At 41.7% G+C, this 1,111,673-nt stretch overlaps 2 protein-coding genes across 2 annotated transcripts; one reads left to right on the plus strand and one right to left on the minus strand.

The window, feature by feature from the left end:
• The first annotated feature begins 177,696 nt into the window (after positions 1 to 177,696).
• Positions 177,697 to 969,473, plus strand: CACNA2D3 (calcium voltage-gated channel auxiliary subunit alpha2delta 3). Its single transcript, XM_061195439.1, has 38 exons — positions 177,697 to 177,821; positions 178,485 to 178,566; positions 332,500 to 332,616; positions 399,026 to 399,085; positions 478,484 to 478,646; positions 526,792 to 526,923; positions 532,591 to 532,651; positions 532,742 to 532,892; positions 544,270 to 544,344; positions 570,317 to 570,406; positions 585,996 to 586,109; positions 674,348 to 674,426; positions 693,328 to 693,461; positions 733,219 to 733,236; positions 753,584 to 753,655; positions 755,116 to 755,196; positions 764,564 to 764,638; positions 789,693 to 789,776; positions 794,280 to 794,351; positions 794,609 to 794,670; positions 796,036 to 796,103; positions 800,099 to 800,144; positions 800,304 to 800,401; positions 801,968 to 802,061; positions 805,011 to 805,106; positions 808,427 to 808,548; positions 811,226 to 811,306; positions 874,880 to 874,941; positions 876,269 to 876,313; positions 882,625 to 882,687; positions 886,109 to 886,179; positions 898,382 to 898,457; positions 901,087 to 901,139; positions 902,658 to 902,713; positions 909,954 to 910,065; positions 964,448 to 964,560; positions 964,781 to 964,863; positions 969,381 to 969,473. The coding sequence occupies exons 1-38, from the start codon at positions 177,700 to 177,702 to the stop codon at positions 969,471 to 969,473; spliced, it is 3,276 nt and encodes a 1,091-aa protein (XP_061051422.1). The 5' UTR covers positions 177,697 to 177,699.
• On the minus strand, positions 826,051 to 857,630 carry LRTM1 (leucine rich repeats and transmembrane domains 1). The gene is made up of 3 exons (XM_061195642.1): positions 857,557 to 857,630; positions 832,073 to 832,689; positions 826,051 to 826,484 (listed from the first exon to the last, which is right to left on the minus strand). The coding sequence occupies exons 1-3, from the start codon at positions 857,628 to 857,630 to the stop codon at positions 826,051 to 826,053; spliced, it is 1,125 nt and encodes a 374-aa protein (XP_061051625.1).
• Positions 969,474 to 1,111,673: the final 142,200 nt, after the last annotated feature.

Below are 1,111,673 nucleotides of genomic sequence, written 5' to 3' on the forward strand. Positions count from 1 at the left end.
CGTCTAAAGTATATCACAAAGTTAATGATATTATTAGTTTCATTAGTGAGCCTGTGAGGTTCAATTTAAACAGTCTATCTTGTGCAGCATGCGGGAGCTTAGTTCCCCGACCAGGGATGGAACCTGCGCCCCCTCAGTGGAAGCACGGAGTCTTGACCACTGGACCGCCAGGGAAGTCCCTAAACAGTCTATCTTTAAATGAATAAGGAATATCTAGATTCTACCTGTGATTCTGTTACAGGAAGAGAAATACTGTTCCAATTATAATTTCTAACCTTTTAAACTCATGATATGATTTTAGTAAGGTGGTAACTGTAATGGAAACTGTTACAGTGGTAAATGGAAGGAAATACTTGTACAGATTTGTAAAGTAAAACCATCAGAGACTTAGGTGTTGGTTGCCTTCTATCCTAGGGGCATTAACTGATTATTAAAAACAAATTTTTATTATTTTTAGAATTATATTTTAGATTTATTTTAGATATATTTTAGAATTATATTCTATAGTACAAAACAAGTATATTGCTTTCCAAGCCTTATGTCTAGATTCCTAAAAGTGGAATAAAATATAACAGAAGTGTACATTCTAGCGCTGTGTTCATAAGTCTCAAGATAACATTGATTTTTATATTTGAAAAATTAGAATATAGATATATGCCTGTTGACTTTAAGAAACATATGATTTATTATTTTTATTCTCTAAATGGTTTGGAGCAGAGCATTTGATAGTCCTTAGATCTTTTCGTTTTGTTTTGTTTTAATGTGATACCTCTATATAATATAAAAGTCAAAAGATACAAATGAATATTCCATGAAGAACAAGTCTCCTGTCTTCCCCTGTAAGCCAGAATTCTAAACTTCCATCCCCTAGCTTAGAGAAGCTGTTAATAGCACTGCTTGGCAAATTCCTCTTGGGCAATAGTATCCTCAGTGACAGACTCACCTCTCTGAAGTTCCATCTTCTCTGGGATCTTGGCTAAGCAATTCTTCACTCACTTACTATCATCTTTACTGTTTTAGAAATGTTTTTCCCTCATTTTTTAATCCAGGTTTTTAAAGTTGTGCTCAGAAGAAGAGGTAGTACAGATTGCTTCATCCTTCATAGTGAAGTGGAAGGTGATGCATTTATCTAACCAAATCGACATGGCCATTCAGATTAGGTCTTAGATTAAGCACTATTTTGCCTTTGACTTTAAAAATTCTGCTATTTGTGTCTAAATAAAATTTCCAGAACAACTGCTATCTTTTCGAATATAGTCAAAACATTATTACTTATGAACAGAAAGGATTATTGTAAGCAGTAAATTAAAATGTGTGAGTGATTTAAAAATATATTTATTTTGCCAATAAACATTCCGCTTTTAATCCTTCCACAACCAAACAGATGAATAAAACCTTACTTTGGTTTGATAGTCTCGGTCTTTTAATTAAAGGCTCAATGAAAATAGATTCATTTTGTGGCCTCCTAGGGAAAAGTTCTTTATGGCCCAGTGATGACTGTTCCTTGGAAAGATTGTTAGCGAGGCTCCAAAGGATTCTGTTAGGGAGGTTGCTGCTGCCTCAACTAGGTGGTGAGGCGGGCTGTTGCTGATGCCTCAACATCACCTTATTTTTTTTTTCCATTTATTTATTTATTTATTTATTTTTAGCTGAGTTGGGTCTTTGTTGCTGCACGCGGCCGAGTGGGGGCTACTCTTCGTTGCAGTGCGCAGGCTTCTCATTGCTGTGGCTTCTCTTGTTGCGGAGCACGGGTTCCAGGCATGCAGGCTTCAGTAGATGTGCCTCGTGGGCTCTAGGTGCGCGGGCTTCACTAGTTGTGGCACGTGGGCTCAGTATTTGTGTCTTGCAGGCTCTAGAGTGCAGGCTCAGTACTTGCAGCACACGGGCTTAGTTGCTCCACAGCATGTGGGATCTTCACGGACCAGGGCTCGAACCCATGTCCCCTGCATTGGCAGGCGGATTCCTAACCACTGCACCACCAGGGAAGCCCCACTTTATTTTTTCTTACTAATTGTATAACACAAGCAGCTTGGTTAATATCACCCGAGGTCAAATATGGTTCTTAACTTCAAAGAAATCATCTTTCACAATTATCAGTAATCTGTCTCTTTTGCTGTGAAACTCTAACTTGGTTTTGATGAGAAGTATGAAGCAGAGACTCTGAAAATGGAATCTGGCAACTGCCAAAGTGTTGCTTGATGTTATTTTCTCATTTCATTTTGAATGTATTTAGCTACTCGTTAGTGGCCCCCAGTCTTTCACATTCAGACAGAGACATTTCACAAGTGTGTTGGAGACCATATGTGCAGAAAAGTGGAGAAGCAAGTGGAAATGGCTAGAGTCACCTTGGGTTGCTGACCTGTTTGGTCTCTCTCGTTCCTTGCCATAGTCAGCAGGCTGGCAAGGGAGGGGAGCAGGTGTGCTGGCACACGAGACAGGCTCAGGCTTACTGCTTGCAATGGTGGTGGCAGCGTAAACAGTTCACACCAGCATTTTATAAGCTAACCGGGTACTGGGGAGCTCAGCTTTGGGACCCTTCCTGCATGAGGAAGCCACCCAGAATATGACTCTAGCCATTTCAATTGAGTCACTGTTTTTAGAAATGTAAAATGTTTTTTAAAAATCCCACTAAAGTACATTTTCTATCATAAGCCTTGAAAATGTTCATATCCATAATCCAACATTTCTATTTCTAGAATTCATTCTAAAGAAACAATGAGAGATGTTGAAACAGATTTACAAGAATATTTACCCCAGTGTTATTTGAAATGGAAAGAAAAAATGAAAGCCATGTAACTGCAATAGTGGGAGATTAGCTAAATTTTGGAATACATAGCATAGTGTACATTAAAATAGTGGGAAATTATGATATGTTGAGTGAAAGGAGCATTTATGAAACAGTATGTAAAGTATGATATCAATGCAAAAAAATGTGTGTATCTGGAAATACACTAAAAATTATGGGAGCTGTAATTTTTTCTTTGTGTTTTTCTACAGTTGTCAAATTTTCTACAATAAACATGTATTCCTTTTCTAATTAGAAATAAACATCAATTTTTTAAATTGAAGTATAGTTGGTTTACAATGTTGTGTTAATTTCTGCTATACAGCAAAGTGACTCAGTTTCACCTATATGTACATTCTTTTTTATATTCTTTTCCATTATGGTTTATCGCAGGACACTGAATATAGTTCCCTGTGCTATACAGTAGGACCTTGTCCATCCATTCTATATGTAATAGTTTGCATCTACTAACCCCAAACTCCAGGTCCATCCCTCCCCCACCCTAAATATACATTTGTTAGAAACTGAGGGTTTATCTCTAGTCTCATTTTAATGGCTTGGGTAATTCTTAAAAATATTTTTTTTCTAGTAGAAGTGATAGAAAATTAATAACCAAAGAGTTTACTCAGGTAGTTGTTAACTTTCAGAGTACATTTTTTTAAAACTTTTTTATTTATTTATTTATTTTTTTTTTTTCAGGGTACATTTTAAAGTCATTTTATTTAATAGGTTGTCTTTGCTTTGCCTGACTGCTCTAGTACACACAGCATACACATGGGAACCCCACTCAAGTGAGTTAGTCAGTGCTTTTGGTTTTCTCTTAGGATGAATAGAGTCCAGTAAGAATCAAGTAAACAGTTTCAGATTCCTTGCTATTAGCTCAAAATAATTCTGACTGCTTATCAAAATGAAGACTTACGTGTTAATTTTGTGAATGGTTTATTGGCAAGGTTACTGAATAAAAACCTTCATTTTAAACGTGTACTTTTTCAGAGAGTTCTATCATACTGCTAAATAAAATCCTTTTAAAAAGAGTTCAAACGGGGATGTGGACCTTTATAGATCTTTAGACCTTCTTTTGGGCAGTTGACTGATTGTCGATAGATGGTAGAATCATCTTACCAGTATTTTGCCCATGCTGAAAATAAAAAAAGGCCCATGAAGCAAGAAAATTTATAGTATTTGATATGATGGCAAAAAAAAGTTGTCAAAATATACAAACAAAAACAAATCCATATATGTATAGCTGATTCACTTTGCTGTACAGCAGAAACTAACACAACATTGTAAAGCAATTATACTCCAATTAAAAAAAAATCCAAAAAGTTCCCATATGAGTGTTTCATCTAATGTGCCTTCCTTTAAAATAGAATTTAGCCTTAAGCAACTGAGCCTTATTTTCAGGGGATGAAATTAGAGTCCAACTCAATGACTTTTGCCTCCCTGCTGGAAGGCACTCTCTGGAAATAGCAAGCAGGGAATCAATGCTGAAAATAAGTAATTTCTTTTCAATATGGATATAGTGAAGTGTAAATTTGAGCTGCCTTCGATAACAGTGAGAAAGCCTGGTTTAAACCTAGGCTCTACAAGGGTCAGGGAAATTTGAGGGCCGAGCTGGGGGTCTGTCCATATAGGGCCCACAAGTATGCTCTGGACTGTTCTCTACGGGCAATTTGTTTCCTTTAGCGCTCACTCCCAAATAAGCAGGATCTCAGCTTTAGGGATAAAGAAATTATTTTTGAAATGTAAGACTAGTAGAGGAAATGACTTCCTTTGATCCTCTGGATGTTATAACACCTATTTAAGAGCTTGCCTGGTTTTTATGATATCAGCCCAGAAAAAAAAAAAAAAGACCTCTGGATGCTTTAGGGTATTCCCTTTTCTTTTTAATGAGCTGTGGATTTCAGGAGAGAGCTTCAGAAATGTTCTAGGCACTTTACTTTTTGCTCTGGACCTTAAAGATCCGATAAAATATGCAACAACCCCTTGAATACTTGAATTGAATTCAGTTTAACTTGATAAAGATTTATCAGGCTGTTACTGTGTACAAGATATCATGGTAGCAATGGCACAGATAGTAATAATAGCTAATATTTATTTAGTATTTTGTGCTTGGTACTGTTCTAAGCAGTTTCCATACGTAAACATTGTATTGAACAAGCAAAACTTATGGGTTGTGATCAATAATTTTATTTTTTTCTTCCATCACTCCTTTCTTTTTGTTCAGTGGGACTAGTTCTTCTATGTTCCCAAGTGAAAACTTAGGCAAGCCCTATGACTTCTCTGGTTTCTCATAGGTCATACGCTTGGTGTCAATTTAGTAATAAGAACGTCCAGTGCTAAGTAAAACTCCTGATCTTGATTGAAAATTAAGGTATTTTTTCCTTTCCCGTGTGAATGAAAAATGTTGCCAGCCATATCAGTAAACAAAGAATGTTGCAGCCATCAAGCCACTATAGCCACCCAGGACAGTGAGCCCTGGGGAGACTCAGGATGGGAAAGAACAGGATACTGGCCCTAGATAGCTAAGGTGCATATCAAAGGAATGATGTCAATAGGCCCAGACTCTTGCATCTTCCCATACAAAGAAAAGTGCTAAATTCATTAACTTGAGATATCTAATTTTCTTTAATTAACAGTAATTTTTTGATGTTCTGACTACCTGGTCTTTTTGCAAAACTCCTATATATCCTGGTTCCTCCCTTACCCCTTGGGAGCAGTCTTTTAGAGATAAGTGAGCGGCTGTTTCCCAGGCTTGAAGTCCTCAGAAAGTCCACCAAATAAAACATAATTCTTGACTTTCAGGTTGTGCATGTTTTTCAGTAGACAGTGCTTAGGGCCAATATGCTTCCTCTGTCAGAGACACAGGGGCCTGGCCATTAGCCATAGCTTTCCAGTTAGCTTGTTGAGCAGCAATGGATTTTATGAGTGTCTCTTGGGAAGAGCACACTGGGTTCATAACGGGACCGTAATGGATATCACAGGCGGATGAACAATTTAGGGGTAACATACCTGTCAGCGTGGAGGTGGCATGATCCATTACCTTATGACTTGGTCTTTCCATCCTTTTCTATCCATAAAACATACTCTTGTTCCATTTTTTAAGAATCATATAATCCACTTATTATCTTTAACATGTCTTCGATGTTACTAATATACTATCTTTTTAACCTCCATCCTATTCATTTTTCTTGTCTTCTATAACAGAATTGCATAGTCTTAAATAATATAATAAGTACATTACAGTCCTTCCAAAATTTAGGGATGCATAGTCATCTGTCCAGGTGGTTTCCTCATGACTTGAGATGAAAGTAGGGAGGGCATTCTCCGTAGAGTGGGTGACATTCACAGAATAGCTATCTCCACAGAAGTCTTCTTTTAAAACTTCTCCTCAATCTCTACTTTTGTATCCCCACATGAACAGCTTAAGAGTTAAGAAACTGGTTTCCAGATGGCTACTTTAAGAAAAGATACAGGTTGCTCTAGTTCCTGTTTTAAAATATCAGATCTATTTTATCCAGGTGCCTCAGTCAAGACTTCCATTTTAGCATCCTGATACACATGTATTATTCCATTGAACCCTCAAAACGACCCTAGGAAGTTGGTATGTTCTTGTCTCCATTTTATATATGAGGAAATTGAGGCTTAGAGACATTTAGTAACTTGTTCACTCTTAACAAATGGTAGAACTGGGATCATAACCCAGGCGGTCTGGCTGCAGAGTCCCTGCCATTAAAGAGTCCCTTTCATTCTCCACAAGAAGGAGGGGGGTTGATGAAAGCACAAATGACTAATATAAGCTTGAGAAAGGTCAAGTGCCCTAAGAGAATGCATAATATAAGATTGAGGAAGGTCAAGTGCCCTAAGAGAATTGCACGCTAAGTGCCCATGGGGTGAGGAGGAGGGAGAGCACGCATTACCTGGAGGGAATCAGAAAAGGATTCCTGAGAAGTGATGGTTGAAGTATATCCTGTGAGGTAAAGAGTATTTTGACAGGAGCAGTAAGGAGCTAGAAATGAAATGAAGGATGTATGATGAGATTGCATCTGTCATCCAGAAATCCTTTCACTTCAGCTGAGTCTCCAAATGATCACATACCTTAAACCTAGTAAGACTTATGATGGAATTAACTTGAATAGGCTGATGTTTTTTTAAGCATGCTGTTTCCATAGTTTATCTTATGAAAGACAATTGTTTTGTCATTGACTCAGATTTGTTGTCTACCTGTTAAAACCCAGCTGGTAGACTCACATTAGAAATGTTCTAACTGGCATCAAGTTGCATAGGATATTTCCCTGCCTCTTTTGAATGCTTTGTATACTGGCAACATATTATATCAAGTCATTTTTGTTCTTCAGAACCAAATGGATAGCTGCACTATACACTGACTAAACTCAAATAAACTTTTGGATTATTGTTCACTGTCACCTCCTATTACCAACAAGCCCTTGAAGCACAATACGGCAGGAGTGGCACACTTGGGTGGGAACTGTGGCAGACAGAGAGTACCTTTCCTTTCTAAAGGGGACAGAAAATTTTCAGCTCTAGCCACTTGTCACCATGTGGGATGGGGATCCATTGTAGCCAGAGCTTCTGATGATTTCAAGAGAAGCTTGAAATCTGGATGATTATCCAAAATGTCCCTGTTTTAAAATGTTAAAATATTAGTAACTAATTCATACTTTTTAAAAACACATGATACTGGGGGAGTTTCCTGTTGGCCTAGTGGTTAGGATTCTTGGCTTTCACTGCCGTGGCCTGGGTTCAGTCCCTGGTCAGGGAACTGAGATCTGGCAAGTCATGTGGCATGGAGAGAAAAAAAAAACACAAAAAACCCAAAATCAAACAAACAAACACACAAAAAAAACAAACAAAAACCCCCATGATACTAGCCAAACAAAACATGTCTATGGGCCGAATACAGCCCAAGAGTCACCTGTTTGAAACCTTTGCTTACAACATACCCACTAGAAATTGCTGAAATTCCTTACAGGCCCAGGCTTGAAGAAGCATACATTAAAAACAAAAACAAAAACACCAACCCTTTCGATCCCTGGTCCGGGAACTAAGATCCTGCATGCCACACAGTGCATCCAAAAAAAAAAAAAAGAGAGAGAGAGAGAGAACAAACCTGTGGTTGCCTAGGGGAGGGTTGGGGAGGGATGGGTTGGGAGTTTGGGATTGGTAGATGCAAGCTATTATATATAGAATGGATAAACAACAAGGTCCTACTGTATAGCACAGGGAACTACATTCAATATCCTATGATAAACCACAATGGAAAAGAATATGAAAAAGAATGTATATATATGTATAACTGAATCACTTTGCTGTACAGTAGAAATTAACACAACTTTGTAAATCAACTATACTTCAATAAAATAAATAATTAAAATTTAAAAAATAATTAAAAAAAAACACCAACCCTTTTATTATGGAAAATTTCAAACATTGAAAAGTAGAATAGTATAATGAACCCTTTTGTACCCTTTATGGAGTTTAGACAGTTAACAACTCATAGCTAGTCTTGTATCATCCATACTGCCCCCAACTTTCCCCCATTTCCACAGACTATTTTGAAGCAAATCCTAGACACATATAGTTTCATCTATAAATATTTTAGTATGCATCTTTAAAAGACAAAATCTCTCTTAAAATATATAATCTTAAAGCTACTTTCTCATCAATAAAAATTAACAATAATTCCTTAGTATCATTAAATGTCCAATGGTCAAAACTTTCCTCCTAATTGTCACAAAATATTTTTACAGCTTTTATTTTTCAAATCAAGATTGAAATATACTGCAGTTGGTTGATATGTCTTGATAAATCTCTTTTAATCTGTAGAGGAACACAACATTTTAATAAAAATAAAACTTTTGAATAAAGAAGAGAAAACCAACAAAATTTGTGTCCATGGGAGAAAAATCTACTGTTCTAGTGATGTGATGAATAATAATGTGATATATTTTCTGGTAACTAGGAAAGTACCAAATCATGTAAGTGAAGTACCTTCACCATCACCTTATTACCAGAGTACTTTAAAAAACATAATTTTTTTTTAGGTTAAAAAAATCATAAAAATAATACATTAGGAAAACATTAGCAGAAATGGTGGAGTAAGGATCTCCAAAAATTCTTTCCTCCAGAAAAGCAATAAGAATACTGACAAAAAATGTCAGAATCAACTTTTTCAAAACTGTGGAAATTAACCAAAAGCTTACAGCAATCTGGATAGCCTTTATTCAAAAATGGCTGAATATCAGTAAGAATAGCAATCTTTCTGGCATGTTAACTTGACCTACTCCCAGTCCCACCTCTCCAGTTCCACAGTAGCCTTGAGAGCCAACAGCCTAGCAGAATGGTGTTGGAGTACCTTTAAAGCCTCAGTCACAGAAAACTGTCATTATTTGACCTGTCTGGAGGTTCCCTAGAAGACACCATTTGCAAGGCTAGCAGAACTCACAAAGTGTGGAAAAGATTTTTCCCAGGGGCATTTGTTGAAAACAATTAAAAGCAATTGATTAACTTTTTGACTGCCTAAGACAGGGAATAACAGTTGGGGCCAACAATAGGGTAACCAAAAAACTTAAAAGGAAAAACTTGGCAATGAGCCCATAGGTACTTTGAAAAGCTCTGACAAGTTTCTGGGAATCTAGAAGGTCAACTGTAGGGGTTAGGGTTCTGCACATGCCTAAGGCTGTTTGCATGCTCAAGAAAGACCTTACAAGGCCCTAAGCTCTCAACCTTGAGAACCTGCACAAGCAGTGAGTGAAGAGTAAGAGAGAATTGCTAACTGCCTGAATGAACATTGAAGGTGTGCCCCAAGACATACAGGGTGCTTCAGCAAAGAGTCAGAAACGTATTGATTCCCGACATTTAAAGGAATCTCTGAGCTGACCACTAAGCTAACTGGGCAGAGACTTCAGGGGCTACAGTGGCCTTTACAGAATTAGTTTAGAAAAGTCATTCAACAAACAATAAACAGCAACAATAACAAACTGGAGGAGGAAGAAGAATCTTATTTGTGGAATTTCAACATTATATTCTTTAAAATGTCCAATTTTCAACAAAAAATTATAAGACATACAAAGAAACAAGAAAGTATGACCCATAGGGGAAAAAAAAACAAAAGAAAGAAACTGATCCTGACAAAACCCAAATGTTACACTTACTAGACAAAGACTTTAATTAACTATTTAAAATATGTTCAAAAAGCTAAAAGTAGCAATGTCAAAAGGACTAAAGGAAAGTATAATGTCTCAACAAATGGAAATATTAATAAAGACATAGAAATTATTTTTAAACAAGATAAAAACAAATCTAAAGGTGAAAATTATGGTCACTGAAATTAAAATTCACTAGAATGTGTGACTCAACAGCAGAGTTGAGCAGGCAGAAGAAAGAATCAATGATAGATTAGTTAAGATTATTCAATCTGAGGGACATAAAGAAAAGAGAATGAAGAACAGTGAACAGAGTTTCAGAGACCTGTGGGACACCATCAATCATACTAACTTATGCATAATGAGAGTTCCAGAAGGAGAGACGAGAGAGAAGCAGAAAGAACATTTGAAAAAAATAATGGCCCTTTAACACAACATTGTAAATCAACTATACATGAATAAAATAAAATTTTTAAACATTAAAAAAAATAGGGCATCATCAGAAAATCTACAAACAACAAATGCTGGAGAGGGTGTGGAGAAAAGGGAACCCTCTTGCACTGTTGGTGGGAATGTAAATTGATACAGCCACTATGGAGAACAGTAGGGAGGTTCCTTAAAAAACTAAAAATAAAATTACCATATGATCCAGCAATCCCACTACTGGGCATATACCCAGAGAAAAACATAATTCAAAAAGACACATGCACCCTAATGTTCATTGCAGCACTATTTACAATAGCCAGGTCATGGAAGCAACCTAAATGCCCATCGACAGACGAATGGATAAAGAAGATGTGGTACATATATACAATGGAATATTACTCAGCCATAAAAAGGAACAAAATTGGGTCATTTGTAGAAACGTGAATGGACCTAGAGACTGTCATACAGAGTGAAGTAAGTCAGAAAGCAAAAAACAAATGTCGTATATTAACGCATATATGTGGAATCTAGAAAGATGGTACAGATGAACCAGTTTGCAGGGCAGAAATAGAGACACAGATGTAGAGAACAAACATATGGACACCAAGGGGGGAAAGCGGGGACGGGGGTGGGGGTGGGGGTGGATGAATTGGGAGATTGGGATTGACATATATACACTAATATGTATAAAATAGATAACTAATAAGAACCTGCTGTATAAAAATAAATAAATAAAGTAAAATATATTTTTTTCAAAAACTTAAACAAAAATACAGCTGTTCAAGGGAAAAAAATGGCCCCAAACTCCCTAAATTTGATGAAAAATATTAATCTATATATCCAAGAACTAAAATAACTTCAAGTAAGATAAAATCAAAGAGATCCACACATAGATACATAATAATTAATCTGGGTGTCAAAATCCAAAGTGAAACAGAGAATCTTAAAACTAGCAAGAGATAAGTGACTTATGCATGAAGAATCCTCAATAAGATTAACACTTGGGTTCTCATTAGAAACCATGGGCGCAGAAGGTAATGGGATGATATATTCAACATGCTGAAAGAAAAGGATTGTGAACCAAGAGTTGTATATACAGCAAAACTATATTTCGAAAATGAAGGAGAAATTAAGATAATATTTTTAGATAAACAAAACTGAATTCATTGCTATAAAATCTGCCTGACAAGAAATAATGAACATTGCCATTTAGACTGAAGCAGGAGAACCATAGAGAGTAACTCAAATCCATATAAGGAAATAAAGAGCTCTGGTATATTAGTTCCTAGGGCTGCTGTAACAAATGACCACAAACTGGGTAGCTTAAAACAATAGAAATTTATTCTCTCACATTCTGAAGGCTAGAAAGCCAGAATCTGGAAGACCTTCACTTCAGAGATCCTAGGGTAGAACAATTCCTTGCCTCTTCCAGTTTCTGACAGTGTAAGGAAGCAAAACTTGCCACCCCAAAATGTCTCTTTGGCATGCAGATAGCTTTGCACTGAAAAAAATCAAAGTCTAAAAGACTCAGTAAGAAACTTTGACCTTTCCCACAGCTGCCTAAAGAATGTAGATAGAGAGCCTGTCCCAGGAAGGGAGCTATCACCATAGATAACTACAGTGTGAACTAGGTTTGTAAACAGGGCGGAGCCAGCAAAGTTAAAATTCCTCTCTGTGTCCCATTGTCTTTGCCTGTCGCAGCAAACATTTGTTTACCAAACATTTGCTTTTCCTTCTCCATGTCAATTGCCTTCCTCCCTTTTGAAATCCCAGACAGAGACCCCCAGTATCCTCTTTTGTCTTTAGCTGAGTATAGTATTTAAGGTGAGGGTTTCAGCCATTTTGGGAGTTAGGCAGTTTTCCTGGTTCTCTCCCAAGTATATATGTTATCAAGCATTTGATTTTCTCCTGTTAATTTGTCTCATGTCAATTTAATTCTTAGACCAGCCAGAGGAACCTAGAAGTGTAGAGGAAAACTTCTTCCTCCCTGACAGCTTGGTGTCACGATAATCTACATGCCAGAGAGACATTTTTGGGTAGCAAATTTTGCTCCCCTACAGTGGCTGCCCAGTGTTCTTGGGCTTGTAGCCATACCACTTCAATGTCTGCCTCTGTCTTCACATTGCCTTCTCCTCTTTGTCTTCTCTGTGTGCATCATATAAGGACACTTGTCATTAGATTTAGGGCCCACCTGGATAATCAAAGAGGATCACCTCTCCACAATTTAATAAAGGTAACCACATAGGTAAATATAAAAGACAGTATAAATGTATTTTTGTTTTTAATGAAACAGGAGGGAAGGGGGCAGGCGCAACCTTTGAAAGAATGACATAGTCCAAGGACTTGACATAAACTGATTAGAATCAAATGGGTCCAAGATGGTGGACAAGTCAACTTCCACTAGACCTTGAGCTTCAGTATACACTCCCTGTAACACATAAGCAAGCTAAATGACAAACCCACAGGCACCAAGACAGTTCCAAGGCCAACCAAAAGGATCAAAAAGTGGGCAGTGGCCCAGTTACTGGAAATCCCTGCCCCTTCCTAAAATAGCTGGAATACTCCTCCCACTCATTAGCCTATGAAATTACCCACCCCTATAAAAACTGACAATCCCATACCCTGGTGCCTTTCTCACCTTCGGAGATGGCCCACACTGTCTATGGAGTGCGTTTCTCTGTAAATAAATCCACTTCTTACCTATCACTTTGTCTCTCACTGAATTCTTTCTGTGATGAGACATCAAGAACCTGAGCTTCATTAAGTCCTGAAACCAGGTGTGTGATCTCAGTTGGAAGACGGTGGGTTTTGGCAGGATTTGAGTCCTGGCTGCCTGGGTTCGAGTCCCAATATGAGTTTTGGCTGGGTTCAAGTCCCGGCCATGGGGGTTCAAGTCCCAAGCAGGGTTAAGGCTGGGTTTGAGTCCCAGCACGTGGGTTTAAGTCCCAATCTGAGGTGTACAGTTTTAGCAACTCTTTTCTTTTTTTTCCCCCACTTATTTAAAAGACAACTGCATTAAGCAATAATTATAAAATCTGTATTGATGGACAAATAATGAATAAAGATGTAATTTATATGATAATAGCAGCCCAAAGGAAGAGAGGGAATGGATCTATATGAGAGCAAAGTTTTCATACACTACTGAAATTAAGATTGTATGAATTCAAACTAGATTGTTAAAAGTTAAGATATTGATCATAATCCCCATGCCAACCAATTAGAAAATAACTCAAAATATATGGTAAAAGAAGCAACAATGGAATTAAAATGGTATACCAGAAAGTATCTATTTAACACAAGAGAAGTTATTAATAGAGGAATAGGGAAAAAAAACAGGCATAAGACATAGAAAACAAATAATAGAAGTGTAAATCACATTAAGTGTAAATGGATTAAACACTCCAGTTCAAAGGCAAAGATTAGCAGAATGGGTTTTTTAAAAACTCATGATATATGCTATCTATAAAAGACATATTTAGATTTAAATATACAAATAAGTTGAAAGTAGAAGGATGAAAGAGATAAACCATGCAAACAGTAATCAAAAGATAGCTGGAGTGGCTATACTAATATTAGACACAACAGACTTTAAGACAAAATTTGTCACTAGAGAAAAAGGACATTTTATAATAATAGTGTCACTACAGCAAGAATATATAACGATTATAAGCATATATGCACCTGACAGAGTCCCAAAATATATTAAGCAAAAACTGGCAAAATGGAAGGAAGAAATAGACAACTCAACAATAATAGTAGGATACTTTAATATCCCAGTTTCAATACTGGCAAGAAGAACTGAACAATCTTCTTGAATTAGTAATAAAAAATATTCCTACAAATAAAAGCCCAGAACCAGGTGGCTTTTCTGGCGAATTCTACCAAACATTTAAAGAATTAATACCAATTCTTCACGACTCTTTCATAAAACAGAAGAGGGAGAAACACTTCCCAGCTCATACTATGAGATCAGTACTATCCTGATACCAAAATCAGATAAAGGCATCAAAAGAAAAGTACAGACCAATATGCCTGAGGAATAGATATTAAAAAATCCTGAGCAAATATATTAACAAACTGAACCAGCCACATATTAAAGGATTATACACTATGACAAATTGAAATTTATCCCAGGAATGCAACTTTGGTTTAACATCTAAAATTAATGTAATACACCATATTAATGGAATAAAGGCAGAAACCATATGTCATCTTAATAGTTGCAGAATATGCATTTGACAAAATCTAAACCTTTCATGATAAAAAGTCAATAAACGAGGAATAGATGTGAACTCCCTCAACCTGATAAAGGGCTCTACAAAACAAAACAGCACAGCCAAGATCACATTTAATGGGTGAAAGAATAAATGCTTTCCTCATAAGATCAGCAACAAGACAAAGATGTTCACTCTCACTATTTCTATTAACATTATATTAGAAGATCTAGCCAGGGCAATTAGGCAAGAAAAATAAGTAAAAGGCATTCTGATTGAAAAATAAGAAATAAAACTATCTTAATTTGCAAATGACCTGTTCTTGTATGTAGAAAATCCTAAGGAATACACACTCATGCACATGCATGTACACACACACACATACACACACACACTTACAGATAATAAATGAGTTCAGCTAGATTGCAAGATTCAAGATTAATATACAAAAATCCACTGTTTTTCTATACACTAGAAATGAATGATCCAAAAATGAAGTTATGAAAACAATTTCATTTATCATAGCATCAAAAATAATAAAATAGGAATAAACTTAACAAAAGAAGCGCAAGACTTGTACACTGACAACATTGCTGGAAGAAATGAAAGGAAACCTAAATAAGTGTAAAGTATCTCGTTCATGGATAGTAAGACTAAATATTAAGATGACAATACTTCCCAAATTGATCTATACATTCAACAAAACCTCTATAAAAATCCCAAATGGTTTTTTATAGAAATTGATGATTTAATCCCAAAATTCATATGGAAATTCAAGGGACCCAAAATAGCCTTTATTCTAGAAAAAGAACAAAGTTGGAGGACTCACACTTCCTGATTTCAAAATTTATTACAAAGCAACAGTAATCAAGATAATGCAGGACTGGCATAGAGATAAACATAGAGATCAATGGAACAGAATTCAGAGTCCAAAAATAAACCCATGTGTTTATGGTCAATTGATTTTGACAAGAGTGCCAAAACAATTCAATGCAGAGCAAGAATAGTCTTTCCAATAATGGTACTATATATTCACATGTAAAAGAATGTGTTGGACATATAACTTACACCATATACAAAAATTAACTCAAAATGAATCAAAGGTCTAAATATCTAAGAGCTAAAACTATAAACTCTTAGAAGAAAACATAGGTGTAAATCTTTGTGATTTTGGTTTTGGCAGTGATGTCTTTAGATATGACATCTCAGGAACAGGCAACCAAAGAAAAAACAGGTAAATTGGACTTCATTAAAATTAAAAGCATTTGTGTATCAAAGGACACTATCAAGAAAATGAAAAGACAGAGAATGGGGAAATTTTTTATAACTCATATATCTGATAAGAGCATCCAGAATATATAAAGAACTCAACAATAAAAAGACAAATAATTGAATTTAAAAATGGGCAAATGATCTGACTAGGCACTTCTTCAAAGAAGATATAAAAATGGCCAATAAGCACATGAAAAGATGTTCAACATCATTTAATAATCAGGGAAATGCAAACCAAAACCACATGAAATATCTCACATACTAGGTGAGTGATATCACACACTAGGATGGCTATAATAAAAAAAAAGAAAGATCGACAATAACAAGTGTTGATGAGGATGTGGAGAAATTGAAACATTTATCATTGCTGATGAGAATGTAGAATGGTGTAGCCACTCTGTAAAACACTTTCAGTTTCCCAAACAGTTAAACACAGATTAACCATATGACCCAGCAATTTCACTCCTAGGTATATACCCAAGAGAACTGAAAGCCTATGTCCATACAAAAAATTGTGCATAAATGTGTATAGCGGCATTATTCATAATAACCAAAAAGGTAAAACAACTCAAATGTCCATCCACTAATGAATGGATACACAAAATGTGGTATATACATACAGTGGAGTGAACACACTCAGATTTTGTTTATCTGAAAATGTCTTAGTTTCTCCCTCACTCTTGAAGAGCAGTTTTGCCAGATAATCCTGTATCTGAAGAATCCTGTCTTGGTTAACCGTTTTTCCTTCTAGCACTTTGAATATATGAGTCCACTGCCTTCTGGCCTCCAAATTTTCTTATGAGAAATCTGCTGATAATCTTTCTGAGGATTCCTTGTGCATGACAAGTCACTTCTCTTTTGCTGCTTTCCAAATTCTTTGTTTTTGCCTTTCAAACACTGGATTATGTTTCTTGGTGTGGTTCTCTTTAGTCACTCCAAGTAGTGTCCTACTTGGAGTTCTTTGAGCCTCTTAGATGCTTCTAGTCGTGTCTTTTATCAAGTTTGGGAGGCTTTTGGCCACTACAAAAACTTTCATGGCTCAGTTAATTAGTACCCTCCCCTTCTTCTCCCCTTCCCCCCGCCCCTTTCCTTTTTGATGATCAGAAACTCCTTTATGACCAATTGCAGATGCACTGCAATTTTATCGCAAGTTTTTGTTTCTTTTGGTAGACTCAACTTAAGTTTCATGGTTTAAGCGGCACCATGCATTTTCAGTGGCAATTAAAAGAACAAAATTTCTCTCTCATCTGGTCTCATTCAATTATCTTGGCAGAAAAAAATTTGGTGATTTATAGCCATATTTAACCGTAAAGCTCTACAGAATAAAGGTTCACAGGCCAATGCATTCAGATAATTTATGTTGTGTCTGAACAGCTGGAGATATAAAGTGTTTTGTAGTCACTTGGAACCTGCATGACTCCATGGGATCCAATCACTGTTTGGCAGATTCATTATTAAGGTTCTGATAGAATCAAATTCAAATCAGGACATTTATTGTACATCTACTATATGTGAGGCACTATTATCTAGCTTGAAACTGTGATTTTGCTGAATCTAATTATGTTTATAAATAGATTCCAAAGGAAAATTTGGAATGTCTTATCATATTCCATTATATTACTAAAGATGAAATGCATTATATCACTAAATGCTATATGCATTATATCACAAAGATAGTTTTAGAATTTTAAATTACTTGTTATGGGTTTAATTGTGTAGCCCCCTCAAATCCACATGTTTAAGTCCTAACCCTAGTATCTCAGAATGGGACCTTATTTGGAGATAGGGTCTTTACAGAGGTAATCAAGTTAAAGTGAGTCATTAGGGTACCTTAATCAAATATGACTGGTGTCTTTATAAAAAGGGAAATTTGGGTACAGAGATACACATAGAAGGAAGATGACATGAAGAGACATAGGAAGAAGACAGCCATCTACAAGTCCAGGAGGAAGGCATGGGACAGATCCTTCTCTCACAGCCCTCAGAAGGAACCAACCCTGCTGACACCTCGAATTTGGATTTTTAGCTTCCAGAACTGTGAGACGATAAACTTCTATTGTTTAAGCCACCCAGTTTGTGATACTTTGTTATGGTGGCCCCAGCAAATGAATACATTACCTGTATGATTTTTTTTGAAGACAACCAACTCTTTAAAAAAAACTATAGAAGGCTATAGAAATGCGAATATTTTGTGACTGTTTATGTTTTGTGATTTTTAAAGTTTGCAAGAATTTACAGATTATTTTTATGCATGCATTTTTTCTTAGTGGAGATCTAATTTCATGCAATGAGGAAATAAATAGTGCCCTGGTCTCATTTCTTCTCATTATTTAAAAAGAATCCTGTGATGTGATGCTGTCAGCTAAGTTTTCACTTTCATGTATCTTGCTCAAAGGGAAGCTCACTTTTGATGTTGTTCTCATCAAAGGTTTCAGAGGTTTCTGTACTTCCATGCTTCTCGGCAGGCAGAATCACCTGCAACATAGCCAAGGTCTGTTTTCCTCACAGTGCCTTGCAGACTGATTTGTAGGTTGCTGAATGGAGCTAAATTGGAAACTGCCCTATTTGAAAGGAAATGGATGTCGTCAATCCTTCCGGAATATCAAAAGCTACAGGACAGATAGTCCACAAAATATAATGACTGCCTAGAAAACCACCTGGAGAAGGGCAACAAGTGTAATGTGCTGCATTTTAATCATCTGCTTGGCATATTGGCTATGAAATCATTTAATTTTGAAAGCCTCATTCTACATTTCAGTGGCCTGTGTGGTAACTTGCATTGACAAAGAAAGAGAGGTCTCCCAGTCTTGAGGAATCCCTTTAGGACACTTTTTAAAAATTGTGGTCTACCTTTTACTAGATTCCTCAGAGCAGAACAGACAGACAGACAGCAGGCCTCAAGAAATTAACTGGTTCCAGCTGATTATATGACTCACCTGGTTGGCTATGGCAGTGAGCTTTCAAGTCTCCTGTATCCAGGCTCTTTGATGGAATTGGGCCTCCAAAATCTCTTGGTATATCTGAGTCTCCTGAATCCCTAAATTAATCCAGAGATATGTGTATTTGTGAGGATGGAGGTGGGTGGGTTTGTCAAATCCTTTCAAACGTATTGAGATGATTACCAAAGCTGTAGAGGAAACTTTATTGTGGGAGGACTTGTTGTTATGCAATGACTAAGACAACTAAGTCTTACATTGAAATGTCCACGATGAGGCCATGGATGTGAAAACCATTTCATAGTTAGTTGAATGACTGGAGGGATACAAATACAGGTTGACATCTTTTGGGAGGACATGGAACAGGAGTAGGAGGCAGTTAGGGGAACTTCCACATTTTATCTTACATGCTTCAATTTAGTTTGATTTTTTTGAAAATGAGAATATTTGTATTATGTATTCATTTTATCAAGGAAGATAAAAATATAAATCTTGAACTAAACTGAAAGCAAAACCCAAAATACTTGGGTAATTAACACCAAATGTTTTGGATGCTTTTTTGGAAAATGGTAAGTGGGAGTGGACTGATTAACAGAAACATAATTTTCTTGTTTTCTCCTTCCTGCCTCTCATGTTACACTTTTTAAAATGCTGTCCCCACATTCCATAAAAAATAACAGTAGCCTGCATTTCCTGAGCATTTACCTAATGTGTTGGGCTCTGTGTTAAGTGTATCACAAATGTCATCACCTTCAATCCTTACCAGAATCCTAGGGATGAAAAAGGGTGAATGTTAGAGTGTTAACCATGTAGGTATCATCTATAGCTACTGCATCAAGTGCATTATTCTCAGGAATACGTTGCAAATACCAAACTCCACAGGACATCATTTGGAGACACTGTCTTTTCATTGGATTTACTATCAATTTGATGAGTTGTTCAAGCAGAAATAAATATAAGTCTTTTTCTCTTTGAGTCATCCTGTTGCCACTAGAAAATAAATTTCTGATGGTCACATTGTGATGTCTATCAATATATCTATAGAGATAGCTGATGTTCTGGAGTTTTAGCCTGAAGATCATATCCCAGGCTAGAAGAAACAAAATGTCAAGATGTATCCAGAAGTGGGCTTCCCTGGTGGTGCAGTGGTTAAGAATCCACCTGCCAATGCAGGGGACACGGGTTCGAGCCCTGGTCCGGGAAGATCCCACATGCCACGGAGCAACTAGGCCCATGCGCCACAACTACTGAGCCTGCGCTCTAGAGCCCACAAGCCACAACAACTGAAGCCTGCGCGCCTAGAGCCCGTGCTCTGCAACAAGAGAAGCCACCTAATGAGAAGCCCACGCACCGCAACAAAGAGCAGCCCCTTCCTGCCGCAACTACAGAAAAGCCCGCACACAGCAACAAAGACCCAATGCAGCCAAAAATAAAAATAAATAAATTTATTTTTAAAAACAAGTTGTATCCAGAAGTGAATTTACTAATATATGATATTCTGAGATAGACTGAGCTATCCCACAGTAGTAAATTCTTCAGATAACTGATATACAAGCATCAGAGCTTTTAATGACTTATTCGTTCTTTCTTTTTTCTTTGTTTCATAACTGGTGTATTTTTTTTTTAATTTTTATTTGAGTATAGTTAATTTAGCTTGTGTTAGCTTCTGCTGCACAGCAAAGTGAATCAGTTACATATACATATATCCACTCCTTTCTATTTTTTTAAAATTAATTAATTTATTTATTTTTGGCTGCGTTGGGTCTTCCTTGCTGCACGCAGGCTTTCTCTAGTTGCGGCCAGCGGGGGCTACACTTCGTTGCGGTGTGTGGGCTTCTCATTGCGGTGGCTTCTCTTGTTGCGGAGCATGGGCTCTAGGCACATGGGCTTCAGTAGTTGTGGCACGCGGGCTCTAGACCACAGGCTCAGCAGTTGTGGTGCACAGGCTTAGTTGCTCCGTGGCATGTGGGATCTTCCTGGACCAGGGATCAAACCCGTGTCACCTGCATTGGCAGGCGGATTCTCAACCACTGAGTCACCAGGGAAGTCCCGGTTTTTCATACTCTTATTAGACTGAGAAAATTTCCTTCTATTCCCTATTTTCTGAAAGTTTCAAAAAAAATCATGAATTGGATTTTGCCAAGTGTTTTTCTACATATATTCAAATGACTGTATGGATTTTCTCCTTTATTATCTAAACATTGTGAATTTACATTCATTAATTTTTTAATGGTAAGACAACTTTGCATCTTGAGAAGCCACCCTTGATCATGATGTATTATTCTGTTCTATATTTTCTTATTGAAATGTGTCACATAATTCACAAGTCTATTCTTCAGATTCTGAGGGCAGATTTTTCTCTTTTTATAAAAAATTAAAAGGCTCAGTGGAGTAGTTTGGTCCTGGCAAAGTTTACTGAGGAAGGTTTTTTTTTTAAAAAAAACAAGAAAACAAAAAACTATCCTGGAGTGCTTAAAGTCAGAACCTTAGCAAGGTGTGAGGGTGTGTGATATAATAAAAAATAACCATTTGATCTTAGTCCCCAATTCCTGTCACACAGCTCCTAAAGCCCTGGGTACCTCAGGAATGATGAATGCCTTTTGTATGCTAATGAGATGGTTGGTGGCTGGGGGCTCCTAGGATGGACGCATAACCACAGTGGAGGGGCCAGGGCATGACTAGAGGGTTGGAGCTTTCAGCCTTACTCCTTACTCACCTGACCTCTGGGCAGGTGAGAGGGGCTGGAGATGGAGTTGAGTCAATAATGGCCAATGATTTAATCAATCATGCCTCTGTAATGCAACCTTCATAAGAATCCCTAAACGGTACAGTTCCGCAAGCCTCTGGATTGGTGAACACATCTACGTGCCAGGAGGGTGACCCACCCCAATTCCAGGAGACAGAAGCTCTTGTGCTCCTGACCCTTCCGGACCTCATGCTATGTACCTCTTCATCTGGCCGTTAATTTGTATCCTTTATAATATCATTTATAATAGCCTGGTAATAGTAAGTAAAGTGATAGTAAGTAAAGTGCTTTCTTGAGTCCTATAAAGCATTCTGGTGAATCATTCAAGTGGGGGTCGTGAGAACCTCCTGAATGTATAGCTGGTCAGTCAGAAGTGTCAGCCTAGGTCTTGGAACTGGCATATGAAGTAGGGGGCAGTCCTGTGGACTGAGCCCTTAATCTGTGGAATCTGATGCTAACTCCAGGTAGAAGGTGTTAGGATTAAAGTGAATTATAGAAAAATAAATAAATAAACGGAATTATAGGACACTTACCTGGTTTTGAAGAGTTGGAGAAGTGTTGGAAAAGACACCATGCATTTGGTGTGTAAAAAAACCCCAAAATTCAACCAAGTAAATTTGAAGGGCTAATTGGCTTGATTCACAAATCCCTGAATCAAGCAGCATCCTGTCCAGTAAATAGAAGGGTGGTCTGAGGGGGTTGTGCAAAATGGAAGATTTTTATAGGCAGAAGAAGGGTGGGGCAAGGAAGTTATTAGCAAAAGAAAAGAAAGGATTTTTTCAGGCCAGGTCACCTTATTTGGGGGGAATGCCTAGGGTCTATCATGCAGATTACCTCACTGATGTTGACCAGAAAATCCCAGGCTGGACGATTAAGATTACATTCCTGGGGAAGGTTAAAGCTGCAGTTAGCTCAGGTATTAAACCTAAGTTTGGAATCGTGCACTTTAACACAAGTGACCCCATTTTGGGCCTGTGGTTTTCCTCTTTATCAGGTGCCAGAAGTATCGTGAGTAAAAATGGTTTGGAGGTGACAAAACCATTGCAAGCTCCTCCTTCCTTTCCTCTCCATCCCATCTCTCCCTTCCTAGGCTCTATCCTTCTCCCCACAGCTGCGTCTGCTCCACTTTCATCAAGATCTAGATCCCAGCTAGTTGCCGTAACCATACAAGGAACTCTCAAGGTCATCTAGTTTGATCCAATATATAAATTCTCCTTCTCATACCTGTTACCGAACCAGGTCCCTTTGCCCAGCATGCAGCCAGCCAAAACGCTGAGACGCCGAGGTTTGCAGCCAAGTGAGGAGATGGGAGAACAAGCCTGGGGTCCATGTCCCTGAAGACAAGAGGGCTTGGGTACTTATGGATAAAGAGGCTGGGCGGTCTGAGGCATGGGGGTGTGGGGAAAGGTGATTGGAGATAAGAAAAAGGTGAGGTAATCATCGTTCTACGCAGGCATAACTAAGCTATAGGCTTCTTCCTGGGACGCGTGTTCAGAAAATGGTGGAGTCACATGTTCTGAGGGTGGCGTTTTTAGCCTTCTGATGTCAAAAGGTCACCGAGTGGACACTTGCACATGCCCAGCTGGAGGGTCAGCAGTCTTACCCAGTCTTAACCAGCTTGAGCTCCAACTAGACACAGCTGACTCCAAATTCTTGGAAAACAACTTGGGCAAACATCTGATTGTTTAGGCTCCCTGCTGCTGGGAGGACATGCAACTTTTTTTGTAGCAAAAATGAAAGCCAGCTGGATCAGTGAAGGAAGGTTACAGGTGTAATGGATCTAACTGGTGATTACCCATGGCTTCACTCCTTTAGTAAATAGTCAGTTGGTCCCATCTTTAATTTACCTTCCTTCTTCAGAATGTTAGCAAGGCTTAAACTATGACCCACGGCAGAGTTATTAGCTCTTACTATGTGTTATTAAGGGCTGCAGAAGGTTATCCAGCGCCAAAGGAATGAGCTACAAAGTGATGGAAACCCAGGTATTGATACAGGTGAGGAAGGAAGCATTTGGGAGGCAGAGAAGTCTTTTCAGCTTCCCTAACATCAGACTAACTAGGCTGTCTCCTAGTCTGTCCAAAAGCACAGCCGTGGGGCTACCTGCTTTAAGTGACATAGTTATTTCCAGTCTTTGGATGGCTTTCTTCAGGCTTCTCTCAGGCCTAAAACAAGAGTCATTTCTGTAGGAGAAGTGTTTTGGACAGCACAGTGTTTATTAACTTCTCACCTCTCTGCCTTATCAAGTCACAAAGGTTTTAAAAGGATATAAGGCTACACTTGTTATCAGCAATGGAGGAAACATGCAAGAGACTTTTAAGTTGGGCCCTGCCCACCCCAAGTTCTCTAACCTTCACGGAAATAGAGTCACTAAAAATACAATTTTTTTCCAGGCTCCTGCTTGGCCACTCCCCTTCTTTCTCCCACTAGATGTCACCACACTACACAGTAATGAAGGGAAATGACATAAGTGATAGGCTTCTAGACTTTAAAGAAATGGTTAGCAGCAAATTGGGCCTAATTAGGTTATTTAATAAACTGTATCTTTAAGATATAAAAATCACATATAGTCAGGCCAGAAAGTAAGTTACCTCGTTCATTCACTCTCTTAAAATGCTGTCAGTCCTGGAAACCCAAGCAGAGAGGAGCTTACAGTCACTCTATCGGTAAAAACCTGGCTGGATTAAATCAGTTGATGACCCTGCAAAGGCTGAGTGGATCTCACCCCTCAGGATATTAAATCTCTTTGTTGAGAGGTTGGATTACTGCTAGATCCCTTTATCACCCAAGCTGAGCTCCTACGGCTGCTGGGGATTAGACATGATCCTTCTCTATCCACAGCACTTTCACATCCTTCCTCCTCCCAGTGCCTCCTCTGTGGTCACTCTTCTGTGAAGGCGGAAGATAAGATGCCACAGATAAGGCGGGAGTGAACGTGGCAGCCTCTGCGGCATTTCATTCCCAACACCCCAGCTGACAAGCTGTCCCACTGCTAGTATAAAGATTCTCCCTAGTCCCCAACCTCTAACAGCCTCTGCAGGCCAGGCCCGTGATTTTCAGCTTGATCTCAGATCTAATTTAGTATATCAGGATGCTCGGTGGAAAGCAAAGCCCAGCTAATTCGAGGTATCTCCCAGGATGAGTGATAAACACTTGCGAATGTATCTAAATCTAATGACACTTGGCTCCATGAGGCTGACTCCTTCCATCTCCCAGACAGGTCTCCCTGTGTACCACCACCTAACTTCCATATGGATAGTAATTTAACAACCAGGAATCAGGAAGCTGGTGGGTCAGTGATTACTCTGTGTTCTGTTCTTTGACCAAGACAAGTTGCCACTGACATCTGGCCTTCCTTTTGATGCAAGGTTTAAAGTTTCATTTCAGCTAGGTCATCTGAGATTGCTATTAAAATGTCCTGGGAGTTCGCAAGCTCTCAGAAGGAAGATTGAGATTCAGCTGCAATCATTAACATCAAGCAGCATTTATAAACTATCTGTGTCAAACTTAGCATGGAGGGGGGGGGGTCTCAAATGTGTTTACCCGAAATAGAACACCTTCCCCTCCCCACTTCTCCTAAATGAAATAGGCAAAACCAGAGCCGCCACATACAGTTGTGCACAACTCTAGGGGGTGCCATTTGCGATGTTTTCTCTGTAACCATAGGTGGTGCCTGGGCAGCACCCCAAAATATAAAGCAAATAAAATCAGTATTTTATTGATATAAAAAATTGTATATTCTACTTTTGAATCTTTATTTAAAAGCCAATCAGTGGGAAATATCCTTTCGATGAAAATTAAGGTCCTAAATTGTGAGTTGTGGTTGAAAGTTGCCCTCAGGGGCATCTCAGATCATGCAGATAAGCAGTTGAAATCTCAGAAGCATTTTATTTTTTATTTTTTAACATCTTTATTGGAGTATAATTGCTTTACAGTGGTGTGTTAGTTTCTGCTTTATAACAAAGTGCATCAGCTATACATATACATATATCCCCATATCTCCTCCCTCTTGCGTCTCCCTCCCTCCCACCCTCCCTATCCCACCCCTCTAGGTGGTCACAAAGCACCGAGCTGATCTCCCTGTGCTATGTGGCTGCTTCTCACTAGCTATCTATTTTACATTTGGTAGTGTATATATGTCCATGCCACTCTCTCACTTCGTCCCAGCTTACCCTTCCCCCTCCCCGTGTCCTCAAGTCCATTCTCTACGTCTGCGTCTTTATTCCTGTCCTGCCCCTAGGTTCTTCAGAACCTTTTTTTTTTTTTTAGATTCCATATATATGTGTTAGCATACGGTATTTGTTTTTCTCTTTCTGACTTACTTCACTCTGTATGACAGTCTCTAGGTCCACCCACCTCACTACAAATAACTCAATTTCGTTTCTTTTTATGGCTGAGTAATATTCCATTGTATATATGTGCCACATCTTCTTTATCCATTCACTCAGAAGCATTTTAAATCAAACAGATCCAGACACTCATAAATAAGAGTGGCAGGAATCACAGATTTTGAAATTTAGGTAATCCCTGCGGAAGAGGAGAAGGGAGTATCTATCAAATGGAGGTACTGTTTAACCCAGCAATTCCACTTCTAGGATGTTATCAGATGTACTTTCAAATATGAAAAATGATCTGTAGACAAGAGTTATTCATTGCTACGTTGTTGGTAACAGCAAAAAACTGGAAAAAACCTAAATGTCTGACAGAGGACAAATCACACAATGGAACACTTGGCAGCTTTCACAAGGAATAAGGAAACTCTCTCTGTATAGATGGAATGGTCTGCAGATATAGGGTCCCAGGAAAACAGCAAGGTGCAGAAAAGCGTGAATAATATGTTACCTTGAGGGAGTGAGTGTGTGTGTGTTTATTTATCTGCTTTTATGTGCATAAGAAATTTCTGGAGAAATACCCAAGAAACTAATATCACTGTTTGCCTCCAGGGCAAGATACTGACTACATGGGCAGGGATAGAGGGCACTTGCACGATATCTTTTGTACCTTCTGAATTTTGAACTACATGAATGTATTACCTAATCTAATAACAAGAAAAATAGTAATATTAATAATAGCCAGATTCCCACTCCCCCCCAACCCCCTCCCAAAACATATGATAATCACTGTAGCAGTCTAAAATACAATATTCTCACAGCATAGCCTGACCCACTGCTAATTCACTTTGGTGGTGCAGCTTCACACCAGGATCAGCTCCACTACTGACAAGACAGCATAATTTAGTGCTGAGGTTTAAATCCTGCTTCTATTACTTATTAGTCGTGTGACCTACGGCAGGTCTACTTAGCTTCTCTGTGCCTCAGCTCCCTTTTAAATAAGTGATGGTAAATCCTACCTTGAAGGGTTATTGAGAGGACTGGACGAGTTGGTATCCGTTGTGTTCAATGAAATGTTTAAAAAGAACACAGTAGAATAAAGAACCCCACTGTGCCTGGCATCCATTACCGAGGTGTGCAGGGGCCGCAATGGTGTAACTGATAAGAGGGAGCGTATAAGTGTAGCCCTTGACACATAGTAGATGCTTAATAAACATTAATTCCCTCCTCATTCGTACTTAATTGGGCTGCCAGGGGCTTTATAGACTCTTTCTGAGCAGGCTGAGCAGTAATTTCCTACTGGACGTATTTGTGATCTCTCCATTTTAGTCTGCAGATGGACCCTTTGAGCTGTGTTAGACTGGGTTAGGGTGCTTTTAAAATGAAAACAACTATTTGGTTGTATTATTTCCATGTCAGTTTCTTGGGCTTATCTAAGTAAACATTTCCATATTTTTTTTGCCTAAGTTTTATATGGATTAAATTGTTGCAGTGGAAACGTGCCTTGCTGTAAAATGCAAAATCTGTGGCTCTGACTTCAAGCATAAATTGAAGAAAGGTACAAGGCAATTATATGAATAAATCTTAGAAAAGCAGAAATAAAAACAAAAGTAAATAGCCAACATTTTTAGAATATTAGGGGCTGTGCCCAGCACTCTACAAGCCTTATCCTTAACCCTTTGAGTTAGTTATTATGATCAGCCCCAGTTTAGACTTGAGGAAACTGAGGCAACTTATTCAGGGTTACAAGGTAGTAAATGGCAGAGATAGGATTTAAACTCATCTGGATAATTTCAGTTTCCAAATTTTGTGCATATACCTCTTCTTCTGAGGCAAATCATCATGAAACTAAATTTGTAAGCCTTAAACAGAAACTGCTGATTTTAGGATGTAGTTTTCTAAGTAAGGAAGGGATCATCATCTGTTTGATTTCAATGAATTCTTGGGTCCTTGTGTGCTGTGTCTTTTATGTTCTTACAGTCACCGTGTGAGTTAGGGATTGTTCTCATCTTTCAGGCAAGGAAACCAAGACTCAGAGATGTTAGGTAACTTGTCCAAGACAGCACAGCAAGTGGAGGAGAAAGCATTTAAACCGAGGTCTGTCTACTTCCACAGCACTCAGACTTACAGTTCTGAAGAACTTCTAGTCATCTTCAGTCTTGTCTTGTTTTTCCTCAAACCCCCTGCTGGTGCACAGGATCAAAGGAAATTCCATAGGGGGTCCTCAAAATTTGTCTCATGGAGTTGTTTCTCCTGGTCAAATACCTATGTGACTCAAAGTAAAAAACAAACTTTCACATTAAGATAAGTCTCTGTCTCTCTGGATCTAGATTCCATCTACCCTCTCTTTATCTAATGTAATATTTCTCATTAGAACATACATTTGTGACGTGGTTCTTGTAACAATGCAATAGTTTCTGCAATTCTTTAGAGTCTGAGCTGTCAGTGCCTTAAATTAGGTGGAACAGAATTCCTTTCAGACTATGAGTCTCTGACAGGGTTTGTTTGGATTCCCTTGACACAGCTGTTTACAGTCAGAGTTTCCGTGTCTGAGAGCCCAGAACCTGAGGGGACCGACAAGTGGTAACGGGGAGACCCTCACGCAAAGAATGCTCTGGGGAGAAGTCCCTGAAGGGAGGGAGAGAGGTTGGAACGGTGGCTGGAGCCCTGGGTCCCCCACAGCGCTTTGCCATTGCCACCTCTGGGATTCCGTATCTGTAGAAGGAGGTCGGGTCAGGTGGTCTCTTAAGTAGGTATGAAACCAGGAGCTGGATTATGACCTCTGGCAGAAGGTGGAGGTATTTTCCACGTATGAGAATTGAGTGCTTATCATGTGCCAAACAATATGCTGAGCACAGTTGAGGGATGATTTGATATCATCCTCACAACAGCCCTGTGAGGAGAGGTTCTGCTAGCACCCTTATTTCACAGATGAAAAATCAGACTCTGAGAGCTTCACTCATTTTACCTGAGGTTCCATAGGCAGTAAGTGGCAGAGCAGGGATTCAAACCCAGGCCGCCAGGCTCAGGAACTTGCCCCTTAACCACTTAGCTCTCCAGACCTGAAGCTAATAGAATTACCCCTCGTTCTGCTGCCCAGAAAGAGCTCATTCTCTGTGAAAATGTATTCACGTGCATATTGTAGTCAAAACTGGATCCTACTGCATGTACCGTCTGGTAATTTCTTTTTCTCTTAGCAATACACTTGAAAGTTTATCTTCATTTTTAAGATAATCCCTCACTTCCCTCTTGCAGGGGTCTCCCTGTAGAGCCAGGCAGACTGAGGGGTGTGGTGCTGAGAAGAGCACACGAGCAGTGTGGAAGCAATGCACTGTTAAAGGAACGAGCCAGGGCCTTTAAATGACCCCCAAAACAGCCAGATCCTATTCAGCAAAGGGGAAAAAAAAAAAAGAATTTTCTTGGCTGTGTTTTGTAGCTTCCATTACCTTAACTGTCATCAAGAACAATGCTGAGTCAGGGCTTGAATGATCTTCTTCTCTGCTTGGGTTCTTGTCTTTGGCTTGCTGCCATTCTTTGCGTGCTACAAGGCATGAAGACAGGTCTTCACCTCATCCATCTCTCAAGAAAGGTGGTAGATATTATACATATTTTAATAGGGAGCAACATAGCATGCGGGTTAGGAGGATGCATTCAATCCTGGCTCCAACCCTGTCGAGCTGTGTGTCCTTGAGCATGTGATTTAATTCAGAGCCTTGGTTTCTTCGTCTGCAAAGCACGGATTCCGAGACGGCCTCCCTCCTAGGGCTGTTGTCAGCTGGAATCTGATGGGCACGAGGATACTCTGCACGGTGCCAACACTCGGGGGGCAATTCCACTCTGTGCTCTTCACGGCCGCCTGGGATCATGTTGCTATTCCCAAGGCTCTTGGTGAGGCTACCTGGGACCTCTTTGACTCACCACTTAGGGTCTGGGGAACTCTGGGTCTTGCTACCGACCAGGCTTGCTGGGGACAAGGGCATAGCTCTCCCTTTTTCAAATGTCCAGATCTGTCCTCCTCTTCACCGGGAATTTGGCCCAGAGGGAATAGGTGCAGGGTACCTTCTCAGGGATGCATTAACATTATGATTTTCTTTTCTTTTCTTTTTTTGGCTTCCCTTCTTTCCCACTTGCTCCTTCCTACCAAGCAGAGGGAATTATGATCTATCCTGGGGCAGGGCAGGGGGAGTTGTTGGACAGCAAATCTGTCTTCTACCACACTCTCTTGCAAATCTTTTAACTAGTTTAAGGAGAGACTTTTAAAACCCAAAAGCCAAGCACTGACCCCTGTATTTGTTAAGTTCCCCTATTTCAGAACAGTGTCCTGCTGTGGTAGCATGGCTTTATTTTATGGAGGATGCTGAGCAACTCAATCTCTTTTGTTGCCTGGCTAATACCTGTACAGGTTGCTGTTTCAGGATTCTCGTGTGAGCACCACCAAGACACCACCAAGAGAAGCCTGTGAGCTTCTCAGTCTCTGGCACCCAGCACGGTGTCTGTCTGGTACACAGTAGGCGTTTCATACATGCCTATTGAATGACATCCTACCTTACCCAAGAGATATTCTGCTCCAAGTTGTTAAATGTGATTTTAAAGGTCCTCAATGGTAGTTTTCGTCCACAACAGAGTTTATTCATAAGTATGAATTTTTTTGACTTTTAAATTAGTCCTTGATTTATTAAAATTAAAAAATTTAAAAAGCCTTGCATTTCATAAGCTTTTAAGTTTAGATTACAAATCTTATTATTTTGTTGATAAGTCCAGCAAGCTCTAACAGTCACTTTTAAGGGGACTTTGATTAATGTTTCATCCCATTTACAAACTTGATTGAACTCCTTTTAAACTGCTTTTATAAATTTAATATATTCAATTTCCTTTTAAGTACTATAATAGTCTGACTTAACAACACCTTCCTGAATATTTAAGTAACTCCTGTAAATCTAATACATTAAACTTATAAATATGGTAAACCTTTAGTTCTATTACATTATTCAGGTCTGTAATATACTTATTAAGATTTGAACTTAAAAATCACAAGTCTAAATCAAGTACATATCTAAAATTAGAATCACAAAGATGACTCCTTGCTTCATAAGGCCAATTCTCTTAAACATCAGAGAAGCATATAAAGTCCATAAATGCCAAAAATGCACTGACTCCTTAACCTGAAAATATTAATACTACACATTTGAGATTCTTAAATATTTCTATACTTATTTTAAAATCATCCTAGTGGTAAAAGATACTGATGCACCAAGAAAATAACTGTGTCATCTCAAACAACCTTCCTTTTCTTTTCTTTTTCTCCTCTATACATTTGTTCCCCAACCAACCTGGCTACGTGTCAATGAAGGCCTTGCCATCAACTGCCTTGGAGATCTCGGCAAAAGCTATTGCTCTTATGGGGTTTCTGTTTCTCTACCCATAAGAAAATGCATGGGGTTGGGTTAGATGATCTCTAAGGTCTTAACCGTATAATTCTGGAATTCATATTTTTATGTTTATTCACAAGTATGGTTTTCCATTTAGGCTGACAGGAATGGACAAAATTACTAAATCGGAGCATCTACTGCTCATGGAAAGCTACCATCGCAGAGAATGCCCACCATTGCACATATTATGTTTGCAATCTGCTCCTACTCAGGGTCATCCATTTGGTTGCATGGACCCTAATGATTTTTAGGCTTTTGACTTCAGAGCACAAGCTGTCAAGAAGTCACATCTGGGGCCATCTAGGAGGAGTTTTAAAACTAGAAGGATTCATTTGCAAAGTATATGTTCCAGTTTATTTTGAAAATCATGCCCCTCATTGATGGCTCAGGTCATTGTTACTGCTTCTGAGTACAGTTTGGGGGCTTGAATTAGACATCCTTTTGTTTAAATCCCAGATCCACTCTTTAAAATCATGTGACTTTGCTGACCAATCTTATGCAAACAAACTTGATAATTTAAGATGAAATGAAAATATTCCTGGAAAGCTACAAATCACTGAAACTGATTGAAGAAGTAAAAAATCTAGATAGACTTTTAAGAAGTAAAGGAATAATACCAATACCGCACAAACTCTTCCAAAAAATAGAGGAGAATAAAGCATTCCCAACTCATCTGTGAAACCAGTATGACTCAGATGCTAAAGCCAGAAAAAGACATCATAAGAAAGGAAAACTAAAGACCAATAACCCCACATGAACATAGATGTGAAAATCCTCAACAAAACATTAGCAAACCTATCCAAATCAAACAATTTATCTAAAAGATTATACACCATGATCAAATAAAATTTATCCCAGGAATGCAAGGTTGGTTTAACACCCAGAATCAACTAATATAAAACACCAAAAACAACATGATCATCTCAATAGATACAGAAAAAGCATTTGCCAATATCCAACAACTCTTAACAAACTTTGAATAAAAAGGAACTCCCTCAGTCTGGTAAAGGGTGATATGAAAAGCCTACATTGAACATCATACCTAATGGTGAAAGACTAAATGCTTTTCTCCTAACATTAGGACCAAGGCAAGGATATCTGTTGTCACCTCTTTTATTCAACATTGTATGGGAGATTCTAGACAGTGAAATCAAGCAAGAAAAAGAAATAAAAGGCATAAAGACTAGAAAGGAAAAAGAAAAATTGTTTTTATTCACAGATGATATAATCCCTTATACAGAATATTCTAAGGCAGCGGTCCCCAAGCTTTTTGGCAGCAGGGATGAGTTTCATGGAAGACAATTTTTCCACGGACCGGTGGGGGGATGGTTCAGGCGGTAGTGCGAGCGATGGGGAGCCATGGGGAGCAGCAGATGAAGCTTCACTCCCTCACCCGCTGCTCACCTCCTGCTGTGCGGCCCGGTTCCTAACAGGCTGCAGACTGCTACAGGTCCGCGGCCCGGGGATTGGGGACCCCTGTTCTAAGGCATACACAACACACCCACACACACACACACACAAAACTGTTAGAACTAACATACAAGAGAATCTTCAAGATCATGAGTTAGGCAAAGATGCAAAAGAATCAAAATTCAAAACTTTGCATCTCAAAAGATACCATTAAGAAAATGAAAAGACAAGAAACAGACGGACAGATTTCCCTGGCAGCGCAGTGGTTAAGAATCTGCCTGCCAATGCAGGGGACACAGGTTCAAGCCCTGGTCCGGGAAGATCCCACATGCTGCAGAGCAACTAAGCCCGCATGCCACAACTACTGAGCCTGCACTCTAGACCCCACAAGCTACAACTACTGAGCCCGCGTGCCACAACTACTGAAGCCCGTGCACCTAGAGCCTGTGCTCTGCAACAAAGAGAAGCCATCGCGATGAGAAGCCTGCGCACCGCAACGAAGCATAGCCTCCGCTTGCGGCAACTGGAGAAACCCCACATGCAGCAACGAAGACCCAACGCAGCCAAAAATAAATAAATAAAATAAATACATTTCTAAAAAAAAAAAGAAAAGAAACAGATTGGGGGAAAATATTTGTAAAGCACACATCCAATCAAGGACTCATATTAAGAATTTACAAACATATAAGTACAACTGAATTATAAGACAAATAACCAAAACATGGGCAAAAGATATAAACAGACATTATACACACACACAAAGAGGCTGAGAGATACATGAAAAAATGCTCAGCATTATTAGTCATTAGGGAAATGCAAATTAAAACCATAATAAGATACCATTTCATACTCACTAGAATGGCTATAAGAAGTAAGACAGACAATAATAAATGTTGGTGAGAATTTGGAGAAATGGGAACTGCTGAGGGGAAAGTAAAATGGTGCAGTCATTTTGGAAACATTTTGGCAGTTTCTCAAAAAGATAAGCATAAATACTATATAATATGAAATTACATTCTTAGAGAGAAATGAAAGAAAATGAAAACATAAGTCTACCAAAAAATTTGTACACAAATGTTCATAACACTGTAATTCATAATAGCCCCAAACCAGAACAGCCTAAATATCCATCCACTGGTGAGTGGATAGACAAAATATGGTATATTTATACCATGGAGTACTATTCAATAACAAAAAAAGAATGAACTACTGACTCATGTTAATCATGAGTGAACCTCAGAAACATTATGCTAAGTGAAAGAAGCCGGACACGAGACACCACATATAGTGTGATTTCATTTATATGAAATGCTCAGGATATAGAGACAGAAGGTAGATTAGTGGTTGCCTGAAACTCATAATATGAACAGGGATTAACCTTAAATGGGCATGAGGAACCTTATTGGAGGGATGAAAATGTTCTGGAACTGACTTATGTTGATGGTTGTACTATTTGGTAAAGTTACTGAAAATTATTGAATCATACACTTGAATTGAGATGATTTTATGATATGTGAAATATACTTCAATAAAGTTGTTAAAGAAAATCATGTGACTTTGGGCAGGTGACTAACTTCTCTATGCTTTAGCTTTTCATCTGTAATATGGGGATAATGAAAATATTTACTTTATAGGGTCATTGGACAGATCAAGAGAGAAAACAAATATATAATGTTTAAAGTTAGACTGCCTATCACATGATAAACACTCAATGAAATACTAGTTTCTATGATTATTTTGAAATATCAGAAAAAAGGTCTGAAGGAATAAGAGGTTTGTTTCATTTATAAATGATACTGATATATTAAAAACCACTTGAAAAGACATGAATGCTTATTAAATGTATATTACTAAGTGAAAGAAGCCAATTTGAAAAGGCTACATACCATATGCTTCCAAGTATACGACATTCTGGAAAAGGCAAAACTGTGGAGACAGTAAAAAGATCAGTGGTTGTCAGGGGTTGGGTGTAGGGTGTGGGGTAAGATGAATAGGTGGAGCCCAGAGGATTTTTAGGATAGTAAAAATACTCTGAATGATACCACAACGATGGACACGTCATTATACATTTGTCCAAACGCATAAAAACGTAAAACACCAAGAGTGAACTATGGATCTTGGTTGATGTGTCAGTGTAGGTTCATCACTCGTAAAAAATGTACCGCTTTGATGGGGATGTTGATAATGCAGGAGGCTATGTATGTGTGAAGGCAAGGTGTGTATATGGGAACTCTCTATACCTTCCTCTCAATTTTGCTGTGAACTTAAATTATTCTAAAAAAGCAAAGTCTTAATAATAATTTTAAAAACCCACTTATCTCTTTTCCAACCCTAAATTTTCTATCTGTAGCATGGAAAAACTGGTAGGAAAGGGGAAAATAACTTGTGGGAAACAGAAAATTGGGCTTAACAGGTCAAATAGGCAAAAAATTCATTTTAAGGGATAATAAAACTAGAAATATTTGTCATTTCTTTTTATGAAATTCCAACTTGGTAGAAGTGAAAGATTTTGTTAGCCAAAGAAAACTTCAATCAAGACCCAGTAATGTTTTTCTTTTTTATTTAAGATGTTTAAGTATGTGAAACATTTTTACGGTTCCAAAGTCAAAATTACACTATAAAGTACATCAGGAAGTCTAGCTTCTGTACTCATTTCCTCTACCCTGTTCCTTCTTCCCTCTATAGGTAATCTTTTTTTGGGGGGGTGGGGGGGGGGTTGCAATTAACTCTCAAATTTTTTCTTTTTTTAAACTATAAAGAAATCCCCTTTCTTACCAAAAGATACCACAATATAAACCTTCTCCCCCTGCTTCTTGTTTTCACTTAACAATATATCCTCGTGATTATGCCATGTGGTAGACATTCCTCTGTTTCAGTGGCATAGTCCTCCACTGTGTAATGCACCATGGTTTACTCAGCCAGTTTCTTGGTGATGATCATTTAGATTGTTTTCAGTTTTTTACTATTATTCATAATGCTGCAATGCATAGCCTTGAAGTTGCTGTAAATTTAAGGTGCAAACTATGAACATTCCTTGGCATCTGAATGAGTTTGTCCTTCGGCAGACCAAGCTAGCTATGGCTTATGTAACTGATCCAATACTGTTTGTGATGAAATTCCATTTGGACTACCTGTTAGTTTAAATCACTTTGAAATTATTTATTTTTCTAAGCTAAAATGTTTTGGAAACAAATCCTTGATAGAGATGCCATTTGTTATTGACCATCCTGTCAATATGTAAATCCAATATGTAAATATTGGATTGCTTCCTGCATACAACCAAATTCTTTGACTATCTTTAATTAGTATTTCTGGGACTTTCCATTTCATTGTATCAACTCATTTCATTGTATTAACATTTTCATTATTAAAGTGGGGAAAGTTGGGGTCTAAAAAAATTTATCAAGTCAAATGTCAGATATCTGGAGTTTGATAGAGCCCTAGATATATTTGGCAAAGACTTTTTAAAAAAAAATATTTATTTATTTATTTATTTGGTAGCGCCAAGTCTTAGTTGCGGCTCGCCAGCTCCCTAGTTGTGGCATGCGAATTCCCAGCTGAGGCATGTGTGTGGGATCTAGTTCCCTGACCAGGGATCAAACCCGGGCCCCCTGCACTGGAAGCGCAGAGTCCTAACCACTGTGCCACCAGGGAAGTCCCTGCAAAGACTTTTAAATGTCTTGAGTCTTTACAAACATTTCTATTTTTTAAAATAAATTTATTTATTTATTTATTTATCTTTTTATTTTTGGCTGTGTTGGGTCTTCATTGCTGCGAATGAAATTTCTCTAGCTGTGGTGAGTGGGGGCTACTCTTCGTTGTGGTGCATGGGCTTCTCACTGCGGTGGCTTCTCTTGTTGCGGAGAACAGGTTCTAGGTGCGTGGGCTTCAGTAGTTGTGCTGTGCAGGCTTCAGTAGTTGTGGCTCTCGGGGTCTAGAGCACAGGCTCAGTAGTTGTGGCGCACGGGCTTAGTTGCTCCGTGGCATGTGGGATCTTCCTGGACCAGGGCTCGAACCCGTGTCCCCTGCATTGGCAGGCAGATTCTTAACCACTGCGCCACCAGGGAAATCCCCAAACATTTCTATTTTTAACTTTTGTTGATTTTTTTTTTAATACAAGTCACCTGTATTCACTGGAGAAAAATTAGGAAGTTTAGACAAGCAGAATGAACAAAGACTACCTAAAAACCCAACCCCTGGTGATAACCAATATTAGCATTTGTCTTTCTAGAATTTTTCAAGGAACATAACAGCTTCTCTACCCCAACACACATGTTTATGTAATTTTCCATCCCTTGTCCTATATGTAGTTTAAAGGAAATCTCATCTTTTCTATTTATTAGGTTTTTTCCTTTAACTTTGCTGTTTGCTTTGAGTACCATATAGATTTTATTTTTTCTGTTTCCCCATCGTTAGCTCTTTGTATTTCTCTCTATAGTGTTTACCTTGGAACTAGAAAATCAGGTTTTCTTTTTTTCTGGATAAATAAATTGAAAGCCCCCAATATTTGTTTCCCATGGTCTTCTAAGTCCTTGAACTGCCCTCTGTGTTTGCGCAAGGGCCATTCACTGATTACTAAAAGGAAATAAGTATATGAGACCCAGCGGAGACCTGTTCTTGGAGAGACTGGTTACACAGAAATGTAAGTCAAGCAGATTCTCCATGACCATTACTCTTCTATTCAAAAGATTCACTGGACAAGAGTTATTCCTGCAGATGCTTTCTGTGCTCATGATTGCCTATATCTTGTTCTAACTACTAAAACTGAATATGTAATTAAAACCTGAGAAGTTTTATTTACCAAAAATACTTCCCGATAATGAACTGAAGTTTAAATTTTTCTATATGGATGGATTTTGACATTTTGCACACTAGAGCTGTGTACCTAGGGCACAGGTGGGGCATTTTTCCCTGCCATGGGTCATTGGAATCAGGGGTCACATGAAAGTATTTTAATTACTGTGTTTTCTTACTTTCTTAAAAGGAAGAGATATATATGAATGATAAAACTACCTGATCATTTATTTAACAAGTGGGAACAGAAAACATTAAAAGTTAAATTTTTAAATATGTTTTTATGTCATTTTATAGTCAGTTAAACAGGATGGTAAAAACAATGGTGAGATATAAGTAGAGACAAGCAGAGAGTAGACCAGCAAAAGTGAAGAAGACAGATAAGAGGGGTAAAGGGTGGGGAGATGTAGACTAAATACCACCGCCCAAAGCAGGAGAGGAACACATGCAGAGAGAAAGAAGTTGGTTAAGAAAGTCACTTAGAGAGCAATTTGACAGTATCTATCAAATATTTACGTTCCTAACTCTTTAACCCAGCAGTAGTACTTCTGAGTATCTATATGACAGAAATATTCATGTAGGTATACAGGGATGTTTAGTGGAGCATGTTTATATCAGCAAAAAACTATGTACAATTTAAATGTTGAACAGTAAGAAAATGGTTAAATAGATAAAAGTACATTCATTCAGTGGAAATATAGGCAGTCATTGAAAAGAATAAGGTAGAGGGTATGTATACTGATGTGGAAAGATAGGCACATATGCAATAAAGTAAAAAAAGTATGTTGCCAAACATTATGTGTAGTACGATTCCAATTTTGTAAAAGCAAAAAGTGTGTATATATTATATGTGCATACCTCGAAAAATAGTCTAGGTTGATAAACTTAACTGTTGATAGTTTTGGATGGGAAAGTTTAAATTGTTACAATGGTATTTATTAGTCTTTGAGAAGATGAACATAAGAGAATAACTCATGTGTCTGAATGCATTGAGAAGAAATTTCACAACTGGGCTTGAGTTATTCTCTGAATTCTAGCAGGAGCCCAAACAAATTCAGTTTAGAGCTGAGCCAGGCCTGCAGCTCTTTCTCATTTCTAGTGTGCACCATTGAGTCCAAACCTATGTAATTCTGTTCTCAGACATTAATAGACAATTTTCATTACAATTGTGGGATTTTGGGGAAAGCCATTGAAGGAAAGGGGATTTTCTCATCTGTAATTTGGGGTAATAATAATCCTTGCCTTAAATAATTATTTTGAGTGTTAACTGTAGTAATATATATAAAATGCCTAGCTCAGTGCCTGGTACATGGTCAGGATTCATAATGCAAGCCACTATTGTTATTAATATTTTGGAGAGGTTCAGGATCAAATTCCCATTTTTCTAGGCCTTCATTTTTTAAATTTATGATTCCTTGTAGCATTGAAAGCAATTTGAAATGTGGAATTGGAAGTAGACAAAATTACCTAAGATTTTATTCTAGGCCATCACAGCTTATGCTCTATGCCTGTATGAGGAAGAATCTTTTGTTCATTTTGACTCCAATCTCATTACGACTCAATTATCTGATAATTTGTATTAGTCATTAAGGCAGTCTCCAAAAAGTATCTGTTCATTTCCTGAGTATAGACTTTTTAACTTTAATAATGTATATAATAACTTATATAATTTTGGACATTTTTATTATTTTTAAATGAAGCAACTTTCAACACATTAAATTTATTCCAAGAGATGACATTAGGCCGTGTTCTTATCTGCTTTCTTGAGTAGATTTAATGTACTTCCACATTCTTAAAATGTATTTATAATAGCTTCATAATTACAAGTGATGCTTTTTAAATGTGTTGTCTTCTCAGAAAACAGTGACTCTGACTTGTAGTTTTTATGAATTTTGCTATTTCCTTAATGCTTCAACTTCACCCGCTCATAGGAAGAAAAAGATCAAGTTACACAAACAGCCAGTTCAGATGTAGATGTTAGGAAAGCCAGGCAGCGCTGACTCATGGTTACCATGCATGGCGGGAAGGAGGCTGTTGTGTTCCTGGTCATATTTATTTAATAATTTAATATAATAATTGAGAAAACTATGTACTTAGAAAACAATCTGCCCTTTAGTGGAGACATGTAAATAAGACATTTGTATTTAAAAAAATTTTTTTTTATTTTTTAATTTTAATTAAAAAAAAAAATTTTGGCCACACTGTGCGGCACGCGGGATCTTAGTTCTCCGCCTGGGGGTTGAACCCACGCCCCCTGCAGTGGAAGCTTGGAGTCTTAACCACTGGACGGCCAGGGAAGTCCCAAGACATTTGCATTTTTGAAACAATTTTTTTTTTAATCAAAGGACCAAGGATTCCCTTAAGTGTAATAATAATTCAGTACCCTCTCTCTAATATACATTATCATGGTTCGATGCCCGTAACAGGGTAATATGACACCATATATGGTACAAGTGCTGCTCTTCATCCCCTCCAATCCCACTCCCACCCACTCTCTATCCCCTGCCCCCCCAGTCCTTCCCCATCCCCCCCACCACTGTGCCACACATCTGTGATGGGCATCACTAATCATTTAGCAAATGTTTTTCCATTGACCCTGCATGTGACCTCAGAATCCCTTGAAATACTGAGCCCCAGGTAACCACTTCCAGTTAACTGCTATAAAGGAGGAAACCTATCAAAATTCCAAGGTTTAGCAAATATTGACAATATATCTAGTAGTTTAGGCAAGTCAGCTCCCAAAGCAGTTAGTTCAATTTTTTCAAAAGCCAGCCACATTATTTTTGGACATACTGTAAATAAAAATAGTTAATTTTTGGCAGAGATTTTTACTTTTCAAACCACTGTTTCAACACAACACTGGTAAAGTTTGCACAACTAACTCTATAACTGTAATGTATAAGTAGCATTATGTGAAGAAAAGTTGATTGTGAAACAGCTGACACTTAGGCAGATTCTTATCAGCTAAGTGTGAATGTGCCCCAAACTTCTCCTGCTTTGAAACAGATTTCTCACTGAACTTCCTTCTTTGCTATCCTACCAGCATATAGTATAGATGTTGTTTTCTGCCCCATGAACATTCATCACCATATCCCCACATTGTGGCAGATGGAGAGATGCGTGGCCTGGCAATTTTTTGGAGATCTTCCCTGCCTATTCACTACTGCTGAATAGTTTTACGACTTGGGTTCATTTAGTATGGAAGGGGAAATAAATCTGACCTTCATACCATATAACAATCAGAGGCATAAAAAGACCTTTGATCGGTCTCTAACAGCACAGTCAAGGTAAATGGCACTTGGGAGCTGTGGAGGGTGTTTTCTCCTTTCCCCCTATACTCTGTTGACATTAGACAGGATTTGCAACGACTGGCAATCCCCTAGACTGAACAACCGAGGGATATAGGACCCCCTCTGTCTCCCCTTTGTTGTGCCTTTCTCAGTCTCCTTTGGTACCTACAGAAACTGAGCTGGGGAGAAGCAGGGGTGAGACTCTGTCCTCCCAAGCACAGTCTCTAAGACGTTAGGCTATGGGGAAAAGGCATGAGAGAAAAACAGTGTGAAATCAACACATGAAATGGAGAGAAGATGTTCAAAAAATGGTTCCATTTTTTAATGGAATCTTCCATTTTGGTAAGGTTTGCTGCCTTACAACCAAGGCCCTGTCCCTGTCGGACCCCATCCTGGGCTTAGTCACCTTAGTCTTAGCCCCTGGCTAGGCCTCAGATTGGCCTGTGTGTGTGAATGTTCCTGCCCTGCCCACTCGTGAACATGGGACAAGCTGCAGGTGTGGCCCAGAAGTGTGCATGGATGCACTCAGTATGCTGTCTGTGTTCTTCTGCAAGAGCTGCCAGCTCTTTCTCTCTTGTTCATTGCCCTCTAAGGTGACCCGGCAGCCTGAGGCTTAAAGCTGGTACCACAATTTGGAGTTTTCAGGACAGCTCAATTCCTCAGGCAATAAAGGTAATGTAATGACTAATTCATTCTCTTTTATTTTGAAAATTAGACAAGTTTTTATTAAAGTAAATTCCTTACAACAGGACTTTTGATCTGAACTGTCTCTTACAGTTGTGTCTGGTAAATAATTAATGGCTCACTGCTCACACTAGTCAATAATTACTAATGCCTCATTTGCACGTGAAACTAATATTCCATATGGTTGGTCCTATCATTTAAGCCTAAGCCAACAGGAGGAGGCATGTTGACTTGAGCAGAAGTTTGGGTTGCGATGGAATAAATGATTGGGTCGGTATCCGTACTTTGATACTCTCATGGCCAGTGCCGGAGGCAGGCAACGAGGGCACATTTTTCATTGTTTGGTGACACTTTTGTAAAGACAGGCTTGTCCTGAATCCCAGGTGCCATGAAGATCATTCTATCATGCCACAGATATTTGTTAGATTCCTACAGTGTATACACCACCATGCCCAGAGCACCTGTGTTAGGTGCTTCTAATGGTTGTTAGGGTTGCAGGAAAGAAAACAAAAACTTTGAACTCTGCTTTAATATGGAATTGGTTTCCAGATCCCAAGTGCAGACTATTGTCAATGCTTTGAAACCCCCTGGTTGCTTGACATTTGTCAGAATTTTTCTAACCAAGAGGTCTTTCCCCTGAACCTTTGGTTCATCATCAATTATGGTTATTAATTATGATTAAGTTCATCATCAATATTCTATTAATAAGCAAAGAATATTTTCTTATATAATGGGAGTACCAAAGCTGATTTCTGTCAACGCAAGAATATAAAGATTAATATTTTTTCCTTACCATATTGTAGTGGACTTTCATAAATACATCAAGAGCAGAATCTGATGGCTTAGGGAGTGCATCACATAAACTCCAGCTTGGGTGTTATGCCGGTGATGTCCTTAAATGATGTTCCCTTCTTTTGGCGGTGGTATTTAAGGAGGATACTTCTATTTCATAGATAGGCCATGTACCAATCAAGGTAGGCAATATTATGTTATTGTAAGGGAGAAGAAATAATTTTCCCTCCACTCTGGTGAGTTCTTGGCTTAGGCCCCTGTAATAAAAGACAAAGAGAAAAACAAACAGAAGTTTATAAATATGTACACCTCACATATACATGGGAGATACCCAGGGAAATTGAGGAACTCTGAGGTGGCTTAGAATTCAGGATAAAATGCCATCTTAATAAGGAAAGGGGAGGAGGAACGTAGGACTATTAAGGGAGAGTAAATTATTTTTAGGAAAGTTGAATGGGCCCTTAGAAGAACAGATGGGAGGTATGACAGTTTGTGACAAAGTTTGTCTGGGCGTACTGTTGACTTCTAGTCTTCTCTCCTGTGATAAGAGTCAGTCTTCCCTGGCAGGGGATTTATGACAATTGAGTTTGTTTTGGAGGATTTGTCTTTAGGTAGATAAGGAGATATCAGAGAAACATTCCAGGATGTGTCAATCTTATGCCACATCCATGCTGCTGACATGCTCTTTCGTGATCACTTTGTCAGGGAAACAGAGGACTGAAGAGTGGAGCAATGACCATTAAATGCTTCCACCAATAAAATGTAGCAGAGGAGATGTGTGCCGCTTCCAGGCTCATGGAAGGACTGCAAGGAAGTCACTTGGCCATGTTCATCTTTAAGGAAGTAAGCTCACCCTTCCATGACCTTGGAAGTAGAGGGTGTCTGAGCATGGATGAAAAGAATGCTTGCCTGTTGGCTGACTTCAGGCCATTAGAAAATCCAGAAGAACTTTTGTCTTTCCTTTGACTAGTGAACTCGAAAAACAAATAAATGTCCCTGAATGAAATTTTCTTTAGTGTGAGGGTGATGAAATAAATGTGGGAAATGCTTCCAGATTATTGAAGTGACTGTGTCACAAAAATTAGAAGTAACTATTAGTAATCTATATATGTTGGTATCTTCAGAAATATGAACTTATTATATTCCTTAAGGGAGATCATATTTGCACTTCTTCTTAGAGGACTCATGTACTGTGGTTGGCAGAATGATGGTGCCCTAAAAATGTTCACGTCCTAATCCCTGGAACCTATGAATACGCTGTGTTACAGGGCAAGGAGGAGTTAAGGTTGAAGACAAAATCTAATCAGCTGACTTTAAGATAAAGAGATTATCCAGGATTACTTGGCTGGGCCCAAAATACTCACTAGCATCCTTTAAAGTGGAAGAGGAAGGTGGAAGAGGAGGTCAGAACCAAGAGATGGCAGCACAGGAAAACTTGGGCTGATATTGCTAGCTCTGAAGATGGAGGAAGGGGACCATATGCCAAGACTGGGTAGGCTCTAGAAGCTGTAAAAGGCAAGGAAATGGATTCTCCCCTAGAGCTTCCAGAAGGAATGCAGCCCTGCTGACACCTTGATTTATCCTAATGAGACCCATTTCAGACTTCTCACTTCTAGAACTGTAAGATAATAAACTTGTCCTGTTTTAAGCCACTTAGTATAGGTAATGTGTTACAGCAACAGTAGGAAACTAACACATGTTCCATGCCTTCTCTAGAAGAAAGGTTAGGGCAGAACAAGTATTCAGAGGAGTGACTGATGGATGGCTTTGGAACAGGTGACGGCTAGGTTGATATGCTAGAGGATGACTTTGTGTATGATGCTTTATTTCGTTAAGAAAAAGAAGACTGGAATTATGGATAATGTGTACAACCAGACTACCTTGAATCTAGGGTGTAGTCAAGGTGAATAGCAAAGTTCCTCTTTTCCAAGGATTATTGTGCTGGCCGTTAAAAAACCTGTTTTTACATTAATGCATGACTCTACAGGCCCTCTATATAAACATATATATGTGAACATATACATACATATGAATATATACAGCATATATTTCGCTCCCTTGAAGAGATCCCCAAAGAACGTAAAATACAACAAAGTTGTAATTTAGAGTAACTGGCAGCTGGAACACATACAGAGAGACAAGAATTTGGCTCAGAATAAAAAACTGTTGAAGACTGTTCAATGAATGGCCCGAAAGATTACCAATGGTAGACACCCAACTAGACAGGTTGTTAACAATCATTATCTTTCACTAGATCCCCATAGATAAGCATCCTTTTCTATTTTGTTTGCTAAAATTCTGCACTGATCAGAATTAGAAGTACTCCTAAGCTCCTTTCTTTCTCTGCTAACCTATGCCACTTACCATTATTCTCCTCCCCACTTCCTCTCCTAATTACCAGGAGCCGTGTTCTACTGGAGAGTGTTATATTTCGGCCATTAGTAGCTGCTTTACAATAACGATGGCAAAAGATCGCTAATAGTTCTATTATTTATTTATTTCACTCCCACCTTGTTCTAAAAAGAATTTAAGGTGGGTTGCAAAAAGCCATGCAATACAGCAAGATGAAACAAAGATTAGTATAGCGAAGAAATTAAGGCAAAAGGAAGATAAAGGTGGGAAGAATAAGAAACTGGGAGTACAAAATATGCTCCGTGAGGCTCTGAGCCCTTGCCAGGCGTGGACCCCAATTTTGGCCCTGGCTTTCTAGCAGTCAACTCAAAAGGGGGAAAGTGGTCAGTGACATGAGTCACAAGTCAGTTAGTTGGTCAGAAGCAGCGCAATAATTCCTGCAATTTAGACAAGAGAGAAATGTCTCTCATAAGGCTCTGAAATGAGGACCTTTGTGGAATTCCCCACCTGGAAGAAACAACAAACTCCTCAGGGCTATGTCTTGGTACAGCCTTCAGTATCGGCCTGTGATGTCATCCCCCAGCAGAATTCATCACAAACTCCCTCCCGGGGATCAAAGGGACGTATTCCAGGTACTCTGTGCACTGCTGGTTTAACCAAGGCACAGATTAAGAGTGTCTAGAGGAAGAGGGTGAGCATCCTCCATAAACATTTCTTCTCAGCTGGACCCTGCTGGAGTTAAAAGTGTGTGTTCTTTCCTGTGCTTCAGTGAAAGGGTGAACAGTCAAAGCACTTGCAGAGAACTTCAAGGTTTGGGAAAGAGCTTCAGTCTCCCTTTTTTGTGTTTGGGAGATTTAAGAGGGGAACCCCTCAGGCCCAGCAGAGACACCAGGAGGAAGGAAGGGTGCGTGGCTATGTGTGACGTGTTACAAAGGATTGGAGGCGGAGTGGTGGTGGTGTTGGGTCTCAGGCTTCTCTGGGGTGTGGACAGTCCTCTCCCAGAAGCAGAAGCAGTTCAGCTCTGGGCCTTCCCTGGCGGTCCAGTGGTTAAGACTCCACGCTTCCACTGCAGGGGACACGGGTTCAATCCCTGGTCAGGGAACTAAGATCCCTCATACTGCGTGGCCGAAAAAAAAAAAGAAGCAGTTCAGCTCTTTATGCTGTTGCCTTCAAGGGTGCCTGGGTCCAGGAGTCACTGGGCAGAGCAAGCTCCCCTCCGTGTGCTGGGGACCCGTAGCCATCGGTGAGGATCTGTCTTCATCTCGGGCTCCCTCCCACATGCAGGCCTCCTCCGGGGCTCTGCGTGTTCATCTGGCACCCTGACATGTTGTGAACAAAGATCACTGATGCTGTCCCCCAGCAGCCCAGCACCTGCCTTTCAAAAACTCCTGAGGCCTCAGTGAGGTTTGGGAACCCCTCCAGGCTCCAGCAGTGGCCACTCACATTTTTCTAGCAGCATTGTCCTTGTACATTTTTGGCAGGAAGAGGAAATAATGAACATGTGTTCTTCCAAAAATACTCCAATTCATTCTTCACACTACAGTCCCCGTGATCCTTCTAAAACATAAATCTCATCATGTCACTTCCCTGATGAAAACCTGCGCATTCTTTCCATGCCCCTCAGGATAAAGCTGCAGGTTTGAGTACGGTCAGCCAGACTCTGTTATCTCTAGAGCCTCAACCCTCCCCATTTCTCCTCCTTTCCGCTTGTCACCACTGCTTCTCTACAGTTGTCCACACTTCCATCCTTTCAGCTGACTTACTCCTACTTCTATTTCAGGTGACAGCCCAGAAATTAATTCCTGCAGGGAGTGGTCCTGGAGGTGCCTCTGCTGGGTGCTCCAGGGGCATCCTTTGCTTTCTCCAACACAGCATTGTGTTAGGAAAATGCCAGCTGCAGAGACAAACCCCAACATTTCAGTGGCTTGATGCAATAGAATTTTATTTCTCCCTCATCTAACCATCCAATGCAGGTGCTCCTGGTTGTCAGGTGGTTCTCTCCAGGGTTATTCAAGGCTCCAAGCTCTTTCCATATTGTTGCTTTGCCATCTTCTAGGGCCTCTGAGTCTTCAGCATGCACCTGGGGCAGGAGAGACGGGGGCTGGAAGGCACACATGCACTTTACTGCTTCGATGTGAGGGCGTCCCTTGTCCCTTCCACGCCGATCCCATTGGCATGAACATGGTGTCATGTCGTTGCCAGGGGCAGCTACTGTCCACTGACAGTGCTATAATATGGAAGGAAGAGCACAAATTTTGGTGGGCACACAGGCTCCTCAAGAGCCTTATTTTAATCGCCCATGGCTCGACTAGACTCTGAACTCAGTGAGGGGAAAGAAGGTGACACTCACTGTTAGATCCCTTTGCCAGCACCGTCACTGGCACTTTGGGGCAGAGAGTGACTGATAAGTGCTTGGCTGGAGGAGGGAGTGGGTCATGTAGACAAGTCCTCCTCTTGAATACCCTCCCCCATACTGTGAGCGCTGGGGAGAGAGAGCCAGCAGGCAGACAGGTGCTGCTTGCTGCTGCTGCCAGGCAAGCCCCTCTAAAAAGAGCCAATTCCCTTCACAGAAAGGCATTCATTGTGAGCGGAGAGGTTCCGTAATCACAGGTTCCCTTTACGGGGCAGAGAGAAAATGTGCTGCTGTTGCTGTTGCTGTGATGCTGGAATTGCAGCTCCACAGCACATCTGGCACCTGCCTCTGAGTCCAAGGAGATGGGTGGCGAATGCTTTTTTTCTCCTCTTCTTTATAAGTCAGCTACATCTTTAAAGTGTCTCTTCACAAGCCATTTTTTTGCGTATGTTGTTATGAGCATATAATAGTAAGAAGGCAATCACCTATCATATTGTCTGGGTAGAAAAGAAGTAATCAATAGACATGATGTCTAATTGACTTATGAAATGGGAAAAATAGAATTCGCTAATCTCAAGCAGTGAGATTTTTCTGTTTCTGAAAATCCTCAGGTAGGACAGTAGTGCCTCAACTTGTGAAATTGGGACCTTCTGCTCTACAATTTGAGGCCCAAATAGTGACCCAAGGTTATGTCACAAATGAAAACACTGGAGGGTCCTATCCCCACAGTCCCATATGGGGAGGAAGTCTGGTACTCCGCTCTGCAAGGTTCCCTTCTTCTAAGTCAAGAAGCCCAGGGCTGACTCAGTCCAACGGGTTCAGTATTCATTGCCTTTGGTGTCGCTGCAGAAAGTCCAGTGGTCTTGGTGATATAGTTCAGCACATGCTACCCCAAATCTGATACATTGGCATATTGAATATTTCAAGCAGGAAGGTCACTCCGACCTTCTCCCCCCTTGCCCTTCTTCCCTGAAATAGATCATAAAACCTTCCTGTGAGAGGTCCCCTCCTTATACCTGGAGGAAAGGAGCATCCTTATCTCTGAAGACAAAGGGATGCCAAAAAGAACCTGAACAAACGAGCCTTGCTAAGTTTCCCCCAGTTTACTGCACTTATACTCCTTAAGTTATCCTATTCCTGCATGACTGTCCACTTGCCATCAAACCTAGCATAAAAATGCACAGGTCCAGCTGCTTTGGGGGGTTTTCATTTCACTGTGAAGGCTCCCGTGTAAAACTTACATTAGGTAAATATGTATGCTTTTCTCCTGTTAATCTGCCTTTGTCAGTTGACTTTTCAGGCCCAGCCAGGGACTCTAAAAGGATGGAGGGAAACTTTCTCTTCCCCCACACCGGGCAGCCCCCATCCAGTGGAGGGGGCATGGCGGAAGTCCAGCAGCATGTTGCTGTCTAGGGTCTTGCCAGTTTTCTCAGGGTTTGGGGGAAGGAGAAAGCCTCCTTTCCCCCTTGTCAGTGGTCCTCTCAGCTGTGGGCACTGCAGGCCAAAGGGGCAGTAGGGAGCCAGGTTACAGCTCTCCAGTGAGATGGTCCTGTTCAGGGCAGTGACGTCTCCATCTCCAGGACAGCCAGGGCAGAGCAGAATGGCCTCATTTGATGCCTCTCTGCTCATGGCCAAAGAGCCAGCCCCCTGGACTTGGTTCTGTAGACCCCGAGGGTCAAGCTGGCATGAATCTCACTGCCCCTCCCTAGCACTCAGTTTTGGCTACAGCCATTCCAGGCCTTAACAGGTGCCTGTGACTTTGAACCTCAGAGATGTTCTTGGTTCTTTTCCTCCAGGAAGGCCCAGGATATCTGACCCCTTCCAGGGACCATCCTTCTCCAAACAGTGAATTCCTATATCCCCTACCGCTAATAAAAATCACTAATATTTATGAGCACTTACTACGTGCAGGTATTGTTTTAAATCTTTTACACGGATTAGCTCATTTAATCTTCACACACACACACAAATTAAGTAGGCCTTAATTTCATCCTCATATTATGTAGAAGGAAATTAAGACGCAAAGAAAGTAATTGCCCCAAATTAGGCAGTGTCCAGTTTGAACCCACACTCCACAGGCCAGTTTCTTCATTTGCTCCCTGCTCCCTCATTTACACAACAAAAATCAATTTTTCTCAGAACAGAGATGGGCCCCAGGCCACTGGACTTTCCTGCTATTGTCACCAGCAAAGCTCACTGGGGTCCCCAGGAAAAATCAGATGGAATCTAGGTCATAACGTCTAACCTTTTGGGTTTAGTCTAGTTTCACTTGCCTACAGGGGGCTGTGTACAGAGGCCTTGCACCTAACACATCGGATTAGAGTTCCCAGCACAGAACCCATGCTCCCGGCACCCCAAGTTGGCTTACCACATGCAGAAGTGCTGCGCAGGATACCTCCATTCAAGATGGTGTCGTCGTCAGCAGAGACGCTGCCCCTGGCGCTGAGATCTGGAGCCGCGAGCAACGCGCCTGCGCCCAACCTGTGAGAACGCTGCCCCTTCCCCCGCGACCAGACTCTGTAACGCAGCCTTGCCCTCAGCTCGTTGGGCAGAGTGTGTGCTCTATAGTGGGAGCCAACACCTGGCCATTCTTTTATCAAAGACTAAAACTTGACTTTGTGTCTGAACCAAACTCAGTCTCATTCTGTTGGTGCAAGCAATACCAGGCAGGAGGACCCTTCTTGGGACCCGGACTTGAAAGAGTCAGAACATTAACATTATTAAAAATGTACACAATGAAGAAGTTTAAAAAATACAGAGTAAATCCCTCAACCCCCACTTAATCATCCCTCACCACAGGTGACGGCTTAGAACAGCTGGGTATGCGTCCTTCCAAAACTCCCAGCCTTTGAGAACATGCCCATGTGTTTCTACAAAACCGGAATCATTTCTACAAAGCAAAGAGTGGAATAGCTGGTGGTGTCTTTTGCAGAAAAGTATTTTGCAAGAAACTTCAATCTCTGGGCACTTTGCTGTGCTTATAATTCAGAGAGGTCTTCCTGACCACCTTAGTAAAAGTAGCACCAGTGATATAGATGGAATGCTTGTGTCCTTCCCAAATTCTTATGTAGAAACCTAATCCCCAAGGTGATGGTATTAGGAGTTGAGGCCTTTGGGAGACAATTCGGTCAGTAGGTATTAGGGTGAGCCCTCATGAATGAGATTAGTGTCCTTTTAAAAGAGAACCCAGAGAGCTGTCTAACCTCTTCCACCATGGGAGGTTACAGTGAGAAGATGTATGAACCAGGAAGCAGGTTCGCATCAGACAGCGAATCCACTAGTGCTTTGATCTTAGACTTCCCAGCCTCCAGAACTGTGAGGAATAAATGTTTGTTGTATAAGCCACCCAGTCTCTAGAGTTCTGTGATAACAGCCTGAACAGAACCAGGCACGGTACACACACAGAACTAGATTCCCCATGAGCCCCTGAGTTTATTGCATACTAGAGAAAGGATTTGCTTTGCTTCATGTCTTGTGCTCTGTATGCTAGTGGAATGAAGCACATGCTCCCTTAGGCGCTGCATCAGACCAGGATACTGGAGCCATTCTCTTCCCTTTGCCCAGTCTTTCCATCTGAAGTAGGGCAGCGCCTTCTCGCTTGCATGTGGCCAGTCATGCTTTCTCCTGTGAGATGCTCCAGCCAGACCTAAAATGCTTGAAGCCTGGAGACTAAGACCTTCTGCTTTCTGGACTTTAAGACCCTAGGAAGAGTTACCCCAACCTTGGTAGGCAGCTTTTTGGATTTCAGTTTTCCCTGGGAGGTGTAATGTGGGAGGTCCCGTGTGCTTTTGGAGCACATGGTGGCTGACAGTGTTCTTTCGCAGGCTTCCAGGTGTTCACCACAGCCTCTGGAGAGAGGGAGGGAGGGAGGGGTCACTGTCAGGAGTGACACACGTTTTGCTGAAGGTGACTCAATGAGGCGGGGTGGAGCTGGCACTAAGAGCCCTCAGACCCTGTACTGCCTCTCCCTCCTCACAGCCATTCAACTGCCTCTTCTAAGTGGTACTTTTAAATGCAGATAAGGGCTTACCTGGTGGTGCAGTGGTTAAGAATCCGCCTGCCAATACAGGGGACACGGGTTCAAGCCCTGGTTCGGGAAGATCCCACATGCCGTGGAGCAACTAAGCCTGTGCGCCACCAACTACTGAGCCCACGTGCTACAACTACTGAAGCCCACACACCTAGAGCCCATGCTCTGCAACGAGAAGCCACCGCAATGAGAAGCCCACACACCACAACAAAGAGTACCCCCGCTTGCCGCAACTAGAGAAAAACCATGTGCAGCAATGAAGACCCAATGCAGCCAAAAATAAATAAATAAAATAAATTAATAAATGCAGATAAGGAAGCTCCCAAGAGAAAATTCCTCCTCTTAAAGTTTATTGTCCACCCCCCACCCCACCCCCACCCCCGTCCCCAATTAATGGTCATTCTGGCTCCTTAGACTGTAATATAATTGTGATCTGCTTGGTGGAAAAAGATTATTCTATTTAATTGTCAAATTTGCAAAAGTATTAAATTAGGAATTGATTTTAAAAAAACTCACCAAAAGCTTTCTTTAAACAGAGAGGTACCTTGGAGGCATTTCACATTATTTGATTTACAAACACTTGATTGGCACACAAACTTTCATGGAAAATACACTGTGTAGAGAGGAAGGTAGACAAGTGTGATTTGCATGGGCACAACCTGTGTGCTGCTTCCAAACCTTGTACAGATCGTATGATTTGATCTATTGTACTCTATATGTCGTGATCACCTGTTTTCCTGTCTGTTATTGCCATTATAGCGTGAGTCCTTTGCTGGCAGGGAGCACATCTTAATCATCTGTGTATCTCCAATATACAGTAGGGTTGTTGACAGCTGAGTTCATGTCTTATTTTCTTTCTATCCTTGGCACCTGATTTGGAGACTGGCATTTGGGGGCACTCAGAAAATATTTATTGAATTGAAATAGCTAAATACAAGTTTCCCTCTTTGGAAGTAGTATGGATTTTTGCACTTGTAAAATTCCTCTCATTAGTATAGCCCATTAAAACAATTATTTCATGTTCCTGGCCATAGGCTATCTGCAGGAACTCTAGCTTCCCACTGATGAATTCATTTATAGAATGTCTATCATGTACCAGGCACTGAGCTAGTACGTAGGGATACAGTGAGCAAGGCACATGGGGTTTCTGCCCCTGTGGAGCTTATGGTCAAGGGGACAAGGCAGAGGGATGAGAAATAACAACAGCATGGTAAGTCCTGGTAAGAGCAAAGGGCAGGAATGGAAGTGATGTTTGCACTAAGACCAGAAGGACAGGGGGGAGTTAGGCAGGCAGTGCAGAAGGGAAAGGGGTCCTAGGTACAAGGAATTGAAATTTGGCAGGGCCAGAGGCTAGAGAGGAAGCCTCAGAGAGTGCAGAGACGGTGGGGAGGTTGGCCAGGGCGGGTTGGCAGAGGCTGCGTTACCTACATGCAAGACTTTGGAGTGGATACTGAGGAGGGGGAGGGGAAACATGAAAGGTGACTCTGGCTGCAGAATGGAGGATGAATCTGAGAGACCAATACTTGGATCAGTTTGGATTTTTAATGTCCAAGCGAGCATTTATTGTGGAGATAAATGAAGACCAGCCAAATGAGAATAAGCAAAGGTTATTTACTCTGAGCTTGCTGTACAAGGGAGTGAGCCACCATCACCTGCGTTTTGGTAGAGCCTTGAAGGCAGGTAGAGGAGTGGGAAGGCTTTATAGCTCGGAAAAGGGGAAAGCTTGAGTCTCCTATTATCAACAGGGAGAACTACAGTATTTACAGTTGCAGGTATTTAAATTAGAGTTGCAAATAAGAGCAATCACTTTCATTAATGTGTATTAAACTCCCCTAAATATTTATTCCTAATTATATAATTAGTCAATTAATTGTAATGGTCTAAGACACACTGAAACGGAGCAGGACCCTATGGTCACGTTGCCCCCCATGTCCTCCGCTTGCCTTTTGTCTGTGGAAAAACTTTAGCCAAAGAATAAGTTTAATCAGAGAAGTGAGAAAATGCAAAAACAAAGGAAAACAGTCCAACAAGATTAAATAATAATAGTTTAGTCATTAAGCATAATTCAGGACCTTTAGTTCCTCCTCAAGGGCTATAGATAATATTCTGACCCATATCCTGTGAGCTGTCTTGTAGATACTGAAACTCCGACCAGGTGGAAGAAGTCAACTACACAATGACCAGAGTGTAGCCATGACATAAGATGCCACAATTCCAAGAATTGGCCTCAAAGAAATGGTAACAAACCGACCCTGGAACTGAAGACTAACTGTACCTAAAACAATTAAGATGACACTGATCAGACCACCGATGACCAATTTCAAGATGACTGTCAGAGCTGACTGTGCTGTTTCTGCATGTAGCCCCTTCCCCCTCAGCCTGTAAAAGCTCTTGCCCACTGATTGTCAGTGGAGGGAGTCAGCCTTTGGACAGGCGTCTGCCCTGCGGCCCGCCACACCCCTACTGGTTGCTGGCATCCTAAATGAAGCAAACTCTCCTTTCCACCAACCTGGCCTCTTTCTTGGCTTTTGAGCAGCAAGCAGCCGGACCCCACTTTCGGTTACAACATTATACTATATTTATAGATTTATTTAATATATCTGACTTCTTTAAAGCATTCCACATGTCTGACTGGGAGGACTTACACCTTTAAAAACTTTTTAAAAATCCCACATCTGAAATAAATCACATAGATTCAGCAACATGCCTTATTAACTGTTCCTTTTTTTTTTTTTTTTTTTGGCTGTGCCCCGTGGCATGTGGGATCTTACTTCCCCATCCAGGGATCGAACCTGAGCCCCCTGCAGTGGAAGCACAGAGTCTTAACCAGGGAAGACTGGACTGCCAGGGAAGTCCCAACTGCTCCATTTTTAAATAACAAATGTACACAGGTTGTCCTAAAGATTACAAAACTTAGTTCTCTAATGACCAGTATTAAATTTAGGCTAAGGTACTTATCTGTAAACCATCTCAGTTTGTAAAGTCACTTATGCAAGTAAGAAGAGCAGTTTTGCCACCTCAGGCAGGCCAAGGGTACTAGGTAAAAAAAAAATGAGGACCGCAATATTGTTCCTCACCAACCATATTTGAGACTGTGACCTGGGACCTGATACTACATCCTCCTGGATAATTCCACCCATGCCACTGGAAGACATGCCAGGCCCTTGGTTAGCATCAGTTTCTGTCTTCCATTGTTGGCAGATGCCTCCTGGCCATTCCTTGCACTGGGATTTACTGCAGCTCAGTGCATTCTATTTCGCTGGGGAGTCTTTCAGCATCGCTGATGATTTCCCTTAATTTCCTTCAACTCTTGTCACCACTTGATTGGATTAATGTCTTTACCATCCCATTGGATTCCTTATATATTTTGCTTGACAACCTCTCCAGGGACTCAGTTTAAGAGGCTGTCCTGGTGAGAGGCAGAGGGGGTGGTGGCCTGAATGTAGGGATGGAGAAGATTTCAGAGCTACTTAGGGCAGAAGACAGGTAAGATTTAATGACTGATTAGATGTTGGGCAGAGGGTGTTGAGCGGAGAGGAAGGAGTCAGAGAGACTGCCCAGGTTTTTGGCTTGGACAAATCAGTAGAAATATGTTTTATGAAAAATCACTGACAGGTATAAAACATTAACTCCTTATGTGCGACAGATGTAGTTAGCCAAACATGGGTTGCTTTGTAAACAGGCAGATGCAGCATGCTAGGGGCAATGAGATGGGGCAAAGAGACCCAGGACTAGGAGTCAGGAAACCAGGTTCTTTTCCCAGCTCTGCCAATGACGTTCTACTTGCCCGCTGGACAGAGCCTGTCTCTTCCCCAGGCCTCCCTTCTCTTGTAAATAAAAACATACACTAAAAGTCTGAGTCCTATTAGCTCTAAAATACATAAATCTGCCAAATAAGAGGGTTGGATTAGACAAAGGTTCACAAGTTTCTCTGATAATCTGATGAACACCAAGTACCCTCTCCCCAGGAAAATGCATGAAACATTTACATACCCTTTCATGGGACTCCTCCTTCCTTCCACCCTCCATACTCACAGATTAGATGGTCTCTGAAGCTCTTTCATGCTCTTAAATTCTCTAATTTTATGATTCTTCGAACAAAGACATGCCCTCTTCAGCATTTTAAGTCACCTTATCTCTGCCAAAGAAACAAGGATAAAAATGGTGCTGACCTTCTTAGTTGCTGTGTTCTTTCTTTTCCCTTTAAATTCCCCGGGCCATCTTTTTTTTTTTTTTTTTTTTTGGCCATGCTGTGAGGCATGTGGGATCTCAGTTCCCCGACCAGGGATGGAATCTGTGCTCCCTGCATTGGAAGCGCGGAGTCTTATCCCTGGGCCATCTTTTTAGAGTGGACTCCCTGGGGCAAAGGCTGTCTCAGTCTTTGTATTATAATGCAGTTGGATGCTTAACAATGCCTAATTATGATAATATGGATTATGCTATAATGTCACCTGTAAAACTTGAGAAGTTTAGGACACATTCATAATATTTTAAAAATCTGTACCAAATAGATGGACAACATTTAAGTGAATATACAGTGGAACTTGTGCTTTCATGTTACAATAGAGGGTTAATTAAACATCCCCAGGAATTTATCTCTAAGAAGTCACGTTTCACAGAATATCAGAACATATATATATATAAAATATGTATATTCTATATATGTATTATGTGTAATATAACAGTCTTCTATATATACAACTGTTATATTATATGTAATATATATTTAATATATACATTATGTATATTCAAGAATTATTTGAACCCTTAATGATAATAATCATCTTTAGGCCTAGGTAATCTTATTATTTTTTTTAATAAATTTATTTTATTTTTGGCTGCGTTGGGTCTTCATTGCTGCGTGCAGGCTTCCTCTAGTTGCGGCGAGCGGGGGCTACTCTTCCTTGCGGTGCACGGGCTTCTCATTGCTGTGGCTTCTCTTGTTGTGGAGCGGGGGCTCTAGGTGCACCGGTTTCAGTAGTTGTGGCATGCGGGCTTAGTTGCTCCGCGGCATGTGGTATCTTCCCAGATCAGGGCTCGAACCCATGACCCCTGCATTAGCAGGCAGATTCTTAACCACTGCGCCACCAGGGAAGTCCTCTAGGGGATCTTATTGACTATTGAAGTATATGCAGAATTGTTTGCCCTTGGACTACAGAGTTTTGGTTTTATAGAGTTATATAGGCATGTAGTTCAAAGAGACAAGTTCTTCAAGTCTGATTAAGAAAAAGAGTAGTCCCCAGTCTGCCTTGCACCCTTTTTCCCTTCCCCAGAGGAAACCACATTTACATTTTTTAACTGACTTAAAAAATTTTCCTTCCATATCTATGAATAACATGGTCGGGTTGCTCCTTGTTTATTTTTCTCTTTTTGGCTTTATCTATTGACTTCCCACTACGGAAGATGAGGATTTAACTCTTGCTTCTTCCCGTCCCTATCACACATGGTCACTTTCCATACTCCTAAGTTAATTTATCATAATTTTAGTTAAATCAATGTTCAGTGTTTACATACTATGACCCGATATACTATTCAGAGCTCACCATGTAGAAAACAATCACTTTTCTTTTCCTGCACAATTTTGTTTTCTCTCAATAACTGTCTTAAAAAAAATTTTTTTTGCTTCAGTTTTCTGTGTATTTATTTCTGCTTCAACCCAGTAGTGCTTCTCAAGCTATCTGTGATGAAGGACTAGCTTTTTTTAAAAAAAATTTCTAATCTGTTTCAGGTAGATGCTTTTCTAAAATATAATAAAAATATATTTTTAGAACGGTTCATGGATAGCCCCAGGAAACCGATCGTATTTACTTCGTGTGGCACTGTCAGATTGCCTGTTAATACATCTAAACATATTGAGTATTCTGTCAGTTTTGTCTTCTTGAAGAAGGCTCCTTGGCACTTTCTGACATGCCACTATGAATTGGTTACCTTCTGTATACCAAGGTATACAGTTGTTTAAGGGGTCTGGATTCTCCTCCTTAAGCCTCAGGCTTCTCTTTGCCCTGCTTTTTTTCTGGTTCCCATGCCTGCCTCATTCTTGATTTACTCCCTTGTTTTTATGGAGCATATCCTGCAATAGCTTCCTGGAAAACGGTGTGCGGAACAGAAATTTTTTGAGACCCCAATGTCAAAAAATGAAAACGTTTTCGTGTCACTCTCTTGACTGCTTGTTTGGCTACGAATAGAATTCTCGGTTGGAACTCATTTCTGTTCAGAAAGCTTTCCTGTTTTCCAGCTTCCAGTGTTGTTGTTAAGAAGTGAAAGACTATTCTGGTGCCAGACCCTTTCTATGGGACCTGTTTTTATTTCTGGAAACTTGTAAGATGTTTTACATGTTGTGGATTGACTTTCATTCATTAGACTGGGCACTTGTGAGCCCTTTCAGTTCTAGGAAATGTTCTTGAATGACTTCTTTTATTCTCCCTCCTTTTCTTCTCTGCTTTTTCTTTCTGGAAACATTATTTGGACATTGGATCTGCTAGACAGGTCTTGCAGGTGAGGATTCTCCGTGTAAATGGACTTGGTTCTCTGCTTTCCTCTCTGTTGACTTAGGAATCAGCATTCTCTCGGCTACTAAGTTACTTGCCTCCTTTCTCCTTCTCCAGATCCTGGTAGTAATTTTTAAATAGTAAATTTAGTAGGGTCTCAGGAGAGAGCAAAAGTAGGTGTGTTCAGTCTGCCATCTTTACCCAGTGTCTGGTGTCTGCTTTCTAAATACTGCTGTCTGCTTTCCATTGTGTTCTGGCTTCCAGCTGTCTCTTCCCTTCTGCCGAGTAACGTATTCGGTGAGGATGTAGTTGTTGGTTTCCAAAAGCCTTGGTGCCAGCCCCATTGACATCATTTACCAGCCACGTGATCTTGGACAAATCACTTCTCCTCTCAGAAATTTAGTTTCTTCATCTGTCTAATGGAAGGAATAATAATACCTACCCCAAGTGATTGTGGAGAGGTAGCACTCAGTACACAAGGTCCCCATTCCATAAATGGCACCTTGTGTTGCTGCTACTGCTTAGGCTTGACCCTGCCCCCTTCCTCCTCTCTCTCACAGTCTGTGAACTAGAAAGTTGAACTGCCATGGATGCTAGGCTGAAGTAAGACTCCTAAGTGGGCTCTCCTAACGTTAAGGGGAAACGTTATTTCAGAGACTTGGTGGCATCAGGTTTGGCTGCCCAGAGATTCATCTATTGGTTTTAGCTATTCTCCCAGCTAAAAGAATCTCCCAGGATCCTCTCTCCCAAATGCAGATCTTATCACCGAATCTCTTGAGCCTTCATGATGCAGGCGTGGTCTTTGGACGATGTCCAGGTGTCCTCCTTCATGTCCAGCCACAGCGCCCCACTCACTTGTGGCTCCCAGACCCCACGCTCTTGCCTCCATCCTTGTCCCTCTAGTTCTGTTCTTTCAGCCCTGCAGACCCCAGAGCGAAGCCTGCTTTTCCTGCAGGAATTAGGTCAGTTTTCACCCTTTTCTGGAAGCTTTTCCTGACCTCCCCCACCCTGACCCCTGTCTCTCAGACCCCACTCTGGGTTAGTGTGCCTTATGTGTTTCATTATATCCTCTGGGTGCACACCTCTGTCACAGCACTTGTGACTCCACTGTAGCTGGTTACTTATCTTTCTCATCTGCAGAATTGTAAGTGCTCTGGGGATAGAGGATGTGACATTCTTATTATCTTATTCTTAGCATCCAATATGGTGCCTGGCGCATCTTAAGTGTGTACAATTTTTGAAGTAAAATAAAATTTTTGAGTGAATGAATGAAAAGGTCTCAAATAGTAGTTCGGTTTGTGCATACTTAAAGAATGAAATCCTTGAGTCAAGGAACTGAAAAATGCAATTCTCTTCGCAAATCTTCAAAGTTCAAAACCTTCCCCCAAATAACAATATTTACTTGGCTTTGCCCTACCAGTTTGAGTAGGGAGACTATGATTGAGGTGTTGTAAATGCTCTGATCCTCCTCTTCATGCTTGCCAGCTGCTCAAGGCATCAGCACAAGAGCAATCACTGTATTACAATTGTCCAAAGTACACATAGGCAGCTTTGTAACTTCTCTAATCAGCCCAGCAGTAATATGTCAGTCACATTTCTGGGTGCTCGTTGCCCTTCTTAAAATAAAAACTATCTGCATGGTGTTTCCAGCCAAATGAAGACAGGGCAAGCTTTACATGCCTAATGAAGGAACAGCTCAGAAGCTTAGGGGAAAAAAGGATTTCGGTCACATCAACATGCACTGCAGACATGTGAGGGCAGGGACTACTGTTCATCTACCAATAGGTTCTGTCAGCCTCAGCTTTTATCCTGGTCACTCCTGAAGGAATCTGGATTAACATAACGAGGGTTCTCGTGAACCAGCTCATTATCATTTTACAAAACTTCAGGGCCGAATAAAACACCAGACTTTATGCTCAAGCAGTAGTACTGACAGACATTTATTTAATGAACTATTTTCTGCTTACAGATGGAGGTTGAAGTTGTATTCACGAGCTCTAAATGTCAGCCTGCCTCTTTAGACTTAGAGAAGGGAAGAAAAGACAAAACATGAAGTGCTGAACCTTGTTATCCCAAACTTGGGCATCCAGCTTCTGGGGATAGTTTCATTCCTCTCTTGGCCTCACTGATGGCGGAGTAGCCAAGACAGGGATTCTGTATACAGAGGAAGTTACTGAAGCAATTCACCAATCAGTGTCTGATTAGTGCTATAGTTTCAAATATAAATAAACAGCCCTCTAGACTTCAGGTGAGAACTAGACTCTTCAAAGATGGTTTCTCTCTGTGGCTGTAATGAGTGAATTGGACACTCTTGAATTGCAGTCAATTTTATATACTAAGTATATTTTTCATCTCTCAATATGCAAACATGTTTTACCAACAGAAAGTGAAGACCCATCCATAGCAATCTTTTAGGAAAGTCAGAGGAAACTGACAAAGCAAGATCAAAGCTGCAAAACTGACATTGAGGAACAGTGATGGCATTAACAGCCTTATTACTATTAAACGGAATAAAAAGTCACTAAATGCATATGAACTCAAAACAAAATTGATCACAAGAGTTAATCACCCTCATCAAGTCACATTTCTGTACCTCTGGGTACAAGTTATCACTGCTCTTGGACACAGGCTGTTCATCCCTTCAAGGACAACAGACTCAGAGCTGGAAGCAGCCCTGGTTTTTGGTTGGGGCTGAGAGAGAGGAGAGAGAGGAGAATCCTTGACCACATGGATTCCATTTATGTTGCTCAAGACATCAGTGGTTCCACTGACTCCAATGAATTTGGACTCATAGATATATTAAAAAATAATCACTGTATTTAAAGAGCTTTCATCTCACCTGGGGAGATGTAACATGTCTTGTATTCCAGGTAAATTGGATTTAGTTGTTTAGTGCTTTGAGCCACATGTGGTCAAGGAGCTTTATTGAATAACTGAATTGATTGATTCACAATCACTTGGCTGTAAGAAAGGCACAAGAGAGAGCTAATAATGGCCAGCCAAGTGTGTCCATCCCACTCATGGCCTCCCTGGATAGGAACCAGTGGACCAGGGATCTCCTCGAGGCATCTAAAGTCCCCAGACTTGATCTGATGTGGCTTTGCTTTTGCTCATCACCTGTAAATTGGACCTAAAGAGGCACTACATTTTACACATAAAAAATACTGGCTGATTCTTCTGTTTCATAAAACGAAGGAAAACAGTAACTATTTATCCACTGCCCGTTCTGTCCAGGCACATGCTAGTCATTTTGCTCATTTGAAATCAAATCTTCACTTCCTCAAGATACATTTTATGATTCCCATTTTACAGATGAGGAAACTGAAGCTCAGAGAGGTGAAGTGACTTGCCCACGATCTAGTAAGTTGTACAGCCATGGTTTAAACCCAGGTCTATCTGATTCAAAGGGCATCTTCTTTCCACCCTGAATCAACAAAAGATTGTGTGTGAGTGATATATCAATATTTATCAATATATCTATATAAAATTGGTACCATAATCTATAACTGGAGGAAGTCTGGATTTCTAAAAAAAATTAAACATGAAATTACCATAAACCCAGCAATTCCAGTCCTATGTATATACTTAAATAATTGAAAACAATAACTCAGATATTGGTATACTAATGTTCATTGTAGCATTATGCACAGTGGCCAAAAGGTGAAAACAACCCAAGTGCACATTAACAGATGAATGGATAAACAAAATGTGAGATGTCTCTATCTCTGTCTCTATCACAGATATCATTCAGCCATAAAAAGGAATGAAGTTCTGACATATGCTACTACATGGATGAACCTTGAAGACACTATGCTAAGTGAAAGAAGCCAGTCGCAAAAGGACAAATATTGTATGATTCCAGTTATATGAGGTACCCAGACAGACAAATGTACAGAAACACAAAACTTACCAGGGCCTGGGGAAGGGGGAATGTGGAGTTACTGGGTTACGGAGTTTCTGTTTTGAGTAATGAAAAAAATTTGGAAATAGTTGTGGTGGTTATACAACATTGTGAATATACTTCCCCCCTCTTTTTTAAAAAAAATTTTGGCTGCACCTGCAGCACGTGGAGTCTTAGTTCCCTGACCAGGGATCAAACCCCTGCCCCCTGCCTTGGAAGGCAGAGTCTTAACCACAGGGCCGCTGGGGAAGTCCCTGTGAATATACTTAGTGACACGAAATGTACACTTAAAAGTGGTTAAAATGGTAAACTTCATTTATGTATATTTTACTATAATTTTTTTTTAAATTTATTTTATTTATTTATATTTGGCTGCATTGGGTCTTTGTTGCTGCGCGTGGGCTTTCTCTAGCTGTGGCGAGCTGGGGCTACTCTTCGTTGTGGTGCACGGACTTCTCATTGCAGTGGCTTCTCTTGTTGAGGAGCACGGACTCTAGGCGTGCGGGCTTCAGTAGTTGTAGCACGCAGGCTCAGTAGTTGTGGCTCGAGGGCTCTAGAGCGCAGGCTCAGTAGTTGTGGCTCGCGGGCTTAGTTGCTCCGCGGCATGTGGGATCTTCCCAGACCAGGGCTTGAACCTGTGTCCCCTGCACTGGCAGGCAGATTCTTAATCACTTCGCCACCAGGGAAGCCCCTATTTTACTATAATTAAAAAAAAAGTTTGGCATGATGAAAAGAGTCAGGCTGATGTAGGTGTGAATCCCAGATCTGCCTCCTTCCGGTGTGAACAGGGAGAATGACTTAAAGTCTCTGAATCTCCATTTTCTCTTCTTAAAAGTGAAGGTGATACTGCCTAACTCACTAGGTAGGTAGGATGTAAGTCATCGCGCCTGTACTTAGCACCACGTGTAAGCACTCAATAGATGTGGTGGTAACAGTGTGGTAGGAAGTTATTCCTCTTGTTGGCTCTGAAGTGCCCCACCAGAAACTTAAACACACGAAGAATATTTCTCACCACATACACTGAGGGACAGTTAAATGATAACTGAGATTTTGTTCTTGTTTTGGAAGAACTTTTTTTCAACAGAATGCCAATGAAGAACCAGGTGTTTGAAGAACGTGTCTGTGTTAAGTTAAATGAGCCTTTTTTGGACGGCAGATGGGAACATAAAGCTGTTTGAAACCCCACGGGTCTTTTCTGGTTGATTTTCATGTGACTGGAAAATTATTTGACCACAGGACAGAGGAGCTGCCCAAGTGTTCTTGTTACCAGTTCCTCGGCTGCCATTTAAAGAAAAAAGGAAGTGTTTTAGAGCAAAAACACGTAACCCTTGAAAATAGGAGGCTTGTGCCGGCAGCCTCTGAGGAGGCCTTTAATTACAGCGTTGCTGAGGTGACGTGCCTGTTACAGGGCTCCAGGACAATTCCCTTCAGCTAAGTGTCCTTGTCTGTTGTGTCATGTATGGAGAAATTGAGTTCCATGGTGAAAGCAGTGGAAGAAACCTACCAAGTTGGAAAAGACCTACAGAAAGCATTTAAACACATCTGCTAGACTGTTTGATTTCTGTCTTCCATAAAGTGGATGACCAATCCTTGCTCCCCATACACATGAAATCTGCTTTCAGTGCACGTTAACATTTGCTAGAATAAGTTTATGCCAAATTCTTATGGATACTGACTGTAGCTCCCTAATAAAACACAGCTATAGACCTGGAAACGTGTCCTTTGAACATTTGGAAGCAACTCTGCAGGCTCCTTTCTTTGCTTGAGACACATATGGCCACTGAAAAATAATGGGCCTTTGTATTTAACTCTTCGTCTTTCAAGGAACTCTTTAGTGGAGTTGAATTTAATTTATTTAGTGGTTCCCTAATGATCTGCAAGACTGAACACACTTCCTAACAGTCAACCTTAGCTCCCTCCATGTCCCCTGTACATGGTTTCTGGTCGCCTGGAAGTAAATAGATTTTCATGTGGTACTTAGTGTCTCATCCAGGGCTGATGCCTAATACCTGCCCCTTTTATGAAATTAATTAGATACTTTGTATAGAAACACAGACTAATCACCACAGTCCAACTGCTCATAAATAACTATCGTTACATTTAGGCATATAACTCACCAGACTTTTCCATACATGAACATCAATTTTTATCTTTTACAAAAATGAGATTATACTGTACATGCTTTTTAAAACTCTGCTTTGTCAAATACCAATATGTTGTGAACATCTATTCATACAGTGTTATTTTAAATGGCTGCTTAGCTTTCATCATGTGGATTCCATACATTTTATTTAACTAGACTTCAACAGTTGGATTTTTAGGTTACTAATTCTATGTATTAGGTAAAATTAGGTTCAGCTTTTTTACAGAAAACTCCAAAGAACCGTGGCTTAAATAAGATGGATGTTTATTTCTCCTTAATGTGAAATAACCCAGAGGTGGGCAGTCCAGGGCTGGTATAGCAGTCATCAAGGACTCAGGCTTCTTCTATCTTTTTGCTCCATCATTTTTCTGGATATCTTCCATTCTTAGGGTCACTTGTTGGCCCAAAATGGCTGCAGGAGCTCTGGACATCACATCAATGTTCTACACAGTGCACAACAAGGGCTTAATTTCCAAAATATACAAACAGCTCATACAACTCAACAACAAGAAAACAAACAACCCAATCAAAAAGTGGGCAGAAGACCTAAATAGACATTTCTCCAAAGAAGACATACAGATGGCCAATAGGCACATGAAAAGATGTTCAACATCACTAATTATTAGAGAAATGCAAATCAAAACTACAATGAGGTACCACCTCACACCAGTCAGAATGGCCATCATTAAAAAATCTACAAATAACAAATGCTGGAGAGGGTCTGGAGAAAAGGGAAGCCTCCTACACTGTTGGTGGGAATGTAAATATGTAAATTGGCACAGCCACTATGGAAAACAGTATGCAGGTTCCTTAAAAAACTAAAAATAGAGTTGCCATATGATCCAGCAATCCCATTCCTGGGCATATACTCAGACAAAACTATAATTCCAAAAGATACATGCACCCCTATGTTCATAGCAGCACTATTTTCAATAGCCAAGACATGGAAACAACCTAAATGTCCATCAAGAGATGAATGGATAAAGAAGATGTGCCATACATATATATATATATATATATATATATATACACATATATATATATATATATATATGTATATATATATATATATATAAAACTCAGGCATCAAAAAGAATGAAATAATGCCATTTGCAGCATTATCATAGTAAGCTAAGTAAGTCAGAAAGAGAAAGACAAATACCATATGATATCACTTATATGTGGAATCTAAAATATGATACAAATCAACATATCTACAAAACAAAAACAGACACAGATATAGAGAAGAGACTTGCAGTTGTCAAGAGGGAGGGGGTGTAGGGGAGGGAAGGAATGGGAGTTTGGGATTAGCAGAAGCAAACTATTATATATAGGATGGGTAAACAACAAGGTCCTACTGTATAGCACAGGGAACTATATTCCATATCCTGGGACAAGACAAACCATAATGGAAAAGAATATGAAAAAGAATACATATATATATGTATATATATAAAACTGAGTCACTGTTGTACAGAAGAAATTAACACAACATTGTAAATCAAATATACTTCAATAAAATTTAAAAAAACACCCCCCCTCAAAAAAAATCCCCAAAGTTCTAGATAATACAGAGGAGAAATGAAGAGTTCAAAAGGCTCCTCCCCAGCCAAATTAGCTGCCTTTAAATAGCCTCCCTGGAAGTCCTGTACAACACTTCTGCTTTCTTGTAGTTGGCCATACTCAGCTGCAAGGGAGGCTTTGAAGGGGACTTAAAAGAGTTCTATTGCTAAGAAAAGGGGGAAGAATGGCTATTGGGTAGCAACTAGTGGTTTCTGCCACACCGATTTTTGCCCTTATAATCAATGCTGTCATGTATCTCTTCTAGCTAAATACTTTTACACATCCATAATTGTCTCCTTAGAATTTATGTTGCAGAAATAATTGTGCCAGGCGAGCACATTTTAAAATATTATTACTATTTTTTGTTATTGCAAAAGAATGTATGTTTGTTAAAAAAAAATCCAAAATAGTAGAAATGTAAACTGTTTTAATACATATTGCCACTCTGAAATGCGCCAATCCACATTAATTAGCAGTGAACCAAGGGAGCAATTTCCCTATATTCTTACCAGTTCCCTCTGGCCCTGTTGTCTTATCAACTAATCTAATAAGTAAGAAATATATTAATTTGTACTTTGATTACTCACCAATTGCCTTTTGAGATCCTTTGCTTATTTTTCTAAAGGGGTGCTCATTAAAAATAACTTAAAAGGGCTCATATATTTAATAGTTACTTGATAATTACTATATGTTCTAATACTTTTTCAAGTTGTCACTTCCTTTTAAGTTGTTTCTGTCATGTCCTTTTCAGTGTTTTTGTCATGTAAAAAATTTAAAACTTTATACACTCAAATCTATCTTTTCCTTTAAGGCTTCCCCTTTGGCATAAGTGCTAACACTTAACAGAAATAAACTATTTTTTATTTTCTCAAATTAACAATTTCCGTGTTGCATTTGGAATTAAAGTCTAAGTGCTGAGAGCCAGCCGTTAAAATAGGCAGTCAGTGAAGAAGTAACCTCTTTTCTTTTCTCCTGGCACAGAGCCTTGCGCCAATTACCTAAGGGGAAAAATCTGAGTATGAACATCAACAATAAAGCAGCATAGGTGAATCTCACCTGCAGTGGTTATGTTTCTGATGACTGAAATGTAAATGACATATTTGTTTCACTAGAATCCTATTTTTCCTTTTACTTACATTATGCCTAATCTTAGGGAAATATTTCACAAACTAGACACCTAACTATTAATTCAAATGGAGCCTCCCTGTGTCTGAGAAACTATGGAATTGTGGGAAGAACATGAGCCTTGAAGTCAAACAACCTGAGCTGAAATCCTACCAACATTTATTACTTACGGAATTTTAGGCAGGTTACGTGACCTGGACGGGTCTCAGTGTATTGGGGCATTAAAAGGATTAGAGAAGATAATTAATGCGAAAGCACCTAGCACCATAACTAGTTCATGGTGATGAAGACCATCAACAGATGTTTCCCCAATCTGCCAAGAAGCTGAAGACTTTAAGTGTATCCGTGCTTGATATTGTCCTTGGTACTAAGAATTCCTTTACAAGGCAAATAATCACCTTCTACTTTTTCTGTTTGGTGGTTCCTATTTTCAAATATTAGGGTAGCCGAAAAATAACAGGACCTCTCTGACCCGCTGTGCTCCTACCCTTCTGCCTTGAACCCAGTCTTAGAATACCCTCCCTTCTTCCTTTGCCCTCAAATCTACTCCAGTTAATGGGAGGTTAGGGAGGGGTGGGGGAAATTGGTGAACAGGTGTTACCCAAGGCTGAAGAGCTAGCAGGTCAGTGAGCCAGCAATCAGCCCCACATCTGATTCCTTCTCTTGACTTTTAAGAATTCAAATTGTTCCGATCTCTTTTTTTTTTTTTTTTTTTTTTTTTGAGAGTTATGTTGTATTCGGAGGGAATTTTTAGGACTTCAACTCCGGAAGGTAGCACCTCAAGTAACCCTGAGAGAACTGCTCCAAGGAGGAGAGGTGTGGAGCTAGGATATATAGGAGTTCTGCAAAAAAGGGCAGATAGTCGGAACATCAAATTGTTCAGATCTCTTAGACCGAGTGGGATCTTAATATCCTTGAGGAGGGGAGGGCCAGGGGCTTTTGTTTATTCTCTGGCTGGACCTGAAGAAACTGAGGCCCAGAGAAAGAACAGACTTGTGTGAAATGCGCAGTCAGTAGTGGAGCTGAAACCAGGGCTGCAGCTTCCGCAGCTCCAGCCCATGCCCTCCCTCCGAGTCCTTCGGTGCTGATGACTGGACACGATGGGTCGCTCATAAGTTTGAGCGGCAGAGGTCAAGACGTCATTAGTTGCAGCCTGGAAAAGAGCCAGTTTGTATCCAAGGGGAATAATATGCCAGATGAATAGGAACATTAGTGATTTTCATTTGCTATGAGCTAATTTCTCTCAAGAAAGGTGAGTGGACTTTTTAAAGCCATATGCTGGCAGATTTCATTCTGTGCTATTTCTGAGGTCTTGGCAGCAGAGCTGACTCTCCATCCCAGATCTCTGAGAACTCCAAAGAATACAGTGCAGGGTGTTCCTGTGAATTCAGATTTTGAAGCGTCAACAGAATCTGGGTGCCATGGAGTGGAATGGGGATGCATGGTGAGCTGCTCAGGCCCCAAAGTCCACATCGGCTTCCAGCAGATGGGCTGATCGCCAGTCTGAGGACTCAGAAAAACCATTCATGGGCCTCTTACTGCTGAGATGGGTGAGGAGGGAGCGTGGAAGTGAGGTTTGCTGGGAGTGGGTGACCAACCATGTGCCAGCCAGATTCCCCCAGCTGTGGGGAATACTGTTCATAAACATCAATTATCAATTACCCATCTGGGCCTGGCAGGTTCCATGAGTTTACAAGCAAAATACCCATAATAATTTCATAGCTGGAATTCACTGATCTGGAGCTTTTGTTTACTCTCCAGGAAGTTCATATAATGCGCATTTGTGTGATAAGTGGGTGGGTTGTGGTGCATGCTGGGAAAATAGTTTGACTCACACATTTATTAATAAATTTAGAATTGAAAAAAATTACTCTGGCACTAGCCAAATATGCTCTGGCTCCTTTATCCTCGTGGAATGCTTAAGCAGTTTAATTGGTTCAATTCATCCTGGCTCTAATACCACCCCTCACCTCCACCATCCCTAGCCCCTACCTGGGGACACATAGGGTAAAAAGCTCTTGGTAACAGTCCGGAGTTCATGTTCACTCTCTGTGTTGCAGAAAGGGACCTTGGGGAACACTCTCCCCTTGCATCCCTGTCTTCCACATTTTATCAAAGTGCCTGGCTTCACAGTGATGGTTTTTAGCTAAGGAGCAGAAGTCCCAGGCTGGGCCTGTGGTTGGAATTCTGGTGGTTTAGGATGTGTCCGCTGAGTTAGGGGGGCAGGTGGCCAGCCTGTGTCTCTCTGCAAGAATGAATTTATATGGACAAGAGAGACTTGCTCAGAGAGGAAGTTGTATACCGGGGAAGAGATGGGAATATGGCAGACGGGAGAAGAGGATGTTGTATGTTTCATGCATGAGTTCTCCCACAGGGACCCCAGACCTCATCTGAGCCCTTTGGAGAGGGCTGCAGGCACAAGCCGAACAGTAGTTTTCATCGGGATGGTGGCTTGTGGCAGCACAGCTGAGGCACTTCAGGGCCTAGGAGACTCAGGACAGCGCAGAGCGGGACAGAGGAGTGCCTCAGAGAGTTGCTTTGATAGTGAAAACTTCAGTGAACCTGGCTCGGCCTTGGCACCCAGAGGGCTATCACTCTGGGACTGTCTTCAGACATGAGTGTTCCCATGGAAGGTGGCCAGCAGCAATTGGAGGGGTGAATCCAGCCCTCTCTTGGCTTTGTAGGGAGCTGACATCAACTAGGGGCTCAAGCAGAACACCAAAGGGATGTCTGTGACTCAAGGAAGATACCTCAGGTTCTCTCAGAAGTAACTAGATAGGACTTTGCGTGGGACAAGACCCAGTGAATTTGGGCTCTTAATGACTGGCACAGTGCCTGGGGAAGCTCAGGATGTTTTGAATTCTCTTCCTTCATCAAGAAGAAGAGTAACCATTACATTTAGAATGGATAAACATCAAGGTCCTAATGTATAGCACAGGGAACTATATTGAATATCCTGTGATAAACCATAATGGAAAAGAATATAAGAAAAGAATGTATATATGTGTGTAACTGAGTCACTTTGCTGTGCAGCAGAAATTAACACAGCATTGTAAATCAACTATACTTCAATGAAAAAAATTAAACAAAAAAAAAAGGAGAAGAGTAACCAAGGATTATGGGGTACGTAGCAATGATAACAGTCTTTGGTCTTGAGTTCCCATCCACTGTCCTTTCTGGAATCCAACACCCACTCTGGAATTCTCTTCCAGTTGTCATTAAAGTGTTTCACCTGCCCCTTCAGGGCTGCTCCCTCTTTCTCACTGTCTTCCTTCTTCCTTATACACTGGCTGTTTCACCTGATTGTTCTTTCCCTTTGCACTGACTCCAGTTTCTCACAGCCGTGTTGGTGCTTCTGCCACTGTAGACCCTGATGCCAAACCCATCCCTGCCAAGGTAGGGAGCCCTCTCTCCATCAGAGTTGAACTTTGATTTGGCTCTTCAAAATAGTATCTTTTGCTCCCTAATACTCTTATAGCCTCCCCATTCAATGAACTTAAGAACAAGTTACTGCCAAGCATGGTTGCAAGACATGTGAATTACAGATTGTCTCATGGAAAAGTTCTCTGTCCACTCATAGTCAAAGAGGGTCATCTCACATGACACCATAGAACTCCTAGAAGAGAACATAGGCAAAACATTCTCTGACATAAATTGTAGCAATATTTTCTTAGGTCAGTCACCCAAGGCAATAGAAATAAAAGCAAAAATAAACAAATGGGACCTAATCAAACCTACAAACCTTTGCACAGCAGAGGAAACCATAAACAAAATGAAAAAACTTACAGACTGGGAGAAAATATCTGCAAACGATGCAACTGCCAAGGGCTTAATTTCCAAAATACACAAATGGCGCATACAACTCAATAACAAAAAAACAAACAACCCAATCAAAAAATGGGCAGAAGACCTAAATAGACATTTCTCCAAAGAAGACATACAGATGGCCAATAGGCACATGAAAAGATGCTCAACATCGCTAATTATTAGAGAAATGCAAATCAAAACTACAATGAGGTACTACCTCACACCAGCCATCATCAAAAAAATCTAAAAATAATAAATGCTGGAGAGGGTGTGGAGAAAAGGGAACCCTCCTACACTGTTGGTAGGAATGTACACTGGTGCAGCCACTATGGAAAACAGTATGGAGGTTCCTTAAAAAACTAAAAATAGAGTTGCCATATGATCCTGCAATCTCAGTCCTGGGCATATATCTGGACAAAACTCTAATTCGAAAAGATACATGCACCCCTATGTTCATAGCAGCACTATTTTCAATAGCCAAGACATGGAAACAACCTAAATGTCCATCAACAGATGAACGGATAAAGAAGATGTGGCATATATATATATATAGATAGATATATATATATATCTATATATATATAAATAAAATGGAATATTACTTAGACATAAAAGAGAATGAAATAATACTATTTTCAGCAACATGGATGGAACTTAGATTATCATAATAAGTGAAATGTCAGACAGAGAAAGACAAATACCATGTGATATCACATATGTGGAATCTAAAAAAATGATACAAATGAACTTATTTACAAAACAGAAACAGACTCACAGACTTAGAGAATGAATTTATGGTTACCAGGGGGGAAGGGTGGGGGGAAGGGATAGTTAGGGAGTTGGGGATTGACATGTACACACTGCTATATTTTAAATGGATAACCATATACTACCAAATGTAAAATAGCTAGCTAGTGGGAAGCAGCCGCATAGCACAGGGAGATCAGCTCAGTGTTTTGTGACCACCTAGAGGGGTGGGATAGGGAGGGGGGGAGGGAGACTCAAGAGGAAGGGGATATGGGGATATACGTATATGTATAGCTGATTCACTTTGTTATAAAGCAGAAACTAACACACCATTGTGAAGCAATTATACTCCAATAAGGATGTTTAAAAATAAATAAATAAATAAATAAATAAATAAAATGGATAACCAACAAGGACCTATTGTCCTTGTTGGTTAGCACAGGGAACTCTGCTTAATATTATGTAACAACTAAACGGGAAAAGAATTTGAAAAAGAATAGATACATGTATAACTGAATCACTTTGCTGTACACCTGAAACTAACACAATATTGGTAATCAACTATATTCCAATATAAAGTAAAAAGTTAAAAAAAAAAAGAAAACAAATTTATGGTTACATAAAGGGAAAAGGGGTGGAGAAGAGATCAATTAGGAGTTTGGGATTAGCAGATACAAACTATTATATATAAAACAGATGGACAATAAGATCCGACTGTAAAGCACAGGGAACTATATTCAATATCTTACAGTAAAACATAATAGAAAAGAATATGAAAAAGAATATACATAGATAGATATAGATATATAGAGATAGATATAGATATATAGATAACTGAATCGCTTTGCTGTACACCAGAAACTAACACAACATTGTAAGTCTATACTTCAGTAAAAAAAAAAAACAACATCAAAGAGGGTCATCTCAAATATCCTCTGCTATAGGAGAATTCTCTTCTCCATACCCCTCTGCTCATCGATCATTTTCCACACATTTAAAAATTTTATTTTCCTCACTCTTCAGCATTTTTCCTTCTAGAATGGAATGCCATGAAACCATCTAATACTCTCTTTCAGAAGATTTTCTGTATGACATATCTGGCAGTTGCTTCTGTTTGTTTAAACTTAGAAAAATCAATGATTTCAAACTGCAAATTCAGTTAAAATTTACTTGGTGATAATGTTGTAGGATAATATTGCCAGAGTTTGGAAGCAGAAACAAATGAGGCAGGAAAACAAGATAATCAAGAGGATGATAGAACAGGATCTCTGATTAGTGAAGCACAATTACACGGAATAAATACAATATCGACTTTTGTGTAAAAATCACCCACAGAAGGGGAAAAAAAGGAGGGTGCTTTGTCATCTTTCCCTTTCGTTTCTATTTTTAAAGATATTTTCAAGTTCTCTGAACCGTATTAGTTGTTGCTGTTGTTGTTGTTTTTTAAATACAATTCTGACTTAGATGATTGATACTGCTTTAAACGCCTCTGGTATTCCCTCTTTGGAAGTGTTTCTTCTGAACCCCCATAGCTCTGTGTCAGGTCCACTCTTCGGTCATTCCTCATTTTCTACATGGTGTTATCAGTATTTGTGTCCATGTCTTCACTCCCTTGTTTCACTGTAAATTTATTGAGAGTAGACCCATACTTGTATATGCATTAACAGTGAATTTGCTGGTGGCATGAGTAGGTGGAGTTCTTATTTCAAGAATATGTTTTAAAAAATTTGAGTTATCAGGGGCTTCCCTGGTGGCGCAGTGGTTGAGAATCCGCCTGCCAATGCAGGGGACACGGGTTCGAGCCCTGGTCTGGGAAGATCCCACATGCCGCGGAGCAACTAGGCCCGTGAGCCACAACTACTGAGCCTGCGCGTCTGGAGCCTGTGCTCCACAACAAGAGAGGCCACGACAGTGAGAGGCCGCGCACTGCGATGAAGAGTGGCCCCCGCTCGCCACAACTAGAGAAAGCCCTCGCACAGAAACGAAGACCCAACACAGCCATAAATAAATAAATAAAATTAAAAAAAAATTTTTTGAGTTATCAAATATATTATAATGAGGATTTTCCACATGGAATGGATGTTTTGGTGGCCCTGAGATGGAGAATATGTTTATATCTCTAATAATTTGTAAGCAGAAAGGGTGTTTCAGCTGTAAACCATTTTTTTTTTCTTTTTTTGGTTACTTGTATTTGTTTATGGTTCCCAGGGCACATATAAAATGGAAAGACACACACATGTATGCACAAACCCTTGAAAGAAGTGGGGATCCCACGGTGCCCTTGTGGGAGGGGAACATGTATTCCCAACACCAGCACAGAGTAGAAGTTTTGATGTTCCCAGAGGGTTGGGGATCGCAGCTCTCAAGGGATGAATTTGGTGCCAGGGCCCTGCTGGTACTTAGAGGTACTTAGAGGGAGAAGGGAGGTCTGGCTGTGGCCCTGTTGATCAGTAAACCCTCCCAACTGCCCTTCTCCAAAGGAGAGCACAAGGGAATGCAGAGATGGTTCCTATTCCCTTTCTGTTTTTATTTATCTTTTGGTGTTTGATAAACTTGAATTTGTCTGAGGACTCTTTACCTGGTTTTTAGCTTAACCCTTTGGAACTCAAGGATTCTCTGGAAATTTTATTGTGCATGTGACCTTACAGAAAGGATCTTGGATAATCCTTTGGCACTTCATGGAAGACCACTGCTAGAGAAGTAATGCTGAATTGGACTTGCATACTCTATTTTGTGAACTTCTTAGTCAGCATGTAGAGCAGAGGTCAGGTGCTCGGGGCCTGGAGCCAGAACAACTTTGGATTTGGGCTCATCATGTACTAACTGTGCAGAGGCCAGTTTACCATGAAGCTGGTGACAATTAAATTTCAGATTCGCTTCCTTCCTAGAGGGACCCTAGCCACGTGACCAACATAGTCAATCAGTTAAGACTACTGTCTCTTTCCACTCTGATTTCCTCTTGGTCTCTGTTTACCTTGTGCAGAGTGGCACTGGAATGCCCAAGGGCATCTTGGGGATCTGAGTAAGGGGAAGATGAGTGGAGAATATGCCATTTCAACTACAATTTGGAGAGTCATTTTGGAATGTGTCAATAAAATAAGTGAGAAATTACAGACTCCTGATTTGAATATAAGTGAATGGTACTTTTTTTTGTGGCTATCTTTAAATTCACTAGAGAACTGAAAGAAAATTCATTTAAAGATAAAAACATGAAATAGAACTGACACAGATGAGCAATAAAATCAGTAGACACTGAGAAGCAAATTATAACAAAAATTTTCAGATTATATCCAATGCACTCAACAGAAAGAAAAAATTCATTCATTTAGCAAGAAAGAAATATTGACTAGAAATAATGAAGAAACACTTGTAGCTTTGATAATCCAATTAACAAAGGGGGGTGAATTATATGAGCACACTGGGAAAAGATTTAAATTACGTGCTAATTTGACTCAGAACAAAGATAACATGAAATTCGGAAGTCACTGTAGTGAAGATGTCTGTTGACAGCAAACAGGTTAATGAGTGTTGTCTAATGTGATGTTGATTCAAGATTAATCATTGACAAGAAAACTTGAAATGCCCTGAAGTCTCAGGGCTCAGATATGAAAGAAACTTTATAGAGCTTGTCCCACCTTTGACAACCCTAAGGATTTATCTGCTATCATCTCTATTGAGTGGTGAAGCTGAAAGATATTCCTTAACTAAAAATTTTGATCAAACACAATAAGGAAAGATAAGTTATTTTTCTGTTTTCTTTATAGAAAAAAAATGCAGCCAAAAAATATCAGAAAAAATATAATAGAGGTATGTCAGACAGATGATAAAAATTAGTTATTTTTCCAGATTTTATGATACTTGTAATACTTTTACATTTGTAATTTGTTGCATTTTCTTTCCTCATTCTAAATAAATATTTACTTACATACATAAATTTATATTTGGAGTTATGTATTCTTTTCCTTAAAGCAAGAATCCTCAAGTTTTATAAGTTTCGGGCTCCACAAAACTGGATCTACCCTAGAGCTAGGATGACCCTGAAGAGGTGAAGTGCATGTTCTGAGTCTCAGTTTCCTCACGACAGACTGGGGATTGTACAGATTCCTGGTGAATAGGTCAAGAGGCTTAAATGAGATCATGAGGATGAAGTATTTAGCACAGAATCTGGGACATGGTAAACACTCCTATGAGTATCATCCATCCATTCATTCAGTAGATGTGTATGAAGTAGATGTGTATGATCAGGCACTGCGGATTCAGCAGGGAACAGGATGGAAAAAAGTCTCTGTTCTTAAGAAGCTTATATTCTAGTTTATTCTAATTATTATTGTTATTTACTATTGTCATTATTGGGTCTCTTTCTACTCCTACTCCTCCTAAAAGGGTTGCCAGCTCCTTACCTTTTCAAATGAAATGAATTAAAGTACATTTGTTTTGAAAATTATGTGCCATCCTTTAGATATGTGGTTCCCCCTGTGATGGTGCAAAACCAGAGTTGGAAACTGATGACTTGACATCCATTCTAATCCTGAGGTGGGATGAGGTTGGCTTTTACAGCCTGCGACTTGGCATTCTGAGTGGTCAGTGATGGAGACGGCACAGCTCAGCGGAGCTCATCATAGTATCTTGAAAGAGGCCTGTCTAGAGGCTTTCACTCCTAACTTCCCTTGGAACCTCAGGGTAGAAGAGACCTCTTGGAACTAGGACACAGAGCTCACTCACTCCTTTCTGGAGCTACCTATTTTTGTAGGGTTTTCTGGGGTAACTCATAATTTTGGAAATACTGTTTTCTGCACTAATAGCTTCCCAAAACACAGATTTCTAAAGCTGGCGAGGGGTCAGGAAAGGAGGCAGCACATGTTTCTGAGGACCAGAGGGTTGGCTGTCTACTTGTACTCTTTGAGTTCAGGCATCTGCTGAAATTTATTTATAGGTTTACAGAAAGGGTCTTGGTTACTCTAAAGCAGAAGTCCAGGGTACTGGCTTTGGTCCAGTTTTGGCAAGCTGAAATGTTTAACTCTTTTTGTTTTATTTTAGGAGTGTGCTACACTGGTGGAATCAATTGAGGAAGCAGTGATTTGTGAGCACAATGCTTTTTTTTTAATATGAATGACTTGGTTAGAGGTCTGATAGTATTTGGTCACTTAGTGGCAGCTACAGTCAGTTATTAAGATTCCAGATCTAGAGAATCTACTTATTCTCTTCTTGCACTGTGAATCTGTTTTTGACACCTAAAATCCCACTAATAGTCCATGAGTTCTGGATGTCTCATTTTGAACAATCCCAGGTACAGACTGTGAGCTCCTTCAGGGCAGTAACCTCATCAGCTAAGTCCTAGGAATCAGGAGGGTATCTGGTACTTAGTAGGTGCTCAATAAATGTTTCTTGAATGAATGATGAATGAAGGACAACATAAGTTAACAGCATTTCCAAAATGGAGGAGGCCTCCACTACCAAAATAAGTTCATACGGTATTCATTTAAGGCATGCTAAGGAAGACTCTGTAAAATAAGTTTACTTCAAAAATAAATGTTGTGTTTTGAGAATCAACCAGTTCCTGTGTGGATACAGAATAAAGTGCTTTACAGCTGTAGATGCATTTCTGTAAACGGGAAACATTTAAATAGTGTTAAGGTAATTGAGCTGTTTGTTAAGAGTCAGGATAGGCCCATGACTTAGCCAATGGGATTTAAGTCAAAAAGCCTGGGATCTAAACCCTGCTGGGACACATACTGGTTCAGTGGTCTTGGCTAAGTTACCTAAGCTCTCTGAATTTTCCCATCTATATAATGGGAATAATAATAATGGATTTCACAGGGTTGTGAGGAAGATTGAATGAGACAATGCTTGGCACAAAGCAAATGCTCAGTAAAAATGTCTCCTCCTCCTCTTCCTTCTCCTCTTTATCCTCCTTTGCCCCCTGCTAACTAACCTGGGCATTGCTGATGTCTCCTGCTCACTTTCTCAGCTGAACTCCCCTGGAAACAAGTTAGAATCCAGGGAAAGTTTCTGGAAGCCACTGTTCAGCCCCACCTGGCAGTAATTTTGCATCACCTTTGAATATTCAGAGAGGAAACAACGATTTCTATCCCTAGATTTTATGAAAGAGTCCAGCACTCACATTTTTGCTCATTTAGTTACTGACTATTCCCCACCTACACCTACCCTCCCCCTAAGTTGGATTTCACAAGTATTCCAAATCTTCTGGGATTGCTCTGAGCTCCTTTTTTTTTTTTGGTTGTGCCAGCCATTCCCCAACCAGGGATTGAATCCAGGTCACCAGTGAAAGTGTGGAGTCCTAACCACTGGGCCACCAGGGAATTTCCTCTGAGCTCCTTTTTCTTCCTGGAATGCAAGCCTACTTTTATTTTCCTTTTCAGAGATTTCACTGGGTGAGAAACTGGCACTGAAGGCAGTTTCCTAAGGGCTTGGGCCTTGAAGGTGACTGACTTTTTAAAAGCTATTAGTGACGTAGAGAAGCCAAGCAAAGCTCGTCCTTCTGGAGGGAGCCCACACACGGCTCTCTAAAGCAACCCTTTCTCCTAACTCCTCCATGACTACCCAAGGTCAAGCTCATCCGTGCCAGTGGCTGGATTTTGCTCATTTTGTATATTATTTATATAACATGCGGGTTGTGAGGGAGTGTGGATGTAGATGATTCATAGGCACAAGCAGTTGGAAACAGATTGCAGAAGCCCAGCTCCGTTACTTGGGTGTCCCCCACGCCCCGCCCCCCAAGATGCTTCATATGCTCCTTCCTGCATGCCCTGCAGTGCTGTTCCAGCTAAATGCAGTCCTAGGTCCCCCACATCCCTATAGAGGAGGGGGCCCACGGACACGCCAGAGGCTCTAAATCTATAACAGATTCTGGAGACAAACCCACCTCCCAAAATGTAATTCTCATGAAAAAAACCTAAACCATAAAATAGCATAAGGAATTCTGAAAAAATTATGATGACTACTTCAATGCTTATTTTTTGAAATATCAAGTTCTTTAAAAAAAATTTTCTCATTTTTGTGTTGCTGCCCTGATTTTCTAGGCTCTGCCTGGCACCTGTGCTTAGCTTGCCTAGTGGGCAGCCCGGTGCCTGGTGGGCATGCCATCCTCACATGGCTGAATTGCAGAGGAACTGCTTCTCCACTTTTTAAAAGTTTTGTCCCACCCAAGAGACCTGCCTTCAGGTGACATCCATCACTGTGTGATGCACCGGGCAGAGTACAGACTGTGAAGGTAGACAGGCTTGGGCAGGTGACTCATGAGTTCTATGTATTAGTTATCTACTGTGAAAATAATTCAGTGGAACAAAACCCCCCAAAATCTCCATGGCCTACAAAGCATTTATTGCTCATGATTCAGGGTGATCACCTAGGCAACTTTGTTGGTCTTAATGAGCTTATTTACATATATGGGGGTTAGCTGACCACTAACCTAGGATGGCCTAGGCTGGGGTAATGGTGTCTCGACTCTGAGCCCCATATCTCCCATCCTCCAGCATGCTAGCCTGCACCTGCTCTCTTGGCAATGGCAGACCAAGAGTGAGAAAATCCCTAGTTTACGTTAATCTCATCCAAAACACACCCTCACAGAAACATCCAGAATAATGTTTGACCATATATCTGGGCACCAGGGCCCAGCCATGTTGACACGTAAAATTAACCATCACAGGTACCACAGGCATGGGTCTATAATTAATTATGACTTCAACAAATTCAACAAATATTTAATGAATGTTAAATACAGGGCCACTGTGTGCCTGGAACTATGTTTATCCATTGGAATACAGCAGTCAATAAGTCATTAACCCTGCCTTCAAAGAACTGACTATTTATTAAGTGTAATTAATCAGGTAAGAAAATCAAGCACAGCAAATGCCATGACTTAGCATTTGTGCAGTGTGGTTACATACTGAATGCAGGTTTTGCTTGTGCATTATCTCATTCAATCCCTGCAACAAACCTGGTAGGCAGGCATTGCTGTCTCTATTGTACAGATGAGGAAAATGAGGTTTGGAGAAATTACGTGAGCTGTGTGGAGGTCACAAAGCTAGCAAGTGCAGAGCTCAAATTGAGTTCATCTCTGCCCGGTGCCCAAGCCCAGGCCATTGGTGGCTTCACCGTCTCACTTACTTCCTCGTCCTATGACTTGCCGCAGACGAGAGCACAGAGGGGGAGTGGGACAGTGTGAGCCTGAGGTCAGCCTGGAAGGTTGTCGGGGGGGAGCTCTGCTGCCCTCTGAGACACACGTGCCCTCTCATCCCTGCTGGCTGGTTGGCGTTGCCACTTCCGGAGGCTCTGGGATGTAGGTGGCAAACAGGCCACCAGCGTTATCCTGGAGTCTGCAAGTCCATCCTGGGAAAAAGCCCTCTCAGTATCCTCATCCTTTAAAGGAACAAATGAGCGTGTGTCTGTGTGTAGGTAGAGGGATGGAAGATTTGAGCCCTTTCCAGGGAAGCCACCTCTCATCCATTCCGCTCAGGGACATGCTCTGGGTGAGCATGTGTACAGACATACATATGTAATATTTTCAGACTTTACTGCTCGCAGCAGGGGTGCAGATGGAACTATGCTAATGGACATTGGGGAAGCATGCTCCCCACATAGGGATTGCTCCTATGCATGTTTAGAGCAAGCTATCCGCTAAGGGGCTTCTCTCTCTAGCAATTAGCTCTGGGCTGTGCATGGCTATGCACACGTTAGCTGTTGGCCTGTTGTAGCTGGCCAAAAGCCTGACCTGGCCCACAGATGAAGAACCGGTGGAGGCGGGGGAGAAGGGGGCGCTTTATGTAAGTGGTTTTTAGACAGATGGAGGATTTATTTTCATTGCATAAGAAGCAGTCTTTCTTGAGTAGAGATGTAGGTCCTTTTGCAAACCTGTGTTAGACAAAATTTGCTGCTGCCACTGGTACTTTCTTAAATGCCCCTCTATTTCCCTGATAATTGCTCATCAGTGTGTCAAGTTGCATCTGAGCCATTTGCTGCTTATACAGACGCTCAGCAATTCTCAGTATATCCCCCACTCACTGCAAGTTTACTCCAGTCCTACTAATGCCACCTGTAGAGCCTTGAGCCAGGTTGTAGCTGATCCAATGGCTTTGAGAATGGACAAGTGGCTATTCACAACACGGGGCAGTGAGGAGACTGAACAAAGCAAGTTCAAGTTGTGCCCCATAGACGGTCCAGCTTCAGGGAAAACCCACTGATCTCCATATCTTTGCCCCGTTAGAGTTCACCCTTGAGAGAACCTCCAAGTTCTCCCAAAATAAGAACCCTCAAGACTTAGAGGAACCTGGCTTCCAGCATCTCCATCTTCAGAGCTCATGCTGGGAACCATGTTTAGTGGCCTTTCCCTTGGGAACCTGGAGGAAGGAGAGGCTGGCATCCTGGATATTCTTTGGGTTAAAGAATTCTGACTCTAACAAGGAAAACATCAGCTTGGATCATCTGGTTCCTATGCAGCTGTAATCAAGATGAAATCACTTATGCCAGCTGTTAATTTTATCAGTGACAAGCGAGTAAAACCTGATCTCTCCAGCAGGAAGCAGCTTTCTTGAGCTCACAGCTCTGTAGGATGAGATTTTCACAAGAAAGAACAAAGAGGTTTGAGGTGTTACATGCGGAGATCCTTTGTCCTAACTAGTTACGTGCTGGGCGGAAGGAAGTTCACCCCAGGTGTGGGTTTGTGTAGCCACTGTGTCAATTTTGCTAATCTCTGTAAAGCCAGCACCCTTCACTGAGAGGCACACAATACGTGTTTGTTAGATGGATGAGTATTGAGACCAGCCAGAATGGAGGCAGGCTCAACCAAAATAATCCTAACCAATTTGTAAACAGTACAGTGTGTGAAACCAAGTTCTTGTGCAGGTTGCTGGGGACAACATGGCAGGGGACAAGAAGGGGCACAGAGCTTCTCAGCCTCTGCCACTGGCCCCCCTCCACACTGCCAGTCACAGAAATTCCAAGAATTTCTTCTCTGGTCTGTCCACTCTCTGCATCTTGGAATGTTTGCCTTACTCCAAAGGAGCACATTGTTTTTCATCTCTGTGGCTTTGCATGTGTTGTCGCTTCTACCTGGAGTGCTTTCCCCACTTGCCTGGTAGCCTCTCTCCAGAACAAACCTGCTTGGATTTCTGTGCTGGGGTTACTTGTGACCTTGGCAACTTGCCCAAATCATCTAATAATTTTCATCTGGAGAACAGGAATGATAATAATAGTACCCAAATCAGAGGACTGCTATAAGGATTGAATTGGTGAGTACACACAAAGTACCCAGAACAGAGCCCGGAACATGGCACTTAGGACCCATCAGCCGCCATCTCTCTTGTGATTCCTTCCTCTTCTGCACCCCTGTCAGGGTTGTTTTCTTTTTTGTCTACCCGCACTACTCTATTCTCTTCTCTTTCCCACTCAGCACCTTGGCTGGCCCACTTCCTTATTCAACAACTCTCAGGGGCTTGCCAATTCCCACCCAATTACATTCAAAGCTCCTTAGCAGAATTCAAGGCTTTCCATTTTCCAGGCCAGCGATTTTGACAACATGTTTCCCCACTATTTCCTGATCCACACCTGATCTTCCTGCCTAAAGGTGCTCTATCTTTGTCCCCAAGCAAGTTCTGTGCCCTCTCACCTCCTCGCTCTGGCTGGCCCTGTCCTTCCCCACCTCTGCTTGCCCAGACTTCAGCGCATGCGGGAGGAAGAGCAGCAGCTTGCATGCCAGGGTTGGCCTTCCTTGATCTTCAGGCTTCAGATACTCTGGGCTTGGTTCTGGAGGTCAGATCCTGCACTCACATTCAGAAAGGCAGTACATCCTCAGATCTATTCCGAGGTACATTTGTACATTGTAGCCAACTGAAACCCATCAGCTTTCAAGCTTATAAAAGGTTAATGCTCTCTCCTCACCCAAAGTGCCCTGATCTGCTTGCCTCCTTGTGACATTTGTTTTATTACACTGAATTTGGTTACTTCAAGGGCCAGTATTGGTCATTCTGAGGGATTTTAATTTAGAAAATATGAAGCAGACCACTTGTGCCATAGACAGTCACTGCATCTTATTGTCCCTGAATACGTATGGCTTTTAAAATCACCATTTAATGATTCATATACGGCAGAAAGTGCTTATCATATAATGTTAGGTGAAAGAAATCAGAATACAAAATTGCATTTACAATATGATTATAATTATGTACGAATCATGTGGGTTAGGACTAGAAGAGGCCGGAGGCAAATGACAATAGCTTGATTTGTTGGGGTGATGGAATTAGACACAACTTTTTCTTCTTTTTTTACTATTGTGAAAATGCTTTGCCATTATGCAAAATAAAAATATCAATTAGTAATGTTAATAGGCACCATTTCTAATATTATATTCACAACGTACTAATAAACACATGCTCAGTCTGAACTGCTGAGCTCTGTATTGTCTCATTTAATCCTCCCCACACGTCTGTGAGGTGGGGATGTTTACCCCTGGTGCACGAGCGAGAGAGGAGGATTCTCCCCAAGTGGCACAGATGCTGAGGGGACAGCCGAGTGGCCTTCCGCACTGTGGCTCCTGTCACTTTAAACCTGTTCTCTTATCTACTGCTTCTTTCTTATCAAAACAAAACCAAACAACTTTTCATGAATCAATCATACAAGCTTATTATAGAACAATTAGAGAATATTAGAAAGAAAAAAACTTTTAAGATAAAAATTAGTCTGAATGACAAAACCTGGGAAATCCGTTGTCAATCTGTGGACATACCTTCCAGGTCATTTCCTTTCATGGCCGCCACTGTGATCCTCCTGCAAATGGCTCACTAGGACCTTTGGTATGTTTTCCCCATCTGGGAGGTAGAGAAGGAGGAGAAATATTTGTTCTTAAACCATAGTCTTTATTTATTTATTTTTTTGATGGCACTTTTTTATTGAAGTGTAGTTGATGTACAATATTATGTTACAGATGTACAGTATAGTGATTCACAATTTTTAAAGGTTATACTCCATTTATAGTTATTATAAAATATTGGCTATATTCCCCATGTTGTACAATATAACCTTGTAGCTTATTTTATACCTAATAATTTGTACCTCTTAATCTCTTATCCCTAGGTTGCCCCTTCCCCCTTCCCTCTCCCCACTGGTAACCACTAGTTTGTTCTTTATATCTATGAGTCTGCTTCTTTTTTGTTACATTACTATCTTGTTGTATTTTTTAGGTTCCACATATGAGTGATATCATACATATGTCTTTCTCTGTCTGACTTATTTCACTTAGCATAATGCCCTCCAAGTCCATCCAGGTTGTTGCAAATGGCAAAATTTCATTCTTTTTTATGGCTGAGTAGTATTCGATTGTATATATATGTACCACATCTTCTTTATCCATTCATCCATTGATGGACATTTAGGTTGCTTCCATATTTTGGCAATTGCAAATAATGCTGCTATAAACATTGGGGTGCACGTCTTAAGCCTTAGCCTTGGGGCTAGAGCCTAGAAAACTCATGAAACTACTACTGAGTGGCAAAATTTCCTCTCTTGAAATCTAAGATGGGATTGACTGAAGAAATGGAGTTTGGATGGACTGAATCTACCCCAATGACAGAATTAGGCAGGTGAAGAAAAATGCTATGCACGTGTGAGTGTTCTAACTCTCATACTTCCATGATCTGGGGAGTAGATAGATTCTAGGAACTCTTGCAAATCTTTAACTAAGTTTTGATCTTTAAACAACTTATGCATATCTGGAATGAAGAATGGAGACCACTTTATCCTAAAATCTCTGTAAAATTATAAAGCAATTAGATAGTGCCCAAAGCCTTATGGTTTTCCATTGTTAGTGCTATCAGAAGATAATCCAGAGTTTCCTAATATTTTCATTTGATTAAAATAGTTAATAACTTCCAGTTTAGGGTTTTTTAAAAAAAATTTCTTTATTAATTTAGCAATGATTTCAATCTTTGGCATTTAGTTCTATCGTACTGACAAAATTTATAAAGGCTATGTGGGATAAGAATGCAGATGAGCTGATTTATCTTTTATTCAATTATCTATTTACTTATTAATTAACCTAGTAAATATTTATTGAAAAACAACTATAGGAAAATCCTTCCTCATGCATTTGCTATAAAATTATAGTCAAGGGCATTGCCTATTATACATATTAATGTTCTATGTATGAAATCCACATGAAAAGCTTCTTCTAGAATTAAGTTCCAGAAAAATACTTTAGTTCATTTGAGTTATACCAAGCTTTCTCTTTTTTGATAATAGCCATTTATCATTGTGTTTCCCATTTTGCCCTGGCTGCCAGGAAATTCAGAGATACTCTTTTTTTTTTTTTTTTTGGCTGCGTTGGGTCTTCGTTGCTGCCTGCAGGCTTTCTCTAGTTGCGGCGAGCGGGGGCTACTCTTCATTGTGGTACGTGGGCTTCTTGTTGTGGTGGCTTCTCTTGTTGTGGAGCATGGGCTCTAGGCACACAGGCTTCAGTAGTTGCAGTACGTGGGCTCAGTAGTTGTGGCCCATGGGCTTAGTTGCTCCATGGCATGTGGGATCTTCCCAGACCAGGGATTGAACCCATATCCCCTGCATTGGCAGGCGGATTCCTAACCACTGTGCCACAAGGGAAGTCCCCAGAGATACTCTTGATAATCAATCACAAGCATCGTATTAACCTCATGGTTGGTATATTTATCCCTTTCTCCTTTTTATGGCCCTGATTTTCTGCTTTATTAACATTGTTATGTGTCTATTCCTTTGACAGCCCACCTCAATTCTTGTAGACATCCTCATCAGATGCCTATCAGTTGGAACTAGATAGAGGTGATGGTTGCACAACCTTGTGAAGGAACTAAATGCCACTTTAAAATGATTAATTTTGTTAGGTGAATTTTATCTCAATAAAAAAATTTTTTTTCTTAAGAAAACCATATCGGTGACCAAATGACTTTGATGATGATAATGGTGATGGTGATGACTAGGCTCTACTTGAAAACAGAGTGTTTCCCATGATGGCCAATGGGAACTGTGGGAAAGTCATCAGGGAACCTGCCTCATTGCTTTAGAAGAGCAATAATTAACACTGGCATGTGTTCAAGGCAGTCACACAGCTGGCTTTGAGAACGAGAACTCTCCCCTATCTCCATCCCTTCTCCAGCCAAATTTTAAAAATTAAACAATTACAAAACAACTTTGTTATTTAAATATTACAAAACAGAAATGTTTCTTGTGGGAAAAATCACAAGATAAGAGCTTCCCATACTTCCAACAGCCAGACAGAATCACTGTTAACATTTTGTGTGTATCTTCTAGACTTCTATATTGATTCATTAATGCATACATTCAATTATCCATCTATCCATCTTTCCAAAGCGTGGCTCTCAGGACACCAGTTTCATGATTAAATAAGTTTTAGAAAATGGCTCACATTAGCACCTCCTCTTGGAAATTCATGATGCTCATTGGCATATTCAAAAATTTGAGGAATTTAGTAGCAAAGCTCATTTCACTGTGGTTAATCTAGAGTTCTTCCAATCTACTTGGGCATGGAGTCCTTAATTTCTATAACTCAAGGAACTAATGCAAGTTTTCATGGAAGACAAGAAAGCTGAGGAATACGGAGCTTAAGTCCTAGACCATATTTAATCTATATAGTTGTACTAGAGAGACTGCCTGAATTGATTCTATGGTGTAAATATCCCCCCATGTCAGTTACACACTCTTAAACATAATTTTTAATGACTGCATAGAATTCTATTGAAAGAAGGTCCCAAGGCTTTCAGAATCAATATCTTATTGCTGGGGGTTTGGATTTTTCCCATTTTTGTCTCTCCTAATGAGCCAACGTTATTATTGCTAACTAAGGCCCATCCCCTAAAACATCCCATCACATGAAGGTCAGTTTTCCTAAAGAGTAATATCTGCACAGATTCTCCATGAGTGTTTTTTAACCTCTAGTAAAAGACCTGTTACTCAGGAACACTCCAGAAAAAGAGAAAGGATAAAAGGATGAACAGTAAGAGTAGACGGGTAGGAAGAAGGGATGGTTTTGCTGCTGAATTGGATTTTTAAAAATTAAAAAAAATTTATTTTACCTTGTGTATCTGTGGCCAGAATTCTGACCTAGCTCCTGGCCGCTCCAAGAGGAGCCTGGTGTTCTAGGATGGCTGAGCTTAAATTTTCTGCGGGTTATGGGTCAGGAGCCTCAGGCAAGGGTTAGGAAACTCATGGAATGTGGGAGCAATTTGTGAGTAGTGTGGAATCAACCTTTCTATGAGTATTTAACCTTATCCTTTTTTTTTTTTTTTGGCCGCATCGTGCGGCATGTGGGATCTTAGTTCCCCAATCTGGGATTGAACCTGTGCCCCGTGGAGTCTTAACCACTGCACCACCAGGGGAGTCTCTTAACCTCATCCTTAAATTGTGGGATAAGCCTCACTGGTATATGGAGAGATTCAAGATGGTGCAGGAGACGATTTTTAGGTGGGTTTCTATGGGCACAGATCACGTGATGAGAAAGACATTCCCTTTTCAATCCTTGTTCAGTCCTCCTCATGTTTTTTAAGGAGCCTTTCTCAGTCTGGGATACCCTCTAACTTCACCTGTTGACACGGAGAGAGACTTCAGGGTTAGATCAGGGTCAGAGCCTTGGCAGTGCCATTGTTTCATTTTCACTGTATTCATTTAAAAAACTATCTGTTGTAGTTATCTCCTGGTTATGGCAAGAGATCCTTATAAGATTTCTTTAAAAATAAATGTCAGTAAAGAAAGCAGAAAAAGCAAGTAGATAGCAAAGAAAATTATAAGTAAACAGTGATACTCAGATCTGGCAAAAAAATCATGACAAGTAACTGAAATTTGGGGAAAAAGTGAGTTAACCAAGGTCTCCTGGCCCCTGGCCAGTGTGAGCTCTTTTCAACTGTATCTTTGTATGATTATCATTCATGGACCCATTTTGGGTCTTCAGTCTGGTTTTCTTTCTTCCTTCTCATCTGCTTTCAACTGCCTGGAGGAGCCAGGAAAGACTTCACATGGTAAGGACATTTAGCTGGGTTTTAAAAGGTGTGAGCATTTGCCACATAATAGAGAGTGGGTATAGAGACGCCTCAAGGGGCCTGACTCTCCTCGTAGGTCACAGTCAGCTTTTCCTTTATTATAAGGGAAATTGCTTGTAATGGGAATAAATAACACTTGGGGCAGTAAATATAGAAGAATTCACTGAAAAACAGTTTGGCCAATAACAGCACTATCTGGGAATTGGAGAAATATTTCTCCTTTCCCCTTTGGTAGCTGGGAGAGCAAACAGCCTTAACAGAGACCAGCAAATAACAGTAATAAAAACTAAAGCCCATGCACAAGACTGAGCGGAGATGTGGGCTTTGAGCAGGGCAAGGGCTAGAAGTGGAGCAGAGCAAAGAAAGGCAGGTAGAAGCCTATGAGGCACAGGTGGGATTTTTTATATTAAGCAAGCAAAAGCTTACAGCAGGAACGAAGTCTGCCTTTATTTTTTATGACAGAATCAATAGAATCTAATCAAGTTTTGAATGCAATCAGCATTAAGATGAGACATACCAAGTAGGTCCTAGTAGGCAGTAACTAAACAATTGTGTCCAGAAGGGATTACCAGAGTGATGTTCCACATTTCTCTCCAAGCCCCTCGGGGAGGGACACTCTGAAATTGAGAGAGGGTGACACGGTGTGGGTTCACGTCCCCAGAGTTTTGATGCCCTGTTTTATGTTGATTTTTTTTCTTCTCTGTAGGAGCTCCTGTGAGACCAGGTTTTCAGCTGAGAAAGGAAATGAAAGAAAGCTGTTCTTCTGGAGGGCGATAGTGAGGGTTGTCACAGGTCACTTTCTAGGGCGCACAGACTCAGAAAAGAGGCTCGGCTGGAAAGCGCTGAGGACCGGGGGCTCCAAAGGTGGTGGGTGACGGTCAAGCGCCTTCGTAATCTTCATGCACACTCTGCCCAAGTCACCCCGAATACAAAAAACCCAAGCAAAACCAGAGTGCTTACCGTGCTGACGCAGCTTCAAGCTCCCCGGGTGGCCATGCTGGTGCAATCCACTTAAAACAAGAGCGCGGCTCATCACGTGGGCGGCTCAGCCCCCAGCCAGGTGCCCCTCATAAGCATCTCCCCAGAGAGTGCTCCTGGAGCCAACACTGAAAGGTGATTGTGAGTTGAATTCAGTGATTCTACGAGGTACACGAGAAAAAGAAAAACCACGTTACTGACACAGGCTCTAACATCTTTCATTGTACAGGATCTGGCTTACAATGATTGGGTGCCAGGCCCTGGGTAGACAGGGCTGGGTTGGAAGCCGATCCTTGCCCTTGAGGAGCCCTCTCCGTCTCAGTGGGTGACCCAGACACATAGTCAATAATGTAACCCCATCAAATTGGGCTGTGATGGGGGCCCCGGCATTCGGGTGGGGGGAAGAGACGCAAAGGTAACCGGTGATCATGATTTTGACGTTGATTTTAACCCTTAAGAGTGGTCTAAAGCCACACAAGCCCCTGGGGTGGGGGTGGGGGTGGGGCGGTATCATTCCTCAGGCACATAGTCAGCGTTCAAGAAGCATTTGTGAACATTTGGAGGAAGGAATAAACGAGTGTCTCCGGTGAAGAAACTGGGCCTCAGAAAAGAAAGAACGTGCCTGAGGTCACACAGCTGATACACAGCAAAGCTGGAAATCAGACCTAGGAACCTCAACCTCTTTCTTTCACACACACGCAGCATTTGCTGGATGGAGGAGTGGAAAGAGCTAGAAACCCAGACAGTCACAAGGAGAAAATGATAGGAACCAGCCGAGGTTGATTTTTAGAAGAGAGAGAATCAGCCCTTGCTTGTAGATGTCTGTTTCCTTCTCATTCCGACAAGATCACAGCAGCCAGAGAGCACGCTGCTAATCTGTAATCATATTTGTCTTTAAAAACACAAAATTAAAAGAAGCTGTGTTGCCCACTCTTCACTCTCTGATACCTTAAAGGGTAGCTCTAGAGCTGTGACCTCAATGAGCCCTCTAAGAACATTCCCTTTTCAGCCCACCTGGTTTGGATATTTGATTTAGAAACAACTGATGAAGTCCATTTGCCATATGGGTAAGGGAACTTTTTTTAAGTAGGTGTTCTGCATCCCTCCAGCTCCAGGAACTGTTGTCATAGCAACATTGCCCCCTTCGACTTGCAGAATGCACAGTCCATGGAACCAATGGCAATGTAGGTCACGAGTGAAAAGAGGTTTGTGGTGGCATCGCCTCGGTGCCCAGTTTGGCATAGCTGGGGGCTCAGAGTGTTCTCTAATAGGACTGACTGCAGAGGAGGGGGCGGGGGAAACAGGAGGTACGGAAACTGTGAGGGGAGGCTGGCAGGAGCTGGGCCCCTGCATGGAGATTCAGAACGTCCCAGAGCCCAGGGTGACCTGTCCGTGGTCACAGCTGAGGGAGGAGGAAGTGGAGCGTTGGCGGCTCATTGTCTCTGCTGCCTGGTGGGAACTGGAGCCCTTGCAGTTCAGAATCCCTTCCGAGTTGGTTCATGAAGGCCCACGTCAATTATCTATACAAAAAGTTTGCCTGCTGGAGACCTCAGTTTCGTATATAGCCTGGAAATGTATTCAAGGATACATTTTATATGCATCCTGCCTCTATCTATCTATCTATCCATCCACCCACCCACCTTTTGTCAAAAGGAAATTCAAAGAACTTTACTAGATACGGATATTTTATTGAATGAGAAATAAAATGTTCACAAACAAGATGTCAAAGCCGAAGATTGTAAGAAGCTCAGAGGCTCATTACAGAATGGTTTACAAAGTGAAAATGAGGATTGCTTAACCTTACAATGACTGGTTGTTTCAATGAGGTTTTCCAGATGGCAGGGGATTGGTTAAAAGTGATTATCTTATATCATTTTAGGAGGATGACAAGTTTTGTTTATGATTATCAGAGGCATTTACAGGAAATACACGAAGTTTTTCTTTATGTTCATGAAATAAGCTAGAATAAGTTTTGCTTGACTGGTTTCATCTACTTGGGGGATCCTCAAGCCTGGTCTCCATTTTATGATCTTTTAACACCATCCATCCCTCCATCCACCCATCCATCTAATCTATCTATTGTTTTATATTAAGTTGTAGACATGATATAATGCCCTTTTGCTGCTAAATACTGGAGTCTATTTCCTAAAAACAAGATAATTCTCTTATATCACCATAGTATATTTAACAAAATCAGGAAATTAACATTTACACATGATTATTGTCTATGTACAAATCTTATTCAGATTTTGCCCATTATCCCCATAATGTTCTTGATAACAAAATGACATTCTGTATCACATGTTGCATTCACTTGTCTTGTCTATACAATCTCCTATAATCTGGAATAGTTCCTAGTCTTTCTTCCTTGACATTGATAGTTTTAAAGAGAGCAGATCAGTTATATTTTAAAAATCAGGTGTATCGAGGTATAATCTTCGTACAGTAAAATTCACCCTTTTTAGATGTACAATTCTCAGGCCAATGATCTTTTTTTTTAAAAAATAAATTTATTTATTTATTTTTGGCTGCATTAAGTTTTCGTTGCTGTGCGTGGGCTTTCCCTAGTTGCAGCGAGCGGGGCTACTCTTCGTTGCAGTGCGTGGGCTTCTCATTGTGGTGACTTCTCTTGTTGTGGAGCACGGGCTCTAGGCGCCAGGCTTCAGTAGCTGCGGCATGTGGGCTCAGCAGTTGTGGCTTGAGGGCTCTAGAAGGCAGGCTCAGAAGTTGTGGTGCACGGGCTTAGTTGCTCTATGGCACGTGGGATCTTCCCCGACCAGAGATCGAACCTGTGTCCTCTGCATTGGCAGGCGGATTCTTAATCACTGCACCACCAGGGAAGTCCCAGGCCAGTGATGTTATGGAATGGCCCTTACTTTGGATCTGTCTGATGTTTCCCCATGATTAGATTCAGACTCTGATCCTTTAGCAGAAATACCACAGAAGGAATGTTGCATTCTTCTCAGTGCATCTTATCAGAAAAGCACATGGTATCAATTCCGCTCATTACTTGATGCTTTCGGAGACGGTGGAAATATTCTGTTACTCCCCAAACTTCCGCCCACTAACATTTTCATCAATGATGATTCTTTCCTGAAAGTTCTTAATATGGTGGTTGCCAAATGGTGATTTTCTAATTCCATCATGCCTTTTATATTTGTTTGTTGTCTTTCTTCTGTCAGGAGGACAACTTCTCCCCCAACTAATTAATCAATTAATTGGCTTATTATCAGCCCTTCCAGCTGGGCCATATTTTGACATGTCCCCCATCACTCTTTGGGCTCTTCTTTACTTTCTGTCACAACAAGATGTTCCAAATTCCTTTTGTATTTCTGTGCCCCAGATCTGGAGTCCACTGTTTCTTCAAAGAAGGGTGCAGTTTCCTGAAGGTGCACGTTTCCTGAAGTCATTTCAGTCTTGAGACTCTTTCCAAATTCATGTGGTAGAACCAGAAAGTGGAGACTTTCTAAGTAAAATTTATTCAGGATACGTATCTGGCTCTTTTCCCTCCTTAATTGAATTTGAAGCAACTTACCAAAAAATTTCATACAACAAAATGTATGAATTAGCAATTTTCAAATGGAAAAGTAGTGACTAAGAGGAGGAAAACAGATGTGCTACCCACAGAAGTTGCTGGGCTTGCCCAGAAAAACTTGGCATTCAACATTCTGGAAGCCAAATTGAAGGAGGAACTGCATGGGAAGAAGATGCCCAGAGCTCGCGGACACCTTCAGGGACTCTGTCCTGCTGACAAGGGCAGGTGTGGCAGCAAGGAGACGGGCTCACATTGCACTGTGGGAATAAAGAGGCTTTCTGGATGGCGTTCCAACCATGAAGATGTGGAATGAGCCACAGAGAGAAAGCAGCAGGGCCAGGATTTTTTTTTTCTTGAAAGCATTTGAGGTATGTTCTAGCTTTTGGACCAGCACTCAGTGCAACCCCACAGTTAGAAGACAACTGGTACTTAGGGTCCCATAATCACTCCTTCATTTCTCAGTCAGTGATGTTCTATTGAATATTTACTAAGAGATGTGCAGCTATCAAGCCCAGGGGAGGTAGAGACGACTAAGATTCCGACCCTTACCACTGGGTCCAATAGCAAAGGAGGCCTGTCCGTGAATAGTTGTACACGAGATTCAACACTAATTGTGCTCCGAGAGGTGCTATAGGAATTGAGAGGAAACTGCAAGGCATCTCTTCCAGCCAGAGGAGTGTTTCACGAAGGAGCTGCTATGTTGTGAAAACATGGAACTTCAGATCTGCAAAAGGGTCTTGAAGGGAATCCTGGCCAGTGGCCCAATTAGATGCTTGAATCTCTTCTACCAGTGGACCTTGTGGGTGAATTGTCATTTGATAGAAGTAGGGGTCAAGTAAAAAACTGCCAATGAAGGGAGTTGTCCATGTGTGACCAGGCCTCCTATAGTTCCTTCACTTATTAATTCACTTGATGACTATTTATTGAGGCCCTATTACATTCTTGGCACTGGGGTAGATGCTGGGTGTACAGTGGTGAGCAAAAATGCACTCAATTTCTGCCCTCACAGTGCTTGAGATCTAATAGCAAAGACAGACATTAATCAGATTAATTTAAAAATACATGTATTATTAAAAATTGCTCCAAGTGCTATACTGAAAGGTATCTAGCACTTCCAGAGCAGGAGATGGCTGTCTCGAGAAAATGACTGTTAAACCGGGTCACTAATGGGGCAGGACAAGGGCATTCCAGGCAGAAGAAATGGCGTGTATAAGCCTTGAAGGGATTAGAGAACATTTGAAGAGGGACAGACCCATGTGGCTGGAGGAGAGCAGGGGGGATGTGGGCAGCAAAGTATGAGGGGCCGAGTGTGCAGGTCCATGGCAAGGGGTCTTCCAGAGGAAGGGGGGAGAGGTGTGGGAGTGAGGAGAGCCAGGCTGATTGGATCACAAAGCAGGGAGTAGAGGAGTGAACCTAGAGAAACAGTTGTAAGAGATGAAGGAGGTAGGAGGCGAGCTGAGGACAGAATTATAAAATAATTGGCAAACAGGTAATAATAAAAAAATAGCATCTCCTATTAGTGAGTGCCCCATTTGACTAAGAGGAAACAAGTTTCTGAGACTTCAGTGATAGAAAACATGGTACAGGGAGGCAGGGTCTGTATCTATTAACACAGAGCTGAAAATAACCTAGGATTTAACAATTCCATTTCTCACTATCTACCCTATGGAAACACTCTCTCTTGCATGAGGAGATACATCCAAGGATGTTCACCGCAGCAATGATTGTAATCACAAAAGAACTGGAAACAACATAAATGCCCATCGTTGTGGGAATGGGTAGATAATCTATAGTAAACCCTTACCATGCTATGCTGTGCAGCAATGGAAGAACAGAATAAATCTCTGTGTGCTACGTGGAAACTCTCCAAGACATACAACTAGGAGAAAGCACAAGGCAGTACATTAAGTCACTGGTGTACATGGAAAAAAATACTATTCCTCCACCCTTGTGAGTATATATATAGTTCTAAATGCCCAGAAAAATGTATGGAAGGGTTCAGAGCAAACTGGAAACAGTGGTTATGTGAGGAGAATCCTAGGATTAGGGTTAGGACCCCTAGGTGGGGTCAGGGGGGATTTCAGCTTTATCTGTAATATTATAATTTTATTGTGGAAACTTTCAAACATATACAAAAATAGAAAACTATAATAAGCTCCCAAGTACCTGTCAACCACATATTCCCTCCTCCAGAATTACTTTAAAGCACACTCCAGACACTGTATTCCATTCATAAGTATTTCTAACAGATAAGAACCCTTTAAGAAAAACATAACCATAGTACCATGAACACACCTAAAAGTACTAGTAATGATTCCTTAGAATTTATCAAATACCCAACCAGTGTTCACATTTCCTTTTCTTGTTATTACAATTTGTTGTTCAAATCTGGACCGAAATGAGCCCCATACATTGCAATTGGTTGATATGTCTCTTATGTCTTTTTGTGTATTTTTGACAGCATATCTCCAGGATAGATAGCTAGAAGTGACTTTGTTGGGTCAAAGATCAAGGGCATGTGTAATTTTGCTAGGGTTGTAGTCATTTACATTCCCACTGGCAATGGGTGAGGGTGGCCATTTCCCACAGAGCCTCACCACCAGACTATTCTGTCAAACTTTTGGATTTTTGCCAATCTGATAGATGAGAAGTGGTATCTCATTGTACTTTTCATTCCCTTAAATTAGGTTTCAAAAGAAAATGAGCTCAGGGAGAATTCTAAGTCTGTAGAGGAAAGAAGCAATTTGCATAGAAATAATACTATTGCCAACTACCATTCAGCACATATATTATTTTATTGTACTCAATCCTCCCAACCCTACAAGGAAGGTGGAGTCCAGAAACAGGAACCTACCAAATTCAGACTTCTAAGTGAGCATCCTTCTGTCAAATACCTTTTGATTACTGAAATATTGCTTTGCACAATTCACTGTGAGAATAGACTATCTGGTTTTAGCCTTTCAACAAGACCCCAATGAGCAAGGATGGTCGCTCACATTCTAGTCACTCTCCAGAGGAGGAGACTGAGTGACAGGTCATCTCAGGGACTCTCCAAGGCTGTGGAAGAAGCCAGGACCAAGACTGCAGTTCCTTCAGGGAATGTTAGCCAGGATCCTCTACAAAATGGATTTTGGTCAGAGTTTGAACTTTAGGAAGAAAGGTCCTCACTTGCTTCCCTTAGCACCCTGAGGGCTGGGACCCAAATTTCTCCATCGTCTGTCCTCTTCACTCCTCAGCACCAGGCTGGGATTGGGGGATACAGTGGGGATTGATGTGCAGGGCCCTCAAGGAGCTGAGAGAGGAAGAGAGGCAGGCATACAATTAGGTGACTAAAAAAGAAAGTCACAAACCAGCACACACACATATTTACCCAGCACAGTTCAAAAACACTGGACTAGCCTCAGGAGGTGGGTTTGAGCTCTGGCGCTGTCACTTCATGGCTGGGTGGTTTGGGGCAAGTCACTTTCCCTCTTTAAGTCTCAGTCTCCCCCTCTGAAAAATGGGGATGATGAACCTTTTGTCAGGGAGATGCTGTGAAGATAAAGTGAAATGCATATAGCAGGGCCAGATGACATGGTTAAAGCAGTGCCTGGTGCGGAGTATATGTTCAGGAAACACTGATAGAATCTGATCCAGAAACTGGACAGCTACATGTAAAAGAATGAAATTAGAACACTCCCTAACACCATACACAAAAATAAACCCAAAATGGATTAAAGACCTAAATGTAAGGCCAGACACTATCAAACTCTTAGAGGAAAACATAGGCAGAACACTCTATGACATAAATCACAGCAAGATCCTTTTTGACCCACCTCCTAGAGAAATGGAAATAAAAACAAAAATAAACAAATGGGACCTAATGAAACTTAAAAACTTTTGCACAGCAAAGGAAACCATAAACAAGATGAAAAGACAACCCTCAGAATGGGAGAAAATATTTGCAAAGGAAGAAACTGACAAAGGATTAATCTCCAAAATTTACAAGAAGCTCATGCAGCTCAATATCAAAAAAACAAACAACCCAATCCAAAAATGGGCAGAAGACCTAAATAGACATTTCTCCAAAGAAGATATACAGATTGTCAACAGACACATGAAAGAATGCTCAACATCATTAATCATTAGAGAAATGCAAATCAAAACTACAATGAGATACCATGTCACATCAGTCAGAATGGCCATCATCAAAAAATCTACAAACAATAAATGCTGGAGAGGGTGTGGAGAAAAGGGAACCCTCTTGCACTGTTGGTGGGAATGTAAATTGATACAGCCACTATGAAGAACAGTATGGAGGTTCCTTAAAAAACTACAAATAGAACTACCATACTACCCAGCAATCCCACTACTGGACATATACCCTGAGAAAACCATAATTCAAAAAGAGTCATGAACCACAATGTTCATTGCAGCTCTATTTACAATAGCCAGGACATGGAAGCAACCTAAGTGTCCATAGACAGATGAATGGATGAAGAAGATGTGGCACATATATACAATGAAATATTACTCAGCCATAAAAAGAAACGAAATTGAGTTATTTGTGGTGAGGTGGATGGACCTAGAGTCTGTCATACAGAGTGAAGTAAGTCAGAAAGAGAAAAACAAATAGCGTATGCTAACACACATATATGGAATCTAAAAAAAAAAAAAAAGGTTCTGAAGAACCTAGGGGCAGGACAGGAATAAAGACGCAGACCTACTAGAGAATGGACTTGAGGACACAGGGAGGGGGAAGGGTAAGCTTGGACAAAGACAGAGTGTCATGGACATATATACACTACCAAATGTAAAACCGATAGCTAGTGGGAAGCAGTCACATAGCACAGGGAGATCAGCTTGATGCTTTGTGACCACCTAGAAGGGTGGGATAGGGAGGGTGGGAGGGAGGGAGACGCAAGAGGGAAGAGATATGGGGATATATGTATATGTATAGCTGATTCACTTTGTTATACAGCAGAAACTAACACACCATTGTAAAGCAATTATACTGCAATAAAGATGTTAAAAAAGAAAAAAAAAAAAAAAGAATCTGATCCAGTATGCCTCAGGACTGCTAGAAGTGAGAGGATCTTGGAGGGCCAGCATTCATTCTTCTCATTATCCTTGGGAGTTGCGGGTGGTAAGGAGCACTGTGCCTTGCCTTGCTCTGATTAGGGGCAAGGCGTGCCCTGGAACCCAGCCTTCTGACACCTGGTTCAGGCCCTCACTGCCACACTGGACCAGGCCAGCCCTGGATCCTTCAAGCACATGTGTGTTCGCAGTTCACTCCCATTTCCTTTCCACTAGTGCTTAAGCCCCCAGCCCCACCACACATACCTCTTAGAAAATGGAAGAAAGAGCTGCATCTGCGCCTTTGTCTTTGAAATAGGTTTTGAATCACTTGCTTTTCTTTACTGGGTGGATTTTTGGTGTTTTGTCCACCTCCCGCTTCCTATCAATCATGAGCGCCTGCAAAGATTCATTTCAGGGTTGTGAAGAGGGGAATCAGTTTAGTAGAAGATCCTCAACCCCTCCACGCACCTCCTGCCCCACAGAAACTCAAAAACAACAACGACCACCCTCCCTCCTTCCCCCAAATCTAAAGACATGGCCTCTTCCCCCTCCAAGGGCTCTGGGACAAAGAGCTGGAGAATTACTCTGGGCTCTGGCAGGACTTCAAATTCTTCTTTTTTCCCAGTAGAAGCTCAATAATTCTCAAGATCCAAATTTAGAAGCTTGTATGGAGAGCCCCGAGAAATCAGTAGTAAGACAGCCAGGCTTTCTAACTTTTTTTTTACCGCAAGAAATCTAATAAAGCTATTGCACAGTCATTTCCCAAGGTCAATTTTCAGCTTTTAATAGTTTTAATGAGCTGTTTAACTTGTGCTCATCCAAGCTTGCACATGTTTGGGAGCAGAGAGGAAAGGAAAGGAAGGAGGAAGGTGGGAAAGACGGGTTAGTCTTGCTAACTTGGGGACAGGAAGGGGACCAGCTCAAGGGTTAGCGGGTTAGCGCCCCTACAGGACGTCCCAGGGATGCTAACGGGACCACTGTTGCACCTTCACAGTCAGATCTAAATAATTCAGGGACCTGAAAGTCAGCCTCTTCTATCTCCAAGCAGGACCCATGAGCGCCCCCTAACCCTTGGCCATCTGCAGGGAGGTGGAGGAGGAAGCAGAGTTAGAGAGCGATCATAAAGGCAGTGGGAGAGATGAGAGAGAGGAGCCTCAAGTGTTTAATGAACATGTGAAGGGGCTGAGGAGGAGGAAGGAGAGAGAGAAGAAAAAGAGGGCGGAAGTTCATGGGGAGGGGTGCTCCAAACACAATTGGGGCCTGTGTATTAGGTGGTCTGACGCTAATAATCACAGTCATAATTGTGGTTCGGTAGCGACGCTCAGTACTGTTCACGCGCAGTTACCGTGTTCCAGGCTCGAGGCAAAGCACGCTGTAGGTCTTCACTCCTTCAATGCTCACAACTACTCGGGGAGTAGGTTCTACTGTTGTTCCCTTGATACTGTTGAGGAAAGCGGAGGGTCATGGAGGAAAAGTCACTGGTCAAAGGTCATCCAGTTAGTAAGGATGATTTGCATCCAGTTTGGCTCCAGAACCCAAGATTATAACCATGACTGTTAGTTTGTCCTGAGAGCAATATGAAAATTTCAGAAAAATCCAGATACCTATGTAAAGAAGAAGATAAAAATACGCCTAAGCCCACTTCACAGTCATAGTGATGAGAGCATTTTGGTGTTTGTGGCACATACTGTGGGCTGTCCACCAAAGCCCTTCTTTCTTTTTCCACAGGGATGGAATTATAGGCAGGCCTTGGCTGCTGAGCTGGACGGCCTTTCCCGGCCTCCCTGGCAGTTAGATGTGAACAGGTGATGTGGTTGTCATCGTGGAACGTGAGTGGAGCTGAAGTGGACCATCCACATGCCTGTGGTGACGATGGGGGCGAGTCCTCAGTGCTCTTTCTCCTTCCTGATGGCTGGAACCTGCCTGTGCAGCCACCCAGGGTCAACCTTGTGATGACAGTGGCAGGAGGTGGGGGGCACATAATGCAAGGAGAGGTGCCCCACTCTTGCACCACCCAGCTTGACACTGTTGTATGAGAAAGAAATACAACTCCTTGTTTTTCTGGTCACTGTGTTGTTGCACCTCTCTGTTACAGCAGCTTTCCCTGACTATTACAGTATGCTTCCTTTTAATTTTCCTCCCTATGAATATGTGTATGGTCATTTTTTACACCCTGGCCCTCTGAGGTGTTTGTTCTTTTCCTCACATTTCATGGTCCCCTCTCAGGATCAGCGAGTCCAGACTCTCCATCTAATTCCACAACAATATTTATTAAAAAGGATGACCCAAATACAAATCACCCATTCCCTACCTCTCCTGTGATTGGAGAAGACCTTCTGTCTCAGACACTCAGTGGGGCAAAATCCAGTTCCCAGAGTATCATCAAATATGTCCAAGGTTTTTAAGACTGTAGGGTAATGCAGCAATCTCTCTACTTTGTGTAAGCGTGAAAACTTATCCTTGTACCTTGTGCTATGACATGCAAAGCGCAAGCATCCTAGTTTCCTAATTTTGAGACTTTCATCAGCGCTATGTCTTAATTAGGGCCCGGGAGGTCTGTTTTATAGATTAAGACACTGCGGGTCAGAGAGAATCTGGTTTTCTGGACTGCAGCCCTGGTTAAGGATGGACTTTGAGGGCCAGAACATGTACTCAGCTCTTTTGATTTCAAAACTAGAAAATTAAAAAAAAATTTTGAAGGGACTTCCCTTATGGTCCAGTGGTAAAAAATCCACCTTCCAATTCTGGGTATGTGGGTTCGATCCCTGGTTGGAGAACTAAGATCCCACATGCTGCGGGGCAACTAAGCCCGCATGCCACAACTATTGAGCTCGCATGCCTCAACTAGAGAGGCTGTGTACCACAAACTACAGAGCCCATGTGCCCTGGAGCCCACGCGCCACAACTAGAGAAAACCCACACGCCACAACTAGAGAGAAACCTGAGCAGACCGCGTGCAATAACGAAAAGATCCCGCATGCCTCAACAAAGATCCCGTGTGCCACAACTAAGACCCAACACAGCCAAAAAATATAAGGAAAATAAATAAATAAAATAAATAAATATTTTTTTTTAAAAATTGAAAAATAAAAATTGTCAAAATTAAAAAAAAAATTTTTTTAATTTTCTTACATTTTCAAAAGTAATTTGTGTTCTTTGTACACACTATTTCAACAGTGGTCAGAATAAGCCTTTTATAACATAAGTCATAAAAAGACAAATAACCCCATTTTTTAAATGGGCAATGATTTGAGTAAACATTTCTTCAAAGATATACAAGTGGCAAGTAAGCATTTGAAAAGATGCTTAGCAGGGACTTCCCTTGTGGCGCAGTGGTTAAGAATCCACCTGCCAACTCAGGGCACATGGGTTCTAGCCCTGGTCTGGGAAGATCCCACGTGCCGCAGAGCAACTAAGCCTGTGCACCACAACTACTGAGCCTGCGCTCTAGAGCCTGCAAGCCACAACTACTGAGCCCATGTGCCACAACTACTGAAGCCCATGCGCCTAGAGCCCGGGCTCTGCAACAAGAGAAGCCACCACAATGAGAAGCTCATGCACCTCAATGAAGAGTAGCCCCCACTCGCCGCAACTAAAGAAAGCCCATGCACAGCAACGAAGACCCAATGCAGCCAAAAATAAATAAATTTAAATAAATTTTAAAAAAACAAAAAAAAGAAAAGATGCTTAGCAGCATTAGTAATTAGAGAAATGCAAATCAAAACCACAATGAAATGCCACTTTACACCTGCTAGGATGGCTATAATAAAAAAAAACAGGAAATAACAACATTGGCGAAGATATGAAGAAACTGGAACCCTCATATACTGCTGATGGGAATGTAAAATGGTGCAGCCGCCTTGGGAAAGAGTTTGGCAGTTCTTCAGAATGAATTGAAAACTTATGTCTACATAAAATCTTACAAATGTTCATAGTAGCATTATTCATAATAGCCCAAAAGTAGAAACAACCCAAATATACATCAACTAGTGAACAGATAAACAAAATGTGGTATATCCATAGAATGGAATATTATTTGACAACAAAAAGGAATGAAGAGACTTCCCTGGTGGCACAGTGGTTAAGAATCCACCGGCCAATGCAGAGGACACGGGTTCAAGCCCTGGTCCAGGAAGATCCCACATGCCATGGATCAACTAGGCCCATGCGCCACAACTACTGAGCCTGCGCTCTAGAGCCCACGAGCCACGACTACTGAAGCCCGCGCACCTAGAGCCCGTGCTCCGCAACAAGAGAAGCCACCGCAATGAGAAGCCTGCGCACTGCAACAAAGAGTAGCCCCTGCTTGCTGCAACTAGAGAAAGCCCGCGCACAGCAATGAAGACCCAGTGCAGCCAAAATTAAATTAATAAATTAATTTTTAAAAATTCTCTTAAAAAAAAAAGGCAAGTACTCATACTTGCTACAACATATATGAACCTTGGAAACACTATGCTAAATGAAAGAGGCTAGTCACAAAGGGCCACATATTGTATGATTCCAATTGTATGAAATGTCCAGAATAAGCAAATCAATAGAGACAGATTAGTGATTGCCTATGGTTGGAGGAAGGGTGGACTAGAGAGTGACTGCTCATGGGTCTGTGTTTTGGGGAGAAAGGTGCATGAAAATGTTCAGAAATTGGATAATGGCGATGGTTGCACAATCCTGTTAATATACTAAAAATCATTGAATTACATACTTTAAATGGGTGAATTATATTATATGTAAATTATATCTCAATAAAACCATCTAAAAATGCAAATTAAATTCTGTCACTTCTTTTCTCTGACCCTCCTTAGCTTAAGACCCACATACATCCTCATGACCCATGTCGCCCTGCAATGTCCCTGGTAACCTGGCCTTCAGTTTCTTTACTGACTGTACCTGCACTGTGCCCAAGATGTGCCAGGAACACACCTGCCACAGGGCCTTTGCCCGGGCTGTTCCCTCACCTGGAGAAGACCCTTCCCCATGTGGCCTCCTGAAGAGCTCCCATTTGTCTGTCGAATCACTTGTCCTGGAGGCTTTCTCTGGCCACTCTGTATAGAATTACAATCCTGCCCCGTCTGGCACTCTTTATGTTTCTGCTTTATCTAACATACTATATAATTTATAATTTTATCAATATTATATTTATTGCCTGGCTCTCTCCACTAGAATGTAAGCTCTGTGAGATCCAGGATTTTATCTGTGCTAATCACTGCTGTAGCCCATCACCCAGAACAATGCCTGTCACATAGCAGGTACTCAATAAATACTTGTTGAATAAATGACTGGGAATATATGGGGCAAACATTGCTGATTATTCCCAACTCCCTTCTTCCATACCCACCTCCTGTGATGGAGGTTGAAGGACCTAGGTCTTCACTTTCCCAGTTTACCTTCAGCTGTGGGCGCCCAGAGGACCAGGCTGCCAGGGAGTTTCTAAGTAAAACATTTATTCCTCAATTAAAGGAAAGAGGCCTCTTAGGAGAGGAAACCAGTGTCTTGTCTGCATCTACCCTCAGCTTCTCACCTTTAAATGTTGATGTAAGGGCATCTTTCCAGAATTTTTTTTCTTTTCATTTACACACTTTTTATAAAATTAAGAATAGGATTATCCTCTCTACACACCATTTGAAAATCTGCTTTTTCCCACTTACTGTGTCATGGACATCTTGACTTGTGTGTCATTCTGTCCCCCAGAGGGGAGCTCACTTTATCTGTGTTTATTCATCCACTCATCTAGCACTTACTTAGTGAGTACCTACTATAATGAGAGTTGGGCAGCACAGATCAAAAACAATGGCAAGTTTAGAGGGGCTGGGATGGAATGACGAAAGGCGGGACCTGGCATCGAGAAAGGCCAGGATCTGACAGGGGAATGCTGCAGGAAGGGATTCAGCGCCCAGCCCCAGGAAGGAAGGTGGCTCATCAGTAACCGTTGGTCATGAGTCTGCAGAGGCACAGGGGCCCTTTCTGATCAGACTCTCACTGCTTTGATTGCAGACACACTCTAGATGTGCCTCCACCGGGAGCTGTCTTGCTGGAAACAATACATATACCTCCGAATCTGGGAGGAGCAAGCCATGGGGTGGTCTCACTCCTGTGCTTTTTGCATAACGCAAATGTAATTAATCATGTCTACAATGGTTTATAGTTCAGCACTTTTTTCCATTTTGAACAGTCTAATTAAATTCATTTAAACATTATAAGTAGCTATTTTAGAATTTTACTTTGTACCCCCCACTGGTGCAGTGCCGAAAACTCACAATCAATATGTCTCAAGGTAGCTACTGCTGTTTTCAAAATGAATCTTAAAAGCTATTCAAGTGAAAAGTATTATTGGGCTACTACAACTTAAATTAGCCATAGAAACAACTGGAGAACTGTTTCTTGTTCCTTTACCTTAAAAATGACTGTGCTTTAAACAATTAGGACGGGAACTGTCATGAGTTGAGCAAGAGCCACCTGGCAAGGTCTGTACCCAGGATGGGTGGGGATGTGGAGGTTGTGTGTGCTTCTAGGACACAGCTCTGCAGGCAAAGCTCTCTGCTGCCTGATTTGGAAAAGAAACCACGTACATCTCTGTCTCTCAGACAAAAGCCCACTTCCTGATGTGTTGTGCAGAGCTCATTTTAATGGCGTAGTAATTAAGTTAGAAATACATGGTGCTTATCCCTTTTATGAATGCTCAACTCACCGAGTTTACAAATGCTCTGTGAAAGTCAGAGAAGAATTAGTTAAAATAAGGATTAAGAAAAAACTCTATTAATAATGAAAGAAATGCAAAGGAAGGCAACAACAAGATGCCATTTTTCTCCCACCAAATTGTCAAAGATTTATATCAATGATTAATATTCTGGAGTTGGCAGTGGTGCTGGCAGAAGTTTGCACAGGTACAATCTTTGTGGGAATAATTTTAACAGTTAGTAACAAGAATCTGCATTTTGGATAACTTTTTGTTTTTGAGGGCAGTCTTCATGTGAGTTTGAACTAGAAATCCTACCCCTCGGATCACATTTTAAGGCACTACAGAGTTTAAGCAGATATGCAGATAAGAGGATTTATATTCATACAGTCATTATTGTATACAGTTGGCCCTCCATATCCATGGATTCTGCATCTGCAGATTCAACCAAACCCAGATGGAAAAATTTTTTTTTTTTTAATTCCAGAAGATTCCTAAAAGCAGAAGTCACAGTTTAGGAAATGCAAAAGCAGTTATTCTGGTTATTTCTCCAGAATATATTTTTCTTTCCCTTGATTTTTTTCTTTTTTGTTTTTTTTCCTTCTCTTGTCCCCCACATTCTTGGTATTACAGATACCTGCTTTCATCTAGGAGTTTGTTTTACTTCAAATCTGCTTATTATGTCTAGAATAAAAAAATATATTATTAGGATAGCAGGCCATATATCTTTGCTTTGCTTTGTAAATCACGACTGTGTTCTCTTGTTATGGAACAAACACCTGTGTTCTATAAAATGCAGTCTTTTTAGAGCAAAGCTCTTAAATCTCTGGGACTTTTTTCAACTTGTGTTTTGTTGCACATGACCTAACAAGCTGCCATTGTAGGACATCCAGAATGGAGAGACTGATAACTGTCATAATAATGACCATGGAATCTGTTGACCTCCCATCACCATTCCTTCCTCAGCACTTTTAGTTCCTGTGGGATGAATCAAGCCTTCTCCTCCTTCTGCTATATTAATATACCAGAAAAAGTTCAATCCAAATGGGTATCAAGTTGGTGTATTTTTGGAGACACTGGTATGTCTGTTATTATCAGACCAACTGCTAGTATTGTGTTGCATTTAGTCTCTGGTTGCTGTCTTATTCAGTGGATTGTTTTTAGAGCTTTGTGGGTGAGCACATTGATGGCATGCTGATCAGATTTCCAGGCTGCCATGGCTCTGTGATGAGAGCTAATAAAATGGGTGAAAGAATAATGAGCCAAAGCAATGTTGACAGTCTGGAAAGCAACCTGGACCATCACAGAGACCAATGTAAAGTCGAACTCCTGAGTACAAGTGACAACTTGCAGGAGGACAGCAGGTGAGGGACTCAGCCTAAGCATCTGGGAAAGAGTCATGTGTTGTCGCAAACGGCAACCTCAAGGTGTGTGATGGCTGCCAAGAAAGTGAAATTGGGCATGTTAGGATGGAGAGGTAACAGCTCTGTCCTGGGCAGCTGTCACCGGGGGCTCGTGTTGAGTTTTCTTCCCCACACTTGACAAACAGGGATCATATTGAGGAGACAAGTTAGGATGGTAGGGCTGAGGTCGGGACTTGAAATGTCATAAGAATCTCCGCGGAGGGAGCCTGGAGACCTGAGGCTCTGGTGAGCCATTATTGGTTGAAAAATGTTCCCCTGCAACTTAGGGAAAGCTCAGCTAGCAGCGGTTAGGTGATAAAAATGTGATTATCTCACAGAACGAGACAACTGGAAGTTGTGGCTTAATGATAACCACCTGAGGGCCAGGCTCCTAGATTTATGTTTTGCGTCTCTGGCATGTTGGCTTCTTAAGTTTGTCGCCTTACGGTACCAAGATGATCACCATGACTCCAAGCGTCAGGCTTCACACCACCACATTCAAGGCAAAGGAGAAGTGGGCAGAGGCAGAGCCAGGGAGCTCTTCTCAAACATCTTACCCTTCCATCAGGAAGCAAAAACTTTTCCAGAAGTTCCTTAGCAGGCTTCCCTTATATCTCATTGGCCAGACTGTGTCACATTGCTGTCACTTTGGCTCTTTAGTTTCAAAGACTAACTAGACCTGGGGCTGGGGAAGAGATATCTTTCTTCGAGCATATTTCCGCCCATCTCATAGCCAAACAAAATAGGCATTCTTTTAGCTCAGAAGAAAGAGATGTGAGGAATGGTTGTTGGGTGGGCAACCAAGTGTATCTACCACTGGGTATAGCTTCCTTTTCAAATCGGAGAAGATATTTCTTCTTGGTATGCAGAGAACGGTTTATGAGTCTCCAAACACAAAAACTGGGCAAATGTTGTGTCAATTGGTAGAAGTTATAAGAAAGCCAATTTTTAGTTTTACTAGGGTCAAGATTTTCTGATAACTGTAGTTATCCAGAAATATTTAGAAGGTGCTGCTTCTATGGAGATATGAAGCAGAATTAGCATCTACCTGGTAGGGATGTGGTAAGGGGGATTCTTTTACCAGCTGAGGGTTGTGGAAGGTGGGGAGAGAGGGCGGGCATTTACACTGACCTGTGAGAGGGCGGGCATTTACAGAGAGCCTACGATTCTAGTAATTAGTTTTTCCCCTTTGAATGTTCATTAGATAATTATACTAATTGGAGATAATGTTTCTACTAAGTGAGGTATAATTTCAAGTTGAAAGGTATTCTTTATCTTTAGCATCATTTTGTGAGACACAGAGTTTGCCTTGGACTTACATCTGTACTTGGTTTGTAACTGTTACTTTTACAAGGACAGAGCAAGGAAGGACACATTCCCTTTGAGTTAGGTTATGGGTAACTTGCACCCTGGCCCACTAACTGGCATCGTAAGTACCAACTCCTGTGGTCCCACAAATATTGTTGGAGTTGCCACACTGAGGCAGAGTATCAATCAGGCAGAGCCACCCTCTTACACCTTTGATATTTTATGCCTGAGAGAGAAGCAGCAACCTCATATGGATCAGGGTATCAAGGAGAAAAGGGTGAATCCAACCAACTAAAAGAACTTACTAAATTTCTCTCCAAATGAGAGATTTCTAGTGGTTTCCCGTATTTGAGGCAAACACCATCTCTTGTCTAAGGAGATGACTGGTCATATAAACAGTGTGGGTCACCACCTCCTACCATGAAGAGAGACCACGTGGCCAAAGAGAGAGGCTGAGGCCTTGTCTGCTGTGGCCGGTCATGCTATCTGGCCCGGGTCCCACTTCCTCCAAGGCCCCTGGACATTTCTTAACCTCCTATTCTGTGCCACAATCCAGAGTCCATCCTGTAACTCCTTCTCCATTTCATTTAAGCTGGTTTGCATGGATTTTTGTTATTTAAAAGAACCTGAGGGGGCTTCCCTGGTGGTGCAGTGGTTGAGAATCTGCCTGCCAATGCAGGAGACACGGGTTCGATCCCTGGTCTGGGAAGATCCCACATGCCGCGGAGCAACTGGGCCCGTGAGCCACAATTACTGAGCCTGCGCGTCTGGAGCCTGTGCTCCACAACAGGAGAGGCCGCGATAGTGAGAGGCCCGTGCACCGCGATGAAGAGTGGCCCCCACTTGCCACAACTAGAGAGAAAACCCTCGCAAAGAAACGAAGGCCCAATACAGCCATAAATAAATAAATAAAATTTAAAAAAAAAAAAAAGAAAAGGAAGATAAGTAGAAAGAATTGTAACTGTTGCAAAGTATTGGCAATTCTTTAAAAAAAAAAAAAAAAAAAAAAAAAAGAACCTGAGAGAGATCCGATGCTTAGAAAGGCCTAACAGAAAGCTCATATGAAGTTTTAAAAGAATTTTTTTTCAAAATACAAAATTATAAATGTTCATTATAAAAAATATATATATAGAGAGAAAAACCTATGTCTCCAAATGTGAAAATTCCAATATTTCTCCTTAGAGATAACTGCTCTCAATAGTTTAGAGGCGAGGATATGACCAAGTACAAGCCAGCAAGTATTAACCTTTATTGGCTCTTACCGAACACATATTGTTTTAACTCATTGAGTCATTTCCACAAGGCCATGGGGTAGGATTACTTCTACCCTCATTCTAAAGATGAGGGAACTTAGACACAGAGAGGTTATGTGGGAAGGCAGGATTTGAACCCAGGCAGTCAAGCTCCAGACCCTGGTCCCTTAATGAAGTTGTTGGGCAGGGACTCCTCTGAGGCTTGACTGGGATGGGATCCACTTCCAAGCTCACAATATTGTGGGCGGGTCCTGTGGGCTCTTGGACTGAGGGCCTCAGATCCTTACTGGCTGTTGGCCAGAGGCCACCCTTCAGTTCCTCACCATGTGGGCCTCACCGTAGGACAGTTCTCAACAAGGTAGCTGGCTTCATCAAAGTCAGCACAGGAGAGAGTCTGCCAGAAAGATGGAGATTACTATCTGATGTAACCTAAACATCTCACCACTCTTGCCATAGTCTATTGGTTGGAAAAGTCCCCAAACTAGTCTACATCAAGGAGAGGGGATTACACAAGTGTGTGAATTCCAGGAGCCAGAGATCATTGAGGGTCATTCTTAGAGTCTGCCACATTACTCTTATTTTTAACTTTCACATTTTTGACAAACCTCTGGTAATGGCTGGATTGGAGCAGTTGGCTTAGGGTAAGGCCAAGAAGGCACCTTGAATTGGAGGCAGCAAGGTTCACAGCTCAGGGCAGGGATGGTCTCATCCCCACCAGAGAGGGAAGGCTGGATCTGCTCAGCTCTTCTTGCTTCTCTGCTGCTGAGTTCTCACCTGGGGACAGGAAGCCCAGGGAAGGGCCTGAGAGATGCCACGAGCACCTGCCACACCCAGAAGCAGGCAACTCAAGGCCTAGGAGGCCTTGAGTTCTTCCCCACTTCCCTGCCCTCTAGAAAACATGGCACAAGGGATGGCCCTCCTGGGGAGGCGTGAGTCAGGGATGGAGAAAGAGATGGGAGGTGTTGGCTGCAGGTCTCTTCCACTCATGTGCATAGCGGAGGGAAGCGGGAGAGGTAAGGTTCTCCCTAACCCGTGTCTTACAGAGAATTGCTTTTGTCACTAGACATGCATTTGGACGTCTTCCTGGGCCAGAACACAGGGATCCAACTCATCCTTTTTTCTGACTGCTTAGTATTCTACTGCATGGTTGGCCTGATAGAACTTGAGCTCTAGGTCTTTGGAGGCCATCCCATCTTTGTTTGAAGGACATCATTTGTGGAGGACCTTCGGGGTGGGCCCCTTGGGCTGTGCTGTCGTGGAAGTGTGTGCTCTAAATATAAGCCTCCTCAAAATAGTCTTTCCGAGTTTGATGTATGTGTATCCCCCAAGGACTCCAAATGGGGCTTCTGAGGCCTTCTATTAACAAGGATGGCTCCCAGCTGTCTTTGTGGAGGTCCTGGGGCCACTGAAGGAAATGCAGCCAAGCCCCTGCTGCTCCTCAGAGGAAGGAGGAACTCTCTGCATTAGAAGAGGCAGGTGTGTGAAACCCTGGTTGACATCCCTGTATTAGCTCATCTCCTACCAAATGAAAGGAGGTGTTATTTCCTTTCAAACAGCCTCACCTTTTGCCCCCACACTTGCTTCTGTTTCATGTTCAGCCGGCTCATTCTCTGTGCATGCTACAATTAGCGATGTCTGTTTCATGTGTGCCACACCAATAACAGGCTGCAGATATTCTTTCATTTCCCCTTCGCTTTATTTAGAGTTTTAATAAATAACCTTTTCCCTCATCCTTTTTTCCCCTACAAAATCCAAAATCATATGGTGTGATTTCTGTATACAGCTCAGTTCCCTTTCACGGCTGTCCTGTTTATTTCAAGAGGTTATAGTTTTAGCTTAATGATTAATAATAATAGCAGTTATTTACTGAGGTTTTTAGTGTGCACCAGGCCCTGTGCTCAATGCTTTGTAGGATAAAGTGCCTGGAAGCTTCATCACAGACAGCGCTATAAGATATTTTTGTCATCCTTGTTTTACAGAGGAGGAAACCCAGGCTGAGAGAGGGCCTCACTCAAGGTCACCTAGAAAGTGCCTGGATCTGAAGCCACCCGTGCTGAGAAATCCCAAACTCATGCAGAATTATTGCCCTAACTCCTCTGAAGGTTCACAATGGGTCCCGCTAAGAACAAGGTTATTCAACTTCTCAGGAGGACAAGGAGAAATTGGAGAGCCTCCAGGGAAGGTCCTGGAAAGTGATTAAGAGGATGAGAGTAAGACTGGTGAGAAGGCTCAGAGGAATAAGAGTAATTTAATCTGGAGAAATAAATTCTAGGGGCTAAATTAATGGCATACCACTGATGTCTTCATGAGAATCAATTAAAATATTTTAAAAACAGGAACCAGTCTGCTAGTTTTATTATGCAATATCAAAGGAAGGATTTAAATATTATTTTATTTAATGAATTCAACAAATATATAGTAAGCAGCTGCAATGGCCCAGATACAGAGGGAATAGGACCAGCAAGGGCCCTCCTCTGGTAGGATTCACATTTTGGTGGCAGGGATGGGGACAGAGGGACGAGGGACCAGCTGTGAACAAGGAAACCACACACATACAGAATCATTCTAGTCAATGATAAATGCTGTGAAGACACCAGGATAGGAGAATGGGAAAGCCAGTGTCTGCAAATGGGCTTCTCTGAGGAGGGAACCTTTGAACTGAGAACTTTAAGCCATGTGAAGCTCAGGGAACAGAGCGGAGGTGGTGGAGAATGATGGACCATCCACTGGGAGATCATGTTGGAGCCTCATCATGCTGGGCCACGGGAAGCAGGGAAACAGAGGAGTCACACGTGTGAAGGAGACCTCCCCGGTAGATGGTAGGGAATGGATTGTAGGAGGTCAGAGTGAGAGATGCTGTGGCAGCTCAGACCAGGATGGAGTTAGAGGAGTTGGAGAGAAGTGGACCTTTTGGATCCATCTTGCATTGTTAGCACTGATAGGAAATCATGGTGGATGAGATACAGGGAGGGGGCTGAGGTAAAAGGGAGAGAAGACTCAGGCATGACCATCAGGTTTTTGGAAAGAAGAACCAACTATTTATTTTGTTGTCATTTTACTAGGAGAGAGACCTTTTGAAGGTATCTTGCTTGGGAGTTTTCAGCTGATACTCTTGGGCCATCAATTCTAGGTACCATTTTGTATCTCTGTGTATTTTCTAGGGAGAAGATCCACACCTCTCATCTGTTTCTTGGAGGGGTGAACCTGGCCCTCCCCACCTTCCAACAACAAAAAGGTTGAGTCTGACCCAGGCCAAGCTCTCCCCACCCCCACCTCATTTTGCAAGCAGGGAATCTGAAGCTCAACGTTGTTTGTATGAAATCACACCTCATCTGGTCCTTGGCAGAGTCCGAGGTCTCCTGACTCCTCAGCCAGGGTTTTCTCCACTGTATGGGCTGACCCCAGGCACAGGGGTGCAGAGGTTTGAACAAGCAATGGTTCTAACCCTCCCATCCTGGACCAACACAAGGTCCTTGCTATTTAGAGGTCAGTTCTCAGAATTGGCTGCCTCAGCTCCAGCCATGTCAGTGCCTTCCCTCTGGCCAGCCTAACAGAAATTTAAGGAGGTCTGTTTCTAAGAAACGCCCCCAATATTCAAGTGTCTATGAAATGCATGTAAGATCCAGGTGTGACTGGAACATAAATAAGGCAGCAGTGAGGTACGTGCATCAGTCTATTTTGGGGTGCAAATCACTAAGGTTTTGGGCCCGTGGGAGGGTGTTAAGCTCCTGCAGGAAGTGTTCCCTAAATATTTTTTCAGTAAGTCCTGAATTATAGTCTATCAGATAGGATCTTGAACAGAAATCTCAGTCATAGTAATACCGCTACATACTTTTTAAAAGCAGGAGTTAAAGTATTAGAGTAACCAAGGTGAAATGGATTCATGTTTCTTCTCAGTTTTGACTTTCTGCAATTCAGGCACACTTTAGGGGTCAGTCTCTGAAGGTCAGCTAAAGGAAACAGAAGAGAAAAAAAGAAGTTCCTAAAAAAAAAAAAGACTTGTATTAGGAAGACAAAACCATGATGTTTCTAAAAGTGTGGATTGATAAAATGGAGACTTCCTCCGGGAGATTTTCAAATGAAATTTAAAAAATCTTTATAATGACCCTTTCTGTAACCTGGAGAGCAAATGCACAAAATAATGAAAGTATTACAATTATAATGCTCCTTACCCAGAAGCTTAATGCAATGTGGTGAGAATTTAGACAGTGTCCACAGCCACGTTTCTTATGGAATCGTAACTGCCTCAAGACCTTTGGTCAAGTTTTATGGTATGGTCAACTTTTAACCAAAACTGATAAGAATTTCTAGGACAGAGAAATGTCTTCTCAACGAAACTTACTCCACTAGAATATTTAGATGTACTTTTTGTGTTGAGGCAGGTAGTTTGTCTCAAAGAGGCCTCTGCTTAAAGGAATATATGTTATTTGGGAAATGCTCTCACGGTTAACCATGAATTACATGATCAAGCTGGTTGGCTGACGAGTCGTTTTGGCAAAGATCTGGGGGAATGAAACATACGACAAATAAATTTTGACAAGTTAAGGAAGGGAACAAAAATCCTGAGGTTGGGGGGCTGCCTGGGGTGGGGAAGCTCTGCAGTGAGGAACACCGGAGTGGCTATTTGGGGTACTGAAAACCAAGCTAGTCTCCAGGTCTGGCCCTACTGGGACTCGTCAAACTTTTTTTGCCAACAGCTTAGTTTCCTTTGAAAGTACATAGAAGCTTGAAGTTAGTTTGCTTTAAGCTTCAGGCATGATGTTTATGACCCAAGGAGTGTGAGTTAAGCTCTTACTGTTCAAATGGCAAAGTTTGGGTCTCCAGATAGGTGGCATTCTACCCTGCAGGGGCTTGCATAGCACCTAGAATTCAGTCACCTCCGAAAATGGAGCCACTTCCTCCCAGGAAGTGATGTTATCCTCATTCGAGTCCTGGAGACGAGCTAGTCTATCTCCATTTCTGCACTTTTATCTTAGCTAGCCAAGTTGTAGAACTGTGATCATTAAATCAGCAAAGCACATCCTGGGAGTAAAATGTTTACGACATGAAAGTAAATTCACCTCTAAAAATTTAGGGATAGTTTCTCTAGCTCTTAGAGTTTGTACAGTTTCCCTGGATGTATATTTAGTTTTAGTGCCCTACCCACAAAACTTTGGGAAAACACACTATACACTTGAAACCCTCAGATAATGCTTGTTGAGTATTAGTTTAAGCTGAACAGATGAGTAACCTGCTGCTCAGAGAGCTTAACTGCTTGTCTAAACTAGAAACAAATGAAACTAGGGTTTGAACTCAGGTCTATCTGGCTGTAAAACCAACCACATTTCTACTATCCCATGCTTGATAAGAGCAAACTTCAGTAAGTTGGTAGCTATGATGGGGGCAGGACAGGAAGATGTTTCTGGCATCTGGGGAGGGAGGAATTCCTTCTCATTCTTTTTTTGTCTCAAAAACCTGTGGTTCACTACATCAGTTTTGAGTGATCTGGGAAACACCCTTTCTATCTCACTGCCCCCATCTGTCTGAGTAGATGGTAGAACCAGATTACCTGTCAGGACCCTGCTGGCCCTGACTTAATGTTTGTTGTACCAGAGGAGAGCCAGTGGGCCATTCTGGCTGTGTGTTAGATACGGGTTGGGTTTGCCTTTGTATCACAGATTGGCCAGGTGGCCACCAAATCTGCTTTCTCTTCTTAGGCACACAGCTGAATTGTATTTCCCAGCCCCCTTGCATCTGTGTGGGGTCATATGACTAAGTTCTCACCAATGAATGCAAAGGCTGATTGATGTGTCATTCTGAGGCCAAGGCAGCTGAGAGCAGTTATGCCTTGTCTAGCTCCCCTTTCCCCTTCCACAACAAGCTTGGAGATGATGTGATGTGGGTAGCGGCATTCCCAAGATGGAAGAAGACTGGATTCCTGAGTCAGTGCTTGGTGGAGAGCTGCCAAGGGAGCTGCCCAACCAGGACATCTCTGCATTAGACTTTGTATGAGTGGAAAATACAACTTAATGTTAAGCCAAATACAACTTTAGATATCTTAATGTTAAGATATTTGGGATTGCTTGTCATAGCAGCTATTGTTAATCACTTTGACTAATACAGCCATCCAGTGTCCATTTCCCTTTCTGAGGAACATAGCATCATTTTCTGTCCATATGCTCCAGAGAATATGTAAGTAATACAGGCCTGGTCAATCGGAGCATTGCATACCCTAGCCAGAGTGATTGGTTTTAAAATGGGCATTTGAGCCAAGCAGAGCCTTTCTACTGGATCTGAAGCTATGATTAGAATGCAAGCTGCTGAGGGCTTCCACATGAGGAGAGAGTAGCCTTAGAAGACAGCAGAGTCAAGAGACAAGGAGAGTGAGATTGAGGTGACCTACTGGCACTGCCTAAGACCCTGGGTTCAATCACACTTGATCTGCCCAAGGTTATTTCAGTTGCCTAAACCAATAAATTTGATCCCTCTTTTGATTAAGTTATCTTGAGTTGGGTTTTTTGGTCACTTGTGACCAAGAGTATTGACTTATACAGGCAGTAAAGATGAGGAGGGTCAATTTTCTACATTTTCTATGTCATCCATCTTTATCCACTCAATTTCAGAACAAGTGAATGAATGAATGGCCCTAGAGGCTGGGGTCATGGGCAGAGTGAACTACGATTCAGCCAAAACACTAGGGCAGTTGGTAAAAGGTCTTAAAGTTACATCACTGAGTCATTTTCTATATAACATTTGAAAATGGGTTGTATTAGAGCAAATGATTATAACTTTAAGTTACATAATGCATATGTATTACAATACAGGATGTACAAATAAAGGCAAAACCTCTAAATTATTTGATGGCTTTCTTTGACAATCAGCAGTGGCCTAGCTTGAATTCTTTCTGAATGCTGAGGCTCGATTATCATTGCAGGAGTGATTGTACCATTATAGTTAGGTTCGGTTTGGAAGCTTTAGTAATTGTGAGAGAAGAAAAAATGGTCTTTATAAGGCAGAAAATAATACATATATTTCAGTAAGTATTTTCAGTATTGAGTTTTCCTTGGTCCATTTCAAATTCATATGATCTGTGATAGTTTCTTACTCAGCCAAATTCAGAATGAATGAATGAATAGCAAAATTGCAAAATTTAGGACTGAAAACTCAACTCAAATTGGTTACTAGGAGAGAGTAATAGCCCTACTAAACTGAGAAGTCCAGAAGACCAGATGTGAGGTCAGTATTGATCCAGATAGTAAGATGCAATCCTCCCGGGCCCATTTCTCCCAATTCCTCCAGTTTTTCTCACGGAGCAGCATCTGCAGGCTTCACTCAGCAGTCCTGGCAGGCCAGCTTTCTCTTGGGCAGCAGCAAGATGGCTAGAGAACACCTCACCAAAAAAGATACATAGATGGCCAATAAGCAGAAAGAAAGATGCTCCACATCATATGTCATCAGGGAAACACAAATTAAAATAACAATGATAGGACTTCCCTGGTGGCGCAGCGGTTAAGAATCCACCTGCCAATGCAGGGGACACAGGTTTGAGCCCTGGTCCAGGAAGAATCCACATGCCACGGAGCAACTAAGCCCGTGCGTCACAACTACTGAGCCTGCGCTAGAACCTGTGAGCCACAGCTACTGAAGCCTGCGCGCCTAGAGCCCGTGCCCCGCAACAAGAGAAGCCACCACAATGAGAAGCCCACGCACTGCAACCAAGAGTAGACCCCGCTCGCCACAACTAGAGAAAGCCTGCGTGCAGCAACGAAGACCCAATGCAGCCAAAAATAAATAAATAAATACATTTATTAAAAAACAAAACAAAACAAAACAATGATATACCACTACACACCTATTAGACTTGCCAAAATCTGGAACACTGACAACACCAAATGCTGCCCAGGATGCAGTAAAACTACTCTGTATGACACTATAACAGTAGATATTTGTCATTGTACATTTGTCCAAACCCGTAGAATGTACACCACCAAGAGTGAACCCTCATGTCAACTGTGGACTTTGTGTGATGATGATGTATCAATGTGGGTTCACTGATTGTAATAAATGTACTACTCTGGTGTGGGATGTTGATGGCGAGGGCAACTGTGCATGTATGGGGCAATATGAGAAATCTGTTTCTTCCTCTCAGTTTTGCTGTGAATTGAAAACTGTTCTGAAAAAAAATAATCTTTTTTTAATAAATTTATTTATTTTACTTATTTATTTTTGGTTGCATTGGGTCTTTGTTGCTGCACGTGGGCTTTCTCTAGTTGTGATGAGCAGGGGCTACTCTTTGTTGCAGTGCACGGGCTTCTCATTGCAGTGGCTTCTTTTGCTGTGGAGCACTGGCTCTAGGTGCGCGGGCTTCAGTAGTTGTGGCGTGCAGGCTCAGTAGTTGTGACGTATGGGCTTAGTTGCTCCGTGGCATGTGGGACCTTCCCAGCCCAGGGCTCGAACCTGTGTCCCCTGCATTGGCAGGCGGATTCTTAACCACTGCGCCACCAGGGAAGTCCTGAAAAAAATAATCTTAAAAAAAAGATAGCTACAGAGTTCCAGACTTTAACATCATTGCAATGTACTCTCAAGGCTGAGAGAGAGGGTCTCTTGGACCAGCTTTTGCAGAAGAAGAGAAATCTCTTCTTTGCTGGAAAGACTCAGAGATTCCTCCTCACTCCCTTGTGTTTCACTGGCTAAGTGCTGTCGGCAGAGGGTCAGGAGTACTTGTTGGCCTAAGCCAATCTGGGGTTTCAGCATCACCTAAATCACATGGCTGGGCAGGAAGGAGGATGGTTTCCCAGGAAGAGGGTGAATGAGTGATGGGTAGTAGATAACAGATGTTCTCTGTAAAGGGAAAGTTTATTTTCTTCCCTGAACCTGAATATCCCCATTTCTCAAAGTTCTGTAGCATTTCTCTGAAGAGCCATTTAATTTTGGTCCACTGAACTTGTCCCTAAGGGACACAGAGACTCCACAATAAATATTACTGAAAGAAAGACCATTGGTAAAAGTAACACTAGTTGTAATGGTAAGTCCCCATATTTCAGCGGCTGAACACATCAGAAGTTAGTTTTTGCTCCTCTAAAGGGGCTGGATTGGCAGGTGGTTTATCACACTCTGCTTTAGAGATCCAGGTTTCTTCTGTCTTGTGCCTCAGCCAAAGACCTAGAATTCTTCACTTGCAGATAATAGATGGGAAAAAGAGTGGAGCATTGCCTATAGGAGGTTTTTCTATATATCACTTCTCACATTCTGTTGGGCAGAACTCAGTTTCAAGGCTATGCCTTAACTGCGAAGGGAGACTGGGAAATGTAGTCGAGCAGAGTGTCCAGGAAAAAAAAAGCCATAAAAAAGGAAAGGAAGGGGCTTCCCTGGTGGCGCAGTGGTTGAGAATCTGCCTGCTAGTGCAGGGGACACGGGTTCGAGCCCTGGTCTGGGAAGATCCCACATGCCGCGGAGCAACTGGGCCCGTGAGCCACAACTACTGAGCCTGCACGTCTGGAGCCTGTGCTCCGCAACAAGAGAGGCCGCGATAGTGAGAGGCCCGCGCACCGCGATGAAGAGTGGCCCCCGCTTGTCACAACTAGAGAAAGCCCTCACACAGAAACGAAGACCCAACACAGCCAAAAATAAAAATAAATAAATAAAACTGATGTTAGAAAGAATAAAGCTTGATTGTTAAAAAAAAAAAAGGAAAGGAAGGAAGACAAGAAATTCCATTCACCTAGTGCATTTGCTGATAAAGAAAATCTTCATCTAAATTAAAATGTATTACTAAAACAATAGGTGAGGATAGCTGCAGATTACATGCTAACATTATTTAAAATTTGTTAAAAGTTGATCCAAAAATAGATAATAAGGACCTACTGTATAACAGGGAACTCTACTCAATACTCTGTAATGGCCTATATGGGAAAAGAATCTAAAAAAGAGTGGATATATGTATATGTATAACTGATTCACTTTGCTGTACACCTGAAACTAACACAACATCATAAATCAACTATACTCCAATAAAAATTTTAAAAATAAAAAAATATTAAAAAAATTAAAGTTGATCCATATGGAGTTGACCTGCATAAATTGCAATTTCACATAGTTCAACTTAATGACAATTCAACATGAAATCTAGGAAATGGTGACGTTGAAAACATATTGGGAGTAACTTCCATTGAGTATTCGGGGATCTTTATTTCTGAAACAACTTTTCGGAGGTATAATTTACACATGATAAAATGCTGGTAATTCAGGTGTATAGTTTGATGGGTTTTAACAACCTTATTACATTTTTTGATGAGGAAAGTGTCCAGGAAAGTAGGTCTATACTACCACTATACCAAGGAGAGTGTTGAGGGAATGTCTGGAAACTTCTGTAAAACAATTTCTCTTTCTTTGAGTTTATTAATAGTGAAGAAGGAATTTTGTCCAAAACCGTTAGATTAATGCTTCAGTTTGCTTAACTAGAACAGATGTGACTTTAGCCTGAGTAGCAAGAGTACTTCCAGGCTCCGGGATGAGCATAAGTACCACATTCCTGGTAAACCACATACACCATGGTTAAGAGCTTAGGCTTTGGCATCAAATAGATCTGGGGTTGAATTCTGGCTCTGCCATTTTCAATCCATGTTAACGTTGGGTATTCTGAGCCTCAGTTTTCCCTTCTGCAAAGTGGGACTAATAACAGCACCTACTTGTTAGAGTTAGTATGAACTTTAAAAGATATAATGCATGAAAGCACTTAGTACAATGACCAGCACCTAGTAAGTGCTTAATTTCCATTAGCTGCTATTATTAGTTATTTATCGTCCATTAGCAAAATACCCATTCTTGGAGAATAACTGGTTTTATACACTATATGCCACTGAAAGGCCCCTGAAGAAATCATGCTCAACTTGACTCCTGCAGCCTTTTTTATTCACCGTCCCATTATTTTTTATAAGATATTTTGAATTCCCTGTGGAAGCAAGAACCATAGTAACAAGCTTTCAGCTTCATTTGCTTCTGAGATGATCATTAATGGAGTTATTTTGATACTTTTTTTTTTTTTACGAGACAGCCTTAAGCTGTAACTACAAATGCTTTTTCAAAATTCCCTGATTTATTTTTCTGTTCAGCTGAACTTTTGTGTCTTTGTCTTTATATGTTTTTGATGAATGGATGATGTTGTCTTTAGATGTTCTCAACCATCCTGGGCACATTAAAATCCACCCGATGGCTTTCATCAAATGGAGTGCAAGAAGGGGAAATCCAAGAAGGGCTCTGTTTCCTGAGACACATGTGCACCTGCTAAGGGACTGGTGTTAGGGAAATTTACAAAGTCAGCCTCTGATTATAAAGATTCTTCCTTAAGGAGAAAGGAGAAAAAAAAAAAAAGCTAAAGAGAAACACACATTTACTTCAAAGAACTCCTGTCTGAGTGAAGGAAAAGTAGCCTCATTGCTTTGATGCTTTCACTGAGAGAAACAACATGAAAAGAAAAGAGAAAACAAGACTCAAAATATGGGCTTTTGTTGAGAGCATCATTAGGAGTGTTTATTGGCTGCAGCAAACACACATTGTAGCTCTGGAGCATTCAGTGAGGCCTTGCCAGCTTCTGCCTGGAAGGCCAGGCCATTGATTCTGTGCTGCACTCTTTTTTCTAAGTGAGAGAGCAGGTCTCAAATCTTCTTGACCTCTGGTGAGTTCAGAATTTAGAAATAAACTTGGGTTTTTTTTTTCAAGACTTTGGTTTGTTTACCTTTGGTAAACACTGTCTGATTCTTTTTTCCCCTTGAAAAGAAAAGCTCTTCAAAAAGCTGATGAAAAGCCTTTTTGCACATCGGCTTCTTCAAAACAACATTGTGATGAGTTAAGTGCAAACAAATCAGGATCAGATGAATTACATTTTCCCTTTAAAATACAGACTTGAAGAGATTTAAGGGGGTGGGGAAGTGTTTTGTAAAAGTGTTCTTCAGATCCAGAGTCCTGAGTGGCAGTCAATATGGACAGAATTTGCCTCTCTATGCTTCTAGGACAGTATTTCTCAACTGGTGTGCATGGCCTCAATTCCTTCTAGGTAAACCTTCAAATTTTGATGAATGTGTAAGGTTAATCTGTCCTGCAATGAGGAAATTCCCAACACAGTGACACTGAAGAGACAGAATAGGAAGCTGATTGCACAGCTACTGCTTGCTGCAAGGAGGTACCAGGTACAATTTAACAGGAAACTGGCACCAAAGGAAGACTGAGTAATTTGGGGACTGTGTGAGATTTTTGCTTCGTGAGCATATAAGAGAGTGTGGTCAGGGCAAGACACAGCTCTCCTCAAAGAACCCTGCTGTAATTTCCATGAAGGTTGAAGCTCCAGGGTTCCTCTAGAACTGGGTGCCCATTGCCAGCATGGAGTTAGCCCAATGACAAATCATTAACGGTCACATGAAAGAAAGATTGACTAAACCAGTCATACAGCAGCCAAGGGTGATCACATTAGGCAGGGTCCTCCAGAGAAGCAGAACCAATAGGATATATATTTATATACAAAATATATATTCTATTATACATAATATTATAAAAGAAGATTTATTATGATGAATTGGCCAGGCAATTATGGAGGCAGAGAAGTCCCATCATCTGCCTTCTGCAAGGTGAAGACCCAGGAAAGCTGGTGGCATAATTCAGTGTGAGACTGAAGGCTTGAGAACCAGGGGAGCTGATGGCATAAGTTCCAGTTCAAGGGCAGGAGATTAGATGAGGTGCCCCATTTCAAGCAGTGAGGCAGAAAAAAAGGGCGGGGGGGGGGGAAATTCCTCTTTGCTCTGCCTTTTTTTCTATTTAGGTCCTCAACAGGTTACATGATGCCCACCCACACTGGGGAGGGTGATCTACTTACTGAGTCAAATGCTAATCTCATCCAGAAACACCCTCACAGACACACTCAGGTATAGTGTTTAATCCAGACACTCCATGGCCAGTCAAGTTGAAACATAAAATTAACCATCACAGTGACCAAGAGACTAAGCTCTGTCAAGAGGCCTACTTTCAAATTAGGACAGAAAACCAAAAGGCTAAGAACCTTTGCTTTGAGCAAGATCAATCCCCGTCTTTTCTACGGTCTTCTCCTAAAATGTATGTATTTTCTTGCTTTACCTCCTCTCCTGGCCTGGAAGATTGTTGGGGCAGAGTACATGTCTAACTTGGGTTTTTCCTCCCCTAGAGTGACTGGTGCATGGCATGTGACACTAAATGATTCTGAACCCATGAAAGAATCTAGGCCATCATCGTCTTCGTTACGTTCATCATCACCATTTTTTCTCCTTTATTGCTTTCATTTATGTCAAGATAGTGTCGTTCCAATATCTAAGTACAGTCATGGGCATGATCCCATTGGAGGTACATGTTTGTGCTCTCCATCTGCTGTGGTTAGAATTTACAGAGTGGTCTGCATTGACCCTTCTTTTCTTGCCACTCTTCAGTTCTTGCCAACAGCTCTGTTGGTGCTCCAGGCACATCTTCAGGCATGGGCAGCTTTAGATGTAGCTAGGTGACATGTCTCAGGAAACAAAAGCTAGTATTTATTAGTTAAGTCACTTAGCAAAAGTAAATAATTCAAACAAAAGCCAATTTTTAAAAAAGGGACTAAACTTACATTGTATTTGGTTGGAATACTGTGCATCGACCCTGTTGTGGTCAATGTTTACAGTGCAGAAATGCCCCAATTGTTAAATGTCATATTCATCCCTTATTGCTCTTAACATGGTAACAAAGAACTGATGGTGAAAGCAACCTTCCCATCCCACTGAGGTCAGGGCAAAGAAAGATATATTTTGTTGCAACAGGTCTTGCCTTTGGAAAGAGCCACAGATGCCTTCATTTCATCATTTCTGACTCTTTCCTGGTTTTCAAAGGTCTTAACTCTCTTCTTTCTCTTTGGCTTCTTCCATCAAAAGTATAAAGTAGAGGTTCATGTAGTCCTAGAGCTAGCTCTTTTGTCTTCAGATAACTCATTTGGGTAAACTTGGGTGAGTAAATTCAAATAACTCCTACTCAAAGGAAACTCCTACTCAAAGGAAGAGAGCTGCTTTGAGCCTGTTCTGAAATGAACAATGTTTGTGGCCTTTTTCTTTTAAATATTGAAAAATTATTTTTAAATTTAACTTTTAAATTTCTATTGTTTTTCTTTATGGGGACTTTTAAAGGAAAAATGATCCAAGAACCACACTCTTACCACCACCAAAGTGTGGAGTTTTACTATTTGTATTACAATATTACCTAAAAGTATATTGCGGAAAAATAGATATAAATTTATGTTTGTAGTTTTTATAAACAATAAAAGAAAAAACAAATTTACAGGTTAAAAACCAATCAATCAAGTGAATAAAACTCAAACTAACAACATTAATGTGAAAGATGATATAGTTTTTCTGGAACTAAATCACTGCTCAAAACAAGATGCTGACCACCTTGGCTTTTTGGGAGCTTTTTTGGCACAAATGCAGCCCTTCAGTGTTATGTCCAACTTGGTTCTTTACTGCCTAGCCCTTGACAAAGTAGTACTATTGGGTACCAAGATAAATGTAACCACAAATGCAAATTTGGGCTTTGGCATTGCCTTGTATATGTTGGCCATCCAGGTAATACAGAATATGTTAGTATTAATATTTTTTATCATCAACCTGAAAACCCCAAATTAAAAACTCCCCTTTAGAAAGTTCATAGGTACCTATAAATTCATTCCAGTAACCCAGTAAATATAGGTGTAGAGTTAAACTATTTAACTCAAGCTTAGAATGAAAAGGTTTTGATTATAACACAATGAACATTTTTAGGATGATTTTGTACTTGTATAAGGACTTCATTCAGCTTACTTATCATTTACCAAACGGGGAATGAGTGTTTCAACAGGAGCATAAAAGGTCTTTGAAGGAATTCAAGCTCTCTTTTCCTTTTTTTCCCTTCTATACAATCAGTATAGGCTTGGTTATGCTGCACTAACAAAAAACCCCCAAAAGGCAGTGGCTTAACTTAACAAAATGCATTTCTCCAGTGCTGGTTGGAAGTGGGCCTCTGCTCATTGTTGGTCCCTTAAGGATTCAGGCTGATGGAGGTTTGACCTTGAAATGTGCTTCCACCATCTCCCTGGCTAGGGGCTGGGGTGTAATGACTCATGCTTGGTTCTCTAAATTTCAACCTAGAAGTGACACAATTACTTGTATCCGTAAACCATTGGCCACAGAAAGTTACATGGCCATCCTAATTTCAAAGAAGTAGTGTAGTCCTACCACGTGCTCACAGAGGGGAGAACTAGAATGTTTGTGGCCAACCCTAGTGCCCACTACCTCTTCCTTTATCATCTCTCACTCATTACAGAGGCAGGACCTGCAGGAGGAGGTATTGCCTCTGATGTATCTGTTAGGCTGTCTGGCTTTGTTATCCAAAAATGCCCCTGCCATCTTAGAAAGTAAATAGTTAGTGTGAAAATAACAAGGTCTATTTATTACTTTTGAAAAAAAAGGAAGAAGTACACAGTTGAGGAAAGGTTGAACAAAAATGCAAATTTTATATTTAAAGGGAATTAATAAACATGATACGATCTTCCCTCCTACAATAGAGCTTATCTCAAATGACTCTGGTAGTAGGACGGTAAGCTTTGGAATTTGAATCCTGTAGTAGATACTGGTCAAAAAACAGGGCTCCAAAATCCTTTGAGGTACATGGATCATTCAGGGGTGCTTGGTAATTATTAATTTTTTGGTAACTACAGTTATAGAGGGAAAAAAACCTCCATGAGTATTTAGTATTTTCAGTTTTGTATTTTATTTTTAAGTGGCAGTGGGGATCAAGGATAATTATGCATGTAGTTTGTATTTAAATAAGGCATGTGAGTGGAAATATTTAATTTTCCTCTCAGAAATCAGTTTCAATCGCAATGTTGAAATGTGCCATTAAGAGTACCTCATGCTATGATAATTAAATATTATGTTTTCCAAAGATGCTAAATGATATCTCCTGAGGGTCTCAAAATTTGCAAGTGTCTCTCTTTTATATAATGGGACTTTGAAATGAGAAAGCATAACTATTTTATAAATTGAGGATTTAAAATGAAAATTGGACATACTCATGCTCTCAAGATATTTTATTCTATTATAAGACCAATGATAAATCCTTAACTGTCTGGATACAGTACATAAAGAGTAGAAATGTTTCTCTTTTCCAATAGACTATGTTAGATATGCTACTTTTTAGTTTTATTTTGGCCATTATATTTTAAAAAATGAAATTAGCCTCTTTTGTGATAGGTGGTGTAAATTTAGGTGGAAAACATTGTTCTACTGCCTTTGATGTCTAATTATAAAGTAAAGAATATTCATTGCAGAAAAATCAGGAAGTACTGAAGAACATAAGAGCCCAGCCGAACAGAATTAAAAACCTAGTAGTAATCTCCCTACCCAGGAGCAAGCATTTAACATAGTATTTTTCTTACCAGTCTTTCCTTTAGTGTGTGTGTTTGTATGTGTGTGTTTGTGCGCTCATAGGCCCTTAACTCTATTGGGATCATGTGTGAGGAGTTCTATTTTCTACGTTTTTCATTTAACATTAGAATATTTTGGGTGGTGGTGGTAGTGCGGAATGTATCAGGTTCTGTTCCAAAAACTTTTTCTCAGAATTATGCACTCTGCACCCAAATTTCAGAACACTGTTCTTCTTGGGATAAAGGCAACAATCCTTATGCACAAGGATGTATACAGCATGCTGCTTTTGGGAGCAAGCGTTAGAAAACCTGGCTGAAATTGGCTTGAACAACAAGAATATTTATTATCTTGCATTATAAGAAGTCTAGAGGTAATTCAGCCTTCAGTGTTGCTTGATTTAGCGACACAGCATGGTCAAGGACCAAGGTTCTTCCCATCTCTCCTCTTCGCTGTCCACCCAATTGGCTTTATCCCATGGCTGACAACAGCAATTAGGTCAACAGGCTTCCTGCTTTATGCCTAGAGGGAGAGAGAAAGGCCTCTTCCCCATCAAGGAATGAAATCCTGGGCTTCCCTGGTGGCGCAGTGGTTAAGAATCTGCTTGCCAATGCAGGGGACACGGGTTCGATCCCTGGTCTGGGAAGATCCCACATGCCGTGGAGCAACTAAGTCTGTGTGCTACAACTACTGAGCCTGTGAGCCACAACTACTGAAGCCTGCATGCCTAGAGCCCGTGCTCCACAACAAGAGAAGCCACCACAATGAGAAGCCCACAAACCGCAACGAAGAGTAGCCCCCACTCACTGCAACTAGAGAAAGCCCATGTGCAGCAACAAAGACCTAACACGGCCAAAAATAAAAATTAATTAATTTTTTTAAAAAGGAATGAAATCCCTCCCATAATTTGGGGGTCCAGTTGGTCCAGTTTAGGTTACCTGGTACCATTAGCAGTTGTCTCATGCAGGGCTTAAACCTGGGATAGGGAAGGATTGACTTAGATCTGCTGGAACCCATCCTTGGAGCTGAGGATGCATCATTGAAGCTGTATGGAGGAGGTCGAATACCTAAAGAAATTTGAATCCTACTGGGAAAGGTAGGATAGATGCTGGATAGGCATCTGATATTGTTCAGTGAAAAGGCCCCTTATAATGTCTCCCTACCCTAGTCATGTTCTAGTCTTACTTTGCACTATGTTCTCCCACCTCTTTCTTGATTCCAGTTTCTAATGAGGTGGTCATCTTCTCTACCTCAGGGCCTTTGCACATGCTATTTCCTCTTCCTGGGCTGCTCTTCACTTCTCTTTTTTCTTAGTTACTCCTACTCATTCTTCAAGGGTCAGCTCAGCGCTCACCCTGACTAGGTCAAACCCTTTATTCTTCTCCTTTCTAGCACTTGTTAGTGTTTAGTCTTTAGTGAATAGTGTGGTTTTTTTTTTTTAGGCTAGTATTTATTTTAGGCTAGTATTTATTTTTTCCCACTAACATTAGGGAAGAGGTGAATGTACCATTTTATTTCCTGGCCCTAACATAGTGCCTGAAATGTGTAAGGTGTTCAATATATAATTTCTAAATAAAAAATGAGCAACCGAAGCTAATTTTAAATAGAGGTTAGATGCCACTATATCAAGATGAAATTTAATGTTCAAAACACCAAGTAAGTGCTTATTCATTTTTTATTTTTTTTATTTTTGGCTGTGTTGGGTCTTCGTTTCTGTGCGAGGGCTTTCTCCAGCTGCGGCAAGTGGGGGTCACTCTTCATCGCGGTGCGCGGGCCTCTCACTATCGCGGCCTCTCTTGTTGCGGAGCACAGGCTCCAGACACACAGGCTCCAGACGTGCAGGCTCAGTAATTGTGGCTCACGGGCCTAGTTGCTCCGCGGCATGTGGGATCCTCCCAGACCAGGGCTCGAACCCGCGTCCCCTGCATTGGCAGGCAGACTCTCAACCACTGCGCCACCAGGGAAGCCCCATTCATTTTTATTTCAAGTGTTCTCTTACAGAGTAACGGAGATAGTACAATAGGAGGTGTTCAGGATGTGGAGGTTGGGGGTTAGAGAGGATGTACCAACTGTTTGCAATACCAGGTGATTAAATGAAAACTGAACACATTATTGTGGCAGATCTCATGGGATTGCTTAGGACAAAAGATAGTGCCATATCCCCTTTTCCCTTGGTTACTTTGTCACCTGAGGAATCTCCTTTTTTCAATGAGAAAAGAGATAACCATGGATATAGATTATGATGAGAAATAATACAGTCATGATATGGAGTTTCTTGTGGGTAGTATTTTTCTGTTTCATCTAATGAAAAAAATATAGGTGTTGTGTTAAGAAATTAAAGAGTTTGTTTCAAACCTTTAATATTCATGAAGAATACTGTTTACTAGAATGCTAATAACTCACTAGGTTTCAAAGAATTAATATCAAACGTCTATCAATAAAAATACTAACACAAATGGTCATAGAGGGAATATATAGAAGAAATCCATTTTGTACAGAAAAACCATTGGTTAGTATTTTCCTATATATTTAAACACTTTGTTTATATTATTTTAATGACTGCCTACTCTCTCATGTCTGAACATATCACATCTAACCTTAAGTTAAGACATTTCATTTTCCCCCCATCTCTTGCTTTGTAAGTAATTCTCAGATGACCATCTCAGCATAAATCCACATTCCAGGTTATGTCCTCCAGACAGATCCTCAGAAATAGCAATACTGGGATCTCTCCTTTTAATGTCCAGCTTTGAAAGCCTTCTGTGAATTCAGTGTTCTAAAAGTGAGTTGGCTTACCACCGGTCTGAAATCGGAGAAGAATAAGCAGGGGAGGTGAGGTGTCTAGCTCAGGACATTGCACTGATTCACTGGCGACATTCAATAAAGGAGGACGCTGCAATTATGCCTGGGTTGGGGACATTGGGATCTGCCCAGATATGTCAATTGTCAGAGAGATGGCTGTGTCCGAAAAAACAAGGAAATCTCCTGCCCAGGCCCCAGTGTGTGAGAACCCTGAGGGAAACTCAGGTGAAGTCCATGTCAGCATCTTACCTTTAAATATTGGACTTGGAATGTGATCAATCAGCAAGCCACAAGGGAGGAAGTACAAATAAAACATGTCCCTTGCAAAGAGGGCAAAGCTGCAATTTGCCAAGTGCACTGTAATTGTTTCTGGTTAATTATCTCAGTGGTGAGCTGGGAGCACCAAAGGCACACATTTACATCCATATTGTGGATAAAAATAATGCCACTACTTGGATGATCCTGATTTTGTTGTTGAGATGCGGACAATGCATTCCCATTTCCCTTGGATGGTAAGTGATGGATGGTGACCTCATACAGCTCCACTTTTTAGGTAGTCTTTTTTTTTTTTTTTGGCTGCATTGGGTCTTCGTTGCTGTGCGCGGGCTTTCTCTAGTTGCGGCGAGCGGGGGCTACTCTTCCTTGCGGTGCGCGGGCTTCTCAGGGCTTCTCATTGCGGTGGCTTCTCTTGCTGCGGAGCACGGGCTCTAGGCGCGCGGGCTTCAGTAGTTGTGGCTCACAGGCTCTAGAGCACAGGCTCTGTAGTTGTGGCGCATGGGCTTAGCTGCTCCGCGGCATGTGGGATCTTCCCAGACCAGGGCTCGAACCCGTGTCTCCTGCATTGGCAGGCGAATTCTTAACCACTGCACCACCAGGGAAGTCAATTTTTATCATCACTGTAAGTACTTACAATAATTATGTTACTATAATTATTATATATTTAACATATAATAATTATATTGCTATAATCAATAATAAGTACTAATAATTACAATAATACTAAATGCAGTCACTGGACTAAGTACTTTACACATGCATTAGCTCACTGAATGCTCAAAACAACCCTAAGAGGGAAGATTTTTTTCCCTAATTTTCAGATTTGGCACCTGAAGCTTAGAGAGGTTCAGTGACTTGCTCAAGGTCACACAGCTCACACTGAATCCCATTTGTTATGCTGGGATCCAGAGAATTTTCTCTTAAGGACTGTAGCAGACACCTTGGTGCCCCACCTAGATCTCCTGGGACCCTTTTTACCATTCACTGCACCCATTCCCCGATTGCTGGAGGTGCTTTTGTTAATAGGGCACACCTGATGCCTTTTTGGGAGCATTTCCCTTCAGAGACAAGAGCCAATTTTCCTGGAAGTACCTGAAAATAACGGCCCCCACATTGGACCAACCCATAGCTAATAACTAGCTGATGTAGAAGTATAAAAGCCCAGCAACCTTGTATTGAGGTGGTTCAAGTTCTGTAATGCAGTTTGTGGTCTAGAGCTCTCCGCAGGATCAAGCTATGATTAGAGGTCACCTGAAACTACAGTCTTGCTTAATTTCTTCTCCTTCCCTATCCTTCTTCCTTCCTTCCCATACAGGTTCTTTGGAGATCACTCCCTTAATAAATGCCTTTTACACAAACCCCTTCTCAGGCTCTGCTTCTAGGAAGCCCGACAAAAGACAGCCACTACACAAGGTTGGCTCCTGGTAAGTCTGCTGATTTGCTGAAGGCATCCTTCCCACTGAAGCAGTATCACCTTGTCTGTATGACCTTGGGTAAGTCCCTTACATCTCAGGGCCTCGTGTCCCTTCTCTGAAAGATGAGAGGAATAAATTGGATGGTCCCCAGAGCCTCTTCTAGTCCTGAGCACCACTGACGTTTCCACTTTCTAAAACTCCATTTGTCTGTAGATAGCTTTATGGCTGTGCCCAAAGAGGGACATTGGTTTGGCAGCTTGCGCCTGGTGGGAAGGCTCCCAGAGAGTGTGAACTTTTTTTTCCCACTGTCTCCATCTCCACCACAGGGGACTCCTGAAGAGACTGGAGCCTACTAGCTGCTTCTGTGTGTGACCCTATGGGCAGGAGTATCCAGTTCTGGAACATCTTTAGGAAGAAATGGTATTCCTAGGTTAGGCAAGAAGGGTGGCATCCCCCAGGGCAGGCAAGTTACTGTTTGGGCTAGGGGTGCTGAGGGGGAATATTCCATGCTTGGAATTGTAAGATGAGCATAGGGAATAGATCATGGGATTTATCAAGATGCAGGTCACCAGTGACTTTGACAAGAGTAGATTCAATGCAATTCACTCTGACTGAAGTGGGTTAGAAAATAATAGGAGGTGAGGAAGTGGAATGAGGGGGACAGGCCATCCCTGGAAGGAGGAGGGCAGTGCACATGGTCCAGCTAACAAGGTTGGTGGACTAGATATAAGAATGACAGGGTCCCGCTCTTCCAAGTGTCCTTCTAAACAATCATGAGCTGAGAAGGAGAAAGGGTAGAAAATGGGATGATTTAAAGGAAAAGGAGAAGTTCTGAAAATGTTGTCTAGGGCTGGGAAGCAGATTTCCTAGTGAAACTGCCAGGCAGTGTGAAGATACAGAGTTATGTAGTTGTAGTGAAACCTGTTAACATGGAATATTTCCCTACAGCCAAATTCAGCTGCTCATGTGCAGAGTTGGGGTGGTTTGGATTTAGCTAGAATTGGGGTTTTGCTAAAGTGATTTGATAAAAGTGATAGTGAGGTAGGAATCTGAGGACAGAGTGAAGAAATTAATGTAGTGATGGGCTGTGGTACCTAAGCAGAGAAGTAAGTACAGAAAGGATATGATGAATAATAAAACAGCAAAAAGGTAAATGGACTTCAGCTTCTGGTGGGTTCAGAGAATGTGGGTATCACTGAGTAAGTGAGGTGGAAACACAAGAAGTGATGTTTAGCAAGTAGGATATTAGGATGTTCAGCAGCTGAGATGTTGAGGCAGTCCAGATATTGGAAATGACAAGGTCTAGGGTGTGTTGAGAGATGGTGTCTGAGGTGGGGTGGAGGAAAAGATCATTGGAAGGAAAGATCAAAGAACAGTGCTAGGGTGCTACATGATCACCTGTGTAGGTGCTGAAGTCGAAAAGAATGGTGAAAAGAGTAGAGGTAGAGACGAAGACAGTGAACAAGATGCTAAAATCTTTAATGAAGAGTCATAATGGTCTAAACTTACTGTTTTAGACAAACAATTCTAAAAAAAAAAAGTGTCTAAAAATGGAGGGAGAGGGTGGTCTGGGCACCACAGGAGTCGGGATTTTTGAGAGACAAAGGAGGAGTGGTCTGGATGTGGCAATGAGAAGCAAAGAGGACACCTACCCCACCTTTGGGACATAAAGCAGTTTCCACCTGAGAGACTTTCAGGAAATCTGTGCTCTCAGTGACAGCCAGCTTTCAGAAGCAGGCAGTACTCAGAGATTCCTTAAGATCCCAGACCAGGCAGTACAGTCACCAGGGGAAGAGCAAGTGAACAGGGAGCCATGCCACAAGATTTCCACCAGGAGATCATTTGTCAGGCTGTTGTGAAAATGGAAGATTGGTGCTTGACATCAATTCTGACCTCCTTCCAAAGTGCCTTCCTGTCCTGCAAAGGCTGAAATGGGGAAGATGGAATTTCCCAGACTCCTTTGCAGCTAGGTTTCCAGATGTGCTCCAACTTCAGCCAAACATATGTGCTCAGGAGGGAGTCAGGAGACAGAGATGAGACAGAGGCCATGTTTCTACAGCTTCTGCTGACACTAACAGTGATGGGGCTGTGGTTGGAGGTGCTGGGGGGGAAGCAGTGTATAGGGCACCCATTTGGTGGAACAGATTGTAGCAGGCAGTGAGGTTGTGGAGTTGGCAGCAATAGTGGAGATTTCCTGACTTTGGTGGCTCTCTGACCATGGTAGTAATTGCACAGGGCCAACAGTTGTAATAGAAGTTTCTGGATCAGACAGCTCTTCCTTGTCATAGAAGAGGCAGGAGTCTTTTGGGAGGTCCAATTCTGCCAGTCTAGAAAACTTAAGCTAGGGTCATTTTCTTCAAGTCTCTAATGATTCTGTAAGCCACATAATACTTTAAAATAAATTCTTTCTGCTTATATTTACTAGAGTATACTCTACGTTCTACAACCAAACCCTGATGGGTATATGGGCCTAAGTTACACAGTAGAAGTGAAGATGCCCTAAAAACATAAAGTACATAGTGCCCTCAATATAAACCACTGGTTCACTAGGGAATAAGAATGTACCCAGAGCAGCTCTTCTTAAGAACCTGCTCTGCGCAGGCCATCACCTTGAGTCCTCTTATAGCCCTGCAGAGCAGATGTGATCATCCCATTGTGTAAATGAGAGACTTACAGCACAGAGAAGCTGTTTCTTTTCTAAGGTTACACAACCGGGAGGCAGCAGAGCCAGGTTTGCTAAACAGTCAGTACACCATGCTGCCTCACTGGGTAGGGACTGGACCGCTCTATCTCAGACACAAGGACCTGGCAAAGTTCTTAAGTACAGAAAAGTGATTTTTGTGCTAAGACATATCTCTGGGGATATTTTCCCTCTTAAAAACTTTAGTAAAGTTGGAGTAACTATTTTATGCAAGACTAGACACGCTTCTGTTTTGGTCATCATACTAACGGACAAAGATTCCTAAATGGTAAGGATTTGAAGACGAGATAAGAAGGGCTGTTGGAATCCTGTGCTCCCAATGATAGGGAGAGAAAGAGAGGGTCATTGTAGCAAAAGAAAGAAGGGCCTGGGAGCTGCCATCAAAGGTGTTGAACCTGGCTATACGGAGGGGCGACGAGATGGATGCTCAAATTAGGACTTAAGTTCCAACCAGAAGACAAAGGAGTCCCGGGTTGAGCAAAGAAGTGAGAGATGGAAGGGGAAAAGAGCCAACCTCCCTAGAAGGTGCTCTGTGCAAGAGGCCACCATCCCAGCTCAGAACTGAGGAGAGTCCAGCAGTGTTGGGAGAAGGGCAGGAGAGAAGCCAACAGAGGAAGGAAGGTAGGAAAGTAAAATAATCAAGAAAAAAAGCATGCAAGATGTGGCCGAGCTTTAACTGGCTCCTCGGCTTTTTTTCTGTCAGAGAGCGATGCGATTCTGACCCGTCTGGTTTGACGGCACAGCCTCCTGCTCCCCAGCCATCCCTTGATCTGCCTGTCATTAACCTAATCTGAACACAGCCTCCAGGGCCCCGTGCTTTCCTTGAAGGTAGCACTTCCACGTCGTCCAGCTCTTGCTTTTCCATTTCTTGAGCTGTTAATACTGCAGGGGCTTGGACCCAGGCTAGGTTAGGCTGGACCAGCCGTGCAACGTTGGGAGGGTTACCCAGTCTCTCTGAACCTCGGTTTTCCCGTCAGTAAAATGAGAATGATAATCACGCTTGTTGTATAGCTTAAATGAGATGATACATGAGAAAGGTCCAACCAAGGGCTTGGCACTCAGGAAGTTCTCAATAAATGCAAACTTTTGTTATCTTTATCTAGCCTCCTGTACTTTCTCTCTATACTCTTAGCTGGTATTGGGCTGCACCCTGCAGGCCTGCAAGCCCTGTACTTGCCCAGCTTCAAGACCAAAGAAAGAGCCCAGAGTCAGAGACATCAATGGTTTAATGGATGGGGAGATCTTACATGTCTGAAGCAAAGTCCTGCAGCGACACCCCACCATGTGCGGCAGACGGTGGGCAGGACACGGTGGCAGTCTTTGCTCCTGGGGGAGGGGGAAGTTAGCAGTTATAGGGAGAATTGATGTCAGGTTGGCTCTTCAGTTACCAGGGAAACCAGCAGAGGGGCACACCCCTCATGGGCCCTTTGATAAGCTATCTCAGTGGAGATGTTCTGATCTAAAGCTAGAACAATCACCAGCTGGGGCAGAGGCAAGTATGTAGGAAGGTCAGTCACGTGAATAGGATGTAGGTGAAGCAGGCACTGGTGGAACAGGGGATGTACAGAGAGCAAGAGAACAGCCATCCTGAGTGGCCTGACCGTACACTTCACCCCTACATATCCTGCACGACCCTTAGAATCTTTGTTTGCCCCTCTTCTGCCGTACCCCTGGGGTTAGGTACGTAGAGGGGCATAGCAACCAGAAACCACAAATACAGTATAGACAGCAGCAGCCAGAGAGCATCAAGAGACACCTGGTATGCTCAGAACAGTCATTCGCCAGGATGTGGGCAAATTTTGGAGCCAAGCACTTACCAGGTCAATGGAGGGGGAGTCAATGGCAGCAGCGTCCTGTCCAGTTATAAGGAAGGTAAGGCCATCCCTAGTTTTCACAAACCCAGAGCCCCTCGATGAGGTGGGGGAAGGCCCCAGCTCTAAAGGAAACATTCTGGTGGCTGGCCTAGCCAGGAGTCAGAAGTCACAGTACAGGTCTGCCACCCCATGTTACATTGAGTGCCATTAGTGGTGGACCCATTAGGTCTTTCCAAACAAAACCCAGTTAATCCCACTAGTTGGACTCATGTGTCCAAAAGTCAGCCTATTCCATTCCACACAGCACAGCCCAGGGGTGCTCATGGGCAGTCAGCTGTACAGCAATGTTTACCAACAGGGGTCCTTTTGATGTACTGGCATGTGGGACAGGAAGATGGTGAGAGTCTTTTTCCCCCATTGTCAGTCATCCCCACATGGTTGCATTAGTTGGGTCTATTTTTCTTGGAAGCCTAGAGGAGGATGACAACGGCATCTCACTGTAGGCCCAGCAATTAGACTCATTTCACAGTGAGGCCATTGTTGCTTCCCACTCCTCAAATAGATTTCCTTCACTCAGGCTAGAGGTGAAATGTAAGACATCTAACAAGCACAACACAGGGAAGATCATGACCATTAAGCAAAATACAAGCAGTAGCCACATTCTGGGATAACATCACCCCTGCCTGTGGTTTTTTGTCGGGTCTGCAATACAGTTCCATTAACTCAAGTTTTCAGTAATACAGGACTGTGTCTAAAATCACATCTACAATGGCCACCTAGTTTTACCTTGGATGTCTGAACCACAGCTACTCCATTTTGACTTTCAAATGCATTCCCCTCCTCAGTGGCCAAAGCAGATGTACAATGCATGTTCAATGGGCCACAAAACAGGTGACTCTGTCACATGGTTTAAATTAAACCATTTATAAGCCAGAATTACTTCCCCATACCTCCAAATGTGAAGATTTTTCCATCATTTCCTCTTTTGATTGCAAATCTTTCAATAGGCCAAAATATTTGTCCCTCAAAGCCAGGGTCCTGCCTTGGGTCTGGTTTGTGTCCCTCCATGCTAGGCCTTCTTTATATTGGCCTAGTTATCTACATTGGGGGAAAACTGATCAGATAAGCTCAGAAGTATGTCAACAGGGAAATATTTTAGAGACTATATATTTTATCAATTATACTGAATTTTTACAAAAACGTTGTATCAATACATGTGCTGTTAGCAATAGACTTAACGCAAGTAGTGTTACAGATCATGAGTAGTTACACTCTGTGACTAGAGAATTTTCCTTTCCTCCTGAATATCAGGGCAAAAGTGTGGCCTACACAATAAATTTCATAAGCCTAGACCTCAATTAACAGGACTAGAATTTAATATCCACTGAAACATAATCTTTTTCTCTCTAAAGTTATCCTCATCTCTACCAAACACAGTCAAATCAAGACTAACTTGTCTGCAAAATAAGTCTGGTCAATTGGCCACATAGGCTTCTCCAAACTGGTTGTGGTGGAACTCCTCAGAAGGAATCTCAGACTGAATTTCCGAAAAGTCTCCGAAGGCCAGGAAACCATGCCAAAGGCCTGCCATCAAGCTCTGCCTCAGTAGATTTCTCTCTTCCAGAGGTCCCCAAAATATCGAGATTTCTGCACATGCCAGGAGACAGTCTTTCCCATTCATCTCACAAGGATGCTCAGAACCCAAGCGTCTCCAATTTCTGGAGGGACCAGGCAGCGAGAAAAGAAAAATATTTCAATTTTACCCACAGGTAAAGTTTACCAAATTGCTGTAAGTCATAACTAACTTAAGGGGAAGGGCTTCCCTATATCTGGAAAACACAAACCAAAACACAAATCAAACCCAGTAATATCCCAGACAAAATCCATAAAAATTATAACCATATTCACCAGTTCACTCAGTAACCAATCCTTTTGTTAACTTTTTATGAAGTCAACAGATTTTCCATTAGGACTCTTTAATTTCTTACCCAGTTCAGCAGTATGATCTGAAATTTATCAGAGACCTGTATTTGTCAAAAGTTCTTCCTATGAATCTTCTTGAAGATGAGGAACTTTTGCAAAAGCATCAGAGTATAACAATAACTGTCTATAAATGACAAAGGACTTAAACTGACATGTTAAACACCTGATTACAATGTAATCAATAAAGAAACTTGGTTACAATAACTAGAATTATGACTGATTATAATCTCAACCCTTAAAAACCTTAATCTCTGGCAAAAACCAAGAAGCAAGTAATTGTGCACTGTTTGTCATACCAGCATCTCCTGATTGGAAAACTTATGCTTTAGTCTTCCTCCCCTAAGAAGGCACAGGTAGGTAAGCTTAGATCTGCCCAGCAATTAATGTTCCAATATTTTATCCTATTTGAAATGACCCAAATAGTCAGTTAATTCTCCCCATTTAACATAGTTTAGTTTCAAAATCTGGAGAGACTATTTTAGATAGACATTCCCAAAATGTAATTATTCCTATAGAGTTTACCTAAAAGCTCTTACCTTACTTACATTTACTTAAAGTTCCATGCTATCGAGTTATTTTCCTTGCTTACAAATTTGCAACAGATATAATGAGGTCTTATTTGATCTCTAGTAAACCTATGTACAACAGCAATATTATACTTAACACTGATGACTCTAAAGACATGTCTACATTAATCAAACCAACAAGCTTAAGCTAGCTTCAATACCAGATATCGATTCAGTACTGAATATTTTCTAGATCATGTGAACCTGAACTTCATTCTGGCCAGTTTCTTTTATATTTCTGAGAATTCACATAAGCAGGTAATTTCCTTTATGCTAATTAAACAGAGCTCATCCACAAATGAATCTTGGCAATGCCATTTGGAGGCAGAGACACCTCATATTTATAAGGTACACATAGACATACATATATCTATATAGACACAGAGACCTCACAGTTTTCCTGCTAGAGTTTAAAAGCCCGCTTTTTTTTTTCTTCACTTTCAGGGATTAAAGATCCTGAGATCCCAGGTAGATCATTTATATCATATCTCAAAGGCACAGGAAGAGAAATACCAATTCTGTCCAGAAAGCTAACTTCCTCTAATGGCATATGCAAAAAACAGTTTAAGAATGTCAAAAAAATTCCGATCTTGGCCATTTTCAGGAGTTTATTTCAGTTTCTAAATAGCAATTCATTTTAAACAAATAATAGTAATAGACAATAATACATATCATTCACTCATATGAACATGCCTCCCTTTCAGAGGAACGTGAATCAACATTCAACTTAACTTTCACCGCAGCAGTCAGCTCAGCCTCTGTGGCCTTTCTTAATATAAAAAGCAATGGTTCAATATCAAAAAATCAAACAACCCAATCAAAAAATGGGCAGAAGACCTAAGTAGATATTTCTCCAAAGAAGATGTACAGATGGTCAACAGGCACATGAAAAGATGCTCAAAATTGCTAATTATTAGAGAAATGCAAATCAAAACCACAATGAGGTACCACCTCACACTGGTCAGAATGGCCATCATCAAAAAGTCTACAAATTATAAATGCTGGAGAGGGTGTGGAGAAAAGGGAACCCTCCCACACTATTGGTGGGAATGTAAATTGGTGCAGGCCCTATGGAAAACAGTATGGAGGCTCCTTAAAAAACTAAAAATAGAGTTACCATATGATCCAGCAATCCCACTCCTGGGCATATATCCAGAGAAAACTCTAATTCGAAAATATACATGCACCCCAATGTTCATAGCACCATTATTTACAATAGTCAAGACATGGAAGCAACCTAAATGTCCATTGATAGATAAATGGATAAAGAAGATGTGGTATAATACACAACTCAGCCATAAAAAGTAACGAAATAATGCCATTTGCAGCAACATGGATAGACCTTGAAATGATCATACTAAGTGAAGTAAGTCAAACAGAGAAAGACAAATATCATATGATATCACTTATATGTGGAATCTAATATATGATACAAACGAACTTATTTACAAAAGAGAAACAGACTCACACACAGAAAACAAACTCGTGGTTACCGAAGGGGAAAGGGGGTGGGGGAGGGATAAATTAGGAGTTTGGGATTAGCAGATAAAAACTACCATATATAAAATTGATAAACAACAAGGTCCTACTATATAGCACAGGGAACTATATTCAATATCTTATAATAACCTATAATGGAAAAGAATATGAAAAAGAATACATACATATGTGTGTGTGTGTGTATGTGTGTGTGTATATATATATATATATATATATATATATATATATATATATATATATATATATATATATATATATATATATATAACTGAATCACTTTTCTCTATACCTGAAACATTTACAAATCAACTATATTTCAATTTGAAAAAATGTTTGAAAAATTCTGAAGAAAAGATCTGTTTAAGAATACTCTCAAATTTAAGAAAAAGGGAAAAATAGACAAGATATTAATAAAATTGTTGCATTTTTATTTTCTGCTTTAAAAAGAAAAAAAAAAAAGCAATGGCCAGCCCACAGCTGCCTTATTGTCTAACTTCTTTTTTCCCATTGTAATTGAGGCCAATATCTCCACAACAGCCTTAGGGGTGTCTATGAGTTTCCCGTACTCTTTTGGCGGTCCCCATTCATCAGGGACAGCCACCACAGGGCTCTCCACCCTAGTGGACAGCCACCCCAGGATTTCCCCACCACCTTAGGGATCACCCTCGCAACTTTTGGGCCACACATGCTAGTGGATGGCCCCCATAACTTCCCCATCCTTATTTCCCAACATCTCGGTGCTCTCTTGGGAGTCTCCTCTGTCTCCTGGCTGCTCCGCCAACTGTTTGGCTGCACCAGGCAGGCCTACAAGCCCTGTAGTTGCCCAGCTTCAAGACTGAAGAAACAGCCCGGAGTCGGTGACAGAGACATCAATGGTTTAATGGATGGGGGAGCTTACTTGTGTGAAGCAATGTCCTGGAGCGACACCCCACTGTGAGCGATGGACGGCGGGCAGGACATGGCGGCAGTCTTCACTCTGGGGGAAAGGGGAGGTTACCAGTTAAAGGCAAAATTGATGTCAGGCTGGCTCATTGGTTGCCAGGGAAACCAGCAGAGGAGCACACCCCCATGGGCCCATTTGATAAGCTATCATGGTGCAGGTGTTTTGATTTAAAGGTTAGAACAATCACCAGCTGAGGCAGGGGCAAATATGTAGGAAGGTCAGTCCTATGAGTAGGGTGTAGGTGAAGCAGGGGATTTAAAGAGAGCAAGAGAACACCCATCTTGAGTCGCCTGACCACACAGCTGGTGAGATAGAAAATAATAAGGCTTAAAGAATCTGGATTCCTACTTGGCTCTACCACCTACTGTGTGATTTGGGGAAGTCTCTAGACCCTCTGGGCCTCAGTTTTTCCATCTATGAAATGGTGGCACAGATGAAAAATTTCAAATGAATGAGATCTTTGACATAATCATATAATTTATATTCTGGCAGAGATACTCTTGGAAAGTCAGAGTTAATTCTTCCCATCTTTGGGGGTTGAAGCAGTCTTTATCTTGGACTGTGCACTGATCCAGTGCTGTCACACAAACCATTCACTGAGGACTTCTTTACGCTAAACCCCCATCGCTAGGATAATCCACGTCTGACTCTTCCTTGAAATCTCTACAACTCAAATACAACTGCCTTTCCTCACCTGTTGGTGGGGTGCTAGGCTGGCTCATACTGCCTTGCCAGAGCTGATTTGTTACATTTTGGGGAATTCTATGAGTCGCTTATTAAGCACAGCCATTATAAAACTTTAAATTATATGTACTTGCAATTAAATAAGTTATATTAAAAACAAAGATAATAAATACTCAAAACGCATCACTTCCTAGTTATACATTTTACCCATGGTCAAGCTCTTGAGGTTATTTGCATCTATTTTAGCTGTATACTGGTGTGCACAGCTCTTCCCAACTCTATGTTCAGTGACTTCATCTTGGTAGCTTGAAATTAGGCATGGCGGGAGTATTCATACCTCGGAAATCAGCAGATGTTACAAATCAAGGCTTCCCCCCCTCCAAGAGCTGGTTGTTAAATATTTGACAGCACCCCACTGCCTTTAGGCACCGGGAGAAGACGGGCTTCCCCAAGATGCGTTATTGGCGAACGTGTAAGCCATACTCAGTTCCACCAGCAAGTCAGTGTGGCCTGCAGGCTGGAAGCTATTCTGTATTTGTCACCCATTTATTAATATAATTTCCTCCCAGCAAAGGTTTCCCAGCCTGTCCCTAAGAGGCAGATACACTTGATTCACCCACAGGTCTATTATCATTACTGCATTCCTGTTTGACTCTTTACAATTTAATTAATATGGAGCAGCCAAGATGCTCCTTTTCTTTCTCTCCTCGCTCGCCTGAGGCACTGTCTAAGCAAAAACTAGAGAAGTCCTCAGTGCTTGGCCCACTTGCTGCTAAGGGCAGATGGCATGCGGACAAACTGGGCTTCATGGGAAAACAATTCCACACTTCCTCTCACCCCTACCAAGAAGACAGCACTGAGACCCTGTCTCTGCCCTGCCAACCGTGAACTGGAGGGATGCCAGGCATTCCACCTGCTGGCCCCTCTACCCAGAGGGATAGGATGGAATTAGTTGCGATATCCTGGAGAATATTAATCAGCTGGCCTATTCCTATCTCCCACATCCATATCTGGGCTGCCAGAGTGGGTAGAGATAGCAAAGTGGGAGGCAGCTTTAAAATAAGACCCCAGTTATCATTGCAGACCAATATCTTCCCTGGAGCAGTGGACAGGGAAGCCTCTGAATGTTGCTGTGTGTCCCCTAACTGGCTGACGTGGGCTGAGGAAAGGCACAGACATGGCTTGTAGTAAGGAGCTGGGAGTGGCGGGAGATATTTTTCTGGTGCATTGGGAAGAAATTAGCTTTAATATCTGAAATAAACCCACAGAAGCCAAGTGAGTTTGAGGCTTGGGGGTACCATTGGCAAACAGAATGTGCAGTGGAGAAGTCCTGGCTCAAGTGGGAGGGGCCTCAGTGTGCAGACAAGGTCGAGGGGATGGGCTTTGGAGGCCAACATTTAGGTTTGGCATCCTGGTCTGTCCTTACCATCTAAACCTCCATTTCATCATTTTAAACGGAGATAAGAATAATACATTTGCCACTTAGAGTTGTTTTGAGGATTAAATGGAGAATTTAAAAAGCTTAGCAGAGGGCCTGGCACCTTGCAAGGACTAGATAAATACTGGGGCTGGGGCCAGGGATGGGAGAAGGACATTTCACACTAAGATCTTTTGGACTGGTTCCATTTTTTAAGATTGTATGTTTATAGTACCTATTTTTTAAGGTGAAAAAAATAATGCTACATAAGCAGAGTTTTACTGGATTGGGAAAAGGATGAGAAAGGTCCACAAATCTCCCTCTTCTCTAAGTATCATTTTACCTCATCTGTAAAATGGGGTAATAATGGCACTGACATCACAAGGTGATGTGAGGGGATGAGGGCTCAGCCCCGTGCCTGGCATGTGGTTGTTGCTCTGTAAATGTGCATCCCCACCTCCCATTAGTGAAAAGCCTATGGCCTGAGACCCTGCATACAGCCTGCTCTTCCAGTCCAACGTCTGCCATCCTCATAGGCAGCACTGAGGGTGGTCTCTAAGGAAGAGAACCCCTGCAGCTAGTTCCGGCAGGAACCTCAGGGCTCAGTGCTGAGTCTGAGCCTCTTCTGCAGGATGGCTAAATTCCAGTGTCACCAGTGTTCCTGGAAGGTGGTCAGCAGGCAGGGTCCAGACGTGCTGCTGGCTTGTCCTGACTCTGGTTACCTGCAGGCAAGGATGCAGGATTTTGGAAGACAAAGGGGGCTCTGGCAGCTTTTTGTTTGGCAGGAATGAGAGGTTTGGTGGGAAAGTTAGGAGTCACAGACTAAAAGTAGGAGGGAAGATTGAACAGGTGAAAAGCTTTCCATTGCAAGTTATAGGAAACCCACCACAACCTGCCTGAGGTAACTGAAAAATCCAGGGGCACATCAGTTTCAGGCTCCCTTCCATGCAGGGGTTCAAACAATGTTACCATCTCTCAGTTCTGTTCTCCCTATTGGCTTCCTCTGAGACAAGCTGACTGCCCATGGCTCGGGGTCTGAACCCTGGTGGGTTCCAGCCCAGTGGGAAAGCAGAGCCCACTTCTCTCTCAGTCACCACCGAAGTCCCACCACATCTCTCTGACTTGATCAGGTCCCAAGCCCACTCCTGAACCAACGATTCCTGACAGGGTAATTTGATCACAGACTGATTGAACTCTATGCAAAACACATGGGCTGCATGTGGGAGTGAGGCGAGTTCACCAGAAGGAAATTGAGGCACCATTCACAGAGGAAGGATAAAGTGGCCAGGACACAGCAGCATCCACTACACTTGCCAGCTCAGAGAGTGGGGAGTTAATGGTGGGTCATCCCAAATCAAGTCCCAGAGCCTCCTGGGCTTTCCCTCTGTGGGGCTCTTTGATCAGTGGCTTTGGCCTGGCTTCTAACTTCAGGGTTGACCCCAGCCCAGAAGCACCACCCTCCTCCACCAGGCCAAGGCAGCTGGGAAGCTCACCCACCCTCCAGCCTTCCAGGAACGGTGTCCTCACTATCGGCCCTAATGTGTCAGCGGGAAGCTTGTGCCTGACTCCCTGGGGGACATGTGAGATGACAGAGCTGCAGAGGGACACGGCTGCATGGTGGTCCTGGAAGACTGGACTCCCCCAGCCCCACGCACTGTGACTGGACCCCTGGATTGGACACAGGAGCAGAAGAGTCTCTGCCTTCACTGACCATATGCTGCCCTGGCCCTGAGCAGCAGCAGTGACCACAGTGACCGAAGACCAGAGGTCTTCCTGAATGTTCCAGACCCGACATGACCTGAACCTTCAAACAGCACTGGTGGGAAGAGATGGGTGCTGGGAGGAGGACTCATCCTGATGAGTGGGAAATTGGAGTGAGATTTAATTTGATTGAGAAAGATAAAGTAGCCTGATATTTACTTCAGATTCAGCCCTCCCTGACCAGTATTGATCCAACCCCTCCATTATGCCCAGCACTGGGTCGGATGCTTTTACATAAAGGATCCTATGTAAGGGTCTTCCATCCTTTACACTCCCTGTAGTTGGGGGTCTGTAAGGCTTATGTAGTTGAGGGCCTTGGACCCCTCTAGGCCTTGAGCTCCTTGGGGGCCCGGCCTCATGCCCTGCTGATCCCGGGGCCCACACCAAGCATCCGTCCGTGTTTGTGGGATGAGCAAACAGGTGTAGTCTGTAACGCTGAGGTGGTGTCCAAGAGCATTTTTAAGCTGGTTTTCTTGCAGGGGAGAGTGCTCTGAAGTATTCGTCTCAGTCTCCTGTCTGTGTAGAAATTAACAAAATGACTACATGTGCGCTCAGCTGTCTGGGCGGCACGTCCTCTTTGAGCAGAAACTCCTTTCATGTATAATCTGCCACAAAAGCCTTCCCTACTTTGTCCCCCACCACCATCTGAGACACGTTCCCCCACTATGGCTCTCTTGCCAATAATGCCGCCAAAGCTATAACTGAAAATCAAAGAACATTTTTAATGAAAAAAGTCCCTTTACATCCCTCTTGCTGCAAATCCACTGCAATAATTTTGAGACCGTTAGTGACATTTAAACCCTTCTAGATACTCCTATGCTAGAGGGAAGCTGTTCTTGTAACACAGTCTCAAATAGTAAAAAAATCTCTTTACATTTCACCTGTGACCTTTCCTTTCATAAAATGTCAACAATATATACAATAAATGTTTGAAATTTCCAAGATAGATTTTGGTGTTTGGGTAAGCCAGCATTCTTGTCATTATTCACATTCATTATTCAGAAAGTATCTTTGGAGTATCTCTTTTATAAGGTTAATTTGCATATGCATGTCTCTTTTGTACTTCATGCTATCTGAGCATGGCACACACTCACTTTTCAAAAAAAAAAATCCTTTCACGTTCTGATACTATGAAGAGGGATTTCTTAAATTAAGCATCCTGACAAACTGATCTTCCTTGGTGAGGCAAAGAATGAGTGGCTGGCATTTGAAAAACAAGTTAGTTGGGAACAAAGCAAGGTTTGCTTCTGCATGGATGAGTAATAGATGCTCCTTGGCAATCTTGTTTGGAACCTACATCTAAGAATTTTTGAGCACGTATTAGTGTCAGAACTTTTCTGCCTTATCTTATTTAATCCTCATAGCATCTCTGTAAACTAGGGGTTATCATTCTGTTAAAAAAAAAAGTCAGGTCCAAAATGGAGTCACTTGTGCTAAGCACCACAACAGCAAACCAAGACTTAACACCTAACCTAACTGAAGTTACATGCTCCCCTAGGAATGTAGTCTTAACCCTCAGTCTGGAATTTTCTGGTCAGCACTAATGAGGTAATCTGCCACATAGCCCCCTTCTGTCCCCCATAGGGTAGGTTCCCTAAGCCCAAAACAATCCGCTCTTTTCCTCCTTCTACCTATAAAAGCTTTTCATTTTGTACAACTCCTCTGAGTGTCTTTTTACTTGCTAGACGGGATGCTGCCCAATTCATGAATCACTCAATAAAGGCAATTAGATCTTTAAAATTTACTTGGTTGAAAAAATTTTTAGCAGTTTCCATTTTACAGATAAGGAAAGTGAGGCTCAGAGAGATGGGTTAACTTGTCCACTTATGACTTGGGTCATAGGTGGCAGGGCAGGGTCCTGTTCTCCGAGCTGTCTGAATGCAAACCCCAGGCTGTCTCTCCTTGGTTGCTCTACAGTTCACAGGGGAGATGGTGATTGATTGACATCAAGAGCCCCACCCAGTCCACCTGAATCAGAATTGGGGTGGGGGGCACACCCAGGCATCTGCAAAGCCCTCCTCATCCTGGGTGATCCCATGCGCTGCTGGGGTTGGTGGAGAATGACCACCCTGGGAGATGCAAACTCAAATCCAAGGGCAGCACCTGGCTAAAGCAAGGAGGCTTAGTTTGAAACAGTTCTGTCTTCCCTGCATAGACTTGGGTATAGTTCTGCTGCTTAGGCAGGGAGAAAAAACAAAGATGTTAATGCTGAAAAGGGAATGGCTTGATTTGGGCTCAAGAAACAGGTAAGATGTGCTTTCTGCTGGGAGGGGAGGATTACATATTTTTTTGTTCCCCTAATTCCCCCTCCCTTCTTCTGGTAACAGTGCAGTGTTTGGGGGAGACAGCCACCCCCACCCCTCACTATGGTGCATGAGCTGCTGCAGACAGACACGTGACCCAGGCCTGGCAATCAAGACATGATATCCCCCAGCTCAGGGATTGGTCTAGGAAGGAAACATGACCCAAGCCAACCAGTCAAGTTCCATCACCTAATCTGGAGATTTTTGCCTGGGTTTCAAAAGAGATGCACTCTTTCTTTTTTCCTCTTAGACTTGAATCTGTGAGAGCCTGGAGCTGCTAGGAGCCATCTTGGTTTCACAAGGGAAGAGTTTATCTGAGAATGGCGCCAACAAGGAAAAGACAGGGCTGAGAAGTAGAGGGAGACCAAGTCTTTGAGCTTTGGACCCAGCAGAAGCTATGCTTAGAAACTTCATAGTTATAGGAGACAATAAATCCCCATTTTTGCTTAAGATGATTTGGATTGCATTTTTTTTGTCACTTACATCTGAGAAGAGTTCTAAGTGACCCAGGATATCAGACATCAGACTCACATAAATCTAAATAAAGGAAATATACTTTTCTGGTAGTAATTATATCTAGTCTTTCATTCCATAAACATTTATTGAGCTTCTGCTATGTGCCATTCAATCTCCTACGTGCTGCAGGAGATTCAGAAGCAGCCCTCAAGGGACAGATGGCCTGATTGAAAGAGGATTTGAAGCAGAAGACAAGGATAAAACAAGGTGGGAAGGGAAGATGCCCCAAGAGATGCAGATCATATGGTAGAGGGAGCCAGGGGGGAATGCTCACAGTGAGGAAAGGCTTCTCTTCTAATCACGGGACTATATCTTCCTGTCTTCTGAATCCCAGATGCTCAGCTCAGCTCCTGGCACAGGATGAGCGCTCAGTAAATCCTTGAAGGATGAATGGCTTTGTGGAGGGTGTAGCACTGAGAAATAGGGTAGCTGAACCCTTGAGCCAGGCCTCAAGGCAGAAATCACAGACTCCTGCCCATAATTCATGCTGGCTGTATGGTCTGGTGGAAGAGGGAATGCTTTACTGTTTAAGAGCAGAGGTGTGAACTCTGTTCAAACTGCATGTTCAGCAGCCAACTGATTTCTATCCTTTAGGTTGTATGGGAACTTCCTAGATTGGTCTTTGTCCTTAGGTTTCTTGATAAATAGTTCTTTATAAAGAAATAAAATCATTATTGATTCTTTTCCTGATTATAATTTTTCTGTGCTTACAAAATTTATATGGGATACATAAACATATAAAGAAGAAGCAAACTCTCATAATCCTACCACTAAGAAATAATCACCGCTAACACACACACACACACAGAACCATACTGAATTAACTCACCTTAACATTGTGTCTTATCTTTCCTTGCCAACAAATAGAGCTGTACATTATTGTTTTAATGGCTGCTGAGTATTCCGTTGCAGAGACGAACGAAAATTAATTGAACTAATTTTCTGTTGTTGGATATTTAGGTTGATTTGAGTTTTACGCTATTACAAAAACACTGAGTGAATGAACATCCTTATAGTTAAAATACTGCACACTTGAAGTCATTTCCTTCGGGTAAATTCCTAGAAGTGGAATTGCTGGGTCCAAAGAAATGCATGCTTTTAAAGCTCTGTGACACACATTGCCAGTCTGACTTCTGGTATTTACCCCCTTAAGAGCCCAGCCCTCTGCCCCATCTCCAATACTGAGTGTCATCATTTTTCCTTCTCTTTTGCCCATCTGAAGGGCAGGGAGGTGTAGCCTTGGCAACAGTGTGGGGCAAGGGGCCATGTTCGTCTCTCCTGTCCTTTTGCATAAAGCTCCCTGACAAGGACACTTTTCTCCTGGACATGGGTCTGACCAGAACAGCAAGTTCTCTTTAGGAACCTGGCTCCTAGGATTAGAGAGGCCGGCAACCTCATTTTTCCAGTCTCAGATTCCGGGAGAATTACCTCCTTCTCCCCTTAGTCCCAGGCCAGTGCTCCTCTGACCACTTAGGATGCTGGGTTCCTGGCACAGTGTGGAGACAGAGGGAGTGTGAAAGGGTAGGTCCTGTTAGCAGACTGCAGAGAACTGGGCATTCCCATGTCTCTCAGTGGCAGCTCGGGCTTTCATCATACCACCGTCCAACCCGCCTTCAAAAGATCCAAGGAAATCAGGGATGATTACAGCATGAGTTTTGTTGGAAAAAAGCCTAGTTTATTCTTGCCACAATTACTATTTTTCCCTCTTTCTCCCCATGAAAATTTAATGCATCTTAACTGATGGGCACTCCCGCCACTGTACCACTTCAGGGGAAGCCAAATGATAACCAAGAAAAGACCCAGCCCCCTTAACCAGGAGCTGTGCTCCTGGGAGTCTCTGCAGACTGAATCCAGAACCAGTCTCCCTCCTTCATTTGACAACTAATTACTGAAGACCTGCTCTGAGGCACACCCCGGGCTAGCTCAGAGCTAGTTCAGGAAGATCATTGCTCATGGTCTTCGAAGGGATTCTTCTCTAACTCCTGAAGCTCAGTCAGACTGAATCCCTATGGTGTAGTAAAAAAAAATCACAGGCTTTGGAGTCATGGGGACCTGGGCTCCATGCTTGTTTGAGTGCTGCTGACAGCCGTCATTTCTCCTCTCCAAGCCTCAGTTTCCTCATCCATGAAATGGGGATAGTAATGAGCCCAACTTCGTAGAGCTGTGAAGATTCAGCAAGGTGATCCGTACAAAGTGCTTAGCATAGAGCTGGAAGCATAGCGGGCACTCAATAAATCTTAGCTCCATTATGATTATCATCTGTAAAATGGAGAGAATGCGCCAATCATATAGGGCCATTATAAAGATGAAATTGAATAAGACTTGTTAAGTAGCTGGTACCTAGAAAGTTCTCATAACATAGTCTTAGGGCCATTTCTCTATATTAGAAATATCATTCTCAACGGGTAAGAGATGTGTAGGGGCAGGAAGATTCAGGTCTAATGGAGCCGTTGAATTTTGAAACAGCAGTTGTAGGTTTTGACTTTTAAAGGCAGACTCCTCTTCTTGAAGGGTCTCCAGTAAACATACAACGGGGAGGAAATAATTGCTATCTGAAAAGATAAAATATCTCTAGTTGCTTTTGGAATGGTAGGGTAATAGTGGAATTCATCTGGAGAAAAAGAGAGGGAGAAAAGTTCTTGGGAGATGAGAGAAAAGGGACCAGTGACCCAAGGCCCAAAGAGACTACAACAAGTAAAAGACAGTCTTGGCCAGGGGACAGTGGGTGGATTTTTGGGAACTATCCATGCCCAGTGTTCAGCCCCTGCTCTGTGCTGTAATTACCTTCTGTTGACTCCAGATTTTATACGGGTCAGTTACACACAGAGCCTTGATTGGTGGCACTTGGGAAATGAAAGGGAGGTGGCTTTGCTCGTGCTTGAGCAGAAGGGGCTGGAGGTGTGAGCTCTAAGCAGGAACTCAAGAGCAAGAGGGGACAGGAACGTGTGTCCTTCAGCTATTGGGGAAGCTTTTGGACATGTGAACAACAGTGGGATGACAATGTAAGTTGTCTTTGTTGGGTATTAAAGCCAAGGGTGACTGTCCCAGAAGGCTGAGGAACTCAAATAAACAAATTCAAATAAAACTTCAGGATGAGTTGCTTATTAAGTAGGTTTCCAGGAAGGTCTCCTGGAATCCAAAGTACTTGAAAACAAAACAAAACAAAATGCAACATATGCATGAGTGTCTGGAGAGTATGTTGTGCCAATTTTTTTGAGAAGCCAAGGTTACTGGCGATTTCTGCTACAGTAGAGAGATGAGCTTTGACAGCTCAAACCTGTGTGTACAGCAGCCTTGAACATGGTTTCCGAAGTGCTTTTCCAGTCCCAGAGGGACCAATTTGGCACTCGGGGCACACAACATTCTCCATGTGCCACCTCAAGCCTTGGCATGGAAATCAAGGAAGAGGAGCTTAATGATGAATTACAACATTCCCTTTGGGTATAAATTACGTGTCGCTTAAAGCCCAAACTAGGAAGTCCTCCTTATTTTGCCAGTTGGTTGTATAAATATACACTAGCCCTGCCCAGATTTGAGCCACCCTTGGAGTGAATGGATGTCTGTTTAAGAGGCAAGAGTGTCCTAGATTTTTTCCCCTTTGTAATCTAGCTGGATGATTTCCCCCTTCTGTTTGGCACTGCAAGGAATTGTTAAATACATTATACAACAGAATGAGAAGAAAGAAGAAGGAAGAATATGGAAGGTAGAATCCATGACCTTCAAATCAGGAAGAGGAAAATGGGAGAAACAGGAGCAACATTTAGTTTGAAAGGAGGGAAGGAAATTAGAAAGGGGGATGAGTAGGCATGAGGATTTGTGACAATAATGTAGAAATAGATGCTGTCTTATGAGAACCTACTATGTGCTAGCCCTGGGCTAGCAAGTATGGCAAGCAAAAGCAGACTTGGTCCCTGTTCTCATGGCTCTCACCCTCTGTGGTCTACAGCACTGGGGAAGAATCCCTGGCACAGGTCATGTCCAATAATAGGCTAGGACCTCTCCAATGTCACCTGGCACCACTCTCTTCCTTATCTTTCCCCTTCAGTCATTCTGGAATCCTCTGTTTTTCCATCCCACCAGGCTCTCCTGTCTTCTGCTCCTCGCACACGGTCTCCATGACTTGGAGTGCTCTTTGCCTGGCTCTCTCCGTTTCAACTCAGCGGAGATTCTTCCTTCTTGGGGAAACTTTCCTGACCCCAGATTAGATTTGATTCTCCTGCTATATGTTCCCATATTCCCCTGGATGGTTTAATTAGTAACTATTGGCCTCAGGTCTGTCTGCCCCACTATTATGTGAGTCTATGAAGGCTAGGACTGAGTCTATTTTGTTTTTGGTGCTTAGCCGTGGGCTTGGCGCATGATGGATACTCCATAGAGAGGGGGAGGTGAGAGCTTTATTTCTCACAGCCTAGAAGGTATGGCTCTTAATTTAATTTTTAAACCTTAGGTTGTTGGTTCTTTTTTGTCCTGCTTCTATGACATCTAGGTATTTATTAGTACATTTAGTTTTTGCCCACATCATTAAGGCAAAACAAAAAAAAAAGAGAGAGAGAAATGCAGCTGAAGAAATAGGTGCATTTTCTTCTGACATAATAAGCAGGTCTTAAGAGAATGAAAATTTTTCTTCAAGGGGAAAACGGAATTGGTAAAGATGTTGCTCTAAATCTTGAACTTGGACAGACACTATTTTAAACTCTATAGTATTAATCTATGATTATGGCTTTTCTCATTTCTCACACGTGAAAAGGAAATACATATTGTCATTGTGACTTAAGATTACAATGCTTTATGAAGGCTTTAAGCCCAAGGACACTGAAAAAGAGAAAAGTCTGCACCAGAAAATGTAAGCAAGGAAATATGCTTTCTTGATGCTAAACCTTCTGTGATTCTGATATTAGTGTGGGCAGATGCATTTTTATGTAAAGTGCACACACGTGAGTGCCAGATTGCACTTAGATTTACTAGCCTGCAGGAAAACTGACAAGTGCCATACCCTCTACTGCCTAGTCAACTAAATAAAATACAGTCTTCTTTGACGTGGACTTCCAGAAGCTGCAACTGCCTGCAAGTGGTCTACAAAGAGTTAACACAGCCACAACTGAAAATGACAGTCACTCTGTTTATAGCTGATTTTATTATCTTGAGTGGTGGCTAAAATCGCTGATAACCAGTGAGAATCGTATGGGGCATGAGAAGAGGTTCGAGAGCATTTGAAGAACCACAGACCAGGATTCCTGACCTAAATCCACAGCTTACAAAGGAGGGCACCTTGGGCAAGTCAATCATGCCCAAGCCTCACCTTCCTCTCTGTAAAATGGGTTTAATAACAACCCCTAGGCTTTAGGATGCCCAGCCAGACCTGGGCCTAGTAAATGCTCAGCAGGAGGAAGCTGGTTTGCCTCTTCCTTCCCTTTGTGCCGGGTTTTGAGGGCCACAGGTACCAGGCCTGCGGGCACAGTTATAAGCCAGACGGTCCAAGCCGGGCCCTCTAATTGAGTCTCAGTTTTAAAGACTATTAACAGGGTCGGAAGACTGTTTTCTTCCACTTCAGAGGTTTGGCTTATTAGAAGCAGGGCCCTGAGGGGATTCCTAGTGCCATTAGGAAGTTCCAATACTGTCCTGGGTACAATGCAAAGAGACTTCTAGGGGTTAATTTTCCTTCAACTAAAGGCACTTGAGAGAACGTTAGGGCAGGGGTAAAGAAGACTACAACGAGAAAAACAATGAAAAGAAAGGGGGAGAAAAGCAGTATGCCAGGCTGACTAGCTCTTACAAAAAAAAAAAAAAAAAAAAAGCCGGATCCCCAGCGGCTTTGCCCGCTCACGCCAGGGGGCTTAGAGATGAAGCGCGTCCACACCGCGGCTCCGAGTCCATCGGGGCGCGCGGGGGTTCCGGGATGACCGGGTGTGCGCCGAGGGGTGTCCCGGCACAGCCTTTAGATGCCCCCTCGGGTGATCCCTCAGGGCTGCTCAAGCAGGGCTAGTTGACCTGCTGTTTTCTTTATTTCCTTGCTAATAGCTTTTCTTCCCCACACCATCTGGGACCCCAGGAGGAGCGTCCCGTTTCCTCCCTGCAAGGCACGTTCCGACTCTATCCGCCTCTTTCGCATTCGGCCCGAGACCTGGCTTCTAGGACCCGTCCCTACCGTCCCAACCCGCGGAGCAGCGGCTACCGTGTAGGCCGGCCGTAGGACCCCAGAGACGGGGTGCACAGGGCGCCCCCTGATGGCAGCAGCGAGTCTTCCTGGGAGCGCCCCTGGCCCCGCCCCTCGCCCCCGAGTCTGGGGCTCCCGCAGCGTGTGTGTGTATGAAGTCCCCCAGCAGTTCCAGAAGATTTGAAGCACTATCCCTGGTTTTATTAGAAGGAAGCAGAGCTGTCAACATCCCATAAAGTGCAGAGACAGGCAGAAAGGCGACTTCCGCCAGCGTTGGACTATTCCTGCGTTCTCTGATGGATGGAACGCGTTCTTCCGGAGCACTTAATGGGCGACAGGCTCTGACCAGCTCCGAATTGCTGAGCTATCACTCTTTCTTGGCCATGGGAGTGTGACTTGCCTGTGTCCTCCCCACAGTCCTCCAGGGTGGGTGCATCACACCCTGGGATCAGAGCGAAATGGCTCAGGGAGGTCAGGAGTAGCTCCAGGCTTCCCCGGAGACCATTCCTCGGATTTTTCTCTCTGGGAATTCGCTTCCCTTACTCCCAGCAGGTTTGCATGGGGGTGACCGCGTCCTGACGAGAGGGTGGGGGGACTCAGTTGATCTAAATCCATCAGTACATCCCACCCCTGGCCATAGGGATTGCGTCAAGTTAGGCGTGTGAGCAGCATAGGCCAATCAGGGCCGGGTCCAGGGTAATGGCCGCACCGTCCGAGGAGAAAAGGTTCCTTTGACTCAAGGAGAGGTGATAAGGAAATATTGAGACTGGAGGCTGAGGGAAGTGGGGAGAAAGCCAGCCCCGGGTGACAGACTCAAGGTTTAATAATTTTATTTAAAGCTACACACTTTTTTAAATGAAGGGAAACTTAATATCCTTATCATAAATGACAAAATGGTATTGTTTGACATAAATGAGTATATTGAAAGTAAAGCCATATTATTAAATTCTGGTTTGATCCTGTTTCTTGCTACAGCTGTTGAGCCTAAGGCTCCTTCTCTCTTCCTTAAAATCAGATTCTAGCAAGTTATTAGGGAGATGTCAAATGAGCCTTTCTCCCAAAGTAATATGAAGAATTAAAAGACAATCGATTTAATAACATGTCCACCTTCCACTAAAATCACCTCACAGGCTGCCCTTGGTATGTTTCCCACATGTGAAGCAATGTTATCTGTACTCAGTAGAGGTGATAGAAACACATTAAACCTGGGAGGTTCTAGAAATATTGCTTTATGAAGGATCTATTCAAGGTAAGAATTTTCCTACGTAAGGCTCAGAGACGTTAAGTGACTTGTTCAAGGCCACAGAGCTAGTGCAGAAGCAGGAACAGAATCATGATCCTTAATGCTCTTTTCATTAAACTCTCTCCTCCTGGGAAAAAGAGAGACTCATTGGAATAACAATTGAGTGCCTGGCACTGTGCCTGATATTTAGGGGCATTCGATAAATATTTGAATATACAGTTACTGAGTTTTTTAATATATGCCTGGCACTATTCTAAGTCCTAGTGCACAAAACAGATAGGCCTTACCTTGCTGGCACTTAGAGTTTATTGGGAAAGTAATATTAATCAAATATTATATAAATATTAAAAGTAATAAAAATATACATATTTGACAATATTGTATACAATCTAATTAGATAGATCTTTGTATATAATCTAAACTTATTTTTTTCATTCATTAAATCTTTAGTAATGTCTGCCAGATGCTAGACATAAATATAGCCCTACCATTAACTTTTTTAGGAAAGTGATTTAGCCCCTTTGTCATAGATTCCTCTTCTGTATATTATAAATTACCGACTAGCAGCCTATGCTAAACATTGGGCTTTATGGGGAAACTTTGTCCAAACCTGTATCTTATATATTTTTGGTGCTCAAAAGTAAATAAGTAATTCTGTAAAATGGGAATGTGCATTTGCACAAAGACCAATTACACTTGCATTTTAGGTGAATGAACCCATAATCCCACCATGCCCATATGGTGGATATGGAAAGCTAGACAAAAATGGGATGACTAACCTTCCTAGGATCTCTCAGCTGGTTGGCTGTGCAGGGGGCTTGGGTGGTCTCACTGTCAAGGGCTCTGCTCTGTCCCCTGGCTGGGGCAGGGGTAGGTGGAGAGAATAAAGGGTGACAGATAGGGAGATGTGCAGCCTAGGACAAATCACTTCTCTTTGGGTTTAGAGTCTTTCATTCAAGGACAAGACACTGAAGGACAGTTCATTCTTCTGAAGTGCAGTTGGCCAAAGGGGTCTGTGTGCAGGCTAAGAGCACACAATTCTTGAATGATGCTGACTTCCCTGCGCTGCTGCTGGCTGGGTAAGGAATGAACCCTTCAGGACCTCTGCTTCTTCCTCTAACAATACTTGTCTCTACCCAACAGAGTTGTCCCCAGGACTTGGTGAAGTCATCCATAGGAAGCAGGCAGCCCAGTGGCCAGCACGATGCAGTAAGTGTTCAGTGGACATTAGCTATTACTATTGTTTTTCTAAAACTCATTTTCTCTTGAATAAAAGTAGACTTTTGTGCATGGTACTTTGGAGGCTGGAAGCATGGGTCCTTCAGAACACCCACCTGACAGGTGCAGAAGGACACAGCAGACTGTGCACTGTTGTTCTGTACTCTGCATAATTAAGCAACTGGTTGCTGTGTGGTGAAATCCTCTCAGGCTTTCCTTAGTTTTGGCCTTTTAATTGTGGATGATGATTGCATGGTGACTGTTGGGATGAACTGAGCTCATTGAACCTGCTTTACTCTAGCTAAGGACTGCTGAAGATTTTGTATAAATCTCTCCAGGAGCTGGTAGGGATTCAGCCCTTGGTTGGTTGCTCGGTCTTTCAGCATAAGAACTGTTATTGGCTGCCCCGCCAGACCCAGCTCCCTGGGGAGCTGTACTGGGTTGTTCCCCATCCCTAGTTGGGCCAGTCTAGCAGTTCAAGAGTCCAGCCTGGCTTCCATTGCCCCAGTCTATCAGTGTTCCCACTCAGGCGCACAGGGTAAAGGGTTGGCTCTGGAATACAGAGCAAACTCCCTTGGCCTCCTGGGAAGAGGGCTGTGTGAATGGGGAGTGGGGGAGCTCTTGGTGAGAACATGCACCTTGCTGTGGGTGTAGTGTGGTTAGAACTTTCAAATACGTAAACATTTAGTATATGGACTTCCATTTGTACTCTTGGTTCACACCCATACATTTAGAGCCAGGCTGCCTACCACTGCCCCCTTATCCCCTGCCCCCAATAAAATCTATTAGGCCTCTTGAACTGCCAGGGGGATACAATCCTAAGGTAGAAGAGACAAAGAGGTGGCATTTCCATTGTGTATCTAATGTGATCTCTACCATGGCCTCCCTCTACCCCAGCTCCTGGATTTATCACCATGGTACCAACTGCCTAGACAGTTGACTGGATTAGCATATATATTTTACATGGAGACCGTATCATCTGAAACAATTGTGAGTCACCTGCTGGCTGAGCCCCGCATTTCAATATGAATGTGTCCATGGGAGAGATGCTCTGCCATGCATGAATTTATTAGTGCATCAGTTATCTATTGCTGTGTAATAAATTACTCCAAAATTAGTGACTTAAAAAAACAACACTTATCGTCTCATCTCGTTGTTTCTGTAGGTCAAGAATCTGGGCACAGCTTAGGTCTCTCACAGGCTGCAATCAAAGTACTGGCTGGGGCTGTGGTCATCTTAAGGCTTGGCTTCAGAAGGACCCGCTTCCCAAACTCTCTCGCATGGTGGTTAGGAGGATTCAGTTTCTTGTGGGCTACTGGATGGAGTCTCAGTTCCTCCCTGACCATCAGCTGGAGGACATCCTTAGTTTCTTGCTGTGTGGGCCTCTTCATAGGGCAGCTCAAAACAGCTTGTTTTATCAGAGTATCGACTGAAAAAAATGCACAATCTAAAAGTCGTTTCATTTGGCGGACAAAATTGAGAACTTAAGCCCAGAAGACAGCCTCTCAGATAGCTCTGAGGAACTGCCCTGAAGAGGTAAGGGAGGAGCCAGGATATAGGAGTTTTGCAACAAAAAACAGGTAGTCAGAACATCAGAAGATTACTGTTAATTAAAGAAAACCAGACATCTCAAGTTAATGAATTTAGCGCTTTTCTATGTATGGGAAGATGTCAGAGTCTGGGTTCATTGAATTCCTTTGATATGCACCTTAACTGTGTAGGGCCAGTATCCTGCTTTTATCCATCCTGAATCCCCTCAGGGTGCACTGTTGGGGGTGGCGACGGCGGGGGGTGGGGGGGTAGGGGGGTGGCTGCTGGTTTGATGGCTGCAACATCCTTTGTTTACTGATATGGCAGGCAACATTCTTACTCCACAAGACAGAGAGAGAAGTATGAGCAAAATAGAAGTTGTAGTCTTTTGCAAGCTAGCTGGTCTTGGCAGTGACATACCATCACTTTTACTGCATTCTATGCCTTAGAAGTAAGTCACTAGGTCCAGCCCATATCCAAGGGGAGGAGATTACATAAGAGTATGAATTCCAGAAAGCAGAGATCTCTGGAAACGATATGAGGAAACCATATGCTGCCCATCACAGTTAGTTCTTCTGTCCATTCACTCATTCACCCTAGAGCTTTCTAGGCACTGGGCATTGGCCTTCTTCATAACTAATAACACTAAACTAGTTAATCTCAGTTACTCAGAACAAAATTTTATGTTACATGAGGAATTTTTAAGGATTAGAAATTCAGATTAGTATTATTGCCACTTTCACAACTTATAAATTCCCACTCTGAGGGAAGTCACATTAATTAATTTTCATTTTCATGTATGTAGAAAATTCTCTTCCTGATTAAAAGCAAAAAATGTTTCTGATTCACTCTGTGAAGCTAAGACGTTTACTAAAGGAATAAAAAACATAGCTATATACACAACAGGCGAAGAAGGAGAGAAATCTTTAAATAAATAAGATGACGTAGGTTTATTCACCTAAATAACCAAATTACGGTTATTTCATTAACTCTTCAATCGAATTCTAAATCCTCATTCTATTTGCCGAAGTAAATTTGTTTAACATGAAGCCTTGACATCCTTTAAAATAATTATGCTTCTAAATGAAAGTTTAATTTTTAATCATTTGCTTTGCTAAAATAGAAGCAAATGAGAGGATAATATGACAATTTAAAGGATTTGCAATAGATCCCTTGGAGCTGGAAGAGACATGAATTTTTCCTGAGTGCTGCTGATTAGCAGAGGAATTTTAAATAATAGAACTACTTCCTCACAATGTTTGCTTCTGTGATGGAAGTAAAACCAGAGGGAATTAGAAGCCAGCAGAGGTGAGGGAGGTCCATGCTCCCTGATCGATCTCTGACCTTAATTGGCATTGCCTTCTCTTCACTATGGCAGGTCCTCCCCTCCAGTGGACCTCCACATTCAAGATTCAGGGCTCTGCAGTGCAAGTCCCATTATGAAAGAGAGCCAATCCCTAGCAAAACAGAACAAAAACCAATTTCATCTTAGGAGGAAAGAGGTAGGTGAGACTGTGTATTTGCAAATAATGAAGTCTATACAATAGGTGCGGCAGGTTAGTTTGTCTTAACTTTTGGCTAAATGGCATGATTTGGGGTTTGTTTGCTTTTTAAATCACTGGCCAGCAGTTGAATAGAAGGCCTGCCCAGTTCACGTTAGGAATGCAAATTCATTTAAGAGGTGTTTTTAACCAGAATTCCTAACAGATAAATGAAAAACAAACCATCTCTTAATAACTCTCTAGATGATGGGTCTTTTGTAACACAGTTTTGCAAAGAAACAAGTTTTTTTCTCTCTCTCCAGGAATTGTGAACTGTACTGATTCTCTTTACCTCCTCACATTCCTCATTGCTTCTCGTGGCAGAGGACACAATTTTCAATACCACATGTGCTTTTTTTTTTTTCCTTGAAATAAAATGAAAAAGGGATAGAAAGGAAATGTACTTGTATTTCCACGTTGTCGGGCTGCTTCAAGGCATTGAGCTCAGAGGTGAGGGCTCATTTTGCAATGGTCCTGACTTGTAATCTATATTTTCTTTGTTTGATTAACTGTCTCTGGTCCTTTTAAAACCAGTGAGAGTGCAGTGACATTCACGGTAGTCAGAGTCGTTAGGAGTTCATGTATGATTTTTTTAAAAAGCTATCATTATTTATTGCACAAACAATCTTATAGCACTGTTCATATAAATCAAAATGAAAGAAAAAGCAAACCTATTCAAAATTTTTTTCATTTTCCAAGTTCCCCCCCAAATCCTGGTTATGCCCAGAAGTATTTTTCCACAGAGTTATAATAGTAGGATAGATAAGGCTTTGTATTTTACTTTTAAACTTAAGGTGTCATATACATTTTATACACATTTTATTTTACTCTTCACAATTAAAATGCTAATATCTGCATAATATTCCTTTGAATATCGTGAGACCACAATTCACCTAATCATTTTTCAATTCTGAACATTTAGATAAAATATACTATAGTTTATAGATATTGCTACAAAGTGTATTTTTATTGCATAATTTAAAAAATTCTTTTGGATTATTTCCTTGGTATAAAGTCCCCAAAGTGAGGTCAAAGGGTATGAATATTTTTATCCTTTATAGTATAGTCCAAATTTGTGTTCTTAATGAGTTGTACTCATTTACACTGCAATTTTAGACCATATATCAGTTTTACCAGTTAGCACCGGGAATTCTCATTCAAATCTTTTCCTTCTTGAATGGGTGGAAAGTGGGTGCATTTTGATATCATTATATCATTCTTTGTCAATAGATACATGGAAGTCTTTGCTCTCTGGGGAAAGAAGCAACCCAAGGAAACATTATTTAGACAGCATAATTTAATTTTTCATGTTCCCTCACTTTCTCTTGTCCAGTGTTAGCTGGGGTGTTGGAAGTAGAGGAGGCCACAGCTGGGACTGAAGTGGGTTTCAGTGTTGCTGTTCCCCAGTTACTTGGTGCCTGTAATTCCTGTGTCTCTGCTTATGCTCTTCATGTAGTCTGGAATGTTCTTTCCTTCTGTCCCCACTTTAATGACTGTGGTAAGAAGAATTCTAAAAATGGCTCCCAAGATTCCACTGCTCTAATCCCTGGAACCCACTGACATGGTGAGATTTCACTCCCATGACTGTGCTTTGTTACCTGGCACCATTGACTTTGGTAGGCTATTAGGATGGGCCTGGTCTAATTACATGAGCTCTTTGAAAAGCAGAGAGTTTTCTCTTCTGTAACAGAAGGGGAAGTCATAGATTTGCAGCACAAGGGGAGTTGGACACACCATTCCTGGCCTGAAGCTGGAGGAGGCCACATGCCAAGGAATGTGGACAGCCTGTAGTTGCCAAGCATAGTCCCCAGCTGAGAGCCAGCAAGGAAATGGGGACTTCAGACCTACAATGGCCAGGAACTGCATCTGGTCAACAACCGGAATGAGTGTGGAAGTGGATTCTTCCCTAGAGCTTCCAGATCATAGCCCAGCTGGCCAACACTTGGATTTTGGCTTTGTGAGATCCTAAGCAGAGAACCCAGTTTAGCCCACCTGAACTTCTGACCTATAGAACTGTGGGATAAATGAGGGTGTTGTTTTACGCTGATAAATTAGTGGTGATTGTTATAGCAACAATAGAAAACTAGTACAGGGACATAGAAACAGGGTTGTCAGACAGACTAGAAATTACTTTTAACCAACTTGCTGGGCTGGTTACTTAAAAGATTCCAATTTGTAAGAATTGCTGAATAAAACCTACGACAGCCTGAACTTGAAAGTACTCCTGTCCTCTTCTGCTGGTTGAGTCATTTGCTCTCAAACCTGCTGATGGTTAGTTGTGTTGGCTACTATAATTACATATTTATATATGTTTAAAAGCATTATGTCAACTGGGGATGTAAGAGAGTGAACATGAAGAGGGTCCACCTTTCTATGAAGATAGCATTGAATGCTTTGGAATGATAAACAGTAGTCACTAGGTCCTTCCCTGGCAGTCCAGTGGTTAAGATTCTGCACTCCCACTGCAGGGGGGTGCAGGTTCGATCCCTGGTCGGGGAACTAGGATGCCACATGGCTTGGCCAAAAGAAAATAAATAATAAAGTTAGATAAACAGTAGTCGCTAACAAATGCTATGGAATTAGGTGGATGAAGCAACTAGAAGCCCAGAAAAGAACTGTAAATGTCTAGAAGGTTTTTTCAATGAGCTTGCTCTGCAAGTATCTCTAAATTATTCCTCCATGGGAAAGAGTTTGGAATTAGAAATTGTACGTAATGCATTAGGAGGACAACTTACATAAGAATGCTGACATGGCGCTGCCCTCGCAGGGTCACACCCTTGGCCCTGCATCAGGGAGTGGTGAATGAAGGCACATGACTGTTTTAAGTTAAAATAAGACATTTCAGGCATTGGTCTTTATTTATATTTGATGATTCCTCTCATTAATTGATTTTTTTAAACTGACCAACTATCTAGTACTTCTGGTTATGTCAGATAAGAGAAATTCTGCTGTAATATTACAATACATACACACGTGCACACACATGCACACATGGCAGGTTAAGCAAGTTACAAATCAAATCATGATGTATGATCACATTTTTGTGAAAAACACATATTCCTAGGGGGAAAAATGGGGATACCAATGATAGTTATATTTGAGTGGTAGAATTATGGGGCTTCTGCTTATGTGTATTTTCTACAATAAAAATATATTACTTATGAAATAAGGCAATAAAATAAAATAAAATAATAAATAATAACTTGTAGCTAACCTTCAAAGTCAAGATCCAAAATATCCCCTCCCTGAAGTTTTTCTGGATTCATATGAAGCTTCATAAATCACTTCTTTCTTTATGCTCCCGTAGATCCTTACTTGTATATCTGGTTTCCCACTTAATTAGTTCTGATATTTAGCATGGCCAATTGTGCCTTTCCCTCTCCTTTGAGAGCAGGGACCATGACTTATGAATATCCATATTCCATAACACTAAGCACAGTTCCCACCATTGAGGAGGTACTCATTAAATGAGTGAATTAATGAATTGTGTGCTGGTGTAGTCACAAATATATCAGAAACAAACAAACAAACAAAAAAGGCTCTCTCTCTTAGTGTCCTTTGGTAAGCAGTTTTAAAATCATACTCTGGCCTACATGATCCAGATCATCTGTTTTAGCATCTTATATAATCTGAAAGCAAAGGCCATATACCCAGGCCTCGAGCAGAAACTTTCCGGGCAAAATGAGAACAGTTTGATGAAAAACCCGGCACTGGGTGTTTAGGCAGCACACAAATGCTAGCCAGGCTCTGGAAGAATCCACCTATATAGGATGTTCCCTTGACTTTCCCTTCCTGTCCGGCATCTAGGCTACCCGTGAGAAAGGCCTCTGTGTGTGTAGGGGAACATTTGTCAAGCGTTCTTGAGTTTGCATCTCCTGCAAGCAGAACGACCTCTGTCCTGATTTTGTTAGTGCGATTACTGAAAATGGAGTGGTCTATTAAAAAGTAATGGTCGCCACCACCTGACGGATCTGCTTCTTGCAACATTAGTGTCACGGTGATGTATTGGCAGAATCTCCAAAGTGGAAAGGCATGTTTCCACAAATATGTTGTGTAAACATAAATTCACTTGCAAACATTACTCATTTTCCTTTTATTTTTTATTTGTTATCCTTTAATATTTGCCATTCACCTTTCAGCACACATGTGGCCCTCACTGGAAGGCTCTGATAAGCGACTCTGGGAAAGAGCCAGAGGAACCTTGGTGTTGTCTTATGCATGTTTAGAGTTTTCCCTCTGCTGTTGAGCTGCTTGCAGGAGGGGAAGAGAAAAAAGAAAAAACCTACAAGGCAGGATTGAGCAAACCTCACTGGGCTAGGAAAGCTCTAAGGGGGATCTCTTTTTACTAGAAAGGTAAGTCTGTGTAGTGATTTGAAAACTTCCTGCCATTGGGGAATTGGGGTAGGGGAGGTAGGAGAGATGAATAGGTAGAACACAGAGAATTTTTAGAGCAGTGAAAATACTCTGTATGACAGTATAATGATGGATATACATCACTATGCTTTTGTTCAAACGCATAGAATATACACACCAAGAGTGAACCCCAAGGTAAACTATGGACTTTGGGTTATTATGATATTTCAATGTAAACATCATTCTTGGTAAAAAAAAAAAAAAAGTATCATTCTAGTGAGTGATGTTGATAATGGAGGAGACTATGCATGTGTCGGTACAGGGGTTACAGGGGAAATCTCTGTACCTTCCTCTCAATTTTGTAGTAAAACTAAAACTGTTCTTTTTTTTTTTTTTTAATTAATTTATTTATTTATTTATTTTTGGCTGTGTTGGGTCTTCGTTTCTGTGCGAGGGCTTTCTTTAGTTGCGGCGAGCGGGGGCCACTCTTCATTGCAGTGCGCGGGCCTCTCACTGTCGCGGCCTCTCTTGTTGCAGAGCACAGGCTCCAGACGCGCAGGCTCAGTAGTTGTGGCTCACAGGCCCAGTTGCTCCGCGGCATGTGGGATCTTCCCAGACCAGGGCTTGAACCCGTGTCCCCTGCATTGGCAGGCAGATTCTCAACCACTGTGCCACCAGGGAAGCCCTAAAACTGTTCTTAAAAGCAAAGTTTTTACAAAAAAAAAAAACACAAAAACAAACAAGACCTCTGCCTTCATTTAATCTTTCACTGAAAAATTGAATGACTGTTTCTTTTGTTACCCCCCAACATCTAGAAGAACCAAATCGAGAAATGAATGATTTCTCCCACTAAGGCTGGACTCAGAAGCCTAGATAGCTAGCTGGACTATGATGTGTGTCCAGGGATTGGGACCAAAACACTCTTTCCCTTAAGGCCATTCCATTAAGGACTTTATAAAATGCATTTAGCTGGAGATGAGGTCTGCCTGGGAGAGGAGATTAGCAAGCTTGCCCAATAGGCCAACAAGCCTGGTGGACCCAGAGTCCTAAGAGAATGGGATGCCATTGGGAGAAGGGCCAAGGCTGGTTAGTTCAGAAGTATCAGGGACCTGGGCATTCGAATGGAAAGAGGGAACACACACCAGTGAGGACCCCTTCTCTATGTTTGTTGAGCCCTGTTTTCATTTAGTCCTGGGTCTATGGATGCCCATCTGTTGGTTTTGCCTTCCAGGGATCCATTCCATCTTCTGCTGATAGCCGCTGTCTGATTTTCCTTGTGGGAAGCTCTGTTCACCACTCTCAGATTTAGGTTTGGATGAAGTTGACTTCGCCTCTGACCTCAGGTCTGTTTGTGACCCAGACATGGCAAGGAAAGCAGTACACTCTTCCAGGCCAGTATAGAGATGGCTGCATGACCCAGTCAGCAGATGTTCAATTACTATATTTTGGATGAATTAAGAATTCTTCCTTCTATACATGGAGGACTTTCTTGGTTGAATCATGTAAAAATCTCCCTAGCAACAACATTTCTTTCATTATGCTTAATATTTGTCTCTTTTGTTGTTCTTTTCAATATTAGAGAATTTGTAATGCAGTTGAATTAACACACACAATACTGTAGCAGCCTGGGGGGTTAAAGATAGTTAAACAGCTGGGAGAAGAATTCGTCGTCTAGCTTAGTATTCGGAGAAATGTGAAGGCAGGGTACTTTTGGTGGTTGAGCATTCTAAGATAAATGAACCTTACAAGAAATGAGACTTGTAGATTGGTGTCCAATGGATTGCTTCAACCAAATCTGGTTAGCTGTAAACATCATTAGCTTAAAATGTTTTCTCTTATCCCTGTTGTCTGTGATAAGATGGGCCTCCTGAAAGGGCAAGTGCTGTTCTTTTACATTTTATCACCTTCTGGGGGTGTTAAAGCTAGCTGAATTCAGGCTTCCTGCAAGCTACATTAAGCTTGTGTTCCTCCAGGCCAGAAGGGAAATTGTAATGTCTCTTCTGGCTTTAGAGGTTCCAATGGCAAAGCAGCTTTCTTCCTAAAATCAGAGTTTAATAAAAAAAAATAAGATCTAGATCAATCAACTTGTACGCTAGTTTTAAGGCATTTTTTTCTAATATTCCCTCTCCCACTTCCCTCCTCAAAGAGCGCATTACGCTCTTGATGTCCAAGATCAAGATCTGCAAAATTTAGACGTTAAAATATGAATCTGATGTTGTGTTTAGAGATGACAATTTTTGCAACCAGTTCTTTGGTGGTTTTCTCAAATCTTTCTTTAAATTGCCAAAAAACACTTTTATGGAATAGCTGACCAAGTTTCTTTAAGCAATGACATTATTTTAACAAAGAAAATAGTGGTGGTGATGATGGAAACTGTTCTGGATTTAAAGAAGACTAGATTTTAGAAAAGAAATGGTTGGTTGGACCTTATGTGGGTCCTAGTTCAAACAAATATCTGCAAAAATACATTTTGGGGATCAATAGGTGAAATTTGAATATGGTCTAAATATTTGGGACTTCCCTGGTGGTGCAGTAGTTAAGAATCCGCCTGCCAATGCAGGGGACACGGGTTCGAGCCCTGGTCCGGGAGGATCCCACATGCCGCGGAGCAACTAAGCCTATGCACCACAACTACTGAGCCTGCACTCTAGAGCCCACGAACCACAACTACTGAGCCCAAATGCCACAACTACTGAAGGCCACGCACCTAAAGCCTATGCTCCACAGCAGGAGAAACCACTGCAATGAGAGGCCTGCGCACTGCAGTGAAGAGTAGCCCCCGCTCGCCGCAGCTAGAGAAAGCCCGTGCGCAGCAGTGAGGACCCAGCGCAGCTAACGACAAATAAATAAATAAATAAGTTAAAAAAAAATATTAGATGATATAAGAAATTATAGTTAATTTTGTTAGATGTGAAAATGGTTTTGTGGTTATGTAGGATGTCTTTATTTTTTAGAAATGCTTGCTGAGGTATTTAGGGATGAAATGTCACAATGTCTAATTTATTTTTAAAAAGATGAAGCAAATATGACAAAGATATTTGTTCAATCTAGGTTATGGTTATACAAGGCTCACTAATTAATTCTCTATTTTTTATGCATGTTTGAAATATAATACAAAGGCTTTTTTAAAGGACAAATAACTTGTCAGCAGATTCCTTTCCTACATCTATTTTAAGAAACCAATATGGGCACCATCCCTGATGGAAACTGTAGAAGAAAACTCCAAATATAAGTTAGGTAGATTTAAATGAGCTTTAAAAAATATTCTCTGCTGTTGGAATATAAAGTTATGCAGCATTTATAAGTAAAAGTTCATGAAGCTCTCTTAATTCATCTATATTCTGTGGGTAGGTGGGGATAAATGAATAATAAAAGCACTGCCTGTTGAAGGAAGAAAATTTCAACTCATAAATTGAGCTCCATGAAAATTATTTAAAGTACTTGTAAGTATAATAGGTTCACCAGAAATAGTTCTCATTTGCAAGATAACATTTCCTATAAATGAACAGAAAGTAATATATGGTCATTGTAAAAAACACAGATAATCCACAAGAAGAAAAAATCTCCAGTAGTTTCACTGCCTGTTATTAACATTTTGATATATGTCTCTAGTATATTTTCCAAGCATAGGTATGTATCTATCTTCCATCCTTCCCTCCCATCCTTCCTCCTCTCTTGCTGATCTCTTTCTCACTCCTTCCCTCCCCTTTTCCAAACTACCATTAGACATGGAAGTAAAACCAGAAACAGGAAAAGTGGCTACACCCAAGTGTGGAATCTACTTGTGATGAAAGCACTTCACTCCTAGAATAAAGCCATCTTTACTTGGGCAACTTACAGTATTTTTAAAATAAGTTTTTAAGAATTCTTGTATATAAGGGTGATTAGCCCTTTATCCGAGAGATGAGTTGCAAATACTTCCCTCTGCCAGTTGTCATTTTTAAGTGTTTCATAACTTTATTATTGCAATTGATCATATTTATGAAGATTTCATAAAGTTACAAATAGTTGTAATACAAAAAGGCAGTTATCACAATGCACGGTAGTCCATCAGCATCTTTTGATAACAACAGTATAATTGCTGGGCAACAATATTGCACAGAGAAATCTAATAACCATAAGTTTTTTTTTTAATTGAGGCATAATTTACAAACAATAAAATGCACAGATCTTAAGTGCTCAGTTTTATGAGTTTTGGCGATAGTATTCACCTGTGCAAACACCACCCAAAACAAAATGTGGATCATTTGCTTCACCCCAGAAAGTGTCTTTGTGCCCTTTCTAGAGAGTTACCCAGTGCCTCCCAGCTGGGCAAGCATTTTCTTTTCTTTTTTTTAACATCTTTATTGGAGTATAATTGCTTTACAATGGTGTGTTAGCTTCTGCTTTATAACAAAGTGAATCAGCTATACATATACATATATCCCCATATCTCCTTCCTCTTGCGTCTCCCTCCCGCCCTCCCTATTCCACCCCTCTAGGTGGTCACAAAGCACCGAGCTGATCTCCCTGTGCTATGCAACTGCTTCCCACTAGCTATCTATTTTACATTTGGTAGTGTATGTCCATGCCACTCTCTCACTTTGTCCCAGCTTACCCTTCCCCCTCCCCTTGTCCTCAAGTCCATTCTCTACGCCTGCGTTTTTATTCCTGTCCTGCCCCTAGGTTCTTCAGAACCATTTTTTTTTTTTAAGATTACATATATATGTGTTAGCATACGGTATTTGTTTTTCTCTTTCTGACTTACTTCACTCTGTATGACAGACTCTAGGTCCATCCACCTCATTACAAATAACTCAATTTCATTTCTTTTTATGGCTGAGTAATATTCCATTGTATATATGTGCCACATCTTCTTTATCCATTCATCTGTCGATGGACATTTAGGTTGCTTCCATGTCCTGGCTATTGTAAATAGAGCTGCAATGAACATTGTGGTACATGACTCTTTCTGAATTATGGTTTTCTCAGGGTATATGCCCAGTAGTGGGATTGCTGGGTCGTATGGTAGTTCTATTTTTAGTTTTTTAAGGAACCTCCATACTGTTCTCCATAGTGGCTGTATCAATTTACATTCTCACCAACAGTGCAAGAGGGTTCCCTTTTCTCCACACCCTCTCCAGCATTTATTGTTTGTAGATTTTTTGATGATGGCCATTCTGACTGGTGTGAGGTGATACCTCATTGTAGTTTTGATTTGCATTTCTCTAATGATTAGTGATGTTGAGCATCCTTTCATGTGTTTGTTGGCAATCTGTATATCTTCTTTGGAGAAATGTCTCTTTAGGTCGTCTGGGCAAGCATTTTCTGATTTGTCACGGTAGATTAGTTTTTGTTTGTTTTTTCCATATTTTATTTTGGAATTATTATAGTATACACTTTTTTTGTATACTATACAAGCATAATGCTTTTGAGGTTCATTCATGTTGTTTGTTGCATGTATTAGTAATTCATTTTTAGTGCTGAGTAGCATTCCATTATATGAATAATCTATTTGTTTACTCACTGACCTGTTAATGGACACTTGGGTTGCTTTCACTTTGGGGCTTAGGAGCATTTGTGTATAATTTGTAGCCATGTGTTTTCATTTTTCTTGAGTAAATACCTAGGAATTTCTGGGTAACAGGGAAGGTCTGTGTGTATAAAAAAAAGCCAAGCTTCCCAAAATGATTGTATTCTTTTATATTCCCTCCTATCAGTAATATATGAGAGTTCCAGTTGTTCCACAGCCTCATCAACACTTAGTATTATCTTGCCTTTAAATTTTAATGATTCTAGTGGGTGTGTAGTGGTATCTCATTGTGGATTTAAATTTGCATTACCTTTTTGATAATGATGATGAGCATCATTTCAGGTTTTTTTTTTTTTTTTTTTTGCTGTCCACAAATCTTCACTTGTGAAGTGTCTGTTCAACTCTTCTGTCCATTTATAAATTGTGTATCTTCTTAATATTGAGTTGTAGAAATTCCTTATATATTCTAGATATGTCTTCTTTTCAATATTGTCTTTGCATTTTTTTAAGGTTTCTTTCAAAGAGCATGTGTTTTTAATTTTGATGAAGTCCAAGCTGTCATTTTCTTCTTTTTTGGTTTAGTGTTTATTGTGAGCATAAAGTAATCTTTGACTATACCAGGGTAATAAATGTTCTTCTCTTATATTTTCTTCTAGAAATTTTATAGTTTTAGCTTTTAGGCTCATATCTATAATCCATTTGAGTTAATTTTTGTGTACAGTGGATGCAGGGGCTGAGGTTCATGTTTTTCCATATGGATTCCAATTATACAAAACACTATTCTTTCCCCCATTGAATTAACTTGGAACCTTTGTTGAAAATCAATTGACCTTATAAGTATGGGTCTGTGTCTGGGCTCACTATTCATTCTATTTATCTTTATGTCTATACCTACATCGATACAATATTGTCTTAATACTGTACCTTTATAAGTTTCAAAGTTGGTTTGTGTAAGTCTTCCAACTTTGCTTTTCTTTTTCAAGATCATTTTGTCTATTCTAGGTGCTTTTTATTTGCATTTTTAGAATTAGTGTTTCAACTTTTATAAAAATGTCTTCTGGGATTTTTATTGTGTCTATGTTGAATTAAGAGATCAGTTTTGGGAAAATGGACATCTTAATAATATTAATGGTTTAACTCTATTAAGCCTTCTTTAATTTCTCACAAGAATGTTTTGTTGTTTTTGATATAAAAGTTTTACATATCTTTTCTTAGACTTGTTCCTATGTGCCTGTGTTATTTTTTAAATTTCATTTTGTTTGTTACTAATATATATAAATGCAGTTGATTTTTATATATTGACTTTGTGACCTTGCTACATTTATTTATTAGTTTTATTAGTTTTTATTTTTTAGTATGTTTTTAAAAATAGATTCTATGGGGTCTTTTTTGTATACAACCATGTCATATGAAAATCATGAAAATTTTACTTCTTCCTTTCCAATATTTTTCTTTCCTTATTGCACTGTTAAAAATTACAGTACGATATTAAATAGAAGTGGTAAAAGTAGACCTCTTGCCGTATTTCAATTATAGGGGGAAAATGTAGCCCCTGCTACCTTCACAGGGGGAAAGAGTAGCCCCCGCTCGCTGAAACTAGAGAAAGCCCACGTGCAGCAACGAAGACCCAGTGCAGCCAAAAATAAATAAATAAAATAAATAAATAATAAATAAATAAATAAATGAGCTGAGGATCTAGAGTCCTCTTTTCCCAACAGGAAGTTATGTTCAGTGCTTACTGCCAACTCTAGTCCATTCTGAGAGAGAGAGAGACAGAGAGAGACAGAGAACTATTGACAACGAGCACTTAAAACAGTGGCTAATCTCATCCACACTTACATCTGCCTTTGGAATATATGTGTTTAAATAGATCACGTACTAACCTAAATGAGTTTTACGTATCTTATTTAAAAGTTAGTTTATTTTCCAAAGTGTAGCCTTATTGAATAGTGTAAGGGGTTACTGACTGGCACTGGAGAAGCTGACCTGCAATGAGATGTTGAGGGTGGATCTTCCAAAAACTGGCTTCAAATAGAGGGTTTACCATTTATATTTGAAACCTGATTATTTCATGCAAAATTTTGAATATTATATTTATATTTATTATAAAAGTAATATAGCAGAAAATCTACTTTTTGATTATTGATATTCCTCGAGTTTACATACCTTTTGTCCCCCAGACACGGTCATGAAAACAAATGTTTTAATGTATGATAGGTATTTGCACAACTGCAATTCAACATTTCAAAAAACAGTTGTCATCAGTGAAAACAACTCAATGAGGGGAAAGCCACAAATGCATGCACTATAAGGAGGTCAGGGGCCACTATCCAGGCTACATTGCCATCTGGTCCTGCTGACGTGGTCATTTTCTCAACTCAGAAAACATGTATCGGTTCCTTCTGATTTGAAATCCACTCCAGCTCTGAGGAGTGACCTCCCTCCCCGACCTGTCCCCACCAGCCGCTCATTCATTACCACTGATGGACCTTCCTTTCCTACTGTATCATGATTTTGAAAAGAGGTGATGACACATACATCATATTTTTGGAACATCTGTGTTGTTCGGATGTTGCCTTGCTAATACCTCCAGACATACTCCACTTAACTGTCTGTACTCTCCAACTCATACTTTTACTCTCCATGCTTTTTGTAAGGATTCAAACAATGCCAAAATGCTGAAAGTAAAAAGTGAAATGTTTCACTTCAACTTCCCAACCATTTCTTCTAGAGGTACCGTACCAGCATTGATAGTTTAGCATGTGACTCTCTGGTTTGTTCCATGCTTACACACTCAGAAGATATATAGTATGATACAGCCATACCTATACTTACACCTATACCTATACCTATAGCTACATTTTAAAAAAAACAGAAATGGGTTTATACTACACATATTGTTCTACAACCTGTTGTTTTTTTCCAGTTAACACTTTCACTTGGCACGTGGGCATGTCAGTACACAGAAGTCACCTTATCCTTTTTTAATGGCTTTATGAAATTCCATTATGTGATAAACTGTGATTAATTTAACCAGTTCTCTTTGATGGACACTTAGAAATCTTGTTTTTAAGATTTTCCCAAAGAAATGAATTCAATTCTGGAAAGACATTTTCTTACATCTCTAACCTCCAGAAGGCAGTCTGCTCTCTACGAAAACAGGCAACTTTAGATTCAGATAACTAGAAGGTGTGCTATGTGTGAACACTTTCTTCTCTTTCTCCACTTGGCTTGATGTTTTGAATGTAAAACAAAACCAGAATAGTAGGCTTGGCATATGTTGCAACTGTTCATTTAAGGGCTTCTCGTTTCACATGAGCATTCTTCTCTTGCCTGGAGAGTGGTTGCTGGGAAGCTGTGTCACCGAGTGTGTGAGTGTGGGTGTGAGGCCACTGTTCTCCAAGGACCAAGGTAGAGCTGGTTTAAAGGAATCTCCTCAACTGAGTGCCAGACCTGCCTTGCCCTAGGACTGATTGCTTTTTGCAGACCAGATAACTGCGATGTTATGATTACTCACAGGCACACATACACACAGTCACAGACATGCACAAAACATCACATCTATATACTCACATATACAATCACATACGCGTGCAGGCACTCACACAGTCACATACACAGACTCGCACACCCGCCCACACACACTCATACAGTCATATCGCGATATTCTGCACACATATACATACACATGTGTGGGTACGTGTATAATATACATATGTGTATATATATATATATGGTCATAATGTATAATGTATATATATGTATATATGTGCAGAACGTCTCAATATGAGTGTATAATTATATATATATTTACAATATATATAATGTATACTCACATAGACACATAGAGAATCACGTATTCGGTAAAAAGTTGTGGGGTAACGCAACACTGTAAATCAACTATACTTCAATTAAAAAATCACTGAATCTAGTGGGAAGCAGCCGCATAGCACAGGGAGATCAGCTCAGTGCTTTGTGACCATCTAGAGGGGTGGGATAGGGAGGGTGGGAGGGAGACGCAAGAGGGAAGAGATATGGGGATATATGTGTATGTATAGCTGATTCACTTTGTTATACAGCAGACACTAACACACCATTGTAAAGCAATTATACTCCAATAAAGATGTAAAAAAAAAAGTGAAAAAAAAATCACTGAATCATTTAAATACACATTTACCCTGCTTTCCATGAAAAAAAGTTGTGGGGGTTCCCAGCGTGGGTTTGGGGGTGGACAGGGGAGGGCTGGGGGAGCGCACAGCCTGGCACACTCAGTCCGCACGCCTGAGTAGTAGGGGGCCAGCCGCCTCTAACATCTCTAGGCTTGGATGAGCTGCTCCAGGGCCAGCTGCTCCTTCCGGTTCCTTCTTCTCGGATAGGCCTGTGCCACTCACCAAGGACAACCTTCCCAGAGGTGGGGACAGCTCTTAGATAGAGAGGACACATCTAGCCCACCCACATGCCCACATGTGGTGGGTAAAGTACCCACATGCCCACCCATTGCCTTTTCCTGTGTTGGGAATTCAAGAGCTCTTTTCAGTCCAGTGGAAGATTCAGAAATGTTTGAAAGGGTCATCTAGTTTGGTGCAATTCAGCTGAAGCTGCCTTAATGCCTGCTGCATGCAAGGAGGTTGGGCACAGTGAACCTGACACTGTCTTCAGGGCTATCTTTTCCAAGGGCTGCATTTCAGACATCTCCAAAGACCAGAATATATCTTCTAAGAGTGGAACACTTCTGGCTCACAGTGGTCTCCTTGGCACAAGTCTGCACCCTGAACACCACTGCGGGCCTGGAAATAATGTCACCATTGTACAATAAATAGAATTCTGAAGATGACAAGTAAATTTCTTTCCTCTGATAGCTTAAAAAACTGCATTCAGGGTTTCCCTGGTGGCGCAGTGGTTAAGAATCCGCCTGCCAATGCAGGGGATATGGCTTCGAGCCCTGGTCCGGGAAGATCCCACATGCCGCGGAGCAACTAAGCCAGTGTGCCACAACTACTGAGCCTGCGCTCTAGAGCCCAAGTGCCTAGAATCCGTGCTCTGCAACAAGAGAAGCCACCGCAATGAGAAGCCCACGCACCGCAACGAAGAGTAGCCCCTGCTCACCGCAACTAGAGAAAGTCCACGTGCAGCAACAAAGACCCAACGTAGCCAAAAAAAAACCCCAGCATTCAGTGAGCCATTCTCATCGTGTTTTTAAACTTTTGAGAAGTCTTCCTTGTCTCTCTTTCTTTTCTTCTTCCAACCAGCATCCTCCCACAGAGATGTGACTGAGCATTTCTCCCCAGAAGAACAGTTTCCCTGATTCTCTCCTTCTTGGCAAATCTAGTGCTTTTTAAAAAGCTCTGTCTTGTGTGAGATGGATGCTAGAGCCTGAGGAAGACGGAAACAGGCAGGAACTTGGGAGAAAGGAATTTCAAGCTGACACCTGTTCTAGCCATTTAGTTGATGTTTATCGACCCCCCCCCCCCACCCAATATCAAAGGCCTTGCTGAAGTCATTATAGTCTCAATGATGAAGATGGGCGCATCCCATCCAATGGGGGAGACACGGTGTAAACAAGTAAATCACTCTATCAGTAGTGATAACTGCTAGGAAGAAAACTGAAGCAAGATAAGAGCACAGAGGTGTATGAGTGTGTGAGTATGGGAGTATGTGTGTGGATGGGTGTGTGTGTATGTGTTTCTCCCTTACTGGGGTTTGGGGGTGGGTCAGGGAAGTTCTCCCCACGAAGGAAACATTTGAGCAGGGACCTGAATACAGTGAGAAACAGTCATCCAGGCAGAGGGCACAGCATATGCAAAGGCCCAAATGTGGGAAGGAGCTCAGCGTTTGCTGGGAACTCCAAGGAGACTGGCTGGAGCACAGTGAGCAAAGGGGAGGGAGATGGAAATGAGGCTGCGGCGGGGCGGGGGGCGGGGGGCGGGACTCAAGGGCCTTGGGTGCCTTGGTAAGGAGCCTGTATTTTAATTGGAAACAGAAACCCACTGGAGGATTTTGAGCAGGGGAATGACTATGGTCTGATTTTTGTCTTTGAAAAGATGGCTCTAGCTACCACAGGAAGAAAAAGGAATGTATTTGAGAGGGGCGAGGGGAAGGGATGTCTTTATGGAGGATGGGGTAGAGCAGTGTGGGCTGGGCAGTGTGGTGGGGATGGAGAGGTGGGTTCTGTGCGTGTGTGTGTATGTGTGTGCATGGTGATGGTGAAGCAGGAAGCTTTGGCACTCCAAGGCAAAGTGAGCCAGGGCAATAGCCCAGGTGTGGAAATCTTGCTGTATTTGCAGAATGGAAGCAGTAATGAACATTTGTTGAATTATTAGCTGCATCGTCCCATTGCACCCTCTTTATGTCTGTGTGATATCTGCTCTCTGGTGCTGTTGTTATGCATCTTTTGTGGTTGAAAAAGTGTGGCTCAGAAAGGTTGGGTAACTTGCCCAATTCTCACGGCTGATGTGAGGGTGAGCCATGACTTGAATGTATGTTTGTTTGTACCCAAAGTCCATAATGCCACCAGGCTTTACACTACATTTCATGTAAAAGAAACTGCATGCTTGCCAATAGTGGTTCATGGCCACCAGCATCAGAATCCTCTGAGGGGCTTATTAGAAACACAGATGCCCCTCCATCTCCTGACCCAACTTGAACCTACTGAATCAGAACCTCTGAGGGCTTGAGAACCACCTCTGTAGGGGATCTAGGACTCTAAGTGTCTCACACATTTCATCCCAATGACCACTCCCTTCACTCCAGCTCTGGCCCCAGTGTCTGAACTGTTCCAAGAGCTATGAACATTTACCTTCTTATTGTTTTGAATAAGTAATAGGTTAACAAGGCTCAAAAATCAAAATGATTTAAAATGATAGATATTGTGAAGTGTCACTCTGAATCCCATCTCCATCTACTCTGTTCCTCCTAATCTCCCAACAGGGAGTAACTATTAGTAGTTTTCTGTGTATCTTCCATTGTTTTCTTAAGCAAATAAAAATATGTAATCTTATTTTCCCCCTTTCTTACAGAAAGGCAATGTGGGGCTTCCCTGGTGGCACAGTGGTTAAGAATCTGCCTGCCAATGCAGGGGACACAGGTTCTATCCCTGGTCCGGGAAGATCCCACATGCCATGGAGCAACTAAGCCCGTGCGCCACAACTACTGAGCCTGCGCTCTAGAGTCTGCGAGCCACAACTACTGAGCCCACGTGCCACAACTACTGAAGCCTGTGCGCCTAGAGCCCGTGCTCCACAACAAGAGAAGTCACTGCAATGAGAAGCCAGTGCACCGCAATGCAGAGTAGACCCCGCTCACTGCAACTAGAGAAAGCCCGCGCGCAGCAATGAAGACCCAATGCAGCCAAAAATAAATAAATAAATTAATTAATTAAAAAAAAAAGGCAACGTGCCATATACCCTGCTATGTACTGTGCTTTAAAAAATTTTTTAAAAAATATACTCTAGGGATCTTTTTTATTTTATTTTAATCAATTAATTTTATTTTTGGCTGCGTTGGGTCTTCCTTGCAGTGCGCGGGCTTTCTCTAGTTGCGGCGAGTGGGGGCTACTCTTCGTTACGGTACATGGGCTTCTCATTGTGGTGGCTTCTCTTGTTGTGGAGCACGGGCTCTAGGCGCGCGGGCTTTAGAGCAGTGGCTCAGTAGTTGTGGCACACGGGCTTAGTTGCTCCGCGGCATGTGAGATCTTCCTGGACCAGGGATCGAACCCGTGTCCCCTGCATTGGCAGGCGGATTCTTAACCAGTGTGCCACCAGGGAAGTCCCTCTAGAGATCTTTTCACATCCATATATAGAAATCATCCTCATTTTTTAAATAGCTGCATAATATTCCATTGTGTGGATGCACCAGTTTCTTTAACCAATTATGTACTGATAGTCAGTTGGGTTGCTTCCGGTCTTCTGCTCTTAGAGATAATGCGGTAATGAATAACTGCACATGTACATCATTTAGCAACTGTAAGATAAATTTCCAGAAGAGGGATTGCTGGGTCAAAGGTTAAAGTATTTGTCATTTTGCTCCTTCAGAGTGAACCATTTTTTATCCCCACCAGCAACATCACAGCCTTTCACTGGTGTTTCTAATATAGAGCAATAGATCTTCACCCCCCATTACCATTCTGATATGAAATTCTGAGACAATATAACCTACTCAAAGTCAGAATTAAAACCAAAAAATCAATATGATGCTTCATCTGGTAATATCAAAGATAAATAAAAGTAATTTATAATAAAATAAGAAGAATTTCACTATGTGAAGTGCTTGTGTACTTGTGCCTGTAAGCAGACAAACTAGGAATGCCACACCCCCAAATGCAGACTGATACAGAGGTGCTCTATTGGTGACTCAGGATCCATGAGCACAGCTGCAGTTGGAGAAGTGATTTTCCAAAACGGTAAAACACCAAACAAACAAGCAAACAAAACCTTTTTGGTAAGGTTCTGAACAAAACAGAAGACAACTTTCTCTTTATTTACACTGCAGTTGCATTCCTGGAAAATTCAGTGTTTATTAAAACCATGCCAAAACTCCTTTGTACTTATATATAAAATGGGTTTAAGTTCTAGGTTCAGGTGATTATAAGCAGATTTTTCTCCTACCTGAATGTCCAGTGGGTCCTTTGAAAGTCCAGTGGGACACAGGATGATTCTCCTTTGTGTGGGACTGTCCTGCTCCCATCCATGAAAAGCCAGTAGGATTCCAAGTCGTTGTGTCAAATAGAGAAGTCCCAATGATTCATTTTGCCCCCAGGGGCAATGCCCTCTCCTGCTCTGAGAATGGCTGCTTTGGGGTCTCCTCTAGAACCCATTCCTTAGACCAGGACCAGGTGAGCATTTCTAAAACACTCACCTCTGTTTCATCATATTTTACTTCTGCTCAAACCCCTCCAGCAGCTCATTGTTGTGGCAGAACAAGTGCAATATCCTCAGCTGATGGGACAGAGTCTGCAGGTCTGCCAATGAAATGTTCATTGGCTGGATTCAATGCTTCATTGAGAGCTGGATGTTGAAATATAGGCTTTTGGGTGAAAATGGCAAGCAGGACCAGATGCCTGGGGCTGCACTTGGCAAATCGAAGGCTTTCTTGGTCCCTTGTCCTGATGTGGCTGTACGAACCCCCTGCTTTGGTTTGGAGACCCTCCTTTAAGTGGTTGGGTGTCTTCGGACAACTGGCTAAACCTTTCTGAGCCCCTTCTGTTAAAAAAGAGTATGGCACTAGAAAGCTGAGAGTTCCCTTTCAGCACTGATTTTTGTGATTCTGGAAAGGATGATAGAGTTAGTAACCGATAGGACTTCAAATCTGTGACACTTTGAGCTCTGATTTTATTAATATCAGATAGTTAAAATATTTTTTATTTTTGAGAGAGTAGGAAGTGTTTAGTGGGATCTTTCTTAAATGTGTTGTGCATAATGCTCTGTTTAAGATGGTCCATGTATAAGTTATAAATGCTCAAGGTGCTGTGATTTTCTGGGGCTGTGATTCCCTGTGCCAGGGCTCCTCTCCCGGTTCCTCTCCAGTTGCCCCAAAATGCCTGTGATGTTCACCTGCATAAGGCTGGCAGAGAATAATGACTTCATCATAAAATGTCATCATGACCTTGATGCCCAAGTGGCCCTCAATATAGTCCAGCAGTCAAGTGGTTGTTTTATATATGACTAAGCTGTATTATTTTGCTGTGCCTCAATTTTCTCATCAGTTAATAGGCATAACAATAATATGGACATTACAGGTACTTTTTCTTCATGCATACTATAGTTGACCTCTTGTCAAAGTTTATAATTATGCATTTATCATTATGGCTTTTGGAGTAAAGCCTGTCTCCCTTGATAGTGTATAAACTCCTTGAGGGCAGGTGTCTGATTTGTTCACCAGTGTGTCTCCCGCACACCCTACGGTCCTGTCACAGAGATGCTCGACAGTTATTCACTGGATGAAGGAGGGAACGCATGAAGGCCATTATCATATAGATATTACATTGGGGGTGGATTGTAGGCTTACAGATAAGGACTAGTGTGCTTTCACTCACTCACACACTTATTCATTCATTTAGAAAGAAGGCTCCTGGGGTCTGACAGGAAAATTATTTTTCTCCCAGCCCCCAATTTGAGCGGCAAAGCCATCCGGACCCTTTGCCCTGGGGTCAGGCCGCGCTTGTCTCCGTTTGGAACAGCTAGCACACTTCCATAGATGGAAGGTGTGCACAGAAGCGGAGAATTCATTATAACCGGTTAGTCATCCATGGAGATTGTAGATGCTGCCCGTGGGCGGGAAGCACCTGGCGCTTCCCGGGTGGGGCCTGTTTCCAGAGCTGCGCCCCGAGGTGGGAACACGACCCGCCCACTGGAGCCCGGGCTCTCCCCGCACTCAGCAAAATCACCAAGGGCCCCTGGGCGGTCCTTCTCCCCGCTCAGGCAACTCTGAGATCCAGCCCCACATCTGCTGGGGTAACTTTTTGCAGGGATGCTGGGCAGGAGAGCCGGCCTAGATTCTCGCCCGAAAGCACCAGAAGGAAACTGGAGCCCACCCTTGCTCTCTCCCCTGAAAGCTGAGGGCGTTGAGGCAGAAGGCTGGTGACGGGGAAGGTCCCAAAGCCCTTGTAGGGGAGTCATACAAACCAGGCGAACCCAGGCGGCGGACGCCCCGGGAGACCCCGCGGCATCAGGAGCGCGCGGCTTGCCGGGGGTCAGGCGAGTTGCGCTCGGCGGGTCAAGGATGACTCAGCCTTGCCCGGGTCGGTCTTTACTGCCGGTCGGCGCGAGGGCCCCACAAAGTTCCCAGTCACACCCAGACCTCTCGCAGAGGCCGGGGCTCCGAAGCCGGGTCCCGGGCTGAGGACGGCGGCGAGAGAGGCTGCGGCGAAGCCTGGTTCCCCGGACGCCCAGGGCTTCCCCGACTTCCTTCTTCTTCGCCCCCGCCTAGGCTAGCCGCTCGACCGCGCCTCCTGCCCAGCGGGTGGGGGTCCGAGTGGGGAGCGGGTGAGCCCCCGAGCCTCAGAGGACTCTCTTACTCCCGAAATCCAGGGAGTCCGCCAGTCAGGATAGACTTGGAGCAGCAGTCCTTCCCCTCCAGACCCCGCAACTCGCCGCAGTCGCGCGGACCCCGGGCCCTAGCGGGCCAGAGCGCGAGCTGCTCGGCAGCCCGGCCCGGGTTCAGGCGCGCCAGGGAGGCCCCGCTGCGGCCCGAAACCAGGAGCCCCGCGCTCGTGCGCCAGCGCCGCGCCGGCAGCGCCGTCCTCCGCGCCTTCCCTGGTCGGCGCTGCGGCCGGAGGAGCAGCCGCGGGCGGCCACGCAGAGCGCCCGCGCCAGACAGCCGAGCCACGCTCTCATCCCCACCGCACTCCGCCCCACCCGACCCAGTCCGCCGCCGCGAGCCCCGGCCCCTTCCTCAGACTTTGGCCTCTTCCCTGCACCCCTTGCCCTCCGGGAAACTGCGCGGCGGGGCCGGGGGTCGCGCCACCTCTGTCTCCGCAGGACCCGACCCGCCGCCGCCTGTTACCCGGCCGGGCCCTAGCCTCCCGCCTGCGCCCCGCCCCCCAACCAGCTCGGGGCGGGGGTTTGCGGGGTCCAGCCCGGGGCCAGCACGAGAGTGGCGCCCGCGGCGGCGGACTGCGGAGTTGTAAAGAACTCGGCGGCCGCAGTGGGCCGGGCGGGGCAGGGCGCGCTCAGCCGCGGCCAAGGACACTGGAGTTTGCAAGTCCCCGCCCGCGCGGCGCCTCCCGCCCTCCCGCCGCGGCCGGCCGGACTCCTTGAGCAGCCGAGGCGGGGCCGGGCGGCCGCCGCTGCGAAAGGCGCGTCTCCCTGCTTCCTGCCCCGCCTGCCTCCCTCTCCACCTCTCTCCCCTCCCTCCTCCTCTCCGCCCTCCCCGCCCCGCTCCTTTTTCTGCTCCCCAAGTGCGCCCGGCGCGCGAGAGGCAGGCGGGGCGGCGTGGAGCAGGCAGCCCAGCGCGCTCGCCCACCGCCCGCTCGGCGCAGCTCCCCGCGGCCGCTCTCGTCGCCGCCGCCGGCGCGTCGGAGGGAGCCTAGCATGGCCGGGCCGGGCTCGCAGCGGCGCGCGTCCCGGGGGGCCTCGGCGCTCCTGACCGCCGCGCTTCTCTATGCCGCGCTGGGGGACGCGGTGCGCTCGGAGCAGCAGATCCCGCTCTCCGTGTAAGTGCCAGGTCCTGCGCCGCCCGGGGAGGGTACCCTGCCGCCCGCGACTCTCTGTGTCCAAGTTTGGGCTCCTGCAGGTGCGGCCGGCAGGACCTGCCGCGGGCGTCGGCCTCGCCTCTAGCACCTGCCGGCGGGGACCCGCGTGGGGCGGCGAGACTGGGGTGGGATCCCCTCGCCCCCTCCCCGGGCTGCGAGTGAGACCTGGAGAGGCTCACCGCCGGCGACAGCACCAACTTTGAAGCCTGTTTACCGCATGCAACTTCCATGGGCCGTTTATTTAACCCTTCTTTGCTATCTTGCCATCTCACTTCTTTTTGGGGAGGGGGGGATGGGTGGATTTCTTTCGACTAATCTTTGCCAGGTGATGCTCAGTTTGGGTGGTCAAGTTCTCAGGCAATTATTCAAATAAAATTCAATGATCTTTCCGGAGAGCCTGGGACACTTTGCGCGTTTTGAACTATGTGACCCCCTCAGGCCCCCTCCCGCGCTGCGCTCTGCAGTTTGGTGCTGGCAGTTTCTACCAAGGCGCTTTTTCTGTCTTTTTTTTTTCTCCAATGTTATACCGCCTGGCTCCTTCAGCCACAGCCCCGTGTGTGCGTATGCGTGCGTGTTGACTGTGACACGGTGTTACATTTGTTCCTGTGCCCTTTCTCCCTGTAGGGTGAAGCTCTGGGCCTCTGCTTTTGGGGGAGAGATAAAATCTATTGCCGCTAAGTACTCCGGCTCCCAGCTTCTGCAGAAGGTAAGGTTTCTGTGGTGGCAGGAAGCGATGATTTTTCCAGCACAGAAAATGGAGGCAGATTTAGTTTTCCAAACAAACGTGAACCCCGAGCAGCATCAGTTATCAGAGGTGTCTCTGATCCTCCGTTTCTTGGCAATGTACTGTGCAGTGACTTCTCCCTACCAACCGGTTATTTTTAGATGACACTTGATTCTAAACACAAAGAAAAGCAGGATACTCACTGGCACTGTCCTGGCTGGGGCTCGGAAACTGAGTGTTTTTGCATGGCTCTCTTCTCAGTGTCGGTATTGCTGTTTCAGTGTGAGAGCAGATGCTCCTCTGGCCAAAAAACGCTAACTTCATCCAAGGGGCAGAATCAGTGCCTGTTATGATGTCTTTCACCTTGCCTGCGTTGGAGGCTGGGGTTCAGTATATCAGAGAAAGATGCTGCACTATTGTTTGTCATCCCCGCAGTTGTACAATCCCATTATTCCCCAATCATCTAGACTCAGGGCTGGGATGCATTACATCATTACAGATAAGGAGAATGAATGTGGTTATCTTTCCACTCAGCTGCACTTCTGGGTAATAACCTATGAGAGTAGTCCACAAACTTAAGAAATTGGTATGCATCCATATATTCTGGAGAGTAATGAGAATGCAGAATTGATTATTAGGCTTTTATCAGAAGCTGCATCAATTTTAATTCAAACAGGCAGCATTATGCTTAAAATTACATTGTGAGATATATGGTCTTTCGCCCTCCCCTCCAAGAAAAAAAGGGGAAAAAATGGGCTGGGGAGGAGAGATTAGAGGCGTTAAAAGAACTTCAAGTTAACAAATCAACAGGATTAATCCAAGAATTCTCTCAAAGATAGAAAATAAAATTGGCCTTTAGGGGATAATTCTCTGAAAATGGGTACAAAAAGCTTAAATTGTTAAGTTAACTTTTAAGTATTTTAAAATGTGCTTTTTGGGCCAATGTAACATATGTGTCATGCATGCTGCCTGGTAACCAAGTACGTATTTTATTTATGGCATTCTGCTTTAGAGAGTAGTGTTTTTGGGGACATCATATGAAACAGTTTGTCACATGAAATCCAAATATCGTAATGAAGCATCAGCCCACAATGGAATGACAGAGGTTAACCTGGCTTAAAAATTGCCAATAGCCATATGCTCTGAAACCATGGAAAGATTGTTATCACAACTCTGTTATTTGGGGACGGAGTTCATTGAATTGTAGGCAGTTGATAAAAACTTGAGGTTATGATGTGCCTTTATGGTCAGTGATAATTTACATACCTGTGACCTGCCTCTCAGTTTATAGGAGTTGCCTTTTTTGCTAGTGTTCTTTTAATCTGGACCAGTCTGTACTCAGCTTTGGCATTTTGCCTGCGTGTCAGATGTTTTATGTGAAGAGTTCTGGCCTATTGCATTGCCTGTGTATTTTGCTTATGCTTTTAAAGAAGAGGACATTTTGTATAACTTTAAAGAAATATTTTTCATCTGCACGTTGTAGTTTAGTTGTTAGCAACTCTGAAAGTAACCCTTCAGAGCCTGTGTACGTTTTTTTTGCGGGGGGTGCTGTGCTTACATATCTCGTATCTCACATTTTGTAGGAGCACGTGAAATATATTTTTTCCTTCTCTCCGAAGTTAACACACAACACACACACACACACTGCACAAAATCCCATCAACCATATTATTGGCTACTCTATAATAGCAAATTGGAAAAAGCTAAAATGCTTCTCTTACCTTATCAGCATCCTTTCTGATACTGTATTCACAAGCCTCGCTTTGCTTTTGTCATGTTTGCAGCTTGACAATTGGGTAATTATTTCCAGCTGTTTGTGGCTTTGTTGTCATTTCTTGCTGTTGCCTGGCATTTTGTAATCTGATGCATGGGGAAGGTGAGGTGTTGGTGGGCGTTAGGTTCTGGGGTGGGCATTTGCTCATGCATTTGGATTGCAGTCACTTGGCCATGGAGTCCTGCGATACCCATGGCTTTGGCTTGCTAGGCAAGGACTTCCATGAATGATGGGGCAGGGCATGTTAGACAACTTGGGGAGGTACCTTTTGGCTGTCTTGGTCCATTGCCCCCAAATATGATTGTATTTTTATAATCAGCAAAGAAAATTGATTTCGAGAGCTCAGAGTATGAATGAGAAAGGATGTGAGGTGCTCAGAGTGGGGGGAGGCATAACATGATTTGGAAAAGCAAGGAGACAGTTGCCTTTCTCTTGCTTATTTTCAAGTTTCTGGCCATTTGCATGAGGAATTACTCCTCTGAGTCAAAACTCTATGCACCCTTCCATCACATCACTGCATCTTTGACAATTAAGATACTCTCGAAATGAGTTAGAAAACTTGGTTGATAAATGCATTAACACTGTAGTAAGGGGACTCAAAGGTGTTGCGTAAGAGTCTGTAATCATACTTTTAAGGCATGGACATTTAAACTTGATTTTAAGTTAAGTAAGGTATATTGTATACCACTGTACAAGTTTATGTACTCTATGTAGTTTTTCTAATTGACACTTTATGTTGTGAATTGATTCGGGATGTTCATTTTTAGAATGGAAGTTTAGTAATTTTTGCACTAAGGCAAAAACTTTACAAAATAGTAATTGTTAATATAAGTTAAATAGTAATTGGCCACCAATTTTAAAGTGTTTGGAGACTGGGAAAACTGCCATTTTGGTAACAGGTTTTTATTAGGTAATATAATGCGAGGTAGCAGTATTATCACTGATTTCCTCAATGTAAATATAGCTATTTAACAATGTACCTCACTGCCATGGCTTTAGAAGGGAGAAGATTTCATCAGTTGTTTCTTTGTTTAATACCATGGCTTTCATTACTTTAGCTTATGATAATATATTTGGTATCCAGTGCCAGACTTTTCCTATTTTTTCTATTTTTTTTCTTTGCTGAGCACAGGAATAGCAATCTGTTTGTTCCTTATAAAGAGGATATTTTTGATTGTATAAAATGCTGTAGTCCACATTTTGGCAAAGTTTTGTGTTTCCAGTACAAAATGGAAGAACGTAGGACTTGTATATTGGAGTTGGAGTCGATCTAGAGAGGCTTTAGTTGTTATAGGACAGCGGGCCCCTGAAAGCGAAGCACTGGAGTGTGGCTGTGTGCCTGTGTCCTGCCTTCTTAGCTGGCAGATACTGCAGGGGCTTCCATTCACTTCAACTTTTAATTAACTTTCCTATTTGACATATTCATGCCAGTATTCAGCTGCCTCTATCTTGCTTCATTTTCCCCAAAGAATGCGCTTTGTGTGGCTTCTTTTGGGGAGGCATAGTTTCATTACCTCTCTATTTTGGGATTCAGTGAGAAGCATTCTAGTAGGTCCAGTAACCTAGGCTGTTAAACTCATGTTAGGGGCTCCACACCCCTAACATTCACAATAAAAGGTATTAAACTGGCATGATTCTCATTTCATCCTTCTTAGGGAGAATTTGGTAGGAGCTGGGTTTGTCATTCTGTTTAGTTCTGCATTCAGGGAATCCATGTTCATGGGAATGAAGGGTTCCAATTATATTTTCCAGAATCGTGATGATAAATACACAGCGGAAATACAGGTACTGTGTGTCTCTGCCATTAATGCTAGAAAAGAATTGACATTTACTTTGGATGCCTCATGCAGCACTTATCATACGTGCTCTCCTTGGAATGCATAACCAGGTTTTTGCGTTATCAACTATTTATTGAGAGAGCGGCTTTAATACATGAATGTGATGTCTCTTTCCACAGGACAGAGTCAGCAAAGTAAAAGGTTGGTTCTTTTAAGCCATTTTGATAATTATGACTTTTTATCAATGTGGAAATTGATAGTCTTTTAAATAATTAAATAGGAGTATTCATTTATCAGGAATTGGGTAGCAGTGCTGTGCTGCCTGTAGGAAGCCTGACACTCTATGGATTGCTTTTATTGGGGAGGTGCTACTAGGCTGAACATTTCTGTTGAATAAACACAGTTATTTGTCATCCCACGAGATTAGTGCATTCAACCCGTGCTGCCAGTGTTTTAATTCACGGCACCGCTTCAATTACTGTACTTTTCCCTGGCAGATTATTTTTCAAAGTCTTGAAATCTCGGAAATGACAGTTTTCAATCTTTCTGGGCAGTTTATTGGTCTCATTAGCCCAATCACCAGGACATCAGCAGAGCAGGATAAACCAGTTAGAATTCATTTCGCGCATCTTACCCACACATATATATCTTATTGCATTTGTACACTCATGCTTGGTCACTTGAGGACCAGATAAAGTTCTTTTTGTATGGCTTTGCTAAGTTTTTGTCTGAGCCTCTTTTGTTCATTTTTTTCTTTCCTTCTTTTTCTCAAAGTTTCTTTTCTGACAGAAATGTTTCTGCTTTGCTTTTTCTCTCATTAGGAACTGCTGCATCCTGAGTTGCTCCGATTTACAAATGCTAGTCAAAATTAAGGGAGATGAAAACATAGGCATGGTTTTCTTGTTGGAGGCAAATTTCAGACTTTTAATTCCAATGTGGTTATTAATTTTGATCAATTACTCAGGTGATCTCAGGCGGGTTTTATTTTACTTTATCTTATATATTCTAATACCAGTGTGCATTTAGGCAAACACATGAGTACCAAACCACCTAATAATTATAAAGTCTGTCAGGCAAGGGCAAGCACAAATAACGTTTCTAGTTGTGATGAAGACATAGCCGTGTATCATGATGAACAAAAGTGAAAGAAATGTGAAACCATTACCCCAAGTACCTGTGGCCCTACAAGATGTCCCATTGTCCTGCAGTTTGGATCACATATTTGTGGAAGTCAGGTTTGGGGTTTTAGGCTTTTCAGTCTTTGATCGATCCTCGCCTAGGTGTTTAGTGCTCCCACATACGTGGAGCAATAAATGACTTGGTATATTGGGCTTATCAAAAGAGGCGTACATTCTCACAAGGATCCTTTGTTTCCGGTCTGTCATTAATCCAGATCTGTCATTACAGATACCAACAAATAGGCTTTTTCTTTATCCAAATACATATCCTCTGTTGGAAGTGAGTGGCATTTATATTGGGGGTCCCCCCGTCTTTTGCAGTCACAGTGCTTGTTGAGACCCACAGCGTCTTCTAGACAGAGACTTTTCGCAGATTGCGTGTTCCCTGGGACACTCAGATTGGACTTAGAGGTTTGCTGTGGCTGAGACTGAGAAAAAAGGAAATAGATGTTATAAATGCCAGCCTATGAATTAGTATATGAGATTCTCCCTCCCCCGACCCTGACTCCTCTTTTAATGTAATTTTTATACAAGAGACATAATGGCCTATGCTTCATCTTCAGTGGCTGCAGTGATGCTTTTGTGTATCATGGAACAAGAGGAGAAGTTCCTCATGTCAGGCTCCTGGCAACATCGATAGAATCTTCATCAGCCCTCTTTGGTCCATTAAACAAAAGTGAGCTTCTCCTTCATGAGAAGAAAATGATGCAGAGGAAGAGGAAGATGCTTGATTTCCCTGAGTATTTACTGACCAGTAAACTGAGGTGATCGTTCCTGAAGTGCAAAGTCAGCCTCAGAGACCCCTCTCTGACACAGTCCAGCCTGGACCACAGCTCACCCTCAGCAGATGAGGCAGATCTGTACAGCTGATGTGTTTTAGGGGATTTCTCTTTGCATAGCCAGCATGTCTGCTTTTCAGAAGAAAGTTATTTTACAGGCACAACTTTGAAAAGGGTCCAGGATGTCTTCAATAAATGGTAAACATTTTAATTTCCATTTGCTTTGAACAACACTCGTTGTGTGCTCATTCCAAGGCTGTTTAAATAAGGCATTACATTTATAAGGTGTATTACGGTTATATGTTGCAGAGCTTCTCGGTTACCCCAGATCAAGATTATGGAAATAAACAACTCAAGAGTCAAACTATTAATGGGCATTTCAAGGCCATATTGGGAAGGAGAGCATTATCTCTTGACAAGAAATAGATGGCTCTTTTGTCACTTTGTGCACTGCCAAGTATTTATCTTGGCACCCGGTATTGGAAAACAATACTCTCCCAAGGTTAAAAGAGCTGTTATCCATGTAAACGATCTGGACAGACAAGTTGGGCAGAGCTGCAAATGGCTGTGGGTTCACAAACCAGACCTCTGGTTATCCATTTGAGGTGAAGCAACTGCCAGTCGGTATTTTGGGCTTGCACATGTCATTACCGTTATACTTATTAAGTTTGTGCGTGCGTGCGTATGCCAGTAGAAATGAATGCTGCTCATCACAGAATGCACCAGGTGCTGCCTGCTAACAGGGAAGGTTGTTCTTGTCCTCTTGTGCTGCTAGCGAGAGTGGCTTAAGGGAGTGAACCAGGGTGCTAGGACAGAGCCGAATGACCCAGTCCACCAAGCTCGGTTTGTCCAGCTTCTGAGATTTTATAGGCAGCTGCAGCGAAGGGTCTGCTGAGACCAGGAGCAGCTACATAATTTGTGGGGCCCAGTGCGAAAGCAAAACGGGGACCCTGTGTTAAAAAATTCTGAAGAATTTCAAGATGATGATAGCAGAGCATCACAGGGAGCACGGGGCCCGTTGGGCCTGGATGGAGTCCCCTGAAGGATGGGCCGTGCTCATTTCGGCTTTCTCTTTTCCCTGCTGGGTAGCTCATCCTCTCATTTTATTTTTTATTTTATTTTAATTTTTTTTTAACATCTTTATTGGAGTATAATTGCTTTCTCTCATTTTATTTCAATGTTCTGGCCACAGTCAGTTGGGGAGGCATGCTTTGCCCATCTTTCTTCATCATCATAATAGCTGCAGAGCTTGGAACATTTTCAGAGACACATCTTGGGAGATGCAGTGTTGTTAAAGCAAAGAAAAAGGTCACTGGCCTAGGAGCCTAGGAGCCCTGGTGTTTGTCTTCTTATCTTTTCTGTAGGCATTTCCCGAGTGGCCTTGGGCAAATGGTCTAATCTAATAGTAAAAACATGTAGCATTCACTCTGGAGTACCCATGTGCCAGGTACCATGATAAGTACTTTACATATATCATCCCACTGAATTCTCTCTACTACCTGATGAGTCAGGAACTACCATTCACCCCATTTTTCAGATTAGAAGTTGAGGATTACAGAAGTTAAGCAGCCTCCCCAAGGTGACCAACCTGGGCTTCTGGAGTCTGCTTGCCTGGTCCCTCATCTTTGTGTGACCTTTTTCCATCTCAGTTCTAGTTTGAAAACAATGTGAATAATAGCTGTGTTTCCCTACCTCACGGGTGTTTGGGAGGATTAAATGAGATAACATCTGGGGAATTACTTCGGAAACAATCAAAGCCTGGGAAAACAGCTGAGAGACAGGGTTTGGAGTCTGATGGACTTGGCATTGAGTCCCAGATCTGCGGTGTGACACTTCTGAACCTGCACCCTCCAGTGTGAGAGGAGACCAGTGCCTTCTACCTTACAGGTTGTGGTGAAGGTGAAATGAAATAAAATACGCAGAGCACTTAGCATAGTACCTGGCATGTAGAAGCTTCCTGCCATCGAGCTGTGGAGGTCATTATTGGTGGTGTGAGACAAAGACAAGCTCTTAAGATAACCTTAATTGAGCATCTGTGGGGCTGGCTCCATAGACATGAATGAGCAAGTGCGTGAACAGGGGAGTGGACCCGAGTGCTGGCAGGTAGGAAGGTGGTCCCACCTGGCACCTGACAGGGAGGAGCCTGGGGAATCAGGTACTTCGGAGCAGGAGGAGGCTGCAGTGGACCCAGCCTCTGCCTAGACCTTCACTCTTCTCCTAGAGGTCAGCTCCCTTCCCCCAAGAGTCAGGGTGATGCCCACATGAGGAATCGGGGTTGAAGAACCTCCTCAGGGTCTTCCTGTTACCCCCTCCTTGGCTCACCCTGCTGTGCAGGTGGTGGGTCAGCTGAGTAAGGGCCAAGGGTCCCCAGTGCTCGGAGTGAGGCCTGAAGCCGCAGGAGAGACAGCGGACCCAGCGATTCCCCCACTGTGGGAGTGCGTCCAGAAGCCAGCCGCGGACACCTGGTGCTCTCACGGCATTTCCTCCATGAGAATTCTTCCCGCTAGGTTTGGAGGACTCTAGACTTCTCCTAACAGCTTCCTGGGGGAGTGGTGCTGGAGACCAGACAGGGGATGAGGCACCTCACTGGCAGGGTGTCCTTTCCCCCAGTCAGGTGGCAAGGAGGTGCAGCAGCGCATGGGGACTGCCGTCGGCCACCAAGTCATGGGAGGCACTGAAGGGCATCCTGGGTTCCGTGGCCCTTCCTTCCGGCCCCGCCCACCTCCTCTTCAGAGCTTCCTTGGCACAGCCTGTTGTTGTGTTTTGGCCTTTGAGCATCTGCAGTCCTCTGTGATCTCCTTAAAGATGTTGAATGGGTGACACGTGCCGCCCCTCTTTGTGTAAACATTGGTACTGACTCTGGGGGAGATGATGCTATTGTAGTTGCATAACTTTTAACCATTGTTTATGCATAAACCATATAGTCAGCAGTGAAGGTCACTGAGACATCAGTTATGAAAGTCAATGTGCCAAAGCTTTGGTTGCTCCACTTGGGCCAAATAGTTCAGAAAATCACCAAGAACCGTTTGTACCTGGGACTGTTACGGAACTACAGGGTCTGCACTGGTGGCTTCTCAAAATCCACCAAGATCATAACCAGCTCAGGTGAACAGACTGTTCATTGGGACTGGACAGGCAGTGGACTTGTGGGGGGAGTGTTTAATGAGCCAAGCATTCTTCATATTAAAGTAGATAACGCAAGGCACCTGCTGTAGTCCTTAGTTGCACTGGGAGATGGCCCAGGTTATCTACCTCCTACAGGTGGGGCTGGCAGCTCAGGGAGGTGGTGTGCTTGCCATGTGGTAGGGCTGGACTCAGACTGGAGCATTTTGACCCCCAAGCTTTTGACTTTTCTCTGCAACGTGAGTCACCTGTGTGAGCTGCTCCCACCTGAGCACCAGCTTCAGTCAGGACCTCAGCAGGATGAGAAGGGCCGGGTGGGTGGGGTGCTAGCGCCGTCTCTGGTTTCTTTCCCCCAGGTGTGCTGTCCTCAGGTGGGGTTTCAAGAGGTGTTCTCTTGGCAGCGAAGGCTTTGTGGGTGTTTGGCCCCTATGAGGTGGGGAAGGACTTCCCCCCGCTCCAAGGGGGCTTGGAGCCATGATGGGACAGGAATGGTTCCTAAGGGAGATTGGGTGGGTTGACTGGAGGAACCCTGGCTGGCAGTGGAGAGGTGTGGGTGTCGGGTACCTTATACCTCTGCTCAGTCTGGAAGGCAGGGCTGCCAAGGAAGAGAACAACCTTGCGAAACTCCCGAGCAGGATTCAGTCTCGGCTTAGACAAGAGGACTCGGCTGATCTGCAAAAAGCAGGGAGCATTTCCCCTCACATTTTCCTCCGAAAGTCAAACCTGCTCTTCATCTGTTTGCTCAGGTCCCTAAGTTTGGCTCATGACGGTGTGCCTTTTACACTTGATGGTTTGATGCATTTTCTTGAGACTTTAGTGTTTTGCATTAAAATGGAATCAAAGGTATAATTGGCCCTTGGAATACCCCCAAGTCTAGAACCTCCCATGCTATAAACTTGACCCTGCATTTCCTCCTCCATAACTCTTGGCTCCCAGGAAAGAGCCTGTCTGTTTTAGAAGGATCTAGATTTCTATTACAGTGAGCCATGCACAGCTGAAAAGAGATTTTTAAAAAGAGCATGGGCTTTGGAGTTGAATTCCACTCTGCAAGTCACTAATTTTACCTACCTGGGCCGTGGTTTACTCATTCTATTAGTACAGAATAGAACTAATAATAAAAGCTCCTGTGTCATAGGGCTTTGGAGAGGGCTAAATGAGAGAACACAGATGAAGTAGTTCAGAACAATACGTGGCACACGGGAAGCCTTAGTTCTCTGGCTACTCTCTTGTTTATAGTGTCTGCTTCATTATTAATGAAGAGCAAGAGAAACTCCTGGAATTTTAGTCGCTTTGATCCCACAATGAGTTCATAAGGTTAAGGCAGTATATGTCACACACATTTAATGTGACAGGGGCACAATGGCAAACAGAAGCATTTATTATGTCCCCGTGAAGGTATTTTTTTTTTTTTTTTGCTTTCTTTCCCTAATTCTTCCCATCCTGTCCCTTGTACAGTACAGGTGGGGCAGTTGTGGGATTCACTTTTGTTCTTGCTATCATGCTGTACTGTAATTTGCAAAGCAAGGTGAGAGAAATACCAGGCAGGCGTTTGGCTCTTTGTACCTGCGCCATCCGAAATGCCTTTTCCATTGTGCCTTGTTGAGGCAGAGGCAGAAAAATAGTATAAAAAGAACAATAGGTGGGGGAAGCAGTAAATCCACTGGAGGTAGGTAGTCTTTGGCCACGAGTCATAACATATGGCTTTCCTCCTAGCCTCCTACGGGTTTCCATTATCAGTGAAATTTCTATTAACACGATATGCTGCATCATGTACAAACAGCTCAACGAGCATAGCTTTTTGCCCCACTGACATAAATGGTGATCGTTTGGCTTCTGGGATGGTAAAGCTCAAGTTTGAATGTTCTTTCTTCTCGGTTTTGGCCTGGGCCCCTGTCAGAAAGCTATGCTTTTGAGGGCACACCTTGAGGGAATCACTGTCAGGCAACCAGTAAAAGGTGTGTGTGTGTGTGTGTGTGTGTTTTGATATACACGGGCTGTTTCCCTTTGTTAAAAACTGGTAACTACTTTCAAATCCCAGGGTCTGTAGCCAAGTTCCAGTTTTTCAGAACATCAGGAGTCATCTGGTCACCCTGAAGTAAGATGTAATCCTCCCAGGAAAGGGCTCACAGCTCACTAATCTTATTATTATTATTTTTTAATTTATTTTTGGCTGCAATGGGTCTTCGTTGCTGTGCACGGGCTTTCTCTAGTTGTGGCGAGCGGGGGCTACTCTTCGTTGCGGTGCGCAGGCTTCTCATCGCGGTGGCTTCTCTTGTTGCAGAGCGCGGGCTCTAGGCGCGTGGGCTTCAGTAGTTGCGGCACGTGGGCTCAGTAGTTGTGGCTCGTGGGCTCTAGAGCGCAGGCTCAGTAGTTGTGGTGCACGGGCTTAGTTGCTCCGCGGCACGTGGGATCTTCCCAGACCAGGGCTCGAACCTGTGTCCCCTGCATTGGCAGGTGGATTCTTAACCACTGCGCCACCAGGGAAGTCCGACAGCTCACTAATCTTTTGAAAAAAGCCAACAATACACATTTTCCAGAACAGGAGTTTCAGAATTATGGAACTATAGCTAGACTTCCTACTTAAACAGCAAGATTTTCAGTTTTTTTTTATGAAACAAATGCACAAATGCCCTATGAGTGATATGAAAAATATATAAACTGAGAAAGAAATTAGAGGATTATTGGTTTTTAAAATTTTACTTTAAAAGGAGGCAGTTGGTCTTGGGAAGGTAGAACTGTGTAGAGGTAAGAGTCTGGATCTGAGACAGGCCTCTCCAGGGTAGAATCCAGTGCTACTGCTGACTAGTTTCATGACCCTGACAAGTCAGTTGCTGAACCTCAGTGTTCTTATCTGTCAAATGGGCACAATGGTACTAACTTCTAGAGTGGAGTTGAGGGATGCAAATGAGAAGATGCACACAGAATGCTTGGTAATAAGTGGCTCAGAGGAAGTGTTTAGAAAAGGTGGGCTGCTGCTGCTGTTGTGGTTGTTATTATTATTATTATTCCCCAGGAGCTCTCCCACATATCAGGGCAGGTTGGCTGCTGAAGACAGTAGTTTGTGCACGGGGGGAGAGAATATCAGGCCACCCGGAGGTCTTATTTACAGCCCTCCACTAGAGCTGCCCACCACTGAGCCCCAAAAGGTCTTCTTAGGAAGTAATCGTAATAATGATGCAGGTACTTTATTTGCATGTTGTGCCATGTGCTTTATTTGCATTGTTTCATTTAATTTCTCACAAACAATCCTGAGTTTGGTTCTGTCATCATCTCTATTTTAGAGATGCAGAAACAAAGACAGAGAATATGTCTTGGCCCAAGGCTACTCAGCTCCAAGTGACAAAGGCAGGCTTGGAACCTGGGTCTTGTGAATCCTGTTCAGCTGCCTGGGCTGGGGTGTGGTCTGAGGAGGGACATTTGGTTATTCCCAGGACCAGCATGTTCCCCATGCTTTGATCTTAGCCTGCTGTTGGCTTATCAGGTTGGTTGGTGGAAACTTCTCTGCCCTTAATCCTTTCCCCAGCGGAATTCTTAGCTTTTGGTGCATTGTCATTTGCTTTCATAATACAGAATTAAAAAGGAGCAAGAGCTGGAATGAGGGGGGGCGGGCCCTGTATGCCCTCTAGGTTTCAATAGTTTTCCCTTTTATTATAATAAAACGATGCTGCTTGTTTTTTGATTTCCTTTGAGGGTCAGCCAGGCCTCCCCTCATTAGGTCTGACTTTTAAGAAGCCTTTCTGAGAATCTCATTGAATTTGGCTAAATTTCCCTTTGTGTATTTCCCATCATGGTAATGGATGATTGTGTGAAAGAGCCAGCTTGGGCTCTGGGACCCTGGTACAAGACAGATCTGACTTTGAGATCCAGCTTGGCTCTAGTTAGTTTCACTTCCGGGCCTCAGGTTCCTTATCTGTGAAATGGGGTCATGGTGAGGATTAGCTTTGTCAACATGTGGTAACAGTCTTAGCACAGAACTGGATGTCTGGAAAGTGCCCAGTAAATTTTAGCTCCTCGTTTTTTGTTATCCCCACTCTTCGTCTGTCTTTCCTGGATATTTGTTGGTGCTTCCTTTTCTTTTTTTTCCCTCAGGGCAGCCACAGTTTGTTTTTCTGCATGATTGACAGCTAGCTTGAAGGCTATAGCCCTTGGACCCACAGGGTCAGTTTTATTTTGCATGGTATGAGTCTGGCAGATCTGTCCGTGCTCAGGCCATTCTGGGGAAGTGTGATATCCTGAGGACCCTTATCTCTTTCAGTGGGGGTGGTGGGTGTGGAGAAGGAGGCAGGTAAGCCAGAGCTGAAATTCCCCGAGGGCAGGCTTGTTCTTTCTGATGGGAGAGGGTCCTCCTTTGGCACTTAGCACAGAGCTACCTTTGGGGTGGGCTTCAAGGGCTGTTTGTGGAATGCATGAATGTATGGATAAACAAAGGAGCCTTTTCCTGGTGTTCACACACTGGTGATGGGAATAACACTCTTGTGCACAGGCCAAAACTAGGTCCTTCACATTCCTTTCCCCCTCTGCCCTCCAGTGCTGGGTTTTATGAGCCCCTATTATCAGGTATAGATGCTGCAAAAAGTCGGGGCCGCCTCCCAGCTTCAGCAGTCCAGCTCTGAAGCCCTGCGAGTGGGTCCTTTGCCCATAGCCTGCTTGGTGCCAGCAGGGACTGCCAGACATCCGAGCCAGCTGGTCCTCGTTTCTCCCAGCCCACGACCCCTCTCCTCGCCCTTGGGGAGCATCCCAGCCCATCTCATCAACACCCTGAAAACACGGCCGAGTCTCCCCACTCCGAAGCCTCCGAGCCTGGCAGAGGGGTCCCAGCGCCTCCGCAGCACCAAGCTGAGCAGCTGTGGCGGGAGCACCGCAGTGCCGGGCGGGTGTGCGAGGAGCACCAAGCGAGACTGATGGGGCCGCTGCAGCCGCCACCATCAACCTGGGGGCGGCAACTCGGCAAAGGCAATTAGGAAGCTGCTGCAGCTAATTCCATGAAGCGCTCGAACACCACATTCCCAGTGACATTAGGGAGAAACGTGAATTTTAATTTCTATCCCTTTCATCTTCACATGGGGTCATTACCTGGCCTTCTCGGAAGCCCTGCTGGCATCAAGATGCTGCACGGTGTTTGCTGGGCATGATGTCACCTTCTCTGTGCAGCTTCCTTTGATTTTACACTTGTTTGTTTATTTATTTTGTACATCCCTGGGACGGGGTTTCTGAGTCTGTGCATTGCAGGGGTTTGGGAGCCGCGTCTTCGTCTGCTGCAGCGTCCACGGAGCAGCGATACCCATTCCTGGGCAGCATCCCAGCTGCACCCTGCATCAGCTGTTTCCAGCACCTCCACACAGGAGGAAAACTTGTGAGAGGGCTTAAAGCAAGTTTGGGTGATTTGCATTTGTATCCTGCAAGTGCAATTGTCCTTTCTCTTCCCCCTGCCTGGCCCATGGGTATGCTGAAAGCCTGCACCAAGCACAGCCCCTCTGAGATAAGGGGGAGCAGCTGGCTGGGAAGTGGGAACTAAATTATATGGATTTAATGGGGGGCAGTTTTGCCAAAAGATGTTTAGCTCCAGCCCCTCCCCTCCTCCCAGTATCAGACCCGACAGAGTATGGCATTTTGAGGTTTTTGGAGAGTCTTGAGTCTGGCTCCTCCCTGGCATGTTATTCTATGGAGGCCGTGAAGCTTCCTGCGTGATTTTTGCTCTGTGGAGCACTCCGTGTCTTATCATATCCGGAATTTGCTGTGTGGTCCTACAGTCACCGGAATCTGGTGCCCACCTTCTACCTTCCTGCTGAGCCTGATGACTCACCTAGAAGGAAATGAGAAAATCTCTTATTTGGGGCAGATTTTGGGAACCAGCCCTTCCAGCTTGGGGGTGGGTGCTCGGGGTCTGATGGCACGCCCCAGGGGTCACAGGAATGGGCCATGCATGGAGCACTGGCGTTTCCCCTCCCAGCCCCCGGCTTGTGCGTTGATCAGGGCACTGAGGCCACAGAGGGGAGGAAGGCTCCACGTCCCTGAGCAGGCTTCTCCCAGGACAGAGGGAGGCAGCCTCTAGCCCCATGTCCCCCTCCTCCCTGCCCCATGCCTTTGAAATCTCCCCTGCTGCACTCCACAGGAAACCTTCTCTACTCTCCAGGCAAAAAGGCCTTTGCAACATTTCCTCCTATTAAATCGCATTTAAGCCTGAATTTCACCTAGAGAAAATGTTCCCCCAATGTCTCTCTTTTTTAACAGCCAAAATATTTTGTCCCAATGCGTTGTTGGGGAACATCCCCCTAGTAACATGATCTACATTAGTGAAGTGAGTAGGAGACAGAACAATTAGTCAAGTGTTTATTCATTACTAATAAACCCATCTGAAAACAGGAGGCCTCAACTTTCTCCTTTTCCACAATAGAGTTTCAAAGGACCAAAAGCTTCTTTTTGGGGGAGAATATCATGGTTTAAGAAAATTTTTAGCTGTCCTAACAGACTTACAAGAACACGTTGGCTTTTGACTAAATCTTGGAAATGTTTTCTTCCTTCCTTCCTTCCCTCTCTCCCTTCCTTCCTGCTTCAACAAACACTTGTTGAATACTCAATGAGGCGTGCAGAGCTGTGTTGGGTGCGAAAATCCCTTTGCTGCTGTGGCCACCTTTCGCATCCTCGCCCTGAGTGCTTCAGTGACAGCACACTGCTCAGTCCCAAACACATCAGGCTGTGTCACGCCTCTGTGCCTCGGCCGAGGCCATTCTGGCTGTCTACACTGCTGACCCTGTTGCCCTTGTCTGGCTGCTGAGCCCTGACTCTAGAGGATGTCAGACTTCAGCATGCAGAAATATCACCTGGGGAACTGGCTAAGATGCATGATTCCAGGGACCCAGCCCAAGAGATTTGGACTCAGTAAGCTTGACCCAGGGCCCAGAAATCTGCATTCTAACAAATGTCTTAGGTAATTCTGATGTGCTCCAGGGACCATGCTTTGAGAAATGCTATTATATGCCACCTCTGGGAAGGCTGCTGGCTTCCCCTAAAGAGACCCAGTCATTCCCTCTCTTTCCTTCTGGGAAGAAATGTGCACATCTTCCCACCATGGTTTGCTTTCATAACTGTGTTCGTGAAGTCTGTTCCATCATGGGCCAAGAGCAGTGGCTACTCAGCCTCTGAACCCAGCCTAAAGCTGGCACTGGTGCAGCCTTCCTCAGCGTGCGTGGCGTGACTGGAGATTTTCTCTGCAATAGAAATGGGGGCTTTGGAGCAAGTCAGGCATTTTATCTTTTAAGTCAGAAGGTACCCAGGAGCATGTCTGATTGTAGAAGCGGTTTATTTATAAATCACTGAGAAAGTTGAAATGGCCATTCTCCAATTTGTAAGATGGAGCGAAATTTGTTGACCTGTCGCCAATGGTTTTTCTTCTTACCAAATAGGTTACTGAGACCTGTGGTTACCAGCCCTTTAACAGAAAATTGTTTGGTGAACATCAATATGAAGGACGCCATCTGCTTCCCATAAAGGCTGCTCCTAATCTCCTGGTACAAGAATTGCTCCCCCAGGGGCCTGTTGGGCATAAAACTGCATTTTTTCCAAGTCAGTGGCTTTCAAACTTTTTCGACCATGGTCCACAGTGAGGAATACATGGTTCCTGAGTGAACCCATTCCACACAACTTCATGTGGGAAACACAAGTTTTATGAAACCACTTAGCTTTATTCCCTGCAATGCAATCTGGTCTATTTGATTCGACAGGACTCTGTCCTACTGTATTCTGTTCTATTCTATTCTATTTTATTCTATTCTCTTCTACCCTAACCTAGTCTACTGTAGCCTAACCTAACCTATTCTATTCTATTCTATTCATTTTAGAAGGCTGGCTGTGAACAATAAATTGATTTCACAACCTAATAAATGTGTTAAGAAAAAAAAAACAGTGCTCTAAATGTTACCAGGGTAAATTATTGGCTAGATTAATTTTATTCTGGAAGGTGTAGTGTTGATCTTTGAGATTAAAGTTGTGTTTTCTCCAATAAAAATGATAGATGGTGATAGTTAATGTCTTTCAGCCAGTTGCAATGCTAAGCTCTCTGTATAAATTTCATTTCACCTTCTCAATAACCCCATGTGTTAGATGCTCTGATAGCCCCATTTTCTCCATGGGGACACTTAGGTTCAGAGAGGGGAAGTGACTTGCCCAAGGTCACAAAGCTAATACAAGTGGTGGCATTGGTTCTTGAACTCAGGGCTGTCTGACTGTGACACCTGTATTCCTACCTGTGTTTGCGTTTGCCTCTTCCTATTGCCAGCAGCCGCCTTAATTGGTCCCAAGTGTTACCAATGGGCTGCTGTGTGGGAAACCCAGTTAGAGGCAATATGGGGGTGGCATGATGGGGGGCAACAGGGAGGAAATGTGAGGGAAAGGGAGGAGAGTGGGAGAGGGAAGTTTGGGAAGCACATGGGAAGTTTGAATGGTCTTCAAAACACCTGATATCTTGCTTAGCACTTAGAGAATTTACAAAGAGTTTTTGCATCTGTCTTATATTGGCCTCTTCCTCTTAGAGCATCCATTACACTGGTATTTGTCATTGTACCTGATGGTCAGTTATTTGTTTTCTCATCTCCTCTCTGACCAGGGGTCATTGTTCCGAGGCCAGGAATGATGCCTTGTCCTTCTTGGCATGCCTAGCACCTGGCCCAAGGAGATGCAGCTTGAGTGTTTGGTGAATGAGCAAGTGCATGAAGAGATCCTTTAATTTAATCCTCACAACTAGCCCTGAGTAATTTTCCATCCTCGTATTGCATTTGAGGAAACTGGGCCCAAGATCACAAAGCTAGTGCTGGAAGAGCCAGGTGGAAGACCCCCCCCCCCCACAAATTCAGAAGTGCCTGTTATATTCATATTTATCTATTTTTTGAAGATTAATTTGGTAATCCTACCTCCTCCCAAGAATTTATCTTCCTACCATCTCGATCTGGGTTTGCTGACTTTGTGTCCTATTTTTTCTGGTTGTTTGGGTACGATGTGGCTGGACCAGAGGGTCACAAGGCTAGAGAGGTCAGGGCTCTAGCTGGGAGTCTGAGGTCCAAGTTCTAGCTCTGGCTCTGACACTGCTGAGCTCTCAGACCTGGGTCAGCTCACTGCTTCTCCCTGAGCCTGCACTCCGTAGAGCTCCAAGGACCCTCGGTGCTGAGACTCAGCAGAGCTCCAAAGGATGGCAGATCCTACATTATTTCCCTTCGGCTCCACCATGAGATGGGTGGTACGCTTACCATTTTGCCAGTGTCCATCCATCCTACCGACATCTGTTGCCCTGCCTCTGTCCGAACCAGGCACCTGCTGGAGTAGATGGAGGTAGGGAGATGCTGCTGCCCGTACCTCCAGGTGCTTAGATTCTCTTAGGGGCAGTGACTCACACCAGTGCAACTCTTTAGAAGACAAGGCAGACTTAGCCAAATGGCCAGGAGAAGACAGAGTCGCATCCATGTTGGGGGAGGCAGAAAAGACATCCCATCTTGCTAAATTCTCCTCTACATTTTTGCTAACATTATTTCCTGGGAGTCTTTGTACCATAGACTTGTTCTTAGACTTGTGTCAGGGAATGGAGTCATCTTTGAATGTAAAAGGCAAAAATAAAAGGGACTAAAATATTTGACATATGATGAAGTTCTGTGATATTTTAGTCAGTGAGTAAATTGATATTTATATAACCTGGTATATTCATTTCCCCTGATCCACCCTCCCTTGAATGTTGACTTAATAACATGCCTGTCTAAATGACGTTAATTACTTTAAACTGCCAAATTAAAAAAAATAAGCCAGCGTTCATTCAACAAGTGTGCTGTGATCATTTCTGGCTGGAGCCAGGAAAGAAGAGCTGAAGTCTCTTGTGGGAGAGCAGGCTGAGATGTAACCTGACCAGCTCAGGAAAGGGACTTGTACATCCTGGGAACACCAGCTACTTGGGCCAGACATAAGCAGTGGAGCTTAGGGTTAAGTTTATGGCACTGGAAGCTGGCTGTGAGTTCGAATCCTGACTCCACCTATGACTAGTATATGGCCTTGAGAACTGCTTAGCTTCTTCTTCTTTTTTTTTTTTTTTTAATTTTATTATTTATTTTTGGCTGCGTTGGGTCTTTGTTGCTGCGCGCGGGCTTTCTCTAGTTGTGGCGAGCGGGGCTACTCTTCATTGCGGTGTGTGGGCTTCTCATTGTGGCGGCTTCTCTCGTTGCGGAGCATGGGCTCTAGGCACGCGGGCTTCAGTAGTTGTGGCACGCGGGCTCAGTAGTTGTGGCTCACGGGCTCTAGAGCGCAGGCTCAGTAGTTGTGGCGCACGGGCTTAGTTGCTCCGTGGCATGTGGGATCTTCCCAGACCAGGGCTCAAACCCGTATCCCCTGCATTGGCAGGCGGATTCTTAACCACTGCGCCACCAGGGAAGCCCTGCTTAGCTTCTTATTTTACATTTTCCTCTTCTTTAAGTGATCTCTGTCCCACTGGACTGTTGTGAAGATTACGTTAGATCATGAATCTAAAATTTAGCTCAGGGTCTGGCAGTCAAAGGAATCCAATGAATGGCAGCTACCATTATTTTAATTCTTACCATCTTGGAGTCATGCACCCACTCTCTGAGGTCACTGGCATTGCCGGATCCAGAGGCCATCAGCTCCCCAGAGCAAGACCTTTGGCTTGTTCATGTCTCTATTTTTGGTTCCCACAATAATCTTTATCAGTAAATATTTGTGGAGCAAATGAATGAGTGCGGAGAATGAACTTTACAGGCTGTAAAAACTGAGCCTCAGAGAGGCTGGCCAGATCATAAAGGACAGAACAGAGATTCCCACCAGGTCTGCTTTGTCCTCAGCCATGACCATCAGCTACTGGGGGCTTGATGGCTCCTCTGTTTAGTGCTAGCTAAATTCCTGGGAGCAATACCATTCGTCCCCTGCGATCTGAAGGTGAAGTGTGTGTGTGTGGGTGTGTGTGCGCACACGCACACTTTCCAGGATGGCATCCAAGAAGATAGGTCATATTAGATGTAGCCTCCTGGTTGTTTAGAAACTAATTGGTCACTTTTCATTCCGGGGCAAAATAGCAGACTGGTAACCCTGCTCTCTTTTGGGAAAAACTCTTATGTTCTGAAATACTGCAAAGTCCCACTAGGCTGTTGAAATCGTTCATACCCATCAAGGCCACATTTGAGGTGCTTTTTCTGGGTCTTGGTAAGGGAAAGCTTTTCCCTTTGAGCTCCATGTGTAGGTGTCATCTTTCTCTTGTATGTTGCAGTGGTGATTTTAAACCTCCCAGCTCACCCCCCAAGCCCCTAAGAGTCCCATTGCAATGGGCTATGAAGTTTCACTGTTTATCTTCTTTCTCAGATCCGTTTTGTGGGCAAGATTGCTAGGTTAAGAGAAGAAGAGAAGGAGAGACAGAGGGGCTGAAGTGTGAAGAGAAGTACTTGCTGTTCTTTTTAAGAAGTCCTTGAATTCAGCCCTTGAGTAGTGCAGTATAAGTTTGAGAGATGATGGCTGTTAATACTTTGCTTCTTGTGTAGCAGCATGTAGTCCAGGACGTCAAAATACATCAATAACACATTCCTTCTCCATTTCTCCATTTCATGTGTAGGGGGGGTGGTACAGAACATCTCCAGAGAGAACATTCCTGCCTTGGACCATGGCTGGTCCCTAGCAGGAGCAGGAGAAAATCTTAATTTGATGGTTTCTTTTGTTTATTCATTCATTCATCATTCATTCATTCATTTATTTATTCAACAAACGTTTTTACCTCTTGCTACTCTGTCCCAGGTATTGTGTTGGGCTTGGGGTAGAGGACAAGGGAAATAAGACACAGTCTGCCCCCTCATGGAGATTACCGTCTAGTGCGGGAATCAGGCATTACTCAAAGAATTAGTCTAATGTGTGCAAGTGTTCCTGCAGTGCTCTGGAAGCACACTGACAGCATGTGACCGGAGGACTTGCTCTGGTCCGTGTCAGAGGAGGCTTTGCTGAGGGGATGAGCTTCAGAAGAAACCTGAAGGGTGGCAGGAATTAATATGACAGAGAGATAGAAGAAGGGACCCTGGATCCTGGTCCAGCCTCACCACCTTGCCTGGGCTCATGCTTCAGCGCCTTGCATGGGTTCTTGGTCCCAAAGGTCATTCCCTACTTTCTTCTCAACCTTTGCTTCTTCTTGCTCCCACTGCCCTAAACTCCTGCCCTTGTCTCTAGAGCTTCCTGTTGAGTTTTCAGTCTTCACGGCCTCCTTCTTTAATTTAGCCAACAGCTGTTGAGCTCCTGCTCTGCCAGGGGCTCAGTCCTGGGCCCTCAGTTGCTACTGCCTTTGGGAAACCTTTTCCAATCTCTACCTTTTTTCCCTTTTATACCTCCGTGTGGTCATCAGAGTTGACCTTGGTTTCTGATTCCTGTTGTACCATCAGTAGGATCTTCCCCTCCTCTCCACAAGCTGTTTGAAGCCCTCTGTCTTTATCATCTTTGTTTTCCTTGTGGCTCCCTTGGACAAAGCCTTGTGATGATGATGATGATGATGACATACAGATATGTGTTGAACGTTTACCAAGAGAGGGACAGATTCAAAACACCTAATACACGTTAACTCATTTAATCCTCACAGCAACACTGAGAGCAAGTTACTCTATTATTATCCATATTTAACCAATGACAAAACCGAGGCACAGAGACTGTTAATGACTTTCACAGAGTCACTTGGCTAGGAAGTGATAGAGCCAGGATTCCAGCTCAGGCATTTTGACTCCCGAGTCTCTGTCTGTAACCACTGCACCACACTTCCTTCCTAGCACGGCCCGCATTAGTCAAGTAATACATGTGAAATGGTGACAGGTACAATATGTCCCTCTCCCAGAGTGTGCACAAGTACAGCAACCCTGAGTGATGAAGGAGTAACTAGCTAACGCTGGTCCTCCAGGTGCCAGGAGAGGCGGGGTCATGACTAGATTTCTGTGCTTTAGAATTTGTTCCCATTACAGGAAGTAGGGAGCAAGGTTTATGTGCACATTGGTCATGCCAGTATCCCTACTAGGCTCTGAGCAGATTCTTCTTCCCTAATTGCTTTTCTTCCCAGGATTGAAGCAGTCCCTAGAACAGTCCAAGTTGTTGTGTGAATAACTTCCCCTCAACAGAAATGCCAGTCCATTATTACAGGTACAGGTTTTCTGTGTGAACACATGGGCTTCAAATGGTGCTAGAGATAAGAATGTCCTTGCACTGCAGTATTGAAATGTAGATGTTTGTATGACCACCTGGGAAGAAATAATAGCTGTGAGGAAAGTATAGCTTTTTAAATTACAAAGTGTTGTCTATAACACTTTAGAAAATTTTGGAAATATAGAGAAATAAAAAGCAAATGAAGACAAACTGCTATCCCATTATCCTGGCCTGATTATTGTTAATATTTTGGTGTATTTCTTCTTTTGAATATGTGTATGTATATATACACATATGTATATTTATCTTACATAAATGGGATCATATTGTACAAACTATTTTATCATGGCAAGACATCTCAGAGTGGATCCTGGCAGGGTAGGGGTAATCCTTTTTCCTATGAAAAATACAATTCATCCTCTTCTTTGAAAAACTGGGAAGTGTTGAATGATATGATAAGAAAAAAATTACTCCTAGTCTTATGATGCAGGAATAACCACATCAAAATTTTGTAGCATTTCCTTTGGACTGCTTGAAATTGGAATCAGACAGTCGATATGAAGTTATTTTGTTTTTCCCCCAACTTTATCTCATGAACGTGTCCCCTTTTCATTTAGTATTCTTCAAAATGATTTGTTTTCTGGCTACAAAACATTTCACCCCGTGGGTGTGGCGTAACTTCTGTCACCTTTCTCCCGCTGTGGGACACGAAGGTTGAAGCCCAGGTTTTCCCCCAGTGTAAACAGTGCTTTGTTGAACATTCCTGTCTGTCTGTTCCATTTCTGATCATGCCCCTCAGAGACAGTCTTACAGGGGGAGTCCCAGTGCCAGAGGATGGGGGGCTTTGTAAGCACTCTTCTTTCTTGCTGCCGTTGCTGCTGCTGTCTGTGTGCGTGAGTGCGTGTGTGCACGTGTGCACGTGAGGTGTGCTCATTTGCCCTCCTTGTTTTTCCCATAGCATCCAGCTCTGTTCCATGGCTCAGGCTTACCTGGGAGACCAAAGAACATTGGTTGGACTAAACGGCCTTGACTTTTCCTTACATGTGCAAGACAATTGACGTGGAGCTCAAAACAAGCTTCTGGGGTTAGGTGTACCTGGGTTCCAACCCAGGCTCTGCTGCTTACTGGATATGCGGACTGGAGCAAATTATCCAACTTCCCTGAGTTTCAGTTGGCCAAGGGAAAAATAATATCCACTTATTGGGGTTATTAGAAGTATTAAATCAAATGGTATATGTCAAGTGCTTAGTACAGAATTGAACACATAGTAAGGGCTCAATAATGGCAAATGTTATTGTTATTATTTTTACTATTAATTCCAGCTTTCATCCCTTAGGGCTATAGGAATTTGATTCATTTTAAAAACTACTACTGTCCATACCAATAGAGCTTTAAAATATTCTAGAGATCAGTTGTGTGTGTGTGTTTTAGCTGCTCTCTGTGTAGTTTAGAGGGAGGTCTTAGGGTGTCAGACGTCTCTTTAAAAGAGTTTGAGATTTTGGATTGGCTCCTACTCTAGAAGACTGGCTTTAAAAAGAGACCAGGATCTGAGTGTTGGCTGGGGGAACACAAGCTGCCTCCTTAGTCTCCCCAGTGCAGTTGTTTTTGCAGTCAAATAAATTAAGGGTAACAGTAATAATAGGAATTACCAACGACTAATTATAAAGTGGGATGTGTTGCCAATTATGTGGCGGTACCTCAACCCCAGAGGAAATGGAGATATTTGCAGATACGACTTGTGCTGCATACAATTCCCAGGAGGCCAGGGGGTAGCATTTTGAAAATGACAGTGTCCAGGATGCGTGTACGTGGACTTCTGCAGCCTGGGTGCCAAACTAGACGCTGTTTACTGCTAGCTTGGAAAACTGGGTCTCTAGACACTGTTAAGAATTGTGTGTTTTCTTTTGGGGAAGTGTCCCCCTATCCGTTTAATATCGCTAAAATGTATAAGAAAGAAGAGGAACAATTCCAGGTGCTTTCTGAGTGTGGGTGGTCCTAAACAGCAGACCCTTGTCCTGCCACTGAATGTCCCTGTGTCTCATGGGACTCTCCAGGAAAGAGATTGACGTAATAAAGCAAGAGAATGTCGGTGGGAAGAGAGACTAGACTTCTCTGTGAAGAGGAGGGGGTGAGGCTGTGGGGAGAGGAAGAGTGGCTGGGTGTAGCCAGGTGATGATGGGGCCCCTTCACATTGTTCCTTTTCATGGTGAGCTCCGTGCACCACAGCGCCCTCCATGTATCCAGCAGGGCCCCAGGGAATGATAAACGATCCTGGAGGGTGGGGCCTATCTTTAGACAAGTCACTGAATCTCTCAGCCTTGTTACCTTGATCTCAGGGAGTAAGATGCTGCTTGTACCCGCCTGGAAGGGGGTTGCTACAAGGATGAAGCGACTCACAGTGGTGCTTTGTAAGATGCCCTGGGGGCTGAGACCTCAGTGGTGGTTGTGCAGATCTGCAGCCATGCTGTCTCTTAGGGACATGAGTGGCCCCACTGCCCTGGGGAGAGGCTCAGAGGTGGCCCCGGGCTCCCCAGAACATGCTCAGAGCCCTTGCCTTTCCTGCAAGCTGGACCTGGCAACACCCACTCTTCAGAGCGTGTGGCTAGTTTTCACGCCACTGCCATGGATTAAGCAGCAGAAACCAGGAGAGCAGGAGACCGACTGTGTAAAGCCAAACTGGGCCCTTTCTCTTTGGATTCCTGCCCCCCGAGTCCCTTCCAGGTGACTGATGCCCTTTGCTGCCTGGATCAGCTTTTGACTTGTCTCTCTTCCCACTGACGTTCTGCTGCTCTGTTATGTAAATCTTTCCTCTGGAAGGAAATCTGGCTAAGACAGTTTATCGCCTGGCAGGGAGACTGTTCTCATTTCTCCAGCTGAGGACAAATTGAGGACCCCGTTGTCAGCTTGGTGGGAGCCCCTTTGGAGCCGACATGAAGCTGGAGCCCCATTTTCTCCGCAGAGGAATTCTAGCCCAAGGCTCTCCTCCACCACCAGCAGGGGCTGCAGCTTGCGCCCCGATCCCTGGTCCCCTCTCCAGCACCCTGCATTTCAGAGGGGGCAGCATTCTCCATCAGAGGTAGCATTTATTGATCATTTTCTCTGGGCAGGGCAGTGTGCTCTACCCTGAACTTACACTGCTTAATTTAATCCTCACCACTTCCCTCTGAGAGAGCTGTGCTCCTGTTTTGCCGGTCGTATAGATGGGGAAACCGAGGCACGAGCAGCTAAGTAACTTGCTCGAGGTTCTACAGTCAGTAAGTAACTCTGGAGAGGTGGAGGCAAGAGGGTCATGTAATCGGCTTAACCTGGAGTGTGAGGATCTAAGGGAGATACAGGTAACAGCAAGGTAACAGCAAATGGTTTGGAGCCCATAACTGCTCACCACTGCATAGAAGGACCCACACTCTTCTCACGGAATCCTCCCGAGGACCCCAGGGAGCAGGTGTGATAATCCCCATCGTACAGACCAGGAGCTGTACTTAGGGAGGGCCGGCTCAGGTCTCACGGGGCGTGACCCACAGGAGGAGTTTGTACTCAGATCTGTCCAACTCCAAAGGCCGAACTTCAGCCCCTTGCTATTCTGTGTTGGGTCTGCACGCGAGATGTTTCCCTGACCCTGGGGGCTCTGGACTCCCTACTCTGGCTCCAAAGGAAACACAGTCTGATTCATCTCGCTGTGAAAAATAAGCTCACAACTCAGAGTATGTTTAAGAAAGAGTGTGGTAGGAGAACAGCCTCCAAAAAGCTGAGGGCCCCGCCTGAGGCATGTGCTCTGTGCCCACTACCTCCCCTGCAAGGGCGATGGCGGCCTTCTCGCTCCCCCGGAGGATGAAGACAGCAGGGTCCTGGTGTCTCCAAGGTCTCGGGCACAGTATCTGGCTGTGCACCCAGGAGCCTGCCCGGGAGCCTTGGGACATCACCCCTTGAGCCTGGGTGCCCCAGCAGAGGAGGTGAGGGCTTCCTTGGGGCCTGTCACCCTCTCATCTTCCTGGGTCCCCACACTGCGCTGGCCACGTGGCTTGTTCACCCATGGCTGGAATCTTCTTCTCTGGGGGCTGGGGACACGTTCCACCCACCAGTCTTTTTGAGCTGCCTGAGCCTCTGAATCTCTCAGGGGGCAAGCCCAGTGGATTCTCTCGGGGAATCAGTGTTGGGGGCCCCCCTCTCTCTTCAACCCGGCTGATGGGGCCCATGTTCCCTGCCTGTGATTGCAGCAGTTCGTCACAGGGTGGCAGCAAGAGTCAGACGCGAGGCTGCAGCTGGGCTCCGTTGTTGCCATGGACAGGGCCACTGGCCGTGGGCTCCTCCTCGCTTTGGGGATTCACCGTCCCAGCCACGGCCCAGCCATGGCCATGGACGAAGCTCGGCGTCACTCATGGCCTTTTCTTGCCTGCGTTGCAAGTTCAGCGAGGAATGAAAATTTCTCCTCTTTAGTGCATAATGCTAATAATATACTTTGATTTCTAGCTAGTTCTTTATGCATGCAGAACCCACACTTTTCCAGGAGAACCAGTGCATAGCTACCCAAAAAGATGAAAAATAAATGTCAGGGTAAGAGCTTGGGATGAGGGCGCAGCTGTGAATCCCCTCTGCATTGTTTACTGGCTCTGTTGCTTGGGCATGTGGCTTCACTCTTCAGGGGCACAGTGTTTCCATCTGTAAAATGGGGGAATGATAGCTTCAGCATCATGAGGCTGTTGTGAGGAGCAAGGAACTCATGCATTTAAGGCAATCACCATAGTGTGTGGCACAGAGGAACCATTAGCTCCTCTGATTCTTTAAAAACCAGTATTTGGTGTAGAGAGCATTAGCAGGTGAAAGGCATCAGGGAAGCCCTTGCTTGGAGAATTTCCTGCTAGGTTCTGGTAAAAGAGAGACCAAAACAGACCCTTCCTTCTTTATCCTTCTCTGCTACTGTCGGTGGTGTTATATAGAAGAAAAGACAACAGACTTTGGAGCCAAACTGGGTCAGATCCTGACTCTTCCATACTCTGTGTAATCTTGGGCAAATTACATAACCTCTCTGTGCCTCTGTTTCCTCATCTGTGAAGTGAAGATTATTGTAAGATTTTGGTGAGGACTACAGTGTTAAGACAGGTACCTCCTGGCACATGGTGAGCACTGTATTGATGTTTGCTTTTGTTGTCCTGCTTGACCGTCTGCTTGACTGAGGGCCAAGGTGAGCTTTTCCAAAGGTTTCACAGGAAGAGTTATGCTTAGACTGTTCTTATACGACTGACTTTTGTGATGCTTCACATATGCTCCTTGGGGTGACCCGGGGCTCTCAGCCTCAGATGTCTCCTCCATTCTCCCTGCCCCTCCGTGTGCTACGCACAGGGCTGGGATGCAGAGACCAAGCTAGGGGCTCACAGTGCAGCGGGACAGGTAGACACAGAACAAGACTTCAGACGGTCAGAAACCCCTCCTAGTACAGACTGCAGCCCCAGAGAGAGAGCAGCCACTTGGTTCAATCTCCTGGGCTGCAGAGGACCTCAGAAAAGGAGGGGACCGTTGAAAATCAACCAGGACCTGGCAGCTGGAACAGGCTTGTCAAGTAGAGGTTGTTTCCCAGGCTGAGGGGCAGCCTGGACAGCACCATGTTCAGGGGGGAGGGCAAGGAGTCTGCTGTGGTCTGAGCCCTGCGTACGGGTGCTCAGGAAGAGAAGGTGGAGCTGGTGAGGTGGGTAGGAGCCCAGGGACGGGTGGACTTGTTTCCATGCTAAGTAGGAGACTTTAACCATGAGGGGAGTGGAGGATGAGGGCAGGATCGGACCAGTTTTGTGTTTTAGGACAACTCAAACACCAACCGGTATAGGTCACAGGAAGGGATGGGGATCCTGGGTGGAGCTAGGAAGTCTAGTGATGAAGGTTTTATACCAGGGCAGTGAGAACCGGGAGGATGGACACCTGGGAGATGTTTCAGAGGCAGAATCCAGGCCTGTCCCTAACATTTGTGGGTTCAGGGAAGGAGCAAAATTGAGGCCCCCAGCCTGTGGCCCGACTCCTTTCTCTCCCCTCCCACCCCGGCTCTAACTGGGACTGTGCAGGGTCTTGAACACACATGTGGACAGTCCAGCCTGCACGTCTGTGCCACCTCCACACCCCCTTTCTGCACCCAGCCACCTCTAGGCTACCCTGGGCCTCGGCCTGCACACGCTGGCAGTGTTGTCTGCCCTCAGGGGGGACCACTGGGGAAGGGACCCACACAGGTCCTGGAAGCAGACTTGGGGCAGGCATTTGGGCAGGGAATTTCAGGATTCTAGGTGCTGGAGCAAAGTGTAGATGGGGAAGACTGTTGTTCGTGGGGTGGGGGGCATGTCCCCTTGTGCCTGTAGACCCTTTTCCCCTTTGGGAGGGACATGGCTGGAGGAAAGCCAGAGGGGGCCCTCTGATGCTTGGGGCCCAGGGCAGGGCCTTCAGTGATCAGATGGTTTCCAGAGTCAAGCAAGGGACATAAGAAGAGGACCAGTTTGTATGGTGAGGGTGACAAATATGGTTCCAGATATGCCTAGTTTCAGGTGCCCACAGGATATCCTAGTGTACCTGCTCATGGTCTGGGGTTTACCACAAGTCCATGTAAGGGGAAGATAGATTCGGTGCCTGGCTCTTGAATGGGTAATGCACTTCATATTATTTTAGTAACAGAGGGGCTCTCCTGAAGAAACTTCTGTCTGTCTGTCTGTCTGTCTGATGTGGAGACACATACAAACACATAAAGAATAGAAGCAGATTTGACCTTCCCTGGGAAAGTTCAGTTTTGAAGTCCTGCTTTCCTATGTGGAAAAAATAATATTTTGGTTTGTTCCTGGGGAGTAAAAACAAAAACACAAAAGTCCCTAAAATTCCAGTGAGTTAAGATGCAGCTTGCCTACTGGGAGCTGAATTTGTCATTTTCTAGTTTCCCCCTTTTAGTTTTTACTTTAGGTGTTAAAGGTATAAGGTTTGGGAAGTGCTCTGAGGATTTTTTCTTTTTTATTCTTTAGGACTTTTTTTTTTTTTAAATTTATTTTTGGCTGCGTTGGGTCTTTGTTGCTGCGCGCAGGCTTTCTCTAGTTGTGGCGAGCAGGGGCTACTCTTCGTTGCAGTGCGCGGGCTTCTCAGGGCTTCTCATTGTGGTGGCTTCTCTTGTTGCAGAGCACAGGCTCTAGGCGCGCGGGCTTCAGTAGTTGTGGCTCGCGGGCTCTAGAGGGCAGGCTCAGTAGTTGTGGCGCACGGGCTTAGTTGCTCCACGGCGTGTGGGATCTTCCCGGACCAGGGCTTGAACCAGTCTCTCCTGCATTGGCAGGCGGATTCTTAACCACTGCGCCACCGGGGAAGCCCTGCTCTGAGGATTTTAAAGGAAAAATATAATGAAAATGAAAGACAGATGGGATGGTCTTATTCCAGGGGCAGGAGGAGAATGGGAAAGAATGAAAGCCAGGCATCCCTCCCCAGCCCCCTTCCCTCTCATGAGAACATGGGCAGGGTCTGGACAGGCCTGAGCATCCCATTCTGGCCTTGCTTCTGTAACACAGTGTGCCCATGGTGTATAAGCTGGGGATGATTCTGGTGTCTCTGGGAGCCATTATGAGGGTTCATCAAATAATCTGGACATAGTAAATTCTCAATAAATGGTAACATCATTATTATTTCTATTATTATAGTTACTATAACTTAATTCTCTTATATGGTAGAGCTATTTCCCAGGGAGAGGCATGAGTCATCTATTAAAATAAAATCATTGTAGAGGAATAAACAAAGTGATAATTATAATTCAGCCAGGATTGGGGAGTATTCTGAGAGGAGATAGCTCTTGAAGTAGCTGCAGAATTAGCACTTAATACATGATGGATAGATGGATAAATAGATGGAGAGAGGAAGAGATAGAGGGATGGGTGACTGGATGGATGAATGAATCGTTTGGATGAGTGGATGGATGGATGGGTGAATGGATGGATGTAGGGATGAGTGAATGGATTGGATCAGTGGTTGGATGAATGGAGGGAGAGAGGAAGGAAGGGAGGGTTGGATAGAGGGATGGATGGTTGATTGGGTGAAGGACTAGATAGATGTTTGGGTAGATGGATGATTGGGTAGGTAGGTTGATGGATGGAGAAATGGGTGAATGGATGGGTGGTTGGGTGGATGAATGGATGGATTGTTGAATAGGTGATGAATGCATGGATGAATGGGTAAACGGAAGGATGGCTGTGGTTAATATTCCATACTTGAAGCAAATGATATTAAATGAAACATTCTCATCTCAGGAGAGTGGACATTGTTCTGAAGCTGAGTTTATACTAAATGCCACACCTGGGATGTTTTGGCCATTGAGCTGGTGCCTGTTTCTTTAAAAGCTGCATTTCTATTGACAGATCCTCTTATTTGGTAAGACTTTAAAATGGTGCTTATCCTTCCATCCACCCATCCATCCAATTGGTCATTTAATTAAAAAAAATAAAAATCCATGAGAGAGTTTGGCTTCTTTTCAAAACCTTCTCTGATTAAATGCATGCGAACCTAAGTCTCACACAGTCTAGCACATAGTAGGTACCTCAAATATCTTTTAAAGAATAAATACCTGTTCTCAGAAGTTGGTCATTTGTCCACACTGTGGCCCAAGGAACTGTGGGATGGGAGATGGACAAACTGAGAAAGAAGGGAATCACTCAAGGTCCCAGAAAGGGGAGAGGCAAAGGCAAAATAAAACCTCAGAATGTAATTGTTCCATCTTTCCTTCTGAATTTTTAATAGTGTTTACAGAACAAAAACACGTGGGTAAAATATTTTAAGGAGACATTTATAGATACTTTTAAGTGCAACCTGTGATTGATCTTTTTAATACTAGAAGAATTTTTATCTCAGTGTGGGGTTGTGGGACTCCATGCTTATTTATTGTGATCAGATTGCTGAGACAGCCCCTCCTGTTTTACACACTTGCTAGAGAAACAAAGAGGTCTTCTGGGAAGGAGCTTTATCTAAATTGGACCCGTATAGGTGTTACTAGTGATGTAGCCAGAAATTGAGGGTTGTGGGAGAGCTTCATCACACTCAGTTTCCAAATGAGCTCATTGTATTGTGTAAATGGGCCACAGGTCCACTGTGACCCCAGTCTCCTTTTGGAGGAGAAGGTAGGCAAGTTCCTTTGTACTGAGTAACCATAGACTGTGCAGGGCAAGGGGTATCAGGTTAAAGTGACACATGGTAGCTCTGTGACCTTGGGCAGGTTAAGACACTACTCTGGGCCTCAGTGTCCCCATTTGTAAAAAGAGGACATTGTTCTTTTGGGGAAGTTTGGTGTCATATATGTAAGCACTGGCCACTGACCACACTTGAGAGAGCAACCAGTCAATGCCAGCAGCCTACCTGAATCCCTTAGTTCAAGACAGTGAAAGGAAATAGGAAAGGAGATATGCACACATATATATTTTGGAGTCAAAATAAATATACTTACTGAGAAATCAGTGGACTCTAGGTTTGTGGGGCTTGTGGAATAACTTAAATCTCATTTATCCAATCAGCATTATTGAATATGTGCTGTTTGTCAGGCACTGTGCTCGTGTTATTGTTTGTGAACAATGAAGACAAACGCGGTCTCAAGGAATATGGTTGGGGGTTGCTGGTTGGATAGATGCTAAATAAAGGAGTAGATATAATGACTAATGAAGAGAAAACTTAAAGGGGCTATAGTCCATCTTTTGAACTTTTTAACATGACCGACAGTAAGAAATATATTTACGTGGCAAAGTGGTGTGTCTGTGCGTGTGTGTGTGTGTGTCAATTGTTTTTTCTTATGTGTGCATTGCACTGACCCTTTTTATTCTATTTATTTAAAAAATGGTAGTTCCAACCCACTAAATTAATGATATTACCTCTTACTACTGGGTTGCTACTTGCAGCCTGAAAAAGTTCTGTAGAACGATACTTAACTTTTTCTGTTGGGATCTGGCTGGTGCAAGTCCTCATGATAAAGTGAAATGTGATCTAACACCCTTTCAGATCTTCCATTTGGGGCAGCACGGGCATTCAGCCAACGAAGAACTAGAGGCTAAGTAATGTGGTAGAAGACAATCAAATACTGAATTCTAGACCTAGTCACAGCTTTTTAGCTGCAAACTATGGGGATTTGTATTAGGATATGATTGGAAGGGCATATATATATATATATATATATATATATTTAAATCTCCAGAATAGATGAACAAAATGGCTCTTTTAATCCAACTAGCTAATTTGAATGCTATTCCCCATACAAATCATTATTTTCTTTCATTCAAATTCAAACAATTTTACTAAGGATCTACTATGTACCATTTTTTAAAAAAAGACATAGGTAATACTTCTGTAGCATTTGTTGGGTACAAGGCACTAATCTAAGCACTTATGGGTAATAACTCATTTAATATTCTCAATAACCTGATTAGGGAGGTACTCTTATTATCCACATTTTACAAATAAGCACCAGAACCAGGGAGGTAAAGTAACTTGCCCAAGATCAAGCACTGGAGTCAGATTGGAATCCAGAGCTCTTGGGCTTAGGAATCTGTATTTTTAAACATTGTGCTATTTTGCTAGCACATTACAAATAGTATATTCTATGCCTCGAATGCCTCTTACTATTTCTTCCCCCCAATTATTATTGTTTTCCCAACTGCAACCAATATGCCTGTCTAATTTTTCTCTTCTAGGAAGCTGTCCCAACGTCAGCCATCAACCTCCAAGCACCTCTGCTTTGATCCTCCCTCTGTTCTTGTTTACCCAGCCTCTTTTGTTATGTCTGGCCAAATGAGGCTTTGTCCAACACGATTTTGAGGTAATGTGGTGTTATGTTGTACAGCCACATTTAAAAAAATCTATGATCTTGTTGCAGATGGACAGTCCAGTGCTGTCAACAAAAACACACGCCACTGTGGTTTCCTCTCCCTCTGTGAGGTCGATGCCGTGTTTCCTACATTTCAGTCATTTGGTTGTACTTTCATGGCTTTACTGTTTTTCTATAAACGGACTTATTTTTTTAAAAAGCTTCAATACAATTATTTAAATGGAAATCTTGTATCAGTACTATAAATAAATCACAAACCATTATCACCTGCCACAGTGGAAGTAACTGCTAAGAAAACAAAACAGTTATATTAAATTCTAGCTGGATAGTTTTGCCTTCTGAAGGCTCTTTGCTTGAAGCCTTAGAAAAAGACTTTGGGGAGGTGGTTTTATTGGTCAGGGCTGTGCTAGGCTATGTTGCACTAATAAATACGCCTTGGAATCTCTTGGCTTCCTTCAACAAAGGGACTTGCACAGAGCCTGCTGAGGGAGGACAACATTCTGGGGCAGTGTCTGTCCTGAATCACCACTCAGGGCTGCAGGCCACTTCCATTCTGGCTCCACCATCACATCACATGCCTGTAGGTTGCTGTGGAAATGGAAGAGAGGGTGAGGATGCACCCTGGCTCTATCTGCCTCGTCTTGGAAGGGACGCACATCACTTCTGCTCAACTCCATTGGCCAGAACCAGATCATGGCCTCAGTCTAGGGACAAGGGACATTGGGAAATAAAGAGGATCACGTTGGTTTTTTTTTTTTTTCGCTGGGTTGTGCAGCTTGTTGGGATCTTATTAGTTCCCCAACCAGGGATTGAACCCGGGCCCTCAGCAGTGAAAGCGCGGAGTCCTAACCCCTGGACCACCAGGGAATTCCTGTGGGTATTTTGTTAAAGATAACCTTGAACACAGCATTGGGTTTCTTTTTTTTTTTCTTAACATGATCAAAAGAATGAAAAGCAAGCTGTAGAGAGGAAAACTCCCTCACGATGTGGATGAATGCTATTTCATGCGGGGTATCCAGTCTGCAGAAAAACCTGTGTTAGCAGGTCCCAGCACCAGAACCATGACTGTAGGGCAAGTGAGGAAGGTCATTCAGGAGCAGGGCTGCTTCCTGGAGCAAATCTTCAACCTGAACACATTTTGTTTGTTTTGGAAATTGATAACTTCCAGAACTTTTATTTACTGTAGTTTAAAAATACATGGAGTGTCACTTTTATTGTTACCCCGCTAATCCTCTATTTTTCATGTGTTCTTGCCAACTGAAGTTTTGCCAAACATAGTATTTTCTTTAGGAACATAATTGCTGGTATTAGCTTATACCTTGTTTTTTGAGGCTATGAAGCCTGATTTATATGCATCTGTTGTGCCTCCCCAACTCAAAGAAAGCTCCATGAATACAGGAAACTTTTCATTGCCCTCCATGCCTTGGGTTGGGTCCCAGAGGCAGAACCTGAGTTAGTGATCTGAGTGCATATTGTTTATTTATAAGATGAACCCAGGAAACACCAGCTGGGGAGTGGGGAAGTGAGAAAGGGTGCTTTGTTAAGCCAGTCGCCACTGTGCAACTGGAGTGTAATTCATTGGGGGTTCCCACTCAAAGGGTGAGGGAGCTGGCACATTTACACACTGATGCACATCAGCCATTGATTCAGGGCTGCTCCTGGGAGGTGGCCAATCCTCAGAACTTCCTGCCCAGTTGGAAGTTGGGTGAATGTGGGTAAGGCATCAATTACATCTGCTACACCCATAGTGCCTAATGGTCAGTCTCTTTGACTCCCTGGCAGCCAGACTCCAAGATGGCTCCTGGTCTTCGTGTTCTTTTACAGTCCTCTCCTTCACTGAATCAGGGCTAGTCCTTCCTGGCAGAACTGATGATTCGTGACTTCCGAGGCTTGGTCTCTGCCCTGGTGTCTAGGATCCCTTGCTCTGGAGGAGCTAGTCACCATGCCATGCGGGGCCCACATGGACAGGAGCTAAGGCCCTTGGCCAACAGGCAACACTGACTTGCTAGCTAGGAGAGTGAGCCACTTTAAAAATGGATCCTCTAACCTGGTCTCATCTTCAGGTGACACCATCCCCAGCTGAGATCTGACTGCAATCAGTTGCGAGACATCTTATAGGAACCGCTCAGCTGAGCCTTTCCCCAATTCCTGTCCCACAGAAACCATGAGAAATAAGAAATGATCATTAATGTTTTAAGCAACTAGGTTTTGGCGGTGACTTGTTATATAGCGATAGGTAACTAACACACTCACCAAAGTCTTTGAGTGCTTTGCGAGTCAGCAGAGGCCCCCAGCCCCTTTGTTGGAGTGATTTCCTCTTCAAGTGAGGGATGATGGATGTGCTGAACAAAGATGATGACTTGAGTGGGAACAGTAAGAAGAAAGAGGAGAAATTCTCCGTGCAAAGGCTCTTTTCAGTTAGCAACTTCCTTGTAATCATTACATTCAGAAGTTCTTTGAGGTGGGGAGAAGCAACATATAATTTTAAAAGGAGCTGCGCTATTTCGGAAGGAAATTGCCAGCCAGGGTGGGAGGCGTACCAGCTCCATGGTGCTGCACCAAGACTGTCCCCTCTGCTGTGTTGTCTATAATCTCTGCTTCCTGCGGTCTGGCTACTTAGAGCTTTGTGATTCTTTGGCAGGGGGTGGGATGGTATCAGGAGACCCCTGGCTCGCTATTTCTGTGGGCTTTTATTTGGCTCTCTAGGGGGTTTATCTTCCAGTGGCAGCTATGAGGTCACCCTGGGTGCAGCTACAAAAATCCCCCTACCTGTTAATTTAGCTCCTTTTGTGAGCTATTTTATTTCAGATGCCTTCTGTGGAAATTTTGCTCCAGACCAACTTGAAAATGTTTTCAGTATCGATTCTGTCTTTGAACAATATACTGGAGTTCACCGCTTGCCAGGAAAAAAGGAGCCCATCGCTAGCTTCTAGAGCAGTGTGTGCTTGGCCTCCTGCATCGGACCCCTCCCAAGCAGAATCATGTGGTACGTCTTCTCTCCAGGATAAACTGACTTTTCCTTTTTACATCAAATCTTTTAAAAAATATACAATTTTAAAAGGTTACTTTCCATTTATAGTTACCACAAAATATTGGGCTCGATTCCCCGTGTTGTGCAATACATCCTTGAGCCTATCTTACACCCAGTAGTTTGTACCTCCCACTCCCCCACCCCTATCTTGCCCCTCCCTCCATCCCTCTCCCCACTGGTAACCAGTTCATTCTCTATATCTGTGAGTCTGCTTCTTTTTTATTATATGCACCAGTTTGTTTTATTTTTTAGATTCCACATATAAGTGATATCATATTTTTTTGTTTTTCTCTGTCTGACTTATTTCACTTAGCATATGCCCTCCAAGTCCATCCATGTTGCTGCAAATGGCAAAATTTTGTTCTTTTTTATGGCTGAGTAGTATTCCATTTTATATATATATATATATATATATATATATATATATATATATATATATATATATATACCACATCTTTTTTACCCATTCATCTTACATCAAATCTTGAATAACAAGAGTGTTGATGCAGAACTGGCTTCTCAGAATCAGATGGCCATGCTCAGTTTTCAAGGGTTGGTGGTGTTTTTTTCTGTCTTTCCTTTCGAGGATTTGATCTAGGTCCCACATGGTATCACCCACTGTGCTGCTTCTGTGTTGAGGTAGTAGAGACAGGGCAATTCCGCTTGGGGCAATGATTTTGATTTGTTCACCCAGCAAGCACTTCTGGAACTTGTGCTGCTTGGAGCTTTGGGTCAGACTCACTCATCTGCAGAAATGCAAAGGAAATTGGCTGTCTGGATCTTTCCCCCATGATGGTCGCTAGTGATGTTCACAGATATTTCCTTTGTCCTCCCTCAGGGTGCATGTTAAATCACACTTCCCATCCTGTTGAGGTGTGGTCATATAACTTGCTTTTGGCCGATGGAATATGAGTGAAGGTGATGTGTGTCACTTCTGGAAAGAAGCCTGTAAGAGTCATGTATCTGATCACCCTGCATAGCAACTGCAGTGTTTCAGAGGGTAAAATCTCTGTCAATCTCTCTGTTTTAAATCATCCCTCTTAAGGAAACACTCTGCAAATTACAACAATTTGCCTTTGTCATTTATTTCCTATTGGAGTCCTGGTTGATTCAGTCATCATTAAACTAGTACATGATCAATCATGAAATTTTGGAAAATGGGAACCTAGAGAAAGAAGAGAAAAAATAATCCATAATTTTATATGCAAGTATTACTACTATTAACATGTTGTCATTTTTTTCTTCCAGACTTTTTTCTTGCTCAGTGCAGATTTTTTAACTTGATTTCAGTGATTTGGGATGTACAGTTTTATGTCCTTTATCATTCTTGGTGTTAATACACACTCTTAATAAGAGTCCGTTTTAATGACTGTAATAGGGGATGCAGTTTAAATAAAAAACTTTTAAACTTCAAAATCATAAAAAATTATATTCTGCATAGCTGTAATATATCCAGTAGTCAAGGAGGGAATCAGTAAAACAAAAAAAAAATTAACAAATTTCTCACTAGTACCTCCCATGTACCCGGCTTGTGCTGAATATGGAGGCAAATATGACAGAATTATCAAATTCGTATGGGCCTGGTGCTGATGAATGTTGATTCTATATTTAATCATCTTGGATTTGTTACCCACCAAGTTCTTTGCCTTCCTTGGCTAATGGAATCTACCTATTTTGAAAAACAACACACACAAAATTTGCTCTTTTTTCCAGGGGAGAACTCAAGCTTATACAATTTGGGGAGTACACTTTATGAAACAGAACACAAAATTATGAATAGAAAAGAAATCACAACACGTTATTTAATTTAAAAGTTGTGTCATTTATGTAACAAACATACCACAAACATTGCAAAATCCAGAAAATAACATAAAGTTATCATTACTATTATTATTATTATTTTAATTGATAGCCTGACATGCTCCAAAATCTCCTTTTTTTCCCTACACTTTTTGGTTGAATATATATTGATCCACTCTTCATATGATGATGATTTTGTAATATCATTTTCTGTGGAGAAAATAGAAAGATGCATTCTTTTTTGGCAGTGGTTCTGCGCCCCGGATGCCCAGTAGAATAATCTGGGAACTATTAAGAATCCTGAAGCCCAGGATGCTCCCTAGACCAATTAAATCAGAATCGCTGGGACCCAGGCATTAGTCTTTTGTAAAAGCACTGGGTGAGAACCACAGCTCTGGAATGGATGATGGAAATTTGACTTTTATTACTGATGGTTTAGAAAACTTTCAGCTTCACTACTTGTTACTGGTATTGTCATATATATTTTTAGGCATGTCAAATTTGGGAAAACTCCTATGAAACTTCTTTCACTCATGAACTGTGAGACTTTAGGGCATTTCAAATTTTCTGTGCAGTGACTAATCTTAAATGTCCTTTGAATTGAAGACACTCATTAACCAGTTTGTCATTGGTGTCCTCATTTTCCATGCATTTTAATGAGATTTATGCTGGTTTTCATTAAGATCAGTATTTCGTGTCTAAGGTGTACGAAATTAAATGGCCTCAAGAAATGTGATTGGATGAGGCCATTTTAGACGAAGGAAGCATGTGAGCAAAGGCGCGGTCCAGCAGGCAAGGCCAGTGTGGATGGAGGTCAGTGGCAGGTGGGGCAGCCGTGGCGGAGGTGACTGGAAAGGGACCCTGGGTACAGGTGGGAGAGTGCCACCTACCGGCAAGTGCTGGAGGGTAGACGTCTGCTATTAAGATAGAGGGAACAGTAAGGATATGAAACACAATATCATTCGGTGTTGGGATTATTCCCTTCAGAGGCACGCAAAACTTTGTGTGAATCCCGAATACTACTAATTACTGAACAGCATTGACTATACAGGGAAATAAGACATACTCAGAGCCCTCTATACCCCAAGTGAATGGACCCCCCCCCCAATTCCTCTTCACTACATTCCCTACAAGCCCCCGGCCACACCATTGTCCCCCGATGGGGAGAGAAGTGTGACAGAGGGCATGCCGGAGTGAAGGAGACAATGGTCTTAATCAATTGAGGTTAAAATATTTCACTTTTGTTAATTTGACAAAAGCATATGCATGTGAACACAATGCTGGGTCCCCTGGGAGGGGCCCTGAAGCTTGGGTCTCTTTTGCTTCACAGTTCATCAACCTCTGCTTTAGCACAGGAATTAGTAACTGAATGTCATGTGTGCTGGTCAAATTGAAGCTTAAGAGGGAATAAAAGAGCTACTGATGACAAAGTTTCAGCCCCAGGACCTTAAAAAACAGTTCAAGCTTTTGTGCCTTTCCTTCTGTTTTCATTATGAGAAATGACTGTTTGAGGCAGCAGCCTCCCAGCCTTTAGGATATCATGATATGAAAATCATCATTCTTAGGCTGCCATTCTGTTTCCATTGTGTACCTTGACAAGAGAGAGGCTCCTTTAGGAAATACAATAAAGGCTGAACCAAAGCCAGCCGGTGAGGGTTTCTGGGTCTCATCATTCCCTGAGTTTAAGATAGTGACGATTGCTCCTTGGGGAGTAGCCACTTGTGTTTTTATAGCTTCCCAGCCATGGGCAGATGTTCATCGGCTCATAATCTGGGTTCACCTTTACGGTCATGGCCATTTCTGAGGTGTATGGACCCCCAGGAATCCTGGAGGGGCTCATGTCACAGACAGTGCCCTTCCCCAGGACTTGTTGGAGACAAGGCAAAAGATGGATTTTAGCCTCAAATTAAAGACAAGGACACTGAGCCAGAGCCAGTTTTTCACTCAGCATATTTACTGAGTGCCTGCTCTGTGCTGGGTTTGGGTCATGTGCTGGGTGGTCATAGAGACGTTTCAGTCACTGTTGCTGAGTAACAAAACACCCCAGTGCTTCATGGTGAAGAACAACCATTTTGTCCTATTCATGGATTCTGGGGTCTGGGATTTGAGCACAACAGGGTGACTTGTTTCTGCTAGGACGTCATCTAAGAAGACTTGGAACCTGGGATGACCTGGCAGCTGGGAGTTGAAATTGTCTGGAGGCAGCTTCACTCATGTGTATATACTGGGACCTCAGCTGGGCTATGGGCGGGGGCCCTCCATGTGGCCTCTCTGTATGGTCTCTGTAGCAGGATGGTTTGGACATCCTCCTAATGTGAGAGTTGAGTTCCAAGAGAACAAGGAAGAAGTGAATGGCACTTTGGGACCTAGTCTGAAAAGTCTTGACATCACTTGGCATCATTTCTGCCGCATTGGTTGAATCAGTTAAAGATCCATCCACATTCAAGATGAGGGAGTGGTAAGATGTTTAAAAGAACATGTAGGATGGGAAATGTTGTGGCCATCTTTGGAAAATACCGTCTGTCTCAGAGGGGCCCAGCTGCTGCCCCCATGGACCTTATAACCTAGTGGGTAAGGCAGTCAGGCGTTGAATTATTCAACAAGTATCTATTAAGTGCCTGCAGTGTGCCAGGTTCTGTTCTAAGCTCTGGGGATTCAGAGATAAATACGATGCATGTACTCTCTGACCACGGAGCTTACCTGCTGGTGGTAGAAACGGATGAGAATTAGTTAAAATTAGTATATAATATAATGTCATGTAGCGATAAATGACATAAAGAAAACTTAAGAGGGTAAAGGGATAAGGAACAAGGGAAGGCGCTGTTTTAGACAAGGCTGTTAAAGAAGGCCTCCCTGATTAGGTACATTCCAGGCAGAGGGGAGAGCAAGTGCCAGGTCTGGAGGCAGAAATTTTGTTGGCATGTTGAGAAATGGTCAGATGCTGGTTTGGCTGGAGCGGAACGAGTGAGGAGGAGAGTGCTTGACCGTGAGGTTGGAGAAGCAGTAAAGGGTCAGATGGTGTAGGCTCCAGGCTGTGGTGATGAGTTTGGATTTGATACTAAGTGCAATGGGAGCTTATAATAGTCAGCTTTTGCTGGGTTATGCTGCAGTAACAACCACATCTCAGTGACCTGCAACTGATTGTGATAAGTACTGTGAGGAAAAAATCTCAGGAAAGCCTTAAGGAATGGCTGCAGTCCACCTTTCAAACATGTAACCAAGACCCACATGGTTACTTGACCTTCATGGGTTGACTATGGCTCTGCTCCACATCCTCTGCATCCCAGGATCCAAGCTGAGGGAGACCCCTTGCTCTGGGAGAGTGCTGTCCTGGTGGCAGAGGGAGAGAGCAATGGTGGAATCCACGATAGCTCCTAAAGCTACTGCTTTGAAGTGGGCATGCCACTTCTCACATTTCACTGGCCAAAATAATCATACGGCCAAGTCTGATGTTAATGGGGTAGGAGTGAGAGTCCTCCCAGAGGAAGGGGTAGAACAGTTATAAACAAGAAACACACTCTACCTGAGAGTCACTGGAGGTTTTTGAGTGGGTAATGACATCTAGGTTGCTTTTTAGGAAGATCCCCTGGAGAAGCAAGCGTAATACTGCCAGTGAAATGAGACCTGGATAGGAGAGAGCTGTGGTAGTGTGGTCCCCAGAGTGATGGGTGGGCTGAGACTTGCAGGATGAGGAGGTGTCAATGCCTGTCTATATGCAGCATGACAGGCACGATGTCAGGTGCTGCAGGAGATGCTCAGCCCCTTCCTACACAGGCTGCATGATCTAGTTGAGGAAAAGACTAGTGAACACCCAATTTCAGTACCGTGTGGTTGATTCTTGGAGAGAGGTCAGCCCAGAGGGCTAGGGCAGCACCCAGTGGGGTGCCTAACCCAATCAGGAGGTCAGGAAGGAGACGACCCCTTGGTTGAGCCTCAGCATTAAGTTGGAGTTAGCCGGGTGAGGAGGAGATGCTGGGGAGACAGGAATAGGATGCTCCTGGAAAAGGCACCAGGATGAACAAAGGCCCTCAGGTGAGAAAGATGGCTTCGTGCCACCTTTTCTGTGTATTAGGAGAATGAGCTGAGACCCAGGTGTCCCCTGCCTTTCCTGTGGGACCTGCCCTCCCTCTTCCTTTGTCCTTCCGGGAGTTCCCGTGTCTATATGGTAGGCATGCTGATTCCACACGCATTCAACGTGCAAGTCCCAACCTTAGGAGTACTCCCTCCACTACCGAAGTTTGGAACAATCAGTTCCCTGTCATGGCAAGGGATTCACGCACCAAGCAAGCAGTTGGAGCTCACCTGAGACTGGGCTTTCTGCCCTCCTTCCCCTCCTCCTGGGGAATCGATTGGGATTACTTCTGTCATTCTGCTTTTTTGACTCCAAAGTTTCCTTTCAAATCCATGTATCTGGCCTTTCTGCAGACAGCTCCTAAGTGTTGGAAGGAACTTTTTCCTCTGGGATCAATTTTCCAGTCATTTGAAAGTTCTGGAAGGGGAGGTTTGGTAACCTAGTCCTTGATGCATCTCCCGAAGGCCTTAGGGGGCGGGCACTTTGTGACGAGGGGAGGAGTGGTTTGGTATATCCTCAGTCTCTGCCTGTCATTCCTTTGTGTGGTGTACACGGTAGTGCCCAGCTCTAAGCAGGACAGGCCTCTCAGTGAGGGCCATAGCCTGCCACTTCCAGGCTGTGTGGCCTCCAACAAGTTAGTTACCCTCTCTGAGACCTAGATTCCAATCAGGGTCCTTGTGCAGATTCCATGAAAGTGTGCAAAGCACTTAACCCAGGCCCGGGACCATGGTGAAGCCTCAGTAAACAATACCCATCACCTCTGTTCCTGCTGCTTCCACCTTTCCTTACGGTGGAATAGAGAGAAGAAGCCAGAAAGCCCAGGTTTTAGTCCTGGCTCTGCCTCTTTAACTAGCTGGGTGACCAAGTGCAGGATGCACCACTTCTCTGAATCTTATCTTTCTTTTCTGTCCAACAAGATGAATGAAGGAAATCAGTCTTTTTAAAAAGAAACTTCAATGGTGTTTGGGGAGGGATAGTTCCTTATCGTGTGGGACAGTTTCTGGTGTGTGTCCACAGTAAATGCCAAGTCCTTCCCCTAAATGTCCTTGGGAGTTGGTGATGGTGCTGCCCCTGCTTGAGAATCACTGAACCAGCTTATCCTGAACTTGGATCCCGTCTGACGTCCTGTGGGTGGCGGAGGGAGGATCCAGTGGGGCGGTTAGACAAGGAACAGTTCACTGGGTCCCTCTGCCCTGTGATTCTGAGATGGCTTCATTTCCGCTGATGCAGAAGCTTCTCGGCTCACCCTCCTGGGATGGTGGAGAGGTGGCCCTGTGATCACCAAAAATACATTCCACCTCCAGTGGTGTAACTTGAAGTCTGCTACCCAGAAAAAGGAGCCACAAAGAGAGGTTGCCTTGAGCGCCCTAAGAGAGGATCCCAGGCACGCAGTGACTGCAGCCCATTTCCTGAAATTCTTGTCTCCCTGTTTGCCAAGAACCATCCAGGTGGGCAGGGGCTTTGTTTAAACCCTTAAAATTTGCAGCGTGGATCCCTGTGGAGCTGGCTGCATTTCCTTTCAGACTGTCTCCACATTTCAGAGAGGAAGGCTGGAGATTTGACCCTGGTGGACTTGTCTTTTCCAGCTGGTGCTTTGTGGTCCTGGGGACCATTGGCAGCCTGAGTCCATCATGGCCCTTTGCCCATTTATTCTCCGGAGGTTGACAGCCCTAAATTATAATGCTCCTTGCTGAATACCATTAATCTTAAGCACGCAACTTACTGCAAGTTATTAGCTGCTCACCTTGAAATCCTGTGAATAGAGAAGAAAATTACCCTACTGTCCAAGAGCCCCTTATTAATTGAATATGTGGCAGAAGAATACAGTGCCATTAATTTAGAAATATGGGAGTTTGTTCCCCCCCCCATTTTATTTTTATTTTATCCCTGGATGTTCATCTAATTAAATTATTTTTTTTTAATTTTATTTATTTATTTATTTATATTTTTTTATTTTTGGCTGTGTTGGGTCTTCGTTTCTGTGCGAGGGCTTTCTCTAGTTGTGGCAAGCGGGGGCCACTCTTCATCGCGGTGCGCGGGCCTCTCGCTATCGCGGCCTCTCTTGTTGCGGAGCACAGGCTCCAGACGCGCAGGCTCAGTAGTTGTGGCTCACGGGCCCAGTTGCTCCGCGGCATGTGGGATCCTCCCAGACCAGGGCTCGAACCCGTGTCCCCTGCATTGACAGGCAGATTCTCAACCACTGCGCCACCAGGGAAGCCCCTAATTAAATTATTTAAATCTGGTAATTTGGGGGAAGGCTTTCCCTTCTTCTCCTGTACCTTCACTTGTAAGCATCTTAGTTAACAAGATGTTCGTGATGCTTCTCACTCTGTGGTGCTCAGTTTATAGAAGATGAATTTTGAAGAGTTTGTTGCCTTTATCAGATAATTTTATGATGCTTTTGGAACATTTTTAATGAGTTTTCATGAGACTTTCTGTGACAATATTCTGTGCATCTCTTTAGCACAGAGAGATGAAGATTGCTGACTTGATGGTCTGAAAAATTCTGACATCTCTATTTACATTTGACTGATGATAGATTTTAGGTCATTTCTCCTATCAAAGATATCCTGATGCAAGTTAACACTTTGGGGAAGATTTTAGGAGTTCTAATATTACCTGGATTGCAGTTTTCTTAAAGTTAAAAAAAAAAGTCTAGTGAGATTGTTTTGGGGAAAGGAATTGTGATACAGTCTTTGGGTCTTGGGGGGAGTTTCTTTCATTCCCTATGCATAGAATGAGAATTTCTACTGACACAGTGTGTGCCGGTTCCTGTTTTGCACTTAACTCCCTCTACCTTGTTTTCTTATTGAGTTATTCCATTGTCTCTTTGAGTTATTGGGACAGCTGTGTTCCCCTCTAGGTCATAAGCTCTCCATTGGGTGTTTAGATGTCTCCAAATGGGGCACATAGTTGGCACACAGTAGAATGTTTTTAGTAAAGGTTTGTCAAATGGAAAAATGTATGATTTCCTTAGCCCTGCAAAGGCACTGCTGTGCACCAGCCATCAGAGTGGACCTGATACCCTCCAGCTCTGATTATTCACCCCCAGCTTTCTGCTTTTCTCTCATTAAGACATAGCGTCTTCCAGTGGGTTCCTTACACCCCTGTACGATTTGTTGTTATACACACCAGCATCTGTGGAAATGTGCAATGACAGCTTAAGCATGGGAGAGAGTGAGTTCAAGACGGTTGGCTCCAGTAGTCTTGGTGAGGTTAAGGAGGACCACGTTCAAATCTGTGGGTTTTTGATTAAGTGAGGACCAACTTTTAGAACTAGAGAGTGTGGGAGGCAGGGGATGGGGCCTTGAGCTCATCTTGTACACCACCTTCATCTGATGCGGGGGAATGGATGCCCAGTGTAGTTAAGATGGACAGGGCTGCCTGGTGGGAGACTGAGCTTCCTTCACTAGAGAGGCTCAGGCAGAGAAGCCCATTTGGTTGGGACTGTTGGGGGAGCAGGGTTGGAGCAGAGGACCTTAAAGGGCTCCTTTTAGATTCTGAGCGATTTGCTCAAATCTTGCCTAATTAATGGATGAGTGCCGGGTTTATACATTCTTCATTGCTTTCACTTTTTTTCCTCCCTAAATGGCAGTCTCTTTCTGTCTTCCTTTTTTCCTAGGACCCTCTTCTTCAGTCCTCTCTCTCTCTTCTCATTTTTGCCCTAAGCCCTTTCCTTCACTCCTTTCTTCTTTATTTTTTATCTATGTTTCTCTTCCTTTCTCTCCTTTCCTGTATTTTGCTTGTTAGTGAGCCCTACAATAGAGCAAATGCAGGACTGCTGTATTTGACTTCTTATGATTGAAAAGAATAGACCTTGAGAAGTGGAAGAGTTAAAGCGAGTGGTGAAAATGAGGTCAGTGGGAGCCTCCTGCACAGAATCTGGGACACTGGAGGTTCTCCATAAATGCCTGTGGAATGAATGAGTTTGTAACTTTCATTCACTTGTGCTAGCCTTATTTCATATTTGCATAATGGTGAGTAAGTTTTGTTTTGTTAATTCATGCAAAAATATCCTTTGAATTTTCTCCCTGATTGAGGTGCTTATCTTTTAAAATGTAAAGATGAGCGAACAGCCTAATAAGTCAGGATGATTTTGGGGTGGGAGTTGTTTGCAATTTTAAATGGAGAGCCCAGGTTTGGAATGCAAGGATGCTCACCTCCCACGTTGCTGTGGGTGCTTCCAAAGCTGCCTTAGGAAACCTGGCTTAATTCTGTTTACAATCCAGATGAGATTCCGGGCGTATTTGCCAAGATCTGCAGCCTTCTCAGCACTCCTGTCCCTGTTACTGAGGCTGGCCCGGGAGCACCTGTTCCAGGCCTTACTTTAGAGCGTTATTGTTGACTCTCTGGAGTTCGCTTATGCAAATGAAAGCACGAATCGATGCAAATGAAAGGCGGAAGGAAGGCCCCTTCAGGTGGCCTGGCCCAGAGCTGCGAGAAGTCCAAAGGCTCAGGAGAGCACCCTCTGGGGCCTTACCTATTACACTTTACTCAGTGCCAGGTAATCTGATGTAAGTACTGCAGCCCAAGGCTTCCATTCTGAGCACTCACTGTCCTGCTAGGAGGTTCTTCTGTTCACTGGCCTGAAATTCCCTGCCAGTTTGGGTTTGCATTTCGTCGTGCCCAAGACTGTGAGATTGAAATGGACGTTTAAGGATGACCAGGAATGTGATCAGGAAAGGACTTCAAAACCAGCAGAGGGGGTGTTGCTTATTATAGGAAACTGGGAGCTGTCAGTGTGTTGTGGAAAGAGACACCCCGAGGGGGTCTCAAAAACATAAAACCGAAAAGCTGCAGAACAAAACAAACAAAAACACAGTTCTTCAAAATTCAGCCAGTGTGTCCAGGCTGAAAAATAATCGGTGTCCGAACCTGAACCTGTAAAGAAAATAGCAGTGCCCTCTGGGTGGCAAGGCCACACACACCCCGCTCAAGGAAAGGGTATTAATTTTTAGCATATAGAACTTTTTCCTGGACTCCAGATGTTACTGAACCAGGTCCATTTGCAAGACTGAGAATGATGCCTCATGGTCCCTGGAAAGGGATAGGGAACCGAGTTACATTTTGTTGAGTGGGCAGTGTGTCTCTATTAATCCCAAAGTCCTAATTTATTCCTCCCCCGCTTTCCCCTTTGGTAACCATAAGTTTGTTTTCTATATCTGTGAGTTTATTTCTGTTTTGTAAATATGTTTATTTGTATCATTTTTTAAGATTCCACATATAAGTGATATCATATATTTGTCTTTCTTTGTCTGACTTGCTTCACTTAGTATGATAATCTTCTAGGTCCATCTGTGTTGCTGCAAATGGCATTATTTCATTCTTTTTTATGGCTGAGTAGTATTCCATTGTGTGCATATGTATATACATATATATATATATATATATAATCTTCATTATGCATTCATCTGTTTATGGACATTTAGGTGTTTCCATATCTTGGCTATTGTAAATAGTGCTGCTATGAACATTGGGGTGCATGCATCTTTTCGAATTAGAGTTTTCTCCAGATATATGCCCAGGAGTGGGATTCATGGATCATATGGCAACTCTATTTTTAGTTTTTTAAGGAACATCCATACTGTTTTCCATAGTGGCTGCACCAATTTACATTCCCACCAACAGTGCAAGAGGGTTCCCTTTTCTCCACACCTTCTCCAGCATTTATTATTTGTAGACTTTTTGATGATGGCCATTCTGACCAGTGTGAGGTGGAACCTCTTTGTGGTTTTGATTTGCATTTCTCTAATAATTAGTGATATTGAGCATGGAAATATTTCTTATATAAGACAATGAAGGAAGACCTCTGTCTGAGGAGGTGACATTTCAGCCAAGAAGTGAATGATGAGAATGAGCTTTTCAGATAAAGAGTCCGGGGAGAAGGTGGCCTGGGAATAAGCCAACTCAGCAACAGGCTTTGCCAATAGACCCAGTGAGAAGGGGACGAGGACAATATTTCGTTTAGGTAGAGGTTTCCTCATCAGGCCCATTAGAAGCAGAAGTTTGCCGATTCCTAATACAAAATAGAGTAAAATTCAAAGTACAATTAAAAATTAAACAATGTATGTGATAAACATTCCTTATTCAGATAAGTCTTAATGGCCAGATTTTAGGACACTCTGAGGTGCAGTTTGGAATTTCAAAATATTGCTGTTGTGGACCTCTTCTGTATTGATAATTTTATCTGCGTAGAGTCAAGAAACATCCCTCCCTCCCTCCTTTCAGTTCAGCAATATTACCCAAAGGCAGATCAGTGAGTAAACCTTTCTTTATTGGAATCAGCTTTTTCAGTAAAAGCTTTCTATGTGAAATCTAGCAAGTCTACGTTTTAAAGTTTCTATTTAAGAAAGCAAATTTTTGTCAAACTTGAACTCAGCTGGAAAGATGAGTAAATTTTATTTTTGCCATGTCAATAGACTTCAGTCTTTCTATAGGCTTTGTCAGATATTTTAAACGAAAATTACAGGTGGAGTAATTTTTATAAAAAAAGATCTTTGAATAATAGGAGATCTTGTGTGTTGCTGGAAAGACTCTTCTACAGGTGATCTGACAGTGTGGTTGGGGGGAGGGGGCGGTGTGTGGACCAGAAGTTCCTAAAGGACCTTACAGTCTGGAACTTTGAGGCTTCTCTATTTTAGGCATGTTCGTGGAACAGTTTCATGAGCCTTTTTTTTTTTTTTTTTTAACTTTTTAGAGATTATAACCATTTCTTAGGAAAGTGATGTGATGAAGTTACTTGATGAGGGCTTTTCTGAATTCTGTAACTGTACTGTAACAAACACTTCGATGTTTCTCCTGAGATGTCAGTTTGTTTGCTGTGTGGAAATGATCTTTATGAGTTACTGTGAGAGGTGCCCAAGGAAGAGCTCTGGTGATTCTTAAACCGAAGGCTCTGAGGCTCTAGGGTACAATCTGGCAGGCCCTGAAATCTATTTGGTTGCAATTTCTTGGGGGTAGGGCTGACCCCTGGCGGTGGGACATTCATACCAAGATGCCTTCCAAGCCCTCAGAAGCCATTCTGACACATACACACATTGCTATCGGAGAGAAAGCAGATTGTTTACAAATCTCCACATTCCAGACATGAAATGTTTTGTGTCCTAAACTAATGTCTCTTGACATCTGAAGCACAAATGATTAGGGAAGGTGGGACTCAAATAGCTTGAAAGCTTAACCCATGCAAGCCACCAGCCAGTTTGAGGAGAGCCATTTCTCTCCAGTTCAGAGTGCTTAGCTGGCACGGCTAAGGACAGTTGGCTGTTGAAGAAATGGCATGTAACTCCCATGGGGTGTCTTTCCATTGAACTTTGAAGTATTCTAGGCTGAAACCCTTAGTCCTATCTCTCCCTCTGCATCTATCTGTCTGCTCCTCCTTCTCTTTTTCTGTCCATCTCCCTCTCTTCTGCTTTTCTTGCCTGCTTTCTTTAACATTCATTTCTGTCTGTCTTTAGTATCCTTCCTCCCTCAGCCGGAGTCCAAAGAAGATCACACTCTGTCCTTCCTCCTGTCCTGTATCCTCTTAATGGTCAACGAGAAAGCTCTCTCTCGCTTTCATGAATGGCCTCTTTTTCGAGAAAACACCATGGGTCCATCAAACATTCCCATTGCCCATGTGCCTTTGTACAGCAAAGTGATCCTGAAATTCTGCCTTCCGGTGTCTCTTTCCAGGCATCTGCTGCCTCCATTCTTCCCTTACAAACACAGCAATGCTGTTTACACTGGGCAGGCAGTGTAAGCCCACGCTGAAAGGTGTTCATTTGATCTGGCAAAAAACACTTTATTCATATTGAGTCGATGCAGCCCTGAGAGAAACATAATCCATGGAATGAGGACCGTCTCAGAGGGCGAGAGCGGCCCTGAGAGAGACACGCTCCACACAGTGTGTACTGTCTCTGAAGGCTAGAGCGGCCCCGAGAGAGGCACGCTCCACAGAGTGTGGACTGTGTCCGAAGGCTAGAGCGGCGCTGAGAGAAACGCGTTCCATAGAGTGTGGACTGTCTCAGAGGGCGAGAGCGGCCCCGAGGGAGACACACTCCACAGAGTGTGGACTGTCTCCGAAGGCTAGAGTGGCCCTGAGAGTTCCGTAGAGTGTGGACTGTCTCCAAAAGCTAGAGTGGCCCCGAGAGAGACAAGCTCCACAGAGTGTTGACGTCTCCGAAGGCTAGAGCGGCCCTGAGAGAGACACGCTGCACAGAGTGGGGACGTCTCCGAAGGCTGAAGCGGCCCTGAGAGAGACACGTTACATAGAGTGTGGACTGTCTCAGAGGGCGAGAGCGGCCCCGAGAGAGACACGCTCCACAGAGTGTGGACGTCTCCGAAGGCTAGAGCGCCCCCGAGAGAGAGAGAGAGAGAGAGACGCTCCACAGAGTGTGGACGTCTCCGAAGGCTGAAGCGGCCCTGAGAGAGAGAGGCGCTCCGCAGACTGTGGACGTCTCCGAAGGCTGAAGCGGCCCTGAGAGAGAGAGGCGCTCCGCAGACTGTGGACGTCTCCGAAGGCTAAAGCGGCCCCGAGAGAGAGACGCTCCACAGAGTGTGGACGTCTCCGAAGGCTAGAGCGGCCCCGAGAGAGACACGCTCCACAGAGTGTGGATGTCTCCGAAGGCGGAAGCGGCCCTGAGAGAGACACGTTACATAGAGTGTGGACTGTCTCAGAGGGCGAGAGTGGCCCTGAGAGAAACATGCTCCATAGAGTGTAGACCACCTCAGAAGGGGAGAGCGGCCTTGAGAGAAACACGTTTCTTAGACGGGGTGTGGACCGTCTCAGAGGGCGAGAGCGGCCTTGAGAGAGAGATGCTCCACAGAAGACTGCGGACCATGTCCGAAGGTGAAAGAAGCCCCAAGGTGTGGGGGGTGGTTAGTTTTCATGGGCTGGGTAATTTTATAAGCTAATGAGTGGGGGGATTTTTCCAACCATTTTGGGCACGGGGCAGGGATTTCCCGGAATTGGGTCACTGCCCACTTTTTGGCCTCTTATGGTCGGCCGCGGAACTGGCCTGGCGCCCGTGGGTGTGTCATTGAGCTAATGTATTACTGTGAGCGTATAATGAGGCTTGAGGTCTACTGGAAGTGGCTCTCCTGCCATCTTGGGCCTAGTTGGTTCTAACCAGTTTATGTGGTACCCCCTCAGGGGCTGTGTCATTCTTTTAAAGGTTGTGCCCTGCCCTCTTCCGTCCTATCTCAGGAGGTTGGTCTCACTGTCTGAATGGCCCTTTAAATGTCGGTTAAAGTGATGTAAACATACTTGGGCAAGGTTTTGGGTATCTAATGCTGACCAAGTGGAGAAGGTGGCTGCCAACTCTCTATATTTTGCATATGAAAACCTCATTTCTAGAATAAAAGTATGTAAATTAGATTGAAACATGAAACTCCCCATATATGACCATTTTTGACCTATAAAAATGGCAATTTCATAGTAGTATTGAATGAATAGGAGGAGTGGGCCTTGTTTAAAAGGACTTTCCGTTTTCTGTTTTATTAGTTCATTTATTCAAGACACACCTATGGAGCATTTTGATAGGTGCTGGGGTTACAAAGAGAAATTGAGTCCGTTCTCTGCCCTCTAGCCAGGAAGACAGCACTCAACCAACTCTAATACAAGTGTCAGGTGATCTAAGGAAAGTCAGTGTGCTGAGGGCACGGTGGGGTGACCGTTTGTCGTGGTTTGTCCCAGTTTTACCACTGAAAGTCCTGAGCAAACTGGGACCAGATTACTGTAGGGCACAGGTAGGGGGAGTCAGGAGTAGCAGTTATGGCTCTGTGGGAACAAAAAGAAAAAAGAAAGAAACTCTGTGACTAAAGAAGTTTAGGACTGGAAATGAAGCCCACCCCTTACTCCTGCGAGAGGCAAGAAGCACATTAGAAAAATAAAGGATCTTGGAAGTCTCAGCAGATAAAGCTGTTTAATTTGTGCAACCAGGATTTTTCTAATTTATTTGACCTGGGAACTCTTTGCACTTAACGTCCTGTGAACATCTTTGGGTTCGCCCCTCTTTGTCCTTTGGGGAAAAATTGCATCATTCTCTATCCTAAAATGCACATTATTACCTTATATTATTGGTCTTATCCATGATTCAGGCAATAATTAGTATCAAAATAGCCCTTCACAAGAAAATTTAGTAACAATGCAACCTTGGGATTAAAAGATTTTTCAGAAGCATTGTTAATGTGCGGTGGAGGGTTGCGAGTACCACAGGGCTATTTTTTCTGGCTGATGCACGCAGAACAAGGCTGGCCACTCACCTCTTTCTGCAAGTGCTTTTTTTTTTTTTTTTTGCATAGAAGGCTTAACCAAGTTGTTATGGAAACGGAAACGGTCTCCCCTGCCCGAGAACAGTGCCTTGGTAATAATTAGAGAGCATGGCTGAGTAAACTTCAGTGGTAACGATTAATCTTTGCAAAGCATAGGTAAGCCTAAAAGATTGAACAGGTGTTTTTTGGCCTTTGCACTTTCTAGCCCTAGAAAATTTTAATTTGGATAGAGCTGAACAGGCTCAGGCGTGGAGTCTTTCCTTACTTCAGAAGGGAAAGTCATCCTTTAATGTTATGGTAATTGGCTTTTTACATTTAAATGTTTAAAGACGCCTCTTAAGCCTACAGAGTTTCTGAGTGTGGTTTGTGACCCTCTTTGAGCTTGTTAAAATGCAGATTTCAGCCTCTCTACAGATCCCCTGAGACAGACTATCTTAGGCTGGTCTTGGAATTTGATTTGTAACAAGCACCCCAGCTGAGTTTGATGTTTGCTCACTGGAGTTAGCTTTGCTCTAGGACAGGGCAAACTTTTTAAAGGGCCAGGTAGTAAATAGTTCAGGCTGTTTGACTCTATCATAGTGTGAAAGCAGCCATAAGCAATACGTAAAAAAATGGCCATGGCTATGTTCCAGCAGACTCTCTTTACAGACAGGCAATGGTCAGATTTGCCCCTTGGGTTGTAATTTGCTGACCCCTGCCCTGGGATCTGCAAAGTGCTGCCCATTTAATGGAATTCCAGCTTTCAATGGTGTTTGTGCTAAAAGTCACCCATGCTTCTAATATCTCCTTCAGTCTGGCTTGAATATAGGCAAAAGGAGATTATGCCGTTGCTGGGAGCGGGGAGGGAGTGAGTTTTGAGTGCTTTAATGGTAAATGGTTCTCTTGACAACCATACTTGCTGACATGAGTTTTAAAGTGGGTTGGAATCTCCATCTTTGATTGTGGCTAAGGTGATTTCCTGGTTTGGGAGCTAGAACAGAACTGAATTGATGGACTTGAGACTGTTTTGAAGAAAAGCCTCAGGTTTTTCTTGAAGGAGGAGATGGAAGTTTGGTGGTGATGGGGGGTTGGTTTGAGAGGTGCCGTTTCCCCTCTTTTTTTCTGCCCCACGTGTTGTTTAGGCCCTTTTTGCAGAGTTCCTGCTCTGTCTGGCCTGGACTTTGGAGTCAGGCAAACCCACCTCTATCCTCAGCGCTGGATTTGCCTCTATGCCCTGACTTCGTAGAACACTGAACTCTTCTCTAGGAGTCCAAATAAGTTCAGCGACTTGAGTTTTTCTTGCCGTTTTCAAATGCCACATTCTGTGTTACATTCTTTGTAGCTAATTTTTTTCATTGCTTTTAAAAGGCTTTTGAAGTGAAAAGGAGCCCAGTTCTCTAAGTGTTGTTACTAAGCATTAGAGAATGTATGCTTCCATGCTTTGTTGTGTTACACTGGGTGTGGGGTTCGATCGTCCTAACTGCGTACATCCGACCAGATTATGAGCTTTTCTGCTTCCCTTGTTCCAATATTCTGTTTTTCCAAATGGTTTGCTCAGTTTGAAATTTTCTTTTTATGTGTAAGGAAGAAATAGTTCCTGTGGACCACAGCCATGAATGCACCGACTAACGCTGCTTTCAGATGCTTTCCACATCCTTGAAGCTTTTCTTCTTTGTGTCACAGCAATTCCTTGCTATTATCTTATTTTCGGATTTCTTTTGAAGGGATAATGATGGTGGCCAATTTGTGCATTTTATAATGTTTTAATTTAGTTACGCTCATACTGCAGCTTATGTTGCAAACATAATGGCACATACACCTGAGCTGTTCTCTTTGATTCAGCCTTAAAATCTGTTTCCCACATGGTTCATGTCTGTATATTGTGGTATCATTAGCTTGTGTAGCTTTGCAATGTCATTGTCATCTCACTGTTATCAAATACAAGAACATTTTCTTTTGACATATTTATATCCACTTCCAAAACTACTTTGCATTTATCACAAGGCAATTTACAGCCTTCTCTTGTTCATTGTTGTTTATTTTTTTAGAAGCCTTGGCTTTTATATATTTTTTAAATATGAAAACTTATGCTTTGCTTGTGTTGTATGTCATTTTCACTCTTGATTTTTCTTTTTTAATTTTTTCTTTCCAATGTATTTTTACCTTTCATCCAGAAAACATTTACCCAGTACTTTCTGTGGACAACAAATGTCCTTCCACACATTTACATGGACTTTGCTTATTAACCTGCTCCATAGAGATTGTATTTTCTCCTTTGGTTGGAGGTGTTTTCAGGGACCATTTCGGGCAGCCTAGTGAGGGCTTAGGGGGTAGGAGTTAGCAGGGCCTGGATATCCAGAGCAGCCCAGACTCCCTGGCTGGGTGACCCAGAGCCTAAGGCCCCTTCTCTGCAACATGGGGATGATAGTACCTCCCTGGGACGGGGTTGTATCCCATGCATGTAAAACGTCTTGCATATGCCTGCAGGAGAGCCAGTCCCCAAACTCAGGAGCTGTTACCATGATAACCAGAAGGTGGATGAATCTCCTCCACAGCGTGAATCCCTTCCCATCTACTTAAGGAGAAATACCATCTATCTGAATATGCCAGTTCCCATAAGCCCTACTTCCAACCTGAAATGCTGCGATTCATTATATTTTTCGTCCTGCAAATTCAGGTTCTTTATCTGTGGCTGGCTATTTTGGGTATTGGACCCACAGTTATTTCACAAGAAGGATTTGGCAGGATGTCTTCAGTTTCCTCAGTTTTACTCCTTGTAACAGAAATGGTAGGTGGAACAGTCAGTCACATTTCACGACCGGGTTGCTGCCCTGGTCACCTAGGAGGTGTTTTTTCAATTTTGTTGGACAGTGGAGGTTCCTTGTGCTTTTTTATGCAATAGTTAGCTTTGGAGAATTCTTGGTTTCAGAAAACAATCCTGTCCCTACACTTAATCCTTCTTGTTTTAAAGCTTCCATGAGTGTTTAGTTTTCAGGAAACATCTTTACTTAGTGAAAACAATTATCACATGGTGGTAATCCTATTATAGAAGTTGAGGAAGGGCCTGAGACAAAGCTTGTATGCCGGGTGTGGAATCTTCTACTTCAGGCTCTTGTGATTGCTGCCGAGACGATGTCATCTTAATTTCACTGGTTTCCTGTGTGGTTGGATTCTTGCTTGTTTGTCCCCAACATTTATCTGTAATCTCAAGAGAACGTTGCTGCTTTTGTAGCTCATGAGCAATGTACACTCAAATTTCAGCTCTGTGAAATTGGTGGAAAATTAGGTAAGGAGAATTTTTTTGAAAAAGGATTACCTTATTTAAAAATATTACCTTATTTCCACTGATCTGTCATCTGTTTCCATGGAAATAGAATTAGGAGGTAGTTTCTGATGAGCATTTTCAGGGCTGGCTCCTGATTCCCACTCCAGTTTCCATAGAGATGGAAGCACGCTGGTGAAGACAAGGTAAAAAGGATTCCATAAAGTAGTGAGCTGCCATGTGGACTGTGGTCCAGACTCTGATCTGGAGGTTACCTTGTGGTCAGATTGGTTATGAACTCTCTGTGATGCTAGTACTTACTGGAAGCTCAGAGGATAATACTCAGAAAATGACGTTGGCCCTACGATGGGAGGCTCTCTTGTTTCCACACTTAACTCTGTCTTCTAGAACCATCTTCAGAGACAGCATCAGCCCTCCTGGATACTTACCCCTGCCTCCTTCTTAGCATCGTCTCTAAAGCAGTTGAGACAATCAGGTATTGATTACCTGGCGATTTTGGTAGCCCTGGTCTCCCAAGGTGTGCAGGAAGAGAGAAGCCGGCTTTTGTCTGCCAGGAGTTCAGTCTCCCTGAGTCCATACACTGGCAGAAGCTTTCAGATTTTCTATCTGCTTTTAGTAAGCAGACACAGGAACAAAAAGGCAAGGTTGAGTGGCATTGTCACAAACCACGCTTTGCTATTTCTGAGGGCTGTCTTGGTTATTTGCCTGGAAATTATGAAATTGGCTTTCTGCTTTTACTTAAATCCAATCAGTCTGACCAACTTTTACCGGAAAAGTTGGTCGGGAGCCGACCCATACCATTAACAGAAATAATCTGTCAAAAAAAAAATGCTGTCTCTTGAAGAAAGCAGTTTTAAAATAAATGAGAATGAAATGGGATGTTTGAGTGGGTTTCTACGCTTTTGGATCCAGAGCTTTTGGTGCTGGGCTCTGGAAGGGCAGAGTGTGGGACTGAAAGGGTTGAGGCCACCTGGTGAGTGGTTGGTTTCCAGAATCTCCAGATTCCTCTGTTTGGAAGGTACTTTAAGTGCCGGTCTTGAAGCTTCATTGGAATAGCAAACATGTCTCTTTAACTTTAGCACCAGATTGCTTTGAGTTGGTGGCTGATGGTACCTGTAGAGGCTTGAAACTTTTCCCTTAGAGGCTGTATATAGCTCATCAAGAAGTCACTTGACCCTCCTCAGAGGTTCAGCACTTTTTTGATTTCAAAAGAATAAAAAAGGGAATGAGAAATAGCCACGGAGTTACTGAGGATTCCACTGTTTGGTCCAAAGTGGGAATGTGACGACTTGCATCTTCTGCCAGCATCTCAGTAGTTGGGTGTGGATTACCGATGTGTAGAAAGATCTGAAAGCCAGGCCTTCAGGCGGCCTTGCTCCCTGGGGTAGCCCCTTTTAGGGGCATCCTGCTGCTGCTCTTGGGGTACCTGCCCTCTGTTCTTCACCTCTGACCCAAGTTGCTCTTGACTCTTCAGGGTGCTTGGCTGAGCTGTCTGCATCTCCACACTTCCTGCCTGATGGTGGAGGCACCTCACCTTGGTGGAATTTTGCTGAGATCCTCCAAAATTCTTCAGCTGGGTGTGCAGGCTGGGCTTCTTTATGGCCCGGGCTATCTCTGTCTGTGCCTTGGATGTTCCTAGCTTTAGTTTCTGAAAGATATTTTTCCCAGTTCTATGTTTTTACTCATGTTCTTTTTGCTTTTTTTTGTTAAGCCATAACTGGGAAAGGAAAAGGAAAATCTTCCAGAAATGAGTGTAACATGAAGAACAGCCTTAGTTTGACATAGTAACTGCATTTCTGAGACTCTCACCCAACCATGTGGGGAGGTGGATGGAGTTCATGAGATTCTGAGTTTACCAGGTGGGACCACACACAGCCCATTTGCTGCACACTGGCTTTGTGCCTGGTGGGACACCAAGTGACCTTGCTTAGAGGCCATGACCCTGAGTGGGCTTGAGGCAAAGATCTGTCCTGTGAGTGAATAGTGCAGTTACCATCTGCATTTCATAGACAGGGAAACTGAGGCTCATGACTGGTGTCACCCCAGCGCTATAAACCTCAAAGCCCCACAGCCACTGAAATACTTGAACTCACTGCTGGGCTGGAGTCTTACCCGACTCTTACCTCAGTCCAGGGAGGCCTGGGCCACAGAACTGGGATTAGGAGCCAGGCCTTCTGAGCACCAGCTGCTGCTTCCTTTGTTAGTAGCTCTCTGTGTAGTTACTGTCTTGTCCTTGGAGGCCTAGTTTATGTGTTACTTCCTCTGTGCGTGCTTCCTCACAGAAGAACCATGTCTGCCCTCTTGCCTCAGTAGGCCTGGCTGCTCCCCTGCTGATGTTCTGGGATGTGCTTAGTCAGTGACCCAGAGCTGGGTGTATTACATGCACTAAGCCTGTACTGTGTGTCCAGCCTCCCAGCCTGGGGGGTCCTTGAGGGGAAGGGCTGCCTCTTCCACCCTAACATCCAGCAGGTGCTCAGTAGACGTTTGTGGAAGAAGGGTACCCTCTAGATGTTAACTCTGGGTAGATTCTGTGAGCTAGCAGACCATCTGGTTGACCCCGTAGTGATGAATAATAAAGGCTTCCTAGGATCCTAGAGGATGTATAGCTGGAATCCGCTCTCTTCTCTGTGACCAGTGGATGGTTCTAACTTGAGTGGAAACAACAGAACAGCTGACGCTTACAATATTAACTTTTCACTTACTGTGTAAAAGGGTTTGATTGTAGGGTTGTTAATCAAGCTGTCAGGTAAAACATGATGGTCTTATTTATTATATATATAAGGAAGTACTTTATAAAGAAATTGAGACTTGGTGATGAATAGATATTGGACACCAATTACGTTGCTGCTATTAATCAAGACGTTCATATTTAGCAGTAACGGCTACCATGAGGGATTGTAAAAGTAAATAAACTTTCCCAAGGATGAATTATACCATTTGATGATTAACTTCCCATTAAGAACACTGGCTATTTACAATTAGACTTTTTAAAAAGTTAGTAATAACCCTGCATTTAAACAGTAGTTATGGTTAGGCATACCAACAGAAGGAGACACTGCTAATTACTTTCAATTAATTCTAAATAAATTATTGGGTTTAAAATGTATGCTCCTATTAAAATCTGTCCTAATCTAGACCTCTATTAAATAAAGAATGCTTTATTTAATGATATCAGAGAGTCATGTCACTTGCTCCAGGGTCAACAGCTGTTGCGACAGGATTAGGATTTGAACCTATCACCTATACTTCAAAATGCTTTTCAAGTGTTTTGCTATGAATGGTCTCATTTACTATTTAGACAGTTCTTGTGAGCTGGGCCAAGTCCTACATGTGTTTTATTGAAGAGGAAAGGGGTTGTCTGTGGATACAAGTTTTGGAGTGGATTCCCTCTTCTGTCCCAGTGTTCTTGTGATAGGGGCCCCTCTTGGCATGATTGTTGGGGGGAAATGCAACCGTGGATGTCCTGGGTGCAGAGTCTGACACATACTACGCTAATATGTGGGCTATTTTTAAAATGGTATTTTTAGTGGTTTGAAGCAAATATCTAAATTTGGAAGCTGGTTTTGATACCTTAAATAATCTGGTGGGCTTGAAAGGTCGATAAATACACCCTTCTGGAAATGTGTTTACAGGCAATAATATTCATCAAAGTTAAGCTTTATTTTGCCCCAAAGCTATAGTTATAAAGTAAGTTTAATGCAAATACTTGTGTTTTCTATGCCAAGACTGAGGACAAATGAGGGTGTTTTGGGTAAGCCACTTAGCAGTGCTACCTTTTCCAGCACTCACCGAGGAGAACTCAGCAGAGTGGAAAAGTCTATTAGCTTTATATGAGATTTTGCTGGATTGCTATTTTTATTTGGAAAATCCACTTTTAGCTTTTTGTCTCACATGATAATGAGTTTTCTGATATTGTCACCCTTTATTAAAAGTCTATACGGTGACAAACAGCTTTCTGCAATGAGATGGTGTAATAAATAAAATCAGATTCTAGAAGTCTGCTTGTCATTGGCATAAACAAGAGCATCCCTTCTTATTGGACAGAGAGGAGGAGGATGTTGGTGGTAACTTTGGAGAAATTTGGTGCTGCCTTTGAAAATCCAGAGACTGAATTCTGAAATGAATGTTACTACCTTATTTGATTCAGAGTGGCTACGATTAGATAACTTTGACAATTAATTGTGGTTGGGTTTTACTGTGCTACAGCTGAGTGCTTTAGTCATACAGTGGATGATCATTGGGAAAGTGGGCCCTTGGCGATCACTTCCTCACTGTGGGTTTCTTTTGGGATGGCAGAATCTGCTTATCGTGGCACAGGACAGAAAATAAATCCTGGAAGCACCATATAGCTCAAATGACAATTTGAAAATAACAATCAGAGCAGTGACTAGAAGCTGAAACACAGATTCAGTTAACAAACAGAAGAACTCATCTGTCAGGCATTGGATGGAAAGCCCATTTCTGAGTTTATTTCACAGCATATTATGACAACATTTCTTTAAATTACAATTCATCTCCATTTAAAAGATATAATCTACATGTTCTCCTGGGAAATAATCAGAGACAAAGCTTGACTGTATTTTTCCCCCCCTGAAGTTGACCTTGTCTCCTCAAAGAACATTTTTCACACTGTGAAATGTAATTTACTTGACCCCAACAAAATTGGAATAAAACCCACTATAGTTACCAGTGAGCAAGAAAGTGAATTTGGGTTTGGGAGAATCAGGGATGAAAAATGAAACTTTTTTTTTTTTGCTATTCAAAGAATAAATATACTGAAGGAGATGATGGGGTACCCCATAATTTCATGGTAGTTTGCACCCATTTCTGTTTCACAGTGCAGTGTGTGTTCGAGAGCGGTGGGTGGTTGTGGGGTTTATGGTGGGCCCACCCCCTGGTTTGGCTGAGAGGAGCCTGGAGCCTGGGAGGGAGAGGCAAACTGTTGAGAGTCACAGAGCTGGTTGAGGGCGCCTTTGCAGGCGGGGTCTGCATCCTGGTCCGTGTACCTCAGGGGGCTATTTGCCAAGGTGCCCTTTGCCTCTCTAAAACTTTTCTTTCGTGAAGCCTGTAGATTTTTCTTTTTTATACCTCAGTGTACTGTTTTCTCAGTTTCTAGATTCATATTTGCTTAAGAGGAGCCACAAAATAACTCTCCAACAGAGACTTGAGCAGTGACTGATGGGAGCACTTCTCTCATGTTGAACTCACTTCCTTTCAATTGAGGGAATGTGGAATTGCCTCGACTGCCACCTGCATTTTCCAGGGCATCTGTCCATGTGTGTTTGTGATGGTCTTTTTAGATGAGACTGAGCTGTCAGAGGTCAAGTTCAAAGGCGGTATAGTTGTCATGAGAAGAAGAACATGTAGTTGTCAGTCTCTTTGAGTGCAGGAAACAAGTGCTCTTATGAAGCTGGGGAAATAAAACGATCAGAGATTTAGGCTGGTAGGGAAAAGCCAGGGCCTTAAAAGTTTCTGTCTGAACATTTGCTGCACACTTGACAAATCCTTGACATGTCAAATCCTTGTCGCTGCCTTGGTCTTTGCCGCGTCCCCAGGATATGATTGGCGTTCGTGACCTATTTGAGTGAATACCATCCACTTCTGTGATTGTTGTTTGTGCTAAGGCCTTATGACCTCCCTTCTCTGATTTTAGAGGCATAGAAATGAGGTCTAAGAGCATGTGTCACTTGCCCAAGATCACCAGCCTGGAGTCCCTAAGTCTGGCTTCCATCCTAGGCTCTGCCCAGCACCGGCAATAGGAGCACAGGACATTTGAGCCCCCTGGTGCAGCATCCCCATCCCCCTTCCCCCCTCCCCTGCCTCATCTTGGCTGATGAGCCATCACATGTGGAAGCCCTTTATGATTTACACAGGTTATTATTATACCTGATCAACTTGAACTCACTTTGGGAGATGGGCTCCTTTCCTGACCGTGCTGCATGTTCTCATCTCTTCTTGGCTCACATTTCTATTTTTCCTTTGATTCAGAGTAGTGAATGTGGGCAAAATGAAGGTTTTCTATGGAACTGGGATTCCGGAGTTTTCCAGAGCTAATAGCAGAAGGCTGCAGGGTTTGTCTCTGTCAGCAACATTCTGAGGCAAGAATCCCAACCATGACTGGTTCTGGTGAGGAGAATGACTTCTAAGTTACCGGTGATTGAGGCAGAGAAGCCCTAAATGGAGAGAACTCAGTGGCATTGTGTTATTACCCAAAGGGCCTGAGCAGAGGTCTGCGTGCCTTTGGAAGCAGGAGGGGTTTGTCTGCACTTCCCATAGATTCTATTCATAAATGTTGGAATTCTTCTTATGACAGAACCGTGATGAACCCATTGGTTTGGAAGGTGAAATCATGGAAAAACCTATTTCAGTACCACAAAGTTGGGATTCTTGTACTTTTCAGATTATAGTTCTAAATGGCTCAGAGTCCAGAGGTTTCCAAGCTCTGCTTTGTCCTAACCTTTTTAGGATACAAAAAGAAATACCTTAGCATTAAATGACTTTCTTGCAGAAGAGAGATTCCTCACAAAAAGAGTCTTTTGAACAAATAACTTTGGGAAACTCTGCTTTCTCAATTTTTCCCCCTCTTGGCAATTGTACATTTGCATATTAAAGGCTCTGAGAAGTCCTGAGAACGAAGCCTGTTTAATTTTACCAACCTTATTGGCATTTCCAAACCTTATTTAGCACACCGAGTTTTAATCTGCCTGAAGCACATTTCTAGAAATGGGGTTTTAGATACTTAGAGGTCAGTCACACAACATATAAAGGTTAAATTATATTTATTCATGAACAGTCTACAGATTCAAGGCCAGATCCTTTATACCAGGAATCAGTAAACTTTTTCTTTAAAAGGCTAGATAGTAGATATTTGGGGCTTTGCAGGCCATGAGGTCTCTGTTGCAACTACTGTACTCTGCCATTGTTGCGTGAAAGCAGAGGCGATACATAAACGAATGGACACAATTGGGTTCCAATAAAACTTTATTTATTGAAACAGATGGCAGGCTGGATTTGGCCTGTGGGTCGTAGTTTGCCCATCCTGTGTTAGATCCCTGGTCCCCAGATCACTCTGCTGCACATTCTGTGCTGTTGCCTCTGGCTGTAATGCATGTTTGATTCAACAACTCCTACTCAGCCTCCCTAGAGGCCTTCTTGGACTCCTGGGACAGCTTGAGCACCTGCTCCTATGTCCTCCCATAGCTCTTCTCCTCTATCATATCCGTAAGCAATGTGCTGTCATCAGTCACTTCCTTCCCTACCCCTAACCCCACTGTAAGCTCTGCGGGCAGAGACCTTATTACCACTGTGTATCTCCAGCTCTGATAATGAGGATGAACAGTGTACCAGACACACTGCAGGCACTCACTGGGAGCTTGTTGGATGAATATGATGAATTGATACAGTGTTTTATCGTGTTTTGTTTGGATGAACTTTTAGAGTTAATAGTAAATACAGCAGGAGGAAATGCTCTTTCCAAATGAAAATTTCAAACACCCCCAAAGACGCAGATCATTTGAATGAATCTGGGGATGAATTCTACATCCTCCCAGAATATATGCTTCTCGGGTAAAGGAAGAAATGAGGCTACTGTGAACTGTGGTAAATTATGCATGTGGAACAGAAAAGCCGAGTGAAAAATGATAATTTAGGGGGCAATGGGGGAGTATTTGAAAGATCTGAAGGCGTATTTTTCTCCTTCTTTCTCCATGTATTAGAGATTAAATGATATAGACCTTTTTCTCTTTTCACCCAGGCCTGTAAAATATTTTTTTCTGGTAATTTCTCTTCATTTTACATGACTGCTCTAATTACATCTCTAGTTTTAAGATAATAGAACTGCATTTTTAATGTGCTCTCTGCTCTATCTGGATTTATGATATCTCTTCTTCCTTACTCCTGAAAAAAATATAACTGAGTTAATACTAAAATAAAGAGGTGAATTAAAAGGGAATGACTCAGCCATTAAAAGAAACAAAATTGAGTTATTTGTAGTGAGGTGGACGGACCTAGAGTCTGTCATACGGAGTGAAGTAAGTCAGAAAGAGAAAAATAAATACCGTATGCTAACACATATATATGGAATCTAAAAAAAAATAAATGGTTATGAAGAACCTAGGGGCAGGACAGGAATAAAGACGTAGAGAATGGACTTGAGGACACGGGGAGGGGGAAGGGTAAGCTGGGACGAAGTGAGAGAGTGCATGGACTTACATATACTACCAAATGTAAAATAGCTAGTGGGAAGCAGCCGCATAGCACAGGGAGATCAGCTCGGTGCTTTGTGACCACCTAGAGGGGTGGGATGGGGGGGTGGGAGGGAGACGGAAGAAGGAGGAGATATGGGGATGTATGTATATGTATAGCTGATTCACTTTGTTATAAAGCAGAAACTAACACACCATTGTAAAGCAATTATACTCCAATAAAGATGTTAAAAAAAAAAAAGGGAATGAGACTTTAAAATCTCAGATCCAACCCAAATGCTCATTCAACAGCTGGGCTCCTCATCTCTGAAGCCAAGAGAGCCCTGTTCTCACCTACCTTTCCTGATGGGAAGCCTCACTCATCTCCAGGGGTGGCCATGTTCCTGAACTGGCCTGATGAGGATGAAAAGAAAGGCTGGCCTGCTGTTTCCTAGGGACTGAAGAAGACCCTAAAAGAGGGTCTTTTCATCTAGAAGAGACATTGTGACCGTCCCAGAGTCCACTGTTGGGCATCCGAGAATCTCTCAGCAATTTATCCCCCTCTGCTGCTGTGCTGGAGACTACCGCAGGATGTCGTGACTTTCAGAGTCTTGTCAGGCAGAGTAGTCCTATCTCAGTGCAATTGCTGATGAGTGGAGTGACGTTGGGAGTCACTTGACATCTTGGCCTTCTCCGGATGACTCCATCTGTATCTGATCGATTGGCCTCCTGGGTTGTCTTCAATGTTAGCAAATAAAACTCCATGTACCCAGTTGAATATTAAATACCACCATGCCTGTTTCTCATTTTAATCTTATAGGAACTGGGTAGAAGGAAATGACAGAGATTTCAAAGCCTTAACAATTGAAATAACTGTATACCACATTAGTGTTCCTAATTTTATTAAAACACAGGTCCTTTCTTCTAGGAACTCATATCTAAATAAGGGAAGTGGACACACAAACCCAGAACTGCAGGGTTGGGGGATAATGGCATGTGTAAGGCACTCTGGGGGTGTGGAGGAAGGCATCACTGGTTGTCTGGAGTGGGCACTAGGCAGTCAGGAAGAGTTTCCCAAATGGGGTCATGATCGACTTAGGTGTTTAAGCATGACCTGCTGTTCACCATATAGAGGGGCAGGGTGCTGGGCATTCCTCATAAAGAGAGCAGAACTCCCCGATAATTCTCAGGTCCACAGATATAGCATCAGGGGAATAACAGGGGGTTGTGTTTTTCCAGCCAGCTGCTCAGAACATTTACAGCTGTGGAATATATGTACATGGAACTCATGATGTAGATTGCTAAACATGGGTCATGGTTGTGCTTTTTCCATCTTTTCCATTGCTACACTTGCTTTTATCAAGTATAAAAGATGAACCAAGAAAAACTGTGAGTAGCAGGAGAAGCTGTGCAGGAATTACCCTGAACAGATGACGCCACTGAGGAGAGCAGTGATGATTCAGCACCAAGGACAGTGACAAGCAGCCTGCCCAGCTCTGGGGCCTGGTAATTCCTCTGTTGATGATTCACTGGTGTTGGATGTGGTAAGGAATGGCATTCTTTACAGAGAGTTTGTGTTCACTGTGCCCTTAGGACTGCACCCAAGCCGAGCTTGTCTGGCCATCGTAGGTTAGGCTGTGTTACCCTTCTGTTGGAGGCCAAGTGTCTGAGTCCACATTCCCTTGGTACAGACCCCTTGGAGTTGGGATTAGATCTCGAGGGTCCTGCTGCTGAAACAAGTGCAAGGCCATGCTTGCTGTGTTTTCTGCCAGACAGTTGGCCCAAGGTTATAGTTTTGCTCTCAGTTCCTTTATGCATGAGAAATTTCCATGCCTTTTCCAGGTCATAGGTTTTCTAATAGACCCACAGATCCCACATTTCCAGAATGGCTCGTTTTTCTGTTTATCAGTAGAGTGACATTAGTGGTGATATAAGCTGCGAATTATGTAGCATAGGGAGCGTCACTCATTTAGAACTTGGCAGGCCACTCCAATATCATTTGTGGTGTTTGTCCCACAACAACTCAGGATAGTGGATTTGGCCTTTGACTGACTTTAACAAGTTGATAGAATTTTCTCCACCCCTCCCCCAATACTCCAGCCTCAGCCAGAAGTGAAGCTGAGGTGTCTGAGCCTCCAGCGTGACTCTGCGTATTTTATTGGAAGCAATAGCTAAAATAACCCCTTTACCTTTACTTTGGAAATGATGGCTCAACTTTGTTGAAGGAATTCTTGGGTTTTGTGATCTTAACACTGTGATCTTAACTCCTGATTTTTCCACTCCCACTTAGCCAGGTTGTTGACTGAGAAGCCTTTGTGTGTGGACTTGGCTCCCTGAAGACATGCAGTGGAGAGTCATATTTGTTTGTATAGTCATAGCTAGAAGGATTAAGGAGAGGCTTTCCATGGAACCGGCGCACTGATCATGTGTGTGGTTTCTCTGGTCTGAAAGGGCTGGTGTCTTTTAAAAAAATTTTCATATGACTATTTCAAAACAAACTCACTAGAGTTAACTGTGCTCATGGACCTTTGTGGTTTGGCATAATCAGGGCCAGTGTCATGAGTGTGTGTCCTGTTCAGTCACACAGGGCTCTGCACTTAGAAGGCTCCGCATTTGGTTTCATGACCTGTTGCCACCCTCTTTATAATTTTTGAACAAAGGGCCCCACATTTTCATTTTGGACTCAGTTCCATAAATTATGTAGCTGGTCCTGGGCATAATCTAGTATGGAAAGAGAATAACAGCTAGAGTACAAGGACCTTGTAGAGACTTGAGGAGTTCTGAGTCCATAGAGGGTAGAAGGGACTTTAATAAATGTTCTATTCATTAATAAAGGTTGCATAACTGCCCTCCATGGTAGATAGTTTTAGCATAAGGCCAGTGAGGGACAGAACCAAAGTCAAAGACAAAGGCAGTAAGTGGCCTTGTGTCTCTCCAAGCAGTCTTATCCCTTACTCCCCCAGCACCCAACCTGTCCTTTGTGATTGAGAGTCCAGGAGGCAATGAGGAGGGGTCTTAGCCCTGCTGGGTGGTGCTAGATTAATGTCCCAGTGAGATGGAGCAGCTGGCAGGCTGTGCCTCTGGGCGTAGGATTGGCGAGTTATAGGGATGTGGGTTTATTCTTGCCCAGCTTCAGGAGGAAGTTTTCTGGAGCTGTGAGAGTTTGAAGAGATCTGCTGGAAGGCCTTTCTCACCCCCTTGGGCATGGAGGAGAGGCAGGGTTAGCCAGAGGCCTGGTGCCAGTAGCTGGACCCCACAGGCAGGCCTGTCTGCCCTATCAGCTGATTCTAGGCCCTCTGCGCCTTCACCTTAGATGATTTAAAAAGGAACTTTTAATTCTTATGTCATTAAGGTAAATGAATACACATAATTTTCTCCTTTTTAGTCTTCACATGTAACAGCCCATCCTCATAAATGCTTTCCCCATTATTCCTCGTTGGAATATGGGATTATGACAGAGTGTTAGCAGCGGGGAAGGGGAGGTACCCAGAAAGGGCAAATGTTTCTTAAAACCTCTTCCCTGAATAGAAGGCAAAGAGATAGTGGGAGAAAACAGGGTTTAGGCCCTACTGCTGATGGTTAAAAGATTATGTTCTAGGCGAGTGACACCTCTCCCTGCCCTGCCATCAGTGCATACACCACTTCCCCCTTCCTGAAATCTAGAGATTTAAAACCTCACATCCCTGTAACCTTTGATTTTTAGGTCCAGCTTAAATCTCTAAGCATGTCACTATCAGAGTTTCTGTCTAGAGAAACCTTTGAATGTGAACCTCAAAGCAATCCCCTGGCGTGCTTTCTCATCTTGTCTTTCACAATGATGACATTGGCAATAAGCCATTTTTCTTCCAGGGAAAGCAGATCTCTTTCTTCTGATTCACCTTGTAAGATTATATAGGATTTTAAGTACAACATTCTAGAAACATTTTCCAGCCATCCTGTTGCAGTTGTAGAGCTGTTAAGGTGTTGTGGACAGAACACAGGTTTGGGACCTGTAGAGCTGGATTTGAATCCTGACTCTGCCACTCAGTCGTCATATGATCTTGGACAAAACACTTAACCTCCTTGCACCTCAGTTTTCTCATCCGTAAAATGGGAATCTCTGTCTAAAACACAAAGCAGAAACAACCCTCCGAGGACTGTCACTCGGACCCTAAGGGGGTAAATATCAGAGCCTGGCATGGTGTCTGGTGTGGTTGCTGCTTGATCAATGTTGGTGGAAGCTGAAGAAAACCTTCCCTTTGTTGAGTTGGATTTATTTTAATTAATCCGGGTGAACTTACTCAAAGACAGTTGTGAAGAACTCATATGGAGCCAAAACACATCTGCTCTGGGGAAATGGAGGATAATCCTGAGGCTTAGATACAGCAGGCTTTTACATTTACCAGAAGAGAAGCAGAACTCAGGCAGCCTCAAGGAGCAGGGGCAGTGTCTGGGGACACACATGTAATCTTGAATGTCTTTTTGTAATAGGAGATCACATCAGATTAATGATTTTAAAATGAGCATTTTTCTGCCTTCTGGCTGTATTTAATGTTCTAATGCCTTTAAAAATAATCATCAACAGCATCATCATCATACTACTACTCAGTTTAGTATTTTTGGTTTTATAACCATGCTGAGCAGTCCAAACTGTTAAATGGACTTCGTAATCTGGTATCCAGGGAGCTCTTTGGAAGGGGACAGGCAGTTTTTTGTCTGTGTTTCCACATTAAGCTGACCGAGCACTTGGAACTTGGTGACACGCTCTCTGCTTCTGGGGTGGGTGGGTAGGTGGCGTGTTCACCCCCTCTGTGGGCAGTTTGCCTTGGAAGAGCTCAGCTTTGGTGTCAGGCAGAGCTGGGTTTGGGTGTCAGGGCCGTGTAGTTGGGGTAAGTTGTGTAACTTCTCTGGGCTTCCATTTTCTGATACTTGAGGATAATGGTGGATAATGATACCTACCTCTATAGGGCTGAAGATCGAGAATGTATGAAGAGCACAGAGCCGGCAGGTGAGGAAGGGCTCCATGAATGTTAGTTGCTGCTGTTGCTGATGCTATTATACAGTAATATCTAATCCTCCATTTCTGTCCTGAACTTGGAGGGTCCTAGGATGCATTGACATTGAGGGGTTTGTCTGGAGGAGGTTTGGATGTTTGGGATCTGCCAGCTGCCTTCTAGTGCATTCATGCTCTCCCTGAGAGTTTTCTTTAGAATGTCTTGTGCCATCTGTAATGACAGAACCTGGGCTGCAGTGTTTTTTTTGTATTCCCTGTCAGTCAGCAGTGCCAAGTGACTCAAGAGTGGGTGACCCTTCGTCCTCCCACTTCCAGAGAGTTCTTTTAAAGATTGCTTGGGGGTGGAGGGGAAGACTTTTCTTTTTAACACAAATGATGTGTTTTGACAAAAATATATCACTGTGGTGAGTTTATGCTAAAGGGGAAATGCTTGCTCTTACAAACAGTGCTTATTTTTCCTTCAGCAAACAGGGCATTGACACTTGAGTCCCTCATGCAACCTGTGGAGACAACTCCTGACTGAGGCAGGGCTGGTGTGATAGGTCCATTAATCTTTGGTAAACACATCGAAACCACAGCAATGCCCCAGCAGACTCCTGGGGCATTTAAAAACCAGAGACCTAAAGGAGGGTGCAGCAGCCCACAGAGAGCACATGCTTTTGATTGTCCGAACGTCAGGTCCCAGTGCTGCCACCACTGTGGGGTCTGGGGCAAATGATTCTTCTCCGAGTGTGTTTCTTCCCCAGTAAAGTCACACAAGAGACGTGAGGCCACCTTAGCTCCTCACACGCTTGTCCCCACACTCAAGGGCTGTGTGTGCGTGTGTGTGCACACACTGTGCTGGCTATAGATTGTTCTCTGGGGACCATTGATGCTGCCCTCCAGGTAACTCAGTGGGAGAAAAGGTGTGACAATGGATGCACACTGACGGCTCTGCAGCTGGTGCAAGGGAAAGCGACTTTTAATTGAGCAGGTATTATGGAGCCTCAGAGAAACTCAGAGACTCAGAGAGTCTGTCATTGTAGGAGAACCACAATGGGGAGGAGGGATCTAAGAATTATGGGTAGTGAAATAGTATTGGTTGTAGCCCTGTTGGACTGGGTAGATTGTCCTTCAAATGTCCTTTCTCCTGTTACTGTGCTGAGGAGGCTATTTGTGATTCTAGTTAACATTTATTCTGCACGTGACCTTGGCAGGCACTGTGCTAAATGATTCATGTTTAATCCTCACAACAACCCTCTGAGGAAGGGGCTGTTATTATGGAATCCATTTTTCAGGTGAGGGCATGAGGCTTGGAGAGGTGAAGTGACACTCCCTGTCATGAGGTAAGTTGGGGAGGCTGGTTCCAGCCCAGGTGGTAGGACTTTGTGATCCTTGCCTTTGACCTCCTGGCTTGAACTGTGGCTGTGGGACCAGTGAGGCTGCTCTGAATGAGTGTTGCCCTGTCCACAATCACACATCTGAAAAAACAGCGAGGAGGGCTCTTGCACACCTTCTTGCAAATTGCCTGTTGTAGGCAATGCCTTTTCCAAGGTCCAGTTTTTCTGGGATTAACTACGGCTTCTCCTCTGTCCCCGATGGTAGCATCAGATGACATAATGATAATAAACATCTGAACCCTAGTTTCTAGGTAAGAATTTTTCAAACATTGTCTCATTTGATCTATTAGACAGGTACTATGATTAGTCCCATTTTCCAGATGGGGAAACTGAGTCACTTGCCTGCCATCTTGGGACCAGCAGGTGACCATCTAACCTGCACAGCCTGTCTTTAGAGCTCCTACCCATAACCACTGGGCTGTGTGCTCTCGAGAGGGACCCCACAACCTGGAAGATTTTGTTGCAGAAAGAATGTTCCTCAGGGCTGATTTTAGGGTGTGTTTTTGGGAGCACCAGCTCCATGGCCTGAGAGACCTGGGTTCAAATTTGTGTTCCCTCACTTACAGACCATGTGGCCATGGGCAAGTCATTGTTTTCCTGTGCCTTATTCCTTTTATGTAAGACAGGAGAAGAGTACCTCACTGGGATGTTGAGAGCTCAGGGTCTGCCCCATAGTCAGCTCACAGTATTTGGGAGCTAGCATTAAATTCACAATTGAGAAGCAAGGATGTGAGGTGGGACCATCCCACAGTTGCTGAACCCAGAAACCCACACCAGTTCTCCCTCCTGCCTCTTCCACTTCCCCATCTTTCTGACAGTTTTCCTGCAATATTCCTCCTGGCTGTCCTTCCTCTCCACTTGATTACCCCATGATCTCCTTTGAGAGGGCTGCCTCCTGCCTGGCCTCCCAGTCTCCGGCTGTGCCTCTTCAGATCCATTTCCCAAATGGCCACCAGGTTGCTCTGCCAGCAAAGCACATCTGACCCGGTCACTTCCCTGCTAAAGAGTCCTGAGTGGTACCCGGTCACTTACAGTCAGCTCTTCTTGAATCCCACAGGGCATTAGAATCACTTGGGGAAGGCACCTAATATGCACATTCTGGGGTCCCATGCCCAAGAGGCCTAGTTCAGTGGGTCTAAGTTAGGCTCAGGAATATGCTGTCCGGCTGTTATGCCAGGCGATTCTGGCATGTGAGATCTGGACTGAAACACTGATCAGTGAGAATCAGTCCAAGTTCCTTTACCTGCCTCCTCAGTCTGGCTTATTTCTGCCGCTGTGTCTCTGCCAGGCTGCCCACTCTGTCCCCTGCTTCTGCTTCCCTTTTGACCTGGCTTCTGTGTTTTAAGATTTAGCTTTGAGAGGGACTGACATGAAGAAGCAATGGCAGAGATAATCATAATATCTAGTATTCACTGAAGGCTCATCATATGCTGGGGGAAGCTTTTACAAGTATTAAGCCTTTAACTCCTCATAGCCCTGTGAGGTCAATACTGATGTTGTCCCCACTTTGGTCGATGTGGAAAGTGAGGTGTGGGAAAGCGGGTATAATTTGCTGTGGAGCCGGTGGCCAGTGAGCAGGGGAGGAGCTCAGGTCTTGGGGGGGTGTGTGGGTGGGAGGCACCTTCCCTTGGACTTTTGTGGCACTGGTTTGGGTTGTCCCAACATCACAGTGATTGGAGGAAACTGCTGGTACTCAGTGTGCAGGGCTCAGGGGAGTCGGACCTGCTTTACTGTGTAGGTTAGCAGCAGATATTTTGCTGGGCTTTCCTGCAGGTAAAAAACCTGACCGTAATGATTTGAGCCTAGAATCTAATCTAAACACACGGTTTTAAAAATTTCATGGTTTTAATAAACACTGGATTTTCCTGGAGCATGACCACTGTAAATCATCAAGAGTTATTCAGTATTTTAGAGGAGTCACATCACCAAGGGCAATGTTAATAGCCATTAAGACATAACCTGTGTGGGGACTTCCCTGGTGGCGCAGTGGTTAAGAATCTGCCTGCCAGTGTGGGGGACATGTGTTCGATCCCTGGGCCGGGAAGATCCCACATGCTGCGAAGCAACTAAGCCTGTGCGCCACAACTACTGAGCCTGTGCTCTAGAGCCTGCAAGCCACAACTACTGAGCCTGCGTGCCACAACTACTGAAGCCCACATGCCTAGAGCCTGTGCTCCGCAACAAGAGAAGCCACCACAATGAGAAGCCCACGCACTGCAATGAAGAGTAGCTCCTGGTCGCCACAACTAGAGAAAGCCCGCATGCAGCAACGAAGACCCAAGGCAGCCAAAAATAAAATATAAATATTAAAAAAAAAAAAAAAAGACCTACCCGTGTGTATTTGTATTTGTAGCTGTTGAATTTTTGGTGATTCTACATCAAGGTACGAGCATCTGACTGTTTATGTTTTTAGTGTAGTTGTGCCTAAGTGTTTACCTACTGAAATACATATTACTTTATTATAAACCACCTGCCTTTGATTCTTTTTTATATTATAGGTCAGGCCTACTGGTTTTTTAAATGTTATATGTTGATATTATCTGCGTTTCATTTCAGGGTAATAAAGGAGACTTTGCAAAATGATTGCTTAAAAAGGAGTCTTTGGTCTCATCGATGAAGAACCACTGCTCTACAAAATCAAGCCTCTTAAGGGGTGGGAGGGCAGTGAGTTCTCAGGAGGGAAACCAAGTGGATGGATCTTCAAGGGAAAGTTGTTCAAAGGAAACTTGAGTCTGGAATGCCTTTGCTAGACCTCAGCTTGCCTCCTGCCCACACATCACAGCCCTCCCGGTTCTCTTTGAGATGTTAATTTGTTGCTAGGAAAATTATCTTGTCACTGACAAACGAAATCTGGAAGAATCAGCTCTTCTTATAAAGTGGTTCCTATGGTATCTGCAGGGCTTTGTCGGTTTGCAAGTTATGAATATTTATGTCTCAGGAAAAAAAATTCCTCATTTAAATTGCATTTTCAGTAATTTCCCACTTAATTTCCCACAGAAAATAATGACATTTCCAGCCTTTGCCTAGGTGAATGTCTTCAGAGACGGCAATTTTCGCACATGGACTCAAGGGGCATTGGAATTGACCTGATTCCAAACACAGAGGCAGGCTTACTGCCCTATGATTGCTTCCATATAAAATAACGCGTGTGCCCGATACATTATCGAATGAAGATAAAATGCCAGATGTGATTATGGTAAATTAGACCTTTTGAATTATTTATGAGAGCCAATGTAAACTGTGTTTCACTTTTCCCCACTCATGTTTACATAAAAGCCATTGTCGGACTTGTTAGTAAATAATTTTAAAATTTATTATACAAAGGGCCAAGTTTGAAAGGCAATTCTAGCCCAGGTTTCCTCATCTTTATCCATGAGCTCTTTAGGCAGAAAAGCAGATCTGTTCAAAATGTTATTGCACATGTGTCGCATGGGCCTGAGCAAAGTCCAGGAGAAGCTGAACTTGGGGATGGCAGGAAATGTCTTCTCTTTGACCCCACGTCTGCTAGTCCTGGCCATGGTTATTTGAGCATCTACGGGAAGGAGCTGCCATCTACAGTATGTCCTCATCCCTTCTCAGTTTTCAGGACAATATGTAATGCCTAACTCCAGTGTGGATCCACCTTCAGCATTTTCTCCTGATCAAAACTTATCAGAGGTGTTTTTGTTTGTTGGTTGGTTTTTTGTTGTTTGTTACCATTTTTTTCCTCCCTCTGGTCTTACACTGATCTCTTGAGGGAAGCAAGGAGGTGAGCCCACAGATAAAATTCCTTCCTTGAGATGTGTGTGTTGCTTTTTCGTGGCAGATCATAACGATAACATCTTACACTTGTTTGCGATCTTGCAGTTTCAGAACCGCTTCTGTGTGTGAGCATCTTTGATCCGCAGGCTGCAGGGAGGAGTTGACCTGTGGGTGGGTACAGGCCCTGGAGGGAACGGGGCTGAACAGGAGTGGGTCACTGAGCCATCCTTTCCATATTCATTCTTCCATTTCTAGCCATATTCTTTGATGAGCCCTGTCTGCAATTCCTCCTTCCCCATTTCCTCATTATCTCCAACCTGAAGTTAAAAGTTTCTAGCCTTTGGGTGTTAGAGATGCACTTGGGAACCGTGTTTTCTCTGAGGAGAGAAATCTTGGGCTTGGGCTTTGATTAGTGAAGTGATGCTGTGTGTATCTTTGGACACACTCACGATGAAAGAACAGCATGTGTGAAGTTCCAAGGAAAGAGAGATGTCAGAAGCTAAACTGATGCCTCTTTCTTATCAGACTTTTAATTTTTTAACCTAAAAGAGCTAAAAGGTTGGTTCTGTTCTTTACCTGTACATAACAAAGAAGAGGGCGAACTACTGTCTTTGTATTTCTTTGTGTCTTTGTCTTTGTAATGTCTAAAAGAGCCTCCATCATAATAGGCTCCTTGTGGCTCTGCCAGTCTGACACAAGAGGTCTGATGCAGTGAACCCACCATTGCCGGAAAGGCCTGACTTCTGTGTGCCGGCTCAGCCTCTCCAAGGGCATTTTAATGTGTCTTGAACTCTTCACGTGAACCACCTAGGGCTAGCAGCCTGGTGTGAGGCCAGAGCCTTTGGCTTCCCGTGGCCCAGGGTATTTCTGTAAACCAGCTGGAAATTGCTGGCCAGGCTCCCTCCATAGAGTATTGATGGACCAGATGCTCTGTGGGGCTCTATTTGCTAATTTATACGATTTGCCCACTTTTTATGCTTTAGTTCCAGTACATTTGGACAATGAAATCAAACTGGCCCATTTCTAGCACAGTGAATCGCTTTGTTCTCCTGCTTTGGCACTGAGCCTCATGTGGCATTGTGTAAAAGGAAGACTCTCAGCTTGGGAGCCCAGTAGAATTCAGGGTTTCAGGCCCTGGCTGGTGATGGGCTCTGTGGGTTTACCCGGTAGCATCATCTGCAGCCCCAGGCTTGGTGAGGCCTCCCTGCATCTGGACCCTGAGTGCATAGGTGTGGTTGGCACAGGTCGTTCACCAAAGCTTTTGTTCTTCAGCTGATTTTCCTGTGCTGAGTGATGGCTACTGCCATGAGCTTCTTTGTGCCTGGATCCTTACATTTGCTATGGAATAGAAAGCTATTGGCTTCATGAAATTTATTCCATTTCTTTTATTCCTGGTATCCTACTTTTCCCCCTCTCTTCTTCCCTATTAAGCCCTTATTTCTTATCTCCTCCTTATTTTCCTTCCTCACCCTGTTCTTGACCCCCTCCTTCTTAGGCTAAGGATTATATTCCCTAATTTGATATACTCTTTTTTAAAAAAAACTTTAAAAAATGGACATCTTTAAACATATTCAAAACACAGAATATTAAGATCATCCAGATTCTACAGTTACCAACTCTTGGCCAAATCTGGTTTCATCTGTACCTCCATTATTCTGCTCCACTGCCCCCTGGATTATTTTGAAGCAGTTCTTACGTATCATATCACCTTATCTCTCAGTATTTCACTGTGTGTCTCTAAGAGAAGGACTCTTTCTTGTTCTCGCTTTTATTTAGATGAAAGAATCTTAAAGGAGAACATCACAGAAACTTGGTTACTCAGAGGCTGTTAACGGTCATTGACAGCAGCATTTCTCAAAGTGCAGTATACATGGTGATAGAGACGGCATGTAATAGTTAAGAAAATTATTACATATTTGTTTTCCTGAATATACTCTGTTTTATGGCAAGTGATATTGTTACTCCATTTATTATACTAACATTAATAAAGCGAATCAATTTTAAAATAAAAGTATTAGTATAGGAAAGTGGTCAGAAAACTAAGACTTGAGGGCCAAATCTGGCCCACTGCCTGTTTTTTGTAAATAAAGTCTTATTGGACCACGGCCTTTCTCATTTGTTTACATATTATTTATGGCTGCTTTGACAATGGCCGAATTGAGTAGTTGTGACAGATACTGTCTGGCCTACAAAGTTGAAAACATTTACTATCTGGCCCTTCATGGGAACATGTTTGCTGACCCATGGAATAGGAAGTATGTGGATGGAGCATATATCATGACTTTGGCGCATGAATGGCTAAAGTTTGGGAAATGCCAGTCAGATCCAGCCTTGTGCTTTGTAGCTGATGGAGCTGAGACCCAGGGAGGGGAGGTTTGCCCTGGGCCACACAGGTGGGAGGTGGGAAATCCATCCTACAGCCAATTCTACTAGCTCCCATCCCTGGGCTTTTCCCTACCATAACACACTGCCCCAGGCCTTGTGCTAATGTCTGTAAGCATTTCACATTGGTTCCAGGCCTCACATTGGGCAGTTGTTCATTCCAGAGCAGAAATAATTTCTAGTTTTTAGTAATTTAGTACAAAATGCTTTGTATTAAGTTTCTGTTTCTGCGGCCCCTCAAACTATTAACTGACTAGGAGACAAATAATTTCAAAGACACAAGAAGGGTATTTTTGAAGTTGAGTAATTTACCACCAAATAAAATAGACTGAAGGTCTCCTAACATAGAATTCTGGACTGACTTTACTCAGGGATATCAATTTCATCGCTAGCTTTAGTGGCAAATATCTAGCTGGGAGGAAAGCATCAAGGTAAAATAAAATGTAAAAGAGATCTGTAGCAGATACTTGTGATTTTCTCATTTCAGGGTTGATTCCTGCCATAATTATCAGAGTCAGGGCAATTTGCAGGCACAAATGTTATTTTGTTTTGTATCATTCAGTTACTTAGGGTTGAATATCCATGAGACTATATCGACCCATAGGCTTTCCTGATGTTTCCCATTTTCCTGCATTTTAGGCAAGGGTTTAAGAAAATAGGAAGGTTTTTTTAGTTGAGATTTTAAGATTTTGAGGTGAAAATATTGTTCTTTACCTATTTTTTAAAAATTTATTTATTTAATTTGTTTATTTTTGGCTGCATTGGGTCTTCGTTGCTGCGCGCGGGCTTTCTCTAGTTGTGAGTGGGGGCTACTCTGTTGCGGTGCGCAGACTTCTCATTGCGGTGGCTTCTTTTGTTGCGGAGCACGGGCTCTAGGTGTGTGGGCTCGGTAGTTGTGGCGCACGGGCTTAGTTGCACCGCGGCATGTGGGATCTTCCCGGACCAGGGCTCGAACCCGTGTCCCCTGCATTGGCAGGCCAATTCTTAACCACTGCGCCACCAGGGAAACCCTGTTCTTTACTTATAATTCAAAATTAGTATTATTATATTCTGTGGTATAGACAACTTGCTAAAATGATTCTGTGGTTTACTTAGAACTTCTCTGTCCAGTTTGATAGCCATTGGGCCACATCTGGTTGTTGAATACTTGAAATATGGCTGGTATCACCGAAGATGCTGTGTTACTGTGAAATAAACACTGGATTTTGAAAATATAGTACAAGAAAAAGAATGTAAAACATCTCATCATTTAAAAGTATTGAAAACATGTTGAAATGATAATATTTTGGATATATTGGGTTAAGCCAACTATATTATTGAAGTTAATTTCACTTGTTTCTTTTTATGTTTCAATGTGGCTACCAGAACATTTAAAATTACACGTGTACTTATATGTTTATTTTGGAAAGTGCTGCATATTAGGATGAGAAAAAGGAAATTTTGAGCAATTAGAGCAATGATGGAGAAGCTTGATTTCTTTGATATTGGAGACTTGCTATAATGTTTGAAGCTACAGTAACAGAAGGAGCGAGCATTGGCTCAAGAATCATAGATTGATGGAACAAAACATCTAGCTTAGAGACCAACTCTAAGGTTTGTATTGAGTAAATGTAAAGGTGGCCTCAGATCTCTAGGGACATGTAAGATTATTTCATAAACAGTCTAGAACTCATTCACTATTTGGTAAAAGATTTGAGTTTGAGCCTTATGTTATATTATACCCCCCAAATAAATTCCAGATAGATTAAGAAAATAAATGTAGGAAATGAAACTATTGAAAAGAATTAGAACATCATCTAGTCAAATGTGAATTTGATTTCAGAATGAAAGCAGTAGAAGAAATTGTAAAGGAAGAGATTGACAACAGAGAAATCAGGTTTTATTCCTTAAAGAAGTCTGATAAAATTAAAAAGTTCAACAAGCCAGATGTAAAAAAAAAAAGGGAACTCTTCTAAACTTCTGATTCCCTGAAGATGCAGTGTTCAGAAGTTCACATTTAATGGACACTAGAGCTCTGTGAATTCAACTGGCCTTATCCCTGCCAGTTTTCTGTTCATTAATAGAATTGTCAGATTTAACAAATACAAATATGGAACATCCAGTTAAATTTGAATTTCAGATAAACAACAGATAATTTTTAGTATAATCATGTCCCAAACAATATTTGGAACTTACTTTTACTAAAATAAACTTGTTGTTTATCTGAATCCCAACCTCCAGTATGCAGAAGGAGAGGGAAGGAGTAGGAGTTAAGTAGTCACTTGGCTGGGCTTGGTGGAGAAGGAAACTGGGGTTCAACTGCCCTGCAAAAAGGATTTCAACCAATTGCCCCCTTTGAACCCTGCACCTCATCTCTGCCTCCCGGAATATGGGGCCCCTCTGTGTCCTAAGGCTTGCTCATGCTGCAGGCAGTTAACAGAGTGGAGGAATCCAACCCTAGGTCCCAGTTATGACACCTTCTTCATACCATCTTCTAAAATAAATGAATCTTGTTTCTATCATTAATAGAAAGGCAGCCTTAATCAGAACACATATTTTAATTATCCAGTTAATGGACAGATTTATTTTTGTTGAGAGAAAAATAATCTGTACACAGAGTTCTGATTCCTCGGTTCCTGGCAGGCAACCAGGAAGTTGGGGAAAATAGATGTAGGTAAGAAGACTGTATGTCCCAGGACAGTCCCAATTTATGCCTGATGTCTCAATAGTTATTAATATTTATTAATTGTCATTGTTAATAGCGTCCCTCTTCTCTCCCCAAACTTTATTCTCCAAAGGGTCTTTGTTCTGATAGGAAATTAGATGGTCAAGCTAGGCCTAGGGGAGGGTGGTTGTTACGTGCAGAGAGTGAGCACATAGGTAGGAGGTGGGAGAATTGTTCTTTGAAGAAAATGACTGGCTCTGGGGAAAACTGGCAGTGACACACACATAGAGGTTCTAGTCGGCTTTGTGAGCCCAGTCCTATAGGAACAGACACCCAAGGTTAACCAGACTTAAAGCAAGTCGCTAACATGAAAGAGAGAAGCCAACTAATCAGAAAAAAGGAACCCCAGGGAAATGCAGAAATGGAAGACAAGAAAACATTTAAGAAACCTACAGTATCTTCAAAGATAAAAGAATATATTGAAGATGAAAAAAAACAAGAGTAGGAAGCTATAAAAGCTATAAAGTATGGAAAAGAAGGAAAAAGTATCTGGAAAAGTCATAACCAAAATAAAAAATTCAATAGATGGTTTGGAAGATAAAATTACAGACATTCCCCATAAGTAGACTAATAACAAAGATATAGGATCAGGTAAGAGGAGAGAAAGCCAAGAGATTGATCTAGGTGGTCTGACATCTGACTAACCGCAGCCCCACAATGAAATGAATAGAAGAGAGGAAATCGTCAGAGATATAAAAGGCAGTTTTCCTGAACTGCAGACTGGAGTCTTAAGAAGGGAAACTCTCACGTATCCTAGAGGGGGATGGCAATAGATGGGGAGCCCGTACGTAGGAGTGAGGTTTGGAATACCAGGCACAAGACATTCCTAAAGCATTTAGAGAAAGAATGAGGAATCCAATTGGTGTCAAAGTTCTCAACAGTAATGGTGGCAGCCAGGAGACAATCTAGATGGAAATATAACTTCTGGTCTAGACTTTGGTACCCTGACAAACTCTCAGTCAAGAGCAAGGGTAGAGTGATGATGCTCAGAACTAACTGGAGCATGGGCTCCTCCTTTTTCTTCATCACCAAATGCAGGATACCCAGTGTAGGACACAGAAAATCCAGTGTGGACCCCAGGAAAGTCCCAGCATGACAGCTGGTTAGCAGGCTCCATTTTGACTGGAGCAGGAGAATGGAGGGAACCAGAGTGAGGTCTCCAAGAAAACGGAAATGGCACTGGTAGATCATCTGAGGTCATAGTAGTATAAACAGTCAGCAAATGAAAATATAGGGCAGCTCTTAACACTAGGTAAAACAATGCTCCACAAGAGAGGAAATGTGATAGTGGCATCCTTGGCTTAGCAGTGAACAGTGTGCTCATGGTCAGAGTTTACATCATTGATTGTTTTAAAAATTATGGTGACTCTACTGGGAAGATGGAGGGAGGGAGGGAAAGCAGAGGATTGTGGTGAGAGCTAAGTCTTTGTTTGCCACAACAGGGCATCAACTGATAATGTCTAAAATTGATAATATGCCTATATTGCTACTTCTTGATATTTAGCAACACAGAGGAAAATGCCAGAGTAAAAAACTAAAAGAGTCGAAAGTAGTTGTTTCTGGGGCTGGAATGGGGCTGCAGTGGGGCAGAGAATGGGACAGGAGACAGAAAGTGAGGTAAGGAGGATTGGGGTGGAGTATACCTTTTTTATTAAACAGGCAACATTGTAATGTTAGGGTTCCCAGATAAAATACAGGATGTTCAATTGAGTTTGAATTTCAGATAAACAATGAATATTTTTAAAGAATAAGTATGCGCATTTAATATTTGGGATGGGCTTATTCTAAAAATTTATTCATTGTTTATCTGAAATTCAAATGTGTCTAGACAACCTGTATTCTTTGTTGCTTAATCAAGCAACCCTAGGTTATGTGTATGTATTACCTTGATAAAAATAAACAGAATCTATAATTAAATATAGATTACAAAAGGTTCAAAGATGATGTATCTAACTTAGTTGTAGGTACCTCTAGGGTGTTTCATTGGGAAAGGGGAGTGATCTCAATTTCTTCTTTCGCATTTCCATATTTGAATTGTTTTACTGCAAGCATGTATTAATTTTGGGAGTAAAGAAGGAGTCATAGAAACTCAAGACAATGACAGTGCTGACCGGGGTGTACATGCCTTGAGCCATGTTCTTAGAGCTACAGGGCATGAGAAGGGGCGGCTCTGTGTATGCTGGGAGGTGAGGTCAAGGAGGTTTAAGCATGGGGAAAGTTTTAGCTCAGCTCAAGGTAAGGTCACCATGAGGAAGATGAAAACTGTATCTGTATTGAGGCTGTGTTTGGAGGAGCATTAGAGACTTTATGACCTGTGAGGAAGGTCTCATTCCTACTGGCGTTTCCAAATTGTGATGGCTCTCCTCTCTCTCATTCTTATTCTCCTGAGGTATATTGATTGGCCTTGAAAACAAAATAGTGAAACTCTGCCATTACCCAGCACAGAGAGAGTATAAAACTAATGCTGAGCTTTGCAGCAACCATGTTGGATGGCACTACACTGGTTAGGTATGGGGGTTTGGTTGATTCTGAAAAGCGAAGATCCATGTAGTAGCTGAATTAGGGCAGCTGAAACAAGTAACCCTGAAATTTCAGGACCTTAACATAAAACAAATTTATTTCTTATTCTTTACAGTCTGGTACAGTTCTCTTCTATGGAGTGACTGGGGGACCTGGGCTCCTCTCATCTGGAGGCTCCGCTGCTCCCTCAGTACTCAGAGAGCCCTTGGCAGGACTCACTCTGACAGCCACCTATGAGCAAAGAGTGACTGGATATAGGATAGGAGAGCATGTTTTAGGGGCCAGGCCAGATGTGATGTACATCACTTCTGCTTCCATTCACTGGCCAGAATCCTGTCATGTGACCCCAACGTCACTGCAAGAGAGGCTGGGAAATGTAGTCTTCTTGAGTTCCCAGGAAGAAGAATGGGCTTAGGTGAGCCTGAAGACAATGTCTGCCACAAAAGCTATTGTGTGCTGAACTCACTGTAAGGGTGTCAACATATTAAGCCATTCACATACACACACTGTCTCACAAATCCTGGGAAATGTGTTCTAAGGTCCTCATCTTCTTCACCAGGAAAGTGAAGTTCAGAGACATTGCCATTTGCCAAGGTCACTCAGCTGGCAAGTGGGAGAGTTGGGTTTGCCCATGATCTGGCACCACTGTATCCTGAATCATTTGCATTTTAATCATTTATTTAAAAAGAAGGAGCATCATGAGCAAATTTAAGATCATGTTTAAAATCTCTCTTGGATCCATTCTTAAGTTCTTTTCCATATTGTGTTTGAGACTTAGAGCTATGCATTTCTCTCCCTTGCACAAACCCACTGCTAACCTTCCTGGATGAATGGAAATTGGTGTAAGATTCCACGCTCTGTGCACATTGTGCCATATGGGGAGTGGGCCATGGACCATGGTCACTGGACACTGAGGAGAGTGCTGATGGCATAAGGGAAAGTGACAAATCTCACCTGTCTGTAACTTCATCATGGGAGCCTTGAGATGGAGCTGCTTGACAGAAAGCATTTCCACAAGATTACTTTCGATTAGCTTCCCTGGGTGCATCTGTTCTCACGACATTATCCATTATCCAGGAAAGTGATCTACAGCCCAGCTGGCCGAATGACTGCCTAGGTGTGAATGCTGCTTCTCATGTCCCCTGTCAGTCCAGTCCAGTGATTCACAGCCCCTTTTGAAGTTGGGGTAACTTACTGTTACTGACTTGATTTGGTGATGCATTTCCTCTACTTTTTTCTAAAACGTCTGAGAATTTAGTGTGTTCTGGATCTTTTTAATTGGTTGATCTTGTTTGCCAACTGCCCTTCAACATGTTGGTCTGCTCCAGGGGCCACCCGGGGAGAGCTGGGTCCCCAGCAAGCCCACTTACTGGCTTGAGAAGGCTCCCATTGTGTGGGGGGTGTTGGGCTTTGAGTGGCCTCTGCCTGGGTCCTGGGTAGCTTGCAGTCCTGCCCAGGGTCCTCGGTGCCACCTCCACCTCCCCTCGCCCCAACTCTCTCCAGGTTGGGAGTATCTGGTCCTAGTCCCAGTGTGGCCTTGTGGGTGCCAGGCCCCTGTCACTCACCAGTGTCTCTTCTCTTGGCAATTGGAGTCCCTCCAGTGAGCTCACTGCTTCTTTCATTTTGGACAGGGGTATCCAGTTCTGGCCTCTACAGGTTTCCTTTCCTTGATTTAGAGCATCACTGTGTGGGTGGCAATGAAAAAAATAGTTTTTTTTTTTCTAATTAGCCCAAGATTTGAACTAAGAGTTCACACAAATTTTAGAGGATTTCAAGATATGCACTGAAATAATTGGAGACCCCTGAGGATGTAACAAAATAAGATTAGGACATAATTTTGGCCCTTGGAAAAGCCCTTTCATAAGGTCAGTTGTCCATTATGCCTTGCCCTCCCGTCCCTTTGTTTGCACCTGGTGATCTTGCTGCAGACTAAAGCTCTGACTGGGGTTGTGACTCAAAGGATATGAGAGAACTTTCTACAGAACTTTTAGCTAATGAAAATAGAGGTCAAAAATAATTATTTCTGTATCCATTCTGTACTGAGTGAGGCTGAAAGGAGTTCACCCATTAAATTACATTTTCAGTGTTCTGTTCCAGTGTATGCTCCTTTACAACTTTATTTAAAGAAAGCATAATGTGAAAGGCTTTTAACTCTGATGGAAGAAAGACAGGAGCCTTAGTCAGTAATGGTAGAATCTCTCATCATCTGCTCTAAGAACAAAGATTTTTTAAAATTGGGACTCAAGCAGTCTCTTGGATTGTATTAATGGAACATAACCTTAATAGACCTCTCCAGAGGTTAATCTAAAGTGTATGTTAGTTCTCTCTAAGTATCTTTGATTTTAAACTTTTTATTATTTTGCTGTGTTTTCTGTGCTCTTGCCTGTATCACTTCACTGAATATCTAAGCAGTTTGTTTAAAAAAATCAAAATCCCTTTAGAGATGAATGTCGCATGTGTATCTCTTTTACTCTATGGGGATTTTTAATTACTGAATTTGAGATGTACTTAGGAAGTGTTTATTGAGCATCTACTATGCACCATGCACTTTCTAGACCCTTAGATCCATCAGTCAACAGAAGAAGATCCACGCCCTGGTGGGGCTTATATTCTAGTGAGGGGAAGACAGACAATTAAGATAAACATAATAAATAAGAAAAACACAAAGTTTGTTAGCAGATGATATGGAGAAAAAAAGCAGAGAGGTAAGGAAGATTAGGAGTACCTGGGTATGTAGGGGTGGTGGAGATAGAAATGTATGATCTAGAGGTGGCACCTGTGGCCCAGCTTGTCAGTCCTTGATTTTCTATCATGTAAAATTAGGATGTTGAGAACTGACTTCTAAGGTTTTTGAACAAGAGGTAGACTTTTTTTTTTTATTGTCCTGTAAGCTTAACTAAACAGCTGCTGTTTCTTAGGTAATAAGACTGTCTAGTGTATTTCTTTGTAGGAAAATTAACAAATATACCTTAAAAATCTATACACTATGCAAAAATATATATCTCATGGTATAAGAAAGCTCCTATTGGCTTTACAAAAAAGATCTGTGTTTTTTATATGACATTATATGTCAACTTGGTAAGGGCATTTGACTTCTATAGACTCAGTTTCCTCCTCTGTCAGACATGGATTGGGTGTTGGAGGAGTAAATGGACATGAAAAGACTTTGTGAAATGCGGTTCATCCTGTCCTGGAGTGAGTCCATGTGGGATTCACAGTAATTCACATCAGCCTCTGGGGGAGGACTTAGTGTATCCTTCAGGTTCCTGTCTCCAGGGCCTTCTCCTGTCCATTGTTCCCATCATGTGCCCTCCTCCCAGGCCTGCCTGCCCCCTGAAGCATCTCCCATCCAGATTTGCCCTGTTGTCTCCACCCTGTGCCGAGGCTATGAGGCAGGCAGAGGAGGGAGGTAGTCAATTCCACTAGTTCTTGATAGTGTGTAAATGACTGATAGGCTGCATCCTGAGAAAGGGGGCTGTGTACTAATGATTTAATGGAAGGATATGTTAATAGAATTAGGTAGATAACAATGGAGGGATCATTGAATATTATTTAATGTTTAAAATAGGCAACATATTTGTCTTAAGCATCATAAAAGGATTAAAAAAAACAGAAAAAAATTTCTCTCTCACCTCTATTTTCCATTTGCCCAATTCCCACTCCCTACCCAACAGGTAATAACTGGTGTTAGCTTATTTATCCTTCTAGATCTATGTTTATGCATATAAAAGTCACTCCAAATATATATTCTTGTTTCCCTCTTTTTTATATGTGATAGAATGTTATATATGTTTTTTTAATTGGTGTATAGTTGACTTACAATGTTGTGTTAGTTTCTGCTGTACAGCAAAGCGAGTCAGTTATACATATACATATATCCACTCTTTTTTAGGTTCTATTCTCATATAGGTCATTACAGAATATTGAATAGAGTTCCCCGTGCTATACAGTAGGTTCTTATTAGTTATCTATTTTATATACAGTAGTGTGTATATGTTAATCACAGTCTCCCAGTTTATCCCTCCCCCTATCCTTACCCCCTTGGTAACCGTAAGTTTGTTTTCTACATCTGTGATTCAGCTTCTGTTTTGTAAATAGGTTCATTTGTACCAGCATGTTATATATGTTGCTACAAGCCCTGCTTTTTTCCATTTAAAAGTACATTTTAGAAGTCTTCCCATATTAGAGCACAAACACTTCCTTGATTCCCTTTACAGCTGCACAGTAGGGAATTTTATGAATGGATCATTATAATTTTAACTAGTCCCTTTCAGAGACCATTCTTTTTACTGTTCTTCCCGCATGCCATCATAAAAACCTTGCACAGACGTCATTTCACATGTAGGCACCTTTCTTTGAGGATAAATCTCTAGAAGTGGAAATGTAGGGATAAAGGCTGTATGTGTTGGTAGTGTTGGTAGATGTTGCTAAATTAACCCTTAGAGTGGTTGTACCAATTTACACCCTCACCAGCCATGAATGATAATCCTATGTTTCCCCACAGTCTTGCCAGGATGGTGTGCTAGTGAACTTTTAGGCTTTTGCTCATCTGATAGATAAAAAGGGATGCAGTTTTGAGAAGGAGAGATTTCCTGAGTCCCCTTGTACCCCCTGGACTGCCAGCTCCTCTCTGTTCTGCATCCTCCCAGGAGAGCAGGTTACTACCACCTGGGAACCTCACCCCTGGACAGCACCATAATCTGCTCTTTACTTCATGTATTCCCTATCTTTGTATGTAAAACTCAGACCCATTTATATTTTTTTCAAACCAAATACTTCCCTCCCCCTGTCTAGGTGTTCTTAAGTGCTGTCTTAGTTGACAACGACTCAGTTCTTTAGTTTTAATTTTCCGTCATTGGCTTCCTTACCACAGTAGATAGTCATCTATGAATTAATGCCTAATTAATGAAAGAGAACCTGTTATTTAAAGATACTTACAAATTGTTTTCTAAAAACTATATTTAGAAGATGTAAATGATTTCATCTTTTATATTTTGTTACATTTTAGGTTTTTAGGTATTAGATTTGTTAAAAAAAAAAGTGGAAACTGAGGTATGCAATGAAGTAAAGGCACCATCGAAACCAAATGAATTTGTTTATCTAGGAAGGCTGAAGGGGATGCTATAGAAATCGTGACCCCATCCACCTCTGTCTTGCTAAGGCATCCCCCAGACACCTTTGAGGCCTTACTTTTCAAGGCTCAGGGAATGAAAAAAAGCCTCACCAGTAGTCATGAGATAGGCGAGCTTCGAGTGTCTGTTCTGTACTCAGACAGGTGTGGAGGGAAGGGAGCTCTTAGCCTCTGGCTCGAGGCTTCAGTTTCTTCACCTGTGAAATGGGCATGATGATACTACCCTCCTCACAGGATATTCCACTCAGATTAATGAGATGGTGCGTGATGTAGTGCATACAGCGCCTGGGCTCTGGAGGCCCTCCACGACTCCTTGTTACCCCTCCTTACATGTTGGCTCTTGTATTGTCATGGTTCCTCACAAACAGCCTTTAACCTGTGCACATAATTGGGGCTCCCACTTTGATGATCCAAGGTCAGAATATCCACTGTCAGCTGTTCCTTGTGGAGGCCTGCAGATCACCTGCTTCGGTGGCCGGGACAAGGGCCCAGAGATAACAAATGCTTCCATAAACTGCTCCTGGTCACTGAAACTAGATAACATTTCCTTCCTTTAGCAAAATGTTCAGGTTATTTGCTTCCTGAAAACCTTATTTTTCACCCTTTTGAAAGGTTGTTCATGGGATAGTTTAAATAGAAATAATAAAACCTCTTTTCTTCTGGTCCTGTCTGGCTGTATTAATTTGTATATTGCTATTATGTTAATGCAGCTATTTACCACTGTGGGTTTGAGCCATTAAAGGCCCCCCTCCTGCCCCAAGCCATGTTGATAATACAGGAACAATTGCCGCCTCAGTCTTTTTCCTGGGTCGTAGTTCATTCTTCTTTACTGGATGCCTCCATCAGAGTCTTCTTGAGGAAGATCACAGCACTCTGTCTCTCTTCTGTGGTCCTCACCCAAAGGATGGTTCATTTCCTTGCACTACTTAGAGGATGGAGGCTGAATTAAGGAATTCCTTTTGACTGCTGCTAACTCTAAGGGGTGGCCTGCTGCCTTCAGGCTGCTGAATGCAGGGATTGGATGCGGAACCCCCAGACTTGTTTTACACCACAAACAGAGTCAATAGCAGATAGAGTCAAATAGCATGTTTTCCTCTAATAATGGGGGCATGTGATAATGGCAGAAGACATTAGGATAGAAGTAAAAATGGTATCAAATTGGGAGATTTATTTATCTTGCTGTCCACTTGGGTTGGGGGGTTTGGATAGGGGTAGGAGGCAAAAGAAAGATTAAAGCTTTGATACCTCTGGCCTTGAATCCCTCTCCAGCACCTGCTATTGATAGAGCTTTTTCAGTACAAGAGTCAGATAAACACCTGGTCCACCACCGGTGCAACACTGCCACGCTGGGGATGCTCAGAGTCTTGGCATTTCAAATGGAAGTACTGGGATGAAGGCATTTGCTGAGATCCCTTGAACCCTGGAGTTCAAGCCTTGTTGGAATGGGGCCTTCATGATGACCCATAAAGACTCGAGATGCCTCTGGCGGGAACGAAACTGGCATTCATTAAGTCTCATATTCTCATATTCCAGAAGACTCTGGCTGAGTTAATTCGTTAGACCCATCACTCACCATGCCTCAAGCATCCAGTATTAACATCTTGTCTAGCAAGTATTTCCAAGTGCCACTGCATTAATATCTTCCAGGCCTTTCTTTTGATGATTAAACACCCAGAGGAGATCTAAAATTCACCTTTACATCACAGCAACTGAGAGAGACAAGTGGGAAGCCCTTCTTCCCCGGTCTCTAAGGGACCAAATCTGGAGCTGAGGGGCAGGGCTGGTCAGTGCCCATTGTGCTGCCACTAAAGGTGGGTTGGAGATGTGAATGGATTTACGTGCTGTGGCTGTGGTCATGGATGAGGCAGTGCTTCCATTTCAGGGCTTACGTTGAACTACGCAAGATGCCTGCATTAGAGTTGAAAGGTATGGTTGGCATTCTTGTTCTAAATAGTTCACGGTTCTGTGGCCATGAAGCATCCTAGGGTGTGGAGAGGCTGACCCAGCATAGTCAGGAAGAAGCAGCTCTGATGGATTCATGTCCCATGCCAGTGTCCAGAGGTGACAAGACCAGACCAAAATGGCAGCACTTGTGTTTTTGTGTTTCATAATACCTAAATATCAGAATCAATGACTGTGTGAGAAGTGGTCACCATGGTTCTCATCATGCGATACTCAGGTGCTGACATCAACGAGGGCTGGGGTGCAGGACCCAGATCCTCTGTCCTTTGGCTGGAGTCGTTCCAGCAAGTCTGATGGGAACATATCGTCCTGCATTAAACACAGTGCCCTGGAGGAGGGATCCTCAGATGTGATTTCTTGCCAAGGATCAGTCAGCTGAGACACAGCTGTGACCTCATCCTATCCCCTCAGGTCCCCTCCCAGGCATGCTGTATCCTCCCCCTTAGCTGAGGTCAGCTCCTCAGAGCAGCCATGGAGCTCAGAGGCCTTGGGTTGATGGGACAGCAAAAGGTTCTGCCCCACCTTATCTCCCTTCAGGTTTTCTTCCATCCATGTGAACTTGACCTTTTGATTTTAGAAGCTAAGATTTATCTTTGTTTGTTGGGTATGCCGTGCTTTGCCTGGGGGAACTTCCTCTTTTCCAAGTGAATAAAGCTGGTCAGGGTGAGAGGTGGGCCAACACATTCTTTTACTTTTCATCTGTCGTTTGACCTTTCCCATATAATTTCCAATCTTGGTTCCACAGCCCAGTGCCTGTGGGTGTTAAATTTATTTCTGCGGATCTCAGTCGACCAAAGAGAAAGAAGAATAATGCCAGGAGGTGTGCATACATGTAAACATATTCCATTCAAGGGCTGTGCTTTTTTATTCTGAGCTTGCGCTTCTTTTTTGATTTATTTATTTTATAAAATATTTATTTATTTATTTGGCTGTGCCGGGTCTTAGTTGCGGCACACGGGATCTTTGTTGCCGCGTGTGGGATCTTTAGTTGTGGCATGTGAACTCTTAGTTGAGGCATGAGGGATCTAGTTCCCCGACCAGGGATTGAACCCGTCCGCCTTCATTGGGAGCGTGGAGTTTTATCCACTGGACCACCAGGGAAGTCCCTTCTTTTTTGATTTAAAATATCCTTTATGAAATGACCACGGTAACAGATGGTGGTGTGTGTGTGTGTGCGTGCGTGTGTGCGCACATGTGGTTATTCCCTCTTTAATTTCCTTACTTTGTTAAATAAAAACCCGACAGTCTTGGGCCGGTCCCTCAAATTAGGTGGTCCTCTCCTTTTTTGGGTTATGGAGCCCTTTGGGAGATGCTCCCTCTGTTCCTAGGCTCCTACTTTGAGTTTCAGGGAGGTGAGGGTGTGGCACAATTTCAGAAGCCAACATCCACCCTTTGCAGAAGATATTTTACAACTGATGAAGCAGAGGCTTTGAAAGATGGAATCTTTGTATTCCAAACTAATAGGCTTTTTAATATCATCTTCTTGCAATAATACATTTCTTCACAATTCAGTAATTTTGAAAAATCTATGTTATGGAGATGTTTAAATATTTCAAATATGTATACTTTATATAATAAAAAACAAAAGCTAATATTCGTATAATTGTTGAAATATCCTTTAAAGTTTGCATGAACAGGTTGTTATCCAGGTTTTCCCCCAAGTGTGTGGGGGTGGGCTTGCAGCACCAAAGTGCTGGGCCTACAATTAAACTTCTGGATTACTATAAACATTTTAAACTAATTAGGTGAGGAAAAAGCATTTCAAAGAAAATATAATGGTTTCTTGCACTCCAGCTGGAAGGCAGAACAATATAATTGTCTGGTTAGAAAATTTTTTTAACATCAGTGATTTAACGGACCACATTTGAAGGCAACCCAGGAAAATGCATTAACTATTTTGTGTTTGTCAAAAATAAGTCCAGGTGGAAGACACCAGTGCCCAGCAGGACTTAAAATCATCCTTGGTGCGAAATGGGGCAAGCGTTCATTTAGCTTTGGTTTTTCCGAGCACCTGCCCAGTGGGCTTTGAGGATGCTGTGGGAATAAGTCCAACAAAGCTCCCTGCTTTCCTGGAGCTTCTGTTTGGTGGAGGGAGGTGGAGGAGAATGAAGCAGAATGAGATTAGTGATTCCAGGAAGTGACAAGGCCAGGAAAAAGGGAAGGTGAGCCAGTGATGGTGTTGGGTTAGGTGATGGAGAAGGCCTTTCCAAGGAGGTCCCATCTGGGCAGGGAGTGGGAGGAGCCTGCCCTGCTGGGGAGTCAGAGGGGGCTGACTGGCTGAAGGGAGTGGGGCACAGGGGGAGGGTGGCCCTGGAGTTTGAGAGGGAGGTGGGGTTTTATCTCTGGTGCGATGGGGAAGCAACCAGAGGGTTGTTCAGCGGGGCAGTGACTAAGAGGGCTGGTGGGGTCTCAGGGCATAAAGAGCGTGGCTTCTGAGTGTCCCCCACCACCTCGTCCCCGCAGGGCAGGGTCCCTTCTCCTTGCTCTGTCTCCGCCGCCCCAGACAGTGCCCTGGGCTAGGGAGGTTGGTGATGGACCCGGAAGTAGATTGAATATTGGCCACCCCAAGAGACCAAGTGCTAATCCCTGGAATTTGTAAACATCACCTTGTTGAGAAAAAGGGTCTTTTGCAAGAGTAGGGAAGGATTTCAAGATGAAGAGATTACCCTGGATTATTCGGCTGGGCCCTAAGTGCCATCACAAGTGTCCTTATCAAAGAGAGGCCAAGGGAGGTACAGACTCCCGGAGGAGAAGAGGAGGTGAAGACAGAGCCAAGGAACACAAAGGAATGCCAATGGCCACCAGAAACTGTAAGAGGCAAGGAATGGATTCTTCCTGAGAGCCATCTTGATTTCAGACTTCTGGCCTCTTGAACTATGACAGAATGAATTTCTGTTGTTTAAAGCCGCCAGTTTGTGGTAATTTGCTATGGCAGCCACAGGAAACTAGTACAGGCCCTAAGGAGAAAGGGAGGGATGGAGGGGTGTCAGTGCCTCTCTTCTTTGGACCTCCCAAACCCCCAGCATGGTGGGTGGTGATCGAAGGGGAAGAAGGGTGAGGGTGATGAGAGCCCACCCTCCCTCCCACTCTGTGAGACTGTGTGCTCACATCCCCTGTCTTTACACTACGACCAAGCTCAGTTTAGAGCAGGGGTTGTCCACTCTCATATGTCCAGCGGCCAGACTGTCTACACGTTGTGGATGAGGGTGGTGGCGGGGGAGCTTGGCAGCCCGGACTGGCACATGCCCGGGGCAGTAGCACAGCGCCTCAGCTGATGTTGCCCCATGGGATGTGTGCCAGTGGGGTCAGATGTCCTAGTTTCCCAGACAAACCTGAAAAAAATCTGAATTTTTAAAAAAAAAAACATGGAATTTTCTGATGTTGAGATCTGGCTCAAGCACTTTAGTCTGTAGGTCTGATTTGACTCTAGGGTGAGGTGCAGGGCTCTGTTTTGTAACCTTTGTCTTACAGTTTTTATTTGTCCCAGAAGTTAGCATTTTAACCTCCACCCTCATTTTTAAGGGTCTGATTTGGCTTTTAGTCTGTGTACATTGGTTTCTTATTGCTGCTATGACAAATGACCAAAAACCTAGTTGCTTAAGACAGTACCTATTATTTTATGGTTCTAGAGGTCAGAGTTCCAAAATAGACTTTTTAGGGCTAAAATCAAGGTGTTTGCAGAGCTGTGTTCCTGCTGGAGGCTCTAGGGGAGAACCTGTTCCATGCCCTTTCCAGCTTCTGGAGGCCGTCCTTGGCTCATGGCTCCTGTTCATGGCGTGTTCCTACCTCTGCTTCTGTCATTGTATCTCCTTCTCTGACTGTTATCTCTTCTCTCCCTTATAAGGACCCTTGTGACTACCAGATAATACAGGATAATCTCTCCATCTCAAGATCCTTAACCACATCTGTAAAGTCTCTTTTTCCATGTAAGGTAAGGCATTCACAAGTCCTGGGGATTAGGACGTGGGCATCCTTGAGGGGCCATTACAATGCCTTCCGTAGTCAGTCAGTAACAGTATTTACCTATAGATCTCCATGCCCTGCATATAAGAAACCCCCCTGGCTGCCTTGTCTCTCTCACCCATTCTAGTTTGTGATGGAGCTGACTGATACCAGCTCTCAAGAGCCAGTATCTCTTCCTGGTTTCATGAGCAGTGACTTTACCTAGGTAGCCTGGAATCGGTCAGGGTAGAGTTTACAAGATTACACTATGGAAATCAGCAATTGCTACAATTCAGGGCTTCCTACCCTCCTCCTCCTATTCTTTTTGCCTATTTCATTTGGGCTGAGATTCCTGTTTTCTAGGACACCCTCTCCATTGTTCTATGGATTGTCATTGTACGTTTGGGGAGATGGATGTGGATGAATAGGAAGAATTATGGAGATCTTGGTACGGAGACCATTATTAACACCTGTTTAAACTTTATAGGTTTGAATAATAAACGTGTGCCCTTTGGGTTTTCCTTCTTTCAAAGGAATCTGGGGTTGGTTTTTTTTTTTTCTCATTTCTAGCTGGCATTACAATTCTCCTTTTCTTGAACAAGGGAAATAATAAATAATTGTTGGCTTTAAACAGATGACCTCCTCCCTCCATAAGCACTTTGGGCTTATTTCCTGTGAATTCCACTGTTAGGGGACCGTATGTATCCCTCCCAGCGTTTTGACATTTGATGGATGTGTGCAGTCCCACTGAAAGCTTGGTGATTATGTTCCTTGGTAATCCCCAGACCCTGGTAGAATACGGCACATCTTGAAGCATGCTGACAAGGTGGTGGCAATTAATTAAGGAATTTGCTTAATGAGATATCTTTACTTACTAACTGAAATATTCTCATAGAGTAAATAGTCTAACAAATCCTCAAGACTGTTTTTGCACTTGGCATTTTATCATGTTAAATGTGTCTTTTGAATCTCTGAAATTGTGTTTGCTTATTCTCTTTTCTAATGGAATTTCAAGCAGCTTTTTGATCAACAACTTCCATACAACGAGCTATCCAAACTATTAAAAAATTACAGTGTTCCCCTTTGATGTCCACATTTAGTTAATTGTTTCCTGGTGACTGCTATGAATGTTTCCTCCAACTTTGTTTTCAGTCAGCCTGCTCTGATAGGAATAGTATTTTCTTCACACAGATTGCAAGCATGTTTTGGGACATAATTGCTCTTATCAGTTAGGTTTTCAGTAAAGCCTCATTAATTAAGCATGTGATTATTGTCTAATATTCCCTTTATAGAGGAAGTTTTAAAATAAGTTTTTTAAAAATGAAGATTGACCAAAATATTGCTAAATTTACAAAAGCTCTGATACTCTTGTAGCCTAAAAAGAATGGCTAATGATTAGCTTAGAAAATCAAGCCATTCTCAGATGTGACAACTGGTTCCAAAAGGGCTCTTTCAGTGGTTTGAGTCAATCCCATACACGCATTATTCAGGCTGGAGTTTTACATGGGGGCAAAGCAAAGCCAAACAATTCAGCTATTGCCCAGGACTCTTGGTTAACTCCCCTAGTCCCTTTCACCAATCTTGAGAGAAGTTGTTTTTCTGAACCAGAAGCTTGGACGAAGTGGAACTGACTTGAATGCTCTTGGTCCCACTTTGTTCCAGGAACTATTTGTGGGAGCTCTTTTATTTCAGTTTAAAATTTCTGTGATCAGAGGATGTCATGTGAACCAGACCTAATTTCTACTTTGTAGCTCAGACACCAGGGACAAATAGTGGACTTTCAGAATTTCCATGGTGCAAAGAGACTTGGCTTATTCTCCTAACTTTATAGATTAGAAAACTGAGACCTGTTCAAAAGTCTACATCTTGAGCCTTAATTGATCTTCAGTTTGGTTTCCTTAGCAGGTTGGAGTGGCAGAAACCTGGGTTCATAACCTAGCTCTGGCCCTTAACTGGGTGTGATCCTATGGAGAGATCTGACCTCTTTGAGTTTTGATTTCATCACCTGTACAATGGGAATAACATTTGCCTTACAGTGAGAATTAGACTTAATGTACATAAATCACCTAGCCCTGGATACCACTGAGTGTTGTTAAAACGGTTGAACTAATATTTGTTGACTTTGACCAGACTCCTTGGTGGGAGCATGGGCCCTGTCTTTGAGGAGGTGGCCACAGTCTAGCAGTGATCTCTTTAGCAAGTTCATAGGGACTCTAGTCTTTTATTTCAAGTCCTTTTATTTCGAAGTCAGAACCCTGAGAACAAGGACCTGTGACCTATTTTACCCGCAACTTTATTCTGCCCCCATTATTGCTCTCAGTAGGTCCCTACCAATCTTTATTAAGATGTTCACTGCGTTGACCAGATAATATCCTCACTGTCTGAATTGAGAGATGACAGAATCACTTTCACAGATAAGGGACGGAGGTGCCACATTATTGCCTATATTTTCATGAGTGGAGTTTGGGTTTTCAGTTTGGGTTTTCGTGTATGGGTTTCAGACATGCCAAGAGTGTGTTGTTTTAGGTACATGTGCTCTGATTCTGTTCTCTCCACTGGGAGCTCATGTTTGTTTTCATGGAAGACCCTTAGATCTTTCTGGAGGCCAGGTGCACCTGCAGACTTGTATGTCAGGGACACCTCCAAGGTGTTGCTCCCACTGTGTCAGAGCTTCCTTTGTGTTGTCTTGAAGCATCAGGAATGAATCAGACATTTCTTAAACTAGCAACATTGCTGACATCCAGTCTGGGAGACTTGATTCTGTCTTGTTTGGGGCTTTTGTTCTGTAACAGATGATTCTGTTTTATCTGATCTCTGTAAGGCCTGAAGGGCCAGTGATTTCTATTCAGGATTTGAAAATTAGTGATAAGTTAAGGAAGTTTGACGCCTTCATGGAGTTTGCTAGATTCATTTCTGCTTTTTTCTTTCTTTGCTCTGTTTTGCTCACGTGGCATTTACCCAGTTATAAAAATTCCTATTTTCCCCCTGAGTATCAGTTGCCTTGGCAAGCTTTTCATATAATGCACCAAATTTACTGTTCTGGGATCCATTTTCTTATATCTTATTCAGAGCACTTGTTTCAAGAGAGAGGGAAATTTTAATCTTTTGGATGGCTACAGATTACAGAGGCCTTGCTTCCCATGTCATTTTGATATAACTTCTTGTCATCTATTCTTTGCCACTTCAACTTACAATGCTTCTAAATAACCTGGGATAGAAGAAACATCAGTCATGACAAAGTATTATGCAAGTTGAAACTTTGCCAAAGGTAAGTTTAATTTTAAGCAAAAGAGTTAAAAAATAAATAAGTAAAGTCAGGCCTACTCACAGTGTTGACTATAAGAATTTTTAATTGTTTTGCCTTGTGGTTTAAAGTATTTTCAACTTATTAGTGTTTGTAGTTTCTGGTTCTAAAAACAGACATGAATTTAAAAGGTAATATAGTTTTATTGTAGGGAAAATATGCCAGATTTCATTTTTTTTTCTCCATTCTTCTCAGTGGAGTATTTTCTGGCCTCTTTGGCACCACAAAAGTTGAAGATCCAAGAGTTTATAAAATTCTCCTTTCTGACTGCTATGGCCTGAATTATGTGTTCCCTGGAAATTCATATGTCAAAGCCCTAAACCCCAATGTGATAGATCTTTGGGAGGTAATTAGGTTTAGATGAGGTCATGAGGGTGGAGACCTCGTGATGGGATCTGTGCACTTATATAAAGAGACCAGCTCTGTGGTGTCTCTCTCCCCCTTTCTCTCTCTTCCCTCCCCCACCCCCCTCTGCTGTGTGAGAATACAGCAAAAAAGTGCTGCCTGCAAACTAGAAAGAGGGCCCTTACCAGACACCGACTGTGTTGGCACTTTGATCTTGGACTCCCCAGCCTCCAGAACTGTCAGAAATAAATATCTGTTGTTTAAGCCACCCAGTTTATGCCAGATTTTATTATAGCAGCCCAAACTGACTGAGACTTACCATTCTCATATTCAAGAAAATGTTTCTCAAATCTCATAAGAATTACCTAAGCCAACACATGTTTAAATTAGTAAATTGTGAGGGTCATTAATTTCTGAAAAGGCATAATAATTTTTATAGATAATTCCAAAGAATATGTCCTATCATCTATGAATGAGCTCATCTTAGCTTGTAAATAGTCTCTGAGCCACAGTTAGACACAGGAGATTCTAGAGGCAAACTCTGCCGGACTCTGTGGGAGACGCTGCAAACGTTGAGCTTCATTAAACATGTTATACTTACAGCTCAAGAAATTCAATAAATTTGTATGAGAGATTATTCAGGCCACATGTCACTGCCACAGTATTATAAAATTCCTTCTATCTTGCCAAAGAATCTAGATTTGACATTTTTATTTGAACAATATTTTATATAGCTAGATATAGATAATAAATCTCTCTGCAAAAAGAAGAATTATAAATGCTAATTTGTTCAATTGAGCTGTAAACATTTTCTCTGCTGCTTAATAGGACAAAATACATAAAGATTAATTAAATGATCTAAAATTTCCAAGCTTCTTTTTAATTGTGTAAATTGAATCTGTTGCCAAAAGACATCCAGCTCTGGTAAACATGATAGATGGTGATGGGGACACATGGTGACTTGGATAGACTCCATCTCTGGGTTCTGCCTGAGTGTGTTGGCCACAGGCTGTGGTTTACAAAAAATATCCATTCTTCCAACATATAAGCCAGGGCTTAGTGGTCAGTGGTTTTGCGTGGTATCTTTAGGGTGCCACCACATTGAGATGACAGAGGGGAATGCTTAGTGGTTGGCGTTTTGGCTCTTTAGAAAATGGGTGGCTCAACTGTCATAGCTTCCAAATACCTGGGTTTCTGTTTGTTGAAATCCAATGTTGTACCTTGGTTGGGCAGACAAAGTTCTTAAGCGGGAAGTAGAAAGCCTACCTTCTGGTCCTTACTCTGACGGCTAACCACATGGAACTATAGATCCACCATCTGTAAGATAGGGGCTATATTACTCGTCTCTACCTTGCAGGATAAATATAGGGAGCCCTTAGAAGTGATGATTGTCAAGGTTTGAAAAATTGAAAGCAGTATATTAGTTAATATGTTAGTTGATTCATCAAATACTCTGTAAGCATCTGCTGGAGAACAGGCCCTGTCCTGTCCTGGGCCAACCTTGTGAGCAGGAGGCTTATATATTCATGTAACTAACATGTACTCATGTTGTAAGAATGCTTTTAGATGCTGCCAAATAAAGTACCTGGCATGTGCTGGTGGTTCCATAAAATTGGTTTAATGAATGAATGAATGGATAGTTTGCACAGGTGTTATAGTTAGTAGTACATGGTTTTGTCAAGGTCAAGATTATAGGTTTCACAGTTGTAGAGGCATATTTGCTGTATTCTATTCCACAGAGACAGGCAGCTGCCTAAAGTGAAGCAGCTGCGTGATGAATGGAAGGGATGGTCCTGAGGCAGGGTGGGAGGGGAGTTCATGAGAACTCAGGTAGTAGTGCCAAGGCTGTGCACTGGATGTGAACCCTTGCCCTTGGCACACCTGGGGTTGCTTGTACCCACGTGGCATGACTTGGTGCAGACCCCAGCTTTTGGGTCCACTGCTTCGTTATCCAAGCACAGGCATGTTTCACTGGAATGACCTCCTCTGTATTGTGGTGGGGGTGGCCTCCAGTGTGCAGACACATGTATGTGTGTGTATATACCAGATATACCAAGTGTGCTGTGTGTGTCTGTCTGACATGAAGAACTTAGCTATAGAGTCAAACAGTTCGACGGTTCCAATCCTGGGCCAGCCATTGGGTTTTCAGCTACAGGGAGGGTGTGATAGCACCTGGTTCAAAGGGTTACTGTGAGCAGTAAATGAGTTAGTGCCCACAAGCTTTTAGCGAATTGGGTGGTTGAATGTGCAAGAGAGTGAGTGTTGTTTGTTGCTGCTCTCATATCAATATCACTGACTGTGGGATTACTGGGAGCTGGGTCCTGGACTAAGACTCTTATGCACATAATCTTTCTTAATTTTCATAACAATACTGTGAGGTGGGTTTTTAAGACCAAAAGGAAACCTGTCACAAGTGGTGATTTGCATGAGGATTTGTGTTTCTTGGTTTTGACCAAAAGAACTTTCTTCTAAGAAATCTCATCTTAGACAATCTCTGACCCCCACCCCCATATTGTATATATTCTGCCTCCCCACCATGCTTTCAAGGTCTGTTCCTTTTACCTCTGTTGTTTGGATTTTTCCCTGCGTGGCTCTTCATAAGTCTTTTCCTAATACTGAATAGCTATTCCTCAAAATGCAGATGTAGAACACATGGGCACTTTGATTTATGATAGCACAAGAGGCAGACTTCAAATTATGTAATTAGGGTACAAAGCCATGTTGCAATCCATGCCCCTGTTGTTTGCAGGATCTCATGACAATCAGTTGCCTTGGAGTTTGATGGATCCTGTCTGGCTGCTGGCTCTCTGTAAAATGCTGTACTGATGAGGAAAACCTAACCCATCCCTGCTCTCAAGGAGTTATCAGTCTATTGGGGGAGACAGACAGACAGACAAATAGTTATATTCAATGTAGTGAATGATCTGATAGTGCTAGAAAGACGTATATAGTGGCTAAGGAGGGGGAGAGTGGTAGTGGCGTGCTCAGGAAGATCCCTCTGATAAGGTGGCATTTACATAGAGACTAGGTGTCCACTTCCTTATTCACTCCACTTTTCTTCTCAGCACTTGCCACCGTCTGACATTTTTCTGTCCCCCTTGCACTCCCCTGGAATATCTACTCTGTAGAACAGGGCCTTAGTCTTTCGGCATTCATTCTTGTATCCCAGGTCCTAGGGCCTGGACTAGTCTGGCACACCGTGGAATGGATGAATGATAGATGGAGCCTCAGAGCAATCATCCATAGCTGTGGATACTACATGAGAGGTTACTGGTTAGACAAGGGTGAGCCCCACACAGGGGCGAGGAGAGCTGTTGTCAGGCCATAGGAGCAGGTAATGCAAAGGCACAATGTCTCAGGATCCATAGATGGATGTATCCTGACTGTGTATTTTTAAAGAGACTACTACCTTGCCTTCTTGGCTTCTGTGGCCTTCTGTACCTTTGGAAACACATCCAGTGACACAGCACTGGTAAAGCAGGTCAGTGGCTCTTTGTGCTCCGTTTGGCTCTTCGTGCTCCGTTTTCCGAAGGAGTGTAGGAGCATTCATTTTTGGGACAAAATTCTTATAACATTGGGAAAATGAGCAATCTGGACACAATGAACTACTTGACAATCTAATCCGAGGAGGATTCGTCTGCCAGCAAGAGATCTGGACCCCTTCTCAGCTCAAAGGGAAGTTGGGAATCATTAGGCATGGAGGACTTAAATTCTCTGTTTGATCATCATACAGTTTGTTTTCAGTCGTCTTGTATGGCCACATTAGACAGGAATTGATTCTGTTTAAAAAGACTAAGGATGGGTTGACTGTTGGTAAAAACAGAACCAAGCAGGTTTTTATAAAACATACTTTTCCAGATCTTGGTTTCTAATACCATTTTCCAATGAAAGGAACCAAGGCTCCTTGGAGAAATGGCAGATTTTAGGACTGGGGCAGGAAATTTCTAAGATGAGCCTAGAGCATTTGTAGTGTCAGAAAATAATAAGGAAGTGCTCCAAAAACCAAACAATAAAAACAGAATGATGAGTATATGCCAAAGAAACGCAGGAATCAACTGGCTATTGGCTCCCAATGGCCAATCTGGAACAATTTGAATAACAAAATAAAGTAATATTGGATTGCAACCCAAAGTATAAAGTAAATATCCATGATATATGTAAACGGCAGCGGGTGGTAGGGGGGGAGTAGACAAATCTCCCATGCAGAAGAATTCCAAATAATGTATGTAGCTACTGTGCCCTAAAGGAGGTGGAGCGTAACTCCCACTGCTTAGCTGTGGGCTGTGGGCTGTGGGACTTCCTTCCAAAGAATACAGTATGGAAAGCGAGGAAAAAAAAAGAGTAACTTTACAGTGGGGAAGCTTGACAGTTATCACCTCAGCCAGGTGATCAAGGTTAGCGGCAACAGTGATTAAGTCATGTGATGTGATGAGAACGGCACTTCCTCCTCAAAACCCATAAATCCCACTCTAATCATGAGAAGATATCTGTTGTCAACACCTATATTTCCCCTCGGGAGAATTAAATGTGTTAAATAATTTGTGTTAAACATTACCATATCTCTTTCAAGCTGCTCATGTCCCTAGGAGGAATAACACATCTGGTGTGAAAGGGCTTACGAGGTTGGCCATGCAGGGGAAACAGAGCACACCAGAGCCTTGGAACCTTTGTGGCAAAGGTTTGGAGGGGGAGAAAAGTGTTCCTAGAGGAGGGTGAGGCCCCACTGCTTACTTCCCAAATCCACCTACATCTACCAAGGGATGGCCCTGTGCTGTTTATCGAGGAAGTTAGTATTTTATATCCCCTGCTAATCTAAGTATCCATGCAGTTTGGATTTATCTAAGTTGTACAAATGAAATGTAGGTCAAAAGCATTTTTACAGATTTTCAGGATACAGACTAATCTTTACCCAAGCAGCTAGGTCTCTGGAACTTGACTTTTATGAAGAGGAATGCTAGCTGACCTACCAAGACTTCATTTAATGGATTCAACTTTTTAATTCCTTTTTTTCCTGCCTCTCAGGAATTACTACCTCAACATCTTTTACACCGACTGAAAACCCCAGTGTTTCTGCAGTTGGCATGTGCTGCAGCAGAGCATGAGGGCTTTGGCTCAATCCCCCCTCCGCTGCATTTCCCAGTTTTTTTTCCTTTCCAGTGCAGGATTTCCCCAAAGCTATTTGAGTTCAGCTAGTTTTAATAGGTGTTAAGTGGGGAAAAAAAATGGCTTCATGCACAGATGGGTTTAGGAAATAAACCCTCGGTATCTGCGGCTTCCACATCTGCATATTCAACCAACCATGGATCGAAAATAATCAAAAAAAATTCAGAAAGTTTCGAAAAGCAAAACTTGAATTTGCTGCACACTGGCAACTATTTACATAGCATTTACATTGTATAAGGTATTATAAATAATCTAAAGATGATTTGAAGTATATGGGAGGATATGCTGTAGGTTATATGCAAATACTATGCCATTTTATGTCAGGGACTTGAGCATCTGTGGATTTTGATATCCGCACGTGTCCTGGAACCAATCCTCTGTGGGTACTGAGGGATAGCTGTACAGAGTTAAGCCAAGTTAAGCAAGTTTCTTTACTACAGGACTTTTCAGAGGCTTGACTTCCCTGATGTGCACTGTGAGTCTCTTAAGACTGTGTATGGTATGGCTCATCTCCAAACCTCCATGAAACCTGCCTCCTTGTAGTGTCTCTGGAGCCTGATGCTCAGGGATCAGTGCTTGGAGGTGCATACTTGAAAAACACTGTTTTACACTATTTTTTTTCAATTGCTTTGCCCTCATCAGGCTTGTCTTATGTCCATAAGTCATCTGTACCATAATTTACACACTATTAAATTTTTCCTCCATATGATTCCCCCCTCCCAATATATATGTTTGCAATTTTTTTTTAAAGTTTTATTTATTTATTTATTTATGGCTGTGTTGGGTCTTCGTTTCTGTGCGAGGGCTTTCTCTAGTTGCGGCAAGCGGGGGCCACTCTTCATCGCGGTGCGCGGGCCTCTCAGTGTCGCGGCCTCTCTTGTTGCGGAGCACAGGCTCCAGACGCGCAGGCTCAGTAGTTGTGGCTCACGGGCCTAGTTGCTCCGCGACATGTGGGATCTTCCCAGACCAGGGCTCGAACCCGTGTCCCCTGCATTAGCAGGCAGATTCTCAACCACTGCGCCACCAGGGAAGCCCTGTAAATTTTTAAATAGCATAGTTGAACCTCTGTAGAACTTTGGGTTTTATTTTAGTCACATCATCTCCTGTATTGGCATTGGTGAGTTGTCACTCTCCTATGCATATTAAGAGGCATAAGCAAATTGCTGCTGAATCCAGAGATAGAGCAAATCACCTCAAATGGTTATGCAAAAAATCCAATTTGGGTCTTACTTTTTTAAAAAAATATTTGTTTATTTATTTGGTTGCACCAGGTCTTAGTTGCGGCAGACAGGCTCCTTAGTTGCAGCACGCCGGCTCCTTAGTTGTGGCATGCGAACTTTTAGTTGCAGCATGCATGTGGGGTCCAGTTCCCCAGCGAGGGATCGAACCCAGGCCCCCTGTATTGGGATCGAGGAGTCCCATCCACTGCGCCACCAAGGAGGTCCCCTAATTTGGGTCTTATAATTGCTTTCGTGTGGCAGTCCCACTATGTGGACTTACTTTAATAGGAAAAAAAAAAAACCTTCAAAAGATTAATGCACTTGCAAGATATTTTCTTTCTATCATCATAGAGCTTCTTACTGTTGAGGAGAAAACAGTAAATTTCAAGTCACCTAGTTTTTATGGTGTCAGTTTTTATATGTAACAGTACCTGGTAGAGAAGTAGATACAATTAAGCAAAATATCCTGCTTCTCCTAAGAAGGAAAAACACTAGAGATCATTTCCAATTTAAGTCTAAATAATGTAAATAGAGGTTTTGCAAGAGCTGCTGAGAAGACCCTGAAACACATGGCAGTTACCTCTTTACTGTGGTCTAAACTGCCCATGATAGGGTCAACTGGGACATGGTACAAATCAATTCTCTTCCTGTGGTTCAAGGGTATTAATTTTCTTATGCCTTCAAAATGTTGTTTACCAAAAATATAAGCCACAGCACTAATAAACTCATTTGAGGTCTTTAGATTGTTTTGAATATTTTATTTATTAGCAACATAAACCAACAGATGTGTTTATTGTTGTAAAGTGTAAACATATTAGGGATGTGATGCTCATAAATGCATTATCAGTCATTCTTTCTAATGTTTGTCAAAATGTTATTATTTGTTATGCAAAAAGGAGTGGGTGTCTGGCCCTGTGGCTAAAGTATAGGACACAAGGCAGTATTGGACAATAATTATTAAGTCAGTTAAGTAAATAAAGTGTAAAATCCCCTTACACTTTGGCTCTGGGGGAGGGACTTGTCTTGGAGTGGGATCAAGACCTTTCAAAGACTTTTGAAGAACAGGAAAATGTAGGGATTGAATTTTTGAGATGCTTTGCTTTCAACCCTGTAAGCCAGAATGCAGTTACTGTATTAGTTAAATGTGGAAATAAATCAGTAGGTATTTATAGGGTAACCACTATGCCAAAGGACAGATGCAGAGCAATAAACCCAACTCTTCTAGTCTTCAGTGATTTTACAATTCATTTAGAGAGATGAGATGTAAACTCAGTGACAAAGTTCATTGCCAATGCTAGAATCAAAGACTGCTGAAGCACCCTGAGGTTTTCTTTCAGTAACTGCCTTTGAAAAGCATTATTGTTTCTGTTTTGATCCCAGTTGCCAAATCAGTAGTCCAAGCCAAAGGGCTGGGTCAGAAGAAGAAAGATCATGTGTGGAAGAGTTGTGGGGAGGACACATGTGATTCTACTAGCTGCCATAGTTTAGAATCATAACATTACTTCCTGAAAAAGCTGAAAATTTGAACCTTGCTCAGTATATCAGCATAGGAGGTAATAAAATATAGTGGGTAAATATCAGGCCTTCAAGTCTAACTTAGGTGGCATTTGGGGCAGGTTATTTGAGTCTCTGATCTTCACTTTATTCATCATTAAAATAGGGATAGTGAAAATATAACACAACTATAATAACTACCAACGGAGTTTCTCTAAGAATAAAATCAGATAACACTTTAAAACTAAGACCACTTTACACTATGCTAGTATGTACTTGGTAAAGTCTCACTAAACATCACCTGCTATAAGAATTACTGTAACAACACCTGTGGAATCTTATTTGGGGCCAGGAATAAAGTTTACAGAATAGGGAATAGAAGCATATAGTTAAAGGACCTAATTTCTAATTTTTAAATATGAAATATTCTTTTGGCATTTATGCTAACTATCCACAACTACCTAGAGTGTTCCAAGATGTTAGAGGAGCTCTCTAAGTAAGAGGGAATTTGGAATATTCAACGCATCAAGATATGAGAGAGGAATTAACTGGTGATGGTCTTATTAGGTGGCCCCAGACAGGGGCCACAAAGGGGACTGGCAGATCCTGTTGGTTGGTTGGTGCACGTCAGAAGCCCAGCAGCTTGGGTTGAAAGATCAGCGATGATAAGCAAGTCTGTTTTGTTCCAACCTACCCACAAGGACAGTCATTACCAGATATAATCATGCTTGTCAAAAGCAGTTACTGAAAACCCTCTGCTGCTTCAGCATAATCAGAACGACAGAAGTTGCCGGATGGTTTTCCTTGTGAGAGGCATCCATGCAGAATGCTAATTAGGTGAAGTAAAAGGAATATGGATCAACAGCTGAGAGATGCATTTCTTTCTAGTGAGCGAACATGAGAAAGGAAATAGGAAGAGGAAGAATGTGACTTACCTGTGTTATGGTTCATGATGTGATTCTCCATGTTGATTTCAGGCTTTTAGTTCTTCTCATCTGCTGGTTTTCTAAAGAGATGCTGGGAAGAACCACAGCAGAGAGAAAGCTGGGTTTTCCCTCTGAAATGTTAGAGGTGCTGTCATTTGGAAATATCTCAGTACAAAGAAAAAATGAACTTAGAACCCAGTGCCAGTTGTTATCATACAACTCCTGGAAAGAAAGCTATCTAAAAATAAAGTTTGGAGTCTTTATTTTTTTGCCCACTTCTGCTTTATTTTGGGTGACCTCAAATGGAACTTGAATCCAGTGGCAAATGGGCCCAACAACTAAGATCCAGCCTCCTTGGAGTCACTCTGTATCTTTGCTTTTATTTCCTTCCAAACATTCAGTTTGTAAGAGAAATCTCAACATTGATCCAGAAAATCTCACATGGCGGTTGTCTAGGTGACCATGACAGAGGGCTTCCTGCCTGTAAGGCACAAATGTAAACTCTTCACAAGCAGAGCTTCATATAATTCTCATAGCATGCTGAGAGGTCAGTCTTATTACTCTCATGAGTACCTATGTGAGAGATGAGAAAAAGTAGCACAGTGAGGCTGTGTGTGTGGCCCGAGGCCACACAGCTCCTAAGTGCTAGAGCCAGGTTTCAACCCTCGGTCATGGGTCTCCAGAGTCTATAGTCTAAGGAAGCATATTAACCACAAAGGGGCTTTGGGACAGCTTTGAGATGAAGACATGGCCTGCAGGACAAGGTCTGAGCCAACTGGGCATTATGGAGACCCAGCTGGCATGCCCGACTCTTAATTACTTGTGAGATACCGTAGGCTGATATACCACCTGTGTGCTGCTCGAGTGGCTGTTTTGGAGGTGGGAGGTGGATGGAGTGGATGGCAGGTGGCAATATCTAGAAAGCTCCTGTGTGGGCCAGTGGTTAAGAGGGTGGCCTCTGGAGACCATGCAGCCAGCTTCTAATGCTCAGTGTTGGTGGTGGTAGCTGGTCAGCAATTCCAACACTTGCTTCCAGTGTGACCTTGGGGAAGTTACGTCAACTTCCTAAGCCTCAGTTTCTCCACCTAAAATATGATGATGATAAGAATACCTATGAATGGGAATTCCCTGGCGGTCCAGTGGTTAGGAGTCCATGCTCTCACTGCCGAGGGCCCGGGTTCAATCCCTGGTCGGGGTACTAAAATACCAGAAGCTGTGTGGCGTCGCCAAAAAAAAAAAAAAAAAAAAAAACCCTATGAGATAGGGCTGCCGTGAGGATTAGCGAGAGAACAATAAGTAAAAGCTTTAACATAGGGCCTGGAACATGATAAGTTTGCAATCCATGGTGGAGGTGATTGCTTTTGTTTGGTTGTTGTTCCTGGGGCAAGGGGAGGAGTTCTGAAGATAACTGACAGTAAATAAAGCACCTTCCACCAACTGTCAAAATATGGAACTGCTCTGTGGAAAATATTTTTTCCTAACATCAGAGATACTGGAGGAGATTGGGGTCTGGGTGAATTGCAGTCAAAGTTAGTCTGAACCCCAATTTCAGATTGTAAACCAGGTGCCCTCTGTTTCCAAATCTTCCCCAAGATTGTGCCTTCTGCCTCCAGTTCCTCTGTTCTATAGCTCAGCAGTGCTTTTCCCCTTCATCCCATGCCCTTGTCGACACCTGGAAACCCAAGGCTGCTGAGAGCGTGGGTTCCCTACCTGGGAAGACTTGAGACCTAGGGAGCCGTCAGGTGCTTGACAAATGCCAGGTGATGCCAGAAGAATCTGGTCCAAAAATGGAATGGGTTCTCTTGATTATATTCAGTGTTTAGTCTTCTATTGTAAGTTCACATGGTTCTACCTTATTTTCAGCACTTTTTTTTTTTTTTTTTTGAGTCCTTGGTTTTTCACTGCTTTCTTGTTCCTAAAGCCAAGGTGTTGACCCATCTCCACAGCCTGGAAGCCATGTTTGGGTTAGAACAAAATGGAAGGCTTGGGGATTGTTCGTATTGCACAAGGAGCTTGTGTATGTCTTTTATGTTGCTGTGCAAATGATAGTATTTTCTTCACTACACTCATGCCTCAGGTCAGAGAAGCAATTGATAGTTCTCCCTAAAAATGATTAATAAATTAGAATCAAAAGGGGAAAAACAAACAAAACCAAAACAAAACATCTCCTCCCACACACATAAAGCACCCCTTGGGGAGGTGGGGCCTTAGAAGTTGTAGATTACCTGGCAGAAAGTTCTTGAGCTCTGACTCGGCTTTGCCACCTTTTAGCAGTGTGACTGTGGACAAGTCACTGATCCTTCTGAGCCGCATTTTCCTTAGCTCTAAGTATGGATCATAATGCCTGCCCAGCCTTCCTCACTGCATTCATAAAGAGACTGAAACAGGCATGTATCTGAAGGCATATATATATATATGATACTTTATGATTTCATATTTATACTTTCAATTAAAATATGGGACCATAGCGTTTTTAGCTTCTGATATATCATATCTGTATCTCTGTCTTTCATATCAAAAACTTAGTTCTAAGGACTTAGGGATGATAGAATTAGAATATCTCATAACTCATAATAAGTCATTTGCTTGGTCTCACATTATATATAAAACATTTCAGACTGATATTATCACCATGAGTATGATTATTCAAAATACTTAAAACACTTATTTTGCATTTGTTTTTCCCATTCTCTCTATTAAAGTTTTTTTTTATCATATCTACATTTGGAAGCATGTAGCCATTATATACTATTACTTTTAATCTTAATTTAGTCTTTTTTAAAAAATAAATAAATTAATTTATTTATTTATCTTTGGCTGTGTTGGGTCTTCGTTGCTGCACGCGGGCCATCTCTCTAGTTGCGGCGAGCCGGGTCTGCTCTTCGCTGTGGTGTGCGGGCTTCTCATTGCGGTGGCCTCTCCCATTGCGGAGCACGGGCTCTAGGCGCACGGGCCTCAGCAGTTGTGGCATGCGAGCTCAGTAGGCGCTCTAGGCGCATGGGCCTCAGTAGTTGTGGCTCACGGGCCCTAGAGCGCAGGCTCAGTAGTTGTGGCGCATGGGCCCAGTTGCTCTGCGGCATGTGGGATCTTCCCAGACCAGGGCTCGAACCCGTGTCCCCTACATTGGCAGGTGGGTTCTTAACCACTGCGCCACCAGGGAAGTCCCTGTATTTCTTAAATAATAAGATTTGAAAGTCAAAATTACTCCTTGGTTCATGGGCTGGATGTTGTATTAGCAGGCATGAAAACAACATTAATCTCAAGGCGGATTCCCAACCACTGCGCCACCAGGGAAGCCCTTAATTTAGTCTTAATTTCTCAAAAATCTGTTTAATCTTCACCACCAGTCCTGATCTCTGCTCAATAGCCATTTGATTGTCTGAAGCTTATTCTCTAGTATATTCCCCAGAAATGCCTCAAGGGAACCATATTCCCTGAGTTCCTATGTATTGCCTGGGTCCTTTATACTTGAAAATAATTTTGCTGAGTATAAAATCCTTTAGCTCATATTTTAGTTCTTTGAGTAGTTTAAATATGTTACTCTATTTTCTTTTGCAAAAATTGTTACTTTCAAAGTCTGATTATAATATTTTTTTCCCTTATAAGTCACTGGGTTTTGTTTCTCAGATGCTCAGAGAATTTTTGTTTTTTTTTTTCTCCTTAAGGTTTAGTGATAAAAGTGGATGCTGGGGTAGAAATAGAGCCAGAATATCTCAGAAAGCAACCGATATATTTTTAAACACTACATGAAAACAACAGAAGAGGGAGCTCTGAAGTTAGAAAAGCTATTGTGAACTATACTTTCCCCTAAAAGTTTAGGGGAAATTTAATTTCATATAAATATAAGACATAGAAAAGGATGGAGGTAAAATCCTGTACAGAGACAAAATAAGATAAAAAGAATAAGGAGCAGAATAACACCTCTACACACAACACACCAAATAGACATGCTCACAAAACAGATTAGAACTGTATTTTATTATTGTTAAAATGAACCAAAATGCATTAAGAAAGAGATAAAAGATATGAGAGAACAATGTAACCAAAATAGAAAAATCTATGAAAGGAAGTGACAGAAGTGAGGAAAGCATTGGAAATAAAAAAAGAATTGTATTAGAAGTAAAGATTAAACTAGAAGGAACACAAGAGCAAACACTCACGACTGATAATGCCTTAAAAGAAATAGAAGGTGAAAATTAGGAACATTTAAAACAGAAAAAATAGAAAAAAGAATTCAAGAGGAAGGGACAAGTATTAAAGAGAAGCAAAGGAGATCTAACATATAACTAATAGGAACCCCTGAAAAAACTAGAGCAAGGAACAGAACTAACACTAAATCTATAATTCAAGAAAAATTACCTGAAATGAGAAGGATTTGAAATTCCACATCGGGACCTCGTATCTGCTAAGAGTGGCCTGCTATGACCCAAGACAGACTCTGGTGTGTTGTTCGATCATTGCTTATATCTGCCATGCCCAGAACTATGCCTGGTGCGTAGTTGGTGCTCAAACTGTTGGCCAAATGCATTCATGTTTGGTGAATAAATAAAAGATTCTCTAAAATGCCTAGAAAATGTAATGATCTTATTTTCCTTAACTATTACTTGCTGAATATTACCCTGGATGAGACTGAGAATATTATCACAAGCTGTTACGCACTGAATTGTGTCCCCCCTCCAATCCACAGGTTGAACCCCTAAGCCTCAATGTGACTGTATTTTGAGGTAGGGCCTTTAAGGAGGTAATTAAGATTAAATGAGGGCATCAGTCCTAATCCAGTAGGACCGATATCCTTATAAGGAGAGGAAAAGACACCAGGGATGCACAGGCACAGAGAAAACGCCACGTGAGGACACAGTGAGAAGTGGCCATAAGTAAGCCAAAGAGAGAGCCTCACTAGAAACCCACTCTGCTGGCACCTTGATCTTGGACTTCCAGCCTCCAGAACTGTTAGAAAATAAATTCCTGTTGTTTAAGCCAGTCAGTCTGTGGTATTTTTTTTAGGACAACCCTAGCTGACTAATACAGATTTTAAGGTTTGTGTCTCCCCATCAAGTAAAGAAACACCACCAGCTAAGGTGTTTGCTGAAGGTGAAAGGGATACAGCATAGGTAGTGGAGGAAGGTAGTTATAAATACCAACTATGACCCTGTGACTGGTTACAGAAATGGGGACCATAATTGTCCTGAGAATTTCCTCCTTATTTTGTTATGAATGTGTGTGTGTATAGCAAATATCTTTGTTTTCTTCCCTCTGTTTTCCCCTTGTCATGTTGCGTAAGATGTATTGGCATTTATATCATAGTATTTTAGTATTGTTAACTGTACATCATGGTACAACTCTTCAATGCAAGTCAGTATTCTTGTATTTTGGAGTTAACAGATAACAAGTATATTTGCATAATCAACTTAATTTGAAACCATAGATTATTTAGGATGGAATAAGGTGACCAATCCAGGATTTTTTGTGGAAGCATTATTACTGCTATCTGCCACTGTTTATTTAGAATCTGTAGACCGTGGCATTCTCACTCACTAGTGAGAATGAGTGTAAATCTCAAATGTTAACCTATTTTGGTCCCCTCTACACTGATCCCATCTGGTCCAGCTCTGATGGCAATTTCAGAAATGGAGTAGCGATATTGCCTCTCTGAGCAATGTTTGACTTGCGTCTGCTCTGGCCCTTGAAATCTCTATCTTTCTCTTAAATCCAAGTGAATGCTATTTCTTTGCAACATAGGTATGGCACTGATATGGAGCAGAATTAGTATTAAGTGACCTGGCTCCAAGGAGCTAGTTAGATAAATATCAAAATGATATTGTCATAAAATAATTTCATTTATAAGGCAGAACAATAGTGTGAAATTTGAGGACCCACTGAGTTATAGCGAGGCCCTGGTGTTTTACTGTTCAAGCTCTCCTGTTGAACTCTGCTTGGTTCCAGTATTTATGTACTGTCTATTAGCAGCTTTTGAAATTTTTTATTCATGCAGTAATCTCTCCAGAGATTCTCCTTAATTGGGATCCCAAGATACATCTATGTAAAGTGCCTGGATCCCAGTATTTCGATTTCTGTTTTTGCAAAGCTGCCTTTTGGGCATGATCATTTCATTTCTTGAAAAGAATTCCCTTTTGCTAAAGGACAAGCAGATCCTTGCAGAAAAATCCTCTGCTTTTTTGCAGGATGGTCTGGTGATGAGATTGTCGGAAAACTAGCCCTGGATTTAGGTTGAGCCTCTGGTATTGGATGCCACACTAAAAATTATTTGAGAATAACTTAATCATAATATGGGTATACATAGACTTACTAGTAGATAACGTCAGCCCCACCTATTACAGAAATGTGATGGGAGCACGGGATCAGCTCTGTGGTCAAGGGCGGTGGTGGGCTGGTATCTTGGCTGTCTCATGTCTGCTAGGTTTTAATTTTACTCTTTCTTTCCTTTGTCTTAGAAGTGTTTTAGGGGCTTCTGTAAAGACTTACCTGGCTAGGCACTATGTCATTAGGACTTGGCTACAATTCCTTAAAGTTAAACATTTTTCTCTCTGGGAGTCCTGCACACTCTGCACCAGGAGTTTTATTGTCTCTCTACTCTTTCTGGTGTTTTCTGTGCAGGCTGCCCAGCGTGGGGCACAGAGCTGCCTTTCTCTGTTCTCTGCTCTGTTCTCATGGGACCAGGCATTTGCCACCTGTCCCCTGCTATATGTCAATGGCCCCCCAGGGCCAGGGATGCCAGGGATGTGAGTGACACTTCCTGTATCTCCCATCCTAGAGCCTGCTATTGACCAAGGGCTCCATGAGAGGGCTGTTGAGTTGGAGAAATCTGGGGGTAACCGGGAGAGCAGAGCCAACAGGAGGACTAGGACCTAAGAAAACACCGTGGATTAATTCCAGGCATCCTGGTTCTTATGTTAAATCCTTTCCTGGCCTCAGCAACCTGTCCACATTTCCTGAGACTTGGTTGGCCATTCTAGAGTCACACAACTTTTGCCTTTTCTATGAGCCTGTGTTTTCGCTGGTCTTTGAAGGTCAGGACTTGATTTAATACTCTCACTGAATCATTTTGTGCCCCTCTTGTTAATATGCGGCTCTGGTATCGGACCTTTAATATGAAAGATTCAAACTGCCCTGAGTTTGACCAGCTCTCTCAGGTACTCTTGTTCAGAGAATCTTCATGTTGGTATGACATTTTGAAATACAATAACTCTGTGTTCTTAAGGTGTTTCTTTGCTCCGCTCAACAAGCCTTGTGTATTCTTTAGAGAGTAAGAGGTTATGGCTGCGTTTCTTTATTCCTGTTATCCCATGTTTTGATTTGGAGGAAATATTTGTGAGTTTGTGTATGTGTGTGGCCTTTGAGAGGATTCCATGGGTAGCAAGATGGGGATAAGTTCAGTCTCTAATCCAGGGATTCTACATAAAATCACACAGAGATCTTGTTTAAATGTACTTTCTCATGCTTCCTCACAGTGAGTCACTGGGCTAGGTCTGGGCTGGGCTCAGAAATATGAATTTTTCCATTTTCCTAGACAATGCTGGTGGAGTCACTTGAGAAGTACTTCTCTGAGGAGGGGTCCTCTCCCATTAAATGACGGGTTTGGGTTTGCTAGGGATGTGTCCAATCTCTCGAGGGTCATTTTCCACTTCCAGATAGGAAACTGGGGTTAATGGCATCTCCATCTCAAAATTCACTTCTTCCTACCTACCCATTTCCCCTTCTAGGGGCTGACTTAGGGACCACTGAGAATTGTCAGTTAGCTTCTAATAAACTACTGTTGATTTTTGGAACAACACAGTATACTTATAGGAGTGTAATGATGTATCCACCAAATACAGTCTTCTAGTAGCTTCTTGGTGGTGATGTGTGCGTGTGCCTGTGTGTTAAAGGGGGAAGATAAGACTTGGGCAAATTACTTGACCTCTTTGACCCTCAGTTCCCCTCTGTCAAAATGGAGATGATAATGGTACCTACTGAACAGATTGTTATAAAGATTAAATGCTAAGAATAGAGCCTAGTATATGTAATAAGTACTACATAAGAGTTAGTTGCTGTTAGTATTATTGTTTTTGTTACTATCTTATTTGAATTAAAGTGAAAAATCTTCTTTGTCAGAAATTCATAGGTGTCAATAACAAAGATTTGGGAGAACGCTATACCTGCGGCTTGCGTGCTTTAAGGGAGTCAGTGCAACGTTTGGGATGATCGTGGTCCTTATCTGTAATGTGGAGGCTTTATCAATGCATCTACTATGGAGAGCATTACCAGGACATTTTCCTGTACTCCAGGCCCAGCTCAAAGGTGCTGCCAGTTGCAGATAAAAGCACCAGAGTGTCAGTGACTATTGTCTGCCTCTTTAATCTCATCATCAGGGAAATTAATATTTGGTTGCTGAAGGAAGACAAACATCTGTACCTTTTCCCTTCTAGAATAGCTCTTTGGTTTCTATTGCCCACATTTTTCTCTGAGGTTAAAAACTGTCTAAACTCGATGTTCCTCTTTAAAAAAGGAATCATGTTTGATTTAATGGTAGTGTTTATAGCGCTATGGAGAGTTAAGAGTCATTCTGGCGTTAAAACCTTCTAAGCCTTTAAATAAATATATTTTTGTTATCTTGAAACTTTCCAAACTGAACTCGGAATTCACTCAGGCATCTTATAGAGCTTTGATATATAAGAGAAGGACAAATAATGACTTTGTAAATTCCTAATAACGTTGTGGCCACTCTTGCAGCTTGCAAATAACACAACGAAACTCGGCGTAAGGATGTACGTCGGCAAATGTCCACGTGAGTATTAATCAACCTGCTGTTTGAAATAACGTCCCAATTACAGAAGACTTATTTGGGAAGAATTTGGTGTTTTGTCATCATCTTTCCTCTGAATGATTGCGGCAACCTCCTAAATGGGCTCCATGCTCCTTTTCCCTTTTTACTTCAGTTCATCTTGTACAATGATTCCTGGGATACCTTTTCTAAAATGGTGTTTCCATCAGCTCACTCCCTTGCTTAGAAGCCCAGGGTAGCTCCCACTGCCTCTAGCTAAAGCACAGTCCTTGGAGCTCTGTGTTCCATGCCCTTCCCTATCTGCTTTCCACCTTACTTGGCCATCTCTCTCCTAACACTCCTGTGCTATAAATAACACTGTATACCCCCTGTTCATCTCTCACAGCCTTTGCTGAAGTTGTTTACTCTGCCTGAGGATGCCTTCCCCACCTCCACTGCCAAGGACTCTGGCACTCGGGGAATCCCTCAGGTCCCCTCAAATGTCTTTCAGTAAAGCCTTTTCCAGTCACTCTACCCTCAGAATTAATCATTTCCTCCTCCTTTACTGGGTGATACATGGAAGCACAGAGAGGTTAAGTAACTTACCCAAGGTTACACATCTTTTAAGTGTCAGAGCTGGGGTGGGAAATGGACTACTTCCTGAAAAAAAAAATGGAAATGCAAAAGCAGAGTTGGGAGGAGAAGGTCAGTGTCAAATATAGGGACAAAAAATAGGATTTGTGAGACCTCATCAGTGGACTGTACGCTGAAAGAAGGTTGTATTCTCTGTATTCTCTGAGTCCTAGAAAGGGAAGTCCCTAAGCCTGAGGTTTGGTGTCACTAGTAGGTGTGCATTCCCTGCTGTTTGTGGTAGGAAGTGCTTTGCTGAGTCCTCAGGATTGAACAACCACCCTTTCTCTAATCAAGCGACCATCTGATGAGGCATGTGGCAGCTTCTGAGGTCTTCCTAGTCCATGTAGGGGCTGCCCTAAATATAGAGCCTGATTGTGAATCAATAGGCATTTAAGTGAGGGAAAAGAGAGTAGGTTTGTTAGGCTTATGTGCTATTGTGGGTCTTCCCAAGTTTCTGCTTCCCAGAGTCCAAATTTCCCCACATAAGCTAGAATATGGTGAATGACACATACATGAGAATTTCAAATTAATGACATTGTACTCTTTGTTACTGATGCCATCAACATTGAAATGCAGAATTTTCTTCTCATCAGGCATCCCTGTAAGAGCATCATCTATTAAATACGTTGTTTTCTTCTCAGTGCACTTTCTCACCCAGAAACTCTATTAAAAAAAAATAATAATGGGCTTCTCTGATTAACAGGACAGAATAAAATTATCAAAGGTAGTTGGGGTCCAGTTGGGGTCCTGTGGTCCAGTGGTTAAGACTGTGCACTCCCAGTGCAGGGGCACTGGTTGGATCCCTGGTTGGGGAACTAAGATCCTGCATGGTGCGGCCAAAAAAACAAAACAAAAAAAAAGCAAAAGGTAGCTTTCCACATTATTTATTCTACTCTTTTTGGCCTATGCTGGCACTTTATAAATCTGTGTTTGGCCCTTTCTTCATCCACTTGGACTGACTTTCAGGCTATACTAAGCAGGGTCTAGTTATGACCACTGAAGCAGAAATGCAGATTCAATGAGTAATTATTAAGAACTTTCCAGAATATTAGCTGTTTCAGTTGCTGCAGTGACTAGTGATGGAATAGTCCATTAGACATTTCTGTTCCCAGGAACTCCTGAGAACTGATTCTAATCTGAAGCAGCCAACCGCTTTGATCAATACCATAATTACTCTTACTGATGGATTGTTTTACAATGGTAGCCATCAAGGCAGTCCGTCAGTTCAGGAGGCACCAGAACTGTCCCCTGCAAGCTGTAATGTACCGCAAATATCTGATTCAAATCAACTTAGTATTGAGGCCAGGATGACAAGCGTGAAATTAATTGTTCCACTTCATGTAAGACCTGCATTCTTCTTTTGAGAGAGTAATTGGTTGCCGCATGTAGCATGAGAGCTGGGGGAGCCTTGCCTCTCTGCAATGTTTATGGACTTAGGTTTTTCCCCCACCAGCTACTTTTTTCCCCTACTCTTTTCGATGTCAGCAATGTTGTATAGCTACTGTTCCTGCCGTTGTTGTTTTTTAGTGGGTCTTGTCATGTCAGAGAGAATGGTTTCCTTCTAGAAAGGTTGATGGCATCTAGAGTAAATGTCTTATATGAAAAGTTTGTTTACATGGGCTTCCCTGGTGGCGCAGTGGTTGAGAATCTGCCTGCCAATGCAGGGGACACGGGTTCAAGCCCTGGTCTGGGAAGATCCCACATGCCGCGTAGCAACTGGGCCCGTGAGCCACAACTACTGAGCCTGCGCGTCTGGAGCCTGTGCTCCGCAACAAGAGAGGCCGCAATAGTGAGAGGCCTGCGCACAGCAATGAAGAGTGGCCCCCACTTGCCGCAACTAGAGAAAGCCCTAGCACAGAAACAAAGACCCAACACAGCTAAAAATAAATAAATAAATTAAAAAAAAAAAAAAGTTTGTTTACAAAAAGAGGGGCTTTGTTGGCCAACATGAAAGCAAGAAGACCTCAATAGCATTTCAATGACTGTATAAGAATAATTAGGCAAATGACAGTGGATCCCGTGTTCTTCCATGGTTGCAATAGGCTAATTAAAGCAGCAGGACCGTTTTGCTGAGATTCTTCTGAATACATTTGACTTCAAAAGCTTGTAACTGGAGAAATGACTAGAGCAATTCAGATAGGAGGTCAAGGACAACTGAGGAAATTAGAAGATGAGGATAGTCCCAACAGTGGCTGGTCATTGAGTCCTCATCAACCAGCTGACCAGTAGTTGGATAAAAGCAAGATCTCAGTGGAACTTGAGAGAAGTGTTATAAAATATTTTTATGAGAAAATCAAGTGCATACGTTTAAAACAGGTACAGGAAGGTAAAATGTCTGTAGAAACAGGAGCGTCAAAGCACAGTAAACTTCATGGCCTCAAGGGCTTTCTGAAACCCTGGTTAGTTGGATATCCTACTAGAGGTGGGAATCTCTTAGATTCTAGGGATAAATCAGAAGCTAATATTTCTAGGCAGGCAATGCTTTTTAATTTAAGAGTTGTTTATTGTAGCATTCCAATATGGATCCTATGGGAATTGATTACAGAAAAAGGGATTCTATAAACAACTAATCCTATAGCCGAACCATATATAGTGAGTGCTTGCAATATGTAAGCATTATTTAAGACTGGGATTACCCAAGTGCATGAAACCCTGGACCCCTGAAGCTTATACTGTCGTGGGAAGTTTGGGAAGACAGACAGTAATGTACACTCAAACATGTCAGGTAATGTTAGACAGTGTTTGAGATGGTGGATGACAGAAGGCAGCAACTCTGATGTTGGTTAACAAAGGTCAAGAAAGAGTAAGTAAGGTAGGTTTGACTCTAACCCAGCTCATGGCTTGAATCCTCTTTCACCATTAAACTTGGTTTGCCTTTGAGATAGTCTAGTAGCAGAGCTTTCCTTTTACACTTTGGATTTTATGCTGTCAGCATTCAGTGCAGGGGACAGAGCCAATATAAAATACCTGATTGAGAATGTTGAGGATGGCTCTAGAGGTAAGTGGTTCTGTTTCTGCTCAGTCATGTAAGGGTTTGAAAGTATTGATTGAAAACTTTCCTAACACCTGAAGGGACCAGGAGTGAGTAATAATAAATAATCTACAAAAGCAAAACTCAGAGAATTGCAAAGTTCCAGGCAAGGCTGGCTAGGGAGGAGGATTCCACAGTACTTAGTTGCATATGATTAGATACAGCATGTAACCTTGTTAACTCACATCTCCACCATAGTGGACTGAAGTGGCTAAAGTATTAATCTGATTATTATGCTTTTCTGCCTCCTAGTTTTGTGTTTCTTTGGGAATCATCTCCTTCCTTTTGATGCTGGAGCCCTATAAGCTCCAGCCACAAGGTGGGAAGAATGCCCAGGCTTGGTTTACCAAGGCCCTGGATCTCCCTGGACAGGAATTGCCTCAAAAAAGGGCTTGTGACTCAGACTAGGCCAATCAGAGCCTCCCCTGGATTTCTGTCCAGGAAACAGTGAGAAAGATGTTCTTTCTACCATGTGGCTAAGCTGATGGGGTAGAACTGGGATGGTAACATGGATCTAACAGGCCACTGGAATGCCTGCTTATCTGGAAGGAGGTCAGGCAGAGCTGAAAGCTATAATGGAGAGAGGAACAAACAGTATATGTAGACACAATCCATAGTTGTGAGTTCTTGATTCTTTAGGTTATCTTGTTTAAACCAGTATACGTATTTAATAGGGGAAAAAAATCACCTGAAAACAAAAAAAATTGAAATGTGCTTCCACTTAATTAAGCCACATCAGTGAGGTTTCATCTCTGCTGTATGGAGAGCTGGCTCTAAAAGTGCTTTTACTGTGCAGTGGGATTGCAAGACCTCCTCCAGGAGGGAACAGCTGAGCTGAAACCCTGCCGCTTGTTTTCAGGTCTTGTGAGGTCTGTGCCGTCGCCTCTGTGTCGTCTTTTACGGTGACTGCAAGAGTTCTCTCAAGTAACTTTTATAATGCCAGCATCATGAGTATATATCATAAAGGCTTTCTGTGGAGGAAACATACAAAATTATAAGTCCATTTAGTAAAACAGAAGCCTGCCAATACACTGATGTAGCTGGAAAATAGGGTCTTCTGAGAAAAGACAAAATTTGCAGCTGCTTAAGCAAAGTTCTACTTTCTAGCCACTCAGCTTTTGCAATGCTCAGGAATTTTCATTTGTGTTTATGGACCAGCTGCTCTGCTAAGATTCAGTAATATATGGGCAAAAGGGTCTTGAATAAATGTGTTTCCTCCTTCTCCTCCTTGGGGATCCTGGGTCTTTAGCCTTAACTTCTTCCAAGAATTGAATCCAGTAGTGTTTGATGTTTGTAAACGATGTGTTAGCTGTTAATTACTTGAGCCATTTCTTATATGGAATTGGCATGTGATAAACCTGTCTGTCTTGTAACGGAAACTATGTTTATTGTATCTCTGCTGAGATGTCACTCCTTGGAACCTCTCATATTGATATCTTTTTTCCTCTGGGGACCAGACCCCTAGAATTGAGTGCCTTAAATTCCTCCCTTGGTTTACAAAGCCCTCAGGACGTGTCTCTTTTCCCACTATGTCTCCTGCTCACTCTCCCCCTTGCTCAACAAGGCTTTGGCCACACTAGCCTTTTTGTTCCTTAAACATGTTAACCTCTTCCTGCTCAGGACCTTGACTCTCACATTCCCTCCGTCTTGAACACTCTTCTCCCCGACCTGGCTCATACTCAGGTCTTAGCTCATATGTCATCGCCGTAAAGGAGCTCACACTGACCGGGCAATCTAGTGTCCTTTGCCTAGTGACTAACTCTGTATCATACAACCCTGCCTCCTTTTCTTCATAGTAGCTTTATCTGAAATCTGAACTCATGTCCTGTGTGTTCTTTCTCGCCACTAGAATATAAGCATCATGAGAGTGAGGGCGTAATCCATTTTATCCTCCATGGCATTTTTGTCACCTATGTCCTGGCACATAGTAGATGCTCAATTCTATTTCTAGAAAGAATAAATGGCTGAGTAGTTTACCCATTCCCCTGAACAGTGAGCTCATTCAAGTAAGTTAAGCAATTTATTTCAGCATCTCTCTCCAGCTCTCTGATATAGAGGGGCGGGGGTAGAATGAGATATTCAAGTTTGAGACTCCACATTAAGCTGGATGCTTTAATGATTTCATTTAATTTTTACAGAAGTCTTAGGAACCAACAAGACTCAAGCTTATCTTCTTACCATTGCTGGAGTCTGGTTTCATTTTTTGGCACCTAGATTTCTTCCAGACACTTGCTACCATGGGGATTAGCTGAATTTTTAATTTTATGTATACTATCTTCTTCCCCTGCTGGAGCCTTAAGCCCATTCTAGGACTGCTGTGTTCGCTGCTGAATCCTCTGAGTCTTGCGGAGGTCTTGGCACATAGTGGACGCTCAAGGCACATAGTGGGGCTAATGATAGGAGTAGAGGAAAGTTCCTGGCTGAACCCCTTACTCTGCCTGGTCTGGACACAGGAGTTTTCAACCACAACTCCTTCTAAACAAATTCTGTTTCTTTATGGCTGAAAGAACATTTGAAAACTCCTTGTTCACCTGTTCTTCTGCAGGAGTTGAAAGAAATGTAAAGTCTTTCTCACCAGCACAGGCTGCCTGAGTTCAGAAAGCTCCGTGGTCTTGTGTGTTTAGTGATACTGGGTCTTAGATTCTACCCCACACTACCCTGGGTTTTAGAAGGGGGAAAGTTGGGTACATGGTCGAAAATGCACACATGTGCTTTAAGGGGCAACATGCTGGAATGTTTGAAATGTCCTGTTCTTACCCCATAGGCATTGCACAAATGCCTCATGGTGCTAGAATATGACCCACCCCAATAAGCCAGTTAAGGTGGGTGGCTCTTTGTAGCCCCACAGGGGTCTCCTTGGGGGCTGTGACCTTAGTCCAGGAGAGGGGGTTGGGGTAAGGGAGCAGGAGTTTCGATTTTTTGCTGCTGCTCTCTAAGGAATTCTTCTGTGTGTCACTTTAGCATGTTCCCAGAACCCGTGACAGCCTGTATAATTGCTGGACCGACATAAATCTATAGCAACGATGGGCAGATTTTGCTGACGTGTTTGCTTCAGCCTGCAAGACTCGGTTGACCATGTCTGCATATCATATCACCATCTCAGGCCTCAGTAGGAAGGAGGCGGGAAGGAAGGCTATTTATTGTGCCTCCAAGGTCACAGTGTGAGATGGGAGGGGTGCATAATAAAAGGAGCACTATTTTGGCAGGGAGCTTCCTAGATATCTGTGATTTAAATGCACTGGCTAAAACCCCGACTAATCAGAAGTCCTTCCTCAGAGTTTGAAAGTTAAATAATTAAAAGTGCTTACTGTCAAAAAAGATACCGAAAAATGAAAGACCTTATCAAATTGCTGAAAGGATTTTGGAATCTTTTTCTTAAACGCATTCATTCAGTCTGCAGATACATGCTGAGCACCTACTGTGTGCCTTGCTTTGTGATCAGTGCTGGGGACACAAGAATAATGACAAGGCAGGTGGATTCTTTGCCAGGTAGAGCCTGTGATCCAGCCAAGAAGAAGCCATTATCCAAGTAATTACAGCTCCCTCCTCCAGCAACCACATGGAGAGCTCCCTCATAGTGGTGTTGCCAGAGGAAACCATTTTTCTTTTTTTGTTTCATTTTTATTTTTGGTATACATTTTAAAAGTTTGTTTTAAATTTTTAATGATAATTTAAGAAAATAATTCAGGAATTCACTCGCTTTATACTTAGAATATTACAGATAAAGCTTAAGTTCCTTTAGACCTCCCCCACCCCAGTGACCACTGTGATAGATTTGACTTTGCAGACGTTTTCTCGTACTTCCATGTGTGTGTACCCCATGTGTATGTGCTACTACTGTTGTTCTGACGTGATTGCAGCACATGCTGTGCATATATCTTCATGCACCTTGCTTCTTTTATTCCATAGGCTATTTTTACATTAGTTCATGTTGATACCTGGAAATGTGGTTGGTTAATTTTAATTACTGAGAGTTGTGCTTCTTCTTGGAAGCTTGTATGTTGGTGACTGTCTACTGACCCAGAGTAGTAAAAGAAATAGAAATAGTTTGCATGTATTGAGTGCTTAATGTTTGCCAGACTGTTCTAAGTCTCTTGCATGGATTATCTCATTTATTCATGAGAGCAACTCAGTGGGCTAAGTGCTGTTTTTATCATCATTTCACAGGAGAGGGAAGGTGAGACATGGAGAGAGAAGGTAATTTGTCCACGGTCACACAGTTAGGAAGTGATGCCAAGATTTGAAGCCAGGTAGTGCAATGCCAGAGCCTGAGATTTCTTGGTTCTCTCGAGCACCTATGGTTTCTGGGACTTTAGATGCTAAATGCAACCTATGAAGCAGGTGTGACAGGATGGTGCATGACTCACTCGGGGGCTGAGTGGGTGGTTTTCACATTTATCAGTTCATAGATTGAGCAAACACCTGTTGAGTATTTCTATGCGAATCCCCAGCAACACAGCACAGAGAAGACACAGCGCTGCCCCGCGAAGCTCACAGAGATCTAGGATGATGCTGAGTGACCACCTGTGTAAGGCATGTATGATGTCTGTACCTGGTAGAGCAGGAATATTGTCCCCTCTGGGATTACATGGTCTGTGCCCTGTGTTTTGTTTAATTTTCTTCCATTTTAGATGGCGTTTGTTAAACTGTGCTATTAACGTGGATCCATTGGCGTACTTGGAGGAGACTAGCCTTTCTGTAGTGACATCACTGCCTTCCTTCTATGTTACGTCTGTGCAGTCAGAAGGAAAGGACCCAGCAGCATGTCTTGGTTGCTGGTGTTTCTTCCCCACTTGCTGCCCAGCCACAATATGACAGATTTGCTATTCATCCAGCTCAATCGTAATTAGCATAATCGGCTCTGGTGCCTACGCAGATGTGGTGGGTGGTGTCCTCAGCTGATTACAAAGATTGCAGCTCAGGCTTTTCGGGAAACTGGTCTTATTTCCTGTCCTCCTATCACTTCTGGGGGTAGCTTTTTTTTGTGCTTGTGTTGAAAAAAGAAGTAAGGGAAGGGTTCTCTTATATTTAACATGTCGTGTGTAATGATGAAAGATGATCACAGTGCCTGCGATTTTTTTCTTTGAAAATCAGGAGAACAGTTAAGGACAGAAGGAAGAGTAAGCCACTTGGCTTTGAACTCTAAGATGCATTAATTGTTCTGAAGGCTCAGATGAAGGGGGCATGCTCATCTTTTTCTCTTTATTTGGACCTAGAATTAATCTTTCAGTTTAGGAGTGGAAAAGGTTTAATGTCTCATCCTTTTCTTTTTCTTGATTTTTTTTTTTTTTCCTATCAACAGTGAAATGGAAGAGGAGCCCGTAGGTGATGTTGACCAGAGTTTTTATCCAGTATTTTCGTTTGTAATGGGCTCAATGTGCTAGTCGATTTATACCAGCTGCTGTGAGAGATATATGACTCTTATTTATATCTTTATTTATTTGGGAACACTTGGGAAAATTAAATTATGGCCTTCTACTTTTTAGTCTTTTGAAGCTTTCATTGCTTAAGGAGCACATTTTTTAAGAGCTGCGTCTTTCTCAATAACATCTTTCTCATTTTGATATGCATATGAGGGACAAATGGAAGAAATATATACGTAAGAGAAGAAAGCATAGTTTTTCTCTTCGGTTAGAACCCACTTGTACTTTGAGGGGGTTTAAATTTCAGACTGACCTAAAACCTTTTGAGGTTCAAGTTTGGTTTGTTCTTAGCAAAAAAGGCAGCTTCCTAGTTCAAAGAGAGGGGAAAATTTAAAGACTTATAAAGTACTCAAAAGCCTTCTTGGATATCAAATAGCTCTCAGAGAAAGCATTTGATGAATGAAGGACACAGGAATTAGAAAAATATGAGCCATTTTTTTCTTACATATAATCACGTTTAAAAGCAGTGGAAAAAGTTCTTAAGTCTAGAGAATTGGAGCTTAAATCAGTGACTCTTGGAAAATTTTGGTTGTTGCCAAATCCAGAAAATGGTTGGGTTTGGCCTGAGCCTTGTAGAAGTGGAAAGTTCTTTAGCCATTGCTGTGATATATGAAATGAATATGAGAGATGTTGGAACATGAGATCTCAGTAATACTTCTTATAATAGGAATTGGATAGCCTGCTAGCTGCTGTCAATAATGTATTTAATGATATTTTTCTGGCTGTTATTCCAGATAACTGAAATGGAAAATAAGATTGAGAGAGAGGAGATGGGACATCAAGGAGGCCTCTAACCTTTCCTAAGAACGCCAATTTCCTAAATTCACATGTTTTGGATTTTGGGGTTTAATGTTGCTTGAAGTTACTCTGCCTTCTGGCTAAAGGTGTTGGATTATAGTTGTGGAGAACAGAAGGCTCTGTTGTTGTATTGCCGGCTCAAAGTGGGCCGTCTCTTTAGGAACCCAAACACGAGGGCCCAGTGAAACATCTTACTCATGCACCTCACAGGGCTTTATGGCCAGTTCGTTTGCCATCAAGGTCTCCATTTTCACACAGAGGCCTTTTATGTAATAATGCTATTTGCTGAATGAGTGAGTGGGTGACTGCAGTAGTTCCTAGTCCATGTGTAAGGAGCAGAATCCAAGGCTGGAGGGAGTGACGTTGGCAGAGTCAGTGCATGCCCTTCTTACCTTAGATTCCAATTTGGGAAGGGCCACCACTGGCAAAAGGACAAGGTTGGTGACACAGGTGACATGCAGCCTGACCAGGCCTCCTGCTAGTTCTCAGTTACCATGGGTCTGTGCCTGGCTTGTTCCACTGTCATGTCAGTGGCCATTAGCACCAAGTGACCCAATCAGCAGACACTTGGGCACATTTCAATCGTTTACAAGAGCAGGCAGAGCAGCCCTTGTAAGAACAGCATGGAGGGGGTCCACAGCTTCATTTTCAGCGGCTCTGCCTGGTCCTTTTATACACTTCATCTCAGCCTTGCCCTGAGCGTGGACCACAGACAGCTTACATTTCAGTCGTTTGTATTTATGTTAATGTGAAATGGGGGGGAAACTGTAACTAACACAACCACGACATCATTGTCATTTGGGCCTAAGGGTAAGGCTAAAGTAGCCAGTAAGAAGAAAATGTGAGTTTATTAAAAAACAAACACCACAGGTGGTGTTCAGACATTTCAGTGGTGACAGTGCAACTCAAATAGTGGAAGTTGGGAAGCACTGTCTTTGCGTACTCACTCATAATCAATTGTGTATTTTTACCTCTCACAGCTCGGGTCTTGCAAAGTGATATTTTTGGTGCGGAATGTGTACTCAGCCTCCTTAAATAACCCTCCGTGAATACTCTTGAATGACAGTGACTTATTGGAGTTATAATGGAGGCAATGACAAGCCAGGACCTCCTGTTTTGGGTTACTCAGGCCAATTTAAATACGTGGTTTTAGGACTTCCCTGGCAGTCCAGTGGTTAAGACTCTGTGCTTCCACTGCAGGGGGCAAAGGTTCGATCCCTGGTTAGGGAACTAAGATCCCACATGCCACCCGGCCAAACAAAACAAAACAAAACAAAACCTGGTTTTAGGGTGTTCATAAGTCTCCATTGAAGGTGCAGGGTGGACCCTCTCCCCTAGTCACTGGGATGAGAACTTGTCAAGTTTCAGAAACATTGCTAGCATATAGGAGATACTCAATACTTTATTTTTTAAAAGAGAATTGAAAGAATCCTTTCTGAACCAGACAGAATTTAGTCACTGTTTTCAGGAGCTCAAAGTTGGATGTGAGTCTAAAATCATTTGATGCTTTTTACACTGAAGGCTGATGTTCAGGGAAAAGAACACCCAATATCTCACTGTTTCAAGCTTTTCTTAAACCTGAGAAAGTATATCCTAAATGAAATATAGAAGATGAGGTAACATGTAATGTTTTGGTGTCAATGGGGCAAGGTATTCTAAGTGATTATTCCAGAGCCCAGGGCTCTGAGTTATTTTTTCCATCCCAAACAGGTATGATTTTCAGGGGTTTGCAAGTCATTCATATAATGATTTTTTGGGCTTAAGCTAAGGGCACAAAAAGGTTTCAGCCTGGGAGAAGGATGTTTTGGGGATATTTTTATAATGTTTAAAATATAAATCTCTTTGCTTGCTCCAAGTTAGAAATAACATAAAAGGAAGGAAAAGGAAGGAAGTTAATGGTCTGAAACCTGGGGTTGGTATTAGTTTATATTCAGAATCAGAACAGGGTGATGGCTTTGGCAGTCAGGAACTATTAGTATTCTGATATTCTGAGTTGTGGCATGGGAATTTGGAAAAGAAGTTTAAAGAAAGAGCTCATAGGACAAATTTTTAGTAGGAAAGAAGCTGCTGCCCGTGGATAAGAAATATTGCTCGTCTGTTCTGAGTGGCACAGCCTTCATATAGCGGCCACTCAAGGGGTCATGCCACCTCAGCTGATGTCATGGCCAATGGCTGCCATTACTGAGCTGTGACCACCTGCTGGTTGCTGCACTGAGATGTGTGCCTGATCTCACTTTGCCCTCACAGTGGCCTCGTGAATGAGGGACAATTATTGTCAGTGTTTTAAAGATGAGAAAACTGAGGTTTGGAGAAGGAAAAAAGAACCTGTCTAAGGTCACTCAGCTGGTGAGCGTCAAAGCTAGGACTTGAACCCAGGCCTCTCTTTGTATTCTAACCATTACGTAATAGGATACAAGAAGCAAAGCACTTGGGAACGGTAACCTTGGAGGCACTGGTTTTGAAATCATTTTAGGTTTCATGAGTTTGATTGATGAAAGACACTTAAAACTATGTCAAATATTTAGGAAAGTGCCTGGCACGTGAGGAAGGACCTCAAACATGGTATCTGTTGCGTCTTTGTTTAGTAATTATAATATTAGTATTGATTAGATTTTGGTCCCAGGGAACAGACAAGTAAAAGCTTTCCTCGGCTTGTTATACCAGACCAGAAGCAGCTAGTCTGAGTTGGAGGGTTGGCAAAGTCATAGGTGGACACCATTTAATTCAGACCATGTGATCCTGAGCTTGCAAGCACCTTATTCTACCTGTATCTAGCATTCTCCTCAAGCATACTGCAGATTTAGTTTTTAAAGCAGCCTTTAGCAAACTTTCCCGTGCTGAATTTGCAAATATGAATGAGAAAAAGAATTTCTTTTCTCTGCCTTGTTTAGCCTCCACTTTGGAGGTGATTTTGTTTTCACTGTTGTTGTTACCATACAAACCATGTTTCATTTAAATATAAAATAGAAATATTGTATAGTGAGTGTCGCAGGAATTCATTGACCTGGTCCAGCCATTACCTTGATGCTTTTCTTGAGTTTATCATGTAAATCTCTTTCTACCATTGCCACCACAAGATGCTGACAGTCCTCATTCTTCAAATGTGGCCTTGCCAGTCATCCACAGGAGACACGTTTCAGCTGCCAACTCTGCTGGCTTTCTATTCCTGCATAACAATTTGCCCAAATCCTGGCAACTTAAACCACTTCCATTGATGACTGGACAGTTCATAGGTTGGCAGTCCAGATGTGTCTGTGAGTTCTATGCTCAGTGTTTCACTGACCGAAATCAAGGTGCCATCTTGGTTAGGCTGTGGTCTGGAGGCTTGGGGAAGAATACTCTTCTGTGCTCAATCAGGTTGTCCAGTAGACTCTGTTCCTCAGTGGTAGGACTGAGGTCTCTATTTCTTGGCTAGCTCTGAGTCATGGATGTTTTTCAGCACGTTAAGGCTGCTCATCTTCGAAGATAGCAGTAGTCCCTTGAGGCCCTCTCAAGTTACCAGTCTCTGACTTTCCCTTTTGTCACCAGTTGGAGAAAGTTCATCGCCTTTAAGAGGTTACTTAGTTTTATGTTTAACATCAGGAACAATGGGCTGCCAAGGGACATTGGAAAAAGGCAGGAGGGCTTCATCTCATTCGCATTTTTAGAAGCAACCTTTCTCAGCCACAGCTGGTGGTAATAGAATGACGATAAATAGGAATTGAGAGATGAGGATTCAAGTCTTGGTTCTGGGACCATGTGTCCAGAGAGTTTTGGGCCTTGATTTCCCATCTGTAAAATGAGATAGCTGGGCTCTTAGGGTCAGCTCAGTTTTCTTTTTCCTTTTTTTTTTGGCCTGCTCACATGCTCTCATTGTGCCTTCCTCTGGCAGCCCTCGCTAATCATCCACCCTTACTCTTCCCCACTGAGCCTGGACACAGTCCTAGAATCCTTTTGACATGGCCCTCCAGGAAGTCACCAGCAATCCACTGGAGCTGGCACTGGAGGTGAAACCTGTGTTTCATCCTAGCACTTGGAGGTCCCGTTTCATCCTGAAATGCTGCGATTCTCTGAAATGAGAAATGATCAACTCCCTTGGCCAAGTTGCAGACAGCCAGAGAAGAGCCAGTTGGCCTTGGCTTTGCTTGTCATACAGACATCTGGGGAGCGGGTTCAGTTTTCAAACCACAAATTGAGGTGTGCAGGAAAAGGCACTTTCTTTCCCTCTAATTGAACTTTATTTCTAGTTTGAGCCCCTGTTCTGCCAAGTTGTTGAAGCGAAATCTCAGTCAATTCGTGGTACTCCCTCTGGCTCTCCTTGGCATCGTGTCCAAGTTCCATGGACCCATGTAGGGCCCAGGCATGGAGGTGGAGGGCTGCTGGTACTTTGCTGTCACCTGTCTGTGATGGCATCTATGGAGACATCCTTGCTAATGGTTGTCTTTGATTTTGTTCAAGAGAGGCTGAGTTAACAAATAAACCTCCAAAGCTCAGCCACACATAAGTTATTTTCTGGTCAGGCAAAATCCTCCAGGACTTGGGCAATTATCCAGGACATCTTTCATCCATACAGTGGTCAAGGAACTAGCTGTTCCTGTCTTGTTTCAGTGTTAAGCTTCTAGTCACCCAGGCAGGGAGAAGAGAGCTGGAAGGTCATTGGGTGGCTCTTAAATGCATTGGTCAGGATGTGACCCATGCTTTTCCATATCCATTGGCCAGGGCTGGACACATGAACCCACCCAACCATAGGGAGGCTGGATAATGTGAATGTGTGTGGGCTGACAAGTGGATGTCAGGCAAGCATTACCAGTAGCTACCACAGTTGTTTATTCCTTTTGAGTTGCTTCTGCATTTTCTCATCCTACCTGCAAGTCCTAAGCAGGTTGTCAACTCTCCATGCTCCGCTCAAGCTGCTCTCAGCCAGTGAGGGAAGCTTTGTATTCTTCCTGTCCCTCGCTGGGCTTGGGGCTGTCTTTGGTCTTCTACCCACCTGTACCACACACCTATGCCTTTTGCCCACTTTCTTGGCAACAGGGGTGTTCAGTACGTTACTCCAAGCTGGTTTTGAAGCCTATGACATTCTCAGGGAGCTTGGGCATGCTGGGAAAATCAGCCAGATGCTGGTGATTTTGAAATCTTTACATTTTGGTGGAGACCCACTTCAAAAGCAGCCTTCATGCCAGAGATCTTGGTTATTTGAACCTTTCCTACTAGTGATTTCATGACTGGTCTACCTGCAGCACCTGGCAATGAGATCCATGTAGGGGTGATATCAAAGAAGATCACTGAGATTAGGAGGATTCCTACTACTTCATGAATTATGGATGACTTAACATCGAAGCCCCTAAGAACTACTCAGTGGGAGTAATAAACTTGTTCTACTAAAAAAAAGTGCTGGTTGTAGGAGAACTGGGGGACTCTGCTGGCTTCCTACACTGCTTCTGTGGGAGCAGAAGGTGCAAGGGTCCTGTTTTTAGGTTCCCTAAACCTACATGGGGCCTCTTTTGTTCCCCCCTGCCATCCCTGACTTGACAAAGGTGGGGTGGTGGACACTTAGGCCTCCTTACCACACACTCTTCTTCGGGGCACTCCCTGGCTTCTCCTGAGGACTCGCCAGCATTTCCAGTCTAGGTGGACTGGCCCTCATCATGGGCACCGGTAAGCCCATGGGTGAGTACAATGCACAGGAAGAAGTGGCTCCAGCTGCCTCTGACCCTGTTGTTCCCAGGCTTTGTTCATCCTGAGCTCTATGCTTGAGAAGTTAAAGCCAGGCCTTGGACTCCCTTGTTCTGGGTCCTGCTGCGGCTGTGAGCAGAGCCAGCCTCTCCTCCTGGTTAATACATTAGCATATGACTCTCTTCATCATGTGTTCAGTTCTTATGCTGTCTCATTCATTGTAAACATGTCACTAGAGAAGGGAGAGCAGATTTTTGTGGTTGTGCATGCACAACACAGGGATATCTTTTGGTGAGGAAACTTGTTGTGGAATTTGTGAAGGTCTCAGGTTTGTTCTTTTCTCTCATCCAGCTGTGCTTATTGGCTGGTAAGAAGGGTTTGGATCCGTCTCATTACTTTTGGCTGCTGGGCCCTTCTTCCTTTCTCAACTGTTCATAAGTTGAAAAAGATCTTTCTCTCTCTCTCTCACGCATACACACACATACACACACACACACACACACACACACACTCATCTATCCTCCAATCCCATTCTCGCCTCCTTGATTTATTTCCCACTGCTTTCTTTAACCTACCTATCATCCACATAAATTAAATCACATTCTGTGCCTTCTGTGTTCCTCTCTTTGTGGTATTTAGTCTCCTGGGAAAGATCTTCTCTTACAACATCTAAGTCTAAAATCTTCCCCATTCTTTAAAAAACATTTTGTATAAAGCAGCATGTATAAATTCTAGAAAGTCTGGAAAATATACAGAGATACATTTCTATATTTATAGATTTATTTCTATTTATATAAAAACATCTAGGAAATATAGAAAAGTATAAGGTAGAAAGCAAACACCCATAAGTTTATCCCTTGGCTATAACTATTTTGATTCATTTTCTCTTGACTTATTTATTTTTATTTTTATTTTTTTTAGCTCTGATGAATTTGAGTGTCTGTGTGATATCCTCATTTTTGAGGCCACTTCAAGTGCAAGTATCCTCAGATAGCTTTTTGTACAGTCACTCCTAGCTAAAAGAGATGAAGTCTTCCTCAGCATCCCTAGAATGTTAACGTTCTTGCTCATCACTGGGTGTGGTCTGGGTCATCATATAACAGATTACCCCAAAATATGGTGGCTTAAAACAACAAACGTTGGTTATCTCACTGTGTGCCAGGAATTGGAGCACAGCTTAACTGAGTCCTCTGCCTCAGGATCTCCTACAGGTTTCAGTCAAATATCAGCCTGGCTGTAGTCTCATCTGATGGCTCGACTGGGGGAGGGCCCACTTCCAAGTTCACTCCTGTGGTTGTTGGATTGAGGGCTTCAGTTCCTTGCTGGCTCTTGGCCGTAGGCTTCCCTTGGGTCTTTGCCATGTGAGCCTCTCTGTAGAGTGGCTTACCACACGGCAAGCAAGAGAGGAGCCAGAGTCTTTTTATGATCTAATTTTGGAAGTGGCATCACATCACTTTTGTCATATTTTATTCATAGAAAGAAGTCACCTGGTCCAGCCGCACTCATGGGAAGGGGATTACACAAAGGCATACATATGAGGAAGCAGGATGGGACCACTGGGGGGCCATCCTGGAAGCCACCTACCACAGACAGGCTTATTTATGAACCTGCTGTCTCCAGCACACTGGACTGAGCGGCATCCTGGGCAGAGTCCCACCCAATCACCTTTATATCTCTGATCTCCACAGTTTAGTCAGATAATGCATCTTGCACTTGAGGCAGGCATGCAGAGACCTGCCTTGCTGTGCAGTAAAATAAGGTCTGTACTGTGGTTATTTATGTGGGCCAGTGCTGATGTACCATGGCCAGTGGGCCAAAGCTGGCCTGCCACCTGTTTCTGTACAGCTCCAGTTTTCAGAGGTGGGGCACAGTGCTCTTCTGGATGCTGCATTGCTTGAGCTCTGCTCCACAGCTTGGAGGCGGTGCTTAAAGACAAAGACCAAAGTGGGTGTCCTTGGGGAACTTCCTGCACCTGCTGTCTTCCAGGTCCTCATGCCCTAGCACAAATCCACCCTGCAGGGCTGTGCCACTGCCATTTTAACAAACATTGGCACTTTCCTTACCTCTTTCAAACATGCTGGTATCAACAGCCTAGCTACAGAGCTGACAGAATCAAATTAGCATTCTTTAATGTACATGGATCCTGAAAAGATATCTAATTCACCGCCATAAATGAACTTGTTTCCTCATTACCCAAAGCTTCGTCCCCTCCTCCCTGGAGAAGCTCCAGCAGTGAAGAGATTGGCTGTGTCACCTTGATGACTCACTTAATTTCCAGGAACAGGGGTGGAATGCAAAAGTCCAAGGCAAGGGCGAGGTGTGAATTGTGACTAAGGAAACATCACAGGCCATTTCAGCAGCTCCTCTCAGTCAAGGCTGCGGGCAGGTAGCGATGACCTTCCCTGTGTGCTCACAAGGGTGGACCAAATGGGACGGCTGACTATTATGGGTATCCTGGGGACAGTGGATTTATTAAATACTGGAATCTCAACAAGCTCTGTCCCCGTCTCTCTCTGACAGTGTGTCCTGCCCAGAGATGACCTGGGCTGTGCTGAGACTGCGCTCAGCTCACACCTGGCAAGTGGGCCTTTCCCAGAGAGGCCTTGTCTGCATGTGACATGAGGATGTTTGATTTTCTAGAACTTTCCTTCTCCATCCTACTGTCTTAGCTACTGGAGAACACTACACCTACAGGCACGAAACTCTGGGTTAGTGCTAATAATTGAAACTCTTTTGAGCCCTAGCGTCTTGTGCATAGAACTGTCTCTGCCCTCAAATCGAGGACTGAGGACCCTGGCTGGCGGGCTGGTGCTCTGAGTAGCTGCCTTGACTACTCACAGTGGTCAGGAGGCTGTGATCAGCATATGACCGAGTTATTTGTTTAGTTTTTGGATTTGGTGCAGCCTGCAGTGTCATTTTTACAAGAAGCAAAGGTTTCCCACATTCCATTTCATATCCTGAGTGCTCAGTAGTAGATGCAATGCAAGGTTGCCTCCACCTGCAGAGAATTTTAACAATGATTTCCTTAATAGAACAACTAGGCATAAATGAAACCAACAAAGATGACTTGCATGTACGTTTAACACGTTTGTTGAGCACCTAGGCCTCTTGAGACCCAGGCTGGGTGCTGGTGTGCAGTGGGGAGAAACATAAAAATTCTAGTGTTCATGAAAGTTATAATCTAGTGGTGGGGGGCACCAGTAAATAGGTAAATACCAAGTGTGGGGTGCTATGAAGTCCATGAACATTGCACTAAGAGAGTGAAGAAGGGGGGTAGTCAGGGCGGGCCTCAGAGAGGAGGTGACATAGAATAACTGTTTATGAGTTTATGTTTATGAGTCCCCTTCTGGGCTGTGCCTTCCTTGCAACTTCACACTGCCCGTTTCCCCCTTGAGCTCAAGAGATAACTGTCCTCCCAGACTTTCTGTCTTGTGCCCTTCAATCTCTGGCCTGTTAGCCTTTGCACTGCTGTTCCCTGTGCATCTTTCTCTCATTTCCTCTCACCTCATCTTTCTTAACCAACTGCTACTCATCCTCTGGGTCTCAGCTTAGGCCCCCTTCTTTAGAACAGCCCGTTGTGACCCTCTAGTCTGCAGTGGGTGCCACTCCCAGAGATTGTACATCCCGTACTTCCCTCATCGTGGTGCTGAGCGCACTGCTTTCTTGTTTTCCTCCTTGATGAGGCTGTAAGCTCCCAAAGGATGAGGATTGTGGGTATCTCATTCATTCTTATATCTCCAGCGGCCACCCTGAGTGTCTGGCGCGCTCAGTCTGTGGCTCTTGAAATATGTGGAGTTGAAAGGAGAAAGGTAGCTTCCCAGGGGGTGGCAGGAAGTCTGACAGTGCATGCACATAGCTCCCCAATCTCAGTTAGGTTGGGAAAGGCACTGTAGAATAAAACAGCGTCAAAAACAGTGCCCTTCCCTCTGGCTTGGAGCTTGTAGGAATGTTTCACAATTTCTGAAACAGGAAGGCATCACCCTTTTTGTGTAGATTCTCACACATTTTGTGACTCCTCAGGTTTTCCACTGTGCATGCAGGTAGCCAAAAAGCACACGGCAACCTAACTGTGTGTGACCAGGCAGGGATGCATAGGGAGACCTGGCCAACCCGCCCCTCTCCCCACCCCATGTTGTGATGGACCCTGAGAGGAAGGGATGGCCAAGCTCTGAGGCAGGAAAGCAGACCCCAGACCCCGGAGCTCACTCAGACATGGCAGCTGTGTAATGAGGTGATTCTTCATTCCTTAAACTGCTGAGGGAGAACAACACAGATGTGTGCCCATGGTGGTCACGTGGCGCCTCACGCACTCGGAGAACCTACGGAACATCCAGTTGGTGAGGTTGTGTTTTATTGATGTTTTCCTTCCTCTGCAGATTCTTGCTGGGAATAAATGAATTCTATTTTGTTGTGTAGAATAAAGCTCCAAGTGAAGAGCTTAAGCTCTGTATTAGTACAGGTATTAGGAGGTGAAGCAGCTCTGAATCAATAGAACCTCCTGGCACTTAGGAATGGATATTTGCCTCTGGAGGGCATTCAGTCCCAGTGGGTCTGATGTGACTGTTTGACAGGAGGTTTTTACCATGTCGTCCTGACCTGAGTTAACACTGCTCACCAAATAGCACTGGGTGGAGGCTTGCTTACATGTGTTAATGTCAGCCAGTCACTCTCCCTCTCAACATTTATAATATTAAACAGAAAATGTTGATTCCTTAGGTGGTCTCAGCAAACCAAACTATGATTAACTATAACAATGGTGACAACAAAAGTGCTTATTGACATAGAAAGCTTTTCGTCACATAATGCATTAAAAACTTCCATAAAATGGCATATATGGTACAATTCCAATTTGTTAAAATATGTGTTCAGCGTAGAGAAAAATTAAGGCCACACAGCAAAATGTTAAGTTTTTTTTTTCTTTTTTGGTATGGTGGGTAGTGGGTTGATGGAATTATTACTGGATTTTCTATTTTGATTACCTGTGATTTTTTTCAATAAACATTTATTAGTTTAGAAGTAAACTAAGGTATAGAGAAGTCGATTTTGGAATTAAGTATGAACTCTTTAGGTCACCTTCTAAGACTAAGTTCACTTGCTAATCTCCCTTCTGGATAGTAGCCATTGGTTAAGTAATAAACCTTTAGGTGTGAAGAACAGAAATATCAGTGTAGGGACACAGCAGTACTGCGTGGGGCATTCTGGGGCCTCACCACCCTCATGGTAAGTGGTCATATCTGCCGGTGGAGCTTCACCATCTTCGTGTTAACATCATGTGCATTTCTAGATGTCTAAAGTGATCTAAGAAAAGAGTGAGTGTGTGGAGGATGTACTGCCCTCATGACTCTGAAGTCACCAACCTATGCCCTGGGCTCTGAGGATGCAGTGGTCATTTATAACTTCATGAGCATACAGTGTTATGATTTAAAAGACATTAAACAAATAAATACGTAAACATTACAAATTGTGATAAGTGTTATGAAAAAGAAAACAGATTGCAAGGTGATAGAATAAGAGGCATCACTTTTTCTAGGAATTAGCCCTCTAAGATGAGTGCAAATTTTCAGTTTTGGCTTTTTGCAATCAAATACAGTTATTATTAGCTGGATCACAAACCATATCATGATAGTTAGCATTGTTTGTGCTTGTAGATTAAAGTCTTATTATCAAACAGGGAGCCATGTATGTGAGAAATAGGTCTTTATTTCTGAAGGCAAATTTACCTTGTGATGAAGTAGTTTTGTGCCGAAGGCTGTGGCTTTATGTGACACTAAGGTTATTTTTTACCTTAAAAAAATGAAGAGAGAGTGATTTGGACTTAGACATGTGATTATAATTATAGGATACAAATTGCACAGTTTTAGTGAGAAAAAATCTTGTCCAAAGAGAATTAATAGGGAAGGCAGAGTTGTGTAGTTGAAAAGATAATAGTCCAGCTGTCGCAAGTTCTGGGTCCTAATTCTGGCAGGAATATCAGCTGTTGACCCCCCTGGAGCAAATCCCTCCCTTTCTGGGGTCAGAAGTCTCCTTCTGAACAGGAAGAGATAGACCCTTAAAGTTCATTGTACCACTGTTAATTTTTTTAGTTTTGATAAATGTGCCACAGTTAGGTATTATGTTCCATTAGGGAAAGTTGGGTGAAGGGTATATGGGAACTCTACTTCCTTTGCAGCTTTTCTGTAAATCTAGAACTATTTCAAAATAAACCTACTTCAGTAAAAAATTTTATTAAAGTGTTTTAATTGTAAGGTTGATATCTAATATACCCTGAGTAGTAAACATCTCAGTCTTGATAAACAAATTCAGTGTGAGAATAAAGTGTAAAATATCAGTTTGGTTGGAAGAAAGCTCCTTCAATACCAGAGCTATAAATAAAAACAGTCATCAGATTGCCTGCCTCAGCAGTTTTCCTAAAGTCAGAATCAGAGGAGGATGTTCATTGCAGCATTATTTATACAAGTAAAAGATATTCCCAAATAAGGGATTGGTTAAATAAATAAAGGCCCTTCAATAAACTGGAATGCTTTGCAGCAATAACAATGATAGTGTCAAATGTGTTTGACATTAATAATGTTCTTGATATGTGGAAAAAGGAGATCATAATGGAGTATGTGAATAAAACATGTACTACATACACAGGAGGACAGAAAACATTCTGGCAGGCTGTGTGCCAGATACAAATTGTTGTTTACAATTAGCTTGTTGGGAAGCTACCTGGGGCATTGAGGTAGTGAGATGTGTGTGAATTGGACTTGGTGGTTGGGATGGTTAGAAGTGAACAGATTTCAGCAAAATCCAGGGGGAAGATCCAACCAGATCTTTCTCAGAGGATTTCTTTTGCTTTCTTTTTTCCCCTCCTTTTCCTTTTTCCCGTTCCCCACCACAGCAGTTTCACAGGAAGGTCTGATCCGTCTTGCTGCTTTCTTATTTCTCACCCTGGGCACCCATCGCACGGACCCAGGTCTGCTGGAGAGGGAATCTTACTAACATAAGATGGATGAGTTTGGACACAGAGAGGTCTGCATTTCCTAGGATAACATTTGTCTTTATTTTAAATCATCAAAACAGCATTTAAGTGAGAACAGGGATCCATGCATGCTTTTATTTGGCGTGTTTTCCAATCACTGGCATTACCCTCTAATAATAGGATGTGTACGCGATATGATATAGAGGCCACTGGGCTGCATAGCAGTCATTAGCTTTCCCTCAAAAACAAAAGGAGAGGCTGCCATTTGAATAATGATCCCTGGCTGTTTTCTTTGTACATGGGCCATTTCCTTAATTAGGTTTCAAGCTTCATCTCTGTTGTTTCTAACTAAAAAGCCCAGTGAGAGAGAGACAAATTGTATTGTGGGGAAAAGGGAGAGGAATGTGTTTCATGCAGAATAAAGGGCAGATGAGTAAAATGGGAGATCAGTGGATGCCCAACAATCAGGCCAACTTCGGCAGAGCCGAGCTTGTGTCTGGGCTGAGTTCAGCATCTTTCGAGGTCAGGGGGACCTTTCTGCACACCCAAAGGAATATCTCTCCTGCTTCCTATCTAGAGTTTGTGATCCAGGTCTCAGAATTTGTCTTTAGGGTCACTTTTTCCTTCACTGTACCTTGAAATGACCTTGGTAGCATATCTCTCAGACACCATGCTTAGGAGTCAGCCTGGGTTCGAATCCTACCCTGCTGTGAACTGGCTCCGTGACCTTTGGCAAACCATGTCATTCCTCATAACCTGAGGTTGTTCTTTGGTAAAACGGAGGTGATAATAGTAGCTACCTGTTGTGGGATTAAACTATTTACTTTTTATATGAAGCACTTAGTGCATGGGACAGGGTGAATGCTCAGTTAAGTTTGGGGTGCTACAGCTGCTGTGGTTATTATTGTCATTATTATTAGCCTCTGAGGGAGAGTCCTAGCAGAGGGTTTAGGACAGATGCAGTATTATTTCATAACCCAGTCTGTAGTGAGGAAAAGGGAGCCGGCATGTTGGAGCCATAAATTACAAAGAACATTGACAACTTCATTTATTTTCTCTTAGAGTGTTGTGTTTTCTCACCTGTTGTTTTTAACTTCTGAACTCCCTGAGTTGCTGAAGATGGTGTCATATTTTGAATCTACGGAATATGGTAGGAAATAACTTTGAAGTTAAACTGGGGCCTTGGTTTATAAGTTCCATGTTCTCAAATCAGTGTACTTTGTGTATTAATGCTGAATGTTTCAAAAAAAAAAAACTGAACAAACAGCAGCAACACAGCTTTCCTGACATACCCATGTAGGAATTCTTCTTTATTTCCTCAGTGAGCCTCCCTCCTCACCTCCTCTCCTGCAGCTCTATGCATGGAGAATATGGAGGTGAAACCCACAGTCTCTTTCCTTTAGACCTCAGTTTGTGGTCCTGGGACCAATAGCACCTGCATCATCAGGGGACTTGTTAGAAATGCAGAATCTCCAGCCCCACTCCAGATCTGAATCAGAATCTGCATTTTAATAACCCCCCCTCCGGAGATTCATATGCATATTAAACTATGTCAAGTGTTGTGGTATCTCACTCATTTGGAGGAGGGATCAGTAAGTTAGTTGGACCAAAGTCTTACCCTGGGGAATGAGGGGACTTCCTACAGATGGTGACCCTTGATCAGGGTATTGACTGTGGAGCAGGAGTTGGCTGGGGAGAGGGAAGGGTGGGAGCAAATAGAGGGAGGGAGGAGCTTCTAAAAGAAAAAATTGGATGTACAAAGCCCATTATGGCAAGATCATTTGACCTGCTGCCGTTACTTTTTTTTTTTAAATGATTTTTTTTTTTTTAATTTATATATTTATTTATGGCTGTGTTGGGTCTTCGTTTCTGTGCGAGGGCTTTCTCCCGTTGCGGCAAGCGGGGGCCACTCTTCATCGCGGTGCGAGGGCCTCTCACTGTCGTGGCCTCTCCTGTTGCGGAGCACAGGCTCCAGACGCGCAGGCTGAGTAATTGTGGCTCACGGGCCCAGTCACTCCGCAGCATGTGGGATCTTCCCAGACCAGGGCTCGAACCCGTGTCCCCTGCATTGGCAGGCAGATTCTCAACCACTGCGCCACCAGGGAAGCCCCACCGTTACTTTTTGTTTCCTGGATCCTTTTTAGCACTCACACAGGGCGTGTGCTTGGGTCATGTGAAATAATTTTTGGACAGCACAGAAGCACTTTGCTTCCCGAACTCTGATATATGAAATGGGGATTTATAAAACAGACAGATGGAGAGGTATTACCACTCTGCAAGGAGATGACTCAACTGTCAGATTAATTCCTTGGGAGTAAGAAGGAAAGTGTATGGGTGGACTTTGAAGTCCTCCATCTGGGACTGGATCCAGACTTTGCCACTTGTGGGAAGAAACTTGGGCCAGTTGGTAGCCTCTGTGAGTCTCGGAGTCTTCATTTGTGACGTGTGCTTTTGGATACTTCACTGGGAAGTTCATGCTTCTTGACCTTCAGATATGTGGTTCCATAATTTTTTAAGTAGTCAGTGCTTTATAGCCTAACTGAAACATCGTAATAATGAGGACAAGGCTAAAGGGACATGCACCACACTCCTGGTCCAGGGCTGTGGGATAACTGCCCCCCATTCTGTTTGCAAGGAGAATGTTGGCCCAAGTGAGTGCCTTCATTGGGTGCTTCTTCAACTAATGTGTACTTCGTGTTTTTAAAGTTAATTCTCACTTTCTGTTTTTGGTTGATGTTCCAATTTTTTCCTTTTCCTTTCCTTATTCTGGTTAACCTTTTGTAGCCTACCACTGTATTTAATGAAAGATGAATGAATTAAGGGAAACATGGTGATAACAAGGAAATGGAACAGCTAAAAAAACATTTCAATTACTGAGAGAGACCATGGAACACAAAATGCAGGCAAAAAACGGCATGTAAGTAAATTCAGGGCTCGTATATTAAGTACAATTCACCTTGAATTCAGAAAAGGGAACTTTTTCAGTAAAGAGTAAGTGACAAGATTTGAAAAGAGTCCCCCCAGGGAAAGAGGATTAACAAAAGGAGACATTGTAGAATGAAATAGAAGTGAATTAACAAATCGATTTTCTGTAAGGGTTAGAAGACACAAGATTTATTTGGAAGATAAATATTTGGTAATTCAAACCTGTAAGTGTTTTGTTGCTGGTTTTTACCCAGTGAAGCTGTGCCCGCAGTGAAACTCTTATGGTTGATGAACGTGGAATGGTGTAGATCCTGTAAAAGGCTGCCAGACCTCTTTCTTCCCTTGGCATTTATTTTGGTGGTCTAAAGGATGAACTGGTTTTTTTTTTTTAATTAATTAATTTTTTGGCTGCATTGGGTCTTCGTTGCTGTGCGTGGGCTTTCTCCAGTTGCGGCGAGCGGGGGGCTACTCTTCGCTGCGGTACGCGGGCTTCTCATTGCGGTGGCTTTTCTCTGTTGCGGAGCACAGGCTCTAGGCACACGGGCTGCAGTAGCTGGGGCTCGCGGGCTCTAGAGCGCAGGCTCAGTAGTTGTGGCGCACGGGCTTAGTTGCTCCGCGGCATGTGGGATCTTCCTGGACCAGGGATCGAACCCGTGTCCCTTGCACTGGCAGGCGGATTCTTAATCACTGCGCCACCAGGGAAGTCCGGATGAACTGTTTTGTACTTACACTTCCTGGGGACATAATTTGAAAATATACCCCATAGGTATGTATAGGATTATCTCACTTTGATTATAAAGAAACAACTACACTTATGATCTTACATTTCAAAAATGGAAAATATCTGTAAGGATCTTAATCACAGGGTAGCCCCTTGTATTTTGGGGAAGTGAGACTAGGGTTTTTTGTTTTCTTTTATTTGCTTACATCCACCTTCTGGTTGTTCTTCCTACAGTGAGAACATTTTGCTTTTAGAATAAGAAAAAAGTCTCATTTTACCTTCAACTATTTTAGGAGAGTTATTAAGGGAAGTCAGAGCATGGGATCTGGAGCCAGCCTGCCTGCACTTGAATTTCACCCTTACTGTTCTGTTTTTCTCCATCTTAGACTTTACTTTTCCCATTTGAAAAGCAATATTGCAAAATACATTTAGAAAACTGGAAAAATTCATCCAAAATTCTGCCACCCTAACCCAGCCATGGTTAGAATTTTGTCGTGGTCCCTCCCAGTGTCTTTTGCTTTGTGTTTTTACATGGCTTTAATTATAGACGAAATGTACGTCACTTAGCAGTTATGTCACGAGCAGAGTTCTATGATGGTATGCAGTTGCACACGCATCGGGTGAAATACTTTTTTGACACAGTCGTCTAGTAGCTGTGGACAAAGGTCAGGCTTGTTCAATGGGTTGTTTAATTCATGTCTCAAGTGTAGGCCTTCTGAGCCAGTCACATTCCTCTTTTCAGATTATGAGGCATTTATTATATTTTTATACCAATGATTACTAAATTTCTTTGGACTTGACACTTTATGTATTTTTAATCACACAAATAATACATGAATGTATGCTCTTTGTGAAGAATTCTAATAACCCAGTGGTTACATAAGGAAAAAATTATAGTTCTCTTCAGCTCTGCTTGAAGACCCTGGCCTGAGATAAATATTGTTTCCAGTTTGGTGTTTACCCTTCCCTGATCCATTTGAGAAATCATCATTTATTTACAGAGCACCCAGGGAAACTCGTAATCTACACTTATAAAGACAGCAAAGCCATCTGCCAGAATTAATTGTTACAGGAAATGTCCATAATTTGGTGTGTATGTTTAATATACATAAACCTTAAATTGGATTGTAAATATATGCTAATGATCAGACAGTGCATGTGACATATACCAGTGGTCAAAAACAGGCATTGTATATCCTGATGCTGCATGTGAATCAGGGGCAGATGCCCTGTCACTATTCACACATAGGGTGACCTTTTCTGGGACCTCTTGCTGTTCTTGGGGAGTGCATAGGGGTGCTTAACCTGTGTCCCCGCCATGGAGGGAATTCAGGGGGCTATGAACTTGGGTGGGAAAAAAGCAACACCTTTTATTTTCACCAACCTCTAACTGAAACTTATTACTTTAGCTTACAAATGTAGGTAACAAGCCACAGCAGTTCCTATGACTTTGTCACCAACAGAAATCACAAATCTTCTCGTGGCATATCGTAGCTGATGCAGATATCTCTTTGCTATTGATGCTTATCCTTGACATCCATGGCTGTGGCAGTATAGTCTTACCGCTAGTTCTTGTTATTTAATGCGCTGATGAAGAAACATCTACATTACTGCATCACAAATTGATGGTTTAAACATTTTGAAAACTGAATTTCAATATAATTGGTTTCCTTCCTATGTGTTTCCTCTTCTGCATTTGAAAATATTCTTAGAAGGGGTCCATGGGCTTCACCAGATGCCAGAGCAGCCACTCCCCCAACTCCCCCAACTCCCCCACCCACAAATTCCCATCTTAAAGGCATACCATAGTATAGTAATAAGAATAAGGTGGATGTATTGATTAATTTCCTTCTTTTTTCCTAAATATGTTCTAGGAGAAAAAATATTGGTAGCATAATGATTGTGTGTGTGTGTGTGTGTGAGAGAGAGAGAGAGAGAGAGAGCGAGCAGAACATTAGTTAACATATCCTAGGACTCTAGAATTCTTCAAAGCGCTGTAGAAAAGTCCCCATTTCAAGAGGAATGTGTGGGCTTCTCTCAACATGCCTATAGATTCCTCGACTTCAGGGTCTTATTTCCATGCCTAGCAACCCCCAATGCATGAGGAATCAAAGTGCTTTTGGTCATACATGGGGGTCTCTAGGGGAGGGCAGCCTCAGGTCCTGAGCCCCTGCATGGCCAGGGAACCCCAAATGGTGAAAAGGACCTGGGCTCTTTCCGCACTGGCTGGGACCCTGGTGAGCCAGGTGGGCATCTGTCCCTTATTGGCCTGGGCTGGCTGCTGCCCACTAGATGCCTTAGACTCAGTGGTGCTCATAGCAGTGCCTGCTTCAAGGATTGGCGGTAGATGCCAGAAGCCATCCACACACTGTCCAGCACATCACTGCCCTGTGGGAGATGTGAGCCCATGTTATTCTGTCTCAGGCTCCTCATGTGAAGATGAATGAGGAGGAAGATGTTTAGAGATATTCTGTATCTGGGCCCCAGAGTGTTCAAAGAAATGGACTCAGTGGGAGATTTCACAGAAAAACATAGATTTCTGGCTTCTCTTAACAAATGGAAGATTGGGTAACCACAGTGTGCCCCTCACCCTACAGAGATCAGCAGAAGCTAAAAAGTGGCCACCATTTAGGATGAGACAGAAGCTCTGCTGTTTGCTGCAGGCCCCAGACTGGCCCGAGTCTGTCGCCTGATATGACCCATCTGGCCTCTGGAGGCGTTTGAATTATGGCTTCTGAAATGGATTATTCCTAAGTTCCTTTTGGATTCTAACACTGTGACTTTAAAGATATTGGGGGAAAGTCCTGTGTGCTGGGCTTTGTGAAGGATGTCAGAAAATCATTTGATTCTGAAGTTGGTGACATTTAAATTTTTAGAGGGCTCAGATTATGTTTTTGCATCTCGGCCTAGGGGAGGCCCTGTATAATGTCTGCACTTTTGTTGATGGTGGGTGAAATGGGAGGGGGTCACCTGCTGCAAACCCCTCAAGCACCTGTGGACAGGTGGAAGGAAGGCAGTATTTCTGTGAAGGATGCTGATGCTACGAACCATTTTTCTTAGTCTCTGATATCAGCAGCAGGGAATTCTATACCAGAATCTTTTTACAAAGGAAGCTTTAAACACGAGAAGGAAGACCTAGTCTTCATCTCTTCCTTTCAACAGAAGGGAGGGTGGGTTGATAACTATTAAGCACCATCTCACCATGGTTCTCTACACTCACCAAAGAAAAGCTAGGGTTTAGCTGTGCCGTATTCAGTTTGTAGTTGATGGAGTTAGTTTGGAGTTGATGGAGTTAAAGATTCATTCAGATGCAGGGTCATAACACTCATTTCCAGCTTTTGGCTCTGTAGTACAGAAACCACTTGAGCAGCTGCAAATAGTATTAGCTCTAAGCTTGTCACGGTCTTCCAGACTTATTCATTGATTGCCTTCGATTTCCAGGACATCTCAGATATAGAATTAAAAAGACTTTAGTTAAGCCAATTAACTTTGTGGCACCTGGGCAACGAATATCCTATGCTAAAGAAGGTCATTGATGTTATTGAAAAAGCAGTTTTATTTGAGCTGGGATTAAAGAAATTGGACAAAAGGTCTAAGAATTGTTTATAATGTGTTCCTTTCTGTGTTGCAAGATCTTGGCCTTTACCATCGGCACCTGACCATAATTACACATACAAGTGGTTGGGTAGATTGTGACTTGATTGCACCAGCTCTAAAGTATCCATCATGCAGATGGTTCCCAGCCAAGTTTTAATCTGAGGTTTCATCTAGCAACAGTTTATATCAGGTGTTTAAAGTGTGGTGGTTACAAGCATGGACTCTGGGGCCATGTTGCCTGTATTCAAATCCAGACAGCTAACACACACCCCTGATGATTTAAGTTCCCATTTCCACGGTGTTGACTTAGAGCCTGGAAATGGCTCCCCAGCCACCTGTTCTATTTCCAGGGCCCTCTTACTTTGGGTTGGGCTGGGTGGCTGGTTACTACCAGTGGAATGTGAACAGAGCTGATGCATGTCACTTCCAGGCTAAGGAGTTCAAGAAGCAAGTGCATCTTCTCCATCCCTTCCCCCTGCATCTCCTGGCTGAATGCAAAAGACTCTAGTGCCTGAGGGGAGAGCAGAGACACCTGATGGAAGGATCCTGGGTCCCTGAATCACTATGTGAAAGACTGGCGACAAAGAACCCCCTCAAGGGAGGGTTACATGAACAAGAAGTAAACCTCTATTGTGTTAAGCCACTGAGGTTTTGGGATATTTTTTATTATAGTAGCTAGTGTCTCCTGAATTAATACAACCACTTACTAGTGGTCCAACCTTAGCTAAGTTACCTTATTTCTCTGTGCCTCAGTTCCCTAACCTGTAAAATGGGGGGAAATAATATCTACCTGACCCAAAGTACGTAATAAATGCTGGTTGCTATTATTAATAATAAATGATTATTGTTGTTGTTATTGTTCCCGCTGATCCTTGGGGAGTAGGAAGAATGAATTATTTTAAATTGGAACATCAGAAAAATGTGTTTGAAAAAAGTAAGCCACAAGAAATAATCTATACAAGTAGTCCAGGCTTTGTAAAGTAATGGCTTATTATTTGCAGTTTGGCTGTAGTTAAATTTGTTGGTATACGTAAAACACACTCATAAATGCGTACAATGAGATTTGTCTTCTCTAACACGCATGGTCCTGTAATCATTATTTTGGCTTTTCGTGTTGTGAGGATGTATGTACAGCATAAATATTCATATTTCAGAACCTCAGATCCCCATGCAGTAATCCAGAAAATATCCAGGAACTGGAGTTTTTTTTTAATAAGCATTGAGACCATTTGTTTTTGTTCAGTAGACAGATGAATTTCCCAATTTTGAAGCAGTATGTTACACTGCCATGCTAGGGCAAAGATGGTTGTATCAACAGCAGGTTTAGTAGCTTGCCTCTGACTTAATTTCCCTTGTATAAAACAGGAATCTAATGCAGCATTCACACTCAGTTTTATCACCACAGAGCTAAAATTTATCAGTGGCATTTGTCCAGTTGACTACGTGAAACAGTAAAAGCTTATGACACTTATTTGGACTTAAAAAACAAAAAGAGTATAGACAGTAAAACAGGGAGAGGGAAGATATCCATCTTTTAATTCAGGACCTGACAATCTGAAAGTAGTAGAAATCTGTCAGAGACCACCCACAGCAGAGCCACCTGCTCTGAAGAGCAGTCTCTCTAGAACTCTTGATTTAGTAGGGCATTCCCCATAGCTCGCTGGGAACAAAGGCTCCAGGGGCACTGGGGCTGGGGACCCCAATACTTCTTGTGACAATGCTTTCTTGAGGTGAGTATCAGAAAGCACCTTGAGAAGTAATTTAGACCACACCACTCCTTCTCCTGACAGCCCTCCCCACCCCGCCCCCACCACCCCACTCAAGCTGGAAGTTCTTAAAAACATGCTGAGGAAAACTACCGCCTTCAATGGTGGTTCATTCCCATGCTTCTCACCCCACAGAACAAGAACTGCCTATAGGTGATGTTCCAGATTCCTCAAGTGGTCCACATTTGCCGCAGCCCTGCCGAAGTCAGAGTCCAGCTGCTCCCTGCCTCCTCTCTGCTTATTCTTTGGTGGTAATTTAGTGCCCTGTCCTCCTCTCTCTTCTCTCATTCCTAAACAGGGTCCCTCATTCTTATGCAAATTATCTCTTGTTCTGATGGCTTTGACAGAGAAAAACTGCATTCGTCAAGGATGTTCCTCAGACTTAACTAGATCTGGAAGAGCACTGCATTAATAATGGGTGGGGTTTTGTTTTGACCCTGGAGACACTTGATTGGAATATCTCTGTGAAACAGAATGATTTGTACAAAATGGCATTTTCCATTTTCGAATAGAAAAATATTCTTCTGTGACCTAGAGTTCCATGAATTCAGCTAGGTTTGTTGTTGTTATGGTTAAGAAGAAGTGTTTCTAACATCAGCTTAAAGGATTTAGAAATATATTTACTTGGAAACGTAATTGCTTTGGAGTGTTGTATTTTGAAGTGACACTTCCACATGCGATAATTGATTGGAGAGGAATACTAAGTACATTTATGTCATAATAAAAAAATGACACTGCCTATAAGGAGAGAATCCAGAAATTGTAGATGGTTAGTTTTTATTGCAACATCTTTAGTAACATATCTGAAAACTGTCATCCACCCTTACACAAATACAGACTTCTAGCATCCAGTTTCTGCCAGAAGGGAGCCATCCCCACAGAGTTACTGTTGAAGACCCCCTCAGTGCCTTGGGAATGTATTTGAAAAATGCCATTGCCCACGGCAACATTCAGAGGTAGTTCATCTGTTAGGTTATGACCTTGGCTGAGAGTTTTTTCTTGTTGAGGCAAGAGAATTTCCTTTTTCAGAACTTATAGAACAAATGTTGGCATGTATTACCACTTCTGCCATCATCATCAACATTTTTTGAGTGCTTTACTCTGTGTCCAGCGTGCTGCCAGGGACTTTACACACTCGACCTCATTTGATCATCCTGGGAACAGTAGGAGGTCTGGTATAACCCACTCTACTATTGAAGGAAAAGAGGCCGATGGAGACTGAGCAACTCGTCACATTGCTAGGACTTGAATTTAGTACATCTGAATGGAGAGTCCTTGTTCTTAGCATCACACCAAATGGCCTAGCAAGTGGGATGCACATTGTTGATTTTCCTCAGACTTGAATCCTGGCCAGTGATTCTAAGCCAAGCAGGATGCTGCCACCAGGCTCCAAATCAATAGCATGCCAGCAAAATCCATTCAGATGCTTTCCCACCCATCTGATCATTGTCAGTCCCCTTTGCTACAAATAAGACAGAGGAGACAGAACAGGAACTGCATCACTTTCTCCCCACTGGAGGGACATATGATGAGCTTACATGCAATCTAAAGAGACTACCTTTCCCACTCTCCCCCGTCCCCCACCTCCCCCACCTCCCCTTGTTCCCACTGTTCATCAAACCTTGACCATAGATGTCCTGCCTCTGTTGACCAACCACCTTGTGATGGCTCATGACTGTCTCATTACACTGATAGGGTACTTTGTAAATTTCATCTCCCAGGAGGCAGGGAATTATATATGCTGTACAGTCATCTCCCTTTCTGCAACCCATGGCTAATTCATTGTTTTACATTCCTCCCTGGGACCCTCTTCCTACCTGCTGACCATCCTGTCATTCTTGTTCCTGGCCAATCTTCCATTGTTTACAAATCAGTTTGGGTTGCCCAAATTTCCTGCTACTCACCCCTCCCTACTCAGGGAGAAATATATGTCTGTGCTTTATAGACAGTTCTGCACTTAGTAGAAGACACACAACACTCTCCCACATCTGGCAGAAGTGACATACCTGCACTGCAGACAGGTGTGACCCTGGGAGGAGACACACACAGAACGGCTGTGTGGGATATCAGGGCTCAGGTTTCAATTGAAATAACCCGTGTGGCTCTGCTCCAACTTATTTATTATTTATTTTTAATAAAAAGAACCAAAAAATTAGCCTCCTTATATCCCAAGGGAACATGTATATTTGTCATTGTTCCCCCCACCTGCCTACACATGGTAGGCAGTTTGTACATATTTGTTAAATGAATGAAAATAGCAGTGATTTCAGTTTAGGTTCCTTTTTTGTATTGGTGTGATCCTTACTTCAGTAGTTGGTTTAATGATTTTACCTCTGGTACTGTGGCTATTTCAAAACTTGAAGGAATGAGACTAAGACCAAAAATTGAATCTTAAGGTAGGAACATGAGGCATCTTCCACTTTTATGTAACAAGCCACCTTTAAGTGTTCTGGGCTTAGCCTGTATGGGTTGCTTTCCCAGTAATAGGGTTTACTGGGAAACGGGGTCAGGGGCTTTTAAGGGAAGTGCTGGAGGCTTAGGGGTGGGATGGGGAAGCAGGCCAGTTTCTTTCAAGTCGTGGGCTTTGAGGCAAGCTCTCCAGATTCTCACTTGGGGACAAGCAGGTCTTTGCTTTATCATCTCCTCCCCTGGACCTTCTGTCAATCCTCATTGAGTGATTTAATTATACTGACTCTAGAGATGTAATTTCAGTTTGTGATGAGAAAATTTGGCCAAGAGACCATGTTCAGATGTTCCAGCTCTCTTTGGCTAATGGTACTCCTGCATCCATCCTCTGCAAGAGGGTATTTTTTGCTGGTGCCGAGCACACTCAGAGCACCTCTTCTTTTTTGGGCTTCTATACTAATTAACTGTGATTGATCAGAAGCCTCCTGACTGGAGCCCCCTCTCTGGGGACTGTTCCAGGTGACTCACTCCTAGATATGCAGTTAGCCTGTAGGAAAAAAATGACCCAAAGGTATGAACAACATTAAGTGTTCTGACAGTGAAGTAGTGCTTTTCTCTTCCTGGTGTTTGTGTGAAATGATGTGGCAAAATAGATGCTACAGAAATAATGCATTTCTCTGTCTCCCTTCTCAAATGATAAATGTTCTTGGCTCATCACAAGATTTCTTGCCAAATGCTGATTCTGCTAACAGAAGGAATGGAAGCTTCAGATGTTCCCCTGTGACAGAGGGAATAAAAAGTTTCTAAGGCTGCCTTCCTTCTGTGTCATGAATGCTGAGAGGTGCTCTTGCGAAGGGCTGTGTTCTGCCTCGACCCTGGTCTTGGCTAAAGCCACAGGCTGTGTTACTCAGGTGTCACTAGCTACTGCCCCAATCCAGGGGGAGGCCCAGAGGATGGACGGGGGTGGCAGAGTGAAGAACATCAGCGTCATCAACCACCTTGTTGGAATTTCTCTGCTCCATTAAAAGCGTCAGTTCAGGAAGGCATTGGTATGAAAATACAACATGTACTAGAATCCTCTGTAGCAGAAATTCCAAGAGGGAAAAACAGGGGAGCACGAAGATTTAGAGTGGCCCGTTTTGTGTGGGCACTGTGCTGGGAGCTTTCATAGACGTCCTCCCAGTAACCCTCCAGAGCAGCCCTGGAAGATGGGCATCATTATCTCTGGTATTCTGATCGAGGACACTGAGACCCAGGAGGCTAAGCAATTTCCTTAAAGTGGCATGGCCAACCAGCCCAAACAGCTGCCGTGTCTGACCATCAGACCTGTTGATGTCTCCCAGGGAGCCCACCTCTCATTCTCTGACTCTTCTAACTTTTTTTCCAGTGCTATCTCCCAAGTCCTAGCTACCCCAGCCTCCCAATTTCTTGTCTCCATCCAGTTTTATGTCCCTCCTTCCCACTCTGCACACTGAGATTTTTCAAAACCACAAATCCAGTCATTGGGTCCTTCCTCCCCTTAAATCCTTCAGTGACTCTGGTTGTTGTCTGTCTCCACACCCTCAGCCTCCTACCCAAGTCAGGATAAAGCCCAAACTCTTCATCCTAGCACACTACCCTTGATGGCCTGGCCCTGCTCACTTCTTTGGCCTCGTCTCTCACCAGAGTCCCTCGTCCTGGCCATCCATGCACCAGTGAAGTGGAACAGGGGTAGTTCCCTGAGCTCCAGGCAGCCTCTTGCCCTGAACTCCATACCTACCGCTCCCTCTGCTCATCCCCTGTTGCATCTACCCTCTTCCCAGCCTAATCGTCCTGTAGGGTTCCAGAAAGATTGAGTGACTGCCTTGACCACCCCGTCAGTGTACTTACCACCATGTTGTATCTTCTTTGCCAGTTTACTCATCAGATCATTAGACCATGAGCTTTCTTCAACTTTGCATTACTTATCATGTTGTGCTTCGTGCCTCGTCCCCTGCCTAGCATACCATAGACACAAAATAGACATTTGTGGAACAAATAAATGGAGGGTTGGAGACAGAGGTCAAATGCAGACCGGCCTGAATCTTTAATTAGGTGGCATAGTGTCTCTTCCATGTTGGTCTTCCCCACTACCTTCATTTTGTGTGTTGGCAGAAACCCGCTGATACTTTCTGAATTCCTTTTCCCAGTTGAAGGATGCCTGTTTTTTGTTTTTTTGTTTGTTTGTTTGTTTTACTGTTTTTACACAAAACAAAGTAATTGCCAGAGCAGTCCTTGAGGCTGTAGAAAATAAAGCTTTACTGTTGTCATAGCTGTGTGCAGAGGCAAACCCCAGAGGAGGAGGAGTTTGGGGTATTTTGCCTCCAGGTCGTTCTTGGTACCTTGGAGAACAGACGGTTTGTAGCCCAAACACAGCCATGGTATTAATATATAATTAAGTCCCCTGGGCCGCTTTCAAGGGTCAAGAGCTGCATCTGCTCCTCTGGGGTCAGGCTCCAGGCTTGCGCCCTCAGAGGCCCAGTGGAGGGATAGCGTCCCCACCTGTGACATCCATTGTGCCCTGCCGCATGGCTTTTGCTCACTTGGAGCAGCCTCGTAAGCAGCTGCCGCCCTTGTTAACTGACCATGTCTCTAGTTTTAGGTATTTGACTCTCTCTTGGTGAGTCCAAGCCACTGTTGGCTACAAGATCAATGAAATAGGCATTGTGATGGCAGTGAAATGGGCCCTCTGAAACAAGTTCACAAATATTTAGACTATCAGTCCTTCACTCCCTACCCCCTAAGTTCAAAAGACCAAGCAATTCAAAGTCAGACCTTGCTAGGTTTAAAACTCACTCTCTAACCATTTGACTTTAAACAACTGACTAAACCTCTCTGTGCCTCAGTTCCCTATCTGCAACACGGGGATGACACGTGCCCCCCAGGGTAGCTGTGAGGATTAGACAAATTAATATGTGAAAATCTTCCGGCGCCGTGCTGGGCCTTTGACACACGGAGGACTAATTTTGCTGACTTCCTTAGGCTCTGCTAATGAAGACATCCTGCTTAACTACACAGATTCTAATTGGGACCACATTTCCCCAACAGAACTTTGTTATTAAGTGCCCATATTCTATTCTACATATAACTACACCTCTTATATTTTCTAATTTCCAAAAAAAAGTATGTTTATTATAAAAATTAGAAAATACAGGTAAGCAGAAAGAAGAAAGAAGAAAAATCATTTGCAGTAGCACAGCCAACTGTGAGCATTTGGCATCCGTCCTCACAGTGTGTTTGTGTGTATGTTTGTGTGTGTGTGTGTACGTGTAGGCAGATTAGTAATTTAAAACAAATTACTAATCACCCATTACTGTCTGTAGCCTATTGCAACATTCTGTATGCTAGTTTCCTGCATTCTTTTGCACAATTTGGGATGGCTGTGTGGAACTTGTTGTACCGTTGTAGCTTACTCTATCCAGTTGCTGGAGGTCATATTGCTTGGTTTCGTACAGTAGGTACGTTTTTGATGCTTTTGGTGTATATCACCATTCTAAGCCGCTAAGGGTTTGCAATTGATTAATGACTATCAGTTGGTTACTCTCTCTGTTCTTCAAAATCCTTTGATTCTAGCAAAGAGTAATGTCTCCTGGTAACAGTAACACATTACGTCATTCTGACCCAATTCCAACTGCCATTAACACATCTTGAAAAGCAGAGTGTTTTTTGCTTATGGGATAACTTCCCCAGGGTGGTGAGAAAGTAGTATGAGGCTTGGCTCATTGGCAAAGAGGACCCATTGTCACATGTCCTAAAGGGAGAGGGCTGAGGCTGGAAGAGGAATAGAACCAGTGAACTACTGAGTTTGTCCCAGATCTGGAATCCTTGGCTTGGCACAGAGCTTCATGTTGAGCTTACTTAGCTAGGTCACCAGGTACAAGGAGGCCTGGGAGACGCACAGCCCTCCATAAAATCGGCGGCTCCTTTTTCACAGAGCAGACTCGGAAGAAGAGAGGATGCGGGAAGGTCTCATTGAGAAGTCGGTGGATAGTCAGAGTTGAAAAAATTGATTCCCTTCTAGAAGTCTACTGGGAGAAAAAAACATGTAAATTATAGATATGACCAGAATAATGGGGCCCAATATAAAGATCAAAAGATTTAGGTAAAGGCTAATTGTGAAATACATTTTCTTTTTCTTTATCTTAAGCCTCTAGATCACCTTTAGTTTCACAATTACTTAAGACAGAGATTTATTTCACTGACTGTAAATATTAGACTAACATTAGCTTTGTTTTGTTTTACTCACTTCTTGAACTTTGTATTTTTGGTAGTGAATCAACCTTGCGTATAAGCTGGCCTTGGCTCTTGGCTTTTGGAGCACATCTGGCAGGCAGCAGAGAACCCCCAGAATTTTTGGCTCCAAAGAGATCATTGGCTTGCATTTGAACTTAGGGAAAGTTTCCAGTGACTGTTATTGAAGTTTTATTCATACACCAGAGGACACTGTTAGCCTGAGCCAGGCTTGGGCTGGCTGGAGTCCCACATCCTGGGCCAAGCCCATCAACCTCCCAAGGAGTGGGGAGGTCACACTTACAGGACCATCAGACAGTGCAGCTGCATCCTTACTTGCATCTTCCTTGTATTGTAGCATTGCAGTTGTTCTGCAACAAGCTTCATCCAGAGAAGTTCTGTGAGTGACTGCTGTGGGCTGGGGGGTGACCATGAGGACCTCAGCTCCTGGACCATGCAAGCTGTGATGCCAGGAGATATGAGCACAGAATGCTCTGGGAGCTTGGAGGGAGGGTGCAGCCTCCTCACCTTGGGGAACCAGGACAGCCTTGTCAAAGAGGAGGGGAAGGCTAGAAGAAGGAAGAGAAAGACTCTCAACATAAACACATAAGATTTTTATGGACATTTTCAGGGAGCAGGGAGAAGCACGTCACTTACAACTCATGGTCCATTATAGGACCATGCAGAGCCTTTCCGAGCATCTTTTAAACCATGTAGCAGATGTCTGTCTTGGTCCAGACTCAGGTGCTCCAGGATAGCACTTTTTAAAATTTCTTCAGGATCACTTTAATTCTGAGAAACTCCAAGCCCTGCACCTGACATCCAGGTTTGAGGCCCCAATGCCCAGTCCAAGTGTCTCTTCCTGCTTTTCTGACCTCCTGCTCTGCCAGTGCCCAGTGGGCACTGGGAGCTCTCTGTGGCCAGATGTCTCCAGGCTCTAGGGATTTCATTTTAGTCTTAGGGATTGAAAGAATCCTCTCTCTACATTTGTTTCCTTAGAGTCACTCCCTCTGTGCTTAAACTCTAATCTTGTCCTTTTAGGACACCCAGTGTTATTGCCTCAAAGGACTTGGAAATCTAAGCTAAGAAGGGAAGCATTTTATGTCATACACACATGCGCGCACACACACAAAGACTCACACACTCCCTTCCTTGGGGCAAGGAAAGACTGAGCCTCCTCCTGGTTTATATATTTGAAGGAGAAGTAGAGGAAATGGGGAGAAAATATAAATTCATATGTTAAAAATTTAAAAAGTTGTTATATTAAAAACAACTGCCATTAAAAAGTTGTTATATTTTCCATTTCAGAAATTGCTCTCAAGGTCTCTAGAGCCCAGATAACACGTGGAGCCTTTTGTTTTTCCTAAGTAGGAGCTTGGGGTAAGGGGTTAGTAACCGATTCAGGTTTTCCCTCCAAATGAGGGTAAATATAAGACCCCCAATATTTTTAGTTCTCCAGACTTTTCATAGCTACATAAATGTAAAGGATTCCTCTTGACATTAAAAGTATTTTGAGCTCCATTTGGAACTTTTTAAAATTAATAAGCAATATTTCTTTCCAGTGGGAACAAAATTAAATGTTTAGTTATATCAAACGTTTTGGCTTTAGGACTCCTTCATACACTTACACAATATTGAGGACTCCCAAGAGCTTATGCGAGTTGTATGTATAAATATTTGCCACATTTGAAATTAAAACCAAGAATTCATTAATTTAAAAATTAACAAATTCAAAACATAAAAACTCATTGCATGTTAACATATTGTACATAACATATTTTATTAAAAATAACTATATTTTAAAAAACAAATTAGAGGAGTGGCTTTTTTTTCTTTTTTGCAAATCTTTTCAAGGTTTGATTTAAGAGAAGACAGGTAGCTTCTCATATCTTTTTTTGTGGTCAATCTGTTGTGATTTGTTAAAATCAAGTAAGAAGACATGCCTTCATATAAATAAGCTGTTGGAAAAAAGGAGGACTTCATGGACCCTTGAAAGGGTCTCAGGGACCCTGCAGAGGTTCTTGGGCCACTTTGAGAACTGCCGATTTAGACAGATAAATTACCAGGGTATGTGATAGGTTTTAAATGAAAAGTTGTCTTTGAGAATTTGAGTATACTGTGGGTCAGATTAGTCGCTTATGAACAGACTAATTATGAAATCTTATATAATGGTTATTTTTGTATAAGAAATGTTGCTGTTTTAATGTTGTTTGTACTTAGTGTACATGCTTCTTTTTGTGAGTTCCTTGAGGATATATAGGAAGTCCTCAGTAATTGAAAGGAATTGAATTGAATTACTAAAATTGACAGCAAGGACTTTAACATTATAAAATGTCTATAAGATGCTGTGCTTTGATTGCTTTAGGGTTTATTTTTTTTCTGGGTGCTAGCTAAGCTTCAAGAGAACCAGAGCCAGTTTTCACATTTCTCTCTAGTTGGTTTAATAATTTTGAAATACAGTCCAATCTCCCCAAATCTAACAGAGACAGCCATATTATAACTTTATTTTTACTTATTCCTTTTAGGTAAATGTGCTCTGACGTTGTAGGCATGATGTTTTATGGTATGATGTGCCATGTTAATGTTGTCCTCCCTCCTTCCAGAAATACAAAGAGTATGAGAAAGACGTTGCCATAGAAGAAATTGATGGTCTCCAACTGGTGAAAAAGCTGGCAAAGAACATGGAAGAGATGTTTCACAAGAAGTCTGAAGCAGTGCGGGTAAGTGCCTCTGGTTTCTGCTCTGTACTGCCCGAAGACACAAAGGCAGCTGCAGGCAACTGGCATTGATGAACCCAACTCTCAGAGATCAAAGTTGACTCAGCCATGATGTACACACTTTCTTAAGTCTGGTTAACTAGGATAAGCAGTTACTAGGGGCACAATTACCCTTTCTCCACGTAAGGTTTAGGTGCCAGTTTTGGTCTTATGATTGTATGCCTTCAGTGGAGGTGTCCCTAATTGCACATCCACAGAAGATGGCCTCTGGCTGTGTAATGCATTCATTAATTGCCAAAGTACATTCAAGGGTACGTTGTGGTTGAACTAAGCAATTGTAAAAAAATTTAAGCAGTGTTTGCCAAAATATGGAATTGAAAATTTCTGTGGGGTAAATGAGTCTAGATGAAGTTGGAAGTTCTTTTTACCTCTATTGGAATATTACTGTAATTATAATGTTTATCTTGACTGGCAAGAGCTCCCTGAAAAATTTTTTTAAAATTTTTATTGGAGTATAGTTGATTTATAATGTTGTTTTAGTTTCAGGTGTACAGCAAAGTGAATAAGTTATACATATACATATATCCACAACTCTTGTTTAGATTCTTTACCCATATAGGCCATTACTCCTGAAATTTTATAGTAGCAGGAAGAACGGAACTGCAGTGCACATGTGCATCGTTTTGGATTTCCAAGATGGCCTCCAACTTTATTCCTTGTTGCTGACAAAACAGGGCATCTGAATTCTTGATTTAGGACATGTGACTGTTGCAATATCCTATGTTAATACCATATTGGCACATGATTATGGGAAAGAATTGCAATCTGAAGAGTTCTTTATTTCTAAAGTATAGTTTACTTACCTTTTAGTTTTATTATTTCCAGAATGACTTTATTATAAAAGTCCATTTCCTATTTTAGTTTTTCTCATCCTTAATTGGCCAAACCAAATTTCCGCAAGATATTTCTGCTTTAGACCTTATAATCCCACACATTTTCTTGTTTCTAAAACATTTTTGTACTGTTTTGATTTAGGGAAGGAGGGGCTGTAGTTTAGGTAAGAGCATGAGCTTGAACCTGGGTTCAGTATCTGCCTTTGTCACTTACTAAACTTCAACCTTCTGTAAAACAGCGTTCATGAGCCTCGATTTCCTCATCTTTAAAATGGGGAAAACTCTCACAGGGAGTGTGAAGATCAAACACAGTTGTGGTTTTGAGCCATTTAGCACAGAACCTGGCACATGAGCAGTGCTAAGTGAATAGTAACTTCTGCTGTTACTGTGATTATTAATTTAAATAAGATGAGACTTCTTGGTGGAAACTCTGAAGTGCCTTAAAAGAAAAAAAGTGCTTTTATCTGCCACAAAAATACTGCACTGACAGCCATTCCGGGGAGCTGCATGGTGGCCTCTGGTGTGTCTCTATATCACTCCCTTGAAGCAAGTGGTATTCTTCACAGACAGGGCAGCATGGTAGGCATTTGAATATAACAGGCAGAGAACCCTGAGATAAAAATTTTTTAAAAACCCCACACAATTACTATTTTCTATTTATAAAATGAACACCCCCTTTGTTGGAGCTTTTAGAATATACTGAAAAGTATCAGAGAAAAAAATCACTTAAAAGTCCCACCACGCAGCAGGAAACCAAGGCTTGTTTTCTTCCTTCTAGTCTTTTTTCTTTACACTTCTGTGCATGTCCTTCTATGTATTTTTCTTTTATCAAATTAGCAATAGTATTGCCTGTTTGCTTTTGTTGTATCCAGCTTTTTTTCACTTCTTTATCCCATTATAGTGTGAGCATTTTCTTGTGTCACTGTGTTTCGAGATTTTCTTAAATGGCTACATAACATTCCAATCTATGGGCGCGTGTGTCATAATTGATTTGATGTTCCTCTGTATCTGGATATTTAAGTTGTTTGTAAGCTTTGATATAAATAATGCTGAAGTAAATCTTCTTGTATGTTAACAGCACATCAGTAGACAGCACCGACTACGTGTTGGGTGCTTCTCTAAGGACTTTATATACATAAAGTATATATATGCCTTATCCTGATAACGGCCCTGTGATGGAAGTTACTATTATTATCCTCATTTTACAAAAGACGAGACTCAGAGCAGAAGTTAAGTCACTTCCTTGAGGTTACCTGGGGAGTGGGGGATGGACCCCAGGCACAGGGACCCCAGAGTCCACTTCCTTCATCACTTCCATGCCCTCAACATTGCATCCTTCAGTGTATGCTGATTTCCTTAAGATGAATTCCCAAACACAGAGACAGTTCCAAGGCTCTGAACCCATCTTTAAGGCTCTTTATGCATATGAAAATATTTCTGTCCAAATAAGGTCATGCCAATCCACAGTCCTTCTAGCAGGAGTGGTGTGTGAATGCACGTTTTCCTGAATCCTCAAAAAATGAATACAAATGTTTTGTTTTGTTTTAAATACTAGTAACAACATCATCAATTGAGAGAAGGAAATGCTATTATTGTCCCAAATTGGATTTCTTCGTGAATCACAGAATTTTGGAGTAGAAAGGGACATAAATATCCGTAGGTTCTGTCTGCAATTGACAGACAAGGAAGGCCTGGTGTCTGGAATTCATGGGGGCTTGTGCATCATGCTACCATCATGCAGAGTTCTAATCAGCAGCAGACCCTGCACCTGGGCACTCAGAGGCAGGGGCCCATGTGGTGGGTGAGACATGGGCTCTGGAATAGAGAGAACTGTTCCGAATCTCAGTTCTGCCCCAAGGTGTGAGGCTGGTGAGAAAAGCTGAATAAGCACATTGGACCTCTTCTCCTCACTCAGCTCCCTGGAGACGTTAGGACTCGATGACTTACTAATCCTTAGCTATGTTTATTGAGTTCACTAGGCACCAGGTCCTGTGCCAAGTACTTTGTACATGCCATCTCGTTTCATTCTTGCATCAGCCCTGGGAATGAGACACGTTACTATCATTGGTTTAGAGATGAGCAAACAGGCTTGGCCCCGGTTACTTGGGCAGGCTCAGTGGAGTTCCGTTGGCACCCAGGCTGTAGGATTATAGTGACTCTGTTTGTATCTGTGTCAAGTGTTTAGCACAGGCCTGGCAAACAGTAAAGGTTCAGTAAATGTTTGCTCTTAATGCTGGTTACAGGACCTCCCAGTTTGTGAATATGTAATAGTGAGAGAGTCTTGAAGCCTCAGGAAGTCCCTGGATGATGACAGGAGGGAACCTAATTTTGAAACCTTTTTGCTTTAAATTAGTGAGGTGAAAATAAAAAAGACTGATATGGTTGATGTGGTTCCTTGGAGATGGAAAAATGTTTTTTTTGCTCTATTTGAATTGAAATGTTCCCAGAGTAAAGCTATCCAAGATTCTCAGAATTATATATTTTATGTATTTTAAAATAGAGTTCAAGGCCCTTTGTAAGCACACTTGATGCCATAAAATTTAGGGTAACTGGTCCAGCAATATGTGGTTCTCCCCTGCTCCCAATCTTTAAAAAGGAAAGAGGGCTTGTATATCAAGTTGGGGTTTTGTCTGGAGACAGTTTCGTCACTGAGATCGGCCTGGTCCCTGTGTGGACTGTGCGTCTCCATTGGCAACAGTCACAGACCATGTGGCATTTGGAGTGAGACAAGGTGGCCACTGACAGGCCTCCTGGATGTTGGCTTATATTAAGGCCAGCGGAGCAGTGGGTGTGACTGTTTTTCATACTACAATTAAACCTCACTTCTCCAATAGGAAAGGTTGCTATCGCACATGGGACTTGTGATATTTTGAAGTGCAAAGACCTCAAATTCCAATTTGCCGGTGCGTTTGCGGTGGAGTCATCACTTGCCACGTTGCAGTAGAATGCTCCACTGTGCACCAGGCCCTGCCTTTCCAGTCCATGCCACACAATGAGCAGCGACCCCCTTCTCAAATGTCCCAGGAAAACACCGGATCTTAGAATTTGCTCCATCCGTGTCATGCACTGTGCCTAGCAACCTCCCCTTTCCGAGCCCCCATCCTCATCCCCGTCCCCAGCAATCCGAGTCAGGTCAGAGGCCCTGGTGCCTCCCCTAGTGCCTTCCTGCCAATAACTGACTTAGCACCAAGTGCTCATTGATGGTGGATGGCTGGGAGGACTCAAGAACACAGAGGAAAAAACTAGCTCACAAAAAATGCTGATTATTAAAATTTCCATTGATGTATATAAAATATTTATGAGACTGGCAGTAGCAATTTAGAAAACGGCAGTAACACCTTTAGTCTGGTAGAGGGAGGCTCAGTTAGTGCTAGGGGAAAAAAAAAAGAGTATTAGGGTAACGCAGTCCTTTAACATGCCTGTCACCTCTTGGCTGTTAAACAGTGTTGATCTTTTTCTCTGTCTCTTCGGGCTTGATTTCATCATTTCCCCCCATCACTTTTCCCAGTGATTAGTTGAATCAGAGTGATTTTTATCATACTCATCCCCTATTTGAATTACTCTCCACTATGCAATTATCCTATCACAGAAAATCCTATTTTTCTCCCCATCAGATGTCTGAAGTAAATGTGAAAGCCAGAGTGGCCTGCCCATTACATAACCTCTGCCATCTGATGGATAATGGACTATATGTAACTTTTATTTTTCCGGCTAGCAAATTACAAATAACCTTAGCTTCAATAATTGCCATTAACATAATGGTGCCATCATTATGGTAGCATTTCTTAACTAATATTTTCTAGCAATTTTTAATGCCACTGGTTTAAATAATTTTTTTCAATTCCACTCAGAGACTTGATGTAGGTTGTTTTAACATTAAACCACATCAGGTTTGATGCAGCAATGCTGCTTTTTGCTTTTGTGTATAAAGATTGCAACCAAAGCATCATCTCCCAACTTCTTTGTTCAAACATATTCATGCTACCAAGCCCTTGATTAATGTTGCTGAGCAATTTATCAAGTATTAAATCCCTATGAATGGACAGGAAATGGAATCAATTTGTTTTCAGTTCATTAACATTTCAAGGGAGATATTTCATATGCTGGACATGGAGGAAGTGATATGTTCTCTGCCAGCTGTGCACTCCCGTTGGGCCGTGTCTAAGTGACACCTGGAAGTGCTCGGCTGTGTTACAAGTCTGAGCTCATCTGAAATATTGATAGGAGGCAAATTTGACACAGCTTCCCTTTTTTCTGCTGATGGTGACAAACTCTTTTCCCTGATTGAGGGAAGGGAGAAGGCAAAGGATGTGCATTCCATGACAGTGGTGATAGGGACAGGCTGCCACTGCCTTTCCTTTGTCTTTAAAATCTGAGCCTTCAGTAGAAGTAGCACAAACCATCACACAGATGGAAGGATCATCTGAGGCTCCAGGGAATTCCAAGCAGGCACAACTAACCGTGCAGTTGGAGGAGAATCTGTAGGAAGTAGATCTGGATAACTGCGGGCATCTCTGATTATAGAGGTAGACTTTTAGGACAGATTCCAACACAGCCAGTGGGAAGTAATGATCCTCTGATTTCCTTATGGTCCATATAACCCAGATTAGCAGCACACCCTGAAAAAAGTAGATAAACCAAGGAAATGACAAACAGAATGACTTCTTAGAGAATTTATGAATTTATACTAGTGTTCTCCAGAATGGTTTTCTAAGGGTGAATTCCCCAGCATGGTTTTTTGCCTTTGATTGTGTGGAGCAACTTTGGGGTTATCACACTAATCTGCTTCAGAACTGTAATATCCTTCTGGCTTCCCTGGTGTTCCTGGGTTCGGGCCAGGCACTGGTCCGCACAGCTTTCTCTGCTGGGCTGTACCGAGTGCAGGCCTCCACAAACTTAAACACTTTTCAAAGAGACAGAAAGGATTCTAGGATGGTGTCTATTTTGGTAGCATATTAGGCAAAACATTAAGTATTTTATTTGCTGTTCAAATTTATTTTCTCCCCCAAACAATTAATTAGAAGTGGCTAAACAAAGAAACTTCATTGGAGACTATGAAAAGACATAGCAAGCAAGTTGCAGCTAAACTCACTAAGTGAAGAGTCTAGTCTGTTGTTTCCGAACTTTGGGTAAGATATTTCATAAATTTTAAAAGCACTCTGAAGCTCATACCTGCAAATAAACTTAATCCTGTTTCACTTATTTTCTGATTTATATTGATAAAATGATAAATTGAGCCCTTGAAAAAGACTGTTCTGCTTAAAAATAAACATCTGTGCTTCTGGGAAAAGCTAAAAGAGACTAGATTATATATTAAGGTTTTTCCCCTTCCTATAGCTACCTGCTGTTCATTGCGGAACTGATTCCCATTATAGCTGTACTGTGGAAAGTAATTGCTGTTGTACAGTAATTCAATTTCAGTGTATTCACGCATCAGTTCACTGATAGGGGCTTATCTGGAGAAACCTGGGACTTCAAAGCTTTTTATCGAGAAATTCCACATGCAGCAAGACATTTTTCCTAGGTAACGAATATCAGTTTTTGCATTTAATAAACATTTACCTTCCCAGAAAAATGAATTTTTTTTCCCCTGCAGAAGAGATTTACGCCAAACTTCCAAAAAGCCAGAGGGTACTATTAAAGTGACTTCCTCTAGCTGTTTTTTTGACTGGTACGTGTCTACATATGTATGTCTATAAAACACATCTATGTTTTTATGTAAATATATACACTGAGGCATGAAAAGCAGGATGCACCCAAGGAAGGCATGCTCTGACCAAAAATATGTGCTGCAGAAGCGTTTCATATCTACAGGGACTATGCAAACACTTGTGGTATAAAAACTCATCTATATCGGTAGGCATTGTGAAAATTGTTGGTGAGGCTGCTTTCAAAAGCATACCCATTAAGTTGGAAATAAAATCAACCATTTTGTTTACAAATTTCTGAATTAAGGAAAGATTCTTAAGATGGAACTGATTCTCCCTGTATAAAATGACTCTTAGGTTATAAGGACTCTTTTAATACTAAGTCCAAAATAAACTGAGGTCTTGGGAGTTGAATATACTGAACATTGCTAGGATGGACTTTAGTTATCAACCAATGGAGGTAGCTGTACTTATCTAAAAAGGTTTTTCTGCCTTGTGTTCATTTCTGATCTTATCTCAAAATTTCAAAACTTGTTCCTTGAAAAAGGAGTGAATTTGTTTCAGAAAAAAATATGTTTTCAGTCACAAATGGAGAAGGAAAAGACTATTATTTTTTTGTATTGCTGTATCTTGTGACCTATTTGCCCTTCCTTCCTTCCTCCCTCTTTCCCTCCCTTCCTTCCTCCCTCTTTCCCTCCCTTCCTCTCTTCATTCTTTTTTTTGTTTTTGGCAAACTGCTTTGCAAAATTCCATACATATGTGTAAGGAAATTTTGAGCAGAAATCTCAAACCAGAAGAAACAAAAAATAGCGACAATCTGGATTCACCAGTTTTGATGAGGTCAGCAAACCATCCTTGGTTAATGGTTGAGGGCAAAACCACATGGATCCACGTGGTCTTCGTGGGTTTCACCCCAAATGGGGTTGGGGTTTCCTCTAACATACTTCAGATTGTATCAACCTGAGCCTCACAGCGAGGCCCAGAAGGCTGCTTTCCTGCCCACATTGAGAGTAAGCAACCAGCCCATCTCCTGAGGGAGATGCGCTTCCTGTAAAGAGATGGAAGGAGAACGGCCAGGCATTTTGTATCCATTTCATCTCCAGTCTCCTCAAGCCCTTCGTTTTCCATCAAGCCTGTATGGGGAGTTGGGTTGGCTTGGTGAACTGCATCCTAGCTTTCCTGCCTATTCTGGGGCTGTTGGCCTGTAGAAAGAGTTCTTTGTGGGTAGAACCACTGTACCAAACCCTCCCCAACTTCATGGTTATTTGTCCCATTCCCAAATATTTGACCTAAAACCTCCTTTTGCAAAGCTATGGAAGACTTTGTTTTGGGGTTTCTATGTAGCTCACCTTACCCATGTTGGTTTTCTTATGTGTTTTGCTTTGTTTTTAATGATTATACTATACAGGTTCACTGTAAAAGAAAAAAGAAGGTGCAGAAAAATATAAAGGAAAGATTAGATACCACAGCCCCAGGAGGTATTGAAAGGCACTTGACATCTTTCAATACCTTTTGTTTTTAAATATCTTAATTTTTATGCTTCCAGATGGTTTCTTTCTATTTGTATGTGTGTATATGCATATACATGTATATATGTAAACTTCCAAAACATTGGCTTATTCTTTCTTGTAACCAGATTTTTAAAAAATTTTATGTGTTGTGGACATCTTTCCACATTAATGAATATATATTTTTATTCCTTTTCATGACTGCATAATAATCTGCTTTCTAGATGTTTCAATCAAGGAGTTTTCTCTTGGCGAACATTGATGTCATTTAGTGTTTCAGTATTATAAGCAATAATATGATAAACTCTCTTGCAGAGAAACTTTTTTCCATTTACTTGATGCTTTTATTAGGATGTATTCCTAGAAGTAAAATCAAGGCTTTTGGTATACCTTGCCACCTTGTCCTCCAGATACCACCCACCTGCTTGTGCTCCCACCTGTGTGACTGGAGAGGTACTATTACTCCACTTTCTTCCCTAACATGTCACTATTATTAGTCTTTTGGTCTTGATCAATCTTACAACAAAAAGCAGCATCTCATTTTACTTTATTTTCTGTAACTACTCACTGTTTGGCATGGTGGGTCCTTTCTGGCTCCCTACCTGCCCTACACCAGGGTTTGAGGCAAATTACACAATGTCACAGAGCATGGGTGCAGTGTCACAACATAGAGAAGGCGGCCTGGGTGCTGGTCCCTCATCATCTCATAGAGAGGTGTGCCCAGGTACTTGCTTGGTATATCTTCCCATTTGTTTATGTTGTTTTCAGTTTCTTCCATCAATGTCTTATGATTTTCAGAGTACAGAGGAAATACTTTCAGCTTTTCACCACTGAATATGATGTTGCCTGTATGTTTGTTATATATGGCCTTTATTATGCTGAGGTATGTTTCCTCTATACCCACTTTGTTTTTATCATAAATGGATGTTGAGTTTTGCCAGATGCCTTTTCTGCGTCTATTGAGATGATCATATGATTTTTATTCTTCAATTTGCTAATATGGTATATCACATTGATTGATTTGTAGATATTGAACCAGGTGGTTCTGACCCCGGCTTCTTTCAAACTACTGCTGCTGTGCTGAGACTCAGAGCATGTGAGATTTTGCATGTGCCCCTTAGGAGCAGAGTCTCTGTTTCCTATAGCCCTCTGACCCTTCTGTACACAAGTCCCACTGGGCTTCAAAGCCAGTAGTTCTGAGGGGGTCATCTTCCTGGTGCAGGACTCCTGGCCTGGGGATCCCAATGTGGGGTTCAGACCTCACTCCTTTGGAAGAACCTCTGCAGTTATGATTATCCACCTGTTTGTGGATAACCTATCTGGGGGTATGAGTCTGAACTATATACTGTGTCTCTACCTCTCCTACCCGTCTCACTGTGGTTCCTTCTTTGTATCTTGAGTTGTGGAAAGTCTTTTCTGCTAGTCTTCAGATCTTGTAGGTAGTTGCTCTATAAGTGGTTGTAATTTTGGTGTGCCCGTAGGAGGAGGTGAGCTCAGGGTCTTCCTACTCTGCCATCTTGGCTACACACCTCTCCCTCCCTCCCCTCCTTCCTATTTGGTTGGATCTGATGAAGGGAGACTTGATTTCTGGATAGGGCAAGGAGGAAATGAGTGTTGTGAAGCCATGACTTAGCAGAAAAACCATGACTTTCCCCAGTGTTCTCTGTGCCTGGCTGAAGGAGCTTTTGGTTGTAACGCACAGACTCGATGCTAGAACTAGGGTGTGTGCCTCCAGGCCTGGCACATGTTTCTCTTCATGTGGCAGATGGTAAACATGGGCAGCTCACCACCCCCAAGAAATGGAACAAACTGATGTTATGAGCAAGTTCAAGAGGCTTTTCGTAAATTAGGGAGTGATGTCATGAAGGAGAATTTGGAGTGATGCTGAGAGCAGTTGCCAAACCCTTTCCCCCCATCTGGGTTTGGTGTTGTCCCAGCTGTAGTCTGTCTGGGTCAGGGCACCCATCTAGAGCCCTGCCCCACCCCTGCCAGCATTAGCTGTCACAGCATCCTGCTTATTTCTTTAGACATGTTTTGAAAGTTGTACTTTGTTTATCTCAGTTTTGACTTGCATATTGTCAGTCTCCACCTTAGAACTCCACTGTCATGAGGGCGGGGACCTTGATGGTCATGCTTCCTTTATATCTTCAGGACCCAGGCAGGGCACTTGGGTGTCTGTGAATGAATGAACTGGCCACACTGGTAATGATGCTGTCATGCTCCTGCTTGGGATGAGTGTCTAAGCACCAGGACGCGGGGCTGGTTAAGGTCTCAGGCATTTCCTGTGTGTTTCTGCCTGCCCTGCCCTCTGCTCCCCACCAAATGATCCATTTCTCCTCTGCCTCACATGTGAAGTTTGGATTTGGTTTATCTTGTTCATGGTTTATATTATGTTTCTTTACAACAAAGAAAAAGAAAAACAATTTCCTTTCGCATCCAAAGTGAAATGTCACTTAAAATCGTATTTCCTGTTTTCATTGCCTATTTTTATTCTCCATTTACAAAATTGGTTTTGAAAGATTTCCTGTCACTTAGGTCAAGACCCAGTGGACCAAGCAGCCTGGAGAAGAGGGGCTCATGGCCACGGAGACCCTGTGTGAAATTACAGTGCTGGCCCCTGCTGTTAGCCAAGTAACAATTACACCCCATCTGGGAGCCCATGTGGAGATGCTGGGCTCGCCTTGTGGTGCTCTGACTGCCTTGCTCACTGCAACTAGAAGAACAAGGTGTCGTGTGCAAGTAGATGACATGCATGACACTTTGAAGCAAAGTGGATGGGTCAGGGAGAGCTGAACACAGCAGAATCGCATCAAAAATCTTCTGATCTTCCAGATTATTACATGGTTGTTCCAACAAAACAGACCACGTAGAAAATAATGCCACTTAATTGATACCCAGGCAAGGTGAAAGAAATCTTAAAAGGTTTGTGGGTGGGGGGAAATTATGGTGAATCACTGAAGTGTCACCATCAATATATCCAAATGACAGAATAAAGCAATAATAATAATGATGATAATGATAATAATAATAATAAAAACCCACTAGCTATAATTGTATAAATTACTGGCAATGAATGAAAGGTTTTCAGAAATGTTTTGAATGTGTATTTAGGATGTTTAACTGGGGATGTGTTGCCGGCATCCGTTGTCTTTTTTTGGTCTTTGCTCAGTTTCCCATATGGAGGTAAGGAGCAGCTGGTCCTGCAACACAGCGAGGTTATGTATGTTTTCTAAATTAGGTTATGAGGGGAAAATGAAAAGGTAGTTAGGAATTCAATGGCATTTCATTTATACTGCATTCAGGGGAGGGTTGACAGCCCTTTTGAATAATCAGAGTCTTTGTTAAAAATCAGCTGGGATATCCTTGATTGCCTATCCCAAGCTGTACAGGCTGCTTGAACAGACAAATAGAGCTTTGTACAATCGAGGGCAAATGGGGATTTTTTTTGTGTGTGTGTGGTTTTTAATTGATATTTTTATGTGTCAGTTGGGGAGGAAAATCATATCCTTGGGAATATACTTAGAAAGCCTCCCTCACTGTGCACCTGGTGATTCCCAAGCATCCATCTCATCAGGTGTTTGATGGTTTTGCAGAGAGGGACTTCTTCAGGGGCCCTAGAAGTCCGTGGAGGCATCAGCAAGTAGATCCCCATCTAAGTCACGGTGCGAAGTTGCTTATCAACATGCCAACACCAGCCGTCTCCTTCCCCCAAGCAGGTGTCTCTGGACTAGGCAAAGGTACTGGCAGTGCTTTTACCAAGAGGTGAGCAGACAGGTGCCAGCTGCTGAGGGACGATGGAAGCAGCCCCAGGCAGAAGCACAAGCAGACTTGCAGGGGGCGAAGACTGTAGGCAGCTGTTTGGCCGGCTACATGCTGCTTCCCTGTCATTTATGTTGCCACTCTGTCCCCTCAAAGCGCTGAGTTGGCAATCCTTGGATTAGTTAGATTAGGGCCACAGCCTCTTTTAGTGAACATAGCAGAGTGTTTTGGTGTATGAGGTCTGAAAGCTCATAGGCAGGATATTCTCAGCATTTACAATTTACTCTGCAGAAAGTAAGCAGTAGTCATTGTCATTGTCACAGTATGGAGGGCTTCTCTTTTGCTAAGCCACTATGCTATGCTCTACATCTGTTATCTCATTTAAATGTTACCATCCTGTTTTGGATTAAAAACTTCTTGACTGGAGGCGAGGATTGTTTCACAGAACACAGGATGAGAAAGCATTATAAGGAGACAAGGATTTCTTTTGCTTTCAAGTTTGTGATCCACCGGATGGGACTGTTTCTGAGATTTTTCTTCACCTTTAACATTTTAGAATTTTAGCCTTTGTTTTGGTCTCTTACCCATAAGTCCTATTTGTTTCATTGTGCCTTTTCTCCCATCTCAAAGAAGACCTGAGCCATGTAAATAATTCCCGATCTGGTATCATTCACAGAATCAAGAAACAGAAATCAGAGTGATCCCCTCTCTCCCTAAATCCCCCTCCCCCCAGCACACACTTTCCTATTAGAATGATGACTGGGACAATATCACACATGAAGAAGGGTATGAAAAATGTTCAGAGTGGTTACATTTGAATATGGGGCACTTATCTCTCTGTGCAGGCACCTGATAGAAAAAAATAATTCATCAGACTTTGTTCAAGAAAAAAGAGCATTAAGCCTTCATCAACAACAATATCAAGAGCTCACCATGGCAGGAATGGGACAATAAAGGAGTTATTTTACCAGAATTAACAGGAAAAAATGAGCCCCATGTATCCTTCCTTTTTATCACAGTGTGATACATTTGCATATTTTGAAATTTCACATTTGCATAGTCAGTGATTTTAAATTAGATTCTCACATTTCCTCTCTGATGTTTGTCATGTATATAACTTGTCTTAATAACTGAGTTGTTAGCATTTCAAAAACAGTTATCTAATCATTGGCTCAACCCTGAAAACACAGCGCCCAGTTTACCTTTGCAATTTTTTAACAGCTTTACTGACATATAACTCACATATGATACAGTTAACTCACTTAAAGTGTAGAATTCAGTGTTTTTTAGTATATCCACAGAATCTGTACATCCATCACCCCAAGATTTTCATCAACCCAAAGAGAAAACCCTGTACCTGTTATCAGTCTTCTTTGTTCCTCCTTTCTGTATCTATAGATTTACCTATTCTGGACATTTCATATAAATGGAATCATACAGTGTGTGGTCTTTTGTGACTGGTTTCTTTCACTGAGCATGATGTTTTCAAGGTTTACCCATATTGCAACAAGTATCAACACTTCATTCTTTGTTATGGTCAAGTATTATCCCACCATATAGATATACCACATCCATTTATTGTTTATCCATTCGTCAGTTGATAGTCATTTGAGTTGCTTCAACTTTTTAGCTATAATGACTAGTACTGTTATGAACATTTGGGTACACTTTTTTTTTTTTAAAAACTTTTATTTTGCGCTTAACATTTCTCTCTTTTTTTAAAAAAATTAATTAATTAATTAATTAATTTTTGACTGCGTTGGGCAGTCTTTGTTTCTGTGCGAGGGCTTTCTCTAGTTGCGGCAAGCACTCTTCATTGCGGTGCGCGGGCCTCTCACTATCGCGGCCTCTCTTGCTGAGGAGCACAGGCTCCAGACGCGCAGGCTCAGTAGTTGTGGCTCACGGGCCTAGTTGCTCCGTGGCATGTGGGATCTTCCCAGACCAGGGCTCGAACCCATGTCCCCTGCATTGGCAGGCAGATTCTCAACCACTGCGCCACCAGGGAAGCCCTGGGTATACGTTTTTACATGGACATATGTTTTCATTTCTTTTGGGTATATATAGGAATGGGTTTGCTGGGTCACATGGTAACTCTGTGTTTAACCTTTTGAAGAACTGTCATACTTTTTCTAAAGTAGCCGTATAATTTTACATTGCTACCAGAAGTGTGTGAGAGTTCTGACTTCCCCATATCCTTGCCAACACTTGTTATTTGTCATTTTGATTATAGCCATCCTGGTGAGTGTAAAGTGGTATCTCATTGTGTTTTTGACTTGCATTTCCCTAATGACTAATAATGTTGAGCATCTTTCATGTGCTTATTGTATATCTTATTTGTGTTTCTTCCTTGGAGAAATTTCTATTCAAATCCTTTGCCCATTCAAAAATTGTGTTATTTGTCTTTTTATGAGTTATTTATGTATTCTAGATACTAGTACCTTATAAGATATACAATTTGAACATATTTTTTTCCTATTCTGTGGGTTGCCTTTTTAACTTTCATGATGATAGTCCTTTGTAGCGCACAAGTTTTTAACTTTGACAAAGTCTAATTTATTTATTTTTCCTATTTTGTTGCTTGTATTTTTGGTATCATATCTAAGAAACCATTGCCTAATCCAAGGTCTGTCTTTGTTCTTTTCTAAGAGTTTTATAGTTTTAGCTCTTACATTTAGGTCTTTGATCCATTCTGAGTTAACTTTTGGATTTGGTGTGAGGTGGTGGTCCAACTTCATGTTTTCCATGTGGATATCAGTTGTCGCCGCATCATTTGTTGAAAAGTACCCTTGCAATTTAAGGTGAGTTCCTTTCAGCTCTGACATTTAATCGACCCAGTACTATTACCTAGAGAGCTGGATCCCTACAGCTGTAATCACAACAGCGCTATCGGGCTGACTCTGACAAGCACGTAGTAAGCACTTTACGTGTTGTCTGATTTTATACTCACAAACCCCTCTGAGACGGGTCGAGTTATTACCAGTTATTAACCCATGTGTCAGGTGAAGCAATTGAGGCCCAATTTCTTATTATTATAAGAAAACTATTATACTATAGGTTGTAGGTAGTTGAGATTTCAACCCAGGCAGGCTTCTTTCAACCTCTGTGCTGTACTGCCTGTCCTTAGGTTCTTAATAAGATCCCATGAACTGGCTGCCTGGGACCAGGAGCTATGCTAAGCACTTAAGGTGAATGATTGCAGTACTTTTCAGAGCACAAAGTTCATCAGAATAGCCCAGGAATGTTGTTACAAAGAAGATGCCATTTCACACTTCTAAATTTTAAAAATTTATGTATATCTATTATGACAACAAAAGGGGTATAATTTGTGCCATGGAAAACTTCAGTGGTGCAAGATCCTAACAACAGCATATACCCACCACCTCCACGTTAGCTGTTTTTTCTTTTCAATCTGACTTGCTGGAATAAACTATGGTCCAACAAAAAAAAAAAAAAAAAAAAAAGAAGATGCCATTTCAGTCATCTAAGAGTTTGCAGTTCCTATGAACTCATCTAAGAGTTTGCTATGGCTGGTCAAGAGACCACATTTCAGGCAGAAAGGGATTCGCCTGTTGGTTCTCAAGCTTGGCTACACACTGGAATCACTTGGAGGCTTGAAAAAATACTTATGCCCAACCCCTCCGTCAGGGATTCTAATTGACTTGGTCTGGGGTGTAGCCTTGGCAGGGAGAATTTTCAAAAACTCCCCAGGAGGTTCTAATGTGCAACCAAGTCTGAACAGTGCCATCTCATCCTGCAGTGAGCTCCAGGGGTAGCCATTTGAGTCTACTTTTAGAGGTGACTTCCAGAGGCGACTTCCAGAGGCTAACTGATTTGTCCAGGGTTACACGGCTACTAAGTGGAAGAGCTGGGATTTCAGTCCAGGCCTATCTGATTCCAAGTCCAGCTCCTAACCCTTGCGTCGCACCCTACAGTGGCTTCCCTTCTGAAGGCAATTTGAAAGGGAGCCTGAATGAAGTGGGTGACGTCCCCTGGTCTCAGCGAGCCTTTGGAGAGGGTCATCTGACACCTGTGCCCCTGGGCTGCTAGGCCCCCCCACCCCCATGCCCTCCCCATGCAGGGGCTGTGTTCTCTTGTGGCGTGCCTGTGGGACCTGGGTACAGGTATTCACTTCTTGCCACTTTAAGAGGATCTGGATGTGGTGTCCCAGTCTCTCTAAATCAAGTTCACGTTCTCTCATTTATCAGGTTACTTCGTGAGGGAATTGGGCAGGGTGAGCAATGCTTTCAACTAAAGCCTGTTGGGAGTGGGACAAAATGCTTATTTCTTTGAGAATCCCTATGGTTTCAAGGAGGAGAAAATAAAGGTTTGAGAGTAGGGGTGCAATTTATTTGTCTTCTCTTCTTCCCCTAAGCCACCTCCATCCCTATAAGGCCTGCGTGTGGGTCTGAGTACTCACCTCACCTGCCCTGTCTGTCCTCAGCCCTGGATGCTTTACCATCCTACGTCCTTTGTGGACTGTGAGCTGTATCCCGTGATGTGGACAGCCTGGGACCTTGGGTTGGCTCCTGTGGGAACTAGATTTACAGCCTAATTAGGAAATGCTGGCTGCCTCCCTAGAAGGAGTTGAAGGCTACTGGGGGAGACAGATACTGAGTTAGAAGCTGGAGGAGTGGGGAAGGCTTGGAGGTGAGAAGTCCAGGCTGCTCAGGTGGTGCCCACCCAGGGAGCTGAGGAGTGATGAGGAAAATACCCCAGGACCTAGGAGATGGCAAAGGGAAGGGGCTCTGGGAAGGAGGAGCAGCACATGTGAACCTGGAGAGGGGGCAGAGCACAGGGCAAGTTGAAGAAGTTGAAAGGACGGTGGAATGGGGGATGGGGTTGGAGAGAGCAAGACAGGGGGGCACTGGGAGGTCTGTGAGTTGATGGGACCACTTGGGGCCTGCTGCAGTGGGATAAACGAGATCTATTTGTGTGGTTATTTGAATGCCTCCCTTGACCCCCTCCCCCTTCCCCACCCCCCACCGGGGCAGTGGCTGGGTCCATCTTGCTCCCTGCGTCACCGCAGCACCTCACTACCAGGCTTGGGGAGCCAGTAGGTGTTCACTGAAGAGTTGAGGTGTCCTGCTGAGGATGCGGGAAGCTGCGGGAGGGCTTGCATTTCTGTCTCTGCATCACTCATTGGCTGTCTAACTTTCCCTTTGTGGCGAGGGCAACACTGCCGTCTTCCCCACTTTTCTCTCTGCTTTTGATTTATGTTCACCCACCCCTCCCCTCAAAAAAGTTTTCTGCCCTTTCAGTAATCAGAAGCGGTGCTGTGAGAGGGCTCCTCCGAATCTCAGTGGGAGGCTTGGCTTCTTTGTCGTCTGTCCCTCTCCTCTGGCTGAGTACACTTTGGTGGCTGGAGAGAACTAAGCCAAGAGCCCAGCTTTATTTTCACCTACATTTAGCAGATCAGTTCAGATTGTCTGACTTTGGGGAGTCTGACCCACCCCTCTGAGGTGTCAGCTCCTTGCGGTAGAAAGGTGATGTGGATCTTCCTGGCATTGCAATGTTTTCCCAGTGGCCAGGGGGCGATGCTCCAAGGCTTCTCTTGGTTTTCCTGCAGCCCTGGCTTGTCTGAGGGAAGGCAAAGATGCAGATTAGAGAGAACATTTGGGGAAGAAAACTCTGTTGGTAACCTGAGCTCATCAGCCCCAGACTTTCAGTAGGGTGTAGGCTGGTGTCCAGTGTGGGCAGCCTTAGGCCAGCCTCTAATGAAGTGACGTGGGTGGGAAGCCCAGGGGTCACACAGACATAGCTGCCAGACAATTTTAATAGTTATATGTATATTTTAATCCTTCATAGAACAGATATAACTGCCCTTTAAAACAAATTTATCTAAGCTATGTGAGTTGATTTAAAGAAATGTAGTCAGGAAAAGTGAGATGAGGAGACTGGTTGGGGCATGGTTTTTGGGGTGGTTGTAGACTCCCTAGGACTCTGTCATTAGGGAAGGGGACAGGTGAGATGTACTGGATGTAAACAAAGCAACCCATGCTGATCTGGAGTGAAACAATGCATAAGAAACAGAACAAGACTTATAGCATAGTAGTATCTATAGAAATTAAAAGCATGTAAAACAGCGTGCATTTTGCATAAACACACATACAGTTCAGGATGTCTATCATATTCATTAGAGTGGGTGTCTATGGGGGCAGGGGATAAGCATGTGGGTCAGGGCTGGAGGGGGAAGTATGAATCAAGAGGGGGCTTTGCATGATGATAATACGCTAGGTGTATGAGTAACTCAACCTTCGGTATAAGTTGTAGGTACACACACACACACACACACACACACACACACACAGTGAGCTATAGATAGACATAGATCTGTCCACAGGGTGGTAGACTGAGAAGGTGAATAGTATGGTGGTATGCTAACGTATGAAGTTTGAGCAATAGTGTAAAGGTAGAATGACAACCTTTATAATGAACGTTTCTTACTTTTTTTGTATCTGGCCCCACCTTGTGCTTTACACAGTATTGCATTTCGTTTTCTCAACAACCTTATGAAGTAGGTAGTATTTTTACCCTTTTCACAGATGAGTAAACTACGGTGGATCCAGGGTCATGGAGGGAAAGCACGGCAGAGCAGGCGCAGACCTAGTCCATCTGACTCCAAAGCCCCTGTCCATCATTTCTGTAGCTGCACAACCCCCTTTAGCTTAAGAATTCCTTTTAAATGGGTGCACCTTTAACAACCTGGCTAATTAATGCCTGCATTGCTTGACTTCTGCTGTCTCTACGTTAGCTGAAACCAGAGTCGTCCCACAGTAGTTGAAGGCCCTGTGGGGAATACTAGGTTAGATCTTTTGGATGGAGGAAGATTTGTAGCTGCAGCCCTTTTGCTACTCCTGGTAACTTGATTTCATGCCTCTGAAGTCCCAAGTCTTATTGTCTTTTCCCATTTTTGTTTGTCATTCGCAGTAGTGCCCCAATGTCATTCCCTGTACCACCACCCCCTCCTTCTGCCCCATGAGCCAGCCAGGCAAATAATTATATAACATTGGGCTTCCGTATGTGTGTCTTCCAAGTGATTTACCAGGAAGATGCACAACTCAACTGTGGAAAGCCGAATCACCTGGAATGCTTTATAGTTTATTTCACTGCCCACATGAGTACATCAAGCCATGAAGCCCTTCCTGGTCATTAAGATGTATAGTCTTGCATCCAAAGGGTTTGGGTGCCTTAAGTGAGAGCCTTGTCTGACCTGGTGGCTGTTGGCAGGGCTCTGGGAGTGCACCCCGAGGGCAGACAATGCCAGTAAATCGTAATCACAATGGAGCACTAGTGAAGAAGAAAACAGTTCTGAAACTGTGCTATAAATTGTCATCCAGTGATGATTCTGTTTTTTTATGGAGGTTAAATTACAGCAATCACCAGTGCACAAAGACGCTGCAGTAAGAAAACATTTGGGAACAATGTTTTTCTTCTAAGGCTTGGGTGATGGGTGTGCAGGAATAAAACATCATAACCTGTTTACTGTGGGCCAGAAAGGAAAATATGAACTATAGCCCACTGCATGGGAGCACTCTCTTTTTCTTTTATGTATCAGGCAGGCTGTGAGTGTGTTGCTGTTGCCACAAGGAAAGATGATAAACCTGCCTGGAAGACAACTTCCAACTATGATTTTCTTCTTTCTATATTCTCTCCATCTCCCTTCCTCTCAACACCCCTGTGTTTGTGTGTGTGTGTGTGTGTGTGTGTGTGTGTGTGTGTGTGTGGTTATATCTATTTGGGCTAGGATAAAATGAACCAGAGAGCAGTGCCATCTCAGTGATGACCAGCTTACAGATACTGTCTTTCTCAAGTTCCTCAGCAAGCCATCAAAAGGGCTTATATATGATGGGTCACTTGATTCAGTGGTGAAGAAGAGCTCCCTGAATCCAGGTTGAAACCCTGACTGCCTCTTGATAGCTGTGTGATCTAGGGAAGGTCATTTCTCTCTCTGAGCCTCGGGATTGTCGACTGCAAAATGACAGCAGTGAATTAACCTCACTTGTGGGGGCCTATAAAACATGTATACCAATTCTGGAGACACAGGAAGTGCCTAGTAATTGTTTCTTTTCATTATTATTGTCTAGCAGCAGCAGCAGCAGCAGCAGCAGCGATTAGCAGCATCACCACAGATCTTCAGGCATCCCTTTGTAGTAGCTGTGCTATTTTCACTAACCTTGGCATTATGTTGCAGTCTTCAGAATTTATGCATAAAGGCAACTGTGTTAACTGTGGAAGTTCGTTTTGTTATTGCAGAGAGCTTATCGCCCTCCATTATTCCTCATTTCATTTGCAATGAAATCAAAACCCATTCATTGGCAAGGCTGTTGCAAGATTCTGGCCCTGCCCCCCTCTCCTAGCCCCTTCCTGCTGAGTTCCCATGTGGACCTTCTGCTTGTTCCTTGAACTCACCAAGCCTGGTACTCTCTGCAGTGCCCTTGCACGCGGGGTTCTCTCTGAGTGGAATCTTCCTTGCCAGATCTGGTTCCTCCTTGTTATTCAGGGTTCAGCTCAGCTTCTCCTTTTCTTAAGGTGGCCCTCCTTGGCGAGCTTGCCTAAGATAGAACCTCCTCCTACCCTACCCAAAACACCACCCTCACTCTCCTCCCCTACCCATTGTCCTCTCATTGCTTGTTTATGCCTCTTCTTATGAAACTCATCAGTATCTGAAATTACCTTTTAATGTATCTGGCTTTTATTTCCTTCCCCACTAGAATTTAAGCCCTAGAATTTAAATTCTAGGAGGACTGTGTAACCTGTTCACCTAGGACAGTGCCTTCTATAGGGCAGATACCCAAAAACTATTCCTTGAATGAGGAACAAGTGTTTTGCTGATGTGCAGGAGATCAGATCAGAATATTTTACCTATGAAAATATTGGAAACTCAGTTTAAATAAATCCTCATTAACAGCCTTTTAAAGTAGGATACACAACACTTTTTTTTGGCAAGTGAGTTGTAAGATGCACTCTAGTGGGTAGAATTAAAACTACTAATGACACCACTGGTTCCTGGTAATTACAGGGTGGAAAGTAATATGCGATTTAATTGTCAAACCCTAATTTTCTCATGGCTTTAAAGAGTATAATTTGTGATGACCTGTAAATATTTATTGAATAATTAATTATGAATTTTACATGCATGTATTTAATGATACTGTACGGTTATTTTTTGGAGGAAAGATTTCCCCAAGGGTGATGAGTAACAGTGCTTAACTCATTTTGATTGTGACAAAGGACAAAGAAAAGTGACAATATTGCAAGAGAAATGATTTTAGAAAAGTTAGGTTATAGACAAGTAAAATCCTATTGACTTTTAAAAGACACTTAGAAATATTACTTCCACCAATGTTATTCTTTAGATTTGAGCTGATAGTGTACTCCTCCCCAACATTTTATTATGAAAAAGTTCAAACATACAGCAAAATTGAAATAGTTTTACCACGAACATCTGTATGCTCATCACCCATATCTGTCCATCTACCCATCCCTCTGACCATCTATTAAAACATCTTATTTTTGGTGCAGTTCAAAGCAAATTGCAGACTCCTTGGTAGTATTTTTAACAATCCATTTTTCATTGGAAAAGAAACATGTTTTGTGGAGGTTGGGTTGATATATAAGTCTAATATATTGCATGCAAAAGTTTGAAGTGGAGTTAGTGAAATTTTCAGCCTAATTAAACAGGACCCAAAGTCTTCCCGGGCTCTCTCCTTAGATTTGAAATATGTTATTATCACGTGCACTATCTTAGATACACTGCTGACACATCTTAAACTTTTGAAAGTGTAAAGAAAGACACAGAAATCCCTCCAGGTATTTCAAACAGGAAGAGCTTGAACACGGAGAATTCAAGGCTGAGGGAACAAATATCAGAGAAAGCCAACTCTAATTTTTAGGAAACCAGGAAGTGTGGGGATCCCAGGGGATATGCCACCTATGATTTCAGCTGCCTGAAGTACTGAGATGGATGATTTGCTGGAACATGCTGGAAGCTGCTGGCAAAGCCTCCTGCTGCCCTCAGCTGGAGCCCTAATACCTGTGGCTCATTGCTTTAGAGTCAATACGACTGCTCTGCTTCTCCTGCTCGCCCGTGTCTCCCAGGAGGCCTCTCATTGGCTGAATCTAACCTAGACCCTTCCTGGAGGATTCTGGGAAATGTAGTTCCTGGGCTACAAGCCTCTGCTAAACAGGGTCAAGGGCGTTACCAACAATAAGCACAAGGGTATTTACCAGTAGGAAACTTTATATATATAATTCTATATCTAGCATGTTGAGAAAAGTAGTTAGCCACTTCCATAGTTTTTCATGGAATATATACAGTATTCTAGTGTCATTTGGTGATACAAATGATAGTATTTTGCTATTGCAAATGTTCAGAATTAAAATCCATGACTTGTATCCTGTCCTATTAAACTTTAATAAATTCACACTGACCAAACAAATGTGTTTGGGCGGATGGACGCATGACTGGAGGAAAAATAGCTTATATAATGATGCATCCCCAAAATATATGTTTTCAAATGATCTCTTAAGGGGCCAGGGGTGGGAATCTTTCCAAAGTACAAAGGAGAACAGGGAAATGATGGACTGACACTACATGGAGTTGTGTTTACTGGGAAAGACTGTCTGGCCTGGAGCCCTGTGGAATCATTTATGGCCCTGCTCCTGCCCCCAGGGCTCTCCAGGATTCCATGTAAGAACTGCATAATCAGGTTAATACACATTTTGGACAGATTTGAGCTCAAAGGACACCTGACCCTTCTGGCATGGATGTCTGCTGTGTTCTGCCTTCCAAATATCCAACCCCCTGGCTCGGGCAGCTGCACCCTGACTTTCTTTCCTCATTCTAGACAATGGTGACGGTGGGATGATGGGTGACACATGGCCCAGGCCTGGGCAGTCTGTGTATTTCTCTCTCGGACAGTCATTTATCTCAGGATGGGTGCTTGACTTGGGTCAACCCGAAGAAACCCCACTAGGGACTTTATTTGGAAAGATGCGGACGGAGATGCTCTCTTCTCACTAGTGTGGCTCAGCTGCTGGGATATACTGTAGAGGTGCCACAGCTATGTTCCCTGAAGCCCTATAAGGGGAGCGCTTGCTGAGAACAAAGCCCCGCAGTGATACAGGCTGTGTGCAGGCTCACACATGCAGGCATGGAGCTGTATGGTGATAGGGTTTATACTCTGAATCCAGCTGTGGCTACAGCTGGCATTAGGCTGGGCATTTTACTTTTATGAGCCAATTAGTCCCCCCCCCCCACTTTTTTTTTTTTTTTTCCAGCTGAGTCAGTTTGCTGTATCTGTCACTTGCAACTAAATGCGTCTTACACACCACTCATTTAAAAAACCAAAAACCTGAGTCCATTATATAATTTTACCATAGGGTACCTCTTTTGGACTTACTTAGATGTTTCTGCATTGAGACATTGCCACCCCACCTCCCTTTTTGGTGTCCACCTGGGCTGTAACCCCCTAAAAGCAAACTTGGCACCCTTTTCTTCAGTACCTTACAGAACTGTAAGCTCTCCATAGCAGGAATCGAGTCTACTTTAAATGAATAAATAGCTCCTCTCTCTGCTTTCCGGATTTACTTCTGGGCTGTGACTAATTGAAGCTCCGTAGAAGTTAGGGGTCCCCGACCCTCACCTGCACGATGTCCTCGGCACAGGTCACCTCGGCCTCAGAACTTGCTTAAGGTTCCTATACCTCCTGGCTACATTGTGAACACCAAGCTAATGTGACTCTTGACCAACCTACTCCTGTTTGATGCCTCTGGCTCAGATCACACACAAACAAAATCCCTTTTTAATTTTCAATCTCTAGTGTGAAGATTGGCCACCATCAGATCATGTAATAACAGTGCCCAAATTGAAACAGATATAAATATGTGTTGCTTCCAGTCCTTTATAAGGGGGTTGCAAAGTAATTACTAGCATGCAAGAACAAAGCCATGAGAGAATCACTGTGTGGTCTTATTAATGTCTCTTTCATCAAGTCATTTTTGTCAGACTCTGTGTGTGTGTGTGTGTGTGTGTGTGTGTGTGTTTTCCATTTTGGGCATTGGAGTTGGTTCATTCAGATTTGCATTACATAGAGGGAGAGCTGTGTTAGCGTTATGATTCCAAGACCCCCACATCATCACCAGGCTGTGCAATTGTAAAATGTGATGTGATTGGGAAAGTGGAGCTTGTTCCAACTGAACTTGGCTTTGGATTCCTATGATTTTCTGGTAATAGATGCTGTGCTTCCTCCCCCCGCACTCCCACGCCCTTTCTTTTCTAGGCAACATCCATTACTCTACTTCCTGGTACTCTACTTTCTGATTTTCCATGGAATCTGCCTCTTCCTAACTCCCAGTCCACAAGGTTTGGATGGAGCAGATTCCATTTACCTGGTCTGCTCTTTCCTCAGACAGCCACATGGTTTGCCCTGCACTTCATTCTGGTCTCTGTTCAAATGTCAGTTCTCAAAGAGACATTCCCTGGTCACCCTCACTAAGATAGCATCTCTGGCCCTTTTAGTCACACGAGCTAATACATCCTACCTTGTGTAAGCACCTTTGAGTTAGGTTTCTGTTCCTCACTGGTAAAGAAGTCCAGATGGGAATGCTGCTTTTGTTCAAGCTCCTTCAGTGTTTGTTCTCACTCTGCTCCAAGGTCGTAGCACTCTGACCTCACCAGGGGCTGATCCAGCATCCCCACAGTAGAGCCCTTGGGTAGTTCCCTGACCTAGGCCTGAGTTGGAGCTACAGTGCCTGTCTGCACTCTGCCAGGTAACTTAACGGAGATTTAGTGGGAGGCTATGCAGAGAGATGATGTGCCTGGATGTGTAAAGTAGAGACAAATTCCAAGTGGGGGTACCCAAACTTCCCTCTGACCTGAAGGGGCCAGGAAGGTTCGTTCACCCTGTCATTTGGTATACACACATGGGGTAACGTGGCAGGGATATAAAGTGTAGGAAAGGGGCCCTGGTGTTATTACCACTAAAATTCCATTCTCCAGGAGCTCAAAGCCCTGAGAGGCTGGATATGTTAGGAACCTCTCCAGCAACTGATAGCAGATAGGTACTGAGAGCTTTCTCCATTCATCCATCTGCCCATACTTCTGATAAATGCAAATCTTTACATTGTCTTAGTTCTTGAAATGGCACTTGTGTAATGTATTTAATTACCTGTACTCCCTCTGTCTTCCAAGCTACAATGAGGCCTTCTTTGTTTTGTTTTTTATTTTTCTGTTTTTTTATAGTCTAAATATGTAGCATAGGGCCTCAGTCAATAATAATAGTTGATAACTGTCAAGTTAATAGAATAATAAGGAACAATTATTGACTGTCTACAATGGCCAGGCATGGTTCTAATCCCATTACATATATAAATTTATTTAATCTTCATAACAATATTAAGGGGGTAGTTAGTACTATTTCTTTGTTTTGTAGATGAAGAAACTGGCTCACAGAACTATTTAGTGACTTGCCAGAAATCACACAGCTGGCAAGTGGAAGAGCTTGGACTTGGGCCTATATGTATCTATGCAGTATTCACTTTAATAATGTGCAAAAATAATACGGTAGTCATATATTTTTACTGTGTCACCTAAACATATATTAGAATGTTTGTAACAGAGTGTCATAGGCTGCTTATTTACTGCATATTTACTGAACCATGCTTATGTGTAAATGATAAGTATTAGAGAGATTTAAAGATGGGTAAGTTAGCTTCAGGATCTGAGAAGCTTACAGTCTAGAGTTAGCGATAGAAATCTATTCACAAAGAGGTCCTATGAGGCGATGGGACTGAGTATTATAGTAGAGATACAGTTCTGTTGAAATGTACAGGAGATGGTGGTTGATGCCAGTCTCTGCCAAGAGAGGGCTCTGAGAAGAGGTGGAAAAGGCAGGCAAGTGAGAGGGAGAACCATATGATCATTGACCTAGGAGTAGGGCATCTTCCTGTGTGAAGCTGATGCTTGACAACCTGAGGCCTTGTGTTCCCTCCAAGCCAGTAGATTAGATGATAAATCATTGATAAGGACAGCATTGAACAAATTACTGACCAGCTTAAACTTTGAAAACACCTCCTGGATCCCAGGAGGTAAAACTGACATCAATAAAGAGAGTGTCTAAGGTGATTGGCCAGGACTGGTTTGAGGTTGACAAGGTGGATAACTGGCTCCCGGCAAACATGGAGATGTGCCTCTGAAGCCTAATCTGGGCTGGAGCTGCCTGTAAGGGGATTCACCAGACCTTGGCTCTCTGGTTGTCTGGGGCTCTGAGCAGGAAGCCATGGGGCCCAGAGAGGAGTGTGTCTGGGGAGGCCCCCTCTGTGCAGCTGTGTGTGCACAGACACCCCCACACATCAAAACAATTTGCTGTCCATACTTTTTGGAGTGAACCCTTCTTGGATAGTGAGCACTTTAAACAGATTTATTGCATTAAAGAAGTTCTTAAACTGTTTTTTCCTCTTGGGAAAATGTGTTTAATCCAAAGAAGTACTTCTGTATCTTCAGTGAATTTAAGGCTCACGTGAGAAGCTTTAAATGCAGATTCGAGGGCCCCACTCAGAGGGTTGATTCAGTAAACTTGGAGGAGGACTGGGGCGCTAAAATTTTAAAACTATCCAACTCTCTTCCCCACCTCCACCTGCCAGACAGTTTCTAGCCAGAGAGATCGTAGAATCTCATTTTGAGAAGCCATGAGCCAGAGCACAAATTTCTGAATGAGGGTATATAAGATATACCTCTACTGAGCAGGAAGAAAATATTAGAATGTGTCTTTTAAAATATCTATCTTTGTGTATGTTTTATAATATATCAATTCATAGTAGAGGAATAGTACATCAAGATAATGTACACAATAGTGATATTTATGTAATTGTATATAAATGTACCGGTTTGCAGGCATATGCTAGCTTTTTTTTTTTAAGTTTTGGTTATACTTTTTTCTTTTTAAGTTATTTTAATTAATTAATTAATTAATTATTTTTTATTTTTGGCTGTGTTGGGTCTTCGTTTCTGTGCGAGGGCTTTCTCTAGTTGCGGCAAGTGGGGGCCACTCTTCATCGCGGTGCGCGGACCTCTCACTATCGCGGCCTCTCTTGCTGAGGAGCACAGGCTCCAGACGCGCAGGCTCAGTAATTGTGGCTCACGGGCCTAGTTGCTCCGCGGCATGTGGGATCTTCCCAGACCAGGGCTCGAACCCGTGTCCCCTGCCTTGGCAGGCAGATTCTCAACCACTGCGCCACCAGGGAAGCCCCTATGCTAACTTTTTTGCTAATAAGAATGTGCATTTAAAAACATTCAGACAGTTTAAAGGAAATTTTTGGGATTTATCTTGCTGAAATAGGCCAAGCATATTGTGTCACAGATAATTAGAGGAAGTAGTAGCAGGTATTACACTTCATTTATAATTAGTGAATAACAAGCATTATTATTAAGGTGCACTGCTGAGTTATGCTTGCATTGCCCCTGTCTCTCACCTCTCTGTTTCCAGGAGCCCATCTCCCTGTGATTACAGCAGGGAGTGCTTCATTACCTGGTAGCTGGACCTCTGATTAGACTGAGTTCCTCCGAGGCAGAGCTAGTGTGTCCTTATTCAGCTTTGTGTCTCTATCCCCACCACAGTGTCTGGGTCCTCTAATGTTTGGTAACTAAATGAAGGAGAGAGGGAGGGAAGGACTCTAACCTTTGCTTTCTATCATTGTCCTTGGCATAATGGGAGGCATAAACAAGAACAAATTGTGTTTTGGCAAAGATAAATGGTTTTTCTCTATACAGTTCTTTTCAGTCTAATATGCCATCTGACCAGAAGGTCTCTGTTCCCTAGGGAACTTCTCTTTGGATGGAGACATAGACTCACAGGACCTGGTTTGGGTTCCAGCTCTGCTGTGACCTTCATATAATTTGCCCCTCCTCTGGGGTTGGGGTGGGTGTCTCAGTTTCCCCGTCGGTGAAATAAGGGAGTTGGAGTGTCCCAAACTCCAGGGATTCCTGTTTTGCCTTCATAATTTTTGTATCACCTATTGAAATGTTGAAGAGGATTTTTTCTTTACTACAATGAATTCCTTAAGTTTATTTTAAAAGCAGCCTTTTTAAAATCACTAGCGTTGGAGGAAAACCAGCTGGCCATAAAAGAAGACACGTAAGGCAGTAGAGTGAACCCGCAACAGCCTTGCTCAGTTCTAGCTCACTGCCATGGCCCGCAGGGCTTGGAGCCAAGGGCCCGTGGGGAGAGGGGGATGAGTCCAGATTGGAAAGGCCTTAGAGGTCCGGAACACTGGGCTGAGACTTTCCTTCTCCTTGTCTCAGTCATGAAGCTGGAAGGGGAGGTACAAAAGAAATACTTTTCTCTCTCTGAGGTTCAGTATTATTTAATATGTTGTCTAGTGACTACCTACTGTAACTTCCCAAAGTACCTGAATCCCTACATGGTCCCCACTGACCTCAGCCTATGACCCTGGAGGATTCCAGGAGTCCAGGCTTTTTTTTACCTTAGCTAGGACATGATTAGTTACTGGGTCTCTCATGTTACCCTTTTTTTTTTTTTCTTTTTGCAAAATTCCATGTTTAGTGTTTGAATCACAGCTTCCCAGGAAATCAGGTGTCTCTTACAGCTGTTTTCAGCTTAAATAAATATAGGGGTTTGGAAAGATCCCACTCGTATCATGACATCTGTCCTCCCATGCCAGGATTTATAGGATGCTGCCCTGTATCTATGGACTGAGTGTACTTCCTGCCTTAGACCCTTGCTGGGGGCTAAGGAGGGTTAAAATAAATGTTCCCGCCCTGGAGGAGGGGGAAGCCATATCCTTGCTCAAGAGGTTTGATGACCCTGCCTTGAAGTTGGGCTGTTGTTAGTTTAGGCCTGATTTATAGTGATCCTTTTGTAAGTGTCACTTCTTGAGAAGTGCATGGCAGTGGGGAGAGATGACAGGACACAGAGGGCTCCCTGAGTAACAGGTATCATGTGTCTCATCCAGCATCTGGTCCAGCCTAACACCAGGGAGGACAGAAGTCTGAAGAGATCCTTTGGGGCTGTCAGAATAGCCTGCATCAAGGAGCATAACGTGGAATTGACTTCTCCTTTAGAATACTAAATGGCCTTTGCCATAGTTTTGTTTCATGTTCATAATATTTAGATGTTAATTGTATTTGGGATCTCTGAACTGGTTTGCCATCACATAATTGTTACCTGTTGTTCTTCTCATGCATCTTTTTAAATTAAGAAACTTTACTTTTAAGAACAGTGTTACATTTTTAGAAAAATTGAGCAGAAAATACAGAGTATTCCCATATGCCTCTTCCCTCCTCCCACTGCATCCGGTGTCTCCTTTTATTAACATTTCGCATTAGTGTGGTACATTTGTTAAAATCAATGAATGAAGGTTGATATGATATTATTAACTAAAGTCCATAGTTTACATTGGAGTGCACTATTTGTGTTGTACAGGGTCTTAGTCAGTTTGGGCTGCTACAACAAGGTACTATAGATTAGCAACCATGTAAACAACGGAAGTTTATTTCTCCCAGTTCTGGAGGCTGTATATCCAAGATCAGGGTGCCAGCATGCTCAGGTTCTGGTGAGTGCCCTCTTTCTGGCTGCAGACAGCTGATGTTTCATTGCATCCTCACATGGTGGAAAGAGAGAAAGCTAGCCCTCTGTCCTCTTCTTATAAAGACACTGATCCCATTCATGAGGGCTCCACGCTTATGATCACTCCCCAAAGCCCCACTTCTAAACATCATCACATTGGGGATTAGATTTCAACATATAAATTTTGCAGAGATACAAACATTTGGTTCTATGGGCTTTAACAAATGTATAATGTCATGTATCTGCCATTTCAGTATCATACAGAATAGTTTCACTGCTCTCAAAATCTGCTATGCTCCTGGCAACCAGCGATCTTTTTACTGTCTCTATAGTTTCGTCTTTTCATATAATTTTTTTGGAACTGTGGTTAGATCTACTTGATTTTGTGTCTCTGAAGTCCTGTGCCTTCTTGTCTTATGTGGAGTGTTGGTAGAGCCTTGACCCCATGTGGAGAGCCCTGCTGTATATTTTCCATGTGGGGTCACCCTGAGCCCCCCACCCCCACCCCCACCTCTTCTAATCACTCACATAAGGAGGGAGAGGTAGGGAGGCCAGTAGCTGGGCCTGCAAATAGCAAAGATTGGATTAAATCCCCATCTGCTCAACCCCAGATCTCCCTCTCTTCATCAGTGCACTTTCCTGCTGGTGTGGGCTCTTGATGAAGAAGTAATTTAAATGCTCTTCTTAGGGTTATAATACTTACTCCCTTTCATTTTGGAGATCAGCTGAAATAGAGATCTTTATTCTGCCTTATTAATTATAAGTCCTTTAGATGATAACTTAAGATGATAACTTCAGTTTTTCTGCTGCTCATGTTTCTATCAGATTTGACAGATGCCTTGTAATAAACACCCTTAACACAGAACCTGCTTATTTCTGTGTTAAACATCAGAAGTTTGGGGGGCACAGATAAAGAATCAGAAATAACTTGTTTTGGCTGAGTTTTTAAAATCACCAACTCCTTCTTCGTTGAAGGCTCTTTTGGGGTCTGTTTACCAGGTGACCCCATGGATCTAGTAAGATGACTCAAGGCTTCCCTCTGCCCCATCCAAGGTAGAACCTCTGCGTCCTTGCCTGGGGACCACTGTGCACACACAGACTGCCTCAGGGCCCTTCCGTGCACTGACTTGGGCCCACCTTCCTCTCCCAGACTTTCAGCCCCTAGAAGGCAGGAACCTCTCTCAGGGCCTGGTACACTGTGGGCACTTAATAAATGTATATTCAATAAATGTAATTATGTAGGGCTATTGGCTTTTCAAAGCAGGCCTGTATATAGAAAGTCACATCTTACATTTATTCAACTCTCATATGTCAATACAAAGAAGTTAATGTTTCTTGAAAGAAAATTCCTAGATTGTTCTGCTCTTGGGTTCATTAGAGTGATAAGTTGATTGCAGCACAAGACTTGATTGATCAAGAACACCCAATGTGCCAGCCAGGATATGCACCTGGACCATAGCTCAGTTCTCTAACCATTCACAGGCCCCTTTGCTGCCTGTGAATGGGCTCAACATAGACAATTATTGTTCTTTTTGGAATTTGGCCTTCACTGTTCTCATCCTGAGTAAGTATTGACACGTTTCGGTGGAGTTCTTTTTTATTTCACTGGCTGGCATTGTGGCCAAAAGAACTGTGATCGTGATTCATTGAAGCATTTTAACTGCAAGATAAAATATTTTTTAATTGACAGAATCTCGATATTCAGGTCAAAATGGGTAATTTTCTGGTAATTTTATTGCCAGTCCTCTGATATCTACAATATTATGTTTTAGTTAGAAAATGCTTGATTCTCTGAACTCCCAGACATTTATTTCCTTTTAAATGGAAATTCAAGGCACATTATCAGGAGTCTCTTGTTCACAGAAGAAACGCTGCTATTTCTTTACCCGTAACTCAAGTTTTTCTCATTCTGTGGATATTGCAAATGGCATGAAAATTATTTGCTCATCCTTTTTTTCTGTCAAGAAGAGATATTTTTGTGTTGGAAACACACCTAATTGCCACTGTGGCTTTTTCGATTAGCATCCCGCAGTAGGAAGTAGGAGGCTCCTGGCTCTGTCCCAGGGAGGGAGAGAGAAAATGGATCTGGGGTGGTGATGAGGATGGTGGTGATGGGCTGGGGAAGGGCAAAAAGGCATTTCAGGGAGCAGGGGGCTGAGTTTCTAGCTGTTTTGCAGTTGGCACTCTTATTTCCACAATCACACTGCAGGATTAAAGAAGAGGGACTTAGGAGTATGGTATGAAGCAGAGCAAGAAGCGCCCATACCCTGAGCCCACTGAGCCTGTGGATTGAATCTGTCCAGGACTGGCCTCTCACAACCATTCGTTCTGAACATTGCGCTTTCTCATTAGGAATCTCTCATTAAGAGACGTTCCTAAGAGGCAGCTCCTTTTAGGAATTCTGAAGCAAAGACTTCCTGGAGCCCATCAGCAGTACCAGCCCATCTGTCACTCCTCCTCCCCACTACCCCTAGTGGCTCCCCTGACTCTGCACCAAGCTGTTTGCTCCTTATCTTTCCAGAGCATTGCTGTGTTTATCTCACTATGCTTCTTTAATTTTTGTCTGTCTGACTTCTCATTATTCGCTTCCTTATCTTTAAAATCATCAATGAGCTTCTTTTTTCTTTTTAATTAGATTTAAGCCTCTTTTGTCCACAAAGCTTCCTGGAAAATCACACCACCCAGGCGCCCATCATGGCAGCCCATAGCCTGGCTTTGTTAGGGGACCTTCTGCCCCGTCCTGGAGTCTCTTCTTTGTTAGATGGATGTCTCTCTCTGTTTAATCGTGGCTTCCTTAAATTCTTACCTCCATTTCCAACCTCAGTACACCTCCTGCATCTGAGCATCAGGAACCTCTGTTCTTTACCCTGCTGTTCAGGTGCTTGCCTTCAGAGACGTGTCTGTGAGTGCTGGCCACCGTGATGTACTGGACAGAGAGCCCTTGGGTTTGGAAATTGCCTGTGCAGTTGTCTTGTGTTTTGGCTCTTGATGCAGCTTTTGATGTCTTATGATCAAAGTAGTTGAATTCAGTTGTACCTTCAGCTCTGACTGCGCATCAGGGTAGAGTTAACAGTTCTGCCCAGTGAGCAGGGGTCCCTTCCCCATGCCTCTTCAATCTTCACAACTTTATGGTGAGAGAGTAAAGAGAAAGGCCTTTGAAAGGGAAGTGGACTGCCCCCCTCCCCCCTTTTAAAAAAAGGTGTTCAAATAACTGCACTCTTGCTAGAAACTCCAACTGGGTTTCCAGTTGCCCAATTTAACTTTAGTTCTTATTTTATTTGTTTAAATGGATAGTTCTAATGAGTGTAGTATTTTCCTGATTGAGGCTAATCACTTTTCTGTTCATTTTTTTATTAATCCAATCTTTATTAAACATCTGTTATACTTCAGGTGCTGTGCCAGGCCCTGAGATAGAGAAATGAACATGATAGACATGGCCTTTCCCTCATTGAGCTTAAGCTCTGGGTATCTGGGGACTCAATGTAATTTATGACATTAGGATAAGTGTACAGAGACTCTACCACAGAGGGGTAGGGCATTTTATTGTTTTTTTTTATTATTAATTTTTACTGGAGTATAGTCGCTTTACAACGTTGTGTTAGTTTCTGCTGTACAGCAAAGTGAATCAGTTATATGTGTACATATATCCCATCTTTTTTAGATTTCCTTCCTATTTAGGTCACCACAGAGCACTGAGTACTATACAGTACTATATAGTACTCAGTGCTATACAGTTCCCTGTGCTATACAGTAGGTTCTCATTAGTTATCTTTTTTTAAATTTATTTTTTGGCTGTGTCAGGTCTTAGTTGCAGCGTGTGGGATCTTCCATTGCAGCGGGTGGCCTTCTCATCTTTCGTTGCGGCGCACAGGCTTCTCTCTAGTTGTGGTGTGCGGGCTTCTCTCTAGTTGTGGCATGCATGTTCCAGATCGCGTGAGCTCTGTAGTTGTGGTATGCGGGCTTAGTTGCCCTGCAGCATGTGGGATCTTAGTTCTCTGACCAGGGATCAAACTGGCGTCTCCTGCATTGCAAGACGGATTCTTAACCACTGGGCCACCAGGGAAGTCCCTCATTAGTTATCTATTTTATACATAGTAGTGTATACATGTCAATCACAATCTCCCAATTCATCCCACCCCCCTGCCCCCTTGGTATCCATAAGTTTGTTCTCTACATCTGTGTCTCTATTTCTACCCTGCAAATAAATTCATCTGTATCATTTTTCTAGATTCCACATATAAGCATTAACATATGATACTTGTTTTTCTCTTTCTGACTTATTTCACTCTGTATGACAATCTCTAGGTCTATCCATGTTTCTGCAAATGGCACTGTTTCGTTCCTTTTTATGGCTGAGTAATATTCCGTTGTATATATGTACCACATCTTCTTTATCCATTCCTCTGTTGATGGACATTTAGGCTGCTTCCATGTCCTGGCTATTGTAAATAGTGCTGCAATGAACATTGGGATGCATGTATCTTTTTGAATTATGGTTTTCTCTGGGTGAATTATGGTTTGCTCAGGAGTTGGATTGCTGGGTCATATGGTAGTTCTATTTTTAGTTTTTTGAGGAACCTCCATACTTTTCTCCATAGTGGCTGTACCAATTTACATTCCCGCCAACAGTGTAGGAGGGTTCCCTTTTCTGCACACCCTGTCCAGCGTTTATTGTTTGTAGATTTTTTGATGATGCCCATTCTGACTGGTGTAAGCTGACACCTCATTGTAGTTTTGATTTGCATTTCTCTAATAATTAGTGATGTTGAGCAGCTTTTCATGTGTTTGTTGGCCATCTGTATGTTGTCTTTGGAGAAATGTCTATTTAGATCTTCCCAAGGGGTAGAGCATTTTAGGTTCTTGTAATCTAAGCTGCAAAATAATTCACACTTTCACAATTTGTGCATGCTTTCCTGGAGCACAGTCAGAGACATCTAGAAGTTTCAGGATGACTGACTCAACACTTTGGTTTTCAGCATAGCCTGTTGTATCCTCTTGCTCACATCCCAGGTAGATGATCCGCAAGAGAGAGCTTTCCAGTTCCTTGAAACATCAAGTCTTGTAAAATGTTGTGAATTTTGTGGGACCTCTGTCTTGAAGGTATTCTCTACCTGTCTGCCTACCTGCAGACAGGTAGAGAATGCTAATGTAATTTAATATTTCCTTTGTAGTCTCATCAGTGACTTTTAGCATCCATTGGTTGTGACACAATCATTTAGTAAGGCAAACAGAGGTGGTTTGCTTTTGGGTCAGAGGTTGCCATACCGGTATGGATTTTGAGTTCTTGAGTTTGATTTTTAAACATTTTCTGTCTCCCTTTTTCTTGTCATAGAGTCATTGGTGGCTTCTTGCTGCTGCTTGCTGCCATTTTCTATTTTGTTAGAATGGTGTTCAAACCAAAAGTCAAAAGACCTTCACACATTTATGTTCCCTGCTGTGTACAACCCTTTAGTTCTCAGCTTTGTCTCCATTTTGAACATTCTAGGTAACCAAGGGTAGTTGGGATGTAATAACTTTAAAGAGTGATTAATCCCAACAGTTTGTGTGGGTTTACCTTGTGTTACAAGGTAAGAAACTCTTTCAACAAGCCAGTTTGTAGCCTCCTTTTTAGACTCACTCTCACCACCAAGCACATTAATTTTTGTGGAGACAGTTCTTGGAAACAGAGCACTGGCCCCCCTGCCTACCACCCTGTATTCAAAGCCATGCCTGCTGCCAGGTGACTTTTGTAAAGCACATCCCAGTTACATCATCCTTTGCTCAGCTCCCTCTTGGCTTCCCACAGTATGGTCTTCAGCTCCTCATCCTATTCACCTTAACTCATGCTGGATGTTTCCTCTTCAAAGTCTGATTTCCCCTTTGCTGCACTTCTCTCGGAGCCTGGAGCAAAGTCTCCTTCCTCCTGGTCCTCATGGCTCTTGGCACTTTGCTTTTGATGACCTGTACTGCATTGATATATGGATATATGTGCTGTTTTTATTTCCCCAGTTGAGGACAGGCCCTTTATGAGCCCAGGGCATTCTCCTTTATTCTCGTAATGCCCTTGCACTTGGTATAGTGGGAGGTCATACAGCACAGGGGTTAGAGCATAGCAGGGACACCTGATTTCTGGTTCTGCCTCTGCCTCTTTGCCCCTCATTCTGCAAGCTATTTCTTTTCCATGAGCCGCTATTGAGCCATTTGCAAGATAGAGGTGATAGTATCACCTACCTAATAGGATGGTTGTGAGGATAGAGTCCAGGGTCCAGTACAATTAAAGACAGTGGTGTGGTGTTGTTGGTTGTATGATTACTCCTAGTATTAGTATTACTATTACTTCTACAAGATATTCAGTCAATACTTGTTAAAGTGATTTGAATCTGAACAAATTGGTCTGTGTCAATCACAGACATAAACCCGGGGAATGTCGATTGTAACTCATGGGGTCACCAACACGTAAGCCAACGTGCGGAAAGGTCACAAACAAAAAATTGGTGACTACTAAGGTTTTTAAAGGTTCCTCCCAACCAGATCAGGCATGCCCTTGTCCCTGGGGCAACAGTAGAGGACACCCTGGATGGGATGGCACACAGCTCCAGCAATTTGGGGTTATTCCAGAAATGACCATGTGTCTCCCGAATATGTCACTTTCAAATGTGAGTGGGAGGGAAGGCAGTGGTACTTTACTCAAGGTATCCATAAACGTTAGAAACAGCCAGTTCCAGAAGTTTGGAATACAGCTGTGGTAGTAAATCCTAATAAAGTTCTGGCCAATAAATCTGGTGGTTTTCTAGTCATCTCATTTAAGTCATGTGGTTAACTTACTGATATAGCTGCTTCCTCAAAGCCAGAAACATCAGGACAGTGAGGGCAGCAGAATTTCTGTGAAGCTCTGAAAGAAACTCAGAGATGGAAATTTGAAGTTGTTAGGCAAGGTAGCTGTCCCCTCCTGGCTGGTGACCAGCAGCTGAATGCAGAGTCTTGGAGCCAGGCTGACGTAGGTTTGACTCCTGCCTCTGCCCCTACCAGTGGTGTGGCCCTGGTTCAGCAGGTGTGGGTGTGTGGAGGTTCAGGAACGGTGTTTTATAAAGCCACCACCCTGCCCCCACTTCCCAGTTGTTTTTGATTATCAGCTAAGATTGGGAACCACAGCTCTAACAAAGGTGATGTAAGTGGCAGGGCATTTTGGTGAGTAACCTAGCACACTGTCTCCCCCAGCATTGCAGTAGACCAGAGTGATGTCTGAAGACACCAGCCTGAGCTCCGGAATCTGAAATGACCCCTTGGAAATGTCCCCCTCTCCCTGGCAGGCTTCAGGGAGGGCAGTGGAGTGGGGTGATGAGATTCTGGAGCTTTGGCCAAGCTGCCTCCCTGCAGACTTGGGCTTTTTGCCATCTTGTCCTGGTAGAAAAGTCAGGCCAACTAGCCTTACTCCAGGTGAGGTGGGGGAGCCCCAGAAAAGGCCCCTCCAGGTAGTGCTCCATCCTTGAATAAGGAGAACTATTCTTCCATCTAGAAGTCTTCCTGCCAGGGTGCTTTTTATCATGTTGGTCCAAGTTTCCCATTACCCCTAATTGCCTCCTTTGTCTAGCTTAGGCCATTATTTTCTTTCCACTTTGGTGTTTACTTTGTCAAATACTTAAGGGCAGTTATCATGTCTCTTTAGCCAAGCTACACACGTTCAGGATCTTTTCATCTTTGCAAGTAAATCTTAGCCTTCCAGCCCCTCAACACCTACTCATATGTGCTATGCAGTGTTTGCTTTGGATTGGATTGTGGCAATAGAGGAATTTTTCCCTTTAGAATTATTGGCCACAAGCACACTAACACAGGGAATTAAGGAGACATGATCCAGTTCACTGTTGTTTTAAGTACAGCACAGGGCCTTTTAGTTCCCCTGATGATATCTCTTTAAATTGAATTTAAGGCATAGGCAAAAGTCAACAATGACTAGTGTTCCCATTACTTTAAAGCTTATAAACTACGAAGGATATTTTTAAGGCCTAAAACCAAAAAAGAAAAAAAATGCAAGTCTAATAAAACATGACAAACAGTGCTGTGGTGAGCTGCAAGTTTAATCGGGTTCCAGTGGTTTCTATCCATGTGCCCCTCCTGAGTGTCTTCGAGTCTCTTTATTGTGCATTTAGGGTTTCCGTCAGTGCTTTTACTTCTCAACAAAGTCAGTTTAACTCATGCAAAATCAGCCAAAAGGAAAAAAAAACGGGCAAAAGTATTTAAATATTACACTTAATTCCACTTGTCATTCTCCTCAGTGGCTAGAGTGTGAGATCTAAGACCTATGTCCTCGGGCTACTGGGTTCTCACATGCCTCTCCCTGAGCTTGAGTGGGATTCCAGTGTTTAATGATACATATCTTTTGTACAACATGGTCCACAAATATAAGCCAATTACTTTATCTTTTACTCAACAATAACACAAACAAAAATCATTTGCAAAAGCAGAGAGGAAAATGACTCAGTTGGACTTACTGAGTGATGGCTTATCAGTTTCCATTTCTTCAACAATATTTATTGAGGACATTCTCTGACCTGCGTATACTTCTGGACAGTGGAGATACTGTTGTAAACAAACTTTATAGGTGTGTGTGTGCGTGCATGCATGTGTACGAAAAATAATAAGGATGCTTCAGAGAATGAAAATAACAGGATATAAGAGAGTGATTGGGTGGTGGTCTCCTTAGAGTGGGGATCAGGGACAGTCTCTGCAGATGTGACAGTGAGACACTGGGATCAATATGAAGGATGAGGTTGAGGAGATGGACAAAGCTTGGGTTACAAACAGCTTTGCAGGCCAGGGCTAGGAGGATGGATTTTACTTGAAGTACAAATGGAGGCCATTGAAAGATTTCAAACAGTAAGAGATATGATCTGATTTACATTCCGGTTACTCCAGCTGCTGTGGGGAGACTAGTCTGCAGCGGGTGAGAGTGGAAACTAGGCTAGCTAGGGGGCGTCTACATTCATCAGTTTTTAATGGGTTGAAAACTTATGTCTACGTTCATCAATGAAGAGTTCTGGGAATGGGGTAGTATCAGTAGAGATGGAGAGAGGTACAGTCAGGGTACATTTTAAGTTGGAGTCATTGGAAATTGCTCATAGATTGGCCCTGGGGGTTGTGTGTGGGAAGGTTGAGGGAAGGAGAGAAACAAATGATAACTCCTAGTCTTTGCTTTACATCCTCTGTTCTGCTCTGGCCACCCAAATTTGAGATATATATTAGACATGTAAGTGGAGAAGCCATTGGCTCTATGAGGATTAAGCCAGGGCAGAAGTCTGGGCTGGTCATGGAGGCTTGGGAGGATTGGCATATAGGTGGTATATTAAATCATTGTTACTGAGAAGAGTCTGCAGGTGGAGGAAAGGGGAAAAGAGCCCAGTTGGCCTATGTATCTTTTTTTACCTCATTCACTCTGGTTAGACTGGAAACTCCATTTTACAAGTATACATATAGCCAAACTCTTCACTGCCGTGCTCCCATTGACTGCTCTGAAGGCTGGGGCCAGTGACTGTGGAATTGCTTAGCTCTTGGTCAGTAGGATATTTGGAGGTCCACAAGGGCTGGCTGGATCATCCTGGTATGATTTCATTACAAATTGCAGAGGTCCCTTCTGATGTGCTCTGTGATGACAATCCCCCAATGTCCAGATCTGGAGGTCAGGTCCCAGAATGAAATCTGGACAGCTCGTTCCAAGGTTAGGATCAACGCAATGTAGGTTAGTTGTCCCCAGAGAGAGAGCTCATAGAAGGAAGCTGAGCTGAGCTAATGGTGTTTCCTAAAATAATTTTCATTTTCTTTTTTGGTCATCTGTGTTTAGGCTGCTGTTCCCTACCTTTGTTGCATTGTATAAGAATGAAAAACTGTCTTTTAGTCTCACTTTTTCTCTTTGCTGAGAACTTCCAGAACTCTGTGCCAACATGAATGCTCAGGTCACTGCAAAGACGCTGCTGATTCAGTTTTTTGAACCTAATAAATCTTTATTGGCACTGAGGTCTAACTTTGACACAGCGTGGTGAGTTATTCCTTGGCAGCCACTTTTAGGCACTGCATTCCTGTCCCTGTGAAACCCTTTGTAAATAACGTGGGCTGGCTCAGAGATGCTACCAGCACAGCAGAGTCTGTGAGTAGTGTTAAAGGATAAGGTGTGGATGGGATGGTAGCCTTAAAACATAAGGAGTATTCAGTACTAAATGTCAATGAGTATCCTCCCAAAAATATTGAACAATTTTTGTTGGTGCTGTTTATTGAAAGTGGACCATATGAATCTAAAAAGTCTTTAACAGTGGTATTAATTTTTTAAAATTGCATTCTGGCAGCGTTAGTGTTAGTCAAAACACTTTCAGGGATGATATACACTCTTGATTCAGAAATCTCCACCAGCACTTCCTTATTTTAGCTTTTGTGTCACTTTTCTCCCTGGGTTTTCTGGCAGACCAAATTCTTCCTGGCAACTTTCCAAAAACACAGTTGCAGAAAGTTTAGGGCCTTTGTTTTGTCATCCTAGAGATGTATGTAGGACCCCCTCCTTGTGGGCTGCCATGATTGAGGGCTCACCATGAAAGATGACCACAGTTGCCTCCTCCCTTACCTAAGCGTATTCTCTCTATACAATCCAGAAATTATGCTCCTTGGTATTTAATCAAATGACTTAAAACTTATGTCTACACAAAAACCTGCACATAATTATTTATAGTATCTTTCTTCCTAACTGCCCAAACTTGGAAGCAATGAAGATTCTTCAGTAGGAGAATGGATAAACTGTGGTACATCCATACAATGGAATATTATTTAGTGATAAAAAATGAGCTGTCAAGCTATGTATGCTAAGTGAAAGAAGCCAGTGTGAAAAGGCTATATATTGCATGATTCCAGATATATGACATTCTGGAAAAATCTAAACTATAGAGACATTAAAATGATCATTGATTACTAGGGCTTTGGAGAGAGGGAGGGATGAATAGATGGAGTACAGGGAATTTTTGGAGTGGTGAAAGTATTCTGTATGATACTATATGGTAGATGTATGTCATTACATATTTGTCCAAACCCATAAAATATACAACACAAAGAATAAACCCTAATGTAAACTATGAACTTTAGTTAATAATAATGTATTGGCCTATTAGTTGTAACATATGTACCATACTAATGCAAGCTGTTAATAATAGGGGAAATTGGGCAGGGGGTGGGGGTTGAGGTGGTAGATGCGAGTTCCCTGTACTTTCCCCTCAATTTTTCTACAAACCTAAAGCTTCTCTAAACAGTAAAATTTATTTTTAAAAAAGTAAAATGCTGTAGAAACATAAGAGGTTGCAAGGAGAGGAGTGATCATGTCTTTTTGTCATTGGATTTTTTTTTAAAGTATTATTTATGTCTGAGCCAGAATTCATTAAATTATTTCTTTGTGAAGAAGAATATGTGGTTTCATTTAAGTAACAAAAATGTTCTCCCTCTGAGGCCACAGCTGCAAGAAGGACAGACTGAGACATTTTGGCATTAACATTCAGTGTCCAAGTGAGTTGCTTGGGCAGGCCACTCAATTTCTCCTTGCCCTGGTTTCATCATCTTTAAAATTAGGACAATAATGCCTGAGGATACTTAAAATCAGAGGCCTATGGAAGCATAAGAGGGGTGCCTCATGGCCCTTGAACAATCTCCTGAAATGTGAGGCATCCATGGGAGAGCTGCTGGGGCGAGGCACCTCCCTGCTGGCCCTTGGTTTCCTTATTGAAAAATGATCCTGTTGTTCCCTCCAGCCCTGGTGTTCAGTAATTCCTATGCTGATACTTAGCGTGTGAAATTGCATATGAATCAACACCACGGCAAATTGGGTATCAACCAGAAGCAAGTAAGAGGACCAGTATTCAGTTATTAAAAGTCAAAAGGTAGAGGGAAAAATCTGGGAAGCAAATAAGATAATTAATTTTAATGGTTTATACTTGGTATTGGTGGGATATGTTTTAGGATAATTTCCTTCCCTGCTTCCCTCTTTTGTGTCCTCCCATAAACATTCCCCATATCCTTCCACTCAGTCATCCCTTTATGTTGTCTGAAGAGTCCCCAGTAAATAATATGGGGTGGAGAGAGAGATAGGGAAGTATATCTAGTATCTTCATGATATATGCATTATGGGAGAAATAACCTCATATTAAACGGAATGTATTGCACCAGATTTGAGAAACTAATAGGAAAGGATTCAGAGTCTGTCCTCAAATTAGTCATCCAAGGTCATGAATTCAAATGGGAAGTCTGGCTTCCTCCAGGATTATGTTGCTTAGCACCAGGTTTAGAATAAATCAAACTGTATGGGATGATTGAGTTATTATTTCAAATATTCTCTGGGCACAAAGGCCTGGGGGATAAACTTTATGGGAGAGGCTGCTTAAACACTGAGCTTGTCCCGGCAGTATAGAATTTGTCAGGCACGGGGGTGTTTCGGCATGTTTTACGATGTAGAAATATAAAAAACCCTGATGTGCAGCTCAAGGGAGTGGGGTGGAGGCTACACTGAAAGGGTCCTGGCAAGTGCCAAATGGGAACTCTGTATAGCTTTGGGCTAGATTATAAAAGATAACTTGCGTCATGCTAAGGAATGTATCACGGAGTATTTCCCAAGGTACGCCCCCTGGGACACAAGTTCCAAGTGATACTCTGTGGGAATGGAGGGTTCTGTGGTCAAACGTGTTTGGGAAATGATTCTTGCTCCTTGATAGCTGCCTGGTACCGTTAGTGTACGGTCCTCAGAAGTCCTGCGGTAAAGGATTCCTTAACTTTGTCAAAGCTGAAGCGGGCATTTCTCAAACAAATGGTATTGAAGATAGTAGTACCCTTCTGTGCATAACTCACTCCTGGGTATCTGGGCTAATACCAGAGTATCCTGGGTGTAGATTTGGGGTGCTGCTCTAGCCAGTGGGGGCACATAAAGTTTGACAGGAGAGGGGCCTGCTCAGATCTCTGGGGTAAGGATCTGGAGGCAGGTGGAGGATGGAGTGGGAAGAAGGACATGTTTTGGAACACCATCCTGAGAACCAAAGGCTGTGCCAGTGCAAACATTATGAGGGGCCTGGCCATGTTTTCTGAGACCTAGGTCAGGAGTCTGCAAACGACAGCCCATGGGCCCAATCTGGCTGGTCTACCACCTGTTTTTATAAGTAAGGTTGTGTCGGAGCACAGCCATGCCTGCTCCCTCACATGTTGTCTTTGCACTGTAACGACAGAGTTGAGGAGTTGAGCAGAGACCATGTGGCCTGCAAAGCCAAAAATACTGACCATCTGGCCCTTTCTAGGAACAGTTGTTGACTCCTGATCTGGGTGGTTGGTTGGATTGGTTTCGGTTTTGCCAGCGTAAGTGAACTATCTGGGTTTTTTCAGTTCCAGTTTCTTCAAACAGATGAATGAAAAAAAAAAAAAAATATATATATATATATTTATAGACTCAAAATCCCAAATACTAAATTCTAGGAATTAGCCCTAACTTGAATGTTGAATACAAGTGGCAGAGACTGGGATTGTCCTATGCCTTTTCAGCTCTGAAGGTCCAAGAGAACTGAAGACCTACCTTCATGTCTGGTAGGCTCTGTTACCGCTCCCATGGTGGGACCCAGGCTGCAGGGGCATCAAGAGGCCACTTGTGTCTTTGAATTTTGAGCCCTGTAAGCTATCAGTCATTACCTTTGGCACTGCCTTGGGCTATGTCACACCTCCCTAGGAATCCAGCTGCAGTTTCTGGTTCCTCTGAGCCCAGTTTCCTCCACATGCTGTTGATACTGGCAGACATTGTCTCCTCTCTCCCTTGGGGAGCAACTTTCTACACATATTTCTTGGGACATATATATTTATACACCATGTGTAATGTAAAGTCTTGTGATGATAAAGTGTGTGGTTGTCCCAAAAGGTAGAGTGGAGCCATTTAACTCCACTACTCCCACAGGACAGATGTATGTGGTCCGTGCAAGGCCTGGGCTGCCCAACACCCAGTATATGTTTTATTTTATTTTTGTCTCATCTGTGCAGCTGTCCAAAAATCTGAAAATGTTTTATTTCAGTGGTATTGATGCCTTTGAGAGTCTACTAAAGTTAGGGGGAAAAAAGGGAAGATGTATAAGCATTGCTAATATCTGTCACTTTATTTGTGGTAGCAAGTGTTTAACAGAATCCCATATTTTCAGAGAGCTGCATACAAAACATAAAAAATGTAATGTTTCTTAGCTGTGAAACATGCCAGTGAAAAAGTTCACCCCAATCATGATTTGAATATTCGCTTTTATAGAAAGTTAAGTACCAGAAAAGAATTCCACAGCTTATAAAATAGGGGGTCATAAATGAAGTGCAAAAGTTGATGTGGACCCTGTGAAGTGGATTGAAAACATTGCATACCTGGCTAGGAGCTCTGAAGTCATGTGCAGGTCAAACAGAGCAGGTCTGGCCAGTGCACTGTGTATCTTCATATCCCCAACACAGTTGGTCTGGTTTTTAATTCTCATTGCAAAAGGCAATATCTAAAAATTATGAATTTTAGGCCCAATTCAATTTCTGGGATTTTGCTTATGGGAATATCTACTTTTTTTTTTCCTCCAAACTAGAAAATACAATTTACTCTGTGATTTTAGGCAGGACAGAGACCTATGTTATAATCAGTAACATCTATGATGTTTGCAAAAATCTTTTTTGAAACAGTAGGAGGCAGCTTATTGCAGTGAAAGAAATCTTTACATTTAAAAATGAGACTACTATAGATTATTTTGAAAAGATAGGCTTATGGTCTGGTTCTGCTATGAGCCAACTGGCTATGTGACCTTGGGTGGAGTCTGAGCCTCAGGTTTTTCTCTGGTGTAATGAAAATGGTAGTGTTGCCTTACTGACCTCCCAGGCTTATGACAGTTATCAAAAGAGAGAGACATGAGAGGCATTCAAGAGATATAAGCCAGTTTTTGAAAATGATAGGCAGATTGTTCTCTGTAGGGAGACTCATGAAGTCTGTTAGAATTTTATGTGTGCGAATATGTGTGTTTGTACATGCATATACTTTATTCACCATATAAATAGGCCTATATGAGTCATGAGAACTAATTATCAATGTGGGCATAACAGCTACTGTGAGCTGAACGATTCTGGCATACTCAGCACTTCCCATAAATGACTTCTTATCCTTGCAGCAGCCCCAGCATTAGTAGGTATGGCACTCTGTGTTAGTTTTCTATTGCTGCATAACAAAGCAACAACCAGTTAGTATTATTGTCTATAGCTCAGAGGTCTGGGCACAGCAGAGCTGAGTTCTCTGGTCAGGACTCACCAGGCTAAAACCAAAGTGTTGGCAGGGGCTACATGCTCATCTGAGGCTTGGGGCTCTATTCCAAGCTCATTTAGCTTGTTGATAGAACTCAGTCCCCTGAGGGGGTAGGACTGAGGTCCCTGTTTCTTGCTGGCTGTTGGCCAGGGGTTGTTTTCAGCTTCTTTAGGCCACCCACAGGTCCTAGGCACGTGGCCTTCTCACAGTGTGACAGCTTACTTCTTCAAAACCAACAGTGAATCAGTCTCTCCCATTTCTACTTATAAAACATCTTATATAATGTAATTCATTGAGGGAATGGCTATCCCATCATATTCATAAGCCCTACCCACACTCAAGGGAAAGGGATTTTGTAGGGTATATTGCCCGAGAATGGAGGCACTCGGGGAACAATCTTAGAATTCTGCCTACCATACACCCCCATTTTGCAGTTGGGGAGGAATTCTCAGAGAGGTTACATTCCTAGCCCAGAATCACAAAGCCAGTAATTACAAAGCAGGAATTTGACTACTACCAGCCTTCCAGGCAGGATGAACCTCCATTTTGTACCAGGTGGGCTGTCACACTGTCTTCAACAAAGCCCTGGGTGGGGACAACTGAACAGCCATGTATATTGAGCACTAAGACAGCTGCAGTGTAGACCAGAGCTCCTCAAAGTGTGGACCACAGGCTGGTGTGGTTTAGGAACTGTTTATTATCGCAGTGAGATAAGAACAGAAATTGAGAGCAAGTGTTGAGAAATATTTATAACAATATGACATTGGTGTGACATCAAACACACTATACTTTTGTGTTTTATGAAAGTATTACACTGCAGTGAATTGGAAAACACACACACAACAAAATAAAAACAAAACCAATAAACCAAAAGGTGGCCCTTCACCATTTACAGTGTGAGGAGCCCTGGTGTAGAACACAGTTTGTCAATCTTACTGTCATCGAATGGGGCCCAGTGCTTCTTGCTCTAGAGCTAAGAATAGAATCCACCTGGGGAGTATGACCACATTGGCCTCCTGGGCTAAAATAGTAGCTGAGATCTTTGACAACTTTTTCTGGTCAGTTGCTCTTGCACGTTGTTTCTTGTGAAGCCAAGACTAAAAATACTATAACTGAATTTCCAAGGATTTTGCAGTGCCTTCTAAATCAGAATGTTCAGAAGCCCCTGACGGTCATTACTGTGTCATTGTTTTTAGAGTTTATAGAGAAGTTGTCTTGCTGGCCTGCCAAGCAGTCAAGGTTGGTGTTGACAAAGTTGTCTCAAGCTTCTTTTGGTTGCAAGTCACCAAAACCCACAGGAAACTGAGCTGGTGAAAATGAGGATTTGATGGTGAAGCATCAGAGATGTGTGATGGAGCCTGACAGAGAGGTTGGGGCCGGGCAGTGAGTAGGAGCTGAGGCAGCTGCCCTGGTCTCTCCCCTCTGCTGCTCCACCTCCTGTTCCATTCTCCTGTCAGCACCTGGCTTTCTCTGGGTCTCTGTGTACTGTTGTTGATGGCGGCTACCACTTCTTTCCCAAGCTCACATGCATTACTTCTAATGTCCCATAGAGGCTGATGAACGTCTTCAACCTCCAATTCCAAATTCTCAGGGAAGAGTATCTGAGGAGCCCAGTTTGTTCAGATGTCCACTCTTGAGACAAGGTTGAGTAGTACAAAGTGGTATCTGGGCCCCCTCAGCTGGGTTTTCGGCAGTTCTCAGAGAGGGGGATTGTGGACAGACACTGCAGAATGCCTTCTAAACTGACCCATGTGTAGACCTCAAGGGGATACATTAACATTCTTTACATGTACCCTATGTTGATTAGCTTCCTAAAAAAAATAATTAGTGAAGACCTTTTTGACACTTTGTAGCTCGGTCGTTGTCTGAAACATGGCTCTGTTTTCATTAAGACTAAATATCAAAACAATAGGGACACACAATTTTATCTTCCTGAAAAATCTCTCCCTTCAGAATAGAAAAACCTTGGGCAATGTCTAATTATTTCTGTGCCTCTTAATTTGATAGCTTGACAAATGTTTGTAGTGTTTAAGAATGTCTATGGAAATTTCCTGTCCCTGCCACAGATCAAATTGTTTAAATGATGGACGGCAATTTTATATTGAACTGTGATAATAGTATCTCATTTGCTGCTACTTAAGTGATTTCTTTTCCTCTTAACATATGTAGGTCAAGTTACTCCTTCAGTTGAAAAAAATTGTGAATAAAAAGGATAGCAAATGGAAGAAAGCCAATTATGCAACAATTTCAGACTTTTGAAGTAAGACCATTGCATTTCCCAATATTGATTATTTTTTGCTTGATTACAGTGACTCTCTTCAGCTGTTTATTACAATATAGATCATAATTCACAGACTGAATTTGTTCTAAACTAAAAATAAGTGTGAGGGAGTCAAATGAGGAGGGAGGTGAATGAAAAGTAGCATTTTTGACATCAGTGGATAAGCATTGAGTAAATAATCATATTTAGCTTTTCTAAGCATTGTATTTGACTAATAACCTATTGAACTCTTCTTGTCAGAGAAACTTAGATTTCTTCATATGCACCATCTCATCTATTTTCCCTTTATTTTCTATAGAAGGTTGAAGACAAATTTTATGTCATTTCTGTCTGATAGGGGAGAAATGGAACAATGAAATGGCTGGCAGTACTCACTGAGGTTTGTGGTCTGGTATTAGATAGTAAAACTTGTGTTTCTGAAACCTGAACTCAACTCACCAACTTATGTTATTGAAACTTTGACGAGGCTCAGAAAAAGGACCTTCTTCTTTGAGTGAAGTACAGCCACCTCACATGTCCTGTAATCCCATGTAATCTTTGCTGACTATTTAGGCAACAGACATTTGAGTGACTTCTGGGCTCAGTAAGCTCCACTGTGTGCACTGAACAATTGAGCAAGTTCTGGACGTCAGGGGGCTTCCATTCCAGGAGATAAGATGTGTCTATAAACCTGTAAAATACAAGGTAGAAAATGTGGAGTGACAGGAGGGATACACAGATAAGGAAGTTCTAAGGAGGGAACCATTAATTCAACAACTGTGTTGAATGCTTGAAGGGGACTGGGCAGTGTTTGCTTTTCTTTTGTTCATTCATTCATTCACTCATACATTCAGCTCATATTTACTGAGCAATGACTGTGCTAGAGGTTGGAGAAAGCCACGTAGATAAGACAGTCTACCATCCTCAAGTTCAGCCTAATGGGAGAGGGATGGGCCAGGGAAATATGGGAAGTATCCCTACTTGTTCAACAGATGCTGATGGAGCACCACTGTGGGAGGGGTACTCACCTAAGCCCTAAGCATACAACTGTGGACAAGCCCAATGTAGCCAGGGATAGAAGGAGGGAAGGGTCAGCACTGTGGGTGATGTTTATAATACAGTGCAGATGAAGCAGACCTCTCTGCTTAATACAGGTTTGTCAGATTTTGCAGTGAAAGGGGTCTGGGACCCCCCAGAGTAAGGAGTCATTTATTCTGCTTTGGAGTGTTCAGCAAAGGTTTCCCAGAACAGGGGATATTTGATTAGGGTGCTGAAGGAGGAATAGGAGCTTGCTGGGCAGGGATGAGATGAGTCTAGCCAGAGACACCACATATAGAAAAGACACACCTGCCTGTTGTTGGCTTAAATAATGTGTAATGTTCAATTATTATGGCATGGGAATTACTTTTGCCACTACTCTGTACTTTATCTAGAAGACTTCTGGAAATAAAAGAGGAGTTAGGCTTACTTTTGAGAATAGCCCTAGGGCTAGAAAATAGTTTGCTCTGAAACGTGGAAAGCAAATGTTAAATACATTTTCCCCTAGGTCAGAAAATGTTTAAACCCATTAGGATGCAATGATTAGGGATTTAAATTGGATTCACAGGAGATATGCAAGCTCCACATATGTACTAGATTATTTTTTTTGGAAATGATGCAGGCACTTTGCTCATAAAGTAGAGTAAGTCTTCTCAATACAGCTGAAAAACTAAGAAATCTTTGAGAAGGGCCTATGCATTTCACCTTGGAAACTACTAGCTTAACTATTCAATAGACATGGTTCCTGCATTTTGGACTAAGCTTTTCTTAACTTTCCTTCCTTTTCCTTCTTTTCCCAGAGGTCTCCATGTGAAAAAGGCAGCTGTTTAACTCCATACATATTTGCATTATTGCAGGTGATCTTACAATTATGGTTAAGATTCTCAGAAGATGCTACAATGGTTATAAAGAGAAAAGCAACCTCAAAACAGAAGGGTGCTACAAATTCAAAGCAGAGAGCAAATAAAACAGGGACAACAAAGCAAATGTATTTTGCATGTAAATGTTGTGGCAGAAATCCAGGCACCTGCCAGATGGAAGTTGTTAGGAGTGACCATAATGGTTATTGACTGAGAATTCATCCATCCTCTCCAGTTCACATTTGATAAACTGCCAAGTCTAATTCTCTTAGTACCAACTTACCTTTTCTAATACGTTTCCACTCTAACAGCTGTCCAGTCATACTGCTTAGAGTTTTTTAAACTATAGGACTAAGCAGTGTTTCTGTGCACTAAGTTTCATTCAGTGGACTCACTTGATCCTCACCAAGGAAGACGTTTCTTTACAATCAATTAGCAAAGGCAGACAACTCCTGTGAATGTCAGCTCTGCTGCCAACCCGCTGTGGGTCCTGGGATTCTCTGGCCATCAGTACTCAAATGCCCCTGTCTTCTTTGAGGTGCTCCTACGTTATTGTCTCCAGGGATGTTGTTCCCAGCCCTGAGTGGCCTCCCTGAGAGCCAGCATTTAGAAAAAGGGAAGCTGAATAGTTGATTTCTGACCACTCATAACGTAATTACAAGAAGCCGCTGTCAAATGCTGCTAGTTCAAGGGAAGTGCAGGAATCATGGGGAATGGTGGCAAAACACCATCCCAGGGGAATAAGTCAAGAGAGAAGTACAGTTTTAGAGGGTTTTGAAAGAGCCCTGACCACACACTCTGCCCCCTAACCTGGTACCTGGAAGAGCTCATCCCAGTTTTTTAGTAGTCTCTTTTTAAGCCTTGCTAACTTGCCTTCCCAATAAACTTACCTTAATTGAGCCAGGCTCTTCATCATGTTTTCCCAGAGTGTCCTGGGTTATGTGCCCACTGGCCCCTTTGGTCTTTGTAACACTCTTTTGCTCCTTCCTTGTCCCTGACCCTGTGGAACATTACCTACCATCTGCATGGTTTAGATGCCTGCCCACCTTGACTTCTGGTAGTGGTCTATCCTATGATTCACCACCCATTGTCTGACTGTTGCTTATAAGATTAGTTATCAGCAAAGTGAAAAGCATTATTGATGGTTTTCATTGAGTACCTGCATGTTAAGAACTATAATGTATTAAACAGCATAAACTAAGTGGTTTGTCTTAACGAAATATTGGTAAATGAGGGAAATTATATAAAGAGCACGATTTTATTAGAATACATGGGCACAAGTTGGTATTCTTGTTTTGACTTATTTTATTAACAGTTATTATTTTAATGCTTATTTTAAAGGTAACACGTCTGAGATACCTATCACGTTCATCATATCAAATAGTAGTTATTTGATTACATATTTGTCTCCTTTCCTATTTTGTGCAATCTTTAAGAGGAGGACTGTGTCTTATTAATCTTTGCTTACTAAATAATACTTGAACTTCTTCTGAGAGAGAGAGAGAGACAGAGAGGGAGGGAAAACCCAGGTGAGTCACTGATCTCTTTTGGTTCATATAAGCTTTAATTTTCAACATATAACCAGCATATCTGCTGTAATCAGTTTAATAATCATCATATGTGTCCTGAAGCTAATATTTGGGGGTGTGTTCCCCTTTTAACCTGTTTCACTTGCTATGCTAATCACCCTGCTTACTTCACCCTCCGCCCCCCAGTGAAAGCTTAATTAACATAATAGAAATAATCACAGATATGTATACATATGATGTATCAATATTCAAGGACTATGGCAGGTCACTGAAAGGGTTGTCTTTTTTTTTTCCCCTAGGCCTAAGACTTTACAAAAGAACATTTTTCTTTTAAAAAAAGCTATAAAATAAGTTAATGACACAAACCTTTTTAAAAAATAGTGGTATAGAATAGGACTAAGTTCTATTGTTAGGTGTGATTAGACTTGGCAGTGATAGAGCCATTGCTGTACTGGGGACCATCTGCATGGTGTTCAGTGCTGTACACACTGCTCCAAGCAGCTGGCATGGGCAAGCTGAGGCCTTGTGCTTTCTCATAACTTCTTTCCCTTCGTACCGTCGCCGTCCCCAGTGGACCCTGGCCCCTGATCGTCTTGGCTCACTTTTCCTCCAGCATCTTTCTGAACTCATTTAGGATGAAGTTCAGTGCTTACACGAATTAGTCCAGGTTCCTACCCCACACTGGCCCCAGCTCTGCTCAGTGGCCTTGTCTAACTGCCCAGACTGGTGTGCCCTCCATTCCCAAAACCACGCCTTGGCCTTTCACAGCTTTTCCCACTTGGGATATCTGCCTTCTTTCCTTGGAACCTGCCTAAATCCTAGGCACCTCTTAAAGTTAGTTTAGAATTCATCTCCAATCTCTTCCTGGCCGCCGTATTGGAGAGTCATCACTCCATTCCTCTCTTACACCTCCTATTAGCTGGACCCCTTGTTTGAAATGAAATCCGGCAAATAGCATCAGGGATAGTTATTTATTATTGTGAGATGTGACTACAAATTCCTAGAGAGCAGAGACTGCCATAAGTATTTTGCAGCTCCTTTCAGTGTCTGGCCATGTTCTTTGTATATAGTAGATGCTTAATAAACATTTGTTGACCAGTTGGTTTCATGTTCCTTAAAATCAGATGTTCTTAGTTAATTTAACAATAGAGGTTTTATTTTACTTTTTCTTCTTGATGTATCATACGAAAGATGGGAAAAATCTATTTGGAATGTGTTGAGATATAAATAAACAATAATAAATTATTATAAGCCTTCCAAAATGTTGTTGCTACTCTATGAGCTTTTCCTCCATTTGGTGTTTACTTTCTCAAGAATCAAGAAAAATCTTAATTAGCACTGTTTGTATGTTAGCTCTGGATTGACCTAGAATTATGCTAGATACCATTAGTTATAATTCTTAGACTCCTGTGGTTGAGTGTTCACGCTACAACACACTTCTGAGGATCATTTTAATATACTTACTTTTATCTCAATAATATTTATTTAGTGTTTCTTGTCACAGTTATTGCAAATGACAGTAATTTAGCTAGTTAATCTGAAATGTGTTGTGCTGAAAGTACATCAGATATCCTAGTTAAGGATCAAGTAAATAAGTAAGTCTTTAGAGGAGATTTAAATCTCTTCACAGACTTGCCCAGTGTCACAGTTGGTGGACAAGAACTTTCCCTCTGTTGATGGTGATTGGCCATCACCAGGTTATGTTCTATGAAGACAGGTTGTACTCGCTAAGCTGGCAGATGTCAAGGAGTCATTTGTGCTTTGAGGAACATCAGACAACAATACATATTTAATTCCATCCTAATATACCAAAGACACTCTTTTTTGGTGGCAGTTTTATTGAAATATAATTTACATACCATACAATTTACCCATATAAAGTGTAAATTCACTCTAAGTTTTAGTGTATGTATATTTATATATTATATTTAGTATATATATTATGTACGTTTAGTATATATATTAAATCTTAGTATATTTACAGTTGTACAGCCATCACCACAATTAAATTTAGAACATTTTCATTACCCCAGAAAGAAACCCAGTAACTTTAGCTATTGTCCTTCAATCTTACCATTCTCCCCAGCCCTCCATCTGCTAATCTGCTTTCTGTTTCTATGAATTTCCCTTTTTTTGGACATTTCATATACATGAAATCATATAATATGTGATCTTTTGTGACTGACTCCTTTCACTTAGCATACTGTTTTCAGGTTCCATCCATGTTGTGGTGTATTAATGTACATCATTACTTTTTATTGCCAACTTATATTCCATTGTATGGATATACCACATTTGTTTATCCATTCATCAGCTGTTGGACATTAGGGTTGTTCCCACTTTTGGGCCATTATGAAAAGCACAGTTATGAACATTTGTGTATAAGTTTTTGTGTCAACTTAGTTTTTCATTTTTCTTGAGTGTTTACCTAGGAGTGGAATTCTGGGTTGTATGTTGAGTCTGTGTTTAACCTTTTGAGGAACTGCCAGATTGTTTTCCAAAGTGGCTGTATCATTTTACATTACTGGGAACACTTTTACTGTGAGAAAATGGATCACATTATAGATAAAAGGATTTCTACATTTGCAGACTTGTGAGTACATTAATTCACATTTCTGAGTTTCTCCCATTGATATTTTTTCTAACAACTTTATTGAGGCATAATTTATATCCAATGCGATTCACCTCTTCTAAGTGTAGACTTCAGTGATTTTAGTAGGTTTACCAAGTTGTGAGTGCATCACAATAATGTGGCAATTGATGCACATCACATTGTACATTTTCATCACTCCGATAAGATCCCTCCTCCCATTCCCGTTTATTTGACTTATCCTTACTCATTTAATTTTGTGATTTGTTGGCGCATGTGGTAGCTGAGCCAAAGGGCTGAGTAAACTTTGTGGCTAACAAACGTAAAGTTGAGAAATGTTTATCAACTTAATTTTTTTTTAAGTTTGAGTAGGTTCACAAACTCATACTACAATTTTGTAATCCAGATAGCCCTGAAAATTGAAACTTTTTTCATAACTCATTTGGTAGAAACTTGATCTGAATTGACAGGTGGATATGTATAATATTTATTTGTTCTACTTAATGTAAATAATCGTATATCTTACTACAGAAATATTAATATTTGACTATGGGGTGCTGCCTCAGCCCTCACTGGGGGTGATTTGTAACAAATATGTGATACACATGTATCATTTTACCTTTGTAAAATCATTTTACCTTTCTAAAACCCAAATAATACTGAACTAGCGTAGCATACCTGGCGCCAAAGTTTTCAGGTATGATCTTGTGGACCTGTGTTTGGTTTTAGCAGTCAGCACCTCAGGGCCTTTGCACTTGCTGTTCTTCTTCCTGGGAAGCTCTTCCTCCAGATAGCCTCTGGGCTCCTTCTTTTTATTCAGGTACATGTTGATTTTGCAGGAATCTCTTTCCTGACCATCACAAATGTTTGTGCCCCTGTCACTTTCTACCATGTCACCTTGTTTTGTAATCTTCATGGCACTCATTCTGATGTGATCTAATGCATTTGTTCCTTTGCTTGCTGTCTTTGTTTCTTCCAACATAAGCCCGTGAAGGCTAGGTTCCTGGCTGTTGTTTCACTGTGGAGATGCTCAGGAGGCACTGAGCAGTGCAGTGTGAAGACCATGCCTCCTGGCTGTGGCAGCCTGTCCTTGCTCAGTGTCCTGCTGCTACTGAGCTGATTCTGCTCGGTTCCCTATGGGGATCGAGTGGAACTTGACCTAAAGGACACTTCTGAGCAGCTGCTATCAGACCACATAAGGCTGTTGCCTCTCCCAGCACAGAGAAAACTGGATGTTTGGTCTTGACTCTTGTGCTAACCCCTTGTCACCATGGAGAAAGTTCTTTGAAAGGTCTCCAGGCCTGAAAGGGAGGATAGCTCAACTGTGAGAGATATTAGGTAGTCGTCAGCCTCCAGATTGTTTTTTTTTTTTTTTTTCGTCAATGATAGATTTGCATCCATGTTTTGGGGACATGAAGAAAGCTGTGACCAGAACATCAGTCTCCTTTTCTCTCACCAGATAAATAGGTGGTAGGCACGGTTTCTGATATAATGCAAAAGATACAAGGGTGTATCATTTCCTCCAATCTAGCTCTTATGCCCCTCTCTTTATACCTGGTTTTGAAGCTTAATACTCATGATAGTCAGGATCTAATCAAGACATCATGTCGTCAGTTTATTTGCTTGTTAGACTTAAGTCTTTGCTTAAGGACCAGTTGAGCCAGCTGCTAGTGACCATGGTTCCAAGGGCCTATGTCACACCAGAGGGCATCCACATTGGCATCGATGGTCCGAGTCTTTATAGCAGTTTAGCCAACTGGGAGCGTCATGAGTTTCATTCTTAACACCATAACTCATTCTCTGGTCACTTTGGGGTGGTCCCTTCACCCCTCTAAGACTGTTTCTCATCTGTGTGATGAGGATGTGATAGCTCCCTAGGGGCTTATTGTAGAGCTTAAATGGGCAAACATTTGTAAAGTGTTGGCATAAAGAAGGGACTTGATTGTGTTCATTTCCATTTTCTATGTCTTCCTTGGACTTAATTTGCTCAAAATAATTTAGCTCCTTTAGAATGTTAAGGGGAATTTAAAACCCACCAAAGTCCAAATGTATTTTATGAATTTACTGAAACTGCATAGACTTGCTGAGATTCAACTGCTTTGATTCACAAAGTGGACATTTTATATGGTTGAACTTACTACTTCTCTGTGTGTCTATTTTACAGTACAAGAAGGGGCTGGGTATTTGGAGAAAGGCAAACATAGAGTGTCAGTGTGTTGTCCATTTTGTTTGGTCCTGTAAGAGCATCGGAAAATTACAAGAGTCCAGACTGCAGGGCATGGCCGATGAGGAGGGAGCATGTGTGAGCAAAGCATGATGAATGTCAAAAGCAAGCCTGGTATACAAATGAATTGCATAGACATTTGAGAGAATTTAAGTTTTTGGTCTTAGTTTACTTTTATGTAAAATGGATTTAGTCCTTCATTAGTTCTGTCTTTTCTTCATTAAAAAAAATCCTCGAATCTTTTACCACTAGCATGTGTTCATATATCTGCTTACTTGATTGTCATTTTGAAATAAAGTTATAATTAAAGGTTGACAGAGCAGAAAGAGAGTTGAAGCAGAGAGAATAAAGTATATGAATAACTTTCCAAAAATTCAAACCTTCTGTGTAATTTCAGTTCATTACCTGGGCATTAAAAAAGGGAGAACCAGCTTATCATTTAAGCTGGCTTCTCATCCTTGGAAATTTTAAAATGGTAAGTCTAGTTCCAAAGAGTGAAAATGTCATTCCTTGAATGCAAAAGGAACATATATAAAGTAGAAGGAAAAATAACAAAAAATGAGTTGAAGGCACACACACTTCATTCAGAACCAGCCCCTTGGTTTACTCAGCTCCCCATGGACTTAAAAGCTCATATATACACAGGAATCTGCCTCCAGGATTGGTCCCCTTGCTGCACAGTGTCTTAAGTTGAAGCAGTCATTTTCTTGAAAGTATTGGGCAGGGTTGAGAGTGCTGGCTTCAGGATCTTATTTCTATTGCTGGAGGAGGGCCTTTTCTGAGCACTCTGAAGCAAGGGACTTGCATAAAATGTTTGGGGACCAAGATCATGGAAAGAGTCTTATTTTTCATCATTCATTCTTGATTTCATTTGAAATCAGCTTCACACATATGTATAAGCGGTTAACTTTACCTTAGAGGAGTAAAAGCCAGCTTGGTCTGATATCCCCGGGTTCGTCAAAAGTCAGGAGAGACCCAGGCCATTTTCATTTTTCAAGGTTCCCAGTCTGTTATGAAATGAAGAAATGACAAAACATAGTTGAAAATTGTGTTATATTTTAAATATTTACATTTAACACATTACTGTTTGTTTGTTTGTTTTAACAAAGAGTGCTTATACAGTGTAACTGAGCTCTCCTCAAGAAGTAAAGGATACAGTAAAGAAAAATTATAATGCACCATAGGCTGTATGGTCCAGGAAAGAGATGCAACTTAAAAGAACTTCTCCTTCCAGTGCTATGGTTCTCTGTGACTGTACGTGTGATCTTTTTAGGAGGTTAGTGTAGAAAGTCTAAGTTTAAGGCTCTTTGAATTGGAGGCCTGGGCCCAATGGCTTTCTGGCCCATGGGAAGCATCCCAAAGCTACCCTGAACTGAGTCTGCAGGGAGCTTCCCATGGCAGTTCTTATTACTGCTTTTTGCTTATTACTGCTCACATACTGTGAGCATGTTTTCATCTTAAAACCTTCCTTCACTCTGCATTCCCTTCCTGCTACGCCCTAAGCCTCTCCCTCCCTCCCTCCCTCCTCCCTTCTTTCCTTCCAGTCTAGATATAGTAATCTAATCTATTTTTTTCAATACTGCTACCAGATTAATTGAAAGATGACTTAAATTTCAGAACTGATAATTTTGCTTTTATGCCCAATTAGACCTCTTCAGCTCCTTACCCTCACTGCAGTGCACAGAGCATAGTATTCCTTGGCCTTGCTCATTTGGACCCTACTTGCCTGCCTCTTTGCACCCTTCTCCCCACATCACTGACCTTCCCCATTCCAAACTACCTACAGCTTTGCAGACACATGAGGCGTCTTCCTTGGAGCCTTTCCTGCTCCTTCTCCCATCATTTCTCTTGGCCACTTGGCTGACTTCCACTCATCCTTTAACTTAGACTTACTGTCACATCATTTATGAAACCTTCCCCACACATAACTCTGCCAGGGAATGGTGCCGCATTCCCTGGCGGAGTTATCTGCTCGCTACTTTGAGTTGTCATAACACCTTAAACCTCTCTGCTTTTGGTTTCACCATGTGTAAAGTTGGGATACTGTATGTGCTTTCCTTTATAGGATGGTTGTGAGGATTAACTGGATTAATTGATTAAAGCACTTAGAACAGTTTGGCACTGGGATAGGAAGTGTGAAACTAAATAATTTGCTGTTATCACCTTGTGGGACCTCCTGTAATAGCCCACACTACACTGTCTAATTACTTGCTTCTCCTCCCAGCTGAACTATGAACGTGTTGGTCATCTTCATGGCCCAAGCCTCTAACATAATTCTTCTCATATACTTAATTATCATCAGCATTGTCTTGTCATCATCATCAACAATAATAAGAGCTAACGTTAATGGACATTCACTGTGTACCAAGAACTTTTGCCCAGAGTACTCTCATGAAGTAGCTGGAGCCAGGATTCAAAGTCAGATTGTCTGACCCCAGAGCCTGCTCTTGGACCAACATGATATGTTCCCTTCCAAACTGAAGTTGCCTGGTAAACATCTGGATGGATGGATACAAGGAGAGAATAGCAATGGAATTGAAATAGCTTTTCCCCTGCGTCATATTTACATAAAAATCCATCTTGAGTAGGTAATAATCTGACTAGACATGGAAATTGTTACGTATCTCTCTATTTTCTTTTCTTCTTCTTTTTTAAATTTATTTATTTTAGTTATTTATTTTTGGCTGCATTGGGTCTTCGTTGCTGCGTGCAGGCTTTCTCTAGTTATGGAGGGGTGGGCTACGCTTCGTGTTGGTGTGCGGGCTTCTCATTGCAGTGGTTTCTCTTGTTGAAGAGCACAGGCTCTAAGTGTGCGGGCTTCAGTAGTTGTGGCATGCAGGCTCAGTAGTTGTGGCTTGCGGGCTCCAGAGCGCAGGCTCAGTAGTTGTGGTGCATGGGCGTAGTTGCTCTGCAGCATGTGGGATCTTCCCGGACCGGGGATCAAACCTGTGTCCCCTGCATTGGCAGGAGGATTCTTAACCACTGTGCCACCAGGAAAGCCCTATCTCTCTATTTTCAAGGAGAAAGAGAATTTTCCTTCCCTGGCTACGGTTGGGGCCCAGGGGCTGGGAGCTGCCACACTCGCTGTCCAGTTCCATGTCTCACAGGTACCATCCATCAGAAGAGCTTGCTTTGGCAAACAGCTTAATTTCTGTATTTGTGCCATTCTGAGGACATCGGTCAAACCTTTGATAAAGGCGCTTGCCTCATTCCATTTTCAGCCTGACTGATCACAGATTTTGCTGCTGAAGCTAAAAAAGAGAGTCGTGGATTCTGAAAGCCAGTCCTTAAGGAACAGGTGCACAGCCTTGTGTTTGAGAACACAAGGTTTGGAGTCCTTTCGCTGGCAGCAGAATTACTCTCACATAACCTCCATGTAACCGTGAACTTGAGGATTTGTTCCAAGTTCTCTCCACATGCGAGCCAACTGTGGGTGGCACAGACTCTGTGGTCTTTTCCTGTTCCAGTCAAGCTGTGTTATGCCTGAAAATCTTGTCTCCTCCCCTGCCCCTTCATCATGATATCTTATATTTGTGTGGAATCCTTCAGGAAATGTTTTGTGTGTACATGCTCATCAAATTCACACATGGAGATACAGACTAAAGATCGGATAAGAAAACCAAGACTCAGAGAAGTAAAGATTTTCCCAGAGTCAAATAGCTACTGAGTAGGAAGATCTGGATTCAAACCCTTGTTCCTGGGCTCTGAGACTGTTCTGATTCTACTGGGCCATAATGTTTAAAAGACCAAAAGCTTCTTGAGAACCAACACTAAGTCATCTCCTCCTTAGTGTCGCACTCAGTTCTTGTTGCTGTTCTGATTACTGAATGGGTTCTCAACAAATACTTGTTAAACTAAATTGAACAGAATTGATGGAAACTTGTTGCTACAACCAGGATTGGAAACTCTCTGTAGGGTAGACATCCTCTCCAGTATTATCACCTTCTTAACTTGGCTGCACCTTATCTTTCTTCTTCTTTTTAAAAAATATTTATTTATTTATTTTGCTGCGCTGGGTCTTAGTTGCGGCACGCGGGATCTTTGTTGCGGCACGCGGGATCTTTGTTGCGGTATGCGGGATCGTTAGTTGTGGCATGCGGAGTCTTTAGTTGCGGCGTGTGGGATCTTTAATTGGGACATGTGGGATCTTTAGTTGGCGGCATGCAAACTCTTAGTTGCGGCAGGCATGTGTGATGTAGTTCCCTGACTAGGGATCGAACCCGGACCCCCTGCATTGGGAGCGCAGAGTCTTAGCCACTGGACCACCAGGGAAGTCCCCTTATCTTTCTTATTTTAGGCAGATGTTTACATCTTCCTTAGCTAGTTGGACAGTACCTTCAATGCTCTGCCATTGTGGGTTGCAGTCAAAACCTCTGAGTCAGCTCTGGAAAGATGTAATTAAGGGCTGGAACAGAATTTCATTCACCACTGTCAGGGCCCTCAGTGATAGGTGACTTCCATTGTGTAAAACAAATGTTCATCCTCAAACTGACATAATGTCATAGTTCTTTTCATCTTGGACTTGTCCTCTCAGGAAGTTAATGGGAGTACCATTGCCCACAAAGAAAAGTGTTCAGTTATCTTGGAACTGAAGTGTTTGGAGGGGACTTTACAGGGTTTATGGTTAAATAGCCTTGATTTTGGTAATTCAACTCTAAACCACTCCCAGGAGGACTACATAAGCAGAAGACCATGTTTTAAAATGCTGGATCATTTGGAAAAGTTTACTTGGGCAGAAAGATAAGGTTGTCTTTTCTTCCTGTCTCCTCCCCAGCTGCCTTGGCCCTTGGGTAGCCTTTTGAGCAAAGTTTGGCTGTTTCCATCTTCAATAGCTTTGCAAATGTTACATTTTGGCAAATGTAGCCTTAGATGTAGAATGAGATGACTTTGGTTTGGAAATTGGCCACTCATGTTGATAATAGCTATTAATTTAATCAGCCTCAAATTGATAACAGGTATGTCCTGTGGAAACAAAGATAATTTTTTCTTGATTGTGATCAAGTCTTCTGATGTAAACTCTAGGCTTATTTTGTCTGTAAAAGGCTGGTGTAGTCTTATGCAATCTGAAAGAGACAGGAAGAGGGAGGTAGAGGAAGGGAAGAGAACTCTCCCCACATATACAAGATGTGTTTTGCTCTATTGTTCCATTACCTGTTTTCTCTGGAAACTTTAGAGATTAGCTTTTATAATCCACTTTGAAATGTTTGCTGTTTTTAAAGCAGAAGCAATCTTTGCAGCTTTCAAGCAGAAGGTCATTTTATACAAAATGTTCATTCTTGTGCAACAAAGCTTATTTCTTCTACAGGATCAAAGAAATAATGAAGGCTCCTTAAAAGTTGTTTTTCTCTAAAGAAATGATCATCTTGATAGTTGGTGATTTATATGTGCCTTTCCTATTGGAATTGAAAAGCGAAAACATTTGTATCAGTAAGGATTACTGAATATTATTAAGCTCTCAGATATTACTGTAACTGCAGTTTCAGTGTTTCAGAGTGTAGGGAAAGATGTCTTGGATTTCTTTTTGTCTAGTTGATGTCTATCTCTCCAGGTTATTCCTTTGCCCTGGTTTATTGCCTGATGGTCATCCAGCCATTGATGTGGTCTCTGTGTAGGTCTCTGAGATACAGCTGTTTCTAGAACAAAGTACTGGAAGTTTTCTTGTCTCCAAAACTTTGTTTACAATGTTTTCTTGGGCTGGAACACTGTTTTAGCAATGTCCTGTTTTCCTTTAGGGCTCAGCTTAAATGTGCCTTTTTCTGGGAAGCTTCGTGGCCTATTTTTACCATAATTTATCACTTAGCCCTTTATATTGAAATAACTATTTTCCTGTGCATGTCCTCCATCCTTCTGTAGACCACCTCATGATGTGCGGTGGCTCATTGGTGATACAAGTCCTTCAATTACTCTAGCTACAAAAGCATCAGAGATTAATCTACACTGTTACGGAGTGATAAAAACTCTATCCGGATTACAGAAGGGAAGGGATTAAAACACCAGATGGAATGAAAATGTAAATTTAAATATCTTACTTTTTTCCCCCAGTGTAATGATTCTTAAACTGTTGGTTTCTGACTGTTCATACAAGAAAGGAGTGTTTGAAATTAGTCCTGGGACAAATCTCATTTTGTCCATATTTCTGGACACATCTTTTGATGCAGTGATGGCATTTAATGAGAGAAGAGATTTTTCATTTTTATTTCTAGGATCAGTTGAGTTTGAAATCTGTGACTGTAGAGAGGACCTGGGTTTCCTCTGTCCTTACCTCTTCAGATGGTCAGCATGTCAGGTTCAAGTCCTGCCCTGTAACATGGTGCTAGGATAGTATTCACCCAATATACACACTGATTGGCAAAAGGTATAACTCTTACTCCATCAAACTCTAGTCATTAAAACAAAAGCCACTAACTCTTGTGTAAGGAAAAGATGAACCATGCCACACTGGGTGTGTTTGTGACAGTAATTACTACTTCTACTTGATCGCTCCATTTGGCTGCTTTTCTACATGTTTAGCTCTTATTGATTTGAAGGAAGACTCACGTGATCTCTCATTCTGGTATTAATGACAATTTGATAACTAGCTCTAATTTAATCATTGATGCAGCCCAAATCCATGTTAATGATTACACATTTTCCTTAGAATCCCTTCAGTTGAATTTAAGCATTATTTGAGAAAGAGTACTCTTTTGAGTAAAAAATGGCAATAAAAGCCTGGTATGAGTATTAAATGTGTTCCTGCAAAACACAAAATGAAAATCACTGAACATACTAAGTGCTTTGAAATCTTTGTTAAATTCCAGCATCCCATGATCACAGAATTTACAAGCAAAAGCTTTTTAGCTTTAACATGAGAAATAAAAATAACTTTTTTTCTTTGCTTTTCATATGGCTTTTATATTTCTGTTTTAAGGATTTTTGGCCATAGTTGCCCCTGCTCCAGTTTTAGGGATTTTTATTAAAATTTTTTTCACTTGTACACAATTTGTTCATCTGATAGAATCAGTAGGAGTCCAGTAATAAGTTACTCTGGTTGTGGAACCATATTTTCCATTACGCTTCCCACTTTTCATCGCACATTTCTTTCTCTCTTTTCTCCTGTTAAGCCAAAATGATCAGGAACCAAAAAATGAAATACATGTAGAACAAAAAATCATTTTCTTCTTCTGATCCAATTTTTACTTTGACTTGGTGTCCTATTTTCCCCCTTCTGGAACATGACAGAGATTTAAGTGTTTCAGGGGAGGAGATGGGAGACTGTGCCTTCTGTATTGTTGCATGGATGTACGTGGGGTCATTGTAACAAGAAATAAGAGGTGATTTTAAATGAAATGTTTTAATATCCCCATTATTACCCACAGCTATAAATACTATCCATGGTCCATGGCTTCTAGCATTTCTTATATATAAAGATAGCTTTTGTTTGTATTGATTCCACTAAAAAGGAAGAGTTATTTAGAAATCTTAAAAGTCAATGTAATGTGTATCAATTGATGAATTACAGCTTTTTAGCTTGTAGGTGCTTTGTTCCAAGGCCAGGATGTATATTCCGCTATATTGTTACCATTTTTACTGAGTAAGGAAATGTTTGGTCATTAAGGGGGAAGGAATATCTGTGGACAAAACTGCTGCTTTCCCTGACTTCAAAGCTCAGTTTTGAATATTAGTCTTCAAAGCCGTTTTTACTTCCAGTGTTCAGTCCTAATTAAAAGCCACATTCACAGTTCTGTAATCCAATCTGCAGATCCAAAAGGGGAATTCATACAAGAGAAAATTAACTTACTATTATTAAAAGAACACTGCCTCTCTGATGGATATAATAGAGTAACAGTTCTCCTCAGGCTCAGTGGCAGTTCCTTATATAATAACTAAAATATTAGCACTTTTAAATTGATTTTTCATGCCTGCAAATAATGATCAAACTTATTTTAAAAACGTACTTAATTTGACTTAGATGATAAGGATATTTGCTCAGAAAGAGACATTCTGGGCTGTTATTTTCTACTGGCAAGCATCAGAGCTGGAAGTTGAGTGGTTTTGATTTTGTTAATGATGATTCAATTTATTTTTATTTTATTAACAATAGGAACTCTGTCCCCAGGACTACTCTGTTTTAGGTAAATTTATGGCACATGATTTCCTTATTAAATAACATTTCTTTTAATTCATTTATCTTTATAAGAGTGTTTCAAGAAGATCGACTATGCTTTGTTCTTTCCAAAAGGTACCTAGTTCTTGATGTTCTGTTTGTCATCATTGTGCATAGCAGCTGAGCCTGTTCTTGGTGTGTGTGTGGGGGGTTCCCCCTGAATTCTCCCATAGAATGTAGGCCTGTCTCCTGCTGGCATCAAGAGAGCAGATTGGGATAACCCCATGGCAAGAAGGGTATGTCCTTTCAAAGAGTCCTGTTCCAAAGTACTTCTGTGCTTCACATGAGGCAGTATTAAGTGTGGCTGCCAGTTGACTATCTTTTTATGAATCATATCTCCTAAAGCTCTGTAGTGAGCGTGATGGGAAAGTATCTTTATGAAAACAACAAATATGTGAGATAAATTAAGTTAAAAAAAGGCATGTAGCAAATTTAACTAGAAAATGAACGTAAAAACTGGCCAGCAGGATTAAAATTCTCATGGGCTCACAGCTCCACACAAAGAACAGTGTTCTGGCTGATGTCAGTGGTTTGTACAATATTACAGAATTGTTTCCAATGTGTTATCTTCTTGTGCCCCATGGCTTGTATTGCAATATTTGTAGTTGAAATACATTTCATGTTATATTACACACAAATTTGTTATTGGCATGTATGTGTGATATACATGTACATACATATAAATGTAAATAAAACGTTAGATATGAAATGAATTTCATGCTATGTTCTTTCATGATAACTTCAACTTGCTTATTATTTCTGTCTTGTTCTCTTATTTGTTGTTCCTATACAGCTTTCTTTTTCTTTTTTTTGCATTTCCAATTTTTCACTTTTTTCAATATTATCTGTCTTGATAATTGAGAAATTTTATTTTGTTCTTACCTTTCGGTCATTTGTCCATTTCATCGACATTTCTTCTCTGGGTTCTCAGAGTGCTTAGACACCATGAGAAAATAACTTCTATGAGTTTAAGTAAATACAGTCAGAATGAATGGGTTTTTCTGATATGTCAGTGTTCAGAGATGCATACTATTTGTTATACACACTCTGTAAAGCTCAATATGTAAATGTAATTTAGAATGTATATGCATGATACATGCATATACATTCTAAATCAGTTACAATGATTAAGAAAATAAGCTCTCACATAGATTTCTTAAATCACTGTCAGTCATTTATTTTTCAGGGTCCACATTGATACATTTGCAAATTGTGTCAAGTAATCACAGGACACTAACAAGCTTCATTGACTAGGATGGTTCCAAGAAGACCACAACCCATTGAAAGTTTGGGGCCAGTGTGTCCAGTCTACACAGATAGTGTCTCTCCTTTTGCTTTTTCTCTGTTTCCTGTCCTCTTTGTTTTATGCCTCTCTTCTATAAAGTATTTTATGTCTTATAGTGGAAATACATATATATATATATATATATATATATATATATATATATATATATATATATACAGATTTTAAAGAGATAAATGAGATTTAGGAAACCTTGGAGGGTTGGTGGTGCTCATAAATCAAGGGGGTCTGGGGTGAGTGCTATTTATAGTCAGTGGCTCTCAAACTTCAGCAGCTTCTGAATCACCCAGAGAGCTTGTTAAAACAGATTGCTTGGCTCAGCCCCAGAGCTTCTGATTCTGTAGGACTGGGATGGGGCTTGAAAATGTGAGTTTCTAACAGGTTCTCAGGTGAACCTGATGCTGTTGGTGGGGGACTGCACTTTGAGAACCACTGATCTGGGATCGCCTTTTCATGTGTTTGGTATGAGGAAACTGAGAATCAGAGAGAGGAAGGGCTTGCCCAAATTTTGCAATGGTAGGGAGTTGCATCTTCACTAGAATTAGAACTGGATCTTCTGACTCTGGCCCTGTAATGTTCTCCTGGGGTCTGTTCTTTGATTGACCAGAGGAGAAGCCTCTTCCTGACTATCTGAAGAGAATGTGGGAAACCAGATTGGCCACCTCTCCCAGATTCCAATCTATGGGCAACGCTGGTGGAGAGAGAGGGCTTTAATGCTCGTACTGGTGCCTAACTTACCCAAATAAATTTCACTCTCTTTATTTCCATGTCCAATTTAATATTATAATTATTCATGGAACATTTGTCTGTTGATTTGTGATCATTTAGAAATTAATACTAATGTCATCATTTTTGAAACAAGGTCTGTTAAATTCAGTTCTATAATATGTCAAGAAAAAGCAAGCTAAAGACAGCATAGACTACAAGAATAACTGTGGAAAAAATAGAAATGGTTGAATTTTTTACTTGGATCTAAGGTTTTGCTTTCAGTTCAATAAAATTTCAGTGAAATAATATTTCACTAAACGAGTTTTCTGCAATATCCTGTAGCATACATTTTCATGGTGGGAAATAACTTACTGTTGGAAAGTTCAAATTAAAGAATAAATGATTTGATAGTTGACTCATTGATGTTAAATGGAATTTTATGAAATTATTTTCATAATAATATGAATTGGTTGAATTTACTTAGCTAAGAAGAATAACAAGAGTTGTGTACTTACAGGTGTTGCATATTGATTTAATTTTAGTGATTTTTCTTATTGGGATGCAGATTGTCAAAGTGGCATTGAGGTACCATTAAATTCAAATAACTGTCACCTGATAATTATGTACCAGAGCTGGGTGCAGAAAGAATTGACCTTAAATAATTGAGGGAATTAAGTACTATTTCTAAACCATTGGGGAAGAAAGCCCACTTAGAGTTAGACTGGATTCAGTTCAATAAATCTTGACTAAGGGCCTTCTATGCTTAAGGAATGCACTTTTCTAGGTAGGTTTTGGAGTCCATATCTGGCCTCAAGGGCCAGTGTCTTTGAATTTTTACGAAAGTGGATGCAGAACATACGTGTATTTATATACACATATGATTGGATGATGAAAGCAAAAACTAGACTTTGACACTGATGTTATTTTCAGTTTCATGGAAGCAACGGCACCAGGTCACAGTTCACATGCCATGATATGATCTGTCATTTTTGGGCAATGGAGAAACTTCGGTCTTTTCGTGTTGTTGAAAGGGGGTTGAGGCTACGGTTCTGATCCTTTGTGTTGCTTTCTATCTTGCCAGCGTCTGGTGGAGGCTGCAGAGGAAGCACACCTGAAACATGAATTTGATGCAGACTTGCAGGTAACTGATTATAGTTTGAGTTAAATTGTTTTGTGTGTTTGTTGCCAAAGGAGAAACACTAGGTATACTGGGAACATGAGGGTTCAGAGGTTTGGAGAGAAGGCTCTTGAGAGAATGGTACAGGGTTGAAATAAATGTGCCTATTTTTTGACAAGACAGGACAGTGATCGTCAACCATTTTCCACTATGCAAGTTACAATAGGTGATAACACACACTTACATGCATGTAACCAGGTTTCCTCTCTAATTCTGGGGGAGTTAATCAGTCAACTGACAATAATCACCAGAGATTTTAATGGTAAATTGATAAGATAGATGGCAGAATATATCCAAATCCCTCTTCCATAGCTGCATTTTAAGTGACTGAAAGCAATGTTGTTATGTATGGATCTAACCTTGAATTGACTGTTAATTATATTTAAAAATTAAATCATTCACAGACCTGGGATTTGAACATCTGCTTAATAACTTTTTGTTGTGGATCTCATATCTAATCATGGCACACCTGTGTCTGGTTGAGAAGGATTTTGATGCTGTCATGTATATATAAAACATAGTTAAAGGCAAGAAGTGAATTGAATAATACTTGGAGGTTCCTTTGGGTCCCTCCAGAAGGAAATTTCATCTGTATTGTCGTTTTGGGTTTGTGACTTTTCCTCACTGCTAGCAAAACAGGGGTGAATCTTAATTCCTTAAGTCTGTGCCTTGCTAGAACATATCTCTTTTAGTGCCATGTGGTCACAATTAGGAAGTAGTGTTTATTTTGCTATGTTTTCATTTATATGGAAAAGATAAATCTTCAAGCACAGAAAAAGATGGTGATACCAGAGATAGCCTTTGGCTGTGTCTCTGTCCCATGGTTGTACCTCTTGTAAAAGAATGCACACTCAAATGGGGTAATGGAGGAAAGTTTAATAAAGAAAATATTTACAGATGTATGGTAAGAGAAACCAACAAGCAATGGTGTTGTACCCCCGGGCAAGCCACACTCCTGGCCTGAAGGAGCAAGGGGAGGGAGTGGTTTCTAGAACCCAGGGAGAGTAGCTATATGGAAAGGGTAATTGATAGAGAGATGGTGAGCTAGTAAGTGTAGAATCTGGGGAAAAAGATACACCGATAACTGTCTCTAGCCTTCTGATCTCTTGCTGGTACCCACCATTGGCTGAACCCATCTGTTGGTGTAGTTGATTTGGTTCAGACTTTCTGAGGCTTTGGGTGGAAAAGGGTGAAAAATGGGTCTGGAGGGGAAACAGAGAATATCAAGCCCACCATTGGGGTCATTTTCAGTCATAACAGCCAACGTGTGAAGCACATGGAACCAAGAATGTAGCCAAGCATGAGAGGCTCCAGGGGGAGGCGGAGAAGCCCTGGGGACTGTTGGTAATACCTGGAGAGGAGTGGGGAAGCCAGCCCCGCTCTTAGAGCAGAGCTACAGAGAAAGAGCAGAGGAGTCAGCTGAAAATAGCAAGAAGCACCTTGCCTTCCTATAGCCACACCAGGGTCCATTTGTTGGTCACATTTGTCTTAAGTGTGCCTCCCCTTCAGAGGGTTTGGACTTCTTAGAGTGGACCAGAAGGGATTTGATGAAAGCATCAGGAAGCACCTTTTAGGTCTGAAGATTGTAAGGATCTCTTGAATGCATTGCCAAGGGAAACTATGTCTCCTTGGGAGTTCCAGAAGCCTTTTCAGGAGTATTCTGTTTGTAAATGACAGAAACTCAACTCAAATCAACTTAAATTTGATAAGAATCTGTGAGTCCAGTCTGATAATAAATAAATAGATAAATACATAAATAAAAGAGAAGGAAACACTCTTACAGTAGAATGCCAGCTACTAAATGTAGAAGAAATGATGGAGTTATAAAATTATGGTAATAATTGATTCAGGCAAGAATCTTCAATAGATGCTAAAACTAGCAGGTGAAAGTTTGATGAAGAACAGGACATTGACAATCTCAACGTATCTGCCCACAAATTGCTTATTAATTACAAAGGGAATTATAGCAGCTTTATTATGGATAAACCATTTTAAATAGGTAATCAAAGGTAATATCATCAATAATGACACAAAGAAACAAAGTGCCTTCAGATGTTATGACCAGAAAAAATACAACAAAGATTTCCAAAGGACTCTTTTGGAAAATCTGGTGTTTATGTTCATATAGTCAATTTTATTTTGAGATCAGTTGTCTACAAAAAGTAACTGGGTGAGGGAGGGAATGATTAATTGACTTGCAGGATTATTTATCCTTCAGGAGAGAAAAAGTGTTCTGTGGTTTAGCTTAACTAACTTTAGAGCGCTCTTTTTTTGTCCATCTGAAGCAATTGTTATTTTCTAAGAGTGCTCTGACTTCCTTCCTATGATTGATCCTTTACAATAAAATTCTGGGGCAGCACACTGATTCCCTTGTCAAATGTGGTGATGGAAACACGAATGCAGCATGAGTATCCCTCTCAAAAAAAATAGAGACTGAGAGAACGGGTCTCTGGAGTCTTACAGTTTTTGTTCTCTTGGGAACAAAGAAGATGGGCCCAGTTTTTCCTCCCCCATTGTCATCTGTTCTGTATAAGTACAAGACGAATATCAGAGGCTACAGCTGTGGTCTGAGCACAGAGTAGATGTTGAAATAATCTGTCAATATTACAGAGTGTCATTCACTATCTGGACCATGACAGAATGTTCTCTGGGTCAGAGTAAACCATGTGCACTTTTGTGGAAACCTGGAAAATAGATGATTTGGAGAAAATGGATATGCATCAAAGAATGTATGTCTGCTTAGATGAAGGTTTTGAAGCTGTGAAACATTGATGCTGTTACGCGCAAGTCTGTTAACAGCTTGGGTGTCAGCCCCGTTGCTCTTCCTGGGGTAGCAGGTCTGTGTACAGGCTCTGAGTTTATTGCTACGACGGTCCATTAGAACTGATCAATTGTTAATCTGGGTTCCACTGACCTCTCTACAACACCTGCCAGTGGATTGTTTTTATCAAAAAAATTTCAGAGTACCATCTGCTCACCATGAAGTAATGTTGAGGAGGTTCCCGTGCTATTAGCTCGGGAAGAGCAGAGGGAGCTGGGAGTCTGTTTTCATACAGAAACAAAAATGTTTTTGTGACATTTCCTAAACTGTACAGCTTCAAGTTACATAGTCTTAGCCCCCACTCCACCATCCCATTTCCAAAATAAAAAAGAAATGCTGGATCTGCCTCTTCTTTCACTTTAGATTGGAGTCTTCGTGTCTTTGCATCATCATGTGCTTTAAAAGTGAAGAATTTGTTTTTCATTGGTAGAATCATCAAAAATTACCAAAACAAAGTCATGCCTCCTTATTGTCAGGGTTTTATTTATCATTTAAATTTCCTCTTACAGTTTCTCCAGAGGTTTAGCCTTTTCCTTATGAGCTTATAGCCTTGACATTGGTAGTCCCTTCTGTAGGTCCTTAAATATGGCACTAGGTTGTTAGTTCTTAACAAAAACTATGTTGGGGCAAGAGGCAAAATACAGCCTTTGAAGGGTAGCATATGTGAACAACCCACAATGCAGTGTCCTGCACACAAACCAGAGCTGCGTGGGTTCATTGGCTGGAAAACTTTCTTGTGGACACTGGTGTCGGTTTAGCCCTTGGGCTTGTCCCCCTGTATGGTGTCCTATGGATTCCAGACTGGCCTCTTGGTTTTGTTCTTTGTTCCCTGATATTTCCATTAGGGCACTTTTCAGTTAGAACTGATGCAAACACAGGCCTTGTTAAAATGGCATCTTCCCTTTTTTTAACTGCATGCTTTGAATTAACATAGATTTTTAATGTAAAGCACATATGAGATTGATAATTATAAGAAAAGAGTTTAAAAACTGTCTGAATTATCACATATGATCATTTGAGCATTTCATTCTCGTTATGTTGATGGCGCAAGGGTGGGGTGGTGGGGGCAGCCCCTAGCCCTGATTATCCTAGCTATTGATTAATTTCCAGAAAACTAGGTCTGCGCATGTAGTATAATTCAGAGAGAAGCCTTCTCCTCTTACTTATTCTTTCTTTTGGGGTTTTTCTACCGGCAGCGAAGAAGAAAAAAGTCCTTTTGACAGTTTACTAAAAACCTGCTTATCTTTGAACTGCAAACATATTTTCTTTGAAAGCTGTCTTAAATAAGTGCCAATTGCACAGAGCTGGTGCACAGTGGGGAAAAAAAAAGAATTGTGGTTTTGAATTGTGTACCCTACAGAAAGCTTTTTGATTACAAAGTTTTCTACAATAATTTTTCTTTGTTGCTTTGTAAGTAGTAGGGGGAAAAAGCCTGATGACATTCAGAGGGATAACAAAGTGTGAGTGGAAGGGAACTGGGGGGCACGCAGTGTCCTGAACATCCCCTCCTGGTCACTGCCGAGCTGCTGTCACCTATCTTGCACACACAATGTCCTGATTTCAGAGTTGGGGTGAGAGGTTTGGATTGGAAGTGATGTAGAGACCACTGATGGGAAATCTCGGGGTGGGACGGCTTGTGATACTTGCTAGAGCATCTTCCTCCACCTCGTTGCCACTGCCTGTTGCATTGGGAGGCTGTGTTGAAGGAGAACCCAGGGAGGAGAAAGGGGTGGCTCTGGAGCTCCAACATTCCCTTTAGAACATCCAACATTAGCCACTGGGAGAAGGAAGCCTTTCTCAGAAGGCTTAGGAAGGGCATCTAGCAAACAGCGGAGTAGAGCTGTCGTTTTCCTGACAGCGTCTCATTGCTGGCTAGTGAGGCTTTGCCCTGGGGAAAAACTGTATGTTGTGAAGGAGAGCAAAGGTCAGGTTTAGCAGATGTACTTGCTGGGTGGAGGAGATGACTGTCCTCATGGGGTTTCTCATGTATTTCTGTTAAGCCCCAATCCATCCTTGCTCTCTTGGACTGAGTGAGGTGTTGAACTCCTTGCTGAGGGAGGAGGTGGAACACGGAAGACCCAGACCCCAAAACTGGAAATAGATTTTTTTGTAGAGATAGCTCATTGACTTTTCTGCACTAAGCAAGAAAGATAGGGTTCACATCTATAGGAGAAAGAAATGAAAAGAGAAGGAAATTTTCACACTTTTTGTATTAAAATAAGCCCCTCTTTTCTGATGTAATTTATCAGGGGATGCTTTTTTTTTTCTTTTCTCTTCCTTTTTCTTTTTATCAGCTTGGCCAGGGTTCACAGTCTTCTGCATTTTAAGATCTTACATTAGATGTTTCTTAGTTAGGACTTGCCATATGTCATTTATTCACAAGACTGATATGTAAATAGTTTCTGAGGAATCTTTAAGTGTGAGCATTTAAAAGTCAAAGTAATTTCTTCGTTGTTACACGCACACACACTGTCATTTTCGTGCATTTGGCTAGAACGTTATAACTTTTACAGAGAGAGCTTTGGTCTAGAGGTCTGAAAATAGAGGTTCTGGTAGTTCTGGGCCCAACTGGACCATTTACTTGCTCAAGGAACTGATTGCTCATCCATAAAAAGACAGATTGTGATATCTAGATGATTTCTAAGATCTCATTCATCTCTCATGTGCCAAGATTTATTCAACAAATAGTTATCAGTGATATCCTGTGGGTCAGGCACTGGGTTTTGGATATGGCCAAGAGCTAGACAGATGCTGTCTTTGTTCTCATGGAGCTCACGCTCTAATGCGAGTGACAGATTTTAAAGACATGATGACAGAAATAATTTTAAAATTTTGATCATGATGAATGACATGAAACATAAGCAGGGACTTCCCTGGTGGTCCAGTGTTAAAGGATCCGCCTTCCAATGCAGGGGACACAGGTTCGATCCCTGATTGGGGAACTAAGATCCGAAATGCTGTGGGGCAACTAAGCCCGTGTGCCACAACTACTAAGCTAGCGCATATCAACTAGAGAGCCTGCGTGCTGCAAACTACAGAGCCCACGTGCTCTGGAGCCTGCTCGCCACAACTAAAGAAGAGAAAACCCACGTGCCACAACTAGAGAGAAGCCCACGCGCCGCAACTAAGACCCGATGCAGCCATAGAAAGGAAGGGAGGGAGGGAGGGAGGAAGGAAGGAAGAAAAGAAACATAAGCACAGGGCATAATTACAGCGCAGGACAGGAGACCTTGCCTGGTCTGGGAGTTCAAGGGACCTTGGTGCAAATCCCTGAAGAGTGAGTCTGGACTGAGTGGTGATTCTAGATTTACCTCCTCCAGGGCTAGAAGAAATCTCCCCGCAAAGTTATAAGTTCTAGCCAGGGGAACAAAAACAATAGTGTGTGCATCTCCGGTGCATCTATGTGTGTGTGTAACAACAGAGAACCCATAATACCTGTATTTTCCATAAATGCAAAATTAAAATTATTTTATGTGCTTTCCATATAATAGTCTTTCTCACCTAGTGATACTTTATTGTTGCCTCTTTAATGATGCTTATCATTTCTTATCCTGTTAGTTTTATTCATATGTGTCCATTTTTTGCTTAATTTAAATTTATTCAGAACTCAGCACCTGATAGGCCCTGTTCTAGGTTATGGGACTTCCATAAACTGAGATGTGACCCTCATCCTCCAGGAAAGTTCTAATCTCCCTTTTTAAGATATGTTTCGTTAGTTGTTACTTTAAGGATTACAATAGGCATCTTTAACTTAAGTGCACAGTGTATCTTGAGTTAATTTACTGTGCGAAGTACCACTCCATCTGAAACAAGAATAGTGTACTTCTACCTACCACTTTCCTTTGTGTAGTCATATATTTTACTATTATATGTGTTATAAACACTGTAAGATGTTATTTTGTTTTAGTTTTGCTTTAAACAGCTGTCTTCTAAAAAATTAAATAAGAAATAAGGTAGTATGTATTGATATTTACCTACACATTTACTGTTTCTGGCACTCTTCATTTCATTGAGTTTCCTTCTGTTATCATATCTCATCAGCCTGAAGAACATCTTTTAGCTTTTTTTTTTTCTTTTTCATTTTTGCATTGAAGGTCTGGTAGCAACAACTTCCCTCAGCTTTTGTTTAGCTAAAAATATCTGTATTTTACCCCCATTTTTGAAGGATAATTTTGCTGGATACAGAATTTTTACTTGACAGTTTATATTTTTCTTTTACCACTTTGAAGATATCATCCCATTCTCTTCTGATCTTTAATGTTTCTGATGAAATGTCATCCATCATTTTTATCTTTGTTCCTCTGGATACACTGAGTCATTTTTCTCTCCTGCTTTCAAGATTTTTTCTTCTTATCTTTGATTTTCAGTATACTATACAGTGTGATAGGTTAAGGGTGTTACTAAATGTGATTTTCTTTATATTAATTCTGCTTGGAGCTTGCTGAGATTCTTGTATATTCTCACCATATTTGGAAAATTTTTAACAATTATTTCTTCAAAATTTTACCTGCCCCATTCTTGTTACATTTTCTTCTGGAACTTAAGTCACATCTATGTTTGATTGCTTAATATCATCCCACAGATCAGTGTGGCTCTCTTTTTAGTTTGTTTCCAATCTATTTTCTATTAATTGGTCTCCAAGTTTACTGGCCCTTTTTTTCCTGTGATCTCCAGTCTACTGTTAAACTCATCCAGGGAATATTTTATTTCATGTATTGTACTCTTAGTTCTAGAATTTTCAATAAATCTTTTTTTTTGTTGAAGTATAGTTGATTTACAATGTTGTATTAGTTTCTAGTGTACAGCAAAGTAATTCAGATATATATATATATTCTTTTTCATATTCTTTTCCATTATAGGTTATTACAAGATAATGAATATAGTTGCCTGTGCTATACAGTAGGACCTTGTTGTTTATCAAATCTTTTTAAATTGTTTTTATTTCCTGCTGAAATTCCCCATCTATGCACCAATTATGTTCATGATTTCTTTTAAGTCCTCAGACATATCTGCAATAGCTGTTTTAAATTCCTTCTCTGCTAATTCCAGCATCTGGGTCATTTCTGTTTCTATTGAGTGCTGTTTTCTTTTGAAGCCCCATTTTTTTTGCTTCTTCACATGTCTAGTAATTTTTGTTGTAGGTTAGGCATTGTGTTATGTCTTTGAATGATTTTTATAAATTTCCTCATTGTAACTTAGTATAGTTCCATTCATGTTGTAGATGTCCTAAAAATACCAAATTTGTTGAATCCAATTAAGTTGGATTTAGGAAACAGTTATTAAAGAGATGAAGAGAAGAGAATGATCAACTATACGTAATAGGGACGACTCCAGTGGTTTAATCTTCTGCACTCTAACAATGTAAGTAGTGAGTACAACATAGACTTCTTTGTTACAGAAATACCACAAGGCCATCTTCTAGCTGAAAGAAAGAGAAAAATGCATTTCTGTTGTAGAATCTTGGACCGCAAACATTGTTTCTCAAAAGTTTATAATTTCTGTAGCTTAATTATATTGCTACCATCCCCTGTTCTAAATCCAGATAAAAATATTAATATTAACAAATTTAAAGACAAAAAGTACAACTTTATAGCAATGGTAATTGATTTGGTTTTGTTTGAACAGTCACCTTACTTAATAGTTCAGAGGGGAAAAATGACATTATTTGCTCCTCCCAAAGTTATCATTTATTTGTCTGTGGAATGTTTTCACATTAGTGACTCTCTTTTTTCTTTGCTACTTATGTGTTTGGAAACCTAGGTCTTTTATCTTTAATTTTATCAATAATGAATAATCTAATAAAACCCCTATGTGTTTCCCCTTTGTCCTAGTCTTTCTTGTTACAACATTCTTTTTTCTATCATGACCATGTATACCTTAATTTGTAGGTAATAGTGTTTAGAGAAGTCTGAAGTGTTGGTTTAGAAAGCCTTTTCTTTTCCTATCAAGTCATTCGTTCTTTTGTGATTCCTTTTTATCTTGGGTTTTCTCAGTTGGGCTTTCTCAAAACTGGGAATGTTTATTTAAAATAAATATTTGTTTAAAACATATTTGTTTTAAATATATGTTAAACATAGTAAAACACCACCAATTCAGACTTTATTAAACATTTCAATTAAACAAATACTTTTAAAGCACAGTTTTATTGTTTCCACATACACAGTGTGATTGTGATGTTTCAGATATCAGCCAGTTTGGAAAGGGGACATTTTGGGACATCAAAGCCCTCTTGGCATATCTATAGTTATAATTAGATAAACACTTAGTGGTGCTGTTAATCATAATATCAGAGTCCCACAGTACATTGCCAGAAACCTTAGTGTCTTTCGTTAAGATGGCTGACTGCAGAGGTCATTCGCAGATCCCAGAATTTACCTTGGGGTCTTTCTCCAGCAAATTCTTTGGCAGCCCTTAGGGATGCCGGAATGCCCTTAGGTTGCTGATTTCATCAAGGGTCTTGTGGTCTAGGAATTTGCCAACTGCTATCGAATTTTTAAAGTAAAACGTGAATCTGGTGGCAATGTAGAAAGTAGACACCTCAACAGAAATTTTGTAATCTCATTTAAGCCTGTTTGTTAATAAAGCACCTGATATGTACACAGATGAATTAATTCTCATGTTTCCTACTTTCAGTTTAGTTTGAGAGGTAGGTCTTTATAATATAAATAACTCCAAGTACGTGCCTTTGGTATAGTAATCCTAATTCTTCAAATTAAAAAAATTTCATGACTGACATTTTTAGGATAGTTCTCTTTGCTGGTTAATTAATACTAATAGAATATAGGAACAATAATAAGAGTAATAGGTGCCATTATTTAAAATGTATTAGGTATAGGCAGTGGCTTAAATGCTTCCCAGGCATTATCTCATTTAATTCTTCTCCCCACAGTCATGTGAGAGAGATACTGTTATTATCTCCATTTTACATAAGGAGAAACTAAGATTGAGAGGCCACACGTTGGGCCCAAGGTTATACCACAGTGGGGGGACCAGCCAAAATTCACACCTGAGACTGACTGGCTCCAAAGACCGATCAGTTATGTTGCCTCATGGAATCACAAATTTTAACACTGACCTTAAATTGCACTGGACAAAATCTTATAAAGAAATAAATTTAAGAAGAAAGTTATAGTGGGTTATTTAATAGGTCTATCCAAAAAAAGAAGGTCTATCAAATACATCAAAAAGAAATTTTCTAGAATGGTAAATTCTGACCCATGAACCTATGTAATAAAAAAATCTCTTAATAAGATATAATGATTTAGTAAAAATGATTAAGCATCACTTTACTGATATTATTAGAAACGGACATAAGGGAGACATCCCTCATTTGGTAATTGGATCTATTATCTACATAGTAACCACTGTGACTTTTTAAAAATACAAGTTACTTATTACTTACACTTTGCTTATACTAAGAACAAAGTCTGGATGTCCCACATACCTTACAGAGCGCCACACAACTTTCTCAAGATTGCAGGTGGATTAGCAGCTACTTCCCTTTTCTTCGTGTCTGCTGTGTTCCTGCCTTACTCCTTCTGTTCTTTGAGCTCGCCTATACGATTTGTTTGTTTATTTTCTGTCTCCTCCAGCAAAACATGAGCTCCATGAGAGCAGGCACCTGACATCTAGTCATACGTCCACAAATATTTGTTAGAATTAATTGAAATTCATAATGGTGATACAATCACTAAAATCCGCAGCTGACTGGTAATCACCAGCATCGTTGGTAATTCATGAAGTTGTCATCTGTTTATTTCAATTAGAAAAAGCTAATTCTTTCTTAAAATAAATACTTATGGCGTGACCAGAAGTGATTCAATTATTGCTGTAATATTCAAAGACATTTTCATATATTAATGGCAGCTTTTATTGAAGCAGTTGGCTTTTGTTGTTACTTATAATAAATTCATGAAATGGCTAATTTTCTTATTCTAAATGAGATTTTTCTGCCATTTAATATGTAGTTACAAATATATGAGTATACTAATTATGAAGAAGATAACTGATTAATTTAATGAATATTATGTTAAATGAGTATCAAGTTATTTTATTAAAGAGTTATGTTCTTATAGAGAAAACATCTTTAAAATTGGAAAGGAGAAAAATTAGAAGGGAAACATGCTCTTACAACTCAGGTTTCCTCCCTTGGGCAGGTCCCCACCCACCTTCCTAGCTCCCATAATCAGCGCTACAGACACCATATGTCTGTGGCAGGAGTAGCCTCTTACAACACAAGTAGGAATTCAGAGGAGACATAATCAGCCTTTAAGAATGAGTATTTGACAGCAATAATGGGCGTGACTTGAGGTCGTATGTGAAATCTTTGTCTACCAAATATCCAACATCTAACATTATAATCTCCTTAGAATACCTTTAAAAGCCATAAAAGTCAGCCCCTTACAGAAAATCCTTGATCTGACATTTCACTTGTCCATAGCAAAATAAAACAACAACAAAATAAATGAACAGGCTTCAAAACAAAACAGCTTTTCTCATGCTGGTAGTCATTAATAGAGGGGGAAAAAAGTAATTTTTTTCCCTTGGAGTATTGCATTAGTAGCTAGGGGCCTTGAAGTTTTGCTAATCAGCTATGTGACCTTGGTTAAATCACATTTCCTTTCAGACTTCATGTTACCTCTGGTAAATGAGGGCTTGAGACTGGTTTGATTTTCCTGCCTGGTCTAGAACTGCCTAAGTCTGTGAGGTTGTGATTTTTTACAGGGAAAGGATAGCAATTACTTTTCCGTAGAGTGAGGGTATTCTTTTAGGAAATCCAGCAACGTCTACAGACATAGCATTGTCCTAAGGGAAACATCTCTGAGAAGAAAATCTCTCTATTCTTTCCTCCCCACAAATAGATATAAACTTCCTACTTTAAAGCTGGAACAGAGAAATTTCAAGGAAAGATTGCTTGATTGGATCATTCACAGACCGCCCCCGCCCCCGTAAATTATTTTATCATTTTAGATTTAAAGGGGTTCTTTTGAATAATATAAAGGGCACTTTTTTTTTTTTGGTGTGTGATTTTAAGAACTTAACTCTGGAATGTAAATGACTTGACCCCAAACCGTAGTTTCTGTATGGTTAAAGAAATTCAGAACCAAATTAAACCTTTGCTTTTGCCTTATTTAGCAGTGATTATGTCGTGCATGTGAATGTATTCATAATTGATCCTTCTTCCTAAAAGTTTTCAGGTGGCTGAGACCATGTAAACACCATGAAAAAAAATTTTTTCTAGGTTTTAAAGCTTTTTGTCCTCTCATTCTACATGAGATTGGCTGAAATGTAGAAGTTCTGATTAAAAGGAGCAAGATTGGAGAGCTGGAGGAGGAATTACAGCTTATTAGTAATATTTTCTGAAACCCAGGTCAGAAGAACAATGGGCCACAAACAGCTTTTGTCTGGTCAAAATGCCGTTTTGATTACAAGGAGATACAAAAGGATTCATTATGTCTGCTTATATTTGCTGATTAATATTCTGGGTGAGGTAGATATTAGCTGTCTTCTGAAGAGAGAAAGACACAGATTTGAATCCTGGCTTGTTTTTTCTTGCTGGTGGTGAGACCCACGGCAAATTTCCTAGCCTGTTGGAGTCTCAGTTTCTTCTGTATTTTTAGGGTGATGATATTCTCCCTGTAATGGTGTCAGGTTTCCACGGGCTTATTGATCTACATGAAGTATTGAGCACACTGTCTGGTACAGAACATGATCCCAGTTCAGGGTACCCATCATCATTACTATGATCATTATTTTGACCAATACTCTTGAAATACAAAGAAGTTGATTACATTCATAATTGCTTATTTAGTCTCTGCCTCCTTTGAGGGCTGTGAGTTCTGTGGGACAGGGACCACATCTGTTTCTCAGTTTGTGATCAGAGCTTAGGCACACAGCTGGCACTCAAGAAATATCTGAAGAAGGGGTGAATGACTGATGGAAAAAAATGGAGGATCATCTCAAGAGTGAGATCCCCACTAGGAAGAAGGTTAAAAACATCATTTGTTCAAGAGAAAAAAATGCGATGCTCCTAGAAGAATTGGGAGCAGCAGGAGGGCTGTGCATGCTCAGAGCCTGAGCCATTTCTAGCCTTTTTGGGACTTTGGTGGGTGACAGGATTGGGTGTTTTGTGTCCATGGAGGGGCTGAACTCAGACTCTGTTTGGCCACACCTGTGCCTTCTTGGGTGTGTGCGGCAGATGGTGGGAGGCCCCTATCTAAGTAGGCAGAGAGAGCAAAAGACCTGGAACAGTTTCCCTTCATAATCATCAGCCAATTTTGGAGCACTGAGTTAGCTAATTGTTCACTTTTGCTTTCATTGTTGTTTTAAAAAGGGTCCTTTATCTGTCCGAAGAGAAACACAAACAAGAGACTGGTGTTAGGACATATTTTATATTCCTCTTACAATTTCATTAATGGTTTTAAAGGAAATCTCTCTTGTAATTGCCTTAAGCATTCTGTCTTTATTATTAAATACCAGCCATTTATTATGTTCTACACTTCTTTTTGGCTCTGTGTGCCATTTTTTCTGGGACCTTCTGAATTTAAAATGATTGAACTGTAGGGCACGTGGTTCTGGGAGCATGCCCTCTCATTTAAATTTCCAGGAGCACCACCATGCTCTTAGAATGTCTTAGCAGAGACAGATGTCTGGAGTCTGGGCCTTTATTCATTTCACTTTCAAAGACAACATAACTATCAGATTAAAAATCAGCAAAATTCTGTTTGCTTTGGAGCCAGCTATATTCCACTTTTTAGGTCTCATATGCCCCAACCCCAACTCTGGGTTCTGATCTTGAATCTCAGTCACATCTCAGCTGGGTCCACATCCAGTCTCAGGTTATTTGAGAGGAGTTGCAAGACCTTGACTCAGAATCACAAGGTACGCCTTAAACTTTAGACTGTCAGGTGAAATAGCATTTGGGGGGCTATGACTATCGTATTTAATCTTCATACCAATCTGGTGAGGGTAGGTACTATGATAACCTCACTTCATGAATGATAAAACTGGCATTCAGAGAAGTTAAAAAGATACGCACAGTCACACGGTATAGCGTGGTGAACCCTTGGATCAGAAACTAACTGGTTTTGATTGCATGAGCCGTGCTTAAATATTATGCTTTTCAGAAAGCATTTGTTTATGAATATTTATTTTCTAGGTCTTTCTTTGGTCTGGTGTGGGTGGGTGATTGGAAATTGTAAGGAATTTGGAAAGCAGACTACCAAAGGTACAGGTTGAATTCAGTTGAGTCAGTAGCTGTTGTTTTTATTTTCTTGCCTCATTGGACTACAGAATTGTCTCCTTCAGTATTTGATGCTATTGTTGTATATTTTCTGAAGTCACCGTTTATAAGCCACATGATACTCTTTCCAGGGTGGGGGCTCTGCTCCCAGATGAAGAAAGAAGCACCTCTGGCAAGATGATTCTGCAGTGAGCTTGGTGGTAGTGTGGGAACATCTGTCATCTGCAGTATTTCTATACCAAAGGCCCTGAGTATTCGTTCATTCATTCGTTCATTTGTTCATTACTTTCTTGGATCTACCTGCAAAGGAAAAGATTCTAGAATATTTTCCCTGGGACTTGGGACAGCAGCCAGGGTGCCAGCAACAATTGGAGGTGCCTGATACAGTGAGTCAGACGTAATGTGCTCTCTTTGTTTGCTTCCTCTGCCTTTTTTCTATTCTCTTTAAGTTTAATAGACAAAAGATGGGGAAACGGCAGAGCAGGTGACACCCGCTCTTGAGCAAGGAGGGCCTTAGGGGTCGGTCCCTTGGGAGTGTCTGCAGATGGGATTTAAGTTATTGATGTATATTCTTCCAATGTGGCAGAAACCAACTCTGGATTTGAAAAGTTCACCTGGACTCCACAGGGGGAGAGCTGTTGTTGGCAGATTTGCTTTTCTGAGAGAGGCAACCATTTCCTGCTGCATGGTTATCATGCCAAGGGTTGGGAACCAGGGCATGTTGGCAATAAGGATTTAATGAATACATATGAGAAGAAGAGATTCAAGCCACTGAGCAGCATATTGCCCTAGGCCACTTCCCATTTCAGGATGGTGAGATATTTAGGGGAGTAAATTTCAGGTGATCATGGAAGAAAAAATGTTCGAGGGGCATTGGGATGAGATATGTCCTAACTGGTGTTTCCCACAGCAGGGGGGTGGTCAACCTCGCTGGGAGCCTTATAATCACCTCTCAGGTTTGTCCATTGTCTTTGTTTTTATAATTCACATATAGCTTTAAAAAATACGATTAGGCCTGCCCTTGTGTGCATTATCCCACATGACAGAAAGGATGTGTTTTTAATTTATTCTTTGCTTCTAATTGTGGTGTCGGCATGTCAGGGTTCACTGGTTAGAGAGAGAACGCGCCTGCTTTTGTAAAGCAGTTAATTGGACCTGGTAACAATTATTGTCAGAAATACCTGGGGGTGGTGCTGGTCCCAGGGCATCGTCCTTCATGGCGATTTCCAGCATCTAGCGTGCTGGGACACTGAGGATTTTCCAGAAGGAAACAGCAGATTGGAGTTCTTGTACTGCAGACCCAAATTGCAGTCCTGTTGGTGACCTTTTCTGAGTGTGTACTGCTTTCTGGTGCTAGGGACTTCTGAAGAGAATGTTTTCAATTTTGAGGTGTTTAAGAAAATATTTACAATACAGGCAACAAAGGACTAGTATCTAGGCTAGAGACAGAACTCATCCATAGCAGTCACCAAAATATCACAGTAAAAACTCCTCCATATCAATCTACTGCAAAGAAGCAGTAGAAAAATGGGCAATGGATATGAGCAGTCAGTCAACAGGAGTAGAATTATATGGATGAAGAAAAGATACTCAATCTCACTAGTCATCAAGGAAAAGTAAATTAAAGCAGTGAAATACAATTTTTACCGATCAGGTGGCAAAATCATAATAATGATGATGAATATGATGATATCAAATGTTGGTAAGGCCTGGGGAGATGGGACTCCGCTGGTCCAGCCACACTTCAGGTCAGCTTTGCAGAAGCTTGTAAAACTGAAAATGCACAGACCCTGGGAACCATCAACTCCATATCTTGCATCTACTTACAGAAACACTGGCACCTGTGCACCAGAATACAGCATTGACTATAGGTGCGTAGGTTTAGCTCTGTGCTTTTTATCCTGTTCCACTGATCTATATTTCTGTTTTTGTGCCAGTACCATACTGTCTTGATGACTGTAGCTTTGTAGTATAGTCTGAAGTCAGGGAGTCTGATTCCTCCAGCTCAGTTTTTTTCCTCAAGACTGCTTTGGCTATTTGGGGTCTTTTGTGTCTCCATACAAATTTTAAGACTTTTTGTTCTAGTTCTGTAAAAAATACCATTGGTAATTTGATAGGGATTGCATTGAATCTGTAGATTGCTTTGGGTAGTATAGTCATTTTCACAATATTGATTCTTCCAATCCAAGAACATGTTATATCTCTCCATCTGTTTGGATCATCTTTAATTTCTTTCATCAGTGTCTTATAGTTTTCTGCATACAGGTCTTTTGTCTCCTTAGGTAGGTTTATACCTAGGTATTGTATTCTTTTTGTTGCAATGGTAAATGGGAGTGTTTCCTTAATTTCTCTTTCAGATTTTTCATCATTAGTGTATAGGAATGCAAGAGATTTCTGTGCATTAATTTTGTATCCTGCAACTTTACCAAATTCATTGATTAGCTCTAGTAGTTTTCTGGTGGCATCTTTAGGATTCTCTATGTATAGTATCATGTCATCTGCAAACAGTGACACTTTTACTTCTTCTTTTCCAATTTGTATTCCTTTTATTTCTTTTTCTTCTCTGATTGCCATGGCTAGGACTTCCAAACTGTGTTGAATAATAGAGGTGAGAGTGGACATCCTTGTCTTGTTCCTGATCTTAGAGGAAATGCTTTCAGTTTTTCACCATAGAGAATGATGTTTGCTGTGGGTTTGTCGTATATGACCTTTATTATGTTGAGGAAAGTTCTCTCTGTGCCTACTTATGGGAGGGTTTTTATCATAAATGGGTGTTGAATTTTGTCAAAAGCTTTCTCTGCATCTATTGAGATGATCATATGGTTTTTATTCTTCAATTTGTTAATATGGTGTATCACATTGGTTGATTTGCATACATTGAAGAATCCTTGCATCCCTGGGATAAATCCCACTTGATCATGGTGTATGATCCTTTTAATGTGCTGTTGGATTCTGTTTGCTAGTATTTTGTTGAGGATTTTTGCATCTATATTCATCAGTGATATTGGTCTGTAACTTTCTTTTTTGTAGTATCTTTGTCTGGTTTTGGTATCAGAGTGATAGTGGCCTCATAGAATGAGTTTCGGAGTGTTCCTTCCTCTGCAATTTTTGGGAAGAGTTTGAGAAGGATGGATGTTAACTCTTCTCTAAATGTTTGATAGAATTCACCTGTGAAGCCATCTGGTCCTAGACTTTTGTTTGTTGGAAGATTTTTAATCACAGTTTCAATTTCATTACTTGCGATTGGTCTGTTCATATTTTCTATTTCTTCCTGGTCAGTCTTGGCAGGTTATACCTTTCTAAGAATTTGTCCATTTCTTCCAGGTTGTCCATTTTATTGGCATAGAGTTGCTTGTAGTAGTCTCTTAGGATGCTTTGTATTTCTGCGGTGTCTGTTGTAACTTTTCGTTTTTCATTTCTAATTTTATTGATTTGAGTCCTCTCCCTCTTTTTCTTGATGAGTCTGGCTAATGGTTTTTCAATCTTGTTTATCTTTTCAAAGAACCAGATTTTAGTTTTATTGATCTGTGCTATTGTTTTCTTTGTTTCTATTTCATTTATTTCTACTCTGATCTTTATGATTTCTTTCCTTCTGCTAACTTTGGGTTTTGTTTGTTCTTCTTTCTCTACTTCCTTTAGGTGTAAGTTTAGATTGTTTATTTGAGATTTTTCTTGTTTCTTGAGGTAGGCTTGTATTGCTATAAACTTCCCTCTTAGAACTGCTTTTTCTGCATCCCATAGGTTTTGGACTATCGTGTTTTCATTGTCATTTGTGTCTAGGTATTTTTTGGTTTCCTCTTTGATGTCTTCAGTGATTGGTCATTTAGTAATGTATTGTTTAGCCTCCATGTGTTTGTGTTTTTTACGTTTTTTTCCCTGTAATTGATTTCTAATCTCATAGCGTTGTGGTTAGAAAAGATGCTTGATATAATTTCAATTTTCTTAAATTTACTGAGGCTTGATTTGTGACCCAGGATGTGATCTATCCTGGAGAACGTTCTGTGTGCACTTGAGAAGAAAGTGTAATCTGCTGTTTGTGGATGGAATGTCCTATAAATATCAATTAAATCTATCTGGTCTATTGTGTCATTTAAAGCTTGTGTTTCCTTATTAATTTTCATTTTGGATGACCTGTCCATTGGTGTAAGTGAGGTGTTAAAGTCCCCCACTATTATTGTGTTACTGTCAATTTCCTCTTTTATAGCTGTTAGCAGTTGCCTTATGTATTGAGGTGCTCCTATGTTGGGTGCATATAAATTTATAATTGTTACATCTTCTTCTTGGATTGATCCCTTGATCATTATGTAGTGTCCTTCCTTGTCTCTTGTAACATTCTTTATTTTAAAGTCTATTTTATCTGATATGAGTATTGCTACTCCAGCTTTCTTTTGATTTCCATTTGCATGGAATATCTTTTTCCATCCCCTCACTTTCAGTCTGTATGTGTCCCTAGGTCTGAAGTGGATCTCTTGTAGACAGCATATATATGGGTCTTGTTTTTGTATCCATTCAGCAAGCCTGTGTCTTTTGGTTGGAGCATTTAATCCAGTCACGTTTAAGGTAATTGTCGATATGTATGTTCCTATTACCATTTTCTTTTCTTTTTTTTCTTTTTATTTTTTTTAACATTTTTACTGGAGTATAATTGCTTTGCAGTGGTGTGTTAGTTTTTGCTTTATAACAAAGTAAATCAGTTATACATATATCCCCATATCTCTTCCCTCTTGCATCTCCCTGCCTCCCACCCTCCCTATCCCACCCTTCTAGCTGGTCACAAAGCACCGAGCTGATCTCCCTGTGCTATGCGACTGCTTCCCACTAGCTATCTGTTTTACATTTGGTAGTGTATATATGTCCATATATACACTACCACTCTCTCACTTTGTCCCAGCTTACCCTTCCCCCTCCCCGTGTCCTCAAGTCCATTCTCTAGTAGGTCTGCGTCTTTATTCCCATCTTGCCCTTAGGTTCTTCATGACCATTTTTATTTTTTTTTAGATTCCATATATATGTGTTAGCATACGGTATTTGTTTTCTCTTTCTGACTTCACTCTGTATGACAGACTCTAGGTCCGTCCACCTCACTACAAATAACTCAATTTCGTTTCTTTTTATGGCTGAGTAATATTCCATTGTATATATGTGCCACATCTTCTTTATCCATTCATCTGTCAATGGACACTTAGGTTGCTTCCATGTCCTGGCAATTGTAAGTAGAGCTGCAATGAACATTGTCCTATTACCATTTTCTTAATTGTTATGGATTTGTTTTTGTAGTTCCTTTTCTTCTCTTGTGTTTCCCACTTAGAGAAGTTCCTTTATCATTTGTTGTAGAGCTGGTTTGGGGGTGCTGAATTCTCTTAGCTTTTGCTTGTCTGTAAAGCTTTTGATTTCTCCCTCGAATCTGAAGGAGATCCTTGCCGGGTAGAGTAAGCTGGGTTGTAGGTTCTTCCCTTTCATCACTTTAAATGTGTCATGCCACTCCCTTCTGGCTTGTAGAGTTTCTGCTGAGAAATCAGCTGTTAACCTTATGGGAGTTCCCTTGTATGTTATTTGTCGTTTTTCCCTTGTTGCTTTCAATAATTTTTCTTTGTCTTTAATTTTTACCAATTTGATTACTATGTGTCTCGGCGTGTTTCTCCTTGAGTTTATCCTGCCTGGCACTCTCTGCACTTCCTGGACTTGGGTGGCTATTTCCTTTCCCATGTTAGGGAAGTTTTCGACTATAATCTCTTCAAATATTTTCTTGGGTCCTTTCTCTCTGTCTTCTCCTTCTGGGACCCCTAAAATGCGCATGTTGTTGCATTTAATGTTGTCCCAGAGGTCTCCTAGGCTGTCTTCATTTCTTTTCATTCTTTTTTCTTTATTCTGATCCACAGCAGTGAATTCCACCATTCTGTCTTCCAGGTCACTTATCTGTTCTTCTGCCTCAGTTATTCTGCTATTGATTCCTTCTAGTGTATTTTTCATTTCAGTTATTGTATTGTTCATCTCTGTTTGTTTGTTCTTTAATTCTTCTAGGTGTTTGTTCTTTAATTCTTTCAGGTCTTTTTTAAACATTTCTTGCATCTTCTTGATCTTTGCCGCCATTCTTTTTCTGAGGTCCTGGATCATCTTCACTATCATTTTTCTGAATTCTTTTTCTGGAAGGTTTCCTATCTCCACTTCATTTAGGTGTTTTTCTGGGCTTTTATCTTGTTCCTTCATCTGGTACATAGCCCTCTGCCTTTTCGTCTTGTCTGTCTTTCTGTGAATGTGGTTTTTGTTCCACAGGCTGCAGGATTGTAGTTCTTCTTGCTTCTGCTGTCTGCCCTCTGGTGGATGAGGCTACCTAAGAGGCTTGTGCAAGTTTCCTGATGGGAGGGACTGGTGGTGGTTAGAGCTGGCTGTTGCTTTTGTGGCAGAGGTCAGTAAAACTTTAATCCACTTGTCTGCTGATGGGTGGGGCTGGGTTCCCTCCCTGTTGGTTGTTTGGCCTGAGGCGACCCAACACTGGAGCCTACCCGCGCTAATGGCGGACTCTGGGAGGGCTCACGCCAAGGAGTACTTCCTAGAACTTCTGCTGCCAGTGTCCTTGTCCTCATGGTGAGACACAGCCACCCCCTGCCTTTGCAGGAGACCCTCCAACACTAGCAGGTAGGTCTGGTTCAGTCTCCTATGGGGTCACTGCTCCTTCCCCTGGGTCCTGATGTGCACACTACTTTGTATTTGCCCTCCAAGAGTGGAGTCTCTGTTTCCCCCAGTCCTGTCGAAGTCCTGCAGTCAAATCCCGCTAGCCTTCAAAGTCTGATTCTCTAGGAATTCCTCCTCCCATTGCCGGACCCACAGGTTGAGAAACCTGATGTGGGGCTCAGAACCTTCACTCCAGTGGGTGGACTTCTGTGGTATAAGTTTTCTCCAGTCTGTGAGTCACCCACCCAGCAGTTATGGGATTTGATTTAACTGTGATTGCGCCCCTCCTACCGTCTCATTGTGGATTCTCCTTTGTCTTTGGATATGGGGTATCTTTTTTGGTGAATTCCAGTGTCTTCCTGTCGATGACTGTTCAGCAGTTAGTTGTGATTCTGGTGCTCTTGCAAGAGGGAGTGAGAGCACGTCCTTCTACTCTGCCATCTTGAACCAATCTCTCCACCTTCTTGATATTCTTAATGATTTTTGAAAAAGGGGCCCTGCATCTTCCTTTGCACTGGGCCCTGCAAGTTATGTAGCCAGCCACGGTTAGAGTGATTTTTGAGGCCTGCCCTGGACCAGGCTGTGAGGAGAGCTGGTGAGGACCCTGGAGCCTGGTTGGAGGAGAAGATCCTGGCTTGTGTCTCCATGAAAAGCAGATGGTTCTGACATTCAAGCTACAGAAGCAGCTCTTTATAACAGTGTGGACTTTCAAGTTCCTCAAAGGAGGCCATGGAATCTGTTTCTTTTTGCCCTGAAGGCAGCAACTACTTCTTCCTTTTGTGCCTGAATGCACATTAGACCAGAGTTCCTGATGGGCCTGCAGTCTGTGAAGGAAGCATTACCACTGACTGTTGAAGATGATGAGGCATTCATCCTACCCGTAGATGACTGTTTTGCATTTCAGTCAGTCAGCTCCTGAGCGCAGATGGAGCCAGGACCTCTGATGGGCTCTGCTTTCTTGGAGATGGAACAAGTAGCCAGGAGGCAGCCTTCATCACATCTCCAGCAGCTTCTTGTGTGCTGTGGTCCATAGCACTTGGATTTGTCTACACTTCTCTCCTCATCATTTCCATCCTCTCCCCACATACCTCCATCCTCCATACCTTACACATCCCTGCATCTCTGCATCTATGTATCCCTACATCCCTTCATCCCTCCCATCCCTGCATCTCTGCATCCCCACTTTCCTACATCACCCACATCTCTGTATCCTCCATACCTCACAAATAACTTGAATCTCTACATCTTTGTATCTCTGCATTCCTTCGTCCCTGCATCTCTGCATGCCCCACACCCCTGCACTTCTGCATCCCATTTGTCCTGTTCACAGAGCTGGTCCTGGGGATACAGGAGGAGAAGATGAGAAGTACCCACAGCTGTTTATTCTCCTCCTTAAAGCAGTTTAGCTAATAAAGGAATATGGATTTAGGAGTAAGATCTAATTTCAAAGCCCAGTGTGGCCATTTAATAGCTGGGTAAGTTCTTAGGCAAGTTACTTAGCTCTTTTGAGGCACAATTTGAGGATTATATGAGAAACAGATCTAAGGCACTAGACTCAGGGTTGTTTAAGCACCTTCACACTCGGCTGCTCATCTCCTTTTCTGGAATTTTCTACTAGTATCCCTGTTGTCCCCTCTCCCACCGTCAGCTCTACCCAATCTGAACATCTCTGGGGATACCAGAAATGGCCAAAGAAGAGTGGGCTTGGATTTTCCTCTGAAGTGCAGATAAGTTGATGCACTTACACATCTTCCATTATCACTCATGGGGTGCCTCAGTATTCCCTGTGGTTTCAGTGAGTGAGTGCTGAGCTGCAAGCACCTCTGAGGTACCAGGCCAGTGTCAGGCACTGAGGATGCAGGGAAGGGCCAGTTACCAGTTCTTGAGCATCTCACAGCTCTGCCTTGTTAACTAGCAGAGAGTAAAGCCTTTGGGAGACCTGGTTTACTGAGTGATCTTGATTTCCTTCCATGGATGTACATTGGAGATGGACACATGGGGTCTTTGGGAGCCCAGCTTTCATCCAAGCAGTTCAAACCAGCGTATTCCTAGCCTTGGAGACTTCAGCCACCTTAGAGCACAGTGGAAGTTGGTTGGCTTGAATGAAAGTTGACTTTCTTCTCCTACTCAGACAACTCAATTTAATGATTATTAAATTTAATGATTTAAATTTAATGATTATTAGGTGTGTATCCTGGATAACTTTTCAGACAGATGTTGACTTCTGGCTTATAGTGGGCAAGAGAAGAGCCCAGGAACATGTCTGTATCATAGATTTGATAGTTGGAGAGAGCTGGTAGACACATTTTTTTTTGTATTCTAAAGATACAGGATGTGTGCAAAGTTTAGTTCAGGCACCAAACTCATATAAAACATATTTATGTTTCAAGAATGCCATAAAAGAACAATAATTTTTATAGCTTCAAATTATTTTGATCTTTTCCAGCTTTCCATCTTTGTTATCAACTGTACTTTACATGTCTGTCATAATATTTGTCTTTCCATTCCTTTTTAATGGGTCAGGATATTTTGGAATCAATTACACAATGCTTTTGTTTCTCACATTAAACGTACCATCAATTCTTTTCTTAAATATTCTGAATATTGAAAATAATTTCTTAGGTGACATTAATTATGATGCACATCTCTGCTGAGCTATTCTTCCCTAGTGATGTTAATGATAGTGTTTCAGCTTTCCTGACTGTCTCTGTTATTAACCCATCATAAATACCAGCCCCAATTAGTGTGCAGAAATGAAATCAGTTGAGGAGTGGAATGTATGTGCAGCAAATAAAGAGTCGATGCTGTGTCTTTCTCCGAGGAACAACTGAATTTTTTTCAACTGTCAAATCTGAATTCTTTATAGTTCTTTTTGTGTAAAAATGCATTCTTTGATTTTTCCCCCATTTTACAGAATAATTTGTAACCACAGTTGGTGGTGATGTCTGTTTGCAAAATCTTATCCTTTGATTTCGTTGCATTCCGTTAAGTCAGAAAATCCTTTTTTTGATTCAAAGATATTATGCTGTGTAGCGCCTTATTAATGTCTGGTTGTACTGTCTCTACTTTTGTGTCTTTCTTTACTCTTGATTTTTTTCCTTTTTTTTCTCTCTCTCTCCCCACCAAGGCTTTATCTTTCCCTGCCTCCCTCCTCCCCTCTCTAACTCCCTTTTTCCTTCCCTCCCTCCCTCCCTCTCCCCTTCTCTCCCTCCCTCCCTCTCCCCTTCCCTCCCTCCCTCCCTCCCTCTCCCCTTCCCTCCCTCCCTCCCTCCCTCCCTCCCTCTTCCCTTCCCTCCCTCCCTCCCTCCCTCTCCCCTTCCCTCCTTTCTGTTCTCTTGTTCCTTTCTTTGTTTTGGAATGTGTTAGCAGAAGTCAGAACTGAGACTGTTGACTTGTGTGTATGCTCTACTCAGCCCAGGATGAACCGGAAATGCTTTCTGCTTGGTCATTTGGCTTTGTAGAGTGTTGGAGAGTCCTGACACTTTTGGATTATCAATACATATCTGTAGACTAATAAAATTTTTCATAAAACAGATTTTTCAAAGTTTGTAACAGAGAGAAGCTTTTAAATCAGCAAACATCTTGGACACATGTGCTTCCCTTGGGTCTCCTTTCCAGAAAATAGCTGTTCCTTTTGTTGTTTAAGATGCGCATCAGAGGGCCTCTTAACATCCATGGCATTGTGCTTGGCGTAGGCTTGGAGTTAGGGATCCAAAAGTAGTTTTCTTCAAATCAGGATACTTTTAAAAGTGGAAGAGGGACTGTTGATAATTACTCTTGGACAACAGTTATAAACCAGGATTACCCTAGGCAAAAGGTAGGATTGCCAGGTAAAATATAGGACACCTTGTTGAATTTGAAATTTAAATGTACCTGAGAGTCCTGTGTTTTTATTTGTTATCCTGGCAACCCTATTTGTAGTCATAAACACGTGGGGCGTGCTCCCTGCCTGCAGGGTGCTTCTGGTCCAGTAATCATAACCAGGTTATCAATCTCAGGCACCAGGCTGATTACTTAACAAATCACAACCCTGGGAGGTGGGCGGTGCTTTCCCACTTCACAGGGGATGATTAACAGGTTAATAACATCCCCGAGGTCAGACAGCTAGGACCTGCAGGGTGGGGTAGGGAACGGGGAGTCAGGGCCAGGACCTCAGATCCTTCTACCTGCAAAGCCTGTGCCCCCTCCACCCCATGCCCTCCTCCCTTCCAACCAGCATGTGACAACAATGAGCTCCTTTTGCAAGGTTTAAAAGAGGTCCTGCAGGAAAGTGAAGAGCCTTCAAGGCTGCTTCTCCACTGCTGGATCTTCCAGGCAGCAGGAGGCAACCAGCTGTTTTCACTGTATCAAACCCGAAACATGTCACGCAGAAAAAATGTCAAGTCATTTTGAAAAATGTCTGAAGCATAATGTGCTTGACAGGGGTGAAATAGCATCGGCCATAGTCACGTAATTACTACCTCAGTGTTTGTTTACCGTGCAGCCCTCTTTTTCTTCTACGCTAATTAAATCAATCTGAGCAACAACACAGCCTTATAAAACCCAGGTCTCAGCCTGTACAGCAGTCAGCTTTTCTCAGGTTCTTTCTAAGCATGATCCTTGCCAGGTTGACTAAGCAACTTAACAGTTTCTTCCACGTTCCTATCTTCAGACTAAACTCAGACAGACTTATTGAATTAAAGTAAATGGAGGTCACCTATATATTTTTTTTTCTGCCAACGAAAAATGTTAAGATAGGGTGAGGTACTGAGGTCCGAGATATGATTTGAATTTAAGCTGCCGCCAGACACCGTAATATTGTCATCCACTAGATGTCGCTGATGATTCACACCACTGCAACTGTGAGCCCATTTCGGGATGTTAAAGTCCTTAAAAATGTCAAGCGAGAGCTAAAAACCTGGAACTTCCAAGTATTTCTTTCTTTACCTTTTGCTTTTTAATATTTTCTTTGTGTTCATCCAAATGGACCTTCTTTTCTTTTCAATGATCTCTCTCTACCTTTGTAAATTGAGCAAACGACATGTTGAATAGGTTAAGATAGGTTCTTTTATTTAAACCATCTCACTTTTTGTGTATGTTGTTTTTTTTGAATTTTTTGGAAACTTCTCAGACTTCATTTCCTTGATGAATTTGGTTAGTGTATATTAACATAACTTATCTAGTTACTGTAGATTTCCTGCACCCAGTAAAGTTGGTTTGCCTTTTACAGGTCTATGCTTGGTTTACTTTGAGAAAGGAGTAATATTTCTTTACCATTGGGGGTTTGCCCCTGACAATAGGAGGGATCAGACGCTTCTTGTAGTCCAAGGAGGCTAAGTCTTTCGTCAGCCATTCTGGCTTAAAGACTCAAGCTGGAGGGACGCTCCTGGAGGAAGAATTGATGGTTGGATGTGGAGGGAATGAAGCCAGTCCCTCTGGTATACAGAGTAAGTTCTAGGCTGGACAATAACAGCAAAAGCAGAAAGACCGGCAGCTGCTATAGATTTCCAGTCCTAATGAGCTACATTTTTTCCCCCAGAGCATGGCTAATAGGGGACGAGATCATCAAATTTAAAAAAGGAATGTTAAAAGGAAGTAAGGATAGCTTTAATCAAACAACAACAACAAAAATTCATAAAACTGATTTTCAGAAAAGCTTGAGACTCATGGAAAGTTATTTTATAAGCATTATAATGGCAAGCTGTTTTTCCTTCTTTTCTTTTCTTTTTCTTTTTTTTTTGTTAAAGAGAAAAGAAAATCTCCTATTTTTTAAACAACAAACCACCTGGTGTGGGTGTGTGTGTTGGGGGGTTGTTAGAGCCCTGTATTAGAATGAGAATTTGGTCTAGATCCTGTCTTCAACACAGAGGAGCCCTGGTGGTGTAGTACTTTCTGCAAGATGGTCTTATGCTTCTCAGCTGTAGTTGGGATTTCAGTGAGAGCTGAAAGGAACTAGTAGATTTCCGGGGACTTATACCATGGTGGTGCTTTATGGACAACTGTAGAGTGAATGGAATGGCCCTTTGCCAAGCTCTCCTTCTCATCTCCCATGCCTACCTTGGTACCCAGCAAGATGAAGCGTCCTAAAATATGAAGTGGTTGGTTTTTCTGCCATGGACTTTTCTTGGAATGAAGCACTTGCTTGAGTTAATTTTTAAAATAATCTTCTATGGGTTTCATTATATTGTAGAAAATGTAACATCCATGAAGTAAGAATAATGTAATCATAAGAAGATTAGATTTCCCAGCCTCTGGAAGAAAAAGACCCAAGTTCCCAGGTTAAAATCTGACATTCTGTTTAGAATTTCAGGGAACGAATGCTCTGTAAATGTCTGCTTGACTGTACTGTGGATGGAGATTGGGGAAAAAGAAGCCTCAATGCAGTATCAAAACACAAAACACTTCCTGAATTTCCCCACAGTATGAATTAATCATATTTGATACTAATTGTGTCCTTGCTATACATCAACTTCCTGTGTAAATTGTGGGAAAATGTGAAAACATTTCCAATCCCCAAGCAAGTTTTACAATGAGCTTGTGTATGTGATTTGTTATTTGCTAGGTATCCTTTTCGATACAAATTATTCTCTGCAGATTTACCAAGATGCAGTATTGCTATTTTTCACTTTTGGAAAAATTACTGATATTTCCCCTCCCCTTCAATCAAAGTGTTAAAAGTATTGGGGGTTGGGTCAGTTATATAACTTTGATTGAGTTGTTGGGCTCGTTTAGAATTATTTGTGCGTATATTATTAAGATCCCCAGTGAATTGTTTGAGTTTTGTAATTTATAACTCTTTGTCCCAGAGCCAGCATTTAGAATTTAAACTACCAAGTAACCATTTTTTATATCTTTGATTAAAGCTCCTCTTCCAACTCAACATACTGGGAAGTTGGCCTAGTCCTGAACATGGTTTGGTTTCCTGATGGATCTTGGGTGTTCTGGGTCCCTCAGATATGTTCAGGGTCTACCCTGCAGTAAAGTCCAAAACCAGCTAGACTGTTGAGTTTCCTCCAGACCTATAATGACTTCAGCAACCAGCACTTTCAGAGTAGAGTGAATACCTTAAATCTATGAAGACACTGTCAGTGGAGGGTTTCTCTATATTTATTTGATTATTGTGGAAATTTGCTTGAGAACTAATTCTTTCACACAATAACTTATATATATATATATATAAAATATTGTACTATATGTTGTACTATATGTAGTACAATGTTATATATATATATTTAAATTTATGTCCTTCAAATAAACCTAAACTTGTAGCTTTATCAAAATATGTACTTATAAAATGTATTGATAAAGTTAGTTGTTCAGACCTAATGTCCATCGTTAAGGGGTTGAGATAAATTATAGCCATAAAAACTATGTTGAAAGTCTATGTTCATTAATGTGAAAAGATGGCCATGCTACATTCTCAGGCAAAACAAAATAAAAGAGAAACTAAAATGCTTTTGTACTGTTGTGGTCCCATTTTTACAAACATGGGTGTTCATAGACATACATCTAAAAGACTATTTATGACTATTTATCACTAGAATAGTAGAATTATAGCTATTTAAAAATTTTTGATCCTTCTGTGCCTTCTAATTTTCATGATGGAATTATATTACTTTTATTATCACAAAATAAATAAGGAAGCTTTTTCTTGCTGGGGATAAACAAAGTTTGTGTTTGTTTTGGATCTCTCAATTCATTGTGTGTTTTCAGATGCTAATATCAAAATGAAAAAAATGCAGATGCATTTCTGTAACAAAGTGGATTCTAGAATACAATGCCGTTCTTCAAAATACTGGACTTCATTTTAAAGGAGGAAGTAAAAACATGCTCTTTATCTGTGAGTTTGCCCCTGAAAACAAAAGCATTGAAATCACTTTCTCTACATGTTCACTGCCAGTAGACCCATTTCATGTCTTTCTTCTCACAAGGCTTGGTTAGGATTCTGTTAAAGTTTTATTGAAATATTACAAATATATTAGGATTGTGAGGCTTTCAGCATATGCATATTGCTGTTGCTGTTTATGATTTTTTTTTTCTTTTTCTAAATCACTCCAGGTGTTAATTTTAAGGAAGCTTGCCTGGATTTAATTTATTTTAATTAAAATATAAAATGAGGATATAGTAAAGGTTGACAGTTTGGAAGTTCCCCATTCATGCTGTCTGCATTGTATCTTCTAAGTTCCAATTGCAAATAATGACCAAGAATTACTGGGTCTTGCTTGATGCCATAGTTTTGTTTGTTTTTTTTTTTTAAACCACTCCTTTTGCTTGGGCTGAATTAAGGAGGTGATGGAATTCTTTAAGAAAAAATCAAGAGGTTTTAATTTAGATAGGCTAACACATTTTAATCAGAATATTATAGAGCTGGTGTTTTGATTCAAAGCAAAAAATGAACACAAATCCACTTGTGAAATGGATAATAAAATGACTTTGTGTTGAGCTTAATTTACATTGGAGGCTGGGAAGGGGAGGAGCAAATACAGCTCAGTGGGACAGTTATCACAGTGGTGACTAGCCGGGTATTTATTTACTTGTTCAATGTCTATCTCTCTTTCAAATTGTAAACTCTGTGAGAATGGAGACAGTGTCTCTTATCTTCTTGGTGGTTGTAACTCCAGCAACTAGCCAGCGCCTGCAACTTAGTAGATGCTCAATAGATTAATGTCAAATGAATGAATGTGTTCTGGAAATGGTAGAGCTGTCACCTTCAGATATTTCTTCCTGGAGTTAGTTTTCCTTTGACCAAATATTCTTTAGGGCGCTATAAAATTAAAATTTGAATTGTACAAAGTAATACCTGAATCATTCCTCCTTTAAAAATGTTAGAGCATTACTGATCCATCCAGTTCTAGGAAAGATAGAGTAACCTCATTATACCCAGATCCTCCCACGTACAACCCAAAACCTCTAGACATCACATAAAGAATGAACATAGGAAGACTTTGAAAGGTAGAAAGAAGAAGACAGATGGCCTAAGGACCTTCAGAAATGAGGAACCACATGGCTGTGGATCCCCTGGGTTTCCTTATTACTTCTCATACATCGTGAACAGAGCATGCCAGAAGCCTCCCACTTGGACTGCCAATAAGCAGAGACTACCAGAAAATCCTGTTCCCCTAGACAGAGGACAGGAAAAAGAATGGCCTAAGAGCAGAAAACCTTTTAGGCAATATTCACCCTATACCAGCCAAATACCAATGAAAAAAATAGTCCCTCACCACCCCTATGGTTTCAGCAGAGCCAAGTAGAGAGCTGATTTTCCACCCCATGCTCCCAACCTGTACAATCAAGCAGCAGCGCTTCAATTCCCCCACCTGGTGGTGTGAGCAGGACTGAGCAAGAAGCTGGCCTCCCATTCCCTGCCTGACTGAAGCAGGCAGTGGCAGCTGCTCCCACTGAGTGGTATTTGTGTGGCTGAGTGGGAACCTGAGCTTCCAGCCCCTGCTAGGGGGACACAGGCAGTGCTTCTATTCAAGAGCAAGCTGAGTCTCCACCAGTGCCCTGTGTCAACAAGACTAAATGAGGCAGTGCAAGTTGGGGCTCATCAGTGTTCTCCTTTCTCCCACCTGGTGGGAAGCTGACCCTCTACTTCCCCACCCACACAGCAGCAATGAGACTGAAGGACATGGTGTAAAGCAGAGCTAGTTGGCCCTCTGGTTTTGGCCTACCCTGGTACCCCTCCAGTGCTGGTGGGGTCCCATATGGCATCAGTGAGACTGATGAGGATGGTGTGAGGTGGAGATATCAGTACTCCAGTCTCTCCAACCCATGTGAGAGTATTCCAGTGGGCAGCTGAGCCTCCACCTCCACTGACATCAACAAAGTGGAATGAGGGTGTGGGAGGTGGGCTAGTTAACACTCTGCTCTCTCCTCCCTTGAGGTAGTAGGACCCAGTGGGGAGCTGGGCTTCCTTGTCCATTCTGCAGCAATAAAATAGTATGTCACATCTCCCATCTACTCCTCCAGTGGCAGTGGAGTTCAACAGGAAGCTAAGCTTACACATCTGCACAGAGCTAAAAAGGTGATGTGAGTTGGAGCCCCAGTTTCGCTGGGAAGATATCAGCAGGGCCGAGGGGAGAGTTGAACTGCCACCCCACCTGAATGCAATAAGGTGATGTGACTCAGTGTGCCACTTTTGCTGAGATAGTGTTGACAGGGCCCAGTGGGAAGCTACATACACACTCACCCAGCCCTCCAGCTACAACCCAACAGGGAGAGAGACTGCTAAAGGAGAAGGATGAATAGGGTTTGGAGTCTCATAATATCCAAAATGTCCAGTGATACAACTGAAAATCACTCATCATACCAAGAACCAAGAAAAATCACAAGTTGAATGAGAAAACAACTAACATGAATCAAGAGTGAATCAGAGGCTGGATTTTATCTAAAATATCAAACAGTGATTTTAAAGAAGCCCTCATAAAAATACTTCAACAAGCAATTACTTATTTTCTTGAAACAAATGAAAATTGGAAAATCTCAACTAAGAAATAGAAGTTATAAAAAATCAAATGGAAATTATGGAACTGAAAAATACAATCACCAAAATAAAAGAAAAACTCACTGGATGGGCTCAATAGTAGAGTGGAGATGATAGAGCGTAGAATCAGTGAACTTGAGGACAGATCAATAGAAATTATCCTAGAATTTACCCAGGCTGAAAAACAGAGAAATAGATTGTTAAAAAAAGAATAGAGCCAGGACAGGGTTGTGGTCTGTGGTCTGTGGGATAATTAAAAAAAGAACTAACTTTCATATCATCAGAGACCAAGAAGGAGAGGAGAAAGTGAGACTGAAAAAGTATTCAAAGAAATAATGGCTGAAAAATTCCTAAATTTGGTGAAAGATGGAAACCTGCAGATCCAAGAAGCTGAAGCTGAATAAAGTCCAAATAGGATAAACCCAAAGAAATTTACATGAAGATACATCAGAACTAAACTTCTGAAAACTAAAAGCAAAGAAAAAATTGACTTATTACTTCTAAGGGAACACCTACTTGAAATACAACAGATTTTTAATCTGAATCCATGGAGCCCAGAGGAAGTAGTAGAATATTTTTTCAGTACTGAAACTGTAGCAAGAATATCCCTCAGGAATAAAGGGTAATAAAGACATTCTCAGGCTAAGGAATGCAAAGAGAATTTTTTGGTACCTTTGAAGAGTGGCTAAAGGATGTTCTCTAAACAGAAGGGAAATTATAGCAGAAGGCTTAGAGCTTCAGAAAGGAAAGAACATTGGAATGGGTGAAAATAGAAATGAATATAATAGACTGTCCTTCTCATAAGTTTCTTAAATCATGTTTTATCGTTGAAGCAAAAATTTTAAAACCTAATGTGGTGCTCAGTGTATGTAGAGAAAACAAGACAATTATAGTTACAAAGTGGGGAGTGTAAAGGGAGTTAAATACGTGTAAACTTCCTACATGTCACTAGAAACATCTCTATTAGTAGACTGTGATAAATTATGCATCTATATACCTAGAACAACCAGTATTTCAAATTGGTGATTCTCCTTCCTGACATTTTTTCAAAACATGATTACATACCTGTACACATACCTCACAAAATGCAGAGTGTTGACTTACGAGGATTTTACATAAATGCTTTCATATTTTACATGGCATTCTGTAATTTGTTTTTATTTTTTTAATTTTTTTTTTTATTTTTTATTTTTGGCTGTGTTGGGTCTTCGTTTCTGTGTGAGGGCTTTCTCTAGTTGCGGCAAGCGGGGGCCACTCTTCATTGCAGTGCGCGGGCCTCTCACTATCGCGGCCTCTCTTGTTGTGGAGCACAGGCTCCAGACGCGCAGGCTCAGTAGTTGTGGCTCACGGGCCTAGTTGCTCCGTGGCATGTGGGATCTTCCCAGACCAGGGCTCGAACCTGTGTCCTCTGCATTGGCAGGCAGATTCTCAACCACTGCGCCACTAAGGAAGCCCCTGTAATCTGCTTTTTTATTCAATATTTTTTTTTACAATGATTCCTCATAACCACCGTGTTAGATATGAATGCACCACTTTAATTTTCTATTCCTTTATTGAGACACATTTTTTCCTGGCTTTAGCCACTACAAGCAATGCATAATGAGCGTGCTTGTTGGAGGTTCCTTGAGTATGTGTGTGTTTGGTTTTGAATTTTTCTAATTGAAATAAAACCCCTTGGGTATTTTCCCCTGTATTGTTTCCTTGGCTCATTCTGGCCCATATGCTAAATCAGATTCTTGGAGATCCCACTTAGCAGGGGATAGCTTTCCTGGAAATGCAAGCTCTAAGAGAATCAGAAGATGTGCTCCTGTACATCATGGCAGACCTTCAGCCAAGGGGTTCAGACATTGCTGGTCACTGACTCCTCCCTGACCGCAAGGATGTTTAAGAAATCTTTTCATTATATTCAAGGATCCCTGATTGCCTACAGGTCCATTTCCTTGAGGATTCCTGGGGCCACTAGAAAACTTGCTCCATTCTTTTCTTCCTTGATTTTTTACAGCGTGGATGAACATGAATTCCCTGCATATCTCTGGTCAGTTAAGATGGTTAAACACAGCTAGTCAGGAGGTCCAGTGAATGGCAACAGAGGTGCCAACACTGCACTCAGGTAGCAAGGGAGACAGATGCTCTTTGGCTAAGGGTGTTTGCAGGTTGCTACACTGTCACTCACTGGCCAGAAGTGGACAGACATTATGGATGCTTGACAGCACATTGGTGGGGTGTGGGGAAGAGACATATATATAGATGTACACGCACTGTATATGTGAGTTCTGTAGGGGTTATATTAAGGAAAATATTAGAGACAAATGGAATCAAGGTAAATTAGTGATGATCAAATGGCTAACTAAAGTTCCTCTGAGGACAAGAAAGGCTTTGTTAACTTCATGGGAAGGGTAGTAGGAAGAGGGGCAGAGTCACTCCTTTATTGCTACTAATGCTATTTGAATATGGAAAATCTGTTGGTTTCTAAGTAAATCTTTTTTTCCCCTTAACTTTCTTGTGGGTTACTTCCAAAATATGGTGGAAAAATAATTTGGAAGCTGACATGTAGGGGATTTTAGTTACTAATTTGTGTTTTATGATATTCCTCAGGATGGGTGATTTGTCTTTATCAGTCTCCCAATAAGGGGCATGAAGACTTACAAACAATTTTCAGTTGTGAAAATCTTCCTAAATAAATGTTGCTTTAGGAAATCAGGATGACCTTTTGCCACTGATTTTCAGAGCAACTCCCTGGGAGATGGAAAAAGTCTTTGAGAAGTCAGTGTATATTTAATGCATATTTCTTTGTTTAAAAGAAAGATTGAATTATTACTAAAAGCATTTAAGGTGACCTGTCTTTTGTAGCAAGGGCATTTAGATGGCTAAATTATGATAAAGGGAGTATTGTGTTTGTCAGCTATTATCATTCTAAATTTGCATAAAAGTAATCATAATAGTAAGAGACATTAAATGCATTAATTATCCATTAAAGCGGTAATTTAACAATCATTAAGAGAGGCACTAGTATATTGGTGATCATCTTTACAAATGATATACTTGATTTAAGCTTTATATAACATTAAAAAGATTAATCTGCCATTTTTACTTTGGTGAAATATACATTTTGTTTTAGTTTTCTGGTGTTCTCACGAGAGGAGGTGAGCTTAAGGTCTTTTTTCTCTGCCATCTTGTCTCCAATCCATCTGTCGGGGGCGCTGTCCTGTCAGGGGCTCCTCAGGGTCGTGGAGTCACCTGAGGGGCAGATCTCAAGTCTGAGGCACCCAGGGCGCTGTGTGCTGGGGGCCTGGCGGCACCGTCTCTGCTCTGAAGCATCGGGGGACTGGACCTGTGTCTAGGGCCCGGGTTACATCTCCGACCGGGGTTTATGTCTGATTTACTAAATCATTTTTGCAAGGTGAGGCCTTCTCATACTAAGAACTGCTTCCTTCCGTGCTCATTATCTTGAGCTTTTCACTGAGGAGTTTAGAAGCTGGTAAAATGAGGAGATGTAAGTGGATTACTGGTTTATTATAAAAGGATATATAACTTAGGAGCAGCCAGATGGAAGAGATGTGTAGGGCAAGATGTGGGGAAAGGACTCAGAGCTTCCATGCTCTCCTCTTGTAGTTTTCTGGTAGCTTCTGTTAAGAATTGAATATTGGAATGAAGGAGCAAGCATACCTCTTGTGCCTGTCCTATAACTTTGCACAAGATACGTGGGGATACCAGTACCCAATCTTTGACCAGGTATGGGTTGGTCACTTTGGCTGGCTGGGTCCATATTTCCAGCTGGCATGGGTGAGAAACCTTGCCATTGTCTCAGGATCAGTAGCTGTAAAGCAGCCTCATCACTCTCCCCAGTGCCTCCTATCATATTGATCGTATGGCAACTGGAGGTGCCCACCTCCTATCTTCTGGACATCACAGCCAGCAGCCTGGAGTCACCTTTGTCCAGCCCATCTCTCACCTTTGTCCAGCCCATCTCGTGTCTTATTTTGAAATGTCTTTGTCTCCATTGGAGTTACTGTGCTTGTAAGTGAAGGAAACCCCCTCAAGCTAGCCTGCATAAAGGAGTTTTGTGTGTGTGTGTGTGTGTGTGTGTAAATCAGGGTAGAGAGTTAGCTTTTGGAACCCAAGGGCAACAGAATAGCCAGGCCTCCTGAAGGTCTGCGGTCAGGAAGGGGAGAGTTCTTAGCAAACAAGGCAGTCTCTCTCCTACCCACTGGCGTCTGCTGCTTTCTTTCAGCCTTGTTGCAGACCTGGTTTCTCTGCTTTGCCAGGGATGTGGGCCCCAGCCCTAAACTGATGTGCCTTTCTGAGGCCAGTGCTGGCAGTTGATGGACTAGAGAGTTTGCGTCCTGATCCCACGTTCCTAGGAGGGAGAAACCGAGGCTGTGTTTTCATCATGTACCCACCCCTGGTTCAACAAGCCATGATCAGGGGACAGGTTTGTGTCATAAAACATGCCCCAGGGGAGGCAGTTAGAGAAGACTGCTGACCGGCAAACTCCCTAAGTCAGTGTGCCTTTACCCCTGGGACATATGCTCTCCTCACCATGGGAGACCAAGTCCTCCTCTCACATCAGGAAGGGTGGAACCAGCTCTCACTGTTTTCCTCCCCTCCTACCTGCCCCTTTCCCTCTTCCCTTCTACATAGCTGTCCAGATGTGCTTCTCCAATGTAACATTTACATCACGTCACTGTTACACTGAATAACTACGGTCTTTCTGATACTCTGATACCGGCAAGTCCAGTATCAGACTGGCAAGTCTTGCATTCAGAGGGCCCTTGGATCTTCCCAGGCCAGCCTTGTCTTCACTCCCCTGTAGACTTTACCAGCACCCAGCCGGCCTGGCTTGTGACCCACCCTTTTCTTACCCATACCCTAGATGTGTGCTCCTGCTGTGCTCCTTGTCTGAAGTGCTCCCCACCTCTCTCCTCTCCAGTTCCAGAGATTCAGCTCAGCTCAGGTGGACCTGGGTTTAGGCGTCTAGACTGGGAACGGTCATACCTGCCTTGCGGGATTGGTGTGAAGAGCAGCCAGCTCTGAGCCCTGCTCCTGGGGCTGACAGTGGTGTTAGGAGTGATGTCAGCAGCTGGAGATGTTTTTCTTTAAGGTCCAGCAATCTCCATCCTCCCCAGGAAGTTCACCCTAACCGTGCTCCTCCTTTCTGTCTTCAAGCTGACTCTATCTCATTGCCAAAGTCTAGCAAGTAACTGTTCTGTAGTATGTACTGGTGTTCCTGGTCCCCCTTGCTGAACTGCAAAGTGCTTAAGGGTAGGAATGGTGTCTTCTAATTTTTTTTTAGTCTATGGCAGTCAGCACTTAGTACTTGCTTTTCTTCTTCATTATTAGATAAAGGAAATCTAGTTTAGCTCAGTGAACATTTTTAAGTGCCTCTTATGTGCCAGATATCATTCACTGAAAAAATTATCCTTGACCCGACAAGGGCCCATGGCGTGAATAAGTTATGAAGGATGATATATTTGATTGGCATGGTAGGACACAAACACTTTTACGTTCAAGTTTCTAATTATGCATGGTTTTATACTGGCTCTTGAACAAAGAAAATCACAAAGAACCATTCTTTTTGCTTGAATCTGCTTAAATTATTGATAATGGCTTACGTAATGAATCCATTATGGTAGACTCTAGAGGATAACTTGCAGAGCCTATTTTAACCCCCTTCTCCCTTGCCTTCCTCTCCTTGATCTCCCAGACTCCCTTTCATCTGTGAAGGCCCATGTGACCTAGTTCTGGCCAATGAGATATTGGAAGACATTCCTAGAGAAGATTTCTCCCATCACTTAAAAACAAAGATGGGTGAAGAGAAAACTTTTCCCCTTTTGCCTTCTCCTACTTGTAACACAGATGCTATGCCTAGAGTTGCAGCAGCCATTCTGCTACCACGAAGATGAAAGCCATAGGCTAAGGATGGTAGACTAGCAAGATGGGAGAAGCTGATACCTCAGAGAATGTTCTTGAACAGCTGCACCTGCCCTTAACTGCCCACTGCTGGACATAAACCTCTTACTTGTTTAAGCAGTTGTTGGGTGGCCTTTTTGTTCCTTGAGTTGAATGCAGTGTCATGGACTGAGATTCACACAGCAGCACCAAATCTTTAGCTGAAGAGTGTTAAGAATCATGCCCCTTGGTTGAAATAGCTTAATTCATTTGCTCCCTGAGTCAGCATTTATTCACCCATGAATCCATCCTTCATTAATCCAGTCAACCATGTCTATATCCATTTGATATATATGGACAGGGCAAGGGCCTACTGTATGTACAGCACTGGGCCAGATCCTCTGAGAAACAGAGTTCCCATCTTACTTGTGGTCAGTGACTTCATGAGTTGCTGAGATGAAGGTCAGAGACAGAACAGAGAAAGAGCTTGGGCTTTTGGTGGATGTGAAACCATCCCTCTATTTGCTGACTGCTTGGGAACTTGAACATGATCCATTTTTCTCTAACCCTGCCTTGTCTCAGAAATGGCTATTAATACCTACCTATAAAGAAGGGCTGCTTGGGACATTTAAAGATGGAATATTAGTCCTGGCACACAGAAGTGCTGAATGCAAGTCCATGGGGAAGGAAGCAAAGGGGAACTGTTGATGAAGAAAAGCACCTTGAATAAATTCCTCTTATTTTATTGGTGAAAGAGACTACATATAGTGAAGGGGATAAGTGGCATCTTTATACACCAGAACCAGTCTCTGGGGAATTCAGGCTACACCAGGAATTCTTCTCTACCACCAGCCATCTGCCTTTTCTCTGGGTTGTTTAGTTTTGTCGCCTAAGTGTATGTGTGTCTGTGTGGTTGGGAGGCGGGTGAGTGGCCATGATAATGAGGCACAGTTCCCTTTAGGCAGTGCCTTAGGTTGTGGTTAATTTGTTGCAAAACTCATGACTGGTAGGCTCCAGTTTCCATATACTGGATTGCCATATAGGGAATCCACAACTACGGCTTTTAATTCTTTGAGGCTTCTTTGCTAGGAAGAATTAGAAAGGTGGAGGGGGAAGGACCAGCATGGGGGATGCTTTCCTCCCCTCACCTGGCATGTCCACCCAGTGTTTACCAGGAGGAGCAGACACATCTTGCACAGATGGCTTGGTCCTGGGGTCTGCTCTCCATATACAACATCCTTTCCTTATAGGGTCAGTAGGATTGTGTTCAGCCTTCATGTTTGTCTCTTGCCACGTCTTGTCTTTAACACAGGCAGATAGAAGCGATTGGGAAGGAAAAGGACTTTCATGGTTTCTTCCTTTGATCTGAGTCATGGGTCACAGATCAAAATGGCTACAAAGTCATCTTTGCTTTACAAAGTTCTATTGCAAAACATGCTGCTGTTTTGTTTTGTTAGGGGGAGAGCAGGCTGACCATTTGGTTTTTATGTACTCCAATTCTCTTTGCTTCTGGATGTCCTCATTGTGTTATTTAACATTGGCAATGAACTTGAAACTACCAATTTATCCCAGTAAGGCAAGGAAAGAGTGGAGGCTTGGCCACATAGAACGTTACAACGATGATGAGTATGGCACACTGTTTCCCCCTTATCGTCAGTTCCCACCTTCATTTGGATGCTTCCTTGATGAATATCCTTGTTTGAATATATTAACCAAGGTGCCTAGTTTTCCCCCCAGCCAGAGGGAAGCCCCCGTCCCAAACCTGGCCTGTTAGACTTTCCCAGGACTTCAAATTAAGAAGAGTGTCCCAGATGCTCTTTCTCTGGCATTTTCCTGACCATGATATTGAATAATTCTTGCCACTTGGAACTCCATGGTGGTCCTCGTTCCTTCTTTTTCGAGTCTTGCTCTCCAGTCTTGTTGATTCTGTGAGGTCTCTGAGTGCTTTCCAAACATTCCCTCTTGGTTTAAATCGCCATAGTGAATATATTTTGCTTGCGACCAAAGAACCCTGGCTGATGCAGTAGGCATCTTCATAAACTAACCTGTTCCTTTTCTTGTACTTTTCCATCTGACTTTGTCCATGAGCAGCTATCCTGAGATGATAGACAAATCAAGGAGGCCAAGTAACATGAGTTAGGGCCTGATGGAGCCGAACCTCTCTTCCCCAGGGGGCACTCAGAGCTGCCAGGAGCACATAGTTCTCACTTTTGTTGGTTTTAAGCTAATGGTTGACCTGAATGTTGAGACCCTAAGAGCTATATATTTCTGAATAGCGTGACCATAGACTCCTTACTCAGAACCTTGCTTACTACTCAGTACTGCTTTTAGGATTTCCTTATTAGAAAGAACTGAATTCCTTTTATTAACGCTTTAGAGATAGATATTCTCTTTCTTGAGGAATAGTCTACCTAAGCTCATTCCTCCATGAAATCATCCTCTCCTCACCCCTCCCCTCCCCCTTGAACAAAGTGAGCCTGTGCCGACCATGAATGAGTTAGAACTAAATGTGCCAGAGGCTGCAAACTGCAGAACCCATCTGAGCCAGGCAGGTAACAGATAGGAGTCCAGTCAGCCAGGTGTCAGATGATAAGCAGTAGTGATTCTGAGCCTCAGGTCAGGGATACAATGGCAGGGGAAGAGAGTGGGACAAGCATAACACACGGCCCCTCCAAGTTAGTTCACCACTGCTCATCTCCAGCTGCTGCTGCCACGTGCAAAGGTAGGCCCACTGTTGTCAGAGCTGGAAATTTGTATTTTGAAGTGAACCATCCCATTTAAAAAAAGTGTTGGCAGCAAACTGAAATTTAAAACATCGTGCATCCCTCATTACTTGGGCCAAACAAAATATGCCTACAGACTGATCTTAGCCTGGGATCTCAAGAATTCTTGACTTGTATACTCTGAGCTATAGTAATTCATAGAGAAAAACAGCTTACAGAAGATCATGCTTAGAATGTATCTGCATCTATCTGTATATAGATATAGATACAGATACAGCTATAGTTATCTATATATGTGTGTATGTATATATACACATACAGTATATACATGCATATACACACACACACATTCATATATGAATGGGGAGAAAGTGGAGAATCCACATCATTATTGCCAGTAATTATCTCTTAGAGGGAAGGAGGTGGGGAGCATTGGGGCATGTACAATTTTCGTGTCCCATTTCTGTAATGTGTATGTTTTTAGTGACAAACATCTTACTTTGGTAGTCAGAAAAAAAAAAGGGGATACAACTAAAATGGGAGGAGAGGAGTTGGGGCCTGATAGTGCTGTGTTTGTACGGTTATCCCAGCAACTCCCTTGTTTTATAGGGATGGGTGTTTACAAGTCCTCTCATCCCTTATCGCAGAGCTCCTTGAAGGCAGGAACCACTTCATTTTTGTTGCATCTCCAGTGCCTGTCTTAGAAGCTGCCCCAGTGTGTAGGTGACCGTTGGTGTGTTTGCCCTGCGAGGACTGAATGAGTGGTGAAGTAGGTTGATAGAAGCAGCTCTAGTAATAAAGAAACTTCAGAGCAGGTTTGGACTTCCTGTATTAATTGTATAATCGCCTCAGTGCTGGGTTTCATATACCTATGTTCACGGAAGGGGGACATGTTTATGTCTTGCTTTGCCAATCTGCAGTTTTACAAGATGCTTCAAGTTTACACCCTCCATGTCTCCTGATTAATCTGCTGTCTATCTTCTTTTGACATCCACACACGCTCAGAATCAATGCCCTTACCTGTTCAGGTTCTCAGTTTCTAAACTTTGGCCAATTTGGTCAAAAAGTTTCATGGGGGACAAATCCATAGAGCATAGAGAAGAAAGACCTCTCTCTACACAAATGGAAAAGTGAGGCCTCAAAAGGGAGCTGCTTTAGGTGAGGCCCCACAGGTGGTGAGGGGGAGGGAAGAGGCGAGAGGCAGATGTCTGGGCCCACAAGTCAGGCCTCTTCCATACTGTGCTATTGCTTTGTCTTTAAAAAACACATGAAAGAATGCTCAACATCATTAATCATTAGAGAAATGCAAATCAAAACTACAATGCGATATCATCTCACACCGGTCAGAATGGCCATCATCAGAAAATCTAGAAACAATAAATGCTGGAGAGGGTGTGGAGAAAACTGAACCCTCATACACTGTTGATGGGAATGTAAATTGATACAGCCACTATGGAGAACAGTATGGAGGTTCCTTAAAAAGCTAAAAATAGAACTACCATACGACCCAGCAATCCCACTACTGGGCATATACCCTGAGAAAACCATAATTCAAAAAGAGTCATGTACCACAATGTTCATTGCAGCTCTATTTACAAAAGCCAGGACATGGAAGCAACCTAAGTGTCCATCGACAGATGAATGGATAAAGAAGATGTGGCACATATATACAATGGAATATTACTCAGCCATAAAAAGAAATGAAATTGAGTTATTTGTAGTGAGGTGGATGGACCTAGAGTCTGTCGTACAGAGTGAGGTAAGTCAGAAAGAGAAAAACAAATACCGTATGCTAACACATATGTATGGAATCTAAAAAAATAAAAAAAAACGGTCATGAAGAACCTAGGGGCAAGATGGGAATAAAGACGCAGACCTACTAGAGAATGGACTTGAGGACACGGGGAGGGGGAAGAGTAAGCTGGGACAAAGTGAGAGAGTGGTAGTGTATATATGGACATATGGAAGCAATTGCATAGCACAGGGAGATCAGCTCGGTGCTTTGTGACCAGCTAGAAGGGTGGGATAGGGAGGGTGGGAGGGAGGGAGACGCAAGAGGGAAGAGATATGGGGATATATGTATATGTATAACTGATTCACTTTGTTATAAAGCAGAAACTAACACACCATTGTAAAGCAATTATATTCCAATAAAAATGTTAAGGAAAAAAAAAACTTTCAGGAGAGGACAATGAGTAATATAACGAACACCAAGATTATCACTCAGAATTAATGAATGTTCACCTTTTGTCATTTTTCACGTTTTGGGGTGTCCTTTTGTTTCCTATCCTTAAGGAGTACTGCTTCTTTTTGATCAAATCATATTTGCATTTCATCCTAATGATGGGATTCCTAAATGATGATATTTAAGGAAGCATCATGGTGGTGATGTCCAAGCCATCTCAGAATTCAGGCTGCAGATGACTTTTCCATCTCTCCTGCAGAGCTGGGTCTCCTGCAGTGTGTGGGGTCTGACACACCTGCCCTGGCATTCCATCCCCAGCCCCCTACGAGGGTTCTCTGCATCTTCCACTCCCCTGGAACAGAGTGTCTCTGAACTGTCTGCTCCACAGATGAGGCTTCTTCCACATTCCAGATTCTTCAAGGTGGGATCTGGGAGGAGGGCGCCCCAGGAGGAACGTTTTTCAAGCCCAGTGCTGACATCTCGCTTAATTACACAATAGGCACTTTTTTCAGCCAACAAGACTGTCCTTGTTTTCCAATGTTGTGAACCAGACGTTCTGAGCTCATTTTCCTTTGATCAGTGTTACACAACTTTTCTGAGTGCTAATCTGTTCCAATTCAAAATAGATTAAAACCACCACATGAATGGCAGCTGTAGGTTTTGTTTTTCTTAAAAATTATCTATGGGGGGGGAGAAATCTGAGAAATTGTATTATGCTGGGTGAAAGTATTAACAGTGTATTCTTTGCCAAGATGATTAAAATTGGGGAAGTATGAAAAGAAAATAGAAGAGAAATCCTGGAAAAGCAACTTGTCTGAGGAGCACATCAGTAGCTTCAAAGGCTATATTTCAGCAGGGGTCCTGACTGGTTCAAGCCTAAGAACCTCAAATGGCTTTAAGAAGAAGTTTCCAGAAAATGAGCTATTTCCAGTGTTTTGTTTTCATGTCAGTCAAATGTAGAATACACAGGGCTCGTAAGCCAGACCACAGAAGTGAAGGCTCTCCATCTCATGTGGTATGCTGGGGCCTTTGTGGCTGGCGAGCAGTATAGAGCTTTTGTTTGTTTAGATTCTTCTTGGCCTTGAACAATGACAGGAGGTCACCCATCTGTTGCTTCTACTGACACCCAGGCAAGACACTGCTTGGTTCTTACTAAGTCATAGTTAGATACCAGGGCAAATATGGGCCAGAGAGCCCAACTTCCCTATTCTTTTACAAGTGGTGCTTTGGCAATGGTGGAAGAAAGCTATGAGGATGTCTTTCTTATAATGACACACATTCCTGTGAACCAACCTTTGAGCTATTTTAGATGGCATTTCTGGTCATGCCAGGATGGATCATTCTATTCTTGGAGTCCTTGGTAAATGGATTCAAGTCCTTCAGTAATACCTCTGGGAGAGGTTCTGGAAAGAACCAGCTCATGTTGAATTTAACAATAGAAAAGACTTTGTTTATTTATTATATCTATTTTAGTTATGACAGAAAACTCAACCCAAAGTAGCATAGCAACAAGGACATTTACAAACAGGTTCAAGGGGAGATCTGACTTCAAGCAAGGATGAATACAGGGGCTCAGATGATGTTAAAGAACACCTGAATCCTGCTTCCCTGTGTTCATGATTCAGTCCCATAGTCCTAGGCCAGTCTATTCTCAAGTGGGCTGAGGTACCACAGCACCAACTCCACTTACCAGGCCCAAAGCCAAATGAAAAAGAAGTATCTGCTTCCCTGGAAGCTCAACACAAGGGTCTTAGAACTGAGACTCGTTACCCCTGGATTGGCCTGACAAATTTAGCCTAAGTCACATGGCCAGTCTGAGCTGATCACTGAGCACTGGTTGCTGAGGCCTGGACTGGGAGCCTCTCACTGGGAAGAGGAGGAACCATCTCCTCCAGACCCATAGTCTAGACCTTGTTCCATCCAGGGGTACAAACAATGTCATCAAGACTTGTGCACTTTTCCTATGTTTCAGTTTCTTCTTCCTGTGTGTTGCCTTCACTCTCAGATAAGTTATGTCCCCACCAGGTCCCCAGCGGAAAGTATGAGATGTCTGGTTCCACCACAAAATTGCAGGGTGAAACAAGAGGTAACACCAGGGCTGCTGAAAGGCCCACACTTCCCAACGTCTCTTATAGAGAAGTGCCAGTGAACTAACAAGTCCTCATGCTCTTCACCTCTGTGGTCACCACTGAACCATGTATCAAACCACCCCAGACCTCTAGTATGTTTGTGAACCATATGGACTCAGCTGTTTCTCTTGCCCAGAACTCAGTCTTTGTATCAGGTGCTTCACTTCTGCATTATTTCATCAGTACAGTGTCTTAGTTTTCCAACTGCAAGGCGACCTATGTCCTTCTGTTTGTCAGAGGAGCCATACATCATCTGCAGAAATTGATTCATCTTTAGTTATTTTGTGTCTCTTCATGCCTCAGTTTGACTCAAAATGAATTTAATAATGGGTTCTTTGGAACCATATGAGACGCTATCTTGTATTTATTTATTTTAGAGTGGTCGATATCAGTCAATCAACCCTTCAGTGAAAAATAAGAAAAAGAAAACTACTTTTTAATGTCGTAGTTGAATTGTATTTTTGAATCCTTAACTTTCGCGTGCTATGTTGGAATAATGTGGAGCAGAGGAATTGGATCCAAGAATCAGTACATGTTCTGTTATTAATCACACTCAGTGAATATTTGTTATAGAGTGGATTGTGCAAAACACAGGAGAGAGAGCTCTGGCTTTGATATAAACAGTATAAAAGGAAAGAATTGCTCTTGTTGGCTAATATTGAAGAATTGGCTAAATATAGGAATTTGTCCCTCTGTGTAGCTGAATATATGGGGCAAGTCAGATTCACTGCATTTAATGAATATAACGTGTTCGTGTTTTCAGTGAAAAAGATTTACTAATTTTGCATTTTAAGTTATGTTTCAAATTTGCTTTTCTTTATATTAAGGAAAAGTAATAACCTCACTGCCAATTTTATGTCACTCTGTATCTAGATAAATATACACCCACAAACTCTACTAATTGTCCTCTCAGGCATTCTACCTATAAATGCAATAATTGGAACAACCACTTGTTTGTGGAAGAAATAGTTATTAAATTGTTTACTTATGTAATTTCTGGGTTTTTTTTCCTTTGTTAGCTAAATCAATTTGTAAAGCAGGTTCACAGTTCACAGTTTTGCCACTGCTTGGCTCTGGGGAGCTAGATGAGCCTTTACCTGTATTAATTTCTGAGGACTGCTATAACAAAGTACAACAAACTGGCTTAAAACAACAGGAATTTATTATCTCATGGTATTGGAGGATGGAAGTCACATTCACAGGTGCCTGGCATTAGGGCTTCATCACACCTTTTGAGGGGACACAATTCAACTCACATAAGTCTGCCCTTCCCCCTCCCCCCCAGCCAAATTCATATCCTCCTCATGTACAAAATGTATTCAACTCCATATCAACATCCCCCAAATCTTAACCCATTCCAGCATCAACTCTAAGTCAAAAATCTCACCTAAATATAATTAGCTCAAAAGGTCCCAAATCTCATCTTCTAAACCATCTAAATCAGGCATGGGTGAGATTCTAGGTATGTTCCATCCTGGGGCAAAATTCCTCTCCACCTGTGGACCTATAAAACAAGTTATCAGTTTCTAACAATACTATGGTGGGACAGGCATAGGATAAGATATTCTCATTCCATATGGGAGAAATTGGAAGGAATAAAGGGGTCATGAGTCCCAAGCAAGTTTGCAACCCAGCAAGGCAAGTTCCATAGATTTCAAGGCCTGCGAATAATACTCTGTGGCTTGAGGTTCCACCCTCTGGGCCCCAGGTAGCAACCCCACCTGATTGGTCCCACCTTCTTTGGCCTCTGAAGCTGTGGCTCAGAGTCATTTTTCCTTCATTTCATCCCATCTGTCTCTTTTCATCTGAAAACAGATATGTCTACTGATATAGCAGTCTTCAAAACCTTGTCAGTCTTACGTGAATGTCAAGAGGATCCACAGCAATAGGCAGGATGGTTCTCCACAGATTCCTTCTGGATAATCCCATCTTTATTCCTGCTTCTGTTTAGATGGTTGATTAGATGCATGAGTCACACACCTAATCTCTCCAGCTACAGTTTGTCCAGCCCACACTCTTGGTGTTCCCTCTAGAGCCTGCTTTCTCTGATTTTGTTATCTGGATAGCTTAAATTTTTCCCAAATCAGCAAGTGCTAGTTCCTTCTTGTTTAACAATTCTGTTCTCATTTTCTCTCTTTCCTCTTGAATTTTACTTTTAGCAGCAAGGAGAAACCAGGTCACACCCTCCACACCTTGCTTTGAAGTCTCCTCAGGTAAATATCCAAGTTCATAATTTACAAATTCTACTTTCCACCCAGCGGTAGAACATAGCTCAGCCAATCTTTTTGCTGTTTTATAACAAGGATCACCTTTCCTCCAGTATCCATAATATGTTCATCATTTCCTCTTTTTTTTTTTTTAACGTTTTTATTGGAGTATAATTGCTTTACAGTGGTGTGCATAATTTCCTCTTAAGCCCTCACCAAGACTCCCTTTAACATTCCTATTTCTAGCAACATTCCGTTGATGATGACATATGTATTCTCTAAGATGATAGGAGCTTCTTCTATACTGCTCTCTTCTTTCTGATCCCACTCACCAGAATTGCTTTTCATGTTTCCACTAACAGTCACCTCAAGGCAATCTAGGCTTTTTCTATCATGTGCCTTGAATTCTTCCACCCTCACCCCATTACCCAGTAACAAAGCCACTTCCACCATTTTAGGTATTTGTGACAGCTGTACTCCTCTTCCTGGTACCAGAATCTGTGTTAGTTTCCTAGGGCTGCCATAACAAAGTACCGCAAACTGGTTGCTTAAAACGATAGGAACTTATTGTCTCATGGTTCTGGGGGCTAGATGTCTGAAATCAAGATGTTGGCAAAGCTTTACTTCTTCTGAAGGCTCTAGGAAAGGGTTCTTCCTTGCCTCTTCTAGCTTCTGGTGGTTGCCAGAAATCCTTGGTATTCCTTGGCTTGCAGCTACATTATTCCAATTTTGGCCTCTGTCTTCACATGGCCACTTTCCCTCTGTGTTGGTCCACATCTCTGTGTCTTCTCTTCTTCTTGTAAGGACACAAGTTATGTTGGATTTAGGTCTCACCCTAAGCCAGCATGACCTCATCTTATTACATTTGCAAAGACCCTATTTTCAAATCAGGCCATATTCACACGTACCTGAGGTTAGAACTTCAACATATCTTTTGAGGGGACATGCTACAACTCACAATGCCATCCTTCTGAGACTTCTCAGTTTCCACATTTGTACAAACAGGACCTTTTTAATTGCAAATGACAGAAAACACAAATCAAACTGGCTTAAGCAAAATGAGCCCATTTGGCTCTCATAACTGATGTGTAGTTATGGCTGCTTCAGATTTCAGGCATGGCCTCATCCAGGGATTCAAACAGTGTCATGAGGACCTGCATCCTCTTACTCCCTGTCAATTTCTTATTCCTCCGTGTTGTCTTCACTCTCAGGTAGATTATGCTGGATTTGCCTCCACTGGGTTCCCAACTGCTTATATCTCAGAGAAAAGGACATCTCTTATCATAATACTTGGGCTGAGATCATGGAAATCCATCTGTTGTTACCAAAAGGTGGGAGGGAGTGGGTGGTGAGTACCTACCCGGCTAACACAGATAGATGTCCATCTCAGTACACGAAGGGGCTTAACTAGCATGTCTTTAAGGGCCCTTCAGCTCTAACTTTGCTATGAATCTTACTACACACCCTCCACTGATTCTTGGCCAAATAGTTATATAGGATGGCTTTAGTTTCTTTGTCAATAAAACATGACTTCATAAGGTTTTTTTTTTAATTTAATTTTTTGGATGATCAACTTGGGTGAAGTATAAATTATGTACAATAAAATGCACTGATTTTAAGTGCACGATTTGATGAATTTTGACAAATGCATTCAGTTGTGTAATGACCACCATAATGACTGTATAGAACATTTCCTTCATCCCCAAAGTTCACTTGTACCCCTTGATATTCAGTTTCCTCACCCTAGTCCCTCACCCTGTTAACTGCTGATCTGTTTTCTAATATTATAACTCTGCATAGGGATTTTTTAAAAAATAATTCATTAAAGTATTTATAGGGCTAGAGTTAAAGGCACAATTCTAGGTAAACATTAGCTTTTATTAATATGGATGGGTTTGGTGAAATTAGGCAGAAGCCATTCCTCATTTTAGGATGAACCATATGAAATTGCCAATGTTCAATTGTTTTTAACCTACGAAAAATGACAGCTTTTCAAGGTTCAATCTGATAAGACTAGAATAAAAAAAAAAAACCCTCAAACTACTCCTAATGGTTGGTGCATAGGGAATTGGGTGTGGAACCTCTTTGTCCCTTGTCTTTTACTCATTTGATACATATGGCCTCGTGCTTGGTGATGGCACTTTGGGTTGCCATCCAGGCTCACAGTGATCTGATGAGGAGTGGGTTATCACTGTAGGAAGGAAGCTCTCATTTTGAGGGTGGTTTGCTTGCCCAGCCTGCATTCCTTCCTCTTTTAGTAATATCCCCCAGATCTTCCTTGGGGACCCACTGGTCCCCAACTCAGCCCACAGGGTTCACATGCTTTGATCTGTTTGGTCAATCAAAGTGTGATATATAGAACCCTGTTAGAGCTAATCAGAGCCCAACCCTGGGACTTTGCTGGAGCTATCAGGGAGGACATGCTGTCTTCTACAGCAAAGGTGTCAGCCCAGGGCTGTGAGAGCCATCTGCTGCTGTGTGGAGAAAGCCTGACAAAGCCTCACATAGAAGGAAGTAGAGCTATGAGACAGAGTGAGGTAGAATCCAGATGACATTGTTCGAGTCTCTGTCGTATCCAGCTGTGCCTCGGGTGAGACCTATTTCTGGACTCCTCAGTTACATGAGCCAGTGCATTCCTATTCTTTGCCTAAACCAATTGGACTTTTTTTTTTCTGTCACATACAACTGCATCATTCCTGTCTGTTACAGCATGCCATCCCAAGGAGATATGTGTATGATCCTGTCTCCGGAAATTAGTTATTTAAAATATGTACTCAATAGACATCAAAACCAAAAATGTTGTAAGAATGCATTCCTTTTAATCCAAACAAAAAGGAAATCTTCTATCTTGGTTGATCCTGATAATGAAGAGAAAATCTAGCACTTTCTAAGATAAGACACAAGCATTTTAAAGAAAAACAAAATCCTTTCGCTTCAATCTATAGTTTAAGCTATAATAATGCTTTGAAGAAACACTGAAACATCGGTGGTACTATGGACTTTGTATTTCCTATTTTATGAGGGCAAGATGGGGTCAAGGAAGTAGTCTAAGGAAGCCCTAGGGTTCCACTTGGGAGTGATTTGTGCCCACAAAGGTTGACTTTTCCCCTTCAGTCTGTTTTAGTACTCTCTTCTCCTGATGAAGCTGGATATATGTCATGGGTTCTCAGGAATGATCTGTCCCCACTTAGTAGTCCTAATTCTCATTTGGATTTATGTCACAGTCACCCAACCTCATTGAAAGAGGCTAGAAAAATTTACACTAGACTCTTGGAGCTATAGTTTTTCAGCAGAGCAAACACTTTTTCTGAATTAGTGTCCATTGGACCTGGATCTGAATCCTGGTTCTGCTGCATATTAGAAGTGTTTCCTTGAATGGGTAACTTCATCCCTTTGAACCTTGGTTTATTTATCTTTAATATTTTCAATAATAATAAATAACATAATAACAACAACTCTCCTTTAGAATCACTGTGAGGATTAAGTGAGATAAGGCATAAGTAATGAACATTACAGCCAACATTCAAGTGTGTATTTTGTGCCAAACCTGGAGCTTCTACATGAGATACTCGGTTGCCCACCCAGCATTCTTACCCCTCTGTTTCAACCTAATGGAAACCTGATTTGGCTCAGGAATCTATTCCTTCTCCAGGAAGCCCTGTATGCATTCCCAGGCATCTCTTCCCTTTGGGAGAAGCTTATCCTTGTTTTCCCTCCTTTGCATGTGTGGTCCAGGCTTGGGCATGAGACCAGACTCTGGCCAGTGATATTTGAGAGGAAATCTACTAGGAGGTGTCTGGGAAAATATTCCCTTGATTTTAATCTTCTTCTTCTAGACAGCATCATTTCTGAATGCAAAGGCCAAAGCGTCTGTAGCCATCTTACTACCAACTGGAGAACAAAATCAACACAGACTGGCAGAGCAGAGAGATGGAAAGAAGCTGGGTTATTGACGGAACCAGCTTGGCCTGCCCTAACTTGGGACGTCCTGTTATGTCACATAATACATTTTTCTATCATTTAAGCCAATTAGACCCAGGAGTTCTGATTCTAATTACTGATACAGCTTTATTTATTTTCATTTAATCCTTAAAATAGATCTGTAAGCTTAATTCTCAAGCCCAGTGCCTGACTAATCCTGGTTGTTCAATAAACATTTACTCTTCCAGGATATTCTGTCATCCTTCAATCTGTAGCATCTTAGAGGGATTTCAGTATGCTTCTTGTCATCTAAATGAACCCTTTTGTGTTGTCCATTTGCTTTTGGCCTTTCTCATAACGCTTCACTAAAGGACTTTATGTCACATGGCTCTTTAGATTTGTAGAAGGAAGGGATGCTCTTAGTTTATGTTCTGAGAGGAAAACTGCTTAGTTACTAACCACATCAAAATGTGTATACTTCATCTTGAACCCTCTAGCACAGAGCCATGCACATGGTAGGTGCGTTACTATTCTATTGCTGCATAATAAATTGTCACAAATCTAGCAGCTTAGAATAATATCAATTTATTATCTCATAGTTCTGTAGGTCAGCAGTCTGGGTAGACTTGGCTGGTTTTCTAGGTCTCACGAGGCTGAAATCAAGGTACTAGCTGAGCTGGTTCTCATCTGGAGGCTCTGGGAAGAATCCACTTACCAGCTCATTCAAGTTGTTGGCAGAATTCAGTTCCATATGGTTGTAGGACTGTGGTCCCCACTGCCTAGCTGGCTGTCCCTGAGGGCTGCTCTCAGCTTTTAGAGGCTGCTCTCTGGCCCTTCCATGTGGCCCCTCCTTTTTCAAAGCCATCAAGGGCTTGCCTCCTTCTTGTGCTTTGAATCTGACTGACTTCCCCTTCTGCCAATAGCTGGAAAAAACTCTGCTTTTAAAGAGCTTGCCTGTCTGGGTCAGGCCCCCATGTCATATTTTAAGGTCATCTGACTTGACACTTCAATTCCATCTGCAAAATACATCCAGATTAATGTTTGATTGAATAATCAGGGAACAGGAGTTTTGGATGGGGCTATCTTTAGAATTCTGATTACCATAGTGTGCGCATTACTACTACTACTACTATTGTTAATTTGGTATTGAATCAAGGAAAGAATAGTAAGAAGTTTTTAAATAAAGCATTAAATTAATTGAGTTTTACTCTGCTAATTCCTTCAATATTCTATCAGTGTTACTCTGGTTAAACTGCCCATTGTTGCAAATAAGACAATCAGAATCTAACAGAGAAAAAAAACAACAATGAGTAATTATGCTGATGTTGTTGCCTTTTTTATTTTTGAAAGGAAGAGAAATTTGCTGATCTGGGCCAACTCTTTCCCTTCAATGGCTGGCACTGCTCAGTAACATTACAAGTGTTATTTATATATAGTGTTCATTTCTTTTGGGGTCCTGGGCAACAAAGTTACTTTAAAAAAATGTATTTAAACATGTGGAAAATGTAAAAGAAGAAGGGAAGTACAATCAATATAAAATAGTTGTAAAAAGTGACTCACTTCATTATAATGTTATGATTCTGAACCATGTTCAGTTTCATTAGTTGCCCAACACTATAATTATAACTAGAAAAGTGGGTGCTCTTTAAAAGTTTGGGACAGTTGCTTGGGGTTTTGTAGGCAATCCAGTGTTGAAAGGTTTGCTTCATCATTTTGTGGTGTTATCTTTGGGTTAAGAAACAGGATCGTCTAAAAAGAAAAGTTTGTATAGTCCTGGTGGATTTGCCACACTGTGGCTTGTAGCCTATTTGCTGGAAGCACCATAAAGTTCTCAGTAGAAAAAAATCAACCTTAATTAGGTTTTAAATTGAAAAGCAAATATTTTTTTTGTGTGCTGTCTTAGAATGAGAGGTCCAGGGTGGGATTTTCCCCATATCAAATAAATAACAATAGGAGTCCTGGCTGGCAAAAGGACATAGACCACTGCCGCAGTTGATCTGTCTCCAGGAAAATAAGTTCAAAACAAAGTACCAAATGGCATCTGAACGGGGGTCTAACCAATTGGAACTGGCAAGAGGCACCAACTCTGTGGGCTGACAACCCGTGTGGGCTCCCTTCTGTGCTGTTAATTGTAAACCTGGGAGGAGGCTTGGTAATACATCAGTGCTGCCTGAACCCATGTAGGCTTGTGGAAGGGGAGAAGGAGGAGGTAAAGAAGAGAGAGGTTAGTGGTTGAGAAGAGTAGTTATGGAGTCAGCTATACTAGGCTTCAAGTCTTAGCTTGAACAAGACTTGGCAAGTTATTGTGAGACTTTGGGCAAGTTGCCTTATCTCTTAAACTCTAGTGTCCTCATCTGCAAAATAAAGATAATAATAATAACAACAACAACAATAATAACCTCTGATACGGACTGAATATTTGTGACCACCCTGGATTCATCTGTTGGAACCTAATTCCCAATGTGATGGTATTTGGAGGTGGGGCCTTTGGGAGGTGATTAGGTCATGAGGGTGGAGCTCTTATGAATGGGATTATAAAAAAGACCACAGAGAGCTCCCTTGCCCCTTCCACCATGTGAGGGTACAGCAGAATGAGAGTCACCTAGGAAGTGTGTTCTCACCAGACATTGAATCTGCTGGCACCTTGACCTTGTACTTCCCAGCCTTCAGAACTGTGAGAAATAAATTTCTATTGTTTATAAGCCACCCAGTGTTATAAAAGGTATGTTGTTACAGCAACCCAAATGGACCAAGACAATACCTTTATCTTTGGATGATTATATCAAGTGATGCAATAAAAGCATTTAGCAGAGCACCTGGCATACAGGTACTTAGCAAATGTTGGCTGTAATTGAAGGAAGCAGGAAAGAGAGAGGGAGACAGAGAGGGAGAGAGAGAGACAGAAAAAGAAATAATAGAAGGATGAAAGGGAAGAGGGGAAAAGGAGACTACTAGAGGCAGACAGAAGCAGGAGGGTGGTCTAGGTCACCAGGATTCAGTGCACTTAGAAGAATAATTTAAGTTTGAATTGAATTATTTCACTTTCTGAGTGAAGTTGAGTTCCAGGATGAAGACTGTCTATTGCTTACATCTCTTTGAGATGCTAGGTTTCTCTATCCTTTGATTGAAGCTTTAAGGGACTGATTAAGGTAGCCCACAGGATGTCTCTGTAATCCAGTGTTAATACTAGTAGAGACTAGGAAGTATCTTGTAACCAGCAGTCTTTTTGTTTGCAAAGTTACTTGACACTGAAGATGTTGGCATCAAACTTTTCACTCTGACTCTGAGCACCAGCTTTCGGGAGAACTGAAATCTAAGTAAAATATTCCCTCACATAGCGTGGCAAGTTGGGAATGAATGAAGCGACTTGGGGGATAGAGAGTGTCCCACTGGAGCCTGAAGCCCAAGGGTATGCTCCTCTTCCAGTGCTCCTAGATTCAGGAGCAACTGTCCCCTTTGTCATTTACAAAGAAAGGAACACATTTTCATGATCAACAGAGTCCTGATTTAATCTGAGGCAGGATATCTCAAGGTTTGCCAGTGATTTTGCTTTTTGGAGAATAAAATAATTGAATTACCTTCCTCTGCGAAATTGCAAATGGCGTGGAAAATCTCAGTTACAGCAAGGGGAAAAACAGGAATAAAGGACTTTTTGCTTTGTTTTGCTTTGAGATTTTAGTACTGAAATCATTTAGAACAAAGAAGAAATCTCCTTTCAAGAAAGTTGGCCAACATGCTGGAGTGGTCTCATTGGTTTCCTTGGGCTCCTCTTGGGGTCATGGGGGAGATGCAGAGGCTCCAGCCTCACCAAGATCAACTAAAGAATACTAAAAGAATTTTTTGAGATGGGGAAACTGAGGCACAAATTAATTAGTAGCTTGACCAAGACCATCACAAAAATACCTAGTAAGTGGCAAAGCAGGGATTTGAGGCCATGCATACGGACTCTTGGGCCTACATGGTTATCCACCATGCCAGACTGTCTCCCATTATACTATATTTAATACCAAACATCGGTCCTTTCCTCCACCCCAACCTGCTTCTCTTCTTGTGTTTCCTCTCTCTGAGAACAGCTCCTCCATCCATTCATTTATATAAACCAGAAATCTGAGGCTCACCCTTGACTTGCTTCCTCCCATGCTCCCTACATCAACCAGTAATCAAATTTTGTCAAACTTCACACCCCCACTATCTCTCTCACCTGTCTTTTTCTCTCCATCCAAATGGCCACTCCCTTGGTTTAAGTCATCATTGTCTCTTGCCTGGATTTCTGTCTGTCTTCTAGCTGGCCTTGTAGTTGTCTCTCTTCCAATCTGATCTCCACATAGTCTCTTGAGATTTTTGGATTTCAGATATGACCCTTTCTGAGGTTAAAACTCCTCAGTGTATTCTCCATTCCATGACACAGAGTGGTCTTTCTTATGGTGTCCCCTCTTATGTGTGATCACTTAACGGGTGGGACCAGAGAGGATTTTGGGTGGACTTTCACAGGGAAGGACATTGGCCCAACAGTCATAGAGTTATTGTTTTTCAAGTAATCCCCCTGACAACCTCAGGAAGAAAGTCTCAATTTAGTATTAATATATGTTCAACATCTTTCTAATTCTTCATTATCTCAATTTTTAACCTAGAGAGAGCAAGCCGTTATAGTTAGCTAAAATTTAATACCCCTGCTTGTTTTTATTGTATTTTTATGGCTTGTGATATGTTTCCCCAGTTATAGTAGTGTTACAGAGTTACCTTTTAGAAGGAGTATATTTAAATTTTAAAATAACAGCATAATACAAATTATTTTTTAAAAATATTTTAATGGAGGTATAATTGAGTATAACATTATATTAGTTTCACATGTACAGCATAATGATTTGATATTTATTCATTGTAGTTTTGTATTTATTTATTTATTTATTTATTTATTCATTCATTCATTCATTTAGGCTGTGCCAGGTCTTAGTTGCAGCACTCCGGGCTCTTAGCTGCGGCATGCGGGCTTCTTAGTTGCGGCATGTGGACTTCTTAGTTGTGGCATGCAGACTCTTAGTTATGGCATGTGAACTCTTAGTTGTGGCACGCATGCGGGATCTAGTTCCCTGACCAGGGATCGAGCCCGGGCCCCCTGCGTTGGGAGCCCTGCGTCTTACCAATCGGACCACCAGGGAAGTGCCCATAATACAAATGATTAATTAGTGAACATAACAGGTGCTATAGTGTAGCAAAAATTGATCATGGCACAAAAAAGAGTAGAGTTCGGGAAACCTTAATTATAGAACTTTCTGGAACCTACTCCCTACCTGTGTTGCCAGCCTCAGTTCTCCCATATTCCCCCCATTTTGGATTTTGTTTCTTGAAATTGAGAGTCCTGAGCTGTGCGGTGGCTCCAACCTCTCTCTCCCTCCATTCTTGGAGACGTCATAACTCAGTAGCAGAAAATGCTTCCTATTACTCCATGCGTCCTGTAGCCACAGAACTGTCGTTGAGAGACATTATTTTACTAAAGAATTTCATTAAAAGAAGAAATTGTTTGAACAGTGTTGTAAAACATGTGTCCAGACACTTAAAAGCAAATGGTCAGATGATGTATTTTAAGATCTTATAGTAATACATGCTCAGTGGGCAAGCTGTTAAGCTTTCTATAGCTATTTATTCATTTGAACATCATACCATCTTTAGCAGGCTGTTTTATCCTTTTGGGGTTAATTCTATAAAAATCCAGGAGAATTTTTTCTCCTCTCAATTGTTTGTCAGAATCTGAAAGTCACAGGAAACTGTTCATTCCCAAACTTTGCATACCTGCACAGATTCACACAAGTAGAGTCTATAATAGGGCTTAGAACTTCCTGCTAAATCCTAAAGTTATAATACAAGTGCTTCTCCTGAAACACTTGCACTGAGAATTTCTGACATGGAACATGCATTTTTAAAAAATTTCTCATCCTTCCTCTTCTTGGAGTTTTGAAGATAAAATGCTTTTTCTGAGATTGTTGCTCGATACAGAGCCATGTGGATTTGCAGTCATGGAGCCTGCATCTCGCAATCAAAAATGTTTTTCTACTGCTTGGATCACCTCATTATGCTTTCTCCTCCTATTTTACTACCTTGGCCCACTACCAGCGTTGTTTTCAGTTCACGGGTGGTGGTAAATCCATGTTCCTGTTGCTAAAATGGGGGGTCTTATAGTAAGAAAAAATCATAAATGCAGGGTCACAAATAAATGAGTTATAGAATATAAAATGTGCCTGGAAAATTTAAGCTTAAACATGGCACTTTCAGTAATTTAATGATTATGACTGGTCGACTTGGGCTGCCTCCTGATTTCCAGGGATATTTTAATTTCTTCTCCATTTCGGACCCTTCAGTGGAAAATGTGGACTTGTGCTTCCATATCCAGTGTGATGGATGGTGTTAAATGCCTGAAAAGCCTGGGAACAACCTCCAGAATCTGAAGCTCATGGAAGCTGGTTGGGAACCCCTTGGGTCACCTGGTGGAAATCCCTTGTTGACAGATGGCGAGACAGAGGCTCTGAAAGTTGGAGACTTGTCCAGGTGAAAAAACAATCCAGAGAAGAGAATCCAAGCCTTCTGACTCATAGGCCTGAGATCATTCCTCTCTGTGATGACCACAGGAGTCCCCAGGTCCTCGGACACTGTCTGATCCTGTGTGTTGCTTTGTTGCGAAGAACCAGCAAGGTCTGGAGATGCTCATTTCCTGATGGCCTTCTGGAATCCAGGTTCCCTGGAGATGGACAGCACTTCTGCCATTGCTTCTAGGAAGAGAATGTAGGGTTCAAACATGAAAGGGTGGCCTCTGGCCAGGCTGCCCTTGGGTAATGAAACAGGAAGAACATTTGATGAGAAGCCACACATGTATTTTTTCTTTCAAAGCTTTGGGATAATCCTCAACTTCCCCCAAACTTTCACTCCCTTCTGGTGTTTCAGATGCACAGCCAAAGTGGAGTTGTGTTTTCAGTGTGTTCCTAGTATGCCTGCAGGATTTCTTGGAAACCTCAAGCAGATGGATAAGTGGTGTGATCTCTATTACCACCCTCTGGAACACCTGGGGCTAATATTTCACAATGGCCCTGGAATTTGGAGTGGCTTCTTGGTGACCTGGCTTCTGTGGCTTCTCTGGGGGAGATCAAAGACTTCAAAACAGCCCGAGTCTGTTAAATGATTGGTAATTGTGCTTGGTTCTTCCACAGTGATTTGTTCTCGCAAGCCCAGCCTTACATCTTTTTCCAAAAATTGTACACAGCATTCATTCTCCGGAGCGGTTGAAAAGCTAATAGACATTCTCGTCTTATTCCACCCCCGACTACAGGCAACTCTATCAGTAGATGATTTTATCTGAATTCCATTTGTCTAGGCCTTATGAAGTGAATAAATTTAAATTAATGTGTAGCTTTCTGAGGAGAGACAGGTTACGCTTTGAGGGGTTAAGCAATGTCTGTGTTAGTTTCTATAAGTGGATCTTTATGGGTACAAACACACTCACAGCACGTTACCACATCGCCTCTATTAGTTTATACAAAATTTTCATTAAGTGATGCTAAAATATATACATGGGGATTTGTAAAACGAGTTTTTCCTTTTGAACAGTCAGACATTTATGTTTCTTTGGGTTGTGTTGGCAGATAAATATATTTTCCCTTTTAAGGGTAACACTTGGGAGAAATTTATATCAATAGCATGTAAGTTACAATTCCAGTTCCCAACAAATTGCATTTGCTGTGTTTGGTAACCCTCTAATAGTATTTCTTCCCATAATAATTAGAGCAGAATTGAGATGTTATAAAAGAAACTGATATTCCAGACTTAGTTGTCTTTTGGGGACCGAGTGGGGAGGGGAAGGGGGGAAGCATTTGGCTTCTTTGTAAGTTGAAATTTTTATTATTGTATTTCTAAATTGACTGAATGGAACTGTGGTGGGTAAACTCATGAATGTTAATATGGCTATAGCTTCTGCTTACATAACACTTAGTTATTTTGTCCTTTATTACACTCTTATAGATGTTGATGGTTCAACAATTGGAGCTTTTAAACTAATGGAAGGCTTTCAACCAAATAGAATGGCTTCATTACTAGTGAGCAGGGAGATCTGAATGTGAATTGAGGTGGTTTAATCTAAGAAAACATTTTTATAAAAGACTAATACCCATAATTTACGTTTATTTTCCATTTTCTTTGATTTCAGTAAATTAGGGTGGGGATTTATACTATTTCTCTTCTTTTCACATGCCTAGCCCAGTGCTCAACTGCATTAGTCAGTATAACAAACAAACCTGAAACCTCAGGGAATTAACACGTAGTTTATTTCTTGCTTATATAAATGCCATTGTGGGACCAGGAGCTTTCCTGGGCATTTATCTTTCAGTGGGTGACTCAGGGACCCAGGCATCTTCCATCCTGTCATCTGGAATATGACAAGGGGAAAGACAGTGCAGGGTATTCATAGCCCCTTTTCAAAGACTTTAGATAGAAAGTGACACGTATCACATCTGCTCATATCCCATTGACCAAACTAGTTACTCGCCCCACACCAGCTATAAGGGATGCTAAAAAATGTAGATTACATAGGATACTTAGTGGGCACTACTGCTTTGACCACCCAATATATGACAGGAGCCTAGCAAATACTGAGAATGAATGAATGGATGAATGTGTGATGAATCCTGTTAAACAGTTTGGCACTCAGAGAATGCTATTACTATTTTAAATTGATAGAAGAAGGATTGAAATGGCTTTAAAATATTAACCTTAGAGGGTTTTGTGTGTATATTTACATCATTGACAGCTGTAAGAGCTTGTTGCTAGTTTAAGTCTAGATATCTCTGCTATGCCACACAATGATTTTTTTTTCAATGTCCTGACACATGGAGCCTAAAAAATTCCGTTTTCTGATCGTAAAGGCCTCTAAAGCAAATAACACGGTGCAGTTGATTAGGTGACGTGTTGCAGAGCCTTCACAGTGTGCATGGTGGGAATGGACCTTGTTAAGGTTACAGAGAAGGTTAACCTCCATTGACAAGACGAAATTGAAGTCATTTCCTCTTGCCACAGAGTAGTTCCCAGTCTGTATTGTCAGCATAGGGGAGTTTATCCATTTTCTCCAGAGCATTATCTCAAATAAGGTGTCAGGGCACTAAATGGATTTACCATCTTTATTATTTTTTATTTTGATGTTTAATTTTTTTTTATCCCACTTACTTATCGTCATATGAAGTGAAAACAATAACGCAAAAATAAACAGGGAAAGCTGAGTGAGAAAAAGATCACAGTCTCACAATCTTCCATCTTATTCCTGAGTAGTTGGTGCAGAATCCTATGGAGTATCATTGCATTTAATCTCTAGTTTTTGTTTTCTTGACTCATGACATCTCATTTCTGTACTCTGTTATGATTCAGATAATAGGTTAGTCCACTCAAACATAATCAGAACACTCACTAAATACAAGAAAATATATTATATGCTGTAATAGATGACTGCTTTTCCATGATATCTTGTGAAGCTGCAGTTCTGGAAAGCAGCCCAGAACAACCAAAAATGCAGTAGGTGTTGGAGTTGGTCACATCAGGTTTCCAGTGTGGATTCTGCCACCTCCTCGCTGTAGGACCTTCAGACAATTCCTTAATCACGCTGAGCTGCAGTGTCCCCATGGAGTAAGATGGGAAGGAGAGTTGGTGTAAGACCGTAAGAGATCCTAAGCAAGGAAACAGTACGGTACCTGGGCACATCTCCCTCCATGTGCCTTCAAATAACACTGGCATTTTATGAAATGATACAGAACTTTCTGTGTGCTGAAAGTTAAATACCATTTTTCTAGATTTTGCAAAATTCTAGATATTCTTGATATATCTAGAAAAGCTTATATTTCTTCTCCGTTCCATTCTCTAACCTGTCCCTGTCTCACCTCCCCTGCATGTAATCCCCACCTCAAGCATATACTAAGTTAGTCTTTGGGAAACCCAGCACTGCACAGTAGGCACAATACTGGTAACAACACTTGTTCACTTATCACTTTTTTTTTTCTTTATCAGAGAAGCAGTTCTGTGTTTAAGATGCTGGGTAGTGATGGAAAAGACATTAGTATAATTTGTTACCTTGGTAACTGGAGATGGATGTCACCTCCTTTTGTGTGGTGTATGCTGTGGCCTTTATGTCTCTTCCCCTAATTAACATCCTGTGAGAAATGAAGAAGTAAATCACCAGAGCAACTGGACCACTGCAGTATTAAGTGCTAGAACATTCTAAATTGCAGTAATAATCATGATAGTGAGTCCGAGTAGTCTGTGTCTCTCTTTTAATTGCTTCTTAACTCTTCTAAGTGGGAATGGCAAAGCTATTATGATGTAGAAACTAGGGGGTGATTTATTTCTTACTTAAATTGGGCTTTGTGAAGAAACTTTTTTTTTTAGTCTATTGGGAACTGTGAGAGTTCCTTTGAAGAACAACTTGGGCAGATTATTTTAAATATAGTTTAATACTACTAATATGTAGCACCCAAAATCTGGATTTGCCTTAGGGTCAGGGGCATTGTCATGCATAAAGCATTACGCTCTAAAACCCAGTGCCCTAGTTGAGTCTTGTTCTTTCACATTTTGCTACTTATTTATGGATTCAAATTCATAGGTGAATTTGTTTACTTGAACCAAGGAAGTCTCGTTATTGGACACTAAAGGAGCTTATTATAGGATGATTAGTCTTATAAGCTGGCTTTCTCATTTGGACCTAGAGGCCACATGTTCAGATTCAACTTATAGTTCTTGAGTGTGAGCCATGTAACCATCCACTATTTCTTACTGATGATTTCATATACAGTATGTTAGCTCAGTAAGTCCATATAAAATGCTCTACAGCCCCTTCATTCATGAGGGTGAGCCCAAGAACAGTATCTGTACAACTGGACCCCATTACCCTTCCACCTGCCCCATTATTGTTGTTTGGATCATTAGTGGTCTTCTGACAAAGGGTGGACCAATTAGATTCCCTCTCCTAGGATCTGGGAATTGGATCAAAAATTTCAGTGTATTTTGGCCCAATGTCTGAATAGAAAGGTGTAAACATGGAGAAGCTATGGGTATTTCTCTTTGTTCTGTGAACCAGTGGGCCAAGAAAGCCAGTCTGTATAGAAGAGACTGGTGCAAACACCAGAAAGGAGCAGAAAGAAGTGAGAGAACTTGGCCCAGGAGCCTGATGGCTTGACTGTGGTACCAGGCCTTTCCTGAGGCCTGGCTTCCTTCGGTCCTTTGAATTCCATCAAGCACTTCCATATCTTAGGATAAATTTCATCACTTCTAAAAGAAAAACTAACAAAGTGGAAGTTTTTGTCCCTCTTTCACATGTGAAGAAAACTGAGGTTCAGGGAAGCCAGTCTTACTGCAGATGTTGATGACAGCGTCTGATCTCTTGGTCAGGACTTCAGCTACCCAGGCAAATTAGAATAAAAAACAAAAGGGCATTACTTTCGACTTACTACTTGGCATTCCAAGGTGTGACTCTGCCTCTAAGCATGACTAGAGTCAAGGATTTGACCAGAATCATTTGATCAAAGTTCATTCTTCCTTATCAGCTCTCGGCTCTGTTTGTTTCTATGAGGTTTTGTTCTCAGAAGAGTGATCTCTGTGTTGGGGGCAAGATGGCCATTGGCAGCCCAAAGCAGGAACATTGTAACTTGTGATCCTTGACCAAAAGTGCAGGAATCTCTCCCAACATTCACAACATTGCCTGACAAAGGACTCTGATTGGCCAGCCTGGGTCACATGCTGGAGTGTGGCTGACAGGGCTGCCTTGATTGACAGCCCCCCCCTTGATTGACATCTTCCCCTGTATGGGAGTGTTGGGGTTCCATTACCAAACAAGGGAGAAGAGATGCTGAGCAGACCAAAGCAATATTATTCACCAATATTTGCTGTTTTTTTTCTTGAGTGGAAATGACTGATGATGCTCATATGTGTGACAGACTCCCATATGCAATTTTTCTCTTCCAGCTGTTAGTCACCTACTCTCCCTCCCACTCAAGAAAATCAGTCTGGATACAGATGATTAGGTATGAGCTTATTATTCAGATAACCTTAAATCTACTCGTAACGAATTAGAAAAATACAGTCCTTTGCAAATGTGGGTACTTCCACTATAAGCAGTAACAAGTGTGACACATCTCACAATTGCTTGGGGCACAAATGCTGGGGTGAAAACCCCTGCTCTTGGATGGATGTTATGAAGATAATTGTATCAACACCTTTTTGGGTACAAGCATACCTATATAAAGCACATTTGTGTGACTCCCAACAGCCAGGCACTGTTGTAGGCACTGGGGTTCCAGCTATGAAGACAGCAAAAGTGTCTGTCTTATATGAAGCTCAAATTCTAATGGGAGAAGATTGGCATAAATTTATGAACAAAAGAGTTCAGATATTGAGTACAATAAAGAAAATACAACAGGGTATTGGGCCTGGTGTCCAGTATGGTAGCCACTAGCCATGTGTGGTTATTTAAATTTAAATTTATTAAAATGAAATCAAATTAAAAAGTCAGTCACTCTAGTGACATTTCATGTGCTCAATAACCACGAGTGGCTGGTGGCTACTGCATTAGACAGTGCAGACATAGAAAATGACTATTATTGCACAAAGTTCTGTTATACTGGGCTTGACAGTGACTGAGAAGGATATATCTGGGGGTGTTTAGAGCAGGCCTTGTGGCAAAGCTGGTGTTTATGCTGAGACCTAAAGCCACCATGTAAAGTTCTTGAGGAATAACATTCCAGGCAGAGTGAACAGTAAATACAAAGACCCTGAGATGGAAATGAGCTTGGCCTGTGTGAAGATCCAAAGATGGCCTGTGTGTCTGATTGAGTTGGAGAGGCAAGAAAAAACTAGATCAGGTATGGCCTTGGGGTTTATTGTATGCCAATGAGAAGCCATTGTCTAAGCAGGGTAGTGACAGCTTTATTTAATTTCCGAAGAATCATTTCGGCTGCAGGTGGGGATGTTGGGTGGCAAGGTTAGAAGTAGCACTTAGAAGGCCTTCAAAAATCATTTGATTAATGAAAAGACTGATGGAAGACCCAGGCAGGCTGGGGTGCCCATGTGTCTGGGGACTACAGAGGGGTTCCCAGCTTCCTTGAGAGGTCCCCTATCCTAGTGGTAAACTGAGCAGTCAACCAGATAAGCCGCAGAGGAGCCTGGACCCTCAGACCCGTCTCTCTGGGCCACAGCTTGGCTCACTATTGGCTGCCCTCAGCCCCTCTGAGTTCCCACCATGTCTTGGGAACCAGTGCCAGGCACTGCTGCAGTGAGATATCTTTCCCTTCATATTCCTTCATTTATCTTTATTGAATACCTGTTCTGTGCTAGGTATTGTATTAGGTGCTGGGATTACATTGGCACAAGAAGAAACAGCTATGATCCCTGAAAACATATGTCACACTGTAGAGTGGAGGCCATGTCAATCAAATAATCAGATAAGTGTATGATGACCCCTGCAATTAAGTGCTCCGCACCAGAGTCCCGTGAGACTTCAAGAGCGCCTGATAGGGATGTCCCCAGTCCAGAAAGTCAGAGGTGGCTGCCCTGAGGTTGTGATAATTGGGCTAGATTTAAGGAGGAATGAGGATTCTGTAGGTGACAGGTGGAGAAAGTGTTCTGGTCGGAGGGAGCAGTGTGGGCGGAGGTCACAAGGACTGAGGATCAAGGAGCAGTGGAGGGAATAACAGAGACCAGTGAGGCTGGGTGGAGGGAATGGAGGTGACATGGTGCTAGGTGGGGGGTGGGCAAAGTGGGTGCTGAGGAAGCCCCCACTGGTGAGTGGGAGATGACGGTGTTCTTGCTTTGTCTTTTGAAACGTTTCCCGCTGCCATCTGTATGCCAGTCAGCTCCACCTCAGTAGTGACCACCTCAGTAGTGACCACTTCTTTCTTTCTTTTTCTTTCTTTTTCTTTCTTTCTCTTTCTTTCTCTTTCTTTCTTTCTCTCTCCCTTTCTTTCTCTCTCCCTTTCTTTCTTTCTTTCTTCCTTCCTTCCTTCCTTCCTTCCTTCCTTCCTTCCTTCCTTCCTTCCTTCCTTCCTTCCTTCCTTCCTTCCTTCCTTTCTTTCTTTCTTTCTTTCTTTCTTTCTTTCTTTCTTTCTTTCTTTCTTTCTTTCTTTCTTTCTTTCTTTCTCTCCCTCTCTCTCTTCTCTCCCTCCCTCCCTCCCTCCCTCTCTCTCTCTCTCTCTCTCCCTCCGCCTCTCTCTCCCTCTCCCTCTCTCTCTCTCTCTCTCTCTTTCTTCCGCACTCCCCTCCCTCCCAACCTCCCTCCCTCCCTCCCTTCCTTTCTTTCTTTCTTTTCTCTTTCCCTTATCTATTTATTCCTCATGATGACTCCACTGTTATGGGGGGTGGTTGTGATACCATTTTATGGATTTGAACCCAGCATGCTGGAGTTAAACACTCCACTCCACAGCTCTTAAGATGAAATGCCAGTGGCTAGCTAGCCTTGCAGTGAGCTGCAGTCCGAGGCCTACATAAGTAGCTTGTTAAGTAGGCCTTTAATACTCGTACTTGAGTATTCTCAGAGGCCAGAGATTCCAGATGGCTGGGAGAGGGATATTCATTATCTGGTTTTTTAAAGGAACTGTGACACTTGGGGAATTATAAATGAGTTAATGTAACATTAATACCTAGAGATATTCTGGAACAGATCATTAAAAAATCAATTTTCATATATGAGGGGAAAATGTGATTACTGAGTAGTAACCGGATAGCACTAGACCTTTGGAGAGGGGCTTGGATGAGTAGCAGTCTATGTCACTTCCCCACAGGATACACATGCATAGGGAGTTTGGTATTGCTTGGCTCATTTGGAACTAATATTCCTATTAATTTTATTTTTTAATCTAAGTTGTAAAAAGCTGGCCATCATCCCAGAGCAGGGAAGGAGAAAAAACAAGGAAAAGAGGAAAGAACCAGAACATATTAAGAGACTGCTCTGGGCACTATGCCCATTGCTTTTGTACGTTTACCCCATTCAGTTCTCCAAAAGACCTAGAAAGGTAGGCATCTCCATCCCCTTTTCACAGAGAAAGAAACTGAGTCACAGACACGTGAGGGTGCCATTAGGAAGCAAGCATAGTTTCCACTCTTGGCATCGGGCTCCAAAACCCCTCCTCTTGTTGCCATACTGACTGGCTTTTTGCTTCATGAATGGAACCCTGTTCAGGGTGAAACCCAGGCAGAGGGAGGCACCGTGATGGAAATCAGGAGGCCCACCCAGATTCCTCCCTTGGCTTAGAACTAACTTCTGGGCAAGGAGTGGGAAGACTCTTCCCAGCTGGTGGTGAAACATGAAAATGTCTCCCTAAGTGGTACAGACAAGGAGTCATGTATCCATTCATTCGTCCCATCACCTGACAAAGACCTCCAGGCACTGTGCTTGGTGCCAGGGATGTGGAGATGAGAGAGGCGTGGTGTCTCTGGGATAGACCAATGCTCCTGAAATCCAGGGACACGTGGGTGCCTTCTTGTCTTAGAGGGCTCACCATCCAAAACAAACCCTCTAAGGGTTTCCAGGGGAACGCATACCATGATGAAAAGGGCCAAAAAACCCACTGATTTCCTGAGGGGAGAGGAGATCAGAGAAAGCAGGGTAACAGGGAAGCAGAAAGGCTTCTGGGAGATGGGAGAGCCCTGGGCCTTGCAGCTGAGATTGAGCCCTTAACCTGCCCTTTATTGAGTTCCTACCTGTGCTGGACACTGTGAGGGGAGCTTAACATGCAGCAGTGAAGAATTCATAGTTGCTTCACTTTATAGGTGAGGAAATTGAGGCACAAAAAGGTCAGGAAGAGAAATATGGGTGATAATTGGTCCAAAGGACTGGGTTGGTAGAGATTGAAGCCAGTAATAGGGCCAGGTGGGGATGTTCTTAAGGACAAGGACCCACTTAGGCTGGAGGCACGTGCCCACATGGGGCCTGGGATGCTGAAGGCATGTCTTCCCGAGAGGTTCCTGGAGGTCCTTCACCATCAGGATGTGATGAGTGTACTGGTTAGGACTCAGTGCTCGCCAGTGACAGAAACCTACTTGGGCCAATAGCAGAGTTTGTTATAAAGACTGAGGGAGTGAGTGCCTCAGGCAATCCCAGGGCACTGGTCTAGACTGCCTGGAAAGGTTGGAGACTGGGGCAAAGTAGAAACAAGCTTGTTGTTCAGATAGTAACAAGAGAGCAGTGGGGCTGGAGTAGAGTGAGAGGCTGGTCAATGGAGGAGACCAACTGGGCAAGGTGGGCCACAGCCGGACCACAGAGTCTTTCAAAGCCTGGGGAAGGGTTTATTCTGAGGGTGGCAGGAAACCACTGGGGAATGACACAGTCCATTTCATGTTTCTAAACCATCACTCTGGCTGCTGCCTGGGTAGATGGCAGAGGATGAGGAGACGGCCTGAGCCCAATGGCAGGCCACAGTCCACTGAGAGGGGACAATCACTGTGATGGTCAGTTTTACGTGCCGGCTTGATGACGCCATGGTGCCCAGTTGTTTGGTCAAACACCAGTTTTGATGTAGCCATGTAAAGGTATTTTTTAGATGTGATTAACATTTGCAAGCAGTAGACTGCGAGTAAAGTAGATCATTCTCCATAATGAGGGATGCCTCGTCCAGTCAGCTGAAGGCCTTACGAGCAAAGACAGATTCCCTGAGGAAGAAGCAATTCTGTCTTGAGATTGTAGCATGAAAACCCTGCCTGAGTTTCCAGCCTGCCTGGCCTGCCTTGTGGAATTGGACTCAAGACTGCCATGTTATCTTCTACCTGAATTTTCAGTCTGCCAGCTTACCCTACAGATTTGGACTTTGGCAGTCCCCAAAATCAAATGAGCCAGTTCCTCTAATCAATAATCAATACCTCTCTCTTTCCCTGCCTCCCCGTTCTGTTTCTCTGGAGAACCCTGACCAATCTAGTTACTTACTGAATGGGTGCTCAGTAAGTGTCTTTGTGTTCTGGGTCCAACCCTTGGGCTATATTTTCCAAGTCAGAGTTGTCTTTGGGTTCCGTGGGGAGTAAGTGAGCAGAGAAGCACAGGCCCACCTCCTGGGGATTTCACAGTTGGTTGGTTCCACCGCACACACACACAGGAAAACAGTGAGATAACTTTACAGGCGGGATTTCGTTAAAGCCAAAATGTGCGGAGCAGTTACTTTCCACCCATGAAGCAGGCCCTCTGTGGTGGCGCCTTGCAGTTCTGTTCTGCAGCTTACCCGGCAGGAAGGGGAAGCAGAAGTTGCCCTTGGAAATAGTGCGTCTGGCCTGGGCTGCACGTTGGAATAACTGGGGGAGGCTGAAAAAATACCACCTTGGGGTTCGGATTTAATTGTTCTGAGGTTTGGCTTGGGCATCTGGATGTTGAAGAGCTCTGAAGCCTGAGTTGAGAAGTACTGCCTGAAGACGTTGGGATTAGGTGCCTCTCACCTGGAAAGAGTTAAAGAGAGAATTAGGACAGGATTCAGGAAACAAAGGTCTGCAGGCATTTTCTGCCAGCTCCCTGTTTTTGTAAATAAAGTTTTATTAGAACACAGCCACACCCATTTTTTTATGTTTTGGCTACTTTTGCTAAAACAGCAGAATAGAATGTTGCGAAAGAAAGTGTCTCACCTGCAAAACCTAAAATATTTACTATCTAGCTCTTTACAGAAACAGTTTGCCAACCGCTAAACCAGGCAGTAATGAGTTTTCAAGGATGTGGATGGTGTGGGAGAGGCTGAGCCACCATTAAAAGGAAAGCATACATTCATTCCTTGGGTTGAGATACTACCTCAGAAGCCTTCTTAACACATATAGGCAGTCACACCAATCAGTTAGAGAGGGCACACAGACTGAAGCCTTTTTGTCATCTCTCGATATTTCCTGTTGAATCTGAAGCTTTACCCTAGTTGGTGACAGGAGTCTTAGCTGAGTCAATGAGCAGACCTGAGCAGTTGGATTCTACAGTTGGTGGAGGGGTGGAGCAATGAATTCTTTTCCTTGATGGCATCCCTATCAAAACTGAAGACTGGGACTTCCCTGGTGGCGCAGTGGTTAAGAATCTGCCTGCCAATGCAGGGGACACGGGTTCGAGCCCTGGTCCGGGAAGATCCCACATGCTGGCGGAGCAACTAAGCCCGTGCGCCACAACTACTGAGCCTGTGCTCTAGAGCCTGTGAGCCACAACTACTGAGCCCACACGCCACAACTACTGAAGTCCATGCTCTGCAACAAGAGAAGCCACCGCAAAGAGAAGCCTGCACACTGCAACAAAGAGTAGCCCCCGCTCGCCGCAACTAGAGAAAGCCCGCGCGCAGCAACGAAGACCCAACGCAGCCAAAAAAAGAAAGAAAGAAAGAAAGAAAAGAATAAAGGAAGGAAGGAAGGAAGGGAAGGAGGAAGGAAGGAAGGAAGGAAGAACTGAAGACTGACATGTTCTGTGACAGTGGTGTTGAAGGAGAGGGAGTCCATGGCAGGGGGATGACCAGGTGGCTCTTGGGGGAGCTGCAGGGTCATGGAGGTATCACAGAGCTCCTGCCTTGTATTCTTCATCTTAAGGTGATTAGCACAGACCAGCAATTCCAGCAGCTTCTGGAATCACCTTTACCCCATACTCTGGACACAGTCTTCTGTCTGGATTTGTGACAGAGGCCATACAGCAGTATGACCTTGGTCTCCTACAGCTCCCCTTCTCCAGGCCATAGGAGACACTGCTTACAGCATGATCTTCCTAACCTGCTGAGAACTTTCCCTGCTGCCATAGGACCTTGAAGAGTTGATTCTGAATACAGGTCTGTGGAAATGCAGCTCAGGTGAGAGACCTGGTAACCACAAGGATTTGGACATTGGTCCTTTCATCAGTTAGGCAACCAATAAATGCCAGGGGCTGGGGATACAACAGTGAGTAAAGAGAGACACAATTCTTGTAGTTGCAGAACTAGTCTCATGGGGGAGTTGCATTGATAAAACAATCACGAGAGTATTTGTCAAGTGACCTCTACGGTAAATGCTGAGAAGGACAACTGCATGATCAGCTATATTTGAGGAAGGCTGTATACAACACCCCTCGCCCAAGATATTCAAAGTGCACATAGAGTACTCTCTAAATGAATTAAAGGCCTTGAGAATTCCTGAAATGAAAAATCTTTTTACCTTTTCTAAAACCCCAGCTTTTTCCCCAAACTTTGTTCACCATGGCACACATTCAGAAAAATTATTCCTTATCAGTATTCCATGGAATGGCTTTCTCTTACACAGATCATACTTTGGAAATGCTGCTTTGGGACACTGCAGAGAAGTGCTGCACCCAGGGGTACACAAAATGAGCCATTGGGATGCCCAAGAAGAATACATTGCTTTTATTTCTACTCACTGTAATTTCTATTATAATTTTTATAGTATAATGTGCACATGTTAGTATAATAGTTGGTAGGTAGTACACATGAGTTATAAATAAATATGTAGGGAGATGCTACTCAAAAACTTTTTTAAAAGAGACTTTATTTTTTTTTAGAGCAATTTTAGGTTTACAACAAAATTCAGAGGAAGATACAGAGTTTTCCCATATGCTTCTACACATGCATAGCCTCCTATATTATCAACATCACTCACCAGAATGGTACTTTTTTTTATATCAAGGATGAACCTACATTGACACATAATCACCCAAAGTCCATAATTTACCTTAGGGTTCACTCTTGGTGTTTTATATTCTGTGGGTTTGGACAAATATATAATGACAAGTATTCATCATTATAATCAATATCATTATCAATAATATACAGACTTTTTTCATGGTTCTAAAAAAATAAAACCTCTCTGCTCTGCCAATTTATTCCTCTCCCCACCACCCCTGGCAAACACTGATCTTTTTATTGTCTCCACGGTTTTGCCTTTTCCAGAGTGTCATATAGTTGGAATCATACAGTAGCCTTCTCAGATTGGCTTCTTTCACTTAGTAATATGCATTTAGGTTCCTCCATGTCTTGATAGATAATTTTTTTTTTTTTTTTGCACTGAGTAATATTCCATTGTCTGTCTCTACCACAGTTTATTTACACATTCACCTATTGAAGGACATCTTGGTTGCTTCCAAGTTCTGGCAATTATGAATAAAGCTGCTATAAACATCTGTTTTCAGGTTTTTGTATGGACATAAGTTTTCAACTCTAAATGCCAAGGAGTATGATTGCTGGATTGTATGGTAAAAGTATGTTTAGTTTTATAAAAAACCACCAAACTGTCTTCCAAAGTGACTGTACCATTTTGCATACCCACCAGCAATGAATGAGAATTCCTATTGCTCTAAGTCTTTGCCAGCATTTGGTGTTGTCAGTGTTCCAGATTTCAGCCATTCTAATCGGTGGTATTTCATTGTTGTTTTAATTTGCATTTCCCTAATGACATATGATGTGGAGCATCTTTTCTTATGCTTACTTGCCATCTGTATAACTTCTTTGGTGAGATGTCTGTTCAGGTCTTTTTAGCCCATTGTTTAATCAAGTCGTTATTTTTCTTGTTAAGTTTTAAGAGTTCTTTGTATATTTTGGATCACAGTCCTTTATCACATGTGTCTTTTACAAATAGTTCCTCCCAGTCTGTGGCTTCTCTTCTAATTCTCTTGGTATTATCTTTCACAGAGCAGAAGTTTTTAATTTTAATGAAACCCAGTTTATCAGTTATTTCTTTCATGAATCATGTCTTTGGTGTTGTATCTAAAAAGGCATCACCATACCCAAGGTCATCTAAGTTTTCTCCCATGTTATCTTCTAGGAGTTTTATAGTTTAGCATTTTATATTTAGGTCTATGATCCATTTTGAGTTAAATTTGAAGGGTATAAGGTTTTTGTTTAGATTCATTTTTTTGCATGTGGATGTCCAGTTGTTCCAGCACCATTTGTTAAAGAGACTATCTGCTCCCTTGTCCAAGATAAGTTGACTGTATCAATATTTATGGGAGTGTCTATTTCTGGGCTCTATTCTGTTCCACTGATCTGTTTATTCCTTCACCAGTACAGCACTGTCATGATTGCTGTAGCTTTACAGGTAGTCTTGATGTCCTCCAACTTTGTTCTTCTTGTTTAGTATTGTGTTCAAATACTTTTTAATGAAAGTAATGCTTGATTCCTTCCAGCCAGAGGTTTTTTTTTTTATTTCTGTCTCTTGAAAATCTCATAACACACTCCTTCAGGGGTTGGCAAACTACAGCCCACAGGCCAAATCCTTTTTGTAATTTTGTAAATCTTTGGTAAATAAAGTTTTACTGGAGCACAGCCAGACCCATTATTTTATGTACTGTCTGGCCACTGTCGTGCTACAACAGTAATGTAGAAGAGTTGTGACAAAGACTGTATAACATGCAAAGCCTAAAGTATGACTGTCTGACCCTTCACAGAAAACATGTTCCTACCCCTGCCCCACTGAGTCACTTTTAGACACTTACTCATTGGACTACTTCATCCTGAGTTGGTGCCAAGCCAGGTTTGGGGAAACAGCACACCTACCATTTTGTTCCTGGTGTTTTCTTTGCCACATTTCGTCCCTTGGATTACTTTCCTTTGTGCCCCATCACACTTGGTAGGTGATCAGATATACTCACAAAAGAACTAATTTACTCCCACCTCCTGGGTGACAGGGACTCAGAAATACTGAGGTGACTTAGGCTTAACACATCTCTTCCTCTCTCCTATGGACAAAGCCACTGAGCTTCATAATTCCAGCAATGAATTCCAAGGACCGAGAAGTGATTCTTCTTGTTTGCACTGAGTCAGCCTTTTCAAAATCAATACAGAATGGACAAATGGATTAGGGAGGAGCAGAACACACAGTCGTCTGCGGTGAAGGATGGGCACCATTGAGCAAAATCCTGCTTATGTTTTCATCCTTCCTTCAGTTTCATTCTGGGTTGTGCAGGTTATTCAATTAAATGGCAGTTTTGAAGCTGTCTCTGGAGAGCCTATGAGTGAACCATAATGGCACTGGCCTTAACCAAGCAGGCTGGGCTTTTTTGTTAATTTATATGTTTTCATTTCTCTTAAATAAATACCTAGGAGTAGAATTTGCTGGATCATATGGTAGATACATGTTTAACTTTACAAGAAGCTGTGAATGGTTTTCCGAAGGGTTTGAAAGGTTTTATATTTCCACGAGCAATGTATGGGATTTCTGGTTATTCCACATCCTTGCCAACATTTAGTATTTTCAGAAAATTTAATATTAGCTAGTGGGTGTAAAATTGCATTTTGGAGCAATGATGGAGTTTTATTTTGCACTTCTGTGATTAATGATGTTGAACACTTTTTGGTTTGTATATTGGCCATTTGTATACTTTCCTTTGTAAGGTGTCTGTTCAAATCTTTTGCCTATATTTTAATTGGTGTTTTAAGTTGTGTTACAGGAGTTCTTTTTTTAAAAAAATTTATTTATTTATTTATTTATTTTTGGCTGTGTTGGGTCTTCATTTCTGTGCGAGGGCTTTCTCTAGTTGCGGCAAGCGGGGGCCACTCTTCGTCGCGGTGCGCGGGCCTCTCACTATCGCGGCCTCCCTTGTTGCGGAGCATAGGCTCCAGATGCGCAGGCTCAGTAGTTGTGGCTCACGGGCCCAGTTGCTCCGCGACATGTGGGATCTTCCCAGACCAGGGCTCGAACCCGTGTCCCCTGCATTGGCAGGCGGATTCTCAACCACTGCACCACCAGGGAAGCCCCAGGAGTTCTTTACATATTCTGGTACAAGTTATTTGTCAGATGTATGTATTATGAATACTTTTTCCTCAATGATGGCTTTACTATTTGTTTTATTAATAGTGAATTTGATGATCAGAAGTTTTCAGTTTTCATAAAGTCCAAATTATCAGTTTTAAAAATTGTAAGTGCTTTCTAAAACCTAAGAAATCATTGCTTACCTGAAAGCAGCAGAAGTTATTCATCGTGTTTTGTTTTTGTTTTTTCAAATATTATAGATTTAGCTTTTTCATTTTAAGTCTTTCAGCCATCTTGAATGAATATGTGTATGTTGTGAATTAGGGGTTGAGGATGTTGTTTTCATATGGTTAGTCATATGTTCCACCACAATTTGTTGAAAATACTTTCCCCATTGAATTTTCTAAGCACATTTATTGAAAATTGGTTGACTGTATCTGTGCGGCTTTATTTCTGGATTCTCTTCAGTTCCATTGATCTGTTTGTCTGCTCTAATGTCAATACCACACCATTTTGATTAGTTAAGTTTAGAGTAAGACTTAAATTCAGGAAATGTGAGTCATTGGACCTTTTTCTTCTTTTTAAAAATTGTTTTTGATATTCTAGATCCTTTTCATTTCTCTGTAAAATTACAGTTAACTCAGCAATTCCTACAAACAGCCTGTTGAGATTTTGATTGAGATTTCTTTGGAGTTTTAGATCAATTTGGGAAGAATTAACATGTTAATACTGAGTTTTCCAATCCTTAAGCACAAGGTATATCTCTCTATTTATTTAAGACTTCTTTAATTTCTCCCAGAAATATTTTGTAGTTTTCAGCATACAGGTATCACACATGTTTTTAAAAATTCATACCTAAGTATGTCAAGCTTTTTATGCTATTGTAAATGCTGTCGTTCTTCCAGTTGTTCTTTGTTAGTACAACGAAATATAATTGATTTTGGTGTATTGATCTTATATCCTGTGACCTTGCTAAACTCAATAGTTACAGTAGATTATGTGCATTCTTTAGGGTTTTCTACATAGAAAGTCATGTTGTCTGCAGAAAAAGATAGCTTTTTCCCTTTCCAACATGTATGGCATTCATTCACTCATTCACTCATTCATTCATGCAATTTACTGCATTTGCCAGAACCACCTGTACAATGTTGAATTGAAGTGATAAGACATACTTGCCTCATTACTGATCTTAGGAGAAAAATATTCAGTGTTTTTTCATGAATATAATGTTAGCTGTAGGTTTTACATAGTTGCTCTTTATCAGGTTGAGGACTTTTTATCTTATTTTAAATTTCCTGATAGTTTTTATGATGAACAAAAGTTGGATTCTTTCAAATGTTTTTTGCTGCATTTATTTGGTCATATGATTTTTTTAAAAAAGTTCTGTTAGTATGATGAACTGTGTTGATTGATTTTTCAAATGTTAAACCAACCTTGAATTCCTGGGATAAATACAACTTGGTCATGATGGATTGTCCTTTTAATGATAGGGGATTTGATGTGATATTTTGTTAAGATTTTTGATCTAGATTAATGAGTGATAATAGCATGTAATTTTTCCAAAAATTGTTCTTGTTTGGTTTTGGTGTCAGTGTTATGCTGCCCTCATAAAATAAGTTGGGACGTATTCCTTCCTCTAATTTTTTGTAAGAGTTTATGTAAGATAGTTTGTATTTTTTCCTTATGTATTTGATAGAATTCATTATTTAAGCCATCTGAACCTGGAGTTGTTTGTTTTATCATGGCTATTAATTGTGAATTCAATTTCTCTTGTATACATAGGGCCAGTCATATTTTATATTTCTTTTTGTGTCAATTTTGGTAATTTCAGTTATTCAAGGAATTTGACGTTTAACTCAAATTGTCAAATATTGGTATAAAGTTGTTTATATTATTCTCTTATCTTTTCATTATCTGTCAGCTCTTTAATAATGTTTTCTCTTTCTTTCCTGACTCGTATTTTGTGCTTTCTTACTTTTTTATTCATCAGTCTAGCTAGGGTTTTATACTTTTGATATCATTGATTTTTTTCCCTGTTATTTGTTTTGTTTTATTGGTTTCTGCTTTTATCTCTATTATTATTGTTATTATTATTATTTTTGACTGCATTTGGTCTTCATTGCTGCACGTGGGCTTTCTCTAGTTGCGGCAAGCGAGGGCTACTCTTCATTGCGGTGTATAGGCTTCTCATGCGGTAGCTTCTCTTGTATCGGAGCACGGGCTCTAGGCGTGCGGGCTTCAGTAGTTGCAGCACGTGGGCTCAGTAGTTGTGGCTCGGGGGCTCTAGAGTGCAGGCTCAGTAGCTGTGGCACACAGGCTTAGGTGCTCCATGGCATGTGAGATCTTCCCAGACCAGGGATCGAACCTGTGTCCCCTGCATTGGCAAGCAGATTCTTAACCACTGCACCACCAGGGAAGTCCCTATCTTGATTACTTTATTCCTTCTTTTAACATTCAGTTTTATTTGTTCTTGTTTTCTGTCTTCTTAAGGTAGTATCTTAGACTATTCATCTTAAAAATTTCTCCTTTTCTATGCTAAGCTTTAAAATCTATAAATTTTTCTCTAATTTCTGTTTCAGTTACATCTTACAAATATTTTTTTTATTATCATTTATTTCAAAATTTTACAACTTTTTCTGTCATTTTCTTCCATGGTACATGTATTATTAAGGAGTGTGTTGTTTAATTTCAAAATCTTTAAGATTCTTCTAGATATCATCTTTTCATAGATGTTATTGATATTTTTTGTATCATTATCATATATTGAATTCCCACTGTTATGATCTGGAAGAGAATGTGTGCTCTATAGTTGCTAGGTGTGGAATTCCTTAAAATCAATTAGCTTAAGTTGGTAACTAGTGTTGCTACGTGACCAACACCCAGTAAAAATCCTTAGCACTGAGTCCTTTTTTTTTTTTAATAAATTTATTTTATTTATTTATTTTTGGCTGCATTGGGTCTTCGTTGCTGTGCGTGGGCTTTCTCTCATTGCGGCGAGCGGGGACTACTCTTTGTTGCAGTGCATGGGCTTCTCATTGCAGTGGCTTCTGTTGTTGGGTGCAAAGCACGGGCTGTAGGCGCACAGGCTTCAGTAGTTTTGGCTTGCGGGCTCTAGAGCACGGGCTCAGTAGTTGTGGTGCATGGGCTTAGTTGCTCCACGGCATGTGGGATCTTCCTGGACCAGGGCTCGAACCTGTGTCCCCTGCACTAGCAGGCAGATTCTTAAGCACTGCACCACCAGGGAAGCCCCAGCACTGAGTTTTTGTTGAGCCTCTCTGGTAGGCAACCTTTCGAATGTGTTGTCATCCCTTCATTGCTGGAAGAATTTGTACATCTTATGTAATTGTGCTGGGAGAGAAATCTTGGAAGCTCACATCTGGATTGCTCTGGACTTCAGCACATGCGTCTCTTTTCCTTTGATGATTTTGCTTTATATCTTTTCACTGTAATGAATCTTTTCAAAGAACCAACTTTTAGTTTCATTGATTTCCTGATTTCAATTTCATTGATTTCTGTTCAGCAAGATTTTTTAAAAAGTGTTTTTTCCCCCTTCTGCTTACTTTGCATTTAATGTTCTCTTCTTTTTCTAGTTTCCTAAAATAGAAGCTTAGGCGATTAACTTTAGATCTTTTTTTCTTTTCCAATACATCCATTGAATGCTGTAAATTTCCCTGTAAGCGCTGCTTTTGCTGCATCTTGCAAATTTTGACAGGTTATATTTTGATTTTAACTTAGTTTAAAATTTCTCTTGAGACTTATTCTTTGACCCATGTGTTATTTAGAAATACATTGTTTAATCTCCAAATATTTTGGGATTTGTCCAGCTATCTTTCTGTTATAGATTTCTAGTTTAATTTCAATGTGGTCTGAGAGCACATTTTGTATGATTTCTATTCTTTTAAATTTGTTAAGGTGTGTTTTATGGCCCAGAATGTGGTCTGTCATTTTGATTGTTCCATGTGAGCTTGAGAAAAATGTACATTCTGCTGTTGTTGGATGAATTAGTCTATAGTCAATTAGATTCAATTGCTGTGCTGTTCAGTTCAAACTGTATCCTTACCAGTATTCTGCCTGATGGATTTATCAGTTACTGATAGAGAGGTACTGAAGTCTTCAACTTTAGTAGCATGTTATCTGTTTCTCCTTGTAATTCTATCATTTTTTTCCCTCACATACTTTAATATTCTGTTGTTAGGTGCATACACATTAAAGATTGTTATGTCTTCTTGGAGAATTAACCCCTTTATCATTATGTAATGCCAATCTTTTTTTGCTGATAATTTTCCTCGCTTTGAAGTCTGCTTTATCTGAAATTAATATGGCCACTCTGACTTTCTTTTGATTAATGTTAGCATAGTATATCTTTTTCTATCCCTTTACTTTTAATTGACCTGTTCTTTATATTTAAGGTGAGTTTCTTGTAGACAGCATATAGTTGGTTCTTCTTTTTTATCCACTGTGACCATCTCTATCTTTTAATTAATCTATTTAGACCCTTCACATTTAAAGTGAGCATTGATATAGTTGGATTAATATGTACCATACTTGTAACTGTTTTCTATTCATTGCCCTTGTGTTTTTTTTTTTTTTTTTTGGTCTTCTACTCTTTTTATGCCTTCTCTGGTTTTAATTGAGCATATTACATAACGTAGTATTTTCTCCTTCCTTGGCATTTATACTTCTTTTAAAAATTGTTTTAGTGGTTGTTTTATAGTTTACAATATACATTTACAACTAATTCACGTCCACTGTCAAATAATCTTGTACCACTTCATGGGTAATATAACACTGTGCTATTCATTTCACTTATCCATAACTATAATAATCCGATTTGTTGCTATTATTATTTTGATCAAACTATTTGTCAGGTCAGTTAAGAATAAGAAAATTAAATATTTTACTTTCATTTATTCCTGTTGTAACACTCTTTTCTGGGTTTCTGACCTGTGTAGTTTCCCCTCCCTTTAATGAAATTTTAACATTTTTTGCAAGGCAGGTCTATTTGCAGCAAATTTCTTTAATTTTTGTCTGAAGAAGTCTTTATTTCTTTTTCACTTTTGAAGGATAATTTTTCTGGATTCTAGAATTCTAGGTTGGTAGGCCTTTTCTTTGAACATTAAGTATTTCGGGCTACTCTCTTTTTGCTTGTATGTTTTCTGAACAGAAGTCTGATGGTAATCCTTGTCCTTGTTCCTCTGTAGGTAAGGTTTTTTCCTCTTTTTGGCTTCCTTTAAGATTTTCTCTTTGTCTTTGATTTTTGCACTTTGGATATGACATGCCTAGGTGTAGATTTTTTTTTTTTTTTTTTTTTAATATTCATGTGCTTGATTTTCCCTGGACTTCTTGGATCTGTGGTTTGGTGTTTGTCATTAATTTTGGAAATATTACTTCAAATATTTCTTCTGTTCCCTTTTCTCTTTCTTCTCTGGTATTCCCATTACACTACACATCTGTTACACTTTTTGTAATTGTTCTATGGTTTTTGAATATTCTATTCCTTTTTTCCCATTCATTTTTTCCTTTGCTTTTCAGTTTGGGAAGTTTCTGCTGACATAGCTTCTGGCTCACTGATTATTTCCTCAGCTGTATCCAGGCCGGCGATGACCCATTGGCATTCTTCATTTCTATTACAGTGTTTTTTATTTCTAACATTTCTTTTTGATTATTTCTCTTAGAATATTTGTCTCTCTACTTATCTGTCTGTTCTTACCTGTTTTCTACTTTTTCCTTTAGTGCCCTTAGTATATTAATTACAGTTGTTTTAAATTCCTGCTCTGATAATTCCAACCACACCTGCCATCTACCATCTTGCAATACTGCACAGCAGTTAAGTGCACAGGCTCTGGAAATAGACTGTCTGTATTTTAATTCTGGTTCTGCTTATCGGTGGTGTAATCTTTGACAGCGTACATAAATTCTCTCTACCTCAATTTCCTCATTTGTGAAGTTAGAATACTCATAAAACCTACTTCATAGAGTCGTTAGGAGAATTGAATAAGTTAACATATGGAAAGCACTTAGAACAACAAGTATGACTATCTAATATATTATATATTTACTTAATTTTTGTTGTTTTCCAGTCTCCTTCTACTTAAAGGTAGGCTGAATAAAGGCAAGGTCTGTCTTCAAACTTTAAAGAATTAAAATGTTTTGGGGCAGTTTTCTCTATATTCACATAAGGAAGTACTAAGCAGCTTCTTAAATTTATGTTTTTCAAGAGTACTTAATGACATTGGGAAATAGTTATATGGTGCTATCACACCTGTGCAAAAGCAGCCATAGACGGTGTGAAAGACTTACAGATTACGTGACTAGAACAGAATCCACAAGTGTAGGGGACAGCCCGCCCGCAGCCATACCCAGGTCCATCTGAGTTCACAGCCTTCTTCCCTAAGCCACATGTCATGTTTTTTGACTTTCTCTTTCAGTATGAATACTTCAATGCCGTGCTGATAAATGAAAGGGACAAAGATGGGAATTTTTTGGAGCTGGGGAAGGAATTCATCTTAGCCCCAAATGACCATTTTAATAATTTGCCTGTGAACATCAGCCTGAGCGACGTTCAAGTGCCAACGAACATGTACAACAAAGGTAAGGCTCACTGCTGCTGCTCCTTTTGGAGGGTAGAGAGGGCAGGACGTGAGGGGCAGGGCTGGCTGGTTTGGGATATCATGCTTTTTTGAAAAACAATTATAAGCTGGGTGTGTCAGGCACCAGCTGCATAGGTGAAGTGTGTGCCTGTTCCGCCTGGACACTCTGGGCTTGCTGTTTTCCTGGCTCCTGTTTGCATCAGGCCCTCTAACTTGTAGTCCAGGGGTTGGCAAACTTTTTCTTTAAAGGGCCAGATAGTAAATATCTTAATTAGGCTTTGTGGGCCACAAAGTCTCTGTTGCAACTACTCAGCTCTGCTGTTCTGGCACAGAAGCAACCATACATAGGTAATATGTAAATCAGCAGATACTATGTAAATTGGCTGGTTCCAAGAAAACATTTAATCTACAAAAACAGATAGCTGCATTGGACCTGCAGGCACTAGTGTACAGAGCCTTCTCTCTTCTTCCTCCATTCCTTGTGATGGTATTTGAGGGTTCTGGAGCTCCTAGGGTTACTATGGAATCACTTGTGGTCTTAGAGTACAAAGCAGCATGAATCTTAATGAGGCTCCCTGTTTTCAGGCTTGTGTTCCTCAAATCCAGTCTTCTGATAGATTCTAGAGTTCTTTTCCCCAAGTTCCCATCTGCCCCTTTGAATTGGGATTATAATAGCCAAGGACTGGGCTCTGGCAGCAGACGGCCTCTGATTAGATCCTGAGTTCTATTTCTTACTGGCTGTGACCTTGAAAGGCTGAGACCACCTTGTCTCTTTAGACCTTAGTTTCCTTATATCTAGGATGTGGATAATAATCGCATCTACCTCACGGGGTAGTTGTGAGGATGAAACAGATGATGAGTACAAAGGGTTTAATTAAGGATGTTACCTTCCTCATCCTCACCATTACGGAGTAGGATTTTGCTCTGCTTTGTCATACCTGGGAGGATCCTAAACAAAGAGCTGTCTTCCCCCAAAAATAAATTAGAAAGCCATGGCATCTTCAAAGTAAAAATCTACTCCGTTATAAGCTATTGATGTTTTAGAAATATCGGGGGCCAGTTTCAGTATCACAGGCAGGAAAGCAGTGGTCACGAGACGGGCTCTGGGCTTGAATCCTGCTCATCCTTTTGCTGGCTCTGTAATCCTAAGCAAGTAACTTTTCCTCCCCAAGCCTCAGTTTCCTTCTTTGTAAAATAGGGATAAGAATACTGCCTCCCTCAGGGGGTTATTGTGAGGATATGAAATGATGCCTAAGCATCTTCAGCACAACTCTTGCTCGTGGAAACTGCCTAGTGCATCTTAGTTGTCATCATTATTATCGGGAAATAACATGAATATAAATTGCATTTCTAAATTGTTCTAGGTTACTGTTTAAAGAGCTTGGTCAGTGATTAAAGAGCTTCCAACCCACCATCTCTATAGTGTTCTTCTCGTGCCTGTCCTTTGGGTCTGGATATCTAATGTCTCCCTTTCCTGGTTGACCTGTTACCCATCCTTAATGTTCTGTGAGGCAGTACCCCATCCATTAATTATTCTGATGGTTATTGGGGCCCCTGTGGTGAACCAGATGCAGCCCCTTCCTTGAGAGGTTCATAGTGAACTTAGGGACCAGACAGGTAAAAGAGATCATAGGATACCGTGTGTCACCTGCTGGCCACAGTTAGTGAAAGACCGGAGCAGTGGGAGCTCTAGGGAGGGGACCTGACCACTTGCTCCTGTGAGCTGCCACATGTTTTTCTTTTCTCTCTCTCAGAGAAAGAGATGTCAGTCCGAGTTGCCCCTAGTGGGCTCTGGATTGGACTGTATCCTGTGACCTAATCTTCACTTTGGACTCTTCCTCAGAAAGCAAATTCCTAAGAACCCAAGCCTTCGAGGGCTGAGCTCAGCTTTGTCCGGTGGAGTTTAGTCCTCCAGGGGGATCCTGCCAGATGAGAAGGAAACCCCCTTTTGTGTAGTGTGGCTGCAAGAAGACCATTCTCTCAGCATTAAATACATTCTCAACGGAAGATGAAAAGTTCAGATTTTACAGAGCAGTTCCAGACATAAAACAATTCAGAATGATCTTTTAAAATATGGCAACTGCTTCAAGGTTGCTTGAACCATTAGCCCCATTATAGAGATTTAATTGCACCTTGAGCTTTAAAGGCATAATTGTACCTTTCCATGGTGGCAGCACTAGGGGACCAGCACTGCCATTGATCTCACAGACTGCACGTCTCTCTAGGCAGAATCATAATAGTCAGATTTCTTGAGCCATAGAGGTAGATAATTTTATTTAACATCATCGTCAGCACCCCTCATGAGGTCTGCCTACCACCCCTACTCAGACACAGTGGTCCCCCAGCCAGGCAGTGGGTCATGGGCTAAAGTCCCCAGGCACTGTGTCTTGTTTCTGCCAGGCAGTGAGTAGCTGCCCAAGGAAGAGAGCAGGGGACTTCAGGAAAATTCCTGTCTCATTCTACCTAATTCAAACCAGCCCCAAATAGTCTTTTTTCTTTTCATGTTGCAGAAATGTATTTCATGTTTAGAGTGCTCTCCAGCTCAGATCTAGTTATTGATGACATGTACTCAAAACACATGCTCAGAGATTGGTCACTAGCTGAGATGTTCCTGGGTTAGAAATCTTGCCCCCAACAAAGGAAACCAGTATAGGGGGCCATGCCCCCTGGCAGCTTGAACCCCCATGGGCACATAGCAGAGTGGTTTGATACTTGCTTAGGAGCTGCTGTGTGCTGTGCTCTTGGGCATAACTTCTAGGCATAGATGAAACTTGCTGATGAAATCTACCTCTTTTCTGCAATCTGCTTTTCTTTTGCTTCCTCGGCAGGGCCTTGCAACCAGGCTGTTCAGCCAGGTCAGCGCTCACCTCTGTGCTTGAGGTGCCTTTCTCGAAGGCGCTGACAGAAATTGCATGTTCACAGTTGGTGACATGAGGGCAAACTGACCTATTGGCCACGAGAATTCAAAGAGCCATATTTCTGGAGTCTTTAGAAATGTGTCTTAGGGTCCTCATGGTGCCTGATGTAGCAGCTTCTTCCTGAAACCAGCAGATGTTTGCTGAGCGGCTGCTCTGGCATCCCCGGCCCGCGAGTCTTACCATCTGTTGAGACATCTTTGGAGACTAGCTGCCCATGCCTTAGAAGCTGTGAACAATCCATTTCCTCTAGGAGTAAAGCATGGGGCAGGATGCTTTTGTGAGACCTGAGGATGGTCTGACAGTGGATTCAGATGAAGCTGAACTCTTTTAAGTAATTTCTAGGCTGAATTGGTATAAAATTTACACAGGCACATATGTAGGTACACATACACACCTACACACACAATGTGTGTGTGTGTGTGTATCTGGGTATGTGTGTGTTTGTATATGTGTGTATGAAAGAAATATGCTCTGCCCTCAACCTACCCCTTCATCCCCGCCGCTCACCTCCGTCTACCCAGGTGAGACCCCCTTCTGTTCACTGAGTACGCCTTTCTCTTTCCTCCATTGTATCTTGTTCATTTCTTTTATCCCTGCCTCCCTGTTTATTGCTTATCCAAATGCTCATTCTTAAAAACCAGCTCAGTACAACCTCTTCAATTCCTTTATGCTTTTGTTTTGTAAGTGACTCTGGTCCTTTGTTCTGGTATCACTTTGTTCTAGAAGTACATTGCATGCATTCTTTTCCTTCTCTGAGGGCAGGGGCTCTGCTGATTCAGCCTGCTTGGTGCCCTCCTTTGCCCCAAGCACCATGCTCTTTACATAACGGGTTTTCTATAGTGGATGAGGTAGGGAATGCCACCTGGGCTGTCATTTTTCCATGGTGCCTGCAAGCAGCAGAAACGTACCCTGGCTGACTTAAATGGAAAAGATACTTTTTGAAAGGACATTGGTTGGCTCACAGACTCTCCCAGGAAGTTAGAGAATAAGGCTTAGAAAATGGTCGTGAGAGAGGACAGCCAGGGGCCAGAGCCACAACCAGAGCCAGCCTGGTAAGGACCGCCTGCCACCATGGCTGACCCCAGCCATGCATCTGTGACTGCATGAAACAGCTGTGCCTCATTTTCCTCATTCAGAAACTGGAGATAATAATCCCAGTCACCTTCTCAGGGGGTTTTGGTGAGGATTAAACATTGAGAAGGCCACCCAGTACACAAGCTTAGGCAAGTTTTTCTTTCCTTCCATTCCTCAGCATCCTTAGCTGTCAAATGGGTACGGCAGTACTGACCTTATAGGATTATCATGAGCACAGCAAGAATAATGCTCGTGTGGGTTGGGGTGCAGTGGCTAGCCCACTGACCTTGTCTCTTGTCACCTGCTGGAGGGGAAATAAGGCCCATGTCATGGGGTTGCAGTTAGATAGCACAGGTAGCCTGTCAGAGAGTCTGGTACTCGATGAAGACCAATGCATTCTGTTGTGATTATCACTATATTAACTTGTTCGATTCTCACAGGCAATTATGGTTAAGACAGGAAGAACTTGAAATCAGAGGGTGTGGCAACAGGTCACAGGTTCCCCAGCTGGTAGAGGCAGGATTAGAACCCAGCATTTTCATTAATTGTGTCCTCTCTGGACCACACGCCACCCCAGTGCCTGGGCTGCTGGTCTGTGAGCCATTATTCTCAAGGGTGTCTATAAGGGAAAAGACAATACTTTGGCTCCCAAATATTTTTGTTTTAAAGTGGTTTAAATCCAAGAACTGGAAATTGGCCAGAGTTTGACCCTAAACTTCTGCTTCTTTTGTCTCATGTGGTTGCTAAAGAACACAAAAGGGCAGTTTCGGTGATTCTGTGTTGTTTTGGGGTTTTTCCCCTTTCTCCTTACCCCATTTTGCTTCCCCGCCCTCCTCCTCCCCATAACTGTGCTGTAACCATGGTGCTGTCGAGACAGAGGAAAGACATGATAAAAGTGGAAAAAAAAGGTGATGGCTTAAAAATGTGCCCATAGATAACATTAAACACAAATGATTCTATAGCTTGGCTGGGGGAGAGAGGGGAGGGAAAGAATCCTGTAGCATGTCAGTGTTTTAGACCCAAGCAGAAAAGAGGCAAAAGTAGTAGCTTTATTCTCCAGTAGTTTTAGGCTGGATAAAGGAAAATGTGAATTTTAGAAGTTAACCAGTTTAAACTCTGGTATCATTTTACCACTGTGGCCTCATTTTATTTCCCTCTGCAGCCCCTTGAGGGAGGTTAGGCAGTATTCTCATCTCCCTTTTTCAGATGAAGAAACTAAATGTCAGGGAGGCCAAGTCACATAGGTAGGAAGGTCTATGGCAAGTGGACCTGGATTTTCTGATGAGGAGTCCAGCTTACTTGGCTGCCTCTCTGACCATGAGCTCTGAGAGGATGGGTACCTATTCCCGCAAGTGTCTGGGGCTCAGTTACTTCTGGGTCACCTTGGGATCTCGGAACTTTTGCCCAGGCTGAGAACCCCAGCCCTGGGCCCATCCATCACCAGCCTTCCTTCTGAAGCTCCAACTCTTCCTGGGCCCTGCTCCCTGTAGTGAGACCCCAGACCCTTCTCTGGCCGTGCCTCCTCTTCCCTCCGTGATACCCAGTGTCATAACTCCAATGAGTTGAGGTTCCCACGTGAGCTGGGAAGAGGTGCTGACTCATGTAGCGTCTGCATATCAGCCCTGCAAACATTCTTGATGTGACTCTCTGCTTGGGACAGAAAGTGGGACATAGCAGGGAGGACAAGCAGAATATTGCCTCTATAAACTGTTCGCTCATCTATTCGTTCATTCCTTCCTTCCTTCCTTCATTCATCAAATGTTGACTGTGCCGAGCTCTAGAGATACGCCCACAACTAGGAAAGATGTGGGCCCTGCTCCTTGAGCAGAGCGGGAAGACAGATGCTGAACAAGTCATGATCAGGTGACGGGAAGGCAGAGTATGGTGCTAAGGGGCATGTAGCAGGGGGCCGGGCTTGGTCCTGGGGCTCCAAGAAAGCCCTCCCTGAGAGGAGGTGGAGAGGAAGGAGTTAGGCGGGAAGGGAGTGGTTGGGAGGGAAGCATGTCCAGCAGAAGGACTAAACAGTGAGCAGGTGTCAGGGGGGCGGGCATGGGGCTGGGACGCTAACAATGAGGGAGTGTGGTGTCCAAGGGGACTTGGGGTGGGGAGGAGTCAGAAAGGTTAGGCTATGGGGCCTCCAAGGGCTGGCCAGGTGGTGAGAGGCTGTGAAGGCCATCAGAAGCTCATGGAAACCATGGAGACAGGTAAAATATGGTTGAGAGCTTTGCTGGGAAGAGGTCTGCAGAGGAACACTGGGGCCAGACACTGAGGAAGAGGGAAGAAGGGAGAGGAGGAGGAGTCCAGGGCCTGGTGTGGAGAAGGCCCAGTGGAGAGGAATGGTGTGTGGCCCAGACTGGATGGTGAAGGTGCAAGCCCTTGGGCCTCGGGCCCCAGAGAGTGAGCTCCAGCAGGAACATCAGCTCCACCAGGGCAGGGACCTCCTCTGTGTTCTTCTCTGATGACTTGCCGGCCTCAACATGGTACTTGCACGTAGTAGATGCTCAATAAATACTTGTTGCCAGGTGAGCAAATGAATGAAGGGAGCAATTTAGAAAAACTTCTCACTTGGTTCTCGTACAGGTGAAGAAAAGACTCTGGGAATAGCTCTCAGTCTCGATTCCCTTTCCTCCACCAGTAATGGAGGGCCTGGGAGAGGTTCACTGCTTGGCAGAGGTGGAGTGAGGTGTGAATTGCAGGGCATGACTGAGGCCACCCCTTCATCTTCTAGACATCCCAGGAAGGTGCCCAGTCAGGCCAGCATGGGCTGCAAGCTCTCCTGTGTATGGGGGCCCAGCCCCTGAAGATGAACACAGGTCCAGGAAAAGGGAGACCCATAACCACCACTGTAGAGCCTGAGGAACCAACCTGTGTGTTACAATCCATTAGGTTCTTCTGAAAAGCCCAAGAAAGAGGAAGGTCTAGCCTGGCGGACTTGGGTCCCGGGCTGCCGTAGGGATGGGCAGGATTGCTGGGTTTGGATTTGTCAGATGTCTCAACCTATTTTTCCAATGCTGGGTTTGATAAAATGCAAAATGCATTTTGCCAAGCACTTTTCCCCTTAATTACATGTGTATATTTTAAGGGAAATTTAATCCATATGTTTCTGATTCATTTACATGGAAATCATTAAGAGGTTGTTTTCTAGGAGCCATTTGATGTGCAAGAAGGCTCATGAACCTTTTTAAAAGCTGTGTTTAAAAATTGTTTCTTTCTTTTCCCTTTGCTTGGGGGTGTGTGTGTGCGCGCGTATGTGTGTGAGAGAGAGAGTGAGAGTGAGAGAGAAGGGGGGGGTGGAGAGAAAGAAGGATAGAAAGAAAGAAACTGACTCCAGGATGTCAAAAACAAATATGGACTCTAAATGGTTTGTTTTCTCCTTAGAATTCTGAGCTAAACATTTGGAGTAGGCTAGACTCTTGCTTTTACGTCTGTTTTCGGCACTAACTGAAGGTGATGGTGCTATGGCCATAAGTTGGAATCTTGAGTAAGGATCAGAGGATCAGGCCTGTACACACTGCTTCGCTTCTAGAGAAGGACATTCAGGACCCTCCCCATCACATGGCCCTTTGGCACCTGCAGGCCCCCCACGGCCAGATGAATGTCCCCAACCCTGTTTCATCAGTGAGAGCACGATAGGACAAGAGTGTTTGGCCAGATACACAGATGATAGTGCCACTGAAGTGACCCCACCGTCGTTATCCCAAAGTACTCATCATTTTTCTCTTCTAGTTTGGAAATTATATTTTTATGTCCTAGAGTGACTATCTCTGTCTTAAAATTCACCATTTGAGTGGCTGAGTTCAAGTTCTTTTGGCAGTTCCTTCACATTTCTGACTGTGTGTGTGGGCATAGCGCAAACATAGGTCTGCGAAGATGTGTATGTGTGTACGCATAGGTTTGGGTCTCTATTATCTCTGTTATCTCATCAGAGGTGGTGTTAGTGGAAGGAGGATGTCCTGTGGCTCGCTGTGGCCTCTGCTTAGGCTTATGTTTAACCCAGATGTTGAACTTGTTTAATGAATGAGTGAATGAGCTGATTACTTACTGAGAGGCATGCTCTGTACTGAGCACCTTAGCTGCAGTATCTCACTTACCACTACCCGGTGTGTTGCAGGCAGCAGGTAGGGACTGCCGTCCTCCACAACGTCCTGTGAGAGAATTCCAAACCAACCTCGCACACTCTGTTCTAGGGTCAGGTCTGGCGTGTTAAATGGGGTGAAACTCAAATGCATGACTTTAGGTGCTGGTGGACGGTTTCCTGAAAAACAAGTGAGAAGGGAGTTCCCACTAAGGCTCCCACCTAAGGCTCTGTGAAACACTTTCCTATCCCTCTGGTCCCCTTTCACCCTGCTACTGACCTGTACATTCCCCATTGTCCCTGTCCTGAATCATTTCCAGGCTCTTTTCAGAACCATTGGGGAGCCTCGGAGTGTGGCAGGCCTGGACTTGCCTCAAACTTCTGTGAGTGCCAGCTCGGTGGTCTGGGGAAAAGCGTTTCATGCTCTGAGTCTCAGTCTCCCCATCTGTAAGGTGTGAAGGGTCATTTTGGGCATTAGCAGAGGTAAGGGTGTGGGCCCGGCGCAGCATCCATACCTTGGGACAGATGATTGCTACGCGCTGACTCCTCATGCCAAACTGTCTCCAGCTCCTGCTCCTGGGTGTGGGGGCGGGGGTTCCATGTGGCCCTGCCCAAGCCCAGCACACACTTGCCCTTCCCTTCAGCACTGTTTGCAGGATGACGTGCAAATCATCACAAACCGACACAGACTCCTGCCCTCTTTCACTGGCCTCCCCTTTCCACCTACTCCGGGTCATGAGACCAGGACTCTGACTCCCTGAATGCCTACCCCTGGGCTCTGCCCTCCCCCCAGCCTGCTCTCCTCTTGCAGAGCTAGGCTTCCCCTTTCCTGACAGCGCAGCTTCCTAGAGCCTGGTCTTGCCCTCTGGCCTCAGCCCTCCTCTCCAGAACAGTCACCTGTCCTTCTTTTATGTCCCCATGGTTTGCTGCTTTCCTTTTCACTGGGCTCTCTCCCCCTTGAACTTGGAGGCGGGGGCTGTGTTTTCTTCATCCCCTTTGGAACTTAGCAGAAGGGCTGGAATAGAAAAGATCTTCCACAGATGTTTCTTGAACCTGCGTCACTATATGAGTACTTTAGTCCTACGCTACTATAGGTCATGACAAACAGATTGCTGGGTTTCTTTTTTCTGCTTTTGGTTTGTCAATTCTACTTCTCTGTGCATTTGATTTTTGGGGGGTGGGGTTCCCTTTGAAGACAGTAGTCTTAGATGTATGTCTAATGAGATAATACTACTTTCAGGGTCTTTTAATATGTTTGCATTTTTTATTATCTCTTTTTCCAGAATAATAGAAATCAGGATGGAGGCTTGCAATTGGTAGGAGCTGAATCTAGGCTAGAGGAATTCTAAAAGGAGGGGCCAGGGCAGTAAAGGACAAGGCAGGAGCAGAAATGATATACTAACAGTGTTTTCTTTTTTCACCTGGTGTCTCGACATTTGTGAAATGTCACAGTAAATAGTAGAGAGTCAGAGTTTGTAGGTGATTTGTTTTTCTTTTCTTTTCTTTTTTTTTTGATGACTTAGAGGGAATTGAAGGTCATTCCTATGCTAACATCACAGTTAGGTGCTTACTTTCTGATCTGTATTTTGATTGGGAGGGAGGGACCATCTTCAGCACTCTGGAAATGACAGCAGTGAATGTTGCAGCCTGGGCTCATGGTCAGATGTGTTCCAGTGGGGAAAGTAGTTAAGAACCACTATCCCTGGACTGACTCAATCAGCCATGCTATGCCACAGGTCCCCAAGAATGAGAAAGAGATTGCTTTGCTGAGGAAATGCAGGTAGGGCCTTCAGGATTTTGGGAAAACAGGGGAGACACACAGAGAGTCCTGCAGTCGGTCCTGGGCTCCTCAGCAGCCCTCCCCGGCATGCGCTGGGTTGGTCAGGGGCTTGTTCAGGGGCGTGGGGTCTGGGTGTGAGTGTGATGTGCGGTTGTTGCCTTGATGCTGACCCTTGCCACCACAAGGGCTCAGGCTATGCTGTTTGCTCATCTGTTAAGTACTCATTATGGTAACACCTATTTCATAGGGTTTGTGAGGATTAAATGAAAACAATATATATTAAATCTTTAGCCCTGTGGCTAGTGGGTGGTAAGAGCTTACTAAGAGTGACTTTTGTTAGTACTGTTATAAGAGTGATGATAGTGTAAAGCCCACAATGGCATGGCCTATGCCTGGGAGTATCTATGACACTGAACAAATTGACATTCTTTTTCCTCCTGCACCTTGGAAACCCTTTTATCACTGGAGTTGTACATCAAGAAATTCAATGAACAGAAAACAGTGTGGAGCCAGAGTTGCTTGGGGTTGGGAAGCCCATGAGTATCTTCTGCATACAGCCAGTCCCTGATCCTTGCGCCCATCTTCCCCCTGCTCATCGTGCTTGGATTGGGGGGGGCGGGGGCAGCTCTTTGTGTTCATGTCCTTCTGCTCAGCTGCCAAGAACCTTGGTGTCATTGTCAGTTAAATGCCGTAGGGTTTGAGATAACACTCTTTGCTTTCCTTTTGTATGGGACCCAGGGCTTTCAGAAGTCTCTGGGGGCCTCAGCTGTTTGGTGAGCCTCCTCTTGCAGGGGAGAGAGGGAGTAAAGGAACTCTTCCTGTTCACTTCTCACTTTCTTTCCCTTCTTCCCAGCTCCAAGCTTAGGGACTCTTCTGTCCAGAACACACTAGCCATTGTCCTTGGAGACACTCACCTGTGCATTAGTCCACCCATGTCCCCGTGTCTCAGTTTCCTTCCTCTAGGTAACATTTATGTGGTCTTTATGACGTGCAGGCACAAGCATGATCTAATATAATACAATTCTACCCACAACTCAGTGAAGTAGAAACAATTATTATTCCCATTTTCCAGATGAGAAAACTGAGGCTTAGAGACTGGTCAGCATGACTCAGCTAGTAAAATGGGCAAGCCAGCATTGCATCCCCAACACTGCCTTCAGCACCTCCTGGATACCCTGCCTCTTTAGACTCTGTCCTACATGCCACTACATCCACCGCCCTGTGGCTGTGCCCACATGTTCAGTTAGCTGTGTCCTACCTGTTTATGTGCACACTTCACGTGTGAGGCAAATGGAAGACCCTTTTTTTGTCAAATCGTGCTGTTTTCTTCCCACCATATGGAAATCTATCATAAATGAAAACGCGTCTTATTTTGCATAAACACTCACAGTCTCTTCCCCTGATCAAAATAAATGTTGCAGCAGAAAGTCGTTTTAAAAATGTAAAGCAAATTCTGTATCAGAATGTCAGTATGTCCCAGTGGCTCACGTGTTGAGGATATTTCTGTCAGAGATGAGGCGGTTCCACATTTAATCCTGCAAACCTGCCGTACCAAAGTGCACATGAGACCAGTGAGTAAGGAAGCAGTGATTCAACATGCAAAAAGGCTCTTTGCCTCACCAGAAAGATCACTGTAGTAGGTTTAGGAGAAGTGAATTCTTCCTCTGTAGGGACTGGAGTGGCGTTTGCAGAGTTGGGTTCTGGGGACACCACTATCATGTATTTATTTTTATTTTTATTTTTTAAATTTATTTTTGGTTACATTGGGTCTTCGTTGCTGCGCGTGGGCTTTCTCTAGTTGCGGTGAGGGGGCTACTCTTTGTTGTGGTGTGCGGGCTTCTCACTGCGGTGCTTCTCTTCTTGTAGAGCACGGACTCTAGGCACGTGGGCTTCAGTAGTTGTGGCATGCGGGCTCAGTAGTTGTGGCTCATGGGCTTGGTTGCTCCGCGGCATGTGGGATCTTCCTGGACCAGGGCTCGAACCCGTGTCCCCGGCATTGGCAGGCGGATTCTTAACCACTGCACCACCAGGGAAGGGAAGCCCCTCATGTATTTATTTAATAGATGTTCACAGAGCTCCTCTGGTGTGGCAGACATTAGGCATTCGGGGTGGTGATGAATGAGCAGACGCTGCCTGTGCTCTCGTGACATTTCTAGGCCAGCAGGGAGGCAGATGGGGAGTAATCACACCACTGAGCATTTAATGCAACCAGAAGGAGTGCAATGGAGGGAGCTTTGGTCCAGCGAGGGTGTGTCCCAGAGCATCTCAGCCTGGACCAGGGGTGAACCAGGGGTGAGGGACGGCCATGGTCTGAGGACGTTTTCCTGAAGAAGATGAGCTTGCCTGACGCTTGAAGGGAGGGTAGGAAATAATTTAGCTAAAGGCTGCGGCAGGGCTGGGAGTATCCCAAAGAGAGATCATGTTGCACAAGATGTCGGTAAGCAGTCCTTGAAAGAATGTTTTGGGATGAAATAAGGGAAGGAGGTGCCATGTAAAGTCTGTCACTCTTGGCAGTCCATTGTGTCCATGAGATATTCAAGGAATTGGAGTTTCTATCAGACAGAAAGATATTTAATTATATGAGGCAGCTTTCCCCAAACTTATTTGATTAGGGCGTCCTTTTATCCTGGAACAACCACTAACATCTCAGAAGGAGTTGGTGTTCCTGGGACTCGGAGACTCAGAACTGTAGCTCCATGTGTTCAGGTGATAGGTCTCAAGGGTATGCCAATAAGTGACCAAGATGTAGAGGAAAAGCTAAGGATGTAGAAGAAAATGCATAGTACAATGCATGAGAGAGAGAGAGAGAGAGAGAGAGAGAGAGTGTGTGTGTGTGTGTTTGAAGGATATACATAAATGGTTGAATATACTGAATACTTCTAGAGGGATGTATAGGAAATTAAAGTACCTACCTTCCACTTTCTACCCTTCTGTTCAGTTCGAATGTGTTACCAGGGACATGTGTTGCTTTTTTAGGAATTAAAAACAAAAGAACAAAAGAACTTGATTTACAAAAGCTACTCAACTACAAGTAATTTTCAGGTACACATCTATTTGATGAAAGGAAACACATCTGTGTGTACACTGCTAATGGCTTTCCACTTGCTAGTCCTTTCAGCTTGTGGTGGATGTGGCTGACTGGTTTTGTTGGAGGTAGGAGGACCATGGAGTAAGTCGTTCATCTGCAGACACTGCCTTTGCTGGAGATGGTATTTAGTGTCATCTTGTGTCCCTATGGTGGCAGCAGTTATTTTCATACAAACGATGTTGGCCTGGGAAAAGAGAATTGGTTTCCTTCTAAAGTGATTCCGTGATGCTTCAGTCACCCACTGATGGGTATCACATACATGGGGAAGCCCTGCCTCAAATATGAAGAACATTCTGCACTTGGGAAAGAATATCTCAGTGTTTCCAAGAGTCACATTGATAGAAGTGAGGTTTTCTATTCTCCAGCCAAAGGCAGGCAGCTGAGCAGTCTTGCTGTGCTCTCATCGGCACTGTCTCAGGTACCTTGCAAGAGGGCTTTTTATGAAGCAGCTGTTCCTGAGCCTCATTGGACCCTCTGGAGGTGAGGGGTCGTCTGACGGAGGCCCAGGACTAAGGTATCTGGTCCCTTCTGCTCTACGCCCTGTCTCAGGCCCCCTCCTCATGCCTGGCCTGCATCTTCACTACCTGAAGAGTGTTGGCAGCACGGGTGGGCTGTGAGGATAGGACACCAGCTTTCAGGTGTATCTCTGTTCAGTGCTTACCAGTTCCTCCAAATGCCTGCTTGTGAATCCTGTGACACCCCAAAATTCATGCCTCATATATTTCAGGTAGAGTTCTAGTAAGAACAGTGTGGTTGCCTTATTTTCCAAGATGTCATTCTCTGCACAGTGTGGGCAGCTCCATTTTGTTATCTCTAAAGGGCCACCATCATGCATTCTCTCTCCATTCTGAAGTGGGAGAGTCACTTTTGAACATTGCTGATCTTTTCTCTTTTTCTCCCTCTTACTCCGTGGCAGTAGGACAGCCCCTGAGTGGTCTCTGCCTCAGTAGCTGCTCCTGCACTGTCTCATACCTACGTTGGTAGATATTTTCCTAGCTCCATACTCAGATAAATGCAATACACTGTGACTTTATCTTTTGGCAGGTGCATTGATCCACATCTTAGAGAGACTGAAGGCATAGAACTCTACATGATGGAACTCAGACTGGAGTTAAAAGTCTTCTGGCTCCAAATCTGTGGTTTTCCCACTAGAGCTTTGAAGCAGAGCCTCTGCAGTTGAGTCCACGTGGGCTTGTCCTCCCTTGGGTCTGCTTTATTCAAAGCCCAGTGATGGGTGCCGGGAAGTTGGACCGTTCTTGTCCTTCAGAGACTTTTCTGGGCTGGGTTTTCATGTATTCACTGCCATCAAAGGCAGAGTGAAAGAGGGGAAATAGCAGAACCGAGTGCCTTGGGAACCCAGGTGAAGAGGTGCCTGCGATGGGCCATCAATGGGAAGATAGTGGGGAGGTTTCCTCAGCTGGTACGGGAGCCCTGAGAAAAGGCAGACCTGGCTGAGCCCTCCCTCCTAAGGTGCGCAAATAATTGGGTGGCAGTGGTTTGCTTTTTCCTAAACCAGACTTTAAAGACTGACTAGAGGCTCTTTGCTTAGTAAGTTTTTACAGTGTTCTGGAATATGCTCTTGGATTTCAAGAATAGGTTGTCATACTCTCTGCTCTTATCTCTGTTGTTTTCTTAAGTTCGTTGTTAGCACCTGTCTCAGGATCCTTCCCCACCCGTCACTTATCAGTGGAATATCTCCCTTTTGAGACAGAATATCCCAGTGTCTTAAATGCATCCATTTATAAGGATTTTATTCTTTTCCTATTTGCCAGTTTACTCTCCTTTTTTCAAAGATGACTTGAAGCGGGTGTACTGAAAGTGGCCAGATCAACTTTGTTCCCATCCCCACACCAGGCCAAATGGTCTTTTCTTCTTTTGTCCTTCCTGCTCTACCGTCTCTTGAACTGAGTCCAGCAAACAGCTGAGTGATATTCATATTCATTCATATTCATTCATCCCAAAGGCACTGTTTTTTAAGTACAGTTTGGGGCTACTGTGTTGAATGAAAAGAAGGATACTAAAGAACAGAACTGTCAGTTTTGTGAGTAAGAAACACTGAACTCACAGAGAAGCTTCATTTTGTTCACTCTTTTTGAGGGAAAAATCCAGCAGGTATCAACATAAAATCCACCGAGACGCTCCTGTCTCCTAAGGGATAGCAATAGATAATCAAGACAGCAGCCGCCCCATGTGGGCTGACCGTGGGGAGGTGCTGTGGTGAGTGCTTCATCTACACCGCCTCCCTGGATGCCCTCAGCACCCCCATGAGCAGGAGGTAATCAGATCTGGTGGGTCAGTGGATGGGCTCTGAAGCCAGACAGCCTGAGTTAGAATCAAGGCGCCACCACTCAGCCGTGTGTGATTTCAGGCAAAATACTTAGCCACTCTGTGTCTCAGGGGAGAATAACTGTACCCAACTCAATTTGTGGAGTTTTTTTGTGGACTAGATGAGAGAGAGACAGAGACAGACAGACAGACACTCTGGCATATCAGAGGGCTCATAAAGTCTTCGCCACCATTATTGCCATTGCGCACCCATTTTATGGATGAGAAGACTGAGGCTCAGGGAGGTTAAGTTACTTGTCCAAGTCTGAATTCAGATGCAGGTCTGCCTGACTCCCAAGTCAGTTGCCTTATCTGCCATGCTTTAATGAGCAACGAGAGCCTCCCAGGAGAGGGAACCTCAGAGAAGCCTGGCACCCTGGCTGTTCCTCACTCACGATGAGGGTCAGCTGGTTATAACCAGATCAGAGTGTCGCCATGGCTAGTTCTTAATGACAGTTCCTGCTGCCAGGACCACCCTCCAGCCAGGAAGCATTGGTGTGGCTGAGTCAGTGGCTCGAATATTGAAACAATGTGTGTCCTTGGTGAATAGCCACTGCTCCAAGGCCCCCTCCCCAGTGCCCCTGGTCCACCCCAGTATGTCCTTACAACTAAGGGCTTGGCATCGCAGGTGGGCCCTGCTGCAGGGCTGAGGCTGATGTGCATTATAGTTGCTTAGCACCTGCCATACAGGTTGCAGACACAGTATTGCCCAGGTGTAGCGGTGCTGCATTCTGTTGGCTACAATTTAACAAGGTGCATTGGCAGTGACCTCAGGGTGGGTAAATGTGTCTGCTCTCTGCTCCTGGGGCTCTGACCCTTCTCTGAGCAGAATCCTGAGAACCTCGCAGTGGGCCCAGGCCTTCTGCCTCCTCTCTCCTGGCTCTCCATGCACTCCATGGCTTCCTGGCCTTGGTCTCGCATTCCTGCAGCTCCGCCACTCTGCTTGGTCCACACACCTTCGGAGCTGGCTGAGGAGACCTCCGGGGCTTTCTCATGGCTAGTGGGCCAGGACCCACCTTGGCCCAGGAGTGAGCCTAGGGTTGCCCCAGGCATCCTGGCAGCACGAGGATGGCTATGTACATCCCAGCTTTGTATCCCTTACAATCCCTGGGGTTCTCATATGGAGGTTAGAAAGGCCTGGCATCCTTCTAACAAAACACAACAGGCTTCCATAAATGTCCTGGGGGGAGTCTTTCCAGGAGGTGACTGGGTCTGTGGAGACTTCTTTGTTTTAAACCAAGGTGGGTGGGGTGGGGGGTAGACTCTCTCACTGCCCAGTGTAGAGCCAGCACTAAGGCTGCTGTGTATCCTGGGGGGTTTTGAGTGAAGGCCTGGGGTCCACTCCCCACTCCTCCACCTGCTGGCTGTCAGACTGATCAAGTTGTAAACCTCTGTGAGAGTTAGTCATCTTCTGTCAGGCCTGGGATCCCAGTGGCAGGATGGGGGAGGCTATCTGGGAGAATGGTAGGATGGAGCAAGGAAAAGAGTGATAGAGGGAGAGAGAGAGAGTGAATGCGGACAAAGGAGGGAGGGCAGGGAGGGGGAAAGGGGAAGAGAGGAGGGAGGGGCTCCTCTGGGCCTCAGCCACTGGCTAGTTCCTTCTGTGACTGGTATTATTGATCATCTGACTCCAGAAACACTCTCCACTTATCCTGACACATTTCATTCTAGAGTTTTGGATTTCTTTCCCTCTGTAGCTCATTCTAAGAAGTTCACTGAAGAAGATTTGACTAGAAGTTATTTCAGCTGTCGAGCTAGGAAATATCTTTTGACACTTTTTCACCTTTTTATTTTTCCCTCCCAAGTCTCACTTGAGTTACTAAAAAAGGAAACAGGACGGGGGGTTTGGTGGTTATTTTTTACTTATACAGGAAAAGCCATCTTCATCCGTCAAATTCAGAGTCACATAAAATATTTGAAAATGACATTTATTAGCTGATGTTAGGAATTAACAAGTACATTGTCACTTGAGTACAGAAAAGGACTCGGGGGATGAGGGTGGAAAATTAATGAACCTTCCTGGGTGCAGGGCCCTAATGCCGCCCGCACAGAAGACAGGGTGATGAGTGGCTCCCCGTGGGTCTGCAGGCAGGGACCTCTGCATGCTAGCTTTCATCGCAGGACGGGTGGTGAGAAAGGAGACACCGGCACACATCTGCGAAGTGTCTGTTGTGACGATGAGTTGTTCCACACGTGCCAAGTTCATCACTAAAGAAAGATGCTCCTCAGGGACCGGGTAATAAATTAGAGGTCCGTCTCCAGGTGCTAACAGCAGTGACTCTTGCCAAGGAAGGAGCACTCTTCACAGAGGTGGGACTGGACCTGGATCGCCTTCAGCCCAGATGCAGTCAGGTGCACACTCCCCTTCACCTGCCAGGATCTCACTGTGTTCTTGGTCATACATAACAGCATTTGAAAGGCAGGCATGGCCATGGAATCAAAATCTTCATGGAATCAAAATCTAAAGACCAGCAGACCCACACCAGAGCAAATTCCAGATGAAGAAGTCAGACCTTTGAACAGTGGGAGTCTGCTCTGAGCTTTGGCCCCTTTTCAGACAACTCGGCAGCAGAGATAATATGCTTTTCCCATTTTAAGCAGCCCCCTTTTCTTAATAAATAGCTTAGTCATAGGAAACACGTAATGCACTTTCAGGTTGTGCCAGAAAGAGCTTTATCTTCCATTTCCAGGCCTGTGGCATATATTTCTGTATAATGAATGACCAAGCTAGGAGGAATTGTTTCAGAGATTCTCTATCTCTGCAAGGATGTGGTTTATATTAGCTCAGCTGACAGAAATCTAAGTCAAATATTCTGTTGACAAAGGATGGAGACCAAGATCCGATTTTAAATGGGGAGTGATTATTAACTTGGTTGGTGAGAAGTACAACCATGTGCTGGCACTGAATGGCTTAAGTCAAGGCTACTAGGGGCTTGTCCAGCCTCAGATGGAGGTGGGGAGATACCTGGGGCCAAGGCAATGCCAGCCAAAACGCAAAGCAAGGTGTTTGAACAAATCTGTAATGTTTTGGTGTGTCTGAGTTGAAAATAAAAACACTAAGATGTGGGACTGCAGTACTGTGGAAGTTGAAATGGTGAAGTGGTGAGGAGGCTGGGTTCTTAAAAGTATAGTTGAAATTCTTAATGGTTCCAGTAACTCTCCACATAGATATTTAAGAGGACTGGGATTGCTTACATGTGCAACAGTTGATATTTCACAAGTGCCTTAGTGCAGTCTGCCCACCTTTTCTCACATGGTAACACGCTAGGATACCAAGAAGAGGCACTTCTCCGTCCTGAGAGCCTGAAAGGTCTGGCCCAGCAGTGGAGGGCTGGCCTTAGTGTTTAGTCTTGGAGGCAGATGAGGCAGGGGCTTCACACAGCTAACTTGTCAGTGTATTTGGCCCAAATACAGCAGTTCACAAAGTCCAGAACTGATTCATTTCATAGCCAGCATAATGAAGATGTAAAGGAACCAGAGTAACTATTTGCGCTGTAGAGAGAGAGCATGGGGAGAGTCCAGGCAGCAGAGGGTGGGGAAATGGTTTTCATCTCAGTCTACTTACTGATTAAAATCACTCAGAGCTTCTTTTTTTAAAACAGGTATGTTAAGATATAATTCACATACAACACAATTTGCCTAAAGTATATATAATTCAGTGGTTTTTAGTATATTCACAGATATGTGCAGCCATCCCCACAGTCAATTTTAGGACATTTCATCACCTCAGAAAGAAATCCTGTACCCTTTAGGGATCACCCACCTAGCCCCCCATTCCTCCCAGCCCTAAGCAACCAATAGTCTACCTTCTGTCTCTATAGATTTGCCTTTTTTAGACATTTCATATAAATGTAATATAATATGTCATCTTTTGTGACTGGCTTATTTTACTTAGCATAATGTTTTCAAGATTCAACCACGTTGTAGCATATATCAGTATTCATTCCTTTTATGGCTGAATAATATTCCATTGTAGGAATATACTACATTTTATTTATGCATTCATGAGTTGATGGACATTTAGGTTGTTTTCACCTTTTACTATTATGAATAATACTGCTCGAAATACTCATGTACAAGTTTTTTGTGGACATATGTTTTGATTTCTCTTGGGTGTATACCTAGGAGTGGAATTGCTGGATCATGTGGTAACTCTGTGTTTAACCATTTGAGGAACTGCCAGATTATTTTACAAAGTGGTTGCAACATTTTCCATTCCCACAGCAATGGATGAGGGTTCTGATTTCTCCACATCTTGCTAACATTTGTTATTATCTGTTTTTATTGGTTATAGCCATCCTAGTGTGTGAGAAATGATATCTCATTGTGGTTTTTTTTTTTTAACATATTTATTAGAGTATAATTTCTTTACAATGGTGTGTCAGTTTCTGCTTTATAACAAAGTGAATCAGTTATACATATACATATGTCCCCGTATCTCTTCCCTCTTGCATCTCCCTCCCTCCCATCCTCCCTATCCCACCCCTCTAGGTGGTCACAAAGCATCGAGCTGATCTCCCTGTGCTATGTGGCTGCTTCCCACTAGCTATCTATTTTACGTTTGGTAGTGTATGTATGTCCATGCCACTCTCTCACTTTGTCCCAGCTTACCCTTCCCCCTCCCCGTATCCTCAAGTCCATTCTCTAGTAGGTCTGCATCTCTATTCCCGTCTTGCCCCTAAGTTCTTCTGACCATTTTCTTTTTCTTTTTTTTTTTTTTAGATTCCATATATATGTGTTAGCATATGGTGTTTTTCTCTTTCTGACTTACTTCACTCTGTATGACAGTCTCTGGGTCCATCCACCTCACTACAGATAACTCAGTTTCGTTCCTTTTTATGGCTGAGTAATATTCCATTGTATATATGTGCCACATCTTCTTTATCCATTCGTCTCTTGATGGACACTTAGGTTGCTTTCATGTCCTGACTATTGTAAATAGAGCTGCAATGAACATTGTGGTACATGACTCTTTTTGAATTATGGTTTTCTCAGGGTATATGCCCAGTAGTGGGATTGCCGGGTCGTATGGTAGTTCTATTTTTAGTTTTTTAAGGAACCTCCATACTGTTCTCCATAGTGGCTGTATCAATTTACATTCCCACCAACAGTGCAAGAGGGTTCCCTTTTCTCCACACCCTCTCCAGCATTTATTGTTTCTAGATTTTTTGATGATGGCCATTCTGACCGGTGTGAGATATCTCATTGTAGTTTTGATTTGCATTTCTCTAATGATTAATGATGTTGAGCATTCTTTCATGTGTTTGCTGGCAATCTGTGTATCTTCTTTGGAGAAATGTCTATTTAGGTCTTCTGCCCATTTTTGGATTGGGTTGTTTGTTCTTTTGATATTGAGCTGCATGAGTTGCTTGTATGTTTTGGAGATTAATCCTTTGTCAGTTGCTTCATTTGCAAATATTTTCTCCCATTCTGAGGGTTGTCTTTTGGTCTTGTTTATGGTTTCCTTTGCTGTGCAAAAGCTTTTAAGTTTCATTAGGTCCCATTTGTTTATTTTTGTTTTTATTTCCATTTCTCTAGGAGGTGGGTCAAAAAGGATCTTGCTGTGATTTATGTCATGGGGTGTTCTGCCTATGTTTTCCTCTAAGAGTTTGATAGTGTCTGGCCTTACATTTAGGTCTTTAATCCATTTTGAGTTTATTTTTGTGTATGGTGTTAGGGAGTGTTCTAATTTCATTCTTTTACATGTAGCTGTCCAGTTTTCCCAGCACCATTTATTGAAGAGATGTCTTTTCTCCATTGTATATTCTTGCCTCCTTTATCAAAGACAAGGTGACCCTATGTGCATGGGTTTATCTCTGGGCTTTCTATCCTGTTCCATTGATCTATATTTCTATTTATGTGCCAGTACCATACTGTCTTGATTACTGTAGCTTTGTAGTATAGTCTGAAGTCAGGGAGCCTGATTCCTCCAGCTCCGTTTTTCTTTCTCAAGATTGCTTTGGCTATTCGGGGTCTTTTGTGTTTCCATACAAATTGTGAAATTTTTTGTTCTAGTTCTGTGAAAAATGCCAGTGGTAGTTTGATAGGGATTGCATTGAATCTGTAGATTGCTTTGGGTAGTAGAGTCATTTTCACAATGTTGATTCTTCCAATTCAAGAACATGGTGTATCTCTCCAACTATTTGTATCATCTTTAATTTCCTTCATCAGTTTCTTATAATTTTCTACATAGAGGTCTTTTGTCTCCTTAGGTAGGTTTATTCCTAGATATTTTATTCTTTTTGTTGCAGTGGTAAATAGGAGTGTTTCCTTAATTTCTCTGTCAGATTTTTCATCATTAGTGTATAGGAATGCAAGAGATTTCTGTGCATTAATTTTGTATCCTGCTACTTTACCAAATTCATTGATTGACTCTAGTAGTTTTCTGGTGGCATCTTTAGGATTCTCTATGTATAGTATCATGTCATCTGCAAACAGTGACAGCTTTACTTCTTCTTTTCCGATTTGGATTCCTTTTATTTCTTTTTCTTCTCTGATTGCTATGGCTAAAACTTCCTAAACTATGTTGAATAATAGTGGTGAGAGTGGGCAACCTTGTTTTGTTCCTGATCTTAGTGGAAATGGTTTCAGTTTTTCACCATTGAGGACGATGTTGGCTGTGGGTTTGTCATATATGACCTTTATTATGTTGAGGAGAGTTCCCTCTGTGCCTACTTATGGGAGGGTTTTTTATCATAAATTGGTGTTGAATTTTGTCAAAAGCTTTCTCTGCATCTATTGAGATGATCATATGGTTTTTCTCCTTCAATTTGTTAATATGGTGCATCACGTTGATTGATTTGTGTATATTGAAGAATCCTTGCATTCCTGGGATAAATCCCACTTGATCATGGTGTATGATCCTTTTAATGTGCTGTCGGATTCTGTTTGCTAGTATTTTGTTGAGGATTTTTGCATCTATGTTCATCAGTGATATTGGCCTGTAGTTTTCTTTCTTTGTGACATCTTTGTCTGGTTTTGGTATCAGAGTGATGGCGGCCTCGTAGAATGAGTTTGGGAGTGTTCCTCCCTCTGCTATATTTTGGAAGAGTGTGAGAAGGATAGGTGTTAGCTCTTCTCTAAATGTTTGATAGGATTCGCCTGTGAAGCCATCTGGTCCTGGGCTTTTGTTTGTTGGAAGATTTTTAATCACAGTTTCAATTTCAGTGCTTGTGATTGGTCTGTTCACATTTTCTATTTCTTCCTGGTTCAGTCTCAGAAGGTTGTGCATTTCTAAGAATTTGTCCATTTCTTCCAGGTTGTCTATTTTATTAGCATATAGTTGCTTGTAGTAATCTCTCATGATCCTTTGTATTTCTGCAGTGTCAGTTGTTACTTCTCCTTTTTCATTTCTAATTCTATTGATTTGAGTCTTCTCCCTTTTTTTCTTGATAAGTCTGGCTAATGGTTTATCAATTTTGTTTATGTTCTCAAAGAACCAGCTTTTAGTTTTGTTGATCTTTGCTATTGTTTCCTTTATTTATTTTTCATTTATTTCTGATCTGATCTCTATGATTTCTTTCCTTCTGCTAACTTTGAGGGTTTTTTTGTTCTTCTTTCTCTAATTCCTTTAGGTGTAAGGTTAGGTTGTTTATTTGAGATGTTTCTTGTTTCTTAAGGTAGGCTTGTATAGCTATAAACTTCCCTCTTAGAACTGCTTTTGCTGCGTCCCATAGGTTTTGGGTCGTTGTGTTTTCATTGTCATTTGTTTCTAGGTATTTTTGGATTTCCTCTTTGATTTCTTCAGTGATCTCTTGGTTATTAAGTGGTGTGTTGTTTAGCCTCCATGTGTTTGTATTTCTTACAGATTTTTTCCTGTAATTGATATCTAGTCTCACAGCCTTGTGGTCAGAAAAGATACTTGATACGATATCAATTTTCTTAAATTTACCAAGGCTTGGTTTGTGACCCAAGATATGATCTATCCTGGAGAATGTTCCATGAGCCCTTGAGAAGAATGTGTATTCTGCTCATTGTGGTTTTGATGTAAATTTCCCTGATTACTAAGAATTTCAAGCATCTTTTCATGTGCTTATTGGCCATTTGTATATCTTCTTAAGAGAAGTGTCTACTTAGATACTTTGTCCATGTTTTATTGTGTTATTATATTTTTTATTATTGCGTTGTAAGAGTTCTTCATATGTTCTAGGTACAGGTTACATGATTTGTTTATTATATATCAGATATATGATCTACAAATATTTTATTCTGTTCTGTGGGTTGTCTTTTCATTTTTTTGATGGTGTTCTTTGAAGCACAAAAGGAATTTTATTTTGTTGAAGTCCAATTTGTCCATTTTAAAAACTTTGTTTATGACAACTTTGTTGTCATAGCTGAGAATTCATTGCTTAATCTAAGTTCATGAAGATTTAGCCGTATGTTTTCTTCTAAGAGTTTTATGGTTTTAGCTCTGACACTGAGGTCTTTGATCCAGTTTTAGTTCATTTTTTTTTATGGTTTGTGGTAAAGGTCCAACTTTATTCTTTCGCATGTGAATATCCAGTTGTCTCAGCACAATTTGTTTCAAAAGACTATTCTTTCGGCTATTGAATGGTCATGGTATCCTTGTGAAAAATCATTTCACCATAGACACACAGGTTTATTTCTGGACTCTCAATCCTATTCCATTGATCTATATGTCTCTCCTTATGCTAGTCTTGATTACTGTTGCTTTGTAGTAAGTTTTGAAATTGGCAAATGTGAGTCCTGCAACTTTGTCCTTTTTCTAGATTGTTTTGGCTATTCTGGGTTTCTTGCAGTTCTAAATGAACTTCAGAATCAACATATCAATTTCTACAAAGAAGTCAGCTGAGATTTTTATAGAAATCTGTTGATTGCCGTGGAACGTATTGCAGTTTTGACAATATTAAGTCTTCTAGTCTGTGAGCATGAGATATTTTCCCATTTATTTGGATCTTTAATTTCTTTCAGTGAAGTTTTGTAGTTTTCACAGTATAGGTTTTGCATTTCTTTGTTAAATTTATTCCAAAGTATTTATTATTTTTGATGCTATTGTAAATGAAATTATTTTCCTAATTCATTTTTGGGTTGCTTATTGCAGGTATATAGAAATACAGTTGATTTTTATATACTGATCTCATATTCTGCAATATTGCTGAAGTCGTTTATTAGTTCTAATAGTTTTTTTTTTTTAGTGGATTTTTTAGGATTTTCTGTGTACAAGTTCACGTCATCAACAAAGAGATAATTTTATTTTGACCTTTACAGTCTGGATTCTTCCTCTCTCTCTCTCTCTCTCTCTCTCTTTCTCTCTTATCACCCTGGCTAGAACCTTTACTACAATGTTGAATAAAAGTGGTGAAAGCAGACATTCTTGTCTTGTTCCTGATTTTAAGGGAAAGCATCCAGTATTTCACCACTAGATATGATGTTAGCTATAGGTTTTTTGTAGAAGGCCTTTATTAAGTTGAGAAAGTTCTCTTCTATTCCTATTTATTTAGTGTTTTTTTTTATTACTATTATTTTTTAAATCATGGGCAGTCCTTCCTTCCCTTCCTCACCTCCTCACAAAAAGAGTCCAGACCAGGCTTCCTGTGTCTTCAAAGTAAAATAGGAAAGTTGAACACAATTAATATAATATTAACATTTTAGAAGCATTTACTTACTATGTGTCAGGCAAAGTGTTTTAAATATACATCCCCTTTAGTCTTCACAGCAACCCTATGAAGATCAGCTCTGTTTTTATCCCCATTTTATAGGTGAAGAATCCGGAGAGGGTGTGGAGAAAAGGGAACCGTCATACACTGTTGGTAGGAATGTAAATTGGTACAGCCATTTTGGAAAACAGTATGGAGGTTCCTTAAAAAACTAAAAATAGAGCTACCATATGATCCAGCAATCCCACTTCTGGAAAAAATGAAAACTCTAATTTGAAAAGATACATGCTCCCCCAATGTTCATAGCAACACTATTCACAATAGCCAAGACATGGAAACAACCCAAGTACCCATCAACAGACGATTGGCTTAAGATGTATATGTATATACACAATGGGATATTACTCAGCCATGAGAAGGAATGAAATATTGCCATTTGCAGCAACGTGGATGGCCCTAGAAAATATTATATTTAGTGCATTAAGTCAGAGAAAGACAAATGTTATATGATACCACTTTTATGTGGAATCTAAAAATAATACAAATGAATCTATATACAAAACAGAAACAAACTCACAGACACAGAAAACAAACTTATGGCTACCAAGGGGAGAAGATGGGAGGGAGGGACAAATTAGGAGTATAGGATTAAGAGATACAAACTACTATACATAAAATAGATAAGCAACAGAGATTTACTGTATAGCACAGGGAATCATATTCAATATCTTGTAATAATCTATAATGGAATATAATCTGGAAAAAAAACTCTGAATCACAAAATAAAAAAAGAATGAAGCTCAGCAACATTGAAAAACTCTCCCAGTGTCATACAGCCCCTTGATATACTCAACCTATGCAATATTGCCTGAATGTGAAATTCTTTGTGGGAAATGGACACCTGGAAGATTGTGCTGTGTTGGCTGGCCTGCGAAAAAAATAGATGTGTCCTTTTGTGGTCCATTCCCCAGACACGTACTCTAGCACTGCCTAGATGGGCCCAGGTAGGTTTAACCAGCCAGAGAATACTTTGCTCCTGTGTGTAATCCTGAGGGGATAGATCCCCTTTTGCTTTATATAACACAGAATTCAGTATACCAGAATTAAAGCCCTTTAAAAGCCTATAGAACAGAGGCTGGCAGCTGCAGTGGTGTTCAAGATGTTTGCTCTGCCTTGTGTTCTGGTCGAGGATGGATTATCAAAAGCTGTGGGGACAGGTGACATGCTCTAGTAGTTGGTCTGATTCTGATTTCTGCATTCTATACCTTCCAGAAGAGGATTTTTACATACCTGCTTGTGGTAGATTATCATCTCTGCATACCCGTTGGGGATAAACCTGGACTGGGAGTTCCAGTGCTTCAGAATTACAGGTATACTTGGCCCAACTGCCTCTTGGATGAAGTTGATAGGGGGGTATGATAGAAGGATATTCAAAGCTCCCTTTAAGTGGCAAATTGAAAAACCCTACTTAATAAAAAAAATGGAGGTGGTTCATCACATTTCAGTCTCATTTTGAGCTGCTTCTATACCCTCAGAAGATTTTTTTTCCCCTGTGCAAGCAAAACTTTTGATTACTGTGGGCATTTATCAACTTTGAGTGAATATGCTTGTCTCTGAGCATGGCAGTGAGAGCCAGCCTCTGGAAATGTCATTTAGAGGAGGACAGCATCACTTGCTGTTCCGCAGAGCTCAAGAGAAGCAAAGTTAAGTGCATTTCTGTGAAGTCGAAAGTGGGAATGTCAGAAGTCATCATTCAAATGCAGGCAGAAGGGTTGGCTAGTCACTGAGGAACTTGAATTGCTGGGGTGGGACCCTGTCCAAGAGGACTTTGAGGCAAAGGAGGTAATATTAGAAATTTGCAACATTGGCAAATGTAGGAAAGGGAATTTTGGTCCACTTGTTTGATTGTCTCCGTCAATTTCCCTGTTCAAAACTTAAAATCCTTCGACAGGTGATCAGAGTGCATGGAACTAGCAGACCCCGAGCTGCCTCCTTTGTCAGTCCATCCTCAGGCTGTCAGTGCCTTTTCTCTCTGATGTGCCCGTCCTGCCTTTCTGACCTCATTTTCTACCTGTGCCGTCGTGTTCCCCCCAGTGCAGGGTGGCCTTGTTCTGTCACTTGTGTGAAGATACCCATTTTCTCCTCATAGTCTCTGCAGATTGCACTCCCCCTCCTGGCAGCTCCTCCATGCTTTCTCCTGTCTGTCTACATCCCATCTACTTTCAAAGCCACCTAGCCTCCTGTCGGGCTCAGCCGTGTTCCTGCAAGCCTCCCGTATCCTGATGACCTTCTCCTCAGAGCACTTGCACGGCTTGTTGGTGGAATCATGCAATCCAGGGCTTACTTACTTTTTTTTTTCTAATTTTTTAAAATTGTGGTAAATATAAACATAACATGAAGTATATTATCTGAACTGTTTTAAGTGTACAGCTCAGTGGTTAAATATATTCATATTTTTGTGCAACCCTATCACCACTATCCACCTTCAGAATGCTTTTCATCTTGCAAAACTGAAACTCTCTACCCATGAAACAGTAACTCCTCATCTCTCCTCCTCCAAGACTGGCAACCACCTTTTAAAAAAATTTTCTAAAAAAAAAAAAAAAAAAAAATTTTCTAAGGTTTTGACTACACTAAGTACCTCATCTAGGTGGAATTGTACAGTATTTGTCTTTTAGTGATGGACTATTTCACTTAGCATAATGTCCTCAAGGTTCATCCATGTTGTAGCATAATTCATAATTTCCTTCCTTTTTAAGGCTGAATAATATTCCACTGTATTTATAGACCACATTTGCATCATTCTGATGGTGCTGGTTTCTAGCCAGGTTGTGTCATGGGCTGATGCTGTGTTTTCTGTTGAGCTCAGTGTCATGACCACGAAAAGATGCTACGTTAAGTATGAGCGGCCGTATCAGGCTCAGAACATCGTAGTTCTAAGTTACTTAGAAAAGAAGGACCATGGCGTATGTTGCTTGTCCTCAAGTGGTTTGGAAAGGAAAATCATGTGTGTGTATGTGTGTTGTGTTTTGTATGTATCTCTCTAGGGAAAGTGTGCAAATGTTAAAGCAAATGGGATAAAGCGTTAGCAGTGGGAGAATCTAGAAGGGAATACAGGTATTCTTCATGCTGTTTTTATTCCTGCAACTTTTCTGTAGGCTTGAGAATGTTTCCAAATAAATGGACTGTGTCCTGAGCTGGTAAACTGGCCCGAGTCAACATTCATATCAGGCCTCACTGCCCAGCTAACAGTAGAAGCTTCCAGGTGGACAGGTTACCTGTCAGGATGTTGAGTAATGTCTGGTGTGACCAGAACCTCCGCTGATCAATTTGTCATTGTCAGATCTGAACTCATTCTTGACTGGAGAGCAGATGAAGTGGCCACCAGGCAGAATGGCCAAAGCAAAGGGGACTAAACAGTTATTTGTTGGAAAATTAGAAGTTTCAACTTACAGAGACTCTCTTGGAGATTTCATTGCTGAGAGCTATTTACACATGAGTATTTATGGTTGTACTTTATGTATTCCATCGAAAAATGTGGGCTTTCCACTGAATTACCATAGAGCAGAAAAAAAAATTATTAAAAACATCCAGTTTTCCAAATCTACTCTAATCCTATAGTACAAAGCTAATAAAAACTTGCCAAGCTGATGCTGGCATGTTGCGTGCACTAACTTCATTGCTGAATGTGGTGGGGTTGGGGAGCCGATGGGAGAGATGGGCAGTTCCCAGTGTTACAGATGATGACCCTGAGCCTTCAGACTATGTGTGAGTTGCTTTATTTTCTTCTCTGCCCTTTTCTGTACTTTCTGGATTTTCTACAGTGAACACTCTTTAAAGATCACGTGGATGTGTTTGGGAAAATTATCTAGTTAGGCCAGGCCACTTTCCATTTGTGTGTGAGATATGCAGAGAGTGAGCAGGACAATCTCAAGGACAGTTTGGACTCACCCCACCATAGATCATCCAAGCTCCCGTGATTGAAACTCCTTCAGAAACCAGCCATGCCAGCAGACTGGTAATGAATGAGTGTGTTCTCCACAGGTAGCCGGATGTCCTGATGTCACTTTCGTTTCCATGGCTCACTTTATTGCTGCTTTGTGAGCCAGCTTAGGGTAGATGGCCAGTGTATAGGCTGACCCTGGGCCAGCACAGAACGCCACATGTGTGGGAGGGGAGACCCTGGGAGGGAACCGGAGGAGATGAGGACCCTGGGCATTTCTGGAAAGGACCTTTCCCTGTCTCTTTCTCTCATTTGCTTTTTTCTTACTCTGGTAGAACACTGAAGTCTTTTCTGTTATTGTTATTATCAATATTACAAGAGCAGCTGCCATGCATTGAGTGTTCACAGGTGCCCTGCATCGTGTTAACTCTGGGGAAGCACATAAGCTCACTCACCTGTGAAATGGGGCTGTTACTACCACACCTCAGTGAGAGAGTTTCTAGGCATTCATAGCTGTTCCCTCTAGGGAAGACTGGCTTTATTCTAACACACTTAGCCAGTGTTCTGAGGAATTGGCTGTCATTCTGCACTGTTTTGTTTTCATTCCCCTTGGCCATCATACAAAGATGCACAGGATTCTCAGGGTCCTCAATCTGGTTCTGTTCAAGGCACACCCATGTGTGTACGAGATCCCAGGCCCACCTCTCTTAAAGCTGGCCCTTTATTTGTGCCATGGGACCTGAAGTGCCCACGTTCTGCCTGTATGACTTTTTAAATTTTGAACTTTTGGAAATGTGACCCCAATAATTTACTTATTCTCTTTTTGGATTGGTTTGTGTCAATAAAATGTGGTCTAGAAGACGTACCTAGTGGCTCTGCTACTAACAGTGCGAACTTGGGCTTATTACTCAGCAACTTAAGCTCAGTTTCCCCATCTGTAAAATACAAATTACACTAGCACCCACCCTAGAGTTGTTTTGAGGATCAAATCTCTTACTATACGTAGATGTCTTAGAGGAGTTCCTGCTACATCCTGAGTGCTCACTACTGCTGACTTGGTTCATGGCCCACTATCTTTTAAAGGTGTCGCTTTGGGCATATTATTTAAGGTCTCTAGTGCCCCAGGCTCCTCATTTGTAAATGGGCACAGAGGACCTATATCACAGAAGATTAAGTGACCCAAAGCATGGAAAGTGCTTATTCGGCAAGTGGAAAGAGCATATATGTGGCCAGTGTCATTATTTTTAGGGAGATGTGTTTTTAAAATTGAATTCATCTTTCTCTTTTCTTGTGTTAATTCCTTCTCAAATAAAGCCTAGTGAACGGTTTATGGTGCCTTTTCCAGGGCCATCAATATTGCTTATATTATGTTGTATTGTGTGTGTGTGTGTGTGTGTGTGTGTGTGTGTGTGTGTATGATGTGAGTGCATGTGGAATGGTTTCTTTTGCTACTTGGGTATTTGTGTAGTTTGCACCCTGTTTCCATCTCAAAACTGGCATCTCTTTGCCCTCCTTTTCTTTGCCTTCCCTGACCAAAGACGTCTCAATTCAAGTTAACTTCCACACGGACACACATGTAGGATGGTGCTTACATGGGTTAAGCGTGTGTGCATGCTTTAGATATTTAGTTCTCTTTCCAAAGTTTTGAAATTGGTTAACTCGAGGGTGGAGCAGGCAGCTCACAGAGTGTGAGCGTGAGGGGTCTCCTCCTTTTGTTTAAGTAAATTGTGAAGAAAGAAATACATTAAACTGTGAGACCGATGAGATGAGATGAGATGTGTTAGCAAACATTCTCAGAGTCCACCAGTTTGTGGCCGGGCATCTCAGGACCAGGCATGACAACCTGCCAGGAGCCAGCTCTGCTGCTGGGCTGGAAGAGATGAACCCCCATCAGTGTAACTCAGAAGGAGAAAAAGAGGTGAGCCTGGAAACCCTCTGGGTAACAGTGAAATTACCGCTGACTCAATTTGCAGTCATCTTGGAAAGGACAAGCTGCTGTCTCTCCCCTGGTGAATTTCTGCAGAGCACAAATTCTGCAAGTGAACCTCATCTCTGTCCCTAATCAAGTGGCGGCTGGGCTATTGAACATGGTGATTGTCCCAATTGTCCTTTTCACTTGGCTTGTGAGGCAGAGCTGGAGTCTTGGCAGTTCTTGGAAATAATGACCTCATACAAGAACATCCAATTTAGTAGCAGCTTCAGGCTCCCGGTGCCTTCATAAGCAGAAGTGTTTGCATTTCTCCCCTAGTCAACAGATTGTTTACGGGTACATTTTCACCTAGAGTAACAAACAGTAGTGAACTGTGAAGCTGCTGCTGAGTTTTATCTATAATTGAAATACTAAAGGTAAGACTAAATATAATTTGCTGTTATCTCCCCTAAGATACCAAGGGTCTTTTGAGTTTGTTCAATGCTATTTTAAGAAATTAAATGATCCAACCAGTTCCCTGGTTGCCTAGTGGTTAGGATTCTGGGCTTTCACTGCCGTGACCCGGGTTCAATCCCTGGTCAAGATACTGAGATCCTGCAAGCTGTGTGGTGCGTCTCCCCCCGCCAAAAAAAAAAAAAGAAAAAGAAGTTAAATGATCCTTTTCACCTACTCATGCTGTCTCATAAAAAGATGAAAAATTACCTAACAGGACTCCTAACCTAGTCATTTTCCAAAAACATACATTTTAAAACAACTGAATTGAAGAACATTTTAGTGGGTTGAATGATGTTCCCCTCAAAAATTCATGTCCATTTGGAACCTCAGACTATGACTTCATTTGGAAATAGGGTCTTTGCAGATATTATCGGTTAAGGATCTGGAGATGAGATTGTACTGGATTTTGGGGTGGGCCCTAAATCCAATGACCAGTATCCTTAAGAAGAGAGGAAGGCACACAGAGACAAACATAGAGGAGGGCCATGTAAATATCGAGGTAGAGACTGGAGTTATGCTTAGACAAGCCAAGGAATGCCAGGGATTGCCAACAACCACCAGAAGGTAGAAGAGAGGCATGGGGCAGTTTCTCCCTTGGAGGCTCCAAAAGAAACCAGCCTTGCTGACACCTTGATTTTAGACTTCTGGCCCCCAGAAGTGTGAGAGAAGAGATTTCTGTTGTGTTAAGCCACCCAGTTGGAGGAGTCTGTTATGGCTGCCCAACACACCAGCCAGGGTTCCTCTGAGTCCCAGTAGACAGTTTCATATAGGACTGCAGGGGGAGGTGAAGGCATCCAGGTCATGAAAAACAGAGAAAGGCTGAGGAACTGTCCTGATTTAGAGGAGACTAAAGAGACAGGACAACTGTTGTAATGTGTGGTTCTGGATCGGATCTGGGCCTGTGGATGAAATTTGAATAAGATTTGTAGATTAGGTGCTAATATTGTATGAGGTGTGGTTTTGATTATTGGACTGTGGTTAAGTAAGAGGTTAACATTTGGGGAAGCTGGGTGAAGGGTATATGGGATTCTTTTTTTTTTTTTTTACAATTTTTGCAAATGTTTTGAAGTCTGAAAGTATTTCATAATGAAAATTTGAAACAGAGATACTGTTTGTTTATAGGAGAAAGATGAGAGAGAAAGGTTTGGGGGGATCATTTGTGCATGCCAAGAACGGCGAGCTGGTGAACTGGCTAATGTGTATACATTTCTGTAGTGAAAACACAGGATTTGTTTCTCTGTTCACCAACACTTTTCTCCTTACACTTGTGAGGAAGTTATATTCATTTATTTTAAAGCAAATCCCTCCAAATACTCTGAGTACTGAAAATGTCACTCATGAAAACAGACTCCTTTACGTCTCCCCATTTTCAACGGAATGCTGTATTGCTGTTACAGATGAGGGTGATGTATATGTCTTGGGAAATTGATAAATGGAACAAAAAGGAAGCGTTTAAGTTGTAAAGGAGTGCATACTGCACAATTTCATTTTATACAAATAAAATGTGTGGAGAAGGGAATAGATGGCTTTAACATCAGGATGTAAACAATGGTTATCAACAGGATTAGGGTGGTTTTAATTTTCTCCCTGATCATTTGATTTTTTCAAATATTGAGGATATTTTTGTTAATTATGAGAAGTTATTTTTTAAGGGAAAGAATAAGACTATTTTTAGAGGGTGATTTCCACTCTCTCCCCCAGAAAAGAGCTCTATGTTTGGTCTAAGATAAAAAGCCCCAAGTGGAATCTTCTTGCAGAATTCATTTATTATTCCACTCTCTCACAATGTGGGACCAAGGCTTGAGCCATGTTACTGTTCTCAAAGGTGGCCAGCGTGACAGCAGAGCCTGTTTTGGTGGTCTAGTCAGAGTCTGAAATATCCAGCTGAGGAATAGTCCTTGGCTCAAGACGTCAAGATTTTTTTTTTTGAAACACTGTCTGCATTTTGTTTATCAAAAGATCTTTCGTATGTTTCTCTTTGGCACAATTAAGTAGATTTTAGAATTTGCAGTTGTGGGTCCATAATATATTCATCTCAAGACGCCTTTGTGCATCTGTTATGTATTTCCATATTGTTTTTGCTAATAGTTTTGGAGAGATTTTAAGCATTTGAACCTTTTTTCCCCCTTGCTTTAAAGACAATGGCTGGAGAAAGTTAAGGACTCAGAAAGTTATTAATTTTTTTGTACGACTATGTGCACTGTAGTCTACTACTTTTAAGACGAAAGGGCCCATTTTTTCTTGTCCTTCTTCTCTTTCCTTTTCTTCTTATATAGTCTGTGTTACTCAGAAGGATTGGATTGACCCTCTGCTATGAATTTGTACTGATCCCATATGCTAATTAACTATGTCTTATCTTAATTCAATTGTAAGAGAAAAGATCTCCATATATACATGGTAAATACATAATATGTTTTAGAGAACAAATATTGAACAACTTTAAATTAAATTAAATATTTATTTTAAGTAACATGTTTTCTCTTAAACAATTCTACCTTTGATGATGAACAATAGTTCTGAAACAAACTTTATTATCCTCTCTTCACATCTTTTCTTGTTCTTGCTGTGGAGTCCACCCATCTCCTGACCTCACAGTGACCAAGCTAGCCTTTTTTATTTTGACCTTGTAAACTTTGACTTGGCATCATGGATGGTCCTTGCTTTGGGACATTCCATGAGTAACATAGCTTTCAGTTCTTACACACACACTTTGTTATATTCTAATCATGTAAATGCTATTGAAATAGCAGCAACTTTAAATTTACGTGCCCTTTAATTCACATACAAAATAGAACCAAGCGGGGCTTCCCTGGTGGCGCAGTGGTTAAGAATCCGCCTGCCAATGCAGGGGACACGGGTTCGTGCCCCGGTCAGGGAGGATCCCACATGCCGCGGAGCGGCTAGACCCGTGAGCCACAACTACTGAGCCTGCGTGTCTGGAGCCTGTGCTCCGCAATGGGAGAGGCCGCGACAGTGAGAGGCCCACGCACCGCGATGAAGAGTGGCCCCCACTCGCCGCAACTGGAGAAAGCCCTCGCACAGAAACGAAGACCCAACACAGCCAAAAATAAATAAATAAATTAATTAATTAAAAAAAAAAATAGAACCAAGCTATTTAAAAATAATCAAACAGACCAAGGGGTGAAATCATGGCAGATTAAATAAGAAAGCTGAATTCGATAGTATCTGCATAGATGGCTTGTCTTCTTTCTAGTTAACTGCTGAAATAAAATTAGTCATCAAATGTGTTAGGACTTCAAAATGTTACTGGAGTTTTGATTTACTCTACTTCTGGCCGTTTAAAATATGTTTGAAACTGTTTAATCAAACTGATTAAATAAACCACCATCACTATATAAAAGTTTTAGCATCTTTATTGCTAGAAGACCTTTCTGAATAAGTGTTTCCACAAATAAGAAAATAATAAAGTTTGGACTACTAAAATTTTTAAGAAAAGATTTGTCAAACCTTGACTTAAAAGCATGCTCTTATTAAAACAATTCCAGCTAAAATCTCTAAGTAGCTCTGTCCTTGAAAGTTTTGGAGATCAGCTTCCATTTCTGAAGGCCCGTCCTTGTCATACATCATTTTCGTAGCAGCTGGCTTCTTGCTTGGTGAAGTTCCTGTTAAATATGTATGGCCTTGTTGGTTTTATTTTAGTAGCAATAACATTTTTTTTTCTTTTTCATTGTTATTTGTAGCATGTAATCTTCTGAACTTGCAGCATTATTTCCCGCAAAGCACTTCTTTCTCTCTTCTTTGAATTTTTTGCTTTGCATCCCAAGAGATCTATCTTTTGCATTAAACTTTCCTTGATAAACTTTCTTCTATCTGCCATGCACTTTTAGAACACTGAACAGACTTCTTGTACACCGGTGTGGTATGGAAATGCTTCACTTGGAAAATGATCCTGCCAGATTTAAATTATTTAGCGGAATTAGTGCTTGGTGAAATCCCGAGTCACGTGGGTTTTGTGGCCTCTGAGATGACTCTTTGGGTGTTTGTGACCATATTGGAAACTTGGAGGAGATGTTTCTGGTTTGGCACCCTCTCTTTCCTCTTCCCGCCAGTGCCACTCTGAATTTCTTTCAGAAACCCATCTTTCATGGCTGCTGGGCTTGAAATCAGACCCAAGACTTAGCATGTTTAAGCCAATCAGTCAGCATGCCTCATTCCACTCTTGTTTTGGTTAGCTCAGGGATGGGTGTACAATGCCCAAAGTCAATAAAAGTAAGGAGACATCTGAAGGTCTCACATTGTACCTGTGAGTATGGTGGGAAAAAGTTTGATGACTGCAAGTGCTGCAGCAATCCTGTGGCCCCATAAGGGGAAACGTTGGAGATGCTGGGGCAAGGGTTGTAGGGTGAAAGGCCGGGATGTGTGAGAGGAAGGGTCTGAGGATGGAGCCAGCTCAGTCGGACACAGAAAGACAGAAACCACAGCCTTGGTGAAACCATTGGCAATCTCTGGACCAACCTACCCTTGAAGCCGTTTCTACCCCTAATCTTTTTAGTTCTATGGGCCAGTATTTTTAAAGGTATTTTAATTTGGCTCTTTGGTTCCTTAAATTGGAAAGATTCCCAGCTTGAAGAAGTAGAGGGTGTATCGACATAATTACAGTAGCAACAGTCTTAAGTAGCATCCAGTTAAGCAATTTAGTGGATTAATTAATGTTTTCCATTTCTTCTCCCATCAATAAAACACTTTGGCTGATGTCTGGAGCATGCTGAATGTCCATAGCTAGCCAACTGCCCCCAGTACTTAAAAGGCCATGGCCTTACATACAGTGATTGGCGAAGTGTTAAAAGAAGGTGTTATGTATTATTATAAAAATGATTCCTTGCTCTAATTCTTTTTGGTTATACACATCGTGATCACATCAGAGATCTCTCTCTCTCTCTCTCTCTCTCACACACACACACACACACACACACACACACACACACACACACACACAGAGTCATTCGGTTCCATTCCCTGTGGAATGGGGTGAGTTATAAATGGAGTGTCCATCCATTCTGTTCTGCCAACAATATACCTACTTACACTAATTATCCCTATGTATTAATAAAAATACCCCCCCCTCAAAAGTGATCCAGTTTGGATAATAAATTATGTGCTCATCTAGTTACAAATCATGGAATAGAATTAAACCTATGCCCTTTGATTTTTCACAAGCTTATGTGACAAGAGGAGGGGACCATCAAATACCCATCCTTGCCACTCAGGATCTAGTGTGCATTAGCCGCTGAAGGTCCATAAACTCAATCATTTGGTCTCAATTAATTGGGCCCAACTGCTGTTGTTCAACAAGCCAAAAAAATAGTTGATATAAGCATTTGTGGGGTGAATGAGGTCTGGTGGAAAGATGGCTGGAACATCCTTGTTAATAATTCTTGGCCAACATTATTGGAAGCTGGTATTATTCCTAGTGGATATCATGCTCTTTGGGAGCAGTTTGAACTTGCCGTGGTACAGTTGGGCTGCGGGTGGGGAGAGCTTACGACCAGAGGATCTTCGCATGAAAATGAGCATCAAAAGCAAATTCCTATAATGTTCTAGCCATGTGAACCCAGTCCCCTGGTGCCATATCCATCAAAACCACCTTGGCATGAAATTGGCTTCCTCCACAGAGCTGCGTGAGGGGGTGGATCTTCCCCGCAGTTTATTTGCAGAGAACATTGTCTGCTTCTTAGAGCATCTTTCTGCCCTTTCTCAGGCCTACTTCTGACTCCTGTTTACATGTTTCTAGTGGTGTCAAGCTAGAAATGCCCTTGGCTATGTGACCACAACTACATTTTCTTATTCTTGGGGCTGCATGCCTTCAGGGGTTTGTCAGTTTCAGAGCTGGAAGACATAGAGGATATATCATTTATATTTTATTAAAGAAAAACCACAGTTTTCTTTATACAAGGAATGTGTTCACATTTCACCTGCCATCCTACACCCTGGTGTAGATACTGTTAAAGTTGAGATGTGAGTTACTTAGGCAGGAAACTGGGAAGAGGTGATGAGCATGGCAGCTTTGAGCCACTGGAGCTACATTTCCCCAGCCCCAGTCATTCATGGGCCACACTCATGTCTTCATCTGTTTCTGCCCAATGCCTGTTTGATTACTTGATGCTTTTCTTTAAACTGACTCACTCTTTATTTTCACCTAAATAAATTTAGCCTCGTTCTGAGCAATAATCTGAGTACCCATGGGTTTGATGTGTTGCTTAAAATTACTCTAACATAATGAAGTACACAAAGGCTAAAGTCTTTAAAAGTTCCTTTGTGTTCTACCTGAAAGTACTTACCTAGGATGGCATGTGGTGTGTGTGTGTGTGTGTATGTGTGTGTGTGTGTGTGTGTGTGTGTGTTTTGAGAAGGGAGTGAGGGCAGGGCATAAGCCCCTTTCCATCCATGGTTCAAGGAATAAGAGATTAAAATTTTATTCTGCTATTTCAATGGCTACTTGTAGCTCAGATATCTGGCAGCAGCATTCCAAATTTGGAAAAGGGTGCTTCTTTTCTGGGAATTTAAAAGTAAATTAAGGCATAAAAGACCCATTACTAGACCTGGTCATTCTGATCCCCAAACCCAGGCCATTCGCTAGACAATTGCCTTTCCTCACCCCACTGCACCCACTTACAAAGACCAAGGCTTCCAGCATCTCTAAGGATGACGAGATCCTGGTACAAAGACGAGAACATGTCTACACCTCCATCACCATGACCATACCCATCCTGCCACCACTGAGTGGCCTGTTAAATCGATGACAGTGTAGATATGGGCAGGACTTGCACTGAGACGCAGATCAGGAGTTCTGTGGTCCTCCTCAAGGCTCAGCTCAAATCTTCCTTCTGCTGTGCCTCTTCTTCCAGCTGGCTCATATTTCCTTCTTCCTCACTCAGAACTCACCTTTCATCCATATCCACCCCATCTTTCCTACCCACAAGCCAATTTTTCAGGCTGGTACCCTGTGACATCTCTTAAAAGCAGTGCAGAATACTAATTCCCTTCCGTGCCCCAACCCGGGCCTCTCTCAGAAGCCAGACTCAAGGCTGCATGTCGTCTCTCCGTATAAATCTCAGAGCAAATGCAGGAGAGTCAGCTCTCTGCCTTTGGGTGTTAAAAACAAACAGCGAAGTTACACTTAGCTCTGTTTCCCTTTTTGAATGTCCACAATCCACTTATCTCCCTGTCTGTGGCTTCTGGGCCCGCTGCATGGTGATATGCTACCCTGTTTCCTCTGCAGCCCTCTGCTCCCTCGGCCTCCAATTCAGCTCCTTCCTTTGTCCAGCCGCAGTTCTGTGTCTTCACACCAACAGTATCCCTGACAGCTCCTTAATTGCTACACGCGTTTGTACAGTTCCCTAGCAATTATATTTCAGACCCTGTCAGGGTACCTGCTAGCCTCGGGGCTGTGTTTATATTAAATATCAATAAAGAGCTGATAGCATCAGTGCAGATGGCAGGCTCACAAAATCATATTTTACTGGGAGCCACAAGATGGAAGGGAGGAATGTTTAAATTCCTTTCTCTCTTCTGAAAGTTTGGAATGAGAGGAGACTTTCTGAGTGAATATCAGGAATGGGTTCTTACCAAATAATGACAGCTATAGGTTCTGTACTCTAGCTGGGAGTTGTCTTTTTGTGTGTGTGACTTGTCATAACATCAATTTTCTCCAGAATTGTTTCTTTGTGCGCTTCCCCCACGCCCCCCACCATGGAACACAGGACAAGCCTTCAAATACCCTAGGTAATTTTAAATGCTTGTTGACTGAATGGGTACGTTTATTTGGCTTTACTTTGAGTGGGGTGGGTGTGTGTGTGTTTAGGACAGAGGCCTGGGACTAAGTGTCTCTGAGCCCCACCCCACCCTCTCCCCATACCCCCTGCACTGCCTCTTCCGAGGGACACTTTCACTTTAGGCGAAAGGACAGCCTAGCCCATCTCAGGCTGTGTAGCTTTTTCCCAACAGGACCTCGGTTCTCCCACCCTTCAGAAATAGTATGCGCCTTCCCAGGAGCTGTGAGCATGACAGTGAATGAGGCATGTAGGGCAGCTGGCACCGTGTGAGCCCATAGCAGTGCCCAGAAAAAGTCTTGCTGAAGGTTTCCAACACCCAAATGTGTGGTCAAGGATTTCTTTTTCTTGTGGTTCCCACTCTTTCATGCTGCTTATGAATAACTTCTATCAATTAGGGACACACTGCAAGAACAGCTGGCTGGGATGTACATTCTGAGGACTGTTGCAACAGAGAAATTGGTGTTTGCAAATCTGTGACAATCCAGCTGTTGGAGGACAAACTCTTCCCTGTTTCCATCAGTAGATTTTCCCATTTGTGTGCCATCTAAGAAGCATGCCAGCTCCCCTTGGGTGAACTCTCCTAGGATGCAGTACTCTGAAGCACTGTCCTCCAGGCTTCCTACTGTTGAGGACGCCCTGCTTGGATGCTGGGACGATGCAGAAGAGAGCTTCTACCTCTGGAATAAATGCCTGCCTTCAGAGTGCAAAACTTGTTTGGTGAGCTTGTCCTCTCTACACCAGTGGCTCCTCTCACTCTGCCACCCTAGTGCAGGCACCATCCTGTCCCCCTGGAAGGACAGTAGGAGCCTCTAAACAGTCCCTCCACCCCCACTCTCCTGCCTCTGCTTGGTTGCTCTCCAAATGGCAGGAGTGTGTACCTGCCCTCTCTTCAAACCCTCCAGGGGCCTCCATTGTTCCTGAGATTGCCAGCAGACTGCAGCCCAGGGTCTTCAAGGTCCTGCTAAGTTCTCATCCCTGATCCCTCCCACCCAAGCTTTTTGTCCTCTGAATTCCAGGTATTTAAACTTGCAGTTGGCAATGCCAGGACCACTCTGCACCCGCACCCCCGGCCCCACTTTTAATGCCTATTCATTCCTCAAATTCCAGCTTGATCAATAATGTGTTAGGAAGACCTTGCTTAAGAACATGTTCCCCAACATCATGTTTTGCCCCTTCTGATACTAATCATAACTGTAATCTTATACTTAATTCGATAATTATTGGGTTTTCTGCTTTCCCCAATGGACTATACATGCCTTTGAGTTAAAGGCTTTGCCTGGTTTTCCCCACTGCTTTGTCCCCAAATCCTAACACAGTGCCTGGCACACAGTAGTCATTCAGCAGGTATTTTCTGAATGAATGAATAAATGCATACTACATCCGGTACAGGGGCTAAATGCTTTGGAGAATGTTAGAAAATATGACATGATTTACACACTTTAAATGGGTTGTACAATGGCAGTAGGAACAGCTACTATAAATGAAACAAGAAAAGAAAAGCCTCAATAAGATTGTCCAGGGTGGGGATGTGGGTGTAAGTTGGGAATTGGAGGAGAAGCAGATTTGAAAATGGATCCTGGGCCAGACCAGAGCATCTTAGAGCACTGGGCAGTGAGATGTAGTCTCTGAGTGATGGGTTAGCAGAAACTACTGAAACTTCTGGGTCAGGGTGTACGATCTTGCCTTGGAATTCAGCACAGATTTGCAATCAGGATGCCAGGTTCCAGAGAGTCGCAGCAAGGGTCTTGCAAGGCTGGTGTTATTCTAGTACTTGTTGGTGGGAAAGGGGTGGCTGTGCTCACCCCATCTCTGAACCTGTCCAAGGTGAGTTTTATTCCCTTTCTAACCAGAGCAAAACCTCAGGGAGGAAGTAGGCTTTGATTCTTCAGCTCTTTGTTAGAGACCTCAAGGGAGACTCAGTTAATGGGACAAGATCACATATCAAATGAGGTGTTTTAAATTAGTGATACCAGCTTAACTACAGCTTATCAGATGCCACTTTAGAATCCAAAGCCGCATGAGATATGCTTATCTTCACTCTAGAGTGTCTTATCCAAGATTTTATGCCTTGTAAATGTCCCCTCTGCAAGCAGCCCCCAAATCCAAATGCTGATGGTGATGAAAGAGCTTCACTGTGGCTCTGCAGCAGAGACCCCAAGGGGGATGCATTAGGGGACCCTTGCAGATGGGCTCTACCTTATCTTTATCCACCACGTCCTCTTCAACTCACACACATGCCTGGAGCATTAGGTGTGAAGATGCTGTCAGGGTCTCCAAGAAAGCTTGATCCCAGCCCCCTCCTCCAGGGACCACCCACTTCATTTATTTGTTGACAGCTGGGGGCAGACAGCCTGCTCTGAGCCACGTGTTACCTTGACTGCACCTCCCATGCCACCTTTTTCCCCCCACCCCTTACTATCTGGTGAGTAGTAGAGTTCGAGGCCTCCATTCCAGTCTTCTTCCATCTAATAGCTTGGACACAACATGCAATTTAGCTAATCTCTACCTTGGTCAGGTGATGTACTGGGGCAATGGACTTCAATGCTCTGAGGATCAGTTTCCTCATCTGTCAAATAGGGCTAGGAAGAGTAGTTTGTAACTGTCCTGCATAGTACATGGCACATTATAAATGTGCCAGAAATGGCAATCTCTGCTGCTATCAGTATCATTATTATTTTGATTTCTATCACATAATTTTCTTTTTCTTAGTATCTCTGACAAAGACTTAGGAATGGTTTATTCCAGGGGGATAAAGAATGACAAGGAGGAAGAAATGCAAGTTTCTCCACAAAAATTTAAATATGTTAAGGGAGGAGGACTATTTAAAGTTGATATATTTAAGGCGAAAAATCCGAACAAACAAGTTCCATCACTGACATGAAATCCCACTGGGGAATGAGCTCCTGAAGTCTAGCACATCGAGGCAATGGGCTGAGAGTCTAAGGTACCCTCTAGGTTTTGCCAAGCTGGTAGCTGTGTTCCCCACTCACTTTGCTTCCCAGCTCCATCCAGAGTGGTTCAGCACTGGGCCATGAGTATTCCTCATCCCTCTCTTCCCAGGACTGCCAGAAAATGCCTCCAGATTTGGGAAAAGCAAGCTGCATTTAATATCTAGCACATCACTAAGTTTAGAGGAAGGGTAAATGTTTTGCTAATAAATCTATTTTATAATTCAACACACATTAAGGGCTATTTTCCAATACATATTAAGTGCTTGATAATTAGCATCAAAAGTATTCATTATTTAATCTATGATCTATTTAGAATGAACGAGAGACGTCATTTGCTTGCTGAAATGGGAGACATGAAACCTCTCCAGCCATTCTCCTCTTGAATCTGGTCCAGCATGCGGGGCTGAGGAAAACTGCGTCGACTCAGTGCCCCCAGTAATCCCTGTGCTGGTGTAATTTTATATCCAGGAGACACACACCTTCAAAGACCTTTAGGAAAGCCCAAGATCCTTCCTCCAGCTTGTTCAAGGCAGGAAATAAATACCTTCTTTACAAGGGCCATACTTTAAAACCCAGTTGAACATGAATTCAGCCCCTTCCCTTCAAACAATGGCTTTTGGGTAACAGTAGTTTGTAATTCAATATTAGCCTATAATTGTTCATGTATGCTCAGATTTTCTAGAAATGGACCCATATTTTGTGGTAGAAAATGGCAAGTTTAAATTAATACAGTGCTGCTAATTCACTGGAGAATAAATGATATTGAGAAAAAAGATGAAGGGAGTATCAGGTAACTTTGAGGTCTGGAGAGGAAACTCAAATACTAAGGCATCCATAAAGATCCTGATTGTTTGAAGGGTGTGTCCTGGAAAAAGGAAGTAGGCTATGCTGGCAATAGATTTCAGAAGAAAAGAAATTTGATTTTTGAACCATGAATAAAAGCGTGATGGGCCTTGGCACTGGTGGAGCACAGATTACGTCTGTTAGAAAATGTATACTTGGCAGGAAACTTTGCTGATCTGCTAAAATCCTCACCATGGCCTGCCCACCTCTCCAGCCCCATCCTGTAACTCTCTCCTTTGCTCACAAGGCTCCAGTAATACTTGTGGCTTTGTTGTTTTGTTCCCTAAGACATGGGTTTCTTCCCAGCTCCAGACTTTAGAACTTGCTGTTCTCTTTGCCTAGAAAGTTTTTGCTGGCCAAGGGGGTGTTGAGCTGATGCCTTCTTAGCATTCAGGGCTCTCCTCAAGGAGGTCATCTTTGACCGCCCAATTTGAGTAACTCCCCTTTCCCCAACTAATCACACAGGGTAACTCTCAAGCCTACCATCCCTTTTACTTGTCTTCATCACACCCATTTCTATTTGGAATTCTCATTTCTTTTCCCTTGTCTCCCCTTCTCAGACTGAAATGTCAGCTTCACGATCTATCTGGTTCAGTGCTGAATGCCTGAGATAGTAGGTGCTCAATAAATATTAATCGAATGAACAAATGGAAGAATCATCAAGAGTGCCTGACCCTGATAATTTGAGGAAGGGAGGAAGACACATAGGTAGAGCCTTACCTGGATGGTCCTAGGACAGCTGGACTGCCCTGGGTGGGGAGTCGGGGGCTCACTATAGAGCTGCAACTGGTGATGTACCCTCCTGGTGGAGCCCTCCTGCTGCTGGGCACCTATGTGCCTTGTACCACCAACTTTTGAGGGAGGGCTGCTCTCATTTGCCTTCCACAGATGGAGACATTGGGACACAGGAAAGTTAAGTCACAAGTCCAAAGCCATTAGCTAACAAGTGTTGAGTGAGGTCTCAAACCTGGGATCCCAGCTCCAGAGCCCAAGTTCCAGACTGGTGACTGCAATGTTGGGGTGCTGCCCAGAGGCACGCTGCAGAGAACAGGGAGGAAAGTTGGGTGTCTTCTTGGAACCTTATTTATTTGCTAAGACATGGAGCAAATAATGGCCAGTATGTATGGAGTGTTTTGTATGTGCCAGTTGCTGTGCTAAGTGCTCTACATACATTAATTTGCTTGAGGCTGATCATCTCAGATAGGTCACAGGAGGATGGAACTCAGGACTGAAACGCGATGGCTACTCATTCACAGAAATAGAACTAAAAGGAAATGTGTGTGCATGTGTGTAAGGGGGAGTGTGCAGAGAGAACGTTAGCCATCTGCAACATCAGGTGACCCCTATGTAGCAAAGTGCAAGCTTCAGAGGAAAGCACAGATGAGAGCAGTTACTGGGTGGAAATAAAAAAGGAAGCTACAAATATGATTTTTTGATGGATTGTATGATGTATTATAAAGACAGAGCAGGGATGTGTGAGTGCTTTTCAGATACAAATTGCAAATTGATCAGAAAGGTGGTGTGGGACTCTTACTCTCTAAACTTCTGCTAGTAGTCTGTTTTACTAAAAGCTGAACGTCTGATAAATTTTTGACTGGCATTGGAGGTAATTTAATCTCTCAGAAGGTAGAGGAAACAGGAGGAAGAATTGCTATTCCTGGACTTGATGTTGACCAATATGAATCATAAGTTGATGCATAATGGACAGGAACATTGGGAAAATGACCATGTTACGTGGAGTTCACTTTATTGAGCAGAGAGGCTGGGCATTGACACAACACTAAACATTAAGGGAAATGATTTTAGTCCAGTTTGTTGCACTACAGGTAGGACCCATTGAAAGAGGTCAGGAAGAATTGTAAGCTCATAAAATTACAATGCAGGGCTTCCCTGGTGGCGCAGTGGTTAAGAATCCGCCTGCCAATGCAGGGGACACGGGTTCGAGCCCTGGCCCCGGAAGATCCCACATGCCGCGGAGCGGCTGGGCCCGTGAGCCACAATTACTGAGCCTGCGCGTCTGGAGCCTGTGCTCCACAACGAGAGAGGCCGCGATAGTGAGAGGCCCGCGCACTGCGATGAAGAGTGGCCCCCACTTGCCGCAACTGGAGAAAGCCCTAGCACAGAAATGAGGACCCAACGCAGCCATAAATAAATAAATAAAATTTAAAAGAGATAAAAGAAAATCAATAATTAAAAAAAAAAAATTACAATGCAGACATGAAAATTTGAATTGTTCCCATAAAGAAGAAAAGGGAGAAGGCCTTTAAACGTCCTTCACTAGGAAAAAGGCCTGCATCTATTAAACTCAGATTTTAAAAACAGTACATTAACAACCATAGAATATGGGTATATTGTATAGGATAATTAAGAGAGTATGAGTACATGTAATGGGTTGAATAGTGGCCTCTAAAGGATATGTCCAAGTCCTAACCTCCAGTACATCCTTCAAATGTGACCTTATTTGGAAATCGAGTCTTTGCAGATGTAATTAAGCTAAAGATTTTGAGATGAGCTCATCTTGAATTTAGGGTGGACCCCAAATCCAGTGACTGGTTTTCTTAAAGAAAAAAGAGAGGGAGATTTGACACAGAGACCCACAGAGGCCAAGTGAAGATGGAGGCAGAAATCGGAATGATGTGTTTATAAGGCAAGAAACGTCAAGGGTTGCTGGCGACCACCGGAAGCTAGGAGAGAGGCATGGAACAGATTCTCCCTCAGAGCCTCCAGAAGGAACCAATCTTGCTAACACCTTGATTTTGAACTTTTGGCCTCTGGAATAAATTTCTGTTATTTTAAGCCCCCACCCCCACCCCAATTTGTGGTAATTTCTTACAGCAGCCACAGGAAGCTAATACAGTCCATTAAACCCCTTAGATTATTTTAACTAGACCATATTTTTTAGTGATTCTACTTCCCTTATTCATCATACCCTGGGAAAACCGAAGCCCTCTTTTCTTAAAGAGACATAATTTCAGAGCAATATGTGGTATCCAAATGAAGTGGATGAAATGATCCTCAGGCACTACAGTTCTTTCTCATTTCTGAAGGTGCTCACAGTTCCCAGAGGGAGGAACAATCTTAGGTTACTAGGGCCATCTGGAGATATGGGCAGCCTTTTACTACCCCCAGAGAAATCATGCTCAAGAAAAAAGTATTGTCTAACTGGAAACTGGTCAACTCCTTAACATGTTGAGACAGAGAGCCAGTGAAATGGAATTTTTGCTTCTAATTGTGGAAGGTTTTTATAATTGAAGTTATTGATGGAAGAGGCAAGAACCGTGGATTTTTCACTGTCATTATTGTATTTGCACCTTTGTGGATTAATTTAAGTGGCTTTCGTAGCAAAGAGTGAGTCACAGTAATTATTGTCAAGCTTGGACAGGAACAATAAAGAACTCCATTTTCCAGGATGGTGAGGATAGTCTTACTCAAAATTACTTTACAGGAAAAAGTTGACTTGATCATTTTCACTCTCCCAGTCTATGATGTGGTTTATTATAGTTTACAAGAGTTAGAGCATTTGCCCTTGAGATGAGAGTTAGAATCCCAATTGCCTGTTGAATCTGGGTAAGTGGTCTGAAAGAATGAGACAGGCTGGAGCTAAGACAGTAAGACAAGGTGCCCTGTCTGTCCACTGGGTCAGGCGTCATATCGTGGCTCTGTCTCATCCTCCACATCTTGTGGGCAGCCAGCTGGCAAAGGGCAGGCAGCTGGGGAGGAGGAGTGGCTAGCACAGTGCCAAAAGTGAGTTTCCTTGCAGTGTACCTAATTTACAGAAGCATTTCTAGAGTTACTTTTTTCGGTGGCTTGCTGTGCAACTTACGGGCTGGACTGATGGAATCTGTCCCCATACCCCGTGTCTGCGTAGTATGGAGGGATCTTTGGAATGAGGACGCCACAGTGGGGTTACTGTGATTCACAGTTCCACAGGGAATTCTGGTGAGGGTGCTGGACTCCAGGGGAATGGACTAGCTCCATTGATGACTTTGTGAATGCCTATGGCCATTAGTCCCTTTCTGTCAATGTGTTTTACCTTCCAAACAGGCCAAACAATTGGGTATTATTATCCCCATTTTACAAATAAGGAAATCACAGATAAGAGGCTTTGCCGTTTGCTAGTTTGGTGTTTTAGGAAAGAACCTGACCTCCTGGTGCTCCGTTTCCCCTTGTATAGCATGGAGAACATCAGTGGACCTGCTATGCAGGGCTGTGGTGGGGGTGACAGGAGTGAAGATGAGCACAGTGCCTGCCTTGCAGGAAGGACTCAACAAAGGTTCCTCCTCCTCCTCCTCTTCCTGATTATTAACATGCTCATCCTGTTGTCATCCTTACCCTCATCATACTGGGACTGGACAATTATCTATACTCTTGCAACAAAATTTTGCTGAGTGTTGCATTATTTTGAAACAGAATCTTCCAAGGTTAAAAAAAAGTGGACAGTTAAAGAGTATCCTCAGTGATCCACCATGCTTTGATCAGTATGCAAGAAATATATATTTTCTGTCTTCGTCTTCACTCTTAATTCTCATCCGTGGACAAAAGACAAGGGGTTGTCTTTGGGCTCCCAAGGGTGAGGAAAAGACATTTGCTCATGGGATGACAGGGTAGAGAGTAGATAGTTGTCTGGAATTGGAGAACAGCCTTTTATTCATCAATCCATCCATCCATCAATTCATCCATTCATCTCTTTATCCATCCATACATTTTTGGAGTTTCTGCCACGTGCTGGTCAAAGGTGTGCAGCAGGAGATCAAAGCAAGATTGTTCCTGCCCTTATGGACCTCTTAATCTGCTGAACAAAAGAGGTAGAGAGATTTAGTTATGTAATTCCAATTTACTTATTTATTTATTTTTAAAGCAGACTTTTAAGTTAGAGGTGGAGAGAATTGGAACAGGGCTGCATTGGCTGAGGTGACTGCAGTGACAGAAAACACATTTTTCCTGTTTTCAATGCTGAGTTCTGACTCAGGAGCCGAAAAGTAGAACAGAATGCTAAGAAGGTCTCTCTGCTTTCTCAGGAACTATTTGCTCAGCCAGATTGAAAGTTACCCAAAAAGGGATGTGCCTTTCAAATAAGGAGTCATCAGTAGAGGCTCCTGGGTGGCTTAGAGGGCTCAGGCAGGATGGGGAAGCTCTAATGTATGGAATTCCCAGGAGCTAAACATTTCGGGAGCTATATTACTTTCTTCACAGCTTCCTGCAGGATGGGTCCCATGGTGATATCTGCCAGCTACGTGGGATGCCAGCTGGGGTTCTGTTTCACTTTGGTTTGTAACATTCCTCTTCTCTCCCCCGCCCCCACTTTTTTCCCCAGATCCAGCAATTGTCAATGGGGTTTATTGGTCCGAATCCCTAAACAAAGTTTTTGTAGATAACTTTGATCGTGACCCGAGTCTCATATGGCAGTACTTTGGAAGTGCAAAGGGCTTTTTTAGGCAGTATCCAGGTGAGTATCCCTGCATTGAGAATTATGATTCAAGTTACTGATCCTGTGATATTTTCCTTTAGGGTTCAGGGTCAACAATTTTTTCCCTTCCCTTAGAAGAAAATGAAAGATTAAGTTCAAATCTGTTAAATCTGTTGTCAGGGTGCAGGACAGGAATGCAGTGTGGCATCTGCATACGTGTGCACACCCACATTTGGATCTACATGTGGTTTCAGCATCTTCCTCAATAGAGTAATTCATAGAGCCGCCACCTAAAGTGAGGAATCGGAGTGTGAAAAGTATCATATTTCATCTTTCTGGACAAGAGGTTGCTTTTATTACTATTACTACTATTACTATTATTGTTGTTATTATTACCAGGGAAAGGAGCAATCCATAATCGGCTGAGTTAAATTCTGACTGAAAAATGTAAGAAATGGAAACATTTGAGCTTAGGTTTCCCTACTCTAAAGCTGACTGCTCCTAGAGGGAGAGGATGAAATGGCCAAAGCACTACTGACATCAGTGCCACCAAGAGCACCTTCAAATGAATGTGTTTGTCAGAGTTTGTCCATCATGACTTTGGAACAAGTGTTCCTTCTAGGGTCTTCCCAGGCCTCTGCTTTGCAACAGGAATTTAATTCTGGCTTGGTTTGAATTGTAATTAAAAAAGGAAGTTTTAATTTTGCTTACAAGTTGTGAAAACAGGACTCCAGGCTGCAGTTGTGCCAACATCACAGCTGTAGAAATTAACAAGCTCAACCTAAAAGAAGGAAAAAAACGCCCTGCATAATCTTGGAGCAATTAAGTGGAGTCTTTTATGTTTTCATTAAGTAAGGCTAGGCACCTGATGTCTTCCCACTTTGAGGCACAGAGACTGCCAGCCTCTGCCTTCAGGAGTTGTTTGCCCTGCACTTAGCATCTGTCCCCTGAGACTTGCCTTCCAAGTGCATGCTTTGCCAGATTATTCAACATTTCCCGAGAGCTGTGTTCAGCAGGGCATGCATGACTCCTCCTGGAGCTCACAGAAATTTAAACAATAAGCATTCTATTAAAGATAACATTATAATAAACAGTGGTCTATTAAAGTTCCAGTGTCACCAAATTGCAATCTGCTTTGATACACTCAACAGAGAGTAAATTTAATGCAGATGTTGTGAAAACAGAGCATGGTGGGGGGCTGATCCATCAGGGAAGCCACAAGGACATCTTACCACGTGGCATTTGGATGAAGGTGGAGCAAATAAGAAGAAACCACAGATCATCTGTTGTCTCCACCAGCAGGAAGTCTTCAAACTAAATTGAAAGTTTCACATTTGAAATCTGATAATAGAGATGTATTAGTCGTCTTGGGCTGCCGTAACAAAACACCACAGACTAGGTGGTTTAAACAACAGACATTTATTTCTCATTGTTCTGGAGGCTGGGAAGACCAAGATCAAGGTGCTGGCAGATTTGGTTCTTGGTGAGACTCCTCTTTCTGGCTTGCAGACGGCTGCCTTCTTCCTGTGTCCTCACATGGGAGAGAGAGGAAGCTTTGGTGTTTCTTACTCTTCCTGGAAGGGCACTAATCCCATCATGGGGGTTCCACGCTCATGACCTCATCTAAACCTAATTGCCTCCCAAAGAAAATTACCTCTCAATACCAGAACATAGGGGTTCTTCAACCTATGAATGTTGGTGGGACACAAACATTCAGTCCATAACAAAAGAAAATCCTCATAAAGCGTTTCTCTAATTGGAGAGATTAATTTATGTACAAGATTTTTATCAGTCAGAATCAGAATAGTTGACTCAGAAATGCTTACAGTTCTTTTATGATATTGGTGGCAGAGTTCTGACTTTGTAAAATTTCTGCATATTTTCTTTGTGAATAAAGACATAGGTCACAGTCCTCCAAAGGGCTTCACTGCCCTGATACATGTCAGTGCTCACTCAGTGCTTGGTTCTGAACAGAGAGTACACCTCTTGTTTCTTGGACATAAAATGATTGTTAGATGAGGGATCCATGGGCTTTTATTGCTAGGATTTTTTTTTTTTCTTTTTAGGATGCTTCTTTTCATGTTTAGAGTGGTACAATAGTATGAATCAGTGGTAAGTGTAAATGTCGTAAGCAGAAGGGACGTTCCTTCATTCTTACGTAAGTGTGTCCTGGGTTCTTGCTTTGTTCCAAGCACTGTGTGAGGCCCTGAGGATAAAATGGTGAGCTAAGCAGAAAAGGTCACTGCCCTCGCGAAGCTTCCTCTTGTGGGGAAGTGCATTCATCAGAGATATTGGTTGCCAGGGGCAGAAACCCAGTTCCAACAAGCTCTAGCAAGGAACACATTCATTGAATCACCTGACTTTCAGGTGATGCTGAGTTAGGCCCTGCTCTGTTGGCCCTACTCTTCATTTTCATGTACCGAGAAGATTATGAAGACATATGTTGCCTTAGATGAAATTAATTTCCCCCCAATATTAGTTTATAATGCCTTTGGGAGAGAAGCAATAGTATATAGGAATATTGCACAATATTTTACATTTAATCAGATTTGAGCATTTGAGTCTGCAGTAGAGATTTTGACATTATTTTCAGTTTCACCTGTGGATATGCTGAATGTTCTAGGGACCTTGTCCTATGAAAGCTGAGGAAGGCAGGCTAGGCATCACTGATGCGGGTCATGAAGTCTGGAGTGCCGCCGAGAGAAGGCTGAATGGCAGTGAAAGCTGCTGCTGAACTGCATTGTTCCTTTTATCTTGAGATTCATGCCCCAGCCAGCCTGGGTGGGATCCCATGAGGCATTTGACACTTCCGGAAATGATACGGCTCCTGAGGGTACTCCTTGGTTAAGTGACAGTTCCTTGGATCTCAGAGATTTAAGATGAACCAACTATTATTTCTCTGGGATTTGATTACTTGAACATTTTCAAAATATCTGTGTGTACAAAAAATTATGTACTAAAATGCTGAAATGTCCTAGGAGAGATAGTACCATCTGGGACAGGGTTTCCTGAAGTTTGTCTCCTAAATCATTTTGTTGTGAGATTCTTGGGAAAGGAAAGGCTCAATGGTCAGATTAGTTTGGTAAATGCTGCCTCTTGCTGCCCCAGCAGCAGAGGTTCAAGACGAACATAAGCAGATTAAAGGCCCTCAGATGTTCCTCCCATGGCATGGAAACCAGTTTTACTTTTATACACTTAACTCACACTAACATACAGAAAATTCTCATGGAACCTCCTTATACTGCCTGTGTAAGGAAGAGAATGGTGGCATGGGATTTGGGAGATCAAGTCCCAGTCCTAACTAGAAATCTCAGGAAAATCTGTTGAACTTTCAGAGCCTTGGAGTCCCTGCTATGAAATGAAGATTTGGGCCCAAAGGTTAGGTGTGGGTGAGATGATCCTCCAGGGCCCATACAGCCCTGTCTTTGAGTCAAAGTGTGACCTTTATTGTTATATCCAGGGCAGCTGTGCCTAGAACTGTGTTGAGGTACTGTCTTCATCCCCTTAGTGTGTACCTCCTGTCCTGACCAGGAAGGGCATGGGCCTCCTGGTTCCTGCTGTCACCCAGGCTCTTTCCTTGGTATAGACATCCTCTCTGCACAGCCACACCAGCCTTCCTTCAGCTCCTTGAACTTGACATGCTCTTCTCATACCTTGGCAGACATGGTTCTCTGTGCCCGGGGGTAATCTTCTTTACCCTGTGGCCACCCCTCACTTTTGTTTTACAAGTCCTACGTGTTTTACATGTAGTGGGTTGAATAGCGTCCCTCCAAATTCATGTCCACCTGGAGCCTCAGATGTGACCTTTCATGGAAATAGATCTAATATAGCTGGGATGTGATCATACTGGATTAGGATTACATCCAATGTAACTGGTGTCCTTATGAGAAGGGAGGACATACAGACACAGAGGGAAGACAGCCACGTGAAGACGGAGTAAGAAATTGGAAAGATGAGCTACAAGTCAAGGAACACCAAGCATTGCTGGGAGCCACCAGAAGCTAAGAAGAGGCAAGGAAGGATTCTTTCCCTAGAGCCTTTTTGAAAAGCACCAAGTTTCAGCAGTGCATGGGTGGAGTTACAAGCCCATTTGCAGGGAAAGGACCTCAATCCAAAAGGAGAGCATTGAGTGTCATTAATTCCTTCTTCCTAGGCCCTGGCCTAAATGCTAGGACAGTAAAACAGAATTGCATGTTTTCTCCCCCAGTGGAGCACTTGGTGATAAGGCTGTGATGGAGGAAGGGTGGCAGAGTAGGGGTGAGGTGGAGGATGATCAGATATGGTTGTGGTCTAAGAACACTGGCCACAATTCAACTCAAGGAATGTCCACTGAATGTCTACCGTGCGTCAACACATTAAAAAAAATTCTCTTCATTTGAACTCAAACCAGTTCTTTGTGGAATTACACATTGGAACATTACCTAGCCTCACTATATATATAATTTCATTATGTGTGAAGACTGTCATCCTAGCTGTACTTGGCTTTATACAAATGTAGTATGTCAGATGTTTTTAAAATAAATTGCATTCTTCTCCTTTAGTGTACAATATATTATGTCACTTTTATTTTATCTTCATTACCTAATAACCTTCAATTGGCCATGGCTTCTCATACTTCTGTTTTCCGATTTGTTACAAAGAACCTTTAAATTAGGTCCATTTGCACGTGGGAAATGTAGGTACAAGGAGGACAAAACAAAATGACTCTTTGGTTTACAAGCTGCCATCTCATGATTATCTCTGGAATAATTTAGTGATGTTATCTTAAGCACGTGCCTATTATTAGCCCAGTGTGGTCCAGAAAACTGGCCCTTATTAATTGGAAAGGAGAATCTCAATGCTACAATCAAAGTCAGGATTTTCTCCTGTGAAAATAATTTTTCTGTTTTATTTTCTTAACTCCAAAATCTGTGTTTCTAATCCTCCATCCCTGAGCAGTACTGATGGTTGAAAACAATGATTTTCTATCTTATTTTTAGGCAGCAAACACTTTTCTTTTTAAATGAAAGTTTATTCATAAAGATTAAGTTGTAAATAGAGAATGTGAACCTTGGACATATCCTGACCAGTCTGCAAGCCATGAGACTAAGGATGCTGGATCCCATTTTACGTAAGGAGAAAACCCCCCAGGCTTCAAAGACTGAAATTCAAATTTTATTATGCAGTATAGTTAGGGCCATTTTATTTCATTTCAGCGTAGAAGGCCAAGACAAAACAGAACTGAAAAGAGAACAGACTTATGTATATTCTGAGATGGAAACATATTGAATGCTTTCTACCCCCCGTGCCCTAGACATTACCTATCTGGGTCCAGAGACGGGGCCTGACTCTGCCCAGAGATCCATGAATGATGCAGCCAGGTCCAGCAAGTTGAAGGACAGTGAGAAATGACCTTGGCTAACTTTATCATTAGCCATGGGAAGGGGCTGGAGTCATGTCCTTTCTTGATGGACAGCGGGTTACTAAAGATGTCACCACTCTCTAGCAGATCTTGGAGTGCCTGAGCTAAGGCCGTGTTTGCTATGGTGTTCCAGCCCTAAAGCACCTTCCCAGAGTTGGTGATGGAGCATGTGATGAGCTCTAGGGTTGGTGTTTGCATGTGATTTTTCACCCTGTTCATTCAATCAGCAAAGCAGAGCAGCCTTGAAATGCTGTGAATAAATATTTGAAGTTTCTGGGTTTCTTATAACTCCATTTTTCTTCTAGGGATTAAATGGGAACCAGATGAGAATGGAGTCATTGCCTTTGACTGCAGGAACCGAAAATGGTAGGAAACGGTCAAACCTCTTATTTTTTAAAAGAGAAAACTTGCAGAGAGATTCAGGATTCATTTTTACTTAATTTTCCTCTGATCTAGGTACATCCAGGCAGCGACTTCTCCAAAAGACGTGGTCATTTTAGTGGATGTCAGTGGCAGCATGAAAGGGCTCCGTCTGACGATCGCAAAGCAAACAGTCTCATCTATTTTGGATACGCTGGGGGATGACGACTTCTTCAACATAATTGCCGTAATTGCAGCTGTTTTGTGCTTTCTTTGCACTTTGAGTTCATGTGATCTTTTATCAGCAAGCAGTTAACATTCTTATTGCTTTTGTATACATAGCATTAGATGCCCTAGGATGAGGTCTCATTAGTCCCACGTGAGTTCTCTGAATCGTGGTATTGGAGGGCTTTCGGGGACTGGGAAAGCAGTTGAGCACATTTTTTCTCACCTGGCACTCAGGCACTATTATCTGGAAGAGTAGCACCAGATTTAGTTTTCCTGGAGAACCAACCCTTTCAGAACCTTGGGGAATTAGACCTAGCGAGATTTTCCTTAAACTACTAGATTTTCTCATGTGGAAATTAATTTTAAGCTAGGTTAGTCTCATGGCAATGATAGTAATAGTAATCATGATGGTAAGACAACGAAAATGTAGAGAGCAGTTTAAGGCTCATAGAGTACTTTATCTCAGCTTCAGAAACAAAAGTGGCATTTATTAAGTGCCTACTCTGTGCCATTTACTTACTCTTCATATTGGTATTATCTTCATTCCTCACAGGAGCTGTAGCATGTAGGGGGTGGTTTTGGCATTTTCTCAAGTGAGGTTGCAGGGATTGAGAGTGTCAGTAACTTGCGGAGGTCACAGAGCTGGGAAGTGGGAGATCCGGGAACCAAGCCGGGCATGAACACACTGCCTGGGCAGGAGCACTAATTCAGGAGTCCATCTCCAGTTCTTTTTCCTCTTCTCCCCCGTTCTCTGGTATGAGTCTCATCATGTCCCTTATTTCCCTCCCACTCTTTTCCAAAGATGATAGCCACAATGAGCCTGGTTGTTTTCCTTGAATGCTTAGCTGGGTGCTCCTGTGTGATGGTCACCTGTGCTTTTCCACATCACCTCTATCTGGGACACAGAGTGGCTGCAGCAGGCAGTGGAGGCAGTGTGGTGAGAGGACAGAGCTTGGCTTCAGGGATGGGACTTAGTTTTGAATCCTAATTTGGCCACATACAATGCCGCGTCTTGGGGTGAACCACTTGAGTCTGTGCCTCAGCCTGCAGCTGTGATGCAGGTGCAGTCACATCGCCCCCAGGGTCCCTGCCAGGATAACCCAAGCTGGTACACAGGAGGCCAGTGTTAGGGTATGAAAGAAGGGCTGCTATTTGAAGAATGAGTGGCATGGACATGCTCCAAGAATGCTGTTCCTGTGTCTGCATGGCTTCTCCGGGCCCCTGAGCAGAGTGTGTCATCATGGAACCCTATTTCTGGGCAGCCTTCTGCATGAGCATAACATCCACTTTTATTCACTGGGCAGAGGGCATGGGTATTGAAGTGACACTGGGCTTGCAGAGGGGATTGCTTCGATTAGTGTCCTGCCAGCTTCTGATGAGACTTGGAGCAAAAAGGCACAACAGCACAACAGCAGGGCACCATGATTTAATAGCTTCAGATTTTAAAAAGCCCTAAAGAAGAAAAGGAAGAGAATAATAAATTCCGTGGGAACAGAGGTTGGTCTTGTTTATTCACTGAACTATCCCCAGTGCCTAGGACAGTACCTGGCAAATAGTAATTTAAATCCTTGTTGAATGAGTTATACCAGCAGCTGCTTTCCATGGAGCACCACTGCCAAGTGTCCCAGTGTAGATGATCTCATTGGATCTTCACCCGAGCTCTGTACCGCGTAGCCTGGAGACAGAGGCGCCAGGAGGTAGCAGCTACTGCCTTTAGGTCACACACTCAGAAAAAGTGGCACAGTGAGGACTCAGAAACTGTCTAGGTTCCCCTTGTCCTGTTTCCTGAGCAGAAGTGAAGAAAATGTAGTTGAACCACTCAACCATCTTACTGTGAAACTGTATGGCCTCAGGCATAGCTCTTTGAAGGAGATTTTTCAGACAGAACTTTGGGTTTCCAAATCAAGAAAAGTTACTTTAGTTACCAGGCTCATTGTGAATATGTGAAGAACGTGGGCTGATCCCCACACATCCTGAAGCGTTTACAGATAAGAAGCAGCTAATTTGGGACTATCTTTCTTATTAATCTTTAATTACTCATTACAGAAGTATCAGAAATTTGCATAATAAGAAGAGCTAGCTAATTACATTGTGAATCCTTTATCAGTCAGGATTTATTGTTCTGTTAACAAAACCAATCGATTGAAATAATCTCTGTAAATTCATTAAGATATACAAACAGTGTCAACTCAATAATGAAGAGAGGGTGATTAAGATAATTAAAAGTAGACATGCCAGTTATTATAGAACAGTTAAGGAAAAAAATTTTTTTTTACCCCAAATTGGCCCCTTATATAAAGAAACCCATTAGAGGGCCCATTAACCCTCACTGTACATCTGTTTGTTAGTTTTCAACATAAATGATCAGCTTCAAGACTATTTACATAATTATTTCGACAACTAGAAAGATACTCTGAACTTTTTCATTTGAAGCCTCTATAGTAAAATCATGAACTCTATTCCCTTAATGGGATCAAATATGTTTGAATTTATATTAAAAGCCTGAGGTCGTAAAAGGAACCACTAATTAGCAGTAACTCTAATGTATTGATTGCTTTTAATATAGGCAACATATGTAAAAATTTTAAACAACTCAGAAATGTTTCCATTCCCTTTCCATTTGGCACATATTCTTCCAAATTTTTCTGTATATATATGAACACATATTTTTCCCACAAAAATAGAATCCTATTTTACAGACTATTCAGCAACTTGCTTCTATACTTGTATCAAGTGTATCTGAAGAACAGAGCATTCCATCCTCTATAGTTGGCATTAATTTTTTAACCAGTCCCCCTTTGCTGGACACTATGCTGTTACTAATGTCTTTTCTACTCAAGAGTGCTACAGTGAATGGACTCGTACATATATTTTTGCAGGATTGGGTGTGCTTCTGTTGAATAAACTCTAGAAGTGAAATTGTTGCACTCAAGGAGGGTCTGCACAGAGTTAGGTATTATCAGAATGTCCACTAAGCAGGGTACAATGTTTGCATACTTAGAAACTGTATTAGTCAGCTCCATCTGCCATAACTAAATACCACAGACTGAGTGGCTTAAGCAACAGAAATTTATTTTATCCCAGTTCTAGAGGCTGGAAAGTCCAAAGTCAAGGTCTGGCAGGACTTGGTTTCTGGTGAGAATTCTCTTCCTTGCTTGCACATAGCCACTTTCTTGCTGTCTGCTCACGTGGCCTTTTCTCCCTGTGCTTATGCAGAAAGAAAGAGAAAGAGGGCAAGCTCTCTCACATCTCCTCTTATCAGGGTACAATCCCATCACAAGAGCCCTACCTTCATGACCTCATCTAACTGTAATTACCTCCCAAAGGCCCCATCTCCAAATACCACCACACTGGGGGTTAAGGGCTTCAACATATAAATTAAGGGGAGGACACAAACATTCAATCCGTAACAACAATATTTTGAGGGTCCTAAATAGTAGATTTGTAATTGACAAGTCTTCATTTACATTCCCTTGAATTGTCTCTTCCAACCCTAAGTGTGTTTCACCAGTTTTGCCTTGCCAAATTGTGGTGGTGGTTTTTTCCTCCATCTCCTTTTCCTATTTCCACAGTGGCAAAATTGCTGTAGTAATGTGATGTACATTTTTCCTCCATCTGTCTAAAATGGTCACTTGCCCCCATCTAGAGGGAGACCCCACTGCAGGCTCTTGTAAGTGCAGGGGGCTGGGATATTTGAAACTCCATTCAGAATGCCCTGCAAATCTGTTTGAATGCATTGTTCTAGTTGGCTGGATTCCATTTACGGGAGAGGACATTATCATTTCACCCTTCATTACACTGTCAGTTTTCTCTTGCTTGCTGGGTAGATGTTTGAGGAGACATTTCAGTGTTTTAGAGAGAAAGTAAAAAATACAATCTTTATTTTTAATGTTGGAAGCTCTTGTACATTGTAGGTTTTTTGTTTGTACAAATCTAATTCATCGTTGCCATTTGATTTTCAGTGCTGTAATGGGGAAGGGAGGAAAAGAATTTAAATGGTGGAAAAGACTTTCCTTGCCCATTCTAGCCATTTTTGCATGTTTGTATTAACTTCATTGCTAAGTGCATCTTATAGTGTATTCTGAAAAGTGTCCAATCCATATCTTTCCAGAGAATAAACATGAAAAGATCATGTTAAAACTTGTTTTAGTTTTCCTGAACAGGATATTGCAAAATCAATCTAAGACCAATGAACTAAATGATTGAATTATGAAAGAATAGTTGAAATATGAGAGTGATTTTGTGCAGTTGAAGTTAAAATTTAAGATCAGACCACTGGTGCATGAAGAGAGATGTCTCTGACAAGAGAAAAGCCATATTTTTCTGATTCACTTTGAAGTCTAACTCCAAGCCATGCATTAAATTAACAATATTATCATAAAAATGAGGGTGCTAATTCTGTTCCCTGCTGAAGTTAGAAAAATGATTTTACAGAAGCCTAAGCCATGCATTAAATGAACACAGTATTAACTGGGCTGATATTGTTAAATCAATTTAAATGCCTCCTGTAGCCCGTGTTTGTGCAGAGTTGAATAGAGAAGAGCATCATTTGTTAGTTCAACCCAGAACTTTCTGGTGCCCTGGTTTTAATTTGCAGAATTTTCTTTAGAACCGTTTCTCCAGTGCTTTGCCTGCTGTGGATTTGCTTTTTAAAGTAATCGATTCCGTATTAAAAGTATGAGGATGGTATTTTCTTTCGGTGCTCATTTTTTCTGTACTGCTAATTACGTCCAGTCGTGTTTCAGATTACACAAGAAGCTTTTGTAATGCAAAAGATCCCTGGGATGCCTTGTGTTGGTGAAAATATTGTGGATTCATCTGCTTCATTACATAAACTCTACCCATTTTCATTCTAAAGGTTATTTAATCAAAAGTGCACCAATAAAACCATAAAAATATTTAATGGAGTTCCAGCAATTCTACATCAGATTCTTGCATTGTATGAGCATGCCAGTATTTTAATTCTATATATATATGTGTGTATATATATATATATTTTTTGTGGAACTTAGGCTTCTCTAAAACGTATGCATTTACTTCCTTTACTTTTTGTTTATTACCTGTTTTTCAAAGAGGCTAGAGATTCTTATCATATTAGTTTATTTATTTTTTTGTCTTTGTGTCAACTATTTTTTTTTCTTCTCTTCGCTTTGTTTCTAATCTTTTCCATCAGTGATCTTCAGTTTTGCCTTTCATTTCTTTGTTCTGGTTATTTATTTATTCAACAAATACTATTGAGTGCTAAGAGTTAAGTACTGAGGCTGCTTTTGTAGATAAGGAAGACAGGTTGTCTTCCTGCATGGACTTTGAGGTTTTGTGTGTATGTGTGTGCTTTGGATGTGGATGCAACCAGGAAGCAGGTGCTCACAGTCGAGTGTGGACAGAGCAGTCTCAGAGAGGGTTGGGTCGGGGCGGGGAGGCTTAGAGAGCACAAAGCTGGAACATGCAGCCAACGGGGGGCTCAGTGATGGCTTCTTGGAAGAAGCGATGACGAAGTGAACACTTTGAGATAAGTAGGCATTAGCCAGGCATATGCAATGAGGTAGGGCAGGAAAAAGGAGAATAACAATTGAGGAGGAAAGTGCTATTTTCAGGTTGTAGTAAGTTCTCTCCCACCCCCAGGAAGTACAGGCCTGGCTGGCTTGACCGAAAGGAGTTCAGTGACTGGACATAGTGGAGTGGGGGTGAATGTGGGAGGCAGAGAGAGTGGGTAGGTGGGGGTGATGGGGAAAAGAATGGTACTGGATTGAGAGGGGCGGTCCAGATCAAGCAAGTCTGGTCAGCCACGTAGAGGAACTGGTACATCCCCTGAAGGCAGTGGAAGACATGGAAGGAGTCTCTGCTGCAGGGTGACGTGTCCACATGTTCCCTAAAGTCTCTCCCTTCTTCATGAGGTCTTTCCTCGTTATCCTTAAAGGCAACTGTTGATCTTCTTTTGTTAGGCCTGAAAGCTGCATTGCTTTCATTAATCATGTCCAGCTTCCAACGTTAAGCAGGGTTCAGAATCCCCAGTATCATCCAGAGCCCAGCCAGCTGTCCTTTGCTCTCCAGTCTCTGGGCTGAGATTTACATGAACCAACATGTGACACTGTTCTACACCAATGCCGAAGCTTGCATGAATCTTGGTGGGTGAGCCCAGCCCATTTGTTCTTTGTTTTTAGATTCTTCTCCCAAAAGTTCTGGCCATTCATTGAATGAAACTTGGCTTTCCTCATTAAAATTCCCATTGAGGATTTTGCTGTGTCTTTAAAATGCGAGATGTTGGGAGTACTTCCAGAGATTGGGCAAAAGGAAAGAAAAGGCAGATGGTGATGTATTCTTTGCTGTCGGAGCCTAGAGTTTGGTGGTTGGCCTGAATAGCATGGGTTTCTCTTGAGGCTTTTTTTTTTTTGGATGGACCATGGCAACATCACAAATAAGCACTTTTTTGTCATGAAAAGGAAAAGCAAACATTATTGAGCACATTCTTTTACTAATAAAAGTAAGAAAAAGTGGTCCATGATCACTCCACAGTGATGATCATGTGCAAATTTAGCCAGTGTTTGATATCCCTGACACATGGCAGGTGCTTGGTTAATATTCAGGGAGCAAACGAACAAAGGGTTTCATGGCAGATACCTTCCCGGCTGGTATTTGGCAGTAGGCTGGCAGCTCTGTCTTGGCTCCCTGTCTGCCAAAGACCCAGGTGATTGGGAGGGTTCAGAGTGTGGCCTGGGGTGGGGCAGTGTACAGCCACACAATGTGGTGGTTTCTGTCTCAGGTATTTAGAAAGTCACATGTGCCTACTGAAGCAGCGCTTCTCTCCAACGAATGCAGTCTGTGCTCTCTGCAGAGGTCAGGGGTACGTGAGCCCTGTTCCCAAGAGTAAGTCATGGCCATCGCCCCAACACCCCCTTCCTACTTAGCAAGTACCAGCTGTCAGTCTTTCTGTGTAGCACACAGCACACTCACATAAATATTTTCTTTCTTGTGCTCGTACACCCAGACACTTTCTTACATGCGGCTTCTCTGTTGACTCTTTACTGAACCATCTCATTTCATCCTCACGGTGAGTTCGTTAGAAAGATGCAGTTACAATCCCCATCCCCCCAGTACGAACACTGACACCCAAAGAGTGGAGATGCTTTGGCCAAGGTCACCCAGCTAGTGTGTGTCCGAGCCCAGATTTGAACCCACCCGTTTGTCGCAGTTGCTTTAGCTCTACTGCTCTACCCTTGTGTGAATCAGAGGAGAAGAGCCAACCAGCCAGGAGAAAGGGAGAAGAAAACTGACAGTGACTGAGGCCCTGAGTCTACGTGGTAGATTCTAAGCTCTTTAAAGGGTGAAAGTTCTTTGTCCATCTCCTCACCACATGTTTAGTGGGTTGGCTAGACCATCTCTAGGGCTGCCTGGGCTCTCTCCTATCCTGCTAAGATACTCCTCCCATTTCCCAGAAACTTGCAGGAAGGACTAAAATGTTTGGGGAGAGTAGGGGGTGGTTGAGTGCCTCCCTGGGGTTCACTCTTGGTAGTGGGAGGGAGCAAAAACAAATGGCAGAAGAACATTGCATCTGGCTAATGATGGTGTGCATTGCATCCTTTTCTATTAGACCATTGATATCTGATTGTTTAAGTAGGGATGAAGGAGAGCTGAAGGAGGCCATTGTATCTTAGGACTAGAGGTGACCAGATCTTCAGTTGTAAATTGACTTGGCCATCTCACATTGTTTCACAAAGTGGAAATCTAGGGGCCATCCATTAAAATGCAGAAATGGGAAGGTTTCCAAAAGGAGAACTGCTAGGAGCCTGGGAGTAGTTCTACATGCAGGGCACCCTTGGTGTCCCCCTCTGGAGGAATGCTGGGTAGCGTGGTGAGCATACACAGCCCATGGGCCTCTTTGGCACAGCTGCTTGGTGTGCACCATTCCCTCACACAGACGGCTGAGCCCCGTTCCCTTTGGTGATACAGTCCAGATTGCTCAGCATAGTTTTGTCCTGATGCAGTCAAGGGAAATTAGTTAACTGCAAGCTTGGATGATGCCACTAACAAGCTGGCGGGGGTTCAGAAGAGCAGATTCCTCCACTGTGGCCAGGGCTTGCACAGTGACGGCGAGCATGGTTTTGATTACTGCACATGTTCCTCCCTGATGAGGGCAAGAACTTCTTGGTCTTCTTTACTTGTAAGCCCCTCTCCGGTCCCCCACATATACAGGCCTTTACATAACAAAGCAGTTTCAGGTATTTTGCCTCATTGGATCCTCACAGGGGCCCATGGAGGGTAAACAGAAGATGAATTAGCACCTTATGCATATGACCTGGGATCAGAGAGGTTTAGTGACTTCCCCAAGGCCACACACTGAGTGTATGGCAGGGGCGGGACTTGGACCCAAGTGTCCTGACTCCTACCTCAGAGTATAGAACCCCAGGAATCAACATTGTGAATGTGTATCGGGTAGAATGTAGATAAAGTTTTAAAATTTACCTGGAAAATGGAGTTGGAAAGTTTTGGGCTGCAAGTTACAGAACAATTGAATAAAAGTTGCTTCAGTATATAGGTGTTTCATAATCTCATGGAAGAAGCCTCAAGGAGGGCAGCTGCAGTTTGGTACAGTGGTTCAACAGTGTCAACAAGACCCCACATTGGCTCTATCTTCCTGCTCTGTCTTCCTTGAGCCTTGCTCTCCATTCTTAACCTTGTCAACCTTTGCAACCTCATGGTTGCAAAATGGCTGCTGCAGCTCCACAATAGCATCTCAAGAGGGAAGGAAGGCAGTGGATGTAGAAGAGTTTTCCTTTAATGGCAAGAAAAAAATTTCATTGAAACTGCCCAGAAAACTACCCCTTATGTTTCATTGGCTGGGAATGGATTACTTGACCACCCACAGCTGCAAGACATGCTATGAAAGCCTGTATCCAACAGAACGGGACCAAATAGTTGTGATTGCCTAAGACTGATTATGCTTCAGGAATGAAAGGAATTAAGCTTTAGGAATGGGCATATTATCACCCTGAACCAAATCAGTCAGTGAGGGAGGTGGAGGAGGGGAAAAATGGCTGGGTTTTTTTTTGTTTTTGTTTTTTCCCCAGCAACTTCCAGTGTCAGTTTTATATGCACTGAGAGTTTTGTTTATTTTATTTTATTTTGGCCACACTGTGCGGCTTGCAGGATCTTAGTTCCCCAACCAGGGTTTGAACCCAGGCCCTCAGCAGTGAAAGTGCGGAGTCCTAACCACTGGACTGACGGGGAATTCCCTGGACTGAGAATTTTGGAGAAGCATTTCTTCAGGTTAGACTGTGCAGTTGCTTCCTGGATCCTGAGATGACATTCCATTTGTCGACAGCTGATTTCAGAATTGCATAAATCTATTTTTTCTCCATGCCTCATCTCAGCTCTAAGTCCACTGAGCTATAATTTTTCTGATGGTTTTATGTGACTAAAAACAAAGATGAAAGAGGGAGGAAAAGTCAGATTGATAGGAAACATAGGCTTAGGGGCCAGAGAGGAGAAATTGGGGGCTCTGAGGTCCTGGGGTCAGTGGTTGGGAGGTCAAACTGCTTGGGTTTGAATCTGGACTCCACCCCATGTACTCCTCAGTGACTTTGGGTAAGTTGATCATCCTTACTCGGCCTCTGTTTTCCCATCTGTAAAGGGGGAGTGATTGGACGTACTTAACTACCTGAGGTTGAGGTATCCTGTGAATGAAGTCTAGCCTGTGTCTAGGTAAAGGAAATGCTCACCAACAGTTAGTTGCAAATATTAGTGTCATCACTACCCGTACTTGCTATTAAACATCTTGGTAGGTGAAACCTGATACATCTTAGTCACTGTTGCAGCAGCTGCCAGTCTGGTCCTCTGCAGTCTGTCCCTGCAGTGTGTCTAGAGTAGTTGTCCCAAGCTGATCTCTTTATTTCACCCACTCCCCTGCCCACAGCCTATGGTTCTCACTGCCTCTAGGCTTAAAGTCCAAACTTCTTAGCCAGACTTTGCTTGCAGGCTGGCCCTGTGAGAGATGGTTTTGGTGCCTTCCCTCTGGAGCTCTGGGCTGGGCCTTTGGTCCCTAAAGTGGAAATGCCATGATACTCTCTCATTGAACAATTTGTTCCCCAGTACCTACTCTGGGTCCAGACCTGTGCTTGTCTCAGGGAATACACTGAGGAACCAGACATAGACCCTACTGATGTGGTCCCACATTGTGATGAAGGATCCAGGCACCAGGCAATTAAAATTTTGGAATAGATAGGAGCGGAGCCTCTCTTGCAACAGAGGCAGCTTCCCAGAGGAGGCAGGAGTGAGGTGGCCCAGAGGATGAACAGGCGTAAGCAGGGAGATGCCGAAGGAGGGCTTGAGGCAGAAGGCCCAGTTGTGGAAGGCCTGAAGGAAAAGATGGGTCATCTCAGAGGACAGAAAGGGAATTAGGGCTGGCTGGTGCCGAGTTTATGGGGAGGGCTAATGAGTGAAGATGCTAGAAAGGTCAACAGGGCCGAGTGGCCAGAGCCCTGCCAAGCCCTGGGAAGGTTCCTCTGCAGAGCAGTGGGGAGCTCTGAATGGCATTGACAAGAGGGGGCATGATTAGATTTGTGTTTGGGAATGTCCCAATCTAGCTACAGTGCAGAGAACCATGCTTGATGAGAGAAATTAAAATAAGACCACTCAAATTTTCTCTTCCTAGCTGTGAACTTTGGACAAAAACAAGCTTTCATAATCTGGGTATTCTGGAATCAAAAATGATGGGAAGGCTGGCATTGGCCTGTGTGGACAGTGGTGTCACTGGGCATGTGCAGTGCTCTGACCAACACCTGCAAAGCCTCTTATAGGGGAACATCCAGGCCCCTCCTTTCCAACATTCTGTACTCACTCACATGTGACCCGCACATGGGTTCCGTAGCTTCATGAAACCAAAGGCAGAGCTGGAGCCCTATCCGCCCAAGTTTGGAGTGCTCTTTATTTATTTATTTTGCCTCACCATGCGGCTTATGGGATCTTAGTTCCCTGATCTGGGATCGAACCTGTGCTCCCTGCAGTGGAAGCACAGAGTCCTAACCACTGGACCGCCAGGGAATTCTGTGGAATGCTCTTTAGATCTCAGCTGGACCATGCACTGTTAACCATGCCCCGGGAGCCCCTATGTTTGGAGTCACCCCTGAAGGATTATCAGTTAACTGTGTACACCCTGAACACTGCCATCTACCAATATGTGCTCTACAAGTTTCCCCCTCAAACAAGAAATGAATAAAGTATGTCTTTGCACTTAAGCACAATTTTTTTGTAGGGGCACTGATTGAGAAAGTCACCTTATGTAAATGAAATGAGCCTGTGATCGTGCTGCTTTTTTGTTTGTGTGTGTGTATCCTTAAATTATTGTGTACCCTTTAAATGCTTAATTAAGTGTTTTCTCTTGGCTGTTTTTCCCTTTGCAGTATAACGAGGAGCTTCACTACGTGGAACCTTGCCTGAATGGAACGTTGGTGCAAGCTGACAGGACAAACAAGGAGGTAGGGCCTGCCGCTGGACGGGTGCATCAGGGGTCATGGCACACCCATCTCCCTCACAGTGATCAATTACAGTAATTCTGTCCTAGTATTTAGAAACTCACCAAATGTACTGCCCTTTCATTTAGGGCCTTGGAACCCCAGTGTGTAGAACATTTATGAAGAGGCCCAAATAAAATCATGAAAGTAAAATACTTATATTGAGTTCAGATGCTCGCTAGTTCTGAAACAATCACATTGATTTTCTTTTTCTTTGCTCTAAGCACATCCTGTGTTGTGCTTTTCACCCATATTGACACCATTGAAAGAATATGGCTCTTGCTGTAATTTCAAAGAAAGTTGAACCCACTTGTTATATCTCTTCTTGCACTTAATAAAATTGATTAAATAACTGTTGGGGTAGATATTGGGGTAACTTGACTCCTGGATTAGAAGGTAAGCTTTACAAGGATAGGGACAGTGTCACTCTCTGCTGTATCCTTAATGCTCCGAGCATTGCCTGCTTCATAAATATATTGCCTGGAACAAAAGGAAGATATGTTAATGGAGGAACTTAGGAAATGGGATACAAGTTTCCTTTCCAGTTGGAGCATTCTTGGAAAATTTGCACAGTGGATTTCTATAAAATTCTGTTTTCCTTTGGCCACCCTTAAATCTGTCAGTACAACCATCACAGCCACCACCAATCACCCCTACAGGGCCAAATGACAATTTAGGTTGAAAGTGTAGCTGTGGCTGTGACAATGTCACACGTCCTGGGACTCATAGCTATCATTACTCACATTGTTTTGTTGTACCTGCCATGTGGGTACAATAAAATAATGCTCCTCCCCTGGAGAGCAGATCCCCGTGAGGTGACTGAGGACAATGGCCAAGGTAGCTCTCTGTGATGTACTGTGCATGTGCTGGGAAGAACCTCTGGCCCAAATGGGTAGGGAGTGCCATTGGTGCTATCCTAGATGCAGGTGGTAGAAGTTTGGGCACCTCTGAGGGAGTGAACAATAGAGGATTGGGAGAAATGCACTAGAACTGGAACACGGAGTGAGAAGGACAAATTATACCAGAGTTAATGTCCAAACTTCAATCTGAGGGGGAAGCACCACTATAATCAGCTTTGCTTTTAGGAGAGAGAAACAAGTACATTATAGTTCAAAGAACAAGTGTATCCACGGAATGTTTGTTCATGGTCATTTTTTCGGCCAAGGTAGGAAGAAAATAACAAACTTACAGCCAGATTTCTCTAGAGACTTTCTCTTTGTTCGGCCATTGCCTGGCTCTAGAGTTCACCCCCTTCCCAATTTTGTAGCATTGGTATATCTCCCAGAACCTTAAATAGGTGTCCACTGATGGTGCTTACAACATTAAATAGAAAAGATGCTTAAAATGCTTCCTTCAGGTGGCTTCCCCGATGAACAAGGGCAGTGTGATATTTGGAGATATGAAGTCTAATGAATGAAAAACTTGTTAGAGAAAGTGAGCTAAGAATTTATTTAAAATCTCCTTTGAACTTATGAATGTTGAAGATTGAAGTCATTTGTATTAAGACTAATCCAGACTTTTTATTCTGCCAGTATGGAGTAGCCATATTTTAATCACATCCCTCCCCTTACAACTGAAAAATCCTGGACGTAACCCCACAAACGAGTATAGGAAGACCTGCAAGGTAGAAAGAAGGGGAACTGCCTAGACTTAAAGACATGGAGGTGAGTTCCCTGGGTTTTTTATTGATTCCCATAGAATCAATATCTGTTCTATAATAGAATCTGTTCCCAAATAGAGCACTCCAGAAGCTTCCCACCTGGGCCAACAACAGGCATAGACAAAAACAAACAAACAGAAAAACAAACTTCCAAGAAAAGCCTGTTTCCTTTAGTCAAAGGACCAGGGAAAGAATGGCCTAACAATAAAATCCTTTTGTGACAGTACCTTTCCTATTCCAGCCAAACACCAATGGAGCGACCAATAGACCAGCTGTCCACAGTTTCAGCAGGGCTAAACAGGAAGTTGATCTTCCACCCCACCCACAACCACTTGGTCCTTGTGCCACACCTCAACAGAGAGATTGACTGCGAAGAAAACTGATTAAATAGGACCCAGAGTCTCACTGTATATAATCCAAAATGCAATTAAAAATTCCTTGTCATCCCAAGAACAAGAAAAGTCACAACATAAATGTAAAAGACAATCAACAGACGCCAATATTGACAGGAATCAGATGTTGAAATTAAAATTAAATTTAAAATTAAATTAAAAAAATTTTTTAAAAATTAAATTGTTTCAAAAGCAATTAAGAATTCTCTTTTTCAATTATTTTTCAAATAAATGAAAAAATATAAAATCTCGGTAAAGAAATAGAAGTTATAAAAAGGAGCCAAGTGCAAATTATAGAACTGAAAAATACAGTCACCAAAATAAAAAGCTCACTGGATCAGCTCAATTGTAGAGTGGAGATGACAGCAGATAGAATTAGTAAACTTCAGGACAGATCAATAGAAATTATCCAGCCTGAGCAACAGAGAGAAAATAGATTGGAACAAAATGAATAGCATCTCAGGGACATGTGGGACAGCAAAAGGGCTAGCATTCATGTCATAAAAGTCTCAGGAGATGAGAGAGTGGGACTGGATAGATATTTGAAGATATATTGGCTGAAAACCTCCCCAAATTAGTGAAAGGCATAAACATGCATGTTCAAGAGGCTGAGTAAATTCCAGATAGGATAAATCCAAGTAAATCCATGGGAAGACATTATAATTAAATATAATTACACAAGGAAAAAAAAGTGATATCCACCAGAGAGAAATGACACATTATTTAAATTACCAATTTGAATAACAGCAGATTTCTCATATGAAACAATGGAGACCAGAAGGAAGTGGCGTTGCATTTTTCAAGTACTGAAAGAAATGAACTGTCAACCTAGGATTCTATATTCAGTGAAAATACTCTTCATGAATGAAGGAGAAATAAAGACATGCTCAGAAGGAAAACTATGAGAATTTGTTGCCAGCAAACCTACCCTTAAAGAATGGTTGGAGAATTTCTCCAAACAGAAGGGAAATAACAGAAAAAGGCTTGAAACTTCAGAAAGGAAAGAATATAGGGACTTCCCTGGTGGTCCAGCGGTTAAGACTCCACCCTCCCAGTGCCGGGGGCCCAGGTTCTATCCCTGGTCAGGGAACTAGATACGGCGTGTGAATGCCGCAACTAAGAGCCCGCACATGGCAACGAATATCCCATGTGCTGCAACTAAGACCCGGTGCAGCCAAATAAATTTAAAAAAAAAAAGGAAAGAATATAGAAATGGTTAAATATAGAAGTAAGTATGATATAGTATCTTAATTCTCAGGAGATTTTTAAAAAATTTTATTGAAGTATAGCTGATTTACAATGTTGTGTTAATTTCTGCTGTACAGCAAAGCGACTCATTTATACATATTCTTTTTCATATTCTTTTTCTTTTTCATACTCTTTTCCACTATGGTTTATCACAGGATATTAAATTATAGTTCCTTGTGCTGTACAGTAGGACCTTGCTGTTTATCCGTCCTATATATCATAGATTGCATCTACTAATCCCAAATTCCCCATCCTTCCCTCTCCCATACCTCCCCCCTTTGGTAACCACAAGTGTGTTCTCTATGTCTGTGAGCCTGTTTTCGTTTCATAGATAAGTTCATTTGTGTCGTATTTTAGATTTCACATATAAGTGGTATCATATGCTATTTGTCTTTCTCTTTCTGACTTACTTCACTTATTATGATAATCCCTAGGTCCATCCATGTTGCTGCAAATGCCATTATTTCATTCTTTTTAATGGCTGAGTAATATTCCACTGTGTGTGTGTGTGTGTGTGTGTGTGTGTGTGTGTGTGTGTGTACCACATATATACCACATCTTTTTGTTTTGAATTTTATTTTATGCTATTTTTTTATACAGCAGGTTCTTATTAGTTATCTATTTTATACATATTAGTGTATATATGTCAATCCCAATCTCCCAATTCATCCCACCACCACCACCCCCTGCTTTCCCCGCTTGGTATCCATATGTTTGTTCTCTACATCTGTGTCTCTATTTCTGCCTTGCAAACCAGTTCATCTGTACCATTTTTCTAGATTCCACATATATGTGTTAATATATGATATTTGTTCTTCTCTTTCTGACTTACTTCACTCTGTATGACAGACTCTAGGTCTATCCACGTCTCTGCAAGTGACTCAATTTCATTCCTTATTATGGCTGGGTAATATTCCATTGTATATATGTACCACATCTTCTTTATCCATTTGTCTGTCGATGGGCATTTAGGTTGCTTCCATGACCTGGCTATTGTAAATAGTGCTGCAATGAACATTGTGGTGCATGTGTCTTTTTGAATTATGGTTCTCTCTGGGTATATGCCCAGTAGTGGGATTGCTGGGTCATATGGTAATTCTATTTTTAGTTTTTTTAAGGAACCTCCATACTGTTCTCCATAGTGGCTGTATCAGTTTTTACATTCCCACCGACAGTGCAAGAGGTATACCACATCTTCTTTATCCATTCATCTGTCAATGGACATTTAGGTTGTTTCCATGTCTTGGCTATTGTAAATAGTGCTGCTATGAACATAGGGGTGCATGTATCTTTTCAAATTATAGTTTTGTCTGGGATATGTCCAGGAGTGGGACTGCTGGATCATATGGCAACTCTACTTTTAGTTTTTTGAGGAACCTCCATACTATTTTACATAGTGGCTGCACCAGTTTACATTCCCACCAGCAGTGTAAGAAGGTTCCCTTTTCTCCACACCTCAGGAGATTCTTAAATCATATTTGATAGTTGAAACAAAAATTATAGCATCATCTGATGGTGCCCAACGTTTGTTGAGGAAATTCTTAAGACAACTATATTTGAAAGTGTGGAAGATAAAGGGACCTAATTAGAAGTAAGATTTCTACATTTCACTGTAAGTGATAAATGCTAATACCAATAGACTGTGATAAATTACATATTTATATTATAGTACCTAGAGCAACCATTAAGAAAACAATAAAAAGAAGAATACTTAAAAAGTAACTCACAGAAATGTAAGAAAAGAGAAATAGAAATGAGAAACAGAGGAAATGAACAGGAAAAAGAGATAAAGTGGCAGACTTAATCCCTAACATATCACTAATTATCTTAAACATAAATGGTCTAGGCACACCAATTGAAAGATAGAGATTGGCCAAGTAGATTTTAAAAAAATGACCCAACCATATGCTTACTACAAGAAATTTGCTTCTAATACAATGACATAGTTATGTTGAAAGTAAAAGGATGGGAAAAGATATACTATGCAAACATTAAAAAATAGAAGTGACTATATTAATATGAGGTAAAGTCATCTTCAGAGCAAAGAAAGATACTAGAGACAAAGAGAGACAGTACATAATGATAAAAGGGTCAATCCACCAGGAAGAAATAACAATTCTAAATATGTTTGGACCAAACTACAGATCTTCAAAACACATGAAGCAAAAATTAAAAGAGTTGAGAGTAGAAATAGAAGAACTTACAGTTATAGTTGGGGACTTGTACACTTCACAGTCATGAATTGCTAGACTATTAAACTGAAAATCGGCAGGGATATGGAGGAACTGAACAACACCATCAACCAATAAGATACAGATACCATTCATAGAAGGCTTTACCCAACAACAGCAGAATATACATTCTTTTCAAGTACTCATGGAACATTAGCCAAGATAAAACAGATCCTGGGTCATAATACAAACCTCAACAACTTTGAAAGAGTTAAAATGATAGAGTGTTTTTTATAATTATAATGGAATCAAATTAGAAATGATTAACATAAAGACATCGGAAGAATCTCTAAACATTTTGAAATTAAACAATATACTACTAAATAATTCATGGGTTAAAGAGGAAGTCTTAGAGGAAATTTTAAAAATATAAAAGTGAATGAAAATGAAAAGACAGTGTATCAAAATATGTGGGACAAAGCTATTACAGTATCCAGAGGGAAATTTATAACACTGAATTCTTATATTAAAGAGGAAAGCCTCAAATTAATAATCTAACTTCCTAACAAAAGAAACTAGAAAAAGGAGAGCAAAATAAACCCAAAGCAAACAGAAGGAAGGAAATAATAAAGAGCAGAAATTAATTACAGGCATACCTCATTTTATTTTGCTTCAGTTTATTGCACTTTGCAATAATATTGTGTTTTTCACAAACTGAAGGTTTGTAGCAACCCTGCGTCAAGAAAGTCTATTGCCACCATTTCCTCAACAGCATGTGCTCACTTCATGCCTCTGTGTCACATTTTGGTAATTCTCACAATATTTCATACTTTTCCATTATTACTATATTTGTTATGCTGATCTGTGATCAGTCATCTTTGATGTTACTATTGTAATTGCTTTGGGATGCTACAACCTGGGCCCATATAAGATGGCGAACTTAATCAATAAATGTTTTGTGATTTAATGCAATTCCTGTCAATTACAGCAAGGTTTTTATAGACATAGACAAGAGTATTCTAAAGTTTACATAGAAAGGCACAGGGCCTAGAATATTAAACAATCTTGAAAAAGAAGGAAGTAGGAGGAATCAATTTACCCAATGTTAAGGCCTATTACATAGTTACAGTAATTAAGACAGTGTGGTATTGATGGAGGAGTAGACGTATAGATCAATGGTGTAGAAGAAAGAACACGGAAATATACCCACACAAATATGCTCAACTGATTTTTTATAAGAGTGCAAAGACAATTCAATGGAGGACAATATCTTTTTCAACAAATAGTGCCAAAGCAATTGAACATCCATAAGGAAGAGGAAACAAACAAAAATTTAACCTTGGCTGAAACACTGAAACTTAAACAGAATTTAACTCAAATGGATCAAAAACTTAAATGTAAAATGTACAGCTATGACACCCTTTGAAAAAAAAAGAGAAAGTCTTCAGAAAATCTAGGGCTAGACAAAGAGTTCTTAGGCTTGACACCAAAAGCTCAATCCATAAAAGGAAAATTTGATAAAATGGATCTCATTGAAATTAGAAAAAAACCCTTTTCTATGTGAAAGACCCTGCTGAAAGGATGAAAAAATGTGTGGTTTGCAGATACCTTCTCCCAAGATATAGTTTGGAACTAGCAATCTATATGAATATACTAACTATATGTAAACCACGTATAGATAGAGTACAAGTATATAAAGAATACATAAATAATGCCAACTCAAGAGTCCAAGCATAATTAGAAAATGGGCAAAAGACATGAAGAGACATTTTGTTGAAGAGGATATACAAGTGACCAGTGAGTTCATGAAAAGATATTCAACATCATTAGCTAGGGAAATTGAAACCCCAATGAGATATCACTACACACCTATTGGAATGGCTAGAATAAAATAAATGAATAAATAATAAAAAACACCAAATGCTGGCTAGGTTGTGGAAAAACTGGATCACTCATACCATACACTGCTGAAAGGAACATAAAATGATACAACCACTTTGGGAAACATTTGGCTGTTTCTTATAAAACTAAACATGCAATTACGATGTGACCCAGCAGTTGCACTCTTGGGCATTTATCTCAGATAGATGAAAACTTGTGTTCACACAAAAACCTGTACACAGATGTTCATAGCAGCTTTATTTGTAGAAGCTAAAAACTGGAAACAACCCGGATATCCTTCAGTAGGTGAATAGTTAACAAGCTATGATATATCCATATTATGAAATACTACTTAGCAATTTTAAAAAAAGAGAACTATTCATACCCACAATAACTTGGACAAATCTTTGAATATTTGGGGAATTATCCTGAGTGGAAAAAGCCAATCCCAAAATAATATATACTGCATGATTCCATTCTTATAACATTCTTGAAATGACAAAATTATGGAAGCGGAGAACAAATTAGTGGTTGCCAGGGGTTTGGGTTGGGAGTGGGGAGAGGTCAGTGGTTATAAAATGGCAGCATGAGGGAACCTTGTTGTGATGGGATTGTTATGTATCTTGACTTTATCAGTGTCAATACCCTGATTGTGATATTCTATCACTATATACTATACAGATAGTGTATATATATATATCACTTTATCCTGTAGTTTTGCATCATGTCAGTGGAAGAATACTAGGTAAAAGGTATAAGGCATTTCTCTGTGTTATTTCTGACAATTGCATGTGGATCTATACTTACCTCAAAATAAAGAGTTTAATTAAAAATATTATGAAGTATACAAGTTGATCTTAAAAAGGGGCTTTATCAAATTAGTGCAAGCAGTTGAACAATGTGTGTTAGGTTGCTTTAGTTGTCTTAAAAAAAGGTGCTGATTGTAGCTCAGTTTCTAATGGCAAGTGATTTCAGTGTTCTTACCTCAAATCTCAGAAGACAAAGCATTTATTTTTCATTGGAATCTTGGGATATTTTAAGCAAAGATGAGCTCTTTTGGCTAATTTCAACCAATTTCCATTTGTATCATCAAATAGATGTTAGGCCACATACATTAAGGACTCGCATTGTGGATGTGACACAGACTAGCAAATTCATAAAAAGCAAAATGACAATTTACATCACCTCACCTGACTGCAAAGTCCTGGGGCGGAAAAGTCTGCACCCAAGGCCTTGAACATGGTGTCAGGAGTCATCCCCACTCCCTCCAGTGCCTCCCCTATGTGTCTTCTTATGGACTCTGATTCTGCAAGGTTAGGTGCACATTCTGGATCCATAATTGCATCTCCAGTGGCTGGAGCAGCCCAGCCAGCAGCCTGGTCCCAGTGTCTACAGCTGTGGCAAGGAGGCAGGCCTGTGTTGGACAGACCTGCTTGGTTTTCCAGAAGGAAAAGACTGGGCAACTAGGTCAGTACCTATGAGGTTGATGCTCAGTAGAACCATGAATGAATGAATGAATGAATAGATAAGCCACCTGGGAGAGGATTCTGGTTGAAAAAATTTTTTTTTTCATTTCAGTAGAAGACCCACAAAACACTGAAAACCAAAGCATGAAATGCATTACATTTTAATATAATCAGGATAACCTGAACTCGATTGTGAGTGAAATTATCTGATTCCAGGGTTGATATTCCTCACTACTCTGTCTAGTTCAGTCCAAATCCCTTGAATGGCAGCTTTGAAGCCATTTTCTCATGTTCTTTGTGAAATAGGAATGGGGATTATGACCTTCTGTATAAACCTGTGTACAATGGGCAGTGTGCCTGCACGTTGATGCCAGCCTTCCATCCTGTGAGTTAAATAATTCTGACTAAAATGTGCCAAATCCTTTGGGATGTTTCATTCTTCACTCAAAATATCCATATATATCCTGACAAGTTCTCATAACAGCCAAATATCATGTCTTTCTTACCTTTTCATCTTATGATGATTTCCCTGGTGGCCACTGTAATGCTACTTGCAGTTAATGAAAGGGTATGAAAGGGCTTCTAGAAGGTGACATCTGGGATTATTATGTCATGTACCTTCAGTCCAATGACAGTTAACTCTGGTTTCCCAATATTTAGGTGACCTCCTGAAAAATCAAAACTGGATAATTTTAATTAAAACAGAGTTTGATAAAATTCATCTTAAAAATTTGAAAGAGGAGTGAGAGAATCTTGATGTCTTGAAATAAAAGAAAATGTTAGGGCAAAAACACTGGCCTTGGACAGACCAAATAGTCCTGTTTCACAGATTTCCTGTGATTTTGCTTGACATGGCCCATGATACATCATCCCTGAACAAGTGATCTTGAGATTCTATTAAGTTTTTGTTTTTGTCTTTCAAAGTATTGTTTACTGTCTAGAGAGAATTTTGCTTTGCTGCTTTATGTACCAAATAACGGAAATATTCTTTCTTTAAAGAAAGAGTAACCATGACAGATTGGTTGAGCCTGGAGTTTAAATATAGAATTCAAATGAGTAAACTCTCGTCCTAATCTACTTCAGACCTCCTGAACCGTTCATCAGACCTTAAAATGAACCTCCTGTGGTCTCTCTTGGGGGAGGGAGGAAGATTAGTGATATGGTTTTTCTCTGGTTTTATAATGAAGATGTTCTGAAATCCACTGAATTTCATGGCTCTGTTCAAGATTCATTTGTATTTGCTGCAAAATCAACCAATCTTAGAAACCCATGTCACTCTCATCTTCCTCCACAGTTTTGATCTTTTCCCACGGGATCAGGAGACACTGAACTTCCATGAATTAACAAAATTACACATCAGAGTTGCTGGATTTTCCCCAGTATTGTTTCTTCCAGCCTGAACTTTGTCAAAAGAGTCATCCTGGATTCTAACACTTCCCACTTCCCATGGCTTTATGGGCATCCAGTGTACAGATGGGTATACATTGTACAGATTTGCCAGTGTTACAGGAGTGAGGGCTATGTTATGAACTGTAAGCAGAAAGTAGCCCTCTGCACACTGGTGAATGTTGCCTGCCCAAACACCAAGGGAGACAAAATTGCACAGAGAACAAACACTAACCCATTTTTATTCAATTCAGAATTAATAAAAGGTAGTGAGAATTGCATTGCTTTAAAAAATGTCACAGTACATTTAAAAATACAGAGAAAAATTTGGAATAACTTAAATGTAAATAAATTTTTCTAGATCCAAAATAACACAATGAGCTCTAAACAAGAATAAGGTGGGTTTACGTATATTACCACAAAAGAGTGACGATGGTCTATAGTTAGGTGAACTAAAAGCATGACGTTGTACAGCAGATCTCTAGAACTTATCTTGGAATATTGAATTATTAGGCCCTTCCTCATTAAGTCTTCCATCATATGCCTCCTGTTTGCCTATCCATTCTCCTCTTTTGCTATTATGACATTTCCCCCCAGCCCTGCCCTCCATCATCCTTCTCTCTCTCCCTCCTTCCTTCCCTCTTTCTTTCCTATTCCAGCCATATTAAAATTCCTATAGCCTAGAAGTCATTGTGCACCCTCTTGAAACCTTACATGTGTTCTGTTTTCCCTGTTTGGAACATACAACTTTTTTCCTTCCTATTCTCCCACATCTCTTTTGCCCAATTAACTTTTTCATCCTCTGAGCTCAGATAGAATAACAGTGCCCTCTGTGGTTTCCCCATGATGCCACGTGGCGATCTGGTTTCTCTCTGCCCTTCCCACTAGCCAGGGCCTCCTGGTTGATTTTGTATTCACCACTGTTTCTACTGCATCCAGCATAGGGCCGGGCTGTGCATAAAGAGCACTGAATGGAGGAAGGAAGGAGCACATCGGATCAAGTCAGTCTCCTGATCAAAGCCCTCCCAAGGTTTCCTATTCCACCTAGAATGAAACCTAACCTTCTTTTCAGTGAGGGCTATGCCTGCCGACCACTCTACGCTCTTTCTTCATCCACTCTGGGCATGGAGTTCATTTCTTTGTCATCCCGCTCTACGCCATGCCCACTCCCACCTCCTAAGGGCCTCAGCACTAACTCCTCCTCCTGAAAGAAGTAGAAGCTTTACTTTTTGGTTAGATCTCAGCCCAGAGGTCACCTTCTCTGACCCCTGCTCCATGTTACCCTGCTCTGACTCATGTGAGCCCTTGTGACAGATGTTCCTTTCTTTTTATTTACTTGTTCATTTGTCTGTCTCTCACCCACAACCTGAAAGATCTCTCTGCGGACACTCATACTCTGTGTTTTATCACTGCTGCCTCTCTTAGAAGGAGACCTTGCCCATCAAAAGCGCTCAGATATTACTGACTAAATAGGTGAATGAATGGAGAAAGGAATATTCATTTTCTCATCCTGCTATAGTTTAACATGAAGTCTTAGGTCTTGAGAGTAAAAGAAAAAGCTAGAGGTAGGCAAACTGACAGTTGAAAAATGGGAGCTGATAGTCTAATTTTGGGGGGGGCGGGGAAAGACCAAAACCGGTTTAGATAAAATAGCTGGGAGTACATAAGCAACGTCAAGAATTTTGATAAAAGCTACAGCAATATATCTATATCCACCAGAGTTACTGTTCAGCATGACAATTTTGAGTTATTGGGGTGAATTTAATTTCAGATCAATAGTCTCTATTTTGGAGAGAGAAGAGTAATATTAGAGGTGGAAATGCCTAACGGTTAAGAACCAAATTAACATGGCTGTGAGTTTGGCCAAGGTGACCAGCTGTGGAGCAGTGTGTGTGTCACCTCACCTCTGTAAGCTGCCTTTTCCTTCCCATCCACAGGTGAGCATCCACTGTCCCCTTCCTTCCTGTACTATCACATAGGACTCTGGGAAAGTTTAACGGGAGAATGGCATTAGGGTGTTTTGCAGGGCCAGCATCTTAACAAATTTGAGTAATTGATTATTCACTTAAGTAATAATGATAATTAATGATATCTTAAGAGGTTTTTCTGCCCCAAATGTTAACATGTAGAAAGATAGAGTATTTAGAGTACAGGAGCCTAAACTGCAGTAAACTGCAGTTCTCAGAACAAGCCACTTCCCAGAGCATCTCTCCCAGAGAGACCAGCCCTTCTGCATGAAGTTCTCATGTGCATATATACCACCAAGCTATCCACCTTTTGACATTTTTAATGGAAACACTCAAACCATTAAGCTAGAATGTGCTGTCCATGATTTCACAAATATTTAGTTAACAATCATGGGAATTGTACCTTGCAATGTGGCACAGAAACAGTTCAGCACTTGGATGCACACATGTCCTGGGCCATCAGTAAATATAACAATCTGTGAGTAAAATGTGACTGACCCAGAGCATCTGGGCTACCCTAGAGACCACTTCAGGCACTTATAAAAATAATACTGTCCATGACTGTAGTCTAGGTTTTTGACCAGCATCTAATGTCCAAGAAACCCCTGTCTTACACTAAAACCCGAGTTTTTTTTTTTTTTTTTTTAATTTATTTATTTATGGTTGCGTGTGTCTTCGTTTCTGCGTGCAGGCTTTCTCTAGTTGTGGCGAGTGGGGGCTACTCTTCGTTGCTGTGCGCAGGCTTCTCATTGCGGTGGCTTCTCTTGTTGTGGAGCACGGGCTCTCGGCACGCAGGATTCAGTAGTTGTGGCACGCGGGCTCAGTAGTTGTGGCTCATGGGCTCTAGAGTGCAGACTCAGTAGTTGTGGCTCACGGGCTTAGTTGCTTCGTGGCATGTGGGATCTTCCCAGACCAGGGCTCGAACCTGTGTCCCCTGCATTGGCAGGCAGATTCTTAACCACTGTGCCACCAGGGAAGTCCCAAAACCCAAGTTATTTTTATGGCAGGTGTCACTGATGGGAAGATAGAAAAGAAAGTAGAAATGGCAAGAGGTCCTGCAGCACATTGTAAAATCCTGCCTTGTTGAGTGGCAGGTGCAGCCACCTTAGCTATTCTGCTGTAACCTTCTAGAACACTGTGAATGTCAGGGTAATGGGAACCCAGTCATGCCTCCCTCACACCTCGGTTGCGACTCCTTACTTTCCAAAGCCTCGTCTTCTCTCTCCTTTCATTGGATCATCACTAACTCTGGGAGAGGAAGTCACATCCTGCAATCTCATATTTTATATTAGATGAAATGAATCTAGGGCGACTTGATCAGAATAAAAAACTATTAGGAGCAGCCTTATTAAATTGCTATTTTTGTAGGTTAAAAAAATGGTCTGATAGTTCAGCATTTCTCTTATGTGTTACGGCCAGTCCCTGTTAATTGGGAGGCGACCTCAGGTGTAACACATTAGCCTATATGCTCCCAATAGGTTGTACAGCTGATTCAATTAATCACTATTAAATGTATAAATTAACTGTACAGGAGCCTAAAAGCAAATAAAGTAACTAATTAATAAGAAAAAAACCAAAAACAACCTGGTCATCAGAACAGTGGACTTTCATATGCAGATTACCGCAGCAGTGTGGGAAAGCAGCCCTTAGGTCTGCCCTCTAACTTCAATTATTTCTGAGGGATTAAACCTGTTACTTTTGCCAAACATGGTTAAAATGAGCTATGAGAAACCCCCTGAAGGTTTTAATGCCACGTGACTTCACTCTGTGCTCGTTCCTTAGGTCTGGGCCTGGATGCCAGACCATCTGAGGATTAATTAGCACACTGGCCACAGGGGCAGAGCCTGGGGACAGCAGGGAGCTGCCAGGGTCTCTGCCTCAGCTGCATCACTGAGCCTGGGGAGGATCATCCAGATGCCAGGCCCAGACCCTCTGCTCTGCCTGCCAAGGCCCTGGTGGTGTAAGCCAGCTGGCACAGAGTGTGCACAACCCGCGAGTTTGCGGCCAGTTAGTTGCGCGAAACACTTTAGAATCAGGGGTTGGCGCGGAAGGCATTTCTCAGGAAGGAGCTGTTGTCTGACCTGAACCTTGCCAGCTCTGCATTCTCAAGCAGTGTCTGATACAGCCTGTCCCCTCCCTGGGGGAGTGAGGTACAATGGCACACTTGGGTAGAAGACCCAAAAACTAACAGAAGGAAGCTCCTGCAGCCTTGCTCCGTTTACACATTGTTTGTGCCCTGTTGCTAATTGAAGATCAGTCTCCTCTCCATTAAACGCGTTCAGTGCACAAAGCAGAAGGTGTTTTCGCTTGTGTAGCTGCCTCTTCTTATCTTTAGAGAGAGAAGATGTTCTTCTATCTGTAATACTTAAAAGACTTGCTTTATGTCTAGCAGCTTTCTAGGGTATTTGCCTCAAACTCTTGCTGGGTTGAGCTGGATTGACCTCATTTAGCAGCTAGCTGGGTCTTGGAGGAGAGCATCTAGCACAAATCGCTGTGCCTTGGTTGAAACTGATATCTCATGATCATTCCACTAGGGTAGTTAGAAAGTTGCATTCCTGGCTTTTTCTCAAGGACTGGTTTGGTTTTGGGAACTACAGACTGCCGAGTACCCAAGATAATGGGGTATGCTGTGAGGCACTGAGGGAGCTGCCTCATAAATGGAGCCTCCTGCTGTACTTGTTTTTGGCTTTCCTTCCTTGCCAGCTGTATGAGCCTCCCACACCATGGCTTCATCGTGTGTACATCTAATGAGCCGTGCATGGAAGCTGCAGGTCTTAGAAGGGGCAGTTCACTGAGTGCAGCTCTGACCCAATGTCTGGAGCCCTCCCTGTCATTCTGCTCCCAGGATGCTGCACTGGACCTCCTTGCCCAGAGGTTTCTTCACTCAATTTTGTTGATAATCAAATGTTTATCTATCTATCTATCTATCTATATTTTTTGATGATGCCCAGATCGTGTACCCAATGTCTTACACTTGGATTTGTGTGATCCAGAGTAGCTGACCAAGACCACTCACTCACATTTTCATCATGGACATATCATGTTGGATGAGACTGGTCACATTTGGCTAAAAGCATTTTGACTTAAATAATTTCTAAATTCCCATTCTGGTCATCAGGTGGTGAATGATTAAAACTTGGCAGCTGGGCCTAAGAATCCCAAGAACAATATTAAACAATGTGTAGATTCCTAAGCCCGTTGGAGATCTACTGGATTAGAATCTGTCAGCTTGGAGCCCCAGAATGTTTTTTAACAAGTTTCCGGGTACTTCTGTTGTGGTCCGTCCATGAACCTACTATTAGACATCATTGGGATCTAGTATACCCCAAAACTTTTGCTCCAGTCACCCCACAGAAATTAGCGATTCTCCTTGGATTTTTTTAGATGTGGAAGCTTCATGAGCATGTACCTTCTGATCTCTCATTACTGTTTCCATTCCAAGCCTTGGGAGCCTGATTTAAATGTATGAGTTATTTTTGGAGTTAAAATATTAAATATTTTTATGGTTAGGAGATGCCTTCTAAAACTCTTCATTTTTCCTGATATTTGACACCAGCTAATTTTAATAGCTGGCTTATCAAACTAATAGCTGTGAAGGACTCTGTGTACAGTTCCCAGTTAAGGATAAAATGCTGTGTTCTTGTTTTAGCCTTTTAGGACACTGGGAAATAAAACCAGGCATTGATGAACATGCGTAGACATTTATGTAGAGACAAAAGTCTGTGAATGGAGACAGTCTTCTAATAACAATGCCAAGTTCCTGTCCCTATGTCTGCCCCAAGCCAAGCTGACATCAGGACTGGCTAAATAATTTGCAGGGCCTAGTGGGAAATGAAAATGAGGGGCCGCTTGTCCAAAAATTAAGAATTGCAAGGTGGTGGCCGCAGATCATTAAACCTGGGCCCTTCTAAACTTGGGTTCCTGTGCGAAGCCAACCCTGGAATTGGTCTCATTTATTAGCTCTGAGAATAAATATTTCCTCTTTTTTTACCTGTTTATAAGATGGCTTCAAAAGAACATCTACATAATAATAAGAAGAAAAGAGTTCTGAATTACTGTACAAAGTTTTGAGGTAGGTAGACTGAGTTTTAGGGTTCTGTCTTTTTTTTTTTTGAACCAGTGTTAAATTTGTTTCTACTTCACTTGTGGTGATGTGAAAGTTTATCTGACCACTAGAGGAGGTATATCTCTTCTTTACTACCACCCCAGAAGGAGCTTCCATTGGGATCTTTTAAAAAACACCAGCCGCATAATCTGAGATTTCAAACTGGAGTTGAAGCAGTGCAGTGCCTGCTGTTGTTTAGACATTTCCATTGTCTGAAGTTGAAGGTTTTTGTGGGTGGTCCCCCTCTGTTCGGTGTCACTATCAACAAACGTGGGGAAAGAAGAAATAACCACAGATGAGGACAAGCTTCAATCAGCTCTGCCTTAATCAGCGAGTCGGTTGCATTTGTAGCACAGGCAGAATCAATTAGGTAGCTGGGCTAGGAGACAGCACTGGCCCTGCCATCCGCCCAGCCCGGAGAATGTAGGTAGGTGGCTCCACCGAAGAGGAAGAGAGGCTGTCCCTGGCCTCCTCCTAAACAAGGCTCCAAGACTGCTTATTTCACCCAACTGTTTTCAGTTCTTTTATCTTCCAAGAATTCCTCCTATCTGCCAGGCTCTCTCTGCCTCATCTATCCACTCTCTTCCTTTCTTTCAAGGGCCTGCCCCTCTGAGGTGTCATTGTGTGAGTTTTTCTGGTTCCCTTGAAGGCAGGGACCATCTCTTCCACTGTCCCTACTGCTCCAGGTCAAGAGTCAAGCACCCAATGGGCACTTGATAGCATGTCTGTCTGTCGTATGGAGCAACCTGGTATTTCTGCAAATTGAAAGATGGCTTCAAGGCTGATTCCAAAATTTGGAATTCTTCCACAAATGTAGACATGCTAGGAAGAGGGAGCTCATCTACAGCATTGAGGCTTTGTCTGTGTAATGATGCTTTCATTTTTAACATTTCTTATTATACAAAATAATAAAGAATGTTGATAGGCAAAAGGAAGAAAATTTTAAAAGTCACATGTAATCTTACCAAAAGAACCCACTATAATGCCATTGTGTTTATCCTGAAGGCTGTGATATCAGATATATGTGCTTTAAAAAAAGGTGGATTGTAACTTCTTTAAATGTCTTTTAAAATTAATAGCAAGTTGTGATAACCCTTGTAGTCCCTGAAATATTCTTCTACAATATTTTAGATGGCTACAGAGCATTTCAACCTCCTTATTGTTGAAAATATAGTTTGCTTTCCTTTTTTTTGCTTTTATAAATAATGCTGTAATGAGCATCTGTATATAAATATTTGCGTATTTGCTTGATTAATTCCCTATAATAAATTCATAGAATTGAACTTGGGTCCAATCATATTTAACTTTTGCATTCATATAAGGCTTTTTGTATATTTTAGTTTGTCCATTGATTCAACAAGTATTTGAGTGTCTGCCTTGGGCTCGCTAGGCACCGTAAGGGTGTTGGGGCCATAATGTGAGCAAGATAAATGAAGTCCTTTCTCTCATGGAGATGCCAACTATAAATATACATCTCTTCATAGCTGAAGTTTCCAGAGCTTGGCATTGTGTTTGGAATGAACTAAAGCTGTGACTTCTGTCTGGTCTCGTATACTACAGTTGATGAAAGCCTCCTTCTTCCAGGAAGCAAACTTGAATCAAATCAAGGTTTTTATAAAGTTTATGAACTTGGACCTTCAGAAATGTCAGAAAGATGTGAAGAGTGAGGCCTGCCTGTTTACACACACACAACGGCATCTTGCCAAGCGAGACACAAAGCGAGTGCTTCTGTCCAAGTAGCATTTGGACTGTGGCTTTCCTCAGTCTCTGGAAGGTTCTCAGAGTTGGCTCCCTCAGAGGCCTCACAAGGAGGATGATGAACTGATACGGCAGGGAGTCCTCCTGGACCCCGCCTTGCCCTGCTGTGCAAAGCTTCTGTGGAGGCACCGGTTCCACTTCAGGTATTTCCAGATTGCAGGGAATATCCAATTCTGGGCTCATCATCATCATCTTAACATGGGATAGTTAGTGCTTCTGCCACTGAAATGAGGTTGTAGCTCAACTGACTACCTGGTATGAATTAATACTCATTGTTCATATCCAGGAGATCCATCTTGTCTCCAATTTGGCGCTAGTATTAAACAGCTGCTACCTCCAGACACTTCAATTTGTAATATACACCGTTAAGGAGAAACGGGGACTGACTCAGACACAGTTCTATCAGGTCTGTACTTTCTCCCCCAAATTGCAAACATCTGGACCTGCCTCTTTAAAACCAGCTTTATTGGGCTATTGTGTTTTCACGTTTGAGAAACACAATCTCACAGTCTGCCTTCCCCACCGGAATCTAATGACAGTCTAATTCACTTTGAGGTAGTGGTGTCACAAGATATGTACAAGTGCTTCTCTCTGCAGCATGTAGAGGGGGAGCACACGTAGTGAGGAGATAAGAAACAAAGGGTAGCTTTCCCCAGGAAAAAAAAATCACAATGTGTCCCTAAAGAGTTAGAGAAAAGGGTTTCTGGAAAATAGGTGGTCCAGGGGGTGGTTTGAGACCTAGCAGAAAGAGTGTACCCAAGACAGAAGAGAAGGTAATACTGATGACCATAGTATTTATTGGGTGCTTTATATACATCAGCCTCAGCTTAAGTACTCATGCCCTAGGTCCGTGACACATGTGCCCAAAAGATGGTGTAAAATTAAGCCAGGGGATTTCTCAGACTCCACTGGAGCATGGGAGAATTATCCCAGGGTTGGGGATGAAGGAGGGTTTGTTGTCAGGAGGAATTACATCATGATGAAGAGTCCATATTTATATGAAATCATCTCGTGGCCTAGTATCAGTCAGGTCGGAAGGCAGGAATGGAGATCCTCTGGGTCTCTGACAAACAACCTGCTGCAGTTTGGGTTTGGAGCTTGTTGGTGATGCGACCATTGCAATGTGTGAAGGCTTTTTTGGAAATTTCCATGAGGAGTTTGGCGTCAGAATGAGACAGACATGATCACTGGGACACTGCTCCTCTATTCAGTCTGATTTTATATTGACATGAGCAGTATCCCTATTTTAGGAGAAGGCGAGTGGCACCATGTCTGTTACTCATACAGCTGAAGATTGGAGAGCTTCCACAGAGCACTCATACCTTTAGCTCCTTAATTTTAGTTTGTCACCTGGTGGCCACAATACAAAGTAACCTAACAAAGCCAAGCATGTTTGATGAACACCTGCTCTCTAGCTATCTATCAGAATTCTGCACTCCCTGGGCACTGACAGATGCTAGGTGTGACCCAGGCAGCAAGAAACAGGGACCTGCACACTTCCCATATCTCCTTTGCTCACATGCACAATCTTGTTCCATTGGATCTCATCAAAAAACATAGATTCAACAGTAAAATTATTAAGAATTTCAAGATAGTGACAGTGTAGCATTAAACCAAGCATGGGCCCTTTGAGCATGGGGCGCTGTGTGGCTGCATACGTCATGTACCCATGAAACCAGCCCTGCATGAGATCCCTAGGGCTCTGTATGCTGCATCTTGTCAGGGACGTCGAGAGCTGCACCCTGTGTATTGGAAGGGGCCGATTGCATGTGGGTTTAGATATGGGGCTCTGCACTTTGAAACCCACCTTCCTCTTACTTGCTCTGCCATCCTGGGCAAGTATTTCACCATTCTAAGTCTCCATTTGCCTAAGTGTAAAATAGGAACCTAATAGTACATTTCAGGGGTGTTTAGGAGGATCAAGTGAGGTTATGGGTGAAAAATACCCAGTGCCCAGCACATAGTTATCATCCGGCCAGTGCTGGCTGCCGTTGGAGGAACTGGGTGAGGCAATTTCTGAAAGCCTTCCCATGGCTGCAGCAACCCTTGTCCAGAGGTAATGGGCACAAAATTTGGGTCTGCTGAACTCAAGTGACCTGGATGGGCATCATTGATAGGTGGTTGTTAGCCTTTCCCCCAAGTAACCCCAGCCAGGACCACTGGCTCTCAATGACTCTGTGGATGGGGAATTGTTTTGTCTCCCGATGGCCACTTTTTATATTAATCCCCTGCTTTTAATTGGGAGGACTCAAACATTCCATTATAATTACATAGGAAAAAACATGATTGCTATTATCACAGAGAGAGTTATCAGTATTGATTCAACTAAATCAAATGCTGGTGGAGGGAGAGGGTTGTTTCGCCAGGACCCTCCACTGGCCTGGATGTTGTGACTGTTTCACAGAGATAAGCGGCCTCGCCGTGCCTGCTGGCATCGGGCATAGGCAGCCGTGGCGCTCGTGCTGGTTCATCTCCCCAGGCTTTAAGCTGCACTAATTGCTTTGGAAGCGAGGCCTTCTCCTGAGCAGCAGCATATGCTGCATGAGTGCCTAAAGCAAAGATAAAAAGCCAGCCGCCTCCTCCTTTATTGAAGTTTAATAATAAAATGGAACTGTCACCATTCCCAATAAATTGTTTATTTTAATTTAGAAAAATAATGGAAACTGGCCACCTTCTGGCACACAGTTGTTGAGGACTGTTTTCCTGGCTTGGCTAATTCTGAACCTCCTGTTCTTTGGTAGCTTGCTTTGAAAGACACTGAGGCCTTGGTGTCAGTAAAATCAACCACGCGTCTCTCCATTTAATAAAACCTGGCCCTTAAAGGGTGAAATAAGTCATTTTTCAAGGTGGATTAGACTGTAAAGTTGTAAACCAGGAAGTTGGCATAGGTGTTTAAGGTGTAAAGTTTTGCAGGATTTTTTTTCAAATATTTCTTTTAGCAAATATGAAATTAAAGTAGTCTCACATGTTTCTGTCATTGCAGTTCTTTCAGATGACTTTTCCTGTAATAATAGTGAGAGGTCAGCTTGATACCTCTTGCATTAAGAGGGAAAGGAAGGCATAGATGAAGGAAGTATCTTTACTAAGGCTTGTAGAGGGGGTGAGTGGCAGAGTGGGAATTGGAATTCAAGACACCTGGCTCCTGCTTGCTGCTTCTAAGGCACTGATGCTCTCACTTTTCTACCCAATACACAGAAGCTTTCCCATCCCCATTTCATAGGGAGCAAAACTGAGGCCTGAAAGCCAAAGGTTCTTGCCTCGGGGTGTCATAGCCGGTAAGTGGACTAGCCAGAACTAGGACTCAGTCTCTTGAATCCCAGTTCAGTTTTATTCTTGCAAAGTCCATGGGGTCTAACATATAAGTTGCTAACATACAAGTATAATATGATTGCATTAAATATAAACATTTTTGATCTCACAGTAAGTAGCCACACCTGAGAATAGGAAAAGAAATCTGTATTGATAAGAAGGCTGCAGGGCAGTCAGCCAGGCCCCTTCGTTCCCTTTCAGACACTACCCTTGGAGTGCACACAATTAGAGTTCATCTTCAGCAAGTTACTCCAGGCCATGGGGAGCAAAAGCCATGGCTGTTCCATCCATGTGCGCCACGAGTGTGCTGTGTAGGAAGTGCCTGTCTTTGTCTGGCATGGGCACTCAGACGATGTGCAAAGCAGGCAATGCAATGCCAGTGATTAAGAAGGGGAGGAGGAGGGCATAGATGAGATGAGAAGGATCATTGTAATGCATGGGGGTCTTTGGGGAGGTATTGTCTCAGCCAGGGTTATTGTGATGGGCTTGGTCATCAAGGTCCTTTGGGTTGAGTGGCCTGAATACAGCTAAATCTGCTCAGGCAAAGAAGCAAATTTATTGACTCGCTTACCTGAGAAAACTAAGCATGGCTGGATCTAGGGGCTCAAGCCATGCTGTCGTGACTCTATCTCGCCCCCTTCCACTGTGGGCTCTGTTCTCCTTGGCTGTTACCTTTATTCAGATGAGCCCTTCCTGTGCAGTGGCTTCATGGCTGCTGGCAGGACCAGCCTGCCTCCCTGACCTCTCAGTAATCTCAATGGAGAGAGAGTCTTCTTCCTCACGTTCCAGTAGAAGCCCAACTGTGGCCTCTGGGATGGAATTCACAGACTGGACAGGGCTGATCAAAGCGCCCACCCCTTGATCTGGGAAGGAGAGAGAGAGATGTTAGCCTCATCCAATTTATATAAATTATGGGGTGGCGGGGAAGAAGGAAAATCAGAAGAAGGGGAAAGGATGCTGGACAGGCAAAATCACACATAGCCACTGGCCTTAGAGTTTCCTCTGACTCACCATTAGTCAAGAGGAAGGACCAGACTAGCCCTTGTGTCTCCAGGTCAGTATTATCCAATAGAACTTTGTGCGATGATGGAGATATTCTTTAATCTTCACAGTCCAATGCAGTGACCACCAACCATATGGGGCTGTTGAGCGTTTGAAATGTGGCTTGTGTGAACAAGGAACTGAGTTTTTAATTTTAGGTAATTTTAATTAAATTTAATGTAAATAGCTACACGTAGCTCATGGCTACCATAATGGACAGAGCAGCTCTTAGTGGAGGTCATATTGCAGGAGATGGTTCCCTGGAAGGCAAGACCCCCTGTCCCCGCTTTGGAGGAGAGTTGGACTGAGGGTTAAATGCAGAGCGTGGAAGACCAGGATGATGAAGTTGAGTTGGTTTAGGTTGTGGAGTAGGAGGAAAGGGAGTTTGGTCGTGAGGGAGGGACAGGGAGGAAGAAATAAAGAGAGAAACTTTCATCTGGCTGACATCATTTGGAAACCTTTAACTTGAGGAAATATTTTTTCTGTCTCATATATGAACCCAATTTCTACCAGGAAGAAACAAAATCACAATTGACCTTGTTATAATAGCAAATTGAGGGGAATTCCATGACATGTTATTGCGTTTTACTCTAAATGTCCAACAATAAAAGCAACCATTGCCTGAAGCATCATTCTGCACATGACATGCAGCTACACATGGAGTAAAAGAAAAATTGGTGTGTTATTAAAAAAAACTGTGTAAACTTGTGTGACTGAGCACAATTAAATGCAGTTGACAGAAATGACATCAAATGAATAGAACGAACTTGTCAAGGCAGCGTCCAGTCACTGGGATGTGAATCTGGGGCCAGTTAAAGACCAGACTCTCTGATGGGCCCGTCATCCTGCTCTGTGTCCTGTAGGGTGTGTTGGGGCCACCCTGAGGTGGTGCTCGCCAAGCCTAAGTCCTCTTGGTGGTCACCACTCACCCACAAGTCGGGTTTCCAAGGGTGGAGTTTCTTGGAGAAGGCAGACTGATTTGCTCTGATCCCCTCTTGCCCACCTGCAGCGGGATGCATGGGCTTCCTCAGATTCAGTCAGCTTCCTAGGTTTGTCCACCGAGTGCCCATGGAGAACATGCGATGAGCTCGGCATCCTGCTGGGGCCTTAGGCATCGAGCAAGAAGAACAGAGAAGCAGGAAACTTGGTTCCTGGATGTGTGGTTTGCCTGGGTCCCTGGTCCTCAGCGTGCCACTTGATAATCACCTGTAGACTCAGCTGCAGCCCAAGTGCAGGGATTAAGAGCAACCATACTGGAGACAAACTGGCCAGGTGTATGTCAAGCTCATAGCCAGTGCCTGGCATGCAGGCTAGCCCCCCCAACCCCCACCAAAAAAAAAAGAGCAGCAGGTGTGTAGTGGAAAGAAGGAGGGCATTAGAGCAGCTGAAGCCAACCTGGGTAGAACCTGGGCCAGGCAGCTTGGAGGTATGTGACTTCAGGCACAGTACTGGACCTCAGTCTTAGCATCTGCAGAATGGGATGATGGAACTTCACAGGGTTGTTGTGAGGACCCAGCTGACTGGTGTTTGTTAAGGACCTAACACAGAGCAGGCTTCCAGAACCGGGGCTGCTCTGGTAAGCATGACAGCATGGTTGCTGGAAGGGTTGGACCAGGGAAGAGGTCTTGTGGGTGGTATGAGTATCCCCAGGGTGATTTGCCAACTTCACATCCAGCCTTGACTCATGTTAGGCTTAGGTGTCATTAAAGCTGATCACCAGGGCTTCCCTGGTGGTGCAGTGGTTAAGAATCCACCTGCCAATGCAGGGGACACGGGTTCGAGCCCTGGTCCGGGAAGATCCCACATGTTGCGGAGCAACTAAGCCCGTGCGCCACAACTACCGAGCCTGTGCTCTAGAGCCCGCGCGCCACAACTACTGAAGCCCGCGCACCTAGAGCCCATGCTCTGCAACAAGAGAAGCCACTGCAATGAGAAACCCGTGCACCGCAACAAACAGTAGCCCCCGCTCGCCGCAACTAGAGAAAGCCTGTGTGCAGCAACGAAGACCCAACACAGCCAAAAATAATAAATAAATTAAATAAATAAATTTATTTTTTAAAAAATAAATAAAGCTGATCACCATAAGGATCCCACTCAAGCTTTCCTTTCCAGTTTGCCAGCAAAGCTGCAGTCCATCCTGATGACCAGAAACCCCAGGCAGAACAACATCTTAGAACCATCAGTCATGTCCTAGGATCAGTCTCTATGATGCTTCGATCACTTTTGGAGTCCTCAGGCAGACACATTATGAGTGGGTGTCACCATGTGAATGCTGTTGGCACACTTTGAGCACTGTTGGGTCTCAGGCACAGTAGGAGAAAGGAAGCCACTCCTAGGCCAGGAAGTCACTGGCAAACCTTTACCACTAACCCAGCCCTCTTGCCCCTCTCCCTCCTAGTGACTTTTCCAGCCATTTCCCCAGCAGACAAGGGTATAGATGCCTTTGGAAAGAGAATAATTCATTTCAATAGAAAAGATACGGTTTTGGAATGGGTCAGTTGGAAAGTGATGCCAGGTGCTGTGTTGCTGTGGACATAGGCTTTGGGCCAGTGACCATCATGTACATTCCCGTGTACCTGGGCACGCGCCTGTGCCCGCTCTTGCCTCTTTGTTGGGAAGCAGAAATGTTTGGGTTTCACAGTCACTTTCTTTGTCCCCTTTACTTTCCAGCTGATGCTGGGCTTCTGTGGAACCGACATAGCAGGAGGGCCTGGGGCTACTCCTGAAGAGGCTTCTTCCCATCTGCCTGTTCCTCGAAGCCCTCTCTATTTGTAGCCTGGATTTCCTTTCCATAGGCACAGTTCTCATGTTGTGATCCAGTCTTTAGCCTCACTCTTTGGCTCTTTGGAGGTGGCTATTGAGCACCTTCTGTGTATCAGAAACGTGGTAGATGTGGGGGGCAATAGACAACCAGACATGCCGTGTCTTAGGAACATCACAGTCTTGAGTGGGGAGAGAATCTAATCAGGCGATTACACACCTGAAGTGCTAAGTGCATGGTGGATCTGAGCCTGGTGTGCCAGCCTGGGCTTGCAAGGAAGCATTCCAAGCTCTCAGGTGGGTGTTCTGGGAAGGTTCCCAGGGCAAGAGGGGGTGATGTTCAAACTGAGACCCCAAAAGTAGGTAAGAGAGACCATCACGATGGGGAGGGGAGGGCAGAAAATGGATGGAGAGTGTGTTCCCAGTGGAGGGAGGGTATGCATGGAGTCTTAAAAAATCATCAAGAGTGGGAAAATAGAGGGTGGGAGAGTGGAGAGTCATGGGAGATGAAACTGGAGAGGAAAGCAGGAATTTTCAACAAATTACATACTTTTCACCAAAATCTGAACTTCTTTTCTCCTAAAATGTAATCAAAACTAAAAAAATACACATGGAAGGTAAATTTTATATTGAATAAGTTCTTATGTTTTGAATTTGAAAGGCAGAAGCCAAATTATGACCATTTGGGTCTGAGAATCATTGGTTTTGCCTTGGCATGTGCTTGTTCATTCAAGGTTGGTGTTTCATATAACAGGACAGATGCTAATGGATTTTTTTGCTTTGTTGTTTCAGCACTTCAGGGAGCATCTGGACAAACTTTTTGCCAAAGGAATCGGAATGCTGGATATAGCTCTGAATGAAGCCTTCAGCATTCTCAGTGATGTAAGCTCCTCTTTGATTTGCCTTTCTCTTCTCCAGGAGAATAGATGGAATTTTTTTTTTTTTTTTTTTTAAACATCTTTATTGAAGTATAATTGCTTTACAATGGTGTGTTAGCTTCTGCTTTATAACAAAGTGAATCAGTTATACATATACATATGTTCCCATATCTCTTCCCTCTTGCATCTCCCTCCCTCCCACCCTCCCTATCCCACCCCTCTAGGTGGTCACAAAGCACCGAGCTGATCTCCCTGTGCTATGCGGCTGCTTCCCACTAGCTATCTATTTTACATTTGGTAGTGTATATATGTCCATGACACTCTCTCACCCTGTCACATCTCACCCCTCCCCCTCCCCATATCCTCAAGTCCATTCTCTAGTAGGTCTGTGTCTTTATTCCCATCTTGCCACTAGGTTCTTCATGACCTTTTTTTTTCCCTTAGATTCCATATATATGTGTTAGCATACTGTATTTGTTTTTCTCTTTCTGACTTACTTCACTCTGTATGACAGACTCTAACTCCATCCACCTCATTACAAACACCTCCATTTCATTTCTTTTTATGGCTGAGTAATATTCCATTGTATATATGTGCCACATCTTCTTTATCCATTCATCCGATGATGGACACCTAGGTTGCTTCCATGTCCTGGCTATTGTAAACAGAGCTGCAATGAATATTTTGGTACATGACTCTTTCTGAATTATGGTTTTCTCAGGGTATATGCCCAGTAGTGGGATTGCTGGGTCATATGGTAGTTCTATTTTTAGTTTTTTAAGGAACCTCCATACTGTTCTCCATAGTGGCTGTATCAATTTACATTCCCACCAACAGTGCAAGAGTGTTCCCTTTTCTCCACACCCTCTCCAGCATTTATTGTTTCTAGATTTTTTGATGATGGCCATTCTGACCGGTGTGAGATGATACCTCATTGTAGTTTTGATTTGCATTTCTCTAATGATTAATGATGTTGAGCATTCTTTCATGTGTCTGTTGGCAATCTATCTCTTCTTTGGAGAAATGTCTATTTAGGTCTTCTGCCCATTTTTGGATTGGGTTGTTTGTTTTTTTGTTATTGAGCTGCATGAGCTGCTTGTAAATCTTGGAGATTAATCCTTTGTCCGTTGCTTCATTTGCAAATATTTTCTCCCATTCTGAGGGTTGTCTTTTGGTCTTGTTTATGGTTTCCTTTGCTGTGCAAAAGCTTTTAAGTTTCATTAGGTCCCATTTGTTTATTTGTGTTTTTATTTCCATTTCTCTAGGACCTGGGTCAAAAAGGATCTTGCTGTGACTTATGTCATACAGTGTTCTGCCTATGTTTTCCTCTAAGAGTTTGATAGTGTCTGGCCTTACACTTAGGTCTTTAATCCATTTTGAGTTTATTTTTGTGTATGGTGTCAGGGAGTGTTCTAATTTCATACTTTTACATGTACCTGTCCAATTTTCCCAGCACCACTTATTGAAGAGGCTGTCTTTTCTCCACTGTATATGCTTGCCTCCTTTATCAAAGATAAGGTGACCATATGTGCGTGGGCTTATCTCTGGGCTTTCTATCCTGTTCCATTGATCTATATTTCTGTTTTTGTGCCAGTACCAAACTGTCTTGATTACTGTAGCTTTGTAATATAGTCTGAAGTCAGGGAGCCTGATTCCTCCAGCTCCATTTTTCGTTCTCAAGATTGCTTTGGCTATTCGGGGTCTTTTGTGTTTCCATACAAATTGTGAAATTTTTTGTTCTAGTTCTGTGAAAAATGCCAGTGGTAGTTTGATAGGGATTGCATTGAATCTGTAGATTGCTTTGGGTAGCAGAGTCATTTTCACAATGTTGATTCTTCCAATCCAAGAACATGGTATATCTCTCCATCTATTTGTATCATCTTTAATTTCTTTCATCAGTGTCCTATAATTTTCTGCATACAGGTCTTTTGTCTCCTTAGGTAGGTTTATTCCTAGGTATTTTATTCTTTTTGTTGCAATGGTAAACGGGAGTGTTTTCTTAATTTCACTTTCAGATTTTTCATCATTAGTATACAGGAATGCAAGAGATTTCTGTGCATTAATTTTGTATCCTGCTACTTTACCAAATTCATTGATTAGCTCTAGTAGTTTTCTGGTAGCATCTTTTGGATTCTCTATGTATAGTATCATGTCATCTGCAAACAGTGACAGCTTTACTTCTTCTTTTCCGATTTGGATTCCTTTTATTTCTTTTTCGTCTCTGATTGCTGTGGCTAACACTTCCAAAACTATGTTGAATAATAGTGGTGAGAGTGGGCAACCTTGTCTTGTTCCTGATCTTAGTGGAAATGGTTTCAGTTTTTCACCATTGAGGACAATGTTGGCTGTGGGTTTGTCATATACGGCCTTTATTATGTTGAGGAAAGTTCCCTCTATGCCTACTTTCTGCAGGACTTTTATCATAAATGGGTGTTGAATTTTGTCGAAAGCTTTCTCTGCATCTATTGAGATGATCATATGGTTTTTCTCCTTCAATTTGTTAATATGATGTATCACGTTGATTGATTTGCGTATATTGAAGAATCCTTGCATTCCTGGAATAAACCCCACTTGATCATGGTGTATGATCCTTTTAATGTGCTGTTGGATTCTGTTTGCTAGTATTTTGTTGAGGATTTTTGCATCTATGTTCATCAGTGATATTGGCCTGTAGTTTTCTTTCTTTGTGACATCTTTGCCTGGTTTTGGTATCAGGGTGATGGTGGCCTCGTAGAATGAGTTGGGGAGTGTTCCTCCCTCTGCAATATTTTGGAAGAGTTTGAGAAGGATAGGTGTTAGCTCTTCTCTAAATGTTTGATAGAATTCGCCTGTGAAGCCATCTGGTCCTGGGCTTTTGTGTGTTGGAAGATTTTTAATGACAGTTTCAATTTCAGTGCTTGTGATTGGTCTGTTCATATTTTCTATTTCTTCCTGGTTCAGTCTCGGCAGGTTGTGCATTTCTAAGAATCTGTCCATTTCTTCCAGGTTGTCCATTTTATTAGCATAGAGTTGCTTGTAGTAATCTCTTATGATCGTTTGTATTTCTGCAGTGTCAGTGGTTACTTCTCCTTTTTCATTTCTAATTCTATTAATTTGAGTCTTCTCCTTTTTTCTCTTGATGAGTCTGGCTAATGGTTTATCAATTTTGTTTATCTTCTCAAAGAACCAGCTTTTAGTTTCATTGATTTTTGCTATTGTTTCCTTCATTTCTTTTTCATTTATTTCTGATCTGATCTTTATGATTTCTTTCCTTCTGCTAGCTTTGGGGTTTTTTGGTTCTTCTTTCTCTAATTGCTTTAGGTGCAAGGTTAGGTTGTTTATTCGAGATGTTTCCTGTTTCTTGATGTAGGCTTGTATTGCTATAAACTTCCCTCTTAGAACTGCTTTTGCTGCATCCCATAGGTTTTGGATCGTCGTGTCTCCATTGTCATTTGTTTCTAGGTATTTTTTGATTTCCCCTTTGATTTCTTCAGTGATCACTTCGTTATTAAGTAGTGTATTGTGTAGCCTCCATGTGTTTGTATTTTTTACAGATCTTTTCCTGTAATTGATATCTAGTCTCATAGCGTTGTGGTCAGAAAAGATACTTGATACGATTTCAATTTTTTTAAATTTACCAAGGCTTGATTTGTGACCCAAGATATGATCTATCCTGGAGAATGTTCCATGAGCACTTGAGAAAAATGTGTATTCTGTTGTTTTTGGGTGGAATGTCCTATAAATATCAATTAAGTCCATCTTGTTTAATGTATCATTTAAAGCTTGTGTTTCCTTATTTATTTTCATTTTGGATGATCTGTCCATTGGTGAAAGTGGGGTGTTAAAGTCCCCTACTATGATTGTGTTACTGTCGATTTCCCCTTTTATGGCTGTTAGTATTTGCCTTATGTATTGAGGTGCTCCTATGTTGAGTGCATAAATATTTACAATTGTTATACCTTCCTCTTGGATCGATCCCTTGATCATTATATAGTGTCCATCTTTGTCTCTTGTAATTGTCTTTATTTTAAAGTCTATTTTGTCTGATATGAGAATTGCTACTCCAGCTTTCTTTTGATTTCCATTTGCATGGAATATCTTTTTCCATCCCCTCACTTTCAGTCTGTATGTGTCTCTAGGTCTGAAGTGGGTCTCTTGTAGACAGCATATATATGGGTCTTGTTTTTGTATCCATTCAGCCAGTCTGTGTCTTTTGGTGGGAGCATTTAATCCATTTACATTTAAGGTAATTATCGATATGTATGTTCCTATTCCCATTTTCTTAAATGTTTTGGGTTTGTTATTGTAGGTGTTTTCCTTCTCTTGTGTTTCTTGCCTAGAGAAGTTCCTTTAGCATTTGTTGTAAAGCTGGTTTGGTGGTGCTGAACTCTCTCAGCTTTTGCTTGTCTGTAAAGGTTTTAATTTCTCCATCAAATCTGAATGAGATCCTTGCTGGGTAGAGTAATCTTGGTTGTAGGTTTTTCTCCTTCATCACTTTAAGTATATCCTGCCACTCCCTTCTGGCTTGCAGCGTTTCTGCTGAAAGATCAGCTGTTAACCTTATGGGGATGCCCTTGTGTGTTATCTGTTGTTTTTCCCTTGCTGCTTTTAATATGTTTTCTTTATATTTAATTTTTGATAGTTTGATTAATATGTGTCTTGGTGTGTTTCTCCTTGGATTTATCCTGTATGGGACTCTCTGTGCTTCCAGGACTTGATTAACTATTTCCTTTCCCATATTAGGGAAGTTTTCAACTATAATCTCTTCAAATATTTTCTCAGTCCCTTTCTTTTTCTCTTCTTCTTCTGGGACCCCTATAATTCGAATGTTGGTGCGTTTAATGTTGTCCCAGAGGTCTCTGAGACTGTCCTCAGTTCTTTTCATTCTTTTTTCTTTATTCTGGTCTGCAGTAGTTATTTCCACCATTTTATCTTCCAGGTCACTTATCCGTTCTTCTGCCTCAGTTATTCTGCTATTGATCCCATCTAGAGTATTTTTAATTTCATTTATTGTGCTTGTCATCGTTTCTTGGTTCCTCTTTAGTTCTTCTACGTCCTTGTTAAATGTTTCTTGCATTTTGTCTATTCTATTTCCAAGACTTTGGATCATCCTTACTATCATTATTCTGAATTCTTTTTCAGGTAGACTACCTATTTCCTCTTCATTTGTTAGGTCTGGTGTGTTTTGACCCTGCTCCTTCATCTGCTGTGTGTTTTTCTGTCTTCTCATTTTGCTTATCTTACTGTGTTTGGGGTCTCCTTTTCACAGGCTGCAGGTTCGTAGTTCCCGTTGTTGTTGGTATCTGTCCCCAGTGGCTAAGGTTGGTTCAGTGGGTTGTGTAGGTTTCCTGGTGGAGGGAACTAGTGCCTGTGTTCTGGTGGATGAGGCTGGATGTTGTCTTTCTGGTGGGTTCGTCCACGTCTGGTGGTGTGTTTTGGGGTGTCTGTGGCCTTATTATGATTTTAGGCAGCCTCTCTGTTAATGGATGGGGCTGTGTTCCTCTCTTGCTAGTTGTTTGGCATAGGGTGTCCAACACTGTAGCTTGCTGGTCGTTGAGTGAAGCTGGGTCTTGATGTTGAGATGGAGATCTCTGAGAGATTTTCGCCGTTTGGTATTACGTGGAGCTGGGAGGTCTCTTGTGGACCAGTGTCCTGAAGCTGGCTCTCCCACCTCAGAGGCACAGCCCTGATGCCTGGCTGGAGCACCAAGAGCCTTTCATCCACACGGCTCAGAATAAAAGGGAGAAAAAATGGAAAGAAAGAAAAAAAGAGGATAAAATAAAATAAAATAAAGCAATTATAATAAAAAATAAGAAAAAAGAGAAAAAAAATTATTAAGAGTAAATTTATTAAGAAAAAAAAATTTTTTAATTTTTAAAAATAGATTTATTAATTTTTTATACTAAAAATAAGAAAAAAATTATTTAGAAAAAATTTATTAAGAAAAAAAATCTTTTAATTTTTTAAAATAAAAAATATGAAAAAACTTATTAAAAATTTTTTTAAAAATAGAAAATAAGGAAAAAATTATTAAAAAAACATTTATTAGGGAAAAACAAAAATTTTTAAGCCAAAAAAAAAAAAAAAAAAAAAACGGACGGACCTAACCCTAGGACTAACGGTGAGAGCAAAGCTATACAGACAAAATCTCACCCAGAAGCATACACATCTACACTCACAAAAAAAAGGAAAAGGGGAAAAGTTAATATATCCTGCTCCCAAAGTCCATCTCCTAAATTTGGGATGATTCGTTGTCTATTCAGGTATTCTACAGATGCAGGCACATCAAGTTGTTTGTGGAGCTTTAATCCGCTGCTTCTGAGGCTGCTGGGAGAGATTTCCCTTTCTCTTCTTTGTTCGTACAGCTCCCGGGGTTCAGCTTTGGATTTGGACCCGCCTCTGCATGTAGGTCCCCTGAGGGCATCTGTTCCCCGCCCAGACAGAACGGGGTTAAAGGAGCAGCTGATTCGGGGGCTCTGGCTCAGTCAGGCCGGGGGGAGGGAGCGGTACGGAGGAGGCGGGGCGAGCCTGCGGCGGCAGAAGCCGGCGTGACGTTGCAGCAGCCTGAGGCGCGCCGTGCGCTCTCCCGGGGAAGATGTCCCCGGATTACGGGAGCCTGGCCGTGGCGGGCTGCACAGGCTCCCGGGAGGGGCGGTGTGGAGAATGACCTGTGCTCGCCCACAGGCTGTTTGGTGGCGGCAGCAGCAGCCTTAGCGTCTCATGCCCGTCTCTGGGGTCCGCGCTGATAGCCGCGGCTCGCGCCCGTCTCTGGAGCTCGTTTAGGCGGCGCTCTGAATCCCCTCTCCTTGCGCGCCGCGAAACAAAGAGGCAAGAAAAATTCTCTTGCCTCTTTGGCAGCTGCAGTCTTTTTCCCGGACTCCCTCCCGGCTAGCACCGAAGCCCGAGCCCCAGCTCCCAGGCCCCGCCCGCCCCGGCGGCTGAGCAGACAAGCCTCTCGGGCTGGTGAGTGCTGGTCGGCACCGCTCCTCTGTGCGGGAATCTCCGCTTTGCCCTCCGCACCAATGTGGGTGCGCTCTCCTCCGTGGCTCCGAAGCTTCCCCCCTCTGCTACCCGCAGTCTCTGCCCACGAAGGGGCTTCCTAGTGTGTGGAAACCTTTCCTCCTTCACAGCTCCCTCCCACTGGTGCAGGTCCCGTCCCTATTCTTTTGTCTCTGTTATTTCTTTTTTCTTTTGCCCTACCCAAGTACGTGGGGATTTTCTTGCCTTTTGGGAGGTCTGACGTCTTCTGCCAGCGTTCAGTGGGTGTTCTGTAGGAGCAGTTCCACGTGTAGATGTATTTCTCATGTATCTGTGGGGAGGAAGGTGATCTCCGCGTCTTACTCTTCCGCCATCTTGCCCCTCCGGAATTTTTTTTTAAGTTGTGGACCAGCATTATTGTTAGCCCTGGCTGTCACTGAGCAGTATTCACAGGCATAGAATGGGGGAGGGTAAGGCTGGCCATATGAGTGATCTGGGGAACCAGACCCACCTGGTGAAGCCATACCAGCCCCCTGCTGGGCAGAGTTGATGGTGCAGTCTGGTCAGGGGACTTACCTGACACACTCATTGACTCTGGGGCCGTCAGTGTCTCAACACTAGAGCACCATCTAATGCAGATTTCTTTTCACCTGAAAAACTCTCAGTTTCTTCATGGAGTAGGCTCACTTCTTACTGTGTCACACTGAGTCCCTGCCTGTGGCTTTGTTCAGAGGGAGAAGGGCTTCTCTGTGTGGTGTGTTTAGGGAGTGCTACAAGCTCTACCTATCCCTCCCTCCAGCCCCCTGGAGATTCACAGTATGCAGTGCACACTCAAGGCTTCGGTAAGTACTGCAAAAAAGAATCCCGCTTCACCTGATGTTTCTCCCACTTCTTTGAACAAAGAATCCTTTTTTCAATAACACCTGTTAACATCCTGTGAAGTATGTTGGGGAAGCTTGGGTTGGTTATTCTGCCCCTTGAATGCAATTGTGTTAGGCTAGAACAACATGCAACTTTTGTGATCTTTTTACTCTGGGAGGGCAGTAGGAAAAGAAATGACTATATTAATGTAGGTTCTGTATCATTTATTTAACTACTATATATTGCATGCTTTTTAGTGTCAGACACTGGTAATAATACACCAGTGAACAGAATAGACAAAGGGTTTGCCTTAATGGACTTAACATCCTAGTGAAAAGGTCAGCAACCTACGGCCCAGGAGACAAATCAGCCTGCATCTTGTTTTTGTAAGTAATGTCTTACTGGAGCACAGCCATGCCCACCTGATTATGTATAGACTATGGCTGTTCTTGCACTACAATGGCAGAGTTGATTAGTTTCAATAGATACCATGTGGCCTGTAAAACCTAAAACATTTACTATGTCGCCCTTTACAGAGGTTTGCTGACCCCAGTTCTAATGGGAAGAGACATATGAAGTGAGTAGTCTTATGGAGAACAATAACACCACTGTTTCAGTGTGATAAGACTTGCTTCTTTACACAGTGAGGTCAGGGAAGAGCTCTCTGATTATGTGATGTTGGAGTAGAGACCTGAAGGAAGTGAAGGAGCAGCCATATGGATATCTTGAAGAAATTTCCAACAAGAGGAACAGCAAATGAAAAGGCCCTGAGGCAGGGATGTTTGACATATTTACAATACAGCAAGGAGACCAGTGTGACAAGAGCAAAGTGGGGAAGAAAGAGTGTACTAAGAAATGAGATCACGGAGGTAGCAGGATCATGTGGCGCCTAATAGACACTAGTGAGGACTTTGGCTCTTGCTCTGTATAGGATGGAAAGTCATTGGAGTCTGAGCAGAGAATGACACAATCCAACTTGGATTTTAACAGTATCCTCTGGCTGCTATATTGATAAACAAGGACAATAGCCGGAAGGACATTATCTAAGTGACATATAATGGTGGCTTTGGACGAGGGAGGTAGCGGTTAAGATGTGAAGAAGCAGAAAAATAGAAACCACTCTAGGTATTTCAAACAGCAGAAGTTGAACTCAGAAAGTTGGTTGCACAGGGGATGGAAAAGCTGAGAAATCAAACGAAGAATGAAACAATCCATGGATTAGCACCAGCAGGAGGTAGCTCCCCTCTAGGGCAGGAAGGACAACAGGATGGAGGGATGCCATCAGAGCCTCCTCATTGTGGCTGTCCAGATGGGAATAAAACCATGGAGGGGGCCGCCCAGCACAAGCTGGAATCCTGGGGAGAAGGGCCTGTCCTGTGGAAGCTAGTGCCTTGGAGGGGATGCTGCTATTGCTGGAAAATGCCCAGGCCCCCAAAGCAGAGAGAAAGGGAGAAATGACTTAGAAATACCTTGGCTTCTCCCTTGTGTCCTTCAGTGTTTGTTCTCCTTAAGACGAAACTTGTCAAAACTGTTGGAGAGCCTGGGAAATGTGGTTTTCAGGAAAAACACATGGGGTGGAGCTGAAAGCAAACAAGTGACAGCTATGTTGAGGTGTCGCAGGACATGGGAGACCAGCTGGAGGCTCAGAGGCCTCGCATCCAGGTAGCTCTGTGGGCGGCCTGCTGTCAGTTTCCAGGTGGGCATTCACCCAGCACTGCACTTGTTTTGGTGGCCAGTTATGCCTGACTCCATAACTTGAGTTTTTCCCACTCAGCTACAATGGCCTCTCAAGCTAAGGGTAGGCCCTAATTCTAGACTCTTTTACCAATAATATCTACTCACACATAGAAGGCCATTTACGTCTCAGTCCTGAGCCAGTATCATGTACAACTGCAGAGGAGAGAAAAATAAGGAGGGAGGGTGTCATTTCAGCTTCCTTCATACAAATTGGAGGCCCTTCCTTCTCACCTCGCTCCAAAGGGCTGTTGGCTACAGACAATTAGCATTTACATACAACTCGGTGTTTGAGACAGCACATGCCTATTAACAGCGTGTTAATAATTAATAAACATAACTGACCAGAGTCAAGGACCAAGTTACATCTTTAAATTCTGCTTTGAATCCTGGGCAGGCACCTTCTCAGGGCTGGGAGATGCCGAGCTCTTCATCTCAGCAGGCTTTTTCTAGGGGGTGATATTGAAAGGACTTGCCACATTTGGGAAACTGGCTCTCTTTATTTCAAAAACCTGGTGTCTAGTGCAGGGAGGCGGCTACTCTGAGCTGGGGAGTCCCTTGCTTGGAAATGTGCCCTGCAGATTTCTGTTTTTCCTGCTCTTTGGCAGAAGTGGTAAAGGAGTGAAGAGTTAGGAGATGCTTCTTGTGTTTAAATTTGTGGCTTCTGGAGTCAGGCAGGCTGGGCTGAGAAGCCTGACTCAGAGCTTGCTGTGTGACCTTGAAAAAAACTCTGCTCGGTTTTGCCTTTATTTTCCTCATCTGTAAAATGGGGATAGGAATAGACCCAGCACTGGCCACTTAATTTGTGAAGCCCAGTGCAAAGTGAAAATGCAGGCCCTTGTTCAAAAGTTAAAAAGAATTTTAGGAGAGTGACAGCAGAGTGTTCAACCAAGTGTGGGGCCCTGTACAGCTATGCACATCACATGCCGTGAAGCTGGCCCTGCTGGATGGGGGCTGAGGATTCAGCATGAGGAAGTGGTGCCCTGCTCCCTTTCAGCGGTGCTGGGTTGGGTGGGAAGTGCCATCTCCGTGACCACAGAGACATTAGGCAGCCTCAACTTTTGCCAGGTTGCCTATGGTTTCTAGAAGCAGCTCCCACTCTTGATGCTTTGGTACTACTCCCTGCCCAAATCCTCAGGAATATCTGCTTCTCTTCATCTGACCCTTTCTTCTTTTCCTTGCCCTGGCACCTTTTCTCTCCCCATCCCTTTCACTTATCAGTTTTGTTTTAAGACACTCCTAAATAAAGAAGATGTGGTCCATATATACAATGGAATATTACTCAGCCATAAAAAGGAATGAAATTGGGTCAATTGTAGAGACGTGGATGGATCTAGAGACTGTCAAACAGAGTGAAGTAAGTCAGAAAGAGAAAAACAAATATCGTATATTAACGCGTATATGTGGAACCTAGAAAAATAGTACAGATGAACATGTTTGCAGGGCAGAAATAGAGACACAGATGTAGAGAACAAACATATGGACACCAAGGGGGGAAAGTGGCAGGGAGGGGTTGGTGTGATGAATTGGGAGATTGGGATTGACATATATACACTAATATGTATAAAATGGATAGCTAATAAGAACCTGCTGTATAAAATAAATAAATAAAATAAAATTCAAAAATTCAAAAAAAAAAAGGCACTCCTAAGTCAGTGATCCCACTGCATGCCCAGTGGAATGCTGGTCTGCCACAAGGCTCCGACATAGGTGTTGCGGTCAAGGTGCAGGATGCCATCCTCCTTTTGGAGACTCACAATACTCTTGTGCTACTAGAGGCCTTAGAAGTCCCACAGTGATCAGACCTTTTAAAGTGTGTCTATACCAGCACTCAAACTTATTGACCCAGGAACTCTTTACGTCATATTACAACCTCAGGATAGAATCTTGTAGAAGTCACAGCTTACCAAGCACACCTTCAGGCATAATATCTTTTTGTCCTTTAAGAGGGTGTATTGCACTCCCAACACCTCTAATAGCCAGAGAAATCTCCAACACGTGGTGGATTTTTTCCCTTGAAACCTGGTGAGAGAAGTATTTTTGAACCAGGGAAACCTTCCACACACCTGCTTGCTCTGTCTTCACCTGTAAAACTCCTCTGGGGTCTGGCCAGTCACAAAGTCTGAGGGGTCGAGTGTAAATTCCAGAAAGCGAGAAATGGAAGGAACAAAAATGTTACAAAATGTCCCTGCTTGAGATTCGTTGACAGTTGGCACCATATTCTTTTGAGTGTACATTTATCCCAGAGAGAGAAACATTTCCATCCCATCCCTTGCCATTGGGCTTTTAAATAGCCAAACACTTTGAAAAACAGAGATGGTTAATCTCCCGTGAAAATGAAGCTTTAGCTATTTTCCACTTCATCAATATAACCTTTAGTGATATAATTCTCTTCCTGTGTATTATGCCTGCCTTTGCAAGTCAGTATGAAATAAAAAGGTATTTCTTGAACACACAAATACACATTCTCTCTTTCTCTCTCTTTCTCTTACACACAATTTGAAATGACGATTATGGTTAGAGCTTAGAATGGTTCAGAGGTTACTATAACTAAATGAAGTTAATTCTGTTTTGCAATTACCTGCATTTCAGTTTCAGTATTTGCTCAGATGACTTAAAGGCTTTGAAAGGTGCATTCAAATAAACTTCTAAGACCCTTCTAGCTATTGATCTCTTCTGCATTCATTAGATTCCCTAAGAACACAGAGCCGGTTTGCTACAGTAGTTAGCATCTACCTTGTCATGTGACAACTGCAATTATCTTTTTTGGCGATGAATACAATCTTTGCAGTGTTTACCTTTTAAAAATTTTTCTTAGCCAATTAAATAAAATTTGGTAACATTTCAAAGACTGTTAATCACAACCAAATGCCCTAAATGTCAGGATGCATTGAAATTTTCGCTGCTAACTGATGAATCACTGAGCTAATTGTAGTTCATCATCAGGCCCTTGTCATTGTTATTATTATGGAAAACACTTCCATCGCTCTCGCTATTCAGTAAAAATAAGTTCTAGACAAATATGAAGAGAAGAGATATTACTCATCAAAGCATTTGAATTTAATTGCATTCTTCAAAATTCTCCAACTGCAGATTGCTGCAGAGAAAACCAGGGACTCAGCCACGAAGGAAAGTAGTGGTTTTGAGTAAATAGCTCCGGGCAGCCCCTTCTTCCAGTCTGCAGTATTCAGATATCTTTATTTCCCTCTTTTTCTTGCCTTTTGTTTGGGAGAGTTTTTCCAGGATGTTTTCAAATGAGTTATATGAACAACAGTCCCGGGGTGTCCTGATTTTTTTTCCGTTCTGCAGCCTCTGTGACCAAATGCATACATCACTTGTATTCAGGGGCACGTCACTGGGTTTATCCAATGCCGTGAAGGCTGTGTTGTATTGCAGGCTCTCCAAAACATCTCCAGAACAACCTGTTGTTAAGACAAGGCTGCAAAGCTGTTCTTTCTTATTACACTATGTTGGTAGAATCTTAGTAGCATCTCAGAGAGGAAAGGACAAAGTCATTTATTGAGACTATGAAAGTCTAGTTGAGGTGGGTCTTCAAAGTGGAGGAGAGGGAAGAGGCTTCGTTGAGACCGGGTACGAATCCTAAATTATAGTTTAGGATTGGTGGATGCAGCAAGGGGAAGATTTTGAGGTCAGGGTTTCAAAGAGTTTTAGGGTATAAATTGTCCTTTGATGCTTTCTGTTGAAGAGTTGATGGGTCTCTCAGGAAGTTCCTGGAATAAGCAATAAAGTTATTTGCAGTTTTCATCTTCCTGAGCAAGAGTTTTCTAGAATAGTAAGTTATGTCAATAAAGACAGTAGAATAGGAGTTACGTGGAAAGCTTTGTGGTCCGATGGCCTTAGTTCTCAGGTATTTCTACCTACTGATACTGTATCATGGGCCCTGTCTGCTCATTAATTTAAGGGCACCTGTCCAGTCTGAGTTGCAGGGATGGCTGTCAGGGCCAAGACTAAAGTGAGGCACATTCCAAGGGCACAGAATTTAAGGAGCACTCACTCACTCTCAGGGTAGTGGCCTTGGTGACTGCCGTGCCACCCTGGAACACTGGAAAGGATAAAGGGAGGAAGAGCAGGAGAAGGAAATGAACATTTGTGGAGCCATTGGATTGAGGAATGTCATCTCATCATTGGGACGCCATAGGTAGAATGTACCGAATCTGGGAGTAGATTCTGGAGCCAGACTGCCTGGGTTCAAATCTCAGCTATGACAGATATTAGCTGTGTGATCTTGGGCAAGTTAGCTAATCTCTCTGTGCCTCTGTTCCTCACCTGTCAAATGGGGATAATGATAGTACTTATCTCAGAGGGTAGTAAAGATTAAGTAGGTTAATACTTGTAGCCCAGCATATAATGAACATATAACTTGTGTTGTAACAACCATATAAGCATGTTAGTGCCATCTTATAAATGGAGAAAAGGATATTCTCAAAAGAGACCTTATCCTAGGCACCAATTTGTGGTGCTGAGATGGGTTTGAGTATTTTCTGCTATACTGTGGTATTCCATGCATGTTCTGAGTTGGTTTTGCTTTGTCCTAATACAGCCATGAGGCAATTCATTCCATCCATCCATCCATCCATCCATCCATTCATCCAATCTTCTTTCAAGTTACTGCAACTTCAGACTCTTCATTAGAATTCTAAGTCCATGGAGACTAGGCATTACTCTTCAATGTGAGTGCTTTTTTAGCTCTGGTTCATCAGGAGCCAGCAGCAAATCCAAGGGCTGCCTCCATCCTTCCCCCGTGTCATGGTCAACAGATTGAACGTGCCTGTATGTTGTCACTCCATGCCTTTGTACATGCTCTTTGCTCTCTCTGAAAGGCCCTTATCCCAGATGCTCACCTCCTTCAGGTATTACTCAAATGCCACCTTCTCATTGAGGTCTTCCCAGACTATTTTTTCTAAAGTTGGCCCTCTGCATTTTCTATCCCCTTTCTTGCTTTTTTCTTTTTAACTTAGCATCACCATTATCCAACATACAACATAATTTACTTACAACATAATTTACTTACTTACTTTGGTATCTCATCAAATAGAATACAAACTACACAAGCAAAGAGATTTTTGTGTTTCATCCTCAGCGCTGTGTGGGCACTTAGGAAATAATTTTAGAATAAATGAATAAACCTCACAGATTGTAGTGGTGGGAGTTTTCACTACTGAAGGTTAAAGTCATTTTGTGTGTTCCCCATTGTCATGTAATTGTAGGGTTTTTAAAGGACATTGCTTTGAATTGTAGCATTAATAGCATTCATTAAGGGGATTCATCACCAGATTCAGGGGAAGGACAGAAGTCTCTGACAACCATAGTCTGGTCACCCAAGCTACCATGCACAAAGGCTGGGGACTTTTGAAATGCTATGTAAAACTGAAAGTTGAAATTTAGAGTTTTGTACCCCAGTGGGCACAATGTTGGAATTTCAGCATGCTGTACATACTAACATACATAACAAATATATAATGTTACATGTTAACAAATATATGTTTAAAACAAACCCTAAAAATGGGGTTCTTACAGTGTAGTCTGAATTGGCATGTTCCTGACTTTATTCTCTATGTGTACAAAACCTCCTTGATTTTATTACATAGCACAGTCTGCATCCATCAGACTCATTCAAACTAGACTCATTTAGATTTTTAAAGAGATGTTACCTGTCACATTTTCTGCTGCCAGTAAATGTGTTTCTAAAGGGTTGTTGTGCCAACTCCTTTGGACTTGTATTCTGAAGTGTTATCCATGCTTGAAGATAAGAGAGGTTAACTGTCCTAGAATCTCACTTCCTGCCTTGTGTGTGTTTTTAGGAAATCTCTTCTGTGGTTCATATTTAGTTCCAGTTTTTCAGAGCAAATACGGAAATCCATAAGTGGGGAAAGGCTTATCCTGTAGGTTCTTTTTGGTGATGCAGAATGAACTCTCATTTTAAGAGGCTTCCTAAGCCCAAGATCTCATGCTTCTGTAGTCTCATGGATATACAGAGCCCTCTGATGAGTTTTTCAGTTTGAACTTATTTCTTTCCACAGTTCAACCACACTGGACAAGGAAGCATCTGCAGCCAGGCCATTATGCTCATCACTGATGGGGCAGTGGACACCTATGATACTATCTTTGCAAAATACAATTGGCCAGATCGAAAGGTAAGTCGATGTTGATGGCGTCCATGCAGTGCCATGTGTGGAGAATCTATATTGCATTGTAACCTCCAGATTGTCCATGGATAGGTACACCATGTAGACTTAATCTCATGATGACCTGTGGTTTCTCAGCCTTGTGTTTTCTGGTTGACCAAAACTGAATACTATGGCTTTTCTTGTTTTCAAAGTGAAACTTCTTTGGAAGAGAAAAGAAACCCATGAAGACAGGTTCAGTGTGTTCAGTGAAAAGATTCGCTGTGAAGTATGCTTTTGTCCTTAATGGACAGTGCTTCTCTTTGTTTTTGTTTTCCATGGAGCCAGGGCTGCTTGCTGGACCCAGCATCTATAGAATGGTGAAGGCAGCCATTGTGGCCCTGTAGCCATCTCCTTTATGTTTCCATGTTCCTATAGTTCCTTCCTGGGCCCTCATTACCATCCAGAATCTCCTTTCCATCCCCCCAGTGCTGTTCCTCTCTCTTGTCAAAGCTTGTTTGTTCTCTATTCAAATTCTTTCTTTGGTTTCCAAGCTAACATTTATTTATCTGATAAACGCATATGTTAGGGTATCAGTGACAGATATCAAGGTTTTTGGTGTCTTTTGAGTCCCTTAATCCAGAGTTCCTCAAGCTGTTAGCCAGTTTGAATTCCCTATGGAGATCTTTTAAATTGTGGATCCTATTGTACACTTAAACAGAATCAAAATCTCTGAGGGTGTGGCCCAGGATTCTGTGTTTTTAATAAGTTCCTCAAGTGGACACCAATCGGCAGATTAGCAGTTGGTGATCACTATCTCAACTAAATGGTGAAATTTGAGCAAGAAAAAGAGGTGCGTCAGAGAGGGTGTTATCCTGGGGGTATCACAAAGGCGCTTTCCTATCTTATGTGCCAGTGGCATTACTCTGACTGTCTCTGTTGGGGCATGAGGCTATCTAGACCAAGTCCGTTCTGCTTCTTCAACTCTGTATGTTTGATTTCTGGGAATTGAACTAACCACACCCATGGCAAAAAAAAAAACAAGACAAATGACAGCTGTGCACTCAGCTGTATCCAGAAAGCATGTACCCTTGAGGCAGCGTGAGCTGTCATTGCACATTCTTTCAGTCATTCTTGATCCCCACGTGTCTCTGTTAACACAGGCATCTCACCTCACCAAGCATGATTCTGGTGCTTAAAGATACATATCTATTTTGTACAACATGGTCCCCAAATGGATGCCTCCGCTATTGCTCAACCTTAGAGAAAGCCACCATTTCTGAAGCTGGAGGGAAAACTAGCTGTGCTGAGCTTGCTGAGAGTAGGTGGGACTGTGGCATGGCACCTGCCTGAGGGAGATCCAGGAATAAGTTTGGCTGAATGCAGCTCCCACAATAAGCACTGACTTTAGAATCCAACCCTTGAATAAGATGGACGTTCACTGTTGGACAAGGTCATTTTAAATGAGATATTTCAGGTGATGATTTCCCAGGACACGTAGAGGCCAGAGTTAATTCCTGATAAAGGTACGTGATGCAGAGTGAGGAGCATGCTGGCTATGCTTGCACCCCCGCAGCACACAGCACAATGCTGGGCACATGGCCACTACCTAAGGCACAACCCTGAGGCATGGCTGAGTGACTGAGGGGCCTGGGGGGGAGGCCACAGCACTAGTCAATGTGAGTAGGGCCATGGGCGTTTTGTGGTCAAATAAGATGTTCACAGATGCTGTGACATCTCACAGCATGTTGAAGGATATTTTACATTATTTAGGACCATCTTAAATAAAAGAAGGAAGTAAAAGGGGCTTTTAATAAGCAGCTACATTAATACCAAATGTATTATCTTGTGAGACTCATGTGCTGAATCATATGAATCCCTCTTGCTTGGTGATACTTGATGGATAGCTGTAGACCAGGAATATTGGAATTTAGACATCCTATACTTACTTGCTGGGAGAGGCATAGGATGAAGGCTGCAAAGTCATAACTCTAAAGACAAAACACAAATTTCAACATATCTTTCCAAAGGAACAATATTGACTTCAGGCCAGGTGCTTTCTTGGATTAATTGGAACCAGGGTCCTGGAAATTTCAACATTACATGAAGCAGTTTGATCTACTTATAAAGTATTATCAAGCAGAAGCAGACTTTCTTTCTGTAGCAAGAGGGCCTTTATCTATGATTAGAAATTAATAGCAGGATCCCTCCCCTCCTGCTCCATTCTGGAGAGTTCCATGACATTCATATGCATATACATTCTCTTCTTGAGGACTTCTCTGTGAAGGTGCGGGTAATGAATTTACATAAAACCCCAATGTGATTTAGCACTGTGTTAAAGAGAGATGCTGTGTCATGTCTAAGCTGTCATTTTTCTCTATTGTTTTGAATGTTACTTAGTAGAGGGTTGGGTCATGCTGTCGTTGGCTATCTTCAAGATTATAGAAACAGGAAATGGAGAGAGTAAAATGATCTTAAGGCTGGAACCTGATTCCTATAAAACAGTGATTCTCAAACTTGAGTGAGGATGAGAATCATCTGGAGGGCTTGTTCCAACACAGATTGCTCACTCCACCTCCAGAGATTCAGATTCATTAGGGCTGGTGGGGCCTGAGAATGTCCGTTTCTAACAAGTTCCCAGGTGATGTGGATGCTACTGGTGGGCGAACTGCACTTGGGAACTACTGCCACAGAAACAGCCCAAGGAATAGGGTTTGGTTACTTGGTAGGCTCTGCCACTTCTGCTTCCCTCTGTTTACCTTTACGAGGGCCTGTTCCCTCAGTCAAATTCAGTGCACAGGTATGTGTTTCTTGGCTCATACTTTGTTTAAAAAATTGTCAGTTACTGATCATGATTTTAAAATCTGGAGATAGAATATAAAATTTTAAAGTTTTAGTTTCATAAAGGGGTACACATGGCGCTTTGGAGCCAGCATTCTCATATGGCAAAAAACGGCTGGAGCTGAGGAATGGCTGCTCCCTTAGATGGCAAATGCCTGCTCCTTTTGGCCATGGCCTCCATCATGCTCCATTATTTCCTCTCAGCCCACTTCACTTAAATTCTTTACATACCCATAGGTGTAGGGTTCTGGACCACTGCTCTAGATTAACCCAGGCTCTAGGTATTTGTTCCTTTCTCTTAGGTCTGCCATAAGCTTTCCCTCTTCTTCTCCAGCCAGATGCCATCTTGTCTTTACCTGAGCCCTACAATTTACACTCCCTCAGAGCTGTATAAGAGAAGTGTATAACTTAATGTCCAGTACTGTAATCACTTCTGGGCCTATTTTTCATCTTCACTGGTTTGGTGAGTTCTTGAGGACAGGTTCTGAACCTCTGACCAGTCCCACCACCATGCACTCTGTCATGTCGCTGCTGAGAAGTATAGCATTGAGTCCTTAGGGCAGTCTCATGATTCCTGGCCACTGGTGTTTACACCCTGTATAATAAGCTCCTCACCTTGAGTGTAGTTTGCACCTGTGACTTGTTTCTAACCAATAGAATATGGTAAAGGTTAGGGAAACTTGCAGATGTAATCAAGGTCTCAAGTCAGCTGATTTTTAGCTAACTAAAAGGATATTATCAGGAGTGGGCTTTACTTAACTGAAAAACCTTGAAAGAGGGATTAGACACTCCCTGAAGCCAGGAGACTCTCCTTGCTGGTTTGATGAAGTTAGCAGCTGTTTGGAGAATTCCATGTGGCAAGGAACTGGGGGCAGCCTGCCTCCAGCCAACAGCCAGAAAAAAGCTGGGCCCTCCGTCTTATAGCCACAGGGAAATGAATCCTGTGAACGGCCTGAATGAGCTTGGAGGCAGATTCTTCCCCCGTTGAGCCTCCAGTTGAAAACACAACCCAGTCAACACCTTGATTGCAGCTTTGTGAGACAATGAACAGAAGATTCAGCTAAGCTGTGCCCAGACTTCTGACCCACAGAAACTGTAAGATAACAAACGTGTGCTATTTTAAACCACTGCATTTGTGGTCACTTTTTATGCAGCAATAGAAAACTATCAATATTGGAAGAAACAAGGTGAAGGGAGAAAGGAAAGAGAATCATTTCATGGTAGCAATACTATGAAACATCTCCAAACTTAGTGGTTTAAAATAACAATCTATTATTTCTTGCAGTTCTGTGGGTTAACTGGGTGGTTGGTTCTGCTCCCTGTGGTGTCCAGTGGGGTCACTGAGGAAGCTGTGTTCATCTGTGAGCTTGGCGGAGCTGCCTTGGTTCTCTTCCCTGAGGGCTCTCTTTCCATGCGGTGTCTAATCCTCCAGGTGACCCTGTGAGTCCTCTTTCTTCAGTACAGTAGCCTGGACTTCCTTACAGTATGGCAGTTGGGGTCCAAGAAAGGAAAGCAGAAGGAAATGGGGAGCAGGCCAGGGGAGCACTTGTGGGTGTCATGTTTTAATGCTACCTAATCAGGGCCTTGTGCGAGGCAACTGCTTGATAAAACATAGAATGAGTTGGAAGAAGGAAGCCATTACTGGTGATTTAACTATGAGTCTGTGAAGGCGACATCATGATCGCCTATGCAGCGTGTCCCTTGCCAGCATGTTATTGCTGGGAACAGAAATGAGGAGCTATTTATTCGTTTATTGGATGCCATTTACTTTTGTCTAATATACATTGGTGAGTGGCTTCATGGCAGCTTTACACACTTGGAATAAAATATGAACTCCTCAGTATGAAAGGGACTCATTCCAGGATCTGCTTAAGAAATAAAGCTGCCTACATTTCTACATTTAAATTAGAAAAATGGGACTTCCCTGGTGGTTCAGTGGTTAAGAATCCGCCTGCCAATGCAGGGGACACGGGTTCGAGCCCTGGTCCGGGAAGATCCCACGTGCTGTGGAGCAACTAAGCCCGTGCGCCACAGCTACTGAGCCCGTGCGCCTAGAGCCTGTGCTCTGCAACAAAAGAAGCCACCACAATGAGAAGCCCCCGCTCACTGCAACTAGAGAAAGCCCGCGCGCAGCAACGAAGACCCAACGCAGCCAAATAAATAAATAAATGAATTTATATTAAAAAAAAAAAGAAAAATGGCTATACCTGCCATTTATATAGTTGCTCTTTCAAGTGAACTAAAAAAAAAAAAAAAAAAAAGAAAAAGGTCTTGGAATTATTAATCATTACCTCCCTTGATGTGTAAGACAGAGTGGATAGGTAAGAAAATGATAAGTTAGAGATTTTAAAAAGAGGTTGGCAAACTATGGCCTACTGCCTGCTTTGGGCAGTCCTTGAGCTAGGAATAATTTTTACATTTTTAAATGGGGGGAAAAAAAAAACTAAAGGAGAAGAATATTTCATGACTTGTGAAAATTATATGACATTAAAATTTTACTGTCTGTAAACAAAGTATTATTGTAACACAGTTATACCCATTTGATTATATGTCGTCTGTTGCTAAATAGTTGAATAGCTGTGACAGAGACCATCTGGCCCGCAAAGCCTGAAATATTCATTTTCTGGCCCTTTAAGAATATGTTTGCCACCCCCTGATCTAAAGGAATCTTTGAAGAAATTTAGACCAACCAGGGTATAGTTGAGAGTCATTGCGATGCCTTTAGAGATTTATGTATTGGCTGAATTCAACAGAAGATGGTAATGGTGAGTTCTTCCTGCCTTTCCATTGCTTTTGTTCTACTCAAATAAAGAGACGAACCACATGACGGGAGACGTGATGGCAAATACTTCTCCATGCTGTAGGTGTCTCTCCCCCATATGTGGCACGACCCTTTCTTTTTCTGTCATGAGTGAGTTCTGTCCTTCTGTGCGCCGGCCTGCTCCTTCAGGGCTGCCCAGGGCTGGGGCACAGTACCTGGTGACCTGGTGGTCCAGAAGGAGAGCCAGCAACAGGTACCCAGCCTGGGACTGCACCCCGTGCCCGTAATGTTGGGTCTTCATAAACGTGAGATGTAACTGCCCCTGGAACCCCGTTTTGGTGGTGACACGGCACGTGGCAGAGTGTCACAGCTTTTGGTTCTCTGGAGCAAGAGGGAACACTCTGGAGAGAATCAGATTCCCTTTTTTTGCCAAGACCCAGGAAACCAGAGACTCCCTGAATCCAAAAGAAATGGAATTCCTGGAATCCCTGTCACTGTGGGGTCAGAATCCACCCACTCATGGCTTCCTACCTCTTATTTTGCTCTGCGTTATTCTTCAGGGAGAGAGATTTGACTGCAGCTCTCACATAACAGACCACGTCTTAACTCACTTCTGCTGTAGGTAAACTGTGAAACCCTGCCTGGGTATGCAGTGTGGGTAATGACCCTTCTGTACCTGTTAGATGCCACTGTGTCTGTGCTTCATGTGGGTCTGTGATGAGAAACACAGGTTGGATTAGAATGCTCAGTTTACTCCTCCTCCCCAAGTCTCCATCAATAAGAGAAAGTTTTAAACCAATTTCCTGTACTTAAATATATAAAACAAAACTAATTCTTAGTGAATGCTGACTGTCAGGCACCATTCTGAATGTTTCTTTTGTATTTATTCTCACAGAAACCCCATAAGGCAGGTACTATTATTATCCCTTTTTCACAATTGAGAGAAACTGAGGCAGCAAGAAGCTACATAATTGACTGAGGGTTCCATAACAGTGTTTGGTGGAGTCAGAATGACAACCCAGCAGTTGAATGCTCAGGCTGTGCCCTTAACCAGGATGCACACTTCTTAAGGGCAGAAGCAAAACAAAATGGCCCTAGGTCAGAGAAAGAGCTGTCCATACTGAGAATGCTGTCATCAGGACAATGAGTTTGTTTCCTTGGCCTTCCCACCTCCAAGTGCAGGAGAATCTGCAGTGTCAGAGATTTGGGGATCTCAGAACCCACTGGGGCTGCACGCAGAGAGTAAGAGGAAAGCCAGTTGTGCAGCCTTAGGACGAGGCTGTCTGGGTGCACCTAAATGATTTTCCTCTTCTAAAAGCACAGGGCAACCTCAAAGGTGAATGCAATTTCAGCTGAGTGTTGTCTGTTTTATTATCCGTTACCTCCCAAACAAAAGTGGAGGTGGTAGCTGTGAGGCCCCTCAAGAGACAACCAGGACTCAGGGGCCTTGGAAGACGCCTGGTGGGGCTGCAAGGAGGGGTGGACACAAGCAGCTCTTGGTGTGGGGGTAAAGGGAAGCCCTTGATCATAGAATGGTTTGGGGACCTGGCTTTGGAGCACTTTTGGGAACTGTTGGAAATCTGTGTCCTTTGAACTGGTAGCACATCGATCTCTAAGAAGGGGCTCTCTTGGGAGTTTTGCCCCAGGCCTTCCTTCCTTGGCACAATTTGGAAGCTAAAGCCTCAATCCCACCGTGTCCTAGTGGCCTCAGAGGGACTGAAAGACTTAGCTCTGCCTCGGTAGCTCTGGGGTGATTTTGGAAAGCCCAGGAATCCTTCTCTCCTCATCTTTCCGGGGACAGGTGCCACTATGGAGAGCAAAATTCCTGAGCTGAGTGAGGAGTGAGGGCTTATCTTTTTAAGAGTGCAAACTTTAAATAATCTTAAGTGATCTGGAAGGAATTTTTTGTTCTTTCTTTTTTCCTAAACTACATTATTCCCTTTGACATTCAAATGATTTTACAAAGCCTTTTTTTTTTTTTTTTAGCCTTCCTTTGAGCCGGTTGAGAGGAGAGGGATTTTTCCCAAGACCACAGGCAACTGGGAAAGGAGTTAAGTCCCACTGCTCATAGAGGAGGGATCTCGACATTCTCCTCCCACCTACCTGCACTCTGGCTCTGTCATTCCTCATCCCATAGAACCAGATTAAGGTGGGGGCTGAGGGTGGCAGAGGCTGTTGGAAGGGGATATAACGGGGAGTAGCCAAATGGGGGGGCAGTAATTCATTCATTCAACAGATTTTTATTGAAGGCCCTCTGTGTCCCAGGCCACTGTGCCAGAGCCAAGGCGTATGGGGCTGACGTGGCGGCTTCAAGGAGATCTCACAGAGCAGATAACATCACAGATAACAAGTGAGAAGACCAATAATTAGAAACTATGATAAATCTTCTGAAGGAGACAAGCAAGGGCCAGAGACAGAGTAACGGGGTGGCCAGGGGAGCCCTCTCCAAGCAGAGTGCATGTGGGGAAAGGAGCTGAGCATGGAAGGGTGAAGGGAACAGTATTTTCAAAGGCCCTGAGGAGCAGAAGTTGGGTGTGTGTGAGGAGCTGGGTAAAGAGCCGCTGGCTGGGCCTGGTGTGCCGGGGGCAGTGACATGGGCGGTGGGGTACTGGTAGGACAGGCAGGGCCAGCTCCTCTGGCCTTTGATGGGCACAGAAGGAGTTGGGATTGTGCTACAAGGCTAGTGGGGAGCCATGGCAGGCTCTTGAGCAGAGGAGAGGCACGAGTGGGTTGTCGTCAGAACCTTTCTCTGGCTGATGTACAGGAGCCAGCCTATGAGGCATGGCCCTGGGCTGGGCATGTGGTTTGGGTACTGGCTCTCCTCATTGTAAATAATTTCAATAGAGGGTGGTCTAGGTAGTAGACTTTTTAAACTTCCTATGAAAGTTCCCAGATGCGCCTATTTCTTACTGCTGTTTTACTTCAGGGCTCAGTCTGGTGGTTACATTTCTCTGTCCCCTTCCTCCCTCCCTCCCTCCCTCTCCCTCCCTAACTGAAGTCACCTTTGGTCTGAAAGTTTTGGGTGAGTTTGTGTCGTTGCTGTATTTTCTCAAGGGTGATCAGTCCTACAGCTGTGTTAGGAAAATAGCAGGAACATTCATTTCTTGTGGTCAGTCAGTGGTATAACAGGAAAAGACATTTCCAGTCACCGTGGTAAGAGCTCACGCAGGCCCTCCTCACCGCTGAAGGGAGAGTTGAAACGGTTCGCTGTCTCCCGGTTTATTTTTAATTACTTCTGCTGCTATTAGACATCTTGTGACTCCAGCAAGAAGAGCATGACGAGACAAGTTAGGAACGAAGCCTATTGATGCGTGCCTGCTGCCAGCCATCGAAAAAGCACTTCTTGTCAGGGGCTCAGAACAACTGCGTGGGCACCTGCCCCGCTGCCACCGGTGCTGTTCCTCTTGGTGGGCTCAGCGTGGGGGCCTTGGCCTCCACCCAGGCTCCGCTGTCTTCCGAAGGCAGGCGGGGGACAGTGCACATTCCCAAGTAACCGCCACATCCTCCTGGAAATGGCTGTCCCTCCCTGCTCCCCGTGCTGGGTGCAGAGTCACGCACTTCACTTGCTTTTCTCATTTAATTCTTAGTTCTGCCCTATGGGTAGACACTCTTTATTACCACTCTCATGTCATAGCTGAGGGAACTCAGGCTCAGAGGGATTAAGCCACTAGCCCAGGAGCCCACCACTCTGAAGCTGCGGGGTCTTTGATCGTCATCCACATCAGACCGTTCACACCTGTGCTCAAAAACTGAGGGGTGCGTGGTTGGGGGGACTTGCTAAAAATGTTTCCTAGGTTCCATTCTCTGCAGGTCTAGCCCTAGAATTGGCATTTTGATAGGTGGCTCCTAGACCCTCCTCTGCTCAGGGAAGCTGGGGCCACTGAGAAATGCCAGTCGCCTGGGTTATGTGCCCCGTGGATCGGGCAGGATCCAATCAGGAACAGAAATCCGCTAGTTATTTTAGCAAAGAGTATTTAATATTAAGAATCATTAAGCAGAAAGGGCAAACAGTCTAGGATATCATGGCAGTAGCAACTGCAGGAAAAAGCTGCCACCCCTGTGGCTGGTGGGGGAGGGCAGAAGAGGGGAGGGGAAGAGAAGGTCATTATTAAAACTTAGAAGCTGGGAGGAGAGGACTCAAAGGGCTAGGACCCAGACCTCTGAGGAGGACACACCGGCTCGAAGGTGCCGGAGTCTCTGAACCCAGAGGAGGGTCCTGTGCGGCCAGGATCCAGACTCTTGAGGAGGGGGTTCTGGGGTCTCTGAGGGGGATGCAATAAAATGGATTCTGTGAGTGTTGGGAACACTGCAGACTGGATTCGTTCACTGCTGCTGGAATGAACTGCCCCTGCTGGGGTGAAGAGGCCTCACTGGAGTGATGGCACTGGGGCCAGGAAGCCAAGAGGGAGCACTCGGAGGGAGCAAGTCCCTTCTCTTTCCTTCATCCTTGCGGCCTCCCCAACACTGACCCTTTTGGCAGAGCCTCACTGGAAACAGCTGCCAAAGCGGAAATGTGGTTTGCAGAGCTCCAGCCCCAGTCTCACAGAGCCCAGAGAATTTGGTGGCGAGACACATTAGCTTATTAACTGGCACACCCAGCAATAAGTGGAAGCTTGATGAATAAGTTCAACATCATTTGCAGGCTATTGACGTGTCAAGTTCTTATTTTCTGCATTTCTGTTTCTCTTAGACTATTGAATAGGGCCCTTGGGGAGTAGGCAGGGGTAGGGAAGCAGTGCTGCCTAAAGGAAAGAGGGTATCTGGATGCTGACAAATCTGTTTCCCCCCATCTGTGTAAAATGGAGGTAATTTCATGTGTCAATTCCTTGTCGTGTTGTTCAGAATTAAAGATGATGTGCTACTAAGCTCAGTGCTGGGCACAGAGTAGGAAGACTGCATGATGCTATATCATCATTGTCACCATGATTGACAACCATTCACATTGTTAAAATCCCTCTGTTACAGCCAAAATATAGTTGTACTGGATGAATTCAAGATGGTATAGCAATAATTTTTCAGATGTGGAAAATAGAAAGTATTCTTTTATCCTTGAATATGGATCACTCCTATGTGGTGTGTTGGTTGACTTATAAGAAGATTAAACTATTCAGCTGCATTTATAAAAACATTTCCAGGCCTTTCATTTTACCTGTTTCCTGAATAAATATATATATGCAGTATCCTTTTTACCTAAACTTCTGGCACTTATGAAAATATACTGAGATATATTTGACTGTTCAGTATCATTAATTAATGATATACAATAGCTAATATTCTTCAGTACAGATGAGCAGGCTGTCTTGGTGAAACGTAAAAAGGAGATTTGAAAAGTAGTGTTGTTTTATATTATTTGTCCCTTTTCTAGAGTGGCAGTGAAGGCCTAGACAGCCTGGGCGGGTGTCCAGGATATACTGTTTCTGAGCTGGGTGACTTTGGGCAAGTGATTGACTCTCCTTGTGCTTAGTTTCCTCATCTAGGAAATAGGGGGCAAGCACCATGCCGCCCTCACAGGGTTGTTGTGGGGGCCAGATGAGTAGCGCCAGAGGCTAGCAAGTCCTCATTTGCCCCCTTCGTAAAACTCCCCTCTAGGTGGTTTGGTGGGAAGGCCCCTGACAGCCGGTCCATGAGGCACTGAGGACTGTGAACTTGTTGGCCAGGTAAACAAAAAAAGTCTCTTCCAACAGAGGCTCCTCACCTCAGGTAGCCAGAAGCTGGCCTCCTGGGGGAGCCTTGCTCAGGCTGAGCCCATCTTGCATGTTCATCATCTCACCAGTGAGCTGTTGCCCCCTTTTCTGCATTTCCTTTGTAGGATGGGCCAAGGAGGGGGCTTAGCAGGGTTGAGAAGAGGGAAAGATGCCCTGGCGTGCTGGGAGTTAGGAGCACCCAGGCATGGAGGCCAGCATGCTTCTTCACCCCTGCCACTCTCATACATGCACATAAATTGCAGTCAAACCACATCTCTTCTTAATTCTCAAGTAGATTGGTTTCATTGGAAGTAGGCATTCCAGAGCCTGTTATCCACACAGCAGCCGGACACTTTGGAAACCGGAGGCAGATTGTGCCAGTGAGCCTCCAAACCTCCACTAGCTCCCCACTCTGTGCCACGTTTAAGCCAAAGTCCCAAGAGAGTACCTCAAGGCCTGGTTTGATGGGTGCCCATTCATTCTGACCTCTGTTCCACTCTCTCCTCTCAGAGCCCACTACTCTCAGGCCTTTGGACGTCTGCAATTCCTGTGCCCTCCACCTGGGGCACTCTGCCCCCAGCTTTCCACATTGGCTCACTCCTCACTTTCATCATGTCCTTGCCCAGACACACCTTTTCAATGAGATCTACCCTGACTACTTGATTTAAAGTTACCCCCAGACAGACCTGACCTCCAGCAATCTTAGTTACTGCTTTCCTTTTGGTGATAGCCTTTTCATCTTGTAATGTATTAGATAAACATCACAAAAAAGTAACTGTGTTCATTGTCCCATCCATCAGAAGCAGAACTTGATCCCAAAAGCCCAACAGGAAGAATCCCCAGTCCCATACCTGACCCTGAGCCTTGCACCTTCTGGTACGTTTTGCTTGTTTCATGTTGATAGGTCTTCATCCCAGAGGAGCCCTTTGCGTTTTTAGCTAACTTTATTGTAGAGAAATCACCCTTATGCCTCATAAATGAAGCTCCTTCTTCCAGTAGATTTCGGGAAATCCGGTATTCTCCATAGGCTGACCCTTGCATTACCCCTTCAAACATCCGGGGATAAAACCTGAGGCTCCCAATGCCAAATAATTTTGGCCATCGACCTGTTATCCATCCGACTACCCTTACCTTAATGATTTCCATTAAAAGTACAACGGGAGGAGATTTATAGGGCTTAGCGAATATGTTCCGTCACTGCAGCCCTGCACTTTAGAAACTTCTCTCGGCTCAGAGCCTCCCATAGGAGCCTTTCCACTCCCTCCCAGGGTCTTCACATTAAAGCTGCCTTTGGTTCGTTGTTCACTGTTCCATATGTAATAACGGATTTGGTCCTATCCTCTTCACTCCTTGGAGATTCCCATCTACAAAACAAAACAGCTGGTGGTGGTGACTGATGGGGGAGACTTGTATGAACTGCATGTTAACTGTCCAGCAGGAAGCCTGCTGCCTGATGTGCCTTATTAGAAAGCAAAGAGGCCCAAGTGGAGGCCCAGTCGCATTGGAATGCCAGCTGAACTGGAGACGTACAGGGAGGATTAGCTGCGTGGCCCCGCAGCCTCCTGGGGCTACATTAGGTCCTGGAACAGATTTCCAAGGTGCCCTCTGTTTTGGAGAGGGTTAACCTGGCTATGGGCAGGGATTTGGAGCCTTTTGGGTTGGAGCCTGAATTTTTGGCACTCTCGTCCTTGGTTCTCTGAATCTGACCCTCAGAACTCATGGAAATGTTAGGGCTTTTAAGATTTGGATCATATTAATTTGCCTTCACATGATTTGTTTTTGTGCCTCAATGGGACAGAGACAAGAAGTGATGGTTTTAGAATTTTGAAGAAGACTTTTCCGGTTTATACTCCAAACGGAAGGATGTCTGTGCGAGCCAAAGAGAAACTTAACTGAAATGTGGTTATTTTCCCCCACAGAATAATTGTCTCAACCCTCCTAAAAATACTGATCCTTTCTCTTCCTCTGGACTTAGGAAATGGACTGTTATGTGCTTTTATCATTAAAAAAAAAAAAGGACTAAAAAAGGGGAACTAACCCTTCCAAAAAAAAAAAAAAAAAAAATCCAGCGAGAGTAATCTTAAGGGATGGACAATTGGCCCCCTGACATCAGGAGAAAGAGGTGGAGCTCTCTGAGCTAATTTATAAAACAGCCTTGTAGCTGTTGTAGCTTGTTGTAGCTCCTTCCCAGTTTTCTTGGAAGAACCATTAGAAAAGCCATGTGGTGGTACCTTGTGGTTAACAGAGGGAAATGGGACAAACTTCTCCAGGAAGGCAACAGTGTGAACGAGACAGGATCCCTGAAAAGACCTATATGGGACCTGAGATGTGAGAATGCAAAAGTGTTTGAGAGGAGTCCTCCAGACCTTTTTGGAAGAATCCCTCTCTGTCCTTGCTGTGGCCATTGTCTTCACTGACTTAATTTAAAAACTGTAGCTGCAACCAACCACCTTCTGTTTTCCTATTTACTTTGCAACCTACCAGTTCATGATGGGGAGCTCTGCGGGCCTCAGGGTCGTGAGCCCAAGAGGGGGTTAGGGACAGTGCAGGGCCTCCTGTTGTCCTCAGCCCAGCTGGGCCTAAGGGGCGATGGTGAATTTTCTACCCCTCCCATCACCCAGCTTCTCTGCATTCTCTGTTTGGTGACTTGGCCTTCGAGGTGCCAGGACTTTGATCAACCTGTGGCAGAAGGTTTGTGTGAAACCCTTCCTGGCTTCCGTTTTTTACAAACACAAACGGGATCTGGAATTGATCCCAGATAATACATCTGCCTCTTAATTTCACTTCAGAAGGGCAGGATGACAAGAAAGGCGATGAAGACAACTAAATGCATTTATGATTTATGCCCCCTGTGATAAATCAATGGATGATTTCTCCCCAAAATGTGAACACTGCCTGGCTAACTCATACCAGCTGATGCATCTGTGAGACGCATAAGGTAATGGTGGCTGAGCCCCCTCCTTCCCACGTGCACGCCAGGCCTCGAACTCTGTACTCCAAGGATGGGGATGTGGACGTGTGAGGGGGGGTCGTCTATATACAGTTAGGAAGGTGCTGCTTCGCTGCCACCTTTTTTTCTCCCTGGGTCTGTGTTTCCCTTTCTTGTGGCCCTAATGGTACAGCTCTGTTCAGCCCGTCCTTGGTTCATCTCCAGCATTCCTTTCTGTACTGGCCGTTCTCTGTGGTGAGTTAGATTTTTCCATTTCCTAAAGGTGATTTGATCAGGCCAGTTCTCACTAGAGTCCCTCAAAGTGAGTAGGGAGAGTGGAAAATCGCATTAACTCTTTCACTAACTCCAGCTGCCTGCCCTGAATCCCAGATGGCAAGGAGGTTCTGTGTTGAGGGCCAGTTCCAGGCCTTTGTAGGCAGCTCTCTGGAGTGCTAGCTTGGGAAGGATTGCAAGCGCCCATCTGGCTGGAAAAGGGGCAGGGCCATGACCAGTGGGCAGTCTGCTGTGCACAAGAAGGCCCGTGGTGGCCCTCATGCGCCATGTCTGCCATCCCTTTCCTCTGTGGTTTCTTCATATCCCAAAGGCCTCACCTTGCCTTTCTGGACTTGGAAAGCCATATCTACATGTTCCAAAATAGACTGTCATTAGAAATTTTTAAGTCTATTGAACCATTTTAGGCTGCTTGGCAGTCACATAGCAGCTGGATGACTTACTTCCCCACCTTTTTTTTTTTTTTTAAAGCATCATCTGAAGCTAATTTATCCAGGAGTAACTTGGGTTTTGGGGGGAAGAGTCACATTTGTTTTATAAGTTACGTGCAAATGAAAGGAGAGGTTGTGCCTCTCATTTTCCTCTTGTTGAAAATGTCTTTGTTACTCCATTTTTGCCTTTCTTGAGAAACACTCAGGATTACCATTTAAAGAGTTAAGTAACGTTATTTTCCTTACCTTGCTTTCTGGAGAAGAAGTGCCAAAGCCATTTCCTGGGCCTAGACTGGGAGATGAGATCCCCTTTAGATGGGAAAAAGCAGAGCAAGAGGGTCCAGAGACTGGCGCTTTCTCCCGGAGGCCAGCAAGGTTGCTGAAGTTCCTTGTTGGAGTGAAAGCTCAGCATGGAGAGATGGCTGGAGATGGAGGTGCAGGCTGTGGGCTGGGAATTGTGAGGCTTCAGCTGTAGGCTCTGATGCTGGGACCAGATCTCCCTGCTTCATACAGGCTATGTATAGAAAGGGGAAAAAAATGAGCCAGCTAGTACAGGTTGTTCATTTGATGTCTCTGCTTATACCTCACATTAGCATTGCTCCAGCCAGAAATAATATACCTGCAGCTGTGTTTCTGTAGGACAACAAGGATGTCTAATAATATATCGGGCTAATCTAAGCTGCCTTTTCTCCAGCGATGCCCCAAGGGGGAGATATATACTCTACCTTTATGTCATCCAGTGGTACTAATCAGAAACTATTGCTGTGGAAGCGGCTTGTCCTGTTCGGTCCTCTTCTAATAGGAAATCATAAATTAAAACAGAGTTTGATAGATTCTGCTTAATGCCAAAATGAAATCCTCACATATTTTGTTGGCTGTTACATAATCAGTTGACTTCTCAAAGGAGTTCTAATTATGCCTATGGAATAAGCTCAAGATAATGAAATGCATTCACCTCTCTGGCAAGCCGTCTGTCTCTTAGTACTGAGCTCTGAGTCAGTCCTCTGGGGTTCTCCTTCTAGCTTGACCAACGAAGCTTTATGTACAGCCACAGAACTTGGAAGTGAAATACAAACTTATTTTATATGTACCTCTTTTTTATTCCCTCTAAGAAAATCAGTTTTCCTTAGCTTCATATACTGCGTAAAGAGCCGTGTGTAAAGTAGCTGTACTAATCCCAGAACATTAAGCTTTTCCCCCCCGCCCCAATGCCTTACTAAGGCTCATAATCTCACAAAACTGCCAGAGATAGGAAGAGAATAATGACAAGGCCAAAGGGAATAAGTTCTTTGACTCTGAATTTCATTATCTGTGACATTAATACTTAGTAAAAGAGTTGGAGAAATGAATGGATAGATGGATGTGTGGGTGAGTGGATGGTTGGATGAGAGGGCAGATGTGTACTTGAACAGATGCATGAATTTTTAATCAGAAAGGGATATAGATGGAAAAGAACTAACTCAGAAAAGTCTGCCTTTGGATATATTATTGTGGATTTGATTGTTAGAGAAAATTATGAGGAAAAAGAGGGAATTTATTATTAATAATAAATTAGGTCTAATTAAAAAATAAAGCGGATCAATCAAACATAGAGTACCTTGAATTCCTATGCTTTTTTCATGCTGTGTCATTAGCATGTGACTGAGAGGGAAAAGAGCCTAGTCTTTATTTTTCCTTCACAGAACAATATTAATAGTAATATTTAATCAAGTGTGAACAGCCTGCAGAGTCCAGGAGGCCGGGATCTGCCAGCAGGAGTGCTTCTCGGGTGATTGGTCCAACACTTGGGATGGAGAACCATGAAGTCAGAGTGTGGATATGGCTCTGCCATTGTTCAAGGAGGCATTCTTGCCCTTTTGCTGTGTTTAATTACAGTGACAAAATCTCAGTCACTGTTTACACAGGCTTATTCCTCAGGTGTGGAAATGTACTCTGAGCTCACTCCTGGCATTTGCTTTGCAGCAAGGGGAATTCTTTGTCTTTTAGATTAAAAACAAAATCATTCTGTTTCTTCTGATGTTACAAAAGTAAATATCTTCCCCAAAGCTTCACAGTTTGCTGTGGTGGTAAATCAGTTTGCCACTTAAGCCACTTGACACAGGTGACGAGGACCCTACCATTGATAAGGAACCACTCAGTTGTGTGCTTTCTCTTAGCGTTCCCTCAAGACCGCCGTCCTCACGTGGCCTGCAAGGCCCTGCAGGGGTCTGGCGTTTAACCTCTCCCAGGCTTCACTGCAAACCTGGCCTTTTTCTGTGCCAGGATACCTCTCTCCCTCCCCCAGAGGGCATCTGCAGGTGCTGCTCCACCCCTGGAGATCCTCCTGTTCATTACTCAAAAAAACACACACTTTTCAGATTTTAACTCGTGTCCCCTGTGCCCCCGCCTAGATCATATTCTTTTGTCCTGCTTTCACGTGGGGCAGTACTCCTTTCCTTCTGAGCATTGATGTCTACTTCTTACATTCTCATCAGTGGAATTGTCTTACTGTTTGACTCCTTCACTAAACCGTATGCTCCACACAGTAGAGCAGGACCATCTTCATGGGCTTGCTACTGGCAGCTGCCCAGGGCTCCTCATTCAGAAGGGCTCTGTGCTTGGCTTTAATGCTCTGCTATTGCCATCTTGAAATCCTTTATACTTTTTTGAACAATGGCCCTCACAATTTAATTTTGCAAATCATATGGTAGGTCCTGGGTTGGAACCATGTGTTTCTATCAGATTTCCAGCATGTGGTATATGCTCAAGACATATTTTGTAAAGGAATGTTTCAGTGACAAAAGATGGTCTCCTCTCATTAGGGCCTGCAGTATAAAATGCTTAATACCTCATATCAAGTCAGGATGCTATATATTTCCTTGGCAGCTCACTACTTAATCTTATTCTTTTCATAAGTTTGGCAAATGCAACCAAAATTGAATTAAAAAGACATGCATATTTTGCTCTAAGAAAAAAATAATTGATTGTATAAAAGGAAGTATAAAAATGGGCTGGCCTGTTGTTAATTTTTTGTTCTATATTTAGAACTGAAAGGGTAATGTTTAGAGAGCCAAAGTGCTAATTGTCTTGCAAAGAGTGCTGTAATAAGCTGGGGCAAACACTGCATTGGAAAAAATATCTTTCAAATGGTAGAGGAAGTTGAAACAGTGACTGGGGCTCCTCTGAAGTAAATATAACGCTTTCCCCGTGCAAGGCCAAGGAAATCCTGAAATAACAAAATGTCCCGTTTGATCTTTGCATCACGTAGTTGGGGAAACCTTGCTCTCTCATACAGCAAGCTTGGCCAAATATCTGCTGAGGAGTTCATGGAGAAATGACAGGTGTCACCATTTTATACAGTGTGCCCATAAGTTTTCTGTCACTTGTCTGAGTTGGACACGTTTTCCCCATTCTCCCTTGCCCACCCCAAAGGTGACTGCTTCAGATTGTGGAGTTGGCAGGATTTTCCAGGCTGTGCCGGCACAAGCTGTTAATAAATTAGGGGCACAGAAGTGTGATGGCAAGGCGTTTCCTCCTGGAGTTCATAGGCCTTCCAGAACATTTATGTCTCATTACAGCCCGTACAGTAGTTTATGCCCTAATAAATCAGAGAGGCTTTGCAGAGATGGACTGGACCGTAATGAATCTTTCTGTTGGCATTTTCCCTTTACAGAAGTAAATAATGGAGCAAAACCGCCCCATCTGGCCACTCTGTAAGAGAGAACTCACAGCAGGAGCTGTTTGCTCAAGCATGACAAAGGTCACTGCAGGTAGCAAGAGCAAGGGGTGGCAGCTAGGGCTGTGAGTGACAAGGTGGAATGAAGCCATTTATGAGCCTTTATCACTGTGATTATAGGCATTAGCTGGACTGCCAGGGTCCTGTTCTCCCTTCCTGTGATGGGCCTTGGGTCTTCACTGATTTTTCACGTTTAATTTCCAGACCTGTTGGATGTTTTGCAAGCAGTACAAGTAGACACACACCTGCAGCATGGCGTGTGGGCCCATTCACTTTGATTTACATTCTATTATCTTAATAAGGTACGCTTTCAGCTAACTGGAAATTGTTGCCAAGCAGAGGAAGGGGAGATCACCTTCTCTCTGCTTTCCTTCACCAGTGCAAAGAGATGTGTGATGAAAACCAAGTAAATATGGAAATTATTATTAATTATGTGGTGATGGACAGAAATGCATTATTCTGGCTAGGAAATCAACTTGTCTCTAGTAGAGGTTTACCAGATGTATTTAAAAAAAAAAAAGGGTATGAGTCACATTAAAAACAGTGCCTAGAAATAAGTGATGAATTTGTTTTTGATGTTTGTGCATTTTTACAAGGGAACCCATCCTCCATTTTGGAAGTTAACAAATTTTGATCATTTCCTTTGTTTCTAGTAACTGGAATCTGTTTTCATTGGAGGAAAATTTACATCTAGCTAAGTCAGAGACTTAACTTGTTTTTCCCTGCTTTTTTCCACCTTAGTTGGTCTGAGTTCCTGCCCTTTGCAGGGGTGTGGAGAAACTTTGGATGTGCCTGGGCTGCTTATTTGTGTTTACAGAGAGGTTTCTGGGAGCCCTTGGAGGGGAGAGTATATCCAGCAATTTCTATTCCATAAAGACTTGCCTGGTGCCTCTTCAGTAACCACTTTGCTACTGGGAAGGCGGAGGAGAAGCAAGTGAGGGAGCATGCGATTTATCAAAAGTGACAAAGAGAACAGAGCTCCTCCATCAGCCTCAGCTCTCCTCATATTTACATAACACCTTCCTTCCAGTGTTTTCCCCAGCAGATGGCCAGGTGAGGTTCACGGACTCTGCACAGAAATACAGCTGCAAGGGGCAGGCACAGGGAATATTTTGGGCTCTCTCCCAGCAGAATTACGCAACAGTCCATGGAGGAGGAGGCAAGGAGGCAAGGTCACTCCCTAGCTAAAGAAGTTCTGGAAATGTAGACTCAATGCCAAGTGCGGCTTGCAAATTGGGAGGTTGCCAAGGCCCAGCACCCCAAGACTCGGGGAGGAAGTCAAATCCTCGAGGAGTCAGTAATTGACCATGAGTGGGTCTGCCCATCTGCTCTGCTGTCATGGGAAAGTTAGTGAGACTTGATGGGGTCACAGAAGGACATTAATGCATTGACTGAGATGATTGGGCTCTGCCAAGGGCAAAAAGAGTCTACCCTTCAAAGGGAGCCTCCAGGTAAGCTGGAAGTTCTCTCATCGTCCTGCTTTATCAAGATCCCAGAAGCAAATGAGGCACCTGCTCTGTCTTCAGCTTGGCTCTGGGGCTGCTGAGTCTGTATCAGGAGACCACATTTGGTACAGGATGTTGAACACACACAACTGTTTTGTTTTTGTTTTTGTTTTTAATATATATGTTTACCTACTTTTTTTTTTAATTAATTAATTTATTTATTTATTTTTGGCGTGTTGGGTCTTCGTTTCTGTGTGAGGGCTTTCTCTAGTTGCGGCGAGCGGGGTCCACTCTTCATCGCTGTGCGCTGGCCTCTCACTGTCGCGGCCTCTCTTGTTGCGGAGCACAAGCTCCAGACGCGCAGGCTCAGTAGTTGTGGCTCACGGGCCTAGTTGCTCCGTGGTATGTGGGATCTTCCCAGACCGGGGCTCGAACCCGTGTCCCCTGCATCGGCAGGCAGATTCTCAACCACTGCGCCACCAGGGAAGCCCTGTTTTTTTTTTTAAGGTTTCCATTTGAAACCGGCTGAGCCATAGCAGGTAATTAGCACCTTTGCTGTTGGAACAAGTGGCACTTTTATTGGTTGGTTTCTTAATCAGGTTGACCAGTTGGTAGTTCTTGGTAAAAGAGTCTACAGAGAGAGAAGGGGATGCTGTGTGTCCCTGGGGATGAGGCCAAGCTGAGAAAACACCCTGAGGGTCTCAGTTCAGTGCCCCACCCTTACTGCCATGTTCTAACTCTACCATGCAAGTTCTAACCCTACAAAGGGCTTTTTCTTCCCCTGAGATCCTGGGCAGATCCCAAAACTTGATCATAGATCACATTTCTAGTCTCTAAAATGCACTGATGTGGACTCTGACCTCATCTTAGAATAAAAATGAAAGATAAAAAGGGTTTGTTGGGAATAGTCTGTGCTATCCCAGACCTGAATATGTTGGTTTTGTAACTCAGCATCACATTTATGGCTCGGACAGGACTGTGGAGGTGTCCTGGAGGTGACAGCTTGGCATAGCCAAGATGCCAGCTAAGCCACTTTCAAACTGGGTGACCTTGTGCAAATGCGTAAGGCATTTGCGCCTTGGTCTCTTGTGTGTGAATAAGGATGTTTGTGTTAAGTCTCCCAGGGTTATTGTGAGGGTTAAAGCAGATGATGCATGTAAAGCCATAGCACGGTGGCCTGCATGAAGTAACTACTCAATAGATGATAACTGTGGTGATGAGGAAAATGATGACAACATTGTTACTTTGGAAACCCAGAGTCCAAAGACCTGGACGCTAGTTTACAGGTGACAAATAGATTTAATTTCAGATGCCATCTTCTGTGGTGTTGAGCAAGATTCCGAGACTGCCTATGGGCTCAGTGAGAGAACACTGAAATCAGTTAGGGATATCTGCCTAATGAGAGATAGAATCAAGGGTGATGGTGCTATCTCTGATGTTTCACTGCTGCCTTAAATAGCTGTGTAATTTGGGAATAAATTCACCTCTTTTGAATCTATTTTTTTAACCTATAACATGGGAAGGTTAGGCCAGATCAGTTTTCTTGGAAGTGTTCAGCTGAATGTTAGAAGATGTTGGGGGTAAAGGTAGAAAATATTCTTAGGGTAGGTTTTGGAAATGCTGTGTATAATTTAACAAATTGAGGCAGGTTTCTTTATTGCAGGACTTCTCAGAACCCTTAATCTGCTTGAAAACTCCAAGAAGGGACGTTCTTCCCAAACTTGCTGATCATGAATACATTTATTTTCATAGCCTCAGCAACTTGTGAGACTAGTGTTGCACAGCATGGACTTTGAGAAATTAGATCATTCCCAAGGTCCATTCTTTCTCTCCAAAGTCTTGAAATCTGTCTCAAAAGCTCAGATAATTTAATGACTCCCTTTCCCCACCATGAACTTTTCACCTCTCATCGAAATGCAACTTTTTCTGAAGAGCCACATTTAAATGATGTGGCTTCACACATCATTTAAATGTATGGAACACATTGGTTGGAACAACTTTGAAAAATACCAAAGGTAATGTTTGGTAAAACATTAATCCTTAACGTTTATAAACTCTTCATTCGGAATCTCAGCTTCAGTTGCAAATCATTCTGATGGATTTGGCTCACTCTTTGGCTAAAACACTTCTTTCTCAATGTTTAACCTTCCTGTTTGGACTGGTGTGCTCTGAGGACCTGTCCGCTGAGAGACATTGCACTCTCTCCTCTCCACCTTATACTCCATTTGCCCTCTCAACCTGTCTAGCCTGCCTAAGAGGCAAAGGAAAGCCCCAGTCTGTCTTTACACTTGACAGGCCAGCATCTATGTCTTCCATGGTAGGTGAGGAATAGCAACAGAAGTGGCCAGGATGACACTGGAAATCTAAAGGTTTGTGTTGATTTCTCATTAATAAATAACTTTCACTTTTGTGTCATCCCCAAAGGTTGTTGAAACAATTTTTTGGTAGCAATAATGCCATGCAGTGACTTTGGGTAATTGGTCTCTTTTAGCAAGCAAAAGCTTAGAATGTGCTTGGAACATAGATATGGCCCCCGGTGTTCCTTTATTCTGATGCATTATTTCCCCAAAGGGGTCTCACAGAGAACAGGGCCCTTTCATTCATTCATTCCTTTGTTCACAAGTGAGTAAGTAAAAGAGGAGAAGGGAATGTTGGAGGTTAGGAGTGAGAAAGTTAGGGGGATGGAATTTTGATGAAAGAAATGGGGGAGCTCTTGTCTCTGGAAAGTTGGGCAAAGAACTGACCAGGAGAAAAGTAGGATACCCATCAATGGGGAGGACCCACTTGAGATTTTTAATGATCAATTTAAAGTGGAACTGGTCAACACAGTTATGTGTTTTTCTGCAGATGTGTTTAGCTGCTTGCTTAGCAACACAGAGGAGTTAGAAATTTGGATTTAATCAGGGTCGGGGTGCAAGTTGGATGGAAGGAGAGTTAATGGAACTGAGAGTGGATTCAAAGGGAATGAGCCTTGGAATCTCAGGTGGGTAAGGAAGGAAGTGAGGGTAACAGGCAGGTGTTAGACAATGGAGGATCAGCTATTTTGAGGTCCCAATGGAGGGAGGTGAGCTGGTGGTCTGACAATTGAGTACAGAAAATTGAGATTCTGGAGGTAACTTGGTATTGACAATAAGAAAGTATGGACAGTGGCAATGATTTTTCATCAGACTGGATAGACCATTCATGTGCCCTCTTGTGGATGCCATCTCCTGACCTCCTGATCACTCATGAATAGTTTAGCATTGGGCTCACTGCCTCTCTCTCCACCATCTTGTTGTCATTCTTTGACATTAACATTGACACAGGTGGATCATCTGCCTTCTAAATTCCTTAACACCATCCCTCCCAAAGGTAGTCTCCTCTACCCACTTCAAACACCTACTCCCGTGTTCATATCCTAGACTTTGAATCATTTTTTCTTTCTTCCTTAGAACCCATTTAAAGGAACTGTGTTCCTTACACATAACAGAGCTGATTGAAGGAAAAGTAAATGGGGGTTTGGAATGGATGCATTGGTTTCATTGCCAACTTGTGCCTGAGTCTTGGTAGGACCTTGATAGATACCGACTCTATACCTAGGCACTGTTGGGCTGCTCTGTACCTCCTGCAGCAGGGTGTATGTTGTAGGGTGGTGAACAGGGGTGTGTGCTGGTCCCTACATGCTGGACTGTTTGCAGAACAGAGGAGTTCAGATAAATGAGCCAGATGGACGGAATCTGGGAAAATAACTTGCTGCTTCATCTTGGTATCTAGGTCATTGGGATGGCCGTTCCCATGGGCTGGAAGGAATTCCAGTGAGCACAGACCCAACCTTCTTTCTCCAAGGAGAACTCCTGACATTCTGTTAGCCAAAGAAGGTCAGAGGAGCGCTGCCAGCTGCCTGCCAAAGAGAGGGCAGAGTGGATTAACTGAAACTAAAAATAAACCTTGACTGGAATTGCTCTTGTAGGTGGAGGGAAGATAGACTGGCCAGAGCTAAGAATTTTGAGGCCATCTCCCTTGCATTTAACTTTGACCCCTAAAATGACTGAGGTAGAGGAATTGTTTTTGGCATCAGGTAGGTAGTCTGATGTCCATACTGCATTAGTGCTAGTTCAGCACATTTAGGGAGGTGGTACTTATGGAATTTTTTTTTCTTTTTTAAACTCAAATGATGTGTGGTATTTGAGAGTCAGAAAGGAGTTGATATATGCATATATCATATATATATATATGTATATATATGTATATATATGTATATGCCCTTGAGCGCAGCCCCCTGGTTAAATAAATAGATGTGGTCCCAAGAGCATAACTTACCCAATTTACTTTAGGAGCTTGTGTTTTCCTTTTTGTACCCCAACTTGTATAACTTTACATGCTAAACTTAAAACTGTTGAAATTTTGGATGCTCTTGAATGGAAAATAGTAACAGTACTTGTTATCATGAGCCTTATGGCCATTTGCTAGAAGGTAAACTCAGCTGGCTTATTTTATACAAGGAAGCCTAGGTTTGGTAGTTCTACAAGAGGGAAAAATAAAAAGGAAAGGCAGACCTGAGCATATGTGATATCTTCCAAGTTTTTTCTTTTTCATGGCCAAGAGCTGTAAATGGCAAGATTAATTTGACATTTGAACTAAGAAAAAAAAATTAGCTCTCATCACCTGAGGTTACAAATGGTTATCTTCAATAAAAAGTATGGGCCTCTATTTCAAGACAAATGTAAATTGACAAACGTAAATTCTCTTCAAATAAGCATCAGGGTTTAACATAACTTCAAAAGTGATGTGTTCATTATGGATTGTGTAGTGTGACTAGATGAAAATTCAATTAATGATTGAAACAATTATAGTAATGGTATTTGAAGAATTGTCTTTTGTAGCCAAAGTACTTTCTTTTATACTCTTCTGTCCCAGGAATATGTTGTAAATGATGTTTTATTTTATGAAATACTATAGTTTTTATCCCAGTCGATTCATTATTTGGGTGGGAAAAAAGTCAAATCTCTGAACCAAAGAGAATATTGGAATTGTGTTGCAGTGTCCATAGGGGTAGAGCTTGATTGATTAAGCCTTGGAGGAGGCGGGAGAAAAGAGAGGAATTTTAGTCTTAAAAATATATGTTCAAAAAAAAATGAAGGCCGAGGTTCAACTCCTCCACAGTTTTAGCAGCTTAGGAAGTTTTGTTTTATCTGTATCAATTTAAATCACTTGATTTTATAACTCAAATTCTTAGACTGGAAAGTTGTATGCTTTGATATTTTTATTTCAACTAATAGTAAGGGGCTTTTAAAGCAACATTTTCATGGTTAATCAAAATGACTCTGTTAACTTTGGAGTTACAACTAAAGAGTGGTGAGAAAGAGATAAGAGCTAGGAAAGGGAGCAACAGCCACTTTTTAAAATTTTCATATACACAAAAAAATAAAAATAAAGAAAAGTTTGTCATAACAACAGAACAAATACATGTTCATCAGAGACAGAGAAAGAGCAGTGGGCCACAGTATTTAAAAGTGAAAGTTGAGTTACCTTTAGAATCCTCACTGATAAATTTGTGATGAGAGAAAGAAATGAAGCAAGAGGTGAAAATTTCGCAAAATTTTTCAGAAAAATGATGATTTTTAAAAAAGAAGGAGTAGACGCAGGTGGCTATAGATAGGCCTTATTTTTGAAGACTTCTACTGAATATGATAATCTGAATCTGAGGGATCTGAAAAAAGGTCTAGGCACTTAGATCAGTGGGAAGGGAGGGGCCCAAGTGGGGAGGGAGGGGCCGAGGACTGTAGGTTTTCTCCCATTTTAGATGAGCCCTTCTAGAGGTTTCTAAGAGTGAAGTGGTCTGGCCATGGCAGAAGTTAAAGTGCCTTCTCTAAGATTCAGTGACTGTGTGATTTCAAGTTTGCTGTTTGTGTAGAATAAGGAGGCAAGAAGGGAGACTGCCAGTTGAAGAATTCAAGAGGAAGAGATTTTAATAAGAGAGGAGGGACATAGAGGAAATCCCAGAACTGCAATGGAGGGAAAAGAACAAAATTAAAAGTAGATGAACAAGTTAATTAACTGCATAGACGTTTCTGCATTTGGGAAAATTTGCTTTTTCTTCACATTTAAAATTATAAATGATGATGTTTCCCACAGTCCACAGAGAATTGAAGGCAAAGACACTGACATTACGATCAGATGGGGAAAACATACAGTGGCAGCTCAAGTAAAGGGCTGTATTGGAATCCTGAGGAAACTGGTTCTTAAACATAGGTATTCAAAATTCAAGTATAAGTCTCTTCTTAGTGGAGAGTGGCACAAGTCAGGGTGAAAGATGCTTACATTTGGCCAGCCAGAAACACTAAGAGTTGAGAAGATGGGTAAAACGGCTCAAGACTTACCTGCCAGTCATTCTCTGTAGAGAACCTCCTCAAGCTCTGTAGGGAAATCTCTTTGTCTGTGGGGTCCCCTCCACTTGAGCCCCATAGGTCCTTTTCTTAGCCTCCTTAATGCTCCCTTAAACTCCACAATGGAAGTGGAAGGGTTTGAGGCCCTTTGAATCCTCAAATATAAATATAAAAACTGCAAAATAATCAGACCTGCAAGGCTGCCAGAACTGGCCTGCTCTCAGCATATTCCTGGGTATTGTTACATTCAGAGAGGCTTGTCTCTGCCTAGATCTTCTTAAAGTGCACTCTTCTTATCCTGCCTTAGATGCCAGGGAGAGAGGCTGAGGGAATAGGAAGTTCAGGGACTGTCGAGGCAGAGACTGAGGACTCCAAATCTGGAATGAGGAGCCTCTTTACATGCATCAATCCCAAGAGAGTTGGAGCAGCAAAGAGTCCAAGCCATGGTCAAGTCCCCTGTGGTTTCTCAAAACGTGTACCTCCAAATATTTGTTCAATGCCATATCCTCTGCCTAGGATGACCCCTAATCTCTCTCTCAAACCCCTACTCATTCTACAAGTCTGCACTTAGAAAACTCTTGTTGCTGGCAGTTTGCTGACTTAAGAAATGGATTCAGGAGTCCATGTAAACCATTCCTTGAAAGTGTGCTTCATGGTGGGTTCAAGGTCAACAAAATGGGAGACCTGCTCAGCATTGAGAAAGTAAGTTGGACTCAAAGGAGAAACCATTTCTCATTTTTAAATAAAATGGCAAATCTAATCTAACTACTTCCTGTAGTGAATAAAATGACCTTTTTGGCAATTGCCAAATTTGCAAGTTATTAGTTTTTATAATGCCCTGGGGAAATAATTGCTTGTCAGTCTGACCCAATTAAATTCTGGCCCCTTTATAGGGATAATCTTAATTTAAATTTTGAAACTTTAAAAATGCAGAATCAAATCTTTTATTGCCTGTCTGACCCTGAATCAGTGTGATAGATATGAGTGAAATTTTTTGTTGCTGTTAATTTAAATTCTAAAACCTATACCTTATGAATGCTTATTACGGTAGGAAGAGATATTTTAGTTCTTCATCTTTCATGTAGGAACAAAAGATAGTTTTATCATGCAAATCACTTTTGTAAGGGTGGGTTGTAGGGCATGATTGGGGCAGGCTGGAATTGTAATATAGCCTCCAAATTCACTTAGAGGATAAAAAATTGTTTACCAGGAAAAAAAGATCACCAGCTATATCCCTGGATCAAATGTGTAGATATCTTTCACAAAGATATGCCTTCACACAACTGTGGAAAAGGAGAAGCTGATAATCTTGCCCAGCTCAACGAAGTTTCTCTTCATCTTAAGGTTTTGTTCTGTTGGCTACACAGATGTTATTAATTTTTCGGGTGTGTTTATATGTTTGCAAGTTTCTGAGGCTGTGCTGATGAATAGAGTTTTTATTGAATTTATAAGTAGCTTTCAGATAGTAAAAATGTGCTTAGGCTTCTTCAACTTGCCCCCTACCCCAATCTGGGTCTTATCTGAGGAAAATTATTCTACTGTCCTAGTATCCTTAGCATTTCCCTGATCTGTGCCTCTATATGCTACTATAATTAAAACATTTGAAAAGGGAAAAATGACATTTGTGAGTTTAGTGGCAGGACCACGAGATGCTGGATTCACTCTTCGTGGTTTTCCTCTTGGTTGGCAAAAACTGACCCAACAGAGTGGTCCTCAATGTGCATCTCATTATGCCATCTTCTACAGAAAAGAACATTTACTTCAAAATTGCAGTAAGGACCTTTGAATGCTTTGGACATTTGGGGGAGTTATAGCCATTTTGTTAAATCTTAAAAATGGAATTATAATCAACAGGAGGTAGAGGTGAGAGAGCCCTTCCTCTGGGTCAATTACTCCCTCAGTGTGTAGTGAGCATTCCCTCCCTGTGTGCCAAAAGCTGTGGTGGCCACGAGGGGCATAGGGCAACAGCCTAGGGGAGGTATAGGTGCCTCCAAGGGGGAGAGCTCTGCTGTCGAGAGAGAGAACATATCTTTTTTGTTTGCTTGTTTGATTATTATCTAATGGCTTCCCTCCCCCCCCCAAAACCTTATAGCTCTATGAAGTTCTTATTTGTGAAATTTACCCTTTGTGTTCTAGTTTATAAGACTATAGGGTCCTAGAAACTAAGTGACTTGTCCAGGGTTACAGCACTAATATATGGGGACTCAGAATTGAATCCACGTTGGCATGATTGCAAAGTGTTATGTTTCTACTGTGTTGTGCTGCCTCCTTTTTGTCTTGTTTATACAAAACAACAACAACAACAAAACAGCACACACACACACACACACACACACACACACACACACACACATCCATCCCAAAACCCTAATCATATAATAATGACAAAGAAACATATTTCAATATAAGATGAGAAGACAGTGGAGAAGCATAATTATATGTGTGGACCAGAAGTTCTTCTATGTTTTATGTTGTTAGAACTCTGAGAATGAAATCAATAAGGAATAAAATTAAAGAATTTTAAGTTCAAAAACCAAATGTTGTTAATGCACTCAGAACGGCCTTTAAATATGCCCTTTTTCATAAACATGTCTGGAAACCTGAAAAGCTAGGTTTTTCTTCTTCTCACAAGGCTGTCAGTAGCAATTCCGAAGCAGCAGGATTAGGGAGGAGCCAAAGGTGACCAGCTGAGTTGTACACTGCTTGGGGAGACCAAGTTGAGACTAAATGTGTACTTACCGCCCCAAGACCTGTACAGCTTGGGGTCAACCCTGGTGACATCTTTGAAGCTGAGCTATTAATTTTAGCTTCCAAGTTGATTAAATTTGTGACAAAACATGCAGTGAAAATATGAAAAGCGAAAATTGAATCCTGGTTACCTTGCAAAGGCAACTAGATAAAGGTTCTTACAAACAAACTAATATAGATTGTATCCTCTTCAGTCTCACTCTTTCTGGAAAGTTTCTCTCTGACATGAATAAAAAGGAAAAAGAGAGAATTGGCAGTTCATTTCTGAAATGGAACACTCAGCATCAGATTTCTCCATGAGTTTCCTAGATGCCACCCACCTTCTCCTGCCTAAAGTTGCTGGACGATAACTTGTGTGAGAGGGGGGCTCCCCACAAGGAGGAGTTCTGAACCCTCTGTTCGCCTGGGTAAGGGCTCTTGGAAAGAGCTTCTTTGTGTCGACCAGCTTGCTAGGTCCCAAAATAAAAAACATAGAAACAGACACACAAACCAAAACCCTCCAGGTGGACGTGGACAGCAGTATGAAGTACTGGTTATGAGCTTGGATTCAGAGTCCAGTGACCAGCATTCAAATCCAGACCTTGCTACTCACTAGCCCTGAGACCGTAGACAAGCTCTCCAGGAGGAATTTCTTCAACTGGAATGTGGAAATAACCAATACTTATCTCAAAAGTGGTGAGGATTAAAATAATGCACACAATGCACCTAGCATGGTGTTTGGGACATGGAAAGCTCTCCCTCAATGATTGCTGACATTCTTCCTCTTCTCCCAATTTTATGACTACCACTACCATCCACATTTATTAGTTTCCTAGGCTGCTGTAACAAAATACCACAAACTAGGTGGCCTTAGACAACAGGAATTTATTCTCTCACTTCTGGGGGCTAGAAGTCCCAAATCAAGGTATCAGCAAGACCATGCTGTCTCCAAAGGCTCTAGAGAAGACTCTGTTCCATACCTCCCTCCTAGCTTCTGGAAACTGCCAGCAATGCTTGGTGTTCTTGGGCTTGTGACAGTGTAACTCCAATCTCCACCTCTGTCTTTACACGGCTATCTTTCTTGTGTACGTCTGTGCCCAAATTTCCCTTTTCATTCACCTGTCATTGGACTAGGGGCCACCTTACTCCAGTGTGAATGCATCTTAACTTGATTACATCTGCAAAGACCCTGTTTCTAACAAAGGCCAGGACTACAGGTACCAGGGTTTAGGACTTTAACATACCTTTTCAGGATATATAATTCAAAATACAACAAGGCATCTTTATCTTAGGCTTCATCCTGGATCTGGCACATCCTCAAAAAGTCACCTGCTTTGCGAGCTGTTGTACCTTCTTCTCTTTGCCCATGAGTGGACCTTGCTGACGGTGTTAACATTTGCTTAACAATTGCTTCATGAGACTTGTTCTGTCTTGTTTTCCCTTGATGCATTTTGTGGTTTGAGTAGATATTGTAGATATCTGATAAAACAGCAGGAGATACTGTTACCTTCCTCATTTCCTGTGAGGCCCAGGAGACATCATGGAAAATTAAAAACTGTTATTAAATGTTTGTCATGTTCAAAAAAATTTCCTCTGTGTTGAGAAGCTCTCAGCTGATCACAGAAATGGTGAGAGCAGTCCAGTGAGCCCAGTCTGATAAGGGTGAGCATTAGCTGGATGGAGTGAATCTCAGCCAGATAAGAGGAGGGTCTGCAAAGTCGCTTCATCCTTCAATCCCTTCTGTTTGCTGTCTGTGATGCATGCTCCCCACCTGCTTGGAGCACAGGAATCTGCAGCGATATCTACTCACCTTCAAATTCAGCAAGACAGGAAAGCCCTGATTTTGATTAAATGTCACCTTACGATTTATCAGCTCCTGCATGTGAATCTGGGCAGCTGGGCCAAATGTGGAAAATGACAGTGTTCTGGAGCACAAAGGCGTGTGGACCGCTCAGCAGCTGGCAGTGCAGAGGGATGGACCCCGGGAGGCTGAGAGGTCATGGACTGGCTCCAAAAAAGGAGAAGAACTGAAACAACCAAAGTGAACAAACAAGCAAGCAAGCAAGCAAACAAACAAAATCCTTGAATTGAATGAATGAATCAGAGGTCCTCAAAGTTTTTCTGCAAAATGCCAGATAGTAAATGTTTTATGCTTTCCCAGCCATTACAGTCTGTGCTGCAGCTACTGAGCTCTGCTATTTTATTCAATAGCATGAAAGCAGCCATAGATAATATATAAAGAAAAGGGTGTGGGTGTGGTAGTGTTCCAAGGAAACTTTATTTGCAAAAACAGGCAGTGGGCCAGATTTGGCTTAAGGGCCATAGTTTGCCAACCCCTGGAATGAGTCAGTCAATTTGATTATTTTCCTTCTGATTTCTAGAAGCTATTTCCTGTATTTTCTTCTGTTGCCTAGAAACTTATTTCCTTTCTTTTTCTAGAAGCTATACAGTACAGCGATTAAGAGCTGAATTCTAGAGAAAGAACACCAGGGTTCAAATCCCACTGTTGCTGTTAACTAGAAAAGTAATTGTAAGCTCTGTTTTCTCCTCTGGTAAAATAATATAATACATATAAAATGCTTAGCATGGTGGCTGACTTGTAACAACTCCCTAATAATTGTTGGCAGTTAGCTATGACTACAAACAGTTGCAGAATGACTTCTTGTTTGTCAAGGCCACCCCTTTGGATTATTTTGTGTTTTGTGGGGTTGTTTCAGTTTCTTTCACCTGATTATTTCCTCCAGCCCCTCAGGTGAAAATCACCACACTCTCTTCTGTGCTTTCATGCTATAATTATCAACTTACCTGGGCATCCTTGTAGTCTGTGGGATGCTGGAGGGCAAGGTGAGCTCTTGTGTCTATGTGTCCCACTGCAGCACCTGCCCCAAGTAGTGTTCAGCAGGTACTTGCTGAATGACCTGTCTGTTACAGAAACACTTGTTACTAAGGTTGTGAATTGTTTCTATTTCTCATAGCAGGGCTATATTAATTCAAATCAGGAAATAGAGCAATCTCCCTATCTAGCTAGACAGGGTTTGCCAAAATACAACCTATGGGCCAAATCTGGCCTGCCACCTGTTCTTGAGAATAAAAATTTTATTAGAATACAGCCATCCTCATTCATTTACACATAGTCTATGGTTGCTTTTTCACAAAGCAGCTTAGTTAAGTAGTTGGGACAGAGACTATATGGCCCAATAGGCCTAAAATATTTACAAAGAAAGTTTGTTGACTTCAGGCTAACCCTTTCTTAGCACCCTAACACTTGCCATTAAACTGTAGGTGATTCAGACCTAGTACTTCAGACTCTGTGCACAGAGATATAAAGTTGTCTGCCTATCTCAAGATTCATGGTCAAGTGTTAAAGTAATAGTCAGACCAAATCTACAGACCAACAGGGGATAGAAGAAAGATTTAATTACTGGGTTTGGGTTTAAATGTCTTCCCAATTTACATTGTATTGGGTTTTGGACACACTAAAATTTAAGCTTAATATTTGGCTGCCGTTCCCAAATTGTATGCCAGGGCACCCGAGGGCATGGCAGCAAAGTCCCAGGAGCTCTGCCGGATATTTTAAATTTCCAAGGGAAGCACAGTAGCATTCAACACTGACATTGCATGAATTACTAGCTTCAGTGGATCACACTACTTTCCTTTCAGTGATGTGACATCTTTGTGAGGATGGGATTTTGGCAGTTGCTGTGGCTGAAAAAGCAAGTACCACGTGAAAATCAATGTGGAACAGGAAATGAGGGTGTTAATACCCACCCAGTCTGATTTCAAGACTTGCAAATTTGTGCCTGGTCCATAGGTGTAAATATATAGTTGTTGAAGAATGATATAAAATATTATTATTTTTTCAAATGTCTATTAAGTTGTTAGGACATAACTACTTAATAAATGAAAATATTAGAATTTTTTTCTGGCGTAGGCTCATGGTGAATTGAGAAAGTTTTGGAACCTCTGATCTATGGTCTTTAAAGATGCCAGGAAGAAACACTCAATATATTCTGATATTCAAGTGGGACTTTTCTTTTTCTTGGGAAAACAACTTCCAAGTTTTTTCCTTTAAGGAAATGGAAACTCTGGTAGATAGAAGGGAAAACAGGAAAGAGACCATCTTAAAACTAGCTGGTAACTATATCCAAAAATTTTGGAAAGAATTATTTAAACCAAAAGGAATCACTTTGATTCAGCTTCTTCAATAAATAATAATTTAATGCTTACTATGTGTTGGAGACATGACACTGAGCAGAAAGATGTGTGCTTGCAGGAGTCATTGTAGGAATCATTTTCACAAAGCAACTTGGCTTCCTAAACGCTGTGAGTCTCTCCCATACCCCATACCTGGCTGAATTTGATTTTCGAGGAGGTATTTGGAGCAGTGCTTTGCAATCTGCTCCTCTGTAGAAATCATACTGGTGTTAGATACACACAATCACTAGAAAAACTTCGTTACTGAGAACGATTCTTCTGTCTACAGGCACCCTTTGTCTCTACACCTTGTCCAACAGCTATTTTTTAACCCATGAGAAAAACTCTGTGAATTTTTTGTCTTTGCATTGCCATTAACTAGAATGTTCTCACTTAATGATATGCGTGGATTTCCCTCCTAGTTTTATTATCTTTCATGTTGTATAAGCAAATTCTGATGTTTCATATTTTCTTATTATTTATAAGAATCACCCTGGCCGTTAAAAACAGAAGACAAGGGCTAGCGGATAAATCCTTATTAATGGCAGACATGGCTCTTTGTCCCCAAGCACTGAGTTCTTATTCCTTACTTTCTATTAATTGGTCAGATATTCATTATAAATATCCTACGTCTTCCAAATAGCCTGCTGAGGTTAAGCCCAAATAGAAGCCATTTGTAACCATCAAGAGCCCTTCATTTATTTCCTTCTTTCCTCCCTCTTTTACATACTCATTTTGTATTTGTTACCTATTTCACTTTCTCCTTTCCTTCTTCCCTTTTGCTTCTTTCCTGTGGATGTTGAGGAAAGACAGGAAGGAGAGAGGGAGGAGATATGGGAAGAAGGAAAGAGGAAGAAGGAAGGCAGTTTGCACAGCTGTTAAGAGCACGAAGGTTGGATTCAGTGAGGTTTATATTTGTATCTATTTTCTCCCACTTGGCTGCATACACTGTACTTCTCTAGACCTCAATTTTCAGCCTGCATTATATTGACAGTAGAATGGGCTCTAAGGATTGTTGTAAAGACTGAATGAGGTAATAGACATAAAGCACGTGACATGGCTCCTGACACAGAGAAGGCGCTCAGAAGTTATAGCTGCTCTTACTCATGCTAATAATTGTAGTGATAGTTGCTAAACCATGCAGCCAATTTGCTGTCTTTCTCTTGCTTCTCTTAGCAGCAGCATTTGACACGGTTGCTCTCTCCCCCTCGTTGAGGTATTTTCTTTACTTGGCTGCCAGGACACTCAGGTCTCTTGGTTTTCCTCCTCTCCTCAGCCTCTCCTTCTCAGTCCCCTTTTCTGGTGCATTATTTATCAGGGCATGATGGAACAATTTTGTGTCGTTTGACTCTTTTGTTTTGCTTTTCATTTACGCTGTGTCTAGAATAGAATCCCTGGAAGGATTTTGGCTAGTCTTCTGGAGAAAGCTACCTTTTAGGAGTAATATAGCAAAGCCCAGCTCATTTGAGGACTTGTCCTTCTTTCTCACCCTGTGATTGATTCTATTTCATGGTATTGTGTTGCCTACAAATGACAAGAAAGTATAAAGTTTGTGAATTAAGCTTTTCCCTATTTTTGTGATGTGTTTAAAGATGACTTTACAAGTACTGTAACCCTCTACCCTAATGGGTTGGGCTCTGCCAGTTCTTAGGAAGAGAGACTGGATTCCAGCCATGCAAAGCCCTCTGCAGCCCTGTGATGGCTTCCCCCGAAGGAAAGAAAATGAAGCCACATCACGGAGCGTTACAAGGCTTTGACATACTCATGAATAAACGTCAGGCCACAGATACGGCCTCCCTCTCAGCTAAAAGTGTGGTCCCACCTCGGGCTGACTCTTCTGCCCTCCTCCCTGGGGTATCCTGTCCAGATTTCAGCGCTGCTGGGTGACTTCCCGAGGGCTCTAAGATGCCACACAAGTAGTGCGACGGTATAATCAGCAAAAGAGCATATTTGGGGGGTTCACTAATTAGCTTCCAGTCACACACGGCAGGATTGTTCAGTGAGAAGGGGAAGAAAGAGGGGCGTGTGATGGAGGCCTGGCCGCGTTCCGCCTGCCTGGCCAGGAAGAGGTTATCAGAACCCCAAAGGAAGGTGCTGAAAGTACATTCCCAGCAGAGAGCTTAGAAAGAAAAGTAATTATACTAATCTCTAGCTCAAAGTCCTTAGTTTATTCACATGAAAGTGAGCGAATGGTGAATTCCTTCAGACCCCTGTGGCATGGAGAAGGGGCAGCTCTAGGGTGTGTGGGAGTGGGGGTGGGGTGTTGCTGCCTTTGTGTGTCGGACAGTTTTAAATTTATTCGCTGTGTGCTTAGTAAAATGGTCATGTGAGCGGGAGTTTCTTTCAAGCCTCAAGAGCTGATTCTTGGGTGAGACTTCAGTAGAGGTCTCTATCAATCTTTCTGTATCTTTTAATTTTGACTCTGAATAGCCAGCCCACAAGCTGCCACCATGCTGTTCATCACAAGCAGCTGAAAACTCATTAAATTAGTAACATTAAGTTCTATCCATCCTGTGGTCAGATTTGTTTTCCTTCTCTCCCTTTAAGAATTTCTTCTAAGCCAGGTCCATCTGGTGAGAGCGTTTCAGGAGAGCGTTTCAGGAGAGGACCACCTCACTTGTCTGCTCTTCCTTGTCCTGCTGCACTGGCACTGCCAGCACCACCTGTAGACGGAGCAGGGGGCGTGAACAGCCGTGCCAGTGGCAGGCCCGGGTGCGGGGCTGCAGGCTCATAAGCTCCCTGCTTTCTTTCTACCTTGGTCAGGGTCAGATGACTCTCCAGATAGTAGTTAGAACTGAGCTTGCATTTCAGCTGTGCATCCTACCAGAATTTCTTAGAAACTCCCAGGTCTCAGCTCTCTGAATACAACCCATCAACAAGCAAGATGGAGTTCAGCTCAGTTACCTGTTTCAGATCACCAACAAGCAGGATGGACTACAGCCCAATTACCAGGTTCTTTCATTCTGCAGGCAGATTTGCGTGTCTCTAGCAGCCCTTTTGGAAAGAGTTACTCTTATTCCACAGATGTCTCTGCTTGGCCAAACCTGTTCAACGCTAAGGCAGTTATCTATCATCCTCTGCTGAGACTTTACCCAGCAAGGGCCTGAAGGACAAAGCCGTTGAAGTTTTGCTCCCACAAATGAAATTGCCAACTCTTTTAAATTAGGGCTTATAGGTTGGACCGTTGTCTACTAGATATCTGGATTTCATAGACCAGTAAAATGTGAAGAGAAAAATTGGCAGTGTTTTATTTTGCTTGGTCAGAATGTTAAGAAAAACAAAACAGAACAACCATTGTCTATTATCTATCATCTCATAGAAGAATGGACGTTTTAGCACTAAAATGTAGGCAGGACATTGTCTCAGAATAAAAGACAGTTCTTTGAATGAAATACATTCAACCTTATGGAAAACTCTGTACGCTCTTGCTATTTTCCTCCCTTCCCTTGGAATGGTGAAGATGTCTTCTCGTAGACTGGCTGCCCTGTCTGTTGCCTTTTGGTGACTGCAGGACCAGTGAGGAGAGGATTCTGTCGGCCTACTGCTCAGATCCTATGACGAGGCTGCTGGGGCATGCTTTACACTCAAAGTGCCAAAACTCACAGACTCAAAGAGCTACTTTAAGAAAGAATCCAAGGTTCTGCTGGCTGGGATGGGTACCTTCCCTCTGAGAGGATCCATTCTGCCCACCTGCTCCTCTGCTTGCTCCCTTATTAATTAGCCAAAATCCTGATGTAGTTTTCCCAGCCTTTTTTCTATGCACATCTTCCCATTACCCACTAGCTGTTCCTAGAGACGAAACCTCAGCTTTGAAAAAACCTTAACTGTTGGATTTGTCTGTTAACCTTGATCGTGGGGATAGTATCATGGCTGTTTGCATATGTCCAGGCTCATCAAATTTTACATATTAAATATATACAGTTCTTTGTATATCAGTATCTCAATAAAGCTGTTAAAATAAACTAAATAAAATCCCTTAGCCAATTCAATTGCAGAATAAGTGGAACCTCCTCTTAATCTGCAATTCTTTTATTACTAATATGTTTTCATACAGTCATATGTGTTCCCTTCTCTGTGAATGATTTATCAAGCCCTTTGCCTCCTTTTGTTTTAAATCAAGGAATTAAACCAGGAAATTCATCTTTCTCCTTATCAGTTTGTAAGAGACCTTTTTTATATGACAATATTAACCTTTGTCATCAGCCACAAGTATTTTTCTCGCTTTTTTGTTTGCCTTCTGATTTTTATGGTGGCTTTTGCCATGTCAAAATTTAAAAATTTTGTGGAGTCAGATAATCAATTATTTACTTTATGGCTTCTGCTTTGGCTAAAGTTCCTGAAAAGGACTTTGCTTTCTTGTTTCCTCTTCTTCCTGCCTCTCGTTCTCTTTTCTCTCCTCACTTCTGGGGAGAGAGGAGGAAGGCATGGCCAAGTCCAGGAGCAGGTGCATTTCCTGTTTGTCATTTTTCTCTCTGGTTTGACTCCTCCACTGCTTTGAGATTTGCTCCTTTTCAAATCTCTGTGCTTCTGGCTTCTAGTGACTCCATCATTATATACAGATAAAAATCTTCTTAGAAGCTTCAGTGATAGCTGTTGACAGCTGTAACTTTACAAATAATTACTAGTGTTATCTGTGCTTTGGGCCAGTGCCTCCACAAGTCAGCAGACTCTGGGGACTCATGCAGGTTTCATGTTTCATCTTGAGATGGTTGGTGAGAAGGTCCCCATTCTGAGAGCAGTGACGTTCTTCATGGCAGGGGAGGAAGCTACTTCCTGCTACACTGACATTCAGAAACTATTTCCAAGTGCCTGTGAGGCTTGATGCTATCTGCAGAGCATAGAAACGCATTTGCCATCCTTCATCAGCTCATTTTATAATTCACGTTGTTTGCTTTTCCTTGTCATAGGATGTTTCCTTCAGAGATGGTTTTGTTTCTCTGGTTGAATTTATCCAGGCTGTACCTATCATCACCACATCACTTGTATACCCAGTCTCTCTGTGGTTCCACTTCATGAAAGACCCTAGTTCTCTGCCCCAGGACTAAACTCTCCAGGCAACATTTTAAAGGAATAAAGACGCAGACATAGAGAATGGACTTGAGGACACGGGGAGGGGGAAGGGTGAGCTGGGACCAAGTGAGAGAGTGACATTGACATATATGCACTACCAAATGTAAAATAGATAGCTAGGGGGAAGCAGCTGCATAGCACAGGGAGATCAGCTCGGTGCTTTGTGACCACCTAGAGGGTTGGGATAGGGAGGGCGGGAGGGAGGGAGGCACAAAAGGGAAGGAATATGGGGATATATGTATACATATAGCTGATTCACTTTGTTATACAGCAGAAACTAACACAACATTGTAAAGCAATTATACTCCAATAAAGATGTTTAAAAAAAAAATCAGATTCCAAGCCCCAGCCTCAAAGTTTCTAACTCTGTGTCTGGGGTCAGTCCCAGGTATCTGCATTTTAACAGGCACCCAAGGTGATAATTATCCACAATAAAGTGTGAGACCCACTGCTTTAGAGAAGCCCCTTCATTTGCATACAGAGCCAGCCAGCCCCTCCCTCCCCAGCCTACCACTGCAGGGTTAGCTGTGCCAACTCCAGGGGATGGTTTTCCTCACTGTCATTTCCTCATGAGGATTATGTGGGTAAGAACAGGACCACACCCCGCTCCGGGGTCACCCCACCAGCCCCTTCAGACTCAGGTCCATCCTACTGTGAAGCTGGTGTGTGGCCCTACTGCTTTTCCCTTAACAAAGCCCTCCTGGGGAAGATGTATGGGTGATGAGGGTTTGGGGCACTTTTGAGGTCATGTGGCTCTTTTCTCATGCCTCCTTTTCAGTATTTACAGGTATGTGGAACCATAAAAGAAGTCAAGGGACCAATTCTTGGGCATGGTGCCTAAGTGGATAAGCTTAATTGGTCAATGCAGTTCCTTTCTCACGTACTCCACCTGGACTGGACTTAGGACATTGGACTTGGGGTCTCACAGGAGAGAGAAGCTCCAGTTTTAACAAGCGATGGAGACACCTCCTGTGGGGAGCCTGACCCCTGGCATCTTCTATGAAATCCCCCCATGAGACTCAAAGAGTCTTTGTGCTTCCAGGGAGGATCTTAACAACCTCAGCTGAATTTCCTCCAAGCAGGTTTGGGAAAAACAGCCTTCTCTTCCAAGCTGGACTCTTGGTAGCAGTAGCATCAGCTCTTCCTAATCCCACCAGTTTCAGGGGACAAGTAAAGATTCTGGTTTGTGGGGAAAAATCCCCCTCCGACCACTTGTATGGAGACCTTGCTCTCAGTTATACATGTCCATTACCCTTTCTTGGACTCTTCTCCTCTTTCCTGTTCCTTCCCTCTACCTGGCTACAAGGTGCCCCACTCTCCCATGTCCTGGAAGGGAATGGAGCACTTCTCACGCTTAACTTATTTTTCATGCATTCCAGAGAGAGGGAGTTGCAGCAAGAGTGCTGTAGGCCAGATACTTCTAGGCCATTCCTAACTACCTTCCATGAATTCAAATCATCCATTTTAATGGATGCCAAAGCCACTGCTGAGAAGGAAGGATATTTGCTAAATATCTTTAAGCTGGAGCAGTTAATTCATTTAGCCTTTTTCCCTTAGCCAGACTTATTTTTTTTTCTTCCAGAGTCTCATTTGGCTGGTAGGCATGGTGATCTGCATTGTTGGCCTGTCATTCATTCTTAGTTTTTAAATTATGCACAATCAGTATGTTATCTTAGCAACACTTTCCACAAACAGAAAATCATGTTTGCCCTTTTTGACTCTATACTGTCATGTTTGCTGCTCTCTCCTTACCTTCATTTAAAACAATCAACTGCAAACAATCCAAATAATATTTTCAAGCTATTGTCAGATCATAGTGACAATTGATTACTCACGGTGCTTCCCAGGAAACTGCCTTGTGGATATAGAATTAAATAGCAACAATAGGAGGTTTGTAACCAAGGAGCAGTCTCAGGAATGTGAATAGCAAATTGGGGGCTAAGTTTGGACATCAGGAGCTGGGGGGACGTTTAACTTACTGACATACCGGGATGGTGCTGTTTGTTTGGAAGATGAGTCACAATTCTGTTTTCCTTTGAACTCTTTCAAAAGAGCTGGCTTCCAGACAAAGGGAAATAGAATACAGCGAGAGTTGTCCGTTTTCATAAACTTTCAACTTGCTTTGTTGCCAGTCCTGGTTTTAAAAGTTGTCTTAGAAAAACATAAGACATGTTTAATATTCTACTCTGAATTATCTGATATTCATTTTGATATGTTTTGGGTCCCTATTGATTTTTAAAATGCTGAACACAAATACTTGACATTCGGGAGGGCAAGCAAAAGATTAAAACAGAACCTCTGCCTCCTGCTTGCCATCGTCTTTGAAGAGATGAAAACCTTCAAGTAAGCAGAATTCTTATAGTCAGAATAAAACATGATTAGAACATTCGGGGAAGGAGATGCGATGTGACTGGGAAAAATGTTAACAGCATAGAAATAATAAAAACATTTGCCTAACACTTTCCATCTCTTATGATGCATTTTATAAATTGATACATGGGCAATAGCCATCATATATTCCTCTCCCACCCTGTGTTTTTTCCGCAAAATGTAACCATTTATACAAGTATGAGGATGTGTGGGAGAGAGAGTGAAAGCTTATACAAATCACCAAAAACCACGTAAATGCAGGCAGTTCAGCAAGACTGGAATGGAAGATTATTGAGACCATAGGAAGGCATTTAGGGTGTAATTACTGTTATCATTTAACAATTACTGAATGTGACATTGTGTTTCATTAGAAACATAAAAGATGCTGAACTTGCCCAAAAGACTTAAGATGAATATAAGACAGAAGCGTCTGGAAAATGACAAAATCAAAGGGTGTAAAAAAGTAGCTCAAGTCATAGGTAGCTGGTGGTTCCTAGTTACCAGTTTTACAGTTTTGCTTTTTCCTTTTGACCCCGTGACGGCCAGTCTCTGATACAGCAAGACAGTGATAGGATGCTTGGGAGAAGCAGCAGTCAGGAGAGGACCAGAAGGAGAGGGAAGACTGGGCACGATGCTGGAGGAGCGAGGGAGAATGGGGCTGACACGGGTTTAATAGGCTAGAGAGTGTCCCATTCTTGTCGTTATGAACCACAGCCATTCCCTCCTTTGGAAAACAACCTGCTTGCTCACTTGGCCACTGGTTCCATATCCAAATTGCCCAGAAGCCAACATTTCCTTGTGGCCTCTTTTCCTCTCCCTTGTGTCTTGTGTTTGTTTTACCCTTACTAGACTAGCAGCATTTTATTATATGGGCATACTCCATTTATTGTTGTACTTCTCGGCAGTGGTTCTTTTGAACTGAAACTTTATCAAACTGGCTTTGAGTCCCTGCTCTGCTGTGTGACTTTGGATAAGCTGTTTAACTGCTCCATACCTCAGTTTGTTGTCTATGTAAAGTGAAGTTTACAACATTGACTTCATCCTGGGTATGTACTTAGCATGTGCTAAGTAATGTTAGTTGAACTTTCCCTCTATCCCTGTAGTTCCCACCCCCCAGCAAGGGTGCTTATTAGACAGTTTAGACTCTTGGTAAATGAATGACCAAAAATATGCAAACCATCCTGTTAAGCATGATGTTACATTGTGTGTTTGCATGGGTGCGTGTGTGTTTGTAACCTGTGTGTAACACAGGCACACACAAGGTTGTCACTGATTGGTTTCCCAATGTAGCAAAACCCATTTCTAGCCTTTATTTTCTACCCCCAACACCTAATCACAGCCCCGGGGGGAACCAAGGCTCAGAGAAGCTGACAGATCTGACCAGGCTCATACAAGTTGTAAGTGGTGGATCCAGAATTTGAACTCCCAGCTCACCCTCACCTGCCCAAACCCATGCAATCTCTCAAATGTTTGCTGGGTAAGTGCTAAGTAATCATTCTCATCCAAATGTGGCTTTTCCCACTGATAGGTATTTCTTTGTCTATTTATGTTCCTCAGCCTATTTTCTCTTACTCCAGGGATGAGTGTGCTATCCAATATGGTGGCCGTAAGCCACACATGACTATTAAATTCACATTTAAGTTAATTAAAATTAAATAGAATTCAAAATATAGTTTCTGGATCGCACTAGCCACATTTCAAGGTTTCAATAGTTACATTTAGCTCATGGCAACCATATTGGCACAGATGTATAATATTTTCATCGTGGTAGAAAATTCTATTGGACGATGCTGCTCCATGGTCTACCTTCAATAAATAACAGTCAAGTTGCTGAGTTTTTTTTTTTTTTCTGACATACATGGTTATAGCCTTAGTTTTTATAATTTATGAGACATTGGATAAGCAGTTGGTAGAAGAATAGTAGTTACACTATAAAAAGATTAAAGTTTGATTTAATTGACTTTATACTACGTGTTGGGCTGCATTAAAAGTGTTTTCTAGGAGTTGTCTCATGTAATTCTCATAGCAGCCCATTGAGATAGAAGTTATCACTTGTCCCTTTTTATAGGGTTGGAACATCACCTGCTCTTAGTCCAGTGGAGAAACATGGACCTACCTAACACCAGTCCTTTGCACTGCCTCCCTCAAAAGTCATAGCAAGTTTTCAAAAAGTATGAGTTGTCAGTAATTATTCTGAAGGCAGAGCCTGCAGAATTCTCTGTTCTAAATTTAAATGGAACTGAGCCATAGTGGATGAAAGAAGTCAGGTCCTTTTCATAGTGCCTAAGTGCCTCTGGTTCTTAAAAGAAACCAGCTTGGCAACTGAGCTGAAATTTTCTTCTAGGTTTTAAAAATCATCTCTGGTCCTATCACTACCAATGAAAATGTGGACAGCCCACCAAAAAAGATCATCTGGTGTTCAGAAGCAGATCAGAAACAAATTATAGGAAAAACTGCTTGTATCATCAAGGTTTTTAAAACTACTGATCTTAATGAAAATAAAATGAGCCCTACTTTGTGCAAGAAGCCTAACAACTGTTCGCAAAAATATTGCAGGGATTTTGCTGGGTTTCCCTCCCCATTCTCTCCATACCCCAGTGTACCTAGCTTAAGGATGGGCTTAAAGGATGGGATTATATGTCGTAAACATTTATTCCCTGTAAAAGTCATTTAAAAGTTTTAGGGTGGACAAGGTGGCATAAAGTTTGCATTATTCTTACTAACCTACACAAGATTCATGTCAGCCATTTGGGGCTAGAATTTACCTTTAAGAATTTTACAGGCTTAATTCTACTCCAACAAAATAAATATAAAAATAGTTCCTAGATTCTTAGGTGGTGTTAAATTTTCTTCAGAATAACTAGTGTCCGTACAATTGGAATGGTGACCAGTTACTCAGGTGTTTTGTTTTAGACAAAAATATTCCTGAAAGTGTGCAGCTCAGTGCTGGGCGTATAGCAGGGATTTAATAAACATTTGTTATCCTCTGACCAGGTTTTGATTGGAATTACCTAGAACTCCTATGTGAATTCCCCATCACTGCAAGGGTCTCTTTTTCTTATCAACATTTAGGAAGAAGGTGCCACATGAACAGCAGTAGAGTTTACACATTGTTCACATCTCTGAAGTTTTGTCCTGAGTGTCACTCACACTCCAAGTCGGAAAATGTTCAACTCAGAGAGCTCAGGATGGACCCCAAAGGAAAGCAATGGTTTGATAAGAAAACATGGGCTTTGGGATGTAGAAAGAGATATTAATCAAAAGTCACATTTGTTTGCAGCACTTTTAACTACTCAAGGAATCCTGAAGTGACTTAATTCCTGGTTCAAACCCCTGCCTCAACCCCCAGGTAATCACAAGAGTGATGAAAAATACGACATGCTCCCTTTCTTTTCCTAAGCTCACTTTAATCTTGATCTTTGAAAAGCAAGTGGTTTTCTTGTGCAAACAGCTTCATAGCAATGTCAAATCTGGCACCTACCGTCTCTGCTGAAGGGGGAGACTTGGTACAAAAGGCTCAGTGCTCAGGGCCTGGGCTTTGAAATGACTCCAGCTGTATTGCCAATGCAAATGCAGGAGGAGAAAAAATTACTGGAACAAATTGAAAGGTTATTCAGACTGGAATTTAGAATCTCAATAAAAAAGGCTTTTATAAGCCAAAGCCCTCAGAGTAACCAGATCATTTAAAAATACATCTTTTCTGCGTTAAGTGTAGTGTGACAGCTGCATTAGAAATGTTGCAGTCCAAGTATGTTTCTTAAACATTTTTAACTGACTTGAAAGGACAGCTAAAATCTACTGGGGGGATGCTGGATCCCCAGTCCATAAATAGTTTCCATTTCTTTATTTTTTCCTACTTTTTGATACCTGGTAAACGGGTTTTTGCCCTTCCCCTCTATCTGTTGCTTGCTGCAGGTTCAGTGATGTCCATGGGCTATGTGTCTTGATAATAAATTTTTAAGAGAGTTTTTTTTTTTTTTTTGACTTGGTAGAGGACAGTCTTCTGATCACCCACTTGTTGTTGATCAGAAATATCGCACAGCTGTACTGAGGTGGAATCCCTTTAACAAGAAGCGTTTAGGCCAGAAGACACAAAGAAAACTCACCCAGTGTAGGGGCAGTGACCCAACCGTGAGACTCCCTTCCCATTGTTTAAAATCTCTTATTATATTATCTTGAGAAAGAAATGACCCAAGTCCGGTTGTTACTGATGTGAATGGCAGTCCCCTCCAAACCCCACCCCGGAAAGTTCTATTTTCTTGAGCCAAATGGAAGATTTTTTTCAAGGGAAACATCCCTGAGAGAGTGGAGAGTGAATTGAAGTCAAGGCAACATGCATTTCATATGGGCTTCCAGTGTTCTTCGTACTCTGCTAGGCACAGGGCTACCATGGACCCTGGCACAGCCCCTGCACTGTCACCTGTACAGTGTACAGGTCTTCCTACCTGTTCCTTTCTAAATATGGATCAGTCTACAAAAGATTGAGTCACTGTTTTTAATTTGTGAAATATTTCAAAGGTACTGAATACCCACTACCTGGAATTAGCAAATAATCACATTTTGCCTTATTTATTTCAACTCTTTGGCCTTATTTTAAGTCCTCACTTCCTTTCTCCTTTTCCAGGGGTCATGTTATTTCCTTTCCCAGGCAAAGTTAGCTCTTACTGCTGCCAAATTTTATTGTTTGTATCAGTGTCTTAGGAATCATATTATTGAAATAGAGTTATAAGTTAGCCCTTTCCAGATTCCACACTCCTTGAGAACAAAAATTTGACCTTTTTCAGCTTATTGTCTCCCCACCCCCTGGTGACATGGCTAGCACTGTAGTTGGTCATTGTGAGTTTTTTGTTGTTATTGTTTGTTTGTTGTTTTGAATGAGTGAATGACTCCATAGTGGAAAAATCAGTGAAATTATGAGCTTCAGAGAACACGCAGGCAGTCTCTCTTCTCATTGATGGCCAATACTTTTAATGAGTGTTTTAGCACAGGATCATAGATTTATTTAATTCAACAGTCTGAGCCTTCCAAGTAATGTTTCTATAACTAAAACCTTTGAATTAACCCTGTTTGGATTATCTAATATAATTATAAAATAATCGGACATCTTCCTGGGTACAAGTATATAAGTTGCTTCAAGTAATGTGCTGATCCTAACTTAATGAGTTTGCTATTTGGTATGAGGATTTGTGTCTAACAACTATGGTCTTGCTCAAACCTGACAATGACATTGTCCTAAACAAGCACTTCAGTGATAATAAAGCTCACCCTTAATAAAGTGATGATGAGATGATGACCACAGCCCCTTTTCTCATCATCTAGTTCTCATGCCTCTTTCAAGACAGCATTGCTAGCTCATTCGTTTGTTTTAAGCACCATCCTGTTCACACACTATAAAGCCAAATCAACTAGAACCTTATTTGCACATTTAAGTCCAGTTCTTCCATGGATCCAGTGTTCCTTTGACTAGTAGCATTGCCTTCAAGACCCAGGACTAAATAAATCAGCTTAGCATTTAAGTACCAAATTCCATCTACCTTGCTAGTTTTATTCACATTTCTATGCATCTCATGATAAGGTCACTGGTCCCCTATCTTCCAGACTCTTCTCCACACATTTACTTATACACTCTGTTCCTCTGACAGGAAGGCCCTTCTTAGGAGATATTTCATTTCTGTAACAAAGAGACCCCAAAAGCACCATGGCTCAATCAAGCTAGACATTTATTTCTCTTTTACACAATAGTCTAGAGGTAGTAGATAGTCCGTGGTGGATATGCTGCCCTGCCCCATGAGATTGTCCAGGGACTACGATTCTTCCTCTCTTTTTACTTTACCATCTCCTAGGATGTTTTCCTTAAATGCCTGGTAGAAGATGGGCTGAGAAGGGAGAAAGAGACAGGGCTGTCGAGAATGTATGTTGAATCACTTTACAGGCAAGATCCCCAAATTGTACATATCATTCCCATTCACATCCTATTGGCAAGGATGGCCTGTGTCACATGGCCATAACTCACTGCCAGGGAGGCTGGGAGCCATGTGCCCTGTTAAAACCTGCAGATACGTGGGATGGCAGAACGGGTTCTACTACTAAAAGAAAGAAGGGGAGTTGGGAGCCTGGATTCAATTGTTAGTCTCTGTATTATCTTTCTACAGTTTTTGTCTCTAGAAACCCCCATTTACTTTACAAAGCTAAACTCAAATATCACTTTCTTCTAGCCAGTCTTCTCTGATCTTATCACATCTGCTTATTCCATAGTCCTCCGAATGGAATATCAACTCTCCCTTCTCTGAAATTTCAAAGTTCTTGTACCTATTATGGAGTTTGGCACATTTTAGCTATATGCTTATTAAAGATAGTTTGTCAGGAAATATAATGTGACCAAAAAGGAAAAGATAAATGTATGCTATTGATTAATCTTCCTTCATTGTTTTATTTCATATACAAAGATTATAGAAGACACAGTCTTTATTCTGTATTTCTAGAAGTGGTGTATGCAGAAGACAGCATTCAATAATGCTAGTAATGATAACATTGCTTTATTCAATTCACTGATAAATAATAATTTAAGGAATTACTTAGAAACAAAATTATTGTAAAAGATTTTCAAGTAAACAAAGTATATGTCCTAAATTTCTATTGAAAAAATTTTAATAATGATGTTTAAACAAAACAAAACAAATAAAGGCCCAGGACTGCATTATTTCACTGTATCCAAGTTAAGCTGTGTTTTAACACACAGAGATCACTCCCCCCATTTTCTTCAGCTAACATGGAGGTTGAGTAAAACCGTGCACTTGCTCTGTTTCTGGGACTGACATTTCAGCAGAAGGTTTGCATAGGGTGCTTCACCCCCGACATCTTCAACCATGAAATAAGTAACGCATGACGTTGCCATATTTGACAGGTGCCAATGCTTGCCTAAAGTTACATGTCGGTCACCTCTTTTCCTTCCAGAACACCCTTTGGAATGCAAGTGGGTGGGCTGCCATTATTAGTAGTATGATTAAAATCTGTCTGTCTATTAAAATGTTATCTATTCACAAACTTTGGTGCTTGGACTTTTGTTAGTTTCTAATCACCCATGACCCTTGACAGGTTGCCATTGAGACCAGCTTCCCTTGAGTGACAATACCTCTGGAGACTGAACCTTTTCCTGAAGTGCTATGTGTTTGGTTCCCTTAGAAAGTGTTCTGGTAACTGATTTTCAGGGGCACGGTGGGAACTGACGCTCTCCAGTTTTAGACCCTTACTCTCAGGGTGAGGAGCAGTAGAAGGCTTTGATAACTTTTCAAGCTCACAGAGGGAAACATTTTGCACTGACTATGCCAGAATCCCATGCTCTGTGGGCAACATAATGGATTTCATTCAGAGCCCTGCACAGGCCAACTGTCATGATACGGTTGGGAAGCTTTCCATCAGCTACTGTGAGCTCCATCAGTCTGTTCTCTACCTCCGTTTTTGGCTTCTCCATTCTTGGTAACATTTTATGAAGCAGCCAACCATCCAGATTGGGATTTCATGCTCTGCTGCACTATTGCCCGAGTTATTTCTCTCACAAAGGCCTCCTTTACAAAGTTCTTAATCTAAGTAATACACGGAAGGTGTATTATGGGGTAACAGGTGAAAAGAGGCAAAAGCCAGCAACTTCCTGAAAATTGATGTCATTAGAGCATTTCCATGAAGACCCAGTGATTCATTAGGGTGAGTCCAGGCAAAAGCCCCATTCCCAAAACATGTATAATGAATTCAGACCTAATTGGCCGTGGTCCAGTCCAGTTCTAAGGGGGACATTCTTGGCATTTTGGAGGTCATAGGAGAGATTTTATTTGAAGCTTGTCATGTGTGTTTCCCACGTGTTCTATTTAAGTTTGTTTATTACATTCACTGGATGTGCCCATTGACTTTTTTGTAAAAATAAATTTATTTATTTATTTATTTTTGGCTGCGTTGGGTCTTCGTTGCTGCACGCAGGCTTTCTCTAGTTGTGGCAAGCGGGGGCTACTTTTCGTTGTGGTGTGTGGGCTTCTCATTGCGGTGGCTTCTCTTATTGTGGAACACGGGCTCTAGGCATGCAGGCTTCAGTAGTTGTGGTTCGCGGGCTCTAGAGCACAGGCTCAGTAGCTGTGGCACACAAGCTTAGTTGCTCCACAGCATGTGGGATCTTCCCAGAACAGGGCTCGAACCCATGTCCCTTGCATTGGCAGGCGGAATATTTTTTCTTTTTTTAATGGGTATATATAAAATTCAGTATTATTTTATTACTGGCTTGTAACTTTTTTTTTAACATCTTTATTGGATTATAATTGCTTTACAATAGTGTCTTAGTTTCTGCTTTATAACAAAGTGAATCAGCTATACATATACATATATCCCCTTATCTCCTCCCTCTTGCGTCTCCCTCTCACCCTCCCTATCCCACCCGTCTAGGTGGACACAAAGCACCGAGCTGATCTACCTGTGCTATGCGGCTGCTTCCCACTAGCTATCTATTTTACATTTGGTAGTGTATATATGTCCATGCCACTCTTTCACTTGGTCCCAGCTTACCCTTCCCCCTCCCCATGTCCTCAAGTCCATTCTCTACATCTGTGTCTTTATTCCTGTCCTGCCCCTTCAGAACCAATTTTTCTTTTAGATTCCATATATATGTGTTAGCATACGGTATTTGTTTTTCTCTTTCTGACTTACTTCACTCTGTATGACAGTCTCTAGGTCCATCCACCTCACTACAAATAACTCGATTTCATTTCTTTTTATGGCTGAGTAATATTCCATTCTATATATGTGCCACATCTTCTTTATCCATTCGTCTCTTGATGGACACTTAGGTTGCTCCCATGTCCTGACTATTGTAAATAGAGCTGCAATGAACATTGTGGTACATGACTCTTTTTGAATTATGGTTTTCTCAGGGTATATGTCCAGTAGTGGGATTGCCGGGTCGTATGGTAGTTCTATTTTTAGTTTTTTAAGGAACCTCCATACTGTTCTCCATAGTGGCTGTATCAATTTACATTCCCACCAACAGTGCAAGAGGGTTCCCTTTTCTCCACACCCTCTCCAGCATTTATTGTTTCTAGATTTTTTGATGATGGCCATTCTGACTGGTGTGAGCTGATACCTCATTGTAGTTTTGATTTGCATTTCTCTAATGACAGTGATGTTGAGCATACTTTCACATGTTTGTTGGCAATGTGTATATCTTCTTTGGGGAAATATCTGTTTAGGTCTTCTGCCCATTTTTGGATTGGGTCGATTGTGTTTTTGATATTGAGCTGCATGAGCTGCTTGTAAATTTTGGAGATTAGTCCTTTGTCAGTTGCTTCGTTTGCAAATATTTTCTCCCATTCTGAGGGTTGTCTTTTGGTCTTGTTTATGTTTTCCTTTGCTGTGCAAAAGCCTTTAAGTTTCATTAGGTCCCATTTGTTTATTTTTGTTTTTATTTCCATTTCTCTAGGAGGTGGGTCAAAAAGGATCTTGCTGTGATTTATGTCATAGAGTGTTCTGCCTGTGTTTTCCTCTAAGAGTTTGATAGTGTCTGGCCTTACATTTAGGTCTTTAATCCATTTTGAGTTTATTTTTGTGTATGGTGTGAGGGAGTGTTCTAATTTCATTCTTTTACATGTAGCTGTCCAATTTTCCCAGCACCACTTATTGAAGAGGCTGTATTTTCTCCATTGTATATTCTTGCCTGCTTTATCAAGGATAAGGTGACCATATGTGCGTGGGTTATCTCTGGGCTTTCTATTCTGTTCCATTGATCTATATTTCTGTTTGTGTGCCAGTACCATACTGTCTTGATTACTGTAGCTTTGTAGTATAGTCTGAAGTCAGGGAGCCTGATTCCTCCAGCTCTGTTTTTCTTTCTCAAGATTGCTTTGGCTCTTCGGGGTCTTTTGTGTTTCTATGCAAATTGTGAACTTTTTTGTTCTAGTTCTGTGAAAAATGCCATTGGTAGTTTGAGAGGGATTGCATTGAATCTGTAGATTGCTTTGGGTAATATAGTCATTTTCACAATGTTGATTCTTCCAATCCAAGAACATGGTATATCTGTCCATCTCTTTGTATCATCTTTAATTTCTTTCATCAGTGTCTTATAGTTTTCTGCATACAGGTCTTTTGTCTTCTTAGGTAGGTTTATTCCTAGGTATTTTATTCTTTTTGTTGCAGTGGTAAATGGGAGTGTTTCCTTAATTTCTCTTTCAGATTTTTCATCATTAGTGTATAGGAATGCAAGAGATTTCTGTGCATTAATTTTGTATCTTGCTACTTTACCAAATTCATTGTTTAGCTCTAGTAGTTTTCTGGTGGCATCTTTAGGATTTTCTATGTATAGTATCATGTCATCTGCAAACAGTGACAGTAGTACTTCTTCTTTTCTGATTTGGATTCCTTTTATTTCTTTTTCTTCTCTGATGCTGTGGCTAAAACGTCCAAAACTATGTTGAATAATAGTGGTGAGAGTGGGCAACCTTGTCTTGTTCCTGATCTTAGTAGAAATGGTTTCAGTTTTTCACCAGTGAGAATGATGTTGGCTGTGGGTTTGTCATATATGGCCTTTACTATGTTGAGGTAAGTCCCTTCTATGCCTATTTTCTGGAGGGTTTTTATCATAAATGGGTATTGAATTTTGTCAAAAGCTTTTTCTGCATCTATTGAGATGATCATATGGTTTTTCTCCTTCAATTTGTTAATATGGTGTATCATGTTGATTGATTTACATATATTGAAGAATCCTTGCATTCCTAGAATAAACCCCACTTGATCATGGTGTATGATCCTTTTAATGTGCTGTTGGATTCTGTGTGCTAGTGTTTTGTTGAGGATTTTTGCATCTCTGTTCATCAGTGATGTTGGCCCATAGTTTTCTTTTTTTGTGACATTTTTGTCTGGGTTTGGTATCATGGTGATGGTGGCCTCGTAGAATGAGTTTGGGAGTGTTCCTCCCTCTGCTATATTTTGGAAGAGTTTGAGAAGGATGGGTGTTAGTTCTTCTCTAAATGTTTGATAGAATTTGCCTGTGAAGCCATCTGGTCCTGAGCTTTTGTTTGTTGGAAGATTTTTAATCACAGTTTCAATTTCAGTGCTTGTGATTGGTGTGTTTATATTTTCTATTTCTTTCTGGTTCAGTCTCGGAAGGTTGAGCTTTTCTAAGAATCTGTCCATTTCTTCCAGGTTGTGCATTTTATTGGCATATAGTTGCTTGTAGTAATCTCTCATGATCCTTTGCATTTCTACACTGTCAGGTGTTACTTATCCTTTTTCATTTCTAATTCTATTGATTTGGGTCTTCTCCCTTTTTTTCTTGATGAGTCTGGCTAATGGTTTATCAATTTTGTTTATCTTCTCAAAGAACCAGCTTTTAGTTTTATTGATCTTTTCTATTGTTTCCTTCATTTCTTTTTCATTTATTTCTGATCTGATCTTTATGATTTCTTTCCTTCTGCCAACTTTGGGGTTTTTTTGTTCTTCTTTCTCTAATTGCTTTAGGTGTAAGGTTAGGTTGTTTATTTGAGATGTTTCTTGTTTCTTGAGGTAGGATTGTATTGCTATAAACTTCCCTCTTAGAACTTCTTTTGCTGCATCCCATAGGTTTTGGGTCATCGTGTTTTCATTGTCATTTGTTTCTAGGTATTTTTTGATTTCCTCTTTGATTTCTTCAGTGATCTCTTGGTTATTTAGTAGTGTATTGTTTAGCCTCCATGTGTTTGTATTTTTTACAGATTTTTTCCTGTAATTGATATGTAGTCTTATAGCTTTGTGGTTGGAAAAGATACTTGATACAATTTCAATTTTCTTAAATCTACCGAGGCTTGATTTGGCAGGTGGATTCTTAACCACTGCGCCACCAGGGAAGTCCCCCCATTGCTTTTTTAATTTCTGGATGAAGGTCAGATAAAGTGGTCAACTCAGGCTCATTATACCATCAATCCAGTGCCTCAATGCAAAAGACGTGTACACCCTCGTCCCTATATATGAAAAGGATTCACAGAGCAGCCTAGGGTTTGAATGGGAAAGAGACCCTGGTTAAGATTGGCACTGGTTTTTTGGCCAGAGAAGAACCTTGACTCGGTCTTTCAACTGGAGAATTTTCTTTGCAGTCCTAGTATCAGGGTGTGGCTAATATTTCCAAAGCTTACATGGAAGCTGTATTATAAAAAAGCCTTTGAGTAAAGGCATTTCTCCATAGGATTCTTGCAGACGTATTGAATTTCCATGGTCCACTCATCTCAGAATTTCACCATGTGGGGTAGCTGGAGTGGATGGGAAATTCAGGGGCACACTGCTACCTAAATTTTAATATGCTTTTCTGACTTTAGCAGGGAAGTGAGAAACAGTGAGTAGCATGTTCTATTTGTCTATCAGAGGAACCATTCATCTGATGGAAAGGCTCTTCCAAATCCTGTTTTCATTTCCTTTTTTCTGTTGCAGTCGGATCCCAGCTATAGTAATCAAGGCTTTGGTGTGTGACTTCAAGTCCACCTGTATCCACAGAGAGGCTATAGATATACATTGTTTAAAGCTTTGAAGTACTGTTCATGTTGAACAATGAACAAGGTTTATGGCCTGAAAGCTAATTGTTTATTTGAAGACAAAAGTCAGAGATGTGGGAGACATAACTTAAGGAGCTCAGGGGCCTTATCTTCTTTGCCTCAATTCAATTGAAGAACATATAAAACAATCAAGTGAAACTTTTCTGGGTTTGCGACACGATAATTCATTGCAATTCACTGATCTATAATCTCTGAGTGTAAGAAGTAATTGTATGGTATCACGTTATATATGCAAAGGTCCTATCTAATTTGATGGCAGGCCACCACTGTTTTGCCTATGTGTTCTAGTAAAAAATGGAAAGTTCAATTCAGTGAGATAAGTCTTAAGGTTTAGATTAGTAACAGTCTATAGAGCTACCAAAGACAAAGTGACAGAAAAATAACCCAAATAAACACTTCTTCGAAAGGATGGAATTGAATAGGATTCTTTTGATTGGAAACCTTGGGATTACTGCCAAAGTGGACTTTGGGTTGTTTATAATAGATATGTGTTGATTGAGCAGAGACACATGAAAGCTGAATACCCCCCACCTTGTCTCAAGTATGTGGGAAGTAGAGGGCTGGGGCTAAAAAGACAGATAACTAAGGCTTTTTTTTTTTTTTTTTTTTTTAGAGAGAAAAATGCTTTCAAATGCACATTTATAAGTTAGGCCATAATTTAAATGCCCACATCCCGGGAGACCCTAGAATTTCCTCTAACACCTGAGCTCATGGTGGAGGAGTAAGGTCCTAACAAGCTTACACAGGCTTTTAGTTACTCATTTAATTTCCACCAGCCCAGTTTGGTTTTGACTTAAATGTTGGGTCTTAAGTATCCCTCTTTTTTTGGTAACTCCATCAGTTAAAAAGACATGTTGTTATTTGAAATACCAAATGTATCTCTTTACTTAGGTATATTTCTGTATTTTATGGATGTTACATTTAAAATTCCCAAAGAAAATGTGGTTTAGAAGAGTTCCTTTCTACAATAAACAAAGTAGAATAAATGCTTGTAAATTAATTTTTTAAAAATGCCACAAAGATTTAAAAGTGAAGAATAAAATATCTTTAAAAAAAAGATATGTTTTCTTTTAGTTTTCCACTAATCCTGCTATATAATAAGATGAGACTAATTTTAAATAACTATTGTTTACATCTATTTAAATTAGCTGGGACATCCAAAACTATGTTGAATAAAAGTCGCAAGAGTGGACATCCTTGTCGTGAAATGCTTTCAGATTTTCACCATTGAGTATGATGTTAGCTGTAGGTTTGTCACATATGGCCTTTATCATGTTGAGGTATGTTCCCTCTATGCCCACTTTCTGGAGAATTTTTATCATAAATCGGTGTTGAATTTTGTCAAAAGCTTTTTCTGCATCTATTTAGATAATCATTTGGTTTTTATTCTTCAGTTTGTTGATGTGGTATCACAGTGATTGATTTGCAAATATTGAAAATTCCTTGCATCCCTGGGGTAAATTCCACTTGATCATGGTGTGTGATACTTTTAATGTATTGTTGGATTCGGATTGCTATTATTTTGTTGAGGATTTTTGAGTCTATGTTCATCAGTGATATTGGCCAGTAAGTTTCTTTTTTTGTGGTATCCTTGTCTGGTTTGGTATCAGGGTGATGGCGGCCTCATAGAAAGTGTTTGGCAGTGTTCCTTCCTCTGCAATTTTTGGGAACAGTTTCAGAAGGATAGGTGTTAGCTCTTCTCTAAATGTTTGATAGAATTTGCCTGGGAAACCATCTGGTCCTGGACTTTTGTTTGTTGGGAGTTTTTAAATCACAGTTTCAATTTCAGTGCTTGTGATTGGTCTGTTTATATTCTCTATTTCTTCCCAGTTCAGTCTTAGGAGATTGTAGCTTTCTAAGAATTTGTCCAATTCTTCCAGGTTGTCCATTTTATTGGCATACAGTTGCTTGTAGTAATCTCTTATGATCCTTTGTATTTCTGTGGTGTCAATTGTAACTTCTTTTTCATTTCTGATTTTAATGATTTGAGTCCTCTCCCTTTTTTCTTGATGAGTCTGGCTAAAGGTTTATCAATTTTGTTTATATTTTCAAAGAGCCAGTTTTTAGTTTCAGTGATCTTTGCTATTGTTTTCTTCATCTCTATTTCATTTATTTCTGCTCTGATCTTTATTATTTCTTTCCTTCTACTATCGTTAGGTTTTGTTTGTTCTTCTTTCTCTAGTTGCTTTAGCTGTGAGGTTAGGTTGTGTATTTGAGATTTTTCTTGTTTCCTGAGGTAAGATTATATTGCTATAAACTTCCCTCTTCAAACTACTTTTGCTGCGTCCCATAGGTTTTGGATCATTGTGCTTTTGTTTTCATTTGTCTCTAGGTAGTTTTTGATTTCCTCTTTGATTTCTTTAGTGATCCATTGGTTGTTTAGTAGCATATTGTTTAGCCTCCATGTGTTTGTGTTTTTTACAGGTTTTTTTTCTTTTAGTATATTTCTAATCTCATAAAGGTGTGGTCAGAAAAGATGCTTGATGTGATTTCAATTTTCTTAAATTTATCGAGGCACACTTTTTGGCCCAGCATGTGGTCAATCCTGGAGATTGTTTCATGTGCACATGAGAGGAATGTGTGTTCTGCTGCTTTTGGATGGAATGCTTTTTAAATATCAATTAAGTCCATCTGGACTAATGTGTCATTTAAGGCCTGTATTTCCTTATTGATTTTCTGTCTGGGTGATCTGTCCATTGATGAAAATGCAGTGTTAAAATCCCCCACTATTACTGTGTTACTGTCAATTTCTCCCTTTATGGCTGTTAGTATTTGCCTTATATATTGAGGTGCTTCTATGTTGGGTGCATATATATTTATAATTGTTTTATCTTCTTCTTGGATTGATCACTTGATCATTATGTATGCCCTTCTTTGTCTCTTATAACAGTCTTTATTTTAAAGTCTATTTGTCTGAAATGAGTACTGCTTCTGCAGCTTTCTTTTGATTTCCATTTGCATGGATGCCTTCTTCTATCCCCTCACTTTCAGTCTGTCCCTAGGTCTGAAGTGGGTCTCTTGCAGACAGCATATATATGGGTCTTGTTTTTGTATCCATTCAGCCAGTCTGTGTCTTTTGGTTGGAGCATTTAATCCATTTACATTTAAGGTAATTATCCATATGTATGTTCCTATTGCCATTTTCTTAATTGTTTTTTAGGTCTTTTTTCTTCTCTTCCTCTTTTGTTTTCTTCTCTTGTGGTTTGATGACCATCTTTAGTGTTGTGTTTGGGTTGCTTTTTCTTTTGTGTGTGTGTGTATATCTGTTGTAGTTTTGGGGTTTGCTGTTCCCATGAGGTTTTGATATAGCAGTCTATATATGTACAAGGTTGTTTTATGTTGCTGGTCTCTTTCCCGCCTAGAGAAGTTCCTTTAGCATTTGTTGCAAAGCTGGTCTGGTGGTGCTGAATTCTCTTAGCTTTTGATTTCTCCATCAAATCTGAATGAGAACCTTACTGGGTAGCATATTCTTGGTTGTAGGTTCTTCGCTTTCATCACTTTAAATGTATCATGCCACTCCCTTCTGGCCTGCAGAGTTTTTGCTGAGAAATCAGCTGATAACCTTATGGGAGTTCCCTTGTATGTTATTTGTCATTTTTACCTTGTTGCTTTTAATATTTTTTCTGTGTCTTTAATTTTTGTCAGTTTGATTACTGTGTGTCTCGGCATGTTCCTCCTTGGGTTTATCCTGCCTAGGACTCTGTGCTTCCTGGACTTGGGTGACTGTTTCCTTTCCCATGTTAGGGAAGTTTTCAGCTATTATCTCTTGAAGTATTTTCTCAGATCCTTTCTCTCTCTCTTCTCCTTCTGGGATTCCTGTAATGCGAGTGTTGGTGTGTTTAACGTTGTCCCAGAGGTCTCTTAGACAACACAGTCCTTCTGAGTGCCCAGAGAAAGGAAATGGGACTGGTGAGCATCTTGCTTTAAGTGGAATACATCATTTAGACTAGAGGTTCCAGAAAAATCTCTCTATAGGAGTGATTTTAAACTAGTAATTAGAATATTCAGTATAGCCATGTTAGCAGAACATACATTCTTCTCAAATGCACGTGGAACATTCTCCAGGAGATCACATGCTAGGTCTCAAGACAAGTCTTAACAAATTTAAGAAGATTGAAATCATACTAAGTATCTTTTCCAACCAGATTGCAATGGAACTAGAAATAAATAGCAGAAGGAAAACTGAAAAATTTACAAATATGTGAAAACTAAACAACACACTTTTGAACAGCCAGTGGGTTCAAATAAAAAAAATCAACAAGAAAATTAGAAAAAAACTAGAATAAGGGGCTTCCCTGGTCACTCAGTGGTTAAGAATCTGCCTGCCAATGCAGGGGACACAGGTTTGAGCCCTGGTCCGGGAAGATCCCACATGCCGCGGAGCCACTAAGCCCGTGCGCCACAACTACTGAGGCTGTGCTCTAGAGCCCGTGAGCCACAACTACTGAGCCTGCATACCACAACTACTGAAGCCTGCACGCCTAGAGCCCATGCTCCGCAACAAGAGAAGCCACTGCAGTGAGAAGCCCACACACTGCAATGAAGAGTAGCCCCTGCTTACCACAACTAGAGAAAGCATGCACGCAGCAACGAAGACCCAACGCAGCCATAAATAAATAAGTAAATAAATAAATAAATAAATAAAATTTAAAAAAAAAGAAAATATCTAGAGTCAAACAAAAATGAAAATACAACATGCCAAAACTTAAGGGATGCAGCAAAAACAGAACTAAGAGGGAAGTTGATAGTGCTAAATGCCTATATTTAAAAAGAAGAAAGATGTCAAATAAATAATTTAACTTTACACCTCAAGGAACTAGAGAAAAAAGAAAAGAAGCTAAGCTGAAAGTTAGCAGAAGAAAGAGCAGAAATAAAAGAACTATAGAATAGAAAAAAAATCAATAAAGCTGTTTTTTGGAAACTGATTTTAAGAGCTGTTTTTTCAAAAAGATAAACAGAATTGACTTTTAGCTAGACTAGGAAAAGAAGAGAGAAGACTTAAGTAAAAGCAGAAATGAAAGAGGAGACCTTACAACTGACGCCTCAGAAATAAAAAGGATCATAAGAGACTACTATGAACAGTGCCATCAAACTGAATAACCTAGTAGAAATGAGTGAAGTCCTGGAAACATACAACCTACGGGACTGAATCATGAATAAAAAGTCTGAACAGACCAAAAACTAGTAACGAGATTGAATCAGTAATCAAAAACTTCCCAACAAAGAAAGACCAGGATCAGGTAGGTTCACTAGTGAATTCTACCAAATATTTAAAGAGGAATTAATGTCAGTCCTTCTCAAACTCCTCCCCCAAAATGAAGAGGAATGTACACTTCCAAACTAATTTTATGAGGCCAGCATTGCCCTGATTCCAAAACCAGACAAAGATTCCACAAGGAAAGAAAACAGCAGGCCAATATTCCTAATGAACATGGATTAAAAATCCTCAACAAAATACTAGCAAACCAAATTCAGCAGCACAGTAAGAGAATTATATACCATGATCAGGTAAAATTTAGCCCTGGAATGAAAGTAAGAGTCAACTTATGCAGATCAATTAATGTGATACGCCACATTAACAGAATGAAGGATAAAAATCACATGATCATCTCAATAAATATAGAAAAGACATTTGTCAAAATTTAACTCCCTGTCATGATAAAAAAATTGTCAACAAATTGGGTATAGAACATAAGTCAACATAATGACGTCCTTATATGACAAACCCAAAGCTAACATCATACTCAATGGTGAATAAACGAACGCTTCTCTTCTAAGATCAGGAAACAGGTTAGGATGCACATTCTCACCAATTCTATTCAACATGGATCTATCAATAGATGTCCTAGCCAGAGTAATTAGGCAAGGAAAAGAAATAAAAGGCACTGAAATCAGAAAGGAAGAAATATAATTATCTCTGTTTGCAGATGACATGATCTCATATGAAGAAAACCCTAAAGACTTTGGAAAAAAAGAAAACTATTAGAAGCAACAAACAAATTCAATAAAGTTGCAGGATGTAGAATCAATACACAAAAATCAGTTGCATTTCTGTACACTAACAATGTGCTAACAATCTGAAAAGGAAATTAGGAAAACAATCCTTAGCAATAAATTTAACTAAGGAGGTGAAAGACTTAGGTTATTTCTCTCTCCTCCTTCCCCTTTCAGATGCTACACAAGGAATTGTAAACTTGTTAAACAGACCCTCTGTTTTAATGAAAGAAATAATAGGGAAAATTTTGATAGTAAGAGGAGCTGCCTTGGAGGGAAGCCATAGTATAAAAAGAGTGAGGGCTCTGGACAGTTTGGCTCAGATCCTGACTCTATTACTTACTAGTTGGATGCCCACAGGCAAGATTCTAAAACTCTCAGTGCCTGTTTCTTCATCTGTAAAATAGAGATCATCATCATAATAAAATCTACCTTTATTAGGTGGGTTTTTTTCTCCTGTTGTAACAAATTACCGTTACTGCAAATGTAGTGACTTAAAACATCTCAAATTTATTAATTTACAGTTCAAGGTCAGAAATCTGACATGGGTCTCTCTGGGCTAAATTCAGTGTCACCAGGGCTGTATTCCTTTCTGGAGACTCTAAGAGATAATTTGTTTTCTTGCCTTTTCCAGTTTCTAGAGACTTCTCCATTTCTTGGCTCATGGCGCCTTTTCATCTGCAAAGCCTGCAACGGCCAAATGAGTCTTTCAGATCACAGCAGTGTGACTCTGACACCCTCTTCCGCTTTAAAGAACCCTTGTGATTACATTGGCCCAGGAGGATAATACAGGATAGTCTCTCTATTTTGAAATCAGCAGACTAGCAATCTTAGTTCTATCTGCAACTTTAAGTCCCCTGTGTCCTGTAACATCATAATCACAAATTCCAGGGATTAGAATGTAGACATGATGTGGGGGTGGGCCAGCAGCATTATTCTGCCTCCCACACTATCCCATAGGAATGTTGCAGTGATTAAATGAGATGACTCTTACAGTGGCTTAGAACAGTGCCAGTCACATAAGCAAATGCTCAGTAAATGTCAGACCTGACCCCATTATGTCAGACTGTTTAATGAATTCATTTTGCAGAGGGGCAGACTGTCTTGAGGAAGAATCTGATGCTACCCTTGTTCACTGCTGGAAGGGATGATAAAAGGATGTAGGTAAGAATAAGAGCCAGTTCCTCCTTGAGTCCTGCACTTTGCTTTCCAAAGCCAAAACTAAGGTCTGAAATCCCTTTGGGATTATTTGACTCTACAGAAAGCATGTGGTTTGTACAAAGCCAATTTTATGAGTCACAAGAATGAAACAAACTGGGCAAGATCCAAATAGATAGTGTTATTCTCACAGCAAAGTGGCCAATAGAAAGGTGAAGAGCTACTCTGCCTGGAATCACATTTTATGAGCCTGTGAAGGAGCTGGAGTCCAGGGTGTAGTTAAGTTAATGGACACTGGAGTTGGAATTTTTTCTCTTCTGTTCTCACTAGTTGGGAGACCTCAAGCCTTTGTTTCCCCATTTGGAAGATGTGGAGAAAAGTAGTGCCTACCTTAATATGAGATGAATTAACACAGCTGAAATGCTTGGCACAGGGAAGGCCTGGCAGTAAATGCTAGATGTGAATAGCTCTGGGATGTTTTATATGCACTAAGGACCTCATTGAAAATAATTAGAGTTGAGACAGCCATTCTCTCGCTAATCTGGGGCCTAACTAGAGGGATTCTGAGCGTTATCTTAAAAATCCTATTCTCATGTAGTTAAACCTTAGAGTGAATATTTATTCCATTAAATGTCCCTCCCCAGATTGCATGATATGTAATTAGGAGATGAAAACATTGTCTGGAGAATGAACATAGCCATTGCTCAAGTTTTACACATGCGTTGATGGTTTTTGAATCTTCCTTGTGGGGTGGAGGCTGGATTTGTTGCTTGAAGTGTATTATGACAATTTGGCCAAGGGACAGACAGCAGAAAGCCATGATTTCTTGGTTGGAAAGAGATATGTTGCAGGACCTGGATGCAGCAAAAGTAATCCCTTGTCTTGGGCTGTTTTCATCCCACAGTGGGAATAACTGAAGATAAAGACAAAGATGATGAAAGACAAGGTGATATTTTAATGTCTCCAGGCCTAGATACAGGAGTGCTATTGTTTGCAGACAGCCTTTGTTCATACATGTGAGATTAGCAGTGGCATTAATTTATTCAAGATTACAGTTCAGAAGGAAAGTCGTCAAAGCTGAAGCTCTTTCATTCATGGAGCACGTTGTACTGACTCTGGGACGGAGGTGGAATGGTGCTGTGCTCTGTGAACAAGGCATCTCTCCGAGCGAGCTGTCTTAACAGGATGGCTTAGAGAACAAGCCTTAGAGTCCACCTTTTTTCTGCTTCTTAGCTACACTCAGGATTCCTTCATAGGCTTGGTGCACCCCAAGATTCTTTAGATTTCTAGTGGTGAGAGCAGTGGCCATGCTTGGAAGGTGGAAATTGGACAGGTTAGTAGGTTTCACCTAGAGCTACTGTGATTCAGTCCCACTCTTCCAGGTACCCAGATATGTTCACACTTTTAGCAAAAATATTGCAACCATAGCTTCTTTCCTCACTAGGCCAGCTTTTTACCTGTGAATCATTTATACTTGTTGTCATGAGGATGATGGTAGCACTGGGTTATCACAAACACTGTTAACTTTAAAAATAAAAAGCCAAAAAACCTTTATTTTGAAATACTTTTGGATTCACGAAAATGCAAAAATAGTGTTGAGTGTTCCCATGTACCTTTTCTCAACTTCCCCTAGTGATACAATCTTACATAGGCATAGTCAGCTAACTTTTTAAAGACCTTATCTATTGAAGGTTTCAAAATATTTGTGATAAGGTACAGAAAATTTGTGTTCAGTTCTGTGATTTTTTTGCCAAGTGACCACTCCCATGTGAGTGGAAGAGAGAGAGATCAAATAGATCAAGTAGAACCTACCAGCACCTTGAGAGCCTCCCTTGTCATGCCTCTGTCCAGTCACTGTGTCCCCCAAACATAATTGCTTTTCTGATTTCTATCACCATGGATTAGTTTTAGCTATTATTGAACTTTATATTAATGGAACCATCTGGTATATACTCTTTCATGTTTGGCTTCTTTTGCTCGAGGTTATGTCTGTGAGATTCAATGGGAGTTGTAGTTCCTGTGTGTCAACACTTGATATTCTCAATGTTTTTAATTTTAGCCATTCTGGTGTGTGTGTGTGTGTGTGTGTGTGTATGTGTCATTTTAATTTGCCTTTACCTGATGACTAATATTGATCAGCTCTTCATACGTTTATTATCTATTTGGATATCCTCTTTTGTGAAGTGCCTAATATTTTTTGCCCATTTAAAAATTAGTCATTTTTAATTGATTTTTAACAGTTGTTTATACATTCTAGATGCTAGTCTTTTATTGGATATATATATACACTGCAAATATTTTCTCCCACTATGTGGCTTCCTTTATCTCTCTTATGATGCTGTCTTTTGATAAAGTTTACTGTATCAATCTTTTCCTCTATGGATAGTACTTTTTAATGAACAGTTTAAGACATATTTTCCTATGACAAAGGTGGATGATATTCTCCATGTTATCTTCTAGAAGCTTTATTATTAAGCTTCATTTTTAAACTTTGTTAGAAGTTTAATTAAGGTTTATTTTTCCCCACATAGATAGTCAGTTGATCCAGCAACATTTATGAAATAAGCCTTTCCTCATTGTATTGTAATAGCACTTTTTTAAAAGTAGGGTTTTTTTCTAGATACTCTGATTTTATGCTCTTGGTCTATTTGTTTAAACTTGTACCAATTCCACTCTATTTTAATTACTTGAGCTTTGTAAGTCTTGATGTTTGGTAGTGTTAAGTCCTCTAGTATTATTTTGGTTCTTGAAAATTGTCTTTTCTCTTGTTGGTTGTTTAGATTTCCATAAAACTTTTAGAATCCATCTGTTGATTTCTACAAAATAACTTGCTGGTACTTTGATTGGGCTTGAGTTGAGTGTAAAAATTAACCAAAGGAGAATTGACACATCTTTACAATATTGAGTCTTCCAGTCCATGATCTGGGTCCTTCCCTTCACTTATTTTCTTTCCTTAATAGTTTTCAGTTTTTTGTGTCAGAAGTCCTACACATATCTTTTTAGAATTTTTAACAGGTATTTGAGGGCTTTGCTGCAATTATAAATGATACAGTTTATGATATAGCTTTTAATTTTCATTTGCTAACATATGAAAACAAAATTGTTTTATATTGACCTTGTGTCCAGTGACTTCACTTAAGTTCACTTATTAACTCTAACTGTTAATAATCTATATATCCTTTTTGATTTTCTGTGTGCAAAATCTTTTTTTTGTTTGAATAATGACTTGTTTTATTTCCTCCTTTCTAATCTGTATGCCTTTTACTTCTTTTATCTTATTGCCTGGCTAGGACCACCAGTACAATTGCAAGGATAAGGATTAGCAGATATACTTATCTATGATTTCAGGATAAACACTTTTAATGTTTTTACCATTAAGTATTATGTTGCTGGTGGTTTTTATACATATTCTCTTTAAGGTTAAGGAAGTGCTATTCTGTTTGTAGCTTGGTAAGAATTTAGCTGAATGGGTGTTGAATTTTATCAAGTGCTTATTTTGCATCTATTGAGATAATCATATTTTTTCTTCTTTAGTTTTTTTTGATGCTGTGAATTACATTGTGCAATTTTCAAATGTTAAATTAACCTTACATTCATGGCATAAAAACACCTTTGTCATAATATGCTAAGCATTCACGTTTCACTGAATTTGATTTGCTGTGATTTTAATATCTTTGAGTCTTTGTTCAAGAAAGAGACTTCTTTTTTTGTAATGCCTTTTTCCTTTTTTGTAATGCCTTTCTCAGCTTTATGATCAGTAAGCTGGCCTCAAATTGAGTTGGGCAGTATTTTTTCTTTTTCTGTTCTCTGGAAGGATTTGTCTAAGATTGCTATCTCTTCCTTAATTGTATGTAAGAATTCAATGTTGAAGCCACAAGGAAGTGTAGTTTACTTTGAGGGGAGATTTTTCATTATAGATTCAATGACTTTAATATATGTAAGGCTATTCCTATTTTAAAATTTCTTTTTAGATCAGCTTTGGTAAGTTGTGCTTTTCAAGGAATGTATCCATATCTCTCAAATTCTCATATTTATTGGCTTAAAATTGTTTATAAAATCCCTTCATTTTAAAAATATATAATAGATCTTTAGGCCTTTCCATTTTCTATTCCTAATATGGTAAACTGGTAATTTTCCCTCATTTTTCCTTAATCCGTCTTTTTAAGGATTTATCAATCTTATTGGATTTTCAGGAAGCAACTTTTGGCATGGTATATCTGTTTTCTGTGTCATTGATTTCTATTCTTATTTTATAGTTCCTTCCTTCCACTTTCTTTGGCTTATATTTGACATTTTTAAAGCTTGTTAAAGTGGAACCTTAGATAACTGATTTTTCAGCTATCCTTCTTTTTTATTATATGCATTTAGAGTTATCAATTTCCCTTCAGTTGCTTTAGTGATATCCCGCATGCTTTTAAATATCATATTTTCATTATTGTTGAATGAAAACTATTTTCTAATTTTTATTGTAACTCTTCTTTGTCCCATGGAATATTTAAAGTATATTAATTAATTTTGAAGTAATTTGGATTCCAAATTTCCTAGTTAATATTTTATTATTTTTGGCCCATTCCACTGAGATATTGAATAGCTTCTGTATGATTTCCATTCTTGCAAATACATTTAGACTTACTTTATAGACAAGTACATGATGTATTTTTGTTAATTATCCTTGAGCACTTGTAAACAAAACGCGTTCCTCAGTTGATGGATACAGTGTTCTACATATGTCAGTTAGGTCAAACTGACTAATTGTAATATTCAGATGTCCTTTGTCTCTACTTCTTGCTTTGTTTGCTTATTCTATCAGTTACAGGGAGGTGTGTTAAAATACCCCACTGTGATGTTGTATTCCTCTGTTTCTCCTTTTAGTTCAGTCAGTTTTTGTTTTATATATTGTTATGTCTTTGTTATTATCAGTATACATACTTAGGGTTGGCATTTTTCCTGTTAAATCAGCCTTTTTATTATTACATCTATTAAAGACAAATAGTGTTATTTATAATTACATTGTACTTACAAAGCTTGAAAGTAAAAAGATAGAGCAAAATGTACTAAAAAATAGTCAATATTCAATGTAATTATTAATATATTTGAGCTTACCTACCATCTTGCTATTTGCCCCATCTATTCTTTGTTTTTTTTTTTCTTTAGTTGATTAATCTGAAAAGAGACAAAAATGTTTTATTACCCAATTTTCTCCTCTGTTAGCTTGCTAGTAGTAAATTATTGTATTATTTATTGGAGTTGTTACCCTAGAAATTATATTTCCTTAGTTTATTAGAATCTACCTTAAATTATTACTTGTCACTTTCCAGATAATGCACATACCTTGAAACAGTTTAGCTCTGTTTAACCTCTCGTGTCCTTCATGCTATTTTAACCCCCAAACCATGATTATTGTAATGTTAAACAGATAATATTTACTTAGATTTGCTCGTACAGTTTTTCTTTTTCTGTGTTATAATTCCTCCCTGCATTATCATGCTTCCTATTGGGATAATTTTCCTTCTGCTTGGAGTATTTCTTTGAATTCTGCTGATAACCAATTTTCTGAAAGTGTTTTGATTTGGTTGTCATTTTAGAAGATACTTTTTCTCAACATAAAATTCCAGTTTGAGACTTAGTTTCTTTCGACCCTTTAAAGATGTGTGTGTCTGCCTTTTATTTCTATTGAAAAGGCAGTTGTAAGTTTTATTATCGTTCCTTAGAGAGTAGTGTCTTTTTCTTTTTCTTTAGCTGACTTAAAGATATTTATCTTTAGTTTTTACAATTTTCACTATGATATGTCTAAATATGTTTTTATTTTGTATTCATTCCACTTGGAAAGCATTTATCTTCTTGAGTCTATGACTAGATTTGTATCATCAGTTTTGTAAAATGTTTGTCTTAGTTTCTTTTCAAATATTGTCATTGTCCCATTCCTTCTCAATTTCTTTGGCATTCCAATTGCATGTCAGACCTTTTGACCAGATTGCATATTTATTCTTTACCTTTTAAAAAATTTTCCATGATCTTTTTCTCTGTAGTTCAATCTGGTTGTTTTCTACTGATTTATTTTCCAGTTCATTAATCTTCTCTTGTACAGTGTCTAATCTTCTATTAAACCATATGTTGAATTCTTAATTTTAGTCACTGTTTTCAGTTCTAAGAGTTCCATTTGATCCTTTTTTTAATGCTTCATCTTTTCATTTATTTTCTTTAACATTTTAGTCATTGTTATTTTAGAGTCCATGCCTGATAACTATAATGTCTGGATCACCTGTAATTCTATTTTTTTTCATTTTTAGTTATTTGACTCTGTTTCTTGGCATACTTAGCAATTCTTGATTGCTTGCCTGATGGTGTATATGAAAAATTGTTGAGGCTTTGGAGACTCTTCCTCTTGAGAGGAATAAATTCTTTGGCAGGCAGAGAAAATGCAGGCAGAGTATCTTGAACCAATTACAACTTATTCATGATTTGTCTTTACTTTGGGGGCATAGCCCTTTCAGAGGTTTCAACTGAAAGTCTGTGCTTTCTATCTGTACCCCATCCTCCTTGGTGAACCCTTAACTTCAATTTTTGTTTTCCTAGCATTTTGCAACTGTGAAATTCTCTACTTAATGTTTCAATCTCTTATCAGCTGCTCTTTGCTTAGTTTCATGGAGTCTTATCTAACATGTGCACAACTTAGAGATTAGCAAATGCCTTAAATTAAGGAGAAATTTCCTGCTGAATATGGAATTACTTCTCTAGGGTCCCCTTTTCTTTGGGATATTTTTCCCTTGTGTTATGGCTTTCTCTGTAGACCTGAACCCAATTTTGCCTCCTTATCTTAGTGAGGCTGCCCCTAACTCTACGTTTCTGTTTTATGTTTGGCTTACATGCCCTGCTCCATGAATTGGCAAATGCCATGATGAGGCAAATGGTGGTGAATATAGAGCTTTTTTCCATGCAATTCTCTTCACTCTAGGATCTAGTACATTCAAGTCCTGGTTTCCACAGTTGTTCTCTGATGCCTCCAAATAGCTGTTTGTTTTTAATTTATCCAATCTTAATAGATGTTCTCAGGGTTAGGATTCATCTGACAGTAGCTAGTTTATCATAGCTAGAAGTAGAATTTCTCCAGTTAACACTTTCTTTTTAATTTAGTTGTAAAAGTTCTTTCATTCAGGAAGCTGGACTCAATCTGCTGTTGCTATTTGATTGTGTACAGAGTCACCAGGTAGTGGTGGGCATCCAGATGCAGCTTTCTTGATGAAATGCTTAGTACAGAAACGCCAGCTCCTTCCATTCATATGTTATGGGTAGGAGTATTGCCTTTATCTCAATGCAGTCATGAAGTACTTCTTCCTAAAATATGAATCTCTATGAATGCTAATTTTAAAGGTGCTCTACGTTTTCAAAATTAGTGTTCATAGAGGCTTTTTTTTTTAGAAAAGCTTTAAAAGCCCCAGTTTTGACTTGGAAAAAAATACACTCCATAGTATTAGCATATTAAAGGCATAGACCAGCATCTTTCACACTTATGTGTTCAACTTTTCTGTTCTAGATGTTGAGAATATAGTAATGAACAAGACAGAAAAGAGCCTTTGGGGGGATTGAAATTTCCTGTGGAATCCACAATAGGAGCACCATCACCATCACGGAACACATGTTTGTGAAACACTGTGTTAGACCAGTCTCTGTGGACATCCATTGGGCCTTATTTCTGCTTCCAGTGGTTACTGACTATTTTCAAACGCTAGCTAGTGCATGTAGATATGAAAGAGTATCTAATGGACATGGTCATTTTGAAGTGTTTTGCTTCCTCTAGGGAGTATATCAGATTGAAACAGAATATTTAACTTACCACAGTGAGTCTGACTCTTAGCAGTGCATTGTCACATTTTTCAACAAGCATTGCTGCATTACTGAAATAAAATTAAATTCTCTTTAAACATATCTTTTGGTTTGATTTTCTAAATTGAAACTGTCAAGAGATCAAGTAACAGTGTCATTACATCAAAAGATAGGGAACTATGTTTTAAACACTATCAGCCCATTTGATCTACCATACAGAACTAGGTTGGCAATTATCCTAAAAGAGTCCACTCAGCAAAAAATAAAAGAATCTGAAGAGTCAGTTAGTTATTGCATGTAAATCTATCTTGTGGTTTTATGTGGTTATACATATAAATGACTGCCTATATAGACATACATACACCTGTGTATACATACTTTTTTCCACATTCCTAGACTGACTGTTAGATAATTAGGAAAGGTATACTTTTATGCAGTCATACTGCTTTTTGAAACGGACACTTAGAACGTCTGACACTTAATATTATCCATGACTCTCTTCCTGTTATCAGTGTGGATAATTGACACTTTATTCCATCTTTCTAATTTAACAGGTATGCCTGACCCCATATATCAGAGCTATTTATTAAGACTCTGTGTAACCCCCAAAGTTGTTGAGGATCACTTTTGTGTTTACACTGTAAGGTGTCAAAGGCAAGATGAAATGTAAACATGCTTTTCCAAGTCACGGTCATTTACATCTTCTGCTCTTTCTTCAGGGTCACACCTTGTGTGCTGATTTTTCATGTCCTCCAGAACTTGTCCAGAGCTCACAGTGGCCCTAGAAGAGTCAGAAGTGTCATGATGAGAATGACAGTGAAGAATTTGAGAGAATTCTGTCTTTTGAGGGAGAGTGTGACTGTCATCCTAGGGAAATAACTGCAAAGCCCACATCTCCAAAATTTTTGGTTTTCAGCAGGATCCAGAACTCTGTGACTGTGTAAAAATGTCTGAGTCCTCAGATTCTAGATGAGACGGAACTATTCGAAGGCAGGTAATGTCTTCTGTGGAGACACTCATGTATATAGGGGAACACTTTTTTTTTTCTTATAGAGAAACACTTTGGTATCAGTAAAAGTATGTATGGCAGTGGCATGGATCAAAACATTGCTGTGTAATTGCAGCTGACTTTGTATTGGGTTCTTTCAGTGTCAAGGCTCGTTCTTTTTCTTTCTGAGAACAACATTTTCCTTCTTATCTTCACTTAGGTCTGTGTTTCCTTAATCATCTTCAAATGTTTGTCAAATGTCCCCACTCTGTTTTTTAAATCTCATTTGTTGCCATTTTTCTCTTATAGAGAGAGGAAGTATTCCGTTTAGGTTATGTGTTTAAGGGTGAAAAGTGTTTATAGAATCTTCATCTGTTTCCTCTGAGCCTGATCTAATTGATGACATCATTCTATAATTTTACATGATTTGGACAATGCAGAGTGCACAGGGCAGAATGTTCAGGATGATAAACAGAACATGTTTTTGTCATTAGCCAGAGAACCCAGGCTATAACTTGTAACCCACTTACAAATTCAACCAGAGAAGATGGTCCTAGCTGATAAATTTTTTGAGGGGTGTTTGGTTGCTTGAATGCTGTGTATGGTTGAGACATGGGTCTGCATAGGGGTTCAGCCTTTGAACTCTGTGTTAACAATTTTGATCTGGACTAGGTCATTGCTAGTATCAATGATCAGGGATTTTGGAGACATTTGAATAAAATCCCTTAGTGACTGGAATTTTGAGACAGTAATAGATGGTCGTATTAATTTCATATTAATAAGTGATGAATATTTGCTTGGATCATTTCCCCTCATGCTTTGTTCTTGCTTTTTATTGTTCTCCCATGGTGTCACATTCTGTGTAAATTGGTTATTCAGGGTCCTCCTTAAGAACTCCCCCGAATGGCTGAGTACTTCAATTTGAGATACTGTTCATTGCTGCAGTTGGGGCATCATTTCCTAAAACCTGCATGTCTTGGTCATCTGAACTTGATTGGACCCTTTAAACAATAAAGAGATCAGAGCAGAGAAGAGAGAATCTTACTGAGGATTTATGAAACGTCAAAATTTAACAAATATATGATCTGTTTAATTTTAGTAAGAATAAAAGTTTGGATTAGTTTGTATGAAGACATCAAAGGAAGTAAAACTGATTAGAACTTCCAAAAGCAGGGACTCACTGGTTCTCCCACTGTAATGCTTAGGGATCCATCCTGGGGGAAAAAATGTCATCTGGTAAAAACTTCCTATTTCTGCCTTACTAGGTGGCACACTTGCACCTTGAGGGTCCTGGACCAATAAAAGAGTTAACCCAAGTGCTGAACACTGTTTAGCTGCCTTGGGACATTTGTTCTCTGTTCATGGATTTAGTAATTTTAATATAAATAGGCACCCCAGCAGCTGTGTCCCCTTAAGCATATTTTATTTAGCAGCTGAGTTATCCACGTCACTTGGCAGCTATAGATTTTCAACTTTTCCCTGTGCCAAGAGGGCAGCTGGAATAATTTGAGTACTCATTAATTTGGGAGAAATATGAGCTGTGTACGGCAGACAACATGAGTCTTCTGTATGGTGTTGTACCAGGATAAGCAGATCAGAGTAGAAGCAATTTGCCCTATCCCAAAGGGGCCCTAGGATTTTAATAAGCTGGTTATGAAAATTCTATTTCTTTGTAATTTGAAGCATCTAATTAGAGCCTGTAATTTCTCTCCTATAACGAGAGTGGATGAAGGTTAACGTTAGGCCTCCTGGGCCCTTTCACATTCATTTACAGAGAGAAATCAGGTAACAGTTGTAGCTAATTAGAACAGGGTATTAAATATTTAGTCCATCTTGATTTAACTTGGAGAACACATGCATGTTGTTGGGGTATGGAAAATGATAAAGGGAAGTTTAATTTAATTTTTAATCAAAGATAAACTTAAAGGCAGTATAATAATTTTAACACTGATGGTCCTAACCCGACAGCCAGAGCGGCAATTGCCTTTAGCCATCTGAACTGCCAAGATAAAGGAAGATGATGTCGATTTAATTTCATTACTGAATATGTTTCCCAAGTTCAAACAGCTGGGATTTATGCAGTCTGCATAAAGTACAAAGAATTCGATGATTTTTATCATAGCAGTGACATAACAAAACCACCTTTTGGATGTTTCGGAATTTGGATTTTGAGTTTGGATAACATGAGTGTGTTTTTGGGAACCATCCTAAGGAGAGATATCATTCATAGGCATTTCTTTTAAGAAAGGACTCCTGTCTAATGAAACCTCTCCCTGAAAGGTAATCTTCTTCCATGAGGCAGGGCCCCTATGATAATGGGGTAGCCTTGTGCGGAATAAAGTCTGACTTTGCCATAAACTGATACTTAAACTCCTGCATGCTGAGGACAATAAGTCATTCTTCTCTTGTCATAACCCAATCCAAATTATCTTCCTAAAGTGAGATTCAATTAAGTCAGGGCGTACATATCAGAAAGAAATCCCTCAGATCCAGTCCCATGACTGATCTTTTCTCCAGGGCCTGACACGAGGGCAAAGTATCTTCAGAGTGCAATCAGTTCATAAGATAGCTCCCAGGACTCCTGTAACTTACCCGGAAGCAGGCTGTTAGGATGCCAGAATATTGTAAAAGGGCAAAGATGAGGGGAAATGGTGAAAAGTCAGAAAAATAGAAAGATTCCAAAGAGTAACTCTAAGGCATACATTTCTCTAACTTTTCTGAGGAGGTGATTTATCGTGGCTGGTGAATCCCATCACAACTGCAGTTATTTCATTTGGGGGATGCTTGAAACGTCTTTACAGATCTGTACAACTCTCAAAGACTGTCTTACTTTGCTACATTGGCTTCCAGTTGCCAGTTATTACAGAATGGTTTCTGACGGCAATAATCCTTTGAAAATCGCCTGTTATTGGGGATAATAACTGATTGTCAGAGCATTAACCACCCTCGACTTCACTTTGGGCTATTACATAACAAAAGAATGAACTGGTGGTGAGTCTGCCAGGTGTATTAAATTATATTATGCATTATAGAAGTTCTGTGATGAGGATTAGCATCCAGAAAAGACCATCAGAAATTGCCAAACTCATTATCTGCTGAGGCAGGAGGCTGGCCTCAGGCCTGGGGATGCAAGGCTTGGGTTGTAACTATTAAGCCACTACGTCCAGTCCTTCTCTACTCTGGCAGGGAGACGGACAAGCAGCTTACCAGCATTTCTCCTCTATTTTCCACCTCTAAAGAAAATCGAAGTATACTGCATTAACCTATGGTCAGCTACAAAGCTGTATTGACTTATTTATTCATTTGTCTGGTTTCTTAATGGCAGGCCTACCTCTTGGGCAGTCTTCAGTAGTCATAGAATTTGGTGGACCTTCCCAACACCTCTTGGCAGACTAGATTTTTTTTTTAACTTTTTATTTTATATTGGAGTAGAGTTGATTAACAATGTTGTGACAGTTTCAGGTGTACAGTGAAGTGATTCAGTTATACAATACATTTTCCCATTTAGGTTGTTACATAATATTGAGCAGAGTTCCCTGTGCTATACAGTAGGTCCTTGTTGGTTATCCATTTTAAATATAGCAGTGTGTACATGTCAATCCCAAACTCCCTAACTATCCCTTCCCCCCACCCTTCCCCCCGGTAACAGTAAGTTCATTTTCTAAGTCTGTGAGTCTGTTTCTATTTTGTAAATAAGTTCATTTGTATCATTTCTTTTTAGATTCAAGAAATGTAGAGGGTGGGCCTTCAGAGGGCATGATCTCTGGGAGGCTCTGCTGTAGTGTCTCAAGCACTTACAGTTTCCAAAAGGGAGAAACATAAAATGAAATGATGGTTGAATACCCATGGAAATAAGCTTTGGACTACAAATATACAGATGAATCAGGGCTTGCCTTTTCTCAACAGCTCTGGGTGATCCTTCATGTAGCTATTGGTCCAGACCATTTCTGATGACCTGTGGAATGGTGCTGCTTCCAATTTTCAGTGGAACATACTTATGAGACCTATTTAATAGCATATCATCTCTAACACATAAGCTCTGAACTGTGCATTTTCCTACTTGAGTGTCATCTGTATGGAGTCAGGTCTTGTGGCAACATTGAAACCCTAGTGCCTTGCACAAAGCCTGACACATAGTAGATGCTCGGTAAATATCCACTGAATGGAAATGAATGGAAATTTCTGACTGTCTTTTTCTGAAAAGTATTTTCCTTATAACAAAAGTATTACATGTTCACAGTAGAAAATTTGTAAAAAAGCACTGCCAGAGATTATGATATTAGATGCTTTTCACATATATCTTCCCATTATTTTTTCTATGTATGTGTATTTTTAATTTTTTATAGATTGGATAAGACTGTCCATGGCATTTTGGAACCTATTTTGTTCGGTTAGTGATGTCTTTCCAACTCATTAAGCCATCAACTTTACCATTATTTGTGATGGCTTCATTAAAGGCCATTGAACGAATGTATGGTAATCTCCTTCTGTGGGCACATTTAGATTGTAATTTTTCTCTAATATGAACAGTGCTGCAACATACATCCTTTATGTTAAGTCTTTGCTTCACTCTCTGATGGTGTCCTTGGGCAACATGGAGAGACAAACAAAGAAAATATCCAGCAAGACTTCTGAAAAGACAAATTAATTTGGTGGGTAGAAAGGAAGGCAAATCAGGCTTTCACAGAATATAAGGCATCTGAACTTTTTCTAAAATAGGAAGGACAACATCATCTTATGGAAATCATCATTGGCTAAGTGTTTAAAAGCCATAAAATGTGGACTGTTACATTAATTCTATTTGTACATTTTAGCAAAATAAAAAATTTCAACTTGGTGGTAAAAAACGAAATTCCTAGAAGTGATTTCTGAGAAATGGAATTGCCATGTCAAAGGTTATATGCATTTTACATTTTTGAAACACATGGCCAAGTTATTTTAAGAAAGCTACAATAATTTATATTCCCATCAGTAGAAGGACTATTTCCGAATATTTTTATTGTCATTAACAAATCATTTTCAATTTAATAACAAAAACAAACCAGAATAACACCTCAAAACTCTTATTTTTATTTTAATTTATATTTGTATTTATGCTTAAAAGTGGGTTTAAACACTTTGTTCTATGTTTTTTTGTTTGTTTTGTTGCCATGAGTGTTTCTTCTTCTGTGACCTGGCAGTTCATGTCCTTTGCTCTATTACTGTGTTCTCATATCACAGTGTTGCAATTAAGAAAATGAGCTTTGGAGTCCCACGTGCCTTAAAAGGGTCCAGTAGCTGTCACTTATCTGCTCTGTGACCTGGGACAGTTTCCTACCCTTTCTAGGTCTCAGTTTGCTCATCTGCTAAATGAGAATAATGATAGTGCCCTCCCATTGCAATCCTACCATGTATGGTATCTGGCAAAGGGCCAGTGCTCAACATCCTCAGTTTTTATGCATCAATACTCATTTAATCCCTCTATTTCTCTTGGCACATTCCTACTCCATATGTCATGATAGATTATCCCCGTTTAACCTGTGTTTATACCTTTTAATTGCCTGCAATAACCACATTACTTCATTTATCTGACAAATATTTGGGGGTATCTGCTATGGGTCAGGTGCTGGATTAAGAGTTCAACAATGGTGAACAAAACATACTGTATTTCCATCATGAAGCGTATACTCTTCTCTCTCTCTCTGCGTGTGTGTGTGTGTGTGTGTGCGTGCAGGGAACAGAACATAGCTAAGTGACAGACAAATAAATGTAATTGTACTGAGTGCTATGCAGAAAACCGATAGCTGAGACAGAATAAAAGGGGGACTTATTTTAGATAACATTAAGAGGGAGAGACTTTCAGGGGTAGAAAGTTTTATGGTAAGACATCTGTTAGAATGGTAATTATCAAAAAGACAAGAGATAACAAGTGTTGACAAGGGTATGGATAAGAGGAATCCTTGTGCACTATTGACAGGAATGTAAATTAGTGCAGCCACAATGGAAAACAGTATGGAGATTCCTCAAAAAATTAAAAGTACACTACCATGTGATCCAGCAATGTGGCAATATGTACCCACTTCTGTAGGAAGGAATTTTTCTGAAGGAAATGAAATCACTATCTCGAAGAGATATCTGCACCGCCATGTTCATTGCAGCATCATTCACAATAGCCAAGACATAGTAACAACATAAATGTCCATCTATAGATGAATGGATAAATGTGATATATATATAAAATGCAGTCATAAAAAAAGGAAATCCTGCCATTTGTGACAACATGGATGGATCTTGAGGGTATTATGATAAGTGAAATAAGTTGGACAGAGAAAGGCAAATATCAATACTACATGATCTCACTTATATGTGGAATCTAAAAAAAAACAAAAACAAATAACAAAACTGATATAAACAGAGAGTAGAATGGTGTTGCCAGGGGCTGTGGAGAGAGGAGTGAGGGGAATGGGGAAAATGCTGGTCAAAGGCTGCAAACTTCCAGTTACAATATAAATAAGTTCTGGGGATCTAATATACAGCATGGTGACTATAGTTAACAATACTGTATCATATACTTGAAAGTTGCAGAGAGTAAATCATAAATGTTCTTACTAGAAAAAAAAAGGTAGTAATTGTGTGAGGTGATGAATGTGTTAACTAACCTTATGGCCATCATTTTGCAATATATCCACTTATCAAGTCATCATATTATAGACCTTAAACTTATACAATGGTATACATCAATTATATCTCAATGAAGCAGGGGGAAAAACAATTAAATTTTTAAAAAATGCTTAGTTTATCAATTTAAATAATAAATAAATGTACATTTCTTTGTACAATGCATAAAGTAATAAACTACAGGTAAAAGACTGAAGAAACCCCACAAGTTCCTCCTTATCTACTGGCATTTGGGCTACAGGGCTCAAGATGGCCTGTGTCCTATTCAGGAAACTAAGCTGTTTAGGGGGATAAGTGCAGAAGTGATGCAGTTCTGAAAGAAGATGATGCTTTTTAGGGCTCTACCATGGTCCCCTTAACCAGAGAGAAAAACAAACCCGTGTCCTCAGTGTTGCTCACAAAGTTAGGACAGAGATAGTGTAAAAAATTGAGGAGGGTCTTCAACCAGCAACTTTTGAGAAGTCGGCAGTAGTGAGTAACAGAACAACAGGCCCATCTCCTCTCTCTCTATTTTTCTTTATATCTCTTTGCCTTCCTCTTTCTATAAAATGTATTTTCAAAACTTACAACTTCAGTGAGGGTGGAGACCATATGGTTTTTTCCTCCCTATAGTGTCTCCAGCATTGAGCAGAGGGTTTAGTACTATGATGGGTACCCCATTAATACCTGATGGATGGAAGAGTAGATAGGAGGGTGGGTAGATAGGAAACAGAAAACAGAAAAGGTAATACAAATTAGAGGTCAGTAGGAAAGAAAAAGGGACACCAAAGTCAGGGGTATAAAAGTAGAGCCAAAAACAACTTATCTCAGAGGGGTTGTAGCCCTCTGCTTGAGGCAGCCAGTGCAGAGCAGGAACCCAGGACAGCTGTAAGACTCACAGTCTGTAAGAATAAAACATAACAATTGCTTAGGATAAAATACAACTTTTACTGATTGAAGACAATCAATTTTCCCCTGGAGTTTCTCAAAAAGAAGACAATGGCTCCCCAATCCCTATGGAACTTTCATTTACTTTCCTGTCCCGTCCACCTGAGGCCTCTACCCATTTACGTCAATTTAGTGGCGCTCTAGAGTAGGATCTTCAAAGAACTTGGGGGCTTGCTCTCACAATGGAAGTTCTAGGTTTGGGGTGCACCAGAATCCCTGGAGGGGGCAGAGGTTGGTGTATAGATAATGAACATATATAGATGGCCAAAACCCCAGAGGTGATTCTGATACACACAGACACCCTAGCTCTCCCCAGGAGCCTTGTCCCTACCTGTCTACCTCTTGGAGAATCACAGGTAAAATGGAATGAACACTGTCCTCAACAATATCCTTGCAGTTTTCTGACAAGCCCTTGACTTTTCTTACTGACAGTAAGCCCCAGAAGGCAGTAGGTGAGATGACAGCAGAAGCTGCTATTTTGTACTAATTTTTAGTGACAGGATGGATTGGTTGGGGAAATAGAAGTGACAAGAACCTTGGGAGAAAGCAACAGTGCTAGCTTAGAATTCACAACAGCTGTTGGTTTTAATGGGTTTGAGAATGATTTGGGCAGAATTCCAAACTATAACCTATTAACCTGCCACTGTACTGAGTCACCAGGATGGTTCGTGGAGGGGGTGCTCTATCCAAATCATGCTGCTGCTTCTGTGGGCTTTGGCTACAAATCCCAGTGAGAACACACAAGGACCACACTTGTGCCCAAGGCCAAGTGGGCCTTGGTCCTGTACCCTGATCTGGGCCCTCGGAGTCTCCCCAGTCCAGAGGTAGAGGAAGGCAAAGAGAGACAAACTTGTGGGGAGGAACATTAAGGAAAAAGGAGCTTTTCTCTAAGGTCCAGAGAGGCAGGCCCAAGTCAAGTCTTCAATCTTTGCACTCCTAGGCTTTTCCCCAATCAATACTCTCTTTAGGGTCCAGGCAAGAAGGACCATTGGAGGTCTCCTCTTAGAAAGAATCCCCCGCCACACACACTCTTTTGCACCCCAGCCCCTACCATTTTACTTTGTTTCATTTAACAGCAATCCTGCCATGTGGGTCCTATTATGTTAACCATAGTATCTTACAAGTAAGGAAAGGAGGCTTAGACGGTCTTCAGCTCCTTCAGAGAAGACCCAGATTCTAAGACTAGGTGTGCCCAATTCCTAATTCTTAACCCTGTCTTGTACCCACTGCATTCTGCTAACCTGCCCACCCAGTCATCTCTGTTTTCCATGAAATGATGCCATCTGTCCAAACTGTCACAAACTATGGGGGAAAAGGAGAGAATTCCACTGAAAGTTGCTTGGAATAGCAAGGGTCACATCACTATTTTAAGATGTAGTCTTTTCCCTGCTAGGTAATCTCTGAAGCAGGCAGTAATTTAAAATACAGTTGGCTTCAATCTTTGCATGATTTTCATCTAGAATCAAGGGGCAGAACCTAGGAAGAAACATATTATAAACCTGATCATCCACCCATGGATGGCCTTAAATAAGACACCATTTTATGGCCCCTAAAGCTGAGACTGTAATAACAAAGACCAGAGCTTTTTCATTTCTCCATTTCTTCCTGTTTTATCACTGAGCTTCAGTGTAAAAAGAAACCAAGGGAACTGAGCAGAGGGAAAGTAAAAACTTCAGCTGATTGATAGCAGACCAGTCTGGAAAAATACGAAAGTATTTAAAATGGAGTTAGTAATGAAGGAAAGGGCTCTAACTCTGATAAATTCTAGTATATCCCATGCTGACTTCTTTTGACTTCCAAAATTTGTGAAAAGAAATGAAGAGAAAGTGGGTGACTGATATAGATTGAGAATCTACCATATGCTGGATGCTCAGTTGGGCACAGTTGCCTCATTCTGCCCTCACAACATCTATATTTCTGTTTGGAGGGAGAAATAGATGTAAATCAAATAAACAAACAAATCGTAAAGATAACTGCAAAATGTACCAAGCACCATGGAGGAGACAAATGGAGTGATCCAAAGGAGGGGAACTGGGGTCAGAGGGAGTTAGCCATGAAAAGTGGGAGGAGAAGAGTATTCCAGGCAGTGGGAAAGGTGGAGGCGAAGACTAAAGCTAGAACGGTTTTGTCATATTTCCACATCCTCCAGGGCATCTAGCCGTGATAAGGAGTTTGCAATATATCCTAAGTGCAATGGGAAGACATCAGAGGGTTCTAACCCAGGGAGTCACACGATCCCATGATGTTTCATGAGCAAAAATACTGCCATCCCAATTTGTGGAACAATTAGCTTCTCTTTCCATAAGTGGATTTTCTGATCTGTTTTGCTTAATTTAACAGCTTTACATACATGAGTTTCTTTTTGTTTATTGTATTGAATCTGTAAGCCTTCTTGGAAGATGGGGCATACTTGTTAACAAATAACTGTCACCACCTGATCTCTCCAGGTCTAAGAGGGCAAGAGAGGCAGAGAGGGACCTCCCAGCTGACCTCACCTCACCCATGGGAGGTGAGTTTTTTTTCAAGAGTCTTCCTATCAGCAGAAGGGGACTTTTATGGCATTGCCAATCAACAAGTGTTTGAGTGCTGGCTCTTTGCCAAGCATTGTGCTGGATTCTATGGATTCAAAAATGAATGAGACAGGAGTCATATCTGTCTGTCCATTCCATACCTGCTCCTTTAAATGTGCTCCTTCAAAGGTTCCATGACTTGATGTCATCATACAAACTCAGGGTTTACAGTGGTGCCCATTCTGTCTCAGGGCTCTTGACATCTTATTCCTCCATGTTGAGGACTTATTCCCCATGTGACTTTTCTGGATCTGACCATGGATATCCAGTATCTAGTACTCACTGAATCATCAAAGAATAAGCACGCAAATGAGTGAATGAACTTCTCTCTCAATTTGGCAAGCACTTAAGATGAAAGTGCCCATCTTGTTTGTCCAAAGAATACAATCTGTTTTTGAGAAATTTATAGTGCAGAATACAAGAATTATATAAGACAGCAGTTTTTAACCTGGAATCCAGAGGGTTCTTAGAGAATCCCAGTTTGGACTTTGGTGGAGGAGATACCTCAAACCTCATGAATCTTATCTGAAATTGTGAATGTACATCCTGCAGCCTTTTTTGTGGGGAGAAGGTCCATAGCCCTTGTCAAATTCTTGGTGGATCTCATGACTTTGCAAAGGTTAATAGAAGGTTTCATGTTATACCTCTGATGTTACTCTGATTGTGTTAGAAACTCTCAATCTCATTATCCTTAGCTTGTCAAAACCCTTCTCTTAGAAAAATCCTCTTCTTTACTCACAAAAATCAGTTTCCTCTTCAATCAAACCTCTGGGTACGGTTAGGGAGGCATCCATGAATAGGAGATTTGGCTTTCCTGGGCTCACCTTGTTTGGTTTTACTGCAACAAACTGTCTGAAACACAAGTGGAATGCAACCCTACCTGACTGGAACTCATTGCTTCCAACCTGTCTTTTCATTTATTATCTCATTTACCGTTGATCACAGTAAATGGATGAATGAATGATCCATGTGTAGGTGGAGAAAGCACAGTTCAGAGGGTTTCACTAACTTAGTCAAGATTGCCAAGACAGTAAGTATGGATTTGGACTCACCTGGAACCCAATTCTCCTGATTCCCAACTGTTTTAAGGGTACTCAGTATTCGTTTTAATCAAATATAGTTAGGCACATAGACATGGAAATGACTGTCATGAAGGAAGAAGTTTATTATACTCATAGACCCCTGGAAGCAAGAGGCATGTCATACTATGCAGGACCACACGGGGAAGCACCAATACAAGATGAGTGACAGTGGGGAGGGGAACTGATGGGCTGAAGCCTTTATTGTGTTTTTTGTGGGAAGAAAGAGGCAAAGCAGGATAAGCAGGCTTAGAATTGAATAATTTCAGTGGGCTCAGGGATGTAGGGGCTGTCCCTAGCTGTCTGGTACCTATCTGGCCCTGGAGTGATTAGGGCAGGTGGATAATGGCCCTGGGTGTGCACACCTGATAAAAGGAGATAGTTGGGGGCATGGGGTCTGGATTGGTTGGTTTACATATCAAAGGTGCACTTGAAGGCAAATTGTTTACTATCTCCAAAATTGGCTAACCAATTGGGATGGGCAGCTTCTCCAGGACAGTAAGTCCCCAGATATCAGAGCATCAAAAATACCCCCTGAATGAAGTTAATGGAGCTGGATAGTCTAATGAATTGTATCACCCACCTTTGAGGATATTTATAGCTTGACTTCTTACTGCTCCTTGAAGTGGTGTGTAATCTCTATTCCACAGTGCTAACCTAAGTTAACAGTCTCTGGGTGACCCAGAGACAGCCATCTCCTTCACTTGGAAAAATACGTGGCCATAAAACTGGACTTCAATCCCTGGCCAGAAGATTACAAATGGCAATTTTTTCTGAATTAGGATATTTTCAGTACCACACATGAGATATCAGGCACTGTGCTTGAGAGGAAGGAGATTATACAGACTCTTAGAGCATCCCCAAAATGACAGTCCATTTTTCATAATGGTCTATGATATTCATTTGTTGAAATTTTATTACTTTTGTAAGTTAATTCAATTTATCCCATTTTATTGCTGCTCAGGGCACTGTTACCTTATTTGCCTCTCTTGTCCTTCTGGATGATGTTTCTTCTTTTATTATGAGCATGATGGCTTCTAGATTAAAGCAGCCTGCTCAATAAAACTGTTTTTATTGGCATCCACCTTCTCTGAGCCCACCTCTACTCTTGCAGCATTTTCATGAAGACAAATATTGGCAGTGATTTATGAAGCATTTTTGTGGTTAATCAAGTTCCAGCTCTCATTTTCTGCTTAGAGATTAAAGATTTTATTCAGAAATGCTTCCCTGCATCAGAAATCATAGAAATGAGCAAATAACAATAGAAGTTGGTTAGGAATATTTTTTGTGAAGATACAGGTTAAGAACGTAGTAACAATTGACTTTAAAACACAAAGACATCAGAAGACTTCTTTCTAAAGCTGAAGTTGTATACCATTTTTGAGAAATCCTGGGTATATTTTAGGGAATAATTGAGTTGGACAGTGAGTCAAAAGGGACAGAAGTAGGTGAGAAGATGTGAAGGTGAGTCTACGTGCTTGTTTGCAGAGGCTGCTACTTAGCTGAATTGAAATATGGAACACATGGGTGTGGGCAACCATATGTAACTGGATGATTCTTTTAGCAAATTTTATTTACACTTATAATCCATAAATTGCATGTTTTTAAAGGTAGAGATACTAAATTTATAGTTAAATGTTATTTTAAAGTAAAAGATTGCCTTCGTTTTTAAAAACAAAAGTAAAGACTGTATATTTGGAGGCTCCTCAGTGCCCTGTCCCCAGCCCTTTCCTCTGTATCGGGACTCAGTAGTGGGGCTATTGTAATTTCAAGAAGCAATGCTTTGGGTGCGAACACCCAGCTCAGCAGCTACAGACATCTGGGTACAGATCTGCCCTTTCTTGGGGAAAGAAGAAAGTGCAGTTGGCTGATCCTGCTTGCCCAGTCTAGCTGGTGTCATCAGACATCCTGCCTTGTTGGATTGACACAGCCTTCTTTAAAAATGTCCTCTTGATCCAGCTCCTCTGTTTCTTTTTTTAACCACCCAATGGATTGTAAACTCCTTGAAGTTTAGCCTCAATCCTTTGCAATCTATAGAATCACTGTATTGGAAATGGCTTCAAATATTTCTTAATTCCCAATGCCACTTCTTTTTGTTCAGGCCTTATCTCTTTGGTGATATGTTTGTTTTTTTTTTTTTAATTTTTATTTTATTTTATTTTATTTATTTATTTATGGCTGCGCTGGGTCTTCGTTTCTGTGCGAGGGCTTTCTCTAATTGCGGCAAGTGGGGGCCACTCTTCATCGCCGTGCGCGGGCCTCTCACTATCGCGGCCTCTCTTGTTGCGGAGCACAGGCTCCAGACACGCAGGCTCAGTAGTTGTGGCTCATGGGCCTAGTTGCTCCGTGGCATGTGGGATCTTCCCAGACCAGGGCTCGAACCCGTGTCCCCTGCATTGGCAGGCAGATTCTCAACCACTGCGCCACCAGGGAAACTGCCCACTGCGCCACTGCCCTGGTGATATGTTTTTAAAGTGTTGGACTCCAACCACCTGTTTCAGACCCATCATGGGTGCTTCTAAAAAATGTAGATCCCTGGGCCTACTTAATCTGAATCTCTGGAGGATGGGTGCTGGGGACTGGTTATTCCGATGCCCAGTGAAGTCTGAGACCTCTCACCCACCTGGCCAGAGCCACTGTCATCTCTCACCTGCAGTGTTTCAGTGGCCTCCTACTTAGTGTCTGTGCTTCTATTCTTATCTCCCTATGGCTGTGGTCCTCAAACTTGGATGCAAATTGGACTCTCCATGGGGAGAATAAAAGTTGGGCCCTGCCCAAATCAGAGGTTCTGATTTGATTGTCTTGGTTGGGCCCCGGGCATTCAGAACTGTAAGAACATCACAGGAAAGCTGAATGGGCAGCCAGGATGAGCACAACTCTCTAAGGCCTGTTCTCCACACTGTAGACAGAATGATCCTTTCACAGGATTATGTGTCAATCCACATCAGGCTTCTACTCAGTTCCTCCTATGGCTTCTGTTCTTGCTACAGAAAAAGCCCAGGCTCTAACAGAGGCTGCAAGGCCCACATGATTAGGCACCTGTTGTCTGTCCAAGTTCATCCTGTACAATCTCTCCTACCTGACTCCACGTCATCCATACTGGTCTTGTCAATATCCCTTGAGTATTCCTATCTCAAGGCTTTGTACCTTCTGCTCCCTTCACCTGGAACATTCTTCCCCAATAGCCATATGTCTTGCTCCCCAGCTCCACCCATGTTTTGTCCAGATCCCTGCTCAAGCATCACCTTATTGGGGAGGCCTTCCCTTCCTCCCTTTCTAAAATAGCAGCCCCCATCATTCTCCGTTGCATAACCCTGCTTTATTTTCTTTATAAGCTTTTAATCCAACAAATACATAATCGTTTTATGAATCTGCCATTTATCATCTGTTTTACTCTCATGAAAATGTAGGCTCCCTGAGGACAGAGAGTTTGTTCTCTTTACCCTTCGTATCCCCAACACCAAGAATGGTCCCTGGCACATACTTGGTGCTCAGAAGTTACTTGTGACAGATGATGAATGCTACCCTTGGACTGTCTCAAAAGCATGGGCGTTGGTTATTTCTCCTTCAATGCTGAAGGGAGTTGTGAAGGCAGCAGCAGCCTGTTTCCTGGCTATACAGTTGCCCCATTATAGTTCTGCTGGCAGCCACTCTCCTTCCCCTGTTTAATGGCTATAGAAAGGAGAGAATTTGATTGATTATTTTTGCAAACTCAAACTACCCTATGTGCACTAAAGGTTGAGAGGAATAGTGCTCCTCTAAGTTTCTGGAGGGAATTGTATCTAAATGAGTAAGAAGCATAATCTGTGTTTTGGAAAAACTGGATTGAGTTCTTTGTGTCATCTGGGAAGTTTTATACTAAGTTAAATTAAGTGACTTTGAACTTTGAAATGTCCACATCCTAACGTTTTATTAAGCTTAATTGGGTTTGTAGAATATTTAAAGACCATCCAAACTCAAATGGGAGATCAAAATGAACTAATAGGTTGATGTAGACTTACCCCCACCTCCTGCCTTTGTGCTGCGGTAATGAAAGTGATGCATTCATACCTGCGGATGATGAGCACAAAAGCCTGGCTTTCTGGGGAGTTTTGGTGTGTCCTGATGACTGCCCTGGTCTGAACTGTGCCATGGCCCCTTCCCATGATCATCTGTGCTCTGAACCTGGCTTTCAGAACCATCCCCATCTGTCTCTGCTAAGGAGGCTTGCCATATAGTAAAAGTAGTTGGGCTCTAGGCAGACTTGTCAAAGTTTGTTTGATGGAGCTTCTTAGGGAAGAAATCTCCAATTATTGGACATAAGATCCAAAAGTTTACAGAATCTGTCAGAGATGGAAATGAGGAGCAGTTTGACTCTATTACTCATAGAGGTTTTGCACTCATTTCATTGAGCAGTGGAGTAAGGCAGCCCATCCTACAAGATGCAAGGCCAGAACTTAATTTCCACAGGTCATCTCTTCTCCTATTTGATTTTCACTGATACATTTACTTTTCCTATGTCCTTGGAGAATGGTTCAGGAAGTAGCAGTGTCATTACTTTCTTTTCATTTAAAATGATCTTTAATTATTAAAGCAATATTTGTTCATTTGTAAAAACATTCAAAGGATATAGAAGTTTACAGAGTAAAAAGTGTAAGTCCCCTTTTAGAAAAAAATAGGATTCTATGCTACACAATATCCCACAACTTGCTTTCCCCCTTGCTAAGTTATAATGGATGTCTTTCTCATGAGTACATAGCTGCATGGTATTCCACTACATGAATGTCCCATGAGTTTTTTAGCCAATCAGCTATCAAGAGAAACTTGGAATTTAACAGGTTTTAACCATTACAAATAATAAAGGTGAAGGTCCTTGTTTTTTACATATTTGTGTATTTGTGAAAATGTCTAAAACCGAATTATAGGGCTTTAAGAAGATATGCACTCTACAATTCTCCATACATCTATGACTTCGTGTCATCTCTGTTACCTACTTGGCCCCCATAGACATTTTATTTGTTATCCTGGCTATAGACAAATGCCTAGAACTAGAATTACTGAGTCTGAAAAAATTACAAATATAAAATGCTGTTGTTAAATGGATCTCCAGAATATTTATTTTGGAGTAAAGTCCCTTCATTTTGTTGCCAGTTGAAAGGCATTATTTTGAGAAATCCAGGGCATGAACCCAGTATTGTATGATTATGTTTATTTTATACGCAGAGAGGCAACGAGTCATTTCCACGCCATTTCTACTCAAATAAGGGGGCCAATTCACTGGGAGCCAAGGGCTGCACATAAATGGAGATATTTAACATGATTCTGATTTTCTTTCATAAGCAATAAAATAAAATACAAACCAACAAAACGAGTATAATGCTATAAATGTCTTTGCACATACCTGACCCAGGGGATGGTGCTGACTGGAGAAGCCACAGTAGTGTTGGCAGTAGGGGCAGCGGTGCTGGTGGAGGGGGTCGTGGTGCTGGTTTTCATGATTGTGGTTATTTTTAGCACATTATTCCTGTGTAATCATGTCTGGTCTGAAGTTTGGTGCAATCCTACTGGTTTTCCAAATGGGTTGCCATCTTTTAAAATCAGAAACTGTGTAAGTTTTCCTGAATGGTTCACAGCACTGTTCTGGGGTTTTAACTATGCCTCCAAGAGAGAACTCAGTTTATCCTCAGGTTCGTCACCTGGATGGCAGAGGAGGTTTGGCACCTGCAGGTACCTTTGCTCAGAACAAATAGGCTGCTTTGCGTCAGGTCTTCTCCTCTTTGCCTGCAAAGGTAGACTCACAGCTTCACTTCCTAAGAGCTATCTTTTATGCTTTCTGCTTCATTAAGAACTTGCTTTGTGCAGGTTTTTATTAATCTGATGTTTTCCTTTTAAATAAATTGAATTTGAAATGAAAGGTAAAGATCTTTGAAGAAAAAAGCCTGAGGCTGGTCTGGCTCCTGTGAGTGCTGGCTCAGGGCCTTGTAGCTGGCTGGGTTGACAGAACCGGCATCTCCAGGAAATTGAGGGGAGACCCCAGTGTTATCCTGAGGTCATGGAAGACCTCTCTCATTAGATCAGTACTTGATGAAACTAAGCAAATCCCTTTACTTAACCGAGCCTCAGTTTCCGCCTAAATCAAACATTTTCAGCTAAAAGCCAACGGTGGCCAGGCAGGAAAAGTGAACAGGGGACAGCTCTGTGTAGGAAGGTCAGTGGTGACCACTTTGGGCCTATGAGGTTGCATCTTCTATTTTTTTTCCCCAAGAGAGTCAGAATCTCCCAATTAAAAATAAAAAAAAATCCCTCCTCCCAATGTGATTCCAGTGGGAATAGTGTGGAAAAGAGCTGGGGGAATGAAAGAGGCAAAGGTCTCTGTGTCTGCTCATCTGCCCCGGAAGCCTCCTTGCAGGAGCTGTTGATGGATGAAATAACTGCCTTACTGAACACAAATGAGGACAGACTAAGGCTACACAATGATAATGTATATTTAAACATCTCTTTAAGTTGGAAATAAGCCATCACGTAAGAACTAGTCTTCCAGTTATATGTCTCAGTTAAGAGGATACTCGTAACTAAAGCAAAATCTTAATTTTCAGTCAGCTATGTGCATTTACATTTTTATCCATTTCATTTATTGAGTTGTAATGTTCCAAGCACTGTGCCCCATCAAAGCACAGCCATCCTATCCCTTGTCAGGTGGATGGTCTAGTGGAGATCAACCTCACAGGTATAACCACCAAGATACTAGTTAACAACAGTCGCAATAAAGGCTCTGAAGGAGCCGTAGGGGTGCTTGACCCAGTCTGGCTGAGTGGAGGAGACATCAGCTGGAAAGACTTTGGGACCACATGTTGAATGTAATTCATCTAATACCATGTCTGCATTTAACTCAGTCATAAATTGGTGGCCGAAGGACTGACTTCACCTGCCAGAAGAATTTTGTTTGGACTGTGCGGTATTGACCCACATGCCATTTAAAATGTGAACCAAAGGATTTTAACCCTTTTAATTTCTTGTTTTTCTTCCATCTAACCCTCAAGTACAACTCTGGGAGGTGGGTTGTACTTTATTTCAAAGAATTCTGGCCTCATAATAGAGATTTGAGAAGGCAATAGAAAGTGAGAGATCCAAGGTTTTATGTGTGTTCTCTGCTCTTTAGGAGCCAAAGTTTAGGAAAGCTAGAGAGGGTTCCCTTTGGTCTCCTGGCTATAGGCTGTGCCTCTCATCCCAATTAATTACCACCGCAGACAGTAAGAGAGTGTTTGCAACCTGTTCTCACCATTGGGTGGGTGAGGGGCATGCTGAAGTTCTTTCGGTGGCGTTTTTATTCCCAAGAAGAGCACACTCTGTACTTCCTGTGCGGATGAGGAAAATGGTTGCCAATTTGGTCCAGACCTGGATGATCTTTGTCCATATATGTGTAGCAAACCCAGGCCCACGATGCTGCCAGTCTCCCGTTTCAAGTTATTCTCCTCTGTCGCAAGTTGCACACAGAAAAACAACCACCACCAGTGCCATATGGGTTAAAAGATCAAAGGCCCCAGTTTTGAATATATTTCTAGCTGACTTTACTTCAAATGTCTTAAATATGTTTCTAAGGATGGGAAGCATGGAGCATTAAAGAGGTAAACCACATGTGTGTGAGCCATGCTTGTGGTCTGGGCAGGAGGGTGAAAAGTGAAAACCACTGATCCGTGTGTTCCTCTTCCTCTCAGGTTCGCATCTTCACGTACCTCATTGGAAGAGAGGCTGCTTTTGCAGACAATCTCAAGTGGATGGCCTGTGCCAATAAAGGTAGGTCCCCGGATGGGTTCAGTTCTGAATAAGTTCTCCGTGGATGTGTAGAAACAGAGACAGTCACGAGAAAGTGGAGAGTTCTACCAGAAGGCTGTGAATTCTAAGATAAGGTCTGGATGTTTCTAAATGATTATGACTGACTTGTAACAACTTCTCCCAAAATGTGTTTATAAACTTTGAGGACATAGTCAAGTGGAGTGGTTAAACCTCTCCACTCTATTGCTTAGTAGCTGAGTGACCTTGGAAGAATTACTATGGCAGAGCCATTTACCATGCACCAAATATACACGTGCTCACTCACCATTCCCAGCCCCCTTGCACTGGTTCTGGCCAACAGGCTTTAAGCAGAACCAACCTGGGTCATTTATGGGCTAAAGCATTTAAGAGCTGGTTTGGTGGTATCTATATTCTTTTCTGCTCCTGTGAACTCTGAAGCTACATGATGGAATAGAAGAAATAGCCTGGGTTCCTGAGTGGCCGCATGGAGCAGATGCCTTTCCACTCACCCTGTCTTCTGCCATCTGCCAGCCGATGATGGATATATAGTCTGTGTGATAAACCTTTGTGTTAAGCCAGTGAGATTTCCAGTTTGATATGTTCCCATAGCATAACTTAACCTACATAACTAATTAACTTAGTTAACTTTAACCTGCTTCAGTGTTCTAATTTTCAAAGTGGAGAGGGTGATAATAGCTTTTCTTTTTGATTTTTATTGAATATAGGGTTAAAAAATGAAATGGTACAGATTAGGTGCCTAGTTCAGTGCTGAGACCTAGTAAGTGCTCAATAATTGTTGGCTTTTCTGCATTCACAGGTTAATTTTCTACATTCACAGTCCCTGATGTGTGTTGGAAACAATGCTTTAGGGAAGGCACAGGGAGGGAAGAAACAGGGCCTCCAGTCTTATGAAGGGCTTCTTTTCAGTCTACACACAACCAAGAAGGCAAAGCATAGGAGGCAAATAGGTGGTATATTCTAGATTCCTTGAGTCTTAACCCAAACTCCTTGAGTTCAAATCCAGCCTCTACCAAATACCAATCACGGTGGTGGATGTTACCATACCTACCTGGGTCTGAGTTATATCACCTACAGAATAGAGATAGTGATGATACCTGCCCCAGACAGATGCTGTGAGCATGAATGAGGCCATGCAGGTAAAGCTGGCAGCTCAGTGCCTGGCACAGAAATGCCCCATATGATTTCCTAGTGTTATATTGATCTGTGGTTATGTCTTATCTCTGCTCAGAGGCTATACAGTCCCTGAGAGCAGCCTGTCACTCTGATTTCCTCTTGAGCACTCAGCCCAACCTCCTACTCTATGTAGAGTGGCTGCTTCTTTAAGGTTTGAAAAATGAGCAAATTGACTATAAATACTAATAAAGGAAGATATGTCCTGTTGCACAGTAAATTGGTATTGGTGGATGTAGGTGGTCTATTTCTACATTGCCTGTTATGCCATCCTTTATAAAAGTTCCAATATATGTATGTTAGTGGAGGAAAGAGGACTCAGGGAAGGGTTGGCAGGTCTCAGCTTTAGTTTTGGTGACTTAAGACAAAGTTATTTTAGTTGCAAGCAACCAAAGTTGCTCCTTGAAATTAAAAAGAAGAGTGTTTTGGAGAGAGAGGAGAGTGAGTCAGAACCCAGAGTGGGAAGGGAAGCTTATGTCTCATGAGGCACCAGGGGCTGTGTTTTTGTTTTTCTTTTCCTTCTTGGTTTCTTTCTACATTCCGTGGCATTCTTCTTCTCTGTAGATAGATCTTCTCTGCTAGGGCATGTGCATGTCAAAAATGGCTACCCCACGCTGTGCATACCCATCTATCCACATAACACCTATTGTGGAGAAAGGAGAGTTTATATCTTCTCCCAAAAATGATTCTGACACCCAGCTTGGGACAGGTCTTCCCCTGCCGAATTGCATGTAGGCAGAGGTAAGCCCACAAAGAAAAATATATGTGCTCTGCAGGTGGATGGACACGGAAAGTTCTCAGGGAATAGGTGCCTAGCCAAGCAAGTAAACCTCTGCCTCACTTTCCCTTCGTTTGGTATTGTCTTTTATTATCTGCTTCTACTTGGAGAAATCTTTGAAGCAAGTCTCAATTTCCTCATCTAAAAATGGAGAACTGCATGAAAGGTTTGAACATTTCCTTGAAGCTCTAAAATAACATGTTCTGCAATTATTTTAGTTTATTGGCTGGCTCACCTCACTCAAAAGTATCAGTAATTCTGATTGTCTCAGAGTAATGCATTTGGCTTCATTTGAAGGGGGAATATAGAAGGAAAGTAGGCATGAGGAGATGGAGGCTGAATGGATCCTAGGTTGCCTCTGAGAAAAGAGACCATTGAGATAATTTTTGGAACTTCACTGACATTTGAGTGAGCTACACTTTCTCAATTTTTTCCTTGATTCTGTGGTCTTGAAAGAAAGAGTTCCTTTCCATTTTTTAATTTTTAAAAGTTTTCATGTTATTCCTGCCACATCAGACTGCAATTCTTCCCATCAGCGAGTATGCATTTAGTCATGGGTTATTGTTTTTACCACTGTCTGTGTCCAGCTGATGAAAATTACTCAAATTGAAGCCTTGTCTTAATCAACTAATATTACACCATAATTTAGTTTTAGTCATTGTTTATAAGAATCTTTGAAGAATCCTTTTGAAGACAATTTAGTCAACTCAGAGTATTTCGGGGCCTGGCCATAGAATATAGCCCTTTAGATTTATAAGTTCTGAGCGCAGCAACTTGGAAAATCCAAGGAGGTAATAGTAGCTGCTTAGCTGGCCCGGCCGCTGGATTCCGCAGTGATTCTCCTTCTCTTCCTGTCCAAATCCAGTTGTTTCCTTCCCTGCCAGAGTCAGTCCCTCACAATAGTTTCACCTTCCTCCTCTGCTTCTCTTCTAAAGGGCCTTGGGAATAAAATGTCATTGTTTGCCACTCTTCAAAGTAGCAGTTGCCATCAAAATGTAAGGTTCCAGTCATCTGTGCCCATATAAACATCGGCTTCATGTTGCGTCAGTTATGGGGTTTAGACCAACGTAACGTCGGTGAGCAAGTATTCTTCTATGGTCATTAATTAAATCATTGTTTATACTCTCAGATTGTTATAGTATGGAGGCAGCATAACATTTTTCATCTCAAGTGACATGAGGTCCAGGGAGGGCCCGCCCCCCTCCTTACATATTTTTGCCCTGACTCAGCCAAGTTCTTCAGTGAAATGAAGCATTAGCATTCAGGGACCAGAGCAGACCCAGGGAAGCCCAGGGAGAAGCCTGTTGGCTGACTGACCAGAGTGACCCTAGGGAGGAGCAGGAGTTGTCAGGACCAGCTCATTGTCCCTGGGTCAGTGGTCAAGGACCTGCTATCGGTGCGAAACTTCTTGTTTGGAAGTCTGGTAGCCATGGAGACAGTTCTCAGTCAGTGGACCTCTGACACTGTCCCCTGAAAATGGATGTCTGGGCATATTCATAGCCCTCACAGGAGTTCTCTGCCTCCTCCAATCCACTAGCAATATCCAGAGAGGTCTGGAGCTCATTGGTTTGTCTCATTTTATGCATAACTAGGTCCTATCTTGAGGCAACCAGCCCTAATGAGGCAAAGCAGCAAACCATTTTAAATACATTAAAACAATTATTGCCACTGTAGAATGGCTTATAGAACTTAAAATTCTACATTCACACTGTTGGCTAAACAAGTGAACTGGGAAAACTGAAAAGAGGGGCCAACCAGCCCAGATACTCCATAAAGCCTTGATGACCTTCTGTAATGTTCAGTGTGCCAAGATTTTAAATAAGCACTGCCTGATTCTCCTTCAAAAATCACGGTGAATGGAGTGTTTTCCAGCTGTGCAAATAAAGAAGGGTCTCTGTGTTTGGTTCTCAACCTATCTGTCATCATTAGATCGAATGGAAATGCCACATGAGTCTCTCTTGGTTATCTGCTCAGCCTGTCCCTCTTTGATAGGCTAATGGTCAGTCTCTCCTTGTTTGAAACAGAACTGGCGGCCTGAGACCTCCTTGGAAGTTCAGACCCACAGCCTTTTCCCACTAGAAATCTCTTAACCTCACTATACCTTTCCAAGTGTCAAATTTATGAGGCCAGAATGGTTGTTTGGAGTAGCGGAAAACTGGCAATTAAAATTTTTTGCTGTTTCAGAAAAGGTGGAAGAAGGCAAAAATGACAGTTATTCAGATACCTTTGTATAATTCTTTTTTTGTACTCTTCAACCAATAGCTCTCCAATTCCCCAACCCCCAGCCCCTGGTAATCCCCTTTCAACTCTGTTGCTATGATTTTCACTTTTCTATATTCCACATACCAGTGATATCATACAGTATTTGTCTTTCTCTGTCTGACTTATCTTATTTAGCAAGATGTACTCAAGGTCCATACATGTTTTTGCAAATGGCAGGATTTCCTTGTTTCTCATGCTGAATAATATTCCTTTGTGTGTGTGTGTGTATACACTGTATCTTTTTAATCCATTTTTCCATTAATGGAGACTTAAGTTGTATACATTCTTTGTGTAGATTCCATAGAACTTGAGAATTTGAGTGGAAAGGGTAATAGTTGTGAAGATGAAGATGGTGCTACTGTTGTTAATAGCAACTAAGGATGACAAACTTCTTACTTAGTGCCAGGTAAAGTGCAAAGTACTTTTATGTATTATCTCTTTTGACCCTCATTAAAGCTGTATAAAGTGCATGAGAAGGAAACTGAGACTCAGAGAGACTAGCAGCTCGCCCCAGGTTACCAGCTAGCAGGTGGCAGAGCCAGGATTCAGGCCCAGTTGATCCAAAGCCTGAGCCTAACTCTTCACCAGGGTGTGAGGTTGCTTCTCTTTGGGGAGAAGAAAGTCATGGTTCATAGAGGAATATTTCCCATGATTTGAGAGAATCTAGGAAAAGGAATCTAGATGTTGAGAAAGGACTTTAATGGTCTATAGTTAATAAAGACTGGAGCTGGGATTTATACCCAGCCTATGTGTTCCAGAAATTGTCCTGCTTCAGCTTGTGTAGGCATGTGGTCCAGTTTCTGACATTTTACAAATGGAGATATTAAGGCTCTCCGAGGAGACGAGGCAGGGTGGAATGGGGCACAGCAATAGAGCTGCAGGCAAGCCAGCATTCCTAGCTCCACAGTGTGATCCTTTAAATTAGAGGTTCCCAACCTTTTTGGCACCAGGGACCAGTTTCATGGAAGACAATTTTTCCACGGACTGGGTGGGGGAGGATGGTTCAGGCGGTAACGCGAGCGATGGGGGGGATGGTTCAGGCGGTGAAGAGAGCAATGGGGAGCGATAAGGAGCGGCAGATGAAGCGTCACTAGCTTGCCCGCTGCTCACCTCCTGCTGTTCGGCCTGGTTCCTAACAGGCCGAGGACCAGTAGCCGTGGTCCCCAGGGATTGGGGACCCCTGCTTTTAATTATTTTTTCTAGCATGAAATTTGAAATTAAAAATATAATATTATAGACTTGAGGACACGGGGAGGGGGAAGGGTGGGCTGGGACAAAGTGAGAGGGTGACATGGACCTATATATACTACTGGGTGTAGGGTAGATGGCTGGTGGGAAGCAGCCACGTGGCACAGGGAGATCAGCTTGGTGCTTTGTGACCGCCTGGAGGGGTGGGATGGGGAGGGTGGGAAGGAGATGCGGGAGGGAGGAGATGTAGGGATGTATGTATGTGTGTGGCTGATTCACTTTGTTATGAAGCAGAGACTAACACACCATTGTAAAGCAATTATACTCTAATAAAGATGTTAAAAAAAAAGAGAAAAATGTAATATTATTCACACACAAAAGACTTGCTCCTAAATCAGAGGTTCTGGCTGATCCTGATAGTTTCACACTTGGGAGCCCCCTTCTCCAGGTGGCACATGCCCACTGAGGCCCCTGGGCTCCCTGCCCTAGTGGTCATTCTCTCCTTGGTCTTCTCTTTCCAACTCATCGGACATGTGCCCTTCAGCTCTCAGGGCCCAACAGACCTCTTACTCGTTCTTTGTAATGGTCCAAAGAGATTTGGAGGTAGAAAGTTGTTTATCAATTCTGCATTTTTCTATAGAAAAAAAGTGGTTTTCAGTAGTGTGTGATGTTGATGGGGAGGACGAAGATGGGACAGAATATTGTGAGGGTCTTCCAAGAACACTGTTGTTCCGTAAGAGGATGCCCACCAGGTCACACCAGCAACATCACTGCCTACCTTATTGCCTTGAGAAGACTGGGACCTGATCACTGGCTTTCTTGTTTTCAGCCTGCCTTATGTCATAGGGGAAAAGAGTCTTTGAAAAGACTCAAGGGAGCAGTGCCCATCACACCAAAAGTAGAACGAGGACCTTACCCAGACCTTACTGGTGAGGTAGACAGCCATGGTCTCCCACTGAGGAGCAGACTCCGGGGTCCCTCAGATCTGGTGTCATTGCAAAGTGGAGTGTTGAATGATGTACTGATGGAGCATCTCATGCAGAGGCACCACTTAGACAAGGGACTCTTAAGAAATCTCTAAGTAAGGGTAGTAAAATATCAGAAATACAAAGCACCAGGCTGCATGTGGTTTATCACACTGAGTAGTTGTAACTCAGAGTTCACAGGAGGTTCTGTAAGGGAATAGGTAAATAAATTGATGTTATGGAGAAAAATGAGCAGATCATTTATAATAGGTGGCTAATTTCAGCATTAATTACTCCTTGATAATTACCAAAAGATTGCTGATTCTGTTTTCTTACATGATATATGAAGTCCAAAAAGGCACATTAAAGAAGAGAATAAACATTCAAGAGCTAGAATTTAAAAGAAATAAAAAGAGGTGAGGGAAGGGGAGGGAAAGTGGCCAGTTCAAAGGATGCAGAGGGAGAAGGAGGGAAGCATCTATGGTTACAGCCAAAGAGTCCAGCCCTCAGCGACTTCCTGTTATCCATCAAAAGGTACATTTGTTAACTAAAACTTATATGAAAAACATTTAAAAACAAAAAGAGACTCTTTCAGAAAAGTTTTACAGTTTAATGGGTTGGGGTTAGACGATCTGATTTGCATGATTTGCATTAAGCTTTGCAGTGTACATTATTAATATTATCTTTGTAATTCTAGCTTTTCTTACCTTTTATACATCTGCATTTCTGGTCTATATATTGAAATATAAGTTAGAACTGTGGTATGGGTTTTGAGTAGACCTTTGGTGCTAACTACTGTGCATTTGCCAGGAACCTCATAGGGCAACCACATATTTTCCCACCCCAGCCTCAAACTTTCCCAGCCACAGAGATTCAAACAGCCCATTAGGGGTGTCCTTTCAGAGGAGGACCATGGTCTGAGCAGCCGCCATGCTGTCCTTTGCCATTACAGGAAGAGGCAGTGTCTTCAGTGGTTAAGAGCAAAGCTTTCGGAATCAAATGAATCTGTATTCGAATTGATCCAAGACAAATTACTAAACTCTGTTGTTTCTGTTTCCTCCCTATACAACGAGCACACACACATGTAGAGCTGTGTTACCCAAGTGTAGAGCGACAATGTGAATCACAGTAAGACTTTGGTGAATGTCCTTGCTTCAGTAATGGCTCTCACAGAGCCATGTGCTGGTTCTGGGAATATCACTCTGGACAAGACAGGCACCAGCTTTTTGTAACATTTCATGGAGCCAATATTCCATTGACAGAGAACAAAGTAAACAAGTAAATCAGAATTCAGCATTGATGAATCTTCAGAAGAAAGTGAAAGCAAGGTGAAGCAAGAGGAAATGAGTTCAGACAGCTAACCCCTGAATGATCCAAAGGAACCATCCGTAGAAAACTGGATAAATGGTGTGCCAGGCAGAGGGTATAGTAGGTGCAAGCTCCTGGGGAGGGTCAGGTGGATGAGCTTGGTGGGAGGATGGAAGGGGATGAGTTCATCCAGGTAGGCGGGGGCCTAGTGAGGGAGAGTCTTAGAGGTCAGGTAAGGAATTTGGATTTTATTCTAACCCTAAATAGAAGCTGTTTTAGGATTTTAGGCAGGGAGATGATGGTCTGCTTTATACTTTAGATGGTCTGCTTTATACTTTCCTTTGACTGCTGTCAGGAGTCTAGTTAACAAGGAGGGGGATTTGTGGGGTGGGGGTGGTTGTTGCTGTACCCTGGGGGAGAGACAGCGGAGTCTGGGGTAGGGTGGGAGCAGTGGAAATGCAGAATTGGACTTGAGACATATTTTAGAGATAGGGCCAGAAGAACATGCTGGTGGATTAACTATGGGGTGGGGTGAGGAAATGATGGCTATCAAGGATAATTCTTAAGTGTTTGGCCTAGTTGGGCAGTGGCGTCATTTGCTGAGATGGGAAAGACCCAATGCGGGAGGAATAGGTTTAGCCAGGGAAATCAGGAGTTGGCTTTGGACGAGTTCAGTCTGAGAATCCTGTTAGCCATCCTTATGGAGGTGTCAGGTATACTGTTGGCTATGGGTCTGTAGCCAGCTTTTTGTAACTTTTCAGAACTTTGATTATGATAAGCAAGGCCAAGTGAGGATGATCCCTCAGCTCCATCCCCTTCCAAATGTGTGATTGTTTTTCCTTCCCACTCCCCTTCAATGCTGAGAATCTATCTCTCCCATCTCCCTCCTTCTATTTATTCCCTCCCTTCTCTTGGCCCTATTTTGGAAAACCTAAATCAGGGATTTTTACTGTTGGCTTTGAGGATTAGAATGAAAACACAGACAACCAAGAAAAACTCCTCCCAAGAGAGGCTGTGTTTACTGCACAGTAGGAATAGTGCTATACTGTGAATTGCTCACCCAGGTATCCTCACGGTTCAGGACCATGGAGTTCTCTCCTCCTCTTATCAACATGGCAACACCTCTCTTGGTTTGTCCTCTGTGTCATGTTTGTCTCTCTAAGACCCTTCATGCAGAGCCGAAGGTTTACCTACTAGAGAAGAGCTGAAATGTTTTCTTTCTTATTCAAACACTGATTGCAGTCGTGGTTTGTGGAGGGTTTATAACTATGATGATTGCTGTCATCCAGCAATCTTCTTTAAAACTTGTCTTTCCCACTATGCCTCTAAGAGGGTCCACCTGGAAGCCTTGCGTGAGCAGTGACCCAGATGGACATCCCTACCTGTAGTGCCTGACCTCTGAGGGAGTGCCAAGGTACACATGGGCCCTGCTCCAGAGCCCTGAGCTAGAGCAGGGTCTCACAGGCCTTTGGGGCTCAGTTTCTACTGGGATGGGCGAGGCTCTGGCCCTGGCCAGGAGGGTGGAGTGGACAGGAGTGACAGTGCATGTTAATTAGCACTGTGCAGAGCTGTCGCCAGGAAGCCAGAAGCCACATGGTCGCAACCTGGTTTGGGGTTGGTATACCAAATTCAAACCAACTGGCTTTTGTTTGGAAATGCCCTGGGAGGGTCCTGGTCCTTTCTGGACAACAAAAGGGCCGGCGTTTCCTTACCCTGAGCCCTGTATTAAACGCTAAGAGGTTCTATAAACACTACAGCAAGTGCTGTGACAGATCTGGCTTCAGAGACACACATATCCCTCTCATTTGTTGGCAAGTAGGAGCTGGCATAAACTTAGTTATAAAGGTCCTTATTTAGAGGCATGGGGAGGAAACATGAATCTGTGTCCATCCAGTGTCCCCCTGCTTAAAATGCTTCCATGACTACTTGCCTGTAGGATAAAGTCTAAACTCCTTCCCAAGATCTTATGTGATAGTCTCTCTGCTAATTCCTCTGATCTTATAGCACCCTACTTCTACTCACTCTCCCCCAGCTTTTCACTCCAGCCATTCTGAGTTTTTTTCAGTTCCTAGAATGGGTCTAACTCTGACCTTGGGCCTTTACTTACATTCCTTGCTTTGCCGGACACAGTCTTTAACCCCCCTTCCTCTAGCTAACTGGTCATCATCCTTCAGGGTTCAGCTGTACTGACCCTTCTTCAGGGTAGCCAAGTGATTGGCTGTCCATGCTGTGTGTTTCTCTATAATGTTGACTGTGCTATTTTGTAGTTGTCAGCTTACTCAGACCTCCCAGGCCTCCAGGAAGCAAGGGTCATGCTCATCTAGTTAACTCCTGCTGCTCCAGTGGTAGGCACCAAGAAAGCCTTCCATAAATGTTTGAATGAAGGGCCCCCTCCTGGGGATCCAGACCTGTGCTCAGTTCAGCCCTTCTCTTCTAACATCTCCTAACTCCCAGCAAAGCCAACAGGACCCCAAGCTGAAGAGGAGCATAGCAGTACCTGAACTCGAGATCAAAATGGCCTCTCCACCCACAAGATGATAGCATGTTTAGGACTTTTTATGTTACTGAGAAACCATGTCTACCCAGCATATTCAAAAGGCAGGTCTGGTAACTACATGAGGGTTTGAGCTGGAGTTTCAGCCTTAAACACACAAAGAGCAAAATTCTGTAGAAGCAAAAGGCATAGATTAAGATACTCAAGCCTCGTTTCACCTTCTGTATTTGCCACTTGATACTGGTGAGAACACGGCCGAAACACATATGCTCGGTCTGCCTCAGTCATCTTATCTGTGAAGTGGGCAAGTTATCCCCACTTCATCATGTTGTCAAGAATAAATGAGGCAGGAGGCGGGGCAAGATGGCGGAAGAGTAAGACGCGGAGATCACCTTCCTCCCCACAGACACATGAGAAATACATCTACATGTGGAACTGCTCCTACAGAACACCCACTGAACGCTGGCAGAAGACGTCAGACCTCCCAAAAGGCAAGAAAATCCCCACGTACTTGGGTAGGGCAAAAGAAAAAGAAATAACAGAGACAAAAGAATAGGGATGGGACCTGCACCAGTGGGAGGGAGCTGTGAAGGAGGAAAGGTTTCCACACACTAGGAAGCCCCTTCGTGGGCAGAGACTGCGGGTAGCAGAGGGGGGAAGCTTCAGAGCCACGGAGGAGAGCGCAGCCACATTGGTGCGGAGGGCAAAGCGGAGAGATTCCCGCACAGAGGAGCGGTGCCGACCAGCACTCACCAGCCCGAGAGGCTTGTCTGCTCAGCTGCCGGGGCGGGCGGAGGCTGGGAGCTGGGGCTCGGGCTTCGGTGCTAGCCGGGAGGGAGTCCGGGAAAAAGACTGCAGCTGCCGAAGAGGCAAGAGACTTTTTCTTGCCTCTTTGTTTCGCGGCGCGCAAGGAGAGGGGATTCAGAGCGCCGCCTAAACGAACTCCAGAGACGGGCGCGAGCCGCGGCTATCAGCGCGGATCCCACAGCAACAGGGACGCAGAGGGAAAAACGGAGAGATTCCCGCACAGAGGCTCGGCGCCGAGCAGCACTCACCAGCCCGAGAGGCTTGTCTGCTCACCCGCCGGGGCGGGCGGGGGCTGGGAGCTGAGGCGCGGGATTCGGTCGGATCCCAGGGAGAGGACTGGGGTTGGCGGCATGAACACAGCCTGAAGGGGCTAGCGCACCACAACTAGCCGGGAGGGTGCCCGAGAAAAAGTCTGCGGCTGCCGAAGAGGCAAGAGACTTTTTCTTGCCTCTTTGTTTCGTGGCGTGCAAGGAGAGGGGATTCAGAGCGCCACTTAAACGAACTCCAGAGACGGGCGCGAGCCGCGGCTATCAGCGTGGACCCCAGAGACGGGCATGAGACGCTAAGGCTGCTGCTGCCGCCACCAAAAAGCCTGTGGGCGAGCACAGGTCATTCTCCACACCGCCCCTCCCGGGAGCCTGTGCAGCCCGCCACGGCCAGGCTCCCGTAATCTGGGGACAACTTCCCCGGGAGAGCGCACGGCGCGCCTCAGGCTGCTGCAACGTCACGACACCTCTGCCGCCGCAGGCTCGCCCCGCCTCCTCCGTACCGCTCCCTCCCCCCAGCCTGACTGAGCCAGAGCCCCCGAATCAGCTGCTCCTTTAACCCCATTCTGTCTGGGCGGGGAACAGACGCCCTCAGGCGACCTACATGCAGAGGCGGGTCCAAATCCAAAGCTGAACCCCGGGAGCTGTACGAACAAAGAAGAGAAAGGGAAATCTCTCCCAGCAGCCTCAGAAGCAGCGGATTAAAGCTCCACAAACAACTTGATGTGCCTGCATCTGTTGAATACCTGAATAGACAACGAATCATCCCAAATTTAGGAGGTGGACTTTGGGAGCAGGATATATTAACTATTCCCCTTTTCCTTTTTTTGTGAGTGTATATGTGTATGCTTCTGGGTGAGATTTTGTCTGTATAGCTTTGCTCTCACCGTTAGTCCTAGGGTTAGGTCCGTCCGTTTTTTTTTACTTAAAAAAAATTTTTTTCCCTAATAAATGTTTTCTTAATAATTTTTTCCTTATTTTCTATTTTTAAAAAATTAAAAAAATTTTTTAATAAGTTTTTTCATATTTTTTATTTTAAAAAATTAAAAAAATTTTTTTTCTTAATTTTTTTCTTATTTTTAGTATAAAAATTAATAAATCTATTTTTAAAAATTAAAAAAAATTTTTTTTTCTCAATAAATTTATTCTTAATAATTTTTTTCTTATTTTTTATTATAATTGCTTTATTTTATTTTATCCTCTTTCTTTCTTTCTTTCCATTTTTTCTCCCTTTTATTCTGAGCCGTGTGGATGAAAGGCTCTTGGTGCTCCAGCCAGGCATCAGGGCTGTGCCTCTGAGGTGGGAGAGCCAACTTCAGGACACTGGTCCACAAGAGACCTCCCAGCTCCACGTAATACCAAACGGCGAAAATCTCTCAGAGATCTCCATCTCACCATCAAGACCCAGCTTCACTCAACGACCAGCAAGCTACAGTGCTGGACACCCTATGCCAAACAACTAGCAAGAGAGGAACACAGCCCCATCCATTAACAGAGAGGCTGCCTAAAATCATAATAAGGCCACAGACACCCCAAAACACACCACCAGACGTGGACGAGCCCACCAGAAAGACAACATCCAGCCTCATCCACCAGAACACAGGCACTAGTTCCCTCCACCAGGAAACCTACACAACCCACTGAACCAACCTTAGCCACTGGGGACAGATACCAAAAACAACGGGAACTACGAACCTGCAGCCTGTGAAAAGGAGACCCCAAACACAGTAAGATAAGCAAAATGAGAAGACAGAAAAACACACAGCAGAAGAAGGAGCAGGGTCAAAACACACCAGACCTAACAAATGAAGAGGAAATAGGTAGTCTACCTGAAAAAGAATTCAGAATAATGATAGTAAGGATGATCCAAAATCTTGGAAATAGAATAGACAAAATGCAAGAAACATTTAACAAGGACATAGAAGAACTAAAGAGGAACCAAGCAACGATGAAAAACACAATAAATGAAATTAAAAATACTCTAGATGGGATCAATTGCAGAATAACTGAGGCAGAAGAACGGATAAGTGACTTGGAAGATAAAATGGTGGAAATAACTACTGCAGAGCAGAATAAAGAAAAAAGAATGAAAAGAACTGAGGACAGTCTCAGAGACCTCTGGGACAACATTAAACGCACCAACATTCGAATTATAGGGGTCCCAGAAGAAGAAGAGAAAAAGAAAGGGACTGAGAAAATATTTGAAGAGATTATAGTTGAAAACTTCCCTAATATGGGAAAGGAAATAGTTAATCAAGTCCTGGAAGCCCAGAGAGTCCCATACAGGATAAATCCAAAGAGAAACACACCAGGACACATATTAATCAAACTATCAAAAATTAAATATAAAGAAAACATATTAAAAGCAGCAAGGGAAAAACAACAAATAACACACAAGGGCATCCCTATAAGGTTAACAGCTGATCTTTCAGCAGAAACTCTGCAAGCCAGAAGGGAGTGGCAGGATATACTTAAAGTGATGAAGGAGAAAAACCTACAACCAAGATTACTCTACCCAGCAAGGATCTCATTCAGATTTGATGGAGAAATTAAAACCTTTACAGACAAGCAAAAGCTGAGAGAGTTCAGCACCACCAAACCAGCTTTACAACAAATGCTAAAGGAACTTCTCTAGGCAAGAAACACAAGAGAAGGAAAACACCTACAATAACAAACCCAAAACATTTAAGAAAATGGGAATAGGAACATACATATCGATAATTACCTTAAATGTAAATGGATTAAATGCTCCCACCAAAAGACACAGACTGGCTGAATGGATACAAAAACAAGACCCATATATATGCTGTCTACAAGAGACCCACTTCAGACCTAGAGACACATACAGACTGAAAGTGAGGGGATGGAAAAAGATATTCCATGCAAATGGAAATCAAAAGAAAGCTGGAGTAGCAATTCTCATATCAGACAAAATAGACTTTAAAATAAAGACTATTACAAGAGACAAAGAAGGACACTATATAATGATCAAGGGATCGATCCAAGAGGAAGGTATAACAATTGTAAATATTTATGCACCCAACATAGGAGCACCTCAATACATAAGGCAAATACTAACAGCCATAAAAGGGGAAATCGACAGTAACACAATCATAGTAGGGGACTTTAACACCCCACTTTCACCAATGGACAGATCGTCCAAAATGAAAATAAATAAGGAAACACAAGCTTTAAATGATACATTAAACAAGATGGACTTAATTGATATTTATAGGACATTCCACCCAAAAACAACAGAATACACATTTTTCTCAAGTGCTCATGGAACATTCTCCAGGATAGATCATATCTTGGGTCACAAATCAAGCCTTGGTAAATTTAAGAAAATTGAAATCGTATCAAGTATCTTTTCCGACCACAACGCTATGAGACTAGATATCAATTACAGGAAAAGATCTGTAAAAAATACAAACACATGGAGGCTACACAATACACTACTTAATAACGAAGTGATCACTGAAGAAATCAAAGGGGAAATCAAAAAATACCTAGAAACAAACGACAATGGAGACACGACAATCCAAAACCTATGGGATGCAGCAAAAGCAGTTCTAAGAGGGAAGTTTATAGCAATACAAGCCTACATCAAGAAACAGGAAACATCTCGAATAAACAACCTAACCTTGCACCTAAAGCAATTAGAGAAAGAAGAACCAAAAAACCCCAAAGCTAGCAGAAGGAAAGAAATCATAAAGATCAGATCAGAAATAAATGAAAAAGAAATGAAGGAAACAATAGCAAAAATCAATGAAACTAAAAGCTGGTTCTTTGAGAAGATAAACAAAATTGATAAACCATTAGCCAGACTCATCAAGAGAAAAAGGGAGAAGACTCAAATTAATAGAATTAGAAATGAAAAAGGAGAAGTAACCACTGACACTGCAGAAATACAAACGATCATGAGAGATTACTACAAGCAACTCTATGCCAATAAAATGGACAACCTGGAAGAAATGGACAGATTCTTAGAAATGCACAACCTGCCAAGACTGAACCAGGAAGAAATAGAAAATATGAACAGACCAATCACAAGCACTGAAATTGAAACTGTGATTAAAAATCTTCCAACACACAAAAGCCCAGGACCAGATGGCTTCACAGGCGAATTCTATCAAACATTTAGAGAAGAGCTAACACCTATCCTTCTCAAACTCTTCCAAAATATTGCAGAGGGAGGAACACTCCCAAACTCATTCTACGAGGCCACCATCTCCCTGATACCAAAACCAGACAAAGATGTCACAAAGAAAGAAAACTACAGGCCAATATCACTGATGAACATAGATGCAAAAATCCTCAACAAAATACTAGCAAACAGAATCCAACAGCACATTAAAAGGATTATACACCATGATCAAGTGGGGTTTATTCCAGGAATGCAAGGATTCTTCAATATACGCAAATCAATCAATGTGATACATCATATTAACAAATTGAAGGAGAAAAACCATATGATCATCTCAATAGATGCAGAGAAAGCTTTCGACAAAATTCAACACCCATTTATGATAAAAGTCCTGCAGAAAGTAGGCATAGAGGGAACTTTCCTCAACATAATAAAGGCCATATATGACAAACCCACAGCCAACATTGTCCTCAGTGGTGAAAAACTGAAACCATTTCCACTAAGATCAGGAACAAGACAAGGTTGCCCACTCTCACCACTATTATTCAACATAGTTTTGGAAGTGTTAGCCACAGCAATCAGAGAAGAAAAAGAAATAAAAGGAATCCAAATCGGAAAAGAAGAAGTAAAGCTGTCACTGTTTGCAGATGACATGATACTATACATAGAGAATCCAAAAGATGCTACCAGAAAACTACTAGAGCTAATCAATGAATTTGGTAAAGTAGCAGGATACAAAATTAATGCACAGAAATCTCTTGCATTCCTGTATACTAATGATGAAAAATCTGAAAGTGAAATTAAGAAAACACTCCCGTTTACCATTGCAACAAAAAGAATAAAATACCTAGGAATAAACCTACCTAAGGAGACAAAAGACCTGTATGCAGAAAATTATAGGACACTGATGAAAGAAATTAAAGATGATACAAATAGATGGAGAGATATACCATGTTCTTGGATTGGAAGAATCAACATTGTGAAAATGACTCTGCTACCCAAAGCAATCTACAGATTCAATGCAATCCCTATCAAACTACCACTGGCATTTTTCACAGAACTAGAACAAAAAATTTCACAATTTGTATGGAAACACAAAAGACCCCGAATAGCCAAAGCAATCCTGAAAAAGAAAAATGGAGCTGGAGGAATAAGGCTCCCTGACTTCAGACTATATTACAAAGCTACAGTAATCAAGACAGTTTGGTACTGGCACCAAAACAGAAATATAGATCAATGGAACAGGATAGAAAGCCCAGAGATAAGCCCACGCACATATGGTCACCTTATCTTTGATAAAGGAGGCAAGCATATACAGTGGAGAAAAGACAGCCTCTTCAATAAGTGGTGCTGGGAAAATTGGACAGGTACATGTAAAAGTATGAAATTAGAACACTCCCTGACACCATGCACAAAAATAAACTCAAAATGGATTAAAGACCTAACTGTAAGGCCAGACACTATCAAACTCTTAGAGGAAAACATAGGCAGAACACTCTATGACATAAATCACAGCAAGATCCTTTTTGACCCAGGTCCTAGAGAAATGGAAATAAAAACACAAATAAACAAATGGGACCTAATGAAACTTAAAAGCTTTTGCACAGCAAAGGAAACCATAAACAAGACCAAAAGACAACCCTCAGAATGGGAGAAAATATTTGCAAATGAAGCAACGGACAAAGGATTAATCTCCAAGATTTACAAGCAGCTCATGCAGCTCAATAACAAAAAAACAAACAACCCAATCCAAAAATGGGCAGAAGACCTAAATAGACATTTCTCCAAAGAAGAGATACAGATTGCCAACAGACACATGAAAGAATGCTCAACATCATTAATCATTAGAGAAATGCAAATCAAAACTACAATGAGGTATCATCTCACACCGGTCAGAATGGCCATCATCAAAAAATCTAGAAACAATAAATGCTGGAGAGGGTGTGGAGAAAAGGGAACACTCTTGCACTGTTGGTGGGAATGTAAATTGATACAGCCACTATGGAGAACAGTATGGAGGTTCCTTAAAAAACTAAAAATAGAACTACCATATGACCCAGCAATCCCACTACTGGGCATATACCCTGAGAAAACCATAATTCAGAAAGAGTCATGTACCAAAATATTCATTGCAGCTCTGTTTACAATAGCCAGGACATGGAAGCAACCTAGGTGTCCATCATCGGATGAATGGATAAAGAAGATGTGGCACATATATACAATGGAATATTACTCAGCCATAAAAAGAAATGAAATGGAGGTGTTTGTAATGAGGTGGATGGAGTTAGAGTCTGTCATACAGAGTGAAGTAAGTCAGAAAGAGAAAAACAAATACAGTATGCTAACACATATATATGGAATCTAAGGGAAAAAAAAAAAGGTCATGAAGAACCTAGTGGCAAGATGGGAATAAAGACACAGACCTACTAGAGAATGGACTTGAGGATATGGGGAGGGGGAGGGGTGAGATGTGACAGGGTGAGAGAGTGTCATGGACATATATACACTACCAAATGTAAAATAGATAGCTAGTGGGAAGCAGCCGCATAGCACAGGGAGATCAGCTCGGTGCTTTGTGACCACCTAGAGGGGTGGGATAGGGAGGGTGGGAGGGAGGGAGATGCAAGAGGGAAGAGATATGGGAACATATGTATATGTATAACTGATTCACTTTGTTATAAAGCAGAAGCTAACACACCATTGTAAAGCAATTATACTTCAATAAAGATGTTTAAAAAAAAAAAAAAAAGAATAAATGAGGCAAATCTTATCAGGTGTTTAGCAAATTTTGTGCCCCTTATTAAGCACTCAAAAATTAATTATAGGGGGGAGGGATAAATTGGGAGATTGGGATTGACATATACACACAACTATATATAAAATAGCACAGGGAACTCTACTCAGTACTCTGTAATGACCTGTATGGGAAAAGAATGTAAAAAAGAGTGGATATATGTATATGTGTAACTGATTGACTTTGCTGTACACCTGAAACTAGCACAACATTGTAAATCAACTATACGCCAATAAAAATTTTTAAAAAAAGAAAAAATTATTATAACTATTGTAGTTATAAAAATAGGACAGCCTTTAAATTTTGTGCTTTTTAGTTTTCCCATTGGAAATAAATACACTAAAATGAAAATAAAAGGGGGGCGGGTTACAAAATGGCATGTAGAGAGGACTCCCATATCTACCAGAGAAAGTCTATATGTATATGTATAGAAAACATCTGGGGAGAGCTTCTCCAAAGGATTAACAGGGGCTTCTCCTGGGAGGTGGGTTTGTGGTTGATCTTCATTTTATACTTTTTGCTTGACTCTGTTTTCTAACATGAACACATTGCTCATTAAGTGGGTGATGGTAGAGAGGAGACAATGTTTAAAAAGGAAAAGGGAAGAAAGAAATTAGCTAGAGGCTAAGAAGGCATAGCGTAGGTCTGCTCGCCAGTTGTAGTTGTTCCTGTCTTTACTAAACGTGGTTCTCCCTTGGCAGGATTTTTCACCCAGATCTCCACCTTGGCTGATGTGCAGGAAAATGTCATGGAATACCTCCACGTACTCAGCCGGCCCAAAGTCATCGACCAGGAGCACGACGTGGTGTGGACTGAAGCGTACATCGACAGCACTGTGAGTCCCCAGAGCCCCAGGGGAGAGCCTGAGGGTTCCTCCTACCATGGGAGAGTTTCCCTGGGTTTATTCCAGAAGATGGTGGTTGTAGCATTCCTTCTCAGTAACGGGGTTCACTGACATCTTCCATATTTGTATGGTTTGCGTTGGTCTCTTAGCAAGCAAGGTTAGCGACAACTCCTAATATCAGAGAATGTAACAGGTTCTTCTGGAAGGTGTCTGGTCAGCACAGAAAACTCACTTTTGGTTTCTGTCTTCTCTACCTTTTTTTCCTTCTCACAAGTGTACAAGTTCTGTCAGTGTGGCAATGATGACAGGTGTGTAAGATTTGGTCCTCGCCATCATCGGAGAGGCCCAGTCCTAGGGGTGAATCTTGGGTCTCAGCTTGGGAAGGTGGGACCACCTTCAGTTCTGACAGTGAATTGGAGCCACTGTAGAGGCCACAGCTGCCTTTTCTTCCCTTGAACAAGTGAGAAAATGCTTCAGTGGTGGTTATATAGGCACTGATTGTTGTTGAAACTCTGGCCATGGGCTCATTCTAAAGCCAAATTCCAAAGAAAAAAGATTCTGGTGCCGAATTACCTTAAAAGGAGGAGTGTTGTCAATCATCAAATAATGGCTCAATGGCCAGGTTTCTTGTGTAGTTGCTGGGTGATTTTTCATAGTGATAATGAATCTGATGGGAGTGGCATTTTTCATTTATTGATTGTAAATGTTCTCAGAGGGCCCCTCTCCCATGATTTGTGTCGGGATTAACATCACATTAATCGCTGTAACCCAGACCAGCCGTCCTCCAGAGTGATCTCAATGGCTGCCATGGGCCAGCTTTTCTCTCCACGAGCTCTCTCATTCCTGCTGCTCTTCTGGCAGCTGCAGGCAGATACAGGGCAGGAGCAGCATGTGGGAACCCATCCTGGGGGACAGCAAAGCAGCCTGCACCCCCCACACACAGCCTTAAAGTACACAGTGGGACCATGGAAATACAAACTTGTCAGGAAGGGGTAGCCCGTCCCCAGGAGAAATCACCCTGAGTGGAGATGGGTGTTAAGCTGAAGAACCATCTCTGGTTGCCAGGGAGACCTTGGCCTTTTATCACGTTCAGAGTCTGACCCAGTTTGGTTTAGAATCATGGAAGTGAAATAACTAAGCCACCCCATTTGTGTCGGCACCATACTAACAGTAATAACAGAGCAACAACAGTGATGGTTTCATCTCTTCCTCATATGTGTGGTTGAGTAAGGCCGGGGAAGAGGAGAGGAGGAGGGCAGCCAGCCAGGAACGGACTGATCCAGACACCCAGTGGTTCTGTGTACAAACCCTGAACAGCCAGTTGGGTCTGTCATCTTATTTGTTTCATCGATGTAAAAAATATAAAACAGAGTCTCTATGGGACTAGCACCTGGATAAACAGACAGATCAGTAGAGTAGAAGGTCCAAAAAAAAAGACCCACAAACATATGGAAATTTAGTTTGTGATAAAGGTGGCATCTCAAATCAGTAGGGCTAGGATGGGCTTTGTAATAAATGCTTTTGGGAAAACTAGATAGCTATTTAGGAAAAGATAAAATTAGTTATTTTCTTCACATCACACCGGAGAAAAATATCCAAGGGGATCAGAGACCTAAACTGTAAAAAATGAAACCACATAAGCACTAGAACAAAATCTAGTGAATTCCTCTATAACCTGAGTCCAGAGAATGGCTTTCTAACAATGACTCCAAAATCCAGATGCAATATAAATAAAAATAGGTTTGACTACTTAAAATATAAACAAAACAAAACCCAACTTTTATAAGTAAAAAAATCAAACACAGTCAAAAAGAAGCAAAATCAAAAAGCAAATGGTAAAATAGGAGAAAATATGCAGCATATAGCACACATAAAGAACTAATAATCCTAATATATAAAGAACTTTCAAAAATTAAGGTGGAAACCCCAAAATTCCTATAGAAAAAAATGAGCAAAAGACATGAGCAGACAATTCACACAAAAATAATAAAAATGGATTTTAAACATATGGAATATGTACAACTTCACACATTGTAAGAAAAATGCAAATTAAAGTATGGTTTGAGATACCATTTCTCTCATCTATTAGAGTGGCAGAAATGAAAAGCTTAAGTTTGTTGGTGAGGCTGTGGGAAAGGGACACTTGTACATGCTTGTGGGAAGACGGAATTGGGGTATAGGAAGGGGAAATGTGCATTTACCCTTTGACCCAGAAATTCTACTTCTAGGAATTAACCCTGAAGATAAACCTCCAACAATCCAAAAATACATATGCATAAGTTTGTTCACTGCAGAATTGCTTGTCATTTCAAAATATTGAAAGTTACCTAAATCCCCAACCATAAGAGATCAATTGGATAAACTGTGGTACATGGATGTAATGGAGTCTTAATGTTAAAAACAAACAAACAAACAAAAAGCCTGGAATATTTTGTGCCAGACAGTAACGAAGCACTCAAAACCACGAGGTCACATCAAAAGGCCCAAGAATCAACGTGAAGGGGCTCTCACTGCTCAACTCTGGGATTATTTGAGCCTCAAAATTAAATAGAAGAGTAATGGACTATAACTTGAATAAAACAAATCAATGTGTTCTAAATAAGTAAACAAATCTCAAACAGATGGACTAAATAGATGATGAAGTGGATGGGAAGGAGTGCGGTGTGCAGTGGGCAATGGGATGCTGCCTGGTGGGTGTGGAGGGAGGGAGTCATGAGATGGAAAATCACCAGTGGGCAACGATTTTAGTAAAGATTGATTAGGGTGAAGGTCATCCATGGATGCTAAATCTAGGGGGGAATTTTGATGATGAGCAGGATATTTTCATGGTCTCAAAGTGCTTCCCTAGAGATTTTTGACTAGTTAGGAGGAAAAAATTTAAAAAATAGTATCTATCCAGTGGGAGACCCAGCAGCAACAAATATAATAATATAATTGATTTAATACTTAAGTGAATAGCTTGTAATGACCTAAGAGTATAGTACTTTCCCTCTTTATTAATTATACATTAATTCATACAGTTCTGGGTCTGGACAAGATCAAGATAAAAGTTTGTGAACAGAAGCTGAGTTAGGATTTTTGCACGTGAGAGTCCAGGGTTGTGTTCAATCCAGCCTGACCTAGAATCAAGACAGACAGAATTTTCCTTTCAGGGTCCATCCTCCCTGACTATTACTACCAGTCTGATTAAATATTCTGTTTCCTGCCTGGCTGTTCTATTCAATTTGCTCTCCTGGTGAAGCCCAAATAAATGAATTAATGTTAACAGCATTAATTATGTTTAATCTAATAAGATTTCATGTATTAATTGACAAAACAGCGAACACCAGAATTCTGAAATTCATGGGCTTCTCATCTGAATACAAGTTGTGCTGCACAGCCATTATCTCTTAGGTGCAGAGCAAAAAATCATTAACAATGGAATTTGTTCTATTTTGTAAGCAAATGACTTACGTTTTCCAGTTGGGTCCTAATCATCTTGGGAATGCTACCCAACTTGGTATGCAGAGTAGAACATGCATCAGACTGTAGAAACATCAGCATCCCTGATCAACCCCTCCAGGGGAGTTTGCACAGACCACAGTGACACGTAGAAGGGAAGCAAAGAAATCTTTTAGAAACAGCGGGAATGTGACCATTTAAAATAATGAGAATTCATTACCAAGCTCCCCTGCCCCTCCCCTCTGCTGGTAATACAATTCAGTACGAAATTTGTAGGAACTTTCAAACCAATTTAGTTGCATTTGCAAATTGGACGTGTATCCCTCCTCCTCACCCCCCACTAAGTCCAACTCAGAGAAAATGCTTTGCATATGATAAATTGCACATTTGTTTTGGTTTCCCATCTCAGAATGGCACCTAGGCCATTTAGGAGTCGTTTGGGTGATTGCTTTAGGCTACAACATCTTACTGCCTAGAAGCAATTACTCAGGGGGTTGAAGCCATCATAAGGAAGTTGTTGGGGCTTGGAAGCTGAATTTACAGTATCTTCCCCAAGACACCACTGCATATCAAAGAAGTTCAAATCGTCAAAACAAAAAGACACTCTTAAAGAGAAACATAAACCATCCTGCTGGGTTGTGGAACAGAGAATGCCATCTGCATTACATGGCATGGAGGAAACTGATTATGTTGGGACCTGTATTTCATAGCAGATGGGTTCATTAAATTTAATAGCCTCCAGAGCCTTTAGAAACCGTGTTAAGAACATGCGGAGCATGCTGTGACACTTCACTTCTGGCCCTGCAGTCATTATAACTCTGGCATAGACCATAAATATTACAGTACTTTATTTCCATTGAAACAGATTACTATTATAATTATTTTTTTGCCAGGAGATGGTGATGTTAAAAATTGGTGCATTCTTGATTTCAGGTGCTATTTCTATTCATCCAAATATTTTCCTCTTCCATTTGATTCTAGATTTCAGTATTAAATAGCATTTTTTTTTAACACAACCATTTATTTTTCTACTTTGAGTTGGTGTTACAAAACTATGAATCAAAGGTATAAAATTATTTTCTTTAGGAAAGATGAGCTGTTCTAACACCCTGTATCGATGACTGTCAACTAGTAGAAAAGTTTAGGGCTGAAAATGAAAAAAATTTTTTAGATTTCAAGTGGTTCTTTTTTTAGATTTTTAGATTTATTGTTGTTTCTGCTATTATGGTATAGTAATTTTCAACTATCTATAATAAAAGGGCAGCTTCTAGAAATAGATAAGCCCTTAAAAAATAAATAAAATCACTAAGCCTGAATAATAATTTAGCATGATAGATTGTTCAGCAGACTTTGTTTACAAGTGACAGTACCCAACTCAAAGTAGCAAAGGTCAGAAAGGGAATTTGTTGACCTGCAAGCAAGATATCTGTGTAGTTCTCTCTTGAGGCATGACTAGATTTAGGGATCAATCCCATTTATTTTGACTTGTTCCTTGATTCTTATATGCTTATTCCCAGCAGACTGTCTCTACTGAGTAGCAAAGATGGTCTCTACCATCCACTAACTTTCATTGTCTTTATAGCCCTTACCCTTCCAGCATCTATGTCAAGTCTATGATAGGCTGTTTGAGTCACAACCCCATACTGAGCAGTGAGATGGAGCTGCTAACTGATGGTCTGAATCTCACAGAGTGGGGAAGAAACCAGTCCCAAAGGGAACTGATACTGGAAGGACTGAGAAGTAACAGAGTCCTGCATACAACTTGTTTGTAGAAGCCAAAACTAATCCATGCCCAAGATCGTGTTTCCCATCGGTATGGTATTCATTAGGGTACCATGCTTTTAGGCACTGGAGCTTTTTATCTAGTCAAATGTTTCCATGGACCGTTGAAGAAACAAACATATAGAAGCAGAGTACTCTTGTAGACATTGGGGGATGGAGACGTGGAACCCTGGTTGCTTGGCCATCTCCTGAATGCCTAGGGAAGCTCAGAAGCACTTTTTTGCTCCTCCCTGACCCTGCAGAGCCTGAGTAGTATACCGAGTTATTGTTGAGTCAATGTCTGAGAATGGCAAAATGGGATTCTCTGCTGTGGATTATGTACTGTGCCTTTACAACAAGATACTGGGTTGGGTTCGGTTAGGAAAGATTGGGAGGTTGTGTCTGTGGTTGTATTAGAAAACCAAATTGTCTGTGCTTTTTTTCCTCAAATGCCTGCTGTATTTTTCATATTTTCTGGAGACCTGTTCTCCTGTCAATCCTCATTCATGGGTGAAACATGGTCTCCTCCAAGTCCTACTTTACATATGTCCCAGTTCAAACCCAACAGAGAACAACTCAGTGTTTGGGTATCTGAGTTCATTTCTGAGCAAAGTACATAACTTTCTAGTCCATGGTTCCTCTGAGGTCAGATGTCTACCCGTTATCCAATCAGCCAGGGCTGGGGAAAGGACATGTGATGGAAACAGGTCAGCCAAGGCTGTGAATAGCAGATTCTGTAAGAACGAGGTGTGGGTAGGAGGAAATGACTGGAGTCTCAAGGAGTTGGCATTTCTAGATTTCTGTCTTTCCATCTAAGGCTTCTGTAAGTTGCATCCCCAGCTGGGCTCTAATACTAACTCTTGGGAGCATGTCTTCTTTCCTCTTTTATTCCTAGGCTCATGGCTTCCTTTTAGCCCAATTTGTCCAAACAAGTGTCCCCCAGTCCTCTCCTTGCCTCCCACATCTTTGACCCTGCCCTTCCTCCACCCACCATCCTGCTATGTGGGTGGTAGGAAGCCCTCTCCCTTGTGCCTTCTGAGAGCTAAGGGAGGTATTTTGGCCACCACAACCAAATCCGTACTGCTTTTTTCCCCCTTCATGACCCAGATATTTAGGCAACTTAGATTCTCAGAGCTGATTCTCATGCTTTGACATGGTTTAAACTAAAATGAACACATTCCTCTTATTACCAGCATGAAGAACAATTAAAATAATCCCAGAGAATCAGCCTGTGGTTTGATACCAGCTGCCAGTTTCTCCTGCTGTGCACAGGATTTTCCCCCTGTAAAAGATTTAATTCTTTCACTCTTAAAAGTTAAGGTTTGTTGTGCCAAATATAAATGTATTGTCTATGAGGCCATGCCTCAAAGATACTGTAGATAAGTGTATCTCAACGGACTTGGGCTCTTAAACTGCTGCTATTGAACAGTGGCAGACAACCACTCTTTTGCTTCCTCTTGCCATTAAAAATTATTCCTTCATGGCCTTTCACACCTGCTTGTGAGTGATATGGCAACTGGGGGCTCCTTCAATCTTATTCTGCCGATGATACGCACTCCCGTTAGATGTCCAGACCAAGCATGAGGCTCTGTGCCAGTTCCTAAGGGGAAATTCTCTCTTGTTCTGAACAAAGAAAGGAAAAGCAAAGACAATAGTTTATTCAGGCAAAAGGAACATGTTTTCAAATCAATTTCTAATATGTTTAATCAAAAAATCTGGAACATCACCATCTTTGCTGGTGGATGGAAACAACTGTGAAGCACTCTTATAATTGATTTCTCTTCTGAAGTGATCAAATTAAAGGTGGCCTGAGATGAAGCAAAGCTGAGTACTCATCCCACAGTTCCTTTCTCTCCCACGGTTAAGGAGCACATGTTTCCATGGGAAGGATCCTTCCTTTGAGAAGGACAGGATTCAAATGCCCTGCTTGTTCATCAGTTGACCTCTCGTGGTGTTCCAATGGGAGAGATCAGTGGGCAGGACTGTCCTCACACCTTACCCACTACTAAAATACAAAGGAACTTTTAAAAAAGGTTTTGGCACTGTCAGAATTATATTTGGCTGTGGGTATATAATGAGTATTCAGGAAGTCCTTAAAAATAATCCCTTATACTTGTTTTGCATTTCCTGGCTTTCAATGTGCTTTCCTGTATGTTGCCTACAAGTGTCTCATCAACAGAGCCCCACCATCGCCGACCTCTCTCCCTCCCTCTCAAAACATCAGCCACGCTCGTAGCCTTTTTGTTGCTTGAACACCCCCAAACCTTCTCCCTCCTCTGGGCTTTTGAACAATCTTCTTCTGAACTGGAAAGACTGCCCTCCCATTCTGCTCCTTTACTGGGGGGAGAATTATTCCCGTTCACTATGTCTCAGCTAAAATGTCACCCCTCACATGCCTATTGACTTTCTATTTCAGATCCTTATTTCCTTCATAGAAAGTATGATCATTTATAATTATTATAATTATTTCAATTAAGTACTTAGATATTTTTTCCCTCTTTAAAAATCTTTTTTTTTTTTTTTTTTTTTTTTTGGTTTGTCCCAGTGATAATGTAAGGAACGGGGCAAAGTCTGTCTTGTATCCCTACAATCTAGCACTCTGCCTGGCACACAGTACCACACACTCAATATTAGCTCAGGGAAGCTAAGTGGTTTGTTTTTAGTCATATCACCAATCTCTTTTTACTACTCACTGGAGTTTGTTTCTCCCATTCTGCACTACATGTCTCCTTAAAAAGTACAATGAGACGCCAAGAATTAGGGAAGAAATAATAAAGAATATTGACTGCAAAGTAGATGGTGGTACCAAGATAGAGTTTAAAATATTGTTCCCGAAATGCAACTGTCATATTTGTCTTTCCTTTTGAATACCTAGCTGAATGATCAAGTTTAAGTCTGAAGCAACTGGTTTTTCTGAATGCCAACTTCAACTACTCAGTGGCAGTCACTGATTTCAGATGGAAGAACAGAGAACTTCCGGGAGTGAACCAGATTTCTGCAGTGCTCCCTTTTTATGCATGTTGTTAAAAGCGATATGTTGGGGAAAGGGCTGATTGCTTGAGGCATATTGTTTACACTACATTACTTAGGTCTGATGGAAAAGTTCCTAACGGTGGTTTTCTTGCTAAAGATATGGTTTATGGATGAAGAGTGGAATGTGATTTTTTTGGTAGGGCATCATAATAATTTAGGTGGACTCCAAGGAAACTTGATATTGGGAGAGGTTGGGAAAAATATTCACGTCCATGGAAATTCTTTAGCATTAGCACTCAATTCTCCATCAAAATATAAATGCTGTCTGCTTTAAATTACTGTCCTGATTCAGGCCAAGTTAATTACTCTGGCCCAGACTGGAAAGGAAAATTCCCAGAAAGTCTGATATGATAGAATGATAGTGTGTTTTCTGAAGATGCTGAGAAATGCTTAATGAATTAGTGTTTCAATATAACTTTTGCAACAGGATACTAAGGGAATGAGAGGGAAAAAAAAATCATAGATTTTTGGCAGCTGTTCACCATCATAGCACTTGACAATCTGCTTCTTATTTAGTTTTCTGTTATGTGAAAGCATGGAATTCTCAAGTTAAGAAATATTGATCACTGCATGACAATACGTATGTAAAAAACGGTATTGTGTTGAAAAAGCTCTCCTTTTAAAGTGAGATTACTGACTCTATTTTGTTATTAAAATGTGTGGGTCATTTTACTTCGAAAATAGTGTTGTTTTGTTAAACATAAGTTATTTAAAGGTTAAAATAATCTTAATTTTAACTATTAATATTATTAAGAACAGATTTTTCAACCAAGTATAACTGAATGCAAACAAGAACAAACTTGGAAAAGAAAATTGGTGGCTGGGAATGCAGAAATGTGTTGAGGGTTGTATCTTGGCCACAATATATAGGTTCACAGCGGCCCTTTGCTATATTGGCAGAACCATACATTTTTGAAGGTCTGTTGATTTCCCCAGACTTCATGGAATCTAGACCAAGTTTGTCAATTCCCCATTTTTCTTGCCATGATAAGCCAACCTAGGGGCTGTATTAGGAGCACTCACAGTGTATGGACTTTATGGCCCTTGTTGGGGAGGGATAAATTTTCCTTCTTTAGGTTCTTCTGGCTGGTCTAAGAATTAAATTGACATGAGACAGATTAACAGGAGAAAATCAAACAAAAGTTTAATAGCAGGGATACATGGGAGAGGAAAACTGAATAACTTACCAAAATGGCGGAAATCCTCACCTTAAATATCATCTTCAGCTAAAGACAAAAGAGGATGTTGGGGGTAGTGGTTTGGGATTTCAAAGGGGAGGAAAGCAAGTGACATGGAGATGGAAAAACAAACAAATGTTAAATGTTAGCTGGGCCACGCAGAGACAATGGGACACAGAATAGACTCTGATCTCTTAAGAGTTTCCCTTACCACACCTAGTCCATATCTTTGCAAGTATCTCCAATGATAGCTGTCTTCTGGGAACAGGTCCTCTATCTAAATTCTTTTAGGCAGTTAGGGTGAAAGTCAGAGTTTCTTTCTGAGTCATTTGGGGCTTGAGGTTTTTCAGCTCAAAATAATCCACATGCCAAAGAGACATTTTAGCATGGCAAGTTTTGCTCCCCTACACCCTCTTATGCAGCTGTATTGCTCCTTCTCTGTAGTTGTCAGCAAATAGGATCATCTACTCTGACCATATTTGTTCTAGGGATACCTGTGGAACCAGATGTTTGGTTACCTAGTTCATTGACTAGACACCTACTAAGCTGAGGATCAGTCCCTATACTGGGCACTAGGATGTCATAGCTTTCATTTTTAGGAAATACGGTTTAAGTCCCTTCAGCGAACAATCCAAGCCAATTAAGTAATTTAAAATTATTAGATTATTTTTGGTAGTGATTGGCAGCCTCCAACATTTAGGGGCAAGGGCTATCCGTTCTTTCACTCACAATCTACCAGGCTATGGTGAACACAAGTCTCAGACAAATTCTGCCATCCATGGAAACATTTATTGGAAGCATGCACAAAAGCCAACCAGCTTCTGAAAGTTCAAGCCCCAGCTCTCTATCCTTTTAGGTGGTCTGATGGCATCTTGCATCAGAACAAATGCATTATTTGCAGGAGTCAGTTTAACATTCTATTTGGAGTCAGGTGACCAAGAAGCAGGAGTCAGCAATTGGAGGCAAGACTGTTTAACAATCAGGCCTGGGGCACTATTCCTAAAGACAGAGGCCGCTGAGCTCGCAAAGCCTTTATGTGGGTTCATGCAGAGGAAGGTGGGGCCTCTGCAGTCTATGGAACCAATCCACAAAGAATGGATACCTCCAATTTACCAATGAAAATCATTTCTAATGCCCCTTATGGTAATTGACAAAACCTGTGGTGTTAGTCAGAGAGAAATAACTGTAGCATATGTTGCCTTTTGCTTAAATACTAGCTGGAATATGTATTCCTGATTAGGGCAGTTGACTACCTCTGAGATATAGATTGCAATGAGCATACACATTTATATCACACCATCTATGCTGAAGTATTCTACAGTAAATTATACACCACATAACACTTGTATATTATATACAATCAGGGTTTCTTCTTTGTGAAATGGGAATAATAATGGTGCTGATCTCACAGAGTGAAGATTAAAAATGATAAGACTGCTTAGTACCATGTCAGGCACATAGCAAGTATTCCATAAATGCTCATCATTATTATCTAGAAATTCCAAATAACATTATTTATTGTTCCATACATAGAGTCTTACGGAATGAACTCTGCCTTAGTTTTATTTTAGACTTGCCAAATTCTGACATTCTCCAAAAGAAAGGGGGAGACAGTTGGTCATGCATTTATTTCCCTTCCCAGCAGAAGGGCATCCTCGAGTTGCCTTTGCTCTTTACAGCCACATGCCTACTCTAAGTGGTGTGTCCAGCTTGTCCTGCCTGGAAGCTCCATTCCATGCTTGGGAATGAGAGAGAGAAAAAAAAGTGGTCTACATGCCATTGCCCCTCATTGTCTCAGAAGTCTTTATGACTGTGTTATTTAGAAACAACTAGAGTAAGAAGTAATTACAGTGCCAGAATCTCATGCTATGGCCGGCAGGTATGAATCAAGAAGCTTAGGAGGAAAAGCTGAGCTGAGAAAACTAATGGTGATCTTCAGAAGCATCCTTCCCAACAGTGCAGTTAGCTAGGCCTCATTTGAGCAGCACAGTAAAAATAACCGGAATGCTAGAGCCATCAGTTTAGGGCAGTTAAAATGCACCCCAGACCCCGTACTAAGTGCTTTTGCATCCCTGTCAGGTGGGCCTTATCTCCATTCTCCAGATGAGCCTAGGCTTAGGGAGATTGAGGAATGTGCCCAGGAGATGGGATAATTAGTGGAACAAATACGATGCAACCCTAGGTTGCCTGCTTGGGTGTGAGGCCTGTTCTCTCCCATGGGACATGGGAGGGTGTCTCACATTTATGTATGTGCTGTCATGAGGAGCTAGCCCCACTGGCTACATTACAGATGCCAAAGTCTTTAAAATGCCTAATGTGAGCTTAGAAATGTCCTTCCCATTCCCACAAGCCTGAGTTACATTGCTTCTACTGAATTTTGAAAAACTCACGGAACTGCTTTGGGATATGAAGACGGGGAGCCTGACTTATCCTGAATTAGGTTCCGCATAGCATTGGCAACCCAAGATAGGAAACGTTAAATTTTGTAACATGCATCTCTCACATGGAGAGTTCTCTGTGCTGTATTAAATGACAGAAGGAAAACTCAGCTCATCACACTTGTAAAAGAAACCGCAGCATTCCTGGGTTTAAATCTGGAGTCATAACAATTCTATCTGATGGGCTTTTAAATATCCTGGAATTTGCATTTTGAATGTGTTATACATCACAAAAGGATTTTGATGGTGTTATCACAGCAAAGGCTGTAATCACATCCTGTAATTTATATAATGCCAACTGCTGTCACTATGTCAAAAATCATGATATGCTATTCCTGATCTATATAGCTTCTCTCCTGAAGGAAATTGAGGGTCCTGAATCAGACTCCTTAGAGGCATTACTAATGACTTTGAATGGAAAGTCTGGCCACCTTGATGGGTAGTCAGGCAAGCCAAGCAGTGAGTTAATAAGTAGATCAAAACTTCAGATACAAAATTGAACTAGACAGGGTGTCCTGAAGGCAGGCCGTAACAGGGTGTTTGAACCTTGGGATTTAGGAAGCTGAGCAATCTAGGAGACCCTACGTTGCCCAGAGCAACAGGATCTGTGGTTCATGCTGGAGGCCTTCCAGGAGGCTGTCTAATTAACCTTGGGGCTAAGAGTTTGTCTCTCTCAGACCTTGCCTCTGGTCTGAATCTTTGCTCACAGACTGCTTTGGATGGGCCAGGAGGCGAAGCAGTGACCTCATCAGGCATTTCTTTTCTGAACTCTGCCTTTTCTAACCCCCTCAAATCAACTTTAAGTTCCTTTTCTTTTTTAAGACAAGATGACCACATTTAACCTCTTCCCTCCATGCCCAATCACTGTCAAATGTTCCCCTCCAAATCAAAACTCCTCAGGAAAGATTTGGGACCATTAGGAAATGAAAGAGAGGCCCCAGGGCAGAGCCTGGGATGAAAGAGTGCGGAACAAAATTGTTCTGTATAAGAAAATAGGACAAATGAAAAAGCAGACATGCTTCCTGAGAGAAGAGGGAGGACAGCAGCCTTAGCAAGAGGGTAGGGGCCTGACCTCAGAAGTGCAAAGGAATTTAAGGTCTTTTCAAGGGCAGGGATAACTCTCATTTAATTTTATGTTATTTTCTCTGATGCAGTGTAACGTCCCGTGTTTTACCAAAAGTCCATTACATTTTCTCAGGCCTCAGAGAAATTTTGAAGGGAAACTGTGGGAATTTTTCAGTTTTCTACATCTGTATACTCCCGGGAAGGGAATGAGGGGTTGTGCACGTAGGATGGTGAGGTAGTCCACAAATAGAACGAATCCCGCAGGAGCAGGAGCTCAGAACAAGGGTGGCTGGAATCCAGAAGCACTATCTTTCCCTAGGACTCCAGCAGCACCAAGCAGCTTCCCTCAATATGAGATGGGTCTGGGTCAGGTGTATCTAAGTCCCACTGTTAGAATATCTTGGCTGAAATGTATGTTTCTACCAGAAGTTCAGTAGGTTTCAAAATGTAGAGAAAGGGTCAGGAGATATTACTTTCAGTTTTCTATCGCCTACCACGTTATATAACATCTGCTCCTCAGTTTCTCCAACTGAGAAATGGGGAGATTGTTCGAGATCAGGACATCTCAAAATCTGACATCCAGCCATGTGTGAATTTCAAGCAGTCTGAGATCCCTCCCATCAAAACCTGTCCACAAACATGTATAATTGCTCCATCATTTCCCCACAGTGTTAAGAACCACTGGACTAGATCTCTAAGACTTATTAGTCTAGCTATATAGGCCTGTTTTTGTCTTGTTTTGTTGTAAATTGTTTCACGTTATCTACTTAAATGGCAAGTAAAACACGTTAATCATTTGCTGTAGGGATGTGCAGAAGCCAGCAAGCCCAAATGCAGATCCTGCATTGCATGTCTTATTATACAACGATGTCATTGACAGGAGATAGGCCCACTGAAGACAGCCCTGGTTGATACCAAAGAACAGTGGCCCAGAATATCCAGTGAACCCTGTGATTCCTTATTCTTGGCAACACCTATGTCACTGGGTTTGAGATACAAGTCCTTTTGATTCCACTCCCAAAGTATATCTCAAATCTTCTCCCTTCTCGCCATTTGTAATGTGCCATCCACCCTCTACCCTGACTAGACCATGCCTGTAGACTCCTAATTGGTCTTCTGGTTTCACTGTTATACCTCTGGGTTTCTCCCTGTCTTTCTTTCAGTTCCTTGGAGGTGAGCACCCAGCCAACATCTGCCATTGGGGCCCTCACTTGTTTCCTGGCTGACTCTTATTTAATCTTCGTGACTTAAATTACAAACCCCTTCCATGACTTCCCAAATAGAAAGAGGCCACCTACTACTCTCTCATAGAATCGGTTCTTGTGCTAGATAGCACTTAGCCAGCTTATTGTTGCATATTGCTTGGGCTAATTTTAAGATTATGTCTCTCTGGCTTACTCTAACTTATACATGGTAGTGACTTTTTTTTTTTTTTTTTTTTGCCATTGTATTCACCATATCCAACACAGTACCACACAAATAGTAGGATGGGTAAATTAATGGTATATAGGAAAGGAAACTTATTCCTCTGCCCTCTTAAGTTTAATGATATAGGCCCTGCAAATTAAACTGACAAAAAATGAACTAACAGGAAAAAAGGTTTACTATGCGTGCATATGGAGGTCTTCATAGAAAAGAAGTAAAGCATCAAAGAGGCAGTTAGATCTGGGGATGGGAGAATGGGATGGGATTTGTATATACCATTTTAACAAAGAGAGATAAATTTGTGGAGAAGTGACAAGACAAAGGAAAATGTGTTTGGGCTTCTAGGGGTGGTAAAGTATGGGAGGGCAAATATACAGGGGAAAACTAATGGAATGGAAGGGTTACTTTAGTAAGGTTTACTTTGCAGACTCAATCTCATGCAGTCTCTGAGGTGATAAGAGCATTTACCGTGATTAAAAGCTGTTTTCCTATTCCTGGTATGGGAGAGGGAATGGGGGGACACGTCCACAAAAGGAAATTCATACCCTGCCTTTAGACAGAAAGAGGGAGGGTACAGAGCTTTTCCTGCATCTCATCTGCTGTGTCTTCATTGCCTTCAGCTCAAGATAATCCATATGCCAAAGTGTCATATTCCAGGGTGGTATACTCTGATCCCCTTGATAAAGTAGGTAAAATAGTCTCCACTTGAAGGAACGTGATTTGATTCTTGTTATAGTTGAATCTATTTGCCTAATACTTATTCATTCTTAAAGTCTCTTTTTAAGTACTGCCTCCTCTGGGCACTCGTTCCTGCTCTGAGTTCATGGCCCAGTTATACAGTATGGTTATCTTTAGTTTATTCCTATGTCTCCCCAATTTGTAGCATCCCAGCACAGAGTAATAATTAAATCTCTTATGTCTACCACTCTTCCATGGCCTAAGGGCTGATGCTTAATAGATATTTAGTAGGTAAATAAAAAGGAAAGAACTACATTATTTGTTCTGATAGGTTTAAAAGTAAAAAAATTGTAATGATTTTATCGCTTAATTATAACCCAGTGGATAAACAGTTTGCAATTTCACATCCATCTGATCTATGCATGGCTAAAAAAAAGCACAACTGATTGATTTTACATATGGGATATTGAAACTGGGGACAATGTGGTGATACCTCAATGAGCCTGTATATTCCTTATCTTTGCACGTGGCCTGCATACCCAATACTCATGAATGTTCATTGTGTGATTGTGTTCATAAATATATGACTTAAACTTGCTTTTATGATATAGATTTTCAAATTTTCTAATATGGAGCTGTGGAAGCCATTGTTATTTGAAAGGACTCTACGGGTTTTATTCCTTGCCTGCTTATTCAGGAAGGTCCCATCTCCACTCCAGTACTCAGTGTCTAAGTATGGAGGAACATCTGTCGGGGGGCCCAGTTACCTCACTGCCCTCAAGACTCCTGATGTCTGTGTAGTGACTGCCTTACTCTTAGTATCCATTGGGGAGTCAGGTGTGTCTCAAAAAAAAAGCACTTGAAATTCCCCAAATGAGAAGGAATGGGAAACCTGGGGTTACTGAGGAACTGACCTTTGTCCTTCTCAACACTGTGCTGTCAGTAACCACTCCGAAGAATTTCTGAGGCTCTTGACAACTGAATGGAAATTGGGAAAAAAATCACTGAATTTTGAGTTTGAAGACTGAGGGTTACGTTTTTGCTCTGCTCTTCATTGGCCATGTGCCCTTATGTAAATCACTTCCCTTTTCTGAGCCTCAGTTTCCTATAACCATGTATGGTGACTGATATTAACCAGATTTATTGTGGTGATCATTTCACAATGTATACAAATATCAAATCATTATGTTGTACACCTGGAACTAATATAACGTTATGTGTCAGTTATTCCTCAGTAAAAACAACAACAAAGCACAGATTGCTGGGACCTATCACCAGAATTTCTGATTCAGTAGATGTGAGGTGGGGCTCAGAATTTGCATTTCTAACACATCTAATATTTCTCACAGGTGATGCTGGTAGTGCTGGTCTGGGGACCACATTTTGAAAACCACTGTTAGATTAAAAAGACCTATGAAGTGCCATGAAAAATGACCCATGCTGATATATTGTGATGTTTTAGTATATCAGGGATAACAGAGAAAGTCCTAAAAGTAGGGGTGGGGGAAAGTGAATTCAAAATCTTGGGAATCAAAATAGCATGAGACTTCTCAACTCCAAAATCAGAATCAGGCATTCTTTCTCAGGAAGCTACTGGAGGATGTTCTTCATCCAAACAAGGAAGTAAACCGAGGAAGAGGAAGACACTGGGTCCTTCCCTGTCCATTTTGCAGAGATTCTAGCCCTTCGGCCTGGCATGCCTTGGTGACTCCCGGCCAGTGTCTTCCAATGGGAAAAGTGTGAGGACCCTGCCTGGGTGTAGGGAGGCCTGGAGGCACGTAGCGTGAGTGCTCAGCATGGGCCAGGCACACAGTAGGCACTGGAGGGTAAAAGTCCTCCTGCATCACTCCCAGAATGAAGCTAGCCTCCACGAGGTCTGGGGAGAAGACACCAGAATCTGCTTCACTGGAAAGCCTCTAGGTTGCCAGCCTGGGTCAGGGGCATCCTGCTGCCCCACCCCCATCGCACCACATGAGATACTTGTTTTAAAAAATAACAACATCTGTCCTTTCTTCAGTAGAATATAATATTTTAAAATAAAACCAGTGACTTATTTGATGGTTAAGAGACTTGCCTTGTGCCTGAACCCCCTTGGGTTGCTCTCTACGTAAGCATTGAGTGGTGTGATGGAATTCCTTTATGATAACCAAGTGGAGATTTCTGACACTGTAAAGTTATCATCATACGCTTGATTCTGAATAAAGTTTGTGAGTATACCTAAGGCCTGAGTTCTCCTGGATCTGGGTGCACTGCCGTATTCAGGAAATAGGCTGGGAAAATCCATGTGGCTATGACCAAAATCAAACTGTTTTGCCAAGCATGCTTTCTCCCCTCTTAATTGAGAAACCTATGGTTATTTGGATGAAAATTTAATCTGTGCCTCTGATTCATTTACTCATTGCTCATTAACTTGCTGTTTAGTTCTAGCTACATGAGCTGTTAGAGCTTTCTCTAAAGCACCTCTAAACCAAAAGTGGGTTATGGCCACCTTCAGTGAGGCCAATTTGAGTCAGGACTAAAGTGAGCCCTAGCTGGGGCTTGAGGGTTCCATTAGGCTGAGAAAGTGAAGGCACAAAGACTGTGTCAGGCACCATGGCCTATTGCTCTGCATTTTGAGATCCACCCGCTTTGTTCTCCCAAAGAATTGCAAAATGGAGTTTTTGGAGAAAGAATCAAACTTCTTGTATGCAGTTGGCCCTCATCTTTGAACTCTGCATCCATGGATTCAACCAACCTCGAATTGAAAATATTGGAAAAAATTTTTTTCCAGAAAGTTTCAAAAAGCAAAACTTGAATTTACTGTGCCAGCACCTCTTTATATAACATTTAGATTTGTATGAAGTATTATCAGCAATCTAGAGATGTTTCACAGTGTAGGGAAGGATGTATGTAGGTTATACACAAATACTATGCCATTTTACATAAGGGACTTGAGCATCCTCGGAGTTTGTTATTGGGGGTCCAGGGGCTGGAACCAATTCCCCGCAGATACTGAAGGATGACTGTAATGAGGAATGTCTTCTTTTTCTTTCCTAATAAACTGCATATGTCACTTATGGAGGTGGCAAGGGTGTGCCATGCTGGTTGAAGACACAGTGGTGGAGTGAGGGGCTGCTTCAAATCCTCTCTGCCACTTAGCAGATGTGTCATCTGGGACTGTTTACTTAACCCTTTTGTGCCTCCAGTTTTATCATATGTAACAGAAGGATAATTATAGACTCTACCCCATTGCGATGTTGTAGGGATAACTGATACAGTGTCCTCTCCAGGGGCCTGCCTACTCCCCTCTCATGGGTGGTTTTGTGGCAGCTGAGGCAGGGTTGTCCACTGCTACTGCAAGCCAACACTTTTAACATCCATGTGCTGTTGATCATCCACGCCAGGAGGTGCAACCATAAATGTTCTCAGGAGCCAGGCTGGTGAACTAAGTGCGTAGAGAACTCTGGGTAGAAGAAAATGGTGGTTGGGATGTGGGTAGTGTGGTGAACTAGAGCATGCACGCACCACCTAAATGTATTCATTTCAAAACTTTGAAAACAACCAATGGTCAAATGAAGCTCTACGGGCATAATCTGCTAGGAGCTGGAAATTCCTTATGCCTGACTATGTCATTCACAACTTTTGCTTTGCCCCCCTTCACCTCCTGCCTTCCAGAATCTGCTTCTATCTTCCTCAAATTATTGAAGATAATTATTGAAGGCACCTCCCTTCCTGTACACAAGACCACTGGCAGCGAGGATGGTGGCAGAACACAGCTCAGTCTTTGCACTTAGAGCTCACCCTTCATGTCCCTCAGTGCTCACACCTCTGGTGCCTGTTCTTGCCTGCCACTGTGCTCCCTTTGCCACGTTGAGGTGGCACTGCTCTGTGTGTACTGTGGTCCTGTGACAGCAGCCTATTGTCTAGAAGGACCTTCTCTTACTTGGCTTGCTCAGGGGTGTCTCTGTTGCTAGGCAGTGGCAGACAAGGTGAAAGGAACAGTGGAATCTCAGATTGTCTGACCTGAAAACCCCCACTCAGTGCTCAGAATCCTGGCTTCTATGGTGTCTCCCACTGTGCACTGTTAACCAGCCACTGCCTCTGGGCGCTTGAAGATTTTACTCTCTAGTCTTTATCCTTGTATTTTTATTTCACTTGCTCTTATGGATAGTCTATGAAGTTAATTCCTCTGAGCTCTGCTCACTCAGCAGAATGCCTGCACAGGATAGATGCTTAGGAAACATGTTCTGATCAATTGATTCTGTCTTCCCTTCATTATCAAGAATTTGCTACTGTTCACATGCACATGGCATTATTTGGAGCATGACCCAAAGCTGTTCACACCCATTTCTTGGTCTCACTCAGTGTTCAGTAGGAATATAAAGAATTAGCAGAGGGCGTAGGAACCACCCTAGACCATGGGCAGGGCAGCGTGAGGGCAGGCATTGTTTGTGTTCAGAGCAGGTACAAAGACAGAAACATGGAGGAGAGGTAGCAAGGAAGAGAATGCAAGCTTAGTTCACATGTGATTAGACACTTTCCATTTTTAGCCTTCTGGCTTAAATTTGCATAATTCTTTTAAAAAGGAAAATTAATTATTTATGACTGTAGCTTTTAACCAAACTGTGCATTTAAAGTAATCACTCTGGGTAATTTAAATAAAATCTTTTCTGTAAACAGTTTATGCACATTAGAATGAAAAAACTGTTGGTTTATTCAATTAAAAGGACATTATTGTTTGGATTCTCTCTCTCTCTCTTTTTTCCAATTCAAAATAGAGGGCAGCCACATTGAGACAGATGGGAATTAATTGACTTGTCTCAAAAGTGACCAGATTTTGCTTTTTTTTTTAATTTTAAAGAAGATAGATTCCAAAAGCCTTTTCAAAAGCCAAACCACTATTTCAGAATACTGAAAAGAAATTCTACCCTTTACTCTGACAGGCAGTGGGTACAGAAATAAATTTGTTCCCTGGCAAACATGTGGGACTTCCTCACCAGCCCAGCACAAGTCAAAGAAGGTGGTTCTAAACAAAGCTCTCCAATACTGTGATCTTTAAAAATACCAGTTTGTACAAAAATACCAAACATTGTACATGCTTGGTGCTTTTCTAGGCGACACCATTCACTGTAGTTAAAGAGGCTCTTTCAATGAAGCCTACCATGATTTCAGGATGTTATTGTCCTTTACTCACTGGTTAGTTCCCTGAATGTCTATGGTCCCATTATACACTCTGGGAAGGGTGACACCTGGACTGTTTGCTCAGAGCATGGCAGGTATTCAGCTCTGTTCTTAAGGTGTACAGGTACTGAATGCCAGAAGTCCATGTCGGACCCTCCCATGTATTGGGGTGAAGTGCCTGGGAGCCATAGACCTGCTTCCATCCCAGAAGCAAGACCCAAAACTGATGTGAGCAGTACTGGCAGCATTTGGGGATAATGGGTTGTGTGCTGGGTGGATTGGTACAGACCAGGCCTATTCCTGTCACAAACTTGCTTTTCTGGACCTCTAAAATAAGGTGGTTGAACTGAATAGCCATCTTTTTTTTCTTCCTAATTAGCAAAGCTATTTTATTCAAATAAAATCATATGTAAAATAAGAGCAGCTTGATTAAATTGGGGTCAGGGCCTCTGGTTCACAGAATTTGGGGGTTCCACAAAGCAGAGTTCATGAACCACTGGTATAGATAGTTGATAATATGTTGTCTTAGTGAATGAGGTCTCTTTGGCTATGACAGAAATGCAGCTCAGTCAGACTTATGTGATTAAGGAGAAACTGAAATGTCAAAGTGTAGATCTCTTCAGGCGTGGCTGGATCTACATGCCCAAGTGCAGTCAGGAATCTGCCCCTTGCCATCTCTTGGCTCTGCTTTCCTCTGTATATCTTTATTCTCAGGTGAGACTCTCCTCCCCTTGTGGTGTCATGACTGCCATCAGCAGCTCTAGGTTTATACCCTACTAGTGGAGCCCCTTGCCCCCAGAAGAAAGAAATCTCTTTCCCTGTGGTTCTAGCTAAGACCCTGGTGCTGACTCTCATGGCTTCAGCCATGTGTTATCTCTTTCTGAACCAATCGCAGTGGTCAATAGGATGGAGCGTTCTGATTCACCATGCATGAGTCACATGTCTACCCTTGGATTTGGAGGAGGGTGGAGTCAGCCCCAGTCTTAACGACAAGACCTGAGTGTAGGGGATGGGTTTTGTCTCACAGGCAAATAAAGTGCTATTACCAAAAGAAGGGACAAATTCTGTTCAGGCAAAAAGCCGTTCTGTCCATCTCCCTTCCAGATCTAATGCCCTATGAATCTAAGCAAATCCTACTACTTTTCTTCTGCATCTGTGAAGATTGTGTTCAGGTCTGGTGATAGGACTTACACCTCCACAGAGAATAAACTCGTGTTGTATAAAGGGAAAAAGGGCTGGTGAGAGTCTGGGGGGAACAGAGGACAAGATGACAGCAAATAGAAAATGCCAACCCATCTCAACCATCCTGAGTTCAGTCATCTTTCTAGGAGGGAAATGAATCAATTATTTTTGTCCTGTTATCATAAATACTTGTTGGTTCAACCCCTGATATCTCCTGTGCTGCACCAAAGGGGGAGTCAAGACTCTAATTGGTTTTAGTCCTTTACTTCCTGTGCTCTTTGCAGCTGTTTGGCTAGAGTCTTCTTAAGCTCGTGTTTCAACCAACTCTTGTATAAATGCCCAGAATTCATGGCTGATTGAGCTACTTGAGCTTTGTAAATATAGACATTGGGTATATATCTTTGCTAAAGGTTTAATAGTGAGATGGTTTTGGCTGTGTAACCCATGCATACCAAACCCTGACTTCAAGTATCCTCCTGAGAGAAGCAGAGTTACCGGGGCCAGATCATTATTTTGGTGATGAAGGGGCCAAAGCCTCTTACAGCCCTGAGCCTAGAACCCTGGTGAATGAGGTGGTATCACACTTGGGACTTCTTCTGTCTAGATCAGGGTGTGCAGTGACTTTGCAGAGAAAGATGGGTTGATACCCCAGCTCTGCCACTGCCACCCACCCTAATCTGTTTAAGTCACTCTCATGAGGTAGTTTTCTCCTTTGTAAAACAGGGATCATGATATTTACCATCTGTTAACGATTGTTGCTTACTGAACACCCCCAAACATAGTGATGTGAAACAGTAATTTTCATATGCTCACAAATGCTGTGGCAGGAATCTGGACAGGAAATATCAAAGCTGGTTTACCTCTACTCCAGGACATCTAGTGTCCTAGCTGTAAAGAGTCAAATTCAAGTGACTCAATGGCTGGGAATGAATCACCTGGAGGCATCTTTATTCACCTTTCAGGTTCTTAGTACTGGCTGTTGACTAGGACGTCAGGTGAGCTATCGGCAGGATACCTACACTGGCAGCATCTACATTATCTTTCCATGTGGTCTCTATGCATAGGGTAGTTTGAGCTTCTTCACAGCATGGTGGCCAGGTTTCCAGAGCAAGGCAGAACTGCATGACATGTTTATAATCTGTCCCTGGAAGTCACATGGTGCCATTTCCCCCATACTCTCTAGATTGAGGCAATCACAAAGGTCTTCCTAGTTTCAAAGTGAGGGGACATAGACTCCGACTCTTCATAGGAAGAATGTCAACATTGCATTGTAAATAGAGCATGGCATGGGAGATACTGTTATGCCCACTTTGGAAAATATTCCATATGTGGCAAATTGTACTGATTGATATCAATTATAAGAATATCATAATAACTTAGCATTCTTGTGATAAACACATTTTGGTCATAATTTATTATATATATTGCTGGATTTAGCTTGCTAACATTTTATTAAAGATCTTTCTTTTTATGTTCACCAGGGATATCAGTCTGTAGTTTTTCTTCTTGTAATTTGTTAAGTTATGATAATGTCCATCTAAAATAATGAGTTCAGAAGAATTTCCTTCTTTATCTTCTGAAAAAGTTGGTGTAAGATTGCTGTATTTTCCATGAATATTGTTAGACTTCACTAATGAAATCATTTGGGCCTGGAGATTTTTTGGTGGTGGGGGGGGCAGTTTTTAATTCCAAATTAATTTTCTTTATAGATGTAGGGCTTTAAAGATTTTTATATTTCTATATGAATTTTGCTCATTTGTCTTTTTAGGAATTTGTCCACTTAATCTAAGTTGTTGAATTTATCGGCATAAATATGTTCATAATATTCTCTTATCCTTTTAATGTATTTAGGATCCTTGATGATAGCTCCTCTTTCATTCCTGATATTGGCAATTTGTTATCAATCTAGCTATATGTTTTTCAATTTTTTTGATATATTCAAAGAACTAGCCTTTGCTTTTTACCAATTTTAGTCTTCTGTCTGTTTTTGGTTGCATTGCTTTTTGCTCTTGTTTTTTAGTTTTTAAACTTTCCTCTCATTATATTGTGTTTAATTTGGTCTTCTTTTCTAGCTCCTCTCTAGGTGAAGCTTTTTTTTTTTTTTTAATTTATTTATTTATTTTTGGCTGTGTTGGGTCTTCGTTTCTGTGCGAGGGCTTTCTCTAGTTGTGGCGAGTGGGGGCCACTCTTCATTGCGGCGCGCGGGCCTCTCACTGTCGCGGCCTCTCTTGTTGCGGAGCACAGGCTCCAGACGCGCAGGCTTCAGTAGTTGTGGCTCACGGGCCCAGTTGCTCCGCGGCATGTGGGATCTTCCCAGACCAGGGCTCGAACCCGTGTCCCCTGTATTGGCAGGCAGATTCTCAACCACTGCGCCGCCAGGGAAGCCCTAGGTGAAGCTTTGACCATTCAACTGTTCTCCTTTTCTACTATAAGCTTTTAAAGCTCTATGTTTCTTTCTAAGGACTACTTTAGCCACATGTCACAACTTTTGATATGTTGTGTTTTCATTTTAATTCAGTTCAGAATATTTTCTAATGCCACTTGTGATTTAGGGATCTAGTGACTTCTAGGTTATAGTAGTGTGTTATTTTCAAATAACTCCAGATTTTACTAGATACATTATTGTTATAAATTCTAATTCTAATTTAATTATTGTTACGAATTCTCTTGTGTTCAGAGAATATATCCTATGATTTCAATAATTTTGTTTCTTGCCACTTGTTTTATAGCCCAGCATATGGACTTTCTTGGTGAATATTTCATATGTACTTGAAAAGAATGTGTATTCTGCAGTTATTGTGCATATTGTTCAAGAACAATCAGTTGGATGAAATTGGTTGAAGTAGTGTTGGTCAAGTGTTCTATATATTTACTTATTTTCTTTACAACTGGAAAGCAACTACTTTATGAATTACTGAGAAAGGATTATTGAAATCACCAATGAAAATTCTAAATTTATGTTTCATTTTTTGATTCTGCTAATTTTTGTGTCACATATTTTGAAGCTTTAATATTAGGAATATACACAATGTCTTCTGAATGAATTGACCATTTTGTTATTGTGAAATATTTTTGTTTCTCTCCCATATTTCTTGTTCTGAAGTCTATTTTGTTTGATATTAATATAGCTACCCCAACTTTCTTATGATTACTGTTTTGTGGTATGTATTTTCTATTCTTTTACCTTTAACATGCATATCTTTTTATTGAAAGTGTACTTTTTGTACATAAAATATAGTTGGATTTTTTTCCCTTTTTATCCAGCCTGACCATCTCTACTTTTTAACTGGTGCATTTAATCATTTACATTTAATGTAATTATCTGTATTTTTTGGCTTAAATATACCATATTGTTGTAAATATGTATCTACTCCGTTGTTTTATTTTTCTTCTTTATTTAACTCTACCATATTGTTATAAACAAGTATACTATATTTATGTATACTATGCTATACATTCTTATGTTTTTCTTCTTTTTTTGGTCTCCTTTTGAGTTAATTTAGTGTTTCAAATGCCATTTTATCTCTACTATTGGCCTATTAGCTATACCTCTTAGTTGTGTCTTTTGAGTGGTTGCTCTAGTGTAACAATTTACATCTTCAGCTTCTCAGAGTCTAACTTCCCTATAATGGAAGAAACTTACAACAGTATACTGCCATGCACCCCTTCCATTCTATGTGCTATTATTAGCATACTGTTTACTCCCACATATATTATAAACCCCACACAATACATTATTTTTATTTTGCTTAAATTAAAAAGTGAGGAAAAAATCTCATATTTACCCACATATTTTTCATTTCTGATGCTACTTATTTTTTGTATAGATTCAGACTTCCATCTAGAATCATTTTACTTCACCTGAACTTCCTTTAATCTTCTCTAAAGTGCAACTCTGCTGGCAATGAATTCTCTTAAAATTTTTTTGTTGTTACTTGAAAACATTTTATTTCACTGTCTTTTCGAGAGGTATTTTCACTGGATAAAGAATTCTAAGGTTACCTTTTTTTTTCTTACAGTACTTTGAAGCAGTTGTTCCATTGTCATCTGGCTTGTATTGTTTCTGATGAGAAGTCAGTGATAAATCTTATCTTTGATGCCCTTTACCTATGTGCTTTTATTTTGTTGGTTGCTTTTATGATTTTGTTGTTATAATTGCAATTTTATTTTAATGTGCTCTGGTATTTTCTGTGTATGTGTGTGTGTTTATCTTGCTTCAGGTTCATTGAGCTTTCTTGGGTTGGTGTGTTTATAAATTTTATCAAATTTGAGATATTTAGCCATTTTTAATGGTTTTTGGCATTGTTTTTAGTTTTATTTCTCCCTTCATAATGTTTAAGTTTCCTTTAAATTCTTGATTATATTTGTAGTAGCTAATTTAAAGTTTATATTTTCCAATTATATGATTTTGGGGTATATTTTCTTTCTTTATAAATCATTTTCTTCTTCTGGGTATGACTGATTGTTTTTCCTCTTATAAGTCACATTTTTTTTGGTTTCTATATTAGTAAATTTTTATTAGGCATTAAGCATAATGACACATGATAGTGGGCATTATGTTGTTGAGTGTCTGGATTCTGATGTCTTCCTTTAAGGAGTGCTGAGTTATGTCCTGACAGTTAATTTACTTATGTATCAGCTTAGCCCTTTAAACACTTGTTTTTAAACTTTGGTTGGCAGATATGGTGTACCTTTCACTCTAGGTCTAGTTTAGTTCTAATGCTAGGCACAATCTTTCTGGGATTCCTACTGAATGTCCCAGGTGTTTAACAAGGTGTTCTATTCTGACTGGTTGGAACTTGTAAATACCCAGCCTTGTTTGAGGCCCAATAGATTTTTTTAGCTTACAACTTCACTGTAGTTCCCCTCTCCTACCCCCTGTAATTGTGCTTTTCTCAGCCTCATGGAGTCTTCCCCTAGCTCATTTTAGTATTAAATCAAAGACCTAAGAGGCCCTCTCTGTAGATTTCTGGAGCTCTTTCTCTGTATAGCTTTCTCTCTCCAATGCTCTACCTTGCAAATTCCAGCCACCTCAGCATCTATAAACTTTGACTCATTCCTTGTCAATTCAGTGCAACTTCCAGTTTCTACTTGGCATTACCTTCCCTGCTCTGGGGTCTCATAAATGCCTCCAGGTAGAGTATTAGAGTGATCATGAGTCTCACTTTATTGTTTTGCCTTCTTTCAGGAAACAAAGTCAGTGCTGATTATTGACCAATATCAAAGGACATTTGTTTCTTTTTTGTACTATATCCAGTTATCTAGTTGTTTGTGTCAGGAGGGATAATGCAGTACTAGTTATTCCATTGTGACCACAGTAGAAATAGAAATAAAAGATGACATGAATATTAGTTTGTTTTATCTTCAAGATTATTTACTTAAATTGTTCTATTTGTTTATTCATATTCAAGATTTAAAACATGTTAGCTTTAGATTAATTTTACCAAAAGGTAATACGTATCTTGTAAATGTTAAAAGACAATGACAATTTATTGGATATGACAGTGAGATAATTTTTATTTAAATATGATACTATACTAAGTCAATTTAATTGTGAGATAGTCCTTTTTTATGCTTCTCTTTTGATTTCTTGATCCTCTTACGTAACTCATGTATTCAGTATGAATGGCAGAATTTTATAGTTCAGCTTTTGGCATTTGGATTCCTCTAGTGGTTGTTTTGTTTTGTTTTTTAATAAATTTATTTAGTTAATTAGTTTATTTATTTTGGCTGCGTTGGGTCTTCATTGCTGCGTACAGGCTTTCTCTAGTTGCAGCGAGCAGGGGCTACTCTTCGTTGCGGTGCGCAGGCTTCTCATTATGGTGGCTTCTCTTTGTTGCAGAGCACAGGCTCTAGGCACATGGGCTTCAGTAGTTGTGGCATGTGGGCTCAGTAGTTGTGGCTCATGGGCTCTAGAGCACAGGCTCAGTAGTTGTGGCACATGGGCTTCGTTGCTCTGCAGCATGTGGGATCTTCCCAGACCAGGGCTCGAACCCGTATCCCCTGCATTGGCAGGCAGATTCTTAACCACTGCACCACCAGGGAAGTCCCCTCTCTGGTTTTTAAAGGTGAACTTCAGAAGCACATTGGCCTCTTTGAGATTTGAACTGAAGTGGCACTGATAGCACTTGACTTTCTTAACTAAGACAAAAAAAAAAAAAACTGTAAAACTGTCATTCTGTAAGATGACAAGAAAAAAAGGCCCTAGGAAATACACATGGATTTCAATATTATAGGAACATGTGTTTGGCAAAATGTGGAAAAACATGTGTTTGGCAAAAAAAAAAACCAAACGTGTCTGGCAAAAAAAATCTGGGGTTTGGCAAAAAAAGATAGCCAAATCCTAGATTTGGTGGGGTGGGGAGCAAGTGTATTTTGAGAGATTAGCAGTCCCAGCATATTAATAGATCTCCTTTCTAGACATGAGAAAAATAAGCCTGAAGCAGTATGGTGCTCAGTGTGTCAGCAGGCTTGAGTGGAGGACAAAGCTCTCTTCTACCCTATTGGGAAGCAGACTGTTTCATTTTTATTTTTGCTTCATATTCCCTTAATTATGCACTAATAGATTATTCTTAGTTTTTAGAGAAAGACTAATTGGATTATTTGACTTATTAATCCTATTGGGTCAAAAAACAAGGTTTGGGGTCAGACTCAGTTTTCCTGTCTTTAGAATGTAAATGACTGTATTTGGCCCCTACAGTTGTCTTGAGAATTTTTCATGAGGACACATTCAGAGCCCTTAGCTCCTGGCCTGGTTTAGCATGAGCACTCAGCATGTGCAAGCTCTCATCATTAGTAAATAGGATCCAGTCTTGACTTGAGAAGTGCTTAGATGCAAAAAGAGAACCAATATCATTCAACACATGCCTTTGGCCATTCCTTCTCTGTTCAGGTGAAAAATATATGCACTGATGGGCCAAGGTGAAAACAATATGTAAGAGAAGGAAATTTTCATGGATTTTTCGTAGAAATGAACTTCTTATAGACTAGAATCACAGAGCTGGGGGTTTCCTGAAGGATCCCCTAATTGAGAATGTCATCAGAGATCATCTGTCACCCACAGCTCATACCTTTACCCTTGACTCTCTATTTAATGTGTCCACTTCTGTGAGATACAGGCTTGATGGATGAAAGAACTGTATAGTCTCTTGCTTTTACTTAACAGCTTATTAAGCTTTTCGTAGGTGACAGGAAATGGACAGACCAAGATGAACCTTTGAGATAGAGATAGAAATAAAGATAGAAATAAATCTGTCAATGAAATGTGTAACTTACCAGATTGGCCACTAAAAATATAGCATTGACATGGCCCATCCTTCGTGAGTATGCAGACCACTCATTTACCTTTATTTCTGGCTCCATCGATTTCTTTTTTTATGTCAAACACTGTCTATATACTCTTTCCACTGCAGACATGGAGGTTGACTGCACATCATTCATTTTGCCATTAATAAAGGATGTGTGTTGAGGGGAAGTTGTCTTTCTTGGGGGCCCAATATTTCTAGTTAAGTTGCCACACAGATTTCTTTGTGGTTCACCAGTTTGGCAGATCCCTGCAAATTCTCTTGAAGACACCTGTTGAGTGAAGTAACGGTTTCATTGCAGACTCTTGAGTTTTCATTAATTTTCCTCTGAGGGTTTTTTGTTTTGTTTTGTTTTGTTTTTTGTCTCCTTCTGTGGGGAGGGTAGGAACACATTCATCTATTTTGGAGGGTTTCAAGTTCTTAGGCTCACCATTTCCCCTGGTAAGGCCTTTCTCGGAGGGCCATTCTGGTCATTTCTGACCCTCTGGTTCTCTGAGTCTATGACCTGCCAAATGGCTCCCTGCTTTTAGATATCACAGCCCATGTCTCTCCCAGGTGGCTGCAGATCCAAGTGGTGGGAGGCTGAAACAAAGTATCAGGACCTTCCTCTGTTGAGCCAGTTGGTACTTCTCTTCCTACATCCCTTTCCTCCCCCATCCTTCTCAGTATAGTGTCTCCTTATATGGCCCTGAGTTGGCTCCAAGTTCATCTCAGAGGAATTACATGACATGCATAAATTATGAAACGTTTTTGCAAATTAAGTTTTAATTAAAACCAGCAGCTTAGAGTATCCAACTGGAAGCAGTCACAATGTTGAAAAGTGACACTGGTAGGGTAGGAGTTCAGGAGAAGGTCTGAGTGGGTTTGCATCCTGTTCAGATATTTCCAAAATGAATCCTGCAGAAAAGAGCTTCCTTCCCTATCAGATCCTCCTTAATCTACACTGATCCCTGGCCTGCCATGTGGAACAATGTGGTTTCCAAGCAGGAAATACATACACATCATGGTGGTGGTTTTATCTGAACTTTGCCAAATTTCTTTTTGAGTCTACCAACTCCATGTTCTCACAGGGAACTCTCAGGACCTTGGGCTCTCCCACATTGCCAGAACTCCAGATAATTTTTCAGCAAGATGGCCACCCAAAATAAGGCTGAAGAATGACAATTTTAATTGGAAATGTATTTTTCTGATACAGTGCAGAGTTCATGCCTGATGAGAAATAACTTCTTATTGTGAGAATTTTCAGACCTTTATAACAAGCAAAAATGTCTGGGGCTTTCCCCCAGCCGATAGTCCTCAGCTATATGTAATGTGAGAATTGTTCTGGTCTGCCCATTAATAATCCACGTTTTCCATGTCCCCAAAAATGTCTGCCATCAAGTGAATAATTTATGCGGGCTTGCCTTTCATCTAGGCAGGGCTCTACTGCTGCAAAAAAAGACACTGGATTTTTTCATTCAGAGTTCAGTTTGAAAAACCTGACCCTTAGTTATCAGTCTACATCTTTTCTACTAAATAACCTGAGGATGCTAGTTTGCAGTGGCCAGGACAGTGTTCTCTGGAGACCTGAAACAGAGGGAGCCCTCGTCCTTTAGGCATTTTGAAGTTTAATATTTTCTCTGCTTTAAACTCATTTGGAACATGGAAAAGACTCATCCATATAATCTGTATTTTTAAATTCCTGGGAGATTTTTTAAGATGATAATACTTAGTGTTGGTTTGGAGTGTTGAAACTGACATTGGAAAGAGAGAATCCTGGTCAGAGTGTAAATCAGGACAACTTTCCTTGAGAACACTTGCACTGAAATACGCAATGCCCTTTGATCAATTATTCAACTTCTTGAAAAGTTGATAGTGTATGCAAAAATTTCACTACAAGGATGTTTATTACAGTGTCATCCATTTAGTGACAAGGTGAATACAGCCTAGATAGCTAATAATAAGGAATTCAATAAGTAATATTTTTATATTAAAATAATTGAATAATTGGCATTAACTGAAATCAACAATGGATGTTAGCATCATCAGTGGCTTTAAATTTCTTCTTTTGCTTATCTTTGATATCTAATTTTCTATAAGAAACATGCATTGCTTGTGTGATTTTTTTTTTAAAAAAAACATTTTAAACAACATGTGTATTACAAAGATGGGTCTTTCTGTCTGTATTTTTCTTGACTTTAAATATGCTGTTGGAAAAAGAAGTTAAAGTTCCATCTGTATCCCAAACTAGATGTTGAGAAATCACTATTAAATTATGTATGGTTAGGCAAGATAATACCCAAACCAGTAAAAGTAAGACAATTTGGAATACATACATACCATTCTCTTCATGATCTTTTCAACAAGGTTTGAAAAACTTATAGGATATGAAGGGAAAATTGGAATGGGTACTTAAATTACTTCAAAGTAGAAAAGTCAGTTATATTTATCTTCTTTTATTGACCCTGTTTTTGTTCTTGTCTTCCACTCTGCAGGGTTATCTATCTCTACCTCTTCTCCTACTCTTTCCTCCTCATCCTTCTTCACCACCGCCATGACAAGGGACTAGATAAAGCCACGGGACTAGGGATTGTAGAGGGAGCAGCCTGGCGTCCTCATTTAAGGAGCTAGAGAAAGAATATGGGGCAGTGGGAGTAAATTGACACTGATGATAAAGCCCAGGGAGGAGGAGAGTCTAAGAAGGAAAATGACACAGAGAGATGCCCTTTTATCTCCTGACTTACCTAATATTCTCAGAGAGGCCAAAATAGCTTCTGTTTTTTGGAGAAATATGATGCCCTGTGTGTTTGTAAGGAAATTTCACACATACCCTTGGAAATCTTTTGAGGAAATTACTGCTGAGTATTTTTGAAGCTGAGCAAACAGTACAGAAATATTTTGATAAGTCTCTTGATCTGTATGAGTAAAATCTAGCTCTGAGTAGCCATGGTCTGTACCTAGAGATGGCCAGCTACAAGTATCTGTGGAAATAATGAGAAAAACTCAGTTCACTCAGGATGTCCCCATGCCTCGTACTGAGCTGGAAGCCTCTAGAAGCTAAGTCTCATGAATGGACATGGGCTCCAGTGACACCACTGGTGCTGAGTTCTATCTGTCTCACTGCCCTGCTTTCCATGGTGCTGGCTCCACTCTCAGGTCCCATTTGATGATCTGTCCCCAGCAGCACATCCTCTCAGACTCTAGTGGAGAGAGGAAAGGGAGGAGGAGAGAAAGGAGGATGGGGGATTGATATTTGGTTACTTCTATTAAAGTCCTGAGTAGACTAGGTGAGGTCACATGTCCACCCTGAGCCAGTTGTTGGGGCCAGTGATGAATTGATTGACTGAGGTCTGGGCACTGCCCACATCATGGGGCTTGGAGTAGAGCCTTACCCTACTACAGGGGTCCCCAACCCCCGTGTCGCAGACCGATACCAGTCTGTGGCCTGTTAGGAACCAGGCCGCGTAGCAGGAGATGAGCGGTGGGCGAGCAAGTGAAGCTTCATCTGCCGCTCCCCATCCCTCGCATTACCACCTGAACCATCCCTGCCCCCCCATCGCTCACATTACCACCTGAACCACCCCACCGCCCCCGTCCATGGAAAAATTGTCTTCCACATAACCGGTCCCTGGTGCCAAAAAGGTTGGGGACCACTGCCCTACTACTAGGGCCACTACTAGGAAAGAAGGGAGTTGATGGTGAGAGCGAAGAAACACATGTCCACTGTAAAGAGTAAGCATGTTATTCAGGCCTTATCACTTCTTCACATAACCCACTGTGAAGAAGTGATGGCCCATTGAGAATGTTTGTGATCTTAGGTCTGTGGGTTTATCTGTGGACCATGAGGCCCTTGCTTATTAGTATACTTCTCACACAACACCAGGTTGGGGCACCCCTGAAAACTCTAGAGGTTACAAGGTCATGGGGTAAAAACAGCAGCCATTATGGGCCAGTGGCTTTCACAGGGGCTCAACATGTATTTATCTCATTTAATCCTTACATTAATTCCATGAAATAGTATTATTACTATAATATTACAGATGAGAAATCCAGAGCTCAGAGATGATATATTGTTGCCTAAGTCCTTACAGCTCATAAGAGATAGAGGTGGGATTGGAAACCTGGTCTACTAAACTCAAAGGCCCTCCTTCCTCCCTCCCTTTCTCCCCCTCTCCTTCCCTCCCTCCCTCCCTCCCTTCCTTCCTTCCTTCCTTCCTTCCTTCCTTCCTTTCTCTTTCCTTGTTCCCTCCCTCTCTTTCTCCAACAAATACTCCTCCGTGAATTCTTACCAAGGGCCAGGTACAGTACAGGTCTAGTTCCTGGTGATACAGCAATGAATAAATTGTTCATTCATGTGGCCCCTAGATGGATCTTGAGTTCTTATGTGGAGAAGTAGTAAAAAAAATAAACAAGATTACAGAATGCAATAAATGTTAAGACAGGAGTAAACAAGATGATGTCATAGAAAGGTACTTGGGGTTGAGATAGGAACTGCTGTCAGAGGAGGTGCCTTCAGATTTGACATCTGACAGATGGGTAGGAATCAGTGAGGCGGGGGCCGTGGGGGGTGTCAGGGAATTGACATGGTGGGAGAGCATCAGCCAGTCAGAAGAAATAGCCACATGAAGGCTTTGAGGCAAGTGAGGCTTGGACAACAGGGCCAGCAAAGCACCAGGCTTATACTTTTAGATTGTTCTGGATGCATAATAGAGGAAGGACCAGGGAGAGGAGTGAAACCGAGGAGATGGATGAGCAGCAATGGTGGCTTGGTGTGGGGCGGCAGAAGTGGATGGATGTGGACAGAACCTCTACCACTGGATCCTAGCTCATCAGAGGCCTTCTCCTCCTGGTGTAGGTTTTGGAGTTTGAACCAATGAACAGAACTTCCTCTGATACATATAGGAGTAGGAATCTTTATCCACATTGCTTAATGAAGAAGAAGGGAAGATTATAAATGCAAACATGCACAGGAAAAAAGAAAAAGAAAAAAAAAACGAACACAGGGAACCTTTGCAGCAAACAGGGATTTATCACTCATTCATAAGGCCCAAGGCAAAGGGCCAGTTTTACAAATGGAATAAACATATGTAGACCCGGCTTTTTTTGTTTTGTTTTGTTTTATACAGTTGGCAGGAAAATACTTTATGTCCCATTTGGTCTTTACATATTTCATAGTGAATGTGTTGTTTTGATCAATAGATCTTTAATTGAGTTTTATTTTTGAAAAAGAGTCCGCTCAACTCCAGAAGTTCGTTGAACTGGAGTGATGGATGTCCCCTCACTTGCCCCTTTGGCTCTCTATGGGACTCTGAGATAGAAATGAAGTAAACGAGGAAAGTTAAAACAAAAACATTCCCTTCCCCTCGGTGCAGAAAATGTTTTGCGTTTTGAAACACCTTTACTTACCATCAGGGACTCAAAGCACACTCGGATCTCTTCCACCTCCCCTGTGGCTCCTCACAGCTCTTTTCCCTGGCCCACCCTAGCACACAGGCCTCTAACTGGTGCCCCACAATTACCCCATGATTCAGTCCCTGTACTCACTCCCTGGGTGACCTTGTCTGCATGCTCACGGTGACCAAGCTGCCTACCCTACACCTCTGCCTGCAAGACTAGGGGACATGCTCAAATTGTCCGTTTTAGACAAAACTGAACTCTGTGGGGTTTTTTTTCTCAAAAATGCTTCTCCCATAGTCTTCTTCTCAGTAAACAGAGGCTCCATTTTTGCATTTACCTGGGCCAAAAGCCTTAGACGCAGACTTGATGTGTGTCCTTCTCTCATATTATCTATCATCCAGTCCATCATCTCTTCTCTCAAGTAGATCTAGGGTCAGACCACTGCCTGCTACCTGCACTACCAGCACTGTCTCTTTCATCTCTCATTCAGATTATTCAATAGTCTTCTTACTAGTCTCCCTTCTCAAACACTATCTTTGCTGCTCTCTGGCTATGTGACCTTGTAGTTTCATGGAAAATTGAGGTAATAATAGAACTTACCTAATAAAGTTTCTGTGACTTTTCAATAAATTAATATAGGTAAAGCACTTAGAATGGTGGATAGTATGTCATAGCTATTATAACTGCCTGTCATTATTGCTGTCGTCAACATCGCAGCATGTGGTTTCTATCCAAGACAACCTCATAGTCCAGAATGACTGCTAAAGCACCAGCCATCACATCTACCTTCCTGGCAGCAGGATGGAAGGAGTCCTTTTAAGGGTACTATCTGGAAAAACCACATCCATGGATATCTCATTGACCACAACTGAATCACTTAGCCACACCAAGTTCTAATAGGGTCATTTAGCTGAGCCTGGCTAAAAGGTGGGTTTCTGTTACCAAAAAAGGGCAGAATGGCAGTTACTGCAACTAGCAGTAACTATGCTATGAATAGGCAATAGGTGATATTATGAGGGCATGTGATGAGGACATTTGATATGAGACATCAGACAGGGCTTTGTTAAGACAGTGACAACTGACCAGTGAAGTAGGTGTTTGCTGGACAAGGGGGGAGGGTAGGAGGGAGCATTCCAAGATGAGGGAAGAACAAGTGTGTCTGTGACAGGAGAAGACATGGTAACTATTTGTGCTACACCATACATCATACACTACATGCTGAGAAGCATGGTAGGCTAGATTCTCCATCCAGACTCTTCTGTAAGGGGTGGTGCCAGTATTCCTCATTCCCCCTTCCTCATATGGGAGACTCATGGATGGAATGGCCTGAGAGGCCCCCAAAACCTTGGGTTGGTGCTAGCGCCCTTGGTCTGCATGAGAAGCAGCACCTTGAGCCTGGCAGTTAAAGCAGAGGGGAGGGCTGCAGAGAGACGTGACTCTGACTTGACTTTCAGCTCCAGCATTTCCTGACTGGGTGACCTTGGTGAGGTTCTTAGCCATTTTAAATAGTCTCTATTTCCTCATCCATAAACTGAGGATGATACTAATATATAACCCAGAGGTCTGCTGTGAGGACCAAAATTGCTCAAGATGGTAAAGCACTTAGTCAAGTTCCTGGTCTATTGAGAGCAGTCACTCAAGAGTGGCTGCTTCTGTTACTACTGTGCCCTTCACCTCTGTCACTCTCTTGGATGACATATTCTCAGTCTTTCCAGGTTTGAATGTGAAGTGTCCCATGAATGCATTCTACACCGTTGGAATTTTCCCTAGGAATGTACAAGCCCATCACGTGCTACAACTTCTTTCTTTCTTTATCCTTCCTTTTAAAAAGTGACTAGAGGATGTGAATAGTTGGATATAGAGTCATACAATCAGGGGGCATTTGGCCTGAAGGAATCTGAAGCTGCCTGTGCAGACCCTGTTGTAGTAAGTAAGGAAACAGACCCAGAGAGGTGGAGCCCAGTTGACAATGCCTGACAAGGTGGTTTTGAAGAAGAAGAGGTCTTCGAGGAAGAGAAGTTGCCTTGCCTCAGGCTGAGTGATGATGGGAAGTTCCCAGGCTGGTTTTGTGCACATCCATGGGTCAGTGAGACAATCTGCACATCTGCAGAAGTCTGTACCAAGCATATTGAAATCTGAGTTTCATATCCATCCTTCTGGCAGAGATATTTCTTTTTCTCTTGAAAGCCATTATCTTGGGTTATCAACATGGTCTTTGTGTTTGGGGGGGTGTAGACTGCAGTCAGTTACCCCAGTTGTCTTTCCCTGGCATACACCCTAGGTGTACCCTAGTAATAAGTTACCTTCTTTAACGAGGTGAGCACCATATCACAGTCACAAATAGAGAACTTAATAGAGACTTTCATACAGAGCAGGTACCCTCATGCCCTCATGGAGCTTGTGACCTAGCAGGGGAGAGACATTAAACTAACTTACATACAAATTATAGATGTGCTCAGAACTACAAAGAAAAAGTACAATGAGACCTTTAGGGATCATCGTGTCCAGGGATATGTTTTGCCACTCCTTATTTTGAGCCCACAGCAGACATTGCTAATTGGTTATAATATTCTTTACAGCAAAACTCAGATATAACTTCAGAATCCTTCTCAACACAACCCTATAGAAATCTATTACCAATCAGTTAGACTTGGCTCTTGAGGCTAACCTTTCTTGCCATACAAGGACTGACCCATTCCCAAGCCCTCCCTCCCTCATCTTTTTTTAAGGATAAGCACTCTGGCTAAAGGCTGGAAGGCACGTGCCTCAAGACTCTAGCCAGAGGCCAGGGTGGATCTAACGTCCAGCTGGTCTGGCTCCCAGTTCAGGACTCTACACACTGTGAATATTCGGTGACCATGTGTCATCAGGAGAGCCTACTCCCGAGCAGTAGAGTCTGGGGCTGCCAGTGAGCCCATCTTAATTTGTTACGTTCTATTCTGAGGCTCCTTCTCTGAGGTGTAACCTGTATAGGGCATTGCAAGCTGTAATTTATGTTATTTAAAAGCTCTGGTAGGAAAGTTGCTCTTTGTTCTCATGAGTTATTTCTTGAGGAAAATATATATTTTGTGGAGAACTTGAGGGCAGTCTTAAACTGAGGACATTACCACAAAGGCCTGGTCTCTCATTTTCCTTCCCAGGATTTCTTCTCATGTGCTTAAACGGGTGAGTCAAAAAGAGGTGTTTCCTGCTCCACCAAGATAAAATTGAGAGAGAGGGAGAGAGAGAGAGAGAGAGAGAGAGAGAGAGAGGGCAGGCAGCTCTCCTTTTTAAGAGGCCTGTCAAGTCCCACAATTTGTGCAGGACTTAACTTTGGTATTTATTTTAATTCATCAAACAATTGTAATTCTCATGGCTCCCCAATGCATTTCATATGACATAAGCTGTGATTCAACACAAATGCTTTCCTAAGGAAACATACATTTATCATTCTGTTAATGTTCACATCTCCAAGGTTTCTTTTCTGTTGTGTGAAAAGATGTTTAATATTTAAGAGACCCTTCTTTAAGTGATTCTTCATTTTAGGCTCAATTTCTCACCTCTTGATACATTTTTGCACTCTTGAGAAGTGCTAGAGAAACATGTGAGCTTCCTTTTTAATAGTGGCAGCTGTAAGTAGGAGCAAAGAATCAGAAAAACATGCTTGCATTCCTGTCTTCTTAAATTGGGAGACCTTTCGGCATAAAGCTTAGAAATGTATTGTTGGGAGGTTGGGGTCCGCCCTTTGTGGACATTCTCTGTACCATTCTGGAGAAGTCTCTGAGATCCAAGACACCTTGTTGGTTTGCGTTTATCCCTTCTACCCTTTGTTGGGCTCCATCCACAGGGCAGGGCCTTACGATGGGTTCAAGAAAGCCCCGGTCTTAGTGTCTGTGACGAGAGAGCATTGTTCACAGGGAGAAAAGAATGGAAAAGGCAGAAGATTCAAATGAAGACCATAGGATATCTCGCTTAGTTATCTTGCATCTTCTGGCACTTGCAGGGTTATAAACTCTAGAGAGACAGAGAGAGTTTGTCATCACAATTCCCAACTGTTTGTGGCCTTTATTAACGTGTGAGTTGAATTGATTTTGTACGTTCTAAAATCAGGAAACCCCACTCTCTAATTTATTATTTATGGAACATCGTATAATTACATAACCTCTAAATGCCATTTTATTTCTCATCTGTAAAATGGGGATAATAAGAGTACCTAGTATTGGGTTGTTGTGATTTAGTGGGGTGATGCAAATAAAGGGCTTAACAAAGTGCCTAGTGACAAGTTCACACTCAATAACTGTTAGTCTCTATGAAAAGTAAGTCTTGAAAATGATGTAATTCTTAGATTTGGTATTTAATATATGGATAATGTTATTTCCATTCCAGATTAGAAAATGCTTTTCGAAACACTGCACGCTGTAATGGCAATCACAAACACCGTGACATTAAACCGCAGCCTAATAGACTCAATGTAGAAAAATAGATAAATATATCTCATAAATATTCAATCTTTCTCCACATACCTATAATTTCAATTCCTTGCCTGTGCCATTGGGAAAGCTATTATATCTTATTTTATGGATTGACTGACTGCCTTTCTGTTGTTCTTAGAATATCAGCCTTACTTCAAATGCATAAATCCTTGTTCATGCTTCCTTAACCACCAATAAAGGAAACAGTTACTGTGCTACAAAGCAAGAAAAATTGACTTTAAAAACAACATTCTTCTAATGGCCTTACCTTTATGTACAGTACAGTTTCTCAACTTCGGCACAGTTGACAGATGGGCAGGATAATTCTTGGTAGTGGGGGCTGTCCTGTGCATTGTAAGATGTTTAGCAGCTTCCCTGGCCTCCACCTGCTAGAGGCCAATAGCTTTTGCTCCCTCCACTGCCCCCAGTTTTGGCAGCCCCACATGTCTTCAGACAGTCCTCCGCATTAGGGAACTGTTGGCATACAGGAAGAAAGAACTCGGCCTTCATAGTGTGTGCTTTGGGCCACTGGACAGAATAAGCTCAGGTCCAGCTTTGCAGGTCCAGAACTGCCCAAAACACGCACTGTCAAACTCACAGATTATCTGTTGACTCTACAGAGTCAGCAGATTCAGATAGCAGGTGGAATAATCAGCACCATAACTTTTTTTTTTTAAGATTTATTTATTATTTATTTATTTAATTTTGGCTGTGTTGTGTCTTAGTTGTGGCACACGGGATCTTTGTTTAGGCATGTGGGATCTTTTGTTGCTGTGCACAGGCTCTTCGTTGTGGTGCACGGGCTTCTCTCTAGTTGTGGTGTGTGGGTTTTCTCTTCTCTAGTTGTGGTGTGCAGGCTCCAGGGCGCGTGGGCTCTGTAGTTGTGGCGCACAGATTCCAGAGCTCATGGGCTCTGTAGTTTGCAGCACGCGGGCTCTAGTTGAGGTGCGCAAGCTCAGTAGTTGTGGCGCGCGGGCTTAGTTGCCCCTCGGCATTTGGCATCTTAGTTCCCTGACCAGGGATCAAACCCGAGTCCCTTGCATTGTAAGGCAGATTCTTTACCACTGGACCACCAGGGAAGTCCCAGCAACATAGCTTTATATGGGGAAGTGACTAGGCTTTAGTTTTTATTTTCCTCTTTTTCTCCCCGTTTTGGTCTTTCCATTTGCCAATGACAGCCAAATGAAGTTTTACAGTTAATCTGAACTTCTTATATAATGATTGTTTTTTCTTCTTTTTTCCCCCTTATTTTTCAGCTCCCTCAGGCACAAAAGGTAAACTCTTTTCCATCACATTCCAGTCATCCCCAGAACTCACGAATTGTGCATGCCTCCATGGTCTTGTGCATTCGGCACTGTTCATGACCAGTGAAATGGTTTTCCTCTTAGGACTTCGAGAGCCTGAAATTGGGCAGGAACAGAAAGGCCAACAGACTTAGCTGTCCACTAGCCCCTTGCCAACTTAGTCCCACCAGAGAGCCGTATGGTGGCCAGTGGTTTGGGGATGAATCTATGCCCAACCATTTTGCTAAGAATTCTCAAATAATAGGTCAAGAGTAAGTTTGGCACATTCCTTCCAACATAGCATTCCAGATCTTCCCTGGGATACTTTCCTAGGGAGACAGATAGTATGAATAATTAATTAAGCCCAGTAACCATGTTTAGATTCTGGGCTCTTAATCCAAATCCCTGAAACTCACCTTGGGTTTCATTAATTGCAAAATCAACAGCTGCTTTGCTTGTCTCAACACCCATACCACCCAGAGAGCATTAAAGCAGAGTTCTTGCCAATGGTCAGACCCTTTCACTGGTCCTCATTATCTGTCTGAGATGATCTGGTGCCACCATCTAGAATGTTCTCTGTCCAGAAAGATTCCATGTGGTTACAGTGCTGGCTTTGCTGTATCATTCCCATGGCATGTCACTGCATCCTAAGGACAGTTATGGCAGAAAACATGTCACGTGATGCCTGCTGCATTGTTCTTGTGTATTTCACAAACACAAGCAAGATTTTCAGAAGATAAGAGTAATTTCTGGGGCCCAGATGTGAGTTGGTTTCATTTCAAGAGTTGAGGTAGGGCGCCACCCTGAAATTTAAGCAGTACCTCCTAAGCTCTCCAAATCAGAGATGATTTGGTTTTTTCTCACTAAGAGAGATATCACAACTGCTCTACAAAAGACAGTCTGTTCAGACCATATGGACAACCAGAGGCCCAGAAATCATTACACAATTACTCAAATATATTTGAGATATTTAAACAAGGCAAGACATGCTAGTGTGTGACTTGGCTTGTGGTAATGTTTGATTACACTTCAGTGCCATCACAAAAGGACTGAACACTTCATTAAAAGTTAAAGTATTTGAGTAGAGCAACAGCTTCCAGGGTAAATATATGGTCAGAATTCCACATTATCTGGAAGGCTCGGCATCTTTGATAGGTCATGCTTGCTTAATTGCCCACATTTGAAATTTCTTTGCAAAGCGACTTAAACTCAGTGCCTAAAAATGGACTGGCCTCAACTTACTAGTATTTATTCATCAAATTTCCACTGATCCATAGACAAAAGCATTCGCTTGTAAAAGATTCCTCATGAATTTGTGGTGCCATCAGCCATGGAATTTAAAACAAATTTCAAAACAAACCAACACAGAATATGGTAAGAACAAATGTTGCTGGGCCATATGATTCTTCAATAGCACTTAGCTCATCACACTCTTTTCTTCTATCATCATATCTTATCTTGACTCACATCACATGCCCTGAAAAGTGAAGCTTATTATTATGATCATTGAAAGTTCAGAAGTGACGAAGATGCTCCAGGGGCTTTTCCTGTGTCCCAAAGATGTTTGACTGCCCAGCAGATTTGTTCTGCAACCCTAGATGACAAAGAATAACCCTGCCTCCCATTCCTCACTATGGCTACAAATGGTCTTCTGTTATAATAGAGAAAGGTATTTACCTTAAACAAAAAATTAAGAGCCGTGTGTGAAATGATTTCAGAATTCTTTGGATAGTTTCTGGGAAATTCAGCTCTTTGGAGAAGGAGTTTGACTATAAACCTCGGGTATCTGGGCTGGAAGATGAGGAGGGTTGAGGAGAGACACATTGCTGATTGAAGGCATTCTCCCTCAGGACCACTAGTCTCAATTGTTGATGTATGAGCATCCCTGCCCCTCATGTTCCTTCCCTTCCCCTCCCCAATGTTACCAAAGGCTTTTGCTAGAAGGTTAAGGTTCTTACAATCATCAATTCCCCTCAAATATATTGTCTTGCTGCTTGACCAGCAAAAGAAGATGGTGGGTTCCATTCTAGCCTTTATCTGTTTGTGACCATGAGCAAGTCACTTAACGTCTCTAAGTCACTTAACCTCTCGTTATTCAACAAGAACGAGAGACTAACTTTGTAGTTTTGTCATGAGAGTTATTTCTCTTACTTGCACCTACCACAGAGCCTGACATATGCTGGAACTCACAAAATTTAGAGTTCCTATTACCATTTGCTCAGCTTGGCCCCCAGTGCTTTAGAGCAGATGAAGAGTGCAGTCAGACGTGATGTGGTGGTCTGGGACCTCCATAGTGTTTTGTGGTCCTGACTCAAGCCTAATGAATAATCAGGAGATGTCAAAAGAGCCTAGAAGGAATGTGATGCTTCTCTTGGTTCATTAAAAACTCTGTGTATCACCTGCCTGTACCTCCTACATGGAGTCAGAAAGAAATGGAGACTGGACTTGAAATCCCAACAAAGCAAAGGCTTTCAGAAACAATTGTTTTGAGAGATTTCTTCCCAAAGCCTTTGACATTACCCATAGATTTCACCCATCCGTGGCCATGATTATAATGAGTCCCTTCCAAACCCAAGAGTTTGTTGTTCTGGGGGTAAAAGGGAGGTAGCTCCAGCTGCTCTGTCTTTGGCCGGCTTTTCACATGAGGTCATGAGTGCATACATTGCACCATATGGTGTCTGCATTTGTGCTATGTTTTTGTTGGAATCTCTCTTTGTATCATCTGCAACTGTTTTCTCTATAAATATTTTAAATAGTTATGTCTCTGTAAACATGCTTATTTTAATCTCTTGGCTGATCTACAACTAAAAATGTCCCATTTGGGTATCCCTCTTATGTGTAGCAGTCATTAATGATTGTTGTCTATAAATTATCATTTTCGTGATGCTAATAATTTGAGGGTTTCCCAGAACTTCTCTTTTAGCCCTTTTGGCTATTTTCTAGAACAATGGTTTGCAAAAAAAAGAAAAAAAAAAAAGTTTTGTTTTTCCTGTGATTCTTAAGCACCTCTGAGATAATTTCTAGATTCTATAAATTTCAACCCTTAATACAAAATAGGGGTAGTACTAACTGGTTATACACTTGACCAATAAATATTTTCACCAAATACATAGGCAGTGTCCTGACTCTTGGTTAAAAAAAACATGTAGCAATACAGACCTGATGCCTTCAGGCCATCACAAAACTGTTCTTTTTAGTGAAAATTGAACCACTTTCTCCATTGGATTGATTGTTCTTGAGTTCAACAATGAAGAGAGGTCCATATGTAAGAAAGGTTTGCCTTTTTTCCCTTACGTGGTACTTGACTTCTACAAAAATGGCTGGGAGATTCCATTTTATAATAATAACAGAATTACCCAAAGCCTTTGCAAATGTATGTTCAGTAGTCACAAAAACAGTCCAGTTTTCATACTACATATTCATCCATGTAGGTTCTGTCTATGGGAACTAAACATCAGTTGTTCACTGTGTGATTAATCACTATAGCATGGAGCCTTGAATACTTAAAGGAAAAAATACTCTTTGGGGTATTCCAAATTTGGCTGTTCACATGGTTAACTTTTCCACACACAGGTTTTCTTCTCCCCTTCATTTTGTGCTGTCTTCAAACAGCTTTGGAATTTGTCAAAGACAGTGTCTTGAAAGTTTTGAAGGTACTCTGTGTCTTGCCTGGCACTATATTAGTTAATATCAGCCTGAAAATTCTGAGCAGGCATAAGCATTTTTCTCAAAACCATAGTTAAAGAAAACCACATCTCTAATCCTGTTTGGAACAGCAATTGATGGATTCAGGGCTGCACAGTATGGCAAAACAATCCCTGTTTAATAGCCAGACCGTGTGTTTTGTTTCCTGTTAGGAATAGCTTAACTTGCCTTCTTGAACAAACACAGCAGGGCTTGAGATCTGTTGTTCTATGCCTGCTGTGATATTCTGTGCTGCTTAACTTGTATGAGGACTCAGGAGTGCATAAATTAGCTTCTTAAAAGAGTGTCGATTTTTGGTTTTTCTTTCAGGATGGAACTGTTTTATTAATTTCTCCCCCTAAGTGTAAATGGGATCCTGAATCCATTTGCATTTTCTTTGTTTCCTTGTTTATATTATATTTAGGAGGAATAAATGGAAGCAGTCATTTATCTAAAGACTTTTCTTTTCTTTTTTTTTTTTCTTTTTCTTTAGGTATAGACTCATGCAAGCAGAATTTGGCCAGCTCTTATCTCACTGTAATCAGATTTCAGCAATTGTGGGGCATCATTTATCATTCGTTGTTTCTTTTAACTTCTGCACTTTGAAATGTTGACTTGTCATTGAAAACAGAAATTTGAAAGTTTGCAAAGCTGCTGATTTCAGAGAACTGTAGGTCTAGTGATTTTAGTGTTTCATTACAGTTATATAACCAGCTAAATTGATGCAAATGAAGTGCAAAATGGGGAGGTGTTAACTATTTACGTTTGGATCTGGTTTATGACTCATTTGCTTTTACCTTGACTGGCTTTCTGTGTAAATTATTATATTTTGTTTTGATACTCCTGTTTTCTTCCTCATCATTTACTGTTTTATAGGAACACATACAGACATCTTTTATATGCGTTCCCAAGCTGGGGCTGTTAAGATTGACTATCCTCAGAGTTCAAAAGATGATAACTACATCTTAAATTAGTAGATTTATTTTGTGAATAAGGCAAGGGAAATAGAAAGCAGAGCAAGTCCAGTCACTTTAGCTCCCCCTATGGTCAGTGTGATGGATTCTGTGGAAATCTGAGTTACAACATATTGGTCCACCATAATGATGATCACAGAACCAAACATTTTATTCTTTGCAATAGTTCCATATGAGTGTATCTGTGGCATTCCAGACAAGCTGCCCTGCTGCTGAGAAAGGAGGTGAACTTTGCAAGGTTCACAGCCATGTGAATCTTGGCCAGTCCCTTTCCCATTGGCCCTGTTCATCTGTGTGTTTGAGACCATAAATAAATGAATGCAAGACCCTCAGATTCAAAGCGTATGGCTTCCTGATGGCGGGATGACCAGCAGAACAGTGCACAGGGGCTCTGGCTGAACCCCTATATGGGCTGATGGGGGACCAGGGAGCTCCATTTTGGAAGCAGGATGCTATTTGCATTTCTTATTTAAGAGAAAAAATTTGTTAATTTTAAACAACCTCATAATGTGTGTCTACCTGTGTATCTGGAAAAAAATGTTCAATTTGTACCCATTTTCATATATATTTGAACTTTTGTAGCATTATGTACTATTTTTTTTATTTTTTATTTTTATTTTTTAAATTTATTTATTTATTTTTGGCTGCATTGGGTCTTTGTTGCTGCACGTGGGCTTTCTCTAGTTGCGGTGAGCGGGGGCTACTCTTCGTTGAGGTGCACGGGCTTCTCATTGCGGTGGCTTCTCTTGTTGCGGAGCACGGGCTCTAGGCGCGTGGGCTTCAGTAGTTGTGGCTTGTGGGCTCAGTAGCTGTGGCTCGCGGGCTCTAGAGCGCAGGCTCAGTAGTTGTGGTGCACGGGCTTAGTTGCTCCGCGGCATGTGGGATCTTCCAGGACCAGGGCTCGAACCCGTGTCCCCTGAATTGGCAGGCAGATTCTTAACCACTGCGCCACCAGGGAAGTCCTGTACTATTTTATAATAAGGAAAAGAGCAAGGTGACAACCGAGAAGTACATGAGCAGCACTTGCCAAGCCCCACCCACGATGAATGCTTAACTCAACGAAATAGTACTGATAATGCTAGTCCATTGTACCTTAAAAGAGACACATTTGATACAAATAAAGCAGAAATGGTTTTGAAACACTGGTATAATGTGTTCTTTAAAAAAAAAGGCTAGACGTTGTAAAGTCAAAAACTAAGAATTGATTTAAAAATCCCTAATATATCAATGCTTTCTAGTCCCAGACTTACTTTTTAGTGTCTTAGAAATTTAAAGTCTTCTTTCAAAAAATTCTCATTTAGTTAAGATATGTGAATGTCTTCTACTATTTATTTAAATTAAGCACAACTATAAAATATGACTCTCTTGAGGTGTTAAAACAATACAAACTCTACTCATAATGTTGCTAAAATGAAATTGCCTTTTCTTTTGAAAGTCAAAAAAAATCTAAATAAAAACAGTGGAATTTTAAAACTTAAATTGTTCTTACATCTCCCCACCCCCCACCCGCACCAAAGAAATTTATATACCCTTCTTCCTTCCGTATAGAAGGGAAGGCAGAGGATTGAGAAAAGTTCTTTCAAAAAGCCCAATGAATGGGGGTATTGTGGCATTAATGTCAGCATAACCCATATTAAGCCTGGGACAGTCTTGAAGAGGGTATTACAGGACACCCGATGTTCTGATTTCCTTGCTTCTAGATGCAATTCTGTAGGTCATTCTTATTGATCCTCAGACAATATTGAACTCAAAGAACTGGATTGCTATTTTGAGGCCCCCCTCTGTATTTACTGATAGATTTAGAACACCTGTATCCATCACTTGACACACTAGATGTGTTTCCTGAAAAAGCAGTATATGAATCTACGGTTTATTGGTCAAGACCCTGGAAAAGAGTACCGTTTAAAGGACAGCTGCATGGAATAGCTTAATGAAGTAAAGAATTAAGCAACCTAGAATGTGTGAACTTGAGCCAGAAATACAATTTTTTCTGACTGTGTTACTATGTTTCCACTAGCTCAAAGGAGAGAGGGAGAGAGAATACACAATGAACAACATTTCAACACAGGACTAAGCAAAATCAATATAATTCAGTGACTAATTTGAAAACTAAATCTCTGTCAAAATATAAGTCAAATCTATATCAAATCAATGGCAAATAACCGTCAGTGATTTTAATCTGACTATATAGGTCCTCACAAGAGGGAATTTCCTGAGTGGCAGATGTAGTGGGTAACTCTCATGAATTACTCAAGAGAAAACATACACTTGCACTATATACTCATAGGCATTGCCTTTCCTTTCTTCACTTTTTTTGGCATAATTTTTTTGATACAAACAATTCTAATTTTCATCAACAGAATTTGTCTACTTTTATTGTTTCTGCACATTAAAATTGGAAAATTGGTCTGCCTTTTCAGTTTTTTGTACTGAAGTCATGTATTTGTTGATCTGGTCATAGCTCAGCTGCCTGATCTTTTTTCCAGTCACATTATTCCCAGATCAGACCCCCAATTAATGGATATATATTGATTACAAACCCAAATGTAGCCCAGTTCCATGAGAACTGGAGGCATGGCTCTGTGCAAGCTTCCAGGCATCACATGCCAAAGGATTCAACTGAAATGACCCTCTGGGGCAAACTGGAGCAGTTGTGCAATCGTGTACAGCAACACTACTGAGAAGTCCAAAAGCAGAAAGTTAGATGTTTATTCCTTCAAATTAACTGGAAGGGTTTTGGAAAACCTAGCCTAATTTCATGAGGTAGAAAAATGTCAGGCAAAGGACTAATGCCATGGTATGGACTTTCTTTTTCCAGAAATGACTCATGGAATTGAACCACTTGCTGAATCATGAGCCCTGTGTGCTTGGATTGGACCCATCCATGTTTGCCCAGGCCTGGGACACATTAGATGATTTGGCCGGGTGCTTCTGAAGCATCTGTCCTTTCTTTTCTGACCCCCTTCCTCTCCAACAGTTTCCTTCCCAATGTGCATCCTTCCCAACCTTCTTTAATATTTGCAATTACCACCACCCCCAACTGCTTTCTAAAGCATATTGTCTATATCATGGAATAAAGGAGACGTATTTTTTTATTTTGTATATGTAATTTGAATGCAGAGATGGATGAAGTTCAAATTTGGTAGAGCAGTGGATGGATTTCAGAGAAGCTTAGCCTAGAATGGTCTTTATGAGAACAGCTGCACTTGTTGGATGTGTCAGGCACTGTATTAGATGCTTTGCATCTACAATTCTATTTAATCCTCCCAAAACTCTTGGAGATATTCCTATTTTAGGGATGCTTTGCTTGGTTGCGTCTTTTACTTCATTCCAAGATCCTTAAGGCAAAACATGACATTTGTCTTTGTACCCCTAAAACAGGAGGCTGAGGGCAGAATGATTTGGACAGGGGCTCTAGTGTCAGGTAGGCCAAGGCTCAAACCCCCACCCTGCTGCCCTCTGTGACCTAGAGCAAGGTACTTTGCTCCTTTATCTTTAATTGATTCATCTGTAAGATGGGTATAGACATTTTACAGGGTTAAATTTAAAGCTATATAGATGTTAAATGTTTAAAACAATGTTTGGTAATAGCAAAACATGTTTGGAAATAGAATATGGCTGAGTGGATGGGTGGATGGACAGATGGAAGAATGAATGAATGGAAGGATGGATAAATACAAATGACTCAAGAAGTGTGAGTAACCTGTTCAGGAATAATTCAGGTCTCTTTGCTTCTGTAGCTCATTTCTTCTCTCTGTGCTGCTTTCCAAGGAAATCATAGTGTTCAACTAAGCAGTTTTTGTTTTAAGTCCTTTTCCTTTACCTCTGTGACATCATAAACCTTTTGCCCCTATCAGCAGCAGCTGCACCTAGGTACCAACCTCCCAGACCCTCGTTAGAGTCTACGTTTGACCTCACTGGCACAGGCAAGATACACAAAGAAAGATACTAAGAGAAGGAGCCAAGAGCAAGTAGAGGATGCACAACATAAAATGGACAGCGGTAGCCCTGGAGTCTTGTCCAGATTCTGGTACCAATTCTCTGTGACTCCTCTTCCTCTCTGAGCCTCATTTATAAAGTAAATAAAAGGACAGGATTAGAATAAATTCACTCAAGGATCATTTGCTGAGTGCTTCTTATGTACCAGGCTCTGTGCTAAATGCTATGGATAAAAGGAGGAACCATTCCCACTTCTGCCCTTGGAGTTCACAGGCTCTACAGAATCCCCAGCTTTTCTTCCAGCCACAGTGTTCAGTGACTTAGCTGTATTAACAGTTTGCACAAATTTGGTCCTAGATTGTATCTTAGGTTGTAGAGTAAATATGATTATCTTTGTAGTGAAGTTTGAGAACATCTGGTTCCCATTTCCACTTTGTTAAGGAAGGTTTTATGGAGGAAGCAGCATTTCAGGGGGTCTTTAAACAAGGGAAAGGTTTCGTCCCAGGGTCCCGAAGCCCTGACTGTTGGCAGTGTTTTCAGGCATCTATTTGGGAGGCGTCTAAACCATAGTTTGTGAAAATATAAATCTTTGGCCACAATGGGGGGTCAGTTATGTGTCATAGCTGATCATGAATATTGGCCAAAATCCAGTGCCCCATAATAATTCCTATTGTCCTTATTTGGGGGCATTCCTGAAGTAAGCATGTTGTACACTAATGAAGCAGTTCCCTAAGACAACTTTCAGATATGTCAATCTGTAATATTCTCTTGTCCATGGGTTTGCTTATATATGTGTCCCTGGTCAAAGACAGCATCCTCCCTCTGTCTAGATATTTACCCATAAAATGTATTCCCTGCTTAATGCCTTAGATCTTTGAAACACTGGGAGAAAAAGAAACAACATAAAAATTTTCCTGAATAATAACAACTTTATTAGAAGAAAGTTATTTTGAGATTCTCATCCAGATGATCTAACGTTATCTAGCATTCTCATTCACAAAGTTGTCTTTAGGTTGTTAAAAAGAGAAAGAGAGAACAAACAAATACAACAATTTAGTTCATACAAGACGCAGTTAAAGTTCAAAGAGGGAAATCTGATTACTTTTATATTTAGACAACCTAAAATACAGTGAATCTCATAAGAATTCAGGATTTCCAAATCTCAGATGCAAGTAATAATGATTCAATAAAAAGAGGAAAAGTTTTGGCTAAAAGCAAAGTGTCATTTATGTAGCATTCTCAAGGACTGAGTGATGACACTTTACCAAGACAGTCAAATGCAAAGCAAGGGAGAAATGTTACTTGGAAGGTTTACTTCTTCTTTATTATTCTTATTCTCTACTGCTACTTTCTTTTTTTTATAAATTTATTTTATTTATTTATTTTTGGCTGTGTTGGGTCTTTGTTGGTGCGTGCGGGCTTTCTCTAGTTGCGGCGAGCAGGGGCTACTCTTCGTTGAGGTGCGCGGGCTTCTCACTGTGGTGGCTTCTCTTGTTGCGGAGCACGGGCTCTAGGCGCGCGGGCTTCGGTAGTTGTGGCACTCAGGCTCAGTAGTTGTGGCTCATGGTCTCTAGAGCGCAGGCTCAGTAGTTGTGGCACACGGGCTTAGTTGCTCCGTGGCATGTGGGATCTTCCTGGACCAGGGCTCGAACCCGTGTCCCCTACATTGGCAGGTGGATTCTTAACCACTGCGCCACCAGGGAAGTCCCTCCACTGCTACTTTCTTAATGCCTTAAATTATTCAGGGTTCAGGCATCTTGCAAAAATATTGAAAAATGCCAGTACAAAATGGGAATCTAAACAATGGTTGGTGTTCTCTTAATTTGTCTAGATTTTAAAAAGGAAAGCAGTTCATCTGAGTAGTATCATAAAAGACAGGTAATTCATATTGCTTACATTGAAAGAATCAACTCCTCAATTAAAAATAATAATGCCTGCTTTTTCTAAATCTCTTGTTATGAAGAACATCCAAAATACTGATAATCAAATATAATATGTTTAACCCAGAATATAAAAACTTTATTCTGATAGCATTTCCATGTCAAAGTGTTACCATGGTTTGTTTAAAGGACTTTTTGATCTTTATGCAAAAAGGGATTTTAAAAATAGGATTACTGTTATATATTTGTTTGTTTATATTTATTTATTTTTAAGGCATTAATATTCATTGCAAGCATATGTTACTGGGTGGTTTTATTTATGTTTTCTGTAAGTGAGAATTTATGGGATGTTCTTATGATTAAAATAATCATACAGAAAAGAGACAAATTTTTAAAAAACACTTAATCAAAGATACACACACACACATAGAGCCAATAGTGATTTAGGAATCTTTTGGCTTTATCACTGAAGCAAGCTATTCTTGCTTTCCCTTCTCATTTCAAAATGACTTCTTAGATTATTGAGAAAATGAATTTTTAAATGTGCCTGTGTATGTAAATCCTCTCATTTAAAACTAGCCACTATTGAAATAGCCAGCAAATTTCATGATCATCACTAATAGCTGTGGCAGTCTAAGTAATGTAAGAGTAAAATTCACAGCCAGAGTCAGATAATGTTAACATTAGCCAAGCAGACAGTGTTGATACTGTGCTCCCTCTTCAGGCATAAAATGCACCAATAGGATTTAGTTTCCATGTCTCAGTGGGTCTCACTTGTTTTCTACCTCTGAAGTGTGTCTGTATGTGTCTCCAGAGAAAAGGTCCTTCTGCATATACCCAGTACAAAAAGTTAAAACAGATCATTGAGTATGGTTCTTACTACATTCTTGCCCTGATACTTCTGTCCAGTACTGAGGATAAGGGATGTTGTAATGGTAGAAGGAGAGGGAGATTTGGGGGAGGGGAAGTAGGCAGGCATTGAAAAGGAGTAGGTACAGAGCACTTTTTTTGATCTGGGAATAGGTGGAAAGGTCCAGGGATCTTTTCTGTGTCTTTTCTGTGTGTGTGACCAGGGGGTTGGGGTGGGGGGGTGGTGATCTCTACATAGCCACATACTCTGCACATGCCCTCTTTTCTAGGTCTGTGTTTCCCTGATATTCTCCTTAGTGCTGTCTCACCAACTAATTTGTACAGAGTGTTATTCTGATGACTTTCTACTCTCCAGCTCTCCCCTCACCATGGAGTGTGAAAACTGGAGAACATGGGTGCCATCTGTCCCACCCACATTGCCCCTCATCATGTGTTAGCCAGAGAATGGCCCCTGGGGGATTCCGAGGTCATTTGTAAACTTGAGCTCATGTAGAAAGGAGAGAATGCCAAGGAGTTGGCTTCCCTTCTGTTAAATCTGTGTTTGAGAAAGTAGGTGTGAAAGAACCCCCCTTTTCCTGCATGCCCTCATCACATTCTCAGATCCTGAACACTTTAAAGAAACAGTGGTTCTCCTTTCAAAATGTTTCATCTGATATTTAAAGATGTACACAGCTGCATCTTTCCACCAAAGGTTATTGACAGAAGGAATAGTTGATATCGCCTATCTGTGTTTCAGTTCAGTGGGGAACTAAGTGACATTGGTTACAGTTTAAATACATTTTTATTGGTAAGGCCCATACTCTGGAAATGGCTTATCACCCAGGACCTTGTGCCTGCAATTCACCCTGACTGCCTCTAGATGGTGGTAGTGTCTTTTCCTGGAGTGCGATTTAGTGTTCTTACCGGGCGTTGGAAGGAAGACGCAGAAGAAATGCAGCTGTGTACTCACAAATTACATAAACATATATAAAATATTTATGTATTATGTTATATATTTATATGATATACTCTATTAATGTAGTCAATATGCTGATCAACTTTAATAAGAAAAGAAAAACATACAAACATAGGAGGAGCAAAGTATAGAAGAAATATGATATTTGCAGAGAGTTAGTGAGTTGGCCTTTGTTCTTGGCTTAGAGCCATTCTCTTCCTAAGCTGAGTTCCCCATTTGTGCACAACCTTCTCATTGAGTCCCAGCCTCCAGGGCTGAGCACATCTGGCAGGAGGCTCTGCTGAAAACTACCTGGCAGCCCTCAAACGGGCTTCCAAGCCTGCTGCCCTTAACTCACTCAGATGCCTCCTCAGGGCCAGGAGTCCTGCTTGCCTCCTTTCTCTGGGGCTTGGCACTCACTGCCAGGGGCCTCCAGCTGTAGAATAAACAGAGCATTCTGCCACTGGCCCTGGCAAACTTCCTCTGATTGGAGATGTGAAAGAAGGAAACATAGCAGATGTCCTCCAAAAGTCACAAATCCAATCCATGTTCATTTGGGCAAAGAGAAAAAACTTATTGCCTCAACTAACCCAATAGAAGAAAGCATGGATGGAGTTGATCTTAGGGATGAAGGCATTCAGGACTGGTACCTTCCCTCCCTCTCCCCGTTCCTCCCTCCTTCTCCTTCTGCTTTTCCCTCATCTCACACACACATACACACACACACACACACTCACACTCTCTCATCTCTCCTCATCTCTCTGGGTTGACTTTATTTTCTCAATTGCTTCTCTGTGAGGAGGGGACATAGTTGTCAGGCTTACATTCCTAAAACCATACACAAACGAGTGTAGAGAGTTTTTCCTATTTGCTCCAGATGGAAAAAAAGAAAAGTCCCCAAATAGCCCATTTTGAATCATGTGTCTAATTAATAAACCAATCATTGTGGCCTGGGCAGAGTTTGTGTGTATTTTTGTGTGTATGTATATATGTATATGTATGTGTGTGTGTGTGTGTAGTGCTGTGGTTGGCACAGCCTGGGTTGGATACCCAGCCACACGTGCAGGATGGGAGAGGTTAACTGTCAAGAAAACCTTGTGAATGGAAGGGGTGAAGAAGATTTCCCGAAAGGAAGGGGTTGATATTTGCAAAAGAAGGAAAAGAAAAGTGCCGGGCAATTTTTTAAAAAGGTCTCCCCTGCATTGTTCCATTTGTAAATATTTTTAAGTATAGAGTAAGTGATGAAATTGCTGTGTGGCAGGTAACTTGTTCCTAGTGCTGTTAAATTGGTTTTCAGAAAGCTTCTAAATTTGTCCTATAAGCCCTGAAAGAAATCAGTAAATGCTGGACATTTTTATTTTAGTTAAGGCTGGTCAGAAAGAAGATAACCTTCTGCTCACGTATCGAGAGCCAGTGTACCCACCCCAGCCAGCTCTTCCCCATTTGCCTCATTAGCTTTCCTGTCCCGACTAAGACCTATGTCTTATTCCTGGTTGTCTTCCCAGCACATGGCATGGAACTTGGCACATAGCTGATGCTCAAGGAATGTTTATCAAGGGAATCAATGAATAATAATGACTAGACCTGCAGCAAAATTGATAGACCACAAATCTGGTTCTGTTATCCTATCTGGGGCCACACCCTAGAGCTGCCTGCATCGAGCTAGTGCCACTGGTGGGAAACTAATCAGGCATTAGGAGGAGAGGCCTGGCATCACTGCATGTACCTCACAAATGCATATTCATATGAGCCCACATGCATGATTAACTTGGGAAGCTGACAGGAAGCAGTCAATCTGTTGAGCAAGTTTGTGTTTTATAAACCAGATGTTTGGTATTATTATTCATCATTTCCTTTGATACCAGAATGGTCTCCATTATGTAGCATAGGAAATGAAGGATATGGAATAATATACACTTATTATACAGCAGAACACCACAACCAAGCATTTCAGAGGCCTGTTCAAAGCCTGGGCAAGTGTAATTGAATGGCAGTTCATTTTAGGATTCCCACTTGGACTTAAGTTAATGGGATTTTGCCCAGATGGACCATCGTGACCCACCCCCCCCCCAACTCCTACCCTTGGAAAATGAATGTTGACTCTATTTCTGAGTTTTTCTTGGAAGCCATGTCTATGAATCATAAGCAGTGCTCTTGCCTCAGTGGCTACTACAGGTTAGGGAGCCACAGGAAAGCAGGGACCCCCTAGTGTAGTGCGGGGACAGAGGGTGTCTGGCTGTGGTTTGCTGCATAACTCCTGCTTGGTGGTCTTAAAAAAAAAAAAAACCTTTTGCCACCAGCTGCTATTTCCTATGGCAGGAGTACAGAATGCCTTTCAATCGTAAAGTGCTTACTGTGCAAATTAACTTTCAATTTGATGTTCACTCTCCACAAACTGTTTAAGATTCACAGAACCCAGACCCAGTGGAAAGTGGGAAAGATGGAGCTGGTGGGTGCAGAAGAGCATCTTCATGTTGTGCAAGTCATATTTCCAGAGTGCTGCCAGCCCTCATGACCATACTGATGAGCTGGTATAACATCAGAAAGGCTACAGGTTAGGGTTCTGGCCAAGCCAGTGCAAATCTGGGCCAGAACTGTCCCTGAAAGAGGAACATGTGAGCTCATAGCAGTGGCTAGACTGAGTTCACTGCATTTCCCTTGTTTACCTGGGGCTGGTTAAAAATGAGTGGTTTCTGTACAAATGTAATATTATGGGTTTTTTGAAAATTTTAAGTAACGATGCAGTAATTATATTTGGAATTAGCCCCTGAGTGAAGTTGTTACTATATCCTGGCCTTAATATTTGGAAGTTAGTTTCCCGTGATCTTGTATTTATGCCAGGACACGTACCAGTGATTTATAACTGATTTTTACTGTTTGCAGGAAAAAAACTTCATTTCTCATTATTGTCAATGATATGTTTTGATCTTATCCGTGATACATGTTGGCATTGCTTGAAATTTTGATTTGAGTTGCAAAGTGGAAGTTGCCCAGGGTTATGGATCAGCTCAACTCAGTTTTCTTTGTAGCATTAAGGATTAATCAAAGAGCCAGAATATGGGAAGATTTCTGATTCTGAGGGAGATGTTTATCGTGGGTTGGTTCTGCCTTTGAAAATGGCCTTGCATGCCCCCATTGATGGCCATAGTATACTTTAAGTATTTTTAGCAAGATGTTGGAACCATGGTTCCACAAACTGTTATATACCAGTTGGTTTGGTTCCTGGCAACAATAACTGTCAGCGTCATCTCATAGTTAATATTATTTGGTTCTTAATATGATACATCAAGTTTGTTTATTTATACTAACACCAAAATAAGGCTGTCCCAAATAATAGATTACATGATTACAATGTGTATTACTCAGGATTCTCCAGAGAAAGAGAACCATATGAGATATATATGTATTTATTTTCTTAAATGTAAGGTAAGTATACACACACCCACACACATACACACACACAGAGGGAGGGAGGGAGAGAGGGAGGGAGGGAGAGAGAGAGAGAGATTTATTTTAAGCAATTGCCTCACATGAATGTGGGGGGCTGACACATCTGAAAAACTGTAGGGCAGGTTGGGAGGCTGGAAATTCCAGCAGGATGGAATTTTACAGTCTTGGGTCTGAAGGCAGTCTGGAAGCAGAATTTCTTCTTCCTTGGGGAACCTTTTTTTCTCTTAAGGCCTTGAACTGATTGGATAAAACACACCCAGATTATGTAGGATAATCTGCTTTATCAAAGTCTAATTTTTTATTGAAATATAGTTGACATATAACATTATCTTAGTTTCAGATGTGCTACATGGTGATTTGCAAGCATTATGAAATGATCATCACTATGTCTAGTAACCATCTGTCCCTGTACAAATTATTATGTTACTGACCATATTCCTTATGTTGTGTATTATATCCCCGTGGCTTATTTATTTTATAGCTGGAGGTTTGTATCTCTTCAGCCCCTTCACCTATTTCGCTCCCACCCGCCCCCCACTCTGGCAACCATCTGTTTGTTCTGTTTCTGTGAGTCTGTTTTTATTTTATTTTGTTTGTTTGTTTTGTTTTTTAGATTCTACATATAAGTGAGATCATACAGTATTTGTCTTTCTCTGACTTATTTCACTTAATACTCTGTAGATCCATCCATGTTGTCACAAATGGCAAGTTTTTTTTTATGGCTGACTAATATTCCATTGTGTGTATATATCACATGTTATTTATCCATTCATCTCTCAATGGACAATTAGTTTGCTTCCATATCTTGGCTATTGTAAATAACGTTGCAATGAACATTGGTGTGCATATCTCTTTTCGAATTAGTATTTTTATTTTCTTCAGGTAATTACCCAGAAGTGAAATTGCTGGATGATACGGCAGTTCTATTTTTATTTATTTATTTATTTTTTGGCTGTGCTACGTGACTTGTGGGATCTTAGTTCCCAGATCAGGGACTGTACCTGAGCCCTCAGCAGTGAAAGCATGGAGTCCTAATCACTGGACCGCTAGGGAATTCCCGGCAGTTCTATTTTTAGTTTTTTGATGAGCCTCCATACTGTTTTTCACAGTGGCTGCGCCAACTTACAACCCCAACAGTGCACGAGGGTTCCCTTTTCTTCACATCCTCACCAACACTTGTTATTTGTTATCTTTTTGATAATAACCATTCACTAACAGGGATGAGGTGATATCTCATTGTGGTTTTGATTTACATTTCTGTAATAGCGATGCTGAGCATCTTTTCATGTGCCTGTTGTCCATCTGTTTGTCTAATTTGGGAAAACGTCTATTCAGGTCCTGTGCCCATTCTTCAGTCTGGTTGTTTGTTTATTTGATGTTGAGTGTATGTGTTATTTGTATATTTGGAAATTAACGCCTTATCGGATATATAATTTGCAAGTATCTCCTCCCATTCAGTAGGCTGCCTTTTCTTTTTTGTTGATAGTTTATTTTGCTCTGTAAAAGCTTTTTAGTTTGATGAGTCCCATTTGTTTATTTTTGCTTTTGTTTTTCTTGCCTGAGGAAACACATCCAAAAAAAATTGCTAAGACCAATGTCAAAAACCATACTGCCTGTTTTTTGTCTAGGAGTTTTAAGATTTCAGGTCTTACATTTAAGTCTTTAACTCATTTTTAGTCTACTTTTGTATATGATGTGAGACTGTCCAGTTTGATTCTTTTGCATGTAGCTGTCCAGTTTCCCTAATACCATTTATTGAAAAGGCTGTCTTTTCCCCATTGTATAGTCTTGCCTCCTTTGTCATAGATTAATTGCCCATATAATTATTCATATAATGAACCCATATAAGTGTGGTTTCATTTCTGGGCTCTCTATTCTGTTCCATTGATCTATGTGTCGTTTTTTGTGTGCCAGTACCATAATATTTTCATGACTGTACCTTTTGTAGTATAGTTTGAAATGAGGGAGCATGATCCCTCCAGCTCTATCCCTGCATGTGGCTCTCTGCACAGCCCCAAGGTGCTCAGGGTGGCACCAGCCCACTGTTGGGTGGGGCTGGGTCCCTGTTGCTCTAGGCTAGAGGGAGGATTCCAAAATGGGGCTTGCCAGTGCCAGTGTTGTTGTGGAACAAGCTCCTGAAAATGGTTGCTGCCAGCATCTCTATCTGCAGGGGGAGTCCCAATTGCCTCCTGCCTCTCCAGGAAGCTCTCCAAGGTCAGCAAATGGGTCTGACCTAGGCTTCTTTTAAACTACTGCCTCTGTGCTGGGACTTGGAAAGTGTGAGATTTTGCGAGCACTCTTTAAGAGCAGAGCCTCCATGTCCTGTAACTCTATGGCTCCCCTAAACATAAGCCCTGCTGGTTTTCAAAGCCAGACGTTCTGGGGTCTTGTCTTCCCAGTGTAGGATCCCTGGGATGAGGAGCCTGCTGTGGAGCTCAGACCACTGGCTCCTTGGGGAGGACCTCTACGATTGTGATATTCCTCCTGTTTGTAGGTTGCTGACCTGGAGGTATGGGTCTTGACTTTTACCACGTCTCCGCCCTTCCTATCCATCTCGTTGTGGTTCCTTCTTTATGTCTTTCGTTGTGGAAAATCTTTTCTGCTATCTTTAGTCTGTTCTCATAGATAGTTGCTCTGTAAGTAGTTGTAATTTTGGTGTGTCCTTTGGAGCAGGTGAGCTCTGGGTCTTCCTACTCCACCATTTTGGCCATCTCTAAAACCAACTGATTTAAATGTTAATCGCATCTAAAAAATACATTCACAACAACATCTAGACTGGTGTTTGATCAAACAGCTGGCACCGTTGCCTAACCAAGTTGCCACATAAAATTAACCATCACATCATGAATTCCCAGTCCTTGAGGGATCTTGAGATTCTTGTGTTGTTTTGCTTGTCATGGAGGAATATAGGCCCATCTTGATATAGAGGTAAAACTAATAAAAACATGGCCTCCTCTATCCCTGTTAGGAGTTTTCCCAACACATATAAGTTTCTCTTTAACTGTCATGGTTATTGATGGTGGAAAGCATTGCCTTTTAACAGTGCTTCTTGGATTTTAATATGCATACTAACTATTGAAATGAAGATTCAGATTCAGAGAATCGAGAGAGGGCTTGGGATTATGCATTTCTAGGGCACTCAGGTGCCAGAGGTACTGCCATTCTGTGTACCACATTACAAGTAATGAGGTCCTATTGCTCAAATAACCTATTGGAAGAACAAGACTGGTAGAGGATTGACTGAGTTTAATGACCTTTTCTCAGGAGGCCAGTCAGTCCGTGGGGACCTCAGTCCATAGGGACCTCTAAATTTTAGGATCTTCTCTTTATAAGGCCTTTTCCCAAGAAGACTGAGGGAGCAACACCTGCTTTTTCTATAGAATTAAAGTGACAGAGAAGTGCCCAAACATCAGAAAACACTCTAGACTGAAGATAGTGGATTCTTATTCACAGATTGCTTCATTTGAAGCTTGAATGGGCTGTGAAACCAGGAAGTAAACCTCTCCCACCAGACTTGCCAATTTTGGTCTCTATCCGCTGTGCCACATGCTTTGATCTTACTGGAGACTCTGCTACTTGCTAGCCATGTGACCTTGAAGGCAGGGAAAGGAAACTAGCATCTTTTGAGCACCTGCAGATGCCAGGTACCTTGCTGGGCAGTTTCACATTTTATCGTCATGGCAACAATGCTGGGGAATAGTTGGCATTATTTCATATGAGGACATGAAGGCTTAGATAATGCAGTTAATAAAGATTCAAAGCTGAGAATTAGAGCGAGGTTTGTCTTGGACCAAAGCCTACTGTGGTCCAGGACTCAGTTTCCCCATTTGTTAATGGGGCAGAGTAGGGGTTCCTGCCTTTCTCCTAACACTGTTGTGAAGGACGGATGTGATGGTGGTCTCAATGCATTTGTATGCAATTCAGTGAGTTACAGAAGTGTATTATGTGCCAAATTTCAAGGGTTGTTCTTCCGGGAGGGATGTTCAGCTTCTTACCAGTGATTTAAAGATGAGCTGATCAAATTATTTTTTTATTTTGTTTTTATTTTGTTTGTTTTCCATCTGGGACTGGCATACAGAGATACGCAGAAGTTCAAAAAGGCCATGACTCAGCTACCTTGGGGAGAATAAATGCTTCCAGATTCCATTGTTTCCAGCAGGGGCAACTCGTAAAACCCCTTATGCTCATGCTTTCTGATCCTCAATTTCCAGATTAAGGAGAAGCATTAATATTGCACATATTGAACATAAAAGTCTGCAAAGTAAAACAGTAAAATCAGTCTGTAGTAATAAAATAAAATGAATCACTGAGATTCAAACAGGGCTTTATTTGAACTCAAATAGCTGAATGCAGTAAACAGATCAGCTGGAGTGACTGATGGTAACTGACGTTGTTTCCCCTGCTGGGGAGGAGGGGCTGGGATCTTCACCTACAAGTCAGGGTGGAGGAATGTGGCACTCCCACCTATGCTATAAAGGCTCGAGTGGACCCTGGTCCATTCCCAACAGCCCCTGGTCAGGAAAGGATGAGATAGTCAAAGGGTATGGCCTCCAGCACTATTTATCCCGGATCATTCTCAGGTAACTGGCTTTTCTGTCTCCATCCAGCTTGCCAATGATCAGGGCCCCGTCCTGATGACCACGGTCGCCATGCCTGTGTTTAGTAAGCAGAACGAAACTGTGAGTACAGTGACTGGATTTCCTACTTGATGCTAGGAGGGTTGTTATCTCAGACCCCCTCTGACTCAAGCTTTGGTGCCCTTTATTTACTCATTTAATTTAAGGATGGAGGGTGTATAATTTTTCCTCACTTTTAATCCTGCTGGTATCATCATGAAATCAAGAATAGATGAGAGATGAGACTTTCCTGGTGGTCCAGTGGTTAGGGCTCCGTGCTCCCAATGCAGGGGCCCCAGGTTTGATCCCTGATGAGGGAACTAGATCCTTCATGCCGCAACTAAGAGCCGGCACAGCCAGAAAAAAAAGAATAGATGAGAGGAATTCAAGCAGGCATCATTTTACAGTTTGTAGCACTTTTCCAAAATTTAAGTGTTTAAATGACCAGGGGAAGGAAACCCCCAGAAAGAATCCTTGATTGTGGTGGGTTAACCTCTCTCTGATTTACAGGTACCAGCCTTGAATTAGATTCCCAGGGCTGTGGCAACAAAGTGCCCCAAACGGGATGGCTTACAACAATAGAAATGTATTCTCACAATTCCAGAGGCTAGAAGTCCAAAATCAAGGAGTCAGTTCTAGGGAAGACTCCTTCCTTGCCTCTTCCAGTGGCCCCAGAAGTTCCTTGGTTTGTGGCAGCATAACTCCAATCTCCGCCTCTGTCTTCACATGGCCTTCTTCTCTCCTTATCTCTCTGTCCTCTCTTCTTCTTATAACGACACAAATCATTGGATATAAGCCCCATCCTACATCCAGGATGATTTTACCTTGAGATCCTTAATTAATTACATCTACAAGGGCCCTATTTCCAAATAACACAGCCTGAGGTTCTGGGGACACTTGAATTGGGGGGAAACAACAGACAACAGTGATGTGTATTTTCTTCTAGAAGGCCCTTTCTGACATTAGAAAGTTTAGTACACCACATTGACCTTGGAACCTGGGACCCTGGAGGCCTATTCCTTCCCCTTAGTCCTTGATTCCAACTTGCTGCTAAAAATGTGTTAGGGTTATTGCATCTTTCTCTGGCTATTTAGTCTCTCTCTCATGGGCACCAGATGGCAGTGTAAATTGAGAAAGTAGTTAACATGTTAAGTGTTTCCTATAAAAAGTTTCCATAAGAGAAACTGATTAATGATCATAAGTCCTTAGCTTCTTAAGATTCTTGATTTTCAGGAGAGAGAAGAAAATGGTTTTTAGGGTGTCTTGGCATGGGTGTGTGTTGAGGGATATATAGTAGGTAATGTTTGGCCTGAGAAGCTACCATTCTTGCCTAGGAATATTTTGGGTAGCGGATGGGGAATAGAAGAGGTTCCCTCACAGAGATCCAGGTTAATCTTCAATCTCTCTCAGTTTGAAGAAGGCACCAGACAGTGATCTATGGTGTGTGGCTTTTCAGGAGGTTCTATTTCTTCTACCAAATTAACATACTATTGTTGGTATTGTTTAATGTTTCTTTTCAACAGAGATCAAAAGGCATTCTTCTGGGTGTGGTCGGCACAGATGTCCCAGTGAAAGAACTTCTGAAGACCATCCCCAAATACAAGGTAATGCATCACGTAATTAATAGTCAAGGGCCAAATGCACAAGATAATTTCACAACCTGCCATAGTGACAAGGAAAACAGGAAGGAAAGAGGCCCTTCTACTGTCTTTCTAGAGGGCTCTGTTTTGTTTTGTTTTGTTTTGTTTTGTTTTGTTTTGTTTTGTTTTGTTTTGTTAGAATAATAATAGTCCAGGCAGGTCTGATTAGGTCTACATGTGCCTACCCAGGTTTGTGTGAGTCTGTGGAAATCTACACAAGTCTGTGCAGTTCTCCACAGGTCTTAAATCTCTGATGGTTTTCTAAGCCAATCTTGACTCACCCCAATCTGAGGACCCTCTAAAATCTGTTACTTCTTAACAGGAACCCAGTGAGGCACAAAGAAAAGGGGTCTCTGACTCTCGACTATGTATTCCCTTTATCTTGGAAGGTGATGGGGTACAAATTAATATTCCTTTCCTAATGCTGCATTAAACCTATGGCACTAAGGGAATTGTAAGTTTGTTTTAAATTCTGGGGATAGTTGAGAGGGTGTAGTAGGTAATTTTGGAACAAAGAGATTAGGGCAGGCCTTGGTAGGCCACTGCCTTGGGAGTTCAGAACAACATGGAAAAGAAACACTAGATGGAAAGGGCTCAGAAAAGGGTGGGGCGGGGGGTGGATATGCTAGAACCAGCTCTGCCTGTGAGGCCAGCCCTGCCTCGGGAGAGAGGGACATGCTTTCCCCCTTACCTGGCTGTATTCCCAACACTCTGTTCCCAGAACTACTCTTTTGGTTTATTTAGTTCTTCCACATTTGGGGAAAGAGGGGCTCTAATGGGTCATCCCAGTGCCACCCGCAGCCCAACCTCTTTCCATGAGAACAAGCATCCCAAGCTCCACATGATTTCCCAGAGGTCCGCGGATTGGATCTGCCCTGTCTGGGGCAGGCAGGCACACACAGTGACAGACTGCACTGCCACCTAGGCTGGGTGCAGGAGGTGGCAAGTTGCTATGAAGGGGACATGGTGGCAGTAACCATTTTGTGGTCCATAGGGATGATATTACTTGGTATTTATGTTCTTTGGCTGCTATGGTTAAATAAGCACTTTAACGAAATTAGAGCAACGGACATGCCAGGAGCCTGGTTTCCATCCAAGTCAGGTTCACACTCCACTACCTTTAGAGCAGTGTTGTCCCAGCTTCAGCCTTTTGCTTCTCACCATCGTAACACATTGTCTTTTCTTTGTACCACCTGCACAATTACTGAACAGATCTTTTAAAATTTCATTTGACTGGCACTTTTTCTTAATTATCTCTTCTAATCTCAGCCTGAACAGCCACATGTGAAGTCGTAAATTGAGATATGGTCATTATATTTTTCTGATACATAGGTTAGCCAGGGGAGTAACATGACCAGGTTTTCCTTTTAAAAAGATGGCCCAGAGAGTCCTTGAACCCCATGCAGAAAACTCTCACCTGTTCCCTAGTGGGGGCTCCCCAGAAAAGCAAATCAAGAGGTGAGAAGAGGAAGGTCCCCTTAAGCCCTATCCCAGTGCTGTGGAACTGCCCAAGAGCCGTCTCTGTGTATGCATGCATGGGAGTGCAGGGGGGCAGAAAGCAGCCCCTGCTCCTTGTCCTAGGAGGAGTTCATGGACTGACATGGTTCCCCTGACTGCACAAGGGTTGAAACCATACCTGTCCCCTCTTCCCCCAGCACGAAGCAGACCAGCTCGCCCATCTCCATCTCTGGCCCACTCACAGACTGACGAGGGTTCTTTTTGTTCCCATCTGGAGGAAGGCAAGCTCCTTTGGGCTGGGAATCTGAGATTCTTGGCTAACTGGCAGGGCCCCCTCCCTTACCACCTCATTCCCTGATGTGCTGAGCCTGCCTCACCACAGTTGTGAGAGGCCCTACTTCCTGGGCCTTGGCAGGAAGAGGCAGTGGTTAGTGCTCTGGAAGCAGATACATTTGGAGTTCAGCTCCATCACTGAGGAGCTGGGTATGGACAACTCTCTCAAATCCTTAGTTCCTCTCTGTCCAATGGTGATAACAATAGAACCTGCTTGTAGACTTGTATGAAGCATTGACCACTGTCATCAGTCAGGAGCAATGGTAACACACTAGTCAAGAGGACAGGTTTGACCCCCAGCCCCTGGTACCTGCAGCCCTCTTCCACAGGGGGTACTGCTTGCAGAGAGCTATTGACACCTTTCCTACCCCAGATTCTGACACCTGTGGCTTCACATCCACTGATCCTTTGCTAACCCAGAATGCCCAACAGAACGATGGGTTAACTGAACAATGGACTAGGCAACCACATGCTGGGATCCTCAGCCACCTTTGAAAATGGGGTTTTCCAAGAATTTTGAAAGACACGGGGAAAGGCTTATGATACAAGGTCATGTGTGTTAGGCAAGATTCTTAAGTTTGACGACAAGGATAGGTCCACCTTTTGACAGAGGGCCAGGGTAAGAGCAAGAGAACAGATCACCAGGCATCACAGCAAACCCTTATCCAAGCAAGTCAGCTAAATGGATGACTGCAGCCAAATTGATCAGGTCACCCCTCAGAGGGCTGGATGCAAAGTGACAGGTGCAGAAAACACCTATTTAAAAAAGCACCATTTTGTGGTACGAAATGGGATGTCTCAAGGTATAATATTAGCAGATAACATTTGCCCAGTACTCGGTGCTGTGCAAAGAACATTACCCTCATCACGTTGTGAAACCTTCCTCAGGAAAGTGCAGTGCTGTTGTATCCATTCTACTCATAAGGAAACTCAGGTTTGCAGGGCTTATGTTCACAGAGCTCAGGGCTACATAAGTAGGAAGTGGTGAGTGTGATTTGAGCCTAGAACCACATTCTTAGAGCAGATCTAAGCCATTCACATACTACTTCATATACTCTCTGTACCATTATTTACTTAATACTTCACTTGTAAATCAGCCTGAAACTTTCTTCACTTAACTAAATTTTGATAGGAAACACATCATTTCTAAAAAGAAAAGCCAGTGTCAATTTGCATTATAGAAGATAATTGTAAAAAAAATTATAAAAACAGGGCTTCCCTGGTGGCGCAGTGGTTGAGAATCTGCCTGCCAATGCAGGGGACACGGGTTCGAGCCCTGGTCTGGGAAGATCCCACATGCCACGGAGCAACTAGGCCCGTGAGCCACAACTACTGAGCCTGCGCATCTGGAGCCTGTGCTCCGCAACAAGAGAGGCCACGATAGTGAGAGGCCCGCGCACCGCGATGAAGAGTGGCCCCCGCTTGCCGCAACTAGAGAAAGCCCTAGCACAGAAACGAAGACCCAACATAGCAATCAATCAATCAATCAATCAATAAATCTTTAAAAAATATATATATATAAAAACAAAATAATAGTGTTAAATAATTGATTGATTCCAAGGTTCTGAACTTGAAGTCTATTCTCTCTTTTTCTTTTAAGTTAGTATTAAAGGCAAATGTTAAAGATATACGAATGGAAAGCTTCTTTTTGATATAATTAGAAGGATGGAAGAAAGTTTTAAAAGGGCTGACTCTTACTAGTGGTTCTGGCTATAAAGTTTAACACAGGCCCTATATGCCACCTAAAATCATCTCGCTCTACACTGTTTTTCCTAAGAAAGCAAAATAGGCCATGGGAAAATGATGGAGGGCTGAGGAGTGAGGACCATGGGGGATTGTTCAGTATGTATCCCTGCCTCCTAGGGCTCCCCTTAGCCCTGGACATCAGCGCCATCACCACCCTCCATAAGCCCATGCTGCACCCTCACCTGTTGGCCCAGGCTTCTCAGAGAACCCAGAAGGTTAAGTTCTTCCCAGCACTTCCTAGCTGATCCTTAGCAATGCTCCACTCCTAGAAGAGGAAACTTCTTTAAACAAGCAAGGCATGTCTCTTCCCATATGCTAATTCCATTTAGGTGATCAAATTAGAAAGCTACCTTCATGATAAGAGGAAATGAACTCTAATCTAAAATCAGGTGTCCAGGCTTACAAAAGGTGGCCTCCTTAACAAAAGAACTTTCCTGATTGGGTTTACTGAGATGACAAGAGTCTTCCTACTGTCACCCTGGAGCCCTGACAACCTGGTTCATTCAACAACAAGGCTTTTACAGTTGAAGTTAAGTTTCCAGAGCATGATAGGACATCTGGTTGATCCAAACTCACATAAGCACATGTTGGAAACAGTATAGCTGCCCGGAGATGGAAACTCAGGGGATTAGGGAGGTATTTGAGGCCCCTAAAGTGGACTTTACTTTTATTGAAATCCCCAGACTTAGGTGCCCAGAATTGCTGGCTTACTGTTTAAGGAAGGGCATCCCACCTTCCTTACCACTCTTAATCCTCTTGCACCATATAAGAAGTTGTAGAAGCCCATATATAAGGCCACTATTTAATATATGCCCAGTAAATCAAGAAAGAAATCAATATGTGAACATATAGGAACTGATAACAGTTACCCTGTGAGTCTGTTTCTCAAAGCTTCCTCTACTAGGCAATGTACTAAGCTCTTTATAGCATTATCTCACTTAATAATAGGTAGACACTGCTATTACCCTTGGCTAAAGAAACAGAGGCTCAGAAGGTTTAAATATCTCGCCAAGTCTCACAACTAGCAATCCAAACTTTTAGCCTTTATTACCCTAGAGCCATTAGGAACAATAAAGGACAATAATAGTAATAGTTTAAATAATAGTTAAAATATTAAAAATAATATTAGTAGCTAAAATAATACAATAAAACACTCATTGAACTTTTTACTGTGTGTTTGGTATGGTAAAAGTGCTTTATATCCACTATTCCCACTGAATCCTTATTACACTCCCATGAAGTGGGTACCCCTTGGCCCCGTTTTTAGATGAGGATACGTGAAATAACTTTCTCAGTATAACTCAGCTAGTAAAAGATAAATGAAACAAAGTATAATAAGGGGATAGAGGAAGATCAGCTACAGAAAATTAACCAGCGGTGTCTGAAATACAGGCACTTCTGTTTTAGGCTTTTCCTAAGGTCTGGGAACGAGAGACCCAGCTATGACATACCTTAATCTAAGTTATCCTTCCTCTGGTTCCCACAAGAGCCTTGGGAAGAAGGTGTGCATGGCAGGCAGAGTGAGCCATGGTTGAACATGGCTGTCTCATCTAGGAGAGGAGAGCTCCAGGGAGCAGAGTGCAAATTACACCTTTTTCTCTTGACTAACACCTTGTAAAGACGAGTCTGCTCTTGGGGTTTTCCCAGAAGATAGAATTCTTTTTTTTCCCTTAGCTTCATAGATTTTCCCACAGGCAATCGGACTTCCTGTACTTTTTATTAAGAATTCCAGACACCCCAGCAATAATTTCTGGACACCACAGCCCCTGTTAATGTAATGAGCCATTTTATAATTGGGTTCACTTCATTAGCCCAAAGTCTCTGCACTTGGAAGGGAAGCACCTCCTTCCCGGGCTGTTGGATCTCGAGGCTCCTGGCCTCCAGAAGAGTATGATTCAGGACGAGGGCCCCTTTGGCAGCCCCAAGTGCTGGAAGGCCTTGTGTCCCATCTGTTCTCTTATTACTCCATGGGACTGCACATTAGAATGGACAGGAAGACTGGTTCTATTTCAGATGAAACAAAAATTAGAGATTTCATCTGTATATTGATTTGGGGCCCAAAACAAATGTTGGACATTGCCATACACAAGTTTAAGGTTTCTGAGAGACTCATCCACAGAATGTGTTTTGAGATTTGCTCAGTTTCTGTCCTTACATCTACATTAGGTTATATCCATATGCCATCAACCAACCAACAAAACATTCTGATGTTATTTTCTCAGACTGTTCTCCTGGGAAGGATGTTAACCAGATAGTTTCTGAATGTCAGTAGACTTTCTCAGGTACAGGCTTGAGGAGGACTGACTATGTACCTCCGATAGCAAATCAGCTTCTACTTTTCAGCTCATGTTCAATATTTACTTTTGCTCAAACTTTAAAGATGAACTAGGTAATATTTGGGTAAAGTAGTGAATGTCTTAAATACATGCAAACCTTAACTGGAGCACCTGTCATGTGTTAGACATTATGCTAGAGACTGGAGAAGTCAGAAATGAGTGAGATGATTCCTTCCCCACAAAGAGCCCATTCTTATGGGGGAGGTGCTGCCTTATCTAGGGCAAGGCAGAGGAAAGAAAGACAACCAGCTAGGGTTGAGAAGCAGGCAGAAAAGTAAGTGTAGCATTTTCATGTATTAGGGTGAAGGTAATAATGGAAAAAATTCTCAGGGTTTTATGGAGACATGGTATGGAAAGGACGGTGCAACAGGAGAGACCTTTTATAGGAGAAGATCCTGAGGCTGAGCTCATAGCATGGGTGAGAATTAGCTCAGGGGAGATGGGAAGGAGCAGTGCTCTGGGCAGCTCACACTGTGTGAGTAAAAGTCTGAGTGGGAGAAAACAACTGCAGGGGTGGTGGTGTCGCTGTCGTGTGCCCTTGAGAGACAATGAGTCAAAGAAGGCAGTGCTGGGTAACTAGGTAGGGGCCAGACCCCAGGGAGACTTGATGGCTGGGCCCATGGATTTTATCTTATACATGAAAGAGGTCTTTAGTGGGTTTTATAAAGGGGAGCAACAGAGTCAGAGTTACCTTTGACTTTGATTAATCTGAAGGATGACTTTGTTGGGGCCAAGCTTTGAGGCAGGAAGAGCAGGTAGGACCATTATGGCAATCTGTTATATTAAATCTACATGAATGGTAGGGTGGGGAAACAGAGTTGAATCTGAGTGATTTCTGGAGGAAAAATTAGTAATTACTTAGGTCAAGAAGTTGGGGATGAAAGAGAAAAAGGAGTTTGCAGCTTGGGAGTCTGGGTGGTTGGTGGTGCCACCAACTGAGAGAGAAGAGCAGGAAGAGCAGCGCTAAGGGAAAGAGCCACCATGCTGGACTGGGTGAGTCTGGGGCGCCTGTGGGATGTGCAGGCAGAGATGGCCGACACACACTTGGATACTGGGATCTGCTACTGAGGGGAGAGGCCAAGGCTGGAGCACAGATCTGGAGATCAACAGCATCCAGGTGGTTAATGAATCGTGTTGGGGGAGAGAGAGCTAAAGCAGACAAGGGACACTGGGGACAGAAACTTAGGGAAAATGAGTGCTTCCAGGGTGGGTGGAGGATGAGGGTCCTATGAAAGGGAGGAGACCCAGAAGTGTGGGTCCTGGCAGCTGAGGGACTAAAGAGTGTCAAGGAGGAGGGGGCAGTCGGCTAATACAACCAGGAAGAGAGAGAGCTTTCTATAGGGTTTGGCAGTTAGGAGGCCACTGGCAACTGTAAAGAAAGGGGTTCTGGTGGCATCTTGGTAGGCGCGGGGTCACAGCAGAGGCAGACTCTAGTAGGGTCGGGCATGAGTGAGCAGCAAGGAAGTAGAGATGGCAGTTGAACAGTGAGTAGAGGACATTGTGTGGGAAGGTCAGCTCAGTCTCTGCATCCCAGGGAGGAAGCAGAGAGTTTAGGATAGCTTTGTAGGATCTGCACTCAATTCAGTTTCTTTTGTTTCCCTCCTTCCTCCTTTTCTGCTTTCTCCTTTCTCTACCCCTCGTCCCTCCATCCCAGCCACCCCTCCATAACCACATGGTATGACCTTGGCTGTCACAGAACTTATATTCTGGCAGGGAGACAGGCATTAAATAATTAAAGGTCTTGACCGATGCCTTGATTACTTATAGTCAACCTCACAAATAATTGATTATTATCATTTTGACACAAGAAAAGTAGAGGGCATTAGGGGGGCATATGCATGGAGTTTTACCTTCTTTTGAGTATTACTTCCTACAAGCAAACCAAGAAGTGAAGGAATGTAAATTAGAAGGCACTGAATGTATTAGTTGACTATAAAATATTATTTGTTTGGTCTCATTGTGAGTTTGAATTTCCAACCAAATACCACTTTTGCCTTTAATGGAAAAAGTCAAACTCTCTGAGTCTTTTTGACCCCTGCAGTCCATATTAAACTGGGACATAAATAAAGGTAATTAATGCAGTGTTGACTGTGTCTGACATTTTTTCCAAGAGACAAGATGAAAGAGACGATATACATCTCAGAGGATAGCTGGTTTATCTTTCACAGCATAATGAAATACACTTTTATCATTAGAATCAAGTAGAATCTTATTAAGACTTGCTTTGCAAGGTAACTCCAGAAGAAAATGCCTGTTGCCCTTGACTACCACGTGCATATTTACTTTATGTAATGCAAGGAAAACTTTTAATTTCTGGTGTTAAATTCTCTGAAGTTAATTTCACATCACCTTGACGTTAAGCTAACAAGCAGACAGGGTCATTCTTGGTTTGTAAACTCTGTTGTCTGGATCATTTAATAGTATCATATTCAAGAATGTGAGCAGCAGAGAATTTCCAAGAAAAGTAACAGTGAGGGCTCAGAACTATGAAATAACTCGTTGGAAAAAAACAGAGGATTTCTTTTTCTTCTCCCCTTTCACTGCTCTGGCAAAAGTGGGTTACATTTTCTTTCTTCAGAGAGAGAGATCAGTATGGGTTCTATGCCAGAGGCCATTTTAATACATGAATGATTTGTAGGTAAATTTATTGTAGCCAATGGGTGCAGTCAACTGTGTAATAGAAATATTGTCAAAAAGCTGGGATTATTATTTAAATAAGTGCAGTGTTAAATTTGATTACATACTTTTTAAAGCTAGTAAAACATTTCATTGCTCTCAAACTATTTCCCATAGTCCCATTTAGTCAGAAAACATAAATTAAGTGAGGCTCTGCATAGAAAATTACCCAGGCTTTGTGTCGATGGAAGCATGCATGGAAAAGCTTGGCAGCCTCACAATTTAAAGACGAAAGGATATAAAAAGGGTTGGCAGGCTCCTATATAGGCTGGTGGGGACACTTTTATCTTTGAAGAATTATGGAAAATGACTGCCTAGGAGAGTGCATGCTTGCGATGGCCCCTAGGGGTGTGGAATTGTAGGGAGCCTAGATGTGCCTCAGAGGGAGGCCCCTCTTGCCTTATCTCAGGTAGAGAGAAGACACCCAGGTTGACAGAATTCTGTTCACTTGGACATAGGGTCTCCAGAAACATTAGCCACTTGCTTTTTAAAAACTGTAATTGTTTTTGTTTTAAATAAATCAAAGTAAGGGCTTTGGATGCCAACGTGGGTCTGTGACATTTTAAATTGTGCTATTTGCTGAGCTTATCCTGTGACAGGTCTTCATTTCCACCAAATGTCAAGGATCAGCGCCTTGCATTCATTTTAATGAAATATTGTGCTGATAAGGGTTATGAATGCCAAGTTTAAGCTGCAAATTACTGAATGTCGGGCTGCTTTCGGCTTTGTGAATTCACCAGGGAGCAAGCTAATGAAGGTTTCTTTCTCACTTCTTCTTACAGTTAGGGATTCACGGCTATGCCTTTGCAATCACAAATAATGGATATATCCTGACGCATCCAGAACTCAGACCACTGGTAAGAGACATACTTATTTCTGTGTTTATCCCTTTATGATTTTAAAAGATTTTCTTCAGTTCTACAGTAATTACACTTTGCAGTTTTCACTTGAAACGCTCAATTCATAATACCGTCTCTAAAAGGTTGTTTTAATAGTTTATAACTAGCATTTTGACATAAAATATGTAAATAATGTAGGGTAAATATATTTACTATCATGGTTTTATATATAAATCCATATATATCTATATGTACTTATATATTTATTTCACATCTGCCAATATATGGAAAAATTTTAAACTCTGGACAGCTTGAAACCCATCATAATAGACACCTTTATATAACAAATGGTCTCTAACACTTCAGTCTGAGACCAACTTATTGAAAGTTACATTTGGTACAACAGATTAGATCCAAGATCCCTGGAAATTCATTCTGATGGGATTTGCCCCCAAAATACATTACCCAAGCCCAGTGCCTGCTGCCTTGAAGGTATTCAACAGTACCTTTTGTGTTTAATTGAAACAGTTGAGATTTTCTCCTTGTCCTGCCTAAGCTGTATCCAGTAGCATTGTTTGGTGAGCTGACGTGTAAACCATTTTCTTTCAGCATCGTTTTCACTCTCTCTGAAGTGAGTGGGGTTAGGTCAAATCCAGGACAGCCCAGAATATCACGGTCCATTCTGATCCCTGGGGAGAGGCTGCCTGGAGCACTGTGTTGAGGAGGATTCTGAAGGGCAGCCAGCCTTGTCAGATAGGAGGCCCTGGTCCACTGTGGACTCTGGAGGGGCACAGGCAGTGAGTGCACCACATGTTTGCCATCCTGGACTAGTTGTAATGTGTTGAAAAAAGGACATCCCTTTCGGTCTGTGGTTAGCTAATTTTAAAGAAGATATAAAAGTATAAAGAGTAATATAGTAAACTCTGCTTTTGAATGTTAAGAAAGTGTAGTTCATTTCCTATAGCTATACACACACACACGCACGCAGCACGCACGCACATCCACCCCACATGTCTTTTTCCCTTTCATCAAAATTAGAAAATAGCAGCAGTGCCTGCTATGCAAATGTTTATTGGTGAAACATCGTGGGGACCAGTTTGCTTCTCGCTTGAATCATTGTTTAGAAAAAGTCCATGTTTTAGCTCCATCATCATCCAACTTTGCTCTAATTGCCCTGGTATTAATGGAGTCATGGCCACATCATGTGGATCCCATATGCATGCTTCAGGATGGGACTTAAGGTAATACTTGACTTCAACAATCTTTTTATCAAAAAAGGGTTGAGTTAACTGGTTAGCTAATTCCAAACATAACTCAGAATCATTGAAAAGTCTGATTGAAAAAGCTACTAACTTTTTAAGGATATTTAAGTCTAAAAACATATTTAAGTTTAAAAAGCTTAGCACATTACCCATTTCTAAGCCTTCCAGTTGGGGTTGCCTGTTGGTGGGTGGTAGGAGTTATGTATTTGGTGTGGCTGAGTATGGGCTCCTAGTGCTTATTTATTCCAAGTTGGAGTGGATCAGAGTAAATGAAACAATCAAACCTGGATCTTCCGGTAGTGAATGAATTAACTTTCTATGTATCAGCTTTTAAAGAAGGAACAAAATGGAACCAGATGTCAGAAGTCACCAAGGTACCTTTCCTTTCTCTATAGCAATGGAAGTGAGCAGCTCCCATCTGCACAGTCAACTCACGAAGTCTTTCTGGTCTTTTATATCTCCTGGTCATGCAGCAAATGGTCTGTTTGCAAATAATCCATCTCATGCACTTTCCAGAGCTGTGGCCACTGAGAGGGCAGCCAAAAGACTCTTATAAAAACAGGCCAACCAGTCAACACTGATCATCTCCTGACAGTGCAAATACTCACAAATACAAGTCATTTCTGTTCTTCTCACCGTTGAAACATTGCACTGAATGATTTCACTGGAAATGGTAGCTAGGGTCAAATTCCCATAAATGGGGTGACCCAAGCAAATGCTGCACATCTCACTTGTGAGAACCCAAGCCCAAACCAGATGAAGCATTTTGCAATTGATCCATGGTAAGAACATAAGGAGTGGCCAGGTCAGTGAGCCATCTATCCCATTTATCAGTCTGTGACCCTGAGGCCCTGACATATTTAGAAGAGGTTTGGCGTGATGCCCACCATTGAGGATTACATGAACTAACCCATATGAATGTGATCAGTAGTGAGTGTTGACCCTGCCTTGAGTTTTGCATTTTCTTTCTGGGAAAAAGACAGCGGTGACGTGGAAGGAATTCCACTTCAGCAGTACACAAGTTGTCCTTGATTCCTGGTCCTGCCATATCCCAGCTGTGTGACTTTGGGCAAGTCACACAGCCTCTCTGAGCATCATTTTCTCTTGTAATCTTGCCATAACCAATGTATATAATATTACTGGTTGTCAGTGTAAATGGGATAATGCAAGTAAAGAGCCTTGTGTGACAAAGCAGGCCCCAGGACATTTTGCGGACAGTGGCGGTTATACGGCACCCTGTTTGTGTTTTATTGATTTTATTGAACTATGCCTGGCTGCTATAAGGGTTGGGAGGACATGGTGGTGGTGGATGCTTGGGGGTGGGGGTGGATTTAAAGAACACTTTTTATTATTCAATTGGTTCAGATTATTATGATAAACATTGGTGAGGGATTGTATACACACACAAACAAGTGAATAGATACAGAGTCCTTGGAATCATGCAGTCTGCATGCAGTTCTACTTTGAACCTGGTATCAACTTAGTCTGTGCAACCTCAGCTAAGCCTGTTTATGCCTGCTGTCTCTCCCCCTCCCTCTATCTCTCTGTATCTGTCTGTCTCTCTCTCTCTCTCACACACACACACACACACACACACACACACACACACACCCAATTTTCTGGGCCAACTCTGAGCTAGAAGACAAGCAGACAGTAGCTACACTGGGATGTTCTGTGGAGCCCTACCACGTGAGGAAACCGAAGGGTTTTGTTGTTGTTGCTATTGTTGTCTGTTTGTTTTCAGAGTAGCAATAAGGATATACTAGCAGCTGCAGTAACTGAAGAATGACAGTTAAGAATCAATCCACATGGGGGGAATAACCCCAGCTCTGGCACATACAAGTGGTTTGTTTCTCTCTGCCTTGTTCACGTGAGCAACAGAAGCAGAAAGCTTCATCCCTCCTTCTCCCTCACCACCAGCCACTCAGCACAGAGGAGGAACTCAGGAGGGGAATGGAGGAAGGAATCCTCCAAAGCCACTGTTCGCTTTTCTCTTACTTTGGGTCCTTCGGGATAATGTAATTGGAGTGCTTCCCCCAGAAACCCGGTGTCTGCACCAGATGTAAATGCACCCGGTCAGACCCTCACGCACGGCTGGGGAGAGCCAGCCGCCAGCAGCTTCCTTGGCCAGCTCGGGCAGGGAATCCTCACTCCAACCTGATTGGCCTTCTCCAAGCCCAGCCATATAATCGAATCCTTGTTACAAATGGATGCTCCCCTGGGTTCTGGCCAAGGCTGCTAGCTTAGCACGGTGGGTGCGAGTGGGAGGTTGTGGCCAGTGCAGAGGATGGAGAAGACTCACTTAAAATAACTCCTATTCCCTCTCCATCTGCCTCTGAGATTGTTTCTGCCCCTGCAGGCAGAGGAAAGAAGTGGGTTTCCTGAAGCACAATACCAATATTTTTCTTATTTGTCTAATAAAATTTTCCCCCCAAACTTAATATTTGGCTTGATTTTATCCAGTATTTTCTTTCATCTTGTATGATTTGGGTGTGAATCATGAAGTGTCTCCAAAAACAGCTCAGATGTAGGAGCCTTACTCAGCAGACTGGCTTTGGTTTAATTGGCAAAGCTGCTCAAGTAAGACTTTTCTGTTGATACGTGGGCTCTCTGTAGTCTTTGTCCAAGTGTTTCTCAGCCACTCTGTCCTTGCCACCTGCTTGTGACTTCTGGTAGACTAACCGATGTTGATTCAACAAACATTTACCCGGTTCCCGGTGTGCTGGGTCCCGTGTGTTAGACTGGGGGCTGATGGAGCTATCTTAACGTGGGCTGGGGGCCATATCACGGGTGGGGAATAGGACAGTAGCACAGCAAGAAGGATTCAAGTCAGACCTTGAGGAATGCTTTTTTAGTAGTTATTAAACATCTGGAAGTTTTTTCTTGTTCTCTGCCCCTCTTTAACATTCAGGTTAAAACTATTTCAAAGCATAGTTACTTAGAGTTACTGTCTAAATTGATTCTTCTTGCACTTTATTCTTCCCATGTCTCTGAGAGCTTTATGAATTTTTCTTAAAATGTGGAGCCCCTAATATCTCTTTTTCTTTTGCCGTACAGAGCATTGAGGGAGATAAGACTAGGAAGGGACCACCTTTGCCATGATCTTATTTTCTTTGAGATTTTGGTAATCCATGTGCCCCTCGGTTTTAGAAGAAAGGGACATCTGAGTTGATTGCCTTTCCCAAGGAGGCCTGGAATGTGGGCCTAGTCAAACCACCAAGAGAACACAAAGAAGGCTCCCTTCCAGCAGCCACAGCACAGGCAAGCCTCCACAGAGGAGCCTGGGGCAGGCAAAATCTAGGACTCACTTCCACGAAACCCACGTTGACATTTGCCAAAAGCTGTTTGCTCTGTATCTTCAAGCCCAGAAGATGAGGAAGGATGCTGAAGGGTTTCTATTCTGGATGAAAATTAGCCAGTCACATGGGCCACTGGGCGTAGTGGTGGATGAGATGGAAGTTGGGAACGATGGAGAGAAATCTTCATTCCTTCCCTCAACGTTTGCTAGATGGCCACCATGTTCTAGGGCTGAGCAAGCTGCTTGGAGTGGTTGCAGAGAAGTGCCCCACCTCAGAGAGCTCAAAATCAAATAGAATGGATGCGATTTTATATGTAGGGTGTAAGAGTAACCATAGACACAACTAGGGAAGATGAATTTTGTATTTGTTATTGTTGTTGTTGGTCTTAGTCATATTTTTCACATTCGTTGATTCCTTTTTGTGTGGCAGACACTGTTCAAAGTGTTTTCAGTTCTTAAGGCTTTTAATCATTAACTAATTTAATAGCAAGCCTAGGATGCTGGAGTAGTAGAAAGGCCCAGAGGCTCAAGGGAAGGGTGTGCATGACGGCAGGCCTGGGTGGAAGGTGGGTCTAGAAGGCAGCCTGGAGTCAGATTGTAGACAACTGGGGGTGCCAGGCTGAGGAGCTGGGGTTCTCCATGAGGCAGTGCATATCCCCATGTTACAAACAGGAAGGTGAGACACCAAGTGATAAGGTGGTAAAATGACTAGAAAGAGCCAGAACCAGGAGCCCCCAGATCAGTTTGGATGTGCTAAATTCACTGTGCTACGTTGGTTGGTTCTTCAGGAAATGGGAGGCAGAGTGGCTGGAGGATGGAGTGACCGAGAAGCCTGGTCTTTGCAGCCACATGGATGAATAACAGGGTCATCATCAGGCGATTATAGTGAGAATCTGTCTAGACGAGCGCTGTCCAGGAAGAATGTAATGCAAGCCACAAACATGAGCTGCCTGTGTAAGTTAACATTTTCTAGTAGCTACATCTAAAAAGGAAATAGGTGAAATTAAGTTTAAGGCTATATTTTATTTAACCCAGTATATCCCAAATCACATTATTTTAACTTACAATCAATATAAAAATTATTAATGAGCTATTGGCCATTTTTTTCATAGTAATCTTTGAAAGCTGGCATATATTTTACACCCACAGCACATCTCAATTCCGACATTTGAGGAGCTCAAGAGCCACATGTGGCTTGAGGCTGCCCTATGGAACAAAACAAGTCTAGAGTGTAGCCAGACGTTTTGAACCAGATGTTTTAAACCCAGTCTAGAGTGTAAACAGATGGTAGCACCTCCTCTTTCCTTAAAGTGGATTAGAACAAGCTCCACCACTACCACCAGTCTTTCATCCTGGGAGTCTGTGCAAACAGTCAGGGGCTACGTAGTCTCCTCCATTGTGGCCTCCCAGGCTGTCGGGAGTTGTCTGGAATTCAAGGTCATCGAGTCGATAGTCAGGATAGATTGGCTCTGCCTGTTTCAGCCCCACGGTTTCCCACCTAACCCATGTAGATGCCCTAAACCAAACTGTGCTGCCCAGGCCAGGGGGTGGGCAGACTGAGCTGTCAGGTTATTTACATCAGAATACTCAGACACCAAACCGTTTCTGTTGTTCTGTCAAACTCAGCTTAACTCTTTAACGAGCCCAAGTTCTGCAGATAACAGTCATCTTCTCATTACAGAATTGCCCCACTCCCTCTGGAAGTTAATGTTGTTGCTTTTCCCACAGCCTGAGTTCTGCCTGATGTCACCAGCAAGTCCCTGTGTTACTCCTTGACTGTCCCCGCCCCACTCCAAATGTTGATTCTGTATCTTTGTTCTCATGGACGCCCAGGCAGTTCATTTTTCTGTGCCCTTTTGCTATTGCACATGGGTTATAGATGGACCCTGGCAGAAGGTCATTGATAACACAGATTGACACGTGAACATGCTAATAAATGTAAATATTCTTATGCCAAAGTCCTCTCATAAGGAATGAAATGGACATTCCTATGGACACGTGTAAATATGTTAAATGCTAAGCAGACAGCGCATATCAAACACCAGTTTAAATGCGAGCGTGAAAGGAAGGACCGCTATCAGAATCTTTGTTGAAGTCCACTGACTTAGTTCAAGCAATGGGCCATGTGAGGAGATTCTGTATCATTCCCAAAAAGTTCAATGTGACGTTTAAATGTGACTTTTATATCATGATGCAGGTCCTCAATCATGCAAGGACTAGCTTCTATCCCACACATCTAATCGTTTTCTTTTTTGTGTAATTTTTGGACCAGGAATGCCTCAACTAATCTTCCTTCATTTCTTCTTCCCATCCACACCCACTCATTGCAAATGCTAAGGGTTCTTTTTAGTTCAACGGGTGTGGGTGTGGCCTCCAGCACTGACTTTTTCTGGACCCCTCCCCATGCCATCCACCCTCATGTCCTATTGGTTCAAAATGCACCCCAAGTCCACTCCCCTCTGTCACTCTTGACAGGGCCTCTGTCCTGTCTTTCCTGGATGACTTCAGTTCCCTTTGAGCTCTGCTCTGGACACCTATTTTTGTACCCCCCTCACCCCATCCCCCACCCCAGCATTATTCACTCAGCAGTCAGCAGGGGCTTTCACAGGCATCACTCAGATGGTCTGGCTTCCCTTGGCATTTATAGTAAAACCCAAACTCCAGGCCATGATCCCAGCACCCTGCCAGATCTGGCTTCACCTCTCTGACCTGCCAGAGTTGTGTGGCTACCCACCATGCTCCAGGTATACTCCGGCCCTTTTGTCCATTCCTCAGAAACACCAAGCTCCTTTCTGTTCCAAATCCTTGTGCCTGCTCTTCCCTTTACCTGGAATCTTGTCCCGGATACACCTGTGACTGCCTTGTTCTCAGCTTCCATGTCTCATCTCAGATGTCACCCCCACAGAGAGGCATCCTTGCTCTCTGACCGAAGGAGCCACACATCTCCTCCATCACTCCCCATCACATCCCCTATTTTAGTTTCCTCAGGATCACTTATCACTCTTGGGAAAGGTCTGTATGTTCAGCCTCTCCTGCCCCATCCCTTGTGACTTCCTGTGACTTTGCTGCTGTATCGAGGGCGTGGTTGGTAAATATTTATTGAGTGATTTTGATGATGTTTGAAGGATGCTGGTGACTAAATATCTGGGTACCAATTTCCTACAGTAAATGAGAAGTGCAGGTGTCACATGTTTACTCATCAAACATTTACTGAGTCCTTGCTACATTGGACGCAAAACTTGAAGCTCATGTGATTGGTCAAGCCCTCCTTTCTTTCCGCCCCTGCCTCTGCCCTCCTGCTGGCCTGCAAACATTCATCAGATGTTCCTCAAGTCAGGCACTGTGCTAGCTGATGGAGACATAGAAGCAGGTAGAAGAATGTCTCTGCCCACAGGGAACTCATTGAGCAAAGCAAGAGTTCTTGATAGCGGGAGAGGCCAAGAAGAGCTATGTGCCTGCAGGGGAAGCATCTGCTTTTCTTGAGAAAGGGTGCCCTGAGATGCTGGAGGGCTTCCCAGAGGAGGTGATATGCACACCAACTGCATCCACAGTCCACTTTGGAGGCCATTTCTTCCTACTCAGTGGGGGGTCCCACACGCTTCCCGGGATCTCTGTCCTCAGGCTGGACCAGGCACGACTTTTCTCTCTGGTCTCAGAACCATGCATTATGCTGGCCCCAGCCTGTCGTGGTATAGTGGGTAGGGACCTAGCCTCATTTATAGTCCTTTCTATGGCTCCCAAAGGCAGGAATCCCATCTCAGCCCACTCTCTGTTCAGACTGCTGTGAACTGAACGAGACCGGCCAGTAGGTGGCGCGCGGGCACCGCAATGTGCCTGGTCCCTGAGCACATTCTCAAAACACAGCCCAGGAGACTCCTCTTAACGCCAGGTCTGAATCCATCCCATTTAGTTTAAAAGAAAGAATGAACAGATGCTTAGTAAGTGTGTCTGCTCAGAGGAGTGTGTGCTCGGAGAAAAAATAAACAAGACTGCGTGACCCCCACGTAGCGAGCCTGTTCTTTTTGAAATACATCATTTGGCAAAGGAGAAAACAGAGCCTTGCGTGCTTTCCACTTGATGAAATTGTTGAGGGCAACGGTTGGAACTGCCTGGGTCTGGACACTTGATTGGAAGCATTGCAGCCCTGAGCAGGGAATGCTTACACCTCGTGAGCTTCAGAATTAAGCAGATTAGAGGGGTGCCTGGCTTTCTGTTCTGCAAACCTCAAGAACTCAACAACCTCTTGGTCCCCAAGTTCTGTGGCTGGGTGTGTACATGGACACATAGGGCATAGATGGGGTTTAGCAGAGAGGGGACTAACAGTGACAATGCAGTTGTTACTTAGAGTGTCAAGAACCAGGGTCTGTGCCTACCCCCTTTGTATGTTTTGCCTCTTTAAGTCCTCACAGCATCCTGTGCATTAGCGCTTATTTTAGAGAGATTAACTGATGCCTAGGCCAAGGACTCTGTCAGTCAGAAAGCAAATTTGGCTCAATCTTCACAGAAAAAAAAAGACAACTATGAACAGTGTCATTTTTCATAAAGTTAAACCTATTCAATTGAACAAACTTCCTTAATTTGAAGCAGTGTTATAAGGTTCTTTTATAAAATGAGAGTTGGGCTAGAGGACTTCCCTTGGCTCCTGTGGACAGTTTTCCTTTTTGCCTCTGCTCTCTGCCCCCGCACACCACCTGCATGGCACTCAGGGTGGCTCCTTTGCTCTCGGCTATGGATGGAGTTTAGCTAGTGGGGGGACACACACTCAGAAGAAATGGAGAGAGGGGAGTGGGGTGGGGTTGTATATTCAGCCCTGTGTCCTCTGGGACTGGCTGCACCCAATCTAAAGCCACGTTAGCCTCCTTTTCTCTGTGGGCTCCTGTGACTGCTCCTTCCTCTGTCTCTTCATGCAGAGTGGAAGAGAAGGTCCTCACTGCTTCTGGCTTCAGGATACTGCACCATTTCTTATAGTTTCCTACACCCTACCCCACTGTTCCAATAGCCTCTTTATTAAACCTTCCTTAATTAGCCAGCTTGACTATGCCATGTGCTTCCTGCTGGGTCCCTGACTGATACGAAGGTAAGAATACATGGAAGGTTTGTTCTTCTCAAGTCCTTAGTATGCCAATAAAGAAAGGAAAAAGAAGAAAGGAAAGAGGAAGAATTAAAAGAAAAGGAAAGAGAGAGGAAGGAAGGAAGGAAATAAGGAAGGAAAAGAAAAGAGCAAAAGGCCCTCTATCAGGTCCTTTATTTATTTGTTCATTCATATTAATTAATTCGTTAATCTCTCATTGTGGTAGGAGCAGAGAGCTTCCATATACACTTCTAGTAAATTCCTCTTTTACTCAAGTGATACAGAATTGGTATCCGTTGCTTACAACCAGAGCAGCCTGGTTGATATAGTTGTGAAATCCCCAAGTCTGGGAACCATTGCTGGGTGTGGCTCTGACCCCTGCTGTCTACTGCCTCCCTCTCTCCCACTCCCACCCTGCAAAACTTTCCTCTCCACACCACCCTACCCCTTCATCCCACCAGGCTTCTTGCACAGGCCTTTGAGTTTAGGCTCCACACGACATTATAGAAATCCCTTGACACATCTGTCCCCTCACTGCACTGCAAGCAACCTGAAGACACTAATCAGATAGCATTTTATTCACCCTTGCATATCCAGGGCCTGGAGAGATACCTAGCAGATGAAGTGGAATAATAAATAAACGGGAGAGAAGGCCCATGTATAGGAGATTGATTACACAATGACACAGTATATTATTAAGTACCAGGGTGGGAATACTGACAAGAAGGAGAATTTATAAAAGGACTTGGTGTCTAGCTGTGGAAGGGGCGGCTAGAGAAGTCTGCAGGGAGTTAGTCTGCATCCTGTAAGCTTCAGTTCACAGTTGGTGATCCAGTCCGGCACATTAGGGAGCAACCAAAGGCTCTTCAGACACCTAGATGTGTAGCTTGCTCCTCCTTGTGTTGCTGTAGCCCACCTTCCCTCCGACTGCTCCTTCCCTCATCTGGCATGTATTTATCGAACACCTCTCCTGTGCCAGGCACTCTTTTAGATGCTGGGGATCAAGTAATAAGACAGACATAATTCCTCCTTCATTTGGTCATGGAGAAGATATGTCTTTTTTAATCTCATAAGTAAGCAAATAAAAAGTATTACACATTTTGGATAACCTCTCCAAAGGAAACAAAGACCTGAGAAAAAAAAGTAGGGACATGCCCTACCTTTATTTGGATGGTCAAGGAGAACCCTTGTTAGGGATGACATTTTAAGCTGAGCCTTGTAGCCCTGAGGGGGAGAAGAAATTGCTGTGCCAAGAGAGTGGAGACTAATTCAGGCTGAGGGAACCGAGTATGCAAAGAGCCTGAGGCATGGGGAGATTTAAGATGTTGTGTATGCAATCTGGGTAGATTTAGGACAGACTTCCAAAGGACAAGGGAAAGTGCCGTGAGGTTTTATTGATAAATTCCTATTGGAGAACATGCTTAGTGGAGTAGTTCTGTGGATGCCCCACCCATGTCCCCTCGGCCCTCACCTCCGTGGGGGCCAGCCTAGCTTGCGGCTGCCAAAACCCTAGTGAAGACTTTCTCTGACTTCTGGAGTTCACTCCTCTCCTGCATGCAGCCGACGAGATGTGCCAGGGAATTAGCATCCTTCCACCAAAGACTGGTGAGCACTCCCACCTCCCAGGTGGGCTCCACACCTGTACCACACTCCTACTCCACACTGGCTCCCAGACCCCTGCAGTGGGATTCAGCTTGGGGTGCCCACAGCGCTAACATGCTCGATGATGCAACTTGTGTTGGCTGCCTGCCCATCATCTCTGTCTCTGAGTCACTTTGCCATGTCTCTACAGGCATTTCCTGGGAACCCATCCCAAGTAAAAACCTTGCCCTTGAATCCTGGTCTTAGGGTCTGCTTCAGAGGGGACTCAAGCCAAGACACCAGTGGACTGATATGTCTCTGCAAAAATTGATTGCTCTAGACTAGAGCTTCAAATACAGTTCTGTGTGCGTACATACCTTAGCTTTAAAGTGACGGTGTCAGGCACATTTCCCATTTCTATTTCAGGGCGCTGCATGTGTATTCACCTCACATTGGCCTGCTTGCGCTGAGAAGCACCAGGGAGTGTTAGCTTTATGCTGTTAATAATGGAGAAGGCACTTTAAGGAAATATGGTTTAGAGATAGGATTCTCTGCTGCTTTATTGTTTGGCAAAAGGATTTGATGAGGACAAAGCTTTTCTTTTCACTGGACACACTCTGACCTTTGTTTTACTAGATTAATTTCATATCTAGAGTGCCCCATCTTGGATGATGAATTAGCAATAAAAGGCTCATCAAAATGTAATTACAGGCAATGTGTTGAATAATGATCTGTTAAAAATTCCTATAGATTTGTCTGCACCTCCTTCCCCTTGTGGGGGAAATGAGCCTCAGCTGCTAGCTACTAGCCTGGGCTCAGGAATGCAAAGCCTAGCCACATTGTGAGACTGAGATGCGAGAGCTGGCTTCCATCATTGTCCAATGTCATCTAATTGATCAATTGCTTTTCTCCATGTGATGCACATCTTTATATAATTTAAAGGACCATCTCAACGGGGGTAGGAATACACAGGAAGTAGACGCTCAAGGCAAAGTGAAAACCTCACCTCCTCCATCTGCAGCAGCCTGTTGTAGGGAGAGTTATTAATTAAAATGTTAACTGCCCAGACAATAGCAGGCAGACCAGCATGAAGAATGCTGGGAAGCAAGCATTAAAGCTTTCATAACTATGAATTCCAGGAAAGGTTGTTCCTCCTTAAAATAGGAAAACAGAGCCATCTTCATCTAAGAAGAGGCCAGACTGGCCTGTGAGACTGAGGTTAGGTTTCCTCGAGGAGGAGCTGGACTTGTTTCTCTCCAGAGAGTTGGGAGAAATCTAGCCTCACCCTCAGTGTATTGAGGACCCCTGTAAAACCTACAGCTGGGGCTGACAGCAGAATATTCAAATGATTCAACAGTGTAAACGCCCACCCTCATTTGAATAACTGAAGAATTCAGTCATTTGAATGCCAATGATGATTCCTCTGTGAGTTTACATTTTAGAAAGACAGTGCATCTGAATCCCCATGAGAGCATTAAATTGCTATCTAATTAGCAGTCCCAAATTATATATATTTAAGAGATAATTAAAGATTTGAAGGCTGTTGGAATAACTGGTTATACATTTAAATGAATCACTAGAAATTTGTTAGTAATGTGTGGAGTTTTCTTTTATTTTTTGCTTCCCTCTTTGAAGTTCAATAGACCCAACCTCGAGGGGTTAAGTCTGGTAGCGGTAAGATAAAGGCAGATGTTTTTAATTATTGCAACTCAAACCTCCAAATAATTATAAGCAGCTGTCATTTTTACATAATCCTAAATGATAAGACGCAAAGAATGCAAATAAAAAGGTTGAGAACGTGGGCTTTAGGGCACAATCTTTTAATCCCCACCACACCCCTGAACTGACCGTTGCCCTTCATTAAGGAGGTGCCCAAACCACTATGATCTTCACTCAACTTTTGTAATCAGGTGACAGGCCACATGTATTTCTGAACACCTCCCAGGTGCCATTTCCACATTATCCATGGATATTTCATAGCAAAGGGAATCACGAATGGATTTGGGATATTGAGGCCAGAAAGCAGTTTGCCTAAGCCAGGCAGGGCTTTTGCTGAAAGCTTTTCTCAGCCTCACTTGCCCCTTTCTCTTTGGGACAGGACCCGGGTGACCACCCTCCCCCCCCGCCCCCCCAGTAGCTGGCATTTCTTTGGTTTGTGGCTGGGGATTTCATAGGATGGAGTGCTTTTGTGCCCCAGCTGGCCAGGGCCAGAAATCCCAAATGACAGGCTGGCCTGCGAGCCTCACCCCAGGGATCTCTGGGTTCAGGTCTGAAATTCGATGCTTTGTGTGCCTGTCTCTCCCTGGAAGGACTGAGACCACCTGAGGAGCAAGTCAAGGGGCATTTATCATTGTCACAATGGCCTCTTTTTGGACCCAATGACTACAAAACCAAAGTCCCACAGATAAATGCACGCAATTCACCCCATGCAGAGTGGTGGCCAGACTCTGCAGGAAACAAATCTAGAACATCATCTAAAAGGAACACACATACACACATACAGACACTCCAAATTAAATCAAAAGCCCAAGAACCCTTCTGCTAAGGAATGCTCAAGGCAGATGTAAGTAGACAAGGACCCTGCTTGGCAGAAATGTGCCCAAGTAGAAAGACGTGCCCAGTGAGCTAAGCTTAATTTCTTGGGATTGGGAAGGATAAACAGAGGAAAGAGGAGAAAAAATCCTGTGGAGAGTATCTGGGACATTCAGAAGCTGACAGGCATCAAGGGGTGCTGTTACCTCTCCCCAGTGAAGAAACGTAAGGATTTCAGAAATGTATCCTGGGTAGTAGAATCAGTTAAAATTTTCTAATTCTCCCAGATGCCTGCTTCTCCCCCCACTCTCCCCCAAAAAGCCTCCTCTGGAGTTTCTAAGTCTCTAGCTACACTCCAGGAAGAGGGTTTACGTGTGACTGGGACAGGTAAAGACATTTGTCTGACTCCCAGTACAGCAGCAGGTTTGAGAGTGCTATGGGTTGGATGCCCTTAACTGATGCCTATTTCATCCAGGTTCAAATATAAGTATAAATAGTACATTCATATATATTTCATGGAAAGATTCCTTTGAGAGTTAATAATTTGAAACTCAGCTCTGCTCAAGGTGGAAGTCTAGGCAGCTGGTTGATGATGACTACAGGTCACTTTGCCATGATCCCCTTGCTGTGTCCTTGAAGGGCACATCTTAGGCAGGCACCGGGCAGCAAACTCAGGTCCACCTACGGGAGGTTCACCAGTACATGTTTCTCCATGGAGCAGAACAGTCTCTGAGGCCACATGTCTAGGGTCACCCTCAGCTCTGCTACTATCAGCTGTGTGACCTTGGACAAGTTACTCAACCTCCTTCTAGTCAGTTTCCTCCACTGAAAAATGAGGACAAAAATAGTGCCTACTGCGTGGGATTGTTATGAGGATTAAGTGGGTTCATGTTCACGAAATGCCTAGAATAGGCCAGGCGTGTGATTGGTGTTATAACGTGTACTTATTAAGTAAGGACCCATCCTAATTTGTTCATTCACTCTGTTTACTCATTCATCAAATATTCATGAAGAAACTACTCTTTGCCAGGCACTCTCTTGGCAATGTAGGTTCAATGCTGATCAAGAAGTAGCCTCTTTCCCAAAGGTGCTTGGGACATAGTGGAGGAGATGGGCAAGGAAGCAATGACTTTGCAGTACTGTGTGTTAGTCATGGAGATAGAGCTACCACGGGACGCTGAAGAGGATACAGGAAGGACCTGAACTGACTGGGGACAGGCCAGTGCAGACTTCCCAGAGAAGCTGATGTCTTGGCTGAGTGCTGAGTGGCCGCTTGACTCTGAGTTGGGTTGAAGGGTGTTGGGAGCAGATGGAGTGGCATGTGCAGAGACCTGATGGCAAGAATGACAATGACCCTTCTAGCAGTCAGCGCAGTCTAGCTGGGGAGTATGGGGTGAGAGGCAGGAAGTGGTGAGAGGCCAGAGCAGCAAGCAGAGGCAGGGTGATGGGGATTTGTGGCATTCGGGAACATTGGACATCATCCTATGAGAAGTAACAGGGATTTCAGACTGAGTGGTGATGTGTAATCTGAGTAGGGTTGCAGAAGAATCCCCCTGGCTGGACTTGGGAAAATGGATTGGAGGGTGGAGTCCAGGCATGGGTGCTTAGGAGACATGCGGCCTCATCAACACCAGTATCATGGTGGCCAACACTAAGCTGATGGCAAGAGGGATGGAGAGATGCAATTCAATTCTAGGAGACACTTAGTAGAAGCAATGAATGTGATAGTTTGATGAGCCTGGCTACTTTGCCTGGCCCACTGGCCTCTTTCTTTATTATACTCACCTGTTCCAGCCTTTGCCCATATCTCCATTGTCACAGGCAAATATAAGAGAACTCAGTCAGCCTTGCAGGGGACCTTTGGTTTTCCTATAAGTTATGAATGATATCAGAAGTCTCTTGGGCTTATTCAGACCAGCATGCATTCAGAAACACTTTTTTAAAGATATATCAGTAGAATTGAGAATCATATATTAAAAAAATCAAAACTAAACATTTTGCCCAGTCACCAGTCCAGAGGTCTGGATGGACCAATGGTTGATGTGACCATTGTGTTTGGTGGTCAGGACATGGCTAGAGCAGAGATCAGGTCAATGGGAAAAATAGCCACATGCATGTTTATGCTGCAAAGCCCTGTGTCCTTAGGGGAGTGGAGAATGAGGGCTACCTTGAGTAAGAAGGGAAAGAGACTCTAGCTGGGAGGATCAGAGAAACTTCCATGGAAGAGGTGGCCACAAAGATGGATCTCTACATGTCTTTTCCTCCTTCACAAGTATCTTTAAAAATTTTATCAGGAAAAAAGCAAAACAAAATAAAGCTATCCTGCCAAGCAGCTCCCAAAATTGCACACATACACTCATGCATGCACGGGTGATGAAGGCTCAGCAGTGTGATGCAGGATGATACCATTACTGGCATAAGGCATACACCTGAGTCTAGGGTTATGGCAGCTGGCTTGGAAGGAATGGTTCCTTTCCTTCTTTTCTGCATCCCTCTATTTACTTCACTTGCAAAATCATTGCCAGCTTCCTGCCCTTCATGTCCGTAAGCACAAGGACCTTGAAGTTGAGAGATCTCTCTGTTCCGACTGCCATCCCTCCAACGAGGGATGAGACTAGAGTCCTTTTCCCAGTGATTGAGCTGGGCAGAGGCACTGGGAATGTTACTGAGGGCAGGAGAAAAGCCAGCGCCACAGAGAACTCACCCTACAGTGAATAGTTAGCTGCAGCATCATTTGAAGGCTGACACATTACTGTGTTACAGTGCAGGTTGATACTAATTTGTGATTTTACTTGAGTGAATAAGGAAATTCATTGTCTTTGCCATTTCAAAACTGGAATCAGGGCTTCCCTGGCGGCGCAGTGGTTGAGAGTCTGCCTGCCAATGCAGGCGACACGGGTTCGAGCCCTGCTCTGGGAAGATCCCACATGCCGCAAAGCAGCTAGGCCCGTGAGCCACAATTACTGAGCCTGCGCGTCTGGAGCCTGTGCTCCACAACAAGAGAGGCCACAATAGTGAGAGGCCCGCGCACTGCGATGAAGAGTGGCCCCCGCTTGCCACAACTAGAGAAAGCCCTCGCACAGAAACGAAGACCCAACACAGCCATAAATAAATAAATAAATAAATAAAAATTAAAAAAAAAAAAAAACTGGAATCAATTTGTGGTGCCTAATTGTACCCCGTGTTCAAAATGGTCTGACAGGTTCCACATACCCAAGGGTCTTTTGATATATAATTAACTTCTCAAAGGAATAATACCAGATAAAGTTCTGTAAATGCAAAAAAAAAAAAAAAAAAGTGGCTTGTCAAAGGTCACAGACATACTCTCAAATTATAAAGGTCCTCTTTTTACCCTAGATATTATCTCCTAATGACTCAAGTGGTCTCTGAAATCTTTCTGTCAAATCAGCTTTGGAACATGGCACATTTCCATGCTAAAGAATTTGATGCAACTTTTTGAAACTTTGAAATTCATTCTGAATGCTGTCTTGCGTCTAACCCTTGCCCAGGAAGCTTTGAAGAGCATTCTGTCTCAAAAGTGTTCTAACCTATTAGAGTAGCTGTCTCCCAGGCGCCCACATGCATTTTTATTTTGTATGTAGCCTTCATGTACCCTCTTCTTTCTTCTCTGTGGAGAGGCGGTCTTTCCTTAGCATCACTCTTGTACCTGAGTCAGCAGGTCTGAAGGTGCCTCTCTCCTGTCCCATCAGAGTCCCCGTCCCCTGTCCCTTTGCTAGTGCAGCAAGTTCTTCCCAGCCCAGTCACTCAGCGTGATGTTCATGTTTATGACTAGCTTGCTATTACAAGACAGACTGGCTTTTTGAGGAGAATTTAAATCCAACCTCTGTGTAGTAAACCACATTTGACCTGCAAAAACGATGGTGGTGGGGCTGGCCACCTCCTCCCCACTCACAGCGTGTGTGACTCATTTCCAGCGACTCAGAGGACACTGTTTAAGATAAAGGTCATTCGGATTTTCAAAGTGGCCAGTTAATTGTTGTTTTAAAAAAAAACCCACCAGAGCTGTTATAGTTTTACAGCAATCAAAAGGATTTTGTAATCACACTAGGAGAGCATGTAGAACTTTTCGTCTTCGAGACACTTAAAAACATTCATTAATAAGAGCACAGTGCCTTTTAGAAAAAGGGAAAAGCTTGTTGTCTCGGCATGCCCTTGTTGCCTCTCTCCCACCTTCTGACTGCCTTTATACACACCCTCGTGGCCCTGTTTCCCTCTGGTGTATCTGGGCGTCTCATCTTCCCATGAACGCAAAGGATTTCAGCTCTGAATACAGATTCATCAGAATTTCTCTCCTGCCATAGTGCCTATGACATCCAACCATGTGCTTATCTGAGCTGTGGTGGGGTCACACAACCAGAGGGTCACACTTTTGCTGGAAATCCTTTATCAGTGATACCATCAGGTACTACCAGGCTTCTCTGAGGCCTTGAGTTGGATGTTGGTTACTGGGCATCGTGTAAATACGATATTGTATGTTAGACATGTGGCATGATCCTTAGCTTACTGTACTCACTCAGTATTGTACTTGTTCTTAACCTGAAGCTGATTCTTGCACCCCTGGCCATCAAGGTTAGTTTCAAGGCAGCCCCAGTGAGTTGGCTGTTAACAGAGACATGAATGGCTGGTGGGATTTGGTTTCCAAGGCGGTTCTGCCACCATTAACATGCTGGCTACTTGAAGTGCTATCAGCGATTGCCCTGAGTTAGTGAATTATGAGAAGGGACCAGCTAAGGGAGGCAGTGCAGAGGGTGGTGAAGACTGGAGGCTCAGAAAGCAGGCAGAAGGAAGGAATCAGACTCCAGTGCCTGCTAGCCATGCCACTGTGTGACCGACATCCCTGGGTTCTGCGTCTTTCCCGTCTGTGAAGAAATACTCCTCTCTTGGAGTTGTGAGAATTGCAGGAGATACACACACAGCGCTTAGCACCGTGCCTGGCACAAGAAATACCCTCTTCAAGAAGAATGATAGGGAGTTGAGGGGGAAGCTAGCCAGCAGAAAAAAAACAAATTTGCTTTTTTTTTTTTTAAAGCAGTCAGTTGGAAAGCAGAACAGATTGGTTGCTACATTTTATAAATTCCTTGCTGGAGAAACAATGAGCTTAGAAAACTGAAAACAGTAACCGCTTCAAAATACTTGCCCTTTGGGAAAGATAGCAGAATGTCGGGTGGCGATCCCTGGGTTGTGGTAGCGAGGGCAATATTTTTTCCATTTCTTGCACTTTTCATTATTTTTCAAATTTTCTAAAATGAGCAGTTGTTACATGTATAACCGGGGTGGGGAGGATCTTAAAAAACTGTAAACGCTTAAACCATTTAGACCATAGCCAGTAGAGCAGGGGCTGATACCACTGAGACTCCCTTTCCCTATGGCCATCTCCTCTGGGGCAGGACATGCTGTGACAGAGACCTTGATTTGCAAATTCTAGGGGAAGAGACCATCAGTCTGTCACAGGCCCATCTGGCCGCCTGGCCTTGGGACCACGTCCTTGTTTGAGACCCTTCCCTTTGACTTTGAGAAGAATGGGCCCCCGAGCCAAGCTGAACTGCCTCTTTGAAGGACTAGAAGTATTAATAAACAGCTGTACTGTTAAGAACCATTTTACGCCATGAACGTCGTCTCTAGGCATGAGCATGCTGTCGTGCACTGCCCTGTCTCATCAGTCGGGGCAACATCAGCGCTTGCTCGCGCTGTCTGGGTGGCAGGTTGCCCCAGCCCTGTTTGTCAGGACGTCTGCTTTGCTCAACCACTTCTGTGCCCATTTGCTCCTCGTGGCGGCCCTGTGAGCTGAGTGCTCTTACCTCCATCCTGCAGAGGAGCAAGGCAGGCTCAGAGAAGTGCAGGTGAGCCCTGGGCACACAGCCTGTAGGTATAGACCTGATTTGAACCAGAGTTTCCCTCTGGGGCCCTGGCTTTTCCCTGCTCTCCTAACTGGCCTGGTGAATCGTGATCTGAATTGGAGGGCGGAAGATGATCCTTCTCAAACAGCTTCTCCATGCTTTCCCGAGGCTCACCTGGGCCTTGCTCAAGGCCTGATAATCGGTGTCCAACAGTATTTTTGGATATGCGTATGGACAAATGATTGAATGAAAGAGTGAAGGGATGAAGAGCCCAGTGGCCATTAGGTCCTCCTCTTTTGTACATGGAGGAAAGAAGATGTGCCTCCCTTCCTTCTCCTGAAATGGCCACTTCAGCCTCTGAGACAAGAGGAGACTCGGGGCCTCGGAGGAGGTGGTGAAGGTATTCACCAGCTGAGGACCGTGACTGCCTCCCAAGAGAAACATCTGCCCAGACAAAGGCTGGCTCCCAGCCCCTGGCCACACCCCTTCTCCAGATGGCACTGGCTTTGGGCAAGGCCTCTTCCTCTCCAGTTGTGGGCCTCCCACCCCCAACTCCTTCCTTCCTGTTGGCAGCATGGAACAGCACGTACAGTTTATCAATTATTAGCACACGTAATATTTGTTTCACAGAGGCTGCATGGATGTGTGTAGCTGACTTCCTTTAGTCCTTCCCAAAGGAACACAGAGAAAGCAAAGGCATTTTTGTTTTGTTCAAACCCACATGAACATGGCCATCACCTTAGCCCATCCCATTCTGCTTCCACAATCAGTCTGTAGGTAACACAAAGGGGCACTCACATCCAGACAATTAAACACTGCCAGAAAGGTTTTGGCACTTACGGCAGACCCCCGATGGTTCTTTTGGCTCCTCAGATAGGTGTCCTTCTTGCCCCATCCTCCTAGGCCACAGGCTGGTTTGTGTGTTCACCACATCTGGCCTTTATTTGAAACTCCACCTCAAAGTATTTCATAGCACAGAATATCTTTCCTTATTAAATTCTCCCCCACATATTTTTTTCATAAAACAGGCACCAAAAACTACAAACCTACCCGTGGCTCTCAAAGTATCTGTTTATAAACCTTTGGAAACCGTTTGCAATTCGTTAATCATATTTTCAAAGGAAGTTACAGTTTATAGATACACTAACAAATGCCATATCCGATGCCTCAGCCCCAGTAACGAGATCCTCACGAAGGGGAAGAGGGAGTGGGGCTGGGGGACCTGGGATTCGTCCCAGTCCAGATCCCATGGGAGAGGGGCGATCTGACCTGGGAGTCAGAGGTTTGAGGGTTTAGTTCTTTTTCTGTCACTCTCTGACACTGTGGCCACACCTATGTCCTCCCAGGGGGAAAGCAGGTACAGAGGATAAGCCATGCTCAAACACAGTGGACTATCTTGATTAGCAGTGAGGTATTTTGCAAATCACTTGTTTCTAAATAATCATTAAAGTACCGGAGTTTGTGAATACTTCACTTAAAATGTATTTTAAAAATGGTTCATTTAAAAAGAAAAAAGTAAAGATACTAAATATATACAAGTTGGAACTCTGATGAATACTTACACTTGAAACCCAAGCCAGCTTTAAAAAAATCTTTAAAAAGGGAAGGTGGGTAATGTGGAGAGAATGTGTTGGTACGTGAAACACCCAAGGGTATAAAGATTTCAGGCACAGCTTGATCCAGGGACACACACGGTGCTTTCAGGACTCTCTTCATGTACTTTCTCTGCCTTCTCCGCACTGGTTTCATTCTCAGGAAGACTCTCTCCAAGTAGTGGCAGAGATGGCCATGAGGAGCTCAAGTTCACATCCTACTGCCTTAGTGATGCTAGTAGATGGAGAGCTACTTTTTCTGGATAAATCCAGGAAAGCATACCAGACTGAGTCTCATTTGGGTTGGTATGAGTTACGTCCCCAATCCTGAACCAATCACTGTGTCCTGGAGAGTTGTGGGTGTCCCTCACATACTCAGGTCACTGGCTTCCTTCTGAACCAGGATGGTCTTGCCTTCGCTAGAACTATATTTACTGAGTGTGGGGTCCAAGGGGATTCCCTGTAGGAAAGCCAAGGTGATTACCCTGGAAAATGTGGGGGTTGGGTAGTGGTGGTCCACAGCCCAGGTGTCTTCCGAGTGGAGGTCTAGTCTCTAGCCATCTAGTAAGTTTTCTTAATGGGAGAAAAGATTAGGTGGATTTAGGGTCTTCATGCTGGAGTTTACGCATTGTCCTTGACCTGTTTTATCTGTGCAACAGCCTACTGAGTTTTTCTTCTCTTACTCAGAGTAGTCACTCTGCAACACTACTGTTTATATTTTAAAGGAGCTCACTCATTAATAAAGACCCAAGTAGAAAGTATTTCATACCTATTTCACTGGTTAAGCAGACATCGTAGAGGGGCATTCCTAAAGTAGAGTTCCAGAGGGGGTATCCCCAGTCCCGTCTGTTTCTTTCAATACAGTTAAATTAGAGACTTACTGGAATATGGTGACTTACAGACCGATGTGCTGGGAAATCTTCCTTCCCCTCACTCTCTAATCTCTGCCAGTTTCTTGAATACCAATAGTGCAGTGTACTGAATTTCTTGAGTGGTTATTACCAACAATGAAGGAAGATATCTAGGAATGGTCAAAAGTCAAGGGATCTATCTCTGTGGATTCCACTTTTGCCACGTGTCATCTAAAAGGACTTGGGCTCTTTAGCACAGTTATGAAGTTTTCTGCCAGGAGAGTCTTGAGTCCCAACCTGATGTTTACTACAAAGTATCTTACGTACCAAGAGGAGGCATATGTGTGTGACTGTCTGGCACCATCATCTTCAGCAAACATCTTCTGCCTCCCTATGGCTTGCGCAACAGTGACCCAACAAATTATTGAATGGATCTCCTTCATGTCAAGGAAATGACATAGTAGCCAATTGTATACAATGAGCCTGTGTCTTCATCAAGAAGGTTATGACTTTTTCAGGACTCACATTAGCTACATGCATATTAAGGGTTTATTCCATGCTGTGCCGGGAATGTGTTTGCCATTTTACATACAGTACCTAGTTAATTGTCTCAACCTACCTTGACTATGGAGGTATTTCTCAATTTTGCAGTTGAGAAAAAGGAAGCTTGGAGCAGCTGGGTGCCTTGCTCAGTGTCACGTGCCCAGTAAGTGGCAGAACCACTGTGCTCTCCTCTTTTAACAAAGACAGGGGGACACCTTCTCTGAGGATGAAGGACCTTGGGGGTCTTTTTTAATTTCTTCAGCAGCGGTTGAAATGACATGAGGCTTAGCCATGAAAATTTGGTCAGGGGCTGTGGGTAGGTCGGGGTGTCCTCCTCCATACTGGCTCTGTGATCTTATTTAACTTGCTGTTTAGTTTGATATTTAACTTGCTACAGGCATCATGGGCAATAAATTGACTGTAGATAGGCAGAATTAAGAGTGATAAACCACAAACAAGTCCTTGGGAAAGAACGAAGCACCGTTTAATTGACTTTACGTATCTCCTTAGGACCTTGTGCTTGCTAGGTGTCCAATAAATGTATGTTGAATAAGTGAATAAAGGAGCATTTTGAAGTGACCAATGGAAGAACTTCCTCCAAAAGACAGTATATACGTAGCATTAGGCTATCCAAGAAACTGTGAAAGTTCTGCCTTTAATGGTCAGAAGCTGGGCCGTAGGAACTTCTGGGGTGCCTAGTGGCTCCCAGGAATGGTTCTTACCAATATGGGACTTGGGGGCCATTAGCACAGATAACAGAGGTCCAAGAATGTCCAACTCCAGCTCTTCGGGGGACAAGTGGGCTTCTCAGCATCATGTGCCCCTCCCCCATCACACCTCCTCACCTTGAGAAGAGGGTGACAACCCTGCTGACTTCTTTCCTGTCCCACAGGCTCAGCCCCAGCCTGACTCTCTCAAGGACCAAAGCTTCTATGCACAGCGAACTTTCCATAACAGGATCCAACTGTGAATCCGCTATCGTTTACAGCGGCTTCTGAGGGAACCACTTCGCTTCCCCTTCATCTGGAGTGGATCTGATGTCATAAAACTGACCGTGACTGTCTGTTAATTGGAAACCTGAGAGAAGGGAGTGGAAGGGCAGTGGACCAAGGTGGTCAGAGCCCACTGCCCCTTCAAGGCAAGGCAGCCTTCCTGAGTGGTGAGGGTGGGTGCTCTCCAAGGACATCTCAGGGTTCCTGAAATGCAGCCCTGAGGGAAGACAAGACGGCAGGAAAACCACTGGGCCCTGTTTGGCCTCACAGTGACGGGAGATCTACCCTGTCTGGCCACTCTCCCCTAGATTCCACTGGGGGCCAGTTTGGACCTGTTTGGTTCAGTACACCAGCAGTGATTTTTCTCTTTCACACCATGTGCCTTCAGCACCTGTCTCCATAGTCGCCGAGCAGTGTCCAAAATGGTAACCTGTGGATTGGGGTTCTTAAAACACCTAGAGTGATGCTGCGTCTCACTTAGAATCCTACGAATCAAATCAGAAGATGACTAATTTAGAAATAAAAGGAAAAGAGAAAAAAACTATACATACATATGTATTTTTTCCAATATGCCATCAGCCATGTCTTATGAACTGGCAAAGGGGTTGCTTATCCTGAGCCTGCAGCAGAGGGCAGACTTTCCTACATTATAAACACAGCATTAAAGGCCCTAGATACAGGAACATCCAGACGCAGGACTGTCCAGTTGATAAAATGTAGGCTTTCCAGGTGACTAACGCCAGTGATTTAGGGGGAAAAAAACTAAAACCACTTTCTCTGTTATTAATGCACTCATCAGCTTTTCCAGAGAAATGCCCTAATGGCCATTAAATCTGATAGTGATTCCCAATACCCACATGTACTCCAGGTAAAGTAGCTGGGCTTAGCTCAGCACTGCTGTGGCCAGTGTGATAGCAAGTAGAAGATTCTGTGTGTCTGTGAAATGTTACCAGTATGTTGAGCCCAAATGTGGAGATCAGTACTTTTGTTTCCTGGCCAAGGAGTATGAGGTAGGTATGAGGCAGGAGGTAGGGATGGGAGAACTATAAAACACAGAGGGATATAACTAGATTTTTTGTAAACTATGTAAGATGCCCTTTCCTGTGTCTTGAAGGGGTGGGCTTTAAAAGCGTTGGAGTCGAGGAGGAAGGTTGCATTCCACACATAGGATGTCCAAGGAGGGGAAAAGCTTTGCTTTGCATCTGGCATGTTTAGAGGTAAGGAGTCCGCTAGGTAAATTCATAGGGAGAAAAGAATTGGCTTGTATACTCCCCCTAGCTGGGAGCAAATGTTTACAGGTGACTGGGTTTGGTTTTCCTGCCATGGAAACCCCAGGACCGCCCCCGCTGCTAGGCTTCTCACCAGTACCCCCCACTCATAGTCCTCAGGCGTGAACCACGACTTCAGATGGTGAAGGTTGCCCTGGCCAGTGATCTCACGGAAATGTTTTCTTTGTTTGTCATTTGTTTTCTTTCTCTTCTCCTCCTGCCAGTATGAAGAAGGGAAGAAGCGGAGGAAACCTAACTACAGTAGTGTTGACCTTTCCGAGGTGGAGTGGGAGGACCGCGATGATGTGGTAAGTGATTTGTTTTCAAGCCTGGTGAGGAGGGAGCTCCATTGTACCCTCCTCTGTACCTGGAGGCTGCCTGGGAGCCAGCCGAGAGTCCCACCAGAGGGGCACCTGGCCGCCAGAGGGTCGCGGAGAGCACGGGCCCTTGTACCCGTTTGGAGTTTTGTAATGCTCCCACCCGTAGGTCCACTTGCAAACGGGCCAGCCACCCTGCCTGCTTTGTGCAGTCTGCTAAAACCATCCCTTTCCAGGCTCTAGTCTCTTCTGCAGCCGATTAATCCAGACTCCTCCTCAGTGCCATTAATGGGATCTGTCTCCCTCATGGGAGCCTGGCCGAGCCTCGCCGGGCAGCTGCACAGTCAGGGCCAGAATTCACCTGTCAGGGTGACAGCCCAGGGCTTGGCAGAGCCACTCTCCTCCTGCTTGGTTGGCCGCCCTGTTTCCAGGGCTGCCCCAGCCTTTCCCCTTTCCAGGCCACACTGCAGTAACACATGCTTGTTTCCTACACAGATTCAGCCTGTGGGACTGTATCAAAGGCTTTCCTTATGCCCACGACTTAGCCCCGTCAGTCTTCTTGTTCCTGCCTCAATAAATCAGATTTGTTAGACATGCCACCTTTTGTGAATGCAGGCAGACTGTCCTTAATTAAATCCTAACTTCCCAGGTGTTCCTATCTGGACACTTGCTCTTCCCTTTCTCTATGGATTCTTCATGCCCAGGCTATGTTTCTCTGCCTGCATCTCCCTGATTTGTCTGGAGTCCTTTCTTGAGCTTCATCATTGAGTCAGCAGTGTTTCTATCCCTCCCTCTGTCTTGCTTTCCAAAGGGATGTTGAGGGGAACCATTTGAAACCTGCAGGCTGGGTTCTCGTGCTTTCAGAAATATGTCTGGCATCACAGTCTTCTTGCTGCTTGCTTTTCTTCTCTTCACATCCTCTGCAACCTGGATGTCTCAGCTAGCATAAATCTCTGAGTTTTTTCCTTGCCTATAAAATGCAAGAGTCATATCTGTTTTAGAAATTTAACCTATTTCCTTCTTCATCTGGACTCAGTCTTTTTTAAACCCCGTTCGATAGAGTAACTTTGCTGTTTGATAAAAAGTTACTTCCTCATCCATTCTCTTTTCCCAGGTGCCGGTGACCTGACGTTGTGTCAGCTCAGTGACCTGGTAGAGTTTTGTATCTTCTTGTTCTTTAAACATTGTCATCAGGATTCACGTCTGGGTCTTTGAATTGTACTGCACCTAATGTACATGTCCTACCCTTTCAACCTGCTTCTACCAAGAAGCAAGCTAGCACAGTCCTGAGGAATGCAGTTCAGGTATTAGCCTGCCTGGGTTCAGACCCCACCTCTGCTATTTGCTGGCTGTTGGTCTCAGGTAAGCAATTATCTTCTCTACATCTCAATTTTGGTTTATTTCCTTTTTTTTCCTCAGTAAAATGAGTATGATGGCAATAGTACCTACCTCACAGAGCTGTTGTGACTACTAAATGTGCTACTATAGTGAAAAGTGTCAACATCAACATCGTTGCATGGACACAGTGAGCATTCTGAGTGGTAACTGTTATTAGTATTATTCTCAGCATCATCAACCCTCATTCTCATTAATGAATGTCAGTTGCTAAACTGTATCATGAAACTTTAAATGGTGCATTCCATTGTTTTCCTTTCTCTTTCCTCTTCACTTTGTCAGCTGCTTTATTTTGACTTCACTGGATCTTTTTGTTTTCTTTCCCAGAAGGTTTGAACCCCGTCATCAACATGCTTCTCCATCCTTTCATCTTTTACATTTTAATTGATATGGGAGGCAAGCTTGATGCTCATTCATACTTGGGAGTCCCTGCATCCAGGAAGCAGGCCCTCTGCTAGTTAACACTAGGCTGACACTCGCACTTCTCCTTTGCAAGTTACTTGAAGAGATTTATTACTTGGCTCATCTGTACCCCAGTTGTCTAGTCATCATCACCTGTGCCCAAGTTAATTTTCCATGAGCTGGTATCTCCTTTTACTAGCAATGATTTGACAAATGCTTTCTGTTTCCTTGCCCTTTTCTTCCTTTGTCATCGGATTCCCAGCCTGTGCCATGTTCTTTACCTTCATCTGATTCCCAGGACTGGGTTCTGAGTGTCTACCTTCAGAGTTCCCACACCTCCAGAAAGTTCATTGCTCTTATTCTTCACCTGTTGGCCTTTGGTTGTCTCTTTGGTTTCGGTCTCTTGTCTCCTTGGAAATAAGGTACATTTGAGACATGAATTCCTTCACTACCAACGTGCTTGATTGGGAAAACCCAAGTCACCATTTCTCTCCTAGGGATTTGCACTCCCTTGATTAGAGAATTCTGGAACCTATACAAAGCATCTCTGTGAAGGCTACACAAGATCCCACATGCCCATGTGTCCACCAGTGGGGTTTGCATGTAAGTAGCAGAGGGCAGACTCTAGGTCAAGATCTGGGAAAGACCAGACAAGCAGAGCCCGCTGAGGAAGAAGCAGCATTGAGTCTGCCCAGCTGCAGAGAAGTCCTTGGAAGGACCATCCTACTTCTCTTGGCAGCTAGGATCTTGTTGAATTTAATGACCACATGTATAACATAGACCCTGTGTACTTCCAAAAAAGATGTGAGGTCATATCTGTGTCAAACAAACTGGAGTTTGAATCCTAATATTTTGAGCTATTGAAAGGGGTCTGACATTAAAGAAAAGGGAGGAGGATGATAATGAAGATGATGATGATGCTGGTGAGGATGATGATACAGGACAGGTAACATCTATTGAATGCTCAGGGTTTACCAGGCACTCTTCTACATATTAGCTCATCTAGTTCCCACTACAACTTTATGAGACAGTCTGTGCTGTCATTAGTTCCAGTTTGCAGGAAGAGAATCGGAGGCACAGAGAGGGTAAGTGATTTGTTCAAGATCATAAACCTCTGGCCCCAGAGTCCATTTCTGAACTCCAGGGCTATCCTGCCTCAGTGTTCAATAAGTGTAATCTATTTCCATTATAACTGAAGAAAAGGGAAAGACTAGACTAATCATCTAAGCATCTGCCTCCAGAAAGCATTAGTGACCCTGGCCTTGGACCCTCCCGGGTCCTGACGCTGATTGTTCTGTGCTACTGGGAGTTGGGGGTGGGGTGGCACTGAGGCATGGAGAAGCTTACCTAATCTCTGACTTGCCTGGGGAATGTGAGAGGGGAAGGTCCCAAATGGCTTTAGGCAGGCACCAGAAAGAGGAAAAATGAAAACCATGTCAAAGATAAATCGAGCCGTTCTTAAGAGTTAGAAAGTAGACTTAATTAGGACCAGCTCTCCCCATCCAAAACCACAAAAGTTAAAATGGGAAAATATTTCCAGAAATGCCCATTATGTGTTGTTAAAAAATATCTAGAGTAAAATATATGTTTTATTTTATACATGCCTCCAGCTAAAAATTATGCTTTTACCCTCTCTCACAGAAGATGAGAATATGAACCCAAATCTAGACAACCCCACATCAAATTTAGGTTGCTTGCAAGCACTGTAGTTCTCTATCAGCCAGATCTTATTCAAGCTCCTCAAAGGAGAAAAAGAGGGGAAAGAATTAAAAAATAAAAATAAGAAAATAAAAACAAGCCGTGGGGCTGGGAAAGAGCCTTTCCTGACAGGCTGTGGCATGTCAGCATTTGCTCCTATTTCATTAAATGGCTTTCCCGTCGTCTCCTATTGGTGCCCATGACGGCACATCTTTCATCACTGTGTCTGCTGTCCTTCTCTGAACTCACGGAAGGGCCACAAGTAATTAGCAGAGATCAGCCAGGGGTGGGGGAAGGGAGGGAGGCTCACCATTCCCAGGTGGGACCTCCAAAAATCAAATACAGGGTCGCCCTATTCACTGCCCATCAGGCCTTTCACTGGCCCAGATTTCTGAGAGTATTTGAAGATGATTCATGCTGTGAAAAACTAATCCCTGTCTTCCAAATGGTTGGCTTTTTAAAAAAAACAAAACAAAACAAAAAAACTACTGTGTAGGAAAATATCTTTAACTTGATTATGTTTTGAAAAATGATTTCTCCATGACAAACCAATACCCTTTTTGAAAAAGTAATTCGTCCCCCTTGCTTCTTTTTTTTTTTTTTTTCCCCCCTTGCTTCTTGAGTGTTTTAGCATTTGCTGGGGGTCCGTTCTCTGACTCTCAGGATTTGTCAACATTGTACAGGCTTTTTTGGTCATTGTTGCCCAGAGGTTTACACGAGGACCCCAAATTGAAGTTGATGGTCATTTATTTATTGTTGTTAACCTCTCTCCCCCTGGACAAGAGCGGTTGGGTGTTTATTCTTCTGAAGCCCCATTTCAGAGGTCTGAGTGTAGTATGCAGACTTACTGCAAAAGTACCCCAAGAGTCAATGGGGAAACAGCCCAGCTCTGTCATACACAAGCCACCAAATGTGCTCCCAAGCTGGAGGGTGGAAGGTGTCCAAGACAGTATGGTAACCCTGGGAAGAACTAACTCCAATTTTCTTTTATCGTTTTAGTTAAGAAATGCCATGGTGAATAGAAAGACCGGGAAGTTTTCCATGGAGGTGAAGAAGACAGTGGACAAAGGGGTACATTTTTCTCAAACATTCTTGCCGCTTAATTTAAAACAAACCACTGTGAAAAATTAGCTTTGAAAGCTCTATCTGGAGTAAATATCTTTCGCTGAGATCATTTTTCTCTTGTCTTTACTTATCTCAAACAAGATTCATGTAGTACTGTTAACCTGATCATAGTGTGTCCATTTATTTTTATTTATTTCTGAAAACTTCACCTAGCAGACTAACCATGTTTTCTTTTCTCTACGACTTTTTTTTTTTCAATCTAGAAACGGGTTTTGGTGATGACAAATGACTACTATTATACAGACATCAAGGGTACTCCTTTCAGGTAGAGCTGACCATAATACATGGACATTCCATCAGACCCATCAGTTGTGTTTGTACAAAACCTGCTGACGCTTTCAGAGCTCATCATCTGAAGATAACCAAACGCCCTGCCGAAAGGCCGGAAAGAGTGAGGAAGGGGCTTTTCCCAGGCTGCTTTTGCTTTTGTTTTCCAGAAGGGGGAAGATGGTTCAGGCTCACCTAGGAGAACTCACTCAATTTGTCATGGCTTTGCATCTCATTATCAAGCAAATAAGCTTCTGGGGTTCTAACTAAGGGTAGATAGATAAATTCAGAGGGTTACCAGGGTCCTTAACCATCTAACTTGCTGCCTTTTATTTCCATGATCCTTCACACTTGGAGGTAGCATATTCATCCCTACATGTTGTGCTTCCATTTTAATTTCTCTGAACTGTTCTGTGCTTGTCTGCCTTTGAATCCTGTTATTTCTCTTTGTTACAATCCTGAAAAATGCATTTGCCCCCTTGCCTGCTTTCAGAAGTGTATGTGGCATTCTAAAGTTTCCTGCTATTAACTTAGTGTGATAACACTTTTTGTAAAAAGTTATGTTGGTAGGGCTTCTTTGTGTTCTGAACTGGTGCCTTGCAGAGCTAAGGAGAGAAAGAATTTACTAACTATAGATTAATCTTTAAAAAAAAAAAAAATGTGGCATTGTTGTCGTATACGGCCAGGGATCATGGGTGGATTCCATTTGGAGCCAGAACAGTTGATGGAACACATGACTGCCAAGTGGGTTTACCAAACGAAGAGACTGTGTTATCAAAACATACTCTCTGACTTTAGGCAATGAAGGAAGGAGCTTAAATCAAGACTTTTGAGAGTGTGAGAGTGTGAAAAATCTATCAGGCAAGGGAGAAGGTTGGGCAGAGAAGCCCACCATACAGTCATGTAGCTACGTTCAAGTGGCAGTGGAAGTGTTCATTTTTGCCATTGAGAAGGGGTTAATTCTCCCTCGTCCCAAACTCTACAGTCTGGAAAGAGCTGTGTGTGGCTGAATGTAGGGCAGGGGTGCATAAGGTGGTAGTGAAGAGCAGGACACGTAGCTCTTGCAAGAGCATCCAGAAGAAGGGCTTGCTAGAAGGGCTTGTAGGAGTTGCCACACCTCTTTAAACACACACGGGAGCCGCCCATTGCTGTTGCACTTCCAGTCAGAAATTACACTGAAGCAGCTGCTTGAATCTAAGAAACACCAACACCAACTATAATCAGTGGGGTTTTGAAAGTAAACTTGAAAAAAATTGTTTACAGAACATGAAATGGAAATGTGAAAACGGAAAATAAAGTTCACCTGCAAGTCTATTCCAGTCAATGTCATGGATTTCAAGGTCTGCTTTGTTTCTCTGCACAGTTTAGGTGTGGCGCTCTCTAGAGGCCATGGGAAATATTTCTTCCGAGGGAATGTAACCATTGAAGAAGGTGAGATGCTGCCTTCATCCATCTTATCCTTTTGTGTGGGAAGAAAGCCCTGAAGCCAGCTATTGGGTTAGCTGAAGAATGTGCTCATCTATCCAACCCTTATTCCAATCCCTGGACATGTGACTCAACCATTTACCCACCTGATGTTACCTGGCTCTCCTAGACTGATTCAGAATGGTGGGACTAGTGGTGGCCTTCCTTATGATTTCATTTATTTATGTTCTGCTTTCATCCACAAAGTTGTTGAGGCAACTCATAGGAATCATCCATCCACCAACTGTATTCTTCTCATACATAAAAATTAGTACCAAGAAAAATACGAATTAGTGTAAAAACTCAAGCCCAGGAAAAGAAAAAGAAAAGAGAGGTGTGCGAGCCTTAGTCTTCTACACAGCTGAGCCACAAATTTCACTTGTTTTTCAAGGCAGCCTGGGTCCAAGGGAAACGTGATCATTCAAATGATTTAGTAAGTCAGAAACCCACACTTCCTGCAGTGGAAGTGTGGAGTCTTAACCACTGGACTGCCAGGGAAGTCCCTCTTCTTGTCTTCATACAGCACCAGTGCACTGGAAACTCCCAGTAAATGGTAGCAGTTGTTACAGCCCTTTAAACTTTAAAACTGCTCTCACCCCCATACTGTCCTTTTCATCTCCCAACAACCTAGTAGCTCAGAGAAGTTATCTTTTCCAGTATCACCAGCTCACAGGGAGGAGTGGGACTGGCCTCTGAAAGGCTTCACTCCCAGAGTGGCCTTGAGTAAGTCACTTGCCCAACCTAGGTGTTCTGTTTTGCATCTTGACAGAGAAGGAGTTGGACCAGACCCGTGCTCTTTGTGGGTATTCTCAGGGAGTGTGGCCAAGAGTGGGAAGGTCAGTTACAAGCTGGGTTTTAATGGGTTAGAGCTGGTTACAAATGAGTTTGGTGAACTTCCAGAAGCTAGACCGCCTTGTGGCTCACTCCGATGATGCAGTGGAGAATGAAGAAGGAGATTGGAAGTCCCTGAGATGCCAGGTTTCATAGATGGCCTTCTGGTCTACTCCTGAGTGTCCCTGCATTGTTTCATGGGTTTTGGGTTTTGTCTCCCAACTGATTGTGAGATCTTAAGGAACAGGAAGGAGAGTGAAGAGGTCATCTTGACCGGGGCAGAACCCAGAGTATGCCCACTGCAGAGATAATCAATCATGTGCTCCCTCTTCCTAGAGACAGGCAAGAAAAAACAGGCAACTTTGTGATTTGGGCAAGATACTCAACAGGATGTATTCTCAGGGATCATTTTTTTTTTTTAGCTTCTTTAATTTTCTGGCTCCATGAGCCATGTGTGGCTCTGTGGATGTCACTGCTCGTGAAGACAGAAAATTCACATCTAAGCCATCTGAGGTCAAGATGAGGAAATAGCTCATGGTCAGAACAGTAAAAGGAGAGATTGTTAATGGATTATTTGCTTCTCCTGTGTTCATTCCCTTAGTCAATGCACCTGACCCTCCATCTTCTCTCTCTCCCTCACACACACACACACACACACACACAGAGTTGTTTTGCATTGTTTTCTGGATCATTTCTTCATTTCTTTAGTCACTATCATCTTCTGTTAGGCTAAGAGCTCACACAGAGAGAATTTCAGAGCCAACTGCAACCATCATGCAAGAAATTAGTTTGAATCCTAGGCAAGGGGAAGAGTGTCTGGTTATCCACACAAATGAGGTCAGATCTTCCTCTCTCTGTTGGTCCTCTGTAAATAAGAGGGCTTCCAATCCTGCCAGCTTTGCTGAGTGACAGAGCCTGAGAAAGCTGCTTCCCCTGGGCTAACTAGTAGAGAGGCTTGTCATCCGTAAAGGCCATGGCTTGATTACCATTCTGCTCTGTTCTTAAAGAAGGCAGGAGTTTCTTGGGGATGGCGACCGCTTCTGAAGGTTGTCCCATAAAGAGTGCTCTCCCATAGATAGTAGGAATTTTCAACCTGCTTTGACAATGGCAGGTATTACAAAGATGGTGAACAGGCTGATTTTGCTCAAAATGTAAGGAGTTGCTACTGAGGTTGAAGGTATGGGCTGTAGTTCTACCTGCTGAAATCGTTTCTCTTCTGAATCTCCTTGACACTTTATCTGTATATATATGTAGTACACAGTACTTGTTCAATAAATTAGAGCTTATGTCATTATTGTCAACATTATCAATCAAACAGTAGGTGTGATTTTGTCAGGAGGATCAAAATTGGAGGTGAGAGAGTTAGAGAACAGTCATATTTCCTTGGTGGCCTGGGAACTCAGAGAGGAAGCAATCAAAAAGATCTTCCCTTCAGGGTCTCATTGATAGGTCCTATGAAATATAGGCAGAGAGGGCTTTGCAGATGAAGGTTGATGAGAACAGAAGCTAGAAATATATTATATATAAAATTGATATCATTAACCCAGTATTCCAGGAAGGTGAGATCCCAGCTCAGGGCCTCTGCACCTGTGGTTTCTTCTGCTACGAGCACCTCAGTTACTACGTGGTTCTCTCCTCACCTCCTCCAGGTCTTTGCTTAAAGTCACTGTCTCAGTGAAGCATCCTGACTCCCACAGTTAACAATGAAACTCTTTCCCTCATCCCTCCCCATCTCTTGGTACCCCCTCTCCTTGCTTCATTCTCTCTCTTAACTTCATAGCCCTCACTACTGATAGGCTATGTATTTTAACTTTATTTACTTATCTCTTTTCTGCCGCTAGAAAGTAAATACCATGAGAGCAGCAGTGATTTTTGTATTGGTCACTGCTATGTTCTCAGGACCTAGAATAGTACCTGGCACATAGTGGATGCTCAGTAAATATATGGAAGGAAGAACGGGAGGGAGGGAGGGAGGAGTGGAGGGAGCAAGAAATGGAAGAAAGGATGGATGGGGATGGATGCATAGATTGTCCTAGGGACTAATCACTATTCCATTCAACCCTCTCATGCAGTCTGTGAGTTAGGCACTATTACCCACATCTTCTGACTGGTATAAGTCAAAGAGTTGAAGCGACATTCCCAACATCATTCAACCAGAAGGTGTTGGAGCCAGGATATGGCCACTTGGGTCATATAGTATGATATTCTATATAATTCATTGCCTACTTCCTATAAAATCAAACAGGAGTGTGTGATGATAGTTCTAGTATTTTGCTATTTATTTTGTACATTTGTATTTGAGGAGGAAACTGGAATCCTGAGTGCAGTAAGGTACTGTTGGTCACTTGGGAAACTGACATTCTCAAAAATTGGAGTTCCTGAGGTTGTCACTCAGAAGTGTTTGTCTGCTGATGACCCATCAAAATGAAGTCACATGAAGACACAAGGAAAAAGAGTGATTTCACAGAGTTAGGGTGTCTCGGGTATTCTATATATAAAAACTCCCCAATTCCCTGCAGGCCTGAGTTCTCCTAGCTACCTCTCCAGACTGATGATTCATTTTAACTTAGCATCCTGTATCAACTAGCAATTTTTGCTGGTCAAAAACAGTTGAGTATTGGCAATCTCATATCATTCAACCTATAATTTCACCCTCACAACCACCTGTCAGTTAGGGACTATTATTATTACCGTTTTGCACATGAAGAAAGAGTAAATCAACCTGCTAACATCACACAGGAGTTTAGTGGCCCACCCAATTTCCCAACTCAGGCTGTACTGTACGGGCCTCCAAAGTTGGTGTCTCCACCATCTTGCTAAGCTTCTCTCCCAGGACTCACTGGTGCATCATTTATCTTCAGGGAGTTAAGGCTTTCCTGGGAGACTGCCAGGGAAAGTTGCAGTGGTGGCTGAGTGAGGTGGACGTGGGGGGAAGGTTCTGCCTGGGAAGAGAACTTGTTTCCTATGTGCAAAGTCCCTTTTCTCAGGCAGATATTTTTGGGGTTGATGTCTACCCTTAACCCCCACCCCCCATGGCCTTGCCTATTTGAAGCACAGGAGAGGATGAGGGGGGTGGTCAGTGCCCCACACAGATGGTACTTACTCATGATTCCCTTCTCCTTGACCTCCAGGCCTGCATGACTTAGAACACCCTGATGTGTCCTTGGCAGACGAATGGTAAGAATGGAACGATTCTTCCTCAGCATTGGTGTTTATCGCCCTCTTTGATTTCAAGTTGTCTGTACTCCCTTGCCCAGTTTTCCTGGTTCAAAGGCAAAGGAAAGTGATGCCATAAATATGTACATGTTCTTGTTTTGGGCCATGTCACATTCCTAGGTCCTACTGCAACACTGACCTACACCCAGAGCACCGTCATCTGTCTCAACTAGAAGCTATTAAGCTCTACCTCAAAGGCAAAGAACCTCTGCTCCAATGTGAGTGTGCTTCCAGATGCATGTGTGTGTGCCTATGGTGGTCAGACGGTGGTGGGGGGCGTGTGCGTGAACTCAAGACCATATTTCCCCTCAGTTTTCATGGGAAGCTTTGCTTTGGCAGAGATGATCAGTCACATTAAATCCAGCCAAATGTCTGCTTCCTGTAGGAACAGGAAAAGGAATGTGGGTTACCAAGAGTCATGCAGAATCCCCAATCCCAGTTTAACCCTTCACATTGGATTTGTCCCCTTACCAAACCATTTAGTCAAGCACCTGAGTAACATGAAAATGTTTCAACTGGGAGGGGACTGTCAATATCTGCTTTTTTATTTTACAAAGAGAAACAAGGGCTGGAAACAGGACTTGTCTCATCCAGGGCCATAATCTAGGCCTCCTGGTTCTGTCCGGTGTGGGATTGCCACTGTGACATGTTGCTTCTTGCACTGTATATCCTGCTGCCCCTCCTCCTACAGAGTGCCCTCTGAGGGAGCTCAGTGAGTCAGAAATGGCCAGTAGCTGGTGAGGGGGGCAGGGAAAGTGGGGCAGGGAGAGAGCAGCAGCAGGCCTGATGCTCACCGAGTGCAAGAACAGTCCCTGAACGAGCATAAATTAGTTCCAGTAGCTAATATATGGATATATGTATATATATCCATATACAGTGTGTGCCATTATTTTCATTACTTTGTATATTAAGATTTTTATATATGGTATAATATATATTATTCTACAACTTGTGTTTCACTCATTATACATTATATTTTTAAGATATATTTGTGTTGATCATTTAGCTCTGATGCATTTATTTGAATTACTATATAGTATTCTACTACATAACTATATCTCAGTTTATTCATTGTCTTTTTGATGGTGAGTTGTTTCCAGTTTTTGCTTTTACAACAAAGCTGCACTGTCTTCTTGGCCACCAGCTAAGGTGATGACTGGCCTGTTGTAGGTGATAAAGCTGTAGGGCTTTAGGACGCCTCTGCTAGACTCATGATATCCTCCTGATTCCTTGGCCTCTTCCACAGAGCTCTATCAAGAATTCATTTGGATAAGGACAGATGTCCTACTATAAAATGAAGAAAAATAATCTTAGATGGAAGGAATGACAAAATAAGAGTCCCAGAAGTTCTTAAGCTATCATATCCCTTTCCCTTACAACCAAGATCAGGGCCCTGAAGAATTGCAAATTTTGATAGAGAACAGAAATGGGGATGAAAAGAGCAAACTGAGGAGTGCTGCCTTCTGATCTCCGAATCCCAGAGTTGGCGTGCTGGTCTATGACATGAACTACTAGATGGGGAGGGAAAGTAGAAAACTGAAGCGTGAGACACTCAAGACTCTCAATTTACTATCGTCTCATCCAAATGCTTTGGGGGCCCTTGTATTGCAGCATATCAGGTGTCAGAACTGTTTCATATTTTCAGCTGGTGGGAGGTTAACGCAGGAACACACCATAGGAGAAAGTAGCCTGTAGATACTATAAAATGAGCCCAGTGAGCACTTCTCATGCTACAATTTGGGGTCTAGCCAAAGCCATCTTCTCAAGTCTATCCCTCCCAACAGGTGATAAAGAATTGATACAAGAAGTCCTTTTTGATGCTGTGGTGAGTGCTCCCATTGAAGCCTATTGGACCAGCCTTGCCCTCAACAAATCTGAGTAAGTGGTTGCACGTGTCCCCCTTTCATGGCCATTTCCCCACAAGCCGTCCAAAATATGGTTATGGTTTAAAGAACTAAACTGTTTTAGGAGGCTGGTGTTAAAGTTCTTTAATTTTCCCCAAAGCTCCAAACCACAAGAGCTAGAGCAGATTAGCGGCTCTGGCTTGGATGGCAAGCTCCTGGGTTTGACATATAATTTGTTTGAGTTTTAACATTACATGAAATTTGGTATGCTGAGGTAGGGTGACACTTCCGAGAGAGAGGGAGGCGGAAGGAGCATTTTGCTTCCTGCCCTGCCATGGCTCTCTCACCTTCACCGTCTAGAGGGAACTTGGGATCTGGGCCAGGCTAGGTTGCGAGGAGGACAGGGAAGTGAGAGTTCTATTTCATTAGGGTGTCAGATATAACCCTGCAGTTTTATTTCTGAAGTGGAAGATGTAGGGGGAGGAGGGCAGGCAACGGTAGTTGTTGTCAAAGACTAGGGTGAGAACTGCTTCAGCAGCTTATTTTTAATATTAATACTAGTATTTTACTATTTTAAGTAGGCTGTTAACAATTAAAAATAAGAAGAAAAATTATTCCTTTTTCCTTATACCTTCACGTCCTACATTATTCAGTTCTCTCTCCTTTTTTATTCTTTATTAGCTCCTTTCCTTTTTTTATCTTCCCTTTTGTATATTTTCCTATATCAGGTCTATTATTCATTCTGTTCTCATTTTCATTCATTCATTCATCAGATATTGACTGCATGTCTGTTATGTTCCAGGCACTGGGCTAGGTATTGGTGAAATCGAGGTAACTCAATCAAACACAGTCCTCACCATCATGGTACCTGTGATATATAGTGTGCTATATGATTAAGAATTGTGATAACTATGAAGGAAAATTAGACATGTAGACAGTAACAAGAACTAGAGTGGAGATAGAAGACAGGAAAGGCTTTTCTGAGCAGGAACTAGTTCAAGGGTTCCCTGGGAGCATTCCAGGGAATTGGAACAGTATGTGCAAAGGCCCTGAGGTGAGAGAGTATTTGACATGTTTGAGGAATTTAAAGAAGGCCAACAGAACTGAAATGTAGAGGGTAGGCTGGAAGATGTCAAGAGACAAGGGTACAGTAGGGCCTGGTGGTTCAGGACCTTGGGAATCAGATTAAGGATTTTGGCTTTTATACTCAGAATACTGAAAAATCATTGAAGAATTTTAAGAATGACATTTTAAGATTTTAAGAAGCAGATGATCAGATTTGCATTTTTAAAAAAGACCCGTCTACTGCTATGTGGATAATAGAATGTAATGGGGGTAAGAAAAATAGTAAAGGCTCCTACAGCAGTTCAAGGGATTTGCAACTTGGACCAAGGCAGTGGCAGTGGGCACAGAGAGAAGGGATGTACTTGTGGCATGCTTTGGAAGTAAGACCCCCAGGACTTGGTGATGGGTTCATGGTGTGAGGGGAGGGAGGCTGAGCTGTCAAGGATCATTCTCAGGTTAATGACATCAATACCTGGGTAGATAGTGGTGCCATTTCCTAGGACAGGAGACAATGAAGGAAGAGCAGGTTTGGGACTGGACATGGCCAGAATTCTTTTCTAGACATTTTATAGTTAAAATGACTCCTAAGCATAGATGTAAGGTAGGTAGTTTAATACATGAGTCTGGACTCCCAAAGATATAACCACTCTCGTTATATTTGGGGGTATCCTTGGACTGCTTACCTGCATGGATCTTATTCCCTGGGAGGTTTGGAAAGAGTCAAAGCCTTTCCTGTGATTGCATTCTCTAGTGGAAATGTTTCTTTTAGGTTCTCATGAAACACAAAATCCTCTGGAAAGATTGCCGATTCACCCCTAACAGATGCTAAAGATTTCCAAAATGGTAGCTTGCTTTGCAGTCCACATCTGTAACTGATTGGGCAGCCTGGCTTTCCAATTTGGTGTAGGCTACAAGCAGAAACAAATGCATAATGTTTGTTTTTATTCATCCCTTAAATACTTAAAGGTAGTATTGACCACTTTGACAACCATCAGAGATCAAGTAACTAAATTATCTTATACTGAAGATGACATGGATAAAGCTTTGAATCAAATTGCTACTAGCATCTAGGGCAGGGAAGCAAACTCAGGAATCAGTATTCTCTTCATATTTTTTTGTAGAATAAAATTGTATATTTGTGGAGAAAGATCATTTGCTGTTTTTTTGAAGAAGTATCCACTGAGAAAACCCTGAAGAACATGTTCAAACATATAAAATTTGCCTTGAATGTTGGAATAAAATCTTTGGTGAATTTTCAAATGAGTTTTCTTTGCTAAGGCTGTCCTTAGAGTTCCTATGTGTGGCATCCTGTAGGGCTATTTACAGAAGTCATTTCTTTACTCATCCCTCTGGCGTTGGTGGTGAGGATAAGGCCTATTCTTTAGTAGAAGTTACCAGTTGGTGCCCCCAAAATGGTGTAGAATTCAAGTCCTAAACATTTCCAGGCTGTGAGATACTACAGACTTGAGTCAGTGACTCAGTTGCTTCTTTTCGCTAATGGCAGATTCCACTAACGGTCTCAGAACCAAGAATAGACTTGGTAGCATCAGTGCAAAAAGCTAGCTCTAAGGCTTTTTTTCCTCTCCTTAAAGCTGGCCTGCTCTTTCTGAACTTGCACCCAGAACCTTGAGATAAAGGTGTGTTTAGTTAGCGTTCGGGATACATTTATTTCCTCATGATGCTTTTTTCGTCATGGACTTCTTACTTTTTCTGGCAAGAATTACCACGAAAACTTTTGTAAGGAATAAAGAGTTTGCATCCTGTGTGTGCATGTGTGCGTATGTTTCTATCATTTCTCCCACAATTTCAGGCTTCAAGACTGCTATTTCATAAAGCATTCCATGAGTCTTAAAATGCAGAAGCCGTAATCTGCTCACTGTCTGGCAGAATCCCCCTGACTCCTTCTGCTCCGTTTCAGGAATTCTGACAAGGGTGTGGAGGTGGCCTTCCTCGGCACTCGCACGGGCCTCTCGAGAATCAACCTGTTTGTTGGGGCCGAGCAGCTCACCAATCAGTAAGTAGGGAGCTCCTGAAGTGGGAAAGTGAAAGGGAAGCTTATACCATTTATTGATCCCACCAGCAGTAGAAACAAAATTCAGGCCACCCCAGACCTGTTGACATTTTTCCTTTCCATTCTACCTTGGGGGCCGCAGTGTGTGTGTTCACCTGCCCATTGTTGGCCCTTCCACGACTCTGTGTTTTTCACGCTTGTTGGCTTCTGTCCACTGTCCTGGAGTCCTCTCCTGCCCTGGTGAGTCATTTCGCTCAGCTCTGGAGATGGTGTGGCTGGTAGGGGAGCAGCCAGTGGGAGGACTCACTCACCTCCTGACAAATGACTGGAGGGCATTCAGCTGTCCCGCAGGTCTGCTGAGGAATTCCTGCCTGTCCCGAGAAGCAGTGTTTCAAGTCTGGTGTTTATTTGTTTGTATACGTTTTAGTAAATCTCTGTGCCTCAGCTCGGAGCCTGAGGGCCTGTAGAGCCCCACACTCGGGAGCAGGCATTTTGGTGGCTCTCAGGTTTGACAATGTTTCCTTGTTCTTCTAAAGAGACCCAGATGGACAGTGGGCAGAGTGTCACCAAGTTCAGTACCCAGATGCCTTTTTAAATTATTTATTTATTTTATTTTATTTATTTTTGGCTGCGTTGGGTCTTTGTTGCTGCATGCGAGCTTTTCTCTAGTTGCGGCGAGCGGGGGCTACTCTTCATTGCAGTGTGCAGGCTTATTGCAGTGGCTTCTCTTGTTGTGGAGCACAGGCTCTAGGCGCACGGGCTTCAGTAATTGTGGCACACGGGCTCAGTAGTTGTGGCTCGCGGGCTCTAGAGCGCAGGCTCAGTAGTTGTGGCGCATGGGCTTAGTTGCTCCACGGCATGTGGGATCCTCCCAGACCAGGGCTTGAGCCCATGTCCCCTGCATTGGCAGGTGGACTCTTAACACTGTGCCACCAGGGAAGCCCTCAGATGCCCTTTTAGACCACTGCTCGGCCCCTGTGTCTGTCTTCAGAGAGCCACAGGGTCTTAATTCTTCGAATTGGTGTTTGACCAGAGCTGGTGTGAGCCTGGGAAGTCTTTCCTGAGCCCATTAATATGTTTTCTCAATTTTTTTTCTCTGAAGTAAGAGACATTATTAGGCCAGGGATGAATGGAGCCTGAGATTCAGAGAGTTTGCAAAGTGTGTGTTTGTGATTCCAGAGGTTACCATGGAACCTCACAAATCCTGACCTTCAGGGTCCCTGACGGGGGGGAGGTGGGAATAACCAAGGCACAAGGTGGCCACCAATTTGAGAGGGGTTGGCCTATCAGGAGCCCAATGAGGAAACACTCCTGTCCCATTAAGCCCAGCTTAGCTGTGCTCTTGTGTCTCTTAGATGAAGGCCGGACACCCACCATATGATCTTTTAAGACCAGGTCTGGTAAGTGGCAGATCCATAGATTTTTGGATGTTTTATGAACTGGCTTTTAATTCCCATCTGAGGACTCTTTCTTCCTCAACTTCTCAAATTTGTCATTTATGAAGTTGACTATAGTTGTGACTTGATTCTTTTCAAGTCCTCTTTACCCCTGTACCCCCAAACAATTACTTTAACAGAAGGCAAGTTCCTAGGAAGGACTACAAGTGTTGGGATACACATCGCCTTCTCCTTTTAGGACCCAGAGAGGCAAAGGGAGACACAGGAATAGACTTTCTAATGCTCAGAGAGAATAACTGTTGTATGTTTTGAGATTAAGACAAACAAACAAGAAAAGTACTAACAGCAACAAAACAGCACCTTGCTAGTCTGATGTACAGGTGATTGTGATGGATTTGAAATATGGCAGGACCACACTCAGGACTGCTGGGATGTGTACCTGGTTCACCTCACTTGTTACATCTGAAAAATGGGTTAATGATCTCCCTGGTTTACTGTGAGGATCAGAAAACCTTCGGATGTGAAACTGCTTTGGGAAGCTAAAAATATCTACAACTATGAATTCTATTCCTTGTGACATTATTGTGACTCAAAGTGAATACTCATTGGTTATCTGGTTGGATGAAACAGTTCTTGTCTTCAGGAAAATCCTATCATTGATTCATGTAGAGGCACCTTGACTTCCATTGTCTTAGGGTCTTATACCTGCCTACCCACTCCAATCAAATGATATTTGTTGATACCCAACTATTGGGATGCACTCTATTAGCCAGGGCTAGAAAGGTTTTAGAATTTCTATGTTTTTTTTTAAAGAGAGCATACAAGGAAGAGTTCAAAGTATTGGTGATAGGCCTGGATAATATAAAGTTCCCATCCTAGAGCTATACTATCATCAGGCTCCTACACTGAGGTTCTATCTCCTGTCCCCACCACCTGCTTTTGGAATTAGATCCATTATAGTTCATGGCCTCTGTAACCTGCCACCATCCCCAATATTAATATATCCTGTACTTTCAGTGTGGCCTTTTGGAGCCCGTGTAGTAGCATACATATAGCAACCTGTGATGTCAGCCTCCACCGTATGGTTACTCCTCTCCCCCTAAGTCCTAAGTCAATCCTAAGACAGTCCTAAGTCTAAGAAATTACCACTTCACAGCTTCCATTTAAACCATAGAGAATGAAAGAAACTCTTGGGCTTTAAGAATCCCATATGTTTGTGTGAGCCACTTTCAGTTTACTTAGCCCCTTCACACATGGTGTTATGTTATTCTGATAGTATCGTGGTAAGTGTAATATTATTATTCCCACTTTGTAGGTGAACAAATGGGGCTCAGAGACTCAGTAACTAACCGAAGTAACTCACCCAAGATCATTCAGCTCTGCCTAAAACCTAGACCTGTCTCACCCAACACCACAACAGCCCCTAGTATCCAGAAGTAAGAACAGTCCTGTTTGGCTGGAGGGTAAGGAGGGAAGGAAAGAAGCAAAGATCCCCACGTGGACCCATTTTACCTCCTTTACCCTTTTTATAAGAAGAGAGAGCTCTACCTAAGATGTTGATCCTCTCAAGGATATGTATCTATGTGTTTGGATTTTAAGGCAAGACAAAGCTTTCTGACTACCTTTGGTCTTCTGGTGTGATTTCTGGAGGCTTTGCTTGCTTCAGATGCTAAGACTATTAGTTCACTAGATATACTAGGAAAAATCATTTCACCCACTGGAGTCTGACTGCCAGGACTCTACAATATATTTCTGAGTAATCTGGGCTGCACAATGTTACACAGGTCCTCTCTGTACTGAGAAAAGCAGGTTGGGGTTCTAAAAGCCAACACTGTTTTTACCCAACAAAAGCTGCTGGCATGCACTCGTGTCTGGCTTTTCCTTGCTGAGTGGTGCCATGCTCTTCTTATTCTTTTCTATTTCAAGGGACTTCCTGAAAGCTGGAGACAAGGAGAACATCTTTAATGCAGACCATTTCCCTCTCTGGTACCGAAGAGCCGCTGAGCAGATTCCAGGGAGCTTTGTCTATTCGATCCCATTCAGCACAGGTGGGTGCCCTTGTTGGAGGCCGGCTCTGTCCCTTTGGTCCTGCTGGCCTAGGCATTGCGTGCAGAGTATGAGGGAGCAGCCTGGATGCTAAGGGAGCCAAATTCAGTCTTGGGAGCCAACGTTGAATATTGGCCTAGCTCTGAACCAGTGACCAGTTCCATAAGTGTTGCTGCTCCAAATAAAAGGAAGCTTTAACTTAACCAGATTGTGTAAAAAGCATGTCAGGAAGCAGGACTGTTATTTTGTACCATGTGGAATTTGAATACAAACTTCTTAATAGATTTTTGTTTATCTAAAATGTGATCATGGCCCTACTTAGAGAAAATTCATGCAGCCATAACATCCTTTGCCAGAACCTTCAGCAAGTCAGATCACTCTGGAGGCCCACAATTCCCCATCAGAACTGATTTAAAACAACATGCAAGAGTAAGGACTAAGATTCTGTATAGCCTCGTGCTCTCCTGACAGGGAGCTGCAGTGACCAACGAGAGGCACGTAGCCAATGATTCTTCCAGTCTTAAGGTTTTACGATATTACCAAAAAAACTAAGGTCACCTCCCTCCAAAAAAGAACTGAACATTACCTTATTTCAGCCAGTTTTAGAAGCAAGACAAACTAGAAAATCTTTTCAATTGTCCTTGGCTTTTTCTTGTCTCATGCATCTGATATTTTTGGTGCTCATCTGTGTAAGGCTCTTTACCGTGCATTGTAGAAACTTCAGAGATGAATAAGACATAGTTCTATAAACTTGGATTGCTCTGGACAGTTCAATATATACTTATGTTTTATATTAGGACCTTTTGTATTAATCTCTTGCAAGCATTCCCAAGTCAACCCTAATGGAGACTCTCTAACGCTTAGTGTCAAAGCCCCTCCCTGAGCTTTGGCACTTGCTCATTTCCATGAATGAAAACATCTTTAGAAATAAGGCTTTCAAAATTTGTGGAAGAGATGTTGACAAGAGTTGTCTAATAATTATTTAAATGGACTCATTAGGAAGAGGGTCCCTCATTAATGAAGATATTCAAGGAAAGGCCAAGTGTTATTGTAGAAATTCCCTCCCTAGGTGGGGTTTTAGAGGGACTTATCAATTAGGTTCCTTTAAGGACCAAGATTCTTGGAGTCTGTGCTCCTGTGGTGACAGGCCTGTGTTTACCCACGGCCATGCACATACATGTGTTCTCAAATATAAATTTCCAGGTACTAAGGCTCTTTCTTTATATGTTTATCTGTATCACATTTCATTGCTGAAAATATCAACTAAGAGACAGTGGACTTTCTAATTCTACTGCAAACCTATCAATAATAATGTCTTCTTTTATCGTACAGTCTCATGATACTTTCTTTTTCGTAGTCTTCTAAAGAAAAAAATAGAACTTAGCTTGCTAGATCTGGACAGGAGCCATCAGGTTATCCAGAAGGGCTTTTTCCCAAAACTGGACAGAGAGGAGGAGCTATGGGTAATGAGAGCATCTCCCAGAAGTGCTGTGTGTGTGTGTGTGTGTGTGTGTGTGTGTGTGTGTGTGAGATGGCTCCTCGTGTCAGTTTGCTTTGTTATTATTCACCATTTTTCCTACAAAGAATTATGTCTGGAAAAAAATTCTGATTAATTAAGGTTGTTGTCTAATTGGTTTTTGGCAGGTGGGGTTTTTTACTGAACTTTCAATGAAATCGCATAATAAAAAAGGAATTTACCTTGTTCATGGTAAAGTTATGGATGACATAATATCTTAGGAGATTTCATGGCCCCTTTAGATTTGGAGAAAATGTTAAAAATCACCACATGCAGGTGTTGTGGTGGAGCTCTCCCTCGTTTTTTTCTCCTGTGTGTTGAATACCTGTACACACTGGAAAAGAAGCCGGTTTTTATTACAGCTTAGACTCGGGCCAGAGAATTCTTAATTGCTTTGGTCATAAGTGTATTCAGATTCAGATCTGCCTTCTCCCTGATTCTAAATTCAATTGGATTCCATTCAGCTCGCATTCATTGAACCTTTTAAAAGGCAGGCACTGGACTAACAATTATTAACTACGGGCATTAGGAATTTGTGCTCAGCGTCTTTTAATTCATGAGTATTAGAAACATTGTTAGTAATTAAAAATCTCTTTATACTAATACCATATTGTTATCACATTAATAAGAGTTTGGGGTAAGGATTGCATTCCAGCTCTATCCCTGTTTAGAATGGTTTTGTTCAGAAAAACCTGGCTTGAAATTAGAATTTTATAGATCAGTAAAGTTTTAACCAACAAATCAGAGCTAAAGTTCTCAACTCACTGTAAAATAATTTCAAAACTTTATCTCAAGCAGCTCTCCATGGCTATATTTAGAAAGGCAATATAAATATGAAAACTGACACAAGTAAACACTGATATTAGTAACCACAAATTTTTTAAAATGTGGTCCCTCCATGGTGGTTAATAATTTTGATGTGAAGCGGCTGGACAGTCCCCATTGGGGGTGGTCATAACTCGGTGCAGTGATTCCTTCAGCTGAGAGGACCGCCCACCCAGCACCTATCGCCTAACAGGGCCGACCAGCTCCGAGTTCTGGGAAGCAAGCCCCAGCACAGTCTGCAGAACTGGTGACTGCAAACCAATACCATCACTCTCTTAACATAAGCTCTATGACTATCTTCATTTTGTCATCGTGTTTTGTTTTGTTTCTTCTTACAGGAACAGTCAACAAAAGCAATGTGGTGACAGCAAGTACCTCCATCCAGCTCCTGGATGAACGGAAGTCTCCTGTGGTGGCAGGTAAATGATGGTTTATCAATCAATGAATATAAAGTAAGCATGGTGTCCATTCATCATTTGTCAACTACTTCCACGTATCAGAAACTTGACTTTGAAAGGTAAAAAACATTAAAAACTACTTCCTCTTCATCTTAGCATCATCTCCTCCAATCGAGGGCTCTGACAGCTGGTTGAATTTGATGTGAAAGCAGAAATATTTCCCAGGATTTTATTCTTAAACTCTGAGCCAGTAAGAAATTGTTGGTACGTGCAGAAGATCATTTCTTGACAGTAGGTGCCATGAACACTTAAAGTAAGCTCCAGATCTTCCACTTCTATGTCATTAGGATAACAGGGGCCATACAAGGAAATTGTGGGTTTGTTTTAGGCAAATACAAGCTGAAATGTGCACTTCTCTGGAGAGCGTGAGATTTTCATCGCCCTAATCCCCCTGAGTGATTAGAGTTAGATGTATCTACAGGTGCTGGGTTTGGGACCAGGAGAAAGCCAGAACATTTTATGATTGAGTCTTGAATTGTCAAAGAAACCCTGTCTCTGGCTTTTCCCATCTCTCTCACTCTCAGGAGTGTCAGTAGATTTTTGTGGCTGGCTGGCGGCTTTCATTGGTGGTATTTGGCCTAAAGGACCAGAAACTGCCACAAGCCCTCTTTTGAGGACAGCTGCTGAGAAAATGGAGCCTAAGAGCGTGTCTGGCACATTGTCTATTTCTGATAAATAATTGTTGGAGCCTTTGGTTGACGGATAGGTGAGACACTCCAAGTGTCATCCTGATATTGGCTAGATTTACCAAAGGGAGTCATTTTGTTTTCAGTAGCCTCTCTCAGTAAGTTGTACCGTAGGGTGGTTTTGAACATCAGCTTTTGTGGTGACTCCACACACTGTGAATATTTGTGGGAAGGAATTCAAATGGATCAGACGTGTTTGAAGTGGTTGTTCTTTGGCTAGGAAGTATTCCTTTTTCCCCCCCACTTTATTTCTGACATAGCCTATACATCATAATTGTATTCTCTTAGATTAGCAGGGATTGAAAGATTTGGGGACAGTTGTGCCCTGGTTATTCCTGGGTTATTGGGTATAGCAAGGAAGACAGTCTTATGTATCCGACCTGTAAGCTCATCTTGAACTATGCAGACCTATAACTAATCAGCCAGGAGATAAGGACTGTGAAAATTCAGGGCTGCTGTTCTTACTGTCTCATGTTCCTTGAGGAAAATAGGAGACAGGATCATTTAACTCAGCAAGATTTATTTTTGCTTAAAGGTCAGCCTTACTCGCCTCCAGGCTGACCCAGCCAGCTAGTTCTGGAAGCATGTTATCTCCCTGGAGTTGGGGCCACATGCAACAGCTGATAACGACATGGTCTGAACCAAACTATCTGTCTGTCTGTTTGAAATTTCTTTCTAAAACCTTTTCCTTGAATTTCTCATTAAGTCATCATGAAGGATGCTCTGTTTTGGCCCTAAGATCACTGTGCCCATCCCAGCCACATCTGTCCAAGTTTACAAACTGTGTGCTCAAATGTTTCCAAATGGCTTATATTTCATAAATGTCTATTTGGCTGAGTATGGGCAAAACATGGACTCAGCCTGGGCACTGTGTATCCAGTGTGGAGAAGACCATGACTTTTCCAAATGGCGTGCTTGTCTACTGTTGAGTTATACAGTTGGCCAGAGACCACAGGCAAGTCATGAGACATGGCTGGCCCACCTTGAGTGGGTGGAAGAGACATATTCCTGTTTACTACGACTCAATATGTGTCAACTGGTGCCCATTTTCAGAAGATAATTACAGAGCAAGACAAAGAAACAAGGTTATCCAAGGAACTGTATTTAGTCCTTACCTTTTAAATCTGGTGATTATTAATCTTCTTTTTTAAAGTGGGTCTTATAGACATAAGATAAAACAGAATTGCTCAGTTTTGATCTTGAAGGCTGATATGGATGCAGCACCGTGAAGGCAATGACTTCAAAAGGTCCTTTATGTCTCCAAAAGCAGAGAGTCCTCTTCAGCACTTCCCCCAAATTTCATTGACTCTGACTCACCCATCATGTCACTGGCTAATTAGGTTTGGTCACTTTCTTCTGTGTATTCTCCGCAAATTAAGTAGACATTGTTTACTACTCTAAAATTTAAAAGCCCATTTTAATTGGGGAAGAAACCTTGTTTTGGCAGGTGAAGATGAATAGGTGAGCAGGCTTGTCCCCCACCAGTGTATTTCCAACAGCAGATGGGATACAGCCAACTGGCAGTAATTTGGAGTTTCAATGAAATCCTTGTGTTAAATTGAAATTTATCTGAAAGGAAAGGTGTACAATTTTGCAGTTTATTATCAAGGACTACTTTGAAAAGCCTGCACTGCTCCCAGATCTGATCTGGTGTTCTCATGTTCATTGGCTACATATGTCTGTTTGGGATAGAAAGAGTTTCTTGTTTTGGTTTTGTGTGTGTATCTGTGTGTGTGTGTGTGTGTGTGTGTGTGTTATTCTCTTCTTTCTCTTTTTTTTTTTTTCCAAACAAAAACATTTAGATAATCATCTGTCAATGACAGTTTGACAGACTGGGCCAGATTCCATTTATACGTCAGCCTCTGTGCATAAATGGGCCCCATCCATCTTCTTGGCCTATGACATTGCTTACAGTCCTTCTCTTGAGGAACTTGCCAACTCTCCAGCTGCCACTAGCATGCTAAATTTGCTTAATTGCTTTCCCACTGCAAAGGAAGAAGTGGTATGACTTTCTCTTTGGCCCACCAAGTCTCTCCAGAGCCCTGGAACCTGCTGTGTGTGTCAGGCCCCTAATCCATTTTTCTTTTGTTATTGGAGATGCAAGCCTGGGACTGTAAGGTCCACGTAGGTTTGTCACTTACTCTATAACTTGCTAAATGTGTGGCCTTGGGTCCCTGAAGTTCTATCTAAAATAGGGTTGGGATTATTATCTCCCTCACCTTACTCTGGGTTGATTTGGGGATAAAATGAGAAAACAAACAAGAAAATATCTGGATATGCGGAAGTATAAAATTGCTAGGATTTGAGGTGGCCCATTTTTATCTTCAAGTTGGCAGTATACCTATGCATTCATTCACTCATTTATTCAATAAATATTTCCTGACCTCGTGCTTTTGCCAGCACTCTAGATACAAGTGAATAATAACCGGGCCCTGTAATTGACAGTTCCTCCCACAGCCCCCTGTCCCTCCCCACCAGAGAACTTTAAAATAGCAGCTATTTTTAAAGCTATGTCTACCCAGGATAAGTGAATTGAAAAGCTGAACAGTCATCTAGAAGCTCCTAGAGGTCAAAGACTTCGTAATTTTCATCTTCTGTCCTTCACAGCATTACCCCGATGGAGTCCCTGGAGCATAGTGGACCCTCAGTGAGGATTCTATAAATTGAATTGAACTTGCAGAAGCCTATTTGCCCTCACTTAGTTGTTATTGACTTGAGTTCCATAAATTACCTAGATCATGGTGTTAATTCTCCACTCCACTCTCAATGGAGAGACCAGGCCCAGTAGAACAAGAGTCATAGACACTGTTTCCATCATGCTAGGGTGGAAATGACCTGGAGAAGAAAAGAAATGCATTGAGGGGAGGAATTGAGCCAAGTTGGAAGGTATAACCATGCAGGGAATTTCTTCCCCTCCTTGGGGTGTTTGTCTGACCTTCTGTATTCTCCTTCTAGACTCTCGCTCTGACAAATACAAAATACTTAATCTCAATTTTTTTTTTTTATAAATTTATTTATTTATTTATCCATTTTTGGCTGTGTTGGGTCTTCGTTTCTGTGCGAGGGCTTTCTCTAGTTGCGGCGAGCGGGGGCCACTCTTCATCGCGGTGCGCGGGCCTCTCACCATCGCGGCCTCTCTTGCTGCGGAGCACAGACTCCAGATGCGCAGGCTCAGTAGTTGTGGCTCACGGGCCCAGTCGCTCCGCGGCATGTGGGATCCTCCCAGACCAGGGTTCGAACCCGTGTCCCCTGCATTGGCAGGCAGACTCTCAACCACTGCACCACCAGGGAAGCCCAATCTCAATTTTTGATAAGAAGTTCGTATTTCTGAATTTTTTAAGTACTAGGTAATAAATTCTGAATTATTTGCATTTGCTTTAAAATGTAAATTTTAGCATATCAAAATCTAAAATCTATTCTAAGATGTTCTAGTTTTATTTCTTGAATAAATTGTAAACTCTCCAGAGGCAAGGACCATCCCAATTACCTTTTTATTCCTAGTGCCAAGTGTGAGGGCTGATGTGGTAAATATGTCAAAATACTGACTAAGTGACTTGAGAAAGATGGGTTTCATTTTTACTTGCTCTCCGTAGGTACATACACTTGCACAGTTTACTGACCAAACAATAGGAACACAGTACTTGACCAAAACTCTAAGAGAGTCACTCAGCAGCTAAAACTGCAATCCACACCATAGCAAAATGATACAGACCAATATGGATATTTTAAGGAGTAGAAAAACTGTTTAGTGTCCATTCCTAATGGCAACTGTTAGCCCAGTAGTTGTCCCTGCATCAGCAGATGTCTTTTCTGAAGTCCAAGCATCTAACCTGATGCTTAGAATAGCTAATCTGATCAGCAACAGAGATTATAGGCATTAGAGGCATTGGTTATAGAAATTAATATTTTTAACAGATTTTTGAGATATGATTTACATACCAAAAATTCACCTGTTTTAAGTATAAAATTTAATGATTACTAGGAAATTTGGGGGGACTCTGATCTGACGGTCTATTCCTTTGCAAGGAACACACACCACATTAGATTCATTCACTGGGGGAAATTGGAAAATGTGGGTTAAATGGTCTCATTTGCATAATTCTGGGCAGTGTAATGAAGGGGGATGCTTGATATTAGGACAAAGGATCTCATTTTAACCAGATGATTAAGAAAGAGATTGCTTAACATCAATGACCATTAGCTATTGTCAGGTACGTGCTGTTTAAACTGAGTGTACTATTTAATATTCAGCTTTCCTTATAATTGGGTAAATAATGTTGCCAAAATGTTATAGGCAAATATTCAGCTTATCAACATTCCTTTGGTGGGATTTCATGTATTTGGTGTATATGAGTTAACTAGTATTTAGGAATTATGTGTCAAGTCTACATGGATAAACTTCTAGTTTGTAGATCTGAGCAAAAGGAATGTTTTATCATAGCAGAAATTAATACTTACTGATTAGATTAGTTGTTCTCAACCAGGAGCAGTTTTGACCCCCAGGAGACATTTGACAACATCTGGAAACATTTTTGATTGTCACGACTGGTTAGGAGGGGAGCTACTGGCATCCAGTGGGTAGAGGCCAGGGATGCTGCCAAACATCCTACAAGGCACAGGACAGCCCCCCAACAACAAAGGATTGTCTAGTCCAAAATGTCAGTAGAGGTGAGGTTGAGAAATGCTGGATTAAACTGACAGACAAACTTCAATTCTTGGTGCTTTCAAATTCAGTGTTTTCCCTTATAGGCTCATTTACAAAAAGATGTTTCATTTCTTCATTTTTTAATTAAATAATTCAATGAATATATATATATATATATATCTAGCATCGACTACATACCTAATGCTGAGGATACAACTGAGAACAAGCATCCCAGAGGGCATTTTGGAGCGAGTCAGGGGATGATGATTCATACAGTGAGAGGGCGCTGTTGGCATCCCCGCCCTGAGGCTGGGGTGGCAGCTGCCCAGTGAAGACCCATTCCGACTAAGTTGCTGCCAGTGGAGGGGAGCCTCCACTTGTGTGGGAGGTACAGACAACTGACAAGTGTGGCACGAATGGGAGGAAGAAAGGCAGAAGGGAGGGAGGGAGGGAGGGAGAATTTCCGGCAGTGGCTAAGGCTCTGTAGAAAATGAAGTGTGGTTGGGAGTAGCAAAGGCAGGGAAGAACACTCATGTTCATACTTGCATGTGACAGAGGCAATGCTTCTCCAGATTGGGGGAGGATGGGGGCTCAGAGAAGGCCTCCCTGAGAAGGTGACATGAGCAGAGACCAGAATGATGAGATACAGCCATTATGCAAAGATCTGTGGGAAGAGCATTCCAGGCAGAGGGAACAAGATTCCAGGAATCTTGAATGAGATCCCCCATACATGTTGTGTCTAGATGGGTTCTGTGAGACACAAATGAGTTTCTCAGGTTTGGGTGGTATTTACTAGGATCTAAACGCACAACTGATGGGCAGATGGGCAGATGCCCCAGGGGGAGGTGAGGAACCCAAGGCAAGTCTTTGCTCTAAATGTCAGCTATGAGGTGGGGCTTTTTATATATTTGACATTTGCTTTTTTAAGTTGACTGGTGGGTGCAGTGAAGGGACCAAAGGAGGTCAGGGCCGGTAGGAATGACAACAGCAAACTTCATAGAAATGGATTAGTGATGTAGCTACCAATTATGCTGTATTTCAAGTCTGCAACAGAATCTGAGTTAGAGTTGGCCACGTAGAACAGCTGCTGTGCGTACTGCGGTAGCCAGTGACAGAGCAAGCTGAGGATCATTGCTCCAGAAATAAAAATAGCCCAGAGTTTTGAGAAACTGGATCCTCTGTGCTGACTCTCCAGGACACTCACTCCCATGAGCCACTGTCCTTTTATAAACCTTATCAAAAGCCCCAACACATTCTCCACCCCAAAATCAGCCACAGAATTTTAGAGTTACAGGTCCTTATACCCGGTTTTCCAGTTCTGTATCGGCAAGACTCCTCTTTCTGAGGTCATAGTAGGATTTGGACATTAACCCTAATGTAAGCCAAGGATTTAGGAGTGAGGGCCATTTCTCCCCTCTTGCTCTGGGATTGAGTTTTCACATTTGTAAAACAAGGTTGATTGGTGCTTTGGTTGGATTTCTAACAGCCTAGTTTTTAAAGACAGAGATTTGTTTCATCACCACAGAAAAGGAGAAGAATTAACCAATAATGGAGTATGTCTTGCACCCAGATTCAGTCTGACTTTGGGGGGACCCCTCTGGTTCCTTTTGAGAGAAATAAATGAATTCATATAAATAAAGTGCTTGGTGAATGCTTATAGTTGAGTGCTCAGTAATGGTTAGCTGCTAAATTATTATTGCTGCTGTTACCGTTGGTAAGAAGGATGTATGTTACACCCACCACCTCTCATTAGTCAGTGCTTATTGCCATGTGCCGTCCCCTGTGAAAAACTTGCATAGGGAATGTCATTATAGTATCTTGAAATGTTTCATAGTAAAACCTTGAAGCTCACACTTTCATGTAGCTATTCCTTAGAACAGAGGTTGACAATCTGTAGCCCATAGGAGCAAATCTAGGATGCTACCTGTGTCCTTCTTTTAGAGTTTTATTGAGATATATTTCATATACTATTAAATTCACCATTTCAAGTGTACAGTTTATTGGGTTTTGGTATTTTGCAGGTTGTGCAACAATCTCTACAATGTAATTTTAGAACAATTTCACATCCCCCCAAAACCCCCCATACACACACACACACACACATGCACACTCCTTCATTCTTGATATCCCACTCCCCTCTCCAGCCTCAGGAAACCCACTAATCTACTTTCTGTCTCTGTGGATTTGCCTATTCTGGACATTGCAGATAAATGGAATCATACAACATGTGGCCTTTTGTGATTCGCGTCTTTCACTGAGCTTAATGTTTTCAAGATTCATCCATGTTGTAGCAAGGATCAGTCCTCTGGCTTTTTTTAAAATTCTATCTTATTTATTTATTTGGCCATGAGGGCAGCATGTGGGATCTCTGACCAGGGATCGAACCCGCACCCACTGCATTGGAAGGGCGGTCTTAACCACTGGACCACGAGGGAAGTCACTACTCTGGCTTTTTAAACTGCCAAATGATATCCCATTGTATGTATGTATAGCATCCTATTTATCCATTTATCAGTTAATGGACATTTGGGTTGTTCCCACTTTTTAACTATTATTAATAATGCTGATATGAACATTCATGTACAAGTTTTTGTGCAGATATATGTCTTAATTTCTCCTGGGTAGAAATTGGAATAGAATTGTTGGGTCATATGGTAACTCTAGGTTTGATATTTTGTAGAACAGACAAGCTGTTTTCCAAAGTGGCAGCACCTTTTTATAATCCCACCAGCAACATATGAGGCTTCCAATTTTTCCACATCCTTACCAATGCTTACTATTGTCTATCTTTTTTATTTTAGCCATCCTAGTAGGCGTGAAGTGATTTGTATTTCCCTAATAACTAACTACACTGAGCATCTTCTCATGTACTTGTCAGCTACTTGCATATCTTCACAGGGGAAATGTCTATTCAGATCTTTTGCCTATAATTAGGTTATTTGTCTTTTTATTGTTGAGATATAAGTTCTTTATATAAGCTGGATACAAGTACCTTGTCAGATATCTACCAGCTGTTTTTGTAAATAATGTTGGCTAGAGAGCACATGGACTAAAAAGCCAAAAATATTTACTGCCTGACTCTTTACAGAAAACGTTTGCCAACTCCTGCTTTAGATAAAAACATGTCACAGTCCATTTTTTAAAAAAAACACCTAAAATGCTAATTTGTTCACTCACTTATTTCACCATCTTTTTATCTTATGAAAATGAAGGGAATATTTAAATCAGAGGCTGTGTAAGTAGATGTTAAAGACAGAGCTTCCTGTATCAGAAGGTATCCATCATTGTGCCTAATGTTTTTATATATGTGGTTACAGAGAAATTCCAATCAAAGATCCTGAGCTTTCTAAAATATATGCTCTCACTGTCAGTCAAGAGAGTGATTTACTTAATCTTTGCTCTAGTTTATAAACCTCTGAACAGTGTAATCAGCATAATGCTTGTTAGAACGTTGGAAATGCCCTCACATACTTTGGTGGAAAACAGTTTCTGGGATACTTTTTTCCCCCAACATGGCTCATGAGAGATTTGGGGATTTATTTAGCCACCCTTATCCAGGCAAATCTCCTAGTGACCTTAGTGGGATTTTGATCTCAGTGAAGATTAGAATATATATGACTCAGGCTAAGTGAAGGGCCAGAGAGGATAAATATCTGACGTACATTTCCCCTCCCTGGGAAGAGAGGGCATGACCAGAGGCTGCAGCATAAATGCTTTGACAGTCGGTCAGTGGACTCTTGCTCATGGAAAATGCTTTTGCCAGTCTGTGGTGGGAAAGGGACAGTGCTGATCAAAGGCTCTTGATTCCCATGGCCTCACACAGTTTGCACTCACCAAGAGCTCCCACGTTCTATTTTGGGTGAAAAGATCTGCACAAGGTCAAGATCAGTGTCTGAATGTCATTCCTACTTCAAGGCCAAATTATATGTGACCAGGATCAGGCAGACTGGAGCGTACAATTGTCTTAAAACATAAAAAGAAAGTTCAGAGTGAAAACATAGTGCATGGGCATTTTATATGCTTTTACTTCACTAGCCTTCGTCTATCAACTTCCAGATTTTTGCTGATATAGTCAGGTTTTTTAAGCCAAAATTATTTTTGTTATCAAATTATTTTATTTGTGTTATTTCTCATTTTTTATGCTCTTCTCACTTCCTCTCTTTGATGCTTTCTGGAACCCACTCCAACCAGGTTTCATCCACAGTGAATCATTTCTCATCAAGGTTACCTGTAGCTCCTACATTACCAAATCCAAAATTGAACTTCAGATGTTCATTTTTCTTGGTCTGTGAGCAGCACTTGACCAAGCTGATCACGTTGTCCTTGCAAACCTCTTTACTTGATTCTTTGCCTACCTCACTGCCCACCCTCCTAGGCCTCCTTTGCTGATTTTGTTCATCTCCTGATTGTCCATGTCAGAGGGCCCCAGGGTTCCTGTCCACTCTCAAGGCTTTAAACATCATTCGTGAGCTGGTGATTCCCAAGCCAGACCTCTCTCCCTTGACTCTCCCTTGACTACTCAGTGTCCCTGCCTCTCAAATAGGCCCATCAAATGCAATCGATTCCACACCTAAGTCATTCTAGTTATCTGGTTATTCAGTCTAAAAACTTTGGAGTCATTCTTTGTTTTTTAAACATTTATTATGGATAATATTGAATATACTAAAAAGTAGATAGAAGCATAAGAAGAAACCCATGTATCCTTCATTCAAATTCCTACTCCACTAATTAATGATATGACCTTAAACAAGCGACCCAAACCCAATGATTATGTATCTTCATCTGTCATGTGGCAGTAAAACCTCACATTTTTGGTTAGTTTGAGACTTAGAGGAAAATGAAAATACTACACTGAAAACAACTGGCACAAAACTGGGTGTTCAATAAATGTTGATGGTGGTACTATAATTGTTCTTTTCCAAATAATTAATATAATAATTCCATAGTCTTCATATTGTGGTTCACCAGAATGAATGAAGAATGGCAGGGGTTGGGTTGTATTATACATTCTAACCCCATGCTCCTGCAAACTGCAATTAATTATCTGTGCGACTTTGGGATAATTCCTTTCCTTTTCCATGCTTCCAATTCCTATTTGTAAAATAAGAATATGGAACTATATGAGGGTAGAAATAGGTTTAGTCTCATAAGTCGACTCCAGTTGATCAGGAGTAGGTACCTAGAAAACGGATTAAAAAGGATTCTGAGGCCAGCTGCCTCAGTAGATAAGTTTGCCATGATCTATTAGCAATGTCTGAAACAGGTAGGGAGGCTGGTCACAGCTATTCTGAAATTTGCCAGACCTAGACTAAATGCTCTCCAAGGACCTTCCCAACTCCCAATCCTTTTTCTTTTTCTGGCTCTTCTTGATGAGTCTTTGAAACTGGGTCACATCCTATCCATCCAAATGAATACTCAGTGTCATTGGAGTGAGAAGTAGGTGTGGATACTCCAGTCAAGAATCTGAAAAGAAAGTGAGGGCTTACAAAGCTGCTTCTCCCAATGGGAGGGAGGTTTCTTTGAGATTTTATTGCATTTTGAGCATAAAAAAATATATAAATAAAACATTTTCATCACAAGGGAAAACAGGATAGTTCCCTGAAGTTGTGCATATAAACCACACCCCAGTGATGCCATGTGAGGTTGGAATATCATTTGCCTGGTAGGTTTCTGTCTAATAGCATTTAGCAATGGATACACTGGTGGGTTTGACCCAAGTGAAAACAGTTATTTCCTGATCTGTGATAGAAAGTTATAGGTTTCTAACAGTTGTATAATTATGATAATGGGTGCTATGGATAGATCATTTTAGAAATTGAGCCACTTCCTTTGATATTTTGGATCTAAGACGAGTGTGATATTTCTGGGGTAACTTGGTTAACTTGAGTAATGAGATTTGATTTTCATGAACCTTCAGGAGGAAATCCTGTGATTCACGTTTCAGTCTTCCATTTTTGTAAGAAAAAAATAAAATACCCAGTTGTCTGTGGGCATATTATCATCTGAAGCACAAGATTGTTCCCACAGGGTCAAGGATTTTTGCCTTAATTTTAAAAGCTTTCCAGGTATAGATTTGACACTAGGTCTTCTTTCTCCACGATCTCTGTGGCAGAAATTCCTCCTATGCCCTCTTTATATGCCTCATGTCTGTTGGGTCCTGCTATTGTGAATTTGTGATCTCTGGCAAAGCAAAAATAGTGATACTGTTCCGCTAAATATAATGAAGAAACTATATTTTACATGATTTTCTCAGAAACAATCAACACTAAACGTGATATTTGTTCACAGTATTCCTTCAGTAAGGCTCTATGACTCTTTGATGGAAGGGCATTTTTATTGGGGTATTTATAAATATGCCAGCAGCAATAAACAGCTGAAAATAATCTATGAGGCGTTTGCAAATTACCCCTCATGAGCTGTAGTGGGTGTGAAAGATAATTTGTGGTTCTCACAGAATATCCTGCAAATTGGGTCTTTCATCTGTGATGTTTTTAACAGAGAAAACATTTCATTTCTTGTATTAACAAATGATAACGCTGAATTGTTAATCTAAACAATTTGATTTATATTTTTCTGTGCTGAGAGAAGTGTTGACATTTTAGGGTAATTACTTTCATCGTTAACTGCTCTTTGTGGTGACTATAGGCAAAAGGTAGAAATCTGAATACATAAAGGCATCATTTTAATCATTCTCCTTAAAGACTTCTCATAAAGCAGGAATCTGTTTGCCTGAGTTATCATCTGTGCTTAGAAATCTAATAGGACATGGGTGTTGAGGAGTGAGGATTCTAGCCACATTCAGGATTTTCAGCAGTGGATTGGAAGCTCTGTCATGTAATCACTGTGGCCAGGGGGACGGGATTGACCTGCACAGTCACCAGGCCTCCGGCAGAGCACAGTGCACTGCATGTCTTAAATCACAGCAATGAGAAGAGGCTCTTGTGGTTGGCCTCAGTAGTTCCCAGCTTATGTAATATCTGTTCAAGTATCTCACAGCATGGTTGCCAAGATTACATGAATGTTCACGAGAACACCTCTCACCATGCCTGGTACGTGGTACGAACTCCAGAAACATTTGGTGAAATGAGGACGATGTATAAAAAGATCTTCTCGATTTCCTTTCTCATAGTGCTTTCTTGGCCAAGGACTCATGGTCCAGGGCAAGGGAAAGAAATATTTTTTTTCCACCTGGAAAGTAATCCCTACAACCTTAGACCAGATTCTCAGTCTTGCCCACTGAAGTGGTGCACAAAGCAGAGCAGAAAGGAGGCACCAGGCTTGGCATGGAGCTGATGCAGCAACTGACTTTCTCTGGAATCTCTTTTTGATCTTAAAATCCATGCTAATTTTTCAAACTACTCTTTAACGTACCCAGGTTTATTTTAATACTCAGAAAAAATTAACATCAAATTTATACTTTTTCCCCCAGAAGAATCATTTAGCAAAATTGCTGCTCCAAAGAGATGGCCCCATCTTTAACTTGTGGGTGTGGGCAGCCCACACTAGTTGTGAAGCACTGTGAGCAGGTATAGATGGCCTCTATGTCCTGCAGGGTAGGCTAGGGTAGGTTCATCCGTCTTTCCCTTGGCCTCTTTATACTGCTGGGCAAGGCTTTGGCCACATCAGACAGGGAAACAATATTCCAGGCTGAATGGACCGCCCATTCACATGCCAGGTTATGGAATGGACTGCTGATTTAGGATCCAAGCAACTTTTACATGGCCTGAAAGAGTGATTATAGGGCCAGTACCCTGAATGACAAATATGTTTTATCCTTTGAACCAATTCCAGTTGATTAGTTCTGGTTGCCTTCCAGTGCTGTCTTAAGAAGGCATCTGTGGTGCATCAGGGCTCAGGGAGGAGTGCTGGGATTGATTAGTGATGTCTGTCAAGGCCTCTGGAGGGACAGCTTGCCCTGTATTTGCTATTCTTTGCTTTTGCCAAGTCCTTAACTCCTCTGTGTAAAATGATTTTAATACTAACAGGTGACTAAGTATGAGATGGGACATCATGAGAGAGAGAGAGAGCAGGTAGATTCTACTTTAAGAAATCCTCGCATGAGAAAATGCAAATTCACAAAATACATAAATCTGGAGCCAATTATTGCCATTACAGAAAGATTCCATGAAAGGTTCCTTTAAATAGCGAGCTCCCCTACTGCATTAAAATGATGATTCAATTTACAAAAATTTCCTTTGCATGCAGCTCTTCAGGACCGTGTCTGTGGAGTCAAGCAAGCCACACCTGATTTTTTCAAACCCCAGCCTAAATAATGTTCAGGACGGCTGCTGCCACGTATCTCCAGCCTCTTGATAATTCCCACTCTCTTCAGACTTCCTCTGACTTCCTATCCCAGAGTGTTGAGTAGACAATCTGGGTGGTGGTCAACAGCTGCTGGCTTCCACCCTGCCGCGGCTGCATTTCATTAGTGGGTAAACTGATTGCTCTGAGTATGTTTATGTGTGGGTGTGGTTGAACAAGCCTATGCACTCTGCACACTATGTACGTAGATACAGATACACATAAGCCATTATCTCGCTCTCAGCCCACCCTAAATTCATTCCTGCTGTGAGAGTTATAAATGGAAGGTTCCAATCGCCTGGTGGATATGGCCTTTGGGTAATATGTGCCTCGAATTCCGCCACCCCATCCTCTTTGTGTTTGTTTATATGTTATTTACCCTTGCATCAGAAAACTTCCCCAGACCCTGGGCCTGAGTCCTATTATCCAGTCATGGAGCCCTCTTCTTCTTCTGTGGCCTGGAAAGCCCCAAATGGTTTTCTGATTTAGAAAATTAAATATAATCTGACTCTTGTGGCAAGCTACAAAATTCCCAACCAACAGACGCTTTCGCTAAATATATAACATACCTAACATCTAAAAGTATCACCGGTCTAGCATGAACTTGGACTATAGAAGCACTCAGTGCCCATTGGGTAAGATTGCCAACTTCTTCCCAGGCACTCAAAATTGGGCAGTTTTCCAGTGGACCATAAAGCTGCCAGGAATGCTGGCACGCGTGTTTGTATTTCTGCTGCCCTGTAAAGGCAGCTTAATGCAGGGAAGAGTACCTTGAAAGAGATTTATCTTCCCTTTCTCTGTGGACAGCCTTCCCCACATAGAATATTGTCATAACTTCTCAGGCGCAGAGCACAAGTTATCATCTCTGTTTCCACTATGGCATTTTTAAAAAATCTCAACATAAATTTCTTCCCAGGAATATTGTCTTTTTTTACAGACACATCTTTTTCTTTTTCTTTTTTTTTTTCCTTTTGGAAAAAGAAAATGAGGCAGTAACAGTGAACCTGATATCAGCCCTACTCAGAAACTTTCTTCTGGCCTATAATGATTATTCCTATTTGAGATGAAAGCTCTCAGGCCGTTGAGCTGTCAAACAGCTCTTTTCCTTCTGTCTTCGCAGGCTCATTGATCTGAGCCAAGCGCCCCCCATGGTACTGGGCGGTAATAGCTGCATAGGTGCAGCCATAAATGGCAGCCGCCAACATCATGAGACACACGATCCCACACACCACCCCTGCGATGACGATGGTGGCCACGGCGTGGCGCAGATTGGCTGGCCTCGGCTTGGGTTTGATATCACACCCCCAGTGGCCTCGCTCCCCTGAGCTGTGGCTCTCAGGGGGCCTGGGGACAGCCCGGTGGGCAGCACCTAGCTGCTGCACCTGTGAAGACTCCAGGTCTGGAGAAGGAAAAGGGCAGGGCTGGTACAGCTCGTGAGGGATTTTAAGGAGGTCCTTTCCCTTCCAGGTGTCCGGTGAGGCACAGATGATGCTGTCTGTTATTCCCCCTTTGAGAAACAAAAGCAAAGAATGATAACAGAGCCTGATACAACCAAACTCCCAAATCCTCAACCTGTAAACACTTAGGCAGATGGAATTTATAAAACACCTTTCTTTTTTTTTCCTGGAGTCAAAGAATTTAACAACTGTATTTTATGATTTTAGGATTTCTAAATTGGCTAAATGCTAAAAATGCCACACACTAAATGGACAATTATGTATGACCAAGAATTCATTAGAGGCCAAGTCACCTTTACCTTATAAATGCCAAGGGAGTAACAATGCAAAAGCTGACAGGAAGGGGCGCTGGAGGCCAGCCTGAGGGCACTGTTGCATGCCCTAATGAGCCCTGCCACACAAGAAATCTATTGTGCCAAATTCCCACTGGAGATCTAAAAAATAAATAAATAAAACAAATGTCTTTTGTTGTGATGTTATGTGTTAATTACAAAGACCCTCTGTCTCTACCAACACTCTTCAGTGATGCCAAACCGGGAGGTCAGTGGTCCTGTGAGTGCTTTGTGTATCTGAAGGTTTGACGGGAATATGAGTTACGTTCATGGGATTAAATACAATTAACGTGTCTCCTCAGACCTCGAAACATTTAGTACTTCAAGTACCAAACTTTCTCAACTTTTTTTTTTTGGCCTTGCCGTGCGGCATGCGGGATCATAGGACCCTGACCAGGGATGGAACCTGAGCCCCCTGCATTGGGAGCGTGGCGTCTCAACCACTGGACCACCAAGGAAGTCCCAAGTATCGAACTTTCTAATGGGTTATTAGACTCAATTTCCATTCTCTCTAAGGGGATTAATTTCCTCAGGTGTGTGGACTACTATTGTTCAGGGAGAATTTGCGTGCCTAGAAGTTCTTTTCTGGAAAGAACACTGGGCTAACAGATTTCATCCTGGCCAAATTTGACCACCAATTTACTGTTTGACCTCAGGCAGATAAACTTCTCTGACTAAATTTTTTGCCATGAAAACATCCTATTTGTATCTGACTTGATAGTTTATAAAGCACTGTTAGATAAGTCCTCGCAACTCTGCTCTAATGGGTAATTCTTATCCAAGGTCATTCAGGTCATAAGTGGATAGATCAACACCGAAACCCAGCCCTCTCCTGTGATCCCAGTTTTCCCCGCTACACTTACCGCCTCTCTCTACTTCCTCCTCTCTGGAGCATCCTGAGGTCAGTGGAGTTAACACATGACCCTCAGTAGAATCTCACCCCCATGAAGCCTGGCACCAATCTTAGCCAGGTTAGACTGGAGATTCTTTGTACACATCGTAGGTGAATTATGAAACTATACCAGAAGTTCCCGTGCGGGAGCTTGTCACTTCAATGTTATTAGAACCTTCCTTTGTATAGCACTTCAGAGTTTTGGGAATGTCTTCACATCCATTCTGTCTGAGCCTTATAAGCCGAGTCTTACCATGGCCGTATGAGTAGATGGGGCCATTTTGCAGTTCAAGGGTTATTGTGGCCCAGGTCACGCTGGGGTTAGTGGCCATGACAAAATTCAACTCATACCTTTTTTTGCTCTTACTGCTTGAACTGAGTCACCTATTGCCAGAGTCTCTTGGGGCCGTCCTGGCTTCTTCAGTGACCCCCTGAGGCAAGAGCCTCAACTCTAAAGCAAAAAAGATAACAGGAATTTTCTCCTTTCCTGAGCTGAGATGCAGGAGGCCAGAGGTGTGGGGTGCCTGTTCTGGATGAGCCCAAGGCGCCATCAGGCTGCACCGTGATTAAGAATCCCTGTCTCAGAGACCGTTTCAATACTCTGCCTGGAAGCTGGTTGTAAAGCAGAAGGCCAGAGAGCAGAAAAGAAGTGTGGGGGCTTGAGAAGAAGTAACCATGTTTAACCCAGCCAAAGAGCACTGAGACTTTAATCAGGGGAAGAAAGGCCACCTGCCATGGGACCAGCAATTCCACCAGCTGACCTAGACCTAGACTGGGGCGGTTCACCCAGTAACTTCAGGGGTAAGCTCCGTCTTTCTCCAGTTCCAGGCTTCCTGCTGTTCAATATTAGGGTGGGAGGCATGGCCTCAGGACACAGAGCCAGGAGAATACACAGACTAGAGCCTGGGATATTGCTGGAAGGCAGGGGTTATGGCCACCAAGAGCTCCGTGGCCTCCTGTGTCCTTAGCCAGGACTCACTTCCCAGCCTTCCACCACCATCTCCTCAGCCATGACCCTAGGAAGCAAATCTGCAGATGATAGCTTGAGGGTCTCAGTCTCTTCTGGATTCAGAGAAGCTGACAGTGCAAGAAGCTCCAGCTTTCCAAGCGTTCTCATTATTCATCATCTGTCCACTAGCAGCTCTTAACCCCTGTCTTGGGAAGAAATGGGATTCAGATCTTGAGTCTGACCATTACTTTGCTGTGCAACCCTAAGCAAGTTACTTGACCATTCTGTGCCTCTGCTTGCTCATCTGGAAAGTGGGAGACTGGGGTAATAATGAAATCCACCTCACAAGATTGCTTTGAGGACTCAGTTGGATAAAGTATATCAAGTATTTAGCACAATTCCTAGCCCAGATTAAATGTTTAATACAGTTAGCTGTCCGCATAAAGATGATTTGTTTAGTTATGAATGGAGAGAGAGGAATGCTAATTACGAAATCTATGTGCATGTTTTTGTGGAGGAGACATTATTAGGTATTCATCAAAGCATGTTTTTTGGCTGTTGGGTCCACAGGAAGATGAAATTTCCCCACCCTTTGTGGTCAGATTGGGGCCACGTGATTGAGTTCTGGCCAACGGAACCAATGAATGACACTTCCAGGCCACAAAACCCCCTGCTTCATCCTCCATATACTTTGTTCCCCCGTGGTGGGAACTAAGGTCTTGACCAATACCTATTCCCTTATTTTGCCTTTATTCAATGCATCAGTAGTCAGATTGTCTCCTACATTCACTTGGGGGTTTTATTTAGTTATTTTGGGACACCCAAGTCTTGTTATCCCAAGTAAATTTTGCCTTCCTCCAGAGAAAGACTGTTATCTGGACGGGGCAGCTCCGCCATGAGGGAGCGTTGAACTGCACTGTGGAATCTGAGGACCAGAACGGGCCTCAGGAACTCCCTGGCTTAACGCTGTCAGTTTCCACCTGGTGACACTGAGGGCTAGTGAGGGGCATTAATTTGCCTGAAGATCACCAGTGAGTTTGTGGCTGAGTAGGGGGAGCTATATCACACCCTATGTTGCTTCTGCTATCCTGGACCTGAGAAATATTTTTTGTCAAGAAATATTTTTAATTGATGAAAACCATCTTTCTCTGATGCTTTGGCTTATGCTTACCATTTAGTCTAGAACACAATAGCTGAAGCCACTTCACCTCTAGATGTAAACACTTTTATTTGCAACCTCCTATAAGAAAGATTTTTGTCACATTATATGGCCTCTGTTGTAGGTCAGCTTGAAGATCAGCTGGTTAATGATAAGCTATTGGCTATTATATTGTTGAGAGAGATTCTTAATTCAATATTATTTATTTGAACTCATGTGCTCTCTCCCACTTCCTTCTGTGTAACTGCTGCAACCATCTAGACTCTGTTGATTCCCTAATTCATGTCTGGAGTTCTGATATCTTCCCAAATTATAGGCTCAAATATATAGCCACCAACTCAACAGCACTCCTTGGCTATGTAATGGGCATCTCAAACTTGACACGCCCCACATTGAGTTCTTGATTTACCACCTCCTACACATACTTGCCCATTTCCCCTATTCCCCAGCCTGCCCCTTATCAGCTACTGGCATCACCATTTATCTGGTTACTCCTGAAGGACAAAACAAAATTGAATTTCCTATAATATACTCTCTTTTCTTTATCTCCCACGCCAACCCATTAGTAATTTCTATCAGTTCAATATTCTAAATATCTCCCAAAGTTGATAATTTCTCATCATTCTGGTTTGGGCCACCGTCATCTTTTCCCTGCATGACTGAAATCACTTTCTCCCTCATCCCCCTGCTTCTTCTTCTGTAGCCTTTGGTCTACTCTCCCTAGAGTCACCAGAGTGACCTTTGAAAATGTAATCAGATCATATTGTTCCCCTGACTAAAATTCTTCAAGAGATTTCCATCTCGCCTAAAATAAAATCCAAATGTCTCAGCATGCTCTCTACGTTCCAACATGACCCAACTCCTGGGTACTTGTGCTGCCGTATCCTCTCTCACTCCCTTCCTCACTCATTTGTCCCTCTTTCTGTCCCTCAGTGGAGCCAAGCTTACTTTCCCGTCAGGGCCTTCGCACTGCTGTTCTTTCCCCCAGTTATCTCATGGTTCATTTCCCCTCATTGTTCCAGTTCTCCCCCATGTCACCTCCTTGGAGGGGCCTTCCCTGTCCTTCCCATCTGAAGTGGAACCCCCATCCCATTACTCTCTCCCCTTACCCCACCTCTAGCACTAACTGCTATCTGAACATGGTATATATTTGTCTTTTTTAGCATGTTTCTACTGTCAGAATGTAATGCCCATGATGGTGGGGATTTTCTTGTTCACTGACCTTTTCTCAGTGCCTAGAAATGTCCCTGGCACATAAGATTCACTCAAGTATAGGATGAATGAATGAATGAATGATACTTAAAAGTTAGGAGGAAAGAAACACTGTGCTGTAGAGGAAAGAATGCAGGGCCAAGGCCCAAAGCCACTCATTCTACTCTTGTCTGTGCTTCTACTCTGTGACCTTGGTCAAGTCACTGAACATCTCTGGGCCTCCATTTCCCATTGATAATAGGCTAGCATTGAGTTAGAAGGGGTTGGCAAACTTTTCTATAAAGAGCCAGAAATAGTTCACATTTTAAGCCTTGCCATAGTCTCTGTCCCAACTATTCAACTTTGCCCTTATAATGCAAAACAGCCACAGACAGTAAATAATAAATGGGTGTGGATGTGTTCCAACAAAACTTTATTTACAAAAATAGGAGGTGGGGCAAATTTGGCTCTTGGGCTATGGTTTGCTGACCCCTGAGTGATCTCTAGATCCCCTCATCTTTTATATTCTGGGATCTCTTGCTTTGCTTTTGATATCTGGTTAAAGAAAGAGTAGTTCCCTTTGGAGAGGGTACCCTACTATATCCAGTGTCAGTAACAGTGGTGTTTGCTAAAGCAGAATGGATAATCTCAGGGAAGATTCACAACTGTCAAATAGTCAGAAGCAGACAAAGAAGGGGGGAAAGTCCTAAGGAGAGATAACATGCCCCCAGTTGGATCACACTTGAAAATCAAAATTTGGTGTCACTTCAGAGTTGAGTAGTTATTTAGGTGATGATTGAAATTCCCTCTTTCTTAAGGGCCTACATTTCCCAGATAAATAACTTAATGGTGGTGTTAATCAAAAAGTGGAAAGTTGGGGTGGGGAGAAAAAAAAAGTGGAAAGTTATCTCCATGAATCGTATCTGTAGATGAATTTAAATACCTGAATTTAAACACCCTCTAATGACTCATTTGTCTCTTTTGCCATACCATGAAATGACATCAGTGTGAAAAAGTTTACATGGATCCCTCAAACACTCCTAAACATCCCTTCTAATGCAGAGAACAGATGAGGTTCATCCTAGGCTGGTAACACACAGATAGGCGTTACTGACCTTTATAGATAAACGTCTCCAGCCAGAGTTTAAGACTGAGCAAGTGGCAGTTGCATTTCCAGAGGTTGTCCTTGAGAAATAAATGCCTCACTCTGGGCATGGATTCTAGGAGGGCTCGATCGAGCTGCTGAAGCTGGTTTTGTTGTATCGCAAATACAGTTAGGTTCTCCCAAGGCTCACCCAGGGATGTGGGAAGGTGGCTTATGTTGTTTGATGATAAATCAAGTTCCCTCAGCTGTGGGAGGGAATGGAAAAGTCTGCTTTCCAGGGAATGCAGGGAGTTCTGGGTTAGGTTTAAGACCCGCAAGTGCTGAAGTCCATGGAAAACTCCGGAGGTCAGATTTGAAAGAGAATTGTTGTACAAGTTCAAGGTTGTGAGCTGTGGCACTGACTTAAATGCAGAAGCCGGAAGCTGACGTATCTGGTTATCTTGTAAGTGCAGGGTTAGAGTATGAGGAGGCAGATCGGAAGGGACTTCAGCCAGACCCTGCCGGCTGCAGTCTACAAAATTCGAAGGTGAGTGACAGCGGCACCTCTCTGGGCAGCCGCACACCACTGGGAGCAGGAAAATCATACTTGAGAGCAGGAGCAGTTCACCTACAACAAACAGAAAGAAACTGGGATAGGAACCAGTTTGTAAGTGGTGTCAGCATTTGTTTCCCTTTAAATTCACAGGTAACTGGAAGGTAGATGAAACAGGATACCAAGTAGAAATGTGAAAAAATAATTTGTGGGGGCACATGCCCTATGTACAATGCAGCAGAATTATCTGGGACCAGAAGTTTAGAAGAATGATAAGGAGTTCAGATATTCACATTTCTTACAAGTATGCTGCAGGTCAGTGCTGTCCAATAGAACTTTCTATGCTGATTGGAATGATCTATATCTACTGTTTAATATGGTAGCCATTAGCTACACGTGGCTGCTGAGCTCTTGAAATGTGACTACTGCAACCAAGGAACTGAATTTTTATTTGCATTTAATTTTAATCAGTTAAAATTTAAATAGCCATACGGTGCTAGTGGTCCATATTGGATAGGGCAGGTCTGAAGCATTCTTACAAATTGATGTTCATCTTTGCAGGTATAATAATTCTATGAATGATGACCGTCTCTACTCCTTTTTTATTCAAGAGAGTTTAAAAACAAAGAAAAGCATTAAAAATAATATAATAAACACCCATGTTCCTATAACAAAGTTTTGTCGGTTATTCATAGGTTGCCATATTTCTTTCATCTCTTTTTTCTTTAACTCAAAGAAACAGTGCATTACTGATACCGTTGAACTCCCTTTGATTAGCACCCACATCGTGTTTTCCAACAGGAAGCCCCTCTTCCCTACCATTTACTAGTGTATCCCTCCAGGCCTTTTAAAAACAATGCAGTCCCACTACTGGGCATATACCCTGAGAAAACCATAATTCAAAAGAGTCATGTAGGGTGGGGCTAATGGCAGACTCTGAGAGGGCTCACGCCAAGGAGTAATTCCCAGAACTTCTGCTGCCAGTGTCCTTGTCCCCATGGTGAGCCACAGCCACCCCCACCTTTGCAGGAGACCCTCCAACACTGGCAGCCGAGTGGCTGATAGGGTCTTGGTGCTCCAGCCGGGTGTCAGGCCTGAGCCTCTGAGGTGGGAGAGCCGAGTTCAGGACATTGGTCCACCAGAGACCTCCCGGCCCCACATAATATCAAACAGTGAAGGCTCTCCCAGAGGTCTCCATCTCAATGCTAAGACCCAGCTCCACTCAACAACCAGCAAGCTACAGTGCTGGACACCCTATGCCAAACAACTAGCAAGACAGGAACGCAACCCCACCCATTAGCAGAGAGGCTGCCTAAAATCATAATAAGGTCACAGACACCCCAAAACACACCACTGGACACAGTCCTGCCTACCAGAAATACAAGATCCAGTCTCATCCACCAGAACACAGGCACCAGTCCCCTCCACCAGGAAGCCTACACAACCCACTGAACCAACCTTACCCACTGGGGGCAGACACCAACAACAACGGCAACTATGAACCTGCAGCCTGTGAAAAGGAGACCCCAAACACAGTAAGTTAAGCAAAATGAGAAGACAGAGAAACACACAGCAGATGAAGGAGCAAGGTAAAAACCCACCAGACCCAACAAATGAACAGGAAATAGGCAGCCTACCTGAAAAAGAGTTCAGAGTAATGATAGTAAAGATGATCCAAAATCTTGGAAATAGAATGGAGAAAATACAAGAAACGTTTAACAAGGACCTAGAAGAACTAAAGAGCGAACAAACAATGATGAACAACACAATAAATGAAATGAAAAATTCTCTAGAAGGAATCAATAGCAGAATAACTGAGGCAGAAGAAATGATAAGTGACCTGGAAGATAAAATAACGGAAATAACTACTGCAGAGCGCAATGAAGAAAAAAGAATGAAAAGAATTGAGGGCAGTCTCAGAGACCTTTGGGACAACATTAAATGCACCAACATTCGAATTATAGGGGTCCCAGAAGAAGAAGAGGGAAAAAAAGGGACTGAGAAAATATTTGAAGAGATTATAGTTGAAAACTTCCCTAATATGGGAAAGGAAATAGTCAATCAATTCCAGGAAGCACAGAGAGTCCCATACAGGATAAATCCAAGGAGAAACACGCCAAGGCACATATTAATCAAACTATCAATAATTAAATACAAAGGAAAAATATTAAAAGCAGCAAGGGAAAAGCAACAAATCACATACAAGGGAATCCCCATAAGGTTAACAGCTGATCTTTCAGCAGAAACTCTGCAAGCCAGAAGGGAGTGGCAGGACATATTTAAAGTGATGAAAGGGAAAAACCTACAACCAAGATTACTCTACCCAGCAAGGATCTCATTCAGATTCGACGGAGAAATTAACACCTTTACAGACAAGCAAAAGCTAAGAGAATTCAGCACCACCAAACCAGCTTTACAACAAATGCTAAAGGAACTTCCCTAGGCAGGAAACACAAGAGATGGAAAAGACCTACAATAACAAACCCAAAACAATTAAGAAAATGGTAATAGGAACATACATATCAATAACTACCTTAAATGTAAATGGATAAAATGCTCTAACCAAAAGACATAGACAGGCTGAACGGATACAAAAACAAGACCCGTATATATGCTGTCTACAAGGGACCCACTTCAGACCTAAGGACACATACAGACTGAAAGCGAGGGGATGGAAAAAGATACTCCATGAAAGGGAATCAAAAGAAAGCTGGTGTAGCAATTCTCATATCAGACAAAATAGACTTTAAAATAAAGACTATTCCAAGAGACAAAGAAGGACACTACATAATGATCAAGGGATCAATCCAAGAAGAAGATATAACAATTGTAAATATTTATGCACCCAACATAGGAGCACCTCAATACATAAGGCAAATGCTAACAGCCATAAAAGGGGAAATTGACAGTTACACAGTAATAGTAGGGGACTTTAAGACCCCATTTTCACCAATGGACAGATGATACAAAATGAAAATAAATAAGGAAACACAAGCTTTAAATGACACATTAAACATGATGGACTTAACTGATATTTATAGGACATTCCATCCAAAAACAACAGAATACACTTTCTTCTCAAGTGCTTGTGGAACATTCTCCAGGATACATCATATCTTGGGTCACAAATCAAGCCTTGGTAAACTTAAGAAAATTGAAATCGTATCAGTATCTTTTCCGACCACAACGCTATGAGACTAGATGTCAATTACAGGAAAAAATCTGTAAAATATACAAACACATGGAGGCTAAACAATACACTACTAAATAACCAAGAGATCACTGAAAAAATCAAAAAGTACCTAGAAACAAATGACAGTGAAAACACAGTGACCCAAAACCTATGGGATGCCGCAAAAGCAGTTCTAAGAGGGAAGTTTATAGCAATACAATCCTACCTCAAGAAACAAGAAACATCTCAAATGAACAACCTAACCTTACACCTAAAGCAGTTAGAGAGAGAAGAACAAAAAAACCCCAAAGTTAGCAGAAGGAAAAAAATCATAAAAATCAGATCAGAAATAAATGAAAAAGAAAGAAATGAAAGCAAAGATCAATAAAACTAAAAGCTGGTTCTTTGAGAAGATAAACAAAATTGATAAACCATTAGCCAGACTCATAAAGAAAAGAAGGGAGAAGACTCAAATCAATAGAATTATAAATGAAAAAGTAGAAGTAACAACTGACACTGCAGAAATACAAATGATCATAAGAGATTACTACAAGCAACTATGTGCCAATATAATGGACAAATTCTTAGAAAAGTACAACCTTCCGAGACGGAACCAGGAAGAAATAGAAAATATAATCAGACCAATCACAAGCACTGAAATTGAAACTGTGATTAAAAATCTTCCAACAAACAAATGTCCAGGACCAGATGGCTTCACAGGTGAATTCTTTCAAACATTTAGAGAAGAGCTAACACCTATCCTTCTCAAACTCTTCCAAAATATAGCAGAGGGAGGAACACTCCCAAACTTATTCTACGAGGCTACCATCACCCTGATACCAAAACCAGACAAAGATGTCACAAAAAAAGAAAACTACAGGCCAATATCACTAATGAACATAGATGCAAAAATCCTCAGCAAAATACTAGCAAACAGAATCCAACAGCACATTGAAGGGATCATACACCGTGATCAAGTGGGGCTTATCCCAGAAATGTAAGGATTCTTCAATATACGCAAATCAATCAATGTGATACACCATCTTAACAAACTGAAGGATAAAAATCGTATGGTCATCTCAATAGATGCAGAAAAAGCTTTCAGCAAAATTCAACACCGATTTATGATAAAAAACCGTCCAGAAAGTAGGCATAGAGGGAACTTACCTCAACATAATAAAGGCCATATATGACAAACCCACAGCCAAGATCGTTCTCAATGGTGAAAAACTGAAACCGTTTCCATTAAGATCAGAAACAAGACAAGGTTGCCCACTCTCACCGCTATTATTCAACATAGTATTGGAAGTTCTAGCCACAGCAATCAGAGAAGAAAAAGAAATAAAAGGAATACAAATCAGAAAAGAAGAAGTAAAACTGTCACTGTTTGCAGATGACATGACACTCTACGTAGAGAATCCAAAGATGCTACCAGAAAAGTACTTGAGCTAATCAATGAATCTGGTAAATTTGCAGGATACAAAATTAATACACAGAAATCTCTTGCATTCCTATACACTAATGATGAAAAATCTGAAAGAGAAATTAAGGAAACACTCCTATTTACCACTGCAACAAAAAAAATAAAATGCCTAGGAATAAACCTACCTAAGGAGACAAAAGACCTGTATGCAGAAAACTATAAGACATTGATGAAAGCAATTAAAGATGATACAAACAGATGGAGAGATATACCATGTTCTTGGATTGGAAGAATCAACATTGTGAAAATGACTATACTACCCAAAGAAATCTACAGATTCAGTGCACTCCCTATCAACATACCAATAGCATTTTTCACAGAACTAGAACAAAAAATTTCACTATTTGTATGGAAACACAAAAGACCTTGAAGAGCCAAAGCAATCTTGAGAAAGAAAAACAGAGCTGGAGGAATCAGGCTCCTGGACTTCAGACTATATTACAAAGCTACAGTAATCAAGACAGTATGGTACTGGCAGAAAAACAGAAATATAGATCAATGGAACAGGATAGAAAGCCCAGAGACAGACCCACACACCTATGGTCACTTAATCTATGACAAAGGAGGCAAGAATATACAATGGAGAAAAGACAGCCTCTTCAATAAGTGGTGCTGGGAAAACTGGACAGCTACATGTAAAAGAGTGAAATTAGAACACTCCCTAACACCATACACAAAAATAAACTCAAAATGGATGAAAGACCTAAATGTAGGCCAGACGCTCTAAAAGTCGTAGAGGAAAACATAGGCAGAACACTATGACATAAATCACAGCAAGATCCTTTTTGACCCACCTTCTAGAGAAATGGAAATAAAAACAAAAATTAACAACTGGGACCTAATGAAACTTAAAAGCTTTTGCACAGCAAAGGAAACTATAAACAAGATGAAAAGACAACCCTCAGAATGGGAGAAAATTTTTGCAAATGAAGCAACTGACAAAGGATTAATCTCCAAAATATACAAGCAGCTTATGCAGCTCAATATCAAAAAAACAAACAACCCAATCCAAAAACGGGCAGAAGACCTAAATAGACATTTCTCCAAAGAAGATATACAGATTGCCAACAAACACATGAAAGGATGCTCAACATCACTAATCATTAGAGAAATGCAAATCAAAACTACAATGAGGTATCACCTCACACCGGTCAGAATGGCCATCATCAAAAAATCTACAAACAATAAATGCTGAAGAGGGTGTGGAGAAAAGGGAACCCTGTTGCACTGTTGGTGGGAATGTAAATTGATACAGCCACTATGGAGAACAGTATGGAGGTTCCTTAAAAAACTAAAAATAGAACTACCATATGACCCAGCAATCCCACTGAGAAATACCCTGAGATACCCTGAGAAAACCATAATTCAAAAAGAGTCATGTACCACAATGTTCATTGCAGCTCTATTTACAATAGCCAGGTCATGGAAGCAACCTAAGTGTCCATCGACAGATGAATGGATAAAGAAGATGTGGCACATATATACAATGGAATATTACTGAACCATAAAAAGAAACGAAATTGAGTTATTTGTAGTGAGGTGGATGGACCTAGAGACTGTCATACAGAGTGAAGTAAGTCAGAAAGAGAAAAACAAATACTGTATGCTAACACATATATATGGAATTTTTTTAAAAAATGGTTCTGATGAACCTAGGGGCAGGACAGGAATAAAGATGCAGAGGTAGAGAATGGACTTGAGGACACAGGGAGTGGGAAGGGTAAGCTGGGACAAAGTGAGAGAGTGGCATGGACATATATACACTACTAAATGTAAAATAGATAGCTAGTGGGAAGCAGCTGCAAAGCACAGGGAGATCAGCTCGGTGCTTTGTGACCATCTAGAGGGGTGGGATAGGGAGGGTGGGAGGGAGACGCAGAGGGAGGAGATATGGGGATATATGTATATGTATAGCTGATTCACTTTGTTATAAAGCAGAAACTAACACACCATTATAAAGCAATTATACTCCAATAAAGATGTTAAAAAAAAACAATACTTAATAAGAACAACAATTGGAAATAGCCTTATAGCTCATGTTTTGATCCAGGCACTATTGGATGTGCTTTATATATATTAATTTAGTCCTTCTAATCTTGTAATTTGGGGTCTATTATTATGCCTCTATTAAAGGTGATGAAACTTAGGCACAGAGAAGCTAAATCACTTGCCCAAGGTCACACAGAAGTAGTAGAATCATGATTTGAACCCAGCAGTCTGCTTCCAGGGTCTGTCAGGGTCCTTACCTGCTGTGCTTTACTGCCTGTAAATACTTTTACATACACACACATACATACACATACTACATAATGTTTTGCATAGTGGTTTTTTAAAAACTACATAAATATAATCATAGGCATTTTTAATTTTCAGTTTAATCTAGTCACTCAAAACTGATCCATCCACATGGTTATATAGAGAGCTCATTAATTCCTTCTAACTTCTGTGGAGTATTCCATGGTGAGGCCATGCCAGATTTAATATTTAGCCACTCCCATACTGACGAGCATTTGAGTTGTTGCAGTTTCTTTCATGACAAATGATGCTGCAGAAGACATCCTTACACAGAGCTCTTTGGCCATGTGGAAATGCGTACGGGGTCTCTAGAATCAACAGGAACCTCCTTGCCAAGTTCAGAGAGGATGCTGAGTTGACATTTTCTTAGGTGCTTCTAGGTCAATCTCCAATGTAGCTCTATCACTCCCTTCTTTTTTCCTAACACTTGAATTTCAAAATATGGCAAACATCCATCAAGGACATTTTGTTAAATTGGTAGAGGAATTCACAGGGCCAGGCAATAATATTTAAAACTCAAGATGGTTATCTACTCATAGAGAAAGCTCTTGAGAGAGGTTTTTTGGTTTATTTGTTTGTCTGATTTTGGCCTTAACTGGGGAAATGTACAGTGTGGCTGTCAAATGCATGGAGCCTTTTCCCCTTTGTCCTTTCAATTCTCCGCTGCTGCGAACAATTCTTTAGGGCAAGAGGGAAGATGTTTGGAGAGCCTTCCGAAGGAGATTCTGCTCAGTTTAGTCTAGCCCAAGGGATGCAAAGCATCATAGTCCCATTCCCTCTTCCAGCATATAAAAGAGCAAAACCCTTGCTTTCCTTTCTATAATGTAAATAAATATAAATCTCAGTGCCAAAGCATCTTCCGGTTAGAGGAGAGTTGCCACCCCTCAATTTAGCTGTGGGTCTCAAGCATTAATTAGTTTCAGAAAGTCTTCCCACTCCCACCCACCCCCTCCAAGTGGATGATATATGAACTGCAACCTGAAGGACTGTGTTTTCTATGAAATGGCCCATGACAGGCCAACTGCATACCCATTCATGACTGTGTACATTGGTCCCCTCCCCCTTCCTCTGACCCAGCATGGCGCAAACATAAATCCTTCTATCAGAGACAATTTTTAACATCTGTTTGATCTTTTGAGAAATACAACTTGAAAACAGGCTTCCCACAGATACTTTCCTGAGGGGTGTCCCACTTTCTAAGGTGCGAGGGAATTAATCATGGCTCACCTTCCATGACTGAGTCTCCACCAGCTTACCCGTTGAACCCGAAGCCCACCTTTATTAAACTGCAGATCAACACACCGAGGGCATGGCAAACTCCAAGTCCAGCTTTTCATTCACTTTTTTTCTGAATCCTACTAGTGCTTTTCTTCAATGTAGAGGACAGTTGTCGCTTTCCGGACAACCCCTTCCTTGTCTCCATCTGGCTGGGATTGTTTTCCATAAGAGGATCTTTTGATTGTGCTCCCCGCTTCTTTCTCAAAGCGTCGCCCTCCCCAGGATCATCGCTGCCTTTCCCATTGAGCCGACGAGCCAGAGAAAAAATGTTTGTCAAACCTTGGTGAACAGCTGTAGCATTCAAACATGACCCCAGTGGCTCAGGCTTTTTGATTATTTAATCTGCTTGAAGTCCAGGGCACCAAAATAAAACTATCTATTTAATCCGGTCCTGGTTTCTGAATTCTGTTGACTTACTAACCACACTGTGTCAACCCTCATTGAGTTGGGGGACACTCGCTGTGGATCCTCGATCTGGGGGTCTAGCAACAGAGCCAGCAGAGTGTGTAATATGAGGACAAATTGGCCTGCTGGAGGCTGACACGGTTTCCACAGTGCACTGTTTGGTCACTGAAGGCTTATTCAGCCAACATCCGCAGGGATTAGCTGTGTTGACAGGGTCCTGATGCCCTGAAATTCATAGCCATGGTTTCCTTTCGTGGACATCACTGCCTCTTCTCCCTGGGGCCACAAATACTTCTCAGCTGCTTCTTTGCTTGCTCCCCCCCACCCCACCGCCCTCACCCCCTCATTGAATTGACCTTTCGGTTTGCATGCCTTTGGAAATACTTCTCAATCTTTCATCGTTTCCCTGATGCTGAGGTTCTGGCTCTTTCCTCATTTTTCACATATAAAACAATAAAGCCGCCCCCCATGAGCATCAGGCGTCAATGAACTGTGACTGTTCTCTAATTGAAGCCATTGGAAGCTTTCCCACCAGGGACTGGAACATTTCTTTGAATGTGCAAATGCCCCGCCATTTGCTGAGGTAGGATTTCAATGTCAAAGCTGCCCTTCAACGTGCCACAATGTTCCACATGCCTATGGTGAAAAAACCATGCTTTTCTTTTTTTTTTTTTTAATTATTAGCACCTTTATTATTTATTTATTTATTTATTTATTTATTTATTTATTTATTTATTTATTTATTTTGGCTGTGTTGGGTCTTCGCCTCTGTGCGAGGGCTTCCTCTAGTTGCGGCAAGCGGGGGCCACTCTTCATCGCGGTGCGCGGGCCTCTCACTATCGTGGCCTCTCTTGTTGCGGAGCACAGGCTCCAGACGCGCAGGCTCAGTATTTGTGGCTCACGGGCCTAGCCGCTCCGTGGCATGCGGGATCCTCCCAGACCAGGGCTCGAACCCGTGTCCCCTGCATTAGCAGGCAGATTCTCAACCACTGCGCCACCAGGGAAGCCCCCATGCGTTTCTTGAGGCAGTGTGAAGTGGGATCCCTGGCCCCAGGCAGTGTAATAGAGCAGTTGAGTTTGGGGTTTGGAATCAGCTGGGTCTGGATTTGAATTCGGCTTCACCATTTACCAGCTTGATGTCTCTGGGCAAGTAACTTGCCCACTGAAAACCCCTTGTCCTCATCTCTGACATGGGGATAACAGTTGTTTTTGCTTCATAAGATTGTTCCCAGGATTACGTGAAGCAATACATGTCATGGCCCAGAGTGCCTTAATAAATGGTCACAATTACCCAGGAGAGTGCTTTCCAAGGCTTCTGTGCTGCTAGCATTCGACTCAACCTTGACTCAACAGGCAGGAGGGGGTCCTGACAAAAGACCAGGAGGCCTGGCCCCTCGTGCCACGCTGGCGGAACCCTTGGGCATGAAGTTGAACATTTGGATTGTGACTACCCTTAACGGCCTGCTCTTTGGGATCCCTTTCCTCCTTTGGACAAGCCCCATCCAGCCTCACAGAACCCAGGACACTCATCCTGCCTCCTTCCTGAAAAATCTGCTTCACTCAGCCTGTCATCCTTCGTCCTTCTCTCCAACATTCTTTGAGCATCTGATAATACAGTGGGGAAAAGTCAGGTGTAGACAACAAAGAGCCATGTAAATCTTAATAAGCGCTAAATGGTTCCTTTCTTCCTCCCTTCCTTCCCTCCCTTTTTCCTATCTGTCTACTTTCAGGTGCACAGAATTTAATAATAATTATTCGTGTGTGATACATGACCATCAATGGCTTGTATGTAGCATTCAGTCATCAATGGGTCATAATATGACAAACACCTGTGAATCTAACACTCATTCTAAGAACTGGAAAGCTTCCAGTAACTTATATCAACCTGCATGCCCCTGTGTTTCCCAGGGACCAGCAAACTTTTTTTGTAAAGAGCCAGGTAGTAAATATTTTAGATGTGAGGGCCATGCGGTGTCTGTTGCAACTACTCAACTCTGATGTTATAGCACGCAGCCAACCACAGACAATCTGTAAACAAGTGGTGTGCCTGAGCCCCAGTAAAACTTTATTTACAGAGACAAAACAGGTAGAGGACTAGATCAGCCCACAGGCCATAGTTTGCAAACCCTGCTCCATCCTGCTGTCTAGCCACTACTGTCACTGCTCCACCACGGCCAGCTGTCACCCACCCCAACTGCCACTGCCCCACTGGACATATCCACCACCCTGTCTCCTTATCTGTAAAATGAGAGGGCTTGAGAGGATGATCTTTAGGCCCCTCTTATGTCTAAAACCTTGTCATTCTGGTCAGAATGCTTGAGTGGGCTTGAAAGTTCCCCACACAGACCTTGCTTCAAACATACCCTCAAAGGAATATGGTGGCTATCATTACACTGCAATTTCAAGAATTTCCTAGTTTCTGTATATTTTTATATAAATATATTTCCTATGTGCTTTTGCCCATTTTAAGCCAGAAAGTTTCCCTATATTCTTTTGCTCATTTTAAGTCAGAAAATTTCCTCACATAAATTGGTCTATTTAACATTTCACCTCCCTCCAAAAAAAAATCAACAATTATTAACATTTAAAATGGATGGTGTCTTAAAATCCAGCAAATATGTAATAGCTCTTTCTCCCAGGTAATATTATACAGCTATTTTAAAAGAATAAGTTAGAGCTAAATATATCCACCTGGGAGGATATTCATAATAAATTGTTAGGTTAAATAAAGCAATCTGAATAGGAATGAACATTGTATAGTCCCATTTATGTTGAAACAAAAAAAAAAACCAAAGGTGGAAGGATTAACTCTAAAATGTGCATTGGTTTGTCTGAAGATGGAGTAAGTGGGGAAGGATAGACACTAAATTGATAATACTGCTTATCTAGAGGACAGCAGTAATTTAAGAAGAAAGAGAGGAAAATTAACTTTTTTCTGTTTATACCTCTGCATATTCAACTTGCTACAACAAACATGTATTACATCTGTAATTTTTAAAATACAAAGGAAATGAGCTGACTTTTGTTAAAGAGCAAAAAGAGCTTCCTTTTGTTTACTGGAATATTTGAGATGGCTTATCCTCTAGTGACTAGCTGTGTTATATGTGTAAATAACATCCTTAGAGTTCAGCTCCTCTCACTCTAGGAAGATTAGCCCCAAAAGTGACATCTGTCTTTCTCTGCCAAATGATCTCCACATGTGACCAGACCTTATAACTCATAGGAGCACTTCTCCCAGTTTTAATGTCTGCTTTGGTGAAATCTTGGCAAAGTGCTCCCCCCATCCCCATCAGTGGGCCCCATCCAAAGCAGGTGCTGTGGTGATATGACGTGGGGTAGGCAGCCAGGCCGAGTGACAGCTGCAGCCCAGGATAGCCTGGAAGAGGCCCTTGGTACCACAGAGCCATGCAGAAATTTCATTTAATTATGAAGAGAGATTTGGCACTTGGAAAATATTTCCCTAGGGTTGTGGATGACCAAACGGCACCTAGGTATAAAATTTATACAGAGCTTTTTAAAAGACCTCAGTATTATTTTCTCCTTTCTTCCTTCCTTCCTTCCCTCCTTCTTTGTTTCTTTCTTGTTTCTTTTTTTCTTTTTCTTTTTGGTCTTATGAAACATATAGCAAGAGAACTAGAAATATATATTTTAAATGGCTATCATATCATTCATTCAGTGCTTACAATGGGCCAGATATTGCTAGGGATTTATATTAGGTAAATTATAAATCCTTAATGTAATGTAACTGCTGTAACAAATAAACCTCCAGATCTCAGTGGCTCCACACAACAACTTATTTATTGTTCTTATCACAGTCTAGCTCAGATTGACAGGGGCCAGGCTCCCATACAGTCATTCAGGGACTCAGGCTCCTTCCATCTTGCCACTGTGCCTTCCTCTTAGTTCTCAGAGTTCTCACCATTAGCTGACTGATGGTGGAAGAAGATGAGGACCCGGCATTGGCCAGGCCTGGAAATGGTACTTATCAGTGCACTTACATTCCACTGGCCAGAATAAAATCACATGATCATATCTAACAGCAAGGAAGGCTGGGAAATGTAGTCTAGCTGTGTGTTTTGGAAGAAGAGGAGTCACAGGTGTTGGAGAGCATTAGCAGTCTCTGCCTCCACATTTTATTTGCATTATATCACTTAAAGTTGACAATAACTCACTAGTCTATAAGCTTAAGATGGTTTCTTTGATTTCTTCCCATAGTTTCTACAATACCACGTAGTATGCACATTAAATTAATGTAGAATGAATGAATGACAAAACTAAGGCACAGAAAAGTTAAGCAACTTGCTCAAAGTCTCCAGTGTATTTATTGCAAACACATGGATTGTGAGCATCCATATTAGGTAAAATATTCAGGAAACCTATAGTTTTATGTATTTTATGGCTTAAGATCTCTTTAAAAAAATACAATCCATTCTTTTTTATGGTAAGCTACAAATTTTATTATCTGGAAGTTCTAACTAGCTCAGAAAATAAAAACACGGTTCCTTTTGAGCCATTCGGTCGAAAATCAAGGCTGCCATATGGTTTCTCTAGTAAGAAGGTAGGAAGGATATGTGTACCTCCTCATTCTTTCTTGCCTTTTGGATAAGGTAAAAATTCAGGTTCAAGGACTTCCTAGGGTCATTCAGTTTACTTCATATGACTATCCATAGAGTTTAAATTCCTTTTATCTGGCCTTGAGATGTTTGATAAAATGAGTGGAATAGTGGATGTGAAATGTGTGCCTCCAAGCTCCCTAAAGCTAAGGAAGACAGTGGCCAGAATGCATGACACTACTTCTTAGCATCCACTTGTCTAGTGAGCCCAGGTCTGAGCTAGGGGCCATGGGAACTAGGAAAGACATAGCACACTGGCTCTTGGCCTTCAAAGAACTTACCAGTTTGGAGGGTGCTGTTTAGCGATTCTTACTTATTTTATCAGTCAGTGCTGATCATCTCATCACCTTGCACCTGTTAACCCATGTGAAAACTGTACATGACTTGCTTGGACACCGACACTGTCCAACTCTCTGAGAACCAAGTCTCGGAAGTCCTTTGGCTGGTAGCGGAGGCAGACCTAGATGCTTTTTTTTTTTTGGTCCATCCACTATGTCAAGGTTAGAGGAAGTAGACTTCCCATTCCAACGTCTTCCCAGCCTCAGCCTCCCAGCACTTGGTTTGCTTGCATACTGGATGTATGTGAAGATAAAGATGCATTTCAGATAAGTATGATTAAAGGTAATTAGTGAGCTCATACAGCTGGTGGAATAAACACAGGCAGATGCTGGTTGATATAAAGCTAATGAAAGAAACAAAAGGATCAAGAAATATGGCAGCTTAGGAAGCCTGGCCAAGGACTCACACTGACACATTGTTTTACTTAGATCTTTTGATTGGCTACTTTTGTCCTTGCCCCAAGAATATAAATTGGAATCAAATTCATGTTCATGTTTGATTGTTTACTTATGTTACACATAAAATGAGTGTTTTGTGCAGCTCTTCTTGGTAATTTTTTATTTGCTTTTGTACTTTTATTATAACATGATAAAAGTCCAGTTTTTGAAATAGATGACAATGTGTTTTTCATATTTTCAAGTTATAGCAGTATATGTATATTGTGATGAAATAATGAATCTGTGTTGTGCCATTTTCTCTTTAAAGTTTGCTCTATGTTGGCTCTTTGCTACATGTAGCTTGAAAATGTTCTGGAAAACACAGTTGTCTCAGGCAGGATTTACATTGTAACTCACCAATTATAGATTCCAAACTTTAGGAATCCTTTTCATTATTCCAGGCTTCATCTGCCCCATTATTTCATTTTAGAACAGTATCCCTGTTAAAAGCATGGAATCTGGAGTGAAACCATCTAGATTCAAATGCTGTCTCCAACATTAACTGGCTCCATGACCTTGAATGAGTTATTTAATTTCTCTGATCTTCAAATTCATCGTCTGTACAAAGGAACACAACTGGCAGATTTGCAAGGAGGGTTAAATAATATTTTAATGTAAGAATCTTAACAAAAAATGCCTTTGCACCTAACAATGCATTCTCTATTAATGTGTCTGTATGACATGTAGCAACTAGGCACTTAGGCTGTATCTACTTGCACTAATCTGTTTGGAACAAAAACAAGCAAATTAAATGCAAAGGAGCATTTTGCCTGTGTGACAGAGTTCTCCATCTTTTAGGATTATAAAGCATGCATGTATGTGTATGTGTATTTGCCTGGAATCATCGTCTGAGTGAATTTGTGCTCTGCATATCTCTGCTTGTCATCAAAATAGTTCCACAAACAAAAGAAAGTTGGTTGTTGGTGTTGTGCGACTGCAACCTTCATGTGGGACTTTTGTTAACAAGGTAAAGGTCCTGCATTGACTTTGATGCAGCTTTCATCCAGGTTTATAACAGTCAGCTTCCCATTCCGGTGCAACAGTAATGGTCTCATCCTTTCATTTCATCCAGGAAGCCCATATTGGGTCACCTACTATGTGCACATGCTGTTATTTTTTTTAAGGTTTACCTACCAATCTTTCCTCTAGTTAGTCCGTCCTTGGTAGGAGGCCCTTTTCCCCTTCCTTGAGTAATTAGAGAAAACATGTAGTCATCTCCCCAGGGCTGTTTAGCTTTCATGATGAAGCATGACTATCAGAGTTTCGAGGTTGATAGGAGTGGAAACATTTGTGTTCAACAAGCAGGCTTCTCCATGTGTTGTCAACATTTCATTTGTGATTCTAATTAGGGCCGGGGAGAAAATAAACTCAGCGTACTGCTCTCCACTGCTATAGCTGATGTTTATAAGTTTCTATCCATGGCCCTGAGTTGCTCCTACCATGAAGGCATTTGGAAATACAGCTGCGTGCTGCTGCCGTGTGTGATGAAGAGCTAAGATGGGTGAATCTACTGGGACATTACTAAGAAAGAGCAATGTAGGTGTTTACTTCTTAGAGATTGGAGTTTCTTTATTTTTTGACACTTTAAATGTTCCTGAAAGTGAAAACACCCTTATATAAAAATAGGGTATGTTTGAGGGACTCTCATTGTGACCCCTATCTCATCTCATCTTCTCTGAAAGTCTGCTATAAATTTCGTTGTGTATTATTTCTTTATTAAGGAGACATCTATTGAGTGTTCCTGACCTGTTAATCTCTGTGTTTGAGGATATTATGGGCATGAAAATAAGGCAGCAAAATAGATGGACCTACAGTCCAAATGGCCCCTACAGTCTCACAAGGAGACATACATATTTTCAAATATATGAAAAACTACAGCCATGAAAAGTGCTAGGAAGAGGAGGTACATGGCATTGTAAGAGAATATAGTCAGGGAATCTGACTTGGGAGGTTGGGGCAGCCATCCCTATGGATGTTTTAACCAGCTGAAATCTGAAGGATGGGCTAGACTTCAATGCAGAAAAGAGAAGCGATGATGAGGTAAAGTCATTCCAGGTGAAGACATGGCATGTGTAAGGCTGACAGGCCAGAGAGATGGCACAGTGCCCTAGAGCTACTGGGAGGCCAGTGTGACTACAGCATAGAGGGTGAAGGGAGAGCTCAGGCAGGCAGATGCTGGAGAAGAGGTGAAGAAGCTGGTTGTGGAGCCCCATGGCCCCATCTTCCACTATAACTGTGTTATTGATTTTGAAAAGCTCTCTCTCCCTCTCCCCACCACCCTCACACACACACCCACACACACACCCACACACACACCCACACCCCCCACACACACCCCTCTGCAAGAATGCTGCTTTCTGTTGTGGGGGTCGGGATTAGAGTTCTGCACTGAGCCCTATACTGTATGTTGGGAGGTGCTGTCACTTCACAGGCAGTGTCCTTTGTCAACTCCACCATCTCACCGTAACTAAAGAGATGCATCTTGCTGTCCTTCATATGCTTCTTGGGAGAGGTAGAGAGGATTGCAATTTTGCAAGCATTATGAAATCTCAGTACACATATGTCAAACCCTGAGCTTTTCCTTATAGATTGTGGCTGTGGGCGAATCCATTCCACGCATGCCTGAGGGGCTGCAGGATGGAGCCGTCAGCCTCCCCACACAGGGAGTCAAGGAGGAGTCGGCCCTGCTGGGGCACTGAGGCTACTTTGATGGAACAGAACTTTCCCTCCTGGGTAATCCTGTGCATGTAAGTGTGGGTGTGATACCTAGCAGTCCAGGGGTGGCAAATAGGTGCTTGAGGTAACATTTGTGGGCCCAGGTGGTCCCACCCAGCAACCCCATGGAGCCCAGCATGGCCTTAGAATCCTTTCCAGCCCAGTAGTCGAGACAGACAACAAACAGCAGACAACTGGTGGCATCCTGCTAACATAATCCTAGTTGCTGTTCCTGAAGCAGATCCTTGCCATTCTCAAGTGACTGATAAGTCTGGAATACAAAGCCAAGGGCCAATTTGCTGAGGGGAGAATTTGAATCACGCCCTAGGAAGCTACTGACTGAGCCCACCTACCCCTCCAGCTTCTACATCTTGATGTAAACTTGGTATTTTCTCCTTGTCCTTGTGAACATGGTAATTTTTCTACAGTGATAAAAATAAGCTCTTTATTTTTTAAAATGGACTTCAAAAATGACAGACAAATTATTAGGACACACTCAAACAGAAGTTAGGTTTGTGGTCTGTGCATTTGCACAGGAAACCCCTGGCATGCACTAGAAATATGATTAAATCAGGGGATGGCACAGGCATTTTGTGTTTCTCAGTTTGGGCATGTGGGTGATCCCCAGGTAGAGCTCCTTGTGATTGCCAGGTGTCTGCTGGGAGTGGCACGTCAGCAGTGAGCTCATGTGGGTTATCTTGCTGAAACTTCCCCAGCAGAGCAGGTCCACTGGCTTAAGAAAATGAAGTACCTGGTCCAGAAGAAGTCCATCTGAAAGGGTAACAAAGGTTGGACCACACACTGGGACCAAGAGGAAACTGAATCTAATTTCCCGGTTTTTTCGCTACTCTTCCATCACATTAGAGGTGGCAGAGTGCTATTATTAGCAGCTTATTCTTTGTTTAGTTCCTCCTCTGTCTTGAAGTTCAGTTGCTCTGACTGACACAGTAAGTCCCTAAATTCTCAGGGCTGAATTGAAACATCTAAAACTCATAGAAGACTCAGAAAGTCTCTGGTACATGGTGCTTTACCTGGAGACCATCATGAGTTCCTCCTCCATTCCAGGAGTGGAACTATTATTTTCTACATCTTACTGAAGGAAAACCTGAATCTTAGCCAGGGTGTCACTTGCCAGAGATCAGTTTGTGAGTAGTAGAGTGGGGACTTGAGCCTGCATTGCCTGATTTCAAAGCCTTTTAACTCCTGTGTTCTTTTATTGCATCTTATTCTTCCCAGCCCCTTACCCTTCATCAGCAAAGGAAGGGCCCTAAAAGATACTTAGCTTAGACACAACGGACTTGGTAGAATAATCCGCTCACCCCTACCCAGCAAGACCTCTGCCTTTGTAGGTCTCCATTGCCCATTGCTTCTCGGGGCCAAGGGCCACCAAGAGAAGAGGACAGCTTGCCACCTGTCTGTTCTGGGAAAGCGTCCTGGGGCCAGAGGTGAAGACAGCAGGGCACATTGTGCATGGAGCTAGCGTTAATCTGGTCCATCCCCTGAATGGCACTATCAGTCAGATCTCGGCCGTATTTGTCATGGCTGCTCCCCTGTTCAGAAGCTGCCCCCACAGGCCCCACCCTCTCTTCATCGCTGGGCAGCTAGGGGAGAACTCCCTTGGATCTCTAGACTGGTAGCAGGAAAAGCATGACATTTCGTGGGCTTCCTCCTGCCCCTCTGCCAGGCGGTTGTTTGGACAGCCACATGAACAGAGCCCCTTGGTCATGCTGGCTTTAAAACATCCAGACTCAAGACAGAGGAGCATGGCATGGGAGAAAGTAGAAGTGTCACGGCCACTGCCTTCACACTGAGGGATTCTCGGTCATAATGCAGAGGAGAGGATACTGGGACTCAGATCTGAGCAGATAAGCAGCTCTAAAAAAGGAAGAAGATGGAGAGGATGGAGGTTACCTGACCGCCATCCCACTGGACAGCTGGCCTTCCAGGGTCAAGAAAGAACCACACACTTGCCACGTTGGTTTATAGCCTTGATCTGCAACTCCACGCCCTGAATAAAAGGTGTCGGCCTGGAAACAGATCAGCTAACTTTTGAGATATGTCCATAGTTTAAAAAGTAAGACAGGTAGCTCTTGGGAGACTGTGACTCTTTTCTACTTATCCTCCTTCACAAAGGAAAGTTTTTGAGTCAAGTAATTCTGAATAGGGAACATTTGTCTTTTAAAAATATATTCAACTTCCCTGTAGTATAGTATACTTTGATGTATTAAAATACAGCTCGCCCCACTCAAGTTACTGCTTCGGTGCCTATTGCTATAAAATTAAACTATTCCTCGCTGATATTTTATTAAGCTCCACCAGCATTTCACATGCAGACATCTCACAGAGCTTCGGGCCATATGTTTTATATGCTGTCAGGGTGAACTCTGACTTTAGTCCGTAAAGCCCCCTTCCCTTGTATCTTTATATAGTGCAGCATTTTCAAAAACTTTGCTACAGGCTACACCCAAATTGTGGACTGGTGAAAGTAAATGTCTCTGATTGTGTGGGTGTGAATACCTAAAAAGGCAAAAAAAAAAAAAAAAAAAAAAGGTTGTTTTATGAAAAGTTCTTGTTTCCTGGACATCACTTTTACATTTATTCTGTATTTGATATTATTATTTTTTCACCATTTTTGGGGGGAGATGGAATTTTTTTGAAACCATATGCAAAAAAGTGTATGCGTTTATGCACAATGAGATCAGCTCTCTAGCAGGGAGCTAAAGGTACCTGTATGTTTGCATTTTGAAAAATCGATGGGTATAGCCGTAAATGCCGATCCTTTTAACAAGACTAACTTTGTCATTTAATAAGGGAGATTATTTCATAGATTTAAAACCAGTTAACACATTTAAAACTTGATAAGACAAGGCAATCCTGGTATGTTTCCTGTTCTCCAGTGATTAAAGCAAATCGAACGCTGAGACTAGGGGAGGTTTTCTCATGGTAAGAGTAATGCCATGAATGTTTCTCCTGGTAATGCAATTAGGAAATATTGGCCCCAGTTAATGTAACTTAAACAAAACATGTTGTCCTCGTCAAACTTGTTCAAGTTGTTAAACAGGCAAAGCCTTGTCCAAAAAGTTAAAAAACAGGGGCATATAGTGTTTCCATGGAAACTCTGTTAAAATACTGATTTGTGGATATGATCATAATCAGCCCCATAATCTAATATGACTGAATTAAATGAAAAAGAATCTCAGTTATGAAGTAAGCCCCCTGTGCAAGAGTGTTCTTACACATGCAGAAAACATATGGATCCTGAAGGACGTTATTTTCAAACTACTTATTGGCGCAGGGATGGACCGTTAAGACTTTGGTTTTGTCTGTCGCGTTTCTCCCCCTTCATTCATTGTTCCTCTTTTTTTAATGCTGGAATTATGCGGGGGAGCAGTAAATAAAGTCTTGATGACATTTGGATTTTTTAATATCATTGCTCCCCACACAACACTCCATATTGTTTTCATTGTCTTTTTTGACAAAAGAAGATAACCCATATTATTTAACCACTTGTGGGACGTTACGAGATTAGGTTTTATTAAGGTAATAATTTCTTCCCACTAATGGGATCTTGGTGGAAGATCTATTCTAACTGAATTTTAAAGATTCAGCTTCAAATGAATGGCTTTGACCTCTAGGGGAAAGGGCCCATGCCGAGGGTTGGGGTGAGTGTCCCTGGGACTCTGGGCAGAGACTTCAAGGACATGCGCTGGCCTCCCCGCCACACAGTTCCACGGCTCAGTTTGCACCTGTCTGGGCTGTAGTAAAAATGGAAACTGCTCACCATGGGATAAACTTCAGCCTGGTACCATAGCAAAGACAGCTGTCTTTCAGCAAACTTACTTGATTTATTTGTCAGTTGTTCCACCCAGAGACAGTCACGGGTGGTATTGGTGGGATCAGTTTCCTTCTCGAAAAACTATGTCCTTGGTCATGTACAAACTTCAAATGGGGTTTACCGTGTGATTATTAGCAAGAATCCGGCAATCATTTGCACCTTAGCTTCGCATCCTAGAGCATCTGTAGAAAGGCTCTGTGATAGGGCAGTGGCATGCGAATGCATCCCCGAACAGGTGTGTCCGTACATCTCACACCAGTGTAGTCCCTGGATGTGTGGGGCATGGGTTCTAAGGTCACAGCATGTCTGAGATTTACTTTTTGGACAGAGATGTGCTAAGCAGAGTCAGACAAAGCTCAGAGATTCAGACCCTGACCCAAGGAGCAGAGACTGACTTCTCCCTATGTTCTCCCATCCACCTCCCAGAGTGGTTTTGCCTTCCAGGTGTGCACACCTCTTCTTATTTGGGCACAGAGAGGAATAAACAATGAGAAAAGTAGGTCAGGCCTGAGAATTGTGCCAGGAGCTTGAATCTGCTGATTATTTACTCCCCTTAACGTTTCACTTTTATTTCTAATTAACTTGGGTTTATAGCAAAGTAATGTATGAACACAGTTTTTAAAAATTAAATAGTACTAAAAAGAAGCTTACAAAGAGAAAAAGCAGGCCCTCGACCCACCACTCCCCCTCCACTCCCAACCCCTAGCCCCACTTCCTAGAGACAACAGCTTCCACCTCTCTTAGCAGCTCTATTTCTCATTAGCAAATTGAAATTACTGGGTTTTATTTAATATCAGAGATTACTCATTTACTTCCTTTAATACCGGGTACTTTGGATTTCTTACACCAGCTCTTCTTACCTTCTCACTATTCCGCCAACACAGCTGCATACCTATCTCATAGTTTCTGACTAATTAGATAGTGATTATATTATTAGGCCCATGTATGTATATTCCCTACTGTGTTAAATTGTATGCTATTGTGTGTTTTCTTTTTTATGATATTTTTCCCTGGACTGAAAAAATCTGTGTGCCTTTTTATTTGCTTAGTTTTCCTTCAACCCATCCCTATTTTTCCCCTACGTGTTTCATCAGATATCTCAAATGCCTGTTATGACTATTTCCTAGATATTCAGTTTTCTGCTTATTTCATCATTCTTTGGAGAGACCTTGCTCCCTGCACCTGCTGCCATCCTGTTCCAGTCTGGATAGTTGCTCCCCAGTCCTGCTGGGCAGCTGGGTTCCTAAGTTTTCCCTTCACCATTTTCCTCTGCTGTAACCCTCTTTATCCTAGAGCCGTGTCTTCCTTTTTTTCTGACTTAATTACTCATTTTGCTCACATTCTCCAGTAGTTTTCTTAGAAAGGGAGAGAAAATGTTTTCAGCCCTTATAGCATTAAAAACACCCTAATTCTGCTCCTATACATAATTATCATGTGGCTGGGTATAAGATTCTGCACTGGAGATCATTTTCCCTCAGAATTGTGAAGGCATTGCTCCATTTTCTTTTGACTTCCAGTGTTATTGTTAAGAAGTCTGATGCCATTCTGATTCCTTTGATATGACCAAGTTTGCCCAACCTCCATCCCAGAAGCTTTCAGAATGTACTCTGGGTCTCTAGTGTCCTGAAATACCGTGATGCTGTGGGTCCCCCTCACTCATTGTGCTGGGCATTTTGCAAGCTCTTGTGATTTAGAAATGAATATTCTTCAGTTCTAGGAAGTCTTCTTATGTTATTTTTCCAAGTCTGTTTATTTTATTTATTTTTCTGAGAGATTTTCTTTTTCCAACTTTTTTTTTGCTCTTAAACGTGTTTATTTTGACACTTTTCTTTTAAATTTCCAAGAGTTCTTTTTTACAGCAGACTTTTGTTGTTCCAAGGACACAATGCCATCTTTGATCTCTCGGAATATATTTTCTAAAGTTGTTGGATTGTTTTCCTGCTGTTTGTGCTATTAACTTGAACTCATTTTTTTTCTGCTGGTTTCTGTCTTTCTTTTTCGTGTTAAAGTCTCCCCACAAATATGTGTGGCCTAAGTTCTTATTTAGCAGTGAGGCACCAAAATGCTGATTGAAAATTTCCCCACCAGTGGGCTTTACTGTTGGGTGAATCAATGGGAACCCAGCCAATTTGGGGAATGGGAATATGCTAGCAACTGTAAGACTCACTGTTGAATGAAAAGAGGTACAGAAGGGGAAGAAAGTAGAAGCAATGTGAGGCACAGAAGCAGTGTGAGGGATAGAAGCAATGTGAGGAACCATTAACAGCAGGAAAGAAGATGAATATAACCATTCCAGTGGATAAGAAAAATTAAAAGTGTAATTTAACAAAGAAGAAAAGCAGGTTCACATGCACTAATGCCTTGCTCCAGAATACCAAAAAATAATGACAGCGGCTATGTGACTTCAGGGAAACTGGCTCCAGACCTAGGAGGAACAAGGGTTTTGCCCAACATTGGAAAAACACCTTGCTTTGCTCTCTTCTCCAATGAATGCGAAGAATCCAATCCTTTCTTAAACACTTGAAACAAAGGAACAGATAAAAGGTAAGAAATGCAGCTTTGGAAGCAGATGCGGTTTATTAAAAAAAATCCCTGGGACTGTTTAGTCCCCAACTGAGATTACTCTTAAGGAACAGAGCTCTAGGATGAATGATCTTCAGCTGTAATTGTAATACTCTGTGGATAAAAATAGTTAAGCATTGTGAAAAATTAATCTGCCTGTGACAGTAGTGCATTTAAGATGATTAGAGTTATCTGGAGAGCCTTAGGCAGGGAATCGGCAGCTCTTTGCTCTTGCCTGCTCTAAGCAGTGACAATTCAAGGAGGATTTCAATGTTTTGTTATAGGATCAATTGGTGAGAGGGGGAGGGGGGATAGTGAGATAGTTCCAAGGGGACCTTGTGGATCTGAGAACCTGTTGCTGGGGAGGGGACAGTAAATTGCTGGCAGAAGGGTCATCATTAATCCTTTCTGGAGCCCCATAAGGAAAGTGATCTTCCATTCTCGGGGTTATTATCAGACCAAAGCTAACAATTCTTGCATTCTCACTATGTGCCAGACGCTGTGCTCTATCTGACTTTATCATCCCAGCTTTTACAACCAAGCAGAGGGAGGTTAGACGCTGGATTCTAACCCTGAGCCCACCATTAGTCTGTGCTGCCTCTTGACTCTTTCAGTAGACTAAAGGAACAGGAAAAGGGTAGAGTAATCTTTCAAGCAGTACTAAGGCAAACCTAAGAGACACAAAACAAGGAGCACAAAATGCTGTAGCTGGGACTTGCTGGACAGGGAGAAAGGAAAGGAGTTGCAGAGTCAGGCTCGGCTACCCGTGCAGAGTAGGGCTTTGCAGGAGTCACTGGGGCATTTTTGCCCGAAAACCTGCAGGAGAATATTGTGTCTATGGTATAGCAGCATGGATCCACAGCATCCTGAGTGCTAGATATCCCCCCAAATTGCCTGGTGCCCTGGGGAAGGACCCTACTCACAGTGTGGAGATGGTGGAGACCTAACAGTATGTAATGGGAGTCCTCGCTCTGACTGTACCCCATGAAAATAGGAGGTCCTCAATCTATCAGCCAGGACTTGGTCCTAGGAACAGAAGCTACTCTAAGTATTCCAAGTATAAAGGACTTGAATACAGGGAATAAGAAGCTTTTACGATCACTGAAGGGTGGAGAGATGTGGGTCAAGAAGCATCCTTGCAGATGGCTCTTAAGAATTCACATGGGAGCTGCTTCAAACTTCACATCTGCCAGCACATCTGCCTGCAACTGCCTCCAAAGCCACATGGCGTCTGTCTCTTTGCTGCCTCTAAAACTAGTTGACAACTCTCTAGTTGACAAACCCTAATCCATAGCCACAAATGGAGGAGATTCTGGGAAATGCAGTCCTAGCTTTTCTTCTTCAGTGCAGGACAGGCCTCCTAAGGAGGAGGTGGTGATGTCAACTTGAATATCACCCACCAATACCCTGGAACTTCCTATGACCTCAAGTTACAATGGCATTCTATTTGTACCACTATCCCCCCACAGCCCCCCCCACCCCCGCCACCGACATGCCCACTGTTTTTTGGTTGTCTTGATGATGGGGTAAGATAAGAAACTTTTAACCTGGGGAAGTTTAGGTATGTGTGAGCCTAGGGTCCATTCCAGGTGACCTCCTGAGATCCCAGCAAGCTAAGTGGTTCTCTCACTGTATCAACTCATACCCTGGCTCAGTAAAAACTGTAAGATTCTTGATAATTGCCCATGACAAGAAATGAGAATACTCCTGAAAGGTTAGCAACGAGGCCCTTCATGCAGATGCACATGTTTGCCTTCTTCATTATCCAGTGTGGTTACTGAGAGCAGTTAAAGGGCTTTGAGTGTTCAACTGGTCTAGGAAAAGGTACCATGTTTCCTGTAAAGGTTCTACTATGAGCCCCAGCATGGTCATGCTGACCTGGCACCACTCGAAGATGGTCATGGTTGCGTGGGGAGCTGCATTGGGTAGATGGTGAGGCTCCCTAGGAAGGAGTACCAGGATTCATTAGTTATTCTTGACATGAAGTCAGGAAGGGCAGCATGCATGCCACAGATTTGCCCTCCATGTCAGTGATTGTATTTGTCTGCAAGGAGGTGCTTATGTGATGAATCTCTGTACATGAAGATGAGTTGCCCATCTCCCATCAGAAGGAAACACCAAGCTAGACTACAGCTGTATTTGTCAGGCTGCCATCCATTGCAAGCAACAAAAATCAAACTCGAAGTTGCTTTAAGCAAAATCAGTAAATTAAAGGAAGTTAATTATTTGATTGGTTGGGGTGGGTGGAAGTTCATTGTTTGTTAACTAAAAAGTCCAAAGCTATATCTGGCTTCAGATACAGTTGGCTCCAGGGCTCAGCTGAAGTCACCAGGGTTCTTAGTTTCTTGTTTCACTTGTCTTTGTGTCAGCCCAGTTCTCAAGCAGACCCTCTTCATGCTCTGCCTCCAGCACTCATCTGATCACCTTGGCAGACTCGGTGGAGAAAAGCCTCCTCTTTCCTGAAAGTTTCAGTTCAAAGTTCTGGGGCTGGCTCTCACTGGCAAAGCGTGGTTAGATGGCCATCACTATGACGGAGGAGGGGAGGATGCATTCCTGTGCCTGTGGGGGGGTGGGGCAAACCCTATGCAAACCATATGGACTGAAATTGGAGGCAGGACATGTCCCTAAAGGAAATAGTGTGGGTGTGGGTAAGGGGAGTGGGGCTCTTCAACCCCTCCCCCAAAAAAGGGACATGCATGCCCAGCTGGCAGAAGCAACAGCTGTATGTTATTCCAGCCCAGCTGGAGTTAGAATCAGTCTGGGCCATCTCTGAATCATCTCAGTCAAGTTGCTAGCTTCTTTGGACTTCTAGTTACTCATTTGTGTAATAAGTAGGTTGGTTTCAATGGTCCACTCCACCATTCCAGCTCTAAACTTGTGCTAATCTGTCCATCTATGCCACAACCAAATGGACTGCACTGGGATCAGGGTCCATTAGCAACATTCTCAGCAAGTGGATGGGTTACTTATTTCAGGCCTCCTTGTGCTGTAAAGCAGCAAAAAGCAGCCTGAAAAATCTCCCAATGTTTTTGGTCGGGGTCTGAGAAAAGTTCAGAGTGGGTTTTGAAGGGACACACTCCACAGAAGCAACCATGGTCTCTGCCACAGACAGATCCATCCTATTGGATCCTAGATAGAAGATTTCTTTTGCCTGCAATTCTCCTGAAAAAAGGGCCCCCGCCAAACTCATCTGGTGTGCTGTGCTCTGGGTAGAAGTAATTGCTTTTATGGGGCATTATTCATGTCTAGTCTACCTGAGGCCACCTCAGATGATGTTTCTCTAGCTATTAAAGGCTTTGTCATGCATGAAGCCTCTCTAGTATTTTCCATTAGGGGAAAAGAAAAAGATTCCCCTTGAAGTTTACCACCTCCAGCGGCAATTTGCTGCCCATTTCAGGGCCATGTTAAGTGGTTGGCACCTGAAAAAAGGGCAGTCTTTTTCTTTTAAGTGCAGCCGGAAAATGGGAGTCATAAGTGAAAGTAGGGAACCGGGAGAAGTATTTCCATGCGGCCGAGGTAGCTTTCTTGTTTTGTTGTAAGCTGGCAAACTTCAACATGCTCAAGCAGTGTTTTGTCAAATTTCTTAAATGCTGAATGTGGCACTGTCCCAAATGAATGTAGATGTTATTGTAGTGCTAGGAGAGATTTATTTTAATGTACAGATGCAGCCACTACAAAGGCCCCTTTTAATCTACTGGGAGCTCTGTTCCTTGCTCTTTTACTCTCTGCAACCCTCCTCCCCATTCTAGGGAAAACTGGTATATGCTGTGAAATTGCAGAGTTTCCCTCCTTCCCTCTTCATCTCCCAAGGCAGTGACATAAGTGCTGACAATAATTATAATTAAAATGCTTTGTGAAAGAAAAAGCAATTTGCAAGGCTTCATTCCCTTGCACAGCCTGCCTGGAATTCAGAGACAACACTGCTTGATAAAAGAAAACGTACCAGCAACAGAGCCCACTTGCCCAGCTCCAGACTCAAGCAGAGCAGCCCCAAGAGAAGCATTTCCTTATCTAGGAAATGCTTCCTAGATAGAAAGGAAGCACAGAAGGAGCTGTTCCTTTACTGCTCACCTCCAAGATGGGAAATCCATCCATTGAGCTGAGCCTCAGGTACCAATATCTTGCACCTTGGTGGAGGCCAAAATAAACGGGAAGGGAAGCACAGAGGAAGCTATGGCGACATGTGAGGTTTGGCCCAGCCAAATCTATGCTTTCAAGGCAAGACGAGAGAGGGGAGCCACAGACAAAAGCAAGGAGTTTGGGGGTGGGGGGTGGGGGGAGCGTATGTGGTTGAGGGGTGCTCACCAGACTCACTGGCAAAGGAAAAACTGAAGCCAGGACAGTTTTCAGTCCTATCTTACCCAAGGATCCCTCTTCATAATAATTTGGAATATTCCCTTTACTATCCCAAAATGAGATGCATAGAAAATATAACCTGTTTCCCTACATGCTCCCAAAAAAAAAAAAAAATCTATAGAATGCTCCCACTATAATATCAAGAAATAAAAGGAGAGTCGTTTATAAGAGGATAATATATATTTTAGTGTGTAAATGTTTGGGCAGAACTATAAGAAGAGACAGAAGGAAGAGGCCAGAAGCTTGCACGGAATCTCTGTAAATGCAGTGGCTGCTGTATGGGCCTCTCAACCACAGACCATGCCTCCTTGGTGATGGGGTTCTCTGAAATAGTCAAGTTTCAGGCGAAACAGCATGTATTTGTCTCTCTCTTTCACAGGACTGAGGTTACATTTTTAGAAATTTTCATGCGCAAGATATACTTTGTATTTAGATGTAGAACAGAATTCAGTTCAAGGCCCAGCTATGGATCATGCTTTCCAAGCACAGTAATACCAGGCAGAGCACTTGAAGCCCTGAGGGACATGGAACCATTCTTTGTTGGGGTCTGTCTTGTGAATTGTAGGCCTTCCGGTTACTGTGACAATCAAACTACAAACTTCCAAAACAGTCCCCTAGGGGGTGATGCAGCCCCATGAAGAAGCATGTAGGAAAATGGGCAGCAGGCTCCTGAGTGAGGCTTGTGGTCTCTAATCCCAATTCCATCAAGTTCTAGCAGTTGTGTGGCCCTAGTTAAGTCACCTGACCGCCTGCAGCTTATCTTTAAAATGGAAAGAACATCTTCTCCCTGAGATTGCTGAAAAGTTAAGTGGGATAATGTTAGTTGGGTGCCTGGCCCACAGTGTGTGCCCTGTGTGTCCTCTGTTATTGGGACCAGCTCCTGCAGCCCTTCATGTCCTGGGCCATTTCTTCTCTCTGTTTTCTGCTTCCTTAGAGACGAAGGCTGTTGTCTCTGCTCTGAGGTGGGTACGGGTTTCCTTTGGGCCACTGCCTTGTTTCCAAGGAGGCTTCTCTCCTGTCTTCTTTCTTCAGAGAGGGACAGCAAGCACGAAGGCCTGGAGGCATTGAAAGATGCCAGGAGCCTCTGAGGAACTCTTTTTGGCCTGCAGGAAACTGATCGGTTCACAGGAATTGGAAAGAAAAATTAAAACATAAAGCAAAATGTATGAGAAATTATGTAGATTTACCAATCTCATATTAAGCAAAGTGTTAGTCTTTTCTACAGGGATAGGCTCATTAAATACATATTCTTTTTGAGTAATTTTAGGTGACTCCCTTTAGTTCATTCATTTAGATATTTGTTTTTTAACATCTCTGAAGTCATGAAGATCTGGGTTCAAATCCTAGTTCCTCCAGAGTCCCTCCCAGCCTCTAAACCATGTGGTTGACCTCTAGGTTGACCACTCAGAAACCTTTGTATCCTCAGAATTAAAACAGAGGTGATACTGACAGTATCTACCTGTGAGGATTTTATCGAATCTTCAGATTTTACAAACTCTCAGCAGAGCTGCAGATGTTCTGGGTAGTTGTGATTACACCAGGTCCAGCTTGTTTAACTTTTAGCAAAAAAGATGAAACATTCCACAGTGGTTTGAAACCCAAGGTCCTTGCAGGTAACATGGAATCTACAAGGAGTCCAGGCCAGGAAATGAAATGAATCTGGGGCCTGTGATGGAGGGTTGGCAACACCTTAGATTGGTGAGTGATGCACAGTATATCAGTCTTGGAAAAACTATGTGGAGACTCAGCTACAGGTCAGTGCCGTGCACGGCGTCCTCATTCCAGCCCAAGGTGTCCCTAGAGTCAGTCAGCAGCCCCCTGGGCCTTATTGACAAGCCAGCAGGGAGCCTCGGGCTGTGCCGTCTGTCTGCAGCCTCTGGCAGCAGTAGCAGGGCTAGCAGAAGCCAAGTTCCAATGTCCCAGGGTAGGAGCAGGGAAGGCTGACACCTACGAGGACGTCCTGGTGCAGGTCTTTCCTCCAGGCCGCCACATCTCTGGCTTCCCTTTCCAGTCAGATCTTCTTTCCCATGCAGTCAGTTTAGGGGCTGGAGGCAGGGTGGAGAGGGGAGGAACTGGCCCAGGCAGTTGCCATATTGTCCTTCCAGCCCTGAGATTCCTCTGGGCCTCAGCTTTGGAGACTCGAGTTCCTCTGTGCTTCCCTTCCCCAAGGCCCTAAGCATGGAATGCTTTAGCTGAGGGAATGGAGAAGAGCCAGGGTGTGCCAGGAAACTCTGGGAAGAACGTTGGTAACAACTGTCTTTCAAAGTGTTATCCCTCAAAGAAAGCACAAGAGGCAACTGATTAACTGCCTAGTGCCTGGAATATAGTGCATTTGCTTGTTCATTCATTCATTCAGTCAGTCAGCCTTTACTGAAGGCTACTGGGCGCCAAGGAACCTTTGGAGAAAGAATAATTGCCTGAGTTGAGGGGCATTGAGGTCAGGCAGCCTTACTTAGCACTGAGGCCTGTCTACAGTGGTCTCTACCCTGCTGAGAAGGATTTGGACTTCCTACAAAATCAGAGAAGGAAGCACCCACCCTGTCTCCACAGCCCACCCTGGCCCCGCACAGTAACATGACCAGTGCAGTCTGTTCTGAAAGCCAGTTCAGGAACCCAAATGAGAGACTCAAGTATTGCCAAGTATGTGTTTGGGAGCAATTGTTTAATGACAGAAAATGGTTTTTCCATCCTCAACATCTGCCTGGTTAAATTATGGGACAAAACTGGTATCCTTCACCCCATGGCTAATTCCCAAATATTCCAAGCTCTTTAGATTCCAAGAGGTTGGAGGGGAAAAAAAGGCTTGATTACTCCAAAATGCTGTTCACCCCTCTTGTACTTCCCATTCCCTTCTGCCTCCCTGCTCAAAAACACCTTGTATGCAGCTATTGTGGGAGGACCTAGTCCAGGTTTGCCATAGCCGAACACGTTACCACCCAGGTATTTGACTTTAGAATGGGGGTCTAGATGGTGAGAGGGAACCAGGCCCAATGGTGTACTGGTCTTGTCTTTGCAGGCTGCCTTCCCGCATGAGCACATTCATAAGCACATGTTCTTCCCGTGGCTGTTTCTGCTGTTGTCGATAGAGACTGAGATGATGGTCTTGTTGACCCACCATCAAGAGGGCAATTCTGCTTCTGAGGAGCTATCCCCAGAATGCTCACCAGATTTTGTTTGAACCTCCCTGTTAGGCCCTGCTTGTTGTCTGATAGAGACTAGGGAAGTATACCTTCTTCACTTGCACTGGCCATGCAGATGGTCTTGGAGTTTTCTCAGACACTTCAAGCTTATTCCCAGCTTGGGGTTTTGCATGTGGCCTAAAATGCTGTTTCCACCCTCCCTCTTCACCAGGTCACTAGGTCCTCATGAATTCCTACTCATCCTATAGGTTCTCCCTCTTTATTGACTACTTCCCTAATACTATCTTAAGAGAACAGTAATTCCAAGACATGCCTGGTGAGCAGACAAACATGTTTCATGAAATAATTCATTTACAAGCAAAATCAAAACATGATGAAATTTACCAAGCTAAAATGATGGGCCCTTGAGGTGGAAAAGGTGGACAGTGTCTGGCAAGACGCAGATGAGATTGATGTGCCAGTGGAAAAACTCAGGGTTCCAGGCTTCACTCAGCCAGGAGGGATTAGAAACAAGACTACACCTCACCATCCAATCCCAAGTGCCCTCTGCTGGGTGGAAGTCCATCATCTCTCACCTGATTCGATGAATGCTACCAAATCCTAACCAGCCCCTCACACAAACTATACAGCCCACTACCTCCACCTGCAGATATTTCCAAAGCACAGATCTGTTCACATCTCACATCCATCCCTTGCTGAGAACCTTTTCATGGCTCTTCATTTCCCTCAGGACAGAGCTCAAGATACCTGGATGGCAAAGGTAGGTCTCCTGAGAGAGAAAACAGTCTGAGAATAGTTGATATCACCATCAGCACAGCATCAAACCGCCTGGTCATTCCTTTGACCTGTATCATAAGTACCTACCTGGGCCGGGCACTTCTCTAGGTACAGAGAATATAGGTGTAAACAAACAGCCTCTGCCCTCCAGGAGCTTAACGCTAGCCAGGTAGGAATAAAACACAATAAATAATACATAATATAATTTAATGCCAAATACAGATTAATGCTTTGATAAAAATAAAGCCGGTTTGACTATTGACAAGACGACCATCAGAAGAGTCAGTAGACCAAGCAAAATCAGGTTTATTCCCTATCTCAGTGAGGGAGAACACCACCCTGACAGGGTCTTACGAGTGTCCAAGAAAGGGCAGTCAGGCAGGTGTTGATAGGGTTCTGGGGTCTGGGTGGGTCTCTCAGTGTGGGGATCGGATCGGGATTGGGTTCCTTTAAGAATGGTGTACCTCTTGAGTCTTGATAAATCCAGAGTTGTTTGATAAGTGAGCAGTTTCTCTAGTTGAGCCCTCTCTTGTTCTTGATCAGTCTGTTGTTCAGATAAGTTGATTTAGGGGAAGTTTCTCAAGTAAATCATAAAGTATTTTTACTGGTTTATAGCCTTATCTTTCTGGGCAAGAATTTTCTGTAGTAAACAGTAAAATCACGGAAGTCATGCTGATGGAGGCGACCTTGGTTTCCAATCCTGATATTTCACTGCAGAACACAAGCTATCTCAGTGCTCTCAGGGCTAAACATGCAACAGAGGTCACCCCAGGTTATTGCCTGGGATATGCCATGTGACCCTCAGTGTAGGATTGCCAGATTTAGTAAATCAGAAATATTTTATCTGGCAACCCTATCGGAGTGCTGTGAATTTTTCAATGAATTGTCTGTATATTAATTCTAGATTTTCAGCTTCTCCTGCAGCATCAGAATAACTTGCAGGATCCAGAAGATATTCCCACAAGGCATCAGCTAAGCTGAGATGCTCCCTTGACACCAGCACAGGGTGGTCTCTCATTCACCACAGTTCCCACCCAGTCCTGGGTTTTGGGGGGTCTGAATGGACTCAGAATCCCTAGGATGAGCTGGGTGTGCTTGGACAAGTCCCTTTCCTTCTCTGTGCCCTGGAACATAAGCTGGAGAATCAGAGTAACTGGACACCCTCCTCCAGCTCCGTGAACTGTCCCATGTGAATTTTTTTTTATTGACATATATTTGATTTACAATATTGTGTGAGTTTCAGGTGAATAGCAAAGTGATTCAGTTATATATATATATTTTTTCAGATTATTATTATTTTTTCAGATTATTATTATTTTTTTCAGATTATTTTCCATTGTAGGTTATTACAAGATATTGAATATACTTCCCTGTGCTAAACAGTAAATCCTTGTTGCTTATCTATTTTATGTATAGTAGTTTGTATCTGTTAATCCCGTACTCCTATTTTATCCCTTCCCTTCCTCCCTTTCCCCTTTGGTAACCATAAGTCTATTTCCTAGGTCTGTGAGTCTGTTTCTGTTTTGTATATAGATTCATTTGTATTATTTTTTAGATTCCACATATAAGTGATATCATATAATATTTGTCTTTCACTGTTTGACTTACTTCACTTAATATAATATTCTCTAGGTCCATCTCTGTTGCTGCAGATGGCAATATTTCATTCTTTTTTATGGCTGAGTAATAGTCCTTTGTGTGTGTGTGTGTGTGTGTGTGTGTGTGTATGCCACATCTTAAACCAGATCGTCTGTAGATGGGCACTGGGTTGTTTCTATGTCTTGACTATTCTAAATAGTGCAGTTATGAACATTGGGGTGTGTGTATCTTTTCAAATTAGTGTTTTCTTTTTTTCTAAGTATATACCCAGGAGTGGAATTGCTGGATCATATAGTAGCTCTATTTTTAGTTTTTTAAAGAACCTCCATACTGTTCTCCATAGTGGTTGCACCAATTTACATTCTGATGTGGATATTTTAGTGCTGCTTTGCATTGAATACAGTCATCAACATCCAGCTCAGAGGTGTTTGGCAAATATATGTGACCATTCTATTATGGGTTTTGAAATGTTTGGAAATGTGACCCCTGATTTTGTTATAATCTCTTTGGTAACTGTTATTAGGTGGTGACCTAATAAGAAATTATTAACTGGGGAGCTATAATTTGGAAACTTATAATTTTCTTAATGGACATTGATTTGTGTAACCCTGATTAAAATACAATGAAGCCTGAGGCTTAAATGTTTTATTCTGAAAGTTTGAAAGGATGGGAATTGACTCTAAAAATGTATTGGCTTGAAAACCTTATTGAAATAATATTATTTGAAGAGTTTTGTGAGCATAAAATGATCTGACAAAAACTATTCGATGCCAGCTCCAGTGGCCTCAGAAAGCTGAGGGAATATAGGTTTCTTCAGATGAAGTCTGGAAAAATGCTTCCAGATTACCTCAGGGGTGAAAAGAAAATTATTATTCCATTCCACAGCCCTGCTAATTCTTTTCAACATTGATTCTGTCAAGTAATTAGAATCTAAATGGAGGAAACATTCATAATTGTCATTTATTATACTTTACCAAAGGTGACTGCTCCCAAGAAGCTCTGACAGGACAAAAACAAAGTGACTACAAAAGAAATGTGTAGGCGAAGGGATCAGGCCTTCCTACACACATTCCCGGAAGCCAGTCCCAGATTAAAACAGGCCTCTGCAGCTATGAGTCTTCAAAGAAAATCTTCTGCTATCGCATTGTCAATCGAGTGATAATGAGTCCTGTTTCCCTCCCTCTCTCTCACCACAGACATATATCATGTAGCTCTTTGTTACTTAAAAGCATGTATAAGAAAGATTACCCCCCCTCCACCCCAATACCACAGGGTATACTTCAGAAGTGAAATATGCAATCGGTGAGGGGTTTATATTTAAAATACCTCCTCCCCTTTTATCATTGTATTTCTTCACTCGGCATAGGCTAAAATATGAGGTGTGTCTGCTCCTGTGAGAATGGTTTTTTTTCCCCTAATTTCTGAAATAATACCATACCTTGGAGATTAATGTTCAGGCTTTACCAAGATTCTAATAAACAAATATGGCTTTGATCTAACTATTTTTCAAAAGGTTGTTGCTGATCATTCTCCCGTCCCTATAATCTTTTAAGAAAGCCTTTGGACTTGCCAGTCTGACACCCAGGGGGGCATAAATGCAGCTGCCTTTTCTTCCCCCTCATCTCCATGAGGATACTCTGTTCTCAGTTTCGCCCAAATTAGTCCCAGGATTTCAGTTGTGTTTTTTGTCCAACATTCCATCATGCAAATCATTAAAATCTTCACATGAAATATTTAACAGATGAGTTATGTCATAATTCACATTACAGTTTTAAACTGTTATTCATGTGGTAAGTCATTTATCCTGGACATTAGCAGACCCCTGGAATGGGCTTGTATTTGATGTAAGGAAGGTTAGAGTTCTTTTCCTCAGCACTCCAGGATAGTGGCCTTTTCCCAAACCCCAGTTAATCATGAAATATTCCAAAAAAGTGACATTCAGATTCATTGTTAGTTCTACTTGCAATTAACTATTTTGAAAACAAACAGAAGAAAACATTTAAACAAATGTGGCTTGGCTAGCAGCTATTACAGTTGACCGTTAATTAAGGCAAGTTGTAATCCAAATGTGCCATGCCTTGTTACTGTCACTGCAAGCCATCATTGCTGTTGGGCACAAAGGAATGAAAATTCAGGGACTCTGTCAGAGGGGGGCTGAGGACAAGGTGGGAGATATTAACCCAGCTGTGTAAAACGAGCCACTACCCTGCTTGAGAAATACGACCAGAAAGGAGCTCATTTTCTAGCTGAGAAAATGTATGGCCAGCATGTACTTGTAGAATTTGGATTTTAAGAAAACTTGTTCCACTCCTAAGTGATGAAATACAAAGGAAATCCTTAGCATGTATTTTATTTATTAACTTATTAGAGTTTTATTTTCTCTAATAAGGATATGGTTTTCTACCATATTCCTACCCATGAATTGGAATCTATTAGAAGAAAACACTCCTGTTTGTGGGCCAAGCCAGCCCAGGGGAGCTCTGGGATCTGATTTTCTGCCTGAGCACTGGAATGAAATAATTGTCCCCATGCAGCCAGCAGTAGCCAGTCAGTTGAGAAGCTTTGTGACCAGGTAGCCTGGCTGATGAGCACGTGGAGCTGATGGTGGCAGTATCAGGGACAAAACCCTCTTGGATTCTATACGCTGACCTATCTAACCTTGTCCTGAGTGTGCATGGATAATCACAATTCCAGAGGGGTGAGTGATGGGATTTGAAGAGTGGCACACCTTTCATTAATCCTGAAGGGAAAAAAATCCATTTCAAGCTTGCTCAGCTGGAAAGGAATCTTTGCCTTCTGTTTTCTGCTTCATTTTGTCAGTGCTCACATGACCTTTCCCCCCTTCTAAGTTATTATAATTTTGTAGAGTGTTTACCCACCAACATTACATCCTAAGGGACCTTGGTAGCAGTGGACAATATGGATTTATCGTGGATGAATCTTCTGTTCAGTGTCAATATATTGGCACAAAAGGTGTACTTGGTTGTGAAATACAAGCAAAAAGGATTAAAAACTAGGAACAAATCATCACATGAATGTTGACAGCACTGTCAACCCTTTAGAGTGTTCTGATACACATCCTTTTATTTTGTGTCATTTATCCCCATCCCACGAAAGTGCTGTTCAGAAGCTAGAGCCAGTGTGACTGTCTTTGTAGAGACAGAGAAGTGAAATGATGTACCCATGGGCACTCAGCTGTCTTAGAAACAGTGTTCACAACCAGAGCTCTTGGTAAACACTTTCCTGGTTATAATTTGTTGATGGCGGCAGGATTGTTTTTCTGTCTCCTGGATGAGCTCTCTATGTGTATGTGAATATATCGCATGGCTGGAGAACTGGGCAAATGGAGGTAGGGGTGTTTTGTGTGAGCTTGCGTGCCAGGCGTGGTGAGCAGTGTTTTACAAACCAGATTTGTGCTCCTAGGGGTAAGTTGCCAGTTGAGGCCAAGCCCACAGAAAATTATTTCTAAATGAATACAATATGAAAAAGTTATTTTATTTCTAATTTTACATGTAACATTGTTCTTTGGTGAGTCTCGGATTACACTTGAATGCATGTCTATTAACCTGATATGAGATGCATGCATGATTTCATCTTGAATGCATTTGAATATAATAGCACTGGAAATATAATTTGTATTTTCAAATTTTATAAAGCAAAATAAATAAATCTTGAGGGTGGTAGCCACATTGAGCATATTGCATTGATTTCTTTGGGTTTCTCTCAAACTAATTACCATCTTCCCCTTGCAAATCCAGGTCTTCTTACACGGGCAGGTCTGTCTGCTCTAGATCCTCCATACCTAAGTCATCCTCATTTCTTTCACCTCCAGGTAGTGGGTAGCATGGACGGGTCTGTGGGGAACGTTAACTTTCATCCTCAAGGGACACCAGTCTCCAGTTCCTCTCTGTGTTCCTTCCTGTTATCAGTGATGACTGTCCAATTAAACTCTCTGCGATGATGAAAATGTTCTGGATCTGTTGGGTCCAGTATAGTAGCCACTAGCCTCATGTGGCTATTGAGCAGTTAAAATGTGGCTAGTGCAACTTAGGAACTAAATTATTAATTTTATTTAATTTTGATTTAAATAGCTACATGTAGCTAGTGGCCACCAATTTGGACAACATAGGACTGCAGCATTTGAGGTCAGCTGTTGGTCCCAATTCCAGTGCACTGATCACTGACATTCTGCAAATGAAGTGCCATTATGTTTTGGTGCTTGGATGATGCTCGACTCCGTCAGCTCTGAATATCCTGAAGTATGATCCTCTCTTCAGTGATTTGACTGCCCTCCCAGGCCTCCATCCATGGCTGTTGCATCCCTTATGTCTTCATTTCAATACATTCACCACCTGTCACGTATCTGGTTTCTGATAAACATGGGACGAAGAGAGGGAGGGGAAAAGTAGGTAGGAAGGAAGTTAGAGAGTTGGGGAAAGAGGAAGACTGGAAGGAAGATATTTCATGGAGGCTCTGTGGTCTGTATTGCTGAGCTGAAAATCTGTACTCAGGCATACTTTAGAGTATTGAGGTGTGTTACGGCAGCAGTAACCTGACTAATTCAAAGCAAATTATGAGGTGTCAGTGCTCCAGATGCATGAATATTTCATATGAAAGGCTCTGGGGCTCTTTGGGATGGCAATTCTCATAACGATTTTGCTGTTTTGTTGGTTTCCAAAGACCATCCTAGTATCTTAAGGTCATTGTCCTAGGAGGCTCACACGATATTGGCGTGCTGGGAAGGGTCCCCAGGGATACTTTCTTCTGGGTCAGTTCTGAGTAAGGGAGTAAGGAACCACCAGATGCAGTCATGGAAAAGGGACTCTGTCTCCATCCTTGTGTTGAAAGTTCCTAGCAGGGAGCCGGGAAGCCTTTATAATCAAATGGAAGTGAGGAGCACCGTGAACTCCAGGAGAAATATGTTGATGATTTTCTGGACTGTCTAAAAAATTTCAAACCCCAGGAATGGTGTTTTAATTTTCTGCATTCTCTTTGGGACTTGGGTTTCGCTAAAGCATTTTCAGTCCTTGTTTTTCTTATTAAATTAGCAGGATTGACTTGAATCAGAATATACCGTTATGGCTTGAAATGTTGAAAGAACAAAATAGACGGGTATGACAAATATCTCAGGTTCCATTTGGGATGTGTGGGGGATGGGAGAAGAGAGGAGGAGTTGTTGAAGTAATGATGATCTTTTTTCTGATAAAAGTTGAAAAAAGGAAAAATAAAACTGGAACAAAACAAAGGAAAATAGCAAGAGGAAGCTAAATTTCTGTTTGTGGAAGCTTGTATTTGTTTTTCTGAATAGAATTAGCCATAGGAATGCCCTTAAGCATTTTTGTTTGTTTGTGGAGGGGAATTTTTATTCTGGTTTTTTGAGGGTTTTTTGCTGTTTGCTTGTTTGTTTGTTTTTTACTTTAAATCAATTTGTACTTAAGAGATAATTAGCCAAACGCACCCAGTGGCTGTGGCTGCCTGACTCACCTCACTCTCCTATTTCCCACTGTCCGGGTCATTTCCCTAGTCCTTCCTGCTCAGGGCTTTCATTGTGGACTTTCTAAAATATAGATCTGAGGTCCTTTGACTTTTCTACTTGAATATCTTAAATGGCTCCTCAGACCCTAAAGCAGGTGTCAGCAAACTTTTTCTGTAAATGGCCAAACAGTAAGTATTTTAGTCTCTGTGGGCCATTCAGCCTCTGTTGCAACTACTCAGCGCTGCTGTTGTACCAGACAGTACGTGAACACATAAGGGTGCCTGTGTTCCAGTAAAACTTTATTGATAAAAAGAGGCTAAATTTGGCTCTTGGGCCAACTCCTGGCCTACAGGATACTCTTCAGGTGTGTTGGCCTGACATTCAAGACCATTTGCCATTTGACCTCAGCCCCCACAACCATCTCCCCCACTCGCATTCTTTCAAGCCTCAGAAGACAGTATGGTCTTTGAAAAGGCTCCATCCTTTTGCCTGTGCTGTTTCTGCACTTGATTCTCATCTTTCCTCTGTTCTTACTTTTTCTATGAGTCAGATCTCCATGCTTTATCTTACACAAAGTTCTTACCGATTCCCCCAGGCCAAGTCTGCCCCATCCTCTGTGCTCCACAGTTCTCTGTTTAAGCCTCTGATGTTGCTTTTACCATGTGGCCACTCCCCACATAGACTCTGAGGGAGCATGTGGTCTCATTCCCCTTAGCACCCAGCTTAGAGCTCGGCATAGAAAGCACCACTGAACAAATGGTCATGAAATTGACCCACCAATGGGCTTGTGAATCTCTTAATCATAGAGAAGTATATTAACTTGTAGGTGAGCATACTACAAACCCAGAAGTGGGAAACCATGGGCCAGAGTTGCTGGAAGGGGTGTGGGCAACAAAAAACACAGCCAGGGCAAAATGGAGCAGATCCATTATAATCAAGACTGTCTGGGAGTCCTTTGGCATCGACCTCATGTCCCAGACAGGGAGTGAGTGAGGAGTGAGGGAAGTAGTGTCTAGTTTAGGGCATCAGGACCAGGGAGAGGATGCAGCCTGCTGGAGGGAGATCAGAGAGAAGCAGCCTGCATGATTAATGGGATGGAGGGACTGACTCATGAAGCAAGATTAAAGCACTCTGAGGAGCTGGGATACAGACCGAAAGGGGCAGATGATAGCAGGCTGCAAGTATGTGAGATGGATAAACACCCAGGAGGGAGCAGCTAGCTTCATTAGAGAGGTGAAAACGGGGCCTCCATCAGAGAATGGGAAGGGTGCTCAGAAAGGGCATGGGTGACTGACGGGGGAACTCAGTAGACGATGGGTGGGCCAGGGGCAGCTCTGGGTTGCTGGGAATAGAAACACCATAGAAAGGTCACCGTGGGGTGACTCTCTCAAGGAACCCTCTGCTTTTATCCTGTTGTGTCTCGAAGCCTGCCGTGGCTGTTGACCTTGGCCTGCAGAGATACACACGGAGGAAGAGAGAAAACTCGTTTTCCTCCCTCCCCTTAGATACCAGTGATTGAATGTCACAACAATTTTAAGGCCTTCTGCTCTGAGGTCAGCTTTCTGCCATCCCTCCCTGTGTTTGTAGAACCAGAGATACTTGCTTCAAGACCCTTCTTAAGTCCAGGTCAGGCTCTTACCTCTGCCTGCTGGTGGATCTGACTAAAAACCCAGCCAGCACTTTGGTTTACAGCTTCCTCAGTTGGTTCATCTCCAATAGGGATATGGCTCATCAGGCATTTTGGAAGACAAGATTCATTTGAAACTGCAGTGAACAGCCTTCAGGCTTCAATATCAGCTTCCTTCAGGTATTCTCTGAAATTTTCTCCAGGGCTAGGAAGAGCAGTTTATGCTATAGTCTGACCAAATGGCCCATATCGTGGTAGGTCCTCCATAGCCAACTTACTGTCTACAGTAAGGCCTGTGGAGTAGCCTAGCTCAACCCCGGCTGCACATTTAGATCACCTGAGGTGCTTTTTAAACATACCCATGCCTAGGCTCCACTCCCAGAAATTCTGATTTAAATGGTCTTAGTGTGGAGGGGGAAGGCACCAGGCATCAGAATGTTTTTTTGAAGTCCCCCAGATGGTTCTAATGTGTTGAGAACTGCCACTGAAAAACCTTTATTCAGGTATGATTATAATTCACACTGATGTTTATCTATCTATCTATCCATCCATCCATCTACTAACTGTACTATCACCTGAACAGTTTTTCTAAAAAAGCAAGCATTTACCAGTGAGTCATCTATGTGCTTGGCACCTTGCTGGAGGCAGGGACCCAGTGGGGAGCAAGAACATGTCCCTGTCCCTGGGGAGCTTATGCTCCAGAAGATGGAAGACACTTTGGGCAAAGCGGGATGAACCCAGAGTGCTGAAATGGTGCATTTCAGAGTCTTCCGTTCTGCATGTTGCAGCCATGCTTAGCTCTAGTCTTACCCTAGAGTCTGACGTTCTAAGTGCAAGGATAGGGGATGAGTCTCTCTTAAGTGTACATATCCCAGTTAACTTTGACTCTCAGGTCTTGCTCCAACAATTTGTTTAGGAAGTAGAAATGCACTTGGTACTTATAAGGGTAACAGCCCAAGACCTTCATAAATCTTCAAGTTCCTGAAGCCAGCAGAAGAATGTTTACCCAAGGTGGGAGTTGGTGGGGGGCATCTAACGTGGTGGCCACATAAAAGTATATGAGTGAACTTCGTTTTTTTTTTGTTTTTTTGGTTTTTTTTGCAATTGTGTATTTCTTTTGATAGGTATTATTATGTAGATTGAAGTTACTGTAGGTATTTCAGCAAAAGAAAAAACATGTGGAAAGATAAATAACAATACTGGTGGTATAAGGATATGGCAAAAATTGGGGAAGTTGTGTGCAATGGACTGAAGTTTGCAAAACTGCCCAGGGGTAAATGGTGTCCCCTTGGGGAGGGCAGTGATTCCAGCACAGAGTCTCATTCTTTCTTTCCATCTCCTCTAAAGTTTTCTCACCATCTGATGAGCTTTTTCCCCTGACTTGAGTACTTACGAAAACAGTTTCAAGAGTTACTTTGTCTTGACTTCATAGAGAGAAATATTCTGAGCTTGTTCATTGCCTAGTTCTGAGGTTCCACCGAATTCTTCTTCCCGGAGTTTCAAATCACTTTCTTAACCTCTTCCATTTCTGCACATTTCTCTTACTAGAAGTAGCATTCACTGTTGCCCTAGGGAACTTTCCACAGACAAGCAAAGAACTATATAATTCCACCAGAGTTCCTGGGGAGAGAAGATCACTGAGATGTGGATGCTGGGGGACAGTTCAACAAAGTCATGTCATGGCCGAGTGACTCGCTTCCAAACACCAGCCTCAGGACAAGTACTTTTCAAGTTTCATATCTCAAAAATATATGCAGGGTACACATTTTAGGCATGCAAGTTCATGCAATAATAACAGAAGTGGGAACCCTGAAGAAACCATGATCTTCTGAATATCCTTCTTATTTCCATTCCTGTCTTCAGCTGTGCTGGGGAGGGTGGTGACCACAAGTATATGAATTTTAGAAACACTCAAGTAACATCTCTCCAAAGAGCCATCTGCACTGTGCTCGGTTTGTTCTGTCAAGAGTTCTATGAGTACAGGTAACCTTGAAAATTCCTTACCTGAAAGATAAAATGTTTTAGTTGTATGCTTCACTGTAAATTTAGTTTTTAAGTGTTTTTATCTGATATGCTTACATCAGCATCTTACCTTGACAGATAATTTTCAATGATAATCTTAAATAATTGTGTAAAGAGATCTCTAATGCCATGTTTTATTTATAATTTGTCCAAGCTGTAGGCATTCAGATGAAACTTGAATTTTTCCAAAGGAAGTTCTGGACTGCCAGCAGACAGGTAAGTTATAATCAGCATGTTGAAGCATTAGCGACACTGTTATTATACAGGTGTTCACATTTGAGTACCCGGAGCCTAAAAGTACCAGATTTCCGATGAATGTTTGTAAAATGAACTGCTGGGCTGCTCAGATTACCTTTCATTTCACTGCAAAATAAAGGGCTGACAGCGTGTTAGACACCACATGCTGGGAAAGCAGGGAATTTGCTCCTGCAAACAGTTGTAATTGTAATTGTGAGATCAAACTAGTGACCTTCTAAAAGAGAAGTGTTTCTTCTAAGTATTGGGGACTTTTGCAGATTTTCATAGTGACTTTTTTTTAATCTTGTGGTGCCCAATTACTTATTTGTGAATCTCTTTTGAAGGCTTTTGCATAACTAGGTTAGACTAAGCATGCCTTCTTTGGCCAAGGGCTCCTCTGCCTTGGATAATCTGGGAACATTCTTTACTTGCACTATACATTCTGTAGTAAGTAATCTCAGTGGTATTTGTTCAGTAATTCAGCAGAAATGGCAACACATAAGTTGCCTCCATCTGTCCAATTCTAAATGTTGAAATGGTATATCATTTCTTAAATGAAGATACTTTAGGAAACTATGTACCAAGAACACAGACAGGAGTTTTAAAAAAAAGTCACTGGGGGTTAATTTAAAATTAAATGGATACATAATTATATTTCTTGTTACTCAAAGATTTGAGGTCTTAAAAAGACATCAATATTGAATGAAGCAAAAATTAAAATGGACAACATAAATTAAAATGAAAAAGGGCCCTGTTGCCCCCAAATTGTCTTTTTTTAAAAATAAATTTATTTATTTTTGGCTGCGTTGGGTCTTTTGTTGCACGGGCTTTCTCTAATTGCAGTGAGCAGGCTGGCTTCTCATTGCAGTGGCTTCTCTTGTTGCGGAGCACGGGCTCTAGGCACGTGGACTTCAGTAGTTGTGGCACACGGGCTCAGCAGTTGTGGCTCACGGGCTCTAGAATGCAGGCTTGGTAGTTGTGGCGCACGGGCTTAGTTGCTCCGGGGCATGTGAGATCTTCCTGGACCAGGGCTTGAACCCGTGTCCCCTGCATTGGCAGGCGGATTCTTAACCACTGTGCCACCAGGAAGTCCCCAAATTGTCTTTTATATTACTGTTTGGAGCTGGTACCCATCCTAGAGAGGATGGGCCAATTCATCCTGGAGCATTCCCTTTGGATGAAATTTGGTATTTACATAACAGGCTAGGACTTTGATAGGCTGTCCTTGAGTAACTACGTGGCAGCCATAGCAGACGCTGGTGTGTCCAAATGACACGTTTCCTTTTGTTTCCCCCTCACCCCGCAGTGCGCCTCTCTGGATGGCAAATGCTCTATCAGCTGTGATGATGAGGTATGATGGCCTCCTGGCCCTGTGTCTGCCCTAATCAAGTTTGGGGTGGCAGGGGTGGAGGCGGGTGGTGGTGGAGTGGTTGGATGACTAAGGGTGTTTTCTCACAGGGGGAATGTCTCACAGAGCCAGGTCTAACAGATTGCTCTGGACCAATCTCCAAAAACCCAAGGACATTTGCTTTGTTTCTTTCTTTTTCTTTCTTCTCCCAATCAGATAGTTTATGAGAGCTAGAGAAATGTGATATAAATGTCCCACGAACAGCACTACTGGGACTTTGGCATTTTATTAAAAAAACGATACAAATTACTGCCATTTGAAACTCATGTTACAACTCTCAAAGTTTTCTCCCCATGTGGTACCTCTTTTCATCTTCTTAACCACCCGGTGAAATGGATAGGAATATATGACCCATCCTGCAGAGGGAGAAACTGAGGATCAGAGAAATAAAATGACTTGCTTAATTTCATGTAATAAGCCAAAAATCTAAGAGTTGAAAACTCAGAATGTTGCATTCTAGCATAATGCTTCCCTCCTACAACTCCCTTTCCCTCCCTTCTTTCTTTCTCTTTATCTCTCTCCCTCTCCCTCAATCTTGGGAGGAGGAATTTGAATTCCACACATGAGCAATAGAAGAAAAAAGATGTACCACTGTCCTAAGTCTGTCCATCAGATTTAAGTTTTTACAGCATCCAATCCCATGTATCTTCTGCCCCACATTTTGGATCAAGCAGGTGTGAAGTGGCCTTTCACTTTGGCTTAGGCGGCCTTCCTCTCTCTGAGTCAGCCAAACCATTAGTCAATACATAAACTGTAACTTATAAATGATCACACACTCATATTCCTTCTGGTTACCACAGGGATTAAAGAAATCCTAACCAAACGTAATTCTAACTCAGAAAACATAGATTAGAAGTATATTTCCAAAAAGTAGGTGAAGCAAAGACAAGTAGAGAAATATAAAAGGGAGTCCAGGTTGAAGCTAAAGTACAAAATGCTCAGTCCCCAAAGATCTGGCTGCCAGTTTTTTAAAAAAAAAAAACATAATTGCTGTATGAGTTACTATCCAAAGAGTAAAAACGAATCAATCAGCTTTTCAGCAAAACCCCAACTTTTCCTGACCATCAGATCAAAATTAATTTTCCTGTAGGAAAGAGTACCCTATGATGTTTTATGATCAACACCCTTTCAGTAAGTTTGGGGATGCCATTCATAGATAGTCAAGTGGCTTCAAACCTCTCCTCTGTCTTTGAGGCATTAATTGTCTTACTGGAGTGTTCAACTCAAGACAACTCAGCTCAACAATAATATTGATTAATCAGTGTCACAAGGCCCTATGTTAAGCCCTTTACTTGTACAATTACTAATCCCTATTTGTGGTAAAAGAACTGAGGACAGTTGGTTGGTTAGTTGGGCGACTGGATGGATGGTTGGTTGGCTAGTGTGATTGATGGTGTTTTGGATAGTTGGGTTGGTTGATTGATTGGTTTCTAGTTGATTGGTTGGATGGCTGGATGAATAGTTGGTTGAATAATCTGATGAATAAAGTTAGAGGCAGTGTTCCTACAACCCACACTGCCTCTGTGCATTCTCATATATAAAAATAAGTGGAAATGGATTCCCACTTAGACTTCGAAACATACAATATATATTAGTTGTTCAGTAACTGATTTCACAGGTGGTCTAGCATAGTGGTTAAAGGCACAGGCTATGGAGTTAGAATAGCTTCAAACTGTGACTCTGACAGTAATAAGCCTTGCCTTTGTTTCCTCAACTATACAATGGGGGTAGAAACACCTACCTCACAGAGTAATGATGAGGATGAATGAGACAATATATGAAAACTGTATAGCACAGCTCCTGGCGAATGGTAAGCACTCAATAAACATTAGCTATCAAACAACAACGTCTGCAGACATGTTCTTCCCTTAGAGTAGTGGCTCACCTGAACCTAAAACCTCAGACGGCAACCACATATACACTTCAGGCAATGACAGTTTCCACTGGGCATGCCTTCCTCACTACTAATGATCTCCTTTAGCAGCCATTGGGATGGACCCCCATTCAAATATCATTTTAGAAGTTCACACACTTTGAAAATTAAGCATGGAATTTGCTGGATTGCTGAACTTGATCTGATGCTCATTTTGCACTTTGAAACTATCATCCATTTCCCATTTTGACTCTAAATTTTGGCTTCAGGCAAGCAGTTGACATCGTTTTAAATGGAAAAGCCAGGCCCCTTTCCATCCTTTCAGCAGACTCTTTCCACGTGTCATTCCCCTTTCATAGCTTTTAATTAAGTCTTTGAGGCCATGTCCCTCCACTCCCCGAACTGCCCTCGAGTGATCAGGTCCCCATTAAAAACAGCTGTGGGGGCTCATTAAGTTCACATGCTTCTGGCTTCTCCTCTGTACTGAAGACCTGGCCCAACTCCCACAGACTTATCAGACATGCTTTGCCTTGGATCCACTCCAGCCCCTCTGTCTCTGCCAACAATGGCCTCCCTGGGCCTTGGCTAGAGTGCCCTGGGCCGGTGGGTGGAGTCGGTATGGCCAGATGTCTTCCTGGCTTGTAGATACATCTTCATGGAGGGCCTGGCCATGGGCCTGACGGATGACTTTAAGGAGCTCCATTCCACCCAAAGCAAATGTTAACTTCAGAACCTGAGAGGCAACCTCTCACACACTCACTCATTCCTTCAAGACACGTTTACTGAGCCCTCCTTACGTGCCTGGTACCTCCAACACCCGGGGAGTCAATGGGAAGCAGAGTCAGAAATGGCCCCTGTCCTCCAGGAGCTAACTGGTTAGCAGGGGAGATGAGCGCACACGCTTATCAGCTGACTTGCCTCCCCAGCCTCTTGCTATAAACTATGTAACAACTTCCCTTTCTGAGAAACTCAATTTGCAGCAGTAGGATACTTATAAAGAGGGCACATAGTAGGTGACCAATAAACATCATTTGCTGAATAGACACAAGCACAGGTCCTTCAGGTACTCACTATGCACCTTGCTCTGTGCTCAGCACTTTGTACTCACTGGCCTACTTAATCTTCTCACCACTCCTCTGAAATAGTTGTTGCTGTCTCCATCATTCAGATAAGGAAACTGAGACTGGGAGTGTTAAAAGGCTTTGCTCAAGGTCACACTGATAGCAAGTGTCAAAGTCTCCGATTCTCAAGCTAGTATCTTAGCCTCAGGTAACACAGGTAACCTTCCAGGTAACACAGGCGTGGTGCTGTGCTTCTCACCCCCAAGTACCCTTTCTCCCCAGCTTTCCTTACTATCTGTGACTGCCCAATTCCCATGGCCTGGTTTGGGGCTCTGAACTTCAGATATCTACCTGACCTGCCTTTGTGGCCTGGAATAGGACTTCTCTGAGCAATACTGAGTCATCAAGTAGTTGAAGAAAGATGTCTTTTTAAAAAAAGACAACTTCTCTCACCCACTCTGTCTTTGTCTCTGCATTTTTCAAACAGCCTCATCTTTACATGTTTTGTCACAGGTGGCTTTGGAGTGGTTGCTTACAATATCTGTCAAAACTTAGAGCTCCTGGTTTCCCCAAGCCCTTCAGCCTGTCAGCCTACCCTTGGGACAGGGCTCTGGGCAGACTCCTTCTGAGAGGTTTGGCTTAATTTGGGGCAGAAGTAGCACAGTGAGGGAAAGCTGAGAAAATATCTCCTCTCTTTCTTTTCACTGGAGGAGGGAGTATGGAGAAGGTGATTGGCTATTTATTGTAAAGAGACATAGAGAAAACAACTTATCCGACTGGAATCTGGCTAATTCTGTCCTGCTTCATAACCCAGTACCCTGCTCACTTTACTCCAGTGGCCTTACTCCATTCCACCATACTTCCCAATAATTTAATCAAGAAAGGTCTGTTTATGAAGTCTTCACAGAGACTAAATATACCTAACATAGCAATATTGCCTATAATGAAAACTAAATGACACCTTTCAGATTAAGAGGCCCAGTTCTACATCAATGACACAGCATCCTTGCTTCTGACCTGTGATTTTCTCAGTGATTTGTCACTCACAGTGTTGGCAATACCTGTTTCTTACTTTCCCCTCTGTGCCTTCCACACCAGAAGAGAGTGGGAGCAAAGGTGGATGCCTGAGAAGTGAGTCTTCTAATGGCCAATCCAACCTTGATTCCACCCAGTGCTGGCCATTATAAGGAGCACAGAGGTCCTCATTTCCAAGAAATGAGGGTGGGGAAAGAACCAAACATTTATGGCAAATAATGAAACATTTCATTGAAGCTTTGTCTCTAAATAAAGTGGAAATGGTGAAAATACATTTATTTTATTTAACAAATTTAAATTATAATTGCAGTCATACTCTAATTCTATAAACAAAGGACATATTTGGTTTGGGAGTAGGGAGTATAATATTTCTGATAAAATTATAAAAATCACAATATAGAATCCTTCACTTTATATTTGATTTTCTCAGAGTGATCACAAGGAAGGTCAAATGTAGTGGAGCTTGATCAGTTTCCCCAGGAGCTTCTCTTAGTCCCTTGCTTTTGAAATCATTCTCTTTGGAAGCATCTTTCATGTTATCTGTGGTGATGTTTTCTTTCTTCATGTGTTACCTCTGACCGATACTAATGTGCCAACGGCTTCCTGTGTGATTGGAGCTGATCTCCAATATCACTTTCATGGACTTCATGAAATATTGCCTCTTTCCGAAGATTTTCGGTTGACTTCATAATCTATTTGCTTTGTACTGTCTAATATTTACAACATTAGACGAACAGAGATTGACCAAAGATATAGGTCTAATAGCAGCAATACCAGTTGGCTAGGGATGTTTGAGTAGGAACTCACTTTATAATTAGGGATAGAGGGTGAGTTATGATGACTTTGGATCTCTATGCAATTGCAAGGATTTGGAGAGTCAGTATTTTAATATGGAGGCCACTCCTATGCTCAACATGTATGACTGAAAGGAGGTTAACCTCCCTTTGCATCAGGGTCTATATCTGCAAAATGACAATCAGGATCCTCAAATAAACAAGGGTATAGATTTGTCTAATATGATCCAATTAACTTAAAATTAAGTTTAACTCTGCACGTAGCTCGTGGCTGCCATATTGGACAGTAGAATTCTATGAGTGCTTTCATAGGGCTGTGTCCTAAAAAAGGAGAAAGTTTGTCAAGACTCCCACCAGGGACAAAGTAGTCTCCTTACAGCTAAGAGCTGCTTTGAACAGCAAGAGTGTGACCAAGTCATTCATCTGGCCCCTTGGGATAACCAAGAGAAACCCTTGCTCACCAAAGCAGCCGACTCGTTCCTAAAAGATGCTAGCAGGGCTTTTAATTTTCTGCCGATTCTCCACCATTGCCTACTAATAAAGGATGCATCTTTCTGACCAACTTACTGCTGTACTTTTGTGCCTCACTAAAATCGACTACACAGATAGGTAAATGTCCCAGAAAACAACAGCCCTGCAGTGGTCTGGAGCTAGGGGAATTTAGCTCAGGGTAAAGATATGTTACAAATTAAATGTTGCAGTCGGTATGTAAAGCCGCAATAAATAGAAACTGAGTTACATCAAGGACGGAATTAAACCTTAAATTTAAACTCCACAGCACTGTAATTAAGACTTAGCCTGTAGCAAATCATTCACTTGAGATTAAAGTAGCATGGGGGAAGCAGAGGTTTGGGCTTACCTTGCTACAATTTATAAATCTGAGCTACCAAAAGCTAACAGCCCTGCCCCCAAATCCAGCTCCCAATTAAAAACAGTTTGAAAACCTTTAGGAGGCCTGAGGGGACCCTTTAACAGAAGTTCTGCCCCTTCCCTCCTGCCTAAGTCTATGAACAAATTAAAAAATATTACCTGGTCCCCTGATGGTCTTCTGAGCTGACACGGTGTTTTCATTAATACATCATTAGAGTAATGGCATTGTGCTGGCGTTTTGCTTTCAAAACAGGCTGCACTTCAACCACCATGAATACAGGCTCGGGGGCTTCTGGACACTTTGTTCCTGGGAAATATTACTCAGGTCATAAAAATTTTTAAAAAGGAAGATAAACTGTAATGCATAACTTTAAAATGTATATTCTTTTTATCCTAATCTGGGATGTTCAAGGCTTGCTTCGTGTTTTATTTTTGTTCATTAGTTTTGCAGAGTAAATGCTGGGGTTAGCTTAACCATAGCCTTAACTCCTAGAGCCAGCAGGCATTTCCAGTTCTCCCAAAACAGCCTAAAATAGGTGTCTCTCAGGTTGGAAGTACGTCATTTCGTGTAAAAGCAGTCTGAGGACGCAAAGTTGAAACTGTGGTGTTTTTATTTTCTAGACTGTGAACTGTTACCTCATAGACAATAATGGATTTATTCTGGTGTCTGAAGACTACACACAAGTGAGTGAGAAATTTCTACCTACTCAAAGTAAGGATCCCAGACTGTGCTTGGGTCAGGGGGAACAAATTATGGTGTTGAAACTTTGAGACATGATCTGTATTTAAGAGGTAATAGCAGGAGATTATAAAACCTTATTTCCATCCCTTTAAGAATGTCACAGCCTACTGCTCAGCAGGCCCCAAAGAGATTTTACCTCCGGAGAGGAGAGGTGGGGAGGGGTGCAGGGCCCAGGGTCTGCTCCCTCAGTCATAAAATGTTCAATTTATGGAACTCTTTGCCTTGAGCATGGAGGTGCCTGAAAGAGTTTGGGCAATTTTAAGGAGGTTTCCTCCTTTTAATATTTTGATATTTTATCTTTATATATATATAATTTATATATACACACAAATATATGTATGTATTTATGTATGTCAAAGTAATTATTCTTTATGGCTTTCTTTCTGGTTTTTACTTTTTAAAAATTAGTTATCTGAGCTCAAGGATTAACTTGGGTTCTCAACACAGAGGGACAAGAATCCACATATAGAGGAAGAATGTTTTTCATTTGATCGAGCTGTGTGCAGTACAGGGGCAGGAGGGAGAGATGGAAAGAAACCAAGCTAGGGTGCTCAGCAAAGAAAGCTCCACTGATATTTGGAAATCAAAATAAGAGTTAAAATCAATAGCATTGTAATAGAGAAACACGGGTTTCTCCTTTAAAACTTGGTGGCTGACAACTTTTTCTGCAATTAGAAATGAAATTGGCATGTTAAAAGAAAGTCAAATCAAGACAAGTTTAGCAGTGTGGTGTAGTAAAGTAACACCAGAGGTGGAGGCAGATGGTTTCTGATGCAAGCTCTCTTTTTGTTTTCGGATCTTGGGTGCATCACTTAACCTGCCAGGGACTCCTGGCGGGCTCTATAAAAGGAGGATGGTTGACTAAAGAAGGCTTCTTCTAACTCTAATATTTGAGGATACTAGCATTTTATAATGAAGTGTCATTTAAATCATTTAAAATGTTTTAATAGTCAACAGTGCGATAGACCCATTAATGCCTAATAAATTAATTAATTGTCTTTAAGTATGACTCCTTAGTGTCTAAGCTCAAATGGCTTGTTAATTTGTGAACACTGGCTCCAGGTAACATGTGGAACTGTGCTTCAGTTTCCCCCCTTATCTATGAGAACACTGTGGGATTTTTTTTTGTCTATTTATTTTATTATTTTATTTTATTTATTTATTGTTTCTGGCTGCGTTGGGTCTTCGTTGCTGCGTGCGGGCTTTCTCCGGTTTCGGCGAGCAGGGGCTACTCTTCGTGGCGGTGTGCGGGCTTTTCATTGTGGTGGCTTCTCTTGTTACAGAGCATGGGCTCCAGGCGTGCAGGCTTCAGTAGTTGTGGCACGTGGGCTCAGTAGTTGTGGCTCATGGGCTCTAGAGCGCAGGCTCAGTAGTTGTGGCGCAGGGGCTTAGCTGCTCCACGACATGCGGGATCTTCCCGGACCAGGGATCGAACCCGTGTCCCCTGCACTGGCAGGCGGATTCTCAACCACTGCACCACCAGGGAAGCCCATGTTGTGGGATTTTAAATGCACCTTTGGTGGGTGACAGTTACACAATTGAGACTCAAGCTGCCCATACATGGTCTCCTCAGATGCTGGACATCACTGGATGTTGGACAGTTGATGGACATTAGATAGGAAAGGTGAGCCCATGAAACAAGGCCAGTCTCTTGGGAGCAGGACTGGCCATAGGCCTATGGTAATATGCCCGTGTGTCTGGGAGGAGTGAGAAACCAAATCAATCCCCTGTGAGGAGGAGCTCTGTCATCCTGCCATAATCATGGAGGGCTGAGGGTGGGAACCTGATCCTGGGGGAGGAAGGACATGACGATGTCTTCCAGTGGTGAGTCTTGGACCAACCAACAAAGTGAACCACTGAAATAGTGACCCTTTCCCAAGCCATGGCCACTACATGTGGGCTCTGATCCGTGCTTTATTTCTGGATAGAATAGCCCAGGGAGCCTGCGGGCCTACCCTGCCTCAGCTTGTTTGATGTCTTGTTTCCTGTACTCCAATTAGGCTAATTCTTCTTCATCAACAACCAGTTCCATTGATACTGGCATATTTACACACCAGAAATGCAAATGTCCTTCTTGCTCCCAGCAGCAGCACATACCCACAGAGTTTGCCAAATGTTCAAGTGTTCCTGGAGTGAAAAAGGCAATGCTTGACCTTCAGTCAGTGAAATGTCATTTCTTTCTTTCCTCCTCTCTTTTCTGACTTTTTGGCGAAGTCTGTATGTGCCTTTCTGCCTGAAAACTCCTAGGAGCCTTGTTGAGGTCACTGCGTTGTAATGGAATCAGGATTTAGTTAATATCCTACAAAGCCTATGGAATTTATATAATTTGGGCTCTGAGTGTAATGCCGTCCACCCACCTCCACATAAGCTATAAATCCTCAGAGCACCCACAGTACAGATGGGGGTTCTCTACTGATCTACACTGGCCCCTTCCAGGGTGTTGGCAGAGGAAGGCTGTTGCTCCAAGCTCTGTTCTGCTGTATTGGATACACCCTCGCCCTTGGGACACTGATGATAGTGGCTCCAGGAATCTGGAGGGATGCCCGAGGATGTTAATCCTTCATTCCACCATTCAGGGTTGGCAAATCTCGGCCAGCACCAAGAACTGGACTTGCAGAAGCATCAGCCTGGTGCTGGGGAAGGACTGCTAGGCCTCCAGTGCCCTGAAGACAGCCCCAGAGCTGGGGTCGGCCATTGGAAGTCTGATTGGCCGAGCCTTCTTTTCGCAGGGCTGGACAGCTTCATTCTTGGTCAACATATTAACTGCCTATGGACAAAATGAGGGTGTTCCTCAGAAAGTAATTTAGAGAAAGGACATATTCTCTGCTGTAGGAAATTTATAGAGCCGATGAAGAAGACTGCTATATATCCCTAAACAGGTCATTTAGGAATTATAAACAATTCTTTTTATTACTGCTTAGGAAGCCCTTTCACAGCCTGTTTCTGTCTGTATGAAGTAGTGTTTTAATCACAAGGGACTGAGAGCAGATTAATGCCTACTCCCTCTATCCAAGAGTAATGGTGCATGCGTGTGTGCTTGTGAGCATGTGTGTGCACACGTGTGCATGTGTGTTTTAATTACAACACTCAGCACGTGTTATGCAATGTCACCCTTACCCCGCCCCCCCGCCCCTGCCATGTATTTGGAATAGTCACATCTGCTTATTAGTTTGCTCTGTAATCCCATAACTTCTCATGACTATTAAGACCTTTTCCGCTGTTATGTAACAGTAGTCCTGAAAACCTGCTGTTTTGCCCCTGTCAGCTCCAGGACACAGAGTGTGTCCATTTTTATTTCTTCTCTGGTGTTTGGGCACATTATTTATCTACACTTCCTCATGGGTCTTCTTTTCTTCCCTGCAGACTGGAGACTTTTTTGGTGAGGTGGAGGGAGCTGTGATGAACAAATTGTTAACAATGGGCTCCTTTAAAAGGTAAGGGATTTTATGGTTCCTTGCGTCCCCCGAGAAAGTTTGCCTAAATAAAATAAAACAAACCAAGGTCAAATAAAGCAAGCCCAGACTTGACCCCATGGCTGTGTTCATGCTCCAGAAGATCTTCTGAAATTCGATGCCTTTTGCATGAGTGTTAAGAGTCTCAGAAACTCAGCTCACAATGCATTCCCTGTTCCCTTAGCATAGCATTTATTAGAGGCTGGTCCTGAAGTCGGAGCCTGCACTGGGAGGTGATTATGTTGGTCTGAAACAAGTGATTGCAGAGAAGCAGGAAGCATTTTCACCTGGTCAAAAGGAGGAGGGAGTCTTGTCTCACACTGACAAGCTGGGGCAGCTTGCTAGAAATCTGGAACTCAGGGATGGGAAGTGATGTTTAGAGACTCGATATAACTTTAGAAAATCATGTAAAAGTTCACAAAACCTGCTCCCAGATGGAGATAAGTTTAAATCTGTTGCTAGAATTGCTAAAATTGGTGGTAGGGACCACTCAATTGAGTTGTGAGGGCTCTTGTTGACCCTAAGTGAAGCTCGTATAGGATGATTTCCTCACAGCCCCGCATCCCCCGTGGGCAAGCCAGCCATGCTCTTGGGAACACCAAAGCCAATGAGAAAGATCATCACCCTGCGAGATCAGGATGCCAGTTTTTTCCCCCCAGGAGTCAACCTGTCTCCCTTCCCTTGGCCTCCCAGGGAGAATGGTGGCCCATTAGTGGTGCTTTCCTGGACATATATGATGCTGTTAAATATATATCAGGAAATACAAGGATGGACCTAGGCTCGCCTGTGAGAACTATTGCACATTGGCTGCCAGTGGGAAAGACAGTCCCCCCAATTTATTACTCCCCTGCAGCTGAATGGCCAGGAAGCATTAGCTCAGAAAATCAGACTTTTAAGCTAGTCAATACGACCAACTGAGTGCTGTGCTGAAAGCAGGGAATTCAAAAATGATGACCCAATTTTTGAGATTCCGTAGCTTGTTTGTGCCAGAAGCAAGGAAACAAGAAATGATATTTTTAAATGGCATGACTCCAGCACTTCTGCAATCTCTGACACACTTGCTCTCCAGCCTGCCTGAGTGTTCACCTCTGCTCGAGTCCCTCTTTAAAATTCAAGTACATTTTTTTCCTTCTTTTGCCAGGAGTCATTGTACATAAGCTTGAAAACTGGGCTTGGAGCTGGGCTCGGGTTGCTCTGCTGGATTGTCTGCCATCCAGGGCACCACTGGTTTCTTGTATCTTTACGTGGATATGTACATTTGTATTGTGTTAGCTTGTTTTCAACTTGGTGGGGGTAGGGAGAGACAAAAGAGGAAGAATAAGCACACACATGTTTCTCATTTGAAAGCATATTTTTCAACTTTTTTAACAAAATGACTTTTTTTTTTTCCTCTTCCCTCTTAGATATTCCTTTCAAACAGTTTGGTGGGAGAAAGAAAAAGGTTGTAGCAGAATTTTAAATTCCTGGACTTCTCCTTAATGTGGGTGAAATATAGTTGACATGAATTTAGAACTTTCACAAGAGTAGCTAGCATATTTGAGAAAAGAGGAGTGCTGGGACTCTCTACTAAATTTTAACAGCAACTGCTGTCATTTGGGAATTACTTGACAAACCTCCTAGGCTTCTTTGAAAGGCCCCCTCACGAGGCCAGGACAGCAACGAGAGTTTGGGTTTTGGAGTCAGATGGACTGGGTTCAAATCTAGCTGCATGACTTAGAATAAGTCATGGTACCTCCCCAAGCTTTGGTTTCCTTACGTGGAAAATGAAGATGATAATAATAATTACTTGCAAAGGTTGCTGTCAGAGTTAATGAGATAATAATAAGCATAAAGTTCTGACACGGTGCCTGGCATATATAAGGGCTCAGTAATTGCTAGCTGCTGCTATGATTTTTGTGGTTGTGGGTCTTTGACTTAGCTTTTTACTTGGCACCAGGTGATGCTTTTTTTTTAATTTTACATTCACACATTTCTCAATGGGCTTTCCATGACACCTGGTGATAGGGTCTCCATCCAGTGTTGGGGTACTGAGGTCCTCCTGGAACTCAGACGTTCAAGCCCTTGCCCTTTCCAGCATGTTTACTCAGAAAATAAGGTTGACAGTCCTTTTATTCAGAGAAGATCTGTATTTCAGAAGCACTGAAAGGATGTAGCCAAAAGTAACAGTGCCCTGGGACAGATGTCAGGCACCATGTTAAACTGTACCCCACCCCCAAACACAGGATACATGGAGGTTAAGTTGCTTTGGTGACATGGCTGAGCCCTGGAAAGCTCAGGATCCATTCACATAGCAGACATCTCATCTCAGCATCTTGGACAGTGCACCCTGGCACAAAGTTTCTTAATTTTGTCTGCTTACACCCATTTCTAAAGAAACACCTTTCATATGCAAGAGCCCTACAAACCATCTTCTTCAGAAAGACAGAGCTCAAAGTAAAGAACGCCATCTCCCTTTATCAACCTCCCTTTTATCTGTCTCTCCAGTGGTCCATAGTCACTGCCTCTCCCTCTAAAGCAAGGCGATGCTTGCCTACTTGGCATGGACTCTTTCCTTGATTGGTTGGCCACTTACCTGGTGACCCGATGGCCATTCTACTTAGGTGCCATCAGAGGGAAAGAACATCCACTTCTGCATCTACAGTGCCATGTGGGAGGAAGTCACTGATTTGTGTGAACAAATTACCAACTTGAGGGAGCTTTGAGAAAGTTCTTCAGCAGCATGTGCAAACCATCTAAGAGGTAAAGTGGTCACTCTTGGTCACTTAGGCTGAGTCTCTGACTTGACTCTGTCCACCCAACTTACAGATGACATAGTGCCCAGGGCCAAATAACATACCAATAGCCTCAGCAATGTGAAAATAATGAAGGTAGCAGTGGCTACCTTCCCAGAGCACCTACCAACATACCAGGCCTAGGTTGCAACTGACAGATCTTACTTCCTGCAGTCCTTTCCAACAACTTGTGAGACAGGTATAAACAGGACCAGTGCAAAATGAAAATGTGGTGCCCCTTGCTCAAAAATTATTGAGAGTTTCAAGATGGCAACAGCAGAGCATTAAACAAATCACGCAGCCCTTCTAAGTGCAGGGTTCTGTCCAGTTACACAGGCCACGTGCCCATGAAGCTGGATCTGGGTATATATATACATATTTGATAGATGGAAATAATGGGGCTTGGAAAGGTTAAGAACTTGTCTCTGTGTAACAGAGCTGGATTCAAACATCCTGCAGTCTAAACACAGGGAGAATTTTCTAGCCTCTCCCCTTTACCTGGTTCTATGTACAGTAACATTGTGTAGTGCATGGAACTTCCTTCAGTTTTGTTTGAGACAAAGTGAAGGATAGCCAAGGAGGATGTTGGCCCAGCAGTGACTTATCTGGGCAAGCAGAACTTTCAGGATGGGAGGCCAGCCGAGTGATAAGATCACCCAGATTTCTTTTAACTGAAGTTGATAAATTGTTAAACCAAGCCATGTCCCCAGGCTTCACATATTTTCTCATAAGATACCATATTCCAGGTCAGCTTTTTGTGTTTCAAACAGAAGACTTGAAATACTTTTTTATTCTTACCATGGAAAGTAAATGGACTCCCCAAGTGGCCCTGACTCATTTAGGGCTTTTCATTTTAGCTGCTTTTCTCTTTTAACTCAAGTTCATGTCCAGTAAGAGCCTTGTATTCATATTTCTCAAAAGCCACAGTCCATGGCTCTCCTTGCTGGCCTTGGCAGTGACTTTGCCCTTCTCACAATACTAAGAGAAAATCTAGTTTCAAAATGTTTTTTATTATACAGGAATTCATTTATTTCCCCACCCCTTCTTGCCCCCAGTGATGGGACTCAATGTCAAATATCCAGGGAAAAGTGAGAAAAAATATATATAGCTGGTCATAGCAGAGTCCAAGATTCCTGATAGGGCCTCTTTGATATACTGGACTTGAAATATGAAGACTTCAGGTTGAGCCTCAGAATGGCCTCTGTGTGGCCGTGGACAGATTCCTCAATTTCTCTGGGCCTCAGTTTCTTTGCCACCAAAATAGGAATTTTGGTGAGATGGGATTTTGTGAGAATCACCTGAAATAAGAGAAGTGAAAATGCTTTGCAAATTGCAACGCTACTACAAATAGGAGGTAAGATTAGCTCTTGGATAAGAGCTCCAAATGTCTGAAATCTTTTTTTTTTTTTTTAATTTTCTTCTCTTCTTTTTTAAATCACTAATGACCCCCAAAAGGTAGTTACTGCACAGCAGTCACAGTGTTGGGGGTGGGCCTGTGGGCCTGGACTCAGCAAGCACCCCTGGAGAGCTCTTAAAACACACCCATGCTCCAGCTGTACCCCAAGAGATTCATATTAGATTTGTCTGGGGACGGAGCCCAGGCATTTATGCTTTTTAAAAGCATCCGTGTGATTCTCAGGTGCAGTCAGGGTCAAGAAATACTAAGTTAAACGCACCGGGTGCCAGTCTAGGTGCTGCCCAACTTTGAAGTTGCCTGACTTTTGGCGACTTTAACTCCATAATTTCGGTTTTCTCTGCAGCAAAATGAAATTGAAAGAGTGATTTTCATACCTGCAGTGAGGGTTAAATGGAATAATGCATGCTTTTACCAAACATCCTTGTGGTTTCTGCCAAAGGGTCTTCCCTTGTTCTTTGTGTATTTAAGTAAGCTCGAGGAAGGAAAGACCCATGGGGCACACCTGGCCCTTGACTTGCAGAGAAACGAACTGCTTGCTAATAATTTGTTTTTGCTTTGGGAGCTACTGAGAATTCCTATCCCTCTTGGTTGTGTCTTTTCCGTTTTGTTCTGTTCTGTTTGTTTTGTGTGCATGGCGCAGCATGCCTGAGCTTTCACCCCTCCAAGGCCATTCGTATTTTCCCTGCGGGGCCTGGTGAACGTCTTCCTCACCTCACCCCTACATATTCATTAACATAGTCAACTCGTGTAGAATTCCCTGTGGCGGCTCCTTCTAAATTGCCTTTCTAAAACGGTGACTCGTCAGGTAGGATTCAAGACTTGGACCATTTCTACCCCTGTCTCCATATGATGGAACTGCACTGGCTCCATGACGGGTGACTGGAGCTTTCCCTGTCTTTGGTGATTGCGTTACATTTCAGCGAATGCCCTGGCCTTGGAATCCAGAGAGTGTTAGAGGAGAAGTCTGTTATGTTTGGATGGCTGCTCTCTCATACCGACTGCTCCACCGATGTCTAATACTCAACAACTCATGTAAGGAATGTAATGGCTTCTTGGCTTCCTGTTGACCTGACTGTGTCCACTGAAGTATGCTTTGTCAGAGGTGGCATTGAAGGGAACAAGAAGACAGATTGGCTTGGACAAGTGTGTTTCTGGGCCAAACTTTCTGGAATGCAGAAACATGGGGATTCCAATGGACTGCTCTTTAAAACCCTAAAGCTGCTGCTTGAGGATCCCCAATTACAACAATAACGATAGCCACCGTCATCTACATCATAACAGCAGCAGGCCTCATTTATTGAATACTAATTGCAGTTGACCCTTGAACAACACAGGTTTGAACTGTGGGGGTCCACTTATACACGGATTTTTTAAATAGTCAATACTGGAGTACTACACAGTCTGTGGTTGGTTGAATCTGTGGATACGGAACCGTGGATATGAAGAAACTGTGTTTACAGAGGGCAAAATTGTACTCGGATTTTCGACTGCACAGAGGGTCAGCTCCCTAACCCCTACATTGTTCAAGGGTCAGCTGTACAGGCAAGGCATTATTCCAAGCAGCTTACATGCATTACCTTAATTAATCCTCATGGCAAATCCATGAAATACCTACTATCATTATTGCCATTTGACAAAAGAGGAACTGGAAGTGGAGGCTTTAAGCGTTTTAGTAACTTGTTCAAATTCACCCACAGTAGTATGTGGGAAGATGGAATTTGAACTCGTGTCTCTTGGATTCTAGATTCTAGACCATGTTTTCCTGGCCACCACTCATCTTTTCCCATAGTTGGAGAAGACTAAAGTATTCTCTGCAGGGATATTTGTTCAGATTCATGCTTGTTTTGCTTTGAGAGAAAGTAAAAGTCTTTCAAACTTGAAGTCCAATGTATTGGTTAGTAGTTGGTTCTACTAGAAATAATAGGAAATTCCAAAATAACAAAGCATGAAAGAACATAGTCTTTTTCTCTTTTATGTGAAGGAAGTCTGAAAATACTAATTTGGGGGCCTCATGTTGTCATCATGGACACATGACCACATCTTTTTTTTTTCTTTACCTCCTTCTAAGTTGGCTTTTAAACTCAAGATTACCTCATGATCCAAGATAGCTGCTGAGCTGCAGCCATTAGTTCTGCAATCTAGGCTGGCAGGAGGATTCTAGGAGGTCCAAAAGGCCAAGTAAAGTTTCTTCTTAAAATTTCTTTCTTTATTTAAGTACTTAGTCCCATACAATACTTTTGCTTCCATATAATACTTCTGCTTAATCACATGGCCTCACCTACCTACAAAAGAACCTGGGAAACGTGCATATCAAAAAGTCCGTGTTCTGCTCATTGCGAGAGGAGAATGGCTGTCGGGAGACTGTGACAGCCTCTGCCACATCCAACATGCCCCAGTTTGCTTCAGACCACCCAAGTCCCCTAACTATTGAATCCTGCTTCCTGTGACATCCACTTTGAAACCCTTCCAGAGATGAGGCTATATTCCTAACTCCTAGTTTTCTCCACACCCCACATGCCCGTGCAGTCCTGAACACAGATGGTCATAGCCACCATCTAATGCATCTGTCAATGATGTCTGACCCCAGGCAATGACAGCAGGAGCACTCGATAACACCTGTTGGGTTTGACTAATAGTAATGACACCGGCAACACCAACATCCCTAGGTTCTAACATCCTGAGCCTCAGTTGCGTGCCCCACACTGTGCTAAGTGCAACTCAGGCATTACCATGGTGCAGTTGTTGTGAAATGTACACATGGCGCCAGGCATTTGGCAGAGCCCAAGGATGCTCCTCTAGCATCCAAGTTTCCTGCCTCAGGTGGGTTTTGCATTCACTCATTCCCCAAGCAGAATTTAGCTGTTTCCTTCTATTTCTTACTCAAACAAAGAAGCAAAAGAAATTTAGCCTTTTCTACGTGGGATTAATCATAATTGCATTTTCCCCTTCAGTTTAACAAGGAAAGCTAATATTCATGGAAGGGGCAGTTGAATGGGCAGACAAGCCACTGGCTAGGTGCACCTACTAGGCACCTGTGCATGTTATCCTGTGCCCCAGGATTGAAGCAAATTTGGCTGGGAGAGCCACATTGACTTCACCTTCTGAGCCTTAGTCTCCTCTCCATGCCCTTGACATCAGAGATAATACTTGACTGGCAGAAAGTAATTGATTATTTCTTATTGTTACTGCTTTTATTACCTGGGTGAGATGTTCATTTGGTCAGTATCTGCGACTTTGTTTCTTTTTATAGTCTCAGCACCTGTTGATGAAAAGCATTTGGGGCTGATAGACCCTCTGCTTAATGTATAGAATGAGTGAGGCTCCCCTCTCAGGGTTCTGCACTGGACCCTGAGTGGCCCCAATACCCTATGTGCTGGGCTTTCAGCTGGTGCAGCCTTATGGCACTTATTCTCTTCTAATGATGGGTGTTCATTAACTAGATTTGTTTTAGCGATTTTCCATCAGAGCATTCAAAGGCAGCTTCAACTCACCACCTCTGCTGTGTTAGATGTGCTGTGTTGATCATAAAGAACAGTACAATCTCTGTAAGAAGATGCTATGGGATGAGATGGCCACCAAGGCAAAAAGGAGAGACGGGAGAGCTCCTTCTGGATCTACTATTAGTGTTCAGATGGAACAGACTGACTGAGCTTTCCATTCTCCTGGCTGTCTAAGATGTATGAATGAGTAAACTTCCCATGATGACAATCCCTTTGTTTAGAATTTCCTATGTTCCTGCTCCATGCCCTGACACTTGCAAGTTGAAAACTGCCCCAGAGAACACATTTTATAGCTCAACAAAGGATACATATTTTTACATGCTACCCTAGTGAGTCACTTTTGCTTCTCATACTTTTTGATTCAAAATTGCTTAAATATGTCCCTCGGTGGGTCTCTATGTCAGATGCCTCCCTGTCCTGTTTTAGGGCCATATTTGCAAACATTAAGCTGTTTCAAGACTGGTTTTGAGGCAAATTTTTAGCCAAAGTGAGTTAGAGTCGTTGCAGGTAATGTACCTGGCCTCATGGGCACAAAGTAGGTGTTTAATAAATGCTGGTCCCCACCGTTACTAATGAGCTTAAATTAGCTGAACTCATGCCTTTGAAATTCAACCTTCTAATTTTTAGAAGAAATCTTTTTCTTGGTCGTGATTTTTGTCTAGTTGGAAAAGAGCAGAATCAGCAAAATGGATTTAAGCAATTCCTAATGTCATGAGCCTGACACCCAAGACTCTACCTAGTACAGGATACACAGGGTTGCCCATGCTTGGTCTGCATTGCTTTGAGTTTCTTCTTCAGAGACTGTATCTGCCTTCTGTCAAAGTTTCAAGGAGACCTATCTGGGGAGCACAGAGATGTTAATGATAAGGTCTCCCCAGCGGCCCGCGGTTGCCGTGGCCTGGTGGTGATGTCATGGGGATTAAGGCATGTTATCTGTAATAAGAATAAACTCCTGCCGCTGAGTGCAGCAGTACAGCACCAATCTTGGGCTGGGCACGATGCTCAGGGCTTATTTTAGACCCGAAAGAAAGCAGGCAATTATCATGTTCTTTAACTATAATCAGCCGAACAGGATACAGGTAGCCACAAAATAGAGTTATTTAAAACAGTAACAAAATCACTTCAAAAAGGGCAACAATCTGGAAGTCTCTCTTTCTGCAACGTCTAGTTAAAGCTGTCTAAGCATGGAGAAGAGAGAGAAGGTTTGTTTTGTAACCTCCTCAGTGGCAATCAGATCAGGAAAGCTTATTTGTGAAATGAAAGGCAGGAACCCTGGCCTGGAAGCTGCCCTAGAGCAATTGAGTTTGGACCCAACAAGTAAACTGGAGCCTTTAAAAATGATCCCAGGAGAATCCTGAGCTTCCAGCCATCTGTTTGTCATGGTGGTTACCATGGCAAGGGGCTCTCACTAGCCTGGCCAGCTACTCCAGCCTGGTCTGGTGACCCCATCACAGCACCTCAGCTTGGGTTGGAAGTTGATCCTGGATATTGATTATGAGACCTTATCTTGGGTAGCATTCCCTGTGACATTCCAATAAGACTCTGGGATGGGGCACAGGGCTGAATTCTAAGCATTTCCTAGGACCTGTGAGAACCTGCTGCTGAGCAGAAGGCAGAGCGAGGTGGATTCAGCATGGCCCCCGTCTACTTCTGGCTCTGCCACTTGTTAGGTGTGTGAGCTTGGGCACATTTTTAGGCTAGCCGAGACTTGGTTTGCCCCTGTGTGAAATGGGGATGATTAGAATCTCTCCTGTAGGGACATGCTTAGAAGAGTACCTTGCTCACAGTTGCTAAATAGACTTCAGTAGACATTAGCTGTTGTTACCCTGTCCTCAGCTATGAAGCTCATGGACAGAAGTTGCCACATCATCTGTTGATAACCCCAGCATGACTTCTGAAGGTGTCTGTTACTTCAGTAAGAAGTGTGAATTTTACATTGCATCATATATGCCAATGAGCTAAGAAAACCAGGAGGCCTACCCATCCTCCAGCCAGCTGGGTAAAGCCTGAGTCAATTCCCAATGCATTTAACACCACCCCCATTAATTAATAATGGCAGTGAAAACCAGACTAATAAGTTATAACAGCAGCTGCAGCCCTGCCTTCTGTTGAATGCTTCCTCTGTACTAGGCACTGTGCTAAAGGCAGTACATGTGTATAATCTCATTTAATCCTCACGACCACCCTATAAGGCAGCCATTATTCTCACTATTTTACAGATGAGGAAACTGAGGCACGAAGAGGGTTAAAAAGAATTGTAATAAGTGGGTGAGTTAGGATTTGAGCTCAGGTCACTGACTTCAAAGCTAGCTTGCTAATCATTAAGTCACACTACCAGTCACTTGGACCTTTGGGAATAGTGTAGCTTTAAGAGTCCAAAATCTAGCAAAGAACAAAATTAGGCCTTCTGTCATAACAAGGCTAGCACATTGCGTAGTATATTTCAGTATACGTCCACATGCCTGATTAGTTAAATCTGAGAACATCTCTGGAAGTCACTTTATAAATGAAAAAATAAAGCCTCAGAAGTAAGCAACCTGCTATTATAAATGGCAGAACCAACCTTTTAAGCCAAGGCCACACTGCATCCATGTCTACAAGACCCCAAACACACTCAAGTTCCACTCAACCCATGCTGCCTCTCACCAGCTCTGACCCAAATTCCAGCTGCAGAGATAGAGTTGGGCAGGAGGAAAAGGATAAAGCTAATAATAATTCTTGCCAAATCCTAGAAAGCCCTTCCAGGGGCACCTGCCGAAATCCCCTGTTGAGGATGCAGACTGTGGCATGGTAGGCCAGTCAGGGGCCAATTCGACTTGTCCATCCTGGCCTGCAGTTGATTTTGTGGCTGAATTCGTGTCAGGGCTGCATCAATGATGAGCGTTTCTGTGAGAAGTTTGTTCAGGGAGTTCCCTGAGCCAGACACTTGGCTGGTTCATAGGCTTCATTTCTGTCTCAGTATGCACTGGTTCTGCTTGCATCTGCCGGGAGGAAAAAAGTCAGAGGACAGTCAGCAAGACTAGAAATGTCCTGAAGAGGAAGGGGCTTTGGGGGACTTGCCAGGAGATTGTGTGACACTGGTACTCTCTTGGGCTTTGCTGCCTATGATGCCTGTGTGGTGCTGGTCAGGAGCTGGTTTCCATCTCAATTTGGTCAGCTGGCCAGTTTTCTACTTGGTGCCCATAGATGCTCTTTGGTTTAATCCGTGCGTGTGATATCTCTAATTTATTGTCTAGGGGAGAAAGCCTTCACATCACATTTTGCAGTTGACCTCTTCAGTCTCAGCTGTGTCATCGACTATTCAAGATTCATGCAATCAGGCAATCATTCATGCATTCAACCTTTTAAATTGGACCACCTTCTCCGTACTGGGTGCTGTGCTAGGTGTGAAACAGATCCAACCCCAGTCCTGCAGCATGGAACTTCTATTCTAGTGTACATGTCCAGCACAGTGTTAAGTGTGCTTCACATTATGCGCTGTATGATTTCAGAAAGGTATTCCTGTAGGGAGAATTCCTTCCAGTCCTTTAGAAGTTCATGTATTACAGTATTAACATGTCATCTGGCAGCTGTTAACATAACTCAGGCTGGACTTTAAGTGTCTCTCCTTTGCGGGGCCAGGAATAGTGGGAAGAGGAGCTTGGGGGAGGGACGAAATGCATGTCTCCTTTGGGATAAGGTGTTCGCTCCATCTAAAAGCTCTTAACTTGCTGCTGGAAATTGCCATTCTTTTTTACTTTGTTAAGAGGAAACTAAAATATCTGTAAAAATTGTAAAGTAAAACATCTTTGCAAATGAGTAAAGATCATAACTGGGATGAGAGCTGTATTTTTATCACCAAGGGAGAAAAAGATGTCCATTTTCCTGTTTCATAGACTGCACTGTTTTCGAAAGCATACTTAGTAGTGAGTATACACATATTCACTACCATGGTAGTGGTAATGGAAGGGGGGTTAACAACCAATGAGCCAGCTGGTTTCCAACAAATTGTCAAAGTGCTGGCTTTATCTTGGTCCAAGCCTATTTCCTAGTGCTTAAAAGAGACAGAGGATCCTGCCATTTCTTAACTCAAAGTGGCCCTTCCCAGCTCTCCTTGACCTTGGAGACATGGTCCATGTGGATTTCATCAGGGGCCCAGAATTCAGTTTAAAAGAGCATATTTCTTTGGAGTATCCTGGTCCATGCAAGTCATCATTGTTCAAACCAAAATGACTATTTGGTCAAGTTGGGGGGTTTCTTCTCCCAACTCTCCATCCCAACGATACCTTTATTCTCTTTATTCTTTAAGTTCCAAGTGTGACATGACTGTGTCTCCAGTCCTGGACTTTGTTGTGTCCCTTGCTTGTCACCTTTGTTAGGCCTGCCTTGATTTGTGTTTGTCACTGCTGCACTGGCTGGTGGTGGTAGTGACTGTTCACCTTGCTGGTTGGTCCACAGCATCATTTGGTTCTCGTGTTTTCCCATTTAGTGAAGCTCCTTTCCATTCTCTTCTATAGAATTACCCTTTATGACTATCAAGCCATGTGCAGGGCCAACAAGGAGAGCAGCGATGGTGCCCATGGTCTACTGGATGTAAGTACAGCGCAGTCACTCAGAAAACAGCTGCATGTTTTTGTCTGTCCCTGCATGTGAGCATATCTTTTTCTTTGGAGTCATCAAGTTTATCTGTTTCAAAACCATGAATATTTAAATGTGTCAAGTCAAGAAAATCACTTCTGTTTAAACCCAAATCCAGTGATTGTGTGAATGATAAACAGGTCTAAAGTATTTGATGGATTAATGCAGCAACCCCCCCTTCCTTTTGATGGATAGAAAAGGGGAGAAGTTTTGTCAATTCCCTCATTCTCAAATAAAAGAGAATTTGGTTTGGTTCAACAGAAACCTTCCTTTTAGTTTGTAGTAGAGCTGTTAGCCTATGCCCAAATTCACATTTTGATCAGAGATTCTCTACTCTAATCATGCTGCTGATTTTAACATCATTTTCCCTGGAGCTGATTCCATCCGTGATGTCACAGTTGAGGATCAATCAACATAGCTTTGTATCATTAGAAACTGGCTTTCAGATCACCAGAAATTAACTGTTACAATTTACCCCCAGTTTAAAAATATAATTTACAATGTGCAAGCAATATAAATTTGGTCACCAATAACTTGAAAACACAGAAAAAACAGATACAGATACTTTAACATAGTCTGGCATATGGGTATAAATATAACCCTTACATGTTATCATTTTGTAAATTCCAAAAAATCAACCTAAAATTTGGTTTGAAACACAAAATTTAAGAGTCATTTTGGTTTTAAAATATAAATATACACCTTCTCATTTGCAGATGTAAGATCTTGCAAGGGGATTATTTAAAAACCAAATATTTAACACGGTTCTCCTACACTAAGGGAGCAAGAAATGATTCTGAGCTGGGACATTTCTGAGAGGCAACTAGGAACTAAAAATGGGACGATTTGAAAAATACCACTTTTTAGTGAGAATCAACACATATTTCCAAACCCAGCTTCCCTAGCCTTAGCATGAGTATTTCCAGACTTAAAATGTTCCCAAGATAATGTTTTTATCATTAGGCTTAAGAGCTCAATGGCTTTACCCTTCTGAATGCTAATGTGCATTAAAATTTTTTAATCCCGTATTTACATAATCCCTTTGTTTACCCTGCATTGAGCCAGCATCTGGCAGGGAATGCTTGAGTATCCTCCTCCCACTGCCGCCACCCGCTCCCCCCCCCACCCCCCCGGCCCCGCCCCGGGCCTCAGGGTGAGCTGCCCCTGTGCCTCCCCCTCTTCCTTCCTTAATCCCTTTATTCATTCTCTCCTCCCACACTATGGAGGACCACTGAAATGTCACTACCCATCCTGGCAGGTACAAAGACACAAAACTGTCCTATGGTCTGACCTCCCTTGGTCCTTTTGAAAGAAAGATGGTTATTTTTCAAGCCATAAGAAGTGTAATGGCAGAACCACAGGATCGCATGGCTGCATTTGGTTTTAGGAAATAGTTAAAAATTCACATCCTTATCTGACCCTGAAAGCCCTGTGATTCAGGGAATGATGAGGACACACTCAATCAGAGCAAGAGATTTAGTCTGGGTGGGCTGGGAGTAACCCCAGTGGATTGTTGTTGTGTTCTGTACAGTTGCTTACTGGCTTGAATAGGCAAGTTTTAAGAATGGTCAGGGGTATATAAATTTGTCCTTGTTTTATTTGAAACTGGATAATCCTCCTCCCATTCCTAGCTCTAGTCCTTATCATCAAAATGCTTAGAAGGTAGGATTAAGCAGCCATCACATCAGAAACCAGGATTGGGCATTTCAGTTCCCTGCTACCTAAAGACAACCACAGAAGGTTCTGAGATTTTTCTGGACCTGCAACTTGGGGCTCGGGCTTTGCCAACGTCATTACCTGTCTCTCAGGTCCACCTACCGCTCACATATCTAGCATACCTAGGTACAAAGAACCGACTGAGGGGAAGACTTGGTATTTTCCAGAATTCAGGAAATTGAATTATCCACATAGGAAATATCACAGAGTAAACAATCCCACTGCTTTTTTTAATTAAAATATTCTGAAATAAAGATTAGCCCGTCAATGCCTTCTTTTATAGAGTGAAGGGGATTTTCTGCAAGAATAAAATCACATATTTATATGGTTATCATTTTTTTCAAGTCTGAATTTGTAAGTGTGAGAAAACGCAGCTTAAATCCTACATAATTCATGGGCGGCATTAAAATCAAGCATGTGCAATTTTTGCTTATTTCAATGAATGACATACAGTGATGGAGAACAGAGAATCACCTTTCCAAGAGGCAGCCCTGTGAATTACCGTTTGAAATTAGTTACATGATTCCAACCGCTCAGCATTAGGCTGTGAAATATTAGCCCCCAGAGAGTAAAGGTTTAAGCATCGTTTGGTGAACTTCCTTTTTCCTCCCAGAGATAACCCCTGTATTAGATCATGTTTATTTTACTTGTAAATCACATCTCACTACAGGGGAGTTCAAAGTTTTAAAATGTTAGTTTTGGGATACAGTATCCAACCATTTTCTTCTTTAAGCTAGAGCTTCTCTGTTTTTTGACATGATATCAATCTCTCTAGAAAAATAACATTGTCTTTTTGTAAAGCCTTAGGTTAAACTACAAATTTTGTGTGTGATACATTGTTTTTAATGTACTGAATTCTTCTCTTCAGCCTTATAATGCCTTCCTTGCTGCAATAAAATGGATAATGACAGAACTTGTCTTGTAAGTACAATTTGCTGCATTTTTTAAAAAAGTATTATTGCTTAAAAAAAGTATTATTGCTTATTATTGCTTTTCTGTGTTAAAAAGTGAATTGGGAGACTGTGCTTCCAATAACCATTACATTCATAATACTCTGCGATAACATGATTGAACATCTCGAAATATTGAACGTTGAGTCCAAAAGATTATCTTTTATTAAGTTATTCATGGTCACTGCTCATGCCCTTATGTCACCATTTAGCAGACTAACAGCTTGCAATACACAAACCAAATTTATTTATTGTGGTTACTGTTAAATGTAACATAGATGTCTGGCTGTTTTTAATGCAGCCTGGGTGGGCTGTGGTCAGAAGAACAAATTGCCAGGCTGTCCACTGTGCTACTTTGGATGTCTTGGCATGTGCAGGCGTGGGGGCCTGTGCAGTCATGGGTCAGGGGCTTTCTCAGGTGTGATTTAATTGTTTACCCTGTCAAATTACAGTCCTGCTGGATGCATCTGTGACTTAGGTCAGACTTGAAATGGCACAAAGATGAAAGGCTTGACTTCCAGATGAGATATTGGACACATTACAGAAACACTGTGTCACACAGAAAGGAGGAATTCCATGGACCAGCATGGAAACCAGATCATTCAAGCTGCACCAAACTCTCTTATTCTTATTTTCCCCATTAAGGTTCCAGTTCTATGAGTTTAAGGCAGATTTCTTGCTATTTGATGAACAGACATTGTCGTTCTTATTGCTTCAATGTAACCTATGTAACAAGGTTATAACTTCAAGTGGAGAGTAAGTTCTAAATGTACATAAGAGACAGAAAATACAGGTAATAGTGAGATTTTGATTGTGGGCTGCTAGAGGATAGCAGCCATGAGCCTGAGAAGGAAATGACTGAATTTTGATCTGTTTCCATTTATTTAGAGGATGATTTATATTACTTTTGCATTCTTAACTAACAGTTGAGAAATTATGATTTTTGTGGAGTTGCATTGTGATATAATTTCATAAAAAGGAGTTTGTCCTCTCTGTCCCCACCACCCTGCCCTACACACACACACACACACACACACACACACACACACACACACAACTGAATACATTTGTGTTACAGTGTAAATTTTGAAAACATCCTTTATAGTGTAGATCATAGTCTAAGTAGAGAATATTCCATTTGTATTTCTGAACCAAGGCAGGGGAAGCCCTTTGAATGTTGACTTTTTACTATAGACTCAGACTATAACAAAACAATTTCTGCCTATAAAGCAGATATTTCTCAAAAGAGTCCCTGAGTCTAGATGAACCTGATTTCAGGGTTTGGCTGGCCTTGGTGATAAAATAGTCTTTCACAAGTAAGACAAAACCTAGTGAAAATTCAGTGGTAACTGAACCAACCATCTTGATATCTCCAGATGATGATGTTATTCTTTCAAATGAGGTGAGTGATGGTGAATAACACAGAGTGTCACTTCAATTCAGGGTGTGGGTGACCAAGTAACGTTGGGCTTTTCCATCTCCTGTTTAGGTTCCTGGTGGAATTTAACCTCTGCAGTTGGTGGCACTCAGATATGACAGCTAAAGGTAAGCAGCAACTGGCTTCTCTTTCCTTGCTCAGAGTGATGAACCCGGGGTTCACTGGCTACTTTTCACCAGGGATGTGCTCACGTAAAACTACCCAGGACAAAGAAGTGATGATTTCTGCTCTCTGTCAGCAAAAGGCATCCTTTGTGCTAAGGGCAGCACTGTTCAGTCTAACAAAAATTCCACAGGCTTTATTCAGCCCATGTTGAATATACACTTTGACCTGTTTCCTTAACTAAGGCTTTGAGGTCATACACTGCACAGGAGAATTCTTCAAAAGCTAGTGGGCAGTGCTGAAATCTAAGGGTCACAGACACATTGCCTTTCTCAGGCTGAATGAATGGATAACCATTACCTTTTTACCATTACCTTCATAAAATATAAATCTGATCATATTACTTTCCCTGCTCAAAACTATCAATGATTTGAGCAGTAATTAGTAGAAACTATTAGAGGCCTGAGTTGTGGAGTTAGATTAGTATGGATTTGAATTCTGGCTCTGAGGTTGGCCTTTGTCAAGTTAGCTGATCTCCTCAAGGCTCAGTTTCCCCATAGTAAGCAAAGTAGAGAAAATAATAAAAAATATTTATCTCTTATCATTTGTGTGTATGTGTACATTTAATGGTAAGATAAATCATGATATATGCTGAGCATAGGACTGGAATTTAGTAAGCCCTCAAAAATGGTAGCTGTAATTAATTCATGATAATGGTGATGATGATGTTGACTGTAAAAAAATGAAATATTGCCATTTGCAGCAGTATGGGTGGACCTAGATAATATTATACTTAGTAAAGTAAGTCAGACAGAGAAAGACAAATACTATACGATATCGCTTATATGTGGAGTCTAAAAATAATACAAATGAATCTATATACAAAACAGAAAAAGACTCACAGACATAGGAAACAAACTTACGGTTACCACAAAAAAATGACAGGCCATTCACAGAAAGGCATAGAAAATACCTATGAAATTTAGTAATATAGCAAGAAAAACAATATGCAAAGTTGTATATACCCGCCAAAACCCCCCAATGGTTGGGGAGAAGGAGGATGTAGAGTTAAACCAGATCAGCAGTCAGGCCAATGGGAAGTCAATAGGCAGGAACCAAAATAGGAAATAGGAAAACTTTCATGCACCCCAAAGAAAATTTTACCTATAACATGAACCTGCTTTTGTTTAAAATTGTACATGATTTGAAAAAGAAAGATGAGAAGGAACTTACATAATGGGTGCTTGTTATCTTTTTCTAGTCATTTTTCTTATTTGGCTAGCATGTCCACAATTTTACTATTAGGGGTGAAAAAAAGGTACATGAGATTAAGTGAGAGAAAAGGAAGAAAGGTGATCAATAGAGGCCACGAGAATGGATGGCAAGTTGGTTAGATGACTGCTCTCTGCAGCACCAGTGCCTGGGGACAAGTCACCACTCCTTGCCAGTCAGGCTTTGAGCTCTGTTTCAGCTAGAGATGAAGTGCCCTGACCTTGGAGTCAGGCAGCCTTCCTCTGCCACTTGCTAGCTGTGCGGTTCTGGACAAGTCGCTTGGTCTCTCTGGGCTTTGGTTTCCTTGCTTGTCAACAGAGATAACAATAGGCGTGATGTGGTTGTGAGCAGTGGATTAAACCGTGCATGCAAAGCCCACGTGCAAGATGGGGCACAGAGCGAGTCTCCAGCATGGTGGGCGGGGCTGCAGTTTTGTGTGGTGGTGTCTCTTTTGGCTGAGACATCTGGCTCTCTCTGAGGCGTGTGCTCAGTGCTGGGGCAGCAGGCTGGTGGTCTTCAGTGGTTCACTTTCTGGCATTCCTCTCATTTCTCTTCATATCCGCATGCCTGCCCACCCTGGCTGAGGGGCTTTGGTGGTGAGCATGAGAGTGCGCCCTCTTCACGCCAACCTCCATCGCTGCTTCCCCCATTCTCACCTTGGCCTGCTTCCCTTCCCTGCTGCCACAGGCACCTGCCCTCACTCTTGTTCTGGTCCTTGACATGGACAGTTAGTTGTAGTGCCCACCTACACTTTTGAGTGCCCATCCCTGTGGTCTCCACTTAGACCAGTGGTTTTCAACCTGGGGGTGATTTTGCCTCCCAGGGGTCACTGCAGTGTCTGGAGACATTTTTGGTTGTCACAACTGGGGATGGGAGAGAGCTATAACACACAGGACAGCCCCTCACAACAAAGAATTATCTGACTCAAAATGTCAATAGTGCCACTCTTGAGAAACCCTGGTGTAGGGCAGGAGAGATGAATTAGGAAGGGGGACACAGTCTTGGCACTCATGACATTACAGAAACTTGTGAAGGTTCCCATTCTGAAATTTCACATCCCTTCTCCCTTCTTCCCCCTCCACCTTAGCTGAGAGGAATGATGTGATGCTTCAGGTCTCTGTTTTCTGTCTTAGGAAGCTTTTTAAACAACCCTTAGTAGGTAATTCCAAATCCTCTCACTCCATCGACAGAGTGCACAAAGACCTTGTCAAATAGTTACATCATCTGCAAGTTGTGTGCCAATATATAGTGCTTTTTCTTTCCCAGAGAGCTGGCACTAGGTTCTCTTCAGATCCCTTCAACATACCTGAGAGGTGGGTACTGCTAGGATGTGTCACTAAGCCTCTCTGAGGCACGTAAGTCAGACAGCTAATAGGAAATGGACTCAACCCCAAACCAAGGCCAGCCACCTCCGCTGGAGGACGGCGAGAGACACACCTGGCTTTCTGTGAGTCCCAAGTTGAGCAAGCTGCCGCACGTGGATTGTCTCATTCAGACCTGCAGCCCTCTGCTGGGCATGGCTATGACTTTTTCTATTTTATAGATGAAGAAACTGGTTCAGGTGGTGAATGCACCCGCCCACAGAGCTGCAATCATCTGAATCTTTGTTAGAGGTAAATGTGAATCTCAGACCCAGCGTAAGCAGGGAAAATTCCAAGCACCATAACAATATTGCCTTGAGAGGTTTCTTCATTCTAAATTTACCCTTCCCTCACTGGATAAAGACCCTGAGCTGAGACATACATCTTTGTTTAACTAAAAATGGAATCCATAATTACACTGTTTATCTGCTTCATTTCCTTAATGAAGGGGACTGTGGAAGGCCATTTCTGCTTGATTATCACAAAGGTATCATTTTGGCGAAGCTGCACAAAGAGAATGGAGCTTGCTGGCACCCGGTTATGAATGGGGGTGCATTCACAGAGACAAAAGAAGAGGAAAGCTTTTCAAATGGCAACTCTATTCATTCCTGATTGTCTGCACATAATTACTGTGAACCCAAGTCAGTTATTCACATCAGGGACATTTGTTGCTAAGGGAAAATTAAAGAAATCCAATTGTGTGGATGCTCCATTGGGTGCTTCACTGTGAGTGAGTGATAGGTTCTGGCGGCTTCAGCCTGAGACGTCCAGTATAACTGGGGTGGGAGGCAGACAGGGTGATGGCCAAGAGCGGAGGCTTCGGGATGTGACCATGTGCATGTGCATTTGGGCTCCATAACATAGTGGTGTGACTGTGGGCAAGCAGTTAACTTCACTTCTCTGAGTTTCAGTCTCTTCATCAGTAAAACAGGATAGCAGCAGGGCCTTGCTCACCGTGTGATGGTGAGGATTCCATCCATCAAAGGGTCTAGCACGGTGTTTGGCACGTAGTAAGCGCTTAGTGAGTATTGGCTGCAAAGGTGGTGGCGGTTGTTTTGCTATTTAGGTAATGATCGTGATGAGTCACTTTCTGTGGGACTCAAGGCAGGCTATGTCTGCTTTCTGAACTTCAGTTTTCCCTTCTGAGAAAATAAGGAATCAGTCTATCTGAGCTCCATGGTGCTTGTGTACCTACACCTTTGTAAGATAATGAGTTTTAAATGCCTGAGAGTTAAAACAGTACCCATCAGGTGACTGGCAGCCTTAGTTATTGGTTTGAAATTCCACAGATAAACAGTAATGACTAGCAAATATATGTGGTGTTTTCCATAGCGCTCCAGACAAAGAAAGGTCTTTATAATAAACCATGTTATTTAGATTAAATGTGACCATGGTTTTATATGATAATTTTTGTGTTTCCCAAAAGTACCAAGCAACTTCCAGCCAATCTATAGTCATACTGCAGATAGACTCAACGGCTTATCACCACATCAGTACGGGTGCCCTACAGTTGTCAGAGGAATAAGAATTTCATCTCTAGAAAGGATCAGAGCCAAATGAGTCTCTCCATTGAGAGCGCTGGACTCATTCCATTGTAACTGGGCCCAGACAATTAGAATTAGAGATGGTGCAATTATCAGGGTTATTTAAATCACGTGTGCTGCCTATCTCAGCCTGCCCCAAAGACCTTTCTTCCTTTCTCTCATTGGCCAAACTTCATAAAGCAGTTAAATATATATACATGTGCTGGAGCCAGACGGCTCAAGTTCAAATTTTGGCTCTGCCACATACTCACTGGATGAATTTGGACAATTCACTTCATCCTCTCCTCCATTCACTAATCTCCAAAACAGAGATAACAATTGTTCTTACCTCACAGTTTGATTTTTTTTTAATTTTGTCATGTTGTGCTGTTAAATAAATACATGTAAAGCAGAACAACATCTGGCATATAAATTTCTTAATGAATTTATCCGTTACCATCATTGGGTTATTATATGCCATCTGCATGCTGTGCCATATCCACTTATAATCTATGCTTTTGTTTACTTAATCTTTATTTCATTTCAACTGACTGACTTTTTGTAAGTTAAATAAATTAAATATTAAAGGGAAGCTTCCCAAATTTAAAGTCAGTTTTGTTTGCCATATAGAGAAATCAATTGTAAAAATAAGAACCCTGAAAATAAACCATGTTAATCATATTGTAGTCAGGTCCTCTGAGCTTCATGTTTGGCCTCCCTAGAGTAAAGGAGAAAAAAGCAAATGAAAGAAAGATGGAAGAAACTCCCTAGCATCAAACAAAGACATCTTCCTGACAAAAATCGAGGACACTGACAAAGAAATGGGAAGAGAATGATGTTCCCGCCCAGCGCCTCTGTGTTGTTACTGTTGGACCTCAGCCGCCTGAAATCCCCTTGCCTTCCACCCAAGGCAGGCAATTTGCCATTAGGGACTGAGAGTCTCCCATTTCCTTTGTCTGTGTTATTTGCCTGAAAAACACCATTCAAGAGAATTATTCATTTACTCAGCAAGCATGTAATGACACTTCCTATGAGCTAGCACCGAAGGCTCTGGGGATAGACAGTGTTCGGGACCTGGCCCTTTGCGGGCATGACGACTACCTGCGTGGTACCCTCGGTGGAGCCAGGATCAGGGAGGCAGCCATCTGCTTGCCATTCTAACCAAACAGCAGTGGCTCAAAAAGGCTGACAGTCTGAGGATTCAATGAAGTAACCTTCACAGTAGAAGTGGTGCTGGCAGTAGGCACAAACACTTAAGTAGCACTAGCAATGTACCAGCCACTTTTAGTGGATGAATTCATTTGATCTTCAAACGACCATGCGGAGTTGGTTCCCATTTTGCAGATGAGAACACTACAGTGTGGAGAAATTAAAAACCCACCTGATGTCATACAGCAGTGGCAGAATTCACAACACCCAGAATTTTTGCTCTTAGCTGTCAATACTACACAATTAGCCCAACTCCTGGCTTGTAGATGGTAACATGAAGGCTGCTGGGGAGGGGTGGCACACATGTGTGTGAAAATATGCGTGTGTGTCACTCTGTTAAGAGTTGTACATGCATTCGTCTATTTATTCCTCAGAGCAACCCTGTGAGTTAGCATGGGAATCTCCCCTTAATGTCGGTGACCAGTTCCTGAAAATCACGTTATGCATAAAAAGCTGACTGAGTCTACTTCCATTCGTTTTAAATAAGAAAAATTACAAGGTGTTATTCTTCAACCCGAAACCCCCAACCAATTTCCTCAAAATAATTAAAGCTCAGTAAAAAGGCCTGTATATAAAAGAGTCACGTTAGGATGCAAATGCTTAAAACATGGCTTCTTGATCACCCAACAATTATCTGGTTGTTACCAAACAGTTGTTTTGCATTCAGTAACCCTCTGGTGGCTCACTTAGTGCCGGCAGCCTCCCAGATGGACATTCTACAAAACATCTACTGGTGGTTCTGACATCCAAACCAGTTGCATTTGGAATGTAACTGGAGACTTTGTTACAAATATGTATTTATATTTCTATATAAACATCAGCCAAAAACTTTATACAAAGTTTAGGTATTGGAAACCTATAAGCAAGCATTCTACCGGGAAAATGTTCATGAGTAGATCTCCTGTGAAGAGTACCTGTACTACTAGCATCTCCATTTTACAGATGAGAATACTGAGGATTAGCTAAAAGCAGTGAAGCAGGAATTTGTACTCCAAACTGCTCTGACTTTTACCCTTAACCACTATGCTATAGTATCTGTCATCATTATCGTCGTCCCTAATGGCTTCATTAGAACGCTAGCTTTATTTTTGTTGTTGTTGTTGCTATTATTATTATTAATTGACATTAGCACTCATTATGTTCCAAGTACTGCACTAAGTACTCAACATACATTATTTCATTGAAATCTCACATCAGCCTCTAATAAAAGAACTATATTATCCCAATTTACAAATTTAAAAAAATTGAGACTTAGGTTTTGGAATTTGCCCACTGGACATAACTTATTTAAACTAATTAATCCACCACCAAGCCCTTACCAAGTACGTACTGTGTACTCATGCACGTGCCAGGGTTATTTAGTACTATCTTACTGGACAAGGAACTTCATAATAGTAGGATTAGGTTCGTGGCTGTGTTTCAAAGACATTATGTATTTTACTATTCCATATTTCAATTTTGTTTCTGTAATAAAACCATGCAATTGTATCATGACCCTAAATAATGTGGTGTAACTTGTATTTTATACATTTATTCAGATGTATATACGTGTGTGTGTGTGTGTTGTTGTCACTGCTAAGTTCAAGTAAGTATGAGGTCAGAGACCGAGTGACTGATGTTATCCCAGAAAGTAGAATTCTTGTGATGCATAAATGATAGTCGATCACGCCAGCAGAACTGCTTGAGGAATTATAGCTTATAGAGTTGCTTGGCAGATGAAATCACTTGACTAATTAGAAAATAATGCATTATGCTGTGCCTAGAAAAATCACAGAGCAGCAGGAGCGGAACTGCGTTCTGAGTTACTGTGGGCTGCCAGTCACAACAAAGCCTGTGCCTTGTATGCTTTATCATTTTTTTTTTTTTCCTTACTCCTACAGCCCAGAAATTGAAACAGACCCTGGAGCCTTGTGATACTGAATATCCAGCGTTCGTCTCTGAGCGCACCATCAAGGAAACCTCAGGGAACATTGCTTGTGAAGACTGCTCCAAGTAAGCCCCCCCTGCCCCTTTCTGCTCAGTATAGAACTTTTCCAGACAGGCCAGTGCGGCTGGCATGCGTAGGATTACGTTGAGAGCTGGAAACATGGCTGCCCTCTTGTGTGAGGAAGTATTTCCATCAGCTTGGAAGAAACATCATTTGGCTTTGCTAGAGAGATCATTTAGAGTTTGGGAAACATTCAAATGTATGAAAATATATCCTAGAATATAAGAGATTTTTAGTCCAGTTTGTAGATGGGTGGAAAAAGTCCTGATTGGTTTTTTTTCCCAATTGACAGTTGGCAATTTCAGCTATTTGGGGAAATTTCTCAGGTGTTTTTATTGAAGGCACCAAGCCTTCAGGATTCACCCAAATCTGACATATTGGAAATGATTTCTTAGAGGCTTAATATGAGTGTCCCTGATTACTGATGAGGTCAGGCCTCTTTCACTGGTTTTATTGGTCATTTGGGGTCTCTGGCCTCTTCATTCCTGTTGGCAGTTCTCTACTGGGTGGTGGATCTATTCTTACTGATTTGGGCATTCTTTCGTTTCAGGTATGATTTCTTTGCAGTTCTCTGCTCTGTATATGTGTCTTATTCCTTGGTCTATCTCTTCACTTTTTATAGAAGTCTATAGATGCACATAAAATTTTTTTTGATTTGATTTTAATGTAGTCTAATTTATTCTTATTTTCTTCTTTAATTTGTGCATTTTGTGCTTCAGAAAGTAGTCTCTGCCCTAATGTAATAAATACATTCTCATATATTTTTATTCTGAACACTTTAAAGGGTTGCCTTTCACATTAGAACTTTAATCCCTCTGGAATTTACTTGTGTGAGTGTCATGAGGTAGGGTCTAATTTGGTCCTTTTCCATATAGTTGGCCTGTTAACCAGCACTTTATATTGAGTACTTTCTATTTTCCAATACATATATTATGACACCTGTGTCATGGGCTGAATTCCCATGTATTTGCAGATCTGTTTTCAGGTTTTATGGTTTGCCAAAACCTGTGTCAACACCATATCTCTTTAATTATTATATCTTTGTAATGTGACTTGATAGCCAGGAGAACAAATCTCTTTTTCTTATTCTTCTTCTAAATCAACTTGACTATTCTTGCCTGTTTACTCTTTTGTATTAATTTTAGAATCAGCTTATTAATTTTGATGAATTATGCTAGGGTTTTGATTAAGATTGCTATAAGTTATAGATTAATTTGAAGATAAGTGCTATTTTTAATGATACTGGACCTTCCCACTTAAAAGCTGAATATCTCTCTTTATTTACATACCTATCAATACAGTTTTATAATTTTATGTTAGATTTATACCTAAGCAGCTTATGGTTTTTTGCTATCAGAAATGGCATATGTTTAAAACTACATTATCTGATCGGTAATTGCTAACATATGAGAATCTCACTGATTTCTGTATGTTAAATATCCTGCATCCAACTGCTAACTGCTCTTTTAGATCTAATAGTTTGTGTATGGGTTCTCTTGGACTTTTTTTCGTACAGAGTAATACCATTTGTAAAATTTTCCTTTCTAATCTCTACACTTAATTATTGTTTTATTGAACTGGACTTCTGATACATTTGTTGAATAGAAGCTGTGAGAGCAGACAACTGTGTCTTGTTCCTAATTAAAGGAATTGCTTGTAATAATTCCATGTTAAGTATGATGTTTGATATAGGGTTTTTAAATTGTAGGAAAATATAAATAATATAAAATTTACCATTATAACTATTTTTAAGTGTACAATTCAAGGGCATCAAGCACATTCCAGTGTTGTGCAACCTTAATTATTATCCATTTCCTAAATTGCTATGAGTTTTTGGTAACCATTTATTAGGTTAAAGAAAACCTCTTCAAGTGTAGTTGTTGCTCTGGTTGTTACTGTTTGAAACTTGAATGGATGTTAAAATTTATCAAAAACTTTTTCTACATCCATTATTAAAATTTTAATTTTTAAATATGTTGTTACATTAATATAATTTAAAATTTTTTAAATCATGAACTATATCATATATATTATAAATATCTTTAATAGTAGATGGGTTATCTAATATGAAAACATACTTGCTTTCCCAGGATGGACTTTCATTGTCATGATTACAAAAAATGGAAAACAAAAACCGTATTACTAGATTCATTTGGTCATATTATATTGTGAACATTTGCATCTGTGCTCAAAAAAGAGAGTGACTATGCTTTCCCTTACTTGTCCTGTCGTTTGGCTTTGCTGTTAAGGTCATTTCATTGTCACAGAATTACCTGAAGAGTCTTCTTTCTTTCTCTAATATCTTTAACATTTTGTGTAAGATTAAATTATCTTTCTTGTAGATTTAGTAAAACTACCCATAAAACTGTCAGTGACTGATGGGTTTTTGCTTATTTGTTTGTTTTTGTATGTGAGTAAATTTTCAGTCACTCAGTTTCCTTAGTGGTTAGGTAATATCTCTTTGGAATTTCCATTTCTTTTTTAAATGATTTTGGTGATTATATTTCTGAGAAAATTGCCTGTTTGATCTCACTCTTCAAGTTTATTGCATACATTTGTAAATAGTGTTCTCTCTTCATTAAAAATGTTACCATATTTGTGATTTTGCCCCTTTTAAATCACTCTCTCCTTCTTCCCCTGTCTCCCTCCTTCGCACCCTCTTGTGTTTCCTCCTTTCCTCTCTCCCTCCCTCTCCATACTGGCACAGATAGGTTTGTTTTGTTTTTCTTTCCAAAGAACCATCATTTAGTTTGTTTCATTCTCTCTGTTTCTTTGACTTTCTATTTCATTTATTTTGCTTCTTATCTGTATCATTACCTTTCTTCTATGTTTTTGGGATTTACCGTGTTTTTTATTTTCTATGATTTTGTGTTTGATGCTTAACTTTTTCAATTTCATTTTTCAGCTTCATTTATATATATATATATATATATATATATATATATATAAATATATAAACTTTCTCTTTACATTCCAGTTTATCTTTGTAAATTTAATATAGACAGTTTCATTGTTATTCAGCTCTCACAATTTTCTAACTTTCACCATTTTTTTGATCTGTAAATTTTTAAATAGTGTTTTAAGATTTCCTAGTATATGGGTTTTGAGGCTATCTATTTTTTTATTATTGATATCTAATTAAATGACATCGTGGTCTGTATAACACATGTGTTTTAGTATGTGTGGAGACTTGCTTTGTATTCTAGCATTTGTCCCCATGTTTTTGAAAGCAAGTTTTATTCTCTAAAAGCTGAGTACAGGGATTAATATGTATCCATTGGATCAGGTGTGTTTATGTGTTTCAAACTTTTTTTTTCTTGGTCTGTTTTAGATGTCAAGCTCTCACCAGGCTTATGGATTTTTCCATTTCTTCATGTCATTCACTTTGTTTTGCTTTCTATATTGTGAAGCTATATTACCATGGATATTTCTGTTCAAGACTGGTGTAGCTTCCTAATAAATCATTCCTTTTATCATTGTGTAATAACCCTCTTTATATGAAAGTATGCTTTAATGCCTGTTTTGTTTGATAATAGCATAGGATTAGTAGTTCTTCTTTAGGTAATATTTTCTAGGCATATTTACCCCTTTCTCTCCATTTTCAAGTATTTTTTTTTCTTTTTTGTCATTTTGCATTAGGATTTTGTATTATAAATAGAATATAGCTGGATTTGAAATTTTATTATCTCTATTATTGCAGATTTAATCTTTTAAAATTTATTTTGCTTACCAATAAGTTTGTATTTATTTCTATTGTCATTTTATGTTTTCTCTTCCTCATGCTTTTTCTTTTCTTTTCTTTCTTTCTCCCTCTTTCCTTTCTTTTCTTTTCTTTCTTTTTTTCCTTCTGTTGTATTCATTCTGTCTTCTCCATTCCCTTTTTTCCCTTACCAGTATACTAGTGTATACTAGCAAAGTATACACTCTGTTCTTTTGCTAGTTACCCTTAACCTTTTAAACATATTTCAGTTGGTCAGGATCTCTTCCTTCCTCCAGAACAAACAAAACCTTAGAACCTCTAACTTCGATTACATCTCATCTCTTTCATGTAGTGTTTTCTAACATTTTAGTTCTACTGTGTTCTCAACCTACCAAATATTTTATTACTGTTATTGCTGCCTATAGTAAATGAGATGTTTACCAAGTTGTTTACTTACCATTGCCTTTGTTTTTAACCATTGTTTTTGGTTCTACAGTACATTAGAAGTTATTTTCAGGAATGATCTGGGAGTGATAAATTATCTCATTCTTTATTTGAAATTTCTTATTTAATATGTACTCTGCAGTGATAATTTAACTTCATACTATCTAAATTGATACTTTGAAGATCCTATTCCACTGTCTTATGACTTTTAGGTTTGCACCTTTATAAGTAGTCTGGCTTTTCATTCCCCTCTCATGGCTTTTAAAGTGTGTCTCTTTAATGTTCTGAAGTATCACTGAAGTGTATTTAGATTTAAATGTATTTCTGTTTGTGTACTTTATTCTACATAATTTCCTTAAGCATATTAGAGTTCACTAATTTCCTTTTGATTGTGTCTAGTCTGCAGCTTAAAAAGTCCATTGAGATTTTTTAAAAATACTGCATTTTCTTTTTAAATTGAAGTATAGTTGATTTACAATACTATGTTAGTTTCAGGTGTGCAAAGAATCCACTGAGATTTTAATAAGCTTGTCTTTTTTATTTCTAGAAGTTTTATTTGCTTATTTTAAAAATCTGTATATTTTTTACATAAAGTCTTATTCTTAAGTTTCTATAACCAATAATAAAGGCCTTTTAAGATTATTTTAATAGTTTAAATTTTGAAGGTACCAATCCTGTTGTTTCTTGTGTCTACTTTCTTTCCTGGTTGATTATTTTCTCATGTGTTTTGTCATTTTTGACTGTGAGCTGATCTTTGCTATTGATTATTTTTGTGAGAACAGAATAGAGACCAAGTTTCTCTTCACAGTAGATTTACATTTGGGCTTCAATCATGTATCCTATTGCTATTGACTGCCCAGAAGTAATTGTTATGTAAGTTTTTGTAATTAGGAGTCCCTTTATCATATCATTACAGTAAATATTTTTCCTAAGCAGCATGTAGTTTATGCTTAAATTTCAATTTCTCACACTAACATTGTTTTACCCATTCAGAGCCCCAGACAGTACCAGATTATCAGGTTTTTACACTTAGTTATAAATGTACAAGTTGGCTTTTAGCGTCTTTTCTTGTAAGTTCCTTTGTATTTAAACACACTTGTTTTGTTTTGCTATTTCATCCAGCATATCTAAGTGTTTAGAGCAGAATAGCTTCTGTATTTGCCCAGTCCACCATGTCATAGTTTACTACATCAGCTGAGGACTTTAGAGCCACCAGAGGAAAGCACTGAAGTATAGTGGTTTAGTGCTGGGGCTATGGAGTCAGAGGGTTCAGAGTGTGAGTCCTAACTCCATTAATTGCTAATTGTGTAACCTTGAGTAAAAACCTAAGTTCTCTGAAACTCAACTTCTTCCTGAGTAATTTGGGGGATAATAATGGTAAGCATATCATAGACTTTTTATAAGAATTAAGTGGGAAAATTTATGTTGTGAATTTAGCATAATGCTTGGAAGAGAGTAAGTACTCAATAAATGGCCACACTTAACACAAGCATAATACCATACCAACTTAATATAAAAAGTTTTTAACATCCATAAGCCATTCTGTTGAAATGTAAATGTTCGTTTTCAAAGTCTAACATCACTTCACTACTATAGAATTCCCTGGAGAAAGAGGTAATTCAGATGACCAAAGTTCATGTATGACTTAAGGATTGTTGACTATTCATGGCTCTGTGAAGCGGACGCTACTGGTTTTATAATGATCATGAACCTTTTTTTTTTTTAACTATTTATTTATTTATTTGGCTGCACTGGGTCTTAGTTGCGGCGTGCGGGATCTTTTAGTTGCAGTATGCGGGATCTTTAGTTGCGGCATGTGAGATCTTCAGTTGCGGCATGCAGGATCTAGTTCCCTGACCAGGGATCAAACCCAGGTCCCCTACATTGGGAGCACAGAGTCTTAACTGCTGGACCACCAGGGAAGTCCTGATTATGAACCTTTTTGAGCAGAGGGATATTATCTCCCCATTTATCATAACTACAAACTCCATGAGGTGGGCAATATCTCTTAGCAAATGACAGGCAATCATATTTAGTAGAGTAAGTTAGGTTTCTCATTTCCATTCTAAGTGAGAAAACAAATAGAACCAAGATGGACAACTGCTAGGGCAAGCAGTATTTTTCCTTGTTGACTTGTAGTTAGAAACCAAAGATATGAATGCTGCTTGATAAAAATAAGTGACCTAAAGGTTTCAAACTAAAGAGAAGACTACCTTTCATTCAATGGGAGGTTAATGTGTTCTTGCTACAGCCCAGAAACTGTGTAGGTGCTTTGGGGAAGCCAAGGATGAATAAGATAATGAAGTTGATGCCGAAGGTATTTGTACCCCCCATGACTAGTCTTTTTCAGAGTTGAAATTCCACACTGGGTTGAAGACCCACAAGAGGTTGGAAAGTTGAGTAAGGCCATATACAATTTGCAGGCAGCAGTGAAAAGATACCGTAGCCTTGGGAAGATTTTACTTTCAAAGCTTTATTTTAAGACCACCACCCAGCAGCTCCATCATAAACTGTGGAGGCAAACAGTAAAGGCTCTGGGGTCTGAGTGAGGAGAGGAACAGGGGCTTGTGCTTTTCCTTTCTTTTTTAGTAAATTTTTTATTGACATATAACGTATACAGAAAAGTGTACAAATCTTAAGTTTGTCGCTTGATTAGTTTTCTCACAAAGAGGACACCTCTATGTAACCAGCACGCAGGTTAAGAAGTGAAAGAACATCATCAGCCCTCTAAGAAGCTCCCCACCTACCCCCTTCTGGGTGCAACCCCACTTACCATAAGATAACCACTCTCTTGATTTCTAACATCACAGATTGGCTTCGCCTGTTTCTAATGTCTAATTTGTGAGATGACAATTTAGTTTTTAAGATATGAGGGCTGATACATAAATTACCTTGAAGGATGTTTCTAAGGAATTTGCCTGGAAAGCAAAATAGGTCTTTAGGAAAAAAAATTAAGGATAGCTTAGGACTTCAGTGAACATTTCTTGATTGTGAATTATATCCTAGACACTGGGCTACACTGTGGGGAGACAGCAGTGAATGAGGCACACATGGTTCCTTCCTCATGAAGTTTACAAGGAAGTAACTAGGCAATGTCAACACTCCCTGCTTCATGCCAGGATTAGAGAGTAAATGTCACACAGGAGCGCAGAAGGGAGGCTTGGAGTGATCAAGAGAGTCTTCCTGGAAGAAGTAGCATCCAATATAAGACCACCAAGTATGGAGGAGTTAGCAGGTAGGAGTATCCAGGCAGGGGGCAGAGCCTTGTGGAGGCAAAAGAAGTTGTGGTTTGTTCCACAAATGGTTGGAAGTTCAGGGAAGCTGGAACACAGAGGTGGGGGTGAGGCAAGATGAGGAGGAGGCAAAGAATGAGTAAGGCCCCAGTCGTATTGCCCCTTTGATCCTGTTGCAGAGTACTAGTGCTTTGAAGGACTTCACACGCTACCCTGACACCCGTATGGAACAACTGAGAAGTTTTAAGGAAGGGAGAAAAAATGATCAGATTCCAGATGATGGGAGAAATGACAGCAATAATGGTGACGTGGGACCGACCTTTGAAGCAGAAACTCCTGATTCAGACAGGCCATTTGCTGCACCTCTGAATGTACCCCTCCCAGCACGCACACCCTGGTGCTAACAGAGCAAACTTATCTGTTTCTTCTTCTTCCTCCTCCTCCCCCTCTTCTCCTCCTCCTCCTCTTTTTAGGGATTAGAAATTGACAGGTTGGCTGGGGTGAGTAGTTAAATGAGAAGTCGATTCATGACTATTTTTTTTTTCCTAATCCAAAAATTTTTGTGAGGCTTTCTTATAAAATTATGATATGATGCTCATATCAATCTAAATAGACTCATAAAGAATAGTCTCATTGAAGGCTTTTGAAGGATTGAACTCTTTTATTCTTGTTTTTTGCATATCCCATTCTCTCTGGCTTTCCTTTCTCCATTTTATGAAATAAAATTTATTAGAATACATATGTGAGTATTTATCAAAGAATGAAGATAACATTTTGTATGAGCTTTGTATTCTTGAAATGCAATATGTTAATGAGGAAAATAATGTTATTTGACTTTTGTCAGCTTTCCCTTCTTGCTGGCAAGTAGATTTTTCAGTACAGTGGCCAACAGGTTTGGTGGCAGCCAGGCAGCTAAATTTGCCTATCTGCTTTACATTCAATGCATGTAGAAATTTGTCAACCTTTACCTGGAAAGAATGAGATTTTGCAGGACTAGTTCTCTAAGACAGTTACTAATTTTTGACCAGCTTTGTAGGTAACTTCAGGTCAGGGGCAGTGACATTCAAAAATAACACAATTCTACAGTATTTGGCGATGAGTGAGTTGGAAACTGAGTTTGGTGAAAATTACAGTATTTCAAAAATTATGCACTAAGATCTTTTTCAAAGAAAAACATCTCGCCTCCCGCAATGGAACATATAAAGCTGTGTCCTTTACAAACCATTTTCAAGGCAGCGATTACTTTCCTCCACAAGCAATGGCAAACCATAGAGCAACAATCCCAAAGGACTGTGCACTTCCCACGGGAACGTGCTTCGTGGGGCAGTTTGCTCGTGGACTGTCATGAACAATCTTCCCATCTCTCAGAAGACATCAGATGACCTTGGTGCCTAAACATCTTGCTAGAACTCAGGAAACTATGTCAGGTGGTTCTAGCCATATTGTAAAACTCTTTTTGGTCTCCAGCAATCTTTGAAGACTGGCTGCTCCCAGCTCCATCTCTGTGTCCTGTTTCCAGAATCCCTTGTTGGCTTTATATGGAAAAAACATCAAGAGGTGACTCAGTTGCTCTAAATAGAAACCTTCACATGGCAACTCCAAAAGTGGACATTTATCTGTCTATATCATAGACAGATACATTATAACAGAGGGACAGTATGCAATGTTTAAAAAAGGATTTTCAAAAATATAGGGTTTATTAAGAATGCAGGAGCCTAAAAGAAAATAAGAATTTACATAAGAATGTCATTAGGGTTGGTGGTTTGGCTGTGTTAACCAATAATTTTCGTCATTCAATATCCCACTGATTATTAAATTAATCTGTTATTCAAACAGCAGTCTAAAACAACTCAGCCCATATTTTCTGGGCATTTGTGACTGTCAACAAGCTTAACAAAATTGGATATCTAAAAAGAATGCAATGTTTTAACTACTTTCCAGTACATTGCTTTTTTTCTTGTTACCCCCCTCGCCCTTTGCTGAGAAAGGGATCCACAAAGGTTCCCTTGGAATGAGAATCAATTGCTGAGTTAAACACTTATAACCAATTTAAAAAATAATTAATCAAGAATGAAATTAAACATGTGTCACATTTTTAATGCCAGAGCTTTAAAATTCTTGTCACATGTCAGTGCTGGCAAGATATTAATTTCTAAGTCAAATTAGATTAGATTTTTATGTTGTTGTTTTGTGTGTCTATGTGTGTGTCCTTTTTTTTTTTTTTTTTTTTGGTAGTATTACTCATCACTTTTCATAAGAATTATGTTGCCATCAATTTCACTTTGGGATCTGCACACAAGTTTTGCTCATCTTCCTGGAAGCCCCAAAAGCTGTGGCTACACTTTTCTTCTCTCATCACTTCTCCCCACGCGCCTTTCATTTATCCACTAAACTGAAAGAAAGTAATTGGTCTCGAAGCTGTGTTGACATGTTTCGTGGGCTACAGTTCAGAGAACCATGGTTCAGGGATTCCATTTTCCTACAAACGACTCCAATTTCCTGTTGAGGGCTTATGCTGGGTGGGTGATTTACCACAAATTCTTCAGACTGTTCTCAGTGAATGCCCTGCAGGTGTTCTTACCAAGTGGATCTTACCAAGTGTACAACCTGTACAGTGGACCCACTGCATAAAGGGGACATGGTGTCTTCCTGGAGTAAAGACTAAGAGGATGGGCTCTGGGATTGGGCTGCAGTCTGGGCTACAGCACTTAACCATGCAAAGATTTTAACCAGTTATTTAAATATTGTAGGTTTCAGTCTGCTCATCTCTGAAAGGGGTATAATACCTGTCTCACAGGATCTGTATGTGGGATTAAAAAAAACTACAGCCCTCATATTTCTCACAGTGCCCAGCACAGAGTAAATGCTTTATAAACTGGAGATATTTTTATAGAGCACAGTCCACAAACCCATCTGTGTTGACAGTGTTGTAGGAAAACCACAGAACTCCAGTCAGTCCCCTCTTCCAGATTTCTTAGCCTGGAAGGTAAAACTAATAGTTTCAATCAGAAAAAGTAGTTGGTGAGGTTTTTGCTCCAATGAGATTGTTCTAGATAATATAGATCTTGGAGTTTTGCCACTTCCTGGATCTACTTGAGCTCTTGGTTCATGAAAAATTTGGAATTCTGAGTTAGGGACTACACATATTCAATAGCGATCAGATACTTCATTACACAAATTAGATACAGACTTTGCCAGCGGGAATACATTAGTGTCATGAATAATATAATTTGTAGGTGTTAAAATGTAACAGTTTTTAACCACTTAATTTGCAAGCATACACTAATTTGTTGAAATACTTTTGTATCTCCTGCTCTGTAGATTCTTGCCAAACTACTGTACTCAATCTTGTTTTAAACGTGTAAATAAATGTGATTCAATTTCCCATGAAATAATCATTGGCCCTTTTATACGGTCTTAGTTTAGTTCTAAACAAGACAACCTTCCTACTCTGCAGTGAAATTAGCACCAAGGGTCAAGCTCTTCCCTTTGGAGATTGAGGGTTGTGCACCTTATTTTTCTCCAGGTTTTCCCTTGGTGTCGTTTACTGTCTTAGATCTAGCCATGTTGGCTGGTAATGAGCAGAACATAGATCACCGAAATCAAAATAGTTCCTATACCTTTGAATTTTTTATTTATTTATTTATTTATTTATTTATTTATTTTTGGCTATGCTGGGTCTTCGTTGCTGCGCGCGGGCTTTCTCTAGTTGTGGCAAGTGGGGGCTACTCTTCGTTGCAGTGCACAGGCTTCTCATCGTGGTGGCTTCTCTTGTTGTGGAGCACGAGCTCAGTAGTTGTGGCTTCCGGGCTCTAGAGCGCAAACTCGGTAGTTGTGGCACACGGGCTTAGTTGCTCCATAGCATGTGGGATCTTCCCGGACCAGGGCTTGAACCCGTGTCCCCTGCATTGGCAGGCGGATTCTTAACCACTGCACCACAAGGGAAGTCCTCCCTTTGAATTTTACAATGTCAAGCCCATGCATCTCAGATGGTGGTATAGGAATAAATTTTGGATTCTAAAAGCAATTTCTTTCCATCGCAAAATATTTAAAATATGATTCTATCAAATATAAAAGTTTTTCAACAATTTGTCATATAATGTTAACGACCTGCCACTCATTCCTTAATAAAGAGCTACCTTCTTTTTATATTATGGTATGGAGCTAGGCTTGAATAATTTAATATTAGCTCTTACAATGAACAACCTAGTTAGTGCTGTATGTTTGTGTTTACTAAAAACATCTTGGCTTTAAACTTTAAAAAGGAGGAGGGGGAAGTAAATGCTTATCTTGGGAGCTTTATTTTGGATTGTTGCAGCATCGCCAGAAGATGAAAATGTGGCCCATAAACATTAGAATAATTGGGATTAAAACCTCTGATTGATTTTTGTACCAATTCTTCTGAGTCTCAATTCAGTGAAGCACTTTACTGGAGACAGGATTTCACTGATTCTCTTTCTCAGTTGCTTAAAGGAAAAAAGTGCCCTATTTCCAGAAGCAGCCATGATTACAACTTTGAGGCTCCAGATAGAACGGCCATTGTTTTGTAGATGTTACTATCTTTACTTGCTCTTTGATAAGCCATATTTGGAGAGGTTTTAGTACAGGAAATGTTGTAAATTATTGTTTTTCCTCGAGAGTCCATGATGCAAAATGAGAGGGCACATGTCTGTAATGACTAGGCAGGTCTCTACCTGACATGAATTAGTCTCACAACAATTTCCCATTTGTACATTTCTTAATGTGTGGGAAACCTGGGTGGGAGCACATGTAACTTTGGCTGGGCTCACGACACAGTGAGACTTTCCTCTTCCATGCCGGAGGGTAGGAGACCAGCAGAGCCAAGGAGTATTTTTAGAATGTTTATTTGCATGTGGAATGGAGGAGTGCAGAGATGTATCCACACTATTGACGTTTGCGAGCGGCCTTTCTGCAGTGCATTGTCTCCATCCTGATGGCTGTTTGCTGTGTGACGCCCACCACCCCTACCTCAAAGAGCAGTCTGTGTTCCTCCCTTGGGCTTCCCAGTGCTGCACCTGAAGTGGCTTAGCAAGTTGCCAAAACTATAGATGTGTGTTTATTAATTCTCCAGCTTACCCTCCATTTGTTTAGCTTGGAAAGAGTTTATATATTCCTGTGGGTATTAAAAACCCATCTGATGTATTAAAGGAGCTCAAAGGATCGAAGAAGAAATGCTGCTTGAAATGCAGCATGTTGAATGTAGACATAAAACTTCTAGACACAAACCACTTTTTCAAGAGATATTTTGCACGCTGAAGAAGGAAATTCATTTTTTAATCATCAGCTTTTCTTTGGGACTTGGATTTTCTCTTTTTCTTCAGGTGACCTTCACTCCCCTCCTTTTAGGATTGCTCATGATTTTTTTTTTTTTTTAAACATCTTTATTGAAGTATAATTGCTTTACAATGGTGTGTTAGCTTCTGCTTTATAACAAAGTGAATCAGTTATACATATACATATGTTCCCATATCTCTTCCCTCTTGCATCTCCCTCCCTCCCACCCTCCTTATCCCACCCCTCTAGGTGGTCACAAAGCACCGAGCTGATCTCCCTGTGCTATGCGGCTGCTTCCCACTACCTATCTATTTTACATTTGGTAGTGTATATATGTCCATGACACTCTCTCACCCTGTCACATCTCACCCCTCCCCCTCCCCATATCCTCAAGTCCATTCTCTAGTAGGTCTGTGTCTTTATTCCCATCTTGCCACTAGGTTCTTCATGACCTTTTTTTTTTTTTTCCTTAGATTCCATATATATGTGTTAGCATACTGTATTTCTTTTTCTCTTTCTGACTTACTTCACTCTGTATGACAGACTCTAACTCCATCCACCTCACTACAAATACCTCCATTTCATTTCTTTTTATGGCTGAGTAATATTCCATTGTATATATGTGCCACATCTTCTTTATCCATTCATCCGATGATGGACACCTAGGTTGCTTCCATGTCCTGGCTATTGTAAACAGAGCTGCAATGAATATTTTGGTACATGACTCTTTCTGAATTATGGTTTTCTCAGGGTATATGCCCAGTAGTGGGATTGCTGGGTCGTATGGTAGTTCTATTTTTAGTTTTTTAAGGAAACTCCATACTGTTCTCCATAGTGGCTGTATCAATTTACATTCCCACCAACAGTGCAAGAGTGTTCCCTTTTCTCCACACCCTCTCCAGCATTTATTGTTTCTAGATTTTTTGATGATGGCCATTCTGACCGGTGTGAGATGATACCTCATTGTAGTTTTGATTTGCATTTCTCTAATGATTAATGATGTTGAGCATTCTTTCATGTGTCTGTTGGCAATCTGTATCTCTTCTTTGGAGAAATGTCTATTTAGGTCTTCTGCCCATTTTTGGATTGGGTTGTTTGTTTTTTTGTTATTGAGCTGCATGAGCTGCTTGTAAATCTTGGAGATTAATCCTTTGTCAGTTGCTTCATTTGCAAATATTTTCTCCCATTCTGAGGGTTGTGTTTTGGTCTTGTTTATGGTTTCCTTTGCTGTGCAAAAGCTTTTAAGTTTCATTAGGTCCCATTTGTTTATTTGTGTTTTTATTTCCATTTCTCTAGGAGCTGGGTCAAAAAGGATCTTGCTGTGATTTATGTCATAGAGTGTTCTGCCTATGTTTTCCTCTAAGAGTTTGATAGTGTCTGGCCTTACACTTAGGTCTTTAATCCATTTTGAGTTTATTTTTGTGTATGGTGTCAGGGAGTGTTCTAATTTCATACTTTTACATGTACCTGTCCAATTTTCCCAGCACCACTTATTGAAGAGGCTGTCTTTTCTCCACTGTATATGCTTGCCTCCTTTATCAAAGATAAGGTGACCATATGTGTGTGGGCTTATCTCTGGGCTTTCTATCCTGTTCCATTGATCTATATTTCTGTTTTTGTGCCAGTACCAAACTGTCTTGATTACTGTAGCTTTGTAATATAGTCTGAAGTCAGGGAGCCTGATTCCTCCAGCTCCATTTTTCGTTCTCAAGATTGCTTTGGCTATTCGGGGTCTTTTGTGTTTCCATACAAATTGTGAAATTTTTTGTTCTAGTTCTGTGAAAAATGCCAGTGGTAGTTTGATAGGGATTGCATTGAATCTGTAGATTGCTTTGGGTAGCAGAGTCATTTTCACAATGTTGATTCTTCCAATCCAAGAACATGGTATATCTCTCCATCTATTTGTATCATCTTTAATTTCTTTCATCAGTGTCCTATAATTTTCTGCATACAGGTCTTTTGTCTCCTTTGGTAGGTTTATTCCTAGATATTTTATTCTTTTTGTTGCACTGGTAAACGGGAGTGTTTTCTTAATTTCACTTTCAGATTTTTCATCATTAGTATACAGGAATGCAAGAGATTTCTGTGCATTAATTTTGTATCCTGCTACTTTACCAAATTCATTGATTAGATCTAGTAGTTTTCTGGTAGCATCTTTAGGATTCTCTATGTATAGTATCATGTCATCTGCAAACAGTGACAGCTTTACTTCTTCTTTTCCGATTTGGATTCCTTTTATTTCTTTTTCTTCTCTGATTGCTGTGGCTAACACTTCCAAAACTATGTTGAATAATAGTGGTGAGAGTGGGCAACCTTGTCTTGTTCCTGATCTTAGTGGAAATGGTTTCAGTTTTTCACCATTGAGGACAATGTTGGCTGTGGGTTTGTCATATACGGCCTTTATTATGTTGAGGAAAGTTCCCTCTATGCCTACTTTCTGCAGGACTTTTATCATAAATGGGTGTTGAATTTTGTCGAAAGCTTTCTCTGCATCTATTGAGATGATCATATGGTTTTTCTCCTTCAATTTGTTAATATGATGTATCACGTTGATTGATTTGCGTATATTGAAGAATCCTTGCATTCCTGGAATAAACCCCACTTGATCATGGTGTATGATCCTTTTAATGTGCTGTTGGATTCTGTTTGCTAGTATTTTGTTGAGGATTTTTGCATCTATGTTCATCAGTGATATTGGCCTGTAGTTTTCTTTCTTTGTGACATCTTTGTCTGGTTTTGGTATCAGGGTGATGGTGGCCTTGTAGAATGAGTTGGGGAGTGTTTCTCCCTCTGCAATATTTTGGAAGAGTTTGAGAAGGATAAGTGTTAGCTCTTCTCTAAATGTTTGATAGAATTCGCCTGTGAAGCCATCTGGTCCTGGGCTTTTGTGTGTTGGAAGATTTTTAATCACAGTTTCAATTTCAGTGCTTGTGATTGGTCTGTTCATATTTTCTATTTCTTCCTGGTTCAGTCTTGGCAGGTTGTGCATTTCTAAGAATCTGTCCATTTCTTCCAGGTTGTCCATTTTATTGGCATAGAGTTGCTTGTAGTAATCTCTCATGATCGTTTGTATTTCTGCAGTGTCAGTGGTTACTTCTCCTTTTTCATTTCTAATTCTATTAATTTGAGTCTTCTCCCTTTTTCTCTTGATGAGTCTGGCTAATGGTTTATCAATTTTGTTTATCTTCTCAAAGAACCAGCTTTTAGTTTCATTGATTTTTGCTATTGTTTCCTTCATTTCTTTTTCATTTATTTCTGATCTGATCTTTATGATTTCTTTCCTTCTGCTAGCTTTGGGGTTTTTTTGTTCTTCTTTCTCTAATTGCTTTAGGTGCAAGGTTAGGTTGTTTATTCGAGATGTTTCCTGTTTCTTGAGGTAGGCTTGTATTGCTATAAACTTCCCTCTTAGAACTGCTTTTGCTGCATCCCATAGGTTTTGGATCGTCGTGTCTCCATTGTCATTTGTTTCTAGGTATTTTTTGATTTCCCCTTTGATTTCTTCAGTGATCACTTCGTTATTAAGTAGTGTATTGTGTAGCCTCCATGTGTTTGTATTTTTTACAGATCTTTTCCTGTAATTGATATCTAGTCTCATAGCGTTGTGGTCGGAAAAGATACTTGATACGATTTCAATTTTCTTAAATTTACCAAGGCTTGATTTGTGACCCAAGATATGATCTATCCTGGAGAATGTTCCATGAGCACTTGAGAAAAATGTGTATTCTGTTGTTTTTGGGTGGAATGTCCTATAAATATCAATTAAGTCCATCTTGTTTAATGTATCATTTAAAGCTTGTGTTTCCTTATTTATTTTCATTTTGGACGATCTGTCCATTGGTGAAAGTGGGGTGTTAAAGTCCCCTACTATGATTGTGTTACTGTCGATTTCCCCTTTTATGGCTGTTAGTATTTGCCTTATGTATTGAGGTGCTCCTATGTTGGGTGCATAAATATTTACAATTGTTATACCTTCCTCTTGGATCGATCCCTTGATCATTATATAGTGTCCTTCTTTGTCTCTTGTAATAGTCTTTATTTTAAAGTCTATTTTGTCTGATATGAGAATTGCTACTCCAGCTTTCTTTTGATTTCCATTTGCATGGAATATCTTTTTCCATCCCCTCACTTTCAGTCTGTATGTGTCTCTAGGTCTGAAGTGGGTCTCTTGTAGACAGCATATATATGGGTCTTGTTTTTGTATCCATTCAGCCAGTCTGTGTCTTTTGGTGGGAGCATTTAATCCATTTACATTTAAGGTAATTATCGATATGTATGTTCCTATTCCCATTTTCTTAAATGCTTTGGGTTTGTTATTGTAGGTGTTTTCCTCCTCTTGTGTTTCTTGCCTAGAGAAGTTCCTTTAGCATTTGTTGTAAAGCTGGTTTGGTGGTGCTGAACTCTCTCAGCTTTTGCTTGTCTGTAAAGGTTTTAATTTCTCCATCAAATCTGAATGAGATCCTTGCTGGGTAGAGTAATCTTGGTTGTAGGTTTTTCTCCTTCATCACTTTAAGTATATCCTGCCACTCCCTTCTGGCTTGCAGAGTTTCTGCTGAAAGATCAGCTGTTAACCTTATGGGGATGCCCTTGTGTGTTATTTGTTGTTTTTCCCTTGCTGCTTTTAATATGTTTTCTTTATATTTAATTTTTGATAGTTTGATTAATATGTGTCTTGGCATGTTTCTCCTTGGATTTATCCTGTATGGGACTCTCTGTGCTTCCAGGACTTGATTAACTATTTCCTTTCCCATATTAGGGAAGTTTTCAACTATAATCTCTTCAAATATTTTCTCAGTCCCTTTCTTTTTCTCTTCTTCTTCTGGGACCCCTATAATTCGAATGTTGATGCGTTTAATGTTGTCCCAGAGGTCTCTGAGACTGTCCTCAGTTCTTTTCATTCTTTTTTCTTTATTCTGCTCTGCAGTAGTTATTTCCACCATTTTATCTTCCAGGTCACTTCCCGTTCTTCTGCCTCAGTTATTCTGCTATTGATCCCATCTAGAGTATTTTTAATTTCATTTATTGTGCTTTTCATCGTTGCTTGGTTCCTCTTTAGTTCTTCTACGTCCTTGTTAAGTGTTTCTTGCATTTTGTCTATTCTATTTCCAAGATTTTGGATCATCCTTACTATCATTATTCTGAATTCTTTTTCAGGTAGACTACCTATTTCCTCTTCATTTGTTAGGTCTGGTGTGTTTTGACCCTGCTCCTTCATCTGCTGTGTGTCTTTCTGTCTTCTCATTTTGCTTATCTTACTGTGTTTGGGGTCTCCTTTTCACAGGCTGCAGGTTCGTAGTTCCCGTTGTTTTTGGTATCTGTCCCCAGTGGCTAAGGTTGGTTCAGTGGGTTGTGTAGGTCTCCTGGTGGAGGGAACTAGTGCCTGTGTTCTGGTGGATGAGGCTGGATGTTGTCTTTCTGGTGGGCTCATCCACGTCTGGTGGTGTGTTTTGGGGTGTCTGTGGCCTTATTATGATTTTAGGCAGCTTCTCTGTTAATGGATGGGGCTGTGTTCCTGTCTTGCTAGTTGTTTAGCATAGGGTGTCCAGCACTGTAGCTTGCTGGTCGTTGAGTGAAGCTGGGTCTTGATGGTGAGATGGAGATCTCTGAGAGATTTTCGCCGTTTGGTATTACGTGGAGCTGGGAGGTCTCTTGTGGACCAGTGCCCTGAAGTTGGCTCTCCCACCTCAGAGGAACAGCCCTGATGCCTGGCTGGAGCACCAAGAGCCTTTCATCCACACGGCTCAGAATAAAAGGGAGAAAAAATGGAAAGAAAGAAAGAAAGAGGATAAAATAAAATAAAGCAATTATAATAAAAAATAAGAAAAAAATTATTAAGAATAAATTTATTAAGAAAAAAAATTTTTTTAATTTTTAAAAATAGATTTATTAATTTTTTATACTAAAAATAAGGAAAAAATTATTAAGAAAAAATTTATTAAGAAAAAAAATTTTTTAATTTTTTAAAATAAAAAATATGAAAAAACTTATTAAAAAATTTTTTTTTAATTTTTTAAAAATAGAAAATAAGGGAAAAATTATTAAGAAAACATTTATTAGGGGGAAAAAAAAAAAAAAAAACGGACGGGCCTAACCCTAGGACTAATGGTGAGAGCAAAGCTATACAGACAAAATCTCACCCAGAAGCATACACATATACACTCACAAAAAAAGGAAAAGGGGAAAAGTTAATATATCCTGCTCCCAAAGTCCACCTCCTAAATTTGGGATGATTCGTTGTCTGTTCAGGTATTCAACAGATGCAGGCACATCAAGTTGTTTGTGGAGCTTTAATCCGCTGCTTCTGAGGCTGCTGGGAGAGATTTCCCTTTCTCTTCTTTGTTCGTACAGCTCCCGGGGTTCAGCTTTGGATTTGGACCCGTCTCTGTATGTAGGTCCCCTGAGGGCGTCTGTTCCCCGCCCAGACAGAACGGGGTTAAAGGAGCAGCTGATTCGGGGGCTCTGGCTCAGTCAGGCCGGGGGGAGGGAGCGGTACGGAGGAGGCGGGGCGAGCCTGCGGCGGCAGAAGCCGGCGTGACGTTGCAGCAGCCTGAGGCGCGCCGTGCGCTCCTCCGGGGAAGTTGTCCCCAGATTACGGGAGCCTGGCCGTGGCGGGCTGCACAGGCTCCCGGGAGGGGCGGTGTGGAGAATGACCTGTGCTCGCCCACAGGCTTTTTGGTGGCGGCAGCAGCAGCCTTAGCGTCTCATGCCCGTCTCTGGGGTCCGCGCTGATAGCCGCGGCTCGCGCCTGTCTCTGGAGTTCGTTTAAGTGGCACTCTGAATCCCCTCTCCTTGCACGCCACGAAACAAAGAGGCAAGAAAAAGTCTCTTGCCTCTTCGGCAGCTGCAGACTTTTTCTCGGGCACCCTCCCGGCTAGTTGTGGTGTGCTAGCCCTTTCAGGCTGTGTTCACGCAGCCAACCCCAGTCCTCTCTCTGGGATCCGACCGAAGCCCGCGCCTCAGCTCCCAGCCCCCGCCCCCCCCGGCGGGTGAGCAGACAAGCCCCTCGGGCTGCTGAGTGCTGCTCGGCGCCGAGCCTCTGTGCGGGAATCTCTCCGTTTTTCCCTCTGCGTCCCTGTTGCTGTGGGATCCGCGCTGACAGCCGCGGCTCGCGCCCGTCTCTGGAGCTCGTTTAGGCGGCGCTCTGAATCCCCTCTCCTTGCGCGCCGCGAAACAAAGAGGCAAGAAAAAGTCTCTTGCCTCTTCGGCAGCTGCAGTCTTTTTCCCGGACTCCCTCCCAGCTAGCACCGAAGCCCGAGCCCCAGCTCCCAGCCCCCGCCCGCCCCGGCGGCTGAGCAGACAAGCCTCTCGGGCTGGTGAGTGCTGGTCGGCACCGCTCCTCTGTGCGGGAATCTCTCCGCTTTGCCCTCCGCACCACTGTGGCTGCGCTCTCCTCCGTGGCTCTGAAGCTTCCCCCCTCTGCTACCCGCAGTCTCTGCCCACCAAGGGGCTTCCTAGTGTGTGGAAACCTTTCCTCCTTCACAGCTCCCTCCCACTGGTGCAGGTCCCGTCCCTATTCTTTTGTCTCTGTTATTTCTTTTTTCTTTTGCCCTACCCAAGTACGTGGGGATTTTCTTGCCTTTTGGGAGGTCTGACGTCTTCTGCCAGCGTTCAGTGGGTGTTCTGTAGGAGCAGTTCCACGTGTAGATGTATTTCTCATGTGTCTGTGGGGAGGAAGGTGATCTCCGCGTCTTACTCTTCCGCCATCTTCTACTAATCTCCTGCTCATGATTTTGACAAGAAGACCCCTTGGCAACATAAGGTTGAGAAAGGCACTCATCTCAGTACAGTTTTCATGCCTAGGAAGATGTCACCCAAGACCCTTAGCAAACACAGCAGCCCCAGGCACCTCTGTGCATTTGGAAGAAAAATGGGTGGAGAGGGAGGGTACAAGATGAGACTAAGAATCACTCATGATCCACAGTAATTAGAGGTGTGGATGATCAAAGTCATCCACAGGAAGGAAGTGGGAGAAATTCTTAGGCTAGAATCTTTATGTCAGATGCTTCTCAAACAAAACACTACTCTACTGACTTTTGGAGAACAAATTATGTATTTCGCAAATGATTCCATTTCTATCGAAGTACTTGCCCTGCAATCTTGGATTATTTTGGTAGATCCAAGCCTATATGAGAATTCATATGTGATTACTGTTTATTGAATGCCTACTTTATACCAAGAGCTTCATGTTCATTTCCACCTTTTTCATTCCATTTTTTCATTTCATCTGCATTTCACCAAGTAGGAACCTGAGGCTCAGAGGAGTTAAGTCTCCTAACTGGTGTTATAAAGCTACTGAGTGCCAGATCTGAATTGAGTCAAGGTCTGCCTGACTCTGAAGCCTGAGAGAGAATTCCTGTGGCATCCAGGTGAATGCCTCCCTGTCATGGTACCAAGTCACCTGTGTAGCCACATGTCAGACTGAGTTCATCTCATGGTCAATACTTGCTTTGAAAACTGACAATTTCACCATTCACTTGACCTACGGGAAGAAGTCTACGAACATCCACTTGGACAAGAGCCATATGCTTCCTGAATGCCAGTTTCATACAAATCTCCATCGGACCTACTTGGAGGTTCTCTCAGAGCACTTACCCCATTACTGGTCAAGCATCTGTTTGTCTTCCTCCCCCACCAAATAAGGCGCCATGGGCTGGAATAATGGTAAAAAGTAGTTCAGGCTTTGGTGTCATGTAGAGCTGGGTTTGAGTTCTCAGTGCCATCACTTCCTAATTGGGTGACCTTTGCCAGCAAGTAATTACCCCTCTTAGTTGCCACCTGCTCATTTGTAAAATGAAGATATTAATAGAGCCTACCACATACTGGGTTGATGTGAACATCACAAAGTACAATTATAAAAAACACTTCATCCAGCACCTGACATTTAGTTGGCACTCAATAGCTGGGAGGTCTTATACTCTTATATTCCTAGCACTTAGCATAGGGCCTTGTTTGTAAAATAGCTCAGAAAATTGTTGCTTGAGACAAAGTTTCCCAAGATAATAACTTTGTAAAGAGTGAGCAACAGGGCAGAGGATGTGTGTAATTCTAGTAGCTGAGACACCTGTTATTTTGTGTGATATTTGAAAACAAGTATGAGCTTTGAAAACAGCTAGAAGCTCAGATTCCCAAGAGGGAAAAGAGAACTTTATTATTTTCCTTAGGGAAAGAGAAGGTGGTCCAGGGTAAGGAGGGGACTTTCCTGACATCCCACAGGGAAGGAGCAGCTGATGCCAGACTCAAAGCCCCATGCTCCTTTTAGGAATCTTTCTCTGCATCAGTGCTTCTTCTTCATATCTGATAATTTAAAAATAACTATTAACTAGCTAAATACATATGTAAATAAAATAAATAATAGTACAAAGTATCATACACAAACTTGGTAAATAATTCAAATACCACATACAGATGTGCAGTGAGAATTAAGTCTTCCCCCACCAGTGACCCCTTGCAACCTTTCTAGGGGACAATAGTTTCCAGGTACTAATGTATCCCTCCAGGGATGTCTTATGCAAATACAAAAACACAGGTATATTATATGTTTCACCACTCATTTCTTACAGGAATGACAGTGTACTATACATATGATACTTCACCTTTTTTCACTTGATAGATCTGAAACTATCTTCATGTCATTATATAGGTTTGTCTTTTTTTTTTTTTAATGGTTACCTGAGATTCCATTTTGGAGGATGTTTTCTTTTAACCATAATTGGACTTTTGGGTTGTTCCAAAATGTTGGCTACTTGAAACAAAGTAGAAAGGAATATCCTTGGGTAATATGTAATTTATTTGTCTGTATGATAAATTACTAGAAGAATCAGTGGGACAAAGGGTATGTATTTTGATAGATCCTGCAAAAATGCACTCTGGAGATGTTAAACCAATTTGCACTTCTACCAATTTAGGAGAATATATATTAGTTATACTCTTACCAACACAGTGCCTTATCAAAATGTTTCACCCTTTGCCAATCTGTTACATGAAAAATGGAATATCGTTGTGGCTTTTCTTTTAATGACGGAGGTTGAATATATTTCATATGTCTTAAAGCCATTTATAGTTCCCTTTGCTTATATTCTTACCTCTGTTGGGAATTCCCTGGCAGTCCAGTGATTAGGACTCCATGCTCTCACTTCCAAGGGCCCAGGTTCAATCCCTGGTTGGGGAACTAAGATCCCACAAGCCATGTGGTGTGGCCATATATATATATATACACACACACACATATATATATTCTTACCTCTATTTTTCTCAAGTTGTTAGTCCTATGTTGTTAGTCTCTTCTTTTAAGATATTAGACTTTTAGATTGAGCTTATGTAGTAAGAAAATTTACTATCCTATGTATTGCATTAAAAACATAGCTCATCATAATTATTTTCTCATCACAAAAGTAATATGTGATTTTTATGGAAATGGTAGAAAATTATCTACAGTTTCATCGTCCAAAAGTAAAACTACTGGGCTTCTGTGGTGGCACAGTGGTTAAAAATCCACCTGCCAATGCAGGGGACACATGTTCGAGCCCTGGTCCGGGAAGATCCCACATGCCGTGGAGCAACTAAGCCCGTGCGCCACAACTACTGAGCCTGAGCTCTAGAGCCCGCAAGCCACAACTACTGAAGCCCACGTGCCACAACTACTGAAGGCTGCATGCCACAACTACTGAAGCCTGCGCGCCTAGAGCCCATGCTCCACAACAAGCGAAGCCACCGCAATGAGGAGCCCGCGCACCACAACAAAGAGTAGCTCCTGCTCGCCGCAGCTAGAGAAAGCCCGCTGGCAACAACAAAGACCGAATGCAGCCAAAAATAAATAAATAACTAAATAAATATATATATTTAAAAAAAAAAGTAAAACTACTGATAAAATTTTGGTATATTTACTTCCACTCATATTTTCTGTAGGTTTTTGTTTGTTTGTTTGTCTTTGTTTTTGTTTTTGGCCACACTGTGCGGCATGTGAGATCTTAGTTCCCCGACCAGGGATCAAACCCACGTCTGCTACACTGGAAGCACAGCATCTTAACCACTGGACTGCCAGGGAAGTCCCTGTAGTTTTTTTTTTTTTTTCCCCCAAAAATGGGATGATATTATAAACACTGTTTGATAACATGCCTTTTTTTTTTTACTTGAAATGTCATAAGCATATTTCCTTGCCCTTAAATATTTCTGCAACACAATTTTTAAACACAGCCACACAGCATATAGACTTTACTAGTTTTTTTAACCAGCCCCACATAGGCTGTTTGTAATATTTGCTATATAAGCAATGCCACCATACATGAATATCTTTACTCCTAAAACTCTGTGTATCTATGTAATGATTTATTCTAGTATCTATTCCTACAAGTAAAATAGTTGGGAACCATTCTGTGTTAAGATAAATCTTGATAAGAATCAGTTTCATAGTATAGGTAAAAATGTTTATTTTTCTTTTGATTCCTTTTTCTCTTGCTTATTTTTGGACATAAGCTATAACTTTTATAAAGAACAGATAATAGGTAGAAGTTATTTTCCAGAAAACCTTCTTCATGAAGATATGACACCAACTGAGAGTAGAAACCTAAGTGGTATAAGTTTTTATTTCTCATATTCAGGTGATAGGATAAGCCGGTTTGTAATTTAGCCTAAGATGTAAGAAAAATAGAAAATACAGTAGTGATAGACAGGTTTACACATTTAGTGCTTTTGTTAGTAGTTATTTATAAACGTCCTTACATTATTTTTAAAAGTCCAGTTTTAACAAAAGGTATTGACTTCTAGCAGGATGCCAAGTTCAGTTAATTATTTCAACTTAATAATAAGCAACACTGAAATGATATTACACAGGCTTGTTGAGGGGTCAGAGAAAAATGAGCTTCAGAAACACTTTTTGAATGTGTGAGCATGGCTATAATTATTCAGGAAAATTAAAGCAACATGAAAAATTATTGAGATTGCTGACCGCTAATTAAAACAGGGTAAAGTGCTGAGGGTGTATAAAGTCACACAGTTCTCTGAGCAGGCCTGTGTGTTCCAGAATGCTTATTTCAGTCTATAGTAAATCTCTCAAATGAATTATGCTAACGCTATTGATTCCAAACGTTTCCTGACTAGCCTATTCATCTAATTTTTTTTTAACATTTTTATTGGAGTATAATTGCTTTACAATGCTGTGTTAGTTTCTGCTGTATAACAAAGTGAATCAGCGATACATATACATGTATCCCCATATCTCCTACCTCTTGCGTCTCCCTCCCACCCTCCCTATCCCACCCCTCTAGGTGGTCACAAAGCACCAAGCTGATCTTCCTGTGCTATGCAGCTGCTTCCCACTAGCTATCTATTTTACATTTGGTAGTGTGTATATGTCCGTGCTACTCTCTCACTTCATCCCAGCTTACCCTTCCCACTCCCCGTGTCCTCAAGTCCATTTTCTTTTTTTTTTTTTTTTTTAATTTATTTATTTATTTTTGGCCGTGTTGGGTCTTCGTTTCTGTGCGAGGGCTTTCTCTAGTTGCGGCGAGAGGGGGCCACGCTTCATCGCGGTGCGCAGGCCTTTCACTGTCGTGGCCTCTCTTGTTGCGGAGCACAGGCTCCAGATGCGCAGGCTCAGTAATTGTGGCTCACGGGCCTAGTTGCTCCGCGGCATGTGGGATCCTCCCAGACCAGGGCTCGAACCCGTGTCCCCTGCATTGGCAGGCAGATTCTCAACCACTGAGCCACCAGGGAAGCCCCAAGTCCATTTTCTATGTCTGCGTCTTTATTCCTGGTTCTTCAGAGCCTTTTTTTTTGTTTTTTTTTAGATTCCATATATATGTGTTAGCATATGGTATTTGTTTTTCTCTTTCTGACTTACTTCACTCTGTATGACAGTCTCTAGGTCCGTCCACCTCACTACAAATAACTCAATTTTGTTTCTTTTTTATGGCTGAGTAATATTCCATTGTATATATGTGCCACATCTTCTTTATCCATTCATCTGTCGATGGACACTTAGGTTGCTTCCATGTCCTGGCTATTGTAAATAGAGCTGCAATGAACATAGTGGTACATGACTCTTTCTGAATTACGGTTTCTTCAGGGTAGATGCCCAGTAGTGGGATTGCTGGGTCATATGGTAGTTCTATTTTTAGTTTTTTAAGGAACCTCCATACTGTTCTTCATAGTGGCTGTATCAATTTACATTCTCACCAACAATGCAAGAGGGTTCCCTTTTCTCCACACCCTCTCCAGCATTTATTGTTTGTAGATTTTTTGATGATAGCCATTCTGACCAGTGTGAGGTGATACCTCATTGTAGTTTTTTGTTTGTTTGCTTTTTGATTTTTGCCATTTTGGTTTTCATTGGTGTTATACTTTTTGAAAGAAGTTGAAGTTGAAGTTGGATTTCTTTTTTTTTTTTTTTTTTTTAAACATCTTTATTGAAGTATAATTGCTTTACAATGGTGTGCTAGCTTCTGCTTTACAACAAAGTGAATCAGTTACACATATACATATGTTGCCATATCTCTTCCCTCTTGCATCTCCCTCCCTCCCACCCTCCCTATCCCACCCCTCTAGGTGGTCACAAAGCACCGAGCTGATCTCCCTGTGCTATGCGGCTGCTTCCCACTAGTTATCTATTTTACATTTGGTAGTGTATATATGTCCATGACACTCTCTCACCCTGTCACATCTCACCCCTCCCCCTCCCCATATCCTCAAGTCCATTCTCTAGTAGGTCTGTGTCTTTATTCCCATCTTGCCACTAGGTTCTTCATGACCTCTTTTTTTTTTTTTTTTTTTTTTTCCCTTAGATTCCATATATATGTGTTAGCATACTGTATTTGTTTTTCTCTTTCTGACTTACTTCACTCTGAATGACAGACTCTAACTCCATCCACCTCATTACAAACACCTCCATTTCATTTCTTTTTATGGCTGAGTAATATTCCATTGTATATATGTGCCACATCTTCTTTATCCATTCATCCGATGATGGACACCTAGGTTGCTTCCATGTCCTGGCTATTGTAAACAGAGCTGCAATGAATATTTTGGTACATGACTCTTTCTGAATTATGGTTTTCTCAGGGTATATGCCCAGTAGTGGGATTGCTGGGTCATATGGTAGTTCTATTTTTAGTTTTTTAAGGAACCTCCATACTGTTCTCCATAGTGGCTGTATCAATTTACATTCCCACCAACAGTGCAAGAGTGTTCCCTTTTCTCCACACCCTCTCCAGCATTTATTGTTTCTAGATTTTTTGATGATGGCCATGCTGACCGGTGTGAGATGATACCTCATTGTAGTTTTGATTTGCATTTCTCTAATGATTAATGATGTTGAGCATTCTTTCATGTGTCTGTTGGCAATCTGTATCTCTTCTTTGGAGAAATGTCTATTTAGGTCTTCTGCCCATTTTTGGATTGGGTTGTTTGTTTTTTTGTTATTGAGCTGCATGAGCTGCTTGTAAATCTTGGAGATTAATCCTTTGTCAGTTGCTTCATTTGCAAATATTTTCTCCCATTCTGAGGGTTGTGTTTTGGTCTTGTTTATGGTTTCCTTTGCTGTGCAAAAGCTTTTAAGTTTCATTAGGTCCCATTTGTTTATTTGTGTTTTTATTTCCATTTCTCTAGGACCTGGGTCAAAAAGGATCTTGCTGTGACTTATGTCATACAGTGTTCTGCCTATATTTTCCTCTAAGAGTTTGATAGTGTCTGGCCTTACACTTAGGTCTTTAATCCATTTTGAGTTTATTTTTGTGTATGGTGTCAGGGAGTGTTCTAATTTCATACTTTTACATGTACCTGTCCAATTTTCCCAGCACCACTTATTGAAGAGGCTGTCTTTTCTCCACTGTATATGCTTGCCTCCTTTATCAAAGATAAGGTGACCATATGTGCGTGGGCTTATCTCTGGGCTTTCTATCCTGTTCCATTTATCTATATTTCTGTTTTTGTGCCAGTACCAAACTGTCTTGATTACTGTAGCTTTGTAATATAGTCTGAAGTCAGGGAGCCTGATTCCTCCAGCTCCATTTTTCGTTCTCAAGATTGCTTTGGCTATTCGGGGTCTTTTGTGTTTCCATACAAATTGTGAAATTTTTTGTTCTAGTTCTGTGAAAAATGCCAGTGGTAGTTTGATAGGGATTGCATTGAATCTGTAGATTGCTTTGGGTAGCAGAGTCATTTTCACAATGTTGATTCTTCCAATCCAAGAACATGGTATATCTCTCCATCTATTTGTATCATCTTTAATTTCTTTCATCAGTGTCCTATAATTTTCTGCATACAGGTCTTTTGTCTCCTTAGGTAGGTTTATTCCTAGGTATTTTATTCTTTTTGTTGCAATGGTAAACGGGAGTGTTTTCTTAATTTCACTTTCAGATTTTTCATCATTAGTATACAGGAATGCAAGAGATTTCTGTGCATTAATTTTGTATCCTGCTACTTTACCAAATTCATTGATTAGCTCTAGTAGTTTTCTGGTAGCATCTTTTGGATTCTCTATGTATAGTATCATGTCATCTGCAAACAGTGACAGCTTTACTTCTTCTTTTCCGATTTGGATTCCTTTTATTTCTTTTTCTTCTCTGATTGCTGTGGCTAACACTTCCAAAACTATGTTGAATAATAGTGGTGAGAGTGGGCAACCTTGTCTTGTTCCTGATCTTAGTGGAAATGGTTTCAGTTTTTCACCATTGAGGACAATGTTGGCTGTGGGTTTGTCATATACGGCCTTTATTATGTTGAGGAAAGTTCCCTCTATGCCTACTTTCTGCAGGACTTTTATCATAAATGGGTGTTGAATTTTGTCGAAAGCTTTCTCTGCATCTATTGAGATGATCATATGGTTTTTCTCCTTCAATTTGTTAATATGATGTATCACGTTGATTGATTTGCGTATATTGAAGAATCCTTGCATTCCTGGAATAAACCCCACTTGATCATGGTGTATGATCCTTTTAATGTGCTGTTGGATTCTGTTTGCTAGTATTTTGTTGAGGATTTTTGCATCTATGTTCATCAGTGATATTGGCCTGTAGTTTTCTTTCTTTGTGACATCTTTGCCTGGTTTTGGTATCAGGGTGATGGTGGCCTCGTAGAATGAGTTGGGGAGTGTTCCTCCCTCTGCAATATTTTGGAAGAGTTTGAGAAGGATAGGTGTTAGCTCTTCTCTAAATGTTTGATAGAATTCGCCTGTGAAGCCATCTGGTCCTGGGCTTTTGTGTGTTGGAAGATTTTTAATCACAGTTTCAATTTCAGTGCTTGTGATTGGTCTGTTCATATTTTCTATTTCTTCCTGGTTCAGTCTCGGCAGGTTGTGCATTTCTAAGAATCTGTCCATTTCTTCCAGGTTGTCCATTTTATTGGCATAGAGTTGCTTGTAGTAATCTCTTATGATCGTTTGTATTTCTGCAGTGTCAGTGGTTACTTCTCCTTTTTCATTTCTAATTCTATTAATTTGAGTCTTCTCCCTTTTTCTCTTGATGAGTCTGGCTAATGGTTTATCAATTTTGTTTATCTTCTCAAAGAACCAGCTTTTAGTTTCATTGATTTTTGCTATTGTTTCCTTCATTTCTTTTTCATTTATTTCTGATCTGATCTTTATGATTTCTTTCCTTCTGCTAGCTTTGGGGTTTTTTTGTTCTTCTTTCTCTAATTGCTTTAGGTGCAAGGTTAGGTTGTTTATTCGAGATGTTTCCTGTTTCTTGATGTAGGCTTGTATTGCTATAAACTTCCCTCTTAGAACTGCTTTTGCTGCATCCCATAGGTTTTGGATCGTCGTGTCTCCATTGTCATTTGTTTCTAGGTATTTTTTGATTTCCCCTTTGATTTCTTCAGTGATCACTTCGTTATTAAGTAGTGTATTGTGTAGCCTCCATGTGTTTGTATTTTTTACAGATCTTTTCCTGTAATTGATATCTAGTCTCATAGCGTTGTGGTCGGAAAAGATACTTGATACGATTTCAATTTTTTTAAATTTACCAAGGCTTGATTTGTGACCCAAGATATGATCTATCCTGGAGAATGTTCCATGAGCACTTGAGAAAAATGTGTATTCTGTTGTTTTTGGGTGGAATGTCCTATAAATATCAATTAAGTCCATCTTGTTTAATGTATCATTTAAAGCTTGTGTTTCCTTATTTATTTTCATTTTGGATGATCTGTCCATTGGTGAAAGTGGGGTGTTAAAGTCCCCTACTATGATTGTGTTACTGTCGATTTCCCCTTTTATGGCTGTTAGTATTTGCCTTATGTATTGAGGTGCTCCTATGTTGGGTGCATAAATATTTACAATTGTTATACCTTCCTCTGGATTTCTATGTTAAGTAATTTGTCCTTTTCTTAATCTTCCTAGCCTCCACCGGGCAATGAGAAAATGCCTAACATACCCAGTACACAGCCAACACTATTGTAGTTTTGATTTGCATTTCTCTAATGATTAGTGATGTTGAGCATCCTTTCATGTGTCTGTTGGCAATCTGTATATCTTCTTTGGAGAAATGTCTGTTTAGGTCTTCTGCCCATTTTTGGATTGGGTTGTTTGTTTTTTTGATATTGAGCTGCATGAGCTGCTTGTATATTTTGGAGATTAATCCTTTGTCAGTTGCTTCATTTGCAAATATTTTCTCACATTCTGAGGGTTGTCTTTTCGTCTTGTTTATGGTTTCCTTTGCTGTGCAAAAGCTTTTAAGTTTCATTAGGTCCATTTGATTATTTTTGTTTTTATTTCCATTTCTCTAGGAAGTGGGTCAAAAAGGATCTTGCTGTGATTTATGTCATACAGTGTTCTGCCTATGTTTTCCTCTAAGAGTTTGATAGTGTCTGACCTTACATTTAGGTCTTTAATCCACTTTGAGTTTATTTTTGTGTATGGTGTTAGGGAGTGTTCTAATTTCATTCTTTTACATGTAGCTGTCCAGTTTTGCCAGCACCACTTATTGAAGAGGCTGTCTTTTCTCCATTGTATATTCTTGCCTCCTTTATCAAAGATAAGGTGACCATATGTGCGTGGGTTTATCTCTGGGCTTTCTATCCTGTTCCATTGATCTATATTTCTGTTTTTGTGCCAGTACCATACTGTCTTGATTACTGTAGCTTTGTAGTATAGTCTGAAGTCAGGGAGCCTGATTCCTCCAGCTCTGTTTTTCTTTCTCAAGATTGCTTTGGCTATTCAGGGTCTTTTGTGTTTCCATACAAATTGTGAAATTTTTTGTTCTAGTTCTGTGAAAAATGCCAGTGGTAGTTTGATAGGGACTGCATTGAATCTGTAGATTGCTTTGGGTAGTATAGTTATTTTGACAATGTTGATTCTTCCAATCCAAAAACATGGTATATCTCTCCATCTCTTTGTATCATCTCTAATTTCTTTCATCAGTGTCTTATAGTTGTCTGCATACAGGTCTTTTGTCTCCTTAGGTAGGTTTATTCCTAGGTATTTTATTCTTTTGTGGCAATGGTAAATGGGAGTGTTTCCTTAATTTCTCTTTCAGATTTTTCATCATTAATGTATAGGAATGCAAGAGATTTCTGTGCATTACTTTTGTATCCTGCTACTTTACCAAATTCATTGATTAACTCTAGTAGTTTTCTGGTAGCATCTTTAGGATTCTCTGTGTATAATATCATGTCATCTGCAAACAGCAACACTTTTACTTCTTCTTTTATACTTTGGATTCCTTTTATTTCTTTTTTGTCTCTGATTGCTGTGGCTACAACTTCCAATACTATGTTGAATAATAATGGTGAGAGTGGGCAACCTTATCTTGTTCCTGATCTTAGTGGAAATGGTTTCAGTTTTTCACCTTTGAGAATGATCTTGGCTGTGGGTTTGTCGTATATGGCCTTTATTATGTTGAGGTAAGTTCCCTCTATGCCTACTTTCTGGAGGGTTTTTATCATACATGGGTGTTGAATTTTGTCAAAAGCTTTTTCTGCATCTATTGAGATGATCATATGGTTTTTCTTCTTCAATTTGTTAATATGGTTTATCACATTGTTTGATTTGCATATATTGGAGAATTCTTGCATTCCTGGAATAAACCCCACTTGATCATGGTGTATGATCCTTTTAATGTGCTGCTGGATTCTGTTTGCTAGTATTTTGTTGAGGATATTTGCATCTATGTTCATCAGTGATATTGGACTGTAATTTTATTTTTCTGGTGGTGTCTTTGTCTGGTTTGGGTATCAGGGTGATGGTGGCCTCATAGAATGAGTTTGGGAGTGTTCCTCCCTCTGCTATATTTTGGAAGAGTTTGAGAAGGATAGGTGTTAGCTCTTCTATAAATGTTTGAAAGAATTCACCTGTGAAGCCATCTGGTCCTGGGCTTTTGTTTGTTGGAAGATTTTTAATCACAGTTTCAATTTCAGTGTTTGTGATTGGTCTGTTTATATTTTCTATTTCTTCCTGGTTCAGTCTCGGAAGGTAGTGCTTTTCTAAGAATTTGTCCATTTCTTCCAGGTTATCCATTTTGTTGGCATATAGTTGCTTGTAGTAATCTCTCATGATTCTTTGTATTTCTGCAATGTCAGTTGTTACTGTCAGTTGTTATTGCCGGGAGGGAGGGAGGGGTACGGAATGTGGGGCGAGCCTGCGGCAGCAGAAGCCAGCATGATGTTGCAACAGCCTGAGGCGCGCCGTGTGTTCTCCCGGGAATGTTGTCCCTGGATCACGGGACTCTGCCACTAGCGGGCTGCACAGGCTCTGGGAGGGGAGGTGTGGATAGTGACCTGTGCTTGCACACAGGCTTCTTGGTGGCTACAGCAGCAGCGTTAGAGTTTCATGCCCGTCTCTGGTGTCCGCGCTGATAGCCGTGGCTTGCGCCTGTCTCTGGAGCTCGTTTAGGCAGTGCTCTAAATCCCCTCTCTCACGCACCCTGAAACAATGGTCTCTTGCCTCTTAGGCAGTTCCAGACTTTTTCCCGGACTCCCTCCCGGCTAGCTGTGGCACACTAGCCCCCTTCAGGCTGTGGTCACACCGCCAAACCCCAGTCCTCTCCCTGGGATCCGACCTCCGAAGCCGGAACCTCAGCTCCCAGCCCCCACCCACCCCCACGGGTGAACAGACAAGCCTCTCGGGCTGGTGAGTGCTGGTCGGCAGCGATCCTCTGTGCGGGAATCTCTCCACTTTGCCCTCCGCACCCCTGTTTCTGCACTGTCCTTCGTGGCTCCAAAGCTTCCCTCCGCCAACCCCCTGTCTCCGCCAGTGAAGGGGCTTCCTAGTGTGTGGAAACTTTTCCTCCTTCACAGCTCCCTCCCACCGGTGCAGGTCCCATCCCTATTCTTTTGTCTCTATTTTTCCTTTTTTCTTTTGCCCTACCCAGGTACGTGGGGAGTTTCTTGCCTTTTGGGAAGTCTGAGGTCTTCTGCCAGCGTTCAGTAGGTGTTCTGTAGGAGTTGTTCCATATGTAGATGTATTTTTGATGTATTTGTGAGGAGGAAGGTGATCTCCACATCTTTCTCCTCCGCCATCTTGAAGGTTTCCCCCATTTATCTCGTCTTTTTTTTATTTATTTATTTATTTTTGGCTGTGTTGGGTCTTCGTTTCTGTGCGAGGGCTTTCTCTAGTTGTGGCAAGCGGGGGCCAGTCTTCATTGTGGTGCGCGGGCCTCTCACTATCGTGGCCTCTCTTGTTGCGGAGCACAGGCTCCAGACGCGCAGGCTCAGCAGTTGTGGCTCACGGGCCTAGTTGCTCCGTGGCATGTGGGATCTTCCCAGACCAGGGCTCGAACCCGTGTACCCTGCATTAGCAGGCAGATTCTCAACCACTGCGCCACCGGGGAAGCCCATTTATCGATTCTTATGTCATGTCTCCATTATAAAGGACTTGGGCTTTGGATGCATGCCTCTCAAGCTCTGAAAATTGAGTTGTTTTTTAAGAAAGGAGGCAAAACAAATAATATACAACCTTGTTTTCTATGTTTGGAAACTGCACAGGCTAGAAAAGAGTTGTACAGTTAGGGTACTTAGGATAATTCTAACAATACTTTCAATCTAAGTCTCTACATGTTATATGAAATGGTGAATTCAGATAACCATCTACTAAAGCATGGGCTAGGGTAGAGGTTAAAATATGTTAGCTCCAGTGATGAAGCTGACTCAAGAGAAAGGTCTTGAATACACATCAGCTTGAATTCTCCACTTAACCTTGCTGTGTAGATACAACATCAGTCTCAGGTGTTTCCTGAACAGTGGTCTAAAGTTATTTAAAAAGTGAATTAGGTTCAAGGTGATGGCTGTTCTTCTGGGGGCACCTGTGCTTGTGGGCAGCTTCATTAAACCATTTGACTTAGACTATTAATCATATAGTAATCCAGCTAGCCATATTGCAATTATCTCCCATCTTACATTATTAGAACATCCCTTGTGATTTATTTTTAAGTCACCATGAGCAAAGGAATTTTATTTTTTACTTTTTAAAATGATGTCATTTTTCTACTTTGTTTTCTCTGTCAGAATATTTAGCAGTTGTTTTTAAACACAGGATGAGACCCATCAGAATCATCTGGTGGTACTTGTGGAAATGTATGTTCCTGTGCTTCACCCTGTCCTTACTGATTGGCTAGGTTCTCCAGATGAGGGATACTTTCCTGGACTTCACTGCCAAAAGTTTGATTCTTTCTCCTTTTTCCTTATTGGCATAAACTAGGGGAAAAATCATAAAGAATTTAGAAAAAAAGAAAAGGAGAGGGACTTCCCTGGTGGTCCAGTGGTTAAGACTTCGCCTTCCAATGCAGGGGGTGCGGGTTCGGTCCCACATGCCTCGTGGCCAAAAAACCAAAAGAACATAAAAAACAGAAGCAGTATTGTAACAAATTCAATAAAGACTTTAAAAATGGTCCACATCAAGAATTTTTTTAAAAAAAGAGAAGAAAACTGAGGGCAAGGCAATGCCAAAAGTTTCATGTGTACCTCCCCTCCCCAAAGATTCAGAGGTTGTTTTTGGTGATGTATCACCACTGTGTGTTCAGGGCTGTAACTGGGAGGTGTGGTTATAAAACAACCAGGCTCAAATGAAAATGGCTAACCTAGTATTTCGAGTTGAGTTTATGGAAAATGAGTGACAGTTAAAAAGGGATGAGTAATCATAAATGAGCTGTGAATCAGGGCTTCAGGAAAACCTGAACAGAATCCACCCAGGCATCACTAGCACTTTGGGAGGAGGGATTTCAGAACTTGTGTCATTGAATTTTGGAGAAAGCAGGTATTACCTCCCTGTAAGAAGGTGTGCTGAACTATGAACCAAAGCTAGGATGCATGAAGTTAAGTCATTGCCATCAATTTAGAAAGGGGAGAAAGTAGACAGGAATGGAGTTCTCCAGATTACTACCACAGTGATCTTTAAAGGATGAGGTAAATTAACTGTTTAGTGTATCATGACATACATTTTTCCTCTCATTTTAGTGTATGTTTTATTTCTTTTTATAAATTCTTCTGTGATGTGACTTTTTCCCTCTGAAGCAGTCTTTTTTTTTTCCTTCTAGCATTAAATATATTTTAAAGCAAAAACTATGAAGTACAACCCTGCTGTTTTCAGATGAAAGTAAATATAATTTATTAAATGCATTTGTTTATGAGATTATGTGTTCCCTGTGCACACATATGGTGGCAGACACTGTGGTAAGCACCAGGGATTGGGGATTGAGATTGTCTTCATTCTTTTTCACAGCTGCATAGTGCACTGTTGTATGAATGTATGAGAGTTTATCCACACAGCTTTCTATTGATATACATTTTGGTTGTTTCCAGTCTTTTCTTATTACACATAATCTTGCAATGAATAGCTTAACACATACATAATTTAAAATATTTGGCAAGATATTTGGGGATGTATTCATAGGAGTAGGATTTCTAAGTGAAAGGATAAACACATGTATCATTTTCCTAATTGTTGCTTCTCCTTCATGGAGGTTGTGCCATTTTGCATTTCTTCTAGAAAGTTATGAGAGTGCCTGTTACTCTTTAATCTTTCCAATTAGAGCATTGTCAAACTCTTAGGTTTTTGGGGGGTTTTTTTCCCAATTGAAAAATACTTTTTATTGTAGTTTTAATTTTAATATCTCTTACTAGAAGTGATAGTGCAAATTTTTTACTTATATTAGAAATATTGTCTTTTTAAGTAAAATGTTGCAAATAATTTTCCAAAGTTTGGCTTTTAACTTTTTCAAGGAACTATTCTTTGATTTTTTAGAAATTTCCTTTACTGTTCATTTTCTGTTTCTTTGATTATTGTTTTAACTTTATATATTCTTCTATTTTCTTGGGGTTTTATTTGCTATTTTTTTTTCTAATTTCTTAAGGTAAAAGCCTAGATCATTGTTTTTAGGTAATTTTTCTTCTCTAAACATTTAAATCTATAAATTTCCCTCTACAAATGATAACAATATATTCCACAGACTTTGATATGTTGTCTTTTTATTGTCTTCTAGTTTAAAAATATTTTATAATCTGCTTTGTGATTTCCTTTTTGACTTCTGTGTTACTTAAAGTGTGTGGCTTAATTTTCCAAATATTTGGAAAGTTTCCAGATTACTTAATATATTTTATTCCTACTTCAATTCTATTGCAGTTTGAGATCATATTCTGTATGATTTAAGTTCTTTCAAATTTACTGAGACTTATTTTATGGCCCCGTATATTGCCATCTTGGTGAATACTCCACATGCACTTGAAAAGAATTTGTATTTGGCAGTTGTTGCTTGAAGTATTCCATAAATGTCAATCAGGTCAAGATGTTGATAGCATTGTTGAAATCTTCTATATCCTACCCGATTTATGGTCTAATTGTTTTATCAAGCGCTGAGAAAGAGTTGCTAAAATCTCCACCTGTGATTGTGGATTTATGTATTTCTCCCTTTATTCTATAAATATTTGTTTCATTATTTTGAGATTCTGTTATTAGGTGCACACAGTTAGGGTTTTTAATGTCCTCTTGATTAATTATCTTATTTTCACTATTAAGAAATGGCCATCTTAATCTCTGGTGATATTCCCAGTCTTTGATATTAATATACCAAACCAGCTTTCTTCTGGTTACTATTTGCATGTTATCTCCTGTACCATTCTTTTACTTTCACCTCGTCTGTGTCTTTATTTTTAAGTGCACCTCTTGGAAGCAGCATACGTTTTTGGTCTTGCTCTTTAGTCCCTTTCGTTCTTGATGTTGTTTATGGTATATTTTATTGTATTTTTATTACATTTTAAATTTACATATGATAAAATTTGTTCTTTTTGTCATAGATGAATTTTGACTAACACTTACAGTTGTGTATCTACCATCACAATCAAAATATAACAGTTCCATCACCCTAGAAAATTCTCCTGAGGTGCCCCATTGTGGTCAGCACTATCCCCCAAGCACAGCTCCTAGCAAACAGTGATCTGTTTTCTGTCCCTATAATTAGGCCATTTCCAGAATATCATATAAGTGGAATCATACAGAATGTAGCCTTTTGAATCTGGCTTCTTTTACTTAATGTAATGCAGTTGAGATTTATTCATGTTATATCTTATCAGCAGTTAATTCCTTTTTATTATTGAATAGTATTCCAGTGTATGTACCACAATCAGTTTATCCATTCTCCAGATGAGGGACGTTTGGGCAGTTTGGAGTTTTTAATGATTGTGACTAGAACCAGTGTAAACATTCACAGACAGTTGTTTATATGAACATAAGTTGTCATTTCACTTGAATGAATACCTAGGTGTTGAATTTCAGGACTGTATGTTTAATTGTGTAAGAAATTGCCAAATTAAATTTTAAAATGGCTGTACCATTTTGCCTTTGCCAACAGTGTATGAGAGTTTCAGTTGCCCCTCATCCTTGCCAGCTTTTGATATTGTCATTTATATTGATTTATTTTTATTTTAGCCATTCTGAGAGCAGCACAATGGCATGTCATTGTGGTATAACATTTCTCTACTGAATAATGATTTTAGGCTTCTTTTCTTGTGCCTATTTGCCCTCCATGTATTTTATTCAGTGAAATGTCTGTTCAAATGTTTTGCCAATTTTTAAAAATTGAGATATAATTGACATATGACATTATGTAAGTTTCAGGTGTACAGCATAATGATTTGATATTTATATATATTGTGAAATGATCACTACAGTAAGTCTTGTGATGAGAAAACTTTTAAGATCTATGCTCTTAGATAGTGTCAAATATACAATACAGTATCATTAACTATCACTATATATATATATATATATATATATATATATATATGTATATACACACACAGTCACTGTGCATTTAATCCCTATGACTTATTTATTTTATAACTGTAAGCTTGTAACTTCTGACCACCTTCACCCATTTCACCCATCCCCAACCCCTGCCTCTGGCAACCACCAATCTGTTCTCTGTATCTGAGTTTGAGTTTTACTTGTTTGTTTTAGATTCCATTTATCAGTGAAATCATACAATATTTGTGTTTTTCCATCTGACTTATTTCCCTTAGCATAATGCCCTCAAGGTTCATCCATGTTGTTTTAAATAGCAAGATTTCCTTCTTTTTATGACTGAATGATATTCCATTTTATATATACCACATTTTCTTATCCATTCATTCATCAGTGAGCATTTAGTATGCTTCCATGCCTTGGCTATTGTAAATAATGCTGCAGTGATTATGGAGGTGCAGTTATATTTTCAAGTTAGTGTTTCCATTTCTTTTGGATAAATACCCAGAAGTGGAACTGTTGGATCATATGGTAGCTCTATTTTTAATTTTTTTGAGGAACCTCCATACTGTTTGCTATAATGGCTGCACCAGTTTACATTTCCACCTTTTTGTGTACCTGTTGGCTATCTGTATGTCTTCTTTAAAAAGGTGTCTATCAGATTCTCTGTCCATTTTTTAATCAAGTTTTGGGGGTTTTTTGCTGTGTTTTGTCCATTTTTAAAAATTGGGTTATTTGTTTTCTTTTTGTTGAGTGTTTTGAGTGTTGAAAAATTTTTGTATGTTCTAGATACAAGTATTTTGTAGAAATATATGATTTGAAAATATTTCCTTCTAGCTTGTAACTTGTCTTTTCATTCTCTTAACAGTGTCTTTCAGACTGTTTTCAGGCAGAACAGAAATCACTTTTGTTGAAATCTCATTAACTGATTTCTTTGATGGATTGTGCTTTTGTTTTGTACCTAAGAAATCTTTGTCTAACCCAAGATCACAAAGATTTTCTCCTATACTTTCTTCTAAAAACTTTATACTCTTCAACTTTATATTTAGGTTTGTAATCCATTTTGAATTAATTTTTGTACATAGTGTGAGGTACATATTGGGATTTTTTTGCGTATGGATATCTACTTATTCCATTATCATTTGTTGAAAAAACTATCCTTTCTCCACTGAATTACCTGTGTGCCTTTGTTGAAAATCAGATGACCTTATGTATGTGTGTCTATGTCCGCACTCTATGCTATTCAGTTGATCTATGTGTCTGTCTTTTCTCCAGTAACAAGCTGTCTTGATTATTGTAGCATTCTGTTACGTCTTGAAACCAGGTAATAAGAATCCATAACCTTTCCTTTTTTCCACTTTTTCAAAATGCCTTTGTATATTCTAGTACATTTGCCTTTCCAATTAAATTTTGGAATAAGCTTGCCAATTTCTGTAAAATACCCTGCTGGGATTTTGTTTGAAATTGTGTTGACTATAATCAGTTTGGAGAGAATTGACATCAAAACACTACTGAGTCTTCCAGTCTATAGCCAAGATATACCTCCCCATTTATTTAGGTCTTTTATTTCTTTTATCAGTGTTTTATAGTTTTCAGCTTACAGATTTTTCAAATATTTTATTAGAGTTATACCTAAGTATTTCCTGTTCCTTTGGTACTACTTTAAATGATACTTTTTCATTTTGATTTCTGACTGTTCATTGCTAGTATATAGACTTTTCCATATTGATCTTGTATTCTCCCACCTTACTAAACTGACCTATTAATTCTACTTACTTGTTTTTCTGTAGCTTCTTTAGGACTTTCTGTGTAGACAAATTATGTCATATATGCACAGAGACAGTTTTATTTCTTCTTTCCAATCTTTCTATTCTTGCCTATTGTACTGACTAGGACCTCCAGGGTGATATTGAATAGGAGAGTGTGAGTGGACAATCTTGTCATGTTCCTGATCATAAAGGGAAAGGATTTAGAACTTTATTATTAGGTCTAGTGTTAGCTATTCGTTTTTTTTTTTTAATGCCCTTTATTAGATGAAGAAAATTCCCTCTTATTCTTATAAAGGTTTGTCAAAAGTTTTTTTTTATCCTTTTAGATAATCATATAGTTTTCCTACTTTAGTCTTTTGATATACTGTATTGCATTGGTTTTTGAATGTTGAACCAGTCTTTCATTACTGGAGTAAATCATACATGGTCAAGATATAATATTCTTTCCATTTACTGCTGGATTCAAACTGCTAATATTACACTGAGAAATTTTTGCTTTATATGGTCTATTGATGTGTAATATCCTTTTCTTGTAAAGTTATTGTATGGTTTTGGTATCAGTATAATTGTGACCTTATAAGAAGATTGGTGAAATGTTTTCTCCTCTTTTACATTCTAGAAGATTTTATGTAGAACCTATATTATTTCTTATTTAAATATGTAGTAGAACTCTCCCAGATTGAACACTTCTGGGCCTTGAGATTTCCTTGTGGGAATTTTTTTGGTTTTGTTTTTGTTTTGGCCACACTGCACGGCTTGTGGGATCTTAATTCCCTGACCAGGGATTGAATCCGGGCCCTCGGCAGTGAGAGCATGGAGTCCTAACCACTGGAACGCCAGGGAATTCCCTCTTTGTGGGAAATTTTTAACTTCAAATTTTATTTCTTTATTCAACAGAAGACTATTGAAGTTAATCTATTTCTTGTTGAATGAGCTTCGGTAGTTTGTGTCTTTCAAGGAATTTGGTTCATCTGTGTTGTCAGATTTATAGTCATAGTGTTGTGTTTTTGTATTCCCTTATTATCCTTTTCATATCTGTAGGGTCTCTAGTGATGTTCCCTTTTTCATTACTGGTAGTTTTACTTTTAGTTTGTGTCTTCTCTCTTTTTCACTTGGTAATAGAAAAAACAGAATAGAGGTTTAATAGTTTTGTTGATCATGTTAAAGAACCAGTTTTTAGTTTTATTAATTTCTCTATTGTTTTTGTTTGTTTGTTTGTTTTCAAGTTTGCTGTTCTTTTCTTAGCTTTATTACCTCCCTTGTCTTCCTTGCTTTGAATTTTTCTCTTCTTTTTCTTGTTTCTTATGGTTAAAACTTAGATTATTGATTTGAGACCTTTCTTCTTTTATAATATGAGCATTTAATACTAGAAATTTTCCTTGAAGCAGTTTTTTAACTGCATCTCACAAATTTTGATATGTGTTGTGTATTTTGTTTTTCATTAAACATTTTTGGAATATTTCAAAGTATTTTCTCATTTTCCATGAAGCTTCCTCTTTAACCTTAGGTTATTTAGAAATATGTTGCTTAGTTTCAAAGTATTTGGGGGTCTTCCAGAAATCTTTCTGTCATTTATTTTGGGTTTAATTTCATTATGGTTTGGGAACATTCTTTGTATAATTTCAATTCTTTTGAGTTTGCAAAGATTTGCTTTATGACTTATAACATGATTTAATTTGGTGAGTGTTTCCATTTTTTTAAAATTTATATTTTGCTGTTGTTAATTGGAGTGTTCTATACATGTCAATTAGGTAAAATTGTTTCTATATCCTGAACAATTTTCTGTCCACTTATTCTGCTAATTCTATTGATTACCAAAAGAGTACTGTTACAGTCTCCAACTATAATTGTGGATTTGTCTGTTTTTCCTTTCAGGGTATATTAGTTTTTGCTTCATGCATAATAATTCTAAATGTGTATATACCTAACAACATTTGATATATATGTTATTATGCATTTTGATGAATTAACTCCTTTATCACTCTGCAATATCCTTCTTTATATTAATACAGTCACTCCAGCTTTTTAAAATTTTAATTAGTATTTTCATGGTATATCTTTTAATATTTTTACTTTGAGCTTATCTATGTGTTCATAATTAGAAGGTTTCTTGTTGACGAGTTACAGTTGGGTCTCACTTTTTTATCCAGTGTGTCAATCTTTATCTTTTAATTGGTGTGTTTAGGCCATTAATTTTTAATTTAGCTCTTGATGTGTTTGGCTTACAAGCTACCATCCTTTTGGTTGTGTTCTGTTTGTTCTTCTTTGTTTCTTTTCTCCTCTTTTTCTCCTACCTTGTTTTCTATTGAGTGTTTTATGATTCCATTTTTTTCCTGCTACTGGTTTATTATTTATATGTTTTTAAGTAGATTTTTTTTAATGACTGTAATAAGGTTTACAACATACATCTTTAATTTCTCATGGTTTATCTTCAAATAATATTATGTTTCATGTGTAGTGTACATACCTTATGATAATATACTCCCAATTCTTCTCTCTCATTTTAAGCCACCTGATATTTTTTTCTATATTTTTTTGGCCCAGTCTCTCTTTACTCAACTCTGAGATTCCAAATTCTTGTTTGTTAAACTGCTTGATGCTGTGTCATTGCTTATTGAAGTTCTGTTCATTTTTGTTTCAATCTTTTTTTTCTCTCTTTCTGTTCTCTAATTTGGTGGTTGCTATTAACTTGGCTTCAAGTTTACTGATCTTTTCTTCCATTAAAAGCCCAATCAGCTTTCAATGTCTATTCAATGAATTTTATTTTATTTTATTATTTTTTATTCAAGTATAATTAATTTACAATATTATATTAGTTTCAGGTTTACAACATAGTGATTCAATATTTTTATAGATTAGCCTTCATTTAAAGTTGTTATAAAATATTGGCTATATTCTCTGTGCTGCACAATATATCCTGTTGCTTATTTATTTTATATATAGTAGTTTGTACTTCTTAGTCCCCCTACCCCTATGTTGCCCCTCCCCCTTTCTCTCCCCACAGTAACCACTAGTTTGTTCTTTCTATCTGTGAGTCTGGTTTTGTTTTGTTATATTAATTCAATTCATTTGTTTTATTTTTTAGATTCCACATGTAAGTGATGACATAGAGTATTTGCCTTTGTCTGATTTATTTCACTAAGCATAATACCCTCCAGGTCCATCATCCATCCATGTTGTTGCAAATGGCAATATTTCATTCTTTTTTATGGCTGATTAATATTCTATTATATATGTATATATATATAAAATATATGAACCACATCTTCTTTATCAAGTAAAATTCATTGTATTTTAGATTTCAGGTACTTTATTCTTTCTGTTTTAGGATTTGTATTTGCTTATTTTATACAGTTTTCATATTTCTGCTGAAATTCCTTCATCCCTTTGACCAATATATCCATGGTTTTAGGTTCATTAACATATAAATATATTTTCTCATCTACATATTTACTAATTCTAACATCTGAGTCATATGTTGGTCTCTTTTTAGTGACTGATTTTTCTCCTGAATGTTTTGTCACATTTTATTATTTCTTCACGTGTATAGTAGTTTTTGCACATTGAATATTTTGGATGGTACATTGTAGATGCCCTGGATTTTGTTATCTTCCTTTGGAGAATAAACTTGATTGTACATTGCATTTAAATTACCAGTGGATCACCGTGCTCTTTGGGTGGCTTGGTTTTAGGTTTTCATTGGTTAGTCTGTTTCATCTTTGCTCCTAGCCCTGGAATGTAGTATTTATTCATTAAAACTTTTTACCTTTATCATGTATAACATTTCTCTGCATCAGTTAGAATTACAGGTGTCACCCTAGGTTAATTTAACATTCAGAATTTTGGGATTTTAACAAAACACCTCTCTTTTTTTTTTTAATAAGAAAAATATGATTTTCAGGACTTCCGTGGTGGTGCAGTGGTTAAGACTTTGCACTCCCAATGCAAGGGGCCTGGGTTCGATCCCTGGTCAGGGAACTAGATCCCACATGCATGCCACAGCTAAGAGTTTGCATGCCACAACTAAGGAGCCCTTGAGCCACAACTAAGGAGCCCACCTGCTGCAACTAAGGAGCCCATGTGCCACAACTAAGGAGCCCGCCTGCCGCAACTAAGACCCAGCACAACCAAATAAATAAATAAATATTTTTTTTTAAAAAAAGAAAAATATGATTCTCTTTAGGGTTGGCAGTGGAGGGAGCTAAACAAAAGAGAAGATGATAGTGACAACTAATCAAAGTCTGTTATATCAACCTAGAGTTTTGTGCAAGGAGGAAACAATGATGTGAAAGCCAAGTACTTTATGATGTTAGATTGGGGAGGTACCTTAGAAATCACTTTTGAGGTAGGAAAACTAAGGCTGAGAGAGGGAATGGGATAATTCCCAAGGTGGTTTGCCTATTAATTTCACACTGGGAGCTTGATTCAACTCCACTGACTTTTGAACCAGTCAACTTTCTAGTATCCCCTGCTATTCCCACCTCCTTCATTTTATTCCTCATTGTCTCATTGATATTGTCTATGTGGATATGGGAGAACAGTTTTCATTTTTGTTCTGGGACACTTTTTTTCTTCTGTGTTGGAGTATATCACCAATAGTCACAAAAATCTGTGTGAACACTAATCTTTAAAACCTACAACACTGCCTTAGATATAATGTTTCTGGAATGCATCTGTCTCTCTTGAAATTTCCCTGTGGCTCTGGGTCTCTACCTCAGTACTTAACACTCTTCAAAATGAATAACTATGCTGTTTTGTGTTAAGAAACTATTTAATAGTGGTGGGAATTATTAGCAACATTGGTTTAAGAAGTCAGATCTCAAAATATACCAAACTACATGATTTGTCTGACTCTCTCCCTGGGAGATTGATTCAAAGCTACAAGATATATTATTTAGAAAGCATCAAAGTAACAAAGCATGGGTTCAGCCTTTATTTCAGTCAGTGAAAATATATTGAGTTTCAACCGTAGATCAGGCAGAGTTAAAGATGATATTATAGAGAAACTCAGAGAGGGCTCCTGATGGGGACTTACCCCAAGGATATATAGTCTAATTGGTCACATGGAAGAGGGCAGCAAAACCACTAAGGAGGTACTTCCTTTTTCTTTCAATTAATGATCTTGGAGAAATTTCACGTGATTTTAGTTTTTCTGTTAGCAACTGAGATTGTAAAGCAAATGCTGATCACTGAGATTTAGTTTTCTACATATGTATGTCCGTAGTCTAAAAAATAGAAAGCTATTTTTCCATGGTTCTGGTTCCTATTAAATGTAATTTCTACTCATTGTAAAAAACTGAACAGTAGAGAAATATATAAGAATAAAGTAAAAATCACATGCAATCTCACCACTCAGAACTGAGGCAGAGAAATTACATGCTTACACTCTAAAGCCAAGTAGTCTGGATCTGAATCCCAGCTCCATGTCTTATTAGCTCAATAACTTCAGGCAAGTTACCTAGTTTCTTCATCTATAAACTGTGGATAAGTAAAAGTATTTAAATGGTGCTATATTTCCTTCTAGGCTTTTTTTCCTACGCAAAACTTATACTTAGTCTAATTGGTTTTTTGCTCTTAACAAAGTGTGGTAGACAAAATGCCTTTTTCGTATAATGCAAGATGTCCAACCTTTTAGAAAGAAATTATTGATGGTAGAATGTGACTTTTCCAGTTAAAATTAGATGTTCAACTCCCCAGTGAATTCTTTTTAGTTTTGAGTCTGTTTAGACCTCCCGATGGTTCATTATGATGTTGTTCTATTTTGCTAAATGAACCCAACAATTCACTTGGAGATTGTAGAAGACATTGTAAAGCTAGAAAGTGGGAGATTATAACTGTGAATCCAAAGTAATGTCAATGTGAACCCTCCAATCAAGGGACAGGTTCTCTGGTGTCAGTTTATCACTGAAATTTGCCCCAAACACTTTTCCATCTGATATTTTGATTTTTATGGGGTAAGATGGAAGGAGTAAAGTCTGACAGCTTAAATCCAGAACTTGGCTCTGATACCTATTACCTGTGCTATCTTAAACCAAGATGGGACCAAATTACTTACATTCTCTAAATCTCAGGTGCTTTTTCTATAACTTGGGAATAATATGACCTGCCTCGAAGAGTTGTTGTGAAATAAACCAGTTTTAGGTAAAAGACCTTCACACAATGACTGCTATGGTAAGGGCTCAGTAAGTGGTAGATGGTGATGACTGTGATGATGGTGATTAAAGTGTAATCATTAAAATAAAGACTTAGAGTCAAATAGGTCTGGTTTTATAGAGCTTTTTTTACTTTGATATTTGGTGGGTTTTAGGATTTGGAAAAGTTGTTTAACTTATCAAAGCATATATATTTTCATCCTTAAAATGAAGATGATAATTCTTTGAGTTGGTGTGAAGATTAAAGGGGGAAGTGCTTAGAAAAGTGCTTGGCCCTAGGTAAATACTCCATAAATGTTAGCTCTTATTCTCATTATTTATAAGAAAAGACACTAATAGTTCCAGTGAAAATATTTAACAAATTCCTTACTCTTCTTAAGGGATTAGAAGAAAATGGTTCATGTCATAATTAAGAGGATTTACTGAAGACTCTAGTACCAAAAAAATAAATGAATAAATAAAAGATTGAAAAGCTAAAGTAACAGCCAAGTTTTAAAAATATCTTTTGTTGTCAGCTCTTTTGAGATTTTCTTCTTCTGAGATGAGAAAAGAAAATTGGATCCTTTTTGCATTTCATTCTATGGGGCTCTTTCCCCCATATTTCAAACACAAAATAGCTTTCCTTGCCACCTGCCTTGGGCTGATAATGCCAAAGAACTTCCTGCCCAAGTGGTTTCTAAGCTCTGGGTTAGCACCATAAATCTCAACAAATCCTTGGTGGGGCTGAGGATGAGTGAAAGTCATTATTATGGGTCTTTTGGACCCATTCTTTCTGCAGTATAATAAATACCACCGTGGGACACTGTGCCCTGCAGACAAAGCATCACTTGGGCTCTTTGTGTGCACTTCCCATCAGCAAGTCACAAGTGGAATGTCATAATGTGTCCATTGTATATACATTTTTGAATAAATAAGTATAACAAAGACAATATGCTCGTCTCATTTAATCTCAGCTCTTAACTGTGAAAACACAACACATTTCCCACTCTAGTGAAATGGAGCAAGAAAGGCCTGTACCAGTCTGGTTCCTGGCATGCCATCAGAGGAATACCTGGTGGGAGCCATGATGATGGTTTCTAGGGCTCAACTCCCTAACGCCTAAGTTTTCCAATTGTAATTTGATCACTTGTTTTCAGGGATGGGATTTTTGTCAAATGTCTTGTAGGCACCTATTGGACAGGTCCCACAGCCCTGGCTCTTTTCCAACTCTGGATAGGGTCTCTTACACCGATAGATTTACTGGAAGAATGCCAACAGGATGTCAAGTGAGGCTTTCCTTGTAGCCCCAGACTGAGGACCTGAGCACCACAGGTTCTAAAGAGAACAGCCATTTAGCTGGCACTGATTTAGAATTGGAAACCCTCCCCCCGACCCCCACCTTCAAGTTTATTTGAGGGTTGACAACTGGCCCGCCTTTAATCTATCACAAGAAGACTGATGAGGGGCCTAACAAGGAAGAGATCAAGGTTCATGGAAAAAGGCGTTTTCCTCCAGGGGGTACTTTTTCCTGCTGGGATCCAGATGGGTGGTGGGGAATTCTCCAAGACTCTAATATATTTTGGGGGTATCTGAAAGAAGGGAGGTCCAGCACTGGCCAAATGTCTGCTGGGTGGCAGGTGTGCTGACGTGTCCTATCCAAGCAGGGGAAAGAGATCTAGAGAGAGAGGGCTAGGCTTGGAGAAGGAACAGCGCTGAAGTGGCCTATGGCTGGGCCAGCAAAGATGCCTGTTTCCCAGGGGGCAGATAGACAATATGGAAGATTGCTGTCATCTTACTTAAACTCAGCAAGGGCGTTGCTCTCCAAGAGAGGTCCACACTAAGGGCAAGATGCTGATGGCAAGAGCTGTGTGGGTGGTCACGCTGGGGCCACATTGAGGGGCTCTCGGTTCTCAGGAGAATCCATGGTAACCTCACAAAAAAGCCACATTGGGGTGCTGGATCCACACAGAGGACACCAAAGGCCAAGCTGTTACAAGCTGTGGTGAGAGATTGCACCATGGCCTGGTGAGTAGGAAATGCTTGCCTCTTTGCTGCTCCATTTTCCCCACCCCAAATGACTGAAGAAGCTAGAAAATAGAAGCTTGAAGGAATGACAGTGTAGATCTTTAAACTAGGTATGAAATTAAAGTATTAAACTAGATTGGACTAATTTTATTAACCTCAAGTTTTCAGAAAGTTAGGGAATCTATACAAGATATCATTTAGAGATGAGAAAGCAGGAATTCAGTACAGTAGGGTTGAAAATAGAGACTTAAAAAAATTGTTTCGGGAATTCACTGGTGGTCCAGTGGTTAGGACTCTGCACTTTCCCTGCCGAGGGCCCGAGTTCCATCCCTGGTCAGGGAACTAGGATCCCACAAGCTGCGCCACATGACCAAAAAAAAAAATTGTTTCATGTTTCTATCTCTATTAAGCTGAGACAACTCAATAAGCTTGTTCATTTGCATTCCTAGGTTAATCCTCACTGCTGCATGCTGTATTTCAATGTCCTACTGAAGTCTATTTGCTGCATTTCATTTAAGATCTTTGCATCAATATTCACAAAAAGAGATTATTCCGTAGCTCTTCTTTCCTCCCTCCCTCTCTTCCTCCCTCCCTCCCTCTCTCTTTCTTTCTTTCTTTTTTCTTTCTTTCTTTTTGTATAATCTTGGTCAGGTTTTATATCAAGGTCCTTGATAAAAGAAATCTGAAGTATTTCCTTCTTGCCCTGTGCTCTGAAGCAGCTTAAATGTTTTAGAACTACATGTGCCTTGACATGCTAACATGATTCACCTGTGAAATTTCCTGGGCCTGACACTTTTGGGGGTGCGCAGGGGAGACCCTGCTGTTCATTCTTTCACCTTGTTTGAACTGAGCCATGAGTAGGTGCTAGTGTTCCCCGTTTACCTCCCCCATGCCACAGGGTACCACAACTATGGATTAGAACATGGCCTCAGTATTTAATTTCTAGTTTAAATTTAAGCAGTCCATCACCAAATGCTTGCTCTCCACAACTTATGGGCCTGGGTCACTGCAGGGCATTTTGGGGCACATTGGGGGAAGACAGGCGTCTCCCCACCTCCAAAGAGAATAGGGTCCTTTGGAGATCCACATACCCAGTCCACCTGGAGAGTAGTACAACCTAGAACACAATCAGTGCCAAATTCAAATTGGTTCCCTGTGACTTACTCATTGTCTTTTAGTTTATCTTTAGAAAAAATATGGACAATTTGTAAAGGTTGAAAATCTATAAAAGGTGAAAGACTTGCAAATGTTTTAAGATTCTGTCCTGCCCGATTATTTTTTGAGCCATGGTTTTGTACCCAATTAATGAAAAGCAAGCCAACCAAGCTCTCCAAATGTTCACCCTGGGGTCCTCTGGGAATCTTAGCCATGGGTTCCCCCCACCACACACACTGGTCCAGGCAGCATTAGGGGAGCAGTGTGACCGCCTTCCTCATCTGGGTAGCAAAGCCCCCTCAGCAGATAGTCCCTCTTGTCAAGGGAGGCTGTCTTGAAATTGCATCATCTTTTTTCCTCTAGTTCTTTCTCAGTCTGTTGTGAATGGAAAAGGGAGGGCTGGGTTATTTCAGTTCCGGCAATGGACAGATCAAAATTGCTTCCCTCTCCCCTACTCTGTTTCCCTTGAGGACCCAATTTATTTCATGCATTTTGACCTATCCCTGCTTAGAAATGGCTGCTGTGATTCTCTGTTGAGGCATTTCCCTTCCGCCTTGTTTGGCCCCCAGGCCAACCCCACAGGCCACGGTCCCTCTACAGAGCGATGTCAGTCTGGCTGCTGGGCCCAGCTGGATGGAGGTGTGTTTTATGAAGTTCAACCCTGCACCCTGGGCCATAAATACACATTGTGCACATAAATGAACAGCTAACATTGGCCAGACCCCTCCAAAAAAACATGTTAATAAGCAGACAGTAAGTCTTTAAAATATGGAAAAGCAGTTAATCTTTCCGCTGGCAAATCCTTGGTAGGGGGTGTTTTCCTCCACTGTAGTAATAGCTGCCTGCAGAGATTTCCATCTCCTAGGACTGGGGGTAAAAGGGGGGGAGTTTGGTGTGGGACTTCATGAGAACACTTGGGGAGCCTTCACCTTGGAGGGTGAATGTGTTAAAATGAATAATATCTTGCACTGGTTGTCATTAACCATTCATATCAAGTGATCACTGGGTCTGCCCTCGAGGAGCTTGAGCACTAATAATTCCAGTACAAGACAGAAAGTCGGCTGCCTATGGTAGCAGCCCCGTAACAGGCCTGGGCTCCAGAGGCTTGCAGCTCTGCCCCTGTTACTCTAGGAAGTCAGTTAATCTCTTGTTTCCCGATCTCTAATATGGGCACAATTATGTCTCATTCATACAACGTCTATAGGAGTTGACTTATGTTCTCTGAGTCCCAGTTTTCTCTTTTGTGAAATGAGAAAATCAATACTCTTTGCCCCTAGCATAACATTCCATTTTATAAATGTTTTAAGAATACACGTACACATTCTCCTTGTAAAGAACTCCAATGTTACAGATTAAGTTTAAGTCTCCCCGGACAATTATTCCCAGTCTTCTCCTCTTGTCCACCACTGCCATCCTGTTCCCTCCCCTCCATCCCCTCCTCCCTTGCTCTCTCTCTCACTGATGATGTGGTAGGAGGACCAGACTTGAGGGTAGGGATGGGGGCTCAGTAGACAGAAGGTGCCTGGAGCCAATACATGCTTGCTTTATTAGAGAGATGGAAGGTCAAGTTTGCAAATTGCCTCTAATCTGTTGAGCAGCCATGACTTACTTTTATCTGCATGTCTCAGGCAGAGCATGGGAGTTGCCAGTGGGTTGACTTAAGGAGGATATAGGTGACAGCTGTCAATCTGGAGATGACATGATCTGTGCCTTATAAATACTTAGTTTCACTTGGTCCTTTCATTCCTTTTTATCACTAGGAAGACACTTCATATGTTCTGTCCTTTTTTGTGTTCTACCCACATGTGCTTCACTTGTTCATTTATTCCTTCTATGTTAACATGAGTCATGGATCACTTACTGATACTATCTATTCCTAACCTAACTGATAAGTCTTATCCATCCCATTTATTTTTCTTGTTCTCTGTAGCAGAATCAAATACTCTTAGATGAGAATATTAAATATTCTTAAATATTTATACTTTATGTATAGTTTTGCAACGTTATTTTCCCACTTACTATGTTTTGGGTAATCTTTCATGGTGGTAAATGGACACCTTTTACCCTTTCATCTGGTGCCAAGTAGACCATAGAACAGACACACTGTTGCTTATTTAATCATTCCTCTGTTGATGGACTTTCAGGTGGGTTTTGTTTTTTCCTTCTCTCAATGAACGATGTTACCAAGAGCATCTTTATGTATGTCTTCTTGGGTTCTTGAACAATAGTTCCTCTTACTGAGAAGTAAAACTACTGGAAAAATAGGATCTAAATGATTTTTCACTGTAACGATAACGAATTGTTCTCATAGGGGCTGTAAAATTCACTTTCCCACCAGCAGTGTAGAATAATATTCACTTCTTCAGACTCTCCATCATTTGATACTACCATAGACTTAAAATTTTGCCATTCTGCTGGTGAAAAATGCATTTCATTATTTTAATTTCATTTTAATTTATATTTACCTAATTTGTAGTGAGATTTAACCCCTTTTACATATCAGTTGTCTATCTGTGTTTCCTCTTCTGTAAATTATCTCATGGGTTTTGATACTGATTAGGGGCAAGCATCTTCCCTTCTCTCTCTCTCTCTCTTTTTTTTTTTTTTTTTATAAAACTCAATTTTATACAATTGTCCAGACTGTTCTTTATATTTAATCTTAGGAATGAATCTTAGGATCATCACCTCAAATTCCATCAAAATTCCTGTTGGGATTTTTATTGAGATTACTTTGAATTAAAAGGTTAATTGAAGGAGAAATGACACCTTTAATATATAACTGTTCCCTTCCACAACCACTGCGGATTTCTTAGGGTTTTTCTTTTCTTTTATGTTCAGTAAAGTTTGATCATTTTCTTCATAAAGAAACATCTTTTACTAGGTTTATCCTTGGGCATTTCATAGTAATTATTGACAATATCAATGGTTCTTTATTTCATAAATATTTTTTCATTGGTTATTGCCAGTGTCAGGGAAAGGCTGTGGTTTTATATGCTGATTATGTAACTGGGCAGCTTGCTTAGTTCTTTTCTTGGTTCTAACAGTTGGTCAGTGGGTTCACACGGATTTTCTATGAACACAGTGTTATCTGTTCTTTGGGTGACTTGGTAGTATTCACTTGGGGTTAGATTCTCAATGTGCATTTCAGGTTTTTTTCATGCAGTTGGTTTGCTGGTGTTTTTTATAGCTTGGCCAAATGTTGATAATTTATACTTTATCCCCCAAAGTGTGTTTGCTCTAAGTTTTCAAATTGTTTGTAATGATATTCGTAATACTCACTTAAAATGTTTAAAATGCCTCTGTATCTTTTGGGTTTTAATGTAACTTTGTGACTTCTTTTTCTTGATCAGGAGTGCCATAAGTGGACTTATGTCCTTGTTCTTTTAAGCCAGAGTTTGATTCTTTTAGTTATCTTCACGTTTTCGTCTTCATCTTATTCTTCTGCTTTTATCTTTATAAGTTCATCCTGTCATTGATTCAGTGAATGTTTACTGAGCATCTGCTCTGTCCCAGGCGTAACTCTGGCTGCTGGGGATAAAAGATAACCAGGGGCAGACGCATGTGGCCTTCCTCCCATGGAAACCACAGTTTGTTGTGAGGGACAGACAGTGAGCAGGGAAGGAGGAAGTGGAGGCAAAGGAGATTGAGAAGAAAGGCAGTGAGGTCGTTGGTGTCCTTGACAAGAACCGATCCAAGGGTGTGGTAAGGACTACAGCCTTATTGGAGTAGATTTGTGAAAGGAGAGAAGTGAGGAAGTAGAGAGAGAGGAAGAGAGAGAGAGAGGAGAGAGAGAGGGATTGTGTATAATTCTTTTTAGGAGTTGTACTATAAATGAGGATGGGGAAGCATGGTGGTAGGTGAAGGTAAAGTTAAGGGAGAGTTTTGTGTAAGCTGAAGAAAATGGCTAGTAGACAAGAGAAACTATTTGTACAATGATCACCTCTCTCCTCTTCCATCAGTCACATCCTTGCAGAAGCCTGAGGGCTGGGCTTTGGAGAGGGGCATCAATTCTCAGCCCAGTGTACCACAGGGGAGAATGAGTATAGGGCACAGGTGCAGGTTTATGTTCTTATTTTTCTAGTTTCTTGATTCAAAAACACAGTTCGTTTATTTGCAAATTTTTTTCCCAGTAAAAATATTTAAGCAGCCCAGACTCAAATCTGCACAGATTTGAGTCTGGGCTGCTCTCAAATTCTCAAGGATTAATTGGATGTGTTTTTAACCTTTAATTTCCACTGCTTATATCTTTTTGCTATTAATTTCTAATTTTACCCAAATGTAAAAGAAGAACATGTAGTTGATGCTTTCTGCTCTTTGGAATGTGTTGCAGTTCCCTGCATTTGAAAATGACATATTCTGTTATTGCTTAGATCTGAAGAGTTTTTGCTCTATATTTTAAACGAGTCATGCATTCATCATACCATTTTGGTATTCCTATCAGTTTGTATACTATGATCATAAAAATTCATGTCATATCTTGTTATACTAGATACATTCTAGAGAACAGAACAAATTTTTTGAGAGAAAGATGAATGAAGATAACTTACAGAGAAATTGACCGTGTTTTAATGTTATAGTCTAGTTCATCTGACTAAACTGAATTTGGTAAAATATCATGAAAAATTTATGTGACAGGGATTCTGGGCCTGGGGCTACATATTTAGCCAATCTGTTGGCTCTAGAAGAATACGGGATTTGTTCTCTAATTTGTTCCTCCAAAGAGTCACTGGTATTTCTGGTTCAAGGAGTATTTTTATGGTGACATTACTTTGTCATTTCATTGTATTGGGTAAGGTGAGAAAGAGATGTCATTAGGCTTACTTATGTTGGACTAGCTGTACAGATAGACCTAGAATGTCAGAAGTGCCATATGGCCTTAGTACCAGCTTAACTTGGTCTCTGAGAAGGATGGATCTCCTTAGACAACTAGCATTAATTTCATCCAAAAAATACCTCTATTATGGGCAGACATTGTGCAAAGTGGTTCAGGGAAAGATCTAGGAAGTTCACTTCATCTTTTATCATTAATATGACATAGCTTCAATCTATCCTTGATGGAGGGAGAAGGAAAAATACACCTCAAAGAACATCAGATGCAACTTGGGGTGATGTTTAGGCCCTGGGAGAAGAAAATGAGTCTTGGAAAAGCCTAACCTCTTAGACCTTGGAAACTGAGGTGATTTAGCCAGCTCTGACTCTCCTGTTTCATACACATAAAAGTCCAGTCTTTCCAAGGTGAGTTTTATGAGCTATATATGGACATAGATGTAGGTTATAGGCTACTGTCTTCTTAGTGAAACTTCATATTTGGAAGTGAAGAGCCTCATGGAAGGAGGCAACTTGACTAGTAAAGCAGTCTCTGAAACTTGTTTTCCAAAATATTACAGTAGTTCCCCCACCCCAGGGAAAGTTTTCCTCATGGCTATTAAGTTGAGGGATGGTAAATGACCACTCACTGTCTCTCTGCCTCTTGTTCCAACAGGTCCTTTGTCATCCAGCAAATCCCAAGCAGCAATCTGTTCATGGTGGTGGTGGACAGTAGCTGCCTCTGTGAGTCTGTGGCCCCCATCACCATGGCACCCATTGAAATCAGGTATATCCTTTTGTGTGTAGGTCCAGCCACTACTGATGAAGCTGGTAAGGGGGATCGACAGTAAGGAAACCTAGGGGAGAAATCTTAGAGAGGAGGAGATGATATCCTTTCCACTATTAGAGAGAGAGAAGTTGTTAAGGGAGTTTAGTGCCAAGTTTTGAGCTCTGAAATTCAGAGTAAGGAAAAGGAGCATCTTGGAAATATGCCTTAACAACAGTCAACATAACGAATCCCTTAAGTGTGAACGTTTAAAGGCTCAGAAGATCAGAAGGCGTCCGGAATCTTGTCATGGCTTCCATCCTGAGGTAATCTGAGAACCCTTCCAACTCTTTTCCCATCAGATTCACCATGAGAATCTCACAGTAGTCAAAGAACTATAGCTCAAAAGTTTACTCTTGAGAAAGCAGTCCCTTTCAGGCAAACCAAAGAAGAATATACAGGAATGCTAATGGTACTCTACTTTCAGCCTCTCACTGCCTTCTTATTTAGTCTGTGCTTAATAGTCTTATTATATCCATGTATATTTTTTAAAAGCCTCTTTACTATCTTCCCCATTACAAATGTGCTATAATTTTACCACTTTCCACTATTACACATAAAGTGGCTCTTACCATCTTGTTTTACTTCTTTCAAATTGTAGTTAAAATTATTTTCCTGCTTACTTTTAGACAGCCTTTTATTTATAAGAAATTCATGTAAAGCAAAAGTGGCAATACTAATGTCAGATCAAGAGTCACAATATGTAAGTGTGGAATGATAAGCCTTTAAACTCCCCTAACCACACGAAGTCACAACTCTAAAGGCACTACATTTACACCAAAAGTGATGATCAGAGAAAAATTAAACCTAGTACTAAGATAGGTAAACTTATCACCCATGTAGGTGAATAATATGTCCTTCAATGTTGTAGGCAAAAAAAATTAAATATGGCAAGAAAAGTTACAATTTAAAAATTAAGTCCATCCCCCACCTTGAAAAATAGAAAACTTGCCTAGACCAATTACTATAGGGAGACTGGGAAGATATTCATTTTTTAAAATGCCACCAGAGCCAGCTGAGTGTTAATCTCACCTGTAAATAGCAAATAATTTTAATGTTATTTAAACTATCCAAGTCCTAGAAAATATTTTAAAGTCAGTATAGTATTAAAAAGAATTTGGAATTTATTGAGAATGTTTCCTTCTATATTTGAGGGAGAGTTCAATAACAACATAAGTTGAAAGGGCCTTTGATAAAATTGAGTGATCACCTCTAATAAAAGCTCTATGAACTTTCTATTTTCTATGAAAATAGAAATATGAACAATAGTCCAAAAGCAATAATACCACTTCAATTAAAACCAGAACTGCATACATAGCACTAAAGTCACTAGAGTAAAAATCTTCTCGAGTTAATAAGATAATTTGCTTTGGTAACTAGATACATGATAAACACTAAAAAAAATCAGTATTTTTTTACTTTTAAGTTTCTAGACCCACTGAGATGAGGTCAGTGGAACAGAATAGTAATTCTTATGTATGACAAAGGTTCAATTCAAAGGGGAGAGTATAGAATGGACTTGCATGGTAAATGATGGTCTCATAAGAAATTCTAGGGATTGGACTCATGCTCTTGGATTGGAAGAATTAATGTTGTTAAAATGGCCATACTACCCAAAGCAATCTACAGATTTCATGTGATCTCTATCAAATTACCCATGACATTTTCCACAGAACTAGAACAAATAATCCTAAAACTTATATGGAAACATAAAAGACCCAGAATCACCAAAGCCATTCTGAGAAAAAAGAACAAAGCAGGAGACATAACCCTCTCAGGCTTCAGACAATACTACAAAGCTACAGTAATCAAAACAGCATGGTACTGGCACAGAAACAGACATATGGATCAGTGGAACAGAATAGAGAGCCAAGAAATAAACCCACACACCTATGGTCAATTAATCTTCAAGAAAGGAGGCAAGAATATACAATGGGGAAAAGACAGTCTCTTCAGCAAATGGTGTTGGGAAAGCTGGACAGTCACATGCAAATCAGTGAAGTTAGAACACACCCTCACACCATACACAAAAATAAATTCAAAATGCCTTAAAGACTTAATACAAGACATGACACCATAAAACTCCTAGAAGAGAACATAGGCAAGACATTCTCTGACATAAATTGTACCAGTGTTTTCTTAGGTCAGTCTCCCAAGGCAATAGAAATAAAAGCAAGATAAACAAATACTGTATGCTAACACATATATATGGAATCTAAAAAAAAAGAAAAAAGGTTCTGAAGAACCTAGGGGCAGGATGGGAATAAAGACACAGACATAGAGAATGGACTTGAGGACACAGGAAGGGGGAAGGGTAAGCTGGGAAGAAGTGAGAGAGTGGCATGGACATATATACATGACCAAATGTAAAATAGATAACTAGTGGGAAGCAGCCGCATAGCACAGGGAGATCAGCTCGGTGCTTTGTGACCACCTAGAGGGGTGGGATAGGGAGGGTGGGAGGGAAACACAAGAGGGAGGGGATATGGGGATACATGTATACATAGAGCTGATTCACTTTGTTATACAGCAGAAACTAAAACACGATTGTAAAGCAATTATACTCCAATAAAGATGTTTAAAAAAAAATGGGACCTAATCAAACTTATAAGCTTTTATACAGCAAAGGAAACCATAAACAAAACAAAAGGGCATCCTACAGGCTGGGAGAAGATATTTGCAAATGATGCAACTGAAAGGGCTTAATTTCCAAAATATACAAACAACTCATACAACTCAATAACAAAAATCAAACAGCCCAGTTGAAAAATGGGCAGAAAACCTAAATAGACATTTCTCCAAAGAAGAAATACAGATGGCCAATAGGCACATGAAAAGATGCTCATCATCACTAATTATTAGAGAAATGCAAATCAAAACTACCATGAGGTACCACCTCACACTAGTCAGAATGGCCACCATCAAAAAGTCTACGAATAACAAATGCTGCAGAGGGTGTGGAGAAAAGGGAACCCTCCTACACTGTTGGTGGGAATATAAATTGGTGCAGCCACTATGGACAACAGTATGGAGGTTCCTGATAAAAGTAAAAATAGAGTTGCCATATGATCCAGCAATCTCACTCCTGGGCATATATCCAGGTAAAACTATAATTCAAAAAGATACATGCAACCCTATGTTCATAGCAGCACTATTTACAATAGCCAAGACATAGAAATAACCTAAATGTCCATCAGCAGATGAATGGATAAAGACAATGTGGTGTATATATATAATGGAATATTACTCAGCCATAAAAAAGAATGAAATAATGCCATTTGCAGCAACATGGATGAACCCAGAGGTTATCATACTAAGCAAAGTAAATCAGAAAGAGAAAGACAAATACCATATGATATCATTTATATGTGGAACCTATCAAGTATAAGTGGAATCTAAAATACGACACAAATGAACATATCTATGAAACGGAAACAGACTCACAGATATAGAGACAGACTTGTGGTTGCTAAGGGTGTGGGGGAAGGATTGGGAGTTTGGGATTAACAGATGCAAACTATTATGTCTAGAATGGATAAATAACAAGGTCCTACTGTATAGCACAGGGAACTATATTCAATATCCTGAGATGAACCATAATGGAAAAGAAAATGGAAAAAAATATATATATTATATATATAATATATTATGTATATTATATATAATATACATTATATATATATATTATATATAATATATAATATATATGTATCTGAATCATTTTGCTGTACAACAGAAATCTACACAACATTGTAAATCAATTATACTTCAATACAATTTTAAAAATAAATAAATAAAAAAGAAATTCTAGGGATTGGAGAGACCTTCTTATCCAAGACCAAAGAGTTATAGAAGAAAAACAGATTTATTTAACTATATAAAAATTATAACTTTTTGATGGAAAAACATAACTCAGTCAGTATCCAATTTATAGAACTTGAAAAAATATTTATAAATCAAAGCATAAAGAGCTCTTTAAATTGATAAGTCAAACAACTACATATAAAAATAAACCGAGGACATGAAATATACAATTTACTGGGTGATCAGAAAATACAGGTACCAATGAAATATCTAGCAATAGCCATCAAAAGCAAAAATACTCTTTAGCTCTGCACTGTCACTCCTGGGCATCTTTACCTAAGGCCAGGGCAGGAGGAAGTATCATTGTTTGGTAAGGACCTACATTCAGCACTCTTTGTAGCAGTAGAGAACAGATGAGAAGATGAATGACCATCAATAACAAAAAAAAAAGAACTGAATAAAATAGACCTAGAATAATGGAGATAGAGAAATTTCCATCAATTAGTAGATAAAAATCACGGTACAGAAAGGAATAAATAATATGATTTGAGTTTTGTAAAACAGAGCCTCCCTTCCCCCAAATTAAAAAGAAGACACGCACAAAACCTTCCATAGCCAAGTATCTGAAATGATCAGCCCCCTGAGATGTGATCTTTTACTAAGAAGGTCAGTATTTTGCTTTTATAAAATAATCACAAGAGACTTCTCTACCAACAGCCCTTTGCCTCTTGAATGTTCTGCATAATAGTATACAAAGAGTCATTTTGAATACTTTATGCATTGACAAGTGAAATCAGAGATTCTCATTACTAACGTGATGAAATGTAGACAAGTCCATTTCCTGGCATTATCTAGGTTCCAAATGATTTTGTTCATACCCTGGAGAGCAGGGAGGGATCTGGGGACTCCACATACCTTGGGAAGTTTAAGGCATCTTGGGATCCACCTCGGCTCTAACCAACCCTGCCTTTCCCTGTAGGAGAATGCGAGGGAGTGTGGGGGTGCGCCGAATCTCCAGGCCAAGATGGTCCTAATCCTGCTCCCTCTGCTTTTGATGCTCTTCTCAAGGTGACACTGATGGAGATGTTCTCTTGGCATGCTAAAGTATGGATAAACTGTGAGCCAAAATATGGTGCGACATAGGAGACATGAAATGTAGTCCAACCATCAGCATCTCATGATATTAAACTGTGCGTGATATAAACTCTTAGAGATATGTTGACAAAAAAGTTATCTTTTTACTTTGCCAGTCATGCAGATGTGAGTTTGCTACGTTATTATCATCCTTCATCAGAAACGGGACTGCAAGTGGGCAGTGTCCCTTCTGCTTGAAACCCATTGAAACCAATTTAAAACTGTGTACTTTTTAAATAAAGTATATTAAAATCATAATCTCCTGGTTTGGGTTTTATTATCATTTTACTGCTGAGAATACAGAATGGAAACTACATGAAAATGTCACCCATTCCAGACAGCAAGAAAGGATGGTTGTTGGCAGAGACTTGACTCTAAAGCAGATTCTAGACAAGTATTTAACAACTGTTTAGATGCTCCACTCTCAGTTATAAAAATATTTACAGAAGTAAATCAAAATATCATCTACATCAGAAGAATTTATTACACAGAGCTCTGAATTTTGTTGAACAGAACTTCAGTAGAAATCATAATTTGGATGAGAACACAAACTTCCATAATATTAAAGTGTTGAACTATTTGGGAATAGAAATAAAGTCATAAATCCTAGGAATTCGTTCTGAGAAGACTTGAAGGAGGAAAAGAACAATGACTAGAAATGACTCTCAACCTTATTGCTTGAGAATATGGCTTCTGGCTTTCCCCATAAACAAGAGATGAAATTCGGTCTTACATATAACAGAATATGAAACTACCCAGACCTGTAAGCATTTCTGAACCAAAGAAAACATCTTCCATTGGATCATGACTACCAAATAACCATTCCAAGTGGAATAATTTCTATGCCTAGGTAGAAATGAGAATGCTTTTCTTTAGAGGACAGACATCTAAAAGTCATGTGGAGAAATCAACTTAAACTCTTTAAAAAAAGGCCGCATTATCCTGTTGATATTTTAGAAAAACTGATGTGATACTACTTTATACTAAAATGATTCCAGCATTTATAGGAATAACAGTACTACATTGTTATACTTCTTTAAATTACTATTCCTCCAACCCACAAGGTCTTCCTGCTCCTCAAGCATGCTAAGTGGGCACCTGCCTCAGGGCCTTTTCACTTGCTGTTCCTTCTTTGTGAGATACTCTTTCCCCCAGATATCTGCATGCCTTCCTCCCTTACCTGCTTCAGGTCCTTCCTTCTTTGGCAGTCCACCCTGACCTCCTTGTTTGCAGTTGTAACTTCCACACCCCTCCACCCTTCTCTCTTCCCTGCTTGGTATTCTGCCATAGCAGTTATCACCATTGGATTTGTTTATTGTTTGTCTCTCCCCAGGTGAATATAAACACCAAGAAGGCAAGGATTTTGTTTGCTGTTTTTCTATTTTCTCACTGCTATATTCTCATCTCCAAGGAGAGAAGAGTAGAGTGTCCGGCTCAGAGCAGACCCTCAATAAACATTTAAGCAAGTAAGCAAGAGATAGTAGTAGTAAGAGCTGTGTTACCAACGTAGGGGGTGACTGTGTATATATACCCCTGTGGTATAGTGCCATGTGGGAGTATCCGCGTTACTGCAGAGAGCAAGGAGTAATACCATATTCTCTATTATCCTGCCATTGCTAATTTTTGAAGACTTCTATTTGCAGTATTAATGATTGATGCCAATCCTATCCAAAGGTATCCTATCACAACATTTTATTAAAATGTTTGGTTTGCTGCTTATAATTAAGATAAACTATAAAGTGATACAGTTTAACATAGCATTATATGGCACAATTAGTTATTAAAATTATAAGCTTTGACATTTAATATAATTGGTAACAGATTCAGAAGGCACCTAGAGCTAATCATAGTGTAGCAATCTAGCAATATTCTTCCTAAAATGTAGAAAGCTTTCATATATGTGAAAATTCATAAAAATATAGAACAATTGCAATATTTATTGAAGGTAGATTAATAAAACACAGCATAGACAAGAATAATGGTGTGATACCTTTATCTGTCCTAAAATTAACAACAGGGCAACTCCATATGCTATACATTCATTGGATTAAGACGACATAGGACACTAAAATAAGATAGTAATGGCAGTGGTAAAAACTACTATTTAATGTCTGAAGTGGTTTTAAAATAAGGAAATGTAGCATTATTATTCAAATTATGAGCAGTACAGCACTACAGGGGATAATACTTCTCTTGTTATAAGAGACTGTATAGTTTAGTAAAATATTAAAATCATAGGCAGAAGAACACAGTTTTATTACTATCAATATTAGAGGTCGTTATAATTTAGCAGACCCTTGAGGGCCATTTGCAGTGTCTGCAATTTGGGAGCTTTGTGAAGATGTCTCTAATTGGCACATATATGCTGGGGAGCCTGTTGGGGGCATTTCTACTCATGTGACTTTGTCTTATATATCCAGCTTGTAGCAGCTGTAATTCCTGATGGGGACTTTGCAGGCATCATTTCCCCTAATCCAGTGATTACAAATCCTGGGCAACTTTGCCCACTCGGGAACATTTGGCAATATCTGGAAACATTTTTTGGTTGTCACAATTTGAGACAAGAGGAGGTGCTACTGGCATCTAGTGGGTAGAGGCCAGGGATGCTGTTAAACATCCTCCAAATCCCGGGACAGACCACACAACAAAGAATTATTTAGCCAAGCATTTCAATAGAGCTAAAGTTGAGAAACCCTGCTCTAATCCTTTAACAATCGATAAGCTTTTGTCTTTACAAATAGGTGCCACGGACCTTCTGGATCCCCATGTGGCATCTGAATTGTGCACGCTTGCTCCACCAATGCTAGGAATTCTTTACATAGTGTAAGATACTAAAGTACAGATTCAATTCAGTAGCAATCCAGGTATATCATATGTTAAAATACTCAGATGATGGGGTCCTTCTTGTCCTCCAGGCCTCAGCAGTCTTCCACTGAACACCTGGGAATCCTCGGTCACTGCCTGCTGTTTGCTTCAGAGCAAGGTACTCATGGGGCGCTGGCATTTTCCCATTCACTCTCAGTCTCCCCTCCCCACACCTGTAGGAGGGAGCTCAACTGTCTTGTTCACTTCTGGATTCCCGATGCTGAGAATTGCTCCTCAACTTCAGTGACACCCAGGAAGTGTTTGCTTAATGAATAAATAAACCACCCCCATGATACCATTTATCAAAACCTTCTATTTACAAGTTACTATGCAGAGAACTTTCCGTCATCATTTCCTACATCTGCTACTATTCCCATTTCACTGATGAGGAAACTGAGGCTCAATAAGCAAGTTACCCAAATTGCTAGAGCCAGTAAGAGGCAGGGCCTTATGCCACACCTTTCCTCCTTAACCATTACAATACTATATACCATATGCATATGTATCACTACAATGTACTATAGTCCCACATGGCAGCAGACCCCGGTCCCCTTGGATAGGTAGGAAGTCAGGATGGCAATACTTTCTAGTTTAGGATACTCTAATTCAGCAGCATTTGGACACACTGAAGGCAATATACAATAGTAGATTATAGTGATATTTTTGTAAAATATGGTTAGAAACAGCAGAATAATATGACACTGTGGCTGTATCTGTAGTATATTCAAAATACAGTCCTTCCTACTCATATGCACATTATAGGTAATGCAGGATGGTTTAAACCAGGAGTCAGCAAGCTTTTTCTATAAAGGGCCAGAGTGAATATTTTAGACATTGTGGGCCGTGTCATCTGCCTCTGTTGCAACTATTGAACTCTGCCACCGTAGCACGAGAGCCCCTGTGTTCCATTAAAACTTTCTTTAAGTGCACTGAAGTTTGAATTTCATATATTTTCACATGTTGCAAAATATTATTTAGAGGTTTATTCAAGTATTTAAAAATGTAAACACCACTCTTAGCCTGAAAACTGTAGACAGTGGGCCAGATTTGACACGTGGGCCATGTTGGTCAACCCCTTGATTTAGAAGATTGCGGCTGACAATTCTTAAGGCTCTCATTACGTGATAAATTAGGAATATCCTTGCAACTTACAGGCATGCATGCTAGAATTGTGTCAGCACTAACAGTATGGGAGCTTCTACAGTACAAATATGACCACACGATTTTTACTTTAACATCACACAAACTAGTACTGTTTGAGACACTGTAAGTACCCTAGTATAATCTAATGCCTTTATATGCATGTAACTGCAAACATAAATAAAGAGCATAGCTCACTATAGCGTGCTAGCATTACTGCGACTCTAATTGTAAGGTGAGGGTGTAGGCTGACATAATGTAGTTCAGCACAGTACATTATCATTTCTGTCCCCACAATTATATGTAATAAAGTGAAACATAAAATCACATTGCTGCTGCCAGCATTGGCTGTCTTAAAGCAGTTACTTCCCTCAGCCTATGCTGTACTGTGTGGCCCTAAACTATAATATTGTGTGTCATACTGCTATATCCCATGATGTTAGGCTACCAAGAATCTTGTTAACAAAAATCCTACCACAAAATCCTATACCAAATGACACCATATTGTAATTACCCTGGCTCTTAATGGCTAACAGTAAACAAGTGATTAGAGATAAATATTTGAGTGGCACCTTTTCAGTAAGATATTGTCACAGCGACATGATATGCACTACTAACTGTAGCATCAAGAAGAGTCCTAAATTACAGTCATACTCTTCTTATATTTATCAGTAACTCTATATTGTCCTTGAATGTGCTATTGCATTATGCTACCACATACTCTCCAAGCTATAGCAATAAACTTGGGGTAGAGAGGGGAGCATTTATTGAGTGCTGACTGTGAAAAGCACTTCACAATAATTATGTCACATAATCCTCACAGTAAGAGTGCACACAAGCCATGAGAAGGGGCATGTTGGAGACGACAGGTGTGAGGTTCAGAGATTACAGGACTTGACCAAGTCGCACAGGCAGTGATGGACAAAGCCCTATTTACTTTGCCACCTTGTCAACGTTACTTGTCAATTACACTGTCAGTCATGCCGGCACCAGCATTGCTACTGTATTATCCCATGTACTGTCTTAACAGAAAATTTGGCAATATTATTATTCCACAGTATGGTGTACCAAAGACCACTCTACTATCATTTCAGTCGCAATAACACAATTACGCTCTACATATTGTACTTTTTCTAACAATAACGCTGCCCTCCCTTGTCCGTAGTCCTACCTTGCTTCTAGTTATGAGAACAATACAGCTACTGTGCTAGTGCAGCCTGCAGTTTTAGTCGAAACAGCAAAAGTGCTAATAGGGAGCCCAGTGGTCTATACAGTACTATATCGTATGCCTAGAAAACCACCATTGCGACTGCAAGTTTTCAGTGAAATAGTTAAAGAAGCATCACTGCCCCTCAACGGCAGGACTATGGTCTGTAACTTCCTCATTTCACATCACTAAAAGCTTGCAATTTGCCCAACACACTTAGGAATCACTTGGGTTCTATGCCAGCTCTGATATTGAAAGTAATCCCTTTGCTGCACTACTCCACATGATAGTCCTATAATTTTAGCATTGTTATGATATTATTGCTAAGCCATGGCACACTGGCTTCCAACTTGGAAGCAATTCTGCCACTACAATAACTAGTGTGTGATATCTATGATTTTAGCAGAAGTACACAACCAGTCTGACACTTAAATAGTAAGTATTCACAGAATTGATATACCATAATGCATTTTGGTTTAGCACAGTAATAAAACAGAATTCTGAAAGACCACACATATCATGAGAGTCCTAATATTTGTAATTTGTAGTTATATATGAGTATCATATATTATTTTAGCTTCATTAGTATTATTTTTAGTTTTAGTGTTGCTGTAACTACAGTATGTCGCATTTAACATACTACTCTGACGCTACCAAGAGGAATACATGACTATTACATAAGGCACGATCTTTGAAGTCAGACAGAGTCAAACATAAGTTTGAGTCACAGCTTCACAGCTTAATCCTTACGTAATTTTGCTCTAAGTACCTGGTAGTTGTAAGTCTCAAGTTTCTCAACTATATGATGGAGCTAATCACAGAACCCAACTCACAGTATTGTCCTGAGGTTTAAATGAGACATATCTAAATGAGAAATACTTCTAATTGCACAAGATGTGGTGATTTCAATAATTATTGGTTACTACTATTTTAATTAGTTTTACTATTATGTTAATACCGCATACTCATTCCAGTAATAATACTACTACTAAGCTACTTAGAAATAATATTACTATATAATATGCCATCAGCTATTTGAACCAATTTTGTAAAAGCAAAGCTACCATCTTATCCTATGCTGCATTGATCTCTGCTACTTTCTTCTGTTTTAATACTATTAATGGTAATTTTAACTCTTTTCTTTTGTCCACAACTTTATACCATTCTATCCTAAATTATACCTTACCTCTAATGTTGGTAGTTCTCAGACATTACTACTTACTATAGGCTCTCTGTGATTGAGTCATTTTGTACTGGCTGTAAACTTGACAAAAAAGGGTATTTGTATAGCTTAACCTACAGACTGTTCTATTTTAATTTTACATCCCACTTGGATGTAGTAGAGGCATCTCAATCTTGATATGCCCCAAATAGATCTCTGTATTTTATCCTCCAGTCCTGCTACTCCCTCTTTTCTCATCTTGGTAAACAGCCTCACTGTCCCCACCACCATGGCCCAGTGGCATAGTCCAAATGCTTATGAACCACCTTTGACTCCTCTCTTCCAATCCCCCAGGAAGTCCTGCTGACTATCCCTTCAAAGCATACTCAAAACCTTTCAACAATATTTTATCTTTACCACTAACCTTAGTACAAGCCATGAGACTCTCTTCATAGAACAAGTGAAGTAGCCTACTCAGAGGTCTCTGTGCTAATCTTCACTGCCCACCTCCTACCCCTGGATCCATTTTCCTCAGAGAAGACAGGTCAAGTTGTGTCACTTTGCTTATTTTTTTCACTGGAGGCGCACTGATACCACCAACTTACTTCAAAGTGCATAAAAATATAAGATGGCTTGATGGGTGAATAGAAAGATAGTAAACTGGGTAGCTTTGAGTCAGTTTCTTAACCTGTCTGAAATGTAATCTTCTCACCTGTAAACAGGGAAATAAAAGGCCTCCTTACAAGATAATTATTGGGAGTAAATGTTTTCATGTAGGTCAAGTGTAAAGATGGTTCCTGGCACACAGGAAGCACACACTAATATCATTCGTTATTCAGAGTCATGGTGTAGATCTTATACAATCAAAATGAATTTTACTAACAACCAGAACCAGCTCTTGTGCTTCCCATCCAGGCTACCCACAGACACAAGTACAAGCTGAGAGGGCCTTGTCTGAACCTCTCATTGCTCCCTTTTCAAATCTCAAATAAAAATTCCCAACCATGTGGTAGACATCTTAAGTGAATGCAGACCATTGCCCCATGGAAGCATATGAAACCCATTTGGGTGAAAGCAAGTGGCACAAAGCCTGACAAACACCATGGAACCTCCCCTAATGAATTGCAGTTTGGAACTAGAACTGCTTTTGGTTTTAGAAAGAATGAAATTATTCTAAGATCTGATGATAGAAAATCAGCTGGTGTGGGGAAGGTGAAAGGTGCTGCTATTCTTGAAAGGACAAGGCCTTTGGAAGAAAATGTCTAAACACACCAGAATTAAAGTGCAACCTTTGTTTGTAAACTCATAAGATTATGGGTTTAGAATTAATTCGAGTTGAGTCCTTTCCAGTTACCAGTAACCTAACACTTGGATCCATTATGCAATCATGACTCAGTAAGTCCTTCAGAACACCACTTTCAGACACGATGGGAATTAGACGGACTTTGTAAATATTTGAAGTTGCCAGTTTAAAATTAATTTGACTTTTTGCTTTCTGGTTGCCAGCAACCTACGAGAGTTGGAGCTTTTTCTATAATCATACGTATCATTCATGAATCTTTTAAAGAATTTATTAGGAAAAACTCTAGGGTAGAACTCAGCATACCCATTGCTGAAAATGAAACATTGGTGGTAGGTGATAATAGAGAAAGGGGGAAAAAAAGATGAAATAAAATTTGCCCTTGATGTGTCAATTAAACTTCTAAGTCTAAACACCATAATTCAGTTGGAGATGTAGATGCTGTATTTAGTTCTATTGTTGGACCCAATTAATTTTTGTAAACAACTTCATTGAAATATAATTCACATACTATACAATTCACCCATTTGAAGTGTACAATTCAATAGTTTTTTGTATATTCACAGTGTTGTGCAATCATCACTACAATCAAATCACCCCAAAGGAAATCCCAGACTCATTAGCAGTCACTTCCATTTTCTCCTCTTTCTGACCCCATCCCTAGGCACCCACTAGTCTACTTTTTGTCTCTATAGATTTGTCTATTCTGATCATCTCATATAAATGGAATCATATGTGATCTTTTGTGTCTGGCTTCTTTAACTTAGCATAAAGTTTCTGAGGTTCATTAATGTCATAGCCTGTGTCAGTACTTCTTTCCTTTTTATTGGTGAATAATATTCCAAATGTGATTGGCCACATTTATTTATTCATCTGTTCATGGACATTTGGGTCTTTTCTGCATTTTGGCTATTATGAACAGTGCTGCTATGGACATTTGTATATAGGTTTTGTGTGGACATATATTTTCATTTTCCTTGGGTAGATACTTACGATTGGAATTGCTAGATCATATAGTAACACCACATTTAACATTTTGAGGGACTGCCAAACTGTTTTTCAAAGTGGCTGCACTATTTTACATTCCCACCAGCATTGTATGAGTAATCCAATTTCTCCATATCCTTGCCAATACTTATTATTATCTTTTTTTATTATTATTGTAGCCATTCTAGTAGATGTGAAATAGTATCTCATGGTGGCTTTGATTTGCAGTTCCCTGATGGCTAATGATGTTGAGCATCTTTTCATGTGTTTATTGGCCATTTGTATATTTTCTTTGGAGAAATGTCTATTCAGATCCTTTGCTCATTTTTAAAATTGTACTATTTTTCTTTTCGTTGTTGAATTGTAGCAGTACTTTATATATCCTGGATACAAATCCCTTCTCAGATACATCATTTGCAAATATTTTCTCACAATCTCTGGGTTGTCTTGATTTTTTTTTTAATGGTAAACTATGTTGCTTCCTCTCTTAAATTTCTGGAATCTGTCTGGCTTACAAAATGCTTCCACGTTTCTCTGTGGATGTTTCCAAGAATTTCAGACCTCTTGTGTGCTGTCCATAACTGAACTTTGTATCCTCTTTTCTCTTATCGCAGATCTACTTCTTTGTAAGTCTTTTCTGTTCAGCCAACTGGTCAACCAAGACAGAAAGTAACTTCTTAAATCTTCTTTCTTATCACGCACCTCAGGTCCTCTCATGCACCAAGTAATGTTTCATTTCTGCTTGCAGCCAGGTGTTTGAAATCCTGATCATCTACTATCAAAGTCTGGATCATGTTTTCATCATGTCTCTTCTGGACTCTTTCAATAGCCAAATCCATGTCCTTGCCTTCCAATTTGGCCCTTCTAAATGCAAAAACAATGATGACACTCCCATGGGATACTAATGGTTACAATCACTGTCTCTGAAATCATACTTTCTTAGTTCAAATCCTGGCTCTTCCATTTAACCTCTGTTTCTCAGTTTCTCATATGTAAAATAGGGAATGGTAATAGTCCCTGCTTCATAGGCTTGTGTGAGAATTAAATGAATTATTATCTGTGAAATGCTATAAACAGTGGCTGGGATATAATAAGCATTCAGTAAATGTTAGCTAATCTTATTATTATAATTAGTTCCTTTTTTTTTTTTTTACCATTAATGAAAACTTTTCCAAGGCTTTTCTAACCTATGGGATAAAGTTGAAATGCATTGCTTTGGTACATAACGTGCTCCGTGATCTGCAATATAAGCTGAGAAGGAGCTACTGTGAGCACAAAATCCTTACAGGGGTTTTATACCTTCACTTTTCAAAATGTGATACTGAGTTTAGAATTATCAGGTGTAACTTCTTTCCAGGTATCGTTGCTTTACTACCACTAGAGAACATGTATTGTGGACTTACCCCGACCAGGCAGAATGCTAAGCACTCTATGCACTGTCCACCTTAATTCTTACGTCTGCCTTATAAGGGGGTTAGTGTTGCTATGCCCAGCTTCATAGCTGAGATGAATGAGATGGTGAGTCTGTTCGTCCAAGATCACACAAGTAGGAAGGAGAGAAACCTGGATATGGTCTCAAGTCTCTTGGACATCATGTTCTAAGCTCTTGGCTCTGCCTGTGGAAGGTTCTGAAGAGGTATCCACAGACACTCTCAAAGGCAGTGTGGGAAGGAATTTCAAGTGCTTGTATCATACTTGTCATTCCTGAATGGGGCATATATTCTATCTGAGAAGTCTTTACAATGTTATGCAGACATCTGAAAATTCCTAGGACAAGGACATTTTAAATGTAGTTTCTGAAAGCTCTTGCTAAGCAGAAATATCCCTCCCTTGGGGGTAAGTGCTTTCCTTTGCTGGCTGGACTATGGCGGATTAACTCACTTGGCTGAAGCCAGTGGATCTTAGACCCAGCTTTCTTCCTTTCCCAGACAGCTCCTCACACAGGGTGAAGGCTCAGAGGAGAATATGAATATTTAGGAAAGTCATCTCCTTCTTCAAGAAGTAACTCAAGGTACTCGGGCATTGGTGAGTGACTCAGAGCTGTCATCTTAATATGCAGAGACGGCACATTCCTGTGTGCACAGGAGGTCTTCATTCTCTGAAGATAATTGGTGCTGGAAAAATACTACTTAACATAAATCCATCAAAAATGGGGACTAAATTTGGAAAATAAACTGTAAAAAAACAGTTACTTGAGGCTTTGAAACAAAGATAGCAATCATGAAAAGAAGCTTATTTTATTTCATGTTTAACAAAATAAATCAAAATAGAGGGCAAGATTAAAACTCTGCCCTCTTAGAAAATATATAATATGAATTGAGTATTTTTTTTTCAGTTGTTCTGACGGAATTGCATAATAGAAAAATTCAACTTTTCTTGAACTTGTGTAACACTGTCATAAAGTGTCTCTCTCTCCCTTTCAAAATTATTCAAGGGTTTTACAAATTTTCTGATTTCTCTTACTGTTTGATATTCAAATCATTCTCATTTAATGCTCCAATGACATCCTCAATGTGGTTGATTTTCTCTTTTGGTTTAACTCTGCCCAATCCTCCTTGGTCCACGGCTTTGGGCATAGCTAACTTGATTCTTCAACTTCCCAGGACTTCAAGAAATTTTGCATCCTTTGCAAAGTTTGAAATTTCATTTTGCAGTCAATTTGCCTTGTATTTGCTTTATGTTGTCCAGTGTTTACATTACACAATCAACATGAGACAGACCAACAATGATGTTGACCCATTGGGTTGGGACAGGAGCTGATGTTAAACAGAGAGAGCTGTATAAGAGGCGACAATTTTAAACGGTATTTTTGTGCTATGCCTTTGCTTCCTTATGCAAACTCATAATTTTGACACCTCTCATGATGCAAATTTCCATTATTGGCATCTGATTTTTCAAATCTCAGACACAAAGATGCATTCTGGGCTCAGGTACCTTGAATCCTTTAATATTATCTAGAGTTTGCTCCCATGGCTAACTCATTTTTCAGGTGTCAGTTCAATATGGCTTCTGGAAGGGACCTCCACTGACCACTCCACTTCACCCTTTAATCACCCTTTTACACAACCTTCTGTTTATCTCCTTAATAGCACTTAATAAAGGAGGTAGAGATCTGACTTGTCTACTTTCTGATTTCTGTCTCTGAGTCCAGGACATAAGTTTCAGGAGAACAAGGACTTTGTCGATTCTCCTTTACACACACAAAAGCCGTCTTAGTCTTTGTTAGGTGGAAAGCAGCACTTTACAATGTGCAAAGAGGTATATGGAGAGAGCTGGGAGGCACTCCGTGTGCCCAGTTTCCCTGATCTGAAGAACTTAAACCTCTTCCTTGGGGCCACTGAAGGAACCTTTGCTTCTTTCTAAGATACAGAAGCCAACTGAGACATTTTAGATTGTGGGGAAGCCTTCATGAGGAATTTTCCAGGATTAAGAATTAGATACAAAGGAAGTTATTAATTTATGTACATTCCCCCTACCTAAGGATTTTTGCCTTATTGTCAAATTAATCACTTCATTTTCCCACTGAAGGAGAAAAGAGACATGGGAAGCCAGATAAACGGTTCATTTGCTCATGAATTTTCATCAGTCTTTCTCCCAGGGCTCTAAGGTTTACATAAAAGGGCAATTTTCTCTACATTTTAAAGGCTAACTAAAATTGGGAATATCATGAGAAAAATGCGTCCTTGTAACTCACGGACCATTACTGGATGATCCAGATCAGATTCTGCTTGGTGCCAAAGGGAGATAGTCCCCAAGTCCTTGAAACAAAGGAATGGTAAAACTAAACAAGATACAGAAAGATCAGGAATCCGTTTTCCATTGCTAAGACCTCAGAAACCTATAAAAGCCATTGTTTTATGGGAACACTTAGCAAAGTACTGCCCAAGTCCATTTTAAAGGCTTGAAATCCTTTGACATATGGCAATCATTATGTGTGCTCAGCTGTCTATCTTGCACAACACTTTTTTCTTCCCTCCCCCAAGGAAAGCATTTCTGAGGCCCTACATTTACCATATTTTACAAGAAGCACTTAGTGGCAAGCAAGGCTCAGAAGCAGTCTCAGGAAGAACAGTCCTGGCTAAGAGCTCCAGGAGCACCAAAGCATTTTGTCTCAAGTGGAAGCCTTGAGATGAAGCTGTTTCAGATTAGAAGGGGGCATTCATTGCTAGTTGGGTTTTACTTTAGAAAAAGGTCTAATGACTCAGACGTCCTAGGCAGCAAAATGGAGCATATTGTCTTGCTTGGCCTTTTCCCAAAACAGGAGGATATGTGGGTGTCATTGGGCTTTTGGGGTGTGTTGGGGTTTCCCAGAGAGCAGGTGATGGAAATGATAGAAAAACAAGTCAAGGCAAACTCTTTTAGGATACCTCTGTGGCTCCCTTTGTTTCAGAGCATGTGCTGTATTCCTCATCACCAGCACGCTCGGGATAAGATGTTCCTGAGCTCTTGGAAGAGCAGGTAGAGACTTTCCCCATAGCCCTCCTCCTCCATCCTTACTGTGGGAACAGTAGGTAGAATATATCTGTATTGTATTCTTGGAAAAGTCTCTGCAAAGCTGCCTTGATGTGGTTCTTCTTACCGAAACCATCCAGACTGTCCCCAGGAAGTAAAAATAGTTGAACCCAAGTATGTAAGGCAGTGCAGTCCAGGTTCAGATCAACTATGGAAGCCATAATATGTTCTCGACATTCCTTCTTGATCTTGGCCCAAACCAGGATGAGCGAGACCTACAAGAAACAAACGATGCCCTAGTTTAGAGTTTGCCACCCGTCAATAAAATCCATCCTCCACACCAGAATGCCTGGAAAGAAATTCACATGGATGTTTGCTTTCCCAAAATGTTAAGAGTTTTTGTCAAAAGAGCACACAACACACTTTTATTTTCTGCTAGCGGGAGACCCTTCTTCACCCTTCCTGCAATACCAAACTGAAATCAGACTAAAAAAGGTGGGTCCAGAGAGGGTGATTTCTCATCTTTTACTCATCCCCAAATTCAGGCTTCCAAAAGAAAAATAAGCTCAACTCCAGAAACACTGAGTTGTAGTGTGTTGCTTTTTTGAACCCTTTTGGAGAGATGGCAAAGGGGAAATTGTACTATGCAATACGCGACAAAACTATGAATCCTCTTTTGGCATCCATCTTCTAAAGTCTTATGCATCACCTTAGCTGCTCACACCCAAATCTTCTCTAAAAACCAACGTCTCCATTCTTCAGCCAGCTCCTCCCAACTTTCCCTCTTGAGTAGCCACTTGTCTTTTTTTTAGGTTAAGTTTTACAGAAGTTAAATTTTTAAAAAATTAATTTAGCTCTTTTCTCTTCTTCCAATTCTTTTCTCTATCCATTATCCTCACAAGCAAAGGAAATCAAACAGCGAAAACCTTAGAATTCACGGTGAAGGCAAGGCTGTGGATGCTCACAAAAAAGTATACCTATTACTCATCATTTCTTAAACACACACACACACACACACAGATTTAGTAGGTATGTGTTCGTTGCAGCATTATTTATCATAGCGAAACTTTAGAAACAAACTAAATACCTCTTAGTCAAATACTGTTTAAATAAATTACACAAAATCCTTACAATTGAATGTTACATAGTTGTTAAATATTGTGTTTTCAAGTGATTTTCATCACTTGAGATATGTATATGGTATAATATTAAGTGGGAAAATAAAAGCAAGGTAAAAAGTATGAGTAAACATTATATTGCCAAGTTTAAATAACTATAAGCATCTTTACATAGGAAGAAAAAAAAAGAAGGTATGATCCCAACATTTTAAGAGTAAGATTATCTTTGGACTATGGAATTATGAACACTTTTTTGATACATATGTATATTTTTTTGTAATTTCCTAGTCTTCTAATTCTTCCATCATTTTTATTGAAGACCTTCTAGGTGCTGGAGCTACAGCCATTAACAAGCTAGACACAGTCCATGCTCTTTGGCATTAAAGCTTTTTTTTAATACCATAAGCTCCTTGAGAGTAGTATCTCTATCTATCCTAATGTAACATACCCCTAGTTTATCTTTTTGTTCAATATTCATTCACCTTTTTCTATTAAAACACTATCCTAATCTCTCCTTGGGAAACCACTTCTTTCCCATTGTCAGCCAAGTAGCTCATGGGGAATTGACGCAACTCTAAACTCCAGGAGCAAGCCTTGATTGGTTTAAACTATCAATCTCTCCTACTCACATAGCCATGGAAAAAGGAAAAGCATTTCACAATATGAAATTAATTAAATTAGATATAAATAAGGTATAAAATCTTTGGTCATGGTGTTTGCCAAATCTCTTACTGGTCTTCCTATTCCCCTCTTGCCTGCCTAGAGCCATAATACCTACCGAGATTAGCGTGATCTCTTTAGAACAAGAGATAAGTCTTCCACCCCAAACCCTGAGATGGTGTCCTATCCCACTCAGAAGAGGATGCAAGCACCTTATTGTAGATTTCAAGAGCATGATGGGGCCCCTGCTCACCTTTCCAAATATAGCTTCCCACTGGGGCCCTGCTTACCATGGCTGGCCCACATACCTTCTTTCTGCTCCTGTCCATCCTCAGAGCCTGTGCGCTTGCTGGGCTTTTTCTGCAGATGATGGCATGGCTGACTTCTCACCCTTGTGCTCGGATCTCTGTTCCCTCTCAGGGGCAGCTTTGACCACCTTGGCTGAAGGGGTTGCTCCACACTGCCATTCATTCCTATCAAATCACCTCACTGTAGAGGCCTTGACGTCCCAGCCAGCACCTGGAATTGTCTGCATGTGTCGTTGCTTGTTCATTTCTGCAGGAACCTGGTCTCTTTTGTTCAGCACTGTACATACCCCAGGAGGTGGAAGTGTGCCAGCATAGAGTGCTCAGTGGCTGTGAACTAACTGAATAAATGAACAGCCCAGCAATATCTGTGAGCTGTACAGGGTAGAGGTTGTGAGGCACTGCCCGTCTGTTTTTGATTTCTTGGCTGTGTGTTCTTAGGTGAATTGCTTCACTTCTCTGGGCTTTAACCTCCCCACCTCAAAAGTGGGATGGAGCGTGCCCACTGGGTAGGGTAATTGTGAAGATGATAAGCATGAATTAGCATAACTTGGCACCTAGTAGGAAGATAATAAATCTCCCCTCCTGCATGGGACCTGGAATTGCAAGGTCAGCATGGAGCTTTTCAGGTTCCTGATGTCATGAGCTTTATGGTCCTTGTTCAGGCATACTTGGGTTTCTGAATATGGTGCCACCAGAGGTTCCATGGCTGACCATCCCTTTTGTTCAAATCCTGTGTTTTTATTTGAGAGTCACAGGCAGCCCTGTCAATGAAAGAAAAGCTTTCTGTGAGCCACACCACATGCAAAACAAAGCTTCAAAATGAGCGATAAAGGAAAATGCATTCCCTGGCCCGCATGGGGAAGAACATTTCAGGGCCTAGAGGTGCCTACGTTTGAGGCTTAAGGGTCCAGCCCAAGTAGAGATCATAGCCCAAGACAACAGAACAGAGAAAGGGGAAGGAAGGCCTAAAATTGGCCTGTCACTCCTGGATGAAAGGCTATTTTCTCTGCTACCATGCAGCCTGTGGTGAGAGTCCTGGTTAGCTACAAATCGAAGCTGTAGACAGGGAAGATGACCTCACTGGAAAAGCAAATGGGAACCCTCACTTGTGTTCGGGAATATGTGCACTAGAGAGATGATTCCAACAGCTAAGCTAACTTGTGGATGATATAAGCCCAATTAATTCTCCACTCTTCATGCTGATAGAGGCAGAGTCAGCCTGGGAAAGGGAGGCAGAGGAGGGTGGCTGCTATCCAAGACCCCTTCAGAAGATCCCATTAGACAGCAAAATCTCTCTGTAAAGATTTCCCTGTCCCAGAGGAGCAGCCGGCTTTTGTGGACCTGACCAATAGTTACTGCAACAAAACGCTAGGTCATCCAACAAGGCACATTGTCCTAGGAGTTTGCTGCTTTGGAAAGCGAATGATGACTTCGAACAACGGGTGGGACTTAGGTTTACAATATACTCAGAGACATTTCTTGAGGGCTCCCAGCCTTAGCTCTGAGCATCCATGTGATGCATTCATGGCTACTCTCCAGTCTCTGAGACTTGAAGCTACCTGACTGCATAAGAAGCTGGCAAAACAACAGAACTGGGCACTATCGTCATGATACATAGCTTTTTACAGTTCACAAAGTATTTCCACATTCATGATCTCATTTGTCTCCACTCTGTGAGGTAGGCTGGGTGAGTATTCCCATCTCCCTCCCCTCAGAGATTAGGAAATTGAGGCTTGGAGAGGCTAAGCTACTTGTCCCAGACTAGGTAATGGGAGTGCTGGGATTTACAGCCAGAGCTATGACCAGAGCCCATGCCTACTGAACCACATGTGATATATCTGTTGGCGAGGTTTATGCCATGAAATTATTTTAAAGAATTGAATCCTGACTATCATCTGAGATCCCAGATATGAAAATTATGAAAGCAAGCATCCTGGTTTAAGAATCAAATGTCTCAGTTGACAACTTGAGGGCCATCAGTTGCCCTATACCCTTGGCTCACCAAAAGCAGCCTCAGCATGACCACTGCCTAGAAATTTAAAAGGAGGAAGATGAGCTCTTCTAGAAATATGGAAATCCAGTGGGAGACAATCAGCTAGGTGTGCTCTTCCCCTTACATCCCTTTGTTGCTGGAACTACGCACCCTTCAGTATGTCGGCAGGACCCCCCAGGCAGTACATTCAACACATTATCATATGGGACAGATGCATGTTTGTTTAAACCGGCAGGTTCTTTAACTTCTGACTCTTACAACTTCCTAAAGACCCCCAGGCTCTTTGTTGAACTGAAGAACCAAATTAGGCTTAATATGATTTAATGTAAAGGTCTGAATTATGCCTTGCATATACTTTCTGGGAGATGAAAGGACCAATATGCTTATAAAGTTCTATTACTCTTTATAAAAGACTTTTAAAATGTTGGAAGTACCTCCTGGCTAGGGAAAGGATTAGATGCCCGGCTTTCAGTTCGTTACTCCTAATATAAACACACGGTATCCCCAGTGCTCAGCATCACTTGACTGTCTTTATACAAACTAAACAGATGGAAGGCCTTGGGCCTTTGTCTCTGAAGTCAGTTTAATGACTAGGGCAAAGTGAGATGTTTTGTCTGATTAAAGGCTCCGCTCTTCAAAGCCATACCTTCTTCCATTTGGGAAATGACAGTGTTTATGGTGCCTGTGCCCAGTTGGTGAATGGACGGAGTAGGTAGTAAACAAATCTCTCTTTGTGCCGAAAAATACCAGTGCTGGTAAAAAAGAGGAGGCCCAAGTGGTCCATGTGCTGGCACATGATGCAAACCCAATGGCATGTAGATCCTTTTGGGATGCTATCTGTCAGATACCGGCATCAGATGCCTTGGTGAAGATAAGTGTAAAGGCATGCTGCTTGCAATTAAAAAAATATTTCTAATTTTTAAAAGTGACATATTTGTTACAGAAACTTGGAAAATATAGAAGAGAAAAAAAAAATCACCCCCATGATCTTGCAATCCAGAGATCAACACTATTATCATCTTGTTACCTATGTTGCCATTATTCTCCAAATACTTAATACAAAGTTTTTTTTCTTTGAGATCCTGCAGATTTGGGGGATTTCTTTTTTTCACTCATCAATATATTGTGAACATTTTTCTAAATCAATGAATATAGATCTCTTTCATCACCTTTGATAATTGTATCTATCATGTGGATGTACCATTTGTCATGACTTAATTAACCAATGTGCAATTGGTAGACTTTTAAGTTATTTTCCATTTTTCTGTATTATGAAGGGCTGAGATAAGGAAAGTAAAGTTCCCCTGCGGGAATCTTTTCTGATTATTTGCTCAGGATAAATTCCTGCAGGATTATAGGCTCAAAGGGAATGCACATTTTTTATCTTGACATTTACTGTTAAATCACCCTTCACAGTTTGTACCAGGAACATATTTGTGGGTTCATTCCTTAGTATTCATACAAGATATCATTTTAGTATATTTTTCTCAATTTCAGAGGCAAAAAAAAATGACTACACATTGTCTTTCTGATTGGCTCACTGGCGTCCATGTGGAGATGAACGTGTTTTGACTACGTGTGCTGGCCATCAATAGCCCCCCTTTATTGTAAATTTTGTTTTCAAGTTTTTTCTTCACTTCTTATTGGTTAAAGAACTTACTGCTTGGAAAGTTATAATCTTCACCTTTCACATATGTTTGTCATTGTCATTTACTTCTGCTTATAGTGTTGTGGGGTTTTTTTTGTTTTGTTCTATTTTGTTTTTACTGAGTTCATATACATATCTTTTTATAACTCAACATTTCTCTGTGGTTTCTATATTTGTCTCTATGCTGAGGAAAGCCTCCTTAGTTCTGAGGTTAGAGGGTCATCATTATCTCTTCCATCTTTGAAAATAGTTTATTTTTATACTTCAATTCACTTGGGTCTTTTTTTGCCATTAGTATTTTTTAAAGTGCAAATATGGCAAGATACTTTGAATTTCTGTAGAATTTCAAGGTCCAAAAGGCAAGACAGAGTCCAGTCATTTCTTTCTCTGGCAGCAGAAAGGGAAAATAGCATGACCCACAATGGGAAAGAGGTCAGGCTGACTATACCTCTCCTACTGTACTAAGGTTTTGTGCTCTTCATGAATTAAATTTTAATCAACTCTTCATGCTAAGAATCACTTTAACATTGGTGACTGACTCATTTAGATCCATCAGCAAGAAATGGTGCCCAGTGTGAACATGAGGAGCAAGAATTATAGTGCTCAAATTTCCTTTATACCTCTGAGCAACTCAGGCCATCTCCTTGAGACACCAAGAGTTCAAAACAGGTCAAGGAGAAAGCTGTGCATTTGTGGGAAAGGCAGATATATGCGAGACACATCGTGAGGCAAAGTCAGTGAGGACATCCTGAGAGAATGGGACTTGAGCTGAACTTAGACAATTGGGTGGATTTAATTAGGTGGAACAAAGGGAGAAGGAAAGCAAGATGGGGGGGCCAGAGTGAGCAGAGGTGCAGGGAAGAAAAGGGGGCCTGGCCATACAGGCAGTTTTATTATACAGTCTGTTATTATGCAGACACTTTACATTTCACCACGTGCTTAGATACATGTCACTGCTTCTCACCTCTGAACCTCATTTCATCATCTCTAAAATGGATGTTTTACATCCATCCAAATAATACAACATTTCCTTTAAAATTTTCAACTAGCACTACTTAGTTGAAAAAGTGCATTTATTGGCTTAAATAATGGAAAAGTCCACATACAGCCTTCAGGTGGTGCTTAATACAGGAATTTAAATAATGTCAGTGGGACCTGGTGCCATCCATTTTCAAGTTCTCTGTCATCTCCACCATGACAGGGTCCATATGATCACAAGATGGCAGACAGCAGCTCCCCACCTACATCCGTTTGAGTCCAAGTCCAGGATTCACTCTGATTATACTTGGTCACAAGCCTGTCTATGAAGAAGTCACTTTAGAGTGTGGTCAGGCTGATGGGATTTTCTGATTGGCCAGGCCTGAACCATATGTTCTATTCCTGGAGCCATGGATGGAGGCCAACCTGAAACCCATAGCCTGAGTGTCAGGGAATAGTGTTTCTCCCAAGGAAACATGGGGCACTGTTCCCTGGAGAAGAGGGAATTGATGCTGGTCGGGCTAAAACAACAATCCTTTAGACCGAGAACTTTAATGTTTTATGATTCTGTAAATTAACCCTCAGAAGTTGATGGATTAGGCATCAACCATCCCCATGTTACAGTTGACAACATGGAGGCTCAGATTAAGTAACTTTCCCCAAGGTCTCCCAGCTGGTAAAAGGTATGGCCACAACTCACACTTGGTCTTTTGACTCCAAAGCCAAACCTCAGTGAAAGAATATTTCAGTTAAGGCAGCTTTACGATCAAGCCTGGCCAGGCAGCTGCTCTGTCAACTTCTGACTGGCCAACCGGGCCACACTGTGGCCATCCTCGCCTTGTCCCCCACTGACTTTATCCTGTGAACAGGCTGAGTGAGCAGTCAGCTCTGTGCCTGCCATGGGTTGGTAGGGATTAATGACCCTGAGAAACTGACCTGACAGGTGTGAAAGGGAAATTTCTGAATGTAAACTGCCCCTGCCACATGCAATCATTCGTGAGTCAAAAAGAAGAAAGAGATGACAAATTGGCCATTTTCTGCCCCCTGTGACACAAGGGTAATAAATCTGGTTTATCTCCTAGCTGGTATTGCCTACTAAAAACAAAATGAAGCGTTTAAAGGGCTTGTGTAATGGTTGTTAGGCCAGCAGCGGTTCAAATGTCTTATCTCTCATAAAGATCCAATTCCAACTCACAAATGAGCCTAATATGAAAATGCCCGCCCTGAACAGCGGGCCTTCTTACCAAATACATAACCTTTGAAGTGCTGTCATGGAAGCAGGGGGCAGTGGCCAAGAGCACCGATTTTACAATCCAGCAGATTGCAGAGCTATGGCTGACGAGCTCTGTAATCTCCCTGGGCCTCAGTTTTGTCCTCTGAAAAATGGGAATACATAATGGTACCTTCCTCACATGGTTGGCCATACATCCATTTTTATTTTTCACTCCATTGATATTTATTATACATTTAGCATGTCATGTGCTGATTTAGAAGGGGATACAGTGTGGGCTACACAGTCCAGCTGCTGCCTTCTTAATCCTTGTGGCTTATTAAAAATGCTATTGATGCGTAAAGGTGGTGCTGAAAATGTATATTAATCAATAAAACCTCCATATAAATCTAAAATTTATAATAGTGATTAAGTGCTACAAAGGACGGGTAAGTGGTGATATGAGAGTGGACAATAGAGAAATGTGACCCAATCCTGATATGAGTGGGAATTAGCCAGACAAGATTAATTCCCACTCATTTTAGGAATTGGGAATTAATCTGTCAAAATGTAAATGGATTGTACCTTTCCTGTGTCCTTGTCCTTTGCAGTGTCCTGGTCAGTGCAGAGGGGCAAGATAAATAACTAAAATATGTAATGAATGAAAAAGAAGCTATTATTATTTCCAGATAAAATATGTATACATGTATAGAATCCAATAGAACCTACAAACCATTAGAATGAATTTATCAAGATTACTAGATACAAGGATAACATGAAAGAGAAACATTGTTTTTCTATCTAAAATTATTGAAATACTGAAAACATAATTTAAAACTTTTAAAAAGTAATTTTTAAAATTACAAAAAAGAATTTAAAACTTTAGAAAAAATTTTAACACTTTATATTTGTAGTGACATTAAGTAACGTCCGATAGCCAGGGGAAATAAACAATGGGCAAGACATCCACATGGAAAATCGTAAAATATTATGGAAGTTAAAGGAGATCTAAATAACTTGAGGGATACATGTTTTATAGATCAGAAGGCTCAATATTTACAGAGGTTAATATTAATGATCTATATAGTCAGTGCAGCCCCGATCAAAATTCATTGCCAGTGTTCTAAGCCAAGTATTCTCTTTTATAAATACACCACCATCTATTTATCCATCTTAGTGGTTTAGACACTTGGATTATTTTCAGATATCTTTGCCTCCATTTTCTTTCATAAGCCTGAATGAACATATGTTCAAATGCTTCAGTGCAGATAGGTATGAGAGATCATACCGGTTCAGAAGGTATAGAGTTTTCCGCCTCCATAACCGTGACTTTGGTTCAGCATGGGATGGTTCTTTATCCCACCAACAAGATGATACCACCATTCTGTTTGAAGAAACCATTGCCATGTCCCAGGTATAAATCAAAACATACACCTTGAACTTTTGAGTGATGTCTTTCTGGGAATGGGCAATTGCTAACTCCATGGGACAGAAACAGATACAGACCATACAGCATAACATAACAACATACAACATAGCAACACCATACAACAAAACCATTCTTTTTGTCTGCATATGAATAAAGCTCCAAATTAGCCCACCCTAGATGTTTACTGAAGTGACTTCTAGGTCTTTGTACCACCAGCCCCCGCATAAAGATTGTCACATGGTATATGCTTGATAAATATTTGTTGAATTAAAGACCCCTGGAGTATTTCCCCAGTTTTGATTGTAGCTGTCTGTTGATACACCCCAGAATTTTCTTCAATTCTAAATAGTGGGGTTTTTTTACTTTGTCTTTCTTTTTTTAATTATTATTATTATTTTTTTATACAGCAGGTTCTTATTAGTCATCAATTTTATACACATCAGTGTATACATGTCAATCTCAATCGCCCAATTCAGCACACCACCATCCCCACCCCCCCGCAGTTTTCCCCCCTTGGTGTCCATACATTTGTTCTCTACATCTGTGTCTCAACTTCTGCCCTGCAAACCGGTTCATCTGTACCATTTTTCTAGGTTCCAAATACATGCGTTAATATATGATATTTGTTTTTCTCTTTCTGACTTACTTCACTCTGTATGACAGTCTATAGATCCAGCCACGTCTCAACAAATGACTCAATTTTGTTCCTTTTTATGGCTGAGTAATATTGCATTGTATATATGTACCACAACTTCTTTATCCATTCGTCTGTCGATGGGCATTTAGGTTGCTTCCATGACCTGGCTATTGTAAATAGTGCTGCAATGAACATTGGGGTGCATGTGTCTTTTTGAATTATGGTTTTCTCTGGGTATATGCCCAGTAGTGGGATTGCTGGATCATATGGTAATTCTATTTTTAGTTTTTTAAAGAACCTCCACACTGTTCTCCATAGTGGCTGTATCAATTTACATTCCCACCAACAGTGCAAGAGGGTTCCCTTTTCTCCACACCCTCTCCAGCATTTGTTGTTTGTAGATTATCTGATGATGCCCATTCTAACTGGTGTAAGGTGATACCTCATTGTAGTTTTGATTTGCATTTCTCTAATTATTAGTGATGTTGAGCAGCTTTTCATGTGCTTCTTGGCCATCTCTATGTCTTCTTTGGAGAAATGTCTATTTAGGTCTTCTGCCCATTTTTTGATTGGGTTGTTTGTTTCTTTAATATTGAGCTGCATGAGCTGTTTATATATTTTGGAGGTTAATCCTTTGTCCGTTGATTCGTTTGCAAATATTTTCTCCCATTCTGAGGGTTGTCTTTTCGTCTTGTTTATGGTTTCAAGCTGTGCAAAAGCTTTGAAGTTTCTTTAGGTCCCATTTGTTTATTTTTCTTTTTATTTCCATTATTCTAGGAGGTGGATCAAAAAAGATCTTTCTGTGATTTATGTCAAAGAGTGTTCTTCCTATGTTTTCCTCTAAGAGTTTTATAGTGTCCGGTCTTACATTTAGGTCTCGAATCCATTTTGAGTTTATTTTTGTGTATGGTGTTAGGGAGTGTTGTAATTTCATTCTTTTACATGTAGCTGTCCAGTTTTCCCAACACCACTTATTGAAGAGGCTGTCTTTTCTCCATTGTGTATCTTTGCCTCCTTTGTCATAGATTAGTTGACCATAGGTGCGTGGGTTTATCTCTGGGCTTTCTATCTTGTTCCATTGATTAATGTTTCTGTTTTTGTGCCAGTACCATGTTGTCTTGATCACTGTAGCTTTGTAGTATAGTCTGAAGTCAGGGAGTCTGATTCCTCCAGCTCCATTTTTTTCCCTCAAGACTGCTTTGGCTATTCGGGGTATTTTGTGTCTCCATACAAATTTTAAGATTATTTGTTCTAGTTTCGTAAAAAATGCCATTGGTAATTTGATAGGGATTGCATTGAATCTGTAGATTGCTTTGGGTAGTAGAGTCATTTTCACAATGTTGATTCTTCCAATCCGAGAACATGGTATATCTCTCCATCTGTTGGTATCTTTAATTTCTTTCATCAGTGTCTTACAGTTTTCTGCATACAGGTCTTTTGTCTCCCTAGGTAGGTTTATTCCTAGGTATTTTATTCTTTTTGTTGCAGTGGTAAATGGGAGTGTTTCCTTAATTTCTCTTTCAGATTTTTCATCATTAGTGTATAGGAATGCAAGAGATTTCCGTGCATTAATTTTGTATCCTGCAACTTTCACAAATTCATTGATTAACTCTAGCAGTTTTCTGGTGACATTTTTAGGATTCTCTATGTATAGTATCATGTCATCTGCAAACAGTGACAGTTTTAGTTCTTCTTTTCCAATTTGTATTCCTTTTATTTCTTTTTCTTCTCTGATTGCCGTGGCTAGGACTTCCAAGACTATGTTGAAAAATAGTGGTGAGAGTGGACATCCTTGTCTTGTTCCTGATCTTAGAGGAAATGCTTTCAGTTTTTCACCACTGAGAATGATGTTTGCTGTGGGTTTGTCGTATATGGCCTTTATTATGTTTAGGTAGGTTCCCTCTATGCCCACTTTCTGGAGAGTTTTTATCATAAATGGGTGTTGAATTTTGTCAAAAGCTTTTTCTGCATCTATTGAGATGATCGTATGGTTTTTATTCTTCAATTTGTTAATATGGTGTATCACATTGATTGATTTGCATACATTGAAGAATCCTTGCATCCCTGGGATAAATCCCACTTGATCATGGTGTATGATCCTTTTAATGTGCTGTTGGATTCTGTTTGCTAGTATTTTGTTGAGGATTTTTGCATCTGTATTCATCAGTGATATTGGTCTGTAATTTTCTTTTTTTGTAGTATCTTTGTCTGGTTTTGGTATCAGGGTGATGGTGGCCTCATAGAATGAGTTTGGGAGTGTTCCTTCCTCGGCAATTTTTTGGAAGAATTTGAGAAGGATGCTCTTCTCTAAATGTTTGATAGAATTCCCCTGTGAAGCCATCTGGTCCTGGACTTCTGTTTGTTGGAAGATTTTAAATCACAGTTTCAATTTCATTACTTGTGATTTGTCTGTTTATATTTTCTATTTCTTCCTGGTTCAGTCTTGGAAGGTTATACCTTTCTAAGAATTTGTCCATTTCTTCCAGGTTGTCCATTTTATTGGCGCAGAGTTGCTTGTAGTAGTCTCTTAGGATGCTTTGTATTTCTGTGGTGTCTGTTGTAACTTCTCCTTTTTCATTTCTAATTTTATTGATTTGAGTCCTCTCCCTCTTTTTCTTGATGAGTCTGGCTAATGGTTTATCAACTTTGTTTATCTTCTCAAAGAACCAGCTTTTAGTTTTATTGATCTTTGCTATTGTTTTCTTTGTTTCTATTTCATTTATTTCTGCTCTGATCTTTATGATTTCTTTCCTTCTGCTAACTTTGGGTTTTGTTTGTTCTTCTTTCTCTACTTCCTTTAGGTGTAAGGTTAGATTTTTTATTTGAGATATTTCTTGTTTCTTGAGGTAGGCTTGTATAGCTATGAACTTCCCTCTTAGAACTGCTTTTGCTGCATCCCATAGGTTTTGGATCATCGTGTTTTCATTGTCATTTGTCTCTAGGTATTTTTTGATTTCCTCTTTGATTTCTTCAGTGATCTCTTGGTTATTTAGTAACGTATTGTTTAGCCTCCATGTGTTTGTGTCTTTTATGTTTTTTTCCCTGTAATTCATTTCTAATCTCATAGAGTTGTGGTCAGAAAATATGCTTGACATGATTTCAGTTTTCTTAAATTTACTGAGGCTTGATTTGTGACCCAAGATATGATCTATCCTGGAGAATGTTCCATGCGCACTTGAGAAGAAAGTGTGATCTGCTGTTTTGGGATGGAATGTCCTATAAATATCAATTTATAGGATATCTATCTGGTCTATTGTGTCATTTAAAGCTTCTGTTTCCTTATTTATTTTCATTTGGGATGATCTGTCCATTGGTGTAAGTGAGGTGTTAAAGTCCCCCACTATTATTGTGTTATTGTCGATTTCCGCTTTTTTTTTTAAGTTATTTTAATTAATTAATTATTTATTTATTTATTTTTGGCTGTGTTGGGTCTTCGTTTCTGTGTGAGGGCTTTCTCTAGTTGTGGCAAGTGGGGGCCACTCTTCATCGTGGTGCGCGGGCCTCTCACTATCGCGGCCTCTCTTGTTGTGGAGCACAGGCTCCAGACATGCAGGCTCAGTAATTGTGGCTCACGGGCCTAGCTGCTCCGCGGCATGTGGGATCTTCCCAGACCAGGGCTCGAACCCGTGTCCCCTGCATTGGCAGGCAGATTCTCAACCACCGCGCCACCCGGGAAGCCCTCGATTTCCTCTTTTATAGCTGTTAGCAGTGCCTTATGTATTGAGGTGCTCCTATGTTGGGTGCATATATATTTATAATTGTTATATCTTCTTCTTGGATTGATCCCTTGATCATTATGTAGTGTCCTTCCTTGTCTCTTGTAACATTCTTTATTTTAAAGTCTATTTTATCTGATATGAGTATAGCTACTCCAGCTTTCTTTTGATTTCCATTTGCATGGAATATCTTTTTCCATCCCCTCACTTTCAGTCTGTATGTGTCCCTAGGTCTGAAGTGGGTCTCTTGTAGACAGCATATATATGGGTGTTGTTTTTGTATCCATTCAGGAAGCCTGTGTCTTTTGGTTGGAGCATTTAATCCATTCATGTTTAAGGTAATTATCGATATGTATGTTCCTATGACCATTTTCTTAATTGTTTTGAGTTTGCTTTTGTAGGTCCTTTTCTTCTCTTGTGTTTCCCACTTAGAGAAGTTCCTTTAGCATTTGTTGTAGAGGTGGTTTGGTGGTGCTGAATTCTCTTAGCTTTTGCTTGTCTGTAGAGCTTTTGGTTTCTCCATCGAATCTGAATGAAATCCTTGCCGGGTAGAGTAATCTTGGTTGTAGGTTCTTCCCTTTCATCACTTTAAGTATATCATGCCACTCCCTTCTGGCTTGTAGAGTTTCTGCTGAGAAATCAGCTGTTAACCTTATGTGAGTTCCCTTGTGTGTTATTTGTCGTTTTTCCCTTGTTGCTTTCAATAATTTTTCTTTGTCTTTAATTTTTGCCAATTTGATTATCATGTGTCTCGGCGTGTTTCTCCTTGGGTTTATCCTGTATGGGACTCACTGCGCTTCCTGGACTTGGGTGGCTATTTCCTTTCCCATGTTAGGGAAGTTTTTGACTATAATCTCTTCAAATATTTTATCTGGTCCTTTCTCTGTCTCTTCTCCTTCTGGGACCCCTATAATGTGAATGTTGTTGCGTTTAATGTTGTCCCATAGGTCTCTTAGGCTGTCTTCATTTCTTTTCATTCTTTTTTCTTTATTGTGTTCCGTGGCAGTGAATTCCACCATTCTGTCTTCCAGGTCACTTATCCGTTCTTCTGCCTCAGTTATTCTGCTACTGATTCTTTCTAGTGTCGTTTTCATTTCAGTTATTGTATTGTTCATCTCTGTTTGTTCGTTCTTTAATTCTTCTAGGTCTTTGTTAAACATTTCTTGCATCTTCTCGATCTTTGCCTCCATTCTTTTTCCGAGGTCCTGGATCATCTTCACTATCATTATTCTGAATTCTTTTTCTGGAAGGTTGCCTATCTCCACTTCATTTAGTTGTTTTTCTGGGGTTTTATCTTGTTCCTTCATCTGTTACATAGCCCTCTGCCTTTTCATATTGTCTATTTTTCTGTGAATGTGGTTTTTGTTCCACAGGCTGCAGGATTGTAGTTCTTCTTGCTTCTGCTGTCTGCCCTCTGGTGGATGAGGCTATCTAAGAGGCTTGTGCAAGTTTCCTGATGGGAGGGACTGGTGGTGGGTAGGGCTGACTGTTGCTCTGGTGGGCAGAGCTCAGTAAAACTTCAGTCCGCTTGACTGTTGATGGGTGGGGCTGGGTTCCCTCCCTGTTGGTTGTTTGGCCTGAGGCAACCCAACACTGGAGCCTACCTGGGCTCTTTGGTGGGGCTAATGACAGACTCTGGGAGGGCTCACGCCAAGGATTACTTCCCAGAACTTCTGCTGCCAGTGTCCTTGTCCCCACCATGAGCCACAGCCACCCCCCGCCTCTGCGGGAGACCCTCCAACACTAGCAGGTAGGTCTGGTTCAGTCTCCCCTGGGGTCACTGCTCCTTCCCATGGGTCCTGATGTGCACACTACTTTTTGTGTGCCCTCCAAGAGTGGTGTCTCTGTTTCCCCCAGTCCTGTCGAAGTCCTGCAATCAATTCCCACTAGGCTTCAAAGTCTGATTCTCTAGGAATTCCTCCTCCCGTTTCCGGACCCCCAGGTTGGGAAGCCTGACGTGGGGCTCAGAACCTTCACTCCAGTGGGTGGACTTCTGTGGTATAAGTGTTCTCCAGTCTGTGAGTCACCCACCCAGCAGTTAAGGGATTTGATTTTACTGTGATTGCACCCCTCCTACCGTCTCATTGTGGCTTCTCCTTTGTCTTTGGATATGGGGTATCTTTTTTGGTGAGTTCCAGTGTCTTCCTGTCGATGATTGTCCAGCAGCTAGTTGTGATTCTGGTGTTCTCACAAGAGGGAGTGAGAGCACGTCCTTCTACTCCACCATCTTGGTTCGTCTCCTCTTTCTTTTTTTTTTTAATTGAAGTATAGTTGATTTACAATGTTGTGCTAATTTCTGCTGTACAGCCAAGTGACTCAGTTATACACATATATACATTCTTTTTTTATATTCTTTTCCAGTATGGTTTATCCCAGGAGACTGCATATAGTTCTCTGTGCTATACGGTAGGACCTTGTTGTTTATCCATTATAAATGTAATAGTTTGCATCTACTAACCCCAAACTCCCAGTCCATCCCTCTCCCTCTCCATCTCCCTCTCCCCCATGGCAACGACAAGTCTGTTCTCTATGTCTGTGAGTCTGCTTCTGTTTTGTAGATAGGTTCATTTGTGCCCTATTTTAGATTCCACATATAAGTGATATCATATGGTATTTGTCTTTCTCTTTCTGACTTACTTCACTTAGTATGATAATCTCTAGTTACATCCACATTGCTGCAAATGGCATTATTTTGTTCTTTTTTTGTGGCTGAGTAGTATTCCATTGTATATATGTACCACATCTTCTTTATCTATTCATCTGTCACTGGACATTTAGGTTGTTTCCATGTTTTGGCTATTGTGAATAGTGGTGCTGTGAACATAAGGGGGCATGTATCTTTTTTTTATTTTATTTTATTTACTTATTTATTTATTTTATACACATGTATCTTTTTGAATTACAGTTTTGTCTGGGTATATGCCCAGGGGTGGGATTGCTAGATCACATGGTAGTTCTGTTTTTAGTTTTCTGAGGAACCTCCATACTGTTTTCTGTAGTGGCTGCACCAACTTACATTTCCACCAGCAGTATAGGAGAGCTCTCTTTTCTCCACACCCTCTCCAGCATTTCTAACTAGTGGTTTTGATCTTACTTAGACGAGGGATCTTACTGAGAGTCTGATGAAAGGCATGTACTGTCTCCCCAGAGAATAAACACATTTGTACAAGTGCATATTCTTATCGTGTTCTCTAAACATGAACCCAGGAAATCCTTGGACCTCAGGTGAAGAACTTCTGTCGGTCCTAGGATAACATAACTTCTGATTGGCACTGACAGTCTGGAGGCAAGTTTTGAGAGGGGGTCTAGGGCTGATGCATTTCCAGAAGGAAGAGCACCGTGTGCCCTGGAGGGGGCTGTGGCAGCCCAATGCCAGGTGTTTGCCATCCTTTTCTAGATTTACAGGTCTATCTTCCAAACATACTTTGTATCCCCCATCTCTATACCTTCCCTCCAGGTGCTGACTTTACCTGGAATGCCATGGGCTTTCATGGGAGGCAGTAGAGATCTCAGAGTAGGAGATAAGAACGCAGGCTCCAGAGCCCAGTGCTGGCTTACAATTTAATATATGCCTACTCATGCCTTGACCCATCATTGGGGCAGAACTTCTTTCAACAGAGTCAGGGTGGAGGCGGCAACTGTGAGAATAACACAAAAGGGTTTAATTAAGTTCTCCCAGGACACAGGGTCTCTGAGAGCTGATGAAGGGGAAGGGACCTCACCTGGCTGTTTTCTTTCCTGGGTGCTCACAACCTTCATAATATCGTTTAAAGTTAAAACAAAATACAGAAGCTTAGTTAATTTATGTCCACTTCCTACACTCTGTTTAATACATTAACTGTTTCCTTAACTTATTGGGTGATTTTGAAGACTGGTCAAAGAGTTTGTTGTCCGGATGACATTTCAGCTTTTTATTACCAGTTTTACTTTGAAAAAAGGAAGAAAAAAATTGCAATATTAAACTGATCACAGATGAAAACTTTTATTAGTGGAAAAGGGTTAAAGAAAGGCACATAAGCATCTTCTCAACTTTTCGGTACTCAGGGACCAGTGTCCATTTCAAACGTTAATTATATATGAACAGTTGGATCAAAGTTGCTCTAAATGAGCCTTGAGGTTCATTACATTCTATGAAATTTAAAGTCCTGAGAAATAGTTGTGCATAAGTTCTCTGCCCAATGCAATAGACAAAATTTCATGAGCATATGGCTGAGAGTCAGCTGGTTTAGTATCTTTAGCTGAGAAGGGTGATAGCCCTCAAGATTAAGGAGAGGGTAAAGAGCCATTTCTATGAGCTTCAGGAAGGAAGGAGGGCGGGGAAGTCAGGAATATATGAGAACAATATGACTGCCTTAATCATACAGGTTAATCCATGGAAGGTCCAGATTCAGTTGTAATGCCTTGTGAATTGCTGTTGTTTCAATAACAACTAAATACAACACTAATTCCGTGATCTTGAGAAAATCACTTCACCTCTTCATTACTTTCACTCCCCCTTAGGCAAACGGGACGCAGTTGTGGTACACATACTTCATAGGACTGCTATGAAAAACAGAAACATGAATGTAACATGTATATGTATAGGAAGGGCAGGTCACAAGCTCTCCCTTAGCAAGAGCTCCTTTTATTCTTATTATTGAAAATAATAGAATTGGTCTAAAAGTTAAGAAGACTTAAAGCTTAAGCATAGATGACACATACCCAATTCAAATCCAAATTAGATCAGCATGTGCCAGACACTACTGAAGGTGTCTCATTCATTCAGTCCTAAAGCATGCTCTTTCTATATCAGGTAGCAAGTAAAAGTTCATACAAAAGAGATTGTTCAGATTAGAGTCAGGCCCGGAGCAGATGGCTACATGCAAGTCACGTCATTGGGGAAGAGCGAGTGTGCTCTCACTAAGCAGTAGTGATTGATCTGTCCCATGGAAATAGGTAGGTTGGGTCCAATGATGCTACACAATGCAGAAGCTCAGTTGATTAATGATCTACCAAAAACCATGAAGGGACCAATGATTAATCTTTATTGTTTTCATTGACGATAAGAACATTGCCAATTCAGTTGGAAAAGATTACTGCAAAGGGGTGTGAAACCTTGAAACAGAGACAAATGCTACATGCCCAGAAGCTAGTTTCCTTCAGCAAAAGGAAGATATTCATCATAGGATTACCGTCACCGAAAGAGAAAGACTCCAAAATAAAGGTAAAGAGAAAACTAGCTTTCTCACAAGTGTATAAAGCCATGCCTAAACGGACAATGGAGGCAACACTGTTCACTGAAAAGAGAGGCCCCAGAATTAATGAGAGACTCACTGAGGGCCATTGGGTCAAAAATGACACAGGGGACCATGGCAGTTAATCGCCATTAACAATGCCTGAGGAAGCAGCCCTGGAATTATCAAGATACAAACCAAGAGGAAACCTGAAATAGCACTATTCAGGTCCAGGCATGGGGACATCACAAAAAACTCGGGGGATGTGATAAAATAACCTTCTTTACTGTGCTAAGGGCAAGAGTCAGAGGCAGTCTAGATTTCAAATCTGGAAAATAAATATTACATGAGAGCTAATGGTTGAGCCAGCTGGCTAGGAGAAAAGACCAGATTTAGGGATGCTCACTTCTTCCCAGCTGGAGAAGACCAAAGCCTATTTGCTACTTGTTAAGACGTGTGACTATGAAACAGTGAACATCTAGTGTAAGGTCAGTGTTGTACTGGGGTCTAGGTACGAGCCCTGAGGAAGGGCAGTGCAAGTCAGCGAACATATCTGAAATCCTCGACAAGTGTATGGATTACCTTTCTAATCGAGCCATGGATTTTTAGGAAAAACAATTCTTACTGGAATATTCAGGTAGACTCAGGACTACACAGTTACCTGGGGATGGGGGCAAAAATTTCTTCAAAGCTGTAGGGTTATAAATGAAGTGTTTTCTTTCATGGAAGATATAGGCAAGTTAGATCCTCATTAACAAGCAATAACTTAAGCAAAACAAAAAAAAAAAATCTGCATTTATATATTTTTATACATCCCCTCTCCCTGATTTTTTTTTTGAATTTTATTTTATTTATTTTTTATACAGCAGGTTCTTATTAGTTATCCATTTTATGCATATTAGTGTATACATGTCAATCCCAATCTCCCAATTCATCCCACCACCACCACCACCCCCACCACTTTCGCCTCTTGGTCCCTGATTTTTAATTTGGCTTTGGGACCCGAAAAATTTGCCACTCATGTTGAAGATCTTGGAAACAGCATCTATTGCCAAATTGAACATGAGGATATAGGCAAAGTGCACCAATCTTTATGTTTGCAATTTCATTTGAAAATCTCGGTACTTAAAATTATACCCAATATTTCCTCACAAATTCATATTGTTGCTGTATCTAAAATGAATTGTAAAGAACAAACATCAAGGCAATGAAGAGTTTTGTTCATTAAACTTGGCTGCATTACATTTAATATATATAATATGGGCTGAAGATGAAGAACTCAGAGTCCAAATGTCTGGGGCGGCTTCCCTGGTGGGGCGGTTGGTTGGCTAATGGGACAGGAATGGATGCTTCTTCCACAGCCTCATCCACATCAATACCAGCTAACTCCTTTCTCAGCTAGTGTCCATCAGAGTTGTCTGGTGAGTATTCCTGACATTTCCTTTATTAATTTCCAAGACATTTTCTTGGAAACATAAGGAAAGAAATTGCAGGAGTATGATTCCCTTAAAGAAATGTTTTGTTTTTATCCTTGAGAAAAAGTTTCTGAATATCCTCTGTGTATGCAAAAATGTTTCAAGTTACTATTGACACAATTAGGTACTTTTATTTTCTTTGCTTTTTCATTGCTATACTACAAATGTTTGTATATAGACGAGAATGCTGTGATTGAAGTAACAACAGGAATGGCACAGCCAGGGTCATGGGGGTGTAGTAGAAGACGGGTCAGGAACTAGGTCATTCAGGGTCTCAAGGGCACATGAGAAGCCATCAAGACTTAATCCAACTTACGTTTTAAAAAGATGGCTCAGGGGTCAAGACACATAAGAGGCTCTTAACCCTGGAGAGATTTTTTAAAATACCGATGCCTGGGCCCTACCCTAGACCAATTAAAGTAGGATCTCTGTGACGGGGTGAGTGTTTTGGGGGCACTCTGCAGGTGATTCTCATGTGTAGCCAGAGCTGGGATCCACTGAGAAAAATGGACCTCTCACAGCATGGGGCCTGAGTAGGCTTTTTTTACCTGCTGTTGGGGGACATTTAATACAAAGGAAAACAATTAACTGAAACCTCTCATACCAGTGCAGGTGTTAGGTTTACTCTCAGAAACTCAAGCACAAAGGCATTCTAATCAAGAGCTTAAAATGCGATATCACCTAAGTTTGATAGACGTCAAAGGCCGGAAAAAGCCTAAGGAATAGAAGGAGCCTGTGATATTAATTATGTATCAGCCAAAAACAACACCATTCAGCATACCATGCCTCCGCTGTGTACTCCTGCTTCAAAATACATCATTTGCCATGCACACATCAAACTATTCCTGCTAAGACCCTATTAGGGAACTATTTGGGGCCATGTGGAATTAGTTAAGTCCCACAATGCTGTGAACTACTGTGCTGTGAAGCTGCCTGAGTCGTTCTCCAACTAATGAACCATATCATTAATTACAGTCACCTCAAATAAAAACGCCTGAAAGGCAAGCATGATATACACAATAAATAAAAAGGTCGTGATTTGCAAAGGGGCCAGCTCATTCTGAAGCAATTGTCTCTTGTTTTCCTGGGCTGTAATTGGAGACATTAATTTGATTTATCACACTGGGCTGGGAAAGATCTTGCAGTTCCAGTAGATTAGAGAGTTGTGAAATCTGTGGCCCCGCAAAGTGCTTTCACCAAGTGCAGACAACGCATTTCAGATCAGGTTTATTATTGAAGTGACTCCTTCCAAAGAGAAAGATAAATTGCAGAGAATAATGCTCTCAAAAACCTTGTCCATCCATTTTTCAAAATGACACTTCTGGTTTTAAAAGGTAAGAGTAAATTAAGCAGCTTCAGACACTACTAACAAAAACAGATGAAAATCCTTGAATTATTTTATTCGATGATAGTGATTGTGAAGTTCTTTAAGTAACTGTAACGTTCTTTAAGAGAAACAAGCCTCTGTTGTTAATATTCCTTACGAAAATGTTGTGTGGGTGTCTGTCTCCTTCTTTTCTATTGTTTTGTGTGTGTATGTGTGTTTGTAGTTGATTTTTTTATATAAATTCAAGGAAATTCCTTAATGCCTAATTTATCTGTCTAAATATTCACAGGATGGAAATTAGCCTGTTAAATACATTATTGTAGCAATAGCAAAAACAATCCTTTGTAATTCTGTGATGATTCTCGTTTAAAAGGTAGAACATCAGCAATTAAATATCAGTTATTTATTGGTCATAAAAATAAAAGAAACAATATTAGCCTGTTTATTCACAGCAAAGAGCCAGTCTGCTAACTTCAGGACCACATACTAATAATAATGACCATTTATTGAGTGCCTACAGTGTGCTGGGAACTTGGCATCAGGTGGCACCTCTTTACACCCTTCACAAGTACAAGCCATGAGTTCTGGGAGGGTGGGGGGACTCACATCTGTTTTGCTCACAATGTAGTCCCAGTGTCTGGTACATCATAAGTGCTTAATAATATTTGTTGAGTGACTAAGTGAAATATCTCGGGTCTCGGGCTTTCCAGAGGTTGAGCATGACCTGGGATGTTTTCATTTTTTTCAGATTCCTTTTATATTGAAAATGTTGGGGACTTCCCTGGTGGTCCAGTGGTTAAGACTTCGCCTTCCAATGCAGGGGGCGTGGGTTCAATCTCTGGTTGGGGAGCTAAGATCCCACATGCCTCTGGGCCAAAAAACCAAAACATAAAACAGGAGCAATATTGTAACAAATTCAATAAAGACTTTAAAAATGGTCCACATCAAAAAAATCTTAAGAAAAAGAAAAGAAAATGTTGTAAAAAGGTGTCATGGTACCTGAGAAATTTTCATAGTCTCTTTATGTTCTTTTTTTTTTAAGTTAATTTTTATTGGAGTATAGCTGATTTATAATGTTGTATTAGTTTCTGCTGTACAGCAAAGTGAATCAGTTATACACATATCCACTCTCTTTTAGATTCTTTTCCCATGTAGGTCGTTATAGAGTATTGAGTAGAGTTCCTTGTGCTATACAGTAGGTCCTTGGTGATTATCTATTTTATATATGGCAGTGTGTATATGTCAATCCCAATCTCCCAATTTATCCCTCCCCCCCTTCCCCCTTGGTAACCATAAGTTTGTTTTCTACATCTGTGAGTCTATTTCTGTTTTGTAAATAAGTTCATTTGTACCGTTTTTTTAGATTCCACATATAAGCAATATCATATGATGTTTGTCTTTCTCTGCCTGACTTACTTCACTCAGTATGACAATCTCTAGGTCCATCCATGTCGCTGCAAATGGCATTATTTCATTCTTTTATGGCTGAGTAATATTCCATTGTATATGTGTACCACATCTTCTTTATCCATTCCTCTGTTGATGGCCATTTCGGTTGCTTCCGTGTCCTGGCTATTGTAAATAGTGCTGCAGTGAACATTGGGGTGCATGTATCTTTTCGAGTTATGGTTTTCTCCAGATATATGCCCAGGAGTGGGATTGCTGGATCATATGGTAGCTCTATTTTTAGTTTTTAAAGGAACCTCCATACTGTTCTCCGTAGTGGCTGTACCAATTTACATCCCCACCAACAGTGTAGGAAAGTTCCCTTTTCTCCACACCCTCTTCAGCGTTTATTGTTTGTAGATTTTTTGATGATGGCTTTCTGACCAGTGTGAGGTGATACCTCATTGTAGTTTTGATTTGCATTTCTCTAATAATTAGTGATGTTGAACATCTTTTCATGTGCTTTTTGGCCATCTGTTTGTCTTCTTTGGAGAAATGTCTATTTAGATCTTCTGCCCATTTTTTGATTGGGTTGTTTTTTTTTCGATATTGAGCTGTTTGTATATTTTGGAGGTTAATCCCTTGTTGGTTGCTTCATTTGCAAATATTTTCTCCCGTTCTGTGGGTTGTCTTTTTGTTTAAAGAATGAAATTAGAACATTCTCTAACACCATACACAAAAATAAACTCAAAATGCGTTAAAGACGTAAATGTAAGACTGGATACTATAAAACTCTTAGAGGAAAACATAGGCAGACACTCTTTCACATAAATCACAGCAAGATCTTTTTTTTTTTTTTTTTGGCCTCACCGCACAGCTTGTGGAATTTTAGTTCTCCCTGACCAGGGATCAAGCCCGGGCCCTCTCAGCATTGAGAGCATGGAGTCCTAACCACTGGACCGCCAGGGTATTCTCAGCAAGATCTTTTTTGATCCATCTCCTAGAGTAATGAAAATAAAAACAAAAATAAACGAATGGGACCTAATTGAACTTAAAAGCTTTTGCACAGCAAAGGATATTGTAGAGTCTCTTGCATTTCCCTTCTGGCCCCCAGGGTTGTTTCTAAGGTCTAAATGTACCACCTTTTGTGAATAGAAGACCTGTTCAAGGTCCTCATTCTCCTCTGTCTTCTCCCTGCCCCTCACCTGCCCCATGACAGGCCTGACCTGCACCCACGCAAGAGGGTTTCTGGGCAGGACAACATTATACAACAGTCTTCCTGTAGCCCCGTCTGTGCCCCCAGGTCCTGAGCCCAACTCACCCTGCAGGATTTTATGATCTGATAATCTGGAACATTATTACTATTTCGAGGACAATTTTAGCCAAAGAGACATGATCTGGGTTTAGTTGAAAGTCCCATTAAGCAGATGTACTGGGAAAAGGATGGTGTCAGCAATTTGCAGAGGGGTGGGAACCTTAGCCCAACAGAGTGGGGACCAGGGTTCTTGATAGGGAGACCATCCCAAGGAGGACTCTTTGGAAAGTGAGAGGAGAGGTTACTCGTGATGCCGGGGCAGCTGGCTAAACCTGGGCTGTGTCTGAGGAGGTCACATGGTGGAGCTTACTTTTTTCTTTAGTTCCTTCCCATTTCCTGTGTCTTTTTGAGCACTGAAAATCACATTAGTTTGTTGGATCTTGAACCCCTCCAGGGATCTGGTGAAAGTCATGACCGTTCTTCTCGGGAAAATGCACAAGTGCAAAGACCCACAAAACTGTGCTTATGAGGTCTAGGGGTTTGTAAGTCATCTGACCCCTGTTCGTGGGTCTGAAATCAAAGACCTCCTGAACCTTGATGTGTCTTTTTTTTTTCTTTTTTAAAAATTTTTTTTATTGAAGTATAGTTGATTTACAATATCATGTAGGTTTCAGGTGTACAGCACAGCAATTCAGTTATACATATACATATTCTTCTTCAGATTCTTTTCCCTTACAGGTTATTACATAATACTGAGTATGGTAATCACACATATTTTCATTTCGTACTACAGTAGTTGTCGATATCTCCAAATATCATTTACTCTCTCGTTCCTTTAGATTTACAGTAGTTATGAGACTTGGGGCTAGATTTTGTTGTTTCTTTTTTTAATTTAGTTTTTTTTTTTTATACAGCAGGTTCTTATTAGTTATCTATTTTATATGTATAAGTGTATATATGTCAATCCCAATCTGAGTTTCAAAACAAGTCTTTTACACTATAGTGTGGCATTCCACTTCCCCTGTATTTTTTTTTTTCCTTCCCTTTGCTAAACCACAATGTTACCTTAGCAGACAGAATATTAGACCAACATGCTGAGCCAATGGATGCCAAGCCAGTGGTTTTCCAGAGAAAAGAGCCACGTGAAAGCCCCCTGAGCTGCATCCATGTATTTGTAACTGTTTAGTGGTTGGGGGACTAGAGAAAATAACAGCCAATAGGTATAACATCTAAATTCACAGAGAGGATAAAAGCAGCCAAAACTATAAAATGTCTCCACTTTTGGAAATGAGCAAATACCTGAATCCACTGAGGAACCCAATTATTTTCATTTCAGTTTTATTAGAGGACTGTATAATATCCAAATGTATAAGGAAGGTTTAAAAAGTCAAAACAAAAAAAGATTGGGGGGAAAGGCTGGAATCTCAGGGAGATCTCCCAGGAATGTGGGGACATTCCCACTGGGTTGAATGGAGATCAATAATTGCCTAGAAAATGTCTCCCGGAAGCACAGTGGTATTTAATTAACAGAGTCTCCATTCACAAGAAAAGTGCCGGGCAGCTCTGCCAAGAGCCTGTGTCATGGAGGAGAAGGCAGGGACATTGACTAGGTGAGGAGTCCATTAAGAGGAGGAACCATCTATCAGTTCTATTTTCTTTGCCTTTCAATGGAAATATTTCTAGTTGTCATGAGAAATGTCTGGAGTCCCAAATTAGGACGTCCTTCCTTGCTATAACCTTGGGGCTGAATGAATCTCCTACCACCATTCCTCCTCGGCTGGGTGATCCCCATAAAACAAACAAGAGATGGGCAATTGACTGCCCTCGTGACAGAGCCATGCATGCAAGAGGAGGCCCTGTGGGGGCCCCGTGCTTCCTGCCGCCTCGGACACCTTCTGCTCTTGGAAGTTGGCTGTCTGGCGGCAATTCTGTCAATAATTGAAAGACAGCCTCACTTGTCGGCTAGGTGAGTGTGTGTATGCATGGGCTGCAGGGAGGGACATGAGGCCTGACAACGTTGAACATGCCCCTTCCAGATGACACTCAGAGACGCAGAACTGTAAGAAAGGAAAATGGGGGACGCTAGAAGTTTTCCACATTCGTTGATCCAAGCAAAAGAATTTGATTGCTCTCATGGTTTTGCCCACCTCTGTATCAAAAAGCAACTGACCATTTTGCAATGCCTATGAAATAATCCTGTTTAAGTAAAAATTAAGAATAGATACAAAAATCTTTAGGCAAACCACTGATGGAGAACTAGATATACACGTGACGGTAATGTATGATCCTACAGGTACTTGTATCTCATAAGAGGAAAACCTATCACTGTCATGACCTTAAGTAGAGATTGATCTTGACATATGTGGTGGTGGAAGCACCAGGCATGATGTGCCCCTAATGGAAGGCAGTGGGAAGTACCTAGCATTGCTTACCAAGTATTCATGCCAAAAACACTAATGGGATTATAAAACCAGGTTACAGGAAACGGGGGAGAGGGGATAGAAGAACAAGTTTATCAACACCATGAGGAACCAATTAAACAAATCTAGAAGTGGGGCATTCTACAGGACAAGTTGGCCTGATTTCTTTAACTAGTTTAAATGTCTTAGGAAAATAAAATAAGGATGGTGGTGAGGGCCTGTTCTAATGAAAAGAGACTCAGTAGAAATAATCATCTAATAAAATGTATGACTTTTCATCTTAGACTGAACAAAAAAGTTTTAAAAGATATTTGGGGACAGTGAGGGAAATGGGAACATAGACTGGGCTTTAGATGGTATCAGGCGATTATTAACCTTGTTAGGAGTGATGCTGACTTGTGGTTGTGTAGAATATTGGCCTTCTTCAGGGATTCATACTGAACTATTTTAGGATAAAACATCTTGATGTCTGTAATTTACTTTAACATCAGGAAAAAAAAAAAAAACAGATGACTCAAAATGGCAAAATGTTAACATTACTAAATATAGAAAATGGGTTTCTGGATGTTCATTATTTCATGCTCTACTTTTCTGTTTGTCTGAAAAGTCTTAAAATAAAAAGTCCAAAAAGTGGGAAACAATTTAAGTGCATTTGCTAGAAGAGGGTCAAGACGCAGAGGGGAAAGGGGCAGCTAATGGGAACATCCGTGTTACAACTGGGAAGTAATGCCAGAGAGGACACAGTTAAGTGTGCAGCTCCCATTACATAAGCCTCCCCTCCCCTCCCCTCACTGCTTGAACCTGGCACGGCTTCCCACTATCTGTAGGGTGAAGTCCAAACTCCCAGCACAGCCCCCAAGGGCTACACCAACAAGCCCTGCCTGCTTCCCCAGGCGCCTTGTGCCCCCTTTGCCCCATCACTGCCCCAGACACTATGGTCTCCACTCAGACCCTCTGTGCCCATGACTTGTGTCTTTACCACTGAACTTGGCACGCGTCATTCCTTTCTCGTGGAACACACCATCAACGCGCCTCCATGCAACTCTGTTCAACCCTGCATCCTTTCCCATGCCTCAGTCTCATTCACTTCAATGTCAGGAGGAGCCACACCTCCCCAGTGGATGCCAAGAGATGAAGAGAGAGGCTCAGACCATGCTCTCTGACATCTGCAGTATATCAAAAAAAAAGAAAAAAAGAATTGCTTCAAAAGTGTAACACAATAATTTATTTAAATTGTTTAAATTTAACAAATTGGTTTATTTAATACACACAAATATACTCATAAGACAATGGCCATATGTATCTGTATCATCATTTGGGCAACAAATCCAAATTTAGATTTGAGTGTGGAGCCAGGGCCAAAACATTTGCGCCCCATAAGCTATACCTTGCTGTATTGTCACTGCCAATTTACATTCTTCTTCCCCCCTTTAGACTGCAAGGTACATGAGGGCATGCATTAGTTTTCTACTGCTGTTGTAACAAATTACCACAAACTTAGTGGCTTAAAACAACACAAATCTTATTATCTTGCGGGTCTGTGGGTCAGAAGTCCAATATGAGTCTCACTGGGCTAACGTCAAGTTTAGGCAGGTCTGCCTTACTCTGGAGACTCCAGGGAAGAATCTGTTCCTTGCTTGTTTGGGTTGCTGGCAGAATTCAGTTCCTTGAGGTCCTACAGCTAGTGGTTATCTCTAGATTGATGGCCTTCTCAGCTTCTAGAGACTTCGAAATTCATTGGCTAGTGGTCTCCTTACTCCATCTCAATGCTAGTCCTTCTCATGTCTCATCTCTCTGTCTGAAGCTGGAAAAGGCTCTCCACTTTTACAGACTCATGTGATTAGACTGAGCCCACCTGGAGAATCCAGGATAATTTCCCTGACTCAAGGTCCAAAACCTTAATCACATCCCCAAAGTCCTTTCTGCCATGTAAGGTAGCATATTCACAGGTTCTGGGGATTAGGATGTGGACATCTTTGGGGGAGCATTATTCTGCCTACCACAGGCAGTGACCAAGATTTTCTTGTTCCTGATATTAAATGGTTTTGATATTATTATTATTATTCTACATTACTCTTATTATGATCCAGCAAATTGCAAATCAGCTGCTTACTTACGTAAACTGGACAAACAAAACCATGACAATGATGGTTCTGAATGGGGACACATCCCATCCTATGTGCACTGGGGCATCTGGTGTATGCAGATAGTTATCTGTGATGGTTCTGGAATTTACTCTGTGTTAACCACTGAGTATCTTTATTCCTGATGGTATCCAAGAGACTCTGAAAGCCAGAGCAGGGGGTGTATAAAGTTAAGTGTTTGGGATAATTAAGTGAAATAACCCAACCCTTTGGTCTCATTTATCACAGTCCAGAAACAGTCCAGGAACAAATTCCTTTCTTCTTGCAGGTGCAGCTAAAGTCTGTCCGATAGGTCCAGATGAAAGCAGATTTTAGCCTTGAATTAATGGGACCATAGTTGTTCATTGCATTAGATTTGGTTTCTGAGGCCAGAACAGTGATAGGAGCTTCTGTAATGAGTGTCCAGGCACAGAAATTGCAGGGTTCTCACCCCTGGATCTCTGGGAGCCAGAGGTATAAGGGATGCTGGCTGTTCATGTTCTACACAAACATATTCGTGCCTGCTCTCCTCAGACTGGAGTGGCAGGTACCAGCTTCCACCAGTCCTGCTGGACAGCCAAACACATTTCTCCCCCTCCCCCTTCCAAAACTTCTAAATACAAGTCCAATTTTTACTGGACCTGTATCCATAATCAAATGATTAACACAGAATAGGGGAGACATATAAAAGGAAATACCTTTCATCTACATAGTGTGTCTGAACATTCCATCTTACATACCCATGCAGTCAGGGTTTCTCTCCTGGATGGCGTGACTGATTATGGGTGTGCCTTCTTAGGAAATTAGATTCAGAGGGAGCTTTAGAGATCAATCTTTTGTCCCCTCAGCTAGATTCTGCCAAAAGGCTAAGATTGCATTAAAATACTTCTCAAAATCTTCAAATTATGTGCTTTGCCCATGGACATCAAACTAAATAATGGAAGCAATTATCCAGGTAATTTGATGTGAAAGTATTTTTACTCTTCCCTGCTGTGTAGATGTGGGTATTACATTACCCCTTACCCTCTAACCTAATGTCTTCAGCCTGTAAATCACAAGTTTCCCACTTTATCTGAAGGTGCTCTGAGGAAATTCAGGAGGGTGAGAATCAAAATACCACCTGGGTCAAGATCCACTCTCCATAACCAGAATAGATCTCCTCCTAGATTTAATATCTCCTCAATTTCCATTGCTTTGGCAAGATGTGTATAAATCCAACCCACCATGGTATTAGATCTTGGATGAAGCATTGTGGGTCAAATGACTCATCCAAGAGCCTTCTGAAGGCTAAATGTTTAAACAATGAGGAACAGTAGAGGAAATTGGGGTTGGTCTTGGTCATGAGTCAACTTTGTGGTGATCTAATTGGTGTTTCTAGGGGTATGAGGCAGTCTGACCAAATTGATCTAGACAGCCTTTTCCCATTGGCAACAACACAAAAACTAGATGACATAATTCACAGTATAGGAAATTAGGAGCAGATAGGAAATGCACACAAGACTACTGTATTTTTTCCAAAGGGAATGCACATATTGAGTAGATTACTAACGAGGATCCTCGAAGTTGGCAAAATCAATTCATTCAAGAGATAGCGGCCGAGTACTGGAGAAGATGAAGGCCAGAATATAAAAGCAAGGAACTTAAAGAGTGAAATATGACAGGGGCTTATTTGGTCATCCCATTCCTCGAATTTCGTTCACTCCTTTAAGGTCAACAATACTGTAATTCAACATTGACATGTAAGCTAATGGATCTTTGCTGTCGAACATTCAACAGTGAGCTGATGTCTTAATTATTTTCCATTGCCTATACCAGACATTTTTTTCCATAAATTTGAATGAAAGAAATCAAGTTGAAGCAAATTACTTGTAACCACCCAGAAATTTGGGCTTATGGAAATACTTTAGAGCAAAGCACAAGAATAGGTTTCTCCTTTGTCAAGTCCAGCACATCTTTAGCAGAGTGGTAGAACTATCTCCTTCTCCCTTGAACCAGAAAAAAAATATTTTTGGAGCTTCATGACTATGCTAAACTGGCCAAAATTTACTCAGCAGTGTCCACAGGCAGCCATGTCTTTCAACACATCCCCTTTTGCCTTCTTTGAGAAAACATTGGAAAACTATAGATAGCCTTGTAATGGAGACTTTTTTTTCCCTTGAAAGTAAGGATGACGAGTGTAGCATTTCCTCAGCTATCCCGCACCAGTGGAAGACAAAGTGAGAATGACATCCGTTGCACAGCTGGAATTACAAGCGCTTGAATTTCCCACAAGGACCCAAGCGTTGCCTGCCTCTAGGAGGACCGGGCAATCATGAGCAACCCCCACCCCCTGTTGTCCCCTTTGGGAATAGCTCAAGTGAGGATGCAATAGAAGCTTACTTTAATTTGTCTGGGTGAAAAATGGTGCCAGGGGCCACTTTTCCCTAATAGAGTTGTACCTGCTCTCTGGTCTTGTTCCTAAGTAGCACATCACTGTCGAAGAGGGGAAGCAAATAAACGAATTTCCAAGTCCTTTAATTGTTCAATAAACCATGCTGGGTTGATTGCAGTTGCTCCATGACTCCTCTCTTACTTCCTGAAATGCCTTCAGAGCATGGCACAGAGGAGAGGATTATGTCTCAGATCTGGAATGGTAATATATCAAGATAATGGACTTGACCAATAGATTAATACCGGTTCTATTAGAGAGAGTGACTTTTTTATTTAAGTTGAGATATTGACATATAACATTGTATTAGTTTTAGGTGTATAACATAATGATTTGATATATGTATATATTGCAAAATTATTACCAAAATAAATTCAGTTAACATCCATCACCACACATAGTTACATTTATTTTCTTGTGATGAGAAACTTTGAAGATCTACTGTCTTAGCAACTTTGTTAAATATATAGTACACTATTGTTATACCGTGCTGTACACATTGTATTCCCAAGAATTATTTATCTTATAATTGGAAGTTTGTACCTTTTGACCACTTTCGCACATTTTCCCCCGCCCTCCAACTCCTGCCTCTGAGAACCACCAATCTGTTCTCTGTATCTATGATTTTTAGTTTTTTTGGTTTGTTTGGTTTTTTTTTAGATTCCACATATAAGTGATATCATACAGTATTTGTCCTTCTCTGGCTTATTTCACTGAGCATAATGCCTTCAAGTTCCATCCATGTTGTTACAAATGACAAGATTTCCTTCTTTTTTTGTGGCTGAATAATAGGCCATTGTGTATATGTATGTATGTGTATATATGTAATGTTTTCTTTATCCATCCATCCATTAGTGGACACTCAGGTTGTTTCCATGTCTTGGCTGTTGTAAATAATGCTGCAGTGACCATGGGGGTGCAGATATCTTTTCGAGTTAGTAATTTCTTTTCCTTTGGATAAATACCCAGAAGTGGAATTGCTGGATTATATGGTAGTTCTATTTTTAATTTTTTGATGAAACTTCATACTGTTATCCTTAGTGGCTGCACCAATTTGCATTTCCACCAACAGTGCACAAGTGTTCCCTTTTCTCCACATCCTTGCCAACACTTGTTATTTCTTGTCTTTTTGCTAATAGTCATTCTAACATGTCTGAAGTAGTATCTCAGTGGTTTTGATTTGCATTTCCCTAATGATTATGATGTTGTGCACCATTTCATGTGTCTGTTGGCCATTTTTATGTCATCTTTGGAGAAACGTCTATTCAGCTTCTCTGCCCACTTTTTAATCAGATTTTTTTCTACTGAGTTTTATAAGTTCTCTAAGTATTTTGACCATAACATTATCAGATATGTGATTTGCAAATATTTTCTCCCATTAAGTAGGTTGCCTTTTCATTTTGTTGATGGTTTCCTTTGGTGTACGGAAGCTTTTTAGTTTGATGTAGTCCCAGTTGTTTACTTTTACTTTTGTTGTTTTTGCTTTTGGTGTCAAATCTGAAAAATCATTGCCAACACCAATGTCAAGGAGCTTACCCCTTATGTTTTCTTCTGGGAGTCTTATGGTTTTAGGCCTTACATTCAAGTCTTAATCCATTTTGAGTTGACTTTTGTTTATGGGTTTAAGATTGGGATCCAGTTTCATTCTTTTGCATGTTGCTGTCCAGTTTTCCTAACACCATTTATTGAAGAGACTATCCTTTACCCATTGTATATTCTTGTCTCCTTTGTTGTAAATTAATTGACCATGTGTGTGGGTTTATATTTGGGCTTTCTATTCTGTTCCTTTGATCTGTGTCTGTTTTTACACCAATGCCATGCTGTTTTGATTATTATAGCTTTGTAATATAGTTTTAAATCAGGACGTGAGATGCCTTCAACTTTGCTCTTTGTTCTCAAGATTGCTTTGACTATTCATGCTCTTTTGTAGTTCCATACAAATTTAGGATTGCTTATTCTATTTCTGTGAAAAATGCTATTGGAAAAGTGCTCTTTTTTGAGTCACTGGAGTCAGAGGGCTCACTTGAGAGTGGGGCATGATAGAGGAGGGGCTCTGCCATTCATTTCTCTTTGGGGCTGACGCCTAACCTGAGAGGTAGTATTATTTAGTAGTTAAAAATGTGCTAGAGTCAAGCCAACTAGGATTATTGTGTGCTTAGGAGAAATGGAACCCTGGACAAATACTTAATCACTCTGATTGTTTTCCGATTTACAAAATGAGGGTATTAACTACCTTGTAGGATTGGTCTGAGCATTAAAAGAGATAATTGAAATGCCTAATTCACTACCTGGCACACTGTAATCTCTCAAAAATTCTCTTGGTCACCACTTATCCAGAACACTGGAGAAGCCATTGGGCTTTTGGATGAGCAACTCTTTGCATTGCTCCCACCTATGGGAATCAGATATTTTAAACACAGGAGGGATGCCCATGTTCTGATACTGGGAAGATTTTCAGAAATCAGGACAAACTGTACATGATGGGTTCCACAATTACAGCCCAACATTTGGAGGCATGGTGTGTACGAGTAGCTGGTGATAATTCTCAAAGGCAGCAGCAGTGCAGTTCAGGGCACGATTTGCCTGTCAGTTGTAAGAAGCTATAGGGCCTCCCGAGTGGAGTCTCTGATAAGAGAGTAGTTACAGGTTCCTGAACATGATTAAGTACCTTCCACTTACTCTCAATAGAGAGTTAATTAAATACAGTGTATATTTCCTTGACTGTCTTTGCCAAAGCTGCAGAGATTCTGAATGGTTATAGCTGCAATTATTAACATGAATAAATGATTCTAGGGATGATATTAGGAATTATAATGGCACTTGGAGTGGCTAAGAGAAAACAGTTACAATGCAGACAATATTAGGCTTTTTCCCTTCTTCCTAAAACTGGTAGTGGCATCTAGCTCTTAACAGCTATATCCTTGACTGTTTAAAAAATTCCCTCTTTCTTCTACTGACTCTGTAAAAGGGGTCATCTTACAATGTCAGAGCAGTATCACGAGAATGAACAGCATTATGTTAATGGAGAGGTGACAGAGTAAGGGTGATTGCTATTTTCTTCTTTATCTCTTTTCAAATTTTCTGCAATGAACTCATCGAGAGCTTTTTTGTTTGGACCAGAAGCTCTGAATCACAAAGATATGGATTTAAACGCTAGTTGTGCTGTTTTTTTGGTTTTTTTTTTTCTTAACCTTTGGTTCTCAGTTTTTGCATCTATATAATGGAGGAAATGACACTCCCACTTGTGAGGATTATATGAGACCATAAAGATACAGGAAGTGCTTAGCACAATGCCTGGCACACAGGAAAGTGGTCAGTCAATGGTAATCATTATTATGTTTTGGTTTATTGCTATTATAATAATTATTTTTTTTTTTTTTACTTGAAGAAACAAACATAAATGAAGACAAAAATGAAAATGAATATACTTTAAAATGTCAAATAAGAATACATTAGCAGGTAAAAAGGGAAAACGTTTTATTCCCTGAAATGTAGATGGGACACGGCTTATTTAATAAGGAGAGTTTTATTCCTGCGTGATGACTGGCGGCTAAGCCAGCCTTTCCCCACAAGTAAGCTCAATTGATCTCTGTACGGTAGGTCTGAGTGGTCACTGCCTTCTCACTTTGCAGAAGAAACTGAGCTCAGAGAGGTAAAGTTTAGCCCAGAAACTAAAACAGACTACGACCCAGTGTCTTTTCCCCAGGCATTTTACACAGAATGCTGCTGGGCAGGTAGGGTCAGCTGTCAATGTACGCACTGCTACGAGGGGGCTGGGGGCTGAAATTCAGTCCCTGGGTGAGACTGCATTCTTTGGAGGCCAGGCACCTTTTCTAGCACAAGGGCTCTTCACATGCCAGGTCATGTGTTCAAAATGCTGTATCCACCCAGAGGGGGCGCCTTTTGCTTATTCAAACAAAGGAACACTACTGGCTAGCTTGGCACTCAGCCAGGCTGTAGCTCCATTTCTATAGTTCCTCTTTGTGGTGGGTGGGGGAGGAGGGGGTGTTACTTTTTATTGTAGCAATGCAACTGTCTTTCCCATTTGCTTTTTTTCTTCCTTTTTTCTCTCAGGATACAGAATGGTGGTGCAGGTTTTGTGATTGTGTGTGTGTGTGTGTGTGTGTGTGTGTGTGTGATTTTTATATCCTGTCTTTGAATCTTTTTATTGGGTTTTATCTAATATGAAATGCTTTTCCTATCAATTAGACAGGGTATTTAAAAGATTTATTTTTCATCCACATGGTTCTTCATTATTTACAATTCTCTGTGACTTGAGTTTATTTGAAAACTTGGGTATCTCACTTCTCAGACCAACATCCAAGTTGTTTCTATAAATAAAAAGCCTGGAGTCACTTAACCTAATTTCAAAGACTCCCCTACATGAAGTTAAATGGAATAGTCTGGAGTTTTCTGGTATTAATCTATGATTTTATTTTAAATAGTAGTATTATGTTGCCATCTTATTGTATCATAATTTTTTTATGTTCTGGGATCACTCTTGAAATGAGCAAGGTTATAATAATAAATGATAATTCTTAAGAATGCTAAGGCTTCTCTAATTTCTGCTTATTTTTATGAACACTCAGGACAATATTGTTTGGTTTTCTAACCTTATCATTTCAGGCCAGCTAAAGCTGCAACACGCTATTTGCAATCCTGGGCATTGAGGGTATCCATCACGTAGCCTGGTGGGTCTTGACTTGGCCGGGAATGGGGTCATTCTGCACTGGGCTTTGCTCTTGATCAAGTATGTTGATGTGAGTCAGACTTCTCTTAGAAAAGGCATGAAGTCATGTTCCCTCCTCTGAAAATGTACTTCCTCCTTTAAAGAGCTGAGAGCCTGGCAGGGAAACTCATGTGTATCTGAGTTCATTTCACAAACAGTTTCTGTTATTTGTGTGATTGTGAACAACTAGGGGCTGGGGCTGGGCTAGGTCTTACCCATTGTTGTATTCCCCACCCTACTTGGCACTGAGCTTTGTGATAGGAAGAACTCAATGTTTTCTGAATGGAAATGAAATAGCTACCAACCTCCAGTAGAATATAACAACCACAATAAATGCAATGGAAAGAAAGAAGGAATGGAGCATTACTTTTAGGGGAAGATATCATTTGTTCATTTATTCATGCATGCATGCATGCATGCATTCATTCATTCATTCCTTTCTTGCCTCATATCTGAAAGATTTTAAGGCAATGACTTGAAGGCTCCAGCATATGAGCTAGGACCTGCAGAGTAGGTAAATTTGGGGTACAGAGGTCAGGAAGAAAAGGCAGGAGGAATAGCTTTTGCAAAGGCACAGAGGTTGGATGTTGAAGGTTTGGCTTGGGGAGGTGTGAGAAGTGTCCTCTGGCTGGAGCTTAGGGGTCATAGAAGGAAGCAGTTGAACAGAGTCTGGAAAAGGAGCTGGAGTCTAGTCATGGGATTGTTGTTCACTGTCCTGCCCCAAGGAAACTGATGACGAGTGAAGGATACGGCACAGTTAACCAGAGAGAACCCCACTCTGCAGTCAGGCAGTCCTGGGCACATGATTTCACATTTCTAACTCTATGCATTTGTAAAATAGAGTGCTAATAATGGTACAAGAGTGCAAGAGCATCGTGCAGGTTAAAGGTGGCTGGCATAGACAGGGACTGGCATATAATAGATGCTCAATAAGGGTAGGTTACCCCTTGTCCCCATTTCTAAGCAACTCTGATCAATATAATTGTCTTCTGACAAAGTACAAGTTAAAGACTATATCTTAGATATATTTTCAAATAGCAAAATATCTGATTTAATTTTTAAGAACCACAACATTTGGTTGGTCATTCCTGGAGTAATCTGGTTATTTTTTGATTAATGATGTCCTATTTCTTTTCTTAGCAAATTCCTGGCCTCTCTGGTATTTTTCCTACACTTATGTCCTTTGAAATCTATCAGTCTGATCCACCTGAGCCCACCCTTTCCAATGCCCTCCACATGGCCTCCCTTAACATGCAGAAATTTTTACTCACACCTGAGTTGCATTTTAAATTGGCCATTTGTACCTTCAGATTGAAAAGTTAAAGGTCATTTGCAAGCACTGTTTCCATCAAAATTTAATAGGCAGTTATTTTCCACATACACTTGGAAGTAAAAACAAAAGCCAAAGAGAAATAGTTTTTGTTACATGGGTGCATTTAAAATTATATTTTAGCATTTTAATTATCCTTTTCAGAAAGCTCTCACTTTTTCTAAACAGTGAAACTCAGGCCCAATAGAAAATTTTATCCACAATGAACAGTGTAATATTCATATTTGCATTTCCTATATTAGATTTATCATTAAGTGGGAGACACTTGTTTCCTTGGTCACATGATGATGAGGTAAATGTAAAATGCTTTGTGAATATTTTAACCATTTAGATAATCTTAAGCAACAGCTGTGATCATTAGTGCTGTCACCAATATTTTGACTCTCCTTTTTCCACACATACGGCAAAACTGAATTTCCCTACTTCCGGGAAGCTAGGCGAGCCAAAGGACTTGCTTTGGCCAGTGAAACATGAGTGGAAATGATGTGTCGCTTCCAGGTGGAAACCTTTAAGAGCCAGGGAGTAACTTGCTATGTTCCCTTCCCTCGATGAGGTGACTGGTGATGTTCCAGATGGTGGAGGCTCTAATAGCCTGTGCCACCCACATGGACTAAAATCCCCAGCTGTGCCAAGTAGGACATGTGGCACAAGTGAGAAATAACCCTTTGTTGTTGTTGTGTAACTTTTTATTATGAGATAATTGTATATTCACATGCAGTTGTAAGAAATAGTACAGAGATCCCACATACCTCCCATCCAGTTTCCCCCAATGGTAACATTTTACATAACTACAGACCAATACCACAACCAGGAAACAGACGTTGATAAAATCCACTGATTTGATTCAGATTTCACCAGTTTTACGTGCACTCATTTGTGCGTGCTTGTGCATGTGTTACTTAGTTCTATGAAATTTTATCACTTGTGAGATTTGTATGGCCACCACACCAGAGTCGAGATACAGAACAGTTGCATCACAAGAATCCCTAGTGCTACCCTTTCATAGCCACAGCCACCTCCCTCCTTTCTTCCTTTTCCCTATCTCCTGGCAACCACTAATCTTTTCTCCATAGCTACAAATTTGCCGTCTTAAGAATATGTAAATTGAATCATACAATATGTAACCTTTAATCATTTTTATTGTGGTAAAGTATAGAAAACATAAAATGTGCCACCTTAACCATTTTTTAGTAAGTGTACAATTCAGTGGCATTAATTATATTCACAGTGTTGTGCAACCAAATGTGTAACCTTTTAAGGTTGGCTTTTTTTTTCATTCGGCAAAATTCCCTTGCAATCCATCCAGGTTGTTCAGGAAAGATACTGGGATGATAACACCCAATGCTCAGGTATATTAAGAGGAAGAAGAGGAAGAGGAAGGACAGGAAGGAGAAGAGGAAGGAGTGGGAGAAGAAGAGGAAGAGGAGGAGGAGGAGGAGAGGGAGGAGGCGGAGAAAAAAAGGAAAGAAGCAGCAGCAGGCACCATGGAAGTTTTCCACCTGAGGTTTGGCTATTCCTCATCTTGAAATTTGGCTGCTGAGTGCCTCTGATGCTAATGGGAAGCTTATGAGAAGACGCTCATCCTGAATGAATTTAAAGTTCTTTGAGTTCAGTTGGTATTACTTAATCAAGATCCCTATACAAGACTATAGCCAATTAATGGAACTGTAGGTACTAAAACAGATGGTCCCTCTTTTCAAAAATGGAAAACACTCCTTTATGCCCCCCAAAGGTAAGCATCCTTTTACCGTCATGACCCTTGTAGATTTGGAAGCCCATCCCAGCTCCCAGCATGCTCTTCATCAAGCATCAGGAGCAAGAGAGGATAACCACTTGCCAGGAACTGTGCCAGGCTGTAAGTCTCTCTTCAGGGAACTGCTTGCCAGGAGAGCTGCCCATGCTGATCATATTTTATTAGCTTCCACTCACCAAGCAGCTATTTGTGACAAAAAAAAGTCTCCCCATCCTTAATTGGATTTGGTTTCAAGCAAATGAAATGGTGCCTTGCCACTCTCTGGCAGACAGAGTGGTTTCTCAGGGCAGAGATTCGAGCTATAGAAAGGGAATTTAGAGAACCAGAGGGTGTAGGGCTTTGAGTCTGAGATGCAGCATGATGGGTGTAAGGATGTGCTCCACTCGGGCTGTTAAAGCCACTTGGAGCTGTGAGGCTGGGAGTCTGAGTATCCTGATTCCAAGAGCATCTGTTTTTTCTCACCCACTCATTCAACACTGAGTGCCCACCTTGTGAACCAGACCTTTCCAAACTAGAGAGGCAAAAATTGTACCCTCATGTGGCTTGCATTATACAAGGGAAAGAAAGAAAGATAACCAAGTCATATATAAGCAACTTTATATAGTATGTTAGAAGGTGAGAAGCACCGTGGACAAAAACAAGGTAGAGCAGAATGAGGGGAATTGGGATTGTTGGGGGTGAGCAAGTGGTGGCATTAAGAAGGTGGTTTGGGCAAACCTAAGTGAGACTTGAAAGGGACGAGGGGTTAGCCAAGAGTAGCTGCAGGAAGAACACTTGAGGCAGAGGGAATTGCTGGAGCAAAACCCGGAGGCGGGAGCTGCTGGCACATTCATGAAAGAGCAAGGAACACAATGTGGCAGGAGTCAGGAGAACAATGGGGGAGTGTTTGGACATGGGGTCAGAGGACAGATGGACCCTAAATCATGCCAGACATTGGGAAGACTCTGGCCTTTCCTCTGAGTGAAAGGGAGAGTCATTGAAATGTGACAAAATGCGTACTGCTTTGGTTGCTTTGCTGGGACCAATGGCTTAGGGCACAAGGGTAGAAGAAGGGACTAGAGCAGAGGGGAAGTGTTAGAAATGTCAGAATTCTGGATCTATCTTGAAGAGAGAGTCAGCAGAATTTACTTTCCCGTGCATTGGATGTGAGAAACAAGAGAAGGAATAGAATTTAGATGACTCTAAGGATTTTGGCCTGAACAACCGGAAGGCTGAGCTGGGGAAGGCAGAAGGTAGAGCAGCTTTTGCAGGGGGATCAGGAGTGAGTTTTGGATGTGCTGAATTTGTGACGTCCAAGTGAAGGCAGTGGATAGATGAGTTTGGGGTTTGGAAGAGAAATCTGGTCTGGAGGAGTTGGGAGTTAGTGGCATATAGCTGACACGTGGGATCACCAAGGAGAGTGCAGATGGAGAAGAGGTGAAGACTGAGCCCAGGACGGTCCAGCGTGAAGAGCCAAATGAGATAACATATGGCAGAACACACATTGCACATGTGTGACCCATAGTAAATGTTCAGTGAATGTTACCTGTGATGGCTATATTTATGATTTTATTTATTGTATCCATAGTGCCTGCTTGCTTTTTGTATCAATCTAAGAAGCAATGACCTTGAATATATCTTTTTTCTGGCCCTTCAAGAGCGACAATTCAGTTCCCCAAAAGTCCTTGCTGTGGCATAAATAGATACTTGTTAAAATTAGGAGGAAGTCTGAGACTACCCGTAGCGATCACTAACCATTTTCAAATATTTAAAGTGCAGCAGGCCCTGCATTAGGCCTGAGGAAGAGCACAGAGATGACTAGGAGGACACAACTGCTATCCTTAGGGTGTGTACAGTCTGGTGGGGAGCCACGGAACTATGTATTAAGTGTTACGGGGCTACAACTAAGTACAGAATAAAAAGAAGGAAAGTTTAATTATGAGTTCAGGGTTTAAGATAAGATGGTTAGTAAGTGTGGGTGAACATGGACATTTATTCACACATATAGATCAGTACATATGTATGTTTATTGGCTTTTGGAACATGCAAACACCTAAGAAGTGTAAGCATCAGATGATTGAACTAATGGGCAGTTGTAGAGACTAGGCGTGGGAGCAGAGAGGCAAGTTCAATGATGCGTCAAACTGAAAAATCTGGGAAACAATGGAAAAGAGTTTTCAAAGAAAGGATTCAGGTCCCACCCAACCTTCTTTGATGTTCTGCCAGCTTCCTTCAGAATCCCACACTCATTCACCTTGACCTGGGCCTCTGACTTTCACCAGTCTGAGGAAAGTACTTTGATCTGCTTAAAAACAGGGTCTTGGAAAGGTGATGCGGTTCCAAAGGGGTTCTTGGCAGACAGTCCTTGCAGGCTGCCAGCCTCCAAGGCAGTTAGGGGTCCTGCTGCTGCTGGCTCCAGCAGTGGCTCCTTGGTGAGGTCTGGAGAAGACTGTGCATCATTCTTAAATCCTGAATCAAGGGGGGAATTGGATCTCAGGGTGGAAAGTCGGGTTCCCGTTGGAAACTCTGATGTCACAGTTAAATTCGCTACTGTTCACAGTTGGGTTCCCCATTTGACAGCTGAGGCTTGAAACAGAATCCTTTTTGAAATCAGAAAAAAGGAACACATTGGGCTGAATTTCAGGAAATGCCCTAATGATGAAATCTGGGAAATGGTAAACATGCATAGCAAGGGAAGTGGTAGGAGTCCCAAAGCTTGAGTCATTCAAAACCATGTTGGAGACATCACTGGAAAAAAGGTGGGGGAGAAGGGGCCTTTCTTAGTGGAAAGTCCGTGACGCCCCCCCAGTGTTATAGTGGCACATTTCTAAGAGCACTTGACAGAGACACCTCCAGATACGTGCTGTTTTCTTCTGCATCACACACTATCTACTTACAGCACAAATAAAGCACAGCACAAACTTTCCATTTTCTCATGTCCTAGTCATCGTTATCTCTTCAAGTCAAAGTTCCAAAAACAGCTTCAGGAACAAATATGATAAAGAAAAATAACAAACTCTAGTTAATTACCAATCAGGTCCATAGATTATCTCATTGGAACCCCAGTCTGTCCCCTGGGTGGGCATTCTCTTTTTGTAGGTTAGATTATTGAAATTTAATGAGGTTATGATTAGTCTGGACTTCTGACTTCAACTCAACTCTTGTGGTTATTCCTGCTCCCCTTCTCTGCCTCTCAAGAGAATTCAGGGGACAAATCCCACCCCACGTTGTTGTTGTGTGTGTGTTTTTAACTTATGAAAATTCATTATATTAAAGGAAAACATACAGTTTATTAGAAGATAAAAGTACTCCAAACCAGTTACCCAAATAAAATTTTCCTTTGCCTTAAAACATGGCCTTTCTCCCATGCTCTGGCATTTACATAAGATGTGGTCCTGGTTTGCTCCAAAAAACATCCCGCCTGAGTCGGTGATTGACACACTTTTCTGCCTCGCCTTAGATCATCAATAACCTCTTTCCTCTTGTGCATCTTCAGTTTTTCTCCACTGGGTATTTCTCTACTCTACAAACCTGTTCAAATAGTTTCCACCCCAAACTCACTCCTGCCTTGTGCTAGATTGGTTTTAACCTCCTTCCCACTCTCTCTCACATTCCTTTAACTTCTGAACTTCTTTATAAATGAAACATACACCATGTTCCTCCCTTTGTTTTCTCCTTAATGCCTTACAGGCTAGCTTCTTCCCTAGCCTCTTTTGAGATGCTCATGGAAGGCATCATTAAACTAGTGACCGCATTTCTGTCTGAAGAGCTGATCACCACAGCCGTTTTGAAACCCCCATCAAATGATGTTTCTGGAACACAGTAACTGCTTAGTTCTTCTTCTGTTTCCCTTTTTCTATCCTCTTTTATAAATACACATTTCAAAGTGTCTATTTCCCAGCAACTTTATTGCTTATAAATATCCTTAGAAGACCATCCTGTCATTCCAAAGGCTTGACTTTTACTTCTATATACATAATCCCCTAATCTGAGTCTTTTATCCTAAAAATTCTACTGAAATTTAGATCTTTGCATATGAAATTCCTATGAAAAAGAACAACCTAAAGAATTTACCAGCCACTTTTAATTCACTACACCCCAAACCAAGATCATTTTCCATGACCCCACCTTGGTAACACCATCCCAAACTCCTCTCCTGGGCTTGAATCCTTGAGGCATCGCTGACTCCTCCTCTCTTGCTCCTTATACCCAGTGGCCTGTTAACTTCCCTATTCTGCCTCTTAAAGATACACGCATCCCTTCCTTTTGTTTTCCACTGTGCTAGTTCAGATGCTCATCATTTCTCGCTAAGCTATTGTCACAGCTTCCTGATTGCTGACAGTGATAAAAATAGCTAATTTTTTATGAGCGCCTACTGTGTTGAGGCACTGTGCTGAGCAGCCTGTGAATATCCACAACACTGTGAATTAGCCACTGCCGTGGTCCCCACTTTACAGTGGGGAGCCAGCAGTTCAGAGGCAAAGTACTTTTCCAAGGTCACATCATGTACATGAGGAAGAGCCATGACTCAAATTCATTTGAGTGTCAATGCCTGAGTTTATATTCCCAGTGCATATTGCTTCCCAACATAAATTTCAGCGTGATAGTCAAAACTCTACAAAAGGTGGTCTTTTCCCAATTTTCCAACTTCCCAGTTTCCAGTTGATCCATTCCTTCCACTCTAGGCTACTGCTTTTGCAAAAGATGGTCCCTTTCTCTATACTGCTTTCCTTCCCATCACATCAACCTTTGAGACTTATCTAAAAACATACACCTTCCCAAGAAGACGCCGCAGGTATCCCCACTTGGCATCAATCTCTCCCCCGTGTGCCCTACATGTAGTTTGTCTCAGCACCAGAGCAATGATTTGCCTGCCCTAGTATTAGTTGTGTGCACACATGTCTGTGTCTCTCACTCATGTCTCAAAAACAGGGGCCATTGTTTAACTCTTCCCACCCCCCACCTCAGTGCCTAGTGCAGTGTCCGGCACGTGATAAGTCTTCAATAGGTTTTGGCAGAACTGAATAGCAGGCGTGTGTGGTTGGGGTTTGGATGACTAATGATGGTGCCAGGTGGGGAGTGAGATGGTAACTGTGGTCAGTCTACTTCTTCTGAGGTACATGCAGATCCCAAAGGGTCTTTAGGCTTCATCGTCTACACAATGCACCCTGTACCGCCAACTTATAACTGGAGCCCAATGTTCAACTTCCATAAAGCTTTCTACTCAATAAGGGGCATTAATTCCCTCTGAAACAACTCTTTCTGTTCTTCAGCTCCACCAGCAATAGTGGCAGGAATAATAACAATGATAAAAGCTAACATCTACCAAACTTTGCATTTATAATTTCCGTTTGATCTTCAGAACCGTTGGACGAGGTGGGTACTACTATTTTCCCTCTTTTTCTGGATGAGAATATTAAGGTTCAGAGGACTGAGCCACTTCCCAGGATCACTCAGCTAGGACGTGGTGAAGCCAGATGCAATCTGATGCCCGCCCACACTCTTAACCACCCAACCGCACCATCTCTCTAGAGACCTGACGTTAATAAATGTTAGTTTCTCTTCCTCCCCTCGCCCCCCGCGCCCCCCCCCCCCCGACTCAACCAGCAGAGTTGAGAAACAGCAGCCTTAGCTCGGCACAGCTGATGGTTCCTGGCGCTCTGCTTGTCCTCACGTGCCTGGGCAGGGCGCTTTTACAGCCGGCTGCTCCTGTGAAGTCGCCCACTCACATCCTGGTCATCGTTAATCCCCTCATTAAGCTCCTCGCGGGGAGGAAACAGTGGGAACGGCCATGGCTCTGCGCAGGTTGGGCTCCCTCGGAGATGGGACGTGAAGTCTTGGCACACCATTGGCCATGAGTCACTGGGAGCCCAAGCTGTGTACCAGGGAGGACGGCAGGAAACCACAGGCCCTGGTTGCGCTCTTGCGGCCACAGTCTTTCGAGAAGCTGCATGACTGTGGTGGTTCAGCTGCCCCCCGATGGCCGCCCCTGACCCCCGGCAGCACTGGGCTGTGTTTATCTTGGCCTGTTAGCACATAGAACCCTTCCTGGCTCCGTCAGTGATACTGAGGGAGATGCATCCGCTTCCTGAGGCGCTGCTCCCTGCTCTGGTAGCCACAGCCATTTTGTGCAGCTCCTTCCTGCTGTTGGCAGACATGTTTATGGGCAGTTGGGACATAGGGACTCTTCACCTCGGCAACAGTTTCTCACCAGGCCAACAAAGGGTCTTTGAAGTGGTCTTCTTTCCTGAGTGAACAGAACATTTATCCTCCAGCAACAAATGCCCTTTGTTTGGCTCCCAGGTTCACCCTATCTTGATATGAGAAGGTGCCTCCAACCTCAGCCCCACCCAGGAGTCTTCCACTCTCCTGCTGACATACCTCGTCTCTTAATTCATTCCTGTTGGACTCAGTGCATGAAAAATTCCGTATCTGAAAAATTCTGTATCTGTCTTTTTCATTAAAAAAAAAAAAAGTTTCCTCAACTTATTTAGCTGTTCATATGTACACTGCACTTTGTGATGCCCACAAGAGGGTGAAACCCAGTTCTAGTCACCAAGAACCTAGGGGAGACTTGAATAACTATGAAAAGTTGGGTAGTGTTGCACTATGGTCAGAGCAAGAGTGGAGTTGGGTGTGAAAGGAAGCCCGCAAGTAAGTCTCGTCTCTATGGTGAAATGACCAGACAAGTTTCGTTATCCTCAACCATAGAGCAGTTGAACATGCACGTCTCTTTCAGGGCTGCTTGCGAAGATTAAATGAGACAGTGTCATATCAAGCAGTGGCAGAGTCTCTTACACTTAATTAACACCCCGTAACTGGAAGCAATTATTGTTTCTCACATTTAGGATGTGGAAACGTGCACAGGGCATTACCCTAATTTATAAAAGCGTCTTCTTCCAAAATGAAACTGGACAAAATCAAGGTAGAAAACAACTTCAGGGGTCCACCCAAAGCAAGAAAACTAAAGCAGTTTTTGCTGAGATAGTTATAGAAAACTTAAATCATCGAGTTCTTTGTAGAAGCTCATCTGAACTTATCCCTTTGGGATCAAAGACAGATGGCAGAAAGTTTCCACTTAATCCAACTTCCAAACCTTCCTTCTGCTGCCAATCATGGAACCAGTCAGCCTCTCCACATTGAGAACACCCCAAGAGAGGGCCCTGGGCTGCTCTCCCATCACAGCCTGACCTGCAATTACTTCATAGTTGGACATGGCTACCCCAAAGAGGTTCCAACCATGAATGCAGCTTCAAAGCATTTAGGCCTTGAAGACCATGATATTGTATTTTTATTTTTTAACATCTTTATTAGAGTTGTAATTGCTTTACAATGATGTGTTAGTTTCTGCTTTATAACAAAGTGAATCAGCTATACATACACATATATCCCCATATCTCCTCCCTCTTACGTCTCGCAGCTCTGTTTACAATAGCCAGGACGTGGAAGCAACCTAAGTGTCCATTGACAGATGAATGGATAAAGAAGATGTGGCACATATATATAATGGAATATTACTCAGCCATAAAAAGAAATGAAATTGAGTTATTTGTAGTGAGGTGGATGGACCTAGAGTCTGTCATACAGAGTGAAGTAAGTCAGAAAAGGAAAAACAAATACCGCATGAGATTGTATTTTAACATGTCACCCAGAATTCTGATTCTACTTCTATCCCTAACTGGAAACTCACTTTTTCCTCTCAGGTTGCATCCTACAGACTTTGAAAATACTGAATGATAGCTACCCTGGCTCATATGCTCTGAAGAAAGGCTTGCACTCTGGCCAGGCCAGTTTGAACGCAGAGCCACAAGTACTAACTTCTGAACCTCCCCTAATGTGTCTGTTTGGCACCTTATATATTTTTGTCCAAGGCTAAGATCTGTTCTCATTTTCTCTAGATCTTTTTATGCATCCCTAATAACTGCAAGTTGATGTAGTCTAAACACTTGAATTTGTAGCAGCTGCAAGCTTACCTATTTGAAGTCTGTGGGTGAGACTTCCTCCTTGGAGGACATATCAAAAAGCAAGGCACTGAAGTCATGAGAAGTACCTAAGGTTTTTTTTTTTTTTTTAAGTGAAAAGACTGAACTCAGCATATGTCTTCATTCTTCAAGGTTATGACCTGGTCCAGATGTTTACTACTTTGTCCAACATTTTCAGGCTTCTTTTCTGTGGCCATAGGTGTACAGAGTATGGATTTGACTTTCCTTTGAATTTCCTGCCATTAATAAGGCTCAGGGTCAATATAAAATATGCATTGAATATCTAGGTACATTTTTCAGAAAGCACTAACATTATTCTTTATGAAACACAATGTTTGGTGTACTTGGAAAAGGTTAGCTTGTTTAGAATATGCACCTTTAAGGAAGCTGAATATTTCTTCCTTGATTCCTTCCCTCCCTCCCTCCCTCCCTCCTTCCATCCATCCATCTATCCATTTCTCCATTCAACACATGTATACACATTTATGTTAAGCATCTTGGCTCACATTTATGTGAGCCAAGCAGTGGGCTAAGTATTAGAGATTTAAAATAGAATAACACACAACCTGAGTTTTAATCTAGTAGGGACGAAAAAGATGTAAAGTTAAACTGGGAAAATGATGTAAACAAAGCATGAGTTCATTGGAAGAGTTGTACTGACAGATGGGGAAGGGCTTGCTTATAGAATCAGACAGACCTGGACTTGAAATTAGCCCTACCACTAACTAGCTCTGTGTCCTTGGGCAGGTTATTTAACTCTAGTAAGACTTGCTTTCCTAGTCTTAAAATGGGGATCACAATAGTATCTACTTCATGGAATTGTAGTGAGGATTTCTGAATGAAATGAGATCATCACACAAAGCATTGAGCACAGTTCTCAGCACTTAGTAGGTACTCAACTTTTCTATCATTAGAATTAGTGATAATGTCTGAGAAAACCTTACTGGAGAGTTAACATTGGCCTTGACCTTGAATAATGAGTAGAGATTTGCCAGGTAGAAAAGGGGGAAAGATATTGCAAGCAGAAGGAATAGCATGAATGGCCTGGAGTCATGAATGTGTGTGACATGGTAGGCGACAGTCAGTGTGGTCAGACAGAGAGTATATGTGGGTGAGAGTCAGACTGGATGAATAAGGCAGAAGAGTTGGAGAAGAACCTTGTATTCCATGGTAAACTTCATGCTTTATACAGTAAACAATGGAATGTAGCAGGGTAGTACTCACTCCAGAAATAAGGGGATGGAATCCTGGAGGCGGGGAGAGGAATAAGAAGCAGTTTCTTAGCTGTCAGTTAGCCTCCTAAGCTCCTAAGCTTTAAGTTTTGTTGTCCACCCTCAAAACCTCAACGACTATCAGATATTTTCCAAAGTAGACCAAGGTATTTGGCAAAAGATTCAGTAGGCCTCCTGCCTTTCCTCTTCCTCTGCCACTGCAGACACACCTTCGTGGTCTTCTCTGATGCAAGTAATAAAGGGCTGAGAATTGGGGATTCTGGAGTCTCTGGGTAAGACTATTGGGATAATGGTTGAACAAGATGGTCTCCAGGGTTCTTCCAGTTCTGAGTCACAATTCCAAGCCACAAAGATTCACCAACCACCTAAATTAAGTAATAGGTTCAAGGTCACACAGTGAGCAAATAGCAGAGCCATCATTTGAACCCAAGTCATCTAGTCCTAGACTCTGCTCTTATTTCTTTCAAACCTTATTCTGTCTCTATGCTATTATGCCCAACAATTCTGTTCAGGACAAGGATAATGTTCCCTGCTTGTTGTCATTTGTATTTTAAGGCCTGCAGTTGTTCTCAAATTCAGACTTAGAATTCTATTTGAGAGCAAGTGGGTTTTGTGGTCTGTTTAGTTAAAACTCTAGAACACAGAGTCTTCAGCTTTTCTTCCTTAAGGACTAGGGCTTGCTCTGAAAAGCATCATGGGGCTGAACCCCATTCAAAATATGGGAGTGTTTACAGTAAATCTTCCCCTGTACTGTGGGTGGGCCTCTAGGCAGGAGGCCCCTGGGGAGGAAATTCATTAGTCTCATTGATCCTCTTGCCACGCTCAGGGTGGCCAGATTCCATTATTTTGCAGCACAGGTGAGGATGAGAGAGACAGTGAGAGGGGTTGGGGGGGGGAGAGAGAGAGAGAGAGAGAGAGAGAGAGAGAGAGAGAGAGTCTGCCTGTAATAAAGTGCATCAGCTTCAAGCAAGGCTTCTTTTCCTCTTGGAAGTTCAAAGTGCAGAGGTGACATATCTTGTTTTAAATTGAGGATGTTATTTTCAAATACGTTAAAATAGCGCTTATCATCAAAGGGTAAAAAGGAATATGCTTAAAGGTAATAATACCTTATTGGCTTAGAGGCACCTCACTGGCTTTAAAATGCTTTCTTGGCATGGAGTGTAAATGTTATTGGCTTTGAACTCACCCCTGAATTATGCAAAGCTTTTGTCCCTCTCTTGACTGCCAAATGTTTCTGAGCCCCCCTCAGCAGTGTCTCACTGAGAGGCCACACTGCCCTGCCGGAGACCATCGGGCGGCTGTAAAATCTGACAGCCTGAGTGAGGGAATCCAAATCTGTTTCTTATTGAGTAGCCAAGATGCTTGGGTAACTCCACAGCCAGCTGTAGATCGCTTTAATGGACAGCAAGGGACATGTCATCTCGGTAGCATCTGCATGGAGTATCTTCCTGGACCAGTCTAGGCTGAGGAAGGTCCAGGTGTGGCTGTGCATTTTTGTAACACCCCTCAGATGTGAGCAAAGCCCACCACCCCACAAATCCTGGGCTTTTCTAGGACCTCTTCTATCATGAACTTGGTATCTCAATCTTTGGAATTCGAGAATTGACTTAAAAGGTAACTTTCTGGTACCAAGCACTCTGCTCTCCTTCTAATGCTGAATTCACTTCATTATCCAAGCTCTTTAGTCTCTAACTTACAGTAAATAATTGTCCACAGCTGTTGCGACTTGGTTTATCCTCCAATAAAGGTCAGGATGGCTGACTAGACATCAGAGGAAAAACTTCTAAAATTTGGTGTTTAGACTAACTTACATCTATGTTTATCTCTTTTGTGTTTGTTGTAACTAAATAGGCAAGTGTGGGTTGTGGTTAAAACATGACCAGGCAACCTGGATGTCATGGTTTTCTTTCTCGTTCTAGTTAATTCTGATGCATGTGAAATTCTCTCCCTCGTCCTATGCCTCAGTTTCCCCAGCTGTCACACGTAGATCAGTAGTCACCGGTTTCTTTCGCAGACTTCCTCAAGGAGGTTAATGGGGATCCACTTGTCCATAAGCTGTGAAAGCAAATACTGGAGACCAGTTTTCTTTACAAGACGGAGGGAGGGCCAATCCATCTCCATTGCTTGACAGGCTTCACCTAAAGCCGAATCAGTCACAAACTCAGGACTGCTGGAGCTCACAATGAAGACAGAACTGCTCCACGTGAAAGTTTACCTTTAACATCAGGAGGCCAAAGAAGCAAAAAGAAACCCTGTCCCAGCAGGAAGTGGGATCCTTCGGTGCATTCCATTTCCCGGGGAACTGGGAGATGAGGGAAGGCTTCTGCCACGTACGTTTCCAGATGGGATTTCTGGTCTTGGCTTGTGGTGGGGCCCACACAGGCTCTCCAGCTGTGTCCTGGGATCTCTAGCGGGAGGCCTAGCAGCAAGATGAAGCAGGAGATATCCTCCCAGGGATAAAAATTTATTAGGTTAAAACCTAATGCAAACACAAGTTTCTCTGGAAACACCAACACAAGGAGCAAAAGGATAAGCAAAGATGATTCCAAAGAAAATGTGGCCCATTGCGAAAAATGGTTAGGGAGGAGGGGAAGCAAACTGTGGCAAACTGTAGGCTGGGAACAAAGAACAAGAATCTGAAGGTTTCTACAAAGGAAGCTCCTGACCCCCCCAGTTGGAGACATTATCATCTCATGCCTAGAATATTTCTAAGGCTGCTGAATAGGCCTCTCTGACCTCAGTCTCTGATCTGTTGAATAGTTCACTCTCATCATCAGGCTAATTTGGATATAGAGTAGGAGGAGCATGGTATAAAGTAGAACCTCTTGGAGTCAGACAGACCTGGAACTATAAGAGTTATCTAAGGGGACTTCTCTGGCGGTCCAGTGGTTGAGACTTCGCCTTCCAATGGAGGGGGTGCGGGTTCGATCCCTGGTCGGGTAGTTAAGATCCCACATGCCTCTTGGCCAAAAAAACAAAACGTAAAACAGAAGCAATATTGTAACAAATTCAAAAAGACTTTAAAAAATGGTCCACATCAAAAAAAAAATCTAAAAAAACAGTTATTTAACCTCACTGGACCTCAATTTTCTTACCTATAAAATGGGGATAATAATAATACTATCCCCTTGTAGGACTCTTATGAAGATTGAATGAGATATTGCCTGAAAGGTTCTTAGTACACTACCGGGCACATCAGAATTCTTCAATAAATTGTAATTGTTACTCCTCCCAGCACCATCACTTCCCAGCTTACAACCCTTTCATCACTCCCCATGGCATAAAGGCTGAGCTCCTTTTTTACAAACTATGGCTCCAGCTGGCTTTCTAGACCAATGCTGTGCAGTAATGGAAATGTTCTCTCTCTGCACTGTCCAGTATGGTAGCCACTGGCTACACGTGGCCACTGAGCACTTGAAAATGGTATGACTGAGAAACAGAATGTTAAATTTTATTTAATTTTAACTTATTTAGTTTTAAATAGTCACGGGCAGCTACTATATTAGACAGGGCAAGTCTTAGACTTCTGCATTTCCCTCGGAAAGCATCCATTCTAGCCAAATGGATTTTTTCACCTCTTGCTTTTTTCTTCTAAACCTTCAAGTCTACAGGGTGCTGCATACAGCTGTGTGGTTTGTGCACCGCAGAAAGATGCCTAGCTGAGGGGAAAGTAGGACCTGAAGCTGAGCCAGTGCTTGGCTTATCAACATGCTTGTCCTGATGTGGGGCTATGTCTGCAAGGAGGATGGGCCATTTTTTCTAATTCACCTACCCAGAAGGGGAGCCTTACTCAAAGGTGCCTTTATGCCAGCAGTGTCCCTGTGTACCTGTCCTCCTGCTTATTACCTCTCTGGCCAAAACTATCTTGTCTTATGAGACTAGCCCAAACTCCTGCTCACTCATTAAGCTTCTTCCTCCTCTAACCTTCCAGAAGTTTCTTCATCTGTGAGACAAGGTGGAGGCCAGTGGCTAAGAGTGCAGTTTCTGAAGTTATGTGCCTAGTTGGAATCCCTACTTTGTCACCTATATGTGACTTTGGCCATGTTATTTTCTCTCTCTAAATATGTATTCCAACTATACAATGGGACAACAACAATAGCACTTCTCTCATAGGATGGTTTTAAGAAGTAAGTGACAAAGTGGTTAGGTTCGTAACATGGTGCCTAGCTCAAAGTGAGTGTGGATCCCATGTATATACTCATTCTTTCAATAAATATTTATTGAGCATCTACCACATGCCAGACACCTTGTCAAGCTCTGGAAATCCAATGGTGAGTAAACACAGATAAAACCCTTGGCCACCTAGAGGTATGTGGGGATACAGTTGATATTTCAAATGATGACACAAACAACTGTGGTACTTCAGTGGGGACAAGTCCAAAGGAAAGATTTCTGGTGCTGTGAGAGCCTGTGGTAGGTTTTCTCCTACTCAAGGAGGTCAGAAAAGAGTTTTCTGAGGACAGGATTCTTGAGCTGAAATTGGAAGGAGGGTGAGTAGGTGTTGGCTAGTTGAAGAGGAGAGGGAAGGGTGTTCTGGACATGGGGAACAGCATATGCAAAGACCTTTGTGGGGTGGGACTGAAGATCCCCCAGAGGGAAAGAAACAGAAAGGACAAGATGGGGCATGGTATGAGTCCAGGCTGCAGAGGTCAGAGGGGCAGCCTGGGCAGGGTCTTATAGGCATTGGAGGAAGATCAGAGGAATGTCATCGTCTGTTTTTCTTCTCCACGAGACCTCTCTGGCTTCATTGTGGAGAATTGATCAGATGTTACACAGGGTAGAAGTAGGTAGATCTGGAAACTACTGCAGCCCTCCAGGCCAAAGGTGGTGGTGGGGAAAGAGACCCCGAAAATGTTTGGATTTGAGAGCTATTATTATGTTCCTCTCATCCAAGAATTAATGACATACTATTTTTTGATGGTTAACACAGTTTAGTGTTTCTGTTTTTTCAAGTCTCCTATTACTGTCTGAAATGCTCTGCTCTGTCATTCCAATTAGAGGATAAGATCTTTGTAGGCAAGAGTTATTTTATATTGATATTTTATTTGTATAACTTGCCTGGCACCCTGCTTACAGTAACTGTAAAAGGAATATTTGCTAAGGTGTTTTCTGAATTTCATGTACTAGTGAGAAGGGCAATAGTATGAATGGCTGAAAATTTAGGAGGGTTGTGGAGTATGAGATGACAGAAATCTCTTTTTATCTGTGTTACCAGAGGAACCATGCAAAACCACTAAGGAAAACAAAGTACACAGTTACCCCAACAGGAGGAGGACTTCTTTTCCAGATGGGCAAGCCTTACCTGAGGGAAGTAAGTAAAACCAGCATGACAGTACTTACCCCCCAATGTACTTGCAATGAAAGACAAGACCTAAAAGTGATCTTCACTACATGCAGAGGTTGGTGTTATTACTGAAACAACACAAAACAGCTCATTCTTCTTTCTTATTCTCTTCTCAACTTCAAACTTTTAAATACTTTAGTTTTTTGTTTTCAGGGGAAAGCAGTAGAAATCCCAACTCAGGGTGACTTAAGTTAGAAAGAAATTACTCTCTCAAATAATAGGTGGTCCAGAATCTGGGTGTTCTCCAGGAAGGTCCATGAGCTCAACTATGTGGTCAAGGATGAGATGCTTGCCCATTCTGTCCTGTAGAGCATCAGCCTCGAACCAAAGCTGATTCCCTTCAAAGTCATAAGGTAGGTAGGGTAGCCCAGGCAGGGTCTTGTTGGCATGGAAGGGAAAACTCTAGGGCAGCAGATACAATAACACGCATCCTTTCCCATCTCTATTGGAAGAAATGGAAAGTTTATCCCCATGCCACAAACTTAAACTCATCCCCTTCAGTCTGATTGGGTCAAAAAAGGCCATGCACCTGTTCCCAGACTAATCACAATCTCCATGAGAAGTCCCATTCTCTGACTGACTTAGAATAAGATTGATTTACCCCTGGGGCTGAGGTTAGAGAGGCTTCATGAGCAAAACTGGGCGTGCATTCACAAGTGAAAAAGGGGAAAAGGTGTTGGAAAGGCGACAGCTTCCTAGGATGAGCTGCTCTCTAGCGAAACGAGATGATTTTATAACCCGCTCCAGTTCCACTTCATTCATCCATCCGTTCGTCCACTCGCTCATGAATATTTATTGGGTGCTTACTCTGCACTGGCTCTAGGCAAGCATATTGAGGCATCTCAAGAATTTTTCAACTACCTCTGCATATATTTTTTCATTCACTTGCCACATATGGAGGCAAGTAGCCATATAAGAGACCAGCCTATTCATGTGGCACATTTTTAAAAACCCATGCTTCTAACACTCAGTTTTTACATTCAGATCTTCATAAATCTGGATTCCAACAGGACCAGGTCACGATATCATTTTGGGCCATTGTCAAGGAGGATTTATGATGGTTGTGTGCATGACCCAACCATATGCTGTGTCTGTGGAAACACTTGGATTAGCCTGCTTTAATGTATGTATTGATGACAAAGAAAGTTACACCATACCCCAGGAAAAACACAACATGAAAACATTCCCCAATTTATCAGTGAACTGCCTATAGAAATAATGGCCTTCTTGGTAAAATCAAGACATGATGAAAAATAATTAATAGGTACTTCTTGTAAAAGACATAACAATCAGAGGATCTGGAAGCCAGCTGTCGTAACATTTCTTGAGAAGAAGGTGCATTTTATTGGCTCCGTGAAACCTGTGCCTTTAGCCCCTTAGCAAAAGGCCAGGACATGCAGACCCGACCCACAGATAATGCTGGGGTTTTTGTTCTTATATCCTTTCAGCACAGAACCCGAGTCTTGGGAAACAAGGTATGATTTTCTGAACTGAATTGATCTTTTCCTGTGCCTGATCTGAGAAATCTGAGTGTCTTTCGTGGTGATCTGAGAGAATGGGCTCCCTTATCTTCACACACATAAATCACTCAACTTCCTGGATGAAGCTGGGAAAGAAGCCTACGTGATATATATATCATGTAGGTAGGTACAAAGATTAAACAAAATACTGCGTATAGAGAATACCAGTAAGGGAAGGGGATGGGGAGAGGGGTTGACTACAGAATGGCAGCATGAGGAGATTTTTTAGAAAGATGAATCTGCTCTGTATCTTGGCAGTGGTGGTGGACACACAGCTGTGCGCACTTGTCAGAAGTCATAGCTCTATACGTCAAGAAGAGTTACCTTTAATATATATTAATAAAAAGTAAATAAAATGCCCACGCACAATTTTTAATTAATAAATCCCCAAGTACCAAGCTAGATTTTCATAATAATAATTTTAAAATACAGCCCCCAACTTCAAGGAGGTAATCGTTTTGGGGGACAGACATGTAAAATGTTAGCTGCCTCACCATCTCCATAAAAGGTCTCTTCACATACACTCAGCTCTCTGATTCTCAGTTTTGTCACTCTCCTGGCCCCTCTGCACTGGCTATTCCCATTGTCTGGAATATTCTTCTCTCTTCTTCTCTGCAGTTGGTTAGTTCCTCTTGATCTCTTGGATCTCAGCTTAGTCACCTCCTCCAGGAAGCATTTCTGGAAGGCCTCTTCCCCAGGCTCAGGTGTGTGTTCCTTTTGGGTGCTCCTCAGCACCTCCCACCTGTAACTCTGCTTACATGCCTGGTGCTTCCATGGATTGTGGGTTGGTGAGGGTGGGAACTCTGAGTCTTGTTTGCTTGTGTAGCCTAGCACCCAGGACAGTGCCTGGATGGTAAGTGCATGATAAAGTTGACAGTGCGTAATGAAGAGTACAGAAATAATTTTTAGTGGATGGCAGGTTAATGGCAGGATGATAGAGAGATTCTAAGTGAAGAATAAATAAGGCCCACCCTGACATCTCTACTTAGTTGTGGTTCTTGACCTTGGCAAGTAACAGGAGCCAACTTGAGCAAACTTACACAAAATAGAGACTTTATGGACAGGATATCAAAAGAACTCTGAAACTCAAAAATCATTGAGTTACACGAAAAAATAGAACCAGCAACCTAACAGCTTTTGGAGACCGAGACAGCGTTTTGTCTCCACCTCTAATCTCCTTTTTTTTTTTTTTCCTATGGCTCAATTTCATTCCTCCCTCTGATCCAACTTCATTCTCCTCTGTCCCTGGTGCATATGTTGGAAAAAGCCCACCCAAGAACTCGATGTCCCTTTTCCTTGAAAGGAAGTAGTCCAGACTAATTGCTATCTGTAAATCCCAATGTCAAAATCCTGGAAGGAAGAATCCGGTTGTTTCACTTGGGACCGGATCTCTACCTACACATCAGACAATGCTGTCAGGTTGTGGATTCCCATGGCACACACATGTCTGCCAAGTTGACTCTGTTCTTAGAGAAGGAGTGTTATTTTGGGCCTGAGTGGACATGCCAATTGGCCACCACTGTTATGACAGACAGACTTATTAGGTGACCCCATGATCTTCATCTCCTGGTGTTTGTGACCTTGAGTGTGGGCAAGGCCTGTGACATGCTTTTATCCAGTAGAATATGACAAAGGTGATGTATGTGATTACAGGTATATGATTTTGTAACATAAGATTGTAGCATCCATCTTGCTGCAGTCTTCCCCTCCCTTAATTTGAGGTGGTAGGTGATCATGTTGGGAGGCCCTACATGCTAGGAACTGAGGATGGCCTCTGGTCAACAGCCATCAAGAAACATAAGTCCTCAACACTATGGCCACGAGAAACTAAATTCTGTCAACAACCTGAATGAGCTGGGGAAACGATCCTTCCCTAATCAAGTCTCAGATGAGATCACAGCTCAGCCAATACTTTGACTGCAGCCTCGTGAGATCTTACTTGGAGGACCCATCTAAGCCATGCCTGGAAATTCTGACCCACAGAAACTGTGAGATAATTAAATGTAAGCTGTGTGGAGCTGCTAAGTTTGTGGTGATACTGTTGCACAGCAGTCAAAAACTAATAAAACCACACAATATTTTTCAATTAAAGGTACATAAAAAGGGTCACAATTTCTCAGTAAAAACCTATAAGGTAACCTTCAAACTAAGGCCACACTGTTCTGGGTGGTCAAAGAATGGCACAAGAGCCACACCTGATGGTCAGTTGCAGAGGTGCTCTGAGCCTTCAGCAGGAAGTCACACAGTAGAGGAGGTTTCATGTTGATCCCCCAGCCTCTGCCAGGATGCAGATGTTTTCTGTTGGGAAATTTGTTCTCAGGACATGGAGTGGTGAGCTCACGTGGGGGCTTTGAGGTGTCATATTTAGGATGCCAGCCTCAGGAGTTCACAGCGGTAGGGAGCCCAGAGGCAGCAGGTAGGTGGCCCAGGGAGAAGTGTGAGGTGGAGCAGCAGGAAGGCTGAGGCAGCCAGAAGCTTCTGTTCTGGAGTGGTGTCTGCGGTGTAGCTTTACTCTGCCTCAACTAATGGTGGGCTCACAGATACTGATTTCTGATGCTGCTAAGTTGGGAGTGCGGGGAGGGTTTCGGTGTTGCACACGCCTGCTTCAAGGCACAGATCTTCATCTCTCAGCTCCAACTTTAGTTACCACATGAAAGAGAGCTAGTTTCTTCTCTTCCCACGGAGTAGAGAGTGACTGTAATGCTGGAAATATCCACAGGATTGTCCCAGACTTTACTGATAAAAATTGCCTATGATGCTTGTTAAAACTCCAGATTTCCAGAACTCTCTCTTGGAATTCCTGCTTCAGTTGGTCTAGGCTGGGCCCAGGAATCAGGTCTTTCATCAAGCCCTCATGTGACTTGTGTCATCAGGGCAGTTTGGGAAACTTCTGTACATGACTGTTTGTGGAGTTTGTCCAGCATGATGTCAATGGTTCTTACCCTATGTTGGAGAGGAGGCTGCATTCCAAGATTAGAATATGATGCCCATTTGAGACCACCCCCCCTCCCCCAATCCTGAGTACTGCATAGAAAGCTCAGAGAAGCCCTACAGCAAAGGATCCGTAGATACACTTCCCAAAGGGACTGGGTCAGGAGCCTGCCCTAACTATCCCCATTGCCCACCCACACACCCGAGGAAGGTACCCTCCAGGAGGGCATCTTCTGCTAAGACTCTTAGGGAAATAAAACACATGCACCAAAATCGATGTTCACAGACAGAATGCACCTGAACCTTCATGGTCTGGGGGAAGTCAGCCAAAGCCCCTCACCCTTCCTGCCCTGTTTGTCCTTGTTTCCTCTGGACCAGGCAACCCAGTCTGGCTGGCTCCTGTCTTGGCTTTAGTCTCTTTTTCCTCCTCATCAACCCGCTACCCTCCCCACTAAAACGCCATCCTTAATAAGCCCATCTGCTCACATGCGCCAATTCTGAATGACACCTCTGCTGGAAAGGGCCGGCAGAAGCAGCCTCACTTCCCCTTGGTGTACACCAGAACTGTGAACAGGGGAGGGAGCCCAGTGTGATCTTGTAAGGCAGCGGAGGATGAAGCCTGACTTTCAGGAAAAGCTCTTTTGGCTTCTGAGCTCTCTTCTGTCTGGCTTTGCCCCTCCTTCTCTGGCCAGTCCTTCTGGCTGCTGGCTGTGGCCTCCCTGAGACCAGGCCAGCCAGCCCTGAAATATTTGCTATAAGGGCATGTCCAAGGACAGGCAGGAATTGACAGCCTCTATTCAACAAATGGACCCAGCACAGCCCCTGGCAAATAGAGGTGCTCCAGACCCCATAAAACCACATGGCTATTTGGTCTCCAAGAGGCATGGCTTGCATAAACACAATTAATGAGTCAAAAGTAATAAAAAGGAACAGAGTTCCTTTACTCCTGTATTTTGAAAATAAGAAAGAAGATGCAAATCCTTGCAATACTTACTACAATCCCATTTCTTGTCTTCTACCTTCCCCAGACCCTGCAGCTACACTAGAACCACCCCAGCCCCCAACAAACACAGAAACACACACTCACAACACATACACATGCATGTGGACACAGCATACACATCCAGCATGTACATGTGAACATACCCCTGCCGTGCTCTGAGGATGGCACCTTTCTTCCCTCCTCTCCCCCTACACTGGGTGCTTTATTGTGGAGACTGACTCAGCCTCTCCCACCCTCTAAGTCAGATTCTGTTCTCTCACAGAGGATGCCTGAGGGAGAGAAATGGAGGACCCACCGTAGGATTCTCTCCACCGGGCTGGGACAGAAGATGGACCTATGAATGCTTTTCAGCCCATTTATCCCATTACGTGCGCCATTATTACAGGCAGGTGAGAAATCAGGTATAGCCAGCTGCTTAAAGACAGAACATTCTGACACCTGGAGGTGAGAAAACTAAACTTTGCTTCCACTAGACTGTGAGCTCTCTGGTAGGTGGCCCTGTGCCCTATGGTCTTCATCTCTCTCTAGCGCCTAAATCATGTGTCACACTTGGCACTAAATCTCCTGGAAGGAATCATGTATTGGGTGGTTATTATATACAGGCAGGTAATTTACACATATTATTTAATCTTTGCTCCAATCCACATCATTGAAGAGTATGAGTTCTAATATAATAATACTAACACTTAAGTACCGATCTAGTCCTTACCAAGCATTGTTCAGAGTTTTTAACAAACATTAACTCATTTAACCTTCACAAGAATGCCAGGAGGCAGATGCCATTATTATTACCTGTTTACACGGAGGGGATGTAAGGCACAGTGAGGCTCTGCACCTTGGCAAGGTGATGGTAAGTGATGCAGGCCTGATGGGCACCCCGTCCCGTCCTTAGCTGAAGCTTGCCTGCCTCTCACAGTGTTGTGGGTCAGAGCACAGTTTCTGGATCTGGGCAGCTTGATCTGGAGGTTGACCCTGCACTTTCTAGCTATATGAGCTGAAGTCACTTACTTAACCCATTCAAACCTGTTTCCTCAACTGGACAAAGAAGATAATAGAGATTTTAAACTCAGAAACTTTCTGTGAGGACTGAGTTAATATATCTTTCTAGAACCCTGCTTGGCATGTATTAAACCTTTCATGAAAAAAAGCCATTATTATTAATAATAGCACCAAGTTGTATTTGAGAAAACAGAGGACCAGAGAAATTAAATCACTTGCTCAATGTCACACAGCTAGTCAGTGGTAGATATAAGGTGGAAACCTAAGTTGACTTGCCTTTTAGCCTTGTATTCTTTTATCTAGCAAACTTGCCTCTACATTTTCATTGAGATCCAGGATATGAAAGTACAGCGAATTGTTTTGATAGCTCATCTCTTCTACGCGAGTACCACTCTTGCATACAGCCAGCTCCCAGTGACACTGGACACTCTAGGATGCATGTTCCCAACGCTGTGGATCGTCAACAGAATTAAATCTAAATGTCAAATTACATCCTGTCTGTTTGGCCTTTCCTAAACACACATAAAACTAAAATCTTTGTAGACTGCTTTGCTATTTTCCAAAGCATTTTCCAGATGCGTTATTCTCCCCAGCCTTCAAAGTCCTATACTAGCCCCTCTCCCTCAAGGGCACCTTGGCCTGGACCGTGGTTCAACACATGTGGTCTCTATCCCACCTTTGCTGCACAAGGTCCCTCAGGCATTGTCTGCAACATATGAATCTCCAAAGGGTTGCAACTCAAGTTTGGAAAACAGGCTCTGAGTGTCATGTACAGTTCCGGAAGGAGTGGCTACCGTGAGCAAAGGTGTGTTCTCCAAACCCCAGGTCACTACTGGAGAGAGGTAAGCTGAGCCCAAATTAAAGGAAGCCTTATTTGCATTTTGGGGAGTAAATTCATTTAACTCGTACCTCCCTACCCCTGAAAGTGATACAGGTTAAATGCTCAATTGCTTCAAATTAAACTCTAAATTGTTTCAAGAATATGTTTTATAACTAACAAATTCTTAGTGAGTTACATCCAAAGGAAGAGGTGCTAAAAATCAAACTGGCATATTTGTATATCTTTGACTTTTTTGATTGATGTCAAAAGAATAGCCATATTTTCCAACAAATTTATCAGACGTGATTTTGGTAAAAGTTTTCTGGTTTGAAGAATTATCTTCCCATTGAGTAAAAGTTTAGTACTGCTTTATTTGCATTTAACTAATTGATAAATACCATCTGCTCATAAATTAAAATGAAAAATACTATTGTTAGTAAATCAGAGTGGTTGATAAAACGTATTATATATATGAATAGACTGGGGGCTGGAATAGATCTATATAACATTTGCACTCAGAAATAAGGACCATCATAAGCAAGAGAGCTCCAGCAAGCTTTAAAGCATGGTTTTTATTAGGATTGCCCATGTTTCTGGTGTAGGAGAAAAATATAACTATGCATGCAAAGCACATGGCATTGACTTAAAATGTCACTTGCTTATAGAAAAGTCCAAATTAAAACCAAACCAAACAAAAATGGATTAACAGATAATTTTCTTAGCCAGAGATGGATTCTACCCTATATTTATTAGTTGACAAGTGTTTTAACAAAGTATCTTAAATTACCAGGACTATTAAGATGTCCTATTACATCCCTGCAACATAACCTAATATTTTATGATTCAAAGATCTTAAGTACAAATTTTTTTCCTAAACACAACTGAAAAAAAGTAAAGACTTTAAAAAAGTTAAATAAAAATATAAGGGCATCAGTGGGATATTATATTTTAAAGCAACCCTTGGAAGATCTTTCTGTGATGTCAATAATCAGTTCCTGATGTATCTCCTTTCTTAAAAAACTCATCTTCCTGTATCTAAAATAAATTTAGTACAAAAAAATAGAAGTCCTTCTTAATCTTTTGTAATTCAAACATTTTGGATCCATTGCACTAGGAAATGCTACTTTTTAAAAACATATTTGATAGTACAGTCTATTAAAACATTGCTTTCATTGTCTCAGGGAGAAAACTTTCTCCTTTATTCCAATGATCAGTCTGTTAAAGCTCAGTGCTTGTTGGAGAAACGATAAGGATTTTCAAAAACTCTGCCCAGGAGGACCTTCAAGATGGCAGAGGAGTAAGACGTAGAGATCACCTTCCTCCCCACAGATACATCAAAAATACATCTACATGTGGAACAACTCCTACAGAACACCTACTGAAGGTTGGCAGAAGACCTCAGACTTCCCAAAAGGCAAGAAACACCCCCACATACCTGACCGTGTGGCAGACAGGGTCTTGGTGCTCCGGCCAGTTGTCAGGCCTGAGCCTTGGAGGTGGGAGAGCCGAGTTCAGGACATTGGACCACCAGAGACCTCCTGGCCCCACATAATATCAGTTGGTGAGAACTCTCCCAGAGATCTCCATCTCAACGCTAAGACGCAGCTCCACTCAATGACCAGGAAACTCCAGTGCTGGACACCCATGCCAAACAACTAGCAAGACAGGAACACAACCCCACCCATTAGCAGAGAGGCTGCCTAAAATCATAATAAGTTCACAGACACACCAAAACACACCACTGGACTCGGTCCTGCCCACCAGAAAGACAAGATCCAGCCTCATCCACCAGAACACAGGCACCAGTCCCCTCCACCAGGAAGCCTACACAACCCACTGAACCAGCCTCACACACTGGGGGCAAACACCAAAAACAACAGGAACTATGAACGTGCAGCCTGAAAAGGAGACCCCAAACACAGTAAGTTAAGCAAAATGAGAAGACAGAGAAATATGCAGCAGATGAAGGAGCAAGTTAAAAACCCACCAGACCAAACAAATGAAGAGGAAATAGGCAGTCTACCTGAAAAAAAATTCAGAGTAATGATAGCACAGATGATCCAAAATCTTGGAAATAGAATGGAGAAAATACAAGAAACGCTTAACAAGGACCTAGAAGAACTAAAGAGCAAACAAACAATGATGAACACACAATAAATGAAATTAAAAATTCTCTAGAAGGAATCAATAGCAGAATAACTGAGGCAGAAGTACGGATAAGTGACCTGGAAGATAAAATAGTGGAAATAACTACTAGAGAGCAGAATAAAGAAAAAAGAATGAAAAGAATTGAGGACAGTGTCAGAGACTTCTGGGACAACATTAAACACCAACATTCGAATTATAGGGGTCACAGAAGAAGAAGAAAAAAAGAAAGGGACTGAGAAAATATTTGAAGAGATTATAGATGAAAACTCCCCTAATATGGGAAAGGAAATACTCAAGTCCTGGAAGTGCAGAGAGTCGCATACAGGATAAATCCAAGGAGAAATACACCAAGAAACATATTAATCAAACTATCAATAATTAAATACAAAGAAAAAATACTGATAGCAGCAAGGGAAAAGCAACAAATCACATACAAGGGAATCCCCATAAGGTTAACAGCTGATCTTTCAGCAGAAACTCTGCAAGCCAGGAGGGAGTGGCAGGACATATTTAAAGTGATGAAAGGGAAAAACCTACAACCAATATTACTCTACCCAGCAAGGTCCTCATTCAGATTTGATGGAGAAATTAACACCTTTACAGACAAGCAAAAGCTAAGAGAATTCAGCACCACCAAACCAGCTTTACAACAAATGCTAAAGGTACTTCTCTAGGCACGAAACACAAGAGAAGGAAAACACCTACAATAACAAACCCAAAACAATTAAGAAAATGGTAATAGGAACATACATATCAATAACTACCTTAAATGTAAATGGATTAAATACTCTAACCAAAAGACATAGACTGGCTGAATGGATACAAAAACAAGACCCATATATATGCTGTCTAGAAGAGACCCACTTCAGACCTAGGGACACATACAGACTGAAAGTGAGGGGATGGAAAAAGATATTCCATGCAAATGGAAATCAAAAGAAAGCTGGAATAGCAATTCTCATATCAGACAAAATAGACTTTAAAATAAAGACTATTATAAGAGACAAAGAAGGACACTACATAATGATCAAGGGATCAATCCAAGAAGAAGATTAACAGTTGTAAATATTTATGCACCCAACATAGGAGCACCTCTATACGTAAGGCAAATGCTAACAGCCATAAAAGGGGAAATCGACAGTAACACAATCATAGTAGGGGACTTTAACACCCCACTTTCACCAATGGACAGATCAACCAAAATGAAAATAAATAAGGAAACACAAGCTTTAAATGACACAGTAAACAAGATGGACTTAACTGATATTTATAGGACATTCCATCCAAAAACAACAGAATACACTTTCTTCTCAAGTGCACATGGAACATTCTTCAGGAGAGATCATATCTTGGCTCACAAATCAAGCCTTGGTAAATTTAAGAAAATTGAAATCGTATCAAGTATCTTTTCCGACCACAACGCTCTGAGACTAGATAGCAATTACAGGAAAAAAAACTGTAAAAAATACAAACACATGGAGGCTAAACAATACGCCACTAAATAACCAAGAGATCACCGAGGAAATCAAAAAATACCTAGAGACAAATGACAACGAAAACACAATGACCCAAAACCTATGGGATGCAGCAAAAGCAGTTCTAAGAGGGAAGTTTATAGCAATACAGTCCTACCTCAAGAAACAAGAAACATCTCAAATAAACAACCTAACCTTACACCTAAAGCAATTAGAGAAAGAAGAACAAAAAAAACCCAAAGCTAGCAGAAGGAAAGAAATCATAAAGATCAGATCCAAAATAAATGAAAAAGAAATGAAGGAAATGAAAGCAAAGATCAATAAAATTAAAAGCTGGTTCTTTGAGAAGATAAACAAAACTGATAAACCACTAGCCAGACTCATCAAAAAAAAAAGGGAGAAGATCAAATCAACAGAATTAGAAATGAAAAAGGAGAAGTAACAACTGACACTGCAGAAATACAAAGGATCATGAGAGATTACTACAAGCAACTATATGCCAATAAAATGGACAACCTGTAAGAAACAGACAAATTCTTAGTAAAGCACAACATTACGAGACTGAACCGGGAAGAAATAGAAAATATAAACAGAGCAATCACAAGCACTGGAATTGAAACTGTGATTAAGAAACTTCCAACAAACAAAAGTCCAGGACCAGATGGATTCACAGGAGAATTCTATCAAACATTTAGAGAAAAGCTAACACCTATCCTTCATAAACTCTTCCATAATATAGCAGAGAGAGGAACACTCACAAATTCATTCTACGAGACCACCATCATCCTGATACCAAAATCAGACAAAGATGTCGCAAAAAAAGAAAACTACAGGCCAATATCACTGATGAACATAGATGCAAAAATCCTCAACAAAATACTAGCAAACAGAATCCAGCAGCACATGAAAAGGATCATACACCATGATCAAGTGGAATTTATCCCAGGAATGCAAGGATTCTTCAATATACGCAAATCAATCAATGTGATATACCATATTAACAAACTGAAGGATAAAAACCATATGATCATCTCAATTGATGCAGAAAAAGCATTTGATAAATTCAACACCCATTTATGATAAAAACCCTCCAGAAAGTAGGCATAGAGTGAACTTACCTCAACATAATAAAGGCCATACATGACAAACCCACAGCCAACATCATCCTCAATGGTGAAAAACTGAAACCATTTCCACTAACATCAGTAACAAGGCAAGGTTGCCCACTCTCACCACTATTATTCAACATAGTTTTGGAAGTTTTAGCCACAGCGATCAGAGACAAAAAATAAATAAAAGGAATTCAAATCAGAAAAGAAGAAGTAAAACTGTCACTGTTTGCAGATGACATGATATTATACGTAGAGAATCCTAAAGATGCTACCAGAAAACTACTAGAGCTAATCAATGAATTTGGTAAAGTAGCAGGATACAAAAGTAATGCACAGAAATCTCTTGCATTCCTATACACTAATGATGAAAAATCTGAAAGAGAAATTAAGGAAACACTCCCATTTACCATTGCAACAAAAAGGATAAAATACCTAGGAATAAATCTACCTAAAGAGACAAAAGACCTGTATGCAGAAAACTATGAGACACTAATGAAAGAAATTAAAGATGATACAAACAGATGGAGAGATATACCATGTTCTTGGATTGGAAGAATCAACATTGTGAAAATGACTATACTACCCAAAGAAATCTACAGATTCAATGCAATCCCTATCAAACTACCAATGGCATTTTTCACAGAACTAGAACAAAAAATTTCACAATTTGTATGGAAACACAAAAGACCACAAAGAGCCAAAGCAATCTTGAGAAAGAAAAATGGAGCTGGAGGAATCAGGCTCCATGACTTCAGACTATACTACAAAGATACAGTAATCAAGACAGTATGGTACTGGCACATAAACAGAAATATAGATCAATGGAACAGGATAGAAAGCCCAGAGATAAACCCACGCACATATGGTCACCTAATCTTTGATAAAGGAGGCAAGAATACTCAATGGAGAAAAGACAGCCTCTTCAATAAGTGGTGCTAGGAAAACTGGACAGCTACATGTAAAAGAATGAAATTAGAACACTCCCTAACACCATACACAAAAATAAACTCAAAATGCATTAAAGACGTAAATGTAAGGCCAGACACTATCAAACTCTTAGAGGAAAACATAGGCAGAACACCCTATGACATAAATCACAGCAAGATCCTTTTTGACCCTCTCCTAGAGAAATAGAAATAAAAACAAAAATAAACAAATGGGACCTAATGAAACTTAAAAGCTGTTGCACAACAAAGGAAACCATAAACAAGACGAAAAGACAACCCTCAGAATGGGAGAAAATATTTGCAAATGGAACAACTGACAAAGGATTAATCTCCAAAATATACAAGCAGCTCATGCAGCTCAATATCAAAAAAACAAACAACCCAATCCAAAAATGGGCAGAAGTCCTAAATAGACATTTCTCCAAAGAAGATATACAGATTGCCAACAAAGACATGAAAGATGCTCAACATTACTAATCATTAGAGAAATGCAAATCAAAAGTACAATGAGGTATTACCTCACACCAGTCAGAATGGCCATCATCAAAAAATCTACAAACAATAAATGCTGAAGAGGGTGTGGAGAAAAGGGAACCCTCTTGCAGTGTTGGTGGGAATGTAAATTGATACAGCCACTAGGGAGAACAGTATGGAGGTTCCTTAAAAAACTAAAAATAGAACTACCATATGACCCAGCAAGCCCACTACTGGGCATATACCCAGAGAAAACCATAATTCAAAAAGAATCATGTACCACAATATTCAATGCAGCAATATTTACAATAGCCTGGACATGGAAGCAACCTAAGTGTCCATCGACAAATGAATGGATAAAGAAGATGTGGCACATATATACAATGGAATATTACTCAGCCATAAAAAGAAATGAAATTGAGTTATTTGTGAGGTGGATGGACCTAGAGTCTGTCATATAGAGTGAAGTAAGTCAGAAAGAGAAAAACAAATACCGTACGCTAACACATATATATGGAATCTAAAAAAAAAAAAAAAAAGGTTCTGAAGAGCCTAGGGGCAGGACAGGAATAAAGACACAGACGTAGAGAATGGCCTTGAGGACACGGGGAGGGGGAAGGGTAAGCTGGGATGAAGTGAGAGAGTGGCATGGACATATATACACTACCAAATGTAAAATAGATAGCTAGTGGGAAGCAGCCGCATAGCACAGGGAGATCAGCTCGGTGCTTTGTGAACACCTAGAGGGGTGGGATAGGGAGGATGGGAGGGAGACGCAAGAGGGAGGGGATATGGGGATATAGGTATACATATAGCTGATTCACTTTGTTATACAGCAGAAACTAACACAACAATGTGAAGCAATTATACTCCAATACAGTTGTTAAAAAATAAATAAATAAATTGCAATATTAGATTTTTGAAAAAACAAAAAACTGTACTGGCCTGTTGTGAGATACAGATGAGATAATGCATATAAATAGAAGTAACAGACACATGCTAAACACTCAGGAAAGGTTTGTTTTTTTAGTGAACCTTATGGGTTCTGTTTGTTCAATAAATATTTTATCTTTAAAAACAAACAAACAAACAAAACTCTGCCCAGCTTGTTCCTATGATCACTGTCAGTCTGCTGGGATCTAGGGATGTTAAAGGCATAACTGAACACAGTAGAGGTGCCTACTTCTTACAGGTTGATTACAGCTGCCTTGGGGAGTTTAGTTTTACTCAATTTTCTGCCTCACCTGGAGCCCAACATGCATCCTATTTCCTATTCCTACCAAACCAGTTTAGAAGAACATTGGACAGACCCACAAGGTTTGATCATTTTTGAGGATTCTTAGAAAACCAAGCCCAGTATGCTGAGAAATGTGAACATCTGGATGAAGGGAAGACTCAGATGAGGGGATGAGTGGGAGCTCCCTGCAAGATCTCTGAAACTGGCAGCATTTAGCTGAGTCACTGGTGAGGCAGGTCTTAGAATCCTGCATGCATTTGCCCTGCCTAGCCTCTTGGCAAAGAAGCTTCTATCTCTTAAGAGGTATTTCCACAAACTGCCTGTCAATCTGCCTGCTACTGGTTGATACTGACCAAGCCTTTTCTTGGAAAACATAGGACTCTTCCTTACTTAAGCTATGGACAAAACTCAAGATACCAAACATATGCAGAGGAAGGAAATGGTAGCAACAGAATAACAGATTCTGTGGCGACATATTAGATTCTTGTAGGCTGTGTACACAGTTTCACCTGGGTATTCATTTTTCCTGAGACTTAATTTTGCATCCTGAGTGTCTAAAGGTAGAGGATAGATCCAGATGATCTCCTGCAGTTCCTTTCAGCTTCTGGGTCTTTGAGCATAGAGTTTAAATTAATTTTGTTCTTCAGTGGAATTACTTATTTCTCTCCTATGAAATATATGATATGGCAGAAGAATGAATGGTCCTGGGGTTTATTACCTCTTTCCCGCTTTTAAGAAATACCCTGGATTCCCCTCGAGGGCAAGGGTAGTACCTCATTCTTCTCAGGATCTGCATGAAGCAGGGAGTCCAACATATTCTGATCTGATTTGAAACAGCATGTTTTGATCACTGGGTTGTTAAGTTCCTTACAAGCCTGAGCTACCCAAAGAGGGCTAAGGATTTAGTCTTTTAAAGAGAAGAATCTTTTAAAATTATGTAGATCTATATATCCTGACACAAATCTCTAAGATATAGTCTTGAGGAAAAGGAAGTGTTGAACAGTATTTACAATTTTATCCCACTTATGTGTTTAAAAAAGAAAGGAACCTCCAAACTATTTGTTTCCTTAGGTATATATCTCTGAGTGTGAATACATAGAAAAACAACAGCAGCAGCATAAAGGCTATTCAACGCGCTTACAACAGTGTGATCTCTGGGAAGAGGATAAAATGCAGGGAAGAGAACTGACATTCTCTGACGTATTTGTATTTTTAACAACCAAGGAATTATTTCAGTACTTGTGTTCTTAAAAATAAGCAAAAAAGTAAAAGGTCAAAGAAATTTCAAGCCATCCAGGGAATTGAATTCAAACAGAGAAAATGAGTAATAGATCAAAGTTGCATGGCTTATGAAAGCAAGGTGGAAATGCACAAAATGCCTCTTAAAACAAGATCAGAGAGATGTGGAGAGGGTACAGTTGGGGGTACTTTTCAAATGTACTCTGGAATGTGATATAAATTAGCAGAAGTCACCCTAAGTGCACCAAATCCAATGCGGAAGCAGAGTCATTTGGAAGAGCTACCTATTCTAAATACAAATCTTAAAGGAACATGCTTTAACATGGATGTCAACAAATAGATATATATTTAAATTGAAAATAACTCATTATTTTTATAAATTTCCCTTTTGGGATGAATAGACAGTGAAAGAGATATTTATGTTATAAAAGGATAATTCCATATAAATCTTTTAAATATTTTGATACTAATTTTTTCTGATTTTTAAGTTACCTAAAAATTTTAATGAAAGTCTCTTCATATAAATGTTTAACAAAATATTTACAAGGAAAAATTTCGTCATGGCTGAAAATGGAATTTTTTCCACCAGCCTAGCAATATCTCTTTTTCTCTACCATTTTGTTTAATTAATACAATATTATTTTATTGTAAAATATTTCAGGGTCACTGAAGAAAACCAAAGTTACAGAAAGTAAGAAAGTTAGGAAAAAAATTAAAATACTCATAATTTAAACAGCAATATCAACCTTGAATTATATCTTTGCCAACCCTCTTATGCATGTATGTATCCATATTACAATAAAAGATACTGTTTTGCAAAAATCTTTTTAACTTAATGTACTGAAATATTTTTTCAGACTAATAAATCATTAGCTATTTTAAAACCTGTGGACAAAGAATGGCTCCTATCCATCAAAGTACTCTAGTCAAGAATTCAGTCAGTAGAAATCTTTGGTTGTTTTGAGCAATCACATAACTTTTGAATGTCCCTTTATAAAGCATTCTCAAATAAATCACTTCATTTGATCCTCCCAGAATCTGGTGAGGGAGGGGGAGCAGGCACTGTTAACATCCACGCATTACAAATGACACAGCAAACTCTGAGCATGATAAAACAACTCTTATTTGAACTGGAAAAAAAACAAACAAACAAACCAAGACCCAGCAGTTGATTAAAAAAAAAAAAAGTTCTGTTCAGTGAAGGGGAAAATCAATCAATAGTTTCATATTATGTGAATGGCCATATGACAGGATTTTTTTTTGACTTCCCAACCAGCTATTTCTATGTGTATTATAGAAAATACTGGTGGTACATCCTGCAGGTTTTTTTTTTTTTTTTAATTTTTTATTAATTACTTTCCCTGTTTTAAAGAAGGACCAATAGGAAGGCCCCCTAGTGGCCAGTTACCGATTCTGTCTTTCCTTGGTCAGCACATCCAAAATGCTTAACTAGAAACAGTCCTGCACAGGGATGCATCTCTATTTAAGCACTATTATCAGTCAGAAGGACTTTTAAAAACCAGCTTTTCTCACAAATGGCTAAAACTTCTACAGTTGAAACATGTATTCTCTTTTAATAATTCTTTGTCTTTTCTATGTTTACAAACATAAGCACTCCTACATAAAGCTAAGGGAGAACAAAAGCGTATTTCTGTTTCTCTCTTTACTACTCTATTTGAAGGTTTTGCTTTTTCCTGACCATTTTTTTTTTTTTTCTCCAGGAACACTCACCCAAAGAACCTGTCGTGAGATACTACTACATATTTCACACTGGAATGTCTTTATTATCCATTTTTTCTCCAATCTGAGTTTGCCTCAGGGAATAGTAGCATAGTTTTAAGTTGATGTATTTGGAAATAATCTATTTTTGAAGTATAAGATTATTTAAAAGAATAACAGACTTCATTTTCAAAAATACTAAAACATTATTTGAGGAGCATTGAGGTGAATGTGATATCACCAGGAATTATAACACTGAAAAACGTTAGATCTCCAATCGTCATAACAAAGCAACAATAACAATTTATATTTTTTTGAAAATAAGGCTTTTTCATCTGGGAAAAATGATGTCAAATTGTACATATTTTAAATATCTTTCATTAATATTTATTCTCCTAAAACCCATTCCCTTAAAAATAAAATTAAATATCTGAAGCCTTTCCTGTGATGATAGAATATTGCGTTTTCTGCATTAAATGGAAACGTCTTAATCATCCTTTAAAAGGAAGCAGTAAAACCAAAAACATACAACCCTCAGTCAATTATACCTTTGGATAAAGAAACTCTTCTTTCAAGTTTCACATTTCCTCTATGTACTAATTCAGGTCCATGGCATTTCAGTGCATGTAAAGGCAAATGAAAGGCAGTGATGATGGACTAGTGATGGGTGAGTTTGATTTTGTGATTCTAGCACTCTCCCCTTGGTTTATACAGTTTCTTCTCACTAATCTGTATTATCTCATTTCATTGTACTCCTTTCAATAGGTGAGTGACTTTGATCATTTTTCAAAGATGAAAACACACGTGAGCTGTGTGTATTAGTGTTTTTCTGAACCCGTTTATACAGAATTATGCAAAACAAAAGAAGACACATCTTTCCATTTCCAAAACATAGCTCGTGTTTCATCGCTAAGTTTGTATACATCATCATTTCTAGAAGCTCCTTCTTGTGTTATCATTGGTGGAATAGTGGGATAGAAAGTTAATTCTGGCCATGGAAATTATTGCTAGCATGATTATTCATGTACACAAAAAGTAGAGACTTCCTTTTCAGGTATTTTGATTATTTTCCAAGTGATGGCTGATATTATACACTTTAAATGGGAACAATTTAGAGGTCATTTGTGGCTCAATTAAGGAAAGAGCCAAAAATATCTCCTTAAATGTCCTTTGAACTCAATTAGGAGTCCCCCACCTCCCTTTGTGCATTTGTAGGGGATAACATTAATATGAAATATGGCTACTTTATTTTGGGCTTCAGCTGTGGAGGAAGTGGAAAATTTTAGACACGTTAACCCAACGGACTAAAGAGATGGTCTCTGTGCTTCTTTTGTGTGGGATGAACGATCAGCCCTTACACACTTTCAGGTTCCTACTTTCCCCAACCAGCTAGTAGCCACTGCGCCATGCTGCACGTACAGACAACAAGCCTTGACGTCTTTGCTGTTAGAATATATAATCTCCCAGAGTTAGAAGTGGAAAATGGGAGCCTCCAATCATAAGCTCATAAAAGGCAATTTCAGTGTCAGAGTGGTGGACTGAGTAAATATAGAAAGGATTTACTGTGAAGTTCTGTAGTGATGTTGGCACCAGCACACTGCTGGGCAACATTCTATCGCCCAAATCCAGGAACTAGCACAAACATTGAACCACTGCATTCTCAGTGACAATAACAAGAGTGGCTTGATGATTGGCTGGCATGGCCACAAAAGACACATGCTGGCATGTTTTGGAACATAAATGATAGATCTGCTGCTGGGAGTTTATAATTATTTAATCAAACCCAGACTGTAGGACCTGGAGGGACATTTTGTGTCCTCCCAAGAGCGGAAAAAGGACAGAACTCAAATGCTGACAGACTCCAGGGGGACCATGAGAGGCAAGGGGCCATGAGGGTATGTGCTTTCTCTGGCCAGCCAGGACCCGTCCCTGGCCTGGTGAAGGGTCCCTTCCCCTGGGTTGCATCATCCCCCCGTTAGGGCCATCCTCTTGATAGGCTGATGGAAGTGGACTCAATTATACTTCCTTTCATGGAATGAAATTTTTGTCCTGCTCTGAACAGGAAATCACTCATTTGATCCAACTCTTTCTCCTAACACACACACTCACACAAAAGACTTGTGCCAGCTGCTTGCTTATGTATACATAATTTTCAATCTCAGAAGTAATGGGGTGGAGCAGAATAAAAAGCTCCACCCAATTAAACCTCCACAGCCCATATTTGGAAAATAAAATGATGGTTACACCAAGGTCATGAAATATCCCTTGACCCTGGATGTTTGGAGACCAGGGTCTGGGATGCCACTGGACTTTGCTCTTCAAATCAGCTTTTAGTTCCATCACAGCCTGATGAAAAATGAAAGGAAGGGATGAGGCTTTCACAAGCAATGATTGTGTGTTTTGGTGGAAAGAGAACAAATTATTATTATTTTTTTTAATTTATTTTATTTATTTATTTATTTTTGGCTGTGTTGGGTCTTTGTTGCTGTGCACGGGCTTTCTCTAGTTGCAGCGAGCGGGGGATACTCTTCGTTGTGGTGCGCAGGCTTCTTGGGGGTGGCTTCTCTTGTTGCGGAGCACAGGCTCTAGGTACGTGGGCTTCAGTAGTTGTGGCTTGTGGGCTCAGTAGTTGTGGCTCGCGGGCTCTAGAGCACAGGCTCAGTAGTTGTAACGCACGGGCTTAGTTGCTTCACGGCATGTGGGATCTTCCCGGACCAGGGCTTGAACCCTTGTCCCCCATTGGCAGGCAGATTCTTAACCACTGCGCCACCAGGGAAGTCCCGAGAACAAATTATTAAATTAAATTAGCATTACATTTCATTCCTAGCTCCTAAGAGAATTGAGAATTTGAATAAGGTACTCTAGAATTTGGTTGTGACATGTAAACTTTGTTTCTGTTTTAAAGCTCCAAGAAATGGAATGTTGATGTCATAAAGGCATAGTTGTTGGGTTTTTTTTTTTTAAGGATATTGAGTTAAAGCAAACCAGCATTAGGGAAAATGAATTCAATGTGATCTCCATATAACTAATCAATGTGTTAATTCCTGAAGCTTTCCCCAACAGAAACCTTCCATTCTGGATATCAGATTCTTCATTCTGCTTCTGCCTGCTCCCCCTTCCCTATTTTTATTTAATCTTTATATACAGAAATGTTTTAGAGGGTGGATGCTACCAGCAGAGCAGACAGTAATTCCTCTCTACTCTTCCATCCTGGAACCCTACATACAGTGTTCAAACCAGGGATACCATATCACTTTTTAAATTAGCCATATAGGTATTTTTTCTAAATAACAAGGTTTTCTTCTTTATTAAGAGCCATAAAGATTATACAAATGACACAAGTGTACATTTTCACTGTAAATAAAATAGAGAAAGAGGTGAGAGCCCTCCTTTATTGCCCCCAAACCCAATCCTACTCCCCAACCCTAAGGGAAATCATCAGTAATAGATTGGGTGTGTAAATTTTTTCCCCCATATGCTCTTTATAAGGAATAAATTTCAGAAACAAAGTATGGAAAATATTTAACCTTCCACCACTATTATTAAGTTTTGATGTTTAAGAGGGAAAAATGCCCAAACACATAAAAGTGGAAAATCCCCAAACAGTTTGGTAAGATATGCATTTATAGGTTTCTTCGCTCTGGTGGAGAAGTCTTCCAAAGGTTTGACAGACATACTTTCAAACACATGTAAAGACATCTCTGCTTCTAGAAAATAAACTAAAAATGAGGTTGATTTCTTTAGAAAATAGAAAATCTTTTATCAGTTTACAAAGGGGGGAAAAGGGAAGGAAAAAAAATTAAACCATATTTCAACCACTCAAATATTATGTTCAACCAGTTTTGTCTTTTTCTTTCTGCAGTGCAGTGGCATCATTCTTAAAACTCATTTTGTGAGTTTGGGCGATTTTAACCCAGTCTCTTCCCATGATATAAATGTACATTAAAAAAAAATGTTTTTTTAATTGGCATTTTAATAAGATAATAATCTTTTATCCCTTCTTTATATACCTCCAGTAATGCTAGAATAGTTTTTGTAGAATCTATAATTAAACAAAAATGTGGACCAAATTTAAAGGTTGCAGTCAACACTCCAATTTTGTTTTATAAATGAATTGAGGAATTCAAGCTGGCAGAAGAGATTGGGGTGATGGGATGAACAGTCTGCTTGTGTATAAAATGATTAAGCAAAAATGATAATGAAATTATCCAGAGAGTCTTGCATTTTCTCTTTCCTGCCCTATGAAGATGCATAAGAATTTCATGCTCATGTTGTAAGCATGTTCCCTGACTAATAACTGATTGTTTACAGTTGCTAGCCTGTGCTGAATTTCTTTAAGGGCATTAATTATCAAGGGTACCATTTTCTATTGCCTGTCTGAGTAAGCTCAGGAACAGGATGACATTTTAAGTACACCTTTAGGCTATGCTCTGTCTTCACATGATGCTAAATTCAGAGAACAAAAGACAAAACCAATCTGAAAAACCACCAAGCTATTTGCCTGGCACCACAAGTCAACAGGTCCAGCCAAAGGATTGAATGCTCACATTTCATTTGCTTTTTAACTGAGATCCTTGTGCAGACAGGGAGAGAGAGACTCAAGAACTCTGTAGCAAAAGACATGTGATCATTCCACTTCAGAGGGTGCTGTGAGTGAAATGAAATATCCAGTCCCCGACATTGAGGAACACACAACGTGCTACAGAAGATCAGACAAACTGCATAAGATTAAAGGATAATTCTGACCAAGGGTGATAAGAAAAGATTCAGGTTGTAAAGTTGCAAAAAAACTTCACATTAAGAAGTATTTATATGTTTGTGTTTTTTTTTTTTTTTCTGTACTGTGTTCTTTGTCTTTCTTTTGCAGAGAGATGTAATTGAATGATAGTTCAATGATTTGCAGTTCAGCTAATATTTTCCCCCTGAAGTTCAGGTTTTCTCTAAATAGCTTCATTCAAATCATTCACCCAGTTCAATTCACCCAGCAGCAATTTATTTATCGAGCAATTACAATGTGTCAGCAGCAACATATTAGTGATGTAGTGACAACGGTCAGCAGGACAGGTGCTGGGACAGGTACTATTTCAAGGAGAGCAGAGGAGTTTGGAAATAAGGGGTAAGTATAGAGACAGACAGAGCTCACCAGTTTGGGGAAGCAGGAAGTAACAGAGGAGGTGACATGGAGATGTTACACAGGGCAGTGACTCTTAGAACGGGAGCGAGCAAGGGAAAGGGAAGGGAGAAGCCAAGCAGGGTGCGTGCAGAGGAGGTCCCATATTCACCTCAATGGGAAGCAGTATTGCAGTGGTGTTAGAAGCCCTAGATCTTTGTCCTTTTCTGGAAATCTTGAATGTGAATGTCACTAGCTCATGCATTGATTCCATAAACCATGATTGGTTCTCCATGGACAGGGATTTCTCTGGGGCAAATCATTGCCAGATTTCCAAGCACATAAACCTCGTCTGGCTCTGAATGGATCAACTAGTGTGAATCAACATAGTGTTTATCAACAGAGTATGATTCATGGTTGTCAAGTTTGTCAAAACAAAGGGAAACAATTTTCTAGAATCTTCTATGCCCAGTACCACAGGACATGGTTGAAAATCTGTATTTGGTGGAATATCTCTTTCTGGCCTTGCTCATGCCATGTTACTTGAAAGAGCTTGGCTTCATGGAGACTTTCAGAGACAACAGCCAGTGAGTGCGCCCAGCCCTCCCGGCGGCTCTGGTTTGCGGGGCTGAGCACACCTCGGAGGTATCACTGGCTCCTTCATAGCCCTGGGCTTTTCCACACCTGGAGATAGAATTTTCAGAAAAGATAAGGAACGTTTTTGTAAAATTCTTCTAAACTGGCTCCTTCCTCTATTAGAAACCTGGTAGTTTCATACCCAGGGAGAAAACTTCTTTGCTGCCTAATCTTCAGTGTTTTAAGAGTTAAGGTGGCATTTATGGGCTCAAGTCAATCTTATAAAGTTGAAAATGAGCCCACACCATCTCGTTTTAGCCTCATTAATGAAGAAAATTGGCTGTACTAGACTCTGAGCTGAGTTTTCTTTGAGTTAAAGGAGAACCAGGTGCATCATCTCAATAGAAGAAAGTCAGCCTTCTGTCGAAACTCCAATCTATTTAGTTACGGAAGGCTTCCAAAGGAGAAGGGAAAACTTCAACTGTTGCAGCATGGACCTTTCCCAAGGGCCTCCAGTAGAAGTTCTGTGCAATGCCAGCCATAAAGGGGAAGGGGATGGAAACTAGAACATGAGGGCTGAGGACTAGAGAAGGGATGGCAAATGGATATCAGTTCTGATTGATGAGTGGCTGCTGCTTGAGCACTGGGTTGGAAGGATGGGAAAGTTGCATCTGCGGTCATTGGAAAGGGCACCATGATTGATTATCAGTGTCTGCCTTGGGTACAGAGAGGGATGTAGCTCCAGATGCAATCACCTACACTCGCTGAGTATTGCTAACATCCCTCTTGCTTAAACCTTCTATGGGTCTGTGGAGGCAAAAATATTATTTAGAAACAATTGATAACTTTTTCAAAGACATAAAGATATAAAAGGCTACAGACTTTAGATACTTAAGTAGTACAAGAGACTAGAAATAAATTAAGTGACATGATATTTAGCAAATGGCCCATATGGGGACGTTTAGGGGGTCATTTGCACACTTTCTAATTGAGTATTATAACTATCCATGCTAAGATAGTCATGTATGTATGGAGCATTAGTTTAGAGTGAGCTGAAAATATTAGTAATGATGATGACCATAATAAATAATAACAACAGTAACAACAGCTAGTATTTACTGAGCATCAATTAGATGGCAAGCCCTCTTCTGTGTTTTACGTATACATGATATCATTATTCCTCGGAAAAGCCCTCGAAGGAGATACTATTATAGCCCCATTTTAAAAATGAGGAGACAGGCTCATAGAGGTAAAATAAGTTTACCAAGTTTGCAGAGCTAGAAAGTGTTGGCAGAGTTGTGATTCATAGTGAGGCAGTCTTGTTGGGAATGACCAAGCTTTCAGTATTCACCACAGTATTTCACTACCCTCATGTCTCATGTAGAGTCAAAGGTCAATGTTTTGATAATAAACAATAATACGTAAATAATAATACATAAAGCCTTTTTCATGCTAGACAGAAGTTATCCAGAGGTAATTTCTACACAACAGAGAAATTTTCCTTTCATTATCTCAGAGATTCTGCCTAACCATGGTTGAATACCTCTAAACAGCCATCAGGACTGCATTAATGATTTGATTTCAATATTCAACACGGGTGATGTCTAGAAGATCATGAGAAGTAATTGAAATCTGTACAGGCATGTAAGAATAATTTCTGTGGAGCAGGTACAAGGCTTATGTGCCTCCATAGATTTACTGTGAGCATTTTGTGTGCTAGATTTGCTGAGAAATGACCCAGACAAGGCCCTTTCCTTAAGACTACAGAGTCAATGGGGGAGGCCAGACAAGTACATATATAAGCAGAATAGAAGGCCGAAAGTGACTAATTCTAAATGGGTGGCATGGGGAAAATGTTCTGGAGAAGAGGGAATCTGAACTTACCTTCGAAGTTTGAATAGTGGTCCAAAGGCACAAGGGACAGAATTCCTGGATCTTGTTCTGAAGGCAATGGGGAGCCATGGACAGCTTTGGAGTAGAGGAGTATATTATTCCGAACTGTACCATTAAATGATTATAATGCAGCAGGGCAGAAGCTGGATTGTAAGAAAAAACACTGGAGGCAAAGACACCCAATCGAAAGGCTACTTCAAAAGCCTGGACAAGAGTTAATGAAGGCTTGACCAAGGTCTGGGGCAGGGGCCTGGAAGGAGGAGATGTGCAGGAGTCTCTGTGGGAGGTGAAGCCGACAGGAGGCAGGTGCTGCCAGCATCTCTCATGGTCAATGCCAGCATGGCCTCTCTCTGAGTCTCAGACTCACACTGTGTTTAGGTAGGGGCAGGAGGGCAGGGGCCTTGCTCTGGGGGAACGGGTCAGCAAGCTTCTATTCTGGGAAAACTGTAACGACCTCCAGCATTCTTCTAGGGCCTTGACATTGACTTGACCCAGACCAACATTTTCCTCTCAGTCATGCTTGTACTTTTCCACTTAAATGCAACGGAAGCCTAGTTCCACAGGGATTCCAGGGAGACCAGAAGGGTGAAATCATCTCCTGTCTTGGGATATAGCAGGCACGTTATAGCTCTGATTTCAGTTGGGAAGGACCTTAACCATCCCATCTGACTCCCCTTGGGCAAGAGAGAAAGGTATGCAAACAGATCATCAACAATACCAGGGAGCTTGTAACAGTGATGCAGACACAGAATGTTTGATCAGTGAGGGACCAAGACTTTATCCTCTGTCTGTCCAATGGCTGCCCTGAATCCACAGCAGGAAACAAAGAAGCCCATGTTTATTAGGGTGTATTTTGGGACAGAAGCACATTGGTACAGCATTCATTGTTTCAGACAAATAAAATACTAAGTTGCTATAGAAATATACCTTACCTTGAAAGGACTCCCCTGAGTTAATACTTCTGTATTAAATTAGGATAGTGCTATAATAGACTAATGTGATACTGTGCTAATCTGGATAGTGAATGAACTTAGATATGCATATTAATACTTAGTTGGATTAAAACAACCCATAGCCAAACGCTCCACCACGAGCTTGAGGTTGCTAACATAGTTGTAATTTATTGCAATGTCTTCTCCTAGACACCATCCTCCTCATCAATTTTTATTGTCATAGTCTTTTGGTGGCAATTCATTGTGTTGTTGACTTAAGGACATTTTACTTATATTCAAATTCAAAATAAAACTCATTTTGCACCATGCTCAGATTACTCCGATGCTCCAGAAGGAAATATCTTCATTCCTATGAGGCGGCTGGAGCCGGCCACCAGTACATGTGGTCAATCCCTTTCTTGCCCCATTCAGATGTTCCTCCTTTAAGAATGTTCTTGTGTCTGCAGCACACCAGCCCGACTCAGGAGTCAGAATGTGGAAGGAGTCAAAAGGGCTCTTTTCACAGATCTGCCGTTCAGTTCACCTCCCTTTCACAATGAGCAGGCAAAGGATTGTGAGCGGGTGGAATGACAGAGTCTTTCTCCCTTTCTTGCTCACAGCTGTGGCTATCCAACCAGGCTTTCCTTTCTAAGACCTCCGCAATCCATCCTGGGGTGGGAGTATTTGTAGTACAAGGACATTATTCTGAAATCTGTCAGTCTTCATGTTAAGTGGATTCTTGCATGTTTGCGCCTGTGCTTATTTTTAAGTAAATTTATGTGTGGTTGTAAGATCATTCTGAGACAGGGGGATTACTCAAGGGGCCATTGCACTCACTCAGGATAAATGGAAAGGGAGAAGTTTGGGCTTGGCTATTTCTGGGATAAGGGAGTTCCTTGGGGGTAGGGGCCATTAGCCAGCTGTCCAGGTAGAGAAAGGGTCTGAGGCTGATTAGAATGGCCCTAGTAGCTGTGACCATCTGCAGGATTCACCTGGGACGGTCCTCTCCAAGGTACAGCCTATGGACTGACAGCATCACCATTCACTAGGGCTGGGTTAGAACCTAACTTTCTCCATCCTCATCCCAGACCCACTGAATTAGTCTCCAGGCATCGGGCCCAGGAATCTATGTTTCAACAAGTTCTCCAGATGGTTTTCATGCGTGTTGAAGTGTGAGAAGCATTGATCTAAGGTGTGGGGTGTGCCATCCCCTCAAACTATAGTTAAAGCCAAGCTTGCCCACTGATGGGGCACCATCTTTCCCATGATAACCTCTTTCTCCTTCAACGTTTGTGTTCTGGAAGCTTAACCATAAATGGAGCCCAAGTTTACATCCTTTCTCAGTTCCTGATAGTCTTTAACAAGTTGCTGGGATACTTTGAAATTATTTGTTTTAAATATAGGGCTGGAAATGTGATATGAAGTTAAACATAGATGAGCTCCATGTTCAAAGACTGAAACCTACAAATGTGGTGGAAAAGACTAGTATTAAGCCAATGATCTTTTTTGTTTTGAAAATCTGTTTGGAAAATGTTTCCAAAGCCCGTTTTAAGAGATCATTTCACTTTAGAGGAGTAAAGGGTAGAGCTGACTTTATTATTCCTATTTGGTAAGTAAGGAATCTGAGGCCCAGTAGAATATGTTCTGAGAGTGCCTTTAACATGGAAGTCTAGCTATGCTTTATCTTGTTTCAAAACTTTTCTGGTGGAGCACGTTGCAAAGGTCCACAGTCAGAAGGAAGGTTGAGCTACTGAATCAGATTAGTCTCTCTTCTGGCATTCCTTCTGTAGGAATCTTCAACCCCAAATGAAGGGGGAAGCCCAAATCCCACCCGGGCAACAGTGACAAAAGGGATGCATTCCTTGTCTGCTGGAGCTCTGTGGCCCCAGGCTCCAGGGCCATCATTCAGTGGGCAGATCACGCAGTACCCAGCAGAGGGCCAACAGCATTTTGATTTTAATAACTCCTAAGCTGAAGATGTCCTAGTTAAACTGAGGCTGGGCAACTACTTAGCAGTTTGTTAATATTTAGACTATTTAGTCATTCGAAACAATGCAATTAAGGATGAATCATGGCTCAGTAACCTAAACAAAATCAAATTAACAAATGGGCGGCCCTCCCTTTGGTCTGGGAGGCTAATTCATAACCTCCCGCCTCGAGATTCCCTGAAATCTTTTTGTGCAGATTTCAGGGCATCCAGACTCTAAATTCCTTCCCATGTTGGTACAGACCCAGTTGTGGTCCTTGGGTGTACAGCTGGGTACTAAAAGGAAAGGGCATTTTGAAGAGGTTTGCCATGTAGAATCTCTGGGTGCTGACATGACAGGGTAGTTGGTATGAGTACAGACTTTAGGATCAAATAGACCACAACCTGAGTCCTAGCTCTACCCCTTACTAGCTGAGTGACTATGGGCAAGTTATTTATCATTTTCCTATCTAAAATACAGAAATAAGAACAGAATCACATATATATATATATATATATATATATATATATATATGTAATATGTATGTATCCAACAAGGATAATTATTAATGAATTTAAATTTTGAATCAAGTCTATAATACTAGCATAACTCATTACCAGGCAGTTTTCTATATTATATCTTAAATTCTGATTTTCTTTATGTAAACCTATGATGATTAATATCTTTGAAACTCTGAAGATTTTCATGGGATCATAGACACTTGGAGTGTGAAAGAATTCTACCAGTTTTTGAGAAGCGGGTCCATGGAAGCGTGGTGTCTTTCCCAAGGTCGAGCCACTTGAGACAAAGGTGTGAGTGGAATCTATCCCTGTCAAGGGGTCAACTTCTCTCTGAGACAGAGAGAAGCCAGCTTTCCTCACCTGAAAAGTGAGATGTGTTCTCTACAACAATACTGCTCAATAGAATTATAATAGGAGTCACATAAGTAATTTTAAATTTTCTAGTAGTCACATTTTAAGAAGTAAAATGAAACAGATTAAAATAATTGTAATACTATATTCCATTTAACCCAATATATCCAAAACATCATCTCAACATAGAATCAACGTGAAAATTTATTAATGACGTATTGTACATCTTGCACCATATCTTTGAAATCTAGGGTGTGTCTTACTCTTATAACACATCTCAATTCAGAGGCTAAATTTTTATCAGTCATATTTATATGTATTTAATTTCATAATGTTTATGGGTGAAAAAGTAGATTCCCATACCCAAGTTATTCTGAACATACTTAAATGTTTTCCAATATCTGAATTGAATGTTTTTAAACTAAAACTTACTAAAATGAAATAAAATTCAAAATTCAGCTCATCAGTTGCACTAGCCACATGGCCATGTTCAAGTGCTCCATAGTCATATGTACCTAGTTAGCCATCCTATTGGATAGCGCAGTCCTGGGCCCTTCTAGCCCTAAAATTCTAAGTCTTGAGAAACCTTGCTACCATCTCCTACACAAAGATGATATAAAAATGATGACAGAGGGGGTAGGTGGCTTGCCTGGAGAGATGACAGATTTGTGCTTGAGAGAACAGGCATAGGTTCAGATGCTCTCGATTGGGTGAATTGGGCAATGGTTTAACCTGCCTGAACTCCAGTTTGCTCACACATGAAATGGGGATTGTAACACTTACTTCAGAAAGTTATCAGAATGGTGCAACGTGAAGGTGTTTGTAGAGTACTAACTCCAGGACAGGAATAACAAGTGCAGAATAAAATGTGGTCTAAAAGCTTCTGAATGGGTGGCCCCAAATTTCTGCTTATCTCCATTTGACAAATATAAGCCTTTCACAAAGAGTTCATCTTTGATCATGGCGACACTGTAATTGCCTAATAGCCCTCTAGTCATGCCTTTGGGACTGTTGGGAAAAGTCCACTGATACTCTGCAGTTAGAAGTGGTTGCCACTTGGTGATATAATGAGGCAGAATGCTCTTTTTTGATACTAGGCTTTGGTACATGATGTTCCCTTTTTCTGGAATGCTCTTTCTGGTTCCCTCCTTTCTGCCTGGCAAATTCTTACTTATTTTTCAGAACCTAGTTCAAGTGTTTCCTTGGGTCTCTTGCAAACAGAATTTCTCAATGTTTCCAAGCATTCTCTACTGTTTTATTTTGAAAGTCATGATGGCTAAGAGGTTATGTGGTGACAGTACGGTTTCCTTCTTAGGTAAGTTCACAGGAGGGCTATTATGGAATCAGACAATTTACCTCAAAGAAAAATGTAATTTTTGAGGTCAGGGGGATAGTAGCAATACAACTAATAATGACAATAATGTTTGGTACTTTACATGAATTGTTTTATCTAATCCTAAGAACAACCCTGTAGAGATACTATGACTCCCCTTCGGAAATGAGGAAACCTGGCTGAGAAAAACTGATTTTAGAGGTCTGCTCTTAACCACTGTGCAGCCCAGACTTGCCATTTTGGAGAACATGACAGACACTGCTATCGTCTCTCCCAAATTCACCCTTCTTTTCCCCTCACTAGGAGAACCTCAGATTTGTTTGAGGTATCAGTGTACCCAGTTAAAAACACTCACTGCTTCAGACTCCCTTGTCACATGCCTAAGGCTCCTGGGACAGACAGTTCTGACAGGCCTTTGCTCCTTGCTTCTTCTTCCTTTCTCTAGCCTGAAATTTGCAGTTGATGCCTGGAGGCACAGCAGCCTTCTTGTGACTATGAAGTCAAGAGCCATTATTCTAAGGATCACAGGACAGGAAGCTAGGAGGAGCCAAGATATTTGAAACTTTGACCAGCTATACCTCCCTGGGCTGCTGCATCCAGACTTCCCATTAGGTTATCAATATTAAATCTCCATTTAATTCAGCTGCCATAGTCAGATTTCAGCTACAAGCAGCCAAATGCAACCCTCATTAATGGAGAGAATTTAGAGCCAGCCGAGAAACCCAACAAGCTACATTAGAATTCTTCCTCTTCACAAACTGCTACTTGTTAGAGTCTCTTCTAATTTGGCCTTTGCTGTAGGCCCTTATCCTTATCATTTCAACTGACTGGACAGATTTCCTGTCCTCCTTCCAGAAACTGGTTTTGTTGCCTCCATGATATTTCCCAAGAAGGGTGTTTTCTTGGCTGACTGGAGTCATTCTTCTTGGACTATCTGCAAGGTTTCCCACAAATAGCACAGAGATTCATCCGGTAAAACTGAAGATTGCATGATCATGGTGACAAGGATTCCTGCCTCCCCTCAGGCCAGAAGTCAAGTGGTGCAGAAGCCTGGAGTCCAGTTTCCAAAGCAATCAAATAAGCAGCTAAAAGTGATGTCCTAGGACAGGGATTGGCAAACTACAGCCTGTAGACCAAATTCCACCTGAACCTGCTTTTGTAAATAAAGTGTTACTGAAACACAGACATGGCCATTTGTTTATGTGTTGTCCTTGGAAGTCTTTGCTATAATGGCTGAGTTGAGTAGTTTTAACAGAGACGGTATAGCCTGTAAAGCCTAAAATATTTACTATCCCTGTACCTCCACAGAAAGTTTGTTCACTCCTCTCAGAGAACAACTAGCTATGGAAGAAAGACATACCAGAGATCGAACAGTAGAAGAAGAAACAGTAGAAGAAACAACAACAGCTCCAGCCCCCTTTTATCCTACCAAGCACAGTGCCAATTAGGTCTTTGCCCCAGTTCTGAAAGGTGCATTTGAACTATTCATTTTATGTGTAAGGATTCTGAGGCTTGTAGGAGGTTAAATACCTCCCCTGAGGTCACATCTCATGATTGATGAAGCCCGAATTCTAACCCAATTCTGTCTGGATCTAAAGATCACAATTTTAGTCATGAATCATTAACTGTCACACTACATTCCTCCTCTTCGGTTTAATCCAATTCCTATGGTAAATACTAAAGACAACACAGAGAGCATTTTAAATTAAAAACTGACTATGTGGAAGGAGAAAATCTACTTAGTTCAGAAAGGGCCAGAACAAGGAGGTCAGGATATATGCCCCAAGGTAGGTGGCGGAAAAGGAGATCCAGGACCTAAAATGGGTGGAATGAAAGTGCCAGTGAGAACGGAGGGACATTGTTTCTCTGCTCAAACTGGGCCCAGTCAGTGTCAGTCTACGTAGGGGGTCTGCCCAAATAACTCTCCTTTCATCAGATGACATAACACCTGAAACGCCACCATTAGCCCTGCACTGAAAGAGGAGCTATCACTGAAGAATGGTGCTAATCTAGTGGGAGGCCTCTGAGGGCCTGGGTCACAGGGCCCAGTGCTCACTCCTCAACATACTTCTGTGCAAGTTATCAGTGACTCCATTAGGTGTGAGCCATGACTTCATGCTCGAAAAAAAGAGAAGTGGATGACAGATGTTGAGATGGAGGACATGTGCTGAGGCCTGGGGATTTGCGGCGTATGTTTAGCCTGGGAACATCATACCACAGGAGAACACATATGGAAAGAACGGGGTGTGTCTGAAGACTTAATGTAAGTCTGATGTGAGCCCAAGTTTGGAGGTGGCCACTGGAAAAGCTAATTTGGTCTTTGGCTTTACAGTAGTTGAAGTATGATATCCAGGGCATGGAAGGTGACAGTTCCATTTAACCCACCCAGGCAGAACACACCAGGATCTGAGAAGATGGAAGTGAAGGATATGAAAGGTCTGGAGATCAACAGCTGTACATCTATCCAAAAATTTTGAGACCCTACCATATGCAAGGCACAGTGGTCTTTGTTGGATATGCAAATGATTTTACCTTTGAGCAGGGTATACAGACATTAAATCAATGATTACACAAACATAGAATTAGGAAACATGGGCTGTGCCATGAGGGGAAAGTACACAGTGATGATATAGGTTATAACAGGATCCTTAGGTTAGACTGGGTCTCTGGGAAGACCTGTAAGAACATGACATTTAAACTGAGACCTAAGAAGAGGTCAGTGGGTGGCAGCCTCTCAACCAGTGATGAAGAGCAATGCAGGCAGAGGGAACAGCAAGGGCAAAGGCCTGGAGGTAAGAAGGAGGAAGATGCCTCAGGGCATTTAGGCCATTTTAGAGAGCTGGATTTCAATCCAAGTTCAATGAAGAGCTATTGGAGGGTTTTAAGCAGAGACAAGATAGGACCATTCTGTATCTTTGCTTTGGCTACTGTGGGATTAGAGGAGGCACAAGATTAGAAGGGGAAAGCCCAGCTCTAAGGCTACTGCAACAGTCCAGCCTAAAGGGGATGACAATAGAGCCATGGAGGAATGTCTGGAAGCCCTGGGAATTGAACCCTGGAGAAACAGATCTTTGTAGGGAATGTAGTATTTGTCTTCCTATCTCCAAATAGCGAGGATGTGGAAGAGGGACTGGCGTCCCTCAGTCCTGCCAAAGAAAGAATAAGTAGCAATGTAAGACAGCTATTGAGGAGGAGGTTTGCACTCAGCATAGAGAACCTCCAAGGAAGCAGTCACCTGGATGCTGCTTTCCAAAGCATACTGTAGAGCGGGGCTTCTGGAGTGTCGTTCTGTGGCCTTTTAGATCCAAGAAATGCTCCGTGAGAAAATAATTCTGTAACTAATTGAACGAGACATGCTGTACACACTCTCCTTGGAGAGTCACCTTGTACCTGACTGGATTCTGTAGCAGTACTAAGTCCTGCTGCTAAGAAACTAATTTGGCAAGATTTAAGCCACCATTTTCCAAACTTATCTGCCCCAGAACTCTATAATAAAACTGCCTATTAATGTTCTGTGAAACCAGTGGTCGATGGGACACACTTTGGAGGACACTGCTGTAAAGAACTTACACATAAGTCCAAGGGTGAGTTCTAAAGTTTCTTCCAAGTCTATAATCTGATGTTCTGTGTTAGGCTTTACTTTATTCTTGCAGTTCCCTTTTACAAGGCGGATATTTCTGAGGCGACAGGAGTTCCAGTGTTGAGAGGATCATAATGCATGCAAAGAGTGCTATGAGATAGATGTGGATTTAAACCTTGACCCTCCCACTTACTAGCTGAGTGATCTTGAGTCATCTCTTTAACCTCTGTGATGTCAGTTTCCTCATTTGTAAAATGGGAAAAATGTTAGTGCCAACCACAAAAGTTGTAGAAAGAACTCAATGAAATGTGTAAAGGCTAGTAAGCAATCCATAAACGGATGCATAGGATCAGTCAGCAATGGCCCTTGTGGTTACCATTACCCAATGACCCAGGCCAGTGGTTCTCAAACTTCAGTGACATCAGCATCATCAACATAATCTGGAGGGCTTGTTGCAACACTGATGTGGAGCCCCACTCAAGAGTATGATTCAGTAAGTCTGACGCCCACCTGTTTTCTATTTGTAACAAACTCCCAGATGATGTCAGTGCTGCTGGTCCAGCAACCACACTGTGAGAACCACTCAACTAGGTTGGTGTTCAAAGTCTCCCCTCCAGTTTTTCTCCATTCTGGAAGACAGGATCAGGCTTAATTTGCAGGTTCTTAACGAGACAAGCCCAGAGTGACTTTCTTCTTACGCAATTTCCTTCTTGGGGCCAAAACTAGGCTCTGAAAGGGAACCCCCTACCCCACTCCACAGGTGTATTAGAGTGGGGGTGAGGAGGGCAGGAGACACAGGAAGCGAAAACACGTTCCAGGAGGGGAGAGGATCAGACTAGTTCACACGTCTTGAGAGGCCTTTGGTATAGATGCTCGGATTCAAAGACTGTCTCCCATTTATCCTCCAGGCCTGGCTTGGCTCCTGGAGAAGCAGTTAACCTTTGGTTCCATTTTCAAACATTTTTCTCCCATTTCAGAGCCCCTGTGGAGGATTCTCCTTCTCACTGGAAGCGCCTAAAAAGACAAGTCCATTTTTTGGGCTTGTCTCCATGGTTCTCAGGAGTTTTTAGGTTGGTTAAAAAAAATACCCATACTTTATTCTCCATTCGAAGTGCTTTTGCAAGTTCTGACACATTTCCTGGTACCATGTTAAAGGCATGGGGTGAGTAGGAGATGATCTCAATAGAAAGAATATTTATGAACTATTATATTTATAAACACCTGGCATTTACATAAACAAGGGAACTGGGATTTTTAACAAGGTAACCTCTCCAGTTTGGCGTTCAAATAGAAAACATGCTTGTTGTGTTTTTCCTGTGCACAGGGAATCTCATTGAAAGTACATGGCACCCAGACAGTATTTTAGTAAACAGTGGTTTTCGTCTCTGGTGAGTTCTAAGTTAGACACCACATATGTGATATTGCAATAGTTAATAATTCTCCCTGGTTTCTTTGCATTTAAGGAGTGATGAATGTCATCTTTATGATGATAAGTCCCCTTGAAGGCTTTGCTGTGGCAGTTGCAATGCTGAGCCCAGAAAGGTGGAGGGACAACATGCCCAGAGCAAACTGCTGATAGCAGGATCCTCACCATGGGTGTGCCCCTCCCCCATCTGTCTACCCCCTCCCCCACCCGCCACCCCCCACCTGCCCAAGTGGCACCAGCCCTTCCTTTCATGTATGAAGAGACTGAGCTTCATGAGGGTCAACTGTCTTACCCAAGGTCACAGAACTCCTAAGCAGCCCAACCAGAACTGAACCAAAGTCTGCCTTAGTCTAGAGCATCTTCCACCCAGACTACAGTCAAAATATTTTGTAGAATTATAAGTTCCCATTTCTCTTGTTTTTATTTCTTGGCCTTAAAAAACTCCAGTAATTAATTTTTTTTTTCTTCAGTGTAGCACCAGATGGTGGAACGACACATATATTAAGCTTCAGACCCTGATCTCAAATCTAGCCATCACCACCTACCAACTGTGAATATAACTTGGACAAGTTGTTTAGACTCCCAGTCTCAGTTTCCTCATTTGTGAAATTGGTGGTGGTATTCTCTCTTCCTGCGGGACCTCTTGAGATAATGAAATGAGATGCTGTTTGTGATGTGCCTGGCACACAGTGGAAGCTCAGAAAATGTTAACTTCTTTCCTTTGCTATCCATTTGGTTTCTCACTATTCTTCACCATCTTCTCCTATGCTCCTTAATGAAGGCTGGACTTTTCATAAATGTTTTGCCCCATTCTTCAGGAAAGGCTTCTTTTCCAAGCTCTGAGACTCCCAGGAGATACACAGTCCTGCAGCCAAGCACACTCGCTAAGACTCATCCATGTGAGTCATGGATTTTCCTCTCTAGGACCTGCGCCTGGTGAGTTCATTTCCACATCTTAATCCCATGTCACCAACAACAGTAGAATCAATAAAACCCACGTGTGATGCGAGACCACAAATCTATTTACCTGTTTGAATCAGGCAAGTACCTACTCTGTTGGCTCTTCATTAAACTTCTGGGAAAATACTTTCCACACCTGGAAATATGAACTGGAAATCTCATCATGAGAGATTTTCCTGATAATTCCCAGGCTTCACTACATTGTGATGCTCAGGAAATTTTGACCTTGCTTTGTTTTGATCTGGACTAGAGTCAAAAGCATCTCTTAAATGAAAAATCATTTTCAGAAGGGCTAAAAATGTGGGGCCATTCATTTTGATTGCCACTGGATGCTTTTCATTCTGTTCAGCCTCTTTATCCCTAGCATCAAAAAAAAAAAAAAAAATCAACGTCGAATTGACTAGAGGCCAAGTTGGGTGACTTTGGTGAGAAAAAGTGTATGAAATAAGAGGTTATAGTCATTGAGAGCCTAAAAAGAGTGTAGGAGGTGAAAAAGAAAAAAAAAATGACCTGGAAATTATACTTGTCTATTTCTTTTTTTTTTGGACAGAACTGAATACATTTTCCAGGCTCTTGAGTTTAATTAAAGTCAAAGGAACATCTCAAAGGCAAGTAAAAAAAACAGAACAGGCAAGACATTGAGGTGGCTGGAATAAGAAACTGTGTAGAATGCTATGGAAAGACAAAACCCAAAGCAAGGAAAGGAAAGATAATGGGAGAGGAGAGGTGGGGGAGGGGAGGCAGGAGGGGCAGTGAGGAGGGGAGAGGTTGGGGAGGGGAGGGCAGAGAAGGGAGGGAAATATGAATTTGCCAAACCCGACCAGACGAAACAAACTTGTTTTCTGCCAGCAATACTCACAGCTCTCTTTTAGGCACTGGTACTTTCCTTAATTTCTAGATAGGTCACAGAAGCTAGATTATCTGTCTCATCTAAGGACACACTAGCAAATGGCAGAGTCAAGACCAAACCATTGCTGATTCCAAAGCCCATGTTCTTTCTAATCTACCCCACTACCTTGGCTTACCATTTATGCATTTCATTTTTTAGTGCTGGAGAAAGGGGTTAAAAATAGCTTTATTTCTATTTCTCCCTATAAGAGCAAAGTCAATACATACGTTGGTGCAATAATAATAACAGAACTCACAGGGGTTGTGCTCCTACTTAGTGCCAGGCCTGGGCCACATGCCTTGGAGGAGTTATCTCATTTCGTCTTTACAGCTCCATGGAGTAGGTACAATCATTTGGGACCTCCTTTTACATGTGAGGACACTGGGGCCCTCCCAGGTTATGCATACGTGCTCGAGGCCACGCAGTTAGAGAGGGGAGCTGGGCTCGGAAGCCAGCAGTGTGACTCCCCCGCCTGCCTCAGTCATTGTCCCATTCAGGCAGTTCTTACTGGGAAGTCATTAGAAGAACACTCTGAGAGTTTCTGACAGCAATTTTGCTAAGAGATATTGATTTGTTAACTATTTTAACTCGCTCCTTGTTTTCTCTTTTTACTTACTCTTGTCCTCAACCGTCGTATCTGTGAAACCATTGTTTTAATGTGCTAGTTTCAGATTTTCTAATATACATGAAACTAAACACACATTAAAATAAGTGAAAAAATGATAAAATAAAATTTAAAAATTCATCTGTATACCACCTACCAGTAACTTTTATGCTCCGCCAGTGGTAAGAATATTTTCCTCCATCACTGCTCAGAAATATCACTTGTTAATGAGGTAGAAAAAGGTCAGATCATACCCAACACTTCTGAATGGGGAAGAAAGAGGCAGGACCCAGACTCAAGGATTCAACTCCAGACCTTTCCCTCTGCACCACCAGCCTCCCTCCTGTGCCTCCTCTATGTTCCCTGGAATCCCAAGGATGCAGCTGGGGGCTTCAGAAAGCTTTAAGGTACAGCTGATCCTGTCTTTATTTAAAATGTTTGTATTTTGTTCATTGTGGATGTTTTTGCATTAATCTTGATTCTTTAACAAATACTGCATAAATTATTATGTGTTTTGATTACTGAGTTTATTTAAATGTTTTAATATATAATACATTTAATATGTTGTCTTTATACCAACATAGTCAAAAACATACTTTTTAATATTTTTTTAACAGAGAAGGGGGGCCCACAAAGATCACAACATGGTCCTTATGAAGCTGATTACTTCCTACCTCCGACACATCCCCACTTCTCCCTCAGGACCTGGGACCCCATGAGAGACCAAAACTGTACCAAGCAGTGTGCCCCACAGTGGCTCAGAGCCACTTGGCCCTTCAACTGCAAAACACGAATGCGTTTTAAAAGCTTTACCTTGGTGCATACTGTTTCTGAGAAACTCCATCATATGTAATTTTAAATTTCCATTCACTTACTGACGCTTATAACCCTTCTTGCAATGTCCTCAGCTTCTCTCTCTGGGGCACTTTAGTCTCCAACCTTTTATCCATGGTAAATTATCCATTTAATCAAACTATCTAGCTTAAGCACTTTTGGTTACTGCTTTATTTTTTTAAAACGGGAGGGGGGCATCCAACAAACCAGATGTGACTGTCTCCAGTTTCGTTTCTTAATGTACAAGTTGCAGGTTCCTTATAGATCCTCTGGGGTAAATCACAAACAAGAATTAGCACATCACCAGCCTAACTTCCTCTTCTCAGCATGTCTGTTTCAAATTAAAGTGAAGGACAGACTCAAATATCAAAGGCATATTGCCCCTAAATTAGCCAATCAGCTCCAAATACAGCTGGAAACAAGAGCAGGGGATAATGTTTTTCAATCAGCGGACAACCCTTTGAAAGTTTAATTATAAATGGTAACCGTTTATTTCAAGCTAAATGAAACTTGCCACTTCTATGTAGGCAATACACACTGTATGTCACCCCAGCCCAGTCTCTTATCTCTTACTGCCTACAACAGGGGGAGCAAAAATTATGTAGATCCCCATTCTCTGACTTCTATTATTGCATTATTCTTTGAAGGGAATGGAAAATGCTTGCTATACAATTGTTAGAAGAAATCAATTTTCTGAGCAGCTTTTTTTTTTTTAACAAAGAAATCGGTCTGGGTTAAACTGACAAGGCAGATTAGAATCAATGTCCTTGGAATTGGCAATCCCGTTATCCATCAATGAGGACTGTTTTCCAGGTCAGGGGAAGGAAGGGGTGGTCAGTTTGAGATTGGTCTCAGGTGTCAGGTCTGGAGAGAAACGAGGTTGTTATCTGTTCCTGTCAAGGAGACGATGACCTCCATCTCAGGGGTTCGCGTTCTGGAGATAATTGCAATGAATCATTTGCAAGGCAAGCCTTCAGAACCTTCTGCATGGGTACAATGCAATCTTCCTCACCCATATGACCCCCACAGCCCCAAATTACATGTCACTTCTCCTCAGGTAGGAAGATACAGTGGACAGGTATGGATTTGTCTGCCCAGAGCATCACCACCCTTAGGAAACTCCTCCTCCCCCACGTCATGCAAGTGCTCCTCTCCTTAGCCCTGCAGGATGAAGTGTGATAACTGGCCAGCCTGAGTCAAGAGCCATCCCTCAGGTGAATCTACGTGAGATTCAAAGTGTGACATGCCCATTGATTTGCAGGATTCCCGTGTTCCTTGGAATCAAGCCCAGAAATGGAAATCTGGTATAGAGCTAGTGAGGCAATGAAGCCCAGCCTTTGAAAACGGACAGACCTGCCATGTAAGTAGCTGAGTGACCTCACGCAAACTGCTTAAACACGCTGAGCCTCCATAGTTCTATATGTAAAATGGGGACAATATCTGTCCTACAAAGTTTTTGTAAGGATTATAGTTATTGCTTGCAAAGTTCTGGAACTACTGTAGCTACTAAAAAAATAATAAACGTATGTAGTCATATACCAAATTATCAAACCTCATCAGCCAGTGATGATAAAATGGGGTCATATTTGTGTTTAACTCCCAAATGACTGTGATCCTGACTCCAGGTGGTGCACCCCCGGGTACCAGTTCTGCCCCTCCAAAACACCCTGAAGTACCTCCTAAGTACTTCATCCTGAAGTACTGTCTCCCATGTTGGCCTTTTCTAGTCACACCCATGCTTTTGCCATCCCCTATGCCTTTCTTAATCTCTGGCAACTGTTAATCTGTTCTCCATTTCTATAACTTTCTCGTTTTAAGAATTTTATATAAATGAAATCACACAATATATAACCCTTTGAAACTATTTCCATTCAGCATAATTCTCTGGAGATTCATTCAAGTTGTAGCATGTACCAAGAGTTCATTCAGGATTCCTCAATATGGAGATTCCACCATTTGTTTAATCCATTGGGACATCTGGGTCATGATATGCTTTTAAATATTGTACAAATTGCTTGATACTAATAAGCAGTTGTGAGAACACTTACTGGAATCCAGGAGTTGTTTTAAATAATTTATACCAATTTTCTTACTTTACTCTCGCAACAAATTTGATTAAACAGATGTAATGCATGGTTAAACTATAAGGGAAGATTAAAGAGAAGATATCTTCTCCTATGGACTTAGATGAATCTAAAGGGAACTATAGTATAATTCAAAATTAATGAAATTCTTCAGTTGCAGTTCCCTGTAGGGGTGATATAAAATGGGAATTGAGAGAGACTAAAGTAGATGACACGGGACTAGTCACTTGTAAAAGGAAAATATATAAATATCACTTCAAGCATTGTTTTAAAAAAATTAAGTATGAGGCTTAAAAAGTTTGGAGCAAAATAAAATTGAATAAAAAAAAACTGTCTAATGAAAACTGGGAAAAAATCTTGAAAGTAAAAATAAAGAATGTTAAATAAAAAATTATAGTGTTAAACAGCAAAAATTTCTTAATGTATTCAACATTACACTAAGTAAAAATAGAATAAATTAAACACACTGATTAAAAGACAGAAACTCTCAGATTGAATTAAAATGAAAACAAAAATAAGACCAAGCTCTACAATATTTAAAAAAGATACACTTCAGATAACAGGGTGGAGAATCGAGGAAAATAAAGGATAGAAAAAAATGTACCACACAAATAAGAGTCAAAAGGAAATTTAATATATGTAAGATTTATTTAAATTTTAATTTTCTTTAATTTAAAAAATTTTATTGAAATATAGTTGATTTAAAATGTGTTAGTTTCAGCTGTACAGCAAAGTGATTCAATTATACACACACATATAATATATATTATATATATAATATATATAATCTTTTTTTACATTCTCTTCCATTATACATTATTAAAAGATATTGTAATAGTATAGTTCCCTGTGCTATACAGTCGGTCCTTGTTGGTTATCTATTTTATATATAGTAGTGTATATATTTTAATCCCCAACTCCTAATTAACCCTTCCCCCCTTCCCCTTTGGTAACCATAAGTTTGTTTTCTATGTCTGTGAGTCTATTTCTGTTTTGTAAATAAGTTCATTTGTATCATTTTTTTAGATATCACATATAAGCAATATCATATGATATTTGTCTTTCTCTGTCTGGCTTCACTTAGTATGATAATCTCTAGATCCATCCATGTTGCTGCAAATAGCATTATTTCATTCTTTTTTATGGGTGAGTAATATTCCGCTATATAAATATAATATATATATATATAACATCTTCTTAATCCATTCATCTGCCAGTGGACACTTAGGTTGCTTCCAGGTCTTGGCTATTATAAATCGTGCTACTATGAACATTGGGGTGCGTGTATCCTTTCAAATTATGTTTTTCTCCAGATATATGCCCAGGAGTGGGATTGCTGGATCATATGGTAGCTCTATTTTTAGTTTTTTAAGGAAACTCCATACTGTTCTACATAGCAGTTTTACCAATTTACATTCCCACCAACAGTGTAGGAGCGTTCCTTTTTCTCCACACCCTCTCCAGCATTTATTATTTGTAGACTTTTTGATGTTGGCCATTCTGACTGGTGTGAGGTGATACCTCGTTGTAGTTTTGATTTGCATTTCTCTAATAATTAGTGATGTTGAATATCTTTTCATGTGCCTTTTGGCCATCTGTATGTCTTCTTTGGAGAAATGTCTATTTAGATCTTCTGCCCACTTTTTGCTTGTTTTCTTGATATTGAGCTGTATGAGCTGTTTATATATTTTGGAGATTAATCCCTTGTCAGTTGCATCATTTGCAAATATTCTCTCCCAATTTTTTTTTTAATTAATAGCTACTTTATTTATTTATTTATTTATTTATTTATTTATTTATTTATTTATTTTTGGCTGTGTTGGATCTTTGTTTCATGTGAGGGCTTTCTCTAGTTGCGGCAAGCGGGGGCCACTCTTCGTCGCGGTGCAGGGGCCACTCTTCATCGCGGTGCACGGGCCTTTCACTATTGCGGCCCCTTCTGTTGCAGGGCACAGGCTCCAGACGCGCAGGCTCAGTAGTTGTGGCTCACGGGCCTAGTTGCTCTGCGGCATGTGGGATCTTCCCAGACCAGGGCTCGAACCCGTGTCCCCTGCATTAGCAGGCAGATTCTCAACCACTGTGCCACCAGGGAAGCCCTTCTCTCCCATTTTGTAGGTTGTCTTTTTGTTTTGTTTATGGTTTCTTTTGCTGAGTGAAAGCTTTTAAATTTGATTAGGTCCCATTATGATAAAAACTCTCTCAATAGTGGGCATAGAGGGAACCTACTTCAACATAAAAATATATGACAAACCCACAGTGAACATCATACTCAGTGGTGAAAACCTGAAAGCATTTTCTCTAAGATCAGGAAAAGACAAGGATATCCACTCTCACCACTTTTATTCAACATAGTTTTGCAAGTCCTAGCCACAGAAATCAGAGAAGAAAAAGAAATAAAAGGAATCCAAATTGGAAAATAAGAAGTAAAACTGTCACTGTCGCAGACGTAGAGAATGGACTTGAGGACATGTAGAGGGGGAAGGGTAAGCTGGGACGAAGTGAGAGAGTGGCATGGACTTCTATATATTACCAAATGTAAAATAGCTAGCTAGTGGGAAGCAGCAGCATAGCACAGGGAAATCAGCTTGGTGCTTTGTGACCATCTAGAACGGTGGGATAGGGAGGGTGGGAGGGAGATGCAAGAGGGAGGAGATATGGGGATATATGTATATGTATAGCTGATTCACTTTGTTATAAAGTAGAAACTAACACACGATTGTAAAGCAATTATACTCCAATAAAGATGTTTTAAAAAAAAAACAACTGTCACTGTTTGCAGATGAAATGAGACTATGCATAGAAAATCCTAAAGATTCCACCAGAAAACTACTAGAGCTCATCAATGAATTCAGTAAAGTTGCGGGATACAAAATTAATACACAGAAATCTGTTGCATTTCTATATACTAACAATGAAAGTTCAGAAAGAGAAATGAAGGAAACAACCCCATTTACCATTGCATCAAAAAGAATAAAATACCTGGGAATAAATCTACCTAAGGAGACAAAAGACCTGTACTCAGAAAACTATAAGACACTGATGAAAGAAATCGAAGATAACACAAATGGAAAGATATACCATGTTCTTGGATTGGAAGAATCAATATTGTCAAAATTACTACACTACCCAAGGCAATCTACAGATTCAATGCGATTCCCATCAAATTATCAGTGGCATTTTTCACAGAAATAGAACAAAAAATTTTTTAATTTGTATGGAAACACAAAAGACCCCAAATAGCCAAAGCAATCTTGAGAAAGAAAAACAGAGCTGGAGGAATTTGGCTCCCTGACTTAAGACAGTACAAAGCTACAGTAATCAAAACAGTATGGTACTGGCACAGAAACAGAAATGCAGATCAGTGGAACAGGATAAAAAGCCCAGAAATAAACCCATGCACCGACAGTCAATTAATCTATGACAAAGGAGGCAAGAACATACAATGGAGAAAATACAGTCTGTTCAATAAATGGTGCTGGGAAAACTGAACAGCTACATGTTAAAAAATGAAATTAGAACATTCTTTAACACCATACACAAAAATAAACTCAAAATGGATTAAAGACCTAAATGTAAGACCAGATACTATAAAACTCTTAGCAGAAAACATAGGCAGAACACTCTTTGACATAAATCACAGCAATATCTTTTTGCATCTGTCTCCTAGAGTAATGGAAATAATATATGTAAGATTTTTTAAATCATAAAGAACAGAAAGAGATGTTGCATTTATATATAGATATAGATATATATCCAGAAACAATGATAATAATAAGAGCAAAATACATAAAGCAACAGATGAAATAAATGGGAGAAAGAGAGAGGAAAAAAGCTATTGGAGATTTAAAATCACTGCTCTCAGAAGCTGATGTACCTAATCCAATAAAAATAGACTAGAATATAGAAGACATTAATAAAATAATTAAGAAGTTATGCATATAACTTTATATTAAAATTTGCATCCAGACATAGACCACACACTTTTTTTTCTAGAATAGATTGGTCATTAAAAGAAATCATATACTAGAGACAAAAAGAAAATATCAATATATTTCTAAGTCTCAAACAGAAAATGTTCTCTAACTTCAATGTAATAAAATTTAAAATTAATAAAACTGAGTTAGCTAAAAATAAAAATCAATTTATTTATAAACTAAGAAAAAATGAAACAAAAAAATTTACTATCAGGTAGAACTTGGGGAAACTAGAAAACAAAAGGGGAAATTCTACAGCTTAAAGACGATGAAAGTAGTACATGTCAACATTTGCTTGATGTTGCTAATGCAGTTCCTAGAGTGCAATTTATAGCTATGAATACATTCTAAAAATAAAAAATTTGAAAAATAAATAAGCTAAATGATCATCTAAAGATGAGAGGAAAAAGACAACAGAGCAGATCCAAAGAAACAAGAAAGATGGCAATATAAACATAAATGACAGCTGCAGAAGGTTTTACAGATGAGGGAAGGAATACACAATTCCTAACTTATATACATTGTCTTAGAAATTTGAAAATGGGGGCAAGTCTGGGCAGCTCATTTCATGAGACAAGTATAATTTTAATAGCTAAACCAGATGAAAAGAGTTCAAGACAAAAAAAGTGCTATAATTTGAGTTCTGAAGTTAGTTTTTAAAATATTAAATAAAATATTACCTATTTATTTCCAAAAGTATATTAAAATGATTCAAGGATGGCCCAACATAAGAAAAACTAGCAATATAATTCACCTTAAAAAAATAGAATAAAAGACTGGAGGGTCACAATAGAAATAGAGAAAAGCAGATGATAAAGATCAATATCCACTTCTGAAAGAAAAAAAAATCTTAGAAAAGTAGAAATAATCTGATAAAGTTTATCATCCAAAATTCATTGAAAAGATCATTTTCATAAAGAAGTTTTATACGCATTTTTTTGAGGTCAGGAACAAGACAAAACTTACCACTGTAACAACTGCTATTCCAAATATTTGGAAAAGCAATAAGATCACAAAAATAAATAATTTCATTTGAATTGGAAAGGACAAGACAAAATATTCATTACATAGAAATCCACGAAAATCAGGAGAAAACCATTAGAATTTGTAAGAGAGTTCAGCAAGTTTTCCAGAAACAAGGTTAAGTTATAAAAACCAGTAGTGGGCACCTGCTAAAGCAAGTTCCTATTAGAAAGCATGATAAAAAAATGTACAATAACAACTAAAACTACGAATTATCTATTAGCTAATTTTAAAAAGATTGCACAGGATCTTTGTGGAAAATTTTTAAATTTTATTCTAGGACATGAATAATGATGTGCATAAATATTCTGCCTAAGGTTTGGGTCAATTAAACACTGAAATGATATCGATCAATATACCCTGAATTCATTGAAAATAAATGCAGTTCCAAGAAAAAATTCAAGCATGAATTTTTTTTTTGGAAAATGTTTTCTAAAATATATGTGGATGAATAAAAGTTAATGAATGGCAAAGAGTATTTTAAAATAGAAGAGTAGGGAGATCCTTCTTGCCAGGTATTGACATATTAAAAAGCAGTAGTAATAAAAACAGTACAGCAATAAAATAGGAGCAGGACAGTAGACCAAGGGAGCAGATTAGAGCACCCCCATCGACTCCTGGTGCCTCTGGGACCTGGCTTGTTACAGAGAAGGCATCACAAAATAGTGGGAGAAAAGAGTGATTATTCGGTAAATAGCATGGGAAAAATAGCCTCACTCTATGGAAAGTTTAAATTAAATCATTACCTCATACCAAATAAAATAAACTCTATATGGAGTAAGAACTAAACTGAAAGTTAAAAGTATAGAATTAATGAAGGAAATGTAGACAAAATCTTTATGACCTTGGGATACGAGAAGCTTCTTAATCCAGACTCCAACACATAAACCCCAAAGAGATAAATTAATGGGTGTGGTATCAAAATGAAAGATTTCCCCTCAAAATTACACCATAGACAAAGTTATCAGCAGGGGTCAGGCTTACTCTTGACACTGCAATGTCATCAGTTTACCAATGAGACTGTTAATTGAGCAGTTACTATGTATCAGGCACTGTTCTGAGTACTTTATATATGTTGAATCATTCACTCTTCTTGAATACTATTGTTACCCCCATTTTAGGGATGAGGACAATGGGTTAATAAACTTGTCTAAAGTCACGTAGCTGGTGAAGGGTAGAGCTGGGATTCGAACCCTGATAACCTGGCCAAATCCAGAATCTGTTCCCATAATTGTGGTTACACAGCTGTTCAGGATTTTCCATGCTGATGCCAAGGGGAGCAAGATAGGGAAGAGAAGAGCCAAGGATGTCAAGTACTGCAAGGATGCTGAGGAGAGACCACTGAATGTGTCCCTCCAGAGACTTCTGCAAGTACTATTTCAGGCGGAGGTGTGCTGACTTGTGGAGAAGTGACCAACAAGCAAGACAGCTCAATCCTTTAAACTACAACTCTAGAGAGTTTGAGAAGGACTCATCCTTTCTCTTAATTCTAGGCACGTTAGTGTTTTGTGGTTTGCATTTTAAGAATATATTTTTAAAAATTCTTTGGAGAATGCTGCCGTTGATGAAAAACATGACAGCTATAAACTTCCATGATTCTTACTCTCCAGAACAGACTCTCCACAAATTCAGGGTGTCTGGCAAATTATAGCCAAAGACTCTGAACAAACTGGTTTTCAAACCAGCATCTCCAACTAATATTTTCCACAACACGCAATCCCATTCTTGTTTGCAGTAAAACATTGGAATGAAACCATACTCTGTTCTCCAGCTCACATTATGGCCTGCTATAAAATGAATTAATATTCATAAATCTTTTTTACTGCACTAATCTCAATGTTTTAAAGTGGTGATTACCACCTGACATGGGGCAGGCCAACAACTAAAGGAATCTTCAAACAGCATAAGATCCTATTCCCACATGGGTGTTTGAAGAGGAAAGCAAAGGAAAAGGTTCACATGTTGAATTTGGGCATAAACACGAACATTCTGAGAAGATTTTCCATAAGGACTCCAGATACTTTGGGGTAAAAATGTCCTGAACATTTTTTCTGTAGAGTGTCTGGGAACATGAGCAAGTGTGCTGGGCATGGGTTATGTAACATGGAATATACCACATGGACAACCTTTTTGAAATTTTCCAGATGAGACCTATAGTTTGAAAAGCTTAGAAACATCTTCTGTGATATTCACGTTTTCTGTAATTAAAGTTCCTTCAGGCTCTGACAACTGAGCAGTGGATTAGCGTTGACTATCCATATCCAAAGCTACTGAGAAAGCCTACAGGCTTCATAAGGCTACCTGAGGAGAGGTGGGCCTCCGAGCTGCCCAACAGGAAACTCGGAACACATTGGAAACCAAGAATGCTACGGCCCATACAACCGAACAGAGAAACCGGGAAGAGAAGTAGTAGATGCTTTTGGTATGATTTTAATTAGAAGAATAAGGAAGCAGGATGGTTTATACTGTTGAGAATCTTTATTCTTAGTTTGGGACCTAAGTTTTCAAGAGTAGAGAAGGAACGAGGAGAGACTCATTCATTCAATAAATAGTTACTGAATTTCTACCATGCCAGAAAGCACCATGCAAGGCCCTGGGGATTTGATGGTGAGCAAAAGCAGAGCTTAAAATTTAGTAGGCAAGATGGCCAAGTAATGAGATGAAGGAGAGTATAATTATAAGCTGAGATCAATGATTTTAAGAAAAGTAATAGAGCTCCAAGATAGTAACGAAAGAGGTTAACCAGGTCTTAAGAGTCACAGAGATACTAAAGAATTTGAAAGTGTTCACTACATGAAAGGAAACAGTACCTGAGCTCTCCGCCAGAGAGACCCAAGAAGGGCCATTCTCCCCAGCGGTGTCAGGGGAAAAGTGGTGGTGGGAGAAGGTGGGGAGCAGGGAGAGCAGTAGCCGCCCCCTCCCCCTTCCCTGAGCACATTCTCCCAAAGGGATGCCTTGTCAACAATATTTTTTAAATACTCCATTGCCAGGAGCATTAAGATTGTGGAAGAACTTTGGAGGGAGCAATGTAGAGCAGATGTAGAGCAGATGTAGAGCAATGTCCAGGCTCTCAGCTACAGAGATGGTAGCCAGAGGTGTCTGGCAGTCATGTTCATCCCTCAGGTCCCACTGTGGGCCAGGCTGCACCACAGGTTTGCTCCTCCACGGGGGTAGGTCCTACCTAGCTCAGACTCTTTTCAGAACTCCAATGTGTAGCTTTACCAAGTTGCCTTTCCTGAGCTGCAGACCCCCAGAGCCATCTGCCTAATGACAGTTTTATTTGCCTGTCTCTCATATATTTCAAGTAAAAAGGGCCCCGAACTGTTCTTCTCTTTCAGTACTAAACCTCCTCCTCTGGTTTTCCATCCTAGTGAATGTCACCACCATCTCCTCATTGGCTCAAGTGGAAAACATGGCAGCCAGGGCATCGTCCTCAACGCTTCCTGTCTGTTTCATCTCTTCCTATCCAACCGATCAGTGAATAACTTTGAAGTCTACCCACGTGACCCTCTTCCTCCCACCTCTGCCTGTGTTGAGACCACATCACCTCTTCCCTGAAAGACTCCAACTACCTCCAGCTCCAACCTGGTCCCCCTGCTGCACTTCTTGCCCAGCCCCACCCCCCACCTCCAGCTCAGTTTTTACCAGAGACCTAGAGAGAATCTAGTGTGTGAAGCTTCAGAGAGAGAGAGAAAGCATGACTGCTTCCATCCTTGGGGCATCTCAAGGCAGCCCTCCTGATGCCCTGGGGGACTGGGAAATCCTTGAACTTCTGTTGACAGATGGCAGGAGGCCCATGGCAGAAGGCTGGGACTTCAGAGGAGAGGCCATTACTGTGTGAACTTTAGGGAAGATGAGTTCCTGGAAGGAAAGGCCTGAGGGAAACTGGTGCTTCACGTGCTCTAAAGCGTGGCTTTTCTGTTATTCCAGAGGCTTTTCTTTAAAAAACAAAAGTATAATAACCCTAGCACCACCACCACTAGTATGCTCTGGCTGACATGGTCAGTGTCTGCCGTATTTCCTTGGATCCCATTATCATTTCCTTCCTTTATTCCTTTTTTGCACACAGTGTCCAGTGTGCCTCCCAAAGCCTGTGCCCACGTCTCTTTCTCGGCGCTGCCCTTAGCCTACTGGAGTCCACATGTTTGATCACATGCAGTAAGGTACCGCCTTCCTCTGAAGTGTGTCCACATTGTCTCCAAAGCTCCTTAGGGATTTAGTCAGTATTACCCTTGATGTAACTGCTTGATATCCTTGCTTAGCTTCCTTCCCCTCCCTCTCCCACTTTCCTCTGGTTTTTCCTGGGATGGCCTCCCAGTAATCACTTTCCCATGAATCCTGGTCTCAGGTTCTGCTTCTGGAGAACCTAGCTCTCTGCACCAGGCACAGGCTAAGTACTTGCTGTGCATTCTTTCCTCCAATCTTCAAAAAAACCGCATGAGGTCAGGACTATCCATAGCCCCATTTTCCTGATGGCGAAACACAGGGTCAGGGACATTTGGTTTCTGTCACACAGCCAGTGCTGGGAGAGCCAGGTCTGATCCAACCCACGTCTGATCCAACTTTTGACCATTTTGCTACACCATGAAGTCACACCCACTCCCCTCCACCTTCCTCCACAGAAAGCAGAGTCTGAGAAAGGGGGCTCATTCTGGAGAGTGGTCCCAGGGAACAGGTGGGAGGAGCGGGAAGAGTACAACAGGACAGGGGAAAAGCAAATACGAGGGTGTGTTCCAGCTGCCTCCATGGTGGGGCTGATCCCATCCAGCCAGACCCTTGGAGTTGCCTGTGGAACACACCTCAGTATTGCCCACCTGAAGGATGGAAGGGGGAGTGTTTCTCCACCAGCTCTGTCCCCTGCTGGTCAAGGGTCCCCAAAGGTTTTAAGTGTCTCCCACTACCACCCCTACCTTGTCAGGGGAGCCCCCGGGCAGAATGTGGGAGAAGCACCGTCAGGTAGAGCCGGGTTGAGCAGCTGCCACAGCAGTGACTGGGGACGTGAGGCGGGGCCCAAAGGGCTTCCAGAGCACACCTCCTTCTACCATCTTGTGCAGTCCTTGCCCCTTAGTAGGAAACCACATGTGTTGAGCATACTATGTGCCGGCCCTGGGCTAAACACTTTCCATGCCTCAGTTTATCCATACCTGGCCACGCCTGACTGGGCAAGTCCTGGTGTTATTCCCAGATTACATTGTGAAAACCGAGGTCCGGGGTGGTGAGATGACTCGCTCCTGGTGTGTGGCGTGGTGGGGACAGGGACTCCTCAGCCCGCCGTTCCCAGCTTCTGCTCTTACCCAGCCCTGGGGGCTGCTCCTCGGGGCAGCCCGCCTCACAAACCATGGCAGCTTTCCACGGGCTGGGCAGGCCCCAGCTCCGGGCCTGGTTCTTATTCGGGGAACCGGGCCAGAAATCCAGCCAGGGACCGGATGGCGTCTTATAATTTCTCTGTATCCCCCAAGCTGCCTAGCACTAAATAAATACTTGCTGACTGATTGACTCATACTGGCCTTGCTTCCAAGTTTCCCTGGGCCCCTTCTCTAGGCAGCCGTCTCCCTCCCTGGCCTATTGGACTCCCCCATTTTCACCAGCTCCCAAAGCCTGAATTTGAAAATGTAGGGAGTGTTGTGTTTCCAGAGATACGAGCTGATGACAGAAGGGGCTTAGCAGTGAGGGTGGGTGGCAGTGGAGCCATGAGAGGAAAAGGTCGGGATGGGATGGGAGGGGTCTTCACACTCCTTGTGCCAGAGGGGCCCCCAAAACAACTTGAAACCAAGAAAAACGTGCACTGACCACTCTGAGGAGATATTCCTGGGAGACCCCATAGTTGGGTGGATAAGGACACAGGCTCCAGCCCAGGCCTCCTGGGTTCAAATCCTGGCTGCAGCTGTCACCTTACCTCTCTGTGCCTGAGGAATTTCAGCTGTATACTGTGATGATGATAATAATAATAACCACCTCAGGGTTGCTGCTTGGGTTAAAATGAATTAATACAGTGCCTGGCTAGTGGTAAGTGCTCTGTGAGTATTAACTGTCGTGATTGCTGTTCTTATGCGGCCAGGGGTTATAACCCTGCAAGCTCAGTCTGCTACTATCTTTCTATTGATGTGCAAACAAGGCTCAGGGAAGGCAAATGTTGTGCAAAAGTAACGAGAGTTTAAATTCAAAAGCAGGTCAGGTTAACTCTGAAGTCCATGCGCTTCTGCTACAATCAGCGTTTACACATTTCAGTTGTTTATCTGTTGGTTATTATTCCAGTATTTATGAGAACTATTTATCATTATTGCCCAGCATACTTTGAAAATATCTACCAGGAGAAAGTTGCTTGAGGGGAAAAAGAATTGAGCAGTGAGCAAGGGAGAAGAAGCTCAGCTTTCATAATTGAATGAAGAATTGAGCAGTGAGCAAGGGAGAAGAAGCTCAGCTTTCATAATTGAATGAAGAATTGAGCAGTGAGCAAGGGAGAAGAAGCTCAGCTTTCATAATTGAATGAAGAATTGAGCAGTGAGCAAGGGAGAAGAAGCTCAGCTTTCGTAATTGAATGGAAGGACAGTCTGGCTCAAAGTGGCCTCAGTTAAACTCAGCTCAAATATCAGGTTTTCTTAAAAACCTGTTCAGATGTTCCAGTATAGTCATTTCATAAACCTGCAGGACTTGGTACTGGTTTTTAAAATCTCATTCATAACAGTAAAATGGTTTAGGCCTGAAGTTCTATCAACATATAATCTTTGAGTTCTAGATTTAGCTAAGAGGTGTGTCATGTCTATGTCAAAAGTAGCCTGGTTAAATCAGCTGCCCCATTGCCTATAAGGCAGTTGACCCAAGAAATGGCATCTTGGCAACAAAAGGAGTATATTATGATTTACAGTCATGAGCGGTCTGCTTGTACTTCTACCTGTAATACTGTTACTGCCCCATACCTGCTCTTATTCCTACGTACTCATATTCACAGAACACCCACTATTTTCTAAGTGTGTTACTCACTTTATCTTCAAAACAATCCTATGAAGTAGGGAATTTTATCTTCATTTTACAGATCAGGAAACCAAGGCCCGGAGAAGCATAGTAACTTTCCAATGACCACCAGTCAGTGAGGTGTGCAGTCACCCCAAGAAATCTGACTGGACTTTCTGTGCTCTCAGCCACTATCCTGAACTCTACTACTCATTCAGAGCATAAAAATGAGCCTCCCTGTGGTCCCCACCAGCAAAATGCACAGGGAGAGTGTCCTAAGGGGGGCAGTGTTTATAAAACTTGAGCAAGAAAGAACAAGATTCTTGAGGGAATAATAACAGATTCAATTCTGTTCCTATCACATGCCTGTGTCTTTCATGTATGCAAACCTGTGTGACCTTTATAAAAATCTAGCAAAATGGGAATTGTCCACGTTGATGAAAGTGGAAACTGAACCTTAGCAAGGTCAAATGGCTTGGCCCAAACCACTCAGTTACGCATATGATGTAGCCAGGACTAGGTTTCTTGACCTCTGATTTCAGGGCTATTTCCATTCTACCAGAACTTCTTTGAGGCTCTGAAGGAAACTATATGTATTTATCCCACCTGTTTGGAAATGTAGGTTTCATTATTATTCAGGTATGATGAAGCAAACAGATCAGGACACAACTGCCATTGAAAAGATAGTTTGTTACTTATAGTTCCCAAGAGGAGGGGATATGCCATACCATGCAGGGCTACATAGGGAAGCACCAGGGTCAGTCAGGAGGCAGAGGGAGTGAGGGGAAAAAGTGGGCAAGAAACTTTATTGGTGTTTCCATGGGAAGGAATGGGTGAAGCAGGGTAAGGAAGCTAAGTGGGTTTTGGATTGGCTAGTTTGAATAATCTTGGTGAACTCTGGGGCACTGGGGCTTAGTTGTCTGATACTTGGCCCCTGGGGTGATTAGGGCAGGAGGATAGTGGCCCCAGTGTGAGAAGTGGTTGAGGTATGGGCTTCACCCTGGTTGATTTGCATGTAAAGGTGCATTCTCTGATGAGTTGTTTGCCATAGCTAGGAATTAGCTAACCCGTGGAGGAGCAGTCCCTTCCAGTGACAACAAGGCCCCAAGATGTCAAAGAATCAAAATAAAAAGACATGCCTAATACACCACCCTAGAAGAGAGTAGGCTTAAGGCTGTCCTTATAAGAGGAAACTGAGCAAACAGGACACAATTAGGTTGAATGGGTGGATGGATGGATGGATAGATGGACCAATAGATATGTAAGGTTTATTCTCCCTGACGTCCATAGCTCTAGTCTAACACGAATGGTTGTTTCAGTGGAAACTTCCCTATTTGAAGATCAAGGATAAAGCACAGTCACAAAGTGGCATTCATGCAACCCCTGGATAGATATTTCTTCCATTGCTTCAAAATGAAGACCCTGCTAAATGATGTGGAGGGAGATTGTAGGAACATAGCTGGCCATCTGGGATTTCACATTAGCTGTTATTCCCCATAACTCTGCTGCCGAGACATCAGATCATGGCTGGTTAGAAACATGAAGTCAGTTCCCTTCCAAAATCAATAAGAAACTTCTGACTGGGCTATCTGCATCAACTCGGAAAGAAGAATAAGGATGCAAAGTTAGGAAACCAAAGCTAGAGAATAAAAATTTCTGAATGGGTGCTTTCATTGGTTTGTTGGCAAGAAACACATTCAAGGAAACCAGGTTGATTTTCAATTCCCTTTTTCATAAATTAAAAATAGCTTCTTCTGATAGTTAGACACGTGGGTCCCAAATGGCCCAGGTAATTCATTAGCTCAGATGGAGAAAGCTTTTTTCTCCATCAGTGAGTTGGACTCATCTCACTATGACACCCCAAGCTCGTAACGACACTGGAAAGAGAGCCGCGTTTCAGCCCAGTCCAGCTGAATTCAAAATTTGACTGTCTGCAACTGGTGCTTTTCCTTGCAGGACATTTCTCCCAAAACTCATCCCCGAGACTAGCTATTAATTGGAGAAGGTTTATTTATCCTATAGGTTTGATAATCAATCATCGGATTTCAGCACTTGTTTTGTGGGATTCCATTTCATCACTTGCTACAGTATATATTATTATTCATTATAGAAGTTTGTTAACGGTGTATTTATTTGAGTGACTCTCCCTCTAAATAAAGGGGCCTTATAAAGTTTTTTTTTAATAAAGGTTTATTTTTACATCAGCTATTTGCTTTCCTATGCTAAACCTCAGTTGAAGGCTCTGAGCAGCATGCAAACCGAATTCCTGCATTTCAGACCAGGCTGGGGCTGTTGGAAGGGTGATAAAAGCAGCTGCCCGGGCCCTTCAGCAGATTTGGTTTTTTCAGCCCTGTCAGTCACTTTCCCTTTGAGAAGGGAACAAGACGGCTGGTAGAGATTAGGGATGGTAATGTAAAAGTTTCCACCTACTGCATAAAATTCTTTCAAATTAATGCAAGCATTAAATTGTCAATGATTTTTCACATAAAGTAGATATTAAACTGTGCATGCCCGCTGGTGTTGGTATAAATTTTTGTCAACATTTTTGGCACACGGGGGCTGAGCCTGGGGGGTCAAGAAATGTTTTTAACCAAATTTTGTTGTTTCAGTTGCTCTTTTTACACTCGTGTGTTGTAACTCAAACGTAGAATCTTTTCCCAAAAATGAAATTTGGCAGGCCATTAGTCCGTAATGTGGTCTAATGCCTGTGGGTATTTTTTAAACATGTAAATGGCCAAGATATTTAGGTTTTTGAGGTTGAAAAACTGTGCACGCACTCTTAGCAACTTCTTTTTCAGCTGTATTTAGTATGCATATTTATTGCACATGTGTGTTATGAAGCACGCCGATTAGACTGGAGATTAGTTGGGAAAATATACAAATGCCTCTTCACGGGGGGAATGTCTTACAGTGCGTGAGTTGATTTGTCTCCTCTTTTTACTAGGGAGTAAGAGGTAGCCCTGAGGCAAACCCTGCTCCCCACGGCCCACTCCCAGAGTGAGGAGACTTCAGGCCATTCCCACTCATCCATGGGGCTAGAAGACTGAATGTGGCAGCCATCCCCAAGCCTGCTGACCGGCTCCATAGCAGAGTAATATCCAAAGAAAGAGGGTGAGCATCTGTATCTCATGGTTCTAAATCCCGTCTCCGGTCTCATTGCCCTAACCTGTACCAATGCCCTGTGGACGTGAATCCTGGGCTTTTCCCAGCACTCAAGGATCCACACACAGAATCCAAAACAAATACTCTGAGCATAAAGAAAACATATTATAGCCTAATCCACTGTCCAGATCATTGAAAAGTAACAGTTATTACCTCATTTGAAAGTAATCTTTAACAATTAGCTTAGGAAAGTATTTCATAATTTTTTGCTAGCCTTACACAAACTAAAAATTTTTCATGTAATCAATTAAATCTGGCAGCATAGCATCAGGCACTCATTAGGCTGGGCTGCTTGAAATTCATGTACAATTTCTTCCTTATGCTGATCCGCAGGAGCTTTTAAACTTGCACTGGGATGCTGGCAACATCCCCCAAACATCTCAGACACATTGTCTCTCTGAACCTGAACTTTTTTAATGGTGGTTAAACATGTTGTCTGCTTTAGTTTCCTGTCTATCTTCATCATGAGCTAGCACCTGTTTCCAATAAATTATACTGAGCTGTATCAGCAACACCTTGGCAACAGCTGCCACCCTTAAAGGCGGAGTGCCCTTGAGGACAATACACCTGTGAACACATAGAGTGTTTATTTAGCTGAAAGCCAAAACTCTAAGTTACATAAAGCAATTATCTAAAGCCTAATGTATGCCCATTATTAACACAAAATAACCCTGTTCTTAAAAACCAATAAAAATCTATTTAAAGGATTTTTCCAAATCCTGCTGAAATTTGTACTCAACTAGAGAGCTAGTCTTCACCTGGGACTTAAAATTCTAATGGTGGGCAAGGGAGAGGTTTGTATGTGAGTTATAATATTCTTAGCTCACGCCTGGAATTTAGGGCATGAGCATGAATGGGTGGTACAGCCAAAGCTTTCGACTGTTGAGCAAGGCCATGCTGATTTAAAATAATCTTTGTTACAAGTCACTTTTTTAAAAAAAACATTTGACTATGGTCTAGAGTTGGAAAAAGGAGTGGATTGTTTCAGTTTATATTTAAATGTAGTAATAGTTCATCCCAGGATACCTTTCTTTATTTGTACAACCCACCTTTCCCTTATGGTTCATTACCTAATAGCATTACTCTTAGGTAATGGGGTTAGCAATATACTAATAATGAAAATGGAACCAACGTCAGGTAAAGAGCTTCAAACTTCCATCCTGACACATGAAATATATTAATAATGAAAATTCCAGCCAATTATAGTATCTACTGCACAGAGTTCTGTTCCTAGAGCGTTTGACCTGAGGCCCTTTCAAGAAATGGCATCACATATTACATATTCTTGAGCCATAAATAATAATAGAGAATAGCTATTGTTTCTCCCACCTTGAAGTCCCATGAAATCTGAGTGATTTTTTGCTTAGAGTTTGTAATATGTTAATCCCTGTCTGATACTTCCTGTTGACATTTAACTGATGGACCTATAGTCACTTAGGTGCGAATGTGTTTTAGCACTTCTGTTTGGCTGAATGCAAATGCTGTTGGAAGTAAGTGCTGATGAGAATTACAGCTCCCAGCTTGGTCCATGTCAGTGTCACTGATGGTTCACATGCAGTACGCATGAGTGAGCGCCTGAAGCCTGAGAATTGGACATTGGAAGACAGTTTAGAAACAGCAGGTCTGTGTTTTATGACAAAGTCCACAACACACCAGGCCAGTCATGCTTTCCTTAAACTAGCCATGTGAGTGACGATGAGTTAGGCTGCAGTAGATGGAGGAGAGGCTTAAGAACGTGGCACACCATGGCCGTAATTGCTTTTTTCTCCTCTTTGCAAATTGCTGCTTCTTTCGTTTATTTAGCAACTGTTTTCTGAGCACTTATTCCAGACTACAAGCTGGGGATACTAAGATGCATTAGGCAGATGGTTGTTCCTTTTTGCTGGATTGCAAAGACCTCCTCTGTGTGTTTGAGACATCTGTGATGAGAGACCAAGGTTCTAACTGTGATTCTGTCACCACTGGTAGAGTTGGTCTGGAACAAGCCACTGGTCCCCTTTCAGCCAGTTTCCTCCCTTGTAAAACATGAAAAACAATTCTTGCAGCATCTACATCAGAGAAGTGACATAAAACTCAAATAAACAACTAATGCAAATATATCCTGCAAATTTCAAGCTCTGAGTCCTTTTGAGGGTCCTTTGGTTCTTGAGCTTTACTAGCCCTCAAATTATTTCTTTAGGTGACTTCTTGTGTGTTTGAAGACCCAACAGGAAACTCACAAAATGCAGCCACAGCAGCAGTTTCATTATCAAAACTCCAGCAAGCATTCCAGCCAGACTAATTCCCCACTGGATTCACTTAATGTGTAAGGAGATCTTTCAGCCAGACTCACTGGGGGGGGGGGGGGGGGAGAATATATATATATATATATATATATATATATATATATAGAGAGAGAGAGAGAGAGAGAGAGAGAGAGAGAGAGAAAATTAAGAAAAATATGTTTTCCTTTTCTAATCAGTATAGCATTATGCTAATTCAAGGCTCTCTCTATAAAGATATAGGACTTCCTCCTTTGATTTATTTTCATGATTAGGGGCCCTCACAAACAATTGCATGTAAATGTGAGAGGCACCCAGTTTGCATTCCAGGCCAGAAGAAACCCAGGAATGGATTTTCAAAGGAGAGCTCATTCCTATCCCCTTGGAGAATTTATCTTTATTAAAGGTCAGCAAATGTAGAGCATGCTTTGCTAATTTACCACGCGTGTGGGAAATAAGTCATGAGTACAAGTTTGTGCAGAAGATAAGATTTACTATGTTTTAGATAAACTGTTTTTTGAATATTGAAAGGGTACTTCAAAAAACATTTTAAAATACTATTGGTTTCTCTGCCTGCTTGTCAGATTTCCTATTGGTGATGAAACCCTGCCAAGTATAGATTTAGTACTGGTCATGAAACCAGAACTGGGCTTGTGGTTACTTGATAATAACTGTGATAATAAATTCATCCATTAATTTCTTTCCTGTTTCCCTACATGGGTAACATTAAACCAAGATATTATGCTATTGGATGGAGAAAATCATTTTCATTCACACACACACACACACACACACTTTGGAATTCTATTAGGCTGCTAATTCCCAAAGACTACAGATGTCCCTCCTATGCCGTGTTGGAAGGATAATGCAAAAATTGGAAACAAGGTGCCCTGTGACCTGGGACTATCAAAGGCTATTAGACACAGTGACAGGCTCCATGGAGATGGACAAGTGTATTAAAACTGGATTTGTAAAGAAAATAATAAATACAGTAACCTGTATATGATTAACGGGGCAAAACTTGCCCTTGTTTCAAACTGTCCCATAGATAAATGGAGCCGGGACTAACAAGTGAACTACTGCGAGGTTTTGTTTTGTTTTGTTTTTTGGTGGTGGGTGGGGGTCAGTTAGGCTAGACCCATATACAAGGGAAAAAATTAGATCTTTCTAACACACTCTTACTTTTGGCGTCAGAGAATTTATGCACTTCTGGGGGCATCTCGATGGACTGTGTTTTCCTCACAAACAGATGGGCTTATGAGTGCCATTTTATCAGATTTAAGATTAGGCTTCAGATTTAATTCTGTCCCACACTTGGCAATGGGAGGAGTCTGACTTTTCTGCTTACATGCCTTGAAATGAATCAATGATGATTTGTTTCCCCTCCTTTTCTCCCCCTCTTTACCTTGAAAGCCAGGTAATGGATGAAGCGGAGCCAGAGTGATTTTCGAGTGTCATCCTTTTGTGTGAGGGTGACTTATGGAAACCCCCCAGGCTTGAGGTTCTGAATGCCTCTACGCAAAGCAGAGAGGACAAACAACAGAATGATCTGAGGGTGTAAAACTGTGGTTGCTTGTGTGGGATTTGATTTAAGCTATTTTTGAACTGCCAGTTCATTGTTTAAAAAGGCATACCTGCACAGAACCACTTGTGGTCAAGAAGTTGATTAGCAAAAGAATGTTCTTCAGTTCCTGGAAATCCTATATAAAGAACCATCATGGTTTTTGTTAAGAATAAGATTACCCATGAGTTACCAAAACCCATCCTGCTTTAGTGAAGAGAAGGTTTGGAGGAGAAGTAACTCAAGGATGGGAAAAGGATCTAGGAAGAAACCTAGAAAAATAGAGATTCTGAGAGAAATATGTCTCTTAAGCAGAACTTAGAAAGAGATGAGAATCCCTAAGATTAAGAGGATCCTTATAATTTTAGTATTGAAGAGAAATGGGATCTCTGAGACAGGAGAATCAGGTGGTCATTACAGGCATAAACTGAAAGCACATTTCCTGGCTTCTCTACTTGCTACCTGTGTGTCTGTGGCCAACTTATTCAACCTCTCTATAACCCATTTTCTGCATCTGTTAAAATGAAGATAAAGTACCTATCTCAAGGGGCTTAAATGAGGATTACATGAAATAATGTATAAGTAGACAAAGTACTTGGCATAGTGTCTGAAATATTATAAATGCTCAATAAATGACAGCTTTTATTAGTTTATAAACTAGAATTTCAATCTTTATCACTGCAGTAGAAATAGGCGTGACTGTGGATTTGAGAGAGTCAGGGAGGGGAATGTACCATGGACAAGGGTCTCCCAACCCCACCTGCAATACCTGACGCATAAGAGGTATTCAATAAATTTCTCTCAAGGGATGAATCACATAGATCAGGTCTTTCAGTACATTGAGTTGGGACTGAGCTTCACTTGCCAAATGTTTTTTGACTACTTTCTGAAATACCCAGTAGAAAAAGTAAGGTTATCCCACTGGTCTTGTTAAGCCAAGAAACACAGATGAACAGATAGACATTCTGGAACACAGGGTATGATCAAGTCAGTTCTAGGTTGTCACTATGCACCCATCCTCACCATGTATCCTGACCTATGATCTTGCCTAAAGCTCCTGTGGGAATTGCTCTGGTTTGGCCTGTTTATATCAGACTTCCTCAGCATAAGGATAAGTCACTAATGAAGGTTGTAACGTGGGACTGGGTATCTGGCTTCTTTGCCAGACTCTGTATGGACATTCTGGGGTGGCAAGGTCAAGGGAAAGATGTAGAGACATGAGCAGTAAACAGGCAAGATGCCACCATACTCTCTCCACTTTATCCCCTGCCACTGGCATGGATAGAGAGCTAGAGGCAAAGCAAGGGATGCATGCCATTCAATAGCATAAGAAGGGGAAGGAAGGAAGAAAGGGTCAGGAAGGGGAAGGAAAGGAAACTCACTTTTACAAAGTCAGGCTCAAATCCCATGTGCTCAAGAAATAATTGTTACCTGAGTTGTGATATAATCAAATAAGCAATAATCATTTAATTCATTGTCACTTTATGCCATGAAGCTTCATAAAAATGGATTGGATAATGAGACAGGAAAAGGAATTATGGAATAGAAGCTGTTCTCCCTGACTATTTGCCCCTGTTCTGGCTCAAAAATATACGGAGGTCCATCAGGGTAGAAAAGGAACAATCCCAAACCCCTCCAGGGAGTAGGAGGGTGCTAGGACATACAAAGTGGGTTGTCCACTCTAAAGGGACTTGTCCAGGCTCTACTTCTTGGGGCAGGGTTTGGAGTAGGCTCTAGATGACCTTCAAGGCATATCTGGATTTTGACATGTAGACTTGGGTCTTGTTTGGAGTCATTGTAGATTCCTGTTGTAGTTATGGTATGGATTTAAGTTGCATCTCTAAACACAGGTGCTAATTCCATTGTCTCTAAATGCATAGAATTGATAATTAAGGAGAGGGAGTTAATATTTGTCAGTATCTTTTGTGTGCTTGGCACTGTGCTAGAGGCATCTCATTTAATCCTTCAATAGCACTGGGAAATAGATATTATTTCCATTTTACACATGAAGAAACTGAGGCTCAGAGAGGGCCTTGCTGAGAGTCGTGCAGCTAAGGAGTGGTAGAGCTAGGATTATGAACTAGCTCTACCTGCTCTTTCCTCTGTAAAAGAGAGATTCAGAAACTGGCTGGGGGAGGGTGTCAAAAATGAAGTTGTGAGCATTATAAAAAGCAAAATATGATACTGTCATGTGGACGTATTGTAATTAAGCACTGAAAAAATTATCTAATTATGTTGAGGATTTTTTTCCATATTGGAAGCGTGCATTTCCTGCATAAACTTTGAAAATATATATATTCTATAATGTAGAAATTTTACTTTGTATCTCAGTATTTACTGTACAGCAAAATTTACCAGTGAGCACAAGGAAGTATGCCCGAGGTTGTTCATTGCAGAATTTCTATAAGAGTAAAAACAAAGCTAAATCAAACCAAACCAACAAACAAAAACCCTGAAGGCCTGTTAATGAAAGAAGTAAGAGGAGAAATTTTTCAAAACAATGTGAAAATTTTCTTAGATCTGTATAAGTTTTCAGATTGAAAGGGACATCTAGTGTTGAACAAAATGAATACAAAATGACTCACAACAAGGTAGATTATCGTGAAGTTTGAAGCATCACAATAAAGAAAACATCCTAAAAGCTTCTGGACAGAATAATGAGTCTTGCATAAAGAATCAGCGGTCAGAATGGCATTAGTCTTCTAAAAGCAGCACTGGAGGATTAGGTATCAATTTAGCTGATGTGCATGGCCATGTTGAGAGAAGGTAAAGAGTTCTTTTAGAGAGTGTGAGGATGAATTATTGCTAGGTAGATAGAAAACAAAAGATAGGGAAAAGTGAGGCAATTATCAATTCCAAGAAAAACAGAGAGTTCTATAGAAAAAAAATCACATAATCATAGTACCATATATGCTATCAATGAACAGCACTTACAATAATAATAATGATAATGATTATTATTATTATATTTAATCATGCATAAATATATTACTTATTGGGGATTTGGAGAGAAGAGAAATATATGCATATAAGCGGTGAATGGGGAAGGAGAACTAAATCTTCATCTTTCTAACAAGTCAGTGGATAATATCTAAAACTGAAAAAAAGAAAAAAAAGAAAAGAAATAGCATTATGTTTATCTTATTTAGTGCACCGGAAGAAATTCTTTTTCTGGGAAGTGGGATTTGGAGATGAGATGGGGAGCTGCAGAAGACTGCTGCTTTTATCTTAAAGCCTTGGGGTGATATTTTACTTTTTAAAATACATGCTTCTATTAGTTTGAATGTTAAACTAAAATCAAAGCTCTTGCATGCTTATTGGAAACATTGGAATGTAAAAATGTGTAAAAATGTAAACAAGATTACTCATAACTTATCACCCAGATATACCCACTGTTAGCACTCAAAAGTATGATCTTCTAGTCTTATTTTCTTTCTGCTGAAACACACTTTATGGGATCATAAAGCATTTGAGTTTTATAGGCTTCTGTTACTATACAGCTCATTTCTCCTCTCCCTCCCCCCCTTCCTCCCTACCTTCCTCTCTCTCTCTCTCACTCTCTCTCTCTCTGCCTCACTAGCTTTGAGGTGTTAAGAGGCCATGCTGGGGAACCCCATGTGGCAAGGAGCTGTGAGCAGCCTCTTGGAGCTGATGACATCCTTAACTGACAGCCAGCAAGAAGCTCTCGGTCCTACTAGAGGAAGGAATTGAATTCTGCCAACAACTTAAGTGAGCTTAGAAGTGAGTCCTTACCCACGCAAGTCCCAGGTGAGACCACAGCCCCTGCCAAAACTCTGAAGTCTTTTGAGACTAATCAGAAGATCCAGCTAAAGTCATGCCCGAAGTCCTGGCATACAGAAACTCTGAGATAATAAATGTTTGTTGCTTTGAGCCATTAAGTCTGTAGTAGTATAATTACATAACAATAGAAAACTAACACTTGTTCTATTGGAGGAATTCACAATTTGAGGCACATCTTTGGGAGCAGACTATGTATAAGAATGTATAAAATTGGAATGTCCAGCATCATTTTGCTCACGCTGGGGATGAAGGTCAAGGTACACCATGCACCAGCCCCAGGAGAATAGCCCTGACCTTTCTGAACCAGGATCCTTTTGTTTTCCCTCTATGGAAGTGCTGACATGTCAGCTGTTTTTGCATGTGTGAAAGGATCTTACACAGAGGGCTCATGTCTTAGAACATGCACGTGGTGTTTGTACAGCAAAAATAATGTTGGTTTGCAGGACCTACGTATGTAGGATTTTACTAGAGCAGAGAGGCCTTGAAAAAACCTCCCAAGCCAGCAAGCTTGTGTTTTCTTTTCAAAGAAATACCAACCAAACTTAATTTAAATCAAAAGAGAAGGTAACAGTGAAAAAAAGGGGGAAAAATTACATAAGCACGAGGTAACAAAAAGGAAAGTGGCAGGCAACATATATGAAACTGGAGGAGTGAAAATTCAACGAAAATGTAAGTGTAACTAATTGTTTCTCAGAAATGTGACTGATTTACCTCCCTATTAGCAGGAGGCCCTAGCTGAATGCCTTTTAATTGAAAGGAAAGAATGTACCTCGTATACATCACAGTCACTTGCTTACTAAAAGTTCCTGTTCTCTTCCCAGCACGTGTGGCAAGAATGGGGATATGCTGAATTGGAAGAAGAAGGAAAAAGAGTAAAAATATTAGCAAAATAATTTAAAGGAAAAGCTATAAGAGAAGATGGAAACAACTGACAATGATCCAAAAGGGAGACATTAAGGTAAGAGGAAATGTTAATGTAGGCTAAAAACACTTCTGCCTGGGAAGAAAATGACAAATTCCCCTAAAGGGCGATTCACACGCAAGAATAAGCATAGTAAGAGTTGAATGCACACCTGTTGAATTAAACAACAAGAATATTGAAAATGATTAGTTAGCATATGGAGTCTTCATTGTGCCAAACTTTTATTCATTCAGCAAATATTAGCATGCAGTAACTCTTTTATAGTTCACGGCAACTCCATGAGGTAAATAATGTTGTTATTCTCCGTTTTACAGACAAGGCAGGCTGGAAAAACTTATGGAACTTGCCCAAATCGCATGGCTAGAAAGTAAAAGAGCTGGGTTTTGAATTCAGGACTCTCTGATCCTAATTTTCTCGCATTTAATATAAGAAATCTCAAGGGCTATGGTGGTAATAGAAAGGAAACACAGGGCACAGCCTATGTTAAGAAATGCCCACGTGCAGATGGAAGGAAAGACAATGAGCTATTCCTGGGGGTTGAGGAGCACAGCAGTTGCAGAAAATGCCCCAGAGGGATGAGGCACCAAGATAGAGTGTGAGAACTGCTCTCAGAATAAAACAGTAAGAATTGTGGATCCCCTGTTCTTTGATTTTTAAAACCACTATGCCAATATCGGGGCAAATTAAAGAGATTACCTGCATCAGAATCACCTGGAATCCTGTTAAAGTCCAGATCCCTGCACCAGACTTCAGACCATTTTTAACAACCCACCATTGACTGGGATGCATACGAAAGCTAGAGGAAGATTCTGCACTAAGATGTGAGTAGAGCACGCTCCTCACTTACAGTAACGGCCATAGTGACGGAATATGTTGAGTAACACTGACAAGAAAGTTAGCTCACTGGGGAGCCCAAATCACGTATTTATCCAGCCCAAATCCATGGCATGGGTAAAAAATTTTTTAAAGCCCATGAATAAGGTGATCCCCTCACTCCACCCTAAACAACCCAAGCAAATGAATGAATAAATAAGACATGATATAAGCTGAAACATGTGCCCCTGGGCTGGTCCCCCTGGATGAAGCTGCAGTGAATGGAGGTGAACACAGCACTGACTCTGCTGAGCATCCACAGCTGGATCATAAAAATAGAGGGTGGTGCATGTCCTGTCAGCAGTAGCCAAGCCAAAGGGAAGGCTGGGTGGACTGTCAATTTCAGAAACGCCAGAAAGATGCCTGAAATTTGAGAATTTCTAGAACAAAAAAGATTCTATGCTTTTTTTATCTCTACATGTTGGATGTGTGTTTTATTCATATTATTCTACCTACAGCATGACTTTACTTTTGGTACAGGGTATCAAAGAAGTGGCAAGCTGCTCATGAGATTGTGGCCAGCCCTCTTGCCTCTTCTAGGTAGATAAAGGCTGTGGAACATTGGATTTCACCTTCTTCACTTAAAATTTTTTTCCAGCTTTATTGAGATGTAATTGACATACAACATTGTATACAATGTTTAACATTACAATGTGTTGATTTGATATAATTAATATGTTGCAAAATGATTACCACTGTAGTGTTAGCTGACACTTCCATCATGTCACGTAATTGCCATTTCTCTTCTGTGGTAAAGACATTTCAGGTCTACTCAGTTAACAACTTTCAGGTATATAATACATTATTGTTAACTATAATCACCATGCTGAATGTTAGATTTCCAGAACTTCGTCTTCTAACTAGAAGCTTGTATCCTCACCTTCTTTGATTTTATACTTCCTGGTAAAAGGGTGAAATGCAGACTGTAGATGAACCAGAGAGATGACTTGTTAAGGAATCTAATGGACCCTTTCCTCTCTGCCATTTCTGTAGAAAGGTTTTATTCCAGCATCTGTATTTTATCCCAGCTTCTTACAAGTCTCTCTTAATACAGACCATTGCCTGAATCCCTGGAGCCCGTGTACTTCTAAGGCATCCCTGCGGTGTGTTTACTGTTACTACTCTAGCCAACAGACATGAAACTGAGATGGTATTTCTAGAAATAAAATGGCTCCTCATTTCCCTACCTGTCTCAGAATCACACTGGATCCTGAAACAAAGCCGGGAACACCACTCATAGCAACTCCCTAGCTGCAAGGAGATTTGTTTTCAAAGCACCTGACAAGCTACATCTGACTCATCCTCAAAACCGACTTGTCAGGGGAATAAACACCAAGTGTCAGAACTTCCCAAGAAATCTAGTGATGAAAAGCCCTTTAACAATGAACAAATTAAATTCAGTTCTAACGCCAGGAACAGAAAGAAAGCGAAATGAAGAGGCACAGAAGAGCAAGCCCAGGTATGATATTAGATAAGGCTGGAGATGAGTTAGACCGTTAACGAGAAACAGATACTCGAAGACCTTTCAAGACAGCAGATGCTCGGGAGAAGCAGGCTGATCTGGGAATGTCTTGCAGCCAGGAGAGGTACTTTGGTGCTGGCAATTAGCTAATTTTTTATGAAAATATCCCATCCATGGACATCCACCGGACAATCATGTTTGCACCTGCTTTTGCCACTCATGTCCTTGCATTTTTTTTCCAGACCTTCTATCCCAAGGCTGATATGTACACATCGTGATTTCTTTGTCTTGTTTCCACCTCCACATTCCTCTCTAGTGCTGTCAGATCAAATAAACATGCTCTAAGTGACCACTCAATACTTCAGGCTTGAGGCTTCTCAAAGCCAACATGTTAGATGAGCTCTAACAGTCTAATGGTGTGATGGTTTCCATTAAGTACTGAATCTTGCCCTGTAGGGATGGAGCTAAGAAATGCACAAATTATTTAATGTAAGGGCTTTGCTGATGACTGATAAAATCAAATTAGCTGCTTTGGGCTAAGGATGAATTTGAAACAGAGTTCCCTCCTTTGAAGAGACAGTGACAAATCTATTTGATAGGTCTGCATGTCAAGTTTCTTTGGTAGAAAATTTAGCAGAATCCTTTGCTAGGCCAAGTGAATGAGATTGGCTTAGGTTATGGACTAGTTTTTTTTCCCTAAAATGTTTATTTTTGTCACATTATTAAACCCATACCCACCCATACACATTTTATTTTAAAAAGCAGAAAAAAAAACCCTCATTCCTAATTCTAAGAGTCCAATAAAACTTGACATTTGGAGTATTTCCTTCTAGCCTTTTGTCTATGTGGGTGTATAGTATAGATATTTTTACAAAATAGAAGTCATTTTATATATATGGATATTTACTTTTTTACATATTTATTAAAACCTGATTTCAACTGGTATATAATAGGCCATATTCTGACTCCATTTTTGATTATTGTTTCATGGTAATTATTCCACTAAAGGTTACAAATAGTTTTAAGTCTCTTAATATATGTTGCCATATTATTTTCCAAAAACTCTGACTCAACTTGTAATCCCAACAAGTAATATATGGTTTTTTAAGTTTTGGGAGGGTTGGGTATTAAAAACTTAGAATTCACTTCCTATGTGTAGATACTTTCCAAAATATATGCTAGGTGAAAATACTATCTCATCGCTTTTTTTTTTTTTTTTATTTAATTAATTTATTTTTGGCTGTGTTGGGTCTTCGTTTCTGTGCGAGGGCTTTCTCTAGTTGTGGTGAGCGGGAGCCACTCTTCACCGCGGTGCGCGGGCCTCTCACTATCGCGGCCTCTCTTGTTGCGGAGCACAGGCTCCAGACGCGCAGGCTCAGTAATTGTGGCTCACGGGCCCAGTTGCTCCGCGGCATGTGGGATCTTCCCAGACCAGGGCTTGAACCCGTGTCCCCTGCATTGGCAGGCAGATTCTCAACCACTGCACCACCCGGGAAGCCCTATCTCATCGCTTTTTGAATTGACTAATGAAATGTATTACTTTTTAGGCTTTTAAGTTACTTTTACAAAAAATTAATGTGTGAAGAGTTTTGCTTTGTTCTACTCCTTCCTGGCTACATGATTCCCTAAATCACTAAATGTGTAATTATGACTTGGTGTAACCAAGAGTGTGTGTTTTGAAGTAAAAATGCATCACTTTTGTAACCTGAGTAGTTCCTTGGTCACATGTGATCTAGTCCTAGTGTGATTTCTTGTTTGAACAAACATGATACAGGAGCCAAAATTAACAACAATTTTAAAAATATATATCTAACTTTGTCTCTCTTAAAGAACATTTTTAAGATCTAATTTATAATCCATGCTAATACTTTTTAAATTATCCTGCTTATTCTTTTCTTTTTTACCCTATGGCTGCTTGAAAGCTCCCCCCCCGCCCCCCCCCCACCCCACCGCACCCAATCCATACTCTCCATCAAAAACTGTGTCCAGCAACCCATACCTCTTAGTCTTTGCCTTTTATATCACATCCGCCTTCCTCCTGACACTCTGATCTTAATTTCCTCTACCCAGACTCCAAATTTGGTATCACAAAAGTCTCGAATCATGTTGCCAGAGAACTCTGTTTGATGGAATGATAAGACGCACAGGTGCACGTTGACTTATCTTTTCTTTATGCTGGCTTTCTGGACGCTACTAGCTGTCAATATGTAACTGTCAATAGGGCTTCACAGAAAATCATCACTGTTTGCACAGCAGAGCCCCATCTCAAACCAAGTTACCACTTGTTGATGGCCAATAAAATAAAATAAATTTCTTTTTGAATTTTATTTTATTTTTTATACAGCAGGTTATTAGTCATCTATTTTATACATATTAGTATATACATGTCAATCCCAATCTCCCAATTCATCACACCACCACCCACCCCCCGCCACTTTCCCCCCTTGCTGTCCATACGTTTGTTCTCTACATCTGTGTCTGTATTTCTGCCCTGCAAACCGGTTCATCTGTACCATTTTTCTAGGTTCCACATATATGTGTTAATATGCGGTATTTGTTTTCCTCTTTCTGACTTACTTCACTCTGTATGACAGACTCTAGATCCATCCACGTATCGACAAATGACCCAATTTCATTCCTTTTTATGGCTGAGTAATATTCCATTATATATGTGTACCACATCTTCTTTATCCATTTGTCTGTCGATGGGCATTTACATTGCTTTCATGACCTGGCTATTGTAAATAGTGCTGCAATGAACATTGGGGTGCATGTGTCTTTCTGAATTATGGTTTTCTCTGGGCAAATGCCCAGTAGTGGGATTGCTGGGTCATATGGTAATTATATTTTTAGTTTTTTAAGGAACCTTCATACTGTTCTCCATAGTGGCTGTATCAATTTACATTCCCACCAACAGTGCAAGAGGGTTCCCTTTTCTCCACACCCTCTCCAGCATTTGTTGTTTGTAGATTTTCTAATGATGCCCATTCTAACTGGTGTGAGGTGATACCTCATTGTAGTTTTGATTTGCATTTCTCTAATAATTAGTGATGTTGAGCAGCTTTTCATGTGCTTCTTGGCCATCTGTTTGTCTTCTTTGGAGAAATGTCTATATAGGTTTTCTGCCCATTTTTTGATTGGGTTGTTTGTTTTTTTAATATTGTGCTGCATGAGCTGTTTATATATTTTGGAGATTAATCCTTTGTCCGTTGATTCGTTTGCAAATATTTTCTCCCATTCTAAGGGTTATCTTTTCGTCTTGTTTATGGTTTCCTTTGCTGTGCAAAAGCTTTTAAGTTTCATTAGATCCCATTTGTTTATTTTTGTTTTTATTTCCATTACTCTAGGAGGTGGATCAAAAAGGATCTTGCTGTGATTTATGTCAAAGAGTGTTCTTCCCATGTTTTCCTCTAAGAGTTTTATAGTGTCCGGTCTTACATTTAGGTCTTTAATCCATTTTGAGTTTATTTTTGTGTAGGGTGTTAGGGAGTGTCCTAATTTCATTCTTTTACATGTAGCTGTCCAGTTTTCCCAGCATCACTTTTTGAAGAGACTGTCTTTTCTCCATTGTATATCCTTGCCTCCTTTGTCATAGATTAGTTGACCATAGGTGTGTGGGTTTATCTCTGGGCTTTCTATCATGTTCCATTGATCTATATTTCTGTTTTTGTGCCAGTACCATATTGCCTTGATTACTATAGCTTTGTAGTATAGCCTGAAGTCAGAGAGTCTAATTCCTCCAGCTCCGTTTTTTTCCCTCAAGACTGCTTTGGCTATTGGGGGTCTTTTGTGTCTCCATACAAATTTTAAGATTTTTTGTTCTAGTTCTGTAAAAAATGCCATTGGTAATTTGATAGGGATTGCATTGAATCTGTGGATTGCTTTGGGCAGTATAGTCATTTTCACAATATTGATTCTTCCAATCCAAGAACATGGTCTATCTCTCAAACTGTTTGTATCAGCTTTCATTTCTTTCATCAGTGTCATAGTTTTCTGCATACAGGTCTTTTGTCTCCCTAGGTAAGTTTATTCCTAGGTATTTTATTCTCTTTGTTGCAATGGTAAATGGGAGTGTTTCCTTAGTTTCTCTTTCAGATTTTTCATCATTAGTGTATAGGAATGCAAGAGATTTCTGTGCATTAATTTTGTATCCTGCAACTTTACCAAATTCATTGATTAGCTCTAGTAGTTTTCTGGTGGCATCTTTAGGATTCTCTATGTATAGTATTATGTCATCTGCAAACAGTGACAGTTTTACTTCTTCTTTTCCAATTTGTATTCCTTTTATTTCTTTTTCTTCTCTGATTGCTGTGGCTAGGACTTCCAAAACTATGTTGAATAATAGTGGTGAGAGTGGACATCCTTGTCTTGTTCCTGATCTTAGAGGAAATGCTTTCAGTTTTTCACCATTGAGAATGATGTTTGCTGTGGGTTTGTCGTATATGGGCTTTATTCTGTTTAGGTAGGTTGCCTCTATGCCTTCTTTCTGAAGAGTTTTTATCATAAATAGGTGTTGAATTTTGTCAAAAGCTTTTTCTGCATCTATTGAGATGATCATATGGTTTTTATTCTTCAGTTTGTTAGTATGGTGTATCACATTGATTGATTTGCATATATTGAAGAATCCTTGCATTCCCTGGGATAAATCCCACTTGATCATGGTGTATGATCCTTTTAATGTCCTGTTGGATTCTGTTTGCTAGTATTCTGTTGAGGATTTTTGCATCTATATTCATCAGTGATACTGGTCTGTAATTTTCTTTTTTTTGTAGTATCTTTGTCTGGTTTTGGTCTCAGGGTGATGGTGGCCTCGTAGAATGAGTTTGGGAGTGTTCCTTCCTCTGCAATTTTTTGGAAGAGTTTGAGAAGGATGGGTGTTAGCTGTACTCTAAATGTATGATAGAATTCACCTGTGAAGCCATCTGGTCCTGGACTTTTGTTTGTTGGAAGATTTTTAATCACAGTTTCAATTTCATTACTTGTGATTGATCTGTTCATATTTTCCATTTCTTCCTGGTTCAGTCTTGGAAGGTTATACCTTTCTAAGAATTTGTCCATTTCTTCCAGGTTGTCCATTTTATTGGCATAGAGTTGCTTGTAGTAGTCCCTTAGGATGCTTTGTATTTCTGTGGTGTCTGTTGTAACTTCTCCTTTTTCATTTCTAATTTTATTGATTTGAGTCCTCTCCCTCTTTTTCTTCATGAGTCTGGCTAATGGTTTATTAATTTTGTTTACCTTCTCAAAGAACCAGCTTTTAGTTTTATTGATCTGTGCTACTGTTTTCTTTGTTTCTATTTCATTTATTTCTGCTCTGATCTTTATGATTTCTTTCCTTCTACTACCTTTGGGTTTTGTTTGTTCTTCTTTCTCTAGTTCCTTTAGGTGTAAGGTTAGATTGTTTATTTGAGATTTTTCTTGTTTCTTGAGGTAGGCTTGTATTGCTATAAACTTCCCTCTTAGAACTGCTTTTGCTGCATCCCATAGGTTTTGGATCATCGTGTTTTCATTGTCATTTGTGTCTAGGTATTTTTGGTTTCCTCTTTGGTTTCTTCAGTGATCTCTTGGTTATTTAGTAATGTATTGTTTAGCCTCCATGTGTTTGTGTTTTTTACGTTTTTTCCCCTGTAATTGATTTCTAATCTCATAGCATGTTGTCAGAAAAGATGCTTGATATGATTTCAATTTTCTTAAATTTACTGAGGCTTGATTTGTGACCCAGGATGTGATCTATCCTGGAAAATGTCCCGTGCACACTTGAGAAGAAAGTGTAATGTGCTGTTTTTGCATGGAATGTCCTATAAATATCAATTAAATCTATCTGGTCTATTATGTAATTTAAAGCTTGTGTTTCCTTATTAATTTTCTGTTTGGATGATCTGTCCATTGGTGTAACTGAGGTGTTAAAGTCCCCTACTATTATTGTGTTACTGTCAATTTCCTCTTTTTTAGCTGTTAGCAGTTGCCTTACGTATTGACGTGCTCCTATGTTGGGTGCATATATATTTGTAATTGTTATATCTTCTTCTTGGATTGATCCCCTGATCATTATGTATTGTCCTTCCTTGTCTCTTGTAACATTCTTTATTTTAAAGTCTATTTTATCTGATATGAGTATTGCTACTCCAGCTTTCTTTTGATTTCCATTTGCATGGAATATCTTTTTCCATCCCCTCACTTTCAGTCTGTATGTGTCCCTAGGTCTGAAGTGGATCTCCTGTAGACAGCATATATATGGGTCTTCTTTTTGTCTCCATTCAGTGAGCCTGTGTCTTTTGGTTGGAGCATTTAATCCATTCACACTTAACGTAATTATCAATATGTATGTTCCTATTACCATTTTCTTAATTGTTTTGGGTTTGTTTTTGTAGGTCCTTTTCTTCTCTTGTGTTTCCCACTTAGAGACGTTCCTTTAGCATTTATTGTAGAGCTGGTTTGGTGGTGCTGAATTCTCTTAGCTTTTGCTTGTCTGCAAAGCTTTTGATTTCTCTGTGGAATCTGAATGAGATCCTTGCCGGGTAGAGTAATCTTGGTTGTAGGTTCTTCCCTTTCATCACTTTAAGTATATCATGCCACTCCCTTCTGGCTTGTAGAGTTTCTGCTGAGAAATCAGCTGTTAACCTTATGGGAGTTCCCTTGTATGTTATTTGTCATTTTGCCCTTGTTGCTTTCAGTAATTTTTCTTTGTCTTTAATTTTTGTCAATTTGATTACTATGTGTCTCAGCATGTTTCTCCTTGGGTTTATCCTGCCTGGGTCTCTCTGTGCTTCCTGGACTTGGGTGGCTATTTCCTTTCCCATGTTAGGGAATTTTTTGACTATAATCTCTTCAAATATTTTCTCGGGTCCTTTCTCTCTCTCTTCTCCTTCTGGGACCCTTAAAATGCGAATGTTGTTGCGTTTCACGTTGTCCCATAGGTCTCTTAGGCTGTCTTCATTTCTTTTCGTTCTTTTTTCTGTATTCTGTTGCATGGCAGTGAATTCCACCATTCTGTCTTCCAGGTCACTTATCTGTTCTTCTGCCTCAGTTATTCTGCTATTGATTCCTTCTAGTGTATTTTTCATTTCAGTTATTGTATTGTTCATCTCTGTTTGTTTGTTCTTTAATTCTTCTAGGTCCTTGTTAAACATTTCTTGCATCTTCTCGATCTTTGCCTCCATTCTTTTTCCGAGGTCCTGGATCATCTTCACTCTCATTATTCTGTATTCTTTTTCTGGAAGGTTGCCTATCTCCATTTCATTTAGCTGTTTTTCTTCAGTTTTATCTTGTTCCTTCATCTGGTACATAGCCCTCTGCCTTTTCACCTTGTCTATCTTTCTGTGAATGTGGTTTTTGTTCCACAGGCTGCAGGATTGCAGTTCTTCTTGCTTCTGCTGTCTGCCCTCTGGTGGATGAGGCTACCTACGAGGCTTGTGCAAGTTTCCTGATTGGAGGGACTGGTGGTGGGTAGAGCTGGCTGTTGCTCTGGTGGGCAGAGCTCAGTAAAACTTTAATCAGCTTGTCTGCTAATGGGTGGGGCTTGGTTCCCTCCCTGTTGGTTGTTTGGCCTGAGGCGACCCTACACTGGAGCCTATGTGGGCTCTTTGGTAGGCCTAATGGCGGACTCTGGGAGGGCTCACGCCAAGGAGTACTTCCCAGAACTTCTGCTGCCAGTGTCCTTGTCCTCACGGTGAGCCACAGCCACCCCCCACCTCTGCAGGAGACCCTCCAACACTAGCAGGTTGGTCTTGTTCAGTCTCCTATGGGGTCAATGCTCCTTCCCCTGGGTCCCGATGCGCACACTACTTTGTGTGTGCCCTCCAAGAGTGGAGTCTCTGTTTCCCCCAGTACTGTTGAAGTCCTGCAATCAAATCCAACTAGCCTTCAAAGTCTGATTCTCTAGGAATTCCTCCTCCCATTGCCGGACCCCCCAGGTTCGGAAGCCTGATGTAGGGCTCAGAACCTTCACTCTGGTGGGTGGACTTCCGTGGTATAAGTGTTTTCCAGTTTGTGTGTCACCCATCCAGCAGTTATGGGATTTGATTTTATTGTGATTACGCCACTCCTCCCATCTCACTGTGGCTTCTCCTTTGTCTTTGGATGTGGGGTGTCTTTTTTGGTGAGTTCCAGTGTCTTCCTGTCGATTGTTCAGCAGTTAATTGTGATTCCGATGCTCTTGCAAGAGGGAGTGAGTGCATGTCCTTCTACTCTGCCATCTTGAACCCATCCTCATTCAAAATAAAAAAATTTTAAAGTCATTATTAAATGGCTACTACATTCAAGCTATTGCACTATATGCTCAAGAAACAGGGAAATTTGCATAGATGAAGACTATCTGTTTCCTCTTCTCTAGGTGTCTTCAGTTGGGAAGAAGAAAGCCATAAACATGGAGAAAAAACCCTATCTATCAAAATAAAATGTAATAATTATGCATTCCAAGAGAAATGCTTTAGAAAGGTCATAGCCACTAGACCAGTGCAATAAGACTATAAAACATATTCCTCCAGCCTCTTTCTTCAAACAAGACACATTCATCCCAGATTGAAAGATATGGCAGCAGGGTCTCCAGCTTCAAACTTTTCAGTGTAGTCTGGTCCAGAGAAGGTGGTCTCAAATTTTGGATTCTCCAAATGTGGTTTTGGTGTAGTTAATAGAGGTGCTACAAAAAACCTAAAATGGAAGACGTGCCCATTGTATCCTTT

This window comes from Eubalaena glacialis, chromosome 7 (genome assembly GCF_028564815.1).
Source record: "Eubalaena glacialis isolate mEubGla1 chromosome 7, mEubGla1.1.hap2.+ XY, whole genome shotgun sequence".
In the NCBI taxonomy this organism is placed as follows: Eukaryota; Metazoa; Chordata; class Mammalia; order Artiodactyla; family Balaenidae; genus Eubalaena; species Eubalaena glacialis.

What these genes read in the sequence shown, in the direction of transcription:
- CACNA2D3 (XM_061195439.1), top strand. Translation starts at nt 177,700, where the DNA reads ATGGCCGGGCCGGGCTCGCAGCGGCGCGCGTCCCGGGGGGCCTCGGCG. An exon ending in CAGCAGATCCCGCTCTCCGT is followed by an intron (nt 177,822 to 178,484) that starts GTAAGTGCCAGG and finishes TTCTCCCTGTAG; the next exon opens with GGTGAAGCTCTGGGCCTCTG. An exon ending in CTATCAGCTGTGATGATGAG is followed by an intron (nt 876,314 to 882,624) that starts GTATGATGGCCT and finishes TTTATTTTCTAG; the next exon opens with ACTGTGAACTGTTACCTCAT.
- LRTM1 (XM_061195642.1), bottom strand. Translation starts at nt 857,630, where the DNA reads ATGACCATCTTCGAGTGGTGCCAGGTCAGCATGACCATGCTGGGGCTC. An exon ending in GAACCTTTACAGGAAACATG is followed by an intron (nt 832,690 to 857,556) that starts GTACCTTTTCCT and finishes TTCCTATCCCAG; the next exon opens with TTTCTTTCTGTTTGTTGTAG. An exon ending in GGAGACGTTTATCTATAAAG is followed by an intron (nt 826,485 to 832,072) that starts GTCAGTAACGCC and finishes TGTTTCTCAAAG; the next exon opens with GGGGAATAACAGACAGCATC.